This window comes from Bombina bombina, chromosome 1 (genome assembly GCF_027579735.1).
Source record: "Bombina bombina isolate aBomBom1 chromosome 1, aBomBom1.pri, whole genome shotgun sequence".
In the NCBI taxonomy this organism is placed as follows: Eukaryota; Metazoa; Chordata; class Amphibia; order Anura; family Bombinatoridae; genus Bombina; species Bombina bombina.
In genome coordinates this window covers 295,711,855-296,716,854 of record NC_069499.1, presented here as the reverse complement: position 1 = coordinate 296,716,854, position 1,005,000 = coordinate 295,711,855, and the positions used below count along the sequence as shown (strand labels likewise).

Below are 1,005,000 nucleotides of genomic sequence, written 5' to 3'. Positions count from 1 at the left end.
AGGGGTTCATAGGGATAACGTAGGTTGCGGCGGTGTACGGAGCGGCAGATTAGGGGTTAAAAAAAATATGCAGGGGTCAGCAATAGCGGGGGCGGCAGATTAGGGGTTAATAAGTGTAAGGTTAGGGGTGTTTAGACTTGGGGTACATGTTTGGGTGTTAGGTGCAGACTTAGGAAGTGTTTCCCCATAGGAAACAATGGGGCTGCGTTAGGAGCTGAACGCTGCTTTTTTGCAGGTGTTAGGTTTTTTTTCAGCTCAAACTGCCCCATTGTTTCCTATGGGGGAATCGTGCACGAGCACGTTTTTGAAGCTGGCCGCGTCCGTAAGCACCGCTGGTATTGAGAGTTGCAGTGGCGGTAAATTATGCTCTACGCTCCCTTTTTGGAGCCTAACGCAGCCATTCTGTGAACTCTAAATACCAGCGGTATTTAAAAGGTGCAGGGGGGAAAAAAACAGAGTTAGCTACGCGGGTCGTTACCGACAAAACTCTAAATCTAGCCGTAAATACAGTAGAATTTGGTAACTGACAAATGCTCAACAAAAAAGAGCAGCACTTACTTTGAAATTTATATGAGCAGTAGAATATTTTCTGGCAAAGTGAATCCTCCCTCTGTATCATGTGACAGCCATCAGCCAATCACAAAATGCATATAGGTATATATTGTGCACTTTTGCACATGCTCAGTAGATGCTGGGGCCTCAGAAAGTGTTCATATAAAAATAATATGCACATTCTGATAAAGAAAGTATATTGGAAAATAGTTTTTTTTTTAATTGAATGCTTTATCTGAATCATGATTTTGATTTTATTGGTCCTATAATGAACATTTACGTGCAGATAAGACACATGGGGGCCGATTTATCAAGCTCCGTCGGAAACAGAAGTAATGAAGCAGTGGTCTAAAGACCGCTGCTCCATAACTTGTGCGCCTGCTCTGAGGCAGTGGACAGAAATCAACCCGATCAAATTTGATCGGGTTGATTGACTCCCCCTGCTAGCGGCCGCAAATCTACAGGAATTTATTTCATCTCAGATAAATTGGCATATAAGCTGGCTGTTTGCATTTAGAATATATATAGCTTCTGGTGTTTTAATTAGAGTTATATAGAATCATTTGTGGGCTAAGTAGCTTAATTATATTGGTCTGGAAGATTAACAAACCATAACTTGGTATCTCATTGTGATATTTTAATACAATTCTGATTTGGTAGATTATTGTGACATCGTATCATGTCCGCTCGCACTATAATAAATCTACCCCATGGAAGGGAGGCACATCACTTTTTCAGTATCTCCCAGCAAAACTGGTTATAGGCAAATCATTTACAAGACTGTAACTCTATTGCTTATTTTCCTTTCCCAGAAAACGTGCTAGATACTTATGTATTGATTAGGGCAGCATAGAGTTTTCCTAGCTTTATTTAGTGAACTATATAGCTCAGTAATCTGGAGTTCCATGTGTTGTGATGTTGCTAATGATCTAAAAAAACTAACTTTTAAGGTTCCATAATAACTGAAAATATATTGTTTTTCAGTAAAAGTTCATCATTACTAAAAATCAGTTCCATTTGAAGAGAAAATAACTTTTTATAGTGATCCTTAAAGGGACATTAAACCCAAATGTTTTATTTCATGATTTAGAGAGAGCATGTGATTTCAAACAACTTTCTAATTCACTTCTATTATCTATTTTGATTAATTCTCTTGATATCCTTTGCTGAAAATCATATCTAGATAGTCTTAGTAGCTGCTGATTGGTGGCTGCACATAGATGCCTTGTGATTGGCTCACCCATGTGCATTATTTTTTCTTCAGTTAAGAATATCTAAAGAATGAAGCACATTCAATAATAGAAGTAAATGGGAATGTTGTTTAAAATTGTATTCTCTACCTGAATCATGAAAGAATTTTTTGGGGTTTAGTGTCCCTTTAAATAATTCAGATAACTTACAAAATCGTCATAGAAGTAAAATTTACATTTTACTTCTTCGACAATTTTGTAAGTTATCTGAAATAGCAAGATTGCTTTTGTTGCGTCATTGAGGATATTTACTTTTTCTGTCCCGGCCAGAGCAATGAGACATTGAGGCCTATTTATGAAATTTCTTTCGGACCTGATCTGACAGTACGGATCAGGTCCGACAGACATCGCTGAATGCGTAGAGCAATACGCTCTCTGTATTCAGCATTGCAACAGCAGCTCTTGTGAGCTGCTGGTGCAATGCCGCCCCCTGCAGAATCAACCCGATCGTACTCGATCGGGTTGAATTCCGGCGATTCCTGTCCGCCTCATCAGAACAGGCGTACAGGGTTATGGAGCAGCGGTCTTTGATAAATAGGCCCCATTAAGTCATGCACTCCTGACCGTCATCCAGATTATTTTTTTATATATATTTTTAAGAATTTGTGAAGTGACCCTATGTAACTATGTAATGAAATACTGTTTTCATTTATATGTATACACTGAAGTTAATTTTCCTAATTTCAAAATGTCCCTGCTTTCACACATGCACACACTTATATAAACATATAAAACATAAGGCCAAAGGACCTAGGAGGAGAGTGACCAATCATTACATGTTATATCCATTTTAATTATTTAAAGGAAAGCTACTAAATAATTCATACTCACTCCCACGTCCCTTTAAGCAGTTTATTAATGATCAGGGGATTTATTTCTTTAGAAATAGATACTTGAGTATTTTTGCATAATACACTTACCGGGAGTACTCATTATGTTACTGGTATGTTACCATAAAACAGTATATATGCAAAATACCTTTCCAATTAAATAGCTTCTTAAAGGGACAGTCAAGTCAAAATTAAACTTTCATGATTCATATAGGGAATGCAATTTTAAACAACTTTCCAATGTACTTTTATCATAAAATTTGCATTGTTTTCTTGGTATTCTTTGTTGAAAGCTAAACCTAGGTAGGCTCATATGCTAATTTCTAAGCCCTTGAAGGCTGCTAGTTCATGTGTGCCATATAGATAAACATTGTGCTCACTCACGTGGAGTTATTTATGAGGCAGCTCTGATTGGTTAAAATGCATGTCTGTCAAAAGAACTTAGATAAAGGGGCAGTCTACAGAAGCTTTGATTCAAGGTCATCAGAGAGGTAAAAAGGTAGTACTATAACAGTGTTGGTTATGCAAAACTGGGGAATATGTAATAAAGGAATTATCTACTTTTTTAAATAATAAAACTTTTGGAGTAGACTGTCCCTTTAAAGCTGGTTACTATTAAACATTATCACTGAGCTTTTATAATAATGTATTGGAAGTGTCAGTGTGGTCCTCGCAGCTTTACTCTTTATCATGTGTTCATTATATTGGGTGTCACAGCTCTCTCTTTCTACATTATACATGAACAGTGCCCATAGCTTCAGCATCTTCTAGCTTTTATTTCCTGTAGTGAATCACTCCCTCTGCCTGTGCGTGGACACTGCCCTAAGAGAAATAATAAATCAGGTCCCTACTTAGCCATAGGATTTGGGAGCACTCTTGGAAACGGGCATTTGTAGGAGTGCTCCAGTTTAAAATGGGACTTTAATTGTGTTTTTCATATCAGAGAGACAAGAAGAAGGAGGGAGGATAAGCCTGAGACTTGACACATGTCTTTGTGGTATTATCTTGTTTGGTACATCTTTCTTGTTTCCGTCTTAGTGCTTAAAAATTAAATTCGGTATGTCATGGTAGATATGTACAGATTGGTCCATGTAATCTAGCGACTTTCCTGCCAGTGCGTATCTTCAGTAATATTTTATCATTTGTCCTGTGTTTAGGATATTACTAACTGTAGAGCATATTGTGTTAACTTCTTGCACTGCCATGTAGTCAATATATCCCTCACAATATGTACCTGTGTTACGTATGTGGGTAATGTTTGATGCTATAGTAGAAGTGACCTTTATATGATACGTAAGACTTTTGCATTGAAAGGATTACCATAAGCTGGGGTAAAACCTGAACCATCTGAGGCAGGGTACCTGAGATAGCGATGTATTTTTGCGTGGAAAGTGCTTCTTAGCAGACATGCTTTTAATTTTTTCCTTCTACACAGGTGGCCGAGATAAGAGAGGAGGCCCCATCCTGACCTTCCCTGCTAGAAGTAACCATGACAGGATACGGCAGGAGGATCTACGTCGGCTAGTGACATATCTGGCTAGTGTGCCAAGGTAATAGGGCTAATTTCACATGCTTGCATTGCTTATCATATATATTTGTTACATATATAGGGGATAACTGAGAGAGAGAAGAGTGCAGGGATGAGAAGATACAACTACAAAAAGCACTGCTCTGTATGGTTACTGGCATAAAAGCGGGTAAATTGCTGTTATATACTACCGTATTGGGGCTGATCTAGGGTGGGCGTTGTGGAAGGTATATTAAATATACTAATGGGTTAACATTCAAGGCTGTTTTTTTTAAGTTAAAGTTCATTTTGCAACCATAAGGGGGAGAGGATCCATCTTAGGAAAAAATACTACCCTGTGTGTGTAACACATCTAGAGAGAGCTCACTGATGTTGCCCTGTGTGTGTAACACATCTAGAGAGAGCTCACTGATGTTGCCCTGTGTGTGTGACACATCTAGAGAGAGCTCACTGATGTTGCCCTGTGTGTGTAACACATCTAGAGAGAGCTCACTGATGCTGCCCTGTGTGTGTGACACATCTAGAGAGATCTCACTGATGCTGCCCTGTGTGTGTGACATATCTAGAGAGAGCTCACTGATGCTGCCCTGTGTGTGTGACACATCTAGAGAGATCTCACTGATGCTGCCCTGTGTGTGTGACATATCTAGAGAGAGCTCACTGATGTTGCCCTGTGTGTGTGACATATCTAGAGAGAGCTCACTGATGCTGCCCTGTGTGTGTGACACATCTAGAGAGATCTCACTGATGCTGCCCTGTGTGTGTGACACATCTAGAGAGAGCTCACTGATGTTGCCCTGTGTGTGTGACACATCTAGAGAGAGCTCACTGATGCTGCCCTGTGTGTGTGACACATCTAGAGAGATCTCACTGATGCTGCCCTGTGTGTGTAACACATCTAGAGAGAGCTCACTGATGTTGCCCTGTGTGTGTGACACATCTAGAGAGAGCTCACTGATGTTGCCCTGTGTGTGTGACACATCTAGAGAGAGCTCACTGATGCTGCCCTGTGTGTGTGACACATCTAGAGAGAGCTCACTGATGTTGCCCTGTGTGTGTAACACATCTAGAGAGAGCTCACTGATGCTGCTGTGTGTGTGACACATCTAGAGAGAGCTCACTGATGCTGCCCTGTGTGTGTGACATATCTAGAGAGAGCTCACTGATGTTGCCCTGTGTGTGTGACACATCTAGAGAGAGCTCACTGATGCTGCTGTGTGTGTGACACATCTAGAGAGAGCTCACTGATGCTGCCCTGTGTGTGTGACACATCTAGAGAGATCTCACTGATGTTGCCCTGTGTGTATGACACATCTAGAGAGAGCTCACTGATGTTGCCCTGTGTGTGTAACACATCTAGAGAGAGCTCACTGATGCTGCCCTGTGTGTGTGACACATCTAGAGAGAGCTCACTGATGTTGCCCTGTGTGTGTGACACATCTAGAGAGAGCTCACTGATGCTGCCCTGTGCGTGTGACACATCTAGAGAGAGCTCACTGATGCTGCCCTGTGTGTGTGACACATCTAGAGAGAGCTCACTGATGCTGCCCTGTGTGTGTGACACATCTAGAGAGAGCTCACTGATGTTGCCCTGTGTGTGTGACACATCTAGAGAGAGCTCACTGATGCTGCCCTGTGTGTGTGACACATCTAGAGAGAGCTCACTGATGCTGCCCTGTGTGTGTGACACATCTAGAGAGAGCTCACTGATGTTGCCCTGTGTGTGTGACACATCTAGAGAGAGCTCACTGATGCTGCCCTGTGTGTGTGACACATCTAGAGAGAGCTCACTGACGCTGCCCTGTGTGTGACACATCTATAGAGAGCTCACTGATGCTGCCCTATGTGTGTAACACATCTAGAGAGAGCTCACTGATGCTGCCCTGTGTGTGTGACATATCTAGAGAGAGCTCACTGATGCTGCCCTGTGTGTGACACATCTAGAGAGAGCTCACTGATGCTGCCCTGTGTGTGTGACATATCTAGAGAGAGCTCACTGATGCTGCCCTGTGTGTGACACATCTAGAGAGAGGTCACTGATGTTGCCCTGTGTGTGACACATCTAGAGAGAGCTCACTGATGCTGCCCTGTGTGTGACACATCTAGAGAGAGCTCACTGATGCTGCCCTGTGTGTCTGACACATCTAGAGAGAGCTCACTAATGTTGCCCTGTGTGTGTGACACATCTAGAGAGAGTTCACTGATGCTGCCCTGTGTGTTTGTGACACATCTAGAGAGAGCTTACTGATGTTGCCCTGTGTGTGTGACACATCTAGAGAGAGCTCACTGATGCTGCCCTGTGTGTGTGACATATCTAGAGAGAGCTCGCTGATGTTGCCCTGTGTGTGTGACATATCTAGAGAGAGCTCACTGATGCTGCCCTGTGTGTGACACATCTAGAGAGAGCTCACTGATGCTGCCCTGTGTGTGTGACATATCTAGAGAGAGCTCACTGATGCTGCCCTGTGTGTGACACATCTAGAGAGAGCTCACTGATGCTGCCCTGTGTGTGTGACATATCTAGAGAGAGCTCACTGATGCTGCCCTGTGTGTTTAACACATCTAGAGAGAGCTCACTGATGTTGCCCTGTGTGTGTAACACATCTAGAGAGATCTCACTGATGCTGCCCTGTGTGTGTAACACATCTAGAGAGAGCTCACTGATGCTGCCCTGTGTGTGTGACATATCTAGAGAGAGCTCACTGATGTTGCCCTGTGTATGTGACACATCTAGAGAGAGCTCACTGATGCTGCCCTGTGTGTGTGACACATCTAGAGAGAGCTCACTGATGTTGCCCTGTGTGTGTGACACATCTAGAGAGCTTACTGATGCTGCCCTGTGTGTGTGACATATCTAGAGAGAGCTCACTGATGTTGCCCTGTGTATGTGACACATCTAGAGAGAGCTCACTGATGCTGCCCTGTGTGTGTGACACATCTAGAGAGAGCTCACTGATGTTGCCCTGTGTGTGTGACACATCTAGAGAGAGCTCACTGATGTTGCCCTGTGTGTGACACATCTAGAGAGAGCTCACTGATGCTGCCCTGTGTGTGTGGCACATCTAGAGAGATCTCACTGATGCTGCCCTGTGTGTGACACATCTAGAGAGAGCTCACTGATGCTGCCCTGTGTGTGTGACACATCTAGAGAGAGCTCACTGATGCTGCCCTGTGTGTGTGACACATCTAGAGAGAGCTCACTGATGTTGCCCTGTGTGTGTGACACATCTAGAGAGAGCTCACTGATGCTGCCCTGTGTGTGTGACACATCTAGAGAGAGCTCACTGATGCTGCCCTGTGTGTGTGACACATCTAGAGAGAGCTCACTGATGCTGCCCTGTGTGTGTGACACATCTAGAGAGAGCTCACTGATGCTGCCTGTGTGTGTGACACATCTAGAGAGAGCTCACTGATGCTGCCCTGTGTGTGTGACACATCTAGAGAGAGCTCACTGATGCTGCCCTGTGTGTGTGACACATCTAGAGAGAGCTCACTGATGTTGCCCTGTGTGTGTGACACATCTAGAGAGCTTACTGATGCTGCCCTGTGTGTGTGACACATCAAGAGAGAGCTCACTGATGCTGCCCTGTGTGTGTGACACATCTAGAGAGAGCTCACTGATGTTGCCCTGTGTGTGTGTGACACATCTAGAGAGAGCTCACTGATGCTGCCCTGTGTGTGTGACACATCTAGAGAGAGCTCACTGATGCTGCCCTGTGTGTGTGACACATCTAGAGATAGCTCACTGATGCTGCCCTGTGTGTGTGACACATCTAGAGATAGCTCACTGATGCTGCCCTGTGTGTGTAACACATCTAGAGAGAGCTCACTGATGTTGCCCTGTGTGTGTGACACATCTAGAGAGAGCTCACTGATGCTGCCCTGTGTGTGTGACACATCTAGAGATAGCTCACTGATGCTGCCCTGTGTGTGTAACACATCTAGAGAGAGCTCACTGATGTTGCCCTGTGTGTGTGACACATCTAGAGAGAGCTCACTGATGCTGCCCTGTGTGTGTGACACATCTAGAGAGAGCTCACTGATGCTGCCCTGTGTGTGACACATCTAGAGAGAGCTCACTGATGCTGCCCTGTGTGTGTGACACATCTAGAGAGAGCTCACTGATGCTGCCCTGTGTGTGTGACACATCTAGAGAGAGCTCACTGATGCTGCCCTGTGTGTGTGACACATCTAGAGAGAGCTCACTGATGCTGCCCTGTGTGTGTGACACATCTAGAGAGAGCTCACTGATGCTGCCCTGTGTGTGTGACACATCTAGAGAGAGCTCACTGATGCTGCCCTTTGTGTGTGACACATCTATATAGAGCTCACTGATGCTGCCCTGTGTGTGTGACACATCTAGAGAGAGCTCACTGATGCTGCCCTGTGTGTGACATATCTAGAGAGAGCTCACTGATGCTGCCCTGTGTGTGTGACACATCTAGAGAGAGCTCACTGATGTTGCCCTATGTGTGTGACACATCTAGATAGAGCTCACTGATGCTGCCCTATGTGTAACACATCTAGAGAGAGCTCACTGATGCTGCCCTGTGTGTGTGACACATCTAGAGAGAGCTCACTGATGCTGCCCTGTGTGTGTGACACATCTAGAGAGAGCTCACTGATGCTGCCCTGTGTGTGACATATCTAGAGAGAGCTCACTGATGCTGCCCTGTGTGTGTGACACATCTAGAGAGAGCTCACTGATGGTGCCCTGTGTGTGTGACATATCTAGAGAGAGCTCACTGATGCTGCCCTGTGTGTGTGACACATCTAGAGAGAGCTCACTGATGGTGCCCTGTGTGTGTGACACATCTATAGAGAGCTCACTGATGCTGCCCTGTGTTTGTAACACATCTAGAGAGAGCTCACTGATGCTGCTGTGTGTGTGACACATCTAGAGAGAGCTCACTGATGCTGCCCTGTGTGTGTGACACATCTAGAGAAAGCTCACTGATGCTGCCCTGTGTGTGTGACACATCTAGAGAGAGCTCACTGATGCTTTCCTGTGTGTGTGACACATCTAGAGAGAGCTCACTGATGTTGCCCTGTGTGTGTGACACATCTAGAGAGAGCTCACTGATGTTGCCCTGTGTGTGTGACACATCTAGAGAGAGCTCACTGATGTTGCCCTGTGTGTGTGACACATCTAGAGAGATCTCACTGATGCTGCCCTGTGTGTGTGACACATCTAGAGAGAGCTCACTGATGCTGCCCTGTGTGTGACACATCTAGAGAGCTCACTGATGCTGCCCTGTGTGTGTGACACATCTAGAGAGATCTCACTGATGCTGCCCTGTGTGTGTGACACATCTAGAGAGAGCTCACTGATGCTGCCCTGTGTGTGTGACACATCTAGAGAGATCTCACTGATGCTGCCCTGTGTGTGTGACACATCTAGAGAGAGCTCACTGATGCAGCCCTGTGTGTAGTGACACATCTAGAGAGAGCTCACTGATGCTGCCCCTGTGTGGTGTGACACATCTATGAGAGCTCACTGATGCTGCCCTGTGTGTGACACATCTAGAGAGGCTCACTGATGCTGCCCTGTGTGTGTGACACATCTAGAGAGATCTCACTGATGCTGCCCTGTGTGTGTGACACATCTAGAGAGAGCTCACTGATGCTGCCCTGTGTGTGTAACACATCTAGAGAGAGCTCACTGATGCTGCCCTGTGTGTGTGACACATCTAGAGAGAGCTCACTGATGCTGCCCTGTGTGTGACACATCTATAGAGAGCTCACTGATGCTGCCCTGTGTGTGTAACACATCTAGAGAGAGCTCACTGATGCTGCCCTGTGTGTGTGACACATCTAGAGAGAGCTCACTGATGCTGCCCTGTGTGTGACACATCTAGAGAGAGCTCACTGATGTTGCCCTGTGTGTGTGACACATCTAGAGAGAGCTCACTGATGCTGCCCTGTGTGTGTGTGACACATCTAGAGAGAGCTCACTGATGTTGCCCTGTGTGTGTAACACATCTATAGAGATCTCACTGATGCTGCCCTGTGTGTGTGACACATCTAGAGAGAGCTCACTGATGATGCCCTGTGTGTGTGACACATCTAGAGAGAGCTCACTGATGTTGCCCTGTGTGTGTGACACATCTAGAGAGAGCTCACTGATGCTGCCCTGTGTGTGACACATCTAGAGAGAGCTCACTGATGCTGCCCTGTGTGTAACACATCTAGAGAGAGCTCACTGATGCTGCCCTGTGTGTGTGACACATCTAGAGAGAGCTCACTAATGTTGCCCTGTGTGTGTGACACATCTAGAGAGAGCTCACTGATGCTGCCCTGTGTGTTGTGACACATCTAGAGAGAGCTCTACTGATGTTGCCCTGTGTGTGTGACACATCTAGAGAGAGCTCACTGATGCTGCCCTGTGTGTGTGACATATCTAGAGAGAGCTCACTGATGTTGCCCTGTGTGTGTGACACATCTAGAGAGAGCTCACTGATGCTGCCCTGTGTGTGTGACACATCTAGAGAGAGCTCACTGATGCTGCCCTGTGTGTGTGACACATCTAGAGAGAGCTCACTGATGCTGCCCTGTGTGTGACACATCTAGAGAGAGCTCACTGATGCTGCCCCTGTGTGTGTGACACTATCTAGAGAGAGCTCACTGATGCTGCCCTGTGTGTTTAACACATCTAGAGAGAGCTCACTGATGTTGCCCTGTGTGTGTAACACATCTAGAGAGATCTCACTGATGCTGCCCTGTGTGTGTGACACATCTAGAGAGAGCTCACTGATGCTGCCCTGTGTGTGTGACACATCTAGAGAGGAGCTCACTGATGTTGCCCTGTGTATGTGACACATCTAGAGAGAGCTCACTGATGCTGCCCTGTGTGTGTGACACTATCTAGAGAGAGCTCACTGATGCTGCCCTGTGTGTGTGACACATCGTAGAGAGAGCTCACTGATGCTTGCCCTGTGTGTGTGACACATCTAGAGAGAGCTCACTGATGTTGCCCTGTGTGTGACACATCTAGAGAGAGCTCACTGATGCCTGCCCCTGTGTGTGTGACACATCTAGAGAGAGCTCACTGATGTTGCCCTGTGTGTGTGACACATCTAGAGAGAGCTCACTGATGCTGCCCTGTGTGTGTGACACATCTAGAGAGAGCTCACTGATGCTGCCCTGTGTGTGTGACACATCTAGAGAGAGCTCACTGATGCTGCCCTGTGTGTGTGACACATCTAGAGAGAGCTCACTGATGCTTGCCCTGTGTGTGTGACACATCTAGAGAGGAGCTCACTGATGCTGCCCTGTGTGTGTGTGACACATCTAGAGAGATCTCACTGATGCTGCCCTGTGTGTGTGACACATCTAGAGAGAGCTCACTGATGCTGCCCTGTGTGTGTGACACATCTAGAGAGAGCTCACTGATGTTGCCCTGTGTGTGACACATCTAGAGAGAGCTCACTGATGCTGCCCTGTGTGTGTGACACATCTAGAGAGAGCTCACTGATGTTGCCCTGTGTGTGTGACACATCTAGAGAGAGCTCACTGATGCTGCCCTGTGTGTGTGACACATCTAGAGAGAGCTCACTGATGCTGCCCTGTGTGTAACACATCTAGAGAGAGCTCACTGATGCTGCCCTGTGTGTGTGACACATCTAGAGAGAGCTCACTGATGTTGCCCTGTGTGTGTGACACATCTAGAGAGAGCTCACTGATGCTGCCCTGTGTGTGTGACACATCTAGAGAGAGCTCACTGATGCTGCCCTGTGTGTGTGACACATCTAGAGAGAGCTCACTGATGCTGCCCTGTGTGTGTGACACATCTAGAGAGAGCTCACTGATGCTGCCCTGTGTGTGTGACACATCTAGAGAGAGCTCACTGATGCTGCCCTGTGTGTGTGGACACATCTAGAGAGACGCTCACTGATGCTGCCCTGTGTGTGTGACACATCTAGAGAGAGCTCACTGATGCTGCCCTGTGTGTGTGACACATCTAGAGAGAGCTCACTGATGCTGCCCTGTGTGTGTGACACATCTAGAGTGAGCTCACTGATGCTGCCCTGTGTGTGTAACACATCTAGAGAGATCTCACTGATGCTGCCCTGTGTGTGTGACACATCTAGAGAGAGCTCACTGATGCTGCCCTGTGTGTGACACATCTATAGAGAGCTCACTGATGCTGCCCTATGTGTGTAACACATCTAGAGAGAGCTCACTGATGCTGCCCTGTGTGTGTGACATATCTAGAGAGAGCTCACTGATGCTGCCCTGTGTGTGACACAATCTAGAGAGAGCTCACTGATGGCTGCCCTGTGTGTGTGACATATCTAGAGAGAGCTCACTGATGCTGCCCTGTGTGTGACACATCTAGAGAGAGGTCACTGATGTTGCCCTGTGTGTGACACATCTAGAGAGAGCTCACTGATGCTGCCTGTGTGTGACACATCTAGAGAGAGCTCACTGATGCTGCCCTGTGTGTGTGACACATCTAGAGAGAGCTCACTAATGTTGCCCTGTGTGTGTGACACATCTAGAGAGAGCTCACTGATGCTGCCCTGTGTGTTTGTGACACATCTAGAGAGAGCTTACTGATGTTGCCCTGTGTGTGTGACACATCTAGAGAGAGCTCACTGATGCTGCCCTGTGTGTGTGACATATCTAGAGAGAGCTCACTGATGTTGCCCTGTGTGTGTGACATATCTAGAGAGAGCTCACTGATGCTGCCCTGTGTGTGACACATCTAGAGAGAGCTCACTGATGCTGCCTGTGTGTGTGACATATCTAGAGGAGAGCTCACTGATGCTGCCCTGTGTGTGACACATCTAGAGAGAGCTCACTGATGCTGCCCTGTGTGTGTGACATATCTAGAGAGAGCTCCACTGATGCTGCCCTGTGTGTTTAAACATCTAGAGAGAGCTCACTGATGTTGCCCTGTGTGTAACACATCTAGAGAGATCTCACTGATGCTGCCCTGTGTGTGTAACACATCTAGAGAGAGCTCACTGATGCTGCCCTGGTGTGTGTGACATATCTAGAGAGAGCTCACTGATGTTGCCCTGTGTATGTGACACATCTAGAGAGAGCTCAACTGATGCTGCCTGTGTGTGTGACACATCTAGAGAGAGCTCACTGATGTTGCCTGTGTGTGTGACACATCTAGAGAGCTACTGATGCTGCCCCTGTGTGTGTGACATATCTAGAGAGAGCTCACTGATGTTGCCCTGTGTATGTGACACATCTAGAGAGAGCTCACTGATGCTGCCCTGTGTGTGTGACACATCTAGAGAGAGCTCACTGATGTTGCCCTGTGTGTGTGACACATCTAGAGAGAGCTCACTGATGTTGCCCTGTGTGTGACACATCTAGAGAGAGCTCACTGATGCTGCCCTGTGTGTGTGACACATCTAGAGAGAGCTCACTGATGCTGCCACTGTGTGTGTGGACACATCTAGAGAGAGCTCACTGATGCTGCCCTGTGTGTGTGACACATCTAGAGAGAGCTCACTGATGCTGCCCTGTGTGTGTGACACATCTAGAGAGAGCTCACTGATGTTGCCCTGTGTGTGTGACACATCTAGAGAGCTTACTGATGCTGCCCTGTGTGTGTGACACATCTAGAGAGAGCTCACTGATGCTGCCCTGTGTGTGTGACACATCTAGAGAGAGCTCACTGATGCTGCCCTGTGTGTGTGACACATCTAGAGAGAGCTCACTGATGCTTGCCCTGTGTGTGTGACACATCTAGAGAGAGCTCACTGATGCTGCCCTGTGTGTGTGACACATCTAGAGATAGCTCACTGATGCTGCCCTGTGTGTGTGGACACATTCTAGAGAGAGCTCACTGATGTTGCCCCTGTGTGTGTGACACATCTAGAGAGAGCTCCACTGATGCTGCCCTGTGTGTGTGACACATCTAGAGAGAGCTCACTGATGCGTGCTATGGGTAACACATCTAGAGAGAGCTCACTGATGCTGCCCTGTGTGAGTGACACATCTAGAGAGATCTCACTGATGTGCCCTGTGTGTGTGACACATCTAGAGAGAGCTCACTGATGCTGCCCTGTGTGTGTGACACATCTAGAGAGAGCTCACTGATGCTGCCCTGTGTGTGTGACACATCTAGAGAGAGCTCACTGATGCTGCCCTGTGTGTGTGACACATCTAGAGAGCTCACTGATGCTGCCCTTTGTGTGTGACACATCTATATAGAGCTCACTGATGCTGCCCTGTGTGTGTGACACATCTAGAGAGAGCTCACTGATGCTGCCAGTGTGTGTGACATATCTAGAGAGAGCTCACTGATGCTGCCCTGTGTGTGTGACACATCTAGAGAGAGCTCACTGATGTTGCCCTATGTGTGTGACACATCTAGATAGAGCTCACTGATGCTGCCCTATGTGTGTGACACATCTAGAGAGAGCTCACTGATGCTGCCCTGTGTGTGACACATCTAGAGAGAGCTCACTGATGCTGCCCTGTGTGTGTGACACATCTAGAGAGAGCTCACTGATGTTGCCCTATGTGTGTGACACATCTAGAGAGAGCTCACTGATGCTGCCCTGTGTGTGTGACACATCTAGAGAGAGCTCACTGATGTTGCCCTGTGTGTGTGACACATCTAGAGAGAGCTCACTGATGCTGCCCCTGTGTGTGTGACACATCTAGAGAGAGCTCACTGATGCTGCCCTGTGTGTGTGACACATCTAGAGAGAGCTCACTGATGCTGCCCTGTGTGTGTGACACATCTAGAGAGAGCTCACTGATGTTGCCCTGTGTGTGTGACACATCTAGAGAGAGCTCACTGATGCTGCCCTGTGTGTGTGACACATCTAGAGAGAGCTCACTGATGCTGCCCTGTGTGTGTGACACATCTAGAGAGAGCTCACTGATGTTGCCCCTGAGTGTGTGACACATCTAGAGAGAGCTCACTGATGATGCCCTGTGTGTGTGACACATCCTAGAGAGAGCTCACTGATCGCCTGCCCTGTGTGTGTGACACATCTAGAGAGAGCTCACTGATGCTGCCCTGTGTGTGTGACACATCTAGAGAGAGCTCACTGATGCTGCCCTGTGTGTGTGACACTTCTTAGAGAGGCTCACTGATGTTGCCCTATGTGTGTGACACATCTAGATAGAGCTCACTGATGCTGCCCTGTGTGTGTGACCACATCTAAGAGAGAGCTCACTGATGTTGCCCTGTGTGTGACACATCTAGAGAGAGCTCACTGATGCTGCCTGTGTGTGTGACACATCTAGAGAGAGCTCACTGATGCTTGCCCTATGTGTGTGACACCATCTAGAGAGAGCTCACTGATGCTGCCCTGTGTGTGTGACACATCTAGAGAGAGCTCACTGATGTTGCCCTGTGTGTGTGACACATCTAGAGAGAGCTCACTGATGCTGCCCTGTGGTGTGTGACACATCTAGAGAGAGCTCACTGATGCTGCCCTGTGTGTGTGACACATCTAGAGATAGCTCACTGATGCTGCCCTGTGTGTGTGACACATCTAGAGAGAGCTCACTGATGTTGCCCTGTGTGTGTGACACATCTAGAGAGAGCTCACTGATGCTGCCCTGTGTGTGTGACACATCTAGAGAGAGCTCACTGATGCTGCCCTGTGTGTGTGACACATCTAGAGAGAGCTCACTGATGCTGCCCTGTGTGTGTGACACATCTAGAGAGAGCTCACTGATGTTGCCCTGTGTGTGTGACACATCTAGAGAGAGCTCACTGATGCTGCCCTGTGTGTGTGACACATCTAGAGAGAGCTCACTGATGCTGCCCTGTGTGTGTGACACATCTAGAGAGAGCTCACTGATGCTGCCCTGTGTGTGTGACACATCTAGAGAGAGCTCACTGATGCTGCCCTGTGTATGTGACACATCTAGAGTGAGCTCACTGATGCAGCCCTGTGTGTGTAACACATCTAGAGAGATCTCACTGATGCTGCCCTGTGTGTGTGACACATCTAGAGAGAGCTCACTGATGCTGCCCTGTGTGTGACACATCTATAGAGAGCTCACTGATGCTGCCCTATGTGTGTAACACATCTAGAGAGAGCTCACTGATGCTGCCCTGTGTGTGTGACATATCTAGAGAGAGCTCACTGATGCTGCCCTGTGTGTGACACATCTAGAGAGAGCTCACTGATGCTGCCCTGTGTGTGTGACATATCTAGAGAGAGCTCACTGATGCTGCCCTGTGTGTGACACATCTAGAGAGAGGTCACTGATGTTGCCCTGTGTGTGACACATCTAGAGAGAGCTCACTGATGCTGCCCTGTGTGTGACACATCTAGAGAGAGCTCACTGATGCTGCCCTGTGTGTGTGACACATCTAGAGAGAGCTCACTAATGTTGCCCTGTGTGTGTGACACATCTAGAGAGAGCTCACTGATGCTGCCCTGTGTGTTTGTGACACATCTAGAGAGAGCTTACTGATGTTGCCCTGTGTGTGTGACACATCTAGAGAGAGCTCACTGATGCTGCCCTGTGTGTGTGACATATCTAGAGAGAGCTCACTGATGTTGCCCTGTGTGTGTGACATATCTAGAGAGAGCTCACTGATGCTGCCCTGTGTGTGACACATCTAGAGAGAGCTCACTGATGCTGCCCTGTGTGTGTGACATATCTAGAGAGAGCTCACTGATGCTGCCCTGTGTGTGACACATCTAGAGAGAGCTCACTGATGCTGCCCTGTGTGTGTGACATATCTAGAGAGAGCTCACTGATGCTGCCCTGTGTGTTTAACACATCTAGAGAGAGCTCACTGATGTTGCCCTGTGTGTGTAACACATCTAGAGAGATCTCACTGATGCTGCACTGTGTGTGTAACACATCTAGAGAGAGCTCACTGATGCTTGCCCTGTGTGTGTGACATATCTAGAGAGAGCTCACTGATGTTGCCCTGTGTGTGTGACACATCTAGAGAGAGCTCACTGATGCTGCCCTGTGTGTGTGACACATCTAGAGAGAGCTCACTGATGTCTGCCCTGTGTGTGTGACACATCTAGAGAGCTTACTGATGCTGCCCTGTGTGTGTGACATATCTAGAGAGAGCTCACTGATGTTGCCCTGTGTATGTGACACATCTAGAGAGAGCTCACTGATGCTGCCCTGTGTGTGTGACACATCTAGAGAGAGCTCACTGATGTCTGCCCTGTGTGTGTGACACATCTAGAGAGAGCTCACTGATGTTGCCCTGTGTGTGACACATCTAGAGAGAGCTCACTGATGCTGCCCTGTGTGTGTGACACATCTAGAGAGAGCTCACTGATGCTGCCCTGTGTGTGTGGCACATCTAGAGAGAGCTCACTGATGCTGCCCTGTGTGTGTGACACATCTAGAGAGAGCTCACTGATGCTGCCCTGTGTGTGTGACACATCTAGAGAGAGCTCACTGATGTTGCCCTGTGTGTGTGACACATCTAGAGAGCTTACTGATGCTGCCCTGTGTGTGTGACACATCAAGAGAGAGCTCACTGATGCTGCCCTGTGTGTGTGACACATCTAGAGAGAGCTCACTGATGTTGCCCTGTGTGTGTGTGACACATCTAGAGAGAGCTCACTGATGCTGCCCTGTGTGTGTGACACATCTAGAGAGAGCTCACTGATGCTGCCCTGTGTGTGTGACACATCTAGAGAGAGCTCACTGATGCTGCCCTGTGTGTGTGACACATCTAGAGAGATCTCACTGATGCTGCCCTGTGTGTGTGACACATCTAGAGAGAGCTCACTGATGCTGCCCTGGGTGTGTGACACATCTAGAGAGAGCTCACTGATGTTGCCCTGTGTGTGTGTGACACATCTAGAGAGAGCTCACTGATGCTGCCCTGTGTGTGTGACACATCTAGAGAGAGCTCACTGATGCTGCCCTATGTGTAACACATCTAGAGAGAGCTCACTGATGCTGCCCTGTGTGAGTGACACATCTAGAGAGATCTCACTGATGCTGCCCTGTGTGTGTGACACATCTAGAGAGAGCTCACTGATGCTGCCCTGTGTGTGTGACACATCTAGAGAGAGCTCACAGATGCTGCCCTGTGTGTGTGACACATCTAGAGAGAGCTCACTGTTGCTGCCCTGTGTGTGTGACACATCTAGAGAGCTCACTGATGCTGCCCTTTGTGTGTGACACATTTATATAGAGCTCACTGATGCTGCCCTGTGTGTGTGACACATCTAGAGAGAGCTCACTGATGCTGCCCTGTGTGTGACATATCTAGAGAGAGCTCCACTGATGCTGCCCTGTGTGTGTGACACATCTAGAGAGAGCTCACTGATGTTGCCCTATGTGTGTGACACATCTAGATAGAGCTCACTGATGCGCTGCCTATGTGTAAACACATCTAGAGAGAGCTCACTGATGCTGCCATGTGTGTGTGACACATCTAGAGAGAGCTCACTGATGGTGCCCTGTGTGTGTGACATATCTAGAGAGAGCTCACTGATGCTGCCCTGTTGTGTGTGACACTTCTAGAGAGAGCTCACTGATGGTGCCCTGTGTGTGTGACACATCTATAGAGAGCTCACTGATGCTGCCCTGTGTTTGGTAACACATCTAGAGAGAGCTCACTGATGCTGCTGTGTGTGTGACACATCTAGAGAGAGCTCACTGATGCTGCCTGTGTGTGTGTGACACATCCTAGAGAAAGCTCACTGATGCTTGCCCTGTGTGTGTGACCATCTAAGAGAGAGCTCACTGATGCTTTCCTGTGTGTGTGACCATCTAGAGAAGATCACTGATGTTGCCTGTGTGTGTGACACATCTAGAGAGAGCTCACTGATGTCTGCCCTGTGTGTGTGACACATCTAGAGAGAGCTCACTGATGTTGCCCCTGTGTGTGTGACACATCTAGAGAGATCTCACTGATGCTGCCTGTGTGTGTGACACATCTAGAGAGAGCTCACTGATGCTGCCCTTGTGTGCACACATCTAGAGAGCTCACTGATGCTGCCTGTGTGTGTGACACATCTAGAGAGATCTCACTGATGCTGCCCTGTGTGTGTGACACATCTAGAGAGAGCTCACTGATGCTGCCCTGTGTGTGTGACACATCTAGAGAGATCTCACTGATGCTGCCCTGTGTGTGTGACACATCTAGAGAGAGCTCACTGATGCTGCCTGTGTGTGTGACAATCTAGAGAGAGCTCACTGATGCTGCCCTGTGTGTGTGACACATCTAGAGAGAGCTCACTGATGTTGCCCTGTGTGTGTGACACATCTAGAGAGAGTCACTGATGTTGCCCTGTGTGTGTGACAACTCTAGAGAGAGCTCACTGATGTTGCCCTGTGTGTGTGACACATTAGAGAGAGCTCACTGATGTTGCCCTGTGTGTGTGACATATCTAGAGAGAGCTCACTGATGCTGCCCTGTGTGTGTGAACACTCTAGAGAGAGCTCACTGATGGTGCCTGTGTGTGTGAGACATATAGAGAGACTCACTGATTGCTGCCCTTTGTGTGTGACACATCTATATAGAGCTCACTGATGCTGCCCTGTGTGTGTGACACATCTAGAGAGAGCATCATGATGCTGCCCTGTGTGTGACATATCTAGAGAGAGCTCACTGATGCTTGCCCAGTGTGTGTGACACATCTAGAGAGAGCTCACTCGATGTTGCCCTTGTGTGTGACACATCTAGATAGAGCTCACTGATGCTGCCCTGTGTGTGTGACACATCTAGAGAGAGCTCACTGATGTTGCCCTGTGTGTGTGACACATCTAGAGAGAGCTCACTGATGGGGCCCTGTGTGTGTGACACTATCTAGAGAGAGCTCACTGATGCTGCCCTGTGTGTGTGGCACATCTAGAGAGAGCTCACTTAGAGAGAGCTCACTGATGCTGCCCTGTGTGTGTGACACATCTAGAGAGAGCTCACTGATGCTGCCCTGTGTGTGTGACACATCTAGAGAGAGCTCACTGATGCTGCCCTGGGTGTGTGACACATCTAGAGAGAGCTCACTGATGCTGCCCTGGTGTGTGTGACAAATCTAGAGAGAGCTCACTGATGCTGCCCTGTGTGTGTGACACATCTAGAGAGAGCTCACTGATGCTGCCCTGTGTGTGTCGACACATCTAGAAGAGAGCTCACTGATGCTGCCCTGTGTGTGTGACACATCTAGAGAGAGCTCACTGATGTTGCCCTGTGTGCTGTGACCACTCATCTAGAGAGCTCACTGATGCTGCCCTGTGTGTGTGACACCATCTCAAGAGAGATCTCAACTGATGCTGGCCTGTGTGAGTGACACATCTAGAGAGAGCTCACTGATGTGGTTTTGCACCTGAGTGTGAGACACATCTAGAGAGCTCACTGCATGCTAGCCCTCTGTGGTGTGTGACACATCTAGAGAGATCTCACTGATGCAGCCCTGTGTGTGTGACACACTCTAGAGATAGCTCACTGATGCTGCCTGTGGTGTAGTGACACATCTAGAGGATCTCACTGATGCTTGCCCTGGTGTGTGACACATCTAGAGAGAGCTCACTGATGTGCCCTGTGTGTGTGACACATCTAGAGAGAGCTCACTGATGCTGCCCTGTGAGGTGTGACACATCTAGAGAGAGCTCACTGATGCTGCCCTGTGTGTGTGACACATCTAGAGAGATCTCACATGATGATGCCCTGTGTGTGTGACACATCTAGAGAGAGCTCACTGATGTTGCCCTGTGTGTGTGACACATCTAGAGAGAGCTCACTGATGTTGCCCTGTGTGTGTGACAGATCTAGAGAGAGCTCACTGATGCTGCCTGTGTGTGTGACACATCTAGAGAGATCCACTGATGCTGCCCTGTGTGTGTGACATATCTAGAGAGAGCTCACTGATGCTGCCCTGTGTGTGTGACACATCTAGAGAGAGCTCACTGATGTTGCCCTGTGTGTGTGACATATCTAGAGAGAGCTCACTGATGCTGCCCTGTGTGTGTGACACATCTAGAGAGATCTCACTGATGCTGCCCTGTGTGTGTAACACATCTAGAGAGAGCTCACTGATGTTGCCCTGTGTGTGTGACACATCTAGAGAGAGCTCACTGATGCTGCCCTGTGTGTGTGACACATCTAGAGAGAGCTCACTGATGCTGCCCTGTGTGTGTGACACATCTAGAGAGAGCTCACTGATGTTGCCCTGTGTGTGTAACACATCTAGAGAGAGCTCACTGATGCTGCTGTGTGTGTGACACATCTAGAGAGAGCTCACTGATGTTGCCCTGTGTGTGTGACACATCTAGAGAGAGCTCACTGATGTTGCCCTGTGTGTGTGACATATCTAGAGAGAGCTCACTGATGCTGCCCTGTGTGTGTGACACATCTAGAGAGAGCTCACTGATGCTGCCCTGTGTGTGTACACATCTAGAGAGAGCTCACTGATGTTGCCCTGTGTGTGTGACACATCTAGAGAGAGCTCACTGATGTTGCCCTGTGTGTGTGACACATCTAGAGAGAGCTCACTGATGCTGCCCTGTGTGTGTGACACATCTAGAGAGAGCTCACTGATGCTGCCCTGTGTGTGTGACACATCTAGAGAGAGCTCACTGATGTTGCCCTGTGTGTGTGACACATCTAGAGAGAGCTCACTGATGCTGCCCTGTGTGTGTGACACATCTAGAGAGATCTCACTGATGCTGCCCTGTGTGTGTGACACATCTAGAGAGAGCTCACTGATGCTTGCCCTGTGTGTGTGACACATCTAGAGAGAGCTCACTGATGTTGCCCTGTGTGTGTGACACATCTAGAGAGAGCTCACTGATGCTGCCCTGTGTGTGTGACACATCTAGAGAGAGCTCACTGATGCTGCCCTGTGTGTGTGACACATCTAGAGAGAGCTCACTGATGCTGCTGTGTGTGTGTGCCCTGTGTGTGTAACACATCTAGAGAGAGCTCACTGATGCTGCTGTGTGTGTGACACATCTAGAGAGAGCTCACTGATGCTGCCCTGTGTGTGTGACACATCTAGAGAGAGCTCACTGATGCTGCCCTGTGTGTGTGACACAACTAGAGAGAGCTCACTGATGCTGCCCTGTGTGTGTGACACATCTAGAGAGAGCTCACTGATGCTGCCCTGTGTGTGTGACACATCTAGAGAGAGCTCACTGATGCTGCCCTGTGTGTGACACATCTAGAGAGAGCTCACTGATGCTGTCCTGTGTGTGACATATCTAGAGAGAGCTCACTGATGCTGCCCTGTGTGTGTGACACATCTAGAGAGAGCTCACTGATGTGCCCTGTGTGTGTGACATATCTAGAGAGAGCTCACTGATGCTGCCCTGTGTGTGTGACACATCTAGAGAGAGCTCACTGTTGGTGCCCTGTGTGTGTGACACATCTAGAGAGAGCTCACTGATGCTGCCCTGTGTGTGTGACACATCTAGAGAGAGCTCACTGATGCTTGCGCTGTGTGTGTGACACATCTAGAGAGAGCTCACTGATGCTGCCCTGTGTGTGTGACACATCTAGAGAGAGCTCACTGATGCTGCCCCTGTGTGTGTGACACATCTAGAGAGAGCTCACTGATGCTTCCCTGTGTGTGTGACACATCTAGAGAGAGCTCACTGATGCTGCCCTGTGTGTGTGACACATCTAGAGAGAGCTCACTGATGTTGCCCTGTGTGTGTGACACATCTAGAGAGAGCTCACTGATGCTGCCCTGTGTGTGTGACACATCTAGAGAGAGCTCACTGATGCTGCCCTGTGGTGTGTGACACATCTAGAGAGAGCTCACTGATGCTGCCCTGTGTGTGTGACACATCTAGAGAGAGCTCACTGATGCTGCCCTGTGTGTGTGACACATCTAGAGAGAGCTCACTGATGATGCCTGTGTGTGTGACACATCTAGAGAGAGCTCACTGATGCTGCCCTGTGTGTGGACACATCTAGAGAGAGCTCACTGATGCTGCCCTGTGTGTGTGACACATCTAGAGAGAGCTCACTGATGCTGCCCTGTGTGTGTGACACATCTAGAGAGAGCTCACTGATGCTGCCCTGTGTGTGTGACACATCTAGAGAGAGCTCACTGATGCTGCCCTGTGTGTGTGACACATCTAGAGAGAGCTCACTGATGCTGCCCTGTGTGTGTGACACATCTAGAGAGAGCTCACTGATGCTTGCCCTGTGTGTGTGACACATCTAGAGAGAGCTCACTGATGCTGCCCTGTGTGTGTGACACATCTAGAGAGAGCTCACTGATGCTGCCCTGTGTGTGTGACACATCTAGAGAGAGCTCACTGATGCTGCCCTGTGTGTGTGACACATCTAGAGAGATCTCACTGATGCTGCCCTGTGTGTGTGACACATCTAGAGAGAGCTCACTGATGCTGCCCTGTGTGTGTGACACATCTAGAGAGAGCTCACTGATGCTGCCCTGTGTGTGTGACACATCTAGAGAGAGCTCACTGATGTTGCCCTGTGTGTGTGACACATCTAGAGAGAGCTCACTGATGCTGCCCTGTGTGTGTGACACATCTAGAGAGAGCTCACTGATGCTTGCCCTGTGTGTGTGACACATCTAGAGAGAGCTCACTGATGCTGCCTGTGTGTGTGACACATCTAGAGAGAGCTCACTGATGCTGCCCTGTGTGTGTGACACATCTAGAGAGAGCTCACTGATGCTGCCCTGTGTGTGTGACACATCTAGAGAGAGCTCACTGATGTTGCCCTGTGTGTGTGACACATCTAGAGAGAGCTCACTGATGCTGCCCTGTGTGTGTGACACATCTAGAGAGAGCTCACTGATGCTGCCCTGTGTGTGTTACACATCTAGAGAGAGCTCACTGATGCTGCCCTGTGTGTGTGACACATCTAGAGAGAGCTCACTGATGCTGCCCTGTGTGTGTGACACATCTAGAGAGAGCTCACTGATGCTGCCCTATGTGTGTGACACATCTAGAGAGAGCTCACTGATGCTGCCCTGTGTGTGTGACACATCTAGAGAGAGCTCACTGATGCTGCCCTGTGTGTGTGACACATCTAGAGAGAGCTCACTGATGCTGCCCTGTGTGTGTGACACATCTAGAGAGAGCTCACTGATGCTGCCCTGTGTGTGTGACACATCTAGAGAGAGCTCACTGATGCTGCCCTGTGTGTGTGACACATCTAGAGAGAGCTCACTGATGCTGCCCTGTGTGTGTGACACATCTAGAGAGAGCTCACTGATGCTGCCCTGTGTGTGTGACACATCTAGAGAGAGCTCACTGATGCTGCCCTGTGTGTGTGACACATCTAGAGAGAGCTCACTGATGCTGCCCTGTGTGTGTGACACATCTAGAGAGAGCTCACTGATGTTGCCCTGTGTGTGTGACACATCTAGAGAGAGCTCACTGATGCTGCCCTGTGTGTGTGACACATCTAGAGAGAGCTCACTGATGTTGCCCTGTGTGTGTGACACATCTAGAGAGAGCTCACTGATGTTGCCCTGTGTGTGTGACACATCTAGAGAGAGCTCACTGATGCTGCCCTGTGTGTGTGACACATCTAGAGAGAGCTCACTGATGCTGCCCTGTGTGTGTGACACATCTAGAGAGAGCTCACTGATGCTGCCCTGTGTGTGTGACACATCTAGAGAGAGCTCACTGATGCTGCCCTGTGTGTGTGACACATCTAGAGAGAGCTCACTGATGCTGCCCTGTGTGTGTGACACATCTAGAGAGAGCTCACTGATGTTGCCCTGTGTGTGTGACACATCTAGAGAGAGCTCACTGATGCTGCCCTGTGTTTGTAACACATCTAGAGAGAGCTCACTGATGCTGCTGTGTGTGTGACACATCTAGAGAGAGCTCACTGATGCTGCCCTGTGTGTGTGACACATCTAGAGAGAGCTCACTGATGCTGCCCTGTGTTTGTGACACATCTAGAGAGAGCTCACTGATGCTTTCCTTTGTGTGTGACACATCTAGAGAGAGCTCACTGATGTTGCCCTGTGTGTGTGACACATCTAGAGAGAGCTCACTGATGTTGCCCTGTGTGTGTGACACATCTAGAGAGAGCTCACTGATGTTGCCCTGTGTGTGTGACACATCTAGAGAGAGCTCACTGATGTTGCCCTGTGTGTGTGACACATCTAGAGAGAGCTCACTGATGCTGCCCTGTGTGTGTGACACATCTAGAGAGCTCACTGATGCTGCCCTGTGTGTGTGACACATCTAGAGAGAGCTCACTGATGCTGCCCTGTGTGTGTGACACATCTAGAGAGAGCTCACTGATGTTGCCCTGTGTCCGACACATCTAGAGAGAGCTCACTGATGCTGCCCTGTGTGTGTGACACATCTAGAGAGAGCTCACTGATGTTGCCCTGTGTGTGACACATCTAGAGAGAGCTCACTGATGCTGCCCTGTGTGTGTGACATATCTAGAGAGAGCTCACTGATGCTGCCCTGTGTGTTTGACACATCTATAGAGAGCTCACTGATGCTGCCCTGTGTGTGTGACACATCTATAGAGAGCTCACTGATGCTGCCCTGTGTGTGTGACACATCTAGAGAGAGCTCACTGATGCTGCCCTGTGTGTGTGACACATCTAGAGAGAGCTCACTGATGCTGCCCTGTGTGTGTGACACATCTAGAGAGAGCTCACTGATGCTGCCCTGTGTGTGTGACACATCTAGAGAGATCTCACTGATGCTGCCCTGTGTGTGTGACACATCTAGAGAGAGCTCACTGATGCTGCCCTGTGTGTGTGACACATCTAGAGAGAGCTCACTGATGTTGCCCTGTGTGCGACACATCTAGAGAGAGCTCACTGATGCTGCCCTGTGTGTGTGACACATCTAGAGAGAGCTCACTGATGTTGCCCTGTGTGTGACACATCTAGAGAGAGCTCACTGATGCTGCCCTGTGTGTGTGACACATCTAGAGAGAGCTCACTGATGTTGCCCTGTGTGTGACACATCTAGAGAGAGCTCACTGATGCTGCCCTGTGTGTGTGACATATCTAGAGAGAGCTCACTGATGCTGCCCTGTGTGTGTGACACATCTATAGAGAGCTCACTGATGCTGCCCTGTGTGTGTGACACATCTATAGAGAGCTCACTGATGCTGCCCTGTGTGTGTGACACATCTAGAGAGAGCTCACTGAGGTTGCCCTGTGTGTGACACATCTAGAGAGAGCTCACTGATGCTGCCCTGTGTGTGTGACATATCTGGAGAGAGCTCACTGATGCTGCCCTGTGTGTGTGACACATCTATAGAGAGCTCACTGATGCTGCCCTGTGTGTGACACATCTAGAGAGCTCACTGATGCTGCCCTGTGTGTGACATATCTATTGAGAGCTCACTGATGCTGCCCTGTGTGTGTGACACATCTATAGAGAGCTCACTGATGCTGCCCTGTGTGTGTGACACATCTAGAGAGAGCTCACTGATGCTGCCTTGTGTGTGTGACACATCTAGAGAGAGCTCACTGATTCTGCTGTGTGTGTGACACATCTAGAGAGATCTCACTGATGCTGCCCTGTGTGTGTGACACATCTAGAGAGAGCTCACTGATGCTGCCCTGTGTGTGTTACACATCTAGAGAGAGCTCACTGATGCTGCCCTGTGTGTGTGACACATCTAGAGAGAGCTCACTGATGCTGCCCTGTGTGTGACACATCTAGAGAGCTCACTGATGCTGCCCTGTGTGTGTGACACATCTAGAGAGATCTCACTGATGCTGCCCTGTGTGTGTGACACATCTAGAGAGAGCTCACTGATGCTGCCCTGTGTGTGACACATCTAGAGAGCTCACTGATGCTGCCCTGTGTGTGTGACACATCTAGAGAGATCTCACTGATGCTGCTGTGTGTGTGACACATCTAGAGAGAGCTCACTGATGCTGCCCTGTGTGTGTGACACATCTAGAGAGATCTCACTGATGCTGCCCTGTGTGTGTGACACATCTAGAGAGAGCTCACTGATGCTGCCCTGTGTGTGTGACACATCTAGAGAGAGCTCACTGATGCTGCCCTGTGTGTGTGACACATCTAGAGAGAGCTCACTGATGCTGCCCTGTGTGTGACACATCTAGAGAGCTCACTGATGGTGCCCTGTGTGTGTAACACATCTAGAGAGATCTCACTGATGCTGCCCTGTGTGTGTGACACATCTAGAGAGAGCTCACTGATGCTGCCCTGTGTGTGTGACACATCTAGAGTGAGCTCACTGATGCTGCCCTGTGTGTGTAACACATCTAGAGAGATCTCACTGATGCTGCCCTGTGTGTGTGACACATCTAGAGAGAGCTCACTGATGCTGCCCTGTGTGTGACACATCTATAGAGAGCTCACTGATGCTGCCCTATGTGTGTAACACATCTAGAGAGAGCTCACTGATGCTGCCCTGTGTGTGTGACATATCTAGAGAGAGCTCACTGATGCTGCCCTGTGTGTGACACATCTAGAGAGAGCTCACTGATGCTGCCCTGTGTGTGTGACATATCTAGAGAGAGCTCACTGATGCTGCCCTGTGTGTGACACATCTAGAGAGAGCTCACTGATGTTGCCCTGTGTGTGTGACACATCTAGAGAGAGCTCACTGATGCTGCCCTGTGTGTGTGACACATCTAGAGAGAGCTCACTGATGCTGCCCTGTGTGTGTGACACATCTAGAGAGAGCTCACTGATGTTGCCCTGTGTGTGTAACACATCTATAGAGATCTCACTGATGCTGCCCTGTGTGTGACACATCTAGAGAGAGCTCACTGATGCTGCCCTGTGTGTGTGACATATCTAGAGAGAGCTCACTGATGTTGCCCTGTGTATGTGACACATCTAGAGAGAGCTCACTGATGCTGCCCTGTGTGTGTGACATATCTAGAGAGAGCTCACTGATGCTGCCCTGTGTGTGTGACACATCTAGAGAGAGGTAGGGATTACCAAAGCGCCAAATGAAAGGCTGGGTCTGAGCCAATAATAGTTAAAATCACAATTAGCATAAAAGGTGCATTTATTCATACAGATTCACAGATAAAAACAGGTAAAAAACAGGTGAAAAACTAACAAACAATTAAAACTATATAAACAGCGCAAAAAGGACCGATTAAAAATACTAGCCTTGATCAGTGGCTAGTAACAACACTAGAAAAGCCTGGTTTCCCAATAAATAAATAAATAAATAATTGGCAATCAGAAAGGAGAAATAGAGGAGATTACTCCAACTATTGGAACAGAGAGAGGAGATATGAAGATCACAGGGGAAGATCTGACTATCATGGGCCAGTATATGATACAAGAAGAAGGCATGATGACTTCGGATATGGAGGTTATCGACAACAGCCAGAAAGAGGATACTATCAAGAAGAAAATAGATACCACTATGAATTGACTCCGAATAAAGGGAGAAACTTTCAGGATTCATCGAGGAATCAGAACAGAGTCTATGAAAACTACGGAGAAGGGATGAATCCATATGAAACCTCAGGAGAATATAGGAGAAATACTAAACAAAGGGAGGAAAGGAAGGAGAAAGAATCCAGAAAGATTGAAGAAGGAAAAGACTGTAAAAAAGGAAGAGAAATGGACATAAGAACACCAAGCTCAGCCACACCAACGGCAATGCAGTCAAGCACCTCTAGGGCCACGCCTGGACCTTTTTTAGGGTTGGATCATCAACATCAGAAAGGAAGAGAGAAAATCCAACATGTAAAAGGAAAACACATAGAGGCTGCAGAGGGGGTGTAAAGACAAAAAAAGCCAAAAAAATCGAGACGGATACCGAGGAAAAAGAAGTGACAAATGGCATATTTAATTTAAGCTCGTATGAACTGAATAAGGATGAAAAAACAATTCTGAATCTTGGACTCTCATTTGCTCCATCTAGGAGCTTAAATAAATTTGATACTTTTGTGAATGCGAAAGAATTTATTAGGAAGTTAACTCTGAAGAGGTTCTTCCTTAAAGCTGACTTAGAAAATACTGGAGAGAATCCAAGAAGGAATGTTAATCCGGACCCAATAGAAGAGTATATACACACCGAACTAAAACCAAGATCACGCTTCTATCCTATAAGCAGTAAAGGAACAGCTATAGAAGCTTTCGAAACTGTGGTGTGCAAGGAGATTAAGGAGATACAATCGAATAAATTAAGAAATAAAAAGCAAAACTTATCAAGAAATCAACGTGAGACCATCAAAAAGCTCGAAAATAATGCGAGCTTAACAATCAAGCCCGCGGACAAAGGAGGCGGGATCGTTGTGATGAACAGGGATAATTATGAGGCTGAAAACAAACGGATTCTGAGCGACACCAGTACATATGAAGAACTGAAAGGAAATCCAACGGATGTATACGCCAAAGAACTCACAAAGTTGTTGAAAGAAGCAAATGAAGAAGGCATACTCAATGACAAAGAATTCAACTATCTAAATGTAAAGTATCCAGTTATACCGATACTATATCACTTACCGAAGATCCATAAATCTTGACCTACCCCCCGTAAGACCAATTATCTCTGGAATAGGATCTCTGAGTAGCAATTTATCAGAATACGTGGACAAACATCTACAAAAAGTAGTCAGAACACTACCCTCGTACCTGAGGGACTCGACACAGGTTCTGAATCTTATAGAAAATCTGCCCGGGAAAGAGGGTTATATACTGGCATCATGTGACGTGGTATCATTGTACACAAGTATCCCACATGAGGAGGGTATTGATGCAGTTAAGTTCTTTTTAGATAAGGAACCTGATATGAGACCAAAACAAAGTGAGTTTATACTGGACAGTATCCAGTACATCCTGACGCATAATTTTTTTAACAATGGGGGAAAATTCTATCGTCAAACTTGTGGAACAGCCATGGGGACCAGGTTCGCGCCTAGTTACGCAAATCTCTACATGGGAAAATGGGAGAAAATATTCTGGGACTCCTGTCCAGCTAGCGCGGACCTGGTCCTCTATCGGCGATATATAGATGATATAATCATAATATGGAAGGGTACTTTGGAAGATCTGATGTTCACGATTGACGTCATGAACCAAAATACAATGAATCTCAAGTTTACATTCGAATGGAGCTACACCGCGCTGACATTCTTAGATTTAAGAATCAAAGTGAAAAAAGGGAGATTGGAAACTTCTACGCACTTCAAAAGCGTAGATAGTAACAATTATGTCCACAGAGAAAGCTGTCACCACATTAAATGGAAGAACAACATTCCAAAAGGGCAACTGTTACGAATGAAAAAGAACTGTTCCAACCCCTCAAAATGGGAAGAGCAAGCCTCAATAATCAAAGAAAAATTCATAGAGAGGGGATATGACAAGGAAATGCTGGACCAGAAGCTAAATGAAGTCAGAAGAACAGAAAGAAAAGAACTGACTAAATATAAAGATAAAACCAAAAAGAACTTTATGGAGGATAGCTACAACATAGCAATGATAACCGAATATAGTGACAATAAACAGATTATAGAAAACATCTTTCGGAAACATTGGTCATTACTAAGAGATGATGACATAATAGGAGACAAACTGCCAGAATACCCAAGATTCATATACAAAAAAACAAAAAATCTGAAAACCAGACTGGCACCCAGCCTCCAAAAGAAAAAGAAGGGAGGAATACAGGATATACATGGGGAGATGGTAAAAGGGTTTTTTCCCTGCCACACATGCAAAGCGTGTAAATGCGGTACTAAAACAACTAAATTTATCTCCCATAACACTAAAGAGGAATTCAGAATAAAAGATATGATACGCTGTCAAGACAAGGGGGTAATCTACTTGTTACAATGTCCGTGCGGACTCCAGTACGTTGGACAAACGTCAAGAGTTCTCAGAGAGAGAATCCGTGAACATCTGTTGATGATAGAAAAACTGAACATGGACACACCGCTTTATCAACACTTTACAACTAAACACCATGGAAATACCAAAGCATTGAAATATATAGGAATACAAAAAGTTGTCAAAAACTGGAGGGGTGGTAACTTTGAGAAACTGCTCCTGACCAATGAATCCAAATGGATATTCCAAATCGACTGCCTATATCCAAGAGGGCTTAATAATAAAGAAGACCTCTCACACTTACTGAACTCCTAGGCAAGAATACGAATAGTGTAAATGGAACAGAGGCCTGTGTATAGAAAGTTTAAAGTGTTGCGGTTACCTAACATCAATTTCTGTTATGAAGGACATATAGACGATTCGTTTTGACTCCGGTCATAATCTCTGAATTTCCTCCTCCCTGAATTTCCTCCTCCCTATATACCGAAGTCAGCGAGAATAATCCCTAAAGATATCTAAGATCCAGGTTATATATAAAAACTAGAACATACCTCTCTCTATTATAAGTTAAATATAGTTTTATATGATGTTTTTACTCACCGAGTCCCAACATACTACTATGTTAGGGCAGGACAATTCCTGCTAAAAGCCAGTTGAAAGAACTGTCCTCTACGACCCCTATGAAAGGCCTAATAGGACTTCCTATAGCTTATCCCAACGCTAGCGAAACCTACCTAAATCTATGTAGAAAGATGCTTCAAGATACTAGAAATTATGGTTATATGGCCATATTAGGCCAAAGAAAGTTCTGACTTATAGCCAGGTGATAGAAGTATTCCCTATGACTTCCAAGCTAGGGTAACAAAGACCTTCCATACAGTACCCATATTCTATTTCTAACAATTGAATCCCTCTGAATTTATACGAGAAAGGCATAGAATACACGATCTTCCTGTACTATGTAGATTGCATATACACGCAAATAGCGAATCTCAATCTCTTAGACTGCATACAACTCTAGTCTGTACGCAGTCAACAGGAAACAATTTCCAATTTGTCGACTAATATCATTTAATATCCAAACAAGTATCTTCATGCACATACATGTTGATCTAAGTAATGGCTGAATATATCAACAACCTTATGTTTACCAATAAGAAAACTAATAGCCTCGATCTCCTCATAACTAAATGGTAGCATTTAGAGACTCCTTAATAGGAACATATCCCTAAAAAATCCTCTGTCTGAGTTATTCTAGAAATAGAAATTTAAAGACTGTAAATATTACTGGCTGACAACTGAGTATTTATAGAGACGAAAACAGCATATATGGTCGTAAATATAGACGTAATTTCTAAATGTAATTTTTTTAACAATTTTTATATATATCTTTTCAAAGATAACCAGACAGCTCTTAAACGATTCCACCTCTCTGTGCCAATTAAAACTAGCCTCCAATTAGAACTAGCCTTTGAATGAAAGACTCCGAATTAATAAGAAGAATATCTCCCTGTACACCCGTATCCTGTGAGGAAAAGAGTCTAAACTAATAAGAAGAAAACTGTCACATAAATCCCTTCATTCATTTATCGGTTAGGCAATTAAAATATATACTCACAAGCTCCTGACTAAAGAATTTGAACCAATAAGGAGAAGACCTCACTACAAATCTCCCTCTCTTATATCCGCTATACATAGATAGACGTTTAAATAAATTTATCTTCTTAAATTTAATTTCCTTTTTGTCACACATTTAAAACAAACTCCTCTTTGTATACATTGAAAGTATTTTATATATGACAAGAGAATGGGCAAACTGAAATCGCAATGATCAAACAGATTAACAATGTTTACAAAAGACCAAGCAAATGGCATAAAAGGCGGGGTCTGAGTAGCGTATTTGCATTGAATATAATTAACACTGTCCCTCCATCTGATTGAATGAGACCGGAAGTGGTTGAACTGAAATTCCGGAAGTGATCTAGACACGGACACTCCGACTTCAGTTATAAAGAATTTTTGCCATAACAATTGGTATTATAAGTCAGTAATAAGCCAATTGGAAATACTGTGAGAATTAAATGAGGATTCTCGTATAGCAAAAGCAAACTTTTTATTGAATAAAAATAGACTCGCAAAACGGAAGCACTAAACAAAAACTTCCGGTTCACATTCAACAAACAGCTATAAAAGGGTTCTGTAAATACAAAATACCAGTCTTGATAAAGGTCTAGCACAGACCGAAACGCGTCGACTGGTGAGTTCTATTTCAATTGTTACATGATTAAGAAAACTATCTGCACTATTGTACGTTTAATTTTTTTAGGTATCGCCGAAACTAGAGAAGACTAGGACTTCCGGTTTCTAACCCCACTCCGGCTTCGGCTGCAGGATCATTACAGGAACGCTAATACTAGCAGAGGGTTTTATAATCACTTATCTGTCCGTTGGATTGACTGTTCACTCAATTGTTTCTTTTTTCACAGTGGCCACTGTTTTTTTGAATCATCTGGTTTGCTCTAAATTTTAGGGACTATGACTTTTTGAATTGCTTTTGTTTTTTGAACACTACCAAGGTGTTGCACAGTGTTCACAGTGCTTATTTGTTTTTTGTCTTTTTACTTTGATATTTCACGCTATTACGTTAAAGATTTAACGTTGCTCACATTAATCACTTGGATATTTTGAATTTGTTCTGATGTTTCACGCTATTTTTAATAATTCAGTGTGTTATTATTATTTGCATTTATAGTTTGTATTCGTCACGCACAAAGTCTTAACACTCACGAATATCTTCCATCATCACTCTCTTGGACAACATTCACCCACAATCTGAATTAACATTAAGTTTAGATCAACCTACACACAAGTCAGATAAACCGTGAGGATATATCTCACACAATACACATTGTAAATCTCATATGCTGCTGTAACTAGCAGATTCAATTTACTTGCACCTAGATTACCTTTTAGGATTTGTACAGATAGATTACACAGGTTACTACCTTAAACGACATTTATTGTATGTCACACACGCTACGTTAATTAGCAAGATAATCTGATCTTACTTAATTTTGTAAGCAATAGCCTGCTACACACTATAGACGTATCTTAGGACACTAACATGTCCCACCTTTATTAGCCCACTCTCCAAGTGGTTATATGGTTTGCAGACATTATTTGAAATATTGTTTATTGGGAAACCAGGCTTTTCTAGTGTTTTTACTAGCCACTGATCAAGGCTAGTATTTTTAATCGGTCCTCTTTGCGCTGTTTATATAATTTTAATTGTTTGTTAGTTTTTCACCTGTTTTTTACCTGTTTTTATCTGTGAATCTGTATGAATAAATGCACCTTTTATGCTAATTGTGATTTTAACTATTATTGGCTCAGACCCAGCCTTTCATTTGGCGCTTTGGTAATCCCTACCTTTATCTAAATTGTATATTGACCACTAGGAGTCAAATTTCCAAAGCTAGGGTCTTATTTAGGTAGGCGCTCAGTGTACCCCATTGCATACACATCTAGAGAGAGCTCACTGATGTTGCCCTGTGTGTGTGACACATCTAGAGAGAGCTCACTGATGTTGCCCTGTGTGTGACACATCTAGAGAGAGCTCACTGATGCTGCCCTGTGTGTGTGACACATCTAGAGAGAGCTCACTGATGTTGCCCTGTGTGTGTGTGACACATCTAGAGAGAGCTCACTGATGTTGCCCTGTGTGTGTAACACATCTAGAGAGATCTCACTGATGCTGCCCTGTGTGTGTAACACATCTAGAGAGAGCTCACTGATGCTGCCCTGTGTGTGTGACATATCTAGAGAGAGCTCACTGATGTTGCCCTGTGTATGTGACACATCTAGAGAGAGCTCACTGATGCTGCCCTGTGTGTGTGACATATCTAGAGAGAGCTCACTGATGCTGCCCTGTGTGTGTGACACATCTAGAGAGAGCTCACTGATGTTGCCCTGTGTGTGTGACACATCTAGAGAGAGCTCACTGATGTTGCCCTGTGTGTGACACATCTAGAGAGAGCTCACTGATGCTGCCCTGTGTGTGTGACACATCTAGAGAGAGCTCACTGATGCTGCCCTGTGTGTGTGGCACATCTAGAGAGAGCTCACTGATGCTGCCCTGTGTGTGTGACACATCTAGAGAGAGCTCACTGATGCTGCCCTGTGTGTGTGACACATCTAGAGAGAGCTCACTGATGTTGCCCTGTGTGTGTGACACATCTAGAGAGCTTACTGACACTGCCCTGTGTGTGTGACACATCAAGAGAGAGCTCACTGATGCTGCCCTGTGTGTGTGACACATCTAGAGAGAGCTCACTGATGCTGCCCTGTGTGTGTGACACATCTAGAGAGAGCTCACTGATGCTGCCCTGTGTGTGTGACACATCTAGAGATAGCTCACTGATGCTGCCCTGTGTGTGTGACACATCTAGAGAGAGCTCACTGATGTTGCCCTGTGTGTGTGACACATCTAGAGAGAGCTCACTGATGCTGCCCTGTGTGTGTGACACATCTAGAGAGAGCTCACTGATGCTGCCCTATGTGTAACACATCTAGAGAGAGCTCACTGATGCTGCCCTGTGTGAGTGACACATCTAGAGAGATCTCACTGATGCTGCCCTGTGTGTGTGACACATCTAGAGAGCGCTCACTGATGCTGCCCTGTGTGTGTGACACATCTAGAGAGAGCTCACTGATGCTGCCCTGTGTGTGTGGCACATCTAGAGAGAGCTCACTGATGCTGCCCTGTGTGTGTGACACATCTAGAGAGAGCTCACTGATGGTGCCCTGTGTGTGTGACATATCTAGAGAGAGCTCACTGATGCTGCCCTGTGTGTGTGACACATCTAGAGATAGCTCACTGATGGTGCCCTGTGTGTGTGACACATCTATAGAGAGCTCACTGATGCTGCCCTGTGTTTGTAACACATCTAGAGAGAGCTCACTGATGCTGCTGTGTGTGTGACACATCTAGAGAGAGCTCACTGATGCTGCCCTGTGTGTGTGACACATCTAGAGAGAGCTCACTGATGCTGCCCTGTGTTTGTGACACATCTAGAGAGAGCTCACTGATGCTTTCCTGTGTGTGTGACACATCTAGAGAGAGCTCACTGATGTTGCCCTGTGTGTGTGACACATCTAGAGAGAGCTCACTGATGTTGCCCTGTGTGTGTGACACATCTAGAGAGAGCTCACTGATGTTGCCCTGTGTGTGTGACACATCTAGAGAGAGCTCACTGATGTTGCCCTGTGTGTGTGACACATCTAGAGAGAGCTCACTGATGTTGCCCTGTGTGTGTGACACATCTAGAGAGAGCTCACTGATGCTGCCCTGTGTGTGTGACAAATCTAGAGAGCTCACTGATGCTGCCCTGTGTGTGTGACACATCTAGAGAGAGCTCACTGATGCTGCCCTGTGTGTGTGACACATCTAGAGAGAGCTCACTGATGTTGCCCTGTGTGCGACACATCTAGAGAGAGCTCACTGATGCTGCCCTGTGTGTGTGACACATCTAGAGAGAGCTCACTGATGTTGCCCTGTGTGTGACACATCTAGAGAGAGCTCACTGATGCTGCCCTGTGTGTGTGACACATCTATAGAGAGCTTACTGATGCTGCCCTGTGTGTGTGACACATCTATAGAGAGCTCACTGATGCTGCCCTGTGTGTGTGACACATCTAGAGAGAGCTCACTGATGCTGCCCTGTGTGTGTGACACATCTAGAGAGAGCTCACTGATGCTACTGTGTGTGTGACACATCTAGAGAGATCTCACTGATGCTGCCCTGTGTGTGTGACAAATCTAGAGAGAGCTCACTGATGCTGCCCTGTGTGTGTGACACATCTTGAGAGAGTTCACTGATGCTGCCCTGTGTGTGTGACACATATAGAGAGAGCTCACTGATGCTGCCCTGTGTGTGACACATCTAGAGAGCTCACTGATGCTGCCCTGTGTGTGTGACACATCTAGAGAGATCTCACTGATGCTGCCCTGTGTGTGTGACACATCTAGAGAGAGCTCACTGATGCTGCCCTGTGTGTGACGCATCTAGAGAGCTCACTGATGCTGCCCTGTGTGTGTGACACATCTAGAGAGATCTCACTGATGCTGCTGTGTGTGTGACACATCTAGAGAGAGCTCACTGATGCTGCCCTGTGTGTGTGACACATCTAGAGAGATCTCACTGATGCTGCCCTGTGTGTGTGACACATCTAGAGAGAGCTCACTGATGCTGCCCTGTGTGTGACACATCTAGAGAGCTCACTGATGCTGCCCTGTGTGTGACACATCTAGAGAGATCTTACTGATGCTGCCCTGTGTGTGTGACACATCTAGAGAGAGCTCACTGATGCTGCCCTGTGTGTGACACATCTAGAGAGAGCTCACTGATGCTGCCCTGTGTGTGTGACACATCTAGAGAGAGCTCACTGATGGTGCCCTGTGTGTGTGACACATCTATAGAGAGCTCACTGATGCTGCCCTGTGTTTGTAACACATCTAGAGAGAGCTCACTGATGCTGCCCTGTGTGTGTGACACATCTAGAGAGAGCTCACTGATGCTGCCCTGTGTGTGTGACACATCTAGAGAGAGCTCACTGATGCTGCCCTGTGTGTGTGACACATCTAGAGAGAGCTCACTGATGCTGCCCTCTGGTTAACTGTTTCACAAAACAAAAACTATCACAAAAGACATACAAAATACATTACAAAGTTATAGACAAACAAACATATACATATCTAAAGATTTATATGTAAGTATATGTTTATATGTATGTACATATGTATTTATATTTATTTACAGACATATATACACATATAAATACGTATGTACACATTTATAGACATATATTTAAGTGCATTTGAGCCCTTACCAGTTAAAGGGACTTAAAACCCAATTTTTTCTTTCATGATTCAGATCGATCATGTGATTTTAAACAACTTTTCAATTTACTTATATTATCTAATTTATTTTGTTCTCTTAATATCCTTTGTTGAAATGGATACCTAGGTAGACTCAGGAGCTGCTGATTGGTGGCTGTATATATATATATATATATAAAAATTCATTAAAATTATGGGGGGGGAGATAAAAAACTGAAATTAAAATCGTCCATGTCTCAAAATTAAATCAATGTAAATATTTGCATAGGAAATTAGTACATCTAAGCAAGTATCCCCGCTTGCCCCCAGAAATTCTTAATATGCAATGTTTCCAATGCACAAGAGAATTGTGGGTAAGATATGCAAATTAGGTATGCAAATTCTCAGTTTTTTTGCTTCAAAATACTGTTTTAACACAGCGATCCTTTTAAACAGGAATATGACAGCAAACCAGAAATCACTCACTATACAAGCCTGTTTCGTTCTTTTTAGAACTCATCAGTAGGAGATAGATTTCTGATTGCTGCATTGGAAAAGCTATTTTCATGGTTAAACCAAAATTCATTAAAATTATGGGGGGGGAGATAAAAAACTGAAATTAAAATCCTCCATGTCTCAAAATTAAATCAATGTAAATATTTGCATAGGAAATTAGTACATCTAAGCAAGTATCCCCGCTTGCCCCCAGAAATTCTTAATATGCAATGTTTCCAATGCACAAGAGAATTGTGGGTAAGATATGCAAATTAGGTATGCAAATTCTCAGTTTTTTTGCTTCAAAATACTGTTTTAACACAGCGATCCTTTTAAACAGGAATATGACAGCAAACCAGAAATCACTCACTATACAAGCCTGTTTCGTTCTTTTTAGAACTCATCAGTAGGAGATAGATTTCTGATTGCTGCATTGGAAAAGCTATTTTCATGGTTAAACCAAAATTCATTAAAATTATGGGGGGGAGATAAAAAACTGAAATTAAAATCCTCCATGTCTCAAAATTAAATCAATGTAAATATTTTAATTTCAGTTTTTTATCTCCCCCCCCATAATTTTAATGAATTTTGGTTTAACCATGAAAATAGCTTTTCCAATGCAGCAATCAGAAATCTATCTCCTACTGATGAGTTCTAAAAAGAACGAAACAGGCTTGTATAGTGAGTGATTTCTGGTTTGCTGTCATATTCCTGTTTAAAGGGACAGTTTACTCAAAAATTTTCTCCCCTTTAATTTGTTGCCAATGATCCACTTTACCTGCTGGAGTGTATTAAATTGTTTACAAGTAGCTCCTTTACCCTTATATTGGCATTTGAAATTGTTAATTTAGCATGTGGTATCCCCACCTATTCTGAAAGTTTGTGGCCGCGCGTACCAGCTATAGATAAGCTTTGTAAACACAGCCAGCAGAAGAAATTACACTCCCAGTGTGATAAAGCAGAGATAAGGTAATAAAATGTTGATTTTCCATTGTTCTCTCAAAGTATTGGGGATTGTTTTAAGGACAGATATAAGATAAAGAAGCAGGTATATGTGCACAATGTGATACAGTAATGAGATCTGATTATACCTACAAGCCCAACCCATTTTATTAGGTTGTGGCTTCAAAACACAAAATCAGAGCTTTAATATACAGAAATAAACCTTAAAAAGCTAATTTTCATACATTTTTTACACTGCAGTTGGTAAAAAAAGCAATTGTAAACACATTAAGGGAAAAACTACTTTACAGTATACTGTCCCTTTAAAAGGATCGCTGTGTTAAAACAGTATTTTGAAGCAAAAAAACTGAGAATTTGCATACCTAATTTGCATATCTTACCCACAATTCTCTTGTGCATTGGAAACATTGCATATTTTAGAATTTATGGGGGCAAGCGGGGATACTTGCTTAGATGTACTAATTTCCTATGCAAATATTTACATTGATTTTATATATAAGTAAACCAAGAGAATTAAGCAAATTAGGCACTATAAATAAATGGGAAAATTATTTCAAATTGTATTCTCTATCTGAATCATGAAAGTAAAAATGTGGGTTTCATGTCTCTTTAAGTAGATGAAATCATGTAAAAACATATTTATGCAATACTCATATTTAATAAAGTGTTATACTATGTATTTACTGTAAATATTTCACATTCAGAATATGTTCTATGTATTTTTAAATAGATATTCCTGTATATCTGTATATATCTAGGTATAGCTATATATTGTACCAAAATATCATCAGGGTGTTAAGTTTTCCCCCCACTTTTTTGCCCTATTAACTGCTATGGGATAATAGTTTATTGAGCGTGCAATATTGTAAGTTCGGCTTTTTGTACGCATCGGGTTAGCACACAAGCAAAAAAAGTTTAAACTTTCAACTTGTACAATGCGCACAAAAAGCTTACTTCTAGCGCATTTAACGCTCAAGTGGGAGCGCTACATAATGCTACACGAGTTTTGCCCATGTTTGAAATAGATGTCATTTTATTTTGCTCTTGATTTGACTCTTTTAAAATCTGGGAATCTTTGACCTTAGCTGGAATCTTTAAAAAGACATCTTAATCCTGTCACAGCCTTCATCAAACCATCCTGTCTATATAATGCAGCTGTTAAGTATCACACATAACACATTGGCTTCTAGACTCTAGTTTAGCCCAGATTGTGAGAGATGGGGCATTTTCCTATATTCAGCTATTGACTTTTTTTCTTTAATTCTGTAGATCTTTATTACATATACCTGTGTATCTCTGCCATTTTGTATTAGTGTATTGTGTGTCTCGGCAATTTCACTGACCTAATTTACTTATTTCTCACATTGGATGCAGCAGCACAAAGGTGTCTTTGTGTAAACCTTACAAGAGCATCATTAGGTGGGCTCCGGGGGATACTAACTCAGTGGAGCCCAATCCATCATATTATAGCAGGGGTGACAGATCCTGCACCCTCATCTGTCTATGAGCAGGAGGGTCAGAGACAGTCGTAAGATTAACACTAATTCCCAGACTGCTCACAATGGTTTAACTTTACAGCACAATGTTTTAAGACTTATCTTTTTTACCTCAGTGTTGTGTTTTAAGCCACAAGGATTTCATTTACAAGTTTTGTTTACAGTGACCTGTATTTATAGAATACGGCTGTTAAAACTGTCTGCACAGCATGTGTGCAGTTTCTTTCTAAGCTCAATAAATCATGTATATCTATATGTAAGAATTAGTGTACAAAAGTGTCTAATAAATACAGTTAAGAGACTTAAAGGCACAGTAAACGTTTATAAATTTGATTATATACATGAAAGAGCACTATAAAAACACGTTACATTTTTTGTATTAAAAAATATGTTAAAGCTGTTTATTTTAAATTTTGAAACTAACATAAAGTTAGTTTGATAATAACTTTCAAGTATATTAAGGGGCTTAGTAACGTTGAGTCGTTGAGTCATTTTATAAATAGAAAAACTCAAGAACAAGGGGTCATGATCTGAAGCTGAAGGGTAGTATATTCAGGAGTAATTTGTGGAAGCACCTCTTTTAAGAAAGGGTGATTGATTCATGGAGGTAGATTTATCATACCCCAGGCAGACACGATTCGCTATAGAGAATCATGTCCACCCTGCATCGCTAAATGCCGACAGCATACAATGTCAGCAGTTAACATAGCACAAACCGTTCTGGTGAACGGCTTGTGCAATGCCGCCCTGTCAATCAACCCGATCGTATTCGATGGGGCGGATTGATGTCTGCAGGCTCAGAGGCAGTGGACGAGTTAAGGATCAGCGGCCTGACGGCTCGCGCGGAAACAGGTGCATAAGGCACCATTCGGGGCATGTTAAATGGGCCCATGGATTAAACTTCCATAAGACTTTGTAATGACAAACCCTGTGTGGGACTTTAAGAATGCCTGGGATAAGCATAAGGCTATTGTATGCACTAGATATGTTTATACTTTAGGAAAAATTGGGCAGACTTGTTGGGTCTATGTTTCTTATCTGCCATCAAAATCTGTTTCTATGTATGTAAATACTGGTCTGTGGGATATAAGCTCACTTGCTGATAAGCAAACTCCCGCCGTGCTATTGAAGATATTCTCATAAAGCTTAAAAGAATAGAAAGGTCAAAAATATACTTTCATTAGCAAAAATGCTTGTAGTAAAAGTAATAACGTTTTTTTTAGTGACATACGTAGATATCCTGTGAAGGCCATGTATCACTCAGTATTCAAACTGAAAAAGACAAGAAGAAGGCGCCATAATAGTGCACAATCAGTGATGTTAGGATAATCACGCATATGACAAATGCAAACTTACGATATCCAAAGCACTTGAGAAGTGCCACAGGTGCGGTCTGAACTCTTATAGCTGTTCAGCAAGCTATCCCCTCGCAATAGCTGCACTGCTTTTACCGCTGTTATCCTCCGATATAACTTCCAGCAAGTGGTGAACAAAGGTGCATTCGTAGCTGAGATGGTATTACAGTTGCTCAGCAAAGTCAATGCAAATAAAAAAAGCTTGTGATGGCCGAATGGTAAAATCAACTGACATTTATTGTTGACAGAATAACACAACGCGTTTCCCGGTCCAACGACCGTTTCATCAGGTCAAATTTTTTCTTTCGTGGTTCAGATAGAGCATGACATTTTAAGCAACTTTCTAATTTACTCCTATTATCACAGTTTCTTCATTCTCTTGGTATCTTTATTTGAAATGCAAGAATGTAAGTTTAGATGCCGGACCATTTTTTGTAAACAACCTGGGTTGTCCTTGCTGATTGGTGGATAAATTCATCCACCAATAAAAAAGTGCTGTCCACAGTCCTGAAACAAAAAAGCTTAGATGCCTTCTTTTTCAAATAAAGATAGCAAGTGAACGAAGAAAAATTGATAATAGGAGTAAATTAGAAAGTTGCTTAAAATTGCTTGCTCTATCTGAATCACGAAATAAAAAAAATGGGTTCAATGTCCCTTTAATTTTACTGTGTGGTTAACCTCTGCAATATAGTTAAGTACATAGGCAAAGTGGTTCCACTTCAGATAAGGAAATAAGCAAATAATAACAGACATAATTGTATATGCTCAAGCTACGTGTTTAACCCATTTGGCAGTGAAGTGGTTAAACAGGACACCAAATGGCTGAGGATCTTGGATTCCTGCCAGACATCTTATTTAACCATTCGGTGGGATTATATGATCTGGGCCTTTATGTGGTTATAGAACTATGCAAGCTCTCTGCTGGGGCAGCTGAAACTTCCAGGTCTGCGCTGTAAAATGCATGTGCACCTTTATTATAAACACACACTTTATTTCATGAATATTTAAACCTTACCAATTACCAGATCAGAGTTAGAAATTAGTAAACAGATAGAGAACTGTCCCTTATATTAGTGTCACAGGACTGATACAATTTACACTATTACAGTGTCCCAAGGCAGATCACTGTGTGCCCATGTGACAGTGTCACAGGACTGGTGCATTAGAATGAGTACCTGGATGACCTCAATTATTTAGTTAAAAAGGGTCTGAACATGGCAAGTGGTGAGCTGCCTCCCATAGAAGGGAACATTTGCTTTGTTCTCTTGATCGGCTCAGGAGAAGCAATGCACTACTGGACGCTAGATGCTGATTGGTGGTTATACATATGTGTCCCTTGTCATTGGTTTACTCAATGTGCTCAGCTAGTTCCTAGTAGTGCATTGCTACTCCTTCAACAAAGGATACCAAGAGAATAAAGCAAATTAAATAATAGATGTAATTGTACGGTTTAAAATGACATGCTCTATCTGGATCCTTTGAAGGGGCATGATACTGAGAATGTTTCAAAATGTATTTGAGTGCTTTGTTTTTTGTTTGGCAAAAAAGGAGTTTTTGTTTAGTTTATGTGGGAGTTGTTCCTATCAGCCAGTGATAAACAGAGTCCCAGGACACAGTCAACCACTTCCTGTCAGTTTCATGTTTTTCATGCAAAAAAATATTTCTCTTGTTAAGTGTAGTCAGTCCACGGGTCATCCATTACTTATGGAATATATCTCTTCCTAACAGGAAGCTGCAAGAGGATCACCCAAGCAGAGCTGCTATATAGCTCCTCCCCTCACATGTCATATTCAGTCATTCTCTTGCAGCCTAACTAAAGATAGGTCGCTGTGAGAGTTCGAGAGGTCTGTGGTGTTTTTTAACTTAGTTTATTTCTTCAATCAAAAGTTTGTTATTTTAAATGGCACCGGAGTGTGCTGTTTGTTCTCAGGCAGCATTAGAAGAAGAATCTGCCTGCGTTTTCTATGATCTTAGCAGACGTAACTAAGATCCACTGGCTGTTCTCATCTGAGGAGTGAGGTAACTTCAGAAAAGGGGAATAGCATGCAGGGCCCCCCTGCAAAAGAGGTATGTGCTGTAAATTATTTTTCTGAGGAATGGAATTGACTGAGAAAATACTGCTGATACCAATGTAACGTAAGTTCAGCCTTAAATGCAGTGATAGCGACTGGTATTAGGCTGATGAGTGTGTGTACACTGAATGTATTTTTCTAAGGAATGGAATTGACTCTGAAAATACTGTTAATACTGAAATAATGTATGAGCCTTAACTGCAGTAAAAGCGACTGGTAGCAGGCTTATTAATAACACTTCATAACTTTTCAAATGTATGTTTAAAACGTTTACTGGCATGTTAATCGTTTTTTGTGAGGTACTTGGTGATAAAACTTATTGGGGCATGATTTTTACCACATGGACATCTTTGTTTTCTATTTTAGCGCTTTTTTGCGCAGTAAAAATTCAGTCACAATCTGTCTACTTCATCCTCCATGATCCAGATCGTCTCTAGAGAGCTCAGGGGTCTTCAAAATTCATTTTGAGGGAGGTAATCAGTCACAGCAGACCTGTGACAGTGTGTTTTGACTGTGATAAAAACGTTAATTATTAAATTGTTATCCGTTTTTGGGTATTAAGGGGTTAATCATCCATTTGCTGGTGGGTGCAATCCTTTGCTAACTTAATACATTTACTGTGAAAAATTGGTTGCTATAACTATTTTGGTTCATTGTTATTTCAACTGTGACAGCTTTTTGTGCTTCTTAAAGGCACAGTAGCGTTTTTTATATTGCTTGTAAATTTATTTAGAAAAGTATTTCCAAGCTTGCTAGTCTCATTGCTAGTCTGTTTAAACATGTCTGACACAGATGAATCTCTTTGTTCACTATGTTTAAAGGCAAATGTGGAGCCCAATAGAAATTTGTGTACTAATTGCATTGATGTTACTTTAAATAAAAGTCAATCTTTACATGTAAAGAAATTATCACCAGACAACGAGGGGGAAGTTATGCCGACTAACTCTCCTCACGTGTCAGTACCTTCGCCTCCCGCTCAGGAGGTGCGTGATTTTGTGGCGCCAAGTACATCAGGGAGGCCCTTACAAATCACTTTGCAAGACATGGCTACTGTTATGACAGAAGTATTATCTAAATTGCCAGAATTAAGAGGCAAGCGCGATAGCTCTGGGTTAAGGACAGAGCGCGCGGATGAGGTGAGAGCCATGTCAGATACTGCCTCACAGTTTGCAGAACATGAAGACGGAGAGCTTCATTCTGTGGGTGACGGATCTGATCCAGGGAGACTGGATTCAGAGATTTCAAATTTTAAATTTAAGCTTGAGAACCTCCGCATATTGCTAGGGGAGGTATTAGCGGCTCTGAATGATTGTAACATGGTTGCAATTCCAGAAAAATTATGTAGGTTGGATAGATACTATGCGGTACCGGTGTGTACTGACGTGTTTCCTATACCTAAAAGGCTTACAGAGATTATTAGCAAGGAGTGGGATAGACCTGGTGTGCCTTTTTCCCCTCCTCCCATATTTAGGAAAATGTTTCCTATAGACGCCACCACACGAGACTTATGGCAGACGGTCCCTAAGGTGGAGGGAGCAGTTTCTACTTTAGCTAAGCGTACCACTATCCCGGTGGAGGATAGTTGTGCCTTTTCAGATCCAATGGATAAGAAATTAGAGGGTTACCTTAAGAAAATGTTTGTTCAACAAGGTTTTATCTTACTCTGGAAGAGGCCATTCGCACAGCTCCATTGGATGAAATTATGAACAAGCTTAAAGCACTTAAGCTAGCTAACGCATTTGTTTCTGATGCTGTTGTACATTTAACCAAACTTACGGCTAAGAACTCCGGATACAGTTGATTTGCTTGCAACGTTAGTTTACAGCATTGCATTCAATTACGTGACATTTGTTTCTTATGCTGTAAATATAAGAAGCTTTGCTATTAACCACTACGTCAACTGTCCTCTTGCTGTTTTTATCTGATTCCCCAATTCTGATATTTATATAAGGTTCCCCAGCATTATCGAGTAAAAGTTTGGTTTTTAAGCCTTTAACTAGTTCCAATGTGTATTCCAGATATACTGGTACTGTAATACCCATACTGCTGGGAGACAAACTCTATCCCAGATACCAACTCTCCTATTGTGTCAGTTAACCACTATCCAACCTATCCAATTTAAAACAGAGCTCCCAAGGCTCTATATGATTTCCTAACGCGTTTTGCCCTTCTGGGCTTTTTCAACCATACAACCACTCCTTCCGTGTTTTTTTAAAAAAAAATCACCCATTTTATTAGATGCTAGCAAAAGTTATGTTTTAATTTAGTAGGTGTTATTTTCTGCCTAGTAGTCAGGGCAGTGAGTGCTTAAATCACATCCTTTAGTAGGAATCCTCTTTCTTATGACCCCTGTAAATTCATATAGAGAATGTATGTCTGTGCGCAACTCATCTCTAGGGATAGATTGCTTGTTGGGTGATAGTACCATAGCTTTTTGTTAGTGGACAGAGACATGCCTCCACCAGCGTGAAAACAATTTAGGGCTGGTCCATTTAACTTTTTTTCAGAAAACCTCTTTAATATATCTTAAATTTGTTGTTGATGAAAACAATAAATAAGAAGAACCTTAAAGGAACCTCTTTTGAAGGCACAAAGTATCTGGTCTGCAGTAGATTGTTGTAACTGATGGCAATGGCATAATGTTATTGTGGACCAAACAAAATTTGTTATGAAGGAGAGAGACAAACACAAGTGTCCACTGAAGTTTATCAACACCAGTACTCAATTAACCCATCAGGCCTGGTAAATGGATTTTCCTGCCATAGTGCAGCGACACTAGCCTCAGTAATGTAGCCACTGGTCAGCTCAATGTAGTAATGTAGCCACTGGTCAGCAATTATGTTGGGGCACTTGGGTACTGGAGTAAAGGGGAAAAAACTGCTCTAGAGAACATGACTTACCACATACTCTTTAAAACATGGGCAGATGCATACTTCTTCTGCAGAAATTCTGGTCCTTGAGGATCTCAGACAGGGCATAACCTCACGATATCTCAGGGAGTTAAGAAACCCGTGGCCTCCTTGCAACTGTTTGGTCATCTTTGCTGTGTTATAACCCTTGTATATCAATATGTATTCAGATGATGACTTATTTTGCTCTGAATTAGTTAATTTGGTCTCTACGTTATATGTAAGCACTTAGCTTAGGATCAAGTAACATGGAATGAAAGCCAGGTTGATTCATTGTTTGGCGTTAGAATTTGGAACAAACCCAACTGCCATCTTCAGACCTACAAATCTGCTGCTGATCAGCACCTTGTTACAGCAAGTCACAGCCAGAGTAAGTGTCGGCTTCCTGTTCTGTAAAGTGCTTCTGTGACAGATTGTACTGGTCTTTAACAATAACTGGCGCTGCTCCGCACACATGAACTTGAAAGGAAAACTCTTACTAAACAAAGGCTTGCTAATAATCCTTACTACACAAGAACTGGGGGTGGGGTGGGGTGGGGTGCCAAAGATTTCTTTGGCCTTGTTCATAGTATTAAAAAATCAGGAAAAAGGAACTACTGAATGTATCAAGTGGTTTAATATCTTGAGGGAAACTCTCACTGCAACATTACAGCTCAAAAATGTAGCAATTTTAAGAGCTTTGTACCTGATCTTGTGTCATCTATGGCTATTCGTTATGATTCATAATCAATGGAGCAGCGTCTATCTTGGTGCCTAGAACGAGCTCCACTGTGAAGAATCCCTACACAAATAAAACGTTAAAAATTAAAAAAAAGAAAAAAATAACACCAAAAAATACCATCACTGACATATACACGAAAGAAAACGTGAAAATGTGAATCAAAATCAACCTTGTCAGCTTTGAATTAGTGAGACATGACCATGAGACTAAGGCAATAGTCTTTATAAACTCAGCAAGCTTTGACACGTGAATGCTCTTGAGACAACCTAAGTATAATTTCATGAAAAATTTGAGCAGTAAAAGAGGTGATACTAGAAGTAGATTGAACGTTTTTGAAATTGTATTCTCTTCCGACCCATGCAAGTCTAATTTTGACTTCCATGTTCCTTTAAATTAGTAAATGCATTGTTTTACTTTGGTTGAGTGGGTGAGTGTGTGGGTGGGTGAGTGGGTGAGAGATATAATTAGTGTATCCTGAGTCTTGTCGCTTGCATACATAGGAACAAATCACATGATCATGTATCACAGAGCTCCCACTACCTAAAATATTTTAGAAAGCATTACACAGGCTATTCGCTAGGGCTGTACTTACTTATTTACTTACCAGGTGTACCCATCTACATATGTAATAAATGAAAACATAAATGACCTTATAATCCTTTAGTCGTTAGACACATTAATATACTTTCAGCCACATAGAAGTGCATTGTAATTGTCAAATTAAGAACTCATTTTTAAACACAGCAACGGCCCTGAATGAGTGGCAGATATATGGAACAGTCTCAGAACAGGTACAAGATACCAGATATTGGCACAAGATACTTGACGAAGGGAGGTAACATAGCCTACAGGTGACAAACTAAAAGTGTAACATGACCCTGACCTGCTTGCTCAGTTGCTTTGCTAAATCAAACAAAACTGCAAATTAAAAGTTTGTGTGGAGAAAGCAAATAACAGCGTGAAGCTGGTGAGCAAACAATTTATTTTTTACTCTTATGCCCCTTTAAGGTAAACAACAGATTGCCCCAAGTACAACAATAGTAAGGATTTATAGCAGATGTGGCCAAGTGGTTCCTATGGGCCTTCTGCTGTTAGTAGGATGTGTTGTGTGAGATATCCAGGTACATAGTGCAGCTTGGGGCTAGATGTAAAATTGATTGAAATTTTCATAAGGCGTAGGGTTACCCAGAGGCAGCATGTTCCCTGTGCAGAGCCCATTACTTCTCAGCAACACAACAGGTTCAGTTTTCAAGCTGCTTTGGAATTATCTAAAGAAATGTATACACTAACCCATAAATCACAAAGTGTCAGACACACCAGCTGTTCTGTATGACAATGCTGAGAGGTGACCTGATAACAGACAGACTAGTAAGCAGTGTAAAGGAATGGATCATGTAGTTAAAGGGACAGTCTACTTGAACATCGTTGTTGTTTAAAAAGATAGCTAATCCCTTTATTTCCCATTACCCATAACCAACACCGTTATTTTAATATACTTTTTGCCTCTATGGTTACCTGTATATAAGCCACTGCATTCTGCCCCTTATCTTAGTTCTTTTTACAATCTTCCATTTTAGCCAATCAGTGCTGGTTCTTGTATATCCATTATCATTCTCCATGGGAGTGAGCACAATGTTATCTTTATGACACACATGAACTAGCACTGTCTGTCTGTTGTGCAAGATATAAAAAGATAATAAAAAGCACTAAGATAAGGGTCAGCCTGCAGGGGCTTAGAAACAGGCAAACTTAAAGGTTATAAAGTATATTAATATAACAATGTTTTTTGTGCAAAGCTGTGGAATGGGTAGTAAAGGTGTTATCTATTTCTTTAAACAATACTACAACTGTGTGTAATTGTCTACTCGGGCCTGGTTTTTACTAGCCACAATTTAACACACACACTTCTAACTATTTACATTTTTCAAGATGCTGATTTCATTTAAAAAAGAATATCTACATTTTTTTTACATACTTCTATTTTGCTTCTGGGTTATGTCACTTGTGTCTTTCATTAGAGATGACAGAATTTTCTTTAGCTATTGAGCAGGAAGTATATTCTTTTATGTTCAAAAACAGAATAAACAGCACACACTACACCTGACACACACATGTACAGTATATATATATATACTGTATATATATATATATATATATAAAAAATTATTATATACATACAGACATCAACATTTTTTAACATGTTTAAATAGTGCTTTTTGTATGCGTGATAGTTTTTTTTTTTTTTTAGTTTAGCTCCTAGTAATTTTCAGAAGACTGTAGTTTGTTTCTTATCATCAGAATTTCTATTTCATTTCGGTGGATAAAAAGCTTTTATGTTATTGCCACTAACAGAATTTATAAAATGTTCTTCTTTGTGATTCAATAAAGGGACTGTCCTTGACTTTTAATTAGGTTGGCTAATTAGAGCTGTGGTCTGTACAACCTGCCCTTGCCACCACTACATTATAAAATCAATAGCAGTTGTACAATAGCTTTTTGTGTAGCAGTACTAGCAATCAGCTGTAACCTTGTTATCTGCAAGATATGTAAGAATTAGGTGAGTTTCCCATCCACCCTTAGCAAACATTCATATTGCACATTCTCTATATGCAGTTGGGTGTTTTTAATAAAGTTATCAAATATGCAGAAATGATTTCAGTTTACACGCTGAAAATAATACAGTGTCAGAAACGAATACACCACACAAAGGATTTGCCTAATAAGCTTCAGAAGTCTAATAAACTTACACTTCACGCTAAAGGACTGGCATTTGTTTGCTGTATTTGAGTAGGGATTGGTGTCCTTCTCCAGTATATTGTGAAGTAGGATAGGCTTATATACTCGATCTAGAATCATTAGTCAAGGTCCATTTTGATGAGTTAGTGCCCGGTTTTTAATAAACCTATTAAAAACAAAGGCACTTTAATTCATAAAAATTGACATTTCACTGTTTTCTTCAAAAACTTACCTTTTAATCCTGGCAGCCGCTCCAGCACTTCCTCCGCCCGTCGCAAGCCGTCTTCGCGGGTCCAAAATGATGAATCCGGCTTCCTCCAATCACAGCGTTGCATCAGGCCAAGATTCCCCTGGGGGGAAGCTGTGATTGGAGGAAGCCTGATTCGTCATTTCTGACGTCTGCAGAGGCTTCCGATGGACAGGGGAATCGCTGGAGCGGCATTCAGGATTGAAAGGTAAGTTTTTGAAGAAAACAGTGAAATGTCAATTTTGAGGAATTAAAGTGCCCTTGTTTTTAATAGGTTTATTAAAAACCGGGCACTAATTCATCAAAATGAACCTCCACTTTAAAGCTGGTTTAATTGATGAGCTGCTACTGCCATATTTGCTTGCTCTGCAAGGTCCTATGCAATATTTAAAAATATAAAAGTCAGTCTGAAAGCTCTGTAGCTGTTGGGTCATTCACTACATTTTGGCATAAGGACAGTAAAAGTAAAAACGGGCAGATTTAAAGGGACAGGAAACCCCAAATTTTTCGTTTCATGATTTAGATAGAACATACAACTTTCCAATTTACTTCTATTATCAAATTTGCTTTATTCTCTTGTTATCCTTTGCTAAGGAACAGCATTGCACTACTGGTAGCTAGATGAACACATGTAGTTAGCCAATCACAAGAGACAAATGTGTGCAGGCACAAATCAGCAGCTAGCTCCCACTAGTGTAGGATATGTGCGTATTCTTTTTCAACAAGTGATACCAAGAGAACAAAGTACATTTGAAAATAGTAATGAATTTAAAAGTGTCTTAAAATAACATGCTCTGTCTGAATCCTGCAAGTTTCATTTTGACTTTCCTATCCCTTTAACATTCAAGTTCAACTGCCCATATTTATCATTGGACGAGCGAACACTCATGCATTGCTGCCCCCTGCTCTCATGCAACCAATCATGCAAGAGCAAGGGTTGGTCAATCAACCCGATCATATCAGTACAGGGTGATTTTAACCTCAGAGCTCGCAGAAAACGTTTTCAAATCAGCGGTTAAAAAAGCTGCTATAAAAATATCAGTTGCAGGCTCGCATATATTTTAATTATCTTTATTTGTAATGCACCAACATGTTCTGCAGCGCTATACAAGGGTATGGTAAAGACAGGGTAGCAGGGGCATATTATGGACTAGGCCAACAAGGCCGGTTCCTAGGGCAGCAGATTTGGTAGGTGCAGCACATCTGCCCTATCCTCTCTCTAAAAGCCAGCACACAGTACAGTGAGCGATAAAGTGCAGACTTTTACAGAGAAGACAAGGCACGTGCGCTGATTAAGGTCGCTCTTTACAGGCAGTGCACCTTTAAACCGTTGCTTAATTTAGAGCCGCCAGCATTTTTGCAGTGGAAAGGTTCCTGGTGAGAAACTTGCCCAGGGATATGCTTACAAGGTGAGGTTGGAGAAGACCTTGTGCCGATATGCTGCCTCCCCTTGTCAGCTGTGGTGGATCTGCGAGCGCAGTGCTTATTGCAGGTCTTTGCAGCTAACAGACTGGATGCCTCTGTGCATTGCTTAGATCAGCTTGTGATGTCTAATCATAAACTCTCAGTGCTAATGTATGTTAGCTACTAATAGCTAGCGTTCTCTGCATTCATGAACGTACAGCATAAATAGTAAATGGACACTTAAACATTTTCATTACTTGAATGATGGTAATTACTGTAAGTTTAATGTGAAGGGCAGTGATTGTTTCAAAGTGTATTCTTTCCCTCCTTTCCTCTATCCCTTCTTTCCCTTTCTCCCTCCCTTCCTCACTCAACTCACTCCCTTCTTTCTTTCCCTCCCTCCCTTCTTTCACTCCTTTCTTTCCCTCTCTTGCTCCCTTCTTTCACTCCTCTCTTTCCCTCTCTTGCTCCCTTCTTTCACTCCTTTCTTTCCCTCCACACTTTTCTCTTCTCTCTCTCTCTCTCTCTCTCTCTCTCTCTCTCTCTCTCTCTCTCTCTCTCTCTCTCTCTCTCTCTCTCTCTCTCTCTCTTCCTTCTTTCCTTCCCTTTCTCCCCTCCTCTTCTTTTCTCTCCCTTCTCTCAGGGAGAAAATGGTTTGAGATGCATGCAATTCAACCCACCTGTATGCAAGTGTTTTGCTGGCCCATTTTCTTTTGAATTGTTATGAAAAAAACAAACCCAGAACATTCTACACACTGACCCAAAAAAATATTGAGGGGAAAAAAGGCCTTTGGGGGGCAGCAGAATTTTGAGTGCGTAGGGCAGCACAAAACCTAAATACGCCACTGCAGGGTAGGCTAACTGGGACATAGGGCCCTATTACATATGACGGTAGGCAGACTGGGACATAGGGCCTTATTAAATATGACGGTAGGCAGACTGGGACATAGGGCCCTATTACATATGACGGTAGGCAGACTGGGACGTTGGGCCCTATTACATATGGCGATAGGCAGACTGGGACATAGGGCCCTATTACATATGACAGTAGACAGACTGGGACATAGGGCCCTATTACATATGACAGTAGACAGACTGGGACATAGGGCCCTATTATATATGACGGTAGGCAGACTGGGACATAGGGCCCTATTACATATGACGGTAGGCAGACTGGGACATAGGGCCCTATTACATATGACGGTAGACAGACTGGGACATAGGGCCCTATTATATATGACGGTAGGCAGACTGGGACATAGGGCCCTATTACATATGACGGTAGGCAGACTGGGACATAGGGCCCTATTACATATGACGGTAGACAGACTGGGACATAGGGCCCTATTATATATGACGGTAGGCAGACTGGGACATAGGGCCCTATTACATATGACGGTAGGCAGACTGGGATGTTGGGCCCTATTACATATGACGGTAGGCAGACTGGGACATAGGGCCCTATTACATATGACGGTAGGCAGACTGGGACATAGGACCCTATTACATATGGCGGTAGGCAGACTGGGACATAGGGCCCTATTACATATGACGGTAGGCAGACTTGGACATAGGACCCTATTACATATGACGGTAGGCAGACTGGGACATAGGGCCCTATTACATATGACGGTAGGCAGACTGGGACATAGGGCCCTATTACATATGACAGTAGGCAGACTGGGACATAGGGCCCTATTACATATGACAGTAGGCAGACTGGGACATAGGTAGGCTGACCATATTGCCGCTTTAAAAAGGGACACATATGAAAAATACATATGTCAGGGCTGTTTAAAGAAATGTTTTGAATGATGTTCTATTTTAAGAACCCTGACATGTATTTTTCATATATGTCCCTTTTTAAAGCGGCAATATGGTCAGCCTAGACATAGGGCCCTATTACATATGACAGTAGGCAGACTGGGATGTTGGGCCCTATTACATATGTCGGTAGGCAGACTGGGACATAGGGCCCTATTACATATGACGGTAGGCAGACTGGGACATAGGGCCCTATTACATATGACAGTAGGCAGACTGGGACATAGGGCCCTATTACATATGACGGTAGGCAGACTGGGACATAGGGCCCTATTACATATGACGGTAGGCAGACTACAATAAGACCAAGGTTCAACTCATTTCTTACTGTTTAGTGCTGAATGCATCGGTAAGGTATGTTTGTTTAATAAATCCAGGTCCCTATTACCAGCCGTATACTCTATTCCTCTCTATACTTTTTTATTGTCTAGAAATATGGCTACAATTAAATCCATTTATCACCCTGGGACATGAGGACACTGGATAGAATCTGTTGTAAGGAAAAAATATGTTTTCAAGATAGTTAATAACTTGTTTTTCATTTTCATAAATATATTTATTGTAACAATGCAGGACAAAATGTCAGCCTGCTGAGCCAATAAATGCTGAAATGGAGCATTCTTCTTGGTTATTTGTGCTCAGGTAACAAACCAGCATTTCACAACTTTATAGCCATGTGAGAAATTGTTATACAGACTCACGCAATATGTATGTCAAATATTGCTCGGGGACTAAGCCGGCTGGAGTATTTCTTGAAGTTCTGTGCTATACTATTAATAATAATGTTTTATTTCAGGTCTCAAAAAGTACTACACTTTACACCACGTTCACAACACTTAACTCACCACTTCTGAAGATGATCTGGTTAAAATTTTTAAACATCCAACTGTGCTTGATTGCGCTATCGATTGTGCTCCACTTGTAATGTAGCCCATAGCACTCAGGACATGCGCACATGAGAGACTTCTGTTATGGACTGAACCCTAGAAATCAAAGCTAAAAAAACATATAAGCTGCCATATAATATGTTATTTGATTGTTTGTAAATTCTGATTAGACCAACTATAAGATACAAATAAAATGTAATTTTAAATAATAGATTTCTAGCTTTTGTTTGTTTGTTATTCTGGAATCTTGAATACAAATTTGTTGTATTTTTTAAGGCCATTTAGACAATCACAGTATCCTGCATTTTTACAGACATTGAGGCTCACATATTAGTGCATCTCTGTCAGATAAAGCGCTAACATTGTCCTGTACTTCTCCACAGTGAAGATGTCTGCAAACGCGGGTTCACTGTCATCATTGATATGCGAGGATCCAAGTGGGACTTGATCAAACCTCTTCTGAAGACCCTGCAAGAAGCTTTCCCTGCTGAGATCCATGTGGCACTGATCATCAAACCAGAGAACTTCTGGCAGAAACAGAAAACAAACTTTGGCAGCTCCAAGTTCATCTTTGAGGTATAATACTTAAAACTGAGCACTATATAACAAAATGTGCTTTAAGTAGTTATTAGATAGGATTACACAGATTAAGGGCTAGATCACATAAAGGGACAGTCTAGTTGAAAACTGTTATTGTTTAAAAAGAGATACATAATCCCTTTATTATTCTTTCCCAGTTTTGCATAACCATCACTGTTGCAGACTGTCCCTTATCTCAGTGCCTTTTTTTTTTTAGCTTTTTACAAACTTGCAGTTTAGCCAGTTGATGCTGGTTCTTGTGAAAAGCATAATGTTATCTGGCATACGTGAACTAGCATTGTCTGGTTGTATTGCAAGATTGTAAAAATATAAAAAAATAATCACTGAGGTAAGGGGCGGCAAGCAGGAGCTTAGAAACAGCAATCTTAGAGGTTATACAGTATATTAATATTAATATAACAATGTTGGTTGTGAAAAGATCGGGAATGAGTAGAAATGGATTTATTTATTATTTTATTTTTAAAAGTAGACTGTCCCTTTAACACGCAGTAGTAACTTCCTTTACTGGAACAGTTGCATGTCAGCGTCACTGTGCACTGATAGACATTATCTTGCACCATTGTAAGTATCGGGTATTTATTTTTTATGTTTGCTGTTTATTACTACATCAATTTTAAAGGTACACCAAAGTAACAAATTACTCCTATTAGCACATTTGCTTTATTCTCTTGGTATCCTTTTCTGAAAAATGTTTAATGTAATAAACCTAGGTAGGGTCATAGGAGTTTCTTTACTAGCACTCTGAGGTAGAGGTACTTATATTTAAAAATGTTATAATATAAGTAGATTTATTTATTTTTTTGCATTGCAGGCTCTTTGTGAATCATAGAAGTTACATATTGACTTTAGGGTCCCTTTAATATACCTTGCTACAGTACATATCCACCAATCACCAATGTGGTCCTGCTTGGAAGGCACAATGCTTGTGGCTCCTGGGAAGGACCTATGTTTTTAAAGGGATATGAAACCCAACATTTCTTTCATTATTTATGTAGAACATACATTTTTAAACAAATTTAAAGTTTACGTCTATTGTCAAATTAGCTTAATTCTCTTAGTATTATTTGTTAAAGGAGCAGCAATCCACTACTGGTTTCTAACTGAACACATGGGTGAGCCAATGACATATATGGGCATATATATGCAGCCACCAATCAGCAGCTAGCACCCAGGTGCTTTGCTGCTCCTGAGCTTACCTATATAAACCCTTCAACAAAGGATAACTAGAGAAGGAAGCAAATAAAATAATAGAAGTAAATAGGAAAGTTGTTTAAAATTGTATGCTCTGTGTGAATCATGAATGTATAATTATGACTTACTGTCCTTTTAATTTCTTTATTGGGTTAAATACTAAACTACGTAAGGTCAGTAATGCAAAAAAAACTTTTTTAATTGACAAACTATATGACATTAACATATTTATTGCAGCTGTTTTGTGAGCACCATAAGGTGAAGGTTTGATAGTCTTCTCCTAGAAAAGGTTTATTTAACAAAACATTTACACATCAGACCTCTAGAAAACAAACTTTATTTTGTATTCATTTTTAGCTAGTAGTGTGAGACTGTACTAAAAATGTGACTGTTCTTTCTTCAGACTAGCATGGTCTCTGTGGAGGGGCTTGCTAAACTGGTGGACCCATCTCAGTTGACAGAAGAATTTGAAGGTTCTTTGGATTACAATCATGATGAGTGGATAGAGCTCCGAGTGTCTCTTGAGGAATTCTTTAACAGTGCCGTCCACTTGTTGTCTCGTCTGGAAGACCTACAGGAGATGCTGGCCAGGAAGGAGTTTCCTGTGGATGTTGAGGGTTCCAGGAGGCTGATAGATGAACACACACAGCTTAAGAAAAAGGTAATTAAGGCACCTGTAGAGGAACTGGACAGGGATGGACAAAGGTTGCTGCAGTGCATCCGGTGTGGAGATGGGTTCTCGGGCAGGAACTGTATACCAGGAGGGGCTGATTTCCAAAGCCTTGTGCCAAAGATCACCAGCCTCCTGGACAAGCTGCACTCCACACGACAACACTTGCACCAAATGTGGCATGTGCGTAAACTGAAACTGGATCAGTGTTTCCAGCTACGGCTGTTCGAACAGGATGCTGAGAAGGTAAAGTACTACCTGTATGTTTATTGCTTGTTAATTGTGTTACAAACCAAAATCAGTTATAATTATTACAGACAAAATCACAGTAAATGTATTTTGATATTTTGATATTCTACATTTGTATAAGGGATAACAGTAAATTTAAAATGATCAAACTTATTATATTTAGAGATTAATTAATGAAGCTGCCACTAATCCTGAAATGCCATACCTGAAGAAAATGCTTACTCTTGAATAGTTTTTTTTGGTATTATTGCTTTAGCCATCTATACTTTTTTTAAACTGGCTTTTCTGAGAGGTTTTAACTTTTTTTTTAAGAAAGGCGATAATCATACTATTCAAATTTGTGAATTAATTTGTTTCACTTTTTAATGGAAACATTCTTGCAATATATTTGTTTTAGCAAACGCTATCACTATTTCAGAGGAGTATGCACATACGCTGCTCGTGCTCCATAAACATTGTGTGCGCTCAGAGAGTCACTGTGTGAATCCCGCCAGTGATGACTCAATCATACAATCACTGTCTGCAATCTGAGCAGGTGTGGTGTTTAAAGGCTATTGCATAGGGCACATGCATTATATATGTGTTTACCTTGGAAGCAGCTGGGAGGATTTTTACTAAACAAGTATATTGCAAAATGGCTATAAATGACATCAATAGAATTATTATTTAACGGTTAGTTTCACTATATTGTGTTGGTGGTAGGTTTATGTCTTTACAATAGTTTGGATCCCACTGTTCATTAGGTTGAATGGGGTCCCGTTCCTCTCCAGGAGTGCAGCATATTGATCAAGACCTTTGACTTTTTGTAGCTTAAAAGGACAGTAAAGTCAAATGAAGCTTTAATGATTTAGATAGAGCATGCAGTTTTAAACAACTTTCTAATTCTATTTTGTAATTTGCTCTGTTTATTTGGTATCCTTTGTTGAAAGGTATACCCAGGTAGGCTCAGGAGCAGAAATGCACTACTTGGAGCTAGCTGCTGATTGGTGACTACATATACATGCCTCTAATATGTACAGCTAGCTCCCAGTAGTGCATTGCTGCCCATTCAACAAAGGATACAAAGAGAATGAAGGGCAATGGGAAAGTTGTTTAACATTTTATGCTCTCTCTGGATCATGAAGAAATATGTTTGGGTTTTATGTCCCTTTAATTTAGATGTTTCTGCTTGTTGAGAATTCTTTACTACAGAGCATCCAAGTCTTTTCTTAGGAACATATTCAGCAATGTGTTTGTTTAATTACACAAAGATATTAAGCTACTTGTCTCACTCTGGTTTGCATGTTTGGCAGGTGACCCTAATATGTGATAAAACACCAGTCAATTCCGTATGGAGAGTTGTTTGTAATATGAGGTGTTTTTTTGTTTTACTTTATTACTAAACCTTGTTCAATGTCTCTTATATTGGTTTTAAGATAGATGTGCCAACATAATGAATATAAAGACTTATATAAGAAAATATCAGGTACTTGCAAGTGTACTGTATAACCAGCTATTAATAAAGTATTTCTTGCATTCCTTGAAAAGACATAGTCAAATTCCTATCTACCAGTTATAAGTTGTCAGACAAATAAATAAATAAAATAGCATTACTATGTATTAGATGGCAAAGTAAAGGTTTGACACAGCTGTTCAAGCTAGAAATGATTGATATGTGGATGAGATGTAAAGGGCAGTTATGGGTCTGTTGTAGGCGGATACATTGTTTTGCATATTGACCTGGCATAGCCATGTTCCCTACTTGTACATAGTGCAAAAGAAATAATAGCACAAAGCTACTAATGTCATTAGAACTTCAGGATGTTCCAGGCTGTGTCAAAGACATGGAATGGAGAGAACCTTGAAAGAGACCAGTTTGTTTGTGAATAGCAGGAACCTGTGAATTTGCCGCCTTCTGCTCAGTAGCTGAAGCCTGGAAGGGACCATCTTCTTCAGTGCTGTTTTAGACTCTGAGACGCCTTTAGCTTCCTGAATTGTATGAGAGTCTGAGACACCAACCTCTTCCTGTTGTGTTTAACCCCTTGGCTACAGAGCAGATGATGACCAAGATCCATTGCTGTGCAACATGTTGCAGCCCCCTGGCTGCCAATGGCATAAAGTAGCAGTAGATAGCAGTACAACCTTATATGTTAGTTTGAGTTTTGTGCTTTCATGTACAGCAGAGGCTTGCAGTGATTTTCTCTGGGTTGTTGATGCCAGTCCTGCTTTCTAATAATCAAAGTCCCTTCAGCTGATTGACAGAAAGCTTTGTATACTGTGTAGCATCCATTGTTCAGATCTGTCAGCCTGGCAGCTGAATACGCCAATGCTTGTACAGCGCTTTAGTTCTGACAGCTTCATGTGTTCAAACATTAGTTAGGTAGTTTTTTTTCTCACTGTTTTGTTGTTATAAGTTTTGTTCCACAACTGATAGATATTTTCTAAACTAATTATTGGTTTTGGTAGCCACTGTAGTTGATTTGGGGGTTGTATTTTAAAGGACCAGTAAATACAGTAGATTTGCATAACCAACAAATGCATGATAAAAAGACAATGCAATAGCACATAGGGGCCGTTTAAGAAGCTGCAAATGCATCTGTTTCCGCGCGAAGCCAGAAACAAAAGTTAAGAAGCATGATCGGGATGATTGACACCCCCTGCTAGCGGCTGATTGGCCGAGAATGTGCAGGGTGCAGCATTGCACAAGCATTTCACACAAAATGCTTGTGCAATGATAAATGCCGCCAGCGTATGCTGTCGGCATTTATCAATGTCGGGGGAACATGATCCGCTACATCGACCCCTTTGTCTGAGCTTCAAATGAGTAGTAGATTATTTTCTGACAAATTTCTAAGTTTATGTCTGTTTTCACTCTTCCTTTCTGTATCATGTGACAGCCATCATCCAATCACAAATGCATATACATATATTCTGTGAATTCTTGCACGTGCTCAGTAGGAGCTGGTGACTCAAAAAGTGTAAATATAAAAAGACCGTGCACATTTTGTTAATGGAAGTAAATTGGAAAGTTGTTTAAAATTGTATGCTCTAACAGTCGACAAATCTATTTAAAATTTAGGAGCCAGTAAAAACATTTAGGAGCCAGACAGAGGTATTTGTATATAGATATTTGGAAAATAACCCAGAAAGTTAGGAGCCAGGGATAAATTTTTAAGAACCAGTGGCTCCCTGGCTCCTGGGTTTGTCAAGCCCTCTATCCGTCTCATGAAAGTTTATTTTTGACTTGAGTGTCCCTTTAATGTGTTACTTGACTATACGCCATCATGTAGTATTTTGGAGTGTCACTTGAGACTGTAAGGTATCTGATACACGTATTATTTAGCAGATATTGACCTTTAATATATGAAATGCCAAAATTTGTTTTACCACTTAGCCTCTTGACTGTCATACAAACTCAGAATACTTTGCATGACCTACTTTTATGTAAATATAGACCTCTGAAAAGCGAAACGGACAGTAGATTGCAATATAAATGGCTTAACTATGCCTAGTAAAACAATGTACTTTTATTATTGATTTTGCCTTGTTTTCCTGTAATTTAAGTTTAAAAATAGTTAATTTTCCAGTCCTGAAAACTGAAAGAGCACATCGCAGGCTTCACAAACCTAGCCATGTCACTTATTTGGATCTGGTTTGCAAGTCTGTTATCTTATCTTTTCTGCTGAAGCTAAATATTGGAGATTTGTGTTATCATACTGACAGTGGCAACCCCTGTCTTCTAGACTGGCTCCTCTAAATAAGAAAACTGCTGGATGGAATTTAACCATTAAAAAACAATTGCAGCAAACAACGTGTTAATTTGTTCTAACAACATTCTGCTGATTGCTGATATGTTAATCTATTGGAAGACTGCAAACATTTGTTGTAATTACAAGGTGTTTAACATAGTAACATAGTAGATGAGGTTTAAAAAAGACCAAGTCCATCAAGTTCAACCTATACAAATCTAAAATACTTACAAAAAGCTCCAGTTAAGCTTAAATAATCCCTCTAAAAGGTGACCTATTTAAAACTAGCAATCCTATCCATGAATTTTGTTTCTAGACAGAAATGTATCCAAACATTTTTTAAATGTATCTAGGGTATTGATATTCACTACCTCCTTTGGTAATGAGTTCCACAATTTTATTGCTCTTACAGTGAAAAAAAGTTTCCGTTGCAGGAGATTAAGGGGTTGATTTCCGCCTGAAGCGGTCCTAAGACTGCTGCTCCTTAACTCGTCCACACCTCTGAGGTGGCGGACAGCGATCAGCCCGATCAAATTTGATTGGGTTAATTGACACCCCCTGCTAGCGGCCGATTGGCTGCGAATCTGCAGGGGGCGGTATTGCACCAGCAGTTCACAAAAACTGCTGGTGCAATGATAAATGCTGGTGCATTTATCAATGTGTGGCAGACATGATACGCTACATCGTATCAGGTCCTTCAGCACTTTAATAAATTGACCCCATAATCTCCTTTCCTCCAACCTTAAATTGTGACCTCTTGTCACAAACAATTTTCTTGGAATAAACAGAGCTTCTTCCATCTCTTTATGTCCCTTTAAGTGGAAAAGCTCTTCCTTCTCACAAATTACAGTTCCACTAGACCATGTTTCAAGTCCCATGCCCATGCATACCTTGTAATAACTCACAACAGGCACATATAGCTCCTGGTTATTGTAGAGCATCAGTGATAGATCAGTAGCATTATCTGAGTGCGCAGTGGTGAAAGAACAACTGTCTTATATATGCAACAGGCCATCTATCATGAGAAAGCAGGGATGGAAGGACCACTTGCAGCAGTACCTGCAGAGTGGGATTATGTGAAGAATTTAGTATCTGGAGAGGTTTTGTGCTGTGAATCAATTGATGAGCAAACAATAGATCCTAGAGATTGCTTGGCATTATAGAAGCTTTCTGGTACAAACTGAGCCACAGCACTAAAATCTAATGCTTCTGTGCTCTGAAACATATTTGTGTGTGTGTGTTTATGTATATGTATTTACAATAAAAAGGGCATGTTTCTGTAAGTGAAGAACACTTCATGAATTGTTAAATATGTACAGTAAATATACAGTAAAACACAAATACATAGATACATCTGTACACATATAAACACATATATATACGTATATATATATATATATATATATATACATACATACTCATCTTTAGACATGTATATTTATGTATGTCAGTGTTAAATCCCTTTGCATTTTTTTTTCTCTAACACCTGAGACCTCATATCTTTGAGCCCTTATAAAATTTGAATGCAATTTTTTTTAAAATACTGTAATTTTTATCAGACAGTGTTACTATTAGTGTATTTGTGCAACTTTTTTGTCTCGCGTAACAGTTAATCGAAGCCTGACTCAAGTTAAATTTGCTTTAAATTACTTTCAACGCGTAATACGCAAGATATTTCCAACGCATGCAAAGAGATGCAAAATACCTCTTTTCGCTCGCGCTACAGTTAGCGCAACACTCGTTATCTAGCCCTAAGTAAGCCCTTAAAATCATAGTTTTCATATTTTAAATACTATGAATAATTGATCTATATAAAATAGATTAAAACTTTCATAGGAAGAAAATATCAAATTGCCATTATATTGAAGGTGCTACAAATTGAAATGTTTAGGAATAACAATTTTTATTTAGTTTTTAGAAATTTCCAAGAAACCAAAATATTGAGGCCACCCACAACCACATCCCATTTGATTTAAAAAAAAAAAAATATATTAAAAAAAATGTATATTTATTTGTGTTTAGATAGGTCAATCCCTCCCTTAACATAATAGTTTCATTTTTACAGCCATACAACAAAACTGAGCTCTTTTTATTTATTATGCTGATGCGGATACCATTCTGTTAAAGGGATAAACATTTTTCTTTCATGATTCAGATAGACCATGTGATTTTAAACAACTTTCTAATTTGCTTCTATTATACATTTTTCTTTGTTCTCTTGGTATCTGTTGTTTAAAAGCAGGGATGTATGCTTAGGAGCCGGCCCCTCTCTGGAGCACTATATAGCAGCAGTTCTTCATTTTATCCATTTGCATGAGAACTATATGGCAGCATTATTTCCTGTCATGTAGCACTCCAGATGCCTACCTAGGTATCGCTTCAACGCAGAATATCATGGGAACGAAGCAAATTTGATAAAAGAAGTAAATTGGAAACTTTTGAATAAAGGTAAGCTCTGTCTGAAACACAATAGGAAATGTTTGGGTTTCATATCCCTTGAACTAAATAAACATTTAAATCTGTTGTAAGTGAATAAGAAAAAACTAAAAAATACAATTTGACTATGGGGTGGTTTTCTAATGCTAACATCTATATAGCATGTGCACATTAACATCCTTTTGTTCTTTTCCTTTACTGCATATATACATTAAATACTACGGGCCAGATTACGAATGGAGCACTATTTAGTGCTATATATATATATATACATGATTAATATATAGGTATTGATTTATACAGATATATATAGGAATATTTATTTACAAATACATAGAGCATATTTTGCTATATGCAGAACATTGGGATGTCAAATATTTACAGTAAATGCACAGTATAGCACATCAATATGAATATTGCATAAATAGGCTTTAACATGTTTTCATCTACTTAAAGGGATATGAAACCCAAATTTTTTCTTTCAATTCAGATAGAGCATGCGATTTTAAGCAACTTTCTAATTTACTCCTATTATGAATTTTACTTTGTTTTCTTGGTATCTTTATTTGAAAAGCAGGAATGTAAGCTTAGGAGCCAGCCCATTTTGGGTTCAGCACCTGGGTAGCACTTGCTGATTGGTGACTAAATGTAAATTGCGCTCCACTCGTAATCTAGCCCTTAATAAGAATGGTTTCTTTATTTTTAATGTTATTTTTAATGTTATAACATGTACCTACGTATAAGACGCATCCACATTTTAAAGTAAAGCCTGCCGTAAGGTACTCTATTACTTGAGTGTTAGCATGGGAAATATTTCTGCAATAGGTTTTGGTATGCTAAAAATATCTCATACATTTACAGATACCCGCATGTACAACTGCATTCACTTACATTCCCCTTCCTACATGCACACCCTCATACTCATACACACATTCTAGTACCTATTAACCCATACACCTGCATGCACTCACACTTGTACAGTACACCTGCTCACACTCATAAACACACTCACACACATTCTTATACCTACTGACCCATACACCTACCTGTACTCACACTTGTACACCTGCTTGCTTGTTTGGATGTGTGTAGTCACACCCATACTCCCACTCCCACTCATACACACATTCTTATGCCTACTGACCCATACACCTACATGCACTCACTCTTGTACAATTGCTCACTTGTTTGGATGTGTGTAGTCACACCCATACACACACTCATACACACATTCTTATACCTACTGACCCATACACCTACATGCACTCACTCTTGTACAATTGCTCACTTGTTTGGATGTGTGTAGTCACACCCATACACACACTCAAACACACATTCTTATACCTACTGACCCATACACCTACATGCACTCACTCTTGTACAATTGCTCACTTGTTTGGATGTGTAGTCACACCCATACACACACTCATACACACATTCTTATACCTACTGACCCATACACCTACATGCACTCACACTTGTACACCTGCTTACACCCATACACACACTCATACCCATACACACGCTCATACCCATACACACACTCACACCCATACACACACTCACACACATTTATATACCTACTGACCCATACACCACACAGCTGCCATACCCATGGCAGCAATAGGACCATGTCAAGGGGCTAATGACTGGCATGCATTTCATATTACTTATCTGTCCTTCAGCTCACTAGCTTGGGAACATATAAACTTATATTTTTCTGAGACCATTTACTTTCTATGATTGACAACTGGGGTTGTGTTCTTTCTCATGACTGTGGTACACACTTACACACAGTGCAAATTAATTATTTATTTTCAAAAAGTTCCCATCTAGATTGTAAGCTCCCGCCACGGGAATAGGGCCCTCAATTCCCTCTGTATTTGTCTGTAAAATTTTGTCTTTTATTGTATTGTTTCTCCGTTATACTTTTATCTTTGTACCCATGGGCAGCGCTGTGAAATAATAATAATTATAATAATGTACATAACTGCTCATGCTCAATAAGTACACATTATATTCCCATCCCCATAACATCAATGCTGCCTCTGTTTGTGGTTTATTTATGATGTTTATTGCACATTATTACAGCCATTTGCTGCGCATCCTTCCTTTATAGGCACAACTATTAAAGTATCCAACATATTTTCTTTTTTATGTTCATGTGAGAGTCCCTAGAGAGCTGTTTATATTAACCGTCAGGCTAAGCATTTTATCAGTTGAGTTTCGGATCACAAGTGATGGTGCATCTGGTAGTCATGTACAGCTCTGCACTGAGATTCAAGTCATCGTTAAGAGGCTCATAAAGGAAACTAATGATATAGTGGCAGGGTGTGAGCTGCATATAGAATCAGGCACTGCACTCACTCTACCCTACAAATGACGCTATATTTTATGTGCTGAAACTAGCAGGACAATGACATTGCATAATCAACGGTTCCTAACATTCTACTTGTCACACATTTTCTAAACACATAATGCATCTCCACTTGGCTTCAAGCAATGATGCATGGTTATTGCATTACCCTACAATTATTGTACAATGCAGAGACAATATGTCATCACAGGATGTAAACCTTTACATTGAATTGAAAATATTTATTTCTACTCCAATCTGGTAATTTTACACATTTTATTTGCTGATAAGGGTCCATATTACACTATCTGTAAGACAGCCACTAAAGAGGTTTATAGACTGTTTCCCAGGAAACAATGGATCCTTTGTTTCAAGAAAGCCTGTGGTAGATTGATAATCAAGTTGCCAGAGGTAGCTATATTTATGGGTATTTTTTATTTAAAGTAAGCTTTTGTGAAGGTCTGAGAATACAAAGAGAATGATGATCATTATACAGGATAGCAAGGTGCTAAAATCAGAGAAATTACTGGCTGAATACACTGCAAATTTAATTTGTTCATATTCTACACTCAAAGATCCCCATCAGCCATCCCCATCATTCTCCTGTTTCTATTCTGTCAGTTTAATTTTTATATATAAAAACTGACACGCGCACACACATACATGTGCACATTCAGGCACATGAACACACATACACACATGCACACACTCACTTGGCTTCTGTCAGACCCTATTATTTCCCTTTGGTACACCTGACCTCCTTGAGATTCCATCTCTTTCTCTCTATGGATGCCCATCATTTCTAAATGTTTTCTCCCAAGCTTAGCTTCATGAGAGAGACCATATCACTCTCTTATCCACCAGAGCTCAATAACACCCCATTTCATTTTTTTATTCCTTTTATCTGTGAGACTTATCTTTTTCCACCTGTACCACTCGCTTGTCTAATATTGAATCTCTTTCAAAATTTAAGTCCATCAGTTTGACACCAGTTTACCCTTATTTGTCCTTGTCACATTTTGGGAACCACAATTTTTGTTTTATGATATGTTCATATAAGACTTATAAATATTTTACCTGCCCTTATCTCCCCCCATACAATAATCCCAAATTATTCCTGTATAAGTACACAAGAGAGAAGGTGTGCAGTATGATGGTGCAATATTAGAATAATGGGTCAAAATCAGTAAGAAAATATGTACTTTGTTGTTCATTAAGTAGCCGCCCCCCCCAATATGTACTGAGACTGCTGTTTAGGTATATTATTTTTGTCTAATAAATTATAATTATACCACTGTCCCTCAATCCTGGAACCCTCATATTTATGCCGAGGACCTGGACCACCAAAACATTGCCAGCAGAGCAACTGAGCCTGCCTCAGGATTGCTCAGCACCTTCCCTTGACTGCTTACTTTCCCCTTACACCTGTTTGACAGATTAGACTGTGCCCCCTACTCTTCTAGCAGTGAAGCCTATAATACTCACTGGTGTGATAACACTCATATACATACCCTTCTTTTCACATAACTCATCATTTTTCCTTTGTGTTTCTCACAACTCCATTCTTCTCTTTTTTGAATCCTTTCAGCCTTCCATTTTACTTTGTAAATTCTGCTACCTAAATGATCTCATTTCTAACCTATAGGCTTTTTCTGGCTTATCTCTTTGTTGCCCAGTCTCCCTCTATCCACAATCTGACTCTTCAGTAGGCTATGTCTTTCTAGTGAGGCCCACCCTCCTCAGCACTGCCCTTTTGTTTTTCACAATGTTTTATGTTATTATTTCCAACCAAAGTTATCTGGTCAGTGTTGCTAAATATAACTCTGCTCAGCTATGTCGTGGGATTTCAACAAACTGTTTTGACTCTGTTCCCGGCATGTTCTTGTTAATAAATAGAGTTATTAAACGCAGCCAGGCACTGCAAAGCCTGGATCCCACAGAGGCATTTCTTTATATTACTCAATGCACAACCTCTGAGTCCAGCTATTCTACAGCTTACAAAAAAACCTTTTGATTGTATCCATTTATATAGCCCTGAACCGATTACAAACATTGCTTTAAATAAAACCAGAAATCCCTTTCCAAAGAAAAACCAAATGTAAGAATCTGTCACTATTCACCTAGATTACAAGTTTTGCGCTATAGAGGGTGCGAAACAAACGCAGCAAAAGTTGCGTTATTTCATCCTCCATAGTGCTGCCATTACAAGTTTTTGAAAAGCTGCCTTGTGCGTGCGATATGGTTGCTTTAAGCTCCATACCGCACAAAATACAAGTGTTGCTTTGACGTGCTTGTGCATGCTTTCCCCATAGACATCAATGGGTAGAGAGTGTTAGAAAAAAAACCTAACACCTGCGATCGCGGAATGAAAAGCTCTGTGACGCAACCCCATTGATGTCTATGGGGAAAAAAAGTTATGTTTAAACCTAACACCCTAACATAAACCCCACGTCTAAACACCCCTAATCTGCTGCCCCCGACATCGCCGACACCTACATAAAGTTATTAACCCCTAATCTGCCACCCCGACATCGCCGACACCTACATAAAGTTATTAACCCTTGATCTGCCGTCGTTATAGGTTGTAATGCAAGTTTTTTAGTCTCACCGCAAAACTAGTAATGGCAGCGCTATGGAAATCCCAAAATGTAATTTTTTCGAGTGCGGGACTGACATGACATTACAGGCTAAAAGGCTTGCGGTACAGCTATACCGACAAGACTCGGAATGGCTGCGTTGCTGTTTTAACGTTGAAATGGCCAAAAACTCATAATCTAGGTGATTGTGAATAATTAGCATTTAGAATTTTTTACAATATAATTTGAAATATTGTCTTGCTCACATTACACCCAGGTACAGACAGATCTATGTGCTGATATTAAGCCATTAATCCTAACTCAGTGGTTGGTACTTGATAAATATTTGTGAATTAATGATGTATGTAAAGGGACAACCCAAAATTCAAATGTAGTTTTGAAAAGAATAATTTTCCAACATGCCTATATTAGCAAAATTGCTTCTAGAAAAATATATCTTTGTTTCAGTTATAATATATATATATTATTTTTTTAAATTGGATTTTTATTGATGAAATACAATAATAAACAAGGTGTTGTCATCTTTCCATACACTGCCGTTGTGTTCTGTTAACAACAGGTAAAATTATAAAAGAACGAAAGAGCGAGAAAGCTGATGGAAATTTGAACGTACACAACAAAAACATTAGATAGTTAATAATGTTTAACCTGTAAGAGAAAGGTCGGACAATGATTATCCAAAATACGAGTATAATAATATCCTTTCTGTTACAAGAAGATTTATGGGCACACCTGGGAGAAAGTTTAAAGAGGAGATTACTGATGCATAGGTAGAGGAAAGAAGATAAAAAGAAGGGGGGTGGAGGCAAGTCCAGAAATCATATTCAGGTCCTTTAGTATCAATCTCAAGTAACATTGTTTGAGTCTTGAGTTAATGCTAAGAGAGAGCCTATAATGTTTGTTCACTAGAGTCCCAATAAAGTTTGATATAAGTAAGTGTCTAATTTATTGAGTCTATAATAAGTATATTTTTCTAGGATGAGAATATCCTCTATATGTATTAGCCACGTAGAAACTGTGGGGATTGTCTGCGATTTCCAATAGAGGGCTATTAGAGATCTGGCTGCGTTTAGAGAGAGCTGTATGAGATTAAGGCGTAATCTACAAGAACATTTCGGCAGCAGGTTTAAGGCTAATTTGGGGTCACACCTGAATGCTAGGCTAGGCCCCAGTAAAATGTTGATGAACTTCTCCACTTGGGTCCATAATTGTTGTAATTTAGTGCAATTCCATCACATGTGGATTAAGTTGCCCTGACTGCCACAGTCTTTCCAGCACATACGAGATCTATTAGGAAAAATGCTTTTAATGCGCAATGGGGTGAGGTACCAACAAGTTAATAATTTGTAATTAATTTATAGGAACCTTGCAGATGTAAATGATTTTTTGGTGTTTTCAAATATTCTTTTCCCTTTGATAATGTTAAGTTCTCTACCCAGCTCTCTATGCCATCTTCCTATATATAAAAGAAGAGTTTACCCATAAGAGTCAGATGTCTTCCAGTAGACATCTGTTCAAAGGAGGTTAGGGGCCTAGTCAAGGGGGCGTGGCAAGGGGAAGATACCAAAACATTTTGTAGTTGGCAGCAGTATTCCCTCTAAGGTCAGTTTTGTTAGCAGCCCAGCAGTGAAACAGTTAATTAAGGAACCGCACCCTGCAATTAGCAAACACTGCACAATACAGATGGCAAAGTATGATTCTCTTATTAACAGTTTCACTGCTGGTCCGCTCACAAAACTGGCCTTAGAGGGAACACTGGTTGGCAGTATTTAGGCTCATAGGCTTGAAGCCTCCCATCAGTTCCGCATATTTTTGAAAATGGGAGTTTGGGGAGACTTCAAAATTATATTATTATGTTTGAACCTTTTTATAACAGACCATCCCACATGTTAAATACATATTTATAAAGTGGGAAAGCGCATAACCAGGGTAGTCTGTTACTTCTTGGGATGCTGAGGGACTGCATAGAATGTGGGAGTTAATTAAGACCTAGAATTTTAGGGCCCCATTTCCGTGCCAATCAGTTATCCTTTGCAGACTTGTAACTTTATAATATGTCAAGTTTGGGCAGCCAAAACCCTCCCTCTTTGAGGTTTTTAAACATTGTTACGCTGTTGATCCCAGGTTTAATCTTACCCCAGATGAAAGAATGTAATATATTTTGTAGTCTGTTTAAAAAGGTGAGTGAGAGGGCGATTGGAACTGCTAGCATGACATATATTTATCTGGGGAGCATATTCATTTTAATGTTTGTATTCTGCCCCACGAAGAGAAAGGATGGTCTTTCCAATTGTTAATATCTTTTTGGATGCCTTCTACTAGCTCATGATAGTTCTTCTGGAGTAGCAATTGGTAATTCAGAGTTAAATATATTCCCAAGTATTTTAGAGCTTTTGGTTGAGATCTATAGGGACAAGTTTCTAGCAAAGAAGGAAACTCTTGGGTTTTAAAGTTACATTAAGAATGTCTGTTTTATTGGTTGTTCACAATGAAATTAGAGAATTTTCCAAGTGTATTGAATTATTTTATGATTTCTGTCAGTGAGGTCCTAGAAGATAATGTGAAGAGCACATTGTCTACGTATAGGGAAATTTTATACTCATTAGAACCAATTGTCATTCCTGATATATGGGGGTTGTGTTGAATTCTGGTGGCTAAGACCTCCATACTAAGGATAAAAAGCAGCAGGAAGAGTAGGCATCCCTGCCTCGTCCCATTGTGGATGTAAAAGCTGTCAGATAGGATGCCAATAGTTCTGACCTTCGCCACAGAGTTATGAAATAGACTTTTTAATCATGATGGTACTCAGTCCTACTTCCTGCATAGTGGCATATAGGAAGTCACAGTTTAGGTGATCAAACGTCTTTTCAGTGTCTTTGGATATGATGACCATGTCCAGGTTAGAATATTTAGCTAAATCAATTAATTGTAAAGTGTGAATAGTATTGTCCCTGGCAGAGAGGCTAGGGATAATACCTGCCTGGTCTACAGTAGAGTATTTTAGAAACGACTAGGTTGATGCATTTAGCTAATATTTTTTCATAGATCTTTAAATCAGTGTTAAGAAGGGAGAATGGTCTGTAATTACCCAACAGATTGCCTGGTTTGAATATAACTTAAATATGTGTTTTTAAGCACTCTGGGGGGAAGTTACCATTTAGAACGATTTGTTGAAATAGGGATAAGATAGGGAGCTCAGAGATGCTTGAATACTTTATTTGAGAACCTGTCAGGGCCTAGACTTTGCCCTGAGGGTAAGTTGTTAATGACATTCAGAATTACTTGTAGTGAAATGGGGGCTTCTAATATATCTATAGTATTCGTTAAGATTGAGCATATGGCAGACCCCTCATTGACGGCGGTTTCCTGTTTGGGGAGGAGCCTTCACGTCACAGTGATCCTCCAGAGCGGTTGCTGGAACAGAGTACCCGCGCTCCATCTCCCCACGCTTACAGCCCCGAGGCCTATATTCACCTGGGCTGGTTTGGGCACTGAGTCTCCTTCTGGCGTCAAGCTGTAGGAAGCCTAAAGACGTGCGGTGTAATCCACTGCTACCACAGAAGTATCACACAGGTGCAAGTGATCCGCAAGAAGGATATCCGATACTGGAGTAGTGGCTCGCTCGAAAGTAAGTGACGAGCCCCAGGCCGGGCGGCAGAAGTTGCTCGCTTGTGGTTGAGAGGGGTTGCTGACTCACGGAGGGATCCGAGTGTCACCCCCTATCCCCTTGGAGTAAACCTTTTGCTCGCCGGCTACTGAAGAAACATTTCTTGTTTGACGAGACACGGATCATCGGCCGTAAGCAACAGTTTGCTTCAAGTGGGCACGCGCTCTTTCTTCAGATCTCTCAAAGTGGAAACTTGGACTGTGGTACCGGTTTGGATCCTTATACTCCCAAAGAAACTGCAAGTATTATACCAAGTCCTTGTTCCCAGTATTTTACGCTTGAGCTGGTGGGCTCACTAATGGAGGGTGCCTGACACTGTACGTTTGCTTTTGAGGTGACACCTGTTACTGCTATATTGATAGCTGACTATGTGACAATTACATTAATCATTACCAAATTGTGGGACCGTTGTTGCAGAGTCTACCAGTTTTTTATTTGGAGTATCTATAGCTTCATGGTGTCTTTCTTTTGTTCAGCTACAGAAGTGATAAAGCAGTATCAGCTTATCGTGAACTGCATGTACTTTATTCAGAGACTCACTTGGTTACCTGAAGTTCCTGATATCTGGAGAAGATATTTACAAGTTGAACATTGCTAAAAAGACCTAAGAGTGTTTAGGTCTATTAATCCTTATTTTTCTCTCCATTGTGCTAAAGAAGAAAGAATAGTATTAAAAGTATTACGGCTGCCATTAGAGAATTAGGACTGCCGCATTTTGATACAATATTTTAGCTCTTTTCTAAAAGTTTACTATTCTTAGTGTTTGAATAAATATTTCATTTCGTAAGTTGCAAAGCTGAAATTAGAATCAGCTATAAAGTAGAATCAGCTTCTTGTGAATTGTTTGTACTTTATCCAGAAACTCATTTTTTGTATTAAAAGAAAAAAAAAAGCAAGAATAGTATTAAAAGTAATAAAGCAGCCATTAGAGAGTTAGGACTGGTGTATTGTGACATAATAATCAGCTCTTTTCTAAAGTTTATATTCTCAGTGTTTGAGTAAAAGTCTACTTGTGTAAAGCCTAAATTAGATTCTTGAAAGAGTAATTCCTTACAGGAAAAAGGTGTAAGGAGAAGGAAAAGTGAGAAAAATAGAGATAAGAGAAGAAAATTTTTTCACTAAGGGCGATTGCTAGATCATTGTTGACTAAGAAGTATTTATAAATTTAGCCCTTTATTATTAATGAGGTTCTTTTTCTGAGAGAGGAAGAGAGAGGGGGAGGCAGAGAGAGGAGAGAGGGAAGGAAGGAGAAAAAAGAAAGAAGTTTAAAATCTCGAGCAGAGCAAATCTTGTTCCATATAGTGGGGGTCACTCTGTTTTTTATTTTTTTTTTGTTTGTTTTTGGTTTAATTTACACGCATGTTCACTTAAAGATATTGTTCTATTTTTTTATTTTTAGGTATAGTTCACCTTTTCACGATCGATTTTTGTTTTAGTAGAAAGAAGTAATATTACACGCTAACACTTTAACTTACACTGGACCTATAACGGTCCGCGCACACACACAAAAAAGAGTAAGAGGGTGCAAGAAAGGGAAGAGAGAAAAGGGGAAGGGGATAGAAGCAAGAAAGGAAAGAGAGAGGGAGGGAAAGGGAGAGAAGAAAGGGGAAGAAAAAGGAAAAAAAATATAAAAAGGGTATCACACTTAAAATAGGTATATACATATATAGATATACACATTTTTGTTGTTTATAAGTTGTTTTATCACCGACCTATGGAAAAATTCATGACACAAGGAAAACACAGTTCACCAAAAATGCCCCCCAAAATAAAAGATCGGAAAACAAAAGCTCAAGACACTAGTGGCTCAGAGGTTAATCAAGAGATGGGTAACCCTTTGCCAGACCCACAGTCTGTATTAACACAATTATCAGAGTTGATAGCACCTCAATTCAATGATATTAAAAAGGAACTAGCTAATATCTCTACCAACATCTTAGCTCTCTCCACCGAAGTTAGACATTTTTCTAATAGATTGGCAGAGGCTGAGAATAGGATCTCAGACTTAGAGGATTTAACCAACACCCAAGACTCGCAAATTCATGCGCAAGAATCTCAAATTAATACCCTACTAAATCGCCTGGAGGATCTGGAGGATCGCTCCAGGCGAAATAATATAAGAATTATAGGTTTGCCCGAAATGATAGAATATAAAGACCTAATGAAATTCACATCAGTAACGCTTCCACAAGCTTTAGGTTTTGCCCCTGCTCAATTACCGCTAATTGTGGAAAGAGCCCACAGGATAGGTCCCCCCAAAAATAACTCAAATGGTTCACCCCGGAATAGGATGAGTATAGTTAAATATTTGAAATTCCAGGATAAATTGGAAATTATGAAAGCCTATAAGAAGAAGGATGCCCTTATAATAGATAACAACAAACTATTATTATTTCAAGATTTCTCTAGCGAAACCTCATCTAAGAGGAAATTAATGGCCCCTTACTGCTCCCAGCTTATTCATAATGGCTTTAAGGCCCGTCTATTATATCCGGCTAAAATTGTCTTAGAATTTCAAGATAAACAAATCACGCTCAATACTATAGGTGAAGCGCAGGAATTTTTGGCAGCTAGGAATATTGTAGGGGCCAATTGACCTTGTATGGAGTTTTATTTGAAGGAAGGGGGAGGAGGAAAAGGAAAAGGAAATATAAGGGAAAGACTCCCCGAAAGGAATATAGATATTTATTTTGAATATCCTATGTGGTTCATCTATATTATGTCTGAATGCTTTAGCACATTTAAGAATTTAGGTAAATGGTATGTTGTTTTAGTATTGGTGTTTTTTGTTTTTAGTATTTTAGAAATATGTTTTCTTTTTTTTTTTTTTTTTTTTTCTCTCTCCCTCTTGTTTTGTTTTTTTTTTCTCCCCTCGCTCCTTGCTCGTCTCTTCCCTCCACACGGTTTGTGTGTATGGCTCCGTTAACCGTCTTGCTCTAGAAAAGCTGATTGATTTTAAATATGTGCCAAAACCTTAATATACTCTCATGGAACGTAGGTGGCATAACTTCCCCAATGAAACGTAAACTCATTATTAAAACGCTAGCTAAACACCACCCAGAGGTAGTATTTTTACAAGAGACACATTTAAAAGATTCAGAGATTCTGAAATTAAAGATAAAATGGGTGGGAGAGGTCATTGCCACCCCAGTCAATAATAGAAAGGCAGGTGTAGCTATCCTCTTACATAAAAATCTGGAGTATACAATTAAAAAAGTGGAACGTGATCCGCAAGCTAGATTCATTATTTTACAAATTGTGATTAACAATGTTGACTTTGTTTTATGTAATATTTATGGACCAAATGCTCATACTCCCATATTTTGGGAGGAAATCAAACTTAAGCTATTTCCATTTGTTTCTCAGTATCTGATTCTAGGGGGTGATTTTAATGTCGCTTTATGCCCTGAAATAGATAGATTAACTCAGAAAAAGTCAAAAGAGTATAATAAAAGGGCAAAATGTTTGAAGCAATTTTCGCAGAAACTTAAACTCCTAGACATCTGGCGTATTGAGAATCCAGATTCGATAACATTTTCCTGCGAGTCTAAAGTACACAATACATTTTCAAGAATTGACATGTTTTTAATTTCAGAATCTCTCTCCATCTTAAAAGTTAAACCTGAAATTAATGATATAATTATATCAGACCATGCTATTATCTCATTAGCCTTCCCATCTTTGCACAAGCCAAAAGACAAAAATCAAAGTTTTACATTCCCAAGGTTTCTTTATAATAATCCCAGATTTGTTTTCTGGCTAAAGCAAAAATGGAGGGATTATGTCACCTTTAATATTGCCCAACTAAATGACATTGAGCTATTCTGGGAGGCCTCTAAGGCTGTATTGAGAGGGGAAATTAAATCTTATTTATACGCTTTGAATAAAAAAAATAGGGCAATCGAAATTCAATTAGCACACCATGTGAAAAATGCTCTTAAAAACTTTTACAATGTTAGGTCAGCTATTAATTGGAATAAGTACTGCGAAGCTAAAAATAATCGTGAGGTCTTTCTCAAGCAAAGATCGCATAAAGAAGAACTTAAATTGAACCTAAAGTTCAAAGGTTACCACGGGATCTCAGCAAAACATCTTGCTAACTTAACAAGGAATAGGAAGAGTAAAAACTACATTATGGCTATTAAAGAAGGTAATCAAAGATACAGGGATAGTGAAAACATTAGAAAGGTTTTTCATAACTTTTATCAAAATCTCTACAACAAAACGTATGTTAATTTGTTAAACATGGATAACTTCTTGTCAAAGATCAAACTTCCCCAATTGTCTAAAGATCGTCTCTTAGAACTAAATGCACACATCACGGGGGAAGAAATTTTTAAAGCGATAGAAAAAACAAAATTAAATAAGGCAGCTGGACCTTACTTTCTTCCCTCAGAATACTATAAAATACTTTCTCATGAGGTCACTTTCACATTGAAAAGGCTATACAATGCCTACTTCTCTTCTAATAAAACCATGTCTAGCCTATTTACAGCTGCTAATATTACCCTAATTCTTAAAAAAGACAAGGAAAGAGAAGATCCAGCATCATATAGACCAATATCGGTGCTTAACACCGATTATAAAATTTTAACCTCCATTATTGCAGATAGACTGGCGAAAGGATTAGGCGAGATTATACACCCAGATCAGACGGGTTTCATTCAGGGACGCAATTCTACTAAAAATATACGCAAAGTAGTCATGCTTCTGGATTACATGTGGAACAGAGAGAAAATAAAAAAAAATCGAGCACTCACAGATATGGCTATTCTGACGTTAGACACAGAAAAAGCCTTTGACTCCATTACATGGCAGTATCTTTTTCGGGTTCTAGAACAATTTGGGTTTCACAATCAATTTATGAATTTGGTGCATAAAATATACAGGGCACCAATATCATATCTTTTAATCAATGGCATATTATCTCCTAGGATATTATTAGGCAGGGGAACGAGACAGGGATGTCCGCTATCACCCCTGCTATTCGATATTGCTCTAGAACCTTTGGCCATTTGGTTAAGGCAAAAGTTATCCGGAATATCAATAGGGCCACACACTCTCAAGACCCTTCTTTATGCTGATGACCTCTTATTGTTCCTAGAGAAAACAAAAGCGCAGATACCCTTAATATTACAAATCCTGACGGATTTTAGTTCTTTTTCAGGGTACAAAATTAATTATGGAAAAAGTGAACTATTGTGGATTTCCAAGTCAAGGGTAAGCTGCTCTAATCACCCCTTTAAAGTGGTAGATAGACTTAAATATCTTGGTATTATTTTCCACAGAGACCCGTTGAAATGGTATAATTTGAATTTTGAACCATTGTTATGGAAGCTCAAGAGTAATCTTGAATTATGGGCCTCCTTTCCCTTATCTATCTCAGCACGAGTGAACTTAATAAAAGTTATCGTATTCCCCCAGATCTTGTATCTCCTACAAAACTTACCGTTATTTCTCTTAAAAAAGGATCTAAATAAGTTTGATCAAAATATAGTTAAATTTATATGGGGTAATAAGAAGTCTCGAATATCCTTGATGAAATTGACTAAAAAAAAATGTTCTGCTGGCCTAGCCCTTCCTAGTTTAAAACTGTATAATATCGCTACGCTAGCTAAATTTGCATTTGACTGGCTAACCGATTCAAACTACTTCTCGACAATTGAACTAGAAGAACAATGCATTGCCCCGTTTTCATTAAAAGCGGTCGTGCATAATGTAATTAAACATCTTCCCCCTAAAATTAAAACATTATCTTCGGTTAAAAATATAATTGTGGCCTGGCAGAAATTCTGTAAAATCTTAGAAGTTGATCCTCATTTCTCAAAATTCCTGCCCATAAGAGGCAATCCTGAGTTTATGCCTGGGGTACAATACAAGGTTTTTAAGAAATGGGAAGAGAATGGTCTGTCACGGGTCTCTCAAGTCATTTCAGAGACTCAATTCATAAGTCCATATGGTTCGTTGTTTCAACTTTTTAATTTACCCAGGGACAATCTGTTCGCTTATTTTCAACTTAGGCATTTTGTGTTTAAGCATCGCCCATCAGGGGACTGGGTGTCCCGTTGGGACGAAATCAATACTTGTTTTGATAAATTTAGAAAAGGTTACACTTCAATTTCACTTACATATGACATAATGTTGGCTAAACAAGGGGCATTAACAGTAGATAAAATCTGTAAAAGTTGGGAGAATACGTTCACCGCTATAACTCCTGAATGGATTTTGCAGAGTTTGGAGATAGTATACAAATGTATGGTTCCTGTGTCAGTAAAAGAGTCTCACTTTAAACTTATTAATAAATATTATTTCCCCCCTTCCAGAATGGCGCGATGTTACTCTTCACAAATCTTCCCTTGTCCGCGTTGTTCGCATCCGAATGCCAATATAATTCATATGTTTTGGTCTTGCCCGAAAATAAGGCAATTTTGGTTGAAAATCCAGTACTGGGTTAATCGGTCTTTCGATCTAACTAGCTGTCTTACTGCTGACATGGTATTTTTTTTTAGAATAAATGCACATCTAGAAAGATCACTGGTAGATTCGTATATAACTATTATCCTTGTGGCCAGGTGTCTTATAACTAAAAATTGGCGCTCGCATAAGGCCCCATCCTTTACCCTTTTTCTTAGAGAAATCCAGTTCCAAATAATTTTTGAAGCCTTTCATCTTCAGCTCTCTTCCGAAAAACTCATTAGTAAATTTATTCATAGATGGCTTCCTATAATCAAGTCCTACCCATTGTCAGTGCAGAAGAGTATATTGAAGCCATTTTTGAGCTCCCAGACCTTTGCAGACCTAGTTCTCCATGGGTTGTTTCCACCATTATGGGTGTCCAATGCCACAGAGGTGGGATAGAGCGGGGGACACATGGGGGTGAGGGGGGGAGAGGCGACAGGTGAGGCTCCATTCCCCCTCCCTTTTTTTTTTTTTTGTTTTTTTTGTTTTCTCTCTCTTTCTTTTAATTTTTTTTCCCCGAAGGATGGTTAAGATGATTAACTTAAGTGTTAGGAGTTTTGTGCAGTCCCAATTTCTGGGTTAATGTTTATTTAACATTTTTGATTTCTACTATATCCCAGAAGGTGATTCTTTCTGGGAAAAGTAAATTTTCTTAAGATATGACAATCGAATATGATGTAATGTTCATTGATAAAATATGTATATGTTTTCATTTTGTTAATGGTATTTTACAAGGTATTTGTATTTTTGATTATGTTTCGTGTATGATTTCACCACCAAAGTGGTTATTTTATTTATTCACTCCGTTCTTTTTTGATTGTCTTATTTCTTTTCCTTCTAATTTTACCGCTGTAAAAATACCTCAATAAAAAGAATATAAAAAAAAAAAAAAAAAAAAAGATTGAGCATATGTTGATCGTTATTAGGAAAAGTTGTACAATTTAGCATAATAGTCTCAGAAGACTTTTTTGATTGCAGCGGGGTCGTGAACGGCATCACCTTCCATGGTGTCCAGCTGATAAATATGATTTTGGAGGGCTTTACATTTTATTGCTTTGTCAAGCAGTGTGCCAGCTTTGTTACCTCCCTGATAGTATAGTTTTTTAAGGTATAGTGCTTTTCTTTGTGCAGCTTTTTGGACATGAGAATTTAAAGCATCTTGTGACTTTGTCAGATAGAGTAGCAAATCTTTTCTTTGTGGGTCTCATTTATTAGCTGCCTCTGCACTTCTTAAATTCTTTAATATTTCCAAACATCTAAGTTTATATGATTTTTTGAGTGTTGGCTCTTTGTTTAATTAATTCCCCTCTGATTGCAGCTTTGTGAGCTAGCCACAATGTGGCTGGATTGTCCACAGATGAAATATTGAAATGGAAGTATTCTTTAAAAAGGGACACTCAATCAAAATTAAACTTTCATTATTCAGATAGAGCATGCCATTTTAAACAACTTTCCAATTTACTTCCATTAACTAAATGTGCACAGTCTTTTTATATTTAAACTTTTTCAGTCACCAGCTCCTACTGAGCATGTGCAAGAATAAGTGTGTATGCATTTGTAAATGGCTGATGGCTGTCACATGGTACATGTATGCATTTGTGATTGGCTGATGGCTGTCACATGGTACAGTGGGAGTGGAAAAAGACATAACTTTTAAAATTGTCAGAAAAAAAATCTACTACTCATTTGAAGTTCAGACTAAGTGCTATTGCATTGTCTTGTTATCTTGTATTTGTTGATTATGCAAATCTACTGTGTTGACTGGTCCTTTAATAGTATGGGTAATATGGTCTTTCACTATTGGATTATGTAGAATTGACTTGTATATTCTCCACAAGAAGAGGCTTAAAGGAGTATTAATCCATGCTTGGTTCATTGAAACAAATTAATGGTCTGACCACGTGATAGGGTGAATCAACGAGCATGTCGCAAGTGATAAGTTGTCATGATCTATGATCCAGTAGTGACTAGTAGTCAATCCTAGAACAATATTTTTTTTTTGAGACATAAGCATACATCTCAAAATATCAATCATCAGAAATTACTTATTATGCAGAACACATCTATGGTTAAAAAAGGATGTTCACCTTATTGTCACTGGAGAAAGAAAAAACAAGCGGCTAGATTATGAGTTTTTCGTTTTGAGCTGGGCGGTGCTAACGAGCAGTTTTGTCTCACCGCTCACTTACCTACAGCGCTGGTATTACGAGTTTTTACAAACCCGGCGTTAAAAGGCAAGAAGTGAGCGTTGAGGAAAATTTTGCTCCTTACTGCACTCCAATACCAGCGCTGCTTAAGTCAGCGGTGAGCTGGTCGTACGTGCTCGTGCACAATTTCCCCATAGGAATCAACGGGGAGAGCCATCTGAGAAAAAGTCTAACACCTGCAAAAAGACAGCGTAAAACTCAGTAACGCAGCCCCATTGATTCCTATGGGGAAAGAAAATTTATGTCTACACCTAACACCCTAACATGAACCCCCGAGTCTAAACATCCCTAATCTTACACTTATTAACCCCTAATCTGCCACCCGACATCGCCAACACCTGCATTATATTTTTTAACCCCTAATCTGCCGCTCCGGACACCACCACCACCACCTACATTATAGTTATGAACACCTAATCTGCTGCCCCCAACATCACCGCCACCTACATTATATTTATTAACCCCTAATCTGCCGCCCCCAATGTCGCCGCAACCTACCTACACTTATTAACCCCCTAATCTGCCGCCCCCAACATTGCTGCCACTATACTAAATGTATTAATCCCTAAACCTAAGTCTAACCCTAACACCCCCTAACTTAAATATAATTACAATAAATTTAAATAAAATTACTATAATTAACTAAATTATTCCTATTTAAAATTAAATACTTACCTGTAAAATAAACCCTAAGCTAGATACAATATAACTAATAGTTACATTGTAGCTATCTTAGGGTTTATTTTTATTTTACAGGCAAGTTTGTATTTATTTTAACTAGGTAGAATAGTTATTAAATAGTTATTAACTATTTATTAACTACCTAGCTAAAATAAATACAAAAGTACCTGTAAAATAAAACCTAACCTAAGTTACAATAACATTTAACACTACACTATAATTAAATAAATTAACTAAATTAAATACAATTACCTAAATTAAATTAAATTAGCTAAAGTACAAACCCCCCCACTAAATTACAGAAAATAATAAACAAATTACAGATATTTAAACTAATTACACCTAATCTAATAGCCCTATCAAAATAAAAAAAAGCCCCCCCAAAATAAAAAAAAACCCTAGCCTAAACTAAACTACCAATAGCCCTTAAAAGGGCCTTTTGCGGGGCATTGCCCCAAAGTAATCAGCTCTTTTACCTGTAAAAAATAAATTCAAACAACCCCCCCAAAAGTAAAACCCACCACCCACACAACCAACCCCCCAAATAAAATACTATCTAAAAAACCTAAGCTCCCCATTGCCCTGAAAAGGGCATTTGGATGGGCATTGCCCTTAAAAGGGCAGTTAGCTCTTTTGCGGCCCAAACCCTAATCTAAAAAATAAAACCCACCCAATACAGACTTAAAAAAAAACTAACACTAACCCCCTGAAGATCGACTTACAGTTCTGAAGACCCGACATCTATCCTCAAGGAAGCAGCAGAAGTCTTCATCCAACCGGGCCAAAGTCCTCAACGAAGCCAGGAGAAGTCTTCATCCAAGCCGGGCAAAGTGGTCCTCCAGACGGGCAGAAATCTTCATCCAGACGGCATCTTCTATCTTCATCCATCTGACACGGAGCAGCTCCAACTTCAAGACATCCGACACGGAGCATCCTCTTCATCCGGAGTCTTCTTACTGAATGAAGGTACTTTTAAATGACGTCATCCAAGATGGCGTCCCTTAGATTCCGATTGGCTGATAGAATTCTATCAGCCAATCGGAATTAAGGTAGAAAAAATCCTATTGGCTGATGCATTCAGCCAATAGGATTGAAGTTCAATCCTATTGGCTGATCCAATCAGCCAATAGGATTGAGCTTGCATTCTATTGACTGCTTGGAACAGCCAATAGAATGCAAGCTCAATCTTATTGGCTAATTGCATCAGCCAATAAGATTTTTTCTACCTTAATTCCGATTGGCTGAATCTAAGGGACGCCATCTTGGATGATGTCACTTAAAGGAACCGTCATTCAGTAAGAAGCCGTCGTTTGAAGATGTCTTGAAGATGGAGCCGCTCTGCGTCGGATGGATGAAGATAGAAGATGCCGTCTGGATGAAGACTTCTGCCCGTCTGGAGGACCACTTCGCCCGGCTTGGATGAAGACTTCTCCCGGCTTCGTTGAGGACTTCGGCCCGGTTGGATGAAGACTTCTGCTGCTTCCTTGAGGATGGATGTCGGGTCTTCAGAACTGTAAGTCGATCTTCAGGGGGTTAGTGTTAGGTTTTTTTTTAAGGCTGTATTGGGTGGGTTTTTAGTTTTTAGATTAGGGTTTGGGCTGCAAAAGAGCTAACTGCCCTTTTAAGGGCAATGCCCATCCAAATGCCCTTTTCAGGGCAATGGGGAGCTTAGATTTTTTTAGATAGTATTTTATTTGGGTGTTTGGTTGTGTGGGTGGTGGCTTTTACTGTTGGGGGGTTGTTTGTATTTTTTTTTTACAGGTAAAAGAGCTGATTGCTTTGGGACAAAACCCTGCAAAAGGCCCTTTTAAGGGCTATTGGTAGTTTAGTTTAGGCTAGGTTTTTTTTATTTTTTTTTTTATTTTGATAGGGCTATTAGATTAGGTGTAATTAGTTTAAATGTCTGTAATTTGTTTATTATTTTCTGTAATTTAGTGTTTTTTTTGTACTTTAGCTAATTTAATTTAATTTAGGTCATTGTATTTAATTTAGTTAATTTATTTAATTATAGTGTAGTGTTAGGTGTTAGTGTAAATTAGATTAGGTTTTATTTTACAGGTACTTTTGTATTTATTTTAGCTAGGTAGTTATTAAATAGTTAATAACTATTTAATAACTATTCTACCTAGTTAAAATAAATACAAAGTTGCCTGTAAAATAAAAATAAACCCTAATATAGCTACAATGTAACTATTAGTTATATTGTAGCTAGCTTAGGGTTTATTTTATAGTTAAGTATTTAGTTTTAAATAGGAATAATTTAGTTAATTATAGTAATTTTTATTTAGATGTATTTAAATTATATTTAAGTTAGGGGGTGTTAGGGTTAGGGTTAGACTTAGGTTTAGGGGTTAATAAATTTAATATAGTGGCGGCGACGTTGGGGGCGGCAGATTAGGGGTTAATAAATGTAGGTAGGTGGCGACGATGTTAGGGACGGCAGCTTAGGGGTTAATAATATTTAACTATTGTTTGCGAGGCGGGAGTGCGACAATTTAGGGGTTAATATGTTTATTATAGTTGCGGCAGAGCGGCAGATTAGGGGTTAAAAAATGTATTATAGTGTATTATAGTGTTTGCGATGCGGGAGGGCCTCGGTTTAGGGGTAAATACGTAGTTTATGGTTGTTATTGTACTTTTTAACACTTTAGTTATGAATTTTATGTTACGGCGTTGTACTATAAAACTCTTAACTACTGACTTTTAAATGTGTTAGGACTCTTGACGGAGTAGGGTGTACCGCTCACTTTTTTACCCTAACGCACAACTCGTAATCTAGCCGATGGTTAGGTGTGAGACTATATTTGACGCATAAAATATGTGTAATGTATATAGTTCTGAACTAATTTTCTTAACAATGTAGCAAAGACTTCAGCAGTACGCTCCTGCAATGTTTGTGACTGTACTGCTAGGTGTTATAGAAAGAATTGGGCCTTCCCCTGTTAAAGGGATATGAACCCAAACATTTTATTTTGTGATTCAGATAGAGCATATCATTTTTGTAAAGTTTCCAATTTACTTTATGATCAGATTTGCTTTGTTCCCATGATATTCTGTGATGAAGAGATACCTAGGTAGGCATCTGGAGCACTAAATGGCAGGACATTTTGCTGTTGCAAATCGATAACTTTCTTGCAAAACTGCTGCCATATAGTGCCCCAGACATGGGCCAGCTCCTGAGCTTATGTCCCTACTTTTCAACAAAAGATACCAAGAGAACCAAGAAATATTGATAATACAAGTAAATTAGAAAGTTGTTTAAAATAGCATGCTCTATCTGAATGAATCATGAAAGAAAAATGTTGGGTTTCGTATCCCTCTAATGTACAAACATAAGGAAGACTGGATCTATTCATATACAAAGACTAGATAAGATTGGTATTATAGAAACTATAAACTTTACTTTCTATCTTTCAAATGTGTAAAGGATATAATACCAATACTAACAGTATAGTAGGTGAATACTAAGGTCCTCCTGATATTCTAAAATGATCCTCAAGCTCTGCGTGATCCCTAGTGACATTTTTAAAAGTCAGATTTTGCCTTACTTCTCCAAGGGGCTTTCCCTACATTTCTATATGTGAAGGAGAGACAATCCCAGTGCAATATAGCACTGCATGACATGACAGTTCTGCTGCATTTACACTTTGTGCTTTCTATTTTATATACATTTACACTTCAGATTACATTTTATACATTTAAACTTTGCACTTTCTATTTTAAATTTTATTTTGTATACAATTGTGTATCTAGATTTGTGATTTTACAGATTCTGATTATGCCTTTACAGTTTCTGTGTAACTTTAACAAATTAGGCATATACTTTTGTGTGTGTATATATATATATATATATATATATATATATATATATATATATATATATATTACAAATTAGATTGTACTTTGCATGTCTCTTATTTTAATTAAAACTGAAAAATTGTCAATTATAGTTTCCCAAAGAGCATCATTTGGGTCAGATAATCAAATATTCTCTAATTAGGAGAGAGAATATAGTGCTCACTTGAACTTCACAGGGGTAGAACTTACTGAATTTTCTAAGAAATGGGGAGGAACCTAGAAATCCCAGAGAGAAGAGAGATGCATTCCTTGGAAAGTAATAAAGCTCTCTGGTATACAAAATTTAACATGGGAGAAAGAAGGAAGCTGGAGAATCCCTGGGGCTGATTTGCATCCTTTTGCATCAATTCTAAATTAAACTGAAATGTTTTCACTACAATTTAATTTGCTTTTTTCTATATTTAGTTTATATTACTTTTCTGTTAGTTACAGTAAGTGTATTGTAAACATTTTGAGCAAACTTCACCTGCATACAGCTGGCGAGATAAATCAGTAAGACCAGCTTGTTTAAAATGCTTAGAAAACTGCCCTGTCCCACCCACTTTCTGAAACTGTCAGTTTACAATGGAGAAAATACAAAGTGCAATGTAATTTGTAAAAGTTACACAGAAATATACAAAGTATGATCATAAGTTATTAAAGTAACAGATACTTTCAAAGCATAATCAGAATGTGTAAAATCACTGCTAGATTAAAAAATGTAAATGTATTAAAATGCAAATGAGAAAGTGAAAAGTTTAAATGCAATAATACTGAAAGGAGTCAATCTGAAATGTATAGTAATATAAAATACAATGCACAAAGGTTAGGTGTAACTAAACTCTCATATTATGCAGTGCTATATTACATTGGGCTTGTCTCTGCTTCACATACATACATGATAGAGATCTTGCCATGCTGGAAATCTCCGCCATTTTTCTTTTGAAGATTCAGTGAGTTCAGCCTTTGTGAAGTCTGAACTACAATTTTTCTCCAAGCTGGAGAATCTTTGAATAGAGCCTTTGTATCATTGTAATAGCAATAAGGCTAGCATAGTAATATATATAAGAAACTGAACCGGTCTTTATATCAAAGTTGTATGCAAAACTGTATATCTAAAAATGCCTGTACCTTGCCATTAAGGTATAGATGGTAGAAAGTCATAATTAAAGGAAAACAAAGCCACATAGGCACCACCGCTCTCTCCACAAAGGACTTACAGGCCTGTTGTCCTGAGCTCCATGCAAGCTCGCATCACTCTCCTTGATTGCCTTTGCTATCTCCCTGGCTCGCTGCAAGGTTAGCAATTCATCATGGAGCTCACCTCCCTGCAGGGCGAAAACAGCTTCAATATCTTCATCACAGAACACACTGCCGCTTCCCACAGGTTCTGAGCTAGAGTCTTGCAGGGCTTGATCCAGCTCTCTAAACAAGTCTGGGAACTTCTTTACATAGTGCAGCAATAGGTCATACAACAAGGCACATAGCTGCTGTATGGCTACTTACTAGCTGCTGAGTGCACGGGGCCTTTTATACACAAAAGTAGGGCGCCTCCTCAGAGCTCAATGGTCCAGTCTAGAAAGCCAGAAGTGGTAACACAGAGAAAGTTCTATAATCTTATTCAGAAGACACTTCTGCAGCATCATCCCTGTACACAATGCAGGATGGTGTGTTAAAGGGACATGAAACCCCATATTTCCCTTTCATGAGTCAGATAGAGCATGCGATTTTAAACAATTTTGTAATTTACTTCTATTATCAAATTCTCCTTGTTCTTTTGGTATCTTTTGTTGAAAAGCAAGGATCTAAGAAATGGGAATGTGCCCGGAGCACTTTATGGCAGCAGTTTTGCAAGAATGTTATCTATTTGCAAGAGCACTGGCTGGTATCACTATTTCTTGTCAGGTAGTGCTCCAGACACTTACCTAGGCATCATGTGAGGGTGCACAAAGTCTTAGGTACATATGCTCCATAACAACAGTAATGTTTTTGCAAGCACTGTACATGCATACTGCAAAAGGGTTTTTTGTTTCCAAAAATCCAAATGTACATCAGTGAAGGTCCTGGTTTGATTTTTTTTAACATTGAGTCAGTCGGTATTTTAATAGAGCACCAAAATAAAAATTGTACTAATGATTCAGATAGAATATAGGGAAACAACTGACAAAAATCTTCACATATTTGCAAAAGAAAAAATCCACAGATTTTAAGACTCAAAATAAAACGATTGCAGTTTATTTTTATGAATATTTATCTGTTTCTGGTTGCAGAGTTTTTTGTCAGCCAGCACGGTGATGGAAACTGGACTTCTCTTTTGTTTAATTGGCAGACTTGTCTGAGATCATACGATCAGAGGTTACTGGGTCATGTAGTCTGAGACGTGAGTTTGGATACTGTATACCAGCCACACTATCTCAGAATTCTGACATCATGTATGGCCTCTGTAATCCTAAGGAGGCACTCAGGAAATGTTCATTTCCTTTAAAAGAAGGCAAAACGGATACTGCTCAGAGACCTGAAAGAGAGGGGGAAACGCAGGTCTTGATTGTGGTTGGCTGTGTATGGCTGTTTAATGTTAAAGGGACAGTCAAGTCCCAAAAAAACTTTCATGATTTAAATAGGGCATGTAATTTTAAACAACTTCCCAATTTACTTTTATCATCAATTTTGCTTTATTCTCTTGGTATTCTTAGTTGAAAGCTAAACCTAGGAGGTTCACGTGCTAATTTCTTGAAGACTGCCTCCAATCTGAATGCATTTTGACCACTAGAGGGCATTAGTTTGTGCTCATGCTGAATGTGAAGTGACCTAGCAGTGAGCACTGATTGGCTAAAATGCAAGTATGTCAAAATAATTGAAATAAAGGGGCAGTAAGCAGAAGCTTATATACAAGGTAATTACAGAGGTAAAACATGTATTATTATAACTGTGTTGGTTGTGCAAAACTGGGGAATGGATAATAAAGGGATTATCTTTCTTTTTAAACAACAAAAATTCTGGTGTTGACTGTCCCTTTAAGAACAGCGGAATACGTCCTCCTAATAAAGACAATTATTTAATAGATGTATTTAGTAGTACTGGTAGCATATGTCTCACTATACTAAACAAAGATTATGGCTATTAGACCCTTTTTAAGTCTCCTAATTAGTGGCTTAATTAAGTCTCAAAATAGTCGTATTGATTTTCCAGCTGGTCTTTAATTCTTTATTTACTATAGTTTTTTCAATCTCCTGACACTTTTGCAGGTTTATCTAAAATTATGCTTTCATCTTTGGTTCCCTACAAAGAGCTAAATTATGAGTGGAGTGCTATTAATCGCTCCTGCTCGCATGTAGAAGTAATCTTTTAGCGCTCGTATTACAAGTTGAAAGTAAAAAGTTTTCACTTGCACTGTAACCCGATGTGCTTAAAAAGCAGAACTTCAAATATCACAATCACGTTAACATATTTCCCCTTAGACTTCAATGGAGTGGGAAAAGTGGGAAAAAAATTAACACCCTACTTGTACACAAACCCAACGTGAAAATATGATTATTTCACATTCCAATGTTCGTCACATAGAATAATTAGATCTATTTATTTATAAATATATAAATATATATATATGTATATAATGTTATTTTTGGTAAAATATATATTGATACCTATATATTTATCTGTAGGTACAGATATATATATATTTCTCTTGTTAAGTGTATCCAGTCCACGGATCATCCATTACTTATGGGATATTCTCCTTCCCAACAGGAAGTTGCAAGAGGATCACCCACAGCAGAGCTGCTATATAGCTCCTCCCCTAACTGTCATATCCAGTCATTCTCTTGCAAGCCTCAACCAAGATGGAGGTCGTAAGAGGAGTGTGGTGTTTTATACTTAGTTTATTCTTCAATCAAAAGTTTGTTATTTTTAAATGGTGCCGGAGTGTACTGTTTATCTCAGGCAGTATTTAGAAGAAGAATCTGCCTGCGTTTTCTATGATCTTAGCAGAAGTAACTAAGATCCATGGCTGTTCTCACATATTCTGAGGAGTGAGGTAACTTCAGAGAGGGAATGGCGTGCAGGTTTTCCTGCAATAAGGTATGTGCAGTTAATATTTTTCTAGGGATGGAATTTGCTAGAAAATGCTGCTGATACCGAACTAATGTAAGTAAAGCCTTAAATGCAGTGATAGCTACTGGTATCAGGCTTATTAATAGAGATGCATACTCTTATAAAAATGTAATATAAAACATTTGCTGGCATGTTTAATCGTTTTTATATGTATTTGGTGATAAAACTTATTGGGGCCTAGTTTTTTTCCACATGACTGGCTTGAATTTGGCCTAGAAACAGTTTCCTTAGGCTTTCCACTGTTGTAATATGAGTGGGAGGGGCCTATTTTGCCGGTTTTTTGCACAGCAAAAATTACAGACACAGACATCCAGCTTCTTCCTGCATGATCCAGGACATCTCTGGAGGGCTCAAAAGGCTTCAAAGTCGTTTTTGAGGGAGGTAAAAAGCCACAGTAGAGCTGTGGCAGTTGTTGTGACTGTTTGAAAAAAAAAAAATTATTATTTTTGGGTATTAAGGGGTTAATCATCCATTTGCAAGTGGGTGCAATGCTCTGCTAACTTGTTACATACACTGTAAAAATTTCGTTAGTGTAACTGCCTTTTTTCGCTGTTATTTCAAATTTTGACAAAATTTGTGTTTCTTAAAGGTGCAGTAACGTTTTTTATATTGCTTGTAAACTTGTTTAAAGTGTTTTCCAAGCTTGCTAGTCTCATTGCTAGTCTGTTTAAACATGTCTGACACAGAGGAAACTACTTGTTCATTATGTTTGAAAGCCATGGTGGAGCCCCATAGGAGAATGTGTACTAAATTTATTGATTTCACCTTAAACAGTAAAGATCAGTCTTTAACTATAAAAGAAATGTCACCAGAAGATTCTGACGAGGGGGAAGTTATGCCGACTAACTCTCCCCACGTGTCAGACCCTTCGCCTCCCGCTCAGGGGATTCACGCTAATATGGTGGCAATTACATCAGGGACGCCCATAGCGATTACCTTGCAGGACATGGCTGCAATCATGAATAATACCCTGTCAGAGGTATTATCCAGGTTGCCTGGATTAAGAGGCAAGCGCGATTGCTCTGGGGTTAGGAGAAATACCGAGCGTGCAGATGCTGTAAGGGCCATGTCTGATACTGCGTCACAATATGCAGATCATGAGGACGGAGAGCTTCAGTCTGTGGGTGACATCTCTGATTCGGGGAATCCTGATTCAGAGATTTCTAATTTTAAATTTAAGCTTGAGAACCTCCGTGTGTTGCTTGGGGAGGTATTAGCTGCTCTGAATGACTGTAACACAGTTGCAGTACCAGAGAAATTGTGTAGGCTGGATAAATACTATGCGGTAACGGTGTGTACTGATGTTTTTCCTATACCTTAAAGGCTTACAGAAATTATTAGCAAGGAGTGGGATAGACCGGGTGTGCCTTTTTCCCCACCTCCTATATTTAGGAAAATGTTTCCAATAGACGCCACTACACGGGACTTATGGCAGACGGTCCCTAAGGTGGAGGGAGCAGTTTCTACTTTAGCAAAGCGTACTACTATCCCGGTTGAGGACAGTTGTGCTTTTTCAGATCCAATGGATAAAAAATTGGAGGGTTACCTTAAGAAAATATTTATTCAACAAGGTTTTATTTTACAGCCCCTTGCATGCATTGCGCCTGTCACGGCCGCGGCGGCATTCTGGTTTGAGGCCCTGGAAGAGGCCATCCATACATCTCCATTGACTGAAATTATTGACAAGCTTAGAACACTTAAGCTAGCTAACTCATTTGTTTCTGATTCCATTGTTCATTTGACTAAACTAACGGCTAAGAATTCCGGATTCGCCATCCAAGCGCGTAGGGCGCTATGGCTTAAATCCTGGTCAGCTGACGTGACTTCGAAGTCTAAATTACTCAACATTCCTTTCAAGGGGCAGACCTTATTCGGGCCTGGTTTGAAGGAAATTATTGCTGACATTACTGGAGGTAAGGGTCACACCCTTCCTCAGGACAGGGCCAAAGCAAAGGCCAAACAGTCTAATTTTCGTGCCTTTCGAAATTTCAAGGCAGGTGCAGCATCAACTTCCTCCGCTTCAAAACAAGAGGGAACTTTTGCTCAATCTAAGCAGGCCTGGAAACCTAACCAGTCCTGGAACAAAGGCAAGCAGGCCAGAAAGCCTGTTGCAGCCTATAAGACAGCATGAAGGAACGGCCCCCTATCCGGCGACGGATCTAGTAGGGGGCAGACTTTCTCTCTTCGCCCAGGCGTGGGCAAGAGATGTTCAGGATCCCTGGGCGTTGGAGATCATATCTCAGGGATATCTTATGGACTTCAAAGCTTCCCCTCCACAAGGGAGATTTCATCTTTCAAGGCTATCTGCAAATCAGATAAAGAAAGAGGCATTCCTACGCTGTGTGCAAGACCTCCTAGTTATGGGAGTGATCCATCCAGTTCCGCGGACGGAACAAGGACAGGGTTTTTATTCGAATCTGTTTGTGGTTCCCAAAAAAGAGGGAACCTTCAGACCAATTTTGGATCTAAAGATCTTAAACAAATTCCTTAGAGTTCCATCTTTCAAAATGGAAAATATTCGGACCATCCTACCCATGATCCAAGAAGGTCAGTACATGACCACAGTGGACTTAAAGGATGCCTACCTTCACATACCCATTCACAAAGATCATCATCGGTTTCTAAGGTTTGCCTTTCTAGACAGGCATTACCAAATTGTAGCTCTTCCCTTCGGGTTGGCTACAGCCCCGAGAATCTTTACAAAGGTTCTGGGCTCACTTCTGGCGGTTCTAAGACCGCGAGGCATAGCGGTGGCTCCATGTCTAGACAACATCCTGATACAGGCGTCAAGCTTTCAAGTTGTCAAGTCTCATACAGAGATAGGTCTGGCATTTCTGAGGTCGCACGGGTGGAAAGTGAACGAGGAAAAGAGTTCTCTATCCCCACTCACAAGAGTCTCCTTCTTAGGGACTCTTATAGATTCTGTAGAAATGAAAATTTACCTGACGGACTCCAGGTTATCAAAACTTCTAAATGCTTGCCGTGTTCTTCACTCCATTCCGCGCCCTTCGGTAGCTCAGTGTATGGAGGTAATCGGCTTAATGGTAGCGGCAATGGACATAGAGCCATTTGCGCGCCTTCATCTCAGACTGCTGCAATTATGCATGCTGAGTCAGTGGAATGGGGATTACACAGATTTGTCCCCTCTGCTAAATCTGGATCAAGAGACCAGAGATTCTCTTCTCTGGTGGTTGTCTCGGGTACACCTGTCCAAGGGTATGACCTTTCGCAGGCCAGATTAGACAATTGTAACAACAGATGCCAGCCTTCTAGATTGGGGTGCAGTCTGGAATTCCCTGAAGGCACAGGGATCGTGGACTCAGGAGGAGAAACTCCTTCCAATAAATATTCTGGAGTTAAGAGCGATATTCAATGCTCTTCTGGCTTGGCCTCAGTTAGCAACACTGAGGTTCATCAGATTTCAGTCGGACAACATCACGACTGTGGCTTACATCAACCATCAAGGGGGAACCAGGAGTTCCCTAGCGATGTTAGAAGTCTCAAATATAATTCGCTGGGCAGAGTACCACTCTTGCCACCTGTCAGCAATCCATATCCCAGGCGTGGAGAACTGGGAGGCGGATTTTCTAAGTCGTCAGACTTTCCATCCGGGGGAGTGGGAACTCCATCCGGAGGTGTTTGCTCAGTTGATTCATCGCTGGGGCAAACCAGAGTTGGATCTCATGACGTCTTGCCAGAACGCCAAGCTTCCTTGTTACGGATCCAGGTCCAGGGACCCAGAAGCGACGCTGATAGATGCTCTAGCAGCGCCTTGGTTCTTCAACCTGTCTTATGTGTTTCCACTGTTTCCTCTGCTCCCTCGACTGATTGCCAAAATCAAACAGGAGAGAGCATCGGTGATTCTGATAGCACCTGCGTGGCCATGCAGGACTTTTTATGCAGACCTAGTGGACATGTCATCCTTTCCACCATGGACTCTGCCTCTAAGACAGGACCTTCTGATACAAGCCTTTCAATCATCCAAATCTAATTTCTCTGAGACTGACTGCATGGAGATTGAACGCTTGATTCTATCAAAGCATGGCTTCTCCGAGTCAGTCATTGATACTTTAATACAGGCACGAAAGCCTGTTACCAGGAAAATCTACCACAAGATATGGAGTTAATATCTTTATTGGTGTGAATCCAAGAATTACTCATGGAGTAAGGTTAGGATTCCTAGAATATTGTCTTTTCTCCAAGAGGGCTTGGACAAAGGATTATCAGCTAGTTCTTTAAAGGGACAGATTTCTGCTCTGTCTATTCTTTTGCACAAGCGTCTGGCAGAGGTTCCAGACGTCCAGGCATTTTGCCAGGCTTTGGTTAGAATTAAGCCTGTGTTTAAACCTGTTGCTCCCCCGTGGAGCTTAAACTTGGTTCTTAAAGTTCTTCAAGGGGTTCCGTTGGAACCCCTTCATTCCATTGATATTAAACTTTTATCTTGGAAAGTTCTGTTTTTGATGGCTATTTCCTCGGCTCGTAGAGTCTCTGAGCTATCTGCCTTACAATGTGATTCTTCTTATCTGATTTGTCATGCAGATAAGGTAGTCCTGCGTACCAAACCTGGGTTTTTACCTAAGGTGGTTTCTAACAAGAATATCAATCAAGAGATTGTTGTTCCATCATTGTGTCCTAATCCTTCTTCAAAGAAGGAACGTCTTTTACATAATCTGGACGTAGTCCGTGCCTTGAAGTTTTACTTACAAGCTACTAAAGATTTTCGTCAAACATCTGCCCTGTTTGCCGTTTACTCTGGACAGAGGAGAAGTCAAAAAGCTTCGGCAACCTCTCTTTCCTTTTGGCTTCGGAGCATAATACGCCTAGCTTATGAGACTGCTGGACAGCAGCCCCCTGAAAGGATTACAGCTCATTCTACTAGAGCTGTGGCTTCCACCTGGGCCTTTAAAAATGAGGCCTCTGTTGAACAGATTTGCAAGGCCGCGACTTGGTCTTCGCTTCACACTTTTTCCAAATTTTCCAAATTTTATACTTTTGCTTCTTCGGAGGCTGTTTTTGGGAGAAAGGTTCTTCAGGCAGTGTTTCCTTCCGCTTAATCCTGCCTTGTCCCTCCCATCATCTGTGTACTTTAGCTTTGGTATTGGTATCCCAAAAGTAATGGATGATCCATGGACTGGATACACTTAACAAGAGAAAACATAATTTATGCTTACCTGATAAATTTATTTCTCTTGTAGTGTATCCAGTCCACAGCCCGCCCTGTCCTTTTAAGGCAGGTCTAAATTTTAATTAAACTACAGTCACCACTGCACCCTATGGTTTCTCCTTTCTCTGTTTGTTTTCGGTCGAATGACTGGATATGACAGTTAGGGGAGGAGCTATATAGCAGCTCTGCTGTGGGTGATCCTCTTGCAACTTCCTGTTGGGAAGGAGAATATCCCATAAATAATGGATGATCCGTGGACTGGATACACTACAAGAGAAATAAATTTATCAGGTAAGCATAAATTATGTTTTTTTTATATATACAGTATATATATATATATATATATATATATTTATATATAGATATATATAGATATAGATATATTTATATATAGATATAGGAATATCTATTTAAAAATATATAGAACATATTCCCCTATGTGAAATATTTACAGTACGAACACAGTTAAACACTTTATTAAATATGAATATTGCATAAATATGTTTTTACTTGTTTTCAGATAATTAACCGCAAAGGTCTCCAATGCACTTATATATGTCTATATGTGTGTACATATGTTTTTTATGTGTCTATATCTGTAAATGCATATAGACACATATATAAATACATATGTACACACATTTAAACATGTGTATATCTATCTATTTATATATATGTATATATATATATATATATATATACACACACACACAGAGATAAGTGCACTCGCAGGAACGAACAACTAGCTCAATACCATTGTTAGCCTGTTCTATGGTGATTTACCCCCTGTGTGCAACTTCTTTTAGCCCAGTTATGCTTTTCACAGAGAAGAACTTTCCTGTAGTATATCAGTCTGATCCCGCCTATTATGGTTAGTCCAGCGCCGAAATACCAGGCAATTCCTCTCTGAACTAGGAACGCAGCAACACCAGATGAACGTTTCTGCCTTTATTGGGCCTTGTCAGTGAGGTGTAGCAGTATTCCTCTAAGCACACTGAGCAAGGAGTCCACGTCTGGTTGCCCCTTTTTCCCATAGGGAGACTAAATACACACAGAGAGAAGTGCACTCACAGGAACGAACAACCAGCTCAATACCATTGTTAGCCTGTTCTATGGTGATTTACCCCCTGGGTGCAGATTCTTTTAGCCCGGTAATGCTTTTAACAGAGAAGAACTCTCCTGTAGTATATCAGTCTGATCCCGCCTATTATGGTCAGTCCAGCGCAGAAATACCAGGCAATTCCTCTGTGAACAAGCAACACAGCAACCCCAGACGATCGCCATAGAACAGGCTAATAATGGTAATGAACCATTTGTTTGTTCATGTGAGTGCACATCTTTCTGCATGTATTTAGTCTCCATATGGGAAAAAGAGGCAACCAGACGTGGACTCCTTGCTCAGTGTGCTTAGAGGAATATGGCTACACCTCACTGACGAGGCCCAATGAAGGGCGAAACGATCATGTGGGGTTACTGTGTTCCTTATTCGGAGAGGAATTGCCTGGTATTTTGGTGCTGGACTGATTGTAATAGGCGGGATGAGATTGATATACTACAGAAAAGTTCTTCTCTGTGAAAAGCATTACTGGGCTAAAACGCTGCTCCCAGGTGGTAAATTGCCATAGAACAGGCTAACAATGTTATTGAGCCAGTTGTTCATTCCTGTGAGTGCACTTCTTTCTGTATGTATTTAGTCTCCCTATGGGAAAAAAGGGGCAACCAGATGTGGACTCGTTGCTCAGTGTGCTTAGAGGAATATGGCTACACCTCACTGACATACATATACATATTTAGACATGTATATGTATGTATCTCTATGCTAAAGCCCTTTGCCTGCCTTTTTTTTTTATTCATAAATACATATTTCTACATATATCTGATGGTATTTTGGTACTATGTATCTATCTATCTATCTATCTATATCTCTATATCTATATATATATATATATATATACGGTATATATATATATATATATATATATATATATATATATATATATATATATATATATATAATGAAAATCCATAGAGTGCACTTGCAGTGAAAACAAAAGTGTTAAATTAAAAAGTTAACATTTTCGGGGAACAACCCCCGTCCTGAGACTCCGGTGAAGAAACAAGTGTACATTACACTTACCACACCGTGCCAAATATAGCCAATGGACAGTCCCAATGCCACCGGTCCCTACGCTGCCGGACCGGGAGGAACCCGGAAATGTAGCTGTAGGCGTCACTACGTCATCACGTCAGCGCCGGTAGTGCTTGAACCGCCCCTGTGTGACAAAAATACAAAAACAAAACGCAGAGTATTAGGTGATACTTCATGTGAAATACAATCTTAACATCATACTTACATATCAAACATATATGCTTATATTTGTGGGAATGTATTATTATTAAGAATTCCTGTGAATAAAGATTAAAGGCTTAAAAAAGCAGAGGGAAAAAGGGGCATTTACATAATGGGAATTTGCATGTATAAAAGGGGGGGAGAAATATATAAGGATGTATTGGGTATATCTGGCCCATATATAGTGGGAATAGTCCTATTCTAAAGGCTAAGACGAAAGATATCACAACACTAGGGGAATAGAACCAGGTGAAAACCTTATCCTGTTCTAAATTGGGCAAAAGGAAACTAAGATCTACTCTATTGGAGTCAAGAATTACATATTAGAATTACATATTAGAATGACTAATATGTCATTCTAATATGTAATGGCGTTGGGACTGTTCGTGGGCCGGTGGCATTGGGACTGTTCGTTGGCTATATTTGGCACGGTGTGGTAGGTGTAATGTACATTTGTTTTTTCACAGGAGTCTGAGGACGGGAGTTGTTCCCCGAAAACGTTAACTCGTTAATTAAACTCTCGTTTTCACTGCGAGTGCTCTCTATGGATTTTCATTTTACATACTTTTGAGTAGCACCCCAACTTTACATATTGCAACAGAGAGTTCTGGTATTTCCCATTGGGTATATATATATATATCTCCCACCTCTCTCTTCAATCCATCCTAAATGCATCTGCCAGGCTAATCCACCTCTCTCGACGCTCCGTTTCTGCTGCAGCTCTCTGTGAGTCCCTTCACTGGCTCCCCATTCACAGCAGAATTAAATTCACAGCAGAATTAAATTCAAAATTCTTACCCTGACCTACAAAGCCCTCACCAATGCTGCCCAACCCTACCTGTCCTCACTCATCAGCAAATATACTCCAGCCCGCCCCTAAGATCCAACAATGACCTGCTCCTTGTGTTCTCTACCATCACCTCCTCTCATGCTAGACTACAGGACTTCTCTCGTGCGGCTCCAACCCTCTGGAACGTACTTCCTCGAGCCCTCAGACTCTCCCCAAACCTCCCCCCTCCTTTAAATGTTCCCTAAAGACCTTTTTGTTCAGGGAAGCCTATCACCTGACTCATTAACAAATGAACTTCACTAACCCAACAGTTGCCCTCATCTCCCCACTAATATCATTCCCACCTTTGCAGTCCCCACCTCCTGTTTCCCACCCTCCTACCCATCTAGATTGTAAGTTCCCACTGGAATAGGGCCCTCAATTCCCCCTGTATCTGTCTGTAAAATGTTGTCTTTTATTGTATTGGTTCTCCGTTGTACTTCTATCCTTGTACCTATGGACAGAGCTGCGGAATCTGTTGGCGCTTTATAAATAAAGAATAATAATAATGATAATATATATATATATATATATATATATATATATATAATTCTCAAATATGGAGAGCACTTACAGGATTTTTTGCAATCTAAGTAAATCTTTATTTCCCAATGTTTTGGTAATAATGATTTAATAGGATTGCAAAAAAAGCCTGTGAGTGCCCTCCATATTTGAGAATTTTTTATAAGCACCATTGAGGATAGCACCCAGGTATTGGATATACCCTGGAGGCTGGAGTGCTGGGCTACCGGCTAGTTACTATATATATATATATATATATATATATATATATATATATATATATATATATATATATATATATATATAACGCTCAAATACCAGAGTTTTGCAGTATGCAGTGATACCTTTTTTATTGGACTAACATAATATTTCAAAGACAAGCTTGTCTTTAAAATATGTTAGTCCAATAAAAAAAGGTATCATTGCATACTGCAATACTCTGGTATTTGAGCATCTTATCTACCGGACTAATACGGCTAATCCAATTTTCACTATATATATATATATAATATATAGGTATAAATACATAGAACATATTGTGCTATGTACAGAACATTAGAATGTCAAATATTTACAGTAAATACATACTATTTATTAAATATGAATATTGCATAAATTATGATTTTACATGTTTTTATCTACTTGACTGCAAAGGGCTCCAATGCATATATATATATGTTTATATGTGTGTACATATGTATTTATGTGTTTATATGTGTATACATGCCTATAAATACATACACATATAAATGCATAAATACATCTATGCACACATATAAATATATATATATATATATATATATATATATATATACACTGTATGTGTATATATATATATATATATATATACTGTGTGTATATATATATATATATATATATTTATATATATATATATATATATATATATATACACACACACACATGTATGTATCTCAATGTTAATGCCCTTTGCCTGCCTTTTTTTTAATACCCGAGACTTATCTTTGAACCTTTATAACTTTTTTGAGCAAAATTTTAACAGTTAACCAGAGCTCTGAGGTTGTGGTAATCATTCTAGCGTAAGTCGCAATTGCACTCAAGTTTTTTCATTTAATTTGAACTGATATGAGCGCTCCTTCTGACCCAAACAAACAGCCGTGATAAACCCAAAATTGCTTGTGCATAACTGATAGTGTGTCACTCTTAGGGGCTGATTTATCAAGGCTCGCTGGAAACAGAAGATATGAAGCTCCATAACTTGTGCGCCTGCTCTGAGGCTGCGGACATAAATCAACCCGATCGAATACGATCAGGCTGATTGACACCACCTGCTAGCGGCCGATTGGCCGTGAATCTGCAGGGGGCAGCATTGTACCAGCAGTTCACAAGAACTGCTGGTGCAATGATAAATGCCGACAACGTATGCTGTCGGCATTTATCGATGTACGGCAGACATGATACGCTACATCGTATCAAGTCCGCTTGCACTATAATAAATATACCCCTTAATCTGGCTCAAATTTATTTCCTTTGGTTTAGTGTTAACCAGTGGATTTCCCTGTATCTTTTAAAAGCCCTTAATATAGTTAGTTTCATTTTATCTCTCAACCTCAGATTGTCTTTTTTGATAACTCACATTATACTGTTGCAGTCTGAATAGTTATGATTCTTACCATTCACTTATAATAAGACTGTAATTGCACCCATCAAGCAAGATTTGCAGTTTATTTTTCCCTACTATTCTCTTGCTGGCTACATGGGTGAGTTGCATGCCAAGTAGCTTCTATTGTAACCAATGGTGTGTGCTACTTCCAACTTATTTTAGTAGAGCGCTACATCTCAGCCAGTAACCTGGCACAATGCACTGGCTTAACCCCTTGGCTGGCTGGCTGTATAGCAAAGTCCTTTTTTAAAAAGGGTTTGGATTAAACGTATATGAAACCCACAATTTAAGTGTATACATTTTTACAATACACATGACTGTTTCAGTCACAATTTCTACTGTGCACAATGCATATATGCATATGCTTTATGCACCTGCATTGAAACACAGAGCCTGCTAAGAGAGCACAGTATAATACCCATAATACCCAAAATTTAAAGGGACACTGAACTCAAAATTTTTCTTTCATGATTCAGAGCATGCAATTTTAAGCAACTTTCTAATTTACTCCTATTATTATTTTTTCTTCGTTCTCTTGCTATCTTTATTTGAAAAAGAAGGCATCCAAGCTTTTTTTTTTTACGTTCAGCAAGGACAACCCAGGTTGTTCACCAAAAATGGGCCGGCATCTAAACTTACATTCTTGCATTTCAAATAAAGATACCAAGAGAATGAAGAAAATTTGATAATAGGAGTAAATTAGAAAGTTGCTTAAAATTTCATGCTCTATCTGAATCATGAAAGAAAAAAAATTGGGTTCAGTGTCCCTTTAAATATACATTAATCCATTTGAGTTTTGAAAATAAGTATTTTTCAACACATATATTAGCAAAAGTTACTGTTAGGGTTGCCAGCTGTGTTCCACAAAAATACTGTACAATCTGATGACTGGGCACAATGATAGCTGGGTCACACAATGCCACACCTTTAATCGCGATTTTCTTATAAATCACTATAACACCTTCATTTTGCATTTTAAAGTTTATTTAACTCCACAGAATCTTAATGTACATGTTTCTCAATTTCCAATACACTCTTGGAGCATAAAAATACAAACCACAAAATAGTTAAAATAAAATTTGCTGCCTGTGATGTGATTAAATAGTAGCCACTAGCCAGTTATTACGTCTTATGACATACAACATTGTCATGTTTTTTTGGACAGTCATTCTAACTGTGGACAGTGGAATGATTAACAAATGAAGCAGTGTAAGCCACACACACACACACACACATATATATATATATATATATTTTAAACATTTTAATTTGACTGAAAATGAGCCCTACTCCTGTCCAGGAATCAATTACAGGCATATAGCAGTAGGGGTGGGGGGCTGCTCCTTTCAGAAATGCTGTATCTTGCTGATATAAAATACATTGTAGATGCAGTTAAGTTAACCCAGCAGCAGAGGGACCTGCAGTTTTAGCCTTTTTGGGAGCTGTGGGGTTAACTGCATCTGCTATGTATTTAAGCCGTTTCTCAGAGAGCAGGAGATTGTGTGGGAGGTTCCATAATGTTTACATACCCTAAGTTTCAGACTGCAGATGTCCCTAGGAGGAAATATAAGTAAGTGGCTTTCTCTGCTCTTCATTCCTGCATGGGCTCTGCTTTTAGATTTCTAGATTGATCGGCTGCTTATGAGAACAGAAAGTGAAAGTAAAACAGCCATTTTACAAATGTGTGCTAAAAGCAACCACTAGATAGAGCTGGTTTGCAAGAAATCACAAATAAATCAATGCATTACAGCCACTTCTAAAGGAATTTTTTATGTTGAAAAAATTGCGACTCCTCACGGTTTTAAAATCGCGCCGATTAATCGCAGTTTTAAATTGAATATGTGATTAATCGTGCAGCCCTACCAGAGAGCATATAATATAGTTTGTATCATCGATACGGTTTTAAATTGCATACGCGATTAATCGTGCAGCCCTACCAGAGAGCATATAATATAGTTTGTATCATCGATAGCTATGCCAGAGAGCATATAATATAGTTTGTATCATAGATAGCTATGCCAGAGAGCATATAACATAGTTTGTATCATAGATAGCTATGCCACTGCTGGTAATTAAAGCTATCTATGGAAGATAATTTTTACTAGAAGCATTTTCTCTAATGTATTTGTATGGGAAAATGGGAAAATGCTTCTTTTCAAAACTGAATTGCATTTATTTGGATTTTAGTTTGAGTTTTATGTCCCTTTTATCCCCATTGGCAAAGACTGCAAGAAAATCTATCATGTCTTACTTTATGCATGCAAGAACCATAAAAAGCTTTTTTTTTTTTACAACAAATCAGTCAGAAAGCAGTTGGTTTTAATCCATGTGTAATGTGCCTCAGGCAGCCATCACGTTTTCTCTGTGTAATTACATAAATTAATTATTGAGAAAAATTAGTGCAGTCCTAAATTTTCTAAAGCAAATAACTCATGCAGAAAATTAAAAAAGGCATTGTTTGTAAAATAATGTGTCTGATAATTACTTAATCACCTCAATCTCTATAATGCACTAAGAACCAACGCACTGCTCCTGGCAATGAAGGTGTCTGCACAGGGAGATAGAAATGGTAGGTTTGTGAATAGCAGAATATGAGGATGGTAATGGTGTATATTAGGGAGGCGTAACAGAGGTGTTGCTACCATTAGGTTGTCCAGGACTAGACAATTTATTTTGAACCACCAAAATATTAAGGAGGAAGAGATACAATGTTTAGAAACCAGGTAGGGTTGCCACTAGGGATGCGCGAATGTGTTTATATTCTAACTTCGAATACTAGAACAAATGTTGTTGTAGAAATTTGATTTACATAATCAAATGTTGATAAGAACAAATATTCTTAAAGATTCTATAATCGAATGGTATTTACAGTTTTCGAATGTCACTTTTGATTTCGAATGTTTATAATTAGATCGAATGTCCACATTGAAATTTCGAATGTAACATTCGATTTAATAAATACTATTCAGAAGTTCAATAGTTCATGTGGTAGGGAATTTAGCAAATTGATACCTAATAGATACAAATATATTAATTTAAATTTTTCTATTACATTTAAAGAAAGCATTAGAAATACTATTACAAATATATAAATTCAGATTTTTCGAATTTGAATGTTGCATAATGCAAATCTAATTATTAGAAAATTCAAATTGAATGTTACATTTAAAGGGACAGTTAACACCAGAATTTTTGTTGTTTAAAAAGATAGATAATCCCTTTATTACCCATTCTCCAGTTTTTTGCAAAACCAACACTGTTATATTAATACACTTTTTACTTCTGTGACTAACTTGTATCTAAGCATCTTCTGACCGCCCCTAATCACATGACTTTTAGTTATTTTGCATATAGTTGCATTTTAGCCAATTAGTGCAGTGTCTGCCACTAGCCACGGGCATGATCACAATGCTATCTATATGGCTTACATGAGCTTGCTCTCCCCTGCTGTGAAAAGTAAATAAAATAGAGGCGGCCTTCAAGGGCTTAGAAATTATCATATGCCTCCCTCGGTTTGCTTTCAACTAAGAATACCAAGAGAACACAGCAAAATTGTTGATAAAAGTAAATTGGAAAGTTGTTTAAAATTACATTCCCTATTTGAAAAATGAAAGTTTTTTTTGGACTTGACTGTCCCTTTAACAAAAGCATTAAAAATACTATTACATTAAACAAATCTTAGAATGTTGTACAAACATTCGAAATTCAAAACGAACAAATGTGTTAAAATTTGTTTCATTTTTCAAATGTTGCGAAACATTCACCCATCCATAGTTGCCACCTAGCCTGTATTTACATGAAAGGTATTTTTAAGGTTCAGGTCAAAGTTGAAAATGTTGGAATCTAATTATAAACAAATGCTCATTTAAAACCAGTCCTAGCAGCTTTAGATCCTGCTTTATGCTGTATAATTATTTATGCAAATTTATGCTAAAGAACATGGCTGATATTTTTTCCAGGAAAGGTGGTAACCCTAGAATCAGGCAATGCCAGTTATAGGAACCATACTTAAAACTTTTAGTAACCATGGCTTCCTGATTTGGTCAACTATTGTTCTAGGTAGATATCTGGCATCACAGTTTAATTTGCCTTTTGTTTCAACATATTGCACTAAGACACATGATGGGGCCGATTTATTAAGGGCCAAAAGGCCCTGAATGCCCCTGTTTCCGAAACAGCAGTTAAGAAGCAGCGGTCTTCAGACCGCTTCTCCTTAACTCGTCAGCCTCCTCTGAGGCTGCAGACATCAACCTGCCCGATCTCATACGATCGGGTTGATTGACACCCCCTGCTAGCGGGCGAATGTGCAGGGAGCGACATTGCACAAGCAGTTCACCAGAACGGCTTGTGCAATCGATGTCTGGCGGACATGATTGCTACAGCGGATCATGTCCGCCAGACACTTGATAAATTGGCCCCATTGTCTCTATATAGTTGTGCTGCTCCATAGTGAGATCAAATATCTCCAACATCTATTTATCTATTTTTGCCATTTTAGTCTGTGTAGTTATTTCACTAGTGTGGGCTAGTTTACTGGGATATTATTAAGCACCTTGTCATTACAATTCATTGTTGCTATAGAATAACATAAACCAAACCTAAGCATTTGTTAAATAAATCAACATGTTATTTGCCAAAATAGCTAAGCTCCACCCAGCACTAAGTCTTTGTTGCTATAAAATGCATTTTTCTGCAGTTGTTATCAGTTAAAGCTGATTAGGGAAATATATTTAGCAGGGTTATGCTAGAGAGTCTCCAGGGCGCATTTCAAGTTCTTAGAATTAGAAAATCCACAACCTTCAGAGCTAAATTATATTAAAAGGGGCAAAATAAATAATGAACGTATATGAACGTATATTACAAACTTGTTTTTCTACACATAACTTAACCTTTTATATTATTATTATTATTAAAATTGCACTGTTTTTACTGTCCCTTTAAAGATACATTGTACCCTCTTGCATTACTGTTTTGTAGATGATCCATTTATATAGCCTATCTGGGAGTGTTTTTATAACAACATGTACAGTTTTAGATATTTTTAAATAACATTGTGCTGATTTTTCAGACTCCTAACCAAGCCCCAATGTTTTAGATGTATACTGATGTCTACAAATTCAAGCTTGCGCCTGTTTGTCTAATGGGTCTTTTCATGAGCAGGGAAAGGGGGAGGGGGAGTGTCTGCTCATCCTGATTTCCCAGACCCTTTCAGTGGGTGTGCCAGCATAACCTCATCAGCAGTGCTAAACTTGGAGCTTGTAAGGCTCACGCGGAATAAGCAGCGTCCGCTGCTTGATAAATGAACCCCTAGGTCTCAGTCAGTTAGTAGTTCTGCTCTACCTCAGATCTGGCAATCTGTGTTATACCAGTTAGGTCTTGCACACCCTGTGGTGTCACAGCTTAGGGTCAACCTGCGTATACTTCTTAGTACAAATTAGTACAGATTGTAAACTCTTTAAAGCAGTGCCCACTACCTCAATAAAGTCAAAACTAAACTATCATGATTCAGAAAGTATGTTTTTTTAAAAAGCTTAACAATTTAATTATATTATCACATTTGCTTCATTCTCTTGGTATGCTTTGTTGAAGAGTAAACCTAGGTAGGCTCATAGAAGCTCAGGAGTGTGCACGTGTTTTACATTGTTTCAACTACTGCGCCCACTTAGTGTTAGACACATGCACACTCTTGAGCCTACCTATGTGTATTCTTCAATAAGGGACGTCTAAAGAATTTAGTAAATTTGATAATAGAAGTTTTTTTTTTTTCAATTGCATGAAAGTTTAATTTTTAATTTACCGTCTCTTGAATTTGCTTTTTTTAGTCAATTTTATTTATATGTGTCTTTTTTTTGCCATGAATCAGTGTTATTGTGCACTCTTTCTCATGTACCTAGCTCTACAGAATTTTGGCACTGATATATATATATATATATATATATATATATATATATATAATTAGGGATGGCCCATTATTTCATAAATATGTCAAGGGTGTCTCAAACCAGAGTTGTTGCTTTGACTGCATTCTGTCTTAAACCCCTTGACTGCCAAAATGAATTACATTTCATTGCTATGTATGACAAAAAAAAGAATAATGTGAAGTGCAATATATATATATATTTAACATGCTTTAATTTGTTTAAGAGAAACAAACATGACAATAAGCACATCTAGTATGAAAGAAATGTCCTTTTGTACTAGAAATCTATTTCTCAGTAGTCTGTTCTGTGCCATTTATCAATAAGAATGTTTCTTTTCCCTCAGATGTTTGACTGGATCACACACAACAAGGATGTTTTCTTGCAAGGTCACACAGAAATAGGAATGAGCTATCAGCACGCTGTGGATCTGCAAACCCAACACAACCACTTTGCTATGAATTCTATGGTGAGTATTTTTTATTTCAAAGAAAGTTTCATTTCCAGAATTCACAAATATTTTCAGCAATAAAATTGTTACACACATTTAAATATCAGGTTATTAAATGACATACTTTGGACAAGCTTTTTTCATTCTCTTTTAACTAATAATATTCGACTACAAAAAATATGGTAAAGAAATAGAATAATGCAACACAAAATTAAAGGGACAGTAAAGTATAACAAAGCTACAAATAATGCTGCAAAACAATGCTACCGTAGAGTAGTAAAGACACGTGCTCTCTCCTGAGTTCTTAGGAGCCTACCTATTTTTACTCTTCAATAACAAGATACTAAGAGAACAAAGTAAATTTGATAACAGAAGTAAACTGGAAAGTTGTTTAAAATGTCATGTTCTATCTGAATCATGAACGTTCAATTTTGACTTTACTGTCCCTTTAATTACTCAAAAACTAGACTGTTTAAACTGATATTAAAAATAATATCGCCCTCTATCTATAAGTAAAGGAATGACAGACAGTAATGGAATCATAATACGTTTAAAACTGTTCCCCCTTCAAAATTGGAACACAGAAATTATATCACTGCTTGTGATGATCAGATATGGTAATTTGTCTACAATTTCCTCTACAATATATCACTTTTTGAGGGGAAAAAGCAAATATTTTACATTTTTTTTTTTTTTTTTTTTTTACAAATTCAGTATTTGAAGTCAACATCTGTCACTTGGCCCATAAAATATTGAATACTTTTTCCATCAACTGGAAAGAAGGCAAAACCACCTTCAGAGTAGAGTTGTTTCCATTACCCTATTATCCTCCATTTTTAGAAGAAATATCCTGTCCGGTCTGATTGTTCACAATAAAGTCAATTCCACTGGATTTATCCATTGTGCTATTTATTGTTTGAAAACTACAAACATGTTGACCAGTTTTATAGCTTGTTTAAAGGTCATATCAATACCATCAGGATTTATTTGTGCTATGTAATGTGACAATGATGTACCAAGAAACGGACACACCATAATTTAATGATACATTTGCTAGCTAGAAGTGTTGCTCATATTTAATTTCTCTACCAAAACCCAACTTTCTTATATGAAGTACTTTGTTACATCTAGTTTACAAAAGAGTCTCTCCTTTTTCTGTGTCATTTACCAGAAAAATAACAAAGCGCAAATGATTCAGTATAAACGTGTGGTTGGCAATAATATAACAAATTAAAATGAAAAATTACTGAATTTTTGTCATTGTGTTACCATAAAAAATATTGTATGTAATTTGATTTTCAAATTTAACAAAAAACTTTTAAATTTATATATATATAATGAAAAATAAAAACACTGTGGTAATATCAGTGCAACAGGAATAGAAGGTTCTATATCCCCTAGGTATAGGTTTACCCCAATAAACCGTCAATCAATGCATGGAGAGTTTACAATGTAGATATGAATGAACAGAATGCAATTGCTGCACCTAATTATAGTGGAGAGCAGTGTATAAGGTATAGTCAAATAGACAAGTTACCAAATATAAGAGGTGATTTTTTTTTTTATTATTAACAAATATTCAACCCTGTTATATTAATCCACAAATATGGATGCTAGGGTAGATTACAATGTGACTGGAATTGTGTTAATTATATCATGATATAAATATATAAAGGACACTATTCGTCAGCCAATATTAATTGCATAGGTCACAATGAGTCATATGTATAGTTGGATACCGTAAAAGTGTCTAGAAATGTGTGTTTTAAACCAACTATGGAAAGCATAATAACGTCCCACTGGTGAATGAAGTACTAAGCTTTCAATAAGGCACTCTCCAAACTCCACAATGAGGCTGTAATTGTATTAATAATATCGTAACTTAAATGTTAGGCGACACAATTCATCAGCCTGTAATAATTATATCAGTCACAATAAATAATTGGTCTCTAATAATGATATCAGTTACAGTAAGAGGTTTGTGTAGTGGGAGTCAGAAAACGTGAAGGGTGTCTGGAAAGTACACTATTTAACTTACTGTAGAGAGCGTAACAACATCCTACAAGAAAATGCGGTACTAAAAGTTTTCCGCAATAGGACTGTAGTTATACTATTGATATATTTAACTCAAGTATCTAAGCGACACAATTTGTCAGCTAATAGTAATTTCATCCGCCACAATGTATAATTAATATAGTGAGATTCTGTGGAAGACAAAGAAGTCTAAGGTACACACTATTTAAGCTGTTTAGTAAGAGCGTACCAGCTTCCCAAAACCAAGTTATATTTACTAGGTTGCGGTGACATCATTCGTCTGCCAATAATTAAGTAAAACGGATAAGCAAGTTATTTATAAATAAGTACACATAATATACCACAACGTCAAGTAAAAAAGAAAGAGAGAGACTACTGCGTCCCCACTCCCACTGACATGTTTCGCCCTTCGGCTTTATCAAAGGTCACATGCATGATAACAAGACAATGTAGTAGCACTTAGTCTGAACTTCAAATGAGTAGTCGATTTTTTTTATGAGAAATTTAAAAGTTATGTCTATTTCCACTCCTGCATCATGTGACAGCCATCAGCCAATCACAAATGCATATAAGTATATTCTGTATATTATTGCACATGCTCAGTAGGAGCTGGTGAATCAATAAGTGTAAATATAAAAAGACTGGGCACTTTTTGTTAATGGAAGTACATTGAAAAGTTGTTTAAAATTACATGCACTATCTGAATCATGAAAGTTTAATATTGACTTGAGTGTTCCTTTAACAAAATGCGCTCAACCCGACTTAAAGGGACAGTCTACACCAGAATGTTTATTGTTTAAAAAGATAGCTAATCCCTTTATTACCCATTCCCCAGTTTTGCATAACCAACACAGTAATATTAATATATGTTTTACCTCTGTGATTGCCTTGTATGTAAACCTCTGCAGACTGACCCCCTTATCTCAGTTCTTTTGACAGACATACAGTTTAACCAATCAGTACAGACTCTTAAATAACTCCACGGGAGTGAGCACAATGTTTATCTATATGACACACGTGAACTATTACTGTCTAACTGTAAACATTTTTTCCAAAAGCTCTGAGCAACGGTTTTAGAAATCAGTTTGAGCCTACATAGGTTTAGCTTATCAAAAATACCACCAAGGGAACAAAGCAAATTTAATAATAAAAGTCAATTGGAAAGTTGTTTAAAATTGCATGCCCTATCTGAATCATGAAAGTTTAATTTTGACTTGACTGTCCTCCCAGATCAAAGTATGTAGGTCTATTTGTTGGCGGGAGCTATATACATAGCTCTCCATAGACCGAAAGTAGATAATAAGATTAATCTAAAGAAAGGAAAAAAAAGGGGAATAATGACAAAAGTGTGGACATAGGCTTACCTGCGTACCTATGCATAGAGAGTGTGGTATATACAATGTAATTGACTACAGTATATAAAAGTACATTACAATTTTTTTTGATAATTGATTATTATATTATACATATACTAGTCCTAAAGCCCGTGTACATGGGCCATTCTTTGCAGTACAGCGGTTCCACCCTTGCCCTCTCTCTTTTGCACGCTCTCTCTCTCCCCTCTTTCGCGCTTTCCCCCCTCTCTTTTGCGCTCTCCCCTCTCTTTTGCTGTCTCTCCCCCTCTCTTTTGCTCCTCTCCCCCTCTCTTTTGCTCTATCTCCCCTTTCATTTGCTCTCTCTCTCCCCCTCTCTTTTGCTCTCTCTTTTCCCCCCTCTCTTTTCCTCCCTCTCTTTTGCGCTCTCTCTTCCCCTCTCTTTCTCCAACATAGGTGTGTCCGGTCCACGGCGTCATCCTTACTTGTGGGATATTCTCTTCCCCAACAGGAAATGGCAAAGAGCCCAGCAAAGCTGGTCACATGATCCCTCCTAGGCTCCGCCTACCCCAGTCATTCTCTTTGCCGTTGTACAGGCAACATCTCCACGGAGATGGCTTAGAGTTTTTTAGTGTTTAACTGTAGTTTTTATTATTCAATCAAGAGTTTGTTATTTTGAAATAGTGCTGGTATGTACTATTTACTCAGAAACAGAAAAGAGATGAAGATTTCTGTTTGTATGAGGAAAATGATTTTAGCAACCGTCACTAAAATCCATGGCTGTTCCACACAGGACTGTTGAGAGCAATTAACTTCAGTTGGGGGAACAGTGAGCAGTCTCTTGCTGCTTGAGGTATGACACATTCTAACAAGACGATGTAATGCTGGAAGCTGTCATTTTCCCTATGGGATCCGGTAAGCCATGTTTATTACGATCGTAAATAAGGGCTTCACAAGGGCTTATTAAGACTGTAGACTTTTTCTGGGCTAAATCGATTCATTATTAACACATATTTAGCCTTGAGGAATCATTTTATTTGGGTATTTTGATATAATAATATCGGCAGGCACTGTTTTAGACACCTTATTCTTTAGGGACTTTCCCAAAGCATAGGCAGAGCCTCATTTTCGCGCCGGTGTGGCGCACTTGTTTTTGAAAGGCATGGCATGCAGTCGCATGTGAGAGGAGCTCTGATACTTAGAAAAGACTTTCTGAAGGCGTCATTTGGTATCGTATTCCCCTTTGGGCTTGGTTGGGTCTCAGCAAAGCAGATACCAGGGACTGTAAAGGGGTTAAAGATCAAAACGGCTCCGGTTCCGTTATTTTAAGGGTTAAAGCTTCCAAATTTGGTGTGCAATACTTTTAAGGCTTTAAGACACTGTGGTGAAAATTTGGTGAATTTTGAACAATTCCTTCATGTTTTTTCGCAATTGCAGTAATAAAGTGTGTTCAGTTTAAAATTTAAAGTGACAGTAACGGTTTTATTTTAAAACTTTTTTGTACTTTGTTATCAAGTTTATGCCTGTTTAACATGTCTGAACTACCAGATAGACTGTGTTCTGAATGTGGGGAAGCCAGAATTCCTATTCATTTAAATAAATGTGATTTATGTGACAATGACAATGATGCCCAAGATGATTCCTCAAGTGAGGGGAGTAAGCATGGTACTGCATCATTCCCTCCTTCGTCTACACGAGTCTTGCCCACTCAGGAGGCCCCTAGTACATCTAGCGCGCCAATACTCCTTACTATGCAACAATTAACGGCTGTAATGGATAATTCTGTCAAAAACATTTTAGCCAAAATGAACACTTATCAGCGTAAGCGCGACTGCTCTGTTTTAGATACTGAAGAGCATGACGACGCTGATAATAATGTTTCTGAAGGGCCCCTAACCCAGTCTGATGGGGCCAGGGAGGTTTTGTCTGAGGGAGAAATTACTGATTCAGGGAACATTTCTCAACAAGCTGAACCTGATGTGATTACATTTAAATTTAAGTTGGAACATCTCCGCATTCTGCTTAAGGAGGTATTATCCACTCTGGATGATTGTGACAAGTTGGTCATCCCAGAGAAACTATGTAAAATGGACAAGTTCCTAGAGGTGCCGGGGCTCCCAGAAGCTTTTCCTATACCCAAGCGGGTGGCGGACATTGTTAATAAGGAATGGGAAAGGCCCGGTATTCCTTTCGTCCCTCCCCCCATATTTAAAAAATTGTTTCCTATGGTCGACCCCAGAAAGGACTTATGGCAGACAGTCCCCAAGGTCGAGGGAGCGGTTTCCACTTTAAACAAACGCACCACTATACCCATAGAGGATAGTTGTGCTTTCAAAGATCCTATGGATAAAAAATTAGAAGGTTTGCTTAAAAAGATGTTTGTTCAGCAGGGTTACCTTCTACAACCAATTTCATGCGTTGTCCCTGTCGCTACAGCCGCATGTTTCTGGTTCGATGAGCTGATAAAGGCGGTCGATAGTGATTCTCCTCCTTATGAGGAGATTATGGACAGAATCAATGCTCTCAAATTGGCTAATTCTTTTACCCTAGACGCCACTTTGCAATTGGCTAGGTTAGCGGCTAAGAATTCTGGGTTTGCTATTGTGGCGCGCAGAGCGCTTTGGTTGAAATCTTGGTCGGCTGATGCGTCTTCCAAGAACAAGCTACTTAACATTCCTTTCAAGGGGAAAACGCTGTTTGGCCCTGACTTGAAAGAGATTATCTCTGATATCACTGGGGGTAAGGGCCACGCCCTTCCTCAGGATCGGCCTTTCAAGGCAAAAAATAAACCTAATTTTCGTCCCTTTCGTAGAAACGGACCAGCCCAAAGTGCTACGTCCTCTAAGCAAGAGGGTAATACTTCTCAAGCCAAGCCAGCTTGGAGACCAATGCAAGGCTGGAACAAGGGAAAGCAGGCCAAGAAACCTGCCACTGCTACCAAGACAGCATGAAATGTTGGCCCCCGATCCGGGACCGGATCTGGTGGGGGGCAGACTCTCTCTCTTCGCTCAGGCTTGGGCAAGAGATGTTCTGGATCCTTGGGCGCTAGAAATAGTCTCCCAAGGTTATCTTCTGGAATTCAAGGGGCTTCCCCCAAGGGGGAGGTTCCACAGGTCTCAGTTGTCTTCAGACCACATAAAAAGACAGGCATTCTTACATTGTGTAGAAGACCTGTTAAAAATGGGAGTGATTCATCCTGTTCCATTAAGAGAACAAGGGATGGGGTTCTACTCCAATCTGTTCATAGTTCCCAAAGAAGAGGGAACGTTCAGACCAATCTTAGATCTCAAGATCTTAAACAAGTTTCTCAAGGTTCCATCGTTCAAGATGGAAACCATTCGAACTATTCTTCCTTCCATCCAGGAAGGTCAATTCATGACCACGGTGGATTTAAAGGATGCGTATCTACATATCCCTATCCACAAGGAACATCATCGGTTCCTAAGGTTCGCATTCCTGGACAAGCATTACCAGTTCGTGGCGCTTCCTTTCGGATTAGCCACTGCTCCAAGGATTTTCACAAAGGTACTAGGGTCCCTTCTAGCTGTGCTAAGACCAAGGGGCATTGCTGTAGTACCTTACTTGGACGACATTCTGATTCAAGCGTCGTCCCTTCCTCAAGCAAAGGCTCACACGGACATAGTCCTGGCCTTTCTCAGATCTCACGGATGGAAAGTGAACAAGGGAAAGAGTTCTCTATCTCCGTCAACAAGGGTTCCCTTCTTGGGAACAATAATAGACTCCTTAGAAATGAGGATATTTTTGACAGAGGCCAGAAAAACAAAACTTCTAGACTCTTGTCGGATACTTCATTCCGTTCCTCTTCCTTCCATAGCTCAGTGCATGGAAGTGATCGGGTTGATGGTAGCGGCAATGGACATAGTTCCTTTTGCGCGCATTCATCTAAGACCATTACAACTGTGCATGCTCAGTCAGTGGAATGGGGATTATACAGACTTGTCTCCGAAGATACAAGTAAATCAGAGGACCAGAGACTCACTCCGTTGGTGGCTGTCCCTGGACAACCTGTCACAAGGGATGACATTCCGCAGACCAGAGTGGGTCATTGTCACGACCGACGCCAGTCTGATGGGCTGGGGCGCGGTCTGGGGATCCCTGAAAGCTCAGGGTCTTTGGTCTCGGGAAGAATCTCTTCTACCGATAAATATTCTGGAACTGAGAGCGATATTCAATGCTCTCAAGGCTTGGCCTCAGCTAGCGAGGGCCAAGTTCATACGGTTTCAATCAGACAACATGACAACTGTTGCGTACATCAACCATCAGGGGGGAACAAGGAGTTCCCTAGCGATGGAAGAAGTGACCAAAATCATTCTATGGGCGGAGTCTCACTCCTGCCACCTGTCCGCTATCCACATCCCAGGAGTGGAAAATTGGGAAGCGGATTTTCTGAGTCGTCAGACATTGCATCCGGGGGAGTGGGAACTCCATCCGGAAATCTTTGCCCAAGTCACTCAGCTGTGGGGCATTCCAGACATGGATCTGATGGCCTCTCGTCAGAACTTCAAAGTTCCTTGCTACGGGTCCAGATCCAGGGATCCCAAGGCGGCTCTAGTGGATGCACTAGTAGCACCTTGGACCTTCAAACTAGCTTATGTGTTCCCGCCGTTTCCTCTCATCCCCAGGCTGGTAGCCAGGATCTATCAGGAGAGGGCGTCGGTGATCTTGATAGCTCCTGCGTGGCCACGCAGGACTTGGTATGCAGATCTGGTGAATATGTCATCGGCTCCACCTTGGAAGCTACCTTTGAGACGAGACCTTCTTGTTCAGGGTCCGTTCGAACATCCGAACCTGGTTTCACTCCAGCTGACTGCTTGGAGATTGAACGCTTGATCTTATCGAAGCGAGGGTTCTCAGATTCTGTTATCGATACTCTTGTTCAGGCCAGAAAGCCTGTAACTAGAAAGATTTACCACAAAATTTGGAAAAAATATATCTGTTGGTGTGAATCTAAAGGATTCCCTTGGGACAAGGTTAAGATTCCTAAGATTCTATCCTTCCTTCAAGAAGGATTAGAAAAAGGATTATCTGCAAGTTCCCTGAAGGGACAGATTTCTGCCTTGTCTGTGTTACTTCACAAAAAGCTGGCAGCTGTGCCAGATGTTCAAGCCTTTGTTCAGGCTCTGGTTAGAATTAAGCCTGTTTACAAACCTTTGACTCCTCCTTGGAGTCTCAATTTAGTTCTTTCAGTTCTTCAGGGGGTTCCGTTTGAACCCTTACATTCCGTTGATATTAAGTTATTATCTTGGAAAGTTTTGTTTTTAGTTGCAATCTCTTCTGCTAGAAGAGTTTCAGAATTCTCTGCTCTGCAGTGTTCTCCTCCTTATCTGGTGTTCCATGCAGATAAGGTGGTTTTACGTACTAAACCTGGTTTTCTTCCAAAAGTTGTTTCTAACAAAAACATTAACCAGGAGATTATCGTACCTTCTCTGTGTCCGAAACCAGTTTCAAAGAAGGAACGTTTGTTGCACAATTTGGATGTTGTTCGCGCTCTAAAATTCTATTTAGATGCTACAAAGGATTTTAGACAAACATCTTCCTTGTTTGTTGTTTATTCCGGTAAAAGGAGAGGTCAAAAAGCAACTTCTACCTCTCTCTCTTTTTGGATTAAAAGCATCATCAGATTGGCTTACGAGACTGCCGGACGGCAGCCTCCCGAAAGAATCACAGCTCATTCCACTAGGGCTGTGGCTTCCACATGGGCCTTCAAGAACGAGGCTTCTGTTGATCAGATATGTAGGGCAGCGACTTGGTCTTCACTGCACACTTTTACCAAATTTTACAAGTTTGATACTTTTGCTTCTTCTGAGGCTATTTTTGGGAGAAAGGTTTTTGCAAACCGTGGTGCCTTCCATTTAGGTGACCTGATTTGCTCCCTCCCTTCATCCGTGTCCTAAAGCTTTGGTATTGGTTCCCACAAGTAAGGATGACGCCGTGGACCGGACACACCTATGTTGGAGAAAACAGAATTTATGTTTACCTGATAAATTACTTTCTCCAACGGTGTGTCCGGTCCACGGCCCGCCCTGGTTTTTTTAATCAGGTCTGATAATTTATTTTCTTTAACTACAGTCACCACGGTACCATATGGTTTCTCCTATGCAAATATTCCTCCTTAACGTCGGTCGAATGACTGGGGTAGGCGGAGCCTAGGAGGGATCATGTGACCAGCTTTGCTGGGCTCTTTGCCATTTCCTGTTGGGGAAGAGAATATCCCACAAGTAAGGATGACGCCGTGGACCGGACACACCGTTGGAGAAAGTAATTTATCAGGTAAACATAAATTCTGTTTTTGCGCTCTCCCCCTCTCTTTTGCTCTCTCTCCCCCCTCTCCTTTGCTCTCTCTCCCCCTCTCTTTTGCTGTCTTCTTCCTCTCTTTTGCTCTTTTTTTTCACCCTCATTTGCTCTCTCTCCCCCTCTTTTGCTCTCTCTCCTCTATTTTGCTCTCTCCCCCTCTCTTTTGCTGTCTCTCTCCCTCTCTTTTGCTCTCTCTATCCCCCCTCTTTTGCGCTCTCTATCCCCCTTTATATTGCTCTGTCTCCCCCTCTATTTTGCTCTCTCTATCCCCCCTCTTTTGGTCTCTCTATCCCCCTTCTTGTACTCTCTCTCCCCTTTCTTTTGCTCTCTTCCCCCCCTTTCTTTTGCTGTCTCCTTCCCCCTCTATTTTGCTCTTTCTCTCTCCCTCTCTTTTGCTCTCTCTCTTACTCCCTCCTCTCTTTGCCCCCTCTCTTTTGCGCTCTCCCCCTCTCTTTTGCGTTCTCTCTCTCCCCTCTTTTGCTCTCTCTTTCTCTCCCCTTTCTCTTGCTCTCCCTCCCCCCTCTCTTTTGTTATCTCTCTCCCTTTCTTTCTTTTGCTCTCTCTATAACCCCCTCTTTTGAGCTCTCTCACGTTGCCCACAAGGCACCGCCCGTGTCACGTCCGGCCCCACCCGCGTCACACCCCTTCACATCCAGTCGACTCCAGATGCTTGCCAGGTCAGTCTGTTGAAGGCCAGGTGTGTTTGTCCTTGTGCAGTCTCAGGCAGGCAAGGGCAATAAATAGAAAATATAGAGACCGCACTCGAAAGGGATGCATTATAACTGTAAAAAGCTGACAAGAAAATATCACCTGAACATCTCTATGTAAAAAAGGAAGATATTTTACCTCATAATTTCTTCAGCTTACAAGAGTTATACTTTAGCTACAGCCCAGCTGCAAGTTAAACAATAGCCAATCAGCAGCAGCAGTGCTGAGGTCGTTTTATCCTTTGCTGTGATTTCATGAGATTTCACAGTAAACTTCCTGAAACTGAATAGGAAAATAATATAACTGTGCCTGCACGTGCCAGATACACGCTCCCTTGCAAGTCCTGAGAGTAGTATCCTTTGCAATGGGGTGTGAATACTTAGGACATTTTGTGGTTAATATTTTCTTTTTTTAAATAGAGAAGTTAAAGTGATATTTTCTAGTCAGCTTTTACAGCTATGCTGCATCACTTTCAAGTGTTTCAACATTTTGGTATCATAACCCTTTAAAAATACTAAGTTTTCATGTGCGCTAACACAACCTCATTACGATCTAAATAGCAAAACAGGATAGGCAAAACGCATATTTCACATTCCTATGTTCTTCACATAGAAAATAATGTACTTTTTATTATTAAATATATATTTCTATATATATCTAATACTGTTCATGTAATATACATATCTATACCACTTTTGCTTTTTGGTGTTCAATAATTTATCAAACTAAATTATGACCCATGTGATTTGGCTGTCCTGCAATAAGGGTCACAATGACGGGAATGGAACAGTTATAATGAGTGAAAGGATTACAGTTCTCATTCTTCAGCAAATGTTATTTGTTTGAGTTTTCAGCATGTTGAGGTTTGTATGAAATTTCCCCAGTGTTGTATAAAATGTAAAAGCAAAACATATCTGTTTTTTAGTTTATATCAGCATTAGTAGCATGATGTATTAATGATGAAAATACACATTTTATTGGGGGGAAGGGCTTATATTACCTGTTTGGGTGATCTCAAAGTGTTAATGGAGTAGAGTGGGGTCTGTCAGTAAAATTGAAAATTTATGAAACATTTGATGGGGGGCTAAAAAAGTAATTTGAACAAAAAGTATAGCGCTGCGGAATCCGTTGGCACTCTACAAATAACCGATAATAATAAAGTAGACATTAAATTAAGTAGATAGGGGCCTCACAATTGGGGAAGCAACATTGAGCCCTGGTTTATTTAGAGGTCACTGGGAAATAGTCAATGCGCCCCGTCCTTTTGCACTTGGTTTTATCTGCCGTCAGGATTTTATTTTTTGTGTAGTACATCAGTTTGCACAAACACACTGTTGCTATAGATACATAGCATACACAGACAGTAATATTGCTTTCCTACTGGCTGAAAAATGTGAATCAGCCAATAGAATGAGAGCTGCTTAAATCCTATTGGCTGATTTGAACAGCCAATAGGATTTTAGCAGCCCTAACTCCTATTGGCTGATTCTAATTATTCCGCTAATAGGAATGCAATTGTACCCCTAGTATAAAAGGGGTAGCTTGCATTTCATTCCTCAGTGTGCGGCGGACGATCGCATGAAGAGGACCTCCACGTCGGATCGATGGACCTCCGCCTTGGACCTCTGCCTCCGTGCACCACCGCTCCGCCTCCGCAGGGATGAAGAAGATCTCGGTCCCGCGATGGATGAAGATGGGGGTTAGTGTTAGGATTTTTAAACTTTTTTGGGTGTTTTTTTTTTTAGTTTAGTTTTTGGGCTTTTCTTAAAAGAGCTAAATGCCCTTTTCTGGGCAATGCAAAAGAGCTAAATGCCCTTTTAAGTGCCCATACAAATGCCTTTTTTAGGGCAATGGGTAGCTTAGGTTTTTGTTAAAGTTAGGTTTTTTTATTTTGGGGGGTTGGTTGGGTGGTGGGTTTTACTGTTGGGGGGTTTTTGTGTTGTTTTTTTTATAGGTAAAAGAGCTGTTTAACTTAGGGCAATGCCCTACAAAAGGCCCTTTTATTGTAGGCTAGGGTTTTTTTTTTTATTTTGGGTGGGCTTTTTATTTTTATAGGGCTATTAGATTAGGTGTAATTCTTTTTTATTTTTGATAATTTTGTTTGTTATTTTTCATAATTTAGTTTTTGTTATTTTTTGTAATTTAGTATGTTTTATTTTTTGTAATTTGATACTTTGTAATTTTTATAGTAGTGTTACGATTTTTTAAATGTGTTTTTTAGTTTTCTTTAATTGGTAGTTTAATTTTAGTTTAATAGTTATATTAGTTTAATTGTTAGTTTAAACTTAGTTTTTTTAATTTGACAGGTAAGTTTTAATTCAAATTAAGATAAGTAAATTGTAATTTTAATATAAAGTTAAGGGGGCATTAGGTTTAGGGGTTACTAGTTTAAATTAGTTTATTGCGATGTGAGGGGCTTTCAGTTTAGGGGTTAATAGTTTAATTTAGTATATTTCGGTGTGGTGGGCTTCTGGTTTAGGGGTTAATAGTTTCATTTTGTATATTTTGTTGTGTGGGGCTTGCTATTTAGGGGTTAATAGGTTTATTCTAGTGGCGGCGGTGTCGGGGAGCGGCAGAATAGGGGTTTATATCTTTATTATAGTGTGGGCGATGTTGGGGTGCAGGAGAATAGGGGTTAATAACTTAAGTATAGTGGCGGCGATGTCAGGGAGTGGCGGAATAGGGGTTAATACATTTTATTAGTGGCGGCGATATTGGGAGCGGCAGATTAGGGGTTAATAAGTTTAAGATAGTGTTTGCGATACGAGAGGGCCTCGGTTTAGGGGTTAATAGGCAGTTTATGGGTGTTAGTGTACTTTTGTGACACTTTAGTTATGAGTTTTATGTAACAGTTTTGTTGCATAAAACTCATAACTACTGCTTTCAGATTGCGAAACGGATCATGTTGGTATAGGCTGGAACGCAAGCTTTTTAGCCTCACCGCTTAGAGGCGAGAAGGTAAGGAGGTAAAATGATAGCAACTTTCAAGTATATTAAAGGGCTTAGTAAAGCTGAGGCTATTAGTATTTTACATAAAAATATCCAAGAACAAGGGGTCATGATCTCAAGCAGAAGGGTAGTAGTTTCAGGAGTAATTTAAGGAAGCACTTCTTTACAGAAAGGGTGATTGATTCATGGAATAAACTTCAATACGAGGTAGTAATGACAAACACTGTGTGGGACTTTAAGAATGCCTGGGATAAGCATAAGGCTATCCTACGAACTAGATAAGTTTATACTTTTAGGAAATATTGGGCATGTACAGTGGTGTGTGCCATGTACAGTAGTGTGTGCCATGTACAGTGGTGTGTAGTGGTGTGTGCTTTGTACAGTGGTGTGTGCCATGTACAGTGGTGTGTGCCTTGTACAGTGGTGTGTGCCATGTACAGTGGTGTGCCATGTACAGTGGTGTGTAGTGGTGTGTGCCATATACAGTGGTGTGCGCTCTGGACATCGCTGTGTGCCATGTACAGTGGTGTGTGCCATGTACAGTGGTGTGTAGTGGTGTGTGCTTTGTACAGTGGTGTGTGCCATGTACAGTGGTGTGTGCCATGTACAGTGGTGTGTGTCTTGTACAGTGGTGTGTGCCATGTACAGTGGTGTGCGCTCTGGACATTGGTGTGTGCCATGTACAGTGGTGTGTGCCATGTACATTGGTGTGTGCCTTGTACAGTGGTGTGTGCCATGTACAGTGGTTTGTGCCATGTACAGTGGTGTGTGCCATGTACAGTGGTGTGCGCTCTGGACATCGGTGTGTGCCATGTACAGTGGTGTGGGCTTTAAACAGTGGTGTGTGCCATGTACAGTAGTGTGTGCCATGTACAGTGGTGTGCGCTCTGGACATCAGTGTGTGCCATGTACAGTGGTGTGCGCTCTGGACATCAGTGTGTGCCATGTACAGTGGTGTGCGCTCTGGACATCGGTGTGTGCCATGTACAGTGGCGTGTGCCATGTACAGTGGTGTGTGCCATGTACAATGGTGTAAATGGCACCCAGTTTTCTATGAATGCACACTGTGTGCCCCCTACAGTGGTGTGAATAGCACCCTTTTTTTTTTTGCATTCACTCTGTGTGCTCTTGACATAGTATGTATGGCACCCTGTTTTTCTCTGTACAGTGTTGTGCTCTCTGGGCATCCATGTGTATGGCACCCTGTTCTCTTTGTACAGTAGTGTGCGCTCTTGACATCGGTGTGTATAGCACCCTGTTTCCTCTGTACAGTAGTGTGCTCTTTGGACATCTGTGTGTATGGCATCCTGTTTTTTTCTACACAGTGTTGTGCTCTCTGTACATCGGTGTGTATGGCACCCTGTTCTCTTTGTACAGTAGTGTGCGCTCTTGACATCGGTGTGTATAGCACCCTGTTTCCTCTGTACAGTAGTGTGCTCTTTGGACATCTGTGTGTATGGCATCCTGTTTTTTTCTACACAGTGTTGTGCTCTCTGTACATCGGTGTTTATGGCACCCTGTTCTCTTTGTACAGTAGTGTGCTCTCTGTACATCGGTGTGTATGGCACCCTGTTTTCTCTGTACAGTGTTGTGCTCTCTGTACATCGGTGTGTATGGCACCCTGTTTTCTCTGTACAGTGTTGTGCTCTCTGTACATCGGTGTGTATGGCACCCTGTTTTCTCTGTACAGTGTTGTGCTCTCTGGACATCGGTGTGTATGGCACCCTGTTTTCTCTGTACAGTGTTGTGCTCTCTGGACATCGGTGTGTATGGCACCCTGTTTTCTCTGTACAGTGTTGTGCTGTCTGGACATCGGTGTGTATGGCACCCTGTTTTCTCTGTACAGTGTTGTGCTCTCTGTACATCGGTGTTTATGGCACCCTGTTTTCTCTGTACAGTGTTGTGCTCTCTGTACATCGGTGTGTATGGCACCCTGTTTTCTCTGTACAGTGTTATGCTCTCTGGACATAGGTGTGTATGATACTCTGTTTTCTCTGCCTGTGCCCTTCATAGTCTGTACAATGCTGTGTGCTCTGGAAATCCCTCTGTATGGGATCCTGTTTTCTCTGCATGCACCCTGTGTGTTCTGTACAGTGGTGTCCGCCTTTGACAGTGGTGTAAATGGAACCCTGTTTCTCTTGTTAAGTGTATCCAGTCCACGGATCATCCATTACTTGTGGGATATTCTCCTTCCCAACAGGAAGTTGCAAGAGGATCACCCACAGCAGAGCTGCTATATAGCTCCTCCCCTCACTGCCATATCCAGTCATTCTCTTGCAACTCTCAACTAAGATGGAGGTCGTAAGAGGACTGTGGTGTTTTATACTTAGTTTATTTCTTCAATCAAAAGTTTGTTATTTTTAAATGGTACCGGAGTGTACTGTTTATCTCAGGCAGTATTTAGAAGAAGAATCTGCCTGAGTTTTCTATGATCTTAGCAGAAGTAACTAAGATCCTTTGCTGTTCTCACATATTCTGAGGAGTGAGGTAACTTCAGAGGGGGAATAGCGTGCAGGTTTTCCTGTAATAAGGTATGTGTAGTTAAAATATTTTTTATATTGCTTGTAAACTTGTTTTAAAGTGTTTTCCAAGCTTGCTAGTCTCATTGCTAGTCTGTTTAAACATGTCTGACACAGAGGAACCTACTTGTTCATTATGTTTGAAAGCCATGGTGGAGCCCCATAGGAGAATGTGTACTAAATGTATTGATTTCACCTTAAACAGTAAAGATCAGTCTTTATCTATAAAAGAATTATCACCAGAGGGTTCTGTCGAGGGGGAAGTTATGGCGACTAACTCTCCCCACTTGTCAGACCCTTCGCCTCCCGCTCAGGGGACGCACGCTAATATGGCGCCAATTACATCAGGGACGCCCATAGAGATTACCTTGCAGGACATGGCTGCAATCATGAATAATACCCTGTCAGAGGTATTATCTAGATTGCCTGACTTAAGAGGCAAACGCGATAGCTCTGGGGGTAAGAGAGATACAGAGCGCGCAAATGCTGTTAGAGCCATGTCTGATACTGCGTCACAGTATGCAGAACATGAGGACGGAGAGCTTCAGTCTGTGGGTGACATCTCTGACTCGGGGAAACCTGATTCAGAGATTTCTAATTTTAAATTTAAGCTTGAGAACCTCCGTGTATTGCTTGGGGAGGTATTAGCTGCTCTGAATGACTGTAACACAGTTGCAATTCCAGAGAAATTGTGTAGGCTGGATAGATACTATGCGGTGCCGGTGTGTACTGACGTTTTTCCTATACCTAAAAGGCTTACAGAAATTATTAGCAAGGAGTGGGATAGACCCCGTGTGCCCTTTTCCCCACCTCCTATATTTAGAAAAATGTTTCCAATAGACGCCACTACACGGGACTTATGGCAGACGGTCCCTAAGGTGGAGGGAGCAGTTTCTACTTTAGCAAAGCGTACCACTATCCCAGTTGAGGACAGTTGTGCTTTTTCAGATCCAATGGATAAAAAATTGGAGGGTTACCTTAAGAAAATGTTTATTCAAAAAGGTTTTATTTTACAGCCCCTTGCATGCATTGCGCCTGTCACTGCTGCGGCGGCATTCTGGTTTGAGGCCCTGGAAGAGGCCATCCAGACAGCTCCATTGAATGAAATTATTGACAAGCTTAGAACGCTTAAGCTAGCTAACTCATTTGTTTCTGATGCCATTGTTCATTTGACTAAACTAACGGCTAAGAATTCCGGATTCGCCATCCAGGCGCGTAGGGCGCTATGGCTTAAATCCTGGTCAGCTGACGTAACTTCAAAGTCTAAATTACTCAACATTCCTTTCAAGGGGCAGACCTTATTCGGGCCTGGCTTGAAGGAAATTATTGCTGACATTACTGGAGGCAAGGGTCATACCCTTCCTCAGGACAGGGCCAAATCAAAGGCCAAACAGTCTAATTTTCATGCCTTTCGAAATTTCAATGCAGGAGCAGCATCAACTTCCTCCGCTTCAAAACAAGAGGGAACTGTTGCTCATTCCAGACAGGCCTGGAAACCTAACCAGTCCTGGAACAAGGGCAAGCAGGCCAGAAAGCCTGCTGCTGCCCCCAAGACAGCATGAAGGAACGGCCCCCTATCCGGAAACGGATCTAGTGGGGGGCAGACTTTCTCTCTTCGCCCAGGCGTGGGCAAGAGATGTTCAGGATCCCTGGACGTTGGAGATCATATCTCAGGGATATCTTCTGGACTTCAAAGCTTCTCCTCCACAAGGGAGATTTCATCTTTCAAGGTTATCAGCAAACCAGATAAAGAAAGAGGCATTCCTAGCTGTGTGCAAGCTGTGTGCAAGACCTCCTAGTAATGGGAGTGATCCATCCAGTTCCGCGGACAGAACAAGGACAGGGATTTTATTCAAATCTGTTTGTGGTTCCCAAGAAAGAGGGAACCTTCAGAACAATCTTGGATCTAAAGATCTTAAACAAATTCCTCAGCGTTCCATCATTCAAAATGGAAACTATTCGGACCATCCTACCCATGATCCAAGAGGGTCAGTACATGACCACAGTGGACTTAAAGGATGCCTACCTTCACATACCGATTCACAAAGATCATCATCGGTTCCTAAGGTTTGCCTTTCTAGACAGGCATTACCAATTTGTAGCTCTTCCCTTCGGGTTGGCCACTGCCCCGAGAATTTTTACAAAGGTTCTGGGCTCACTTCTGGCGGTTCTAAGACCGCGAGGCATAGCAGTGGCTCCGTATCTAGATGACATCCTGATACAGGCGTCAAGCTTTCAAATTGCCAAGTCTCATACAGAGATAGTTCTGGCATTTCTGAGGTCTCATGGGTGGAAAGTGAACGTGGAAAAGTGTTCTGTATCACCACTCACAAGAGTCTCCTTCCTAGGGACTCTTATAGATTCTGTAGAGATGAAAATTTACCTGACGGAGTCCAGGTTATCAAAACTTCTAAATGCTTGCCGTGTCCTTCATTCCATTCCACGCCCGTCAGTGGCTCAGAGCATGGAAGTAATCGGCTTAATGGTAGCGGCAATGGACATAGTGCCATTTGCGCGCCTGCATCTCAGACCACTGCAATTATGCATGCTAAGTCAGTGGAATGGTGATTACTCAGATTTGTCCCCTCTACTAAATCTGGATCAAGAGACCAGAGATTCTCTTCTCTGGTGGCTTTCTCGGGTCCATCTGTCCAAGGGTATGACCTTTCGCAGGCCAGATTGGACGATTGTAACAACAGATGCCAGCCTTCTAGGTTGGGGCGCAGTCTGGAACTCCCTGAAGGCTCAGGGATCTTGGACTCAGGAGGAGAAACTCCTCCCAATAAATATTCTGGAGTTAAGAGCAATATTCAAGGCTCTTCTAGCTTGGCCTCAGTTAGTAACACTGAGGTTCATCAGATTTCAGTCGGACAACATCACGACTGTGGCTTACATCAACCATCAAGGGGGAACCAGGAGTTCCCTAGCGATGTTAGAAGTCTCAAAGATAATTCGCTGGGCAGAGTCTCACTCTTGCCACCTGTCAGCTATCCACATCCCAGGCGTAGAAAACTGGGAGGCGGATTTTCTAAGTCGTCAGACTTTTCATCCGGGGGAGTGGGAACTCCATCCGGAGGTGTTTGCTCAACTGGTCCATCGTTGGGGCAAACCAGAACTGGATCTCATGACGTTTCGCCAGAACGCCAAGCTTCCTTGTTACGGATCCAGGTCCAGGGACCCGGGAGCAACGCTGATAGATGCTCTAGCAGCTCCTTGGTTCTTCAACCTGGCCTATGTGTTTCCACCGTTTCCTCTGCTCCCTCGACTGATTGCCAAAATCAAACAGGAGAGAGCATCAGTGATTCTGATAGCGCCTGCGTGGCCACGCAGGACCTGGTATGCAGACCTAGTGGACATGTCATCTCTTCCACCATGGACTCTGCCTCTGAGGCAGGACCTTCTAATACAAGGTCCTTTCAATCATCCAAATCTAATTTCTCTGAGACTGACTGCATGGAGATTGAACGCTTGATTCTATCAAGGCGTGGCTTCTCTGAGTCAGTCATTGATACCTTAATACAGGCTCGGAAGCCTTTCACCAGGAAAATCTACCATAAGATATGGCGTAAATACCTTTATTGGTGTGAATCCAAGAGTTACTCATGGAGTAAGGTTAGGATTCCTAGGATATTGTCCTTTCTCCAAGAGGGTTTGGACAAAGGCTTATCAGCTAGTTCTTTAAAAGGACAGATCTCTGCTCTATCTATTCTTTTGCACAAGCGTCTGGCAGAAGTTCCAGACGTCCAGGCATTTTGTCAGGCTTTGGTTAGGATTAAGCCTGTGTTTAAAACTGTTGCTCCCCCGTGGAGCTTAAACTTGGTTCTTAAAGTTCTTCAGGGAGTTCCGTTTGAACCCCTTCATTCCATTGATATAAAACTTTTATCTTGGAAATTTCTGTTTTTGATGGCTATTTCCTCGGCTCGAAGAGTCTCTGAGTTATCTGCCTTGCATTGTGATTCTCCTTATCTGATTTTTCATTCAGACAAGGTAGTTCTGCGTACCAAACCTGGGTTTTTACCTAAGGTGGTTTCTAACAGGAATATCCATCAAGAGATTGTTGTTCCATCATTGTGTCCTAATCCTTCTTCAAAGAAGGAACGTCTTTTGCATAATCTGGAAGTAGTCTGTGCCTTGATGTTTTACTTACAGGCTACTAAAGATTTTCGTCAAACATCTGCCCTGTTTGTCGTTTACTCTGGACAGAGGAGAGGTCAAAAAGCTTCGGCAACCTCTCTCTCCTTTTGGCTTCGGAGCATAATACGCTTAGCCTATGAGACTGCTGGACAGCAGCCCCCTGAAAGGATTACAGCTCATTCTACTAGAGCTGTGGCTTCCACCTGGGCCTTTAAAAATGAGGCCTCTGTTGAACAGATTTGCAAGGCTGCGACTTGGTCTTCGCTTCACACCTTTTCAAAATTTTACAAATTTGACACTTTTGCTTCTTCGGAGGCTGTTTTTGGGAGAAAGGTTCTACAGGCAGTGGTTCCTTCCGTTTAAGTTCCTGCCTTGTCCCTCCCATCATCCGTGTACTTTAGCTTTGGTATTGGTATCCCACAAGTAATGGATGATCCGTGGACTGGATACACTTAACAAGAGAAAACATAATTTATGCTTACCTGATAAATTTATTTCTCTTGTAGTGTATCCAGTCCACGGCCCGCCCTGTCCTTTTAAGGCAGGTCTAAAATTTAATTAAACTACAGTCACCACTGCACCCTATGGTTTCTCCTTTCTCGTCTTGTTTCGGTCGAATGACTGGATATGGCAGTGAGGGGAGGAGCCATATAGCAGCTCTGCTGTGGGTGATCCTCTTGCAACTTCCTGTTGGGAAGGAGAATATCCCACAAGTAATGGATGATCCGTGGACTGGATACACTACAAGAGAAATACATTTATCAGGTAAGCATAAATTATGTTTTTCCTTGAGTGCACCCAGGGTGCTCTGTACAGTGGTGTGCACTCTGAATTGGTGTGTATGGCACCCTGCTTTCTCTGCATGTGCCCTATGTACAATGGTGTGTGCTCAGGACATCCCTTTGTATGTCACCCTGTTTTCTCTGCACAGTGGTGTCCACTTTGCACCCGGTTTTCCATGCACGCAAACCCTGTTTGCTCAGTACAGTGGTGAGCACCAAGAACAGCATGGCGAATGGCACCCTGTTTTTTTCTGCATTAACTCTGTGTGCTCTGGTATGTGCTCTAGATATTGATGCCTATGGCAACCTGTTTTCTTTGTACAGTAGTGTACTCTCTGGAAATCTGTGTTTATGGCACCCTGTTTTCTCTGCATGCACTCTGTGTGTCCTGGATATTGGTGTGTAAGGTACCCTGTGTGCCCAGTACAGTGGTGTGCTCTCTGGACATCTGTGTGTATGACACCCTGTTTTCTTTGTACAGTAGTGTACTCTCTGGATATTGGTGTGTATGGTACCCTGTGTGCCCAGTACAGTGGTGTGCTCTCTGGACATCTGTGTGTATGACACCCTGTTTTCTTTGTACAGTAGTGTACTCTCTGGATATTGGTGTGTATGGTACCCTGTGTGCCCAGTACAGTGTTGTGCTCTCTGGACATCTGTGTGTATGACACCCTGTTTTCTTTGTACAGTAGTGTACTATCTGGACATTGGTGTATATGGCACCCTGTTTGCTTTGTACAGTATTGTGCTCTCTGGACATTGGTGTGTATGGCACCCTGTTTTCTTTGTACAGTAGTGTACTCTCTGGACATCAGTGTGTATGGCACCCTGTTTTCTTTGTACAGTGTTGTGCTTTCTGGACATCGGTGTGTATCGGTGTGCATATTGCTCTCTGCATTCAGCGATGACATGATCCGCTGATCGGATCGTGTCGGACAGACACATAATAAATAGGCCCCTATGTGTGCTCTTACCACTCTATTTATGCTTTTCCAGACACCGTGGGGCCTATTTATGAAAGGCCTGTCGGACATGATCCGATCAGCGGATTATGTCCGACAGACCTCGCTGAATGCGGAGAGCAATACACATCTTGTGAACTGCTGGTGCAACGCCGCCCCCTGCAGATTCGCTGGGCAATCGGCCACTAGCAGGGGGGTGTTAATCAACCCGATCGTATTCGATTGGGTTGAATTGTGGCGACGTGCAGGCGGGCAGGTTATGGAGCAGTGGTCTTTAGACCGCTGCTTCATAACTGGTGTTTCTGGCGGGTCTGAATACCACATTGATTATGCACTATGGTGGCGCCTTCTTTTTCTTTTTAATATGTTGTCAGAAACACAGGGCTTCAAGCTCCATACGGTGCTTGATAGATATGCCCCCATATGTGTTCTGTGTTTCACATTTGTCCCTGCCTTGGAAGCAGTTTCAATACTTCTTTATACATTTACTTTACTTCTCACCTGCGAGGGTCCAGAGTTGATCATTGCTATCACTTTTAATATAAAGATACATGGAAGACAACATTTTCTTAAAACATTGGTGATTCTTGTTACTGGAGCCACTGCTAACCACAGCAGCACTGTACCTGTATATTGCAGCAGTGCCTGTCAAGTCATGAACATTAGTGTTTTATAGCTTTAATGAGTTGTTTATAGCTCATTTGAGACATATGAAAAATGCATATTAAATTGTGCTAGAGCCAAGCAGGGAGAACAGCCTCTTGCTGCAACACTGCTTCTCTGGCTGCTAGTGCAGAGACCAATTTCTCATAGTTACAGTTTCTATATTTATAAGTTGTGTTTACTACATGTACAAATGAAAACCTGTTTACCAAACTGTCTTACCCTAATCTACTATGCATATCCATCTATTGCATTATAAGTGCCTGAGCAACTGCAGTTATTTATTAGCACACATTATATCAAATAACTGCTGAAGAGAGCATTGAAATTATGCTTTAAGTTAATTACTTAGTCGTCTTTATATAGTGTAGTGCTGTGAGTAAATTAATATTTTTGTCATGTTTTTACATGTTGAAATTCCTATTTCTTTCCTATGACATGAAGAGTCCACAAAGTCATTCCAATTACTAGTAGGATATTCAACTCCTGCCCAGCAGGAGGAGGCAAAGAGCACCCCAGCAAAGCTGTCAAGTGTAACTTCACTTACCCATAATCTCCAGTCATTCTTGGTGTCTGAAGATATTAATCCTTTTATGTGTACTTTTCCCTGCAAGCAAGGATTGGGGTCTAGCTGTGTCCACGTCAATCTCTTTAGTAAGAGTAGTGGTGGCTTTTAGCAGTTAAAAGGCGGTAAGGAAGTCTTTGCTTTACTTTTAACACTTTGCTACCCCTTTGTAGAAAGCCAGAGTTGGTTACTCTGTTCTTTCTTTTCTACCCAGGTCTCTCTCAGTGAGCTGATGAAGCTGACTACACCTGGAGGTGCTGTCTCTGCTCTGAAGCAGAAGACCCTGGAGGGTAAGTTCTTTTATATTTCTTATAATCCCTTCCCTTGGCAGAGAAGCGGTTACTGTCATCAGGGACAGGTTGGACGTTTAACGGTGACCAGCTGGCACCTGCATTGCCCTATAATATAGGTCTGGAAAATTAGTTATATCCCCATCTGTGGATATCAGTAATTTAAGAGCAGCATGGATATATCTGGCATACGCTTAACAGGATCCGGTTCCCCCATTAGAGTCAGTCTTTTTATTATGTGGGGATACTTATATGGAGTATCTACAATTAACTCCATTACACTTTTCACTCCGTTCCTATTTTGCAGCAGCGGCACATCCGGATATAATGACAGGAGACTGCCGCTGACTGTGTTATACATGTTATTTGAGGAAATGGAGCGTGTGACCATGGGGTATATTATGCTATACTCCTATTGCGGGGTTTATTTATACATTCCCCTCCTTCTAGAGCCTTTGTCGGCGTGACAGGCAGTCAATGTTCTTTTATCCTCCTTATTTGGATAATGTATTTTCTTATTCAGCAATCTTTTCTCAGTATGTAACTTTTCTCTGCATGAAATGGCAGATAGTTACGCAGCTGAGCAGGGGCGTATTAAGGCATAGGCCAACGAGGCCGGTGCCTAGGGCAGCAGATTTTTAAGGGGCAGCAGAATTTTGAGTCCCTAGGGCCACTCTACTGAACTCAGGGCTGGGTGGCTAAATCAACCAATTACAAATTACTTAAATGGCTGGCCCGGCTATTGCTATCTTATGGGATTGTATGTGGGTGCGCATGACGTGGTGACAGAGGCGGAGCTCACTTGCGCAGCCTGGCCTGGACTGAGAGGGAATGTGGTATTCTTCCTGGATCCACCGCGTGTGTGTGTGTGACCAGAGTGAATGCAAGCCCTGGTGAACATCTACTTAAAAAGACATTTTTTTTTTTTTTTTAATTTTTTACACCCTGCCCCAAAAATATTATGTCTAAAAAAAGGCCTTAAACCTGGGGTGGGGTGGGGGTGGGGGGGCAGCAGAGTTTTGAGTGCCTAGGGCAGCACAAAACCTAAATACGCCCCTGCAGCTGAGAATAGATTGGCGCCATTCGTCTTTTCCCCTCTGTAGTGCCTTAATTCATCTGTATACCTCACAGGAAGATAGCGCAGACAGAATAGTGGAAAGTGTATCTATACTCTTTACATGAGTTTTGTCCGTATGCTTATTGGTAATTGAGCTATTGCATAATGTTTTTTTTCAGAAAAGCTGAAACATTTTTCTGACGAATGCACTTTTATGTTTAAAATGGCGGCGCCAGTTTTTCATGATGACAGTTAGGCTGTAGTCATGGCGGCTTGTGTTGCAATGTCATTGGATCGCATTTTGGCGCCATGTGTTGTCACTCATTGCAACTCTAGTATTGGCCATACGCCATTAAAGAACAAATCATCTTACATGCCACCTGTGATGTGAGTCACCAAGATCTGAGGGCCTGTTATGGAACATTCTTTGGGCAGGAGGTACATGGGCTTAAGGATACCCAGAGACTGCATGGAAATGTGGAAATTTAGATGCTGGATACCCCATGTACTTTCATAACTCTGTCTTATGTCCATGCCACCCTGTATCCATAAATGCAGGATGGGTACAGGGTGTGAGTGCCCCTTGTGGGAGCAGTTGTGACTCTATAAACCAAGTGGGCATAAAGGACTTAATAGTTAATAAGAGCTGTTTTTATGTTTTGTAATAAGATGTATTTTATTTACATTTCTGATCTGATTGTTTCTCAGGAGTCTGTCTGGGTAAACTGATTGTGTTCCTGTGTGATTATGTTAACTAGACTGCCCAAAATCAGATTGTCTGAGTAAACTTTCCTCCCCAGTTAATTAACTTGATATGTTAATCTGTTTTACCTGTGAATAGACAATTGTTAGAGGTTGGATGTATTGTTCATATGTTTGCTTTACTGTTTAACCAATGCCCTCTGTAACCTGAAGCTCTGTGACTCTGGAATGCCAGGGTGTATAAATATGTGTGCTGCTTTTAAATAAAGTATTCATTTTTGTGTTCAGACAACTGAGTGTTGCCTCAGTTCTGTTCACCTATATAACTTTACACTGCGGTCAAAGGGAGTTACCAGGAGCTATTGCTCTGGATAAAGGGATGTCCAGGACAAGGGAAGTGTTCTGACGGAGGTACTCATTCGGGGTACCAGGCGGTCCATCACATTTGGTGGCAAGCGCTGGGATTGATTTCTTGTCCTGCTGACAGAGGAGGAGAGGCACTGTCACCCGCAGCTATGGAAGCGGAGCTCCTATGGCGAATGCAGCAAGTGCTGACCCACCTTGATGAACCTGTTTCTGCACAGGACAAGCTGCTTTGGAGGGATGTGCTGATTAGCTATCAGTCCCTAAGCAGCATTACAAAGATGCGCCAATGACAGCCAGCAAAGGATCGCAGCCAGATGATTATGGATGATGCAGAGGAAAAATTCCACAGCAGAGTGCAGAGAAGGTTGTCAATCTACAGCGCCAACGCATCCAAAGCAGCAGTCCAGGTAACGAACGCCAAAGTGGTGAAGCAGATCACTAGGTATCAGAATATTCGGACAGCTGAGATCCTGGGATCAGATACCTCTAAATGGGAAATTCCGATATGGGACTTCGAGCGACAAGTCAAAGTCCCCTTGCTGTTTTAGGAGGGCCAGTTCCAGAGGAGATGTACCTGGAATGGAGAGCCCTGATTCGGCTAGATATGTGGGAAGATGCACTGGAGAATTGGTATGGCTGCAGAGGCAAAGTCCTGCCCTCCCCAGAACAGCGCTTTGGGGACCAGGTAAACTTGCGGCTCTGCTTACTGAGAGGACAATCCACAGGTGAGGGGATAGCCGAACTGAAGTGTCTGGTGCAAAGAGAGATCAAGCTTGAGGATCGGTACAGAGCGTTATATTGGTTTGCAGACAGGTGGCAGTCGAGGGCAGAAACGCACTATTCCCTGGAAGGTGATGACTTTGGTGGCCCTGGATTATTATGGGAAGCATTTGAGGAGAAAGTTGACTTTGGCAGTACAGAGGGATATCGATTCTGGGACATACAAAGCAAGAGGCAGGAGCTGTTACAGCCATCGGAAGCACTTGCCTTAGAGCCTGACCTGACATGGCTTATCTATCAGGAATGGTACCTTGAGGTGGATGACCTAGAACTGCTGGAAAGTGGTCTTTACTTCGTTCAGAGGCAGCGTATCTAGTGGACTTCATATTCACAGATGTTTGTCCTGGAGGTGTGGATGAGACAGTGGTCTCAACACGTGGAGTGCAGGGATATGGGGAAGTCGGTCCAGATCCCCAACCCCCTGGCATGGGGACCCTAGTCACACTGTTATCTCCCCAGCTGGACCCAGAGATTGTGGATCTAATTGACTTTTCCTCTGAGGTGTCAGATGTGGATTACCCAACAGGGCAGAGTGTTGTTGGCCTCTGCCCACCCCTAATCAGCACCCAAGAAAACAGGAAAGACAGCCTCACGCTGGCAGAGGGACCAGAGGAGCATGCAGTAATCCCAGTGGAGGAGCTGGCTTTGGGACCGAGAGATGTCGGCCTCTCCCTGCATGCAATGGGAGATTCCTATCCAGTACAAGTGGATGGGACTACAGTTTCCCCCTGTATTCTCCAGGGATGCTGGGCAGTTGGCCCAGATCCATAACAGCATGTTGGAGTGAGCCCAGCCACCCTGTCTTCTCTCCAGCGACTGAAAGGACTCCAGGGAGAAGGGACAGTCAGCACTTCTCCCCAGCAGCCGTTATGTTCTATGAGAGAGGCAGAGGTCGGCCGGGTGAGTGATGCTCTGTTTGGGACAATTTGTTTGGGGTACTGAGTGGATATGGGCATTGGGGGAATGGATCTACGGACTAACTTCGAAGTCAACCCATCTGGGGTGTCCTCCTGTGTTAGTCTCTTTCCGAAGGGGGAGATATGTGACAAGATCTGAAGGCCTGTTATGGAACATTCTTTGGGCAGGAGGTACATGGGCTTAAGGATACCCAGAGACTGCATAGAAATGTGGAATTTGATATGCTGGACACCCCATGTACTTTCATAACTCTGTCTTATGTCCATGTCACCCTGTATCCATAAATACAGGATGGGTACAGGGTGTGAGTGACCCTTGTGGGAGCAATTGTGACTCTATAAACCAAGTGGGCATAAAGGACTTAATAGTTAATAAGAGCTGTTTTTATGTTTTGTAATAAGATGTATTTTATTTACGTTTCTGATCTGATTGTTTCTCAGGAGTCTGTCTGGGTAAACTGATTATGTTCCTGTGTGATTATGTTAACTAGACTGCCCAAAATCAGATTGTCTGAGTAAACTTTCCTCCCCAGTTAATTAACTTGATATTTTAATCTGTTTTACCTGTGAATAGACAATTGTTAGAGGTTTGATGTATTGTTCATATGTTTGCTTTACTGTTTAACTAATGCCCTCTGTAACCTGAAGCTCTGTGACTCTGGAATGCCAGGGTGTATAAATATGTGTGCTGCTTTTAAATACATTTTCACACCACCCTTGTCCATGGTACCATCAATTTAATACTTTTGTAAAATTAGTAGAGAATGACATAGCACTACTGGATATAAATACAGGATATCATGATAATCTTACATGAAAACAGAGAAAAGCTCTAAAAGAATTGATGGAGGATAAGGAAATAAAGCCATGGGACATGGGTGGCAATGTAGTGATTATGGACACTGTAGACTACAAACGTGAATGTTTGAGACAGATTACAGATATTACTCAATATGAATTACTGTTGGGGACCCAAACATTGAATATCAATTGGAGTTAGAATTCATTCTAAGAGAAGCCCTTAAAGAAGGGATTATAAACAAAAGTACATTTGATTATCTCTATGTTAAAGAACCAAGAACAGCCACATTTTATACCATTCCTAAATTGCATAAAAAAAGAAATCCGCCTCCAGGTAGACCGATCGTGTCAGGTCAGTCTAGCTTAAATGAAAAAAATAGTCATTACATAGTTTACTGTTTACAACTATTTGTTAATGCCCTTCCATCTTTTATTAAGAATACTAATGATATACTATGTAAACTGGATGTCCTTGTGGTAGAACCTAACACCATACTAGTAGCAATTAATGTTGAAGCCTTATATTCCTGTATTCCTCATGAGTTAGGAATAGAGGCTTGTAAGTATTATCTCCAACAAATAGGAAAGGAATATATAAAACACACAACATTTGTTTTGAACTTACTGAGATTTGTAGTAGAGAGAAATTTTTTCATGTTTGATAATACATTTTATTGCCAAATTTTAGGTACGGCAAGGGGGGCAAGTTGTGCCCCCACTTATGCATTTCTCTACCTTGGGAAATGGGAGGTAGATAAAATTTAAAATGAGTTTCACATTATGAAGATAAGATATCGATATGGGCATGGTATATTGACGATGTCTTGGTAATGTGGAAGGGTACTGAAATAGAACTTTTTAGAACTAATCAATCTGAATGAATAGAATCTTAGATTCACCTACACATCCAGTAAGCAAACTATTACCTTCCTAGACTTTCAGATTTCAATTAATGATGGACAATTTTCAACAGAGATGTACAGAAAGGATACTTCAGCTAATACTATACTGAGTGCAGATAGCCATCACATTGGCTCAGTGATTAGAGGTATAACATATGGCCAGTACTTAAGATGCAAGAGGAATTGTTCTACCACTGAATCCTATAAATCACATGCAAGGAATTTGACAACTAGGTTAAAAGACAGGGGTTACCCCTGTAAAAGTTTGAAACATAATTATCAGCAAGCAAATTAAAAAACAAGGGATGAGATTTTATATCACACAGGTCAAATAGACAAAGGGAACAACCAAATTAGATTTATATCTACCTTTAATAATAAATGGAATGTTATTTGGGCTATTTTAAATAAACATTGAACAGTACTTTAGGTTGATCCAATAATAAGTAAAATTGTTGGAGAAACCCCTCTTATGACACCACGTAGGTCCCCCAATCTTCGAGATAAATTAGTACACAGTCACTTTTCTAATCCTAGTACTACCAATACTTGGTTACAAAAATATAAACACAAATATGGTAATTTTCCATGTGACAAATGTTGTTTTTGTAAGAATATCCAGAAGGGGGTAAGATCCCTGATAATAAGGGCATCACCCATAGAACTAAAGCTCATATTACATGCAGGAGTGAGGGGGTGGTATATTCTGTTTGGTGTACATGTCCCAAATTCTATGCAAGTAAAACCTACAGGGAATATAAAGAAAGAGTAAATGAACATAAAAGAGACAAAAAATGATGAATAATAAATACCATTTGTATAACGATGTGGACACTAAACAGGAAGTAACTGTATAGGAACTTTTGAAAAGTGTATAAATTCCTGGGAGAACAACCAATGGAAAGTTACACTTGAGAAAGCCGCATGAAATTCGCCCAGGGGCGAAACACATGTTGCTTAATTGCACAGCTTGTTTGCAGCTCTGGTTAGGCTGACCAAGCTGTTCCTGCCCACCTATGGCCGAGAATCTCTGACTCTACATTTGCACTCTAAGCACAGCCGGAGGATATCAGTGCAAGTAAGGTATGATATAGAGGTGTTTCCACTGCACACCACAGGACACACAAAGTAAATGACATTGCAGCGGTGATTAACCTCTGTGAAGATTGGCAAGGATCTTTAATCTGCCGGAGCAATGCACCCCAGAATCAAGGGTCCCTTGGGTGAGGGTACTTCCCTCAGGAGGTAGTACTCGTATATGAAAGGGGTTATGTGCTTGTTTTTCCTGAATAGGATACCCTATGGAGATACAGTATTACCTATGTGTGATCCCAATTGCGGTTGTGTGAACGGCTATGACTAACTTGCTTTGCTCAATTTACACGCCTGCATACCTTGCTTTGCTTTGCCTAGCTGCAACTTTACCTTACTTGACCACGGCTATTTTTGCATGAACTGTTGGTGTTATGATTATCAACTGCTGACATTGCTTCTAAAGCTGTTTGTTCCTTTGACGGAACTCTATGTTTGAGAAAAGGGTCAGAGTGTGAGAATATGATAAAGATCCCTAGGATTCTGCTGATATTGTAATTACTGTCTGTATATACGGACCTTTTATGACATGATATTCTTTCATGTACTATAGGGGATTATTTATCTGTATCCAATGGCCATTGGTGGTTGTTTATTTATATATGTTTAGTACACTAATTAATTTAGCATTTGTCACTTTATATGGCATATGTATTTATATTCTGTATGTATTTGGTAAAAATTAAATGAAATTTAACCTAATTAACGTTATGCATTGCTAGATATTTAATTAAGAAGGGAGCCTGTCACCTTGGAATTGGCCAACTTTACTCACGTAACCTTTAGGGCTTATATTTATTTATTATCTTTGGATAGTTATATGTGTAAGTGCCAGCTAGGACATACTTTTTTCTTTTAATATATATAATATATATATATATATATATATATATATACAGGTAGCCCTCAGTTTACGCCGGGGTTAGGTTCCAGAAGAAAAGGTTGTAAATCCAAACCGTTGTAAATTGAAAGCCAGTTTATAATGTAAGTCAATGGGAAGTGAGGGAGTTGGGTTCCAAACCCATCTCAAAATTGTCATAAGTAACACATAATACATTATTTTTAAAGCTTTGAAATGAAGACTTTAAATGCTAAACAGCATTATAAACAGTATCAAATAATCACACAACACAAAATAGATAATTAAACTAAGTTAAATGAACAAAAACATTTGCTAAACTGCATTATAAACCTTATGAAATAATCACACTACACACACTTTACTTGCATTTTTCTGCAAACAGTTCTTTCTATGCATTCCAATCTGGACTGATTTATAGACAGGAAGATCTTGTTCCTATGAAACTGCTCAATATCTCATGTCTATCTAGACTAAGTAACACCTAATACGTTATTTTTAAAGCTTTGAAATGAAGACTTGAAATGCTAAACAGCATTATAAACCTAATAATATAGATTGTATCATCATCAAACTAAGTTTAATGAACAAAAACATTTGCTAACAGCACCTAATTAAATAATCACACAACAGACTGCATCATCATCAAACTAAGTTTAATGAACAAAAAGTTTTTTTTACTTGCATTTTTCTGCAATCAGTTCTCTGCATTGTTAGCATATTAGATAATATTAGGTCTGCACCTATTTATGCATTTCAATCTGCAGTGATTAATAGGCAGTTAGGCACCCTCACCTCAAGCTGCTGGACAGGAAGATAATAGGGAAGTGGCTGCTCGATAGCTAATGTCTGTTCTGTGTACACAGATCAATTTCAGACCTGTTAAGTTGCATAACTTTTCTGCAAAACAAGCGGACAGCTCCGCCTACTGGCTTTTTTAATTAGTGCATTGCTTTGCAAAGGTTTTCAATAGCAGTCACATGACTGAAAAAATGGTTGTTATTCTATATATAAAATTCCGCTGCAATGTGCTTTGTGCTGTGCCTGACAAATACTGACTGCAGCTCCCTCAGTTGCTCAGGAAATATGGCTTCTGACTGGATGTATTGGCCTGAATTTTGTTTTGGCAACACAATACTCTGGGTAGCAGGCTGGACATGCTACGTAGTTTCTGATGAACTGGACAAGCTGCAATATTTAGAGGAATAGGATGTGTCCCTCTTTGGATATTTCAAATGTTGGGAGATATGCAGAAGTTCATTCTGTTCATCAGCTGAGGCATTGATCATAGAAGACACAGCCATTAGTGCACTATTAGACTCCAAATATCATTTGTCACAGACAGGCTTTACGTTGAGCAATCATGTCCAAACACTGCAGAATCTTCTATCTAAGAGTTATCTTTTTCTCTCCTTACATTTAAAAGAGGGGATTTTAATATGTTTTAATGTATTGTTTGCTTTTGTTTTATCACACTATGTCCCCAGGCACCCCTGGTTACCAATAATTTAGTTAACTATGGTAACACCAATAAATGGTCTAGGTGAGCTGGCACATTGTTTTATATATATATATATATATATATATATATATATACACATATATATATATATATATATATATATATATACACACACACACACAATGAAAAACTATTTAAAAAATGAAACGTCTGTTATAATTTCAAAACAGTGGTGGTGGCAGTTCGGGGCTGTAGGCTGTCTAGGCAGAACAGCAGGACAGACCTCACAGTTTGGGACTGTCCCCAGAAAAGGGACAGTTGGGAGCTATGCTTCTGATAAGATCATGGTCATGGACAATGCTTGACTAAGCTTTATACATTGTCTTGTGTTTTATTTTTTTAGCTGAAGCTACTGCAGACTTGAAGAAGTTCAATGCTAAAGGCATAGCGGCTACAGATTCTAGCTCCTTAGGGTTGGGAGAAACTTTACAGAAACAATTTATTTTAGGCTGTTGGCCTGTTCACAAGCCATTATTGCCAATAAATGTATTGTAACTCATGAAACTTGCTGTTACGGTACCAACAAGATACCAAGGGTTAATGCCAGATGAACAATGTCCTGAATAGGGAATCAGCAATTCACAACCCCAATCAGTTCCCCCCTCAAACATGAGACCAGGCTCCACATTTCAGGTTTAAAACAGAATGTCTTTATTAAGGGCCATATGCCCAGTATATATGCAGGTCTAACCCCAGATGGGGGGTTGATAGAATGTTGTACATTAGATAGAGAGACAACGCCCTTTGACAGGCCACAATAGGATTGCATTACTTAAGCAGATAACAATTTAAACACAAGACACTTGGCTTTTCTTATCACTAGGCGTCTGCTCTCTGGAGGTGATTAAACAATGGGAATGTTTATCACTTAAACGTAATTATAGCCCACAATAGCTGAGGCCAGCAAACCTGTCTTTTATAAAACAGCTTCTCAAAGCTGCACACGGTCAATTCTTTTAGTTCTGACCGAAGGGTCTGTCACATAGCTCCCCCCTTGTGGAACACTCCGGCAGACCCGGCTTGACCCTTTGGCGGGTCAACTTGGGGATGACCGGACTAGGAGGTGGTAGGCATGTCAGTTTGCCGGGACAATCCATCTGTATTCCCGTTATGAGAGAGAATTCCTGTCCATACAAACAAGGGTTCAACTTCCTCAGTGCCCAGACTAGGGCTAAACAGTCCTTCAAAATCCCATCAGCTTCTTTACGAGTTTTCTGTACCTGCTCTTTATAGGTATCCACAATCCCTTCATACTGACATAGGGTGCCCTTGAGTTGCTGCACCTCACTATGAGCCAGCGTCAGCTTCTCCTCAAGTGTCGCTAAGTTTGTCTTTAATGTTTCATGTCCCACTCTCAAGCTGGTGTTTTCTGCAGTCTGTCGGTGCAGCTTGTCTAGCAGAGATTCACGTTCTAAACGTGCTTTTTCCCCTGCGCTCCTCTTCTCCTTTATCAGCGCATTGTAACGGGACTTCCACGTATCAATAGCGGATAGAGATTTACTGAGCTCAGCGTCCTGGGGCTTAGCAGCAGGTGGGTCAGTCTCTGCTGCACGGATCTGGGCACGGGTAGTCACAGGGTTAACATCAGCGGGACCCATAGGAGCGTAGGCAGAAACAAGGGGGGCCAAGTTATTTCCAAGGAGAACATCAGCGGGTAAATCCTTCATGACCCCCACATTCACAGGTCTAGCGCCCACTCCCCAATCCAAATGTACCCTGGCAACAGGTAGGCGGAACACAGCGCCCCCTGCTACCCTCACAGTCACAGTGTCTCCAGTATGCTGTTTCTCAGACACCAAGTTCTTTTGAAGCAAGGTCATGGTAGCACCAGTATCCCGTAGACCAGTGTTTTTCAACCAGTGTGCCGTGGCACACTAGTGTGCCTTGAGAGATCCTCAGGTGTGCCACGGCAGACTGACAACAGTGTGACATATTTTTTAAACTTTGCTTGTTTTTACTCCCAGTGCAGGGGTAGTTTGTAGGAGGCATGGCATAACAGCACAATACATACAGTATGTGTGTGTTTGTGTGTATGTGTATATATATATATATATGCTGTATTAGGCTACAATGTGTGATTTTTTTTAAATTTTGGGATATTGGTGTGCCACAGGATTTTTTAATGTAAAAAAGTGTGCCACGGCAAAAAAAAGGTTAAAAATCACTGCCGTAGACCACTGACCTCCTTCCCATTTACTTTAACCAGTTGCCGGTTATTCCTGTGGGCAGCTTGCACAAGGTCTGCCTCATGTAGGATGCCCCAGCATTCTTGCACCTCTACGTAGCGGGCCGCAGGCTGAGGATTACGTGGGATTCCGCTGGCGGGTCTTCTCCAGGACTGTGCTTGGTTCGCTGCGTTTAGGGGACACTCTGGTCTTTTGTGCCCTAGTTGCTTACATCCAAAGCACCGAATAGGTTGTGAGTAGCCCCGTGAATTGAACCGGGCTCTCTGAGGGTAGTTCGTGGCCGGAGGCCGTGTGGTATAGCGGTGCGCCGGGGGTTGGTAACTGGCAGCTGCTGGGGTGACTGGGGGTCTGTACTCCACTCTAGCAGGGGGCTTAGTGGTAGCAGTGTCCAGTTTGCGGGCATCCGTATACTCATCTGCCAGGCGAGCAGCTTCATGCAGGGTGGAGGGTTTACGGTCCCGAACCCACTCTCGAACTCCTGCAGGTAACTTGTCGAAGCAATGTTCCAACAGGAATAGCTGCAGCACCTCTTCCCCAGAGACGGCTTGGCACCCCGCTATCCAGTGAGCTGCTGTGCGGTGCACCTTACATGCCCACTCAAGGTAGGAATCTCCAGCTAATTTAACAGTGTCTCTGAACCGCCTCCGGTATGCCTCCGGTGTAACCGCATACCTGGAGAGCAGAGTCTCTTTTACAGTATTATAATCCCTGACTTTCTCATCTGGAATGGCCCGAAAAGCCTCACTGGCCCGGCCAGATAATTTTCCGGATAATATCGTGACCCAGTCCTCTGCGGGTACCTTGTGTAGTGCACATTGCCTCTCAAAATCCACAAGGTACCCATCAATCTCTCCTTCTGTTTCCAGGAAGTTTTTAAAAGCTGCAAAATTTACTTTTCCCTTTTCCACTGGGGTTGCTGTGACTTGGGCTGCTGCAGCGCTGCTTTGGCGATGTAGGTTGGCCTCCACAGCTGCTATGACCCGGTCGATAATTTCCGCAAATAGGTTGGGGCCATAATGTGCCAGTCTTATTTTAACCGCCCGATCAAAGCTTGCTTCTTCGGGGGTTCTGTCTGATATGCTGGGCCCATTGGTTCCTTCGGTCCCTGGTACTCCTTCCATCTTAGTCAGTATTGTAATAATCCCCCTCTTCCTGAGGTTACCGGCTTGTGTAGTTGCTCTTCTGGGCGATAAGGTTCATTCCGTCGCTTGCCACCAATTGTTACGGTACCAACAAGATACCAAGGGTTAATGCCAGATGAACAATGTCCTGAATAGGGAATCAGCAATTCACAACCCCAATCAGTTCCCCCCTCAAACATGAGACCAGGCTCCACATTTCAGGTTTAAAACAGAATGTCTTTATTAAGGGCCATATGCCCAGTATATATGCAGGTCTAACCCCAGATTGGGGGTTGAAAGAATGTTGTACATTAGATAGAGAGACAACACCCTTTGACAGGCCACAATAGGATTGCATTACTTAAGCAGATAACAATTTAAACACAAGACACTTGGCTTTTCTTATCACTAGGCGTCTGCTCTCTGGAGGTGATTAAACAATGGGAATGTTTATCACTTAAACGTAATTATAGCCCACAATAGCTGAGGCCAGCAAACCTGTCTTTTATAAAACAGCTTCTCAAAGCTGCACACGGTCAATTCTTTTAGTTCTGACCAAAGGGTCTGTCACACTTGCCTTAGCTTTTCTGTGTTTTCATCATTTGCAGAGTACTGCAAAGGGGAGGCGCCGCTGCTGGCTGCCACACTTTCCTCAGGCTCCTGACCTCTTCTGGATTTATCTTAATTTTAACCTTCTTACATTCAAAATTCATCATAATTATTTCAAGAACCAATACCGACTCCACATAACGCACAACTAGACTCATAAGAATTGAACGGATGACATTACCAAAGTGAGATACTCAATGGATGAAAATATACTCCCACCGGACCATCTTACTACCAGAAAGAGATACCTTCAGCTGAACACCACAAACAAGGTACACTTAAAAAAAAAAAAACAGACTCAACCCAATGCGCAAATTGGGTTTTGGACTTTATCATCCATTTGGCAATGCTCAGATTTCATTTCTAAACACAAGAAAAACTAATTAATGAAGTCTATTTTACTAAAATACATTGGGTTTAAAACTCCTGCATGCTTCTTATCTCTTGTTATCTACAATGCAGCCTGAAGTGCAAAATCTCACACCTCACTCTGGCCTGAATCCTATAGAGCAGGGCAATGTAACCAGCCCCCGCTGCTAACATTCCTACAAATACTAGAAGCTATTTTAACCCCTTCACTGCAGAGGGAATGACCACCTATACGCCCTCACATCTGCACTCCTTAAGACCCCAAAAAGCAGTCGCAGCACTCAGTCCCTCACTAGTGGCTACCCTAAAATCACTCAGCATTTTCAAAGGGACCGACAGGGGCTGTCGTGTAGGAAAATAAAAATTTAAAGTTCTATATCCTGACACTATCACAGCTGCCCCACCACCCTGTCCACCCGCAAGCCCAATTGAAGTGATCCAACCTAAAAGCCACAAAAACCGCACTATCAAATAAAAAAAATCTCTTTGTGTGATCCCTATTAGAAGACACGTTGTACAGAGCAAAAACTCAGAATCCCAAGACTGTCCTATCAGAGCAATCCTATGCAATGCTAGATCAACAAAGAACAAAACAGCTATTATTTCCGACCTTATTGAAACATGCGAATTAGCATGCATCACAGAATCATGGTTAGATGAAAATGTAGGGCCTATTCTAGAGGCAGCTATTCCAGACAATTACACAGTGTTCCACCGCCCGAGACGAGATTGCAAGGGAGGCGGAGTTATGATCTGTGCAAAATCATTCTTAAATCCCAGACCAATATCAGTCCACAAAACCCAATCTTTTGAATGTGTAGCTGCCAGCCTCTCAATAGAGAGAGGATTCCGAATACTGCTAATATACAGACCCCCAGGAGATGGGAAGAGATTTCTTCAGGAACTTCCAGACCTTTTGGCTGGCTTAATCCTTGAACACCCGAGATGGCTTATATTAGGAGACTTCAACACTTGGATTGACAAAACCTTATCCCTGCTTGGGCAGGATCTACTCAGCTTTATGAGTACACTCGGTTTTATACAAATCGTCACCACTCCCACCCACAGAAAAGGTCATACACTTGATCTTGTGTTTTAGTCTGGTCTAGAAGTGTCACCAGTAACTGTAAAGCCAGTTACCTGGTCAGACCACCACTCCATTCACTTCTCCATTGTATCACAATCAACCAGACACCAGCCTCAGAACCTGGTCAAACACCGCTCATTAAAAGGGGTGACACCACTGGATGTAGCATTACATATGGATCTAAGTGAACTAATGGGCACCTGCGAAGACCCCAGCTCCTTAGTCCGACTCTACAACAAAACCATAAGAGACCCTAGAAAGCATTGCACCATCTCGCATACGCACTGTCCAAACCCAGAACAATGCACCGTGGTTCAATAGCTCCATCAGAGAAATGAAAAGAACAGGACGTAAGCTCGAAAGAAAGTGGCGCAGAACACATGATCCAGAGGATAAAGCCCTCTTACCAAACATCTAAATAAATATCTATCCAAGATAACTCAGAAAAAATCTTCATTTTTATCACACGAAATTGCACTCTCCCACAATAGACCCAGGCAACTGTTTCGCACAGTAGAAAGTCTCTGCAAACCAGCATGCATGCTTAGCCCCACCAACTTTCTCAGGATAAATGTGAAACATTTGCGAACTTCTTCAGAGACAAGATTTCCTCAATCCGAACCGCTATCACAGCAGGCCAAACAGTTACACACCAGAACCACTACAATGGAATGCCAGATTTCCCCAGTTTATGGTCCACTTTTACAAATGTGGATATAAAAGGAGTTAAAAACACCATACAAAAGTTGCACCCTACTACGTGTGACTTAGACCCTGCTCCAACTCAGCTCATATCTGGATTCATTGAAACACTAACCCCAGTCCTCACAAAAATAGTGCAGTGTTCACTAAAAACAGGAGACTTCCCAGATCCTCTAAAAGAAGCTGTGGTAAAACCACTCCTAAAGAAACCTTTATTAGACCCAGACTGCATGACTAATTACAGACCAGTATCCAACCTCCCATTTCTGGGGAAAATAATTGAAAAAGTAGTGGCAACTCAACTGGAAGCCCATCTATCACGCCTAAACATATTTGATCCTTTCCAGTCAGGCTTCAGATGCCGCCACAGCACTGAAACAGCACTAGTCCAAGTGCTAAAGGATCTCCTCATGGCAAGAGACAAAGGTGATTACTCCATTCTAATCCTCCTGGATCTCTCATTTGACACCATTGACCATAGGATTCTAATAGAGCGCTTGCAGTACATCTGCGGTCTAGGAGGCACAGTCCTTAACTGGTTTAAATCTTTCCTCGCTGGTAGATCACAGAGAGTAATATCAGGATCAAGCTCATCAACACCAACAGAACTGGCCTGCGGAGTTCCACAAGGATCTATCCTGTCTCCAATGCTATTCACAATTTATTTACTACCACTGAGGGACATCATTAATCTGGCCTAAGGTATCATTGTTACGCTGATGACACACAACTCTACTTCTCCTTTGCTCCAGATACTACAGACCCAGCATGCCGCATAAACAGTTGCTTAACAGACCTCATAGAATGGATGAATGCTAGCTGTCTCAAAGTGAACCCGGACAAAACAGAGTTACTCTTGGTGAGGGGACCCCGGGCATCAAAAATATCCCACGATCACCCAACTGGCCTGGAGCTTGGAGGCTCTGAACTCTTTAGTTCAGCAAAGGTACGAAACCTCGGAGTGCTGATTGACGCTGGACTATCTTTTAAACAGCAGATTTCCTCTGTAATAAAATCTGCCTACTTTCATCTGAAAAACATAGCCAGGATACAACACTTAATTCCACCGGATGATATGCCAACATTAATCCATGCATTTGTATCCTCTAGGCTAGATTACTGCAATGCACTTTACTTGGACCTCCCAAAAAAAGAACTCCATCGCCTTCAGACAGTACAAAACGCAGCAGCCAGACTATTGACCAATCAAACTCGCTCCTGCCACATAACACATGTTCTCCACTCCCTGCATTGGCTTCCAATTAAATGGTGAACATATTTTAAAATTGGCCTGCTGACCTTCAAAGCCTTAAACAACCAAGGCCCACAGTACCTGAAAGAGCTCCTGACACCCTTCATCCCATCCCGTTCACTTAGGTCAGCCAACACATCCCTCCTCTCAGTGCCAAGAATAAGGACAAACTCAGGCTCCAGAGCATTCGGCCACGCTGCCTCTACTTTCTGGAACTCTTTACCGTGCGCAATCAGAGAGGCACAGTCCTTACAGACTTTTAAAAAAAAAGCTAAAGACCCACCTCTTCCATCAGGCATTCAGTCCGCTTATCTGACCTTCTGAAACTCCTAACTTTTATGTCTTATGTTGGTATATTTGTAAAGTGATTTGAGTCTCACAGGGAGAAAAGCGCTATATAAATCGCAAATTATTATTATTATTATTATTAAAGTAATTTTGGACAGTTATGCAGCTCTGCTTACATTAGATTTTTTAAAGCACTCAAAGGCCTTCTCTGAAGATAAAAAGATTGTGTCATGGAAAAACACATCATCTTCTGGACATTGCAGAAAGTCCATCCTTCAGGAGCAAATCTTTTTCATACAGACTATATCAGCAGATAATATGTGTAGCTAATATGGTTCCTCACTCTTGTCCTTCTGGTGCCCTGGAAAAGTCTTCAGGCTAGAGCTATTAACAATATGGTTCCTGGGTTACTGTTGTAGTGAGATTGGCTGTAGATAAATATTGAACTCACCCTTTTCAGCTTGAACTTTTTATTTAAGGTCTGCTATTTCATCTGGATTTATAAGCCCTTCATCTCATAGCTTGTTGGCCGAGTTGCGCCATTGAAAGAAATTCTAACCAAGTGGCAGATACGCTTTTCTACATCTTTAGCTTCATATCAATGTATGGGGTGTTTTTGTTTCTGCATTCATGTTGCCAAAATATTTATTTAGATTTTGTTGCTGTACATTATATTGTTTGATTTATGAATTACAGTTTCTTGAAAGTTCTTAGTTTAGTGCAATGAAATTCATTTATTGGAGCTAGATTGGTTCAGAAGATTTGGTGCTGCATTTGCTTCCTTCAAGCAATGAAATGTAAGTGCAAGTTTTTGGTTCTTGTATGGGGTTGGTGATCTGTCCTTTTGAACCTTTATGGGAAGCATGCGTATGGAATCTCACACTATAAATCGTTTTCCTTTTGATTATTTCCCCAGCCAGAGGAGTAGTTGAGTTACAGGCATTTTGTATTCCATCAAGCAAAGGGGGTCCAGCAGCCAATTCCTGAATTTGTACATAAAGTGACAATTAAAGGGACACCCAAGCCAAAATTAAACTTGAATGATTCAGATAAAACATGCAATTTTAAACAACTTTTAAATTTACTACCATTAACAAAATGTGCACAATCTTTTTATATTTACACTTTTTGAGTCACCAGCTCCTACTGAGCACGTGCAATAATTCACAGAATATACGTATATATGCATTTGTGATTGGCTGATGGCTGTCACATGATGCAGTGGGAGTGGAAATAGACATAACTTTGACATTTGTCAGAAAAAAAAATCTACTACTCATTTAAAGTTCAGACAGTGGGGGGTAGTTATCAACGTGTCAACTTTCCTGCCTTCGCCGGCCCAATACACCCGCCTAAGCTCGCCTACCTTCGCCGCCGCGGACCTGAAAAAATACGCCTCAGTTATCAAAAAAAGCTGTCAAAAAGCCGCGGGGTGATGAGCAGCGGACTGTGAGAGTTATCACTCATCCGATCTCGCTGCTCTTCGGCTGTTTGACAGCTTTCTTTCTAGCCTGTCACTAAGCACTCACACTAAACTACACTGTTCTACCCCCTATACCGGAGCCCCCCGCAACTAAATAAAGTTACTAACCCCTAAACCGCCGCTCCTAGACCCTGCCGCAAGTCTTATTAATGTATTAACCCCTAAACCGCCGCTCCTAGACCCTGCCGCAAGTCTTATAAATGTATTAACCCCTAAACCGCCGCTCCCGGACACCGCTGCCACCTACATTATACCTAGTAACCCCTATCCTGCCCCCCCATACTGTCGCCCTCTATAATAAAGTTATTAACCCCTATCCTGCTGATCCCGCACCTCGCCGCAAATAAAAAAATAGTTTAACCCCTAAACCGCCGCTCCCTGAACCCGCCGCAACCTATATTAAATTTATTAACCCCTATCCTGCCCCCCCCCTACACCGTCGCCACCTATAATAAATTTATTAACCCCTATCCTGCCCCCCACTACACCGCCGCCACTGTAATAAAATTATTAACCCCTAAACCTAAGTCTAACACTAACCCTAACACCCCCCTAACTTAAATATTAATTAAATAAATCTAAATAATATTTCTATTATTAACTAAGTTAATCCTATTTAAAACTAAATACTTACCTATAAAATAAACCCTAATATAGCTACAATATAAATAATAGTTATATTGTAGCTATCTTAGGATTTATTTTTATTTTACAGGTACCTTTCAATTTATTTTAACTAGGTACAATAGCTATTAAATAGTTATTAACTATTTAATAGCTTACCTAGCTAAAATAAAGAGAAATTTACCTGTGAAATAAAAACTAACCTAAGTTACAATTACACCTAACACTACACTATACTTTAATAAATTATTCCTATTTAAAACGAAATACTTACCTGTAAAATAAACCCTAATACAGCTACAATATAATTAATAATTACATTGTAGCTATCTTAGGATTTATTTTTATTTTACAGGTAACTTTGTATTTATTTTATTCTAGTTTGAATAGTTATTAAATAGTTATTAACTATTTAATAACTACCTAGCTAAAAGAAATACAAAATTACCTGTAAAATAAATCCTAACCTAAGTTACAATTAAACCTAACACTATCATTAAATAAATTAAATAAACTACCTACAAATAACTACAATTAAATACAAATTACATAAACTAACTAAAGTACAAAAAATAAAAAAAGCTAAGTTACAAAAAATAAAAAAAATAAGTTACAAACATTTAAAAACATATTACAACAATTTTAAGCTACTTACACCTAATCTAAGCCCCCTAATAAAATAACAAACCCCCCCAAAATAAAAAAAATGCCCTACCCTATTCTACATTAAAAAAGTTCAAAGCTCTTTTACCTTACCAGCCCTTAAAAGGGCCTTTTGTGGGGGCATGCCCCAAAGAGTTCAGCTCTTTTGCCTGTAAAAGAAAAATACAACCCCCCCCAACATTAAAACCCACCACCCACATACCCCTAATCTAACCCAAACCCCCCTTAAAATAACCTAACACTAATCCCCTGAAGATCATCCTACCTTTAGTCGTCTTCACTCAGCCGAGCAGCGATGGAACTGAAGAGGACATCGGGACCGGCAGAAGTTATCCTCCAAGGGGCGCTGAAGAAATCTTCCATCCGATGAAGTGATCCTCCAAGCGGCGCTGAAGAAATCTTCCATCCGGGCGAGGTCATCTTCCAAGAGGCGCTGAAGAAGTCTTCTATGCAGGCGAGGTCATCTTAGAAGCCGGGTCTTGAATCTTCATCCCGCCGACGCGGAACATCCTTCTTTCCCGACGAACTACCGACGAATGAAGGCTCCTTTAAGGGACGTCATCCAAGATGGCGTCCCTTCAATTCCGATTGGCTGATAGGATTCTATCAGCCAATCGGAATTAAGGTAGGAAAAATCTGATTGGCTGATGGAATCAGCCAATCAGATTCAAGTTCAATCCGATTGGCTGATCCAATCAGCCAATCAGATTGAGCTCGCATTCTATTGGCTGATCGGAACAGCCAATAGAATGCGAGCTCAATCTGATTGGCTGATTGGATCAGCCAATCGGATTGAACTTGAATCTGATTGGCTGATTCCATCAGCCAATCAGATTTTTCCTACCTTAATTCCGATTGGCTGATAGAATCCTATCAGCCAATCGGAATTGAAGGGACGCCATCTTGGATGACGTCCCTTAAAGGAGCCTTCATTTGTCGGGAAAGAAGGATGTTCCGCTTCGGCGGGATGAAGATTCAAGACCCGGCTTCTAAGATGACCTCGCCCGGATAGAAGACTTCTTCAGCGCCTCTTGGAAGATGGCCTCGCCCGGATGGAAGATTTCTTCAGCGCCGCTTGGAGGATCACTTCATCGGATGGAAGATTTCTTCAGCGCCCCTTGGAGGATAACTTCTGCCGGTCCCGATGTCCTCTTCAGTTCCATCGCTGCTCGGCTGAGTGAAGACGACTAAAGGTAGGATGATCTTCAGGGGATTAGTGTTAGGTTATTTTAAGGAGGGTTTGGGTTAGATTAGGGGTATGTGGGTGGTGGGTTTTAATGTTGGGGTGGGTTGTATTTTTCTTTTGCAGGCAAAAGAGCTGAACTCTTTGGGGCATGCCCCCACAAAAGGCCCTTTTAAGGGCTGGTAAGGTAAAAGAGCTTTGAACTTTTTTAATGTAGAATAGGGTAGGGCATTTTTTTTTATTTTGGGGGGGTTTGTTATTTTATTAGGGGGCTTAGATTAGGTGTAAGTAGCTTAAAATTGTTGTAATATGTTTTTAAATGTTTGTAACTTAGCTTTTTTTATTTTTTGTACTTTAGTTAGTTTATGTAATTGTATTTAATTGTAGTTATTTGTAGGTAGTTTATTTAATTTATTTAATGATAGTGTAGTGTTAGGTTTAATTGTAACTTAGGTTAGGATTTATTTTACAGGTAATTTTGTATTTCTTTTAGCTAGGTAGTTATTAAATAGTTAATAACTATTTAATAACTATTCTAACTAGCTAAAATAAATACAAAGTTACCTGTAAAATAAATATAAATCCTAAGATAGCTACAATGTAATTATTAATTATATTGTAGCTGTATTAGGGTTTATTTTACAGGTAAGTATTTAGTTTTAAATAGGAATAATTTATTAAAGTATAGTGTAGTGTTAGGTGTAATTGTAACTTAGGTTAGTTTTTATTTCACAGGTAAATTTCTCTTTATTTTAGCTAGGTAAGCTATTAAATAGTTAATAACTATTTAATAGCTATTGTACCTAGTTAAAATAAATTGAAAGGTACCTGTAAAATAAAAATAAATCCTAAGATAGCTACAATATAATTATTATTTATATTGTAGCTATATTAGGGTTTATTTTAAAGGTAAGTATTTAGTTTTAAATAGGATTCATTTAGTTCATAATAGAAATATTATTTAGATTTATTTAATTAATATTTAAGTTAGGGGGTGTTAGGGTTAGTGTTAGACTTAGGTTTAGGGGTTAATAATTATATTACAGTGGCGGCGGTGTAGTGGGGGCAGGATAGGGGTTAATAAATTTATTATGGGGGGGCAGGATATGGGTTACTAGGTATAATGTAGTTGGCGGTGGGCTCCGGGAGCGGCGGTTTAGGGGTTAATATGTATAGAGTAGCTTGCGGTGGGCTCCGGGAGCGGCGGTTTAGGGGTTAACATATTTATTATAGTGTCGGTGGGCTCCGGGAGCGGCGGTTTAGGGGGTAATAACTTTATTTACTTGCGGCGGTGTAGGGGGGACAGATTAGTGGTGTTTAGACTCGGGGTACATGTTAGGGTGTTAGGTGCAGACAGCTCCCATAGGAATGAATGGGATGTCTGTCAGCAGCGAACTTGTACATTCGCTATGGTCAGACTCCCATTGATTCCTATGGGATCCGCCGCCTCCAGGCTGGCGGTTTGAAAACCAGGTACGCTGGGCCGTAAAAGTGCAGAGCGTACCTGCTAGTTTTTTGATAACTAGCAAAAGTAGTGAGATTGTGCCGTACTTGTGTGCGGAACATCTGGAGTGACGTAAAAATCGATCTGTGTTGGATGGAGTCCGGCGGATCGAAGTTTACGTCACAAAATTCTACTTTTGCCGGTCTGTAGCCTTTGATAACTAAGGCGAATCAGCCTCGCCACAAATACGTTGCGGAATTCCAGCGTATTTGAGGTTGACGGCTTGATAACTACCCCCCCATGGGGCATATTTATCAAGCTCCGTATGGAGCTTGATGCCCCTTGTTTCTAAAGACCGCTGCTCCATAACTTGTCCACCTTGTCTCATACAATCGGGTTAATTGATACCCCCTGCTAGCGGCCGCTTGGCCACGAATCTGAAGGAGGCGGCATTGCACCAGCATTGCACCAGAACTGCTGGTGCAATGATAAATGCCAAGAGCATATGCTGTCGGCATTTATCGATGTGCAGTGCACATGATCTGCAATATCGGATCATGTCCGCTCACACTATGATAATTAGGCCCCTAAGTGCTATTGCATAGTCTTGTTATCATGCATTTGTTGATTATGCAAATACACTGTACTTACTGGTCCTTTAAGCCTTGCAAGTCATTTGTCTTTCTTTAGTTTGCCCTTATAATCATCCAGTGATCGTGAAATAGCTTTAGACTTTGGATGTGTTTCACAGTCTTTATAAATATGTCTTTATATAGTTAATGTAGGGACCTTTAATGGGCCTGTAACATGCTAAGGGTATAAGCAGCAAGGGAATGGGACAGGAGAAGAGGTGGTGTCTAGATGGCAACAATGTTGCAGAAGAAAAGGAGGAGGTTTCCTACCTTAAAAAGCCATGCCAGGAAAGTTCTTGCCTTTTCTACCTGGATCCTGAAGTGGATGGTTTTCCCTCCCACCCTCATTGTATGGCGGCATGAGGTAACAGTGAGAGATGTAATGGCTAGAAAGGTTTTAGTCAAAGCCATTCCATGTAAGTCCATTACGTTAATATAGGTACCTCCCTCAGTTGACTAGCCAGTCTAAGTGTCCTGGTGGTCATTGATCCTTAGGTTTGGAGAGTGTGGCACCCTAGCAGCGAGAGGCATGTTGCATGAGGAGAGGGATAATGGGGGAAGTGATTGCCAGGGTGACGGGAGGGGCGGATCTCCGCAGGTTCACCTGTGTGCCCTTCCCCCCGCGTAGGTAGGCCTGAACATCTCATAACCCCTTAGTATCATCTACAGCCGAGCAGAGGGCCCTCTGCTGTAGTCCGATGGCTGCTGTCCTCTTGTGTCCTGGGTCTTATAGTATCTCTATGCCACCATAGTTGTATTGTCCGCTCAATTTTATATATTTATTTAATAATGTTGGCCATGATGGCCTGTTCTTCCACAAAATTGTCTAAGTTTCAGTTATTGTATATTTGGAAATTACTTGCTACTAGGGTTAGCCAAGATCAACAAAAAGTAATTTCTAGTATATTACTTAAATGTCAATATTCAGTGTTAGTTTCTTATATAACCTCTGCTTTTCATTGCAGCATCAGAACTAACATTATGTAGTAGGAAGTAGAGGAGACAATGTAAAAATTATTTTTTTATTTTAGCTATGAATTACTTCATAGAAACTGTAGTAAATATGTGAGTGATAGGGATTTCATAGGGATGTGTGAGACGTCCACTAATCCTCTGTTTTCTCCCCAATATACTTCTCTCTCCTTTTTGTTCACTGTATTTGCTATATTCCTTGTACATTTTCTTTGTGCCCTAGCTTTCTTTAAACTCAGAAGTAAACAGAAGCTAAGTGCAATGTAAATAGATTTATTGTATTAGGCCTATGGTTTTTAGAGGCTTGACAGACTTAAAGGGACATGAAACCCACATTTTTTCTTTCATGATTTAGAAAGAGAATGCGATTTTAAACATCTTTCTAATTTACTTCTATTATCTAATTTGTTTTATTCTCTTGATATTCTTTGCTGAAAAGCATAGCTAGATATGCTCAGTAGCTGCTGATTGATTGCTGCACATAGAAGCCTCATGTGATTGGCTCACCCATGTGCATTGCTTTTTCTTCAAATAAGGATATCTAAAAAATGAAGCAAAATAAATAATAGAAGTAAATTGTAATGTTGTTTAAATTTGTATGTTCTATCTGAATCATGAAACCGGACAAAAAGATGAAGGTAGCACTCTTAGCAACAGGAAAACACCTTTAATAGGAGCAACGTTTCAAGGCTACTTGCCTCTTTCTCAAGCTTACACATACTGAAAAGTGAACAAGACTTTATTCACATGGCAATTAGTGGAGGGCCAATCCCCAAGCTCACAAGGGGCGTGTGCAATATGACATCACACTTGCAAAGAAAAATTCAATTGTTAACCCATTAGAGACTAACTGGAGGATTGGTCCAACAACTAAATACAATTATAAATCAAAAGCAATTACACAGAGCCAAGAGATAGCATAATAGGATCAAAAAATAAAAATGTTAAACAAAAATATAAAACAGAAAGCTTAAAAAACAAAAGTATTTTAAATTAATGGCAAGAGATCAAACTCTCTATTGAGTCCTTTAGGTGACATGGTGTCTAATTGCCAAATCCATTTGGCCTCTCTATACAATAAGTCTCTCAACCTGTCTCCTCCTCTGGGTTTTTTATTTGCATGGTCAATCACCATGAATCTTAATTGATTGGCTTGGTGGCCTTTATCCAGAAAATGTGTGGGGACAGGAAGATGAGACAATTTCTCATTGCCAATACTGGACTTGTGCTGACAGAAGCGGTCCTTGACCTTCTGGGTGATCTCGCCTATATATAATAGACCACATGAGCACTTAAGGGCATAGACTACGTATGTAGAGTTACATGTAAAATACCCTGGGATCTTAAATTTCTTGCCTGTGTATGGGTGAGATATTTCTCCACCTTTAATTATGCTGTTACATTGTGCACACCCCAGGCATGGAAAAGTTCCATTCCTAGGGGTACCCAAAAACGTTTGACCCTTGGTAGAGGTATTAACATACGCATGCACCAATTTTTTACCCATAGTATTGCCTTTACGATAAGCTGCTTGTGGGAATTCTTTAAATTCTGAAATCTCTGGACAAGCCTCCTTCAGCACAAACCAATATTTTTTAATTATATGAAAAATGCTCTTACTCATGGTACTGAAAGTACTCACAAAAGAGATCCTATTTGAATACCCTGTGTTTTTAGCTACAGGATCAACAGTAGGATCTACCTAGATCTGATTAAGTTCATGTGGGCTATACCCTCTCTTGATGAATTTCTCCACCATCTGACCTGATCTTGCCTGACGTTTCTCTGGGTCACTGACAATTCTATTAACTCGTATGAGTTGGGACTTAGGTATGCTTTTGAATGTTCTAGGGGGATGAAAGCTAGATCTATGCAACAAAGTGTTGCGATCAGTAGGCTTTGTATATAAATCTGTCTCCAATTTACCTCCTGAGACATATACCATGGTGTCCAGTATTGGCAATGAGAAATTGTCTCATCTTCCTGTCCCCTCACATTTTCTGGATAAAGGCCACCAAGCCAATCAATTAAGATTCATGGTGATTGACCATGCAAATAAAAAACCCAGAGGAGGAGACAGGTTGAGAGACTTATTGTATAGAGAGGCCAAATGGATTTGGCAATTAGACACCATGTCACCTAAAGGACTCAATAGAGAGTTTGATCTCTTGCCATTAATTTAAAATACTTTTGTTTTTTAAGCTTTCTGTTTTATATTTTTGTTTAACATTTTTATTTTTTTATCCTATTATGCTATCTCTTGGCTCTGTGTAATTGCTTTTGATTTATAATTGTATTTAGTTGTTGGACCAATCCTCCAGTTAGTCTCTAATGGGTTAACAATTTAATTTTTCTTTGCAAGTGTGATGTCATATTGCACATGCCCCTTGTGAGCTTGGGGATTGGCCCTCCACTAATTGCCATGTGAATAAAGTCTTGTTCACTTTTCAGTATGTGTAAGCTTGAGAAAGAGGCAAGTGGCCTCGAAACGTTGCTCCTATTAAAGGTGTTTTCCTGTTGCTAAGAGTGCTACCTTCATCTTTTTGTCCTATTTGATTCCTTCAGATCTTGGTTGGGGGTCTGTGAAGGTTTGAGCACCTATTTCCTGCAAATCCTGCAGTGTTACATATGGAGGGGATGACCCAGGAGTGCTGATCCTAACATCAACTTTATCTATGTGTTTACCCACCTTGGGATTACAGCACCCACAATAAACAAACATTTTCTTCAAGGATACTCACCTTATTCCATCAATATGGCAAGTGAAACTGGTGTGTTTGCTTACACAGAGGAAGAGGCAGCACGTATTGCTACGCTCACAGTGGGACCCAGGGAGTTTCTCACGGCTCCTGACAAAGACATACAAAAACAGGAACTTGAAAAATTGATTAAAAGACAGATTAACTTACAACTCCATTCGACAACACTAGCGGAATACTACAGAGTCCGCCGGATACCTAGAGGTATGCGCTCACCACTCCAGCCCACCTTCTTTGCTGACAACCCTGAGTTCTGCATTAAATATCAGCAGATTCTCAATAAATCCTCCATGGACATTATGACCTTAAATATTGAATTTTCCAATATGGAACTTAACACATTAGGACCCGCTATTGTCACACAGCAGAATAAGCTCCGGGAAACAATCAGTGAAGCGGAGTATGACAAATTCCTTACCGACATCAAAGATACGACCGATACCTTCAAACAGGAAGTGGAGGAGAGAAAGCGCCGGAAGTTCAGGCGTGACGAACAAGATTACGCTACCGGAAGCGTTTACAGGTGGAACCGCGGCAGGAGGAGATCAGGCAATACGTTTGCCAGGAGACCCAATTATTACACAAGGCGGAATGCCGGATCCAATACTGGATCATCATCGGGGTCTGAAGGATCGATGACAGAGCCAAGTAATGCGGTTAACACTTCCACCCAGTCCGCTCCTTTTTTAGGGGCAGGGACAAGTACTGCAAGTGGCGGAGGACCAGGAGAGGCGGCGGTGGGCCGAGGAATGGACACCCGAGCGAGATCTTACCAACAGCGCAGGAAGAGGTAAATGTTGTTAATCTGTCTTCTAGGACATTAACTGTTCATGATATTTCTGTGCTCAATAAGGGGTTATCGTTTTGCCCCACTGAGGAACCTGACCCGTTTGCCCTGATGATTGACCTTACACGATTCTTTAGGTTACTTAGATTGAAGGCCTTCTTTAATAATCCCACCAGGCCAATTATGAATCTCCCATTGGATTCCAACTCAGAGATTTTTGATATCAGTAACCTGGGACTGCATAGTAAAAGTACATTTAACCCCTCAGGGGACAATACAGCTGTGGAGACCTACATTAAGATTGTGGAGACTGAATTTAAAGCAGTGGTTGACAAACACAAACAGAAACAAAGGAATTATAATGTGACCAGAAAAGAATATCAGGCCCTTAGATCTCTACAGAATGACAGAGACATTACCATCAAGCCGGCCGACAAAGGCGGAGCCTTGGTCATTCTGGACACTACAAAATATAATACTGAGATACTGAGACAGTTGGGTGACTCTGATGTCTACAAAAGACTGGATAGTGACCCCCTTAGAGATATTGTTAAAATACTTATGAAAGAGATTGAAAGGGGTGTTTGTTGATATCATCAGTCAAAAACTGGCCCAGTTTTTACTTATTAAGAATCCTGTCACTCCAGTTTTTTATGTGATGCCCAAAATTCACAAGAGCTTAACTGACCCTCCTGGCCGCCCTATTGTGGCGGGCATAGGCTCAGTATTAAGTCCTACAGCCCAGTTTCTAGACAAGATTTTGTCACCTCTAGTTAGTTCTGGCAAATCCTATGTTAAAGATACCTTGGATTTTATATCTAAAATTCAACAATATGATGATTTACAAGATGTTTTGTTGTCAACTTGGGATGTGGCATCGTTAAACACTGTCATCCCCCATGGTGTGGGGGTTGAGAGTGTACATGATGCACTATCCAAATGTGGTCTTTACAGTGATGTACAATGTGATTTTCTGACCAGGCTACTTGAGCTGGTATTAACTAACAATTACTTTATGTATGACAATTATTTCTATCTACAAAAGAAAGGGACGGCGATGGGGTCAAATGTGGCCCCATCTTACGCCTGGTTTACAATTAATTGGGTGGAAGAAAAGTATGTTTACACTCATCCGTTGTTCCAGAAAAGGTGTTTAGGGTGGATTCGCTATATATATGACCTCTTCATCTTGTTGTGGGGCACCCAAGAGGAACTCGATATATTGAAAGGTGATACAGAAAGGGAAGTCCCATTTTTAAGATTTAGTGCAAAAGCAAGTACCACTAATATTGAGTTCCTTGACACCATGGTATATGTCTCAGGAGGTAAATTGGAGACAGATTTATATACAAAGCCTACTGATCGCAACACTTTGTTGCATAGATGTAGCTTTCATCCCCCTAGAACATTCAAAAGTGTACCTAAGTCCCAACTCATACGAGTTAATAGAATTGTCAGTGACCCAGAGAAACGTCAGGCAAGATCAGGTCAGATGGTGGAGAAATTCATCAAGAGAGGGTATAGCCCACATGAACTTAATCAGATCCAGGTAGATCCTACTGTTGATCCTAAGGCTAAAAACACAGGGTATTCAAATAGGATCTCTTTTGTGAGTACTTTCAGTACCATGAGTAAGAGCATTTTTCATATAATTAAAAAATATTGGTTTGTGCTGAAGGAGGCTTGTCCAGAGATTTCAGAATTTAAAGAATTCCCACGAGCAGCTTATCGTAAAGGCAATACTATGGGTAAAAAATTGGTGCATGCGTATGTTAATACCTCTACCAAGGGTCAAACGTTTTTGGGTACCCCTAGGAATGGACTTTTTCCATGCCTGGGGTGTGCACAATGTAACAGCGTAATTAAAGGTGGAGAAATATCTCACCCATAGACAGGCAAGAAATTTAAGATCCCAGGGTATTTTACATGTAACGCTACATACGTAGTCTATGCCCTTAAGTGCCCATGTGGTCTATTATATATAGGCGAGACCACCCAGAAGGTCAAGGACCGCTTCTGTCAGCACAAGTCCAGTATTGGCAATGAGAAATTGTCTTATCTTCCTGTCCCCTCACATTTTCTGGATAAAGGCCACCAAGCCAATCAATTAAGATTCATGGTGATTGACCATGCAAATAAAAAACCCAGAGGAGGAGACAGGTTGAGAGACTTATTGTATAGAGAGGCCAAATGGATTTGGCAATTAGACACCATGTCACCTAAAGGACTCAATAAAGAGTTTGATCTCTTGCCATTAATTTAAAATACTTTTGTTTTTTAAGCTTTCTGTTTTATATTTTTGTTTAACATTTTTATTTTTTGATCCTATTATGCTATCTCTTGGCTCTGTGTAATTGCTTTTGATTTATAATTGTATTTAGTTGTTGGACCAATCCTCCAGTTAGTCTCTAATGGGTTAACAATTGAATTTTTCTTTGCAAGTGTGATGTCATATTGCACACGCCCCTTGTGAGCTTGGGGATTGGCCCTCCACTAATTGCCATGTGAATAAAGTCTTGTTCACTTTTCAGTATGTGTAAGCTTGAGAAAGAGGCAAGTAGCCTCGAAACGTTGCTCCTATTAAAGGTGTTTTCCTGTTGCTAAGAGTGCTACCTTCATCTTTTTGTCCTATTTGATTCCTTCAGATCTTGGTTGGGGGTCTGTGAAGGTTTGAGCACCTATTTCCTGCAAATCCTGCAGTGTTACATATGGAGGGGATGACCCAGGAGTGCTGATCCTAACATCAACTTTATCTATCTGAATCATGAAAGAAAGATTTTGGGTTTATTGGCCCTTTAATGGGCCTCTAGGTTCACAATGCTTGTCAGTATCTATAATTTTCCTATCAAAATATTCTATTACAGCATTGGAATTGGATAAATCTCTCTCCTTTGGCTCTGTACTGATGATCTAATTTATGTGTGCAAGGTTGTACTGTAAAAAAACGAAACTTTTTTTTTCTATCAGTAGAAATGTTTGTTTACCTTATCAGCCAGTAAGTCTGTCCCTAGCGATGACTTGTGCACCAAAGTCAATTTAAGCTTTAACATTTTATTGCATACATATATTAGCATGTTTAAATAAATGTTTAAATCGTATATTCTGTCAGAAATAATTAGACTTTCATGTCTCTTTAATATGATTTTATTTTAAGACATCTCTCTATCATGTACAGGGATTATATTTTACAAATAATACAAATAAATGATAATAACACTAATTAATGGTTTACTCATGACATCACTAATAATATTCCTGTTACGTGTACAGCATGGTGTTTTGGCAGAATACTACTGATGTTGCACCTTTTTACCCAACTGATTTGGGGGACGGGTGCATACATGCTATAAACTGTGCATGCACAAACTGGGACATTTTACGGTAGTCAGGGACCAATTTACCCCAACTCCAGGACTATTGAATCGGTAAAGGACACATGATCAGCTTTGCTTTAGAACTTATATCAAGCTATGCATGCATCCTTCCAAGATTTATGCCTGGATTCAAATTTGTCTCCCTCAGGCTTGCACAGTGATATTAGGAGATTTAGATAGTGGTTCTGGTCAGGCTCACAAACGCCTCATGCAGATTTCCGTGAAGCCCCAGGAAGGAAAAGAAAAGCTAGTGGAACTGCAGCTAAACTTGTGGATTCTAGGTTTAGATTTCTGTGTTCCTCCTCATGTTTCATTTTCAGTGATCCGTAACATCTCTTTGTGACTAAACCAAGCAAGGTTTTAATTATAAGGTTTTGATGGTGGAATGCAAGCTGTATGTTATTTATACACAATATTCAGGGGAATTAATGCATATTTCCTTCGTGTCTGACCTATTGTATTACAGAATGCTTATAAATCAGTGGCGCGGTTCCACAAGCTTCAGCGTCTTCAATATAAATCTCCAGAGAGAGCATATAAAGAAGATTCCAAACAAACGTGTGCCTAGGACAGTTCATATGATGGGGAATAATAAAAACAACAGACTATACACGTATATGGGATCTTTTTCTGTAAAAGGCTGAGGGTAGGAACTGAGAGCTCCAGCTAAAATAACTTTTGTAAAATAATAAATTATAAATCTTTATTTAAATATGTAGCAAGAACATAATATAAAATGTGTTGTTCACAGTGATAAATTATGTGAGCAGTTATTATCACACATTATACTACTAACTATGTGATATGAATAGGCAGTGAGTATATATATATATATATATATATACAGTGTATATATATATATATATATATATATACAGTGTATATATATATATATATATATATATATATATATATATATATATATATATATATATATGATATATGCTCTTAGAATAGCTACAAATGAGTAAGAAGTAGAATGTCTTTTCAGTCAGCTATTTTGTAAAGGCCCACAGATGTTAACATACTATAAAGAGCTGTTGAGGATACAGCTCCTATTTATGCGTTTATCTAAGCTCCTTATTTTTCTATAACTTGAATAATAATAATAAAAAAGTAAACTAAACATAACAGAGACAGTTTGACTATTTCCAAGGGTGATGCAGAATTTGGGCAGACATAATTCATTGAACTGAGCTCAAAACATAGAGCAGCAAAATGTAATATTCCATACTTAAAGGGATACTAACCCCACATTTTTTCTTTCATGATTCAGATAGAGCATGCAATTTTAAGCAACTTTCTAATTTACTCCTATTATCATTTTTTCTTTGTTCTCATGTTATCTTGATTTGAAAAAGCAGTAATAAAAGGTTAGGAGCCGGCCCATTTTTAGTTCAGCACCTTGGTAGAGCTTGCTGATTGGTTTGCTACATTTAGCCACAAATCAGCAAGTGCTACCCATGTGCTGAACAAAAAATGGTCTGGCTCTAAAGCTTGCAGTACTGCTTTTTCAAATCAAGATAGCATGAGAACAAAGACAAATTGATAATAGGAGTAAATTAGAAAGGTGCTTAAAATCTCATGCTCTATCTGAATCATGAAAGAAAAAAAATGGGTTTAGTATCCCTTTAATTGGAGTGTTGAAATGTATTAATTTGGAATTGCAATAGTTTTGAATTCTAGGGCACAGAATCCATATTCTATTGCATCAGAACATTGAAAAGAGTGTAAAACTGTAGATTTTATTGAGGATAGTAAAGTATCTTAAATAATTATAGGTGTCTAAGCAAAATATTCCAATGACTAAATTTGTTGTCCTAACATTGGCAGATTGATATCAAATTTGGGAAATCATCTGTTGTCCTGCTAACCAGAGACAGCAATATTGGAGCTTGGCAATTCCTAGAGGTTGCTAACATAGAAGACACGTATAATAAACTTCAATAGGTAGAGTTTAAAATTTCAACATAGAAAGTTTGACATAGAGATAGATGAATTAATGTATATAGTAGCACCATCCTAATATCAGGAATTAGTAAACAGATTATTCATATACGCCTAGATTACGAGTCTTGCGTTAGCCTTAAAAAGCAGCGTTGAGGGGTCCCAATGCTGCTTTTTAACGCCCGCTGGTATTACGAGTCAGGCAGGTACAGGTGTACCGCTCACTTTTTTCCCGCAATTTTAGCATACCGCAAATCCCCTTACGTCAATTGCGTATCCTATCTTTTCTATGGGATTTTCCTAACGCCGGTATTACGATTGCTGGAAAAAGTGAGCGGTACACCCTTTCCTGTCAAGACTCCTATCGTCGTAACATAAAACTACCTATTAACCCCTAAACTGAGGCCCCTCCCACATTGCAAACACTGTAATAAAATTATTTATCCCCTAATCTGCCGACCGGACATAGACGCCACTTAAAAAAATGTATTAACCCCTAAAGCACCACACTACCGCCTCGGAAACACTAGTTAAATTTTATTAAGTGTAGAAAAGACTAGTAAGCGCAGAGTGTAATCACTAAACTCCTGAGTAACCTAAGGGTCCCTATCAAAGGTGTATAAAATAAATAAATTTGAAATTTTATTTTTATATTAAATTTTATTAACCTCTAATCTGCCGTCCCTAACATCGCCGCCACCTACCTATATTTATTAACCCCTAATCTGCCGCCCCCAACTTCGCCGCCACTATACTAAATTTATTAACCCCTAAACCTAAGTCTAACCCTAACCCTAACCCCCCCAACTTAAATATAATTTAAATAAAACTAAATAAAATTACTACAATTAAATAAATTAATCCTATTTAAAACTAAATACTTACCTATAAAATAAACCATACAATATCTACAATATAACTAATAATTACATTGTAGCCATCTTAGGGTTTACTTTTATTTTACAGGCAACTTTGTATTTATTTTAACTAGGTAGAATAGGTATTAAATAGTTATTAACTATTTAATAACTACCTAGCTAAAATAAATACAAATTGACCTGTAAAATAAACCTTAACCTAAGTTACAATTACACCTAACACTACACTATAATTAAATTAATTACCTAAACTAACTACAATTAATTACAATTAAATTAAATAAACTAAATTACGGAAAAAAAACACTAAATTACAGAAAATAAAAAAGAAATTACAAATTTTTAAACTAATTACACCTAATCTAATCCCCCTAATAAAATAAAAAAGCCCCCAAAATCAAAACAATTCCCTACCCTATACTAAATTACAAATAGCCCTTAAAAGGGCCTTTTGCGGGGCATTGCCCCAAAGTAATCAGCTCTTTTACCTGTAAAAAAAAATACAATACCCCCCAACATTAAAACCCACCACCCACACACCCAACCCTACTCTAAAACCCACCCAATCCCCCCTTACAAAAACCTAACACTAACCCCCTGAAGATCACCCTACCTTGAGCCGTCTTCACCCAGCTGGGCACAAGTGGTCCTCCAGAGGGGCAGAAGTCTTCATCCTATCCGGCCAGAAGAGGACATCCAGACGGGCACAAGTCTTCATCCAGACAGCATCTTCTATCTTCTTCCATCCGGAGCGGAGCGGGTCCATCTTGAAGACATCTGACGCGGAGCATCCACTTCCATCCAACGGCGCTTGAAGAATGAAGGTTCCTTTAAGTGACATCATCCAAGATGGCGTCCCTTGAATTCCGATTGGCTGATAGAATCCTATCAGCCAATCGGAATTAAGGTAGGAAAAATCCTATTGGCTGATGCAATCAGCCAATCGGATTGAAGTTCAATCCAATTGGCTGATCCAATCGGATGCATGGATACAGTGTGAGATGAGTCACACAGCCTCAAGACTGAAGAGAGCAGTGTATGCAGCTGCACAGATGCTCAAATCCTCATGTGCCTGCCGCTCCAGCTTTCTGCTGCATGCGCCTACAGTCAGCCCTACCCAGAAACAATCCCTACCACCAGAGCAGTTACCTGGTAACAGTGGTAACCCCAGTAGGACCTTTTATGATGCAGTGGGAATTGCTGGATGCCGAGTTAGAGCTTTGCATTCAGTGCTGCACAGTGCACATCTAAAACAGCACATGGCAATAGCTTGGCATGTCACATGACACCGGCACGGTCTGGCACAGTTTTTTAAAAAAAATAAATAGAAGCAGAGTACTTTTGACTGTGACAGTATTAGGACTGAATGTGTGTGTTCCCCATGTCACATCAGCAATCTGGTATGATTTTTTTTTTAGGACTCTTGGGCCCCTCAACAGAAACTGGGCCCTGGGCAGCTGCCCCTTTTGCCCTGTGTTAAAGACGGCCCTGGATATTATGCTTTAATATAATGTGCCGTCCTTGTACTGATCTCACTCACTATTCCTATCCTGCTACTGCAAGAATTGAGCTGCATTTCTCTATTACAAAAAGAGGTTAAACTTATTGGAAAATATTTTCCTAGTTTAAATTTAGAATTGCCAGATTTAGTTTCAGTGTTTAAATAGACTAACTAGCTTAGCATTCAGTCCCTAATGAAAATATATGGAATGCGGCTTTCCTGGCAGTTAAATTGGAGGAGAGATCAGGCACATCTGCCTTGTCTTATTAAGCTAGCATCTTTTTACAATTATTTACAAGGCTTTGGGGACGCGCAGAACCCTTCTAGATGTGGATAAATATATACAGGGAGCCAGGAGATCTGTCATCCCCGGTCTGCAATAGATCGAAAACTTTATTTGACATATGCCAAGACAATCCCGCAGAGACTCTAAATCCAGGAACATTTAGGGCAACCTATCACGCGCGTGGCTTTGCAGCTGTAAATTCTCTTTTGAAAAACTTTTCGGATTACATTTTGGGTACAAATAGAACAAACACTGTACTATTTTAAAAGGATTTATTGTGTGACTTTGAGGTTTGTATTAACCCATTTAGTACCATTATTTGTCTTTGGCAAGCATATTGCTATTTGTTATTTATAAATCAACACATTGAACATACTCTAAGCCATATGGGATATGGAACATGGGATTTATTGGCTGGAATTCGGCCACATTGTATTCCGGGAACACCATTTTAACTGCTAATTTTAATATATTTAAATGCAGTGCAATGAATTACATATAAGAGGTACCTCCTAGGGAAGTGAATTCAGTATGAGGCTGGATGGTAATTTTAGGAGTATGCTTAAGAGACACAACATGATGGATACTTGTGCTTACAACAGTAGCTAGGAAGTCTGACACATGAGAAGTGTAATTATTTATAGAAAAGAGGGTCACTCACAAATGAACATATCTTGTTGGTGGTGAAATGTTTTATTTGTGATTAAGTCAAAATGAGTTTTGTTTTCAGTAAAAATATAATTGTGTTGTGTCCTTGCTTCATTGTCTTGCTTTTTTCCCCCTGTCATTTTACCTTCTAGTGAAACCTTTTGTTGCTGATAGGCCTAACCTTATAACCAAGGGCTCTGTGGTGAAATAACAATCTACAGGCTGGCACCGCTAGTTACCTTTTTTGCCCTGCAACCTTTTGTTTCCCTGCTATTGACCAAATTGTCACAATGAACGTTATACTTTTAATAATAAAACATTTTGGGCCAGATTACAAGTTGGGTGCTAACAGTTACGCACGATATCGGGTTTATCGTGGCTGTTTGCACGCATTAGATGTAGAACTCGTATTAAAAGTTGAAAGTAAACATGATCACTTGAGCACAATTTAAGTTAACGTGCGCCGAGATAACGCGTCCTCAGAGCTTTGGTTAAAGAGACAGTCAAGTCCAAAAAAAACTTTCATGATTTAAATAGGGAATGTAACATAACATAACATAGTAGATAAGGTTGAAAAAAGACTGAAGTCCATCGAGTTCAACCTATACAAATCTAAAATACTTACAAAAAGCTCCAGTTAAGCTTAAATAACCCCATTAAAATGTGACCCATTTAATACTAGCAATCATATCCAAGAATTTTGTTTATATACAGAAATTTATCCAGACTATTTTTAAATGTATCTATGGTATTGGCATTCACTTCCTCCTTTGGTAATGAGTTCCACAATTTTATTGCTCTTACAGTGAAAAAACGTTTCCGTTGCAGGAGATTAAATCTCCTTTCCTCCAACCTTAAATTATGACCTCTTGTCAGAAACAATTTTCTTGGAATAAACAGAGCTTCTGCCATCTCTGTATATGGGCCTTGAATATATTTATATAAAGTAATCATGTCACCTCTCAAGCGCCTTTTTTCTAAAGAGAACAGACCCAGTTTGGCTAGCCTCTCCTCATAGGTTAATTTCTCCAATCCCCTTATTAGCTTTGTGGCCCTTCTCTGAACTTTTTCTAGTTCTGCAATATCTTTTTTAGCAATCGGTCCCCAGAACTGCACTCCAAACTCAAGGTGAGGTCTTACCAGGGCTTTATATAATGACAGAATTATGCTTTCCTCCCTTGAATCAATGCCTCTTTTAATACATGCTAGTATCTTATTAGCCTTTGAAGCCGCTGCCCTGCATTGTGCACTCATCTTTAGCTTGTTATCTATTACTACTCCCAAATCCCTTTCCTCCTGTGTTTGGCTAAGTCTTGTCCCATTTAAAAAATACGTAGCCTGCTTATTTTTACTTCCAAAATGTAGAACCTTGCATTTTTCCATATTAAATCTCATTTTCCATTCACTTGCCCATAGTTCTAATTTTAGCAAATCCCTTTGTAAAGAGAGTTTGTCCTGCTCTGACCTAATGACCTTACTTAACTTAGTATCATCTGCAAAAATAGAGATGTCGCTATTTAATCCTTGCTCCAAGTCATTTATAAAAACATTAAAAAGAACAGGGCCCAGTACTGATCCCTGGGGGACGCCACTGATTACCTTTGTCCAATCTGAGTATGATCCATTTACTACTACTACATCAGAATGTAATTTTAAACAACTTTCCAATTTACTTTCTTTTTTTTTAAACAAGCTTTATTTTAAGAATATATATGATACAACAAGGGTAAACAAATAGAATTGCTTAACATTCAATTTGACATACAGCAAAAGACTCATGTTGACCCTGCCGCACCATACGGCAATAGACCTTGATAGGTGTGTCTTGATATAGTCCAGTAACTATTAGTGGCGACTCGAGATGGAACTCTAAGTCCATCTTTCTGGGCTTGTTATTCAGTAGTTTAAATTTTATAAACATAAAACAAGATATTGGCAATGTCAGTTATAGAAAAAGAATGAAATAAGTGTAAAAGAAGAGAAATAGAAAGGGGGGGGGAGAGGGGAGAAAAAAAGGGGGGGGGATGTTAGCCTATTGGTCTAGGGGCCCCTTCCAATTTTACTTTTATCATAAATTATGATTTGTTCTCTTGATATCCTTAGTTAAAATCTAAACCTAGGAGGTTCATATGCTAATTTCTTAGACCTTGAAGACTGCCTCTAATCGGAATGCATTTTGACCACTAGAGAGGGCATTAGTGCATGTGTTTCATATAGATAACATTGAGCTCATGCACGTGAAGTTTCCCTGGAGATAGCAATCATGCAAAGGGTTTTAACATAGAGATACATACATATACATGTCTATAGATGTATATGTATGTATATACACTCACCGGCCATTTTATTAGATACACCTTGCTAGTACCGGGTTTGACCCCCATTTTACCTTCAGAACTGCCTTAATTCTTCATGTTATAGATTCAACAAGGTGTTGGAAACATTCCTCAGAGATTTTGGTCCATATTGGCATGATAGCATCACGCAGTTGCTGCAGATTTGTCTTCTGCACATCCATAATGCAAATCTCCCGTTCCACCACATCTAAAAGGTTCTCTATTGGATTGAGATCTGGTGACTGTGGAAGCCATTGGAGTACAGTGAACTCCTTGTCATGTTCAAGAAACCAGTTTGTGATGATTTGAGCTTTGTGACAAGGTGCATTTTCCTGCTGGAAGTAGCCATCAGAAGATTGGTACACTGTAGTCATAAAGGGATGGACATGGTCAGCAACAATACTCATGTAGGCTGTGGTGTTTAAACAATGCTCAATTGGTACTAAGGTGCCCAAATTGTGCCAAGAAAGTATCCGCTACACCATTACACCACCACCAGCAGCCTGAACTGTTGATACAAGGCAGGATGGATTCATGCTTTCATGTTGTTTATGCCAAATTCTGACCCTACCATCTGAATGTCGCAGCTGAAATCAAGACTCATCAGACCAGGCAACATTTTACCAATCTTCTATTGTCCAATATTGGTGAGCCTGAGCGAATTGTAGTCTTAGTTTCCTGTTCTTAGCTGACAGGAGTGGCACCGGGTGTGGTCTTCTGCTGCTGTAACCCATCTGCTTCAAGGGTCGATGTGTTGTGCATTCAGAGATGGTATTCTGCATACTTTGGTTGTAACAAGTGGTTATTCGAGTTACTGTTGCTTTTCTATCATCTCAAACCAGTTTGCCCATTCTCCTCTGACATCAACAAGGCATTTTCTTCCACGCAACTGCAGCTCACTGTATATTTTCTCTTTTAGGACCATTCTCTGTAAACCCTAGAGATGGTTGTGTGTGAAAATCCCAATAGATCAGCAGTTTTGGAAATACTCAGATCAGGCCATCTGGCACCAACACCCATGCCACGTCACTTAAATCCCCTTTCTTCCCTATTCTGATGCTCAGTTTGAACTTCAGCAAGTCATCTTCACCACGTCTAGATGCCTAAATGCATTGAGTTGCTGCCAAGTGATTGGCTGATTAGCAATTTGTGTTACCAAGCAATTGAACAGTTGTACCTAATAAAGTGGTCGGTGAGTGTGTATGTGTGTTTATTTGTGTGCACATATGTATTTATATGTGTATATATGTATTTACAGACATGTATACACATATAAACACATAAATACATATGTACACATATAGACCTATAAATATATATATATATATATATATATATATATATATATATATATATATACATACTGTATATGTACACACAGTTATGTGCAAAAGTTTAGGCACCCCTGACAATTTCCATGATTTTCATCTATAAATAATTGGGTGTTTGGATCAGCAATTTCATTTTAATCTATCAAATAACTGAAGGACACAGTAATATTTCAGTAGTGAAATGAGGTTTATTGGATTAACAGAAAATGTGCAATATGCATCAAAATGAAATTAGACAGGTGCATAAATTTGGGCACCCCAACAAAAAATATTGCATCAATATTTAGTAGAGCCTCCTTTAGCAGAAATAACAGCCTCTAGATACTTCATATAGCCTGTAATGAGTGTCTGGATCCTGGATAAAGGTATTTTGGACCATTCCTCCTTGCAAAACATCTCCAGTCCAGTTAGGTTTGATGGTTGCTGAGCATGGACAGCCCACTTCAAATCACCCAACAGATTTTCAATGATATTCAGATCTGGGGACTGGGATGGCCATTCCAGAACATTGTACTTGTTCCTCTGCATAAATGCCAGAGTAGATTTTGAGCAGTGTTTTGGGTCGTTGTCTTGTTTAAATATCCAGCTCCGGCGTAATTTCAACTTTGTGACTGATTCCTCAACATTATTCTCAAGTATCTGCTGATATTGAGTGGAATCCATGCGACCCTCAACTTTAACAAGATTCCCAGTACCGGCACTAGCCACACAGCCCCACAGCATGATGGAACATCCACCAAATTTGACTGTGGGTAGCAAGTGTTTGTCTTGGAACGCTGTATTCTTTTGCCGCCATGCATAACGCCCCTTGTTATGACCAAATAACTCAATCTTTGTTTTAACAGTCCACAGCACCTTCTTCCAAAATGAAGCTGGCTTGTCCAAATGTGCGTTTGCATACCTCTAGCCCATAGTGGGCTCTAGTTCTATTGCTGAGTTATGGTCACTCACCACCTATTGTTTAAAGGGATATTAAACAGTGCCCCTTTCAATATGTTAATTCAATGTAAACATGTAAAATAAACAGAATGTGTAAAAAACAAAAGCAAACAACTTACTTGAGCAAATCCTGACTCTCTTTTGATCTAGTCTATTCACTTAATACTAAACCAACTATGGAAGTTTTATGACACCTTGCTAGATAAGCTTCCTGTAGAGGCCCCCGCCTCCTTTTAAGGCAGTAACAGGAAGTAATGGACACTGCAAAAATTAAGTTAAAAATAAATAAAATAAAAGATCAAATCCTTTTAAAATGATGAATACATTGCAATGATTTCTATTAAGTATAAGCCACGGCTTAGTGCTTTTTTTATTGCAACAATGAAACAGACTGTTTAATATTCCTTTAAAGGGACATTAAACCACAAAATTTTCTTTCATGATTCCGATAGAAAATACAATTTTAAACAACATTCCTATTTACTTCTATTATCTAATTTGCTTCATCCTTTAGATATCTTTTGTTAAAGAAATAGCAATACACATAGGTGAGCCAATCACGTGAGGCATCTAAGTGTAGCCACCAATCAGAAGCTACTGAGCCTATCTAGATATGCTTTTCAGGAAAGAATATCAAGAGAATGAAGCAAAATAGATAATAGAAGTAAATTAAAAAGTTGTTTAAAATGGTATTCTACATCTGAGTCATGAACGAAAAAATTTGGATTTAATGTCCCTTTAAAGAAGCTTATTTCTCTAAGATAAACTACACCTCCCAGAATGCTTTGCTGTAGTGTCACCTTGGATGCATCCATCTGACATCATATGTGCCGATAAAGCTGCAGACTGTCTGGGATAGTGATTGAAATGTTCACTAGATGTCACTGACATGATTAAGGAGCATTTTTCTTTAGTATTATTGAATTACTGCTGAGTGCTTTGCTTGATTAAACTTCTTTATTAAAGAAAATTACGTGCAAGTCACTGATGTGAAAATAATTAAAACAAAATGAGCCTGGATGGCAGCAGCTTAATGTGAAAGCTCAACCATTTGTCATGCATCAGTCATGTTTTAAAAAGTGGCAAAACTTGGCTAGAATATTGGATCAATAACACAGCACTGACCTGATCATCACTCTGCTGCTTGCACTGGTATCTTTACAAGTCTGAATCTGTTAATTAGCAGGAGCTGCATTTGTATTCACTCAGCAAAACAAATTATGTCAGTCTTAAAAATGAATTGAAATATAATGGTCAACACAGAAGCCATTTCCAGATTGTCCAAGACAGGCTTTGGTAATCCTGAGTGAGGACGCATTATACTACCATTCTTGGGTTCAATGCAAATATGGAGAGGGTCATCGTGTGCCAAATTGTGATGCTGATCTGCTCTGTGTCAATAAGATATTGGTATGTTTTCCCCCTTCAATTTAAAGTGTAGTGTACTGTAAGATATCAGCTGCATAGTATAAAATATATGAGAAACTGCTTCTTTAGTTTGTTTTGTATATGAAATAGCTGGTTTGTTCTTTGAAACCTCAATCTATTGTAAGGAAATCAGACTTTCTTATTTTATCACACACACATGCTTCTTTATGTTATCCATGACTGTATTTCAAGCCTTAATACTTAGGGGCCAATTATCTAAACATTGCTGGTTCTGACATGGTTTTTCACGACGACCCTCTCTGGGGCAGTTCCTCGCTGGAAAGGGAAACTTTGCTGGATAGAGCGAAGTTAGTAGTGAGCAGGGTGTGCACTTTAAAAATGTAATCCTGCAGCCAATGTAAATCACATTATGCTGCTTTCTGCAAATAGTATCTTACAATTGTCTCTATTTTTCTATGCATGTGTTTTTCTATTAGGGTATTAGTATTTTGCATATTTTGTTACAACCTCGCCACCTTTTAGTTTGCGAGAAAAAAAAACAGAGAGATCTGTAGGGCGGAAATGTTCAGCCCATTTTACAAATAAACAACAATTACGCTTTGAATTTTGTACTTATAAGTACAGATTTCTATGTGTTTTTTGCACATCCAGTGTACTTAAATTACTATTTACGCTGTGCATATTTAATACTATTTATTACTGTGTAATTTACATATAAATGTTACGTTTTTGATCAAATACAATTTTTTTGTGAACAATTTTGTTGCGATTTGTACAACACCTTAACAATACAATCGTTTTCTGCTTATTTGGACTAGATTACAAGTGAAGCACTAATTTATTGCGTACCCTTAAAGGGACAGTCAAGTCCAATTTTTTTTTTAAACTTGGTATTCTTAGTTGAAAGCTAAACCTAGGAGGTTCATATTCTAATTTCTTAGACCTTGAAGGCCGCCTCTAATCTAAATGCATTTTGGCAGTTTTTTACCACTAGAGGGCGTTAGTTCATGTGTTTCATATAGATAACATTGAACTCATGCACGTACATTTACTGAGGAGTGAGCACTGATTGGCTAAAATGCAAGTCAAAAGAACTGAAATAAAGGGGCAGTCTGCAGAGGCTTAGATACAAGGTAATTACAGAGGTAAAACGTGTATTATTATAAATGTGATGGTTATGCAAAACTGGGGAATGAGTAATTAAGGGATTATCTATCTTTTAAAACAACAAAAAATCTGGTGTTGACTGTCCCTTTAAACAGGCAAATTTGTCTGCTTACGGGCACACAATAAATAATCAGGCATTACAAGTGGTCAGTAATCAGATCTCTGGTTAATTTGAAAAATGTCCCCCAATTGCCTCCAAACTTAAAGGGACACTGAACCCAAAACATTTCTTTCGTGATTCAGATAGAGCATGCAATTTTAAGCAACTTTCTAATTTACTCCTATTATCAATGTTTCTTCTTTCTCTTGCTATCTTTATATGAAAAAGAAGGCATCTAAGCTTTTTTCTTGGTTCAGAACTCTGGACAGCAGTTTTTGATTGGTGGATGAATTTATCCACCAATCAGCAAGGACAACCTAGGTTGTTCACCAAAAATGGGCCGGCATCTAAACTTACATTATTGCATTTCAAATAAAGATACCAAGAGAATAAAGAACATTTGATAATAGAAGTAAATTAGAAAGTTGCTTAAAATGTCATGCTCTATCTGAATCACAAAAGAAAAAATTTGGGTACAGTGTCCCTTTAAGTGTAGTGTTGTTAAATAAAAAAAATATGAGCATCTTTATTTAATTAAATAATAACTGCACAAAGCAGAGGTTAAAAGTATATTATTATAACTGTATTGGTTATGCAAAATTGGGGAATGGGTAATAAAGGGATTATCTATCTTTTAAAACAATAAAAATGTTGGTGTAGACTGTCCCTTTAAGGGGATAGAGAGGTTTTTGCTGAGGACCAGGAGGTTAAAGGGACAGTATACACTAATTTTCATATAACTGCATGTAATAGACACTACTATAAAGAATAGGATGCACAGATACTGATATAAAAATCCAGTATAAAACTTACTTAGAAGCTCTCAGTTTAGCTCTGTTGAAAAGGTAGCTGGAAAGCCCACTGCAAGTGGGAAATAAGACACTCCCCCCTCCCCCTTCTTTTGCATATGAAAAGACTGTTTACACAAACAGGAGCAAGCTGGAGAAGGTAGCTGACGGTATTCTCATAAAACTTTGGGGCTTGGTTAGGAATCTGAAAATCAGAGCAATGTTATTTAAAAATAAGCAAAACTATACATTTAAAAAACAAAACTGTATGGGCTATATAAATAGATTGATCATCTACACAACATTTATGCAAAGAAAAAATGAGTGTATAATGTCCCTTTAAGGGTGAAGGAGATGAAGAATCCATGGATAAAGGCAAGTTTGCCGCAGACAGAGCAAGAGTTTCATAGTGCACAAGCGTGGAGTGTATGCTTTTGAGATATATGGGATATGAGGTAATGTGTATTTCTTTTATTAAGGCATCTGTAAGGTGTGTGTAAGAAGGTGACTTGGAAATGAAGCAGGGTCCAGGATTAGAGAGATGTGTACCCTAAGATGAAGCGTAGGAGTAGTTGGAAGGGAGATTTGTTGCCGTGTGAGTATTTTTGTTAGATGGTGCAATTTTGTGACAAAGATTGTGGAAGAAAAAGTAGTTCATGAGAGCTAAAAAAAGAAGAGAAGGGCCTATAAAACTGCACATGCAGAATGGTAAGGTATGAATAAGTGGACATGTTTGTAAAGTAGACACAAGGCCGGAAAAACAGGTCAAGAAACATATCAAAGCCGTTCACAGCTTAGAAAGATGGAGCCCTCTACAATCCCCTAGTTAAACTTAAATTGCATGGCAAATGAGGTTATTAAATGAGTTCATTGCAGAATAAGAGATAAGTGAGGCCCGTTTGTAAACATCGGGCCCATGTCAGAGGGATGGCAATACAGATACAAGTAGACCAAATTGAGTGGAGATAAATCAATTTAATAAGGCAGATTAAAGAATTACACATGTTGTATGCTGTAAAGAAATGCACCACATTTTCAAATAAGGCTTAAAGGGCCACTATACAGTAGAATTGAATTATTGGCAGATACACAATAAAAAGACAATGCAATAGCACTTACTTTGAAATTGAAATGAGCAAATATTTTCTTTCAAATTTCAAAGTTGAACCAATTTTCCTTTGCTCTGTATCAGGTGACAACCATCAGCCAATCACAAAATCCATATACATATATACTGGGCGTTTTAGACATACTCATTGGGAGCTGGAGCCTCAGAAAGTGTGCATACAAAAGGAATGTGCACACTTTCATAATGGAACTATATTGGAAAGTTATTTTTGTTTTTTTTTAAATTGAATGCTTTAAGAATGTTTCTAAAGCTCCTGTACTTTCTCTATTTTCCAGTCTTGAAAACATAGGTTGTGCTATTGTTGTGACAGATCATTGGAACCCTTTGCTGATTATCTTTATCATTTCAGAATGCGTATGTCAACATTAACCGCATCATGTCTGTGGCCTCAAGGCTGATTGAAGCTGGTCATTACGCATCACAACAGATCAAGCAAATCTCCACCCAGCTGGATCAGGAGTGGAAGAGTTTTGCAGCTGCCCTGGATGAGAGAAGCACAATCCTAGCCATGTCTGCTGTGTTCCATCAGAAATCCGAGCAGGTGAGGGCCTCTCTCCAACTCTCAGTACAATCTGTGGTGTCTGTTAAGCACAGGACAGCTCTCAGTGCAAAAGGAGCACAATAAAAAACTCACTATATATAGTACATGCTATGTTAATGTTTCAGAAAATATTTCTGTAAGTTTCAGCTTTATGGATTATTTGTTAAGGACCTCTCTCAAGTAGCTTAGAGCAAACGTACCCAGTATTTTGTTTATGGCACTTATAGCCATTTACATTTAAGATCAAGTGCAGGGGAACAGGTGAATTTGCAAGTGAGCTCAGTGTAAGTCCAAATAAATGCTATCTAGCCTGTTTTCCCATATACAAAAGTTTGCATTACATGTGAGAATAAGTGTGTGCCCTGATACACAGGGTGTGCGTTACATGTGAGAGCAGTGTGTGTCCTGATACACAGGGTGTGCGTTACATGTGAGAATAAGTGTGTGCCCTAATACACAGGGTGTGCGTTACATGTGAGAGCAGTGTGTGTCCTGATACACAGGGTGAGCGTTACATGTGAGAGCAGTGTGTGTCCTGATACACAGGGTGAGCGTTACATGTGAGAATAAGTGTGTGCCCTGATACACAGGGTGTGCATTACATGTGAGAGCAGTGTGTGTCCTGATACACAGGGTGAGCGTTACATGTGAGAATAAGTGTGTGCCCTGATACACAGGGTGTGCGTTACATGTGAGAGCAGTGTGTGTCCTGATACACAGGGTGTGCGTTACATGTGAGAGCTGTGTGCGTCCTGATACACAGGGTGTGCGTTACATGTGATAGCAGTGTGTGCCCTTATACACAGGTGTGCGTTACATGTGAGAGCAGTGTGTGCCCTTATACACAGGTGTGCGTTACATGTGAGAGCTGTGTGTGTCCTGATACACAGGGTGTGCGTTACATGTGAGAGCAGTGTGTGCCCTGATACACAGGGTGTGCGTTACATGTGAGAGCTGTGTGTGCCCTGATACACAGGGTGTGCGTTACATGTGAGAGAAGTGTGTGCCCTGATACACAGGGTGTGCGTTACATGTGAGAGCAGTGTGTGCCCTAAAACAAAGTGTGTGCGTTACATGTGAGAGCTGTGTGCAACCTGATACACAGGGTGTGCGTTACATGTGAGAGCTGTGTGTGCCCTGATACACAGGGTGTGCGTTACATGTGAGAGCTGTGTGTGTCCTGATACACAGGGCATGCATTATATAAGAGAGCAGTGTGTGCCCTGATACACAGGGTGTGCGTTACATGTGAGAGCAGTGTGTGCCCTGATACATAGGGTGAGCGTTACATGTGAGAGCAGTGTGTGCCCTGATACACAGTGTGTGCTTTACATGTGAGAGCAGTGTTTGCCCTGATACACAGGGTGTGCGTTACATGTGAGAGCAGTGTTTGCCCTGATACACAGGTGTGCGTTACATGTGAGAGCTGTGTGTGCCCTGATACACAGGTGTGCGTTACATGTGAGAGCAGTGTGTGCCCTGATACACAGGGTGTGTGTTACATGTGAGAGCAGTGTGTGCCCTGATACACAGGGTGTGCGTTACATGTGAGAGCAGTGTTTGCCCTGATACACATGGTGAGCGTTACATGTGAGAGCTGTGTGCGCCTGATACACAGGGTGTGCGTTACATGTGAGAGCAGTGTGTGCCCTGATACACAGGGTGTGCGTTACATGTGAGAGCAGTGTGTGCCTTGATACACAGGGTGTGCGTTACATGTGAGAGCAGTGTTTGCCCTGATACACAGTGTGTGCGTTACATGTAAGAGCAGTGTGTGCCCTGATACACAGTGTGTGTGTTACATGTGAGAGCAGTGTGTGCCTTGATACACAGGGTGTGCGTTACATGTGAGAGCAGTGTTTGCCCTGATACACAGTGTGTGCATTACATGTGAGAGCAGTGTGTGCCTTGATACACAGGGTGTGCGTTACATGTGAGAGCAGTGTGTGCCCTGATACACAGTGTGTGCGTTACATGTGAGAGCTGTGTGTGCCCTGATACACAGGGTGTGCGTTACATGTGAGAGCAGTGTTTGCCCTGATACACAGTGTGTGCGTTACATGTGAGAGCAGTGTGTGCCTTGATACACAGGGTGTGCGTTACATGTGAGAGCTGTGTGCGCCTGATACACAGGGTGTGCGTTACATGTGAGAGCAGTGTGTGCCCTGATACACAGTGTGTGCGTTACATGTGAGAGCAGTGCTTGCCCTGATACACAGTGTGTGCGTTACATGTGAGAATAAGTGTGTGCCCTGATACACAGTGTGTGCGTTACATGTGAGAGCTGTGTGCGCCTGATACACAGGGTGAGCGTTACATGTGATAGCTGTGTGTGCCCTGATACACAGATTGTGCGTTACATGTGAGAGCAGTGTGTGCCCTGATACACAGGTGTGCGTTACATGTGAGAGCAGTGTGTGCCCTGATACACAGGTGTGCGTTACATGTGAGAGCAGTGTGTGCCCTAATACACAGTGTGTGCGTTACATGTGATAGCTGTGTGTGCCCTGATACACAGGGTGTCCGTTACATGTGAGAGCAGTGTGTGCCTTGATACACAGTGTGTGCGTTACATGTGAGAGCAGTGTGTGCCCTGATACACAGGGTGAGCGTTACATGTGCGAGCAGTGTGTGCCCTGATACACAGTGTGTGCGTTACATGTGAGAGCAGTGTGTGCCCTGATACACAGGTGTGCGTTACATGTGATAGCAGTGTGTGCCCTGATACACAGTGTGTGTGTTACATGTGAGAGCAGTGTGTGTCCTGATACACAGTGTGTGCGTTATATGTGAGAGCAGTGTGTGCCCTGATACACAGTGTGTGCGTTACATGTGAGAGCAGTGTGTGCCTTGATACACAGGGTGTGCGTTACATGTGAGAGCAGTGTTTGCCCTGATACACAGTGTGTGCGTTACATGTGAGAGCAGTGTGTGCCCTGATACACAGGCGTGCGTTACATGTGAGAGCAGTGTGTGCCCTGATACACAGGGCGTGCGTTACATGTGAGAGCAGTGTGTGCCTTGATACACAGGGTGTGCGTTACATGTGAGAGCAGTGTGTGCCCTGATACACAGTGTGTGCGTTACATGTGAGAGCAGTGTGTGCCTTGATACACAGGGTGTGCGTTACATGTGAGAGCAGTGTTTGCCCTGATACACAGGGTGTGCGTTACATGTGAGAGCAGTGTTTGCCCTGATACACAGTGTGTGCGTTACATGTGAGAGCAGTGTGTGCCTTGATACACAGGGTGTGCGTTACATGTGAGAGCAGTGTTTGCCCTGATACACAGTGTGTGCGTTACATGTGAGAGCAGTGTGTGCCCTGATACACAGTGTGTGCGTTACATGTGAGAGCAGTGTGTGCCTTGATACACAGGGTGTGCGTTACATGTGAGAGCAGTGTTTGCCCTGATACACAGTGTGTGCGTTACATGTGAGAGCAGTGTGCGTCCTGATATACAGCATGTGCGTTACATGTGAGAGCAGTGTGTACCCTGATACACAGTGTGTGCATTACATGTGAGAGCAGTGTGTGCCTTGATACACAGGGTGTGCGTTACATGTAAGAGCTGTGTGCGCCTGATACACAGTGTGTGTGTTACATGTGAGAGCAGTGTGCGCCCTGATACACAGGGTGAGCGTTACATGTGAGAGCAGTGTGCGTCCTGATACACAGGGTGTGCGTTACATGTGAGAGCAGTGTGTGTCCTGATACACAGAGTGTGCGTTACATGTGAGAGCAGTGTGTGTCCTGATACACAGTGTGTGTGTTACATGTGAGAGCAGTGTGCGTCCTGATACACAGGGTGAGCGTTACATGTGAGAGCAGTGTGCGTCCTGATACACAGGGTGTGCGTTACATGTGAGAGCAGTGTGTGTCCTGATACACAGAGTGTGCGTTACATGTGAGAGCAGTGTTTGCCCTGATACACAGTGTGTGCGTTACATGTGAGAGCAGTGTGTGCCCTGATACACAGGCTGTGCATTACATGTGAGAGCTGTGTGTGCCCTGATACACAGGGTGTGCGTTATATGTGAGAGCAGTGTGTGTCCTGATACACAGGGTGTGCGTTACATGTGAGAGCTGTGTGTGTCCTGATACACAGGGTGTGCGTTACATGTGAGAGCAGTGTTTGCCCTGATACACAGGCGTGCGTTACATGTGAGAGCAGTTTGTGCCCTGATACACAGGGCGTGCGTTACATGTTAGAGCAGTGTGCCCTGATACACAGGGTGTGCGTTACATGTGAGAGCAGTGTGTGTCCTGATACACAGGGTGTGTGTTACATGTGAGAGCTGTGTGCCCTGATACACAGGGTGTGCGTTACATGTGAGAGCAGTGTGTGTCCTGATACACAGTGTGTGTGTTACATGTGAGAGCAGTGTGCGTCCTGATACACAGGGTGAGCGTTACATGTGAGAGCAGTGTGCGTCCTGATACACAGGGTGTGCGTTACATGTGAGAGCAGTGTGTGTCCTGATACACAGAGTGTGCGTTACATGTGAGAGCAGTGTGTGTCCTGATACACAGGGTGTGCGTTACATGTGAGAGCAGTGTGTGTCCTGATACACAGGGTGTGCGTTACATGTGAGAGCAGTGTGTGCCATGATACACAGGGTGTGCGTTACATGTGAGAGCAGTGTTTGCCCTGATACACAGTGTGTGTACGTTACATGTGAGAGCAGTGTTTGCCCTGATACACAGTGTGTGCGTTACATGTGAGAGCAGTGTGTGCCCTGATACACAGGCTGTGCATTACATGTGAGAGCTGTGTGTGCCCTGATACACAGGGTGTGCGTTATATGTGAGAGCAGTGTGTGTCCTGATACACAGGGTGTGCGTTACATGTGAGAGCTGTGTGTGTCCTGATACACAGGGTGTGCGTTATATGTGAGAGCAGTGTGTGTCCTGATACACAGGGTGTGCGTTACATGTGAGAGCTGTGTGCGTCCTGATACACAGGGTGTGCGTTACATGTGAGAGCTGTGTGTGTCCTGATACACAGGGTGTGCGTTACATGTGAGAGCAGTGTTTGCCCTGATACACAGGCGTGCGTTACATGTGAGAGCAGTTTGTGCCCTGATACACAGGGCGTGCGTTACATGTTAGAGCAGTGTGCCCTGATACACAGGGTGTGCGTTACATGTGAGAGCAGTGTGTGTCCTGATACACAGGGTGTGTGTTACATGTGAGAGCTGTGTGCCCTGATACACAGGGCGTGCGTTACATGTTAGAGCAGTGTGTGCCCTGATGCACAGACATGCGTTACATGTGAGAGCTGTGTGCGTCCTGATACACAGGGCGTGCGTTACATGTGAGAGCAGTGTGCGTCCTGATACACAGGGTGTGCGTTACATGTGATAGCAGTGTGTGTCCTGATACACAGGGCGTGCGTTACATGTGAGAGCAGTGTGTGTCCTGATACACAGGGCGTGTGTTACATGTAAGAGCAGTGTGCGTCCTGATACACAGGGTGTGCGTTACATGTGATAGCAGTGTGTGTCCTGATACACAGGGCGTGCGTTACATGTGAGAGCAGTGTGTGTCCTGATACACAGGGTGTGCGTTACATGTGAGAGCTGTGTGCGTTAATTTGAGAGCAGTGTGTGTCCTGATACACAGGGTGTGCGTTACATGTGAGAGCTGTGTGCGTTAATTTGAGAGCAGTGTGTGTCCTGATACACAGGGTGTGCGTTACATGTGAGAGCTGTGTGCGTTAATTTGAGAGCAGTGTGTGTCCTGATACACAGGGTGTGCGTTACATGTGAGAGCAGTGTGCGCCCTGATACACAGGTCATATGTGGGATGCACGGTGTCTGTACAGATGCACAGTGTATTATATTTCTCCCAGCTTTGCTTAGGAGACACAGGCCTGGCAAATTCACAAATGATTGGTTGATCCTGCAGCTGTGGGAGAGAAGCTTTGATGCAGGGCCATGCAGCTTCAACCTTGAAATAATGATGTGGGAGTTAACAGTCCCTTAAAAACTGAGAGGCTGATCCAAGCTTACTGGTTGCTGTCTCAGGCTGAATGAGAGGTCAGTAGATGAAAGCAGGAAATACATTTTCTCAGATAAGTCATATGTGCTGGCAGGGTTCATTTTAAGGAACAATTCTCAGTGTACATTTAAGCCAAAAGAGAATCATCACTACATTATTTTTTTTATTTAATCTTTTTATTTCATATCTTTATGAGCATATTTTTTAAGGCAGGATAGGTCTAGATACAGTTATAAGGTGCAAAGACATATGAAATATCAAAGGTATCCGAGGGGTCATGGTTTACTGAATCTTTATTTCAGAGGAAAGGTGGGACAACTAAAATGATTCGATCACTAGCTGATCATTGTGTGCCAAAGCAGGAGAGATTCATATATAGTATGTAAGGCAATCATGTTTCATTGTAAAGAGGGGGGAGGTGAAAATACCTACAGAAGGGCTGTTATACAACAGACAGTTTTACTAATTTGAGCATTTTTCATAAGCACATCGCTTTTTTCCACAAAAATACAAACAGGAGCTGATCTTGAGAAAGTAGGTGTTTTTGTTTATAAGACCTCAGATATAACCCCATAGCCTACACCACATCAGTTAAGTGCCCTTATCTGCCCTCAAATCAGACTGACAGGCTTGTCAGCCATATTCCAAAATAAGGTCTCCATACTGGACTTCACTAGAATATTTACATATATCTGAATTTACAGAAACATATGCTCTAGATTTCCAAGAGTAGAGAGCACAATGCCATTCAATAAAAACAGAATTATAACGGAAAAATATATTTTTTACTGTAAGGTTAGTGGCTTTGGAATCACTCTGAAGCATTATAGCTTATTGATCTAGATATAATATCACCCTAATAAGACATAACTAAATTATTGCCTAAAGAAATATTAAGGGGCCATTATTTTACATGCTCTAATCTGTGAGAACATATCATTTTAAGACTATCGACCCTAAACTACTGTGGGCTAGATTACAGGTGACGCGCTGCGGAATATAGCATTTTCGCGATTGCAAAAAAGCTTTTTGCGCTAGTCGGGTTGCGCTCGTATTACAAGTTACAAAAAAAATATTTTGTGCAAGCGGTACTCCGACTAGCGCAAAAATCTGAACATCTAATATCGCATGCGTGTTCAAGTATTCCTACATAGAAGTCAATGGAGAAAAAAAAGTGGGGGGGAAAAAATAACACCCGACTATCGCGCAAACAAGATTGCTTTTTTGCAATTGCGCTAACCCAATATGAAAATATGATTGCGCTAGCACTAGCTTGATTTTGCTCAACTTAGAATATAAGCGCAATTAAAACGGATCTCGAAAACATAATATCGATTGTGCAAAAATGTTTGCGCCTCACTTGTAATCTAGCCCTGTGTGTTTAAATCCCACAAAGGGGTTAAACACACAGTAGAAATACTGCTCAGGAGCATCCCTGGTTCCGAGCAGAAAACGCAGCTGATCCAATTAGTAGCCCTAGTCCCACATTAGAGTTGTGTTAATAGCACTGCTGATTGGATCAGCAGTGCTCTGCGGTACCTGAGCAGTATTTCTTCTGTGTGTTTAACCCTATGGGCTCGATTTACCAAAGCCCTATGACTGCAAGTTCTCACAAGAACTTGCTCGCCGTAATTTAACAAGCAGCGGTCACAAGACCGCCGCTTCCCTAACCTTTTGACAGCTCCTGCCCGCGCATGATTGGCTGTGCGCAGGCAGGGGGCGGGATTGCACGCAAGCGCAAAATTGCGCTCATGTGCAATGATGATTACCTGCGGGTAATTTTGCCCCGCCACAGGCGAGCTGAGGCATGCAGGGGCGCGCATACGCACCCCTGTACGCCTCAGCTTTGATAAATCTAGCCCTTTGTGCGGGATTAAACACACAGTAGTCTAGGGTCGATAGTCTTATAATTGCATGCTCTAACAGATTAGAGCATGCCATTTTATTACTATAATGTCACTTTAACCAGTAAATAAATAAATGCTAAATATAATGTTGTATTGAAAGCAAAGCAAAGATTAGCCTGAGAATAATATGACGATGCATTAATATCATGTTAGTTGTTTAAATATGAAAGAAAGAAATGAAAAATGTTTGTTTCCATAAAGAACGAGCCCAGATACTGAGCAGTTTTCCAGTATGACTGAATTCAGGACATTCTTAATTTAATTTTTTTATGTTTTTTTGTTGTTGTTGTTTTCATATAAAGGATATAACAGTAATTGATGCTTTGGGGATTTCATCCTGTTTCCCGTGCACAAAAGGCTATTTGAAGACAAATTTTCCTTATGACAATGATTTCAATACTTGCCATTTGGTGGGTTGAACAAATAAGGATGCGTTAACAATATAACTGATTTTTACATTGAAGCTTGTGCGTCTCACACACAATTAAAGGGATATGAAACCCAACATTTTTCTTTCATAATTCAGACAGAGCATGTAATTTTAAAACATTTTTCCAATTTACTTCTATTATCAAACGTGCTTCATTCTCTTTGTATTCTTTGTTGAATGAGCAACAATGCGCTACTGGGAGTTAGCTGAATATATCAGGTGAGCCAATGACAAGAGGCATATATGTCCAGTCACCAATCAGCAGCAGCTCCTAATAATGCATTGCTGTAAGGATACCAAGGGTACTGTCTCTTTAATTCAAAATGGTTTAATGTGCAACATCTGTAGTCTTACAAGATTGCTGAAACACAATATGAGTTTATTTTATTTCTTAAATACTCAATAAATTAAACACATTATTTCTGGTCCCCAATTCCGACTAATTTGCCAGATGAGGTAGTTCAACCATCAACTTGACATGTTCCTCTTAGTGGTATAGATGAAAGATCAGAAAGGATGGAAGGAAAGTCTTAAATATAGAAAGTGCACAGCTGAATTAATCCTCGCAGACAAAAAAATAATAATGATATAAACATACTGTACATACAATATATTGGTATATTTACTAAACATACACAGCAATAGTAAGGTTATACTTTTGTTACATTTATCATTTATTTAGATGTAGAGATCAAATTCAAGATTGTTGTTTTTTTCTGTATAGATTGTTTTCTTTAATATTTGATTAATATAAGTCACTTCAGTGCTGGCACAATATATTTTTCAAAGCTGGCAGGTTTGTGTTTTAGCATTTGATTTTACCTGTGGTTTCATAATGAATGTTTACTATTTTGGTTGGTAGTTTTGTGTGTTTGTTTATCAAACAAAAAATGTTCTTTGTTTAAATGTTACATTTGATTATGCATAAAGTTGCATTTGTTCTAGGGATAAAGTTGTTCTACCTTTTAGAAAAACAGCTTGTAATGCTATATAATAGAGGTTTAATTGCTTTGAAAAAAATGGTGAAAGCTAGTTAACACGTGTTATAGGTACTATTAATTGAACATAATAGATATCTGTATATAACAAGAATCAAATAAGAATAGAATTAACAAAATATATGATACTAGTCCTAAAGCCCGTTCACACGGGCCATTTTTTGCAGTACAGCGGTCCCACCCCTTGCTCTCTCTCTCCCCCTCTCTTTTGTGCTCTCTCTCTCCCCCCTCTCTTTTGCACTCTCTCTCTCCCCCTCTCTTTTGCGCTCTCTCTCTCTCTCCCCCCTCTCTTTTGCGCTCTCTCTGTCCCCCCTCTCTTTTGCTCTCTCTCTCCCCCTCTCTTTTGCTCTCTCTCCCCCTCTCTTTTGCTCTCTCTCCCCCTCTCTTTTGCTCTCTCTCTCCCCCTCTCTTTTGCTCTCTCTCCCCCTCTCTTTTACACTCTCTCTCTCTTGCGCTCTCTCCCCCTCTCTTTTGCGCTCTCTCTCGCTCCACCTCTCTTTTGCTCTCTCTCCCCCCACTCTTTTGCTCCCTCTCTCCCCCCTCTCTTTTGCTCTCTCTCCCCCTCTCTTTTGCGCTCTCTCTCTCCCCTTCTCTTTTACGCTCTCTTTCCCCCTCTCTTTTGTGCTCTCTCTCCCCCTCTCTTTTGCATTCTCTTTCTCTTTTGCGTTCTCTCTCCCCCGTTTTGCGTGCTCTCCCCCTCTCTTTTGCGCTCTCTACCCCTCTCTTTTGCGCTCTCTCCCCCTCTCTTTTGCTCTGTCTCTCTCTCTCCTTTTTTTGCTGTCTCTCTCCATCCCTCTCCTTTGCTCTTTCTCTCCATCCCTCTCTTTTGCTCTCTCTCTCTCTCTCTCTCTCTCCCCACCTCTCTTTTGCTCTCTCTCTCTCCCCTCTCTTTTGCTTTCCCTCTCCATCCCTCTCTTTTGCTCTCTCTCTCCCCCTCTCTATTGCTCTCTCCCCCTCTCTTTTGCGTTCTCTCTCGCTCCACCTCTTTTGCTCTCTCTCCCCCCTCTCTTTTGCTGCTTCTCTCCCCCTCTCTATTGCTTTCTCTCCCCCCTCTCTTTTACGCTCTCTCTCTCCCCCTCTCTTATGCGTTCTCTCTCTCTTTTGCTCTCTCTCCCCCCCTCTCTTTTGCGCTCTCTCTCTCTCCCCCTCTCTTTTGCGCTCTCTCTCTCCCCCTCTCTTTTGCGCTCTCTCTCTCTCCCTCTCTTTTTGCACTCTCTCCCCTCTCTTTTGCCCTCTCTCCTTTTTTTGCTCTCTCTCCATCCCTCTCTTTTGCTCTTTCTCTCCATCCCTCTCTTTTGCTCTCTCCATCCCTCTCTTTTGCTCTCCCCCCCCCTCTCTTTTGCTCTCTCCCCCCTCTCTTTTGCTCTCTCCCCCCTCTCTTTTGCTCTGTCTCTCCATCCCTCTCTTTTGCTCTCTCTCTCCATCCCTCTCTTTTGCTCTCTTTCTCCCCCTCTCTATTGCTCTCTCTCCCCCCTCTCTTTTGCTCTCTCCCCCCTCTCTTTTGCTCTGTCTCTCCATCCCTCTCTTTTGCTCTCTCTCTCCATCCCTCTCTTTTGCTCTCTTTCTCCCCATCTCTATTGCTCTCTCTCCCCCCTCTCTATTGCTCTCTCTACCCCCTCTCAATTGCTCTCTCTCCCTCCTCTCTTTTGCTCTCTCTCCCTCCTCTCTTTTGCTCTCTCTTCCCTCTTTTTTGCTCTTTCCCCTCTATTTTGCTCTCTATCCCCCCTCTCTTCTGCACTTTCCCCTCTCTTCTGCTCTTTCCTATCCTATCTCTTTTTGTCTCTCCCCCTCTCTTTCTATTTCTCTCCCCTCTCTCCCGCCGACCATGCCCAGCCACGCCCGGTCACACCCGGCCATGCCCACACTCCCGCCCAGCCACGCCCACTTTTGCAGCAAACAGCATGTCAGGTAAGGTCAGGTGTGTTTGTCCTCGTGCTGTCTCTACTGCGCATGACAGCTTCGGACAATCACACTTAGCCTTTTATATTATAGGATTGCTTATACCTGTGCCACAAACTTACACAAACGCATAGACCCATCAATGTATGTAAAAGTCCCTGCAACTAAAGATGTCTATAAGTTATTGCATATGCGCAGGGCCGCCACTAGATATGTGCAATTTTTGACCAAGTGAACATATGTGCACTTTATTCTTAAGTGTAGTCAAACTTCAAAATGTTGTAAAGTTAGTAACACACAAACACAGAAACACACAGACACACTGATACACTGAAACACACACACACACTCTAGCACAGTGTTTTTCAATCAGTGTGCCGTGGCACACTAGTGTGCCGTGAGAGACCCTCAGGTGTGCCGCGGCAGACTGACAACAGTGTGACATATTTTTTAAACTTTGCTTGTTTTTTACTCCCAGTGCAGGGGTAGTTTGTAGGAGGCATGGCATAACAGCACAATACATACAGTATGTTTGTGTGTGTATGTGTATATATATATATCCTGTATTAGGCTACAATGTGTGATTTTTTTTTAATTTTGGGATGGTGGTGTGCCACAGGATCTTTTAATGTAAAAAAGTGTGCCACGGCAAAAAAAAGGTTAAAAATCACTGCTCTAGCAGACACGCAAAGAAACACACTCAGCCACAGATACCCAAACAGACACTCAGTACTTTACATTGACCTGAAAACAGTGACAAGTAATGAGGTAGACTACAGTTTTGTCAAAAAAGGAGATTTACAAAACAAATATGGAGTTCTGATTATCTTTTTGTCAAGGAAGATGCCAACTAAATGATGACAACAGCATGCAGTGGCTAAAAGGAAGGGCCCTGTACTGCCTAAACAATCTTTTACAGGTTAAATGGTAAATTTGTGACTTCCGGAAAGGTCTCATTAGTTTTAGTCTGTAGAAAGATTTGAATAATCAGTAGTAAGGTCAAAATGTCCTAAAAAGGAACAGACAATGGACACACACACTCAAACACAAACTTGCACATACACCCAAGGAAACACTGACAGAAACAGCCTCAGAAAACATACAGAGAGAGACACCCACAGAAAACACACAGACATACACACACAGAGAGACAACCACATAAAACACACAAAGACATACATACATACACACACACACATACCCTCACTGAGACATCTACAGAAAACACACAAAGACATACAAACACTCTCACAGAGACACCCACAGACAATGCACAGATATACACCCTCACAGAGACACCCACAGAAAACAGACATACCCACACAACCTCACAGAGACATCCACAGAAAACACAGACATACATAAATACACACACCCACCCTCTAAGAGACATTTACAGAAAACACACAAAGACATACACACCCACCCTCACAGGGGCATCCAGAGAAAATACACAAATACATACATACACACACCCTCACAGAGACAACCATAGAAAAAGCACAAAGACATACGCACACACCCTCACAGACATCCACAGAAAATGCACAAAGACATACACACCCACCCTCACAGAGAGACCCACAGAAAAAAACACAGGAGGTAACATTTCTGCACATTGCATCCCCTAAATCAACAGTGTGTGACATGCATGATAAAAGAAATGCAGATATTAAGAGATCACTTTTTAAAGAATCATATTTGTAAATGTGCAAACAAAAATAATTCTGGGCATTCAAAATTGTACATTAATGATCTTGGTAGATGGCTAGATGAAGAAAAGTACTTTTGAAAGGTAACATATGTTTGGTCCCCCCCATTTTCCCCAACCAAGAGCACCACTTCAAATATGGTGTACAAATGTTCCCATCTGTCAGCTGTACTTATGTATTTTGAAAATTCTGTACTCTATATAGTCTTGGTGGAACCATAAGCTGTGGTACTCAGTCTCATACCATTAGATCTGGTTAAATGCAGGATTTAGGCTTGTTTGTATGTATTTCAAAATTAAGTCAGCTGTAGTGTAAACTGAACAGTGTTAAGATAACCAAACACTGAGCAATCTTAGTCTGAGAGTATAACATGTTATGCAGATGTAAAAATCTTAGATAAAATATCTCCTTGCATCTGGAAAGTCCTTGCATAAAGGGACAGTAAACTGGAATGTAATTAATATATATATATATATATATTAATAAAAAAAAACTAATATCTGCCAAAAGGGCACCTACCATTTGTGTATTGAGGAGGAAACATTTCTGCATGGCTTTAAATATAGATTTTCTACAGCATTGTCAAATAATCATAAATACACTGCTGCATATTGCTAAAAGAAATGTGTTTTATGGACCCCTGGCCCCACCATACAACTACTACCACGCTGAAGTTACAATTCGAAATTGCACAAAGAAATAAAAAATATTTACTAAGTAAGTCCTACCTCCTCTGCAAATGAAAGTGATCTGCCGTCTGACTCAGGCACACACTGTACAAACAAAGTGCCAAGTCTGTCTCATACTGTGCATAGTGGTTTAGTGCACACTCAGAAATCCTCTCAAATTCTAATACTTTACTCCTTGTAATAACATTTCCCACACTCAATAGCACTCTGCTGTAGCACCCTCTGGTGGCTGACAAAATGTAAAAACAAAACATTTTTTAGTTGTTTATTTAAGTTGTTCTTGCCTCATGGCAAGTATAGTGGTATCTGGTTGCATTTTAGGGACATTACAGTAATATTTTATGGTATCTAATGGAGAGCCTTACAAAATATTATTAATTTAATATATATATATATATATATATGTGCTGATTTGTTTTTTTTCTATTCTTGTGTGGTTTGTCCCTATCTACCAGTATAGCAATGCACGTTAACCATTTTCAGTAAAATTATATTTTAACATGTTTACTAGAGCTCTCTTGTATGTATAATGTCATTTTTTGTGTGTGTGTATGGACGGTTAATTGTTCTATGATTGCTGTTTCAGTTCCTGTCAGGTGTGGATACCTGGTGTAAACTGTGCAATGACGGTGGCCTGCCCTCTGAGATGCAAGGGCTGGAGATAGCAATTCATCATCATCAAACACTATATGAGGAGGTGACGCAGGCTTACACTGAGGTAAGATCTTCACAGACACAGATGTTTTAGCTAAGTTTTAAATATTTGTAATGCCTGGACTCAAATTTTTCCTTTCATGATTCAGATAGAGCGTGCAATTTTAAGCAACTTTTTTTACTCCTGTTATCAAATGTTCTTCGTTGTCTTGCTATCTTTATTTGAAGATTTTTGGTTCAGAGCCCTGGATAGCGCTTGCTAATTGGTGGATATACTTAGCCACCAATTAGCAAGCGCAACCCAGGTGCTGAAGCAAAAATGGGCCGGCTCCTAAGATTTACATTCTCACTTTTCAAATAAAGATAGCAAGAGAATGAAGAAAATGTGATAATGGGAGTTAATTAGAAAGTTTTTTCTAATTGCATTCTCTGTCTGAATCATGAAAGAGAAAAAAAATTGGGTTTAGTATCCCTTTAAGGGATATTAAAGGCACAGTCAACACCAGAATTTTTGTTCTTTAATAAGGTAAATAATCCCTTTATTACCCATTCCCCAGTTTTGCAAAATTAACACAGTTATAATAATACACATTTTACCTCTGTATTTACCTTGTATCTAAGCTTCTGCTCACTGCTTCTGTATTTCAGTTCTTTTGACAGACTTGCATGAGCTCAATGTTATTTATATGAAACACATGAACTATCGCCCTCTAGTGGGGAAAACTGTCAAAATGCTTTCAGATTAGAGGCGGACTTCAAGGTCTCAGAAATTAGAATATGAACCTCCTAGGTTTAGCTTTCAACTAACTACTCCAAAATTCTTATTGTTTAAAAAGATAGATAATCCCTTTATTACCCATTTCCCAGCTATGCACAGCCAACACGGTTATATTTATATACGTTTTATCTCTGTGATTACCTTGTATCTAAGCCTCTTCTGATAGCCCCCTCATCACATGGCTATTTATTATCTAATGACTTGCATTTTAGCTAATTAGCGCTGTGTCATGCACAACTCCACGGGAGAGAGCACAATGTTATCTATATGACTCACATGAATTAACAGTGTCTTGTGAAAAGCTAATAAAAAATCATGTGATAAGAAATATATTAATATAACAATGTTGGTTGTGCAAAGCTTGGGAAGTGGGTAGTAAAGGTGTTATCCATCTTTTTAAACAATAACAATTTTGGTGTAGACTGTCTCTTTAAAGGGACATGAAACACAACATTTGATTCAGATAGGGCATATCATTTTTTTTTTTTTTTTTTTATTCCAGTTCCGAATTACAGCTTATTTCATAACAATAAATAAACTTTCAACAATATTTCCTATGTAAAGACAAGAAAAAAACATTGCAATATCAATTAAATAACAAAGCAAATACCATTAACAAGTTTTGCTGTATCTGAATTGGATTTTTTCCATTTTTTTATAGTCTATACCCTGTATGGTCCCCGACCATAGACCACAATAGACAACAACCTAAAAAGAAAAAAAAAGTAGGGGAAGGGAGAAAGGGAAAAAAAAAAAAAAGGGGGTTAAAGAAATTAAAAAGAATTTCTCCTCTCCCCTCCCTCAATCCCCGCTCATTTTGCATCACCATATACCAAGTTCAATTAATTCTGAATTTCTAAAGGGAAAGATCATATGATCAATTTCACTGGGTGTCATATCCTTAATAAAGAGGGACCATTTTATGAACAGATTCCTAATTTCTTGATCATTATCTGGATTAGTGTCTAAGGGCATATCATTTTTAAACAACTTTCAAATTTACTTCTATTATTTTATTTGCTTAGTTCTCTTGGTATCCTTTGTTTAAAAGCTGGCTCAGGAGTTGAGAGCTAGCTGCTGACTTGTTGCTGCAGAAATATGCATCTTGTCATTGGCTTACCAATGTGTTAAGATAGTTCCCAGTAGTGGAATGCTGCTCCTTTAATAAAAGACACCAAGAGAACAAAGCAAACGTGATAATAGAAATAAATTGGAAAGATGTTTAAAAATGTATGTTCTGAATCATACAATAATATTTTTTGGCTTCATGTCCCTTTTAACAATGTTCGTGACATAATGTGTGTCGTATTGGTAGCTAAGATTTGTGGGTATGATTTGCTTTGTTTAATCTGCTCTTGGTCTACTCTCAGGTGAGCCAGGATGGGAAGGCCTTGCTGGATGTGCTGCAGCGTCCTCTGAGCCCAGGGAACGCTGAGTCGCTAACAGCCTCTGCCAATTACTCCAAGGCTGTTCACCAGGTGCTTGATGTGGTGCACGAAGTTTTACATCATCAGCGCAGGCTAGAAAGCATCTGGCAACACCGCAAAGTCCGACTACACCAGAGGTTGCAGCTGTGCGTGTTTCAGCAGGATGTTCAGCAGGTGAGGAGCCTTTTGGTTATAGAGATTATTCAGCATTCAGGAAAGTGCGGTAAATGTTCATCGCTGGAAATGAAAAGTAGGAACTGATTGGTTTTTTATATTTTGTTTAGTAAGATGTTTTTGATTTAAATATAGCTTGAAAAAACTGAATTGTGGGTAAAATATAACGAAAATTATCTGATTTTCCTACATTCTGGTAAACATGCAAACACAACAATAATTTATAATATGTATTTTTTCTTAACGTGGGGGTTGGAGATTTCTGCAAATGAGTAAAAGCAAGAAACACACTAGAACTGCAAATTGAAAGCATGACTGCTTTACTGGCGATCACCCCTTAATGTGAAATACAGGTTTTTTTTACACTTAATGGGGCATTAAAGTAAAAATAAAACATTCTTCCATCTATTTTAAAGAACACTATATAAACTAGCACAGTTGCCAACATTTTAAAAAAAAATTCTAGGGACTCTTTGCAGCAGAGCAAGCAACAGGTTACTGGAGTATTGACGACCTACTAATCAACTGCTCCGCCCCCTCAGTTTTGCAATCAAAACACACACATTTCATAGTAATATAATTTAGAGGTATCCATAGATTATTATACAGATTACAGCACCAAGCTCTTACACCTACCCCATAATATTGACAATACCAGTCTCTAGAACATATGCTGGGCATATGGTTATTGTTACAACACAGGATCAAAATTATGCAGACAAATATGTGAACCAATTCAAAAATAAGAACAACAATATTCCAGTATGAGTTAATTGAATTTAAATAATACACTATATATACACACCAAATGTTTGGCACAAGAGGTGGCATTTTATATGGCTTTCTAGCCAGTAGATGGTTAATAACACAGCTTAAAGGCACACAAAACTGAAGTGACATAAAACTACCTTAGATCCACTGTCCTTATAGCCAGCAGCAATGCTTCCTAAATTATCCTGAACTCCTAATGACACTCTGATCATAGAGGTTACATTGGAGGAGCTAGGCTGCAGTGTGTCAAATTACTATAAACATTATCCAGGGACTATTGGCAACTATGAACTAGTTAAAAAATAATTTATGTATCAAAAAATGTTAGTTTATTTAGATTTTGCAATAAAAAATACTTAAATGACCTTTAATGCAAGCATATAGTACTAGATAATAGTATAAGAACTGTTTTTTTTTTTTACACTGCAGCTCCTATGCCATTTAAAGTTACTATGCAAAGGTTGCTTCTGGTTTGTCACTCATGTAGAGGGCCTGCAAATCAAGACGTGCAAATTAACAAATTGCAATCTTAAATGAATATATTACTGTATAGTAAAAAAAAAGTGATCTGGACAATGACTATGCATAACAAAATAAAAATGTTATGCCATAGGAAAAATGGGTTTTAAATAAGGCTCTTGATTTAGATGAACCCAAGATGAATGTGAAAACTGGTGCAAGAAGTATTTTCTGTTGAATTGTATTACCTCCATTGAATCATCTTTTTTTTTTTTTTTTTTTTTTTTTTGTGTGTGTGTGTGTGAATAAGTTAAAAAAAAAAATGTGACAAGTGAGTTTTTAGATAGGTTTGAAGGGTCATAAATTTGAATACCCTGTAAAAATCTACATAGCTCTTCTAGCAGACTGGGATAAGCCCAATATTTGTTTTCAATTGAATTTACCTGAATTCACCTGAATTTATTTTATGTGAGTACTGATCTATGCAAAAAACGCCTATTTACATACGCCTAGATTTAGAGTTTTGTCGGTAACGACCCGCGTAGCTAACGCATGCTTTTTTTTCCCCGCACCTTTTAAATACCGCTGGTATTTAGAGTTCACAGAATGGCTGCGTTAGGCTCCAAAAAAGGAGCGTAGAGCATAATTTACCGCCACTGCAACTCTCGATACCAGCGGTGATTACGGACGCGGCCAGCTTCAAAAACGTGCTCGTGCACGATTCCCCCATAGAAAACAATGGGGCATTTTGAGCTGAAAAAAAACTTAACACCTGCAAAAAAGCAGCGTTCAGCTCCTAACGCAGCCCCATTGTTTCCTACGGGGAAACACTTTTTAAGTCTGCACCTAACACCCTAACATGTACCCCGAGTCTAAACACCCCTAACCTTACACTTATTAACCCCTAATCTGCCGCCCCCGCTATCGCTGACCCCTGCATATTATTATTAACCCCTAATCTGCCGCTCCGTACACCACCGCAACCTACATTATACCTATGTACCCCTAATCTGCTGCCCATAACACCGCCGACCCCTATATTATATTTATTAACCCCTAATCTGCCCCCCACAACGTCGCCGCCAGCTACCTACAATAATTAACCCCTAATCTGCCAACCGGACCTCACCGCTACTATAATAAATGTATTAACCCCTAATCCGCCTCACTAACCCTATAATAAATAGTATGAACCCCTAATCTGCCCTTCCTAACATCGCTGACACCTAACTTCAAGTATTAACCCCTAATCTGCCGACCGGACCTCGCCGCTACTCTAATAATTTTATTAACCCCTAAAGCTAAGTCTAACCTTAACCCTAACTTAAATATAATTTAAATCTAACAAAATAAATTAACTCTTAATAAATAAATTATTCCTATTTAAAGCTAAATACTTACCTGTAAAATAAACCCTAATATAGCTATAATATAAATTATAATTATATTGTAGCTATTTTAGGATTTATATTTATTTTACAGGCAACTTTGTATTTATTTTAACCAGGTACAATAGCTATTAAATAGTTAAGAACTATTTAATAGCTACCTAGTTAAAATAATTACAAAATTACCTGTAAAATAAATCCTAACCTAAGTTACAATTAAACCTAACACTACACTAGCAATAAATTAATTAAATAAAATACCTACAATTATCTACAATTAAACCTAACACTACACTATCAATAAATAAATTAAATAAAATACCTACAAATAAATACAATTAAATAAACTAAAGTACAAAAAATAAAAAAATTAATTACAAACATAATAAAAATATTACAACAATTTTAAGCTAATTACACATACTCTAAGCCCCCTAATAAAATAACAAAGCCCCGCAAAATAAAAAAATGCCCTACCCTATTCTAAAATTAAAATAGAAAAGCTCTTTTACCTTACCAGCCCTTAAAAGGGCCTTTTGCCTGGTACCTGGTTAAAATAATTACAAAGTTGCCTGTAAAATAAATATAAACCCTAAAATAGCTGCAATATAATTATAATTTATATTGTAGCTATATTAGGGTTTATTTTACAGGTAAGTATTTAGCTTTAAATAGGAATAATTTTTTTAATAAGAGTTAATTTATTTCGTTAGATTTAAATTATATTTAACTTAGGGGGGTGTTAGGGTTAGGGTTAGACTTAGCTTTAGGGGTTAATAAATTTATTAGAGTAGCGGTGAGGTCCGGTCGGCAGATTAGGGGTTAATACTTGAAGTTAGGTGTCGGCGATGTTAGGGAGGGCAGATTAGGGGTTAATACTATTTATTATAGGGTTATTGAGGCGGGAGTGAGGCGGATTAGGGGTTAATACATTTATTATTGTGGCGGTGAGGTCCGGTCGGCAGATTAGGGGTTAATAATTGTAGGTAGGTGGAGGCGACGTTGGGGGCGGCAGATTAGGGGTTAATAAATATAATATAGGGGTTGGCGGTGTTAGGGGCAGCAGATTAGGGGTACATAGGGATAATGTAAGTGGCGGCGGTGTGTGGTCGGCAGATTAGGGGTTAAAAAATTTAATAGAGTGGCGGCGATGTGGGGGGGCCTCGGTTTAGGGGTACATAGGTAGTTTATGGGTGTTAGTGTACTTTAGAGCTCAGTAGTTAAGAGCTTTATAAACCGGCGTTAGCCCAGAAAGCTCTTAACTACTGACTTTTTTCTGCGGCTGGAGTTTTGTCGTTAGATTTCTAACGCTCACTTCAGCCACGACTCTAAATACCAGCGTTAGAAAGATACCATTGAAAAGATAGGATACGCAATTGACGTAAGGGGATCTGCTATATGGAAAAGTCGCGGCTGGAAAGTGAGCGTTAGACCCTTACCTACACGACTCTAAATACCAGCGGTAGCCCAAAACCAGCGTTAGGAGCCTCTAACGCTGGTTTTGACGGCTAAAGCCAAACTCTAAATCTAGCCGATACTGTTTACGGTACTTATTGAAGCTTTAAAGGGACATTTCATTTTAATTAGAAAATGCTCTGTTGTATTAGAGCATTTTATTTGTAAAGACATGGGCAAGATTACAAGTTGAGCGCTGTCGATGATGCACAGTGCGTTAGATTCTGCTAGATTAGATTGTGCTCTGACTCACGCTAAGAAATGAATTGAACACAATCTTGTATTACAAGCGTATAGTAAAAAAAGTTTTACTAGAAAACCGTCATGAGGCTGTCATTTTTATTAATGCGCCCTATACTTTTAATGGATAGTGCAGGCCAGGGAGAGCTAATAGCACTCATATTACAAGTGATGATTTGAAGGGCCACTAAAGTCAGAATTAAAGTTTCATGATTCAGATAAAGCATGCAATTTAAAAAACTATATAAAAAGAAATTCCTGAGGAGGAAAAACCTAAGAGGATGCGCTTGGAACACAGGTTATCAAAGTAGGACCTAACACTTTACGATTGGGTTTGTACCCGTATGCATAAATAAATATAAACAGCACAGTGTTTGGTATGTGTGAAAAATTAATAATAATGAGGAAAAAAAAAAAAATTGTGAGTAAAACAGGTGCTCTGGACAATTTGTGTATAATATTAGTGATACATTGAAATAATCAGATACCACAGATAAACAATGATATTTGTGGCGATGAGTAAAATATATAAAAAGTACTTATCAATGTCCCAAAAAATGCTGTGATGTAAAAAATAAGTGTCCTATCCTAATATGTGAACGGTGATGTGTTCAGGTGTTTGGCGTGCTCCTCTTGTGTCCCGCGGTGCTATGGGTCAGGGTGTCTAGAATGGAAGATAAACAAGGGGCGCCAACATAGTGTGAATCGTTAAAACAACAAATATAAAAGTGATGTGCAAAAAACTACTCACAAGGAAAGTGGCACCTTAAATGAATAAGGTGCGATAAAGCAGGCTGACATTCAAATTCCAGCAGTCAGTACGCTGGAGGTCTCACCCAGAGGACCTGTGGAATCCAGATAGGCGTCTAGAAAGTAGCACCCACGTTTTTTAGGGCCAATGGCCGGACCAGGTGAGCTGCAGGCTGATAGGTGTTCTCCTGCTGCACTCACGCCACCAAGACTTTTCTCCAAAACCGACAGTGTCAGTGTATGAAAGGTTCCGTGGTAAAAGTCCTGTTTCAAAAACAAGTGGATCGTGGAAAGAAGCAAAAATACCGGGTCGTGGTATAAAACAAACAGTATTTATTTTGCAACGCGTTTCTCAGTCTATTCCAGACCGTTTCATCAGGCATAATCATAGTTAACAATAGAGATCTATTTAAACCCACAGTGACCCGGAATTGAAACAAAAGGTCAACTCTATTAACAATGTTGCAATTGCAAAAACATTTAACTTTTGATACATTGTATAAATTGGTTTCAGCAATTGTGACCACACAGATAACACTTAAATAAAAAGTATATAAAAAAAATCCTATTTGCAATTACCAAATATATCTGGAAAAAAATAAATATATCATAGTAAACTGAACATATATTAACATGTGTGTATATATTGAAGACCAATATATTTATTCCTCAAGCTTTTGGGCGAACCTGGTATACTATGGCCGCTATATAGATGACCTGATTTTTATTTTGAGAGGGAACCACGAGCTAGCTAACACACTAATAGAACACTTAAATCAGAATCAGATGGGTTTAACCTTCACAGCTAATATACAAAAATCTTCAATAGAATTCTTGGATCTATTACTAAGTTGGGATAATCAAAGTAACATCATTTCTCAAACCTTTTTCAAAAAAGTCGATAGCAACAGCTATCTAGACTTCTCTAGTAACCACCATATAGGATGGAAAAGAAACATCCCATACAGCCAATTTAAGAGAATATGCAGGAATTGCTCCAATTTAGAATCTTTTGACATTCAAAGCAAGGTTCTTTACCAACGCTTTGTAGACAAAGGTTATCCTATAGATCTACTAAATCAATGTCTAAAAAAATCACGCAATCTAGATAGAGAATTAATCTTTGAAAAAGTCCAAAATAGCACCAACAATCAAACCAAAAAGAAATCCACAAACAACATTGTTTGTGAACCACTTTTCATTACACAATACAATAACAACCACTACAAAATTCGAAAATACTACATAAACATTGGAACATTATCCAAAAGGATCCTTTCCTTAAAGATATAGTCGGTGAAAAACCCAAAATTGTATATAGACGAGCTCCCACTTTAAGGAATCAATTAGCCCCCAGTAAAAGATTGCCAATTTCGGTCCAATAAACAAACCAAAACTTTAAACTTTTTAGCTTCCCATGGATCATTTAAATGTGGCAAAAGAGGTTGCAACATGTGCAAATTTACAATTTCACAAAAATCTTTTAAATCCAATATTACTGGTTTAACTTATCAAATCACACATCATCTCAATTGCGAATCTAAATATATAGTGTATCTCCTTAATTGTATTTGTGGCGTCCAGTATGTAGGGCGCACTATTAGAAATCTCCGTACCCGTTGGGGTGAACATCATAGAAATTGTAAAAATTGTAAAAAAAAAAAACAACCATTGTGAAACGATACACGACGGGAGTTCAGATATCTATAAAATTATCCCTATTGATCATGTACCACCTTCCACAGATTATGATCGTCTGATTAAACTCAGGCAATTAGAAACATATTGGATACATAAACTCAAAACCTTGTATCCATTAGGCTTAAATGCCAATGTAGATTTGGCAGCCTTCACATAAAATATTACTTTTATACAGGTTACATTTGTATCTAACATGAGATTTAGCTTTTAGGGTCTAGTACATCATATTTTCTTATATTTTTTTATATACATTAACAAACACTACCATACGTCGTTACCACTACATTATATCTCTCTTATTTCTTTTTCTCTTCTTTGTCAGTCTTCAATAATATATTGCATTAATGCAATTTAGACACATATAGAATATGTTATATTTCCATACACTTATATTTATGTGTATATGCTCATGACAAGCATGCCCACATAGTTGTGTATATGTATGCACTTGTCTATCCGGTTCTAAACCTAATAGTCCAAGCACCTATATAGTTTCATATTATATTATATTTTACATACCTAATTTATATTATTTTTTATGATACACCATTTCTTCTGTTAAGTGTGATCAGTCCACGGGTCATCATTACTTCTGGGATATTACTCCTCCCCAACAGGAAGTGCAAGAGGATTCACCCAGCAGAGCTGCATATAGCTCCTCCCCTCTACGTCACTCCCAGTCATTCTCTTGCACCCAACGACTAGATAGGATGTGTGAGAGGACTATGGTGATTATACTTAGTTTTATATCTTCAATCAAAAGTTTGTTATTTTAAAATAGCACCGGAGTGTGTTATTAACTCTCTGGCAGAGTTTGAAGAAGAATCTACCAGAGTTTTACTATGATTTTAGCCGGAGTAGTTAAGATCATATTGCTGTTTCTCGGCCATCTGAGGAGAGGTAAACTTCAGATCAGGGGACAGCGGGCAGATGAATCTGCATAGAGGTATGTAGCAGCTTTTATTTTCTGACAATGGAATTGATGAGAAAATCCTGCCATACCGATATAATGTCATGTATGTATACTTTACACTTCAGTATTCTGGGGAATGGTACTTCACTGGAATTACACTGTAAGAAGTACATAAAACTTTTTAATAACTAAGAAATTATGTTTAACGTTTTTGCTGGAATGTAAAATCGTTTTCATTTGCTGAGGTACTGAGTGAATAAATGTTTGGGCACTATTTTTCCACTTGGCAGTTGCTTGCTCTTTTTTCTGACAGTTTCTGTTCTCTCTCACTGCTGTGTGTGAGGGGGAGGGACAGTTTTTTGGCGCTTTTGCTACGCATCAGAAATTTCAGTCAGCAGCTCATTGTATTTCCTGCATGATCCGGTTCATCTCTACAGAACTCAGGGGTCTTCAAAACTTGTTTTGAGGGAGGTAATTTCTCTCAGCAGAGCTGTGAGATTATAGTTGACTGAGATAAAAAACGTTTATTCTGTAAATTTTTTCTGCTTTCAGAATTAGTTGTCTTTTGCTAATGGGATCAAACATTTGCTAAAGTTGTGTTGTTTACAAGGATTGAGGCTATAACTGTTTCAATTTATTAATTTTCAACTGTCATAAATCTTCTGTGCTTCTTAAAGGCACAGTACGTTTTTAATAATATTCTAATAGAATTGTATTCCAAGTTGCAAGTTTATTTGCTAGTGTGTTAAACATGTCTGATTCAGAGGAAGATACCTGTGTCATTTGTTGCAATGCCAAAGTGGAGCCCAATAGAAATTTATGTACTAACTGTATTGATGCTACTTTAAATAAAAGTCAATCTGTACAAATTGAACAAATTTCACCAAACAACGAGGGGAGAGTTATGCCGAATAACTCGCCTCACGTGTCAGTACCTGCATCTCCCGCTCGGGAGGTGCGCGATATGGTGGCGCCCAGTACAGCTGGGCGGCCATTACAGATAACTTTACAAGATATGGCCACTGTTATGACTGAAGTTTTGGCTAAATTACCAGAACTAAGAGGCAAGCGTGATCACTCTGGGGTGAGAACAGAGTGCGCTGATAATGTCAGACACTGCGTCACAGGTAGCAGAACATGAGGACGGAGAACTTCATTCTGTGGGTGACGGTTCTGATCCAAACAGACTGGATTCAGATATTTCAAATTTTAAATTTAAGCTGGAAAACCTCCGTGTATTACTAGGGGAGGTGTTAGCGGCTCTGAATGATTGTAACACAGTTGCAATACCAGAGAAAATGTGTAGGTTGGATAAATATTTTGCGGTACCGGCGAGTACTGATGTTTTTCCTATACCTAAGAGACTTACTGAAATTGTTACTAAGGAGTGGGATAGACCCGGTGTGCCGTTCTCACCCCCTCCGATATTTAGAAAAATGTTTCCAATAGACGCCACCACACGGGACTTATGGCAAACGGTCCCTAAGGTGGAGGGAGCAGTTTCTACTTTAGCTAAGCGTACCACTATCCCGGTGGAGGATAGCTGTGCTTTTTCAGATCCAATGGATAAAAAATTAGAGGGTTACCTTAAGAAAATGTTTGTTCAACAAGGTTTTATATTGCAACCCCTTGCATGCATTGCGCCGGTCACGGCTGCAGCGGCATTCTGGATTGAGTCTCTGGAAGAGAACATTAGTTCAGCTACTCTGGACGACATTACGGACAGGCTTAGAGTCCTTAAACTAGCTAATTCATTCATTTCGGAGGCCGTAGTACATTTAACTAAACTTACGGCTAAGAATTCCGGATTCGCCATTCAGGCGCGTAGAGCACTGTGGCTAAAATCCTGGTCAGCTGATGTAACTTCTAAGTCCAAATTACTTAATATACCTTTCAAGGGACAGACCTTATTTGGGCCCGGTTTGAAAGAAATTATCGCTGACATTACAGGAGGTAAGGGCCACGCCCTGCCTCAAGACAAAGCCAAATCTAAGGCTAGACAGTCTAATTTTCGTTCCTTTCGGAATTTCAAAGCAGGAGCAGCATCAACTTCCACTGCTCCAAAACAAGAAGGATCTGGTACTCGCTACAGACAAGGCTGGAGACCTAACCAGTCCTGGAACAAGGGCAAGCAGGCCAGGAAACCTGTTGCTGCCCCTAAAACAGCATGAATTGAGGGCCCCCGATCCGGGATCGGATCTAGTGGGGGGCAGACTTTCTCTCTTCACCCAGGCTTGGGCAAGAGATGTCCAGGATCCCTGGGCGCTAGAGATAATATCTCAGGGATACCTTCTGGACTTCAAATACTCTCCTCCAAGAGAGAGATTTCATCTGTCAAGGTTGTCAACAAACCAAACAAAGAAAGAAGCGTTTCTACGCTGCATACAAGAACTATTGTTAATGGGAGTAATCCATCCAGTTCCACGGTCGGAACAGGGACAGGGGTTTTACTCAAATCTGTTTGTGGTTCCCAAAAAAGAGGGAACTTTCAGACCAATCCTGGATTTAAAGATCCTAAACAAATTCCTAAGAGTTCCATCATTCAAAATGGAGACTATTCGGACAATTTTACCCATGATCCAAGAAGGTCAGTACATGACCACAGTGGATTTAAAGGATGCTTACCTTCACATACCGATTCACAAAGATCATTACCGGTATCTAAGGTTTGCCTTTCTAGACAGGCATTACCAGTTTGTAGCTCTTCCATTCGGATTGGCTACAGCTCCAAGAATCTTCACAAAGGTTCTAGGTGCTCTTCTGGCGGTACTAAGACCACGGGGAATTTCGGTAGCTCCGTACCTAGACGACATTCTGATACAAGCTTCAAGCTTTCAAACTGCCAAGTCTCATACAGAGTTAGTACTGGCTTTTCTAAGGTCACATGGATGGAAGGTGAACGAAAAGAAAAGTTCACTCGTTCCACTCACAAGAGTTCCCTTCCTGGGGACTCTTATAGATTCTGTAGAAATGAAGATTTACCTGACAGTGGACAGGTTAACAAGACTTCAAAGTGCTTGCCGCACCCTTCATTCCATTCAACACCCGTCAGTGGCTCAATGCATGGAGGTAATCGGCTTAATGGTAGCGGCAATGGACATAGTGCCATTTGCTCGCTTACACCTCAGACCACTGCAACTATGCATGCTAAGTCAGTGGAATGGGGATTACTCAGACTTGTCCCCTTCTCTGAATCTGGATCAAGAGACCAGAAATTCTCTTCTATGGTGGCTTTCTCGGCCACATCTGTCCAGGGGGATGCCATTCAGCAGACCAGACTGGACAATTGTAACAACAGACGCCAGCCTTCTAGGTTGGGGTGCCGTCTGGAATTCTCTGAAGGCTCAGGGACAATGGAGTCAGGAGGAGAGTCTCCTGCCAATAAACATTCTGGAATTGAGAGCAGTTCTCAATGCCCTCCTGGCTTGGCCCCAGTTGACAACTCGGGGGTTCATCAGGTTTCAGTCGGACAACATCACGACTGTAGCTTACATCAACCATCAGGGAGGGACAAGGAGCTCCCTAGCAATGATGGAAGTATCAAAGATAATTCGCTGGGCAGAGTCTCACTCTTGCCACCTGTCAGCAATCCACATCCCGGGAGTGGAGAACTGGGAGGCGGATTTCTTAAGTCGTCAGACTTTTCATCCGGGGGAGTGGGAACTTCATCCGGAGGTCTTTGCCCAAATACTTCGACGTTGGGGCAAACCAGAGATAGATCTCATGGCGTCTCGACAGAACGCCAAGCTTCCTCGTTACGGGTCCAGATCCAGGGATCCAGGAGCAGTCCTAATAGATGCCCTGACAGCACCTTGGGACTTCACGATGGCTTATGTGTTTCCACCCTTTCCGATGCTTCCTCGATTGATTGCCAGAATCAAACAGGAGAGAGCATCAGTGATTCTAATAGCACCTGCATGGCCACGCAGGACTTGGTATGCAGACCTGGTGGACATGTCATCCTGTCCACCTTGGTCTCTACCTCTGAAACAGGATCTCCTGATACAGGGTCCTTTCAAACATCAAAATCTAACTTCTCTGAAGCTGACTGCTTGGAAATTGAATGTTTGATTTTATCAAGACGTGGGTTTTCTGAGTCAGTTATTGACACCTTAATACAGGCTAGGAAGCCTGTTACCAGAAAGATTTACCATAAGATATGGCGTAAATACCTATATTGGTGTGAATCCAAAGGTTACTCTTGGAGTAAGGTTAGGATTCCTAGGATATTGTCTTTTCTACAAGAAGGTTTAGAAAAGGGTTTATCTGCTAGTTCATTAAAGGGACAGATCTCAGCTCTGTCCATTCTGTTACACAAACGTCTGTCAGAAGTGCCAGATGTTCAGGCTTTTTGTCAGGCTTTGGCCAGGATTAAGCCTGTGTTTAAAACTGTTGCTCCGCCATGGAGTTTAAACCTTGTTCTTAACGTTTTACAGGGTGTTCCGTTTGAACCCCTCCATTCCATTGATATAAAGTTGTTATCTTGGAAAGTTCTATTTTTAATGGCTATTTCCTCGGCTCGAAGAGTCTCTGAGTTATCAGCCTTACATTGTGATTCTCCTTATTTGATTTTTCATTCGGATAAGGTAGTTCTGCGCACTAAACCTGGGTTCTTACCTAAGGTAGTCACTAACAGGAATATCAATCAAGAGATTGTTGTTCCTTCTTTGTGTCCAAATCCTTCTTCGAAGAAGGAACGTCTTCTGCACAATCTGGATGTAGTTCGTGCCCTAAAGTTTTACTTACAGGCAACTAAGGAATTTCGACAAACGTCTTCCCTGTTTACTCTGGTCAGAGGAGAGGTCAAAAGGCTTCTGCTACCTCTCTTTCTTTTTGGCTTCGTAGCATAATTCGTTTAGCCTATGAGACTGCTGGACAGCAGCCTCCTGAAAGAATTACAGCTCATTCTACTAGAGCTGTGGCTTCCACTTGGGCCTTTAAGAATGAGGCCTCTGTTGAACAGATTTGCAAGGCTGCAACTTGGTCTTCGCTTCATACTTTTTCCAAATTTTACAAATTTGACACTTTTGCTTCCTCGGAGGCTATTTTTGGGAGAAAGGTTCTTCAGGCAGTGGTTCCTTCTGTATAAAGAGCCTGCCTATCCCTCCCGTCATCCGTGTACTTTTGCTTTGGTATTGGTATCCCAGAAGTAATGATGACCCGTGGACTGATCACACTTAACAGAAGAAAACATAATTTATGCTTACCTGATAAATTCCTTTCTTCTGTAATGTGATCAGTCCACGGCCCGCCCTGTTTTTTTTAAGGCAGGTAAATATTTTTTAAATTATACTCCAGTCACCACTACACCCTTGGTTTCTCCTTTCTCGTTGGTCCTTGGTCGAATGACTGGGAGTGACGTAGAGGGGAGGAGCTATATGCAGCTCTGCTGGGTGAATCCTCTTGCACTTCCTGTTGGGGAGGAGTAATATCCCAGAAGTAATGATGACCCGTGGACTGATCACACTACAGAAGAAAGGAATTTATCAGGTAAGCATAAATTATGTTTTTGCACATTTCATCTTTTTGAATGTTTGATTATTCATCAACACATACACCTACAATTGTTTATATACATTCTGGATACACTTTTTAGTCTATTTGGTTGTTGTATATGATTTGAAACAATTAATAACATAATTCCTAATATATTTTTGCCCCAATAAATAACATAAACTTTCAAGATAGCCTTACCAATTTCATGTTCGCCTAACATACAGAAGGTCCCAAGTTCGAGTCCAGTGAAGTCCCAAATATATATATATATATATATATATATATATATATATTATTAATAACATAATTCCTAACATATTTCTGCTCCAATATATAACATCAAAATAGCCTTATCAATTTCATGCTCGCTTAACATACAGAAGGTCCCAAGTTCGAGTCCAGTGGAGCCATTAAATATATATATACACATATATTTTTATAATTTTTATATGTCACTTATTTATAGTAAAGCATTTGTCACAAACATTTCTTTTTTAGTTTTATATTTATAAGAAAATTCCTTTTAGTTTGGTTTTAAAAATTAGAGTCATTTATTAAAAAGACCAAATAAGATTATCTTCTAGACATTGTGAGACATGTAGATCAATTTATATATTTTGTATCAATACTAATCCTTTTTGCAAGAAATTTAAACAAGACATAAAGGTAGCCTTTTGATTTATCCATTGCCTAGCACACATTAGGTCCTGGGTTTGAATCCAACCAGGAGATGAGATATACATATACACACATGTTAATATATGTTCAGTTTACTATGATATATTTATTTTTTTCCAGATATATTTGGTAATTGCGAATAGGATTTTTTTTATATACTTTTTATTTAAATGTTATCTGTGTGGTCACAATTGTTGAAACCAATTTATACAATGTATCAAAAGTTAAATGTTTTTGCAATTGCAACATTGTTAATAGAGTTGACCTTTTGTTTCAATTCCGGGTCACTGTGGGTTTAAATAGATCTCTATTGTTAACTATGATTATGCCTGATGAAACGGTCTGGAATAGACTGAGAAACGCATTGCAAAATAAATACTGTTTGTTTTATACCACGACCTGGTATTTTTGCTTCTTTCCACTATCCACTTGTTTTTGAAACAGGACTTTTACCACGGAACCTTTCATACACTGACACTGTCGGTTTTGGAGAAAAGTCTCGGTGGCGTGAGTGCAGCAGGAGAACACCTATCAGCTTGCAGCTCACCTGGTCCGGCCATTGGCCCTAAAAAACGTGGGTGCTACTTTCTAGACGCCTATCTGGATTCCACAGGTCCTCTGGGTGAGACCTCCAGCGTACTGACTGCTGGAATTTGAATGTCAGCCTGCTTTATCGCACCTTATTCATTTAAGGTGCCACTTTCCTTGTGAGTAGTTTTTTTGCACATCACTTTTATATTTGTTGTTTTAACGATTCACACTATGTTGTCGCCCCTTGTTTATCTTCCAATTTAAAAAACTGTCTAATATAAATACATTATCATATCTTTCACATTCTTTTTATGTGCAGCTCCTACTGAGCATGTGCAAAAGTGCACAGTATATATGTATATAGATAGTGTGATTGGCTGATGGCTATCTCATGATACAGGGGGAGGGAAAATTGGATTAACTTTAAAATTTGCTAGGAGTCTTATTATATTCTATAATACTGTAAGGGTTTTTTCCCTGCTTTGTTTGCCATGTGCTGCTGTCAGCCATTTTACTCACCTTTCTTGTTGAATCTGGTTCAGAGTGTGTGATGCTGCTCATTTCCTGCATGCCCTCTTATGGCCAGACTGTTGTACATCATCCGTGTGACACAGGTTGCAGTCTCAGAATTGTGATGTCATCACTTATTATTTAAAGGGCCTCTGTTCAGTATGTTTTGCCCTTGCGTTGTCTCAGACCTGTTTGTGAGTTCCTGTGTATCACCTAGCTAGTCTGACGTCTCTTCTGGTTCCTGATCCCTGGCTCGCTTTGGCTCCTGACTCGGCTTGTCTGACTACCAGCTCTGGTTTAACTCCTGGCTTGTTATTTGACTTATTTTTGTTATTAATAAAGGTGTGATTATTTTTGCACTTCTTGTCTCAGTCTGATTCTTGGCACCCTGACATTACGCAAGGGCCATGAATCCTGATGGTGCTAATAATCCACCTTTACCTACAATAATTTCCAGGATTGATGGACAGGATCACCGCTTGGATCAATTTGCACTAGCCCTGCAAACCCTGCTGACTCGCACTGCACATTTGGACCAGAGTGTCCCACAAGTTATGGCTGCTCCTGTTTCTGCTGCTGCACCTAGTCCTACCAGGAGCATGTCCGGTTCTGCACCTCTACCTGAACATTATGGAGGCGATCCTAATCAGTGCAGAGGACTTTTGAACCAGGTGGGCATTTACTTTGAGATGTTACCTCAGGTGTTTCCCTCTGACAGAGCGAAGGTGGGATTTCTCATCTCTTTACTCTTTGACACGGCCCTTGACTGGGCTAATCCCTTGTGGGAGACTAATAAACCTGTGATTTCTAATTACCCTGAATGTGTGGCCTCCTTTCGAATGGTATTTGATGTTCCGGCTCTCTCCTCCTCTGCTGCCAAACGACTCATGTCCATTCAGCAAGGTACGAGATCTGTTGCTCAGTATGCCATTGAGTTTCGTACGCTTGCTGCAGAGGTTGGTTGGAACAATGAAGCCCTTGTTGCCGCCTTCTTTCATGAGCTTTCTGATGTGATTAAAGACGAAGTTGCTGCCAGAGATTTACCAGAGGATCTTGAGGCTTTGGTGTCTTTTTTAAATCCTAATTGACATCAGAATCAGAGAGAGGCCCTCTTTCAAGGAGTGCTTGCGGAAGCCTCCTGTACCGTTGTCTCCTACATTGTAGTTTCCACCCATGCCTCCCTCTCCTCCCATGTCTCCTGGTCCCGAGTCACCAGGTACTGCTGTGCCGATGCAGTTTGGATTTACGTGTCTCTCCGCAGCGGAGAGGGCCTTTAGGAGGAGGGATGGCTCTGTCTCTATTGCGGGTTACAGGGCCACCTTTTAAAGTTTTGTCCTACACGGCCGGTGAAACGCTCGCACCTAGGGTCCTGTCGGGGCAGACCTTGGGTAGTTTATACTCGTCCCCAGAACCGCTAAAGGCGAAACCTTTGGTCACGGTTGTCCTTTCCTGGGTGGACTCCTCCATAGTCACCCAGGCTCTTGTTGACTCCGTTGCTGCGGGCTATTTAATTGACAGTGCTTTTGTATCACAGCACTCCATTCCTGTATTGCCTCAGTCCGTTCCGCTTGCTATTGAGGCCATTGATGGCAGGCCTCTTCAGCCTGCACTCGTTACTCACGAAACCACTCCATTGGGGTACTCCATTTTGAAACCCTTCAGTTCCAGGTAATTAACTCTCCGCTTTTTCCGGTTGTTCTGGGTTATCCCTGGCTCCAAAAGCACAATCCCAGTCTCGACTGGCGTAGGTCCGAAATGTTGTCGTTGTCTCCGCAATGTATTTCCACTTGTCTTCGGAAACCAGTCAAAGTCCTGTGCACTTCTTCGGTATCTCAATTGCCTGAGGAGTACTGAGAGTTCCTAGACATTTTGACAAGGTGCGTGCCAGTACGTTGCCTCTTCACCGGTCTTACGATTGTGCCATAGACCTGCAACCCGGAGCCATTCCTCCTCGGGGCCGGGTTTACCCTCTCTCGGTTGCAGAGAATTGTGCTATGGAGGAGTATGTTGCAGATGCTCTGTCATGGGGATCATCCGCAAATCCTGCTCTCCTGCAGGGGCTGGCTTCTTCTTTGTGTAGAAAAAGGGTGGCGAGTTAAGACCATGCATCGATTATAGGGGTCTTAATCGTCTTACCATTAAGAATGCTTACCCTATTCCACTCATTACGGAACTCTTTGACCGCCTCAAGGTAGCTACGGTCTTTTCTAAACTTGATTTGAGAGGAGCATACAATCTCATTAGGATTAAGGAGGGCCACGAATGGAAAACAGCATTTAACACCAGGAGCCGGCATTATGAGTATCTTGTAATGCCCTTTGGCCTATGTAATGCTTCAGTTGTTTTCTGAAGGTGCCCTCTTGTCTCAACGTTCTACACCTGACGGTTCCTTGCATCTGTGCGGTTTCATCTCTAAGAAATTGTCTCCGGCGGATTGTAATTATGAAATTGGCGACAGGGAATTACTGGCCATAATTTTGGCACTCAAGGAATGGAGGCACCTTTTCGAGGGTACTAGCGTACCAGTTTTTATTCTTACTGACCACAAGAATTTGTCTTATCTATCCGAAGCAAAACGTTTGTCACCCCGACAGGCCAGAGGGGCGCTATTTTTGTCTCAGTTTAATTATGTTGTCTCCTACCTGCCTGGTAGTAAGAAAGTTAGGGCTGATGCCCAGTTATACCTCCTGACTATATTTTGGCCACCATACGTACTAATTTGACTTCTCCCTTAGGGGAGGAGATCCTGGCCACACAAACCAATGCACCTCCTGAGAAACCTAGTGGTAAGTGCTTTGTACCTGAGAATCTTCAAACTAAACTATTGCACACTTACCACTATTCTAAAGTCGCAGGTCACCCAGGCAAGAACCAAATGATTTGGTCTGTCACTTGACAATTCTGGTGGCCAGGTCTTCGTTCTGATGTTGCTGCGTATGTTGCCTCCTGCTCAGTCTGTGCACAGAATAAGACTCCTTGACGTCTACCTGTGGGTCTTCAACCTATTGCTAATGGTTAGCATCCTTGGACACATCTTTCCATGGACTTCATTGTCCAGCTCCCTGTTTCCAATGGCAATACTGTTATCCTAATTGTGGTTGACCGTTTTTCTAAAATGTCACATTGCATTTCCTTGAAGAAGTTGCCTACTGCTCAGGAGCTTGCTTCAATTTTTGCTCGGGAGGTCTTCCGTTTACATGGGTTACCAAAGGAGATAGTGTCGGACCAGGGTAGCCAGTTTGTCTCCAGATTTTGGTGTTTCTTTTGTGCTCAAATGGGGATCCAGCTTTCCTTCTCCTCTGCATATCACCCTCAATCCAGTGGAGCTGTGGAACGGTCTAACCAAGCTCTGGAACAGTTCCTCCATTGCTATGTCTCAGATCACCACAATAATTGGTCTGAACTGTTACCTTGGGCAGAGTTCGCTCATAATAGTGCTATTAATGCTTCCTCCCAGTTATCCCCGTTCATGGCGAATTATGGGTTTCAACCATCCTTGTTGCCTGATTCATTCATGTCTCAGGGAATTCTGGCTATGGAGGAGCATCTCCAGTAACTCCGTTCCACGTGGGTGCAGATTCAGGATTGCCTTCATCGTTCTATGCAGCGTCAAAAGTTCCACGCTGATCCATGCCTTCCTACCAGGTTGGTGAGAGGGTTTGGCTGTCCTCCCACAACTTGAACCTTCGTGTGCCTTCCAATAAACTGGCTCCCCGTTATGTTGGTCGTTTTCGAATACTCTGACGGATCAATCATGTGGCCTACGCTCTTGACCTTTCTCCTTCAATGCGCATCTTCAATGTTTTTCATGTCTCCCTCTTGAAACCATTGGTTTGTAATCGGTTTACCACTGTGTTGCCTCGTTTCCGTCCTATCTTTGTTGACAACCATGAAGAATATGGTCAGCAGCATTATTGACTCTCATATGTCCAGGGGTCGTGTACAGTATTTGGTTCACTGGAGGGGTTATGGTCTGGAGGAGCGTTCATGGGTTCCCTCCTCTGGTGTTCATGCTCCCACCCTCCTCCGTGCCTTCCATGCCCGTTTCCCCAATAAGCCTTTTGTCCTCCCACGGGGGAGAGGTCGTTGAGGGGAGGGTACTGTCAGGGTTTTTTCCCTGCTTTGTTTGCCATGTGCTGCTGTCAGCCATTTTACTCACCTTTCTTGCTGAATCTGGTTCAGAGTGTGTGATGCTGCTCATTTCCTGCACGCCCTCTTATGGCCAGACTGTCTTAGGCTCACGAGGGCGTAAAATGCTGTTATTTATTGCGTCATTCTTGGCGCGAGAATTTTTTGGCGCGAATGTGCATCTGTAATGACGCAAGTTCCTCATTTCCTGTGTCTTAGTTGACGCTAGCTTGTTTGGCATGTGTTTATGACGCGAGTTGCTTCATTTCTGGATCTTTGTTGGCACCAAAAAATGTCTCAACTTCCTTTTGCGTCATGCGTCATTCTTGGTGCCAAATTTTTATTTATTTTTTTACCCCACTTCCTATGTGTTCCTTGCCTTCTTTATGCTCAGAGAGCTATGCTTCCTATATGTGGAAATAAGATATTTCTGTATAAATGTTATTTTTTCTTTATATTTTACAAGATGTCTCAATCTGATCCTGTCTCAGAAGCTTCTGTAGGAACCATGCTGTCTGAACACAGTTCTACCAAAGCTAAGTGTATCTGTTGTAAGCTAGTGGAGATGATATCTCCAGCTGTAGTATGTAACAGTTGTCATGTTAAGCTTTTGCATGCAGAAAAGTTTTCTATTAGTGCTAGTACGGTATGTGTTGTTCCCTCAACATCTAAAGTACATGATATCCCTGTTGATATGAAAAATTATATTGCTGATGCGATACAGAAGGCTATGGCTGCTAAACTGCCTTCAAATAAACGTAAAAGGTCTTTTAAAACTTTTCATAATACTGATGAAATTTGTAATGATCGACATCATACTGAAATATCCACCTCTTATGAGGATCTCTCTGATTCGGAAGATCCTACTTCAGACATTGACACTGATAAATTAACATATCTTTTTAAGATTTAGTATATTCATTCTTTGTTAAAAGAAGTGTTGATAACTTTGGATATTGAGGAGTCTGGACCTCTTGATAATAAATCCAGTAAACGTTTAAATTCTGTCTATAAACCTCCTGTGATTACTCCTGAGGTTTTTCCTGTTCCTGATGCTATTTCTGATGTGATTGTTAAGAAATGGTCTAAGCCTAGTACTTCTTTTGTTCCTTCTTCAAGGTTTAAAAAGTTGTATCCTTTTCCAGTAGCTAAATTAGAGTTTTGGGAAAAAGTCCCTAAGGTTGATGGGGCTATTTCTGCTCTTGCTAAGCGTACTACTATTCCTATGGAAGCTAGTACCTCTTTTAAGGATCCTTTAGATAGGGAAATTGAATTGTTTCTAAGGAAAGCTTATTTACATTCTGGCTATATTCTCAGACCTGCCATTTCTATGGCTGATGTTGCAGCTGCATCAACTTTTTGGTTGGATCGCTTAGCACATCGGGAAAAAGATTCTGATTTGCATAGCATTGTTCGTTTGCTTCAACATGCTAATAATTTTATCTGTGATGCTATTTTTGATATCATCAAGATTGATGTTAAATTTATGTCTTTGGCTATTTTAGCTAGAAGAGCTTTATGGCTCAAATCATGGAATGCTGATATGGTTTCTAAATCAAGGTTACTATCCCTATCATTCCAGGGTAATAATTTGTTTGGTTCCCAGTGGGATTCTATTATTTCGACTATTACTGGGGGGGATGGAGTTTTTTTTGCCCCAAGATAAAAAGTCTATGGGTAAATCTAAAGCTTCGGTTTTGTTCCTTTTGTCAGAATAGAGAACAGAAAACCACTCCTTCCCCTAAGGACTCTGGCTCCAATTGGAAGCCATCTTTGAGTTGGAATAAATCCAACTCTTATAAGAAACCAAAGCCAGCCCCCCAAGTCTGCATGAAGGTGTGGCCCTCAATCCAGTTCTGTTGGTGGGGGGCAGATTGAAATTATTTCAAGACGTTTGGGCAGGTTCCGTTCAGAATGATTGGATTCAGAATATTGTTTCTCAGGGGTATTGAATAAGTTTCAGAATAAGACCTCCTGTGAGAAGATTTTTTTCTCTCTCACGTTCCAACAAATCCTATGAAAGCCCAGGCCTTTCTGAAGTGTGTTTTACTTCTGGAACAGGGTCTGGGTTTTTATTCAAATTTATTCATTGTCCTTAAGAAGGAAAATTCATTCAGAACAGTTCTGGATCTGAAGTTTTTGAATCGTTTTGTAAGGGTCCCAACTTTCAAGATGGTGACTATAAGTACTATTCTGCCTTTTGTTCAGCAAGGTCATTACATGTCCTCAATAGACTTACAGGATGCGTATCTTCACATTCCGATTCATCCAGACCACTATCGGTTTCTGAAATTCTCTTTTCTAGACAAGCATTACCAATTTATTGCTCTTCCGTTTGGCCTAGCAACAGCTCCAAGAATCTTTTTGAAGGTTCTTGGTGCCCTTCTATCTGTAATCATAGAGCAGGGTATTGCGGTGTTTCCTTATTTGGACAATATCTTGGTATTGGTTTTAATCTTTTCATTTAGCAGAATCTCACACAAATCAACTTGTGTTGTTTCTTCAAAAACATGGTTGGAGGATCAATTTACCAAATAGTTTATTGATTCCTTAGACAATGGTCACCTTTTTAGGTTTCCAGATACATTCAGTGTCCATGACTCTGTCTTTAACAGACAAGAGACAAATTAAATTGGTTTCTGCCTGTCGAAACCTTTAGTCTCGACCATTCCCTTCAGTGGCTTCAGTAGTCTCATGACTGCAGCATCGGACGCGATTCCCTTTGCTCGTTTTCATATGAGACCTCTGCAGCTTTGCATGTTGAATAAATGGTGCAGGGATTATACTCGGATATCACAGTTGATATACTTAAATTCCAACATTCAACTCTCTCTGTCCTGGTGGTTGGACCATCATTGGATTATTCAAGGGGCATCTTTTGTTCATCCTTCCTGGACTGTGATTTCAACAAATGCAAGTCTCACAGGTTGGGGAGCTGTCTGGGGGTCTCTGACAGCACAAGGAGTTTGGAATCCTCAAGAGGCGAGGTTAACAATTAATATTTTAAAACTCCATGCTATTTTCAGGGCTCTTCAGGCTTGGCCTCTTTTAAAGAGAGAATCATTCATTTGTTTTCAGAGAGACAATATCACAACTGTGGCATATGTCAATCATCAGTGGGGGACTCACAGTCCTTTAGCGATGAAAGAAGTATCTTGGATACTTTCTTGGAGCGGAATCCAACTCCTGTCTAATTTCTGCGATACATATCCCAGGTGTAGACAGTTGGGAAGTGGATTATCTCAGTCTTCAGTCTTTACATCCAGGGGAGTGGTCTCTCCATCCAGATGTATTTTGTCAGATTGTACAGATGTGGGGTCTTCCAGAAATAGATCTGATGGCTTCCCATCTAAACAAGAAGCTTCCTAGGTACCTTTCCAGGTCCAGGGATCCTCAGGCGGAGATGGTGGATGCGTTAGCAGATCCTTGGTTTTACCAACCTGCTTACATTTTTCCGCTTCTAGTTCGTCTTCCAAGGGTGATCTCCAAGATCATAATGGAACAATCTCATGTGTTTCTGATAGCACCAGCATGGCCTCACAGGTTTTGGTATGCAGATCTTTTCCGGATGTCCAGTTGCCAACCTTGGCCACTTCCTTTAAGGCCATGCCTTCTGTCTCAAGGGCCGTTTTTCCATCAGATCTCAAATCGCTAAATTTGTAGATATGGAAATTGAACGCTTAGTTCTTAGTCATAGAGGTTTCTCTGACTCAGTGATTACTACTATGCTACAGGCTCGTAAGTCTGTTTCAAGGAAGATATATTATCGGGTTTGGAAAAACTATATTTCATGGTGTTTTTCTCATAAATTCTCTTGGCTTTCTTTTAGAATTCCTAGAATTTTACAGTTTCTTCAGAATGAATTGGATAAAGGTTTGTCTGCAAGTACTTTGAAGGGACAAATCTCTGCTCTTTCTGTTTTATTTCATAGAAAGATTGCTAAACTTCCTGATATTCACTGTTTTGTTCAGGCTTTGGTTCGTATCAAGCCTGTTGTTAAATCAATCTCTCCTCCTTGGAGTCTTAATATGGTTTTGAAGGCTTTGCAGGCTTCTCCTTTTGAGCCTATGCATTCTTTGGATGTTAAACTACTTTCTTGGAAATTGTTGTTTCTTTTGGCTATCTCTTCAGATAGAAGAGTTTCTGAATTGTCTACTGTCTCTTGTCAGTCTCCTTTTCTGATTTTCCATCAGGATAAGGCTGTTTTGCGGACTTTGTTTAAATTTAAGGTTGTGAATTCTAACAACATTAGTAGGGAGATTGTTGTTTCTTCCTTGTGTCCTAATCCTAAGAATACTCTTGAAAGATCTTTACATTCTTTGGATGTTGTAAGAGCTTTGAAATATTATGTCGAAGCTACTAAAGATTTCAGGAAGACTTCTAGTCTATTTGTTGTTTTTTCTGGTCCTAGGAAAGGTCAGAAAGCCTCTGCCATTTCTTTGGCATCTTGGTTAAAGCTTTTGATTCACAAGGCTTATTTGGAGGCGGGACAGTCTCCTTCTCAGAGAATTACAGCTCATTCTACTAGATCAGTCACCACTTCTTGGGCTTTTAAGAATGAATGTTCGGTTGATCAGATTTGCAAAGCAGCAACTTGGTCTTCTTTGCATACATTTACTAAATTTTACCATTTTGATGTATTTACTTCTTCTGAAGCAGTCATTGGTAGAAAAGTTCTTCAGACAACTGTCTCAGTTTGATTCTTCTTTTTTTTTCTTGAAATTTATGTGAAAATTATGAGAAAGACTGGATTTAATTTTTTCAGCGGAAATAGCTGTTTTTATTTTATCTCTCCCTTAGCAATGTTATGACTCGAGTGGGGATGCTAATTTGCGCTTCACTCTAAATCTAGCTCTTAGAATTCTATTATGTGAGGATTTAGTGCAGGGGTAAATACCAGCGGGAGCGCATGGGAACGAGTTACTGCACTTTTTTTGCAGGAGGAACTAAGAGTCTCCTGAACAGAGAACAGAAAAGCTTTAGCAAACACTGCTACTGCTGGTGGGAGGAGCTGGAGCACAGTCTGGTTAGAGGGATAGTGAGATCCACTAGTAATGGGCAGTAACACTTCCTACAATACACTAAATGCAAGCCTGTCAGCGATCCTGCTGTGTGATCCCCCACACTGTCTGGAAGACATGGTGCCTACATTTCTGTGTGGCTTGCTCTGGGGTAATTTAGCACCCCTCAGCAGAAATAGGACTATTGCATCTTAAGTGGGTGAGACTCTGTATAGTGGAAAAGTTGCTGTCAGACACGGGGGTTTCAGCCCGCTCTGAGAGGGGAGGAAGGAGGGAGTGAGGAACTGAAGCTAACATGGCTCTGCACCATGTGAGTTAAAAACAAAGTATGGACATCATGGATCTTGACATTAAACAGGTGTTCATGTGTGTCTAGTTTAGTTATTTTAAAGTTGTTTTTTTAAAAAAAAGCAGTGTTTCATCAAAGAAAAAATGTGCTTATAAAACAGTGAAGAGCCATCTCTTTACAGCTTCCTGATTTTTTTCTGATTGGAATCCCTTTTAGTTCTTCCAGAGACAGCTGGGGTGAGGGTTACAAAGGAAATAAATTTGCACACACAAAGGAAAATAGTCCTTGCAATTAAAAATGTTTGTGAAAGTAGGATATGTACTTTATTTTATACACCAATAGTATGTGCACTCTGTTTATCTATGTTGGAGTCTGTATGTATATCAATTTATGGTCAGCAGGCCAGATTCTCTGCAGAATGCTGACCTGTGCAAGATAATGTAACCTTACCAGTTTCATCCCAAAGTGCATGGTAACCTGTTTTGATTTTAATGTTACTGTGCCCTCATGCTGCTTGCTTCCTCTGTCAGTCTTACTTGCTTCACATATACTTGGTATATATGTTAATGGTAAAAGGAAATTACACTCATTATCATTGATTTTTACTGCAGAGTGAGTACACACACAAACCATATCAAGATCATGATATCAGATGTTTACATTACAGAGCCTTACACATCCTGAGAACCAGGGAGTAAAATCTCCTAAAAATTTTACAAAGGCTCATAGCTTTTTGGATATTTAATATCAGCTATATACAAATGAACCTTCATGTGTTCTAAATAGTGTGTGTCTGGCTCAGGCACGTATTAATGCATAGGCCAATAAGGCAGGTGCCTAGGGTGACAAATTTTGTGGGGTGGCACCCGGCCTCTGCACTAAATATATGGCCAGGCTTTAAAAAAAAAAAAAAAAAATTTGACATGGCGGCTTAATGCACAACCAGGGCCAGCCTTTTAGGGTGTGCGAGCTGTGCAACATGGCAGCCTGAGGGGGCGCTTTCACACTCTATGAGCCGATGGGGTTTTTAAATAGATCTTACCTGTCCAACCCCTGCGCAGTGCGCTCCAAGTCTGCAGTCTTCCTGCTTCACAAGTTCACAGTGAAACAGAAAGTTCCCGGGAGGTGACTCCGCCCCCACAGGCATCCTGTTTCAATTAGGAAGGCGCTGATTCAAAGAGAGCAGCATTGTGGGACTGACATTTCTGCAGGACAGGTAAGTTACTATCTTGAAGGGGGGAGCCCTGTGTACCTGCTTGCTGGGGGGGAAAGAGAGAGCCCTGTGTACCTGCCAGGGAGGGGGGACGGAAGTGCCCTATGCAACTGATGGGAGAACGGGTGGGGGGGGGCTGTGTTCCTGATGGGAAGACGGTAGTGTATCTGAGGGGAAGGTGGGTGACCACAGGCGGTATAGTGAAGTCTGTAGGAGCTGCTGGGGAAACACAATATGAGCAGAGTCTGACAGTGTGTGTATGAGTGAGACTGTCTCTCAAGGTAATTTACTATCAAACAATTTTCACACAAATTAATTGAATTTACGTTAACAACAATCTTTATTCATTAAGCTGCAAATCAGGGGCATTCTTTTGATAATGAATAACCCTGTCTATCTTTCTCCCATACAGACACTTTCAGGTCTATTCACTTAAGGGTGAATTGCAGGAGAATTTCAAAATCTAGACCAAGATAGCTGATTTAGATAATGAGCTGAATTAGGGGATTTTTCCAGTTTGCTATTTTGTCCAAGATTTTGAAATTCTCCTGCAATTCACCCTTTAGTGAATAGACCTGTCTGTGTCTCTCACATACACACACTCTCAGGGATATACACTAAAGGGTGAATTGCAGGAGAATTGCAACATCTAGACTAAGATAGCTGATTTGGATAATGAGCTGAATTGGAGAATTTTTCTGGTTGGTCTATTTTGACCTAGATTTTTAAACTGCAATTTACCTTTTAGTGAATAATAAAAAAAAATCTTAGGCAAGGGAACTGCAATCTGTTGACCCCTGTTTAGCGCACCTGCAGGGATTCATTTACCAAGCTGCATAAGCAGGTTTTGGGTCAGTGCTGTGCAGGTCTGCTCATGCAAGTTGAGAAACAGCAGTCTGCTTTTTAAGCTGTTTGCCACTTCAGAGCTAGTGGACTGGCCTACTCATGATTTACAAGCCATACTTTTGAGCAGTTGGTTACGCAAGAGCTTGGGTTCGTGGGTGCTACTTGACTCAACTGGTCCTCCAAAGACACACTTTTTAGGGGCCGGCCCCTGGTAACCTTTACCTATTTGGCCCTGAAAGCCTATAGGAATTATTGGGAGGTATGGATATATATTTATATAGGTTTTGGTGATGTGATACAAATGTATTTGAAAGCAGATTAAAAGGAAAATCTTTTTTAAGTTTATAAACTGAATGGGCAGAGAGATTGTTATCTGCATCTGGCATAATTTACCAGCTCAGATTCAATATCAGACAAATAAATGCATCTTATTTATTGAGCCTAAGCTGTAAATGCATATTAGGCCTTTAATGTGACACTGATTTTGATGAATCATACATTGTGAAGAAAACTGCATTTTCACGATTTTGTAACCTGTCTAGAAGTTATTGATTCTCTCTCATGGACAGAGCTTTCTCTGCCAGGAACTGATTGATATATTTAGGCTGTGGAAACTGAAACTGATTGATATATTAGGCTGTAGAAACATCAGTTTGAAGGCTTCAGGCCTGTCTGGATGATGATTCACTATTTGTTCCTTAAAGATGAAGAAGTTATTGTAAAAACTCTGACTTGCAGTCTGTGTAATTTACACCCAGGAAAGATTTCTCTAAAAGAAAATGCACGAGGAAGGCTTGGAGTTGTCATTAACTATTGTAAAGGAATTTTGTGAATTATTTAGATAGCATGACATGCTATTTATAATATGTTAAAGGGATAGTAAATACCAAAAATGTTATTGTTTAAAAAGATAGATAGTCCTTTTATTTACCATTCCCCAGTTTTGGATAACTAACAGTTATAGAAATATACTTTTTACCTCTCTAATTACCTTGTATCTAAGCTTCTGCTGACTGCCTCCTTATCTGAGATCTTTTGACAGACTTGCATTTCAGGCGATTAGTGCTGACTCTTAAAAATCTTCATGTGCATGAGCACAGTGTTATCTATATGAAACACATGAACTAACGCCCTCTAGCTGTGAAAAACTGTCACCTGCATTCAAATAAAAGGCGGCCTTCAAGGTCTTAGAAATTAGCATATGAGCCTACCTAGATTTAGCTTTCAACAAAGAATACCAAGATAACAAATCAAATTTGATGATAAAAGTAAATTAGAAAGTTGTTTAAAATTACATCAATCTGAAGCATGGAAGTTTAATTTGGACGTTACTATCCCTTTAATACCATTTTCTAAGAGCCAGATTATGAGTGGCGCGTTAACAGTTATGCTCTAGGGGATTATCGTGGGTGTTTGCGCTTGTTAGGTTTTTCGCTCGTATTACAAGATGAAAGAAAATGTGATTGCAATGAAAGTTAACGCACGCCGACTTAGAGCTTGCTTCTATTGAGTCGTTAAAAATGGAGCCGTAAGCTACCGAAGCGGCTGACAGCTAAAAGTAATTTACAGCTCCATTTTAGTACCAGGTTTCCATTGAAATATTTTGCGCATTGCGTGCAGTCGCTCTTTTCATGTAGCTGTAAGTTAACGTTGTGTTAACGCTTCCATCTGACGTCGGATTTCTTGAAAATCAATTAGTTACTAAGGTAACCCGGTCTTACGCTATAGAATTTACGTTTAACGTCTGTGCTCCTTACCTGTGATCACCTCAAGAAAAATAAAGATACACTTATCCATATTTTTAACAATAATCAAATACTATTTGTTAATATCATTATATTTACCACTTCATAAATATAAGTAATATGTATTGCTGCCCTAGGCACAGGTCTAGTTTGAATTCTGTAGATATATTCTTGCATATATTATTATATATAAATATATACTGATATTTCTATTAGAATAGAAGTTCAACTCTTCCTATACATGAGGCAACAATAGATATTACTTATTACAATTTATTTCTACATTAAAACACTTGCATTATTTGCAAGTTTTATTATTTCAATAGAAAACAGGTCTCAAAAAGCACAGTTTTCCTCTTTTACACCTAGTTGAGCTAGGTGTAATATTTCTCAATGTATCGACAGCCTCCAACAGTGTATTAACGGTTTGCGCTTTCATTGGAAACCTGGTATAATTTAACGATTAACAGCTTCTATTACTGTCTATGGGACGCAAAGATTTTTTCGGCAGCCGAAGTCCGGCTGCTGATATTGAGGTATAACGCGCCATTGGAAACAGTCGATAAACGAAATTGCTTCCAACAACATATTTATCAGTTTGCAAGCGCACACAAACGGAATTACGGCTCAATGGAAGCGAGCTCTAAGTGGGACCTCAGAGCTCTGGTTAATTGTTTTGCGAAACAAAAAAATCTCAAAAAACAGATCAAATATACATTACAAAGTACAGATACACTCATAATAACACTATCGAATAAAAATTATATTTTAAAAAAATTGCACAAAAAAGTTATAGGGGCTCAAAGATATGAGTATATAAAGAGTAAATTGGAAATTACAAAGTTATCTATTCATACCCCATATTCATAGTAGATTAACAGATATTAACATGAGTCTATACCTCAATGCAAACAATCGCCTAGATTACGAGTTTTGCGTTATGAAGGGTGCGGTGCTAACTTGCACGTTATTCTCACCGCTCACTTACCTACAGCGCTGGTATTATAGATTTTTATCAACCCGGCGATAACAGGCAAGAAGTGAACATAGAGCAAAATTTAGCTCCACACTGCACTCCAATACCAGCGCTGCTTAAGTGAGCGGTGAGCTGGTTATACGTGCTCGTGCACGATTTCTCCATAGACATCAATGGGGAGAGCCGGCTGAGAAAAAGTCTAACACCTGCAAAAAAGCAGCATAAAGCTCTGTAACGCAGCCCCATTGGTGTCTATGGGGAAACACATTTTATGTTTACACCTATCACCCTAACATGAACCTCGAGTCTAAACACCCTTAATGTTACACTTATTAACCCCTAATCTGCTGCCTCCAACATCGCTGACACCTACATTATATTTATTAACCCCTAATTTCCCTCCCCCAATGTCACCGCAACCTACCTACACTTATTAACCCCTAATCTGCCGTCCCCAATGTCGCCGCCACTATAACAAACATATTAACCCCTAAACCGCCATACTCCCGCATCGCAAACACTAGTTAAATATTATTAACCCCTAATCTGCCGCCCCTAATTTAGCCGCCACCTACCTACATTTATTAACCCCTAATCTGACGCCCCCAACGTCGCCGCCACTACTATACTAAATTTATTAACCCCTAATCTGACGCCCCCAACGTCGCCGCCACTACTATACTAAATTTATTAACCCCTAAACCTAAGTCTAACACCTAACACCCCTTAACTTAAATATAATTTAAATTAATCTAAATAAATATTCCTATAATTAAATAAATTAATCCTATTTAAAACTAAATACTTACCTATAAAATAAACCCTAAGCTAGCTACAATATAACTAATAGTTACTTTGTATCTAGCTTAGGGTTTATTTTTATTTTACAGGCAAGTTTGTATTTATTTTAACTAGGTAGAATAGTTATTAAAGAGTTATTAACTATTTAATAACTATGCCGCCCCCTGCAGATTGGCCACGAATCTGCAGGGGGCGGCATTGCACAAGCAGTTTACTAGAACTGCTTGTCCAATGATAAATGCTGACAGCGTATGCTGCATTTATTGATGTGCGGCGGACATGATCGTTACAGCGGATCATGTCCTCCCGCACCTTCATAAATCGCCCCCCTAGTTCTGTATTACTGTTTTCTCTTGATACACTTTGCCGGAATTTAGCTCCTATCCATGACAGCATGCTGCAGTACACAGTTGTCATATAGTGCTTAGGACATGTAAGCATTCCTAGGCATATCTAGGTATGAGGCCGTGGGAAGATTCAACAAAGTACAAAGTATACCAAGAGAAAGATGTAAATGTATAAGTAGTAAACGTTTTTTTTATATTAATTGTACAATCCATCTGAATAATGAAAGTTTAAAGTGATATAAAACACCTTCTTTTCTTGAATTTTTCAGATAGAGCATACAATTTTAAACAGCTTTCTTATTTACTTTTATTATAATTTTTCTTCATTCTCTTGGTATCTTTTGATGAAAAGCCAGGATGTAAACTTAGGAGCCGGTACATTTCCGGAGCACTATTTGGCAGCAGTTAGGCAAGACGGTTATCCATTTGCAAGAGCACTAGAAGGCAGCACTATTCCCTGCCAAGTAATGCTCCAGATGAATACCTTGGTATCTCTTCAACACAGAAAATCATGGGAACTAAGCAAATTTAATAGAGGAAGTAAATTGGAAACTTTTTTAAAATGCTATGCTCTGCGTGAGTCACAAAACAAAATGTTTATCCCTTTAATTATGACTTCCACATCCCTCTAAAATACTTCTGCATACATGATTGCTGTATAAGGAGTATCCAGTTGTGCAACCCCGCAGGTTGTACATTTTGTGGAACAATCTATGGATAAATGGTAACATATTGAATTCACCTCCATGGGATGTAATACATATAGCATATTCATTAATGCAAATATGAAAACCCCCCAGAAAAAGGCGCTCCAATGGTGCACAAGATCACAACAATTGTATCAGTACATCACTCTTCAGAATGATACTCACACAAGTGGCGCACTATGTGGCAGTGCAAGTCAGGCAGGCTGGATAGATCAGAGCCCACCAGCTGGCTCACTCCAATTCGTGGATATACCACGGGTTGCTGCAACGTAAGATACAGAGAGGTAGGGGAAGGGTACTCCAATAGTGCATGAAATCACTACAAAATAGAGAAATTCCCAAAAACCCTCCATAGAATATACTCACACAAGTGGCGCACTATAATGCAGTGCAAGTCAGACCAGCTGGGTTAATATGAGCCCACCAGCTAGCTCACTCAGGCAAACAGGTACCAGATCCACAGTTAAAATAAAAGTAAATAACCACACTTTCACAGGGGCATTTTTATCAAGCTCCGAATGGTGCTTGATGCCCCGTGTTTCTGGCGAGCCTGCAGACTCGCCAGAAACAACAGTTATGAAGCAGCGGTCACAAAGACCGCTGTTCCATAACCTGTCCACCTGCTCTGAGCAGGCGGACAGACATCGCCACAATACAACCTGATCGAGTACGATCGGGTTGATTGACATCCCCCTGCTGGCGGCCCATTGGCCGCGAGTCTGCAGGGGGCGGAGTTGCACCAGCAGCTCTTCAATGCTGAATACGGCGAGCGTATTGCTCGCCATATTCAGCGAGGTCTGGCGGACCTGATCCGCACTGTCGGATCAGGTCCGCCAGACCTTGATAAATAGGCCCCACAGTCTAAAATAACATCTATGCATAGAGGACTATTTATTGGAACAAAAAAGTATATTTAAAACTTGAATATAATCTGCAACACGTTTCAAAGTGCTTATGGCACTCTTTCCTCAAGCAGTGAAATCTTTGATGGACTTTATTTGGTGATTTTTTTCATATTCATTAATGTAATCACTACTAATTGATTGTAGAGATGATTTTTAATTGAGGCAGAGAAGTGTAGTGTTTATCACACGTGGAGCTCTGCCATCTAGCGTGGTAAATGAAGCACCTGAAGATTGAAATATGTTTTACAGTCACCATGGCAACAATTCTGTATCTGCACAGTTTAAAGGGACATTGAACTGTTGGGTACACCTACAGTAACGTGGTTACTACTCGCCATACTATTGTTTTCTTCTCCCGTGCCTGCAGCTCTCTTTAAAGTAATTTTCTTATTTTAACCCATTACGAGTATTAGTTAGTGAAAGGGACACTGAACCCAATTTTTTTCTTTCATGATTCAGATAGAGCATGCAAATTTAAGCAACTTTCTAATTTACTCCTATTATAAATTTTACTTCGTTCTCTTGCTTTCTTTATTTGAAAAATAAGGCATCTAAGCTATTTTTTTGGTTCAGGACCATGGAAAGCACTTGTTTATTGGTGTGCGAATTTATCCACCAATCAGCAAGAACAACACAGTGTGTTCATCAAAAATGGGCCGGCATCTAAACTTACATTCTTGCATTTCAAATAAAGATACTAAGAGAATGAAGAAAATTTGATAATAGGAGTAAATTAAAAAGTTGCTTAAAATTGCATGCTCTATCTGAACCACAAAATAAAAAATTTGGGTTCAGTGTCCTTTGAAGCTCTGCATCTTTACGCTGGGTGCCGCCATATTGGAGCTTATATTTGTTATGTAATTTTTAAACTGTGTAAAAAAAACTACAAGCTAAGGCTTTCATTCTCTATTATGTGAGCTAAACTGAAATGCAAGGTACATCTGTCAAAAAGCCGGTAACATCACAGATCTGTGAAAGTGCACTGCTTCTGTCACAGGATGCAACAGTACACGAGCCACAAGATGGCGGCCCCAGTATAAAATGCAGAGCTTTACCAACTGGATTCTGAAATGAGTGAAAATAAGAGAATAGTTTTAAAAAGATCTGCAGGTACAGGAGGAAAACCAATAGCATGGTGAGTAGCAAACATTTTAATGTAGTTGTACCCAGCTATTTAATGTCCCTTTAAAGAGCCGTCAGAAGTTGTGATTAGATTGGGTTATGCTTATTGGTTGAGGATCCCACCCAACCTACTCCAGCCCTGTTTTTATTGGTATTTCTTACTGTTATATTTTCCTTATCTATAAGAAAGGAGAAGGCACCAAAATAGCCTAATTCTGCAAAGGAATTACTGAATATATAAACTTGGATCAAATACACTCACATGTAATCAAGCACTGTAACGTAATGCAAACTGGGCAGGCCGGATCCTCTGAGTTGTCCGGTAAACTCTCCTCAGATGTATATGACCAAAAGGTGCAAACAAGTTTGTTTCACTCTGAGATATGCTCTATAAAAGAAACAATCTCCACATAGCGTAATACTGTAAAGAACTATTATTTGACTGGTAGGTGGATAGTTTACACTCACTTGTGGTCTAGCACTGTAATGTAGTGCAGACTAGGCAAACCGTCCGTCCGGCCTGCCCAGTTTGCACTACGTTACAGTGCTTTATTACATGCGAGTGTATTTGATCCAAGTTTATATATTCAGTAATTCCTTTGCAGAATTACGCTATTTTGGTGCATTCTCTTTTCTTATAGATATACTTTGAAGTGGACGGCCTTTTTCCTGAGGAGAGCAGCCTATCCATGTCTGTGTCTCACAACACATATGTTTATTGGACTTTAAGTTTACATACTTATTTTGTCAATATTCGATAATTTTTGTAACTTATAGTACATTTATATTACTTACATTCTATCGATTTATTGCATTATTGTATTTATACAGAATTTTGAGTATCGATCCATACTAATTTTAAAGTGATAGCGCCCCTATTTACACTGTTTTGTGTTTACATTTTTTCCATATGTTTTCCTTATATTTGCATCATTATATTTTTCTTACTCGTTCAAATGTGGTATGGAGTTTTAACATTGCTATTCAAAAGACATAAAATATATTTTTAAAATATGCAATGTACATATCAACAATTAGCACTGTAGCTCAAAGAAACTGTACAGAAAAAAAAAAGTTTTAAAACCATTTAAGATATTATTTTGATAGCAAAATCTGGATTGTTTTGCAGTCCATGGAGGTACCCATTAAAATTCCTCTTGAGTATTGCCTATCTTATCTTTCTAAATAGAGATAAACAAGCTCCTATACAAGTTATTCATCAGATGTATCCACCACACAAAGAACTACTTTTAGGAAGATCAGTGTCATGATACCCTCATAAAGGCACAAGTCTCGGGGATGTTAAGGGTTAATGTTTGCAACGTGTGTCTGTAAAACACATGTTTTGCCATTGAAAATTGTGCAGTTCACACTATTTTTTAGTTCTTGTATCTGCAGACAAGCAATGCTAAGAAAATGATAAAATAATCACTATTTATGCTACCTACACTGAAATACCTTTATGTGCTGCCACCACCAGGACTATTGGAATTGAACGTCCTTGGTAAAACCTAAAGTAATAAATTAAAACCCTAGAAACCCACTGTGATACAAATCTACATAAAACCCCAGTGCTACGATATCTATCTCTTTAGTAACATTATTTAAATATTAGACAAAGGCAAAAACCTTATAAATGAACATTTATAAGGAACAAAAAAGAGGTTACAGTGTATTTGCTTAAAAAGGAGACTTAGCAAACAGAATTAACCATTGCAGAACAGTGTAAAATAAAAGGATAAACATAACAAACAATACTAATTTAGTCCAAGGGATGTTGGTAAAAAAAAAAAAAAAAGGAAAGGAAAGGAATCTCAAGCCATGTAATTTTCCATTGACTCCCATGTGAATGACAAATGTTATATATCACAGTACATTGTGGCCATCTCGAATTGCTAACTCAGCCTTTTCTCAGTGAGGGTATGAAATATAAGTAATCACCGTTTTTATGGCAGTCAATAAACCAGTTCCCAAGACATGGGTGATAAGACATTGGCCTACATCACTGGTTTTCAAACCTGTCCTCAGGCTTCCCCAACAGGCCAGGTTTTCAGGATGACCTTGGATGAGAGCAGATAAAATAACCATGTTCACTAATCAGCTGATTATTTCACCTGTGCTCCAGTTATGTAATCCTTAAAATATGGCCTGTTAGGGAGGCCGGAGGACTGGTTTGAAAACCGGTAGCCTAGATTAAATACAACTTGATTGTGAAAAAAAAAAGATTCACTGCAACTTAAAAATTATATGATTTGTCAAGATGCGTGATCAGCTCCATTATAATAAGTGGATCTGGATCTATCTAAATGTCCATTTCTCTATGCATAGAACGAGTTCCACTGTCAAGGATACCAGCATCATAAAAGAATCCCCCAAAACATTACTAAACAAGTTATTTAAAAATTAAATAAATAAAAAAGGAAACTTATATAACAATTTATTACTGGTAAATGTAAGGTTCTACATTTTGGAAGTAAAACTATGCAGGCTACATATGCCAAATTGGGTCTCTTTACACTATAAAAAGGCGCTTGAGAGGTAATATAACTTTATATAAATATATTCAAGGCCCATATACAAAGTTGATGACAGCGCTGTTTATTGCAAGGCAGATGTTTTTGACAAGAGGTCACAATTTAAGTTGTAGAGAAACAAAGATTTGATCTCCAGCAACGTAAATGAGTAATGTTATTGTGAGTTTCAAAGACCCTTTCTAAGATGTTGATGTGTGTAGGGAACTAGCTGTTGTTGCTGTATTCTATACTCCCTCCTGGTCACCCATCCCCAAGAGAAAAAGTCAACTTCCATGGTACTGTATATAATCAGCCCCTCTTGTTGGGCACACCTTTAATCATAATTCAGCGATTATGCAGAGCCCCAGATTAACAGGTTTGCCATCCCCAATGGGTAATTAATGACCGGGCAACTGATTAATATGTTCCAACTCATTTGTTCCATTACCAGGGCACAGTTCAAACACACAAATCTCTTTACAAACTAACAAAAAGCCTCTTGCAGAGATTTTCCTGGTCTGTTGTGTGGCACAAACCCAGCAGAGTAGGAGGGCATTATAGCTGCAGACAGGCGTCTCAGGCATCTTTCTCCCAGATAATTATGTGTTTGCAGCATCTGTGTGCGCAGAGTAATGTATACCTCACTCATGGCTGCAGCCCGCGCATCACAAGTCCTACTACTTGCAACTGACAGCAGCTCAGCTCTGCAGAGAAATAAAAACAACTATTTCATATAACCATGAAACATTAATGCTTATATCTCCCTAAATCCCTTTAATAAGTAACCAAGCAAGGAATTTTCTCAGCCTTGAAAAATGTGTGCTGAGGGTGTCCACTTCCAGTTATTGTAGGCCACAAATAGCCTGTGTTCTAGGATTGCTCTGGTTTGCATCACTGTGTAATTAATTATGTTAACGCAACTTAAAGACTAACTACATTATTGATTTTAAATATATGTGATGATAAGTGAGGTGTTTTCATTTTAAATTCAATTCTAAAGGCACACTGCAGTGTCTTGACTGTAACAAGCGATAATTATACACAAATATAACTTATAGAAAAGGAAACAAACAACAGACATATCACTTTTTTCAACAATAGTTTTGTATTACATAAAGATATACACATTTCAAGATAAGGGCAAACTATGATAATTCTTCTGCTTATGTGAAATCCAGAAGTGATAAAAGTAATGGAGGTTACCGTTTAGAGAGGGGAAGAGGAGATAAAGGGTAGAGAAATGTAAATTAAGGAGAATACAGATACTAAAAAGGAAAAATAAACTGAAAGTGTTTTAAAGAACTTTGTGACATCAGTTTCTTTACTTCAGGAGTTCAGAACAATATAAATAAGGGAAGAGAGACCCCTACAGACTAGTCAGAAACACTGATATGTATATAACAGGTCATATAAACCTCAGAGTCCTGCGGCAACCAGGGGCAAACTGAAACAACCAGGGCCCCTAGGCAAGATTTAGGAAGGGCCCCAACCCAGCTTCCTATGCCCCTTCCTCAAGCCACCGCCTGTCTGCCCCCCAAACTGCCCCCAACAACAAAGGCCAGGGACCACATACTCCAGGACCCCCACCCTCCAGGTCCAGACCTCACAATACAGGGCCCCCAGAGCAACATACCTCCTATCCAGGCACAGGGCACCCACTCCAGTGACAGGGCACCCACTCTGCCCACCTTTAACTGCTTAGTTATTGCTAGCCCAACTGTCCGCACTGTGCTAGCTCCTGCTCGTCTGCTGCCCGCCCCAGCTCACAACCACTAGCGCAGCTGTCCCATTCTAATATTTGCCTGCCTGCTGCCACTAGCTCCCTCACAGTCATAACCGCTAGAGTAGCTCAACTGTCACAGCTGCGCTGGCCCATTTAACAAATTGTGACTGTGAGCATAAGCAGCACACCAGGAACCCTTGGTCCAGGTCCTATTGCCCGACTGCTCAGTCTGCCCCTGGCAGAAATATGTGTAAAAGTGCTGGAGTTTCATTATGCCAGCACTACCAACCCACTGTATCTAAAACCCTAATCGCAAACCACTAAAGATCCTTCACCCAGGTTTGTCATAAACAAATACCTCAGGGATACCTACAACTTCCCTTGGATTATGTCAGTCAATTTGGCAGATACTTTGTACTGAGAACACTAACGAGCAATATTCCATTCGTTAGAAAAATGTTTTGTACCAATATTCAAATTTGTATTAAAATCCTCAAAGTATTAAAATCTAATTCAAGACTTTAATCTTCTTGAAAACACCTATATTAGTTTGGGGCAATTGGGGGACATTTAGAAAATGAACTGGAGGTCTGACCTCTGGTAAATTTTCGGAGTGCTAATTGCAACCGCAAACTGGCGGTAGCAATAACCAGCCATTTGTAATGATTGGTTATTTATTGCGCACTTGCAAACGGGCACATTTTCCTGTTTGCGGGCGCACAATAATTTAGTGCTCCACTTGTAATTTAGCCCATTATAGGAAAGGGTTAATTGTGCATCATGATTGTCACTTGTTAGGATTATCAAATAAACTGCAGTCATAATGCTGTTATTAATAATAATTAAGAGTGTGCACATGCCTTTTGAACTACTATCTAACATTGCTACAGACTTTGAGGTAACACTGCTGTCATACAGTGATAGAGGTACGTGCACACTTCTAAGCTTCTGTGAGTCTACCTAGGTATGTTCTTCTGTAAAGTATACCAAAAGAAATATGGTAAAAGAAGTAAAATAGGATTTTTTTAAAAAAATTGTATGCTCTATGTAAACCATTTATTTTAAAATAAATTGGCTCAAATTGGATATATTTTGGTATTTCTGGTAGTTAAGACTAAGCTGGCACATTTAAGATCTTTAACAATTTAAAAATTCTAGAAAAAGATGTTTTGGGAGTTGAAATTTAAAAAAAAAAAAAATGAGGAACTTGCAGAATTAAGAGTGTACTGAGTGTAAAGATCTCCTGTTATAGAATACACAGAACTCATTAATACACCATTGTTCATCTTTTTATTAAAGGGACATTAAACACTTTGAGATGGTAATATAAAATGATAAATTGTATATATAAAACAACTCTGCAATATACTTTCATTATTTATTTTGTCCTCTTTGCCTGTAATTCCATTCTGAAATTGTGAGCTTTTCAGTTCCTGTTAGAAATGGAAGTGCAGAACACTGTTAAATCCAGCACAACCATTGGCTGCATACTCTAATGACCTATGTATAACTGTCTCTAATTGGCCACAGCAGAGAAGGTAACACAAATTACAACATGGCAGCTCCCAGTGTTTTATAGACAATAAAACTTTACACTTATTTTGTCACTTTTTAAACAACTAATGAAACTTTAAAAAATACATCTACATGTTAGTCATGGACTAATCTTTTCTTTGAATGCATCGTTCTATCTAGCATGTATTTGGTGTTTAATGTCCCTTTAACTGAAGACAACACACCCATTTCATTGTAATACCTCATGCTTGTCCCTAGTGTTAGAATATATGAACTGCAACAAATATAAACAGCAAAAACTGGGTGAAACCATTATGATATATTCATTACACTGAGCTGGTTAAAAAGCAAACAAAAAACACCCCAGCTGCCATGTGCATTAGACGCTAACAAAATGCCCACACCATTCATCAATAATTGTAATCCAGTTCCTAATTTGCAGGTGTATTACAGTTTACCTGAGTTATACACTTGCTCCAAATAAACCCACCTCAAATGTACGAAGGAAAATGAGTTGCAAGCGATTGCTGCTGCGTGCAACAGATTGCAGCACTAAAACTGTAGTCTTTCCCCCCAGCACTACATTTTTAACATATGCCCCGTTGTGTTCTATAATGGATGCTCAGGTTTTCTGTCAGATGCTAAAATGATATGTTCATTTTGGAATAATTGCAAGCCGCAGGTGACCTGGTTGCATGGCATGCAGACAATAAACACTTTCTGGCAGAAGCTTATCTGTGTCCTACAGTCCAGATGTTGCATTGGATGTGGAGAATGTGTTTCAGCAACTTGTTTATCTCACAATATCTATTTATATATTTATAACAGTTTATTTATGTGTAATTATAACACAACACAGATTTAAAACTTTGGCAAATACTGATTCCCAGTCACATTGTTGGTTATCTGATGTTACTAACAAAGATTAAACTGTTCTGCTAAAACCTGAACAGGCGAAAGGCGTATAATATAGCTTACATTACACCTATAGATAGGGTGACCATATTGCCGCTTTAAAAAGGTACACATATGAAAAATACATATGTCAGGGCTGTTTTAAGAAATGTTTTGTATAAGAACCCTGACATATGTATTTTTAATTTGTGTCCCTTTTTAAAGTGGCAATATGGTCACCCTACCTATAGACCTAAACAAACAAATGCTTAGTTATAGTATGACCCATGTCCTGTGTGTGTAACAGATAGAAATTATACAGTGAATATATGCAATTGCTCTTCAATAATATTACTATAAATGTGTATAATTATTTCTGTCTTTGAAATTAAAGGGACATTCCAGCCAAAATTGGAGTCAACGTGGATGCATTTCAGTTTTGAATACAAGCATTTTTGTAATATACACGTATAAGCAAAAATGCTTCTAATAAAAACTATAGCTGTTTGAAAGGTGTATTTAAGTATGCTCCGTGCACCAGCATTTTAAACACAGCACTTGCTCAGAGAGCCTAAGGTGCTTGTATCATCTGGTAATGACTCCATTTTTTGGTGCACTGAGTGAGAATATCTAGCTATGCTTCAAATGCACGTGCAGAGAAAAATGTTAACACTAAAACAGTGATAACTTTTAATAGACAAAATTTTTTATATATAAATGTATTGTTTCATCTTTGGTTTGTGTCTCTGTTTTAATATGCAATTTGGAAGCCACAGGACCACCTGAGCCCTCTCTGTTTGTTCTTGCAGGTTCTAGACTGGATCGAGAATCATGGTGAAGCCTTCCTCAGCAAGCACACAGGAGTTGGGAAGTCGTTGCATCGAGCACGTGCATTGCAGAAGAGACATGATGACTTTGAAGAAGTAGCACAGGTAATAGAAACTGATTCTCATATACTAAACAGATCTGTAATCCCAGGCTATAATGCTGTAGGATCCTCTATGTCTCGGAGGGTTAATACTCTGTAGCACTTGTCTCTAGGAGTGTGATAGGCAAGTGCTGAGAGTTAGCATTTCTTGTATATTAGTATTAAAGGGATAGGAAAGTCAAAATTAAACTTGCATGATGCAGACAGAGCATGTCATTTTAAGACACTTTTATATTCACTTCACTTTTCAAATGTGCTTTGTTCTCTTGTTATCCCTTGTTGAAAAATAATATGCACATATCCTACCCTATGGAAAGCTGGCTGCTGATTGGTGCCTGCACACATTTGTCTCTGGTGATTGGCTAACTGGATGTGCTCAGCATGCTGCCAGTAGTGCACTGCTGTTCCTTCAGCAAAGGATAACGAGATAATGAAGCAAATATAATAGAAGTAAATTAGAAATTTGTTTATAATTGTATGTTCTATCCAAATCATGAAAGAAAATGTTGGGGTTTTCTATCCCTATAACACTGGAATGAGACAGAGTACATGAATGCCAGCTAATTGTTATGTTTGTTGTACAAACCATGTAAAGCTGTGGTTTGGGCTTACCATCCAATTAGGTTCATAAAGCAGGCTAAAAGGGATGTAAATGTACAAAAAGAAAATTATCTAATATGCATATTTTATTATTGCACTGCTGCTTGCATATAACTGTATGTTTAACCCCTGCAGATGAGTTAAATACATAGTCAACAGCGCACTAATAAGCTGTAGCTGAACACATGGGGTGACCAGTTATCAGCTAGCTTCCAGTAGTGCATTGCTGTTTCTGAAGCCTACCTAGGTAGGCTTTTTAACAAAGGATACAAAGGGAACAATGGGCATTTTAGAAATAAAATGTAAAACCTCTTAAAATTGAATGCTCTGTCTGAACCATGAAAGTTTAATTTTGAGTTCAATGTCCCTTTAACTAAAATCCTCATCTTGCTTCAAAACTTAGAACTTTTATGAACAAATGTTGATAAGTATTGGATTTGCTGGTTAATTTATCTAAATTAAAGGGATTTTAAACAGTAAATGCATGCTAGACATAATGATGTATTCAAATCAGTGATTAACCTTAGAATAATATGTAGATATAATTTTACAATTATATTAGTTGTTTAAATAGTGAAAATATTAGAGGAAAGGTTTAGTTTCTATAAAGTAATGGGCGCTGCCATGTTCAGGACCAGATTGGCCTTCTGGGACATTTCCCAGTGAGCCGCTCGGCTGGGGTCTAGAGACAACAGTAGCTGTTAGGGAGGCCCCACATGGAGCCACCTGCTGCTTTGTTTCTCCAAATTAGCACTGAGTCACAGGGAATGATGAGAGTGCTGTGTTCTGTGTCTACTGCCTGCACTGGCACTAGACAGCCTGTGACACACCAGGGAGGGAGGCGGGAGCCGAACACTCAAGGTAGGAGCTGTGACCACTGCGCTTCCAATTTAGTAGTGTAGTAGTGTGGTCAAAGAAAACGGCCGCTGCCTAGCGGGAACCGAGTTGCCTGGAGCCTGCATGGGGAGTAATTTTTAAAAAGAATAATATTATATATATATATATATATATATATATATATCTAAATTTTTTTTTTTTATACAAGCTTTACTAGTTATAGGGCAGGTCTTCAGTTTTTCCAGGGCTGCTTTTTATTTCTAGTCAGACCCTGGCCATGTTTCAACTAGTTTTCTATTTATCTTATGTTTGTGCAAACAAATCTGTGTGGAATTTCTTTTTGGACAGTCTCTTTTATTGCCTGTTTTATATCTGTCCCTAATTGTCTTGAGCAGGGAAAACAGATAAGGTGCAACTTAAAGGGACAGTTTACTCAAAAATATTCTCCCCTTTAATTTGTTCCCAATGATCCACTTTACCTGCTGGAGTGTATTAAATTGTTTACAAGTAGCTCCTTTACCCTTATATTGGCATTTGAAATTGTTAATTTAGCATGTGGTATCCCCACCTATTCTGAAAGTTTGTGGCCGCGCGTACCAGCTATAGATAAGCTTTGTAAACACAGCCAGCAGAAGAAATTACACTCCCAGTGTGATAAAGCAGAGATAAGGTAATAAAATGTTGATTTTCCATTGTTCTCTCAAAGTACTGGTGATTGTTTTAAGGACAGATATAAGATAAAGAAGCAGGTATATGTGCACAATGTGATACAGTAATGAGATCTGATTATACCTACAAGCTCAACCAATTTTATTAGGCTGTGGCTTCAAAACACAAAATCAGAGCTTTAATATACAGAAATAAACCTTAAAAAAGCTAATTTTCATACATTTTTTACTCTGCAGTTGGTAAAAAAAGCAATTGTAAACACATTAAGGGAAAAACTATTTCTTCTGTTATGTGTGATCAGTCCACGGGTCATCATTACTTCTGGGATATAACTCCTCCCCAACAGGAAATGCAAGAGGATTCACCCAGCAGAGCTGCATATAGCTCCTCCCCTCTACGTCAGTCCCAGTCATTCTCTTGCACCCAACGACTAGATAGGATGTGTGAGAGGACTATGGTGATTATACTTAGTTTTTATGACTTCAATCAAAAGTTTGTTATTTTACAATAGCACCGGAGCGTGTTATTACTTCTCTGGCAGAGTTTGAGGAAGAATCTGCCAGAGTTTTTTACTATGATTTTAACCGGAGTTGTTAAGATCATATTGCTGTTCTCGGCCATCTGAGGGAGGTAAAGGCTTCAGATCAGGGGACAGCGGGCAGATGAATCTGCATTGAGGTATGTAGCAGTTTTTATTTCTGAATGGAATTGATGAGAAAATCCTGCCATACCGTTAAAATGACATGTATGTATACACTTTAGTATTCTGGGAATGGTATTTCACCGGAACTACTCTGTTAAAGGTCACTAATCCTTTTATTAACTATTTATCATGTTAAACGTTTTTGCTGGAATGTAGAATCGTTTACATTGCTGAGGTACTGTGTGAATAAATATTTGGGCATTATTTTCCACTTGGCAGCATTTTTTGCTTTTATTTATGACAGTTTCGTTTCTCTTCACTGCTGTGTGGGAGAGGGAGGGGCCGTTTTTGGCGCTCTTTGCTACGCATCAAAAAATTCCAGTCAGTTACTTTTATATTTCCTGCATGATCCGGTTCATCTCTGACAGATCTCAGGGGTCTTCAAACTTCTTTGAAGGGAGGTAAATTCTCTCAGCAGAGCTGTGAGAATTCTTAGAGTGACTGTGAATAAAAACGTTGCTTTGTATTTTTTATGTCAAATTTAATTATTGTTATTTTACTAATGGAAACAAACCTTTGCTAAAAGTTGTGTTGTTTTAAAGTTGATGCTATAACTGTTTTTCAGTTTATTATTTCAACTGTCATTTAATCGTTTAGTACCTCTTTGAGGCACAGTACGTTTTTGCTAAAAAAGATTATAACCAAGTTGTAAGTTTTTTGCTAGTGTGTTAAACATGTCTGACTCAGAGGAAGATGTCTGTGTCATTTGTTCCAATGCCAAGGTGGAGCCCAATAGAAATTTATGTACTAACTGTATTGATGCTACTTTAAATAAAAGTCAATCTGTACAATGTGAACAAATTTCACCAAACAGCGAGGGGAGAGTTATGCCGACTAACTCGCCTCACGCGGCAGTACCTGCATCTCCCGCCCGGGAGGTGCGTGATATTATGGCGCCTAGTACATCTGGGCGGCCATTACAGATAACATTACAAGATATGGCTACTGTTATGACTGAAGTTTTGTCTAAATTACCAGAACTAAGAGGCAAGCGTGATCACTCTGGGGTGAGAACAGAGTGCGCTGACAATGCTAGGGCCATGTCTGATACTGCGTCACAGCTCGCAGAGCATGAAGACGGAGAGCTTCATTCTGTGGGTGACGGTTCTGATCCAAACAGATTGGACTCAGATATTTCAAATTTTAAATTTAAATTGGAGAACCTCCGTGTATTACTAGGGGAGGTCTTAGCAGCTCTCAACGATTGTAACACCGTTGCAATACCAGAGAAACTGTGCAGGTTGGATAAATATTTTGCGGTACCGGCGAGTACTGAAGTTTTTCCTATACCTAAGAGACTAACTGAAATTGTTACTAAGGAGTGGGATAGACCCGGTGTGCCGTTCTCACCCCCTCCAATATTTAGAAAGATGTTTCCAATAGACGCCACCACTCGGGACTTATGGCAAACGGTCCCCAAGGTGGAGGGAGCAGTTTCTACTTTAGCTAAGCGTACCACTATCCCGGTGGAGGATAGCTGTGCTTTCTCAGATCCAATGGATAAAAAATTAGAGGGTTACCTTAAGAAAATGTTTGTTCAACAAGGTTTTATATTGCAACCCCTTGCATGTATCGCGCCGATTACGGCTGCGGCAGCATTTTGGATTGAGTCGCTGGAAGAGAACCTTAGTTCATCTACGCTAGACGACATTACGGACAGGCTTAGAGTCCTTAAACTAGCTAATTCTTTCATTTCGGAGGCCGTAGTACATTTAACCAAACTTACGGCTAAGAACTCAGGATTCGCCATACAGGCACGTAGGGCGCTGTGGCTAAAATCCTGGTCAGCAGATGTTACTTCTAAGTCCAAATTACTTAATATACCTTTCAAGGGGCAGTCTTTATTTGGGCCCGGTTTGAAAGAAATTATCGCTGACATTACAGGAGGTAAGGGCCACGCCCTACCCCAAGACAAAGCCAAAGCTAAGGCTAGACAGTCTAATTTTCGTCCCTTTCGGAATTTCAAAACAGGAGCAGCATCAACCTCCACTGCACCAAAACAGGAAGGAGCTGTTGCTCGTTACAGGCAAGGCTGGAAGCCTAACCAGGCCTGGAACAAGAGCAAGCAGGCCAGGAAACCTGCTGCTGCCCCAAAGACAGCATGAACCGAGAGCCCCCGATCCGGGACCGGATCTAGTGGGGGGCAGACTCTCTCTCTTCGCCCAGGCCTGGGCAAGAGATGTTCAGGATCCCTGGGCACTAGAGATCATATCTCAGGGATACCTTCTAGACTTCAAATTATCTCCCCCAAGAGGGAGATTTCATCTGTCAAGGTTGTCAACAAACCAGATAAAGAAAGAAGCGTTTCTGCGCTGCGTACAAGATCTGTTATTAATGGGAGTGATCCATCCGGTTCCGCGGTCGGAACAAGGACAAGGGTTCTACTCAAACCTGTTTGTGGTTCCCAAAAAAGAGGGAACTTTCAGGCCAATCTTAGATTTAAAGATTCTAAACAAATTCCTAAGAGTTCCATCGTTCAAAATGGAAACTATTCGGACAATTTTACCCATGATCCAAGAGGGTCAGTACATGACCACTGTGGATTTAAAGGATGCTTACCTTCACATTCCGATCCACAAAGATCATCACCGGTATCTAAGGTTTGCCTTCTTAGACAGGCACTACCAGTTTGTAGCTCTGCCATTCGGATTGGCTACGGCTCCAAGAATCTTCACAAAGGTTCTGGGTGCCCTTCTGGCGGTACTAAGACCGCGAGGGATTTCGGTAGCTCCGTACCTAGACGACATTCTAATACAAGCTTCAAGCTTTCAAACTGCCAAGTCTCATACAGAGTTAGTTCTGGCATTTCTAAGGTCGCATGGATGGAAAGTGAACGAAAAGAAGAGTTCTCTCTTTCCTCTCACAAGAGTTCCATTCTTGGGGACTCTTATAGATTCTGTAGAAATGAAGATTTACCTGACAGAAGACAGGTTAACAAAGCTTCAAAATGCATGCCGTGTCCTTCATTCCATTCAACACCCGTCAGTAGCTCAATGCATGGAGGTGATCGGCTTAATGGTAGCGGCAATGGACATTGTACCTTTTGCACGCCTACACCTCAGACCGCTGCAATTATGCATGCTAAGTCAGTGGAATGGGGATTACTCAGATTTGTCCCCTACTCTGAGTCTAAATCAAGAGACCAGAAATTCTCTTCTATGGTGGCTTTATCGGCCACACCTGTCCAGGGGGATGCCATTCAGCAGGCCAGACTGGACAATTGTAACAACAGACGCCAGCCTACTAGGTTGGGGCGCTGTCTGGAATTCTCTGAAGGCTCAGGGACTATGGAATCAGGAGGAGAGTCTCCTGCCAATAAACATTCTGGAATTGAGAGCAGTTCTCAATGCCCTTCTGGCTTGGCCCCAGTTAACAACTCGGGGGTTCATCAGGTTTCAGTCGGACAACATCACGACTGTAGCTTACATCAACCATCAGGGAGGGACAAGAAGCTCCCTAGCAATGATGGAAGTATCAAAGATAATTCGCTGGGCAGAGTCTCACTCTTGCCACCTGTCAGCAATCCACATCCCGGGAGTGGAGAACTGGGAGGCGGATTTCTTGAGTCGCCAGACTTTTCATCCGGGGGAATGGGAACTTCATCCGGAGGTCTTTGCCCAAATACTTCGACGTTGGGGCAAACCAGAGATAGATCTCATGGCGTCTCGCCAGAACGCCAAACTTCCTCGCTACGGGTCCAGATCCAGGGATCCGGAAGCAGTTCTGATAGATGCTTTGACAGCACCTTGGAACTTCGGGATGGCTTATGTGTTTCCACCCTTCCCGCTGCTTCCTCGATTGATTGCCAAAATCAAACAGGAGAGGGCATCAGTAATTCTAATAGCACCTGCATGGCCACGCAGGACTTGGTATGCAGATCTAGTGGACATGTCATCCTGTCCGCCTTGGTCTCTACCTCTAAGACAGGACCTTCTGATACAGGGTCCATTCAAACATCAAAATCTAACTTCTCTGAAGCTGACTGCTTGGAAATTGAACGCTTGATTTTATCAAAACGTGGTTTTTCTGAGTCGGTTATTGATACCCTGATTCAGGCTAGGAAGCCCGTTACCAGAAGGATTTACCATAAAATATGGCGGAAATACCTATACTGGTGCGAATCCAAAGGTTATTCCTGGAGTAAGGTTAGGATCGCTAGGATATTGTCTTTTCTACAAGAAGGTTTAGAAAAGGGTTTATCAGCTAGCTCATTAAAGGGACAGATTTCAGCTCTGTCCATCTTGTTACACAAGCGTCTGTCGGAAAATCCAGACGTCCAGGCTTTCTGTCAAGCTTTAGCTAGGATCAAGCCTGTGTTTAAGGCTGTTGCTCCGCCATGGAGTTTAAACTTAGTTCTTAACGTTTTACAGGGTGTTCCGTTTGAACCCCTTCATTCCATTGATATAAAATTGTTATCTTGGAAAGTTCTGTTTTTAATGGCTATTTCCTCGGCTCGAAGAGTCTCTGAGTTATCAGCCTTACATTGTGATTCCCCTTATCTGATTTTTCACTCAGACAAGGTAGTTCTGCGTACTAAACCTGGGTTCTTACCTAAGGTAGTCACTAACAGGAACATCAATCAAGAGATTGTTGTTCCATCCCTGTGTCCAAATCCTTCTTCAAAGAAGGAACGTCTTCTACACAATCTGGATGTAGTTCGTGCCCTCAAGTTCTACTTGCAGGCAACTAAAGATTTTCGCCAAACTTCTTCCCTGTTTGTCGTTTATTCTGGACAGAGGAGAGGTCAAAAAGCTTCTGCTACCTCTCTCTCTTTTTGGCTTCGTAGCATAATACGTTTAGCCTATGAGACTGCTGGACAGCAGCCTCCTGAAAGAATTACAGCTCACTCCACTAGAGCTGTGGCTTCCACTTGGGCCTTTAAGAATGAGGCCTCTGTTGAACAGATTTGCAAGGCTGCAACTTGGTCTTCGCTTCATACTTTTTCCAAATTTTACAAATTTGACACTTTTGCTTCCTCGGAGGCTATTTTTGGGAGAAAGGTTCTTCAGGCAGTGGTTCCTTCTGTATAATGAGCCTGCCTATCCCTCCCGTCATCCGTGTACTTTTGCTTTGGTATTGGTATCCCAGAAGTAATGATGACCCGTGGACTGATCACACATAACAGAAGAAAACATAATTTATGCTTACCTGATAAATTCCTTTCTTCTGTTGTGTGATCAGTCCACGGCCCGCCCTGTTTTAAGGCAGGTAAATATTTTTTAAATTATACTTCAGTCACCACTTCACCCTTGGTTACTCCTTTCTCGTTGATTCTTGGTCGAATGACTGGGACTGACGTAGAGGGGAGGAGCTATATGCAGCTCTGCTGGGTGAATCCTCTTGCATTTCCTGTTGGGGAGGAGTTATATCCCAGAAGTAATGATGACCCGTGGACTGATCACACAACAGAAGAAAGGAATTTATCAGGTAAGCATAAATTATGTTTTTACGGTATACTGTCCCTTTAAGTTCAAACATGGGGTCACCCATTACTTTATAGAGACTCAGTGTAATTTACAAAGCCAACCATTTTAAATTACAGGCAAATGGGACAAAATAAATAATAAAAGTATATTGCAAAGTTTTTCATTTTAAACGACACATAATTAAAGGAACATGAAACCCAATTTTCCAATTTACTTATATTATCTAATTTCCTTCATTCTCTTTAATTTCGTTGTTGAAAAGCATATCTAAATAGGCTCAGTAGCTACTGATTGGTGGCTGCACATAGATGCCTCGTGTGATTGGCACACGCATGTGCATTGCTATTACTTCAACAAAGGATACCTAAAGAATGAAGCAAATTAGATAATAGAAGTAAATCGGAATATAGTTTAAAATTGTATTCTCTATCTGAATCATGAGATAAAAAAATTGGGTTTCATGTCCCTTTAAACATTGTATACTACATTCTGATAGTCTTTATTATCCCTTTAATCAGATATGGTTATATCTTGGCATATGATAGGGCTGAGTGTACTGGTATTGAACAATGTAATGTTCATTAGAGGTCATTTATAAAACATACAGGAAAGATCATATCCTATCACTATAATTTAGACACTATTATTATAACATCTGGATACAACAGATTTTTCATCGGGAAGGAAAATGGAACTAACTTTGAAATTCAAATTAAAAGCTTTTGCATTGTCTTTTTAATATGCATGTATTGGTTATGCAAATCTACTGTGTTTAATTGTCATGTAATCTGACCCCTCACTGTAAAAAATAAAAACAGGGCAGACATGGCCGGTGATTGGTGGATGACTATACTGCCCTTAACCAGCTGACCAGTTATATCCTGCTCTGGAGCTGCAATGTTTTGCGGCTCTGAGTGGAACTTTAGCAATGTGTTTAAAGGGACATTAAGTACATTTTGAGTGTTAAATACTTAATGAATTAGAGCAGTTTATTTTTCCATTCATGTTTTTTTTCTCTTACCAAAGCTAAACGTCTTAATATCCCTCTAAATGTGTCATCCTCCCTTAAGGAAACCATAACCCTACCCCACCTGTATCTCCCCTCATCTGTAAACATCCCTGTGTAACCTCTTCGCTCACCTAGTTATCTACTATGTCTCTCCTCTTCTCTTACTCCTTCAGCTGTATGCATTTTATTCAGTCTGAAAGATTATTATTTTAGGACAGTATCTCATTAAAACCTAGCAACACATATTAAGCTTACATTTATTGCTGGTCCACCTACCCTCATTAGAATTTCTAAGGGCCATTATAGTGAAAAACATAGCATGTTCTACTTCATTAGAGCGTGTCATTTTATCACTATTGACCATGTGTTTAAAAGAGGTTAAAACCATAGTTAAAATACTGTCTGGGAGCTGCAGAAAACTGCTGGTTCTGATCAGAAACTGCCTCTGACTCAATCAGCAGTACTAGTTGCACAGCTGTATTGAATTAGAGCATGTCATTTTATCACTATTGACCATGTGCTTAAAAAAAGGTTAAACACATAGTTAGAATACTGCCTAGGAGCTGCAGAAAACTGCTGGTACTGAACAGAAACTGCCTCTGACTCAATCAGCAGTGCAAGTTGCACAGCTGTAATCAATTAGAGCATGTTATTTTTTCAGTCTAATCTTTGTTTAATCCTTTACCTTCTTATCCACAGTCCAGTATGTTCTACTTTTATTTCATCACACCTGCCACCCACCCCTATAGACTGTAATCAGGTATAAGAATGCAGGCTCAATGATAGACAGTAGAGAGTGCTTAAAGGGATACTAAACAAAAACATTTTTTAAATGCTTGAGATAGAACATACAATTTTCTAATTTACTCCTATTATCAATTTTTCTTCGTTCTCTTGCTATCTTTATTTAAAAAGTGGGAATGTAAAGCTTAGGAGCCGGCCCATTTTTGGTTTAGAACGTTGGTTACGCTTGCTTATTGGTGGCTAAATGTAGCCACCAATAAGCAAGCGCTATCCAGGGTGCTGTACCCAAAATGGGCCAGCTCCTAAACTTTACAAATAAAGATAACAAGAGAACAAAGAAAATTTGACAATACGAGTAAAATAGAAAGTTGCTTAAAATTGAATGCTAAATCTAAATCATGAAATAAAAAAACGGGTTTAGTTTTCCTTTAAGACAAAGCAAAAGATTATTGCATTAGAGATTAAATTAAATTAGAGATTGTAAAAATATTGTACAAACATTATTGCAGTGTTGGTTTTCAGGGGCTGTTCTCCCACTCCTGGTCTATATTTTGAGTGGCCCTTGACTAGCATAATGTGTGTCAAACATATAAGAGCCATACTACACATCTCATTAAATAAGTAGGCTTCACATTATTAGCCTTTGTTCTGATTGGTTGTGACACACTATCTGTGTAACCATGTTCTGTATCCTGGCTAGTTACCCGGCTGCAATTATTCTGTAATTCAAGAGGGAGCATTCAGTAGCTATGGAAACATCCCATGGCAACCTGGTATCACATGACTTACACTGCTCACCCCCACAAATCCCCTTCTTTTTCTGTGAAATTTTAATATAGCATGAGTCATTTGATGATTACTCCCAAAATAATTAGCCACTGCCATCATAATGGTGCCATAAGCAAGCTGTAGTTTGTTTTCCAAAATACCAGGTTAGATTAGGATAATTTACTATCTTTTATGCCAACCATTACTAAAATAATCAAGAAGATCTATCTAGCAATTTTCATAAATTGTCATAAAATCACTAAATATTTATTAGTAACCAATTCAATAAAAGTAAAATAAGAACCTCTATATATAATGTTCACAGTTGCATTTCAGCATTGGGCTTTAAAGCTAAAAACACAGAGAGCGTGTAGATGTTATACTGCAGATCACTTGAAAAATCAAAATCCTTTTAAAATTAGTGAAGAGCTCACCTTTGATTTATTTTACTAAAATAGCACACTCTGCTGTCTTGTACTGTAAAGTGAATTGTTTCTATTAATAGTGGATGACTGAGAAAAATATTGTTTTAAATTGTTACATGCAAAAGAGACCATTTTTTTCTTTTTTCTTCTTTCTTTTTTTTTATTCTTTTTTTACATGCACATACAGGTAGATTACGAGTTTTGCGGTACGGCTTTTAACGCTGAAAAAATGTCAATTCCAGCGTAATGGCCAGGAACGTATATTACGAGTCGTGTTGGTATTGCTATACCGCAAGCATTTTAGCCTGTAACGCAACGTCCATTCCACAATCAAAAAAATTATGTTTTTGCGTGGGATTTTCAGAGCGCCGGTATTACAGGTTGTGTGTTGAGGCTAAAATGCTTGCGTTACAGCCTTTACCGACACAATCCATACCGCCATCTGAGAGCAGTAGTTATGAGTTTTGCTCAACAAAAATGTTTCACAAAACTCATAACTAAACTATTACAAATTACTTTAACACCTATAAACTACCTATTAACCCTTAAACCGCCACTGCCCCGCATCGCAATTACGATTTAAAACCTATTAACCCCTAATCTGCCGCCCACCCACATCGCGACTATTAAATAAACCTAATAACGCCTAATCCACCGCCCCCGACATAGCCAACACTGTAATAAAGCTATTAACCCCTAATCCGCCGCTCCCTGACATCGCCGCCACTATAATAAAGTTATTAACCCCTAAACCTCTGGCCTCCCACATCGCCGCCAATATAATAAAGTTATTAACCCCTAAACCTCGGGCCTCCCACATCACCACCAAAAAATTCACATTTTTTTCTGTGTTAAATGTTTAAAAAAAAAAAAAAAAGGGATGTATCAAATTCACATTTTGTTTGGGGGTGGGGGTACCTTCTTAGATTCTTGCACCTGGGCCCTGTGGTTTCTAGTTACGCCTCTGGTCAGTGTCCTTTACAATAATACACATTAGTAAATGGTTAAACTAAAATTTAAACTTTTATGATTCTGATTGTTTTCTTCATATCCATTATTGAAGAGCATACCTAAATACTCTCAGGAGCGTGCATATTTCCTTAGCATCAATGTATTTAAGTGTAATACATTGTCGAGCACTAGGTGGCAGTAGTGTTTGTAAGAATTTAATAATATTGTTAGAAATTTTTTCGTAAACAATGCTCTTATCTTATATTGTGCTCACAACATGTGCACGCTTCTGAGACTTCAACAAAGGAAGTGGATTTTTATAATAGAAGTGAATTGGAAAGTTGTTTAAAATTACATGCTTTATCTGAATCAAGTTCAATTTTGACTTTACTATCCCTTTAAAGCATAATATGGCTATTACCCACAATTCTTATGGTCGTGGGTGAAAACTTCTGCAGAAGAATTGTGAATGTGCAACAGATCAGGAATACAATGCTACACTTCCCCACATATAGGAGCCCTACAGTACAGGTAGATTGTCTGGTTATGACACGGACATCAGATTAAGGAGAGCAGCTGGTGTTACTGCTGAGTCTCCCCCAGTTAGTTATGTATTCAGGGAGGTGACTGTTCTTCCCTGTGTTACCTAATGTAAAATGTCCCATCTTGTGTTCTTGTTTCCTTCTGACTGAACACCTGCTCCCTCGCTCAGTTTAGATTAGTGTAACGCTATGAATGAATCTCACCAAGCATAGAATGACAGCTGCACATCTGCTAATTGATTCACAGTACTTTCAATTCTTAAATTGCGAATCATATTTTAGCAACAAATCATAGTAAAAACATCTTAAATCTTGCAGAGACAAATTCAATATTTCCTTTGCAACAATGTAAAAACGTTTCTGAATATATTGTGTAATTGATGCTATTGAATAACTTCTGTTCTTGAAAAATGTGAGACAATTTCTCCATGGGTAAAGTGCAAAAAAATAAATACAAATCTAAAATATTATGTGACCTTTTAGCATTTGTAGTGCTAAGCCTCGTTTAGTGATCAGCTCTAAACCCTATAGGTTATACCATTAGAAAATAAAAAAAACAGATATTGCTGTTTAGTAATCTGAACATTGACCATTTGCAAAAAAACTCAACACTCTGTATGTGTGTTTATTTGCACTCATTTATTTATTCCTTCCCTTGAGAAAATAGTAATAAATAATTATGTGATAATGTGTTTCATTTGCTACATTATCTGTAATGCTGTTAAAGGCAATCTGCTAATAGTTGCTTAATTAAAGAGATACTCGAGTCTTTCATGATTCAGATAGAGAAGCAATTTTAAACTTTCCAATAGGACCAGTCAACACATTAGATTTGCATAATCAACAAATGCAAGATAACAAGACAATACAATAGCACTTAGTCTGAACTTCAAATGAGTAGTAGATTTTTTATAACAAATTTCAAAGTTATGTATATTTCCACTCCCCTTGTACCATGTGATAGCAAACAGCCAATCACGAATGCATATACGTATGGTCTGTGAATTCTTGCACATGCTCAGTAGGATCTGGTGACTCAAAAATTGTAAATATAAAAGACTGTGCACATTTTTTTTTTAATGGAAGTAAATTGAAAAGTTGTTTAAAATTACATGCTGTATCTGAATCATGAAAATGTAATTTAACCTGAGTGTTCCTTTAACAAAATGTGCACAGTCTTTTTATATTTATATTTTTTGAGTCACCAGCTCCTACTGAGCATGTGCAAGAATTCACAGAATTAAACGTATATACATTTGTGATTGGCTGATGGCTGTCACATGATACAGGAGTGGAAATAGACTTAAAGGGACAGTATACACCAATTTTCATATAACTGCATGTAATAGACACTACTATAAAGAATAATATGCACAGATGCTGATATAAATATCCAATATAAAACCGTTTAAAAACTTACTTAGAAGCTTCCAGTTTAGCTCTGTTTAAAAGATTACTGGAACACCCACTGCAAGTGGGAAAGAGCAGACACTCCCCTTCTCCCTTCCTTTGCATATGACTATACCCTTTACACAAACAGAAGCAAGCTGTAGTAGGTATACGTCGGTATTCTCTTAAAACTTTGGGGCTTGGTTAGGAGTCTGAAAATCAGAGCAATGTTATTTAAAATTAAGCAAAACTATCCATTTTAAAAAAAAATGTCCCTTTAACTTTCGACATTTGTCAGAAAAAAATTGACTACTCATTTGAAGTTCAGACTAAGTGGTATTGCATTGTCTTATTATCATGCATTTGTTGATTATGCAAATCTACTGGTCCTTATATCCAGTTTGGGGAGGAAATGGATTTCTAGCTGTCAGACACCTGACTCCAGCATAAAACAGGTCTATTGATCTCAAGTGGGTAGGCAGATTCTCTGAGTTGTTTAGATACAAAAGGAAGAGAAGAATGAATTCTTGTAATCTCTTTGATGAACTGCTTTTGACCTGGAAGACTAATTAGTATGTTCTAGTAGGAAAGGCTTTTAGAATGTGATAGGAAAATGAACCTACATGTGTGAAAGCAGCTATATATCCACAGTACATTGCAAAAGATCTACATGCAAAATAAATTTTTTGAAATGTTTGAAGAACGCACCATAATTTTGCTCCCCACAATGTGTTCTCAATGATTTGTGTTTGTGTGTGTGTATATATATATATATATATATATATATATATATAAACACACAGATAATACCCAGCACTCACTTACAAGCTCTCAGCTAAGATTTAAAAGCAAAAATGGAAAGGTTAGTTACCGCATCTGGCCAAATGGGACAAGCCCAGGTACCTCATCAAGGTCCTTTCCCATACCTGGGACCCTAAAACAGCCACACAATGCAAGCTTTCAAATCCAAACAAACTGGGAACAAGGGAAGGGTGCACAGGCATATGTAATCACCCTAGACATATACAAAACACGGAAGGGAACTGCACTCTCATACCGGACCGGGTACACATCCCATGACCCTGCAACATGCTCAGCCCTGGGTGCCACTGGCACTCACAAGAAGCTGTGCTGTCCCCAGAGCCACAGCACAGCTTCCTGTGAGCACAGCTTCCTGTGAGAGCAAAAAAGCAGCGTTCAGCTATTTACGCAGCACTATTGATTCCTATGGGGAAATACTTTTTATGTCTACATCTAACACCCTAACATGAACCCCGAGTCTAAACACCCCTAATATTACACGTATTAACCCCTAATCCGCCGCCCCAGACATCGCCGACACCTACATTATATTTATTAACCCCTAATCTGCCGCCCCCAATGTCGCCACCACCTACCTACACTTATTAACTCCTAATCTGCCGCCCCAATGTCGCCGCCACTATAATAAAGTTATTAACTACTAAACCTAAGTCTAACCCTAACCCCCCTAACTTAAATATAATTTAAATAAATATAAATAAAATAACTACAATTAACTAAATTATTCCTATTTAAAACTAAATACTTACCTGTAAAATAAACCCTAAGCTAGCTACAATATAACTAATAGTTACATTGTAGCTAGCTTAGGGTTTATTTTTATTTTACAGGCAACTTTGTATTTATTTTAACTAGGTACAATAGTTATTAAATAGTTATTAACTATTTAATAAATACCTAGCTAAAATAAATACAAATTTACCTGTAAAATAAAACCTAACCTATGTTACAATTACACCTAACACTACACTATAATTAAATTAATTACCTAAACTAAATACAATTAAATACAATTATCTAAAGTATGAAACCCCCCCCACTAAATTACAGAAAATAATAAAATAATTACAAGTTTTTTAAACTAATTACACCTAATCTAATCCCCCTAATAAAATAAAAAAGCCCCCCAAAATAATAAAAAGCCCTACCCTATACTAAATTACAAATAGCCCTTAAATGGGCCTTTTGCGGGGCATTGCCCCAAAGTAATCAGCTCTTTTACCTGTAAAAAAAAATTACAATACCCCCCCAACATTAAAACCCACCACCCACACACCCAACCCTACTCTAAAACCCACCCAATACCCCCTTAATAAAACCTAACATTAACCCCTTGAAGATCACCCTACCTTGAGAAGTCTTCACCCAACCGGGCTGAAGTCCTCAACGAAGCCAGGCGAAGTGGTCCTCCAGACGGGCAGAAGTCTTCATCCAAGCCGGGAAGAAGGGGTCCTCCAGACGGGCAGAAGTCTTCATCCAGGCGGCATCTTCTATCTTCATCCATCCGGCGTGGAGCAGCTCCATCTTCAAGACATCCAACGCAGAGCATCCTCTTTAAACGAAGTCCAACTGAAGAATGAAGGTTCCTTTAAATTACGTCATCCAAGATGGCGTCCCTTCAATTCCGATTGGCTGATAGAATTCTATCAGCCAATCGGAATTAAGGTAAAAAATATCCTATTAGCTGATGCAATCTACCTTAATTCCGATTGGCTGATAGAATTCTATCAGCCAATCGGAATTGAAGGGACGCTATCTTGGATGACGTCATGTAAAGGAACCTTCATTCTTCCGTTGGACTTCGTTTGAAGATGATGCTCCGCGTTGGATGTCTTGAAGATGGAGCCGCTCCGCGCCGGATGGATGAAGATAGAAGATGCCGCCTGGATGAAGACTTCTGCCCGTCTGGAGGACCTCTTCTTCCCGGCTTGGATGAAGACTTCTGCCCTTCTGGAGGACCACTTCGCCCAGCTTCGTTGAGGACTTCGGCCCGGTTGGGTGAAGACTTCTCAAGTTAGGGTGATCTTTAAGGGGTTAGTATTAGGTTTTATTAAGGGGGTATTGGGTGGGTTTTAGAGTAGGGTTGGGTGTGTGGGTGGTGGATTTTTAATGTTGGGGGGGTATTGTACTTTTTTTTACAGGTAAAAGAGCGGATTACTTTGGAGCAATGCCCTGCAAAAGGCCCTTTTAAGGGCTATTTGTAATTTAGTGTAGGGTAGGGCTTTTTATTATTTTGGGGGGCTTTTTTATTTTATTAGGGGGATTAGATTAGGTGTAATTAGTTTAAAAAACTTGTAATTATTTTATTATTTTCTGTAATTTAGTGGGGGGGTTTCGTACTTTAGATAATTTGTTTAAATTGTAATTAATTGTATTTAGTTTAGGTAATTCATTTAATTATAGTGTAGTGTTAGGTGTAATTGTAACTTAGGTTAGGTTTTATTTTACAGGTATATTTGTCTTTATTTTAACTAGGTAGTTATTCAATAGGTAATAACTATTTAATAACTATTCTACCTAGTTAAAATAAATACAAAGTTGCCTGTAAAATAAAAATAAACCCTAAGCTAGATACAATGTAACTATTAGTTATATTGTAGCTATCTTAGGTTTTTTTTTATAGGTAAGTATTTAGTTTTAAATAGGAATAATTTAGTTAATTGTAGTAATTTTATTTAGATTTATTTAAATTATATTTAAGTTAGGGGGTGTTAGGGTTAGACTTAGATTTAGGGGTTAATACATAATATAGTTGCGGCGACGTTGGGGGCGGCAGATTAGGGGTCAATAAATGTAGGTAGGTGTCGGCGATGTTAGGGACGGCAGATTAGGGGTTAATAAAATTTAACTAGTGTTTGTGATGCGGGAGTGTGGCGGTTTAGGGGTTAATATATTTTTATAGTGGCAGCGATGTCCGGTTCGACAGATTAGGGTTTAAATTTTTTATTTAAGTGTTTGCGATGTGGGGGGCCTCGGTTTAGGGATTAATAGGTAGTTTATGGGTGTTAGTGTACTTTTTAGCACTTTAGTTAAGAGTTTTATGCTACGGCGTTGGCCCATAAAACTCTTAACTACTGACTTTTAAATGCGGTATCAGTCTTGACAGGAGAGGCTGTACCGCTCACTTATTGGAAGACTCGTAATACCGGCGTTAGGCAAGACTCATTGAAAATATAGGATACGCAATTGACGTAAGTGGATTTGCGGTATTTTCGAGTCTGGCCAAAAAATTGAGCGGTGAGCCTGTCATTTCAAGACTCGTAATACCAGCGGTTACCAGCATTAAAAAGCAGCGTTGGGACCTCTCAACGCTGCTTTTTAAGACTAACGCAAGACTCGTAATCTAGCCTAATGTATTCCAGAGGTTTTCTGTGGGAAAAACAAGCCTTCTGACCTGTCCTGAAGCCTTCTGTTCTTCCTGGATTTGATCGTGGTCTGGAGGGCATTCCTTGATTTATTGGGATGCCCCCCAGACCTGATCCAATAATTGAAATCCACACGATCGCGTGATTTCAATTTGTCTACATCGGAACAGTTGTTCCGATGTAGACACTTTAACCCAGTAACGAAAGAGTTAAAATGGACATTAAACTGCATGATTCTACTCATCATGCTAGTGTTTTTCCTCCTGTGCCCGCAGCTCTCTTCATATCCCTTCTCTTATTTTAACCCTTCAAAAGTGCTGGTTAGTAACGTTCTCCATCTTCACAATTGGCGCTGCCATCTTGGAATTTAAGTATTCTTGTACCCTGACAGAAGTGGTGCACATTCACATATCAGTGATATTGCTTTCTTCTTGACAAGCCATATAGTCACTAGTCATTTTTCCAACAATGCTTTTAACAATGTTATTCATTGTACAAACACATCTTGTGCTCATAAGCGTTCTTGTCAAAACTGCTATAGTTCTCTAGACACACTACCTACCAAGGTGTTCTCTTTAACAAAGTATGTTAGACCGTTTAAGACTTGCTTTAGCAAAAGGTTTAAGGCCAAACATGGGAATGGTTAATCTTGTGGTGAACTAGTTTGGAGAAACGTTTATAAATTGTTTAAGTTATGAAATGTGCTCCTTAAGAATCGGGTCTTTCCGTACTAGTTATCGGTAAAGAGATCCGACTGATTTAGATGTCAGAAGTGAATATTTGCATTTATGTGTAGAGTCACACCTGTAATACAGAACAGGGGATTCTATAATGAACAATAAGGACTTGCGGGAATATGTACACTATTGCAAGAGAATTCTCTAGTAAAATGCTGAAGACCACACTTAGTTGAAATTTAAGGTAAAACATGTGGTTAAATCTTTGCTATGGTCATGATACAAATTATTTGTATTTTTTGTTTCTGGAAAATGCGGTAAATGGATGTTTTATGTAAAAAATTTTGTATATAAAAAGCAAACATTCCTTACAGTGCGGATTATTACAGACTACCCCAGAAACTGTACCGTGACTCATGGAGTCTTCTTTCTCTTTGACCAGAACACATACACCAATGCTGACAAGCTGTTGGAAGCAGCCGAGCAGCTGGCTCAGACTGGGGAGTGTGACCCAGAGGAGATATACAAAGCAGCGCGGCATCTGGAGGTCCGGATTCAGGACTTTGTGCGCAGGGTGGAGCAGAGGAAACTACTCCTGGACATGTCTGTGTCCTTTCATAGCCACACCAAGGAGGTAGGAGGCTAGTCTCATGCTGCTTCGTGTGTATTTATGTGCACAAGCAAGGCCTTCATTAGTGTGTTGGACATTTCTTGCAGCACAGTGCAATCTAAAACAAAAAACAAATAAACCTCTCTGGGTTCAAAGCTGTCTCACTACTGTTTTTATTTTATTGTTTGCCATTAACAATGTCTAAACTGATAAAAAAACAACAACAAATGTATACAAAACACAAAGGAATACATACATACACACACACACACACACACACACATCCTATATAATAAAAGGCCAAGTGTGTTTGTCCGAAGCTGTCATGCGCAGTAGAAACTGCATGCGAGGACAAACACACCTGGCCTTCTTCTGATCTGGCATCAGGGTCAGCGTGTGGTGGAGTGGGCGTGGCCGGGCGGGTGCGTTGTGGCCGTGGCCGGGCGGATGTATCGTGGACGTGGCCAGGCGTGACGGGCGCGACGTGGGCGCGGTCGGATGCAACGTCGACTGGGCGCAACGTGGGCTTGGTCGGGTGTGTGCAGCGTGGCCGGGCGGGGCGACTTCCGAGACATCGGAGACAGAGAGCAGAAGAGGGGGGATAAAGAGAGGGGGAAGACACAGCACAAACGAGATGGGGGAGAGAGACAGCACAAACGAGATGGGGGAGAGAGACAACACAAAAGAGATGGGGGAGAGAGGCAGCACAAAAGAGATGGGGAGAGAGACAGCACAAAAGAGATCGGGGAGAGAGGCAGCACAAAAGAGATGGGGGAGAGAGGCAGCACAAAAGAGATGGGGGAGAGAGGCAGCACAAAAGAGATGGGGGAGAGAGCACAAAAGAGAGGGGGAGAGAGGCAGCACAAAAGAGAGGGGGAGAGAGACAGCACAAAAGAGAGGGGGAGAGAGACAGCACAAAAGAGAGGGGGGGGAGACAGCACAAAAGAGAAGAGGAGAGAAACAGCACAAAAGAGAAGGGGAGAGAAACAGCACAAAAGAGAAGGGGAGAGAAACAGCACAAAAGAGAGGGGGAGAGACAGCACAAAAGAGAGGGGGAGAGACAGCACACAAGAGAGGGGGAGAGACAGCACACAAGAGAGGGGGAGAGAAACAGCACACGAGAGGGGGGAAAGAGGCAGCACAAAACAGAGGGGGAGGGACAGCACAAAAGAGATGGGGGAGAGAGACAGCACAAAAGAGATGGGGGAGAGAGACAGCACAAAAGAGATGGGGGAGAGAGACAGCACAAAAGAGATGGGGGAGCGAGACAGCACAAAAGAGATGGGGGAGAGAGACAGCACAAAAGGGATGGGGGAGAGAGACAGCACAAAAGAGATGGGGGAGAGAGACAGCACAAAAGAGATGGGGGAGAGAGACAGCACAAAAGAGATCGGGGAGAGAGACAGCACAAAAGAGAGGGGGCGAGAGACAGCACAAAAGAGAGGGGGCGAGAGACAGCACAAAAGAGATGGGGGAGAGAGACAGCACAAAAGAGAGGGGGAGAGAGCACAAAAGAGAGGGGGGATAGAGAGAGAGCAAGGGGTGGGACCGCTGTACTTAAAAAAAATGGCCAGTGTACACGGGTTTTAGGACTAGTATATATATATATATATATATATATATATATATATATTATATATATATATATATATACATATACATATACACAGGGAAAGTCCAGCACTCACTTACAAGATCTCAGCTAAGATTAAAAGCAAAAATGGAAGGGTTAGTTGCCGCATCTGGCCAAATGGGACAAGCCCAGGTACCACATCAAGGTCCCTTCTAAAACCTGGGTCCCTAAACCAGCCAAACAATGCAAGCTCTCAACCAAACAAACTGGGAATAAGTGAAGGGTGCACAGTCTTATTTAATCACCCTAGACATATACAAAACACGGAAGGGGACTGAACTCTCAGACTAGACACATCCCATGACCCTGCAACTTGCTCAGCCCTGGGTGTTCAATGGCACTCACAGGAAGCTGTGCTGTCCCCAGAGCCACGGGCAGTTAACACCAGACAGGTCTGGGTGCAAGGCCCATAGGGAGAATTACAAAACAAATTAATACAACACACAGAGAAAGTCCAGCACTCACTTACAAGCTCTCAGCTAAGATTAAAAGCAAAAATGGAAAGGTTAGTTACAGCATCTGGCCAAATGGGACAAGCTCAGGTACCACATCAAGGTCCCTTGCATTGTTTAGCTGTTTCCATAAATGTATTCATATTCTAAGCCATTTTATTATTATTGTTTATTTGCTGTCTGTTAAGCCATTTTTCAGATATTACATGAATTAAAATAGATATTATGTTATGCAAAATACCGGCACTAACCTATACATGAAAGCTTGTACCAAAAGCATTTTCCTGCATAAAAATGGATATCAACAAGAGAATGGTACCTGGAGGTAGTAGAACTATGTATAAAAACAAAGGTCCCCCTCAAAAAAGAAGACATAGGGGCATATTTATCAAGCTCCGTATGCTTGATGCCCCTTGTCTAAAGACCGCTGCTCCATAACTTGTCCGCCTGCTCTGATTGGGTTGATTGCACCCCCTGCTAGCGGTTGATTGGTCGCAAATCTGCAGGGGGCAGCATTGCACCAGCAGTTCACAAGAACTGCTGGTGCAAAAATAAATGCCGACAGTGTATCATGTCCGCTCGCACATTGATAAATATGCCCCTAAAAGGCTTCCTTATCCAGCACTAGATAGAAAAAACTGAGTGTGGGAAGGAAGTCAAATACCTCTGAACATATTTATTAATCTTTACAAAAATAGTCCATGCAATAGGTAACAATACTATAATAAAAACAGTCTGGTACCACAATTAATAATAAATCAATATAAAAACAGATGATAAATAGATATAATATATTTATTCATGATTTATTATGGTACCAGACTGTTGTTATTATAATATTGGCACCTATTGTATGGATTATATTTGTATAAATGAATAAATATGTTCAGAGGTATTTGACTTTTTTCCCACACTCTCGTAATTTTTTATATATATATATATATATATATATATTAAAAATAGAAGGATTATGGAACTAGCGCTAAAGGTCCCAGAGATGGTTTTAGTATAAATGAATGATATAGTGTAGGTTTATTTAACCACAACAAAATGTTTTATTTTATTTTGTTTTTTGTATTAAAAATGGGAAAATTTAGGAAAATTTAAATCTTGTTTAGGTATGTTGGGCTCAGTTACACACTGACTGCAGTCATTTTTTTGAAAGCAGTACTATTGTGCTGAGTCCTATTGCTAAAAACAATGTTTTATTAGTATGCTTAATTAAAAACACAAAAATAAGAAAAAAAAAAGGGAAGGTTCACACAATTGGAACATAAAACATACAAAAACAGAGTTATAAGCTGTTTGTTCTAGGTCTGGCAATAGTGTCTGAAACTAACTCATAGAAAGTATGTAACAGACATATGCCAGAACAATAGTATTGACAGAGTAATGATTGATAAATGTATTAAAAAATATATAAAAATTAATGTATGGATCAAAATAAGATGAATAAAATTCATGGAATGTAAAAATAAATAAAAATAAAAATAAAAATAAAAAAATGCAGGTATATTATAAATGGACAATTGATTATATAGAAGTCACTAAAATGTTAAAAATACTGACGATTTGTGCTATAAGTAGTGCGCACTACAAAATTTATAAAATGATCGATTAAATTGTTTGGTTTAAAACAGAGTGTTATAAATATATGATAAAACAATCTGTGGAGCGCCTAAATATTAATAAAACTTATCTCCAAACAAGAGTCCAATCGTTGGTGTATAGTGGATAGAGCTCAAAGGGTCTGTACAGCCGTTAGCGGTTTCGGCGAAACCGGAAGTGGATCCTTGGTGAGAAACGGAAGTGACGTCACTGAGTTCTCGCGAGCTTACGCGTTTCGTGGGTCCTATGCCCACTTCATCAGAGTTAGAATCCACTCCCATCCTTGCCTGCTATTTATCTTAGCAAACCGGAAATTGCTCCATATTTGTTATTGTAAATTGTATTAATTTAAAACTTAGTTATATTAATCAATTTTTTCCAAAAGCTCAATTTGTCAGTTTTTTTACTGTAGAGTGCTCACTTGGTTAGATTGCTTCTTTGTATTTTTTGGGGTATTCTTTCATGTTACCGTAGTATTCCAAAAAAAAATAAAAAAATTTTTTTTTATTTATTTATAATGTTTTTATAAAAACTACCTTGTTTATCTGTTTTGTTCATGTGCTATTATAAATATGATTGGATTCATATATAACTTCATAATTATATGAAATGGTGTAAAAATATATATATATATATAGTATGTGTAATGAATATAATTATAAATACAATAAAACATTTACAAAATTCATACATATAAAATAGACATAAAAAACTAAAAACTGAAAAGTACATTTATATATACAAGATATAACAATAAGGATTTAATGTGTATCTTAAAATATGAGGGGTTTATTTTTTAAAAATGTGTGGAATGTAATGAATATAGTAGATACAATTGGTATAAAAATGTATAGAATATAATGAGACAATTAATACAAAAGGGAGGGTAAGATAGTACTGATATGTATTTAATGTGCATACTATCGCTTTCTATTGTTGTTAAGTATGTTTTTTTTGGGTATATGTACTGGGGTTAGTTATAAAAAGGCTGCCAGATCTATATCTCTGTTCAGGCCGCATGGTTCCCTAGTGTTTAGATAGTGGATCCAGTATGTCTCCCTTTTTCTTAATTGTAGAAGTCTCTCTTTACCCCATAGTTTGGGTATTTGTTCGATTGCCTTAATTGTAAAATCATTTGGTTTTTTTTTGTGGAATTCCTCAAAGTGTCTGCTCAGACCATATTCAGATGTTTCTCCCTCTATATTTTTCACATGTTCCAGGAGTCTGGTCTTGAGGACCCTCTTGGTCCTACCTATGTAGATTTTCTTACACGTGCATTCTATACTATAGACCACATACTCCGACTTACAGTTCATATAGGACTGGATTGGAATTTGTTTGGTGTCATTGTAGGCAATCCATTTATTTTCTAGTTTGTTATCGCTTGTTCTTTTGCAGCATTCGCAATTTTTTCTTCCACACTTGTAGAATCCTTTTACCAAATGGTGACTCCCTTCTATCTTTTTGGGTTTATTGGTTTTTAGCTTGGTTGGAGCTAAGATATTCTTGAGGTTTAGATTTTTTTTGTACGTAACTAGTGGTCTCTGTGGCAAATTTTCCCCAAGAATAGGGTCTTTTTTTAGAATGTGCCAATGTTCATTCAAGATATTTTCAATCTGTTTGGATCCTTGGTTATATGTTGTGATGAATCTTGGTGTCTCATCTGTTTTTGTGGTTTGTGAATCTTTGCTTTTTCTATTATTTTTATTTTTATTTTTTGGTTGGATTAAGGAGTTTCTTTCCATGATCTTTACTTTATTGTATGCTTCCGATATGTCTTCTTCTTTATATCCTTTTTCTCTAAATTTTTCTTTTAGAATGGTTGATGCTGCTTCAAAGTCTTCAGTTTCGGTACAGTTTCTTTTGATCCGTTGGAATTGTCCAAAAGGAATATTCTTTATCCATTTTGGATGATGACTGCTCTCTGAATGTAGGTATCCATTTGTGTCTGTATCTTTGGTGAACAGTTTTGTACTTATCTTCCCTTCTTTGTTGAAGATGGTGATATCCAGAAAATGGATTTGGTTTTTGTTCCATTCTTTAGTAAATTTCAAATTAAACTCATTATGATTGAGCATTCCAACAAATTCGTTAAATGTGTCCTGATCTCCTTTCCAGATTATCAGGACATCATCAATGAATCTGAACCAATGAATGATATTTTCTGAAAAACGGGTCTGTTGCCAAATATTGAAATCTTCAAACATACCCATGTATAAATTGGCAAAGTTTGGTGCGAATTTTGTTCCCATTGCTGTTCCGGTTTTTTGAATATATATTTTTTCTTCAAATGTAAAGTAATTTCTAGAAAGGATAAATTCAATAGAGTCACATAGAAATTGTATTTGATTTTTATTTAAATCATTCTTTAAAGCATATTCGATTGCTTCTATACCTTTGGTGTGAGGGATGGAAGTGTATAGGGCCGACACATCTAGTGTAGCGAATGCATATTCTGCATCCCATTTTATTTCTTCTAATTTGGTCAACAGGTGTGGAGTGTCCCTTATGTGTGATCTGAGTGTCGGTACTAATGGCTGAAGAAAATGGTCGACATATTGTGATAAATTGTTTGTAAGACTCCCGATGCCAGATATGATTGGCCTGCCCGGTGGATTAATCTTGTCCTTGTGTATTTTGGGTAGATGGTAAAATGTAGATGTTCTGGGGTTTTCAATTTTCAAGAATTTGTATTCCCCTTCTGTCAGTATTTTCCTTTTCATAGCGGTGTTTAAATGATGTTGGTATTCTTGTAAGAAATTTTCTGTTGGATCTTGTGTCATTATCTCGTAGGTGTCTTTATCTGAAAGAAGACGTAGTGCTTCCCCTATGTATATTTGTCTGTCTTGGATGACTATTGATCCTCCTTTATCCGCCTCTCTGAAGACAATTGTGTTGTCCTCGCTGAGCGTTTTTAAAGCCTCCTTTTCTTTAATGCTGAGATTATTTTTCTTAATATGATAAGATTCGCAGAGTTTATCCAGATCGTTAAGTACTAAGTCTTCGAATATGTTTATGAACTTTCCTTTCGAGTGGGTAGGGTAAAATATGGATTTTGGTTTAAAAGTACTGTGTTCTATTTCCAAATCCACTGTCTGGTCTGTTATGTTCTCTAAATCCATTAAATTTGTTAATGCTTCCCTGTCGCTTTGAGTTAGCGTTATTTCATTTCCAGTAGTATTGTTGCTGGTTTCATTTGCTACTGGAAATGAAATAACGCTAACTCAAAGCGACAGGGAAGCATTAACAAATTTAATGGATTTAGAGAACATAACAGACCAGACAGTGGATTTGGAAATAGAACACAGTACTTTTAAACCAAAATCCATATTTTACCCTACCCACTCGAAAGGAAAGTTCATAAACATATTCGAAGACTTAGTACTTAGCGATCTGGATAAACTCTGCGAATCTTATCATATTAAGAAAAATAATCTCAGCATTAAAGAAAAGGAGGCTTTAAAAACGCTCAGCGAGGACAACACAATTGTCTTCAGAGAGGCGGATAAAGGAGGATCAATAGTCATCCAAGACAGACAAATATACATAGGGGAAGCACTACGTCTTCTTTCAGATAAAGACACCTACGAGATAATGACACAAGATCCAACAGAACATTTCTTACAAGAATACCAACATCATTTAAACACCGCTATGAAAAGGAAAATACTGACAGAAGGGGAATACAAATTCTTGAAAATTGAAAACCCCAGAACATCTACATTTTACCATCTACCCAAAATACACAAGGACAAGATTAATCCACCGGGCAGGCCAATCATATCTGGCATCGGGAGTCTTACAAACAATTTATCACAATATGTCGACCATTTTCTTCAGCCATTAGTACCGACACTCAGATCACACATAAGGGACACTCCACACCTGTTGACCAAATTAGAAGAAATAAAATGGGATGCAGAATATGCATTCGCTACACTAGATGTGTCGGCCCTATACACTTCCATCCCTCACACCAAAGGTATAGAAGCAATCGAATATGCTTTAAAGAATGATTTAAATAAAAATCAAATACAATTTCTATGTGACTCTATTGAATTTATCCTTTCTAGAAATTACTTTACATTTGAAGAAAAAATATATATTCAAAAAACCGGAACAGCAATGGGAACAAAATTCGCACCAAACTTTGCCAATTTATACATGGGTATGTTTGAAGATTTCAATATTTGGCAACAGACCCGTTTTTCAGAAAATATCATTCATTGGTTCAGATTCATTGATGATGTCCTGATAATCTGGAAAGGAGATCAGGACACATTTAACGAATTTGTTGGAATGCTCAATCATAATGAGTTTAATTTGAAATTTACTAAAGAATGAAACAAAAACCAAATCCATTTTCTGGATATCACCATCTTCAACAAAGAAGGGAAGATAAGTACAAAACTGTTCACCAAAGATACAGACACAAATGGATACCTACATTCAGAGAGCAGTCATCATCCAAAATGGATAAAGAATATTCCTTTTGGACAATTCCAACGGATCAAAAGAAACTGTACCGAAATTGAAGACTTTGAAGCAGCATCAACCATTCTAAAAGAAAAATATAGAGAAAAAGGATATAAAGAAGAAGACATATCGGAAGCATACAATAAAGTAAAGATCATGGAAAGAAACTCCTTAATCCAACCAAAAAATAAAAATAAAAATAATAGAAAAAGCAAAGATTCACAAACCACAAAAACAGATGAGACACCAAGATTCATCACAACATATAACCAAGGATCCAAACAGATTGAAAATATCTTGAATGAACATTGGCACATTCTAAAAAAAGACCCTATTCTTGGGGAAAATTTGCCACAGAGACCACTAGTTACGTACAAAAAAAATCTAAACCTCAAGAATATCTTAGCTCCAACCAAGCTAAAAACCAATAAACCCAAAAAGATAGAAGGGAGTCACCATTTGGTAAAAGGATTCTACAAGTGTGGAAGAAAAAATTGCGAATGCTGCAAAAGAACAAGCGATAACAAACTAGAAAATAAATGGATTGTCTACAATGACACCAAACAAATTCCAATCCAGTCCTATATGAACTGTAAGTTGGAGTATGTGGTCTATAGTATAGAATGCACGTGTAAGAAAATCTACATAGGTAGGACCAAGAGGGTCCTCAAGACCAGACTCCTGGAACATGTGAAAAATATAGAGGGAGAAACATCTGAATATGGTCTGAGCAGACACTTTGAGGAATTCCACAAAAAAAACCCAAATGATTTTACAATTAAGGCAATCGAACAAATACCCAAACTATGGGGTAAAGATAGACTTCTACAATTAAGAAAAAGGGAGACATACTGGATCCACTATCTAAACACTAGGGAACCATACGGCCTGAACAGAGATATAGATCTGGCAGCCTTTTTATAACTAACCCCAGTACATATACCCAAAAAAAACATACTTAACAACAATAGAAAGCGATAGTATGCACATTAAATACATATCAGTACTATCTTACCCTCCCTTTTGTATTAATTGTCTCATTATATTCTATACATTTTTTTTTTTTTTTGGTTTTCAAAGCTTTATTGAAGAATAAACAGAAAATACACAAAATACGTACATCAAAAGTCATGAAATACAGGAAAACTTGTACAGGTGACTCCATGGAGTACAATTGGTTACATAAAGATAAAGTAACAATGAGTGGGCTAGGTATAACAAAGAGTCCATATGAGAGTCTGAAAGCCCGTTCATGTTCTTCTCGATGTACTATAGCAATGTTATAATTATATAACAATTTTTAATCAGAAAAGATAATTGAACATCGGTCATGGGGCAACTGGCAGGCCCATGTCCGAGAAGAAAGAAAAGGAAGAGAAAAATGTGGAAAAAGAAGGAGGGGAAGAGAGGAAGAAAAAAAAAAAAAAAAAAAAAACCCTCAGGAGGGGAGGGAGGGGAGAGGGGTGGGAGGGAAGGAGAGAGGGGGAGAGGGGTAATTGGGAAGGGGAGAGAGGAGGGGCAGGAGGTAAGGAAGTTAAATCAGATACGTCTCTTAGAAGGAGGGGGAGATTCTATGCCAGACCGTGTTGTAGACAGCAGGTCTGTTGTGCCTCTTTTGTCCATAAGGGTTTAGGCCATCTAGTTGCGGTCCGGCCTACCTTGTTTCCACCTCTCCAGCATATATTCATGGATTTCTATCCTGTCGTCTCTCATGAATCTAAATCTCTCTAGTAGGAGGTATCTATCTACCTGGTCGGCCCAGTCACTCAATGTAGGCACGTTCGTACTCTTCCAATTTTTGGGGATAAGGGATTTCGCACTGTTGAGCATTAGGTAGAAAAGGTATTTCGTGGCCTTGTCTTTAAATTTGGGAAGGTCATGGTACAAAAGGAGGCTGGGCACTCTAGGCAGTGAGGTCCCGACCACCCTCTCCATAGTAGCCATCACTAAGTGCCAATACGATCTTACAACGTCACAACCCCACCAAATGTGTAGAAGGGTACCTGATTCCCCACATCCCCGCCAACATCTTCCATCTGTCTGTTTATAAATTTTTTGTAATCTGGCAGGGGTGAGATACCATCTTGACAAGTATTTGAAGTTAGACTCCAGTACTTTTGCTGAGACTGATGTCTTTACGTGCGCTCTGAATATTTTCCCCCAGTCTTTATCTGTCAGGGGTAGGTTAAGTTCTCTATTCCATTGTCGTGTGTAAGTAGGCAGTGGGGTGTCAGTATGTGAAGAAAGCAAGCGGTAGGCAATGGAGATCATATGTTTAGGTGTGTGCGGGAGTAGACACAGGGACTCGAAGGTAGTTGGGTTCCTAGTAATGTAGTGCGGTTTTTTATGTGTCGTCAGATAATGTTGAAGTTGAGTGTGAAAGTACCAGGAAAGGGCAATGCCGGAATTTTCCAGCTCAGCCCTAGTTCTAAGTTTTTGATCTGTGGTGAGCCGATGGAAGGATACTTGTGACACCTGTGTTTTATCCGCCATTACTCTCTGCGTACAGGTAAAGGGTATGTCTGGGTTGTTTAAGAAGGGTGTGAGAGGCGAAGGGTTTGTGGAGATGTGTGGGTGTTCTATTAGCAATCTGTCCCAACATGTAAAAAACTCCCTGATGAAGGGGTAGTTGGTGATAAGTTTCGGTCTGGACTTGGGTGAAATACACCCCAACAGTCCAATGTTCTGCTTACCTAAGATTACTCTGCAGATTTGGACCCAAGTTTTATCATGAAGATTATGACACCACTCCGCTTGGTGTTGCAAGAGGATGGCACTTTTGTATAAGGCCAGGTGAGGCACCCCCAGCCCTCCCCTATCTTTCGACAAGTACAGGGTCTTTCGTGCAAGTCTCGGTCTTCCCCCCCCTCCATATAAATTCCTCCAGTACATTTTGTAGTTTGTGTAAAAAGTGGGATGGTAAGGGGATTGGAAGGGTCTGGAGATAGTACAATATTCTGGGCAGAATATTCATTTTGATAATGCCTATTCTCCCAAGCCAGGAGATGGGTTTGTTTCTCCATGAGGAGAGATCACCCGCAATCACATTGAGCAAGTTTGTATAATTTGCCTCAAAGAGATCTTCTGCAGATGGGGTAAGGTTAATCCCTAGATACTTTAGTTTGCGAGTCTGGATGCGTAAGGGGCATGAGGAGGACAGTTGGCTAAGTTCATCAGGGGGGAGGTTAATATTTAGGATTTCGGATTTGGTTTTGTTTAAATGGAAGTTCGAGTGTTTACCATATTCCTCAAATTCTCGTAATGCTTCGGGTAATGATCTGCAAGGGTCCGATAATGATAGCAGGACGTCGTCCGCGTACATGGACAGTTTGTGTTCTTGGTCCCCAATTTTAATTCCCCCGATCTTAGTATTGGTTCTAATTCTTTGGGCCAAAACCTCCATCACCAGCACAAACAGCAGTGGCGATAGCGGACACCCCTGCCTGGTACCATTTGTTATACTAAATGGGTCAGAGAGGATATTGTTGACCCTGACTTGTGCTGAGGGGGCTGTATAAAGTGAAAAAAACTCTGTGAATAAAGGCTTGGCCAAACCCCATCTTCGACAGGACCGCCTTCAGAAACTTCCAGCTGATCCTGTCGAAGGCTTTCTCGGCGTCAGTTGATACAAAGATCGCCGGAATCTCGTTCTGTTGGGCATAATTTCCAAGTAGAGTAGCTTTAATGGTGTTGTCCCTTGCCTCGCGGCCCGGGACAAAACCCACTTGGTCAGGTGATACTAAGTTGGGTAGGAATTTATTTAACCTAGTTGAGAGGATTTTCGCGAATATCTTTATATCCACGTTGAGGAGGGAAATGGGGCGGAAATTTTCTGGTTTATTAGTTGGTTTGCCCTGCTTGGGGATAGTCGCTATGTGAGCTAAAAGCATGGAGGGGGGAAAGCCTTGAGAGGTGTCTATAGAATTGAATAAACGGGCCAAGTGAGGAGCTAGTACTATTTTGTAGATTTTATAATACTTGGCACTAAAGCCATCTGGGCCTGGGCTTTTGCCAGAAGGCAGGCCCTCAATGGTATGTAAGACTTCCTCAGGAGAAATGGGGGCATCCAAAACCTCTGCCTCTGTCTGTGACAAAGTAGGTAAGGTGACCGAGTTCAGATATAGGCTCATATCGGGGGAGGGTTGCACATTGTCGTCCCCCAAAGAGAGGCCAGGAGAGCCCTCCAGGTTATAAAGGCCAGAGTAATATGTCCTTAGAGTTTCAGCTATACCAAGACTGCTGGTATGGGTATTGTTTAACTTGTCCACTAGGGAATGAATGTGTGATTTCAGGGTCTTCCTCCTAATGGCTCGTGCCAGCAATTTCCCCGGTTTGTCACCAAACTCATAGTATTTTTGTTGGGTCTTCAATGCCATTTTTTGGTGTTCTATTGTGTGGATGTCTTGAATGTCTTTTCTAGCTTGCGTCAGTGCAGAAAGGGTAGTACTGTCTTTTGGGTCTTTTTTGTGTTTGATTTCTAATTCTCTTATGTTAGATAGAAGGGAAGAATATCTGACGCTGGTCTGTTTCGCCAAAATGGCTTTTTGTTTGATCAGTTCCCCTCTCAGGACGCATTTATGTGCTTCCCATATTGTATGTTTAGGGATTTCAGGTGTATCATTCAAAGTGAAATAGTCAGTCAAAGTGTTTTCAATCTTATTCCTAATTAGCTGATTATTAAGCATGAAATCGTCAAATTTCCAAATAAAGGGCCGGTCAGGTACTGTGGGCCATTTCAGTCTACAAAGAACCGGGGCATGGTCTGACCAGGTCATGGGCAGAATTTGAGTGTTCAACACTGATGCCAGTGTAGACTGGTCAGTGAATATGTAATCTATTCTGGTATATACGTCGTGGGGATGTGAAAAGAATGTATAGTCACGTCTTGTAGGGTGTAGGGTGCGCCATGTGTCGTGAACTGCAAGTTCCTCCAGTCTACTGTTGCACTGTTTAATAATTCGCTGTGGAGCGGAGGCCACTCCCCTGCAGGTATCCAGTTGAGGGTCTAGTGGAAGGTTGAAGTCTCCTGCGAGGAGCAAAGCTCCTTTCAGTAGGTCCAGTATTTTGTTGGTAAGTATTGACATAAATTTGTGTTGGTTTTGGTTGGGGAAGTAGGCGTTAGCCAGAGTGACTGGGCGGCCATGCAAAGTGCCCACCACTATTAAATAGCGGCCTTCTGGGTCTTTATCTATCTGCTGTACAGTAAAAGGCGTCGAGTGGCGGATAAGTATCCCCACTCCATTTCTTTTAGTGGGGCCAGATGCAAAAAAGGTCTGAGGAAATTTGGAGTGTAACCAAATCGGCTCTCTGCCTCTTTTGAAGTGCGTCTCCTGCAGGAATAATATATCGCAATTTAGCCTAGTCGCATCTCTTAGGAGATGGGACCTCTTCTCTGGTATATTAATTCCCTTGACGTTTAGGGACATGATGGAAAGATTATGAGCTGTTTGGGAAACCATTTTGTGCTTTAAGTGTTTGTAGGTGCTAAGGGTTCAATGAGCGAGGGAAAAGTGAGGGAGTGGGGAGGGGAGAAAAAAAAAAAAAGGGGGGGAGGGGGAGGGGGGTAAGAGAGAAGAGGGGAGGAAGATGAAGAAGGAGGGTAGAAAGAGAAGAGGGATGAAGATAAGTATAAAGTGAGAGGGTAGGTTAGTGTAGAGACAGGTTTTAGTAGTAGCAGAAAAACAATAAGAAGAAAGAAATTCCTCCAACCTATAAGAGAAGAGGATAGGAGGTTGAAGTAAAGTAAGTGTGGGGTCAGTATCTCCACACCCGGTCAATGAATAGATGTAACATTTAATTTGAGAATCAACTTAGAAAATCTGAAAAACAAGTGCAAATATAAAAACAGGTACAACATTTTTCGTGAATGGAAGGCCTGAAAAACAATAACATTTACAGTAACAAATACAACACTCTTCCTTTACAGAACCCTGAAAGATAAAAATAAGGCTAGTGAGCTGGCTCCCTTTAAGGGGGATTTTATTGCCCAGGCCAAGGTCTTGGGTGTGTGGGGCCTCCTTGGGAGAGTCAGGGGTAAGTCCCCCTTTCGTTGGTCCCCTCACTTCTAGAGCAAACGCCCATAGGGATAAAGGGTAAACTAGATATGACCCCATCTTGAGCGAATGGGGGATGGGAATAAATAGGGACCCATCGATTCAGTTGCCTAGAGCAGTGGGCAAATTATAGTATATAAGGTGAACTATAGCGTTGTATGAACACTAGACATTAAATCATACAGGTCAAATTGCTCAGGAATTGAGGGTACCATGGGGTAGTATTTAACCTGGGCGAAGTTATTGGGCATATATGTGATGTCTTACTGTAGGGTCAGGGAAACTGGAAGGGCTGTGCCCTCAGATATCTATGTCTAACTAGTATTAAGCTAAGAACTACCAACCTAATTGAGTGGTTGTGTGGGACTTCACGGTGGGACCCTGGTAGTCGCAAGAACATGGTAGTCTCCGCACAAAACATACTTCATTAGGCAACAAAACATATTAAATCCCAACTTAGGTAACTGTAAGGGGAAAAAGAACAATTAGTAATCAAACAATAACAGTTAAACCAGGCCCTTTCAGGTTACAGCGTCTCCAATGGCATAGTCAATGCAGTAGGAAAATAATAGCATTCTGTACCCCTGGAATAAATGAGTGTAACGTTAAAGTCTCATAAGGCTGGATTTTTCAAGTGTCCCTTGTGCGAGAGGAGCCCTTAGAGCTTTGAGGTGGGAAGTCCTGGGGAAAAGCCCCGGAAGACTCCGGTTGCTGGATATCTATATCAAGTGTCTTGCAAAACTCAGGTAGGTCGTTTGGGGACCTGTAAATGGCCTGAGCGCCATTTTTGGAAGCCATCAAACACACCGGAAAGCCCCACTTGTATTGTATCCCATTAGCCTGGAGCTCTGAGGTGATAAATTTGAGATCCCTTCTTTTCTGTAGCGTGATTAGACTAAGGTCAGAAAAGATTTGTAGAGGGATTCCTGCGTGGGTGAGATTTTTGATATTTCTTGCCTTTAGTGTGATTGATTCCTTGTCCTTGTGGCTAAGAAACTTAACAATTATGTCTCTAGGTGGGGCCTTGGGTGGGGGCCTAGGTCTAAGGGCCCTGTGAGCTCTCTCGATAGGTATGTTTGGCGATTCAGGTGTGCCTTTCAGCGTGCGAAACAAGTCCTGCAGATAACCCTCTAAGGCCTTTGGGGAAACGGATTCAGGGACCCCCCTAATCCTAATGTTGTTGCAACGCCCCCTGTTATCTAAATCCTCAACTTTTGAAAGTAAAAACTGAATGTGCTCCTCATGGTCATTAAGCAGTTGAGAGTTGGTAGTGACTGTTGTTTGAAGGGTTTCATGTTTGGCCTCTAAGGCCTGTACTTGCTGGGTAACCTGGGTTATGTCCTTTTTTATGTCACCAAACAGAGTCCTCATTTCTGAGAGCACTTTATTAATGTCCTCTTTAGAAGAGATGGTATTGAGGTCATGTCTTGTAAGGTATACTTGCTGTTGTGAGGTCTCTGTAATGGGTATTTCAGCAGCCATGTGAGTGGGAGAGGAGGGTCTGGATTCTGAGGATTCTAAGTTAGGTGGTGAAACTCTAAGAAAATTAGTGAGGCTTGAGGACTTGATTCCTTTTTCAGGTTTATTACTATTCTTCCTGCTGGCCATGTTTCACAGTAAGCATCAGACCAGTAGGCAACAGATGAGAGTGACAGGGAGAGCACAGTGAGATTCTGCAGCAGGCCTGCTAAGTGGTTCAGGCAGTTAAGCCTATATGGGCCCCACGTGGCTCTGAATAATAAGGGTAGTTTTAGCGGTCTGTGAGCGATGGCTTAGGGCAGAATGTAAGAGAAAAAAAAGGCCTCTGTTGTGCTAGCTGTCTCTTTCAATGTAAGGCTTTGCCCCTGATTGAGAATTTAGCATGGAGGTTGTCTTGTCTAAGTAAGCTCCGTGTTATATGCGTATGGAGCGTAAGGTGTGGAGCTATTTTGTAAGGAAGGTCTCTTACCGGCTTCTGAGGGTGTTCATGCGGTCTCCGGTAGCGATCTCTTAGCCTCTGAGATAGCCGCCATGCGTCGTCTTCCTCCGTGATGCGGTGTTGCCGCCAGCAGGCACAACCGTTGAAGGCAAAGTTCAGTGAGAAGCGGCTCGCTCTATCCCCCGCCGGTTCACTTTGTGAGTATTTGCGGTCACGATGTCCTCCGAGTGTAATCAGGGGAGCAGGGTTGTCTCAGCAGTCAGTTCGCCTCCTCCGTGTCGCATTAGAGAGCCGATGTAGGCCAGGCCTCAATTTGTCAGCCTCGATATAGGGGCATAAGAAGTACAGCTCCGGGATATTTTCAGCCCTGAGGAAGGTACAGGATATTGTTGTAGAAAGATCAGTGAGGGAAATTATCAAAATTTAGGATGTTGATAGTAATTTATAGGTATTAACCGGGTGTGGAGCATCAGAGCCAATTTTTATGCTGCCATCACCCTGCGTGGCCAGGCTCCGCCCCCCATATTCTATACATTTTTATACCAATTGTATCTACTATATTCATTACATTCCACACATTTTTAAAAAATAAACCCCTCATATTTTAAGATACACATTAAATCCTTATTGTTATAGCTTGTATATATAAATGTACTTTACAGTTTTTAGTTTTTTATGTCTATTTTATATGTATGAATTTTGTAAATGTTTTATTGTATTTATAATTATATTCATTACACATACTATATATATATTTTTTTTTACACCATTTCATATAATTATGAAGTTATATATGAATCCAATCATATTTATAATAGCACATGAACAAAACAGATAAACAAGGTAGTTTTTATAAAAACATTATAAATAAATAAAAAAAAAATTTTTTTTTTTTTGAATACTACGGTAACATGAAAGAATACCCCAAAAAATACAAAGAAGCAATCTAACCAAGTGAGCACTCTACAGTCAAAAAACTGACAAATTGAGCTTTTGGAAAAAATTGATTAATATAACTAAGTTTTAAATTAATACAATTTACAATAACAAATATGGAGCAATTTCCGGTTTGCTAAGATAAATAGCAGGCAAGGATGGGAGTGGATTCTAACTCTGATGAAGTGGGCATAGGACCCACAAAACGCGTAAGCTCGCGAGAACTCAGTGACGTCACTTCCGGTTCTCACCAAGGATCCACTTCCGGTTTCGCTGAAACCGCTAACGGCTGTACAGACCCTTTGAGCTCTATCCAGTATACACCAACGATTGGACTCTTGTTTGGAGATAAGTTTTATTAATATTTAGGCGCTCCACAGATTGTTTTATCATATATTTATAACACTCTGTTTTAAACCAAACAATTTAATCGATCATTTTATAAATTTTGTAGTGCGCACTACTTATAGCACAAATCGTCAGTATTTTTAACATTTTAGTGACTTCTATATAATCAATTGTCCATTTATAATATACCTGCATTTTTTTATTTTTATTTTTATTTATTTTTACATTTCATGAATTTTATTCATCTTATTTTGATCCATACATGAATTTTTATATATTTTTTAATACATTTATCAATCATTACTCTGTCAATACTATTGTTCTGGCATATGTCTGTTACATACTTTCTATGAGTTAGTTTCAGACACTATTGCCAGACCTAGAACAAACAGCTTATAACTCTGTTTTTGTATGTTTTATGTTCCAATTGTGTGAACCTTCCCATTTTTTTTTCTTATTTTTGTGTTTTTAATTAAGCATACTAATAAAACATTGTTTTTAGCAATAGGACTCAGCACAATAGTACTGCTTTCAAAAAAATGACTGCAGTCAGTGTGTAACTGAGCCCAACATACCTAAACAAGATTTAAATTTTCCTAAATTTTCCCATTTTTAATACAAAAAACAAAATAAAATAAAACATTTTGTTGTGGTTAAATAAACCTACACTATATCATTCATTTATACTAAAACCATCTCTGGGACCTTTAGCGCTAGTTCCATAATCCTTCTATTTTTAATCTTTACCTCACTTGTTAGTGGTTACAAGTACACACATATAGAACTTAGCTGCTCTAAGGAATACCATATAATACCCACCAGGGTTTATAGATAGCGCTTATAACTGATCCTTTACTTATATATATATATTTTAGACCTAGTGGTGGATAAGTTTTCAGTCTCCTTCTTTTTGGGGGAACTTACCTTTCTTTTCGGTGTTTTTGAAAATATATATTATCCTTTTAGGGTGTGTCACTGTCACCAATGAAGCAGTGGAAGTAATGCTTATCAGCCAATGAGCGATCAGCCCTTAGGGCCCAGATGTACACATTCTTTTAAGGGAAGTTAGGAGCGAGACTATTAGTGTATTCCACTTTATATACACACTAACTGTATAAATGGTGAAGATACCAAGAAGCATTGATTTGAATATCACCCGCACGAAAAGCACTGTCACTGATAGTAGGCTGTAGTAAGGAGCAGTGATAATAGCTAGTCATTGGCAGATACGGTTTCAATAACTTTGCTAATTTTAGTTGATTGCTCTATTCTGTGAAATTGTACTTCATTATGCTTAACTCAAGTGGAATAATTGGGACATTATTAGTTTTACAACTTTTAATTTAATGAGACTACATTGCTAAACAATGGGAAGAGAAAGAGGACAGTTGAAGGTTACAGCGTTTTAATTGTTTCATAGAAGAAAAAAAAAAAGGTAATATAATAGTTGTATCTAGGTCATAAATGGCCAGGGTCATTTGACAAGGGCTTTTGTACATCACGTGACATCAGTGTGAGCGATTACCAGTCATGGTAACTTGGATGGAGATTATAGTGTTTTTCTAGTGTGCTATTATGGGCATATAGTTCTTTTTATGTGCAGATCATAGGTTGTGTAAAAAGCTGAATTATGGAAGACTTTTATACTCAACCCAATGAGCATGGTTTAGTTTCCCTCTTGTTTATATTCCCCATACTGTGGCTGTCCAGTTGTCTAATTGTCAACTGCCTTGCTGTGTTTTATGTTTTTTTGTGGTTCTGGTTTACATTTCTTTCTCTCTCTTTTTTTTTTTTTTTTTTGCTTTGCTTGTCCTGATTATCCTCCCAATGCTTTTTTTCTGCCCTGCGTTTACTGTTCATCTTGCTGTTTTTCTTCTCATGAATCTTTCTTGATTTCCCTGTTCCTAACTTTAAATATTACTCCTGATTTCCTTTCTGTTGTGGTTCTGCATTTCTTATGCTTCATTGCTATATTCCGTTTTTCAGCTCTGGACTTGGATGGAGGATCTGCAGAAGGAGCTACTTGAAGATGTGTGCGCCGATTCTGTGGATGCTGTGCAGGAGCTTATCAAACAATTCCAGCAGCAACAGACAGCTACACTGGATGGCACCCTTAATGTGATCAAAGAGGGGGAGGATCTCATCCAGCAACTCAGGTAAGGCTGCATTTTATAAGAAGCATACATGTAGGAATGTGATAATGAGGCCACTGATTATAGCCTAAATGCTGGAACTGCTGAGCAGCTATTTATCTAGCAGTGACACTGAAGATGCAATGTTGTAACCAGTAAGCACTGATTGTTAACATGGGTTGACCTTAGTGATACATATAAATTACAACAAAAAACAGCCACCAGATATTTTAATAGCTCACCACTAATGGGTGTACTAAATACAGTGTAATTATCTTAATCTGTACTAATTTAATTATAATGCAGTAACAATGTAGTACATTTATATTCATAAGATTGCTGATAGTGGCATGTATAATATTCAAATGTACTTTTAAGTTCACCAACACTAAAACACATTTGAAATTAAGTTGTGATCTCACTTGGCTGCTACAACACATTACAAAACAATGCTTTGCAGTCCTGTATGGAAGGTTTAATGTTAATGTGTGTAGCACATACCATTAGAAATAAGGCGTTAAGGCAAGCGTAAACATGTTTTTACTCCCTAATGTAATTGCACATTGATTACTAAAATAACAAAGTTTATTGAAAAAGCTGTCTGCTAATCTATAAATACCTTCTTTAATGAAATTGACCTGTCTGTGAGGTCTCCGTAAATATTTTAATTGTGCGCAGCCAAAAAGCTGCTTCTGTTTTACAAATAATTGTCATAGTGAAGGTTTTTTTAACAGTAGGGACACTTTTTTTAATATAAAGCATCTATATTTTCCATCAGATTTGTATATTTACAGCCATTGACATAGCAATCTTGATAAAAGGTAAAATATTTTTGATTTCATAAATCTCACTGGATTTTATGTTAAAAGTATTATTCATAAAGCATCTTAGAATCATGATTATGAACGGAGTAACTTGTGTTCCTATCATACCACCCCTAAGAGAGAATAAGGAAAATATGAATAGATTTCTTGGTAGCATATGCAGGTTGTGACTTGCAGGCCTGAGCCCTCTGCCCTGTCCTGGACTTTCTGCAGGGATTCCGCTGTATCCAGTAATAAGTCTCCGCACAACAGCTCCATCAGTCACATCGAATCTGTGCTGCAGCAGCTGGATGAGGCGCAAGTACAGATGGAAGAACTGTTCCACGAGAGGAAGATAAAGTTGGATATCTTCCTGCAGTTACGTATTTTTGAGCAGTACACAATTGAGGTAAGAGGCTAGAAGCTGTTAGCATGTCTGATGGGGTATGGGGGCTGTGTGGCATAAATATATTAATCTTCAAAAGTTGTTAGTATGTATTGTGCAATATTACTCATGTATACCAGTTTAGTATTTACTTGCTTGTATTTACTTATGGTGCCTTAAGTGTCCCAGGAATATAAAAATAAATCTGGGACATTGCATCAATCTGAAACGAACGCCACTTCTCTCTCACATAACAAAAAAAACAACTACAATTTAATAGCTTTAACTACAGAGCCTTCTCACAAACATACTGTAATTTATTCATATTAACTGGAATATATCATGATATTTTTTTCTGTGCTGCAGAAATGTTAATTGATGTTTATGGTCCCTTGATGTTATTGCACTTGCGAGATAATAGGCCTAATTAATCTGTAATGTCAGGAGTAGCATACAGCTCATCTACACAGGGCATCTGGGTACAAACTGGTCTGGGGCAGTGTTTCCCAGGTGAACGATTTCAGATATTGGAGGATGTGGTATTCTTGTGAGAAACACTCATTAAAGGGACATGATAGTGGATAAATTACATGCTTTAAAGGGACAGTCAACACCAGAATTTTTGTTGTTTAAAAAGATAGATAATCCCTTTATTACCCATTCCCCAGTTTTGTAAAACCAACACTGTTATATTAATACACTTTTTACTTCTGTGACTAACTTGTATCTAAGCATCTTCTGACCGCCCCTAATCACATGACTTTTAGTTATTTTGCATATAGTTGTATTTTAGCCAATTAGTGCAGTGTCTGCCACTAGTCACGGGCGTGATCACAATGCTATCTATATGGCCTACATGAACTTGCTCTCCCCTGCTGTGAAAAGTAAATAAAATAGAGGCAGCCTTCAAGGGCTTAGAAATTATCATATGCACCTTCCTATGTTTGCTTTCAACTAGAATACCAAGAGAACAAAGCAAAATTGTTGATAAAAGTAAGTTGTTTAAAATTACATGCCCTATTTGAAAAATGAAAGTTTTTTTTGGACTTGACTGTCCCTTTAAGTTGTTATGCTCTAATTTGTGACCCTGCACTGCTAAGTGTTTAAATTCTGTTTGTCATATTTCCACTATAATGTCCCTATAAATATCACGTCCATTTACAATCTGCAGTAGGAACCTCATGCTCTGCCGTGCCGCCTGGGTTAGTAAACTGTACTCACATTAGTATGTTTGCTTTTTATTTATATTTAAATAGTGGGGATATTTTCCAGTCTAATTGTAGTGCCATACAAAGTGCCTGGCACAGCTATTCACATTTTCTTTTTTATTCAAAGCTATTCTAATCCAGTCCATCAGAAAACACTTTTTTTGCTTGAGTTTTGGACTTTTATTTTAATAGCATTCATCTGCTGAAAAGCCATTTTGCCCTCTTACAAATGACTTATCCTGGCTGGTGGCACATTCCAGGGCCTGATTTATTAAACCGCGTATTCACCTGTTTCGGCTTGAGCCTTCGGGCTCGCCGGAAACAGGAGTTAAGAAGTAGAGCTGCTCCTTAACTCGTCTGCCATCTCTGAGGCGGCGGACAGCAATCCGCCCGATCGCATACGATCGGGTTGATTGACACCCCCTGCTAGCGGGCGATTGGCCATGAATGTGCAGGGGGCGGCATTGCACAAGCATTTCTAGTTAAATGCTTGTGCAATGATAAATGGCGACAGCATATGCTGTCATCATTTATTGATGTGCGGCGGAGGTGACCTAGTGTTAACATGTTAATAAAATATGTTAATAAAAACACTGTATCTTCCTGGTTTAGTAAAAATGTTAATTATAAATGAAAGTGACAGTGTAGTCAAAATTAAACTTACATGGGTAAGATAGCAAATGCAATTTTAAACACCTTTCCAATTATTTTTATCATCAAATTTTCTTAGTTCTCTAGGTGGTATTTGTTAAAAGCTAAACCTAGGTAGACTCACATGCTAATTTCTAAGCCCTTAAAGGTCACCTCTTATCTCAGTGCATTTTGACCGTTTTCACAGCCAGACAGCACTAGTTCATGTGTGCCAGTGTGAGTTATTTATGAGTCAGCACTGATTGGCTAAAATGCAAGTCTATCACAAGAACTGAGATAAAGGGGTAGGCTTAGATTTAAGGTAATCACAGAGGTAAAAAATGTATTAATTTAACAGTGTTTTCTGTACAAAACTGGGGAATGAGTAATAAAGGGATTATCTATCTTTTTAAACAATAATTATTCTGGAGTAGAATTTCCCTTGAAGTTATTTTTAAACAGTTAAAGAGATATGAAACCCAAAAATGTTCTTTCAAATTCACTTCTATAAAATGTGCTTGATTCTCATATGTATCCTTTGTTGATGAGATACCTAGGTAGGTGTCTGTTTACTTTTGTGTTAGATGCACAGCTTCTATGAAGGTTTTGTGCATTAAAATAATATTATTATTCAAGCTGGTTAACTAATTTAAATCAGGGCTAATGGATGGATTGGAATAGTTTAGAAAATCACTTGTGCTCCATGCAATGTTTTTGCACGGTAAGCTGCATTTTGCATTATACATACTTATTATCAGCAAATATTCCATGTATGAGCATTCACATTCTATGCCTGAGAGTCAGAGGTGGCTTGTATAGCGCATTATGCACACAACTGCAGCCTTCTGAGCAGGAGCAGTTTCTGAGTGCCATGCACAACATATGTGTGTTTATGCTGCGTACCCAGTCATAGCTTTTACTAGAAGCATATTGCTAATACTAGTATAGAAACATAGGTATTTTATGGTAGATAAGAACCAAAAGGCAATTAATCCACCACTGTTGAATCAATCTGTAAAAAAAATACTTCATAAACAATAGCTGATATAGTATTTTACAGAAATGATTATCTTCAAATTTGAAATGCAGTCATGCATGTTAAAGTTCTGACCATTATGTTGCTTTAAACTAAATCAGCCATCATGAAGATTTTGCCTTGCTATATATACCCCATATAGCTGCATCTGTAGGGGTGTTATAACTTCATGAATGCATTAGAAAAACTTGTGATAAGGCTAAGGAGTCTTAGATTATAGGATCACTGGAGTAGGATTTTTTTTTTATAATAATTAATCTTATTGGAAATGCAAAAGAATATGCAGTACTTATTGCATTTTTATAGTAAAACAAAGATGCTTGTTTTCAGATTACCAATACAACAGTTGTACTACTATCAAGAGAATAGAGTTAACCAGCCGCTAGATAATATATATGTATTCCAATGCTACAGAAAAGATTCTCTTTTATCAAATTTGCTTACCCCTCTTGGTGTCCTTTGTTGAAAGAGAAAAGATGCACTACTGGAAGCTTGCCAAACTCTTCTGAAGATCCAATGACCAGAGGGATAATAAATGTGCAGCCACCAATCACCAGCTAGTTCCCAGTAGTGCATTACTGTGCCTGAACCTATCAAAGGACACCAAACATACAAAGCAAAATAGATGATAGAAGTAAGCAGGAACATTTTTAAAATTGCATGTGCTATCTGAATCATGAAAGTTTAATGTTGACTGTACTATCCCTTTAAACTTGCTACTCATATTTGTTACTCAGAAGTGTCCCTTTAACATATTTTGCATATATCTTGCTTGCCAGTTGTTTAGCTCCTGAAGACTTTGAAATTGATCAGAATGTGGCAGCAAAATAGTTATTCCCAACACCTAGAATCCCCATCTTTGCAGACAACATATGGTCTCAGGTGGTTGAGAAGTAGGACAGATGTTCTACCAGGTGCATCTCTCCTTGTGGATTTTAACTGTATTGGGTAATAATGATTCTGTCGGCAGTAGATATCTGGATAAATCGTGGCTTCCATGTAAATGGCTCCAGTCCTAGGATACGCACAGGCAGCAGAAGGTAATCAGGACTGATTTACTGCTGTTCTATGCTGCTTTCATTTAGAAGAGAATGTAAAATATAACATGTTGGAAGCACTTGTATCCAGCTGAGGTGGAACCTGTGACTAATGTTCTAGTGTATTGCTTTATGGCGGCAGTGACCGTCTTACGGAAGATCTTTTAGTACAGATAATATACATGAATACAGTTCTGACCTGCAAATAATAGTAAGATGATTATAAAGATGGTCAAGTATCAGTGTTGTAGAGTAAACAGATGTAATGTAATAAAAAAGATAGGTTGTACTTGGCTGAAGTTGTGAAACAGTGGGCAGGAATGATACAATGTTGAAAAATATTTTCTAACTGATTTTGAAACCAAGAATAGCAATTGTGTTGCTGTTGTGTTTCAGTTCATAAAGACATTTTCCAGAAAAAAAACCTCAGAGTGAATATTTAGGAATCTCTAAATTGCATTACTCTTTAGTGAGGCTTGTTAACATGACTTTGATATCTTAAAACTAATTGCCATCATTTTGAAGCTAAATATGTTGATAACGTATTCATCCTTGGGATAGCACTGTTCTTTTTCTGCTCAAATCAGAGCTACATGTTAATTTTTCCTACTTTGTCCATGTTGCAAACTACTCTTGATAAGCCTCATTCCGCTCTTGAAAACCCCATTCTCAGGTCTTAAATGCAGTTTGGCTGAGAATATAATACTTTACACGGAAAGAGAGGATCTCACCTTTATGGAAGTTTTCCATAGGATACCCTTTAATGATAATAACGGTTCAGTGGATTATTTAGCAAAAGTGAAAACACTACAATTATGTATAACTTTAGCAATTTCATTGTCCTCAGAAACTTGGTAATCAAGAATAATGTCAGAAAGTAAGAGAGTAGACCATACAGTGCCTCAGCTCTCAACTGCTTAAAGGGACATACAGTGAGGAAAAAAATGATTTGATCCCCTGCTGATTTTGTACATTTGCCCACTGACAAAGAAATGATCAGTATATAATTTTAATGGTAGGTTTATTCGAACATTCAGAGACAGAATAACAACAACAAAATCCAGAAATATGCATTTAAAAAAAAGTTATTTTTTTTTTATATATTTATTTATTAACCAAAAGCAAAATAACAGCCTTACAATTTGGCTTACCTTTCACCACGCAGGGTATACCGAAACAAAAATTTAGCCCGACAATTTGGGCTAGCATTTCACCACACAGGGTGTTTACATTAATTATGGAATATCAGAGTACTAATACATATAAATTAAGTTTTAACTTAAAAAATCTGCAACCTAAATTCAGATGTATATTCAACTTTCAAATTAAACTCTACCTCAGCAATCATTCAATTACCCTGTTGAGACTATGTCACTATAGAAAAGAGAAACCCTACCTATAGAAACTTTGCAGTAGTAGCTGAATAGTCTAAAGACATTTCTCCAAATGTATATCTTGCTTTTGGGTCTTTTACCTATTATAATAAGACCCTATCTAAAGACAATACTAGAAATACAATCAACAAATCAAACAAACAATAAAAAAGAAGAACAAACAAAACAAAAAAAAAAAAAAAAAACAAAAAAAAAAACCCAACTCCTCTCCCCCACTTCCCTCCTCGCAATTGCCGCAGGTAGTATTTATTTAGCCCAGTAAAGTTATCTTACCCCGGATTATCAAGTTAGCCCATACCCCACTCTTGGGGTATCATGTTTTTTAACAAAAGTAACATGAATTCGGGGGAATTTTGTAAGGGTAGTATGAGTTGCTTTTGTACTATCAATGGTTTTTCCCTGATTATATTTAACCATTTTGAAAAGAAATCCTTAAGTCTCTTTTCTGAATAGGGTCTAATATTAAGTAGCTCAATCGTCATCTGGGTATCCATTGTATTAATAAATTCTTTCAAACTAGGTTCTTCTGATGCTTTCCATTTTTTAAATATTATGTTGCGAGCGGCTAAAATAGCCAGATTTATAAGGAGTTTGTCTGATTTATTATCCCCTTCATCATATAACAGGAATACATTGACTGCAGTCAAAGATATTTTAATACTTAAAAATTTATTAAGCCAGTAATTAATTTTGCCCCAAAATTGCAATACTTTTGGGCAAGCCCAAAGACAATGGATAATATCAGCGGTCTCAGCTTTACATTTAAAACATTTACAGCGTAGTGTATTATCAGCCCATTTATTAATTTTGTCCGGGGTTAAATAATAATTATTTAATAGTTTATATTGAGACTCTTTCCAACTATACACTGACGTAGCCAAATCCAAATTAATAAGACTTTTTTTAACCTCTTGTGATTGCACCTGCGGGAAATACCTATTCATTTATGTTGTAATTTTTTCCACTTGCGTCATCCCAGATACGTTACATAACATATTGTACCATATAGAAATTGATCTCTTCCCAGCTTTATATAATTTTAGTCCAGAATCTATTTCTGGCCACTCCCACTCAGTCCCGAAACGTTGGCATAGTTGATTAAAATAACTCCTACTCTGTAGATAGGCATAAAAGCTTTTAGGATTCAACTGAAACTCAATTACCATATCTCGAAAAGACTTTATATATATTGTATCAGCTTGCCTGAATTGGGACCAATTCTTTAAACCTTTCTCCCTCCAAATTTTATATACCGGGTCTGACAGGCCGGGCAAAAAGTCGGGCATACCCATAATAGGACAAAAACTAGAAATATGGTATTGACAGTTTAAGAGGGTACAATATTTCTGCCAGGCTATAATGACATTCTTAAATGTTAATAGATTGGAAATGTTGTTAGGGATTAATTTTTTATCTATGTGCAATAATGATTTAAGATTATAAGGCATAATTACTTCTGATTCCAAATTATAGTAGGTGACATAGTCCCCCTCTACCAGCCAGTCTACTGCGAATTTGACTAGGGTCACCAGATTATATGTTTTAAGGCAAGGAAGTGCCAGACCCCCTTCTTTTCTACGCTGGATCAGTTTGTTTAGAGCCAAACGAGGTTTACCATTGTTCCACAGAAATTGGATATTGATTTATTGAACCTATGTAAGTCTGATCTTAGTATAAATAGCGGCAAGTTTTGAAGCAAAAATAAAAATTTAGGAAATATAATTGTTTTAATTACCATTATCTTTGCTGAAAGTGACAATTTGTACATACTCCATTTAGCTAAATCTTGAGGTAGTTTATCCAGTAAGTTTTCATAGTTTATTTTGTACCATTCATTCGGATTTTTACTTATATTTATACCTAGGTATTTTAACTATTGCACTTCGTGAAATCCGTGCTTGGTATAGCTCTTATTATTTTTCTGTAACCAGAGAATCTCCGATTTCTGCAGATTCATTCTATACCCAGAAAATTTACTATAGGTTCCTATTATATTAAGACATTTTGGAATGCTTTCAGTCGTTTTATATAGATACAATAGTAAATCGTCTGCATATAGTGAAATTTTAATATTCTGCTTGCCAAGTCGGATGCCTGTTAACTCTTGCCTTAAAAGAATTGCCAAAGGTTCGAGAGAAATATTAAACAGAAGTGGCGACAGTGGGCATCCCTGTCTTGTCCCTTTATGTAATGTTATATATTGCGAGAGTTCTGCGTTTACTAGTAGTTGTGATCTGGGGTTATTATAGATTGCTTTGGTTAAATTAAAGAAATTACCTTGCAGGCCGAATTTATCAAGTGCCGTGAATAGATGGTCCCATGTAATAGCATCAAATGCTTTTTCCGCATCTAGTGCAAGGAGGGCCAGGTCACCTTTAATATGTTGCTTATGTCCCAAGAGTTTGTTATAGTAGAGATCTATTGTTGTCAGTATGCGGCGTATGTTTCTAACCACATTCCTGCCTGGCATAAAGCCTGCCTGGTCATGATGTATGACCTCACCTAACACCCTTTTCAATCTGTCTGCCACTATTGCCATTAAAATTTTATAGTCTACATTTAACAAAGATATTGGTCTATAAGACCCTAATTCTTCACGATTTTTACCTTTCTTGTGAATCAGCGTAACAATTGAACTCGTGAAATATTTTGATTGATTGCTATTATTGACATAGTAATCATTATAAAGTTTACCTAACAAATCAACAATATCTACTCTGATGCTTTTGTAAAATTCGGCTGGAAGCCCATCAGGGCCCGGAGCTTTATTGTTTTTCAATTTTTTTATGGCTTTATCTATTTCCGTTTCAGATATTCTTTGATTAATCTCCTTGAGAGCCGCTGGTGAAACTCTGGGCACTGTAATACTTTGCCAAAATTTGTTTTTAGCAACTATATCTATATCTTCAGCAGAATACAGTTTTTGGTAGTATCTAAAAAATGCTTGTCTAACCGCCGATGCCTTTGTATATAAACTAGCTCCTTCCCTTATATTTGAAATCATATTTTTATTATTTCTTGTTTTAATCAACTTTAAAAAAAAAAAAAAAAAAAAAAAAGTTATAAATTGATTTGCATTTTAATGAGTGAAATAAGTATTTTATCCCCTATCCATCAGCAACATTTCTGGCTCCCAGGTGTCTTTTATACAGGTAATGAGCTGTGATTAGGAGCACTCTCTTAAAGGGAGTGCTCCTAATCTCAGCTTGTTACCTGTATAAAAGACACCAGTCCACAGAAGCAATCAATCAATCAGATTCCAAACTCTCCACCATGGCCAAGACCAAAGAGCTGTCTAAGGAAGTAAGGGACAAGATTGTAGACCTACACAAGGCTGGAATGGGCTACAAGACAATCACCAAGCAGCTTGGTGAGAAGGTGACAACAGTTGGTGCGATTATTCGCAAATGGAAGAAACACAAAATAACTGTCAATCTCCCTCAGTCTGGGGCTCCTTGCAAGATCTCACCTCGTGGAGTTTCAATGATCATGAGGATGGTGAGGAATCAGCCCAGAACTACATGGGAGGATCTTGTCAATGATCTCAAGGCAGCTGGGACCATAGTCACCAAGAAAATAATTGGTAACACAATACACTGTGAAGGACTGAAATCCTGCAGCGCCCGCAAGGTCCCCCTGCTCAGGAAAGCACATGTACAGACCCATCTGAAGTTTGCCAATGAACATCTGAATGATTCAGAGGAGAACTGGGTGAAAGTGTTGTGGTCAGATGAGACCAAAATTGAGCTCTTTGGCATCAACTCAACTCACCGTGTTTGGAGGAGGAGGAATGCTGCCTTTGACCCCAAGAACACCATCCGCACTATCAAACATGGAGGTGGAAACATTATGCTTTGGGGGTGTTTTTCTGCTAAGGGGACAGGACAACTTCACCGCATCAAAGGAAGATGGACGGGGCCATGTACCGTCAAATCTTGTTTGAGAACCTCCTTCCCTCAGCCAGGGTATTGAAAATGGGTCGTGGATGGGTATTCCAACATGACAATGACCCAAAACACATGCAAAGGTAACAAAGGAGTGGCTCAAGAAGAAGCACATTAAGGTCCTGGAGTGGCCTAGCCTGTCTCCAGACCTTAATCCCATAGAAAATTTGTGGAGGGAGCTGAAGGTTCGAGTTGCCAAATGTCAGCGTCAAAACTTTAATGATTTGGAGAGGATCTGCAAAGAGGAGTGGGACAAAATCCCTCCTGAGTTGTGTGCAAACCTGGTGGCCAACTACAAGAAACGTCTGACCTATGTGATTGCCAACAAGGGTTTTGCCACCAAGTACTAAGTCATGTTTTGCAAAGGGGTCAAATACGTATTTCACTCATTAAAATGCAAATCAATGTATAACTTTTTTTGAAATGTGTTATTCTGTCTCTCACTGTTTAAATAAACCTACCATTAAAATTATAGACTGATCATTTCTTTGTCAGTGGGCAAATGTACAAAATCAGCCGGGGATCAAATAATTTTTCCCCTCACTGTAATACTCATATGCTAAATCACTTGAAAGTGATGTAGCATAACTGTAAAAAAATCACCTGAGCATTTCTATGTAAAAAAGGAAGATATTTTACCTGAAAATTTCTCAAAAGTGCTATTGTAACAGTTATACTTCAGCTGATCTCCAGCCTCAAGTTGGGGAAAAAAAACTATAGCCAATCAGATAATGCTTTGTGTTTGCTATGATCTCATGAGATTTCACTGAAATCTCATGAGATTTCATAGAACTTACTTAAACTGAATAGGAAAATAATATGACTGTGCCTGCATATGCCAGATGCACGCTCCCTAGCAAGTCCTGGGACAAGCATCCTGATTGGCTGCTTACTGTCTCTTTACAGTAGGGTGTGAATACTTAGGAAATTTGAGGTAAAATATCTTCCTTTTTTACATAGAAATGTTCAGGTGATATTTTCTAGTCAGCTTTTTACTTTCATGTGCTTCAACATGTGGGTATCATGTCCCTTTAAGAGGAATGTCTGCTTGGTAAGGACTTAGCTAGGAACAGACACTAAGGTACCATGTAGTTTTGACCAGACTCCATTTCACATAAAAAAGGTTACTCTGATAAATAAAATGTGTTCATAAAGAGAGAGAGAAAGAGAGAGAGGAGAGAGAGAGAGAGAGAGAGAGAGAGAGAGAGAGAGAGAGAGAGAGAAAAAGAGATAAAGCTAATGCTAATAGAGGAAGCACTTTGGTCTTATCAAGCGTATAACACAATTTTATTACAGTGACCAACCTGGTGAAGGGGTGAATACACCAAAACATCACTGTAATAAAATTGTGTTATACACTTGATAAGACCAGAGAGTGCTTCGTCTATTAGCTCTATTTACCACTCCTAGCACCCTGGCATATGAAGTTTGTTAGTGGGAGTGTACCTATCTCTACAGAATAAATATATATATATATATATATATATATATATATATATATATATATATATATATATATATATATATTTTATAGATTATCTGCATAAACTTATATTGCATCTTTCTTTTAAAAGACTTCAGTAAATAGTAACCCATAAATAAACCCCTTCCATTGGCATTTCCCCGATGATTGAACTACAGTTTCAGTTTTTTTAGCTGTTTGAGTTTGCATTTATATTTCATGACTATACAATAAAACCAAAGACTGCTTTATACAACTGGTATTATTTATTTCTATTTCTTCTTGTAGCCCTGAGCACAGGATAAACACATTTCTTTGCCAGGATAGTATAATACCTCATTCTTTTCCAGGGGTATTGTGCACAGTATATCATGTTTTGGCCAGTAAAGTATGTATCTCTCTCTGTGCTAGACATATGCATTGCATTGTAAGGTTAGTGTCATGATAGTATATATTTAAATACTTTGCCAAGACATTGTACACGTCATTGTTTAGCAGGGTAGTGAATACTGCATAGTGTTACCAGGATATTAAGCATCTCAGTGTTTTGTTATGACAGTGTGTGTATATCATTGTTTTCCCAGGACAGTGGCAGTTAATTGTTTGGCACTGGTGGATAGTATTTACACGGTCTTGTGCCGTTACTGGATATTTGAGCTTTCTACATTGGCTCTTGGTATGTGTGAGATGTAACAGGGCAGTAAAAAGACAGATTGTCCCTAGGTACCATGTTTACAGCTTTCCTTGCTTCTTCTTGTGTTCTCTTGCCAAGAAGAAAGCTGTGTGAATTGTACAGCTGCTGTGTTCTAAAGCAGAAGTGCTGCATGATACACCAGCTCTACCAGCCTTGGGAGCTGTAGGGGAAGCATGAGTAAGGAAGCCAATAGACTCACACAGTCATATTCTATATAGGGTATTCAAACATTCTGTCTGTTAGACACAGGAACTCTAACTGTATGTTCACTAAGCATATCTGTATCAGTGCACTGAAAGAGCACTCTGGATTGGGACCAATGCTCTTGTTATCACCATTTTGTTGTGCACATGGGCCGTGCTATACAAAAAAAAAGGATGGGAAACTAATTTTCCTCTTTAGAGTATTGAATTGCTCTCTATTACTGAGTGGGGTTTACTGTGAGTTGATTAATGGGATTCTACAATAGTTCCAACCTTGAATTCTATCAGCCACAGAGTTTGTAAAGAGGTTGGACTTGCAGAGAAATTGCGCGAGAGTGTGTGGAAGAGCGTGAGAGTGTGTGGAAGAGCGCGAGAGTGTGTGGAAGTAATACACACGAAGAACGTTGATTTAACCTATTTATGCATGCAGTGTACAAACAGATTCTTGATGTCACCTATTTTGATCCAGTAACGCATGCTTTAACCTCTTTTGAGCTAGTAACACATAAAGCACTAGTTAAATACCTTTTGAGCCACTAACACACACAACATTCACTTAACCCCTTTTGAACCACTAACATGCACAGAACAGCACTTTAACTTATTTTGTAGCCATGGAGCAGTTTCCTATAGATAGTTGTATTTACCTATTATTCTTTGATTTTTACCTCCACACATTTTCTCAAAATATATAGCAATTTCCTTTCCAAAACAGTGCTAATGCTGCAATATTGCCATCTTGATAAACTCCTGATATATTTATTATCAAGAAGGTAAGCTCCATTGGCCCCTCCTTTAAAAAAAACTTTGTGGAATTATATCTTGCACACTTCCTTTAACTGTATTTAGTGACAAGCTGTTGGCTCATCTTTACTAAGGAATAAGACAAATCTATAGTGAGATGTCTATCCTGTTGTAAGGATCTTGTGAATCAGCTCCGTAGGATGATGTAAGTTATAGATTTATCTCACTGCATAGCTCTGTAAATTTTATTTTTATTGCGGCCATGTACAATAGGAGGCTCTCGTAAGCATATATTTTCTATTACTTAATGTATTATTAATTATTTTATGTAGCCAATTCACTAAGAATTGAGAGACAAATGTGATTGAGTGAATCATCTGCCTAGATTATCATAGGAACTGAAATGACTGAAGAGATCAGAAAAAAACAAAAAACCTTTATAAATATATAAACCCCATGTATCCACTTCCATGCATTCACTGCTTACCAACGTACCCATCCACCCAGGTGCTTCTATTAATCTATATAGGTTAAACTTGATGGGCACCCCTCTTCTTTCATCCTCATCTACTATGTTACTATGTAGTTAAGAGTTAATTTAAAGAGATATGAAACCCCAAATTTGTCTTTCATGATTCAGAGAGAGCATACAATTTCAAACAACATTCCAATAAATTTCTATGATCAATTTCACTTTATTCTCTTGGGATTTTTTTTGAAAGAGCAGCAATGCACTATTGGGAACTAGCTGAACACATTAGTAAGCCAATGATAAGAGGTATATTTATGTGCAGCCACTAATCAGCATCTAGCTCCCAGCTGCTCAGCCTACATAGGTTTGATTTTCAACAAGGGATACCAACAGAACGAAGCAAATTAAATAATAGAAGTAAATTAGAAAGTTGTTTAAAACTGTATGTTGTATCTGAATTATGAAATCAATTGTTGTGGTTTTATGTCCCTTTAAGGAATAAGGACCTTATAGTGCAAAAGATCTTCCAATCTTTTTGGATATACAATACTGATGTCAACATACTGATTGGCTTATATATGTGGCTTAATGATTGGCTGTATGGAATGCAATTCTCAGACTGATTGAAACAATTATACCCCTTTAGATACGATAGGATTGGAAAAGTCGGTCCAGCATCAAATTCCTAAACAGCCTATTCATGTAAGCTCACTCACGCTTGCATTGTTAGTAAATGTGATGAATAAAATAACATTTGGCAGTTGTTCTAGTTCTAGGTAAAATAGGGGAGCTTAAAACCTCAAGATTTAGTAAACCCATACAGTCTGTTCATGCTGCCTATTCACTAATCTGTACTCACCTCTCCATTATTTAATGAAAAGCACCACCGTATAGTATGGAAATAGATAAGACTATTCCATTCAAGGTGAATTTAGGGGACTTATTTCGATTCTAACCCCGTAGATTACCTAAGATTTAAGAAGTCTTTCCAGTATTTCCAATTCCTATTTTATTCTTTATTACTTAGTCCCTAAACCTCTCTCAGCTCTCAATTCTCAATTGGCACAGTTTGAGGCTCAGTTAAATTAAGTCTGCTGTATTGAGTGTGACTTTATACTGATATACACTGTATGTGAAATTCCCTCCATATGGGTATATTATATTTATACTTATTCATTTATATTGAGGTGTACATACTCTTAGGCCTAGATTTGGAGTTCGGCGGTAGCCGTCAAAACCAGCGTTAGAGGCTCCTAACGCTGGTTTTGGCCGCCCGCTGGTATTTGGAGTCAGTGATTAAAGGGTCTAACGCTCACTTTTCAGCCGCGACTTTTCCATACCGCAGATCCCCCTACGCCATTTGCGTAGCCTATATTTCTTCTGTTATGTGTGATCAGTCCACGGGTCATCATTACTTCTGGGATATAACTCCTCCCCAACAGGAAATGCAAGAGGATTCACCCAGCAGAGCTGCATATAGCTCCTCCCCTCTACATCAGTCCCAGTCATTCTCTTGCACCCAACGACTAGATAGGATGTGTGAGAGGACTATGGTGATTATACTTAGTTTTTATGACTTCAATCAAAAGTTTGTTATTTTACAATAGCACCGGAGCGTGTTATTACTTCTCTGGCAGAGTTTGAGGAAGAATCTACCAGAGTTTTTTACTATGATTTTAACCGGAGTAGTTAAGATCATATTGCTGTTCTCGGCCATCTGAGGGAGGTAAAAGCTTCAGATCAGGGGACAGCGGGCAGATGAATCTGCATTGAGGTATGTAGCAGTTTTTATTTTCTGAATGGAATTGATGAGAAAATCCTGCCATACCGTTATAATGACATGTATGTATACACTTCAGTATTCTGGGGATGGTATTTCACCGGAACTACTCTGTTAAAAGTCACTAATCCTTTTAATAAGTATTTATCATGTTAAACGTTTTTGCTGGAATGTAGAATCGTTTACATTTCTGAGGTACTGAGTGAATAAATATTTGGGCATTATTTTCCACTTGGCAGTTGTTTGGTTTTAATTGTGACAGTTTCGTTTCTCTTCACTGCTGTGTGTGAGGAGGAGGGGCCGTTTTTGGCGCTCTTTGCTACGCATCAAAAAATTCCAGTCAGTTACTCTTATATTTCCTGCATGATCCGGTTCATCTCTGACAGATCTCAGGGGTCTTCAAACTTCTTTGGAGGGAGGTAGATTCTCTCAGCAGAGCTGTGAGAATTTTATATTGACTGTGAATAAAAACGTTGCTCTGTAATTTTTATGTCAAATTTAATTATTGTTATTTTTCTAATGGGAACAAACCTTTGCTAAAAGTTGTGTTGTTTTAAAGTTTGATGCTATAACTGTTTTTCAGTTCATTATTTCAACTGTCATTTAATCGTTTAGTACCTCTTTGAGGCACAGTACGTTTTTTGCTAAAAAAGATTATAACCAAGTTGCAAGTTTATTGCTAGTGTGTTACACATGTCTGACTCAGAGGAAGATATCTGTGTCATTTGTTCCAATGCCAAGGTGGAGCCCAATAGAAATTTATGTACTAACTGTATTGATGCTACTTTAAATAAAAGTCAATCTGTACAATTTGAACAAATTTCACCAAACAGCGAGGGGAGAGTTATGCCGACTAACTCGCCTCACGCGGCAGTACCTGCATCTCCCGCCCGGGAGGTGCGTGATATTATGGCGCCTAGTACATCTGGGCGGCCATTACAGATAACATTACAAGATATGGCTACTGTTATGACTGAAGTTTTGTCTAAATTACCAGAACTAAGAGGCAAGCGTGATCACTCTGGGGTGAGAACAGAGTGCGCTGACAATACTAGGGCCATGTCTGATACTGCGTCACAGCTTGCAGAGCATGAGGACGGAGAGCTTCATTCTGTAGGTGACGGTTCTGATCCAAACAGATTGGATTCAGATATTTCAAATTTTAAATTTAAATTGGAGAACCTCCGTGTATTACTAGGGGAGGTCTTAGCAGCTCTCAATGATTGTAACACCGTTGCAATACCAGAGAAACTGTGTAGGTTGGATAAATACTTTGCGGTACCGGCGAGTACTGACGTTTTTCCTATACCTAAGAGACTAACTGAAATTGTTACTAAGGAGTGGGATAGACCCGGTGTGCCGTTCTCACCCCCTCCAATATTTAGAAAGATGTTTCCAATAGACACCACCACTCGGGACTTATGGCAAACGGTCCCTAAGGTGGAGGGAGCAGTTTCTACTTTAGCTAAGCGTACCACTATCCCGGTGGAGGATAGCTGTGCTTTTTCAGATCCAATGGATAAAAAATTAGAGGGTTACCTTAAGAAAATGTTTGTTCAACAAGGTTTTATATTGCAACCCCTTGCATGTATCGCGCCGATTACGGCTGCGGCAGCATTTTGGATTGAGTCTCTGGAAGAGAACCTTAGCTCATCTACGCTAGACGACATTACGGACAGGCTTAGAGTCCTTAAACTAGCTAATTCATTCATTTCGGAGGCCGTAGTACATTTAACCAAACTTACGGCTAAGAACTCAGGATTCGCCATACAGGCACGTAGGGCGCTGTGGCTAAAATCCTGGTCAGCTGATGTTACTTCTAAGTCCAAATTACTTAATATACCTTTCAAGGGGCAGTCTTTATTTGGGCCCGGTTTGAAAGAAATTATCGCTGACATTACAGGAGGTAAGGGCCACGCCCTACCTCAAGACAAAGCCAAAGCTAAGGCTAGACAGTCTAATTTTCGTCCCTTTCGGAATTTCAAAACAGGAGCAGCATCAACCTCCACTGCACCAAAACAGGAGGGAGCTGTTGCTCGTTACAGGCAAGGCTGGAAGCCTAACCAGTCCTGGAACAAGAGCAAGCAGGCCAGGAAACCTGCTGCTGCCCCAAAGACAGCATGAACCGAGAGCCCCCGATCCGGGACCGGATCTAGTGGGGGGCAGACTTTCTCTCTTCGCCCAGGCCTGGGCAAGAGATGTTCAGGATCCCTGGGCGCTAGAGATCATATCTCAGGGATACCTTCTAGACTTCAAATTATCTCCCCCAAGAGGGAGATTTCATCTGTCAAGGTTGTCAACAAACCAGATAAAGAAAGAAGCGTTTCTACGCTGTGTACAAGATCTGTTATTAATGGGAGTGATCCATCCGGTTCCGCGGTCGGAACAAGGACAAGGGTTCTACTCAAACCTGTTTGTGGTTCCCAAAAAAGAGGGAACTTTCAGGCCAATCTTAGATTTAAAGATTCTAAACAAATTCCTAAGAGTTCCATCGTTCAAAATGGAAACTATTCGGACAATCTTACCCATGATCCAAAAGGGTCAGTACATGACCACAGTGGATTTAAAAGATGCTTACCTTCACATACCGATTCACAAAGATCATCACCGGTATCTAAGGTTTGCCTTCTTAGACAGGCACTACCAGTTTGTAGCTCTTCCATTCGGATTGGCTACGGCTCCAAGAATCTTCACAAAGGTTCTGGGTGCCCTTCTGGCGGTACTAAGACCGCGAGGGATTTCGGTAGCTCCGTACCTAGACGACATTCTAATACAAGCTTCAAGCTTTCAAACTGCCAAATCTCATACAGAGTTAGTTCTGGCATTTCTAAGGTCGCATGGATGGAAAGTGAACGAAAAGAAGAGTTCTCTTTTTCCTCTCACAAGAGTTCCATTCTTGGGGACTCTTATAGATTCTGTAGAAATGAAGATTTACCTGACAGAAGACAGGTTAACAAAGCTTCAAAATGCATGCCGTGTCCTTCATTCCATTCAACACCCGTCAGTAGCTCAATGCATGGAGGTGATCGGCTTAATGGTAGCGGCAATGGACATAGTACCTTTTGCACGCCTACACCTCAGACCGCTGCAATTGTGCATGCTAAGTCAGTGGAATGGGGATTACTCAGATTTGTCCCCTACTCTGAATCTGAATCAAGAGACCAGAAATTCTCTTCTATGGTGGCTTTATCGGCCACACCTGTCCAGGGGGATGCCATTCAGCAGGCCAGACTGGACAATTGTAACAACAGACGCCAGCCTACTAGGTTGGGGCGCTGTCTGGAATTCTCTGAAGGCTCAGGGACTATGGAATCAGGAGGAGAGTCTCCTTCCAATAAACATCCTGGAATTGAGAGCAGTTCTCAATGCCCTTCTGGCTTGGCCCCAATTAACAACTCGGGGGTTCATCAGGTTTCAGTCGGACAACATCACGACTGTAGCTTACATCAACCATCAGGGAGGGACAAGAAGCTCCCTAGCAATGATGGAAGTATCAAAGATAATTCGCTGGGCAGAGTCTCACTCTTGCCACCTGTCAGCAATCCACATCCCGGGAGTGGAGAACTGGGAGGCGGATTTCTTGAGTCGCCAGACTTTTCATCCGGGGGAGTGGGAACTTCATCCGGAGGTCTTTGCCCAAATACTTCGACGTTGGGGCAAACCAGAGATAGATCTCATGGCGTCTCGCCAGAACGCCAAACTTCCTCTCTACGGGTCCAGATCCAGGGATCCGGGAGCGGTTCTGATAGATGCTTTGACAGCACCTTGGAACTTCGGGATGGCTTATGTGTTTCCACCCTTCCCGCTGCTTCCTCGATTGATTGCCAAAATCAAACAGGAGAGAGCATCAGTGATTCTAATAGCGCCTGCATGGCCACGCAGGACTTGGTATGCAGATCTAGTGGACATGTCATCCTGTCCGCCTTGGTCTCTACCTCTAAGACAGGACCTTCTGATACAGGGTCCATTCAAACATCAAAATCTAACTTCTCTGAAGCTGACTGCTTGGAAATGGAACGCTTGATTTTATCAAAACGTGGTTTTTCTGAGTCGGTTATTGATACCCTGATACAGGCTAGGAAGCCTGTTACCAGAAGGATTTACCATAAAATATGGCGTAAATAACTATACTGGTGCGAATCCAAAGGTTACTCCTGGAGTAAGGTTAGGATCGCTAGGATATTGTCCTTTCTACAAGAAGGTTTAGAAAAGGGTTTATCAGCTAGTTCATTAAAGGGACAGATTTCAGCTCTGTCCATCTTGTTACACAGGCGTCTGTCAGAAAATCCAGACGTCCAGGCCTTTTGTCAGGCTTTAGCTAGGATCAAGCCTGTGTTTAAAGCTGTTGCTCCGCCATGGAGTTTAAACTTAGTTCTTAACGTTTTACAGGGTGTTCCGTTTGAACCCCTTCATTCCATTGATATAAAATTGTTATCTTGGAAAGTTCTGTTTTTAATGGCTATTTCCTCGGCTCGAAGAGTCTCTGAGTTATCAGCCTTACATTGTGATTCTCCTTATCTGATTTTTCACTCAGACAAGGTAGTTCTGCGTACTAAACCTGGGTTCTTACCTAAGGTAGTCACTAACAGGAATATCAATCAAGAGATTGTTGTTCCATCCTTGTGTCCAAATCCTTCTTCAAAGAAGGAACGTCTTCTACACAATCTGGATGTAGTTCGTGCCCTCAAGTTCTACTTGCAGGCAACTAAAGATTTTCGCCAAACTTCTTCCCTGTTTGTCGTTTATTCTGGACAGAGGAGAGGTCAAAAAGCTTCTGCTACCTCTCTCTCTTTTTGGCTTCGTAGCATAATACGTTTAGCCTATGAGACTGCTGGACAGCAGCCTCCTGAAAGAATTACAGCTCACTCCACTAGAGCTGTGGCTTCCACTTGGGCCTTTAAGAATGAGGCCTCTGTTGAACAGATTTGCAAGGCTGCAACTTGGTCTTCGCTTCATACTTTTTCCAAATTTTACAAATTTGACACTTTTGCTTCTTCGGAGGCTATTTTTGGGAGAAAGGTTCTTCAGGCAGTGGTTCCTTCTGTATAATGAGCCTGCCTATCCCTCCCGTCATCCGTGTACTTTTGCTTTGGTATTGGTATCCCAGAAGTAATGATGACCCGTGGACTGATCACACATAACAGAAGAAAACATAATTTATGCTTACCTGATAAATTCCTTTCTTCTGTTGTGTGATCAGTCCACGGCCCGCCCTGTTTTAAGGCAGGTAAATATCTTTTAAATTATACTCCAGTCACCACTTCACCCTTGGTTACTCCTTTCTCGTTGATTCTTGGTCGAATGACTGGGACTGACGTAGAGGGGAGGAGCTATATGCAGCTCTGCTGGGTGAATCCTCTTGCATTTCCTGTTGGGGAGGAGTTATATCCCAGAAGTAATGATGACCCGTGGACTGATCACACAACAGAAGAAAGGAATTTATCAGGTAAGCATAAATTATGTTTTTCAATGGGATCTTTCTAACGCTGGTATTTAGAGTCGTTTCTGAAGTGAGCGTTAGAGCTCTAACGACAAGATTCCAGCCGCCTGAAAATAGCAGGAGTTAAGAGCTTTCTGGCTAACGCCGGTTTATAAAGCTCTTAACTACTGTACCCTAAAGTACACTAACACCCATAAACTACCTATGTACCCCTAAACCGAGGTCCCCCCACACCGCCGCCACTCGATTAAAATTTTTAACCCCTAATCTGCCGACCGCCACCTACGTTATACTTATGTACCCCTAATCTGCTGCCCCTAACCCCGCCGACCCCTGTATTACATTTATTAACCCCTAACTTGCCCCCCACAACGTCGCCGCCAGCTACTTAAAATAATTAACCCCTAATCTTCCGACCGCAAATCGCCGCCACCTACGTTATCCCTATGTACCCCTAATCTGCTGCCCTAACATCGCCGACCCCTATATTATATTTATTAACCCCTAATCTGCCCCCCTCAACGTCGCCGACACCTGCCTACACTTATTAACCCCTAATCTGCCGAGCGGACCTGAGCGCTACTATAATAAATGTATTAACCCCTAATCCGCCTCACTAACCCTATCATAAATAGTATTAACCCCTAATCTGCCCTCCCTAACATCGCCGACACCTAACTTCAATTATTAACCCCTAATCTGCCGACCGGAGCTCACTGCTATTCTAATAAATGTATTAACCCCTAAAGCTAAGTCTAACCCTAACACTAACACCCCCCTAAGTTAAATATAATTTTTATCTAACGAAATAAATTAACTCTTATTAAATAAATTATTCCTATTTAAAGCTAAATACTTACCTGTAAAATAAATCCTAATATAGCTACAATATAAATTATAATTATATTATAGCTATTTTAGGATTAATATTTATTTTACAGGCAACTTTGTTATTATTTTAACCAGGTAAAATAGCTATTAAATAGTTAAGAACTATTTAATAGTTACCTAGTTAAAATAATAACAAATTTACCTGTAAAATAAATCCTAACCTAAGTTATAATTAAACCTAACACTACCCTATCAATAAAATAATTAAATAAACTACCTACAATTACCTACAATTAACCTAACACTACACTATCAATAAATTAATTAAACACAATTCCTACAAATAAATACAATTAAATAAACTAGCTAAAGTACAAAAAATAAAAAAGAACTAAGTTACAGAAAATAAAAAAATATTTACAAACATAAGAAAAATATTACAACAATTTTAAACTAATTACACCTACTCTAAGCCCCCTAATAAAATAACAAAGCCCCCCAAAATAAAAAATTCCCTACCCTATTCTAAATTAAAAAAGTTACAAGCTCTTTTACCTTACCAGCCCTGAACAGGGCCCTTTGCGGGGCATGCCCCAAGAATTTCAGCTCTTTTGCCTGTAAAAAAAAACATACAATACCCCCCCCCCCAACATTACAACCCACCACCCACATACCCCTAATCTAACCCAAACCCCCCTTAAATAAACCTAACACTAAGCCCCTGAAGATCTTCCTACCTTGTCTTCACCATCCAGGTATCACCGATCCGTCCTGGCTCCAAGATCTTCATCCAACCCAAGCGGGGGTTGGCGATCCATAATCCGGTCCAGAAGAGGCTCCAAAGTCTTCCTCCTATCCGGCAAGAAGAGGACATCCGGACCGGCAAACATCTTCTCCAAGCGGCATCTTCGATCTTCTTCCATCCGGAGCGAAGCGGCAGGATCCTGAAGACCTCCAGCGCGGAACATCCATCCGGACCGACGACTGAATGACGAATGACTGTTCCTTTAAGGGACGTCATCCAAGATGGCGTCCCTCGAATTCCGATTGGCTGATAGGATTCTATCAGCCAATCGGAATTAAGGTAGGAATTTTCTGATTGGCTGATGGAATCAGCCAATCAGAATCAAGTTCAATCCGATTGGCCGATCCAATCAGCCAATCAGATTGAGCTCGCATTCTATTGGCTGATCGGAACAGCCAATAGAATGCGAGCTCAATCTGATTGGCTGATTGGATCAGCCAATCGGATTGAACTTGATTCTGATTGGCTGATTCCATCAGCCAATCAGAAAATTCCTACCTTAATTCCGATTGGCTGATAGAATCCTATCAGCCAATCGGAATTCGAGGGACGCCATCTTGGATGACGTCCCTTAAAGGAACAGTCATTCGTCGTTCAGTCGTCGGTCCGGATGGATGTTCCGCGCTGGAGGTCTTCAGGATCCTGCCGCTTCGCTCCGGATGGAAGAAGATCGAAGATGCCGCTTGGAGAAGATGTTTGCCGGTCCGGATGTCCTCTTCTTGCCGGATAGGAGGAAGACTTTGGAGCCTCTTCTGGACCGGATTATGGATCGCCAACCCCCGCTTGGGTTGGATGAAGATCTTGGAGCCAGGACGGATCGGTGATACCTGGATGGTGAAGACAAGGTAGGAAGATCTTCAGGGGCTTAGTGTTAGGTTTATTTAAGGGGGGTTTGGGTTAGATTAGGGGTATGTGGGTGGTGGGTTGTAATGTTGGGGGGGGGGGGTATTGTATGTTTTTTTTTACAGGCAAAAGAGCTGAAATTATTGGGGCATGCCCCGCAAAGGGCCCTGTTCAGGGCTGGTAAGGTAAAAGAGCTTGTAACTTTTTTAATTTAGAATAGGGTAGGGAATTTTTTATTTTGGGGGGCTTTGTTATTTTATTAGGGGGCTTAGAGTAGGTGTAATTAGTTTAAAATTGTTGTAATATTTTTCTTATGTTTGTAAATATTTTTTTATTTTCTGTAACTTAGTTCTTTTTTATTTTTTGTACTTTAGCTAGTTTATTTAATTGTATTTATTTGTAGGAATTGTGTTTAATTAATTTATTGATAGTGTAGTGTTAGGTTAATTGTAGGTAATTGTAGGTAGTTTATTTAATTATTTTATTGATAGGGTAGTGTTAGGTTTAATTATAACTTAGGTTAGGATTTATTTTACAGGTAAATTTGTTATTATTTTAACTAGGTAACTATTAAATAGTTCTTAACTATTTAATAGCTATTGTACCTGGTTAAAATAATTACAAAGTTGCCTGTAAAATAAATATTAATCCTAAAATAGCTATAATATAATTATAATTTATATTGTAGCTATATTAGGATTTATTTTACAGGTAAGTATTTAGCTTTAAATAGGAATAAGTTATTTAATAAGAGTTAATTTATTTCGTTAGATAAATATTATATTTAACTTAGGGGGGTGTTAGTGTTAGGGTTAGACTTAGCTTTAGGGGTTAATCCATTTATTAGAATAGCGGTGAGCTCCGATCGGAAGATTAGGGGTTAATAATTGAAGTTAGGTGTCGGCGATGTTAGGGAGGGCAGATTAGGGGTTAATACTATTTATGATAGGGTTAGTGAGGCGGATTAGGGGTTAATAACTTTATTATAGTAGCGCTCAGGTCCGCTCGGCAGATTAGGGGTTAATAAGTGTAGGCAGGTGTCGGCGACGTTGTGGGGGGCAGGTTAGGGGTTAATAAATATAATATAGGGGTCGGCGGGGTTAGGACAGCAGATTAGGGGTACATAGGGATAACGTAGGTGGCGGCGGTTTACGGAGCGGCAGATTAGGGGTTTAAAAAAATATGCAGGGGTCAGCGATAGCGGGGGCGGCAGATTAGGGGTTAATAAGTGTAAGGCTAGGGGTGTTTAGACTCGGGGTACATGTTAGAGTGTTAGGTGCAGACGTAGGAAGTGTTTCCCCATAGCAAACAATGGGGCTGCGTTAGGAGCTGAACGCTGCTTTTTTGCAGGTGTTAGGTTTTTTTTCAGCTCAAACAGCCCCATTGTTTCCTATGGGGGAATCGTGCACGAGCACGTTTTTGAGGCCGGCCGCGTCCGTAAGCAACTCTGGTATCGAGAGTTGCTTTTGCGGTAAAAATGCTCTACGCTCCTTTTTTGGAGCCTAACGCAGCATTTGTTTGAACTCTCGATACCAGAGTTAATTTTATGGTGCGGCCAGAAAAAAGCCCGCGGAGCGTTAACAGCCCTTTTACCGCCGAACTTCAAATCTAGGCCTTAGTGAGGTTATCTTTGAAAATAATAATGATTGAGTTTCTTATACTAAGCATTACTAAATATTACTCGTGAGCTACACTGATATCTTGATTTAGATATACAAAAGTCTGGCTCTGAATAGGGATCATAACTGCTTTCTTAAAGATTTGCAAATATTCTTAATATTTTTCCAATGTTTGCTATAACCTGAATTAGGTGACGGCTGAGCTGGATGCCTGGAATGAAGATCTGCTTCGGCAAATGAATGATTTTAATACAGAGGATCTAAACTTAGCAGAGCAGCGTCTACAGCGGCACAAAGAGCGCAAGCTGGCTACAAATAACATGACATTTGAGGTAGTCCAGCAGGGGCAAGATCTGCATCAGTACATCATGGAAGTGCAGGCTTCAGGTGAGGGGGAAAAGCTATATTACCTCAAAAGAGATACTTGACATATTAAGGGAATCTGTAGAATAATCGAAAATGTAAAGTATTTCTTCCCTTAAAGGAAAATGCAAACCTTAACCATAATAAAGGGACATTAAACTGTTTGAGAGGTTAATATAAATTGATTGAATTATATTTATAAAAAACCCTCTCCAATATACTTTTACTATTTATTTTGTCCCCCTTTCCTGTAATTCCATTCTGAAATTGTGAGCTTTTCATTGCCTGTTAGAAATGGAAGTGCAGAACACTATTATATGCCGCACAGCTATTGGCTGCACACTCTAGTTACCTATTTATAGCTGTCTCTAATTGGCCACAGCAGAAAAGGTAACCTAAGTTACAACATGGCAGCTGCCACGGTTGTATAGACACTAAAACATTATTCTTATTTTGTCAATATTTAAAAAGATAATAAAACTTTAAAAAATACATCAATGTGTTATTCTCAGACTCATTTTTTCTTTGTATCATTCTATCTAGTATTTAATGAGTGCTTAAAGTCCCTTTAAGGCATACAATTATGTGCACCAAAATGCTAATTATTGAGCTACAGATCAGTTTTCAGACATTAAATACAACTTGGAAGCTGCATCAAATTGCAACTTTATATATGAGAAGCATTTTGTAATGGATAATGCTGCTTCATTTTATCAAAATATTACATTTTATGCTTTTTCGGTGATTGCTCTGGACCTCGGAAAGAAAGAACCCTTTCTACCAATCACAACCCTTTACATGTACAGGTGAAACTCGAAAAATTAGAATATCGTGCAAAAGTTAATTTATTTCACTAATGCAACTCAAAAGGTGAAACTAATATATGAGATAGACTCATTACATGCAAAGCAAGATAGTTCAAGCCGTGATTTTTCATAATTGTGATGATTATGGCTTACAGCTCATGAAAACCCCAAATCCACAATCTCAGAAAATTAGAATATTGTGAAAAGGTGCAATATTCTAGGCTCAAAGTGTCCCACTCTAATCAGCTAACTAAGCCATAACACCTGTCAAAAGGTGACCCAAAGGATGTTCCCAAAGTGCTGCATCAAAGCACATTAATAGAAAGTTATGTGGAAGGGAAAAGTGTGGAAGAAAAAGGTGCACAAGCAGCAAGGATGACCGCAGCCTGGAGAGGATTGTCAGGAAAAGGCCATTCAAAAGTGTTGGGGACTTTCACAAGAGCCACCACACACAGACGGATCCTGGACATGGGCTTCAAATGTCGTATTCCTCTTGTCAAGCCACTCCTGAACAACAAACAACGTCAGAAGCATCTTACCTGGGCTAAAGAAAAACAGACCTGGTCAGTTGCTCAGTGGTCCAAAGTCCTCTTTTCTGATGAGAGCAAATTTTGCATCTCATTTGGAAACCAAGGACCCAGAGTATGGAGGAAGAGTGGAGAGAGGCACACACTGCAAGATGCTTGAAATCCAGTGTGACGTTTCCACTGTCTGTGTTGATTTGGGGAGCCATGTCATCTGCTGGTGTTGGTCCACTGTGCTTCATTAAGTCCAGGGTCAACGCAGCTGTCTACCAGGAGGTTTTGGAGCACTTCATGCTTCCTTCCGCAGACGAGCTCTATGGGGATGCTGACTTCATTTTCCAGCAGGACATGGCACCTGCCCACACTGCTAAAAGCACCAAAACCTGGTTCAATGACCGTGGGATTACTGTGCTTGATTGGCCAGCAAACTCGCCTGACCTGAACCCCATAGAGAATCTATGGGGCATTGCCAAGAGAAAGATAAGACATGAGACCGAACAATGCAGAAGAGCTGAAGGCCGCTATTGAAGCATCCTGGTCTTCCATAACACCTCAGCAGTGCCACAGGCTGATAGCTTCCATGCCAAGCCACATTGAGACAGTAATTGCTGCAAAAGGGGGCCAAACCAAGTACTGAGTACATACAGTATGCATGCTTATACTTTTCAGAGGTCCGATATTGTTCTACAGGTATGTACAATCCTTGTTTTATTGGTTGCATGTAATATTCTAATTTTCTGAGATTGCGGATTTGGGGTTTTCATGAGCTGTAAGCCATAATCATCACAATTATGACAAATAATGGCTTGAACTATCTTGCTTTGCATGTAATGAGTCTATCTCATATATTAGTTTCACCTTTTAAGTTGCATTAGTGGAATAAATTAACTTTTGCACAATATTCTAATTTTTCGAGTTTCACCTGTATATGTGGTATGAACATGCATCATTGATCACGCATGTGCAGCAGAAGAGAAACCAGGGTGAAGCCCTTCCTCTCCTGTTCCTTAAGGTGGTTTAGCGCTGATTCTTCTCAGAGTTTTTTAGCAGACACAAATCCATGCCTAATCTACAGTCTGTAACTATCAGTTTATAGGTTTATACACAAATCCATGCCTAATCTACAGTCTGTAACTATCAGTTTATAGGTTTATACACAAATCCATGCCTAATCTACAGTCTGTAACTATCAGTTTATACACACATCTATGTGCTTATTATATAGATCTGTTGTGCATATTGCTGATATCTGTTACAGTTTGATATCCCCAGCAAAACACTATGGTCTCCATTTATGAAGCAGCGGATGCTGCCTCGGAGGCCCATCGTTTTAGGCTCACCTGAAATGGAAGTTAAGGAGCAGCGGTCATAAGACCGCTGCTCCTTAACCTGTCCTGGTGGATTGAAATCATCCCAATCAGATACGCTCGGGATGATTGACAGCCCCGGCTAGCGGCCGATTGCCCGCCAGTGAGCAGGGGGTGGCATTGCACAAGTATTTCACTAGAAATGCTTGTGCAATAATAAATGCCGACACCGTATGCTGTCTGCATTTAGTGATGTTGAGTGGACATGATTCGCTAAAGTGATTCTAGTAAATCTACCCCCATGGCTCCAGATTCTGGAAAGAATTGGAACAAGCATAATTTTCAGAAGCATTTTACAGCAAAAGCAAGTACAATAAATAATGATTTTATATAGATTTTTTTTATGTATATATATATTTGTTCATTAGAATTTTTTGTGAGGATATATTTTGAGTTTGTCTTTTTAATAAACAGTGGTATCTAATATAGAAAGATTTTCCTGCCATGCTGCAAGCAGTAGACTTTCTCATCACATGGCATGTTGCATCCACTGGTACCGAATTGCATAGGAGAGGGATAATTTATGTTAAAGGAACATAAAAGTGCACAATGAAAATGATCTAATGTGTCAGAACATTGTATTGTTGCTTTCATATATCAGTGTCTTTAACCCCTGCAAAACAGTTAAAAACATAGTAAAATTCAATTAAAAAGCAGAAATTCACTAATGGGAGCTAGTTGTACTGATCTGGTGAGCCAATGACAAGAGGCAAGTCACTTAGCCATCAGTCACCATCTAGCTCTCACTAGTGCATTGCTGCTACTGAACCCTTTAACACTGTATTACTTCTGCCTGACGGAGAACCACCTTCAAGCTCCAAAACCACTTCCTGTTTCACTCCCTCGGATTCCTAGTACTCACAACACTTATACACAGTCCCAGATAGACACATTATACTTTACAATGCTGAAACAGCATCAACTGCATTTTGCTAAATGGATCTATTGTAGAATGCAAAAGATAATTCACAGAGGATCTGCATCTCTTGTGTCAACTTGAGGTTTTGAGATTTAACAGATGGTGACAAATATAACATTTTAGAGGTGACAGTAGAATATCTACATTTTGCAAAGCAGATTCTGATTAGTTTTTGTTAAAGACTAAAGAAAATATATTGTAAGTTGCCTTTTGAGTCTGAAAAAGGCTTCTAATCCCTTGTCTCCCCCTTTTGGGGCAGTTAAACAGTTAACGGATCCTGGAAAGCAAAATTCCCATTTTGTTTACTGTTTGCATTTCAGTTTGGCTGCTCGCAGGTCATCTGATTCATGCTAATTTATTTTGTTATGTTTTACTTACAACAAATAAATGTTTGTTCTTCTATCAACCGTATCATAATGTATTTTGTATCACTGTAACACCTTATGGTATGTTCCTTTTAATAACTCTACTAATATGTTTGTTACTCTGTAAAGTATAATAAGGTATTTTTCATTTAGGAATTGAGCTGATCTGCGAGAAGGATATTGACTTGGCTACCCAGGTACAGGAACTACTAGAGTTTCTGCATGAAAAGCAGCACGAGCTGGAGCTAAATGCAGAACAGACTCACAAGCGCCTGGAGCAATGTTTGCAGCTCCGACATCTGCAGGCTGAGGTCAAACAGGTTGGTGTGACCCTATGACATCACAGTGCACAATCTAAATGTCTGTTTCATTTAACTCCTTGACTACTTGAGAAGGCTGTGACATATTGTTCAGTGTAGCTTTTTGCCTTCATAGAAAAGTTAAAATAATTATTCTCAGACTTTAAAGCGCATTGTGAAACTAATTTGCATAGCCCTACCAAGAATTACTTGCTCTAGGGGAAACACTGATGGCTGAAGTATTCTATGAAAAAATGTGTAGATGAAGCTATTCAATTATCTATTATTTATTACTATACTCGCAGAGGAGGTTTTTTCCTCCTTATTTTTTTACTCACCATAAATAATGTTTAGAGTTGTTTGGGTGCGCTATACCAACTTTTTGTGCCAAGTAGTAATGTTTCCTGCGCTGATGAAGTCTAACAAGACCGAAACATCTGTCCATTTGATTTCTTGCTGTAATGATTTGCAATGATTTAAAGCTGCCTAGAATAGCACTGCACTGGCATGAGGGACTCCAAGTTTTAAAGGAGATCGGAAGCAAAAAGTAAGGTATTGTGAAGCGCTCACATAGCCTTGCCTAGAATTCCCTACTTCAGTAGAAACACTGATAGCTGAGGTTCTCCGTACCTACTCAACAGAGGGTTCTAGTGCAAAATTGTTTTTGGGCCCCCAAAGGTAACTTATTAGTAAGCAATAGTAATAATATATATGCTGCTCTGTATAATGATTTTTAATAGATAGATAGATAAAAGGCACACACCTATGTATAAACTGGATGCTATGGGCTCCCCAGCGTTATGAGCCAACCAGCACTTGGACCCTGGTGCCACTGCACCTGCTGCACCACTGTTAGTTCCGCCCCTGCAAGATAGTCTATAAAGTAATCTATTGTGTATTACTAAAGGGATATAGAAATAAATAATTTCACTATGGCTTTTAAAAGAAAGTAAGTCAAAATGTGTACCTTCTAATATTCAAATTCAAATTGTTTACAGCTGATTTTAATCAGCTGTTTCTTAAATGGACATTTTTTCATATATGCATATATCAGCAATTAAATACTGCATTGGAAAAGACCTACTCACAAAACTACTTTAACACTCTGGTGCATATATTTATGTTATGTTCTTTCATTGTGGCCAGTTAAAGGGCCACTGTAAGTAAATATTTTCTATTCCTGTTACTAACTAACTACCCCAAATACACTTTTATCAATAGCATTTCATTAACATATCTCTACCGTATATCAGAAATCTTGTCTGCAAATTTAATTGTTTTCCACACCCACTCCGTGGGTATCCTTTGCTCTGTACCAATCCGTTTACAATACCTAGGTTCCAAAATGGCGCCTTAAACACAAAGTTATTGGTTTAAGTATTTTGAACATGCAGTGCTGAAAATAGTGGGCAGGATAACGTGACATCATCAGCGAATAAAATATATAACTTTTAGAACGTTATGAAACTTCGTTTTGGAGAAAATATAGGTCAGTAGGTTTTAATGAATGTTTATTAACTTTAATATGTTAGTTGTTTAGCTTAAAAATTATAACAGAAAGTAATCCTTTAAGACAACCTGTAAATGAGTGTCTACTGCTCTAAGCAATAGCATAGTTGGTTTAGGCAATTAGCACTAATTAGAAGAAAACCTACAGTACTGTGCATAAGTTTTAGGCAGGTGTGAAAAAATGCTATAAAGTAAGACTACTTTAAGAATTAGAAATGTTAATAATCTATTTTTATCAACTTACAAAATGCAAAGTGAGTGAACAGAAGAAAAATCTAGGAGTTTGAATCAAAGTAAGTATATCCTTAGGGCCGTGATATCTCCAAACACAGCTACCTTAAACAACAAATTCCCACTATAATTTGTAATAAGTCACTGCAAACAATATAATTCAGGTAGCGCAACTAAGTGCAGATCTAGAATGTCTTTATATGAACTTCTATATAGAAATTTTTTAATACCAAATATATATTTAATATGCACATTCAATAAAATGTAGCAATAAAAATGTGACACCGGTGTCCAACTATACATATATTAATGTTATAATGTAAAAATCACACAGAAATAACCAATCATATTATACACTCACACTCTTGAACAAATATTAGAGTTCTGATCTCTAAACTGTAACTTAAACATCCATGTAATGTCCGTTATATTGGTTCTGTTCTTCTTAGACAATAGTGCAAAAAACTTTTCAGCTGCAAATTTCTAACTGCCACTCGTATTATGTTGAATACTCAGAAGAGAATAAGAATGAATCTTTTTTTCTTATTAAAGATAAATACCTTGTAAATTTCTCTGAATTTGGCATCTGTTTGAATATCACTCTCCGTCACTTGTCACGTGACCTCTATTTGACCAATCAGTGAGAGATCTGGAGTCCGTTAACAGTGCACTGTTTTGACGAATATTACCTTGTTTTAGGCAAGAAATGGCAAACTCTTGTGTGCTCTATGAGCACAAGTGTTCCTTCTTTTCACAATGTTTAGTGATCGATGTCTTGGTGGGGTACCACGGTTCTGAAGTCTCTTATTCAACCTCCTCTGCTTTTGGCTCCTGCAGTCACCAACAGCCTTTCTCAGATTGGGCAATCAACGTGTTTCGGCTGTGCAACATTTCTCAAGACCTTGAGAAAGGCTGCACAGCCGAAACGCGTTGATTGCCCGATCTGAGAAAGGCTGGTATTACGAGTTAAAAGCAAACGCCATCACTTGAGCGCAATCGCAATATACGGTACAATGGTTACCGTATCCTCAGAGCTCTGATTAACTGTTTCATGAAACAAAAAAGTGTCACAAAACACATCAAAATACATTACAAAGTACACTTACACTCATAATAACACTATCTAATAACAATTATATAAACAAAATATTGCACCCAAAAGTTTTAAAGGCTCAAAGATATGAGATCTCAGGTGTTAGAAAAAAAAAGGCAGCTAAAGGGCTTTAACATAGATACATACATATACATGTCTACATATGTATATGTATGTGTCTATATATATGTGTGTGTATATATATATATATATATATATATATATTATATTTATATGTGTATATATTTATTTATTTACAGATATATATATATATATATATATATATATAAATGAGAAACAAAAGCAAACACTGCTCAGGCGACCAAGGTGCTGTTAATACCAAAAGTGTTTATTCATCCAGACAGGACATAGTCAGCAAAAAAGAACACCTGACATGTTTCGCACATATATAGGCACATACATATGTACACATATATATGTTTATTTATGAATAAACATATTCCCATATGTGAAGAAAATTGGAATGCATTTTGCGCTCATCGGGTTAGAGCAAGAGCAAAAATAGTAATTTACTTTAAATTCATAATACCAGCGCAACCCGTCGAGCGCAAAAGCCAAAGTTTTAGCGCAGTTAATGCTTGAGTGGGAGCCAGGGCCGTCTTTAATATTGACTGGACCCTGGGCAAAATTTTCTTGGGCCCCCCCTACCCCATGCAATTTCACTCTCCACCCTAACATCCCAAAAAACAACTAAATCAATTTTTTTTAAAATTAATTATTAGCCCATCGTTGGATCATCCACTGCTGGGCTAATCATTTTAAAAAAATGAAATAAATTGCAATATGTGAAACTGGACCTAAGCAGTACTAATAAGTAAATAAATATATACATTTCTCCACTGTGGATTCATTTAATATTCTTTTGAATGTAATTCTGGTGTGAGGTTAGGTGGTTAAAGATATTTAGGGCAGCCAACAGGAGCAAAGCAAGACTGAGGAGGAAGCATGGAGGTGCAGACAAATATAAGTTTACTGACTAGAACAGCAGAACTACTTTGGGAAGCTGTAAAATCTGAGACAGAGAGAAAATAAAAACTATAAAAATATACCTTACATTAATGTGTGAAGTATCAGCATGACACTGTACATCAGCCACAGCAGCATAAGTCAATTCTTTGCTAGGAACAAGTTCCCTCTCACCCTGCACTAGACAATGCTGCATGGGGAGGGGCGTGTGTGCACTCACTTATTTTTCCCACTGACACCTTTCTACAAAGCACTGTTCCCCTAACAAACTTCAGTTAGTTGATCTTAGGGCCACAGCAGAAAGAGCAGGGCTAAGGGGACCAGCAGACTGGATGCTGTATGTCCAAGGCTGCATGATGCTCAAATCCTCATGTGCCTGCTGTTCCAGCTTTCTGCTGCATGCGCCTACAGTCAGCCCTACCCAGAAACAATCCCCACAACCAGAGCAGTTACCTGGTAACAGTGGTAACCCCAGTAGGACCTTTTCTGATGCAGTGGGAATGGCTGGATGCCGAGTTAGGGCTTTGCATTCAGTACTGCAAAGTGCACATCTAAAACAGCACATGGCAATAGCTTGGCATGTCACATGACACCGGCATGGTCTGGCACAGTTTAAAAAAAAATATATATATATAAGCAGAGTACTTTTTACTGTGACGGTATTAGGAATGAATGTGTGTGTTCCCCATGTCACATCAGCAGTCGGGTATGAACCATAAAAAAAAAATAAAAAAAATTTTTTGGACTCTTGGGCCCCTCAACAGAGACTGGGCCCTGGGCAGCTGCCCCTTTTGCCCTGTGTTAAAGACGGCCCTGGTGGGAGCATTAACCCCTTAGTGACCAGACCATTTTTCAATTTTCTTACCGTTAAGGACCAGGGCTGTTTTTACATTTCTGCGGTGTTTGTGTTTAGCTGTAAATTTCCTCTTACTCGTTTACTGTACCCACACATATTATATACCATTTTTCTCGCCATTAAATGGACTTTCTAAAGTAATACCATTATTTTCATCATGTCATATAATTTACTTTAAAAAATGTTTATAAAATATGATGAAAAAATTGAAAAAAAAACACACACTTTTTCTAACTTTAAACCCCTAAAATATGTTACACATCTACAACCACCAAAAAACACCCATACTAAATAGTTTCTAAATTTTGTCCTGAGTTTAGAAATACCCAATGTTTACATGTTCTTTGCTTTTTTTGCAAGTTATAGGGCAATAAGTACAAGTAGCACTTTGCTATTTCCAAACCATTTCCCCCCCCAAAATTAGCGATAGATACGTTGTAGCATTGATATCTGTCAGGAATCCCTGAATAACCCTTCACATGTATATATTTTTTTTAGTAGACAACACAAAGTATTGATCTAGGCCCCTTTTGGTATATTTCATGCCACCATTTCACCGCCAAATGCGATCAAATAAAAAAAATTGTTAACTTTTTCACAAACTTTAGGTTTCTCACTGAAATGATTTACAAATAGTTCGTGCAATTATGGCACAAATTGTTGTAAATGCTTCTCTGGGATCCCAATTGTTCAGAAATAGCAGACATATATGGCTTTGGCATTGCTTTTTGGTAATTATATTATGTATTATGCCCAGCAGTGAAAGGGATAATTAGGTAGCTTGTAGGGTTAATTTTAACTTTAGTATAGAGATCAGCCTCCCAACTGACACATCCCACCCCCTGATCCCTCCCTGACCCCTCTCAAACAGCTATCTTCCCTCCTCCACCCACCAAAGGTGAACCCCATCTTAAGTGCTGGCAGAAAGTCTGCCAGTATAAAAATAAGTGTTTTTTTGTTTGTTTGTCCTTTTTTTTTTTTTTTTTTTAATATATTTTGTTTTTAATTATATATTTTCTGCAGTGTAGGATCCCTCCTTACCACCCAACCTCCCTGAGCCCCCCCAAACTGCTCAATAACTCTCCCCCCTTTACCTATTTGCCGCCATCTTAGGTAGCCAGTACCCTGTTTGCTCTAAATTATTGTATATATTTTTAAAAAAGAAATAAAATAACACTTTTTTCTGTAGTGTTGCTGCCCCCCCTCATTAGCAAGCCCCCCTCCCAGATCCCTTTCCAGACATGGATCCCACATAGGATCCCCCTCTTCTCCTTCCCCCTCCTCCCTCCTTCCCACTCATTGCAGTGATGTAGTGCAGCATAGCAGTCTCACCTACTCTCGCCCCCTTCATGCCCCCTTCCCGCTCTCCTCCCGCCTCCTCCAGTCAGGCCCCCTTCACGCTCTCCCACCCACCTCCCTCCAAGCCCTCCCACACCACCAACGAGCGGCACTATCGCTGGCCGATGCAGAGAGGGCATCTGTTGCTTAGCAAAGGGTATTGCACAATGCCTCAATATCGAGGCATCGCTGCCATACCCTGAAAGCAGCTGGAAGTGATCATGATTGCTTCTAGTGCTTGAAACCCCTGAGGACGTACCAGGCACGTCCTTTGTCGTTAATGGACATTTTTGTAGGACGTACCTGGTACGTCCTTGGTCGTTAAGGGTTTAATTAGCGCTCCACTAATCTGACCCTAAATGCCTTCAAAATCCCTAACTTTGTGCAAGTGTACCTACTATAATTTATGCTGTTTTGATGGCAAAAAGGGTGGTCACACCAAAAATTTTATTTGATTTTTCTTTTGCTCACTTTACATTTTGTTAAAGGGACAGTCTACTTGAAAATTTTTATTGTTTAGAAAGATAATCCATTTAGTACCCATTCCCCAGTTTTGCATAATTTATCTCACTGCTTTTTACAACCTTGTATTTTAGCCAGTTAGTGCTGGTTCATGCATAACCATTATCATTCTCCATGGGTATGAGCACAATGTTATCTCTATGGCACACATGAACTAGCATTATCTAGCTGTTGTGCAAGGCCCCCTGCAAGGGCCTAAAAACAGGCAAATTTAGCGTTATAAAGTATATTAATGTAACGTTGGTTAAGCAAAGCTGGAGAATGGGTAGTATAGGCATTATCTATCTTTTTATACAATAAAAAATCAAGTAGACTGTCAAACAAAAATAAACTATTAACATTAATATTTTTTTAAAGCATTTTTACTTTACAGCATTTTTTCATATCTGTCTAAAACTTTTGCACAGAATAGGTACAGAATTAGGTTTTTGCCTTCTCTAGAGAGACTGGGAGAATCACACGTTCGTGGAAAGCAAGAAGTGTTTATAATACCCCTTTAAAAAGATCTCCAATAATTTTATGTACTTTGTGTAGGCTATAAAGAGAATTGTAGTTTGCTGCTGAGCTGCCCTTGTATATGAGCACGGTGCAAGCTTCGCACTAAGGTAAAGATCCAGTGATGATTTATAGTTACAAACAACTGAAGAATGGATCATAAAAGCTATATCCCTAATCTAGTTATTGATTACAATGCATATTACAAGCTGGCTAGCTTCCCTAATCACAGTTGTATTATTGACAATACCAGGGCCACGTTACTTGCGATCCGGATAAGCGAGGTGCTCGTCACTACATAATAATTTAGTGATCTTGTCAGAAAAAAGAAAAAAAAATGTGCAGAGGAGAAAGTGAAGCAGAAAATATTGATCCTAATGTGGCTGACATTTCAGTTCATTTAGTCAGCATTGATCCGTCACAGTAAGCACAGACCCTGCAGAGTAGGTAACATGGGAGCTAAAACAAAGAGTACTGTGAGTTTGATAAAGGGTAGTCCCTGCGCTTTCAGATGAAGTGTATTGTGTGCAGGTGCCGGCTACACACAACAAAACAACTTCACACCTGCACAACATCACACACCAGCGCCTTCTCAGCTTGGCATAAGAGCCAGTCCAATAAACACAACATTTGGTCTTTATACTCAGCAGAGGTCGATTTGTAATACAAACACAGCTTTACTTGCTGACTTTACATTTTGTACTGGCTAATAATAAGTAATAGATCAGCATAAAATAATGCCATTTTAATAAAGTGCCAACTTCACATGGCAATCCAAATGCCCTTCAGCATAGTTTAGACCTAGTTCACATTCATTTGGTATCCTTAAAGGGACATTAAAATTGTATTACTTTATTACCTCTACAACATAGCATTTTAAAATGTATTTACATTTCTTCAGGGGTGTAACTACAGGGGTCTTAGGGTCTCAGCTGCTACCTTTTAGGGGGCCTGCTGCTGCTCAAGCAGAATCAGATTCCAGGGCAGCTTGTTTATGGGGCTGCAATTTTTTCTAATCACCTCTAGAGGCTGCTACACTTTTATTGACTGAAAAACAACAGGCAAAATTAACTAAAGCTTTGCACAGAAATCAGGCAATGTGTTGTGTTGCTTTTCTTAGTGCTGCAGTGTTTGTTAGCAGTGTTTGCAACGCTGTGTATTAACTCCCTTTAGTGTGTGCATGTCTTTGTGTGTGTGTGTGTGTGGTTTTGTGTGTGTATACGAGTATATACGTGTGTATATACATGCATGTGTGTGTATACGAGTATATATGTGTGTATATACATGCATCTGTGTGTAAACGTGTATATATGTGTGTATATACATGCATGTGTGTGTATACGAGTATATATGTGTGTATATACATGCATGTGTGTGTATACGAGTATATATGTGTGTATATACATGCATGTGTGTGTATACGAGTATATATGTGTGTATATACATGCATGTGTGTGTATACGAGTATATATGTGTGTATATACATGCATGTGTGTGTATACGAGTATATATGTGTGTATATACATGCATCTGTGTGTAAACGTGTATATATGTGTGTATATACATGCATGTGTGTGTATACGAGTATATATGTGTGTATATACATGCATGTGTGTGTATACGAGTATATATGTGTGTATATACATGCATGGGTGTGTATACGAGTATATATGTGTGTATATACATGCATGGGTGTGTATAAGAGTATATATGTGTGTATATACATGCATGTGTTTGTATACGAGTATATATGTGTGTATATACATGCATGTGTGTGTATACGAGTATATATGTGTCTATATACATGCATGTGTGTGTATACGAGTATATATGTGTCTATATACATGCATGTGTGTGTATACAAGTTTATGTGTGTGTATATACATGCATGTGTGTGTATACGAGTATATATGTGTGTATATACATGCATGTGTGTGTATACAAGTTTATTTGTGTGTATATACATGCATGTGTGTGTATATGTGTGTATATACATGCATGTGTTTGTATACGAGTATATATGTGTGTATATACATGCATGTGTGTGTATACGAGTATATATGTGTCTATATACATGCATGTGTGTGTATACAAGTTTATGTGTGTATATATATATATACATGCATGTGTGTGTATACGAGTATATATGTGTGTATATACATGCATGTGTGTATACGAGTATATATGTGTCTATATACATGCATGTGTGTGTGTATATACATGCATGTGTGTGTATACGTGTATATATGTGTGTATATACATGCATGTGTGTGTATACGTGTATATATGTGTGTATATACATGCATGTGTGTGTATACAAGTTTATTTGTGTGTATATACATGCATGTGTGTGTATACGAGTATATATGTGTGTATATACATGCATGTGTGTGTATACGAGTATATATGTGTGTATATACATGCATGTGTGTGTATACGTGTATATATGTGTGTATATACATGCATGTGTGTGTATACGTGTATATATGTGTGTATATACATGCATGTGTATGTATACAAGTTTATTTGTGTGTATATACATGCATGTGTGTGTATACGAGTATATATGTGTATATACATATATGTGTGTATATACATGCATGTGTGTGTATACGAGTATATATGTGTGTATATACATGCATGTGTGTGTATACGTGTATATATGTGTGTATATACATGCATGTGTGTGTATACAAGTTTATTTGTGTGTATATACATGCATGTGTGTGTATACGAGTATATATGTGTGTATACGTGTATATATGTGTGTGTATACGAGTATATATGTGTGTATATACATGCATGTGTGTATATACATGCATGTGTGTGTATACGAGTATATATGTGTGTATATACATGCATGTGTGTGTATACGAGTATATATGTGTGTATATACATGCATGTGTGTGTGTATACGAGTATATATGTGTGTATATACATGCATGTGTGTGTATACAAGTATATTTGTGTGTATATACATGCATGTGTGTGTATACGAGTATATATGTGTGTATATACATGCATGTGTGTATATACATGCATGTGTGTGTATACGAGTATATATGTGTGTATATACATGCATGTGTGTGTATACATGCATGTGTGTGTATACGAGTATATATGTGTGTATATACATGCATGTGTGAGTATGTGCATGTGTTTGTGTATATGTGTATTAAAAAGTCACCCTAGCAGTAATAATGTCAACCTTGCAATGTTATCTGAAATGCACTGCTGTGCTTTTCAAATGCCTTTTATGCTTCTTGAGTATCTAGTAGGATTTTACTGTTACTTCTAGTTAAGTTTACTGCCTTAATTTACTGTGCCTGATTCATAACAAATTCAGTCATCATATGCATGCCAATCCAGGTTCATGCACTACTTTAGACACAACGTGAGCATAAATATAACCAATACATATAAGGGACTGCAGTTGTTGCAGACCTTCAGGGCAATTGTATAAAAACGGTATAAACAGTTAAAGTTAATATTTGCATTGGTGGAAAACAGTTGTTGCTAAACCTTTCAGTATCGACATTACTTCCTTGTATTGTTCTTTGGCTCACATAATAAAGCCCACCCTGAGGTATTTTGTGGGTTGTAGATAGGGTTGCCACCCAGCCGGTATTTTACCGACACAACCGGTATTTTTAAGGTTCATGTCAATGTAGAAAATAAAGAATAGATATTGAAACAAAGCCCCTGCCAAAGTGCAACTTCTTCTGAGTGTGATAAATACTAGTTATAAACAAATGAGCATTTAAAATCAGTCCTATCAGCTTTAGTTTTTGAGTTATGCTATTGAATTATTTATGCAAATTTATGTTAATTAGCATGGCCGGTATTTTCTTCCAAGAAAGGTGGCAACCCTAGTTGTAGATAGGTGAAAGCAAATATTTAGGGTGCATACCTATCACCCCATTGTCAAAATAAAATAAGTCTGCTTGTAACCTGCTATTTACTTGTAGGCTCAAACAAAACATTTGTCACTTATTACATAAGGAACAGCAGAGCCAAACCAGTTCATACCATTACAAATTCACAGGCAGCAACATCTTCACACACCATGACATTTGCCCCTCTCCATTCCTTGCGAAATCATCATTGATATGCAATATCCACATAGAACTAAACGTCTGGAATATTTTATTTGGCTTCATATGTGCTCTCCTAGTGTGATGTATAAAATGTCTATTAATAGATATAGATTTGTGAATCTGTGGCAAAATGAGAGCTATTATAAGAATAAATGGATGCATTATACAGCAGAAAACAAACGTACAAAATTATTTTGAAGAAATGTACTTCAGTATTTGCTTCTCAATTCTTGTTGCTGTGGCAACCAGACATTTTGTATTTAGAATTGAGTATAAAATGTATGTATACACGCAAACATTCAGTGCACAAAGTACTTGTATTCGCTTACATACATTTGGAGATGATTTCAAGTAATGCAGTTGCATTTTAAAACACACATTACATTATATTGACAAACATCCCAACCTGCAAAAACTCATTTCAGGGAGGTGGGTTCACCACTAAAGTCACATTTAAAAAAAAGTAGCTTTATTGCACAACCACATACAACAAACCTATTTTCCAGTGATCGTACGCTTGTTGAATGCTTAAAAATTTTAGAATACAAAGTTTAATTGCATGCAGTAAATGAGGTAGTATTTGTGTTTTTATTTTACTAGAATAAGTGGGGGCTTTTTGGTTATTGGTGCATGCTTTGAGGGTTCTATATCGTCCTAGCAACTAAAGGCATTCCTTAAAAAAAAAAAAAAAACACTTTTCAGGATTTGGGCCACATTGGATCATGGTACTTGGAGTTTCAGGGAGATTGCATTCCATTTGCTGGCATCAGGGAGCCGCTATTACAATCAGGGAGACTCCCTGGATATCAGGGAGAGTTGGGATGTCGTATTGACAATGTTTATTGTATTATTACTTGCCTGCAGTTTGTGAATGAGAAAAGACTAATTTGCCTTTTGTCTGAGTTTCGGATGCCTATACAAGGTCACTCACTATTCTCTTGCTACCTTTTTCCTGATCTTTTTATCTTTCTCCCAGGTGTTGGGATGGATCCGAAATGGAGAGTCCATGCTTAACGCCAGCCTAGTGAATGCCAGCTCACTTTCAGAGGCAGAGCAGCTTCAGCGAGAGCACGAGCAGTTCCAGATGGCTATTGAGGTAACATCAGATCATTCATTTCTCCTCCTTTCTATATTAGACTGAAATACAGTTCATCTAAATGGGGCTGTTGATTATTCTAGTAAAGCTGTTTATGCCAAGAGTTATTACTATTTTCTGTACTAGAGAGACACAGTGTTAGTGTTCTGAGAAGAACCTGGAAATTTAGAAACATGAAAAATTCAGACTGAACACATTTTGCATAACCAACATGGTTATATTAATATACTTTTTTAACCTATGTGATTACCTTGTGTCTAAGCCTCTGCAGATTGCACCCGTTTCCAGTTCTTTTGACAGACTTTCATTTTAGTCAATCAGTGCTGATTCCTAAGTAACTTCATGGGAGTGAGCACAATGTTATCTATATGACACACATGAACTAGCGCTGTTTAGTTGTAAAAACTGTCAAAATGCACTGAGATGAAAGGCCTTCAAGGGTTTAGAAATTAGCATATGAGCCAACCTAGGTTTAGCCTTCAACTAAGAATACCAAGAGAACAAAGCAAATTTGATGATAAAAGTATTTTGGAAAGTTGTTTAAAATTGCATGCCCTATCTGAATCATGAAATTTTAATTTTGACTAGACTGTCCCCTTAAGGATAAGTCTGAAAGCACATATGACATCCCTGTAGTATAAAACTACATAGGACAGATTTATATGTGAAGTTGCCTGATAATGTAGAGCATAGTAGTAGAAAAAAAGGCAGGCTCACTGTGTATGAAGGGCAGAATATTTGAGTGCATAGGCGCTTTAGTATATGAGCTTTAGAATGTTATGTTGAACCTGATCTCTTGAGGTGGAGCTTGTAAGCATGACGTATGCAGAAGCTGGGAGTATGCAGGCAACAAATTATAAAGAAATCCCTGAACATATGTAGAGTAGCCCATGGGTGTACAGATGAGCGATAGATTCTGGGGATGAGCTGTAGAGCGTGAGGTTAGATAAGGACGAAGAGAGTCACCTAAGAATCCATAAAGAAGTAATTAAAGGAACACTAAAGTCAAAATTAAACTTTTATGATTCAGATAAAGCACACAATATTTAACAACTATCCCATTCACTTCCATTTTTTTATTTGAACACTTTCTGAAGCACCAGCTCCTAATGAGCATGTGCAAGAGTTCACAGAATATACAAATATACCTTTTGTGATTGGTTGATGGCTGTCACATGATGCAGTGGGAAGGAAAAATACAATTAACTGAAATTTTTCAGAAAAAAATCTACTACTTGTGAAATTCAAACTAAATGCTTTTGCATTGTCTTTTTATTATTCATTTATTAATTGTGATATTTTGCGGTGTTTAGTGGTCCCTTAAAGAGATAGGAGAGCAGTGTAAATGGAAATCTAGCACATATGATTCGACCCTTAAAGGGACATGAAAATTTATTTCATGATTTAGAAAGAGCATTCAATTTTAAACAACTTCCCATATTATCTAATTTGCTTCATTCTCTTGATATCCTTTGTTGAAAACACATCCTAATAGGCTTGGTAGCTGTTGATTGGTGGCTGCACATAGATACCTCATGTGATAGGCTCCATACATTGCTATTTCTTCAACAACGGATATCTGAAAAGTGAAGCAAATTAAATAATAGTAAATTGGAATCTTGTTTAAAATAGTATTCTCAATCTGAATTATGAATGAAAAATGTTGGGTTTCGTGTCCCTTTAATGCACAGTATCCTGAAGCCTGAGTGAGCTGAGGACACTAGGGGCTCCATTACATATGCAGTGTCGCCCGCAAAATGCTCCACGCCAGATTTTACACGATTTTGGTATTACATATACGGCGTAGCATACAAGTTACACGCGTATATTTCACCCTTCAGACGTATTTTTTTTAACCATAGACTAACATAGAACAGCCGCGCAATTTGGTATCCAATATACAGCGTAAGGACTTACGCGCGCAAAATTCAGAGAATCTACTCCATTCTTATCTCGCCACAAATTGCAGGCGCAGTAACCCTTGCACTGACTAAAAAAGCAACGTAACTCCTTGAAGGCGGCTGCGCATGGGTTTATATATGAATTTTGAATAGCATAATTACATGTCGCATTTATATTTGAAATCGCGGTTCATTTTTACGAGTGTTAGCCTAATTTGCATAAAACTACTCTTTATTGACACTTTCCATGGACAAAATACTGGCGTAAGTTACTTACGACGACTGAAATGTGTATTTGCGCACATTTCAGTATATGTAAAACCCCGATGTGCGAGGTGAAATTACGGGCGGCGCAGGTTTCTACGCTTGCGCCGAAGCATGCGCGGTATATGTAATCGCGCCCTAGAAGTCTATAGTAATGGGGCTCCTTATTCAAAGTGAAATTTGAAGGCAACAAATAGCTTGAGTCTGTAGTAAATGCAAAATTTACAGATCATGTTCCGGTTATAAACCAAACATCTTGAAGTAAAAATCTCTTAAACCTATGATAGTTCTGTTGTTACGATAATTTTTTTGCAGCTGTTGATGTTTTGATTTTGCTAATGAGGCGTAAATGCACAGAGGAATCCAATACTATAGAGTACAACTTGAATTGACTTAATATACAGCAGCCACTGGAGGCTCCATTACCAAGTGGGGTTGTTCAGTTTAAACCTATTCCACACTGTATTCAGCCCATGAAACACTTTTTTTTTTTTTTTTTTTTAAATATGATTTAAATATGTCCATTAGAAAATTAATCAAAATAATATGAAATTACTACTTTCACACATCATGAATTAATATTAGTTAAAAAAATATGCGTTCAAATATTTTAGTCATTCTATTGAATGAAATATCTATCACCTCAGGGAAAACCTATTTGGAAAAACCAGTTAGATGTGGCTGTGCTGAATAAACCAACATTTTCTGAAGGACAAACAAAACAATTATATGTTTAACTGCTACCCTTTTACACAAATGATCATTTTGAGTACCATGCCTTGTAATATTATTTAAATCAATAAGCATGAGGAGCATAGCAATGCCTGTTAGTTTAAAGGGATATTCTAGGGCCAAAAATAAAGCTTTTTACATTAAATCATTGTTTTGTTTATTCATTTATTCCCTGCAAATGGATTAAATGTGTAACCAGCCTTGCACTGGGTGAGATCCTGTGCCTTCCCAAAGAGAGAGAGAGTAACCATCATGACATATATCTGCTGCAAATACTGGTACTTGTCCTGGGTAAGGGGGTGTCATAGGGGTGTGACTATGTATTTAACTTTTAATAAACTAGGATTGTGTTTAATATGTTATAATGAAAATAAAACATGCTACTGAAACAGAGTATTTTATTTTTACACTATAATGACTAGAGTGTAGGATGTGTACTGAATTGGAATATGTGAAGAGAAATGTGTAAAGAAACCTGTTGATTCCTGGGATTAAAGGGACAGTAAAAAAATGTATAATTACAGCATTAACATATCAGCAGAGTCTGAAGTATATGAGATTAACAGCTTGTTTGCTGCAATTGTTTTTCAGTGGTTACACTCCACCCAGCTCTTTCCTTATTTGGGGGAGCCAGACTGGATTTGAATCTGGAGATGACAGGACTTAACATTGTGTTCAAAATCTCAATTGTTTGACTTAAAGGGACATGAAACCCAATTTTTTTCTTTTGTGATTTAGATAGAGCATGTCATTTTAAACAACTTTCTAATTCACTTCTATTATCTAATTTGCTTAATTCTCTTGATATCATTTCCTGAAAAGCATATCTAGATAGGCTCAGTAGCTGCTGATTGGTTGTTGCACATAGATGCCTTGTGTGATTGGCTCAACCATGTGCATTGCTATTTCTTCAACAAAGGATATATAAAGAATTAAGCAAATTAGATAATAGAAGTAAATTGTAATGTTGTTTAAAATTGTATTCTCTACCTGAATCATGAAAGAAAAATGTTGGGTTTAGTGTCCCTTTAAACAGAAACGATAAGATAACATAATACAAATTAGGGACAAACATGTGGCAAATGTTAAGACTTAAGGGACAGTCTACACGTTAGTCATCTTAAAGTCTTACCTTAGACTAAGCTGCAAATAGCCTCCTGTACCTTTTCTATATTATTTTCTATATTTCAGCCATTTCTATATCATGCAGCAGGAATGGTAAAAAAATTATTTTAAAATGAATATTGTTTCTGGCCACTTTGAAATGGCTGCCAAGCTCCCCCCACTGATGACATCACAATCTGGGCTGTATCTATGTACTCTGCTGAATAGTCTTGACAGTCTGTTAAATCTAGTGAGCCTTTTGTGATTGGATGCCATATGCAGCCCAGATCATGATGTCATCAGTGGGTGGAGCTTGGCAGCTATTTCAAAGTGGCCAGAAACAATATTAATTTTAAAATAACTTTTTTACCATTCCTGCTGCATGATATAGAAAAGGTGCAGGAGGCTATTTGCAGCTTAATGTAAGGTAAGACTTTAAGATGACTAAGGTATAGACTGTCTCTTTATTTTGCCTCATTTGCCTGTAATTTAAAGGAAGTATGCACAAAGTTGTTTTACTAAGCATAAGTAAGCATTTTATATTACAATCTCAGTGTTTACTTCAGGGCATATATGATAGAATCAGATGCTGGGCATAAGTGCCGGTGTCCTGAAGCACTTGAGAATTCAGGGTGGAGCCCTGCACTACAGGATCAATATACTGCTCATTTTTTTTTAATCACCAGACGGGGAAAAACACAAAGCAACATGTTTAAATAAAGGGTTAACTGCTGTCCAGAAATCATCCACTAACGCCTTGTGAATAATTGTGATGGTCCTTTTCATGCACTAATGTCAGCCAGTAAGCGCTTACAAAGTACTTAAACTGACTTTCATTTCTGAGAGCTGAAATGAGCTTATCTATCCACAAAACCCTCCAGATAAACCCATAGACTGCATTGCAATATAAGATGATGCATCTAATGAAAGGAGATTGGCATGAGAGTATTGTACCTTTTCAAGTTAAAAAAAAAAAGTGCTATTTTTTGTTAATTCTTAGCATTTGTCAGGAAGATTTCATGCCAGAGAAGCAGACACGATCTCACAAGAATGACTTTAGGAAACAATCATTTTTTAATATAAAAACTAAGGACAGCAGTTGTTCATCCATGAATGTTGAGTAATAGGCTCAAGATAATTACTGTGTAGTTCCTAATGACTTTCTGCGAGTTTCCAGTCATCAAACGCACATTAACATGAAAACACTATTAAGAGAGAACATAAAATTGCATTAGAAGGTATGGAAAATTGCAGTGTTTATTTCTAAATAAATCTGATGTTTCTGCTCTGCTTGTGGACCTGTTTATTGCTTAATGGGATTTTAACATGGGTTAATAACTTTTCTTACCCGAGGCAATAAAATGTGAGATATTTTGCTTCCCTAGCCACGTGCTGTTGAGGTTCTTCAGTCTCGCCGCACATAGTATGTCCCCAAGATGCTGCATAGCTTAGTGGTTTTATTTAAAGGACAGATACGTCTCTAAAGAATTTACAGAAACATTAAAGGAATTTTATATATACATAATATATATATATATATATATATCACAGCAACTAAGCACTTTATTTCAGAACTTCTGCATACAGAATATATATTTTATAAACATTTTAAACTTTAAAAGGGACATAAAACCCAAAGTTTTTTCTTTCTGGATCCATTCCATATTATAGATCATACAATTTTAAACAACTTTCCAATTTACTTCTGTTATCTAATTTGCTTCAATCTCTTGGTCTCCTTTGTTGAAGGAGCAGTAATGCACTACTGGGAGCTAGATAAAAGCCAATAGCAAGAGGCATATATGTGCAGCCACCAATCAGCAGCTTCTGAGCCTACCTAGGTATACTTTTCAGCAAAGGATGCAAAGAGAACAAAACACATTAGATAATAGAAGTAAATTGGAAAGTTATTTAAAATGTCATGCTCTTTCTGAAGTGAGAAAGAAAAAAATACTGGATTTCATGTTTCTTTAATTATAGAAGCAAATTTGTATTGTTTTGCAGTCTAGGGACATGAAAAGTCTCTTGATTGTGTTTATCTTATCTTCTCTGCTGTGACCATTTAGGGACAGATATAAATTAGCTCTTTAACTGAGCAAGCAATTACTGTGTATCACGTTGCAGGATCATATTTTCACTTCAGCTTCTAGAGTATATTCAACTCCACAATCAATGTTATTATGTATTTTAACATTAAATAAAATCCTTTTTTTTTTTTTGGGAGGCAACCGTGTATTTTGCACTTTCAAAATAAGAAGAAATCTTTTATTTTATTGAGCTCTGGAAATAATCTTACCTTAAATTGTGCAGGGACTTTATGCCCCATCAGCAAACAGTTTCAATTTGGGCTGTGGTCTTCGTGTTCCGGTGCTATTGATTATTCATTAGACCATTAGTTTAATCATTTATAAGGTTATCAGAATCTGGTCACTAGTATTATCACTAAACATGAGGGAGTATATGTGACATAACACAGAAATATATATACATAGCAAAGACGTGCACAAGGCTGAAAGAGGTGGTCAAGAAGTCCCTAAAGTGGGTGTAGTGTGGTCTTACATCTGTACAAAAGGAAGAGAATGGGTTGGGCAGTAAGAAAGGATTGTCTGAGGAATATCTTAATATGATGGAAGAGAGGGAAATGCTGTTAATATTCTTAAATAGGAAAAATAGCATAATTTATAACCATGTTTAATTATGATCAAAACTCTCCATATTTTTCTTTATTTGTAACACTGAATTCCCCCCTTCTCATTTGCCTTCCTAGAAAATAAAAGGTCCTATTATTTCTTTTAGACAGGTAAAGTAACCTACTGTGTTCCCATTATAGAGGTCCTTTAGATGATCCTATTTATGTAAGGTCTGTGCGTTTCCTTATGTGCCATCCTTTTCTTTGTGTAGTCCCTCTTCCATGCAAGCTCCTTGCAGAAGACGCACCAGAGTGCTCTACAGGTCCAGCAGAAAGCTGAGGCACTGCTGCAGGCTGGGCATTATGATGGAGATGCAATCCGTGATTGTGCTGAGCAGGTTGCTGTACACTGGCAGCAGTTAATGCTAAAGATGGAGGACAGACTCAAGCTGGTCAATGCTTCTGTGGCCTTTTATAAAACATCTGAACAGGTCAGTAGCAAGACTTGTTCTCTATAAGCAGTTGGTATCTCAGGTGTATCATTGCATTCTGTGGAAGAGTAGCCTGTATCCTCCAGAACATCTCAGTGCACATGTTACTATCATATCTAATAAACATAGAACCATCTGCATGTTACCACTGAACCTCATGTATAAGGCTCCAGGCAAACCCTTCTATGTCCTAACATTATAGTTAGTGAAACTGCTAATCATCATAGCATCTTCTAGTATGTAGTAATATTAGACTCATGTGGGGGAGTATTTTTAGCCATTGTTATCTCTATGGCATCTTGCAGGTATGCAGTGTTTTGGAAAGCTTGGAGCAGGAATATCGCAGAGATGAGGACTGGTGCAGGGGTCATGAAAAACTGGGACCAACCACAGATGCAGACTTCGTACTGCCACTAATCAGCAAGCACCTGGAACAGAAGGAGGCCTTCCTCAAGGTCAGATAGAGACCTACCTGTATAAGTGTTGTTTCTCTTCTAGAACAGCAAATACCACACAATATTTAGCTCAGTCATTTCTGATCTGCTAAACTGGTGTATCAGTTGCTGCATGCAATACTGATGTTATAGATGTTACTGTTTTATATGTAACAAATAAAGTTTCTTCTTGTAGGCCTGTACATTAGCACGGCGGAATGCGGAGGTGTTTTTGAAATACATTCACCGCAACAATGTCAGCATGCCAGGAGTAGCTCCGCACACTCGGGGCCCAGAGCAACAAGTCAAAGGTGAGACAAAGAAATTGCATTTGTTGTCTAGCTACAAAAAAGTTCTGAATAGCAAGAAACTAGTGAAAGATAAAGTGTTCTTATTATTTAACATTAAAAACAGGTTTTGCATGAACTGAATCAGTCAATCAATACATAATAGTTTCATAGTTAAAGGGACAGTATACACTCATTTTCATATAACTGCATGTAATAGACACTACTATAAAGAATAATATGTACAGATGCTGTTATAAAAATCCAGTATAAAACTGTTTAAAAACTTATAAGCTCTCAGTTTAGCTCTGTTGAAAAGGTAGCTGGAAAGCCCACTGCAAGTGGGAAATAAGACACTTCCCCCCTCCCCCTTCTTTTGCATATGAAAAGACCCTTTACACAAACAGGAGCAAGCTGGAGAAGGTAGCTGACGGTATTCTCATAAAACTTTGGGGCTTGGTTAGGAGTCTGAAAATCAGAGCAATGCTATTTAAAAATAAGCAAAACTATACATTTAAAAAAAACAAAACAAAAAACTTTATGGGCTATATAAATAGATCATCTACAAAACATTTATGCAAAGAAAAAATTAGTGTATAATGTCCCTTTAAATCATTTTATTGAAACCTGTATGAATTATAATTGACTTGTCAATATATTTCCAGTTATAAATAAAGCTACGTTTCTCACAGCTTGAATGTGAGTGACTTTGAGTGAATGTAATAAACCAATCTTCCTGGCGTCCAAATATATTGCTATTCAATTGCATATACAGGAAATAATTTGTTTGTCTCTAACTACTACTTGTAAGCTTTGTAGGGATCCGGGCCCTGTAATGCGTATAATAGTTATTATATAGTTAACTAAAACTCATGAATATAGGCAAGTTTGAAATAAAAATTATAGCTCCTTTTTATTTTTATTTAAAAAAAAAAATCATATTGGTGCTACAAACTTGTAAATTGTATGAAATTATTTAAACTCCCTTTTAATTTTATTGATATGCCATATTTATTAATTTTAAATTTGTAGGTTATGTATAAAACATTTTTTCTTTCATGTAATTAGCAAGAGTCCATGAGCTAGTGACGTATGGGATATAAATTCCTACCAGGAGGGGCAAAGTTTCCCAAACCTCAAAATGCCTATAAATACACCCCTCACCACACCCACAAAGCAGTTTTACAAACTTTGCCTCCTATGGAGGTGGTGAAGTAAGTTTGTGCTAGATTCTACGTTGATATGCGCTCCGCAGCAGGTTGGAGCCCGGTTTTCCTCTCAGCGTGCAGTGAATGTCAGAGGGATGTGAGGAGAGTATTGCCTATTTGAATTCAATGATCTCCTTCTACGGGGTCTATTTCATAGGTTCTCTGTTATCGGTCGTAGAGATTCATCTCTTACCTCCCTTTTCAGATACTCTTATATATACCATTACCTCTGCTGATTTTCGTTTCAGTAGTGGTTTGGCTTTCTACTACATGTAGATGAGTGTCCTGGGGTAAGTAAGTCTTATTTTCTGTGACACTCTAAGCTATGGTTGGGCACTTTTTTATAAAGTTCTAAATATATGTATTCAAACATTTATTTGCCTTGACTCAGGATGTTCAACATTCCTTATTTCAGACAGTCAGTTTCATATTTGGGATAATGCATATGAATAAATCAATTTTTTCCTTACCTTAAATTTGACTTTTTCCCTGTGGGCTGTTAGGCTCGCGGGGGCTGAAAATGCTTCATTTTATTGCGTCATTCTTGGCGCAGACTTTTTTGGCGCAAATTTTTTTTTCTGTTTCCGGCGTCATACGTGTCGCCGGAAGTTGCGTCATTTTTGACGTTTTTTGCGCCAAAAGTGTCGGCGTTCCGGATGTGGCGTCATTTTTGGCGCCAAAAGCATTTAGGCGCCAAATAATGTGGGCGTCATTTTTGGCGCTAAAAAAAAATATGGGCGTCACTATTGTCTCCACATTATTTAAGTCTCATTATTTATTGCTTCTGGTTGCTAGAAGCTTGTTCACTGGCATTTTTTCCCATTCCTGAAACTGTCATTTAAGGAATTTGATCAGTTTTGCTTTATATGTTGTTTTTTCTATTACATATTGCAAGATGTCCCACGTTGAAACTGAGTCAGAAGATACTTCTGGAAAATCGCTGCCTGGTGCTGGAGCTACCAAAGCTAAGTGTATCTGCTGTAAACTTATGGTATCTGTTCCTCCAGCTGTTGTTTGTACTGTTTGTCATGACAAACTTGTTAATGCAGATAATATTTCCTTTAGTACTGTTACATTACCTGTTGCTGTTCCGTCAACATCTAATACTCAGAGTGTTCCTGATAACATAAGAGATTTTGTTTCTAAATCCATTAAGAAGGCTATGTCTGTTATTCCTCCTTCTAGTAAACGTAAAAAGTCTTTTAAAACTTCTCATTTTTCAGATGAATTTTTAAATGAACATCATCATTCTGATTCTGATAATGGTTCTTCTGGTTCAGAGGATTCTGTCTCAGAGGTTGATGCTGATAAATCTTCATATTTATTTAAAATGGAATTTATTCGTTCTTTACTTAGAGAAGTCCTAATTGCATTAGAAATTGAGGATTCTGGTCCACTTGATACTAAATCTAAACGTTTAGATAAGGTTTTTAAATCTCCTGTAGTTATTCCAGAAGTTTTTCCTGTCCCTAGTGCTATTTCTGAAGTAATTTCCAGGGAATGGAATAATTTGGGTAATTCATTTACTCCTTCTAAACGTTTTAAGCAATTATATCCTGTGCCATCTGACAGATTAGAGTTTTGGGACAAAATCCCTAAGGTTGATGGGGCTGTCTCTACTCTTGCTAAGAGGTATTTCTTCAGATTGTTCAAATGTGGGGACTTCCAGAAATAGATTTGATGGCCTCTCATCTAAACAAGAAACTTCCCAGGTATCTGTCCAGATCCAGGGATCCTCAAGCGGTAGCAGTGGATGCATTGTCACTTCCTTGGAAGTATCATCCTGCCTATATCTTTCCGCCTCTAGTTCTTCTTCCAAGAGTAATCTCCAAGATTCTGAAGGAATGCTCGTTTGTTCTGCTGGTAGCTCCAGCATGGCCTCACAGGTTTTGGTATGCAGATCTTGTCCGGATGGCCTCTTGCTAACCGTGGACTCTTCCGTTAAGGAAAGACCTTCTGTCGCAAGGTCCTTTTTTCCATCAGGATCTCAAATCCTTAAATTTAAAGGTATGGAGATTGAATGCTTGATTCTTAGTCAAAGAGGTTTCTCTGACTCTGTGATTAATACTATGTTACAGGCTCGTAAATCTGTATCTAGGGAAATATATTATAGAGTCTGGAAGACTTATATTTCTTGGTGTCTTTCTCATCATTTTTCCTGGCATTCTTTTAGAATTCCGAGAATTTTACAGTTTCTTCAGGATGGTTTGGATAAAGGTTTGTCTGCAAGTTCCTTGAAAGGACAAATCTCTGCTCTTTCCGTTCTTTTTCACAGAAAGATTGCTAATCTTCCTGATATTCATTGTTTTGTACAAGCTTTAGTTCGTATAAAACCTGTCATTAAGTCAATTTCTCCTCCTTGGAGTTTGAATTTGGTTCTGAGGGCTCTTCAAGCTCCTCCGTTTGAACCTATGCATTCATTGGACATTAAATTACTTATAAAGTTTTGTTCCTTTTGGCCATCTCTTCTGCCAGAAGAGTTTCTGAATTATCTGCTCTTTCTTGTGAGTCTCCTTTTCTGATTTTTCACCAGGATAAGGCGGTTGCGAACTTCTTTTAAATTTTTTCCTAAGGTTGTGAATTCCAACAACATTAGTAGAGAAATTGTGGTTCCTTCATTATGTCCTAATCCTAAGAATTCTAAGGAGAAATCATTGCATTCTTTGGATGTAGTTAGAGCTTTGAAATATTATGTTGAAGCTACTAAGAATTTCCGAAAGACTTCTAGTCTATTTGTTATCTTTTCCGGTTCTAGGAAAGGTCAGAAGGCCTCTGCCATTTCTTTGGCATCTTGGTTGAAATCTTTAATTCATCATGCTTATGTCGAGTCGGGTAAAACTATTTTCAGTTTTTTTCTTTATAAGATTTAAACTTTATTTTTGGGTGTGGATTTTTTTCAGCGGAATTGGCTGTCTTTATTTTATCCCTCCCTCTCTAGTGACTCTTGCGTGGAAGATCCACATCTTGGGTAGTCATTATCCCATACGTCACTAGCTCATGGACTCTTGCTAATTACATGAAAGAAAACATAATTTATGTAAGAACTTACCTGATAAATTAATTTCTTTCATATTAGCAAGAGTCCATGAGGCCCACCCTTTTTTTGTGGTGGTTATGATTTTTTTTATATTAAGCACAATTATTCCAATTTCTTATATTTATGCTTCACACTTTTTTCTTATCACCCCACTTCTTGGCTATTCGTTAAACTGATTTGTGGGTGTGGTGAGGGGTGTATTTATAGGCATTTTGAGGTTTGGGAAACTTTGCCCCTTCTGGTAGGAATGTATATCCCATACGTCACTAGCTCATGGACTCTTGCTAATATGAAAGAAATGAATTTATCAGGTAAGTTCTTACATAAATTATGTTTTTTTTAAATACCTACATGTGAAAATGAAGTTGCTACTTAAATTTAAAAAATAACTGCAGTGCCTTTCCTGAGAGCTTTACATTTTTTGGCAGACTCTTACAGTTTAAATTTACAGTTTTTCTAGACAAGATGTTAAGTTTTCTACAAACTAAAAATAAAATGTGTGCTTGAAGAATGCACACAAACACCACGGCTTCACAGGTAGGTTGTGAAAGTGTTTCTATACTTAGAACACAGAAACCTAATACAGATTTTCATATTTAAGGCCTTGCTAATGATAGTGTGGACGCGATTACCAATATCGCTGGACCGTGCTACCATCAGCAAGCAATTTTGAAATGACATGACCAAAATGGCAAATTGCGCTAACCAGAGAAGGGTTAGTGTGCCCGACTTTGCTCGAGTGCAGCCTATACTTTTAATAGGTACCGCAACCTCGCTAATTTGCACTGGTATTACAAGTTAAAATTATAGTAAAAGCTGAAACTGATGCCGGATACCCCATTGGCTTGATCAACTTCAAAATGTGAGTACGTTTTTGGCTTCTTTTTTTTTTTTTAATATCCTTGACATACTACACCAGGGGTCTCTCTGGTTTTGTGCGTTCCTTCCCCTCTTTTGTTTCTATATATAGATATATGTCTAAATATATATATGTGTATATTTGCCTATATATGTGTATATTTACATATACTGTACACATAAATACTTATGTATACATATATATGTAAATGTAGCTACCAATCAGCAAGTGCTATCCAGGGTTCTTTATTTGATTTTTCAAATAAAGATACCAAGAGAACGAAGAAAAATTGATTATAGGAGTAAATTAGAAAGTTGCTTAAAATGACATGCTCTATCTGAATCATGAAAGAAAAAAAATGTGGCTTCAGTATCTCTTTAATATCTCTGTCATTTGCTCACCAGATGTGCTCAGTTAGCTCTAAGTAGTGCATTGCTGCTCTGGAACTGCTTTACCTATGTGTTTAATCCCTTTGCATGGGTTAAACACACATTTATATACAAGCAATAGCGCAATAATAAAATTCTCTAACATATTACAGTATTTTGCACTTTTGTATCTATTTAAGTACGATTTGAACCAGAGATAGTCAGTAATCTCTATTCTCCTTGCTTTCCTTGAAGATTTGTTTAACAGTTTTAGAAAGGATATCACATTTTAAATTTGAATCTTGGTCCATCTTAGATACATATGCAACATGTTCATAAACAAGCTCTCTATACACATATATATATATATATATCATTTAAAATATGAGAATTTAAGCAATTGAATAGTAAAGAATCTGTTGGCACTCTACAAATAGCCGATAATAATAAAGATGGTAATGATAAATACTAAAGGACTGCGACTAACTGTGCTATAAAATGATTTGTTATTTTATACTCCTATTTCAGATGTGAGATTTTTACAACTGTTGATATGCAGCAATCGAGCTGTTCGTTGCCCCATTAGCTTCTCATGTATAATGTTCTTGGAAGTAGTTGCTCCCCCTAGTGGCATGAGTCTTCTATGGCAGTGCCCAAAATACAGATATGACATTAAAGTAGTAATATGCACTAATATGACTTGTTATATCTTTAACCAGAAGAATATAATGAGCATCATATTTTCTTTCAGTAGATCAGGCACTGGCAATTTTAGACTATTCCTCTTTCAGCAAATAGAGGTTATAACAGGATCTAAGTCTGATTTATTCACATTTGCTGAGGTGGGAAAACCTGGCCCGTTAGTGATACCTCAGGACTGAATTTCTGAACTAATGATGTGAGAGAATATGACATTACCTGCACTTGAGCACTGAAAAATGGAGTCCACTTTTATACATCAATTATTTACACTCTTCTTTTTTACTCTTGCACAAGACTTTATGTGAGGTGACAGTAATAGGGATCTGTAGCCGTGGTCCTTGCCAGGTGCTAATTAAATGCAGTGAAACACATCTTCAGAACCTCCGCACAGTCTTGTAGTGGATTAGATGGAGCTAAGCTGCAGAACTGAGAAGATTAATGGCAATGCCCTTAAATGTACTCTAGAATACTGAGAATCCTATTAAAGCCTGATATATAGGGCAGACAGACAGGAATTACTTGTGTGTGATCTGTAAAGTACATATATACGAAACTTCTCAAGTATGTGTGCTGCTCACAAACTGAAATCAATTTGAGCTAAGCTTCATATGGATTATGGTTTGTTTGCTTCTCAGATGCACCTAGATATATACTTGCAATTCTGTTAAAGGGATACTATGCATTTAAAGGGACACTGCACCCAATATTTTTCTTTTGTGATTCAGATAGAGCATGCAATTTTAAGCAACTTTCTAATTTACTCCTATTATCAATTTTTCTCCGTTCTCTTGCTATCTTTATTTGAAAAAAAGGCATCTAAGCTTTTTTTTGGGTTCAGAAATCTGGATAGCACTTTTTTATTGGTGGATGAATTTATCCACCAATCAGCAAAGACAACCCAGGTTGTTCACCAAAAATGGTCCGGCATCTAAACTTACATTCTTGCATTTCAAATAAAGATAGCAAGAGAACGAAGACAATTTGATAATAGGAGTAAATTAGAAAGTTGCTTAAACTTGCATGCTCTATCTGAATCACAATAGAAAAAATTTGGGTTCAGTGTCCCTTTAATGGTTCAACTTTTAACTATAAGAAAATATTTGTTTCTTTCCTTAAATAAAGGCTGAACCAAAGCTTTTTATTTTTATTTTGAAACTAACAGACAGGGCCCAAATGGTTTCTGTGTTAGAAAAAAAAACTACAATAAATTTTGAAAGTCCGTTTTTTTAGATGCACCAAAGGGTTTAAAGACCCTTTCAGCGTTGGTTTGCCAGGATCATTTTAGTTCAACCTGAGGCTCTCAGTAGTCTGAGTGGCTGAATATTTTATGTTCCTCTCAGAGTAACTAATGATGAAATACAGATTATAAGATAAGAACGGGCAGTCAAAAATAAACTATTAAACTTTCATTCAGATAGAGCATTGTTTTTAATGGTGACTGCACACATTTGTTTCTTGTCGTTGGCTCACCAACGTGTTCAGCTATCTCTAGCATTGCAGGGATTGCAAAAGCGCAATAATACAATTCTCTAACATATCACAGCATTTCCTTTTTTGCACCTTTATGTCCTTTTAAATTCAAGGGACCGTGACCAGCCTGTAGGGACTTCAAGCTTTTTGCACTGTAGAATCTCAGCATATTTAACCCTTGTTCCATAGCCATCCTGAATGAACTGCTGCAAAGGGAGAACCGAGTGTTACATTTCTGGACTCTGAAGAAAAGAAGGTTGGACCAGTGCCAGCAGTATTTGGTGTTTGAAAGAAGTGCCAAGCAGGTACGTGTAGCCAAACAGTAGGGGAACATTACCCTGCAACTATGGGTGAAAGAGAAAGCGCACATTACCCTGCAACTATGGTTTAAACAGAAGGTGCACATTACCCTGCACATTATATGCTATATATATATATATATATATATATATATATATATATATATATATATATATATATATATATATATATATATTTATATATACATACTGCAATTACATTAAATAGCTTATTGAAATAATGTGATATTTGTGTAATCTTTAAACTTTAGAAGGTGAGGGATAAAGATGAATTATTAGCTATATCAGTAGTTTCTATCATACTAAAGTAATGCATATTACTGCAAGCTGTTGTGAAATCTGCCCCTATTTATCATTTTATGTTGGAAATTAAACAAGATAGCGCCTCGCTAAACATATTCACAAAATAAATATGTATAACAAATATTCTTGAGGTTCTTACTCTCTGCTGAGTACCTCCTGTCTTCGTCTCCAGCGATTATTCAAAACACCCATTCATTTCACAAACACACTTGAAGTTTGGGAGCAAACTTGAAATTAATGTATTTATATGATCTCTAAAATGAATAATGTTTAAATGTTGTAAAATATACAGTTACCTCTTCACGTTAGACACGTTGGACATAATACATATTAGATATGGGTTGTCTGCTATGGTCTCTTTGTTAGTCCATCTGCATAAAATGTGATTTCCCTCTAACCTAGTACCAAAGTGTTGTGCCCAATACAAAAAGTAACGGTAGATACACAGGCCTTTTTACCAGTCCTAATAAAATGACCGGGCTATATTTACTTGTAGGATTCTGCATTGATAAATTGTCACTCTTGCTTTTGAGAATAAACCATCCTCCTGTACAGTAGTATTTGCCGCTCATTCAGTAGCTTTAGCAAACTGCTGGGCAGAGCTCCCAACACAACAAAGCCAGTGTATTTTTATGTGGCCACGTTGTAACTGTATCATTATATAACCATACATCTTATAAACAGCAGCTCAGTGTGGAGAGGAACTTTCTTTGACTGATTCCGCCTCCATCCTTAATATTCACGGCACTTTTTATTCTTTTATGTGCGTTCTCAGGCCCTAGATTGGATCCAGGAAGCTGGGGAACTCTTCCTCACCTTGCACACCTCTCCTGGGGAGAGCATAGGGCAAACTCAGGAACTACTGAAGGGGTACGAGGAGTTTAGGATACCAGCCAAGGTAAGAAAATATCAGAGAACAGAGGCAGCAGCCACACTTCTTGTGCACCTGTTATGACATAACATTTCCCTCTCACCTTCACAATAGATAGATAGATAGATAGATAGATAGATATGTGTGTGTGTATAAATATATCTTCATCCTAAGGGGCAATTTATCATTTGTCCGCTCGACATCAATAAATGCCGACAGCATACGCTGTCGGCATTTATCATTGCACAAGCATTTCTCGTGAAATGCTTGTGCAATACCGCCCCCTGCACATTCGATCGGGCTGATTGCTGTCCGCCGCCTCAAAGCTGGCGGACGAGTTAAGGAGCAACGGTCTTATGACCGCTGCTTCTTAACTTATGTTTCCGGCGAGCCTGAAGGCTTGTGCGGAAACTTCTGCATTCACAGCATAATAAATTGGCCCCTAAGTATTTAAAGAGGACGTGTTTTAATATTTTTAATTTCTAGACCATACTTTTATAAATTTTATAGTAAGATAATCAAGTAGAATTGTTTCAATTTGTACAAGGAATGTGCAACTGCCAAAGTAGATCCACATGTTTTTGTGCATAGGATTTACACAACTGCAACCCCTAGGCATCAGTTTAACTGACTCTGCTCACAGATAAAAGTGCAAAATAAAAGGTGTTGTGAGTGCGTTGCAAGGATTTATATCTTTGCTAGCCAGGTAAAGCAGACATTATTATCAGAGATTGCACCCCTAGTAAATTGCCTAATGGGAAATCTGACCATTTCTTCACATTTGGTCATTGCTGCTATATTAATAATGGCGCCTGGAGGGATCTGCTCCATAGGCACAGCCAGCTCCCAGCTCTTTGGCTATGACATGGAATGTAGAATAGGAAAGCTTATTTCCATTTAATATTGTAATACTTTCTGTATTAATTAAGGTTTAGCACAACATACTAGATTTTCACATTGCAGTTAATATTTGTTATTGCTCACTTTAGGATGCAGAAATCATTTTTTTAAGTAATGTGAGCCGGGTTATCACTGTTTAACATACGGAGCCCTATGGCTGTATATATCAGAATTCTTATGGCAGCAATGAATTTTGATATTTTTCTTACAGCCCAGACATAAGTCTGGAGAAAATCATTAGAATCATATTGACCTTTAGCTGTTCTCTGTGCTCTGCAAATTGGGCTTGAGATGCTCTTTTGAAAATAAATGTGTGTTGTGTGTGATGAGTTTACCTTGATTTGTTTAATGAGAAATATGATTACAGCAGTTAACCCATGGTGTACTTAGAAGTAAAAAATATTGTAGCATTGAAGGAGCAGAAGTACACATTGCTGTTGGTGTTTGCTGTCTATGGGCTCCATTACATATGCGGCGTCGCCTGCAAATGCCGGCGACACCGGTTTTTATGCGGTTTTGGTATCCAGTATACAGCGCTGCATATAAATGTGGCACATATATTTCACCCGTCGCCCGCAATTTTTACTCCCATAAGCTAACATGGGACCGTGTCGCAAATTGGAATCACATATTCAGCGCAAGGACTTACGTGGCAAAAATGGAAATGGAACTGAAGTTTGGTGACCCTGGAACTTAAGACCGGCGACCGTGGAGCCATGGAGTGTGGAGGATCCTCTTCATATGATCTCTGCCGTACACTGAATAATGAATTCAATGTACGCGATTAAAGATGGCGTCCCTTGAATTCCTATTGGGTGATTTGATTCTTCAAATTCAAATCAGCCAATAGAATGAGAGCTACTGAAATCCTATTGGCTGCTCAAATTAGCCAATCGGATTTCAGTAGCTCAAATCCTATTGGCTGATTTGAATTTGAAGAATCAAAACAGCCAACAGGCATTCAAGGGACGCCATCTTTAATCGCGTACCTTGAATTCATTATTCAGTGTACGGCGCAGATCATACCAAGAGGATCCTCCACGCTCCATGGCTCTGCGTCGCAAGTCTTCAGTTCCAGGGTCGCCGGTCTTCAGTTCCAGTGTCGCCGGTTTTCAGCTCTGAGATCATCTGTCTTCAGCTCCCCCCTCCCCCCTCCGCTCCTCATGGCGCCGCTTGGAAGAAGACTTCCCCGCCTGGAACAGGACCTTCCTTCACCGCTGGACTTCAGCAACCGTGAGTACCAACCTTGGGGTTAGACTTAGGTTTTTTTTTTAGTTTTGGGGGGGATTTGTTTTATTTAGATTAGGAAAGAGCACTTCTTAAAAGAGCTAAATGTCCTTTTAAGGGCAGCAAAAGAGCTAAATGTCCTTTTAAGGGCAGCAAAAGAGCTAAATGTCCTTTTAAGGGCAGCAAAAGAGCTAAATGCCCTTTTAAGGGCAATGCCCATACACATGCCCTTTTCAGGGCAATGGGTAGTTTAGGTTTTTTAGTGCTAGGTTTTTTATTTTGGGGGGTTTGGTGGGTAGGGGGTTTTACTGGGGGGGGACTTTCTTTATTTTTAATTTAAAAGAGCTACTTAAATTTTGGGCAATGCCCTGCAAATAGCCCCTTTAAGGGCATTAGATTAGGGGGTGTTTTTATTTGGGGGGCTTTTTATTTTCTTAGGCCTAGATTTGGAGTTCGGCGGTAGCCGTCAAAACCAGCGTTAGAGGCTCCTAACGCTGGTTTTGGCCGCCCGCTGGTATTTGGAGTCAGTGATTAAAGGGTCTAACGCTCACTTTTCAGCCGCGACTTTTCCATACCGCAGATCCCCCTACGCCATTTGCGTATCCTATGTTTTCAATGGGATCTTTCTAACGCCGGTATTTAGAGTCGTTTCTGAAGTGAGCGTTAGAGCTCTAACGACAAAACTCCAGCCGCCTGAAAATAGCAGGAGTTAAGAGCTTTCTGGCTAACGCCGGTTCATAAAGCTCTTAACTACTGTACCCTAAAGTACACTAACACCCATAAACTACCTATGTACCCCTAAACCGAGCTCCCCCCACATCGCCGCCACTCGATTAAAATTTTTAACCTCTAATCTGCCGACCGCCACCTACGTTATACTTATGTACCCCTAATCTGCTGCCCCTAACCCCGCCGACCCCTGTATTACATTTATTAACCCCTAACCTGCCCCCCACAACGTCGCCGCCAGCTACTTAAAATAATTAACCCCTAATCTTCCGACCGCAAAGCGCCGCCACCTACGTTATCCCTATGTACCCCTAATCTGCTACCCCTAACACCGCCGACCCCTATATTATATTTATTAACCCCTAATCTGCCCCCCTCAACGTCGCCGACACCTGCCTACACTTATTAACCCCTAATCTGCCGAGCGGACCTGAGCGCTACTATAATAAAGTTATTAACCCCTAACCCGCCTCACTAACCCTATAATAAATAGTATTAACCCCTAATCTGCCCTCCCTAACATCGCCGACACCTAACTTCAATTATTAACCCCTAATCTGCCGAGCGGAGCTCACCGCTATTCTAATAAATGTATTAACCCCTAAAGCTAAGTCTAACCCTAACACTAACACCCCCCTAAGTTAAATATAATTTACATCTAACGAAATAAATTAACTCTTATTAAATAAATGATTCCTATTTAAAGCTAAATACTTACCTGTAAAATAAATCCTAATATAGCTACAATATAAATTATAATTATATTATAGCTATTTTAGGATTAATATTTATTTTACAGGCAACTTTGTAATTATTTTAACCAGGTACAATAGCTATTAAATAGTTAAGAACTATTTAATAGTTACCTAGTTAAAATAATAACAAATTTACCTGTAAAATAAATCCTAACCTAAGATATAATTAAACCTAACACTACCCTATCAATAAAATAATTAACTAAACTACCTACAATTACCTACAATTAACCTAACACTACACTATCAATAAATTAATTAAACACAATTCCTACAAATAAATACAATTAAATAAACTAGCTAAAGTACAAAAAATAAAAAAGAACTAAGTTACAAAAAATAAAAAAATATTTACAAACATAAGAAAAATATTACAACAATTTTAAACTAATTACACCTACTCTAAGCCCCCTAATAAAATAACAAAGCCCCCCAAAATAAAAAATTCCCTACCCTATTCTAAATTAAAAAAGTTACAAGCTCTTTTACCTTACCAGCCCTGAACAGGGCCCTTTGCGGGGCATGCCCCAAGAATTTCAGCTCTTTTGCCTGTAAAAGAATAAATACAATACCCCCCCCCAACATTACAACCCACCACCCACATACCCCTAATCTAACCCAAACCCCCCTTAAATAAACCTAACACTAAGCCCCTGAAGATCTTCCTACCTTGTCTTCACCATCCAGGTATCACCGATCCGTCCTGGCTCCAACATCTTCATCCAACCCAAGCGGGGGTTGGCGATCCATCATCCGGTGCTGAAGAGGTCCAGAAGAGGCTCCAAAGTCTTCCTCCTATCCGGCAAGAAGAGGACATCCGGACCGGCAAACATCTTCTCCAAGCGGCATCTTCGATCTTCTTCCATCCGGTGCGGAGCGGGTCCATCTTGAAGCAGGCGACGCGGATCCATCCTCTTCTTCCGTTGTCTCCCGACTAATGACGGTTCCTTTAAGGGACGTCATCCAAGATGGCGTCCCTCGAATTCCGATTGGCTGATAGGATTCTATCAGCCAATCGGAATTAAGGTAGGAATTTTCTGATTGGCTGATGGAATCAGCCAATCAGAATCAAGTTCAATCCGATTGGCTGATCCAATCAGCCAATCAGATTGAGCTCGCATTCTATTGGCTGATCGGAACAGCCAATAGAATGCGAGCTCAATCTGATTGGCTGATTGGATCAGCCAATCGGATTGAACTTGATTCTGATTGGCTGATTCCATCAGCCAATCAGAAAATTCCTACCTTAATTCCGATTGGCTGATAGAATCCTATCAGCCAATCGGAATTCGAGGGACGCCATCTTGGAAGACGTCCCTTAAAGGAACCGTCATTAGTCGGGAGACAACGGAAGAAGAGGATGGATCCGCGTCGCCTGCTTCAATATGGACCCGCTCCGCACCGGATGGAAGAAGATCGAAGATGCCGCTTGGAGAAGATGTTTGCCGGTCCGGATGTCCTCTTCTTGCCGGATAGGAGGAAGACTTTGGAGCCTCTTCTGGACCTCTTCAGCACCGGATGATGGATCGCCAACCCCCGCTTGGGTTGGATGAAGATGTTGGAGCCAGGACGGATCGGTGATACCTGGATGGTGAAGACAAGGTAGGAAGATCTTCAGGGGCTTAGTGTTAGGTTTATTTAAGGGGGGTTTGGGTTAGATTAGGGGTATGTGGGTGGTGGGTTGTAATGTTGGGGGGGGGTATTGTATTTATTCTTTTACAGGCAAAAGAGATGAAATTCTTGGGGCATGCCCCGCAAAGGGCCCTGTTCAGGGCTGGTAAGGTAAAAGAGCTTGTAACTTTTTAAATTTAGAATAGGGTAGGGAATTTTTTATTTTGGGGGGCTTTGTTATTTTATTAGGGGGCTTAGAGTAGGTGTAATTAGTTTAAAATTGTTGTAATATTTTTCTTATGTTTGTAAATATTTTTTTATTTTGTGTAACTTAGTTCTTTTTTATTTTTTGTACTTTAGCTAGTTTATTTAATTGTATTTATTTGTAGGAATTGTGTTTAATTAATTTATTGATAGTGTAGTGTTAGGTTAATTGTAGGTAATTGTAGGTAGTTTAGTTAATTATTTTATTGATAGGGTAGTGTTAGGTTTAATTATATCTTAGGTTAGGATTTATTTTACAGGTAAATTTGTTATTATTTTAACTAGGTAACTATTAAATAGTTCTTAACTATTTAATAGCTATTGTACCTGGTTAAAATAATTACAAAGTTGCCTGTAAAATAAATATTAATCCTAAAATAGCTATAATATAATTATAATTTATATTGTACCTATATTAGGATTTATTTTACAGGTAAGTATTTAGCTTTAAATAGGAATCATTTATTTAATAAGAGTTAATTTATTTCGTTAGATGTAAATTATATTTAAGTTAGGGGGGTGTTAGTGTTAGGGTTAGACTTAGCTTTAGGGGTTAATACATTTATTAGAATAGCGGTGAGCTCCGCTCGGCAGATTAGGGGTTAATAATTGAAGGTAGGTGTCGGCGATGTTAGGGAGGGCAGATTAGGGGGTTAATACTATTTATGATAGGGTTAGTGAGGCGGATTAGGGGTTAATAACTTTATTATAGTAGCGCTCAGGTCCGCTCGGCAGATTAGGGGTTAATAAGTGTAGGCAGGTGTCGGCGACGTTGAGGGGGGCAGATTAGGGGTTAATAAATATAATATAGGGGTCGGCGATGTTAGGGCAGCAGATTAGGGGTACATAGGGATAACGTAGGTTGCGGCGGTTTACGGAGCGGCAGATTAGGGGTTAAAAAAAATATGCAGGTGTCAGCGATAGCGGGGGCGGCAGATTAGGGGTTAATAAGTGTAAGGTTAGGGGTGTTTAGACTCGGGGTACATGTTAGAGTGTTAGGTGCAGACGTAGGAAGTGTTTCCCCATAGGAAACAATGGGGCTGCGTTAGGAGCTGAACGCTGCTTTTTTGCAGGTGTTAGGTTTTTTTTCAGCTCAAACAGTCCCATTGTTTCCTATGGGAGAAACCTGCACGAGCACGTTTTTGAGGCTGGCCGCGTCCGTAAGCAACTCTGGTATCGAGAGTTGCATTTGCGGTACAAATGCTCTACGCTCCTTTTTTGGAGCCTAACGCAGCATTTGTTTGAACTCTCGATACCAGAGTTAAATTTATGGTGCGGCCAGAAAAAAGCCCGCGGAGCGTTAACAGCCCTTTTACCGCCAAACTCCAAATCTAGGCCTTAGGGATTAGGTTCAATTTTTTTATTTTTGATAATTTATTTATTATTTTCTGTAATATTAGATTTTTTTATTATCTGTAATTGTAGCTTAATTTAAATTTATTTTTTTTCAGCTAGATTACGAGTTTTGCGGTATGAGTGAAAAAGCAGTGTTAAGCCTCATAATGCTGCTTTTTCACTCCAGCTGGGGGGTTTTACTGTTAGGGGGGACTTTCTTTATTTTTAATGTAAAAGAGCTGCTTAACTTCGGGCAATGCCCTGCAAAAAGCCCTTTTGGGGGGCTTTTTATTTTCATAGGGATTAGGTTTCAGTTTAAAATTTTTGATAATTTATTATTTTCTGTAATATTAGATTTTTTTATTATCTGTAATTGTAGCTTAATTTAAATTTCGTTTTTTTTTCGGCTAGATTACGAGTTTTGCGTTATGAGTGAAAAAGCAGCGTTAAGCCTCATAAAAGTGTTTTTTTAAGGGTTTATTGGGTGGGTTTTATTTTTAGGTTAGGGTTTGGGCAGCAATAGAGCTAAATGCCCTTTTAAGGGCAATGCCCATCCAAATGCCCTTTTCAGGGCAATGGGGAGCTTAGGTTTTTGTAGTTAGGGTTTTATTTGGGGGATTTGGTTGTGTGGGTGGTGGGTTTTACTGTTAGGGGGGTTGTTTGTATTTTTTTTATTACAGGTAAAAGAACTGATTTCTTTGGGGCAATGCCCCGCAAAAGGCCCTTTTAAGGGCTATTGGTAGTTTAGTTTAGGCTAGGTTTTTTTTTATTTTGGGGGTGCTTTTTTATTTTGATAGGGCTAATAGATTAGGTGTAAATAACTATTTAATAACTATTCTACCTAGTTAAAATAAATACAAACTTGCCTGTAAAATAAAAATAAACCCTAAGCTAGCTACAATGTAACTATTAGTTATATTGTAGCTAGCTTATGGTTTATTTTACAGGTAAGTATTTAATTTTAAATAGGAATTATTTAGTTATTAATAGTAGGTTTTCTTTAGATTTATTTTAATTATATTTAAGTTAGGTGGTGTTAGGGTTAGGGTTAGACTTAGGTTTAGGGGTTAATATCTTTAGTATAGTGGCGGCGACGTTGGGGACGGCAGATTAGGAGTTAATAAATGTAGGTAGGTGATGGCGATGTTAGGGCGGCAGATTAGGGGTTAATAAATTAGGTAGGTGGTGGCGATGTTAGGGGTGGCAGATTAGGGGTTAATAAATTAGGTAGGTGGTGGCGATGTTAGGGGTGGCAGATTAGGGGTTAATTTGTTTATTATAGTGGCGGCGATGTCCAGAGCGGCAGATTAGGGGTTAATAAGTATAATGTAGGTGTCGGCGATGTTGGGGGCGGCAGATTAGGGGTGTTTAGACTCAGGGTTCATGTTAGGGTGTTAGGTGTAAACATAAATTTTGTTTCCCCATAGGAATCAATGGGGCTGCGTTACGGAGCTTTATGCTGCTTTTTTGCAGGTGTTAGGCTTTTTTTCAGCCGGCTCTCCCCATTGTCTATGGGGAAACCGTGCACGAGCACGTATAACCAGCTCACCGCTGACTTAAGCAGCGCTGGTATTGGAGTGCAGTATGGAGCCCAGTTTTTTGCTCTACGCTCACTTCTTGTCTTTTAACGCCGGGTTTATAAAAACCTGTAACACCAGCGCTGTAGGTAAGTGAGCGGTTAAAATAATGTGCAAGTTAGTATCGCACCCCTCATAACGCAAAACTCGTAATCTAGCTGTATGTTTTTAAAGTAGTGTTAGGTTTTTTATTTCAATAGTTAGTAACTTTAGTATTTTTTAATTTAGGTAATTTGGGTTAATTTAGGGGTGTTAGGTTAGGGGGTGTTAGGCTATGGGGCTTAGTAATTTAATTATTTATTTGCATTGTGGGGGATGGCGGTTTTCATAAGGACTTTGTGATGTGGGTTAATGGCGGATTAGAGGTTAATACATTAGGTAGTTTGCGATGTTGGGGTTGGCGGGTTTAGGGGTTAATACTTTTATCAGGTAGATCGCGATGTGGGTGAATTGCAGGTTAGGGGTTAATAGTTTAATCAGGCTTATTGCAGTGTGGGGGTTGTCGGTTTAGGGGTTAATATATTTATTATTAGTTCCGATGTGGGTTTGATGGCGTATATAGGGGGTTTTATGTGTCAGGTTTATTTTTGGGAGGCGGGTTAGACTTTTACAGAAGATTTTTTATTTTTGTATTATTTTCTTAGGCGCCGGCAGTTTCTAAAGTGCCTTAAGTCACTATGCTCATTTCTGGACATCAATAGTTTATCCGACTTACGGCACTTTATGAACTGCCGGCACGGTATATGTAATACCCCAATGTGCGAGGGGAAATTATGGGTTGAGCGGGCTTCAGCACTTGCGCTGAAGCCTGTGCCGTATATGTAATCTTGCCCTTTGTACAAATAACATTTTCTCCTATGCGTAGAACATTTGAATCTAAAATATTCACAGTAAATACACACTAAAACACAGTAATATTAGAATGCAATACAAATAATTTTTTTTGTGTTTTAAGGTATTTGAGTGGAAAGGGCTCCAAAGTGTATGTATGCATGTGTGTGTGTGTATGTGTGTGTGTGTGTGTGTGTGTATGTATATATATATATATATATATATATATATATATATACACATATATATATATATATATATATATATATATATATATATATATATATATATATATATATATATATATATACACACACACACACACACATATGCATATATGCACTTTGGAGCCCTTTCCACTCAAATATCTTAAAACATAAAAAATTTTTTTTATTGCATTCTAATATATATATATATACATAAATGTACAGAAGAAGCTCCAAGTTAAAAGTAAAAATCCATCATTTATTCAAAGTTGCATTAAAATTTTAGTATAACATCACCTTCAGTATCAGCAACAACATTCATCCAATGCGTTTCCTGCCCATACGGCACTTCATCAGGGATACACAGCTGCCCCCCTGTATCCTTTAAATAGTCTAAAAACTTAACTCTTACTATGCATAGATAACCTCAGATTAAAGTGACAAGGTTTTACTTAGCCAAAATCACTATACACTTTGGAGCCGATTTATTAAGGGCCGAATGACCCTAAATACAGCTGTTTCCGCACGAGCCTTCAGGCTCGCTGGAAACAAGAGTTAAGAAGCAGTGGTCTTAAGACCACTGCTCCTTAACTCGTCAGCCGCCTCTGAGGCAGCGGATAGCAATCGCCCAATCGTATACGTTCGGGTTGATTGACACCCCCCTGCTAGCGGCCAATTGGCCACGAGTCTGAAGGCGGCAGCATTGTACAGGCAATTCACCAGAACTGCTTGTGCAATGTTAAATGACGACAGTGTATGCTGTCGGCATTTAGTGATGCAGGGTGGACCGTGGACATGATTCGCTATAGATGATAAATCTGCCCCTATGTATTACATATCATGTAGTCTTAAAGCAAGGATTAGTTTACATAATTCCACATTATTTACACCACACATAAAAAGGTAACTTTTAGATGAAATATCAAAACATCTCTTGTTACATACTTAATTTAATATTTATATTATCTCTTAAAGGGAAAATTATCTGCAGTAATTCAAGTTGCCAGTTATGGATTGTAATTCTAGCTATATACTTAGACTATAACAACTGGATATACATATTTTCTATATTGTAATATTTTAAATTATATCATAAACAATATATATATATGTGTGTGTGTGTATATATGTTTGTATATACATATATAAATATACATTTAAACATATATATATATATATATATATATATATATATATATATATATATATATACACATACACATAATATAGCCGTTTCTATTTAAACACCCTGTCATATACTATATACTTTTTAACCCATATAACAAAATGTTATTAATATTTATATAACTATTTTTTGTTTTATAGTGTTTATATGAGTGTAACAGTTTATTTTAATGTATTTATGTTGTGTTTGGTGCACATCTATTTTTAGCCGAACTCTTTACACAAGGTCTTCAGTTGCGCTAACTTGACAAGCACAAATTTAGATTGTGCTCGGCGGAATGCGTTTCCTTTCAACGATCACGCTAACATTAGCTTCATATTGTGTACTCTTGTCTTTCACAGCAAACGAAGGAGAAGGTAAAGCTTCTGATCCAGTTGGCTGACAGTTTTGTGGAGAAAGGTCACGTTCACGCCACAGAGCTGAAGAAATGGGTTACAACTGTGAACAAGCACTACCGGGACTTTTCCCTGCGAATGGGCAAATACCACTGCAGTCTGCAAAGAGCCCTCGGAATGACCACTGAGGTACATGTGAAGGGTTTAGTCATCTTACAAAAGCACCAAGTAATGTGGCCCCTTAGCTAATGCACAGAGGCCATCTGCTGCCAGATGCTGTGTGTGACCTTTTCAATACTCGGCTAACATTCATCAGACCATGACCTATCATATGTGTGTTGTCAGGAAGGCCTTTTATAGTATAACACCCATTAATGTAATAGTTCCTGATTGCTTCTCAGACAGGAAGCTGCTGCCATTTTGTACGCCAGTAAATACATGATTCCTTCCAAGAAGACTTGTTTGCTATGTTCTACAGAAAAGCATTAGAGTATAAGAGGCACCAGTTTATAATAATGAATACAAATGAGAGAAGTAAAATATATTTGGTACTAATTCCATTACAAAACTGAAGTAATAGCAGTGGACAGAATTTTAGTCATAGAGAATGGAAAGCAGCTGACAAGATCTATCCTTAAAGCGATATTGCACTCCAATGCATTTGAAGGAGCAGACGTTATGTATTTTCTTTCATGTAAATGGCAAGAGTCCATGAGCTAGTGTCATTTGGGATATACATTCCTACCAGGAGGGGGCAAAGTTTCCAAAACCTCAAAATGCCTATAAATATACCTCCCACCACACACATACTTTAGTTTTTACAAACTGGGCCTCCTATGGAGGTGGTGAAGTAAGTTTGTGCTTGATTTTTATGATTCTTCTATAATAAGCGCTTCTAAGCATTCTGAAGCCCAATTCCTCTAAGAGTACAGTGTTTGTCAGAGGGATGTGAAGAGAGTATTGCCTGTTGATTTTTATGGTTTCACTCATGGGAAATCTTTTCAAGGGCCCTCTGTTACCGGCCGTAGGGATTCATCTCCTACCTCCCTTTTCAGATCGACGATATACTCTTATACCATTACCTCTGCTGATAGTTTTTAGTACTGGTTTGGCTGTCTGCGATATGTTGATGGGAGTCTTCGGTAAGTATGTATCATTATTTAAGACACTCTCAGCTATGTTTGGCACTTTATGTATTAATATAAAGTTTTAAATATATGTATTTACTTATATTTGCCATAAGTCAGATCTATGTATATTTCCCTTTGCAGTCTAACAGTTTCAGTATGAGAATCATGTTTTAGGAAATTATTTTCTTACCTGGGGTATAGTCTTTTTTTTCCAATTTGACTTGTTTTTTTTCTTAAATTTTGCTCAAACTGTTATTATTTATTGCGTCATTTTTGTTGCAAATTTTTTTGCAGCAAATTTGCGTCTATAGTGTCGCAAGTTTCATAATTTCCTGCGGTTTTATTGATGTTAGGTTGTTTGGCGCGAAGTCGCTTGTTATGACACGAGTTGCGTCATTTCTGGATGTTGATTGGCGGCAACATTTTTTTACTTTGCGTCATGCGTCATACTTGGCGCCATTTTTTTTTATATTATCCCATTTCCTTTATGCTACCTGCTCTCTTTATATTCTAGAGGGCTATGCTGTTTGCTTTTCTGCTTATTTAGCATATGCATTTTTTCCCATTCCTGAAACTGCTATATGAGGAAATTGGATATCTTGTTTAAATGTTATTTTTTCTTTTACATTTGACAAGATGTCACAGTCTGATCCTGTCTCAGAAGCTACTGTAGGACTAGGAACCATGCTGACTGAACACTGTTCTACCAAAGCTAAGTGTATCTGTTGTAAAATAGCTGAGATTATAATCTCTGGCTATATTATGTAACAGTTGTCATGATAAGCTTTTGCATGCCGTTAATGTTTCTATTAGTACTGGTACAGCGTCTCTTGTTCCCTCAATATCTAATGTACATGATATCCCTGTTGATATGAAAAATTATATTGCTGATGCAATACAAAAGGCTATGTCTGCTATTCCACTTTCTAATAAACGTAAAACGTCTTTTCAAATTTCTCATAAAGCTGATAAAATTTTTGATGACCGTCAACATACTGAAATATCCTCCTCTGAAGAGGATCTCTCTGGTTCAGAAGATCCTACTAGAGACATTGAAGTTGATAAATCTTCTTATATTTTTAAGATTGAATATATTTGGTCTTTGTTGAGAGAAGTATTAGTTACTTTGGGTATTGAGTAGTCGGATCCTCTTGATAACAAATCCAGTAAGCGTTTAAATTCTGTTTTAAAACCTCCTGTGATTGCTCCTGAGATTTTTCCTGTTCCAGATGCCGTTTCTGATGTGATTGCTAAAGAATGGTCTAAGCCTCGTGCTTCTTTTAATCATTCTAGGTTTAAGAAGTTATATCCTTTACCAGTAGCTAATTTTGGGAAAAAGTCCTTCAGGTTGATCGGGCTATTTCTACTCTTGCCAAGCGTACTACTATTCCTATGGAAGATAGTACTTCTTTTAAGGATCCTTTAGATAGGAAGATTGAATCCTATCTAAGGAAAGCTTATTTACATTCTGGCTATATTCTCAGGCCTGCCATTTCTATGACTGATGTTGCGGCTGCATCAACTTTTTGGTTGGATAGCCTAGCAAATCAGGAAACAGATACTGATTTTTCTAGCATTGTTTGTTTGCTTCAACATGCTAATTATTTTATCTGTGATGCTATTTTTGATATTATCAAGATTGATGTTAAATCTATGTCTTTAGCTATTCTAGCTAGAAGAGCTTTATTGCTTAAATCATGGAATGCTGATATGGTATCTAAATCTAGATTACGATCTCTCTTTTTCCAGGGTAATAATTTATTTGGTTCTCAGTTGGATTCTATTATTTCCACTATCACTGGGATGAAGGTAGTTTTTTTTTGCCCCAAGATAAGAAGTCCAAGGGTACATTTAAAGCTTCTAATCAGTTTTGTTCCTTTCGTCATAATAGAGAACAGAAAACCACTCCTTCCCCTAAGGATTCCAATTGGAGGCCATCTTCAAGTTGGAATTAATCCAAGCCTTATAAAGAGCCAAAGACAGCCCCCAAGACTGAATGAAGGTGCGGCCCTCAATCCAGTTCAACTGGTGGGGGGCAGAGTGAAATTATTTCAAAGCATTTGGGCAGGTTCTGTTCAGAATCAGTGGATTCAGAGCATTGTTTCCCAAGGGTATCGAATATGTTTCAGAATAAGACCTCCTGTGAGGAGATTCTTTCTCTCTCATGTTCCAACAAATCCTGTGAAAGCTCAGGCTTTTATAAAGTGTGTTTCAGATCTGGAACTTTCAGGGGTGATTATACCAGTTCTGCTTCAGGAACAGGGTCTGGGTTTTTATTCAAATCTATTCATTGTCCCAAAGAAAGAAAATTCATTCAGACCAGTTCTGGATCTGATATTTTTGAATTGTTTTGTAAGGGTCCCCACTTTCAAGATGGTGACTTTTAGGACTATTCTGCCTTTTGTTCAGCAAGGTCATTACATGCCGCAACAGACTTACAGCACGCTTATCTTCACATTCCGATTCATCCAGGTCACTATCGGTTTCTGAGATTCTCTTTTCTAGACAAGCATTATCAATGTGTCACCCTTCCATTTGGCCTAGCGACAGCTCCAAGAATCTTTTCGAAGGTTCTCAGTGCCCTTCTATTTGTAATCAGAGAGCAGGGTATTGCAGTGTTTCCTTATTTGGACGATATCCTGGTACTAGCTCAATCTTTTCATTTAGCAGAATATCACACAAATCAACTAGTGTTTCTTCAAAGTCATGGTTGGAGGATCAATTTACCAAAGAGTTTCTTGATTCCTCTGTTCTGGTGGTTGGACTATCGGATTATTCAAGGGGCCTATTTTGTTCATCCGTCCTGGACTGTGATCTCAAGAGATGCAAGTCTCACAGGTTGGGGAGCTGTCTGGGGGTCTCTAACAGCACAAGGGGTTTGGAAACCTCAAGAGGCGAGGTTACCAATCAATATTTTAGAACTCCGTGCTATCTTGAGAGCTCTTCAGGATTGGCCTCTATTAAAGAGAGAACTTTTTAATCATTTTCAGACAGACAATATCACAACTGTGGCATATGTCAATCATCAGAGAGGGACTCGCAGTCCTTTAGCAATGAAAGAAGTATCAAGGATACTTTCTTGGGCGGAATCCAACTCTTGTCTAATTTCTGCAATTCATATCTCAGGTGTAGACAATTGGGAAGCGGATTATCTCAGCCATCAGACTTTGCATCCGGGGGAGTGGTCTCTCCATCCAGATGTGTGGTTTCAGATTGTACAGATGTGGGGTTTGCCAGAAATAGATCTGATGGCTTCTCATCTAAACAGGAAACTTCCCAGATACCTTTCCAGGTCCAGGGATCCTCAGGCGGAGATGGTGGATGCATTAGCAGTTTCTTGGTCTTACCAACTTGCTTATATTTTTCCGCCTCTAGTTCTTCTTCCAAGGGTGATCTCCAAGATCATAATGGAACAATTGCATGTGTTTCTGATAGCACCAGCATGGCCTCACAGGTTTTGGTATGCGGATCTTGTCCGGATGTCCAGTTGCCAACCTTGGTCACTTGCTTTAAGGCCAGACCTTCTGTCTCAAGGGCCGTTTTTCCATCAGTATCTCAAATTGCTAAATTTGAAGGTATGGAAATTGAACGTTTAGTGCTTAGTCATAGAGCTTTCTCTGACTCAGTGATCAATACTATTGCAGGCTCGTAAGTCTGTTTCTAGGAAGATTTATTATCGGGTTTGGAAAACCTATATTTTATGGTGTTCTCATAAATAAATTCAAAGTACTTTGACAAATCTCTGCTCTGTTTTATTTCATAGAAAGATTGCTAAACTTTCTGATATTCACTGTTTTGTTCAGGCTTTGGTCCGTATCAAGCCTGTTGTTATTAAGTCTATTTCTCCTTCATGGAGTCTTAATTTGGTTTTGAAGACTTTGCAGGCTCCTCCTTTTGAGCCTATGCATTCTTTGGATATTAGACTATTTTCTTGGAAAGTGTTGTTCATTTTGGCTATCTCTTCTGCTAGAAGTGTTTCTGAATTGTCTTCTCTCTCTTGTGAGTCTCCTTTTCTGATTTTTCATAAGGATAAAGCTGTTTTGCTGACTTTGTTTAAATTTCTTCCTAAAGTTGTGAATTCTAACAACATTAGTAGGGAAATTGTTGTTCCTTCTTTCTGTCCGAATCCTAAGTATTCTCCTGAGAAATCGTTACATTCTTTGGATGTGGTAAGAGCTTTGAAATACTATGTGGAAGCTACTAAGGATTTCAGGAAGACTTCTAGTCTATTTGTTGTCTTTTCTGGTTCTAGGAAAGGTCAGAAAGCCTCTGCAATTTCTTTGGCATCTTGGTTAAAGCGTTTGATTCACAAGGCTTATTTGGAGGTGGGACGGTCTCCGCCTCAGAGAATTACAGCTCATTCTACTAGATCAGTTGCCACTTTGTGGGCTTGTAAGAATGAAGCTTCAGTTGATCAGATTTGCAAAGCAGCAACTTGGTCTTCTTTGCATACATTTACTAAATTTTACCATTTTGATGTATTTGGTTCTTCTGAAGCAGCCTTTGGTAGAAAGGTTCTTCATGCAGCTGTCTCAGTTTGATTCTTCTGTTTATAAGAACTTATTTTGTGGATTTAATTTCTCAGCGGAAATAGCTGTTTTTATTTTATCCCTCCCTTTCTAGTGACTCTTCTGTGGACTTCAACATCTTGGGTATTTAATCCCATACGTCACTAACTCATAGACTCTTTCCATTTACATGAAAGAAAACATAATTTATGTAAGAACTTACCTGATAAATTAATTTCTTTCATAATGGCAAGAGTCCATGAGGCCCACCCTGTTTTTGATGGTTATATTTTTTTTTTTATAAAAGCACAATATTATTTTCCAGCTCTTGCACTTTTTTGAATGCTTTTTTACTCCTTTTTTGGATTTAAAAAATTAAAAGGATGTTAAGCAATCCTGCAATATATATTAATTATTTATTTCACCTGCTTTTGCTGTAATAAACTTCTCAAAAGTGAGCTTGTTCCACTTCTTGCTGGAGTTCCTTTTTCATACTTAAAAGGACATTCTGGTCAAAATTTAAATGCACATAGATGAATTACATTTTTGAATAGGAAGATGTTTGTAAAATACATGTATTGGCAAAAATTCTTCTAGTAAAAGCTATCGCTGTTTTGGTGTTAACATTTTTCTCTGTATGTGAAGTATATCTAGATATTCTCAGTGCACCAGCATTTTAAATACTGCAGCTCCTAGGAGCATCAGAGGGGTTTGCATCATATCAGCAATTAACAAATTGAGTCATTACCAGATGGTACAAGCACCTTAGGCTTTCTGAGCAAGTGCTGTGTTTAAAATGCTGGTGCACGGTGCATACTTAAATACACTTTTGAAACAGCTATAGCTTTTATTAAAATAATTTTTGCTAATACTTGTATAATACAAAAATACTTCTATTCAAAACTGAAATGCATCAAGATGAGGAATATGGATTCCACCAAGCTTTTCAAGAGTTTTATCCCAGAATGCTCTTGATCTGCAAAACCTTGTTAATTGGCAAAATGGCAGTATTAAAGGGGTAGTAAACTCAAAATTAACTTTTCATGATTCTGATAGAGCATGAAGTTTTTAACAAGTTTCCAATTTACTTCTACTATCTAATTTATAGTGTTCTCTTGATATCCTTTGTTGAAAATTATACCTAGTTATGTTTAGGAGCAGTAATGCACTAATGGGTGCTAGCTGCTGATTGGTTGCTGAACATATATGCTTCTTGTCATTGGCTCAACCAATATGGTCAGCTAGCTCCCAGTAGTGTGTAGCTGCTCCTTCAACAAAGATACTAATAGAATGAAGCAAATTTGATAATAGAAGTTTATTGAAAAGTTGTTAAAAAGGAAATCGGGTATCATTCATTGAGAGCATACAGATTTTAACAACTAATACTGTACCTTCAAGTGCTAGAACAATTTCAACTTGGTAGAATAACACATATGGGTAGATTTATCAAGCAGCGGATGCTGCAATCAACCCCCAATGTTTCCAGATCACTGGAAACAAGAGTTAAGAAGCAGTGCTCGTAAGACCGCTGCTCCTTAAAAGTCCACTAAACCCAAAATCTTTCTTTCATGATTCAGATAGAGAATACAAATTTAAACAACATTACAATTTACCCAAAATCTTTCTTTCATGATTCAGATAGAGAATACAAATTTAAACAACATTACAATTTACTTCTGGGTAGATTTATCAAGCAGCGGATGCTGCAATCAACCCCCAATGTTTCCAGATCACTGGAAACAAGAGTTAAGAAGCAGTGCTCGTAAGACCGCTGCTCCTTAAAGGACCACTAAACCCAAAATCTTTCTTTCATGATTCAGATAGAGAATACAAATTTAAACAACATTACAATTTACTTCTATTATTTATTTTGCTTCATTTCTTAGATATCCTTAGTTGAAGAAAAAGCAATGCACATGGTGAGCCAATCACACAAGGCTTCTATGTGCAGCAACCAATCAGCAGCTACTGAGCATATCTAGATATGCTTTTCAGCAAAGAATATCAAGAGAATAAAACAAATTAGATAATATAAGTAAATTAGAAAGATGTTTAAAATTGCATTCTCTTTCTAAATCATGAAAGAAAAAATGTGGGTTTCATGGCCCTTTTTGTGGCGGACCGCATTCATTCCAATCATATACGATTGTGATGATTGACAGCCCCTGCTAGCAGCCGACATGATCCGCTACAGCGGATCATGTCTGTCCGACATTTAATAAATCGGCCCCATAGACTTAACGGCAAGAGCCAAACTATTGCTATCGAAAAGGGACATTCTTCATATGGAATATAATTATCCACACTTGAATCTTTAAATCTAATAGTGAGCTGATTTATATATGTAATAACTTATTATCATTATGATTTACTATTTCTTTACTACCACTGCAACTAATAAATTCGTATGCTCTAGCTGAATAGAAAAATTTGCAATACCATGAGTAATTGTTGTAAATTATATATGCTGTGGGTTTAATGTCCCTTTAACTTTAAACTAGTAGGAAACATGTTCATTGCTCACTGGCTTATAGGGACGACTACCACAACTTCCCCAAGCCTGACAGAGAAAAAGTGGGTTTATTCAGCACAGGAGTATTCATTAAAGCTGTGCTTTAGAAATACTCTCTTGCTGAAGCAGCACATTTACAATTTAAATGCAACTTCCTTTTAAAGATTTCAAATCTTAACAGTAACATTTAATGTATAGAAGGTTATAACATTTCAAGAAAACTTGAAGACGGTTTCATGAGGAATACAAGCATTGGCAGATGTCCCAGTTAACTGTGACAAAATATCTATATTCACATCTAGGAGAGTAAAGACTTGGAACTGGACATTGTGCCAGCCATCCTAACTGACCCAGAGGTGAAGCTACGGGACGCTAGCCATGAGCTCAATGAAGAGAAGAGGAAGTCTGCACGGAAGAAAGAGTATGTATGGTGGTGGGAACAGGGTGGGTTATCAAGTTCAAACTCTTCTGGATGATTACTAGGGAACTGACCACAAGAATTTGGCTATATATAAATGTATATAAATATACTTCTAAATGGCGTTCATTATTTTTTTCCAAAATACCTCAAGGAATTCAGCAACACTGAGCCATCATAGACACCTAGAAACAGATGGTGGGCACTACACCGTTACTGTATAGTAGTGATATGCAGACTGCACACTAGGGAATACCCTGAAATAAAAGCTAATTCATATATCCTCTGCATTCTGTTGAACTGCACTATCATCACATGAAATGCTTTTGCTTGCAGGTTTATCATGGCTGAGTTGCTGCAGACAGAGAAAGCCTATGTCAGAGATCTGCACGAATGTATGGAGGTAATACTCAGGACACCACTGCACCCCTGGTGATTGCACCTCTGTCCGTTTTCAGGTCTGATAAAATCCCAGCGAACCACAGCTGGATCTGAAGATGTCTGTAATGTAGTAGGTTCTTATAGTCATTGAAAAGCTTACTGGATGGTGCTAGTCGCCCTGCTATCCCGGTATCACCTTCATGTGTCTTTGTACAAGTCCCTTCATCTCACTACAGATGCAAACTCTTCACATTAGTCTAGTAGTGTTCATAATGGCAGCATAACACCAACCAAACATATTTATTCTTATTATTATAAAAAAAAAATCAATAACTTGCCCTTGGAATTTACAACAGATCCATGAAATAGTAAAATACATGTGCAGGTAGTTCTGCTTCTAGTCTATAGGAGGTTTTATGTGGGTACATGGCAGATTTCAGGTATATACATAACACTGTAATACAAACTCATACACTCTTTACACCTACAAGTCATTCATATTGCATTATCATCTCCATATCTGCCTACAGACTAATAAGTAATTGCTATGGTCACTAAATGCCAATGCAAATGAGGCATGAAAACAAATCAGACACCATGGCATCTTTTCACAGACACTGAGATGTATATTACAGTAAACAATGGCATTTTTACACAGCTGCTTTGGTATCTATTGGTGGCGGCAAGGCGCAAACACCTCGCCATCATGGAGAGAAATCATGCAAACTCGTTGGCATTTTGTTAGCATTATGTATATATTGTAATGCAGTTGTTAAAATCCCTTGAGGGACCTAGCATTACCGAGGAGACTTCTTAGATACTCTCACTAGACCAGAGAGGTTTAGGCCCCTAGACTTCTACATACAGCTGTCACTGACTATGAATTCCTTGAAGAATGCATATAAATGCCAAACAGGCATCCAGGCAAGACAAGACTTTGGGGCCGATTTATAATAGTGCGAGCAGACATCGATAAATGCAGACAGCATATGCTGTAGGCATTTATCATTGCACAAGCATTTCTCGTGAAATGCTTGTGCAATGACACCCCCTGCACATTCGCGGCCAATCGGTCGCTAGCAGGGGGGTGTGAATCAACCCAATCATATCCGATCGGGCTGATTGCTGTTCGCCGCCTCAGAGGTGCCAGACAAGTTAAGGAGCAGCGGTCTTAAGACCGCAGCTTCTTAACTCCTGTTTCCGGAGAGCCTAAAGGCTCGCGCGGAAACAGATGCATCTGGGCCTTGATAAATCGGCCCCTTTGTATCTACAAAGAGCAGTAAGGCACATGTTATCTTCATACACAGGCACAACAGGCATTTTCTTACAGCTACCATAGGCATTTGCAGTCAGTGATCCTGAGACACCTAAAATCACCTCATGAATCTTCTCACAGCCAACCTCTTTAATTGCACATAGACACTCTAGAGGGCCAATTTATCAAGCACCGTATGATGCTAATTCCTGAATCAGGAGTTTAGAAGCAGCGGTCATAAGACTGCTGCTCCTTAACTCGTCCAACACCTCTGAGGCGGCGGACAGCAATCAGCCCAATCCGATCGGGTTGTATTGACACCCCAGCTAGTGGCCGATTGTCTGCGAATGTGCAGGAGGCAGCATTGCACAAGCATTTCACGAGAAATGCTTGTGCAATGATAATTGCCGACAGCATACGCTGTCGGCATTTATTATTGCACAAGCATTTCTTGTGAAATGCTTGTGCAATGCCGCCCCCTGCACATTCGCGGCCAAGTAAATCGGCCCCCAAATATATACACACAGCCTGATCATATTAATACATCCACACTGGACATTTACACACAGTCACTCTAGCACTTTACATCCTGGGTATCCATTCTGCCACCTTTCAAATAACAGTCACCCACTGGATCAATGCACTGTCAGCACCCTTCCATATGGCCAGCATATCTATGAAGACATCCCAGCATCGCCATACTAGCATATTAGGTTTCTACAAGTGGCCATTTAGGGAATCCATTCCACAGGACATGTGCATTCAGCAAACCTTGACTGTGTCATTAAGCCTTTAAACACAGTCAATATATTTCCTAAAGGTTTAATTTCAAGTCAGAGCCCAGTCTTAATATTTTTAAATGCACCTGTTAATTGGGAAAATGAGTTAACATGCCATTTAATAATGCCTTCTCACCAGGCAAGACAATTTACTCATTGGGAATTTTTAATAATTACATATGCACAGAAAGAGTAAAAATTAAGACCACTTTTACATAGTTGCCATTGAATTGTCGTCTGCAGCAAAGATTTTTTATTTATTTAACTCTTCAGATCCCTTGGCAGTTTACATTGACCCTGTTTGCTCTTCCTAAATCTCATCCGCGTTTACCATTTGTGTTTCCTTTTGAATTCAGTGGTAAGCACTAAACAATAATTAGCACCATGTTTACTTATCAAGGCCTATTTATGAAATGTCTGTCGGACCTGATCCGACAGTGCGGATCAGGTCCGACAGACATCGCTGAATGCGGAGAGCAATACTCTCTCTGTATTCAGCATTGCACCAGCAGCTCTCGTGTGCTGCTGGTGCAATGCCGCCCCCTGCAGACTCGCGGGCAATCGGCCGACAGCAGGGGGGTGTCAATCAACCCGATCGTACTCGATCGGGTTGAATTCCGGCGATTCCTGTCCGCCTCATCAGAGCAGGTGGACAGGGTTATGGAGCAGTGGTCTTTAGACCGCTGCTTCATAACTGGTGTTTCTGGCGAACCTGCAGGCTCGCCAGAAACACGGGCCCTCAAGCTCCTTACAAACATTGACCACAACTTACGGATCACAAAAGGAGACGTTAAGTCACAAAGAGCAGGCAAAATAGTGTGACAGTGTACTGGAAACCAAATCCCTCTGTACATTGTCTAAAATAAAGTTGTTTTTTTCAATAAATAATAATTTTTTTTCAGATTTTTTCTTTCATTGAAAAAATTACTTCCCATTTTGGCAGCGATTTTATCCAAAAACAAAATGAATAGTGCAAAAGAAAGTGGCCCCAACATTTTTAATCTTTTTCACATTTCTCACACTGTAAGTCATGAAACTGCAAAGGGTAAGGACAGTAAACCTCACTTTATAGACTACGATTTCCAAAGCTCACTCTCATAGTACAGAATGCGGTTTTTCTTTGCTTCATTTCTATAACGATACGAAGAACGCTCTTTGAAAGGGACATTAAACACCAAGGCCTAGATTATAAGTGGAGCGCTACTTTATTGTGCGCCCGCAAATGGATCAATTTGCGAGTGTCTGGTTATTGCTACCATGAGCTGGCCTGGGCAATAGGTGGTTAAAAAAATTAACCAGAGGTCAGACCGCTTTTTAATTTTTTTAAAAGAGCCCCAACTGCTCCTCAAAAAAGTATACCAAAAGAAAGCAGGGTCTCCAGCACATGTAATCACTTTATTTTACACAGATAGCGACGTTTCGGGGATCACAGCCCCTTATTCATGCTTGGTATTAGTACATAGGCCTTTTACATCTTTAAATACCCAAAATTTGGCGCCTTCTCCCTTCTGACTGTGACAAGAGCTCCCTCTACTGGCCAATGTTATACATGCACTAACATTGCTAAATACAAAGTATCTAAAAATGAATTACAAAGCATATAATTATATCAATTCATTGAAACAAATATTCTTTAAAATTTCATATAAATCCTTAAAAACAATTCATAGCTAGAATTAAGTTTAGGAATTATGGATAATTTGGATAAACTCACAAGGAGCACATTACAAGAGACCATTAGAAAAAACAGCTTAAATCGAAGTCCCTATTGAGGCCTTTTGGTGTCATACTGTCTAATTTATGGACCCACCACATCTCTCTTTGTTTCAATACACGTTCCCTATCGATACCTCTTCTGTTAGGGGGGATGTTGTCAATGACCTGCCACCTAAGTTGGCTTATGTTATGCCCTTTCTCCAAAAAATGTTTGGACAAGGGCGGTCTCTCACCTTACGGGTGGTCTCACCTATGTAGATAAAGGAACAAGGACATTTAATGAGATACACGACATGGGTAGTTTCACATGTGTAAAATCCCTTAATTGGAAACTTTTTCCCACTATGTGGATGATGGAAGAATGCTCATTTTATTATTGCATGACAACTCATGCAACTTAGGCAAGGGAAAGTACCCATGTTCTTTTTACTTAAATGCTGTTGTCTATTCTGTATATTAGTACCTAAGTCTGTATGGACAAGGTGATATCTTAAACTTTTGACTCTTTTATGTGCCATTAGAGGTGGTTCCTGTAATTGTGCAATATTGGTGTTGCATTCTTTGAGTATATGCCAATTTTTACGTATCAGACTTGATATCTTATTAATTAATGTGCTATACTGACTGACAAACACTAGTCTATTATCCTTTGGATTTTTATCCCTAATGTCACCTAAAGTCTCCATAGTGTGTTCCAACAGTTTTTTTGGATATCGTCTGTCACTAAACTTTTTAGACATCTCTCTGGACCTCACCTTGCGTGTCTCCTCATTATCTACAATCCTATTCACTCTTAACAGCTGACTCCTAGGGAGTGAGTTCCCTAGTGGTCTGGGATGAAAACTGTTATACTTCAATATGCTATTCTTGTCAGTCTCCTTTCTATATAAATCAAATTCAAGGGAATGTCCTTTTTTGAGAACCAGTGTGTCCAGGAAAGGTATGCTCTCTTCACTAAAATTTAATGTGAAGGAAAGATCCCTCACTTCAGAGTTGAGCTCACTTACAAATTGTACAAGGGACTCCACGCTGCCCCACCATACGCCAAAGATATCGTCTATATACCTCCACCATACGGCTCCAAATTGTTTGAATAAATCATTCTTATAGACGATACTCTCCTCAAATTCACACATGAAGAGGTTGGCGTATGATGGGGCAACGTTGGAGCCCATTGCAGTGCCCTTTACCTGGACATACCAGTTGTCCTGAAAAAATGAAGTAGTTCCAATAAAGAATAATACTCAATAAATCCTCTACAAATTTCACTTGTCCTTGATTATACCTCCTGTTCACCATCAATGTTTTTCTTATTATGGATATACCAGTTTCGTGTTTGATTGACGTATACAAACTTCTTACATCCATGGTGAACAGGAGGAATTTTTCACTAGGGAACTCTAAGTTTCTTGCCTTACTCATGAAGTTATTAGTATCTTTAATGTAACTGGACATCCCCATAACCTCCGGCTATAAAATGTTGTCAAGGAACTTAGAGATGTTGGTAAACACTGATTCCACCGAGGAGACTATGGGTCTCCCAGGGGGTCTCTGTTTGTCCTTATGGACTTTGGGGACTGTATAAAACACTGGTGTCCTTGGATTATTCACACATAGATACTCAGACAACTTTTTGTCTATAATCCCCTGGTTTAATGTCCTTTGTACAATAGCGGTCACCTCCTTTTGTATGTTAACTAGAGGATTCCCCTGTAGTGGCTTATAAGTATCTAAATCACTTAACTGGGAAAGGGCTTCATTGACATAGTATTTTTTTGTCTAACAGAACAATAGCCCCGCCCTTATCTGCCCCCTTAAAAATGATGTTTTTATTCTTTTTCAAGGAATTTAATACATCATTTTCACCCTTAGCAAAATAAGTTAAAGTTACACGCTCATTCTTATGCCACATCAAAGTATGTTTTTTATTTTTATACTCCTCTCGTAACTTTTTAACCCCATTTTGAATCACATTGATAAATGTGTTTACACTGCTGTTGTTTACATTTGGGTTAAAAGAACTTTTCTTGCTAAGGCCCAGATTCTTTAAAGTCCATTCAGGGGTCTGGACATTGCTGTCAATTATAGTCCTTTCATTACTGAACCACACTTTCAGTTTTATGTTGCGGTAAAGTCTTTGAAGATCTTTTTCTAACTCAAAGAAATCCGTGTCATAAAAAGGACAGAATGAAAGTCCCTTGTTAAGTAGTGTTAACTCTTTATCATTTAACACATATTCAGAAGTGTTTATTACAATGTCATTGTCCCCCTCAATAGGTGTCAGGCGTGGGGTGCTGTTGTTAGTGATAGAGATTAAATTGCTTACTTTCTCATCTTCCTGCATTCCGATCTGCGGATCGTATTTCCCCCAGCTCCGGCGGTGTTTCCTGCCCCCCCGATGGATCCGGCGCTGTCTTCGCTGCTGCTCGATCCTAAAGGGGAGGAACCTTGTGACGTATCTGACGTGTTGGAAGTGCCGGTTGCGTCATCATGACGCTCTCTCCTTGTCGGCTGGTGTCTGTGTCTACCTCTGGGTCCTACTGTACCGCGGTTGCCCATGGTCACCGGAACGCCAGCGGTATACTCTACCCAGCCGATAATCCTCTTCATCCTGCATGAATTTGGACCTCTTTACCTCCTTGATGGCTTTTTGTATAACTGCAACCTTGGAAGCAATCTTCTGTTCCATGTTATCAAATTGTTCTTGCGACAAGCAGGTCTGTAATTCATCTTTACATTTCTGGATCTTTACCTCTTGTGTTTCCATTTCTGTCTGCAGACACTCCACAGTCCATACGATCAGATCGTATGAACACTTATTCAGTATCGCCTCAAACTGGTCACAATAGGTTTTGTTGTTGCTGAGCAGCGTCGGGCGGGTGTTCATGCGCAAGCCCCTGGGGATCCTCTTCACACGATAATACTCTGCCAGCATGTTGGCATGTAATTCCCACTTCATCTGTTTAAGTTTAAGGGTTTCATACTCCTTACTTCCAGTCTCACCAGATATTGCTCTCAAATATTCCCTGGAGCCTTTCATTAATGCTGTAATTCTAGCTGCATCAATATCAGTGTATGCAAACATGATGCTACCATCGGTTTTCTGTGTTTCACTGCTTTCAGAAAGCATGTTGATCTCTGTATGCTCGATATGCCAGCAGCCAAATGGATACTTTAAGAAACTTTGGGAACAGCACACATAAGAGGTGAGTGCACAGTAGACTTCAGAGAGCTGCCAAGCCCTGAGACAGTAATACCAAAAGTAAGCAGGGTCTCCAGCACATATAAACAAATATTTTTTCTAATAGTCTCTTGTAATGTGCTCCTTGTGAGTTTATCCAAATTATCCATAATTCCTAAACTTAATTCTAGCTATGAATTGTTTTTAAGGATTTATATGAAATTTTAAAGAATATGTGTTTCAATGAATTGATATAATTATATGCTTTGTAATCAATTTTTAGATACTTTGTATTTAGCAATGTTAGTGCATGTATAACATTGGCCAGTAGAGGGAGCTCTTCTCACAGTCAGAAGGTAGAAGGCGCCAAATTTTGGGTATTTAAAGATGTAAAAGGCCTATGTACTAATACCAAGCATGAATAAGGGTCTGTGATCCCCGAAACGTCGCTGTCTGTGTAAAATAAAGTGATTATATGTGCTGGAGACCCTGCTTTCTTTTGGTATTACTGTCTCAGGGCTTGGCAGCGCTCTGAAGTCTACCGTGCACTCACCTCTTATGTGTGTTGTTCCCAAAGTTTCTTAAAGCCTCAAAAAAGTATAGAGTGCCTTTTCAAAAATAAAAAATGTAGCAACTTTTATTTTCCTTCCTAAAATAGGGAGAGTCTACGGCTTCATTCCTTACTGTTGGGAAATACAACACCTGGCCACCAGTAGGAGACAAAGACACCCCAGCCAAAGGCTTAAATATCCCTCCCACTTCCTCATTACTCCAGTCATTCTTTGCCTTTCGTCACGTTAGGACAATTCTTGACCTAAAGTGCTTGAACAAATTTCTCAGTGTCCCTTCCTTCAAGATGGAGATGATAAGATCCATCTTTCTATTAATTCAGGAAGGCCAGTTTATGACCACTATAGAGCTGAAGGACCCTTACCTTCATGTTCCAATCCACAGGGAACACTTTAAATTTCTGAGGTTTGCATTCCTGGACCAGCACTTCCAGTTCATTGCCCTTCTGTTTGGTCTAGCTACTGCTCCAAGAATCTTTATGAAGGTTCTGGGGGCTCTTCTAGCCATTGCCAGAACTCAGGGTATTGCAGTAGCCCCATACTTGGACGATATTCTGGTGCAAGCACCATCCTTTTGTCTTGCATAAGAATTCTCAGAATCCCTTCTCAGTCTTCTTCGATCACATGGATGGAAGATAAAATTGGAAAAGAGTTCTCTTATCCAAAGTACCAGGGTGGAATTCCTGGGTACTATAATAGACCCCATATCCATGAAGATATTTCTAACAGACCAGAGACGTTCAAGCTAACTTCGGCATGTCTTGCCCTCCAGACCTCCTAGAGTCCCTCTGTGGCTCAGTGTATGGAGGTGATTGGTCTCATGGTGTCCTGCATGGGCATCATTCCTTTTGCCAGGTTCCGTCTCAGACCTTTACAACTGTGCATGCTGAGGCAGCGGAATGGCGATCATTCAGATCTGTCAATATTTTGGAACTACGGGCAATCTTCAAGGCCTTGAAGACTTGGCAACTTCTGGGTTCGTCCCAGTTTATCAGATTCCGATCAGACAATATAACCTTGGTGGCTTACATCAACCATCAGGGGAGGAGCGAGAAATTCCTTGGCGGTGAAGGAAGTATCTCAGATTCTGGAGTGGGCGGAGGCCCACAGCTGTTCGCTGTCAGCGATCCACATTCCGGGTGTGGACAACTGGGAAGCGGATTTTCTCAGCAGGCAATTCTTCCATCCAGGGGAATGGTCTCTACATCCCGAGGTGTTTGTAGACATATGCAGCAAGTGGGGGACGCCGGAGATAGATCTCATGGCATCCCGTCTCAATACTAAGCTACCCAGGTATGGGTCGAGGTTGAGGGATCCCCAAGCGGATCTAATAGATGCACTAGTAGTGCCCTGGAGGTTCAAACTCATATATCTTTTTCCTCCATTACCGCTTCTTCCTTGAGTGGTAGCCCGCATCAAGCAGGAGCGGATATCAGCAATCCTGATTGCTCCATCGTGGCCGCCAAGGACGTGGTTCGCAGATCTATTGGGTATGTCCTCATCTCCTCCGTGGAAGTTACCTTGTTACAGAGACCTGCTGATACAAGGTCCATTTGCTCATCAAAATCTAGATTCTCTGAGGCTGACTGCGTGGAGATTAAATGCTTAGTCATAGCCAAGAGAGGTTTCTCTGAGAGTGTCATTGATAAACTTATTCAAGCTCGTAAACCAGTTACTCGGCATATCTACCACAAGGTGTGGAGGACCTACTTATTCTGGTCTGAAGAGTGTGGTTTTTCCTGGCACAGAGTTAAGGTTGCCAGGAACTTATCTTTTCTCCAGGATAGGCTGAAGAAGGGCCTTTCAGCTAGTTCCCTGAGGGGACAGACTTCGGCCCTATCGGTTTTATTGCACAAGAAACTGGCTGAGCTTCCAGACATGCAGTCATTTGTTAAGGCTCTGATTAGGATCAGACCTGTGTTTAGATCTGGGGCTCCTCCTTGGTGCCTAAATCTTGTTCTTCGGGTTTTGCAACAGGTTCCATTTGAGCTTCTGCATTCCGTTGACATTAAATTGCTATCTTGGATGGTTCTTTTTTTATTGGCGTTTCTGAGATCTCTGCTTTGCAATGTGAGCCCCCTTATCTGATTTTTCATGCAGATAAGGCAGTTTTACGTACTAAATTAGGTTTTCTTCCTATGGTTGTGTCAAATCGCAACATCAATCAGGAGATTGTGGTTCCTTCCTTGTGTCCTAATCCTTCTTCATCGATGTGGTTCGTGCCTTGAAGTTCTATCTTCAGGCTACGAAGGAGTTTAGACAATCTTCCTCTTTGTTTGTTGTCTATTCGGGGAAGCTTAAGGGGCAGAAGGCTACTTTGACTTCCCTATCTTTTTGGTAAAGGAGTGTCATCCGCTTAGCTTATGAGACAGTGGGACATCGTCCTCCTTAGAGGATAACGGCTCATTCCACTAAAGTGGTGACTTCCTATTGGGCCTTTAAGAACGAGGCCTCTATGGATCAGATTTGTAAGGCGGCTACCTGGTCCTCCTTACATACTTTTTCAAAATTTTACAAGTTTGATGTTTTTGCTTTGGCTGAAGCGGCTTTCGGAAGAAAAGTTTTACAGGCTGTGGTGCCCTCAGAATAGGGTCCACCTCTTCCTTTTTGTTCCCTCCCGTTATTCATTCCGTGTCCTCTGGAGCTTGGGTATAGTTTTCCCAACAGTAAGGAATGAAGCCGTGGACTCTCCCTATCTTAGGAAGGAAACATCATTTATGCTTACCAGATAAATTCCTTTCCTTCTGGATAGGGAGAGTCCACGGCCCCGCCTGTTTTTTCTTATCTATGGGCAGTCCCCTATTATTTATTTTATTCTTCTGGCACCATTTATACCCTAATGTTTCTCCTATTTTTCCTTGTTCCCTCGGCAGAATGACTGGGGTAATGAGGAAGTGGGAGGAGGGATATTTAAGCCTTTGGCTGGGATGTCTTTGCCTCCTCCTGGTGGCCATTTGTTGTATTTCCCAACAGTAAGGAGTGAAGCCGTGGACTCTCCCTATCCAGAAGGGAAGGAATTTATCTGGTAAGCATAAATTATGTGTTTTTTTTTAAATTACAGCTCTAGACAGTTTTTGGGGGCTAAAGTGAAAAGTGCCTTTACATTGCGGTCAATGGGAATTGTGTGTTCCCAGTAAATATATATGTATATGCTTATATTCATATATATGTGTATATGCACATTTTAACACATAAATATATATTTATATAATCATATACATATGTATTTACATTTGCTGTTTGACTTACAACTTGCTGCTCCAGTTCGCATTGCATCTAACTCATAATACAAGCACACATTTAGGTGCACTGGAATTACTAAACTGAGCGCAAATATCGCTTTCGCAAAAGCAATATTTTGAGCTCAACTTGTAATCTGGCCCTAAATAAATAATTAATAGAATGATGTATTCAGAGCAAAGATTAGCCTGAGAATAAAATAATATACATGTATTTTTTCAAATGCTAATCTCTATAAAGCAGTGGGTGCTGCCATATTGTAACTTAGGTTTCTTTTTCTGCTAAGGCCAATTAGAGACAGTTATAAATGTCTTACTAGAGTGTGCAACCAATGACTGCGTGGAATACAGCTGTGTCTGCACTTCCACTTTTAACAGGAATTTAAGAAGCCCACAATATTCAGAATCAAATTATAGGAAAAGAAGACAAAATAAATAATGAAAATATATAGCAAAGTTGTTTTACTACATATAATTAAAAAATTTGTATTAATATTTTCAAAGTGTTTAATGTCTCTTTAAACAAGCAAAACTGAACGGCAAATACTAAACTCCTGATCACATGATTGCTTAGAGAAACCTTGTTCTTAGAGATGAGAATACTGTATTTTACAATCCTGAAAATGTGACTATGAAATAAAAAGAAAGATTGTAATAAGTGGTTTTCTAAACACTATGAGGCCAATTTATTAAAGCAGGGAGGTGTCAATCAACTCGTTCGGGTTGAATTGCGGCAATGTCAGAGCAGGCGGACAGGGTTATGGAGCCGCGGAGCTTGATAAATGGGCCTCTATTTCTCAATGTTGAGGTCAAGATTTTTGTTTTCTCATGGTTTCTATTGATCACTTTAGCCTTTTGGGATGTCACTTATATATGTATATTAATTACATATACTTATGTAAATATCGGTCCCGGTCACTAACTACAGACTATACAAAAGCAATTACGTCTTGCATAGTTGAAACTTAGGGGAAAAAATAGCCATTATGTGCTTAACATCTGCCAAGTTTTTCGCTAGCTGGTAAAACGTAATACAAATATATGCAAACTGGGTTAAAATGGTAGACAATGCAGGATTTTGAGATCTGAAATTGTTAGCACTTTACAACTCCCAATAATTGGCAACAATGTAAGTGTGGCCTAAATCTTTATTTTTTCATCTTCATCATAATATCAACCATTTTTAAAAAAATAAATAGCTAAAGATGCCTTCCTGTATTTGCATAATTATATCTATATTACAAATAAATAGCAGCACCCTCATATTTGCTGTGAGCATTATTACACCTAGAGGGACCACTCCTGATACATCCTAAGGTTAGTGATGTTTTAATATTCTTGCAGCTCAGTACACAAACACCAATATTAGGTTAATCAGAACATTTCCTGTATTTTTACTTTATTCCTTCCCAGATAGTTGTTCATTAGGTTTTCTGTGCATGTGTGGGATCTTCCCTGTATAAATACTCGGTGCCATTGTTATTGTATTCACCTCTTTGTTACACAGTGTCCTGTTTTCTGGGGCTGGGCCAGTCCGAGGTTCTCTCTCCCTGCCAGAGGTCAGCCCGTGTCCTCCTCTCTTCCAGACATACCTCTGGGAGATGACCAGCGGCGTGGAGGAAATTCCCAACGGTATCATGAACAAAGAGCACATCATCTTTGGCAACATCCAGGAGATCTACGACTTTCATAACAAGTGAGTTTATAGTGGAATTATGCCTGCACACTTTCTACAGGAGCCAGAAGAAGAAGACAAAAACCAGTACAATCAAGTAACTCTTGGACATGGTGTATCTTGATTCAAGGGATTTATAAAGCCAAACTTTAAATTATATGTGAAATAGTAATGTTCCCCATGCTCACTTGAGTTAATGTTCTTCCTCCCTCACTATCATGATTCCTCTCTGTTCAACAGCATATTCCTGAAGGAGCTTGAGAAATATGAGCAGCTGCCGGAGGATGTGGGACATTGCTTTGTCACATGGGTAAGAAATCTAGACAATAAAGCAGATAGAATAAAGGTTATAGTCAATGAGAGACCCCATACTCTAGATGTCCCTGCATGAAGTTATTTAACTTCACATCTCTAGACTCATGTAATGTAATTCTACCTTTAATTTGGATTCTCCGATTCTCCAGGCTGACAAATTTCACATGTATGTGACATACTGTAAAAACAAACCAGACTCAAGTCAGCTTATCCTGGAGCATGCTGGGTCTTTCTTTGATGTAAGTATATATAAATATATATATATGATAAGTGCTAAATACTAGTATTTTTGAAGACTAATTATAATCATCCTTATTTCTATCCTGTAGGAGATCCAGCAGCGACATGGACTGGCAAACTCAATTTCCTCATATCTAATAAAACCAGTCCAAAGGATAACGAAATACCAACTTCTGCTCAAGGTACAATTTTCCTTCACATTATCTGGATCTATACTAAATTTCTAACATCTCTCCTCCATTAAAAGGATATGAAATCCAAAACAAATATTTTGTGATTCAGGCAGAGCAAACCATTTAAAAAAATATTTGCTTCATTCCCATAATATTCTGTGCTGAAGAGATACTTAGGTAGGTATCTGGAACACTAAATGGCAGGGAATAGTGCTGTTATCTAGTACTCTTGCAAATGGATAACATTCTTTCAAAACTGCTGCCATATAGTGCTCCAGAAATGGGCCGGCTCCTAAGCTGCTTTTCAACTAAAGATACCAAGAGAACGAAGAACAATTGATAATAGAAGTAATTATAAAGCTGTTTAAAATCGCATGCTATATCTGAATCATAAAATAAAAAATTTGAGTTTCATATCCCTTTAAGAATAAGCTACCAGACGACCCCCCAATCAAATCCCAAACATTTCCCTAATACCTTAGAATCTCCTATAACCCCCATATAACATACACTTCTCCCAAAGAGACTTGACCTATGTATCTATCTATGTATGGCTACCTACACATGCTATTTAAAAAATAGAACTTCCTTTCAACTGCTGTTAGGAACATGAGACTGTGAGACTGAAGTCATCTGAAGATATGTAACATCTTTTTCTGCTCCTGCTCTAAGCCATTGCTTCACCCAGAATATATTACAGGTTCCTAATACTCTCAATGGCAGTGGTATTTAAGGAGCTTTACATTGTGATAGGGCAAATGAGCTACCCCTTTGGTCAGTACTACAATCATATCTACAGATTGCATACTGCAGTAACAGTATACTGTGAGCTAATATCTGTTGTAACAGCTTCAGTAATGCCCCAGGGTTAGCAGATCAATGAGAGTTTACCTTTGGAGTAACAGCCCCCTGAGTGTTCACCTATGCAGTAACAGCCAATTGAGGGTTACTGTTGATGAAACTATTCAGTGTCAATTACTAGTTAAAGGGAAAGTAAACACCTTGTAATAATAAGACATATTGGTTGTGTTCTTTAGAATAACATAGCCAAGTATTTAAGTTTTTTTTTTTTTACAAATTAACATCCTTTTTTACTGCGGCTATTTTTCAATAGCCAAACTCAACCCACCATTACCTTATTTGGACTTTAGTCGGCAGACAGCAATGGTAGTCCCAGTCATAAAGTTAGTATAAAGTGAATTGATTTGCAGTTGTTATCTGTTAAAGCCAACTAGGGGCAGATATGTAGCAATGTTAAACTTGAGAAGTCAGCAAGGTGCATTCTAAGCTCAGTTTTCAGAGCTAAAATACATGAAAGGGAAGGAAAATAAATAATGAAAATATATTGCAAAATTGTTTCATTATTCATAACTAAACATTTTATATAATTATCTCAAGGTGTTTACTGTCCCTTTAACTTTTCTGGTAACTACTTAGTTTCATGGGTATTTAGAAATATATGACAAAATATAGACCTATATATGCCATTAAATATCAAAACCAAACTCTCCTTTATTTTGAGAATCTACTTTGCATTTACCCACCTTCCCAGAATTTTCTCCAAACCCAAACTTCCCTTTCTTTAAAGAAAACAATGTACACCCCAAAATTCTCTCCACCTACCAAGACTCTGCTCCTAAACCAAATATTCCAGATCTAGAACTGGTTCCAAACTCATCCCATTCAGTCTGCAGTCTGCTTCAATGCCAAATACTGCTCCAAGCTTAATTAGTGTTACCTTCAAAACAAATACCAGAATATGCTCCAAACTATAATAATTTTCTTTAATTTATCTTTCTAGAATATCTTTCAAATACAATATTTTCATATTTCTCAGTTTCTACTACAAGCTTCTCAAACTCTTTCTGCAACTTCTAAGGATTTAGAAAACTAATTTTCCAACCATAAACTCTCTCAAGTTCTCACTACCTATTCCAACACCCAGACTAATTCCACCCTTCTTAGTGTCACACTCACTTCCACTACTTAACAATGGGATTCAGACCCCAAACCTTTGTCATCTATTGAGAATATGCTCCACACTCACCACCATCAGGTCTGCCCCACCCAACACTCTGTTACTAACCAAACCCAAAAACATTCTTGCTAACTATCCCAAAGTGTACTTCTCTCTCAAAATTCCATGTTTTTGTCAAAGTCAATCTTTCTTCCTACCTTCTAAACTGTCCTCCAGATGCAAACAGTCCTCCTATCTTCCTAGGGTCTACCCAAATCTAAACACTTCTCATAAATTTTCAAGTTGTGGTCCATGTTTCCACTGTCTGCTTCAAACCCAAACAATTCTCCCACCTCTTCACAATCTGTTCCAAACACAAGTTAAGCTCCCAATTTTCCAAAACAAGCTCATTTTCATTGCAATTGATAAGAACATTTTTTTCTCCACAGGAGCTCTTAACTTGCTGTGAAGAGGGAAAAGGAGAAATCAAGGATGGGCTTGAGGTGATGTTAAGTGTGCCAAAGAGAGCCAATGATGCCATGCATGTCAGCATGCTTGAAGGTATATAGACATCTTATTCAGAATATATTCAATCATTTTAAAGTGAAGCACTGCGATAAACACTTCTGCCCTAGGCTGAACACTCTTTCAGATAGAAAAATATAAAGATACTCTTGAAGGAAAAATGTCTGTAAACAAAGTAGACAAATAGTGCATTGATATTTGTGGATCAAACTTAATCTAAATTGGCTGTCTTGCAAACATGTTTGATTAGATGAAAAAATGAGATACCCTTGGTTATATTGTATTTTTATGATATCTGATAGTAATTATACAGTATTGTTCTCATGACATTAGATATTGCTTGTTTGTTGTCAATTGAGATTTGATACTTGAAAAATTAGATTTAATATTGGAAAATGCAAGGTTCTACATTTGGAAGTAAAAATAAGCAGGCAATCTTTTATTTAAATTGGACTAGACTTAGCTAAACAGAGGAGGAAAGGGTTTTGGGAGTAGTAATAGGTAATAGCTAAAGATGGGTGCACAATGCAGGGAAGCAGCTTCTAAGGCTGATAAGATACTAGCATGTATTAAAAGAGGCATTGATGCAAGGGAGGAAAACATCATTCTGTAACTATATAAATCACTGGTAAGACCTCACCTTAAGTATGGAGTGCAGTTCTGGTGACCAATCTAAAAAAAGACATTGCAGACTTAGAAAAAATTCAGAGAAGGGCCACAAAGCTAAGAAGGGGAATGGAGAATTTAGGCTGTGAGGAGAGGTTAGCTAAATTGGGTCTGTTTTCTCTAGAACAAAGGCACTTGAGAGTTGACATGATTACGTTATATAAATATATTCAAGTCCCTTAAACTGAGATGGCAAAAGCTCTGTTTATTCCAAGAAAAATGTTTGTGACAAGGTCACAATTTAAGGCAGGTGGAAAGGAGATTTCATCTTCTGCAATGTAAATGTTTTTTTAGTGTAAGAGCAATCAAATTGTGGAACTCATTACCTGAGGAGGTAGTAAATGCCAATACTTTAGATACATTTAAAATGGTTTAGATACATTTCTGGCTAGAAACAGAATTCAAGGATATGATTGCTTGTGTTAAATATGTCACCTTGTTTAATGGGATTAATTTAAGCTCAGCTGGAGCTTTTTTGTAAATTAATTAAGATTTTGTATAGGTTGAACTTGATGGATGTCTGTCTTTTCTTAACGTCATCTACTATGTTACTATGTATATTGTGATGCATGTAATCCCAAGCATTGTATGGATAATGAATATCTTCAATTACCTATTCCATTCTTTTTAATAATGTTGTTGTTGGTTTAACAAATCTACTTAATTTCATAATAATCAACCCATTATCAAATTTGTTCATTCTACTTCGATCATACTCTAATAGTATGCAATGATATTGTTGCAGAAACTGAAAAATGTTGATGTTAATATAAGGTTTCTTCCATTTTTCCTCACTGTTTGTAATACACCTTTAAAAATCTGAACAAAACATTGAAAATCTTGAAATGTTTAGCCAGTAAATCAAACAAGTAGTTTGGAAAATCAAAAAAAGAATGAATATATTCTATAAAAAGAATTAGTTGTTGCTGTTATAGTGGTCAGTTATATTAAGTAACCCATGCACATTTGTACTGTTGTAGTTAGTAACCAGCAGATAATTACAATCTTACACTAGCCCCGTGTAATTTACTTGTACCTGTTTCAGTGGGATTCCTGCGCAGTTCCAGGGTTGTACTATTTCCCTTGGCATTTGTTATTGGTTTCCAGCATTTTGCTTAGCATGTATAATCCATGAGTGGGCTTCATTCTTGCGTGCTTATGGGATAAACACCACAAGACGCAAAGCTACTGAACCATATGCTTATATGCTTTACTTCAGTAGACTTTCATGGCTAATATTATTATTGATGGACAGTATTTTCTGATACTGGTTTAGCAGTCACTGTAGGACTACATTTAATGGTATATGCATTTTCTATTTGTGTTTTGATTTAGCTATAGTGGTGGTCATCTACATGCATCAATAGTGGTAAGCTCCTAGGGTTAGAGCATGTCACTGCAGGCAAGCCGTTTATATTCTTCTCAGCCTTCTCAGGCTTAAAGGGACACTGAACCCAAAATTATTTCTTCCGTGATTCAGATAGAGCATGCAATTTTAAGCCACTTTCTAATTTACTCCTATTATCAATTTTTCTTTGTTCTCTTGCTATCTTTATTTGAAAAAGAAGGTATCTAAGCTTTTTTTTGGGTTCAGAATTCTGGACAGCACTTTTTTTATTGGGGGATGAATTTATCCACCAATCAGCAAGGGCAACCCTTGTTGTTCACCAGAAATGGGCTGGCATCTAAACTTACATTATTGCATTTCAAATAAAGATATCAAGAGAATGAAGAAAATTTGATAATAGGAGTAAATTAGAAAGTTGATTAAAATGTCATGCTCTATCTGAATCACAAAAGAAAAATTTGGGTTCAGTGTCCCTTTAACTATTAACAACAAGGGCTTGTGATTTTGCAGTAAGATACAAGTTTGACAGTAGATATATGAATAGTTAAGTTGCCAAATAATTGCCAATACTTTGTTTTCTTTCTGGGCACAATTTATTTCAGCTCAAGTGACTGGACTGGTTCATGCTACATAGTATCCATCACAAGCAACAGCAAGTGGTCTATAAACAGTGTTCCAAGACCCAGATCCTTACAGTGTTCCAAGACCCAGATCCTTACAGTGTTCCAAGACCCAGATCCTTACAGTGTTCCAAGACCCAGATCCTTACAGTGTTCCAAGACCCAGATCCTTACAGTGTTCCAAGACCCAGATCCTTACAGTGTTCCAAGACCCAGATCCTTACAGTGTTCCAAGACCCAGATCCTTACAGTGTTCCAAGACCCAGATCCTTACAGTGTTCCAAGACCCAGATCCTTACAGTGTTCCAAGACCCAGATCCTTACAGTGTTCCAAGACCCAGATCCTTACAGTGTTCCAAGACCCAGATCCTTACAGTGTTCCAAGACCCAGATCCTTACAGTGTTCCAAGACCCAGATCCTTACAGTGTTCCAAGACCCAGATCCTTACAGTGTTCCAAGACCCAGATCCTTACAGTGTTCCAAGACCCAGATCCTTACAGTGTTCCAAGACCCAGATCCTTTATGTTGTCAAAGAAGCATCACCCCCCCACCCCAAAACACTGCTTTACAGCTGTTTAGTGGAAATGTATATGTACCAAATTAGTCCTGTGTGTGAAAAATAGCTGAGCAGGCAGACAAGTGAATTGTATTTTATTAACAAGCAGAGGCTTTACCATCTCTGTCTTAATGGAATAATCATGTTTTAGTGACAGGATCACATTTAGCTTGCAGAAACATTTTGCCAAGCTCATAATTATAAGACTTTGTAAAACAACTTTTACATTCTCCTATCAACCTATTGAATTACTAACATATATGTTACACAGTAATCGTTGTGCTTTTGGAATTCCTGCTAGAGAAATATAGCTTTGGCTTTTACGTTTTCAAAAAGCTTTTAGATATTTTGTATTGACAGTAAAATATATGAATATACGCATTATGTAAAGTACATAAAATATCATTTTACAACTGTTATAAGAGTACTAAACACTGCAATAGACCGTCTATCTCCCTTTTGTACTAATGTGATTATAAAATATATTATTGTTTCTGTTACACTTTGTATTCTGGAACCACTATATACTAATTTAAAATTGTCCTTTTTTGAAGGGTTTGACGAGAACCTGGATGTTCAGGGAGAACTTATCCTTCAGGATTCCTTCCAGGTTTGGGATCCCAAATCACTTATCCGCAAAGGGCGAGATCGACACCTCTTTCTTTTTGAAATATCCCTGGTGTTTAGCAAGGAGATCAAGGATTCTACAGGACACACAAAATATGTTTACAAAAATAAGCTGCTGGTGAGATCTGGGGGAAAAGCACAAACCACCCAGTTACACATTATAGGAACAATGCACACTCCATGCTGTGTACAGTGCAGATACACATGAGGCTCTGTTCATAAGTAAAGTCTATATATAGTACAATATGTATGGGGGAGGTACACTCACAACTACACACACAGTATATAAACATGCATATTATAAGTATAATATCTAACCCGATTATAATACAGATGTAGGGGCATATTTATCAAAGTGCGAGCGGACACAATACAATGTAGCGTCTCATGTGCGCTGCACATCGATAAATGCCGACAGCATACGCTGTCGACATTTATCATTGCACTAGCAGTTCACCAGAACTGCTTGTGCAATACCGCCCCCTGCAGATTTGTGGCCAATCAGCCGCTAGCAGGGGGTGTCAATCAACCCGATCGTATTTGATCGGGTTGATTTCTGTCCACGGCCTCAGAGCAGGCAGACAAGTTATGGAGCAGCGGTCTTTAGACAAGGGGCATCAAGCTCTATTCAGAGCTTGATAATTCGGCCCCATAGAATTTACTCTCTTGTATTTATTACACAGTTTGTGCGTAATAACGATACAGACATTGTTCTGTATATAACAGTAACTCACATAGATTACGAGTTTTGCGCTAAACAGGGTGCGAAAATAACGCCAAAAAATTTGCGTTATTGCACTTTCCATAGTGCTGCCATTACGAGTTACTGAAAAACCTCCTTGTGCTGTGCATTATGGTGCGTTAAGCTCCATACTGCACAAAAGCAAAGGGCTAAGTTTACGTGCTCGTGCACGCTTTCCCCTATAGACATCAATGGAGGGAAAGTGTTAGAAAAATTTAACACCTGCGATTGCGGAATGGCAAATCGCCGTAACTCCACCCCATTGATGTCTATGGGGGAAAGAAAGTTACGTTTACGGTTAAACACCCTAACATAAACCCCTAGTCTAAACACCCCTAGTCCGGCTCCCACTGACATCGCAGACACTAATAAAAGTTATTAACACCTAAACCGACGCTCCCAGACATCGCCGACACTAAATATAATTATTAACCCCCAATCCACGCCCTTGACACTGCCAACACCTAAATAAAGTGATTAACTCCTAATCCGCCGCTCCCCGACATCGCAAAACACTGAATTAAACTATTAACCCCTAAACCTAACACCCCCTTAACTTTAAATTAAAAGTTACAATATAACTATCTTTAAATAAATAAAAACTTACCTGTGAAATTAAAAAAACTAACATTAAACTATAAATTAACCTAACATAACTATTCTTATAAAATTTAAAAAACTACCAATTAAAAAAATCTAAATTACAAATGTAAAAAATCTAATACAACGAAAAAATTTAAAGAAAATCTAAGATTACAATAATAATAAACACTAAAATTACGAAAAATACAAATCTCTAAGATTAAAAAAAATAATAAACGAAATTATCAAAAATAAAGACAATTACACCTAATCTAATAGCCCTATAAAAATAACCCCCCAAAATAAAAACACCCCCATACCTACAATAGCCTTAAAAGGGCCTTTTGTACGGCATTGCCCTAAATTAAACAGCTCTTTTACCTACAACAAAATACAAAGTCCACCCAACCAACCCCCCAAAATAAAAAACCTAAGTCTAAAAAAATCCTAAACTACCCATTGCCCCTAAAGGGGCATTTGTATGGGCATTTAAAAGTGCATTCAGCTCTTTTACACTGCACTTAAAAGGGCACTCAGCTCTTTTACAGTGTCCAAAAAACCCTAATCTAAAAAAATAACCCACCCAAAAAAATAAATAAAAACCTAACACTAGCCCCATAAAATCTACTCACGGTTCCTGAAGTCCGGTCATCCATCCTCATCCAGGTGGCGAGAAGTCTTTATCCAGGTGGTGACACCTTCATCCATCTTGGGGACGTCTTCTATCTTCATCCCAGCGGCGAGAAGCGGAGCTATCCTGGACGACGATTACATCCTGCGCGGAGCGTCCTCTTCATACGATCACCGCCGTACACTGAAGTTGAATGCAAGGTACCCGTTTTAAAATGGTGTACCTTGCATTCCTATTGGCTGATTTGATTCTTCAAATTCAAATCAGCCAATAGGATGAGGGCTGTTCAAAACAGTATTAGTTTTTTTTAAATTTCTAATTTAGGTTTTTAATTTTTTCATAGTGTTAGGTTTTTTTTAATCATGTAATTTAGGATTTTTAATTGGTAGTTTTTTTTTTATTAGAATAGTTATGTTAGGTTGATTTATAGTTTAAACTTAGCTTTTTGTTATTTCACAGATAAGTGTTTATTTATTTAAATATAGTTATATTGTATTTTTAATTTAAAGTTAGGGGGGTGTTAGGTTTAGGGGTTTATAGTTGAATTGTGTTTTGTGATGTGGGGGCCGGCGGTTTAGGGGTTAATAGGTTTAGTTTAGTAGTTATGATGTGGGGGGCTGGAGGTTTAGGGGTTAATAGGTTTAGTTTATTAATTAGAATGTTGGGGATGGGGGTTTAGGGGTTAATACATTATTATAGTGTTGGCGATGTGGGAGGCCGGCGGTTTAGGGTTTAATAGGTTTATTTAGTGTCGACAATGTCGGTGGTGGCGGATTAGGGGTTAAAAGGTTTATTTAATAGTCGCGATGTTGGTGGGTGGCAGATTAGGGGTTAATAAGTTTAATATAGTGTTTGCGAAGTGGGAGGACGGCAGTTTAGTGGTTAATATGTAGTTTATGGGTGTTAGTGTACTTTGTAACATTTTAGTAATGAGTTTTGTGAAACATTTTTGTTTTGCAAAATCCATGACTACTGCTCTCGCAGAATAGATCGTGTCGGTGTATTTTTTTGAGTGCGAAATGGACGTTGCGTTACAGGCTAAAATACTTGCGGTATAGCTATACTGCCACGACTCGTAATATGCGTTACTAGCCATTCCAGCTCAATGGCCAATTTTTCAGCGGTAATAGCCATTCCGCAACACTTGTAATCTAGCTGACTGCTCCTTATATAATACATATACACTGCTCTGAATATAACAGAGATCAGTATACCTCACACATACAATATCATTCTCCTTTAGACCTCAGAGCTGGGAGTGACTGAACATGTTGAAGGAGACTCCTGTAAGTTCGCCCTATGGTCGGGTCGCACGCCATCCTCTGATAACAAGACTGTTCTCAAGGTAGGTTCTACTTTGTGTTTGTTCAAACTTCTTGTCTGGACTCCAAAGGTTTTTAGTGTCAGTCAGCACCACTGAGCAGAAATAATGGGAAAGCAGTTCCACTCTTCTCACTAAAGGGACATTAAATCAACATTTTTTTCTGTTGGAGTTGCTACTATCAGCCAGTGAGAAGCAGAGTCCTGGGACTTTATTGTACAAAAAAAAAATGTTTATCTGCTGCTCTTTCACATACATGACGGAAACAAAATGAAGTAGTGTATATATTTAAGTGTGTGTATTTCTACCAAATGTTGGCAATTTAAAGTGAATGTAAATTTGAATGAATAAGTGCGGGTTTTTTAAGAATACTTTTAAAAACAGGGGCACTTCCATTCATTAAAATTTATATTGAAGCATTTTTTTTAAATACTTACCTTTTTCTTTTTGAAAACCAGACTGGCGATCCTCCGCCTGAAGCTCCTCTGTACTTAGCACCGCAATGATGAAACTGGCTTCCTCCAGGAAGCAGGTTTCGTCATCGATATGCCAAGTACAGCAGGAGAAGCGAGCAGAGGATCGCCGGTCTGGTTTTCCTAAAGTAAAAGGTAGTATTTTTTTAAAAATGGTTCAATGTAAATTTGAATGAAAGAAAGTACCCCCACTTTTAATAGCATTTTTAAAAACTGGGAACTTATTCATTCAAATTTACATTCACTTTAAGTAGTATATTTAAGTAGTATATATACTTAATACAATTAATTAATAGTAACCAAATTTTTAATGTTTTTTTTTTTTTTTTTAAAACCAAAAATGAGATTTTAGCCTTAAGTTTGAGTGATGCCTCAATTTCACAAGTTCACTATCTCATGAAACTGACATTTAAGTAAAAATGAAACTTATAAACCATTTAATGTGTATGCAGTTCTTTTGCAATATAGTGCTGATGTATATTACATATATATAAAAATAGACTTTGATGCACCTTTAAACTTTTCAACCTAAAATGTTAAATATACATTTTTTAAATTTGCAGTTTTTGACGTAAATTATAATTGAGTTACTTGTTAGACTGTGTATACTGGTGTTGTGTAATTTCCAATGCAGGTGTTCTTTTGTATTTATTTTAACAAAGTGTTTTATAGCCAATCAGAGGCTGCATCAGCAATAGGACATGCAGTGATAAGTGCTCAGCTTGTTGCTGTGTGAAGATAATGAAGCGTTACTGCACATGCACCGAGTGCATCAGGCTAGGTGAAGCTTTTAGTGTATGTGCAGTAACACTTCACTGTCTCTATGGAAATGCGCAAACATGTATTTGCTCTTACAACTAAATGGGCAATCTTATTTGCTCTTGTTAAAACGGTGCTCTTCTTGACTGACATTGGTCTGTGTGACAATAAAAAGCCTCAAGATTTTATACTGTGTAGTGTAATAGAAATATATGAACATAGATATTGACAGCAGATAAAAGCCAGAAGGTTTATCTAGCCTGCCCATATTTCCTTCTGAAGTGTATATTCAATTTCCCTTCTATTTGTCCCAACCACTTCTACTGTAGTACACTTCTGTTTGTTTGTGTCAAATATATTTGAAATGTAGGAACATTGTCTGCCACATGTAGCTATGTATAGACTATAAATGTCCTCTGTTGTAATATGTATTATACCATCTACTGCAAGAAAAACAAATATTCATTGTTTATCCTTTATCCACATCTTTAATGTGATTAGACCTTTCTGTAGTTTCCTGATAAAATGATTATATTTTATATTAAAAATTCTTTGAAACATAACCAAAGTCCATTTAAATATTTTCCTGAATCCTAAGTGAAATCTAACAATTTGCTAATTGCCACCTGCTATTTCCTTAAATGTCTTTCTTGTATAGCTAAAGCTTTTATATTTTGCTTCTTACCAGAATTCTCTTTTTTTCTGCTTTGCCCTCAAATATTGTGCTATATTCTATTTTACAGCACAGAATTTATCTGTAAAAAAAATCTGCAGAGAAACAAATTAAACTTTTTGTAGGGAAAAGATAAATTAATGAGCATTCCCAGCTGTAATGCTATATACATAATTGCGTCATTTAATTCCTTTAGTGTCAGACTTTGTGCCACACCAGATTTATTATTTCATTGGGACAAGCTATGTTGTGCAGTGAAGAGTTCTCATCTTGGTATTTCCAGACCTAAATTAAATATGCCTACATCCTGGATACAATGTATACAGTTTACTTTATGGAACATTTTCCTAAAAACATCCTATAGCTACTGGCTTAAACTTGCTGGCTTTCCCTGGTGAGAACCTCAGTACCCAGAGGGTTCAGCAGGGCCTGATAAGTTTTTTCTCTCTCCAGGCATCCAGTATTGAAGTAAAGCAGGAATGGATCAAAAATATTCGTGAGGTAATACAGGAAAGGATGATTCATCTAAAGGGAGCTCTTAAGGAGCCTATCCAACCCCCCAAAACACCAGCAAAGCAAAGGAACAACAGCAAGAGGTATGTATATCTGCACGCTTTCATCTATCCCCTGCAGAAATAAGTGTGCTGCTATCATATTATCCCTACAGAGCGGTTACTGTATATCTGCTAGGCAATGCTCGCTATGTGTTTGACAAGCTGTCTGTACAAAACATTTTGTTTGCACAGCATGAGGATAAATCAAATTTTTTGCACTTAAATGAGCAGATAATATCAGTGAATGTCATATCCCGTTACTCTGTATCGCTGACAGTCTTGTTTTTTGTAAATTGTTAGCAAGACACCATATTGCTTTTGGTTCTTAACTTTTTGGATAATTTTACATATCTGTATGCAAACAGCATTGTCTGACACATAAAAATATGTAGCTTGTTCCTCCGTATTGAAATAAATTGTTAGCCCCTATTTAGTACATTTACAACCTCTGTGAGCATGAGTAAGAGGGAGCACATTCACATAAAGATTTGTAATCTCCAGAAATGGTAGCGGTCTTCTTAACATTCTAACATCTCAGTCAGTCCGACAGACATTATCATTAATCTGAAGACAGTAAGATTGTATCCTTTTCAACCTTGTATGGCTTTTTTGTACTTTAGATTTTAAACTGAATGTTTTTATTATCTTTAGGAGCCATCTTGCTGCTTTTCATTTTTCATTTATCTAAAACTCAACACCTGAATTGTATATATAGCTTGAAAGCTTAAATAATATAACATACCTCATTCCCACAATAGAGAACAGACAATATATAAGATATCCAGACACTTTTTGGCATGTAATACATGCACAGGCTTTTTAGTAACATTAACCCTTTTATACTTGCAACTCATCCACAGGGATGGACTTGAGGATGCAGATAGTCAGGGCGATGGAAGCAGCCAGCCAGACACCATCTCTATTGCCTCTAGGACATCACAGAACACAGTGGACAGTGACAAGGTATGATCTGGCCTTCAACTGCAGTGCTTATGATTCCACTGATTACTAAGATTGATTTGTAAATTCTTACACCTATGAAAGGGTTATATATAAGTTGGTTTGGTTTTAGTTCACTTCTGTGTCTCAACAGAGCCATTTGTTCATCTAATAGATTCCCCAGCTGCAGCAGTGACCAATGCTGGGAATGTACTCTTTGTTTTGGTACTTTATAACCCTGAGTGATTGCTGGTAACTGTAGTTTCAGTCTGACTGCAGCTCTCTGTAACCTAGGCCAGTAATTTCTAAGGTAAAGGCTCTGTAACCTAGGCCAGTAATCAGTGTCTTAAAGCTGTATTCTGCTCTCTAAAAAGCTTACAATCTAAAAGGTAATCATTGAAAGGAAGAAATAGTTTTCTGTGAGTGCTAATGGCAGGCCTGGTCTGTCTGATATTGAGTTTCCAACATGAAAAATTGTTCTAGGTTGTATGTTAAAGTGATAATAAACTTTACATGTTTTAAAATCAGGTCTGGAATCTAAGTGATATTTTAGATGGACTTTAATTGATCATTTCTAACGAAGATGCGCTGTAACTTACTTTGTAATCCAGCCGTGCCATTCTATTTCCCGATTCTTCAGCCACCCACTTTAAAACTCATATTTTTGTGAGCTAACATTTTAAACTGTTTTCCAATCTGCGCCCTAGCCGTATGGCAATGCCTGGAGAACAGTACAAACCAATAGCTCACAAAAAATATGAGTTTTGAAGTGGGCGGCCAGAGAGTGGGGAATTAAAATGGCATGGCTAGATTTAAAAGTAAGGTACAGCGCACAGAAGTGATCAATTCAAATTCATCTAAAATACGCTCTCTAAACAAATGGATTTTCATGATTAAAAGAGGCTCTTCTTTGTTAATTTGTGTAAATCTTTAATCTTCAAGAAAACTATCTAAAAGTAGCGTTTAGAATAGACGGTATCTTCATCCTACTAGACTACATTTTAAAGAACCTTAAAGGGATACTAACCTAATTTTTTTCTTTCATGATTTAGATAGAGCAGGCAATTTTAAGCAACTTTCTAATTTACTCATATTATCAATTTTTCTTTGTTTTCTTGCTATCTTTATTTAAAAAGCAGGAATGTAACGCTTAAGAGTCGGACCATTTTTGGTTCAGTACCTGGTTTGTGCTTGCTTATTGGTGGCAACATGTAAGGTATCTAATATGCAGATCTGTATTTTCCCAGGTTAGCTTCATTGCTAGTACCAGAAATGGGCGATCACGACATTTTTTCCCTAGGGTTTAAAAAAAAAAAAGAAAAAGTAAAATCCCCAACATAATGCTTAAAGGGACACTGAACCCCAAAAAATTATTTCATGATTCCGATAGAGCATGACATTTTAAGCAACTTTCTAATTTACTCCTATTATCAATTTTTCTTCGTTCTCTTGCTATCTTTATTTTAAAAGCAGGAATGTAAATCTTAGCAGCCAGGTCATTTTAGGTTCAGCACCATGGTTAGCGCTTGCTTATTGGAGGCTTACATTTACCCACCAATAAGCAAGCATAACCCAGGTTCTCAACCAAAAATGGGCCGGCTCCTATGCATCACGTTCCTACTTTTTAAATAAAGATAACAAGAGAACAAAGAAAAATTGATAATAGGAGTAAATTAGAAAGTTGCTTAAAATTGCATGCTCTATCTGAATCATGAAAGAAAAAATGTGGGTTTAGTGTCCCTTTAACGTCCCTTGGCAGTTTACATTGTACCTCTTTTCTCATTTAGAACTTCTTCAATAACATCCACATGTTACTATTATCGTCTTCCATTGAAATAGAACTGATAAACAATCATTTACACTGCAAAAATGATCATTTTACCACTGCAGAAATTATTACAAACATTGTGGTGTTTGGATTGATCCCTTTGTACAGTGTCTAAGTAAAATAATAATTTGCATGTGTAAAATTTACCTTCCTGATAAGTGTTAAACATTCTGGGCCAGATTACAAGTGGTGCGCAATAATCGCAATATCAGGTTTCTGCAATTGTTTGCACGCAGGTTAAATTGTGCTGGTTTTACAAGTTCAAAGTAAACGTGATCGCGTGAGGGCAATTGTAATTTACGCTAGAATGATTACCGCGTCCTCCGAGCTGTGGTTAACTGTTTTGCTAAACTAAAAAGTTTTACAAAACACATCAAACATACATTACAAAGTACAGTTACACTCATAATAACACCCTCTAATACAAATTAATAAATACAAATATTGCACAAAAACGTTATAAGGGTCTCGGGTGTTAAAGTCCTTTGTCTGCCTATTTTTTTTTTAACATAGAGATACACACATATACATGTCTAAAGATGTATGTGTGTGTGTGTGTGTGTGTGTATATATATATATATATATATATATATATATATATATGTGTGTGTGTGTGTACATATGTATTTATGTATTTTATATCTGTATATATGTATATAGATATATATATATATATATATACACATATAAACACATAAATACTTATGTATACATATATAGACATATATAAAAGTGCATACAAAGAGAGAAGCGCTCTACCAGGAATGAACAACAGCTCAGTAGCTTGTTCTATGGTGAGTTACCACGTAGGAGCAGCCTCTTTTAGCCAAGTTGTGTTTTTCACAGAGGCCGAAACGATTGTCTGGGGTTGTCATATTCCTTGTTCAGAGGAGAATTGCCTGGTATTTCGGGGCTGGACTGACCTTACTCCGCGGGGTCAGACTGATATGCTTCAGGAAAGTTTTCCTCTGTGAGAAGCACAACTGGGCTAAACGAGGCTGCTACTAGGTGGTAACTTGCCATAGAATAAGCTACTGAGCTGTTGTTCATTCCTGGTAGAGCGCTTCTCTCTTTGTATGCATTTGTGTTATGACCCTTGGGAGGTCTCCCTAAGAGTGATGGGGGAAACCAGGTGTGGACTCCTTGCCCAGTGTGCTTAGGGGAATATGGCTGCACCTCACTGACAAGGCCCATAGAAGGCCGAAATGATCATCTGTGGTTGTCATGTTTCTTGTTCAGAGGAGAATTGCCTGGTATTTTGGGGCTGGACTGACCTTACTCGGCGGGATCAGACTGATATACTTCAGAAAAGTTTTCCTCTGTGAAAAGCACAACTGGGCTAAAAGAGGCTGCTCCTAGGTGGTAACTCGCCATAGAACAAGCTACTGAGCTGTTGTTCGTTCCTGGTAGAGCGCTTCTCTCTTTGTATGCATATATAGAAGTAGATGAAAACATGAAAAAGCATATTTATGGAATATTCATATTTTCATGTCGGGTTTGGGCATTTTAGAATATGTGATCGGGCTTGCGCATATTAGAATATGTGATCGGGCTTGCGCATATTAGAATATGTGATTGAGCTTGCGCATATTAGAATATGTGATTGGGCTTGCGCATATTAGAATATGTGATCGGGCTTGCGCATATTAGAATATGTGATTGGGCTTGCGCATATTAGAATATGTGATTGGGCTTGCGCATATTAGAATATGTGATCGGGCTTGCGCATATTAGAATATGTGATCGGGCTTGCGTATATTAGAATATGTGATTGGGCTTGCGCCTATTAGAATATGTGATCGGGCTTGCGCATATTAGAATATGTGATCGGGCTTGCGCATATTAGAATATGTGATCGGGCTTGCACATATAAAAATATGCAATTGGGTTAATGCATGTTTGCTTAATTACTTTTTTTTAACTTTTAATATTTTAAAAGTATTTTTTTAAGTTTTCATACTGTAAATTGTGAAGCTGCTAAGTTAAGGGATAGTAAACACCAAAAATGTTATTGTTTGAAAATATAAATAATCCCTTTATTACCCATTCCCCAGTTTTGCATAACCAACACTGTTATATTAATATACTTTTTACCTCTGTGATTACCTTGTATCTAAGCTTCTGCAGACTGCCTGCTTATCTCAGATCTTTTGACAGACAGCAGTTGTGATTTCAGTTAATTCACATTTCCTACTCATCTCCAGTACGATATATTACATATATGTCTATTAAATACATACACATATGTACATTTCTGTAACTGCCAGTACCAAGGAACTATACAATAGCAATGCAAACATGTAAAAAAGGCGCGTTTTGGGGCTTATCACGTGCTGAGTTTTTTTCGAGCTGGTAAAACGTAATGTAACATTGTGTAAATTATGTGTAAAATGAAAGCAGATGCAAGATTTTGTAAAGCAAAATCATCCAAATAATAAACTTCCTTTTCTATGTAGAGCAGGATTTTTTTTAATTAAAATTAAAAAAGAGAAATGTATCTTTACTGTATTACTTATTGTTAACTTATAGTTAAAGTTTTCTGCCCTTTAATAACCTGTGTTTTTAATTTGGATAAAAAAATCTATTCATCATACAGATGCTTCTTTTACTGGGAGTGGTCACATGCAGTCTCATTCACAAATCAGCTGTCCCATTCTCTAGATGACTGCCATCTCATTCACTAACCAGAGTTATTGATTTATTGCACGGGAAAATAGATTTTAAAATAATTATTTTCATTAAAGGGACATGAAACCTACATTTTTTCTTCTGCCCACCCGTCAAAGGTAACTTGGTAATAAACAATTGGGTAGATTCCGATTTTTGCGGTATGAGTAAAAAAGCAGCGATATGGCTCTTTTTCAACATAATTACCGCAGCTTTCAAAAAGTAATTTTTCAATGGGACTTCCTTTGCGCCGGTATTACGAGTCTGCCTGGGAGGCAAAAAAGTGAGCGGTACACTCTATACCGCCAAGATCGATACCATAAAACTCATAACTAAAGTGCTAAAAAGTACACTAACACCCATAAACTACCTATTAACCCCTAAACCGAGGCCCTCCTGCATCGCAAATACTATAATAAATTTATTAACCCCTAATCTGCCGCTCCAGACATCGCCACCACTATAATAAACATATTAACCCCTAAACCACCACACTCATGAATCACAAACACTAGTTAAATATTATTAGCCCCTAACATCGCCACCACCTACCTACATTTATTAACCCCTAATCTGCTGCCCCCAATGTCGCCGCCACTATACTAAATTTATTAACCTCTAAACCTAAATCTAACCCCAACCCTAACACCCCCTAACTTAAATATAATTAAAATAAATCTAAATAAAACCTACTATCATTACCTAAATAATTCCTTTTTAAAACTAAATACTTACCTATAAAATAAACCCTAAGCTAGCTACAAGCTATAACTAATAGTTACATTGTAGCTATCTTAGGGTTTCTTTTTATTTTACAGGCAAGTTTGTATTTATTTTAACTAGGTAGAATAGTTACTAAATAGTTATTAACTATTTACTAACTACCTAGCTAAAATAAATACAAATTTACCTGTAAAATAAAACCTAACCTACCTTACACTAACACCTAACCTTACACTGCAATTAAATCAATTACATTAATTAAATACAATTACCTATATTACAATAAAACAAAACACTTAATTACACAAAATAAAAAAAGAAATTATCAGATATTTAAACTAATTACACCTAATCTAATAGCCCTATCAAAATAAAAAAGCCCCCCTTAAATTAAAAAAAAAAACCTAGCCTAAACTAAACTACCAATAGCCCTTAAAAGGGCCTTTTGCGGGGCATTGCCCCAAAGAAATCAGCTCTTTTACCTGTAAAAAAATACAAACACCCCCCAACAGTAAAACCCACCACCGACACAACCAACCCCCCAAATAAAATACTAACTAAAAAAACCTAAGCTCCCCATTGCCCTGAAAAGGGCATTTGGATGGGCATTGCCCTTAAAAGGGCATTTAGCTCTTTTTCCGCCCAAAAGCCCTAATCTAAAAATAAAACCCACCCAATAAACTCTTAAAAAAACCTAACACTAACTCCCTGAAGATCCACTTACAGTTTTTGAAGACCCAACATCCATCCTCAACAAAGCCGGCAGAAGTCCTCAATGAAGCGGCAGAAGTCTTCATCCAGACGACATCTTCTATCTTCATCCATCCGGCGCAGAGCAGGTCCATCTTCAAGACATCCGGCACGGAGCATCCTCTTCTCTTGACGTCTAACGAAGAATGAAGGTTCCTTTATTTGACGTCATCCAAGATGGCGTCCCTTGAATTCCGATTGGCTGATAGAATTTTATCAGCCAATCGGAATTAAAGGTGAAAAAATCCTATTGGCTGATACAATCAGCCAATAGGATTGAGCTTCAATCCTATTAGCTGATCCAATCAGCCAATAGGATTGAAGCTAAATCCTATTGGCTGATTGCATCAGCCAATAGTATTTTTTCACCTTTAATTCTGATTGGCTGAGCGTCAATCCTATTGGCTGATCCAATCAGCCAATAGGATTGAGCTTGCATTCTATTGGCTGTTCCAATCAGCCAATAGAATGCAAGCTCAATCCTATTGGCTGATTGGATTAGCCAATAGGATTGAAGCTCAGTCCTATTGGCTGATTGCCTCAGCCAATAGGATGTTTTCACCTTTAATTCCGATTGGCTGATAGAATTCTATCAGCCTATCGCAATTCAAGGTTCGCCATCTTGGATGACGTCACTTAAAGGAACCTTCATTCTTCGTTAGACGTCAAGAGAAGAAGATGCTCCGTGCCAGATGTCTTGAAGATGGACCCGCTCCGCGACGGATGGATGAAGATAGAAGATGTCTGGATGAAGACTTCTGCCCGGTTGGATGAAGACTTCTGCCCTGTTGGATGAAGACTTCTGCAGCTTCATTGAGGACTTATCCCGGCTTCGTTGAGGATGGATGTCCGGTCTTCAAAAACTGTAAGTGGATCTTCGGGTTTTTTTAAGGGTTTATTGGGTGGGTTTTATTTTTAGATTAGGGCTTTTGGGCAGAAAAAGAGCTAAATGCCCTTTTAAGGGCAATGCCCATCCAAATGCCCTTTTCAGGACAATGGGGAGCTTAGTTTATTTTAGTTAGGATTTTATTTGGGGAGTTGGTTGTGTGGGTGGTGGGTTTTACTGTTGGGGGGTGTTTGTATTTTTTTTTTACAGGTAAAAGAGCTGATTTCTTTGGGGCAATGCCCCGCAAAAGGCCCTTTTAAGGGCTATTGGTAGTTTAGTTTAGGCTACAGGTTTTTTTTTATTTTGGGGGGGCTTTTTTTATTTTGATAGGGCTATTAAATTAGGTGTAATTTAGTTTAAATATCTGATCATTTCTTTTTTTATTTTGTGTAATTTAGTGTTTTTTTTTTTTGTAATTTAGGTAATTCTATTTAATTAATGTAATTGATTTAATTGTAGTGTAAGGTTAGGTGTTAGTGTAACTCAGGTTAGGTTTTATTTTACAGGTAAATTTGTATTTATTTTAGCTAGGTAGTTAGTTACTAAATAGTTATTAACTATTTACTATTCTACCTAGTTAAAATAAATACAAACTTGCCTGTAAAATAAAAATAAACCCTAAGCTAGCTACAATGTAACTATTAGTTATATTGTAGCTAGCTTAGGGTTTATTTTATAGGTAAGTATTTAGTTTTAAATAGGAATTATTTAGGTAATGATAGTAGGTTTTATTTAGATGTATTTTAATTATATTTAAGTTAGGGGGTGTTAGGGTTAGACTTCGGTTTAGGGGTTAATAAATTTAGTATAGTGGCGGCAGTGTTTAGACTCAGGGTTTATGTTAGGGTGTTAGGTGTAAACATAAATTTTGTTTCCTCATAGGAATCAATGGGGCTGCGTTACTGAGCTTTACGCTGCTTTTTTGCAGGCGTTAGACTTTTTTCAGCTGGCTCTCCCCATTGATGTCTATGGGGAAATCGTGCACAAGCACGTAAAACCAGCTCACAGCAGCGATGGTATTGGAGTGCGGTATGGAACTCAATTTTGCTTTACACTCACTTCTTACCTGATAACACCGGGTTTTTGTAAACCTGTAATACCAGCGCTGTAGGGAAGTGAGCGGTGCAATAACTTGCAAGTTATTACTGGGCAGCTCTTACCACAAAACTCGTAATCTAGCCGAATAGTAATAATACACATGCTTCTCTATATAATGATTTTTAGTGTGTGTGTATGTATATATATATATATATATATATATATATATATATATATACCTGTGATATGCAATTAGCCTAAATACATGAACATGGTTATAAAATGACCTGCGAACACCAGAATTTTCTCTATTTTGGACCTATAAGCTGTGTCTATCTGCATGTCCGCATCATGGTTCTACGTGGAAAAGAATTGCCAGAGTTTACAATGATGAGTATAATGATGTATCTATGTATACACTGATGAGTATGCTGTGCAGTATACTGATGTATCTATGTATACACTGATGAGTATGCTGTGCAGTATACTGATGTATCTATGTATACACTGATGAGTATGCTGTGCAGTATACTGATGCATCTATGTATACACTGATGAGAATGCTGTGCAGTATACTGATGTATCTATGTATACACTGATGAGTATGCTGTGCAGTATACTGATGTATCTATGTATACACTGATGAGTATGCTGTGCAGTATACTGATGTATCTATGTATACACTGATGAGTATGCTGTGCAGTATACTGATGTATCTATGTATACACTGATGAGTATGCTGTGCAGTATAATGATTTATCTATGTATACACTGATGAGTATGCTGTGCAGTATAATGATTTATCTATGTATACACTGATGAGTATGCTGTGCAGTATAATGATTTATCTATGTATACACTGATGAGTATGCTGTGCAGTATACTGATGTATCTATGTATACACTGATGAGTATGATGTGCAGTATACTAATGCATCTATGTATACACTGATGAGTATGCTGTGCAGTATACTGATGTATCTATGTATACACTGATGAGTATGCTGTGCAGTATACTGATGTATCTATGTATACACTGATGAGTATGCTGTGCAGTATACTGATGTATCTATGTATACACTGATGAGTATGCTGTGCAGTATACTGATGTATCTATGTATACACTGATGAGTATGCTGTGCAGTATACTGATGTATCTATGTATACACTGATGAGTATGCTGTGCAGTATACTGATGTATCTATGTATACACTGATGAGTATGCTGTGCAGTATGCTGATGTATCTATGTATACACTGATGAGTATGCTGTGCAGTATAATGATTTATCTATGTATACACTGATGAGTATGCTGTGCAGTATACTGATGTATCTATGTATACACTGATGAGTATGCTGTGCATTATAATGATGTGAGTATATGAACACTGAAATTGACCACATTGGCACACTTCTATGTATAGAATGGCTACCAGGCCTTCCTTTTGGGCAGGTCGAGATGGGCACCCACCCAGGGCCCCACACTTTGGGGGCCCAGAAATTTCAGGGGTGAGACTATGAGAAGGTGCAATGTATATGCTGTATTTTGTTGTGAAGAAGTGTTTATGTGATCAGGAAGTGTAATATATACTGTTATTCTTATATCTAGGTAACACTTAATGTTGGGACAGGGGTGGGCCTTACAGGGCGCAGGGCATACAGTGGGAGGAGAAAAAGAGCACTGGGCTGTGGGGCCCCACAAATGTGTCTTGCCCAGGGCCCCGCAAATGCTAAGGGTGCCCCTGCTGGCTGCTATGGGCCCCCCAGCATTTGGGGCCCTGGTGCTACTGCACCTGCTGCACCAATGGTAGTTCTGCCACTGGTACACATATTTTCACAACACTGTGCTAAAATGTAACAATTTTACTTATGCACAGAAAAGGTTTAGTTGATAGTTTGTAAATACAATAAAAAGATTGCCACACTAATAATGAATGAAAACAGAATTAGCCAAATGGCACCTTGCCCAGATGGCAAACAAGCAACAAATTGCAATAAAACCGGAATGTAAAGAAACGTAATTAGAAGGCATTTTATTAAACATGTTATTTCTTGTTTACAAACCGTGTTCATATATAGATATAGGATTTATGAAAAGGCAACCTGCATCACACTTTGCACTCACAGAGCTGTGGGTTAAGTTACAGGCGTGTTTCTGTTCCAGATCCCATGGCTGTTTGTTACGTACATTAAGTACTGTGTAGTAAAGCTGCCCCGTCTCTGATACACATCACATCCTAATTATTAACGCAGTATCTACGAATCACAAGATGGTCCTGACACGCATGTGATCCTGCTCCAGGCTCCCAGCCTGTTGGCTGTATGGCATTCTGTAGACACACACGTGCACGCGCACACACAGCTGCACCCATGAGCACTGATCACTAGGGCGTCATAGAGGAAGGAGGCAGAGGGACACAGCATGAAAAAGTGGCTGAATATGAAGCAGTCTAGAAGGGCAATATCTGTAAGTACCAAGCACACTATACAACATGTACAGGTTACTCCAGACACTTTCTGTCTTGATATTAATTAACCCTTTCATGGAAATAAATCAGGCTTTAATCATGGGAATATTGTTATTAATTGGAAAAAAAGAAAGAAAGATATTGACACGTTATAGTTAAGAACCAAAATGGGGGGGGGGGGTTTAACAAATATTTAGCAGGATTTGGTGTGTTCAGTAGAAAAAGCTGTGGTTTGAGCCTTCATCTACAGATATTCCTGAGCAGTATATTACAGTAATATTATGTTGTTTCACAGCCTGCACAAATTATACAAAGAGGTCATTTGTTTGTAGTGAATGACATTTAACCCTTGCATGCCCAGGACAGTATCTCAAGATTTCATTATTCATATAGGATAGTAAAAAGCCTGTGACCAGCCCAGTATATAGCAACATTGTGTTTGTTGTCAAAGTATTTTCATCTCTGCAGCAGCAATTTCTTTAACCATTTAAAAGCCAGAGGAAGATGATATGCATGACTTTAAGTGTTACACTAGATAAGAACTGTCCGATGCAGCAATATATACAGCTTACATCAGGTAAAGAGAGAATTACATTCTAAAGGAGAATGTTAGTGCTGTTTTTAATACAACATTGTTTGCAAACATTTTTATTTATGGATTTTGTTTTTATTCTGACTTTTTCATTAAAAAGAAGACACATGACTATGTGCACACAGCTTATCAAGAACCTCAGCACTGGTCGTTCGTACCTTCATACTCTGCCCTATGCACCTGAAGGTGCGTGCACACAGATATGTAAAAGGGACAGTACCTGGAGTGGGAGAGATTAAAAAGCCAAAGTGTTTAACTATTTCAGGTATGCAAACAGTTTCTTAAAGATCAGTATCATTGCTCATATTTTTGTTATCCCTACTTGCAAGGAATGTAAAGAGAGTTTTACATTATTTATCTTTGCCAGTGAGTGATGGGGTTAATTCTGCCCTTTCAATGGATCCTATGTCCCAGTTTTAGCTCTTTATTGTGTATTAGGGTAAAGTCCACTTAGTTCAGGAGACGCCTTCAAGCAGGGAACAAGGGCAGGACTACAAAACCATAAAAAGATTGTTTCAAAATAGTTTTTCCTTCTTTAATGCACTATTAGAAGTAAAGCTTTTCAGTGCTGTGTAAACTTACTTTGATACATTTCTATTTCTTTGGTATAGGGTGATTGCAATATAAGAAATGTATTAAAGTAAGTTAACACAGTACTGAAGGGATTTACTTCTAATATTGTGGCCACACTGTAACAAGCGTATTATTAACATAGAATGGCAAAATGTGTGAAAATATATCACAAAACAAAGATTATAAACATTGTGGGTTGAGTAAAAGTAGCGTGTTGATAATAGTGCAGGTCACAATACACAATATTGCTGGAAAGCACTAACATTAGCGCACAACTTGATATTACAAGTTCATGTTAAATTGTATTTACCAGAGAAGGGTAAGCACGGCCGATGACGCTCAAGCGCAATGTATACTGTCAATAGAGTTCTCTCTCTCTCAACACAATTTTTGGGACTTTTGATTTCTGTTAAAGGGGCAGTGTACACCAATTTTCATATAACTACAGTCCTGGTCAAAAGTTTTGAGAATGACACAAATATTAATTTTTACAAAGTCTGCAGCTTCAGTGTTTTTAGATCTTTTTGTCAGATGTTACTATGGTATACTGAAGTATATTTACAAGCATTTCATAGGTGTCAAAGGTTTTTTTGACAATTACATTAAGTTTATGCAAAGAGTCAATATTTGCAGTGTTGAACCTTCTTTTTCAAGATCTCTGCAATTCGACCTGTCATGCTGTCAATCAACTTCTGGGCCGCATCCTTACTGATGGCAGCCCATTCTTGCATAATCAATGCTTGGAGTTTTTCAGAATATATGGGGGGATTTTGTTCACCCGCCTCTTGAGGATTGACCACAAGCTCTCAATGGAATTAAAGTAAAGGTAAATTTTGATAATAAAGTGCCCGGTTTTTAAAAATTTGATTAAAAACAGGGGCACTTTAATTCATCAAAATGTACATTTCACTCGCGTGAAAATACTTACCTTTTAATCTTCACAGCCACTGCATCGCTTCCTCCGCCCGTCCCAAAGCCTCTTCCTGGGTCTAAAATGAGGAATCCGGCTTCCTCTAATCATGGCGTTGAATCAGACACGGATTCCCCCGGGGGGGGAAGCCGTGATTGGAGGATAACCGATCCGTCATTTCTGACGTAGGAAGAGGCTTGCAACGACCGGGGGAAGCTGGAGCGGCTGTGAAGATTAAAAGGTAAGTATTTTCACAACATAAGTGAAATGTACATTTTAATGAATTAAAGTGCCCCTGTTTTTAATCAAATTTTTAAAAAACGGGCACTTTATCATCAAAATTTACATTCACTTTAAGGTCTGGGGAGTTTCCTGGCCATGGACCCAAAATGTCGATATTTTGTTCCCCAAACCTTTTTGCTATCACTTTTTCCTTATGGCAAGGTGCTCCATCATGCTGGAAAAGGCATTGTTCATCACCAAACTTATCTTGGATGGTCAGGAGAAGTTGCTCTTGGAGGATGTTTTTTACCATTCTTTATTCATGGCTGTGTTCTTAGGCAAAATTGTGAGTGAGCCCATTACCTTGGCTGAGAAGCAACCCCACACATGAATGGTCTCAGGATGCTTTACTGTTGGCATGACACAGGACTGATGGTAGCGCTCACCTTTTCTTCACTGGACAAGGTTTTTTACGGATGCCCCAAACAATCGGAAGGGGATTCATCAGAGAAAATTACTTTACCCCAGTCTTCAGCAGACCCCAATCCTTGTACCTTTTGCAGAATATCAGTCTGTTACTGTTTTTTTCCTGGAGAGAAGTGGCGTCTTTGCTGCCCTTCTTGACACCAGGCCATCCTCCAAAAGTCTATGCCTCACTGTACATGCAGATGCACACACACCTGCCTGCTGCCATTCCTTAGCAAGCTCTGCACTGGTGGTGCCCCGATCCCACAGCTGAATCAACTTTAGGAGACGGTCCTGGTGCTTGCTGGACTTTCTTGGGCACCCTGAAGACTTCTTCACAACAATTGAACAGATAAATGGTTGATTAGGTGCAATCTTAGTAGCAGCAATATCCTTGCCTGTGAATCCCTTTTTGTGTAAGGAAATGATGACTGCACGTGTTTCCTTGCAGGTAACCATGGTTAACAGAGGAAGAACAATTATTTCAAGCACCATCCTCCTTTTAAAGCTTCCAGTCTGTTATTCTAACTCAATCAGCATGACAGAGTGGTCTCCAGCCTTGTCCTCGTCAACACTGACACCTGTTTTAAAGAAAGAATCACTGTCATGATGTCAGCTGGTCCTTTTGTGGCAGGGCTGAAATGCAGTGGAAATGGTTTTTTTTGGGGGTATTAAGTTTATTTTCACGGCAAAGAGGGACTTTGCAATTAATTTCAATTGATCTTATCACTCTTCATAACATTCTGGAATATATGCAAATTTCCATCATAAAAACTGAGGCAGCAGACTTTGTGAAAATTAATTTTTGTGTCATTCTCAAAACTTTTGGCCAGGACTGTACTATAAAGAATAATATGCACAGATACTGATATAAAAATCCAGTGTAAAACCTTTTAAAAACTTACTTAGAAGCTCCCAATTTAACACTGTTTATGAGATAAGCCTGGGAAACCAACTGAAAGGGGTTGATAACAGAACATCCCCTGCATATGAAAAGGCCCATTATACAAACAGAAGCAGTCTGAAGTCTGTATACATCAGTATAGATCTTTGGGGCTTGGTCAGGAGTCTGAAAATCAGCACAATGTTATTTAAAAATAAGCAAAACTGTACATTTACACACGCAGATGGACTATATAAATGGATCATGTACAAAATCTAGTGTATAATGTCCCTTTAAAGCCCATTCACTACCACAAAATTGCCAAGATAGATTCCATTTAAAAAGATGACATCTCTATAACTTACGCACACAAAAATATAAGTATAAGATAGAAACAAAGATTGTAAGAACATGATTCCTAAGCGCTTTTTCTAGATGTTACGGTCGTGATTTCTGTTTCTCGTTAGTGGTTGATATGATGGATATGTGTGTTAACAGATATATAAATATCAGCCCTGTCCACTACTGACGGACTATACAAAAAAGCTGACATCTTGGTTACTTGCATTTTATGAAAGAATTAGTAACCTTGGTCACCAGTGAATTATTATGTCACCCAATTGGTTTTGGTGTGGGCTTCTTATTTGAAACAATATAACTGTGTAGTGTTATACAAAAGAACAATTGATTTCATATTGCCAAAAAACCTTTAGAATTCCATTTATCACAAGCGCATGATTAGTAGTTACCTCCCTCAGTTTTTCATAATGGTCATAGAGTTTTGGAGCACTGATAAAATTGATTGTTTATATACATATTTCCTAGCTTTACTCAGTAATCCAAATTTCCTACAGGCAGAACCACACCCTTTAAATAATGTCAACTATGGAATCAAGTCAAGTCTTAGATATCACATTATATAAAGGGACATTGTAGTGCAAACTGTACATGTTCTTATTAGTTAGAGTATATCATTTTAGTACTACTGAACCTGTGTCTGAACGCCGCTGATCAGTGTCTCAACGGCCATGTCTGCTTGGTATCATTAGTTCTGTGCAGCTCTGGATCAGTACTTTAACTATGTGTTTAACTCCTTTGCAGGGTTGGTAGTGCTAAAATGACATTCTATGACAAATTAGAGCATGTGCTTTTTACACTGCAATAGTGCTTTTATTCTTTGGAAACTTGGCAATAGTCTAACCTCATAAATTGTCACGTTTCTCTGTGTTTATGCAAAGGATGCTACTACATTAACCACTAGTTCAGCTTAAAGGAACAGTGGAGTCAAAATTAAACTTTTATGATTCAGATAGATCCCTGGTTTTCAAACCTGTCCTCAGAGCTCCCTAACAGGCCACATTTTAAGGATATCTGATCTGGAGCACAGGTGAAATAATTAGCTGATTTCTAAACATGGCTATTTTACCTGCTCTCATACAAGTTAATCCTAAAAATCTGGCCTGTTGGGGAGGCCTGAGCACAGGGTTGAAAAACAGTAAGATAAAGCATGCAATTTTAACGCACTAGTTTTCTTATTTTATTTGTTCTCTTGGTATCCTTTGTTGGAAAACACACCTCGGTAGGCTCAGGAGCAGCAATGCTGATTGGTAGCTGCACTTATATGCCTCGTTTCATTAATCAAAGTATATTTTATAATAAAAGTAAATTGGAAAGTTGTTTAATACTGTATGGTTTGTCTGAATCACGAAAGAAAAAAAAATAGGTTTCATGTCCCTTTAAGTGGACAGTATAATGTTTCCCTCTTTTAATTTGTACCCAATGATCCAATTGTCTTGCTGGAGTTTATTAAATTGTTTACAAATAGCTCTTTTTACTTTATTTCAACATTTGAAATAGCTGGTTTTGCCTGTAGTATACCTATCTATACTGTATGTTTCTATACTTAAGTATAGGCTAAAGAAAAGCTCTGTAAACATAGGCAGCAGAAGAAATTACACTCTCATAGGGGTTAGAAGACATAAGCAATAAAATGTTACTTTTTCTAAGTCCCTGATGTTCGAAATATATTGATAAGGGATCTGTCTTCGTAATAAGAAAGCTGGTGAAATATTAAAAAACAGCTGAAATCAGTGTTTAAAGGCAGCGTTTTTATCATTTGTAATCCAGTTTGATCCTGGCAACAGCTCATCCCCTGCAGCAGTGGTGCTCCAGTCCTCTTGTCGGCAGCAGCTCCTCCAGTGCTCCGGTCCTCTGGGTGGCGGGGGCGGCAGATAATCTTCTTCTGTCAACTTATCTTCATGCTGTCCGCCCCCCCCCCCCCAAACATTTTTCCAGCTAGTTCTCCCTTTTATATGGGTTTGTTCCTATTGGCTGGTTTTTCAAAAATGTTATGGTTTTTTTTTACTCAGCCAATAGCAATAAAGTAAATTCTATTGGCTGAATTAAAAAAAAAACATAGAAATACTTCTATTTTTGGTTTGAAATATTTTGAAAAATCATCCAATAGAAAATATCAGCAAACCCCTGTGGAAGGGGGGAACTGGCTGGAAAAAATTCAGTGTGCTTCTGGACAGCATGAAGATAAGTTGACAGAAGAGGATTCACCGCCGCCCAGGAGGAGCCCACAAGAGGACCAGAGCACTGGAGAAGCCACCGCTGACAAGAGGACCAGTGCCGCTGTCAACAAGAGGACTGGAGCCACAACAGACCCGTCACCAGGATCAAATTGGAGGGCCTTTCTTTTTTATTTTCTGCATTGGTGTTAGGTTAGTTAATGGGTTAATAGTGTAGTGGGGTTAGGCTGCAGTGGGGGTGAGGGCACGTAATGGGTTACTAGTGTAGAGGTGCTTTTTATGTATAAACAAAGTGTTTTTTTATATATATATTTTTGTAGATGGCATATTATTTTAATTGTTGTAGCTATTTAAAAATAAAGTTGTTTGTTTTTCTTTTTGCCTGTTTTATTTTGGGATAATATTTATTTTTATTGATATAAATATGTATAGAAGACAGTAGCAGCGACTTTCAGTGGCGTCACTAGGGGGGGTGGGCCGCACCTGGGTGACACCCTCCAGGGGGTGACAGCACAAAATATAATTTCTCTTGTTAAGTGTATCCAGTCCACGGATCATCCATTACTTGTGGGATATTCTCCTTCCCAACAGGAAGTTGCAAGAGGATCACCCACAGCAGAGCTGCTGTATAGCTCCTCCCCTCACTGCCATATCCAGTCATTCTCTTGCAACTCTCAACTAAGATGGAGGTCGTAAGAGGACTGTGGTTATACTTAGTTTATTTCTTCAATCAAAAGTTTGTTATTTTTAAATGGTACCGGAGTGTACTGTTTATCTCAGGCAGTATTTAGAAGAAGAATCTGCCTGCGTTTTCTATGATCTTAGCAGAAGTAACTAAGATCCTTTGCTGTTCTCACATATTCTGAGGAGTGAGGTAACTTCAGAGAAGGAATAGCGTGCAGGTTTCCTGCAATAAGGTATGTGCAGTTAAAATATTTTTCTAGGGATGGAATTTGCTAGAAAATGCTGCTGATACCGAAGTAATGTAAGTAAAGCCTTAAATGCAGTGATAGCGACTGGTCAGGCTTATTAATAGAGATACATACTCTTATAAAAGTGTATTTTAAAACGTTTGCTGGCATGTTTAATCGTTTTTTACATATGTTTGGTGATAAAACTTATTGGGGCCTAGTTTTTACACATGGCTGGCATGAAAATTTACCTGACGGAGTCCAGGTTATCAAAACTTCTAAATGCTTGCCATGTCCTTCATTCCATTCCACGCCCGTCAGTGGCTCAGTGCATGGAAGTAATCGGCTTAATGGTAGCGGCAATGGACATAGTGCCATTTGCGCGCCTGCATCTCAGACCGCTGCAATTATGCATGCTAAGTCAGTGGAATGGGGATTACTCAGATCCCTCGACTGATTGCCAAAATCAAACAGGAGAGAGCATCAGTGATTCTGATAGCCACGCAGGACCTGGTATGCAGACCTAGTGGACATGTCATCTCTTCCACCATGGACTCTGCCTCTGAGGCAGGACCTTCTAATACAAGGTCCTTTCAATCATCCAAATCTACTTTCTCTGAGACTGACTGCATGGAGATTGAACGCTTGATTCTATCAAGGCGTGGCTTCTCCAAGTCAGTCATTGATACCTTAATACAGGCTCGGAAGCCTGTCACCAGGAAAATCTACCATAAGATATGGCGTAAATATCTTTATTGGTGTGAATCCAAGAGTTACTCATGGAGTAAGGTTAGGATGCCTAGGATATTGTCCTTTCTCCAAGAGGGTTTGGACAAAGGCTTATCAGCTAGTTCTTTAAAAGGACAGATCTCTGCTCTGTCTATTCTTTTGCACAAGCGTCTGGCAGAAGTTCCAGAGGTCCAGGCATTTTGTCAGGCTTTGGTTAGGATTAAGCCTGTGTTTAAAACTGTTGCTCCCCTGTGGAGTTTAAACTTGGTTCTTAAAGTTCTTCAGGGAGTTCTGTTTGAACCCCTTCATTCCATTGATATTAAACTTTTATCTTGGAAAGTTCTGTTTTTGATGGCTATTTCCTCGGCTCGAAGAGTCTCTGAGTTATCTGCCTTACATTGTGATTCTCCTTATCTGATTTTTCATTCAGACAAGGTAGTTCTGCGTACCAAACCTGGGTTTTTACCTAAGGTGGTTTCTAACAGGAATATCAATCAAGAGATTGTTGTTCCATCATTGTGTCCTAATCCTTCTTCAAAGAAGGAACGTCTTTTGCATAATCTGGACGTAGTCCGTGCCTTGAAGTTTTACTTACAGGCTACTAAAGATTTTCGTCAAACATCTGCCCTGTTTGTCGTTTACTCTGGACAGAGGAGAGGTCAAAAAGCTTCGGCAACCTCTCTCCTTTTGGCTTCGGAGCATAATACGCTTAGCCTATGAGACTGCTGGACAGCAGCCCCCTGAAAGGATTACAGCTCAGAATTTTCATAGTTTGCGCGCCTAAACCTTCTTCAGTGATTTATTTTAGAGTGCTCTGTTTATCTTTCATTTGATGCTCTGCTGAGCCAGGGAGCAGCTCTAGGCATGAGATTTATAATTAATGCAGTGCAGTTTACATATTTTGTATGTGTGTGTGTCTGAGTTTTTGTGTGTGCGTGTCTCAGTGTTTTTGTGTGTGTGTCTAAGTGTTTGTGTGTGTGTCTGAGTGTTTTTGTGTGTGTGTCAGAATGTTTTTGTGTGTGTGTCTGAGTGTTTTTGTGTGTGTGTCAGAATGTTTTTGTGTGTGTGTCAGAATGTTTTTGTGTGTGTGTCTGAGTGTTTTTGTGTGTGTGTGTCAGTGTTTTTGTGTGTGTGTGTCTCAGTGTTTTTGTGTGTGTGTCTAAGTGTTTGTGTGTGTGCCTGAGTGTTTTTGTGTGTGTGTCAGAATGTTTTTGTGTGTGTGTCTGAGTGTTTTTGTGTATGTGTCTGAGTGTGTTTCCGAGTGTTTGTGTGTGCATCTGAGTGTGTTTTTAAGTGTGTCTGAGTGTTTGTATGTGTGTGTGCCTGTGTTTTTGTGTTTCTGCGCTCTGTTGGGGGGGTGACACCATAACTTACTTCATCGGGTGACTCCAACCCTAGTGACGCCACGGGCGACTTTGCATTTTTAGATCACTGCATTATGTTTAACATTGCAAAGTTAAACAAATGCAGTTATGTTAACCTGTAAAGTCGCCACCACTGTCCTCTATACATATTTATATAATAAAAATAAATATTATTCCTAAAATAAAAATATAACAACAAATAAAAAAAACTTTTAAAAAATACTACAATAATTAAAATACATAGTATCACATTATACATATAATTAAAACATGTTTATTGTTTAAAAAGATAGATAATCCCTTTATTACCCATTACCCAGTTTTGCATAATCAACACAGTTATATTAATATACTTTTGACCTCTGTGATTACCTTTTGTCTAAGCCTCTGCAGACTGCCCCCTTATTTTAGTTCTTTTGACAGACATGCATTTTAGCCAATCAGTGCTGACTCCTAGGTAACTTCACGTGCATGAGCACAATGTTATGTCTATGACACACATGAACTAATGCCCTCTAGCTGTGAAAATCTGTAAAAATTCCTTGAGATAAGAGGCGGCCTTGAAGGGCTTAGAAATTAGCATATGAGCTTACCTATGTTTAGCTTTCAACAAAGAATACCAAGAGAACAAAAGAAAATTTTATGATAAAAGTAAATTGGAAAGTTGTTTAAAATGACATGTCCTATCTGAATCATGAAAGTTTAATTTTGACTAGATTGTCCCTTTAATAGAACGTTTTTTGATTTGTTTTTTGTTTTTTTGTCTTTATTAGTACGGTAGATCGCAGACATGATGTGGAGGTATAATAGTAAGAGCAGGTATTGGCGCACCTCAAGACACATGAGACCACAAATTATTTAACATATTTTAACTTTTTTCCTTTTTTCCTTAATGGTGCAAAAATTGCCTTCTTAATATTTCATAATTTTGTAAAATATTTTTAGCTACCAGCCGAAACGCGTAAGCCATCAGTGCCACACCTGGCTGCTAATTTTCTTGTGTGCCTGTTTCATTTCTTTTTAAATATGTATCAATAAAGGAACTTTTAACTTATGGACGTATCCAGGAATTTTTCTTTTTACTCATTTGAGCAGAATATGGCCATATTGTGTGACTAAGATCCCATCTTTATTTAAAAAATTTAAAAAAAAATTATGAAATATTTAAAAGGCAATTTTTGCAGCATTAAGGAAAAAGGGAAAAAAGTTAAAATATGTGAAATAATTTGTGGTCTCATGTGTCTTGAGGTGCGCCAATACCTGCTCTTATTATTATATTCATTTTGGTCACTTTGGCAGCACTCCACAATATGTGCATTTAAAAACATATGCTTTAATTAGATGTGCTTAACCATTATTTCTTACTGAGTTTGCTGGGTATTCCATGGGAGTAACTTGTATTTTAATAGGAAAACATTGCCGGAAGTATGCAATATTCAAAATACCGCTAGTTACACCTCTTTTAGCCATATCAGTCTCAAAGTGTTCCTAGGCATAAACCTTCTTTTGTTTCAGAGAACGCACAGTCTATTTTGTATAGGAACTCTTCAAATACAGCCCACCCCCCCACCCCCCACCCTCTGCTGATATTGCAGATCAGTGGCGATGCCGGCAGAGTTTTGCTGAAGCCAAAATCCCTATTGTTTCCTATGGGAGATACATTGCTACTTGTTGACACAGAGAGGGTCAAGCCACTTTTTTTAATATATCGTCAGGGTCTGACAATATTTTTAATATCAGGGCCTAAGTATTGGGCTTTCGTATACATAGAGAGATAATATAAAAAAGAATGTGTGTGTGTGCAGAAAGTGATAAACTAAGGAGATCTGGTTTCCCTGCAAGCTCAACCCATTTTGATGGACTGTGGAAATTGTTTTCCGAACAAGGTTTTTTACTAACCGACCCTCTTCAGCTAATTGTCGCTGAACAGGTCTCTCAGATACTTTGATGCATACTAACACAATGTTGACCGCAAGCACCCTTCCATTTTGGGTTCAAATCATCCCCACAATCCATTTTTTTTTTAATATTCTTTGCAGAACTACATGATTCACCTACAATTTCAGCATCCGGCTTCATCCAATCTTTGCGTGCCCCCTTTGGCTTTCAGCTCGTGGGGCACACAACGATTGGATGAAGCCGGATTCGTCATCGATCAGCAAAATAAAGTATCAGAAGCAGCAGAGGAACGGCACAATGTTTGCTATCACTAAATGGTAGATATTTTACAAATGAAGTGTCCTTAAAAATTTTTATGAATTAAAGTGCCCCTTTTTTTAGGAATAATTTCATATACTGTGCACTACATTGCTAACGTTTTCAATCACTTTAATATTGCATTGTTTTCATGGTAGTGTATATATAAATGTGTATGGGCTTTTGTGTGTATATATGTATATATCCCAGACAAAGTGCACTCCAGAATTTCAACACAGCAGCCTTGGGTGCAGCAAAAAGGATAAATATAGAAACAGAGAGAAGCGCACTCCAAAGGTCTTCAGTAAACAAGGTCACTTTAATTGTGAACGTTTTCGAGTATAAACAGACTCATCCTCAGACAAACAGTGTACAATTTCACTTACCACCACCCGGAATATAACAGAGTCACAGCAGAACCTCATGTTCTCCCTAGTAGACACGCCCCCAACATGGGCGTCATCATCTTAAGCAGCGTGAGTCTGCATCTTACAAAATCTATATGTGAAAAACATTGAAAAACATTAAGTATCATAACATAATAACAGCATGTAGTAGACAGTAGAACAGAACAATTTGGAAAATACTAAAACAAGCAGTGCCCATGCGTATGTTCTCACTGTCCTTTTCCGGACTCAAGACGGTTACCATAGTAACAGGCGCTATCGTATCCCACTGACGTATCAGCAAAAGTAGGGATCTTGTGATCATACGATCGGGCATCACTGTTAAATCCATTCATTTAACACAAGGTGAGTCAACAAAGAGACAATGTAGTGCCCCATGTCTGAATCGTATATTCTCAGTGAAAAGTTCAGAGCGGTTCCATAATAACTAATGCTCACGAGCCACACTGCAGAAACTTCAAGTGCCAGAAATGTAAGGATATATATATATATATATATATATATATATATATAGAGAGAGAGAGAGAGAGATAGATATAAATAGATAGGTTTGTGTATATATATATATATACAGTATCTCACAAAAGTGAGTACACCCCTCACATTTTTGTAAATATTTTATAATTATCTTTTCATGTGACAATACTGAAGAAATGACACTTTGCTACAATGTAAAGTAGTGAGTGTACAGCCTGTATAACAGTGTAAATTTGATGTCCCCTCAAAATAACTCGACACACAGCCATTAATGTCTAAACCGTTGGCAACAAAAGTGAGTACACCCCTAAGTGGAAATGTCCAATTTGGACCCAAAGTGTCAATATTTTGTGTGGCCACCATTATTTTCCAGCACTGCCTTAACCCTCTTGGACATGGAGTTCACCAGAGCTTCACAGGTTGCCACTGGAGTCCTCTTCCACTCCTCCATGACGACATCACAGAGCTGGTGGATGTTAGAGACCTTGCACTCCCCTACCTTCCGTTTGAGGATGCCCCACAGATGCTCAATAGGTTTTAGGTCTGGAGACATGCTTGGCCATCACCTTTACCCTCTGCTTCTTTAGCAAGGCAGTGGTCGTCTTGGAGGTGTGTTTGAGGTTGTTATCATGTTGGAATACTGCCCTGAGGCCCAGTCTCCGAAGGGAGGGGATCATGCTCTACTTCAGTATGTTACATGTTGACATTCATGGTTCCCTCAATAAACTGTAGCTCCCCAGTGCCAGCAGCACTCATGAAGGCCCAGACCATGACACTACCACCACCATGCTTGACTGTAGGCAAGACACACTTGTCTTTGTACTCCTCACCTGGTTGCCGCCACACACGCTTGACACCATCTGAACCAAATAAGTTTATCTTGGTCTTATCGGACCACAGGACATGGTTCCAGTAATCCATGTCCTTAGTCTGCTTGTCTTAAGCAAACTGTTTGCGGGCTTTCTTGTGCATCATCTTTAGAAGAGGCTTCCTTCTGGGACGACAGCCATGCAGACCAATTTGATGCAGTGTGCGGCATATGGTCCGAGCACTGACAGGCTGACCCCCCACCCCTTCAACCTCTGCAGCAGTGCTGGCAGTACTCATACGTCTATTTCCCAAAGACAACCTCTGGATTGACGCTGAGCATGTGCGCTCAACTTATTTAGTCGACCATGGCGAGGCCTGTTCTGAGTGGAACCTGTCCTGTGAAACCCCTGTATGGTCTTGCCCACTGTGCTGCAGCTCAGTTTCAGGGTTTCAGATTCTTTTTAGACAAGTATACCAATTTTAATGAGTCATTTAAAGATTATGTTATCAGAGTAACAATATTTCTGTTAAATCATAATTACTTTTTGTTTGATGGGGTTTATTATCTCCAGAAGCGTGGAACAGCTATGGGGGCTAAATTTGCCCCCTCCTATGCCAATCTATTTATGTGTTGGTGAGAGCTGTTGTGAGAGTTCCACGTTTATGGAGATAGTAACCCATACATAAACCGGATTATGTTTTATCATCGATATATAGATGATTTGATCTTTGTTTGGAGCGGTACGATCTCGGAAGTAGAAGACTTCATAAAGTATTTAAATTCTAATACCGTAGGTTTACAGTTTACATATACAGTCAGTTCTAAGGAGACATCCTTTCTTGATGTGACGCTAAAGGGTGATGCTGCAAAGGGCAATATCAAAAGCGAACTATATCGCAAGCTGTTGCAGTCTAACACAATTCTCCATGCCAAAAGCCTGCATCCCAAGCATACTGGCTTTGGGATAATTAAGGGGGGGAATATATAAGGTTGAAAAGAAACTGCTCAGAGGCTGATGTTTTTCAGAGGGAAGGTCTGAAACTTAAGCAAAGGTTCTTAGACAGAGGGTATGATGGTGAAGTTATAGACAGAGCTATAGCACAAGTAGTAGATTTAGACACAAAAGAGCTGTTGTCTGATGACAAAAAGCATAAGAGAAGACACAATAGAGAGAGACCAACTTGTATTACTAATTACAGTAGTCAGTATGGGCAAATTGTTAAGATAGTGAAAAAAACATTTTTCTGTATGATATTGTGAAGGAAGGATGCTGTTTTGTTTCTAAACGCAATCGTACCTTAGGCAATTATCTTTCACCAAGTGTTGTTAGCACCAAAAAGCCTAATAGAAGCAGTTGGCTTCTGTGTAATGGGCATTACAAGTGCAGCAATGTAAATTGTAAAGCCTGTGTACATGCCGTAATTTCAAAACAGTTCCAATCACATGTGTCGCAAAGAGTATATGTAGTTGTGAGCTGTACCAACTGTCGGTCTTAATATGTGATCTATCTAGTTCAATGTTTAGAATGTAAAAATGCAGTATGTGGGTATGACCACCAAGGATGTGAGGGTGAGGATAAGAGAGCATTTAAATGATATCTCCAACTCTACCCCCTGTTCTGCACTAGCCGCACACTTTATAGATAAACATAATGAAGATGTAAAATCATTTAAATGGCAAGTAATTGAGAAAGTCAGCTTAACAGAGAGAGGAGGAAACCTGGATATGCTGTTATGTAAACGGCAAGCATTTTGGATTTTTTCTTTACAAACGAGATTGCGGTTAGGTTTTAATACTGAAGCAGATTTAATTAATGTCTGGAGATAAACTGAAACAGATATGGGTTTCTTCCCCGCCCCCCCCCCCTTTCCCCCTTTCCTTAACTACACTTTTATCTATATATATATATATTTTTTAGGTCTTACCTTAATAAACTAGGAATGTAACTTAATTAAGGTTCATATTTATAAGCTAAAAGTTTTTTTTAGTTAGGGTCTCTGCCCAGATAATCATATGTGTAGCTAAAAACTCTCAACAAATTATAAAAATGATAAGTAGGGAGGTAGGCTAAGGAAGAAAGTTGAGTTATAAACAAAAAATGAGTTGTTAAAGACTTATTTAATTCTAACACAGGAAAAGGATAGGGGGATGGGAAGATCTTGTAAGGGGTTAAACTGTCTAACATCTAAAAGTGTAATTATGTGATTAACCTATCAGGACTTTGTGATGCCTTTAAATGGGTATAGGTGGGTAATATGACTCAGGCTTCTGATGACAAATAAGTATTACATGCTTCGGGTAGGTCGGTATGACAGCAATATGCAGGTGTATTATGAGAAAAGATTGTTATTACCTTTTACTGGAATTGGCAAACTAAGCTCATTATATTGGACTAAGTCAAATGGCTTCCTATAAATGGTTACTTTTTAAGTTTTTTTATGAGTTTGTGCTCAGATTTCACTGTACATAGAAAAGCTTTTTCACTGCCCAGACAATATATTCAGCTGCCTTCCTCAAACCTATTTGTTTGATCCATAGCTAAAAAAAAGACATTTAACATTTACTATGCGCCTAAATGTGAATAGAGTTGCCCATGGCATATATTGTTTTTTTGGTAAGGTGTTCATTAAAAACAATAAGCAAAACTGCTAGACAACTGCACAGGTGATGATCTAACTGTGTGATGTGTACTAATCTCTAAAATGGTAAGAATTTGACAGGGAGAAAATGAAACCTTAGCATAGAACACTGGCAAAGAAAAAGTTAACCTTTGTGATTTGTCATGGAAACCTTCTATCAGGCAAGAGACAGTGATGTCACAGGTACAGTCTGTTCTCACATCTGTGATATTCTCACCCACAGCAGGATCATCTCACCTGGGCAATCATTAGAAGGATATTTAGGTACCACAGCTTTTTGCTTTCAGTAGCTGAAGCACCTTTGCAATTAGATAAGTCCACTGAGATCCAAAGAGAGGGAATAACATAATCCAGGTGAAAGGTAAGCATAACGTTACAATGAGATTACCACTGCTGTAGGTGAAGACTGAACTGCATAATAATTACATCTCACTTTAAATATTCATGTAAAAGAAGAAGAAACCGAGAGGGACAGAGGGCTAACTAGAATAAGGGCAGGGGATGTTTAGATTTAGAGATATGGACAGTTTAATGTATTCCTGCAGCTGAATGTGTTTAGTGCAAGCCCCACAATAAGAGTTAAATGGTTAATATATCTTACACAGGATTGTATATTTATTCCATTCATGTTCTCTGCTAAAGTTACTATCATTACTGATTGTTGCTGATTGGTGTAGAAACTTAACATTTTATTTTATAATTGTATTCTTTAAGAAATATCCAGTAAGACAAATATGAAATATTGTACGTATTTGGTATTTATGTGCTGGTTATCTACCATAATTTTTAGCTATATAATTTAAGTTGTTTTTCAAATCTTTATTTCATACTTCAGGACATTCATTTTACATATATGTAGGTTGTTGAGTTTGGGGGTTTGGGCCTGGGTATCTTATTTTCATTACCCTGCATATCTGGTTTGGGGTTTTCAGTTGATTCATATTTTAAATGCTTCTTTTTTTTTAATGTTTAATTTTGTTTTATTGTTGTAAACTGCTAACTTCCATGAGACCTCCAGGTATCATTACATGGATTAAGAAGTATCTTATATCTAAGCAGCAGTGATGTGCAGTCACTAGAGGCAGGTGAGGCAGTGCTTCACCTCTCATATGGGCAAAAATATATATTTTTTTATTGGCTTTAAAAAAAATAGTAATTTTTTTTTCCCAGCATTTTTTTTTCTCACAGCTATATGTTGTGCAATGAAGAGGCACAAGCAGGTCTGCCCACCATTACACAACCTGCTGCGCCATCTACTGGATGCAAGTGGTTAAGATCATTGCATGGCCCATTAACTGCTTATTTGAGGCAGTCCTATTTGGGCTGAACCAATCTAGCGAGAGGCATTAGTAAGTGGAATATAGTGTTGGGGCTGGATGTTAAATCATATAAAACAAAACAAAAACGGAAAAAAAAATTTTTCATATATTTTGTTGCTGTCCTGTGAAGCTGCCAGCTTTGCTAAAGTAAAAAAGAGAGTTCTGTTCTTCCCCTTTAAGTGCAGTGGAATGTGCCACTGTCACTTTCTGAATCCTTCCAGAGCAGGAGAGAGGCACAGAGAGCAGTGTTTCATCCACATCTTATTAAAGTAAGATTTTACTGATAGGGATTCTGTTAGTGAAAATGATCATTTAATGAATGTGGTTTAGTGTTTGTTTACTCTTTTACAGCAAAGGACCGTTTTTGTATTTTGTTTACTCAAACTTTACACCCACTAACTTAGCAGCTTGCCTCTGTACTTCACACTAAATTATAGACTAATTTTCTGAACTCTCTGTAGCTCTGCTGTTTTATTACTTTAAAATGCAGTGGTCCCCCCCCCCCTTGTGTGTGTGTGTGTCTCTCTCTATCCATCTCTCTCCTTATGTGTTGTTCTCCCCCATGGTCTCTTTCTCTCTCTGTCTCTCTTCCTCCCCCTCTGACTCTCGTCCCTTATGTAATGAAAGAATCTCTAAGCATAATTTGCAGCATTAAAGTAAAATGTATGTTTTAAACATATTTTAATGGGCATGGATTTCTAGATCTCATAATCAGAGCAAGCATTGTGTTATCTGGCAAGAGTTTCTGTTACAATCCTTTTAGACTAAAATCAGATGTTTACGAAGTTGACCAGTTTTCCAAGACACCATTTAAAGGGACATGAAACCCATATGAAACCCATATGCAAATTTAAATAACTTTCCAATTTACATCTAATATCTAATTTTCTTCATTATTTTGATGTCCTTTGTTGAAAATCATATCTAAATATGCTCAGTAGCTGCTGATTGGTGGCTGCACATAGATACCTCATGTGATTGGCTCACCCATGTGCATTGCTATTTCTTCAACAAAGGATATCTAAAGAATGAAGGCGTATCCTGCCACTGCCTCACCAGCCTCTGACGTCACTGCACGTCACTGCTAAGCAGCCAGGGCAGGGTGCCTTTGTTTTCTGAGGCCTAGATTTGGAGTTTGGTGGTAGCCGTGAAAACCAGCGTTAGAGGCTCCTAACGCTGGTTTTAGGCTATCGCCGGTATTTGGAGTCATTCAAAAAAGGGGCTAACGCTCACTTTTCAGCCGCGACTTTTCCATACCGCAGATCCCCTTACGTCAATTGCGTATCCTATCTTTTCAATGGGATCTTTCTAACTCCGGTATTTAGAGTCGTGTCTGAAGTGAGCGTTAGAAATCTAACGACAAAACTCCAGCCGCAGAAAAAAGTCAGTAGTTAAGAGCTTTCTGGGCTAACGCCGGTTCATAAAGCTCTTAACTACTGTGCTCTAAAGTACACTAACACCCATAAACTACCTATGTACCCCTAAACCGAGGTCCCCCCACATCGCCGCCACTCGATTAAATTTTTTTAACCCTTAATCTGCCGACCGCCACCTACGTTATACTTATGTACCCCTAATCTGCTGCCCCTAACACCGCCGACCCCTATATTATATTTATTAACCCCTAACCTGCCGCCAGCTACCTACAATAATTAACCCCTAATCTGCCGACCGCAAAGCGCCGCTACTTACGTTATCCTTATGTACCCCTAATCTGCTGCCCCTAACACCGCCGACCCCTATATTATATTTATTAACCCCAAATCTGCCCCCCACAACGTCGCCTCCACCTGCCTACACTTATTAACCCCTAATCTGCCAAGCGGACCGCACCGCTATTATAATAACGTTATTAACCCCTAATCCGCCTCACTAACCCTATAAGAAATAGTATTAACCCCTAATCTGCCCTCCCTAACATCGCCGACACCTAACTTCAAACATTAACCCCTAATCTGCCGACTGGAGCTCACCGCTATTCTAATAAATGTATTAACCCCTAAAGCTAAGTCTAACCCTAACACTAACACCCCCCTAAGTTTAATATAATTTACATCTAACGAAATTAATTAACTCTTATTAAATAAATTATTCCTATTTAAAGCTAAATACTTACCTGTAAAATAAATCCTAATATAGCTACAATATAAATTATATTTATATTATAGCTATTTTAGGATTTATATTTATTTTAGAGGTAACTTGGTATTTATTTTAACCAGGTACAATAGCTAAAATAGTTAAAATAATTACAAAATTACCTGTAAAATAAATCCTAACCTAAAATAAATCCTAACCTATAACCCATAGAATGCGAGCTCAATCTGATTGGCTGATTGGATCAGCCAATCAGATTGAACTTGATTCTGATTGGCTGATTCCATCAGCCAATCAGAATATTCCTACCTTAATTCCGATTGGCTGATAGAATCCTATCAGCCAATCGGAATTCGAGGGACGCCATCTTGGATGACGTCATTTAAAGGAACTGTCATTTGGTGAGTAGGCGTCGGGAGAAGAGGATGTTCCGCGTCGGATGGAAGATGATGGCTCCCGAAGAAAGAAGATTGAAGATGCCGTTGATAGAAGACTTCAGCCGGATCATGGACCTCTTCAGCTCCCGCTTGGATGAAGACTTCAGCCGGATCATGGACCTCTTCAGCTCCCGCTTGGATGATGACTTCAGCCGGATCATGGACCTCTTCAGCCCCCCGCTTGGGCTTGGATCAGGACATCGGAGGAGCTCTTCTGGATCGATCGGTGAACCTGGTATGGTGAAGATAAGGTAGGAAGATCTTCAGGGGCTTAGTGTTAGGTTTATTTAAGGGGGGTTTGGGTTAGGTTAGGGGTATGTGGGTGGTGGGTTGTAATGTTGGGGGGGGGTATTGTATGTGTTTTTTTTACAGGCAAAAGAGCTGAATTCTTTGGGGCATGCCCCGCAAAGGGCCCTGTTCAGGGCTGGTAAGGTAAAAGAGCTTTGAACTTTAGTAATTTAGAATAGGGTAGGGCATTTTTTTATTTTGGGGGGCTTTGTTATTTTATTAGGGGGCTTAGAGTAGGTGTAATTAGTTTAAAATTGTTGTAATATTTTTCTGATGTTTGTAAATATTTTTTTATTTTTTGTAACTTAGTTCTTTTTTATTTTTTGTACTTTAGTTAGTTTATTTCATTGTATTTATTTGTAGATATTGTATTTAATTAATTTATTGATACTGTAGTGTTAGGTTTAATTGTAGGTAATTGTAGGTATTTTATTTAATTAATTTATTGATAGTGTAGTGTTAGGTTTAATTGTAACTTAGGTTAGGATTTATTTTACAGGTAATTTTGTAATTATTTTAACTATTTTAGCTATTGTACCTGGTTAAAATAATTACAAAGTTACCTGTAAAATAAATATAAATCCTAAAATAGCTATAATATAAATATAATTTATATTGTAGCTATATTAGGATTTATTTTACAGGTAAGTATTTAGCTTTAAATAGGAATAATTTATTTAATAAGAGTTAATTAATTTCGTTAGATGTAAATTATATTTAATTTAGGGGGGTGTTAGTGTTAGGGTTAGACTTAGCTTTAGGGGTTAATGCATTTATTAGAATAGCGGTGAGCTCCAGTCGGCAGATTAGGGGTTAATGTTTGAAGTTAGGTGTCGGCGATGTTAGGGAGGGCAGATTAGGGGTTAATACTATTTATTATAGGGTTAGTGAGGCGGATTAGGGGTTAATAACTTTATTATAATAGCGGTGCGGTCCGCTCGGCAAATTAGGGGTTAATAAGTGTAGGCAGGTGGAGGCGACGTTGTGGGGGGAAGATTAGGGGTTAATAAATATAATATAGGGGTCGGCGGTGTTAGGGGCAGCAGATTAGGGGTACATAGGGATAATGTAAGTGGCGGCGGTTTACGGAGCGGCAGATTAGGGGTTAAAAATAATATACAGGGGTCAGCGATAGCGGGGGCGGCAGAATAGGGGTTAATAAGTGTAAGGTTAGGGGTGTTTAGACTCGGGGTACATGTTAGGGTGTTAGGTGCAGACGTAGGAAGTGTTTCCCCATAGACAACAATGGGGCTGCGTTAGGAGCTGAACGCGGCTTTTTTGCAGGTGTTAGGTTTTTTTTCAGCTCAAACAGCCCCATTGTTTTCTATGGGGGAATCGTGCACGAGCACGTTTTTGAGGCTGGCCGCGTCCGTAAGCAACTCTGGTATCGAGAGTTGCAGTGGCGTTAAATATGCTGTACGCTCCTTTTTTGGAGCCTAACGCAGCCATTCTGTGGACTCTCAATACCAGAGTTATTTTAAAGGTGCGGCCAGAAAAAAGCCAGCGTTAGCTACGCCGGTCGTTACCGACAAAACTCTAAATCTAGCCGTTAGTAAGCTGTGATGGTAGCAAGACCCAAGGTTTCCTAGGGTCTGATGGTTAAAAGATTTTGCATGATTTTTTTTGATGCAGGTGCTTTTTAAAGTCAAGGACATAATTGACATAAATTTATGTTAGTATTTCACAAGAGATGTAACTGGTTATGGGATGTCATTCTGAATTAGAAAAGCGCTATATATTTTATTATGATACAAAATAGATTAGGTAGTAGAGCAACTGACTCGTATCAAAAGATCAAATCCCAATGATGGCCGTTAGTAGTTTTTATATACCAAACCTACAAAGATTTTACAACTTAGAAAATGTATATTTGGGGAAGGATCTAATAAATCTAAGCATTTCCTTTTTTATGATGGGAACGTATCTTTTTGGCAATTAATCTTTTATGGCAAAGTCTCTTCCATTCTTTCAAAAAAAAAAAAAAAAAAGGATCTTAATAGTCCCTCACACAGTCTCAGATAATTAAAGGGACGCTGAACCCAAATTTTTTCTTTTGTGATTCATATAGAACATGACATTTTAAGCAACTATGTAATTTACTCCTATTATCAAATTTTCTTTATTCTCTTGGTATCTTTATTTGAAATGAAAGAACGTAAGTTCAGATGCCGTCCCATTTTTGGTGAACAACCTGGGTTGTTCTTGCTGATTGGTGGATAAATTCATCCACCAATAAAAAAAAGTGCTGTCCAGAGGTCTGAACCAAAAAAAAAAAAACTTAGTTGCCTTCTTTTTCAAATAAAGATAACAAGAGAACGAAGAAAAATTGATAATAGGAGTAAATTAGAAAGTTGCTTAAAATTGCATGCTCTATCTGAATCACAAAATAAAAAAATTGATTTCAGTGCCCCTTTAGGTATTGCTGGTAAATTATGCATTTTGAGTGACGTCACATAAAGAGTAAAATATTTTTGGGTATATGGTGTCCGTTTTGTTAATGCTGCAATGGTAAAACAAGCCATTGTATTATAGGGGCTGCCTGTAAGTTAACTATAAAGGCTTGAGAAGGCTGATAGTCTATTTTGACAGCTTTCTTCTTCAGCTCATGGCATTTGCTTGCCAGCAGGTGATGTCACAGGGCCAGATTTTTCACATTCTGTCGGATAGGGGCGTACATCTTCGCTACTGTCTGCCCAATCGTGTCCCAGTATTTATCATTTTGCACTACGGCTAGTGTGCAATGCCGCCCCATGCTCGTGTAGAAAAGTCTGGTGGGATTGAGATACGCCACATAACAGGTGGAAAAGTGGGTTATATCACTGCTTTTTAACTCTTGGGTGCAAGTTCACTCATGCGATCCTGCAGCCAGAACTTTTGATAAATTTGGCCCTTGTGTGGAGATTTGTGTAGTTGTTTTGTAGTTGTGTGGTAATTTGTCAGCTTTTAGAAAGCACAGAACGTTTGCCAATTAAAATCTTTATTTAATGAATCACAGTTTAATTCTGCTTTACAATCCCATCTGCCATTGTCCTTTTAAGATGGTATTTATCTCTTGTCTATATTCTTTTACATATAGAAATATTTTAGATTTTAGTGGACATGTTTGTCTTGAGTATGAGGTTATACTGTCATTAAAATGATACACCTCCTGCAATTAATAGAATAATAGTAGAAACAAAGTAAAAATGTATCTTTTATTGTACATAAAAATAACATAATAATTGTCGCTAGCTACTGTTTGTTTAATAGCTATTCACCTTAATTAATTTACCCACCATGACGATCTCTGTTTTTGAATTCAAAGACAACAATCTATGACATTTTTACTGTGACCCTTTTAAAAGTGTTGTATTCACTACGACTGGCAGATGGGTGTAAAGTGAATAATCCATAATAGTGCTTCAGGGTGTCATCTATATTAGAAAGTGATCCAAAGCTGCTGAGTCAGAATTTATATAGAAAGCGGAGTGTGGGGGCGTGTCCGTGCAGCGATCCTGAGAGGATGCATTTTGCTTATCTCCTGAAGAACCTCTTATAATCCGCCAGTTATTAGGCACAACTAACAGCATCTGCCACAGATCTGCACATCTTATAGAAGCTTAATGAAAGGAGGATTTATTAAAGACTCCATTTTCAATTTTAATGAATTAGGGGCTACGGATCAGAAGTTTAAGGCCTGAGCAGCAGCTCATCTTAACACTACACCCCTCCCCCTCGTACTCCGGGTTACTTTGCCAACTCTTATGAACAAAACAATTGATTGATGTACCGCATTGCAAACATCTACATTTTTATTTGCTTCAGAAATCTAATAATTGTCAGTTATAAAGCTAAATCTAGCAGCCAAGGGGGCTGTGGGCTTGATACAGCGTCTAGATGCGCACAACTTAATGCTGGAAAACCTTTTATTATCATTATATTAAAAAATACTGTCTGAGCTAAACCTAAATTCACCGGATGAGGAATACATGACATCCACCACAACTATCGGATTGCTGGATAGGCTATCCCCTTTCCACACTAATGATTACGCAAACCCAGGCCTGCACCGCGATATAGATGGAGGGCCTCCACAGCATAAACTCCACACTGCTAGGGCATATCTTCTACAACATAATCAAGTCATATCTACCTCTGCCCACAATCCCCTCAACAATCCGTAAAGAGGAAGCCCTTACTACGTTTCCGCCATTTAGTACAGACATCGCTAATGCACCAGGTACTGTTCATTTGGTCAGTGGAGTCATGAAGCAAATGCTATTGCATCTCGATCCTATACAGATTAGGAACTTATATTAGTTCCTAATATTACAAAGGCACAGTTCAATGACTTAAACTACACCATAGCCCCTGTATGTTTCACGATTCAATACAAGTCTTCTCCCACTATAGCATATGTGAGACCTTCTAAATCTAAGCGGTGGATGGATTACATACTCTCGGAACTCACTACCGCAGAGCTATAATTCAGATGTTTTTAGTATGTTGCCTTATTGACACTAAATGTGAATAAGGTGCCTTGTGATCCCTCTTTTATACATTAAACAGGTGGCACATAGGGACTTAATATATCACTAGGGTCCGAACTTAATCCCCTCCCTTTAATAATTTATAGTAAACATCACTAAATGAATAGAGCTTTGCTTGTGTCCCATGCTCAGTGGCTGCAATCATGGAATCCTGCTGAGTATAGTACTTTAAATTTACTATGCACTTTATAATATATAGATCTCGAGTATAAGGGCTCATTAAACCCGCAAATTCTTTTACTTAACTTTCATTTGTCTTATTAACTTGCATTAGTTTCTGCTATAATGCATTCCTGAAGGGACAGCTTAGTTTAAGGGGATATGAAACCCAAAAAATGTATTTTGTGATTCAGGCAAAGCAGACCATTTAGCAAAAGTTTCCAATTTACTTTTATTATAACATTTGCTTCATTACCATGATATTCTGTGCTGAAGAGATACCTAGGTAGGCATCTGGAGCACTTCATGGCAGTAAATAGGGCTGCCATCTAGTGCTCTTGCAAATGGATAACATTCTTGCAAAAATGCTGCCATATAGTGTTCCAGAAATGGGCCGGCTCCTATTCTGCTTTTCAACTAAAGATACCAAAAAGAACGAAGAAGGCAAATGTTAATTAGAAAGCTGTTTAAAATCGCATGCTCTGTCTGAATCACAAAAGAACATTTTGGGTTTCATATCCCTTTAAGAATATCATCCCATAGACATTATAAGATCACTTTCTAGTTATATACACTTTCTTTCCTAGCAAATTCATCCCTTTTTGTAAAAAGGTAAACTTGAATTTTTGATGTTAATGTGTTGGTTTGACTTTCTTTTTCGTTTTTGTTGATGAGTAGAGGCAGAAGTTCCAAGAGTGACAATTAATTTGTTATCTTTCCTATTACCCTTTGTTTAATAACTTCTGTTGTATGCAATTTTTCAATTTTTTAACTGTAGAAGGTTTACAAGGGACCTTCATTATATAAAACTGTATGCTAAATAAGATATTTTACACATCTAATACCTTCTCTGTCTCCCACCCTCACTCCAGCTCTTACTTACATATTCAACCTATCCCTATATACCAGTTTATTCCCTGAATCCTTCAAACATGCAAAGGTCACCCCATCCTCAAAAAACCCTCCTTTGACCCTAAATCTCCTGCAAATTACCGCCCCATATCACTGCTCCCGCTAGCTTCAAAAAGCCTTGAAAAACTAGTTTTCGATCACCTAATCCACTACCTGTCCTCCATTTTATTGCTCGACCCCCTGCAATCTGACTTCCATCCTCAACACTCAACTGAGACTGTCCTCACCAAGGTTATTAATGATCTCCTTTCTGCTAAAAACAATGGCTACTACACTCATCTTACTCGACCTCTCTGCTGCCTTTGACACTGTTGACCATCCCCTCCTCCTACGGACTCTCAGCTCTCTTGGGCTCTGTGACACTGTCCTCTCCTGGATTCACTCTTATCGCTCTAACAGATCCTTCTCAGTCTCTTTTGCTGGCGACTCCTCCTCTCTATTGCCTCTGTCTGTTGGAGTACATCAAGAATCTGTCCTGGGTCCTCTACTCTTCTCTGTTTACACGTCTTCACTAGGTAAACTTATCAAAAGCTATGGCTTCAACTATCACCTCTATGCTGATGATACCCAGATCTACCTATCCCCCCCTGCACTCTCTGCTTCTGTCAATTCTCACATCATCGACTGTTTAGCTGGGATTTCCTCATGGATGGCCTCTCACCACCTAAAAATAAACATGTCCAAGACCGAACTACTTCTAATCCCCCCCTCTAGCTCTACTCCAGTTTCTAATTTTTCTATCACTGTTGGCGGCACCACTATCTCCCCATTACCCCAAATCCACTGCCTTGGAGCCACACTTGACTCAAATCTGTCATTCATTCCCCACATCCAATTGCTCTCTTAATCCTGCCGCAACCACCTACTCAATATCTCCAAAATTCGTCCATTTCTGAGCCCTAAAACTACTAAACAGCTAATCCACTTCCTGGTAATTTCTTGACTTGACTACTGTAATAACCTACTAACTGGCCTCCCTCTCTCCCGCCTTTCCCCCTTCAATGCATCTGCCAGGCTAATCCACCTCTCCCGACGCTCTGTTTCTGCTGCACCTCTCTGTGAGTTCCTTCACTGGCTCCCCATTCACAGCAGAGTTAAATTCAAAATTCTCACCCTGACCTACAAAGCTCTCACCAATGCTGCCCCACCCAACCTGTCCTCACTCATCAACAAATATACTCCAGCCCGCCCCCTAAGGTCCAACAATGACCTGCTTCTTGCATCCTCTACCATCACCTCCTCCCATGCTAGACTTCTCTCGTGCGGCACCAACCCTCTGGAATGCACTTTCTCGAGCTGTCATACTTTCCCCTAACCTGTCCTCCTTTAAACGCTCCCTAAAGATCTTTTTGTTCAGGGAAGCTTATCCCCCGACTCAGTTACAAATTAATTTCACTTACCCTCATCTATCTCCTCACTAATATCATTCTCACTTTTGCAGTCCCCACCTTCCTTTTCCCATCTTCCTACCCATCTAGATTGTAAGTTCCCATGGGAATAGGGACAGCGCTGCAGAATCTGTTGGTGCTTTATAAATATAGAATAATAATAATAATAATTTAGTTTCAAAGGTCCATGACTGACCTCTAGTGATGATATCAGGGTCAAAAATAGGACACCCTTATTGTATGTTTGCTATTGCTCAATAAGTATTGTTTTTTTATTTGAAGAGAGAGAACAGCACTCCCGAGATAGAACAAAAGCTAGAATAACTTCCATGCCTGTTCATTTATATTGTAACTCAGGGTGCACGTTCTTTTTGCACACTATGCCCCTTCACAGAGAAAAAATATCCTGTAGCATATCTGTCTGACCCTGCCCAATGACAGTCCAGCGCCGAAATACCAGGCAATTCCTCTCTGAACAAGAGAAACAACAACCCCAGACGATCGTTTTGGCCTTCTGTGGGCCTTGTTAGTGAGGTGCAGTTGTATCTCTCTAAGGGCATGTGTGCACGGAGTCCACGTTTGGTTTCCCCATTACTCTTAGGTAGACCCAAGAGTAATTTGCATAAATATTAGAAGAGAGAGAACAGCACTCCTGAGATAGGACAAAAGCTCGAATAACTTCCATGCCTGTTCATTTATATTGCAACTCAGGGTGCGTGTTCTTTTAGCACACTATGCCCTTTCACAGAGAAAAAATATCCTGTAGCATATCAGTCTGACCCTGCCCAATGACAGTCCAGCGCTGAAATACCAGTATATTCTTCTCTGATCAAGAGAAGCAACAACCCCAGACGATCGTTTCGGCCTTCTGTGGGCCTCGTCAGTGAGGTTCAGTATTGTTTTTTATATACTTCTACACCTATTATATCATTCTTTGTATGTCCTCAATAAAAAGAAAAGAAAGCAGAGTGTGACGGCTCTTTTAATGGAGCTGTATAGAGTTTTAATTGTCTGATTGTGCTTAACCTCTTACAGAGTTTTCCATTGCTTGACTGCTGGTCATGACTTTAATAACCATAAAGAATGAATTTTACTGATCAGACTAGGAGACAAAAAAAGCTTTCCTTATGCACAGAGTACCTCTTCTAGTCTATACAAGTTTCTTTTTAATGTTTTAGTCTTGTTTGTATTGGTTTTTACCAAACCAAATTGACTATTGGATATACTTCTCTTAATTTGGCGCATACATGTATGATGCGGTGGCTATTCATGGGTGTTTATAGTATGAGATACGTAAATGAAACCACATGATTTCTCCGAAAATAATTTTCAAAATTATGAGATTTCCAGAGATGTGACTCTAGGACGTAGGAATAGTTTCAGCTTTGTACAGAGCTTACCGTGTGTTTACCACTACAGACAAGCAGGGAATGGGTGAAATGTTATCCTTTATTGGCTCAATTCAGAGCATATTCTGTTCAACTGGGTTATGTTTTCTTTTTGTCATTTTTGTGATAGAATTTATTTAATAAAAATGGAATAATTCTATTGCATTGCAGCTGCTAGTTGAAAAGTCTGTCTCCCCCTGTGCTACAAGCAGCGTTATTCTTGCCCTGCATACTCAGAGCTTCTGTATGGTGATCATCTTGCAGTAAAGTCTGCTGCTCATGATCTATATGAAATTAATGGAAATAAAAACGAAAACCTGTGGTATTGAGTATCAACAGGTTTCCAAACACTCTCACTAATGTGATTGCCAGTGGTCTAGGGACATAGCAAATTAGCAGTGACAGGTTTTACATAAGGAAGCCCATCTGCTGACCACAGCAGGTTATTACAGCGTCTGTATACTGCTTTGCTTCCTACACTTCTCAGTTTGTGTGGTGCTAGGCCATTAATAATGCAAGGTATAGCTTACCTGTGCCAGTTTTCACTAATTAGTCAACTGAAATCAAAATTAAATCACTTGCTTAATTTAATAAGCAGTGATTTAAATCATTCCCATTAATGTATAAATGTTTTAGGACATGAGCCTACCCAGAACATTGCCCAGGCTGAAATCTGATTCTGAATCTCTGGTTTAGTCTCACTCATGAACAGCAATAATTTCTTCCTTCCGCCCTAATGTTGTTTCAAAATTGGTTGGTAGTGTGGGAACTGCAGGGAAATACTGCCATCTTGTGTTTATAATATAAAATGCATGTTCTCATTCCCATTCTAAATTGTAGGTTTACATATTGAGAGCTCTCTGATTATATAAACTACTTGTAAAAGAATGTCCAGCAAAAATATATTTGGTGAGATATGATTGTTTTAATACTATTTGCCATTCTGCAGAGTAGTGTTTTTGTAGTGTTTATATTGATCACTCTTCTTCATTCACAACATTTGGGAGGAAACTTGTCTTTATAACTATATTACATGTCCCTTTGAAGGACTGGTAAATACAGGGGATTTGCATAATCAACAAATGCATGATAAAATACAATGCAATATAACTTTGTATGAACTTCAAATAAGTAGTAGATTTTTTCTCTGACGAATTTTAAAGACTTGAGTGTCCCTTTAAGCTCCTTGTACAATTTTAAGTATTAGCAAATTAAACTTTTTATATTTCCCTTTGAACAATGTTTCTGGTATAATGCTTTACATCCGAGTTTTAATTATGTGGTTAGGGAGCTTTTCCCCATAACTCAGTCTAAATATATGTGCAATTAATGGCTTATGCAGTTCCTGTAACTGTTTCACAGTCACATAAAATAATGTGAGTCAGGATTCTGTTTAGATTATTCATGTGATATGCTAGGAGTTAATACTGATATATCTCTCTTACAGTTGTCTGGAGGATGTGAACTGACAACGGTGCTACAAGATTTTATCGCAATTCACAGCAATGAGCTGAGTATCCAGGGTGGTCAGACAGTGGAACTGCTAGAGAGGCCGAGTGATCGTCCAGGTTGGTGTCTGGTACGAACAACTGACCGGAGTCCACCTCAGGAAGGGCTGGTACCCAGCAGTGCCCTCTGTATCTCACACTCACGGAGTAGTGTAGAAATGGAGTGTTTCTTCCCATCAGGAAAAGGTAGGATGAGAAAATACAATGTTCTCTTGAAAAATCATACTATTGTGATTGTGTCAAAATGTGTTGCTTTCTTTTACATAGTTTTCCACTCTCCTCAAGTATAGTTTTGTATTATATTTCCAAGTATATTGTATTCTTTTTTTACTTAAAGGGACACTGAACCCAATTTTTTTCTTTCGTGATTCAGATAGAGCATGCCATTTTAAGCAACTTTCTATTTGACTCCTATTATCAATTTTTCTTTGTTCTCTTGCTATCTTATTTGAAAAAGAAGGCATCCAAGCTTTTTTTTTTTTTGTTCAGACCTCTGGACAGCACTTTTTTATTGGTGGATGAATTTATCCACCAATCAGCAAGAACAACCCAGGTTGTTCACCAAAAATGCGCCGGCATCTAAACTTTCATTCTTGCATTTCAAATAAAGATACCAAAAGAATGAAGACAATTTGATAATAGGAGTAAATGAGAAAGTTGATTAAAATGTCATGCTCTATCTGAATCACAAAAGAAAAAAATTGGGTTCAGTGTCCCTTTAATATACTTGTGATGAAGAAAGTCAGGTTATTTTTTTAAATATGTCTTTAGTACATACAGTAAATTAGATGTGTAAAATATTAACTTTGTGTATATACTCTGTATCATAACTGGATTTCCAGTTATTGTTGTGGGCAGTTTAACTTTGCTGGAATCTATAGGGAGTGAGGGAGCACTAACTATAGATAATGAATTGGGATTGCTGTTATTCTTCTGGTTGGCTAAACCACTTGCTGCAGGTGGTGAACGCGGCAAATATAATCCCTAAGGAAAGAGAAGTTTTAGTGTAATTCCTATTAAGAAGAAACCTTTTTTTTATATTTACTGTCTCTTTAACTGTTTACTTGCTATATTTCTGTCTAAACAATAGCAAACTTCACATATAATAAGGGTCTAAGAATGCTGGGATTTTGCTATGGCTGTTAAATCAAAGTCAGAGGCGTTTATCTGCTATACACCTGTCAGAAAATGAATGGTTTTCACCTTTTTAATTATTACCTGAACACTCTGTGAGTATGCTGAATAGTGAAGGTGTTGGAACATAAGAGTTATATCTTATTTGAGAATTAAGCGTGTCTACCTGTCCTTAGAACAATGCAGGTTTCAGCTGGCAACCTCTAATATGAATACTGAACAAGCCAATCTTTTGTTTACTCTTTGAATAATGAGGGTGTTTACCTGTCACATTCCTGTGTGAATAAAACGAGAGATTACCTGTATCTACCTAGGTGAATACCAAGGGAGTTTTTACCTGTCTCAGTGTAATTATCTATAATGTACATTGTATGCCTGTTTTATTCTAGTTTTCATACTGAGATATTTTTTTTCCTGTTACATCCCAGTCTTACTATTGCAGGCACTTACCTACTATATCCTGTCATATATACCTCCTGTCTAGGGCTGTCACTAAATGATTAAAAAAACTGAGCGTTTACCCCTATATCCTACTGTGAATACTGAGGTAGTTTGGCTGCTTTATCAGAATATTCAGGATTTTTTACCAGATATTCCCAAAAAAGTATATCAGGATCTACCAGTAGATCTCGAAATTGTCCTGCGATTTTCTAATATCCCAAAAACAAGGAAATCTGGAAAAAAATGTTTACTGATGCTTGTTCTGTCACTGTACAAAAACAGATATTTTGTTGTGGTTAAATGGATATTAAAGTCACCTTTTTGATATACATCAGAAATTAATCAAATCGCAAAAAGATCTTCAAAATAAGTTTAAAAAACATTTTAAAATGGTAAATTTACTTTCTTTGCATTGTTTTGCAGTCTAGGGACATACTCTTTGACTAATTAAGGACATATATACATCAACTGCTGCACTGTGCAGCTAGTTAGAAGGTCAGAGTTCTGAATTCGACAGAATGCACATAAGCTTCTCTTGAGGAAATGTATGTTATACCCCAGCCCTAATACTTGCAGAATTTACCATTTATATTCTGAGCACTAAATGTACCATTTATATACTGAGCACTGAGTTACTATATATGCATCTAGTATGAATGTACTATTTTCCAGCTTTTGGCTTCCTCACTCATAGGTCAGTGTCCTGTTGGTCACACAGAGGAATCTTTCTTCATTTGGTTAAATACTCAGTTCTGTGGAGAACAAGAGGGCAGTGTATTAACTCCTTCTTAGCTGTACAATTGTGTGAATTGAGGACTGGACTGGGCTGTACAATCTGACAGATACACGTGCAAACAGGTACAATGACTGTTATGCTGGTGACATTACTGTACTGGAGTAGCTGCCCTCTGGGGTGGGTTATGTTTAGTAATAGGAGAATTATTGTGATACAATGCATTGTGTATAATCTGCTTGTCATGTCCTTGCTTCTCTTTAACTCTTACACCAGAGAATGAGAGGGCTTACTCAGTACAGGTGATATTATTTGATCCTTGTCATTCATAAAACACCAGGATATCATATCCGCAAAATATTCCCTTTCAAGATGTCATGCATCTGATTATATTTAGTTATTGCTTGCTATATATTAATTATGCATGTGCATATTGAGTTTTTGAAACTACATTTCTCAGTGATATAGATGCTTATATTTCAGTGATAGAATAGTGTAAGTTGATCATTTTACATATACACTATATGGCCAAAATATGTGATTACCCCTACTAATAATTAACTTCAGGTGTTTCAGTCACATCCATTGCTAACAGGTGCATAAAAGCATCTGATTCTCCATAGACAAACATTGTCACTACAATAGGTTGTAGTGAAGAGCTCAGTGACTTTAAAGGGACAGTCAAGTCCCCAAAAAACTTTCATGATTTAAATAGGGCATGCAATTTTAAACAACTTCCCAATTTACTTTTATCACCAATTTTGCTTTGTTCTCTTGGTATTCTTAGTTGAAAGCTAAAACTAGGAGGTTCTTATGCTAATTTCTTAGACCTTGAAGACTGCCTCTAATCTGAATGCATTTTGACCACTAGAGGGCATTAGTTCATATGTTTCATATAGATAACATTGAGCTCATGCACGTGAAGTGACCTAGGAGTGAGCACTGATTGGCTAAAATGCAAGTCTGTTAAAAGAACTGAAATAAGTGAGCAGTCAGCAGAAGCTTAGATACAAGGTAATTACAGAAGTAAAACGTGTATTATTATAACTCTGTTGGTTATGCAAAACTGGGGAATGGGTAATAAAGGAATTATCTTTCTTTTTAAACAACAAAAATTCTGCTGTTGACTGTCCCTTTAAATGTGGCTTTTTCATTAGATGCCACCTTTGCCACTAGTCGGTTTGTGAAATGTATGCCCTACTATATTTTACCCAGTTAACTGTGTTATTATTGGGAATTGGAAGCATCTAGCCGTGAAATGGTAGACCACTGAATCTCACAGAGCCGGGCTGCTGAGTGCTGAAGCATGTAGCGCATAAACATGACCCATCACTCATTACAGAGTTCCAAACTACTTCTCAAAGCAACATCAGCACAAGAACTGCGCATCAGGAGCTTCATGAAATGAGTCTCAATGGCCAAGCAGCTGTACACAAGTCTCACACCAACATACACAATGCCAAGTGTCAGATGGAGTGGTGTAAAGCAAGGTGCCAGTTTGTTATCTGCAGTGTCGAAGCACCCAGCAGTATCTGGCAGTCTGATGCAAGAATCTGGTTGTGCTGAATCCAGGAGAACACTCCCTATTGAATGCATAGTGCCGACTGTAAAGTTTGGGGGAGGAGGGATAATGGTCTGGGGCTCTTTTTCAGGCATTGGGCTAGGCCACTTAGTTTTAATGAAGGGTCATCTTAATGGTACAGGATGCATTTCAGACAATTTTCTGCTTCCAACTTTGTACCAACAGTTTGGGGAAGGCCCTTTCCTGTTCCAGCATGACTGTGCACCTGTGCCCAAAGTGAGGTCCATGCAGATATGGTTTGACGAGTTTGTTGTGGAGGAACTTGACTGACCTGCACAGACCTCAACCTCACTGAACACCTTTGGCATGAATTGGAATGCTGATTGCGAGCCAGAACTTCTCATCCAACATCAGTGCCTGAACTTACAAATGCTCTCTTGGCTGAATGGGCATAAATCCTCACAGATTCACTCCAAAATGTTGTAGAAAGCTTTCCAGAAGAGTTGCAGCTGTCATAGTCGCAAAAGGGGGGTCAGCTTTATATTAATGCCAATAGTTTTTAAATGGGATGTGGGTTAGCGCACATGAAGAATTAGAATTGTTGGTGGGTGGGAGCGTAAGGAGGGAGGCGGATGGGTGGCCCATCGCGGGAGGAGGGCGGGAGTGGGCAGGCCCACTCGGCCATGCTACAGGGTATAGGGAAAAAAAAAAGGAGGGAGGAAGGGCAATAAGGGGGATCCTATGTGGGATCCATTGTGGAAAAAGGATCTGGGAGGGGCAGGGCGCTAGGGTAATGAGGGGGGCAGCTACACTACAGAAAAAATTGTTAATGTTTTTTTTTTTTAAATGCATAAATTGAGGCAAACTGGGTACTGGCAGACAGCTGCCAGGACAGCTGCCAGTACCTAAGATGGCAGCAAATAGGTAGAGGGAGGAGGGTTAGAGAGCTGTTTGGGGGGGATCAGGGAGGTTGGGGGTAAAAGGGAATCCTACACTGCAAAAAATATTTTTAAAAAAACAGCCTTTTATTTTAGTACTGGCAAACTTTCTTCCAGTACTGAAGATGGGGGTGACAATTGTGGGGTGGGGGAGGAAAGAGAGCTGTTTGAGAGGGGCCAGGGAGGGATCGGGGGTAAGGATGTGTCAGGTGGGAGGCTGATCTCTACACTAAAGCTAAAATTAACCCTACAAGCTACCTAATTAACCCCTTCACTGCTAGGCATAATACTAGTGTGGTGCGCAGCGACATTTAGCAGCCTTCTAATTACCAAAATGCAGTGCCAAAACCATATATGTCTGCTATTTCTGAACAAAGGGGATCCCAGAGAAGAATTTAAAACCATTTGTGCCATGATTGCACAAGCTGTTTGTAAATAATTTCAGTTAGAAACCTAAAATTGTGAAAAAGTGAACAATTTTTTTTATTTGATCGCATTTGGCGGTGGAATGGTGACATGAAATATACCAAAATGGGCCTAGATCAATACTTTGGGTTGTCTACTAAAAAAAATATTGTTTTGATAGGTAAATATATATAAAAAAGGCTCTATTTATGTTTAAATGTAGTGATGGTAAAAATGCTAAAAATGCTCTGGTCTTTTGGGGAAGTTTTTGTCTGAAGTGCCCGGTCCTTAAGGGGTCAATATTGAGATAATGTACCTTAAGATAACTAATTCTTCATGTGTGCCAATCTGACACCACGTTAGAACTAGAGCGAGAAACCGGAAGCATGTTACGCATATTTTACTTTAATCTAAAAAGGTAAGAAAAAAGCGCCCAAGATTATAGGGGGGGGGGGGGGACTTGATGTCACTAAAGATAATACCCTTCAAGATATATCAGATAATAGAAATGCAAAAAAGAGAGTGACAGCGCTTACAAGCACAGGTCTATACGTTATTTACCCACAATCTGTGTGTAAAATATACTAAAACATGGTGACCATAATATAACGGTTGGTATATGACACTAAATAGCGAGAAATAGACTGAAGCTGAAATATATACAAAAATATATAAACTATTTATTGTACAATGTATACTATCAATAGAAAGAAGGGGACGCCTCCCCGTTAAAATACAGTAAAATATATGCCTTTAGAGAAAAATGTATGCCATAAGAAAAAATGTTAAAACATTAAAAATATAGGTCTGGATATGCCAATACCTATATATATCATAAAGTTCCGGAAAAAATCAGTTTGTATGTGGAATATATCATGAACAACAACTGTTGTGATAGTTACCAAAGTATCCAATATGGTGAATATTGTATTAAGGTACCTTATTGACGAAACTTTCTCTTTGTACCCCTCTCAACAAAATCCCCTGTGGATTTGAGGGATTGCTGGGGGGAAAGGATTTGATTTAGGTGAATACCTTCCAGTTACTGCTTCAACTGAGGGTCGGCTCGTAGCACCGCATCCAGGCGGGTATTATCGTTTGTTGTCCTCCTCTGGAGCACTGGAGTCATGTGGTTTTGCCGTAAGGCGTCCTGGTCAAAGGTTACTTTTATTGATACAAATGGTAAAAGTTGCACTGTTGTGAGTAATTGCTTCTTGTGGATAGAAAATACCACTAGTAGTGGTGATAGTGTTCCCAGTTTTCCTTTTGGGCAATAGTTGATGTTAGTTCAGAATAAAAGTTCCTGTACAAAAACTTCTGTTTCCATACAGCTCCCGCTGTTCTATTCAGAACTCCTCAGGGTAGCTGTACATACAAACAGAGCAAAGCAGAATGTAGTCCTGATCAACGCGTTTCGCCACGAGGGGGCTTTATGAAGACATATGTTGTTCATGATATATTCCACATACAAACTGTGAGTTGTTCCGGGACTTTGATATATATAGGTATTGATATATCCAGACCTATATTTTTAATGTTTTTAAAATCTATTGATAGTATACATTGTACAATAAATAGTTTATATATTTCTGTATATATTTCAGCTTCAGTCTATTTCCCGCTATTTAGTGTCATATACCAACCGTTATATTATGGTCACCATGTTTTAGTAACTAGAGTACACACAGATTGTGGGTAAATAACTTATAGACCTGTGCTATAGACCTATGTTCTTCACATAGAAGAAAATGTTATTTTTATTTTTAAATATAAATATCTGATATATATATACACACACAAAAGATATGTGGACAGGATTCCACAGAAAGAAAATGCTTGAGTAGTACTCTATGCCCAGACTCCTATGGAGGCAAGAAATGATAGTTAAAATATAACTTTTATTCATATGTTTAAAAGATGGGTAAACAACATAAAATATTAAAATCCCTATTAGAAACACTAGTGCTAGTCTCGTGGAGTGTCTCACTGATTTCTCCAATCTGGCCTTCTATATTTTTGTGATATATTGGAGACACTGCAATTGTATGAATTCAAGGTAACCACTTTATAAACAGGTTAGCTGCAATCCTTTGATTTATTTCTTTAGCATGTATGTGAGCCCTTGTTAAATTGGCATCTATTAGTTACATAACTTATGATTTGGTACTTGTTTGACCCTTAGTCTAACAGTTGAGTAATTGTATATTTTGGAGTGTAATAATCTTTTATCCACAACCACTTTCATCAGTGGCTGAAATTACAAATACAGGGATTTATTCAGCTTCATTGGATCATTAGGTTCGCTTTAACTATGTTCTTATATGCTGCCCTGAATTGATATTTGAGCCCTTATGTATATGTTTGTGGGATTAACAAGTGTTTATTTGGTTTATGCTGGATCGTTTCTATGTCTGTGAATCACAGGCTAGATGAATATACCATCTAGTATATTACACTTGGATCTACAATCTATTTAGTATATCATTTCAACATTTCTATTCAGTTAGTATCAGAGGCGTAACTAGAAACCACAGGGCCCAGGTGCAAGAATCCAAGAAGGGCAACCCCCACCACCCCTCCCCCCTCCAAAAAAAAGGTGAATTTAATACATTTTTTTTTTACATTTAACACAGAAAAACATGTGAATCAGATTTCATGTCTGCAAAAGGAGGTACCCTGTGCCCACAGTCTGTGAGATCGTCTGACCCCCTATTACTGTATATATATATATATATATATATATATATATATATATAGTGACACTATTTAACCCCCCAGTACTGTATATAGTAAGTTAGTGACACAGTCTGTAATCTGCCGGTGAGATGGCTGGCCTGACCCTACCCGCCCAGTACTTTATAAAGTGACCACAATAGTATGTGACATGGTCCAGCCCCCCATACTGTATATAGTGGTACTGTATAGACTGACACTGTTTATCCCCTGCCCCCCCCATGCTGTAGTAACAAGGTCTGTAATTTTCTGGTTACACAAACATACACAAACACACATACATGCATAAATACACACACAGTCACATACATACACACACACACACCATACACACACACATAAACACCAATGGGTAAAACAGAAACACTAACCCCTGTAGTCATGTCACACTCACATGATATCAGTGCAGGCAGTGGTAGGTTAACGTTTTTTATTAAAAAAAATTATAAAAATTTTTTTTTTTTTTTTTTTTAAGCTGGGCCCCCACCCTCAGGGGCCCAGTCGCGCCTGCGACCTCTGCACCCCCTGTAGTTTCGCCCCTGGTTAGTATAGATTTTAACAGTGATTGTGTTTGAGATATGTAGTTCATCTATTGTGTAATAAATTGCAACATCATTTTATCAAGTGGATTCTATATACAGAAATATTTTGAGTTTTAATCATTCAACTGTGTTTTTGTGTGTTGATATGAATTATTAGTTTTTTTGTTTTTTTTTTAAAAACATTTTTTATTGAGGTTGGTAGATATGATAACAACAAACGATCAGTTTACACAAGAAAGGTACATAGTCTCATCAGTCTATGAAAAGTAAAAACAACCTGTAATAATTTTTCATGTGTGATTCAATGTTATCTAACGATAGACCTATAGATCAAACACAAACACATAAACTGTATATAAATAATTTGAACCTCTTTTTTCACAAACCAGGTCCTACTTAACATTATGAATTACAATTTGGTGCGGATGCCAAGATTTGAAAAGCCTGGTAATAGTGCGAGTGAGGTATAGGGAGTTAAAAGTTTGAATTAATAAGTTTCTTTTAGTAAATGGTAGGCAAATAATTAATTTGACGGCAAGTGCATAGACAGGTATGAATAGGTAGGAATATGGTTTGGGTGTTATTTAGAGTAAATCAGTGGTCAAGAGCCGCTTTTAATAAGGGTGGAAGCAGGGTTGGGGGGGGGGGCGTAGGAATGTACATTATAGAAGATAAGACGACGCTATATGTCTTGAGTTGTTAAAGGATCTTTCCTAAGTTAATAGTTAAGTGGTTAATAACTAAATAAGAGGCCGTGACTTAAGACAAAATGTAACTTTTATATTAATGTCAGCCTTGTCATATAAGTCATGATATCATATATTAAATGTGAATTAGAAAATAGCTTCCCTGAAACCATACTTTGAATAGTATTAAACTATAGTAGTTGGGGGCTTGGATTAGGGTTATCTTCCTGTTAAAACACTACAGCCTCAACATTAGCCTTTTGTGTCACACTTAACGAACAGAACAGCGCAGACTTTAAATGGTAAAGGGCTTAGGCAAGGATAACGCTGAGCGGTTGCATATAAATAAGTCTGCTTGTGCTAAGTCATGAAGTGTGGTTGTCACTAGCAGACATGGTACTTTCAGGGAGCCCATTAAACTAGGAGATAAGTTATAGTTAGAGAATGATAACAGGCAATACTGTAAATCTAGTCTACCAGAAGCAATGTTGTGTTCATATATTCCAAAGGTTGGGTATATGGTATAAATGTTATCTATGTATTCATGCTGATTCTGAGCTATATAATATGGTAACTATAAACCTCCTTTTAAGAGTAAAACCGTAACTTATAGTATCTTTCCATAACATGCTAAAATAATGTGGGCCTACCAAACACATAGTAGTGAATAACAGAGCATAGGAGCAACCTAGAATGGTTTATCTAAATATTGCAAGATCTTGAGAATAAGGGAACATAGCCGCCCCTCATCCTTATTTTTCAAACTGGATATAAGCTAGAGTTCAGCAGCTTGTGGGATAACATGGTTACACCCTCTCCAGATAATATAGAGCTGTGTATGAAAATGTACATATACAAGCAGGCCAAGATCAATTGATGGAAACTGTACCTACCGTGGTCATTCCTCAATAACAATACCTATAGGTGGACAACATCTAATATATGTCGGAATAAGGTGAAATTATATACTATAAGATGGAATATGGGGTGAGGGGGGTTATCAGTTGAAGTAATAGAGTTTACCCGGGATGAGAGGAGAAATCTTAGTAAAGCTGGATGGGGCAAATACTAAAATAAATGGGCAAGCTTAATTCGGAAGGATTACTACCTGCATATGCTATAATATGCTGTAGGGCTTACTGCTAAAAGAACTAAGCGGGCTGCTATATCTCCTAGATGAATCCTATGTATACTCTCATAACGGCGTGACCTCAGTTACGTCTAAGTGGCTCCTTTGTATTCTATCTTGCTCGACTGTCAGCGATATGTTAGGGAGCTGAGTAAAATATGTAAAAGGTAGTAAGCATTCTTAAGTGGCTATATCCATTATCCCCTTTCACTTCAAAATTACAGTATGTATAATCATGCCATAAATGCGGAGTTTAACAAGCATCAGGCAGTAAACAGTGCTATTTCTATAAATACAGATATAACATAGTAAGGAAAAGACTGCATACTAGTATTAAGTGATAAGAGCAACTGCAATATTATATGAACCTATATAACTGAGGTAGAATAAGTCAGCATTTCAAAAGCTTGTGAAAAACTAAAACTAGGTCCAATTAAATAATGTGCCCATAGTCGCCAGGTATTTGGGGGGTCTCTCTACTTCTGGTAGTAGCGGAGCTGTATGCCCGAATGAGGCAGTTTGGAAACTGGAGGCTTAAAGGGACAGTTTACTCAAAAATTTTCTCCCCTTTAATTTGTTCCCAATGATCCACTTTACCTGCTGGAGTGTATTAAATTGTTTACAAGTAGCTCCTTTACCCTTATATTGGCATTTGAAATTGTTAATTTAGCATGTGGTATCCCCACCTATTCTGAAAGTTTGTGGCCGCGCGTACCAGCTATAGATAAGCTTTGTAAACACAGCCAGCAGAAGAAATTACACTCCCAGTCGGATATAACAGAGATAAGGTAATACAATGTTGATTTTCCATTGTTCTCTCAAAGTACTGGTGATTGTTTTAAGGACAGATATAAGATAAAGAAGCAGGTATATGTGCACAATGTGATACAGTAATGACATCTGATTATACCTACAAGCTCGACCAATTTTATTAGGTTGTGGCTTCAAAACAAAAAATCAGAGCTTTAATATACACAAATAAGCCTTAAAAATGTAATTTTCATACATTTTTTACTCTGCAGTTGGTAAAAAAAGCAATTGTAAACACATTAAGGGAAAAACTATTTTTACAGTATACTGTCCCTTTAATGAAATTACTTCCCATCTTACTATAGGCTGTGGTTCTAAGATAAACTATATAACAGTATATAAGGTAGACTGTAAAATATTTTACCTTTACATATCGAAGGTACCTATATGAACATTTTGAGTGTGAAGTTTACGATAACTTAGGAAACATGACTAGTAGTAATAAACAAACTTGTACATAATAAGCATTAAAGTAGGATGAATATCCGTGTAATGTAAAATAAGAACAGTAGTAGTGAGGGATCTAGTATTAACCTATGCAGGACTCATTAGGGTACACATATATGAAGGGTCACCAAGAGCTAAATATAATATGCAAGACATAAAACCTAAAGTTCTGTCCTCTATCACTAGGTTTAGTCTTTTAGCCTACACCTGCTTTTGGACACATAGATAAATAAGTATATTCCACAGAGTAGAGAGCAGCTCCAAATGTTAAGGATTCCAAGGCAGAACCATGTTTGCGGCAGGTATGAACTAATAACACAATTTGAGAGGCAATACTGGACCACTTGAGGGACAGCTAACAATGAGGAAATTGAGCACTGAATAGAATATAACCTTAGAGAAGACAGGCAAGTAAGAGTAATGCACATTCAACTTTATCTTATATCCAGTCGGCAATTGCAGTTTTTCAGTGCCAGTAGGACAAATTTACTTTTGTGATAACAGAGTATTACACATATAGATACCAATGATTATAGAATAAACAGTATGATAAAGTATGCTATCTCATAGGGCCCTGCTTAGCTTGGTACATCAAACAAAAGTCTTCATAATTGGCTATGCTACTATAAGTATAGAGACATTCTCTTAGGCTACCTTATGTTAAGCAGGGACTGTCTGAAAATCAAGTCCTATTGAGTAAATCAGCCTACTTCAAACTTCCAGGTTAATATAGTGTGTGGGCATGAGTGCGCCTCAAATCCTCACAAACTAACAGTCCTCCTTACCGACTGGGACCAGGCCCGCTTGTCAGGCTCAGGAAACAAATAAGATGGCAATGATGACTGAAGTTTACCATCTTTCTTATTAAATAGATGAGCAGGTGTTGCTCGCGTTAGCTTAGGTGTACTCGTGCGCTTTCTGGCATAGTCTCTCAGGATTCCTGAATATTCAAAACCCCCAGAGCTCCCGGACCGCTGCAGAGAAGGATTCAACACTTCGTGGAAGGTTAGTAAGCCTCCGGAATCTCTGGCGAGTTCGGCCGCATCCTCTCCTAGCGTAATCGAGGCCAATACTGTAGCTTGCGATTCAAGCGGTCTCAGCTGAGGGCTCCAAACATCCCATGCTGCTTTCAGAGGTGTAGGCCTTGGATCGCTATCTTGTGCTCCATGAATCACGGGTTCCGGTCTATGCCCAGTAGAACATGCAGAAACCACCATCGGCAGGTTGGTATCTAACGTGGGCAGTGGATTTACTTGTTTGGTTAGAGACACACATAGTTCCCTCAGATCAGAAAATACACTGTTCATGCGGTGCTCGAAAGCAGCCAGTCTGGCGTATATATTTGCATGGAGCTCCTCCATAATTGAAGCGATAGGAATTAGTGAAAGTCCTTCTTGCTCATTACCCCACCAGCCCGGGGAGGAGGGTGTTAGTGGCATTTGAAGCTTTAGAAGAAGTTAGTCAACGTGCAGTAAATAAAGCATTAGCAGTAGTAAAGGTGAATATATACTTTCAAAAACTTTCAAAGATGGCGTCTTCTACTACTCTGGGCCCATAGACTGTCAGATCATCCTATCTTTGTAGCGTCAATCTCCTTGTTTTAATCTCTCAAATAATGTATCCTGCATCGCAGGACTTAGTGAAGAGGAAAGTCGCATAAAGGGAAAGATTTACTTGCTTATAAAAGTGATTTATTTGACCAGAGATCAGGAGCTCAGGGAACACATGTCTGACTTCCTCGGCTGCTAGCTCCGCCCCCAATTATTTGTTTTTTTAAGTCTTAGCAATTATATTGTTTGTACTCAAATGATTTGTATGTTCCAGATTGAATACATATGTAGCACAGAGTAGTGTTACTTTTAAATCCTTATTTAGTGATAATCTAGTCTTGCAACATTTTTTGCCATTGTCTGGACCTTGTTATGTACACAATCACTTGAGTTTATTTAAGGCTTGGAATATTTATGCAATACTTTTAATTTGTGGCACTTTCTATATTGTGTATTCATGGACCTCCTCTATCACATATGCGATCACTCTGTTGTTTAACGATGTGTTGCTAATATCGAGAACTCGTTATATACACAGTCGCTTTTGTTTTTGGAGGCTTTAGATATTATACAATATTATTCATTTGTAGTGCTTACTGCATTATTTGTTCAAACACTTCATTTGCCACACAACGATAACAGTATCACAGGTCTACCACTCTTTTCATCTTAAACCTGTCACATATAATTGCATTTTTTTATATAATTTCTGTTATTTTAGCGTTCCGACTTGCAATATATGTTATTATGGTCATGAACTTAATGGGTACAAAATAACTTACACTTTTAAGGTTGTAAATGTTGTTACAACTATATGTTGTTACAGTTCCTCTATCATATAGCGATTATAATATCAATCATGCAGCTCATCTATCATATAACAATGATAATACCACAGGTCTACAATGTTGAAAAAGGAAATATAAAATTGGCACAGTGACTGTAATAATAGGGAAAAAGGGAATATAGTAATCCCTGGTGCTAACCCTTAATTAGTTACATGAAAATGATGGGAAGGGAAGAAGGGGGGCAAGAAGAGTTTAAATAGCACTCATTCCCTATATAAATAGTAATAGTATTGAAATCATTCAACTACTAAATGTATCAATCAGTTAAAAAACTTTACTTTATTAATCACTATTAAAGACCTAAATAATTATTACACAAGGCCCCTGAAAAATCGCTTATGCAAAATAGACTGCAATACCCAGAGATAGGATACAGCTCAAACCACCCCCCTGTATTCCTGGCCGGTAACAGGATACGCCGGCTTCAGGTGCCAGGGATGGCTGAGTGTTCCTGTAAAATCTCGTGCAGTCTATATCAAAGCGTAGGAGCGATATGATAACTAATTTTAAAAACAAAAAGCCAAACTTGTAGCAGTTTAAGCTAAAAGTAGCACACAAACGCGTTTCGGCCGAGTAGCGGCCTTTCTCAATGTGTTTTCTTAGAAATGACAAGCCGAGTGTGAAGCTGAACACGCTTTAAATAACCCAGTTCTGTGTCTCTAAGGCCAATAGGAGCGCAACTATTGTACACGCCCATCTTAGGGCCAATCATCAGTGCTGTACTGCTCAGGCACATTTCGATGATAGGTTATTCCGGAATGGCTGTGGATGCAATGTTAGTGCCCAATCAGGATTCACCTATATGTTATATGTTGTTCTGCGTTGCGCTGCATTGCCTTGTTCTGCAAATTAAACTGGTAATATAGCAATTTGCTTACATCACTCATCTATATCTACTATACTAGCGTGCACCATTTAAAGAAATAATCTGTGTATATCGATATCGAGTACAAAGTGACAACAATTTGTTGAGTAATGGACTATGTTATCCCGTTTTACTCTCTATTACTTCTACTCGTTATCATATTTTTATCCCTGTTAGTAAAACGCATTGTGGAGACCATATGTTGAAAAATCATTATTGTGAGTCAAACATACTATTATGAACTGTGATTCAGAGCGCTATTGACATAAATTCAATGTATCCTATGGCTTGCATATATATAGCCAAGTTACAAGGTTTGTAAAATACTGCTCTAGTGGGACAGAATTACAATTATGAATTTCCATTGTTCAAACAAAGAAACCGATTTACCTAATACTGTTTAGATGGTGATCAGATAGTGTTTGTATTATCTTAAGATTAAAAGACATCACCTAAATGCACATTATTAGTGTGTACTATGTTATCAGGGTAGAGTATTTTGTTGTATTACAGGGCTAAGACAACTTCTATGTGCTTAGGTCAATTCTTTAACAACTTGAGTGTAACTCTCATATATTCATATTTTATGGTTAATTTTAAGTTTGAAACAAAACATAACATAATGCATGTCATACTAGTTCATATATAATTCTTATCTCACCAATTATTAACATATATCATTATGATCCAAAACACCCCTCATTATGATCCAAAATATGTGGATGCAAGACTCAGGTACATTGTAGATTCATTGCCCTCCTACACAAAGGACACGATGCACATTCTTAACAAGATGAATACACTGACTATAACCCCTCAATCGATTCTCGTCACTTGTGACGTGGAGTCACTTTATACAAGTATTGATAAACAATGGGGATGTAGAGCTGTTTCCCACTTTTTAACAAAGAATCAGACTTTATCCAACGAATCCAAACAATTCATTATGGATTTACTGGAATTCACTTTGGATCATAATTACTTTGTTTTTGATGAGAGATTTTATTTGCAGTTGTGTGGAACAGCAATGGGGACTTCTTGTGCCCCCACTTATGCAAATATATACCTGGGCTGGTGGGAGGAAACTGTAGTGTTTAACAGCAATCTCCTACAGTATACCAAATACATTACCCACTGGTCCAGGTATATAGATGACATTTTCTTCGTGTGGGAGGGATCAATACAAACACTCAATGAGTTCATTTTGCTTCTTAACAATAATTCTTTTGGTCTATTTCTAACCATGACACATGATGACCACAAGGTGGAATTCCTGGATCTAGTTATCAAAAAAGGGAATGACCACTTAGAAACAGATTCCTTTAGGAAACCCACTGCAACAAATAATATTTTGCATGCGCAGAGCTTTCATCATCCAAACACAATAAAAAGCCTGCCAATAGGGGAATACCTAAGGATTCACAGGAATAGCTCATCTATTGAAGCATTCCAAAAAGCAGCAAATGAACTAAGAGATAGATTGCTACAACGAGGGTATTCAAGGAAATCCTTAAAGAGAGCCTATCAGCGAGCTATGAATGAGAATAGACAGGAATTACTAGAACCCAAAAAATCAGAGGATAATCTCAATTCTTTGAGATTTATCTCAACATATTCCAGTCAAAGCAATCAAGTATCCAATATAATACTTAAACACTGGCATATTTTACAATCTGATGACCAGTTAAATTCTATAATCCCTACCAAGCCCCAATTCACGTACAGAAGAGCAGGCAACCTGAGTGACCAGTTAACTCAAAGCCACTTTGACAGAAATGCCAAAAAGCCCCCTCTTTATAAAGGTTCGATAGCATGTGGAAATTGTAAAATATGTACACACATGGTAAAAAAGAAAGTAATGATGGACAGATTCAATAAACGGTGGACCATCCAGAGTCACATAACTTGTAAAACTTCAAACGTCATATACTGTTTAACCTGCAGCTGTAATTTATTATATGTAGGTATGACTACAAGACCTATGGGAAAGAGGATGACTGAACATCTTAGCAATATTCAAAATGCTTAGAAAGATACTAAAAATGGAAAACAGATAACAAGTGTGGCGAGACATTTTCTATACCATCATAAGGGCAAAACTAATACGTTCAGATGTTGGGGTTTAGAAAGCCTACGTTCAGGCATTCGTGGAGGAGATATAGAAACAATTTTGCTCCAAAAGGAAGCAAAATGGATATTTAATTTGAATTGTGTGATGCCACAGGGCATGAATGAGAATAATAATTTTTGGGTCTTCCTGTGAAACTCGATACAACTGTAAATAATTCTGTAAATAATTGTGGATCATAATGATATATGTTAATAATCGGTGAGATAAGAATTATATATGAGCTAGTATGACATGCATTATGTTATGTTTTGTTTCAAACTTAAAATTAACCATAAAATATGAATATATGAGAGTTACACTCAAGTTGTTAAAGAATTGACCTAAGCACATAGAAGTTGTCTTAGCCCTGTAATACAACAAAATACTCTACCCTGATAACATAGTACACACTAATAATGTGCATTTAGGTGATGTCTTTTAATCTTAAGATAATACAAACACTATCTGATCACCATCTAAACAGTATTAGGTAAATCGGTTTCTTTGTTTGAACGATGGAAATTCATAATTGTAATTCTGTCCCACTAGAGCAGTATTTTACAAACCTTGTAACTTGGCTATATATATATGCAAGCCATAGGATACATTGAATTTATGTCAATAGCGCTCTGAATCACAGTTCATAATAGTATGTTTGACTCACAATAATGATTTTTCAACATATGGTCTCCACAATGCGTTTTACTAACAGGGATAAAAATATGATAACGAGTAGAAGTAATAGAGAGTAAAACGGGATAACATAGTCCATTACTCAACAAATTGTTGTCACTTTGTACTCGATATCGATATACACAAATTATTTCTTTAAATGGTGCACGCTAGTATAGTAGATATAGATGAGTGATGTAAGCAAATTGCTATATTGCCAGTTTAATTTGCAGAACAAGGCAATGCAGCGCAACGCAGAACAACATATAACATATAGGTGAATCCTGATTGGGCACTAACATTGCATCCACAGCCATTCCGGAATAACCTATCATCGAAATGTGCCTGAGCAGTACAGCACTGATGATTGGCCCTAAGATGGGCGTGTACAATAGTTGCGCTCCTATTGGCCTTAGAGACACTGAACTGGGTTTTTTAAAGCGTGTTCAGCTTCACACTCGGCTTGTCATTTCTAAGAAAACACATTGAGAAAGGCCGCTACTCGGCCGAAACGCGTTTGTGTGCTACGTTTAGCTTAAACTGCTACAAGTTTGGCTTTTTGTTTTTAATAATAGTTATCATATCGCTCCTACGCTTTGATATAGACTGCACGAGATTTTACAGGAACACTCAGCCATCCCTGGCACCTGAAGCCGGCGTATCCTGTTACCGGCCAGGAATACAGGGGGGGTGGTTTGAGCTGTATCCTATCTCTGGGTATTGCAGTCTATTTTGCATAAGCGATTTTTCAGGGGCCTTGTGTAATAATTATTTAGGTCTTTAATAGTGATTAATAAAGTAAAGTTTTTTAACTGATTGATACATTTAGTAGTTGAATGATTTCAATACTATTACTATTTATATAGGGAATGAGTGCTATTTAAACCCTTCTTGCCCCCCTTCTTCCCTTCCCATCATTTTCAAATACCACAGGTCTATCACACTTCTCATCTTAGATTTGTCGCATGTATATAATCACTATTGTTTGTTATGCTACTGAACTATGTTAGTGTGCAGCATTTTCTATTGGTTGCAGCTTTTGCTATTAGTTCGTTGGTAGCGGTTGTTCTACTAAGTTAGCACTTAGGTTCTAATCTTTATAATAACATAAATTGGGATCCCATCATCCCCTACAACCCCTCTGATGCGTTTTGCCAATATACTTGGCCAACATGGTCCATCTTTCAAATAAAGTGCCTCCATTTTTTTTTTAACTATCAGGTAATGTCCTATTGACAATAAGTATCTGATATATCCACTAGAGACCATTTTCTCGGCAAATATAAACCAAAATACACCCCCCCATACCATGACAGATGCTGGCTTTTGGACCTGACTCTGATAATAGCTTGGATAGTCCTTTTCCTCTTTTGTCCGGAGAACTCGACGGCTGTTTTTTCCAAAAACTATTTGAAGTGTTGACTCGTCGGACCACAAAACACGATTCCACTGTGCTACTTTCCATCTCAGATGAGACCAAGCCCAGAGAAGTTGACGGCACTTCTGGACAGTATTTATATATGGCTAATAAAAATATACCCTAGTCACAGGGAGGGGGCAATAGTGACACAGCAAATGAACTGGATATGTTAACAGTTATGTAAATCCTAGTTATTATATAGATATTGTAATTTAAATATATATGGTATAAACATATAATATATGCATAGATTAACCTAAAGGTAACAATAAGCGGATGAACTGAATATGTAAACAGTAATATAAATCCTACTTATCTTATAAATACCACAATTATATATATGTGATATAAATATATAATATATACAAGGAATATCCTAAAGTAAACAATAAAATGTTAATATGAATATATTGTCTCCTTGACAATGCAATATGTAAGAAAGTCCTCTTTCATTCCAACAGGAACAGATGCTGGCTGCCTCCTCCTCACCGACAGGTCCGGGTTAGCTATAGAAAATAAGGAAGAATAGAGGGGTGCCTCATGTGTGGTATCATCAGATGTATATGGATACAAAATACAATCAAGCCAAATGGGTACTCACATATTTCAGAAGCACACCTATGTGCTAGTAGATACAGGCTGTAGATTTGAACAGGTGTAACAGCTCACCCACAGTGGATTTTTTTATTTTGTGCTGCAGTACTGGGATAAAGTGAAACACAAAAACAGGCACTACATGTGCAGATCATTCAAAGTGCAATTGTATTCACTTTAATAGATTCCCAAATGGGTACTCACATTTAGGCTGAGCACACATATGTGCTGGTAGGAGCAGGCTGGCAGATTGGGGAGGGGTGTGTCAGCTCACCCCATATACAGATATCCAAAGTAGTTGTATTTCAGGAGTATAAAGGTATGAAAGGTTTGTCTCCCATATGTTAATCAGGATGGCAGGCAGGTAAGATGTGTCCACTCAATAGGTTTTTATCATAAAAAAATGTATTTATTAAAAACAAAGTTTAAAATAAAACACAGCAGTGCTATAAGAGTGGATAAGGGGTATTCCAGTAACCCCCTAAAAATGCAACACGTTTCCCGGTTTAAAAAACGTTTCCTCAGGCATATATAATTTATGTATGGCTTCTGCTTTTCATAGTAAATAGATCCAAAGAAACAGCAAACACAATTTCAAGTCGAAAGCTAAAAATAGCTCAGTTTAGTTAGGTGTTCCAAACAGTTTCAGGCAGACAGTCAGACAACACCTGACGCGTTTCGCTCATGCGCACATGTGCTTTATCAGAGCCTGTCTGCCTGAAATTGTTTAGAACACCCAAATAAACTGAGTTATTTTCAGCTTTCGACTTGAAGTTGTGTTTGGTGTTTCTTTGGATCCATTTGATGTTTATGCGGTTGGGAACCCCGCTATCCACACTTCTCAAGCCCTAAGCCATGCCCATTAGTGATTGGTGCTGCCAGCTATTACCTTTTTGCCAATCCTTGCATCTGGAGCCTATCATAGGCAAGAGACGTACTCACATCCGGGAGTCAAGGAGAGAGGTGACACGCCCACTCTGATGGAAAGATTTCGACCCAGTTTGAGGATATTTCCTGCAGCCGTGACTGGAGGGCTTTATAGCCAGCCTAGGATCACCTACGGAGGTTGTCAGCTATAGCAGGTCGTATCAGATGAGGAAGGGGAGTTGCAAGTGACTGGCTAAATTAAGTACACCATACTATGCCATTACGGCATTTGGGCACCAACACTGGGTAATCGAGACAAGCACTGTGCTTTAAAGGGACAGTCTAGTCCAAAAAAAAACTTTCATGATTCAGATAGGGCATGTAATTTAAACAATTTTCCAATTTACTTTTATCACCAATTTTTCTTTGTTCGCTTGGTATTCTTAGTTGAAAGCTTAACCTAGGAGGTTCATATGCTAATTTCTTAGACCTTGAAGGCCGCCTCTTAAAAATGCATTTTAACAGGTTTTTCACCACTAGAGGGTGTTAGTTCATGTTTTTCATATAGATAACACTGTACTCGTGCACGTGAAGTTACCTGGGAGCCATCACTGATTGGCTAAACTGCAAGTCTGTCAAAAGAACAAATAAAGGGGCAGTCTGCAGAGGCTTAGATACAAGATAATCACAGAGGTAAAAAATATATAAATATAACTGTGTTGGTTATGCAAAACTAGGGAATGGGTAAACAAGGGATTATCTATCTTTTAAAACAATAACAATTCTGGTGTAGACTGTCCCTTTAACTTATTTATTGGGACTAGACCTCAATATCTGAAACTTGCTGCAGGATAAGTAACAGGCACTGTCCTTTCCTATTTGGATTCACTAAGCATTTGCAGCAACTACTATTACAGAGTGGTGATAAGCTATACATCATTATTGTTCATCTTGTATTTCTCAATTGAGGTCTATCTTGATATTGTATATTGCATGATATTCGCTAAATATTTGATTTTGCATAGTAAAGCCTTAACTTGCATCTGTGGTTTCAGCAGTGAATGGTGTTGACTGACAAAGGTTTACCAAAGTATTTCCGAGCCCATGTCAGGATATCCATTACAGATTCTTGACGGTTTTTGAGACTGGGGGATCTGAGATCACACGCATTCAGAAGTGGTTTTCGGCCTTGCCCTTTACGCACTGAGATTTACCGGTTTCCTTGAATCTTTTAATTATATTGTGCACTGTAGAAGGTGAAATGCCAAAAGTCCAACCGATTTGTCTTTGGGGAATGTTCTCAAAGCGTTGGATTATTTGCTGACAGATCTGTTGGCAGATTGGCGAGCCTTGACACATCCTTGCACATCTTTTTTTGGAGGCTCTTTATATACTATGATTACACGATTGCCCTACCTGTTTCACATCACCTTCTTATTCAACTTGTCACATCACTATTAGTCTTAAATTGCCCTGTCCCAACTTTTTTGGAACGTGTTACAGTCATAAGATTTGAAATAAGTGTATATTTTCAAAAATACATTACATTTACAAAGTAAAACATAAAATAATGGTTCTTTCATGTAATTAGCAAGAGTCCATGAGCTAGTGACGTATGGGATATACATTCCTACCAGGAGGGGCAAAGTTTCCCAAACCTCAAAATGCCTATAAATACACCCCTCACCACGCCCACAAATCAGTTTTACAAACTTTGCCTCCTATGGAGGTGGTGAAGTAAGTTTGTGCTAGATTCTACGTTGATATGCGCTCCGCAGCAGGTTGGAGCCCGGTTTTCCTCTCAGCGTGCAGTGAATGTCAAAGGGATGTGAGGAGAGTATTGCCTATTTGAATTCAATGATCTCCTTCTACGGGGTCTATTTCATAGGTTCTCTGTTATCGGTCGTAGAGATTCATCTCTTACCTCCCTTTTCAGATCGACGATATACTCTTATTTATATACCATTACCTCTGCTGATTTTCGTTTCAGTACTGGTTTGGCTTTCTACAACATGTAGATGAGTGTCCTGGGGTAAGTAAGTCTTATTTTCTGTGACACTCTAAGCTATGGTTGGGCACTTTTTTATAAAGTTCTAAATATATGTATTCAAACATTTATTTGCCTTGACTCAGGATGTTCAACATTCCTTATTTCAGACAGTCAGTTTCATATTTGGGATAATGCATATGAATAAATCAATTTTTTTCTTACCTTAAAATTTGACTTTTTCCCTGTGGGCTGTTAGGCTCGCGGGGGCTGAAAATGCTTCATTTTATTGCGTCATTCTTGGCGCGGACTTTTTTGGCGCAAATTTTTTTTTTCTGTTTCCGGCGTCATACGTGTTGCCGGAAGTTGCGTCATTTTTGACGTTCTTTTGCGCCAAAAGTGTCGGCGTTCCGGATGTGGCGTCATTTTTGGCGCCAAAAGCATTTAGGCGCCAAATAATGTGGGCGTCATTTTTGGCGCTAAAAAAAATATGGGCGTCACTATTGTCTCCACATTATTTGTCTCATTTTTTATTGCTTCTGGTTGCTAGAAGCTTGTTCACTGGCATTTTTTCCCATTCCTGAAACTGTCATTTAAGGAATTTGATCAATTTTGCTTTATATGTTGTTTTTTCTATTACATATTGCAAGATGTCCCACGTTGAAACTGAGTCAGAAGATACTTCTGGAAAATCGCTGCCTGGGGCTGGAGCTACCAAAGCTAAGTGTATCTGCTGTAAACTTATGGTATCTGTTCCTCCAGCTGTTGTTTGTACTGTTTGTCATGACAAACTTGTTAATGCAGATAATATTTCCTTAAGTACTGTTACATTACCTGTTGCTGTTCTGTCAACATCTAATACTCAGAGTGTTCCTGATAACATAAGAGATTTTGTTTCTAAATCCATTAAGAAGGCTATGTCTGTTATTCCTCCTTCTAGTAAACGTAAAAAGTCTTTTAAAACTTCTCATTTTTCAGATGAATTTTTAAATGAACATCATCATTCTGATTCTGATAATGGTTCTTCTGGTTCAGAGGATTCTGTCTCAGAGGTTGATGCTGATAAATCTTCATATTTATTTAAAATGGAATTTATTCGTTCTTTACTTAAAGAAGTCCTAATTGCATTAGAAATTGAGGATTCTGGTCCTCTTGATACTAAATCTAAACGTTTAGATAAGGTTTTTAAATCTCCTGTAGTTATTCCAGAAGTTTTTCTGTCCCTAGTGCTATTTCTGAAGTAATTTCCATCGAATGGAATAATTTGGGTAATTCATTTACTCCTTCTAAACGTTTTAAGCAATTATATCCTGTGCCATCTGACAGATTAGAGTTTTGGGACAAAATCCCTAAGGTTGATGGGGCTGTCTCTACTCTTGTTAATTTTATTTGTGATGCCATCTTTGATATCATTAGAGTTGATGTCAGGTATATGTCTCTAGCTATTTTAGCTAGAAGAGCTTTATGGCTTAAAACTTGGAATGCTGATATGTCTTCTAAGTCTACTCTGCTTTCCCTTTCTTTCCAGGGTAATAATCGTTTTCGTTCCTTTCGTCACAACAAGGAACAAAAACCTGATCCTTCATCCTCAGGAGCGGTATCAGTTTGGAAACCATCTCCAGTCTGGAATAAATCCAAGCCTTTTAGAAAATCAAAGCCAGCTCCTAAGTCCACATGAAGGTGCAACCCTCATTCCAGCTCAGCTGGTAGGGGGCAGATTACGTTTTTTCAAAGAAATTTGGATCAATTCCGTTCTCAATCTGGATTCAGAACATTGTTTCAGAAGGGTACAGAATTGGCTTCAAGATAAGGCCTCCTGCAAAGAGATTTTTTCTTTCCCGTGTCCCAGTAAACCCAGCGAAGGCTCAAGCATTTCTGAAATGTGTTTCAGATCTAGAGTTGACTGGAGTAATTATGCCAGTTCCAGTTCTGGAACAGGGACTGGGGTTTTATTCAAATCTCTTCATTTTACCAAAGAAGGAAAATTGCTTCAGACCAGTTCTGGATCTAAAAATATTGAATCGTTATGTAAGGATACCAACATTCAAAATGGTAACTGTAAGGACTATCCTGCCTTTTGTTCAGCAAGGGCATTATATGTCTACAATAGATTTACAGGATGCATATCTGCATATTCCGATTCATCCAGATCACTATCAGTTTCTGAGATTGTCTTTCCTAGACAAGCATTACCAGTTTGTGGCTCTGCCGTTTGGCCTCGCTACAGCTCCAAGAATTTTTACGAAGGTTCTCTGTGCCCTTCTGTCTGTAATCAGAGAACAGGGTATTGTGGTATTTCCTTATTTGGATGATATCTTGGTATTTGCTCAATCTTCACATTTAGCAGAATCTCATACGAATCGACTTGTGTTGTTTCTTCAACATCATGGTTGGAGGATCAATTTACCAAAAAGTTCATTGATTCCTCAGACACAGGTAACCTTTTTAGGTTTTCAGATAGATTCAGTGTCCATGACTCTATCTTTGACAGACAAGAGACGTCTAAAATTGATTTCAGCTTGTCGAAACCTTCAGTCACAATCATTCCCTTTGGTAGCCTTATGCATGGAAATTCTAGGTCTTATGACTGCTGCATCGGACGCGATCCCCTTTGCTCGTTTTCACATGCGGCCTCTTCAGCTCTGTATGCTGAACCAGTGGTGCAGGGATTACACAAAGATATCTCAATTAATATCTTTAAAACCGATTGTACGACACTCTCTGACGTGGTGGACAGATCAAAAAAGTGGAAAACAGCACACCAATTACCTCTTCCAGTGGGGCACGGAGTAACAGACTTGCCAAGTCTCACCAATGTCCATAAAATTCAAGAAACTCCAGCCACCAATTTCTTTTAAAAGACCTTTATTCTTTAGTCATGGGTCCCATTGATATACAACGTTTCAAGCCAGCATTAGGCTCTTAGACAGATCACCATCGTTTAGTTCAGGGGGCTTCTTTTGTTCTTCCGACCTGGACTGTAATTTCAACAGATGCAAACCTTACAGGTTGGGGAGCTGTGTGGGGGTCTCTGACAGCACAAGGGGTTTGGGAATCTCAGGAGGTGAGATTACCGATCAATATTTTGGAATTCCGTGCAATTTTCAGAGCTATTCAGTCTTGGCCTCTTCTAAAGAGAGAATCGTTCATTTGTTTTCAGACAGACAATGTCACAACTGTGGCATACATCAATCATCATGGAGGGACTCACAGTCCTCTGGCTATGAAAGAAGTATCTCGAATTCTGGTATTGGCGGAATCCAGCTCCTGTCTAGTTTCTGCGGTTCTTATCCCAGGTATAGACAATTGGGAAGCGGATTATCTCAGTCGCCAAACGTTACATCCGGGCGAATGTTCTCTTCACCCAGAGGTATTTCTTCAGATTGTTCAAATGTGGGGACTTCCAGAAATAGATTTGATGGCCTCTCATCTAAACAAGAAACTTCCCAGGTATCTGTCCAAGATCCAGGGATCCTCAAGCGGTAGCAGTGGATGCATTGTCACTTCCTTGGAAGTATCATCCTGCCTATATCTTTCCGCCTCTAGTTCTTCTTCCAAGAGTAATCTCCAAAATGCTGAAGGAATGCTCGTTTGTTCTGCTGGTAGCTCCAGCATGGCCTCACAGTTTTTGGTATGCGGATCTTGTCCGGATGGCCTCTTGCCAACCGTGGACTCTTCCGTTAAGGCCAGACCTTCTGTCGCAAGGTCCTTTTTTTCCATCAGGATCTCAAATCCTTAAATTTAAAGGTATGGAGATTGAACGCTTGATTCTTAGTCAAAGAGTTTTCTCTGACTCTGTGATTAATACTATGTTACAGGCTCGTAAATCTGTATCTAGGGAGATATATTATAGAGTCTGGAAGACTTATATTTCTTGGTGTCTTTCTCATCATTTTTTCTGGCATTCTTTTAGAATTCCGAGAATTTTACAGTTTCTTCAGGATGGTTTGGATAAAGGTTTGTCTGCAAGTTCCTTGAAAGGACAAATCTCTGCTCTTTCTGTTCTTTTTCACAGAAAGATTGCTAATCTTCCTGATATTCATTGTTTTGTACAAGCTTTGGTTCGTATAAAACCTGTCATTAAGTCAATTTCTCCTCCTTGGAGTTTGAATTTGGTTCTGAGGGCTCTTCAAGCTCCTCCGTTTGAACCTATGCATTCATTGGACATTAAATTACTTTCTTGGAAAGTTTTGTTCCTTTTGGCCATCTCTTCTGCCAGAAGAGTTTCTGAATTATCTGCTCTTTCTTGTGAGTCTCCTTTTATGATTTTTCACCAGGATAAGGCGGTGTTGCGAACTTCTTTTAAATTTTTACCTTAGGTTGTGAATTCCAACAACATTAGTAGAGAATTTGTGGTTCCTTCATTATGTCCTAATCCTAAGAATTCTAAGGAGAAATCATTGCATTCTTTGGATGTAGTTAGAGCTTTGAAATATTATGTTGAAGCTACTAAGAATTTCCGAAAGACTTCTAGTCTATTTGTTATCTTTTCCGGTTCTAGGAAAGGTCAGAAGGCCTCTGCCATTTCTTTGGCATCTTGGTTGAAATCTTTAATTCATCATGCTTATGTCGAGTCGGGTAAAACTCCGCCTCAAAGGATTACAGCTCATTCTACTAGGTCAATTTCTACTTCCTGGGCGTTTAGGAATGAAGCTTCGGTTGATCAGATTTGCAAAGCAGCAACTTGGTCTTCTTTGCATACTTTTACTAAATTCTACCATTTTAATGTGTTTTCTTCTTCTGAAGCTGTCTTTGGTAGAAAAGTTCTTCAGGCAGCTGTTTTCAGTTTTTTTCTTTATAAGATTTAAACTTTATTTTTTGGTGTGGATTTTTTTCAGCGGAATTGGCTGTCTTTATTTTATCCCTCCCTCTCTAGTGACTCTTGCGTAGAAGATCCACATCTTGGGTAGTCATTATCCCATACGTCACTAGCTCATGGACTCTTGCTAATTACATGAAAGAAAACATAATTTATGTAAGAACTGATAAATTCATTTCTTTCATATTAGCAAGAGTCCATGAGGCCCATCCTTTTTTTGTGGTGGTTATGATTTTTTTATATAAAGCACAATTATTCCAATTCCTTATATTTATGCTTCGCACTTTTTTCTTATCACCCCACTTCTTGGCTATTCGTTAAACTGATTTGTGGGTGTGGTGAGGGGTGTATTTATAGGCATTTTGAGGTTTGGGAAACTTTGCCCCTCCTGGTAGGAATGTATATCCCATACGTCACTAGCTCATGGACTCTTGCTAATATGAAAGAAATTAATTTATCAGGTAAGTTCTTACATAAATTATGTTTTTTTCAATTTAGAACAGGGTGAATTGAATTTTCAAATAACTCTTTTTGTTTGTTTTTTTGCATTCTCCATACTCTCACAAATTTTTGGGAATTGGGGTTGTAAATAAACCAGGTACTTGTGGTGAATATATATATATATATATATATATATATATATATATATATATATATATATATATATATATGTGTGTGTGTGTTTATCATTTTAAATTGAACATACACAGAAAGGGAGGTTTGAATTATTTTGAGAACTGGACAAATGAGAATTTTGGAGCTGGTAATTGTTACTGAAGCTAATGTAACTGCCTGATTTTTAAAGGGACACTGAACCCAATTTGTTTCTTTCGGGATTCAGATAGAGCTTGCAATTTTAAGCAACTTTATAATTTACTCCTATTATCAATTTTTCGTTATTCTCTTGCTATCTTTATTTGAAAAAGAAAGTCCATAACCTTGGACAGCACTTGTTTATTGGTGGATGAATGTATCCACCAATCAGCAAGAACAACCCAGGTTGTTCACCAAAATGGGCTGGCATCTAAAGTTACATTCTTGCTTTTCAAATAAAGATACCAAGAGAATGAAGAACTTTTGCTAATAGGAGTAAATTAGAAAGTTGCTCAAAATTGCATGCTCTATCTGAATCACAAAAGAAAATATTTGGGTTCAGTGTCCCTTTAAGCTATTCTGTATAACTGAATTTCAGAAACTTATGGTGTTAGGCTCACATGATTAGAAAAAAGAAAAGAAAACTATATATATTTATAAAAAACCTCTATGTTGCAACAAAGTGTGTAATCATTGTATTGTGATCTTTTAACTGAAGAATTAATTCATTAACATTTTTCAGAAGTCCTGCACCTTTTTAATGCAGCTGCCATGTGGTGTGGCAAACCTTAGTGACAAATCCTATCAACGCAGTAGTTGGAGATCCCTCTCTACTATCTTTGCCAAGAACACGTCACATCCCATTCATTATCCAAACTATGCAGATGTTTTGTCCTCTTTGGCTTCTTTATTACAAAAATAACATAGGTTTCATATCCTTTGTGTGCACATCACCCCACCCACACCTACTGGAACTCAGCTGACACTGTATTTCTCATCCCTTAGTGCTCTGTACCATGCATCAATTTGAAAATAAATAATATGTCACATGAAATAAGTGAAGACAATTGGATGTTGGCAATCAATCCCTTTACTTTTCTGATCTTCCCTGCACTCAGCAAGCTCAAAATCTCCTAAATATTTGTGTCACAACTAAAGTTTGGACATCTTGTTTTCATTTTGTGCACTTACGACACACTCATAAAAAATTTTTTTTTAACCAATTTGATCACCTATTTATAAACTACTCTATTAACGAATTTTTCCCTCTAGATAGCTATGTAGAATTTTAGAAGATTGAATGAATCATTTCATCCTTTAGACAGCAGTGATTGCATCTGGTAATTTTAAGATTTTCTAAATCTTAAAAAATCCAATATGAATTATTTAAATCTTCTTCTTCTACCAAAAGTATGTTGCAGTTATAGATCTATCAAGGGCTAATATGACTCTAGACAACCTGGACACAAAGACTCATCATATCACTTTCTTAGTCTCCTACTTAATGCTGCTAAGTCTTCCTGATTTGTTTAACTCAATACACTGACCCATTGTGTTCATACGTGTATTTACAGTCTATACTGCATACATTTTAGCCAGTGGATTCATCCCAATATATTTACACACCTACTGCACCTAATCAGGAAGCAGACGTGGGACTGTCTCATATGTAGCAATGTCCTGGAAATAGTCATCCTTCGTGCAGAATCATCACTAGTTATTACAGTCCTTCCTGATCCTGACCTACTGGCCTAAGCATGGGATGCCAAAACAATATTACAGAGTGTACTGAAAACTAGCATGAACCTGAACAATCGGGTAAATTCATCACAATGAAAAAAAAATAAAGTATGTAAAAATAAACAACTAATACTGGCCTAGATTTAGTACTACACATGGAGAGGCTTTTTACATTCAGAAAGTATCTCCAATTAATTTCTTGGAGACGTATTCTTTCCATATGTTAGTTTCAACCTTTGACAGAAAATTGTAAATGTTAACAGAAGCTAAAGCTGATATTGTTCACATAAAATAAATTTGTCTTTCAGAACACACATAACACACACACACACACACACATATATATATATATATATATATATATATATATATATATATATATATATATATATATATATATATATATATAGATAGATAGATACTAGATAGATAGATATATATATATATACATACAGCTCTGGGGAAAAATAAGAGACCACTCCAATTTTTTTCTTAAATCAGCATCTCTACATGAATGGAGCCATCCTGGTGTCTATCTGTTGAATTCCAACACAGACACACCTCAGTCTACTTAATGAGGTACCAATTAGGTGATTAGCTGAACCAAATCTTATTTAATGAGGTAAAGTATAAAAACCACCACTGGTTACTACTATCCTCTTGCAATAGGACAAGCTGGATGGAACAAAACAGTGCTAGTAGTACTTCAAAAGTAATTGGAATAAACATATAACTATTGACCATGCCAAAAGAGTTGAAAAGAAAAGTTTTGAGTTAGGAAAAGAAAGGTTCAATTCTGGCTTTACTGGCAGAGGGTTACAGTTAGCGTCATCTTTAAATTTCAAAGATGGCAGTTCATAAGAACAAGGTCAAGCAGCAGACATTGGGGACAGCAAAGCTACAGACCGGCAGAGGGCGAAAAAAATGCTGAAGTCCACACCAGCTCAAAGTGCAAACAAGAAAGTATTTTTCGACAAATCATTAAATTCACACTGCGAGGCGTTTTTCCTGTGAAACCGAGAAAGAACCTCCTTAGGCAATATCACAGCACACAAAACAAACAATAAATCCATACTCATGTTGAAGTTTGCAATATCTGTCGTAGTCTTTCAGAAGAGAAAAGAACTGTAGTAAGGACAATCTTAAAACCTTTTGGATACCGCTCACCCAGCTGATTGCCACAACCTGTACTTGTAATCTCGTCTTAGGATGTCGGCCGAGGTCAGTTTCGCGGGTTCCGGTACTTCAAAAAATTTGGGTCCATTTTGAAATCTGATGAGATTTTTGGCCCACATCTTCCAACTCGTCCACAGAGAAAAACGTCTCGCAGTATGAATTTAACGATTTGTCCAAAAATACTTTCCTTGCTTGCACTCTAAGGTGGTCTGGACTTAAGCATTTTTCTTTTAATATGATATGCAATATTATTTATCCATTGTGCTTTTTTTTATGAAATGTAACATTTCATGTGGTTTGTATTTTATGATATTGTGGCAAATGCTTTTATGTGATACTAAGTAAAGTAATTGATATTTATTTTTCAATACCCCCTTGGTCCTACACTTTAGCACAGATTTGCGCAATCAAGTATCTTTTCTTTCTTATTAATAATAAAATAAACATAGAGAACATTGTAGTAAAGTTATACCAGTTATCTAAACAAATGTTTGCACAAAGCATTATTTGGTCTTATTCAAATGTTTCTAATAAACTCACATTATTAAAATGCGATTAGTTCCCTTCACCTGCTTCACAAAACCTGTTTTCTGACATCTCCAGATAAAGTCAGCTACAAATACAAAAAAGCTAAAAGTACAACATCATGAAGTTTTTGAATAAATAACAGTTTTATTCAATAATATTTTTAAATGTAGATGGCAGACGCAGAGTCCCCTATCTGCTACCAAACTCTATAAGGCTTGTGGCTAGCAACCATGTGGGAGGGCCACAACCCGACCAACAACCACTCATAGGGAGACAACTTAATGCTCTGTGTAGTATCACTTGGCATTTCAACTGTATAGTATCACTTAGCACTTCCTCCAGTTCCTGCAACTTGTTAGGCAGCTCAAATATCCCAAGAGATGCCACCCTATTCTAAAACTCACCCATGCAAATCTCGGCGCCAAGACACCAATACATTACAAGAAAAAAAATATGAATCAAGTATTTGAATTACTTACTTACAGAAGGACTAACTGATTTGTCGGTCACAAGTCTACAGGGCTATTAATAAATTTCCTAACTCAAAGGTCCAGTCTACTCTAGAATTCTTATTGTTTAAAAAGAAAGACAATCCCTTTATTGCCCATTCCCCAGTTTTGCATAACCAACAATGTTATATTAATACCCTTTTTACCTCTGAGATTACCTTGTTAAAAAGCCTCTGCAGACTGCCCCTTATCTCAGTGCTTTTCACATACATGCAGTTTAGCCAATCAGTGCTGACTCATAAATTACTCCACGGGAGTAAGCACAATGTTATGTATATGACACACATGAACTAGCGCTGTCTAACTGTCAAAAACTTTCAAAATGCACTGAGATAAGAGGCAGTTCAACAGCTTAGAAATTAGCATATGAGCCTACCTAGATTTAGCTTTCCACAAAGAATACCAAGAGAGCAAAGCAAATTTGATGATAAAAGTAAATTGGAGAGTTGTTTAAAATTACATGCTCTATCTGAATCATGAAAGTTTAATTTTGACTAGACTGTCCCTTTAACACCATCCACAAATATCAGCAACAGGGCACTCAAACACATAAAAATAATAATAACGAAAACAAAAAGCTAAATCCAACTCTAGGAAAAATTACAATACCTTAGATTGCTACACTCCTTATTAATCATTCGGCTAGCTATTACTCTTACAAACTTATGTGCTGAACTAAACATTGTTACCTTCTTAAAGGACTTTGAGGTAACTGGACTGATAAATTGCTCTGGAGTAGAATAAGTAATTATGAGGCATTTTATAAAGAGTTAGTATTTAAGGCATTGGCCTCAATAAATTAATTATATAAGAGGAACTAGCATAACAACAACAAAAAAAGAACTTAGTTAAGTTCAATATAATAATAATAATTGACCTCTTATTTTCTATAACTGATGTCTTTGAGGGGACTGGTTCACTGTTTTATATAGTGCTGAATTATGGAGCCCTAAATATTGATGACAATTAGGGTGACTTAATGATGACTTAATAAAATATTGATTTTTTTTCTAGTGCCAATAAAACACTTCTTGTTCTTATGTTTGTGGGAAAAAATAATATACAAGGTAATCACAGAGGTAAAAAGTATATTTATGTAACAGTGTTGGTTATGCAAAACCAGGAAATGGGTAATAAAAAGGGTTTATCTATCTTTTAAAAAAACAAAAATGTCCCTTTAATGATATCTCAGGAAAAAGAAATAAATGGTCAAAGACATACACTGTGGTCAACGGTTTCCCCACAAAGAGCCTGTTATTCACAGCAGAGCTGTAAAAATATTTTGTATCCTATTTTTGTTATTTAAGCATGAATAGAAATGAGATAAGTAAAGTAAATAGTGATCGCAGAACAATTCATGCTCCTTACATTATGAGGCGTTTTAAGATATCCTGGGCCCTGACTATGCAACCGAAATGGCTCGGCAATATTATATATATATATATATATATATATATATATATATATATATATATATATATATATATATCCCCAGGACCAAGATGTTTCTGATGCATTGCAGGGCAGACAATGCTAATGATCCTGATTGGCTGCATGATTAAATCTGATGAATACTAATATTCCTTTTGATAATTAAACATCTCTTGTACCTGCAGACAAATATGTAATATCTGTGTAAAACTAAACTAAATTAATATGGTTTTGCATGTGAAAGGTTATAGTATTCCTGGGCCTGATATTCAAAATCTCTCCGATCTAGTGAGATGATATAAAATTAATTTCACATGTTGTGTGTGATTTAATTTCTTTCCTAAGATCAGGGGGTCGATCCGATATAAATCGTCGCCCGCAAAAGCCGGCGACGCCAATATTTACGCTGATTTGGTATCCTATATACGGCGTAACCTAGAAGTTACGCGCGTATATTTCTGCCGTCGCCCGTAGTTTTTTGGGCCATAGGCAGGTATACCAAACCAGCGCAGTTTGGTATCCAATATGCAGCGTAAGGACTTACGTGGCGAAAATGGAGAAAACTTACTCCATTTTCACCTCACCACAAAAAGCAGCCGTAAGAAGCCTTACGCTGACTATTGGAGCCCCGTAACTCCCTAAACTAACTAGAAAATAAACCTAACACCTAACGCATGCGCAATGTCTATCTCCCTGTCAACCGCGATCTGCTAAATAAAACCTAACACCTAACGCATGCGCAATGTCTATCTACCTGTCAACCGCGATCCCCCCCCCCCAAAAAATCCCTAATAAAGTTATTAACCCCTAAACCGCCGCTCCCGGACCCCGCCGCCATCTACATAAACTAACCCCCTACTGTGAGCCCCTAAAACCGCCGCCATCTACCTTATCTATCCCCTAATCTGACCCCTTACACCGCCGCCACCTATATAAAATTATTAACCCCTAATCTAATCCCCCTATACCGCCGCCAGCTATATTAATATTATTAACCCCTAATGTAAGCCCCTTACACCGCCGCCATCTCTATTAAAATGATTAACCCCTAATTTAATCTACCTACCCCGCCGCCAGCTATATTATCTATATTAACCCTAAGTATATTATAGTTAATATAGGTATTACATTATATATATTAACTATATTAACCCTAATTATATTAGGGTTAATATAGTTACTATAGTATTTATATTAACTATATTAACTCTATCTAACCCTAACACCCCTAACTAAATTTATATTAAATTAATCTAATTCATTTATAAACTAAAATATTCCTATTTAAATCTAAATACTTACCTATAAAATAAACCCTAAGATAGCTACAATATAATTAATAATTACATTGTAGCTATGTTAGGGTTAATATTTATTTTACAGGTAAATTGTTAATTATTTTAACTAGGTAGATATTAAATAGTTAATAACTATTTAATATCTATTATACCTAGTTAAAATAATTAACAATTTACCTGTAAAATAAATATTAACCCTAACATAGCTACAATGTAATTATTAATTATATTGTAGCTATCTTAGGGTTTATTTTATAGGTAAGTATTTAGATTTAAATAGGAATATTTTAGTTTATAAATGAATTAGATTAATTTAATATAAATTTAGTTAGGGGTGTTAGGGTTAGATAGAGTTAATATAGTTAATATAAATACTATAGTAACTATATTAACTATATTAACCCTAATATAATTAGGGTTAATATAGTTAATATATATAATGTAATAACTATATTAACTATAATATACTTAGGGTTAATATAGATAATATAGCTGGCGGCGGGGTAGGTAGATTAAATTAGGGGTTAATCATTTTAATAGAGATGGCGGCGGTGTAAGGGCCTTACATTAGGGGTTAATAATTTTAATATAGATGGCGGCGGTCTTAGGGGCTCACTTTAGGGGGTTATAGATATAATATAGCTGGCGGCGGGGTACGGGAGCGGCGGTTTAGGGGTTAATAACTTTATTAGGTTGCGGCGGGGTACGGGAGCGGCGGTTTAGGGGTTAATAGCTTTTTTATTGTTAGGCTAGTGAGGGGGGATAGCGGATAGAGGGTTAGACAGTGCGGGCTATGTTAGGGAGGCGTGTTAGACGTGTCGGGCTATGTTAGGGAGGCGTGTTAGACAGTGCGGGTGTTTTAGACTTTAGTCAGGTTTTATAGGCGCCGGCAGATTCTAACGTGCCGCAAGTCACTGGCGACGCCAGAAATTTGTACTTGCGCAGATTTCTGGACATCGCTGGTTTGTCAGACTTACGGCACGTTAGCATCTGACGGCGACCTATATGGGATAGCTCGAGTTGCGAGCTGAAACTGTGGGCGACGCCGGTTCCCTCGCTTGCGCCGCAAACTGCGATCTATATCGGATCGCGCCCATGGTGAGTCCAGGGAATCATCAATTAGTAGTGAGAATATAACCCCTGGCCAGCAGGAGGAGGCAAAGAGCACTACAGCAAAGCTGCTATATATATCACTTCCCTTACCCATAATCTCCAGTCATTCTCTTTGCCTGCGGTGCAGGTGGAGGTGAAGTTTTGGTGTCTGATCTACAAAGAAGATTTTTTTATTTTAAAAGCAGAGTAGGTTTGCTCTGATCTTTCTGTCTAACCTTAGACCATGTCAGTCTCTTCAGTAGGGCAGTTGTGGCTTCCGAGCAATTGTGAACTTGTGAGGTACATTCCTCACTGCATTTTCCCAAAACATTCTGCTGCCCTATTTAGATAGCCTGAGTAGGTTTACTCAGTCTGTCTGTATTTACACAGGTCCATGTGAGGGATGGCATCTTCTCAAACCAGGTAAGCTGTCCTACTGCCGGACAGATAAATGTTAAGGTAAATGCCAGTTTTATTTTTCTATGTAAGCAGGGAAAAATTTGGCACTTATTCAGCTGAAACGCTGCAGGGGGACGTTTTTTATTATTCCTGTCAGGGTGCAGGTTTTTATGGCAGGTTTTGCAGGCACTGTTAGTGTGAGAAGTTATTTATTTTATTGATTGCTCTTGAGGATCCGTTTTTAGTAACAGATTATGTACTTTTATTGGGGGTTTTATTGTTTTGTTTTTAAGCCTGTTTTCAAGAAAGTTGTTTTAAAAAAATAAAAAATTGATTTTTTTGTCAGCTGTAGGACCGCCCCTTTTAGGGAGGTTCTGATTCTTTGAAGTCAGAGCTTTTTTTGGCGTTTTTTTCACTTCCTGTAGAGTGAGTTGCGCGTATTTCAGATGGCTCTGCTGTTTAGAAGGCTTCTTGCTGTTTTTGCTTCTCTGGAATCCGGATTGTAAACAGGATCATTTTTTTCCTCAGTTTACTGCGGGTTGCAGGACAGGTAGGGCACCTAGGTAATTCTGCTGAGGTTTAGAGTGTTGCCTGGGGTATGTTTTCTTGATTTGGTAAATTTTAAAAGGAACATTTATTTCTGAACATTTTTTGTTCTGTATTATATCCTTTGTTAAAAGATAAAAAAAAAAAAGATTAAAAAAATTGATTTTTTTTATTTGCTTCCTTTTTTTGTATTATGGATCAAGAGGCTGTGCAGGATGTTACCTGTAGCTTATGTTTTAATGCCCAAGTGGAACCCCCAATACCTTTTTGTTCTTCATGTATTGAAAGAACTTTAGCTTATAGAAATAGACTTTTTGACCGTGAGCCATCATTAGCTAAGGGCGGATGCTGTTTAGGAGCCTCCTGTTTCAGATGTGCCGCAGCTGTCTCCTCAAGCGTCCCAATCCTATTCATCTGCACATGCAGTGCCCTGCATTTCCTTTTATGCTCCTCCTGGGGTTACTTTGCAAGATATTGCTGCCCAGGTATCCTCTGAAACACTGAACAAGTATTTTGATGTTCCATCTGCGGTGGAGGTATTTCCTGTTCTAGACCGTGCTTCTAAGATTATTGCACGGGAGTGGGAGAGACCTGTTTTCCTTTTTCTCAATCTCCTATTTTTAAGAAAATGTTTCCTATAACTGACTCTATTAAAGAGTCATGGCAGACGGTTCCTAAGGTGGAAGGAGCTATTTCCACTTTGGCTAAGAGGACCACTATTCCCATAGAGGATAGTTGTTCCTTTAAGGATGCTATGGATAAGAAATTGGAGGCATTATTAAAGAAAATGTATGTTCACCAAGGTCTTCAATGGCAGCCTGCGGTGTGTATTGCTACTGTTACCAGCGCTGCAGTTTACTGGTTTTAGTAACAGATTATGTACTTTTATTGGGGGTTTTATTGTTTTGTTTTTAAGCCTGTTTTCAAGAAAGTTGTTTAAAAAAAAATAAAAATGGCTTTTTTGTCAGCTGTAGGACCGCCCCTTTTATGGAGGTTCTGATTCTTTGAAGTCAGAGCTTTTTTTGGTGTTTTTTTCACTTCCTGTAGAGTGAGTTGCGCGTATTTCAGATGGCTCTGCTGTTTAGAAGGCTTCTTGCTGTTTTTGCTTCTCTGGAATCCGGATTGTAAACAGGATCGTTTTTTTTCTCAGTTTACTGCGGGTTCCAGGACTGGTAGGGCACCTAGGTAATTCTGCTGAGGTGTAGTGTTGCCTGGGGTATGTTTTCTTGATTTGGTAAATTTTAAAAGGAACATTTATTTCTGAACGTTTTTTGTTCTGTATTATATCCTTTGTTAAAAGATAAAAAAAAAAAGGTTAAAAAAAAAAATTATTTTTTATTTGCTTCCTTTTTTTGTATTATGGATCAAGAGGCTGTGCAGGATGTTACCTGTAGCTTATGTTTTAATGCCCAAGTGGAACCCCCAGTACCTTTTTGTTCTTCATGTATTGAAGGAACTTTAGCTTATAGAAATAGACTTTTTGACCGTGAGCCATCATTAGCTAAGGGCGGATGCTGTTTAGGAGCCTCCTGTTTCAGATGTGCCGCAGCTGTCTCCTCAAGCGTCCCAATCCTATTCATCTGCACATGCAGTGCCCTGCATTTCCTTTTATGCTCCTCCTGGGGTTACTTTGCAAGATATTGCTGCCCAGGTATCCTCTGAAACACTGAACAAGTATTTTGATGTTCCGTCTGCGGTGGAGGTATTTCCTGTTCTAGACCGTGCTTCTAATATTATTGCACGGGAGTGGGAGAGACCTGTTTTCCTTTTTCTCCATCTCCTATTTTTAAGAAAATGTTTCCTATAACTGACTCTATTAAAGAGTCATGGCAGACGGTTCCTAAGATGGAAGGAGCTATTTCCACTTTGGCTAAGAGGACCACTATTCCCATAGAGGATAGTTGTTCCTTTAAGGATGCTATGGATAAGAAATTGGAGGCATTATTAAAGAAAATGTATGTTCACCAAGGTCTTCAATGGCAGCCTGCGGTGTGTATTGCTACTGTTACCAGCGCTGCAGTTTACTGGTTTTAGTAACAGATTATGTACTTTTATTGGGAGTTTTATTGTTTTGTTTTTAAGCCTGTTTTCAAGAAAGTTGTTTTAAAAAAAAAAAATGGCTTTTTTGTCAGCTGTAGGACCGCCCCTTTTAGGGAGGTTCTGATTCTTTGAAGTCAGAGCTTTTTTGGTGTTTTTTTTCACTTCCTGTAGAGTGAGTTGCGCGTATTTCAGATGGCTCTGCTGTTTAGAAGGCTTCTTGCTGTTTTTGCTTCTCTGGAATCCGGATTGTAAACAGGATCGTTTTTTTTCTCAGTTTATTGCGGGTTGCAGCCCAGGACTGGTAGGGCACCTAGGTAATTCTGCTGAGGTGTAGTGTTGCCTGGGGTATGTTTTCTTGATTTGGTAAATTTTAAAAGGAACATTTATTTCTGAACGTTTTTTGTTCTGTATTATATCCTTTGTTAAAAGATAAAAAAAAAAAAAGGTTAAAAAAAATTGATTTTTTATTTGCTTCCTTTTTTTGTATTATGGATCAAGAGGCTGTGCAGGATGTTACCTGTAGCTTATGTTTTAATGCCCAAGTGGAACCCCCAGTACCTTTTTGTTCTTCATGTATTGAAAGAACTTTAGCTTATAGAAATAGACTTTTTGACCGTGAGCCATCATTAGCTAAGGGCGGATGCTGTTTAGGAGCCTCCTGTTTCAGATGTGCCGCAGCTGTCTCCTCAAGCGTCCCAATCCTATTCATCTGCACATGCAGTGCCCTGCATTTCCTTTTATGCTCCTCCTGGGGTTACTTTGCAAGATATTGCTGCCCAGGTATCCTCTGAAACACTGAACAAGTATTTTGATGTTCCGTCTGCGGTGGAGGTATTTCCTGTTCTAGACCGTGCTTCTAATATTATTGCACGGGAGTGGGAGAGACCTGTTTTCCTTTTTCTCCATCTCCTATTTTTAAGAAAATGTTTCCTATAACTGACTCTATTAAAGAGTCATGGCAGACGGTTCCTAAGATGGAAGGAGCTATTTCCACTTTGGCTAAGAGGACCACTATTCCCATAGAGGATAGTTGTTCCTTTAAGGATGCTATGGATAAGAAATTGGAGGCATTATTAAAGAAAATGTATGTTCACCAAGGTCTTCAATGGCAGCCTGCGGTGTGTATTGCTACTGTTACCAGCGCTGCAGTTTACTGGTTTTAGTAACAGATTATGTACTTTTATTGGGAGTTTTATTGTTTTGTTTTTAAGCCTGTTTTCAAGAAAGTTGTTTTAAAAAAAAAAAAAGGCTTTTTTGTCAGCTGTAGGACCGCCCCTTTTAGGGAGGTTCTGATTCTTTGAAGTCAGAGCTTTTTTTGGTGTTTTTTTTCACTTCCTGTAGAGTGAGTTGCGCGTATTTCAGATGGCTCTGCTGTTTAGAAGGCTTCTTGCTGTTTTTGCTTCTCTGGAATCCGGATTGTAAACAGGATCGTTTTTTTTCTCAGTTTATTGCGGGTTGCAGCCCAGGACTGGTAGGGCACCTAGGTAATTCTGCTGAGGTGTAGTGTTGCCTGGGGTATGTTTTCTTGATTTGGTAAATTTTAAAAGGAACATTTATTTCTGAACGTTTTTTGTTCTGTATTATATCCTTTGTTAAAAGATAAAAAAAAAGGTTAAAAAAAATTGATTTTTTATTTGCTTCCTTTTTTTGTATTATGGATCAAGAGGCTGTGCAGGATGTTACCTGTAGCTTATGTTTTAATGCCCAAGTGGAACCCCCAGTACCTTTTTGTTCTTCATGTATTGAAAGAACTTTAGCTTATAGAAATAGACTTTTTGACCGTGAGCCATCATTAGCTAAGGGCGGATGCTGTTTAGGAGCCTCCTGTTTCAGATGTGCCGCAGCTGTCTCCTCAAGCGTCCCAATCCTATTCATCTGCACATGCAGTGCCCTGCATTTCCTTTTATGCTCCTCCTGGGGTTACTTTGCAAGATATTGCTGCCCAGGTATCCTCTGAAACACTGAACAAGTATTTTGATGTTCCGTCTGCGGTGGAGGTATTTCCTGTTCTAGACCGTGCTTCTAATATTATTGCACGGGAGTGGGAGAGACCTGTTTTCCTTTTTCTCCATCTCCTATTTTTAAGAAAATGTTTCCTATAACTGACTCTATTAAAGAGTCATGGCAGACGGTTCCTAAGATGGAAGGAGCTATTTCCACTTTGGCTAAGAGGACCACTATTCCCATAGAGGATAGTTGTTCCTTTAAGGATGCTATGGATAAGAAATTGGAGGCATTATTAAAGAAAATGTATGTTCACCAAGGTCTTCAATGGCAGCCTGCGGTGTGTATTGCTACTGTTACCAGCGCTGCAGTTTACTGGTTTTAGTAACAGATTATGTACTTTTATTGGGAGTTTTATTGTTTTGTTTTTAAGCCTGTTTTCAAGAAAGTTGTTTTAAAAAAAAAAAATGGCTTTTTTGTCAGCTGTAGGACCGCCCCTTTTAGGGAGGTTCTGATTCTTTGAAGTCAGAGCTTTTTTTGGTGTTTTTTTTCACTTCCTGTAGAGTGAGTTGCGCGTATTTCAGATGGCTCTGCTGTTTAGAAGGCTTCTTGCTGTTTTTGCTTCTCTGGAATCCGGATTGTAAACAGGATCGTTTTTTTTCTCAGTTTATTGCGGGTTGCAGCCCAGGACTGGTAGGGCACCTAGGTAATTCTGCTGAGGTGTAGTGTTGCCTGGGGTATGTTTTCTTGATTTGGTAAATTTTAAAAGGAACATTTATTTCTGAACGTTTTTTGTTCTGTATTATATCCTTTGTTAAAAGATAAAAAAAAAGGTTAAAAAAAATTGATTTTTTATTTGCTTCCTTTTTTTGTATTATGGATCAAGAGGCTGTGCAGGATGTTACCTGTAGCTTATGTTTTAATGCCCAAGTGGAACCCCCAGTACCTTTTTGTTCTTCATGTATTGAAAGAACTTTAGCTTATAGAAATAGTCTTTTTGACCCCGAGCCATCATTAGCTAAGGGCGGATGCTGTTTAGGAGACTCCTGTTTCAGATGTGCCGCAGCTGTCTCCTCAAGCGTCCCAATCCTATTCATCTGCACATGCAGTGCCCTGCATTTCCTTTTATGCTCCGCCTGGGGTTACTTTGCAAGATATTGCTGCCCAGGTATCCTCTGCGGTATCTGAGGTGCTGTCTGCTTTTCCTATGCTGCAGGGAAAATGCAAAAGGAAATTTAGTGAAACAGTAACTAAGGTTTCTGATCCTGAAGTGGCTAATCAAAGTATTTCCTCTCAGAAGTCTGAGGATGAAGATTCTTCGGGGTGAAATCTGAGGGTGAAATCTCGGATTCAGGCAGTATAATTTCTTCTGCTGATGCTGAAGTTGTGCCCTTCAGATTTAAGGTGGAACACCTCCGCTTGTTACTTAAGGAGGTTTTGGCTACCTTGGATGACTCCGATACTACTATCGTTGTTAACCCTAAGAAGTCTAGTAAACTGAACAAGTATTTTGATGTTCTGTCTGTGGTGGAGGTATTTCCTGTTCTAGACCGTGCTTCTAAGATTATTGCATGGGAGTGGGAGAGACCTGTTTTCCTTTTTCTCCATCTCCTATTTTTAAGAAAATGTTTCCTATAACTGACTATTTTAAAGAGTCATGGCAGACGGTTCCTAAGGTGGAAGGAGCTATTTCCACTTTGGCTAAGAGGACCACTATTCCCATGGAGGTATTTCCTGTTCTAGACCGTGCTTCTAAGATTATTGCATGGAAGTGGGAGAGACCTGTTTTTCTTTTTCTCCATCTCCTATTTTTAAGAAAATGTTTCCTATAACTGACTCTATTAAAGAGTCATGGCAGACGGTTCCTAAGGTGGAAGGAGCTATTTCCACTTTGGCTAAGAGGACTGCTATTCCCATGAGGATAGTTGTTCCTTTAAGGATGCTATGGATAAGAAATTGGAGGCATTATTAAAGAAAATGTATGTTCACCAAGGTCTTCAATGGCAGCCTGCGGTGTGTATTGCTACTGTTACCAGCGCTGCAGTTTACTGGTTTAATGCCTTGTCTAATTCTATTCAGACAGATACTCCTATTGAGGACAGGATTAAGGCTCTTAAAGGGACACTGAACCCAAATTTTTTTTCTTTCATTATTCAGATAGAGCATGCAATTTTAAGCAACATTCTAATTTACTCCTATTATCAATTTTTCTTCATTCTCTTACTATCTTTATTTGAAAAAGAAGGTATTTAAGCTTTTTTTTTTATTCAAAACTCTGGACAGCACTTTTTTATTGGTGGATGAATTTATACACCAATCAGCAAGAACAACCCAGGTTGTTCATCAAAAATGGGACGGAATCTAAACTTACATTCTTGCATTTCAAATAAAGATACCAAGAGAATGAAGACAATTTGATAATACAAGTAATTAGACATTTGCTTAAAATGTTATGCTCTATCTGAATCACGAAAGAAAAATTTTGGGTTCAGTGTCTCTTTAAGTTAGCCAATTCCTTTATTACAGATGCTTCCTTACAGCTCATTAAACTAGGTTTTGCGGTCCTAGCTTGCAGAACCCTTTGGTTAAAATCCTTGTCTGCGGATGTTTCTTCTAAATCTAGTTATTAGCTATTCCCTACAAGGGTAAGACCTTGTTTGGCTGAAATTATTTCAGATATCACAGGAGGAAAGGGATCTTTTCTTCCTCAGGATAAGAAGAATAAGCAGAAGTGCGTCAGAGTAATTTTCGTTCCTTTCATAACTTTAGAGGTAAAACTCTGCTTTCTCTTCCAAGCAGGAACTATCCAAGTCTTCCTGGAGGTCTGGTCAGTCTTGGAACAAGGGGAAACAGTCTAAGAAACCTGCTACTTAGTAGCCTTCATTTGAATGGCTTCTAGTGTCTGGTCAAGTCACAATGTGAGAAAGAGTGACTCACTGTTTTAAATGTCTTCTCCAGCCCACACTATGGCTAATTATTTAACACTGTGTTGTAGAGTGCCTATATAACAATAATCTGGCATTTTATTATTACATACTAATTTATTCTGAAACAATATTGGGGGAAGGAGTATCCCTTGAGAAAAATGGTGTGTGTGCATTCTACATACTTAGGGCTAGATTTATCAAGCCCCTACGGCAGCCCTACGGCAGCAAGTTCTCACAAGAACTTGCTCGCCGTGATTTATCAAGCAGCGGTCACCAGACCGCTGCTTCCCTAAGCTCTTCGCCATCTCTAAACTGGCGAAATTCAATTCGTATACGCGCCCCTGTATGCCTCAGCTATAATAAATCTAGCCCTTAATGTAAAATAGGATTGGTCTTCAAATTTTCCAGGTCTGCCTTTTATTCCCAGTCCAGGGTTGCCAGGTGTCCAGTATTTAACCGAAAAATCCAGTATTTAACTGGACATTCCAGTATTTCAGCATTCTGTCCTGTAAAATCTCAATAAAAATACTAGACACTTAAAGGGACAGTACACTGTAAAATTGTTTTTCCATTAATGTATTTTAAATTACTTGTTATACCAACTTCAGAGTATAAAATATTTGAGAAATTCCATTTTCATGCTTATTTGTGTATATGAAGTAGCTGATTTTGTGCTTTGAAACGACAGCCTATTACAATGGGTTGAACTTAAAGGTGATATTAGATCTCATTATGTTCTAAGTTTGTGTAAACAGACTTGCTTCCTTATCTTTTATTTGGCTGGAACACCAAAGTTCAATACATAGAGAGAACAATGGAAAATGATCATTTTATTACTTAACTATCCTGCATCCCACTGAGAGTGTAATCTCTTCTGCTGGCTGGGTATACTTAGGCTATTCAATAGCCTATACTCCAGTATCAATTTGTTCAGTGTAGGTGGCGATACCACAGGCTAAATCAGCTATTTCAAATGCTGAAATAGGAGTAAATGAGCTACTTGTAACCAAATTTTTGGGGTGAACTGTCCCTTTAAATGTCCAGATTTCTAAAGTTTCCTATTTAGATTCCTAAATTTTAAAGGCCTCTCACAGTGCTCAGCAAGTCTGAGCAATATTCTGAGTTCTAGCTCGTTGAGTTAGCACGCAAGGAAAAACTGTTTATTTTCAACTTGTAATATGAGCGCACCCTGACGTTGTCTAAAAGCTGACTTCTAGCACAGTTAATGCTCAAGCGGGAGTGTTAAATAATGCTCCACTTGTAATCTGGCCCTTAATGTGCTATAAATTAATATATAAATATAGCATGTATGCTGTGCTTTCTAAAAAAAAGTCCCTTTTCTGAAAGTGCTATGCTTTGTAAATGTGTGCCCCCTAGTTAAAAAAAATGCCCCCCCCCCCCCCATTTAATTTGTTCTGGAGCCGACCCTGGTTCTATGTACTATTGTTAAATAAATGTAAAAAAGCAGCTAGAACCATGATGAATTCTAAACAAGCATACCTGAAATGTGTGTTCTGAGCAAGGTTATGGATTTGCATAGGTCTTGGTTTCTATAGAGAAGCTGGGACAAATAGCAAGGAAAGGGGAACTAGTGGACTCCAGTTCTGTATTTTCCCACAATTTGCATGACAGTTGGGACTGGTATGGACGAGATATAAGTACATTCACTGCTTTTCCTTATTGCATTCTACCTTACAAGATAAACATTAGTGGTCAGATGTCAGCAAATTGGCAATATGGAAAAATACACAGAAGTATGATTGGCTTCTAATATACAGTACATAGGCTCCATCATTATTATTATAGTGTGATTTGTACAAAACAATGATTGTGTCTAAAGCCTACTTTTGTTGGTGTCTGACAGAGCCTTGGGAGCACATTTTTGTTGCATGGTTGTTTTTTTAGTACAAATACTTATATGGTTGATTTTATTCTGTCTTGTGTCCTTTAGCAATAAACCATCACTTTCAGGATTATTTGATTAATGAAAGCTTTCTGCATTAGTGGAATATGCTTCTTATGCAACATGTTGCCGGTGTAGTTAGCTATAATTGTTGGTAAACGTGTGTGTTTTGCCTCTAACAATTTGATTGTCATGTTTATCTGCAATTCATTAGATGCCCACAAATAGTACATTTTTAGGATTCAGATTATTTTGTCTTTATTTTACACTGAGGAGAGGAACTAAACATTTGCACTGTGATAATGAAAATGAATTCTTATCTTTTAACAACAACATGCAAAGTGCTCCATGTGCTCAGACCATACACTGACCAGCTCTGTTATATCAAATATTATCTTGAGGACGGAGATAGGTTGTGTTCTAGAGCAGTGATTTTTAACCTTTTTTTTGCCATGGCACACTCTTTTACATGAAAAAATCCTGTGGCACACCACCATCCCAAAATTTAAAAAAAAATCACACATTGTAGCCTAATACAGGATATATATATATATATATATATATATATATATATATATATATATATATATATATATATATATATATATATATATACACACATACACACAAACACACACATACTGTATGTATTGTGCTGTTATGCCATGCCTCCTACAAACTACCCCTGCACTGGGAGTAAAAAACAAGCAAAGTTTAAAAAATATGTCACACTGTTGTCAGTCTGCCGTGGCACACCTGAGGATCTCTCATGGCACACTAGTGTGCCACGGCAGACTGGTTGAAAAACACTGTTCTAGAGGATACTGATAAAGTAGCTACATTTGCATTACACAAAAAAACCTGGAACTCTGTAAATAATTTAGCAAACTGGGCAAACCTCAATAGCATTTCTAATGCAGTAAGCTCATAAAACTATTATAAAGGAACACTGATCATGAACAGTTTATGTGGAATGGTATGATGAGACTTTAGTGCACTAAGTACATTACAAATGTGAGTTTGAGAACTTTGATGCAGATAAAGTACATTTTAAAGGGACATTAAACACATTTTTTTTTCTTTTGTGATTTAGACAGAACATACAATTTTAAACAACTTTCTAATTGACTTCTATTATCTAATTTACTTCATTCTTTTGATATATTTTGCTAGATAGATAGGCTCAGAAGCTGCTGATTGGTGGCTGCACATAGATGCCTCGTGTGATTGTCTTACCCATGTGCATTGCTATTTCTTCAACAAAGAATATCTAAAGAATGAAGCAAATTAGATAATAGAAGTAAATTGGAATGTTGTACTCTCTATCTGAATAATGAAAGAAAAAAATGGGTTTAATGTCCCTTTAAGTTAACAGAACAGTAAACATTTGTATTATAAAATGTTTGATTGTGTGTAGTAAAAATGCAACATACTTGTATTATTTATTTTGCTCCCTTTTACTATAAAGTTAGAGTTTTCCAATTTTGAGAACTGATAGAGCACATCGCAGGACTCACAAAGCCTTACTCTATCACATCTATGTCCCTAGCAAAAGGATGGAGAGCTTGCTAACATAATGACCATTCTTCTCCAGTAAGCCCGGATTGTCTTTTCCAATCATGGTGGGTGGAGTTGTCTATTAAAAACAGTTGCAGTAAACAAGGTGCTTATGTATCGGTGCTTATGTATCATACTGTTTATTGCAAAACTGCAGAAAAATCTTGTGATTAAAACGTTAATGTTTCCTTACAGGGACATGAAGCACAATTTTTTTTCTTTCATTATTTAGTTAGAGCTTGCAATTTTAAACAACTTTCTAATTTACTTCTATTATTTAATTAGCTTCATTCTCTTGATATTATTTGCTGAAAAGCATATCTAGATAGGCTCAAAAGCTGATGAATGGTGGCTGCACATAAATGCTTCGTGTGATTGGCCCACCCGTCTGCAATGCTATTTCTTCAACAAAGGATATCTAAAGAATGAAGCAAATTAAATAATAGAAGTAATTTAGAATGTTGTTTAATTGTATTCTCTATCAATAATGAAAGAAAACAATTGTGTTTAATGTCCCTTTGAGTAAATTAAAATCCTATGGTGCCCACTCAAGGATAGAATTCTTGATAGCCACTGCAGGTAGTCTAGAAATATTGCTTTTAGTGAAATCACATGTGTTTCTGTTCAGTACATTACTCTGTCTGACATATTTTAGGGAACATATTTTCCTACTAATTACATTTCACATGTTCTTGCAAACAGAAATGGAACACTTTGTTTTCATATTTCAATATAAGACAAATGTTATACAAAGGCAGTGGCAGAAAATGCCTGTACCTACGTATTGATTTTCGTTTGTTTTTAATGTAAGCGGCACAGTGCCATGTCAATCTTATTACTCCTGCAGGTCACTACTACTAATACTTTATTTCCAATGATTTATAAAGTGACACCAAATTATTTAGTGTTGGGTACTTTAGTAGGAGAATTATCTTGATTCATAGTAAGAAGAAATGTTGATATATAAAACAAATTAAACAAACCAAATATAAGATTTGAGTATGTGTATAATGATTAACCCCTTCATGTTTCTCACAAGCGGTGAAAGGTTTTAACTATTGCATTGTTATGTGATTATCAGAAGAGACTAATGGGCGAAGTGTAAGTTGCAACAGAATTATCTGTATCTACTAGGGACATACAAAACCTAAATATGACTTAAATAAAATGACTTAAATAAAATGCTAAATATAATGCAATTAAATTGCATGCCTTTCTCTGGAGTCCGCCCCACTGTATTACACTTACTTACATAATGTTAGTGAAAGACTTGATCACATGGCCACTCTAACTCCTCCCTTTAAAGGGACAGTAAACATTCAAAATAATGATATATAATTCTGCACATAGTGCAGAATTATATAGCATTATCTTAGCGGCACCTATTATACATCTAAAGCATCTCCTGATTTTTTATCCCAAAGTTTGACTCCGCTCAAGGTTCTACTGAGCAGGTCTTGTTTTTCAAATGCGCTTCGTTGGCACGCTGTCTAGTCACAGCCCCCCTGATCGCGCCATTGAAGTGAATGTAGCTTGCTCCCGCTCTGATCTGGTAGCGGAAGCGTTCTACATTCACTTCAATGGCACAATCAGGCGTGCTGTTACTAGACGATGCGCCCACGAAGTGCATTTGAAAAACAAGACATTGTCTAGTAACAGCACGCCTGATCGTGCCATTGAAGTGAATGTAGCATTTGAAAAACAAGACCTGCTCAGTAGAACCTTGAGCGGAGTCAAACTTTGGGATAAAAAATCAGGAAATGCTTTAGATGTATAAAGGTGCCACTAAGATAAAGTTGTATAACTCTGCACTGTGCACAATATTATATAACATTATTTTGTATGTTTACTGTCCCTTTAAAGAGACATGAAACCCAAAATATGTATTTCATGATTCAGATATAGATTATAATGTTAAACAGAATTCCAATTTACTTCTATTATTTAATTTGCTTCATTGTTCAGGTTTTTATGTACTGATGGCGGCCAATTACAGGCCAACTCAGCTGAGTAACTGAGTTTTAAAGAATAAAAAGGCTACATGATGCCCACTCACACTGATGAATAAATCTAGCCTGCTTTTAATGTTTGTAAGATAACAATGATTTTTATTTAAACTTTGAGGATAACAATGATTTTTATTTAAACTTTGAGGATTGGAAACATTAAAGGGATAGTATAGTCAAAATTAAACTTTCATGATTCAGATAGAGCATGCAATTTTAAGCAACTTTCTAATTTACTCCTATTAATTTTTCTTCGTTCTCTTTGTATCTTTATTTTAAAAAGCTGGAATGTAAAGCCTAGAAGCCGGCCCATTTTTGGTTCAGACCTGGGTAGCACTTGCTGATTGGTGTCTAAATGTAGCCATTCGATCAGCAAGCGCTACCCAGGTGCTGAACCAAATATGGGCTGGCTCCTAAGCTTACTTTCCAGCTTTTAAAATAAAGATATCAAGAGAATGAAGAAAAATTGATAATAGGATTAAATTAGAAAGTTGCTTAACATTGAATCATGAAAGTTTATGTTTGACTATACTATCCCTTTAATCGATTCTAAAGAGTCTAGACTTGGTTGGGGACATAAGTAGTGTTGTTAAAAGGATAATAAACCCTAAAAATTCTCTTTTGTGATCCAGACAGAGCATACAAATTAAAAAAAAAAGTTCAGAATTTACTATTTTCAAATTGGCTTTTGTTCCCTTGGTATTCTTTGTTGATGCCTATGTAAGGGTCTAAAGTACTGCTTTTCAAATAATAGTGCTGCCATCTAGTGCTCTTGCAAAACTGCTGCCATATAGTGCTCCAAACATATGAACACTCCTGAGAAAGGGACACTAAACCCAATTTTTTTCTTTAGTGATTCAGATAGAGCATGCAATTTTAAGCAACTTTCTAATTTACTTTGTTCTCTTGCTATCTTTATTTGAAAAAAAAAAAGGTATCTAAGCTAAGGAGCCAGGCACTTTTTGGTTCAGTACACTCGACAACACTTTATTTGTTGGTGAATTTATCCACCAATCAGCAAGAACAACCCAGGTTGTTCACCAAAAATGGTCTGACATCTAAACTTACATTCTTGCTTTTCAAATAAAGATACAAAAAGAATGAAGATAATTTGATAATAGAAGTAAATTAGAAAGTTACTTAAAATTGCATGCTCTATCTGAATCACAAAAGGAAAAAATTGGGTTTAGTGTCCCTTTAGGTCCCTGCTTTTCAACAAAAGAATAATGAAGACAGTTTGATAATAAAAATAAATGAGAAAGTTGTTTATGATTGCATTCTCTTTCTGAATCATGAAAGAAACATTGGGTTTCATGTCCCTTTAAGTTAGATATGTATTTTTTTTATTTGCATAAAGCCAACTTTATACACAGCATTTTACTGTGCCTTAAGTAACACGTCTAACAAATAATGATAAACATGAGAGTTAAACAGTGCTGCATAGATGTTTAATAAGCTTTGACCATCAGCACCTCACAGTGCAGTGACGTGCTGTCATAGGAGGCAGGTGAGGCAGCGCCTCACCTGTCCTATGTCTGTAATTACACCATGTGAAATAAATTTTAATAGTAACATTTTTTTTTTATAAATTTTTTTTTGTATTAATTAGTGACCCCCCCTACCACCCCACCCCCCCTGCCACCAACTTAGATATTTGTTTTAATTAAATTGGCATGACTGTTGTGTGACCGTACAAATACAATCATATTGCGCAAGCAGGTAGAGGCTGTGAGCCCTTCCGTTGCGCAATATGATTGTATTTGTTTGTATGGGCCGCAGGAGACTGCCACCCAGTGGCGACTAACATTTAATGTCTCCTCTTCGCGGCCCATACTGCTCCCAATAGAGGCTAGTCTATGGCAGCCTCGGGAGCCCTCTCAGCCCTGCCTGCCCCGCCTCAGCCAATCAGTGCGCGGTCCCAGTCTCATTGACAGTCAGTGAGTGACTAGTCAGTGGGTGGGACCGTTGCGGCGGGTGGGAGGAGAATGGAGATCATCCCAGGCGGCGTGGACTCAGTGAGACAGAGACGCGCTGTGTCTGTGAAGGTGCCCGCCCTCAAGTGTACTTGAGTCTGGACTCTGTCTCTCTGGTCTGGTCACGGACCGGTGTACTGTGTGACTGTGAATTGAAGTGTGAAGAGAGACTAGGTTGGTGAGAGGCGATCGATCAAATCATGGATGGATTATTGACAGTCACTCTTCTTCTGCTGCACTGCAGCTGCTGCTGCCACGGCACGCACTGTGTGTCCAGTCCACATCAGTCGGAGACGGACGGATGGTCACGGTCACGGTCAGGTCAGTGAAGTTAGAGGCAGAGAGCTGCAGCATTGCAGCTGCCGTGCTTAGTGCTAGTGGTGAAGTAAGTTACTGATATGAGATTTATTTTTAACATCATATTTGACTGCACTGAGATAGCTTTCTGTGAAGCAAGATGGGGGCCTCTTATTAAAAATAGATAGATTAAATATGAGGCTATGGGCAACGTGGAACAAAATGAACACTTGAGTGAGTCTCACCACCACCATAACAACAATACTGTCTCCCCTTCCCCTGTGTCTCCCCCTCCTCCCTTGTCTCTCCCCCTCCTCCCCTGTGTCTCTCCCCCACTCCCCTGTGTCTCTCCCCCCTCCCCTGTGTCTCTCCCACCCTTCCCCTGTGTCTCTCCCCCCTCCCCTGTCTCTCTTCCCCCTCTGTTTCTCCCCCCCGTGTCTCTTCCCTCCTCCTCCCCTGTGTCTCTCCCCCCTCCCCTGTGTCTCCCCCCCTCCCCTGTCTCTCTCTCTCCCCCCTTCTCCCCTGTCTCTATCCCCCTTCTCCCCTGTCTCTATCCCCCTTCTCCCCTGTCTCTATCCTCCTTCTCCCCTGTCTCTATCCTCCCTCTCCCCTGTCTCTCCCTCTGTTCCCTCTCCCTCTGTCTCTCTCTCTTTCCCCTCCCCCTCTTTATCCCTCTCCCTCTGTCTCTCTATCCCTCTCCCTCTGTCTCTCTATCCCTCTCCCTCTGTCTCTCTATCCCCTCTGTCTCTCTCTCCCCTCTGTCTCTCTCTCCCCTCTGTCTCTCTCTCCCCTCTGTCTCTCTCTCCCCTCTGTCTCTCTCTCCCCTCTGTCTCTCTCTCCCCTCTGTCTCTCTCTCCCCTCTGTCTCTCTCTCCCCTCTGTCTCTCTCTATCCCCTCTGTCTCTCTCTATCCCCTCTGTCTCTCTCTATCCCCTCTGTCTCTCTCTATCCCCTCTGTCTCTCTATCCCCTCTGTCTCTCTCTCCCCTCTGTCTCTCTCTATCCCCTCTCTCTCTCTCTCTCTCTCTCTCTCTCTCTCTCTCTCTCTCTCTCTCTCTCTCTCTATCCCCTCTATCTCCCCCCTCTCCCTCTGTCTCTCTCCCCCCTCTCCCTCTGTCTCTCTCCCCCCTCTCCCTCTGTCTCTCTCCCCCCCTCTCCCTCTGTATCTCTCTCTATCCCTCCCCCTCTCTCTCTCTATCCCTCCCCCTCTGTCTCTCTATCCCTCCCCCTCTGTCTCTCTATCCCTCCCCCTCTGTCTCTCTATCCCTCTCCCTCTGTCTCTCTATCCCTCTCCCTCTCTATCCCTCTCCCTCTGTCTCTCTCCCCTCTGTCTCACTCTCTGTCTCTCTATCCCCTCTGTCTCTCTCTCCCCTCTGTCTCTCTCTCCCTTCTGTCTCACTCTCTCTCTCTCTATCCCCTCTCCCTCCCCCTCTCTCTCCCTCCCTCTCTGTCTCTCTCTCCCCTCTGTCTCTCTCTCCCCTCTGTCTCTCTCTCACCTCTGTCTCCCTCCCTTCTGTCTCTCTCTCCCTCCCCCTCTTTCTCCCTCCCCCTCTGTCTCCCTCCCCCTCTGTCTCCTCTCCCTCCCCCTCTGTCTCCTCTCCCTCCCCCTCTGTCTCCTCTCCCTCCCCCTCTGTCTCCTATCCCTCCCCCTTTGTCTCTTTAAACCTCTCCCTCTGTCTCTCTCTCCCCTCTACCCCTCCCCCTCCCTCTCTCTATCCCTCCCCCTCTGTCTCCTTATCCCTCTCCCTCTGTCTCCTTATCCCTCTCCCTCTGTCTCCTTATCCCTCTCCTTCTGTCTCTCTATCCCTCTCCCTCTGTCTCTCTATCCCTCTCCATCTGTCTCTCTATCCCTCTCCCTCTGTCTCTCTCTCTCTCTCTATCCCCTCTGTCTCTCTCTCTATCCCCTCTGTCTCTCTCTCTCTCTCTCTCCCCTCTGTCTCTGTCTCTCTCCCCTCTGTCTCTGTCTCTCTCCCCTCTGTCTCTCTCTCTCTCCCCTCTGTCTCTCTCTCTCTCTCTCTCTCTCTCTCTCCCTTTCACTCTCCCTCTCTCCCTCTCACTCTCCCTCTCTCTCCACCTCTCTCCCCCTCTCTCCCCCTCTCTCTCCCCCTCTCTATCCCTCTCCCTCTGTCTCTCTCTCTATCCCCTCTGTCTCTCTCTCTATTCCCTCTGTCTCTCTCTCTCTCCCTCCATTTCTCTCCCCTCTGTCTCTCTCTCTCCCTCCCCCTCTGTCTCTCCCTTTCTCCCCCCCCCCCTCTCTCTCTCTCCCCCTGTCTCTCTATTTCTCTCCCTCTCCCCCTCTGTCTCTCTCTATCCATCTCTCTCTCTCTGTCTCTCCCACCCCCTCTGTCTCTCTCCTTACATGTCTCATTCTCCACCATAGTCTCTTTCTCTGTCTCACAGCAGTATCCCCTTACGTACCCTGTACGTCTCTGGCCGTTAAGAGATTGTTTGGCTATAATATTGTGGGTCTTCCTGCCGCTCCCTCTCTCAGGAATGCTTGCTAAAATAGATATTGAAAGTGGCACCACCATAGAAAGACCAGCGACATACAGGTTACATCGCTGATCATTAAGGGGTAAAAAATGCCATCATATGAAAACGTCAGGCCTCCTGTTTGGTACCTAATAATCAGCTTGCTGTTGAAATGTTAAAATGTGACTTGCCAATCATAGTTCGGAAACAGCATAGCGGACATTTTGTTCTGCACAGCAGTCTTGTCTATAACACTTAATATAATACTTGGTTGTCTAACACTGATTCAGTGTTTTATTCCTTTTTGTTTTTAGACCAATATTTTATATTGAAATTTAATTAAAATGTTATACAAAATAAACAAGGTTGGTACAATTCACACATAAGCAGAGACCTTCACCAATTGGTAGCATTATACATTTGCCAAGTGGGGACAGTTTAATATTTTGCAATTTTAAAACACGTCCTGTTATTTATTAATGTTTATTAATTCAAAGAACAAATTAATGGCATAATTTAACATAAATTTATGTAATGCTAATTAGTGCAACAAGCATTGACAACATTCAATATTAGCTAACTTTTAGTTAATGCTGGCTTAAATTTTAGATGGTAAAAAAGGGGGGGGGGTGTATTTAAGATACTACACTCTGTTCTTTTATGTGCTAATCCCAGAAAGGTGATCCGACCTCCTCACTGATTACCAAAAGTATTGATTGGGATAGCGCTAAAAAAAGCTAAAGAGATCTAAGTTGATGAGTTAAAGTGCTCTGTGGTGTTATAAATAGTGTCAAATCAAATGTATATATTAAATATAAGTGTGTAAATTTCTGCAGAGAAAATGTGTGTGTGTGTGTCTTAATTTAGACGCACTTAGAAAGTAACAAAGTGGTTACAAATGGTTATAATGATTACAAACTATCTAATAAGTATGTATCAAGAACTGAAAGTAATAAAATGTGTCAAATATAACAATCGTAAAGTATTTATTTTAACACATTAAAAGAAGATGCTGGCACCGGATAAATAAACGAATAATACATAAAAATAAATAAATAATGTGTGAAATATGGAATGTAAGTTACATATAAAAGACTACCTAATAAAAACTAGGACAAAAAACTGAGAAATCGCTGTACTACAAAGTACCTGATTAAAATCTAATTCTCCTTTGGATCAGTCCTAATTAAGGATTAAATAGGTCCCAAATGGAGATAGCAAAGGTTAGTCCGAATATATTTCATAAACCAGTGATTCCTGTGATTAACATTCCAGTTAACTTGTAACAGGTATTATTAACATCAAAGTTCCTCGATGTTCAGGATATATACATTGTGTGTCTCTGTATTTTTGGAAATTGTAGGTGGTCTGAAGTGGATGTTGGGACCGGGGTATGATTGATGTACCTGTCCTACTACCAGCTAATGCTAAGCCAATGCCAGGTGGAGCGTTTGTAATCAGTGTGAGTAGATCAATGCGTTTCAGCCGCCTGGGCCTTTATCAAGTATGATGATAAAGGCCCAGGCGGCTGAAACGCGTTGATCTGCACCCCTGTCTGCCGCAGCTCGCCTCTGGCAGGCTGAATTCGGCTGGTGGAATTCAGCATTGCACACAAGTGATATTTTGCGCTTGTGTGGTATCCTGCCCCCTGCTCGCACACAGCCAAGCATGCGCGGGCAGGAACTGTCAATCTCCCCGGTTGGAAGAGACCGGGAAGATTAAAATTTGCCACCTTAGAGGTGGCGAAAGGTTAGGAAAGCTGCGGTCTGATGAAAAATACAGACTGCAGGTTCTCTTGTGACAACCTGCAGTCGTAGGGGGTCGAAAGTCTTGCGAAGCATTTGATAAATCGACCCCTAACTATCAAGGATGAAAGAGGCAGAACACCCATAAATGTATTTTAAAGTCATACATTAAGCTCACTAAACACAAAAACCTATGCTCAATGAGCGGCATACTAATTAAAGGGATACTAAACCCATTTTTTTGCTTTCATGATTCAGACAGAGCATGCAATTTTAAGCAACTTTCTAATTTACTCCTATTATCAATTTTTCTTCCTTCTGTTGCTATCTTTATTTGAAAAAGAAGGCATCTAAGCTAAGGAGCCAGGCATTTTTGATTTAGTACCCTGGACAGCACTTGGTGGCTGACATTTAGCAACCAATCAGCAAGAACAACCCAGGTTGTGAACCAAAAATGGGCCGGCTTCTAAACTTACATTCTTGCTTTTCAAATAAAGATTGCAAGAGAATGAAGAAAAATTGATAATAGGAGTATATTAGAAAGTTGCTTAAAATTGCATGCTCTATATGAATCATGAAAGAAAAAATTTGGGTTCAGTGTCCCTTTTAGTATATATCTGCAAAAAAAAATAAAAAATCTTGCTAAATGATGAAGATTTATATCACTAATACAGTGCAATAGGATGATACAGCGGCACCCCACAGCGCCACAAGGATTTTTTTTTTGTGGGCCCCACCAGTTATACTTCTATACAGGGACTTCATTTTTCTTTGTGTGACTGGGCGTAAATCTAAGGCTGGAAGTGGTTATTATAGTGCTTATATCAGAATAGAGACTAAATATGTCTCTGCTTGTTGGCGTTAAGGGCCCATGTAGTTCTGGAGTCCTAAACATAACTGCTCTTTGTTTTTAAATATCTAAAGGTATCTCTGCACCTCCCTTCATTCTTAGTGTACGTACCCAGTTCTTATAGATACATATTTACAGCCTGAAAATAGTAGGTGTGGGCACACTCATATAACATCACGTAATTAACTCGATTTTGAACTTGTTTTTATTATTTCACCACAAATAATCGTGTTTATTAATGTTTGAATTCTGTGAAAATTGTGTGAAAAGAGGTCAGGCTTTCAAGTTAGAATAGTACAAATATCATGTTAAAAAAAAAAAAGATAAGCAGGCTTTGTTTAGCTTTAATATCTCTATAAAAACTGTGTGAAGCTCAGCTCTCCTGACAAATTGGAATAGACCCTTGTGTTGTTATTTTGGCTGCAGCATCCATTAAACTTCACACCACAAGTGCCAGTTGTAACATAAATGCAACCACTTGTTTTTATAAATAAAATAAATATTCAATCTGTTTTTTTATGGGTTACCACAGATGACTGTAAAATGCTTAAAGGGACAGTAAACACCAGAATTGTTGTTTTAAAAGATAGATAATCCCTTAATTACCTATTCCCCAGTTTTGCATATCCAACACAGTTATAATTATACACATTTTACCTCTGTAATTACCTTGTATCTAAGCCTCAGCAGACTGCCCGCTTATTTCAGTTCTTTTGACATGCTTGCATTTTAGCCAATCAGAGTTGTCTCCATTGTAAATTCACGTGCATGAGCTCAATGTTATCTATATGAAACACATGAACTAATGCCCTCTAGTGGTGAAAAACTATCAAAATGCATTTAGATTAGAGGCGGCCTTCAAGGTCTAAGAAATTAGCATATGAACCTCCTAGGTTTGGCATTTAACTAAGAATACCAATAGAACAAAGCAAAATTGGTGATAAAAGTAAATTGGAAAGTTGTTTAAAATTACATGCCCTATTTGAATCATGAAAGTTTTTTCTGGACTTGACTATATCTTTAATTTCTTTTGTAATGACACGGTGAGTCCACGGATCATCATAATTACTGTTGTGAATATCACTTCTGGCCAGCAGGAGGAGGCATAGAGCACCACAACAAAGTTGTTAAATATCACTCCCCTTCCCACAACCCCCCAGTCATTCTCTTTGCCTGTAGTGCAAGGAGGAGGTGAAGTTTAGGTGTCTGATGAGAAGTTTTCTTCAATCAAGATTTTATTATTTTCAAAGCAGAGTAAGCTTAATCTGATCTTTTCTGGGGTCTAGCCTAGTCCACATCAGTCTCTTCAGTAGGGCAGTGGTGACTTTTGAGCACTTGAGAACTTGTGGGGTACAATCCTCACTGTGTTTTCTCAAGAATCTGTTGTCCTAGCCAGAAAGCAGTAGGTTTACTCAGTTTCTTTCTCTCTTCACAGGTTCATGTGAGGTGCTGCACCCTCTCAAACCAGACAGCACTTTCAGGTAAGTGCCATTTTAATTTTCTTTTGCAAGGAGATTGCTGGCACTTGTTACAGCTAAAAGCTGTCTTATTTAAAATGGGACTTTATTAAACCTTCATGTTATGCGGTTTCTTTTAGACAGTTTGGGCATTGAGACTGTGAGGAGTGGGATTCATGGTGGCTCAGTGAGTTATAGTAGTTTTTATTGTGTTTGGTCCTAAAAAGTTACTGTTAGCCGTTTTTTTCCTGCAGTTAGGGCTCTGTAACCGCTAGGACCACTCCGTATTTGAAAAGAAAAGGGTCCTTGCTGAAGCGGTTTCCTTTTGGCACGCTTTCAGTGCGACTGAAGAGAACTGCGTAGCTGTGACGTTGTAGTCGACTGCTCAGTCCTTTACTTTCGCTGCGCTGTTATTATTTTAAGTCTGTATAGTTTCTTCTGTGAGGGAAGTCACTCTGTGAGCTACAGGACAGGTAGGCACCTCAATAAAGCTACTGAGGTGTATAGGTAGCCTGAGGTTTATTTGGTCTGTTTCACTAACACACATTTACATTTAAAGACACAGTACACTTATTTTTTATTTTGAAATAAAGAATTTTTACACTTTATCCTTATTTATTGCACATAGATGGATCAAGAGGCTTTTCAAAACAATATCCCAAGCGTAGTTGCTGCTTGTCAGTTATGTTTTGATGCTCAGGTTGAACCTCAAGTTCCATTTTTGTTCCTCATGCATTGAGAGATTTTTAAGTTACAGAGATAAAATATTTGACCATGAGCCACCATTATCATAGGCAATTGCTGTTCAGGTGTCTCCTGTAGCAGATATGCCGCAGCTTTCTCCTCAAGTGTCCCAGCCTTTTCAGTCACATACCGTGCCCTGTGTGTCCTCTGATAATCCGGTAGGATTTTCTCTACAAGACATTGCTTCCCAGGTATCTCTTGCGGTATCTGAGGACTTGTTAGCTTTCCCCATGTTGCATGGAGGGCGTAAAATGAAATTTAAGGAAACAGTTAGTAAGGGTTCTGATCAAGTTCTGACTATCCAGAGTGTCTCTTCCCATTAGCCTGAGGAAGAAGACATGTCGGTAGCGTCTGAGGGGGAAGTCTCAGACTAAGTGTAATTCCTTCTTCTGATACTGAAGTGGTATCCTTCAGATTTAAGCTAAAACACCTTCGCTTATTACTTAAGGAGGTTTTGGCTACTTTGGACGACTCTGACACAACTATCGTAGTCAACCCTAAGAAGTCTAGTAAATTGAACAAATATTTGATGCTCCCTCAGCAGTGGAGTTTCTTCCGGTTCCAAACCGTTCTACGGAGATTATTGCTCGAGAATGGGAAAGACCTGGTATTCCCTTTTATCCATCTCCTATTTTTAAGAAGATGTTTCCTATAGCGGACTCCATTAAGGAGTCGTGGTAGACGGTTCCTAAGGTAGATGGAGCAATCTCCACTTTGGCTAAGAGGACTACTATTACCATAGAGGATAGCTGTTCTTTTAAGGATCCAATGGATAAAAAATTGGAGGCTTTACTAAAAAAGATGTATGTACACCAGGGTCTACAATGGCAACCTGCAGGGTGTATCGCCACTGTTAACATTGCTTCAGCTTACTGGTTTGATGTGTTGTCTGAATCTCTTCAGATGGATACTCCTCTTGAGGAGATCCAGGACAGGATTAAGGCTCTTAAGTTAGCCAATTCCTTCATTACAGATGCTTCCTTACAGGTTATTAAGCTGGGAGCCAAAATTTCTGGTTTTGCAGTCCTAGCCCGCAGAGCCTTGTGGTTGAAGTCCTGGTCTGCGGATGTTTCATCTAAATCTAAGCTCATGGCTATTCCTTACAAGGGTAAGACCTTGTTTGGATCTGGTTTGGCGGAAATTATATCAGATATTACTGGAGGGAAGGGTTCTCTTCTTCCTCAAGATAAAAAGAATAAGCAGAAAGGACGTCAGAGTAATTTTCGTTCCTTTCGTAACTTTAAAGGCAAGTCTTCCTTCCCTTCCTACAAGCAAGATCAAGCCAAGCCTTCCTGGAAGCCTAACCAGTCCTGGAATAAGGGAAAACAATCTAAAAGCCTTCAGCTGATTCCAAGTCAGCATGAAGGATTGGCCCCCGATCTGGGAGTGGATCTTGAAGGGGGCAGACTCTCTTTTTTTCCCAGGCCTGGATAAGAGATGTACTGGATCCCTGGGCGGTGGACATCGTCTCCCAATGATACAAAATAGACTTCAAATATTTTCCTCCCAGAGGCAGGTTTCTCCTCTCCAGATTATCTGTAGACCATATAATAAGAGAGGCGTTCTTACATTGTGTCAAGGACTTTTCGACCATTCCTAGATCTAAAATGTTTAAACAAATTACTCAGATTGCCATCCTTCAAGATGGAGACTTTACGCTCCATTCTTCCTTTGGTATAAGAAGTTCAGTTCATGACAACAATAGACCTAAAAGAGGCATACCTTCATGTTTCCATTCACAGGGATCATCACAAGTTTGAGATTCGCCTTCTTGGACAATCATTTACAGTTTGTGGCCCTTCCATTCCGCCTTGCCACAGCCCCCAGAATTTTTTCTAAGGTTCTGGGGGCTCTTTTAGCTGTGCTTCGGTCTCGGGGCATTGCAGTGGCACCTTATCTAGATGACATTCTGATTCAGGCGCAATCTTTTCAACAAGCAGAATCTCATACGGAGATCTTTTTGTCTTTTCTTCGATCCCACGGATGTAAGGTGAATTGGGAAAAAAACGTTCTTTGGTTCCAGCTACAAGGGTCGTGATTTTGGGGACCATAATAGACTCCCTGTTAATGAAGATTTTTCTGACGGAGGTCAGAAAAAGAAAGATTTTGACTCAGTGGCTCAATGTATGGAGGTAATCGGTCTGATGGTGGCTTCTATGGACATCATTCCGTTTGCTCGGTTCCATCTCAGACCTCTTCATGCTCAGTCAATGGAACGGGGACTATACGGACCTGTCTCCGCATATAGATCTAGATCAGGCATCAAAATACTTTCTTCCGTGGTGGCTTCCTCAGAACCATCTCTCCCAGGGAACTTGCTTCTGCAGACACTTCTGGGTGATCGTGACCAGGGATGCCAGCCTTCTGGGTTGGGGAGCAGTCTGGGGCTCGTTGAAGGCTCAGGGCCTATGGACTCAGGAGGAGTCGGCTCTGCCCATAAACATCTTGGCGCTGAGAGCGATCTTCAATGCTTTACTGGCCTGGCCTCAGTTAGCTTTAGCCCGGTTTATCAGGTTCCAATTAGACAACATAACCTCAGTGGCCTACATCAACCACTAGGGGGGAACTCTGAGTTCCTTGGCCATGTCAGAGGTGGCCCAAATTATTCAGTGGGCGGAGTCCCACAACTGCTGTATTTCTGCGATCCACATCCCAGGAGTGGACAGTTGGGAAGCAGATTTTCTGAGCAGACAGACTTTTCATCCCGGGGAGTGGGAACTTCATCCAGATGTGTTTTCCAGCTTGATGCTCAAATGGGGGTGGCTGGAGTTGGATCTCATGTCTTCTCCTCAGAATGCCAAACTCCTGAGACACCGCTCGAGGTCAAGGGATCCGCAGGCATTTCGGTCGGAGTCGTCATTAATACCTTGATTCAGGCTCGTAAGCCTGTGATTCGCAGGATCTACCATAAGATCTAGCGTAAATACTTGTTTTGGAGGATACTTTTGGAGTAGAGTAAAAAGATTCTTAGGATTTTGTCCTTTCTCCAGGATGGTCTGGAGAAGGGTTAGTTGGCAAGTACTCTAAAGGGTCAGATTTCGGCATTGTCTATTTTGTTACATAATCGCTTGGCGGATGTGCCAGACGTGCAATCGTTTTGTCAGGCCTTGGTCAGAAGTTGGCCTGTGTTTAATCCTGTTACTCCTCCATGGAGGTCTTAACCTTGTTCTTAAAGTTTTACAACAGGCTCCGTTTGAGCCTATGCATTCTTTAGATATTAAGATGTTATCTTGGAAAGTTTTGTTTCTTGTCGCTATTTCCTCTACTCGGAGAGTTTCTGAACTCTCTGCTTTACAGTGTGATTCCCCTTATCTTATCTTTCATTCTGATAAGGTGGTTCTGTGTACTAAGTTTGGTTTCCTGCCCAAGGTTTTTTCGGTCAAGATTATTAATCAGGAATATCGTTGTACCTAGTTTGTGTACTAATCCTTCTTCTCACAAAGAACGCTTGTTACATAATCTGGATGTTGTGCGAGCTCTAAAATTTTATTTCCAGGCAACTAAGGACTTTCGTCAGCATTCTGAATTGTTTGTTTGTTTTTCTAGGAAACGCAAGGGTCCTAAAGCTACAGATACTTCACTTTCCCTTTGGCTGAGGAGCATTATTCGCTTGGCTTATGAGACCGCTAGATAGCAGCCTCCTGAGAAAATTACAGCTAATTCCACGAGGGTTGTTTCTTTTTCCTGGGCCTTCAAAAATGAAGCTTCTGTGGAACAGATTTGCAAGGCTGCAACTTGGTCATCTTTGCACCCTTTTTCCAAATTCTATAAATTCGATACTTTTGCCTCGGCTGAGGCTTCTTTTGGGAGAAAGGTTCTTCAAGCAGTGGTGCCTTCTATTTAGGTTCCTGTATTGTCCCTCCCTTATTATATGTGTCCTCTAGCTTGGGTATTGATTCCCAACAGTAATTATGATGATCCGTGGACTCACCGTGTCATTAGAAAGAAAAAAAAAATCATGCTTACCTGATAAATTAATTTCTTTCTTGACACGGTGAGTCCACGGCCCGCCCTGTATTTTCAGATAGTTTCTTTTTTATATAAACCTCAGGCACCTCTGCACCCTGTGTTACTTCCTTTCTCTCCTTTCCCTTTGGTCGAATGACTGGGGGATTGTGGGTAGGGGAGTGATATTTAACAGCTTTGCTGTGGTGCTCTTTGCCTCCTCCTCCTGGCCAGGAGTAATATTCCCAACAGTAATTATGATAATCCGTGGACTCACCGTGTCAATAAATAAATAAATTTATCAAGTATGCATACATTTCTTTTTTTTTTGTCTGTATCAGTAAGAGACTGAGAAAGAGAGCAGAATATATACACTTTGATCAGTATAAATTATTTTAATGCGCAGCTAAGGTTACTATGTGGTAACTATATACTCCTGTGATCTCTGAGCTTCATATAAATATTAGACCAGTGGTGTGTGAGCAGCCACTGGGCATAGCAGAAGTGATAACACAGAACTAAATGTGAAGTGTTTCCTTATTGGAATTTGAAATGATAAATCTGGTTAAAAATGTTCATGTTTTATGGGCACTGTAAGATGAATTATCTTGTTAGGAGGAGGTTACCTACCAGGTAGGCCACCATCTAAAACCCAATACATTTCTGGTTAACTTTTCATTGACAATGTTGCTAATGCAGTATTGTGGGGGTGTCAATATCATAGCAATAACAAATCCACTACACCTGATCAAAAAAATTGTATTTTTTTGCCTCCTTGACTATAATAATACACTGTTAATTGGTGTTTCTCCCTCCAGGCTCTGTCTGCAATTCATATTAAGGCCTAGATTACAAGTGGAGTGCAAATATATTACCGCTATTAAGCACTAACACTGTTTAAAATAAAGTGACATTAAACCCAAATTTTTTCTTTCATGATTCAGATAGAGCGTGCAATTTTAAGCACCTTTCTAATTTACTCCTATTATCAATTTTTCTTCGTTCTCTTGCTTTCTTTATTTGAAAAATAAGGCATCTAAGCTAAGGAGACAGCCAATGTTTGGTTCAGTATCCTGAACAGCACTTGTTTGTTGGTGCTGTCCAATCAGCAAGGACAACCCAGGTTGTGAACCAAAAATGGGCCGGCTTCTAAACTTACATTCTTGCTTTTCAAATAAAGATAGCAAGAGAATGAAGAAAAAGTGATAATAGGAGTAAATTAGAAAGTTGCTTAAAATTGCATGTTCTATCTGAATCATGAAAGTTAAAATTTGGGTTCAGTGTCCCTTTAAATGAATAATGTGTTTGTTCTTATGCTCATATAACAAGTAGAGAAAGTTTTCACTTGAGTGAAAATCTCAGGTACATCAACATCTGGAGGTTGGATAGAGTGGCCACGCTATATCCCTCTACTCATAGTCTTCTATAGAGCACACTACAAAACTCTGTTCTTGTTTTCACTCAAACACTTACTAAAGGTGCACTAATCCAAGGTGCGCTAAAGCCGAAGGTACTTTAAGAAATAGTTTAAATAGCGCTGTTCTTCACTCAGAAGAAAATGTTCAAAGGCAGATAGATAGATAGATAGATAGATAGATAGATAGATAGATAGATAGATAGATAGATAGATAGATAGTTATTAATAACGCTCTACTTTTAGTCTAGGCCTAAATGTGAATTGCAGTCTTACCTACCTCATTTAATTTTCTGAATCACCTGGCAAATGCTGCAAACCTTATCACTGGCCCACTTTATCTACCACAACAAAGTTAAAAAACTGACCCTAACCTACATAGTCCTTAGTGACATAACTAAGGTTGTCAATTGTCTGGTATTAAACTGGCATTTTAACAAGCTCTCAGGTAAAATGTGTGTATAAAAAGGCACATAAATTACAATTTGTGGGGTACATTTCCCAGTGTATATCAATGACAGGAGGTGGCAATTGGGTGACAGGGCTTATGGTGACAGTACACAATGCAACATTATAGTATCTATTTATAGCATATGTACTTTAGACCCTTTGACTGATGTATAAATTAACATTTTCTGAGTGAAATAACTGGCAAAATTAATTCTGTTGATAGCTATCACGTTGGGTGTGCAGATAAAACCCAGTGAGATTATAACATTTTGCAAGTTTTCATTTTACAAATTCTCTGGCTGTTTTGTAATGTGCTGCACACCATCTGGGATAGAGGAAACGTTTCATGCTTAGATTTTTTGGAACAGAGGGAGTCCCTATGTTGCGGTGCATATCTGTAGATGAGAGCTCTGTGTAGCACATGTGTGTCCATATGAAAGGAGCACACAGGCAGCATGTGGTATTGAGAGGTGCACAGTGCCGAACATATTGTATGTATTTATAAAAGTTATACAATATGCAGATATATATGAGGAGCACTGTATATTATGTATAGACGGGAGAAGCATAGCACAGTACATCTTTATTTTATGAGGAGCACTCAGCTCAGTATAAGTGTTTGTCAGGAGCAAAGTACAGTAAATATGTGTACACGAGAGGAGCACCGTACAATATAAACACACATTTGAAAGGAGTACTGTACAGTAAACATGTGTACCTGAGGCGCAGATTGCTGTTAATTGAAGAAAAAAGTATATTATGTGTTAGTGCGACAGGAATGCATTGCATTTCTTTGTATGTGAATTTGCGCGGGAGCGTATGACAAGGAGAATATGTACATTTGTATACGAGAAGCGGACAGTATAGCGTAACTAATTTCGTGTGATTGTGAGGTGTAAGAGCAATAATACATTTGTGCACGATACGAGCTCGGTTTGTGCGTACAGTGAGCACTACATACACAACCGAGGGACAGCCCCTCCCCGCTCACAGGCTCCTCCTGCAATAATAGGTAACCAGCCACTCCAGTCTGCGCACAGCAGTCACACAGTAAACGCTGGATCGTGAATACAGTCGTTGTATTTATTTATCTGATTTCCACATGCCATGAAAGCTGTCAGAACAGCATGAAGAGCAGCAGCGCTAGCTACCCTCCTGGCTCCTGTCTGGGCTGGTTTTGTGCTAAATTATGTTGCTGCTGCGTGGGCACAGGTGAGTAATGCTGGGGCACAGGCATGCCATCTGAGGTAACAGTTTTTTCGCCTCAGGTTTGCTAGGAATGATAAAACACATACATTGTTTATTGACTTGATATAATATAAAATTGGTATTATTATTCCTATAATACTCATTATACATTTCAAGTGCAGACACCTAGCTCACTATTTTATTTCCTTGTGTGTTATAGTAGTAACAGTGCTTTAAGATTTCGTTTTTAAATGGGGTACTTGTGTGCACAATGTTTTGTTGGTGATATGTCATGAAATTTTGAAAGATCCACCAAATTCAATGCAGACAGCTACAAGGACAGGAACTGAAGTAGTTCAATAATTGTTAGAAACGTTGCATGTGAAATATTTACTTTTTGTACTCAACCACATATCACATATACTGCAAGCTGGGATGTGTGGTTACTCCAGAAATGAGTATATTTCATACTTGATTAATGAGTTGCTAACTTTGTAGCTTTGTGATTATTCTTGAATTGTCAACAATTTTGTGAGGATTCATTTGTTTGCCCAAGATCTCAAGCACTTACCCTTTAAAACAGTATGTTGGACCTGTGTTTAGTATAAATGAAGTGTTTTACAGGTACTGAAAAAGTTCAATATTGGATTCACATTTCTGAGTGATTATTTTAAACTTCATATGTGTCTGCAAAGCAGATTTACAGTAAATGGTGTGGTTTTCTTAACTGATCCCAGATACTGGAACAGCATATTCAATATCTTGTTGGAGGAGTTTTCATTATACTAGTAGTTTCTCTTGGTGAGCAGGCACAAATAAATGGAGCTACACCCAGCAGTTTTATGGCAATGAGAAGCCCTCTGGGTGCTTTTATTGTGGATGGCTATGAGGGTCTGGTCATTGCTTGAGTGTTTCTGTTCAGTTTGGCAGAAATCAATATAACATAAAAGGTGAATCATTTGAAAGTATCATATATATTTTTGTCTGTGCTGGGTTAAAGAAATAATGGTGTCTCGCTTATTTATTTTACACATTTGAGCCCTCAAATCCAAAAAAGTGTTTTGTTTTTCTCTTTTTTTAAGCTAGGTTTACGTTTAAAGAAACTACATGCATGCAGTTTTTTTTTTAAATAAGTTTAATTTGCAAAAAGTAGAATGATATCCATCTTATTATAATAGCAGTGAATTATGCATTGAGTCAAAATATATTTTTCATTCCTGAAAGTAGACTAGATGGCTGTGATGATTTGAGATAGGAGTTTATAACAGCCTGAGTTCTGCTCAACTTTTCTGTTATTTCCTTGCATTATGGACTTTTATTCTCTCATCTTTACAGGTGTTATGCCCTTCTATAACTTTCACTTTTCTTATTGGTTTGTACATTGTCTCTCATCTACCTTACCTCCATGTACTCCAAGTATGTGCTCCTTTTTCTGTCTGTAAGGTATTCATTGCCTTGCTTTTAACAAGTTGAATATTAAGGTAAATAAAAATCACTGCCTTGGCAAATAAGTTGAGGAGGACGTGTGTTTGCAGCAGATAGAACTTGAACTAATAAACAATTGGCAATTTTAAAACACTGTATGTGCCCCTGCTCCCTGCCCTTTCTCACAGCGGGTGCACAGTAACCAACAGTTTACGATATGGTTTGTTCAGATTTTCCTGCTTTGATGTTATGTCCACTCTCCATATGGTACTCTCCAATCCGCAACACATCTCATCAGTAGACATTGGTGCTTATTACTGTGCATCTTACCTTTTGAGGCTAACATGTTTGTTTTATTGCAGTAGCATCAATTTCCTCTGCAGGGTAAAAGTGTAGTGACAGCATTGTGATTGATCATGTGAAATCAGCAGCTTGAAGGTTTAGCAAACTGTGTGACCGAAAAATGTTCATGGAAGAGATTGTAAACTTAAAGGGACATGAAACCCAAATATTTTCTTTCATTATTCTTATAGATAATACAATTTTAAACAACTTTCTAATTTACTTCTATTATCTAATTTGTTTCATTCTCTTGGTATCAGTTGTCGAAGGAGCAGCAATGCACTACTAGTTTCTAACTGAACACATGGGTAAGCCAATGACAATTGGTGTATATATATATATATATATATATATATATATATATATATATATATATATATATATATATGCAGTCACCAATCAGCAGCTAGAAGCTAGGTTCTTTGCTGTTTCTAAGCTTACCTAGATAAACCTTTTAGCAAAGGATAAGAAGAGAAGGAAGCAAATTAAATAATGGAAGTAAATTGGAAAGTTATTGTATTCTCTATCTGAATCATGAAATAAAAACTTTGGGTTTATTGTCCCTTTAAAGTGAAACTGAACCCAATTTTTTTCTTTCGTGATTCAGATAGAGCTTGACATTTTAAAGGGACAGTATACTGTAAAATAGTTTTTCCCTTAATGTGTTTACAATTGCTTTTTTTACCAACTGCAGAGTAAAAAATGTATGAAAATTAGCTTTTTAAAGTTTATTTCTGTATATTAAAGCTCTGATTTTGTGTTTTGAAGCCACAGCCTAATAAAATAGGTTGAGCTTGTAGGTATAATCAGATCTCATTACTGTATCACATTGTGCACATATACATGTTTATTTATCTTATGTCTGTCCTTAAAACAATCACCAATACTTTGAGAGAACAATGGAAAATCAACATTTTATTACCTTATCTCTGCTTTATCACACTGGGAGTGTAATTTCTTCTGCTGGCTGTGTTTACAAAGCTTATCTATAGCTGGTACGCGCGGCCACAAACTTTCAGAATAGGTGGGGATACCACATGCTAAATTAACAATTTCAAATGCCAATATAAGGGTAAAGGAGCTACTTGTAAACAATTTAATACACTCCAGCAGGTAAAGTGGATCATTGGGAACAAATTAAAGGGGAGAACATTTTTGAGTAAACTGTCCCTTTAAGCAACTTTCTAATTTATTCCTATTATAAATTTTTCTTCATTCTTTTGGTATCTTTATTTGAAATGCAAGAATGTAAGCTTCGATGCCCATTTTTGGTGATCAACCTGGGTTATTCTTGCTGATTGGTGGATACATTCCACCAATAAAAAGTGCTGTCCAGATCTCTGAACCAATAAAAAAGCTTAGATGTTTTCTTTTTCAAATAAAGATAGCAAGAGAACGAAGAAAAGTTGATAATAGGAGTAAATTAGAAAGTTGCTTAAAATTGCATGCTCTATCTGAATCACGAAAGAAAAAATTTGGGTTCAGTGTCCCTTTAATTTCACAAATAACTGTTTTGTCAGACTAAACATAACTAATAGTATGACATCTATAATTATTCCATCCTAACCAGATCCAATTTTTTTTTTTCCTTATTAAAAATGTATTATATAATATTCATTGATTAGTATTGGCTTATTTAATTTATCTGATTTAATTATAAAAAGGGTGATACATTATGAGCACTTGTGCATAGAAGAGAAATTTAAGAAATGCAGTTTCATGATTTATTTTGCCTGCTTTTGCTGTAATCCAAGCCTGAAAACTGAAGTTTTTCTATTTCCCAAGAGAGGATTGATTGCAAGCCATGGAATTCATAACCCCTGACCCTAATACATGCTGCAATACATTGCTTAATCAGTGCTGGAGCTTATTTTTTTATCGGTGTAACCCCAGCATACTATTTACATGTCTGTTCAATGAGATGGAATTTCTATAGCACTTGATTCTTACGCTGCCATGCACAGTGAGAACAGTGTGCCAGCTGACTTATGCAGTGGTTTTATACCCTATCAGTATTAACCAGCTAAATAAGCCAGTGCTGAGGAGCTTGTCTTCTGATGGGAGGTGAACTATAAGGAGGTGGGCTTGCTCTGTTTTAAAATTGGGGTGTTTACAGAGGCACAATTGTTTTGATACGTCTAAGCTAGAGATAGCCTGGTTGTATATATTAAACTTTCATGATTCAGACAGACATGCAATTTTAACAGACTTTTTATTTTACTTCTGTTATCAAATTTAATTATCTCTTGGTATCCTTTTTAAGCATACCTAGGTAGCAGCAATGCACTTCTAGCAGCTAGCTGATTGGAGGTTACACACATAAGCCTCTTGTCAATGGACCACAAGATGTGTCAGCCAGATAGAGTAGTGCATTGCTGCTCTGGAGCTGACTGTGTAGTATTATTGCACTGTTGCTTAGAGTATTTGCTTTTTTTGTGCTTTTATGTCCCTTAAATCTAATATTATATTTTAATATATTCCTAATACACCATCATTTTTATATTATTTTAAAAAAATATTACAACTGATGTTTAAATATACTGATATGCATTACATTTAATATTGTAGAATGCATTACATCTCCTTATACTTACTATGTTATATATAATAATATTGTGTCATATATTATATCTGTCAGTGTATGGTACGTTAGTTATTATTCGATTATAAGAGACTGCTCTGCTTATAATTTCAGAATTTGTCAGATGCATTTTAGTTTAAAGTGATCATTTATATGATTATAATGTTTAAATATTATACAATTTCTACTTTAACTCTCTGGGCAGCTGGATTTTTCATGAGCAAAGCAAGCAACGTTTTGCAGGAGGGCATTAACTGGGTTGGCTAAAACTTTATAATCCTTTTTCTGATGTAGCATATTCGATATTCTGAAATTCTAACTACCCAATATATTCATTTAGAGATTGTATATCCTCAAGGTCTGGAAACAGACCAGATTTTTTAGATATTTCTGTTTGAGAAAATGTCAGTCTTTACCTGAGCAGGTAACACATTTTTGATTGTGTACTCACATAGGGATATCTCTTACAAACCAGTCTGTCCCAAGCCATTGAGACTAAAGGGACAATAAAATGGAAAAATAATTCTCCATATAATATTTAATTATGAATAGTTAAATGGACATGAAACACAACATTTTTCTTTCATGATTCAGATAGAGAATATAATTTTAAACATTTCAATTGACTTCTATAATCTAATTTGCTTCATCCTTTAGGTATCCTTTGTTAAAAAAATGGCAACGCACATGAGTGAGCCAATCATACGAGGCAACTATGTGTAGCCACCAATCAGCAGCGACTAAGCCTATTTAGATATGCTTTTCAACAAAATATATCAAGAGAATGAAGTAAATTAGATAATAGAAGTAAATCATAAAGTTGTTTAAAATTGCATTCTCTTTCTTAATCACGAAATAAAAAAATGTGGGTTTCATGTCACTTTATAAATATTTGCAGTGTGCTTTTATTATTTATTTTGTCTGCTTTTCCTGAAATGTAACTTTAAGAATTGTAGTTCCTCCACTCCCCACAGAGATGCTGATGTGCATTCTTTGGAATGCAGACCCATTATCCTCCTACTTTCTGCACAATAATTGGTTAATATTTGCAGAAGCTAATTAGTTTCTCTCTCTGATAGGCGAAAGAAAAGAAGTAAGATAAACAATATTCAAGAGGCTTTTCAATGGGATATGTCCCCAGAATTCAGAACAATGCACATTTTTCTAACAAAATGACAGTTGTAACCCCTTGCGTCAAATGGACATAGGTACTATGTCCCACATTATTTTGCCCAACATGATGTGTTGTCATAGTGCCTACCTCCAGCACAGAGGTGAATGTTGAAGTCCCTTTAGACAGCGGGGGCAGAAGGCATCTGCCTTCATAAGGTAAGGGAGCACTGATGGTGGTCTCTTCCCATATGAAGCCAGATCACCCATTGTTTACTAACAGTGACACTGTCACTGTCTGTAATGATCTTACAAAAAAATCACAATGACCTTAATTCTGAAAAATAAATAGCTAGTTGAAATTGTCATCCATTGAAAGCTCCTTTAATGCCAAAAAAACAAGGTAAAAATATATAGTTTTCATATGTAAATAAAACAAAAACAAAAAACAGAAGCTCTATTTCTCTTTAGTGATGGCAAAAATGCTAAAAAGTCTCTGGTACTTTAGGCAAGTTTTTCTCTGAAATTCCCGGTAGCAAAAAAATGTCTGCAGTTCTTTTACAATTGAGTGAATACTTTGTGATGCATAAATAAATAAATAAAAAAAAAAAAAACTGAAGACCACTTTAAATGCTGGACGTACCTGACAGGGGCTGATTATCTAAAGGTCTCTGGGCTGGCGAGATTATTTAAGAATGCTCGCCAGTCCTTTTATTTCACTGGTGAAGTTATATAAAGCCACTTTTTACCCTGAATACAGGGTGTCTCGATAATGGGCGTATACTACATTTTCATATGGGAAGGAGATGTATACATTACAAAAGTGCACAATTAAAGTCGAAATTTAAAAATCACATAAAACAAATAATTAAACCATATAAATATACAGGAAATAATAATATTGTTAAGGTGCATTAAAAATTGTAAGAAAATTATCAAAAACGTAAAATTTGTATGTAAATTACACAGGAATAAATTGTATTAAATATGCACAACATAAATTGTAATTTAAGTACACTGGGTGTGCAAAAGCACATACAAATTCGTTCTTATAAGTACAAATCACAAAACGTAATTGTTATTTTTTTGTAAAATGGGCTAAACATTGGTGTGTATGAAATTTTCTCTCAAATCCAAGTGTAATTCTCTAAATATTTACGTCCTACAGTTCTCACTATTTTTTTTCTCGCAATTGAAAAGGAGGCGAGGTTGTGACAAAATACTCGAAACATATAATAAATACCCTAGTAGAAAAACACATGCATACCAAAATATATACAAATGTAAGATGCTATATGCAGAAAGCAGCGTAATGTGATTTATATTGGCTGTTGGATTTAATTTTTTTAAGTGTGCTCACTGCTAACTGCGCCCTACATGGCAAAGTTTCCCTTTCCAGCGAGTTCCATTAATTTAAATAGACATCTCACTACTTGCAGGGACTGCCCCTTTTTAAAAAGAATTCTACCAGGACAACCCCTGCGAGGGTTGGCGTGAAAAACTATGTTTGGTCTGGCGAGGTTTAGATAAGCAGCCCCATAGTTTGTTCTTGATAAGTTTATTTGTTGGTAATACTGTGTGCAGGGCAGATGTTACTTTGATCATCACTGGACAAAAGGTGGTAAACAGGCATTTAGAACCTTAAAGTGAAGGTCAATTTGGATGAATTAGTGCCCGGTTTTTAATAAACCTATTAAAAACAAGGGCACTTTAATTAATCAAAATTGACATTTCACTCCTTTTCTTCAAAAACTTACCTTTTTAATCCTGAATGCTGCTCCAGCGATTCCCCCGGCCGTCGGAAGCGTCTTCTTACGTCAGAAATTACGAATCCGGCTTCCTCCAATCACGGCTTTCCTCCCGGGGGGATCATGGCCTTATGCAACACCGTGATTGGAGGAAGCCGGATTCGTCATTTTAGACCCGCAAAGAGAACTTGCGACGGGCGTAGGAAGAGCTGCAGCGGCTGACAGGATTAAAAGGTAAGTTTTTGAAGAAAAGGAGTGAAATGTCAATTTTGATGCATTAAAGTGCCCTTGTTTTTAATAGGTTTATTAAAAACCGGGCACGGATTCATCCAAATTGACCTTCACTTTAATATCATTGTAGCAGTTAGTGGAAAACTATTTTTATTCCATTCAGTTTTAAATACAGGGGCAGAACTGTAAAGACACAACTAAAAGTGCTCTGCTAAAATATCCAATATTTAGCTAACCTGGTGTAAGTTACCTGGTTGCACACCATATTGTATGTAGATCTTAGGGAAAAAAAATTATTGGATTCATCTCGCCGTGGCCATTGTTTTTTTAATCGTCTATCTTTTTATCGTTGGCAATGGTTGAGAGATTTATAGATTCGAACAAACCATTTTTCCCTTCTCTTATTTCATATTTGGTGTGATAAATTACGCTTTAGTAGTCACTCTTTGTGAATATATTTGATGGTTAGATTTTTACACTGCTGATTGTATTTGCTTGTTCATTGTCATCTGATACTAGGGATAGGCAAGGTGTCCATACACGGACACTGGTGTCCATGACTAGCCCTTGCAGTGTCCGCCACAACCTTTGTATATATTTTCTTTCTGATTAAATAATAGGTAGTGTGAATAAAGTTAGTGGCTTGTCAAGAGACTGCTAGTGATATTGGGTGATAAGTTATGGAAAAAATAAAGCCTGAGTGAAATACTGGATGTGCATCTGCATCTCTATAATAACACCCAGCTCTATACAAAGACACAGAAGTGACACTGGCACATGTGTATAGCCACACAAGGGCTGGTTACAGGGTCAGTGGTATCTGCATCAGTATAACACCCAGCACTATATAATGACACAGTACTGACACTTGCTCATGGGTATAGCCAGACAAGGGCTGGTTATAGGGTCAGTGGTATCTGCATCAGTATAATAACACCCAGCACTAAATAATGATACAGTAGTGACACTGGCACATGGGTATAGCCAGAGGAGGGCTGGTTATAGGATCTGTGGTATCTGCATCAGTATAACACCCAGCACTATATAATGACACAGTAGTGACACTTGCTCATGGGTATAGCCAGAGGAGGGCTGGTTATAAGATCAATGCTATCTGCATCAGTATAATAACACCCAGCACTATATAATGACACAGTAGTTACAGTGGCTCATGGGTATAGCCAGAGGAGGGCTGGTTATAGGATCAATGGTATCTGCATCAGTATAATAACACCAAGCACTATATAATTATACAGTAGTGACACTGGCTCATGGGTATAGCCAGAGGAAGGCTGGTTATAAGATCAATGGTATCTGCATCAGTATAATAACACCAAGCAATATACAAAGACACAGTAGTGACACTGGCTCATGGGTATAGCCAGAGGAAGGCTGGTTATAAGATCAATGGTATCTGCATCAGTATAATAACACAAGCACTATAAAATAATGTTTTTAATTTCAAATGTACCTTGGTGTCCATCACTAAGTTCTGTACTTTGAAAAATGTCCGCCACAGCCTTTGTCTGTGCCTATCCCTGTCTGATACCTTTGCACCATGAAAAATTCCTTGTATCATTTTCGTTTTTTTATACTTCGCGAATAAATTATTCTATTCTATATGTTGTGCTTCACAGTTTAGATTACAGATGCATGTAACATTTTGTAAAGAAGTACTGTTGGTTAATCATACTTTAGATCTTTTAAAGAATGTACCCATGAACCAAAGCAACTGCTGTCTTTTTTTCTCTTTCCCCTTTTCTGTTTAATTTTCTATCATCTTAAAGATTTCTCTTAAAGTTGTATTCCTGTCAGCTCCTTCTACTTGTGAACTGGGAACACATTTTAAAATGCTGTGTGTAAACCACATTGTGCAGTAGTCAGACTGCTCAACTGCCAGTTTTGCTTTCACAGATTTTTGTCTGATATTTTGTCCCATCTCAAACCTAAGTTTCTCCAACATTGGTGTGTCCGGTCCACGGCGTCATCCTTACTTGTGGGAATATCTCTTCCCCAACAGGAAATGGCAAAGAGTCCCAGCAAAGCTGGCCATATAGTCCCTCCTAGGCTCCGCCCACCCCAGTCATTCTCTTTGCCGTTGCACAGGCAACATCTCCACAGAGATGGTTAAGAGTATGTGGTGTTTAGTTGTAGTTTTTTATTCTACTATCAAGAGTTTGTTATTTTAAAATAGTGCTGGTATGTACTATTTACTCTGAAACAGAAATAGATGAAGAATTCTGTTTGTGAGAGGAAGATGATTTTAGCAGACAGTAACTAAAATCCTTTGCTGTTTCCACATAGGACTGTTGAGATGAAGTAACTTCAGTTGGGGGAAACAGTTAGCAGACTTTTCTGCTTAAGGTATGACTAGCCATATTTCTAACAAGACTGTGTAATGCTGGAATGCTGTCATTTCCCCTTTTTCTTAGTCTCAAGCAGAATAAAGGGCTTAATATGGGCTATAAAACTGGTAGACACTTTTATGGGCAAAATCGATTGCTTTATTTGGGCATTTTATACATGTTTATGCTGGTATTTCACATTTATAAACTTGGGGAACGTTTTTTAACGTCAGGCACTATGTTAGACACCTTTTCCAGTCAGGAAGGGCCTTCCCAGTTGTAGGCTGAGCCTCATTTTCGCGCCATTACTGCGCAGTTGTTTTTGAGAGCAAGACATGCAGATGCATGTGTGAAGACCTGAAAATAGTTGGAAAAGTTCCTAGAAGGCGTCATTTGGTATCGTATTCCCCTCTGGGCTTGGTAGAGTCGCAGCAAAGGCTGTAGCTGGGACTGTAGAGGGGTTAAAACTGTAACCGGCTCCGGTTTCGTTATTTTAAGGGTTAAAGCTCTGAAAATTGGTGTGCAATACTTTTAATGCTTTAAGACACTGTGGTGAAATTTTGGTAAATTTTGAACAATTCCTTCATATTTTTTCACATATTCAGTAATAAAGTGTGCTCTTTTTAAAATTTAAAGAGACAGTAACGGTTTTGTTTTAAAACGGTTTTTGTGTTTTCCTGACAAGTTTAAGCCTTTTTAACATGTCTGTGCCTTCAGATAAGCTATGTTCTATATGTATGAAAGTCAATGTGTCTCCCCCTTCTAAATTATGTGATAATTGTGCCAAAGCGTCCAAACAAAGTAAGGACAGTACTGTCACAGATAATGAAGTTGCCCAAGATGATTCATCAGATGAAGGGAGTAGACATGGTTCTACATCATCTCCTTCTGTGTCTACACCAGTTTTGCCCACGCAGGAGGCCCCTAGTACTTCTAGCGCGCCAATGCTTATTACCATGCAACAATTGACGGCTGTAATGGATAACTCCATAGCAAATATTTTATCCAAAATGCCTGCATATCAGAGAAAGCGCTATTGCTCTGTTTTAAACACTGAAGAGCAGGAGGGCGCTGATGATAATTGTTCTGTCATACCCTCACACCAATCTGAAGGGGCCATGAGGGAGGTTTTGTCAGATGGGGAAATTTCAGATTCAGGAAAAATTTCCCAACAGGCTGAACCTGATGTTGTGACATTTAAATTAGAACATCTCCGCGCACTGCTTAAGGAGGTGTTATCTACTCTGGATGATTGTGACAATCTGGTCATTCCAGAAAAATTATGCAAGATGGACAAGTTCCTAGAGGTTCCGGTGCACCCCGACGCTTTTCCTATACCCAAGCGGGTGGCGGACATAGTGAATAAGGAATGGGAGAAGCCCGGCATACCTTTTGTTCCCCCTCCTATATTTAAGAAATTATTTCCTATGGTCGACCCCAGAAAGGACTTATGGCAGACAGTCCCTAAGGTCGAGGGGGCAGTTTCTACTCTAAACAAGCGCACTACTATTCCTATCGAGGATAATTGTGCTTTCAAAGATCCTATGGATAAAAAATTGGAGGGTTTGCTTAAAAAGATTTTTATACAGCAAGGTTACCTTCTTCAACCCATTTCGTGCATTGTTCCTGTCACTACAGCAGCGTGGTTCTGGTTCGAGGAACTAGAAAAGTCGCTCAGTAGAGAGACTCCATATGAGGAGGTTATGGACAGAGTTAACGCACTTAAGTTGGCTAACTCTTTTATTTTAGATGCCGCATTGCAAATAGCTAGATTAGCGGCGAAAAATTCAGGGTTTGCAATTGTGGCGCGCAGAGCGCTTTGGCTAAAGTCTTGGTCAGCGGATGTATCATCCAAGACAAAATTGCTTAATATCCCCTTCAAGGGTGAAACTCTCTTTGGGCCAGAATTGAAAGAGATTATCTCAGACATCACTTGGGGAAAGGGCCACGCCCTCCCACAAGATAGGCCTTTCAAAGCCAAGAATAAGTCTAATTTTCGTTCCTTTCGTAATTTCAGGAACGGACCGGGCTCTAATTCTGCATCCTCTAAGCAAGAGGGTAATACCTCACAGACCAAACCAGCCTGGAAACCGATGCAAGGCTGGAACAAGGGTAAGCAGGCCAAGAAGCCTGCCGCTGCTAACAAAACAGCATGAAGGGATAGCCCCCGATCCGGGACCGGATCTAGTGGGGGGCAGACTCTCTCTCTTTGCTCAGGCTTGGGCAAGAGATGTTCAGGATCCCTGGACGCTAGAAATAGTTTCTCAGGGTTATCTTCTGGAATTCAAGGAACTACCCCCAAGGGGAAGGTTCCACATGTCTCACTTATCCTCAAACCAAATAAAGAGACAGGCATTCTTACATTGTGTAGAAGACCTGTTAAAGATGGGAGTGATACACCCAGTTCCAACGGCGGAACAAGGAATGGGATTTTACTCAAATCTGTTTGTAGTTCCCAAAAAAGAGGGAACTTTCAGACCAATCCTGGATTTAAAGATCCTAAACAAATTTCTCAGAGTACCATCGTTCAAGATGGAAACCATTCGAACGATTCTACCCACAATTCAGGAAGTTCAATTTATGACTACCGTGGATCTAAAGGATGCGTATCTACATATCCTTATCCACAAAGAACATCATCAGTTCCTAAGGTTCGCCTTTCTGGACAAACATTACCAGTTTGTGGCCCTCCCATTCGGGTTAGCCACTGCTCCAAGGATTTTCACAAAGGTACTCGGATCCCTTCTAGCGGTTCTAAGACCAAGGGGCATTGCAGTAGTACCGTATTTGGACGACATTCTAGTACAAGCGTCGTCTCTTTCAAAGACAAAGGCTCACTCAGACATCGTTCTGGCCTTTCTCAGATCTCACGGATGGAAGGTGAACATAGAAAAAAGTTCCCTGTCTCCGTCGACAAGAGTTCCCTTCTTGGGAACAATAATAGATTCCTTAGAAATGAGGATTTTCTTGACAGATGTCAGAAAGTCAAAACTTCTAAACGCTTGTCAAGTTCTTCATTCTATTCCTCGTCCTTCCGTAGCTCAGTGCATGGAAGTAGTAGGATTGATGGTTGCAGCAATGGACATAGTTCCTTTTGCGCGAATTCATCTAAGACCATTACAACTGTGCATGCTGAAACAGTGGAATGGGGACTATACAGACTTGTCTCCAGTGATTCAAGTAGATCAGAAGACCAGAGACTTACTCCGTTGGTGGCTAACCCAGGATCACCTATCCCAGGGAATGAGCTTCCGCAGTCCAGAGTGGGTCATCGTCACGATCGACGCCAGCCTAGTGGGCTGGGGCGCGGTCTGGGAATCCCTGAAAGCTCAGGGACTGTGGTCTCGGGAAGAGTCTCTTCTCCCGATAAACATTCTGGAACTTAGAGCGATATTCAATGCTCTCAGGGCTTGGCCTCAGCTAGCAAAGGCCAGATTCATAAGATTCCAATCAGACAAGATGACGACTGTTGCGTATCTCAATCATCAGGGGGGAACAAGGAGTTCCCTGGCGATGAAAGAAGTGACCAAAATAATACAATGGGTGGAGAATCACTCCTGCCACCTATCTGCGATCCACATTCCAGGTGTGGAAAACTGGGAAGCGGATTATTTGAGTCGTCAGACATTCCATCCGGGGGAGTGGGAACTCCACCCGGAGATCTTTGCCCAGTTGACGCAACTATGGGGCATTCCAGATATGGATCTGATGGCGTCTCGTCAGAACTTCAAGGTTCCTTGCTACGGGTCCAGATCCAGGGATCCCAAGGCGACTCTAGTGGATGCACTAGTAGCGCCTTGGACCTTCAACCTAGCTTATGTGTTTCCACCGTTTCCTCTCATTCCCAGGCTAGTAGCCAGGATCAAACAGGAGAGGGCCTCGGTGATCTTGATAGCTCCTGCGTGGCCACGCAGGACTTGGTATGCAGACCTGGTGAATATGTCATCGGTTCCACCATGGAAGCTACCTTTGAGACAGGACCTTCTTGTTCAGGGTCCATTCGAACATCCAAATCTGGTCTCCCTCCAGCTGACGGCTTGGAGATTGAACGCTTGATTCTATCAAAGCGTGGGTTTTCAGATTCCGTGATAGATACTCTGGTTCAAGCCAGAAAACCGGTAACTAGAAAGATTTACCATAAAATATGGAAAAGATATATCTGCTGGTGTGAATCCAAGGGATTCCCATGGAATAAGATAAAGATTCCTAGGATTCTTTCCTTTCTACAAGAAGGTTTGGATAAAGGATTATCTGCGAGTTCTCTAAAGATTTCTGCTTTATCTGTCCTACTACACAAACAACTGGCAGTTGTGCCAGATGTTCAAGCATTTGTTCAGGCTTTGGTTAGGATCAAGCCTGTTTACAGACCTTTGACTCCTCCCTGGAGTTTAAATCTAGTTCTTTCAGTTCTTCAAGGGGTTCCGTTTGAACCTTTACATTCCATAGATATTAAGTTGTTATCTTGGAAAGTTTTGTTTTTGGTTGCTATTTCTTCTGCTAGAAGAGTTTCTGAGTTATCTGCTCTACAGTGTACTCCACCCTATCTGGTGTTCCATTCAGATAAGGTTGTTCTGCGTACTAAGCCTGGTTTTCTACCAAAGGTTGTTTCCAACAAAAATATTAATCAGGAGATAGTTGTACCTTCTTTGTGTCCGAATCCAGTTTCAAAGAAGGAACGTTTGCTACACAATTTAGATGTAGTCCGTGCTCTAAAATTCTACTTAGAAGCTACAAAAGAGTTCAGACAAACTTCTTCTCTGTTTGTCGTCTATTCTGGTAAAAGGAGAGGTCAAAAAGCAACTTCTACCTCTCTTTCCTTTTGGCTTAAAAGCATCATCCGATTGGCTTATGAGACTGCCTCCTGAAAGAATCACAGCTCACTCCACTAGGGCTGTAGCTTCCACATGGGCCTTCAAGAACGAGGCTTCTGTTGATCAGATATGTAAGGCAGCGACTTGGTCTTCACTGCACACTTTTGCCAAATTTTACAAATTTGATACTTTTGCTTCTTCGGAGGCTATTTTTGGGAGAAAGGTTTTGCAAGCCGTGGTGCCTTCCGTTTAGGTGACCTGATTTGCTCCCTCCCTTCATCCGTGTCCTAAAGCTTTGGTATTGGTTCCCACAAGTAAGGATGACGCCGTGGACCGGACACACCAATGTTGGAGAAAACAGAATTTATGCTTACCTGATAAATTACTTTCTCCAACGGTGTGTCCGGTCCACGGCCCGCCCTGGTTTTTTAATCAGGTCCAATGAATTATTTTCTCTAACTATAGTCACCACGACACCCTATGGTTTCTCCTATTTTTTCCTCCTGTCCGTCGGTCGAATGACTGGGATGGGCGGAGCCTAGGAGGGACTATATGGCCAGCTTTGCTGGGACTCTTTGCCATTTCCTGTTGGGGAAGAGATATTCCCACAAGTAAGGATGACGCCGTGGACCGGACACACCGTTGGAGAAAGTAATTTATCAGGTAAGCATAAATTCTGTTTTTTTTATGCTTTTTTAGAAGAAGACTGCTATAATATGTAATCTAGTAGCAGGCGTAGATATTTGTATAGTGCTGTTCATGTACAGTTGTGACTTTAGTAGGGGTAAAAGTGCATATTAACCTGCAGAGAACAAACAGAAAGCAGTGGATATAGCGTTCTAGTCCAAGAATGTTTTCAATCAAATTGTCCCTGGATTATTAGAGAACATTTTATTATTTGTACTAGTCCTAAAGCTCTCTCTCTCTCTCTCTCTCTCTCACTCTCACTCTCACTCTCACTCTCACTCTCTCTCTCTCTCTCTCTCGTCCGCCTCTTACAGCTGAGCTGCTGCCGGGTCCTCGCGGCAAGAGTTTGTCTGAACTGCTCATGACGGCTTCAGACAAACTCTTGTCTTTTATTATATAGGATAGCCATCAAGGTGACTTCAATCACCTTCACAAATAGCTTTAGACATAATTAATTATTAGCTGATAAATTATATTAATTAATACCTTAATTAATGGTACTCAGTCTGATACTGTAAATGTCTAATTAAAAATAAACCTATAGTCACAATTACAGTAATTAAACCTGCATTTATTATATACAACTAGGACTTATTTTATTAATTAATTTTTCTTTTACAGTTGCTATTTCTGCCAGACTACTTTCTTTGTAGATACCTGTTTAATAACTAACTGGACTTTAAAGGGGGCATGAAACCCAAAACTTTTCTTTTGTGATTCAGACAGAGCTTACAATTTAATTTTTTTCTTCCAATTTGCATCTATTATTAATTTGTAGCATGCACATTTCTGGAACAGTACATGTCAGGTAAACTTGCTACCTTCTTAAAGGGACAGTACACTGTAAAATTGTTTTTCCATTAATGTATTTTCAGTGACTTGTTATACCAGCTGCAGAGTTTAAAATATTTGATACATTGCATTTTCAGGTTTATTTATGTATATGAAGTAGCTGGTTTTGTGCTTTGAAACCACAGCCTATTACAATGGGATGAACTTAAAGGTAATATCAGATCTCATTATGTCATAAGTTTGTGTACACACATTTGCTTCCTTATCTTATATTTGTCTGGAACACCAAAGCTTAATACATGGAGAGAACAATGGATAATTATCATTTTATTGCTTAACTATCCTGCAGCCCACTGAGAGTGTAACTTCTTCTGCTGGCTGTGTTTACTTAGGCTTGTCAATAGCCTATACTCCAGTATCAAAACTTTCAGTATAGGTAGCTATAACACAGGCTAAATCAGCTATTTCAAATGCTTCAGAAGGAGTAAAGGAGCTACTTGTATACAATTTAATATACTCTAGCAGGTAAAATGGATTATTGGGAATAATTTAAAGGGAACAAAATATTTGGGTGAACTGTCCCTTTAAGCTCTTGCAAATGAATAACATTCTTGCAAAACTGCTGCCATATAGTGCGGCAGACGTTTACAGCTCCTGAGCTTACCACCCTGCTTTTCAACAAATTATATCTGAGCACATCAAGTGAGCCAATGACAAGAGGCATATAAGGGCAACCACCAATCAGTATATAATATATTGCTGCCTTTGTATACTTTTCAGCAAGGGAATAAAGCAAATTTGATTTAAAAAAAAGTACATTAGAAATCTGTTTAAAATTGTACGCTCTAGCTCAGTGATGGCGAACCTTTTTGAGGCCGAGTGCCCAAAGTCTAACACGAAAGCAACTTTTTTATTTCAAAGTTCCAACACTGTAATTAAACCTGAATACCATGTTTTTTATTAGAAAAACACTAAATACAACTGCCTGTGTTAATTAGCTGCTTTTGTATCAAAATAAAAACACAATAAAACATTTTTCTATGATACAAACGAGAGAGGGAGATGGGGGAGAGGGAGAGAGGATGGTAAAGAGGGAGGGAGGGGTAGAGCGGGGGATAGAGATATGGGGTAAAGAGAGTGGGAGAGAAAGAGGGAGGAAGAGAGAAAGAGGGAGGAAGAGAGAGGGGGGAGAGGGAGGGGGAAAGAGAGGGAGGGGGAGAGAGAGGGGAAGAGAGAGAGAGAGGGGAAGAGAGAGGGGAAGATAGGGGGAGGGGGGAGAGAGAGAGGGGGGAGAGAGGGAGAGAGAGAGGGGGGAGGGAGAGAGAGAAAGAGAATGGGGAGAGAGAGAGAGAGAGGGGAAGAAGGAGAGGAGAAGAGAGAGAGAGGGGGAGAGATAGAGGGGAGAGAGAGAGAGAGGGGGAGAGAGTAGAGAGAGTGGGGGAAACAAATAAAACAACTACAGATATTACCACCAAACAGCATGGCTTTAATTCTGTAGCCAGTTTACAGTAAACTCTTTCCTCACAAAAAGGGGAGTAAAAAATATATTTGGACTATTTACCAACAACATAGCATCATAGTAAAAATCTTCCCTTTCCACATGGCTCACCATGCCCAGCCCACACTGTAGGCGTCAGGCAAACTTTTAAAAATACAAGCCGGGACTCAGAATGGTACATTGTATTCCCATACTAGAGCTTTTTTTATTTAGGATGCATATCCGGACACAGGCATCATCCTTTTCTACTCGTGTTCCCATACTAGAGCTCTAATAGCAAATTATAATGCCTGCATCCGGATATGCAGCCTAAATAAAAATACACTTCACACACTCTTAAACAGTCCTGGATAAGACTGCTGCCACAGTGCAGATGCAGGAGCCTACTACACGCTGTAACTGTTAAACTAAATTAAAATTAGCCACCACGAAAAAAAAATAGACTTCTCTCAATGCCCAGAAACTTACCACCTCAGCTGCCGCTGTCTCCCTTCCTTGCTGCCGCCCTTGCTTTCACTGTGCGAGCATGCTTCCTAGTGAAGGTAAAAGGCGCGCTACATTTATATACTGCCCCCTGTGATGCTCTGCAATTTTTGCATGGGCCTGCCACGCTCTCTTTACAGGCCAGTGAGCAATGTTTACAGAGTTATGGCTCGCGTGACAACAGACTGGCTTCTGCGTGCCATAGGTTCGCCATCACTGCTATAGCTCACTGGTTTTCAAACCTGTCCTCAGGCCTCTCTAACAGGCCACATGAGTATATCTAAACGGAGCACAGGTGAAATTATCAGCTGATTAGTAAACATGGTTATTTTACCTGCTCACATCAAAGGTAATCCTGAAAATCTGGCCTGTTGGGGAGGCCTGAGGACAGGTTTGAAAACCAGTGTTATAGCTGAATTATGAATGAAACATTCTGGGTTTTATATCCCTTTAAGGCTTGAAGAAAAGTTACAAGCTTTGCAGGACTTGAATTATATATGGATTGGGTAGAATTTGGAGTTATTAATTATTTATGGGTAAGGTAATAGGAATAATAGTCTCACTATGCTTAGCTATAAAAGCCTTTCATAAAGAAGATAAAGAAAAAAGAAAAAATCTTTAAAATGTAGCTTTTTGATGGAGGCACTGTACCTGGGTACATAATAGTTCATTTGTATTGCTTGTATTTCATACCAGAGATATAACAATGAACAAATTTCCCATCCTCAAGATCATGTCTTAGTCAGATGGGTTATGAACATCTATAAAAACAATGAAACAAGGAAGCTGTGAGTTATTTATTAATCCCTCTTTTTATATCTGTATAGCCAGTTGAACAGAAACATGGAATCCATTGTCACCCTCACATGGTTGTTGTGATTGTGTTGTTAAGACGCTGGGGGATAAAATATCGGATATAACAACAATGATACAGAATGGGAAGAAGCTGGCTGGACGGGTTCATCCACATTCCTCCACTTAGTCTGTATGAGGAAGCGGGAGATCCCAGTATTGTCAAAACAGCTTTTGGCTTAATTAGTGTACGGGAATGTATAGGACTTTCTGCATACATCTTAGATATATAATATATATAATGTGTGTGTGTATATACTGTATATATATGGCTGCGAACAAATCTCATAGGATATATATATATATATATATATATATATATATATATATATATATATCTTTCTGCACATGTCTACTCTACAATAATATGTATAGGCTTTTAAAAGTGTGGATAGTATTACATTTTTTTAAATTAATATGCTTTTACTGAATCAACTTTTTTTAGAACCGTTGAAATTCATCCTATTACATATTCTATGTTCATTTCAGTTTGAAATTAAAGCCCCCTTTTCCAATCGAAAATAATCATAAATATTTTATTTGCTGTTTTTAATGTGTGATATAATTGTATTTATTTATGTCCCGTAGATGTTTTAGAGCCTATTACAACACCTTAAAGGAACATGAAACCCAACATTTTAACAACTTTCTAATTTTACTTCTATTATCAAATTTTCTTTTTTCCTCTTGGTATCTTTTGGTGAAAAGCAGAGACATAAGCTCAGGAGTGTGCACGTCTGGAGCACTAAATGGCAGCAGTTTTGCAAGAATGTTATCCATTTACAAAAGCACTAGATGACAGCACTATTTCCTGCCATGTATTAAGTGGTGAGATTAAGCCATTTTAGCAACAGGTTCTCTAACTTCTGTATAATACAAAAAGTGGGAAGCTTGCACTGTAATGTTAGAATCTTTACATATCCGCCTTACTGGTTTAATTCCTTAAAACGGTTGTCTATATCAAATTACAAAACTTGATTGAACAGCAGAAAGTGTTTCTTGCATTCATTTTCTCCAACATAGGTGTGTCCGGTCCACGGCGTCATCCTTACTTGTGGGACATTCTCCTCCCCAACAGGAAATGGCAAAGAGCCCAGCAAAGCTGGTCACATGATCCCTCCTAGGCTCCGCCTACCCCAGTCATTCTCTTTGCCGTTGTACAGGCAACATCTCCACGGAGATGGCTTAGAGTTTTTTAGTGTTTAACTGTAGTTTTTATTATTCAATCAAGAGTTTGTTATTTTAAAATAGTGCTGGTTTGTACTATTTACTCTGAAACAGAAAAGAGATGAAGATTTCTGTTTGTATGAGGAAAATGATTTTAGCAACCGTTACTAAAATCCATGGCTGTTCCACACAGGACTGTTGAGAGGAATTAACTTCAGTTGGGGGAACAGTGTGCAGTCTTTTGCTGCTTGAGGTATGACACATTCTAACAAGACGATGTAATGCTGGAAGCTGTCATTTTCCCTATGGGATCCGGTAAGCCATTTTTATTCACACAGTAAATAAGGGCTTCACAAGGGCTTATTAAGACTGTAGACATTTTCTGGGCTAAATCGATCATATTTACACATATTTAGCCTTGAGGAATCATTTAATCTGGGTATTTTTTGTAAAATAATATCGGCAGGCACTGTTTTAGACACTTTATTCTATTGGGGTTTTCCCTAATCATAGTCAGAGCCTCATTTTCGCGCCGGTATGGCGCACTTGTTTTTGAGAACAGCATGACATGCAGCTGCATGTGTGTGGAGCTCTGATACATAGAAAAGTCTTTCTGAAGGCATTATTTGGTATCGTATTCCCCTTTGGGCTTGGTTGGGTCTCAGCAAACCAGATTCCAGGGACTGTAAAGGGGTTAAATATAAAAACGGCTCCGGTTCCGTTATTTTAAGGGTTAAAGCTTCCATATTTGGTGTGCAATACTTTTAAGGCTTTAAGACACTGTGGTGAAATTTTGGTGAATTTTGAACAATTCCTTCATACTTTTTCGCAATTGCAGTAATAAAGTGTGTTCAGTTTAAAATTTAAAGTGACAGTAACGGTTTTATTTTAAAACGTTTTTTGTGCTTTGTTATCAAGTTTATGCCTGTTTAACATGTCTGAACTACCAGATAGATTGTGTTCTGACTGTGGGGAAGCCAAGGTTCCTTTTCATTTAAATAGATGTGATTTATGTCATAATAAATTTAGTAAAAATGATGCCCAAGATGATTCCTCAAGTGAGGGGAGTAAGCATGGTACTGCATCATCCCCTCCTTCGTCTACACCAGTTTTGCCCATACAGGAGGCCCCTAGTACATCTAGCGTGCCAATACTCCTTACTATGCAACAATTAACGGCTGTAATGGATAATTCTATCAAAAACATTTTAGCCAATATGCCCACTTATCAGCGAAAGCGCGACTGCTCTGTTTTAGAAAATACTGAAGAGCATGAGGCCGCTGATGATATTGTTTCTGAAGGGCCCCTACACCAGTCTGAGGGGGCCAGGGAGGTTTTGTCTGAGGGAGAAATTTCAGATTCAGGAAAAATTTCTCAACAAGCTGAACCTGATGTGATTACTTTTAAATTTAAGTTGGAACATCTCCGCGCTCTGCTTAAGGAGGTGTTATCCAATTTGGATGATTGTGATTATCTGGTCATTCCAGAAACACTATGTAAAATGGACAAGTTCCTAGAGGCCCCGGGGCCCCCCGAAGCTTTTCCTATACTCAAGCGGGTGGCGTACATTGTTAATAAGGAATGGGACAGGCCCGGTGTACCTTTCGTACCTCCCCCCATATTTAAAAAATTGTTTCCTATAGTCGACCCTAGAAAGGACTTATGGCAGACAGTCCCCAAGGTCGAGGGGGCGGTTTCTACTCTAAACAAGCGCACCACTATACCCATAGAAGATAGTTGTGCTTTCCAAGATCCTATGGATAAAAAATTAGGTTTGCTAAAAAAGATGTTTGTTCAGCAAGGTTACCTTCTACAACCAATTGCATGCATTGTCCCTGTCACTACAGCCGCGTGTTTCTGGTGCGATGAGCTAGAAAAGGCGATTATTAGTAATTCTTCTTCTTATGAGGAGATTATGGACAGAATTCGTGCTCTTAAATTGGCTAATTCTTTCACCCTAGACGCCACCTTGCAATTGGCTAGATTAGCGGCGAAAAATTCTGGGTTTGCTATTGTGGCGCGCAGAGCGCTTTGGTTAAAATCTTGGTCAGCGGATGCGTCTTCCAAGAACAAATTGTTTGACATTCCTTTCAAGGGGAAAACACTGTTTGGCCCTGACTTGAAAGAGTTTATCTCTGATATCACTGGGGGCAAGGGCCACGCCCTTCCTCAGAATAGGTCTTTCAAGGCCAAAAATAAACCTAATTTCCGTCCCTTTCGCAGAAACGGACCAGCCCCAAGTGCTACGTCCTCTAAGCAGGAGGGTAATACTTCTCAAGCCAATCCAGCCTGGAGACCAAGGCAAGGCTGGAACAAAGGAAAGCAGGCCAAGAAACCTGCCACTGCTCCCAAGACAGCATGAGATGCGGGCCCCCGATCCGGGACCGGATTTGGTGGGGGGCAGACTCTCTCTCTTCACTCAGGCTTGGGCAAGAGATGTTCTGGATCCTTGGGCGCTAGAAATAGTCTTCCAAGGTTATCTTCTGGAAGTGATTCATCCTGTTCCATTAAAAGAACGAGGGATGGGGTTCTACTCCAATCTGTTCGTAGTTCCCAAAAAAGAGGGAACGTTCAGACCAATCTTAGGTCTCAAGATCCTAAACAAGTTTCTCAAGGTTCCATCGTCCAAAATGGAAACCATTCGAACAATCCTTCCATCCAGGTAGGTCAATTCTTGACCACGGTGGATTTAAAGGATGCGTATCTACATATTCCTGTCCACAAGGAACATCATCGGTTCCTAAGGTTCGCATTCCTGGACAAGCATTACCAGTTCGTGGCGCTTCCTTTCGGATTAGCCACTGTTCAAAGGATTTTCACAAAGGTACTAGGGTCCCTTCTGGCGGTGCTAAGACCAAGGGGCATTGCTGTAGTACCTTACTTGGACGACATTCTGATTCAAGCGTCGTCCCTTCCTCAAGCAAAGGCTCACACGGACATAGTCCTGGCCTTTCTCAGATCTCACGGATGGTAAGTGAACGTGGAAAAGAGTTCTCTATCTCCGTCGACAAGAGTTCCCTTCTTGGGAACAATAATAGACTCCTTAGAAATGAGGATTTTTCTGACAGAGACCAGAAAAACAAAACTTCTAAACTCTTGTCGGATACTTCCTTCCTTTCCTCTTCCTTCCATAGCACAGTGCATGGAAGTGATAGGTTTGATGGTAGCGGCAATGGACATAGTTCCTTTTGCGCGCATTCATCTAAGACCATTTCAATTGTGTATGCTCAGTCAGTGGAATGGGGACTATACAGACTTGTCTCCGAAGATACAAGTAAATCAGAGGACCAGAGACTCACTCCGTTGGTGGCTGTCCCTGGACAACCTGTCGCAAGGGGTGACCTCCAGCAGACCAGAGTGGGTCATTGTCACGACCAACGCCAGTCTGATGGGCTGGGGCGCGGTCTGGGGATCCCTGAAAGCTCAGGGTCTTTGGTCTCGGGAAGAATCTCTTCTACCGATAAATATTCTGGAACTGAGAGCGATATTCAATGCTCTCAAGGCTTGGCCTCAGCTAGCGAGGGCCAAGTTCATACGGTTTCAATCAGACAACATGACGACTGTTGCGTACATCAACCATCAGGGGGGAACAAGGAGTTCCCTGGCGATGGAAGAAGTGACCAAAATCATTCAATGGGCGGAGACTCGCTCCTGCCACCTGTCTGCAATCCACATCCCAGGAGTGGAAACTTGGGAAGCGGATTTTCTGATTCGTCAGACATTGCATCCGGGGGTGTGGGAACTCCATCCGGAAATCTTTGCCCAAATCACTCAACTGTGGGGCATTCCAGACATGGATCTGATGGCCTCTCTTTAGAACTTCAAGGTTCCTTGCTACGGGTCCAGATCCAGGGATCCCAAGGCGACTCTAGTAGATGCACTAGTAGCACCTTGGACCTTCAACCTAGCTTATGTATTCCCGCCGTTTCCTCTCATCCCCAGGCTGGTAGCCAGGATCAATCAGGAGAGGGCGTAGGTGATCTTGATAGCTCCTGCGTAACCACGCAGGACTTGGTAGGCAGATCTGGTGAATATGTCATCGGCTTCACCATGGAAGCTACCTTTGAGACGAGACCTTCTTGTTCAAGGTCCGTTCGAACATCCGAATCTGGTCCTACTCCAGCTGACTGCTTGGAGATTGAACGCTTGATCTTATCAAAGCGAGGGTTCTCAGATTCTGTTATTGATACTCTTGTTCAGGCCAGAAAGCCTGTAACTAGAAAAATTTACCCCAAAATATGGAAAAAATATATCTGTTGGTGTGAATCTAAAGGATTCCCTTGGGACAAGGTAAAGATTCCTAGGATTCTATCCTTTCTTCAAGAAGGATTGGAGAAAGGATTATCTGCAAGTTCCTTGAAGGGACAGATTTCTGCCTTGTCTGTGTTACTTCACAAAGAGCTGGCAGCTGTGCCAGATGTTCAAGCCTTTGTTCAGGCTCTGGTTAGAATCAAGCCTGTTTACAAACCTTTGACTCCTCCTTGGAGTCTCAACTTAGTTCTTTCAGTTCTTCAGGGGGTTCCGTTTGAACCCTTACATTCCGTTGATATTAAGTTATTATCTTGGAAAGTTTTGTTTTTGGCTGCAATTTCTTCCGCTAGAAGAGTTTCAGAATTATCTGCTCTGCAGTGTTCTCCTCCTTATCTGGTGTTCCATGCAGATAAGGTGGTTTTACGTACTAAACCTGGTTTTCTTCCAAAAGTTGTTTCTAACAAAAACATTAACCAGGAGATAGTCGTGCCTTCTTTGTGTCCGAAACCAGTTTCGAAGAAGGAACGTTTGTTGCACAATTTGGATGTTGTTCGCGCTCTAAAATTCTATTTAGATGCTACAAAGGATTTTAGACAAACATCTTCCTTGTTTGTTGTTTATTTTGGTAACAGGAGAGGTCAAAAAGCAACTTCTACCTCTCTCTCTTTTTGGATTAAAAGCATCATCAGATTGGCTTACGAGACTGCCGGACGGCAGCCTCCTGAAAGAATCACAGCTCATTCCACTAGGGCTGTGGCTCCCACATGGGCCTTCAAGAACGAGGCTTCTGTTGATCAGATATGTAGGGCAGCGACTTGGTCTTCACTGCACACTTTTACCAAATTTTACAAGTTTGATACTTTTGCTTCTTCTGAGGCTATTTTTTGGGAGAAAGGTTTTGCAAGCCGTGGTGCCTTCCATTTAGGTGACCTGATTTGCTCCCTCCCTTCATCCGTGTCCTAAAGCTTTGGTATTGGTTCCCACAAGTAAGGATGACGCCGTGGACCGGACACACCTATGTTGGAGAAAACAGAATTTATGTTTACCTGATAAATTACTTTCTCCAACGGTGTGTCCGGTCCACGGCCCGCCCTGGTTTTTTAATCAGGTCTGATGATTTATTTTCTTTAACTACAGTCACCACGGTATCATATGGTTTCTCCTATGCAAATATTCCTCCTTAACGTCGGTCGAATGACTGGGGTAGGCGGAGCCTAGGAGGGATCATGTGACCAGCTTTGCTGGGCTCTTTGCCATTTCCTGTTGGGGAGGAGAATGTCCCACAAGTAAGGATGACGCCGTGGACCGGACACACCGTTGGAGAAAGTAATTTATCAGGTAAACATAAATTCTGTTTTTGCTCATAGAAATTATATAACAAATTTTTTGAATAATACTACAAAGTCCCCAATAACTTATGTTTTAGTGTCCTGATGAAAGGCGGTTTTTAATGCCGGGAAGTGCATTGCAAATATAGGCTGATTACATGCTGTTACCCCCTCACTGTGTTTGTACTTGTTTTAAATAGATTTTAATGGAATTTGATACTTTTTATTACGAGTGCCGTTCATGACACTTTTTGAGCAGCAGCCTGCTTTCTGTAGCACGTTTAGGATTCCTTATGAAGCTGTTCTGGGTGTTCCAGGAGCCTTGGTCCAGTGAGCTGGTACACTGTCAAACTCCTGCACGCACCATATAGCACACTGGGGTCCTTTGGTAAGATGTGAGTACCCTCTTTCACCGGTTGTGATTGTGGCACCTAAATTTTGATTGATGCACACATGTGGCACCTTCTGTCTTTATTGAAGCTTAGCTGCTGTGCTGCACTGGGTTAAGGAAGATTGGGGCACCCAACAACTGGTTCTTGTAAACCTTGAAAATTTTAGGAATAGGTTGGCAAAAACTGGTGAGAACTGGCTGAATCCCACCACTGCATGTAGTGCTCCAGACATCCTACCTAGGCATCTCTTCAACAAAGAATACCTTGGGGATAAAATCAAATTTGCTATAAGAAGTAAATTGGAAAGTTTTTAAAAATTGTTTGCTCTGTATGAATGGCAAAAGAAAATAGTGGGTTTTAATATCCCTTTAACCAGATCACCACATTTTATTCCTCTCTGTCTTTATTTAAATTAGAGATTTAGAAAATGACTTGAGTCCAGTTATAGTACCGTTCTCTATTTGTCTTATTCTAATGCTAGCACCTTTCACTGCTTGTAGGAAATTTAAACAAAACCATACAAAGTCACAAAGGAGCATTTTGATCATTGGCCTACCTGTAATAACAGACCTATGATAACCTCCTGACACTGAGTAATACCGGCAGCTTCTCATTTTACTGCTCTCATAGGATCACATGCCTGCATTCCTGCTACAGAACCATCTTACACATTTTTTTGTAAAGCTGCTGCTTAACTTCTGAGTCAAACATACAAATCTGCTTTCTAAGCCTCATAAAAACCTCTTTACTTTTATAAAGTGAGTTATCACATCCGGGATTAGTCCTCAAGTCACAATGTCAAACGTTAAGTGGCATTAAGTGGCATTAATGAGAATTCCAGATAGCACAACACTCTTAATATGATTACTTGGTTTAAAGGATTATATTTTATAGTTCCAGCTGCTGCGAGAGTCTCAGTTTTTGCTGGATAACTTGTTGTAAGGATGGCAATTACTTTATTTTGCTAGGGGCTTTCAAGAATTACTGCCTTAATCACCAGTTAAAAAGAATTATACCAACTCCATATACAGGTTATTACTTTACTTCTCCTGTGAAGATGCCTAGGCCAGGGGTCGACAAATATGTTTAAAATATAGGAGCCAGGAAGAATATTTAGGAGCCAGGCACATTTTTAGGAGCCAGACAGTGGTATCTGTATATAGATATATGGGGAATAACTCAAAAAAGTTAGGAGCCAAGGGTAAAATTCTAGGAGACAATGGCTTGTCGACCCTTGGCCTAGGCTGAGAATATGTTGATTTTACATTTGTTGAATTTAATTTCCCCTAGCTGAGGGTTTTACCTGCATGACTGGTATGTTTAAGGTTCAGATCAATGTACATAATAACATAAGTCCTAGCAGCTTCTGTTTGAGTTATGTTGTATAATTTTTAATGCAAATTTATGATGAGCACAGCTAGTATTTTCCTTTTTCCAAGAACAGTGTCTACCCCAAGTTTGAGTAAGACAGATTACCCTACTCCTAGCATCAGCTGGCTGATTTCCGGGACGTTGGAAGTTAAGAGCTTGTAGACAATGGCCCACTTGTATTATGTGGGTGGGGATACACTTGAAAGAGGTGGGGTTATAAATGAAGGGGCTGGGGGTGTATGGTTAAATCATTGGTGTCTGGTTATGTAAATGTATGGGCGGAGCTTAGTCAGTCCCTTGAAACGGGGTCACAGAGGGGGTGTAGGCAGGAAACAGGCCATAACTCCCAACACATGAACATACCGCAAGATGCAGGACAATTGGGAGGTATGAGAGTATGAGGAGTCCATCATGAAAGAAAGAAGTACAGAAGGTGATTTGAATGTATTAGGTGTCATTGATTATTTAGTTGAAAAATATAATAACCTCATGGATCTCCCATAGAAAATGCTTTAGAACAAAGCCACACAGAAGCCCTGGGCCACATCCAGCAATCCAAGAGGTTTTGTGTGGCTCTCAGCACCATTTAGCAGGAATCAAATATTAGTAACAAGTTCCACAATACTAATGAGGTAATATCCAGCATATGTATTAACATATTTTAAGTTGTGAGTAAGTTGCGGGTAAAGTAAGAAATTGGGTAATCCTAGCATTACCTGGATAAACCTGACATTACCCAAGCGTCTGTGGGTTAAATGTAACATGATAAGTCTTCTCAGAGTGCATCGAGCCACCGCATCAAACATATATACGATGCACGGTAATTCACACATCTTTACTATCTTTTTTTTCCTCCATCTTGTGGGTTAAAGGGGGGCAAAGTCCCCCTGTAAACCTCATTCCCCAAGGTTCACTTGGGGTGGATGCCAGAGGATCGGCGGGGCATAGTGTAGATGGGGGAATTACATTACATCGGGCTTTACCCACAGCCTCCTGGGTAATTTCAGGTTTACCCGGGTAATCCTAGGATTACCCAGATTTCTGACTTTACCCTTAACACGTACAGTTAAGTTCAGTACAGTTAAGTTCATTAATAGTAACTAATTTCCAAAGTATGTTTTAAGTAAAATATGAGTATGATCTAATTTTATTTTAAGGACTTATCTTTAGCATAAGTGTAAGTATATATGTATTGGGAACCTTGGCAAATTCCACCATTAGTGACATAGAACATAGTCTTTACATGTAAAATGATAAAATAGAGAATATAAACATGGAGTAAACATGGAAGTAGTTCTGCAACATGTTTTTAGCTTCCATCTCAGTTTAGCAGCTACAAGGAGGACTTGGACATCTAAGAACAATGCCCTGGTCTGGCTATTCTAGAATGTGACTGCGTGGTTAAAGGGGCAGTAAACCTAGAAAACAATGTTATATAATTCTGTACATAGTGCAGAATTATATAACATTATCTCAGCTAAACTTTATTCTACATAATATTGCCGGTGAAATTTGATTAAAAAAAAGGATTTTTCAGACCTGCTCTGTCTGATAGCGGGAGCGAGCTGCATTGAGTGTAATGGCGCGATCGGGCCGGGCTGTGACTAGACAGCTGCCCAGATGCGCTCAGAGAGAAAACCAGACCCGCTCAGTAGAGCAGGAGCGGCGGTCTGTAAAACTCTTTTTTTTTTTAATCAAATTTCACTGGCAATATTATGTTGAATAAAGTTTGGCTAAGATAAAGTTATATAATTCTGCACTATGTGCAGAATTATATAACATTATTTTCTAGGTGTACTGCCCCTTTAAGCTAAGCATGCCCTTATTTACTTTTTTTTAAACCTTTCCTACTAAATATATCTCCCAATCGGCTACATATGTTTGAGGTATACATGTAACCTGTGCTATTACATAATAGAGTACAGTAAAATGTAATAGTAATCTTGACAATTATTGAATTATTGTTCTTTGCTTCCCCCTTTCCTCCCTGGCTGTATTACTGTAGATTCTATTATTCAGATATACTCAAGGCCCATAGGAAATATTTTTAGTGTCACGCCCCATAGTAGTAAATATAGACATATTGTCCCTCACTGGTAAACCATGTCACAACATAGTATCTTATTAAAAATATATATTGCTTATCGCACTTTACCTCCATTGTAGTATATGGGTATGAAAAGAAAAAGTCTTGCATTTTCCTGTTGGAAGTTACTGTAAATGGATTTTCCAAAGTCAAAATAAAATCTTCTGTTTTGCATCCCTTATTTTACTATACGCTTAACTCATTCTAAGTAGTTAAGCGTTTGGTTGAGTTTCACTACTTGGACACCTTCCCATACTGCTCCAGAAGAGGGAGTTAGGGAGGCCCGAGGACCGGTTTGAAAACCAGGGGACTAGATCATACACATATATGTCTGCTTCTCATTTGCTTAACAATACACAGAAAAATCCTTGCACACAGAAAAATCCTTGCACACGGAAAATGAAGACTTGGAATCCGGGAATAGATTAAAGCAAAAAACTTTATTCCAAAGTGTAAAATCAGGCGAAATAGCAGCAAGTCAAACGCGTTTCGCCATCAGTGACGTAAGTTCCTCAATGACTTTTCTCATTTACTTAACATCTGTAGCTGTAGTTTTACTAGAAGCATTTTTGCCAATACATGTATATTGCAAATATGTTTCTATTAAAAAAAGTAAGGCATCTATGTGCATTTGAATGTTGACGGTAATGTCCCTTTAATGTTTATATTAGAATGTGCCTTTAATCTGTCTAACATTCATAGCCCAGCCCAAACAGTTTTCATGGTTGTCCTCACCCTACCCGATCCCTGTCTGTGGAAAGAGATGAGAGCAGAGGCTGATTTGCACATATCCATCTGTTCTGTGCATTAACTACAAAGCTCCAGCTCTGTGTCTAAGAGACACCAGTCATGCTTAATGACTACCAGACTGTGCTACATGCTTATCTGATTCAGGCTTTTTTAAATGGAGTATGAACTTTCACCTTCTTGAATATTTAAAAAATGTGTTAACAGCACCTTAGCATGTGGTTATCCAGAGCAAAAAAAAGTATTACTAAAGTCTTCCTATTTAATTTCACAAATGCTGTGACAAATTCACAGTGGGTATAGTCTTGCCTGCTTGAGCTCAGTTTATTAGTACTTATATTTGCACCTGTTTCTTATTACCCTAAAGCCTAATATAATTTTTCATGCTGTGCTAGCACTTGGCAAAAACAGGAAAACGAGAACTTGCAATGAGGCAATAACCTGTATACTAATTGTAAAGTATTTTAGGGTTACTCATTTTGTATTACATTGTCACAGTGATCCAAGCTTAGTGCTAGATTCTTTTTCAACTTGAAAAATCTTTATTAGAGGAACAACCAAAACTGGAATGCACATCAATTTACTAGTACACTGGTGTTAGATAAGTTTTCCTAGTTAAATGTGTAACTGTTTCATGTATTTAGCCAATAGTGGCTTGTATCATGTAAACAGAGTCATCACAAATGCAATACAAGGCACTGCTTGCTTTCTCAGCATACACACTGTTTAAAATGCTAGCGCACTAAGCATATGAAGATATGCTGTATTTGTCCACGCACAGTAAAACTTCTTACTGGAACAGTGGTAGTTTTACTAGAAGCGCAAGTGAAATACCCTGGAATATCCCTTGAAATATGTGTTTATTTTGCAAATTTACATGTATTGATACCGCTAAAAATGGGGGGTGTTACAATAATGATTGGGATAAGCTTGTACAATAGCAGGAATAAGGCAATATATTAAGTTGCTTGTACGTTCCAGTTCTTGTGCTTATGAAAAAGCAGGCAACAAATGCTGGGTCTAAAGATTAAATAGCTGCTGGCAGCTCATGTCCTGTACACAGCTCATGCTAAAAAGCAATATTCAAGGACATTGTCAGATAGGTATCACTAGCTGTCCTGGACATCTCTGACAGTTACGTTACTGTTCATTGACTTACAGGTTCAACTCCTTTAACTATAGTAATTTTCAATGGCTGACAAATAAATAGTAGGGAACAAAAGTTATGCTTCGGTCACATGCTATGGCATTTTTATGTACGTGTAATGAAAGAGACGAATCACTTTACTAAATAACCTTAAAGGGACAGTCTATACCAGAAATTATTTTGTTTAAAAAGATAGATAATCCCTTTATTACTCATTCCCCAGTTTTGCATAACCAACACAGTTATATTAATACACATTTTTACATCTGTGATTACCTTGTATCTAAGTCTCTGCAGACTGCCCCCTTATTTCAGTTCTTTTGACAGACTTGCATTTTAGCAAATCAGTGCTGACTCCTAGGTAACTCCACTGGAGTGAGCACACTGTTATCTATATGGCACAAATGAACTAACGCCCTTTAGTTGTAAAAAACTGTCAAAATGCATTCAGAAAAGAGGTGGCCTTCAAGGGCTAAGAACTTAGCATATGAGCCTACCCACCTAGGTTTAGCTTTCAACTAAGAATACTAAGAGTACAAAGCAAAATTGATGATAAAAGTTAATTGGAAAGTTGTTTAAAATTACATGCCCTATCTGAATCATGAAAGTTTATTTTTAACTAGACTGTCTCTTTATTAAAGATTAGCCTCATGATTAGATCAGACTCTTGTCCCTGTGTTGTATGAATTTACTTCAAGAAAGCTTGTTGGACTCATTAATTTTTTCATTGTCTCATATACTGGCTTACTGAATAACTTACATTATTTGTTACCACACAACAGTCATGAGTGTGACTTTTGCTTTCAAAAAATCTGCTTGTAAAATGTTCCTTGACCTTGAGAAGAAGCTGAAAGTTCTGTTGTTTATGAGTCGACTGCCTTATCAGAGCAAGAGGCACAGATAATTAACCCATTCTTTACTGTAGCCGCAGTGAAGGGGCTGGGTGGTGACAGTGCACAGACAGGTCACTACAGTGTCTATGCTAGCAGAGAATGTCTGAAGCATTGGTATCTGTATTTAAAGACAAATTCCTGTGGCAAACTGGTGGTGTTCAGCTACTATGTATTTGGCACCAAATCAGACATTTACTTGTGAATTTTATCCATTGTCAGGGATTAAATTTATAGTTAAAGGGATACTTAACCCTGTATAGCGCTTGCTTTTATTGGTGGCTACAAATGGTTAACCAATAAGCAAGCGTAACCAAGGCTCTGAACCAAAAATGGGCCAGCTCCTAAGCTTCATATTCCTGCTTTTTAAATAAAGATAGCAAGAGAACAAAGAAAAATTGATAATAGGAGTAAATTAGAAAGTTGCTTAAAATTGCATGTTGTATCTGAATCATGAAAGAAAAAAATTGGGTTTATTATACCTTTAACTATAAATTGAATCCCTGACAATGGATAAAATTCACAAGTAAATGTCTGATTTGGTGCCAAATGCATATTAGCCGAACACCACCAGTTAACAATTAAAAAGTTGCTTAAAATTGCATGCTTTATCTGAATCACTAAAGAAAAAAAATGGGTTTAGCATCCCTTTAATTATGGTCAGTAATGCAATTATAGGATCTTGTGCTAAAGCTAAATAATATGGTGTGTACAATACTTATTTGACAAAAGCTAGGGCACTGATACTTCTGCTGCTGTGTTTAGAGGCCATGGGCGAAATTACATATACGGCCCAGGCTTCAGCGCAAGCGCTGCAACCTGCGCCACCCGTAATTTCACCTCGCACATCGGGGTATACAAAAACTCCGCCGGCAGTTCATAAAGTGCCGTAAGTCTGATAAACTAGCGATGTCCAGAAATGAGCATAAATATAAATTTCTGCAGCTCCGCTCCCTGAAGGATGTTCCAGGAAGAAGAAAGAAGAGGTCGCCGCTTGGAAGAAGACTTCACCGCCTGGAAAAGGACCTTCTCCGCTTAGACTTAGGGTTTTTAAGGTTTTTTGTTTTTTTTTGGGGCAGTAAAAGAGCTAAATGCCCTTTTAAGGGCAATGCCCAACAAATGCCCTTTTCAGGGCAATTTGTAGTTTAGGGTTTTTAGTGTTAGGTTATTTTACTTGGGGGGGGGGTTGGTGGGTGGGGGGGTTTTACTGTTAGAGGGGCTTTGTGTATTTTGTTGTAAATGAGCTGATTATCTTGGGGCAATGCCCTGCAAAAAGCCCTTTTAAGGGCTACTGGTAGTTTATTAGAGTAGGGGGTGTTTTTATTTTGGGGGGCTTATTTATTTTCATAGGGATTAGGTATAATTTTTTAAAATTTGGTAATTTTCTTTTTTATTTTATGTAATTGTAGCTTAAAGGGACAGTCTACTCCAAAATTTTGATTAGACTGTCCATTTAATTCAGGGCTTGACAAACCCAGGAGCCTGGTAGCCACTGGCTCCTAGAATTTTACCCCTGGCTCCTAACTTTTTGGGTTAGTCTCCATATGTCTATATACAAATCCAACGGTCTGGCTCCTAAAAATATACCTGGCTTCTAAATATTCTTACTGGCTCCTAATTTTTAAACACATTTGTCAAGCACTGCTTTAATTTATACTTAGTTTATTGGTATTTTTAAAGTAGTGTTATGTTTTTTTAATTTAATAGTAACTTTAATATTTTGTAAATTAGGTAATTTGGGTTCATTTAGGGGGTGTTAGGTTAGGGGGGGGGGTTAGGTTTATTGCGTTATGGGCTTTGGCGGTTTAGGGGTTAATACTTTAATAGGTTTATTGCATTGTGGGCTTTGGCGGTTTAGGGGTTAATACTTTAATAGGTTTACTGCGTTGTGGGCTTTGGCGGTTTAGGGGTTAATACTTTCATAAGTTTATTGCGTTGTGGGCTTTGGCAGTTTAGGGGTTAATATTTTAATAGTTTTATTGTGTTGTGGGCTTTCGCGGTTTAGGGATTAATAGTTTTATTAGGTAGTTTGCGTTGTGGGTTAATGGCGGTTTAGGGATTAATAGTTTTAATAGGTAGTTTGCGATGTTGGGGTTGGCGGATTTAGGGGTTAATTTAGTTATTACTTGCGGTGTGGGTTTTATGGTGGATATAGGGGTTAATACACTTTATTAGTTATTGTCGTGGGGGATTGCGGTTGACAGGTAGATAGACATTGCGCATGCGTTAGGTGTTAGTTTATTTTTGCAGGCATTTTCAGGAGTTACGGTGCTCCCATACTCGGCGCAAGGCTTGCTACGGCTGCCTTTTATGGCGAGGTAAAAATGGAGTAAGATTTCTCCATTTTTGCCATGTAAGTCCTTGCGCTGAATATTGGATTCCGATTTGTGATGCGGTCCCATGTTAGCCTATGGGAGTAAAAATGGTGTGCGACGGGTGAAATATACGTGCCGCATTTATATGCAGCGCTGTATATAGGATACCAAACCTGCGCAAAAACTGGCGTCGCCCGCAAAAGCCGCATATGTAATGGGGCCCCCGGTTCTTAATTTAAGTGACCAGAATGTGCAGCATTTAATTTCCCATAACATCAGTGTAAGAGGCTATCTGCATTTAGCACCCATGTTCCAGGTAAATAGGCCACAACTTTCAGTATTTATTAGTTTATATTTCTTGAGGAGAAGCCAGTACAGTTTAGTACTCATAGTTTTACAAGCCTTGTCTTTAAAAATACAGACCTGAACTTTTCTAATATTTATTAATAGCTTAAGTTATTAAAAGAGAAAAACCCCCTGAAATGTGGACATTTACCCTCAGCAAGAGGTCATGAATTCTCAGTGTTTACGCTCCCCTGATTTTATATCTCCGTCAGTGGGTAGAGAGAAGTGTTATCTGTGTTCGACAGTTGTATTAGCTCAATCTTTTGTAAAGTTGTTACATGCATTAGTTCTGCGGATTATTTGAAGTTAGCCCCCCAGGACATGTATCCATTTGTGCACTAACAAGACTTTCACATGCTTTTCCCTTACTGTGACTGCTAATTCTTGACAATGTGTAAATGTGCTTTAGAGAGAACTCTCATAGCGCATCCATAGAGTCATAGTGTGCGCTGGCAGTTGGGCACAGCTGTCAATTGTAAGCACCTTTACATTATCTTCTGCCTGTTTTTTAAACTGATGTTTTTTAGGAGAACCTGGGAGCATTTTGCCTATGGACACATACTTCCTTTAGTGGCACATTCACAGCCTGTATGCACCAGTCAATACATTTATTTATTTATAAAATATTTTACCAGGAAGGATACATTGAGATTTCTCTCGTTTTCAAGTATGTCCTGGGTCCACAAAACATTGCATTGATACAATAGGGTACAATAAAATACAAAAACAATATTAATACATAATATATGCAAAATTTAACATAGAACAGGTAGGAAATATATAATCAACCATGATAGGTGCATTCTGTTTTGAGATATGTAGAGAGGGATCTCTTAAAGGATTTTAGGCTTGGGAAAGGTTTAAAAATTTGATTGATGTGTTATTTTTAATAAAGATATATTATTATGTTTCCCCTGACATAATGCTTAAGAGACAATGGGTCCCATTTATTATTTTCCTTTTATGATTCAGAAAGAGCATGCAATTTTAAGCAACGGTTCAATTTACTTATATTATCTAATTTGCTTCATTCTTTTGGTATTCTTTGTTGAAGAAATAGCATTGCCAATAACACGAGGCATCTACATGCAGCCACCAATCAACAGCTCATGAGCCTATTTAGATATGTTTTTCAACAAAGGTTATCAAGAGAATGAAGCAAATTAGATAATAGAAGTAAATTGGAAAGTTGTTTAAAATTGCATGCTCTTTCTAAATCATGAAAGAATACATTTGGGTTTCATGTCCCTTTAAATACAATAACACGGGTCAACAAGGAAAAATCATCAGAGAAACTTGTAGGTAGCATAGACTAGGTTTGACCCCCTGATTCCAAATCTATGCTTAGTTTCCACCCAGCATGTATCGTTATTGTGATAATCAAACATGATTAGTAGCCAGCACACACTTATGAGCCTGGACACACAGTGTCCAACATGTTCCTCTTGTTGATCTCAAGAAGATATTTCTTCCTCCCCTCCACAATCCACTCAGGCTGGTAAAATACTTGGTGAAGGCAATGGCAAAGACAAATCCTATATAGTTCCAATAACTGACTGGAAAATTTCTAAACATCAGCATAGATAAACTGAAAGAAAAGGTCTTCATTGGACCCCAAATCCGAGCTATCCTAAAAGATGGAGCATTTATGGAAACTCTGACTAGTGAAGAACGAGAAGCTTGGACGATATTTCATTAGGTTTGTGAATACTTCCTAGTTAAAACGAAATCACCTGATATCTGTGATGGTGTCAATAATCTTCTTTGTGCATACAGGAAATGGGAATGTCACATATAACTTAAGCTACACATATACTATTCTCTCATTTACATTTCTTCCCTACCAACCTTGGTGATGTAAGTAACGAACAAGGTGAGTGTTTACACCAAGATATAGGGGCCCATTTTTCAAGCTCCGTATGGAGTTTGAGGGCCCATGTTTCTGGCGAGCCTTCAGACTCGCCAGAAACTCAAGTTATTGAGCAGCGGTCTAAAGACTGCTGCTCCATAACCTGTCCGCCTGCTCTGAGGAGGCGGACAGACATTGCCGCAATTCAACCCGATCGAATACGATCGGGTTGATTGACACCCTCTGCTAGCGACCGATTGTCCGTGAATCTGCAGGGGTCGGCGTTGCACCAGCAGTTCACAAGAGCTGCTGGTGCAATGCTGAAAGTGGAGAGCCTATTGCTCTCTGCATTCAGCGAGGTCTGTTGGACATGATCCGCAATGTCTGATCATGTCCGACAGGCCTTTCATAAATAGGCCCCATAAGGTCACTGTAACAGTGCTACCAAGGTCTCTGGAACAACTCTATGATGGCAGACTACTGTTGGATGTTTTATCGCGATGCTCCTGGTGCAGTGTACCAAATACATAAACAGTCATTTCATTTTGAATCATTTTTATTTACGTAGCTTAAAGGACCAGTAAATACAGTAGATTTGCATAATGAACAAATGCATGATAACAAAACAATGCACTAGCACTTAGTCTGAACTTCAAATGAGAAGTAGATTTCTTTGTGACAAATTTCAAAGTTAATATATATTTCTCTTGTTAAGTGTGTTCAGTCCACGGGTCATCCATTACTTATGGGATATATTCTCCTTCCCAACAGGAAGTTGCAAGAGGATCACCCAAGCAGAGCTGCTATATAGCTCCACCCCTCACATGTCATATCCAGTCATTCTCTTGCAAGTCTCAACAAAGGAGGTTGTGAGAGGAGACAGGTGCAATCCTCCGCTAATTTCATACATTTACTGTTTTAAAATTGGTTGCTATAACCGTATTAGTTCGTTGTTATTTCAACTGTGACAGTTTTTTTGTGTTTTTAAAAGCGCTGCAACCGGATTCAGACATTTCAAATGTTAAATTTAAGCTTGAGAACCTCCGTGTATTACTAGGGGAGGTATTAGCGGCTCTGAATGATTGCGACACGGTTGCAATCCCAGAGAAATTATGTAGGCTGGATAAATACTATGCGGTACCGGTGTGTACTGACGTTTTTCCTATACCTAAAAGGCTTACAGAGATTATTAACAAGGAGTGGGATAAACCCGGTGTGCCTTTTTTCCCCTCCTCCGATATTTAGAAAAATGTTCCCAATAGACGCCACCACACGAGACTTATGGCAGACGGTCCCTAAGGTGGAGGGAGCAGTTTCTACTTTAGCCAAGCGTACCACTATTCCGGTGGAGGATAGTTGTGATTTCTCAGATCCAATGGATAAAAAATTAGAAGGTTACCTTAAGAAAATGTTTGTTCAAAAAGGTTTCTCCTGTTAAGTGTAGTCAGTCCACGGGTCATCCATTACTTATGGGATATTAACTCCTCCCTAACAGGAAGTGCAAGAGGATCACCCAAGCAGAGCTGCTATATAGCTCCTCCCCTCTACGTCATACCCAGTCATTCTCTTGCACCTAACTAATAGATAGGATGTGTGAGAGGACTGTGGTTATTAAAATTAGTTTTTATTTCTTCAATCAAAAGTTTGTTATTTTAAACAGCACCGGAGTGTGTTGTTTTTTCTCAGGCAGCATTAGAAGAAGAATCTACCTGAGTTGTGTATGATCTTAGCGGACGTAACTAAGATCCATTTGCTGTTCTCGGCCATTCTGAGGAGCGAGGTAACTTCAGAACAGGGGACAGCGGGCAGGGTTCACCTGCAAGGAGGTATGTTGCAGTATATTATTTTCTAAGGAATGGAATTGACTGAGAAAATACTGCTAATACCGGTGTAATGTAAGTACAGCCTTAAATGCAGTAGTAGTAACTGGTATCAGGCTGATATGTGTGTATGCTTGCACTGAAGTATTTCTGGGGAATGGCACTTCACTAAGAAAATACTGTATATATATATAACTTATAGCCTCTCTGCACTGAAAGCGACTTGCAACAGGCTTTTTATTAACATCTCATATATTTATATTTAAAACGTTTACTGGCATGTTAATCGTTTTTTCTATGAGGTACTTGGTGAAAATTTATTTGGGCATTATTTTCCACATGGCTGTCGTTTGTTTTGAATAAAATCAGTTTACTGAGCTTCCCCACTGTTGTAGTATGAGTGGGAGGGGCCTATTTTGGCGCTTTTACTGCGCAGTAAAAATTCAGTCACAAGTCTTCCTGTTCTCCCTGCATGATCCAGGACGTCTCTACAGAGCTCAGGGGTCTCCAAAACTAGTTTTGAGGGAGGTAATCACTCACAGCAGACCTGTGAGACTGTGCTTTGACTGTGATAAAAACGTATATATTTTATTGTTATCCGTTTTTTGGTATTAAGGGGTTAATCATCCATTTGCTAGTGGGTGCAATCCTTTGCTAAATTAATAAATTTAATGTGAAAATTTGGTTTCTATAACTAATCCGGTTCATGTTATTTCAACTGTGACAGTTTTTTGTGTGCTTCTTAAAGGCACAGTAACGTTTTTTATATTGCTTGTAAATTTATTTGAAAAGTATTTCCAAGCTTGCTGGTTTAATTGCTAGTTTGTTTAAACATGTCTGACACAGAGGAATCTCTTTGTGCAATATGTTCAAAGGCCAATGTGGAGCCCAATAGAAATTTGTGTACTAATTGCATTGATGATACTTTAAGTAAAACCAATCTGTACATGTAAAGAAAATTTCACCAGACAACGAGGGGGAAGTTATGCCGACTAACTCTCCTCACGTGTCAGTACCTGCATCTCCCGCTCAGGAGGTGCGTGATATTGTGACGCCAAGTACATCAGGGCGGCCATTACAAATCACCTTGCAAGACATGGCTAATGTTATGACTGAAGTTTTATCTAAATTGCCAGAACTTAGGGGTAAACGCGACCACTCTGGAGTGAGAACAGAGTGCGCTGAAAATACTAGGGCCATGTCTGATACTGCGTCACAATTTGCAGAACATGAAGACGGAGAGCTTCATTCTGTGGGTGACGGATCTGATCCAAATAAACTGGATTCAGACATTTCAAATTTTAAATTTAAGCTTGAGAACCTCCGTGTGTTACTAGGGGAGGTATTAGCGGCTTTGAATGATTGTAACACGGTTGCAATCCCAGAGAAAATATGTAGGCTGGATAAATATTTTGCGGTACCGACGTGTACTGACGTTTTTCCTATACCTAAAAGGCTTACAGAAATTGTTAACAAGGAGTGGGATAGACCCGGTGTGCCTTTCTCACCCCCTCCTATATTTAGAAAAATGTTTCCAATAGACGCCACCACACGGGACTTATGGCAGACGGTCCCTAAGGTGGAGGGAGCAGTTTCTACTTTAGCTAAGCGTACCACTATCCCGGTGGAGGATAGCTGTGCTTTTTCAGATCCAATGGATAAAAAGTTAGAGGGTTACCTTAAGAAATTGTTTGTTCAACAAGGTTTTATATTGCAACCCCTTGCATGCATTGCGCCTGTCACGGCTGCGGCGGCATTCTGGTTTGAGTCTCTGGAAGAGACCATTAGCTCAGCTACATTGGATGAGATTACAGACAAGCTTAGAGTCCTTAAGCTAGCTAATTCATTTATTTCTGATGCCGTAGTACATTTAACTAAACTTACGGCTAAGAATTCCGGATTCGCCATTCAGGCGCGCAGAGCGCTGTGGCTTAAATCCTGGTCAGCTGATGTGACTTCTAAATCTAAATTGCTTAACATACCTTTCAAGGGGCAGACCTTATTCGGGCCCGGTTTGAAAGAAATTATCGCTGACATTACTGGAGGTAAGGGACATGCCCTACCTCAAGACAGAGCCAAACCAAGGGCTAGACAGTCTAATTTTCGTGCCTTTCGCAACTTCAAGGCAGGAGCAGCATCAACTTCCTCCGCTCCAAAACAGGAAGGAACTGTTGCTCGCTACAGACAGGGCTGGAAACCTAACCAGACCTGGAACAAGGGCAAGCAGGCCAGAAAACCTGCTGCTGCCCCTAAGACAGCATGAAGTGAGGGCCCCCGATCCGGAAACGGATCTAGTGGGGGGCAGACTTTCTCTCTTCGCCCAGGCTTGGGCAAGAGATGTCCAGGATCCCTGGGCGTTAGAGATCATATCTCAGGGATATCTTCTGGACTTCAAAGCTTCTCCTCCAAAAGGGAGATTTCATCTTTCAAGGTTGTCAACAAACCAGATAAAGAAAGAGGCGTTTCTACGCTGTGTACAAGATCTTTTACTAATGGGAGTGATCCACCCGGTTCCGCGGTCAGAACACGGACAAGGGTTTTACTCAAATCTGTTTGTGGTTCCCAAGAAAGAAGGAACCTTCAGACCAATCTTGGACTTAAAGATCCTAGATAAATTCCTAAGAGTTCCATCGTTCAAAATGTAAACTATCCGGACAATCTTACCCATGATCCAAAAGGGTCAGTACATGACCACAGTGGATTTAAAGGATGCGTACCTTCACATACCGATTCACAAGGATCATTACCGGTACCTAAGGTTTGCCTTTCTAAACAGGCATTACCAGTTTGTAGCTCTTCCCTTCGGGTTAGCTACTGCTCCAAGAATCTTCACAAAGGTTCTGGGTTCTCTTCTGGCGGTACTAAGACCGCGAGGAATATCGGTAGCTCCGTACCTAGACGACATTCTGATACAAGCATCAAGTTTCCAAGCTGCCAAGTCTCATACAGAGTTAGTACTGGCATTTCTAAGGTCACATGGGTGGAAGGTGAACGAAGGAAAGAGTTCTCTATTGCCACTCACAAGAGTTCCCTTCTTAGGGACTCTTATAGATTCGGTAGAAATGAAAATTTACCTGACAGAGGACAGGTTAACAAAACTCCTAAATGCTTGCCGTGTCCTTCATTCCATTCCACACCCGTCAGTGGCTCAATGCATGGAGGTAATCGGTTTAATGGTAGCAGCAATGGACATAGTTCCCTTTGCACGCCTGCATCTCAGACCACTGCAGTTGTGCATGCTAAGTCAGTGGAATGGGGATTACTCAGATTTGTCCCCTATGCTGAATCTGGATCAAGAGACCAGAAATTCTCTTCTATGGTGGCCCTCTCGGCCACATCTGTCCAAGGGGATGCCCTTCAACAGACCAGATTGGACGATTGTAACAACAGACGCCAGCCTGCTAGGTTGGGGCGCTGTCTGGAATTCCCTGAAGTCTCAGGGATCATGGACTCAGGAGGAGAGTCTCCTTCCCATAAACATTCTGGAATTAAGAGCAGTTTTCAATGCCCTTCTAGCTTGGCCTCAGCTAGCAACTCTGAGGTTCATCAGATTTCAGTCGGACAACATCACGACTGTGGCTTACATCAACCATCAAGGAGGGACAAGGAGTTCCCTAGCGATGATGGAAGTCTCAAAGATAATTCTCTGGGCAGAGTCTCACTCTTGCCACCTATCAGCGATCCACATCCCAGGCGTGGAGAACTGGGAGGCGGATTTCCTAAGTCGCCAGACTTTTCATCCGGGGGAGTGGGAACTTCATCCGGAGGTCTTTGCCCAAATACTTCGGCGTTGGGGCAAACCAGATATGGATCTCATGGCGTCTTGCCAGAACGCCAAGCTTCCTTGTTACGGGTCCAGTTCCAGGGACCCGGGAGCGGTTCTGATAGATGCTCTGACAGCACCTTGGAACTTCAAGATAGCTTATGTGTTTCCACCCTTCCCGATGCTTCCTCGATTGATTGCCAGGATCAAACAGGAGAGAGCATCGGTGATTCTAATAGCGCCTGCGTGGCCACGCAGGACCTGGTATGCAGATCTAGTGGACATGTCGTCCTGTCTACCATGGTCTCTGCCTCTAAGACAGGACCTTCTAATTCAGGGTCCTTTCAAACATCAAAATCTAATTTCTCTGAAGCTGACTGCATGGAGATTGAACGCTTGATTTTATCAAAGCGTGGATTTTCGGAGTCAGTAATTGATACCTTAATACAGGCTAGGAAACCTGTTACCTGGAAAATTTACCATAAAATATGGCGTAAATACTTACATTGGTTCGAATCCAAGAGTTACTCATGGAGTAAGGTTAGGATTCCTAGGATATTGTCTTTTCTACAAGAAGGTTTAGAAAAGGGTTTATCTGCTAGTTCTTTAAAGGGACAGATCTCAGCTCTGTTAATCCTTTTGCACAAACGTCTGTCAGAAGTTCCAGACGTTCAGGCCTTTTGTCAGGCTTTGGCCAGGATTAAGCCTGTGTTTAAGACTGTTGCTCCACCGTGGAGCTTAAACTTAGTTCTTAACGTTTTACAGGGTGTTCCGTTTGAACCCCTTCATTCCATTGATATCAAGCTATTATCTTGGAAAGTTCTGTTTTTAATGGCTATTTCCTCGGCTCGAAGAGTCTCTGAGTTATCGGCCTTACATTGTGATTCTCCTTATCTGATTTTTCATTCAGACAAGGTAGTTCTGCGTACTAAACCTGGGTTCTTACCTAAGGTAGTCACTAACAAGAATATCAATCAAGAGATTGTTGTTCCTTCATTGTGTCCTAACCCTTCTTCAAAGAAGGAACGACTTCTACACAATCTGGACGTAGTCCGTGCCCTAAAATTTTATTTACAGGCAACTAAAGATTTTCGCCAAACTTCTTCCCTGTTTGTCGTTTATTCTGGACAGAGGAGAGGTCAGAAAGCTTCTGCTACCTCTCTCTCTTTCTGGCTTCGTAGCATAATACGTTTAGCCTATGAGACTGCTGGACAGCAGCCTCCTGAAAGAATTACAGCTCATTCCACTAGAGCTGTGGCTTCCACGCGGGCCTTTAAGAATGAGGCCTCTGTTGAACAGATTTGCAAGGCTGCAACTTGGTCTTCTCTTCATACTTTTTCCAAATTTTACAAATTTGACACTTTTGCTTCTTCTGAGGCTGTTTTTGGGAGAAAGGTTCTTCAGGCAGTGGTTCCTTCCGTGTAAAGATCCTGCCTGTCCCTCCCGTCATCCGTGTACTTTTAGCTTTGGTATTGGTATCCCATAAGTAATGGATGACCCGTGGACTGACTACACTTAACAGGAGAAAACATAATTTATGCTTACCTGATAAATTCCTTTCTCCTGTAGTGTAGTCAGTCCACGGCCCGCCCTGTTTTTTATGGCAGGTCTAAATTTTAAATTATACTCCAGTCACCACTGCACCCTATAGTTTCTCCTTTCTCGTTTGGTTTTCGGTCGAATGACTGGGTATGACGTAGAGGGGAGGAGCTATATAGCAGCTCTGCTTGGGTGATCCTCTTGCACTTCCTGTTAGGGAGGAGTTAATATCCCATAAGTAATGGATGACCCGTGGACTGACTACACTACAGGAGAAAGGAATTTATCAGGTAAGCATAAATTATGTTTTTATATTACAGCCCCTTGCATGCATTGCGCTCGTCACTGCTGCAGCGGCTTTCTGGTTTGAGTCTCTGGAAGAGGCTATTCGCACAGCACCATTGGATGAGACTTTGAACAAGCTTAAAGCCCTTAAGCTAGCTAATGCATTTGTTTCGGATGCCGTTGTGCATTTAACCAAACTAACGGCTAAGAACTCCGGATTCGCCATTCAGGCGCGCAGAGCGCTATGGCTTAAATCCTGGTCAGCAGATGTAACCTCTAAATCTAAATTGCTTAATATTCCTTTCAAAGGGCAAACCTTATTCGGGCCCGGCTTGAAGGAGATTATTGCTGACATTACAGGAGGTAAGGGTCACACCCTTCCTCAGGACAGGGCCAAATCAAAGGCCAAACAGTCTAGTTTTCGTGCCTTTCGTAATTTCAAGGCAGGAGCAGCATCAACTTCCTCCGCTCCAAAACAGGAAGGAACTGCTGCTCATTACAGACAGGGTTGGAAAAGCAACCAGTCCTGGAACAAGGGCAAGCAGGCCAGAAAGCCTACTTCTGCCTCTAAGACAGCATGAAGAGAGGGCCCCCCTATCCGGAAACGATGTCCAGGATCCCTGGGCGTTGGAGATTATATCTCAGGGATACCTTCTGGACTTAAAAGCTTCTCCTCCACAAGGGAGATTTCATCTTTCAAGGTTATCAGCAAACCAAATAAAGAAAGAGGCTTTTCTTCACTGTGTACAAGACCTCCTAGTAATGGGGGTGATCCACCCAGTTCCGCGGATGGAACAAGGGCAAGGATTTTACTCAAATCTGTTTGTGGTTCCCAAGAAAGAGGGAACCTTCAGACCAATCTTGGACCTAAAGATCTTAAACAAGGTCCTAAGAGTTCCATCATTCAAAATGGAGACTATTCGAACCATCCTACCCATGATCCAAGAGGGTCAGTATATGACCACAGTGGACTTAAAGGATGCCTACCTTCACATACCGATTCACAAAGATCATTATCGGTACCTAAGGTTTGCCTTTCTAGACAGGCATTACCAGTTTGTAGCTCTTCCCTTCGGGTTAGCTACGGCCCCGAGAATTTTTACAAAGTTTCTGGGCTCGCTTCTGGCGGTACTAAGACCGCGAGACATAGCGGTGGCTCCGTACTTAGACGACATTCTGATACAAGCGTCAAGTTTTCAAAATGCAATGTCTCATACAGAGATAGTTCTAGCATTTCTGAGGTCGCATGGGTGGAAAGTGAACATGGAAAAGAGTTCTCTGTTACCACTCACAAGGGTTCCCTTTCTAGGGACTCTTATAGATTCTGTAGAGATGAAGATTTACCTGACGGAGTCCAGGTTATCAAAAATCCTAAATGCTTGCCGTGTCCTTCATTCCATTCCAAGCCCATCAGTAGCTCAGTGCATGGAAGTAATCGGCTTAATGGTCGCAGCAATGGACATAGTACCATTTGCGCGCCTGCATCTCAGACCGCTGCAATTATGCATGCTGAGTCAGTGGAATGGGGATTACTCAGATCTGTCCCCTTTACTAAATCTGGACCAGGAGACCAGAGATTCTCTTCTCTGGTGGTTGTCTCGGATTCATCTGCCCAAGGGAATGACTTTTCGCAGACCAGATTGGACGATTGTAACAACAGATGCCAGCCTGCTAGGCTGGGGCGCAGTCTGGAATTCCCTGAAGGCTCAGGGATCATGGACTCAGGAGGAGAAACTCCTTCCAATAAACATTCTGGAATTAAGAGCGATATTCAATGCTCTTCTAGCTTGGCCTCAGTTAGCAACACTGAGGTTCATCAGATTTCAGTCGGGCAACATCACGACTGTGGCTTACATCAATCATCAAGGGGGAACCAGGAGTTCCCTAGCGATGTTAGAAGTCTCAAAGATTATTAGCTGGGCAGAGTCTCACTCTTGCCATCTGTCAGCGATCTACATCCCAGGCGTGGAGAACTGGGAGGCGGACTTTCTAAGCCGCCAGACCTTTCACCCGGGGGAGTGGGAACTTCACCCGGAGGTATTTGCTCAACTGATTCTTCGTTGGGGTGAACCGGAACTGGATCTCATGGCTTCTCGCCAGAACGCCAAGCTTCCTTGTTACGGATCCAGGTCCAGGGACCCGGGAGCGGTGCTGGTAGATGCACTAGCAGCCCCTTGGATTTTCAACATGGCTTATGTGTTCCCACCGTTTCCGTTGCTGCCTCGTCTGATTGCCAGGATCAAACAGGAGAGAGCATCGGTGATTCTGATAGCGCCTGCGTATGCAGACCTAGTGGACATATCGTCCTGTCCACCATGGTCTCTGCCTCTGAGGCAGGACCTTCTACTTCAGGGTCCTTTCAACCATCCAAGCCTAATTTCTCTGAGGCTGACTGCATGGAGATTGAACGCTTGATTCTCTCAAAGCGTGGTTTCTCGGAGTCGGTTATTGATACATTGATACAGGCTCGGAAACCGGTTACCAGAAAAATTTACCATAAGATATGGCGTAAATATTTACATTGGTGTGAATCCAAGAGTTACTCATGGAGTAAGGTTAGGATTCCTAGGATATTGTCTTTTCTACAAGAGGGTTTAGAAAAGGGTTTATCCGCTAGTTCGTTAAAGGGACAGATTTCTGCTCTGTCTATTCTTTTACACAAACATCTGGCAGAGAATCCAGACGTTCAGGCTTTTTGTCAGGCTTTGGCTAGGATTAAGCCTGTGTTTAAAACTGTTGCTCCTCCGTGGAGCTTAAACTTGGTTCTTAAAGTTCTTCAGGGTGTTCCGTTTGAACCCCTTCATTCCATTGATATTAAGCTTTTATCTTGGAAAGTTCTGTTTTTGATGGCTATTTCTTCGGCTCGAAGAGTCTCTGAGTTATCTGCCTTACATTGCGATTCTCCTTATCTGATTTTTCATTCAGACAAGGTAGTTTTGCGTACTAAACCTGGATTTTTACCTAAGGTTGTTTCTAATAGGAATATCAATCAGGAGATTGTTGTTCCATCATTATGTCCTAACCCTTCTTCAAAGAAGGAACGTCTTTTGCATAATCTGGACGTAGTCCGTGCCCTGAAGTTCTACTTACAGGCAACTAAGGATTTTCGGCAAACTTCTTCTCTGTTTGTCGTTTATTCTGGACAGAGGAGAGGTCAAAAGGCTTCGGCCGCCTCTCTCTCTTTTTGGCTTTGTAGCATAATACGTTTAGCCTATGAGACTGCTGGACAGCAGCCCCCTGAAAGAATTACAGCTCATTCCACTAGAGCTGTGGCTTCCACCTGGGCCTTTAAGAATGAGGCCTCTGTTGAACAGATTTGCAAGGCTCCAACTTGGTCTTCACTTCATACCTTTTCAAAATTTTACAAATTTTACACTTTTGCTTCTTCGGAGGCTGGTTTTGGGAGAAAGGTTCTACAGGCAGTGGTTCCTTCTGTTTAATGTTCCTGCCTTGTCCCTCCCATCATCCGTGTACTTTAGCTTTGGTATTGGTATCCCATAAGTAATGGATGACCCGTGGACTGAACACACTTAACAAGAGAAAACATAATTTATGCTTACCTGATAAATTTATTTCTCTTGTAGTGTGTTCAGTCCACGGCCCGCCCTGTCTTTTCTTCTGTTAAGTGTGATCAGTCCACGGGTCATCATTACTTCTGGGATATTACTCCTCCCCAACAGGAAGTGCAAGAGGATTCACCCAGCAGAGCTGCATATAGCTCCTCCCCTCTACGTCACTCCCAGTCATTCTCTTGCACCCAACGACTAGATAGGATGTGTGAGAGGACTATGGTGATTATACTTAGTTTTATATCTTCAATCAAAAGTTTGTTATTTTAAAATAGCACCGGAGTGTGTTATTACCTCTCTGGCAGAGTTTGAAGAAGAATCTACCAGAGTTTTGCTATGATTTTAGCCGGAGTAGTTAAGATCATATTGCTGTTCTCGGCCATCTGAGGAGTGAGGTAAACTTCAGATCAGGGAACAGCGGGCAGATGAATCTGCATAGAGGTATGTAGCAGTTTTTATTTTCTGACAATGGAATTGATGAGAAAATCCTGCCATACCGATATAATGTCATGTATGTATACTTTACACTTCAGTATTCTGGGGAATGGTACTTCACTAGAATTACACTGTAAGAAATACATAAAGCTGTTTAATAACTAGAGATTATGTTTAACGTTTTTGCTGGAATGTAAAATCGTTTTCATTTGCTGAGGTACTGTGTGAATAAATGTTTGGGCACTATTTTTCCACTTGGCAGTTGCTTAATCTGTTTTTCTGACAGTTTCTGTTCTCCCTCACTGCTGTGTGTGAGGGGGAGGGGCCGTTTTTTGGCGCTTTTTCTATGCATCAAATATTTCAGTCAGCAACTCATTGTATTCCCTGCATGATCCGGTTCATCTCTACAGAGCTCAGGGGTCTTCAAAACTTATTTTGAGGGAGGTAATTTCTCTCAGCAGAGCTGTGAGAATTATAGTTTGACTGAGATAAAAAAACGTTTATTCTGTAATTTGTTTCCTGCTTTCAGAATTTGTTATCTTTGCTAATGGGATTAAACCTTTGCTAAAGTTGTGTTGTTTACAAGGATTGAGGCTATAACTGTTTCAATTTATTAATTTTCAACTGTCATAGATCTTCTGTGCTTCTTAAAGGCACAGTACATTTTAATATTATTCTAATTGAATTGTATTTCCAAGTTGCAAGTTTATTTGCTAGTGTGTTAAACATGTCTGATTCAGAGGATGATACCTGTGTCATTTGTTGCAATGCCAAAGTGGAGCCCAATAGAAATTTATGTACTAACTGTATTGATGCTACTTTAAATAAAAGTCAATCTGTACAAATTGAACAAATTTCACCAAACAACGAGGGGAGAGTTATGCCGACTAACTCGCCTCACGTGTCAGTACCTACATCTCCCGCTCAGAGGGAGGTGCGTGATATTGTAGCGCCGAGTACATCTGGGCGGCCATTACAAATCACATTACAGGATATGGCTACTGTTATGACTGAGGTTTTGGCTAAATTACCAGAACTAAGAGGTAAGCGTGATCACTCTGGGGTGAGAACAGAGTGCGCTGATAATATTAGGGCCATGTCAGACACTGCGTCACAGGTGGCAGAACATGAGGACGGAGAACTTCATTCTGTGGGTGACGGTTCTGATCCAAACAGACTGGATTCAGATATTTCAAATTTTAAATTTAAACTGGAAAACCTCCGTGTATTACTAGGGGAGGTGTTAGCGGCTCTGAATGATTGTAACACAGTTGCAATACCAGAGAAAATGTGTAGGTTGGATAAATATTTTGCGGTACCGACGAGTACTGAGGTTTTTCCTATACCTAAGAGACTTACTGAAATTGTTACTAAGGAGTGGGATAGACCCGGTGTGCCGTTCTCACCCCCTCCGATATTTAGAAAAATGTTTCCAATAGACGCCACCACAAGGGACTTATGGCAGACGGTCCCTAAGGTGGAGGGAGCAGTTTCTACCTTAGCTAAGCGTACCACTATCCCGGTGGAGGATAGCTGTGCTTTTTCAGATCCAATGGATAAAAAGTTAGAGGGTTACCTTAAGAAAATGTTTGTTCAACAAGGTTTTATATTGCAACCCCTTGCATGCATTGCGCCGATCACGGCTGCAGCGGCATTCTGGATTGAGTCTCTGGAAGAGAACATTGGTTCAGCTACTCTGGACGACATTACGGACAGGCTTAGAGTCCTTAAACTAGCTAATTCATTCATTTCGGAGGCCGTAGTACATCTTACTAAACTTACGGCGAAGAATTCAGGATTCGCCATTCAGGCACGCAGGGCGCTGTGGCTAAAATCCTGGTCAGCTGATGTTACTTCTAAGTCTAAATTGCTTAATATACCTTTCAAAGGGCAGACCTTATTCGGGCCCGGGTTGAAAGAGATTATCGCTGACATTACAGGAGGTAAAGGCCATGCCCTGCCTCAGGACAAAGCCAAAGCCAAGACTAGACAGTCTAATTTTCGTTCCTTTCGTAATTTCAAAGCAGGAGCAGCATCAACTTCCTCTGCACCAAAACAGGAAGGAGCTGTTGCTCGCTACAGACAAGGCTGGAAACCTAACCAGTCCTGGAACAAGGGCAAGCAGACTAGGAAACCTGCTGCTGCCCCTAAAACAGCATGAATTGAGGGCCCCCGATCCGGGATCGGATCTAGTGGGGGGCAGACTTTCTCTCTTCGCCCAGGCTTGGGCAAGAGATGTTCAGGATCCCTGGGCGCTAGAGATAATATCTCAGGGATACCTTCTGGACTTCAAATACTCTCCTCCAAGAGAGAGATTTCATCTGTCAAGATTGTCAACAATCCAGACAAAGAAAGAGGCGTTTCTACGCTGCGTACAAGAACTCTTGTTAATGGGAGTAATCCATCCAGTTCCACGATCGGAACAGGGACAGGGGTTTTACTCAAATCTGTTTGTGGTTCCCAAAAAAGAGGGAACTTTCAGACCAATCCTGGACTTAAAGATCCTAAACAAATTCCTAAGAGTTCCATCGTTCAAGATGGAGACTATTCGGACAATTTTACCTATGATCCAAGAGGGTCAATACATGACCACTGTAGATTTAAAAGATGCTTACCTTCACATACCGATTCACAAAGATCATTATCGGTACCTAAGGTTTGCCTTCCTAGACAGGCATTACCAGTTTGTGGCTCTTCCATTCGGATTGGCTACAGCTCCAAGAATCTTCACAAAGGTTCTGGGTGCTCTTCTGGCGGTACTAAGACCGCGGGGAATCTCGGTAGCTCCATACCTAGACGACATTCTGATACAAGCTTCAAGCTTTCAAACTGCCAAGTCTCATACAGAGTTAGTGCTGGCATTTCTAAGGTCACATGGATGGAAGGTGAACGAAAAGAAAAGTTCACTCGTTCCACTCACAAGAGTTCCCTTCCTGGGGACTCTTATAGATTCTGTAGAAATGAAGATTTACCTGACAGAGGACAGGCTAACAAGACTTCAAAGTGCTTGCCGCACCCTTCATTCCATTCAATACCCGTCAGTGGCTCAATGCATGGAGGTAATCGGCTTAATGGTAGCGGCAATGGACATAGTACCCTTTGCACGCTTACACCTCAGACCACTGCAACTGTGCATGCTAAGTCAGTGGAATGGGGATTACTCAGACTTATCCCCTTCTCTGAATCTGGATCAAGAGACCAGAAATTCTCTTCTATGGTGGCTTTCTCGGCCACATCTGTCCAGGGGGATGCCATTCAGCAGACCAGACTGGACAATTGTAACAACAGACGCCAGCCTTCTAGGTTGGGGTGCCGTCTGGAATTCTCTGAAGGCTCAGGGACAATGGAGTCAGGAGGAGAGTCTCCTGCCAATAAACATCCTGGAATTGAGAGCAGTTCTCAATGCCCTCCTGGCTTGGCCCCAGTTGACAACTCGGGGGTTCATCAGGTTTCAGTCGGACAACATCACGACTGTAGCTTACATCAACCATCAGGGAGGGACAAGAAGCTCCCTAGCTATGATGGAAGTATCAAAGATAATTTGCTGGGCAGAGTCTCACTCTTACCACCTGTCAGCAATCCACATCCCGGGAGTGGAGAACTGGGAGGCGGATTTCTTAAGTCGTCAGACTTTTCATCCGGGGGAGTGGGAACTTCATCCGGAGGTCTTTGCCCAAATACTTCGACGTTGGGGCAAACCAGAGATAGATCTCATGGCGTCTCGACAGAACGCCAAGCTTCCTCGTTACGGGTCCAGATCCAGGGATCCAGGAGCAGTCCTGATAGATGCTCTGACAGCACCTTGGGACTTCAGGATGGCTTACGTGTTTCCACCCTTCCCGTTGCTTCCTCGATTGATTGCCAGAATCAAACAAGAGAGAGCATCAGTGATTCTAATAGCACCTGCGTGGCCACGCAGGACTTGGTATGCAGACCTGGTGGACATGTCATCCTGTCCACCTTGGTCTCTACCTCTGAAACAGGACCTTCTGATACAGGGTCCCTTCAAACATCAAAATCTAACTTCTCTGAAGCTGACTGCTTGGAAATTGAACGCTTGATTTTATCAAGACGTGGATTTTCTGAGTCAGTTATTGATACCTTAATACAGGCTAGGAAACCTGTTACCAGAAAGATTTACTATAAGATATGGCGTAAATACCTATATTGGTGTGAATCCAAAGGTTACTCTTGGAGTAAGGTTAGGATTCCTAGGATATTGTCTTTTCTACAAGAAGGTTTAGAAAAGGGTTTATCTGCTAGTTCATTAAAGGGACAGATCTCAGCTCTGTCCATTCTGTTACACAAACGTCTGTCAGAAGTTCCTGACGTCCAGGCTTTTTGTCAGGCTTTGGCCAGAATTAAGCCTGTGTTTAAAACTGTTGCTCCACCATGGAGTTTAAACCTTGTTCTTAATGTTTTACAGGGCGTTCCGTTTGAACCCCTTCATTCCATTGATATAAAGTTGTTATCTTGGAAAGTTCTATTTTTAATGGCTATTTCCTCGGCTCGAAGAGTCTCTGAATTATCAGCCTTACATTGTGATTCTCCTTATTTGATTTTTCATTCGGATAAGGTAGTCCTGCGTACTAAACCTGGGTTCTTACCTAAGGTAGTTACTAACAGGAATATCAATCAAGAGATTGTTGTTCCTTCTTTATGCCCAAATCCTTCTTCAAAGAAGGAACGTCTACTGCACAACCTGGATGTAGTCCGTGCTCTAAAATTTTACTTACAGGCAACTAAGGAATTTCGACAAACGTCTTCTCTGTTTGTCATTTACTCTGGGCAGAGGAGAGGTCAAAAAGCTTCCGCTACCTCTCTTTCTTTTTGGCTTCGTAGCATAATTCGTTTAGCTTATGAGACTGCTGGACAGCAGCCTCCTGAAATAATTACAGCTCATTCTACTAGAGCTGTGGCTTCCACTTGGGCCTTCAAGAATGAGGCCTCTGTTGAACAGATTTGCAAGGCTGCAACTTGGTCTTCGCTTCATACTTTTTCCAAATTTTACAAATTTGACACTTTTGCTTCATCGGAGGCTATTTTTGGGAGAAAGGTTCTTCAGGCAGTGGTTCCTTCTGTATAAAGAGCCTGCCTATCCCTCCCGTCATCCGTGTACTTTTGCTTTGGTATTGGTATCCCAGAAGTAATGATGACCCGTGGACTGATCACACTTAACAGAAGAAAACATAATTTATGCTTACCTGATAAATTCCTTTCTTCTGTAGTGTGATCAGTCCACGGCCCGCCCTGTTTTTAAGGCAGGTAAATATTTTTTAATTTATACTCCAGTCACCACTTCACCCTTGGCTTTTCCTTTCTCGTTGGTCCTTGGTCGAATGACTGGGAGTGACGTAGAGGGGAGGAGCTATATGCAGCTCTGCTGGGTGAATCCTCTTGCACTTCCTGTTGGGGAGGAGTAATATCCCAGAAGTAATGATGACCCGTGGACTGATCACACTACAGAAGAAAGGAATTTATCAGGTAAGCATAAATTATGTTTTTTTGAGGCAGTTCTAAATTTTAATTAAAACTCCAGTCACCTTCACCCTATAGTTTCTCCTTTCTTGTCTTGTTTCGGTCGAATGACTGGATATGACATGTGAGGGGTGGAGCTATATAGCAGCTCTGCTTGGGTGATCCTCTTGCAACTTCCTGTTGGGAAGGAGAATATATCCCATAAGTAATGGATGACCCGTGGACTGAACACACTACAAGAGAAATAAATTTATCAGGTAAGCATAAATTATGTTTTCCACACCCCTGTATCATGCGACAGCTATCAGCCAATCACAAATGCATATAGGTATAGTCTGTGAATTTTTGCACATGCTCAGAAGGAGCTGGTGATTTAAAAAGTGTAAATATAAAAAGGATTCACATTTGATTAAATAAAAGATTAAGTAAATTGGAAAGTTTTTTTTTAAATTGCCTGCTCTATCTGAACCATGAAGTTAAATTTTAACTTGAGTGTCCCTTTAAATCCAATACTGTTGTATGTGTCATACTAAGAATACTTTTTCTTGTACTAAAGATGTTAGTTTTTCAAAAATGGTGGGTGCCAGCTCAAATCTGATTGTAAATTCATGATCAGTATTAAAAACTAGAAAAATAGGTTTGTATTTCTAATGATTTAAAAGTTTATTTTGTAGACCTGTGTAATTTATAGCCATGAGATTTTGTAAGATTTTTGTCATAGCTCCTAGGCAAATCTGCAGGTACCTGTACTATAACAATGTATGTATGTGAAATGCTCTGCATATTTTACTAAAGTCACTGTAAGTGACCCCTATATGTCTCAACAACAGATTTTCCCCCTTAAACTGGATCCTGAGTGTCGAGAGATGGCATAAATGAAAAATGCAAGAACTAAAGTTAAAGGAACATGAGTCAGGATTACATTTTAGTGTTTTTTTTGTTTTGTTTTTTTTTTTAAATATTTTTTATTGAAAATGTTAACAATGTCATACAATAAACCAATATATATAATATTGTGCAGGGTATCAGTCAAAATACAGGTAAAAATAACATCTGTTCGTACATGAAAGCACATAATGACTGTCAAGGTGCAGATAACATGTGTCAAACATATATAACATTTCTATATGGTACATCATATGATCCACATAATTTTGAAAATACGTCCCTCAGAATAAGAAAAAATTAGCTATAGCATCCAGTCTGATTTTGTGAAACTAGGAGGGGGGAGTAGATAGCGTTTCAGATCTTCCTATAGACGCAGTAGAGAATCTGAAAGGTCTAGGCAGGATTGAAAGGATGAGATTAGAAAAAGGAATAGGGGGGAGAGAGAGAAAAAAAAAGGGGGGGATTAGATGAGTGAAGGGAATTTCATTATTTATGTAACCAGGTATCCCATATCAACCAGTAGGTGTCCATCTGATCAATTGAATTGAAGAAAAATCTCTCCATAATGGACATATAGTCTATTACTGCGTATATTTCGACTATACTAGGAGGTTCAGATGATTTCCAGGCTCTGGCGATGCACAACTTGACTGCAGTCAAAATATATATCAGCAATCTCTTTGTCGCCTGAGGCGTATCACTCTCTATGATATGCAGTAGAGCGCTGGCAGATGTGATCTCAGGGATAAGATTCAAAGATTCACACAATCTCCGGATCTCTCTCCACAATGGGACTATTTTCGGGCAGTCCCACCAAACATGCAGATCAGAGCCAACCATACCACATCCTCGCCAGCACAGCGGCGTGGTCGTGGGGTACATTTTAGCTAGTCTCGCAGGAGTCCTATGCCACTTCAAGAGCAATTTGATATACACTTCTAGCATGGTGACGCAGTGTATAGTCTTTTTGGTTAGTATAATAGCATTCTCCCAGTCTTGGTCCGAGAAATTGGTGTCAATCTCTCTGTTCCACGCTTTATATTGCCACGGTATCCCTGGAGTAGCTTCTGATAGGAGGTTATAATGTACTGTAAGAGGTTTGGGGTATTTAAACTCACTTTTCCATCTTATCTCCCATGGAGTGGGCTTCCTAAGGGGGTCTGCAAATAACCTCCATGTCCTCAGAAAACTATTGACCCTGAGGGACTCAAACGGGAACCACGGTGGAGCTGGGTCAAATTTAGTGGGTACTAGGGACAGATCAAGTGACCAGTTTTGGTCAAAGAATTCTTCAATGGCCAAGAATCCCTTCAACCTCCATTCATCCGAATGGATATTTGGGAAGTCCAAGAAAATACCCATTATGCGGTGTACCGGCGATGGGTGGGGGGCGATCATTACTCTATTTCTCCATTTCCAAATCGATAGATTGTGTTGTATTATGATATTATGGAGTGAGTGGAATAGTTTTCCTATGTTTGGGACCCAAATTAAGTCTGGGAGTTCTAATTCTCCCGGTAGTCCAGACGCCTCTAAATGGTACCAACCTGGTTTATCACCTGTTAATCCCCATTCAGTGACATGCGATAGGCGTGCTGCTTCATAATAGATGAGGATATTGGGAGCCGCTATGCCTCCCCGGGGGTAAGGTCGATGTAATGTATTATGTGCTATTCTATGTGCGTTATTTTGCCATATGTAATCTAGGAACAATTTATGTATAATGAACAGGGTAGAGTGTGGAACATTAAGCTGGATACAGCAAAATAAATATAGCACCTTCGGGAGCAATTACATTTTGACCGAGGCAACTCAGTTCTTTAAAATCTCATTTCACTATTAGTTGTTTAAGGTTGGCAATAAGATGGTCGTAATTATTCCTAATTATTTGATCCGGTTTAGAGCTAAGGTATATACCTAAATGTTTACATTTTAGTGTTTTACATAGAACATGTAATTTTAAAAGACCTTTATGTTTACTTTTATTAACAAATGAACTGGCGATTGGTAGCTATACACATGTTCCGTAGCTATACACATGTTCCTCTTGTCATTGCTGCTTGGGAGCTGACTTTAACTAAGTATTAAACCTATTTGAAGGGGTTAAGCACATACTTGCAAGAAACAGAGCAATAATAAAATGCTCCAACCCATTAGTACATTTTCTTTTTGCACCTTCATGTCCCATTAATAGTTTCTACAAAGGTTATTCAATTCTGCTATCACTTGGCATCCATTCAGTTGCAGGAAACTATTTGGTTGTCAGCTGACACTATGCATAGAAGTCTGATAGTCATATGAGTACTGGGAAATGTCAATACTTTCTGCCATTAGCCTGATCCTCCCCCTGATCATGTACAGCGAAGTTATGCAAATTTGCTCTTCAAAATACTTAATAAAAAAACAAAGCTTGTGAAAGCCATAAGTCATCCAGATGTGTCTTTAAATGTAGTATAAAGGTCTAAAGTACAGAAGAGAGGAATGTAGAAGCATTGCAAGATCAGCAGCCTGAAACAAAGTCATCATGCTACGGCTGCACTCAAACAGGCCTATTTCTCCAACATAGGTGTGTCCGGTCCACGGCGTCATCCTTACTTGTGGGATATTCTCTTCCCCAACAGGAAATGGCAAAGAGCCCAGCAAAGCTGGTCACATGATCCCTCCTAGGCTCCGCCTACCCCAGTCATTCTCTTTGCCGTTGTACAGGCAACATCTCCACGGAGATGGCTTAGAGTTTTTTAGTGTTTAACTGTAGTTTTTATTATTCAATCAAGAGTTTGTTATTTTAAAATAGTGCTGGTATGTACTATTTACTCAGAAACAGAAAAGAGATGAAGATTTCTGTTTGTATGAGGAAAATGATTTTAGCACCGTAACTAAAATCCATGGCTGTTCCACACAGGACTGTTGAGAGCAATTAACTTCAGTTGGGGGAACAGTGTGCAGTCTCTTACTGCTTGAGGTATGACACATTCTAACAAGACGATGTAATGCTGGAAGCTGTCATTTTCCCTATGGGATCCGGTAAGCCATTTTTATTTCAGACAGTAAATAAGGGCTTCACAAGGGCTTATTAAGACTGTAGACTTTTTCTGGGCTAAATCGATTCATTATTAACACATATTTAGCCTTGAGGAATCATTTATTCTGGGTATTTTGATATGATTATATCGGCAGGCACTGTTTTTGACACCTTATTCTTTAGGGGCTTTCCCTAATCATAGTCAGAGCCTCATTTTCGCGCCGGTATGGCGCACTTGTTTTTGAGGACAGCATGGCATGCAGCTGCATGTGTGTGGAGCTCTGATACATAGAAAAGTCTTTCTGAAGGCATCATTTGGTATCGTATTCCCCTTTGGGCTTGGTTGGGTCTCAGCAAAGCAGATTCCAGGGACTGTAAAGGGGTTAAATATAAAAACGGCTCCGGTTCCGTTATTTTAAGGGTTAAAGCTTCCAAATTTGGTGTGCAATACTTTTAAGGCTTTAAGACACTGTGGTGAAATTTTGGTGAATTTTGAACAATTCCTTCATACTTTTTCGCAATTGCAGTAATAAAGTGTGTTTAGTTTAAAATTTAAAGTGACAGTAACGGTTTTATTTTAAAACGTTTTTTGTGCTTTGTTATCAAGTTTATGCCTGTTTAACATGTCTGAACTACCAGATAGATTGTGTTCTGACTGTGGGGAAACCAAGGTTCCTTCTCATTTAACTATATGTATTTTATGTCATAAAAAAATTTAGTAAAAATGATGCCCAAGATGATTCCTCAAGTGAGGGGAGTAAGCATGGTACTGCATCATCCCCTACTTCGTCTACACCAGTCTTGCCCATACAGGAGGCCCCTAGTACATCTAGTGCGCCAATACTCCTTACTATGCAACATTTAACGGCTGTAATGGATAATTCTATCAAAAACATTTTAGCCAATATGCCCACTTATCAGCGAAAGCGCGACTGCTCTGTTTTAGAAAATTCTGTAGAGCATGAGAACGCTGATGATATGGTTTCTGAAGGGCCCCTACACCAGTCTGAGGGGGCCAGGGAGGTTTTGTCTGAGGGAGAAATTTCAGATTCAGGAAACATTTCTCAACAAGCTGAACCTGATGTGATTAATTTTAAATTTAAGTTGGAACATCTCCGCGCTCTGCTTAAGGAGGTGTTATCCAATTTGGATGATTGTGATTATCTGGTCATTCCAGAACCACTATGTAAAATGGAAAAGTTCTTAGAGGCCCCGGGGCCCCCCGAAGCTTTTCCTATATCCAAGCGGGTGGCGTACATTGTTAGTAAAGAATGGGACAGGCCCGGTATACCTTTAGTACCTCCCCCCATATTTATAAAATTGTTTTCCTATAGTCGACCCCAGAAAGGACTGATGGCAGACAGTCCCCAAGGTCGAGGGGGCGGTTTCTACTCTACACAAGCGCGCCACTATACCCATAGAAGATAGTTGTGCTTTCCAAGATCCTATGGATAAAAAATTAGAAGGTCTGCTAAAGATGTTTGTTCAGCAAGGTTCCCTTCTACAACCAATTGCATGCATTGTCCCTGTCACTGCAGCCGCGTGTTTCTAGTTTGATGAGCTAGGAAAGGCGATTATTAGTAATTCTTCTTCTTATGAGGAGATTATGGACAGAATTCGTGCTCTTAAATTGGCTAATTCTTTCACCCTAGACGCCACCTTGCAATTGGCTAGGTTAGCGGCGAAAAAATTCTGGGTTTGCTATTGTGGCGCAGAGCGCTTTGGTTAAAATCTTGGGCAGCGGATGCGTCTTCCAAGAACAAATTGCTTGACATTCCTTTCAAGGGGAAAACACTCTTTGGCCCTGACTTGAAAGAGATTATCTCTGATATCACTGGGGGCAAGGGCCACGCCCTTCCTCAGGATAGGTCTTTTCAAGACCAAAAATAAACCTAAGTTTCGTCCCTTTCGCAGAAACGGATCAGCCCCAAGGGCTACGTCCTCTAAGCAGGAAGGTAATACTTCTCAAGCCAATCCAGCCTGGAGACCTATGCAAGGCTGGAACAAAGGAAAGCTGGCCAGGAAACCTGCCACTGCTACCAAGACAGCATGAAATGCGGGCCCCCGATCCGGGACCGGATCTGGTGGGGGGCAGACTCTCTCTCTTCGCTCAGGCTGGGGCAAGAGATGTTCTGGATCCTTGGGCGCTAGAAATAGTCTCCCAAGGTTATTCTCTGGAGTTCAAGGGGCTTCCTCCAAGGGGGAGGTTCCACAGGTCTCAGTTGTCTTCAGACCACATAAGAAGACAGGCATTCTTACATTGGGTAGAAGACCTGCTAAAAATGGGAGTGATTCATCCTGTTCCATTAGGAGAACAAGGGATGGGGTTCTACTCCAATCTGTTCATAGTTCCCAAAAAAGAGGGAACGTTCAGACCAATCTTAGATCTCAAGATCTTGAACAAGTTTCTCAAGGTTCCATCGTTCAAGATGGAAACCATTCGAACACTTCTTCCTTCCATCCAGGAAGGTCAATTCATGACCAAGGTGGATTTCAAGGATGCGTATCTACATATTCCTATCCACAAGGAACATCATCGGTTCCTAAGGTTTGCATTCCTGGACAAGCATTTCCAGTTCGTGGCGTTTTCTTTCGGATTAGCCACTGCTCCTAGGATTTTCTCATAGGTACTAGGGTCCCTTCTGGCGGTGCTAAGACCAAGGGGCATTGCTGTAGTACCTTACTTGGACGACATTCTGATTCGAGCGTCGTCCCTTCCTCAAGTAAAGGCTCACACGGACATTGTCCTGGCCTTTCTCAGATCTCACGGATGGAAAGTGAACGTGGAAAAGAGTTCTCTATCTCCGTCAACGAGGGTTCCCTTCTTGGGAACTATAATAGACTCCTTAGAAATGAGTATTTTTCTGACAGAAGCCAGAAAAACAAAACTTCTAGACTCTTGTCGGATACTTCATTCCGTTCCTCTTCCTTCCATAGCGCAGTGCATGGAAGTGATAGGTTTGATGGTAGCGGCAATGGACATAGTTCCTTTTGTGCGCATTCATCTAAGACCATTACAACTGTTCATGCTCAGTCAGTGGAATGGGGACTATTCAGACTTGTCTCCGAAGATACAAGTAAATCAGAGGACCAGAGACTCATTCCGTTGGTGGCTGTCCCTGGACAACCTGTCACAAGGGATGACCTTCCGCAGACCAGAGTGGGTCATTGTCACGACCGACGCCAGTCTGATGGGCTGGGGCGCGGTCTGGGGATCCCTGAAAGCTCAGGGTCTTTGGTCTCGGGTAGAATCTCTTCTACCGATAAATATTCTGGAACTGAGAGCGATATTCAATGCTCTCAAAGCTTGGCCTCAGCTAGCGAGGGCCAAGTTCATACATCAACCATCAGGGGGGAACAAGGAGTTCCCTAGCGATGGAAGAAGTGACCAAAATCATTCTATGGGCGGAGTCTCACTCCTGCCACCTGTCTGCTATCCACATCCCAGGAGTGGAAAATTGGGAAGCGGATTTTCTGAGTCGTCAGACATTGCATCCGGGGGAGTGGGAACTCCATCCGGAAATCTTTGCCCAAGTCACTCAACCGTGGGGCATTCCAGACATGGATCTGATGGCCTCTCGTCAGAACTTCAGAGTTCCTTACTACGGGTACAGATCCAGGGATCCCAAGGCGGCTCTAGTGGATGCACTAGTAGCACCTTGGACCTTCAAACTAGCTTATGTGTTCCCGCCGTTTCCTCTCATCCCCAGGCTGGTAGCCAGGATCAATCAGGAGAGGGCGTCGGTGATTTTGATAGCTCCTGCGTGGCCACGCAGGACTTGGTATGCAGATCTGGTGAATATGTCATCGGCTCCACCATGGAAGCTACCTTTGAGACGAGACCTTCTTGTTCTAGGTCCGTTCGACCCACTCCAGCTGACTGCTTGGAGATTGAACGCTTGATCTTATCAAAGCGAGGGTTCTCAGATTCTGTTATTAATACTCTTGTTCAGGCCTGAAAGCCTGTAACCAGAAAAATTACCACATAATTTGGTATATCTGTTGGTGTGAATCTGCAGGATTCCCTTGGGACAAGGTTAAGATTCCTAAGAGTCTATCCTTCCTTCGAGAAGGATTGGAAAAAGGATTATCTGCAAGTTCCTTGATGGGACAGATTTCTGCCTTGTCTGTGTTACTTCACAAAAAGCTGGCAGCTGTGCCAGATGTTCTAGCCTTTGTTCAGGCTCTGGTTAGAATCAAGCCTGTTTACAAAATTTTGACTCCTCCTTGGAGTCTCAACCTAGTTCTTTCAGTTCTTCAGGGGGTTCCGTTTGAACCCTTACATTCCGTTGATATTAAGTTATTATCTTGGAAAGTTTTGTTTTTGGTTGCAATTTCTTCTGCTAGAAGAGTTTCAGAATTATCTGCTCTGCAGTGTTCTTCTCCTTATCTGGTGTTCCATGCAGATAAGGTGGTTTTGCGTACTAAACCTGGTTTTCTTCCAAAAGTTGTTTCTAACAAAAACATTAACCAGGAGATAGTTGTGCCTTCTTTGTGTCCTAATCCAGTTTCAAAGAAGGAACGTTTGTTGCACAACTTGGATGTAGTTCGTGCTCTCAAATTTTACTTAGCAGCTACTAAGGATTTCAGACAAACTTTGTCTTTGTTTGTTGTTTATTCTGGTAAACGGAGAGGTCAAAAAGCAACTTCTACCTCTCTCTCCTTCTGGATTAAAAGCATTATCCGATTGGCTTATGAGACTGCCGGACGGCAGCCTCCTGAAAGAATCACAGCTCACTCCACTAGGGCTGTGGCTTCCACATGGGCCTTCAAGAACGAGGCTTCTGTTGATCAGATATGTAAGGCAGCGACTTGGTCTTCACTGCACACTTTTTCTAAATTTTACAAATTTGATACTTTTGCTTCTTCTGAGGCTATTTTTGGGAGAAAGGTTTTGCAAGCCGTGGTGCCTTCCATTTAGGTGACCTGATTTGCTCCCTCCCTTCATCCGTGTCCTAAAGCTTTGGTATTGGTTCCCACAAGTAAGGATGACGCCGTGGACCGGACACACCAATGTTGGAGAAAACAGAATTTATGTTTACCTGATAAATTACTTTCTCCAACGGTGTGTCCGGTCCACGGCCCGCCCTGGTTTTTTTAATCAGGTCTGATAATTTATTTTCTTTAACTACAGTCACCACGGTAACATATGGTTTCTCCTATGCAAATATTCCTCCTTAACGTCGGTCGAATGACTGGGGTAGGCGGAGCCTAGGAGGGATCATGTGACCAGCTTTGCTGGGCTCTTTGCCATTTCCTGTTGGGGAAGAGAATATCCCACAAGTAAGGATGACGCCGTGGACCGGACACACCGTTGGAGAAAGTAATTTATCAGGTAAACATAAATTCTGTTTTCATTTTCAAATGTTTATAACTAATATCTGGATACGAACCTAGCATTTTTTTTAGTGTTGGCGGTAAATACAAGCAGTGTATTTGATTTAAAGGGACATTCTAGTGCAAAAAATTGCATTCTAGTAATTTATTAGAGCATACAGTGTTTGCACTATTGATGCTCCGTCTCTATGGGGCAAAATTATCAAGCACCGAATGGAGCTTGATGCCCCTGTTTCTGTGCGCTGCTCCATAACTGGTCCGCCCGCTCTGAGGCTGCGGACATCAATCCGCCCGATTCTATACAATCGGGCTGATTGACACCCCCTGCTAGCGGCTGCAAAACTGCAGGGGGCGGCATTGCACAAGCAGTTCACTAGAACTGCTTGTGCAATGATAAATGCCGACAGTGAATGCTGTCCGCATTCATCGATGTCTGTCGGACATGATCCGCTGAACGGATCATGTCAGACAGACCGATGATAAATCAGCCTCTATGTGTTTAACTCCTACTATATTTAACCAGCGAACTTCTATCCTGAACCTGGAAACAAAAGGTGAGCCAATTGGCAGCGGCACTTGCCAATTACTCTCTGTGTTCAGCTGGGTAGCTGCAGTGCTTATTGGAATTGGACGATATGGAAAGCATGTTTTTCCATTGATTACAACCCCAAATGGATTTGACCACTAAAATGCTGATCACAAATTTAAAAGGACCATTTTCACTGAAACAATCATAAAATAAGTGCTGCCGATAAACAATGAAAATGGCTGATTGTGATCACATAAAAAATTACTCACCAGCAGACAATTATCATACTATAGATTGTGATCAACCCCTATATATCCCAAAGCACGCTACTGCTAAAACAAAATGTTTTAACAATTGATTTTGTCTTAAATTTGTCCATGTAACCAGCATGTCTCATCACTTATAAAAAGCATGCAATAAAATAAAAATAATTGTTATTGCTTTGAATTAAGACATTTGTATATTTTTGCAAGAGCACAATCACTTGTAGGATCATGTTTATTGTAAGCGAAAGCTGTTCGTAATTTTAATTTCCCTCTAACATCACTTGACCAAAGTAACAAAGATGGAGAAGAAACCATTAGACAGACAATGTGAGACATGGTCACAGTGCTGAGGCTGATGGTGCCCATTGTACACAGAACAACCCGCAGAGCCGTTCAGGAAGAACTAGAACACTGAGCTCTTTATCCTCTTGTATCTGCAGCAAAGCGATTACGTCTTATTATGCAGCAGGTCTGCATGGTTTGGTGACCTCAAAAAAAATGCTTGTATTCTTTCAAAAGACACAGAATATAAAGCCACTTCTTCATGCTCCCCGAGGGTCGCATCAGTGCTTTAACCTCATTTCTCCCAGCACAGTGGACAAGCCTGATAACACAAACTGCATGGATATCTGAATCTAAGCAAAGCAGGATTTAGCTGCCAGATAAACAGCCTCCCCAGTATTAATTAAAGGGTTACACATTATTTTGTGTGGGGAAAAAATACCATAGCTATACATTCTTGTTGTTATTTTAGTATTTAACATGAAGATTATTTAAGTGTTTTTTCATTTGAAATAAACGGCCATGGCATTTTCCTATTTTGTTGCATCCTTATTGATAATAATAAACTTCAGCCTATAATTATTATTATTATCGGTTATTTGAAGAGCACCAACAGATTCTGCAGCGCTAATAACTACTTGTTATGTTGCATGTTCTGAAAATAAAGCTGGGGGGTGATACCTTTTAGTGATCTGAACATTTGTAAACCTCAACTTTGAGAAACAATTGTCCAGATGTTTGTGCCCAATAATATTAATTATAGGTTCATACAATTTATAGGTTCATACAATTTACATTTTTTTTAAACATCCTGTGTGTTACAAAGATCTAAACTGGAACTGTATAGTATTAAAGCCTTTTAATTATGAATACTTACCTTCTTTTAGACGTTTTTAACAAACCGTATCATGCCGTTATCTCATTGCTGCAGACGGACCCTGCACAGTAATCCGGGATAGCAGTTACCCAATCATATCTTATATGATAATTAGGTTCAGGAATAGTAATATCTTCAAAGCACATACTTGTTCGCATAAGTAATAGGGGGCACACATAAGATAAAGTGTAAGATATAGTATTCATGGGTAATCCATTCAGCCAATGCGCAGCTAGCTCACCATTACAGTGAAAGCAGTAATGTTCCCTGTAGGATCGATAAAATCATAGCGTTCCATCTTTAGTTATCTTGTCTTATAAGTGCCTAAAATAAAAAAGAAACGTTCATAGACCATAATGTTGGGTTAGTCACATATGCAAGTGCTTGCAATGGACAGATAAATGATGATCTGTTCATATTGTACAAAAAGCTAAGTTTTATGACCCTTTAATAAGAGGAACAATAAGTCAGAGGGATGTGATTATGTTCGCATCTGCAGTACATAAGCTTTATTTTATTCTACATTTTATGCTCGTATGTCTAGGGGGATTTAATTTATTTTACTATGATCATGCAGCCTGTTCCTAATGCTCCCACGCAACACTATAGTCTCTCTAGCGCTACAACTTCGAATAGCTTGACAAGTCTTCAGACAGAGCGCTGAAGAACTCCCAATAAAATGAGAACCTGAAGAAAATCATGGGATTGAAAATGGCGATGCAAGCTCCAGAGGGCTATATGTAGAGCCATTCCTGAATGGCTTTGCATAATGAGCAAAACGGAGGGAGCGCAATTATAGAAAAATTCAATGTAGATTTTCTGAATTATAATGATAAGCTAAATAATAATATATATGGAAATGTTTTTATTATTTGAATTATTAAATATAATTTTTAAGCTTTTATGTCCCTTTAAGGATTAATATGTTGAATGAATCCCATTAAGAGTATACTGATGAAATATGGCTAGTAAAACAAATGTATCCTTATGTTATTTATGGTAGCCAAGAGCAGAATAATGGATGTGTCATTGTTTGTGTTGTACCATTTGTGTATCTACAATGAATGAATAAGCACAGACAAGGAGCTAGCTAATGGTACTCTCCCAGCACCAACATAAGCAATGAGATCACAATGTTTGCTTTTGCTTTTAGTGCTTACATGCGGGTTTTTTATCACCACCAAAAACAAAATCACTCTAAAGGAAATTAAAAAAAAGAAAAAAAAAGTTTTTTTATATATCTGAGCTAGATTAACCCCCAGGACCTATTTAGGGCCAGATTACGAGTGGAGGGCAAATGTCTGTGTCCCAGGGGTTTATTGTGGGTGTTTGCGCTCATTGGATTTACCACTGGTATTGCACGTTGAAAGTAAACATGATCGCTTGAGTGCAAATACGAATTAACGTTATAATGATTACACACTTATACTTATATAATAACACCATCTAATTAATAATATTCACAAAAAATATTGCACAAAAAGTTATAAGGGCTCAAAGATATGAGGTCTCAGGTGTTAGAAAAAAAAAGGCAGGCAAAGGGCTTTAACATAGAGATACTTACCCACATGTCTAAAGATGGATATATATATATATATATATATATATGTGTGTGTGTGTTTACATTTGTATTAATATGTGTATATATGTCTGTAAATACATTCTTAATAATGGTTTTAACTATGTATTTACTGTAAGTATTTCACATTCTAATGTTCTTCACATAGCAGAATATGTTCTATGTATTTATAAATAGATATTCCTATATATATGTACTAGTACTAAAGCCTGTGTACACAGGTAATTTTTTGCAGTACAGCGGTCCCATTCCTTGCTCTCTCTCTCTCCTCCCTCTCCCCCTTTCTTTTGCTCTCTCTCCCCCTCTCTCTTGCTCTCTCTCTTGCTCTCTCTCCCCCCTCTCTCTTGCTCTCTCTCCCTCTATCTTTGGCTCTCTCTTGCTCTCTCTCTCCCCTCTCTTTTGCTCTCTCTCTCTCCCCTCTCTTTTGCTCTCTCTCTCCCCTCTCTTTTGCTCTCTCTCTCCCCCCTTTCTTTTGCTCTATCTCCCCCTCTTTGGCTCTCTCCCCCCCTTTCTTTTGCTCTCTCCCCCTTTCTTTTGCTCTCTCTCCCCCTCTTTTGCTTTCTCCCCTCCTCTTTTGCTCTCTCTCCCCCCTCTTCTGCTCTCTCCCCCCCCCTCTTCTGCTCTCTCTCCCCCCTCTTTTGTTCTTTCTCTCCCCTCTTTTGTTCTTTCTCTCCCCTCTTTGGCGCTCTCTCTCCACTCTTTGGCTCTCTCCCCCCTCTCTCTCCCCCTCTCTTTTGCTCTCTCCCCCCCTCTCTTTTGCTCTCTCCCCCCTCTCTTTTGCTCTCTCTCCCCCCTCTTTGGCTCTCTCCCCCTTCTCTTTTGCTCTCTCTCCCCCCTCTTTGGCTCTCTCCCCCTTCTCTTTTGCTCTCTCCCCCCTCTTTGGCTCTCTCCCCCCTCTTTGGCTCTCTCTCCCCCCCTCTTTGGCTCTCTCCCCCCTTTCTTTTGCTCTCTCCCCCCCTTTCTTTTGCTCTCTCTCCCCTCTTTTGTTCTCCCCCCCCCCCCTCTTTGGCTCTCTTCCCCCTCTTTGGTTCTCTCCCCCCATTCTTTTTCTTTCTCTCCCCCTCTTTTGCTCTCTCTCCCCTTCTTTTGCTCTCTTGTCTCCCCGCTTTGGCTCTCCCCCCCTCTCTTTTGCTCTCTCTCCCCCCTCTCTTTGGCTCTCTCTCCCCCCTCTCTTTGGCTCTCTCTCCCCCCTTTATTTTGCTCTCTCCCCCTCTCTTCCTCCCTCTTCCCCTCTCTGGCTCTCTCTTTCAAACCCTTTGCGCTCTTTCTCACGGCCCGTCTCTGGCCACGCCCCCATCATGACAGCCAGTCTGGCCACGCCCCCATTGTGGCACCCCCACCCATCACCCGGCCACACCCCTTACCACACTGACCACGCCCCATTGCGGCGCTCCTGTCAGCCACGCCCCCTGATACGCCGCTTTAGCCTTGCTCTGTGCTCTCCGCTGTCAGGGTCCAAGCGGACAGGTATGTTTGTCCTCGTGCAGTCTCTACTGCGTATGACTGCATCTGACAAACATACTTGGCCGTTTATTATATAGGATATATCTATACCTATATATAATTTTATTTATATATATATATATATATATATATATATATATATATATATATATATATATATATATATATATACATATATATGTGCAAAAAAAACAGATATATGTAGAAAAATGTATTTATGAATAAATAGAACATATTCTGTTATGTGAAGAGCATTGGAATGTGAAATATTCTTATTTTCTAGTCAGGTTAGGAGAATATGTGACCGGGTTTGCGCACAAGTAGGGTGCTTTTCCCCCCACTTTTTTGCTCCATTGACTTCTATAGGGGGATACGCGCAGTCACACACACAATATTGTAAGTTTAGCATTTTAGCGTGCAAGGGAAAAGTTTACTTTCAACTGATAAGACGAGGGTAAAAAGCTTACATCTAGCACAGTTAACGCTTGAGTGGGAGCATTAAATAGTGCTCCACTTGTAATCTTGCCCTTAGGGTTTATAAAGTAGTGTTCAACTAAAATACCCTCTTTTTTCTAAGCATACACACACACTTGCCTAAGTCCCCATACAAATAGTGGCTCTATTAAAATAAATACTGATCCATCAAATGCTCAAGAATGTGTCTAAAGAAATGATTGAAAAATAAATCTAATTAATATGTGTTATGAATTTGATGATTTCATTGGGATAACCTGCTAGTATAGCTTGGTCATTGAATTGCAATTAACACCTACATTTCAACAAGGAATATAATTGAACTGGATTATTTAATAATTTAAAACATACATACAAGCTGGTATATTTGACATTGCCAAATGAGTTAATACTTACATTTTAGTCAATCCAGGAGTTGACAAATTTATTTCACATTTAAGAGCCTGGAAAAATGTTGAGGAGCCAGCCACTCATACAAAATTGCATGTATACTCATAGGAATTCATGGATTAATCAGATCTTGAAATTACCTACCCTTTTGTTGGTTTATCTAATAGATAGCCCACATGATCAGAAGCTCCCCCCCCCCATAATCCAAGTTTATTTAATGACAAAGAGTAACAAAAACATTGGAGACGAAGCTCCCACTGAAGTAGATCAGAAGCATTTTTTTCTGAATTCAGAATCAGACTATAGCTGATGTATCAGATGCATGGGCCAGATTCACCAATGTTAGAGAAATTCAAGGGATGTATTATTTAACCATATACTTCAATGTCCTTTCTGTCTTCATTGCTTCTCATTAAATTAGCATTAAACTTAAAACTAACATTTTAATTATACAGTATGTCAATATAGGAACTTCCTAATTAACCATGACAAAAATGGTAGGATTAATATTTTCAAGGGGCATTTCAAGAAGTGTGTCTTTGGATTGCAAAATGTTGCAACTATTCCTAACAAAATAGCTGTTTAAAATGCATTTAAACTATAAACCTGTTGCAATACAGCATTCTGATGCATATATAAAAATGACTTTAACCCCTTAATGACCGGACCATTTTTCAATTTTCTTACCCTTAATGACAATGGCTATTTTTACATTTCTGCAGTGTTTGTGTTTAGCTGTAATTTTCCTCTTACTCATTTACTGTACCCATACATATTATATACCGTTTTTCTCGCCATTAAATGGACTTTCTAAGGATACCATTATTTTCATCATATCTTATAATTTCCTATAAAAAAAAATATAAAATATGAGGAAAAAATTGAAAAAAACACACTTTTTCTAACTTTGACCCCCAAAATCTGTTACACATCTACAATCACCAAAAAACACCTATGCTAAATAGTTTCTAAATTTTGTCCTGAGTTTAGAAATACCCAATGTTTACATGTTCTTTACTTTTTTTGCAAGTTATAGGGCCATAAATACAAGTAGCACTTTGCTATTTCCAAACAACTTTTTTTCAAAATTAGCGCTAGTTACATTGGAACCCTGATATCTGTCAGGAATACCTGAATATCCCTTGACATGTATATATTTTTTTTTAGAAGACAACCCAAAGTATTGATCTAGGCCCATTTTGGTATATTTCATGCCACCATTTCACCGCCAAATGTCATCAAATAAAAAAAAAAGTTCACTTTTTCACAAATTTTGTCACAAACTTTAGGTTTCCCACTGAAATTATTTACAAACAGCTTCTGCAATTAAGGCACAAATGGTTGTAAATGCTTCTTTGGGATCCCCTTTGTTCAGAAATAGCAGACTTATATGGCTTTGTGGTTGCTTTTTGGTAAGTAGAAGGCCGCTAAATGCTGCTGCGCACCACACGTAAATTATGCCCAGCAGTTAAGGGGTTAAATTAGGTAGCTTGTAGGGAGCTTGCAGGGTTAATTTTAGCTTTAGGGTAGAGATCAGCCTCCCACCTGACACATCCCACCCCCTGATCCCTCCCCAACAGTTCTCTTCCCTCCCCCACCCCACAATTGTCCCCGCCATCTTAAGTACTGGCAGAAAGTCTGCCAGTACTAAATAAAAGGAGTTTTTATTTTTTTTAATAAAAAAAAATAAAATGTTTTAGCTGTGATGGACTCCTGCCTTAGCCCCAACCTCCATGATCCCCCCCCCCCAGCAATCTAACCCTCTCCCCTACCTAATTGCCGCCATCTTGGGTACTGGCAGCTGTCTGCCAGTACCCAATTTGCCCCCCAAAAAAGTGTTTTTAATTATTATTTTTTATTACTAATTTATTTTTTTCTGTAGTGTAGCAGCCCCCCACAATACCCCAACCCCCTCCCCCTCCCAGATCCTCATATATATATATTTCCCCCCCTCTTCCCACTCATTGGTGTCAGTGTGTTTAGGTGATCGCGGGCGTGCGCGCGCACCCGCGCGCGCGCACGCGCATGCGCGCCCCCGCACGCTCCCGGCACCCGGCGTGCACATTGCACTAACAGGAGCCGGATGCCGGGTAGCGATGGGCCGCCCACCCGCCTCCCTGTTGCGCTCCCACCCACCAACGAACCGGCCGCATCGCTACCGGTGCAGAGAGGGCCACAGAGTGGCTCTCTCTGCATCGGATGCTTTCTAAGGGTATTGCAGGATGCCTCAATATCGAGGCATCACTGCAATACCCTGAGAGCTGCTGGAAGCGATTGCGATCGCTTCCAGCACTCTCTTAGACAAGTGACGTACCAGGTACGTCCATTGTCACTAACTGCAAGTTTTTGCAGGACGTACCTGGTACGTCACTTGTCATTAAGGGGTTAAAGGGACATGAAACCCAAATTTTTTTCTTTCATGATTTAGATAGATAATGCAATTTTAAACAACTTTCTAATTTACTTCTTTTAGCTAATTTGCTTCATTCTCTTGATATTCTTTGCTGAAAAGCATATCTAGATATGCTCAGTAAGTAGCTGCTGATTGGTAGATGCACATAGGTGCCTCGTGTGATTGGCTCACCCATGTGCATTGCTATTTATTCAACAAAGGATATCTAAAGAATGAAGCAAATTAGATAATAGGAGTAATTTGGAAAGTTATTTAAAATTGTATTTTCTATCTGAATCATGAAAGAAAATGTTTGGGTTTAGTGTCCCTTTAATGTCCATATAAATTAGCATAAGAAGATTCTGCCTATTTTTTCCTGGATGTTGGATTTGCAGTATCATGTCTACTAATGAGTGTTTTGTTAAATAGACAGTAAAGGCAAAATTAAACTTTAATGATTCCGACATACAATTTTTTAAACTTTCCAGTTTACTTCTATTATCTAATGTGCTTTGTTCTCTTGGTATCCTTTGTTGAAAATCATACCTACATACACTTAGGAGCAGCCCTGCATCAGTTAGCTGTTGATTGGTGGCTTCACATAAATGCCTCTTGTCACTGGCTGACCCAGTGTGTTCAGATAGCTCCCATTAGTGCATTGTTCATCCTTCAACAAGGGATACCAAGAGAATAAAGAACATTACATATTAGAGGTAAATTGGAAAGTTGTTTACAATTGCATGCTCTATCTGAATCATGAAAGACAATTTTTGTTTTTTTATGTCCCCTTTAAGTTATAGGGGCCAAATTATCATTGTCTGGCGGACATGATACGCTGTAGCGTATCATGTCCGCCAGACATCGCTGAATGCTGACAGCATACGCTGTCGGCATTTAACATTGCACAAGCAGTTCTAGTGAACTGCTTGTGCAATGCTGCCCCTGCAGATTCGCGACCAATCACAATCGCAGGGGGTGTCAATTAGCCCGATCGCATAGGATCAGGTGGATTGATGTCTGCGGACCAGTTAAGGAGCAGCTGTCTTAAGACTGCTGCTTCATAACTGCTGTTTCCGGTGAGCCTGAAGGCTCGTGCGGGAAACAGGGGCATCAGGGGCCATTCAGCCCTTGATAAATCGGCCCCATAGGGTGAAGTAGAAGGTTTTTAAATAAAATCCTTGGGCATTTCAACACACCATTAATACTAGATCTGTGTGTTTTTTTGTTTTTTTAATTACAAACTGCTAAACCAAAACCTGAATGTTCCTATTTTTGTCAAATTTTGGGTGTTTTAGTAATAGAAAGGGGGGCAGACAAAGTGATGATTTAAACCATAGACAGCTCAATTTCCGGAAGTTCTCACTGCAGCCCACACAGAACAGAAAGTTTTTCCTACAGATGTACTGCAGCTGGCAAGGATGTGACGAGGTGTTTGCATGTGCAAATATAGATACATAGGGAGTAGTATCATTATATTATTATCTGTCGCTCAGGAGTGCTATTGTACTGATTATTTAAAGGGACATGAAACACTTTGAGACTGTGATATAAAATTTTGATTATGTGTAGAAAGAACAAACTTTGCAAAAAAAGTTTCATCTTTTATTTCTCCAACATAGGTGTGTCCGGTCCACGGCGTCATCCTTACTTGTGGGATATTCTCTTCCCCAACAGGAAATGGCAAAGAGCCCAGCAAAGCTGGTCACATGATCCCTCCTAGGCTCCGCCTTCCCCAGTCATTCTCTTTGCCGTTGTACAGGCAACATCTCCACGGAGATGGCTTAGAGTTTTTTAGTGTTTAACTGTAGTTTTTATTATTCAATCAAGAGTTTGTTATTTTAAAATAGTGCTGGTATGTACTATTTACTCTGAAACAGAAAAGAGATGAAGATTTCTGTTTGTAAGAGGAAAATGATTTTAGCAACCGTTACTAAAATCGATGGCTGTTTCCACACAGGACTGTTGAGAGGAATTAACTTCAGTTGGGGGAACAGTGAGCAGACTTTTGCTGCTTGAGGTATGACACATTCTAACAAGACGATGTAATGCTGGAAGCTGTCATTTTCCCTATGGGATCCGGTAAGCCATTTTTATTACAGAAAGAAAAAAAGGGCTTCACAAGGGCTTTTTAAGACTGTAGACATTTTCTGGGCTAAATCGATTTATATATAAACATATTTTATACTCCATAGCCTTGAGGAATTATTTTAATCTTGGGAATTATGTAAAATAACCGGCAGGCACTGTATTGGACACCTTATTCTCTAGGGGCTTTCCCTAATCATAGGCAGAGTCTCATTTTCGCGCCTCTATTGCGCACTTGTTTTTGAGAAGCATGACATGCAGATGCATGTGTGAGGAGCTCTGATACATAGAAAAGACTTTCTGAAGGCGTCATTTGGTATCGTATTCCCCTTTGGGCTTGGTTGGGTCTCAGCAAAGCAGATACCAGGGACTGTAAAGGGGTTAAATATAAAAACGGCTCCGGTTCCGTTATTTTAAGGGTTAAAGCTTCCAAATTTGGTGTGCAATACTTTTAAGGCTTTAAGACACTGTGGTGAAATTTTGGTGAATTTTGAACAATTCCTTCATACTTTTTCGCAATTGCAGTAATAAAGTGTGTTCAGTTTAAAATTTAAAGTGACAGTAACGGTTTATTTTAAAACGTTTTTTGTACTTTGTTATCAAGTTTTTGCCTGTTTAACATGTCTGAACTACCAGATAGACTGTGTTCTGAATGTGGGGAAGCCAAGGTTCCTTCTCATTTAAATAGATGTGATTTATGTGACACAAAATTTAGAGAAAATGATGCCCAAGATGATTCCTAAAGTGAGGGGAGTAAGCATGGTACTGCATCATCCCCTCCTTCGTCTACACCAGTCTTGCCCACACAGGAGGCCCCTAGTACATCTAGCGCGCCAATACTCCTTACTATGCAACAATTAACGGCTGTAATGGATAATTCTATCAAAAACATTTTAGCCAAAATGCCCACTTATCAGCGAAAGCGCGACTGCTCTGTTTTAGAAAATACTGAAGAGCATGAGGACGCTGATGATATTGGTTATGAAGGGCCCCTACACCAGTCTGAGGGGGCCAGGGAGGTTTTGTCTGAGGGAGAAATTTCAGATTCAGGGAAAATTTCTCAACAAGCTGAACCTGATGTGATTACATTTAAATTTAAATTGGAACATCTCCGCGCTCTGCTTAAGGAGGTGTTATCCACTCTGGATGATTGTGAGAATTTGGTCATTCCAGAGAAACTATGTAAAATGGACAAGTTCCTAGAGGTCCCGGGGCCCCCCGAAGCTTTTCCTATACCCAAGCGGGTGGCGGACATTGTAAATAAAGAATGGGAAAGGCCCGGTATACCTTTCGTCCCTCCCCCCATATTTAAAAAATTGTTTCCTATGGTCGACCCCAGAAAGGACTTATGGCAGACAGTCCCCAAGGTCGAGGGGGCGGTTTCTACTCTAAACAAACGCACCACTATACCCATAGAAGATAGTTGTGCTTTCAAAGATCCTATGGATAAAAAATTAGAAGGTTTGCTTAAAAAGATGTTTGTTCAGCAAGGTTACCTTCTACAACCAATTTCATGCATTGTTCCTGTCACTACAGCAGCGTGTTTCTGGTTCGATGAGCTAGAAAAGGCGCTCAATAATAATTCTTCTTCTTATGAGGAGATTATGGACAGAATTCATGCTCTCAAATTGGCTAATTCTTTCACCCTAGACGCCACTTTGCAATTGGCTAGGTTAGCGGCGAAAAATTCTGGTTTTGCTATTGTGGCGCGCAGAGCGCTTTGGTTAAAATCTTGGTCAGCGGATGCGTCTTCCAAGAACAAATTGCTTAACATTCCTTTCAAGGGGAAAACGCTGTTTGGCCCTGACTTGAAAGAGATTATCTCTGATATCACTGGGGGCAAGGGCCACGCCCTTCCTCAGGATAGGTCTTTCAAGGCCAAAAATAAACCTAATTTTCGTCCCTTTCGCAGAAACGGACCAGCCCCAAGTGCTACGTCCTCTAAGCAAGAGGGTAATACTTCTCAAGCCAAGCCAGCCTGGAGACCAATGCAAGGCTGGAACAAAGGAAAGCAGGCCAAGAAACCTGCCACTGCTACCAAGACAGCATGAGATGTTGGCCCCCGATCCGGGACCGGATCTGATGGGGGGCAGACTCTCTCTCTTCGCTCAGGCTTGGGCAAGAGATGTTCTGGATCCTTGGGCACTAGAAATAGTCTCCCAAGGTTATCTTCTGGAATTCAAGGGGCTTCCCCCAAGGGGGAGGTTCCGCAGGTCTCAATTGTCTTCAGACCACATAAAAAGACAGGCATTCTTACATTGTGTAGAAGACCTGTTAAAAATGGGAGTGATTCATCCTGTTCCTTTAGGAGAACAAGGGATGGGGTTCTACTCCAATCTGTTCGTAGTTCCCAAAAAAGAGGGAACATTCAGACCAATCTTAGATCTCAAGATCCTAAACAAGTTTGTCAAGGTTCCATCGTTCAAAATGGAAACCATTCGAACAATTCTTCCTTCCATCCAGGAAGGTCAATTCATGACCACGGTGGATTTAAAGGATGCGTATCTACATATTCCTATCCACAAGGAACATCATCGGTTCCTAAGGTTCGCATTCCTGGACAAGCATTACCAGTTTGTGGCACTTCCGTTCGGATTAGCCACTGCTCCAAGGATTTTCACAAAGGTACTAGGGTCCCTTCTAGCGGTGCTAAGACCAAGGGGCATTGCAGTAGTACCTTACTTGGACGACATTCTGATTCAAGCGTCGTCCCTTCCTCAAGCAAAGGCTCACACGGACATTGTCCTGGCCTTTCTCAGATCTCACGGGTGGAAAGTGAACGTAGAAAAAAGTTCTCTATCTCCGTCAACAAGGGTTCCCTTCTTGGGAACAATAATAGACTCCTTAGAAATGAGGATTTTTCTGACAGAGGCCAGAAAATCAAAACTTCTAAACTCTTGTCAAATACTTCATTCTGTTCCTCTTCCTTCCATAGCGCAGTGCATGGAAGTAATAGGTTTGATGGTAGCGGCAATGGACATAGTTCCTTTTGCGCGAATTCATCTAAGACCATTACAACTGTGCATGCTCAGTCAGTGGAATGGGGACTATACAGACTTGTCTCCAACGATACAAGTAGATCAGAGGACCAGAGATTCACTCCGTTGGTGGCTGTCCCTGGACAACCTGTCACAGGGGATGAGCTTCCGCAGACCAGAGTGGGTCATTGTCACGACCGACGCCAGTCTGGTGGGCTGGGGCGCGGTCTGGGGACCCCTGAAAGCTCAGGGTCTTTGGTCTCGGGAAGAATCTCTTCTCCCGATAAATATTCTGGAACTGAGAGCGATATTCAATGCTCTCAAGGCTTGGCCTCAGCTAGCAAAGGCCAAGTTCATACGGTTTCAATCAGACAACATGACGACTGTTGCATACATCAACCATCAGGGGGGAACAAGGAGTTCCCTGGCGATGGAAGAAGTGACCAAAATCATTCAATGGGCGGAGACTCACTCCGGCCACTTGTCTGCAATCCACATCCCAGGAGTGGAAAATTGGGAAGCGGATTTTCTGAGTCGTCAGACATTTCATCCGGGGGAGTGGGAACTCCATCCGGAAATCTTTGCCCACATTACTCAATTGTGGGGCATTCCAGACATGGATCTGATGGCCTCTCGTCAGAACTTCAAGGTTCCTTGCTACGGGTCCAGATCCAGGGATCCCAAGGCGACTCTAGTAGATGCACTAGTAGCACCTTGGACCTTCAAACTAGCTTATGTATTCCCGCCGTTTCCCCTCATCCCCAGGCTGGTAGCCAGGATCAATCAGGAGAGGGCATCGGTGATCTTGATAGCTCCTGCGTGGCCACGCAGGACTTGGTATGCAGACCTGGTGAATATGTCATCGGCTCCACCATGGAAGCTACCTTTGAGACGAGACCTTCTTGTTCAAGGTCCGTTCGAACATCCGAATCTGGTCTCACTCCAACTGACTGCTTGGAGATTGAACGCTTGATCTTATCAAAGCGAGGGTTCTCAGATTCTGTCATTGATACTCTTGTTCAGGCCAGAAAGCCTGTAACTAGAAAAATTTACCACAAAATATGGAAAAAATATATCTGTTGGTGTGAATCTAAAGGATTCCCTTGGGACAAGGTAAAAATTCCTAAGATTCTATCCTTTCTTCAAGAAGGTTTGGAGAAAGGATTATCTGCAAGTTCCTTGAAGGGACAGATTTCTGCCTTGTCTGTGTTACTTCACAAAAAGCTGGCAGCTGTGCCAGATGTTCAAGCCTTTGTTCAGGCTCTGGTTAGAATCAAGCCTGTTTACAAACCTTTGACTCCTCCTTGGAGTCTCAATTTAGTTCTTTCAGTTCTTCAGGGGGTTCCGTTTGAACCCTTACATTCCGTTGATATTAAGTTATTATCTTGGAAAGTTTTGTTTTTGGTTGCAATTTCTTCTGCTAGAAGAGTTTCAGAATTATCTGCTCTGCAGTGTTCTCCTCCTTATCTGGTGTTCCATTCAGATAAGGTGGTTTTACGTACTAAACCTGGTTTTCTTCCGAAAGTTGTTTCTAACAAAAACATTAACCAGGAGATAGTCGTGCCTTCTTTGTGTCCGAATCCAGTTTCAAAGAAGGAACGTTTGTTGCACAATTTGGATGTTGTTCGTGCTCTAAAATTCTATTTAGATGCTACAAAGGATTTTAGACAAACATCTTCCTTGTTTGTTGTTTATTCTGGTAAAAGGAGAGGTCAAAGAGCAACTTCTACCTCTCTCTCTTTTTGGATTAAAAGCATCATCAGATTGGCTTATGAGACTGCCGGACGGCAGCCTCCCGAAAGAATCACAGCTCATTCCACTAGGGCTGTGGCTTCCACATGGGCCTTCAAGAACGAGGCTTCTGTTGATCAGATATGTAAGGCAGCGACTTGGTCTTCACTGCACACTTTTACTAAATTTTACAAGTTTGATACTTTTGCTTCTTCTGAGGCTATTTTTGGGAGAAAGGTTTTGCAAGCCGTGGTGCCTTCCATCTAGGTGACCTGATTTGCTCCCTCCCTTCATCCGTGTCCTAAAGCTTTGGTATTGGTTCCCACAAGTAAGGATGACGCCGTGGACCGGACACACCTATGTTGGAGAAAACAGAATTTATGTTTACCTGATAAATTACTTTCTCCAACGGTGTGTCCGGTCCACGGCCCGCCCTGGTTTTTTAATCAGGTCTGATAATTTATTTTCTTTAACTACAGTCACCACGGTATCATATGGTTTCTCCTATGCAAATATTCCTCCTTTACGTCGGTCGAATGACTGGGGAAGGCGGAGCCTAGGAGGGATCATGTGACCAGCTTTGCTGGGCTCTTTGCCATTTCCTGTTGGGGAAGAGAATATCCCACAAGTAAGGATGACGCCGTGGACCGGACACACCGTTGGAGAAAGTAATTTATCAGGTAAACATAAATTCTGTTTTTTCCATTTTTCCTGTAATTTAACTCTTTACAAGCCCAACTCTATTTACAAGTCTAATCCTGGTATATATATGTCCCTAATTGGCCTCTGCAGAGGTGATAAGATAATATACTGCAAAAGAATAATTGTTTTATTAATAAAATGACAGTGGCAAGCCTTGTTTATTCCAATATAAGTCCAGATTGGCCTCTCCGAATAAGGCAAGTGGTGGGGAGAATTTTGCTATTAACAAAAAATTGCAGCAACCAAGGTGTTAATCTACTCATGGGTTGTGTGTTATATAATGGAAAACTACAGAAGTCTTATAATTACAAGGTTATCTGCCTCCATTTGCCCTTCATAGCTATTACCAAAAGATATTGGGGCCTATCTATCAAGTTCCAAATGAAGCTTGATGCCCCGTGTTTCTGGCGAGCCTGCAGGCTCGCCAGAAACAGCAGTTATGAAGCAGCGGTCACGAAGACTGCTGCTCTATAACCTGTCCGCCTGCTCTGAGCAGGTGGACACACATCGCCGGAAATCGATTGACACCCCCTTGCTGGTGGCCGATTGGCCGCAAGTCTGCAGGGGGCGGCGTTGCACCAGTAGCTCTTGTGAGCTGCTGGTGTAATGCTGAATACGGCGAGCGTATTGCTCACCGTATTCAACGAGGTCTGGCGGACCTGATCCGCACTGTCGGATCAGGTCCGCCAGACTTTGATAAATAGGGGCCATTGTGCTCAGCGAAATTGTATAATAATAATAGTCAATGAGGGTCTTCTCTGAATTTATTGGATTATTGATACATACCTGGGCCTATGCTCCTTACCATTTAACCCTTTGACAGCCCTGTATTGACAGGCAAGGAGTTAAGCAGACATTTGTGACAGCTGTGTATTTTCATTCCTGGCACGTTTGCAAATTGATTATCCGATTAAACTATATCATAGGGCATTTTCCATTCCTCCTACTGAGTACATAAAGCACCAAATCTCCAGATTGTGCTGCTAGTTGTGTTCAGCCCAAATGAAATCCAACCAGAACACTATAATCAAACCAAAGACATGGACAATTATGATTTACTGGTGTTGAAGAATGGTCATTTTGAATAATTTGATTTAAAAAAAAAAAGTAGTCATGAAAAAGTCTGGATTTTGGAATTCCGGATTTGTAGATTTTTACCTGTATTAGGTTATCTTATTCAGAATCCTATTCAGTATTCCTACTTACTTTTGTGTGTAAAACTATTTTGTCTGTTCAACATTATGAAACAAAGTGCAGCATAATGTGAGTTTATCTAACAAGCAAATACAATAAGCAAACTATATAAATGTCTGTAATGTACATTGATTGATATGACAGTATATACCAGTGTTCTCCACAGAAAATGTTGTCAGCCAGGTGGCATTATGAAGTAGCTGGGTGGCGGCAGTTTAATACTTTGCAATATCGCAACATTACATGTTATTTCTAAATATTACTTCAAAAGCATATATTAATTGCATAATTTAACATAGATTTAATGATAATTAGTGCAAAACACATTGAAAATGTTTAATATTAGCTAATTTTAGCTTAATATTTACTTAAATTGGTCAGTAAATTAATCCAGGTGGTGTGCCCATTAAACAGGTCCTGGGGAAAACACTGTTTATAATGTCTACTCTCTGTAGATTGTTATTAAAGGGACATTAAACCCAAAAAATATTCATAAATGATTCAGATAGAGAATACAATTTTAAACAACATTCCAATTTACTTCTATTATCTAATTTTATTCTATAGCTAGAAGAAAAAGCAATGCACATGGGTGAGCCAATCACAAGAGGCATCTATGTGCAGCCACCAATCAACAGCTACTGAGCCTATCTAGATATGCTTTTCAGCAAAGTATATCAAGAGAATTAAGTAAATTAGATAATAGAAGTAAATTAGAAAGTTGTTTAAAATTGCATGCTCTTTCTAAATCATGAAATATTTTTTTTGGGTTTCATGTCCCTTTAATCCCATAATGACCACAGCATTTATAAAATATGAGGAAAAAATGGAAAAAAACACACTAACTTTGACCCCCAAAATCTGTTACACATCTGCAACCACCAAAAAACACCCATGCTAAATAGTTTATAAATTTTGTCCTGAGTTTAGAAATGCCGAATGTTCACATGTTCTTTGCTTTTTTTGCAAGTTCTCTTCAGCCAGGAAGCCATCGATGGCTGCCCACCCGCCTCCCACATCGGCTCCCACCCACTAACTGTATTTTTTTTGAGGAACGTCGGTCGTTAAGGGGTTAATGTTTAAAATATTAGAAGCAATTATCTTTATAGACACTATTTTTCTTGTGTGAGCTGGATTCAACATTCATGAGCTCATGTTCACCTTAGACCAGAGGTTTTTAAAGTCTTAGATATTGTTCCTCCCCTTTGGCAAAACCTTCAAAATGCCCCCCCCCCCCCAAATAGATGTTATTCAATTTTTGAAATATATAATCTGAGACTTAATAATGTGTGCTATTATATACATTAGATTCCTATTAAATAATTAGCAAATTTAATTAGAGTTGTTCAGATATCAGTTGAGCAAAGCCTGTCTAATTAATATCAGAACAGCTCTGACTAATGAATTTAGCTAATTAAATAGGACTCTAATGCTGACCGTCAAAACAGCTTTGCAATGTACTACTGTTATCTAATTTTCTTCATTCTCTTGGTATCCTTTGTTGCAGGAGCAGCAGTGCATTACTGGGAGCTAGTTGAATGCATTGGGGAGCCAATAACATGAGGCATATATGTGCAGTTACCAATCAGCAGCTCCTGAGACAAAACCTAGGTGTGCTTTTTCAACAAAGGATACCAATAGTTCAAATTAATTTAAAGGGACAGTCAAGTCCCAAAAAACTTTCATGTTTCAAATAGGGCATGTGATTTTAAACAACTTTCCAATTTACTTTTATCACCAATTTTGCTTTGTTCTCTTGGTATTCTTAGTTCAAAGCTAAACCTAGGAGGTTCTAATGCTAATTTCTTAGACCTTGAAGGCCGCCTCTAATCTAAATGCATTTGATAGTTTTTCGCCACTAGAGGGCATTAGTTCACACGTTTCATATAGATAACATTGAGCTCATGCACATGAATTTACCATGGATACAGCTAAAATGCAAGTCTGTCAAAATAACTGAAATAAGGGGGCAGTCTGCTGAGGCTTAGATACAAGATAATTACAGAGGTAAAACGTGTATAATTATAATTGTGTTGGTTATGCAAAACTGGGGAATTGGTAATTAAGGGATTATCTATCTTTTAAAACAACAAACATTCTGGTGTTGAATGTCCCTTTAAAAACTGGAAAGGAGCTCAGAAGTTTTTACTATGGAAATATCATGGATGCATATAAAAGCCTCAGAGGACATCTAGGAGAGAAACCATCTCCAAAATGTCACAGAAAGGAAGGTGCTAAAAACTTACAGCTAATAGAAGAAAGAAGCACCCTTATAGCACCTAAAGTCAGTAATCACAACCCTACAAGGTCCCAGAATGAGAGGGCTATAAATAAAATATTGACTGACTGTTAATAAACCAAATAAAGATACATTATTATATCAGTATTATATCACTGTCATAAATGATGCATTTTAAACATATATTGCAGTAAAGGTGACAAATCAAAATATATATATATATATATATATATATATATATATATAATCAGTTTGTAATGAAATATGTAATACCTTTATTAAAGGGACAGTCAAGTAAAAAAAAAACCTTTCATTATTCAGATAGGGCATGTAATTTTAAACAACTTTCCAATTTCCTTTTATCACCAATTTTGCTTTATATTATAAAAGAATTTAATTAAGATTAACAAAAATACAATTGTCTTCCTAATGCATTAAAAGAGAAAATAACAAAGAAAGTGGGGGAAGTAAAGGAAAAGTAGGTTAAATAGCTTGCAAATGTCTCCGGAATATGTTTATTGTAAAAGATGAAATAACAACCATGGTCCAGTTGCCAGCTGTTCTATGACGGCTAACTTATTTTAATTTAGTTTTAATACTTAAAGGGACACTGAACCCAATTTTTTTCTTTTATGATTCAGACAGAGCATGCAATTTTAAGCAACTTCTTATTTACTCCTATTATCAAATTTTCTTCATTCTCTTGGCATCTTTATTTGAAAAGCAAGAATGTAAGTTTAGATGCCGGCCCATTTTTGGTGAACAACCTGGGTTGTTCTTGCTGATTGGTGGATAAATTCACCCACCAATAAACAAGTGCTGTCCAGGGGCCTCAACCAAAAATTGTCTGGCTCTTTAGCTTAGATGCCTTCTTTTTCAAATAAAAATAACAAGAGAACGAAAAAAAATTGATAATAGGAGTAAATTAGGAAGTTGCTTAAAATTGCATGCTTTATCTAAATCACGAAAGAAAAAATTTGGGTTCAGTGTCCCTTTAACCCCTTAACGATTGACGACGTGCAGGGTACGTCCTCCAAAAAAATACACTTAACGACCGAGGACGTACCCTGCACGTCGTCGGTCTTGGAAAGCGGTGGAAGGGATCCGATGCAGAGAGAGACACTCTGTGGCCCTCTCTGCACCGGACATCGATGGCCGCAATCGTTGGTGGGTGGGAGCCGATGTGGGAGGCGGGTGTTCGGCCATCGATGGCTTCTATGATTCAGAGAGGGGTGGGATCATGGGCGCGTGCACAGGAGGCGGGAGCGGGTGGGAACCGCTACACTACAGAAAATATTTGTTAGAAAAGTGGGAGAGAGGGGGGAGGGCAATTAAATTAAAAAGGATCTAAGGGATCTGGGAGGGGGTGGTTAGTTGGTCGTTTGGGGGGAAGCTACACTACAGAGAAAAAATAATCTTTCTCTTGCAAGGTGTATCTAGTCCACGGATTCATCCTTTACTTGTGGGATATTCTCCTTCCCTACAGGAAGTGGCAAAGAGAGCACACAGCAGAGCTGTCCATATAGCTCCCCCTCTAGCTCCACCCCCCCAGTCATTCTCTTTGCCGGCTCTAAGCACTATGGTCTCTCTCGGGAGGGTAAAGTGAATGTAATAATTTTAACCGGGTGTTGGCTTTAGGCTGCTCCGGTTTGGGCATTAAGGGGTTAATCGTTTTGATACTAGTGGTGCAATCTTTCTAAGGCTTTAGGTACATACTGTGAAAATTTCAAGAGAATTGCTGCATTTTTCACTTTTTTGCAAAATTGTGTGCCTTTTTTATCTCTTAAAGGCACAGTAACGTTTTTTCAAATTGTGTTTTTTATTTGATTTAAGTGATTTCCAAGCCTGTTTGTGTATACTACTAGTCTGTTAAACATGTCTGACACCAAGGAAAATCCTTGTTCAATGTGTTTAGCAGCCATGGTGGAACCCCCTCTCAGAATGTGTCCCACTTGTACTGATATGTCTATACACTTTAAAGATCATATTGTTGCACTTAAGAATGTGGCCCAAGATGATTCTTAGACTGAAGGTAACGAGGGTAGCCCGTCTGCCTCTCCCCAAGTGTCACAACCAGTTACGCCCGCTCAAGCGATGCCTAGTACCTCTAGTGCGTCTAACCCTTTTACATTACAAGACTTAGCAGCAGTCATGGATAATTCTCTTGCAGCTTTCTTATCTAAACTGCCCATGTTACCTGCAAAGCGTGATAGCTCCGTTTTAAGAACAGATTATGAGCATTCTGAAGCTTTGGTAGCCGTATCCGATATACCCTCGCAACGCTCTGAAGTGGGAGCGAGGGATTTGATGTCTGAGGGAGAAGTCTCTGATTCAGGAAGGGTTCCTCCTCAGACAGATTCCGATACATTGGCTTTTAAATTTAAACTAGAACACCTCCGCGTTTTGCTCAGGGAGGTATTAGCTACTCTGGATGATTGCGACCTTTTGGTGATCCCAGAGAAATTGTGTAAAATGGACAAGTACCTAGAGGTCCTTGTTTACACTGATGCGTTTCCGGTCCCTAAGAGGGTTGCGGATATCGTTACTAGGGAGTGGGATAGACCAGGTGTTCCCTTTGTTCCCCCTCCTGTTTTTAAGAAAATGTTCCCCATATCTGACCCCATGCGGGACTCGTGGCAGGCGGTCCCTAAGGTGGAGGGGGCTGTTTCTTCACTTGCTAAGCGCACAACCATACCAATTGAAGACAGTTGTACTTTTAAAGACCCGATGGATAAAAAGTTAGAGGGTTTACTTAAGAAAAAAAATTTTCAACAAGGTTTTCTTCTCCAAGCTATTGCCTGCATTATTCCTGTAACTACTGCAGCTGCTTTCTGGTTTGAGGCGCTGGAAGACTCGCTCCAGACGGAGACCTCATATGAGGAAATTATGGATAGAATTAAGGCTCTAAAGCTAGCTAATTCTTTTATCACTGACGCCGCCTTCCAAATAGCTAAGTTAGCGGCAAAAAATTCAGGTTTCGCCATTTTGGCGCGCAGATCGCTATGGCTAAAGTCCTGGTCGGCCGACGTGTCGTCTAAATCCAAGCTTTTGAACATCCCTCTTTCAAAGGAAAGACCCTCTTCGGGCCTGAATTGAAAGAGATTATTTCAGAAATCACCGGGGGAAAAGGCCATGCTCTCCCTCAGGACAAGTCCTTTAAGACAAAGAACAAAGCTAATTTTCGTTCCTTTCATAATTTCAGGAGCGGCCCCACTTCATCCTCTCCGGCTGCAAAGCAAGAGGGTAATGCTTCACAGCCCAAGGCAACCTGGAAACCTTACCAGGGCTGGAATAAGAGTAAACAGGCCAAAAAGCCTGCAGCTGCCACCAAGACAGCATGAAGGGGTAGCCCCCGATCCGGGACCCTATCTATTAGGGGGCAGACTCTCTCTCTTTGCTCAGGCCTGGGCAAGAGATGTACACGATCCTTGGGCATTAGAGATTGTATCCCAGGGATTTCTTTTTAGAATTCAGGGACTCTCCTCCAAGGGGAAGGTTCCACATTTCTCGTCTGTCTACAGATCAGACAAAGAAAGAGGCGTTTTTACGCTGTGTAGAAGATCTACATACAATGGGAGTGATCCACCCAGTTCCAATTGCGGAACAAGGGTTGGGTTTTTACTCAAACCTGTTTGTGGTTCCCAAAAAAGAGGGAACTTTCAGACCCATCCTGGATCTAAAAATTCTAAACAGATTCCTCAGAGTCCCATCATTCAAAATGGAGACTATTCGGACAATCTTACCAATGATCCAGGAAGGTCAATATATGACTACCGTGGATCTAAAGGATGCATACCTACACATTCCTATCCACAAAGATCATCACCAGTTTCTCAGGTTCGCTTTTCTGGACAAGCATTACCAGTTTATGGCTCTTCCCTTCGGCTTAGCCACTGCTCCCAGAATTTTCACAAAGGTGCTAGGATCCCTCCTGGCTGTTCTAAGACCGCGGGGCATAGCAGTGGCGCTTTACCTAGACGACATTTTAATTCAGGCGCCGTCTTTCCAAAGAGCCAAGTCTCACACAGAGATTGTATTGCCTTTCTGAGGTCTCATGGGTGGAAGGTGAACATCAAAAAGAGTTCTCTTTCCCCTCTCACAAGGGTTCCCTTCCTAGGGACTCTGATAGACTCGGTAGAAATGAAAATATTTCTGACGGAGGTCAGAAAATTAAAACTCTTAACTACTTGCCGAGCTCTTCATTCCATTCCCCGGCCATCTGTAGCTCAGTGCATGGAGACAATCGGATTAATGGTAGCAGCAATGGACATAGTCCCTTTTGCTCGGATACACCTCAGACCACTGCAACTATGCATGCTCAAACAGTGGAATGGGGATTATGCAGATTTGTCTCCTCAAATTCAGTTGGACCAGGAGACCAGAGATTCTCTTCTCTGGTGGTTGTCTCAGGATCACCTGTCTCAGGGAATATGTTTCCGCAGGCCAGAGTGGATCATTGTGACGACCGACGCCAGTCTGTTAGGCTGGGGCGCGGTCTGGGACTCCCTGAAAGCTCAGGGCTTATGGTCTAGGGAAGAAACTCTTCTCCCGATAAACATTCTGGAACTGAGGGCGATATTCAACGCTCTTCAGGCATGACGCCAGTCTGTTAGGCTGGGGCGCGGTCTGGGACTCCCTGAAAGCTCAGGGCTTATGGTCTAGGGAAGAAACTCTTCTCCCGATAAACATTCTGGAACTGAGGGCGATATTCAACGCTCTTCAGGCATGGCCTCAACTAGCTGCGGCCAAATTCATCAGATTTCAGTCGGACAACATCACGACTGTAGCTTACGTCAATCATCAGGGGGGAACAAAGAGTTCCTTAGCGATGACGGAAGTAACCAAAATAATCAGATGGGCGGAGGATCACTCCTGCCATCTCTTAGCAATCCACATCCCAGGAGTAGACAACTTTGAGGCGGATTTCCTAAGCCGTCAGATCAGTGGCTTCCACATGGGCTTTTAAAAACGAGGCTTCTGTTGAACAGATTTGCAAGGCAGCGACTTGGTCTTCACTGCACACTTTTTCCAAATTTTACAAATTCGATACTTTTGCTTCTTCGGAGGCTGTTTTTGGGGGAGAGGTTTTGCAAGCAGTGGTGCCTTCCGTTTAAGGTACCTGTCTTGTTCCCTCCCTTCATCCGTTTCCTAAAGCTTTGGTATTGGTATCCCACAAGTAAAGGAGGAATCTGTGGACTGGATACACCTTGCAAGAGAAAACAGAATTTATGCTTACCTGATAAATTACTTTCTCTTGCGGTGTATCCAGTCCATGGCCCGCCCTGGCAATTAAGTCAGGTAAAACATTTTTTGTTTAAACTACAGTCGCCACTGCACCCTATGGTTTCTCCTTTTTCTTCCTAACCTCAGGTCGAATGACTGGGGGGTGGAGCTAGAGGGGGAGCTATATGGACAGCTCTGCTGTGTGCTCTCTTTGCCACTTCCTGTAGGGAAGGAGAAAATCCCACAAGTAAAGGATGAATCCGTGGACTGGATACACCGCAAGAGAAAGTAATTTATCAGGTAAGCATAAATTCTGTTTTTTTTTTGTAAACTGGGTACTGGCAGACAGCTGCCAGTACCCAAGATGGCTCCTAATAAGTTAGAGGGGGAGGGTTAGAGAGCTGTTTGGGGAGATGTCAGGGAGGTTGGGGGCTAAGGGGGATCCTACACAGCAGCGTATGTAAATATGCTTAAAAAATTAAAAGATAGCTTTTATAATTTATATAATATAATAATATCTCCCTGTGAGACTCAAAGCACTTTACAAATATACCAACATAAGACATAAAAGGAGTTTCTGAAGGTCAGATAAGCGGACTGAATGCCTGATGGAAGAGGTGGGTCTTTAGCTTTTTTTTAAAAGTCTGTAAGGACGGTGCCTCTCTGATTGCGCACAGTAAAGAGTTCCAGAAAGTAGGGGCAGCGTGGCAGAATGCTCTGGAGCCTGAGTTTGTCCTTATTCTTGGAGGGATGTGTTGGCTGACCTAAGTGAGCGGGATGGGATGTAGGGTGTCAGGAGCTCTTTCAGGTACTGTGGGCCTTGGTTGTTTAAGGCTTTGAAAGTCAGCAGGCCAATTTTAAAATATGTTTGCCATTTAATTGGAAGCCAATGCAGGGAGTGGAGAACAGGTGTTATGTGGCAGGAGCGAGTTTGATTGGTCAATAGTCTGGCTGCTGCGTTTTGTACTGTCTGAAGGCGATGGAGTTCTTTTGGGAGGCCCAAGTAAAGTGCATTGCAGTAATCTAGCCTAGAGGATACAAATGCATGGATTAATGTTGGCATATTATCCGGTGGAATTAAGTGTTGTATCCTGGCTATGTTTTTCAAATGAAAGTAGGCAGATTTTATTACGGAGGAAATCTGCTGTTTAAAAGATAGTCCAGCGTCAATCAGCACTCCGAGGTTTCGTACCTTTGCTGAACTAACGAGTTCAGAGCCTCCAAGCTCCAGGCCAGTTGGGTGATCGTGGGATATTTTTGATGCCCGGGGTCCCCTCACCAAGAGTAACTCTGTTTTGTCCGGGTTCACTTTGAGACAGCTAGCATTCATCCATTGTATGAGGTCTGTTAAGCAACTGTTTATGCGGCATGCTTGGTCTGTAGTATCTGGAGCAAAGGAGAAGTAGAGTTGTGTGTCATCAGCGTAACAATGATACCTTAGGCCATGTCGGTTAATGATGTCCCTCAGTGGTAGTAAGTAAATTGCGAATAGCATGGGAGACAGGATAGATCCTTGTGGAACTCCACAGGCCAGTTCTGTTGATGCTGATGAGCTTGATCCTGATATTACTCTCTGTGATCTACCAGCCAGGAAAGATTTAAACCAGTTAAGGACTGTGCCTCCTAGACCACAAATGTACTGCAAGCCCTCTATTAGAATCCTATGGTCAATGGTGTCAAATGCAGCTGAGAGATCCAGGAATAATCGCCTTTGTCTCTTGCCATGAGGAGATCATTTAGCACTCGGACTAGCGCTGTTTCAGTGCTGTGGCGGCATCTGAAGCCTGACTGGAAAGGATCGAATATGTTTAGGTGTGATAGATGGGCTTCCAGTTGAGTTGCCACTACTTTTTCAATTATTTTCCCCAGAAATGGGAGGTTGGAAACTGGTCTGTAATTAGTCATGCAGTCTGGGTCTAATAAAGGTTTCTTTAGGAGTGGTTTTACTACAGCTTCTTTTAGAGCAGAGGTCGCCAACCTTTCGGACCTCAGGGACCACTAAAATCACAATTTTGAATCCTGTGGACCACTAATATGATTTTTTTTTTAAAAGGTGTGTGTGTGTGTGTATATATATACCGGTATATAAAGAGTATCTCACAAAAGTGAGTACACCCCTCACATTTTTGTAAATATTTTATTATATCTTTTCATGTGACAACACTGAAGAAATGACTGCTACAATGTAAAGTAGTGAGTGTACAGCCTGTATAGTGTAATTTTTTTGTTCAAAATAACTAAACACACAGCCATTAATGTCTAAACCAGGCCGTACACTCACTAGTTTACATTGTAGCAAAGTGTAATTTCTTCAGTGTTGTCACATGAAAAGATATAATAAAATATTTACAAAAATGTGTGTGTATATATATATATATATATATATATATATATATATATATATATATATATATATATATATATATACAGTATATATTGTACATAACTAGTATAACCATAGCTAAGTTTACATTATGTATATATTAACAAATTTTTAAGAATTAGTTTTTGGAATTAACTAAGTGAATGGCAGAACTGAGAGAATACTTCCAAATGACAGATGAAGGGTGAGTGCCAACGTTTGAGCTGGAAACAGAGAGGCAGAAAGTGGGATAAAAATAATTATGTTTAAAAGGACCACAAGACTTCCAAGTCACCTCCCCAGTTAGGAATTATTCAAAATTTCTTATGATCATGGACAGACATTGGAGTCATACATTAAGTTTCTATCAGAAAGCTCTCAATGTGCATGTGAGATAACGACGACTGATATTACTGGCAATTACTATAATACTGGTGGGATATGGCGGATCTGCTGGGTGGCAGTTACTGGAATTCAGGTGGCTTTGTGCACGGGAAAATTATTAGAATTAAAAATAATTACTATTTAATTTAAAAAAAAAGAAGATGGAGGGGAGGAAGACAAACAGTGACGTAAGTCCATCTGAAGGAATTAGGAAAACTACTACAAAGAGACAGGCAAAGAGAAGAAAATAAATGAAATACAAGAGAGAATTTTTTTTTTTAAGATTTTCTTTTGTTATATACTTTTATTCCACTATTTCAAGCCAATACGATACCAACTTCTCCTGGCTTTAGAATGGAAGCATCTTCCTCCGAGCAGCTAGTTAAAAATACAATCTAGCTACGCAAGTTGTACAGTACTACACAACGTGCATAGGGAGAATGTAATTTAACTCCTCATCCGTCGGTTTTCACTGATGTTCAGCCAGGCACTATAGGGAGTTGCTGCGTGGCGGGGTGACACCATCAGAGGAGATTCATTCCTTTTGATGGTGTCAAGGACCACCAACATCTTCTCGTGGACCACCAGTGGTCCACGGACCACTGGTTGGCGACCACTGTTTTAGAGGATCTGGAAAGTCTCCTGTTTTTAGTGAACACTGCACTATTTTTGTGAGGACTGGGGCGAGTGTTTCAATGCATCCAGATATGAGCTAAGTTGGAGCAGGGTCTAAGTCACACGTAGTAGGGTGCAACTTTTGTATGGTGTTTTTAACTTCTTTTATATCCACATTTGTAAAAGTGGACCATAAACTGGGGCAATCTGGGATTCTATTGTAATGGTTCTGGTGTGTAACTGTTTGGCCTGCTGTGATAGCGATTCGGATTGAGGAAATCTTGTCTCTGAAGAAGTTTGCAAATGCTTCACATTTATCCTGAGAAAAGTTGGTGGGGCTAAGCATGCATGCTGGTTTGCAGAGCCTTTTATTTTAGTACTGGCAGACTTTCTGCCAGTACTTAAGATGGTGGGGACAAATGTGGGGTGGGAGAGGGAAGAGAGCTGTTTGGGAGGGATCAGGGGGTGTGATGTGTCAGGTGGGAGGCTGATCTCTACACTAAAGCTAAAATTAACCCTGCAAGCTCCCTACAAGCTTCCTAATTAACTCCTTCACTGCTAGCCATAATACACGTGTGATGCGCAGTGGCATTTAGCGGCCTTCTAATTACCAAAAACCAACGCCAAAGCCATATATGTCTGCTATTTGTGAACAGAGGGGATCCCAGAGAAGCATTTACAACGATTTATGCCATAATTGCACAAGCTGTTTGTAAATAATTTCAGTGAGAAACCTAAAGTTTGTGAAAAAGTGAACAATCTTTTTTAATTTGATCGCATTTGGCGGTGAAATGGTGGCATGAAATATACCAAAATGGACCTAGATCAATACTTGGGGTTGTCTACTACACTACACTAAAGCTAAAATTAACCCTACAAGCTCCCTACATGCTCCCTAATTAACCCCTTCACTGCTGGGCATAATACACGTGTGATGCGCAGCAGCATTTAGTGACCTTCTAATTACCAAAAAGCAACGCCAAAGCCATATATGTCTGCTATTTTTGAATAAAGGGGATCCCAGAGAAGCATTTACAACCATTTGTGCCACAATTACACAAGCTGTTTGTAAATAATTTCAGTGAGAAACCTAAAATTGTGGAAAATTTTACGTTTTTTTAATTTGATAGCATTTGGCGGTGAAATGGATGCATGAAATATACCAAAATAGGCCTAGATCAATACTTGGGGTTGTCTACTACACTAAAGCTAATATTAACCCTACACTAGTACACGCTCCCTACATGATCCCTAAATAACCTCTTCACTGCTGGGCATAATACACCTGTGGTGCGCAGTGGCATTTAAAGGCCTTCTAATTACCAAAAAGCATCACCAAAGCCATACGTCTGCTATTTATGAACAAAGGGGATCCCAGAGAAGCATTTACAACCATTTGTGCCATAATTGCAAACCTAAAGTTTGTGAAAAAGTGATCAATTTTTTTTATTTGATCGCATTTGGCGGTGAAATGGTGTCATGAAATATACCAAAATGGGCCTAGATCAATACTTTGGGATGTCTTCTAAAATAAAATATATACATGTCAAGGGATATTCAGGGATTCCTGACAGATATCAGCCCCAAGGCAGAACATACAGTGATCTGAGATGTCATCGCAGAAAATGCAGCATGTCTGCAGAAAGAACAGGACACATTCAGGAACTGTGAAAAAAAGTTCTGCCTCTGGGGATATCAGTGTTCCAATGTAACTAGCGCTAATTTTGAAAAAAAGTGGTTTGGAAATAGCAAAGCGCTACTTGTATTTATTGCACTATAACTTGAAAAAAAAGCAAAGAACATGTAAACATTGGGTATTTCTAAACTCAGGACAAAATTTAGAAACTATTTAGCATGGGTGTTTTTTGGTGGTTGTAGATGTGTAACAGATTTTGGGGGTCAAAGTTAGAAAAAGTTTGTTTTTGTTTTTTCCATTTTTTCCTCATATTTTATATTTTTTTTATAGTAAATTATAAGATATGATGAAAATAATGGTATGTTTAGAAAGTCCATTTAATTGCGAGAAAAAAATGTATATAATATGTGTGGGTACAGTAAATGAGTAAGAGGAAAATTACAGCTAAACACAAACACCGCAAAAATGTAAAAATAGCCTTGGTCCCAAACGGACAGAAAATGGAAAAGTGCTGTGGTCATTAAGGGGTTAATGTAAACGTTTCAGTGCCAGTGAATGAAACTGTTCTACTTGTCTCTCCCTGTCTGATAGAGGGTCATAAGCTTCTGTCATCTTTATCTGAAATATAAGACATTTCTACATTTTATATTTAGTGGGATTTTTTAATCAGTCTCAACATAAAAACTTTTCTAGTCACAAACATGTAGATTCCTGATAGTCTACCATGATAATTATCAGGATGTCTGATGTTATCAGAGTGATTAAGGAGATATATAATAGTGATGTGTGCCATCTGGATGATAGAGTATAGTAATAATATATCACAAATATATGGGACAGAACCTATTAAAAGCATAGAGGGGACAACATTATATTAGTTGAAGAGCATCATATAGCATTATTATAGGATCAGTTAGAATCACGATTCAAACGGAGTACAATTACTTGCATAAGAAGCAAGTTTCTATTATAGTATATAACAAATTATATAGCACTGAAGTGGCAGAAAATATAGCCTGGAATATATTGCCTGGTATATATGTGTGTATGTTTCTGTGTGTATGTATGTGTGTGTGTGTGTGTGTGTGTATATATATATATATATATATATAATGTATAGTCTGAGTTTAAATAATTTACAACGCTAATCTCAGAATTTACACACACACATACACATATATATATATATATATATATATATATATATATACACATACCTACAGTATGTGTGTGTATGTATAAATTATACTTTTTTATTATAGCTCTTTTTCTGCCCAAACCCTAATCTAAAAATAAAACCCACTCAATAAACCCTTAAAAAAACCTAACACTAACCCCCGAAGATCCACTTACAGTTTTTTAAGACCCGACATCCATCCTCAACGAAGCCGACAGAAGTCCTCAACGAAGCAGCAGAAGTCTTCATCCAAGCGGGCCGAAGTCTTCAACCAAGCCGGCATCTTCTATCTTCATCCATCCGGCGTGGAGCGGCTCCATCTTTAAGACATCCGGCTTCAATCGACGTCGTCTTGAACAATGAATTCTCCTTTAAATGACGTCATCCAAGATGGCGTCCCTTGAATTCCGATTGATTGATTGCATTAGTCAATAGGATTTTTTAGGATCTCTGATGACGTCATTTAAAGGAGAATTCATTGTTCAAGAAGACGTTGATTGAAGAGGATGCTCCGCGCCGGATGTCTTGAAGATGGAGCCGCTCCGCATCGGAAGGATGAAGATAGAAGATTTCGTCTGGATGAAGACTTCTGCCCATCTGGAGGACCACTTCTTGCTGCTTGAATGAAGACTTCTCCCGGCTTCGTTGAGGATGGATGTCCGGTCTTCAAAAACTGTAAGTGGATCTTCGGGGGTTAGTGTTAGTTTTTTTTAAGGGTTTATTGGGTGGGTTTTATTTTTAGCTTAGGGTTTAGGCGGAAAAATAGCTAAATGCCCTTTTAAGGGCAATGCCCATCCAAATGCCCTTTTCAGGGCAATGGGGAGCTTAGGTTTTCTTAGTTAGGATTTTATTTGGGGGGTTTGGTTGTGTGGGTGGTGGGTTTTACTGTTGGGGGGGCTGTTTGTATTTCTTCTGTTATGTGTGATCAGTCCACGGGTCATCATTACTTCTGGGATATTATCTGCTCCCCTACAGGAAGTGCAAGAGGATTCACCCAGCAGAGTTGCTACATAGCTCCTCCCCTCTACGTCACCTCCAGTCATTCTCTTGCACCCAAAGACTAGATAGGAGGTGTGAGAGGACTATGGTGATTATACTTAGTTTTTAGAACTTCAATCAAAAGTTTGTTATTTTACAATAGCACCGGAGCGTGTTATTACCTCTCTGGCAGAGTTTGAAGAAGAATCTACCAGAGTTTTTCTTATGATTTTAACCGGAGTAGTTAAGATCATATTGCTGTTTCTCGGCCATCTGAGGGAGGTAAAAAACTTCAGATCAGGGGACAGCGGGCAGTTGAATCTGCATTGAGGTATGTAGCAGTTTTTATTTTCTGAATGGAATTGATGAAAAGATCCTGCCATACCGTTATAATGAACATGTATGTATACTCTACACTTTAGTATTCTGGGGATGGTATTTCACCGGAATTACTCTGTAAAAGTACATTAAACCTTTTAATAGGTATTTTTCATGTTAAACGTTTTTGCTGGAATGTAGAATCGTTTGCATTAATGAGGTACTGAGTGAATAAATATTTGGGCATTATTTTTCCACTTGGCAGTTTGCTTGTTTTAATTATGACAGTTTCGTTTCTCTCTCACTGCTGTGTGTGAGAGGGAGGGGCCGTTTTTGGCGCTCTTTGCTACGCATCAAAAATTTCCAGTCAGTTACTCTTGTATTTTCTGCATGATCCGGTTCATCTCTAACAGAACTCAGAGGTCTTCAAACTTCTTTGAAGGGAGGTAGATTCTCTCAGCAGAGCTGTGAGACTTATATAGTGACTGTGATTTAAAACGTTGCTCTGTAATTTTTATGTTTAAAATTTAATTAGTGTTATTTTACTAATGGGAACAAACCTTTGCTAAAAAGTTGTGTTGTTTTTAAAGTGTGATGCTATAACTGTTTTTCAGTTCATTATTTCAACTGTCATTTAATCGTTTAGTGCTTCTTGAGGCACAGTACGTTTTTGTTAAATAAGATTGTAACCGAGTTGCATGTTTATTGCTAGTGTGTTAAACATGTCTGATTCAGAGGAAGATACCTGTGTCATTTGTTCCAATGCCAAGGTGGAGCCCAATAGAAATTTATGTACTAACTGTATTGATGCTACTTTAAATAAAAGCCAATCTGTACAAATTGAACAAATTTCACCAAACAGCGAGGGGAGAGTTATGCCGACTAACTCGCCTCACGTGTCAGTACCTGCATCTCCCGCCCGGGAGGTGCGTGATATTATGGCGCCTAGTACATCTGGGCAGCCATTACAGATAACATTACAAGATATGGCTACTGTTATGACTGAAGTTTTGGCTAAATTACCAGAACTAAGAGGCAAGCGTGATCACTCTGGGGTGAGAACAGAGTGCGCTGATAATTCTAGGGCCATGTCTGATACTGCGTCACAGCTTGCAGAGCATGAGGACGGAGAGCTTCATTCTGTAGGTGACGGTTCTGATCCAAGCAGATTGGATTCAGATATTTCAAATTTTAAATTTAAATTGGAAAACCTCCGTGTATTACTAGGGGAGGTCTTAGCGGCTCTTAACGATTGTAACACTGTTGCAATACCAGAGAAAATGTGTAGGTTGGATAAATACTTTGCGGTACCGGTGAGTACTGACGTTTTTCCTATATCTAAGAGATTAACTGAAATTGTTACTAAGGAGTGGGATAGACCCGGTGTGCCGTTCTCACCCCCTCCAATATTTAGAAAGATGTTTCCAATAGACGCCACCACACGGGACTTATGGCAAACGGTCCCTAAGGTGGAGGGAGCAGTTTCTACTTTAGCTAAGCGCACCACTATCCCGGTGGAGGATAGCTGTGCTTTTTCAGATCCTATGGATAAAAAATTAGAGGGTTACCTTAAGAAAATGTTTGTTCAACAAGGTTTTATATTGCAACCCCTTGCATGCATCGCGCCGATTACGGCTGCGGCAGCATTTTGGATTGAGTCTCTGGAAGAGAACCTTAGTTCAGCTACGCTGGACGACATTACGGACAGGCTTAGAGTCCTTAAACTAGCTAATTCATTCATTTCGGAGGCCGTAGTACATTTAACCAAACTTACGGCTAAGAATTCAGGATTCGCCATTCAGGCACGTAGGGCGCTGTGGCTAAAATCCTGGTCGGCTGATGTAACTTCTAAGTCCAAATTACTTAATATACCTTTCAAGGGGCAAACTTTATTTGGGCCCGGTTTGAAAGAAATTATTGCTGACATTACAGGGGGTAAGGGCCACGCTCTACCTCAAGACAAAGCCAAAGCTAAGGCTAGACAGTCTATTTTTCGTCCCTTTCGGAATTTCAAAGCAGGAACGGCATCAACTTCCACTGCACCAAAACAGGAAGGAGCTGTTGCTCGTTACAGACAAGGCTGGAAACCTAACCAGTCCTGGAATAAGGGCAAGCAGGCCAGGAAACCTGCTGCTGCCCCTAAGACAGCATGAACCGAGGGCCCCCGATCCGGGACCGGATCTAGTGGGGGGCAGACTCTCTCTCTTCGCCCAGGCTTGGGCAAGAGATGTCCAGGATCCCTGGGCGCTAGAGATCATATCTCAGGGATACCTTCTAGACTTCAAATTCTCTCCCCCAAGAGGGAGATTTCATCTGTCAAGGTTGTCAACAAACCAAATAAAGAAAGACGCGTTTCTACGCTGTGTACAAGATCTATTATTAATGGGAGTGATCCATCCGGTTCCGCGGTCGGAACAAGGACAAGGGTTTTACTCAAACCTGTTTGTGGTTCCCAAAAAAGAGGGAACTTTCAGGCCAATCTTGGATTTAAAGATCCTAAACAAATTCCTAAGAGTTCCATCGTTCAAAATGGAAACTATTCGGACAATCTTACCCATGATCCAAAAGGGTCAGTACATGACCACAGTGGATTTAAAGGATGCTTACCTTCACATACCGATTCACAAAGATCATTACCGGTATCTAAGGTTTGCCTTCTTAAACAGGCATTACCAGTTTGTAGCCCTTCCATTCGGATTGGCTACGGCTCCAAGAATCTTCACAAAGGTTCTGGGTGCCCTTCTGGCGGTACTAAGACCGCGAGGAATTTCGGTAGCTCCGTACCTAGACGACATTCTGATACAAGCTTCAAGCTTTCAAACTGCCAAGTCTCATACAGAGTTAGTTCTGGCATTTCTAAGGTCGCATGGATGGAAAGTGAACGAAAAGAAGAGTTCTCTCTTTCCTCTCACAAGAGTTCAATTCTTGGGGACTCTTATAGATTCTGTAGAAATGAAGATTTATCTGACAGAAGACAGATTAACAAAGCTTCTAAATGCATGCCGTGTCCTTCATTCCATTCAACTCCCGTCAGTAGCTCAATGCATGGAGGTGATCGGCTTAATGGTAGCAGCAATGGACATAGTACCCTTTGCACGCCTACATCTCAGACCGCTGCAATTGTGCATGCTGAGTCAGTGGAATGGGGATTACTCAGACTTGTCCCCTACTCTGAATCTGGATCAAGAGACCAGAAACTCTCTTCTATGGTGGCTTTCTCGGCCACATCTGTCCAGGGGGATGCCATTCAGCAGGCCGGACTGGACAATTGTAACAACAGACGCCAGCCTACTAGGTTGGGGCGCTGTCTGGAATTCTCTGAAGGCTCAGGGACAATGGAGTCAGGAGGAAAGTCTCCTGCCAATAAACATTCTGGAATTGAGAGCAGTTCTCAATGCCCTTCTAGCTTGGCCCCAGTTAAAAACTCGGGGGTTCATCAGGTTTCAGTCGGACAACATCACGACTGTAGCTTACATCAACCATCAGGGAGGGACAAGAAGCTCCCTAGCAATGATGGAAGTATCAAAGATATTTCGCTGGGCAGAGTCTCACTCTTGCCACCTGTCAGCAATCCACATCCCGGGAGTGGAGAACTGGGAGGCGGATTTCTTGAGTCGCCAGACGTTTCATCCGGGGGAGTGGGAACTTCATCCGGAGGTCTTTGCCCAAATACTTCGACGTTGGGGCAAACCAGATATAGATCTCATGGCGTCTCGCCAGAACGCCAAACTTCCTCGCTACGGATCCAGATCCAGGGATCCGGGAGCGGTTCTGATAGATGCTTTGACAGCACCTTGGAACTTCAGGATGGCTTATGTGTTTCCACCCTTCCCGCTGCTTTCTCGATTGATTGCCAAAATCAAACAGGAGAGAGCATCAGTGATTCTAATAGCACCTGCATGGCCACGCAGGACTTGGTATGCAGATCTAGTGGACATGTCATCCTGTCCGCCTTGGTCTCTACCTCTAAGACAGGACCTTCTGATACAGGGTCCATTCAAACATCAAAATCTAACTTCTCTGAAGCTGACTGCTTGGAAATTGAACGCTTGATTTTATCAAAACGTGGTTTTTCTGAGTCGGTTATTGATACCCTGATACAGGCTAGGAAGCCTGTTACCAGAAAGATTTACCATAAAATATGGCGTAAATACCTATACTGGTGTGAATCCAAAGATTACTCCTGGAGTAAGGTTAGGATTCCTAGGATATTGTCCTTTCTACAAGAAGGTTTAGAAAAGGGTTTATCGGCTAGCTCATTAAAGGGACAGATCTCAGCTCTGTCCATCTTGTTACACAAGCGTCTGTCAGAAAATCCAGACGTCCAGGCATTTTGTCAGGCTTTAGCTAGGATCAAGCCTGTGTTTAAAACTGTTGCTCCGCCATGGAGTTTAAACTTAGTTCTTAACGTTTTACAGGGTGTTCCGTTCGAACCCCTTCATTCCATTGATATAAAATTGTTATCTTGGAAAGTTCTATTTTTAATGGCTATTTCCTCGGCTCGAAGAGTCTCTGAATTATCAGCCTTACATTGTGATTCTCCTTATCTGATCTTTCACTCAGACAAGGTAGTTCTGCGTACTAAACCTGGGTTCTTACCTAAGGTAGTCACTAACAGGAATATCAATCAAGAGATTGTTGTTCCATCCTTGTGTCCAAATCCTTCTTCAAAGAAGGAACGTCTTCTACACAATCTGGATGTAGTTCGTGCCCTCAAGTTCTACTTGCAGGCAACTAAGGATTTTCGACAAACGTCTTCCCTGTTTGTCGTGTACTCTGGTCAGAGGAGAGGTCATAAGGCTTCGGCTACCTCTCTCTCATTCTGGCTTCGTAGCATAATTCGTTTAGCCTATGAGACTGCTGGACAGCAGCCTCCTGAAAGAATTACAGCTCATTCTACTAGAGCTGTGGCTTCCACTTGGGCCTTTAAGAATGAGGCCTCTGTTGAACAGATTTGCAAGGCTGCAACTTGGTCTTCGCTTCATACTTTTTCCAAATTTTACAAATTTGACACTTTTGCTTCTTCGGAGGCTATTTTTGGGAGAAAGGTTCTTCAGGCAGTGGTTCCTTCTGTATAATGAGCCTGCCTATCCCTCCCGTCATCCGTGTACTTTTGCTTTGGTATTGGTATCCCAGAAGTAATGATGACCCGTGGACTGATCACACATAACAGAAGAAAACATAATTTATGCTTACCTGATAAATTCCTTTCTTCTGTTGTGTGATCAGTCCACGGCCCGCCCTGTTTTTTAAGGCAGGTAAATATTTTTTAAATTATAATCCAGTCACCACTACACCCTTGGCTTCTCCTTTCTCGTTGGTCTTTGGTCGAATGACTGGAGGTGACGTAGAGGGGAGGAGCTATGTAGCAACTCTGCTGGGTGAATCCTCTTGCACTTCCTGTAGGGGAGCAGATAATATCCCAGAAGTAATGATGACCCGTGGACTGATCACACAACAGAAGAAAGGAATTTATCAGGTAAGCATAAATTATGTTTTTTTTTTTTTACAGGTAAAAGAGCTGATTTCTTTAGGGTAATGACCCGCAAAAGGCCCTTTTAAGGGCCATTGGCAGTTTAGTTTAGGCTAGGTTTTTTTTTTTATTTGGGGGGGGGCTTTTTTTTTTTATAGTACTCTTAGATTAGGTGTAATTAGTTTAAATATTTGATCATTTCTTTTTATTTTGTGTAATTTAGTGTTTTTTTTGTAATTTAGTTAATTGTATTTAATTAATGTAATTTATTTAATTGTAGTGTAAGGTTAGATGTTAGTGTTAGACAGGTTAGGTTTTATTTTACAGGTAAATTTGTATTTATTTTAGCTAGGTAGCTAGTAAATAGTTAATAACTAATTACTAACTATTCTACCTAGTTAAAATAAATACAAATTTAGCTGTGAAATACAAATAAAACCTAAGATAGATAAAATGTAACTATTAGTTATATTGTAGCTATCTTAGGGTTTATTTTATAGGTATTTAGTTTTAAATAGGAATTATTTAGTTATTAATAGAAGGTTTTATTTAGATTTATTTTAATTACATTAAAGTTAGGGTTAGGGGTTAATAACTTTAGTATAGTGGCGGCGACGTTGGGGGCAAAAGATTAGGGGTTAATACATGTAGGTAGGTGGCGGCGATGCTAGGGGAGGCAGATTAGGGGTTAATAAGTGTAGGTGGGTGGTGGCGACATTGGGGGCGGCAGATTAGGGGTTAATAAGTGTAATGTAGGTGGCGGCGACATTGGGGGCGGCAGATTAGGGGTTAATAAGTATAATGTAGGTGTTGGTGATGTTGGTGCGGCAGAGTAGGGGTTAATAAGTGTAATGTAGGTGTCGGCGATGTCGGGGGCGGCAGGTTAGGGGTGTTTAGACTCGGGGTTCATGTTAGGGTGTTAGGTGTAAACATAACTTTTCTTAGGCTATTTTTCAGCCGGCTCTCCCCATTGATGTCTATAGGGAAATCGTGCGCAAGCACGTAAAACCAGCTCACCGCAGCGCTGGTATTGGAGTGCGGTATGGAGCTCAATTTTGCTTTACGCTGCAATATTGCCTGCTAACGGCGGGTTTTTGTAAACCTGTAATACCAGCGCTGTAGGGAGGTGAGCGGTGACAATAACTTGCAAGTGAGTACCGATCAGCTCTTACCGCAAAATTTGTAATCTAGCCGTATGTGTATAATTGCTGTAATCTAATCTATATAACAATGTTATTGTGTATATGCACCTATTTAGTTTGGGTATGTGTTTGTGCACCTACTTGTTTTTGTTTTTTACTATACCAATAGTATTTAATGAGTATCTATTCTATTTATAGCCCCCCCCCCATATATTTGTATTAATTGTAAGCAGCTTCTGTGTGCATTCTATGTGGTCCACGAGAAGATGTTAGTGGTCCTTGACACTATCAAGCAGGAATTAATCTCCTCTGATGGTGTCAACCCCCGTCGTGCCACAACTTTCTACAGTGCACGGCTGGACATCAGTGAAAACCGATGGAGGAGGAGTTAAATTACAATCTCCTTACGCACGTTGCGTAGTATTGCGCAACTTGCGTAGCTAGATTGTATGTTTAACTGCTCTCACTCTGCGTGCTGCTCAGAGGAAAATGCTTCCATTCTAAAGCCAGCAGAGGTTGGTGTAGGCTTGGCTTGAAATAGTGGAATTAAAGTATATAAAAAAAGAAAATCTTAAAAAAAATATATCTTATATTTCATTTATTTTCTTCCCTTTACCTGTATCTGTAGTAGTTTTCCTAATTCATTCAGATGGACTTACCTCACTGTTTGTCTTCCTCCCCTACATCTTCTTTCTTTTATTAAATATTAATTATGTTTTATTCTAATAATTTTATTCCACCTGAATTCCAGTAATTGCCATCCAGCAGATCAGCCATATCCCACCAGTATTATAGTAATTGCCAGAAATATCAGTTGTTGTTAGCTTACATCCATATTGAGAGCTTTCTGATATAAACTTAATTTTTGACTCTGATGTCTGTCCATGATCATAAGTAGTTTTGAATAATTCCTAACTGGGGAGGTAACTTGAAAGTCTTGTGGTCCTTTTAAACATAATTCTTCCCCCCCCCCCCCCCACATTCTGCCTCTCTGTTTCCAGCTCAAAAGTTGGCACTCACCCTTCATCTGTCATTTGTTTCAATAGTAATCCTAGCGTTTGTAAAACGCTAGGATTTACTTTCACTTTAATAGGTAACAAAAATGCAAGTAAATGCATAATTTCCCTTCCTGCAACATTTATTGTCAATCAGTGTATTTTTTAAAAGGTGCATATTTGGTGTTATAAAATTAAATAATACTTTTTGCACAAGCTGTCTATTGCTCTCATTTTTATACAGGAAGGTTGGATTAATAGTCAGTCAGGTAAGGCTGTATTACTCAAGCTACAAAAACTGCCAAAAAGAATATAATGTAATTCAGAGACTAAAAATTATATATATATATATATATATATATATATATATATATATATATATATATATATATATATTAATGGGGTAAAAAACTAAAATAAATAAAGACAAAAAGTAGCCAAAAAATAATATATGACGTACAACAACATGAACTGGTTTTCCAAATCCATCTTCTCATATAATTCTTCCCACCACTGGCAGTTCTTTGTAAACAAGGTTGACCACACTTGGCATCTAATATAAAACAATACAACAAAGGTGTCTCATGGTGTGGTATGAGCAAATCGAGGAAATTACAGTAGCACAAATAAATCCCACTCATATGTAGTAAAGCACCAATGTGCTCGCACAGCAGCATGGGATCTCAGAACCTCCAGAAGCAGCTCACCTCTGGACCTGCCAAGGCTGCTAATGAATGAAAACCGTACACCGGATCATGGAGATGCTGGTACCAATACAACTGCTTCCATCAGGATATAAACTGCACCAAGGTGGCTTGCAAAGCAGGACCATCATCTCCCTGATCTGGTGTACAGTGTCCATTCCTGGGTGGCCTTGGCTATTGTTAGGTCCAGAGATGAGCTGCTTCTGGAGGCTCTGAGATCCCATGCTGCTGTTTGAGCGCCTCAGTGCTTTACTACATGTATTATTTTATTTAACTCAAAAACTCTCCCTTTGCATCTGGAAAGACTGCCTAACATACTCACATAAGTCTGTGCCCAGCATCAGTTACTCCAGCTGTATATTGTGTGTGTGTGTGTGTGTATGTATGTGTGTGTATGTATATATATATATATATATATATATATATATATATATATATATATATATATAATTTTATTTATTTTTTCCTTTGAAACAGATGCAAAAGCTAAACATGCACTTTTAAATAAGATGTCTGAATTATACTAACTATGTTAATGCATCACTTTCAAGTTCCTTGAAATACTCAGTCTATATAAAGTATTTGTAGTAAAACATATCTGTGTTTTTAGATGCTTTTTCCGTCTCAACTGGTGAAAATGGAGGGAAGTCTGATTCTGTGGCCAATCTTCAGCCTCAACCATCTCTGAATTCCATTCAGAGCTCACCAGGACCCAAACGCTCTACCAACACTCTGAAGAAGTGGCTAACAAGTCCAGTGAGGCGATTAAACAGTGGAAAAGCTGACAGTAATATAAAAAAGCAGAAGAAAAGGGATGGTCGTAATTTGGGCTCTCCCCGAGCTGGTGATGAGACCAATCTCCAGGGGGATAGCGCTGATGAGGTGAGACATTGGCGTCATGGACACATTGCCCCTCATTTACCCTCTTAAAGGGAGCTAGAACTTTGTTCAAATTTTTCAAAGAAACAGTTGTGAACATGTTTTTAATCAATACTAAGTTATATGTACTTGTATGAATAAACTTTAAATGGGCAATTGTTAATAGAGATGTGTCACAAACATATTTATGTTCAGACCAAGAAACATTGTCATTGTTATCAGAGAGAAAGGAATCCAGTGCTGCATAATGAGGGACCAGATAAATACACTGGTGCCCTGCAATGTGTCTCCTGTTCTTCATGCTGAACAGCAGTAGCTTAGAGGGAAGGTTTTCTGTATGCACACAGTATAGAGGGAGTGCAAGAAAGTACTCTGCATGATTAGACTATAGATTGAGACTAATCTGTGTTTAGAGTACAAAGGGAAAGCCTATGTGTGTTTATAGCATTAATGGATTGTGCTCTGAATGCTTACAGTGTAGAGCAAGAGCCTTCCTTTTGTGTAGAGCATAGTAAACTTTCTGTTTAGTGCATAGAGCTAGAACAATCTGTTGGTTACAGGCTACAGCAGAAGCAGAGAGTGTTTCACAGTTTTAACATGTAGAGTGCAGAGTACATTGTGTAACTCCTCTGAGAATCAGAGGGTATAAGAAGGCTTATGTATGTGCTAGTGCACATAGATTTGAAGACAGATGATAGAGGGGGGGGCATAGACTCAATGACCTGCTCTAAAGGATACAGCATAATGCACAAGGGAAACGTGTAGAAGTGGTGTAAAGTTCAGGGAAAGTCAGCTAGAATATCTGTACAGAAATGATCAGCTAATACAGGGCTATCTGTGAGGGAAATAACATAGTTGTTAGTTTAAATAAGAAGGTAGATGATCACATGGGTCATTTAAGTAGTCACGTTGTGTACGTCTAATATAATAGTCTCTAATCTGGAGGTGAACATTGCTAAATGTTTGCTGTGTTGCTGGGACTTTATGTAAAATTTGGCTTTGATATTTCAGAAGGGGAAGAAAGGATGGGATGAGGAACCAGATGATGATTCACACACTCCACTCCCTCCACCAATGAAGATTTTTGACAATGATCCCACGCAGGATGACAAGGTATGAGATCTGTATGCTATATAAAGATTTACATGCATGTTAAATATTAACAACCATGTCATGCTCCTATTGAAAAGTTATAGGTCTACTGGTGTTAGGAGTGTCCACGTGTGAAGCTTACACCCTCAGAAATTGCCTCATTAATTACAGCAGCTTCTGGCAAATGAGTGTATGCTAGGTCACAATGTTAAATCCTCTGTAGTGTATGTTTATTTCAGAGAGGATTATAACCGTGTATTATAGTGCAGCCCTGGAATCCTTGTTACACAGAACAGTATCTGAGACAAGCATGCCATCCTCTTCTTACAGCTCTGTAGCTGACTACACTGGGAGCACACGTTTACTTTTTATATGAATTTGCTGTTTTTGCTAACTGAAACCACAACCCAATTAAATGAGATGAGCTTGAAGGCAGAGCAGATCTTTTTATCTCACCCATCTATACACACACAATTGTCCTTATCTTTTACTGTATATACAGTGAAACCAATACATATCAAGAACAATGGAAAATTAACCTTTAATACCTCTCTGTCCCACCCTCCACTGGGTGTGTGATTTAATCTAAACTTGTTTTGTTGATACAGCATTTCTATAACCAGTACTTGCGTACTGAAATGTTTAGTATAGATGGGGATACAACAGGCAAAACCTGCTATTTCAAATAGCAAAATAAAGGTAGAAGAGCTATTTATAAACAATTTAATACACTTTAGCAGGTACGGTAAATTGGATTACTGGGAGCATATTTAAGAGGAGAAAGTCAAGTATCGTTTGGACAAAAGCTCTGAATAGGTTATATGTCTCAGTTATCAGATTGCAGATGATTAAATGCCCCTATGACATGTATTAATTGAAGCGAGAAGGATATCTCTAGTTCTTACCTTGTCTGATCTTACATAATTGTATTTAGTTTCTTTAAAAAAATAGATATTATATAAAGTAGTCATCAAGGCAAAACTAGGTCTACCTACTTTACTAAAACGAAAGTGACAAAATTGCTAAAGCAAAGGCATTTGCCAATTATAGCTAAAAATATTACATAACATACAGTAACCTATAATTTTAGTACCAGTTCATGCAAATGCATTGTGCTGATTGCTACTTTTGCATTATAGATGTAACTGAAGGCAAAAGTATACTTCATTTGGGCTTCCTGGTCTTGGTTGAGCATTTACCGCTAAACAAGGCATATGGAGTAATTTATTGATGTTCTGGTATTGTACTAACTTTCCCAAGGCCCCAAAAATACTACACACATTGATTAGGCTTCTTCATTGGTGTAATTCCAAGCACAATTTGCAGTAATACAGCCACACCTCTCTTTGCTGTTTATAAAAGTTTCTGCATATCAAACCTTTAAAGTATTTAAAAAAAAAAAAAAAAGAAACTCTACTGGGAACAAATCACAAAAAGGCCAACCTTATGGCACTTGCACAGGACTTGACTAATTCTGGTAACCTAGGAGACATTGTGTCTAGAATTTTACCCCTAGCTCCTATTTCTCCAACATAGGTGTGTCCGGTCCACGGCGTCATCCTTACTTGTGGGATATTCTCTTCCCCAACAGGAAATGGCAAAGAGCCCAGCAAAGCTGGTCACATGATCCCTCCTAGGCTCCGCCTACCCCAGTCATTCTCTTTGCCGTTGTACAGGCAACATCTCCACGGAGATGGCTTAGAGTTTTTTAGTGTTTAACTGTAGTTTTTATTATTCAATCAAGAGTTTGTTATTTTAAAATAGTGCTGGTATGTACTATTTACTCAGAAACAGAAAAGAGATGAAGATTTCTGTTTGTATGAGGAAAATGATTTTAGCAACCGTTACTAAAATCCATGGCTGTTCCACACAGGACTGTTGAGAGCAATTAACTTCAGTTGGGGGAACAGTGAGCAGTCTCTTGCTGCTTGAGGTATGACACATTCTAACAAGACGATGTAATGCTGGAAGCTGTCATTTTCCCTATGGGATCCGGTAAGCCATGTTTATTAAGATAGTAAATAAGGGCTTCACAAGGGCTTATTAAGACTGTAGACTTTTTCTGGGCTAAATCGATTCATTATTAACACATATTTAGCCTTGAGGAATCATTTAATCTGGGTATTTTGATAAGATTATATCGGCAGGCACTGTTTTAGGCACCTTATTCTTTAGGGGCTTTCCCAAATCATAGGCAGAGCCTCATTTTCGCGCCGGTGTTGCGCACTTGTTTTTGAGAGGCATGACATGCAGTCGCATGTGTGAGGAGCTCTGATACTTAGAAAAGACTTTCTGAAGGCGTCATTTGGTATCGTATTCCCCTTTGGGCTTGGTTGGGTCTCAGCAAAGCAGATACCAGGGACTGTAAAGGGGTTAAAGTTAAAAACGGCTCCGGTTCCGTTATTTTAAGGGTTAAAGCTTCCAAATTTGGTGTGCAATACTTTTAAGGCTTTAAGACACTGTGGTGAAATTTTGGTGAATTTTGAACAATTCCTTCATATTTTTTCGCAATTGCAGTAATAAAGTGTGTTCAGTTTAAAATTTAAAGTGACAGTAACGGTTTTATTTTAAAACGTTTTTTGTACTTTGTTATCAAGTTTATGCCTGTTTAACATGTCTGAACTACCATATAGACTGTGTTCTGAATGTGGGGAAGCCAGAGTTCCTTCTCATTTAAATAAATGTGATTTATGTGACAATGACAATGATGCCCAAGATGATTCCTCAAGTGAGGGGAGTAAGCATGGTACTGCATCATTCCCTCCTTCGTCTACACGAGTCTTGCCCACTCAGGAGGCCCCTAGTACATCTAGCGCGCCAATACTCCTTACTATGCAACAATTAACGGCTGTAATGGATAATTCTGTCAAAAACATTTTAGCCAAAATGAACACTTATCAGCGTAAGCGCGACTGCTCTGTTTTAGATACTGAAGAGCATGACGACGCTGATAATAATGGTTCTGAAGGGCCCCTAAACCAGTCTGATGGGGCCAGGGAGGTTTTGTCTGAGGGAGAAATTACTGATTCAGGGAACATTTCTCAACAAGCTGAACCTGATGTGATTACGTTTAAATTTAAGTTGGAACATCTCCGCATTCTGCTTAAGGAGGTATTATCCACTCTGGATGATTGTGACAAGTTGGTCATCCCAGAGAAACTATGTAAAATGGACAAGTTCCTAGAGGTCCCGGGGCTCCCAGAAGCTTTTCCTATACCCAAGCGGGTGGCGGACATTGTAAATAAAGAATGGGAAAGGCCCGGTATTCCTTTCGTCCCTCCCCCCATATTTAAAAAATTGTTTCCTATGGTCGACCCCAGAAAGGACTTATGGCAGACAGTCCCCAAGGTCGAGGGAGCGGTTTCCACCTTAAACAAACGCACCACTATACCCATAGAAGATAGTTGTGCTTTCAAAGATCCTATGGATAAAAAATTAGAAGGTTTACTTAAAAAGATGTTTGTTCAGCAGGGTTACCTTCTACAACCAATTTCATGCATTGTCCCTGTCGCTACAGCCGCGTGTTTCTGGTTCGATGAGCTGGTAAAGGCGGTCGATAGTGATTCTCCTCCTTATGAGGAGATTATGGACAGAATCAATGCTCTCAAATTGGCTAATTCTTTCACCTTAGACGCCACTTTGCAATTGGCTAGGTTAGCGGCTAAGAACTCTGGGTTTGCTATCGTGGCGCGCAGAGCGCTTTGGTTGAAATCTTGGTCAGCTGATGCGTCTTCCAAGAACAAGCTACTTAACATTCCTTTCAAGGGGAAAACGCTGTTTGGCCCTGACTTGAAAGAGATTATCTCTGATATCACTGGGGGTAAGGGCCACGCCCTTCCTCAGGATCGGCCTTTCAAGGCAAAAAATAAACCTAATTTTCGTCCCTTTCGTAGAAACGGACCAGCCCAAAGTGCTACGTCCTCTAAGCAAGAGGGTAATTCTTCTCAAGCCAAGCCAGCTTGGAGACCAATGCAAGGCTGGAACAAGGGAAAGCAGGCCAAGAAACCTGCCACTGCTACCAAGACAGCATGAAATGTTGGCCCCCGATCCGGGACCGGATCTGGTGGGGGGCAGACTCTCTCTCTTCGCTCAGGCTTGGGCAAGAGATGTTCTGGATCCTTGGGCGCTAGAAATAGTCTCCCAAGGTTATTTTCTGGAGTTCAAGGGGCTTCCCCCAAGGGGGAGGTTCCACAGGTCTCAGTTGTCTTCAGACCACATAAAAAGACAGGCATTCTTACATTGTGTAGAAGACCTGTTAAAAATGGGAGTGATTCATCCTGTTCCATCAGGAGAACAAGGGATGGGGTTCTACTCCAATCTGTTCATAGTTCCCAAAAAAGAGGGAACGTTCAGACCAATCTTAGATCTCAAGATCTTAAACAAGTTTCTCAAGGTTCCATCGTTCAAGATGGAAACCATTCGAACAATTCTTCCTTCCATCCAGGAAGGTCAATTCATGACCACGGTGGATTTAAAGGATGCGTATCTACATATTCCTATCCACAAGGAACATCATCGGTTCCTAAGGTTCGCATTCCTGGACAAGCATTACCAGTTCGTGGCGCTTCCTTTCGGATTAGCCACTGCTCCAAGGATTTTCACAAAGGTACTAGGGTCCCTTCTAGCTGTGCTAAGACCAAGGGGCATTGCCGTAGTACCTTACTTGGACGACATTCTGATTCAAGCGTCGTCCCTTCCTCAAGCAAAGGCTCACACGGACATTGTCCTGGCCTTTCTCAGATCTCACGGATGGAAAGTGAACGTGGAAAAGAGTTCTCTATCTCCGTCAACAAGGGTTCCCTTCTTGGGAACAATAATAGACTCCTTAGAAATGAGGATTTTTCTGACAGAAGCCAGAAAAACAAAGCTTCTAGACTCTTGTCGGATACTTCATTCCGTTCCTCTTCCTTCCATAGCGCAGTGCATGGAAGTGATAGGTTTGATGGTAGCGGCAATGGACATAGTTCCTTTTGCGCGCATTCATCTAAGACCATTACAACTGTGCATGCTCAGTCAGTGGAATGGGGACTATGCAGACTTGTCTCCGAGGATACAAGTAAATCAGAGGACCAGAGACTCACTCCGTTGGTGGCTGTCCCTGGACAACCTGTCACAAGGGATGTCCTTCCGCAGACCAGAGTGGGTCATTGTCACGACCGACGCCAGTCTGATGGGCTGGGGCGCGGTCTGGGGATCCCTGAAAGCTCAGGGTCTTTGGTCTCGGGAAGAATCTCTTCTACCGATAAATATTCTGGAACTGAGAGCGATATTCAATGCTCTCAAAGCTTGGCCTCAGCTAGCGAGGGCCAAGTTCATACGGTTTCAATCAGACAACATGACAACTGTTGCGTACATCAACCATCAGGGGGGAACAAGGAGTTCCCTAGCGATGGAAGAAGTGACCAAAATCATTCTATGGGCGGAGTCTCACTCCTGCCACCTGTCTGCTATCCACATCCCAGGAGTGGAAAATTGGGAAGCGGATTTTCTGAGTCGTCAGACATTGCATCCGGGGGAGTGGGAACTCCATCCGGAAATCTTTGCCCAAGTCACTCAACTGTGGGGCATTCCAGACATGGATCTGATGGCCTCTCGTCAGAACTTCAAAGTTCCTTGCTACGGGTCCAGATCCAGGGATCCCAAGGCGGCTCTAGTGGATGCACTAGTAGCACCTTGGACCTTCAAACTAGCTTATGTGTTCCCGCCGTTTCCTCTCATCCCCAGGCTGGTAGCCAGGATCAATCAGGAGAGGGCGTCGGTGATCTTGATAGCTCCTGCGTGGCCACGCAGGACTTGGTATGCAGATCTGGTGAATATGTCATCGGCTCCACCATGGAAGCTACCTTTGAGACGAGACCTTCTTGTTCAGGGTCCGTTCGAACATCCGAATCTGGTCTCACTCCAGCTGCCTGCTTGGAGATTGAACGCTTGATCTTATCGAAGCGAGGGTTCTCAGATTCTGTTATCGATACTCTTGTTCAGGCCAGAAAGCCTGTAACTAGAAAGATTTACCACAAAATTTGGAAAAAATATATCTGTTGGTGTGAATCTAAAGGATTCCCTTGGGACAAGGTTAAGATTCCTAAGATTCTATCCTTCCTTCAAGAAGGATTGGAAAAAGGATTATCTGCAAGTTCCCTGAAGGGACAGATTTCTGCCTTGTCTGTGTTACTTCACAAAAAGCTGGCAGCTGTGCCAGATGTTCAAGCCTTTGTTCAGGCTCTGGTCAGAATCAAGCCTGTTTACAAACCTTTGACTCCTCCTTGGAGTCTCAACTTAGTTCTTTCAGTTCTTCAGGGGGTTCCGTTTGAACCCTTACATTCCGTTGATATTAAGTTATTATCTTGGAAAGTTTTGTTTTTGGTTGCAATTTCTTCTGCTCGAAGAGTTTCAGAATTATCTGCTCTGCAGTGTTCTCCTCCTTATCTGGTGTTCCATGCAGATAAGGTGGTTTTACGTACTAAACCTGGTTTTCTTCCAAAAGTTGTTTCTAACAAAAACATTAACCAGGAGATTATCGTACCTTCTCTGTGTCCGAAACCAGTTTCGAAGAAGGAACGTTTGTTACACAATTTGGATGTTGTTCGCGCTCTAAAATTCTATTTAGATGCTACTAAGGATTTTAGACAAACATCTTCCTTGTTTGTTGTTTATTCCGGTAAAAGGAGAGGTCAAAAAGCAACTTCTACCTCTCTCTCTTTTTGGATTAAAAGCATCATCAGATTGGCTTACGAGACTGCCGGACGGCAGCCTCCCGAAAGAATCACAGCTCATTCCACTAGGGCTGTGGCTTCCACATGGGCCTTCAAGAACGAGGCTTCTGTTGATCAGATATGTAGGGCAGCGACTTGGTCTTCACTGCACACTTTTACCAAATTTTACAAGTTTGATACTTTTGCTTCTTCTGAGGCTATTTTTGGGAGAAAGGTTTTGCAAGCCGTGGTGCCTTCCATTTAGGTGACCTGATTTGCTCCCTCCCTTCATCCGTGTCCTAAAGCTTTGGTATTGGTTCCCACAAGTAAGGATGACGCCGTGGACCGGACACACCTATGTTGGAGAAAACAGAATTTATGTTTACCTGATAAATTACTTTCTCCAACGGTGTGTCCGGCCCACGGCCCGCCCTGGTTTTTTAATCAGGTCTGATATTTTATTTTCTTTAACTACAGTCACCACGGTATCATATGGTTTCTCCTATGCAAATATTCCTCCTTAACGTCGGTCGAATGACTGGGGTAGGCGGAGCCTAGGAGGGATCATGTGACCAGCTTTGCTGGGCTCTTTGCCATTTCCTGTTGGGGAAGAGAATATCCCACAAGTAAGGATGACGCCGTGGACCGGACACACCGTTGGAGAAAGTAATTTATCAGGTAAACATAAATTCTGTTTTTCCTTTTGTTTGTTTTTTTAGTTTTTTTTTTTTTTAAAACATATATTTAAACAAAAAAGTCATACCTGACTCCTCATATTTCTATCTGGCTACTAGGTTGGATAAAAATGTGTCCAACCTTCCTAGTAGACTGTAATATATGTATTAATTAATTAATTAATAATCCCTCTGCTGAAAATAATGCAATTAAAATTAATGGCAACCACTCTGTGGTGTCAGCTGATGAACAGTTTTCGATTTAGTTAAATAAAATGATATCCACTATTATTTTTTAGCATATTTATATCTTCATCAAATATTCCATTTATTTAGTTATACTTTTCAGTTGTGTTAAACAGACAATGTTTACCTCTGCATTACTTACTACATTTGCTTATTTTTATATGTTTTATATTCAATGTTTTATATGTTTTATATTCAATATATATCTGTTTGACAAGGGGGTGGCACAGTAGCAACTCACAATGACATAACAAGGAATCTCTGCAAAACAAGCCCCCATTCACTAAAAAAGCATGCGTTACCCTAAAGCCATAATAAACTCAATGGATTAGATTTATTAAGCAGCGGATGCTGCAATCTACCCCCAAAGTTTCCGGCTTGCTGGTAACTGATGTTAAAGGGACATTTCAGTCAAAATTTAAATGCACATAGATTAATTACATCTTTGAATAGAAACATATTTGCAAGAAACATATATTGGCAAAAATGCTTCTAGTAAATGTTATCACTATTTTAGTGTTAACATTTTTCTCTGCACGTGCATGTGAAGCATAGCTAGATATTGTTACTGCACCCACATTTTAAATACTGCAAGCTGCTCAGATCATCACTGGGGTTTGTATAATGACAGCAATTAACAAATTGAGTCATTACCAGATGGTACAAGCACCTTAGGCTCTCTAAGCTAATGCTGTGTTTAAAATGCTGGTGCACGGTGCATATTTAAATACACTCTTTATACAGTTATAGCTTTTATTAGAAGCATCTTTGCTAATGCATGTATATTACAAAATTGCTTCTGTTCAATACCAAAATGCACCCATGTGGTTTCCAATTTTGGCTGGAATATCCCTTTAAGAAGCAGTGGTTGTATACATTATTTTATTATTATTATTATCGGTTATTTGTAGAGCGCCAACAGATTCCGCAGCGCTATAAACAAATGCGGAGTACGACAAAACAATTATAGGGATCAAATGGGTAGAGGGCCCTGCCAAGAGTTGCACTGTTGTAGTCAGCTCTTAAGAAGGTGATCTACAATCAGCTGGACTCTTAGGCTTACATGCTAAGGGGGTTCAGGGGATAGCAATGGAGGAGAGGAACTGGTATAAAGTAAGGTTAGCGTAGGTTGTATGCATCCCTGAACAATATAGTCTTTAGGGAGCGCTTGAAGCTTTCAAAACTAGGGGAGAGTCTTGTGGAGCGAGGCAGAGAGTTCCACAAGATGGGAGCCAGTCTGGAGAAGTCCTGTAAACGGGAGTGCGATGAGGTAACCAGAGAGGAGGAGAGTAGGAGGTCATGAGCAGAGCGAAGGGGACGGGAGGGAGAGTATCTGGAGACAAGATCTGAGATATAGGGTGGAGCAGTGCAGTTGAGGGCTTTATAACAAGTACAGGTACATATTCCCAAATCTAGAATTCCAAAATCCAACTTAAAGTGAATGTAAAGTTTAATGAGAAATTGCCCAGTTTTTAACAGGGGCACTTTAATTCATTAAACTTTACAGTTAAGTGTTTGTGTTTTTTAAATACTTACCTTTTTCTTCATAACAGCAAACTGCAAAGGCTTAGATACAAGGTAATTGCAGAGGTAAAAAGTATATATTTATATAACCCTGTTGGTTATGCAAAACTGGGGAATGGGTAATAAAGGGATTATCTATCTTTTAAAACAAAAACAGTTCTGGAGTAGACTGTCCCTTTAATTAAAGAAATTGGTCTAATATTTAATTTATTTTATACATAACTTGTCTTTAATTGTTTTTAGCGTTTGAACTGGGAATGCCAAGTTTGGTAGTTTTTATGGAAAGAGTTTGGATGCTTCTTGCTTTTTCTTTTTTTCCAATAAATGATTTTGTATTTTATGTTTTTACAGGGAGTTCCATCGTTCAAGATGGAAACTATTCGAACAATTTTGCCCATGATCCAAGAGGGTCAGTACTTGACCACAGTGGATTTAAAGGATGCTTACCTTCACATACCGATTCACAGAAGTCATTACCGGTATCTAAGGTTTGCCTTTTTAGACAGGCATTACCAGTTTGTAGCTCTTCCATTCGGACTGGCTACGGCTCCAAGAATCTTCACAAAGGTTCTGGGCACTCTTCTGGCGGTACTAAGACCGCGAGGAATTTCAGTAGCTCCGTACTTAGACGACATACTGATACAAGCTTCAAGCTTTCAAACTGCCAAATCTCATACAGAGATAGTACTGGCATTTCTAAGGTCGCATGGATGGAAAGTGAACGAAGAGAAAAGTTCTCTCTTTCCACTCACAAGAGTTCCCTTCCTGGGGACTCTGATAGATTCTGTAGAAATGAAGATTTACCTGACACAGGTTAACAAAACTTCAAAGTGCATGCCGTGTCCTTCATTCCATTCAAGAGACCAGAAATTCTCTTTTATGGTGGCTTTATCGGCCACATCTGTCCAGGGGAATGCCATTCAGCAGGCCAGACTGGTCAATTGTAACAACAGACGCCAGCCTACTAGGTTGGGGCGCTGTCTGGAATTCTCTGAAGGCTCAGGGACTATGGAATCAGGAGGAGAGTCTTCTTCCAATAAACATTCTGGAATTGAGAGCAGTCCTCAATGCTCTTCTGGCTTGGCCCCAGTTAGCAACTCGGGGGTTCATCAGGTTCCAGTCGGACAACATCACGACTGTAGCTTATATCAACCATCAGGGAGGGACAAGAAGCTCCCTAGCAATGATGGAAGTATCGAAGATAATTCGCTGGGCAGAGTCTCACTCTTGCCACCTGTCTGCAATCCACATCCCGGGAGTGGAGAACTGGGAGGCGGATTTCTTAAGTCGTCAGACTTTTCATCCGGGGGAGTGGGAACTTCATCCAGAGGTCTTTGCCCAAATACTTCGACGTTGGGGCAAACCAGAGATAGATCTCATGGCGTCTCGACAGAACGCCAAGCTTCCGCGCTACGGGTCCAGATCCAGGGATCCGGGAGCGGTCCTGATAGATGCCTTGACAGCACCATGGACCTTCAGGATGGCTCATGTGTTTCCACCTTTCCCGATGCTTCCTCGATTGATTGCCAGAATCAAACAGGAGAAAGCATCAGTGATTCTAATAGCGCCTGCATGGCCACGCAGGACTTGGTATACAGATCTGGTGGACATGTCATTCTGTCCACCTTGGTCGTTACCTCTGAAACAGGACCTTCTGATTCAGGGTCCTTTCAAACATCAAAATCTAACTTCTCTGAAGCTGACTGCTTGGAAATTGAACGCTTGATCTTATCAAAGCGTGGTTTTTCTGAGTCAGTTATTGATACCTTAATACAGGCTAGGAAGCCTGTTACCAGAAAGATTTACCATAAAATATGGCGTAAATACCTATATTGGTGCGAATCCAAAGGTTACTCTTGGAGTAAGGTTAGGATTCCTAGGATATTGTCTTTTCTACAAGAAGGTTTAGAAAAGGGGTTATCCGCTAGTTCCTTAAAGGGACAGATCTCAGCTCTGTCCATTCTGTTACACAAGCGTCTGTCAGAAGTTCCAGACGTTCAGGCTTTTTGTCAGGCTTTGGCCAGGATTAAACCTGTGTTTAAAGCTGTGGCTCCACCATGGAGTTTAAACCTTGTTCTTAACGTTTTACAGGGTGTTCCGTTTGAACCCCTTCATTCCATTGATATAAAGTTGTTATCTTGGAAAGTTCTATTTTTAATGGCTATTTCCTCGGCTCGAAGAGTCTCTGAGTTATCAGCCTTACATTGTGATTCTCCTTATTTGATTTTTCACTCGGATAAGGTAGTTCTGCGTACTAAGCCTGGGTTCTTACCTAAGGTAGTCACTAACAGGAATATCAATCAGGAGATTGTTGTTCCATCCTTGTGCCCAAATCCTTCTTCGAGGAAGGAACGTCTTTTGCACAATCTGGATGTAGTTCGTGCCCTTAAATTTTATTTACAGGCAACTAAAGATTTTCGACAAACGTCTTCCCTGTTTGTCGTTTACTCTGGTCAGAGGAGAGGTCAAAAAGCTTCTGCTACCTCTCTCTCTTTTTGGCTTCGTAGCATAATTCGTTTAGCTTATGAGACTGCTGGACAGCAGCCTCCTGAAAGAATTACAGCTCATTCCACTAGAGCTGTGGCTTCCACTTGGGCCTTTAAGAATGAGGCCTCTGTTGAACAGATTTGCAAGGCTGCAACTTGGTCTTCGCTTCATACTTTTTCCAAATTTTACAAATTTGACACTTTTGCTTCCTCGGAGGCTATTTTTGGGAGAAAGGTTCTTCAGGCAGTGGTTCCTTCTGTATAAAGAGCCTGCCTATCCCTCCCGTCATCCGTGTACTTTTGCTTTGGTATTGGTATCCCACAAGTAATGATGACCCGTGGACTGATCACACTTAACAGAAGAAAACATAATTTATGCTTACCTGATAAATTCCTTTCTTCTGTAGTGTGATCAGTCCACGGCCCGCCCTGTTTTTTAAGGCAGGTAAATATTTTTTAAATTATACTCCAGTCACCACTACACCCTTGGCTTCTCCTTTCTCGTTGGTCCTTGGTCGAATGACTGGAGGTGACGTAGAGGGGAGGAGCTATATAGCAACTCTGCTGGTTGAATCCTCTTGCACTTCCTGTAGGGGAGCAGTTAATATCCCACAAGTAATGATGACCCGTGGACTGATCACACTACAGAAGAAAGGAATTTATCAGGTAAGCATAAATTATGTTTTTTTCCACATGGCTGGCTTAAATTTGCCTAGAAACAGTTTCCTGAGGCTTTCCACTGTGTTACTATGAGTGGGAGGGGCCTAGTTTAGTGCTTTTTTGTGCATTAACTATTACAGACTGAGACATCCAGGAGTTCCCTGAATGCTACAGGACATTTCTAAAGGGCTCTTAGGCTTCCAAAATCGTTTGTTGGGGAAGGTAGGCTCCACAGCAAGGCTGTGGCAGTTTGGTGTGACTGTTAAAAAACGTCTGTATCGTTTTTTTGATCCGTTTTTTGAACTAAGGGGTTAATCATCCATTTGCAAGTGGGTGCAATGCTCTGTTAGATTATTATACACACTGTAAAAATTTCGTTTGATTTACTGCCTTTTTTCACTGTTTTTCAAATTCTGACAAAATGTATTTCTCTTAAAGGCACAGTACCGTTTTTTATATTTGCTTGTTAACTTGATTTAAAGTATTTTCCAAGCTTGCTAGTCTCATTGCTAGTCTGTATAAACATGTCTGACATAGAGGAAACTCCTTGTTCATTATGTTTAAAAGCCATGGTGGAACCCCCTCTTATAATGTGTACCAAATGTTCTGATTTCACTTTAAGCAATAAAGATCATATTCTGTCTTTAAAAAATTTATCACCAGAGGAATCTGACGAGGGGGAAGTTATGCCGACTAACTCTCCCCACGTGTCAGATCCTTTGACTCCCGCTCAAGGGACTCACGCTCAAATGGCGCCAAGTACATCCAGGGCGCCCATAGCGTTTACTTTACAAGACATGGCGGCAGTCAAGGATAATACACTGTCAGCGGTATTAGCCAGACTACCTGTATTTAGAGGAAAGCGAGATAGCTCTGGAGTTAGACGAATTACAGAGCATACTGACGCTTTAAGAACTATGTCTGATACTGCCTTACAATATGCAGAAGCTGAAGAGAGCTTCTTTCTGTGGGTGATATTTCTGACTCAGGGAAGATGATGCAACCTGATTCTGATATTTCTACATTTAAATTTAAGCTTGAACACCTCCGCATGTTACTCAGGGAGGTTTTAGCTGCTCTGAATGACTGTGATACAATTGCAGTGCCAGAGAAATTGTGTAGACTGGATAAATACTATGCAGTGCCGGTGCATACTGATGTTTTTCCAATACCTAAAAGGTTTACAGAAATTATTACTAAGGAATGGGATAGACCAGGTGTGCCGTTCTCTCCCCCTCCTGTTTTTAGAAAAATATTTCCAATAGACGCCACCACAGGGGACTTATGGCAGACAGTTCCTAAGGTGGAGGGAGCAGTTTCTACTCTAGCAAAGCGTACTACTATCCCTGTCGAGGACAGTTGTGCTTTCTTAGATCCAATGGATAAAAAGTTAGAGGGTTACCTTAAGAAAATGTTTATTCAACAAGGTTTTATCCTACAGCCCCTTGCATGCATTGCGCCTGTCACTGCTGCTGCGGCGTTCTGGTTTGAGTCTCTGGAAGAGGCTTTACAGGTAGCGACTCCATTGGATGAAATACTTGACAAGCTTAGAGCACTTAAACTAGCCAATTCTTTTGTTTCTGATGCCATTGTTCATTTGACTAAACTAACGGCTAAGAATTCTGGTTTTGCTATCCAGGCGCGCAGAGCGCTATGGCTTAAATCATGGTCAGCTGACGTTACTTCAAAATCGAAGCTGCTTAACATTCCCTTCAAGGGGCAGACCCTATTCGGGCCTGGTTTGAAGGAGATTATTGCTGATATCACTGGAGGAAAAGGTCATGCCCTTCCTCAGGATAGGTCCAAACAGTCTAATTTTCGTGCCTTTCGAAACTTCAAGGCAAGTGCGGCATCAACTTCCTCTAATGCAAAACAAGAGGGAACTTTTGCTCAGTCCAAGACGGTCTGGAGACCTAACCAGACCTGGAACAAGGGTAAGCAGGCCAAAAAGCCTGCAGCTGCCTCTAAAACAGCATGAAGGAACGGCCCCCTATCCGGTAACGGATCTAGTAGGGGGCAGACTTTCGCTCTTCGCCCAGGCGTGGGCAAGAGATGTCCAGGATCCCTGGGCGTTGGAAATTATATCCCAGGGATATCTTCTGGACTTCAAGGCTCCCCCCCCCCAAAAGGGACATTTCACCTTTCTCAATTATCTGCAAACCAGATAAAGAGAGAGGCATTCTTACACTGTGTACAAGACCTCCTAGTTATGGGAGTGATCCATCCAGTCCCAAAGGAGGAACAGGGACAGGGATTTTACTCAAATCTGTTTGTGGGTCCCAAAAAAGAGGGAACCTTCAGACCAATTTTGGATCTAAAGATCTTAAACAAATTCCTCAGAGTTCCATCATTCAAGATGGAGACTATTCGTAACATCCTACCTATGATCCAGGAGGGTCAATACATGACTACAGTGGATTTAAAGGATGCTTATCTGCACATTCCGATACACAAAGATCATCATCGGTTTCTCAGGTTTGCCTTCCTAGACAGGCACTACCAGTTTGTAGCTCTTCCCTTTGGGTTAGCTACAGCCCCAAGAATTTTTACGAAGGTTCTGGGGTCGCTTCTGGCGGTCCTAAGGCCACGGGGCATAGCAGTGGCCCCTTATTTAGACGACATCCAGATTCAGGCATCAAACTTCCAAAATGGGTGGAAGGTGAACGAGAAAAAGAGTTCTCTATCCCCCCTCACAAGAGTTTCCTTCCTAGGGACTCTGATAGATTCTGTAGAAATGAAAATTTACCTGACGGAGTCCAGGTTATCAAAACGTCTAAATTCCTGCTGTGTTCTTTATTCCATTCCTCGCCCCTTCGGTGGCTCAGTGCATGGAAGTAATCGGCTTAATGGTAGTGGCAATGGACATAGTGCCGTTTGCACGCCTACATCTCAGACCGCTGCAACTATGCATGCTCAGTCAGTGGAATGGGGATTACACAGATTTGTCCCCTTTACTGAATCTGGACCAAGAGACCAGGGATTCTCTTCTCTGGTGGCTATCTCGGGTCCTTCTGTCCAAAGGTACAACCTTTCGCAGGCCAGATTGGACAATTGTAAAGACAGATGCCAGCCTTCTAGGTTGGGGTGCAGTCTGGAACTCCCTGAAGGCTCAGGGATCGTGGACTCAGGAGGAGTCACTCCTTTCAATAAACATTCTGGAACTAAGCGATATTCAATGCTCTTCAGGCTTGGCCTCATCTAGCGACAATGAGGTTCATCAGATTTCAGTCGGACAACATCACGACTGTGGCTTACATCAACCATCAAGGGGGAACAAGGAGTTCCCTAGCGATGTTAGAAGTCTCAAAGATAATTTGCTGGGCAGAGATTTACTCTTGCCACCTATCAGCTATCCATATCCCAGGTATAGAGAACTGGGAGGCGGATTTTCTAAGTCGACAGACTTTTCATCCGGGGAGTGGGAACTCCATCCGGAGGTGTTTGCACAATTGGTTCTTCGTTGGGGCGAACCAGAACTGGATCTCATGGCGTCTCGCCAGAACGCCAAGCTTCCTTGTTACGGATCCAGGCCCAGGGACCCCAAGGCAACGCTGATAGATGCTCTAGCAGCGCCTTGGTCCTTCAACCTGGCTTATGTATTTCCACCGTTTCCTCTGCTCCCTCGTCTGATTGCCAAAATCAAGCAGGAGAGAGCATCGGTGATCTTGATAGCGCCTGCGTTGCCACGCAGGACTTGGTATGCAGATCTGGTGGACATGTTATCCTTTCCACCATGGACTCTGCCGCTGAGACAGGACCTTCTACTTCAAGGTCCTTTCAACCATCCAAATCTAATTTCTCTGAGGCTGACTGCCTGGAGATTCAACGCTTGATTTTATCAAAGCGTGGTTTCTCCGAGTCAGTCATTGATACCTTAATTCAGGCACGGAAGCCTGTCACCAGGAAAATCTATCATAAAATATGGCATAAATATCTTTATTGGTGTGAATCTAAGGGCTACTCATGGAGTAAGGTCAGGATTCCCAGGATATTATCTTTTCTCCAAGAAGGATTGGAGAAAGGATTGTCAGCTAGTTCCTTAAAGGGACAGATTTCTGCGCTATCTATTCTTTTGCACAAGCGTCTGGCGGATGTCCCAGACGTTCAGGCATTTTGTCAGGCTTTAGTTAGAATCAAGCCTGTGTTTAAACCTGTTGAAAAATGGAACAAAATAGGCAGCACAGCGTTGTATTTGCAAAATAAAATAGGATGTTTAATCCATATCAATTCAGAGTACAAACATACACACAGGTAGGAGGTAAGAAGGGGGCGTGTCCTTACGCGTTTTGTGCCTCAGGGCACTTAGTCATAGGATGTTAGCCTGTTGAACACGGCCTGGTTAAATTCCAACCTGCACCAATCACATACGTGAAACAAGGCTGGAAATAATCAGGCAAGTGTGAAAGAGGCCAAAGCCGTTAAAACAATGTATCAAAGGACCTAACCATTCCATAATATTCCATATACATGCTAGAAAAAAACAACTAGGAATATTATCAACAATTTAAATCTTAAAGATCTACTATGCTTGATTTTCATTAATACCACTATTCAAAATTGTTAATAATATTCCTAGTTGTTTTTTTCTAGCATATATATGGAATATTATGGAATGGTTAGGTCCTTTGATACATTGTTTTAACTGCTTTGGCCTCTTTCACACTTGCCTGATTATTTCCAGCCTTGTTTCACGTATGTGATTGGTGCAGGTTGGAATTTAACCAGGCCGTGTTCAACAGGCTAACATCCTATGACTAAGTGCCCTGAGGCACAAAACGCGTAAGGACACGCCCCCTTCTTACCTCCTACCTGTGTGTATGTTTGTACTCTGAATTGATATGGATTAAACATCCTATTTTATTTTGCAAATACAACGCTGTGCTGCCTATTTTGTTCCATTGTTTATTCAGGGGACGGCTTGGTCCCCAACCAGTGCCTGCACCTTTCCGTGACCCTAATAGCTCTGTCTTTCCTATTTCGGAATGAATTCGCTGCCCTTCTTACAGCGCCGGAAGTCTGCACCCGGCGTCTGCAACACTTACCCTGGTTCGCCTGAAGCTACGCCTTCACTTTCTACACGTCTACGATTCAAGCCTCAGCTGGTGCTCGTGAATACCCGCCTGAGATAAGAGTAAGTGCTGCATCTTATTTTCATGATATTGCAAGTATTTGACGATGAACCTTTGTGTGTAACTGACGGTTGAATTACACTGCGATCTAAGCATCAGTACGGTTTTGGGACACAAGTCAGTGAACGACTTTAAAACTATTTGTGTGGTCTTAGTTAAAGCTACAACTGATTTATATGCATATCTATGTCAATGTGCTTGGCCCATTTATGACACAGTGATCACTTATGTATGGACAGCAAAATTATCTTTGAAAATGCGATGAACTTAATTTACAAGGAACAAGTTAAGTACTCCTTGAAGCATTAATAAGGAATCGCATTAACACTCAGAGAAAGCAACACACATTTTTCTTACTGCAACTATATCACAGCGGAACGCTGTACTCTAATCACGGCTTACTTTTTTCATTATTGCAAGCAAATTATTTTGAGCTTAATTTGTGAAGGTGTTCACGTGAAAGTTTTTGTATTGTTTGCACATACACACAGCAACATGGAGGAGGGGGCTGGAAGTTTGAATAAAACTATTTTTAATCTTGAAAATCGTAAGGACTTCTTTGAAAAGATCTTTTCAACCAACAGTGACACAATCAGTAAAGATCTTACTAGTTTATTCAAAGAGTTAGAGAGACTCTTAATAACAGATTTGCGTCTGATGTGGGATATAGTAGCATTTGAGCACTACATCAATGCCAACAGGATCCCAAGGGGATTGAGAATAAAGAAGTTTCCCTCATACGATCTTGAGGATGAATCCTTAATAAAGGAATGGAAAGATGCACTGACTTTGTGCTCTATCACACTACTGAATATCCTTGTAAAAAGTAAAACTATGAAAAGAACAGTTTTGAAGGAACGCATACAGACTGTAAGAGGTGAATTAAAGTCACACAAAACTGATGAGAAATACAGGATTTAAAGACACAGATGAAAGTGAGAATAAAGAAATCAGATGATGAATTGGCCACAGTAAAGGGTCGCAAGTATAATCGTGATCTAGATGACTATATGAATAACAAGGTTTATGATTGGTCAAGATTCGTGAGTAGGAGGAGACGTTTCACGGAGGTGCCAATAATAAGAAGTTGAATAACAGCAGAAAAGCTATAGATGAAATATCATCCAAAGATGTGGAGCAAACAGATAAGAGTGAAGATCACATGGTTCATTCTTCTAAAAAGGATAAGGATAAAAAAAGGGACAATGGATGAAAACCTCCACCCCACTCCCAGAACCAAAGTCTATCTTGAAAAAAGGCCAAAGTAATCGCAAAGTGAATTTCTCTTCAACTGAGGCAGAAACATCTGAACCAAACTCTGTCAATACAGACAGTAGTGATGTGGACTCTTCTTCCTCCTCCTCTTCTTCTCTTTCTCCCCAACCTTCTTTGTCTTTGCAGGTATCCGGAAATAGAGGGATTGAAAAAAAGCAGTAGTACGCCCGAAAATCAAGAATTCAGGGGTCCCTTTAGGCAAGAAGGGAAAAAGACGAGAAGAGCAGGCACAGGAGAAGAAAGGAGAAGTTCCAAAAGGGAGAAGAAGAAGAATTAAAATTGACTGTACTTAATTTGTCCAATTTTGATCTCAGTAATGAGCATATTAGTGTTTTGACAAAAGGTTTGGGGTTTGCACCGACACATGATTTTTCTGTTTTTTCCACCCTAATTGACATAAATAGGTTTGTACGCAAACTGGCGTTAAAGAGATATTTTCATTCACAAGATAGTATAGAGGATATTTTTAATTTAGATGTTTCTATACATACAGATGAGTAGGGAGTCCAGTGAATGAGAAGAGTCTAGTGACGGACAAGCTGTTGGTCCTATAGACAGATCTTTTGACTTCAATGATAGCGTAGCTTTAGAAGTTCTGAAAGATTTAGATCCTGGTGATATGGATCTCAATGATCAGAGAATTACTAAACCAAAAAAGGTTGCAAAGGATTTTTATCCTGCACAATCTAGGGGAATGTACCTAAACTCATTCCAAAAAAAGGTTGAACAAGAAATTATTGAATACAATCAGAGTTTGAATTCTGAAAGTACCAAACGAGTACGTAGCAATCTCAATCATAAAGAAAATCTTGCAATATGACAGCTACGCGATAACCACAACATTGTCATCCAATCTTCTGATAAGGGTGGCAATGTCGTGGTTATGAATAAAACAGATTATGTGAGAGAGGCAAAAAGACAATTAACGGATGGTGTCACCTATAGAGCTTTGTCTTCCAATCCTACAGGAGCCTTTAGGGAGAAGCTGGTGGATGAGGGAATATCTATTGGTATTTTTGAAAATAAGGACAGGATGTCATTGATTCCAGCATTTCCTGTGATGCCCATCTTTCACCACCTGCCCAAAACCCACAAAGATCTGGCCAATCCTCCTGGACGCCCAATCATCGGGCATTGGTCATTATTTGAACCATTTTCGCAATGGGTTGATTCTGTTTTACAGCCCTTGGTAAAAGGCTTGAGTAGCTTCCTTAGGGATTCGGGCCATTTGATCTCGCTCCTTGAGAGTGTGAGTGGTGTGAGGGTTTTGGGTGGGTGGTGATAGATGTGGTATCACTTTATTCCAACATCCCCCATGCTTTAGGACTAAAAGCAATTGAATTCTTCCTTAAAACTAGGACAGACTACTCTGATATCTTTTGTGCTTACATTTGTGACTGCGTCGGGTTCCTGCTATCCCATAATTTTTTTATGTTTGGTAATGAGTATTTTTTGCAAATTTGCGGAACAGCAATGGGGGCAAAATTTGCCCCATCATTTGCTAATTTGTTTATGGGATGGTGGGAGCTCGGCGCAGTCTACAATGTGAACAACCCCTTTAAAGACAATATTCATCTATATATGCGTTATATAGATGATCTTATTTTCATTGTCAAAGGGGATTTTGTTTTTGATGATTTTATGCGGTACATCAATGATAATGAACTCAGTTTGGGGTTCACGGGTGGCATGCATTTGAATGAAGCCCAGTATTTGGATTAAAACTGGTCGGTTGTTTCAAAGTGCCAGTATATTTACTGACACATATAGGAAGCCGACAGCAGGCAACACAATTCTGCATGCCACTTCGTGTCACCCCAAACATTGATAAAGGCCATTCCCAGAAGTCAATTTCTGCGTTTTCGCAGAAATGCTACCAAAGATTCATCATTTGAAAAACAGGCAGCTGACCTTAAGTATAGACTTCATGCCAGAGGTTACAATTTGGACACTTTGGAAAAAAGTCTTTCAGAGGTTAGAGAGGAACACTGTGTGAGAGAAAACAAGAGAAACGTTAATAAAGAGAAAAATGGTTTCTCAGATTCAATAGTCCACACAGTATTCTTCACAATTTAATGAGATCTGTAAAATTCTAAAGAGGAATCTAATTCTCTTGGAGGGTGATGAGATGCTAAATCCATATTTGAGGTATATAAAATTTGTTTTAAAAAAAACACCCACATTGGGAAACATGTTGGCACCAGTTTGGTATCCAATCACCCTGATAAAAGGAAGAAGAACTGGCTAGACCGTAAAGGCACTTTCTCATGTTTATCACCTAATTGTGGCACATGTGAGGTTGTCTCTGGTGGTGACAGTTTTAGAAGTTTTACAACTGGTTTAAACTATAAAATTAATCATTACATGAATTGTTCTTCAACTTTTGTCATCTATTTGTTGGAGTGTAACCTTTGTGGGGTTCAATACGTAGGTCAGATCTCACGTACCCTGAGAAAGCGAGTGGGAGAACACAAAAGAGATATTAAAAATTATGTAAAGACATCTAGTGTTGCAAACCATTTTAATTGGTATCATTTTTCTAATATTCCCAATATTAATGTAAAAGCCATTGATAAAGTGTTCTTGCCACCAAGAGGTGGTAATAAATTCAATATTCTAACTAAGAAAGAATTATTTTGGATCTTTACATTATGTACAAGGGAACCCCAAGGTTTAAATAAGGAATGGGATATCAGTTTATTCACAGATTAGATTAAAGCAGACGGTTAATAATAATATATTTACATATCACTGTTTGTGATTTTATGCGCTTATGTTCTGAACCCAATTTTCTTATTGATTATTATCTATTGATACCACTATGACGGTATAATGGAAATTTGTCTAGCAATAAAAACACCTTTAAATATACCTTTAAATATAATAAAAAGCTAAGTAAGCAATTTAAAACTGAGGATTTTAAAAAAACTTCTGAAGTTGAAAAAATATTAAAAAAGAAAACAAAAAATAAGAAACATAATAATAACAATAATACTATAAATAAAAAACAAGATGTTGTAAATAAATGATTAGATTATACCCTAATAGACAAAACTGGAAATTTGTGTTTATCAAAAGTCCATAGATGTAATAACAGTCATAAAATGGGATTTTGTAATTTTAGTCCCCGGTCACATTTAGACTTAGAGTAAACAGTTTTTAGAATTCTATTAGGATTGGGACGGTACCTTGAGTGTTAAAACAGAGAGTTTTCTTATATTTTGCAGATGATCCTGAATCGGTGAGGGTAACGTTCAAATGAACCATACAGAAAGCAATTCTATTTTGATTGCAGTGCCGGTGAAAGTGCCGCCTGTTCCCAGCCAGCAATCCCACTGGTCTCGGCTCAGATGTAGTTACATGAAATGAAAGGAAGAAAAGACAGGCGCACAAGGCACAATTCAAGTGTAGAGTTTTTATTATGAATAATAGACACACAGTTAGAAACACTTACTAGATTAAAAACAAAATGTGCATTGAGAGCATATGCTCCTGGGATTATCGCAGCACCTGTGGCACCGGGGATTAGATGTTCTTCTCCTCTCCGTTCACAATGAGAGCAATTGGGCGGCGGTGTTCCGGATCCTGTCACCCAAACTCTAGTGACACTGGTAGCCAACAGTACTTTATAAATGCTTTCCCATAAAGTCTTTGTTTGGTTTTAGATGCCTGACGCGTTTCCCCCGACTCCGGTCGGGCTTTTTCAAAGGCAGAGTGGATTGAAACAGGCGCCTGTTTGTTTTAAAGGCGTGTTAACCAATCAGGTTAGAGGTGTGCGCTCTTTGTCCAATCGTTACTGGAAGGTGTGAGCGCATATAGGAAAGTCCCGGATTGGGGTTAAAAGCTCGTGTGTTATACTCCATTAGATGCAATCACTATGCTTAATGCAGAGTTTCATGTGGAGGACATATCAAATATTAAATACAGAAAACAACCATGATACATACATATAAGGCATATACAGAGAACGGACAAACAGACCTAAAGTATTCTCATTTGTTACAACCACAGATATATTGTATAATAAAACATATTATAAGGCTAAAATACGGGTATGCATTGTGTGTTTAAAATACTACCTCTGGGACCCCTAATTATCACATTGAGGGTTATAAACGATCTTTCATAAGTTTTATTAGTGTATATAACTGATATATAGCCCTGATGAGGATTTCTATAATGAGCCTAAACTTGAACATATAAACTTATAATAAAAATTGACGTTATAAAGGATAAGGTAAAAATATAAATTTAAAAACTTGTAGAGTTCTGTCCTTATTAATTTTAATTTTAGAATGACTTTAAAGTTATATGTAGATTGGGAAATTTAAATATATAAAAGTAGAGGATTGTTAACTGGATGACTATTCTTTTCTAAACGTATAGACAAGATTATTTATGTTTTTAATTTTTAATTTTAATTGTTATATATACTTATAGCAAATGATTCCATAGATTTTGTTTAAGGGAATAACGTTGCTGTATAGAAAAGATGATCTTGAAAATAAACCTATTCTATATAGTTCTAATGAATTTAGGAATAAACATGTTCCTAATTTCATTTTCTTTATTTCTGGCAATGGTCAGAGGATGCCCTGAAAAAAAGGTTCAAGGGGGATATGATTTTGTAATATATTAGGCTAGGTAAAAGTTAATATTTTTAAACTAATATAAAATAGTGTCAGAATTTATAAAAATTTGTGAAAATTTATAAAAATTTTATGGTTTTCTGAGTTAAAATTGAATAAGTTAAAATTTGAATTAAAAAGTAATAAATAAATTGATCATGGAAAGAAAAAAATTTTTCACTAAAAAAATTGCTATGAAAGGTGCTAGCTCTATGGAGATTCTAAAAGACCAAGGAACATAGAGACTGGTTTGTTGTATTATATGAATGCCGCTACATCTATATCGATGTTGAGCCCTAGGGGTTGTAGTGTTTTAAGCTTATATATCCACTTTGTTTCTAGTTTTCTTAGTTCAAGTAATCTATTTGGTTTTGTATGTGGCACTTGGTCAATTACTTGTACCTTTAACGAACTAGGATTACTCCTATGGCAATCCAAAAAATGTTTTGGTACACTATGGTTCTCCATTTTTTCTTTAATATTGTATAGATGCTCATTTATCCTGCGTCTTATCTTTCTTTTTGTGCGCCCTATGTATAATAGGCCACATCCACATTCCAATAAATAAACTACATAAATTGAATCGCAGTTGCTTCTAAAATCTATACTGTATGTTTCTGTGGATTGGCTATTATGGAATGTGGGTGCTTTGTTTATGTGTTTGCACATATTACATCTTGATTTTCCACATTTCATGGTACCTTTCCAGTTTGTTAGCCAATTGTCCACCTTTGGACTGATTTTACTATTTGGAGCAGGTTTGATTCTACTGGGAGCTAGTATATTCTTCAAGCTCCTCCCTTTTTTATATGTGAAAGTGGGTTTTTCTTCAAGCTGTGGACCTAAAATAGGATCTGATTTTAAGATGGGCCAATGTTTGTTAATAATGTCTTCTAATTTTTTAGAACCTTGATTGTATGTGGATATAAATCTTATAGGATTGTGGTTTGTGGACAGAGATTTGATTAAATTGTTATGAAAATTGGTCCCTATTAAATTTGACTCGTCATTCGAATTAAGATTCGTCCCTCTGAAGAAAGACCTTCTGTCTTTAGCAGCTATAGCTGTTTTTGCTTTATTTAGTGCCTCTTGGTTATATCCTTTATCTAAAAATTTCTTCTCTAGGATATCTGCTTCCATATTATAATCTGAATTATGTGTACAATTTCTCCTAATTCTTGAAAATTGACTCTTAGGAACATTATTTATCCAACTCTTCTTGTGCGCACTTTTTGCTTGTATGAAGCTATTGCAATCGGTGGTTTTCCTATAGTTTTTAACAGCAATTTTACCTTCTTGGTCTTTAAACAAAATTAAATCTAAAAATTCTATTTTTTCTTTTGATACATTTTTTGTAAATTTTAAATTAAAATCATTACTATTTATGTGATCCATAAAATCATTAACTCTTTCTTCATCGCCCCTCCATAGAATGATGATATCGTCTATATATCTTGCATATGTTAAAATATTATTAATAAAAGGGTTATTTTCCCACACATATGTGTTCTCAAACGCATTCACATACAGATTTGCGTATGAGGGGGCAAAAGTGGTGCCCATAGCCGTCCCTCTTTTTTGTACATAAAATTTATTTTCAAAATTAAAATAATTTCTGTGTAAGATAAATTTCATACTTTCTATTAAAAATTCTATTTGGTTAGAGGGAAAGGACCAATTTGATAATTCTAACTCCACTTTCTGGATACCATTCGAATGTGGGATGCATGTATATAGTGATGCAACGTCGCATGTTAGCCAAATCATATCTTCTTCCCAGTTTAACCCTTCAAATTTGGTAATTACTTCTGTTGTATCTTTTAAATATGCTCTGGTAGATTTTACCAGTGGTTGCAAGAAAAAATCTACATATTTTGAAAGTTTATCTGTAATAGACCCAATCCCGGAGATAATAGGTCTACCGGGAGGGTTTTGTTGGTCCTTATGTACTTTTGGGAGGTGGTATATGATTGGTATGTTTGGTTGTGGGTTGTATATATATTTGTATTCATCATCATTTAGTATCCCTTCCGTTTTTGCTTTACTTAACAGTTTGTTTAACTCTTTATTATAAATTTCAGTTGGGTCTGTTGACAACATTTCATATGTGTCTGCATCCCCTAAGAGTTTCATGGCCTCTTTTAGGTAATCTTCTCTCTTCTGGATTACTATCCCCCCTCCCTTGTCGGCCGGGCGGATGATGATTTCTCTATTATCACCTAATTTTTTGAGGGATTTCCTTTCCAGGAAAAGGAAATCCCTCAAAAAATTAGGTGATAATAGAGAAATCATCATCCGCCCGGCCGACAAGGGAGGGGGGATAGTAATCCAGAAGAGAGAAGATTACCTAAAAGAGGCCATGAAACTCTTAGGGGATGCAGACACATATGAAATGTTGTCAACAGACCCAACTGAAATTTATAATAAAGAGTTAAACAAACTGTTAAGTAAAGCAAAAACGGAAGGGATACTAAATGATGATGAATACAAATATATATACAACCCACAACCAAACATACCAATCATATACCACCTCCCAAAAGTACATAAGGACCAACAAAACCCTCCCGGTAGACCTATTATCTCCGGGATTGGGTCTATTACAGATAAACTTTCAAAATATGTAGATTTTTTCTTGCAACCACTGGTAAAATCTACCAGAGCATATTTAAAAGATACAACAGAAGTAATTACCAAATTTGAAGGGTTAAACTGGGAAGAAGATATGATTTGGCTAACATGCGACGTTGCATCACTATATACATGCATCCCACATTCGAATGGTATCCAGAAAGTGGAGTTAGAATTATCAAATTGGTCCTTTCCCTCTAACCAAATAGAATTTTTAATAGAAAGTATGAAATTTATCTTACACAGAAATTATTTTAATTTTGAAAATAAATTTTATGTACAAAAAAGAGGGACGGCTATGGGCACCACTTTTGCCCCCTCATACGCAAATCTGTATGTGAATGCGTTTGAGAACACATATGTGTGGGAAAATAACCCTTTTATTAATAATATTTTAACATATGCAAGATATATAGACGATATCATCATTCTATGGAGGGGCGATGAAGAAAGAGTCAATGATTTTATGGATCACATAAATAGTAATGATTTTAATTTAAAATTTACAAAAAATGTATCAAAAGAAAAAATAGAATTTTTAGATTTAATTTTGTTTAAAGACCAAGAAGGTAAAATTGCTGTTAAAAACTATAGGAAAACCACCGATTGCAATAGCTTCATACAAGCAAAAAGTGCGCACAAGAAGAGTTGGATAAATAATGTTCCTAAGAGTCAATTTTCAAGAATTAGGAGAAATTGTACACATAATTCAGATTATAATATGGAAGCAGATATCCTAGAGAAGAAATTTTTAGATAAAGGATATAACCAAGAGGCACTAAATAAAGCAAAAACAGCTATAGCTGCTACAGACAGAAGGTCTTTCTTCAGAGGGACGAATCTTAATTCGAATGACGAGTCAAATTTAATAGGGACCAATTTTCATAACAATTTAATCAAATCTCTGTCCACAAACCACAATCCTATAAGATTTATATCCACATACAATCAAGGTTCTAAAAAATTAGAAGACATTATTAACAAACATTGGCCCATCTTAAAATCAGATCCTATTTTAGGTCCACAGCTTGAAGAAAAACCCACTTTCACATATAAAAAAGGGAGGAGCTTGAAGAATATACTAGCTCCCAGTAGAATCAAACCTGCTCCAAATAGTAAAATCAGTCCAAAGGTGGACAATTGGCTAACAAACTGGAAAGGTACCATGAAATGTGGAAAATCAAGATGTAATATGTGCAAACACATAAACAAAGCACCCACATTCCATAATAGCCAATCCACAGAAACATACAGTATAGATTTTAGAAGCAACTGCGATTCAATTTATGTAGTTTATTTATTGGAATGTGGATGTGGCCTATTATACATAGGGCGCACAAAAAGAAAGATAAGACGCAGGATAAATGAGCATCTATACAATATTAAAGAAAAAATGGAGAACCATAGTGTACCAAAACATTTTTTGGATTGCCATAGGAGTAATCCTAGTTCGTTAAAGGCACAAGTAATTGACCAAGTGCCACATACAAAACCAAATAGATTACTTGAACTAAGAAAACTAGAAACAAAGTGGATATATAGCTTAAAACACTACAACCCCTAGGGCTCAACATCGATATAGATGTAGCGGCATTCATATAATACAACAAACCAGTCTCTATGTTCCTTGGTCTTTTAGAATCTCCATAGAGCTAGCACCTTTCATAGCAATTTTTTAAGTGAAAATTTTTTTCTTTCCATGATCAATTTATTTATTACTTTTTAATTCAAATTTTAACTTATTCAATTTTAACTCAGAAAACCATAAAAATTTTTATAAATTTTCACAAATTTTTATAAATTCTGACACTATTTTATATTAGTTTAAAAATATTAACTTTTACCTAGCCTAATATATTACAAAATCATATCCCCCTTGAACCTTTTTTTCAGGGCATCCTCTGACCATTGCCAGAAATAAAGAAAATGAAATTAGGAACATGTTTATTCGTAAATTCATTAGAACTATATAGAATAGGTTTATTTTCAAGATCATCTTTTCTATACAGCAACGTTATTCCCTTAAACAAAATCTATGGAATCATTTGCTATAAGTATATATATAACAATTAAAAATTAAAAAAAAAAAACATAAATAATCTTGTCTATACGTTTAGAAAAGAATAGTCATCCAGTTAACAATCCTCTACTTTTATTTTTTTATATATTTAAATTTCCCAATCTACATATAACTTTAAAGTCATTCTAAAATTAAAATTAATAAGGACAGAACTCTACAAGTTTTTAAATTTATATTTTTACCTTATCCTTTATAACGTCAATTTTTATTATAAGTTTATATGTTCAAGTTTAGGCTCATTATAGAAATCCTCATCAGGGCTATATATCAGTTATATACACTAATAAAACTTATGAAAGATCGTTTATAACCCTCAATGTGATAATTAGGGGTCCCAGAGGTAGTATTTTAAACACACAATGCATACCCGTATTTTAGCCTTATAATATGTTTTATTATACAATATATCTGTGGTTGTAACAAATGAGAATACTTTAGGTCTGTTTGTCCGTTCTCTGTATATGCCTTATATGTATGTATCATGGTTGTTTTCTGTATTTAATATTTGATATGTCCTCCACATGAAACTCTGCATTAAAGCATAGTGATTGCATCTAATGGAGTATAAACACACGAGGCTTTTAAACCCCAATCCGGGACTTTCCTATATGCGCTCACACCTTCCAGTAACGATTGGACAAAGAGCGGCACACCTCTAACCTGATTGGTTAACACGCCTTTAAAACAAACAGGCGGCCTGTTTCAATCCACTCTGCCTTTGAAAAAGCCCGACCGGAGTCGGGGAAACACGTCCAGGCATCTAAAACCAAACAAAGGACTTTATGGAGAAAGCATTTATAAAGTACTGTTGGCTACCAGTGTCACTAGAGTTTGGGTGACAGGATCCGGAACACGCGCCGCCCCAATTGCTCTCATTGTAACGGAGAGGAGAAGAACATCTAATCCCCGGTGCCACAGGTGCTGCGATAATCCCAGGAGGCATATGCTCTCAATGCACATTTTGTTTTTAATCTAGAAGTGTTTCTAACTGTGTGTCTATATTCATAATAAAAACTCTACACTTGAATTGTGCCTTGTGCGCCTGTACTTTTCTTCCTTTCATTTCATATATTTACATATGTTGTTTGTGTGTTTAATTCAAAACTGAATTTCCATTTATGTCATTTAGTGCCCTCATCTCTGTATTATCAGTCTCTCTTTTGAATAGTGGGTATTAATGAAAATCAAGCATAGTAGATCTTTAAGATTTAAATTGTTATTAATATTCCTAGTTGTTTTTTTCTAGCATGGTATATGAATATTATGGAATGGTTAGGTCCTTTGATAAATTGTTTTAACTGCTTTGGCCTCTTTCACACTTGCCTGATTATTCCTAGCCTTGTTTCACGTATGTGATTGGTGCAGGTTGGAATTTAACCAGGCCGTGTTCAACAGGCTAACATCCTATGACTAAGTGCCCTGAGGGCACGAAACGCGTAAGGCCACGCCCCCCCCTTCTTACCTTCCTACCTGTGTGTATGTTTGTACTCTGAATTGATATGGATTAAACATCCTATTTAATTTTGCAAATACAATGCTGTGCTGCCTATTTTGTTCCATTGTTTATTCAGGGGACGGCTTGGTCCCCAACCAGTGCCTGCACCTTTCCGTGACCCTAATAGCTCTGGTCTTTCCTATTCGGAACGAAATTCACTGCCCTTCTTATAGCGCCGGAAGTCTGCACACCGGCGTCTGCAACACTTACCCGGCTGGTTCGCCTGAAGCTATGCCTTCACTTTCTACACGTTTAAACCGTGTTGCTCCACCTTGGATGCTTAAATTGGTTCTTAAAGTTCTTCAGGGGGTTCCGTTTGAACCTCTTCATTCCATAGATATGAAACTTTTATCTTGAAAAGTTCTTTTTTGGTAGCTATTTCCTCGGCTCGTAGAGTTTCCGAGTTATCTGCCTTACAACGTGATTCTCCTTATCTGATCCTCCATGCAGATAAGGGAGTTCTGCGTACCAAACCTGGGTTTTTACCTAAGGTGGTATCTAATAAGAATATCAATCAAGAGATTGTTGTTCCGTCTTTGTGTCCTAATCCTTTTTCAAAGAAGGAGCGTCTATTACACAGTCTGGACGTGGTTCGTGCTTTAAAGTTTTACTTACAAGCTACTAAAGATTTTCGTCAAACATCTGCTTTGTTTGTTGTCTAATCTGGACAGAGAGAGGTCAAAAGGCTTCGGCAACCTCTCTTTCTTTTTGCTAAGAAGCATAATCGCTTAGGCCTTATGAGACTGCTGGCCAGCAGCCTCCAGAAAGGATTACAGCTCATTCTACTAGAGCTGTGGCTTCCACATGGGCCTTTAAAAATGAGGCTTCTGTTGAACAGATTTGCAAGGCGGCGACTTGGTCTTCGCTTCATACTTTTTCAAATTCTACAAATTTGATACTTTTGCTTCTTCGGAGCTATTTTTGGGGAGAAAGGTTTTACAGGGCAGTGGTACCTTCCTTGTCCCTCCCTTCATCCGTGTACTTTAGCTTTGGTATTGGTATCCCACAAGTAATGGATTGATCCGTGGACTGGATACACCTTACAAGAGAAAACATAATTTATGCTTACCTGATAAATTTATTTCTCTTGTGGGTGTATCCAGTCCACGGCCCGCCCTGTCATTTTAAGGCAGGTATTTTTTAATTTTAAACTACAGTCACCACTGCACCCTGTGGTTTCTCCTTTCTCTGCTTGTTTTCGGTCGAATGACTGGATATGGCAGTGAGGGAGGAGCTATATAGACAGCTCTGCTGTGGGTGTCCTCTGCAACTTCCTGTTGGGAATGAGAATATCCCACAAGTAATGGGATGATCCGTGGACTGATACACCACAAGAAGAAATACATTTATCAGGTAAGCATAAATTATGTTTTCCTTCCTAATATAAGGAGAGTCCACGGCATCATTCCTTACTGTTGGGAAATACTGAACCTGACCACCAGGAGGAGGCAAAGACACCCCAGCCAAAGGCTTAAATACCTCTCCCACTTCCCTCATTCCCCAGTCATTCTTTACCTTTCGTGTCATGAGTAGTGTCAGAAGACGCAAGTCTATTAGGACGGGGAGCTGTTTAGGGTGCCCAAGAAGGCACAGGGCCTGTGGTCTCAGGAGGAACGCTCCCTCCCGATCAACATTCTGGAACTTCGGGCAATCATCAATGCTCTGAAGTCTTGGCCTCTTCTTGGTTCGTCCTGGTTATCAGATTCCAGTCAGACAAATATAACCTCGGTGGCTTACATCAAACCATCAGGGGGGACGAGAAGCTCCCTAGCAATGAAGGGAAGTATTTAGGATTCTGGAGTGGGCGGAGGCCCACAGCTTTTTCGCTGTCAGCGATTTACATTCCAGGTGTGGAAAGTCGATTTTCTCAGCAGACAATCCTTTCATCCGGTGGAATGGTCTCTCCATACTGAAGTGTTTGCGGAGATATGCTACAGGTGGGGGATGCAGGAGATAGATCTCATGGCGTCCCGTCTCAATACCAAGCTACCAGATATGGGTCGAGGTCCAGGGATCCTCAGGCGAGCTAATAGAAGCATTAGCAGTGCCTTGAGATTCAATCTAATCTAATTGACCTTTTCCCGCCGTTACCACTCCTTCCACGTGTAGTGGCCCACTCAAGCAGGAGCAGGCATTAATGATACTGATTGCTCCATCATGGCCGCGAAGGATGTGTTTCAAGGATCTGGTGGGGATTCATCTTCTCCTCCATGGATGTTACGGTTGTCGGAGGATCTGCTGGAACAAGGTCCTTTTGTTCATCAAAATCTAGATTCTCTGAGGGTCGACTGTTGGAGGTTTGAACGCTTAGGTCCTAGCCAAGAGAGGTTTTTCTGTGAGAGTTATTGATACTCTCATTGAAGTTCGTAAGCCGGTTACTCGTCGCATCTATCATAAGGTTGTGGATAATCTTATTTATTCTGGTGGTGAAGAGCGTGGATTCCCCTGGCATAAAGTTAAGGTTGCCAGGATCTACTGTTTCTCAGCATGGACAGGAGAAGGGTCTTTTTTGCCAGATCCCTGAGGGGAAAGATTTCAGCCCTGTTTGTTTTACTGCACATGAGGCTCTTGGAGCTTCCAGACGTACAGTCCTTTGTTAACTCTCTGATTAGAATTAGAACCTGTGTTCTGATCTAAGGCTCCTCCTTGGAGTCTGAATCTTGTTCTTAAGGTTTGCAGCAGGCTCCGTTTTCAGCCTACCACATGAAATTGACATTAAGTGTTGTCCTGGAAGGTTCTTTTTCTACTGGCTATTGCTTCTGTGCGCAGAGTTTTCTGAGATTGCCGCTTTGCTTGTGAGCCTCCTTATCTATTCTGATAAGACTGTCCTCGTACTAAGTTAGGATTTCTTCCTAAGGTCGTGTCCAGACCGCAACATCAATCAAGAGATTTTAGACAAATTTCTTCCTTGTTTGTTGCCTATTCTGGGAAGCGCAAGGGTCAGAAAGGTCTCTTCAACTTCCTTATCCTTTTGGTTAAGGAGTGTTATCCGCTTAGCTTAAGAGACAGCGGGACATAAACCTCCTCAGAGAATTATGGCTCATTCTACTAGAGCAGGGGCTTCCTCTTGGGCCTTTAAGAACGAGGCCTCTATGGATCAGATTTGTAAGGCGGCTACCTGGTCCTTACATACTTTTTCTAAATTTTACAAGTTTGATGTTTTTGCTTCAGCTGAAGTAGCCTTCGGAAGAAAGGTTTTGCAGGCTGTCTTGCCCTTAGATTAGGGTCCACCTCTCTTTTTGTCCCTCCCGTTATCATTCAGTATCCTCTAGAGCTTGGGTATAAGTTTCCAACAGTAAGGAATGATGCAGTGGACTCTCCTTATATTAAGAAGGAAAACATAAATTATGCTTACCAGATAATTTAATTTCCTTCTGTATAAGGAGAGTCCATGGCCCCCCCGCCCATGTTCTCTGATGGGTGGCCCTCTAAATTAAATTTTTCTATTACACCTTTTATACCCTGATATTTTTCCTACTGTTCCTTGTCCCTCGGCAGAATGACTGGGGGATGGGGAAGTGGGAGAGGTATTCAAGCCTTTGGCTGGGGTGTCTTTGTCCTCCTCCTGGTGGCCAGGTTCAGTATTTCCAACAGTAAGGAATGATGCCGTGGACTCTCCTTATACAGAAGGAAATGAAATTATCTGGTAAGCATAATTTATGTTTTTACATTTTTTCAGCTACTTGACTGCAAAGGGCTCCAATGTACATATATATATATGTATGCATGTGTATTTTAGGTGTTTATATGTGTATATATGTCTGTAAATACATAAATACACATATAAATACATCTGTATGCATAACACCTGAGACCTCATGTCTTAAAGTCCTTATAACTTTTTTATGCAATATTTTTTTTATTAGACTGTTATTATGAGAGTAATGTTAAATGTATTTTTTATGTGTTTTGTGCAACATTTTAGTCGAGCTTGAATTAAATTCAACACGTTTACTTTCAATAATACGTGCACTACTTCTGACAAAAGCAAAGACCGAGATCAACCCCTTTCGCTCACCCGCAAGAGTTAGCGCACCACTCATTATCTAGCCAAAACTAAGTCTGTCTGCAAAGTGATAACATTTCACACTATCTACAAAGAAGTTGAATTGAATCCATGTGGCTATTTCAATGGACATTTAAATTAATTATTTTGATGCATTCCTAATATGTACATTCTTATTTTAAATCCCTTCGTCCTCAAATATTTTGTATTATATTGATATCTATTGTAGCCTGTTATTTCCTTCTGTGAGTGTTATAGAGGGAAAAAATACAAAATCATTTTTGTGCTGACTTTTGGGTTACTAGTTAAATTGATTGGTTTCAGACGGGTTATTATCTGGAAGACTGCTCTCTTTGATTAACAATTTAACTTAGTTACTCCGAAAATATCAACTTGATGGTCTTTGGACCCATTTAGCAGTCACATGAACCTTTCTGTGTGGCTGGCTCTGCTGATTGGGTCAGTGACAGTTTCCCGCCCTAGACTAGCAGTGCTCTGTCGTTCCTGAGCTATACTTCTACTATAGAAGTGCATGGTTTGATAGTTTTAAAATTACACTCTCTAACAAATGAGATGTAGTTTTTTTTACTATATTGACCCTTTAAATTAAAATGAGCATAGGATTCTGCTTAACACCTTATCCAATTTTCATACACTTGTCAAAATGAAAAAGTTAAATAAAATAGAAATAAATTGGAAATTGAAATTTCTTTCCACCAGCCAAATTGGTAATTACTTTGTGGTTCCATTTTACAGTTATCTTCAGATTGTAAATTTTTATAGAAATTGCAGTTACATCAGAATGATATATAATATGACAAAAAAAATGTATTCATTGGGCTGATCACAGCTGGATTATGGGTGTGTTAGAGAGTTAATGAGGTCAGTGAGCAATGCACTTTGGGATTAGGTATGGTATGCATGTGTAGGGATGTTGATGGGAAAGCAGGTTATACAGTGAAAATATTGTAAATTTATGAATAAGCAATTTAGTAGATTATTGTTATTCGGGCAATCCTACAGTTGGGCAGAGCCGCTTAATTTAATGCAAGATTAACACATTAGGACGTTTTTAGAAAGTGTAAAAGATTTGTCCAGAGTCACAAGGTTAGGTGAGCACTGACAACATTTGGGCCAGGGGGCAAGTACAACCCAGTGGCCCTGATACAACGTTGCTCCTTTCAAATTTTAGACAAATTATAAATCTTAATGTAAGGTTGTTTCAAACTATAGCATTTTAATGAAAACTATAAATTACAAAAATAAAAAAATGCCACATTGGACAGATACACGGTCCCTCTGTACATTTATGTCAGTTTTATGCCACAATAAACCCCTGTAATGTGATCACACAACCTGTTTTGCCCAATTAGGTGCTGGTTGTCCAGTATTTTTTGTAGTATAGTGGAAAACCTACTTACATCAAGTTTTTATGACACATTAGACTTCAAAAAACGCAATGGCTTGAGTTATTTTTCAAAAAATTAGAAGCCAACTGAGATGTGAGATGTAGAGTGCTTTAACAGTTTACACAAGCTTTGTAGGCTTGACCTTCCTTCCCTATTGTTCCTTTAGTGTACAGCACCTAATCCACTAGTTATTTTTAAATTATTAACTTTTATATTATCCACATATTGGACATCTCTCTCCCAGTGGGTGCCATTCTCCACTTCCTTTTTCTCTTTCCCATTCCCCTACTAATAAATATTTTAATCAGAATTGTTTTTAATGTTTTATGATGCAAATGATTAGGCATTGTAATTTATAAATAACTATTCACACACTCACAAACACACACACACATATATATATATATATATATATATATATATATATATATATATATATATATATGTATATATATATATATATATATATATATATATATATATATAAATATATAAAGAAAATGTCTAAAATACACACAACCTCAGTGTAACTGTCTCACATAGGGGTTAGAATGTAAATGTATATAGACAAGTATCCAAAATCACAGAGTATTATGATCAATTATATAAAAACATTCATAATGCAAATACATAAAAAGTCCCAATGAATAGTCAATCCTGTGTAATAGATAAAGTAGGCGTAATCAGCCAACAATTCTTAAAACAAAGAAAATAGGAGACAAGGATCCTAGTCCCTTTCGGGCATCTTCTTACACTCTTCTATCTCAATATATATGAGGTAAGGGCCGCACAGTGTAGGTATAGTCTTGTCACAAACACCAGGCAAATCTTGTCTCCACGTTGTATAATAGTGATATCCAACGTTGTCCAAAGATGCAGTCACAAAAAACATGTAATAAAAATTGAGAGAAAATAAATAAATAGTGCAACATAGTTTTATTTGTTAAAATGATAAACACACAGTAAGCAGCATATGGTTAATGAGCCCACATTTAAAAAACCTCAATACATATGAGGTAATCAAAAGCACTTCTACACATAAATAGTGAAAAGTCTCTCAGGCCGAGTGCATCATAAGGACAATAGCAATGGCATTTTCCCAAAATAATCCTTACGCCTTTCAAAGGCAATATGAACCTTCTTCATCAGAGGATACATTTACCATATATATTTATATATTACTGTGTAATATATATATATATATATATATATATATATATATATATATATATATATATATATACACACTGCTCCAAAAAATAAAGGGAACACTAAAATAACACATCCTAGATCTGAATGAATTAAATATTCTAATGAAATACTTTGTTCTTTATATAGTTGAATGTGCTGCCAAAAAAATCACACAAAAAATTAAAAATGGAAATCAAATGTTTCAACCCATGGAGTTCTGGATTTGGAGTCACACTCAAAATGAAAGTGGAAAAACACACTACAGGCTGATCCAACTTTGATGTAATGTCCTTAAAACAAGTCAAAATGAGGCTCAGTAGTGTGTGTGGCCTCCACGTGCCTGTATGACCTCCCTACAACGCCTGTGTATGCTCCTGATGAGGTGGCGGATGGTCTCCTGAGGGATCTCCTCCCAGACCTGGACTAAAGCATCTGCCAACTCCTGGACAGTCTGTGGTGCAATGTGACGTTGGTGGATGGAGCGAGACATGATGTCCCAGATGTGCTCAATTGGATTCAGGTCTGGGGAACGGGCGGGCCAGTCCATAGCATCAATGCCTTCGTCTTGCAGGAACTGCTGACACACTCCAGCCACATGAGGTCTAGCATTTTCTTGCATTAGGAGGAACACAGGGCCAACCGCACCAGCATATGGTATCACAAGGGGTCTGAGGATCTCATCTCAGTACCTAATGGCAGTCAGGCTACCTCTGGCGAGCACATGAGGGCTGTGCGGCCCCCCAAAGAAATGCCACCCCACACCATTACTGACCCACTGCCAAACCTGTCATGCTGGAGAAGGTTGCAGGCAGCAGAACGTTCTCCACGGCGTCTCCAGACTCTGTCACGACTGTCACGTGCTCAGTGTGAACCTGCTTTCATCTGTGAAGAGCACAGGGCGCCAGTGGTAAATTTGCCAATCTTGGTGTTCTCTGGCAAATGCCAAACGTCCTGCACGGTGTTGGGCTGTAAGCACAACCTGCACCTGTGGACGTCGGACCCTCATACCACCGTCATGGAGTCTGTTTCTGACCGTTTGAGCAGACACATGCACATTTGTGGCCTGCTGGAGGTCATTTTCCAGGGCTCTGGCAGTGCTCCTCCTGTTCCTCCATGCACAAAGGCGGAGGTAGCGGTCCTGCTGCTGGGTTGTTGGCCTCCTACGGTCTCCTCCACGTCTCCTGAATGTACTGGCCTGTCTCCTGGTAGCTCCTCAATGCTCTGGACACTACGCTGACAGACACAGCAAACCTTCTTGCCACAGCTCGCATTGATGTGCCATCCTGGATGAGCTGCACTACCTGAGCCACTTGTGTGGGTTGTAGACTCCGTCTCATGCTACCACTAGAGTGAAAGCACCGCCAGCATTCAAAAGTGACCAAAACATCAGCCAGAAAGAATAGGAACTGAGAAGTGGTCTCTGGTCACTACCTGCAGAACCATTCCTTTATTGGGGGTGTTTTGCTAATTGCCTATAATTTCCACCTGTTGTCTATCCCATTTGCACAACAGCATGTGAAATTGATTGCAGTGTTGCTTCCTAAGTGGACAGTTTGATTTCACAGAAGTGTGATTGACTTGGAGTTACATTGTGTTGTTTAAGTGTTCCCTTTATTTTTTTGAGCAGTGTATATATATATATATATATATATATATATATACACACACACACATACATATATCAACACAAATGCACACATGTACACACACATATGCACACATTTTTTAACCATTTGTTGCAAAATACGAATGAGTTGTGCTGGTTTAAATAATCTGACCCTTATCAGACAGACAGACACTAAAGAGCAGCTATAAATTTGCCGCCTGCATTGACACTGCTCAGGAGTTTTAAATCTGCTCTGTTTTAATTTGATTAGGGATCTCCTAACTACAGTGTGCACAACACCACTCAGCTAAAATGTGGACTGCCAGCCCCAGCAGTTTGGCTGTGATTAGAGGTATCAGTAATTTCTATAGTTGCTCCCTTGGGGTATGGTTTTCTTCTGTTATGTGTGATCAGTCCACGGGTCATCATTACTTCTGGGATATAACTCCTCCCCAACAGGAAATGCAAGAGGATTCACCCAGCAGAGCTGCATATAGCTCCTCCCCTCTACGTCACTCCCAGTCATTCTCTTGCACCCAACGACTAGATAGGATGTGTGAGAGGACTATGGTGATTATACTTAGTTTTTATAACTTCAATCAAAAGTTTGTTATTTTACAATAGCACCGGAGCGTGTTGTTGCCTCTCTGGCAGAGTTTGAAGAAGAATCTACCAGAGTTTTTTACTATGATTTTAACCGGAGTAGTTAAGATCATATTGCTGTTTCTCGGCCATCTGAGGGAGGTAAAAGCTTCAGATCAGGGGACAGCGGGCAGATGAATCTGCATTGAGGTATGTAGCAGTTTTTATTTTCTGAATGGAATTGATGAGAAAATCCTGCCATACCGTTATAATGACATGTATGTATACTCTACTCTTCAGTATTCTGGGGATGGTATTTCACCGGAATTACTCTGTTAAAAGTACACTAAACCTTTTAATAGGTATTTATCATGTTAAACGTTTTTGCTGGAATGTAGAATCGTTTGGCATTTTCTGAGGTACTGAGTGAATAAATATTTGGGCATTATTTTTCCACTTGGCAGTTGCTTGTTTTTAATTGTGACAGTTTCGTTTCTCTCTCACTGCTGTGTGTGAGGGGGAGGGGCCGTTTTTGGCGCTCTTTGCTACGCATCAAAAATTTCCAGTCAGTTACTCTTGTATTTCCTGCATGATCCGGTTCATCTCTAACAGAACTCAGGGGTCTTCAAACTCTTTGGAGGGAGGTAGATTCTCTCAGCAGAGCTGTGAGACTTATATATTGACTGTGATTAAAAACGTTGTTCTGTAATTTTTATTTCAAATTTAATTATTGTTACTTTACTAATGGGAACAAACCTTGCTAAAAGTTGTGTTGTTTTTAAGGATTGATGCTATAACTGTTTTTCAGTTCATTATTTCAACTGTCATTTAATCGTTTAGTGCTTTTTTGAGGCACAGTACGTTTTTTGTTAAATAAGATTGTAACCAAGTTGCAAGTTTATTGCTAGTGTGTTAAACATGTCTGACTCAGAGGAAGATACCTGTGTCATTTGTTCCAATGCCAAGGTGGAGCCAATAGAAATTTATGTACTAACTGTATTGATGCTACTTTAAATAAAAGCCAATCTGTACAATTTGAACAGTTATGCCGACTAACTCGCCTCACGCGGCAGTACCTGCATCTCCCGCCCGGGAGGTGCGTGATATTATGGCGCCTAGTACATCTGGGCGGCCATTACAGATAACATTACAAGATATGGCTACTGTTATGACTGAAGTTTTGGCTAAATTACCAGAACTAAGAGGCAAGCGTGATCACTCTGGGGTGAGAACAGAGTGCGCTGATAATACTAGGGCCATGTCTGATACTGCGTCACAGCTTGCAGAGCATGAGGACGGAGAGCTTCATTCTGTGGGTGACGGTTCTGATCCAAACAGATTGGATTCAGATATTTCAAATTTTAATTTAAATTGGAAAACCTCCGTGTATTACTAGGGGAGGTTTTAGCGGCTCTTAATGATTGTAACACTGTTGCAATACCAGAGAAATTGTGTAGGTTGGATAAATACTTTGCGGTACCGGCGAGTACTGACGTTTTTCCTATACCTAAGAGACTAACTGAAATTGTTACTAAGGAGTGGGATAGACCCGGTGTGCCGTTCTCACCCCCTCCAATATTTAGAAAGATGTTTCCAATAGACGCCACCACACGTGACTTATGGCAAACGGTCCTAAGGTGGAGGGAGCAGTTTCTACTTTAGCTAAGCGTACCACTATCCCGGTGGAGGATAGCTGTGCTTTTTCAGATCCAATGGATAAAAAATTAGAGGGTTACCTTAAGAAAATGTTTGTTCAACAAGGTTTTATATTGCAACCCCTTGCATGCATCGCGCCGATTACGGCTGCGGCAGCATTTTGGATTGAGTCTCTGGAAGAGAACCTTAGTTCAACTACGCTGGACGACATTACGGACAGGCTTAGAGTCCTTAAACTAGCTAATTCATTCATTTCGGTGGGCCGTAGTACATTTAACCAAACTTACGGCTAAGAACTCAGGATTCGCCATTCAGGCACGTAGGGCGCTGTGGCTAAAATCCTGGTCAGCTGATGTAACTTCTAAGTCCAAATTACTTAATATACCTTTCAAGGGGCAAACTTTATTTGGGCCCGGTTTGAAAGAAATTATCGCTGACATTACAGGAGGTAAGGGCCACGCCCTGCCTCAAGACAAAGCCAAAGCTAAGGCTAGACAGTCTAATTTTCGTCCCTTTCGGAATTTCAAAACAGGAGCAGCATCAACTTCCACTGCACCAAAACAGGAAGGAGCTGTTGCTCGTTACAGACAAGGCTGGAAACCTAACCAGTCCTGGAACAAGGGCAAGCAGGCCAGGAAACCTGCTGCTGCCCCAAAGACAGCATGAACCGAGGGCCCCCGATCCGGGACCGGATCTAGTGGGGGGCAGACTCTCTCTCTTCGCCCAGGCTTGGGCAAGAGATGTTCAGGATCCCTGGGCGCTAGAGATCATATCTCAGGGATACCTTCTAGACTTCAAATTCTCTCCCCCAAGAGGGAGATTTCATCTGTCAAGGTTGTCAACAAACCAGATAAAGAAAGAAGCGTTTCTACGCTGTGTACAAGATCTGTTATTAATGGGAGTGATCCATCCGGTTCCGCGGTCGGAACAAGGACAAGGGTTTTACTCAAACCTGTTTGGTGGTTCCCAAAAAAGAGGGAACTTTCAGGCCAATCTTGGATTTAAAGATCCTAAACAAATTCCTAAGAGTTCCATCGTTCAAAATGGAAACTATTCGGACAATCTTACCCATGATCCAAAAGGGTCAGTACATGACCACAGTGGATTTAAAGGATGCTTACCTTCACATACCGATTCACAAAGATCATTACCGGTATCTAAGGTTTGCCTTCTTAGACAGGCATTACCAGTTTGTAGCTCTTCCATTCGGATTGGCTACGGCTCCAAGAATCTTCACAAAGGTTCTGGGTGCCCTTCTGGCGGTACTAAGACCGCGAGGAATTTCGGTAGCTCCGTACCTAGACGACATTCTGATACAAGCTTTCAAACTGCCAAGTCTCATACAGAGTTAGTTCTGGCATTTCTAAGGTCGCATGGATGGAAAGTGAACGAAAAGAAGAGTTCTCTTTTTCCTCTCACAAGAGTTCCATTCTTGGGGACTCTTATAGATTCTGTAGAAATGAAGATTTATCTGACAGAAGACAGATGTTTTTATCTGACAGAAGACAGATGCATGCCGTGTCCTTCATTCCATTCAACTCCCGTCAGTAGCTCAATGCATGGAGGTGATCGGCTTAATGGTAGCAGCAATGGACATAGTTCCCTTTGCACGTCTACATCTCAGACCGCTGCAATTGTGCATGCTGAGTCAGTGGAATGGGGATTACTCAGACTTGTCCCCTACTCTGAATCTGGATCAAGAGACCAGAAACTCTCTTCTATGGTGGCTTTCTCGGCCACATCTGTCCAGGGGGATGCCATTCAGCAGGCCGGACTGGACAATTGTAACAACAGACGCCAGCCTACTAGGTTGGGGCGCTGTCTGGAATTCCCTGAAGGCTCAGGGACAATGGAATCAGGAGGAAAGTCTCCTGCCAATAAACATTCTGGAATTGAGAGCAGTTCTCCATGCCCTTCTGGCTTGGCCCCAGTTAAGAACTCGGGGGTTCATCAGGTTTCAGTCGGACAACATCACGACTGTAGCTTACATCAACCATCAAGGAGGGACAAGAAGCTCCCTAGCAATGATGGAGGTATCAAAGATAATTCGCTGGGCAGAGTCTCACTCTTGCCACCTGTCAGCAATCCACATCCCGGGAGTGGAGAACTGGGAGGCGGATTTCTTGAGTCGCCAGACTTTTCATCCGGGGGAGTGGGAACTTCATCCGGAGGTCTTTGCACAAATACTTCGACGTTGGGGCAAACCAGAGATAGATCTCATGGCGTCTCGCCAGAACGCCAAACTTCCTCACTACGGGTCCAGATCCAGGGATCCGGGAGCGGTTCTGATAGATGCTTTGACAGCACCTTGGAACTTCGGGATGGCTTATGTGTTTCCACCCTTCCCGCTGCTTCCTCGATTGATTGCCAAAATCAAACAGGAGAGAGCATCAGTGATTCTAATAGCGCCTGCATGGCCACGCAGGACTTGGTATGCAGATCTAGTGGACATGTCATCCTGTCCGCCTTGGTCTCTACCTCTAAGACAGGACCTTCTGATACAGGGTCCATTCAAACATCAAAATCTAACTTCTCTGAAGCTGACTGCTTGGAAATTGAACGTTTGATCTTATCAAAACGTGGTTTTTCTGAGCCGGTTATTGATACCCTGATACAGGCTAGGAAGCCTGTTACCAGAAGGATTTACCATAAGATATGGCGTAAATACCTATACTGGTGCGAATCCAAAGGTTACTCCTGGAGTAAGGTTAGGATTCCTAGGATATTGTCCTTTCTACAAGAAGGTTTAGAAAAGGGTTTATCGGCTAGCTCATTAAAGGGACAGATCTCAGCTCTGTCCATCTTGTTACACAGGCGTCTGTCAGAAAATCCAGACGTCCAGGTTTTTTGTCAGGCTTTAGCTAGGATCAAGCCTGTGTTTAAAGCTGTTGCTCCGCCATGGAGTTTAAACTTAGTTCTTAACGTTTTACAGGGTGTTTCCGTTTGAACCCCTTCATTCCATTGATATAAAATTGTTATCTTGGAAAGTTCTGTTTTTAATGGCTATTTCCTCGGCTCGAAGAGTCTCTGAGTTATCAGCCTTACATTGTGATTCTCCTTATCTGATTTTTCACTCAGACAAGGTAGTTCTGCGTACTAAACCTGGGTTCTTACCTAAGGTAGTCACTAACAGGAATATCAATCAAGAGATTGTTGTTCCATCCTTGTGTCCAAATCCTTCTTCAAAGAAGGAACGTCTTCTACACAATCTGGATGTAGTTCGTGCCCTCAAGTTCTACTTGCAGGCAACTAAAGATTTTCGCCAAACTTCTTCCCTGTTTGTCGTTTATTCTGGACAGAGGAGAGGTCAAAAAGCTTCTGCTACCTCTCTCTCTTTTTGGCTTCGTAGCATAATACGTTTAGCCTATGAGACTGCTGGACAGCAGCCTCCTGTAAGAATTACAGCTCATTCCACTAGAGCTGTGGCTTCCACTTGGGCCTTTAAGAATGAGGCCTCTGTTTGAACAGATTTGCAAGGCTGCAACTTGGTCTTCGCTTCATACTTTTTCCAAATTTTACAAATTTGACACTTTTGCTTCTTCGGAGGCTATTTTTGGGAGAAAGGTTCTTCAGGCAGTGGTTCCTTCTGTATAATGAGCCTGCCTATCCCTCCCGTCATCCGTGTACTTTTGCTTTGGTATTGGTATCCCAGAAGTAATGATGACCCGTGGACTGATCACACATAACAGAAGAAAACATAATTTATGCTTACCTGATAAATTCCTTTCTTCTGTTGTGTGATCAGTCCACGGCCCGCCCTGTTTTAAGGCAGGTAAATATCTTTTAAATTATACTCCAGTCACCACTTCACCCTTGGTTTCTCCTTTCTCGTTGATTCTTGGTCGAATGACTGGGAGTGACGTAGAGGGGAGGAGCTATATGCAGCTCTGCTGGGTGAATCCTCTTGCATTTCCTGTTGGGGAGGAGTTATATCCCAGAAGTAATGATGACCCGTGGACTGATCACACAACAGAAGAAAGGAATTTATCAGGTAAGCATAAATTATGTTTTTTTCTTCTTTCTTTTGCTGCATTATGAAAGATTTGCCCATATTGATGCTTAAAGGGACAGTCTACACCAGAACTTTTATTGTTTAAAAAGATAGATCATCCCTTTATTACCCATTCCCCAGTTTTGCATAATCAACACATTTATATTAATATATGTTTTTACCTCTGTGATTACCTTGTATCTAAGTCTCTCCAGACTGCTCCCTTATCTCAGTGCTTTTGACAGACATGCAGTTTAGCCAATCAGTGAAGACTCTTAAATAACTTAACGGGAGTGAGCACAATGTTATCTATATGACATACATGAACTAGTAATGTTCATGAACTTTCAAAATGCTCTGAGCTAAGAGGCGGTTTTTAACGTTTGAGCCTACCTAGGTTTAGCTTTTCAAAAATACCACCAAGGGAGCAAGGCAAATTTAATGATAAAAGTCAATTGGAAAGTTGTTTAAAATTGCATGCCCTATCTGAATCACGAAAGTTTAATTTTGACTAGATTGTCCCTTTAATGAGTGAAGTACTTAAATGACAAAACTGAGTCTGCTGAAAGGGACACTGAACCCAATTTTTTTCTTTCGAGATTCAGATAGAGCATGAAATTGTAAGCAACTTTCTAATTTACTCCTATTATCAAATTTTCTTTATTCTCTTGGTAACTTTATTTGAAATGCAAGAATGTAAGTTTAGATGCCGGCCCATTTTTGTCAAACAACCTGGGTTGTTCTTGATGATTGGTGGATAAATTCATCCACCAATAAAAAAGTGCTGTCCAGAGTTCTGAACCCCCCAAAAAAAGCTTAGATGCCTTCTTTTTCAAATAAAGATAGCAAGAGAACAAAGAAAAAATGATAATAGGAGTAAATTAGAAAGTTGCTTAAAATTGCATGCTCTATCTGAATCACAAAAGAAAAAAATCTGGGTTCAGTGTCCCTTTAATTCCCTTAATTCAGCTTTTCTTCTTTTATCAGAGCTGAATGGTACATGTGAGCTAAGAGAACAGGCTTTTAAACATCAGTTAACATCAGTTATTTATTATTTCATTACAGTTAAATAAAGCTTATGATCTGGACAATCAAATGTGTAAATACCTAATACAAGCAGGTCAACTGACATTCCAGATCTAATGACTTTCATTGTCAAATATTTTTGTGGTCTGATTATGTGGTCCAGTAATAGTGAAGCAATAGGTTCATTTGTTTTTTGATAACTGATAATCTTGGTAAAACACAGGCTGCACTTGGTTATAATAATGAAAGGAAGTTATGATTTATCTTTAATTCAGAAGCAGTGGTGCCTGCAGTGTATGTTTATGGTAGTGATCAAAGAGTGTTTCCTATACATTATAACAAGTACAGGTACATATTCACAAATCCAGAATTCCAAAATCCAAACTTAATAACCAAACTTTTTAATTAATATTTTTTTAAAAATGAACTTTTCAAAAACTTCTATTTTCCCTGCCTGTAAGCCACAAACGTATTTTTTTATATATATAAGTACCTTTAGTTGCATGTATAAGTTGTATTATGACATTTAAATATTGCCTAAATGACATAAGATATTGTTGTTTACACTTGGTTCCATCCCCTCACCCAACTGTCCCATTTTAAAGATGCAAATATTGCAAAATCAAAACTATTCCAAAATAGTCCCAAGCAGTTTGGATAAAGGGTTTTCTATATGTAGCAGTGTTCTTGCACAAGATCATAGAGTGAATGGGATGAAAACAATATCCCTAACTTTATTTCTCTTGTAAGATGTATCCAGTCCACGGGTTCATCCATTACTTGTGGGATATTCTCCTTCCCAACAGGAAGTAGCAAAGAGGACACCCACAGCAGAGCTGTCTATATAGCTCCTCCCCTAACCCCCACCTCCAGTCATTCTCTTTGCAACTCTCGACAAGATAGGAAGTATAAAGATATATGTGGTGATTTAGTGTAGTTTTGCCTTCAATCAAGAGTTTGTTATTTTCAAACGGTACCGGCGTTGTACTGTTTTACTCTCAGGCAGAAATTAGAAGAAGAGTTCTGCCTGGAGGTTGATGATCGCGGTTTGTAACTAAGGTCCATTACTGTTCTCACACATAACTGAAGAGTATGGTATAACTTCAGTTGGGGGAACGGTCTGCAGATTACCTGCTTTGAGGTATGTTCAGTATATTTATTTCTAGAGAAAGAGATAAGTTCTAGAAAATGCTGACAGATCCTTGTGTATATTGAGGTAAGCTAGATGCAGTGATTTTATAACGACTCATCATGCTTACAAAGTGGGATAATGCTCATGTTAATGCTCATACTAAGTGGTGACAAAACGTTTACATGTTGCACAAATGGGACGTTTTTTTCTCTGAGGTGATAAGTCTTTAGTTGGGGCCTAATTTTCCACATGGCATAGTCAAATACTCCTAGGAGTATTTCCTTAAAGCCCCTCTGACATTGAGTGCATGGCAGCAGACGTTACTTCAAAGTCTAAGCTTCTTAACATCCCCTTCAAAGGACAGACCCTATTCGGGCCCGGCCTGAAGGAGATCATCTCTGACATTACCGGAGGAAAAGGTCACGCCCTTCCTCAGGATAGGTCCAATAAATTAAGGACCAAACAGAATAATTTTCGTTCCTTTCGAAACTTCAAGGGTGGCGCAGCTTCGGCTTCCTCTAATGCACAACAAGAGGGAAATTTCGCCCAGTCCAAACCAGTCTGGAGACCTAACCAGACTTGGAACAAAGGGAAGCAGGCCAAAAAGCCTGCTGCTGCCTCTAAGACAGCATGAAGGAGTAGCCCCCGATCCGGGACCGGATCTAGTTGGGGGCAGACTTTCTCTCTTCGCCCAGGCTTGGGCAAGAGACGTCCAGGATCCCTGGGCACTAGAGATTGTTTCCCAGGGATATTTTCTGGAATTCAAAGGTTCATCTCCAAAGGGGAGATTTCATCTCTTACAACTATCTGCAAACCAGATAAAGAGAGAGGCATTCTTACGTTGCGTTCAAGACCTACTGGTTATGGGAGTGATCCACCCAGTTCCAAGAGAGGAACAGGGGCAGGGTTTCTATTCAAACCTGTTTATAGTTCCCAAAAAAGAGGGAACTTTCAGACCAATCTTGGATCTCAAGATCCTAAACAAATTTCTCAGGGTCCAATCCTTCAAGATGGAGACAATCCGAACCATCCTTCCTATGATCCAGGAGGGGCAATATATGACTACCGTGGACTTAAAGGATGCTTATCTCCACATTCCGATTCACAGAAAGCATCATCAGTTCCTCAGGTTCGCCTTCCTAGACAGGCATTACCAGTTTGTGGCTCTTCCCTTCGGGTTAGCCACGGCGCCAAGAGTCTTTACAAAGGTTCTAGGGTCCCTTCTGGCGGTTCTAAGGCCGTGGGGCATAGCGGCTCCTTACCTAGACGACATTCTGATCCAGGCGTCGACTTTTCAAATCGCCAAGTCCCATATGGACATTGTTCTGGCCTTTCTGAGGTCTCACGGGTGGAAAGTGAACAGAGAAAAGAGTTCTCTCTCTCCTCTCACAAGAGTTTCCTTCCTAGGAACTCTGATAGATTCAGTGGAAATGAAAAAATTTTCTGACAGAGGTCAGGATATCAAAGCTTCTAACTTCCTGCCGTGTTCTTCATTCCACTTCTCGGCCATCAGTGGCTCAGTGTATGGAAATGATCGGCCTAATGGTGGCGGCAATGGACATAGTTCCGTTTGCCCGCCTACATCTCAGACCACTGCAACTTTGCATGCTCAATCAGTGGAATGGGGAGTACACAGATTTGTCTCCTCTGTTAAATCTGGATCAAGAGACCAGGGATTCTCTTCTCTGGTGGTTATCTCAGGTCCATCTGTCCAGGGGAATGAGTTTCCGCAGGCCAGAGTGGACTATAGTGACGACAGATGCCAGCCTTCTGGGCTGGGGCGCAGTCTGGAACTCCCTGAAGGCTCAGGGTTCGTGGACTCAGGAGGAAGCCCTCCTTCCGATAAACATTCTGGAACTCAGAGCGATATTCAGTGCTCTTCAAGCCTGGCCTCAGCTAGCTGCGGTCAGATTCATCAGATTTCAGTCGGACAATATCACGACTGTAGCCTATATCAACCATCAGGGGGGAACAAGAAGCCCCCTGGCAATGATGGAGGTTTCCAGGATAATTCTGTGGGCAGATGTTCACTCTTGCCATCTCTCAGCTATCCATATCCCAGGAGTAGAGAACTGGGAGGCGGACTTTCTAAGTCAGCAGACCTTTCATCCGGGGGAGTGGGAGCTCCATCCGGAGGTATGTGCCCAGCTGATTCAACTATGGGGCAAACCAGAACTGGATCTGATGGCGTCTCGTCAGAACGCCAAGCTTCCTTGTTACGGGTCCAGGTCAAGGGATCCCCAGGCAGCACTGATAGATGCTCTAGCAGTGCCCTGGCCCTTCAGCCTGGCTTATGTGTTTCCACCATTTCCTCTCCTCCCTCGTCTGATTGCCAAGATCAAGCAGGAGAGAGCTTTGGTGATTTTGATAGCACCTGCGTGGCCACGCAGGACTTGGTATGCAGATCTGGTGGACATGTCATCCTTTCCTCCATGGACTCTGCCGCTGAGGCAGGACCTTCTACTCCAAGGTCCATTCAAACATCCAAATCTAATTTCTCTGCGTCTGACTGCTTGGAGATTGAACGCTTGATTTTATCAAAACGTGGTTTCTCCGAGTCGGTCATTGATACCTTGATTCAGGCTCGAAAGCCTGTCACCAGGAAAATTTATCATAAGATATGGTGTAAATATCTTCATTGGTGTGAATCCAAGGGCTACTCATGGAGTAAGGTCAGGATTCCTAGGATTTTATCTTTTCTCCAAGAAGGATTGGAAAAGGGATTATCAGCTAGTTCATTAAAGGGACAGATCTCTGTTCTGTCTATTCTTTTACACAAGCGTCTGGCTGATGTTCCAGATGTTCAGGCGTTTTGTCAGGCTTTAGTTAGAATCAAGCCTGTGTTTAAACCCGTTGCTCTGCCATGGAGTTTAAATTTAGTTCTTAAAGTTCTTCAAGGGGTTCCGTTTGAACCTTTGCATTCCATAGATATCAAGCTTTTATCTTGGAAAGTTCTGTTCTTAGTAGCTATCTCTTCGGCTCAAAGAGTTTCTGAGCTATCTGCCTTACAGTGTGATTCCCCTTATCTGATCTTCCATGCAGATAAGGTAGTTTTGCGTACCAAACCTGGGTTTCTTCCTAAGGTAGTATCTAATAAGAATATCAATCAGGAAATTGTTGTTCCGTCACTGTGTCCTAATTCTTCTTCAAAGAAGGAACGTCTGTTACACAATCTTGACGTGGTTCGTGCTTTAAAGTTTTATTTACAAGCTACTAAGGATTTTCGTCAAACATCTGCATTGTTTGTTGTCTACTCTGGGAGGAGGAGAGGCCAAAAGGCTTCGGCAACTTCTCTTTCTTTTTGGCTGAGAAGCATAATCCGGTTAGCTTATGAGACTGCTGGCCAGCAGCCTCCAGAAAGAATTACAGCTCATTCTACTAGAGCGGTGGCTTCCACTTGGGCTTTTAAACATGAGGCCTCTGTTGAATAGATTTGTAAGGCGGCGACTTGGTCTTCGCTTCATATTTTTTCTAAATTCTACAAATTTGATACTTTTGCTTCCTCGGAGGCTATTTTTGGGAGAAAGGTCTTGCAGGCAGTGGTGCCTTCCGTTTAAGTTCCTGCCTTGTCCCTCCCTTCATCCGTGTCCTAAAGCTTTGGTATTGGTATCCCACAAGTAATGGATGAACCCGTGGACTGGAAACACCTTACAAGAGAAAACAAAATTTATGCTTACCTGATAAATTTCTTTCTCTTGTGGTGTATCCAGTCCACGGCCCGCCCTGTCACTTTAAGGCAGGTGTTTTTATTTTTAAAACTACAGTCACCACTGCACCCTATAGTTTCTCCTTTTTCTACTTGTCTTCGGTCGAATGACTGGAGGTGGGGGTTAGGGGAGGAGCTATATAGACAGCTCTGCTGTGGGTGTCCTCTTTGCAACTTCCTGTTGGGAAGGAGAATATCCCACAAGTAATGGATTAACCCGTGGACTGGATACACCACAAGAGAAAGAAATTTATCAGGTAAGCATAAATTTTGTTTTTGTTGCACATAAGTTTTCCCACATTTACATCTTTCCTGGCTTTGTGTAAAGCTCTACACGTGTATAAATCTAGGACAATGGCACATTTGATGTTTGGTTGTGCTACTGGCATTGATCATGACTAGCATCTATGTAGTGTTTTTTCAGTTTTTTTTTTTTTACAGGGGAATATTTTGACACATAATAGTGTTAAATTGATGGAATCGTGGATAATCAACATAAATGCAGAGGCCATTTTTGTACTATGTAAGCATCCTAATTTATTTCATAGTGATGGTCTATGGTTGCTTCTCTGTAGCAGATAATGCCTGAATAATTCCTCTGCAGAAACTAAAAAGTTCTGTTAAAACTGTTAATGAGGAACAACTATTATGGGACAAATAAAGTGTCATGAAATCTAGCTCTGACTGACCACATTGGAGTTTGGACAGTACTTTTATATATCTTTTAATTTGCTTTAAAAAATGTTTAGTTTTATTTTTTTATTTTAGATTTTTCTGTTATCTGTATGAGCTTCCTCCTTTCTTTTTAATCTACTTTCTTTTTTTTCTGTGTCATAGGCAGCTTTTAACCAGTGGTGTCTGCAGCTTCCTGATAGTAAAATTTAAAAAGAAATTGGTATAATTTTAGAAGAGGAAACAAATTCTCAAATTTCTAAACCTGTGACCTTTATTCTCTGGGTGTAACACAAAATATGTGATTAATGCCTCATGTTAGCTCAAGACTTGTTTGGCATAAATAGAAATAAACCCTTTGCTGTCAGATTGAGAAATCTGTGAACGGTGTAACTGCCACAAGGAAGCTGTGTTCAGAAATTACATCAAAATCAAATCAATATTTTCAGAATGCTAAGTATTTACATCAGTAATAAGAGGGAGGCAGACTGGTTATTCCTAGATCTACATCAGAGTACTTATAATTTAACAATATACAATCACGGTACACTTCATTATGACTCATTTCAGCTCTGTAATTTTCAGTACATATGCAGTTGTATTAACCCTCTTATTGCTAGAGGGCCTGACTTCAGTACATTATACAGCACTACTGCCACATGAAGGTACTCAGATTATGGATATTTTAGGAATCAGAGTGCACAATGCACTAGGTTAATTCTAAGATTCAGCAATGTGACGTTTGACAAATTGTGTCCCTACCCTTCAGGATTTTCCCTGGCACATAACGAGAGCAAGTGCATTCATGGCAGATGCATCTATTTTATTAAGCAATAGAACTAGACAAAAAAGTCTTTGTTCTGAGACTTTGTGGCACCTGAGCTAGTGGAAAACATATTATAGTATGTTTGCATATAGAGGCCCTACATCTCACTGAGTTATGCAGAGTAGAGAACATATTTTTCCGTCAGCACTAAAACAATAGATTCCTCAATAGAAGAATCCTTCCCCTATCAGGAAACATCTAAATGTTTGATCCCAGTTCTTCCATATGGAAAATATGAGAGTATGAAATCATTATAGAAAAGAAATATTGAAGAATGCCCCAAGTGTAAGCATATGTTCAGAATATACCATATAAAGTGTATACATTTTTAAGAGAAGAGCGAGTGCATACTCAGTTCACTTGTGGCAGTAGGAAAATCATTTAAAACTGGGTAGAAAAGATGAAGCATATCAGTGCCAGGTTACCTAGAATGCAACGTTACTACAGGTATATAATTTTCACTTTACGGATGTCCACTCACAGTTGAGATTCCTTATTCTAGCTGACACCCTATCTCTTAAATGAAAAACTGCCCAGGAAAACCAAACTCACATCAAATGTACTTCTACTTCTTTCTAGCTTTAACAACTTGTATGCCACAAAGCACAAGATTTATGTTAGTATTCTGGGCCTGCTTAGTGCAACTATAACTCAATAGTCTTCTTAACAAGTATTGGTAATTTGCCAGATATGTAATTATGTATTTACAGGATGTGGAACCGATATGGATTGCAGAGTAGGCACATGATGTTAAAGAGATGTGGTGTCCAGTGCAGACAAGTGGATATAAGTTGTGCAGAGGGGATGTATGCTGCTGAGAGGGGGGTAGAAGAATAGATTACTAGCGTGCATATTACAAGTTGAAAGCAAACAAAATTTGCAATCAACGGATTAGTGCGCTTGAAGACCTAGCATAAACTGTAAGGGTTAAAAAAAAAAGTTGCACAAAACACATCACAAACATAAACTTTTACACACATGCATTCTAAAAAAATCATAAAAATATTAATTAAAAAAAGTGTGTTAAGTATTAAAAGGGATATGGTATATGACAAAGTATTTGACTGGGAAGGGTTGTTATGCGTCTGTGTGTGTGTATGTGTATATATATATATATATATATATATATATATACACACATATGTGTATGTGTGTGTGTATATTACTAAATATGTGTCTGTGTATATATATATATATATATATATATATATATGTCTATATACGTGTGTATAAATATACAGTATCTCACAAACGTGAGTACACCCCTCACATTTTTGTAAATATTTTATTATATCTTTTCATGGGACAACATTGAAGAAATTACACTTTGCTGCAATGTAAAGTAGTGGGTGTACAGCCTGTATAACAGTGTAAATTTGCTGTCCCCTCAAAATAACTTAACACACAGCCATTAATGTTATAAACCGTTGGCAACAAAAGTGAGTACACCCCTAAGTGGAAATGTCCAAATTGGGCCCAATTAGCCATTTTCCCCTCCCCGGTGTCATGTGACTCATTAGTGTTACAAGATCTCAGATGTGAATGGGGAGCAGGTGTGTTAAATTTGGTGTTATCACTCTCACACTCTCTCATACTGGTCACTGGAAGTTCAACATGGCACCCCATGGCAAAGAACTCTCTGAGGATCTGAAAAAAAGAATTGTTGCTCTACATAAAGATGACCTAGGCTATAAGTAGATCGCCAAGACCCTGAAACTGAGCTGCAGCACAGTGGGCAAGACCATACAGCGGTTTCACAGGACAGGTTCCACTCAGAACAGGCCTCGCCATGGTCGACCAAAGGAGTTGAGTGCACGTGCTCAGCGTCCTTTCCGGAGGTTATCTTTGGGAAATAGATGTATGAGTGCTGCCAGCATTGCTGCAGAGGTTGAAGGGGTGGGGGCTCAGCCTGTCAGTGCTCAGACCATACACCGCACACTGCATCAAATTGGTCTGCATGGCTGTCATCCCAGAAGGAAACCTCTTCTAAAGATGATGCACAAGAAAGCCTGCAAACAGTTTGCTGAAGACAAGCAGACTAAGGACATGGATTACTGGAACCATGTCTTGTGGTACGATGAGACCAAGATAAACTTATTTGGTTCATATGGTGTCAAGCGTGTGTGGCGGCAACCAGATGAGGAGTACAAAGACAAGTGTGTCTTGCCTACAGTCAAGCATGGTGGTGGGAGTGTCATGGTATGGGCCTGCATGAGTGCTGCCACTATATATATATATATATATATATATATATATATATATACAGGTAGCCCTCAGTTTATGCCGGGGTTAGGTTCCAGAAAGAATGGTTGTAAATTGAAACCGTTGTAAATTAAAACCCAGTTTATAATGTAAGTCAATGGGAAGTGAGGGAGATAGGTTCCAGGTCCCTCTCAAAATTGTCATAAGTAACATAGCATTATAAACCTAATAAAATAATCACACAACACAGAATATATAATTAAACTAAGTTAAATTAACAAAAACATTTGCTAAAAAGCATTATAAACCTAATAAAATAATCACACAACACAGACATCACTTGCATTTTTCTGCAAACAGTTCTTTCTATGCATTCCAATCTGGACTGATTTATAGACAGGAAGATATTGTTCCTTTGAAATCTGCTTGATAGCTCAGGTCTGGTTAAACTGATTAATTTCAGCTTGCTTGGCTTTCACATGACTAAAAAAAAAGGTTGTTATTCTGAAACGGTGTAAATTGAACCGTTGTAAAACGAGGGCCACCTGTGTGTATATATATATATATATATATATATATGTGTATATATATATATATGTGTGTGTGTGTGTATACTTTTGAGCCCTTTCCAGTTAATTCCTTGAAACATAAAATATAATTTAAATGTGTTTTGAATAGAAATACATTCCAATGTTCTTCACTTAGAAGAAAATGTTCTTTTTATTTTAAATATATTTCTTTATATATCTGTGTATATATATTTGTATATATTTATACAGATAAGAAAAACATTTTCTTCTAAGTGAAGACTATTGGAATGTAAAGTATTCATAACTACCTTCCACTTTAGCACAGTTGATCTAATATGGTGTTCGTTTTTTTCTAGTGATAAGTGTTAATATGTTTTTGTTTTCTCTTGTAAGGTGTATCCAGTCCACGGATCATCCATTACTTGTGGGATATTCTCCTTCCCAACAGGAAGCTGCAAGAGGATCACCCACAGCAGAGCTGTCTATATAGCTCCTCCCCTAACTGCCACTACCAGTCATTCTCTTGCAGCTCTCGACACGATAGGAAGTAGCTAGAGAGATGTGGTGAATTTATGTAGTTTATCTTCAATCAAAAGTTTTTTATTTTCAAATGGTACCGGAGTTGTACTGTTTTAGCCTCAGGCAGAAAGTTGAAGAAGAGTCTGCCTGTGGTTTTTGATGATCTTAGCAGGTTGTAACTAAGATCCATTGCTGTTCTCACACATAACTGAAGAGATGAGGTAACTTCAACTGGGGGAATGGCGTGCAGGGTCTCCTGCTATGAGGTATGTGCAGTTTAAATTTTTCTAGAGAAATGAATATGCTAGAAAATGCTGTTAATACCGGATTTATTTAAGGTAAACCTGATTACAGTGATTTAATAACGACTAGTATCATGCTTGCTGTAAAAGGTAATATTCTTATTACTTTCTCACATTACTAAAAATAAGATAACGTTTGCTGGAAGTGTTTAAACGTTTTTTTCTACATATTGGTGATAAAACTTTATTGGGGCCCAGTTTTTTCCACATGGCTGGCTAGATTTTGCCTAGGGATAGTTTTTTATGGCCCTCTCACTGTGAGTACAGGTTGGGAGGGGCCTAATTTCAGGCCTAAATCGTGCAGTAGTTTTTGCAGCTTGAGACTTCCAGCTTCCCTGAAGGAGTCCCCTAAACACTTAGGACCTCTACAAAGGGTTTTTGTGCCATCAAAAGTCATTGTATGTGTAGGTAGGGCCACAGCAGAGCTGTGGCAGTTTGTTGTGACTGTTAAAAAAACGTTTATATGGTTTTTTTGATCCGGTTTTGAAACTAAGGGGTTAATCATCCATTTGCAAGTGGGTGCAATGCTCTGTTAGTCTATTATACACACTGTAAAAATTTCGTAAGATTTACTGCAATTTTATCATTGTTTTGTAATTTCTGACAAAATTTGTTTCTCTTAAAGGCACAGTACCGTTTTTATTTTTTGCTTGTTTACATTTATCAAAGTGTTTTCCAAGCTTGCTGGTCTCATTGCTAGTCTGTTAAACATGTCTGACATAGAGGAAACTCCTTGTTCATTATGTTTAGAAGCCATTGTGGAACCCCCTCTTAGAATGTGTACCAAATGTACTGATTTTACTTTGTTATAAAGATCATATTCTGTCTTTAAAAGATTTATCACCAGAGGAAATTGACAAGGGGGAAGTTATGCCGACTAACTCGCCCCACGGGTCAGAACCTTTGACTCCCGCTCAAGTGGCGCCAAGTACATCTAGCGCGCCCATGGCGTTTACTTTACAAGACATGGCGGCAGTTATGGATCATACCCTTACAGCGGTATTGTCCAAACTACCAGGGTTACAAGGAAAGCGAGACAGCTCTGGGACTAGAAAAAATACAGAGCTCTCTGACGCTTTAGTAGCTATGTCTGATATCCCCCTCACAATATGCAGAAGCTGAGGCAGGAGAGCTTCTTTCTGTGGGTGATTTTTCTGACTCAGGGAAGATGCTTCAACCTGATTCTGTTATGTCTACATTTAAATTTAAGCTTGAACACCTCCGCGTGTTGCTCTGGGAGGTTTTAGCTACTCTGGATGACTGTGACACCATTATAGTGCCAGAGAAATTGTGTAGATTGGATAAATACTATGCAGTGCCTGTTTACACTGATGTTTTTTCCAATACCTAAAAGGTTTTCAGAAATTATTACTAAGGATTGGGATAGACCAGGTGTACCGTTCTCTCCACCTCCTATTTTTAAGAAAATGTTTCCAATAGATGCCGCTACACAGGACTTATGGCAAACGGTCCCTAAGGTGGAGGGAGCAGTTTCTACCCTAGCTAAGCGTACAATTATTCCCGTCGAGGACAGTTGTGCTTTCCTAGATCCAATGGATAAAAAGTTAGAGGGTTACCTTAAGAAAATGTTTATTCAACAAGGTTTTATTCTCCAGCCTCTTGCATGCATTGCCCCGGTCACTGCTGCTGCGGCCTTCTGGTTTGAGTCTCTGGAAGAGGCCTTACAGGTAGAAACTCCATTGGATGATATACTTGACAAGCTTAAAGCGCTTAAGCTAGCCAATTTATTTGTTTCTGACGCCGTTGTTCATTTAACCAAACTAACGGCTAAGAACTCAGGTTTTGCTATACAGGCGCGTAGGGCGCTATGGCTTAAATCCTGGTCAGCTGACGTTACTTCAAAGTCTAAGCTTCTCAACATTCCCTTCAAGGCACAGACCCTATTCGGGCCTGGACTGAAGGAGATCATTTCTGATATTACTGGAGGAAAAGGTCATGCCCTTCCTCAGGATAGGTCTAATAAATCAAGGACCAATCAAACTAATTTTCGTGCCTTTCGAAACTTTAAGACGAGCGCGGCATCAACTCCCTCTAATGCAAAACAAGAGGGAAATTTTGCCCAGTCCAAGCCGGTCTGGAGACCTAACCAGGTCTGGAACAAAGGTTAGCAGGCCAAGAAGCCTGCTGCTGCCTCTAAGACAGCATGAAAGATCAGCCCCCGATCTGGTAACGGATCTAGTAGGGGGCAGACTTTCTCTCTTCGCCCAGGCTTGGGCAAGAGATGTCCAGGATCCCTGGGCGTTGGAAATTGTGTCCCAGGGATATCTTCTGGACTTCAAAGCTTCTTCCCCAAAAGCAAGATTTCACCTCTCACAATTATCTGCAGACCAGATAAAGAGAGAGGCATTCTTACATTGTGTTCAAGACCTCCTAGTTATGGGAGTGATCCACCCAATTCCATAGGAGGAACAGGGGCAAGGATTCTATTCAATCTCTCTTTGGGGTTCCCAAAAAAAAGGGAACCTTCAGACCAATCTTAGATCTCAAGATCCTAAACAAATTTCTCAGGGTCCCATCTTTCAAGATGGAGACTATTCGAACCATCCTACCTATGATCCAGGAGGGTCAATACATGACTACCATGGACTTAAAGGATGCTTATCTTCACATTCCGATACACAAAGATCATCGGTTTCTCAGGTTTGCCTTCCTAGACAGGCATTACCAGTTTGTGGCTCTTCCCTTTGGGTTAGCTATGGCACCAAGAATCTTTACGAAGGTTCTGGGGTCACTTCTGGTGGTCCTAAGGCCTCGGGGCATATTAGTAGCCCCTTACTTAGACGACATTCTGATACAGGCGTTGAATTTCCAAATTGCCAAGTCCCATACGGACTGGCATTCCTGAGGTCTCATGGGTGGAAAGTGAACGAAAAGAAGAGTTCTCGATCCCCTCTCACAAGAGTTTCCTTCCTGGGAACTCTGATAGATTCTGTAGAAATGAGGATTTACCTGACAGAGGACAGGTTGTCAAAACTTCTAAATTCCTGCCGTGTTCTTTATTATACGTCTCGCCCTTCGGTGGCTCAGTGTATGGAAGTAATCGGCTTAATGGTAGCGGAAATGGACATAGTTCCGTTTGCCCGCCTATATCTCAGACCGCTGCAACTCTGCATGCTCAGTCAGTGGAATGGGGATTACACAGATTTGTCCCCTCTACTAAATCTGGATCAAGAGACCAGGGATTCTCTTCTCTGGTGGCTATCTCGGGTCCATCTGTCCAAAGGTATGACCTTCCGCAGGCCAGATTGGACAATAGTAACAATAGATGCCAGCCTTCTGGGCTGGGGGGCAGTCTGGAACTCTCTGAAGGCTCAGGGGTCGTGGACTCAGGAGGAGGCACTTCTTCCAATAAACATTCTGGAACTAAGAGCGATATTCAATGCTCTTCAGGCTTGGCCTCAGCTAGCGGCAGTGAGGTTCATCAGATTTCAGTCGGACAACATCACGACTGTAGCTTACATCAACCATCAAGGGGGAACAAGGAGTTCCCTAGCGATGTTGGAGGTTTCAAAGATAATTCAATGGGCAGAGATTCACTCTTGCCATCTATCAGCTATCCATATCCCAGGAGTAGAGAACTGGGAGGCAAATTTTCTAAGTCGTCAGACTTTTCATCCGGGGGAGTGGGAGCTCCATCCGGAGGTGTTTGCACAGTTGATTCAACGTTGGGGCAAACCAGAACTGGATCTCATGGCGTCTCGCCAGAACGCCAAGCTTCCACCGTTTCCTCTGCTCCCTCGTCTGATTGCCAAGATCAAACAGGAGAGAGCATCGGTAATTTTGATAGCACCTGCGTGGCCACGCAGGACTTGGTATGCAGATCTGGTGGACATGTCATCCTTTCCACCATGGACTCTGCCTCTGAGGCAGGACCTTCTACTTCAGGGTCCTTTCAACCATCCAAATCTAATTTCTCTGTGACTGACTGCTTGGAGATTGAACGCTTGATTTTATCAAAGCGTGGTTCCTCCGAGTCGGTCATTGATACCTTAATACAGGCGCGAAAGCCTGTCACCAGGAAAATCTATCTTAAGATATGGTGTAAATATCTTCATTGGTGTGAATCCAAGGGTTACTCATGGAGTAAGGTCAGGATTCCTAGGATATTATCTTTTCTCCAAGAAGGATTGGAGAAGGGTTTGTCAGCTAGTTCCTTAAAAGGACAGATTTCTGCTCTGTCTATTCTTTTTCACAAACGTCTGGCTGAGGTTCCAGACGTGCAGGCGTTTTGTCAGGCTTTAGTCAGAATCAAGCCTGTGTTTAAACCTGTTGCTCCGCCTTGGAGTTTAAATTTAGTTCTTAAGGTTCTTCAAGGGGTTCCGTTTGAACCTTTGCATTCCATAGATAGCTCTTATCCTGGAAGGTTCTGTTTTTAGTAGCTATCTCCTCGGCTCGAAGAGTTTCGGAGTTATCTGCTTTCCAATGTGATTCCCCTTTTCTCATTTTTCATGCAGATAAGGTAGTGTTACGTACCAAACCTGGTTTTTTACCTAAGGTGGTATCTAATAAAAATATCAATCAGGAGATTGTTGTTCCGTCACTGTGTCCTAATCCTTCTTCAAAGAAGGAACGTCTTTTACACAATCTTGACGTGGTTCGTGCTTTAAAGTTTTATTTACAAGCTACTAAAGATTTTCGTCAAACATCTGCATTGTTTGTTGTCTACTCTGGACAGAGGAGAGGCCAAAAGGCTTCGGCAACCTCTCTTTCTTTTGGCTATGGAGTATAATACGCTTAGCTTATGAGACTGCTGGCCAGCAGCCTCCTGAAAGGATTACAGCTCATTCTACTAGAGCGGTAGCTTCCACATGGGTTTTTAAAATTTGATACTTTTGCTTCTTCGGAGGCTATTTTTGGGAGAAAGGTCTTGCAGGCAGTGGTGCCTTCCGTTTAAGCGCCTGCCTTGTCCCTCCCTTCATCCGTGTCCTATAGCTTTGGTATTGGTATCCCACAAGTAATGGATGATCCGTGGACTGGATACACCTTACAAGAGAAAACATAATTTATGCCTACCTGATAAATTTATTTCTCTTGTGGTGTATCCAGTCCACGGCCCGCCCTGTCATTTTAAGGCAGGTGTTTTTTATTTTTAAACTACAGTCACCACTGCACCCTATAGTTTCTCCTTTCTCTTGCTTGTCTTCGGTCGAATGACTGGTAATGGCAGTTAGGGGAGGAGCTATATAGACAGCTCTGCTGTGGGTGATCCTCTTGCAGGTTCCTGTTGGGAAGGAGAATATCCCACAAGTAATGGATGATCCGTGGACTGGATACACCACAAGAGAAATAAATTTATCAGGTAAGCATAAATTATGTTTTTCGTTGAACAGCGCACCCCACTGAAGTCTATGGAAGAAAAAGTTAACACGGTAGCATTATCCAAAGTCCTGAAGTTAGTGCGCATACGACTTTTGCTCTCGCGCTAACTTTTTGCTTTCAACTTGTAATACGTGTGCTAACCCGCCTGCGTTAAATTTTACTTTGAGCACAATTAATGTGCAAGCGGAAATTTTAGTTAGTGCGCAACTTGTAATCTGGCCCATTGTCGGCTAAAGTAGCATGGCGTTTTGAGGTGTTGTGTGCTTGCCAGAGGGGATTTAGGCTATATTTACAAAGATCAAGATGTAATATTTTCTGAAGCTGGATGTGTGGTTTGGGAAAGAGATTAGGGATTCTGTGAAGCTGGGATGTGTGTTATAGTAGTAAATTATTAGTTATATACATATGTTGGAGAGTGAATAACCTTTGAAGGAAAACAATGTACTATTTTGTGTTTGGAAATGAGAAAAAGACAAAAGGATAAATGTGTTTTTTTGTACGATGTGTTTGAGAGGGCTTGAATTTTGATGGGGCAAAGTATTGTGTGAGGTGGAGAGGAGTGACATGCTCTATCATGGTCAGAAACATTAATATGATTTAGGGTGCAGGGGATCCTCTAAATGCTGGCTGCTTTCACCGAGTATAATATATTTGTTTCCTTATAACACTGGGCATTTTCTTTTCTATTGCTTATAAGATCCTTTCATCCTACTAATTTTTCTTCCTCCTCTCTTTTCCCTTTAACTGCTCCCTGTGACTCCTGCCTGTGATCTCTCTGCCACATCTCCCTTTTTGGCTCCTGCTAACCTGCTTTCCCTTTGCACTTGCGTGGCCTCCAGCCCTCTTTGCTTGTGGCGCGGCAGAGCTCAGCAGAGGTCCCCAGTGCAGCCGAGCTGGTCAGTGCTATAGAGAATCTGGTCAGGAACAAGATGGTAAGTGCTGAGGTTTCCAGCGTGGGAATTAGCTCCTGCATCCTTTTAGAGGCCTTGTTACACATTAAAGGGACTTTAAACCTACATTTTTTTTTCTTTCATGATTCACATAGAGCATACCATTTTATACTGCTTTCCAATGTTATTCTATTAAAGTTGGTTCATCTTTGTGGTATCCTTTGTTGAAAGAGCAACAATACACTACTAACACATTGGGTGAGCCAAAGACAAGATGCATATATGTCCACAAATCAGCAGCTAGCTCCCAGTAGCACATATCTGCTCTTGAGGTTACCAATGCATGCTTTTTAACAAAGGATACAAAAAGAAAAAAAGCAAATTATATTATAAAAGTAAATTGGATAGTTGTTTAAAAGTGCATGCTCTTGCAATCATAGAAGTTGAACTTTGACTTTACTTTCCCTTTATATCTATAACTGGCCTCTTTTTAGTGAAAAAGGGAATGTGCAAGACTGTACTGTTGTTTGTTCCCAAGTTGGGAACTTGTATCATTGAGCTATCTCCTGATTAACATAAATTGGTCTTGTTAATACAGCATACTGTTTAATAAGACCCTCATCTCACCTTTATACATTTAATATAAACTTTATGGGATTTTTGATTTTGAAAGGAAGAAAAAGTGAAACTACATGACTCTTGTCTGTTTTGCAATTTACTTTTAATTAATGTTTCATTCAATTTAATAGGTTCAAATGACAACTGCTGGGGTCCTTTCTTATAAATTAAACTTTTAATACATTTATTGAGTTTCTGTTTAATATTGTTAAGCAATTATTCAAACCAGGTGTATCTTGCCACAGCCATGACTCGAGGATGTCACTCATAATTATAGCTGAAGACTGAAAAAAATAAGCTGCTTATAGTATTTTTACTTTATCGTACACTATCTTGCTCATGAAGGGCTTACCGCTCGTATTACTAGTTGAAAGTAAATGTGATCGTGTAAGCGCAATCATGATTTATGCTAGAATCATTACTGCAACTTCAAAGGTCTGGTTAACTGTTTCGGGAAACATAAAAGTTGCACAAAACATTACAAAGTATTGTTACACTCATAATAACACCATTTAATAAACAAAATATATATAAAAAATATTGCACACAAAAGTTATAAAGGCTCAAAGATATGAGATCTCAGGTGATAGAAAAAAAAAAGGCAAAGAGCTTTAACATTGAGATACACTTATATATATATATATATATATATATATATATATATATATATACATATATATATATATATATATATATATATATATATATATATATATATATATATACATATATATACATATATATATATATATATATACACACACACACACACACACACACACACAGAGAAGTGCACTCACAGGAACAAACAACTGTCTCAATACCATTGTTAACCTGTTCTATGGTGATTTACCACCTGGGTGCAGCTTTTTAGCCCATTAATGCTTTTCACGTAGTAGAACTTTCCTGTAGTATATCAGTCTGATCCCGCCTATTACAGTCAGTCCAGCGCCAAAATAGCAGCCTCTCTGAACAAGAAACACAGCAACCCAGACAATCGTTTCGGCCTTCATTGGGCCTAGTCAGTGAGGTGTAGCCATATTCCTCTAAGCACACTGAGCAAGGAGTCTACGTCTGGTTGCCCTTTTTTTCCAATAGGGAGACTAAATACACACAGAGAGAAGTGCACTCACAGGAACGAACAACCGGCTCCATACCATAGTTAGCCTGTTCTATGGCGATTTACCACCTGGATGCAGCTTTTTAGCCCAGTAATGCTTTTCACAGAGTAGAACTTTCCTGTAGTATATCAGTCTGATTCCGCCTATTACGGTCAGTCCAGCGCCGAAATACCATGCAATTCCTCTCTGAACAAGAAACACAGCAACCCCAGACGATCGTTTCGGCCTTCATTGGGCCTCGTCAGTGAGGTGTAGCCATATTCCTCTAAGCACACTGAGCAAGGAGTCCATGCCTGGTTGCCCCTTTTTCCCATGAGTGCACTTCTCTCTGTGTGTATTTAGTCTCCCTATGGGAAAAAGGGGCAACCAGACGTGGACTCCTTGCTCAGTGTGCTTAGAGGAATATGGCTACAACTCACTGACAAGGCCCAATGAAGGACGAAACGATCGTCTGGGGTTGCTGTGTTCCTTGTTCAGAGAGGAATTGCCTGGTATTTCGGTGCTGGACTGACTGTAATAGGCGGGATGAGACTGATATACTACAGGAAAGTTCTACTCTGTGAAAAGCATTACTGGGCTAAAAAGAAGCTGCACCCAGGTGGTAAATTGCCATAGAACAGGCTAACTATGGTATTAAGCCAGTTCGTTCCTGTGAGTGCACTTCTCTCTCTGTGTATATATATGTATATATATGTATATGTGTATATATATATATATATATATATATATATATATATTTCTCTTGTTAAGTGTGTTCAGTCCACGGGTCATCCATTACTTATGGGATATATTCTCCTTCCCAACAGGAAGTTGCAAGAGGATCACCCAAGCAGAGCTGCTATATAGCTCCACCCCTCACATGTCATATCCAGTCATTCTCTTGCAAGTCTCAACAAAGGAGGTTGTGAGAGGAGATAGGAGTAACATTCTTCAATCAAAAGTTTATTATTTTAAAATAGCACCGGAGTGTGCTGTTTGTTCTCTCAGGCAGTATTTAGAAGAAGAATCTGCCTGCGTTTTTTCTATGATCTTAGCAGACGTAACTAAGATCCACTGGCTGTTCTCGCACATTCTGAGGAGTGGGGTAACTTCAGAGAAGGGAATAGCATGCGGGGTCCCCCGCAAATGAGGTATGTGCAGTAAAATATTTTCTAGGAATGGAATTGACTATGAAAACACTGCTGTTACGCATATGACGTAAGTACAGCCTTTAATGCAGTAGTAGCGACTGGTATCAGGCTGATAAATGTATGCGCAGTTGAGTTATTTTCTAGGGACTAGAATTTAACTTTAAATACTGTTAGTACTGAAATAAATATATGAGCCTTAACTGCAGTAGAAGCGACTGGTAGCAGGCTTAGTGATAACTTTGCATAACACTGGAAAGTTGTTTTTTAAAACGTTTACTGGCATGTTATTCGTTTTGTGAGGTACTTTGGTGATAAATCTTTTTGGGCATGATTTTTTTCCACATGGCTAACGTATATTTCTGCATAGACTCCGTTATATCAGGTCTCCCACTGTTGTGATATGAGTGGGAGGGACCTTTTTTTAGCGCCTTGTTGCGCAGTTAAAATTCTAGCAGTCTTCCTGCTTCTTCCTCTTTGATCCAGGACGTCTCCAGAGAGCTCAGGGGTCTTCAAAATTCATTTTTGAGGGAGGTAATCAGTCACAGCAGACCTGTGGCAGTGTGTTTGACTGTGAGAAAAGCGTTAAATCTTAAATTGATTATCCGTTTTGGGTATTGAGGGGTTAATCATCCTTTTGCTAATGGGTGCAATCCTCTGCTAATTTCATACATTTACTGTTTAAAATTGGTTGCTATAACCGTATTAGTTCATTGTTATTTCAACTGTGACAGTTTTTTTGTGTTTTTAAAAGCGCTGCAGCGTTTTTTATATTGCTTGTAAACTTATTGAAAGAAATTTCCAAGCTTGATAGCTTCATTGCTAGTCTGTTTAAACATGTCTGACACAGATGAATCTGCTTGCTCATTATGTTTAAAGGCCAATGTGGAGCCCAATAGAAATATGTGTACCAATTGTATTGATGTTACTTTAAATAAAAGTCTGTCTTTACCGGTAAAGAAATTATCACCAGACAACGAGGGGGACGTTATGCCGCCTAACTCTCCTCACGTGTCAGTACCTTCGCCTCCCGCTCAGGAGGTGCGTGAGATTGTGGCGCCAAGCACATCAAGGCACTTACAAATCACTTTACAAGATATGGCTAATGTTATGAAAGAAGTATTATCTAATTTGCCTGAGTTAAGAGGCAAGCGCGATAGCTCTGGGTTAAGGACAGAGCGCGCTGATGATATGAGGGCCATGTCTGACACTGCGTCACAATTTGCAGAACATGAGGACGGAGAGCTTCATTCTGTGGGTGACGGATCTGATCCAGGGAGACCGGATTCAGAAATATAAAATTTTAAATTTAAGCTTGAGAACCTCCGTGTATTACTAGGGGAGGTATTAGCGGCTCTGAATGATTGCGACACGGTTGCAATCCCAGAGAAATTATGTAGGCTGGATAAATACTATGCGGTACCGGTGTGTACTGACGTTTTTCCTATACCTAAAAGGCTTACAGAGATTATTAACAAGGAGTGGGATAAACCCGGTGTGCCTTTTTCCCCTCCTCCGATATTTAGAAAAATGTTCCCAATAGACGCCACCACACAAGACTTATGGCAGACGGTCCCTAAGGTGGAGGGAGCAGTTTCTACTTTAGCCAAGCGTACCACTATTCCGGTGGAGGATAGTTGTGCTTTCTCAGATCCAATGGATAAAAAATTAGAAGGTTACCTTAAGAAAATGTTTGTTCAACAAGGTTTTATATTACAGCCCCTTGCATGCATTGCGCCCGTCACTGCTGCAGCGGCTTTCTGGTTTGAGTCTCTGGAAGAGGTTATTCGCACAGCACCATTGGATGAGACTTTGAACAAGCTTAAAGCCCTTAAGCTAGCTAATGCATTTGTTTCGGATGCCGTTGTGCATTTAACCAAACTAACGGCTAAGAACTCCGGATTCGCCATTCAGGCGCGCAGAGCGCTATGGCTTAAATCCTGGTCAGCAGATGTAACTTCTAAATCTAAATTGCTTAATATTCCTTTCAAAGGGCAAACCTTATTCGGGCCCGGCTTGAAGGAGATTATTGCTGACATTACTGGAGGTAAGGGTCACACCCTTCCTCAGGACAGGGCCAAATCAAAGGCCAAACAGTCTAGTTTTCGTGCCTTTCGTAATTTCAAGGCAGGAGCAGCATCAACTTCCTCCGCTCCAAAACAGGAAGGAACTGCTGCTCGTTACAGACAGGGTTGGAAAAGCAACCAGTCCTGGAACAAGGGCAAGCAGGCCAGAAAGCCTACTTCTGCCCCTAAGACAGCATGAAGAGAGGGCCCCCTATCCGGAAACGGATCTAGTGGGGGGCAGACTTTCTCTCTTCGCCCAGGCTTGGGCAAGAGATGTCCAGGATCCCTGGGCGTTGGAGATTATATCTCAGGGATACCTTCTGGACTTCAAAGCTTCTCCTCCACAAGGGAGATTTCATCTTTCAAGGTTATCAGCAAACCAAATAAAGAAAGAGGCTTTTCTTCACTGTGTACAAAACCTCCTAGTAATGGGGGTGATCCACCCAGTTCCGCGGACGGAACAAGGGCAAGGATTTTACTCAAATCTGTTTGTGGTTCCCAAGAAAGAGGGAACCTTCAGACCAATCTTGGACCTAAAAATCTTAAACAAATTCCTAAGAGTTCCATCATTCAAAATGGAGACTATTCGAACCATCCTACCAATGATCCAAGAGGGACAGTATATGACCACAGTGGACTTAAAGGATGCCTACCTTCACATACCGATTCACAAAGATCATTATCGGTACCTAAGGTTTGCCTTTCTAGACAGGCATTACCAGTTTGTAGCTCTTCCCTTCGAGAATTTTTACAAAGGTTCTGGGCTCGCTTCTGGCGGTACTAAGACCGCGAGGCATAGCGGTGGCTCCGTACTTAGACGACATTCTGATACAAGCGTCAAGTTTTCAAAATGCAAAGTCTCATACAGAGATAGTTCTAGCATTTCTGAGGTTGCATGGGTGGAAAGTGAACATGGAAAAGAGTTCTCTGTTACCACTCACAAGGGTTCCCTTTCTAGGGACTCTTATAGATTCTGTAGAGATGAAGATTTACCTGACGGAGTCCAGGTTATCAAAAATCCTAATTGCTTGCCGTGTCCTTCATTCCATTCCAAGCCCATCAGCAGCTCAGTGCATGGAAGTAATCAGCTTAATGGTCGCGGCAATGGACATAGTGCCATTTGCGTGCCTGCATCTCAGACCGCTGCAATTATGCATGCTGAGTCAGTGGAATGGGGATTACTCAGATCTGTCCCCTTTACTAAATCTGGACCAGGAGACCAGAGATTCTCTTCTCTGGTGGTTTTCTCGGATTCATCTGTCCAAGGGAATGACTTTTCGCAGACCAGATTGGACGATTGTAACAACAGATGCCAACCATCTAGGCTGGGGCGCAGTCTGGAATTCCCTGAAGGCTCAGGGATCGTGGACTCAGGAGGAGAAACTCCTTCCAATAAGCATTCTGGAATTAAGAGCGATATTCAATGCTCTTCTAGCTTGGCCTCAGTTAGCAACACTGAGGTTCCTCAGATTTCAGTCGGACAACATCACGACTGTGGCTTACATCAATCATCAAGGGGGAACCAGGAGTTCCCTAGCGATGTTAGAAGTCTCAAAGATAATTCGCTGGGCAGAATCTCACTCTTGCCATCTGTCAGCGATCTACATCCCAGGCGTGGAGAACTGGGAGGCGGACTTTCTAAGCCGCCAGACCTTTCACCCGGGGGAGTGGGAACTTCACCCGGAGGTATTTGCTCAACTGATTCTTCGTTGGGGCGAACCGGAACTGGATCTCATGGCTTCTCGCCAGAACGCCAAGCTTCCTTGTTACGGATCCGGGTCCAGGGACCCGGGAGCGGTGCTGGTAGATGCACTAGCAGCCCCTTGGGTTTTCAACATGGCTTATGTGTTCCCACCGTTTCCGTTGCTGCCTCGTCTGAGTGCCAGGATCAAACAGGAGAGAGCATCGGTGATTCTGATAGCGCCTGCGTGGCCACGCAGGACCTGGTATGCAGACCTAGTGGACATGTCGTCCTGTCCACCATGGTCTTTGCCTCTGAGGCAGGACCTTCTACTTCAGGGTCCTTTCAACCATCCAAGCCTAATTTCTCTGAGGCTGACTGCATGGAGATTGAACGCTTGATTCTATCAAAGCGTGGTTTCTCGGAGTCGGTTATTGATACATTGATACAGGCTCGGAAACCGGTTACCAGAAAAATTTACCATAAGATATGGCGTAAATATTTACATTGGTGTGAATCCAAGAGTTACTCATGGAGTAAGGTTAGGATTCCTAGGATATTGTCTTTTCTACAAGAGGGTTTAGAAAAGGGTTTATCCGCTAGTTCGTTAAAGGGACAGATTTCTGCTCTGTCTATTCTTTTTCACAAACGTCTGGCAGAGAACCCAGACGTCCAGGCTTTTTGTCAGGCTTTGGCTAGGATTAAGCCTGTGTTTAAAACTGTTGCTCCCCCGTGGTTCTTAAAGTTCTTCAGGGTGTTCCGTTTGAACCCCTTCATTCCATTGATATTAAGCTTTTATCTTGGAAAGTTCTGTTTTTGATGGCTATTTCCTCGGCTCGGAGAGTCTAGTTATCTGCCTTACATTGTGACTCTCCTTATCTGATTTTTCATTCAGACAAGATAGTTTTGCGTACTAAACCTGGGTTTTTACCTAAGGTTGTTTCTAATAGGAATATCAATCAGGAGATTGTTGTTCCATCATTATGTCCTAACCCTTCTTCAAAGAAGGAACGTCTTTTGCATAATCTGGACGTAGTCCGTGCCCTGAAGTTCTAATTACAGGCAACTAAGGATTTTCGGCAAACTTCTTCTCTGTTTGTCGTTTATTCTGGACAGAGGAGAGGTCAAAAGGCTTCGGCCACCTCTCTCTCTTTTTGGCTTCGTAGCATAATACGTTTAGCCTATGAGACTGCTGGACAGCAGCCCCCTGAAAGAATTACAGCTCATTCCACTAGAGCTGTGGCTTCCACCTGGGCCTTTAAGAATGAGGCCTCTGTTGAACAGATTTGCAAGGCTGCAACTTGGTCTTCACTTCATACCTTTTCAAAATTTGACACTTTTGCTTCTTCGGAGGCTGTTTTTGGGAGAAAGGTTCTACAGGCAGTGGTTCCTTCTGTTTAAAGTTCCTGCCTTGTCCCTCCCATCATCCGTGTACTTTAGCTTTGGTATTGGTATCCCATAAGTAATGGATGACCCGTGGACTGAACACACTTAACAAGAGAAAACATAATTTATGCTTACCTGATAAATTTTTTTCTCTTGTAGTGTGTTCAGTCCACGGCCCGCCCTGTCTTTTTTTGAGGCAGTTCTAAATTTTTATTAAAACTCCAGTCACCACTGCACCCTATAGTTTCTCCTTTCTCGTCTTGTTTCGGTCGAATGACTGGATATGACATGTGAGGGGTGGAGCTATATAGCAGCTCTGCTTGGGTGATCCTCTTGCAACTTCCTGTTGGGAAGGAGAATATATCCCATAAGTAATGGATGACCCGTGGACTGAACACACTACAAGAGAAATAAATTTATCAGGTAAGCATAAATTATGTTTTATATATATATATATATATATATATATATATATATATACATCTCTAAAGATGGATAGGTATGTACATATATATATGTCTATATATGTGTACATATGTTTTTATGTATTTATATGTGTATATATGTATTTACAAACATATATACACATATAAATATATAAATACATATACAGTATAGACATATATAGAAGTTCACTGGAGCCCTTTGCCGTTAAGTAGATGAAAACATGTTAAAACATATTTATGCAATAGTCATATTTAATAAAGGTTTTAACTATGTATTTACTGTACATATTTTACATTCCAATGTTCTGCACATAGGGAAATATGTTTTATGTATTTATAAAAAGATATATACAAGAAAAAGAAATATACACATATACATATATATATACAGTGGGTATTGAAAAGAATCACCCCCCTTAAAAATAATCACATTTTGTTTCTTTGTAGCCTGAAATAAAGACACAGTTTTTGTTTATCCAGTTGTAATTACTCAGTGCAACTTATAACATCCAAGTGAAAGATATAACAACATGTCAGGCAAAAATAAACACAATTCAAAAACAGAATAACTGAGTTGGAAAAAGGATCACCCCCTCCTAAAATGACTTGTAAACTCAATCAGGTGTAGCTAATCACCTCAACGGCATACGCAAAGCCATTTGACATTCAGCTGTGGGCATATTGATAAGCTCAGTAGGAAAAGAGCTTTCCTGGAGCATCTCAGTCCCTGGTAGTGTAACTGAAGCAAACAATCAGCTATGGGTGTCAAGGCACAGTCAAAAGATCTCCGGATAATGATGTGGACAGGCACAAGAAATTATCAAAGGCTTTGTAAATGTCTAGAAGCACAGTGAAGTCTATTATTAAGAAGTGGAAGGTATTTCGTACAACACAGACCCTCTCTGGTTCAGGACGTCGCTCCAAACTAGATGAAAGAGCCAGGAGGAAACTGGTCAGAGAGGCTACCAAGAGGTCCACAGCAACTCTGAAGCAGTTGCAGGAATTGTGAGTCATTGTGTGCATGTGACAACAATATCACAAATTCTCCACAAATGTGGCTTGTATGGGAGGGTGGCAAGAAAAAAGCCACTCATCAAGAAAGGCTACATGCAGTCACAACTGTTCTTTGCCATAACACACCTAGGAGATTCTGAAGCCACATGGAAAAAGGTGTTATGGTCAGATGAGACTAAAATTACATTATTTGGCCTCCAACAACAAACAATATGTCTGGAGGAAATCCAATACAGCTCACCATCCAAATAAAACCATACCTACAGTAAAGCATGGAGGTGGTAATATCCTGTTATGAGGGTGTTTCTCTGCAGCAGGCACTGGAACACTTGTCAGTATAGAAGCAATAATGGATGGGGCAAAATGCCATCAAATTCTTGAGGAAAATCTGCTGCCCTCTGCCAGGAAGTTGTCAATTAGAAGAAGGTTTACCTTCCAACATGACAATGACCCAAAGCACACAGCAAAAATGACCACACAGTGGTTGAATGAGAAAAATGTGAATGTCCTTGCATGGCCTTGTCAGACTAAAACCCCATTGAATATCTGTGGCATGACTTGAAGACTGCAGTCCACAAACGGTCACCATCAAATGTAACGGAACTGGAGCAGTTCTGCAAAGAAGAGTGGGCAAATATTGCATAGTCTAGATGTGCAAAGTTAGTAGAGACATATCTCAACAGACTAAAGGCTGTAATTAAAGCAAAAGGCGATTCAACAAAATACTGACACAAGGGTGTGATCCTTTTTCCAACTCAGTGATTATGTTTTTGAATTGTCTTTATTTTTGCCTGACATGTTGGTGTTATAGCTTTCACTTGGATGTTGTAAGTTGCACTGAGTAATTTCAACTGGATAAACAAAAACTGTATCTGTCTTTATTTCAGGTTGCAAAGCAACAAAATTTGATTATTTTCAAGGAGGTGATTCTTTTCAATACCCACTGTAGGTATAGATATAGAGGCCCATTTATCATATGTTTGTCAGACCTGATCCGACAGTGCGGATCAGGTCCGACAGACATCGCTGAATGCGGAGAGCAATACGCTCTCCGTATTCAGCATTGCACCAGCAGCTCACAAGAGCTGCTGGTGCAACGCCGCCCCCTGCAGACTCGCGGCCAATCGGCCACCAGCAGGAGGGTGTCAACCCGATCGTACTCGATCGGGTTGAATTCCGGCGATTCCTGTCCGCCTCATCGGACAAGGTTATGGAGCAGCGGCCTTTAGACCGCTGCTTCATAACTGGTGTTTCTGGCGAGCCTGCAGAAACACGGGGCCTCAAGCACCATTCGGAGCTTGATAGTTAGGCCCCATATATTGTACCAAAAAAATCAAATATGTGTAGAAATATATATTTATGAATATATAGAACATGTTCTGTTATGTGCAGAACATAGGAGTGTAAAATATCAATGTTTTCATGTCGGGTTAGCGCAAATGAGAATATACGATCGTGTTTGCACAAGAGTGTGGTGTAACTTGCGCTCCACTCGTAATCTACCTGAAATGTTTTTGTGACATGGGATTCAGGAAACAAAATAGGCTGGGAACTAGTGCTAAAAAAATAAATATTTCTTAGTTTTTTCCAGGAAATTATTATCAACCATTGTATTATGTAATCCTTTCACTCTTTTCAGCAATTCTGCACTGAAACATCTCTGCCAGATAAGAAGCTATAGCTTACATGTACTATTTTGCCAATTATATAAATCTGACACACACTGTTGCATCTTACTTTCCAGTTACCAGAAGGTGGGCTCCTGAAAAGGAGTCTTTTATGGATGCAGTGCAATCATTCTCTGGCAGGGGGCTGGAAGGCTTGCCAGTGTAATCAAAGTCCTTATGTGGGTTTCCTTCACTTTACTTGAATTTCTATAATTAAAAAAATAACCTAACATATATCTCTAACAGATATCTGATCTTTCCTTAATTTCACAGGTTCTCTGAAGTATTTGGGATATAGAGATCACTCTTTCTTGTTTTGTTATAGGTTACAGCTCCACTGCTTATCATACGATTTGCTGTTCCTAACCTCATTATTCATAGATACAATTTTCCTGGAGAAAAGCTTTAAATATGTCTGTTGTCTAATCAGATTCCTGTTTTGTTCTTTCTCTTCTAGACTCTGGATGGAAGCTCCTATAGGGGCTCTCAGTTAAATTCTGTTACCGATGGGTATGTAAATGAAGGACTCACACTCTCACCACCCCCAAGAAACCATGAAGAGGAGCAAAAAGCCAAAGCACTTAGAGGAAGGATGTAAGTAACCTGAACAGACCAATTTTTCACCATATGTGCTCTTTTCCCCATATAACTTATTTCAACAGCTCTTTATATTACTTCACATAAGCCTACTCTACAACCCCACTGAAACTCCATTGTTCCATTTTTATGTATCCTTACAACTCACCCTTTCCTCCCCTTACATCATCTAACAATAACTTATTGTATTGGCTCATATAACCTCTTTCTTCTGTTATGTGTGATCAGTCCACGGGTCATCATTACTTCTGGGATATAACTCCTCCCCAACAGGAAATGCAAGAGGATTCACCCAGCAGAGCTGCATATAGCTCCTCCCCTCTACGTCAGTCCCAGTCATTCTCTTGCACCCAACGACTAGATAGGATGTGTGAGAGGACTATGGTGATTATACTTAGTTTTTATGACTTCAATCAAAAGTTTGTTATTTTAAAATAGCACCGGAGCGTGTTATTACTTCTCTGGCAGAGTTTGAGGAAGAATCTGACAGAGATTTTTTACTATGATTTTAACCGGAGTCGTTAAGATCATATTGCTGTTCTCGACCATCTGAGGGAGGTAAAGGCTTCAGATCAGGGGACAGCGGGCAGATGAATCTGCATTGAGGTATGTGGCAGTTTTTATTTTCTGAATGGAATTGATGAGAAAAGCCTGCCATACCGTTAAAATGACATGTATGTATACACTTCAGTATTCTGGGGATGGTATTTCACCGGAACTACTGTGTTAAAGGTCACTAATCCTTTTAATAACTATTCTCATGTTAAACGTTTTTGCTGGAATGTAGAATCGTTTACATTGCTGAGGTACTGTGTGAATAAATATTTGGGCATTATTTTCCACTTGGCAGTTTTTTGCTTTAATTGTGACAGTTTCGTTTCTCTTCACTGCTGTGTGGGAGAGGGAGGGGCCGTTTTTGGCGCTCTTTGCTACGCATCAAAAAATTCCAGTCAGCTACTTTTATATTTCCTGCATGATCCGGTTCATCTCTGACAGATCTCAGGGGTCTTCAAACTTCTTTGAAGGGAGGTAAATTCTCTCAGCAGAGCTGTGAGAATTCTTATAGTGACTGTGTATAAAAAACGTTGTTTTGTTTTCTTATGTACAAATTTAATTAGTGTTGTTTTTTACTAATGGGAACAAACCTTTGCTAAAAGTTGTGTTGTTTTAAAGTTTGATGCAATAACTGTTTTTCAGTTCATTATTTCAACTGTCATTTAATCGTTAGTACCTCTTTGAGGCACAGTGCGTTTTTTTGCTAAAAAAGATTATAACCAAGTTGTAAGTTTTTTTGCTAGTGTGTTAAACATGTCTGACTCAGAGGAAGATATCTGTGTCATTTGTTCCAATGCCAAGGTGGAGCCCAATAGAAATTTATGTACTAACTGTATTGATGCTACTTTAAATAAAAGTCAATCTGTACAATGTGAACAAATTTCACCAAACAGCGAGGGGAGAGTTATGCCGACTAACTCGCCTCACGCGACAGTACCTGCATCTCCCGCCCGGGAGGTGCGTGATATTTTGGCGCCTAGTACATCTGGGCGGCCATTACAGATAACATTACAAGATATGGCTACTGTTATGACTGAAGTTTTGTCTAAATTACCTGAACTAAGAGGCAAGCGTGATCACTCTGGGGTGAGAACAGAGTGCGCTGACAATGCTAGGGCCATGTCTGATACTGCGTCACAGCTCGCAGAGCATGAGGACGGAGAGCTTCATTCTGTGGGTGACGGTTCTGATCCAAACAGATTGGACTCAGATATTTCAAATTTTAAATTTAAATTGGAGAACCTCCGCGTATTACTAGGGGAGGTCTTAGCAGCTCTCAACGATTGTAACACCGTTGCAATACCAGAGAAACTGTGTAGGTTGGATAAATACTTTGCGGTACCGGCGAGTACTGACGTTTTTCCTATACCTAAGAGACTAACTGAAATTGTTACTAAGGAGTGGGATAGACCCGGTGTGCCGTTCTCACCCCCTCCAATATTTAGAAAGATGTTTCCAATAGACGCCACCACTCGGGACTTATGGCAAACGGTCCCCAAGGTGGAGGGAGCAGTTTCTACTTTAGCTAAGCGTACCACTATCCCGGTGGAGGATAGCTGTGCTTTCTCAGATCCAATGGATAAAAAATTAGAGGGTTACCTTAAGAAAATGTTTGTTCAACAAGGTTTTATATTACAACCCCTTGCATGTATCGCGCCGATTACGGCTGCGGCAGCATTTTGGATTGAGTCGCTTGAAGAGAACCTTAGTTCCTCTACGCTAGACGACATTACGGACAGGCTTAGAGTCCTTAAACTAGCTAATTCTTTCATTTCGGAGGCCGTAGTACATTTAACCAAACTTACGGCTAAGAACTCAGGATTCGCCATACAGGCACGCAGAGCACTGTGGCTAAAATCCTGGTCAGCTGATGTTACTTCTAAGTCCAAATTACTTAATATACCTTTCAAGGGGCAGTCCTTATTCGGGCCCGGTTTGAAAGAAATTATCGCTGACATTACGGGAGGTAAGGGCCACGCCCTACCTCAAGACAAGGCCAAAGCTAAGGCTAGACAGTCTAATTTTCGTCCCTTTCGGAATTTCAAAACAGGAGCAGCATCAACCTCCACTGCACCAAAACAGGAAGGAGCTGTTGCTCGTTACAGGCAAGGCTGGAAGCCTAACCAGTCCTGGAACAAAAGCAAGCAGGCCAGGAAACCTGCTGCTGCCCCAAAGACAGCATGAACCGAGAGCCCCCGATCCGGGACCGGATCTAGTAGGGGGCAGACTCTCTCTTTTCGCCCAGGCCTGGGCAAGAGATGTTCAGGATCCCTGGGCACTAGAGATCATATCTCAGGGATACCTTCTAGACTTCAAATTATCTCCCCCAAGAGGGAGATTTCATCTGTCAAGGTTGTCAACAAACCAGATAAAGAAAGAAGCGTTTCTACGCTGCGTACAAGATCTGTTAACAATGGGAGTGATCCATCCGGTTCCGTGGTCGGAACAAGGACAAGGGTTCTACTCAAACCTGTTTGTGGTTCCCAAAAAAGAGGGAACTTTCAGGCCAATCTTAGATTTAAAGACTCTAAACAAATTCCTAAGAGTTCCATCGTTCAAAATGGAAACTATTCGGACAATCTTACCCATGATCCAAGAGGGTCAGTACATGACCACAGTGGATTTAAAGGATGCTTACCTTCACATACCGATCCACAAAGATCATCACCGGTATCTAAGGTTTGCCTTCTTAGACAGGCACTACCAGTTTGTAGCTCTTCCATTCGGATTGGCTACGGCTCCAAGAATCTTCACAAAGGTTCTGGGTGCCCTTCTAGCGGTACTAAGACCGCGAGGGATTTCGGTAGCTCCGTACCTAGACGACATTCTAATACAAGCTTCAAGCTTTCAAACTGCCAAGTCTCATACAGAGTTAGTTCTGGCATTTCTAAGGTCGCATGGATGGAAAGTGAACGAAAAGAAGAGTTCTCTCTTTCCTCTCACAAGAGTTCCATTCTTGGGGACTCTTATAGATTCTGTAGAAATGAAGATTTACCTGACAGAAGACAGGTTAACAAAACTTCAAAATGCATGCCGCGTCCTTCATTCCATTCAACACCCGTCAGTAGCTCAATGCATGGAGGTGATCGGCTTAATGGTAGCGGCAATGGACATAGTACCTTTTGCACGCCTACACCTCAGACCGCTGCAATTATGCATGCTAAGTCAGTGGAATGGGGATTACTCAGATTTGTCCCCTACTCTGAATCTGAATCAAGAGACCAGAAATTCTCTTCTATGGTGGCTTCATCGGCCACACCTGTCCAGGGGGATGCCATTCAGCAGGCCAGACTGGACAATTGTAACAACAGACGCCAGCCTACTAGGTTGGGGCGCTGTCTGGAATTCTCTGAAGGCTCAGGGACTATGGAATCAGGAGGAGAGTCTCCTTCCAATAAACATTCTGGAATTGAGAGCAGTTCTCAATGCCCTTCTGGCTTGGCCCCAGTTAATAACTCGGGGGTTCATCAGGTTTCAGTCGGACAACATCACGACTGTAGCTTACATCAACCATCAGGGAGGGACAAGAAGCTCCCTAGCAATGATGGAAGTATCAAAGATAATTCGCTGGGCAGAGTCTCACTCTTGCCACCTGTCAGCAATCCACATCCCGGGAGTGGAGAACTGGGAGGCGGATTTCTTGAGTCGCCAGACTCTTCATCCGGGGGAGTGGGAACTTCATCCGGAGGTCTTTGCCCAAATACTTCGACGTTGGGGCAAACCAGAGATAGATCTCATGGCGTCTCGCCAGAACGCCAAACTTCCTCGCTACGGGTCCAGATCCAGGGATCCGGGAGCAGTTCTGATAGATGCTTTGACAGCACCTTGGAACTTCAGGATGGCTTATGTGTTTCCACCCTTCCCGCTGCTTCCTCGATTGATTGCCAAAATCAAACAGGAGAGAGCATCAGTAATTCTAATAGCACCTGCTTGGCCACGCAGGACTTGGTATGCAGATCTAGTGGACATGTCATTCTGTCCGCCTTGGTCTCTACCTCTAAGACAGGACCTTCTGATACAGGGTCCATTCAAACATCAAAATCTAACTTCTCTGAAGCTGACTGCTTGGAAATTGAACGCTTGATTTTATCAAAACGTGGTTTTTCTGAGTCGGTTATTGATACCCTGATTCAGGCTAGGAAGCCTGTTACCAGAAGGATTTACCATAAAATATGGCGGAAATACCTATACTGGTGCGAATCCAAAGGTTACTCCTGGAGTAAGGTTAGGATCGCTAGGATATTGTCTTTTCTACAAGAAGGTTTAGAAAAGGGTTTATCAGCTAGTTCATTAAAGGGACAGATTTCAGCTCTGTCCATCTTGTTTCATAGACGTCTGTCAGAAAATCCAGACGTCCAGTCCTTTTGTCAGGCTTTAGCTAGGATCAAGCCTGTGTTTAAAGCTGTTGCTCCACCATGGAGTTTAAACTTAGTTCTTAACGTTTTACAGGGTGTTCCGTTTGAACCCCTTCATTCCATTGATATAAAAATGTTATCTTGGAAAGTTCTGTTTTTAATGGCTATTTCCTCGGCTCGAAGAGTCTCTGAGTTATCAGCCTTACATTGTGATTCCCCTTATCTGATTTTTCACTCAGACAAGGTAGTTCTGCGTACTAAACCTGGGTTCTTACCTAAGGTAGTCACTAACAGGAACATCAATCAAGAGATTGTTGTCCCATCCTTGTGTCCAAATCCTTCTTCAAAGAAGGAACGTCTTTTACACAATCTGGATGTAGTTCGTGCCCTCAAGTTCTACTTGCAGGCAACTAAAGATTTTCGCCAAACTTCTTCCTTGTTTGTCGTTTACTCTGGACAGAGGAGAGGTCAAAAAGCTTCTGCTACCTCTCTATCTTTTTGGCTTCGTAGCATAATACGTTTAGCCTATGAGACTGCTGGACAGCAGCCTCCTGAAAGAATTACAGCTCACTCCACTAGAGCTGTGGCTTCCACTTGGGCCTTTAAGAATGAGGCCTCTGTTGAACAGATTTGCAAGGCTGCAACTTGGTCTTCGCTTCATACTTTTTCCAAATTTTACAAATTTGACACTTTTGCTTCTTCGGAGGCTATTTTTGGGAGAAAGGTTCTTCAGGCAGTGGTTCCTTCTGTATAATGAGCCTGCCTATCCCTCCCGTCATCCGTGTACTTTTGCTTTGGTATTGGTATCCCAGAAGTAATGATGACCCGTGGACTGATCACACATAACAGAAGAAAACATAATTTATGCTTACCTGATAAATTCCTTTCTTCTGTTGTGTGATCAGTCCACGGCCCGCCCTGTTTTAAGGCAGGTAAATATCTTTTAAATTATACTCCAGTCACCACTTCACCCTTGGTTACTCCTTTCTCGTTGATTCTTGGTCGAATGACTGGGACTGACGTAGAGGGGAGGAGCTATATGCAGCTCTGCTGGGTGAATCCTCTTGCATTTCCTGTTGGGGAGGAGTTATATCCCAGAAGTAATGATGACCCGTGGACTGATCACACAACAGAAGAAAGGAATTTATCAGGTAAGCATAAATTATGTTTTTTCTTCAAGACTACTGCTCTGTATATCTTACAGACATCTGAACAATCTCTTAAACCTTTTAACATAAATGTTGATATTTCTTGAGATAACATCAATGGTCCCCCACTACATAAACTCTGCACCTTTGGTACTACTATTACAAATAAAAAAAAACTCTAGCAATTTTATATTTATTATTACATATAACCACTTTTATTGCATATTTTATTGCATATAACCACTTTTTATCAAGATTGCATCTCTCTATAATTCCTCCTTTTCTTCCAGCCTATAAGCATATATCAATCAGTATAACCCATCTGTTATACATTTATTTTACTATGAACCAATTCATATATACTAATGTATTGTTGGTCCTTATAATCTTTACTTATTACCTCTTATATTGCCTTATGTATCACCTTTCATTACTCATCGTATTGCCCCTATAACTCCTTCTATTGCTTTTCTCAATACCCCTTGATGTCACTTGTTCACTCATCCTATTGCTCTCCATTGCATTTATCCTTGTGTAATGTATAACAACTTCCTGTAACTGTTTTTTCCCCACAATTAAATCCTTATAACTCATTTTATTTTTCAATATACTCATTATAACTCCTCCTATTGCTTTATATAACTGTTCTCTATAAATCCTACTACTGAACCATTTAACCCCTTATGCTTTGTATAATACCCCAGGCTATAGTTTTATTTGGATAATTAAATCCAATTAGTTTTCTCCTGCAGCTTGAATTGGCTTTGCTCCAGCTGTTTTGTGCGTGAGAACAATGTAGCTTCTCATCTAGTAATAGAGCAAAATAAAAAATAACACATCCTTTGTTATCATAGTCAATAAGACATTGTGTGCTATCCTGGAACCTAGAGCCTTGTTTTGCAAATAGCCCTGGTCCCCAGAAAGCTTGAAACATTCCGACTGCCATCATAATTCTGACATCTCTAGCTCCCCATCACACGGACGCACGCACACAGACACACATACACACACTTGTACGGACACACACACAAATAAATGCACACACAATCCTGCAGCCCACTAAGCTCACAGAACACAAACATTGGTGTCACTAGTTCCCCAGCACACTCATGCTGATGTTGCTATGAATTCAGTACACTTCACTCTTTAGCCCTCTTAATACATTATGCCGTCTCTAGCCTCTCCAGACAACGCCATGTTCATCGCACACATTATTTCATTTCTAGCTTCAACTTAGTCCCCTTATCAGGAAAGTTAAATTAGAACTTTAATTCATGTCTTATGTGCCTACAGGTTTGTCCTGAATGAGCTGGTGCAGACAGAGAAAGACTATGTGAAGGATCTTGGAGTAGTAGTTGAGGTAAGAAACACATACACAAACAAACACTGAGATTACGAGTTTTGCGGTAACAGGGGTGCGTTGCTAACGAGCATTTTTTTTTTTCAACGCTCCCTTAAGACAACGCTGGTATTATGTTTTTTTTTTAAACCCGGCGTTAGCCGCAAAAAGGTGAGCGTAGAGCAAAATTTAGCATTATATTTTTAACCCCTAATCTGCCACTCCGGACACCGCCGCCACCTACATTATCCCTATGAACCCATAATCTGCTGCCCCTAACATCGCCGACACCTACATTATATTTATTAACCTCTAATCTGCCGCCCCAACATCGCCGCTACTATATAAAATTTATTAACCTCTAAACCTAAGTCTAACACCCCCTAACTTAAATAGAATTTAAATACAACGAAATTAAATTACTACAATTAAATAAATTAATCCTATTTAAAACTAAATACTTACCTATAAAATAAACCATAAAATAGCTACAATATAAACTAAGGGTTTATATCTATTTTACAGGCAACTTTGTATTTATTTTAACTAGGTACAATAGTTATTAAATAGCTACCTAGATAAAATAAGTACAAATTTACCTGTAAAATAAATCCTAACCTAAGTTACAATTACACCTAACACTACACTATAATTAAATTAATTTACTAAATTACCTACAATTAAATACAATTAAATTAAATAAACTAAAGTACAACCCCCCCACACTAAATTACAGAAAATAAAAAAATAATTACAATTTTATTAAACTAATTACACCTATTCTAATCTCCCTAACAAAATAAAAAGCCCCCCCAAAATAATAAAATTCCCTACCCTATACTAAATTACAAATAGCCCTTAAAAGGGCTTTTTGCGGGGCATTGCCCCAAAGTAATCAGCTCTTTTACCTGTAAAAAAAAATACAATACCCCCCCCCCCCACATTAAAACCCACCACCAACACTACCAACCCTACTCTAAAACCCACCCAATCCCCCCTTAATAAAACCTAACACTACCCCCTTGAAGATCACCCTACCTTGAGCCGTCTTCACCCAGCCGGTTATAAGTGGTCCTCCAGAGGGACAGAAGTCTTCATCCGATCCGGGAAGAAGAGGATCTCCAGACGGGCAGAAGTCTTCATCCAGACGGCATCTTCTATCTTCATGCATCTGGAACGGAGTGGGTCCGTCTTGAAGCTAGCCGACGTGGAGCATCCTCTTCTTCCGACGACTCCCGACGAATGAAGGTTCCTTTAAATGACGTCATCCAAGATGGTGTCCCTTGAATTCCGATTGGCTGATAGGATTCTATCAGCCAATCGGAATTAAGGTAGGAAAAATCTTATTGGCTGATGGACCTATCTAACGCCATTTATAAAATAAGGAATACCCCAAAGAAGGGAGGAAAACACCACCTGGTAAAAAGGCATCAATATTTCATAACCAAAATGGCAACCGCTAAAGAAGCAGGCCTAACAAACAGATGTATATAAAATTCATTGACAAAAACTTGAAGAATTATGCTGGCACCTCATCACATCTGCCCCACTAGACTACCTGCTAAGCCACTACACTGATGAGGGCTTTATAATCCTGGCACCCTCTGAATTAATGGGGAAGAACTTTCCAGCCACAAGTTACCAGGAAAGAGGGCCTCAAAGCCCAGCAACTACACTCGCCACGTGGCACAAACCCCCACAAGATATAGTACCATTGGAGATGTGGCGCAGCTCCTCTTTAAAAGATCTGGAGGAAAACAACTTTCTGGGTATCCAACTGCAGATGGGTATAGCGCTATATACAATGATTGGGCCACTCCAGGTGGGAAGAAATAAATTGCCAAACAAGTCTGAAAGGAGGCATGTGGCGGACTCCCACAAGGACATAACTGGATTACAAGAATTACAATTCCCACCCGTAGTCGCACCCAGATCGGATATTAGCAAACTATCTGGATACTGATCTGAGGCCCCCTACAGGATGAAAGGTAATATACAACATATTGAGATGGGTATTGAGGGATATTGATCCGGGATCTCCATTAAATTTGACGCTCACTACCAATCAACTGAAAAGGGGCCCCATTCACCTCACAAAGCTGTTCGACAACTCAAGAAAAAAGCTCCGGGGCTGACAAAGACTAAATATTCCTATATATGGATAAACGATCCAAGTTTCCCACGAACTAGCATTTACAACTTTTTCAGCCTGTTTATCTACGTTTAATCTGTTTCCTACTATGTTTTATTTCTGACTGCTATACTGAAGCACTCGTTCTCATGTTAATTATCTGTCACACTGTATACACTGAGAAGTTATTAGTACTCTATATAACGGTTCTGAATTGGATTTGCTATCTGTTACCCGATCGGCGTTGCTGTGTTTGTATCCTATGTGGGGGTTTGAGGGGGGTTCCTGGAGGGATATATATCATAATGGGTGTCATTACTATAAACCTATGGTCACTACTGCATGTAAATGCACAACAAGAAAGTCCTGTGTCTATATAATATTAGCGTTCCTGAGCAGGCTGAGACGGTAAAGTCATATAGAGATCAATGTATGTATTATAGACCTCTATTCATACTCAGGTTAAGAGAGCGTAAATTGCTTACCCTCAGTCCTTTGATGCGTGCCAGCGGTGTGAGGTGCCGGGCTAACTGGGTTTGTTGTACCTCATTGCAGAGTACCCTGGCAACGAATCCTCTTGCTGGTTTCCCAAGCTTTACCCCTCTGCCGCTATTGACACCGATCCGTCTAGCTTCAGCTTGGTGCGTGTGGAGCTTGCTTGACCTCAGTAGTGAACCGGAAGTACTTTTCAAACTCTTCCGTTCATTGGTCCTCCCCAACGCTTGCTCCAGGATTGGGCGAATATCGTCCTCAGTAACTCCGTGAAGCTATGAACTCGTGAACTCACGGTGCTGAAGATGGGGATGTCCTCTGGTTGTGCTGCACTTAGGTGGTCAGAAACACAAAGCTTCAATTCGAAAGGAAGGAGCACCAGCCAGGAGACAATGCGTAAAAATTAAATTTCTTTATTTCTTCAAAGGATAAAATAACATGCCTGTCACACAGACCATAGACAGTGGCAAAGAAGTCAGCATTAGAAGCACTAACTGACGCGTTTCGGCTGTTGCCGTAGTCGTAGCTGCTAGCCTCTAATCCTGAGTCTCAGCTTTTTAAAGGAAATATGCTGCTTCTGATTGGTTGTCAGATAATTGCTGAATTAATACCACATTCCACTGTTAACTGTATCGTGATACTAAAACCTGCCCACAAAAGAACCTGTTTGCAATTAACACAAAAGAGACAAAACTTATAAGATTGAAACAATGCAATATTATTGACAAAGTATCTGTGCCTGTGCATATTAAACCACTTTGTTCTATTGCTCCTTACGTTATATCTAGTATGCTTTGGGCTATGTTCATAAACTTTATTGATGTATTTGTATATTCAGGGGCAAAACTAGCCAGTACCTAGACGAAATTGGGTGTCACTACACCCAGCGAAATCGCTTATATACTCTAGGCACCAATTATAGACCATAAACCATATTAATGTACTCGTTTCTTTTTTAAGGGGACTAGACTCATCATTACTTAATTAGAGTGTAAAATGTAATATCACAAATCTAGTTGACAAATAGACAAGTTCATTGTTCCCCTATATGAAATAGTATAGCCTAGGTTGTATTTTTATTCTGTCAGAGCCTTGGGTATTATTGTTTAATACTAAATTACCAAAATCTTAAAGTTTGTTGTGATCACATGGTCTAGATTATAGGAATGCAATTTGAGATAGAATTTTAGAAAATTATATAAGGAACTAACCCTTAAAGGGAGACCTATAATGGATGTGAAGTTTTGGATGCATGAGGCCTAATACATGGGTGGAACTTCTCAACACTAGGTTACTGGTTAAACAATAATTGAAGCACTATATTTAGTGCTATTTTCTAATAATTTGTGAATGTAAACAAGTACCATCCCTCTTGGGCAGTTGTCAACTGATTTACTGCCAAAAATTTATCAGATTGTAGTCAGAGTTAAGCCCTCCTGGGTATCTGGTTTTCAATTTAAAAATCCAAAAAAACTCTCTTTTACCCAGGAGAGCTTCCCGATCACCCCCTCTTTCTGGAAGTGTAATTTTCTCAATACATGTCCAGCTTAGAGATTCAGAGCTTTTATTATGTCTTTGCGCAAAGTGTTGCACCAGTGGGGTGCTAGCTGTTCCTTTTTTAATGGTAGAGAGATGCTCCCTGATTCGGGACCTTATCTCTCTTGTCGTTAAACCCACATACTGTTTTTCACAGACGTGCATGTTATTAGATAGATCACATATGTAGATCTACAGTTAAGGCAAGAGAATTTTTTAAAAACCTGTCCCGTCACAGTGGATCTGAAATAATCTTCCGTATCCACTTTTGCGCATGCCACACACAATCTATTATGGCAACGGAACATGCCATGCACGGTTAGCCAGGATGATTCTATCCTCTCCGTCTGGGAAAGCTTAGTTGGTGCAATTATATTGCCAATTGTTTTCCCTCTCTTATACGCAAATTTGCAATTTGCCGCTGTAAAGTTAGCTAGCGCATCATCAGCCCTTAAGAGTGGGATGTGTTTCCTTATGATTTTACAAATTTCATTATATTGCTCGGAATAATCCGTAATAAACATAATGTTGTCTTGACCCTCCATTTGTGTTTTAGGTCCCAACATTTTTTTGGGCATCAGCAAATCTGCTCTTTCCAAACCTTCTACTGTGTTAAAGGCTTCCTTAATTGTTTTATTATCATAGCCCCTTTCTTTCAAGCGCTTGGACAGTCCTGTGGCCTGTTGTTTGTAGGTTTTTGGGTCTGAACAGTTTCTTTTCAGACGAGTAAATTGGCCCATGGCCACTCCCTTAAAGACACTCCTGGGATGGTTACTTCTGGCATGTAGTAGTGTATTACCAGAAATTGGTTTTCTGTATGCATTTGTTACTACCGTTTCGCCATGCCTCCCTGATAAAGTCATGTCCAGATAATTGATCTGTTCCCCATTCCATTCATGGGTAAAGCACAAGTTCAGATTATTTGAATTCAGATAATCCAAAAATGATTCATCCTGGTCACCATACCAGATGATCAGCAGATCATCGATGAACCTTTTATACAGCACAATACTTGAGCCGAAGGGGTTTCCACCTCCATAAATATGGCACTGCTCCCACCAACCCATATATAGGTTGGCATAAGACGGGGCAAATTTAGCCCCCATCGCAGTGCCACACGTCTGGAGGTAGAACACCCCTCGAACTCAAAGTAATTGTGCTGTAGTAGGAATTTAGTCACCCTTATGTTGAACTCACAAAAGTCCGGATTGCCTCCATAGTACTTCCTCATGTAGAAGGCTATTGCCTGAATGCCCATTTCATGGGGTATGGAGGAATACAATTATTTTACATCTATTGTTAGCCATTTGTATTCTTTAATCCAGACTGTGTTTGAAACCAGGTTCAAAATGTGAGTTGAATCCTTTACATAGCTCCACAAATCCATAACCATTGGCTGCAGAATTGAGTCCAGCCATTCAGACAGGTGTTCAGTAAGGGACCCTATACCACTTACAATGGGTCTACCTGTTACATTGGTTATGGATTTGTGGACTTTGGGGAGATGGTTGAAAACTGGAGTGACTGGGTTGTCAACCAATAGATAATCACATGTATCAGTATCTAGGAAGCCAGCATGTTCCCCGTCATCTACCAAGTCTTTTAGTTTTTTCTTAAAAATTCTGGTAGGATCACCCTCCAGGCTCTTGTAATTACAAGGGTCTTGGAGTTGTCTAAGTGCTTCACTCACAAAGGCTGCTCGGTCCATAACAACAACCGAGCCTCCCTTATCGGCAGCCCTTATGACCAGATCTCGATTTTTGTTCAAGTCTTCCAACACCTGCCTTTCCTTAAAGGATAGGTTGTATTTTGGTTTGTTCATTTTGTAATGCAGACTTGTTAGATCAGATTCTACTCTTTTCTGAAAATTTTCTATGATGGGGCCCCTGCTGTGTATGGGGTAAAAAGTAGATTTGCTCTTTAGTTTGGGATAAGGCAATAGTTCTGTATGAACTGGTATCTCCCCATCACCCATCAGGGATTCAAGCGTGGACAATCCACACAAATCCTGGAAATCTAGATTCTCTAGTCCCATGCTGTTAGTCCCACCCATATTAGGATTCCCTGCAGTGTCAGTTGTATCTGTACTGTTTGAAAAATGTTTTTTGAGAGTTACCTTTCTAATGAACCTATTTACATCAAGTAGTGTGTGAAAAAGGTTAAATGAATTAGTCGGTACAAAATTTAGACCCATGCTTAGTACTTTTATTTCAATATTACTTAGTTCATGGGAAGTGTATAACCTCCCTTTTGGATGCCTATTGTGTCTCCCCCCCCCCCCCTCCGGGTCTTGAGGGGGGGGGCATGGAAAAAACCTGATTCAGTTCAATTTGTTCTTTTTGATTTGGCGATTCCCCTACTCGTGTCGTTACTCCCTGGGAAATATATCTAGAGGTCTTTAGTGGTTTCTTTAAAATAGATACTAGTGGGGCTGTACTCTATGTTGGTATAGCAACTCGTGGTTGCTCCTGTGGGAGTTGTACTGTATGTGGATCTGTCCAAGATGTACCAATTAACCTTTGTTGTAATTGTGTAGTAGTTTGCATGTAAACTTAGCAAAATACAACCCTCCTGGCTAACGGCCGAAGCCGCAGGAGTTACAAATACAAAGAATGACCATACTTAGTGAATACCATAATATGCAATCCTTATATATAGCATTGTGATATAGCTTTTATTGTGAAGAAAATATTTACACACAACTCACCTATAGGTTGAATGAGAAACTGTGCTTCCATCGTTCAAATATTACTGTTTATCTTAACAAGGTTTATACTGTTTATGGGGTAGTTCTTTGAATCCTTGAAAGGGACTCACAAGTCCAAAAAAACTTTCATGATTCAAATAGGGCATGTAATTTTAAACAACTTTCCAATTTACTTTTATCACCAATTTTGCTTTGTTCTCTAGGTATTCTTAGTTGAAAGCTAAACCTAGGAGTTTCATATGATAATTTCTTAGACCTTGAAGGCCACCTCTAATCTGAATGCAATTTGACAGTTTTTCGCCACTAGAGGGCGTTGGTTCATGTGTTTTATATAGAAAACATTGAGTTCATGCACGTGAAGTTACCTAGGAGTGAGCACTAATTGGCTAAAATGCAAGTTTGTCAAAAGAACTCAAATATGTGGGCAGTTTGCAGAGGCTTAGATACAAGGTGATCACAGAGTTAAAACATGTATTATTATAACTGTTGGTTATGCAAAACTGGCATGCCAGGTCACAGCGACAGTGGTTTTCATATTATGGGATGAACACATCAAGTGGAATAACAATACAATACCTAGAATGATACATTTGTTATCAGAAAATACATAGAGGCCCAGTAATTTTTCATAAAGTATAGCACATGTGTAATCTACAAGCGTAAGCACAGAATATTATTGTAACATGGACTAATCCATGCAATGAGGAATGTGTCAGAATTAGTTGTTTATTATCTCACATTGTACCTGCGCTTCCTAGTTTTTAATTTTAATTCAATAACACACACCATAACAAGCCACCCAACACAACGCGGAACAAAACAATAAAAATAAACTCACTAAACTAAACAGGTAGACAAAACCAAAAAACACAGGTCAGTCATTTGTGCAGACCTATTGCCAGTCATAATGTCCGTAATTTATATCTCATGCATATGGGACGATTTGCCAGAGCTCAGATTATAAGATAGGGGCTATGTATTAATATATGGTAAAGCTCTGGGATAAACTTAAAATGGTTCATTAGCGGGGAGGCTACCAGAGATCCTATATAAAGGTGATCATACGGGGGATCCTATTCCTCAGAAATTTTTAATAAAATTGGCTCCCTCAAATCTGATCATGAGTTTAATTATCTTATAGGCCTACCAACTAGTTAAGTATGGGCAGACTAAAAATCTTGTCATTCACTTTGTCTAGTTAAGATTTATACTCCCTCAGAGAAGAAATACATTTAGGAGTGTTACCATCTGCCCTAAGATTCACTGAAGGAGTCAGCTACACGGCCAAAATTGCCCGTCAGTAGGGAGGTTAATGTCTGATAAGTTTGCAGGTCGATTATGAGGCAGAGATCCGCTATTAAGTGGTTGTGGATATGTTAGAGTCAGCTGAGCAGGTCTGGTACAGCTCCTCTACCGGGAATGGCTGAATACTGACACGGTAGTGCAAAGTGGATTAGGGTGTATATAGAACAACCGTCTGCCTCTACCCAACAAGAACACTGTGGGTAAAGAACTCTACAGGTCACTAGCTGAAGACCTTGTATATACAGTTACCTAGGTATGGTAATGCAATAGATAACACACACCACAGCAAGCCACACAACACAAAACAAAACAATAAAATACAACTTGTTAAACTAAACATGCAAACCAAACCCAGCAACACAGATGAGGCAGTTATGCAGATAGATTGGCAGTCTTAATGTCACTAATTTATATTTCACATGTAGGAATTGATTTGCCAGTGTTTAAATTATAAGACAGGAACTATATGATAATATATGGTAAAGCTCTGGGGTAAACTCAAAATGTATCAAGGATCCTACATAAAGATAGTCATAAAGGGGAACATATTCCTCAGCAAATTTCAAATATAGGATTAACTCTCTCATAAATCTAATCATGAGTTTAGTTGACTTGTAGACATACAAACTAATTAAATATGGGCAGGCTAAGTAGTGCGTTATTCACTTTATCTAGCTAGGATTTATACACCCTCAGAAAAGATATATGTTTAGGAGTGTTAACGTCTGTCCTAAGACACACTGAAGGAGTCAGCAACATGGCAGAAATTGGTGTAAAGTGTAGTAGGGTATATATAGAGCAGCTGTCTGCCCCTATCCATCAATAACACAGTTTGTAAGTAAAGGACTGTACATGTTACCAGTTGATGACCATATATATACAATGACATATGTGTTGCAGTACTATAGAACAAGATAGGCAGCTTCGATCAAAAGGAGTAGAACAAACTATATAAAGCAGAGCAAATTAAAAACAATAGTGCATTTGATATGGCAAGGCGAGTGCGTCCATTATTTCAGGCATGATATTTTTGAGTCCATATATGCTGGAGAAAATACTTTGCTTATCTAAAGAAGAACCGGGGACATATATTTAGACAAATATAGTGGCGGAAACCAAACAGTCCCCTATAGTGCTTTCCACGTATTCTTTTAGCCTATGCCTGCTACTGGCTGAGTGTAGGACGGTTGCACAGCCCTTGCAAAGTGTAGGGAAGTCAAGGCTAAAGTCACTAATCCAGAGCAGAGCTGCCAATAATCACCACGGTGTGAGGCCAGGAGCGGCTGATGTAGTGTGTCCCTGAGCAACGCACCGGTGGCTTTCACATGGGTGCAGGTTTCGTCTCTGCTCGTCTGCAAAGACGTGCGTATGGCATTGTTCCCGTAACAGGATTCCGGTGTGTGCCCAGGATCTGATCCTCCGCCATCAGAGGGAAGTAGTAGAGGAGTGCCATAGCGCTCAGTATTATCGCCGGTCACAGCCTTCACCCCGCGTGAGTCAGAGGCCACAGTCTGTGGTGGGGTAGTGTTGACAGGGCGCCAGTATCTGTTTCCGCGACGTGCGCTGGTGTTGAAGTGGTATGCGTGCCTTCATCAGTAATCTGCATGGTCTTTGGAGATCGGGGTTTGCCAAATTGTTTGGTATAAGAGGCGATCCTCTGCAGTGTAAGCTATCGATCGTCCATGTGGGTTTGAAACTAGTGGCCTGGTGGATGCACCGGTGAAACTAGTCATCCTCTGGGTTGAGTTACCAGGCTGCACACCATTCTGATGCGTTTCTGAAGTGTCAGCACCCCTCATGTTCTGTAGTGTTTCGCATAGGTCCTCGCAGCCGTTAAGCAAAGTCTCTAATTTGGGTAGGAAAATTGCAAACAGTGCCACGGTTATTTCACTGTTGGAGGCCATCGCCTCCTGGGTAGGTGTCATATATTCAATTAAGATGCCTTCCGGGGTAGAAGAATTGGAGTTCCTTCTATCTGCTAAGTGTTCCCGGACAGCTTGCCTGTCAAGGGAGAGGCAGATGGCGTAGGTTGATGGCTGTAAAATTGAAGTTAAAGGAGATTGTCTTCAGAGCTGATGAAGCCTGCAGCCATCTTACAGAGCCGCCCACCGGAAGTCCCGGGATTATCTATCTTTTTAAACAACAAAAATTCTGGTGTTGACTTTCCCTTTAATATGATATATAGCTTCCCTAATCCCTATACAATATTTTTTATATGTTTTTCTTTTGCTGATGGATGTCAGTGCGTCTGCCTTAGGCCTCTAGCTAACTTAACTAGATTTGCTCATGTTCATAACTCTAAAATCCTTTTATGTACTATATAAAACATCAACAAGGATTCAAGAGTAATCCATATTATTTAGATTAGGAAAAATAAGGACAAAATACTCAAGCATGAATCTTGTATAATATCTATATTTTTGCGGATATAACACAAATTTATTTCAAGCATAATGTTTGTATCTACACCAAATGTATACTTTTGTGTATGCTTGACTTTTGTACTAAGCAGTTCGTCAATAAAAAATATAAAAAAAAAAAATTAAGGCATTTCATGTTTGACAGTGGTCTGGTGACCTTCTTGTGCATGTGTAGTAACATCTTACTCATGCTTTCTGTGTGTATAATGGTTTGGGTTCACTGTAAAATGGTAGGTTTATATGGTTTCTTCATTATTGTATTCTACCTTCACAGGGTTTCATGACTAGAATTGAGGAAAAAGGAATCCCGGAAGATATGAAAGGAAAGGACAAGATTGTATTTGGCAACATTCATCAGATTTATGACTGGCATAAAGAGTGAGTAAACAATACTGATGCTCTCTGTTTATTGTATGTTACATATGTAAATACAATAAATACATGTTAATGCACAATAAATCATCTGAAATCAAAAAGTTTATATTTTAGGTGTAAGTTTAGTACTCCAAAGAAAATAAACACCCGTAGTTTACGAAACAATTAGAGTAATACATGCCAAATAAAATAATCAGTAAAAAACTTTTCTTATTTATTTTTTCCTGTATTTACTTTTGCCTAGATTACGAGTTTTGTCGGTAAAACCTTGCGTTCGCTCCTTTTTTTTCCAGCGCTCACTTTAAACAACGCTGGTATTACAAGTTTTCTGAATGGCTGCGTTAGCCTCAGAAAAGTGAGCGTTGAGCATAATTTAGCTCCACTTCTACCTGTAATACCAGCGTTGCTTACGGTAGCGGTAAGCTGGAAAAACGTGCTCGTGCACGATTTCCCCATAGGAAACAATGGGGCTGAGCTGGCTGAAAAAAACCTAACACCTGCAAAAAAGCAGCGTTCAGCTCCTAACGCAGCCCCATTGTTTCCTATGGGGAAACACTTTCTAAGTCTACACCTAACACCCTAACATGAACCCCGAGTCTAAACACCCCTAACCTTATACTTATTAACCTCTAATCTGCCGCCCCCAACATCGTCACCACCTGCATTATACTATTAACCCCCTAATCTGCCGCTCCGGACACCGCCACCACCTACATTATCCCTATGAACCCCTAATCTGCTGCCCCTAACATCGCCGACACCTATATTATATTTATTAACCCCTAATCTTCCACCCCCAATGTCGCCGCCACCTACCTACACTTATTAACCCCTAATCTGACGACCGGACATTGCCGCCACTATAATAAATGTGTTAACCCGTAAACCGCCGCAATCCCGTCTCGCAAACACTATAATAAATTTTATTAACCCCTAATCTGCCCCCCAACGTCGCCGCCACCTACCTACAATTATTAACCCCTAATCTCCCGCCCCCAACGTCGCCGCTACTATAATAAAGTTATTAACCCCTAAACCTAAGTCTAACCCTAACACCCCCCTAACTTAAATATAATTTAAATAAAACGAAATAAAATAAATTAATGCTATTTAAAACTAAATACTATAAAATAAACCCTAATATAGCTACGATATAACTAATAGTTACATTGTAGCTATTTTAGGATTTATATTTATTTTACAGGCAACTTTGTATTTATTTTAACTAGGTACAATAGCTATTAAATAGTTAATAACTATTTAATAGCTACCTAGTTAAAATAATTACAAAATTACCTGTAAAATAAATCCTACCCTAAGTTACAAATACACCTAACACTACATTATCAATAAATTAATTAAATAAATTAACTACAATTATCTAAACTAAAATACAATTAAATAAACTAAACTATAGTACAAAACCCCCCCACTAAACTACAAAAAATAAAAAAATATTACAAGAATTTTAATCTAATTGCACCTAATCTAATCCCCCCAAAATAATAAAATTCCCTACCCTATACTAAATTACAAAAGTAATCAGCTCTTTTACCAGCCCTTAAAAGGGCTTTTTGCGGGGCATTGCCCCAAAGTAATCAGCTCTTTTACCTGTAAAAAAAAATACAAGACACCCCCCCCCACAACATTAAAACCCACCACCCACACACCCCTACTCTAAAACCCACCCGATCCCCCCTTAAAAAAATCTAACACTAACCCCCTGAAGATCACCCTACCTTGAGCCGTGTTCACCCAGCCGGGCCGAATTCTTCATCTAATCCAGGCGATGTGGGCCTCCATCCGGCAGAAGTCTTCATCCAAGCAGGCCAGAAGAGGTCCTCCATCCGGCAGAAGTCTTCATCCAAACGGGGCAGAAGAGGTCCTCCATCCGGCAGAAGTCTTCATCCATCCGCGGCTCCATCTTCAAGACCTCCAACGCGGAACATCCTCCTCGGCCGACGGACTAACGACGAATGAAGGTTCCTTTAAATGACGTCATCCAAGATGGCGTCCCTTGAATTCTGATTGGCTGATAGGATTCTATCATCCAATCGGAATTAAGGTAGGAAAAATCCGATTGGTTGATTTAATCAGCCAATCGGATTGAAGTTAAATCCGATTGGCTGATTAAATCAACCAATCCGATTGATGAAAACATGTGAAAGCATATTTATGGAATATTCATTTTTAATAAAATATGTTATACACAGTGTTATACTGTGTATTTACTATAAATATTTCACATTCCAATGTGTGTGTGTGTACAACTGTATTTATGTGTTTATATGTGTGTGTACAGTGTTCTACACATAGAGGAATATGCTCTATGCATTTTTAAATAGATATTCCTATATATATATATATATATATATATATATATATATATATATATGTATAAAAATATGTTTGTGCAAAAGATCAGAATGTGAAAAATACATATTTTTATAAAATTAGCACACTTGAGAACATGCAATTGTTTTTGCAAGCAAGTAGGGTGTTAGTTTTTTTTTTTTTTTTACACTTTTTTGCTCTATTGATTTCTATGTGGAAATACGTTAACACGCACATGATATTCGAAGTTCGACTTTTTGTGCACATCGGGTTAGCGTGCAAGCAAAAACTTTTTACTTCCAACTTGTAAAATGAGTGCTACCCGACATGCGCAAAAAGCTTACTTCTAGCGGAGTTAGCGCAGGTGCATTAAATACAGATTTACTTAATTGTTTGCAAAGGCTAGATATATGTCTATTCTTGATACTTGTTGTCTGATTTGCTGTCTCTAGATGTAACTCATAGTATTAGTGTTAGTTAATTTTACACATCAAAGAGTTAAATACATTCTATCTTCTTCATTCTTTAGATTAACTCCTCACTCCTCAATTCCTTATCCTCCTGTTTAATTACTATCTTGGAACAATAGTTCTTATTGTTCCTGAACGTTATGTATTTCAACAGGCTGTAATTCAGCAGCATAGCAAATCCCTAATATCCTCACATTCCACCAGTGTAGCAGAACGTCCTTCCCTAAAAATCTTGTATACTAACGCACCCTCCCTCTCACCCCTGCGTTCTTTCCAAGTGGCGGAAGTAATAATAAAAATCTTCATATCTACAACTTAATATTAAGTCTTATTGTTACCTTGATTCAGAGTATTCAAAAATAATTAGAGTCCTTAAACTTAAAATTGAATTACTCATAAATGAGTTGATTATAATGAAGCAACATTGCAATATTTTATTATTTATTTAATTTACTTTTATTGTAAAATATCTTGCTTCTGATGTAACAATTCTGGTTACACAACCCATGTAGACTGGAGCTCAGATTCTGTTAATTCATTTATGTATATGTATATATATATATATATATATATATATATATACATACACACACATACACACAGAGAGAATTGCACTCACAGGAACGAACAACCAGCTCAATACCATAGTTAACCTGTTCTATGGCGATTTACCACCTGGGTGCAACCTTCTATTAGCCCAGTAATGCTTTTCACAGAGTAGAACTTTCTTTTTTAAGACACGATGAGTCCACGGATAATCTTAATTACTAATAGGATATTCACCTCCTGGTCAGCAGCAGAAGGCAAAGAGCACCACAGCAGAGCTGTTAAATATCTCCTCCCTTCCCTCCCACCCCAGTCATTCTCTTTGCCTACGTTAGTGGTAGGAAGTGGCAAAGTGTGGTGTTAGATTAGATTCTTCAGTCAAAAGTTTATTATTTTTAAAGTAGTGCAAGATTGTGCTGCTTTGTTCTAGGGTGTAGCCGTAGTCCATATCAGTCTCTTCAGTAGGGCATTGGTGGCTTTAGAGCAATGGGAACTTGTGGGACCATAATTCTCACTGCACCTCCCATATTCTACTGCCTTATCCCTTAAAACCTGAGGGATTTTTACTCAGGAATTTTGTTTATTTACAGGTCCATGGGAGGGAGATTACCTCTTAAACCTGGGAACTGCCTTGCTGCCAGGCAGATGAGGTAAGTGCTGACTTTATTCTGGGGGTATAGGATCTCAGAAAAAGTTTGGGCACTTTATTATTTTATTGAACCTCATTGAATTTGGATCAGATTCTCCTAGTCTATTAAGGGACATTATGGCAGTTAGGACGCAGACATGGCATTTGTCTCATCTCCCGGTGGTTTCATATTTAATAATAAAACCGACCAAGAGATTTTATATTTGAACTGTGGACAGAGTGTGAGCTCTAAGGGGGTGATCTCTGAGCTATCAAAATAGACAGCTGTTTAAACTGCAGCCGTTCAGTCTGGGCTTGTGCTCCCGGTGGCTATCCTTAAAGGGCCACTAAACCCAAAATCTTTCTTTAATGATTCAGATAGAGAATAGAAATTTAAACAACATTACAATTTACTTCTATTATTTATTTTGCATCATTTTTTAGATATCCTTAGTAGAAGAAAAAGCAATGCACATGGTGAGCCAATCACACAAGGCTTTTATGTGCAGCAACCAATCAGCAGCTACTGAGCATATCTAGATATGCTTTTCAGCAAAGAATATCGAGAATAAAACAAATTAGATAATAAAAGTAAATCAGAAAGATGTTTAAAATTGCATTCTCTTTCTAAATCATGAAAGAAAAAATGTGGGTTTCATGTCCCTTTAAGAACAATGGCAACCGGGAGATCACTTATTGAGCTTTTGTTTATTAAGACAATAACAAGATAGGATGAACTGTTTGTCACAGAAGAAGAGATGGTAACAGCGAACTATGCAGCTGTTCATTCTAGTATTTTGCTCCCGGTGCCTCTACTTAAACAATGGCGACCGGGAGATAACTAGTGAAATGCCCACGAGGGACGGAGCTTGTTTATAGCGCCAATTTATTTCTCTCCTCCTTCCTAACACTTCACGAACTACAGAAGGAGCGGGGGATCTTAGTGTGGGTGCGCCTTGCAGAATATACTTTCCTCCTACCCCTTCCGGTTTCGGAAGGATCGGAGGAATTCTTGCCTGAATTTTTATTTTTTGCGCTTAAGTCATCGCTATAACAAGATCAGGAGTTGTGTTGAGAGGATGTCTGACGCCTCAGCTGAGTCAGGCGGAGGTGTAGAGGGGATTTAAAAGTATGAAATTCCTTGTACGTATTCAGACTTTTCTGGCCTTATATAAAGTAAACAAGTTACACTTTAACATTTAAAGAGACAGTAACGTTTTTTATATTAACAAAAGATTAACGGCTAGATTACGATTTTTGCGTTAAGCTGAAAAAGCAGTGTTAACAGGTCCTAACACTGCTTTTTCACTACCGCTGCTATTACGAGTCTTTGGGGCACCGCACACTTCTTTGGCCTTACCGCAAAACGACTTACGTAAACTTTGTAAACCCTTTTTTCTATGGGACTTCCATAGCGCCGGTATTACGAGACTGTCCTGGGAGGCCAAAAAGTGAGCGGTACACCCTCTACCTCCAAGATTCCTAACGCATTCTAAAGTCAGTAGTTATGAGTTTTACACTACAACGCCGTAGCATAAAACTCATAACTAAAGTGCTAAAAAGTACACTAACACCCATAAATTGCCTGTTAACCCCTAAACCGAGGCCCTCCCGCATCGCAAACACTATAATAACATTTTTAACCCCTAATCTGCCGCTCCAGACATCACCGCCACTAGAATAAACATAGTTACCCCTAAACCACCGCACTCCCGCCTCGCAAACAGCCAATAGAGTCCAATAGAATGCAAGCTCAATCCTATTGGCTGTTTTTTCTACCTTTATTCCGATTGGCTGATAGAATCCTATCAGCTAATCGGAATCTAAGGGACGCCATCTTGGATGACGTCACTTAAAGAGATATTCATTACGAAGAAGCCGTCGTTTGAAGAGGATGCTCCGCGTCGGATGTCTTGAAGATGGACCTGCTCCGCACCAGAAGGAAGAAGATAGAAGATGCCGTCTGGATGAAGACTACTGCCCATCTGGAGGACCACTTCTGCCGGCTTCGTTGAGGACATCTTGCCGCTTGGATGAAGACTTCTCCCAGTAAGTGAATCTTCGGGGGTTAGTGTTAGGATTTTTTTAAGGGTGTATTGGGTGGGTTTATTTTTTAGGTTAGGGCTTTGGGCCTGCAAAAAAGCTAAATGCCCTTTTAAGGGCAATGCCCATCCAAATGCCCTTTTCAGGGCAATGGGGAGCTTACGTTTTTTTAGTTAGGCTTTTATTTGGGGGGTTGGTTGTGTGGGTGGTGGGTTTTACTGTTGGGGGGGTTGTTTGTATTTTATTTTATTTTACAGGTTAAAGAGCTGATTACTTTGGGGCAATGCCCCGCAAAAGGCCCGTTTAAGGGCTATTGATAGTTTAGTTTAGGCTAGGGTTTTTTTATTTATTTTGATAGGGCTATTAGATTAGGTGTAATTAGTTTAGATCTGTAATTTGTTTTTTATTTTCTGTAATTTAGTGTTTTTTTTTTTTTGTGATTTAGCTAATTCAATTTATTTAATTGTATTTAATTTAGTTAATTTATTTAATTGTATTTAATTTAGTTAATTTATTTAATTGTAGTGTAGTGTTAGGTGTTATTGTAACTTAGGTTAGGTTTTATGTTACAGGTCAATTTGTATTTATTTTAGCTAGGTAGTTATTAAATAGTTAATAACTATTTAATAACTATTCTACCTAGTTAAAATAAATACAAACTTGCCTGTAAAATAAAAATAAACCCTAAGGTAGCTAAAATGTAACTATTAGTTATAATGTAACTAGCTTAGGGTTTATTTTATAGCTAAGTATTTAGTTTTAAATAGGAATAATTTAGTTAATAATAGAAATTTTATTTCGATTTATTTTAATTATATTTCAATTAGGGGGTGTTAGGGTTAGACTTAGGTTTAGGGGTTAATACATTTAATATAGTGGCGGCGACGTTGGGGGCAGCAGATTAGGGGTTAATAAGTGTAGGTAGGTTGCGGCGACATTGAGGGCGGCAGATTAGGGGTTAATAAATATAATGTATGTGGCGGCAATGTTGAGGGCAGCAGATTAGGGGTTCATAAGTATAATGTAGGTGGCGGCGATGTCCGGAGCGGCAGATTAGGGGTTAATAAGTGTAAGATTAGGGGTGTTTAGACTCAGGGTTCATGTTAGGGTGCTAGGTGTAAACATAAAATGTGTTTCCCCATAGGAATCAATGGGGCTGCGTTACTGAGTTTTATGCTGCTTTTTTGCAGGTGTTAGACTTTTTCTCAGCCTGCTCTCCCCATTGATGTCTATGGGGAAATTGTGCACGAGCACGTACGACCAGCTCACCGCTGACTTAAGCAGCGCTGGTATTGGAGTGCGGTAAGGAGCACAATTTTGCTGTACGCTCACTTCTTGCCTTTTAACGCCGGGTTTGTAAAAACCTGTAATACCATTGCTGTAGGTAAGTGAGCTGTGAGAAAAAAAAGTTTTTCTTGAATATTTAAAGAGACAGTAACGTTTGTTATATTAACAAAAGATTAAGTCTTATTTAATTATTCTGCCATATGTGAGTCAAATTGGTTCACCTCATTTAAGTGAAGAGGTTGCACTTTAATATTTAAAGAGACAGTAACGTTTGTTATATTAACAAAATATTAAGTCTTCCTTAATTATTTTGCCATATGTGAGTCAGATTGATAAGGAGATGTACTTAGAACTTAGAACATTTTATAACACACATGCAGTGCCCTGCGGTTTCTCCCAAACTCCACCTTGAGTTTCTGTGCAAGACATCGCTTCATTAAATGTCATAGCGATCTCTATGCACAATAAAGTAACGTTTATTTTAAGTACATTTTTAATAAAATAAGCAAAGTCTGGAATGTATTGGGTCTCTGATGACCAGATGACACCTCAGCAAGATTAAGCTGAGGTGTAGATAGGTTCTACAATGTTTGCGTGCTAAGTTAACTTTTTCATGCACACAAAGATGAAAAGTTACCTTTTAAAGTGAAGGTCAATTTTCATCAATGAGTGCCCGGTTTTTAAAAATACTTTTAAAATCAGGGGCACTTTCATTGATGAAAATTAACATTGCACTGGATTTTAAGAAATACTTACCTTTTACTTCTGCAAAGCCGGATCGACGATCTCCCTCCTTCTTCTTCCTGCTGTAGACAACAGCAATGACGAAACTGGCTTCCTCCAATCACAGCCAGGCATCACGAGCTGGACGCTCTGGGGTGCAAGCCATGATTGGAGGAAGCCGGTTTTTGTCATTTCTGACGTCACTACAGAGGAACTGAGGCTGAGATCGGCGATCCGGTTTTGCAGGAGAAAAAGGTAAGTATTTCTTAAAATCCAGTGCAATGTTAATTTTCATCAATGAAAGTGCCCCTGTTTTAAAAAGTATTTTTAAAAACCGGGCACTCATTGATGAAAATTGACCTTCACTTTAAAAATTAAAGAGACAGTAACGTTTTTTTATGTGGCAATATTTGTTAAAGAATTATAGCTGTTTATTTGTGTAATTCATCCTTTGTGACTCAGGATGGACCAGGGGGCCCTTCTTGGGGTCTCTTGTCCTAGGCTTGGAGACCATTGGGGTACTACCAATCCTCTTCCATTCTTTATTTCTGGAGAGATCTTTAACTGATAGAGATAGAAAACCTACCTTTTTCTAAGGCACATACTGCCTAGGAGCCTAGTGACAAGGGTCAAAATATTCCACAAATTCTCCTAAGGTGTCCCTAAAAAATCATGCCGCTTGACCTGCGTTTCCTCTCTCACTCCACTTGGAGTTACCTTGTATTATTGCATGATCTGTTTTTTCCACGTTCTAGGGAAAAAGTGCAAGAGGTCATATTTTCTCTGAATCATGTTATCGATTCAGTTGTAGCTTTGATGAATGTTTCTTCCCTGTGAGGAAGGTACTTCGGTAGTATCGCATAAGGAATTCTCAGTCTCTGATGAGGTAATTCCTTTATCTGATTCAGGGTTTATTTTCCTTCATTTTTAGGTCAATACCTCCATTGGAGAGATTGTCTACTTAGAGGGAGTTTAGCTTCTCTGGGTGTCCCTGACACACCAGTAGGCTATATTAATATTGTGATGTGCCCTTCATGATGGAAGTATTTTCTGTACCAGATAGAGCTATAGAGTTACCCCCTTTGTCTCCTTAATTTAGAAGATGCTCAGGGGGACTAAGAATTTACATGCTAACCAAGGGTGCTTGTGTCCTTTCAATACATTAACAAAGAAGCATATCTTTAGAGATGCTATTCGCAGGAGGATAGTAGTTGCTTAAGGAACCCTGTGGTTAAAAGTCAGAGGGTTTACGTTGTCAACTTGCGGTCTGTATGACTATTGTTTTCGGGGCGGCGGCTTCCTGGTTTGATGTTTTGTCTGTTCTATTGGACAGACACCCCTCTCGCAGGGGTAGGAGAAGGGTTTTTAAGTTAAGTAGATTCCTTTATATTCAGAATAGCATAAAGGATGTATGAAATGATTTTGTTCTTTTCGAGATTTCTAGTAAAATCCTTTTTCCCAAGTAGAAACAGTTTAAGCCTTTCTGGAGACCCTATCTGGCTCAGAATAGGGGATAATAGTTTAAAAAAAGGCCTGCTGTTGTATCTAACGCAGCATGAGAGGCGTGCACCTGATCCATAAGGAGGATGGTTCTCCTTTGTTTGTTTTTTTTCAATAGGTTTGGTTCATGATCCCTGGGTGGTGTGCATTGTGTCCCAGGGATACAAATTAAAGTTCCTGCTTCAAGATTATTGGCAGGGGTGCCCTATCTGGACAACATCCTAACCCAGGGCTATCCTTACAACTAGTAAGATTCCACCATAATAGACTCCTTGTCCATGAAATCAGGAAATCAAAGATTATCGATACTTGTCTAGTCCTTCGGTTCACTTCTCAACTGTCAGTGGCTCAATGAATAAAGTTAATCTGCCTGATGGTGGCGGCAATGGACATCATTCCGTTTGCTCGCTTCCATCTCAGACCTCTGCAGTTAAGCATGCTCAGGCATTGGAACGGGGATTATGCAGACTTGTCTCCTTTGAATAATTCTGGAGAGGTGACAAGGGACTCTCTTCATTGGTGGTTGTCTCTGGATCATCTCTGTAACTAGAAGGATTTACCATAAGATTTGGCGTAAATATCTCTATGGGTGTGAATCCAAGGGCTACTCTGGAGTAGAGTTAGGATTCCTAGGCTTTTGTCCTTTCTGCAAGAGGGTTTGGAGAAGGGTTTATCAGCGAGTTCTCTAATGGGTCAAATCTCTGCCTTATCTATTGTGTTACATAAACATCTAGTGGATGTCCCAGATGTACAATCTTTTTGTCAGGCCTTGGTCAGGATTAGGCCTGTGTTCAAACCAGTTACTCCATGGAGTCTTAATTTAGTTCTGAAAGTTCTTCAAGGGGCTCCGTTTGAGCCTATGCATTCCTTAGATATTAAGTTGTTATTTTGGAAGGTTTTATTCCTTGTTGCTATTTTTTCAGCTCGGAGAGTGTCAGAGCTCTTGGCCTTACAGTATGAGTCTCCTTATCTTATTTTCCATTCGGATAAGGTAGTTTTACGTTCTAAATTAGGATTCTTCCTAAGGTTGTTTCTGATCGGAACATTATTCAGGAGATTGTTGTTCCTTCCTTGTGTCCTAATCCTCCTTCTTTGAAGGAAAGACTTCTGCACAGTTTGGATGTGGTCCGTGCTCTAAAGTTTTATCTGCAGCCAATTAAGGACTTTCGTCAGTCTCTTCCTTGTTTGTGGTTTTCTCAGGAAAACGCAAAGAACATAAAGCTATGGCTACTTCTCTTTCTTTTTGGCTGAAGAGTATCATACGTTTTGCATATGAGACTGCTGGACAGCAGCCTCCCGAGAGAGTTACAGCTCTTTCCACGAGGGCTGTTGCTTCCTCATGGGCATTTAAAAATGAAGCTTCTGTGGAACAGATTGGCAAGGCTGCAACTTGGTCTTCTCTTCACACTTTTTCAAAGTTCTACAAATTTGACAAGCAGTGGTGCCTTCCGTTTAGGTTCCCTGTCTTGTCCCTTCCGTATCATCTGTGTACTCTAGCTTGGGTATTGAATCCCATTAGTAATTAAGATGATCCGTGGACTCATCGTGTCTTAAAAAAGAAAAAAAAATTATGCTTACCTGATAAATTTATTTCTTTTTTGACATGATGAGTCCACGGCCCGAACTTCAGACACCTCTGCACCTTGGTTTTTCTTTTCTCTTCCTAACTTTGGTCGAATGACTGGAGTGGGAGGGAAGGGAGGAGCTATTTAACAGCTCTGCTGTGGTGCTCTTTGCCTCCTCCTGCTGACCAGGAGTTGAATATCCAATTAGTAATTAAGATGATCCGTGGACTCATTGTGTCAAAAAAGAAATAAATTTATCAGGTAAGCATACATTTTCTTTTCCTGTAGTATATCAGTCTGATCCCGCCTATTACGGTCAGACCAGCGCCGAAATACCAGCAATTCCTCTCTGAACAAGGAACACAGCAACCCCAGACCATTGTTTCGGCCTTCATTGGGCCTCGTAAGTGAGGAGTAACAGTATTCCTCTAAACACACTGAGCAAGGAGTCCACGTCTGGTTGTCCCTTTTTCCCATAGGGAAAGTCCAGCACCAAAATAACAGGCAATTCATACCTGAACAAGGAACACAGCAACCCCAGACGATCGTTTCGGCCTTCATTGGGCCTTGTCAGAGAGGTGTAGCCATATTCCTCTAAGCACACTGAGCAAGGAGTCTACGTCTGGTTTCCCCTTTTTCCCATAGGGAGACTAAATACACACAGGAATAGGCGGGATCAGACTGATATACTACAGGAAAGTTCTACTCTGTGAAAAGCATTACTGGGCTAAAAGAAGCTGTACTCAGGTGGTAAATTGCCATAGAACAGGCTAACAATGGTATTGAGACGGTTTTTCGGTCCTGTGAGTGCACTTCTCTCTGTGTGTATTTAGTCTCCCTATGGGAAAAAGGGGAAACCATACGTGAACTTCTTGCTCAGTGACGAGACCCAATGAAGGCAGAAACGATCGTCTGGGGTTGCTGTGTTCCTTGTTCAGAGAGGAATTGCCTGGTATTTCGGTGCTGGACTGACCGTAATAGGCACTGATATACTACAGGAAAGTTCTACTCTGTGAAAAGCATTACTGGGCTAAAAGAAGCTGTACTCAGGTGGTAAATTGCCATAGAACAGGCTAACAATGGTATTGAGACGGTTGTTCGTTCCTGTGAGTGTGCTTCTCTGTGTGTGTGTGCGTGTGTGTATATATATATATATATATATATATACACATATATGCACACATATATATACAGTATATATATATATATATACATACAGAGATAAGTGCACTCACAGGAACGTATATACACGGTGTATATATATATATATATATATTGAAGTAAAGGATCAGTTATAAGCGCTATCTATAAACCCTGGTGGGTGTTATACGGAATTCCTTAGAGCAGCTAAGTTCTATATATGTGTACTTGTAACCACTAACAAGTGAGGTAAAGAATAAAAATAGAAGGATTATGGAACTAGCGCTAAAGGTCCCAAAGATGGTTTTAGTGTAAATGAATGATATATTGTAGGTTTATTTAACCTCAACAAAATGTTTTATTTTGTTTGTTATGTTAAAAATGGGAAAATTTAGGAGAATTTAGTAAAAATTAAAAACTTGTTTTAGGTATGTTGGGCTCAGTTACACACTGACTGCAGTCATTTTTTTTTTTTAAAGCAGTACTATTGTGCTGAGTCCTATTGCTAAAAACAATGTTTTATTAGTATGCTTAGTTAAAAACACAAAAAAAGAAGAAAAAAGGTTCACACAAATGGACCATAAAACATACAAAAACAGAGTTATAAGCTGTTTGCTCTAGGTCTGGCAGTAGTGTCTGAAACTAACTCGTTGAAAGTATGTAACAGACAGATGCCAGAACAATGGTATTTACAGTGTAATGAAATAAATAAAAAAAAATTATATATAAAAATTCATATATGGATCAAAAAAAGGGGGGATGGAATAAAATTCATGGGATGTAAAAAATAAAAATAAAATTGCAGGTATATTATAAATTGACAATTGATAGTATAGTAGTCACTAAAATGTTAAAAATTCTGACGATTTGTGCTATAAGTAGTGCGCACTACGTATTTTTAAAATGATCGAGTAATTGATATGGTTTAAAACGGAGTATTATAAATATAAGATAAAACAATCTATGGAGCGCCTTAATATTATTAAAACTTATCTCCAAACAATGGTCCAATCGTTGGTGTATAGTGGATAGAGCTCAAAGGGTCTGTACAGCCGTTAGCGGTTTCGGCGATATTTTTCAGAAAATATCATTCACTGGCTCAGATTCACCGATGATGTCCTGATAATCTGTTTTATACCCCAATGACATTAATATGCACACATATATATATATATACAGTATATATATATATATATATATATATATATATATATATATACATACAGAGAGAAGTGCACTCACAGGAACAAATATATACGGTGTGTATATATATATATATATATATATATATATATATATATATATAGCGCTAACTGCATGATGCAGCTTCAAGTACTACCCAGTGATTGATTAGCGCAATGTAGACACTTTTTGTAGTTCATCCTAATTAGCCATAGTCAAAAGGAAGACGAGTTATAACGCTAATTCAAATAATTTGCAGCACTTTGGGGCACAAAGTTTCATTTTCAGCCTAACAGAGTATAAGAAAAGCAGATTTTTTACAGTAAAGGCATTTAGTAAGTATTTTATGGCACAAACAAATTAAATAAATTTTCTTCTGTTAAGTGTGATCAGTCCACGGGTCATCATTACTTCTGGGATATTACTCCTCCCCAACAGGAAGTGCAAGAGGATTCACCCAGCAGAGCTGCATATAGCTCCTCCCCTCTACGTCACTCCCAGTCATTCTCTTGCACCCAACGACTAGATAGGATGTGTGAGAGGACTATGGTGATTATACTTAGTTTTATATCTTCAATCAAAAGTTTGTTATTTTAAAATAGCACCGGAGTGTGTTATTATCTCTCTGGCAGAGTTTGAAGAAGAATCTACCAGAGTTTTTGTTATGATTTTAGCCGGAGTAGTTAAGATCATATTGCTGTTTCTCGGCCATCTGAGGAGAGGTAAACTTCAGATCAGGGGACAGCGGGCAGATGAATCTGCATAGAGGTATGTAGCAGTTTTTATTTTCTGACAATGGAATTGATGAGAAAATCCTGCCATACCGATATAATGTCATGTATGTATACTTTACACTTCAGTATTCTGGGGAATGGTACTTCACTAGAATTACACTGTAAGAAATACATAAAGCTGTTTAATAACTAGAGATTATGTTTAACGTTTTTGCTGGAATGTAAAATCGTTTTCATTTACTGAGGTACTGAGTGAATAAATGTTTGGGCACTATTTTTCCACTTGGCAGTTGCTTAATCTGTTTTCTGACAGTTTCTGTTCTCCCTCACTGCTGTGTGTGAGGGGGAGGGGCCGTTTTTTGGCGCTTTTACTACACATCAAATATTTCAGTCAGCAACTCATTGTATTCCCTGCATGATCCGGTTCATCTCTACAGAGCTCAGGGGTCTTCAAAACTTATTTTGAGGGAGGTAATTTCTCTCAGCAGAGCTGTGAGAATTATAGTTTGACTGAGATAAAAAACGTTTATTCTGTAATTTGTTTCCTGCTTTCAGAATTTGTTATCTTTGCTAATGGGATTAAACCTTTGCTAAAGTTGTGTTATTTACAAGGATTGAGGCTATAACTGTTTCAATTTATTAATTTTCAACTGTCATAGATCTTCTGTGCTTCTTAAAGGCACAGTACGTTTTAATATTATTCTAATTGAATTGTATTTCCAAGTTACAAGTTTATTTGCTAGTGTGTTAAACATGTCTGATTCAGAGGATGATACCTGTGTCATTTGTTGCAATGCCAAAGTGGAGCCCAATAGAAATTTATGTACTAACTGTATTGATGCTACTTTAAATAAAAGTCAATCTGTACAAATTGAACAAATTTCACCAAACAACGAGGGGAGAGTTATGCCGACTAACTCGCCTCACGTGTCAGTACCTACATCTCCCGCTCAGAGGGAGGTGCGTGATATTGTAGCGCCGAGTACATCTGGGCGGCCATTACAAATCACATTACAGGATATGGCTACTGTTATGACTGAGGTTTTGGCTAAATTACCAGAGCTAAGAGGTAAGCGTGATCACTCTGGGGTGAGAACAGAGTGCGCTGATAATATTAGGGCCATGTCAGACACTGCGTCACAGGTGGCAGAACATGAGGACGGAGAGCTTCATTCTGTGGGTGACGGTTCTGATCCAAACAGACTGGATTCAGATATTTCAAATTTTAAATTTAAACTGGAAAACCTCCGTGTATTACTAGGGGAGGTGTTAGCGGCTCTGAATGATTGTAACACAGTTGCAATACCAGAGAAAATGTGTAGGTTGGATAAATATTTTGCGGTACCGACGAGTACTGAGGTTTTTCCTATACCTAAGAGACTTACTGAAATTGTTACTAAGGAGTGGGATAGACCCGGTGTGCCGTTCTCACCCCCTCCGATATTTAGAAAAATGTTTCCAATAGACACCACCACAAGGGACTTATGGCAAACGGTCCCTAAGGTGGAGGGAGCAGTTTCTACCTTAGCTAAGCGTACCACTATCCCGGTGGAGGATAGCTGTGCTTTTTCAGATCCAATGGATAAAAAATTAGAGGGTTACCTTAAGAAAATGTTTGTTCAACAAGGTTTTATATTGCAACCCCTTGCATGCATTGCGCCGATCACGGCTGCAGCGGCATTCTGGATTGAGTCTCTGGAAGAGAACATTGGTTCAGCTACTCTGGACGACATTACGGACAGGCTTAGAGTCCTTAAACTAGCTAATTCATTCATTTCGGAGGCCGTAGTACATCTTACTAAACTTACGGCGAAGAATTCAGGATTCGCCATTCAGGCACGCAGGGCGCTGTGGCTAAAATCCTGGTCAGCTGATGTTACTTCTAAGTCTAAATTGCTTAATATACCTTTCAAAGGGCAGACCTTATTCGGGCCCGGGTTGAAAGAGATTATCGCTGACATTACAGGAGGTAAAGGCCATGCCCTGCCTCAGGACAAAGCCAAAGCCAAAACTAGACAGTCTAATTTTCGTTCCTTTCGTAATTTCAAAGCAGGAGCAGCATCAACTTCCTCTGCACCAAAACAGGAAGGAGCTGTTGCTCGCTACAGACAAGGCTGGAAACCTAACCAGTCCTGGAACAAGGGCAAGCAGACTAGGAAACCTGCTGCTGCCCCTAAAACAGCATGAATTGAGGGCCCCCGATCCGGGATCGGATCTAGTGGGGGGCAGACTTTCTCTCTTCGCCCAGGCTTGGGTAAGAGATGTTCAGGATCCCTGGGCGCTAGAGATAATATCTCAGGGATACCTTCTGGACTTCAAATACTCTCCTCCAAGAGAGAGATTTCATCTGTCAAGATTGTCAACAATCCAGACAAAGAAAGAGGCGTTTCTACGCTGCGTACAAGAGCTCTTGTTAATGGGAGTAATCCATCCAGTTCCACGATCGGAACAGGGACAGGGGTTTTACTCAAATCTGTTTGTGGTTCCCAAAAAAGAGGGAACTTTCAGACCAATCCTGGACTTAAAGATCCTAAACAAATTCCTAAGAGTTCCATCGTTCAAGATGGAGACTATTCGGGGGGGGGGGGGGGCGGAGCCAACTTTGAAGCAAGACGGTCGCATATCTCCACAGCTCTGAACATATACTTTAAAAAATTCAGCTTTGCGGCCGTCTATGACCTCTTATTAACTCCTTTGCCTTCTAGAGAGAACCAGAAACTGTAGCTGCTTTCAGCAACGAATTTTAGTGGGAAAAATTCTACTAAACCGGACCTCCATAATCTAAGCGCGCTCTGCGCTGAATACGCGACCTGAGGTAGCCATTTTACGGCCTAAGCAGCACATTCAACAGGGAGCTACAGACTATCACGTCTACTCTCTAACTCAAAGATCTACTATCCTGACAAGATATGGAGGATGCGAAGCACATTTTGGGGCAGATGCACGCCCTTTTAGACAGGTGTGGAGACGTGTTAGGATGCCAAGTCGCAATGGAGCACCGACAGACAGTTGCAGCGCTAGCAGTACATGCTGCTCATTCACGCACTTGTCATGAAGCCCCGAAGTTTGGGGAAGTTCAGGGATCGCAAAATCCGACATCCCCTCTGCATCAAGTACGGATCTCCTTAGAAGGGACACGCACAGCAGCAGCACTTTACATAACAGTAAAGGATTTAGGCACCAAAACTTCTGTCATTGAGAACCTGCGCTCCCCATGCGAAGTTGGCCGAGCATATGCATTATTAGAGGAGGCAGACCACAGTACTGTGCCGAAAGGATATTCTCGGCCAGTGTCAGAGCCACTTCCACAGGGTCCACGACTACTACCACCCTGCATCCAGCAAGGGCCATTAAAAGGTAAAGTTCAGCATCACGAACACACTCAAGTACCTCCTCACATGATACTGCAGCCGGACATAGATGTCATGATCCCTAGAGGCATTGGATAAAGGGTCAGTTTTAAAGTATACCAAGTCCATCATATTTATTGGGAACCTCTGAGCATCTCTGACTATGGTGGCGGCGTGTTTGACTATTTCTGAATTGTCCATCATGAGTTAACACTTATATCTGCCCTGTTCATTATTAGGAATTATAGCAGCTACTTATTGGGGACTTCAGTCATGGCCATCCTAATCTTATGCATGTGGAAGGACTTTGTTTGCAAATTGTCATTTCAATTTTCATAGTTGCTTGTCTTATTATTTTGTTTAACCCCTTGTTATTGTTTGACCCTGAACATATTTTTTAGATGCACTGCTGCCTGTATTACTCTTGAGTTTTTTATTACAGCATATCTGCTCCCTATCAGAAGCTCATTTTGCTCAATTATTATTGCCCCTAGAGTGGACACAAGTTCATATAGTTCTACATCCTTCTGTTCACCTCATAAACAGAACTCTTGCTCTATAGAATTGGGACTCCTCAAGTTAATATGCTAAGGTCACATCCTTTGATTGCAGCTTAAATAGGCACCCTGATTATCAAAGTTTCTTGCTGAATCGTTCAACTATGTTTTATGCATGCTAACTGGATTGTTTCATGGGATGTTGATAATGTTTATATACTGTGTTATATCATATTTATAGGCTCCTTTTTGTTTGTACTCACTGTGAGATTTAAAGCATTTCAATGTTTCACTATATAGCTTTCCCAAATTTTGCAAGCTCTCCTACTGTATGTATATTCATTGTGCCTGGGCGCAATTTGTGTGCGTGGCTCCTTGCCGCCAGCGGCCGAGTCGGCGGGATGTCATAATAACAAATCAGATAACCTTTTCGAAATATTTATACTAGAGTATATACCTAGGAATGCTTTAATCATACTGTTAACAAAAGCCTTTGCTATGCTCTGATCCCAATCACCTCAGGTTGCCCCACCTCCTAGCGCAGGCCGGACCTGCATTCATATCTAGCTGCACAGCGTCTTACCTCCATAATTATTACGAGTATTATACGGCTCTTTATATTGGTTCCATATTTAATTCCTAGGTTTTAGTATGTGGACTATAGCTACCATTTATGCCCACCTAGTCCTCCCCACAAATATAAAATCTTGTTTTATTGCAAATAATATACTCCTTGCTAGGATACAGCGCTTTCTCACAATATTCCTCTCAATTTAGTTTCCTCATCCTAACTGTTGTATGGTTGGCTATTAATGTGTACACCTCATTTTTCAAATTCCCACCTCCCCCCCCCCCCCACTACTCCCATCACCCCCCTATAATATACCTCCCTATGTGGGAGATCTCACTACGCGGTTTATCTTGTGCATACCGCACCCTAGATATTTTACCATACTTACATATCAAAACCTATACTATTTTCCTATTTGCAGCCTCTCATTTTACCGCAGATTTGACTTTTTTCCCCTCAGCTAGAATATTAAAAATGATTGGCTTTCTTTCTTACATATGGAATCACAGATTAAAAATTAAAAGTTACAAAAAAAAAAAAAAAAAAAAAAAAAATGGAGACTATTCGGACAATTTTACCTATGATCCAAGAGGGTCAGTACATGACCACTGTAGATTTAAAAGATGCTTACCTTCACATACCGATTCACAAAGATCATTATCGGTACCTAAGGTTTGCCTTCCTAGACAGGCATTACCAGTTTGTGGCTCTTCCATTCGGATTGGCTACAGCTCCAAGAATCTTCACAAAGGTTCTGGGTGCTCTTCTGGCGGTACTAAGACCGCGGGGAATCTCGGTAGCTCCATACCTAGACGACATTCTGATACAAGCTTCAAGCTTTCAAACTGCCAAGTCTCATACAGAGTTAGTGCTGGCATTTCTAAGGTCACATTGATGGAAGGTGAACGAAAAGAAAAGTTCACTCGTTCCACTCACAAGAGTTCCCTTCCTGGGGACTCTTATAGATTCTGTAGAAATGAAGATTTACCTGACAGAGGACAGGCTAACAAGACTTCAAAGTGCTTGCCGCACCCTTCATTCCATTCAACACCCGTCAGTGGCTCAATGCATGGAGGTAATCGGCTTAATGGTAGCGGCAATGGACATAGTACCCTTTGCACGCTTACACCTCAGACCACTGCAACTGTGCATGCTAAGTCAGTGGAATGGGGATTACTCAGACTTATCCCCTTCTCTGAATCTGGATCAAGAGACCAGAAATTCTCTTCTATGGTGGCTTTCTCGGCCACATCTGTCCAGGGGGATGCCATTCAGCAGACCAGACTGGACAATTGTAACAACAGACGCCAGCCTTCTAGGTTGGGGTGCCGTCTGGAATTCTCTGAAGGCTCAGGGACAATGGAGTCAGGAGGAGAGTCTCCTGCCAATAAACATTCTGGAATTGAGAGCAGTTCTCAATGCCCTCCTGGCTTGGCCCCAGTTGACAACTCGGGGGTTCATCAGGTTTCAGTCGGACAACATCACGACTGTAGCTTACATCAACCATCAGGGAGGGACAAGAAGCTCCCTAGCTATGATGGAAGTATCAAAGATAATTCGCTGGGCAGAGTCTCACTCTTGCCACCTGTCAGCAATCCACATCCCGGGAGTGGAGAACTGGGAGGCGGATTTCTTAAGTCGTCAGACTTTTCATCCGGGGGAGTGGGAACTTCATCCGGAGGTCTTTGCCCAAATACTTCGACGTTGGGGCAAACCAGAGATAGATCTCATGGCGTCTCGACAGAACGCCAAGCTTCCTCGTTACGGGTCCAGATCCAGGGATCCAGGAGCAGTCCTGATAGATGCTCTGACAGCACCTTGGGACTTCAGGATGGCTTACGTGTTTCCACCCTTCCCGTTACTTCCTCGATTGATTGCCAGAATCAAACAAGAGAGAGCATCAGTGATTCTAATAGCACCTGCGTGGCCACGCAGGACTTGGTATGCAGACCTGGTGGACTTGTCATCCTGTCCACCTTGGTCTCTACCTCTGAAACAGGACCTTCTGATACAGGGTCCCTTCAAACATCAAAATCTAACTTCTCTGAAGCTGACTGCTTGGAAATTGAACGCTTGATTTTATCAAGACGTGGGTTTTCTGAGTCAGTTATTGATACCTTAATACAGGCTAGGAAACCTGTTACCAGAAAGATTTACCATAAGATATGGCGTAAATACCTATATTGGTGTGAATCCAAAGGTTACTCTTGGAGTAAGGTTAGGATTCCTAGGATATTGTCTTTTCTACAAGAAGGTTTAGAAAAGGGTTTATCTGCTAGTTCATTAAAGGGACAGATCTCAGCTCTGTCCATTCTGTTACACAAACGTCTGTCAGAAGTTCCTGACGTCCAGGCTTTTTGTCAGGCTTTGGCCAGGATTAAGCCTGTGTTTAAAACTGTTGCTCCACCATGGAGTTTAAACCTTGTTCTTAATGTTTTACAGGGCGTTCCGTTTGAACCCCTTCATTCCATTGATATAAAGTTGTTATCTTGGAAAGTTCTATTTTTAATGGCTATTTCCTCGGCTCGAAGAGTCTCTGAATTATCAGCCTTACATTGTGATTCTCCTTATTTGATTTTTCATTCGGATAAGGTAGTCCTGCGTACTAAACCTGGGTTCTTACCTAAGGTAGTTACTAACAGGAATATCAATCAAGAGATTGTTGTTCCTTCTTTATGCCCAAATCCTTCTTCAAAGAAGGAACGTCTACTGCACAACCTGGATGTAGTCCGTGCTCTAAAATTTTACTTACAGGCAACTAAGGAATTTCGACAAACGTCTTCTCTGTTTGTCATTTACTCTGGGCAGAGGAGAGGTCAAAAAGCTTCCGCTACCTCTCTTTCTTTTTGGCTTCGTAGCATAATTCGTTTAGCTTATGAGACTGCTGGACAGCAGCCTCCTGAAATAATTACAGCTCATTCTACTAGAGCTGTGGCTTCCACTTGGGCCTTCAAGAATGAGGCCTCTGTTGAACAGATTTGCAAGGCTGCAACTTGGTCTTCGCTTCATACTTTTTCCAAATTTTACAAATTTGACACTTTTGCTTCATCGGAGGCTATTTTTGGGAGAAAGGTTCTTCAGGCAGTGGTTCCTTCTGTATAAAGAGCCTGCCTATCCCTCCCGTCATCCGTGTACTTTTGCTTTGGTATTGGTATCCCAGAAGTAATGATGACCCGTGGACTGATCACACTTAACAGAAGAAAACATAATTTATGCTTACCTGATAAATTCCTTTCTTCTGTAGTGTGATCAGTCCACGGCCCGCCCTGTTTTTAAGGCAGGTAAATATTTTTTAATTTATACTCCAGTCACCACTTCACCCTTGGCTTTTCCTTTCTCGTTGGTCCTTGGTCGAATGACTGGGAGTGACGTAGAGGGGAGGAGCTATATGCAGCTCTGCTGGGTGAATCCTCTTGCACTTCCTGTTGGGGAGGAGTAATATCCCAGAAGTAATGATGACCCGTGGACTGATCACACTACAGAAGAAAGGAATTTATCAGGTAAGCATAAATTATGTTATCTTGCAAAGTTGTTTTATCTTCTCTTATTTATTGATTTATGGTTAATTCAATTTTGAGATTTATATCCCTTTAGTAAACGTAAATAAATATAAACTTAGGTAAAGTGTCGTTCTAGTCAAAATTAAACTTTCATGATTCAGATAGGGCATGCAATTTTAAACAGCTTTCAAATGTACTTTTATCATCAAATTTGCTTTGTTCTCTTGGTATTCTTTATTGAAAGCTAAACCTAGGTAGGCTCATATGCTAATTTCTAAGCCCTTGAAGGCCGCCTCTTAACTCAATCTATTTTAACAGTTTTTCACAGCTAGACAGCACTAGTTCATGCGTGTCATGTAGGTAACATTGTGCTCACTCCTGTGGAGTTACTTATAAGTCAGTACTGATTGGCTAAAATGCAAGTCTGTCAAAAGAACTGAGATAAGGGGGCAGTCTGCAGAGGCTTAGATACAAGGTAATTACAGAGGCAAAAAGTATATTAATATAAAAACGTGTTGGTTATGCAAACCTTGGGAATTGGTAATAAACGGATTATCTATCTTTTCCATCTTAACATGAGGAGAGCCCACGGCTTCATTCCTTACTTGTGGGAATACAGAACCTGGTCACCAGGAGGAGGCAAAGACACCCCAGCCAAAGGCTTAAATACCTCCCCCACTCCCCTCACCCCCTAGTCATTCATTGCCTTTCGTCACAGGAGGATGGCAGAGAAGTGTTGGAAGATTCGTAGTAGTCTCTTATGGAGGGTAGTACTCTTGGCTATGGGACTGGAGTTTTAAGTAGTCTTGTCAGCCTCTCAGTGAGAGCATTTACGAATGTTATGGTCTGGAGATGCAGGGAGAGTCTTTCCGCAAAACCATCCAAACTCATATTAACAACTCCTAAGCAATCAGTGTTGACGAGTTTCACTGCCTGCTTCTATAACTCAAGTCCATATCAGGTGTGATGCTACAAGACTGTTAAACTTGAGAGGCTGTGTGTCTGTTCCACGACGAAGATTCTGGTAAGATCGTTTCATTTTATCTCATATGATAACGTAAGAAGACAGGGTCACAGTGTGACTCCTTTATCTGTATGGAATCAAGGGTTAAAATCTACATTTTTATCTGGATCAGCACTTCCAGTTTGTAGCTCTTCCCTTCGGTCTGGCTACTGCTCCAAGAGTCTTTACGAAGGTTCTGGGGGCTCTTCTCGCGGTTGGAGATCCAGAGGCATTGCAGTAGCACCTTATTTGGACAACATTCTGGTCCAAGCTCCATCCTGCCGGTTGGCAGAACACTATTGGAGAGCTCTTCTTCTTCAATCTCATGGATGGAAGATAAACTTAGGAAAAAGTTCTCTGGTTCCCAGTACCAGAGTGGAGTTCCTGGGCACTATAATAGATTCCATATCCATGAAGATATTTCTTACAGACCAGAGACGTTGCAAAATTACTTCCAGTTGTCTTGTCCTCCAGACCTCCTCAAGGCCATTGTGGCCCAGTGTATGGAGGTGATTGGGCTCATGGTGTCCAGCATAGATATTCCATTTGCCAGGTTCCATCTCATACCTCTACAGATTTGCATGCTGAGGCAATGGAATGGCGATCTATCCCAACAGATTTCTCTGGACAGCCGATCAAGATAATCGCTCTCTTGGTGGCTTGTCCAGATCGCCTGTCCCAGGGGACATCCTTTTTGAGACCATCCTGGGAGATTGTGACTACGAATGCAAGTCTATCAGGATGGGGAGCCGTTTGGGGTGCCAGGAAGGCACAGGGCCGATGGACTCGGGAGGAATCTTTTCTCCCGATCAACATTCTGGAGCGATCTTCAACGCTCTAAGGGCTTGGCCTCTTCTGGGTTCGTCCCAGTTTATCAGATTCCAATCGGACAACATTGGCTTACATCAACCATCAGGGGGGAACGAGAAGCTCCCTAGCCATGAGGGAAGTATCTCGGATTCTGGATTGGGCGGAGGCCCACAACTGTTGGCTGTCAGCGATCCACATCCGGGTGTGGACAACTGGGAAGCGGACTTTCTCAGCAGACAATCGTTTCATCTGGGGGAATGGTCTCTCCATCCCGAGGTGTTTGTGAAAATTTGCAACAAATGGGGGACGCCGGAGATAGATCTAATGGCGTCCAGACTCAATACCAAGCTACCCAGATACGGGTTGCGGTTCAGGGATTCCCAGGTAGAGCTGATGAATGCCTTAGCAGTGCCTTGGGGGCTCAACCTAGTTTTCATTTTTCCACCGTTGTCACTTCTACCTCGGGTAGTGGCCCGCATCAAGCAGGAGCAAGCCTCAACTATTCTAATTGCTCATTCGTGGCCGCGCAGGATGTGGTTTGCGGACCTGGTTGGGATGTCATCATCTCCTCCATGGAGGTTACCCTGTCACAGGGATCTGCTGGAGCAGGGTTCTTTTGTTCACCAAAATCTAGATTCTCTGAGGCTGACTGCGTGGAGACTGAACGCTTAGTCCTAGCCAAGAGAGGTTTTTTGAAAAAGTGATCAATAATCTTATTCAGGCCAGAAAGCGGGTCACCTGTCGCATCTACCATAAGGTGTGGAGGACCTACTTATTCTGGTGTGAAGAACTTGGATTCCCCTGGCATAAGGCCAGGGTATCCAAGATTCTGTCCTTTCTTCAAGATGGGTTGGAGAAGGGACTTGCTGCTAGTTCCTTAAAGGGACAAATTTCAGCTCTATCGGTATTACTACACAAGAGGCTCGCTGAGCTTCCTGATATTCAGTCTTTTGTTCAGGCTCTGTTTAGAATCAGGCCTGTATTTAGACATTCCGCTCCTCCTTGGAGTTTAAATTTGGTTCTTAAGGTTTTGCAGAGAGCTCCATTGGAGCCCATGCATTCGGTTGACATTAAGTTACTGTATTGGAAGGTTCTTTTTCTATTGGCTATTGCTTCGGCACGCAGAGTCTCTGAGATGGCGGCCTTAAAATGTGAGCCTCCTTACCTAGTCTTTCATGCTGATAAGGCTGTTCTTCGCACTGGGTTGGTTTCTCCCTAAGGTTGTGTCTGATCACAACATCAATCAGGAGATTGTGGTTCCTTCTTTGTGTCCTAATCCTTCTTTGAAGGAAAGACTACTTCATAATTTGTTTGTTGTCTATTCTGGGAAGCGCAAAGGGCACAAAGTCTCTTCCACTTCCCTATCTTTTGGGTTGAGGAGCATCATCCTCAGAGGATAACGGCTTATTCAACTAGAGCTGTGGCTTCTTCTTGGGCCTTCAAAAATGAGGCCTCTATGGAGCAGATTTGTAGGGCGGCTACCTGTTCCTCCTTACATACTTTTTCAAAATTTTACAAATTTGAAGTTTTTGCTTCTGCTTAAGCAGCTTTTGGGAGAAAGGTTTTACAGGCTGTGGTGCCCTCAGAATAGGGTCCGCCTCTCTTTTTACCCTCCCATTTTCATTCAGTGTCCTCTAGAGCTTGGGTATATGTTTCCCACAAGTAAGGAATGAAGCTGTGGACTCTCCATATATATTAAGATGGAAAACATAAATTATGCTTACCAGATAATTTCCTTTCTTTCTGTATGAGGAGAGTCCACGGCCCCTGCCCGTTTTGCTCCGTTTAGCGGACCTAAATTTTTGTTATTCTTCTGGCACCTTTTATACCCTGATATTTCTCCTACTGTTCCTTGTTCCCTCTGCAGAATGACTGGGGGATGAGGGGAGTGGGGGAGGTATTTAAGCCTTTGGCTGGGGTGTCTTTGCCTCCTCCTGGTGGCCAGGTTCTGTATTCCCACAAGTAAGGAATAAAGCCGTGGACTCTCCTCATACAGATGGAAAGGAAATTATCTGGTAAGCATAATATATGCTTTTAAACAATAAAAATCTAGTAGACTGTCCCTTTAATGAATTAAACTTAACTAATTAATTAATTTAAGAATAATTATGATAAATTTACCCCATCATTAATTAGTTAAAGAACAACAAATACCCACTGATGATAAAAATATAACATAACAGGTTGTTAAAGGACCAATACACCTTTTTAGGGTTAACCACAACCCTGTAGATCTAATGATTCATCATTAAAGTCCGTGGGGAATTTCTGTAAATTAATAATTTGATGATTAGCTTTTCTAAAAGATTGTGATCAACCCCATAGTTAGATAGGTACTTGTATTTAGAAAAAGTGCACATACAAACCTGTAAAAAAACCTAGGACAGGAATGGTTGACTGGCATCCCATGGGCCACATGCGGCCCTCTGCTCTAGTTTTTGTGGACCCTGAAAAAAAGCAGAAGTTAGAATGTGCAACATATTTTTTGGCACCAGGAAAAAGTGGAGCTAAAAATACCTGTATGTGCCTTGCAGACTTCTGGTAGGTGGGTGGGTGGACAAGGTGGCCACAAAAAACAAACCCTTTGAAGAGAACAGTAGACAGAGGGCGCTTTCAACCTTACCTAAATCTGGTCCTGTGCCACAGAACATAGTGCATTTAATAGCCATACATTTATATGTGGTCCTTAAGGCTTCTATAATATTGATCTGCTGACTTTCACTGGTCTAGAAGGCTGAACAATGATCATGGAAATAAAAAGATTTAAAAAGTTTAAAGTCTCAAAATATTGCAACTAGTCCAAATATTGATGTTGCCAGTTACCTTTTTGCAATGATAGTGTCAGTTTCAATTAGCCTTTGCGAAGCTTAGCTTCAAAACAGAGAAATGATGTGTGCCGATAATATTGTTACTGATTTGCTGTTTGCTTGAACTGTTTTACAGTTTTTTCCATGGAGAACTTCAGAAATGCCTTCAGGACCCTGACTTGCTATCCCAGCTTTTCATAAAACATGTGAGTTATCATATGCACAGCCATGGAGTGAGTTGCTTCCGTTTAAGAACCCTTAGTTCCTTGACTTCTCAGAGCTATGACTTTTCCCTCTTTTACTTGGGGTGCAAATTATGGTTTCTGCAACAAATAACTTAGGTTTCTAATTGAAGTGGGGTAATTTTTAGTCTTCCTTTGGTGTGTTTACAGATTCCCCTTAGTAAAATAGTATCTCTAATTTGTGATAGGAACATTTCTGCTAATGATGACTAAGGAATAGATGAAGCTGCAATCAAAGCTTTTTTCAGCTTTATGGAGCAGGTTCACATAAGCAAGTTTGCTGCCACATTTTTAACAAGAGGAAACTGCTTCTTTAACCTCTCTGCCATATCAGAGGCGACAAGATCAGTGACCCGGACACTTGCTTGTTCAGGGTGATTGACATGCCCTGATCTAGTGCAGTTGGTTGCGCCGTAGCAAGGGGTGGCATTGCACAACAAACCTCTTGTGCACTGTTACATTTTGGATGCAACATTGCATGTGTATATTGAAGGCAGACAGGTTCCCTACTTGCGAACCTGTCTGTCTGAAAGGATTGTATAATTTTGCCCTAACACTTGATTATCTGTGTATTTAAGCAATATTGTCAGAGAATAAAACACCCATGTATAAAACAGAAAGCCATGTGACTAAATTACAAAGAAAGCAAATATTGCAACATGTCACACTGAATTTTCCGACTGTATAACTTGTAGACTATTGATATATGATCTTTTATATTGTATTGGTCTTCAGCAATAACAAACTACTTTTTTCTAGGAGAGAAGATTGCATATGTATGTAATATACTGCCAAAACAAGCCCCGCTCAGAGTATGTGGTAGCTGAATATGATTCATATTTTGAGGTAAGCTAAGAACATTTTCCCCATGTACTAATATACTACTAATACATTAGCCTGTGCGGGGTGATCATTGTGTTTGTGTCTATGCTATGAATTATGCACGGTGTATGTATATATGTGCATGGTTCTTGTGCCTCTCTTGTATATCTCATGTACTAATATACTACTAATACATTAACCTGTGCGGGGTGATCATTGTGTTTGTGTCTATGCTATGAATTATGCACGGTGTATGTATATATGTGCATGGTTCTTGTGCCTCTCTTGTATATCTCATGTACTAATATACTACTAATACATTAGCCTGTGCTGGGTGATCATTGTGTTTGTGTCTATGCTATGAATTATGCACGGTGTATGTATATATGTGCATGGTTCTTGTGCCTCTCTTGTATATCTCATGTACTAATATACTACTAATACATTAGTCTGTGCTGGGTGATCATTGTGTTTGTGTCTATGCTATGAATTATGCACAGTGTATGTATATATGTGCATGGTTCTTGTGCCTCTCTTGTATATCTCATGTACTAATATACTACTAATACATTAACCTGTGCGGGGTGATCATTGTGTTTGTGTCTATGCTATGAATTATGCACGGTGTATGTATATATGTGCATGGTTCTTGTGCCTCTCTTGTATATCTCATGTACTAATATACTACTAATACATTAGCCTGTGCGGGTGATCATTGTGTTTGTGTCTATGCTATGAATTATGCACGGTGTATGTATATATGTGCATGGTTCTTGTGCCTCTCTTGTATATCTCATGTACTAATATACTACTAATACATTAGCCTGTGCGGGGTGATCATTGTGTTTGTGTCTATGCTATGAATTATGCACGGTGTATGTATATATGTGCATGGTTCTTGTGCCTCTCTTGTATATCTCATGTACTAATATACTACTAATACATTAACCTGTGCGGGGTGATCATTGTGTTTGTGTCTATGCTATGAATTATGCACGGTGTATGTATATATGTGCATGGTTCTTGTGCCTCTCTTGTATATCTCATGTACTAATATACTACTAATACATTAGCCTGTGCGGGTGATCATTGTGTTTGTGTCTATGCTATGAATTATGCACGGTGTATGTATATATGTGCATGGTTCTTGTGCCTCTCTTGTATATCTCATGTACTAATATACTACTAATACATTAGCCTGTGCGGGGTGATCATTGTGTTTGTGTCTATGCTATGAATTATGCACGGTGTATGTATATATGTGCATGGTTCTTGTGCCTCTCTTGTATATATCATGTACTAATATACTACTAATACATTAGCCTGTGCGGGGTAATCATTGTGTTTGTGTCTATGCTATGAATTATGCACGGTGTATGTATATATGTGCATGGTTCTTGTGCCTCTCTTGTATATCTCATGTACTAATATACTACTAATACATTAGCCTGTGCAGGGTGATCATTGTGTTTGTGTCTATGCTATGAATTATGCACGGTGTATGTATATATGTGCATGGTTCTTGTGCCTCTCTTGTATATCTCATGTACTTATATACTACTAATACATTAGCCTGTGCAGGGTGATCATTGTGTTTGTGTCTATGCTATGAATTATGCACAGTGTATGTATATATGTGCATGGTTCTTGTGCCTCTCTTGTATATCTCATGTACTTATATACTACTAATACATTAGCCTGTGCTGGGTGATCATTGTGTTTGTGTCTATGCTATGAATTATGCACGGTGTATGTATATATGTGCATGGTTCTTGTGCCTCTCTTGTATATCTCATGTACTAATATACTACTAATACATTAGCCTGTGCTGGGTGATCATTGTGTTTGTGTCTATGCTATGAATTATGCACGGTGTATGTATATATGTGCATGGTTCTTGTGCCTCTCTTGTATATCTCATGTACTAATATACTACTAATACATTAGCCTGTGCTGGGTGATCATTGTGTTTGTGTCTATGCTATGAATTATGCACGGTGTATGTATATATGTGCATGGTTCTTGTGCCTCTCTTGTATTGGGTAAGCATTGCTTATAAATGCATGAAAACTGTGTTTGCACCTAAGCTTCTGTGCTTGTTGCATATGTTTTATGTGTGCATGATCATTTTGCTTTTGTCTCTTGTGTGGGGTGAGCAATGCTTATGTGTGTGCATGAACACTTTGTTTATGCCTAAGCTTCTGTGCTTGTTCTGTACTATGCACATAAGCACTGCTGTGTGTGTGCATAAGCACTGCGTGTGTACCTCTATTGTGTGAGATGTGCATTGCATATGTGAGTACTGTTGTATGTGTGCATAAGCACTGAATGTGTGCCTATTTTGTGAGATGTGCATTGCATATGTGAGTACTGGTGTATGTGTGCATAAGCACTGCATGTGTGCCTCTATTGTGTGCGATGTGCATTGCATATGTGAGTACTGTTGTATGTGTGCATAAGCACTGTGTGTGTGCCTCTGTTGTGTGAGATGAGTACTGTTGTATGTGTGCATGAGCACTGTATGTGTGTCACTATTGTATGATATGAGCATTGCATATGTGAGTACTGTTGTATGTGTGCATAAGCAGTGCATGTGTGCCTCTATTGTGTGAGATACAAAAGAAAGAGGCGAGGGAGATAAAGAAAGAATCCAAGGATTAGAGTTTCAGAACTGCACACTTTGTTGTGATTTGGGGTTATGAATTCAGAAAATCAACTTAGATATTACCTCAATGGGTTGCATGAGTTAAGCCCATACTGAGTCCAAACCAAAGCAATTGCAGCAAGTTTAGTTTGCCAAGCATCTTAACAACTACAACTGTAACTCTGTTGTGGTCAGATGAGACAAAAATGTATACCTTTGGGTATGTACACCATAATAAAGAACACATTTATATAACTGTCTCACTTTCTCTGCATTTAGGAAGTGAAACAGGAGATTAACCAGAGATTGACTCTCAGTGACTTCCTTATTAAGCCAATCCAGAGGATAACAAAGTATCAGTTGCTGCTCAAGGTGAGTGTGTACAAAATTGTCAGCTGTCTACTAAGGTTACTGTGTGAAAATTGGTGGGCTGTCTACCCTGATTATTGAGCAAAAATAGTCAGTGGGTTGTGTACCAGGGTTAGTGTACAGAAAACAGTCAGTGGGTTGAGTACCAGGGTTAGTGTACAGAGAACAGTCAGTGGGATGTTTACCACGGTTAGTGTGCAGAAAACAGTCAGTGGGATGTGTACCAGGGTTAGTGTACAGAGAACAGTCAGTGGGATGTTTACCAGGGTTAGTGTGCAGAAAACAGTCAGTGGGATGTTTACCAGGATTAGTGTACATAAAACAGTCACTGGGTTGTGTACCAGGGTTAGTGTACAGAGAACAGTCAGTGGGATGTTTACCAGGGCTAGTGTACAGAGAACAGTCAGTGGGATGTTTACCAGGGTTAGTGTACAGAGAACAGTCAGTGGGATGTTTACAAGGGTTAGTATACAGAGAACAGTCAGTGGGATGTTTAATAGGGGTTAGTGTACAGAGAACAGTCAGTGGACTGTGTACCAAGGTTAGTATACAGAAAACAGTCAGTGGGCTGTGTTCTAAGGTTAGTGTACAGAGAACAGTCAGTGGGCTTTGTAAAATGGTTAGTGTACAGAAAACAGTCAGTGGGCTGTGTACTAAGGTTAGTGTACAGAAAACAGTCAGTGGGCAGTCTACCAAGGTTAGTGTACAGAGAACAGTCAGTGGGCTTTGTACTAAGGTTATTGTACAGAGAACAGTCAGTGGGCTGTGTACAAAGGTTAGTGTACAGAGAACAGTCAGTGGGCTATGTACTAAGGTTAGTGTACAGAGAACAGTCAGTGGGCTGTGTACTAAGGTTATTGTACAGAGAACAGTCAGTGGGCTATGTACTAAGGTTAGTGTACAGAGAACAGTGAGTAGGCTATGTACTAAGGTTAGTGTACAGAGAACAGTCAGTGGGCTATGTACTAAGGTTAGTGTACAGAGAACAGTCAGTGGGCTGTGTACTGAGGTTAGTGTCAGTGGGCCATCTATTAAAGTTAGTGTAGAAAAAAATACTTTGTGGAATGTCTGTCAAGATGAGCATGTGTAAATTGCTATATTGCTGTCTACCTAATAGATTAAAAACTGGAGTTATCCTGGATTTTCTGTTCACACCTTTATTAAAACAGTCAGTGAGCTATGTACTAAGGTTAGTGTACAGAAAACAGTCAGTGGGCTGTGTACTAAGGTTAGTGTACAGAGGACAGTCAGTGGGCTGTGTACAAAGGTTAGTGTACAGAGAACAGCCAGTGGGCTATGTACTAAGGTTAGTATACAGAAAACAGTCAGTGGGCTGTGTTCTAAGGTTAGTGTACATAGAACAGTCAGTGGGCTTTGTAAAAAGGTTAGTGTACAGAAAACAGTCAGTGGCAGTCTACCAAGGTTAGTGTACAGAGAACAGTCAGTGGGCTTTGTACTAAGGTTATTGTACAGAGAACAGTCAGTGGGCTGTGTACAAAGGTTAGTGTACAGAGACCAGTCAGTGGGCTATGTACTAAGGTTAGTGTACAGAGAACAGTCAGTGGGCTGTGGACTAAGGTTGTTGTACAGAGAACAGTCAGTGGGCTGTGTACAAAGGTTAGTGTACAGAGAACAGTCAGTGGGCTGTGTACAAAGGTTAGTGTACAGAGAACAGTCAGTGGGCTGTGTACAAAGGTTAGTGTACAGAGAACAGTCAGTGGGCTGTGTACTAAGGTTAGTGTACAGAGAACAGTCAGTGGGCTGTGTACTAAGGTTAGTGTACAGAGAACAGTCAGTGGGCTGTGTACTAAGGTTAGTGTGCAGAGAACAGTGAGTGGGCTATGTACTAAGGTTATAGTGTACAGAGAACAGTCAGTGGTCTGTGTACTAAGGTTAGTGTACAGAGAACAGTCAGTGGGCTGTGTACTGAGGTTAGTGTACAGAGAACAGTGAATGGGCTATGTACTAAGGTTATAGTGTACAGAGAACAGTCAGTGGGCTGTGTACTAAGGTTAGTGTACAGAGAACAGTCAGTGGGCTGTGTACTGAGGTTAGTGTCAGTGGGCCATCTATTAAAGTTAGTGTAGAAAAAAATACTTTGTGGAATGTCTGTCAAGATGAGCATGTGTAAATTGCTATATTGCTGTCTACCTAATAGATTAAAAACTGGAGTTATCCTGGATTTTCTGTTCACACCTTTATTAAAATTTCTACAATTTTTTTTCACAACTCTTGTAATTTTCTATGAAAAATGTTTTGTGCAGTGTCTGACATATTCCTAGGCACCATCTGTAGGTTGTGATTGCTTTGATTGTTTGTTTAAACTTACTTACTTAGCAAATTGAAAGTTACATCCTCATCAAAGAAGTTTGTACCTTGTCCCAACCTGCAGTGTGTTTCTACCTGACAAGGCCTTATGAACAACTGGTTATTTATATGCACCTTGCCCAATTCCCATCTTACACATGGCCGCTGCTTATTTTGGCTTAGTGTTTAATTAGACAAAACTCTGTGATTATTTCTTTTTTCAGGACTTCTTGAAATATAGTGAGAAGGCAGGACTAGAGTGTTCAGAATTTGAGGTAAGTGTTTTCATATGCTTTGTTCTCAGGATGATCTTATGCTGCCTAATAAGGGCTCAATTACATTGAGTTGGTAAAATGGAGCTGTAAACTACCAAAGTTGCTGACAGCTAAAAGCTGTTTACGTCTCCATTTTAGTACCAGGTTTACATTGAAATATTTTGCGCAGTGAGTGCAGTTGGTCTTTTCATGTATGTATAAGATAACGTTGTGCTAATGCTTCACTCCGACTCCAGATTTCTTGAAAATGACACCATAACAAGTTTGCTGCCATATAAACCCAACCTTAGATTATAAAAATGAACGTTAGTGCCAGTGCTCCTTACATGTGATCGGCTAGAAAGGGAAAAACATGGTAGTTAGTAGCAGTGTTTGCAGTTTGGTTGTTTTTTGAGCTAAGTAAAGTGTTTTGGTCACCTAATAAATAATGAAAGAATTTATTTTCAATTAGGGTCAACCCTTTTTTTGTTATAATTTATTTTAAAATTTATTTTTATATGTAATATTTAGTGCTCCCCCAGGCATAGAGCTAGTTGGAGTTATATGCTGGATTGTAAGTACATATTGAAACATAATTAAAAACATAACTCCAACCTGCCTGGGACAGCAATAAATATTACATATAAAAATACATTTAAACAGAAAAAAAAATTGCATTGTTTGCGAACTCAATAGAAAAGAGGTCTCAAAACGCTTGTTTCTTTCCTAAGATATGGAGAGTCCACAACGTTATTCAATTACTAGTGGGGATATCACTCCTGGCCAGCAGGAGTAAGCAAAGAGCACCACAGCAAAGCTGTTAAGTGTCACTCCCCTACCCATAATCCCCAGTCATTCTCTTTGCCTCTGTCAATGGAGGAGGTGAAGTTTGGTGTCTTAAGAAATTAATTCCCTTTTCGGTTACTTTTCCCTGGAAGCAAGGATTTGGGTTTAGCTGAGTCCTTGGCAATCTCTTCAGTAGAGTAGTGGTGGCTTTTGAGCAATTAGGAAGTTTTGAGGTAGTCCTTGCTTCGTTTCCTAATGCACTGCTGCCCATGGTACGGAAAGCCAGAGTTGGTTACTCTGTTCTTTCTTTTTCTACAGGTCTCTGTAAGGAGTATGTGTCCTTTCACGCCTTGTGAGCTGTCTTCCTGCCGGACAGCTAGACTGCAGGTAAGTGCTTTTGTCTTCTAGGTCTTGAAGACTTGCACTTCAGAAGAATATGTCATATGCAGTAGATGGGGACATTTTAAAAATCCTTTATACAGGATTTTCTTTGACAGTGGGCAGGCACATTATGTTTGTTGAGACTAGGGGTTAATCTTCCCTTTATTGGGACGTTTTTCCTCTTTGGGCTAATTTTGTTGAAATACTTTATTAGTATACGTGTAGCTTATGTTTTATACAGGGATTTATGTGTAAACTTAACATTTGGCAGTTGGTTTTCTTTGCTTGCTTAACTAAAACAGGCTAACTGACAGACTGCTTGAGCGTTTGTGTAAATTAAGCTCCGGTGTTGTAGGCAGAGGGAAACGCGCATTTTATTTGCTGCGTAGCTTCCTCTCTCTGCCAGTCATGTGACTTCTCTCTGCTGTCGGATATTCACGGCGTCATTGAATTTCAGTCTTTTCAGTGTTGATTTATTAAGCGGCTGTGGTATTAAAAAAAAAGTGTATTTAAAAAAAATCTACCAATTTGGGGATTTTTTTTATTTAGTATTATGAACATGGACCAAGACTCTGTGTCTTTTGACAAATGCTTGTTATGCCTTGCAACACAAATTGTTTAGCCTATGCAATTCTGTGCTGCATGCTTAGTTAGAGCACTTCAATTTAAAGATAAATTGTTGCCCTCTGAGCCCAATGTCTATCAGGATGATGTTGTTCAGGCAATTCTACAGCTTTCTCCTCAAACGTCCCAAGCCTCTATGGCGTCACAGTGCCCTACAGTTCCTCTCAGCCTCCTGGAGGACTTCATTTGCCTGCAGATTTTGCTGCACAGGTATGTTCTGCGGTATCTGCAGCATTATCTGCTTTTTACTATGCTGGGAAAACGCAAGAGGAAAATTAGACATTCAGATAGTAAGGTTTCTGTTCTACCTACTGCTACGCAGGTTGTCCTCCCTCATAAGTCTGATGAGGAGGATACGTCGGTAGCCTCTGAGGGTGAAATCTCTGATTCGGACAGTATTATACCTTTATCTTATACTGATCTTCAGATTTAAGCTTGAACACCTTCTTGTACTATTAAAGGAGGTATTGGCTACTTTGGACGACTCCGATACTTCTGTCGTTGTCAACCCTAAGAAGTCTAGTAAACTTAATAAATACTATGATGTTCCTTCCTCTGTGGAAGTTTTTCCTGTCCCTGACCGTGTGACGGAGATTATTGCACAGGAATGGGAGAAGCCCGGGATTCCTTTCTCCCTGTCTTCTGTATTTAAAAATATGTTTCCTGTTGCTGACTCCATTAAAGCTTCTTGGCGCATTGTGCCTAAAGTAGAAGGTGCTATTTCTACTCTGGCAAAGAGAACTACGATCCCTATAGAGGATAGCTGCTCCTTTGAGGATCCTCCCATGGACAAAAAGCTGGAAACTTATTTGAAAATGTATGTTCATCAAGGTCTTCAATGGCAACTTGCAGTTTGTATTGCCACAGTAGCAAGTGCGGCATCTTATTCCTTTCGTAACTTCAAAGTCCAAGTCTTCTTGGAAGCCCAATCAGTCTTGGAATAAGGGGAAGCAATCAAAGAAACCCTCAGCTTAGTCTAAGTCAGCATGAAGGGTCAGCCCCCGTCCAGGATCGGATCAAGTGGGAGGCACACTTTCCCTGTTTTGTCAAGCGTGGAGACGAGATGTCCTAGATCCTTGCGCTGTGGACATAGTATCTCTGTCAGGAATTGTGGTTATGCTGTACCTTTAAGGAATTCAACCAATAGGATTCTTCCTCCTCTCATTTAAACACCTGCTCAGGTTACAAACGTTGCTTAGTATTTTGTTATTTTCACTAGTAACACTGAGCCTTGCTACAGCTGAAGTACTGCCTTCTCTCTGCATTTGTTTAACCTCTTGGTCTTTTGTGTTTGCAAATAGGAACTACAGTCACTGGAATCAATTCCTTTTATCTAGGAACTTTCTGTTTGCACATTCCTGCACAGCCAGTGACTGCAACTAAATATTCATCTACCTTATCAACACCCTCCAACTGCCTTCCTCCAGACTCACCATTGTCTACTTAACAAAGGTACTCTGCAGATGTACATATTTAATTTTACCTTATATTTCTTGTGAATTGCATAATATCAGTTTAAGCTCTCCACTCTGTCCTGTGACATCACAAGCTCTGCAAAGACTCATCTGTGCACACAGAACAGGAAGTCTCCTCCCCTCCAGATCAGATACCAACATTCAGAGACTCTAGTCACTGCTGTGAGCTTCACAAGAGATTCTGTGAGTACACAATGTTTTATTGAACAGACTTAGCATTTAAGAAACTGCTACTTAATTGTGGATTGCATAAAACATATAAGGTTGTCTAAACTGCTACTGAATTGTGGACTGCATAAAACATATAAGACTGTCTTACTTCTCATGCCTGATTAACTCACTCACTGCAGCTTTGCATAAAACATATAAGACTGTCTTACTTCTCTTGCCTGATTAACTCACTCACTGCAGCTTAACTGTTAAAGCAACTCTCAAGTATATTCTAAGGAAAAGACAAAGTAAATCCACCTTATTTTTATTTTTCTTACTACTCAGTTAATTTATCTTTAAAGTTCCATCATCTATAAATAATAGATTGAATGGATACCAAAGTTATATCTTGTTTGTACATTCTCCATACCAAATTAACCTTTGCAAACTAAATGACACTATACTACTTGGTTTCACTTTGAAGCTAGTGTTACCATATCAATTAGTGTTACATTCAAATATTTCTAAATCTTACAATCTCAGGGTTACAAAATAGAATTCAAGGGGCAGATTCCACCTCTCAAGATTATCTGCAGACCAGGTAAAAAGAGTCATTCTGAAACTGCGTTCAGGACCTTTCCTCCCTGGGAGTGATTGTTCCAGTTTCAGTAAGGGAACAGGGTCTAGGATTCTATTCAAATCTGTTTGTGGTTCCAAAAAGGAGGGAACTTTTTGACCCATTTTAGATCTAAAGTGCCTCAACAAGTTTCTCAGGGTACCGTCCTTCAAAATGGAAACCATTCGTTCCATTCTTCCTTTGGTCCAAGAGGGTCAGTTCATGACGACCATAGACCTGAAGGACACGTATCTTTATGTTCCCATCCACAGGGATCATCACAAATTCCTGAGATTCGCCTTTCTAGACAAACACTTTCAGTTTGTGGCTCTTCCGTTTGGAATTGCCACAGCTCCCAGAATTTTCTCAAAGGTTCTGGGGGCTATCTTGGCAGTGATCAGGTCTCTGGGAATTGCAGTGGTGCCATACCTTGATGTCATATTGGTTCAGGCGCCATCTTTTCAACAAGCAAACTCTCATACAGAGATCTTGTTGTCTTTTTTACGTTCCCACGGTTGGAAAGTGAATCTGGAAAAGAGTTCCCTTGTTCTAGCTACAAGGGTGGTTTTTCTTAGGGACCATAATAGACTCCCTATCTATGATAATTTTTCTGACGGAGGTCAGAAAATCCAAAATTCTCTCCTCTTGCCTCTCTCTTCAGTCTACTGTTCGGCCATCAGTGCCTCAATGTATGGAGGTAATTGGTCGCATGGTCTCTTCCATGCACATCATTCCCTTTGCTCGATTCCATTAGAGAGCTCTGCAATTATGCATGGTCAGACAATGGAACGGAGACCATTCGGAGTTGTCTCAGAGGATAGATCTAGACCAGTTGACAAGAGACTCTCTCCCGTGGTGGCTTTCTCAGGACCATCTGTCTCAAGGCACATGCTTCCTGGAGACTTTCCTAGGTGATTGTGACCACGGACGCAGTCTGGGAATCGTTAAAGGCGCAGGGACTATGGACTCGGGAGGAGTCTGCTCTCCCCATAAACATCTTGGAGTTGAGAACGATTTACAATGCTCTGATGGCTTGCCTTAATTGGTCTTATGTGTCTTTTTTCTTTTTTTCTCCACTTCACATCCTAATCATAGGGGTAAAGTTACAACCTCGGTTAAAGGGAGTGGCTAATTATAAGTATCGCAGCTTTGTTGGTTACATTATCTTGTTAGTAATCTGCAGTATATATTATTAGTATACCCATCGCTATAATGTGAAGTTAACCCGCTAGTATTCTACAGTATATCTTACTGTTATACCCTTCGGTAAATTGTCAAAATTTTTGTTAACTGCTTGAAAGCCCACAGTATCCGAGTCAGAGACACTAGTACGTTGTATAATTAAGACTCTAGTACCATTGTCAAATTTAACATCAAAAACCTGATCGTAGTATCAGATAATACATTAAGTATTCACATTAAAGAAGGTTACTAAATGCTCTCTAAAAACACAGGAGCTCCTATGACTCCTCACCAAGACCCTACTCTTCCTGACATGTTTTGCCGTTACTCGGATACTGTGGGCTTTCAAGCAGTTAACAAAAATGTTGACAATTTACTGAAGGGTATAACAGTAACATATACTGTAGAATACTAGCGGGTTAACTTCACATTACAGCGAGGGGTATACTAATAGTATATACTGCAGATTACTAACAAGATAATGTAACCAACAAAGCTGCAATACTTATAATTAGCCACTCCCTTTAACCGAGGTTGTAACTTTACCCCTATGATTAGTAGAGCTGCGCATCTTCACCTGTCTCACGATTCGATTCGATTACGATTATCATCGTAACGATTCGATACGATTCGATTCTACGATGCATCGCGATGCATCACGATTACTGCACTATTTCTGCCCAATTTTTCAATTTTTCAGAAAAAAAATTTCAAGAAGTCAAAGTATTGAAATAAACTCTTTTTTTATTTTATTAGCTCAAAAAAGGACACTCTTCCTGTGGCAAAGTCTGAACACAGCAGACAACAACAGTTTATAGAACAGTAAATACTAAATGGCAATTGTTGTATTGGTTTGGAAACAATATTATGGCATCAAACTGTAGTTACAGAGTACGTAGTGTAAAAAGTGCAGTGCTCACAGTGTACTTCTTCAGTAAAAGAAAATATTTAAATGTATATATTATATATTAGTAAAAGTACACTATACACTTGTAAAGAAACATGAACAACAAATAAATGTCTAACCTATCTATGTTGGTTTTAATTTAATTTCTTTACTTACTTAGTAATAATAATATAATAGACATTAAATTAAAACCCAAATAGATAGGTTAAGCTTAAGTTACCACCATAATACCTTATTTGTGTGAAAATTGTCCTCAGAAAACAAAACATAAATCCCTTATAGGTACAAAATTACAGGTGCAGTCCACTGTGCCTTCATGACTGTCAATTTGTGGCAAACAAACATCACGTGAAGAATCTGGAACACAACACACAGCACAGAGTGTGCACACAACACACATGTGATTGTGACATATACAATTAGTTTACACACAGTTACAGACTTACAATAGTACTAGAGAGAGAGACATTTAAAACAAGTAGCATTGAACTGAACTACTATAACTACAGTTTCTTCTTGATGATTATATTATCTTTATGGGATCACAAATATAATTAGTTAGTTATTAGTTACTGTTAAAGCAGTACTACACACAACTGAACACAGTGACTGAGTCTGTCACTGAACAGTACACAGCAGTCACACACAAACAAACAATACATAAAAAAGGACACAGACATCAAGGAGTAAATCATGGTGAAGAAAGGGTGGCACGCCACTCACCTGAGGTGTGTGTGCTTTATTTTTGTATTGTGCTGTTGTGTGTGGCACTGTGTGCTGTGTGTGCTGTACTGTCTGTCTGTAGTGTACATTATATTTGTGATCCAATAAAGATTTACTCAAGGTTTACTCAAGGCTTTTCCTTCCCTAGTGGTTTGGCTTCAGTCTCACTCTCTGCATAGTGCACTCATAGACAGTTGACAGTCACACTCACTAGACACTCAGACACTAGAGACACAGTGGGACACACACACAAACAAAAACATTCAAAGGCACCACAGCCACCCAGTCAGCCACAGTCACACTCGCACTCATAGACACTTAGACACTGGGACAGACACACAATCACATACAAACAAAAACATTCAAAGGCAGTTAATACACTCATCTCACAGCACACACTCATAGAGAATGAGATACATACAAACTTTTCAAACTGGCACTCACTCACTCACAGACACACTCACACACTCATAAAGAGACAGTTAGACACTGCAGTACACACATTGTTATTGTTAACTGGTTGGTTATATTCGGTTAACCCCTACAGATCTGCCTGAGAGTGGGTGGGATGGCATTTGGGATTGGGAATTGGGATCATAAACAAAAACATATGATATCTTTCTTAAAGGGTCTATTTAAAATAGACAATTTTTAGTGTGAAAGAATAATATTAATAATCCCTTATGCAGTGTGCACTATGCACTCACTGCATTGCAAACAATACAGGGGTGTGCTGTAAACAATAGCACAACATCTACAAAACAGAGCACTTCCTGATTTTGCAAACATCACAGTAACACTAGAAGTAGTAATAGACATTATACAACAAGTAGCATTGAACTACTAGATTTACTAACTTTGATTATCTTTATGGGATCACAAATATATTGTTACACAACACACACACAGTCACAGTCACACACAGTCAAACAATACCAAAAAAAACACACATCATAAAAAGAGTGAATCATGGTGAAGGGTGACACTGACTGACACGCACACATGAGGTGTGTGCAGTTGTGTGTTTCTTTTGTATTGTGTGTGTGTGTGTGACTGTGACAGAGTGACGCGGTCGGTCGTGTCGTGTAGTGTACTAGTATATTTTGTGATCCAACAAAGATTTACTCAAGGTTTTAAGCTTCATTTTTCAAAAAGCTATAAGCTATATAACAGTAACAAATATAAAATAACTTAACAGTAGTCTGCACTGGGCAGTGGGGCACACAGCACTTTCTTCTGGATGTGCCAAAAAACATTAAATATTAATATTATAAACCTGAATCACTACTCAGAATTATGGAATATGTAGGTTTTTCTGTAAGAACACTAGTTGATCCACATGCTCTGGTTTGAGGGTGCTTCTTTTTGCCGTTACCACATCTCCTGCAGTGGAGAAAACCCGCTCTGCAGACACGCTTGTACCTGGGATACACAAGTATCGCTTTGACAAATGAGAGAGGAGGGGAAATATGACCTCATGTACATGCCACCATTTCAAAGGGTCTTCAGTGAGAGGCAGAGATGGGGCTTTACAATATTTCTCTATTTCCTCTTCAGCCTTGGCATAGGGGGTCTTGGGTTCTATTGTACCTTCAGTGTCAGTGAAAGACTGTCCCAGCAAAGTCATGAGAAGCGATGTGGACTTTCTTTTGGGAGGAGAAGGGTTATCCTCCTCGATGGCTGATTCTTCTTCCAGAGTTTCTTTTCCCTCAGGCAGTGGCACTTCATCCACGTTTGTCCTCCTAGATGTAACTGTACTAGTACACTCAATCTGTGTTTGAACAAAAGAATAGAAAAAATAGCATTCATTATTACCTCGAGCAGCCAGCCAGCTAATGCTATGTGTGTGCTCAGAGAGACAGTAATGCATAAATAAATGCATGCAACAGCTCACATCTATTAGGAAGGACTCGGGAGTGGACGGAGGAGGAGGAAAGTTGACTGACTGTGGCGTTTTCAAACTGACTTATATAATAAACCTTGTACTCATTAAACTAGCTACTAATCAAGCTACTGCAGTGATAGCTAAGCCTATTTTGTATGGATGATGGTATGTTTTATGTTTGTTTTCAATTTATACATTTTTCAAGAAACATGATGCAATTAAAATTACCTCCAAGGATGCAGCCTCCTCAGTCACTCCTCTGTATATCTCCAATCTCTCCTCCTCTGTGAGAATAAAAGGCAGTCCCTTAAAACGAGGATCCAGGGCAGAGGCTGTATAAAGTATCTTCTTCTCTGCCTCACTGCTGTACCTCTTCAGGAGATCTGTTTTGATGGCATTCTTGATCTCATGGATCATGGGTGTGTCTCCCATGGTGTCTGTCATGTTCTGGAGCAGTTGTGCATTTAGAGGGGCAATGAGAGAAACAGTTGGATTGCGCTCTTCTGACATCAGTGTGGTTGCATCTTTCATTGGCTTTAATGCACTCACAGCATCCTCTGCATTTGACACATCTGTTTCTTTGAGAGTGCAGAGATCTGACTCACTTTTTCTGACTTCTGGAGACAACAATGTGGCACAGATTGCAGGTTGCTGTTCTAGGAACCTCTCGACCATGTCATATGAGCTGTTCCACCTTGTTGTCACATCAGTTATCAGCTTATGATTCTTCAGGCCAAGACATTTCTGTTTTTCTTTCAGACAGTGGTTTGCTGTAGTGCTGTGGTGAAAAAATGTTGATATTCGTCGCACTCTGCCTAAAAGCCTGGAGAGCGTGGCCACTTTCAGCGCCCGCTGGGATGCGAGATTCAGTGTATGGGCGAAGCATTTTACATGAGGGAATTTTCCAACTTGAGCAGCAACAATCATGTTCGAAGCATTGTCGGTCACAAGCACTACAGATTTATCGGACAGCTGCCATTCTTCCACGACACGAGACAGTAGCTCCGCCAGATGAGAACCCGTGTGAGACTCATAAACTGCTCTCGTTTGTTTCTTGGTAGAGTGCAGGTATAACGTTTTCTGTTAAGTGATTGCGTGACGGGATCTTATAACGTGGCTCTAGTGTCTTCAACAGGTTGCGAAACCCAAGGTTTTCCACAACAGAGTAAGGCCGTAGGTCCTTCGCTATGAAAGTTGCCACAGCTTTGGTTATTCTCTTCCCTTTTTCAGAGTTGGGTGGCAAAGTTGACAGCATTGCATCAATTCTTGGCTGATGAGCTTCAGCTAGTCTTGTTATTTCCTTGGCAGTGGCACTGGCGGCAGCGGCAGGGGTTAGCATCTCAGAGTGAAAACGTCTAACGTGATTTCTCAAGTTAGTAGTATTCCCTAGGTATTTAATTTTTGTGTGACAGGCTTTACAAACCGCGTGTGTCTTGTCCAATTCGTGCTTTCCAGTATGTTCATAAAATCCAAAATATGCCCAGATGCTTGCTTTTAAAATGCTAGGTGCATTTTTTATCTCTCTATCTTTTTTGTCTCCCTCTGTCATTTTAGCATGACATGTACATATGTGACGGATGATGTTGTTGTCAACGTCAAACTCTGTCAGTGTTAAAAAAAAAAAGAAAATACACTAAGTTCCAGTTGTCAAAATGTCAAGCCGCAAATGTAAAATCAACAAGTACTAGTAACTTCAACTACTTTGCCAATGCCATACATTTTGCGAACATAAATTTTAAAACAAATTGCATTGTGATAATTGCAGGGGACATCACTCACTCACTGACACAGTTACTGTAATATATTACACACTTAAAGGTGCAAAAACCCAAACATTTACTTTCATGATTCAGATAGAGAATACAATTTTAAATAAACATCATAACTAACTCTTCTATTATTTAATTTGCTTCATACTTCTCAGATATCGTTTGTTGATGACATATTAGCAATGCATTGCACAGCACACACATTACTTACTAAGTATATAATACTTATTACTTTGTGCACAAGGAGGAGGCTATGCATTTCAACAAAGGATAAGCAAATTATATAATAGGGAAAGTTGTTTAAAATTGCATGCACTTTCTTGAATTAATATATTATTAAAATATTAGAACTTCAGACCAGGCCATCCATCCATGCGAAAAACATGTAGATATAGATACAGATTAGACTAATAGAGACATTAGACAATAATAGTATACTATATTTATTTATAATACATTTTTTATATATGCAATATTATTCAATAATGCAGCAATTAATTATGCAGCAGCCTGAGCCTCAGTCAGCTCAGCATACTACGTTAAGTAAATAAGGCAAGTATTTAATTGTTACCCCTTATTGTGTAATAAATGTGATTGTGTACCCCTTATTGATTTGCTCTTTAAGTAAGTTAATAATTAGTTTACCTATTGGCAAATGGCAAGTAGTAGGCAGTTGAGGCAATAGGCAGGCATGGCAATGGCAATTATGGCATGGCATTGGCAAAATGTACAACGTTTTGGTAACTATTAACTAAACAAACAGTTAGTCTAATTCTCACCATAGGTCTCCTCCTCTGTCTCCCACAAAATAAAAATGAGCCCGCCGTGTAGCTGTAGTATACCGCCGTGTACCATCATCAATCTCAGGCAACACACTCCTGCTTTGCTGCTTTGCTCCTACTGCGTAACTTCGGCACTTCAAGAGACCGCCCATGGAGCACCCATGTTGCTTTATTGGGTGACGTGACGTCAGTGACGTCAAAACGATGTACCGCGCACTTTCGCGCACTTTCTTTTACTTTTCCTGGAGGCTGGTCACGTGGGTAACGTTAATCGATTATCGCGTCTCAGCGCATCGATGCAGAATCGTTTCATGCCGCATCGCGATGCATCGTCAAAACGATTATTTTTGACAGGCCTAATGATTAGGATGTGAAGTGGAGAAAAAAAGAAAAAGACACATAAGACGGCTTTATTAACAGCTGCACATAAGTGGTATAGATATCCACACCTCTTTTCTAACGTTTACAGTGCAGGTGTTTCTATTCCGGTTACCCTATTTAAGTATATGGACACATTTTTCATCTCCCTCACGTTGAGGTGTTTTTGCTATGTCTGTGACATTTTTTTATTCCTTTTTATTAGTGATCCTAATGTTATGTTACCTATGTTAGGTATATGAATTCAAGATTTGATTTCTCTCAGGTGGAGATGATCCAGACTAAGGTTTGTGACATTATGCCTGGTCCTAAGTAGCATTCTCTCTTCTTAGAGGGCTATGGATTCTAACATGATTTGGTTAGATGTGGCCTAGTTCCACCACTCCTGAAATAGTAGGTTGGGGGGTGGAACCCAGGTGAAGCTCCTGCTTCCTCATCTAGCAAGGTGGAGTTTATAAGAAGATTTGTTTTTCTTCTCATAGGGCGACTTTTTCCAATGAAGGTGGCCTCATGTAGTGTCCCATGTAGGACAGTGATCTTAGGAATCTAGTATGTTTACTCCATGCTATCTCTCTTCGAGTATTATCTAAGATCTTTGTCTTAATCTCCATATTAAATTCCTCGATGGAGTTCAGGAAATTCTAACTTATTGCTTCCTGTCTTTCTCCTGTTAAGTGTAGTCAGTCCACGGGTCATCCATTACTTATGGGATTATATCTCCTCCCTAACAGGAAGTGCAAGAGGATCACCCAAGCAGAGCTGCTATATAGCTCCTCCCCTCTACGTCATACCCAGTCATTCTCTTGCACCTAACTAATAGATAGGACGTGTGAGAGGACTGTGGTGTGTTAAACTTAGTTTTTATTTCTTCAATCAAAAGTTTGTTATTTTAAACGGCACCGAAGTGTGTTGTTTCTTCTCAGGTAGCATTAGAAGAAGAATCTACCTGAGTTTGTCTATGATCTTAGCGGTCGTAACTAAGATCCGCTTGCTGTTCTCGGCCATTCTGAGGAGTGAGGTAACTTCAGAACAGGGAATAGCAGGCAGGGCTCACCTTCAAGGAGGTATGTTGCAGTATATTATTTTCTAAGGAATGGAATTGACTGAGAAAATACTGCTAATACCGATGTAATGTAAGTGCAGCCTTAAATGCAGTAGTAGCGACTGGTATCAGGCTGATATGTATGTATGTATACTCTGAGGTATTTCTGGGGAATGGAATTTCACTAAGAAAATACTGTCTATATTTAAGTAATATTTGAGCCTGCACTGCAGTGAAAGCGACTAGCAGCAGGCTTATTAATAACATTTCATAATTTTCATTTTTAAACGTTTACTGGCATGTTAATCGTTTTTTCTGAGGTACTTGGTGATAAAACTTTATGGGCATGATTTTTACCACATGGCTGTCGTTTGTTTCTGAATAAAAACAGTTTACTGAGCTTCCCCACTGTTGTAATATGAGTGGGAGGGGCCTATTTTAGCGCTTTATTGCGCAGTAAAAATTTAGTCACAGTCTTCCTATTTCTTCCTCCATGATCCAGGACGTCTCTACAGAGCTCAGGGGTCTCCAAAACTAGTTTTGAGGGAGGTAATCACTCACAGCAGACCTGTGATAGTGTGTTTTGACTGTGATAAAAACGTTAATATTAAATTGTTATCCGTTTTTTTGGGTATTAAGGAGTTAATCATCCATTTGCTGGTGGGTGCAATCCTTTGCTAACTTAATACATTTACTGTGAAAAATTGGTTGCTATAACTATTTTGGTTCATTGTTATTTCAACTGTGACAGTTTTTTGTGCTTCTTAAAGGCACAGTAGCGTTTTTTATATTGCTTGTAAATTTATTTAGAAAAGTATTTCCAAGCTTGCTAGTCTCATTGCTAGTTTGTTTAAACATGTCTGACACAGATGAATCTCTTTGTTCACTATGTTTAAAGGCCAATGTGGAGCCCAATAGAAATTTGTGTACTAATTGCATTGATGCTACTTTAAATAAAAGCCAATCTGTACATGTAAAGAAATTATCACCAGACAACGAGGGGGAAGTTATGCCGACTAACTCTCCTCATGTGTCAGTACCTTCGCCTCCCGCTCAGGAGGTGCGTGATATTGTGGCGCCAAGTACATCAGGGCGGCCCATACAAATCACTTTGCAAGACATGGCTAATGTTATGACTGAAGTACTATCTAAATTGCCAGAATTTAGGGGTAAACGCGATCACTCTGGGGTAAGAACAGAGTGCGCTGATAATAATAGAGCCATGTCTGATACTGCATCACAATTTGCAGAACATGAGGACGGAGAGCTTCATTCTGTGGGTGACGGATCTGATCCAAGTAAACTGGACTCAGACATTTCAAATTTTAAATTTAAGCTTGAGAACCTCCGTGTATTACTAGGGGAGGTATTAGCGGCTCTGAATGATTGTAACACGGTTGCAATTCCAGAGAAAGTATGTAGGCTGGATAAATATTTTGCGGTACCGGCGTGTACTGACGTTTTTCCTATACCTAAAAGGCTTACAGAAATTGTTAACAAGGAGTGGGATAGACCCGGTGTGCCTTTTTCACCCCCTCCTATATTTAGAAAAATGTTTCCAATAGACGCCACCACACGGGACTTATGGCAGACGGTCCCTAAGGTGGAGGGAGCAGTTTCTACTCTGGCTAAGTGCACCACTATCCCGGTGGAGGATAGCTGTGCTTTTTCAGATCCAATGGATAAAAAGTTAGAGGGTTACCTTAAGAAAATGTTTGTTCAGCAAGGTTTTATATTACAACCCCTTGCATGCATTGCGCCTGTCACGGCTGCGGCGGCATTCTGGTTTGAGTCTCTGGAAGAGACCCTTAGCACAGCTCCATTGGATGAGATTATAGACAAGCTTAAAGTCCTTAAGCTAGCTAATTCATTTATTTCTGATGCCGTAGTACACTTAACTAAACTTACGGCTAAGAACTCCGGATTTGCCATTCAAGCGCGTAGAGCGCTGTGGCTTAAATCCTGGTCAGCTGATGTGACTTCTAAATCTAAATTGCTTAACATTCCTTTCAAAGGGCAGACATTATTCGGGCCCGGTTTGAAAGAAATTATCGCTGACATTACTGGAGGTAAGGGCCATGCCCTGCCTCAAGACAGGGCCAAACCAAGGGCTAAACAGTCTAATTTTCGTGCCTTTCGTAACTTCAAGGCAGGAGCAGCATCAACTTCCTCCGCTCCAAGACAGGAAGGAACTGTTGCTCGCTACAGACAGGGCTGGAAACCTAACCAGTCCTGGAACAAGGGCAAGCAGGCCATAAAACCTGCTGCTGCCCCTAAGACAGCATGAAGTGAGGGCCCCCGATCCGGAAACGGATCTAGTGGGGGGCAGACTTTCTCTCTTCGCCCAGGCTTGGGCAAGAGATGTCCAGGATCCCTGGGCGTTAGAGATCATATCTCAGGGATATCTTCTGGACTTCAAAGCTTCTCCTCCAAAAGGGAGATTTCATCTTTCAAGGTTATCAGCAAACCAGATAAAGAAAGAGGCGTTTCTACGCTGTGTACAAGACCTCTTACTAATGGGAGTGATCCACCCAGTTCCGCGGTCGGAACACGGACAAGGGTTTTACTCAAATCTGTTTGTGGTTCCCAAAAAAGAGGGAACCTTCAGACCAATCTTGGACTTAAAGATCCTAAACAAATTCCTAAGAGTTCCATCGTTCAAAATGGAAACTATTCGGACCATCTTACCTATGATCCAAGAGGGTCAGTACATGACCACAATGGATTTAAAGGATGCCTACCTTCACATACCGATTCACAAGGATCATTACCGGTATCTAAGGTTTGCCTTCCTAAACAGGCATTACCAGTTTGTAGCTCTTCCCTTCGGGTTAGCTACAGCTCCAAGAATCTTTTCAAAGGTTCTGGGCTCTCTTCTGGCGGTACTAAGACCGCGAGGAATAGCGGTAGCTCCGTACCTAGACGACATTCTGATACAAGCGTCAAGTTTCCAAACTGCCAAGTCTCATACAGAGTTAGTTCTGGCATTTCTAAGGTCGCATGGGTGGAAGGTGAACGTAGAAAAGAGTTCTCTATTGCCACTCACAAGAGTTCCCTTCTTAGGGACTCTTATAGATTCTGTAGAAATGAAAATTTACCTGACAGAGGACAGGTTATCAAAACTTCTAAATGCTTGCCGTGTCCTTCATTCCATTCAACACCCGTCAGTGCCTCAATGCATGGAGGTAATCGGCTTAATGGTAGCGGCAATGGACATAGTACCTTTTGCACGCCTGCATCTCAGACCGCTGCAATTGTGCATGCTAAGTCAGTGGAATGGGGATTTCTCAGATTTGTCCCCTATGCTAAATCTGGATCAAGAGACCAGAGATTCTCTTCTATGGTGGCTTTCTCGGCCACATCTGTCCAAGGGGATGCCCTTCCGCAGGCCAGATTAGACGATTGTAACAACTCAGGGATCATGGACTCAGGAGGAGAGACTCCTTCCAATAAACATTCTGGAATTAAGAGCAGTTTTCAATGCTCTTCTGGCTTGGCCTCAGTTAGCAACTCTGAGGTTCATCAGGTTTCAGTCGGACAACATCACGACTGTGGCTTACATCAACCATCAGGGAGGGACAAGGAGTTCCCTAGCGATGATGGAAGTCTCAAAGATAATTCGCTGGGCAGAGTCTCACTCTTGCCACCTGTCAGCGATCCACATCCCAGGCGTGGAGAACTGGAAGGCGGATTTCCTAAGTCGCCAGACTTTTCATCCGGGGGAGTGGGAACTTCATCCGGAGGTGTTTGCCCAACTGCTTCATCATTGGGGCAAACCAGATCTGGATCTCATGACGTCTCGCCAGAACGTCAAGCTTCCTTGTTACGGATCCAGGTCCAGGGACCCGGGAGCGGTACTGATAGATGCTCTGACAGCACCTTGGGTCTTCAACATGGCTTATGTGTTTCCACCCTTCCCGATGCTTCCGCGATTGATTGCCAGGATCAAACAGGAGAGAGCATCGATGATTCTAATAGCGCCTGCGTGGCCACGCAGGACCTGGTATGCAGATCTAGTGGACATGTCGTCCTGTCCACCATGGTCTCTGCCTCTGAGACAGGACCTTCTGATTCAGGGTCCTTTCAAACATCCAAATCTAATTTCTCTGAGGCTGACTGCATGGAGATTGAACGCTTGATTCTATCAAAGCGGGGATTCTCGGAGTCAGTGATTGATACCTTAATACAGGCTAGGAAACCTGTTACCAGGAAAATTTACCATAAAATATGGTGTAAATACTTATATTGGTGCGAATCCAAGAGTTACTCATGGAGTAAGGTTAGGATTCCTAGGATATTGTCTTTTCTACAAGAAGGTTTAGAAAAGGGTTTATCTGCTAGTTCGTTAAAGGGACAGATCTCAGCTCTGTCTATCCTTTTACACAAACGTCTGTCAGACGTTCAGGCTTTTTGTCAGGCTTTGGCTAGGATTAAGCCTGTGTTTAAGACTGTTGCTCCGCCGTGGAGCTTAAACTTAGTTCTTAACGTTCTGCAAGGTGTTCCGTTTGAACCCCTTCATTCCATTGATATCAAGCTGTTATCTTGGAAAGTTCTGTTTTTAATGGCTATTTCCTCGGCTCGAAGAGTCTCTGAGTTATCGGCCTTACATTGTGATTCTCCTTATCTGATTTTTCATTCAGACAAGGTAGTTCTGCGTACTAAACCTGGGTTCTTACCTAAGGTAGTCACTAACAAGAATATCAATCAAGAGATTGTTGTTCCATCATTGTGCCCTAACCCTTCTTCAAAGAAGGAACGACTTCTGCACAATCTGGACGTCGTCCGTGCCCTGAAATTTTATTTGCAGGCAACTAAGGATTTTCGTCAAACTTCTTCCCTGTTTGTCGTTTATTCTGGACAGAGGAGAGGTCAAAAAGCTTCGGCTACCTCTCTCTCTTTTTGGCTTCGTAGCATAATACGTTTAGCCTATGAGACTGCTGGACAGCAGCCTCCTGAAAGGATTACAGCTCATTCTACTAGAGCTGTGGCTTCCACTTGGGCCTTTAAGAATGAGGCCTCTGTTGAACAGATTTGCAAGGCTGCAACTTGGTCTTCACTTCACACTTTTTCAAAATATTACAAATTTGACACTTTTGCTTCTTCGGAGGCTGTTTTTGGGAGAAAGGTTCTACAGGCAGTGGTTCCTTCCGTGTAAAGATCCTGCCTGTCCCTCCCGTCATCCGTGTACTTTTAGCTTTGGTATTGGTATCCCATAAGTAATGGATGACCCGTGGACTGACTACACTTAACAGGAGAAAATATAATTTATGCTTACCTGATAAATTCCTTTCTCCTGTAGTGTAGTCAGTCCACGGCCCGCCCTGTTTTTTACGGCAGGTCTAAATTTTAAATTAAACTCCAGTCACCACTGCACCCTATAGTTTCTCCTTTCTCGTTTGGTTTCGGTCGAATGACTGGGTATGACGTAGAGGGGAGGAGCTATATAGCAGCTCTGCTTGGGTGATCCTCTTGCACTTCCTGTTAGGGAGGAGATATAATCCCATAAGTAATGGATGACCCGTGGACTGACTACACTACAGGAGAAAGGAATTTATCAGGTATGCATAAATTATATTTTTTCTTCAGGCCTCTATCTGCCCTTCAGGGCACTGTGTATGGTGGTCATTGGTATAATGGGCTTATAGGGACTTAATTCCTTTTGCTCGTTTCCATCTGAAACCTTTTCAGTTATGCATGCTTTTACTATGCTATGGAGTCCTCTCGGACTTATCGCAGAGGATAGTTCTGGATCCCTAACAAGAGACTCTCTATCCTGGTGGATTTCGCAGGACTATCTGTCTCAGGGTACATGCTTTCTGAGACCATCCTGGGTAATGGTGACCTCGGACACCAGTCTTTAAGGCTGGGGAGCAGTTGTTTTTTTTTAAAGACTCAGGGTCTTTGGACCTAAGAGTAGTTTTTCTCTTCCCATAAATATCTTAGAGTTGATCCTTAATAGTCTGGCCTCAACTAGCTTTAGTCTGATTTATTAATTCTTTTGCTCAAACGTCTGGCAGATCTACCAGATGTCCAATCTTTTGTTTAGGACTTGGTCAGTATTAGGCTTGTGTTTTAACCTGTTGCTCCTCCCTGGAGCCTTAACCTTGTTCTTAAAGTTTTGCACCAGGCTCCATTTGAGCCTATGCATTAGTTTGATTAAGTTGTTATTGTGGAAAGTTTTGTTTCTACTTGCTAGTTCGTCTGCTCACAGAGTTCCCTTATTTTTTATGCGGATAAGGCTGTCCTTCGTACTAAATGGGGATTTCTTCCCAAAGTGGTATCGGATTGCATCATCAATCAAGAAATTGTTGTTCTTTTCTTTTTTTCCAAATCCTTCTTCTCAGAAGGAAAGTCTGTTACACAACCTGGATATTGTGCGTGCTTTAAAATTTTATCTACAAGCAAATAAATATTTTCTGAGCTTTCAAAAAGGAGGCATCTGTGAAGTTAATCTGGAAGGCGGCCACTTAGTGCTCATTGCATATTTTTTCCAAATTCTACAAATTTGATACTTTTGCCTCGGATGAGGCTTCCTTTGGGAGAAAAGTTCTTCAAGCGGTGGTGCCTTCTGTTTAGGTCTGCATGTCTTGTTCTCCCTCCCTTTCATTCTGTTTCCTCTAGCTTGGGTATTAGTTCCCACTAGTACTTGGAATGAAATCGTGGACTCTCCATGCCATAGGAAAGGAAACAAAATTTATGCTTACCTGATAAATTTCTTTCTTTTTGGACATGGAGAGTCCACGACCCGCCCTTATTTATATTTATGACAGAAACTTTTTGGTATAAACCTCAGGCACTTCTATACCCTTGTGTTATCTTCTTTTTCTATTTTCCTTTGGCCGAATGACTGGGGATTATGGGTAAGGGAAGTGACACTTTACCGCTCTGCTGGGGTGCTCTTTGCCTCCTCCTGCTGGCCAGGAGTTGAATTCCCACTAGTAATTATAATGAAATTTGTGCTAGAATTTATAATCTAGCCCATTATTGGCTCACCCTGTATTCAGCTAGTTCCCAGTAGAGCATTGTTGCTTATTCAACAAGGGATACCTAGATAATTAAGCAAATTAGATAATAGAAGTAAATTGGAAAGTTGTTTAAAATTGTATTACCTATTGAATCATGAAACAAAAACATTTGGGTTTCAAGTCCCTTTAAACAATAAACAAATGCTAGATAGAGTGATGCATTCAAAGAAAACATTAGTCTGAGTATTCAGATAATACATGTAGCTGTTTAAATATAGACAAAATAAGTGTAGTTTTAGGGCTAGATTACAAGTGGAGCGGTATTTTGCATTTTTACTATAGCAAAAACACTGCTAGAATTAAGATTTTGTTTGTACTAGTCGGGATGCGCTGGAATTACAAGTTGAAAAGAAACTTTTTTTTGCTCAAGCAGTAACCGACTAGTGCAAAAATCCGAACTTGGAATATTGCGTGCGCATACAGGTATTCCCCCATAGAAGTCAATGGAGAGAAAAAAAGGTGGAAAAAAACCCTGTCTCGAGCAAACACCATAACATATTCTCATTAGCGCTAAGCCAATATGAAAATATGAATATTTCATATTCCAATGTTCTTTTCGTAATGGAATATGTTCTATTTATTCATAATTAAATATTTCTACATATATCTGATGTTTTTTTAAACAAATATATATTTATACCCATATATATATGTATATATATATATATATATATATATATATATATATATATATAGAGAGAGAGAGAGAGAGATATGATTATATATAGTTATAGATATATACAGATAGATATATATGACAGATTTATATATACAAGAATATCTATTTATAAATAATTAAAACATTTTCTGCTATGTACAGAACATTGGAATGGGAAATATTTGTAGTAAATACATACTGAAAATTTTCATATGAATATAAATTTTGCATAAATATGTTTTTTCATGTTTTCATCTACTTAACGGCAAAAGGCTGTAATGCACTTTTATATATGTCTATATATGTATACATGTATAATTGTTTTTATATGTGTATATATGTCTGTAAAATTGCATATATAAATACATTAAAACATATGTGTACACACACACACATATATATATATATATATATATATATATATACATATATATATATATATAAAAATAAATATACATCATTAGACAAGTATATGTATGTATTTCAATATTAAAGCCTTTTTGCAGCTTTTTCTTTCTTTCTTTCTTTCTTTCTTTCTTTCTAACACCCGAGATCACATATCTTAGAGTCTTTATAACTTTGGTGTGCAATATTTTTTTAAAAAATAATTTTTATTAGACAGTGTTATTATGAATTTAACTGTACTTTGTAATGTATTTTTGATGTGTTTTGACTTTTTTTTTTGCAAAACATTTAGCCACAGCTCTGAAACCGCGGTAATGATTGTAGTGTAATTTGCAATTGCGCTAGCACAATCTCAACTTGTAATATCAGCGCAATGTAAACGGAGTGCAAACGATCGAGAAAACCCTCGCAAAATCGTTTTGTGCGTCATTTGTAATCTAGCCCTTAGTGTCTATAAAACAATTGGAACTGCCATGTTGTAACTTAGATTACTTTCTCTGCTGTGGCCAATTAGGGAAAGTTATAAATAGGTCACTAGAGTGTGCAGCCAATGGCTGTGTGGAATATAACAGTGTTCTGCACTTCCAATTCCAACAGGAACTGAAAAGCTCACAATTTTATAATGTAATTACAGAAAAAGTGGACAAAATAAATAATGAAAGTATATTGCATACTTTTTTATATATACGATTTATCGTTTTATATTATTATCTCAAAGTGTTTAATGTCCTTTTAATGCATAATTAACAAAATGTGCTTGGGTGTTCATTAAGCATAAACGTATCACTAATGCTACATTAAAAACAGTGCAACAGCTTCATATAGCCACTCTGCATTATATATTAGTCTAACATTTGTGATAAAGCTAATGTTTGTTTTTCTGTGTTTTGTGTAATAGAAAGCTGTGGAGTTAATGTGCCTTGTTCCCAAACGCTGCAATGACATGATGAACCTGGGTCGTCTACAGGGATTTGAGGTGAGGCTAAGCGATTTCTAGCGATTCACTATTGTACATGTGTAAAGGGATACTAAACCCACATTTTTTTCTTTTATGGTTCTGATAGAGCATGTCTAATTTACTCCTATTATCAATTTTTCTTCGTTCTCTTGAGATCTTTATTTGAAAAAGCAGGAATAAACGTTTAGGAGCAGGCCCATTTTGGTTCAGCACCCTGGATTGCGCTTGCTGTTTGGTGGCTACATTTAGCCAACAATTAGCAAGCAGTACCCAGGAGCTGAACCTAAAATGGGTCAGCTCCTAAGCTTTCATTCCTGCTTTTCAAATAAAGATACTAAAAGAACAAATACATTGATAACAGGAGTAAATTAGAAAGTTGCTTAAAATTGCATGCTCTATTCGAATCATGAAAGAAAACATTTGGGTTTAGTAGCCCTTTAATAACGCCACACGTCAATGAACAGTTACAGCTGTATAGTTATGGGATCTATGACCTCCCACCTTTTATTATTGTACATTTTATTACTTATCTCTTTAGTGTAAAACCCATGTATGTACTAACAAATATTAAAACATGGAGAAAAGCTCTACCTTATGTGACATCTATAGCAATCTGCTAAAATAGGTGGGCTCCCACTAATAGAAACTACAGTTAAATCTGACACGCTGTACCGGGATTAAATCACCAGTGCTGATGGGGTCTAGTTTTGTGCCTCCAGTGGTGTATTTAGTTTCTGTGTTAACCTAGGCACTAGGAAATCTACTGTTCCTCACCCCAAAGCATTTATGCATCCCCACCAGAAACCACTGATTTGTAATAAAAAAAGGATGCTATTATATAATAAAACTACTCCTAAATCCTACACAGTATAAGCATGAGGATAGATTTAAAAGGAGGGAGTGTAATTTTAGAAAGGGTCTTGGCCTGGAACTGACTGTACTGCAAAGGTGTATGTCCTGCGTGAGCTTTTCTCACGAGAGCAGGATTTGCACACAGACCTGTTTCTACTCTGATCACTGCAGCACAAATTGCAGAGATGACAGCTCACTTTCTAACCCCAGCATATTTTACACTTTTAGTCTGCAGGAGGTAGTAAGCATACTGCAAACTGGTGCACAGCAGGAAGATTACTTTTCTTAACCAGTCAGAACACTGAGGTTTCAAATTGGGGCTGTCCAGAAAAATCTGGGGCACGTTTTATTAATGTGATCTGCTTGTGCTCATAGCAAAATTAATAAAAAATTCAAACTTACATGAATTGTTTGCTGAATATTTTATTATTTGTATTCCAAAAAAAAACACCTAAACATCTGTGTTGCAGAAAACACATTATCAAAAATACATCTATAAATGTTTCTCTAACTTCATGCCATATTGTAAGGACAAAGGGAAATCACTAAACAACTTTCTTTCTCATGACACGGTGAGTCAACGGATCATCATCAATTACTGTCGGGAATATCACTCCTGGCCAGCAGGAGGAGGCAAAGAGCGCCACAGCAAAGCTGTTAAAGGGATACTGAACCCAAATTTTTTTCTTTCATGATTCATATAGAGCATGCCATTTTAACCAACTTTCTAATTTCAATTTTTCTTCGTTCTCTTGCTATCTTTATTTGAAAAAGAAGGCATCTAAGCTAAGGAGCCAGCAAATGTTTGGTTCAGGACCATGGACAGCAGTTGTTTATTGGTGCTGTCCAATCAGCAAGGACAACCCAGTTAGTTCACCAAAAATGGGCTGGCATTTAAACTTACATTCTTGCTTTTCAAATAAACATACTAAGAGAATTAATAAAATTTTATAATAGGAGTAAATTAGAAAGTTGCTTAAAATTGCATGATTTATCTGAATCCTGAAAGAAACATTTTGGGTTCAGTGTCCCTTTAAGTATCACTTCCTTTCCCACAACCCCCGTCATTCTCTTTGCCTCTAGTACAAGGAGAAGGTGAAGTAATGAGGTGTTCTGATTAAGATTCTTCTATCAAGATTTTTTTTTTATTTTGAAGTCTGGGCAAGATTGCTCTGGCCTTCCATCACATCTGGGTATAGCTGTACTCCAAGTTAGTCTCTTCAGCAGGGCTTTGGTGGCTTTAAAGCAGTTAGGAACTTGTAAAGTGGGCTTTGCTGCGTTTTTCTAACATGTTGCTTCCCTGGTATAGAAAGCCTGAGTAAGCTTACTCATTCTTTTTACACAGGTCTCTGTGAGGAGCGGCATCCTCTCAAACTTTGTGAGTCGTCTGACTGCTGGACGACTAGAATGCAGGTAAGTGCCTTATATCTTCTAAAAGTTGGGACATTGTGCACTTTATATATTCTGCAACTCTGATTGGGACATTATATACCCTAGTTGGGTATCCTTTGGCAGCATGCAGGCACTTATAGTGACTTTGAGAGACAGTCTGTTTCTCCTTCAGGGACTGAAGGGGTTAATCAGTATGTAGGGTGTTTTTTCCCTTAAATTGTTTATTTTTATGTAAAAATGAATGACATGTATGCTTATGACATTCCCTAGTTAGGGGGATGTTTTTCCTTAGCGGCTGGCAGCGTGGGCTTTATTAAGCACTGCGTACTCGCAGTCCGTTTTGCCTCTCCCTCATGAATCTTCCGTTTCTTAGGGGAGCGATGGTGGCTAGGTAGTCTGTCCATTGAGAGGAGGAGTAATCTATGGTACTCAGTTTTATCTCTCTGAACTGGGTATTTCGCTCTCTCTTGAATTTTAGGTGTCATATTGTTTTCACCTTTTATTTCTCCTCAGAGAGGTAGCGGAAGCGCCATTTTTTCTGCGCTTGGTTCCTGGTCACGTGACTCCGCCTCCTTACTCAGAGATCGGAGCAGTGAGGTTTTCTACCTGCGTGTGCTATGAATCAGTAATACATACATATAGTATTTAAGGTGTCCTTTTATCTAGGGGATTCAGTACCAGATTTAGAGATCTGAGGAATCCTGCAGTTTTTAATTCTGTCTCCTAAACGCTTAAAGGGACAGTGTTTTAATATATCAGTAGATTAGTACTTCATGTCATTACATATGTTATGGGCAGTTTTGTTTAAGACCCTTAAAGTGACAGTTTTGTGTTTTTAGGAGAACCCTTAGTTCTTGTTATAAGCATAGTATAGATAGTATGCTTGTATATATGTTTATATATGCTTGTTTGTACTATAAGCATAGTATTCTGTTCCATAGGCAGCTTCTTATATAGATTCTGCTTAGTCCTTGACATTTTATTTTTTAAAGTGACAAGACAAGTTTTATTGTTTTCTTTTGGTTTGTTTTTTCGGTCAGAGTTTAATTTCTGTTCCTACGGGCACATCTGCCTTAAACTACATTTTAGAGTTTTTTATAAACTTTTTATAAGGAACTTCCTTTTAAAAAATTTCTGATCCTTATGTCTCTCAGGATGATACTGTCTAGGCGATGCCGCATTTTCTCCTTATTGTCCCAAGCCTCTATGGCGTCACATGCAGTGCCCTGCGATTCCTCTCAGTCTCCTGGAGGAGTGTATTTGCATACAGAATTACAGCTCTGATATCCTCTGCGGTATCTGCGGCTGGTCTGTTTCTCCCTGTTTTCAGGAAAAATGCAAGAAGACATTTAATGTTTCAGATAATAGGTTTCCTGCTCCACATGCTGCTACACAGGTTCACCTTCTTCTAAGTTGAGGGGGATTGCCGGTAGTTTCTGAGGGCGAATTCTCAGATCTGATACTGAAGTAGTCTCCTTCAGATGTATGCGTCAACACCTCTTGTAATGTTATAGGAGGTTTTTAGCTACTGGAACGATACCTTTGAAGTTTTGTAAACTTTATGAGTTCTATTTCCTTCCCTGAGGAAGTGTTCTTGACGTGCTATGGGAATTTTCTCAGGAATAGGAGAAGTTGGGGATATCCTTTCCCTGTCTTCCGTCCTTTAAAGGAATCTCCTGTCGCTGTCTCCTTTATAATGCACCAATGTCTTTAGTAGGACTTCCTACTTTAGCTATGACAACTTTGATCCATGTTGAGTTAGCTAGCTCTTTTTGGATCTATGGTTAAGAAGCTGGAATAATGCATTGTCTCTTAGACTGACTATACCAGCCTGCTGGTTTTTATGGCCGAAGTCTTGGTGGGCGGGGAGCCTACCTGTGGCCTTGGGGTACAGGTTAGACTTTATAGTTCTGCAGTTGCAGAGTTAATAGTTTATGTTTTCTCTAATCCACGCTTCTGGCGTTTCCTTTTAGGGTATTCAAACATAATTTTCTCCTGTCCTTGGAGGGAAAGATGAGAGACTTTCCCTGAATAGGTTCAGGACCTCCTCTCGGGAGTGCTAATTCCAGTTCCAGTATGGGAGCGGGTTCTAAATTTTTACCTAGTATCTTTTCTCCTTGGTCATTAGGGCCTGTTCAGAACAAACTTAGAATTTATGGTTTCTTTGAACGGAATCCTCTCAAGTTTCTGAGAAGGACTTTGGGTCTAAGGATGTTTTTTTCTGGACAATAAATGGTTCAAGTATCTTCTGTCCTTGAACAATCTATATTCAGAGTTTTTCTCAATTTTCTTTCCCATGGATGGGATTGAATCTGTGATAGAATCCCCTTATTTCATCTACAAGGGTGATGAATGGACCATTGTTTAATTACTGCAGCAGGTCTATGTGGCTTAGTGGTTAGCCTGCCTGTCTACTAAGCTGAAGACCTTGAGTTTGAACCCAGCTAAGGCTAGTTGCTTTTGACCCACTTCCGTCAGATCTTCGGAAGCTTAAGTTGGCCAGGTCTGGTCATTACATGGATGGAAGACGACCTGGGTTCGTCGAAGGATGAGGTCTCATAGTGGTAAAATGTTTAAGGAATTTTTCCTTTTCCTCTCTCTTCAGTCCTGTGTCCAGCCAATAGCAAGCTCCTTTGCTGAAGTGGGATTATTTTCCCTTGATTGTTTCCATAATAGGAAGATCTCTCGGATCTATCTCAGAGAATGGATTTTGTTTCGTTCGACTATAGTCTCCTTCCTGTAGTGGTTTTTCAGGATTTTCTGTCTTAGGACATGTGCTTCTGGAGACATCCCTAGGTAAGGTGACCATGGGCACCAACCTGCTGTCTGATAAGCAGCCTGGGTTTAGTTAACAGTCTGCTCTTCCCTTTAACATCGGGGAGTGGAGAGCGAGATTTCAAGCCTCTGATGACTGGGCCTCAGTAGTTGTTGGTGTAGTTCCATTCGGACAATATCATATCAATGGTTTATTTCAACCATTAGGAAGGAACTCAGTGTTTTTTTTACCATGCTAGAGGTGTGGATTGTTCGGTGGGCAGATGCTCACACTGGTAGTTTGTCATCCTCTTGCCAGGGGAGGACATTCTGTCTGTCGTCCTCTTGTCAGGGGAGGACATTCAGGAATTGGGATTATGATCAGTCAGATGTTTCATCTCGGGTAGTGTTTTCCCACCCAAGGGTGTTCTCTAGGTAGACCCTTTGATTGGGGAAGATCTGGAATTGGCTTGTTTTGATTGCCAGAGTTCCTAGTTCCGTTCACTGCCCTTTTAGATGCCCTGGTCTTTTATTTTATTCTTCTTTCACAAATTATTGCTTGTTATCTACAGGAGAGAGCGGCAGGTTTTTATTAGCTCCTACACGGCATCGCAGGATTTGGTTTGCAGACATACTGAAAATGCAGTCTCTCCTCTTTGGAGTCTGCCTCCGAAGAAGGAATTTCTGATCCAGACTCCTTCCTTCATCTTAATTTCGTTGATGCAGTTGTCCGCTTGGAGATTAGACATTTCGTTTTGCCTATTTTCTTCTTTGGTCATTTAGATCATGACTCAGAGGAAATTGCCATAGGTTATGGCGTACATATCTATTTGTGGAAAATCCAAGATTTCCTTTTGAGGCTGGATCCTAGAAATGTTATCCTTCTACAAGATGGTCTGGAGAAGGGTTTGTTAGTCAATTTCCATGAAGGGCTTGATTTTCCTCAAACCAGTTGTGGTAACCTGATGGTCATCTTAGCTGTCTAACAAGAGAATAGCTGTAGTTTGACGCCAGCTGCAGCTACTTGCACCTTGTCTTGTTTTCGCAAGCCTATCTTTAATTTTGCTTAGCGTCTAGCAGACGTGCCAGGTGTGCAATCTCTTGTCCGTCCCTGATTAGTATCAGGTCTGTGTGAAGTCTGTTGTTCCACTTTGGAGTCTTATCTTTGTTCTTAAGATTTTACAACAGGCTCTGTTTGAGCCTATGCATTCCATTCATATTAAGTTATTTCTGGGAATTCCTTCTGCTCGTAGAGTCTCTGAACTCTCGGTTCTGCTGTGTGATTCTCCTTATCTTATATTCAGCAGATAACACAGTTCCCTTTACCAAGTTTGGTTTCCTTCCTAAGGTTGTTTCGGACAAGTATATTATCAGGAATTTGTTGTACCTTCTCTCTGTCCTAATCCTCCTTCTCATAAGGAATATTTATTTCACAACTGGGAAGTTGTGCGTGTTCTTAAGTTCTTTTTGCAAGCTTCGAAGGCCTTTTCGTCAGTCTTCCGCTTTGTTTTGTTTGTTTTTCCTGACTAGAACTGGCTGTGGCTCAACACACAAGTAAACGGAGTAGTAAGCACAGAGCCATAGGTTCAGATCCCCAAACAGCCCGGTCGAGCAGAATGCTTCTCAGACCTTTAATTTAAATGTGAGGGTCAGTAGGCTTCTCCTTTATCTGGTTGAGAAGTATTATTCATTTGGCCTATGAGATTGCTAGATAGCAACCTTCTGAGAGAATCACAGCTCATTCCACGAAAGCTGTTTTCTCCAACATTGGTGTGTCCGGTCCACGGCGTCATCCTTACTTGTGGGATATTCTCTTCCCCAACAGGAAATGGCAAAGAGTCCCAGCAAAGCTGGCCATATAGTCCCTCCTAGGCTCCGCCCACCCCAGTCATTCTCTTTGCCGTTGCACAGGCAACATCTCCACGGAGATGGTTAAGAGTTTTTTGGTGTTTTAATGTAGTTTTTATTCTTCTATCAAGTGTTTGTTATTTTAAAATAGTGCTGGTATGTACTATTTACTCTGAAACAGAAAAGGATGAAGATTTCTGTTTGTAAGAGGAAGATGATTTTAGCAGACAGTAACTAAAATCGATTGCTGTTTCCACATAGGACTGTTGAGATGAAGTAACTTCAGTTGGGGGAAAGAGTTAGCAGACTTTTCTGCTTAAGGTATGACTAGCCATATTTCTAACAAGACTGTGTAATGCTGGAAGGCTGTCATTTCCCCTCATGGGGACCGGTAAGCCATTTTCTTAGTCAAACATAAAAGTATAAAGGGCTTAATAAGGGCTAAAAAACTGGTAGACATTTTTATGGGCTAAATCGATTGCTTTATTTGGGCATATTATTCAGATTTAGGCTAACAATTGGCATTTATAATCTTGGGGAACGTTTATAAAACGGCAGGCACTGTGTTGGACACCTTTTTCAGTCAGGGGGCCTTTCTAGTTATAGACTGAGCCTCATTTTCGCGCCATTACTGCGCAGTTGTTTTTGGAGAGCAGGGCATGCAGATGTATGTGTGAGGATCTAAGAATCACTAAAAAAGCTTCTAGAAGGCGTCATATGGTTTTGCGTACTAAGCCTGGTTTTCTTCCTAAAGTTGTTACAAAAATATTAACCAGGAGATAGTTGTACCTTCTTTGTGTCCGAATCCAATTTCAAAGAAGGAACGTTTGTTACACAATTTGGACGTTGTCCGTGCTCTAAAGTTCTATTTAGAGGCTACTAAAGATTTCAGACAAACATCCTCCTTGTTCGTCGTTTATTCTGGTAAAAGGAGAGGTCAAAAAGCAACTTCTACCTCTCTTTCCTTTTGGCTTAAAAGCATTATCCGATTGGCTTACGAGACTGCCGGACGGCAGCCTCCTGAAAGAATTACAGCTCACTCCACTAGAGCTGTGGCTTCCACATGGGCCTTCAAGAACGAGGCTTCTGTTGACCAGATATGTAAGGCAGCGACTTGGTCTTCACTGCACACTTTTGCTAAATTTTACAAATTTGATACTTTTGCTTCTTCGGAGGCTATTTTTGGGAGAAAGGTTTTGCAAGCTGTGGTGCCTTCCGTTTAGGTAACCTGATTTGCTCCCTCCCTTCATCCGTGTCCTAAAGCTTTGGTATTGGTTCCCACAAGTAAGGATGACGCCGTGGACCGGACACACCAATGTTGGAGAAAACAGAATTTATGCTTACCTGATAAATTACTTTCTCCAACGGTGTGTCCGGTCCACGGCCCGCCCTGGTTTTTTAATCAGGTCTGATGAATTATTTTCTCTAACTACAGTCACCACGGTACCATATGGTTTCTCCTATATATATTTCATCCTGTCCGTCGGTCGAATGACTGGGGTGGGCGGAGCCTAGGAGGGACTATATGGCCAGCTTTGCTGGGACTCTTTGCCATTTCCTGTTGGGGAAGAGAATATCCCACAAGTAAGGATGACGCCGTGGACCGGACACACCGTTGGAGAAAGTAATTTATCAGGTAAGCATAAATTCTGTTTCTTCTTCATTTAAAAAATAAAGCTTCTGTGGATCAGGATTGCACGTCTGCAACTTGGTCATTTTTTGCATACTTTTTCCAAATTCTATAAATTTGTTTATTTTACCTCGACTGAGGCTTCTTTTGAGAGAAATGTTGTTCAAGCTGTGGTGCCTTCTGTTTAGGTTGCCTGTCTTGTCCCTCCCTTATCATCTGTGTACTCTAGCTTGGTTATTGATTCCCAATAGTAATTACTGATGATCGGTGGACTCACCGTGTCATTAGAAAGAAAACTAAATTTATGCTTACCTGATAAATTTATTTATTTCTTGACACGGTGAGTCCACGGCCTGCCCTGTAATTCAGACAGTTTTTTGTTATATAAACCTCAGGCACCTCTGCACCTTGTGTTATTTCCTTTCTCTCCTTTTCCTTCGGTCGAATGACTGGGGGTTGTGCGAAGGGAAGTGATACTTAACAGCTTTACTGTGTTGCTCTTTGCCTCCTCCTGCTGGCCAGGAGTAATATTCCCGACAGTAATTGATGATCCGTGGACTCACCGTGTCAAGAAATAAATAAATTTAATCAGGTAAGCATAAATTTCATTTTTTGTCTTTTGTTTAAGCGCCTACCCTACTTTATACTCTTAATCCCATGTACTATTTGCCTTACTCTATTCATCCTTATTGTCCCATGCCTTACACTATTTGTCCCTTATTGTCCCATACCTTATCCTATCAGTCCCATGCCTTACACTATGTGTCCCTTTTTATCCCATGCCTTATCCTTCCAGTCCCATGCCTTACACTATTAATACCTTATTGTCCCATGCCTTACACTAATTGTCCCTTATTGTCCCATGCCTTATCCTACCAGTCCCATGCCTTACACTTATTGTCCCATGCCTTACACTATTCATACCTTATTGTCCCATGCCTTACACTATTTGTCCCTTAATTGTCCCATGCCTTATCCTACCAGTCCAATGCCTTACACTATTTGTCCCTTATTGTCCCATGCCTTATCCTACCAGTCCCATGCCTTACACTATTTGTCTCTTATTGTCCCATGCCTTATCCTACCAGTCCTGTGCCTTACACTATTTGTCCCTTATTGTCCCATGCCTTATCCTACCAGTTCCATGCCTTATACTGTTTGCCACTTATTGTCCCATGCCTTATCCTACCAGTCCAATGCCTTACACTATTTGTCCCTTATTGTCCTATGCCTTATCCTACCAGTCCCAATGCCTTACACTATTTGTCCCTTATTGTCCCATGCCTTATCCTACCAGTCCCATGCCTTACACTATTTGTCCCTTATTGTCCCATGCCTTATCCTACCAGTCCCGTGCCTTACACTATTTGTCCCTTATTGTCCCATGCCTTATCCTACCAGTTCCATGCCTTATACTGTTTGCCACTTATTGTCCCATGCCTTATCCTACCAGTCCAATGCCTTACACTATTTGTCCCTTATTGTCCTATGCCTTATCCTACCAGTCCCAATGCCTTACACTATTTGTCCCTTATTGTCCCATGCCTTATCCTACCAGTCCCATGCCTTACACTATTTGTCCCTTATTGTCCCATGCCTTATCCTACCAGTTCCATGCCTTATACTGTTTGCCACTTATTGTCCCATGCCTTATCCTACCAGTCTAATGCCTTACACTATTTGTCCCTCTCTTTCTTGCATGTCCTATGTCTTACCATATTTGTCCAATGCCATACACTGTTAGTCACATCTTTCTTCTTTCTCCCATGCCTTACACAACTTGTCCCTTACTTTTTTTAGTGTGCCATGCTATATCCTATTTATCCAATGCCTCATCCATCGGTTCTCTTTGCTTATCCTTCTGGTCTTTACTGAAATTGCACCTACTTTACCCACCAGGCCTCAGGGATTAACATCTTACTGCTGCCTTACGTGTTATGTCCCTGCTCTGCATTGCTCACACTGCTGTCCCACACTATGGTCCTGATATTCAAAATATCGACAGTCCGGCAATACACTTCCTTTTTGGGTTCGCCATGCTCGCAGTCTGTCGATATATTCTAAAAAAGTGGGCTGAACCTCATTGTGTGGATGAGTAACGATGTCTCCCATAGGATATAATGGGGATCGCAACTTCATCAAAAATCTAACGACATCACCACTGATATTGCAATCACTCTGTAGCAAACGTGTTCTATATTAATATATATCTGTAGATGTACATATAGATATATAATATTATAGAACAAGTTTGCTGCAGTGCGATCGCAATATAAGTAAAACATGATCTCGCAATATTTGAATTTTACAAACGGGAAAATGAGATTGCAATATTGTGAAAAATGTAAACGCAACATCCCGATTGCAATGTTGTTAAATATGAATATTGTGATCACGAATGCACGTTGTCAATATAATATGAATATTGAGAATGTGAAATCATAATCTTAAAATATACGCCTAAGGACACAATAGAAGATTAGTACAATCACGTTTACATACATAGTCTAACATTATACAAAACAATTCACATACATTAAACAATGTATATACATATATCATCTACCCAAAATTCCCCAGCTTTTATAGGTCTATTATTGATATGTTTAATTCATACTGTTGTATTATATGAACAGGGGTTGCGTTTCTATTGAGACATGTAAATTGTATTATCATACAATACTGTTTTAAGGGATCATTTACATTACTTTGATGTAGGTGGCGATGCTGCTTTGAAGTTTGAATATATCACCAGTATCAGAAAAGCATTGCCACCCACTGAAATGTATGGTAAGATGCCTCTTGGCGATGCTGCCTTTAAACAGTACGCTCTGCCTTTTTGATTATTTCTCCTGCTTTCTCGACAATGCAAAGGATCCCTTTTAAAAATGTCATCGCCTTGTGGCATTTTCTATCATCAGGGCCTATATCTCACCAAATGACTTTGCCCATGTTTAACTTACATTATCCTACACCCTTGTGTTCTCATACCACCCCATTATACAGCAGTAACCTGCATTGTCATTTATGGTCCCATACCTCTTTGACAGATATTTTTAATGAAAACGTATGTGGATAGCATTGACATGTCTTTCCTTCTTTATATGGATTTATTATTCATTTAAGTGTCATTCTGTATTTACACTATATTATAGTGAGCTTCAGAGTGTTGGAAAGCACAGGATAATTCTTAGATGGTATTGATAACTGTGTTAGTCACAAATAATATGTTTCTCCAACATAGGTGTGTCCGGTCCACGGCGTCATCCTTACTTGTGGGATATTCTCTTCCCCAACAGGAAATGGCAAAGAGCCCAGCAAAGCTGGTCACATGATCCCTCCTAGGCTCCGCCTACCCCAGTCATTCTCTTTGCCGTTGCACCGGCAAAATCTCCACGGAGATGGTTAAGAGTTTTTTGGTGTTTAAATGTAGTTTTTATTCTTCAATCAAGTGTTTGTTATTTTAAAATAGTGCTGGTATGTACTATTTACTCTGAAACAGAAAAGAGATGAAGATTTCTGTTTGTAAGAGGAAGATGATTTTAGCAAACGTTACTAAAATCGATTGCTGTTTCCACACAGGACTGTTGAGATGAAGTAACTTCAGTTGGGGGAAGCAGTTGGCAGACTTTTCTGCCTGAGGTATGACTGGCCACATTTCTAACAAGACTTTGTAATGCTGGAAGGCTGTCATTTTCCCTATGGGGACCGGTAAGCCATTTTCTTAGATTAAGTAAAAGAATAAAGGGCTTTATAAGGGCTTAAAAAACTGGTAGACATTTCTCTGGGCTAAAACGATTACTTTGCTAAGCATATTTGGCAGATTATAACTCTTTATAGTTATTATAATCTTGGGGATTGTTGTTAAAAAAACGGCAGGCACTGTATGGACACCTTTTTCAGATGGGGGCCTTCTCTAGTCATAGGCAGAGCCTCATTTTCGCGCCACTAATGCACAGTTGTTTTTGGAAAGCAAGGCATGCAGATGCATGTGTGAGGAGCTAAGAACCACTGAAAAAGCTTATAGAAGGCGTCATTTGGTATCGTATTCCCCTCTGGGCTTGGTTGGGTCTCAGCAAAGCAGATACCTGGGACTGTATAGGGGTTAAATGTAAAAACGGCTCTCTGAAGGGACAGATCTCTGCGTTATCTGTTTTACTTCACAAAAGGCTGGCAGCTGTGCCAGACGTTCAAGCGTTTGTTCAGGCTCTGGTTAGAATCAAGCCTGTTTACAGACCTTTGACTCCTCCCTGGAGTCTTAATCTAGTTCTTTCAGTTCTTCAAGGGGTTCCGTTTGAACCCTTACATTCCGTAGATATTAAGTTATTATCTTGGAAAGTTTTGTTTTTGGTTGCAATTTCTTCTGCTAGAAGAGTTTCTGAGTTATCTGCTCTGCAGTGTTCTCCGCCCTATCTGGTGTTCCATGCAGATAAGGTGGTTTTGCGTACTAAGCCTGGTTTTCTTCCGAAAGTTGTTTCCAACAAAAATATTAACCAGGAGATAGTTGTACCTTCTTTGTGTCCGAATCCAGTTTCAAAGAAGGAACGTTTGTTACACAATTTGGACGTAGTCTGTGCTCTAAAATTCTATTTAGAGGCCACTAAAGATTTCAGACAAACATCTTCTTTGTTTGTTGTTTATTCTGGTAAAAGGAGAGGTCAAAAAGCAACTTCTACCTCTCTTTCTTTTTGGCTTAAAAGCATTATCCGATTGGCTTATGAGACTGCCGGACGGCAGCCTCCTGAAAGAATCACAGCTCATTCCACTAGGGCTGTGGCTTCCACATGGGCCTTCAAGAACAAGGCTTCTGTTGATCAGATATGTAAGGCAGCGACTTGGTCTTCACTGCACACTTTTGCCAAATTTTACAAATTTGATACTTTTGCTTCTTCGGAGGCTATTTTTGGGAGAAAGGTTTTGCAAGCCGTGGTGCCTTCCATTTAGGTGACCTGATTTGCTCCCTCCCTTCATCCGTGTCCTAAAGCTTTGGTATTGGTTCCCACAAGTAAGGATGACGCCGTGGACCGGACACACCTATGTTGGAGAAAACAGAATTTATGTTTACCTGATAAATTACTTTCTCCAACAGTGTGTCCGGTCCACGGCCCGCCCTGGTTTTTTTTTAATCAGGTCTGTTGAATTATTTTTTCTAACTACAGTCACCACGGTATCATATGGTTTCTCCTATGCATATTTCCTCCTGTACGTCGGTCGAATGACTGGGGTAGGCGGAGCCTAGGAGGGATCATGTGACCAGCTTTGCTGGGCTCTTTGCCATTTCCTGTTGGGGAAGAGAATATCCCACAAGTAAGGATGACGCCGTGGACCGGACACACCGTTGGAGAAAGTAATTTATCAGGTAAACATAAATTCTGTTTTTCCTACCTCTTGAGAATAACTGATAGTCATGCAAAGTTAGACTGTATGCAGAACCACATTGTGTGCACAGCATGAAGTACCAGTGTGCCTACTGCACACACCCTGTTTGTAAAGTGATGATCGCTGTACAGAGTTTTCATTTTACCAGACATAGTAGCCACCAGTGAAAAATCATATTGAGTTCTGAATGACTGACTGCTCCTGCTGCTTACTCACCCATGCAGAACAGCAAACACACCCTTTGTCTATTCATAATTATTGTATCTATGGATTTTGTCAGGTCTGTGTAATGAATCTTTTCCACATGTTTCAGTCTCCAATTTTTTTTAATTTTTTTTTTAAAGGAAGTATTCCTTTGTTTGTTATGCTCAGTGCCTTTCAGTATAGGTACCTTATCGTTTTGTGTAAACACTCTTCATCTGTCATATTTGCCCCCTTGCCTTGTGATTCCTCTCCTCATATATCATGTTACCCCTACCCTTATGGGACCCATCTCATGCATCATATTACTTCCTCCCTTTATGTGATCTGGCACTTTTTTTTACTATTTATCTGCCAGTTCCGTCTCCCATATAGAACATATAACAATTGTAACCTGAAGGTTATACCTTTCATGGATAAACACTAATAGATTTCTTCCAGCAGCTAGTGAGGTATTGATTAGAGCTAGGCATGCTATAGAATTTAGATATTAGCAGCCTGCAGTCATAGATTTTAGTTTGAGGTGTTATATATTGTCTATCGACCAGCCAGATTCTACAATCCCACATACAGATGTATGCTCTGGGGCATATTTATCAAGCTCTGTATTGAGCTTGATGCCTGAAGGCTCGCCGGAAACAGAAGTTATGAAGCTGCGGTCTAAATACGATTGGGTTGGTTGACACCCCCTGCTAGCGGCCGATTGGCCGCGAATCTGCAGGGGGCGGTCATTGCACCAGCAGTTCACAAGAACTGCTGGTGGAATGATAAATGCCGACAGCGTATGCTGTTGGCATTTATCGATGTGTAGTGGACATGATACGCTACTTCGTGTCATGTCCGCTCGCAAATTGTTAAATATGCCCCTCTATCTCATCTTTCCTAGCTTATTGCAAAGCATAAGAGGCACAATCTGCCCATGTGGACCAATGTGAAACACACAGCATGAACCAGACATGATCCCGGCACTTCTAGGCGACATTGCCTATAGTGGGCCAAATTATGAGTGGAGCGCTAACTGTTAAGCGCAAGTGATAAGGGGGGGTTTATCACAGGTTTTTGAGCGCGTTTGAAGTAGTTGAAAGTAAACAGGTTCACTCAAGCGCAATTGATTTTAACATGTGTTGGGTTAGCACAGCTTCAGAGCTCTACTCTGAAGGGACACTGAACCCAAATATTTTTCTTTCATGATTCAGATAGAGCATGCAATTTCAAGCAAGTTTCTAATTTACTCCTATTATCAATTTTTCTTAATTCTCTTGCTATCTTTATTTGAAAAAGAAGGCATATAAGCTAAGGAGCCAGCAAATTTTTGGTTCAGACCATAGACAGCACTTGTTTATTGGTGCTGTCCAATCAGCAAGGACAACCTAGGTTGTTTACCAAAAATGGGCCGGCATCTAAACTTACATTCTTGCTTTTCAAATAAACATACCAAGAGAATGAAGAAAATGTGATAAAAGGAGTAAATTAGAAAGTTGCTTAAAATTGAATGCTCTTTCTGAATCATGAAAGAAAACAATTGGGTTCAGTGTCCCTTTAACTGTTACAGTCAAATAAAAACTTGTACAAAAATACATTTGAAAGTTACACTCATAACACTATCTAATAAATATTAAAAAAAAAAAAATTGCAATCAAAAGTTATAAGGGCTCAAAGATATGAGGTATCAGGTGTTATGGAAAAAAGGCAGGCAAAGAGCTTTTACATAGATACATACATACACATGTCTAAATATATATATATATGTATAGATGTGTATACAGATGTATTTGTGTTTTTCTTCTTAAATGGAAAGAGTCCACAACTGCATTCATTACTTTTGGGAAATAAGAACCTGGCCACCAGGAGGAAGCAAAGACACCACAGCCAAAGGCTTAAATACTGCTCCCACTCCCCTCATCCCCCAGTCATTCTTTGCCTTTCGTTCCAGGAGGTTGGCAGAGAAGTGTCAGAATTTTTAATTTTTGGTTTTTGTCTCTTATGAAGGGTAGTACTCTTCGGCATGGGACAGGAGTTTTAAGTAGTCCTGTCAGTCTCTCAGTGAGGGCTTGGATGAAAGTTAAAGTCTGGAGATGCAGGGAGAGTCTTTCCTGCGAAACCAGATTAACAGTTCCTCAAGCAATCAGCGTTCTCAAACTTTTCTCCGCTGCCTGCTTTCTTCTCTCAAGTCCATGGCTGAGGCGTTGCTACTATCCGTCACACTTGAAAGGCCGTGTTCCTGTTCCACAGCGTAGATTCCGGTAAGATTGTTTAATTTTACTTTATTCATCAATGTACTGTAATGTGAATGTTTTCCCGAGAGGCTACCACCTTGCGGGTCTAACTTATCATAAGGGTCTCAGTGAGTCTCTTTTAGTATCTTGGAAACGAGGGTTAATATCTCCTGAGGGGGGTTATTGAACAGGAGGGTTTATAATCATGTTTGTTAATTGATTAAAACTGCTTATGAGTGATGTTTATGGGCTCGTAGTTTGGAACATTCAGGCTTTTGGAAGTGATGCAGCCTTTTGGTTGGGTGCGCTTTTTTTGGACTTTACGGTTCACCTTGGGTTCGGACGTGGTTCCGTTCCATTTTCCATTTCCGCATTCCCGACCCTGTAGCGAAGGAAATTTCTAGTCCGCAGGGGTCTGGTCATAGAAGGTGGTGAGTGTCCCAGCTATTGGGGGTGTCAGGTGCCATTTTTGTTTTTACTACTTTAGTCCATATTTATATATCCTCTATCCAGTTATGGAGGATTCTGATGCTGAGACTGTGCTAATTTCAGATTCAGTTATGGAGGATTCTGATACTGAGTTTATTTTGATTTCAGATTCTGTGTCTGGTGACGAATCTGGTTTGGCCTGGTTGACACATGTCAACCTGTTTTGTTCCGTATGCCATTTCAGAGTGCCTGGTTCCTCGGGCTCGGGGAATCAAGGGACTGCTGAACCATCCGCCTCTGGGGGGTCTTGTCCTCTGAGAAGCGAGTTCCCTACCAATTCATACTGCTACACATGCGGGTAACCCAGTTTCTGATTCCTCCATGCAGGGTGGTGTGTTCCTCCCGGAGGTTGCAGCACGTTTTCGCTTCCACATAATGTTGGTGATTGTTCGTCTGCAGAGTCCAGACGTTTATTTGAGAATGTGCTTGTGCCCTATTGTCCCGGGCCTTCCACCTTGGGGTGGTCCTCTACAGTTCCCCACGGGTGTAACTGTCCCGGAGTGTTGTGCCTTTCGTTACAGGATTGCGCACCTTTGCTTATTGCTCAGACATGTTTTTCAGTTATTGAATGATGCTATCATTACCAGATACAGGGATTTTCAGTCTGCTAATTCGAATAGTGCACCTCCGTTTGCCTGGTCCTGTGGTTAGGCCTGTGCCTTTTTGGGCGTTAACCTCCGGGTTGCCTTATATTTTATTTATATCCGATGGGATGTCTTTTATTTGTTTTTGTTTCCTTCGGAAACCTTTTAGGATTGATAGTCTTTATTACTTCTTCGGAAGTTGTTTTGAACATGTTAGTCTTATGTTAAAAATATCTGTTTTCTGTTTTTTTCCCCTATGAGGGAGAATTTATACAGCTTGCCGGTTAGGACCCTAGGTGCAGGCTGGTTCTGTCGGGTTCATTCGGTCTAGTGACTGTTCAGACACGTGGCGCTGTTCTGCTCGGCTAGTTTGATAGAAGCGCCGAGTGCTCAGGTTATCATTGTTTTTCATATTCCACTAAGCATTCGAGAGGACCTGTGGGTCCGTGAGGTGGGAAGGATTGTTTCAGTTCTTATAGCTTTCAGTCATAGATGGCCGGGCAGGGGAGTTTCCCGCTGCGTCACTCTATCTGACATCTGATTTCATCAGAACCTACAGTTTCCTCCCCCATGTGGTGAAGGGTTGGAGGGCTTAACACCCCTTACCGCAGTTGAGCGGTTTGGCCTTCATTTTTAGGCCTCTGGATTTGTCCTTTTGAACTTGATTCAACAGCTTGTACAGGATAGCTGTCTAGCATGCGGAAGGTTTGCAGTTTGAAACCAGTTGCAGCTTTTGACACCTTGCAGGTGTCCGCGTAAGCTGTTTATAGTGTATCTAGATGCAGCTCTTACTCTTTGACGTGTACTGTTTGTCTGAGTTATAGGAGACCTTTCGGTCTTCTTCCATTGTCTCTGGGTGAGTTGGATCTCCTTTTAGGGATCTGAGTTTCCGGGTGATGGTTGTTCCCTGCAGGGACTTTGTTTAGCTCGGGGTTTTCCGGAGCTGGGTAGGCTTAGTGCCTTTCTCTTCCTTGTGTCCGCTGCTTGTGCGGAGGTCATTGGGAGACTAGTCCTGCTAGTAGGATTTTTTTTTACCTCGAGGTATCTCTTGGTTGTCCTGAGTAGGCTGACCATATTGCCGCTTTAAGAAGGAACACATATGAAAAATACATATGTGAGGGTTCTTATACAAAACCATTTCTTTAAACAGCCCTGAAAACAGCCCTGATATATGTATTTTTCATATGTGTCCCTTTTTAAAGCGGCAATATGGTCAGCCTAGTCCTGAGGCTTTGAGAAGTATCTTCATACGACTTCTAGCATTTGCTCCTTGGAGCGTTGGACTTTAGCTAGGGGTGGTTCCTTCCTTTGGTTGGGACTTTCGAGTTCTTCTCGCTATCCGGATTCTCTGGATATGCATCCATATCCCTTGTGTCTGGCTTTTTGGCCAGTTGGGGTGTTTAGTTCTAGGGTAAGGTTTGCCTAAACTATTAGGTGCCCGGACCTGTTTTTCTCCCTGAGACTTCTGGATGCTGAAGCTTCGCTTGGCCTTTTTCCTGACCCAGTTTTGGGTGGTTTTGGAATCATGGAACTCAGGGCTGCTCGAGGTGTTCCACGGTAGTGGAACTTGGACTGTGTCCTTGCTCCATCTACCTGACCAGGTCATGGTTGGCCAGGTTTTCGTAGTATTTTTTACCACATTTTTCTTTGCCACAGAGTAGCCCATGTCACCTAGTGGTTAGATGTGCAGCTTGCGTCTCAAGGGTTGTTGGTTCATACCCAGCTGCTGGCGCAGGATGTCCAATTTCTGTTGCACCTTAGGGTTAGCTTGCCAGTGTTCGCGTGGATTCCCTGCTCTGCAGGCAAATGGGTTGGCTTTGCCTCTGCTTGGCAAGCTACTTGTCCTTTTCTAGGACATCTGTGTTGGGAATTTATCTTCCCATTAGCCGGTGGCTTCGGGCCTTGAGGACTGTTGTTGCCCTCCCGGCATCATCCCTTTTCATTAGGGGATATTCTACTCCCTATGGAGATGGAGTCCTTGCTTGGGGCTTCTCCTGGATGGGAGGCAGCAAGGTGGGTTTGGTTCCCCTGGGGTCTTGCTGGCTCCAAGTCAGACTTGTTGGGCCTTTATTTTGATAGATCCTTAGGTCTATGGCCTTGTCTGTTTTCAGAGTCGGGTTGTACTTGTGCTCATTCGTGTACCTGTTTCGGGATTCTTTTGTTCCCCTGTCTTGGATCCCTGAGGCTGGGTTGGTCCAGCTGGGTGTGGGTCTGCAGGTCTGGTTGGCCGAGCGGTCTAAAGTGCTGCGTTCGGGTCGCAGTCTCCTCTGGATGTGTGAGCTTTGTTGAGTCTATCCTGTTAGCTAGGGTATTGATTTTCCTTGCAACTTGCTCAATTGATTTTAGAAGAGGTTCGGGTTCTGAGGGTATCCTCTCCTTCTCGGGGGCCTTGATTGAGGTTTTGTGTTCCCCTTTTTTTAGGGACCTGTGTGTAGGTCCGGCGACTTAGGTTGCCTGGAGCGTGCCCTCTGTCTGGGGGTTGCTTTTGCGGTCTGTTTCTTGGTTGACTGCTTCTTCTTCCTCGCAAGTACCCTCTGTGTCGTCCTGTTATGGACTCTGTGTTTTCAAACATGGTTTTTTTTCACCTGGGTGTATTAGACACTTTTTCATGGTCGAATGACTTGGTATTCTATGGTCAGATACTGGGAGGACTTTGCCTCTTCAGTTGCATTCTGTGCTTGCAGGATGTTAGAGAGACGTCTGTTCTGTCTCTGTGCCCGGTCTTATCCCGGGTTTCGCTTGGTATAGGCGTGGCCTCCTTTCACTGTTTTGGGCCCCTTTGGGTCTCTGTTAGCTGGGCTCACTCTTGGAGGTGTTCTTTTTTGTATTAGGGGACCTTTCGGTTTCCTCGGTTCTCCATTGCCTTGTCCCCTTGGGGGTTTTCGGCTGGTGTCCCCTTCCTTTGTGGGGGGGTGAGTGGTAGGGGACCGTCTGTTGGGCGATGGTGCTGGAGGACTGTTGGCTCAGTCAAGTCCATTTACAGTCTCCAGTTTGGCTTCTGGATTAGCTGCGAGTCAGTGTCCTCGGGGCTTTTCCTTTAAAAAAAAAGTTCTCGGTTTCAGACGAAGCAGGTTTTTTTATTGAGTAGAGGTTCAGGCCTGGTGCCCTCAGTATGGGCCGCCTATTGTACCCTCCCGTCTTGGCATTCAGTGTCCTCTATAGCTTGGGTATTGTTTTCCCAAAAGTAATGAATGCAACTGTGGACTCTTTCCATTTAAGAAGAAAAACATAAATTATGCTTACTTGATAATTTCCTCTTCTTCTGATGGAAAGAGTCCACAGCTCCCCACCCATACTTTTATGTTGGGCGTCCTTATTATTCTTCTAGCACCTTTAACCCTGATATTTCTTCTACTGTTTCTTGTTCATCAGCAGAATGACTGGGGGATGAGGGGAGTGGGAGGAGCATTTAAGCCTTTGGCTGTGGTGTCTTTGCCTCCTCCTGGTGGCCAGGTTCTTATTCCCAAAAGTAATGAATGCAGCTGTGGATTCTTTCCATCAGAAGAAAAGGAAATTATCAGGTAAGCATAATTTATGTTTTTTATTTTTTTTTTATTTACTGTACGTATTACACATTCCAATGTTCACTTACAGGATAAGGTCCTTTTTATTCTTAATTACATATTTCTCTATATACAGTATGTGTATATACCTATACCTGCATATCTATTACTATAGATAAATATAGATATGTATTTTACCTGAACAGTATCATATTAATAAGAAAAAGTACATTCATGTAACAGATATTTAGAACATAGGAATATAAAATATGAGTTTCGTGAATCGTGTTTTGCGATGTAGATCTTAAAGCAGTCTGGTTTACGCACATGAAAACTTATGTATTCTTAAGGCTCGCTATTGAAATATTAGATATAAAATATTAAAAAATAATAAAAAAAAATTAAAGTATTAAACATACTGTAAAATATAGATATATTCTATGGATTTAGAATATTTTACAGTATGTTTAATAATTTGAAATATTTTTTATTAATATGTTGTAATATTTTATATGTAATATTTCAATAATGCACCTTAACATATAAACATAGTAGATGAGGTAGAAAAAAGACAGAAGCCCATCGAGTTCAACCTATACAAATCTTAAAGGAACAGTCGACTCTAGAATTTTTATTGTTTAAAAAGATAGATAATCCCTTTATTACCCATTCCCCAGTTTTGCATAACCAATGCGGTTATATTAATATACTTTTTACTTCTGTGATTACGTTGTATCTAAGCCTCTGCAGACTGCCCACTTATTTTTGTTCTTTTAACAGACATTCATTGTAGCCAATCAGTGCTGACTCCCGTGCATGAGCACAATGTTATCTATATGGCACACATGAACTAACGCCATCTAGCTGTGGAAAAACCCTGAGATAAAAGGCAGCCTTCAAGGGCTTAGAAATTGGCATATGAGCCAGCCTAGGATTAGCTTTCAACAAAGAATACCAAGAGAACAAAGAAAATTTGATGATAGAAGTACATTGAAAAGTTGTTTAAAATTTGCATGCCCTATCTGAATTATGCAAGTTTAGTTTTGACTTGACTGTCCCTTTAATATACTTAAATAAAAGCTCCAGTTGAGCTTTAGTTAATCCCATTAAAAAATGTGGCCCATTTAACACAAGCAATCATATCCCAAAATGCTGTTTCTAGCCAGAAATGTGTCTAAACCATTTTTAAATGTATCTAAGGTATTTGCATTTACTACCTCCTTAGGTAGTGAGTTCCAAAATGTTATTGTTTTTACAATGAAAAAATGTTTATGTTGCTGGAAATTGAAACCTCCTTTCCTCCAGCCTTAAATTGTGACAAGTTTATGTGGCATGAATTTTCATGTGTGCTAACTGCATTAAGATCTACATCACAAACACAATGTGCAAAACGCATATTTTGCATTTCTATGTATTAAATATACACTATATTTATATATATATATATATCTGATACTGTTTGTGTAAAATACATATCTATACCTATGTAGCTATAGGAATAGATATGCAGGTATAGGTATATACACATAAATAGAAATATGTATTTAAGAATAAATAGAACATTAACCTGTACATGAAGAACATTAGAATGTGAAATATTAATATTTCTTTTGAATGGCATGGAGAGTTCACTACGTCATTCCAATTACTGGTGGGGTATTCAACTCCTGGCCAGCAGGAGGAGGCAAAGAGCACCCCAGCAGAGCTGTTAAGTGTAACTTCCCTTACCCAGTCATTCTCTTTGCCTCTGTCAATGGAGGATGTGGGAAGATGGTGTCTGAAGATATATAATACTTTTATGGTTACTTTTCCCTGCAAGCAAGGATTGGGGTCTAGCTGTGTCCACATCAGTCTCTTTAGTAAGAGTAGTGGTGGCTTTTAGCAGTTAGTAGGTGGAAAAGTAGTCTTTGCTTTAATTCTAACACTTTTGCTACCCCTTTGCAGAAAGCCAGGGTTGGTTACTACTTACTCTTTTACTACAGGTCCATGACAGGGAGTGGAGTACTTGTCATACCTAAGTAGCTGTTATCTGCCCTGCAGCTGGATCCACAGGTAAGTGCATTTGCCATCTAGGTACTGAAGGACAGCACTTTAGAGGTTAACCCTCAAGTGGATCTCTTTCTGGGACATAGCTATCCTTTATTTGATTTAAGGGTACATTTATGGGCAGTTTGTTACCAACACATTGTATTTTTCTGTAAACACAGAGGGGCATTCCTTTATTTGTTCATGAAGGTAATCTGATAGAGATTTATGGGTTTAATATTAAGCTGAGCTTATAATTTAACCTTGTATTAAACTGGCTGAAGGGTTGTTAAGGGGTTTTATTAATTTCCCCGTTATTTGGAACCCGTTTTCGGGTTATAGTATTGTGTGTCAATTACTTTCATTTTGAGCCTTAGAGTTTGCACGCTTTTAGTCCTATGGCGCAGTTTTAATTTCACAGTCCGCTCACGTGACTCGTCGCTCTTCTGTATAGCATATCAAGAGCAGAGCATAGTCAGTCTTGGAGCGTCGGCTTGGCTTCTTGTATTTGACGATTGGATCGTCTTCCAGGAGGAGAGCATATCTGATATCAGCTGGAGAGTCTCGCTTCCTATTACTAGTGTTTTTTTCAATTGCTGACAGCGCTAGGAGCCTCAGGCAGACTGAGGTTGTTTTTTAAAGTGGGATTTTTTTGTTATAGTTTAATAAACATTTTCTAATAGTCTATTTAAAATTTATTTTTATTTTTAATTTGTGGGTTCTGAGTACTGTAGCTATGGACACAGAACCAGATTCTGCTTCTTTTGATAATGCTTACTATGTTTAGAGGCCCAGATTATTCTCCCTATGCAATTTTGTTCCTCTTGCTTAGCAAAAACTTAAAATTTTAAAGACAAATTACTCCCTTCTGAGCCAAGTGTCTCTCAGGATAATGCTGTGCGCGATATGCCTCAGCTTTCTCCTCAAACGTCCCAAGCCTTAATTGTTTCTCATTCAGTGCCTTGTGCTTCCTCTCAACCTCCTGGGGGTGTTTATTTACCAGGAGATTTTGCTGCGCAGATAATTTCTGTGGTGTCTGCAGCTTTATCTGCTTTCCCTTTTTCAGGTAAGCGTAAGAGGAAATCTAAACATATTTCTGCTGGTAAGGTTTCTGACCCCTCTAAAACTGCGCTGGTCAACCTTTCTCAAATGTCTGATGAGGAGGATACTTCTGAAGGTGACATCTCAGACTGACACTATGGGGGGGAAAATCTTCTGAATCTAAAGAAGTTAATTTCAGATTTAAGCTTGAACATCTCCGGTCGCTTCTGAAGTAGGTTCTAGCTACTTTGGACTACTCCGAACCTTCGGTTGCTGTCAACCCCAAGAAGTTTATGATTCTCCAACGTTTGAGGATGTTTTTCCTGTTCCAGACAAGATGTCTGAAACTATAGTTTAGAAATGGGATAAGCCAGGGGTTCCTTTTTCCCCTTCCCCTGCTTTTAAAAAGATGTTCCCTGTTGCTGACTCCATTTGGGACTCATGGCGCACTGTGCCTAAAGTAGAGGGAGCTATCTCTACTCTAGCTGAAAGAACTACCATTCCTATAGAGGATAGTTGTTTTTTAAAGGATCCAATGGAAAAGAAGCTAGAGGCTTACTTAAAATAGATGTACATCCAACAAGGATTACAGTGGCAACCTGTGTCAAGTATTGCCTTGCCACGGTTGCGGGAGCAGCATCTTATTGGTGCAATGCCCTGTCTGATCTTATATCAGAAGAGACTACTGAAGAGGAGATCCAAGATGAGATCAAAGCTCTTAAACTGGCCAATAGCTTTATCTGTGATGCCAACATGCAGTTAATTAGTCTAGGAGCTAAAATGTCTAGCTCTACAGTTCTAGCTCTCAGAGCACTGGTTAAAATTTTGGTAGGCTGATGTATCTTCAAAGGCCAGGCTTTAGGCTTTACCTTATAAGGGTAAAACTCTCTTTGGTCCTGGTCTGGCGGAAATCATTTCAGAGATTATGGGTGGAAAGGGATCTTTCCAACCTCAGGACAAGAAGAATAGACCTAAGGGTCGACAGACTTCTGTCCTTTAAAGTTGCGAAAGGAACGAAAATTAGAAGTCCTACTCTTCTTCCAAACCAGACTAATCCAGGTCCACTTGGAAATTCAGCCAGCCTTGGAATGAAGGAAAGCAAAACAAGAAGCCTTCCGCTTACTCTAAATCAGCATGAAGGGTTTGCCCCAATCCGAGTTTGGATCAGGTGTGGTAATAGTATCCCAGGGTTAGAAAATAGGATTCAAGTCTTGCCCTCCAAGGGGCATATTTCTCTTGTCAAGACTATCCTTAAACCAGGTAAAGAGGGAGGCCTTCTTAAATTGCGTCAAGGACCTATCCTCCCTGGGAGTTATTGTACCAGTCCATCTAAAGGAACAATGTCTAGGATTCTATTCAAATCTATTTGTGGTTCCCAAAAAGGAGAGAACTTTCCGTCCCATCCTAGATCTAAAGTGTCTCAACAAATTCTTTAGGGTTCCGTCCTTCAAGATGGAAGCTATCCGTTCCAGTCTTCCATTGGTTCAGGAAGGTCAGTTCATGACGACCATAGACCTGAAGGACGCATATTTACACATTCCCATTCACAGGTATCATTACCAGTTTCTAAGGTTTGTCTTTCTGGACAAGCATTTCCAGTTTATTGCCCTTCCGTTTGGTCTTACCACAGCTCCCAGAATATTCACAAAGGTTCTGGGGGCCCTATTGGCAGTAATCAGATCCAAGGAAATTGCTGTGGCGCCTTATCTAGAAGACATCCTGGTTCAGGCATCATCTTTTCAACTTGCAAAATCTCATACAGAGATGTTGTTGTCTTTTCTACGTTCCCACAGGTGGAAAGTGAATCTGGAAAATATTTCTCTTGTTCCAACTAGAGTGTGTTTCCTAGGGACAATCATGACTCCCTGTCCATGAAGATTTTCCTGACGGACGTCAGTAAATCTAAACTTCTTGCTTTTTGCCTTTTCCTCCAGTCTGCTTTTTGTCCATCAGTGGCTCAATGCATAGAGGTGATTGGTCTGATGGTGGCTTCCATGGACATCATTCCTTTTGCTTGGTTCCATCTGCGACCGCTGCAGCTTTGCATGCTCCATCAATGGAACAGAGACCATTCAGATTTATCGCAGAGGATACATCTGGACCGCTAACCAGAGACTCTCTCTTATGGTGGATTTTACAGAAACATTCGTCTCGGGGCACTTGCTTCCTGAGACCTTCTTGGGTGATTGTGACTACGAACGCCAGCCTGGGGTTCTCTGAAAGCTCAGGGCCTGTGGTCTCGGGAAGAGTCTTCTCTTCCCCTAAACATCTTGGAGTTGAGAGCAATCTTCAATGCCTTGACAGCTTGGCCTCAATTATCTTTAGTCCGGTTTATCAGATTGCAGTCGGACAACATCACCTCAGTAACTTACACCAATCACCAGGGAGGAACTCTGAGTTCCTTGGCCATGAAGGAGGTGACTCGCATTCTGCAGTGGATGGAAGCTCACGATTGTCTCCTATCTGCCATCCACATTCCAGGAGTGGACAATTGGGAAATGGAATGGGTTCTCCATCCGGAAGTGTTCTCCAGGATAACCCTCAGGTGGGGGGTTCCGGAGTTGGCTCTGATTATGTCTCGTCAAAACGCCAAGCTTCCAATGTACGAATCAAGGTCAAGAAATCCTCAGGCCGCCCTGATAGATGCTCTGGCTATTCCTTGGGATTTTGGGCTAGCATACCTGCTTCCTCCATTTGGTCTCCTTCCACGAGTCATTGCTCGTATCAAGCAGGAGAGAGCGTCTGTGATTCTAATAGCTCCTGTCTGGCCTCGCAGGATCTGGTTTGCAAATCTGGTGAAGATGTCATCTCTTCCACCTCTGAAGTTTCCTCTGTGGAAGGACCTTCTAATTCAGGGTCCATTCCTCCATCAAAATCTTGATTCTCTGAAGCTGACTGCTTGGAGATTGAACGCCTAGTCCTGACTAGACGTGGGTTTTCGGAGGCGGTCATTTATACTATGCTTCAGGCTCGTAATCCTATTACTCATATGATTTACCATAAGATATGGCGTAAATACCTTTTTTTGGTGTGAAGCTAAAGGTTTTTCCTAGAGTCGGTTGAGGTTTCCCCGAAAAAGGGTTGTCAGTCAATACTCTGAAAGGTCAGATTTCTGCACTGTCTATTCTTTTGCACAAACGTCTGGCAGATTTACCAGGTGTTGAAGCTTTTGTTCAGGCCCTCGTCAGAATCAGACCTGTGTTTGAACCTGTTGCTCCTCCTTGGAGCCTTAACCTAGTTCTTAATGTTTTGCAGCAGGGTCAGTTTGAGCCGATGCATGTTGTTGATATAAAATTGTTATCTTTGAAGAGTTTCTGAGCTTTCAGCTCTGCAGTGCGATTTCCCCTACCTTATTTTTCATGCAGATAAGGTAGTCCTTCGTAATAAATTGGGGTTTCTCCCTAAAATGATTTCGGATCAAAACATTCATCAGGAAATTGTTGTTCCTTCTTTTTGTTCTAATCCTTCTTGTCATAAGGAACGTCTTTTGCATAACTTGGATGTTGTGCGTGCTCTAAAATTTTACCTACAAGCTAGATTTTTTTTGCCAATCTTCTGCCCTGTTTGTTGTTTTCTATGGAAAGCGTAAGGGTCAGAAGGCTATTTTTACTACTCTTTCCCTCTGGTTAAGAAGCATGATTCGTTTTGCTTATAAGACTGCTGGACAGCAGCATCCTGAGAAAAATTACGGCTTATTCATCTAGGGCTGTCTCCTCTTCTTGGACTTTCAAAAATGAAGCGTCTGTGGAACAGATTTGCAACATGGTCCTCTTTGCATACTATTCCAAATTCTACAAATTTGATACGTTTGCCACGGCTGTGGCCTCTTTTGGGAGAAAGGTTCTTCAAGCGGTGGTGCCTTCTGTTTAGGTCCTCCTGCCTTGTTCTCCCTTCCTGTTCATTCCGTGTCCTCTAGCTTGGGTATTGGTTCCCACTAGTAATTGGAATGATGTAGTGGACTCCCCATGCCATAGGAAAGAAAACAAAATGTATGCTTACCTGATAAATGTATTTATTTCCGGGCATGGAGAGTCCATGACCCCGCCCTCCTTTTTTAATTATAATTCGACAGTTTTTTTGAGTAAACCTCAGGCACCTTTTCACCCTTGTGTTTCTTCTTTTTCCATTTTCCTTCAGCTGAATGACTGGGGATTATGGGTAAGGGAAGTTACACTTAACAGCTTTGCTGGGGTGCTCTTTGCCGCCTCCTGCTGGCCAGGAGTTGAATATACCACTAGTAATTGGAATGACGTCATGGACTCTCCATGCCTGGAAAGAAAGACATTTATCATCAGGTAAGCATGAATTTTGTTTTCTTTTCAATGGCATGGAGAGTCCACAAATCCATTTTAATTACTAGTTGGAATTCAACTCCTGGCCACCAGGAGGAGGCAAAAAACACCCCAGCAGAGCTGTTAAGTATCACTCCCACTTCCCATAAACCCCCAGTCATTCTTTGCCTTATAAATCAGGAGCATGTGCGAAGATGGTGTCTGAAGATATTTAATCCTTTAATGGGTACTTTTCCCTGCAAGTAAGGATTGGGGCTATGCTGTGTCCATATAATCCTCTTTAGTAAAATTAATGGTGGCTTGTAGCAGTTAACTATTTATGTGGTTACTATTACTCATGAGACTGTCTAGAGAGTGGTCTAATTAGGGCTATTATTGCCCTCTTCATGTGTTTTTCTGTGGGTTATATTTTATTTTGCTGGGCACACTCGCTATTTTCTGTTTTAAAATAACTTCCATATTTTGTATTTGTTGAGCGCAACGGAACACACGCTTTTTCTGTGGCGCATTTGAAATGTATTGCAGTCATGTGACCGTTCTCCGCTCTTCCTTTCTACGGATATTCACTGACAAGCCGATTTGAAGAGCAGAGTTTATTGTGACTTAAGCTCAAAGTTAATTTGATCCGGAAAGTCTGTGGATCAGAATTTTTGGCATCTCAGTGAAATTGGTTTCCCTGATAATCGGGTGATCTGCAGGAAGTCTGCAGCTGCTAGTGGGATTCACTGCTGGTCACTGGAACGGTAAGACCTCAGCAAGGCTGAGGTATAGAGGTGCAATATATTTAATTATATATATTTATTTGGAAAAACATAGCACTCAGTTAATAATCAGTTGCTACTCTGTTAAATAAGTATTATTGAGATCTTGTTTTAATCTTTGGATATAAGATAATTACTTTTGGGACCCAATTGCTTATACAAATGGACCATGATGCAAACTCAGTTATGTCTTTTGACTAATGCTTATATTGCTTGGAGGCTCAGATTATCCCTCCTGTGCAGTTTTGCTCCACTTTATTATCTAAAGAAAAAAGATAGCCATCTGTTTCTCAGGATAATGTTGTCCGTACTATGCCTCAGCTTTCCCCCAAATGTCCCTGTGGTTCCTATCAACCAGTTCCTAGTGGAGTATATTTACCAGAAAATGTTGCTGTTTCTGTGGCCTTAACAGCCTTACCTATTGCTGGTAAGAGAAAGAGGAAATCTAAAAATGTATCTAATACTAAAGTTTCTGACTCTGCCAAGACTGCAGTAGTCAGTATAGCTCAGTTATCTGAGGAGGATCATTCCTCAGTGACTTCTGAGGGCGAGATCTCTGATTCTGAAACGGCTGTGGCTAGTACAGCCGATTCAGAGGAGGTTAACATTAGTTTTAATCTTGAGCACCTCTGTTTACTCTTGAAGGAGGCCCTAGCTACATTGGATGACTCCGAATCTACTGTCACTGAGACTCCTAAAGGGTCTAATAAACTTAACAGAGCTTTTTTTATGTCAAACCTACCTCTGTGTAGGTATTCCCGGTTCCAGATCGCATGTCTGACATTATAACTCAGGAATTGGACAGGGATTCCTTTTCCTTCTTAATACAGGGATTAATTACATATGGGAAATACAGAACCTGGCCACCAGGAGGAGGCAAAGACACCCCAGCCAAAGGCTTAAATACCTCCCCCACTTCCCTCATCCTCCAGTCATTCTTTGCCTTTCGTCATAGGAGGTTGGCAGAGAAGTGCCAGAAGATTTCAGAGTAGTTCCTTAGGACGGGTACCTGCCCTTCGAGATGGGACTGGAGTTTTAAGTAGTCTTGTCAGCCTCTAAGTGAGAGCATTGATGAAAGTTAGAGTCTGGAGATGGAGGGAGAGTCTTTCTGCGAAACCATCCAGACTCATATTAACAGCTCCTTAAGCAATCAGCATTGACGAGTTTCACTGCCTACTTTCTTCACTCAAGTCCATGTCAGAAGCGCTGCTACCATCTGTCAAACTTGAAGGACCGTGTTACTCTTCCACAACATAGATTCCGGTAAGATTGTTTCATTTTTTACACACATGTTAACAATAGAAGACAGGGTCACAGTGGGACTCTTTTATCTTTATGGAATCAAGGGTTAATATCTCCTGAGGGGGATTATTGAACAGGGGGGGGTAATCGTATTTGTTATGTGATTTTGACTGCTTATGTGTAAGACGTTTGGGCTCATAGGCTGATACGGAACGTACAGGTTGTTTTTCATTTTGAGAGCTGTGCAGTTTTATTAAGCTGGCACGCTTTTTCCTTAGCAGGGGCGGTCCTGCATGATGCGCCATGTGACCCGGTGTGGTCACGTTTTTTTCCGATTCCTGACGAGTTTCTGCGGAGAGGAGCAACTTCTCTACCTGTCTGGATCATAGGAGGTGGTGAGTGCCCCAGCCATTGGGGTAGAAGGTGCCAGTTGTTTTTTTCTATAATTTAAATTAGATGAATTATGGAGGATTCTGATTTTTTTAGAGGGGGATCTTTCTAATACAGAATTTGATACCTGCGTATATTGTGAGGAGGTGCGGGGGGTGTTCTCATAAACCAATGTTGAGATGTTAGAGACCACTGAGCCGTCCGCCTCTGAGGATTCCTCATCCTGTGAGGTGTGTTCCTTAGAATCTTCTGTTCTTACACATGCAGTTTCCCTGAGTACCGCTGCTCCTTCGGCTGAAGGGGGCTTTTTTCCACCTGAGGTTACTGCGCAGTTCCGCATGGCCATCTCTACGGCCTTAGCGATTTTACATCTCCCTGCTACGTGCAAATTAAGGGTTAATCCATACACTCCTGCTCAGGGACCATCGTGTAAAATGACAATTGTATCTGATCTGTCATCTGGGGATGCGGTTTCCTCTGAGGCTTCAGAGGTAGGACCTCCAGGGTCTGAGTTTGCTGAGTTGATTCCTCCGACTGAAGAGGATTTAGCATTTAGATTTAGAATGGCACGCCTGCGTTTACTTCTGAGCGAGGTTTTGGCGATGCTAGAGGCTCCCAGTGCTGATCCGTCAGTTGAGTCTCAGTCCTCTAAATCAGATAGCGATCTTGACTAGACTAGTGGGGAGGGATGGAGTTCCTATTCCTTATCAGCCAGAGATAATTTTATTTTTTTGTGTATTTGGAAACCCATTTCCGAGCTCAAAGGGGGATTTGTGTCGTATTACAGGCTGGACCTGTTTTGTGTGCACACGCCTTTGGCTATCACTTTTGTGGGCTTGCCAATTTTCGTATTCCATTTTAGGTAGTTTTTTGTTTTTAGAGCTCTGGGTTGTTGTAGAGCGTCCTTTTAGGAAGACGTTTTGTCAATGGATTCTTTTGTACTAACGACTTTTGATAGTCGCGATTGTTGGAGACTTCCGGTGGAAGCTTCTAGGCCTCTGTTCGAGGTGATGTTTCCCTCGATAATTTCGAGACACCTTTTAAGCTATCTGTGCTTATTTTTCTTTTTCTTTTGGATTGTTCTCAGTTTCTAGCATTGCTGGAACTTAAGAATTTTCTGTTTAGCCCTTGGGTGTTTTGGCAGATATGTCATAACCTAATTGACAGGCAGGACCTGTTTTGGGTACTAGTTAAGTCTGCTCTTTCTTTCTACAGAGGAGTTTTTTCTAGCTGTTCCGGTCCAGGCAGAGCAGATCCATCTAAGGGGTGGAACCTCCCGTCCTATTTGGAAAGAGTCTGCTCTTTCTTTCTGCAGAGGAGTTTATTCTAGCTGTTCCAGTCCAGGCAGAGCAGGTCCATCTATCCTAGATGACAGACAGGACCTGTTTTAGATTTGGGTGGGTGCTTGATGCTGGATCATATTGGAACCAGGGGTCCCAGAGGCCAGAGCTAGGCTTCACATTCTGTTCTGGGCAAGTTGTTTGCTCTCTTGAGCTTGCCTTTCGGCAGAGAGAGGGAAATTGCAGGTGACTTTTTGAGTCATTGTCGCGGTAGCCATCGCACGGTGAGATCACTTTCATTCTACGGTGGTGCATCGACCTATAAGGGGAGGGACCTCCCGTCCTATTTGGATTTTATGATTATTAAGCAGATCTTATTAGAACTCCTTCTTGAGGGAGTATATAAGGTTCTCTCTACCTCTGTTCAGGAAGAAGATATCTTTCCTGTTTTCATCCTTTTGAACAAATCCGGTTCTTAGGGACCATATCTTCCAGTAAACCTAGTTCTGATCCTAGTATTTTTTCTGGGTTTAATGTGGCATTATCCTGCTTCCAGTTTGTTTCATAGTAGTCCCTGGTCTTGGCGGTTCTGGTTTTTCTTACCATTGTCTGCTAGTAGAGTTTTAGGGGTTTTTCTCTTGTCTTTTCGATCCTCAGAGTTGGATCTAGACCTGAGTTTTCTGGTGTACGCACCAGGGTGGACTATTGGATGCTGATTTGGTATTACAGACAGGAAGATTTTTCTTCAGATCTGCGAAGTTAGAGTTTTCCACTTTGGGTTATGCCCTCCAGTCCCCCTTCTGGCCTTCATTGGCGCTGTGGTGGAGGGTGAGGTATTCAGCCGAGGCAGAGACTTCGACATGGCTTTGGTAAATCTGTCTTAGCTGACCTACATGGAATACCGGTTATGGAACTCGATCTCCAGGGTCTGTCCAGTTCTCCCCCTGTGGGATTTTTCTTTTAGCTCTCCCGGGTGGTTTTTACTTTGTCACTTCCCTGTCAGTGGGGAGAGAGTGTCCTATGTGGGTCCATGGATCAGGAGTTTCCTTCCGATTATGCCTAAGGTTCCTCAGTTGAGCATTCTGCTCTGAGGATTTGGTCTTTTGGGTTCGTACCATTTGGGACCTCTCAGTGGGTAGATCATTTTCGGTGGAAAGAGCGTTTCTCCTACGTAGACAGAAGGGTCTCGTGTTTTGTGGTGAGCGGAGGCCCACTACGGATCACTGTCGACGATCCACTCTATGGATCTTCTGGAACAGATGTTCACTACAATCTTTCCTTTAATCTCGGGCATCCATACCAACCCAGGTTTCCCCTTAGGGGGTCATGGTCAGGGATCTTTAGTTAGAGCTAATGGATCTTTAACGAGGCTTGGAAGATCTATTTTAACCTTCTCATTTTGGCCATGTCTCTCTTTGTCGAGAATGGCCCAATCCTAGCTGGAGCAGAAGTCAGTGTGACTGATTGCTCCGTTGATGCCCGCGAGTCCATATCGCGGTTTAGAGGCTCATCGCTATGGGAGGTACCTTGTTTCAGGTATCTGCTGGGTCAAGGTTCCTTGCATCATGGGATCTTATTCTCTTGTAGCTGGTTCCTCGTCATCTATCATAGGTGTGGAGGTCCACCCTTTGTCGGGTGGAGATAGTTCTCCTGGTTCTCTACTGAGTTGCATGGGTTTTTTTCCACTTATTTTCTTTCCAGGATGATCTGGAGAAGGGACTGCCTAGCTATTTTTTCTTGTTAGAGCTCTCTTGTTTGGTACATCTAGTTGTACTAGCCTGAGGGTTGGTTTAACTGCCTAGCTAGCGGAAAGTTGCAAGTTGAATCCGGCTGCCCCTGGATTGTGGGCTCATATGCCGTTTTTAAGATACCCTGTTTGTGCTGCTGTTCCAGAGGTTCATTGAACTTCCTGGAGTTAAGTTTCTCGGGCTAGGGCACTGACTGCGGTCAGGCCGGTGAGTTCAATCTTCTGCTCCTTCTTGGAGTTTAGACTTTATTTTTAGGGAGTAGAATCAGGTTACTTTTGTACCTGTGCAGGTGGTGGTTCTTTACATTTTTTCTTCAATGATCCCTTCCATCTGTAGATTGTTTTTTATAATCTTGATGTTACACTCTTGCAATACTCCTTAAAGGGGTTTCCTTTATAATAAGGCTGTGTTATGAGATTTGTTTAGTTTTTTTCTCCCTAAGATTGTTGTTTTTCCAGGTAATTTCTTTCTGTAAATGGGAAAGGTTTTTTTCCCCCCTTTCGGGGACTCATATCTTGATGTTTCCTTGCAGTTTGCATTAGAATAGACCGTTTGTTTCTGTTTTATATTGTATCTGGGAAGTGCAAGGGGTTTGGAGTCTTAGTCGACTTCCTTATTGTTAGTGGAGAAGTGTTTTTTCGCTTGCCTAGGAGACAGCGGAACACTAGCCTCCTCAGGGGTTTATGGCTCAGTTTGAGAGCAGTGACGTCCTCTTGGGTCTCTGGCATGAGAACTCTATGGTTCTGATTGTTGGGTGGCTGCTTGGTCCTCCCAGCATTCTTTTTTTCCTTTTGGCCTCTGTTGAAGCATCCTTCGGGAGTTTGGGTTGTTGCAGGCTGTAGTGCCCTCAGACTTGGACCACCTTTTCTGTTTACCCTCCCGTTAGCATTCAGTGTCCTCTGTAGCTTGGGTATAATTTCCCATAAGTAATGAATGCAGCTGTGGACTATCCCTGTATTAAGAATGAAAACATAAATTATGCTTACCAGATAATTTTCTTTCCTTCTGTACAGGGAGAGTCCACAGCTCCGGCCCGTGTTCTCAGATGGATGGCCCTAAATTTCATTTGTTTCTTCTGGCACCTTTTTTACCCTGATATTTCTCCTACTGTTCCTTGTTCCCTCGGCAGAATGACTGGGGGATGAGGGATGTGGGGGAGGTATTTAAGCCTTTGGCTGGTGTGTCTTTGCCTCTTCCTGGTGGCCAGGTTCTGTATTCCCACAAGTAATGAATGCAGCTGTGGACTCTCCCTGTATCGAAGGAAAGGAAATGATCTGGTAAGTCATAATTTATGTTTTTCCCCATCCCTTGTTTTTAAAAAGATGTTTCCTGTTGCTGACTCTGTTCGTGATTTGTAGTGCAACGTGCTTAAGGTAGAGGGCGCTATATCCACTCTAGCCAAGAGAACTACTATCCCACTTGAGGATAGTTCCTCTTTCAAGGACCCTTTGGATAAGAAGCTGGAAGCTTACTTAAAGGGACATTTTTTTTTTTAAATTGAATTGTAGCCGTTTTGAGAAAAAAAATGGAACCCAAACTCCTCCTCCCATTGTCTTCTGGAAAAGAGTTCCCTAGTGCCAAACACTAGGGTATGCTTTTTAGGGATAGTCATAGACTCACTGTCCATGAAGATTTTTCTGATGGAGGTCAGAAAATCAAAACTTCTGGCTTCTGTTCTTTCTCTTCAGTCCTCTATTCGTCCATCAGTGGCTCTGTGTATGGAAGTTTTTGGTCGGATGGTTGCTTCCATGGACATTATACCTTTTGCTCATTTCCATCTGAGACCGCTACAGTTATGCATGCTCAGACAATGCAACGGAGACCACTCAGATCTCTCTCAGAGGATAGTCTTCCACACGCAGATGAGAGACTCTCTGTCCTGGTGGATCTCCCAGGACCATCTGTCCCAGGGAACATGGTTCCTGAGACCATCTTGGGAGATTATGGCCACAGATGCCAGCCTGTCGGGCTGGGGAGCAGTTTGGGGTTCTTTAAAGGCTTAGGGTCTATGGACTTGAGAGGAGTCTTCCCTCCCAATACACATCTTAGAGTTGAGAGCAATCTTTAATGCTCTAACAGCTTGGCCTCAACTAAGTTCGGTCCGGTTTATCAGATTCCAATCGGACAACATCACCTCGGTGGCGTATATCAACCACCAGGGAGGAACTCGAAGTTCCTTAGCCAGGAAGGAGGTGACTCGCATTCTTAAGTGGGTGGAGTCCCACAATTGTCTCCTTTCGGCCATCCACATCCCAGGGGTGGACAACTGGGAAGCGCATTATCTGAGCAGGGGAGTGGGCTCTTCATCCGGAAGTTTTTTCAATGATATCACTCAGATGGGGACTTCCAGAGTTAGATCTGATGGCATCTCGTCTAAATGTCAAGCTTCCAAGGTATGGGTCAAGATCAAGAGACCTGCAAGCAGTGCTAATAGACGCTCTGGCGGTTCCTGGTGTGGTGTACCCGTTTCCCCCATTTGCCCTCCTTTCTCGAGTAATATCTTGTATCAAACAGGACGGGGCATCAGTAATTCTAATCGCTCCTGCCTGGCCCCGCAGGATTTGGTTCAAGGGTCCCTTCCTTCACCCAAATCTAGATTCTCTGAAGCTGACTGCTTGGAGATTGAACGCCTAGTGTTGGCTAGGCGTGGGTTTTCTGAGAAGGTCATTGATACCATGCTTCAGGCTTGTAAGCCTGTAACTCGGAAGATTTACCATAAGGTATGGTGTAAACACCTTTTTTTGGTGTGAATTGAAGGGGTTCTCAGGGTCGGGTGAGAGTTCCTCGCATTTTGTCCTTCCTTCAGGATGGCCTGGAAAAGGGCTTGTCAGTCAGTACTTTAAAGGGTCAGATCTCTGCTCTTTCTATTCTTTTGCATAAACATCTGGCAGACCTGCCAGATGTTCAATCTTTTGTTCAGGCCTTGGTCAGAATCAGGCCTGTGTTTAAACCTGGTGCTCCTCCTTGGAGCCTTAATCTTTTTCTTAAAGTTCTGCAGAAGGTTCCGTTTGAGCCTATGCATTCTGTTGATATTAAGTTATCTTGTAAAGTTTTGTTTCTCCTCGCTATTGCTTCTGCTCGCAGAGTTCCCAAGCTTTTGGCTCTGCAGTGTGATACCCCTTACCTTATAAGGCGGTATAAGGTACCAGATAAGGCGGTCCTTCACACAAAGTTGGGATTTCTTCCTAAGGTAGTGTCGGATTGCAACATCAATCAGGAAACTGTTGTTCCTTCGTTCCTTCGTTTTGTCCTAATCCTTCTCAGAAGGAACGCCTTAATTTTATTTAAGACAGCTTTTTTTTGTATAAAACTCAGGCACCTCTATACCCTTGTGTGTCATCTTCTCTTTCCATATTCCTTCGGCTGAATGACTGGGGGTTTATGGAAAGTGGGAGTGATATGTAACAGCTCTGCTGAGTTGTTCTTTGCCTCCTCCTGGTGGCCAGGATTTGAAATCCCACTAGTAATTATAATGGATTCCTGGACTCTCCGTGCCAGGAAAGAAAATAATTTATCAGGTAAGCATAAATTTTGTTTTTCATGTCTGGTTAGGGCACTTTGTTAAACACAATCATGTATGTGTGTGTACACCTATTTCTCTATGAATATGCTTTAATCTAATTTTATATACACACCCAAACAGATATATTTTTATATTAAGATGATATGCATAAAATACAGATGGACAAAAGTTTTTGGTTTTAAAATTTTTCTTATTTACTAAAAATAAATTATAATTAAAAATCAGGTTGGTATGCAGATGTCAAAAACGTTGTTAAAGCAGTCATGGAAATATGTGGGAATTTTGTAGAAAGAAGGTCATTGTGTGAATTACTAGCCTTACCTGTACTGCATCTGTCTCATAATGAACCTATTGTTCATTTAGATCCAAAAAAAAGCCAGATGCAAATGTATTTAATTATTTTATTTTAGTGTGTTGGTGGGGAAAATATTCACTATTCAAATCCTAAACAATCTACAGTCATTTTACTCATCCATTTTTATTTATTCAATGTGTTTAGTTTGTATTAACCATCTGTTCACTTACACATTCACTAATACTACCATATATTACTTATAGCCTGACTTGTAATATCTGTTATACCTGCTGGCATGTAACAAATACTGTTTAATATTATACCTGACATGCTATATTGCCTACTGTATTGTGTAGCTGACATGCATGAATAATTGTTGAATGTATTTACAGGGGAAGTTGACAGCTCAGGGAAAACTTCTGCAGCAAGACACGTTCTATGTGATAGAGCAGGAGGCTGGTGTCCAGTCTCGAACTAAAGAAAGAAGGGTTTTCCTTTTTGAGCAGATAGTTATTTTTAGTGAACTTCTCCGGAAAGGTTCCTCCACACCAGGATACATGTTTAAGAGAGGCATCAAGGTAAGAATGTGACAGCCACTTCTACATTTAGTAGCATATTTCTGTCCTAGACACTAAGAAATATGTTACCACTCCGATCCCAACTCATGATTATGACATATATTTATTTCAGTTGAACAACTGTTTATTAACCCCTTCCAGTCTAACTTCCAGCCAATCATATATAGAGGGCCTACCCCTCCTCCCAAAAAAAAAAAAAAACTCTGGAGTTTACCATGGTGCTTAGTATGGGTGTGCATATTCCCATCCATACTTCCACTCTACTGTCAATTCCTATCTGTGCTGGGCAGCAGTAAATCATACCAAAGGCACATGGAGGTACCTGAAACCCATGGCCATAAAGCTGATCCAATAATTTCAATTCGATTTAATATAATTCTGTGATACGGTTTAGCTGTAAGAAGATATGCCTACTTTAAATAGGTGTAAATAAGCCTGTCTTAACTCCTTGATAAGGTAATATGAGCACTTACATCTAGCATTGGAAACAGTCACACATACAGTGCATTTATTATAACTGATTTTTTTCCCTCTGCAGATGAATTACCTTATCTTGGAAGAAAATATTGATAACGACCCATGCAAGTTTGCTGTGATGAGTCGGGAGACTTCAGAGAGGGTTATCCTGCAGGCAGCCAACTCTGAAATCAAACAGGCATGGGTACAGGATATCAGTCTGGTTTTGGAGACACAGCGAGACTTCCTAAATGGTGAGCAAACCACTGGTAAAGGAAATATACAGGATACAATTTATTACAGACAAGTGCTTGTTTAATGGCTTTAGGGAATACCAAGGGTGTTTGGTGACATTAAGAAGATCAGTGAAGGTCCAGTAAGAAAGCAAAGAGAAGTAGAGAATCTGCAATCTTTTCTTTTGCTGTGAAGTTATTAGGTTTAATGATTATCAGTCAAAATCTAATCAGATCTGTATCTCTTGTTGTGTATATTAATACTGTTATAGATTCACATGAAGAAAATACTGATATATTTTCACAATTTACCTACCAGAATTCATGCTGCTTAAGTGTTAATAATTCTATCTCCTCGTGTCTTTTCATCCATCTTGTTAATTCTGTGCTTCTCTTCCCCATCATGCCTGCATTCCTCCCTTGCTCCTAGTAAGTCTGTTTTCTTACTTTTTATATGTAATGTTTTTGCTGTTTGGAGAAGTTTTGATCTTGTAAAATCAATCAGTAATGCACACAGTAGAGTTTAACCAATTTCAATACATTCTGTGTAGCCCATTAATTAAAGGATTGAGAGATGAATGAGTGTTAGAGAGAGATTTTACCAAATAAAGGAATTGCTGAGACAAGACGTGTCAGGCTGTTATTCAATCTAACCCTAACAGTACAAAGTTTAATTTTGCTTAATTACAAGCCAACGTATCCACTGATTTCATTAAGTGACGATGATGATAACCAATAACCAGTTCAGTTTAATTTGAAAATGCATCGACAAAACACATAGGCACATAATGATGACATAATGGTATCAATAAATATGCAATTGTTGTGAACTGATCCATCCTCCAAATAGAATAGTATGTGTACTGTTAAACAGCCAGGCCAAAAAACATTTATCTCACTGTAAAATGTAGTTTTGTGCCCCAACCAGATCATTTGAAGGGTGGGGAGTGCAAATTCAATATTTTTGAGAAATCATCTTCTCTTGATTTGCACCAACAACAAAAGTGAAGTTAAGTTTAATTACTAATCACTCGAAAATTCAAACAAAGATTTCTATATCTGTAATACTCTTTATATCCACATAATGTATGATTGTTATACATATGCAGTTCATGATTTTTCTCCATTGTTTATATTTTGCTTCTCTCCCTCTCTTTGTGCTTCAGCTTTGCAATCACCCATAGAATATCAACGAAAAGAAAGCAATGCAGCCATGAACAAGCCTCAGATATCCCGTGCCTCAACACCCAGTAGCCGCCCTCTCTCTACACCAGTAGGGAGCGAGAAATGCACAAACAACCCAAGCCGTAACCAGTCTCTACCACCACTGAAAATACCTACCTCTAATGGCAGCCCAGGGTATGACATGTATCAGCCAGCAGAACAGTATGAGTCCAGCCAGGTAATTTATGCACCAGGTAAAAAGACATATGAACACACCTTATTTACCTGGATTTAAATCACACGCTGATATGTCTCTGACTCTTTAGTACACACTAAAATATTACAAGGAAATAATGTAATTTTGAGTGATCATAAACTAAAAACGAACTCTTATTCTTGCCACATTCATTTACATTCAGCTTGGTGTGTGCACTGAGCACATATTAACCTTTGAACATGCTGAACACTAGCTACTTTTTTTTAATCAAACTGAATAGATTTGCAAAATGGCTTTGATCACTATTTTTTTTATAGTTATACTTTATATATATATATATATATATATATATATATATATATATATATATATATATAGGGTTGTCTGATATTAAAGGGGTATAAAACCCAAAATATTTATTTCATGATTCAGATAGAGCATGTGATTTTAAACAACTTTCTAATTTACTCCTATTTTCAATTTTTCATCGTTCTGTGTATCCCCCACATATGCGGGACATATGCGTAGGAGCCAGTCCATTTCTGGAGCACTATATGGCTGCAGTTTTCGAAAAATGCTATTAATTTTCAAGAGCACTAGATGGCAGCACTATTTCCTGCCATGTAGTGCTCCAGATGCCTACCTAGGTATCCCTTAAACACCAAATATCATGGGATCAAGCAAATTTGATAATCGAAGTAAATTGGAACCTTTTTTTAAATGGTATGCTCTGTCTGAATCACAAAAAAATGGGTTTTATATCCCTTTAAGTTCTGGGCACTTGGCAGGCAGTATTTCTTTCTTTTTTTTTTAATAACCCGACAGGCAAGCAGGGCTGCAGTCTCATCACATGCACATAGCTTTTCCTGAGCCAACCGTTCGGCCTGGAGCGCTGTTTGCGGTGGAGAGAGCCAGAGGTATTGCAGTGGCACCTTATCTGGACAACATCCTGGTCCAGGCTCCGTCCTACAGTCTCGCAGAGGACCATTCGAGGGCTCTGCTTCTTCTCCTTCGATCCCATGGATGGAAGATAAATGTAGGAAAGAGTTCCCTGGTTCCCAGAAACAGAGTGGAATTCCTGGGAACGATAATAGACTCCATATCTATGAAGATATTCCTGACAGATCAGAGACGTTGCAAGATTGCGTCCAGCTGTCTTGCCCTTCAGACCTCCTCAAGGCCATCTGTGGCCCGGTGTATGTAGATAATTGGGCTCATGGTTTCCAGCATAGATGTAATTCCATACGCCAGGTTTCATCTCAGACCTCTTCAGTTGTGCATGTTGAGACAATGGAACGGCGATCACTCAGACAGATGGGGAGCTGTTTGGGGTGCCAGGAAGGCACAGGGCAGGTGGACTCGAGAGGAGTTGCTTCTCCCGATCAATATTCTGGAACTTTGAGCGATCTTCAACGCTCTGAGGGCTTGGCCCCTTCTGGGGTCGTCCCGATTCATCAGATTCCAGTCGGACAACATTACCTCTGTGGCTTACATCAACTATCGGGGGGGACGAGAAGCTCCCTAGCCATGAGGGAAGTATCTCGGATTATGGAGTGGGTGGAGACCCACAACTGTTCGCTATCAGCGATCCACATTCCGGGTGTGGACAACTGGGAAGCGGATTTTCTCAGCAGACAAATCGTTTCATCCGGGGGAATGTTCTCTCCATTCTGAGGTGTTTGCGGAGATCTGCATCAGATGGGGGATGCCGGAGATAGATCTCATGGCGTCCAGACTCATTTTCAAGCTACCCAGATACGGGTTGCGGTCCAGGGATCTCCAGGCAGAGCTGATAGATGACTTAGCGGGGCCTCGGAGTTCAGCCTAATCTACATATTTCCACCGTTGCAACTTGTACCTCGAGTAGTGGCCCGCATCAAGCAGGAACAAGCTTCGGCTATTCTAATTGCTCCGTCGTGACCGCAGAGCATGTGGTTTGTGGATCTGGTGGGGATGTCATCGTCTCCTCATGGAGGTTACCTTGTCACAGAGATCTGCTGGTTCAGGGTCCCTTTCTACATCAAAATCTCGATTCTCTGAGGCTGACTGCGTGGTGTTTGAACGCTTAGTCCTAGACAAGAGAGGTTTTTCTGAGAGAGTTGGAGAAGGGTCTTGCCGCCAGTTCCTTAAAGGAACAGATTTCGGCTTTATCTGTACTGTTACACAAGAAGCTTGTGGAGCTTCCTGATATGCAGTCCTTTGTTTAAGCTCTGTCTAGGATCAGGCCTGTCTTTAGAAATTCCGCTCCACCTTGGAGCTTAAACTTGGTACTTAAGATTTTACAGAGGGCTCCGTTTGAGCCTTTGAATTCGCTTGACATTAAAATTCTTTCCTGGAAGGTTCTATTCCTATTGGCTATTGCATCGACACGCAGAGTATCTAAGTTGGCGGCCTTGCAATGTGAACCTCCTTACCTGGTTTTTCACGCTGATAAGGCTGTGTTTTGCACTGGGTTGGGATTTCTTCCCAAGGTTGTGTCGAATCGTAACATCAATCAGGAGATAGTAGTTCCTTCCCTGTGTCCTAACCCTTCTTCTTAAAAGGAAAAGTTTGGATGTGGTTTGAACCTTGAAGTTCTATCTTCAGACCACAAAAGAATTCAGACAGACTTCGTTGTTATTTGTGGCGTATTCAGGGAAGCGCAAGGGGCAGAGGGCCTCTTCCACTTCCCTATCTTTTTGGTTGAGTAGCATTATTCGCTTGGCCTATGAGACAGCGGGACATAAGCCTCCTCAGAGGATTACGGCTCACTCAACTAGGGCTGTGGCTTCTTCATGGGCCTTTAAGAATGAGGCCTCTATGGAGCAGATTTGTAAGGTGGCTACTTGGTCCTCCTTACATACTTTTGCTAATTTTTACAAATTTGATGTCTTTGCTTCTGCGGGAGCATCTTTTGGGAGAAAGGTTTTGCAGGCTGTGGTGCCCTCAGATTAGGGTACGCCTCCATCTGCCCTCCCGTTTTTTTCATTCAGTGTCCTCTAGAGCTTGGGTATTTGTTTCCCATAAGTAATGAATGAAGCCGTGGACTCTTCTCCCATTAAGATGGAAAATATAAATTATGCTTACCTAATCATTTCATTTCCATCTGTGGCAGGAGAGTCCACGGCTCCCGCCCGTTTCTCCTGTGGCCAGACCTAAATTTATTTTTGTTCTTCTGGCACCATTTATATCTTGATATTTCTCCTACTGTTCCTTGTTCCCTTGGCAGAATGACTGGGGGATGAGGGTAGTGGGGGAGGTATTTAAGCCTTTGGCTGGGGTGTCTTTGCTGCCTCCTGGTGACTAGGTTCTTAATTCCCACAAGTAATGAATTAAGCCATGGACTCTCCTCCCACAGATGGAAATGAAATGATCAGGTAAGCATAATTTATGTTTTTTATTTTATTATCACTTTTGGGAACTGCACAGTTTTATTAAGCTGGTGCGCTTTTCCTTAGCAGGGGCAGTCCTGCATGAAGCACCTTGTGACCGGGAGTGGTCACGTTTTTTCCATTTCCTATTCTTGACCGAGTGTCTGCGACAAGGAGAGAGTTTCTCTGTCTGTGTCATAGGAGGTGGTGAGTGCCCCTGTCATTGGGGGTATACGGTGCCAGTTGTTTTTTCTATAATTTAAATTAGACAAGTTATGGGGATCCCTACAGAATTTGATACCTGTGTATATTGTGAGGAGGCTCGGGTAGTCCAGCCATCTCAGTAATGTTCCGTATGCTGTAACAGGGTGTTCTCATCAACCAATGTTGAGATGTTAGAGACCACTGAGCCGTCCGCCTCTGAGGATTCCTCGTCCCGTGAGGTGTGTTACCTAGAATCTTCTGTTCCTACACATGCAGTTTTCCCAGGTACCGCTGCTCTTTCGTCTGAAGGGGGCTTTTTTTCACCAGATGTTACTGTGCAGTTCCGCATGGCCATCTCTACAGCTTTAGAGATTTTGCCTCTTCCTGACACGTGCAGGCGAAGGGTTAATCCATGCACTCCTGCCCAGGGACCATCATGTAAATTGACGATTGTATCCGATCAGTCATCTGGGGATGCAGTTCCCTTTGAGGCTTCAGGGGTAGGACCTCCAGGGTCGGAGTCTGCTGATTTGATTCCTCCAACTGAAGAGGATTTAGAATTTAGATTTAGAATGGCATGCCTGCGTTTACGTCTGAGAGAGGTTTTGGCGATGTTAGACATTCCGAGTACTGATCCGCCAGTCGAATCTCAGTCCTCTAAATCAGATAGCTATCTTTATTAGACGAGTGGAGTAGGACGGAGATCCTATTCCTTCTCGTCTTTATATATATATATATATATATATATATATATTTTTTTTTATTTTTTTTTATTTTTTTTTTGGATTCCCAGTTCCGAGCTCAATAGGTGGGTTTGTGTCATATTACAGGCAGGACCTGTTTTTGCACTTTCCTGCTTGGCTATCACTTTTGTGCTCTTGCCTATTTTCTTTTCTATTCCGTTTCAGGATAGTTTTTTGTTTTAGAGCTCTTGGTTGTTGTAGAAACTCTTTTTACATTTTGACGACTTTGGTTGTTGCGTTTTCTGGAGACTTCCTGTGGAAGCATTTAGTTTTCAGTTTGAGGTGATGGTTCCTTAGATATTTTCGAGACAGATTTAAGCCATGGAGCTTATACTTCTTGATTTGGATTATTCTCAGTCTTCTAGCAAAAGCTGGAACTTTAGAATTTTCTGTTTAGTCCTTGAATTGCTCTGAAAGATATGTCGGTTAAGTCTACTCTTTCCTTCTACTCGAGAGGAGTTATTTCTAGCTGTTCCGGTCCAAGCAGAGCAGGTCTATCTATTCTAGATAACGGATTTGGAGAGGAAAGACCTGGTTTAGGTAATAGGGCGCTTGATTCTGGATCATATCGGATCTAGGGTTTCTATAGGCCGGAGCTAGGCTTCCCATCCTGCTTTTCTGGGCAGTTTTTCTTCTCTTGATTTTGTTTTTTGGCAGAGAGAGGGAAGCTTTGCGGGTGACTTTTGGAGTCATTGTCACGCAGTGTGAGAATATTTTCATTCTACTGTTGTTTCATGGTCCAAATAAGGGAGGGGTCTCCTGTCCTATTTGGGTTCTATGGTACTTAAGCAGAGCTTTTTATGGCTCTTTTTTTTTTTTTTTTTTTTAGCAGGATCACTGTCGAGAAGGATATCTTTCCTGTCTCATTCCTTTTGGGTAAAATCTGGTTTTTAGGGATCGTCTCTCCCAGTAAACCTCGTTTCTGATCCTAAGTGTTTTTTGGGGAGGATCTGGGGTTTAATTTGGCAGTATCCTGATTCCAGATTTATCTGTCGCGCCCTGGTCTTAGTGATTCTGGTTTACTTATCATCGTCTGTTAGAAGACCTTTAGGGATAGTCTTCTTCAATCCTCGGAGATGGATCTAGACCAGAGTTCCCTGGGTAGGTACCAGGGTGGATCCCTGGACGCTAATTTGGTCTTTTTCACAAGAAGATTTTTTCTTAGATCTTGTGAAGTTAGAGTTACTTCATCGGATTTTGCCCTCCAGACCCCCTTCAGGCCATCGTCTGCTCTGTGGGGGAGGGCGATGTTTTTATCCTGGGGCCCCTCTTGGGTTTCTTCATTTGACAGGTTTAATCTCAGCCCGGGCCGAGACATAGGCATGGCGCTGTTTTGAATCGGTCTTATCAGATTTACCTGGAATACCGGTTCTCTAGTGTTCTGTCCAGATCTCCCTGTCTTGAGGGACATTTCTCTTAGCTCTCCCAGGCGTTTTTTTTACTTAGTCGCTAGCCTGTCAGTTGGGGAGAGCGTGTCCTATGGGGGACCGTGGATTTAGGAGATTCCCTCCCAATTATTCTTATGGTTCCTCGGGCAAGCATTTTGCTCTGAGGGTTCTGTCTTCTGGGTTCGTCCTAGTGTATGGATTCTAGTCAGCCTTTTTTCTCTCAGCAGTTTAGATCTCTTTCTGAGAAGGAGAGATTCTAATAAGTAGAGGGTAGTATCTCGAGTTTGGTGGCGGGCGGAGGCCCACTACTGCTCATTGTCAACGATCCACTCTCTGAGTGTGATCTTTAGGGACGGATGTTCCCTACAATCATTCCCTGGATCTAGGGATAAGGTCTCTATCCGAAGTTTTTCGGATGTTTGTATCTGAATGGGGACGCCGATCGTGAATTTCAGGACGCCTGTACCTGTCCCAGGTTACCCATTAATGGGTCGTGGTTCAGGGATCCTCAGGCAGAGCTAATGGATCTTTAGCGGTGCTTTGGAGGTCCAATTCAACCCTTTCTTCTTCTGCTATATCACTCCTTCTCGAGTGATGGCTCGATCCGACTGTTTAAAATTTAAAGTCACAGTATCGTTTTTTGTCACCAAATTTTTTGTTAATAATTTGACTGTCTTTGAGCATATATTTTCCTTACATAGTGTAATGGTTACTTTTGCAAACTCTTAAAGAGACAGTAACGTTTGTTTTTCCTTTTTTGTTTTAAAAAAAAAAAAGCTTTTATTTTTGTACCGCAGTATGGACCTAGGAGCTGTGCAAAATGTTACTTGCTCCATGTGTTTGGATGCTAATGTGGAATCACCAATCCCTTTCTGCCCGTCATGTATTGAAAGGGCCTTGAGTTATAAGGAAAAGAATTTTCATGAGCAAAAGTTTTCAAGGGCGGATGCTTCTCAGGAGTCTACCGATGAGATTCAGAGTATGCCGCAGCTTTCTCCCCAAGCGTCCCAAGATTTAACGCCCGCACAAGCAGTGCCCTGTACTTCTGCTCTACCGGCTGCTGGAGTTACGTTAAAAGACATAGCTGCTCTTATGTCTTCCACAATTTCTGATGCATTGTCTGCTTTTCCTATGCTACAAGGCAAGCGTAAGAGAAAGGACAACCAAGTAGTAAATGAGGTTTCTGTTACTATGATGGCAATCTCAGAGGTAGCCTCCCAGGGAGCTGAGTTGGAGGGTATGAAGGTTCTATAAGAAGGCAAAATTTCAGACTCAGAAGGGTCAGTACCTTTGACTGATTCAGAGGTTGTTTCTTTCAGGTTCAAGCTAGAACACCTCCGTCTGTTGCTCAGAGAGGTTTTAGTTACTTTAGACGACTGCGATTCTACAGTAGTGGTCGCTCCTGCAAAGTCTAGCAAATTGGACAGATATTTTGAAGTTCCCTCTTACTCAGACGTTGTTTTCCAGTACCGAAACGGACTTCAGAGATTATTTCCAAGGAATGGACCAGGTATTTCCTTTTCCCCATCTCCTATTTTCAAGAAAATGTTTCCTATAGCGGACGCTGTCAGGGAAACTTGGCAGACGGTGCCTAAGGTGGAAGGAGCTATTTCCACTCTAGTCAAGCAAACTACTATTCCCATTGAGGATAGTTGTGCTTTTAAAGATCCCATGGATAAGAAGTTGGAGGGTCTACTTAAAAAGATTTATGTTCACCAGGGTCTGCTATTGCAGCCGGCTGCTTGCATTGCTATGGTCACTAGTGCAGGAGCTTATTAGTTTGATGATCTGTCTGAGTCTCTCAGAACTGAAACCACTTTAGAGGAGATCCAAGATAGGATTAAAGCTCTAAAGTTGGCTAATGCCTTTATTACAGATGCTTCTCTGCAAATTACTAAATTGGCGGCTAAGAGTTCGGGGTTTTCTATCCTAGCCCGCAGAGCTTTATGGTTAAAGCCCTGGTCTGCGGACGTATCTTCCAAGTCTAAGCTTCTGGCAATTCCTTACAAGGGGAAGACCTTGTTTGGAACGGGCCTGAAGGAAATTATTTCTGATATCACAGGAGGCAAGGGTCATCTCCTTCCTCAAGATAAGAGAAGTAAACAAAATGGACGACAAAGTAATTTTCTTTCCTTTAGGAATTTCAAGGGGAATTCTTTCTCTTCCTCCTCTAAACAGGAAGGGAACTATTCGCAATTTAAGTCTACCTGGAGACCAAACCAGTCTTGGAACAAGGGTAAACAATCCAAGAAGCCAGCTGTTGATTCCAAAACAGCATGAAGGGCATGCCCCCAATCCGGGACCGGATTTGGTAGGGGGCAGGCTTTCTTTTTTTGTTCAGGACGTTCAGGATCCCTGGGCGGTAGAAATAGTGTCTCAGGGATACAAACTGGAATTCAAGAATTTTCCTCCCAGAGGAAGATTTCTTCTTTCAAGATTATCCGCAAACAAGATAAAAAAGAGGCATTCTTACATTGTGTAAGAGACCTCTCCTCCCTGGGAGTAATTGTTCCCGTTCCAGAACAGGGGCAGGGATTTTATTCAATTCTGTTTGTAGTTCCCAAAAAAGAGGGAACCTTCAATACCTATATTAGATCTCAAGTGTCTAAACAAGTTTCTCAGAGTTCCATCATTCAAGATGGAAACTATTCGTACCATTCTTCCATTGATCCAGGAAGGTCAATTTATGATGACAGTGGATTTGAAGGATGCATACCTTCATGTTCCTATCCACAGAGATCATCACAAGTTCCTAAGGTTTGCTTTTCTGGACAAGCACTTTCAGTTTGTGGCTCTTTCTTTCGGGCTGGCCACGGCACCCAGAATTTTCACAAAGGCTCTGGGGTCTTTACTGGCAATTCTAAGACCGCGGGGCATTGCGGTGGCGCCTTATCTGGACGATATTCTAATCCGGGCGCCATCTTGTCAACAAGCAAGGTCCCATACCGACATTGTACTGTCCTTCCTGAGGACTCACGGGTGGAAGGTAAATCTGGAAAAGAGTTCCTTAATCCCGAAAGCAAGGGTGACTTTCTTGGAAACTGTAATCGATTCTATATCCATGATGATTTTTCTGACAGAGGTCAGGAAATCAAAGATTCTAGATACCTGTCGAGCCCTTCAGTCCAATCCTCGGCCGTCAGTGGCCCAGTGCATGGAAGTAATCGGACTGATGGTGGCGCAATGGACATCATCCCGTTTGCTTGGTTTCACCTCAGACCTCTGCAGTTAAACATGCTCAGGCTGTGGAATGGAGATTATACAGACTTGTCTCCTCGAATAACCCTGGAGCAGGAGACAAGGGATTCACTTCCATGGTGGTTGTCTCTGGATCATCTATCCCAGGGAACATGCTTTCGCAGACCATCCTGGGTGATTGTGACAACAGATGCCAGCCTTCTAGGGTGGGGAGCTGTCTGGGGTCCTCTAAAGGCTCAGGGACTGTGGACTGCGGCGGAATCTGTTCTTCCTATAAACATCCTGGAACTGAGAGCAATCTTCAATGCTCTTCTGGCCTGGCCTCAGTTGGCTTCGGCCCAGTTCATCAGATTCCAGACGGACAACATAACGACAGTGGTTTACATCAATCATCAAGGAGGAACAAGGAGTTCCTTAGCGATGACCGAGGTAGCCAAGATAATCCGGTGGGTGGAGGCCCATTCTTGCCATCTGTCAGCGATCCATATCCCAGGGGTGGACAACTGGGAGGCGGACTTTCTGAGCAGGCAGACTTTTCATCTGGGAGAGTGGGAACTCCATCCGGAAGTGTTCTCCAACCTGATTCTCAAATGGGGTCAGCCGGAGTTGGATCTCATGGCATCTCGTCAGAATGCCAAGCTCCCGAGATACGGGTCGAGGTCCAGGTATCCCCAGGCAGAACTAATAGATGCTCTGGTGGTTCCTTGGTCCTTCAATCTTGCATACCTATTTCCTCAGTTTGCGCTTCTTCCTTGAGTCATTGCTTGAATCAAACAGGAGAGGGCATCAGTGATCCTCATTGCTCCTGCATGGCCTCGCAGGATTTGGTATGCAGATCTGGTGGACGTGTCATCCCTGCCACCTTTGAGACTTCCGTTGAGGAAGGACCTTCTCATTCAAGGGCCCTTCCTTCACCCAAATCTCTCTCTTCGCCCTTCTCTGAAGCCGACTGCTTGGAGATTGAACGCTTAATCCTATCCAAGCGGGGGGTTTCTGATTCGGTCATAGAGACCATGATCCAGGCTCGTAAACCTGTGACTAGAAAGATTTACCATACGATATGGCGTAAAATATTTTTATTGGTGTGAATCCAAGGGCTACTCATGGAGTAGAGTTAGGATTCCCAGAATTTTGTCCTTTCTCCTAGAAGGATTGGAGAAGGGTTTATCGGCAAGTTCCCTAAAGGGTCAGATCTCTGCCTTATCTATTTTGTTACACAAACGTCTGGCGGATGTCCCAGATGCTCAATCCTTTTGTCATGCTTTGGTTAGAATCAGGCCTGTGTTTAAACCAATTGCTCCTCCATGGAGTCTGAATTTAGTTCTTAAAGTTCTTCAAGGGGCTCCGTTTGAGCCTATGCATTCCTTAGATATTAAGTTGTTATCTTGGAAAGTTTTATTTCTTGTTGCCATTTCTTCAGCCCGAAGAGTGTCTGAGCTTTCGGCATTGCAATACAATTCACCTTACCTTATTTTTCATTCGGATAAGGTAGTTTTACGTACTAAACAAGGGTTCCTTCCTAAGGTTGTTTCAGACAGGAACATTAATCAGGAGATTGTTGTTCCTTCCTTCTGTCCTAATCCTTCTTCTCAAAAGGAACGTCTTTTGCACAATTTGGACGTGGTCCGTGCTCTGAAATTTTATTTACAAGCGACTAAGGACTTTCGTCAGTCGTCTTCTTTTTCATTTTCTCTGGAAAACGTAAGGGTCAGAAAGCTACGGCTACCTCTCTTTCTTTTTGGCTGAAGAGTATCATCCGTTTTGTATATGAGACTGCTGGACAGCAGCCTCCTGAAAGAGTTTTTGGCTCATTCCACTAGGGCTGTTGCTTCCTCATGGGCATTCAAAAATGAAGTTTCTGTAGAACAGATTTGCAAGGCTGCAACTTGGTCCTCCCTTCACACTTTTTCTAAATTTTACAAATTTGATACTTTTGCCTCGGCTGAGGCTGTTTTTGGGAGAAAGGTTCTTCAAGCAGTGGTGCCTTCCGTTTAGGTTCCCTGTCTTGTCCCTCCCTTATCATCCATGTACTCTTGCTTTGGTAATGAATCCAACAAGTAAGGATGAAAATCCGTGGACTCATCGTGTCTTTAAAAAGAAAAGAAAATTTATGCTTACCTGATAAATTTGTTTCTTTTTAGACACAATGAATCCACGGCCCGCCCTGTTCTCTGAGACAGGTTATTAATTTTTGTAAACTTCAGACACCTCTGCACCTTGGCTTTTCCTTTCTCTTCCTAACTTCGGTCGAATGACTGGAGTGGGAGGGAAGGGAGGTGCTTTATATAGCAGCTCTGCTGTGGTGCTCTTTACCTCCTCCTGCTGACCAGAGGTGAAATCCCACAAGTAAGGATGAAAATTCGTGGACTCATCGTGTCTAAAAAGAAACAAATTTATCAGGTAAGCATACATTTTCTTTTTTCTTTGTAAAGAGAACAGAACTATGTCAGGTTTGAATCTGTCCTAAAGGGAGAAGGCTGATGCCTGTTATGTTTGGGGTCGCTATGCGGTTCTATATCTCTGTCCTGTTTATTGGTATTGCGAGAGAAAGCTATTCAGTTGTTACCAATGTCGTTTTAGATGTTTGTGTGTAGGCATTTCAGTAACGGGACTTTGCGCACCTTAATCGAGGGGCGCACTATTCGGCTTTTACCGACCACGCTTTATGTCCTTGGCAGGCAATCTGCCTCTAAACTAGGTTTGTATTCAGAAGGCGGGAGTTTCAGCGCCATTAGTCTGTGGCGTACTGATTCTTCTTGTTAGTTATTTGTCTCAGCATCTTTCTTGTTCCGTATCGGAGACCCGGCTCCTTCTCCGACGTGAGAAGGGAGCGGCGGTCTTGTTTAAGAATCTTTGTATTTGAGACTAGTCTGCTCCACGGTTAGCATTTGTTCATAGCTGCAGTTGAGTTTAAAAGACACATAATCAGTTATTTTTCAAACCTGAGTATTTATGTATATAAGCCAGTTGCTACATAAATATATGCCTACTCTTTCTACATGTAACACAGTGATCATGTGAATTCAGGCAGGATGCATTAATCTGTTAATTCATTGTTACTATATTATCTATATATATAAATTGCCCTATATGTATGTATATTAAATTGTCCTATGTTTAAGGCTAATTTATACTCTTTTAAAGTGATAGCACTTTTATTTGTCTTTTTGTTTTAAATGGACATTAAAGATTATAGTATTTTTATTTTGAGATAGCCTCATGTCATTCAGGATGATGCTGTTCAGGCATGCCACAGCTTTCTCCTCAAAGTCCCAAGCCGATTATGGAGTCACATGCAGTGCCCTGCAGTTTCTCTCAATCTCCTGGAGTAGTTGTTTGCCCACAGAATTTGCTACATAGGTATCTGGCGGTATCTGTGACATCTTCTGTTTTTCCTATAATAAGGGAAATCGCAAGAGGAATATTTGAGAATCAGTTAGTAAGGTTTCTGTTCCGCCTACTGCCTCACAGGTGTTTCTTGCTCATAGGTCTGAGGAGGTGGATATGTTAGTAGCCTCTGAGAGTGAAATCTCAATATCGGACAGTATAATTCCTTCACCTGATACTGAAGTATTATCCTTTAGTTTTAAGCCTTAACACCTTTGAGTATTGTTTAAGGAGGTTTGGCTACAATGGAACGACTCCGTTAAGTTGGCATTGTCAATCCTAAGAATCTAGTAAACTTTATATATACTAAGATTACTCTGTGAAATTGTTTTTCCTTGTCACAGACCGTGCAGGGAGATTTTTCTATGGAATGGAGGAGCCTTCGGCTTCTCCCCCTGAATGCGCTCAATCTCGTCCAATCTGGGAAGCTAAGCATGGTCGGGCTTGGTTAGTCTTGGAAGTCAAGCACGGTGCCTTTAAGTAGTAGGGACCATTCCTGCTCTGGCTAGGAGAACTTTGATCCCTGGGGAATATAGCTGTTCTTCCCAGGATAAATTGGTTCATTTTCTAATATGACTCAGCCCTTGACCCTCAGGGGTTAAAAAACTGGAGGTTAATGGTTCATCTAAAAACCTTGTCTTATTAGACTTGCTGTTTTAGCCCGCCGAGCTTGGGTCTGAAATCTATATGGAGCAGCTGAGAAGCCTATCTGTGGCTTGGTGGTACAGGCTAGGTTTTTTAGTTCTGCAATTGCAGTTTCAAATGCTTCCTCCAAATGTTGTTTGGATTAAGTAGAATTATTCCTCGAACCTTAAGGGTTTAAAAGATTTTTCTACTATTCGTTTAGAGAGTATGACCAGAGGAAAGTTTTCATTTTCTTCCCTCTGCAGGGCCAGTCTTGGCCTTTAGAGTCCATACTCAGATGTCTCCCAGGGGCAGATTTCTCCTTCTAAGATATCTGCATTATAGGTGTTTTGAGTGACATTCCTTGAACTGGGTTCGGGACTTCCTATCTGGCAGTTTCAGTTTCTGCTGGAAATGGGATCTAGGAATTTTCCTATTTTTTTTTTAGGATTCTGACCCTCTAAGTAGTGTCCATTCTCCTTGATTCTAGAGGTTCTGTTCATAAGAACATAGACCTGAAGTATGGGTTTTTTCTGTGCCCATGAGTCAGAATCTTCTCATGTTTCTGAGCTTCACACATCCGAGAAGGATTTTAGGTCCTAGGATAGTGCAAGGGTATTGTTCTGGACAATATTGGTTCAGGTGTCATCCTTCAAGCACACTTTTTTTTCTCGAGGTCTAGTCCAATTTCTTTCCCATGGGTGGGAAATGGTATGATTACCCTAGCTACATCTTCTAGCATGGTTTGCTGGGTACCTTTGTAAATTCTCTATCTAGGAAATCAAGGATTTTTCCTGTTCTCGTTTCTGTCTGGCCACCAGCAAGTTGTAGTGGTCCAGTAGATAGTTATTTCTTACACCCGGTTGGGTGGGAGTTAAGTTTTAGCTGCAGTTAAATTTTCCTCTCAGTAGGACTTTGGCTAATTTCCACAGTATGAAGTATTCCCAGATCTGTCTAAGGGGATAAATCTAGATCAGTCATCAAGAGTCTCTCACTTGTTGTGGTTTCTCAGGAGCATATCTTTCAGGGCGTGCCTTCTGGAGACATTCCTGGGTTATGTGTCCATGGGAGCCTTCCTGCTGGGGTAGGAGGTAGTTCTGGGACTCGTTAACAGCGCAGGGACCCTGAATCGTTAGGGGTCAGCTCTCCTCATACTCATCTTGGAGTGGAGAACGATTTTCAATCCTCAGTTGACAATTCTGGTTTCTCTTGGACAAATTGTCCTCGGTTGACTTTCCTCCTCCAGGGTGGATCCCAGAATTCCTTTGCTTTGTAAGAGGTGGTTCGGATCTCTCTGTGGGCGGAGGCTCACAGAGGTTGTCTACCTACCTTCCACATCCCAGGGACAATTGTGAGTGTTTTTTCGGAGACGACAGATTCTTCATTCCAAGGAGTGGGAACTCCATCGGAGAAGTGTTCTCCAGGCGGTCAACCAATTGAGGGATCTGATGGCGTCTCAGCAGGACTCTGTCCTGACGAAGTCACATTCCAGTGACGGAAACGCGTTGGTGGGCGTGGCCGAGAGACATGAGTGTGTGGTTTATAACATCAATACTAACCAGCATTTAATAGCGATACTGTAGTGTTTATATTGTGACAATTTCAGAGTTAATGTGAACCTTTTGGGTGACAGTTACTAGGCTTTGTAATGAATAGCGGTAACGAATGTTATCGTCAGGTGTAACATCTAACTACCAATCAGTTTGGGGAGATATATGCCATAACTATACTTACCTAGTCTTAACACACAAAATACTAACCTACCAGGAATATTACTCTTTGTGGAACTAAAAAGTGATACACATTGATCTATTGACTTATATAGTAATATATAGGTAGGCCTTTATAGCTACCACGAGTATATGCTGCACTGTTTGTATGTAAGTCTGTATGATTTTACTATATAGGAACTGAGCTAGAAATCGGCTGACTTTGTTCATTCAAAGCAGTACGCAAATAGGAGGCTGCCTTTGAGCACATAGGATGTCTGTAATTGATATGAATGATTTCACATTTTGTTGATTAAAACTGTGACATACAGAGCACCTTTATACCGGTATCTGTATCTAGCCTAATATCCTTATAGCAACTAACCCACACTGTCCTCTGATCCACCTGGCCCTCATGTTTTTAATTGAGACACCTTAAAGAAACATTGATCTACATAGAGTTTGGAAGTGCTCATGCCCATCTCTTAGCTTCCATTTTTTGGTGTCTGATTCACTGTTTTTTGTCTATTTGCATTATTGTTAATAAAGTGTTAATTTTTTATCTATATTCCTAATAACCTTTTAGTGTTTAATTCAACACTTGGCTTTAATGCTAAAACCCTCTATAGTTCCCTAATCCCCTATATAAGAGAAATACTGGCTAATAACACTTGTGATAAAATAAACACACAGTAAATGTATATTTGTACCTAACGTTTCCCCATAAACAGATGTCTTACTGGTTGATCATGACAACTACCACAACTGTATTGTTGTACAGAGTCAAGCATGAAGAACATCATTTAAAATGTAACCTAATTTAAATTCTCTCTTTTAGATGCTAAAAAAATGTAATGTCCCTTTAAACGTTCAAGATTTATTATATTAGATATAACAGGTGCCTTGTGGCACAGCATAAGGCCATATTAAAGGGACATGAAACCCAAACATTTTCTTTCATGATTCAGATAGAAAATGCAAATTTAAGTAACTTTTTAATTTACTTCTATTATCATTTTTTCTTACTTCTGTTGGTATTTTTTGTTGAAAAGCAGCGATGTGAGCTCAGGACTATTTGGCAGCAGTTTTGCTAGAATGTACATTTGCAAGAGTACTAGATGGCAGCACTATGTCCTGCCATGCAGTGCTCCAACTACCTTGGTATCTCTTCAATAAAGAATACCATGAGAACGAAGCAAACTTTTTTTTAAATGTAATTTTCTGTCTGAATCACAAAATATATGTTTTGGGTTTCATATCACTTTAAATCATTTCACACTATTTATGGGAAGTATGCTTATAAAATGATCTTATAGTTATTGCTTGCCAATGGTTTTGGTGGTGCCTTTCATATGCAAGCCTTGATTCAGTAATATGATGAGAATGTTTGCCGTTGAGCTTTAGCATTATTTTTCCATCTCTTTAGAGTGAGCCAGGTGGGTGTAATGGGACCTCATCCATGGTGGTTGTTCAAGATTACTATGCACTGAAGGAGAACGAAATCTGTGTTTACCAAGGCGAGGTCGTACAGATCCTGGCCATCAATCAACAGAACATGTTCCTGGTATATCGGCCGTCCAACAACCACTCACCTGCAGCTGAAGGCTGGATTCCAGGCTCAGTCTTGGCCCCCAGTATTAAACCTTCTGCTGAACATAGCGACAGAAGCATCAAGTAAGTGCCACATTGGCTGTCCTGGAAGCACTAAATGGATTTTTGAGGAAAAACAGATGTTAGGGATTTCTGCTGATTTTCTCCACATTGCTGTGGAAACATGCATTGAATGTGGAACCCTGCAGCATGGGCAGTCATGCGGGACACACCCTCGTTTTGTTAATAGTTGTACAAATTATAAATCCTAAGTGGTAAAGGCAAGTTCTGTGTTGATCCATCTTTACAACAACATGGAACTGACTGGACTGGACTGCTCTGCCATGCTACTAATCTGTATATTGTGATAAACTGCTCTGTTGGACTGAGCCAGCTTCTCAAAGAGGAGAGAATATTTATGTTGTCTATGGCAATTTCTATGTACAGACTGTATTTTTTTTCTTTTTTTTGTTTAATTTCTGTTGGTTTAATATATAAATATATATATATATATATATATGTAATTTGTACAAAAGAAATGTTTGGAGAGGCCCCCTCCCTTCCCTACTGCCCTTTCCAGTACATTCCTGTATAAAGTATTTTGCACTATTTAAAACAAAAAGATGAAAAAAAAGTGAAATTCAAGAAGTCAGGTTGTGCAATATAATGCTAGTCACAATGTTTATCATTGTACATGTATTGTAACTAATAATTTTAAATGTACTATTTTAAATATGTAAAATAAATTTTCACCACAAGCATGTTGTACTGAGGTATGACAATTTTTTGTTGATTTTTTTTTTCTTTCACTTTTTTAATATTTTTTTTTTTTTAGTAATTCAGTAGGTAGCCGAGATGAGATTCATTCAATTGGCCTTATTATGCTGATGTACTTATAAAATAGTAAAATAGTTAAAGGTACAGTCTACTTTAAAGTTTTTATTGTTTAAAAATATAGATAATTCCCCAGTTTAGCATAACCAACACATTTATATTAAAAGGACACTGAACCCAATTTTTTTTTTTCGTGATTCAGATAGAGCATGCAATTATAAGCAACTTTCTAATTTACTCCTATTATCAATTTTTCTTTATTCTCTTGCTATCTTTATTTGAAAAAGAAGGCATCTAAGCTAAGTAGCCAGACAGTTTTTGGTTCAGGATCCTGGACAGCACTTGTTTATTGGTGGGTGAATTTATCCACCAATCAGCAAGAACAACCCAGGTTGTTCAATAAAAATGGGCCGGCATCTAAACTTACATTCTTTCTTTTCAAATAAAGATACAAAGGGAATGAAGAACATTTGATAATAGGAGTAAATTAGAAAGTTGCATTAAAATTGCATGCTCTATCTGAATCACAAAAGAAAAAATTTGGATTCAGCGTTCCTTGAATACACTTTTTACCTCTGTGATTACCTTGTATCTAAGCCTCTGCAGACTGTCCCCTTATCTAAGTGGTTTTTACAAACTTGCATTTAAGCCAATTAGTGCTGACTTCACAGGAGTGATCACAATGTTATCTAATATGGTGCACATAAACTAGCACTGTCTGGCTGCGAAAAGCTAATAAAATTAGATGAGAGGAGGGATAGCCTTCAACAAAGAATACCAAGAGTACAAAGCAAATTTGATGATAAAAGTAAATTGGAAAGTTGTTTAAAACTGCATGCCCTATCTGAATCATGAAAGTTTAATTCTGAATTTACTGTCCTTTTTAACAAGGTTTTTTATTTATAGTAAAATCCTTCCGATGCCAGAGGTTCACATTTTATTGCATGAATATATGACAGTCACCTAGTTAAAGTGCAGAAACTGGGAAATTCATATCATGAGACAGGATAATTAAGTGTCTGATGCACCTTTTTAAAAAAAATTCTCATGAAAAGATTATTTAACCCTATACTTTCAAGGTGATAGTACTTTAAAGCAAACATTAAACGTGTTTAATTAGCTGAGTTGGTTATTGTGACTTAGTCAATATATTTCAGTTTCTTGTCTTTAACTATGTTATGTCCCATTAAATTTATGTCCCATTAATCAAAAAAATTATTATAACTAGTTAATGGAATGAATATCAAACTATTTTGTTTTCAAGCGGCCATACCATGGTGTTTGTACATAGGCATGTGTAGAATAATCAAATAAACAAGTACCATTAAGTAACCCTCTTGGGTTACAATAAAAATAGCTTTTAGTCTTAATTATATCATTTGAATGTGCCCGTCCAAAATGTAAGCATTGAGTAGAAACAAACAAGTTGAAAGTAAGTGCAAGTGTGTAAAGGGTTAGGGCTAAAAAAAGTTGCATTAAACACAACATAAATAAATTAAAATGAACAATTACACTCATATACTTCACCATAACACTCATACGCTGTCTAATAAAAATGATTCATATAAATATTTTTAAAAAGTTAAAAGATATATGGTATATGACAAGGTGTTTGAGTGAAAACAGCTATAATGTATATATACATACAAATACATGTGTATTTATTTATGTATATGTGTGTAAATGTGTGTTTATTTTATATGTGTCTATACATATAAACACATATATACACATATATTTATATATATATATATAAAAAATGATATACAGTATCTCACAAAAGTGAGTACACCCCTCACATTTTTTAAATATTTTATTATATCTTTTCATATGACAACACTGAATAAATTACACTTTGCTACAATGTAAAGTAGTGAGTGTACAGCCTGTATAACAGTGTACATTTGATGTCCCAGGAGTCCAGAAACTCATTGACATTTTATACACACACACACTTATTACAAGAAAACAGATCACAGGTGATGATGGTTACCTTTAATAGCCATTCAAACCCCTTTGTGTCAACTTTTGTGCATGTTATCAAGCCAAAATCACCAGGGTATTTAAACTTTTGATCAGGGTTATTTGGGTAGTTTATGTTGTCATTATGATTTAAAAAGATTAAACACAGTTGATTAATAATAAATAGCTTCAGCCAAACACTAACCATGAGCTAAAGAAAAGTTTTTGTGTTATCATTCATATTCTCTGAAAAATGGCCAAGAAATCATAAATTCTGCCAGGGTATGTAAACTTATGAGCACAACGATATATATATATATATATATATATATATATATATATTTTACAAAAAATAATCATATATATATATATTTAAATTAAAAAATAAATAGAACATTTTATGTAAAATATTCATAACTACCTTTGGGTTAGAGCTGTAGGTTTAACTCCTGTCGGGTTAGCACACGAGTGATAAGTATTCATTTTTTTTCCAGTTTGTGCTCTCCATTGAAATCTATGGGGAGAAGGTAGTGTGGTGGCGATATCTGAAATCCTGAAGTTAGTGTGCACAAACAATTTACTTTCAACTTGTAATAGTTTACTTCTAGCGGTGTTTGCGCGCAAGTGAATGCGCTAATAGTGCGCCACTTGTAATCTGGCTCATAATATTTTTGGAAATATTGATCAAAGCTAAATTGAATCATTAATTTCCAACCACTTGATTTGCTCTAGTTAATGATAGGTGTCAAACTCTCAGAATTGATGAACATCGCTAATTACTTCCTTGTAATCAAATAAACCCAGCTAAATGTGAAATGTATACTAAACTTTAAAGGGACATTTAATGCCTCTTTCATCCTCAATGCCCCCTAGAGAGGCCAGAAAAAAATGATGTAATCTATGCAAATTGCTGGATTAGGCAGTTTGCATCATTTTGAAAACCTAGGTTACAGGATTTCCAGCCTCTCTAGAAGATGGGACAATTTTTATACAAAAGCAAGAAGTGTTTAATGTCCTTTTAATAACTAAAAACTTCTTGATCTTTATTTTAACTAATTCCATGGCATGTAACTTGAACCTGCATCTCCCTCGTCTTTTGGAGTTTGAGAAAAAGATCACCCTGGATTGATCCAGCATTCTTCATCAGAACTTCAGTATATCTGTTGACCATAATAGAATGCTTCAATTCAGGGTACATTATGCTCTGTTGCTAAAGGAGATAGATATGTTTTAAAAGAAGAGTTATTCGTTTGTTACAAGTAACTCTAAACATTTATTTCTGCTTTGTAAAATTCATTGGCAGTATTACTAAAATTGAAGGTCGCAGATAGCAAATTATGTAGTGAAAGAGTAAACAATGTTTCACTGTACTATTATAATGCTAGAGATAAAGCTGAACTACTACAGCTTCTTTATTTGTTATCATTCAGTAATGACAGTAGAATGGTTTATGGGTCTTAAAAGATCTGAAAACTCTCATCTAAAAGGTAATTTTATAACGCCAGAACTAAAAAACAATTACATTTTTCTGAGAAATTCCTAAATGTTTGACTGAGAAAGCCTCTATTCTCCAAGTTTTGTGAGAGTAAACATTCACTAATGAGATACACAAAACCTCTCACAATTTATATAATGCAAATAAAATTTAAGCAACTTTGAAGTTACTCTTTCACTACATTACTGTTAATAGATTTGCTTATGTCCCATTGAGTTTGAGCCAAGATGTTGTAATGTGCTACCTGGCCGTTCAACCTCTGCTGTTTTCAGTTGCTGCTTTTTATCAGATTACCACAGCCCAATCTTTTTGGGTGGCACCTTTACTGCAGACGCTTTTCTGTTTCTCCATTTGATTGGTGCATTTTTTGGTACAACAGGAAGTCTTGTTCTTGGCACACGCTCCGCATGAGAAAACGGGATGGGAAGGAGTCAGACAGCCCGTGTAAATCAAAGGAGGTTCTGGGCAACATGGTGAAAGTGAGTAAGGAGCTGGACCCCACAGGTCAACCCACAACATCCCGCTCCTCTGCCTCTCCATGTATGAAGGCTGACCTACCTCATTTTATATCTCATTTCTGCAGGAATTTGCATGCAGCTTACTTAGCATTTTGTTTTTGTTGCATCAGAAATAAGTGGGTCACATCCACACTGCATGCTTTAAGGGCTGTGGAGCAGTGTGTCAGACACACTGAAGATCTGCAGGGACAAAATATTTAGGTTATTCCAAAAAAGTTCTATACACTTATTCATTGTGCAAGGTCATGAGGCATGTATCTCCCATAAACATTACCTATATACTGACAGAATAATTCATATGGCCTTTTCATTAAAAAAATAGTTTTGTGAGTCTTGAATGGTGCTGCTCTAAATTTCCTTGAGAAATAGACAGCTAATTAGAAAATGTTTCCCTTTATATGAATCTAGAACACCTCTGGCACTAAAGGACATATAAAATGTAACCCTGTGTGTCAATGTCATTTGTCTCTGTCTGTGTCTTTGTGATATACTATTGTTCTGTTATTGTCCCCTGTATTCACGTGATCCCTAGTCATTTCTGTCTGACTGTCGACTGGCCGACTAGGGACTTGTATTAAACTTTCATGATTCAGATAGAGCTTACAATTTTAAACATCTTTCTAATTTACTCCTATTATAATTTTTTTTTTGTTTTCTTGGTATCTTTATTTGAAAAAGCTAGAATGTAAGCATAGGAGCCAGCCCATTTTTGGTTCAGCACCTGGGTTGTACTTTCTGATGGGTGTCTAAATGTAGCCACCAATCAGCAAGCAATACTCAGGTTCTGAACCACAAATGGGCCGGCTCTTAAGCTCAGATTCAAATAAAGATACCAAGAGAACGAAGAAAAATTGATAATAGTAGTAAATTAGAAAGTTGCTAAAAATTGCATGCTCTATCTGAATCATGAACGTTTAATTTTGACTAGACTATTCCTTTAAAAACAATTTAAGAACACATATTTCTATTTAAACCTAAAGCATAATATTATACGTAAGTGTAGTTCTGTAGTAAGTCTGGAGCTTGAGTATCATAAGTGGGTATGTGACAAGCGGTGTTATGAGCATGTGCTTGTGTGTTATTGAGATACATATATGGCTAATGCATGTAAAGCTTCCATAAATAAGTACAGCTTCTGCCAATTATGTCCTGTAGTTTCATGTCTTCACATTGTTATGTTTTTTGTTTATTTCCGAATAGCTGCCTGTTTAACCATTATGTTGGCTTTGAATGTGACATGCCATGTTTTATGTTGTCTTGTACTGTAATGCATTCTGTAATCATTACTCTTCTGTTTAGTATAATCACAACACTATCCAATGATACTAAACATGTTATTTCATCTATGGGTATTGACAGTCAGCAGCTATATTTATATGTATGGTACATTTGGCTTCAAAAATGGTACATTTCTACTATCTTATTTCTATTACATCAGGTGAATTTATCAGTATGCTATATTGGGCTTGTGACACCCAAATGGCATTGCAAGTCCATAATCATGCACTGTTATACACAAATTTTAGTTTGTATTCTGCAATTAAAAAATGTCATTCCCTAGGAGATTTAGCACATTGTATGTGAGATAAAACTACAAATTCTTCTCTTCAAAATGTATGGACATCAATCATACTGCTGAAGGCTGATATTGTTAAAAACGTTCAGTGCTAGCTATGTAGCTGCCCAGGCTAGCAGTTAACCAGCAAATTCATTTAATTTATAATGAACAGATAACTCATCTGAGGAGAATACATCCTTTATGTTTATTAGGCACACTTTATATCTTATAGTGGTATATGTCAGTGTTTTTTAAGCTATTCTGACTCATTGCCTAAATTAAAAGAAAGCCATTTTACTGTTTTGTTTAAACAAGCAAAATTACAATTAACACATAATATCAGGGTTGTGTCATGTTGAGTTATCTCCTTTCATGTAGTATTTGTCCCATGTGTCTGTTCCTCTGTCTTCAGTGTCCCGCCCCCTGAGTTCAGTTAACATATTCTGCAAGTGCTATACATGAAGAAGCAGGCACTATCCTAAAGATAATACATACATATGACACTAGCACTTTGTCATCTCCTTTTTTCCTTTCAGAATATATGTTCTAGATGTATTAGGTAAGTTTCTTGTTTTTTACTGGTAAGCATAGACGATTTAATACATGGCAAAACATTTATTAAAAAAATGCAATGTTTTTTTAGATTTTTGAGACTTTGGTAGATACCTGTATAAATTGTTAAATAAGCATCTGACCAGAATACAGATGCTACCCATTACTGAATATCATTCATTAAAGGCACAATGTGATTTATTTATCTCAATCATCTAGTTAGTTTGGTAAATAAATGACATTCTCTTCTCTATGTTTGTTTCTGCTGCTTTCCTTATGATAACTACTTTTTCTGCTTTGCTATTAATGCTTTTTATTCTCCATGCTTCTTTCATGCTGACATATCAGGATACTCACAGCTCAGAAGAGTCAGAATGTGATGACTTTGATGCCAGTGCTAGTATGGAGGTAGGGAGACTGAGCTGTGCATTTATGGTTTGGGAACAATGTCAAGACCCTAGAATACTGTAATGTAGTAAATAAATGAATAATCAAAATAATCTTTTAAGTGATTTTTTACAGCATGCAATTTAATTTTTGCACTATAATGTCCCTTTAATATTCACAATAAAACAAATGTGGATGTCTTATTCACAAAAGTGATTAACAATATGTGTGCTTACATTAATATTCCATGTATCCAACAGTTGGTACTTTTCATTCACTGATATCACTACATATGAGCAGGTAGGGAAATACTATGAGGCAGACATGGCAGATTTAGCAGACAGAGTGGAAGAGACCAAATATGGACCAAAAGGACACATGAAAGCAACATGAGGGGAGACCCCAGGTTGTAGCTAGTGCGTAACTGTGTCCCAGATTTGGGGTTTGAGTCCTTGCTAGTTCCTTAGGATATGACACTGGTCTTAGCCCCATCTAAATATGCCATGAAGAATTTGCACTCTAGATTAAACGGATCCTAAATTATTCAAGTTACTATCGTTAAATAATACAAGCCACCTTGTGCGCATGTCACTGAAAGTAATAAAATTTACTGGAAGCATTTTTGCTAGTGACAAAATATTCCAAAAATGTCTCTATTCAAGAATGAAATGAAACCTTTTGGTCCCTTTAAATATAAACTTGGCAAAAATATTTATTACAAATGTTATGTTAAAATTGATGCCCATTTCATGACCCTTCCCTACACTGGGTTTTCTGTCATTCACTGCTGCACGCAGTATCAAGAGTCATGCACATTTTTGTTTTTATGGGTGCCAGTGACATTATGAATCTCTTGTCCGTGAATGTTTTTTACTATTATATACAGATGTGATTGACAGCTATCAAGTGCATGGAGAGGCATGAAAAGAGAATAACTTTACACTGCCAAAGCTGAAGATACACTGATTATCAGTACATATTGCAATTTAATAATATATTTTTTAAAGAAAATACAGAATTGATACTTGCCAATAAATTTCTTTAGGGATGATAAGAGTCCATAGGTGTCCATAACATGAGTTATATATTTCCTGCCACTAGGAGGAGGTCAAAAATCATCACAAGAGCTTTAATCCCTACAACTTCCTCTCCCCACTCAGTTTACATATAGCCAAGCAGAGGAGAGAGACAGAAAAGGTAGGAAAGACAGAAAGCAGGGTTAAGTGGTGCAAATAAGAACTGTTGCCCATATAGCAAAAAAATAGGTGTGTGGGATACAATACCCAAGCTGAGAGTTCATGTTAAGGACAGGTGGGGCAAAATGATGGCAGTTCCTATTTGCCGGACACTGTGGCTTGAGGACTTTCCTGCCAAAAGCAGCTTTGGAAGAAGCATAAATATTAAAATGGTAAAGTTTAGAAAAGGTATGGAGAGATGACCAAGTTGCCGGCTTGCAAATCTGTTCCAAGGAGGCGTGATTTTTGAAGGCCCAAGTAGTAGATACAGACCTAGTAGAATAAGCAGTTACTCTTTTTGGAGGCGGTTTTCCCACAACCAAGTAAGCCTTATGAATAGTCTGCTTTTGCCATGATGTCAAGGCCACCACTGTAAAAATAGCCTTTTGACCCTTTTCTTTTTTATGACCCGATGAGTCCACGGATCATCTTAATTACTAATGGGATATTCACCTCCTGGTCAGCAGGAGGAGGCAAAGAGCACCACAGCAAAGCTGTTAAATAGCTCCTCCCTTCCCTCCCACCCCAGTCATTCTCTTTGCCTACGTTAATAATAGATGAAAGGAATCCTTTCACTAGGTAGGAGACCTCTCCTCTCTGGGAGTGATAATTCCTGTTCAGATTCAGGAACAGAGTCTGAGATTTATAATAATCGTTTTGTGGTTAGATAGAGTGAACCTTCGGACTAATTTTAGATGTCAAGAGTCTAAGCAGTGCCGTCCTTTTAGATGGAAGCTATTCGCTCCTTTCTCCTTTGATCCAAGAGGGTCAATTTATGACAAGGTTGAAAGGAAGCGTATCTGCATGTTCCCATTCACAGGGTTCATCACAAGTCCCTAAGGTTTGTTTTCTAGGCAGACACTTTCAGTTTGTTCTTTTCACAACTACCAGAATTTTCTCTGAGTTTCTGGTTTAGCTAATGGTGGTGCTTCGGTTATGGGGCGCCCTTTCTGGACGTCATCCTGGTCCAGGCGCCATCCTTTCAGTCACGAAGAAAGAGTTTTCTTGGTCCCTAATTCAAGGGTATCCTTCTGGGGAACCATAATACACTCCCTATCTAGGTAGTTTTTGTCTGACGAGAGTCAGGGAATCTAGTCTTTCAGTCTGCTCCTTGGCCTTCAGTGGTTCAGTACATGGAGGTAACTGGACTGATCGTAGCAGCACTGAACTTCATCCCATTTACTCGGTTTCTTCTCAGACCACTGCGATTAATCATGCTTAGATTATGGAACAGAGATTGGGACGATTTGTCTCCTCAAATATTAAATATTGGAACAAGAGACAAGGGATCCTCTTGAATGTTGATAGACCCGGGATCATCTCTCCCAGGGGACTTGTTTTTGCAGAACGTTTGGGAGGATTGTGACAGCAAACACAAGCCCTCTACGCTGGGATACAGTTTGGGGTTCCCTAAGGGCTTAGAGAGTTTGGTATCTGACGGAATCTGCTCTTCCTATAATCATTCTGGCCTGGTTCTAGTTAGCCTCGGTCCAGTTTATCGGTTCCAGTCGGAACATATCTTCAGTGGTTTACCTTAACCATCAAGAGGGAACGAGGGATTCCTTAGCGCTGTCAGAGGTATCCAAGGTAGTCCAGTGGGCGGAAGTCCATTCCTGCTGTCTGTCGACGTTCCTGCTCCCAGGGGTGGACTGGGAGACAGACTTCCTGAGCAGGCAGACTTCTCGTCCAGGAGTATAGACACTCCATCCGGAAGGTTTTCCCAGCTTGATTCTAAGATGGGGTCAGCCGAAATTAGTTCTCGTGGTATCTCGTCAGCATGACGGGTCATGAGGTACAGTTTGCGTTCATGGGATCCTCTGGAGGTACTGATAACCGCCCTGGTGGTACCTTAGGCCTTCAGTTTTGCATACCTTTTTTCCTTCGTTTGACCTTCTTCCTCGGGTTGTTGTTTGAGTAAATCAAGAAAGGGGCTCGGTGATCTTCATTGCACTGGCTGGACGTTGCAGGATTTGGTATGCAGATCTGGTGGACATGTTGTCTCTTCCACCTTGGAGACTTCGGTTGAGAAAGAACTTTTTACTTCAAGGACCTTTCTTTCATCGAGATCTAGCTTCTCTGAAGCTGACTGATTGGAGATTGAAAACTCAATCGGGTCCAAGCAGATATTTCAGAATCGGTCATAGAAACCATGATCCAGACTCATTATCCTGTGAGTAGAAAAATTCTTTTTAGTGGTATGGATCCAAGGGCTACTCTTGGAGTAGAGTTTGGGATCCTGGAATTTTATTCTTTCTCCAAGAAGGTTTGGAGAAGAGTTTGTCACTGAGTTCCCTTAAGAGACAGCAGCCTCCCGAGAGAGTTACGGCTCATTCCACGAGGGCTGTTGCTTCCTCATGGGCGTACAAAAATGAAGCTTCTGTGGAACAGCTTTGCAAGGCTGCAACTTGGTCCTCTCTTCACACTTTTTCAAAGTTTTACAAATTTGACACTTTTGCCTCAGCTGAGGCCGCTTTTGGGAAAAAGGTTCTTCAAGCAGTAGTGCCTTCCGTTTAGGTTTCCTGTCTTGTCCCTCCCGTATCATCTGTGTACTCTAGCTTGGGTATTGAATCCCATTAGTAATTAAGATGATCCGTGGACTCATCGTGTCATAAAAAAGAAAAGAAAATCTATGCTTACCTGATAAATGTATTTCTTTTTTGACATGGCAGGTTGTTGGTTATTATAAACTTCAGACACCTCTGCACCTTGGCTTTTCCTTTCTTTCCTTAACTTCGGTCGAATGACTGGAGTGGGAGGGAAGGGAGGATCTATTTAACAGCTTTGCTGTGGTGCTCTTTGCCTCCTCCTGCTGACCAGGTGGTGAATATCCCATTAGTAATTAAGATGATCCATGGACTCATCGTGTCAAAAAAGAAATACATTTATCAGGTAAGCATAAATTTTCTTTCTGGGGCCTGAAAAGTGGACAAATAAGCTAGAAATCTGTCTAAAATCTTTTGCAGTCTGAAGATAACATTTTAAGGCACAGACTATATCCAAATTGTGTAGTAGGCATTCCTTATAGTTAGAAGGATTTCGGCACAGAGAAGGAACAACAATCTCCTGTTTAATATTTTCTGAAGAAACTACCTTCGGGAGAAAATCATATTTAGTCCAGAGAACCGCTTTATCATGATGACAAATTAAAAAGGGATAATCAGAAGACAGAGCTGATAACTCTTCTAGTGGAAGAAATGGCTAGAAGAAAGGGAAACTTCCATGATAATAACTTTATGTCCAGAGAATGCATAGGTTCAAAGGGGGGACCTTATAAAACAAAAAGATTCATATTCCAAGTAACAGGGTGAATTCTCGCCAAGGCTTGAGCAAATGTTTGAACGTAAGGCAACTTAGCCAGCTTTTTAGTCGAAGCAAAACAGATAATGCTGAAATTTGACCCATTTAAGAACTAGCAAATATAAAACCCTATCCAGTCCATCATGAAGGAACTAAAGAATTCTGAGGATTATAAAAGATTTCCATTAGAAACCTTCTAGAAGAACACCAAAGAAATTAAACTTTCCAAATCTTATGATAAATTTAGGATTGTGATGGTCCTTGAGACAGCAGATCTTTCCTTAGGGGTAGAGCCCATGGAGGAAGGGATGACATCTGACTTAGGTCTGCATACCAAGTTCTGTGGGGCCATGCAGGAGCTGTGAGAATTACAGAAGCCAATTCCTGATTGATTCTGGCAATGACTCTTGGAAGATGAACAAACTGAAGAAATAGATAGGCCAGATGAAAGCTCCAAGGACTAGAGCATCTATCATGTGAGCTCTTGAATCTCTTGACCTGGTGCATTAAACCAGAAGTTTGAGGTTCAATTTGGACGACATTAGATCTATTTCTGGATGAACACACCTCAAGACTAATTAATCTAACACATTCTGATGAAGAGACCATTCTCCTGGATGGACAGTCTGATGATTTAAGTAATCTGCTTCCCAATTGTTGACTCCAGGAATGTGAATGGCTGATAGGGTGCAGTGGTTTTTCTCTGCCCAAGACAGAATGTGAGACACCTCTTGCATATCTAAGAGACTTTGAGTTCCTCCCTGATGATTGATGTATGCCACGTGACGTCTGACTGGAATCAAATTTGTTTTCCTGTTTGATAAGGGGCCAAGATTGAAGGCCCCGAAGAATCCCACAAAGTTCTAGGATGTTGATAGGTATCCTTACCTCTTGAAGGGACCATACTCTATGCACCCTCCGGGACTCCCAAACAGTGCTCCAACCCATCAGACTTGCATCCGTAGTGACTGCGATCCAGATAAGCCGAAGAAAAGAAGCTCCACTGGTCAAATATAAACATTTCCTCCACCATGAGAGAGATTGTTTGACTGAGAACTGAGCTCTATTTGTTTCCAGATGGAAACAATCCTTTCACCACTGTTGAAGCATGGACAATTGGAGAGGACAAAGATGAAAGCGAGCAAATGATACTGAGTCCGACGCTGCTACCATAAGACTCAATACATCCATACATTGTGCTACATATGGAGAATGAGCCTTCTGTAGAGAACAACAGGCAGACTGAAGTTTGGTTCTGTGAGTATCTGGGAGAAACAGAGTCTATTATCACCCCCACAAAAATCACCACGTGGCTAGGGATAAGGGACTTTTGGGGACATTGATTTTCCATCCATGTTCCTGAATGAAAGATACAATTCTGTGGCTATGAGCGGTAGCCAGAGAAAGAGATGGAGCTTGGACCAAAATATTGTCCAAATAAGAGGCAATGGAGATTCCCTGTGATCTGATCACTGCTAAGAGAGCCCCTAAAACCTTTGTGAAGATGCAAGGGGATGTGGCCAGACCGAAGGGGAGGGCCACAAATTGGTAATGTTTGTTGAAAAAAGCAAATCTTAGAAACTGGAAATGATCCTTGTGAATTGGGATGTGCATATATGCATCCTTTAAGTCTATGGTTGTCATAAATTGACCTTCCTGAACTAGAGACAAAATGGTACGAATCATTTCCATATTGAAAGAATGTACACAAACAAATTTGTTCAGAGTCTTTAGGTCCAGGATATAATGTAAGTGCCTTCTTTATTTGGGTCAATGAAGAGGTTGGAATAGAAACCCTGTCCCTGTAGAGAGATAGGAAGAATTTTGATCACTCCCATGTCCTCAACACATTGAACAGAGGCAGCTGCATTTACAGGATCCTTTGGCACATGAGATAGATTAAACCATTCCCAGGGAGGTCTGGTGTGAAATATGCTTATGTGATAACCCTGGGATATAATATTGAGAACCCAGGGATCCTGAACTGATCGAGAACCAGACCTTCTGAAACCAAATTAATCTGCCCCCTACCAAAAGATCTTCTGGACAGTGGGCTGTCCCTTCATGCAGATTTCTGATTTGAATTGGGCTTTTTGGTCTGTTTGTTCTTAGACCAAGAAGCTATAGGCTTCAAGTAAGGCTTGGAGGATTCAGACTTCTGGTTGGATGGGGACTTTATATCTCTAGGGGAGCGAAAGGAACGAAAACTATTTTGTTTGTACTTCCCCTTACACTTTTTGTACTGAGGTAGAAAAGCCCATTTTCCACCAGTGACAGTTAAAGGGACACTAAACCGTGATAAAAACTAATCTCCAATTGCAAGATGAATATATTTTAACAATATTTGTAATTGGCTTTGCGTTTACAATTTCTTGCGTTTGTTATATATCTTACTTGAAAATGAATTGTTTTCCGAACCCACTGCTGGCTAGTCTTTATCATTCTCTAATCGTGACCAATAACCTAGGTTATGAAAATGGTGGACAGATGTTGCTTTGCGCATGCGCGATATTCCTGAATCGTCATTGCATACGTCACACATCATCAAGCATTATTCCAACATAGTTATTTTTGTATTTATTTTTGTAATAATATGACAAAAATTAAATCTAATTAAATTTATGAGAATAGGGACAGTCCTAGTTGATGATTTGTTTTAGATGTATTATTGTGCTTAAATGAACTAAGGAGTATGAAGCAGAGACACAAATAACGAACCCAGTGCATGTATATATATCAAATTAGATACCTATGTTTAGCATCAGATTATGAACTGTTTTGTACATACTGCAGTGTATTTGTATCAATGTTTGTTTTTAAATTAAATGTCTGTACAGGCAAATATGAGGGCGACTATTAGCCCTATTTAAAGATGGATGTTGTGTAATGCAAATTAAGTCTTTGATGAAGCGCCACTAGAGGGCGCAAAACGCGTCAGACTTGTCAGTCCTGTCCATGTCTGTCTGGGTCACTATATGTAAATAAACGTGGAAGTTATTTTGGACCTGTTTGTGCAGCCGGTGCCTTTCTTCCTTCAATTATTCCAACAGCATTCTAAGGCTAAGTGTGGTAACATATGCGCATGTGCGAGACAGCTGGTCGCAATGCGCATGCATTGAGTGACGAAATTAACATTTCATGATATGCAATAGATCACATTACGTTTTGGCGATGGAGTCTGCTAGGGAATGGCCCATAAAAGAGGGTTGGATTAAATGACGTCACCATGAAAATATAACATATAATTTTATAGTATTATGAACTATCGTTTTGCTGTAAGAGTCGGTAATTTTGCCAATATAAACGTTTGTGATTGGAAAAGGATGGTCAGGTTGTGCCTACAATATTAAAGTTTTGGAATCCTTTAAGATAATAGAATCCAAATCTTCCCTTTAAAAGTAACTGATAATAGCCTATTCTTAGAGACCATATCAGCTGACTAAGATTTAAGCCATAAAGCTCTCCTTAATAAAAAGCAATGGACTTATTCTTGACAACAATTTTGATGTCAAAGACTGCATCACAAATAAAATAATTAATGATCTTAAGGACTTTAATGCAGTTGCGAATATCCTCAGAATATTGTTCAGAAACATCTGAGAAAGAGAATCATACCAGAAGAACGCCACAGCAGCCACACAGTTGATTGCTACTGCAGGTCTAAGCTGAAAAGCTGATTGGGAGAATAATTCCCTAAGCAAGGACTTAGATTTGCAGTCTATTGGATCCTTAAACAAATTACTATTCTCCATAGGAAAAGTAGTGCCTCTAGAGACGGTGGAAATAGCTCCATCAACCTTAGGGACTAATTCCCAGGCTGTTAAATCCTTCTCTGAAAGTGGATACATTCTTTTGAACCTGTAAAAAGTTGCAAAAGGAATGCCTGGTTTCTTCCCATTCTTTGGCTATATATGTAACCATGCCTGGTGCTTCAAAGGCCTTCGGTATTTTGGGTGGAGATTTGAAAACCTGATTCAACTTATTTTAAACTTATTTACAGGTTTCGAATCCTCTAGATTCAGTTCTGATAGTTCTAAGGTATTTAAACCTGAAGCAGGAAGCAGATATGGTCCACTTTAAATCTAAACGTTGAATCAGTCTCTGGCTCATTTATTGGATCAAGGTCCTGAGAGGAGATTTCACCCTCAGAAAGAGACTGAGCTTGGTGGTAACTGAGCCTCGGAAATAGGACCCTGCGTGGTGTTAGGTAAATCTACTGATTTTAGCTTACACTTATTTGGTTTGGGAATAGCTGCTAAAAACTCTGTCATAGTCTTTTGAAGACCTGTTTTAAACTCTGGAGATAAGTCAGTGGAATCCCCATGAGCCATATAAATAGGCATGGGCACTAAATGTCTGCCAGGTGCCATACTGACAGGATTATGGGTTGCAAATTGGACATGCGGGACACAATTAGCACACAACTGGTTAATTTGGGCCACTAAAACAGTTTTGCAAAATAAACAGGGATTATGTACTGTAGTATGTTCCCTAGGGGTCTCTTCCAATGGGTCAGTCATATTAGATGGGGTTACAGACATGACACCAAAAAAAGACTGAAAGAAAATGGAAATAAAAATATATTCCAAAGCTTTAAATAACAAGTCTATTTACCCAAAATACAACAAACAGCCTATCAAAAACACCTCATAAACTCAGAAGTCTGAAAAATCCCAAATGATTTACCTTTAAAGAAAATTCACCTACCTACCCCCTCAGCAGCTCCTATGAGGGTACTCACCCACCTCCTGGGCAAGGAAACTGGGCCCAGATAGCTTCAAATGCCTGCAGACAGTCCCTGAATAAATTTCAGCTAGCTAGTGATCCGATGAAGGAGCGAGAGAAGGGTGCCAAGGGGGGACAGAGCCTGTGTGTAAAAGCACACAATTTACATGCAAAAGTTAATAAAAGCCCCTCTTTTGATTCTCCTTTTGCCCCCCACACTAACTGCATCCACAGTGAGCTCTGAAAGAGACAGAGAGGCTTTTTTGGTTTGAGAGGAAAAATGGTGAACCCAAGTTAAAAACATACCGAGAACTGCTAAGAGGTAATAGGGCAATGGAATAAAAAGGATTTTAACTGAATTCTGAAATTGTTGGTGTTAAACACTTCGGTAAAACTCTACTGTATATAAAGAGAGTATTAGGGATAGTTCCTGGACTATGTTTAGTGTCTGAGTCACTTACCTGGACTTTAGCACCCCTCCACTGTATCTTACCGGCTTGCTGAGGCCTTTCTCCCTCACAGAATGCTGATCCAATAGAAAGCCTATCCAGTGTAAGTAAATATATTGCAGAGGATACTTGCAGATATACCAGCAACCCCTCATGTGGAGGCTAAGGTACAGGGTCTCTGCACGACACCTGAGGGAAATTATGGCTGAGAGATTTACCCATGAGGGTACTGACATGCCATAACTGAGGTATTCCTTTACCCCTGCTTCACTCAGAATCTTGGAAAAATTATCCTGAAGTCTTCCCTGAGCCAAGATGAAAGAGGGGTACTGGGTCAAGTCAGGTCAGAGCTCCCAATAAATGATTAGATACAAAATAATAAAAATCTTGCTTGTAGAGCATCTCTCTCAACCTCTCTCCTCGGAGGCCAAGAACAAACTGAGTGGGAAGAGGAGGTGGGATGGATTAAAGCTCTTGTGAGGGTTCTTTACCTCCTCCTAGTGGCAGAAAATATATCCCACATGTTATGCACACCTATGGAGGTATTTATACACTTATAATAAACATGCTGCACCATGTAATGAGGAGTATCATATGTACACTGACCAAAAGCTTGCTGTGCTGCATAATAGTATGAGTATCCATATATTGACAAAGATCATGCTTTATAAAGATCAGTATACAGTGATAATGAACATGATCAGAGGCTTAATTACCACAGACTAGCTGTATACACGTAATGAACATTAACATTTAAAAACCTCAATAGACATGAAACACAAAATTGTATTTTATGAATTAGAGTGTACATTTTTAAAAAGGTTTCCAACTTTTATTATATTCACTTAGTTATGTGGCCAAGCAACAGAGTTGCTGGAACAACTATTGTTATTGTCAGGATTTCTTTTTTTTAATATTCCACCAATTTTTCTATTGCCCATAAATCTATAACTGCTTTTGCAAAACTCTTGAGACTACTGTACTGCACTAATTCTCATGCAACATTGAAGTCACATGGTCTGGTAACCATATTGCTTTTAACAACTAATTTCTTCAAACATTTGAAAATATTCTTCTCCAAAATCGCTTGTTACAGATGTGAAACTTGCTGTATCAAAAGAAGTGCATCTGTCACATAGTGTGTTCACCATCTTGGATTGTGTTAAAATCTTCAAAGTTTTATCTCTGAAACCGCTGAGTGGAATGAAGAGCAATTTTGCATATATGTGCTTCTGACAAGGTCATCTACCACATTTATTCAAAACCACAATTGTTCCAAAATCAACGTGGATGCTGCAAGCTGTTAACATTTTTATCACTGTTCCGTTGTATAAATTTGCAGTTTTTGTTATTATTACCATGACCCCAAATGGCCATATTGTGGTCAAAGTTTACACTGCTTAGCCGTCATCTTGAAACCAAACATTTATACATTTTCATGAAACTTTAGCAAATTGAAGTCTATAGTAAGCTTTAGTATGTTCAATATGAAAGTCATATATTACACACTAGGCGCTAGCAACACACTGGCAACATTATCTGTTTGGTTAAGCATGAGGTGCGTCACAGACCACTCAGATAATGCAATAACGACCGAGGGCAGATACGCTCTAGAGCACTCTGTTCTAATCAGAGCCTCTGGCGCCGCAACCGCCTTTGGAAACCTAACTATGGGTTCCACGACATGCTTTTAAAGGGCGTAGTGGGGGTAGGACCCATGGTTAGGTCCCTAGAGGCTGTTGCGGTGCCTGACCTGAGGCTCTAGAACAGAGCTCTCTTGAGCGTATCTGCCCTTGGCTGTTTTTTCATAATCTGATTGGTCTGCAGGATGCACAACCAATCAGATAATGTTGCCAGTGTGTCGCTAGCGCCTTGTTATTACACAATATGGCGGCCATTTTGTTTTGTATGCATTGTTTTAAAAACTACAAATATCTTCTCTTAAACTGCTTATGAAACAGATGTAAAATGTTGTTTATAGAGTTATGTTATGACCTAGATTTAGATTTGTTCAAGACAAGTCAGTTGCTTATGTGGTTTGGCAGACATTTTGAATTGTTCAAAAATGCTTAATATTTTATTAACTGTTGTGTAATATGGAGATATCACATGTCACATGATCTGGCAGCCATTTTGGTTTATGCAAACATTTTGAAACATTTGTTTTCTCTACAACTGGATTGTATGAAAATCACAGTTATTTTTATACAGTTCTGCCCCTTTTGTTTCAATTGTCCGTGGAAGCAAAACCTGTTATTGAAAACTCATACAAATCAAGTCTGCTACTTTTCATGCAACATAGAAGTCATAGGTCACATGGTCTGGCAGCCATATTGTTTTATCTTTTCTTTTGTTTTTATTATTCTGTTAAGAAACACGAAACCCAATTTTTTTTTCTTTTGTGATTCAGTCAGAACATTAAATTTTGAACAACTTTCCAATTTAGTCCTATTATCAAATTTGCTTTCTTCTCTTGTTATCCTTTGCTGAAAGGTTTATCTAGGTGAGTTTAGGAGCAGCAAAGAACCTAGGTTCTAGCTGCTTGATTGGTGGCTGCATATATATACCGATTGTCATTGGCTCACCTATGTGTTCATGTAAGAAACCAGTAGTGCATTGTTGCTCCTTCAACAAATGATACCAAGAGAATGAAGAAAATTTGATAATAGAAGTAAACTGAAAGTTGTTTAAAATGTTATGCTCTACCTAAGTCATGAAAGAACATTTTTGGGTTTCATATCCCTTTAAGTCAATTTTACTTTTTTCACTGTACCTGCTATAGCTGCTTGTATTCTGTTGCAAACACTTGACCACCCTTGTTGCTGCTTGAAGCTAAAAAAAAAAAGGTATTCTTTGTTAAAAAGCATGTAGGTAGGCACACACAAATACCTTTAAAATGTAATATTTCTCTTGTTAAGTGTATCCAGTCCACGGATCATCCATTACTTATGGGATATTAACTCCTCCCCAACAGGAAGTGCAAGAGGATTCACCCAGCAGAGCTGCTATATAGCTCCTCCCCTAACTGCCATTACCAGTCATTCTCTTGCACCCAACGAATAGATAGGATGTGTGAGAGGACTGTGGTGATTATACTTAGTTTCATACCTTCAATCAAAAGTTTGTTATTTTATAATAGCACCGGAGTGTGTTATTCCTTCTCTGGTAGAATTTGAAGAAGAATCTACCTGAGTTTTTCTATGATTTTAGCCGGAGTAGTTAAGATCATATTGCTGTTTCTCGGCCATCTGAGGAGAGGTAAACTTCAGATCAGGGGACAGCGGGCAGATTAATCTGCAAAGAGGTATGTAGCAGCTTATTATTTTCTGACAATGGAATTGATGAGAAAATTCTGCCATACCGATATAATGTAAACTCAGCCTTAAATGCAGTAGCAGCAACTGGTATCAGGCTGTCATGTATGTATATTTTACACTTCAGTATTCTGGGGAATGGCACTTCACTGGAATTATACTGCATGCATAAAACTTTAGCCTAATTTGCAGGGACTAGCAACAGGCTTTTTAATAACACTCAATTTATTAATGTTAAACGTTTTTTGCTGGCATGTAAAATCGTTTAATTTTCTGAGGTACTGGGTGAAAAAATGTTTTGGGCACAATTTTTTTCCACTTGGCAGTCGTTTTATTTAATTTATGACAGTTTACTGATCTCTCTCACTGTTATGTGTGAGGGGGAGGGACCTTTTTTGGTGCTTTTGCTACGCATCAAAAAATTCAGTCAGAAGTTTATTGTCTTCCCTGCATGATCCGGTTCATCTCTACAGAACTCAGGGGTCTTCAAAACTTGTTTTGAGGGAGGTAATCACTCACAGCAGAGCTGTGAGATTGTAGTTGACTGTGATAAAAAAAAAAAACGTTTATTTCTGTATTTTTTATTTTTTTTATTTTTTTTTTTCTGCTATCAGGGTTAGTTATCCTTTGCTAATGGGAGCAATCCTTTGCTAAAATTGTGTTTTTTACAAAGATTTGATGCTATAACTTTTCAGTTTATTAATTTTCAACTGTCATAACTTTTTCTGTGCTTCTTATAGGCACATTACGTTTTCATATTATAGTAAATTACTTGAAAAGTATTTCCAAGTTGCTAGTTTATTTGCTAGTGTGTTAAACATGTCTGATTCAGAGGAAGATATCTGTGCTATATGTGCTAAAGCCAAAGTGGAGCCCAATAGAAATTTATGTACTAACTGTATTGATGCTACTTTAAATAAAAGTCAATCTGTACAAATTGAACATATTTCACCAAACAACGAGGGGAGAGTTATGCCGACTAACTCGCCTCACGTGTCAGTACCTGCATCTCCCGCTCGGGAGGTGCGTGATATTGTAGCGCCGAGTACATCTGGGCGGCCATTACAAATCACATTACAGGATATGGCTACTGTTATGACTGAAGTTTTGGCTAAATTACCAGAACTAAGAGGTAAGCGTGATCACTCTGGGGTGAGAACAGAGTGCGCTGATAATATTAGGGCCATGTCAGACACTGCGTCACAATTTGCAGAACATGAGGACGGAGAGCTTCATTCTGCGGGTGACGGTTCTGATCCAAACAAACTGGATTCAGATATTTCAAATTTTAAATTTAAGCTGGAAAACCTCCGTGTATTACTAGGGGAGGTGTTAGCGGCTCTGAATGATTGTAACACAGTTGCAATACCAGAGAAAATGTGTAGGTTGGATAAATATTTTGCGGTACCGGCGAGTACTGACGTTTTTCCTATACCTAAGAGACTTACTGAAATTGTTACTAAGGAGTGGGATAGACCCGGTGTGCCGTTCTCACCCCCTCCGATATTTAGAAAGATGTTTCCAATAGACGCCACCACACGGGACTTATGGCAAACGGTCCCTAAGGTGGAGGGAGCAGTTTCTACTTTAGCTAAGCGTACCACTATCCCGGTGGAGGATAGCTGTGCCTTTTCAGATCCAATGGATAAAAAGTTAGAGGGTTACCTTAAGAAAATGTTTGTTCAACAAGGTTTTATATTGCAACCTCTTGCATGCATTGCGCCTGTCACGGCTGCAGCAGCATTTTGGTTTGAGTCTCTGGAAGAGACACTTGAATCAGCTCCATTAGATGAGATTACACACAAGCTTAAAGCCCTTAAGTTAGCTAACTCATTTATTTCAGATGCCGTAGTACATTTAACTAAACTTACGGCTAAGAATTCCGGATTCGCCATTCAGGCACGCAGAGCACTGTGGCTAAAATCCTGGTCAGCTGACGTTACTTCTAAATCTAAATTGCTTAATATACCTTTCAAAGGGCAGACCTTATTCGGGCCCGGGTTGAAAGAAATTATCGCTGACATTACAGGAGGTAAAGGCCATGCCCTGCCTCAAGACAGAGCCAAACCTAAGGCTAGACAGTCTAATTTTCGTTCCTTTCGTAATTTCAAAGCAGGAGCAGCATCAACTTCCTCTGCACCAAAACAGGAAGGAGCTGTTGCTCGCTACAGACAAGGCTGGAGACCTAACCAGTCCTGGAACAAGGGCAAGCAGGCCAGGAAACCTGCTGCTGCCCCTAAGACAGCATGAATCGAGGGCCCCCGATCCGGGAACGGATCTAGTGGGGGGCAGACTTTCTCTCTTCGCCCAGGCTTGGGCAAGAGATGTCCAGGATCCCTGGGCGTTAGAGATCATATCTCAGGGATACCTTCTAGACTTCAAATTCTCTCCCCCAAGAGGGAGATTTCATCTGTCAAGGTTGTCAACAAACCAAATAAAGAAAGAGGCGTTTCTACGCTGCGTACAAGATCTTTTATTAATGGGAGTGATCCATCCGGTTCCGCGGTCGGAACAAGGACAAGGGTTTTACTCAAATCTGTTTGTGGTTCCCAAAAAAGAGGGAACTTTCAGGCCAATCTTGGATTTAAAGATCCTAAACAAATTCCTAAGAGTTCCATCGTTCAAAATGGAAACTATTCGGACAATTTTACCCATGATCCAAAAGGGTCAGTACATGACCACAGTGGATTTAAAGGATGCTTACCTTCACATACCGATTCACAAAGATCATTACCGGTATCTAAGGTTTGCCTTTCTAGACAGGCATTACCAGTTTGTAGCTCTTCCATTCGGATTGGCTACGGCTCCGAGAATCTTCACAAAGGTTCTGTGTGCTCTTCTGGCGGTACTAAGACCGCGAGGAATTGCGGTAGCTCCGTACCTAGACGACATTCTGATACAAGCTTCAAGCTTTCAAACTGCCAAGTCTCATACAGAGTTAGTACTGGCATTTCTAAGGTCGCATGGATGGAAGGTGAACGAAAAGAAGAGTTCTCTCTTTCCACTCACAAGAGTTCCCTTCTTGGGGACTCTTATAGATTCTGTAGAAATGAAGATTTACCTGACAGAAGACAGGTTAACAAAGCTTCAAAATGCATGCCGTGTCCTTCATTCCATTCAACACCCGTCAGTAGCTCAATGCATGGAGGTGATCGGCTTAATGGTAGCAGCAATGGACATAGTACCCTTTGCACGTCTACATCTCAGACCGCTGCAATTGTGCATGCTAAGTCAGTGGAATGGGGATTACTCAGACTTGTCCCCTACTCTGAATCTGGATCAAGAGACCAGAAATTCTCTTCTATGGTGGCTTTCTCGGCCACATCTGTCCAGGGGGATGCCATTCAGCAGGCCGGACTGGACAATTGTAACAACAGACGCCAGCCTACTAGGTTGGGGCGCTGTCTGGAATTCTCTGAAGGCTCAGGGACAATGGAATCAGGAGGAGAGTCTCCTACCAATAAACATTCTGGAATTGAGAGCAGTTCTCAATGCCCTTCTGGCTTGGCCCCAGTTAACAACTCGGGGGTTCATCAGGTTTCAGTCGGACAACATCACGACTGTAGCTTACATCAACCATCAGGGAGGGACAAGAAGCTCCCTAGCAATGATGGAAGTATCAAAGATAATTCGCTGGGCAGAGTCTCACTCTTGCCACCTGTCAGCAATCCACATCCCGGGAGTGGAGAACTGGGAGGCGGATTTCTTAAGTCGTCAGACTTTTCATCCGGGGGAGTGGGAACTTCATCCGGAGGTCTTTGCCCAAATACTTCGACGTTGGGGAAAACCAGAGATAGATCTCATGGCGTCTCGACAGAACGCCAAGCTTCCTCGTTACGGGTCCAGATCCAGGGATCCGGGAGCGGTTCTGATAGATGCTTTGACAGCACCTTGGACCTTCGGGATGGCTTATGTGTTTCCACCCTTCCCGATGCTTCCTTGATTGATTGCCAGAATCAAACAGGAGAGAGCATCAGTGATTCTAATAACGCCTGCATGGCCACGCAGGACTTGGTATGCAGATCTAGTGGACATGTCATCCTGTCCACCTTGGTCGCTACCTCTGAAACAGGACCTTCTGATCCAGGGTCCCTTCAAACATCAAAATCTAATTTCTCTGAAGCTGACTGCTTGGAAATTGAACGCTTGATTTTATCAAAACGTGGTTATCAGTTTTGTCAGTTATTGATACCTTAATACAGGCTAGGAAGCCTGTTACCAGAAAGATTTACCATAAGATATGGCGCAAATACTTATATTGGTGCGAATCCAAGAGTTACTCATGGAGTAAGGTTAGGATTCCGAGGATATTGTCTTTTCTACAAGAAGGTTTAGAAAAGGGTTTATCCGCTAGTTCCTTAAAGGGACAGATTTCAGCTCTGTCCATTCTTTTACACAAACGTCTGTCAGAAGTTCCGGACGTTCAAGCTTTTTGTCAGGCTTTAGCTAGGATCAAGCCTGTGTTTAAAACTGTTGCTCCACCATGGAGTTTGAACTTAGTTCTTAATGTTTTACAGGGGGTTCCGTTTGAACCCCTTCATTCCATTGATATCAAGTTGTTATCTTGGAAAGTTCTGTTTTTAATGGCGATTTCCTCGGCTCGAAGAGTCTCTGAGTTATCTGCCTTACATTGTGATTCTCCTTATCTGATTTTTCATTCAGACAAGGTAGTTCTGCGTACTAAACCTGGGTTCCTACCTAAGGTGGTCACTAACAGGAATATCAATCAAGAGATTGTGGTTACATCTTTGTGTCCTAATCCTTCTTCGAAAAAGGAACGTCTGCTACACAATCTAGATGTAGTCCGTGCCCTGAAATTTTATCTACAGGCAACTAAGGATTTTCGACAAACGTCTTCCCTGTTTGTCGTTTATTCTGGTCAGAGGAGAGGTCAAAAAGCTTCGGCTACCTCTCTCTCCTTTTGGCTTCGTAGCATAATACGGTTAGCCTATGAGACTGCTGGACAGCAGCCTCCTGAAAGAATTACAGCACATTCTACTAGAGCTGTGGCTTCCACTTGGGCCTTTAAGAATGAGGCTTCTGTTGAACAGATTTGCAAGGCTGCAACTTGGTCTTCTCTTCATACTTTTTCCAAATTTTACAAATTTGACACTTTTGCTTCTTCGGAGGCTGTTTTTGGGAGAAAGGTTCTTCAGGCAGTGGTTCCTTCCGTATAAAGAGCCTGCCTGTCCCTCCCGTCATCCGTGTACTTTAGCTTTGGTATTGGTATCCCATAAGTAATGGATGATCCGTGGACTGGATACACTTAACAAGAGAAAACATAATTTATGCTTACCTGTTAAATTTATTTCTCTTGTAGTGTATCCAGTCCACGGCCCGCCCTGTCACTTTAAGGCAGGTAATTTTTCCATTAAACTACAGTCACCACTGTACCCTATGGTTTTCCTTTCTCTGCATGTTTTCGGTCGAATGACTGGTAATGGCAGTTAGGGGAGGAGCTATATAGCAGCTCTGCTGGGTGAATCCTCTTGCACTTCCTGTTGGGGAGGAGTTAATATCCCATAAGTAATGGATGATCCGTGGACTGGATACACTACAAGAGAAATAAATTTATCAGGTAAGCATAAATTATGTTTTTTGCAAGAGCACTAGATGGCAGACTCCAGACACATGCATGTTACCTACTTAGGTATGCTCTTCAACAAAGAATACCAAAAGAACAAAGCACCTTTTATAATAGTAAAAGTAAATTGGAAAAAAAATAAAAATTGTATACTGAATCATGAAAGAAACATTTTGGGTTTCATGTCCTGATGTATGGCTAAAACTTGAGTACAGCACATTACACACACACAATGAGTACAGTGATTTTGAATCTTTATAGGTTTACTAAATATTCAGATTAACTCCTGCATTTTTCATGGTCTTGTTTTAGTTTTTCACGTGTCTACATATATTTTTTCATAATTTAATTATATAGTTTTATTTATACAGTATATGTCTGTGTGGTTGCATTCAGTAGTTTGTGCATGTCTTGTTTTGTGTGTGTGTTTGCAAGTGTCTTTCAGATTACAAGTTGTGGGTTATGAGTGAAAAAGCAGTGTTATGGCTCTTTTTCACTACCGCTGGTATTACAGGTGTTGTAGGTACAGCTGTACCGCACACCTTTTTGGCCGTCACGCAACGTAACTACCGCACCTTTCAAAAAGTCCTTTTTCAATGGGACTTCCATAGCGCCGGAATTGCGAGTTTGCCTGTCCGGCCAAAAAGTGAGCGGTACAGCCTATAACTACAAGATCTGTACCGCCACCTGAAAGTCAGTAGTTATGGGTTTTAAGTTATAGAGCTGTACCATAAAATTCATAACTAAAGTGTTACAAAGTACACTAACACATATAAACTACCTATTAACCCCTAAACCGAGGCCCTCCTGCATCGCAAACACTAAAATAAAATTATTAACCCCTAATCTGCCGCTCCGGACATTGCCGCCACTATGATAAACATATTAACCCCTGAACCTCCACACTCCCGCATCACAAAAACTAGTTAAATATTATTAACCCCTAATTTGCTGCCCCAATGTCGTTGCCACCTACATACACTTATTAACTCCTAATCTGCTGTCCCTAACATCGCCGCAACCTACATTACTGTTATTAACCCCTAATCTGCTGCCCCCAAAATCACTGCCACCTAACTACACTTATTAACCCCTAATCTGCTGCCCCCAATGTCGCTGCTACTATACTAACGTTATTAACCCTTAAACCTAACCCTAAGTCTAACCCTAACACACACTAACTTTAACATAATTAAAATAATTCCAAATAAAAAATACAATTAATACCTAAATTATTCCTATTTAAAAATAAATAAATACTTACCTGTAAAATAAAACCTAAGCTAGCTACAATATAACTAATAGTTGCATTGTAGTTAGCTTAGGTGTTATTTTTATTTCACAGGTAAGTTTGTGTTTATTTTAACTAGGTAGTTAGTAAATACAGGGAGTGCAGAATTATTAGGCAAGTTGTATTTTTGAGGATTAATTTTATTATTGAACAACAACCATGTTCTCAATGAACCCAAAAAACTCATTAATATCAAAGCTGAATAGTTTTGGAAGTAGTTTTTAGTTTGTTTTTAGTTATAGCTATTTTAGGGGGATATCTGTGTGTGCAGGTGACTATTACTGTGCATAATTATTAGGCAACTTAACAAAAAACAAATATATACCCATTTCAATTATTTATTTTTACCAGTGAAACCAATATAACATCTCAACATTCACAAATATACATTTCTGACATTCAAAAACAAAACAAAAACAAATCAGTGACCAATATAGCCACCTTTCTTTGCAAGGACACTCAAAAGCCTGCCATCCATGGATTCTGTCAGTGTTTTGATCTGTTCACCATCAACATTGCGTGCAGCAGCAACCACAGCCTCCCAGACACTGTTCAGAGAGGTGTACTCTTTTCCCTCCTTGTAAATCTCACATTTGATGATGGACCACAGGTTCTCAATGGGGTTCAGATCAGGTGAACAAGGAGGCCATGTCATTAGATTTTCTTCTTTTATACATTTTCTTGCCAGCCACGCTGTGGAGTACTTGGACGCGTGTGATGGAGCATTGTCCTGCATGAAAATCATGTTTTTCTTGAAGGATGCAGACTTCTTCCTGTACCACTGCTTGAAGAAGGTGTCTTCCAGAAACTGGCAGTAGGACTGGGAGTTGAGCTTGACTCCATCCTCAACCCGAAAAGGCCCCACAAGCTCATCTTTGATGATACCAGCCCAAACCAGTACTCCACCTCCACCTTGCTGGCGTCTGAGTCGGACTGGAGCTCTCTGCCCTTTACCAATCCAGCCACGGGCCCATCCACCTGGCCCATCAAGACTCACTCTCATTTCATCAGTCCATAAAACCTTAGAAAAATCAGTCTTGAGATATTTCTTGGCCCAGTCTTGACGTTTCAGCTTGTGTGTCTTGTTCAGTGGTGGTCGTCTTTGGTCGGCAAGTGGCATCTTGGCAGCTGCACGCTTGACTTTTCTCAGTTCATGGGCAGTTATTTTGCGCCTTGGTTTTTCCACACGCTTCTTGCGACCCTGTTGACTATTTTGAATGAAACGCTTGATTGTTCGATGATCACGCTTCAGAAGCTTTGCAATTTTAAGAGTGCTGCATCCCTCTGCAAGATATCTCACTATTTTTGACTTTTCTGAGCCTGTCAAGTCCTTCTTTTGACCCATTTTGCCAAAGGAAAGGAAGTTGCCTAATAATTATGCACACCTGATATAGGGTGTTGATGTCATTAGACCACACCCCTTCTCATTACTGAGATGCACATCACCTAATATGCTTAATTGGTAGTAGGCTTTCGAGCCTATACAGCTTGGAGTAAGACAACATGCATAAAGAGGATGATGTGGTCAAAATACTCATTTGCCTAATAATTCTGCACTCACTGTAGTTAATAGCTATTTACTAACTAACTTACCTAGTAAAAATAAATACAAATTTACCTGTGAAATAAAACCTAACCTGTCTTACACTTAAACCTAACATTACACTAAAATTAAAGAAATTACATTAATGAAATACAATTAACTAAATTACAAAAAAAAACACTAAGTCCAATCAGCCAATAGGATTGAGCTTGCATTCTATTGGCTGATTGGAACAGCCAATAGAATGCAAGCTCAATCCCATTGGCTGATTGGATCAGCCAATAGAATGCAAGCTCAATCCCATTGGCTGATTGGATCAGCCAATAGGATGTTTTAACCCTTTAATTCCGATTGGCTGATAGAATTCTATCAGTCAATCGGAATTCAAGGGACGCCATCTTGGATGACGTCCCTTAAAGGGAACCATCAGTGTACGGCTGGGACCGTATGAAGAGAATGCTCTACGCCGGATGTCTTGAAGATGGAGCCGCTCTGCGTCGGAAGGATGAAGATAGAAGATGCCATCTGGATGAAGACTTCTGCCCGCCTGGATGATGACTTCTTGCCGCTTGGATGAAGACTTCTCCCGGCTTTGTTAAGGACTTCTTCCCGCTTGGATGAAGACTTCGCCGGCTGGATGAGGATGGATGTCCGGTCTTCAAAAACTGTGAGTGGATCTTTGGGGGTTAGTGTTAGGTTTTTTAAGGGTTTATTGGGTGGGCTTAGGGTTTTGGGCAACGTAAAAGAGCTAAATGCCCTTTTAAGGGCAATGCCCATCCAAATGCCCTTTTCAGGACAATGGAGAGCTTAGGTTTATTTAAATAGGATTTTATTTGGGGGGTTGGTTGTGTGGGTGGTGGGTTTTACTGTTGGGGGGTTGTTTGTATTTTTTTTTACAGGTAAAAGAGCTGATTTCTTTGGGCCAATGCCCCGCAAAAGGCCCTTTTAAGGGCTATTGGCAGTTTTTTTTATTTGGGGGGGGGGGCTTTTTTATTTTGATAGAGCTATTAGATTAGGAGTAATTCGTTTTTATTTTTGATAATTTCTTTTTTTATTTTGTGTAATTAAATATTTATTATTTTTTGTAATTTAGATAAATGTATTTTTTTAATTTATTTTATTTTATTGTAATGTTAGGTGTTAGCGTAAGTCAGGTTAGGTTTTATTTTACAGGTAAATTTGTATTTATTTAACTATGTAGCTAGTAAATAGTTAATAACTATTTACTAACTGGTCTACCTAGTTAAAATAAATACAAACTTAGCTGTGAAATAAAAATAAAACCTAAGATAGCTACAATGTAACTATTAGTTATATTGTAGCTAGCTTAGGGTTTATTTTACAAGTAAGTATTTAGTTTTAAATAGTAGGTTTTATTTAGATTTATTTTAATTATGTTAAAGTTAGGGGTGTTAGGGTTACGTTAGGGTTAGACTAAGGGTTAGGTTTAGGGGTTAATATATTTATTTAGTGTTAGTGATGTGGGAGTCCAGAGGTTTAGGGGTTAATAACTTTAGTATAGTGGCGGCGACAACGCTGGGGGCGGCAGATTAGGAGTTAATAAATTTATGTAGGTGGTGGCGACATTGGGGCAGCAGATTAGGGGTTAATAAGTAATGTAGGTGTCGGCGATGTCAGGGGCAGCAGATTAGGGGTGTTTAGACACAGGGTTTATGTTAGGGTGTTTAAACATACATTTTCTTTCCCCGTAGACATCAATGGGGCTGCGTTACAGAGCTTTACGCTCCGTGATTGCAGGTGTTAGGCTTTTTTTTTTACCGGCTCTCCCCATTGATGTCTATGGGGAAATCGTGCACAAGCACGTCAAAGCAGCTCAAAGCAGCGCTTGTGTTTGTGTGCGGTATGGAACTCAACGCAGCCATATCGCCCGCAAACGCCGGGTTTTTGCAAACCTGTAATAGCAGCGCTATTAAAGGTTAGCGGTGGAAATAACTTGCAAGTTATTAGCGAGCCACTCATAACGCAAAACTCATAATCTAGCTGTTTGCGTTATGTATTTTTTAGCATTGTGCCTCTATTCTTTGTGCATTGTAAAGCAATGTCCTCTTTTAAATAGAGCCTTTTGAGTATGAAAAGATAAATCCTTAATTAGCTTCTTTTCTTCTAAGAACTGGACATTAAACACTTAACAAATGCTAGATAGAATGATGCATCCAAAGAAAAGATTAGTCTGAGAATACCATGTAGATGTAATTTTTAAAGTTTCATTAGCTGTTTAAATATTGACAAAATAAGTGTAAAGTTTTAGTGGCTATAAAACAATGGGAGCTGCCATGTTGTAACTTAGGTTACCTTCTCTGCTGTGGCCAATTAGAGTTATTTACAGTAATAAATAGGTCACTAGAGTGTGCAGCCAATATAACAGTGTTCTGCACTTCCATTTCTAACAGGAACTGAAAAGCTCACAATTTCAGAATGGAATTATAGTAAAGGGGGACAAAATAAATAATGAAAGTATATTGCAGAGGTTTTTTTTTTTTTTTTTTTTTTATTTCAAAAAGCTTTATTGAAAATAACAAGAAATGACAATGGCAGAAAGGTAATAGCATCTCATAAGAATCATAAAGCAGTACACTCCATTAAATCAGAATTTAGATGGCAAAACCAGGGGATAATTATTACACAAAAGCTTACAGGAGGAAGTTAGATAACTAATGTCCGTGATCTTAGAAGGAAAACAGTTCGTGACTCCATTGAGTCTTATCCTCTGCAACCTGAGAGGGGAGTGTAGCGATGTGTACCAAACTCTGCAACATGCATCTCAAAAACAGTAACAACAATAATCAACTCAAGTGCTTTTGTGCGCACCTGTACGCTAGGGTCTGGCATGCGACATAGGGTTCAGTGCATGCCAGTAGTTAGTGAAAAGAGAAAAGGAAGGACGATAGAAAGAGAGAGAGAGAGAGAAAAAAAAAAAAAGGGAAGGGGGTGACCCCAGCATATGTGGGAGGGATAAGAGGGGGGGGGGAAGGAAAGAGGGAGGGAGGGGATGTTCCTTCATATCTTGTGACTTTATCTGATCAAGGGCTTCCAGATTTCCTTCATGTACTCATGTAGTTCTATTTTGTCATCCCTCATATACCTGTATCTCTCCAGAGTCAAATACCTGTCCACCCTACTTTCCCAGTCTGAATGTTGAGGTGTTTGGGTCGTTTTCCAGTATTTGGGGATTAGGGTTTTAGCACTGTTGAGCATTATATACAAGAGGTGTTTTTTGGGTTTTTCTACTAGCTTAGGGAGACCGTGGAATAATAAGAGGCTCGGATTTCTGCTCACCCTGACATTTAATTTGGAGTCAATCGTATCTAAGACAGAATTCCAAAAGGGTTGGATCAGATCGCACGTCCACCAAATGTGGATCAGAGTGCCAGATTCACCACACCCCCTCCAACACTTGCCATCTGATTTCTTATAGAATTTTCTAATTCTTTCTGGTGTCAAATACCAACGAGACAGATATTTATAGTTAGATTCAAGGATTCCGGCGGAGACAGATGCCTTAGTGTGGTTGTAAAATATTTTATCCCAGTCTGCATCCGTCAGTTCCCTATCCAACTCTGTGTTCCACCTTCTAACAAATGAAGGCAAGCCAACTTCTTTATGAGAAGACAGCAGGTTATACATAATTGAGATTAAGTGTCTTGGGGCGGATGGAAGTAGACAGAGTGTTTCCAACCGTGTAAATTGTCTTGTAATGTAAATTGCTTTTTTAGTAGTGCTTAAGTAGTGTTGAAGTTGTCTGTGATGATACCAAGTGAGAGGAACTCCCGATTGCTGCAATTCCTCTAGGGGTTTCAATCTCCCATCTAGGAGTAGTCTATGAAACATTGTTTGATCTAGCTGTGCCCTATTTATATTTATGTGATATGTGTTCGAAAACGGGATGTCGGGGTTGTGTGTAAATGGAGATAGTGGTGAAGGGAGGGAGGAGATATGTGGGTGTTCGACAAGTGTCTTATCCCATTGTGAGAAAAATTCACTAAGGAAAGGGTAATGGAAGACTATGTTTGGCCTATTTTTACTAGAGATCCAGCTCAGTGTTCCCGGGTTCTGTACTCCTAAAATCGTGCGTCCAATTTGGGCCCAAGTCTTTTCTAGTGAGTTAGTGCACCATTCCACTTGTGTTTGAAGGTTAATTGCCTTTTTATATAATAGGAGGCATGGTATGCCTAAACCTCCTTTGTCTTTGGCCAAGTATAAGGTGCGTCTAGGGATTCGGGGTCTTCTACCCCCCCAAATATATGTCTCTAGTTGTCCTTGCAACTTTCGTAAGAAGTGTATTGGGAATGGGGTCGGCAAGGTCTGCAAATAATATAATACCCTGGGGAGGATATTCATTTTTACCACACCTATCCTACCCAGCCATGAAATTCTCTTATTTTTCCAAGCAGATAGGTCGTCTGTTATTGATTTTGACAGTTGGGGGTAGTTAGCTCCGAATAGGCCATTTGAATCTGGGGTCAGGTTGATTCCTAAATATTTAAGCGTTTGGGTTTTAATTTTAAGTTTACATATGTGCGGGATTTGACACAGCTCCGCTTGGGATAAATTTATATTTAAAATCTCAGACTTTGTGTGATTTAGGTGGAAATTAGATACTTTGCCATAGTCATCGAACTCCTTTAGAATCTCTGGAAGAGAGGTCAAAGGGTTGGAGATAGACAAAAGAACGTCGTCCGCGTAGAGCGAGACTTTGTGGTCCTGGCCACCCACCTGTATCCCAGAAATTGTATGATTGGCGCGTATCTTTTGCGCCAAGATCTCTATAGAAAGGGCAAATAACAGGGGTGAGAGTGGACAGCCCTGTCTTGTGCCATTGGTGATGTCGAAGGGTTCAGATAATATATTATTAACTTTAACTTGGGCAGTAGGTTTCGAGTAGAGGGCCAATATTTTTTGTATGAAAGAGTGGCTGAAATTCATTTTCGACAGGACAGCTGCAAGAAAGTCCCAGCTGACCCTGTCGAAAGCCTTCTCCGCGTCAGTTGATATAAGCACTGAAGGGATATTATTATGTCGGGCGTAATTTACTAAGAGATTGGCTTTTATTGTGTTGTCCCTAGCCTCACGGCCGGGAACAAAACCTACTTGGTCAGGTGAAACCAAATGGGGCAAGTAGACGTTTAGTCTTGTGGCGAGGATTTTTGCGTAGATCTTCAGGTCTACATTGAGTAAGGAAATTGGCCTGAAGTTCTCAGGGCGGTTAGGTGGCTTCCCGGGTTTTGGGATGGTGGTAACGTGTGCTAGTAACATGGTTGGGGGAAAATTTTGAGTGTGTCCAATGTCATTGAATAGGGTTGCTAAGTGTGGCGAAAGGATATCCTTAAATAATTTGTAATATTTGGCACTAAAGCCGTCAGGGCCGGGGCTTTTACCAGTACTCAACTCCTCAATGGTTTTAGTTACCTCTTTTACCGTGATGGGATTGTCCAGTGCCTCTCTGTCTTTATCCGACAGTGTCGGCAATGTGAGAGAACTCAAATATCTCTCGATATGGGGAAGGGGGGGGTCTCTTTCTGCCTCCGAAGTTGATACCTTCTCATCTTTTAAGTTATACAACTTCTGGTAGTAGGATCTAAGTGTTTCCGCAATTGAAGGGCTATCTACACAGGTTTGATTATGCTGATTAAAGATGGAGTGAACATGGGATTTTGATTGTTTTCTTTTTAAAGCGCGTGCCAGAAGCCTACCGGGTTTATCCCCGTATTCAAAGTATGTTTGTTGCAATTGTAATGCCTTTTTTTGGTGATCAATAGAATGGATATCTTGGATCTCTTTTCTGGCTTGTTGCAATATTTTGGTAGTCGCGGTGTCAGAGGGCAGTTTTTTATGTTTAATCTCTAGATCTCGGATTTTAAGGAGAAGGGTGGAGTACTTAAGTCTCAGCTGTTTGGAGTTTAGAGCTCTTTGTTTGATCAGTTCCCCCCTCAGCACGCTCTTGTGTGCTTCCCACACTATTGGGCCTGGGACCTCCCCTGTGGTGTTGTGTTGGAAGTACTCTAATAATCTAGTCTCTATCTGCAGTTTAATTGGCTGATTGTTCAACAGGAAGTCATCAAACCTCCATATGTGGGGTCTGTCTGGGATAGAAGGCCAATTTAATTTACACAGGACAGGTGAGTGGTCCGACCATGTCATGGGGAGTATTTGGGAGTCTATAACCCCCGCCAGTGTGGACTGATCTGTAAAAAAGTAGTCCAGACGTGTGTACAGGTTGTGTGGGTGGGAAAAGAAGGTAAAGCCCCGTCTAGTGGGGTAAAGAGTGCGCCATGTATCATGAACTTCTAACTCTTCAAGTCTGGAGTTGCATTGTCTAATCACTTTTTTAGATATAGAAGCCGTAGCTCTGGACGTGTCTAGGACTGGGTCTAGAGGGAGATTGAAGTCCCCCCCAAGAATTAAAGCTCCTTTACGCAGGTCTAGGATCTTGTTGGTTAGTCTGGTCAGAAAACTGTTTTGTCCCTGATTAGGGAAGTATGTATTCACTAATGTGACGAGTCTGTTGAATAGTAGGCCTATTACAATCAGAAACCTCCCCTCAGGGTCTCTTTCTATGTGTATAGGTGAGAAAGGTGCAGAATGCTTAATCAAAATTCCGACACCGTTTTTTTTTGATGGGCCTGAGGCAAAGTATGAGGTCGGAAACTTAGGATTTGTCCAGGTCGGTTCCCTGCCCTTACGAAAATGAGACTCCTGCATGAAGACAACGTCACTATGTGTTCTGATAGCGTCTCTAATTAGATGGGAGCGTTTTTCAGGTATGTTCAGTCCTTTGGTGTTTATGGTCAGCAAAGTGAGGGTTTGTGCCCCGTGGGATGGCATGGTGAGGGGAAAGGGGGAGGGTGAGAGAAGAAAAAAAAAAAAAAAACCTTAAAGGGGGAGGGAAAAAAGAGAGGAGTGTAAAGAAAGAATCAGAAAGAATGAAAGTAAATTAGACGCAGACCCTAATGAAAGGGGACGTCCAATGTGGGCAGCAGATAGGGTATGTACTTTAGAGAGACGGCAGTGTTGTCTCTCTGTACAAAGGAGAAAGAAGGATAAAAAAGAAAAAAAAGTTTTAGAGAAAGCAAAAAAGTATCAAAGAGTGTGGGATAAGTATCCCTGTGCCTGATGTGATTAGCGAATGAAAGAATAGTGAAGACGTAGAAGGATTAGAGCGTGGTCAGGAGTGACAAGAATAGCAATAATATTATTCCCCTAGATACAACATCATCAACAACATACATATATCAACAGTAGCTTCAACAGATTCCTGGTTAAAATTACATCCAAATAAAGCCATGAGAACCACTCAAAAACAATGTAAATAAAGGAGGTTCAAGTAGGTAAACTTAGGCTAAAGATTCCCAGGACAGGGGTCTGAAGGCCTCTAGTGTAGTGTATGATCTGACCTGGTCTATTTGGAGAAAGTGTGCCTCATAAGGCTGCCACTGCAAAAGGAGGCTCAGGGAGGGAGATTACTCCCCCCATAATGAATCATAGATATTAAGGTCTAAAATTAAGGGGCCTTTGGTTACCGCTATTAGGCTGGGGTGGCATAGTTAGAGATATCTTTACAAGTATGGGATTACTATCGTGCAAACCTTTAGTTACTCATGGTTCCAATAGGCTGGTCTATAAAGACAATATACCCTGGTGGGAGAGAAAAACAAAATAAAGACAAAAAGAAAGACATATGAACCAGTTACAAGAAAAACAGTACAATATAACCATAACAAAACTTAGCTGATGTTGAAATAGGGCATATTAGAAATGTTCGGTAGGTACCAAATGAGTGTCCTGTGCAAAGTCTATTATTTGTCCCTACTTGTGGTTGGTAAATCAGGAGCACTTTGGCTGGATCCTGCTTCTTCGGGTACTGGAATGTCTACATCCAGAATATTGCAGAAATCAGAGAGGTCTGTGCGGGTTTTAAAGATGGGTTGTTTCCCATTGCGAGTGGCTATAAGCGATACGGGAAATCCCCACTTATATTGAATTTTATGGCGCTGAAGAACACTGGTAATAAACTTAAGGTCCCTTCTTTTTTGTAAGGTAATTTGGCTCAGGTCTGAGAAAACCTGGATAGGTATACCAGCATGAGTGAGATCTTTGATGGCGCGGGCCCTCTGAGCGATGATATCTTTATCTTTATAACTCAAAAACTTGACAATAATGTCCCTCGGGGGGGCTTTGGGGGGGGGTTTTGGTCGGAGGGCCCGATGTGCCCTTTCTAGCATAATATCAGGGGAGCTCGGTGTTTCTTTAATGGTGCGGAAAAAGTCTTGCAGGAAGCCCTCAATGGCTGTATTATTCACAGATTCCGGCACCCCCCTGATGCGTAGATTGTTCCTTCTCCCCCTATTATCTAAGTCTTCCACCCTGGTTAGGAGAAATTGGATGTCCCCTTCTTGCTCAAAAGCCCTTTGTGTATTTGAATCGGCTTGGGCCTGCAGGGTTGTCTGCTTAGTTTCTAAGGTGGTAACCTGCTGGCTGATTTGCTGGAAATCCCTTTTCAAGTCTCCAAATAAAGACCTCATTTCTGTTAGAACCACATTAATGTCTGCTTTAGAGGAGATTACATTTAAGTCACCTCTTGTTAGAGGTTCCTGTGGCTGCATGTCGGGCAGAGGACTTGGAGTGAAAGTTAGTGGGGAGGTCTGCTCTGTGTTTTCTGCAGGGGGTTGATCCGAACAAGTATTAGGTATTTTCAGAAAGTTAGTTAGACTGGTGCTTTTAATGTTTTTGTCACCTTTATTATGTTTCCTGCTAGACATGGTCACAGAGCTGTCAGAGACTAGGTTGAGAATAGCTACAGTGGCCACGTGTACTTTGCCCAGTGTTTTAAATAACTCACAGCAAAAGTTTTTCCCTGTGTACCAGCAGATGTATAAGCTTATTTGTGCAGGTTGTATTTGGTTATTCTAGTATCTCTCTGGTGAATGCTATGAGAGGTGCTAGGTTATAAAAAAATAGGGTGTTCTTTGCAGCGTGTGGGGATATTCCAATGGCCCAGTGCTATGATGTTTAGCTGAGTTACCCCGTGTATGAGGTTCTGATTGATGAGGTATACCCCTGTGTGTGCTCAAGCAGGTCTCCCCTCTTACCGGTGTCTTGTCCTTTGGGTCCGCTAGCCTCTTTTGTCATTCAGCCGCTGCTGCCGTTGTTTAGGCACTGCGAGAGGAAGAGAGCCTTGCGGCCTGATCATGTGTCCGCCTTTTGTAGCGTTCGGCGGGGAGCCGCTTGATCTGTTGCCTTCCGATGTTTGCCTCAAGAGGTTATCGATATCCCGAGAATCGGGTGCAGTGAGGTGGATATCTCCGCAATATGTGAGGTAGGATGCCAGTCAGCGAGGTGCAGTGAGCGGTCCCGGTAGGCCGCAGTCTTCTGTATTATAAAAGATCCGCCAATTGCTCAAAAAGTTTTAAGGATCACATGCAGGGATTGATCACACTCCTGTATTATATTTTTAAAGATGTTCTAGGCATATTCCTTCTTGTTATTTAATTGTTATCAGGCACAGGGCTTAGGAGCCGGGAATTAAGCGACCATGTCCCTGCGTGGCCAGGCTCCGCCCCCCATTGCAGAGGTTTTTTTGTATATATAAAGATTTGTCATTTTATGTTACAATTTCAAAGTGTTTAATGTCCCTTTAATGCACCACTTCCTTGAAGTAAAATTGCATACACCTGCTTTTTATCTTGTAATGTGCACATTTAGTTTCCCATATAAAGGGCCAGATAACAAGTGGAGCGCTAACAGTTACGTGCAAGTGATAAGAGGTTTATCACAGGTGTTTGCGCTTGTCAGGTTTACTTCTCATATTACAAGTTGAAAGTATAAGATTTACGATAGAATGATTACCGTGTTCTCAGAGCTCTGGTTAACTGTTTCACGAAACAAAAAGTGTCACAAAACACATCAAAAACACATTACAAAGTGCAGTTACACTCTGAATAACACCATCTAATAAAAAATGTTTGAAAAAAAATATTGCACACAAAAGTTATAAGGGCTCAAAGATATAAGGTCTCTGGTGAAAAAAAAGGCAGGCAAGGGGCTTTAACATAGAGATACATACATATACATGTCTAAAAATGTGTGTGTACATATGTATTTCTATGTGTATATATGTATTTCTATGTGTATATATGTATGTATATGTGTATATGTGTATATATGTATTTCTATGTGTATATATGTATTTATATGTGTATATATGTATGTATATGTGTATATATGTATTTATATGTGTATATATGTATGTATATGTGTATATATGTATGTATATGTGTATATATGTATTTATATGTGTATATATGTATGTATATGTGTATATGTGTATATATGTATTTACAGACATATATACACGTACAAACACATAAATACATATTTGCCGTTAAGTAGATGAAAACATGTAAGCATATTTAAAGTGTTATACTGTGTATTTACTGTAAATGTCACATTCCAATGTTCTGCACATAGGAAAATATGTAGTATTTGTAAATAGATATTCCTATATATCCATATAGAACTATACATATATATATATATACTGTATACAATTATATATATATATATACGTATGTATGTAGAAATATATATTGTACCAAAATACCAATCGAGATATATATACAGTATATATAAGTAAAAGAGCTGTTAAACTTAGGGCAATGCCCTACAAAAAGCCCTTTTAAGGGCTATTGGTAGTTTAGCATTAGATTAGTGTTTTTTTTTTATTTTGAGGGGCTTTTTTTATTTTCATAGGGACTAGGTTTAATTTTTTTATTTTGGATAGTGTTGTTTATTATTTTTTGTAATGTTAGCGTTTTTTTTTTTCTGTAATTAGATTAATGTAATGTAATTTTTTTGTATTTTTTATTATAATTAAGGGGTTAATTTAGGGGGTTTACTCATTAAATTATTTTTTTGCGTTGTGGGGGTTGGCGGTGTAGGAGTTAATAGGTAAATTAGGTTTAATGCATTGTGGGGGGTTGGAGGATTTAGGGGTTAAAGGGACACTGAACGCACATTTTTTTTATTTCGTGATTCAGATAGAGCATGCAATTTTAAGCAACTTTCTAATTTACTCCTATTATCAATTTTCTTTGTTCTCTTGCTATCTTTATTTGAAAAAGAAGGCATCTAAGCTTTTTTTTGGGGGGGTTCAGAACTCTGGACAGCACTTTTTTATTGGTGGATGAATTTACCCACCAATCAGCAAGCCAGGTTGTTCACCAAAAATGGTCCTGCATCTAAACTTACATTCTTGCATTTCAAATAAAGATACAAAGAGAATGAAGAAAATTTGATAATAGGAGTAAATTAGAAAGTTGCTTAAAATTTCATGCTCTGAGGTCTATTTATCAACCCGTCAACTGCAAATACGCTGGAATTTATTTATCAAAGCCTACAGACCGGCAAAAGTTGAAATTTATGACGTAACATACGATCCGCCGGTCTCAGTCCGACACAGATCAATGCTTATGTCATTACAGATGTTCCGAATGCAAATTCGGCACGGACTACTTTTGCTAGTTAACAAATATCTACCAGGTACGCTAGCCACTTTTCCGGCCCTGCGTACCTGCCCTGAAGGCGGCGGATGCCATAGGAATCAATGGGAGTCTGAAAGCAGCGAAAGCTTATGTTCGCTGCTGCCCGATATCCCATGGATTCCTATGGGAGAATAAAAGTTATGTTTACACCCTAACATGTACCCCGAGTCTAAACACCCCTAATCTGCCGCCCCGACACCTACATTATACTTATTAACCCCTAATCTGCCGCCCCGCCACAGCCGCCACCTACATTATACTTATTAACCCCTAATCTGCCGCCCCGACACCGCCGCCACCTACATAAAGTTATTAACCCCTATTCCGCCGCTCCCGGACCCCACGCCACCTACATAATGTTATTAATCCCTATCCCACCGCAACTAAATAAATGTATTAACCCCTGGTCTCCCACATCACTAGCACTTACTAAACCTATTAACCCCTAAACCACCTACCCCCCACATCGCCATAAACTAAATTAACCTATTAACCCCTAAACCTAACAACCCCTTAACTTTACATTAAATATTAACTCATCCCTATCTTATAATAAATTTAAACTTACCTTTAGATTTAAATTAAACTATCTTAAACTAATAATCTACCCTAACTATTATACTACAATTACATTAAACTATATTAAAATATTAATTAATCTACCCTATTAGACTAAAATTACATTAAACTATATTAAACTAATAATTAATCTACCCTAACTGTTTGCGCGCGGGTTTGCGCGCGAGTTGGTTGTTAAGTTTTTTTCCACTTTTTTTACTTCTATAGGGGAATATGTGAACGCGTGCACACAATGTTCTAAGTTCAGCGTTTTGCGCTCATTGGGTTAGAGCAAGAGCAGAAACCCAACGAGCACAAAAAGCTTACCTCTAGAGCAGTTAATACTAGAGCGTGAGCGTTAAATAGCGCTCCAGTTGTAATCTGGCCTAAAGTCATTAAAGGGACATTAAACACAAACTGTAAAGCCTGCCCTATTGTATTCCCTTAAGGAGGTTTAGCAGTGATTCAACTTAGTTACTATTGAAAAGAATGCTTTTCCTATCATGATAGTTGATGCAAAACTTATAAATCTACATTTTAACCCCTTTACTACTGGGAATTTCAGAGAAAAACTTGCCCAAAATACCTTAGAATATTTAGCCTTTTTGCTATCACTCCATTTAAACATAAATAGAGCATTGTTTTTTTCTTTTTATTTACCTGTCAAAACTATATATATATATTTAAGAAAACAATCCAAGGTATTTATCTAGGCCCATTTTGGTATATTTAATGGCACCATTTCCCTGAAAAATGCGATCAAATAAAAAAATTGTTAACTTTTTCACAAACTTTGGGTTCTCAATTAAATTATTTACATATCGCTTGTGTAATCATGGCATAAATAATTGTTAAAGTTTCCCTGGGATCCCCTTTGTTCAGAAATAGCAGACATATATGTCTTTGCTTTTGCTTTTTGGTAATTAGAAAGCCGCTAATTGCAGCTGCGCACCACACTTCTATTATTCCCTGCAGTGAACGGGTTAATCAGGTAGCTTGAAAGGTTAATGTTAGCTTTAGTGCAGAGATTACCCTCCCACCTGAGACTTCCCACCCCCTGATCTCTTCCAAACAACTCTCTTCCCTCCCTCACCCCCTACTGGTCACCCCCCATCTTAGGTACGCAGACAGTCTGCCAATATGAAAATGTAAAGCTTTTTTTTTTTTTTTTTTTTTTTTTAATTGGTGACATTTTCACATGCCATGTAAATAATATAAACCAACCATCTTTGTAAAATGTCAAAAACAAATATTATGCATTATTTAGTAATAAAAACCTTGTTTGTGATATTAATATAATGAAAAAAAAATGTATGCTTACCTTATTTATTTCTTGACACGGTGAGTCCACAGAATCATCAATTACTGTTGGGAATATCACTCCTGGCCAGCAGGAGGCAGCTAAGAGCACCACAGCAAAGCTGTTAAGTATCACCTCCCTTCCCACAACCCCCAATCATTTGACCGATGGAAAAAAGAGAGAAAAGAAGTAACATAAGGTGTAGAGGTGCCTGAGGTTATATAAAAAACTGCCTGAAAATAAGGGTGGGCCGTGGACTCACCGTGTCAAGAAAGACACAGTGAGTCCACAGAATCATCAATTACTGTTGGGAATCAATACCCAAGCTAGAGGACACAGATGATTAGGGAGGGACAAGACAGGTAACCTAAACAGAAGGCACCACAGCTTGCAGAACCTTTCTCCTAAAGGAAGCCTCAGCTGAGACAAAAATATCAAATTTATAGTATTCAGAAAAAGTGTGCAAGAAGACCAAGTCACAGCCTTGCAAATCTGTTCCACAGAGGCCTCATTCTTGAAGGCCCATGAAGAAGAAACAGCCCTAGTGGAATGAGCTGTGACTCTCAGGAGGCTGCTGTCCAGCAGTCTCACATGCCAAGCGAATAATCCTTCTCAACCAGAGAGAAAGAGAAGCAACAGTAGCTCTCTGACCTCTACGTTTTCCAGAAAAGCAAACAAACAATGCAGAGGACTGACGAAAGTCCTTCGTAGCCTGCAAATAGAATTTAATAGCCCGCACAACATCTAAGTTGTGTAACAACCGCTCCTTGTGAGAGGAAGGATTAGGACAGAGAGAAGGAACAACAATTTCCTGATTGATATTTCTGTCCGAAACAACTTTAGGAAGACAATCAAACTTCGCCATAACTTCTAAGTTGTGCAACAAATGTTCTTCAGAAAAGAAGAACTATGACAAGAGTAGGAACCACAATTTCCTAATTAAAATGTCTTTCCAAACTTCTTTAGGAAGGAACCTAACTTAGAACGAACAACCTCCCCATGGCATGAAAGATAAGATACCGCGAATCACATTGCAAAGCTGAGAGTTCCAACACTCTCCAAGCAGAAGAGACAGCACTAAGAAACAACCTTCCAAGATAACAACTTAATATCTATGGAATACAATGGCTCAAACTGAGCTTACTGCCAAACTTTAAGAACAAGTTAATGCTCACAAGAGGAGCAACAGATTGAAACATAGGCCCAATACTAACCAAGGCCTGACAAATGGATTGCATATCTGGCGTGTTCGTCAGACGCCTATGCAGCAAAAAGGATAATGCAGAAAGCTGACCCTTCAGATAACTGACTAACAAAGCCTTTCTCTAGGCCTTCCTACAGAAAGGACAAACTTCAAAGATTCCTGACCCTATTTCAAGAGTAGCCCTTGGATTCACACCAATAAGATATTTACATCATATCTTATTGTAAATCTTCCTCATAACAGGCTTACAAACCTGAATCATGGTCTTAATGACCGACTCGGAGAACTACGCTTAGACAGAACTAAGCATTCAATCTCCCAGCAGACAGCTTCAGAGAAATGAAATTTAGATGAAAGAAGGGACCCTGATCAGAAGTCCTTCCTCAGAGGAGGTCTCCAAAGTAGATCCTGTGAGGCCATGCAAAGACTATTAGAATTACCGACACGCTCTCCTGTGGACACGAGCAATGACTCGTGGAAGGAAAGCAACTGGAATAAATAGGTATACCAGCCTGAAATCCCAAGGGACAGCCAGAGCATCTATCAGAGCGGCCTAAGGAACTCTCTACTCCCGGTATTCACTCCTGAAAGTGAAAAATGGGAATGAAAGTGAGCGTCAGCCCACTGAACAAGTCATGCCAATCATGGCAAAGGAACTCCAGGTTCCTCCTAGGTGGTTAATGTAACCACTGAGATGAAAATGTTAAACTAAAAACTGACCAGCAGATAAGGTGACTGAAGCCAAGTCATCAGAGCATTGAAGGTAACTCTCAACTCCACAAAGGTTATGGGGAGAGCAGACTCCTCCTAAGACCATAGTCACCAACCCAACGGGCTAGCGATCGTGGACACTATTACTTAGGAAAGACTCTGGAAGTATGTGCTCCAAGACAGAAGCTCCTGAGAAACCAAAAGATTCTGGAGGTCAACGATCTCGCTAACCACTGAGATGAAAATGTTAAACTAAAAACTGACCAGCAGATAAGGTGACTGAAGCCAAGTCATCAGAGCATTGAAGGTAACTCTCAACTCCACAAAGGTTATGGGGAGAGCAGACTCCTCCTAAGACCATAGTCACCAACCCAACGGGCTAGCGATCGTGGACACTATTACTTAGGAAAGACTCCGGAAGTATGTGCTCCAAGACAGAAGCTCCTGAGAAACCAAAAGATTCTGGAGGTCAACGATCTCGCTAACTCTCGCAGCTAAGCGAACACTCTATCACTGATCCAGAGGGAAGAATCTCAAGTCACAGATCCAGATCAGTCCTCCGAGACAGAGCCCCAAGATTCCTGGTCCTGCATGATCACATACTCTCAGATGCAATCGATCAAAGGAATGAAGTCCAATGAAGCAACCATTAGACCATTACCTCCATAGGGAAACTAATATGGTCCCTAAGAAACTACCCCTGTAGTTAGAACAAGGGAACTCATTTTCAGATTCACTCCCATCCGTGGGAATGAAGAAAACAACAAGGTCTCTGTATGAGAGTTTGCTTGTTGAAAAGATGGCGCATGAACCCCTATGACATCCAAGAAGGGCACCACAGCAATTCCCTGAAACCTATCACTGCCAATATAGCCCCCTCTGAGAGCCATGGCAAGGCCAAATGGAAGGAACACACACTGAAAGTGTTTGACTGAAAAGCAAAAATCAGGAACTTAAGGTCCTCCAGGTCTCTGGTCACCATGAACTGAGACTCTTAGACCAAAGGAAGAATGGAACCACTTGTCGAGACACTTTCGGTCTACTATAGGATGAAAAATTCCCTCTTTTTCGGAACCACAAACAGGAATGAATAAAATCCTAGACCCTGTTCCCTTACAGGAACTGGAACTATCACTCTCACGGCAGAGAAGCCACACAGTTATCTGGCCTGCAGATAAAATTGACGGAGGAACCCACCTCAGGGAGGAGAGGAATGACTACTATGTAGTAACCCTGAGGTACTATGTCCACAGCCTATCTGGGAAATCTGGTATCCATGTTTGAATACAAATGGAGAGATTCAGCTCCCCACCTTGACCCATCCCGGATTGGGGCAGAACTACTGTAGATCTATATATCTCGTCCTGTGGTAGAAAAGATCTTTTTCTACTTGAACTATCAGAAATATTCCTGTCAGATCTGGACAAAACAAGGTCTTACCCTTGTAAGGAACGCCAGAAGCTTGGATGCAGAGGAAAAATTCACTGACCATGAATATAGCCACAAAGCCCCGCAGGCTAGCACAACGAAGATAAATATCTTGGCTCCCTGCATGAAGACTTGCATGGTGGCATCAGAAATAAAGAAATTGGCTAGCTTAAGAGCCTTAATTCTCTTCTGTATCTCCTCCTTAAAGGAGTCCCTATCAATTGGAACAAACAAGACGTTGCACTAATAAAATTCCGCACTTGATGCACCTTAGACCATTAATCAGCTATCCTCTCTAGAAATCGTATTTCTCTTAGCCATAGTAGAAATGCCCTACTACTATAGGCTCCATGCGTATGATATTTAATGGAGACAATGACAGGAAACATCCTTTTAAAGACAGGAGACGGGGAAAACTCCACGCGTAGCTCTCCCATTCCTGTGAAAAAAAAACTCTAGCACGGTTTGTTACAGGAAAAAGTGCCACTGAGGAATCCTAGTATCTATAAAGTTCACTAGATTCTTTAGTGATTGACAACGACAGACGTATCAGAGTTGCTCCAAAGCAGCAAAAACTTCTTTTAATCACACACAAGGTGTTTAGGCTGAAGTCTGAAGAATACTACTTCAGCATCAGAAAAAAGCAATCGTACTGTCTAAATCTGAGATTTTACCCTCAGAGACTACTTGTGTATCCTCCTCATCAGACCTACAAGGAAGGCAATCAGAGTAGCATCCGGTTCAGAAACCTTACTATCTGTATCACTAATATTCCTCCTGCGATTTTCCCCTAAAAATAGGAAAAGCAGATCATGCCACAGATACCCAAAAGATACCTGAGCAGCAAAATCTGCAGGCAAATAACTCCACCAGGAGATAACGAGGAACCGCAGGGCAGAGCAGGTGACGCCATAAAGGCTAAATAAAGGGACGTGTAAGGAGAAAACTGTAGTAATGCCTACACAGTATCATCCTGGGAGACATTGGGTTCAGAGGCAACGCGTAATCTCTATGTCAACCTATCACTGCCAATATAGCCCCCTCTGAGAGCCATGGCAAGGCCAAATGGAAGGAACACACACTGAAAGTGTTTGACTGAAAAGCAAAAATCAGGAACTTAAGGTCCTCCAGGTCTATGGTCACCATGAACTGAGACTCTTAGACCAAAGGAAGAATGGAACCACTTGTCGAGACACTTTCGGTCTACTATAGGATGAAAAATTCCCTCTTTTTCGGAACCACAAACAGGAATGAATAAAATCCTAGACCCTGTTCCCTTACAGGAACTGGAACTATCACTCTCACGGCAGAGAAGCCACACAGTTATCTGGCCTGCAGATAAAATTGACGGAGGAACCCACCTCAGGGAGGAGAGGAATGACTACTATGTAGTAACCCTGAGGTACTATGTCCACAGCCTATCTGGGAAATCTGGTATCCATGTTTGAATACAAATGGAGAGATTCAGCTCCCCACCTTGACCCATCCCGGATTGGGGCAGAACTACTGTAGATCTATATATCTCGTCCTGTGGTAGAAAAGATCTTTTTCTACTTGAACTATCAGAAATATTCCTGTCAGATCTGGACAAAACAAGGTCTTACCCTTGTAAGGAACGCCAGAAGCTTGGATGCAGAGGAAAAATTCACTGACCATGAATATAGCCACAAAGCCCCGCAGGCTAGCACAACGAAGATAAATATCTTGGCTCCCTGCATGAAGACTTGCATGGTGGCATCAGAAATAAAGAAATTGGCTAGCTTAAGAGCCTTAATTCTCTTCTGTATCTCCTCCTTAAAGGAGTCCCTATCAATTGGAACAAACAAGACGTTGCACTAATAAAATTCCGCACTTGATGCACCTTAGACCATTAATCAGCTATCCTCTCTAGAAATCGTATTTCTCTTAGCCATAGTAGAAATGCCCTACTACTATAGGCTCCATGCGTATGATATTTAATGGAGACAATGACAGGAAACATCCTTTTAAAGACAGGAGACGGGGAAAACTCCACGCATAGCTCTCCCATTCCTGTGAAAAAAAAACTCTAGCACGGTTTGTTACAGGAAAAAGTGCCACTGAGGAATCCTAGTATCTATAAAGTTCACTAGATTCTTTAGTGATTGACAACGACAGACGTATCAGAGTTGCTCCAAAGCAGCAAAAACTTCTTTTAATCACACACAAGGTGTTTAGGCTGAAGTCTGAAGAATACTACTTCAGCATCAGAAAAAAGCAATCGTACTGTCTAAATCTGAGATTTTACCCTCAGAGACTACTTGTGTATCCTCCTCATCAGACCTACAAGGAAGGCAATCAGAGTAGCATCCGGTTCAGAAACCTTACTATCTGTATCACTAATATTCCTCCTGCGATTTTCCCCTAAAAATAGGAAAAGCAGATCATGCCACAGATACCCAAAAGATACCTGAGCAGCAAATTCTGCAGGCAAATAACTCCACCAGGAGATAACGAGGAACCGCAGGGCAGAGCAGGTGACGCCATAAAGGCTAAATAAAGGGACGTGTAAGGAGAAAACTGTAGTAATGCCTACACAGTATCATCCTGGGAGACATTGGGTTCAGAGGCAACGCGTAATCTCTATGTCAAGAGATCTAGCGAAACAAGAACACATAAATTGCGTATTTGAAAACAATATTAGTGTCAAAACCCAAACAGAATTCCCTGCAAAAGAAAACTGAGAGGCAAAAATAAAATCAATTTTAATGTTTTATAACGAAAAAACAAGACTGTCACTTTAAAAACAGTTAATATAAGGGATGTTGTAACAGACACAGTGATGCAATGATGTCTGCCCTCAAATACATTAAGGAACACCATATCCTAATAAACGTTTTAAACATTGTAAGGAAACCTTTTACAATATAGTTTGCATCGCCTAGGAATTAGCTTTAACATTGCGCTGTTTCATAAAAAGCCAAGAAAGTTACGTTCTCAGACTAAAATGGCGCCGCAGCTCCTTCTCTGTGAAGAGGGAGGCAGGGACACAGTAACAGCATGGGAACAAAGCGCGCAACTGTCTTTAACATCGCGCTTCATTCCACCATGCGACCAAGCCACCAGGAAGGTCTGTTTGACCCTGAGCCAAGCAAAGTACAGTTTCGCTGAACTCTGAGGCTGCTCCTATTCACAAGGCAGTGAGGCGGTAACCTTTCTTTAAAAAGGACGCTAGTAAACCGCCATCAAACTGCGCAGCGTAAATACACAGCGCACTTACACAAAAATGTCTCCATACTGTGAAGCTAAAAATACAAGTCCTACACATAAAAAATTATTTAGAGGTGACATTAACCTCTTAGGTGCCTCTAAACCTACACATGAGCCCAGGCAATCAGGGGATTTCTTATTAACCCCTAGTCTCCTGTCACCATAAAGTGCCTGCATCCTGCCTAAAATATCCTTCTAAAGGATATATCTGTCCCACATAAAGTTGCACAGAAGGCTTCTTAACCCTTATAGTGCTAGTCTCCTACCCAGAAGATGAAAAGGCACTTACCTGCAGTCTAGCCGTCTGGCAGCAGGACAGCCTACTTGATATGAGAGGATGCCACTCCTCACAGAGATCTGTAGAGAAAAGAAATAACAGAGTAAACCTACTCAGGCTTTCTATACCATAGGCAGCAACAAGGTTAGGAAAACGCAGCAAAGCACACTTTACAAGTTCCTAACTGCTTAAAAGCTACCACAGCCCTACTGAAGAGAGTGGAGTACAGCTAAACCCAGCTTGTGATGGAAGATCAGAGCAAGCTTGCTCTGGCTTCAAAATAAAAAAATCTTGATAGAAGAATCTAATACAGACACCTAATACTTCACCTCCTCCTTGCACTGAAGGCAAAGAGAATGACTGGGGGTTGTGAGAAGGGAGGTGATAATTAACAGCTTTGCTGTGGTGCTCTTTGCCCCCTCCTGCTGGCCAGGAGTGATATTCAGAACAGTAATTGATGATTCCGTGGACTCACCGTGTCATAAGAAAGAAATAATAATTTTAACATACACACATCATCATAATATTCAAGCTAAAATATTTACAACCGCTCACAAAATTTGATTTTTGAGCTAAATATCTCTATGGCTAATCAGAAACCAATTAGTAGTTTTACAGATTGTAACGACTGCCAGCCTGGCGTAAAATATAAACTTCTTTCAGACACTCAAAAGTCATAACAATTTGAACATTATTAACATTTGTTATGTTCTGCCTATTATTAAAAAAATGTTTTGTATAAAAGTAAATTTTCAAGGAGACCTGTGTTTTTTTAACAGATACACTAGTATTTTTACAGCTTGCTGTTATCTCTTAAATTGACATTCTAGAAGTTTATTTTTTAAATATATTTTTCAGTGTATTATTAACCACAGTTCCATTTAAACATTAGCAGGGTTACCAGATCTGCTCTCCTGGCCTTGCTTCTGGTGTAGTAATGACCTTGTTAGATAGTGCTCTTATTGATAGACATTAATGTTGAGTCACTTTGATGACATATAAAAGGAGAGATTTTTAAGCATGTGATCCAGGTAAGCCACATATTTAGGTCCATAAATATATCCACACATAAACCTACATGCTTAAGAATAAAGTAAATTAATTCTATGTACAGGATTATTTTAGTCTTTGTGGTAAGATTTACCATATCATATATATATATGCTGTAACGTATTATGTCCGACAGACATCGCTGAATGCCGACAGCATATGCTTTTGGCATTTATCATTGCACAAGCAGTTCACTAGAACTGCTTGTGCAATGCCGTCCCCTGCAGATTCGCGGCCGCTAGCAGGGGGTGTCAATCTGCCCGACCATATAGCATCGGGCGGATTGAAGACCGCCACCTCAGAGGCAGTGGACAAGTTATGGAGCAGCGAAAACAAGGGGAACAAGGGCCATTCGGCCCTTGTTAAATCTACCCCTTTGTGTTTGTGTGTATGTATATATGTGTATATATATATATATATATATTTATATATATTTCTTTCATGTAAGTGGCAAGAGTCCATGAGCTAGTGACGTATGGGATATACATTCCTACCAGGAGGGGGCAACGTTTCCCAAGCCTCAAAATGCCTATAAATACACCTCCCACCTCACTCATACCTTAGTTTTACAAACTTTGCGGTGAAGCAAGTTGTGCTTGATTTTTCTTCTGTGATAGGCGCTTCTAAGCATATTGAAGCCCAGTTCCTCTCAAAGTACAGTGTTTGTCTGAGGGATGTGAAGGGAGTATTGCCTGATGATGCCATGTTTTCACCTATGGGAAATCTTAGATTCATAAATAAAATCTTGCTCAAAGAACCCCATAAAGAGGTTCGCAAAGCTAGGGGCAAAGTGTGTCCCCATGGCCGTTCCACAGATCTGTAAAAAAAACTTATCTAAATAAACAAAATAATTATGAGTAAGAATAAACTTAATAGCATCAATCAAAAAATCACATTGTCTAACCGGGAGATAACAATCTAAATCCAAAAAATGTTTCCTGGACATCACTGACGCTATATGAGAGCTAGCTGGGAAGCTCCTAATTTCCTAGACTGTGTTATTTTGCACTTTGCGATACGTGCTTGAAGCTTGTGAGTATATTTCCTATTGGGGCCATTGAATGTGGAGGGATTATACTCCTAGGATAATACGCCATTGGAGCGCCTTCTTTTTCTCTTCCTATTTTGGATCTGAAAACTTTAAATGGTTTTGTAAGAGTCCCAACTTTCAAGATGGTGACTATAAGGACTATTCTGCCTTTTGTTCAGCAAGGTCACTTCATGTCGACAATAGACTTACAGGACGCTTATCTTCACAATCCGATTCATACAGATCACTATGATTTTCTGAGATTCTCTTTTCTAAACAAGCATTACCAATTTGTCGCTCTTCCGTTTGGCCTTGCAACAGCACCAAGAATATTCTTTATAGTTTTAGGAACCCTTCTATATGTAATCAGAGAGCAGGGTATTGCAGTTTCCTTATTTGGACGATATCTTGGTACTAGCTCAATAGATTTCCAGATACATTCAGTGTCCATGACTCTATCCCTAACAGAAAAGATACGTTTGAGATTGGTTTCAGCTTGTCTAAACCTTCAGTCTCTTATCATTCGCTTCAGTGGCTATGTGCATGGATGTTTTAGGTCTCATGATTGCAGTATCGGACCCGATCCTTTTTGCTTGTTTTCATATGAGACCTCTACAGTTTTGCATGTGGCACCAATGGTGCAGGGATTATACTCAGTTATCACAACTGATATACTTAAATCCCAACTCTCCACTCTCTCTGACTTGGTGGTTATATCATCACCTTATTGTTTAAGGGGCCTCCTTTGTTTGTCCTACCTGGACTGTGATCATAACAGATGAAAGTCTCTCAGGTTGGGGAGCTGTTTGGGGTCTCTGACAGCACAAGGAGTTTGGAATCCTCGAGAGGCTAGGTTACCAATCTATATCTTAGAACTCTGTGCTATTTTCAGAGCTCTTCAGACTTTGGGGCATATGTATCAAGCTCCGTATGGAGCTTGATGCCCTGTGTTTCTGGCGAGTCATCAGACTAGCCAGAAACAGCAGTTATGAAGCAGTGGTCACAAAGACTGCTGCTCCATAACCTGTCCGCCTGCTCTGAGCAGGCGCACACACATTGCCGGAAATCAACCCGATCGAGTACGATCTTGTTGATTGACACCCTTCTGCTGGCAGCCGATTGGCCGTGAGTCTGCAGGGGTCGGCGTTGCACCAGCAGCTCTTGTGAGCTGCTGGTACAATGCTGAATATGGCAAGCGTATTGCTTGCCGTATTCAGCGAGGTCTGTCGGACCTGATCCGCACTGTCAGATCAGGTCCGCCAGAACTTGATAACTATAGGCCTTTGCCTCTATTACTTGCAGTTTTCTAGCAATAAAAGAAGTATCTCTAATACTTTCTTGGGCAGAATCAAATTCTTGTCTAATCACTGCAATTCATATACCAGGTGTAGACAATTTGGAAGCAGATTATCTCAGCCGTCAGATTCTACATCTGGGGAGTAGTCTCTCCGTCCAGATGTGTTCTATCAGATTGTGCAGATGTGGTGTCCTCCAGACATAGATCTGATGGCCTCTCGTCTAAACAAGAAACTTTCCAGCTACCTCTCCAGGTCCAGGGATCCTCAGGCTGAAATGATGAATGCTCTAGCAGTTCCATGGTTTTACCAACCTGCTTACATTTTTTCGCCTCTGGGAGTGATCTGAAAGATCATAATGGAACAATCTTATGTGTTTCTGATAGCACCAGCATGACCTCACAGGTTCTGGTATGCAGACTTTGTCCAAATGTCCAGTTGCCAGCCTTGGTCACTTCCTATAAGACCAGACCTGTCTCAAGGCCCAGTTTTCCATCAGGATCTCAAATCTCTAAATTTGAAGGCATGGAAATTGAACGTTTAGTTCTTAGTCATAGACGTTTCTCTGACTCAGTAATTAATACTATGATACAAGCTTGTAAGTCTGTTTCAAGTAAGATTTATCATAGGGTTTGGAAAACCTATATTTCATGGTGTTCCACTCATAATTATTCTTGGCATTCTTTCAGAATTCCTAGGATTTTACAGTTTCTTCAGGATGATTTGGATAAGGTTTTGTCTGCAAATACTTTGAATGGACAAATCTCTGCTCTTTCTGTCTTATTTCATAGAAAGATTGCTAAACTTCCTGATATTCACTGTTTTGTTCAGGCTTTGATTCGTATCAAACCTGTTATTAAATCTATTTCTCCTCCTTGGAGTCTCAATTTGGTTTTGAAGATTTTACAGGCTCCTCCTTTTGAGCCTATGCATTCTCTGGATATTAAATTACTTTTTTGGAAAGTGTTATCTATTTTGGCTATCTCTTCTGCTAGAAGAGTTTCTGAATTGTCTGCGCTCTCTCGTGAGTCTACTTATCTGATTTTACATCAAGGTAAAGCTGTTTTGCAGACTTCATTAAAATTTTTGCCTAAAGTTGTGAATTCTAACAACATTAATAGGGACATTTTTGTTCCTTCCTTGTGTCCTAATCCTAAGAATACTCTTGAAAGGTCTTTACATTATTTGGATGTGGTAAGAGCTTTGAAATATTATGTTGAGGCTACTAAAGATTTTAAAAATACTTCTAGTCTATTTGTTATTTTTTCTGGCTCCAGGAAAGGTCAGAAAGCCTCTGCCATTTCCCTGGCATCTTGGTTGAAACTTTTGATACACAAAGCTTATTTGGAGGCGGGGTAGTCTCCGCCTCAGAGAATTACAGCTCATTCTACTAGATCAGTTTCCACTTCCTCGGCTTTCAAGAATGAAGCTTCAGTTGATCAAATTCACAAAGCAGCAACTTGGTCTTCTTTGCATACTTTTACAAAATTTTACCATTTTGATGTGTTTGCTTCTTTGGAAGCAGCCTTTGGAGAAAGGTTATTCAGGCAGTTGTCTCAGTTTGATTCTAGTGCCTTTGATTTGAGTTTTTTTTTTTTTTTTAAGAAAACAATTATTTTTTTGGATTTACTTTCTCAGCGCATTTAGCTGTTGTTATTTTATCCCTCCCTCTCTAGTGACTTGTGTATTTCCACATCTTGGGTATTATATCGCATACGTCACTAGCTCATGGACTCTTGCCACTTACATGAAAGAAAACATAATTTATGTAAGAACTTACCTGATACATTCATTTCTTTCATAGTGGCAAGAGTCCATGAGACCCACCCTATTTTTTGTGGTTATGATTTTTTGTATAAAGCACTTTCTTTTTTTTAAAGTTCCTTTTTTTGTATGCTTTTTACTCCTTCTTTTACACCTCACTTCTTGGCTACACGTTAACTAAGGTATGAGTGAGGTGGGAGGTGTATGTATAGGCATTTTGAGGTTTGGGAAACTTTGCCCCTCCTGGTAGGAATATATATCCTATACGTCACTAGCTCATGGACTCTTGCTACTATGAAAGAAATTAATTTATCAGGTAGAGTTCTTACATAAATTATGTTATGTGTGTGTGTGTTCATTCAGGCTTGTGTATTTATTCTACCCTCAATCCCTCATTATAGGTCCATTCTGATAAAGTCATATAGATTTCTCCAAAACAAAGTGATTATACACCACTTCTGACTGTAGACAAGGTTGCCTGTAACACAGAGCAAACATTTTAACCCCCTTATTTTCAGTTACTCAGACAGAACACTGATTGCACCTTGTCTGTACCAGTAACACACAATGAAGTGGTTGAGTGACTTTACTGATCTTTTCTTTTGCCTTCAACACACAGCTTAGTTGCCAGGAACATTCCAGAGTATTTTGATTTCAGTGACACAATCCGTGATTTAACCTTTTGGTTGCCAGTAAAAAGTAAAGCACAAATTTTACCCCTTCACTGCTGTATGTGCTATGTAAAGCTAAGGTGTGTAAAATATTAATGTCAGGTGATTTAACCCACCTTCTGCCAGTAGCACTTAAAAACAATTTAATCTTGCCAGTGACAAACACAAATCAGTTAACCCCCATGTTTGTTCATAATTCACATTGAGCAGTGATTTTACCTCTGATACTCTGTGTGTTACTGACAGTTAAGTGCTCTGGGCTTAATTTTATTAGAATAAATAATTTATCTGTTTATTTTTATTTGTAGATCATGAACCCAAATTTCATCCAAGAAGGTAAGTAGTCTCTTCTCAATACCATAGTAATTCAGTTCAACCTTTAGTAAATATTTGTTAGAGATTATACAGTTAAAACTCAAGCATGTCTTCTGATCCCATTGTGAGATTTATTATTAAGCTTTTGCTGATTGAGTGTTGTTGAATGTTCGTCTCTGTAACTCTCATGTTTATTAGATGTTTACAGTGTCCATATAAAAAGACTTTCTAAAGTGTTCTCTGCTGGATAATCTAAACATACCTTAGAACATCATATTAATGAGGTAATTTACTGTGTTTCTCTTGTTATGCAGTGGCTCCTGAGTTCCTTGTGCCTTTGGTGGATGTGGTGTGTGTGCTTGGGGACACAGTGACTTTACAATGTAAATTTTGTGGCCGCCCAAAGCCAATCATCACCTGGAAGGGACCAGATCAAAATATTATTGACAGTGACAGCAACACCTACACTATGTCAACTAGGTAAGGACAATTTCAATAATAGTATCCTGATGGAAAACATAATTTATGCTTACCAGATAAATTTCTTTCCTTCCGGATAGGGAGAGTCCACGGCTTAATTCCACCCATAGACAAGAAAAAACGGGTGAGGGCCATAGACTCGCCCTATCCGGAAGGAAAGGAATTTATCTGGTAAGCATAAATTATGTTTTCCTTCTTAAGATAGGGAGAGTCCACGGCTTCATTCATTACTGTTGGGAAAACTATACACAAGGTCCAGAGGACACTGAATGAATAACGGGAGGGAACAAAAAGGAAGAGACAGACCCTATTCTGAGGGCACCACATCCTGCAAAACTTTTCTCTTGAAAGATGCTTCAGCTGAAGCAAAAACATCAAACCTTTTTGAAAAAAGTATGTAAGGAGGACCAGTTAGCCACCTTACAAATCTGATCCATAGAGGCCTCGTTTTTAAAGGCCCAAGAGGAAGCCACTGCTCTCTTGTGCAATAAAACCAACAAGGTTGAAATCTGTCCCCTCAGGGAACTAGCAGAAAGGCCCCTCTCCAGCCCATCCTGGAAAAAAGATAAGATCCTGGCAACCTTAACTCTGTGCCAGGAAAAACCATACTCTTCACACCAGAATAAGTAGGTCCTCCACACCTTGTGGTAGATAAGCCGAGTAACTGGTTTACGAGCTTGAATAAGAGTATCAATGACACTCTCAGAGAAACCTCTCTTGGATAAGACTAAGCGTTCAATCTCCATGCAGTCAACCTCAGAGAATCTAGATTTTGATGAACAAATGGACCTTGTATCAGCAGGTCTCTGCAACAAGGTAACTTCCACAGAGGAGATGAGGACATCCCTACTAGATCCGCGAACCACGTCCTTCGCGGCCACGATGGAGCAATCGGGATTACTGATACCTGCTCCTGCTTGATGCTGGCCATCACTCGAGGAAGAAGCAGTAATGGAGGAAAAAGATATATGAGGTTGAACCTCCAGGGCACTGCTAGTGCATCTATTAGACCTGCTTGGGGATCCCTCGACCCTAACCTAGGTAGCTTGGTATTGAGACGGGACGCCATGAGATCTATCTCCAGAGTCCCCCATTTGCTGCATATCTCTGCAAACATCCCTGGATGGAAGGGTTGCCTCCCAGTTGTCCACACCCGGAATGTGTATCACTGACAGCGAACAGCTGTGGGCCTCCACCCACTCCAGAATCTGAGCTACTTCCTTCATCGCCAAGGAACTTCTCCCCTTGATGGTTGATGTAAGCCACCAAGGTTATATTGTCTGATTGGAATCTGATAAACTGGGATGAACCCAGAAGTGGTCAAGCCTTCAAGGCCTTGAAGATTGCCCGTAGTTCCAAAATATTTATCGGGAGGGAGGACTCCTCCTGAGTCCACAACCCCTGTTCCTTCCTGGCACCCCAAACTTCTCCCCATCCGGATAGGCTTGCGTCCGTAGTCACAATCTACCAAGATGGTCTTAAGAAGCAGATGATCTGGACAGAGCCACCAAGAGAGTGATTCTTTCGACCGGCTGTCCAAAACAATCTGTTGATACAGATCTAAATAATTGCTGTTCCACTGCCTCAGCATGCACAGTTGGAAAGGTCTGAGATAGAACCTGGCAAAAGGAATTATGTTCATGCAGGACACCATGAGATCAATCGCCTCCATACAATGAGCCACAGAGGGACTCAAGGAGGTCCGGAGGTCAAGACATGCCGAAGTTAGCTTGCAATGTCTCTGGTCTATTAGAAATATCCTCATAGATATGGAGTCTATTATAGTACCCAGGAATTCCACCCTGGTACTTCGGATAAGAGAACTCTTTTCCAAGTTTACTTCCATCCATGTGATCGAAGAAGACTGAGAAGGGACTCTGGGAATTCTTCTGCAAGACGAAAGGATGGTGCTTGCACCAGAATATCATCCAAGTATGGGGCTACTGCAATACCCTGAGTTCTGGCAACGGCTAGAAGAGCCCCCAGAACCTTCGTAAAGATTCTTGGAGCAGTAGCTAGACCAAACCGAAGGGCAATTAACTGGAAGTGCTGGTCCAGGAATGCAAACCTCAGAAACTGAAAGTGTTCCCTGTGGATTGGAACATGAAGGTAAGTGTCCTTCAGATCTATAGTGGTCATAAACTGGCCTTCCTGAATTAAAGGAAGGATGGACCTCATCATCTCCATATTGAAGGAAGGGACACTGATAAATTTGTTTAAGCACTTTAGGTCCAGAATTGGGTGTAAAGTTCCCTACTTCTTTGGGACCACGAAAAGGTTTGAATAAACCCCAAACCTCTTTCTTTGATAGGCACCGGGACAACAAGGAGGATAGATACCGAATGCACCCTAGAAAGGCATCCCTCTTTTCAGGTCTGGTAGACAGATTCGAGAGAAGGAATCTGCCCCTTGGCGGATGAGATTTGAAGCCTATCTTGTATCTCTGAGATGCCACCTCCAGGACCCACGGATCCTGTACGTCCTTGAATCAGGCGTCTGAAAAAAGAGACAGTCTGCCCCCTACACGATCCGATCCTGGATCAGGGCTGCCCCTTCATGCCAATTTGTTTTCGGCTGGCTTTTTATTCTGCTTGGATTTATTCCAGGACTGAGCCGGCTTCCAAGTACTCTTGGGTTGCTCGGGCTTGAAGGAGGATTGTTGTCGTTGGGATTTATCAAAATGAAAGGAACAAAAATTAGAAGATTGATGTCCCTTAGACTTGTTCTTCTTATCTTGCGGTAGGAAGGCACCCTTGCTTCTGGTAACTATAGAAATAAAATCTTTCCCTTGAAGGAAAGAGAAAGGAGTCTGGCCTTAGAAGTCATATCGGCAGACCAAGACTTTAACCAGAGTGCCTGGCGGGCTAGGACTGCAAAGACAGAGGCCTTTGCATTTAGGCGAATAATTTGCATGTTCGCATCACGGATAAAAGAATTAGCAATTCTTAGAACTTTAATTCTGTCTTGAATATCCTCGAGGGGAGACTCCACCTCATTGAGTTCCGACAAAGAGTCGCACAAGTAGGTAGCCGCTCTGGCAACCACGGCAACTGCAGCCGCCGGTTGAAACAAAAAAAACGTATGTTGAAACATCTTTCTCAGAAAGGTTTCCATTTTCTTATCCATTAGCTATCTGAATGAATAATTATCCTCAAGTAGTACGTTTATCAAGGGTAGAGATAGCACCATCCACCTTAGGAATGGAGCCCCACAAATCCACTTAAGGAGTCCGGGAACAACTTTTTAAAAGTAGACGAGGGGGAAAAGGAAGAACCAATTCTTTCCCATTCGTTCTTAATAATGTTCGCCATCATAACTGGCACAGGAAAAGTCAAAGGAACTTTCCTGTCTTCGTAAACTCTGTCTAATTTAGGTATCATAGGTTCTTCAGGCAGTGCGGCCTCTGGAACCTCTAACGTAGACAGAACCTCCTTTAATAAAAAACGCAAGTGCTCAATTTTAAATCTAAAGGATGGTTCCTCCGCAGCAGGAGGTCTAGACGCTAATGACTCCGACCCAGAAAGTTCACCCTCTGAAGCTACAGAGGTTAGCTCATCATCGGATAACTGGGACATAATAGCTAAATCCGATAAATATTTAGATGACTCTGGGTCAGGAGAGCTATGTTTAACCTTTCTCTTGTGTTTGTTAGAGCGAGGTAACACACTGAGGGCTGCAGACATCGCCGTTTGTAACTGCACGTCAAAGTCCGCAGGAAGAAGGCCCCCTCCGGATGGAGGATTAGATGTGCTACGGGGAACTGCATGTGGAGTGGATAATGTAGCAAGGGTAATAATCTGATGGGACACTGAGTCCTGAGAGGCAGATGGCTCAGATGGGCTAAGAGCCTTTCGCAGGGTTGTCTCCCTTCTTAGACTTTATAACGGTGTTTAGGCATGTGAAACATAATCAAGTGGGTGGGAAAACCATGGCCTCCTCACAATATAAACAGGTATGATTTAGTACAGAAGCAGTACCTTCTAACTTGTCAGAGTCCCCCATAGCTCAGGTTATACCCACAGAAGGACACAAACAAAAATGTTTTTTTTTTAGAAAACTGCACCTTTATACTCACAATGGCTGGGGCACTCACCACCTCCTAGACCCAGACAGTTAACAGAGGAAACGCTCTCCTCAGGTTCAAGTCTCAGCCGGAATGGAGGAAATGAACATAGACCACACCCGGTCACATGGAGTGCAAGACTTCTCCTGTTATTACAAGTACAGCAAGTAATAGGAGCTGTGCAACAATTTCAAAATCGAAAGTGAAACTTAAAAGTGAAACCTGTTTGTTCCAGCCAAAAACACACAGTCTATCAGCCCAGGAAAAAATCACACAAAGCAGCATGTAAATAATTAATACACTGATTAATTAACCCCAACTGTTCAATAAACCCCCTTCAGAGTATATTAACCCTGGATCCTATCAAGGTATAAAGGAGCCACACTGTGACCCTGTTATAGCATTTTATGTGTAAAAATTTAAACAATCTTACCTCCAGGTACCATGCTGTGGAACAGAACACAGCCTGTCAAGTGTGACAGTCTTATAGCAGCGCTCCTGACATGGACTTGAGTGAGAAAAAGCAGGCAGTGAAACTTGTCAACACTGATTGCTTAGGAGCTGTTAGCAGTAGTCAGCATGGTTTTGCAGAAAAACTTTCCCTGCATCTCCAGACTCTAACTTTCATCAATACTCTCACTGAGAGGTTGACATGACTACTTAAAACCCCAGTCCTATCTCGAAGGGTAGATACCCTGTTTCAGGACTCTCTGAATCTTCTGACACTTCTCTGCCACCTACTAATGTGACGAAAGGCAAAGAATAACTAGCGTAATGAGGAATGGGAGGGATATTTAAGCCTTTGACTGGGGTGTCTTTGCCTCCTGGTGGCCAGGTGTTGTATTTCCCAACAGTAAGGAATGAAGCAGGAAATGATGATCTCACAGTTCAATAAGAGCCTTCCTTGATATAAGACTGTAGGGCTTGTTTGTTTTTTACATTAGCTTTACACCTACCTGCCATTAGACTCTAGAAGAAACAATAACACTTGATTGCCAGTGGGTGCCAGAATCAAACTCCTCTTTGCTTTGAGGTTTAATTTGGCTTCTGACCTGCTCTCTTTGCAGTGAATCTGGAGATGTTAAGTTAAAGATCTGCAATGTGATGCCCCAGGACAGTGGGATTTACACCTGTGTGGCAACTAATGAGCTTGGCATGTCCTCAACATCTGCTACAATCAAAGTTCAAGGTACAGAAAACATGGCATGTCCTGTCACATGAAAATTTTACTTTACAGAAACATGGACTGGTACAGTGAATTATTCCTACCTTGATCTCTCATGCTTAGGGGTTCCAGGAGCACCCAGTCAGCCCCTTGCGCAGGAGAGAAGCAGCTCATCAATGATCCTCCGCTGGCTGCCACCATCTAGTACTGGCAACTGCACCATCACCGCATACACTGTGGAATTCAAGGAGGAAGGTAAAGTGTGAATAAATATAATACAAATACATAGAGATGTCCATATTATTCATAGAATAATTATTTTTATAATGCAAAGCTACACTGTAGGTTTACACACTGCTCTCTGTATTACACAGATTTCTTAGATGCCAGGTACTTATTATAACAATGTATTTAATATTAACAGGTAATAATGAGTCACACGTCTAAGAATCACAAACAGATAGTGCTCAAATCATACACGAAGGGTTGCTGCATAGTCTGTGGGTACAATGTACAGTCTACACATGACCATTATGAAGTTTAGGGTAAAAGCAAAATTATCTATTTAATTACAGTTTTTATTATTTTATTTTTGTGCTATTTTTATAACCTCTGCAAATATGTAAAACAAATAGTCAAAGTCACACACTGGAATATTCCCATACCATTCAAGGTGAAGATGCAGTCAGCAATTGGAGAATATGGGGCCGATTTATCAAGACCCGAATGGCCCCTGATGCCCCTGTTTCCGCCGAAACAGCAGTTATGAAGCAGCGGTCTAAAGACCACTGCTCCATAAGTGGTCCGCCTGCTCTGAGTCTGCGGACATCAATCCACCCCATCCTATACGATCGGGCTGATTGACACCCCCTGCTAGTGGCCGAATGGCCGCGAATCTGCATGGTCGGCATTGCACAAGCAGCTCTGGTGAACTTCTTGTGCAATGATAAATGCCGACAGCGTATGCTGTCGGCATTTATCGATGTGCGGTGGACATGATACGCTACATGGTATCATGTCTGTCCGCACTTTAATAAATCGGCCCCTATATATGAATTTAAACTGCTTATTTGCAGAAACAGACTGACACATGATTTAGTGACATACCAAAACAATCTCATTACATGCAAAGGCAATAACTTTATAACAAATGCTAAAGTTACAGGGGTAAAATATTTACATTATTCCATACACTGTAATTATTCATTTTTTTTATTAAACGGAAATAAAAATCAAAATTACATTTTTATGATTCAAACAGACTGTACAATTTCTCCAACATAGGTGTGTCCGGTCCACGGCGTCATCCTTACTTGTGGGATATTCTCTTCCCCAACAGGAAATGGCAAAGAGCCCAGCAAAGCTGGTCACATGATCCCTCCTAGGCTCCGCCTACCCCAGTCATTCTCTTTGCCGTTGCACAGGCAACATCTCCACGGAGATGGCTAAGAGTTTTTTGGTGTTTAAATGTAGTTTTTATTCTTCAATCAAGAGTTTGTTATTTTAAAATAGTGCTGGTATGTACTATTTACTCTGAAACAGAAAAGAGATGAAGATTTCTGTTTGTAAGAGGAAAATGATTTTAGCAACCGTTACTAAAATCGATGGCTGTTTCCACACAGGACTGTTGAGATGAATTAACTTCAGTTGGGGGAAACAGTGGGCAGACTTTTGCTGCTTGAGGTATGACACATTTCTAACAAGACTTGGTAATGCTGGAAGCTGTCATTTTCCCTATGGGAACCGGTAAGCCATTTTCTTAGTTTAGTATAAGAATAAAGGGCTTCACATGGGCTTTAAAGACTGGTAGACATTTTTCTGGGCTAAAACGATTACTTTATAAGTATATTTAGTGGATTATAACTATAAATAGTTCTTTTAATCTTGGGGATGTATTAAAAAAACGTCAGGCACTGTATTGGATACCTTTTTCACTGGGGGCCTTTTCTAGTCATAGGCAGAGCCTCATTTTCGCGCCACTAATGCGCAGTTGTTTTTGGAAAGCAAGGCATGCAGATGCATGTGTGAGGAGCTAAGAACCACTGAAAAAACTTATTGAAGGCGTCATTTGGTATCGTATTCCCCTCTGGGCTTGGTTGGGTCTCAGCAAAGCAGATACCAGGGACTGTATAGGGGTTAAATGTAAAAACGGCTCCGGTTCCGTTATTTTAAGAGTTAAAGCTTTCAAATTTTGTGTGCAATACTTTTAAGGCTTTAAGACACTGTGGTGAATTTTGAACAATTCCTTCATACTTTTTCACATATTCAATAATAAAGTGTGTTCAGTTTAAAATTTAAAGTGACAGTAACGGTTTTATTTTAAAACGTTTTTTGTGCTTTGTTATCAAGTTTATGCCTGTTAACATGTCTGAACCATCAGATAGACGATGTTCTGTATGTTTGGAAGCCAAGGTTCCTCCCCATTTAAATATATGTGATGAATGTGACATAGTGTCCAAACAAAGTAGGGACATTGATGCCACTGATAATGATGTTGCCCAAAATGATTCCTCAAGCGAGGGGAGTAAGCATGGTACTGCATCATCCCCTTCTGTGTCTACACCAGTCTTGCCCACACAAGAGGCCCCTAGTACATCTAGTGCGCCAATCCTTCTTACTATGCACATTTTGTCCAAAATGCCCACTTATCAGAGAAAGCGCGATTGCTCTGTTTTAGATACTGAAGAGCATGAGGACGCTGATGATAATGGTTCTGACATACCCTCACACCAATCTGAAGGGGCCAGGAGGGAGGTTTTGTCTGAGGGAGAAATTTCAGATTCAGGAAAAATTTCTCAACAAGCTGAACCTGATGTTATTACTTTTAAATTTAAATTAGAACATCTCCACGCTCTGCTTAAGGAGGTGTTATCTACTCTGGATGATTGTGACAATTTGGTCATTCCAGAGAAGTTATGTAAGATGGACAAGTTCCTAGAGGTCCCGGTGCCCCCCGATGCTTTTCCTATACCCAAGCGGGTGGCGGACATTGTAAATAAAGAATGGGAAAGGCCCGGCATACCTTTTGTTCCTCCCCCTATATTTAAAAAATTATTTCCTATGGTCGACCCCAGAAAGGACTTATGGCAGACAGTCCCCAAGGTCGAGGGGGCGGTTTCTACTCTAAACAAACGCACTACTATCCCTATAGAAGATAGTTGTGCTTTCAAAGATCCTATGGATAAAAAATTAGAGGGTTTGCTTAAAAAGATGTTTGTTCAGCAAGGTTACCTTCTACAACCAATTTCATGCATTGTTCCTGTCACTACAGCAGCGTGTTTCTGGTTCGAAGAACTAGAAAAGTCGCTCAATAAAGACTCTTCGTATGAGGAGGTTATGGACAGAGTTCAAGCACTTAAATTGGCTAACTCTTTTATCTTAGACGCCACTTTGCAATTAGCTAGATTAGCGGCTAAAAATTCAGGTTTTGCTATTGTGGCGCGCAGAGCGCTTTGGCTAAAGTCTTGGTCAGCGGATGTGTCCTCCAAGAACAAATTGCTTAACATCCCTTTCAAAGGTAAAACGCTGTTTGGCCCTGACTTGAAAGAGATTATTTCAGACATCACTGGCGGAAAGGGCCACGCCCTTCCTCAGGATAGGTCTTTTAAGGCTAAAAATAAGCCAAATTTTCGTCCCTTTCGCAGAAACGGACCAGCCTCAAATTCTACACCCTCTAAGCAAGAGGGTAATAGTTCTCAAACCAAACCAGCCTGGAGACCGATGCAAGGCTGGAACAAGGGTAAGCAGGCCAAGAAACCTGCCACTGCTACTTAAACAGCATGAAGTGTTGGCCCCCGATCCGGGACCGGATCTGGTGGGGGGCAGACTCTCTCTCTTTGCTCAGGCTTGGGCAAGAGATGTTCAGGATCCTTGGGCGCTAGAAATAGTTTCTCAAGGTTATCTCCTGGAATTCAAGGAACTACCCCCAAGGGGGAGGTTCCACAGGTCTCAATTGTCTTCAAACCAAATAAAAAGACAGGCATTCTTACATTGTGTAGAAGACCTGTTAAGAATGGGAGTGATTCATCCTGTTCCATTAGGAGAACAAGGGATGGGGTTTTACTCCAATCTGTTCATAGTTCCCAAAAAAGAAGGAACATTCAGACCAATTTTAGATCTCAAGATTCTAAACAAATTTCTCAGGGTTCCATCGTTCAAGATGGAAACCATTCGAACAATTCTTCCTACCATCCAGGAAGGTCAATTCATGACCACGGTGGATTTAAAGGATGCGTATCTACATATTCCTATCCACAAGGAACATCATCGGTTCCTAAGGTTCGCCTTTCTGGACAAGCATTACCAGTTTGTGGCACTTCCGTTCGGATTAGCCACTGCTCCAAGGATTTTCACAAAGGTACTAGGGTCCCTTCTAGCGGTGCTAAGACCAAGGGGCATTGCAGTAGTACCTTACTTGGACGACATACTGATTCAAGCGTCGTCTCTGTCAAAAGCAAAGGCTCATACGGACATTGTCCTAGCCTTTCTCAGATCTCACGGGTGGAAAGTGAACATAGAAAAAAGTTCTCTGTCCCCGTCAACAAGAGTTCCCTTCTTGGGAACAATAATAGACTCCTTAGAAATGAAGATTTTTCTGACAGAGGCCAGAAAATCAAAACTTCTAAGCTCTTGTCAAGTACTTCATTCTGTTCTTCTTCCTTCCATAGCGCAGTGCATGGAAGTAATAGGTTTGATGGTTGCGGCAATGGACATAGTTCCTTTTGCACGAATTCATCTAAGACCATTACAACTGTGCATGCTCAGACAGTGGAATGGGGATTATACAGACTTGTCTCCGACGATCCAAGTAGATCAAAGAACCAGAGATTCACTCCGTTGGTGGCTGAACCTGGACAACCTGTCACAGGGAATGAGCTTCCGCAGACCAGAGTGGGTCATTGTCATGACCGACGCCAGTCTGGTGGGCTGGGGCGCGGTCTGGGAACCCCTGAAAGCTCAGGGTCTATGGTCTCGGGAAGAATCTCTTCTCCCGATAAACATTCTGGAACTGCGAGCGTTATTCAATGCTCTCAAAGCTTGGCCTCAACTAGCAAAGGCCAAATTCATAAGGTTTCAATCAGACAACATGACGACTGTTGCATATATCAACCATCAGGAGGGAACAAGGAGTTCCCTGGCGATGGAGGAAGTGACCAAAATAATTCAATGGGCGGAGAATCACTCCTGCCACTTGTCTGCAATCCACATCCCAGGAGTGGAAAATTGGGAAGCGGATTTTCTGAGTCGTCAGACTTTCCATCCGGGGGAGTGGGAACTCCATCCGGAAATCTTTGCCCAAATAACTCAATTATGGGGCATTCCAGACATGGACCTGATGGCGTCTCGTCAGAACTTCAAGGTTCCTTGCTACTGGTCCAGATCCAGGGATCCCAGGGCGACTCTAGTAGATGCACTGATAGCGCCTTGGACCTTCAACCTAGCTTATGTATTCCCACCGTTCCCTCTCATTCCCAGGCTGGTAGCCAGGATCAATCAGGAGAGGGCTTCGGTGATCTTGATAGCTCCTGCGTGGCCACGCAGAACTTGGTATGCAGACCTGGTGAATATGTCATCGGCTCCACCATGGAAGCTACCTTTGAGACAGGACCTTCTTGTTCAAGGTCCATTCGAACATCCGAATCTGGCTTCACTCCAACTGACTGCTTGGAGATTGAACGCTTGATTTTATCAAAGCGTGGGTTTTCAGATTCTGTCATTGATACTCTTGTTCAGGCTAGAAAGCCTGTAACTAGGAAAATTTACCATAAAATATGGAAAAAATATATTTGTTGGTGTGAATCTAAAGGATTCCCATGGAACAAGATAAAAATTCCTAAGATTCTATCCTTTCTACAGGAGGGTTTGGAGAAAGGATTATCTGCAAGTTCTTTGAAGGGACAGATTTCTGCTTTATCTGTTTTACTTCACAAAAAACTGGCGGCTGTGCCAGATGTTCAAGCTTTTGTTCAGGCTCTGGTTAGAATCAAGCCTGTTTACAAACCTTTGACTCCTCCTTGGAGTCTCAATTTAGTTCTTTCAGTTCTTCAAGGGGTTCCGTTTGAACCCTTACATTCCGTAGATATTAAGTTACTATCTTGGAAAGTTTTGTTTTTGGTTGCAATTTTCTTCTGCTAGAAGAGTTTCAGAGTTATCTGCACTGCAGTGTTCTCCTCCTTATCTGGTGTTCCATGCAGATAAGGTGGTTTTGCGTACTAAACCTGGTTTTCTTCCGAAAGTTGTTTCTAACAAAAACATTAACCAGGAGATAGTTGTGCCTTCTTTGTGTCCGAATCCAGTTTCAAAGAAGGAACGTTTGTTACACAATTTGGATGTAGTTCGTGCTCTAAAATTCTATTTAGAGGCTACAAAGGATTTCAGACAAACATCTTCTTTGTTTGTTGTTTATTCTGGTAAAAGGAGAGGTCAAAAAGCAACTTCTACCTCTCTCTCTTTTTGGCTTAAAAGCATCATCCGATTGGCTTATGAGACTGCCGGACGGCAGCCTCCTGAAAGAATCACAGCTCACTCCACTAGGGCTGTGGCTTCCACATGGGCCTTCAGGAACGAGGCTTCTGTTGATCAGATATGTAAGGCAGCGACTTGGTCTTCACTGCACACTTTTACCAAATTTTACAAATTTGATACTTTTGCTTCTTCTGAGGCTATTTTTGGGAGAAAGGTTTTGCAAGCCGTGGTGCCTTCCATCTAGGTGACCTGATTTGCTCCCTCCCATCATCCGTGTCCTAAAGCTTTGGTATTGGTTCCCACAAGTAAGGATGACGCCGTGGACCGGACACACCTATGTTGGAGAAAACAGAATTTATGCTTACCTGATAAATTACTTTCTCCAACGGTGTGTCCGGTCCACGGCCCGCCCTGGTTTTTTAATCAGGTCTGATGAATTATTTTCTCTAACTACAGTCACCACGGAATGACTGGGGTAGGCGGAGCCTAGGAGGGATCATGTGACCAGCTTTGCTGGGCTCTTTGCCATTTCCTGTTGGGGAAGAGAATATCCCACAAGTAAGGATGACGCCGTGGACCGGACACACCGTTGGAGAAAATAATTTATCAGGTAAGCATAAATTCTGTTTTTAAACAACTTTCCAATTTACTGATATTACAGTCAACACCAGAATTTTTGTTGTTTTAAAAGATAGATAATCCCTTAATTACCAATTCCCCAGTTTTGCATAACCAACACAGTTATAATTATACACGTTTTACCTCTGTAATTACCTTGTATCTAAGCTTCAGCAGACTGCCCCCTTATTTCAGTTCTTTTGACAGACTTGCATTTTAGCCAATCAGAGCTGTCTCCATGGTAAATTCACGTGCATGAGCTCAATGTTATCTATATGAAACACGTGAACTAATGCCCTCTAGTGGTGAAAAAATATCAAAATGCATTTAGATTAGAGGCGGCCTTCAAGGTCTAAGAAATTAGCATATGAACCTCCTAGGTTTAGCTTTCAACTAAGAATACCAAGAGAACAAAGCAAAATTGATGATAAAAGTAAATTGGAAAGTTGTTTAAAATGACATGCCCTATTTGAAACAAGTTTTTTTTTGGACTTGACTGTCCCTTTAAATTTTGTTTGTTGTCTTGGCATCCTTTGTGAAAAAACATACCTCTGTAAGCTCAGGAGCGTGTCTTGACCACTATATGGTACCAGTGTTTGCATCAATATATTGTATGTATTAATGTTACACATTTTGCAAACTTCTGCCATATAGTACTCAAAAATGTATAACAATGTTAAAAACATTTTGGCTTTACGTGCAACACCTTACTCATATCTGGCATTTTACTGGCTCAGCATCATACCAGGAACACCCAGGGGTTTAGTATTTAACTTTTAAAAGAAAAACAGAAAGCCATATATATTTCAGAATAGAGATATATAGACTAGACTAGAGTTGCCACCTACGCACTACAAACTTCTACAGTATACATTTGATCAAAAGTAATCAACAGGAGTATATTTCATATGTTGTAAATGCTGGTAACAGACACCCATAGGCATTTGCCTACTGTGCCTTACTGGATATCCATCTCTGATTATACAAATATATAATATGGCTACACACTGCAGTGCATATAAAACAAATACATATGGTCTGTGTATAATACATATAAACCTGCTTGTTATACGCTATGCACACTATTAGGTTGTTACTTTCTTCTGACAGGCTCTAAGGTTTGGCAGCAATCAGTTGCCTGCACTCTAGACACTTATCTTGTGCTAGAAGACCTGTGCCCTGGATGCCAGTACCAGTTCAGGGTCAGTGCCAGCAATCCATGGGGCATCAGCCTTCCCAGTGAACCTTCAGAACCTGTGAGGCTCCCAGACAACGGTGAGTCTCAAAATTGATCTTTCTCTCTCTCTCTCTTATGATTTAATACACAAACGGCTAGATTACGAGTTTTGCGTTAGAGGCTGTGTGGTGCTAACGAGCAGTTTATGCTCACCGCTCACTTACAGACAGCACTGGTATTACGGGTTTTTACAAACCAGACAAGAAGTGAGCGTTGAGCAAAATTTTGCTCCTTACTGCACTCCAATACCAGCGCTGCTTACGTTAGCGATGAGCTGATGTAACGTGCTCGTGCACGATTTCCCCATAGGAATGAACGAGGAGAGCTGGCTGAAAAAAGTCTAACACCTGCAAAAAAGCAGCGTAAAGGTCCTTAACGCAGCCCCATTGATTCCTATGGGGAAATAAAATTTACGTTTACACCTAACACCCTAACATGAACCCTGAGTCTAAACACCCCTAATCTTACACTTATTAACCCCTAATCTGCCGCCCCCGACATCGCCGACACCTAAATTATATTATTAACCTCTAATCTGCCGCTCCGGACACCGCCGCCACCTACATTATAGTTATGAACCCCTAATCTGCTGCCCCCAACATCGCCGACACCTACATTATATTTATTAACCCCTAATCTGCAGCCCCCATCGTCGCCGCCACCTACCTACACTTATTAACCCCTAATCTGCAGCCCCCATCGTCGCCGCCACTATATTAAATGTATTAACCCCTAAACCTAAATCTAACCCTAACACCCCCTTACTTAAATATAATTTAAAATAATCTAAATAAAATTACTATTATTACCTAAATTATTCCTATTTAAAACTAAATACTTACCTATAAAATAAACCCTAAGCTAGCTACAATATAACTAATAGTTACATTGTACCTAGTTTAGGGTTTATTTTTATTTTACAGGCAAGTTTGTATTTATTTTAACTAGGTAGAATAGTTATTAAATAGTAAAATAAAACCTAACTTAAGTTACAATTACACCTAACACTACACTATAATTAAATTAATTCCCTAAAGTAAATACAATTAAATAAATTAAATACAATTAAATAAAAATAGCTAAAGTACAAAAAAAAAACCCACTAAATTACACAAAATAATAAACAAATTACAAAATGTTTAAACTAATTATACCTAATCTAATCCCCCTAACAAAATAAAAAAGCCCTACCCTACACTAGATTACAAATAGCCCTTAAAATGGTCTTTTACCTGTAAAAAAAATTACAAATCCCCCCCAACATTAAAACCCACCACCCACACAACCAACCCTACTCTAAAACCCACCTAATTCCCTCTTTAAAAAAACCTAACACTAACCCCTTGAAGATCACCTTACCGGGAGAAGTCTTCATCCAGCTGGGCCGAAGTCCTCAACGAAGCCGGGAGAAGTCTTCATCCAAGCCGGGCAAAGTGGTCCTCCAGACGGGCAGAAGTCTTCATCCAGACGGCATCTTCTATCTTTATCCATCCGGCGCGGAGCGGGTCCATCTTCACGACATCCGACGCGGAGTATCCTCTTCATCCGATGGCTAACACAGAATGAAGGTACCTTTAAGTGATGTCATCCAAGATCAATTCTATTGGCTGATCCAATCAGCCAATAGAATGCAAGCTCAATCCTATTAACTGATTGGATCAGCCAATAGGATTTTTTTCTACCTTAATTCCGATTGGCCGATTGGCTTCAAATCGGAATTGAAGGGACGCCATCTTGGATGACGTCATTTAAAGGAAACTTCATTCAGTCTTAGCCGTCAGATGAAGAGGATGCTCCGCGTCGGATGTCTTGAAGATTGACCCGCTCCGCGCCTGGATGGATGAAGATAGAAGAGGCCGTCTGGATGAAGACTTCTGCCCGGCTTGGATGAAGACTTCTCCCGGCTTCGTTGAGGACTTCGGCCCGGTTGGATGAAGACTTCTCCCGGTAAGGTGATCTTCAAGGGGTTAGTGTTAGGATTTTTAAGGGGGTATTGGGTGGGTTTTAGAGTAGGGTTGGTTGTGTGGGTGGTGGGTTTTAATGTTGGGGGGGGGATTTGTAATTTTTTTTACAGGTAAAAGAGCTGATTACTTTGGGGCAATGCCCCGCAAAAGGCGGCCCTTTTAAGGGCTATTTGTAATTTAGTGTAGGCTTTTTTATTTTGGGGGGGGCTTTTTTATTTTGTTAGGGGGATTAGATTAGGTGTAATTAGTTTAAAAATCTTGTAATTTGTTTATTATTTTCTGTAATTTAGTGTTTGTTTTTGTACTTTAGCTATTTTTATTTAATTGTATTTAATTTAGGGAATTAATTTAATTATAATGTAGTGCTAGGTGTAATTGTAACTTAGGTTAGGTTTTATTTTACAGGTACTTTTGTATTTATTTTAGCTACGGAGTTATTAAATAGTTAATAACTATTTAATAACTATTGTACCTAGTTAAAATAAATACATACTTGCCTGTAAAATAAAAATAAATCCTAAGCTAGCTACAATGTAACTATTAGTTATATTGTAGCTAGCTTAGGGTTTATTTTATAGGTAAGTATTTATTTTTAAATAGGAATAACTTAGTTAATGATAGGAATTTTATTCAAATGTATTTAAATTATATTTAAGTTAGGGGGGGTTAATAAATGTAGATAGGTGGCGGCGATATTAGGGACGGTTTATTAGGGGTTAATAATATTTAACTAATGTTTGCGTGGCAGGAGTGCGGCAGTTTAGGGGTTAAAATTAGGCAGATTAGGGATTAAAATTTTAATTTTAGTGTTTGCAATGCGGGAGGGCCTCGGTTTAGGGGTTAATAGGTAATTTATGGGTGTTAGTGTACTTTTTAGCACTTTAGTTAAGAGTTTTATGCTACGGCATTGTAGTGTAAAACTCTTAACTACTGACTTTAAAATGCGGTACCAGTCTTGTCAGGAGAGGGTGTACCGCTCACTTTTTGTCAGACTCGTAATACCGGGGCTATGCAAGTCCCATTGAAAAAATAGGATATGCAATTTACGTAAGTGGATTTGCAGTATTTCCAAGTCTGGCCAAAAAAGTGAGCGGTACACCTGTACCTGCAAGACTCGTAATACCAGCGAGCGTTAAAAAGCAACGTTAGGACCGACCAACGCTGCTTTTTAAGCCTGACGCAAAACTCGTAATCTAGCCGAAAGAATCCTAATGATAGTCTAGTGATTTTATAATAGTATTATTATTTGTACGGTTTGCCTTAGCACATTGTGGGCCAGAGTGAAGCTCTAACAGTTACGCAGAAGCGAAAAAGGGTTTATCATAGATGTTTGCAAGCGTTTGGTTTACCGCTTGTATTACAAATTTAAAGTAAACTCAGTCGCTTGAGTGCAATTGAAGTTAACATTCTTCTGGGATAGCATGTCCTCAGAGCACTGGTTAAAGGGACAGTAAACTTAAAAAATAATGTTATATAATTCTTCACATAGTGCAGAATTATATAAAATTATCTTAGCGACTGCTTTCAAAATCAAAGGATTTTAGAGATTTTAGCTGTCAAAATTGCACTTACCTGTTCTGCTCTCCATGATCTTCTGATTAGGTCTTCTTTTACAAAAGCGCTATTTAACTCACTCTACCAGACCAGAGATTAGACAGCTATTTTTTAAGTTTACAGTCCCTTTAACGTGTTCGTAAAACAAAAAGGTGTCACAAAACACATCAAAAATACATAACAAAGTATTGCACAAAACGTTATAAGGACTTATTATCGTATATATTTTTTGTAATTTACCCATTTCGGCCGTGCACCCAGACCTGTCTGGGGTTAACTGCCTGTGGCTCTGTGGACAGTGCAGCTTCCTGAGAGTGCTGTGTCTTGCGCCCAGGGCTGTGCATGTTACAGGGTCATGGAATGTGCACCCAGTCCGGCCTGAGAGTGCTGTCCCCTACCGTGTTTTGTATATATATATATATATATATATATATATATATATACACACACACACACACTCACTAGCTACTTTATTAGGTACATCTGTTCAATTGCTTGGTAACACAAATTGCTAATCAGCCAATCAAATGGCAGCAAATGCATTTAGGCATCTAAACATGGTGAAGACGACTTGCTGAAGTTCAAACCATGCATCAGAATGGGGAAAAAATGGGATTTAAGTGACTTTGAATGTGGCATGGTTGTTGGTGCCAGACGGGCTCGACTGAATATTTCAAAAACTGCTGATCTACTGGGATTTTCACGCACAACCATTTCTAGGGTTTACAGAGAATGGTCCGAAAAAGAGAAACTATCCAATGAGCGGCAGTTGTGTGGACAAAAATGCCTTGTTGGTGTCAGAGGAGAATGGGCAGACTGGTCCGAGATGATAGAAAGGCAACAGTAAATCAAATAACCACTCGTTACAACCAAGGTATGCAGAATACCATCTCTGAACACACAAGTAGAACCTTGAAGCAGATCAGCTACAGCAGCAGAAGGTGCCACTGCTGTCAGCTAAGAAAAGGAAACTGAGGCTACAATTCGCACAGGCTCACCTAAATTGGACAATAGAAAATTGGAAAAATATTGCCTGGTGTGATGAGTCTCGATTTCAGCTGCGACATTCAGTTGGTAGGGTCAGAATTTGGTGTAAACAACATGAAAACATGGATCCATCCTGGCTTGCATCAACCGTTTAGGCTGTTGGTGGGGACATAATGGTGTGGGGGATATTTCTCCAACATAGGTGTGTCCGGTCCACGGCGTCATCCTTACTTGTGGGATATTCTCCTCCCCAACAGGAAATGGCAAAGAGCCCAGCAAAGCTGGTCACATGATCCCTCCTAGGCTCCGCCTACCCCAGTCATTCTCTTTGCCGTTGTACAGGCAACATCTCCACGGAGATGGCTTAGAGTTTTTTAGTGTTTAACTGTAGTTTTTATTATTCAATCAAGAGTTTGTTATTTTAAAATAGTGCTGGTATGTACTATTTACTCAGAAACAGAAAAGAGATGAAGATTTCTGTTTGTATGAGGAAAATGATTTTAGCACCGTAACTAAAATCCATGGCTGTTCCACACAGGACTGTTGAGAGCAATTAACTTCAGTTGGGGGAACAGTGTGCAGTCTCTTACTGCTTGAGGTATGACACATTCTAACAAGACGATGTAATGCTGGAAGCTGTCATTTTCCCTATGGGATCCGGTAAGCCATGTTTATTAAGATAGTAAATAAGGGCTTCACAAGGGCTTATTAAGACTGTAGACTTTTTCTGGGCTAAATCGATTCATTATTAACACATATTTAGCCTTGAGGAATCATTTATTCTGGGTATTTTGATATGATTATATCGGCAGGCACTGTTTTTGACACCTTATTCTTTAGGGGCTTTCCCTAATCATAGTCAGAGCCTCATTTTCGCGCCGGTATGGCGCACTTGTTTTTGAGGACAGCATGGCATGCAGCTGCATGTGTGTGGAGCTCTGATACATAGAAAAGTCTTTCTGAAGGCATCATTTGGTATCGTATTCCCCTTTGGGCTTGGTTGGGTCTCAGCAAAGCAGATTCCAGGGACTGTAAAGGGGTTACATATAAAAACGGCTCCGGTTCCGTTATTTTAAGGGTTAAAGCTTCCAAATTTGGTGTGCAATACTTTTAAGGCTTTAAGACACTGTGGTGAAATTTTGGTGAATTTTGAACAATTCCTTCATACTTTTTCGCAATTGCAGTAATAAAGTGTGTTTAGTTTAAAATTTAAAGTGACAGTAACGGTTTTATTTTAAAACGTTTTTTGTGCTTTGTTATCAAGTTTATGCCTGTTTACAATGTCTGAACTACCAGATAGATTGTGTTCTGACTGTGGGGAAACCAAGGTTCCTTCTCATTTAACTATATGTATTTTATGTCATAAAAAAATTTAGTAAAAATGATGCCCAAGATGATTCCTCAAGTGAGGGGAGTAAGCATGGTACTGCATCATCCCCTCCTTCGTCTACACCAGTCTTGCCCATACAGGAGGCCCCTAGTACATCTAGTGCGCCAATACTCCTTACTATGCAACATTTAACGGCTGTAATGGATAATTCTATCAAAAACATTTTAGCCAATATGCCCACTTATCAGTGAAAGCGCGACTGCTCTGTTTTAGAAAATTCTGTAGAGCATGAGAACGCTGATGATATGGTTTCTGAAGGGCCCCTACACCAGTCTGAGGGGGCCAGGGAGGTTTTGTCTGAGGGAGAAATTTCAGATTCAGGAAACATTTCTCAATAAGCTGAACCTGATGTGATTACTTTTAAATTTAAGTTGGAACATCTCCGCGCTCTGCTTAAGGAGGTGTTATCCAATTTGGATGATTGTGATTATCTGGTCATTCCAGAACCACTATGTAAAATGGAAAAGGGGGCCCCCCGAAGCTTTTCCTATATCCAAGCGGGTGGCGTACATTGTTAGTAAAGAATGGGACAGGCCCGGTATACCTTTAGTACCTCCCCCCATATTTATAAAATTGTTTTCCTATAGTCGACCCCAGAAAGGACTGATGGCAGACAGTCCCCAAGGTCGAGGGGGCGGTTTCTACTCTACACAAGCGCGCCACTATACCCATAGAAGATAGTTGTGCTTTCCAAGATCCTATGGATAAAAAATTAGAAGGTCTGCTAAAGATGTTTGTTCAGCAAGGTTCCCTTCTACAACCAATTGCATGCATTGTCCCTGTCACTGCAGCCGCGTGTTTCTAGTTTGATGAGCTAGGAAAGGCGATTATTAGTAATTCTTCTTCTTATGAGGAGATTATGGACAGAATTCGTGCTCTTAAATTGGCTAATTCTTTCACCCTAGACGCCACCTTGCAATTGGCTAGGTTAGCGGCGAAGAAATTCTGGGTTTGCTATTGTGGCGCAGAGCGCTTTGGTTAAAATCTTGGGCAGCGGATGCGTCTTCCAAGAACAAGTTGCTTGACATTCCTTTCAAGGGGAAAACACTCTTTGGCCCTGACTTGAAAGAGATTATCTCTGATATCACTGGGGGCAAGGGCCACGCCCTTCCTCAGGATAGGTCTTTTCAAGACCAAAAATAAACCTAAGTTTCGTCCCTTTCGCAGAAACGGATCAGCCCCAAGGGCTACGTCCTCTAAGCAGGAAGGTAATACTTCTCAAGCCAATCCAGCCTGGAGACCTATGCAAGGCTGGAACAAAGGAAAGCAGGCCAGGAAACCTGCCACTGCTACCAAGACAGCATGAAATGCGGGCCCCCGATCCGGGACCGGATCTGGTGGGGGGCAGACTCTCTCTCTTCGCTCAGGCTGGGGCAAGAGATGTTCTGGATCCTTGGGCGCTAGAAATAGTCTCCCAAGGTTATTCTCTGGAGTTCAAGGGGCTTCCTCCAAGGGGGAGGTTCCACAGGTCTCAGTTGTCTTCGGATCACATAAGAAGACAGGCATTCTTACATTGGGTAGAAGACCTGCTAAAAATGGGAGTGATTCATCCTGTTCCATTAGGAGAACAAGGGATGGGGTCCTACTCCAATCTGTTCATAGTTCCCAAAAAAGAGGGAACGTTCAGACCAATCTTAGATCTCAAGATCTTGAACAAGTTTCTCAAGGTTCCATCGTTCAAGATGGAAACCATTCGAACACTCCTTCCTTCCATCCAGGAAGGTCAATTCATGACCAAGGTGGATTTCAAGGATGCGTATCTACATATTCCTATCCACAAGGAACATCATCGGTTCCTAAGGTTTGAATTCCTGGACAAGCATTTCCAGTTCGTGGCGTTTTCTTTCGGATTAGCCACTGCTCCTAGGATTTTCTCATAGGTACTAGGGTCCCTTCTGGCGGTGCTAAGACCAAGGGGCATTGCTGTAGTTCCTTACTTGGACGACATTCTGATTCGAGCGTCGTCCCTTCCTCAAGTAAAGGCTCTCACGGACATTGTCCTGGCCTTTCTCAGATCTCACGGATGGAAAGTGAACGTGGAAAAGAGTTCTCTATCTCCGTCAACGAGGGTTCCCTTCTTGGGAACTATAATAGACTCCTTAGAAATGAGGATTTTTCTGACAGAAGCCAGAAAAACAAAACTTCTAGACTCTTGTCGGATACTTCATTCCGTTCCTCTTCCTTCCATAGCGCAGTGCATGGAAGTGATAGGTTTGATGGTAGCGGCAATGGACATAGTTCCTTTTGTGCGCATTCATCTAAGACCATTATAACTGTTCATGCTCAGTCAGTGGAATGGGGACTATTCAGACTTGTCTCCGAAGATACAAGTAAATCAGAGGACCAGAGACTCATTCCGTTGGTGGCTGTCCCTGGACAACCTGTCACAAGGGATGACCTTCCGCAGACCAGAGTGGGTCATTGTCACGACCGACGCCAGTCTGATGGGCTGGGGCGCGGTCTGGGGATCCCTGAAAGCTCAGGGTCTTTGGTCTCGGGTAGAGTCTCTTCTACCGATAAATATTCTGGAACTGAGAGCGATATTCAATGCTCTCAAAGCTTGGCCTCAGCTAGCGAGGGCCAAGTTCATACATCAACCATCAGGGGGGAACAAGGAGTTCCCTAGCGATGGAAGAAGTGACCAAAATCATTCTATGGGCGGAGTCTCACTCCTGCCACCTGTCTGCTATCCACATCCCAGGAGTGGAAAATTGGGAAGCGGATTTTCTGAGTCGTCAGACATTGCATCCGGGGGAGTGGGAACTCCATCCGGAAATCTTTGCCCAAGTCACTCAACCGTGGGGCATTCCAGACATGGATCTGATGGCCTCTCGTCAGAACTTCAGAGTTCCTTACTACGGGTACAGATCCAGGGATCCCAAGGCGGCTCTAGTGGATGCACTAGTAGCACCTTGGACCTTCAAACTAGCTTATGTGTTCCCGCCGTTTCCTCTCATCCCCAGGCTGGTAGCCAGGATCAATCAGGAGAGGGCGTCGGTGATTTTGATAGCTCCTGCGTGGCCACGCAGGACTTGGTATGCAGATCTGGTGAATATGTCATCGGCTCCACCATGGAAGCTACCTTTGAGACGAGACCTTCTTGTTCTAGGTCCGTTCGACCCACTCCAGCTGACTGCTTGGAGATTGAACGCTTGATCTTATCAAAGCGAGGGTTCTCAGATTCTGTTATTAATACTCTTGTTCAGGCCTGAAAGCCTGTAACCAGAAAAATTACCACATAATTTGGTATATCTGTTGGTGTGAATCTGCAGGATTCCCTTGGGACAAGGTTAAGATTCCTAAGAGTCTATCCTTCCTTCGAGAAGGATTGGAAAAAGGATTATCTGCAAGTTCCTTGATGGGACAGATTTCTGCCTTGTCTGTGTTACTTCACAAAAAGCTGGCAGCTGTGCCAGATGTTCTAGCCTTTGTTCAGGCTCTGGTTAGAATCAAGCCTGTTTACAAAATTTTGACTCCTCCTTGGAGTCTCAACCTAGTTCTTTCAGTTCTTTAGGGGGTTCCGTTTGAACCCTTACATTCCGTTGATATTAAGTTATTATCTTGGAAAGTTTTGTTTTTGGTTGCAATTTCTTCTGCTAGAAGAGTTTCAGAATTATCTGCTTTGCAGTGTTCTTCTCCTTATCTGGTGTTCCATGCAGATAAGGTGGTTTTGCGTACTAAACCTGGTTTTCTTCCAAAAGTTGTTTCTAACAAAAACATTAACCAGGAGATAGTTGTGCCTTCTTTGTGTCCTAATCCAGTTTCAAAGAAGGAACGTTTGTTGCACAACTTGGATGTAGTTCGTGCTCTCAAATTTTACTTAGCAGCTACTAAGGATTTCAGACAAACTTTGTCTTTGTTTGTTGTTTATTCTGGTAAACGGAGAGGTCAAAAAGCAACTTCTACCTCTCTCTCCTTCTGGATTAAAAGAATTATCCGATTGGCTTATGAGACTGCCGGACGGCAGCCTCCTGAAAGAATCACAGCTCACTCCACTAGGGCTGTGGCTTCCACATGGGCCTTCAAGAACGAGGCTTCTGTTGATCAGATATGTAAGGCAGTGACTTGGTCTTCACTGCACACTTTTTCTAAATTTTACAAATTTGATACTTTTGCTTCTTCTGAGGCTATTTTTGGGAGAAAGGTTTTGCAAGCCGTGGTGCCTTCCATTTAGGTGACCTGATTTGCTCCCTCCCTTCATCCGTGTCCTAAAGCTTTGGTATTGGTTCCCACAAGTAAGGATGACGCCGTGGACCGGACACACCTATGTTGGAGAAAACAGAATTTATGTTTACCTGATAAATTACTTTCTCCAACGGTGTGTCCGGTCCACGGCCCGCCCTGGTTTTTTTAATCAGGTCTGATAATTTATTTTCTTTAACTACAGTCACCACGGTAACATATGGTTTCTCCTATGCAAATATTCCTCCTTAACGTCGGTCGAATGACTGGGGTAGGCGGAGCCTAGGAGGGATCATGTGACCAGCTTTGCTGGGCTCTTTGCCATTTCCTGTTGGGGAGGAGAATATCCCACAAGTAAGGATGACGCCGTGGACCGGACACACCGTTGGAGAAAGTAATTTATCAGGTAAACATAAATTCTGTTTTTCTTGGCACACTTTGGGCCCCTTAGTACCAATTGAACATCACAGCCTATCTGAGTATTGTTGCTGACCATGTCCATCCCTTTATGACTACAGTCTACCCATCTTCTGATGGCTACTTTCAGCAGGATAATGCACCATGTCACAAAGCTCAAATCATCTCAAACTGGTTTCATGAACATGAAAATGAGTTCACTGTACTCCAATGGCCTCCTCAGTCATCAGATCTCAATTCAATAGAGCACCTTTGGGATGTGGTGGAACAGAAGATTTGCATCGTGGATGTGCAGCCGACAAATTTGCAGCAACTGCGTGATGCAAGAACCAAAATCTCTGAGGAATGTTTCCAACACCTTGTTGAATCTATGCCACAAAGAATTAAGGCAGTTCTAAAGGCAAAAGGGGGTCCAACTCGGTACTAGCAAGGTGTACCTAATAAAGTGGCCGGTGAGTGTAAATATATGTGTGTGTGTGTAAATATGTGTGTACATATGTATTTATTTATTTATATGTCTATATATATATATATATATATACATATAAATACATGTGCACACATAATAAATATAAATATAAATATATATATATATATATATATATATATATATATATATATATATATATATATATTTATATATAGGGTTAGAAGAAAGAAAAACGAGGAGCTGCAGACTCTTTTCCAAAGTGGGTAATTTAATAAGCAGACAAGTGAAAGACACAGTCACAGTGTGCAGGGCTGGATCTGACCAATATATATGCATTGAGCCCTTTGCAGTGAGGTAGATGAAAACGTGTAAAAAGATATTTATGCAATATTCATTTTTAATAGTGTTATACTATTTACTGTAAATATTTAACATTCCAATGTCCTGCACAGAATATGTTCTAATTATTTTAAAATAGATATTCCTATATACTGTGTGTTATAAATATATACATATGTGTAAAAATCATTTATATATATATATATATATATATATATATATATATTTATGAATAGAACATATTCTTCCATGTGAAGAACATTGGAATGCGAAATATTCATATTTTTTTTTAATTTTTTTTTTAATATTTTTATTGAGGAAACAAGCAAAGTACAGATAACAGAATACTGTATAGGTTACAATTCTAGTAGATTCAATTTCATATGATCACTTTCAAATGATAAAGGTAATTTCGCTAACATACGTGACCAGTACTGTGATATATTTTAGATAATTCTGTTTGTGGTTATAAAAATATAATGAGTGTCCTCATTTTAAACAAAAACAAAACAAAAGCATCATGTCACAAAGTGAAAACAGTTATTGGACTTACATATTCTATAAAAGGCTAAATAGAAACCACAACCCAACAATTAATTTATCATTTAGACAACCAAAAGCTGAGATATAGCACACATAAGATTTTGTTATTCATTAAATATATAGTGTTATTGCAGTTTGTGCTGTTTTATGGAGGTGCTAGTAACTTAATTAAACTATGAGTGCAGGGAAGAAACCCAACTAAGATGTTGGAGCATACAAATTGGCCTCTATAATTAGTAATGTGGACATATTGTGTAAGTAATGAAAGTGCCCCTAGGACCAAGACTGTTTGATTTTAATTCTGAGCTACAGTCTTATTAAAACTAAGTCCCAGCACTCAAAATTGGAACGTATGTGCTAGCCTTAATACACATATTAGGCATAGGGAAAACATAGGCACTTATTAACATAGGTCCCGTTTTTACTGTGAGTAGCTACATAGTACGGGAGACCGAGGTGTTAGGGTTCTGGTGGCCTCTTAGCTCTAAGAATTTGTTAGGCTGCATGGTAATGTCCTGCTAGGATCGTACAAATCTTTGGTCTTACAATTAGTGAAATCGTCCATAAGACATTGCTGTGAGGTACAATAGAGCGTTCAGAATAAGGCCTATATATGGTACAGATAAACGGATAGTAATCGTTCATAGAGTTTATAAGATAAGTTTAATGTTAACAGGCAAGTTTACCGGCGAAGGGCTAATTCCGCTATGTAGTGCCTGAGAGGGGCATCCGAAAACTACCCCTCTCCTGTTCTCGGGATACATCCCTCACCATGGGAGATAAAGATGCCCCCAGCTGAGGCGGGTAAATATGACCGCCTTCCGTATTCATCTGTGGATGGTGAGACATGTTGAATAGGCTGATCAGAGAATTTCTTTAGCATCTCTGGGGGTTCCTGCAAGTCCGTTTGCCACAAAATTGTACAAGGGGTAATTATCATGTCTCCTATCACGTGAAAGAGACTATCATGTAGGGCAACTTGTTCTTTAAGGGTATATTCCGCCCTGATGGACTTCGGTACTCTAGCGGATGCCGTATAAGAGCCAGCTGGAACCGGGCAGCGGTCCCCGATGTCAGAGCGCCCAGAGGCTGGACCCATTGTATTAGTAGACATGAAGCCTGGATTGTGGCCACTATCCGCTTGTAGCTGTGAGTCTCCACAGCAGTGCGCAGAGTCAAGCTGTCTCGTAGAAGACGTGTGAGGTTCTGCATTAGGTGGTATGTGCTCCATGGATGTAACGCCACTTTGACTGCCGGAGTCTGCAGATCCCACACGCTGGGAAGATGGTGTGCTGTTGGTGAATAGCTTATCCATCAGGCAGTCATATGGCGCCCCATCAAGCAGTTTTTCAAAAAGTCTCTCCAATTTTTCATAGGACGTTAAAGGATGATGTTGCAACCTCGGTTCTCCCAGGCATGGCATTGCTCAAGGAGATGTAAAAAGGCCCACACACTTCCTTCGGTTGGTTATATTTGGTAGGTTGTCGGTAGGTTAGCTTAAAGTCCAGCTATAGATGGGTATTGAAAAGGTTCAGTAAGCCAGAGTACTCTGGCAGCACTGATAACCCGGCTTTTCCCGGGGGGAGGTGGATACCTATTAATAGGCCGCCGCCTTAGGCCAATCTCCGATCTGAGTCCCCAATGTCATAAGAACAGCAAGGAAAGGTAATTTCGGACCCCAGATGCCAGATCTACGGTGCATTCAATTATAAAATTCTTATGCTTGCTGTTAAGTATTAATAATCGGTGGATTATCAAAAAATCTGTTGGAGCCCTCAGAAAATGCGTCCTCTCTAGAACACTGCACGGACACGCCCCCCGAAATATTAATATTTTCATGTCATGCTAGCACAAATGAAAATATGAGATTGGGTTTGCATGCAAGTAGGGTCGCCTCTATAAATTTACTCTTTAGGGTCATGATATAGATTCTGTCCCATACATCACTAGAACAGTGTTCTAACCTTGCTCATAATCATTGATAAAGTATGAAGTGAGGAGGGCAAAAGGTGGGAAGTACAGTATATACTAACTTTTGTATTTAATGTCTTACTTTTTTATTGCAAGATACAAGTTCTAATGGCTCTACTATTTCCTGGAAAGAAAATTTTGACCAAATATACACTGAACTGCAGGAGATTGGAAGGTAAAGTTTTTAGCAAGAAAAAAAAATGTATTTAGTTGTACTGAGTTTGTGAAGATTTATTAGAAGATGGCAATGTTCTGTACTTGTATGGGTAGAGTTGCCAGTTGTCCCCCCTTGACTGCCCCTCCTTTCTTATCCTTATTTGTAATGTATTTAGGCATAGGTGGCCTTTTTAGATATCTAATACTTCGGAACTTTTTAAAAAAATGGACATGTAAATAAATGTCTAGTATTTTTGTAAAGATTTTACTGGACAGTCTGCTAAAATACTGGACTGTCCAGTTAAATACTGGACACCTGGCAACACTAGGTATGGGCAGAGACAGAAAGCTTTTTTAATGGGTTGGAATGTAGTTTTTTGTTTTTTTATCCCAGTCTTACCCAGAAATGCCAGACAGTTATTGTTTTCAGCACTATACGCACCAAACCATGTATGTTTTGGTTTGTTGGCTTTATCAGTGGGAAGCAGCTAAATCTCACAGACATAATAAGATTAATCTATATCTGCAAAATACCCAATATCTACTTGCGTACATAGTGAAAAAGGGATTAATAAAGCCAAATAATGAATTTTACATGATGGTGCAGTCTTATGAGTACATACCAACACCTTATTCAATTTCATATTTATTTATTTTTCAAGATACGATGAGTCCACGGATTTCATCCTTACTTATGGGATTACGCTTCCTGGTCAGCAGGAGGAGGCAAAGAGCACCACAGCAGAGCTGTATAAATAGCTCCTCCCAACCCAGTCATTCTCTTTGCCTGTGTTAGTGATAGGAAGAGGCTAAGTGAGGTGTTAGTGATAGATTCTTCAATCAAGAGTTTATTATTTTTAAAGTAGTGCCAAAGAGTGCTACTTTGTGCTAGGGTATAGCCTAGACCAGATCAGTCTCTACAGTAGAGCATTTGGTGGCTTTAAAGCTTAAACTTGTGGGACATAATTCTCACTGCGCCTCCCATATACTGTTGCTGCCCTATTTGGGGAAAATTCTGAGAGATCTTACTCAGTATTTTCCTTGTTATCCTCAGGTCCATGTGAGCAGTAGGACTTCACACGCCTGGGAGCTGCCTTTGCTGTCGGCAGATGGGGAGGTAAGTGCCATTTTTTATTCATGGTCTTAGAAGATAAAAAAGGGCTCAGAAGAAATTGGCCACTCAAATTGTGAATAACAGCCCTTAGAGAAAGAGAAGGGGCTCTTTATTCAGGTATGTTTTTCTCCTTTCATAGGAGACAATTCTAGACAGCTCATGTATTTCTCACCCTCAAGGGTTTCCCCTTGTCAATATCATCTCCCGGCGGTTACATAAAGAAGTAATGCCGACCGGGTGATGACTGTGCGTTAGAAACCACCCTTTCCCTGTGTATAAAGTAACTAAGGGGGTGATTGAGGTTTCACGGTTCATTTCTGCGGCACCCTGTTACATCTCCCGGCGGTTAAACATGGCGACCGGGAGATGACTGTATGATTGATGGCTTGTCTGTCTGCATACGCCCACAAAGGGCGGTCCTTGGGGATGTTTTTTACATTTGAGCGCCTTTTTTATCTCCCGGCGGTTCATTACATCTAGCATGACGCCGGGAGATATCTGTTGTGGCAATGCTCACGAAGGGTGGTATTTGTGTAGCAAGATTTATGTATGACGAGTCCTTGGGGGGATGCCATTTGCATGGCTTGCTCATTATTTCTCCCGGCGGTTCAATAGCAACTACATGCCGACCGGGAGATAGGTTGTGTACAAGTGTCCTGTTTTTCCATTGCTATGATTACAATGGAGTCCAAAGACACATGTTTTGCATATTGTAGACTTACTTGAAGACAGACATAAGTCGGATTGTGACCTAATTTTCACCTGTTAATTACTCCTTCTAAAGCTATGGCTGTTAGGAGTCTGGTGACACTGCTCAATCCATGCCACAATTTTTTATCTATAGTTTCCAAATTAATTTATGACACACAGGCAGTGCTCTGCGGTTACTTGCAAAGACATTGTTTTTGATGTTCATAGTGATGTCTTGTTGCAGCAATATTCATATGGTTATTGGATTGTTTTCTGCACAACAGAAATCATTTGTACTTTTAAAATTTAAAGAGACAGTAACATCCCTTGTGACATCGGATGGTACAACAACACACTAAAATTAGTTACTTTAAGATTTAAAGAGACAGTAATGTTTTGTTCTGCGTTCAGTATAATAAATGTATTTCAACTGTTTATTTGCTAATTCATCCTTTGTGATGAGGATGAAACAAGCGCACTCTAGAATAGAGTTACTTTTCAGAGATAAAATGAGCAGCGCCTTGAGACCCTTACAGGTGATTAGCCGCGCTTTACAAGTACCCAATACATACATATGTATTTAATTAAAGGAACTGTATCGCTTCCTATGTGAAAATTTATTTTCTTTTTGGACCTGCTCCCTCTATAGCGATTGCTGTTTGGGAGTCTGTTAAGAATGGCCAAAAATTTCTCCAATAGTTTCCGTCAAAATGTTATGGTCCACATGCAGTGCCCTGCGTTTCCTTCACACTCCACTCGGGGCTATGGTGCATTCTATGGTTTTACATAGGTAAATACATTGCTAGAGGACTTGTTATTTTCAAAGGTTCTTCCATATTACTGAGAATTTCCGTTTCTGATGGCGTTGATATTTACAAGACTTATCAGCTAAAAGGCTGGATGTTATTCATTAGGGGGGAAGGAGTAGTTTCAACTGTCACTACGAGAACTTCTATACCCTTAGTGGATAGTCCGGTGGACAAAATTTAATCATGGGACACACACCAGGGCTTACAATGGCAACCATCGGTGTACTTTGCTACCGTCACTAGCGTGATGGCATATTAATGCGATGCGTTGTCTGAGGTTATTAATCAGTAGTTCCCTTGGATACAATCCAGGACTGGATACAGCTTTCCATTGGCTTATTTCTTTATTTCAATTTTTTCCTTTCCAGTTATCGAACTGGGGGCATAGGTGGCTCTGTTCCAGCTCTTAGAACCTTGTGGTTAGAGCCTTGTTTTTTGGATATGTGTGTTAAGAATATGATGAACACACAGCCTGTTGTTGAATCAAAGATTGCATGGGGAACATGCTCCGGTCCGGGATCGGTTCTCGTAGGAGGCTGACTTTCCGTTTGTTCTCAGGTTTGGTTTCGATCTCAAATGTTTTCCTCTCAGAGGTAGTTTCTGCTCTCTGGGGAGAAACTACTGCTCTGGGGATCAGGCAAAGGGAGAAAAGTCCTTGCACTGTGTAGGAGTCCTCTCAGACCCGGGAGTGGTTGTTCCAGTTCTAATACTGGTACTGGATCTGGGGTTATCGGTCGGTTTGTGGGTCCTAAAAGATGGGAATCTTCAGACCATTTTGTATGAAGGGTACTGTCCTTCGGGATGGACACTATTAATTTGTTCCATTTCTCCCTTGATCTTAGAGGGTCAACTTATGTCAACGGTGGATTGAAGGTCAAGTGCCTTCATGTGTTGTTCACAAGATTCGTCTCAAGTTCTGAGGTTTGCCTTTATGGACAAACACTTCCCGTTCGTGGTCCTTCCTTTCGGTCTTGCCACAGTTCCGAGTTCTTTCAGAGACTCTGGGTTCGCTGTTGGCGGTGTTTCAGTTACGGGACTTTGCAATGGCACCCTATTTGGCTAATATCTCTAGTCCGGGCGTCATCCTTACAGCAAGTAAGATTTACACGAATATGGTGTTATACTTCCCGTGAGCTCACGGGTGGAAGGTGACTTTGGATAAGTGTTCCTTAGCCCAAAGCACAAGGGTAGCTTTCTTGGGATTCATGTTGAATTCCATATCACTTGAGATTTTTCTGACTGAGGTCAGGAAATCAAGGCAATTCTGGTCTAGTCCTTCAGTCCACTTCTCGGCCTTCAGTGGCTCAGTACATAGAGGTATTCGGGCTGATGGTGTCAGCAATGGACATTAGCCGGACAGTTGGCTTAGCATTGTGGCTAAGCTCTGTGACAACCTGAGGGTTGCGGGTTCAGTCCCCGATGAGGTCCACTCAATCTTTCATCCATATAAGGTTGATAATCTGAGCTGCGCCTTGTGTCACTTAAATTTCTGTTTGTTTGTTCCACCTTAGATCTCTGCAGTTAAAGCATACTCAGGCACTGGAACGGTGATTTGCAAACTTGTCTCCTCGAATGACTCTGGCTCGGGAGACAAGGGACTCTTTTCTTGATGGTTGTCTCTGGTTCCCCTATCTCAGGGAACGTGATTTTGCTGAGTGTGGACTCAAGCGGAGTCTGTTCTTTTTATAGACTTCCTGCAACTGAGTGCGAGCTTCAAGACATTTCTGGTCTGGCCTCAATTAGCTTCGGCCCAGTTTCTCTCTCCCTATCTGTCAGTTTTCCATATCCCAGGGCTGGTCTCTTGGGAAACGGATTTTCTTAGTAGTCAGATTTTTCATCCGGGAGAGTGGGAACTCCATCCGGGGGTATTCTCCAACCTGATTTTCTAATGGGGTCGGCCGGAGTTGGATCTCATGGCATCTTACTGACTGCCTGGCTTTGAGATACTGGTCCAGGTTCAGGGCCCCCAGTCCGAGCTGATAACTGCCTTGGCAGTTCTTGGGTCCTTCGGCCTAGAAAGTCTATTTCCCCTGTTTGCGCTTCTTTGCCGGGTGATTGTTCAATCCAAATAGGAGTAGGCATCAGTGCTCCTCCTCGCTTCTGCGTGGCCTTGCAGGATTTGATATGCCGATCTGGTGTACATGTCATCTCTGCAATTTTGGACACTTCTGTTGTGGAAGGACCTTTTTTTCAGGATCCCTTCTTCCGCCCAAGTCTAGTTTCTCTGAGGCTGATTGCTTGGAGATGGAACGCTTGATCCTATACAAGCGAGGTTTCTTAGATTTGGTCATAGAAGCCTTAATTCAGGCTTGTAAGCCTGTAATTGGGACGATTTACCATAAGATAGGGCATGAAGGTCTTATTGGTGTGAATCCAAGGGTTACTCATGGAGTAGAGTTCGGATTCCCAGGATTTTGTACTTTCTTCAAGGAAGGGTCGAGTTCCCTAGAGGGTCAGATCTCTGCTTTATCTAATTTATTACACCAGTGTCTGGCAGATGTCCCTGACGTTCAATCCTTTTGTTAGACTCTGCCTGGGTTTTCAACAATTGCTCCTCCATAGAGTTTGATTTTAGATTTTAATGGTTCTTCAAGGGGTTCTGTTGAACCTATGCATTCCATAGATATTAAGTTGTTATCTTGGAAAGTTGCCATTTCTTCTGCTTGCAGACTGTTTGAGTTTTCGGCATTTCCATTTAATTTGCCTTGTCTTATTTTGATTTTGGGTAAGGTGATGTTATGTACTAAACTTGGTTTTTCTCCTAAGGTTGTTTCAGACGAGAACATTACTTAGGATATTGTTGTTCCTTTCTTGTGTCTTAATCTTTCTCTTGGAGAGAAAGTCTTCTGCACATTTGGACGTTGTCCGTGTTTTAAAAATATATATTTTCTTTACCAGAAACTACGGACTTTCGTCAATCGTCTTTTCTGTTTGACATCTTTTCTAGAGTATGTAAGGGTCAGAAAGCTATGGCTCCTTCTTTCCTTTTGGTTGACGAGTATCATCCGTTTTACATATGTGATTGCTTGATAGCAGTCTCCTGAAAGGGTTTCGGCTCCTTCCACCTGGGCTGTTGTTTCCTCGTGGATATTCTAGCATGCTGCTTCAGTAGAGCTGATTTGCAAGGCTATGACTTGGTCTTCTTTTCACACTTTTTCTAAATTTTTCAAATTTGATATCTTTGCTTTAGCTGAGACTGTTTTTGGGAGTGAGGTTCTTCAAGCAGTGGTGCCTTCTGTTTAGGTTCCCTGTCTTGTCCCTCCTGTTTCATCCGCGTACTATAGCTTTGGTATTGTATCCCACAAGTAAGGATGAAATCCGTGGACTCATCGTATCTTGAAAAAGAAAAGGAAATTTATGCTTACCTGATAAATGTATTTCTTTTTCAATACGATGAGTCCACGGCCCGCCCTGTTCTAATGAGACAGGTTATTAAATTTTTGTTAAACTTCAGATACTTCTGCACCTTGGCTTTTCCTTTCTCTTCCTAACTTTGGTCTAATGACTGGGTTGGGAGGGAAGGGAGGAGCTATTTATACAGCTCTGCTGTGGTGCTCTTTGCCTCCTCCTGCTGACCAGGAGGCGTAATCCCACAAGTATGGATAAAATCCGTGGACTCATCGTATCGAAAAAGAAATAAATTTATCAGGTAAGCATAAATTTCCTTTTCTAGGGCATCTACTGTGGTATTATAACTTTGTGGAGAGCATTTATCCCTGGAATATTCACATAATCACATATTTGCCTCATGTGTTGCAATCTAAATTATTGGAAAAACTGCATTTAAAGAGACAGTAAAGTCAAAATTAAACTTTCATGATTAAGATAGAGTGTGCAATTTTAAACAACGTTGTAGTTTACTTATTTTACCTAATTTGCTTAAAATGACACTAAATACATTTCACACACCACCCTCTAATCTTGGGTGCTGCCATTATGGAACCTAAGTTACACTGCAGGTATCTGAAGGAGAGTTACTGCATATGTGCAAACAGGTCAGCACTGGAATGTAGTAAAAGATAGATTTCCACATGCAGCATTCATGACTAGAAGGAGGCAGAGAATATCCTCAAGTCTATGCTTAGATGTATTTAGTTTTTCATGTCCCTTTAATTCTCTTCTTGGTGTCCTTTGTTGAAAAGCATACATAGATAGGCCCAGGAGCAGCAATGCACTACTGGGAGCTAGCTGCTGATTGGTGACTGCACATATATATGCCTCTTGTTATTGACTCACACAATGTGTTCAGCTAGCTCCCAGTAGTGCATTCAACAAGAGAATGAAGGACATTTGATAATAAAAGTAAATTGTTTGAAATTGCATGCTATGGGGCATATTTATCAAGCTCTGCAAGGAGCTTGATGTCCCGTGTTTCTGGCGAGCCTTCAGGCTCGTCGTAAACACAAGTTCTGAAGCAGCGGTCTAAAGACCACTGCTCTATAACCTATCCGCCTGATCTGAGGCGGTGGACAGACATCGCCAGAAATCAACCCGATCGAATACGATCGGGTTGATTGACATCCCCTGCAGATTCGCAAAACTGCAGGGGCGGCATTGCACCAGCAGTTCACAAGAACTGCTGGTCCAATGATAAATGCTGTGAGCGTATGCTGTCAGCATTTATCGATGTGCATCGGACATGATCCGCAATATGGGTCCATGTCCGCTCGCACAATGATAATTCGGCCCCTATAGCTGAATAATAAAAAGGGGGTTTTATATCCCTTGAAACAGACCTAAGCTATTAGAGATGTTTTGTGTAGAAGCCAAACAAAAAAGTAGCTGCGGCTTCCTGGTTGCTGGTATTTGTAGAAGCGTGCAATTCTGCAATTGTTGGTCGCAGCAATACATTATTAAATCCTGGCATTGAATGTAATGAACATGATCCCATATAGGTTTTAATTTCTGAATTTGCAAACACTGCACTTGCTTACAAACATGTTCAACTATTTGTTCACCAATGTAGCATACAAATATAGATGTTTTACAATTCCTAGTAATTGTTTCAATCTGACAGTGTATTCTTGCTTTGGTATTCTTTTTATTTTGTGATGATACAGCTAACCTGATTATCTATTCATATTCTTGAACAGGGGAAGGTTTTCAATTGTTAAGAAATGTGTACAAAAATCCACTAAAAAGGACGTGGCTGCAAAATTTATCAGCAAAAAATTAAAGAGGAGAGAGCAGGCATCACATGAGGCGACTGTTCTGCAGCACTTGCAGCATCCTCAGTACATCACTATCCATGACACATACGAATCTCCCACCTCCTACATCCTCATCTTGGACCTGTAAGTTACACATCAGTCACAAACCATATATCAGATTAGTTACTAGACTGTTGTGTGTATCACTAATCTTCCTCCAGTTTTAATATCATTGAACTGCAATACTTCACTAAAGAATACATACTCCGCATGTTTCCGTTCGTACAAAATACCCAAGATCCACCATCCATATAATGTGGGGGTTCTGTCTATCTGTGAAGAGCATGTTTACCCTTGTTTAGCATTAGCACACTAATCCCTAAAACTGAATCCAGGACTAGTTGTAAGGCCTGGGAGGTGGCATCTGGGCAGTTGGGTGTGGGTTTTGTATCTTAATGTGGTCTAAGCATTTTTAGTCAAGGTTTGGGGTGTCCCATGATTCTGTAGAGAAAATGGACATCCATATAAAAAACAGACACCACAGGGCTTAGAGACCCTTTTCAGCTTGTAATATAATGAAGAAAACAAAATGTATGCTTACCTGATAAATTTCTTTCTTTCCGGGCATGGAGAGTCCACAATGTCATTCCAATTACTAGTGGGATATTCAGCTCCTGACCAGCAGGAGAAGGCAAAGAGCACCCCAGCAAAGCTGTTAAGTGTAACTTCGCTTACCTATAATCCCCAGTCATTCAGCCGAAGGAAAATGGAAAAAGAAGAAACACAAGGGTGAAAAGGTGCCTGAGGTTTACTCAAAAAAACTGCTGAATTATAATTTAAAAAGAGGGTGGGGTCGTGGACTCTCCATGCCCGGAAAGAAAGAAATTTATCAGGTAAGCATAAATGTTGTTGTCTTTCCTATGGCACGGAGAGTCCGCAACATCATTCCAATTACTAGTGGGAACCAATACCCAAGCTAGAGGACACAGAATGAACAGGGAGGGAGAACAAGGCAGGAAGACCTAAACAGAAGGCACCACCGCTTGAAGAACCTTTCTCCCAAAAAAGGCCCAGCCGAGGCAAAAGAATCAAATTTCTAAGATTTGGAAAAAGTATGCAAAGAGGACCATGTTTCCGCCTTGCAAATCTGTTCCACAGAAGCTTCATTTTTGAAAGCCCAAGAAGAGGAGACAGCCCTAGTGGAATGAGCCGTAATTCTCTCAGGAGGCTGCTGTCTAGCATTCTCATAAGCAAAACAAATCATACTTCTTAACCAGAGGGAAAGAGTAGAAGTGGCCTTCTGACCCTTACGCTTTCCAGAGAAAACAACAAACAGGACAGAAGATTGCAGAAAATCTTTAGTAGCTTGTAAGTAAAATTTTAGAGCACGCACAACATCCAAGTTATGTAAAAGAAGTTCCTTATGAGAAGAAGGATTAGGACAAAAAGAAGGAACAACAATTTCCTGATTAATGTTTCGATCCAACACCACCTTAGGGAGAAACCCCAATTTAATATGAAGGACCGCCTTATCTGCATAAAAAATAAGATAGGGGAATCACACTGCAGAGCTGAAAGCTCAGAAACTCTGCGAGCGGAAGAAATAGCAAGAAGAAACAAAACCTTCCAAGATAACAATTTTATATCAACAACATGCATTGGCTTAAATGGAGCCTGCTGCAAAACTTTAAGAACTAGGTTAAGGCTCCAAGGAGGAGCAACAGGTTTAGACACAGGCCTGATTTTGAACAGGGCCTAAACAAAATCTTGAACATCTGGTAATTCTGCTAGACGTTTGTGCAAAATATAGACAGAGCAGAAATCTGACCTTTCAGAGTACTGACTGACAATCCTGAAGAAAAGATAAAATTCGGGGAATCCTCACACCAAAAAAGGTATTTACGTCATATCTTATGGTAAATCCTACGAGTAACAAGTTTACGAGCCTGAAGCATAGTATCAATGACTGCCTCCGAAAAAAACACTTCTAGACAGGACTAGGCATTCCATCTCCAAGCAGTCAGCTTCAGAGAATCTAGATTTGGATGGAGGAGAGGACCCTGAATTAGAAGGTCTTTCCTCAGAGGTAAACTCCAAGATTGGAGGGATGACATCTTCACCAGATCCCTGCGAGGCCAGGCAGGAGCTATTAAAATCACAGACGCTCTCTCCTGCTTGATACGAGCAATGACTCATGGAAGGAGAGCAAACTGAGGAAACAGGTATGCTAGCCCGAAATCCCATGGGACCGCCAGAGCATCTATCAGGGCGGCCTGAAGATCTCTTGACCTTGAATCGTACTTTGGAAGCTTGGCATTTTGACAAGACGCCATTAGATCCAACTCCGGAGCCCACCACCTGAGGGTTATCCTTGAGAACACTTCCAGATGGAGAGCCCACTCCCCGGGATAAAAAGTCTGTCTGCTAAGAAAATCTGCCTCCCAATTGTCCACTCCTGGAATGTGGATGGCAGATAGGAGACAATCGTGAGCTTCCGCCCACTGCAGAATGTGAATCACCTCCTTCATGGCCAAGGAACTCTGAGTTCCTCCCTGGTGGTTGATGTAAGCCACTGAGGTGATGTTGTCCAACTGGAATCTGATAAACCGGACTAAAGATAATTGAGGCCACGCTGTCAAGGCATTGAAGATTGCTCTTAACTCCAAAATGTTTATGGGAAGAGAAGACGCTTCCCAAGACCACAGGCCCTGAGCTTTCAGAGAACCCCAAACAGCTCCCCAGCCTGACAGACTGGCGTCCATAGTCGCAATCACCCAGGAAGGTCTCAGGAAGCAAGTGCCCTGAGACAGATGTTCCTGTGACATCCACCACGAGAGAGAATCTCTTGTTAGTGGGTCCAGATTTATCCTCTGCGATAAATCTGAATGGTGTCCGTTCCTTTGACGGAGCATGCAAAGCTGCAGCGTTCGTAGATGGAACCGATCAAAAGGAATGATGTCCATGGAAGCCACCATCAGACCAATCACCTCCATGCATTGAGCCACTGATGGGCGAAAAGCAGACTGGAGGGAAAGGAGAGAAGCAGGAAGTTTGGATTTTCTGACGTCCGGCAGGAAAATCTTCATGGACAGGGAATCTATGATTGTCCATAGGAAACACACTTTTGTAGTTGGAACTAGAGAACTCTTTTCCATATTCACCTTCCACCCATGGGAACGTAGAAAAGACAACATCTCTGTATGAGATTTTGCTAGTTGAAAAGATGATGCCTGAACCAAGATGTCGTCTAGATAAGGTGCCACAGCAATTCCCTGGGATCTGATCACTGCCAATAGAGCTCCAAGAACCTTTGTGAATATTCTGGGAGCTGTGGCAAGACAAAACGGAAGGGCAATAAACTGGAAAAGCATATCCAGAACGGCAAACCTTAGAAACTGGTTATGATCCCTGTGAATTGTAACGTGTAAATACGCGTCCTTCAGGTCTATGGTCATCATGAACTGATCTTCCTGGACCAATGGAAGAATGGAATGAATAGTTTCCATCTTGAAGGACAGAACCATGAGGAAATTGTTGAGACACTTTAGATCTAGGATGGGACGAAAAGTTCCCTCCTTTTTGGGAACCACAAATAGATTTGAATAAAATCCTAGACCTTGCTCCTCTAGAGGGACTGGTACAATAACTACCAGGGAGCATAGGTCCTTTACGCAATTTAAGAAGACCTCCCTCTTTACTTGGTTTGAGGATAGTCTTGACAGGAGAAATCTGCACATTGGAGGGCAAGACTTGAATACTATTTTGTAACCCTGGGATACTATGTCCACAGCCCATTGATCTGGGACATTGCATATCCAAGCCTGTTGAAAAAGAGAAAGCCTGCCCCCCACATGATCCAAAATCGGATCGAGGGTGGACCCTTCATGCTGATTTAGAGTCAGCGGAAGGCTTTTTGTTTTATTTTCCCTTGTTCCAGGGCTGGCTGGATTTCCAAGTGGACCTGGATTGGTCTGGTTTGGAAGAGGAGGACTTCTGTCCTTTAAAGTTGCGAAAGGAATAAAAATTAGAAGTCTGTCGACCCTTAGGTCAACATAAGTGCGCTAAAAGTAACAAACGGACCAAAATCATATGCTTCAGTTATTCCCACAACATAAGCGTGTTTCAAACAACCTTCCTAAAGTTCTGCAAGGATAAGTTAGAAATACATAAGGGGACAAGTAAAACCCCTTAGACCTTCCGCCAAGAATTAGGGAAAATTAACCCTAAAGTCTCTCCTTACTGTCTCATACTAATAAAGAGTCTTTATTTAATTAATATGCCAAGAAATATGCCAAATGTGTACCCGTAAACCAAACAGGATAGCTATGTCCCAGAAAGTGATCCACTTGAGGGTTATCCTCTGAAGTTCTTTCCTTCGGTACCTAGAAGGCAAAGGCACTTACCTGTGGATCCAGCTGCAGGGCAGATAGCAGCTACATAGGTGCGACAGGCACTGCACCCCCTGTCATGGACCTGTAGTAAAAGAAAAAACAGAGTAACCAACCCTGGCTTTCTGCAAAGGGGTAGAAAACTTGTTAGAAGTAAAGCAAAGACTACCTCGCCGCCTTCTCACTGCTAAAAGCCACCACTACTCTTACTAAAGAGATTGACGTGGACACAGCTAGACCCCAATCCTTGCTTGCAAGTAAAAGTACCCATAAAAGAATTAAATATCTTCAGACACCATCTTCGCACATCCTCCATTGACAGAGGCAAAGAGAATGACTGGAGATTATGGGTAAGGGAAATTACAAGTTACACTTAACAGCTTTGCTGGGGTGTTCTTTGCCTCCTCCTGCTGGCCAGGAGCTGAATATCCCACTAGTAATTCGAATGACGTTGTGGACTCTCCATTCCATAGGAAAGAAATTAAAGGGATATGAAACCCACATTTTTTCTTTCATGATTCCGATAGAGCATGCAATTTTAAGCAACTTTGGCTACATTTAGCCACCCATCAGCAAAGCGTTACCCAGGTGCGGAACCAAAAATGGGCTGGCTCCTAAGCTTACATTTTTGCTTTTCAAATAAAGATACCAAGAGAACAAAATACAATTGATAATAATAGAACAATTAGAAAGTTGCTTAAAATGGCATGCTCTATCTGAATCATGAACAAAAAAAATTTAAGCATACCTTAAATGTACCTATATTTTATATAGAGATCTTGTATAATATTACTTCCAAATCAAAGATAGATGTAAATAATGAGAAAGTGAAAGGTTGCACATAGATAAGGCATACCCAAAATATTTTCTACATTTGTTTCTTCTGCATTGCCTTTTAAACTGTTTTGTTCTACACAGAATGGAAGATGGTCGATTACTGGATTATCTAATGAACCACGATGAGTTAATGGAAGAAAAAGTGGCTTTTTATATGCGAGACATCATGGAGGCATTGCAGTATCTGCACAGCTGTCGGGTGGCCCATTTGGATATCAAGGTGAGGAGTTATTAATTTGTTCTCTTTATTGATGCACACAAACACATTGTTTACCACAGGAAGTGGTTAGGGTCAGCAGTAATCATGCAGGTGGTGGATGTGTAGTTTTACATGGTGGCACCAGGCACTACCAGAAGCAAATATGAGAAAGTGTGGGTGGTGTGATAGCTCTAATTAATCAGTATGCTATACCCAAGTGTTCACACTAATCTCTCTAAATGTGAACTGATCAGAATGAGTGCATAGGGTTAGGGCAAGCACTCAAAAGACTAAGCCAAAACTGATAAATTAAATAAAAAAAGGAGTGAGAATATCAAGTATGTAAAAAGACACATTTATTCAGCTCCTATGAGACTAAATATGGTGTGAATAGACAATTAATATGAATGTTTGCTGTAAAAATACACAAGATGCCGGCATCAGAAAATGTAATACATATATAAACACAAATATTAATGTAAAATATATTAGCAATCTAAAAAACAATAAAAACAATAATAGTAATCCAAGTTAGTTGAAAACAGCAAAATACTATCGGCTAGATTACGAGTGTTTGTCGGTAAGGCTTGCGGGGCTAACGCACAGTTTATGCTCACCGCTCACGTACAAACAACGCTGGTATTACAGGTTTTTTTTAAACCCGGCGTTAGCCGCAAAAAAGTGATCGGAGAGCAAAATTTAGCTCCACATCTCACCTCGATACCAGCGCTGCTTACGGTAGCGGTGAGCAGGTAAAACGTGCTTGTGCACGATTTATTCATAGGAATCAATGGGGCTGATTCGGCTGAAAAAAACCTAACACCTGCAAAAAAGCAGCGTTCAGCTCCTAATGCAGCCCCATTGATTCATATGGGGAAAGAAAATTTACGTTTACACCTAACACCCTAACATGAACCCCGAGTCTAAACACCCCTAGTCTTACACTTATTAACCCCTAATTTGCTGTCCCCGACATCGCCGACACCTGCATTATATTATTAACCCCTAATCTGCCGCTCCGGACACCGCCGCCACCTACATTATACTTATTAACCCCTAATCTGTCGCCCCCAACATTGCCGACACCTACATTATAGTTATTAACCCCTATTCTGCCATCCCCAATGTCGTCGCAACCTACCTACAATTATTAACCCCTAATCTGCCGCCCCCAACATCGCCTCCACTATAATAAAGTTATTAACCCCTAAACCTAATTCAAACCCTAACTTAAATATAATTTAAATAAATCTAAATAAAAATACTATTATTAAATAAATTATTCCTATTTAAAACTAAATACTTACCTATAAAATAAACCATAAGATAGCTACAATATAACTAATAGTTACATTGTATCTATTTTAGGATTTATTTTTATTTTACAGGCAACTTTGTATTTATTTTAACTAGGTAGAATAGTTATTAAATAGTTATTAACTATTTAATAACTTCCTAGTTAAAATAAATACAAATATACCTGTAAAATAAATCCTAACCTAAATTACAATTACACCTAACACTACACTATCATTAAATAAATTAACTAAATTAACTACAATTAATTACAATTAAATTAAATAAACTAAATTACGAAGAAAAAACCCCCACTAAATTACAGAAAATAATAAAATAATTACAATTTTTTTAAACTAATTACACCTAATCTAATCCCCCTAATAAAATAAAAAAGCCCCCCAAAATAATAAAAATCCCTACCCTATACTAAAGTACAAATAGCCTTTAAAAGGGCTTTTTGCGGGGCATTGCCCCAAAGTAATCAGCTCTTTTACCTGTAAAAAAAAAGAGAATACCCCCCCCCAACATTACTACCCACCACCCACACACCCAACCCTACTCTAAAACCCACCCAATAGCCCCTTAATAAAACCTAACACTACCCCCTTGAAGATCACCCTACCTTGAGACGTCTTCACCCAACCGGGCAGAAGTGGTCCGAAGTCTTCATCCTATCCGGGTAGAAGAGGACTTCCAGACGGGCAGAAGTCTTCATCCAGGCAGCATCTTCTATCTACATCCATCCGGAGTGGAGCGGGTCCATCTTCAAGACATCCGACACGGAGCATCCTCTTCTTCCAACGACTAACACTAAATGACGGTACCTTTAAGTACTGGAGGACCACTTCGCCCGGCTTCGATGAAGACGTCTCCCGGTAAGTCGATCTTCAGGGGGTTAGTGTTAGGTTTTTTTAAGGGTGTATTGGGTGGGTTTTATTTTTAGGTTAGGGACTTTGGGCGGCAAAAGAGCTAACTGCCCTTTTAAGGGCAATGCCCATCCAAATGCCCTTTTCAGGGCAATGGGGAGCTTAGGTTTTTTTAGCTAGTATTTTATTTGGGGGGTTGGTTGTGTGGGTGGTGGGTTTTACTGTTGGGGCGGGTTATTTGTATTTTTTTTTACAGGTAAAAGAGCTGATTACTTTGGGGCAATGCCCCGCAAAAGGCCCTTTTAAGGGCTATTGGTAGTTTAGTTTAGGCTAGAGGTTTTTTTTATTTTGGGGGGGGCTTTTTATTTTAATAGGGTTATTAGATTACATGTAATTAGTTTAAATTTCTGTAATTTGTTTATTATTTTCTGTAATTTAGTGTTTGTTTGTTTTTGTACTTTAGCTAATTTAATTTCATTTATTTAATTGTTTTTAAATTATGTAATTTATTTAATTATAGTGTAGTGTTAGGTGTTAGTGTAACTTAGGTTAGGTTTTATTTTACAGGTAAATTTGTATTATATCTTTAAGAGACTCATTGTTATGTGATATGTTCCTCCATTTTTTTTTCCTGAAGTTATACACTTGTTAACAGGTAGCGGTACCACCTTCTATCATTAAGCATATAGCTCATGACGATATCACACCCTTGCTGCGGAGCAGTGCATCTCTCTACAAGCTCCACAGTGCACTTTGAATTACCTCTTTTACTTACATAAAGCCTAGCACGATATTGCATTACAAGCAGATCTACTTAAGCCTTGTGCAGGTAGCTTACCCACTATAAATAATGATCCAGTCCAGTTAATATATCATGCTCTGATTTCTTTTTACTACTAAAGCTGTTAATTAGGTTTAGGGGTTAATAACTTTAATATAGTGGTGGCGACGTTGGGGGCGGCAGATAAGGGGTTAATAAATGTAGGTTGGTGGCGGCGATGTTAGGGCCAGCAGATTAGGGGTTAATAATATTTAACTAATGTTTGTGAGGCGGGAGTGCGGCTGTTTAGGGGTTAATATGTTTATTATAGTGGCGTCGACGTTGGGGGCAGCAGATTAGGGGTTAATAAGTGTAGGTAGGTGGCGGCGACGTTGGGGGCGACAGATTAGGGGTTAATTAATATAATGTAGGTGTCGGCGATGTTGGGGACAGTAGATTAGGGGTTCATAAGTATAATGTAGGTGGCGGCGGTGTCCGGAGCGGCAGATTAGGGGTTAATAAGTGTAAGATTAGGGGTGTTTAGACTCGGGGTTCATGTTAGGGTGTTAGGTGTAGACATACATTTTATTTCCCCATAGGAATCAATGGGGCTGCGTTTAGGAGCTTTACGCTGCTTTTTTGCAGGTGTTAGACTTTTTTCAGCATGCTCTCCCCGTTGATTCCTATGGGGAAATCGTGCACGAGCACGTTACACCAGCTCACTGCTGACTTAAGCAGCGCTAGTATTGGAGTGCGGTAATGAGCAAAATTTTGCTCAGCGCTCACTTCTAGTCTTTTAACGATGGGTTTCTGAAAACTCGTAATACCAGCGCTGTAGGTAAGAGAGCGGTGAGGGAAAACTGCTCATTAGCACCGCACAGCCTCTAACACAAAACTCGTAATCTAGGTGACTATTTTTTACATTTCAGTATTTTTTAACATTTAGTAATTTTGCATATATAGTATTTTGCTGTTTTCAACAAACTAGGAATACTATTTTTCGGCTAGATTACGAGTCTTGCGTTAGCCTTAAAAAGCAGCATTGAGAGGTCCCAACGCTGCTTTTTAACGCCCGCTGGTATTATGAGTCTGGCAGGTACAGGCTCACCGCTCACTTTTATTCCGCGACTCGAGCTTACCGCAAATCCACTTACGTCAATTGCGTATCCTATCTTTTGAATGGGATTTTCCTAACGCCGGTATGTCAGTAGATTTATGAAAATCTAAGTAGTGCTCTCCAAATAATATATCAGCTTATGGCAGGGTTATAACACAATACAAATAATAATTATCCTTAAAAATAGAAACCCTTAACCAACATGCATCTACTAGAAACCATACAATTAATATAAATACCTGAATTCTTTTATTTAGTCAATATCCATGAACATTTTGAAATATATTTGCAATACCAGAATATGCCACAATTATATACGTTAAAAACAACTATTAAGATATGCTATCCTTCTTACAAAACCCAGAAAGATTTTCCTTTAAAACCAGCAGAGCTGCATTTAAAACCATTCAGAGCTGCATTTAAAATATTACAATGAGACTTAAAGTAGCAGCTACAAACATTTAGCAATACAATCCTAATACAATATTGATTTAAAACATCAGAACTTTCACAGATAGGTTACTTAGTCTACCAGATACAAATTTAAACAATAATACAATATACACTTCTGAATTATTATTATATATTTGCATAGATAAACAATTTAAGATTGGGATTAGTTTAACAATACATAGGCTATGAAATGCTAATTTGAAATATAAACAATTTCCTTAAATCTGCTTATTATAATTTAACTGTAGTGACTATGCATATAACTTATCTTACCAATAACCTTGTATACTTTACCAAATAAACCAGTCGATATCCAGTTTCCAATGTTTCTCAACAGATCCAATTTCACCTCAGAAATTCAAAATTGGGGATATTTCATATGGAGTCCAACAGTAGCCCTGTGCATTAATAATAACCACAGTAGTTATTCCTTCAGGATTAGCCAGCCAGCCTCTATCAGTCTCTATGCTTGGGGTTAAATCATCTGATTTCACCCCTCCCCTTTCTTGATCATTATCAGTCATTGGTGAGTATTGGAAACGCCCACGGAAGCCTTGTCTCGGATTGGTTCTTTGCAACTGAACATGGATTGGTTTATTTGGTAAAGTATGTTGTCAAGGAAATGCATCCTTGCAACAACCAATCATCTCATGGCTGCAATTTCGCATCATAACACTAGGTGGCAGCAGACAGCACAACACATCAATACATGCAGCATGACAATACATACAAATTCATTTAACCAACATTTTTGGACAGTGAAATATTTCTTTAAACTATGTAATAACTGCCATAATTTCTTGTATTAATCTCTCCCAATATTAATTATAGATGGAGCAGCATCAGATCAATTCCCTGATTGTTTTGATATGAAACATGTGTCTAACATTATTTATATTAAATAATTTATATTTCATTTAGCCTAACAGAAAGTTTATGTTTCAATATCAGATGTAAATATTTCATAGTCATATAACATCAAAGTAACTTCCATATATTCATCTCACTATATTTTAAGAGATGTATTTAAAACTTTATAAACATTTATTGCACATTCATATGATATGACTTATTTCATCCCATGTATCGTCCTGTGTGTGTCACCTTTTTGGCTCCGTCTGGAAAAACAGGAAAGCATGTTATATATACATGTAATTCAAATATGGTATTATTAAAATGGTTATTTAATCTATACTAATTTTGAATTTATTTCCTATATAAATATCCCATGCAGATCTGAAATTATATGCGTGAAAAATACAAACAATACAGAGGTTATTAAACATTTTAGACTGACTAAATAGTTACCTCCCAAGCTTAGCAAATACCCATGTAATAATAGAGAATTAGACAATTTCCCAAATTTCTATATTTAATACATTCTGGGGCATGCATTCAGGGATGATTATTTGCTGTAGGTTCAGTAAATTTCAAAGTCACATCTTAACATGTGTCTTTGAGATTCCAGCAATCTAATTTCCATCTCATCAAGCTTCAAAAAGGGAAATTCCAGACACACCATCTTTTACTCACCACATGGGGTCTTTTTGTACCTGAGAGTAATGTTGAAATTCTCACAAAACATGTTACTTTGGACTAGATTAACAGGCAGCGTTGTAAAAGGGTAGGAGATTTTATCTCACAATTCCAGGCAGTCACACACATGATTTCTGAAATTGTTGTTACATTTTAATTAAACCAAATGCTCTATTGTTCTCACTTGTATGCCCTTTTAACTTTTGCAATCTTGAGTGGGGAAAAACTAAACATGATTGAAGTCAGCCCTTCTGAATGAAATGAGTAATTTTCTACTGACCAGCAAAATGTCTGATTAAAGATATATATTTATTAACCTTGAAATATATGATTAAAATATATATTTATTGGGGGCTGAGTTAGCCGCTGAGGAAGCAGGACATGTTCTGAGGAAGCTCCTGACAATATTCATTCTATAACAGCAATTATCTCTTAAAAGTATCACGAATTTTATATATTATTAGTCCAGAAGGATTAACAGAAGCAGCGGGGCTGAGGAACAGGTGAAGAAGTGGTGGTTTGCAGGAGAATTTGCCCGGCTTGTGAGGAATCGCTACGGAAGCTACACCCTATCCAAAATGGCGATGATCCTACGCCTATTACAGCAACTCGAAACTAAACTGGATTTTCACTTCCTTCAGCTAAGAGAGGAACTGGTTTTGCAAAGGAATATGACAGGAGAGGAATATGGACTTCTCCCTAAGCTACCCATGCCTGTGGCCACTCTATCTGACACTTTCTCCTCCTTCCAACCGCAAAAATCCGAGCCTGGCAACGCTCTTACCTACCTAAACACGAGCGCCCATCACTCTCCCAATCTAGAAGGGATTACCAGATATGTGAAGAGCTCACTTTCCCCCGCGTTGGCTCCGGACCCTAACTTGAGCTTCAGTGAGCGACCCATAGAGTCGGAAGAAATAGCCGACTCATTAGACCGCGGGAACTGTGAAAAGCACTTTCCTACATCATCCAGCTGGGCCCTAGAAACTGGCCAAGGACTGCCGGTGATCATCGCTTTGGGGGCTAATACTTGCATGGCACATAACGTGCCCGCCTCACCTGAGACAGAAGTCACCGATTTCCACACTTCTGCATGGTTTTCAGAGGCGGTACCGTTATCAAATACCTCAGCCCCAGGAACAGCTGGAGAGTTCTCGAGCACGGCACTATCCTCAGAAGAGTCTTATGAGGGCAGATTGAACTTACTACAGTCCCGACACCACTTGAGTCTTCAGACAGTCGCACGCATTTTTTGCCTCTCCTCAATCTTAAGAAGATCTGCACAACAGCTTGATATAAGGGTGAGAATGCCTGGAATCATCTGGATTATATTGGGCTATAGACTGGGCATCGGGTAGAGTCTTAGGCATCCTCTCATTTCCCAACAACAATATTCTATATAAGACTCTGTCCCTTGCGCTTGTTGCTTGACAGCTTGACAACCCAGTTTCAAATAGTTAGGAATCCCCGTTATTTTAATTTAAGGTTCACATCTAATTAGCTAGTTGGTCATCACCTGGTATTATACAGCCTATTTTGTAAAATGTTATGGACACTGGACATTGGATATCTGTTATATCTTTAAGAGACTCATTGTTATGTGATATGTTCCTCCATTTTTTTTTCCTGTGACGCACTGTCTGAAGTTATACACTTGTTAACAGGTAGCGGTACCACCTTCTATCATTAAGCATATAGCTCATGACGATATCACACCCTTGCTGCTGAGCAGTGCATCTCTCTACAAGCTCCACAGTGCACTTTGAATTACCTCTTTTACTTACATAAAGCCTAGCACGATATTGCATTACAAGCAGATCTACTTAAGCCTTGTGCAGGTAGCTTACCCACTATAAATAATGATCCAGTCCAGTTAATATATCATGCTCTGATTTCTTTTTACTACTAAAGCTTGTTAATTGGGTTACAAGGCTCCAGGGGATATAATCTTTAACTTTGTATACCCTTTTGGGATAGCTATCTCCCCATGAGTAATAAAATTTGGGCTCTGGGTAGCTTCTCCTTATTGGTAGGCTAGCTTCACTAAGTTTTATTCTGTCACACAGGATTTTCTATGTATTGTTTGCTGTCCCTCTCCCTACCTTATTGACACCTTCTTACATTCAGTGGTGCTCCTTATCTATATACTAACAGAACAGTATTGTTACACTTAGAAATGTTGTGAATTTACAAAATGTAGTCCTCTAGCGGAATAAGTATAGAGATTCAGTACAGGTTATTATGTTCACAACCATTTTACTATAGAATGTCAATGATTATAACTAAGATCTTCCAGAGCCCATACTAATATAACAATAGGTTACTATACCCTCTGCAAAAAAAAAAAAAAAAAAGGGGAAATATTGCTCCCACTCTATTAGAGATGTCCTGGGTTAATATTTTTTTTTTTAGTATCATCGCTATATATTTCTGCTACAAGTATTGGGATTCAAATTATATGAGATTATACACATATCCGTATCTATCACCTGGCTCCAGATATAGCTTAATTTACCCTCTACTTTTATGCCCCATATCTATCTCTCCTACAAATACATAACCCCTTCTATACTATACATCACAGTGTTTCATGGCTACACTAATATGCTGAGTTTATCTACTTATTCTGTGACTCTCTACATGTTTAGGGATACCGTGTCATCTAGCCATCTGTATGTCAGGCAATACTTCAGTGGACTGGGTAATGTTTTTACATATGGCTCATTCCGATCCACAATAGATTGCAGCATATATCCTTTGTAACCCTACGTTTCAAGAGAGGAATCTGACTATACACTAGCTTATCCTGTTAGCTTACCCTTCCCATGCCTAATGATGAACCCACTGGAGTGCTGTAAAGGTATGGGGCTACCCCGTGTCCACCTGTACTCAGTGTCTCAGATTATCCTCATCCTATGAGTACTTTAACTGTAAAGACACTGATATATTATGTGGCATCTGTCTCTGGATATCTCTTATTATGCTATCTTAAAGGCTAAATTCGGTGCTACTCACATCTGTATCCTTTAATTGCCCTCCACTCTAACATCACTACTAGCTCCGCCCCCTCCCCCCCTTGTCCTAGCTAGAGCGGCTCTCGCCCGCTGAAATACCCTCCCCCTAATATCCATATTGCCAACTCCCCCTTTTGCCTCTATTTCTTATTTCACTCCTAGTTAAACCAGTTCATATTTCCCACTGCAAAACGGGGACCATTTTTATTCTTCTCAGAATATAAAAAAGAGGTCTCATTTCACCCTATATAAAAGCCTTATGGACATGCTAAGTTAGTTTATTTTAATCTATTATTCCCTTTTACTAGCTTTTTATGGTAGACTGGTTTATCCTATCACTGGCTGGTAGAATAGCTGACTACATCATAAGCCCTATAAGCATAATGTCCACACTGCTTCAAAGATCTACAGAGTTTATGTCTAGAACTGTAATAGACTTACATCTCTACTGTACCTTTATATTAAGTTTGTATGTTTTATTGGAATTTTTGTTCAAGGGTGTCTTTATCTGTAACGCTTTATTCAACCTCAATAAAAAAATATTTATAAAAAAAAAAATATATATATATATATATTTATTAACCTTACATATACCTTGACAGGTATTACGAGTCTTGGAGAAAGTGAGCGGTAGACCCTCTCCTGTCAAGACTCCTACCGCATTTAAAAGTCAGTAGTTAAGAGTTTTATGGGCTAACGCCGTAACATAAAACTCTTAGCTAAAGTGATAAAAAGTACACTAACACCCATAAACTACCTATTAACCCCAAAACTGAGCCCCCCCCCACATCGCAAACACTTAAATAAAGTTTTTAACCCCTAATCTGCCGACCGCACATCGCCGCCACTTTAATAAATATAATAACCCCTAAACTGCCGCACTCCCGCCTCGCAAACACTAGTTAAATTTTATTAACCCCTAATCTGCCGTCCCTAACATCGCCGACAGCTACCTACATTTATTAACCCCTAATCTGCCCACCCCAACGTCGCCGCTACTATATTAAATGTATAACCCCTAAACCTAAGTCTAACCCTAAGTCTAACCCCCCCTAACTTAAATATAATTTAAATAAAATGTAATAAAATTGCTACAATTAAATAAATTATTCCTATTTAAAACTAAATACTTACCTATAAAATAAACCACCCTAAGCTAGCTACAATATAACTAATAGTTACATTTGTAGCTATTTTAGGATTTATTTTTATTTTACAGGCAACTTTGTATTTATTTTAACTAGGTAGAATAGTTACTAAATAGTTATTAACTATTTAATAACTACCTAGCTAAAATAAATACAAAAGTACCTGTAAAATAAATCCTAACCTAAATTACAATTACACCTAACACTACACTATAATTAAATTAATTTACTAAATTACATACAATTAACTACAATAAAATAAAATAAACTAAAGTACGGGAAAAAAACATTAAATTACAGAAAAAAATAAAATAATTACAAAAAATTTAAACTAATTACACCTAATCTAATCCCCCTAATAAAATAAAAAAGCCCCCCAAAATAATAAAAATCCCTACCCTATACTAAACTCAAATAGCCCTTAACAGGGCCTTTTTGCGGGGCATTGCCCCAAAGTAATCAGCTCTTTTACCTGTAAAAAAAAATACAATCCCCCCCAACATTAAAACCCACCACCCACACACCCAACCCTACTCTAAAACCCACCCAATCCCCCCTTAATAAAACCTAACACTACCCCCTTGAAGATCACCCTACCATGAGACGTCTTCACCCAGCCGGGCACAAGTGGTCCTCCAGAGGGACAGAAGTCTTCATCCGATCCGGGCAGAAGAGGACCTCCAGACGGGCAGAAGTCTTCATCCAGGCAGCATCTTCTATCTTCATCCATCCGGAGCGGATCCATCTTGAAGCCAGCCGACGCGGAGCATCCATCCAGACCGACGACTACACGACGAATGACGGTTCCTTTAAATGACGTCATCCAAGATGGCGTCCCTTGAATTCCAATTGGCTGATAGGATTCTATCAGCCAATCGGAATTAAGGTAGGAAAAATCCTATTGGCTGATCCAATCAGCCAATAGGATTGAGACTTGCATTCTATTGGCTGATTGAAACAGCCAATAGAATGCGAGCTCAATCCTATTGGCTGATTGGATCAGCCAATAGGATTGAACTTCAATCCTATTGGCTGATTGCATCAGCCAATAGGATTTTTCCTACCTTAATTCCGATTGGCTGATAGAATCCTATCAGCCAATCGGAATTCAAGGGACGCCATCTTGGATGACGTCATTTAAAGGAACCGTCATTCGTCGTGTAGTCGTCGGTCTGGATGCTCCGCGTCGGCTGGCTTCAAGATGGACCCGCTGCGCTCCAGATGGATGAAGATAGAAGATGCCGCCTGGATGAAGACTTCTGCCCATCTGGAGGTCCTCTTCTGCCCGGATTGGATGAAGACTTCTGCCCCTCTGGAGGACTACTTGTGCCCGGCTGTGTGAAGACGTCTCACGGTAGGGTGATCTTCAAGGGGTTAGTGTTAGGTTTTATTAAGGGGGGATTGGGTGGGTTGTAGAGTAGGGTTGGGTGTGTGGGTGGTGGGTTTTAATGTTGGGGGGGTATTGTATTTTTTTTACAGGTAAAAGAGCTGATTACTTTGGGGCAATGCCCCGCAAAAAGCCCTTTTAAGGGCTATTTGTAATTTAGTATAAGGTAGGGATTTTTATTATTTTTGGGGTTTTTTTTATTTTATTAGGGGGATTAGATTAGGTGTAATTAGTTTAAAATTCTTGTAATTATTTTATTTTTTTCTGTAATTTAGTGTGTTTTTTTCCGTACTTTAGTTTATTTAATTTAATTGTAGTTAATTGTAGTTAATTTAGGGAATTAATTTAATGATAGTGTAGTGTTAGGTGTTAGTGTAATTTAGGTTAGGGTTTATTTTACAGGTAAATTTGTATTTATTTTAACTAGGTAGTTATTAAATAGTTAATAATGATTTAATAACTATTGTACCTAGTTAAAATAAATACAAAGTTGCCTGTAAAATAAAAATAAACCCTAAGCTAGCTACAATGTAACTATTAGTTATATTGTAGCTAGCTTAGGGTTTATTTTATAGGTAAGTGTTTAGTTTTAAATAGGAATAATTTATTTAATTGTAGTTATTTTATTTAGATTTATTTAAATTATATTTAAGTTAGAGGGTGTTAGGGTTAGGGTTAGACTTAGGTTTAGGGGTTAATAACTTTATTATAGTGGCAGCGACATTGGCGGTGGGAGATTAGGGGTTAATACATTTAATATAGTTGCGGCGACGTTGGGGGGGCAGATTATGGGTTAATAAATATAATGTAGGGTTCGGCGATGTTGGGGGCAGCAGATTAGGGGTTCATAAGTATAATATAGGTGGCGGCGGTGTCCGGAGCGGCAGATTAGGGGTTAATAATATAAAGCAGGTGTCAGCGATGTCGGGGACGGCAGATTAGGGGTTAAGAAGTGTAAGATTAGGGGTGTTTAGACTCGGGGTTCATGTTAGGGTGTTAGGTGTAGACATAAAATGTATTTTCCCATAGGAATCAATGGGGCTGCGTTAGGAGCTGAACGCTGCTTTTTTGCAGGTGTTAGGTTTTTTTCCAGCGAATCTGCCCCATTGATTCCTATGGGGAAATCGTGCTTGAGCACGTTTAGCCAGCTCACCGCTACCGTAAGCAGTGCTGGTATTGAGGTGAGATGTGGAGCTACATTTTGCTCTCCGCTCACTTTTTAGAGGCTAACGCCGGGTTGAAAAAAACCCGTAATACCAGCGTTGTTTGTAGGTGAGCGGTGAGCTGAAACTAAGCGTTAGCACCGCACCCCTGTTACCGCAAAACTCGTAATCTCAGTGATTTTGTAGATTGCTAATATATTTTAAATTAATATTTGTTTTTATATATGTATTATATTTTCTGATGCCGGCATCTTGTGTATTTTTACAGCAAACTTATTTAAATGAATTGTCTATTCACACCATATTTAGTCTCATAGGAGCTGAATAAATGTGTCTTTTTACATACTTGATATTTTCACTCCTTTCTTATTTAATTTATCAGTTTTGGCTCAGTCTTTTGAGCACTTGCCCTAACCCTATGCACTACCAGAAGCAAAGTCAGTTTTTTAAATTTTTAAATAGAAATTCAAAAGGTAAAAGGTCCCATGACATTGGTTATAAACATGAAGACGCTGCAGCCTTAAGTACCCTCCATATCACTGAAGTGCCAGTAAGAAGACAGTGCCTGTTTAGAAACCCGAGCACGCGTCCATTAGGCCACGCCCCTTCCGGTTCGTGTGGTGAGTTACCATCGACATAAACATCCACCTCCGCACTGAAGCCTGGCATATGGCTAATTTGCATATGCAATGCTGCATATGACGTGTAGGAGGTACCGAGAGTGTCTTTGTTGGGAGCTGCAGCGTCAATACAAAAATGATGTTAAAAAATACTGTGTACAATGGACACGGTCCGAATGAATCCAATACATAATGTTGTGCATTACATAAAGTGTGATTTTAACATAGGTTTAGAGGGTATGACGCCAACTAAGGTGCCACACTGCTCAAATGACACTTAGGGATTTGATCATCTAGGCCAAATAAGTTAATGGCATGTGAGGATATAGGTGATCGGAGATCAGCAATCTTGTGCCCGTCTAAGTGTTGCAGACAAGTGGTGTCTGTATTCACCCAATAAAGGGGCCAAAGTACAGTTGTACATTGAGACCCTTGGGTTCCACCGTGTCTAAGGTGTAGATCCATTTTGTCTTGTGTTGAAGTAGAACTCTACCGGGGTCGCCACCCCTTGCCAGAGGTGGTATATGATCAATGATTATTGTCCTTAGACTGGAGACACTGTGGTTCTGCTGAGCAAAGTGACGTGCCACTGGCTGATCTAAACATCCCTTCTTGATTGCTTCCCTGATGGCATGTCTATGGTTGGCCATCCTTTCACGAAAAGTGGTGATAGTTTTCCCCATGTAGAATAAAGAGCACGGACAGATCAAGATGTAAACAACATAGGTGCTACTGCATGATAACCTGTGTTGTATTTTGTAGCGTTTATTAGAATGTGGGTGCTGGAATGTCGGGCCCTTCTGCATCCCTTCTTGGAACAGGAAGCTTAACACTGTGGAGAATGATTATCGTGAAAAACGAATGTACAAATGGCTTTATGGGAAAGATGATAATAGCAGACCATATAGGCCCAGACATCGCACTCAGAGGAACAAGGCGCCCATTGACACTATTGATACCAGCGGAGGCGAATCCTCTGATTGTGGTAGTGGTCACATACAGACTGACAACAGAGATACACGTAGTGGTATTGTCACTAGATCCTTTAACAAACCCCCACATGCACAGTCAAAAAACGGGGAAAGCCCCCTATCGGACGGGGGGGGCACAAAGAAAAAGGCAAACAGTGTCAAGAAACGACTAACATAGTGTTCAACCTTAGCACCAGACCCCTTACTGATAGCGAAAATCGCCTTCTCAATAGGGGTTTGTCATATATCCCAACAACTAAGCGAGAAATTTTTCAAACGTCTGTTGACATACATAAATTCCAGAGAACGCTAAACATTAGGGAATTTTTCAAAGATGACAAGCCCACACCCAGTAATAACAGATTTAAACCCTTGTCCACATTTGACCCCCAGACCACTAATCCCTCAATTAAAAGCTACACACGGCTGCTTCGGAATGACTGTGAAGCAAAAAATGATTAACGTATTTTCTCTAACTTACCACTCAATGAGCGTAAGGCTTTAACCACTTTGTCTAATGACTATACTATCATTGTACACCCAGCGGACAAGGGTGGAGCCATAGTAGTCCAAGATTACTGTGACTACAAACTTGAAGCCATTAGACAGTTGACCGACACACATACCTATATGAGACTGGCAACTAATCCCACTGTAAAATTCAAAATGTCCAATGACCAGACATTGCTCTGTGGCTTACAGTCACAGTATATAACTGAGAATGAATTTGACTACATGACCACTCCTTTTCCCAAAACACCGATTTTGTACCTGCTACCAAAAATACACAAGGGTCTTGACAACCCCCCTGGCAGACCTATTGTTTCTGCCAGGGGTTCTATATTTTCTGGTATTGCAGAGTTCATTGACCATCATTTACAGCCGGTCATACACAATTCCTTCTCGTACCTACAAGACACTACAGTTATGATCCTCAAGCTCAACGACACACAAGTCTACACCCTAATGACATTCTCGTCACCATGGATGTTGACAGTCTATATACTGTCATTCCACATGTGGCTGGATTGGAGACTATCAGATCCATGGTGAGGAACTCCAAGGACTACAGCGGTCCACCATTAGAGTTCATATTAGAACTCATGGACCACTGTCTAAAGAAAAACTATTTTAGATTTGAGAGAGATTTTTATCTCCAATTGTCAGGTACGGCCATGGGGTCTAATATGGCCCCTTCTTATGCTAACCTGTACATGCTGGGTTATAAGCTTGCCATCATGAAACCCTTAATGCACCCATGCATTTAATTTTACATTTAACACATAGACAATCTCTTCCTTGTATGGACAGGGACAACGGCACATCTTCAGCAGTGGGTTTCTGATTTAAATCACATTGATTCTCCCATTAGGTTCAAGATGGAATTCAGTGAACATAATGTACATTTTTGGAGCTTAATGTATTCAAGGTCACTGTGGACAGGGGGTGCAGGTTTGGTACATTCTTATATACCAAACCCACAGACAGGAATTCACTACTTTTATCCTCAAGCTGTCATCCTGACCACCAAAAGATGGGCATCATCTCCTCTCAGCTTACTAGGGTGGTTCGGAATAATTCTGAGCCGACTATCCTCCAAGCTCAGTTAGACACCATGTGCATGAAGTTACAGGCAAGAGGGTACACCATGAAGGATATTGAAACAGCAAGAAACAGATTGGAAGATCATTCTCAAGCTACATTGCTGGAACGCACTAAGAACCATACACAGCCCTGATTCCTACTTTGAATTTCATCACTACCTTAACACCTGAACACAGCCGGATAACTGGAGCGGTCCGCAAACGATGGGATGTACTACAGACTGATAAGAGTCTATCAAGTTGGAGATTGAAACCGCCTCGTATGGCTTATAGACGAGCCAGTAACATTAGGGACATACTGGTCAAAACTGACCCTAAGGAATCCTATCAAAAGGAAACATGGCTAAAATCCGCAAAGAAGGGATGCTTCAGATGTGGGGACTGCATCTCATGCAATGGGATGCAGATGGGCCCGACATTCCAGCACCCACATTCTAATAAACGCTACAAAATACAACACAGGTTATCATGCAGTAGCACCTATGTTGTTTACATCTTGATCTGTCCGTGCTCTTTATTCTACGTGGGAAAAACTATCACCACCTTTCGTGAAAGGATAGCCAACCATAGACATGCCATCAGGGAAGCAATCAAGAAGGGATATTCAGATCAGCCAGTGGCACGTCATTTTGCTCAGCAGAACCACAGTGTCTCCAGTCTAAGGACAACAATCATTGATCATATACCACCTCTGGCAAGGGGTGGCGACCCCGATAGAGTTCTACTTCAAAGCGAGACAAAATGGATCTACACCTTAGACACGGTGGAACCCAAGGGTCTCAATGTACAACTGGACTTTGGCCCCTTTATTGGGTGGATACAGACACCACTTGTCTGCAACCCTTAGACGGACACAAGAGTGCTGATCTCCGATCACCTATATCCTCACGTGCCATTAACTCATTTGGCCTAGATGATCAAATCCCTAAGTGTCATTTGAGCAGTGTGGCTCCTTAGTTTGCTTCATACTCTCTAAGCCTATGTTAAAATCACACTTTATGTAATGCACAACATTATGTATTGGATTCATTCAGACCGTGTCCATTGCACACAGTATTTTTTAACATCATTTTTGTATTGACGCTGCAGCTCCCAACAAAGACACTCTTGGTACCTCCTACACGTCATATGCAGCATCGCATGTGCAAATTAGCCATATGCTAGGCTTCAGTGCGGAGGATGATGTTTATGACAATGACTGTGCTGGTTGCACCAATGGTAACTCACCACACGGACCGGAAGGGGCATGGCCTATGGGACGTACGCTCGGGTTTCCAAACAGGCACTGTCTTCTTACTGGCACTTCAGTGATATGGAGGGTACTTAAGGCTGCAGCGTCTTTATGTTTTTAACCAACTTTCCGGATGTCAGGCTATGCCATCTGCCTGATGAACTACTGATCAATTTGATAAAGATTAGATTAAGATTGGATTTAGCAGCGCTAAAATCACGGAAATGGTTACGTTTAAAATAAGATATATTTATTCAGTATGGGAAAATAGATAAACAATTAATTAAAATATGTAAAAGTGAAGTAAAAACTAAAATCAATACAACAAATAAGGGACGTCTCCCAATCTAAAACGGAGAAGGAAAAACTAAAATGTAAGTTTTCCACTGTTTATGGATATATGTAACAAGTAATCCTCACAGCCTAAAATATATTTATACCTAAGCAGATTATCACAATGTATCAGAAAGATATAATAACAATAAAAACAATATAGCAATTTCCCACAGCAAATTTCTTAGTCTTTACTTTGGTTGCAAAAGCTTTCGGGTGGTGCTTATGCTTCTCTTCCTCGTTCAATCCGTTTTAAGCACCGCCTGAAAGCTTTTGCAACCAAAGTAAGGTACCTTTCTCTATCTCACATAGAATCCCTCTGGGTTCATTAATCTGCTGTAAATTGAAAATCCTGAAATATACATCCTCCTACATTATGCCCCTGGACGCGGTTAAGCCGCCAAGGGGGCTGTGAACTGCCATATTTGAAAAGAGAGCGGTATACCCGCCTGAGGAGTTTTGTGTTATACAAAATCCCCTTTCTTATAAGGTTAAAAGTGGCCTTCCCTGACATCTAGAGACTTCCTTTTCTGAGTACAAGCCAAAAAAGGACACCGCAGACTAAGAAATTTGCTGTGGGAAATTGCTATATTGTTTTTATTGAAATTATATCTTTCTGATACATTGTGATAAGCTGCTTAGGTATATATATTTTTTAGGCTGTAAGGATTACTTGTTACATATATCCATAAACAGTGGAAAACTTACATTTTAGTTTTTCCTTCTCTGTTTTAGACTGGGAGACGTCCTTTATTTGTTGTATTGATTTTAGTTTTTACTTCACTTTTACATATTTTAATTAATTGTTTATTAAATATATCTTATTTTAAACTTAACCATTTCTGTGTTTTTAGCGCTGCTAAATCCAATCTTAATCTAACCTTGTATATTATTTGGTTTACCTGGAGGGATAAACTACATTATCAGCAGGAAATTTTAATCCTTAGGCGCTCCTATCACACACACTTCTACCATTTGATAAAGATGCCAGTCAGGCACCGAAACGTCATGGGACCTTTTACCTTTTGAATTTCTACAATAAAAGCTAAGTTTTATTACAATTTTATTCCAGTGAGTGCTGTCTTTCTGCAGGACTATATATATATATATATATATATATATATATATACACATATAAATCAAGGACAATAAAATGGGGACGTTACGTTATAGTGAGTGCGCCCATTGGGTGGCAGCATTGGTCTGGGAGTGAATTTATATTTTTTTTCCCTTTTTGTTTTTATTTACAGCTATACTGAGGTTTTAAATTGTTTTATTTATATTTAACTTACACACTCATCATACTGAGGAGGTGAACAGTCTATTGGGGCTAAAGCATTACCACTGTAATAGCAAATGGTTATAGAAATTTGCCTTAAAATTTCCTTTAATTGTTTCAGCAATTCCTAAAGTAAACATGATTTCTGCAGTTGCTGCCGGAGAACATAAAGAATTAACACTTTTATTTACAAGATGGTGGTGTAACATACCAGATACTGACATCATGCTTATGTTTTGTATATAATCATATGTGAATGTAAGCTCCTCATTGCATGGCCTAATAATAAAAACACTAATGATTTATTAACATTTTTTATTATTTTATTTCCACAGCCAGAGAACCTCCTCATAGATTTGCGTATCCCAGTTCCTCGCGTGAAGATTATAGACCTGGAAGATGCAATGCATTTAACTGGAAACTATTACATCCACCAGCTACTTGGTAGTCCAGAATTTGCAGCTCCAGAAGTCATTCAGGGGACCCCAGTATCTCTAGGAACAGACATTTGGAGTCTGGGGGTACTCACGTATGTCATGCTCAGTGGAGTCTCTCCCTTTTTAGATGAGAGCAGTGAGGAAACATGTGTAAATATCTGCAGACTTGACTTCTCCTTCCCAAGAGAGTATTTTTCGAATGTGAGCCAGGCTGCTCAGGACTTCATTAAAGTTACACTTCAGGGGGATTCCAGTTGGCGACCCACTGTGGCTACATGTCTTCAGCACCCATGGCTGCAGCATCACAACAGTAGCTACTCCAAAATTCCTCTAGACACTTCTCGCTTAGCCAGCTTCATTGAGAGGCGTCGTCACCAAAATGATGCTCGTCCACTGCACAATGCCAAGAGTATTATGATTAGTAGGAATGTAACTGGAACATGAGCAGCAGGCACTACAAACTGAAGATCCAGGTCACAGAGCAGACTCCAAACTCTTGCAAAACAAAGGAGCAACAGAGACCTAGATATTTTTGTAGAATGTATAAATAGTGTTGGATTATAAACAGATGTCCTATAGAAGCTAATTACCCATCAACAGGAGTAACATGTGCTCAGTGAAAGAGCCTCCGTGATTGCTAGGATGGCCGGTCTACTAAAAGAGAGCTACACAGAGAAAGTAGTTTTGCTATTTCTATAAAATTGGTGCTGTTGATTTTTGCATCTCATTTTCAGATTTAGATTTATTCTGTGAGGTTTAACCCTTGTGCTGCTAGTTTGGCTGTCAACACATTAGTGGTGTCGGGCCAGTAAAGGGTTAAGGGGATCACAGGTTTTTGTTTCATTTTTTAAAGTACATTTATTTATTTTCTTTATATATTTTTATTTATTTGTGTTACATTTTGTATTTTTTACAACAGTCATCTAGCTGTATGTTTATGTGGGATTGAATCAACTGTGCCACACTGTGTCATATTAACCTGTCCAGTACCATATTGCAGCACAATGTGCTGAGGTCTTTATCAACAATAATTCAAATCAAATGTCCAAGAAAATAAATGACTTCTGTATTTTACATACAATGGACATTGCAACAATCTCCAGCTCATACACCTGACTGCAACTTTATCGCCAAAAGACATTCAGTCAAGATTTTACATCCACCTCAAGCATTTGTTTACAATGAATTGTTCACATTTTAAAAAGCATATTAAAAAGTCTTGTCTGATTGGTTGTAACTTGTTGTTTCTGTATATGTTTGTCACTTTAGTGTAACTTTACCTGGTCCCTAATTATTAAAGGGACATAAAACCCGAAATTTTTCTTTCATGATTCAGATTGAGCATACAATTTTAAATTATTTTCCAATTTACTTCTATTCTGAAGTTAGTTTCATTCTCTTGGTATCCTTTGTTAATGAAGCAGCAATACACTACTGGGAGCAAGCGGAAAACATTGGGTAATCCAATGACAAGAGGCATATACATGTAGCCACCAATCAGCAGCTAGCTCTTAGTAATACAATGGTGCTCCTGAGTCTACCTAGGTATGATTTTCAACAAAGTCTACCAAGAGAATTAAACAAATGAGATAATGTAAATACATTGGAAAGTTTTTTTTTTAATTTCATATTCTATCTGAATCATGTTTAGTTTAGTAATCAAGTTTAATTGTGACTTCACTGTCCCTTTAATGATAGATAATCATGATACTTCTTATAATAAAGAGGAGTCTCTCTCCTTATGTATTAAGAGTCTCATGGGTTCGCTTGCTCTAGCCTTGGTGTATAATTGGATAGGAAATTGTAATTTGACATTAAAGGGCCACTAAACCCAAAATCTTTTTTTCATGATTCAGATAGATAATACAAATTTAAACAACATTACTATTTACTTCTATTATTTATTTTGCTTCATTTTTTAGATATCCTTAGTTGAAGAAAAAGCACTGCACATGGGTGAGCCAATCACACAAGGCTTATATGTGCAGTAACCAATCAGCAGCTACTGAGCATATCTAAATAAGCTTTTCAGCAAAGAATATCAAGAGAATAAAACAAATTAGATAATAGAAGTAAATTAGAAAGATGTTTAAAATTGAATTCTCTTTCTAAATCATGAAAGAAAAAATGTGGGTTTCATGTCCCTTTACAGTGGATGTAAACTCACTGATAGTCGACAATCACAACTGCTTTATCATCCAAAAATAGCATAAGTTTAAGTCATCAATTTTGTAAAAACATAATATTATATCGATGTATATACCTCTATAACTAAAAACGTCTTGCTTTCTCCCTCCACCCGCCATTTTGTTCCGCTTTTCTTACAGTGATTGACATTTGCCTAAACTAATAATTTGGCGTACCCCGTGGTGTCCAGCCCCTTTTTCTTAACGTCATTGTGAATTTATGCGCATGCGTCTTTTATATGCGCATGCGTAAAACAACTTCAGCTGGTTTTCGAAGCTCTGAGCATACACGCTCTAAGCATGCGCATATAAAGCCTGCATCCACAACCTTCCTGTATTTACCAGGAACTGCGAGTAAGTATCTATCTAGAGTACACGCATGCGCATATTCGGCACTAAATTAGAAGCGCATGCGCACAAAAAGGAGCCATCATGAACGTGCAAGGGTAATACATCATAGAGCGGGTGGGACCGTTCTAGACGTTATGCGCTGAAAAGACAGGAAGTTATGGATGGGAGGAGCCCTGCCTGAAAACGGAGCCGAGTTACAAACGTAAATATTAATTTATTTTTTCTACATTTAAAGAAAAAAAGTATGCGGTATTAATAAAAGAGTGCATAAGAACAGATTTGGAAGGTCAATATGTTAAAAATGTACATCCACTTTAACTACAGGACACCTTGAATGTCAACCTCTCATGGGAAAGAGACTTTCCTGTTTCCTATATGACATGGTCAGTTTCAGAGCTTTCTCATACATATTACTCTATACCTAATGGCTGAGAGTAGTGGTGTCAGGTGGAGGCTAATCTCCTAATGAAAACTAGAATATGCTTTGGCTTCAGCAGTGAGTAGGTGGAAACTGTCTGCAACTCCTGGATAAACCTCTTGAAAACTGTTTTCACTTTTCCCCAGGGTGCTGCTGAAGCAAATAAAAAAAGACAGGTGATAGGTCTGGAGTAGCTTGTTTCCAGGTCATATTTATAGAAAGACTGAGCTTTATGGGAGTATATAGTGAGAGGGAAGAATATAAACAGAGATCCCAGTCAAGTGTGTTCTTTGTGTGTAAGGGGGTGTGCTTGTTCATGTATGTGTGTAGTACATGTTGCTTTATATGAATGTAATTGTGTTGCATTTATAATATTTTGCAAAGCAACAGTTGGTTATTATCACATTTTTCTTACATATTATTAAAAGCCCCTTTTCAAGAGCAGCAGGTGATGAAATTTATATATTCATTTTTTCATTATATAAGCATTGCTTTGGTAACATATTACAAGTTTTTAACATATAAAATAGTTTATCGTCCTGAAATTCTAATGCTTATATTTAACAAATGCCTTGCTTATTATATTTGTTTATTAAAAAATAAATAAACAATTCATTAATAAGATATTTTTTTTAAGCAATCCACTCTGTTAGAAAAGTGATTTTCTTTTTATGCATTAATGTCCTTTAATTGAAACAGTGATTTATTATAAGAATCTAGCAACACAGGTGACCAATACAAACTCTGGTTTCCAATTAACTGAAATAAGTTGATAATAAGGCTGTGGGCCAATTCTCTAATGGTCTGTGGTCTGGTGAGATTATCTAAGAAGTCCCTCAAACAATTTTACAAAAGCAATTTTTAGCTTGAGAACATTTTTATCTAGCTATGCAGGGCTCTAGTAATGAAGGGGAGACGCCTACATTACAAAATGATGTGCGATTTCTCTCCAGGCTTTTTCACTATTACCCCTGAGTATCAAGCCAACTTAACAGTGACCAGGGGAAGACTAAGGTACTAAATCATTTCTTCTCTACAGTATGCACAAGAGAGGAGCCAATGGAGAAGACATTGAAACAAACTAGAACAAACAAGCCCATACCAATAACTGGGTTATCTCTAGGTGATATCAGGAAAAATATGGATAATATCAAGGCAACTAAAACTCCAGGTCCAGATGGGATACACACAAAAGTGCTTGGGAAATTTACCTCTGTTATAGCCAAACATCTACTTTTTTTTAAATTAAATTTTTGAGGTGAAAATCAGTATTCGGTACAAGAGTTTAGCACATGCAATATGTAACCAACATAATAGAAAATCAATGATATCTCAACACGTTTGTTGAAATGACTTAAACATAGTACTCTGAAAGCAAAATTAAGACACATGTACATATATATATATATAAACAACAAAATGAAAGATATAACACCTCATATTTTCCTTTTCTTTCATGTAATTGGCAAGAGTCCATGAGCTAGTGACGCATGGGATATACAATCCTACCAGGAGGGGCAAAGTTTCCCAAACCTCAAAATGCCTATAAATACACCCCTCACCACATCCACAATTCAGTTTTACAAACTTTGCCTCCTATGGAGGTGGTGAAGTAAAGTTTGTGCTAAGATTTCTACGTTGACGTCAGCATTTTGAAGCCCGATTCCTCTCATAGTACAGCGAATGTCAGAGGGATGTGAAGGGAGTATCACCTATTGAATGCAATGGTTTTCCTCACGGGAGATCTATTTCATAGGTTCTCTGTTATCGGTCGTAGAGATTCATCTCCTACCTCCCTTTTCAGATTGACGATATACTCTCATATACCATTACTTCTACTGATAACTGTTTCAGTACTGGTTTGGCTATCTGCTATATGTGGATGGGTGTCTTTCGGTAAGTATGTTTTTTATTACTTAAGACACCACAGCTATGGTTTGGCACTTTATGCATTTATATAAAGTTCTAAATATATGTATTGTACTTATATTTGCCATGAGTGAGGTTCATGTATTTCCTTGTGCAGACTGTCAGTTTCATATTTAGGGAAAATAAACATATTAAGAAATATTTTTCTTACCTTGGGTTTAGTCTTTTTTTCAAATTGACTACTTTTTTTCTTGAAAATTGCGGGCAGTACTAGGCCCGCGGGTGCGCCAAATGCTAGACTTTATTGTGTAATTTTTGTCGCGAGAAACTTTTGGCGTGAAAAGTATGTTCGTTGACGCAAGTTCGTCATTTCCGACGTTGTAGTTGACGCCGAAGCCTGACACGCGGTTGCGTCGTTAGTGACGCAAGTATGTCATTTCCGGATATTGTTGGCGGCAAAAAAATTTCAGTTACGTTGTGCGTCATACTTGGCACCAAATTTTTCATTAATTTAATACCCCATTGCTGTTTGCCTCTTGCCTTTTTCTATGTCAGAGGGCTATGCTATTTGCATTTTTTCCCATTCCTGAAACTGTCATATAAGGAAATCGATAATTTTGCTTTATATGTTGTTTTTTCTTTTACATTTTGCAAGATGTCTCAATCTGATCCTGCCTCAGAAGTATCTGTTGGAACTTTGCTGCCTGACATCGGTTCTACCAAAGCTAAGTGCATTTGTTGTTAGATTGTGGAACATATCTCCGAATGTCATTTGTAATAGTTGTCATGATAAACTTTTACATGCAGATAATGTGTCCATCAGTAATAGTACATTGCCAGTTGCAGTTCCGTCAACTTCTAATGTACATGATATATCTATGAATTTTAAAGAATTTGTTACTGATTCTATTCAGAAGGCTTTGTCTGCATTTCCGCCTTCTAATAAACGTAAAAGGTCTTTTAAAACTTCTCATTCAGTTGATGAAATTTCGAATGACCGACAATATAATGATTTATCCTCCTCTGATGAGGATCTATCTCATACAGAAGATCCTTCCTCAGATATTGACACTGACAAATCTACTTATTTATTTAAAATGGAGTATATTCGTTCTTTATTAAAAGAAGTGTTAATTACTTTGGATATTGAGGAAACCAGTCCTCTTGATGTTAAGTCTAGTAAACGTTTAAATGCTGTTTTTAAACCTCCTGTGGTGACTCCAGAGGTTTTTCCTATTCCTGATGCTATTTCTGATATGATTTCTAAGGAATGGAATAAGCCAGGTACTTCCTATGGAAGATAGTACTTCCTTTAAGGATCCTTTAGATAGGAAGCTTGAATCTTATCTAAGGAAAGCCTATTTATATTCAGGTCATCTTCTCAGACCTGCAATTTCTTTGGCTGATGTTGCGGCTGCATCAACTTTTTGGTTGGAAAATTTAGCGCAACAAGAATTGGATTCTGACATATCTAGCATTATTCGCTTACTGCAATATGCTTATCATTTTATTTGTGATGCCATTTTTGATATTATCAAAATTGATGTTAGATCCATGTCTTTAGCTATTTTAGCTAGAAAAGCTTTGTGGCTTAAATCTTGGAATGCTGATATGACATCTAAGTCTAGATTACTATCTCTCTCTTTCCAAGGTAATAATTTATTTGGTTCTCAGTTGGATTCTATTATTTCAACTGTTACTGGGGGAAAGGGAGTTTTTCTGCCTCAGGATAAAAAACCTAAGGGTAAATCTAAGGCTTCTAACCGTTTTCGTTCCTTTTCGTCAAAATAAGGAACAAAAATCTAATCCTTCCCCCAAGGAATCTGTTTCCAATTGGAAGCCTTCCTCAAATTGGAATAAATCCAAGCCATTTAAGAAACCAAAGTCAGCCCCTAAGTCCGCATGAAGGTGCGGCCCTCATTCCAGCTCAGCTGTTAGGGGGCAGATTAAGGTTTTTCAAGGATATTTGGATAAATTCTGTCCAAAATCAATGGATTCAGAGCATTGTCTCTCAAGGGTATCGAATAGGATTCAGAGTAAGACCTCATGTGAGAAGATTTTTTCTCTCACACATCCCAGCAAATCCAGTAAAAGCTCAGGCTTTCCTGAAGTGTGTTTCAGACCTGGCGTTTTCAGGGCTAATCATGACAGTTCCTTTTCAGGAACAAGGTATGGGGTTTTATTCAAATCTATTCATTGTTGCAAAGAAGGAAAATTCATTCAGACCAGTTCTGGATCTGAACATTTTGAATCGTTATATAAGAGTACCGACTTTCAAGATGGTGACTATAAGGACTATTCTGCCTTTTGTTCAGCAAGGACATTTTATGTCCACAATAGACTTGCAGGATGCATACCTTCATATTCCGATTCATCCAGAACATTATCAGTTCCTGAGATTCTCTTTTCTAGACAAGAATTACCAATTTGTTGCTCTTCCATTTGGCCTAGCAACAGCTCCAAGAATCTTTTCAAAGGTTCTAGGTGCCCTACTCTCTGTAATCAGAGAACAGGGTATTGCAGTGTTTCCTTATTTGGACGATATCTTGGTACCAGCTCAGTCTTTACGTTCTGCAGAATCTAACACAAATCAACTAGTGTTGTTTCTTTGAAAACATGGTTGGAGGAACAATTTACCAAAAAGTTTCTTGATTCCTCAGACAAGGGTCACCTTTTTAGGTTTCCAGATAGATTCAGTGTCCATGACTTTGTCTCTAACAGACAAGAGACATTTGAAATTGGTTGCAGCCTGTCGGCACCTTCAGTCTCAGTCATTCCCTTCAGTGGTTATGTGCATGGAAGTTTTAGGCCTCATGACTGCAGCATCGAACGTGATTCCTTTTGCTCCTTTTCATATGAGACCTCTCCAGCTTTGTAAGCTGAATCAATGGTGCAGGGATTATACAAAGATATCACAATTAATATCCTTAAATCCCAATGTTCGACACTCTCTGACGTGGTGGTTAAATCACCAGCGTTTAGTTCAAGGGGCTTCTTTTGTTCGGCCAACCTGGACTGTGATAACTACAGATGCAAGTCTTTCAGGTTGGGGAGCTGTTTGGGGATCTCTGACAGCACAAGGGGTTTGGAAATCTCAAGAGGCGAGATTACCAATCAATATTTTAGAACTCCGTGCAATTTTCAGAGCTCTTCAGTTTTGGCCTCTGTTGAAGAGAGAACCGTTCATTTGCTTTCAGACAGACAATATCACAACTGTGGCATATGTCAGTCATCAGGGTGGGACTCACAGTCCCCAAGCCATGAAAGAAGTATCTCGGATACTTGCTTGGGCGGAATCCAGCTCCTGTCTAATCTCTGCGGTGCATATCCCACGTGTAGACAATTGGGAGGCGGATTATCTCAGCTGTCAGACTTTACATCCGGGGGAGTGGTCTCTCCATCCAGATGTGTTTTCTCAGATTGTTCAGATGTGGGGTCTTCCAGAGGTAGATCTGATGGCCTCTCATCTAAACAAGAAACTTCCCAGATACCTGTCCAGGTCCAGGGTTGTTCAGGTGGAAGCAGTGGATGCGCTGACACTTCCATGGTGTTATCAACCTGCTTACATTTTTCCGCCTCTAGTTCTTCTTCCAAGAGTGATCTCCAAAATCATCATGGAACAATCATTTGTGTTGCTGGTGGCTCCAGCATGGCCCCACAGGTTTTGGTATGCGGATCTTGTTCAGATGTCCAGTTGCCAACCTTGGCCACTTCTGTTAAGGCCGGACCTTCTCTCTCAAGGTCCATTTTTCCATAAGGATCTCAAATCATTAAATTTGAAGGTATGGAAATTGAACGCTTAGTGCTAAGTCATATAGGTTTCTCTGACTCAGTGATTAATACTATGTTACAAGCTCGTAAATCTGTCTCGAGAAAGATTTATTATCGAGTTTGGAAGACCTACATTTCATGGTGTTCTTCTCATAAATTCTCTTGGCATTCATTTAGAATTCCTAGAATTTTACAGTTTCTTCAGGATGGTTTGGATAAAGGTTTGTCTGCAAGTTCCTTGAAGGGACAAATCTCTGCTCTTTCTGTTTTATTTCACAGAAAGATTGCTAAACTTCCTGATATTCACTGTTTTGTACAGGCTTTAGTTCGTATTAAGCCTATCATTAAATCAATTTCTCCTCCTTGGAGCCTTAATTTGGTTTTGAAGGCGTTACAGGCTCCTCCATTTGAGCCCATGCATTCTTTGGACATTAAACTACTTTCTTGGAAAGTGTTGCTCCTTTTGGCTATCTCTTCTGTTAGAAGAGTTTCTGAGCTATCTGCTCTTTCTTCTGAATCTCCTTTTCTGATTTTTCATCAGGATAAGGCGGTTTTGCGGACTTCATTTCAATTTTTACCTAAGGTTGTGAATTCTAACAACATTAGTAGAGAAATTGTTGTTCCTTCCTTGTGTCCTAATCCTAAGAATTCTTTGGAAAGATCCTTACATTCTTTGGATGTGGTAAAAGCTTTGAAATATTATGTTGAAGCTACCAAAGATTTCAGGAAGACTTCTAGTCTATATGTTATATTTTCTGGTCCTAGGAAAGGTCAGAAGGCTTCTGCTATTTCCTTGGCTTCTTGGTTAAAGCTTTTGATTAATCAAGCTTATTTGGAGTCGGGTAAGACCCCGCCTCAGATAATTACAGCTCATTCTGCTATATCAGTCTCCACTTCGTGGGCTTTTAAGAATGAAGCTTCAGTTGATCAGATTTGCAAAGCGGCAACTTGGTCCTCTTTGCATACATTTACTAAATTCTACTGTTTTGATGTATTTGCTTCTTCAGAAGCAGTTTTTGGTAGAAAAGTTCTTCAGGCAGCTGTTTCAGTTTGATTCTTCTGCTGATGTTTTAAGTTACTTTTTCATAAATTTATAATTTGGGTTGTGGATTATTTTTCAGCGGAAAATGGCTGTTTTTTATTTTATCCCTCCCTCTCTAGTGACTCTTGCTTGGAGTTCCACATCTTGGGTATTGCTATCCCATATGTCACTAGCTCATGGACTCTTGCCAATTACTCTATTTCTTTCCAAAGATGTAAATTATTACATGGTGTTGCCACTTTGTAACAGATCTCAGCAAAGCATACAATGTGTCATATAAGCTTGCCAATAGTTCAGCATATGGATATACTTCCTTATATGTTCATGCGATATAGTGTACCTTATAATTGATGAAAGACCCGCTCTTAGCGCAAAAAACACACGCGGGATACTAGGTGCCTAGTGATGAAAAGAATGTAGTAATTTGCAGGATAACAGCTTTACTTCAACGCGTTTCACCCAGGGTATTGGGCTAGTATCCCGCGCATGTTTTTTGCGCTAAGAGTGGGTCTTTCATCACAATTATCTGATCAAATCTGCTGGCTCAAATACTGATCGAATCTGCTTACTCTACTGACCGGAACAGCCGTTACACTGGTAGAAGGAAGGTGAGTGAAATCGCTCACCTTACCCCCGGGAGGCGAGTGCTTATTCCATATCCAGTCTGGATCTTTACAGTGCAGCCTTGAGTAAGGTATTATGTACAGCATGAACTTTTAAACTGAAAGCTCAAATAATCAGGATACTTACCGCTATTCTGCCATTGAATATTGATGTGTTGTTCACCTGCGGAGCAGTCTTAATTATAAGGTGCACTATATCGTATGAACATATAAGGAAGTATATCCATATGCTGAACTATTGGCAAGCTTATATGACACATTGTATGCTTTGCTGAGATCTGTTACAAAGTGGCAACACCATATAAGAATTGACATCTTTGGAGAGAAATAGAGGAGTTATTTTAGAACTCCAATCGTTGGTATATACCATCCATGGACATTTTTAGCATTAAAACATATTTTTATTGTTATTCTTTACTCATATATATTTTAATTGACATTTTTGGTCTTTTTAAGGTGGTATATATGAATAATTTTTTCTTTTGATTCACATTTTTTCTTTTGATAGTTATATTTTTTCCTTTGATATAATTTTTTCTTTTGATTTATATGTGTAAGGGAGACGTCCCTTTTTTTAAGTATTGATTGAGATCTGTTATTAATAGATACAAATGTATGATGACTGACATATTTTATATCTAAAATTATCTTATATAAACTGTTTTTGACTATATGTCCTGAATCAGTGTGTCTGTTACACTTGGCTACTAGCGCCATCCTCTATATACACTATAATCCTATTTTGTCTGTACCCACTTTGAGGGAAGTGGTCAAGGATTGGCTAAAGTGTAACTTTAGGCTTAGCGCAGTTCTTAGTCTGTTTATATTCACATAAAGTTTGAACAACTAGGAACAAATTATGGTGACAGTCCAGGTATGAATTGGGTGATGCCTCTCACAATCTCTAAATAGGTTTAATGTTTTGTTGTGTAGACAGCATGCTTTGTATAATGGATATCTAGGTCTAAGATCCCATGGAGAGCTAGGAGACCCCTTGATAGAAGATATCCCCTTTCCTTCTTTTTCTAGCCCACTCCACACTTCAGCATTTTGAACCTCTTCGTTACGGTAATCTTCTCTATAAAACTTGTCGGATTGGTCTCTGCTGGACTTTGGGCTACAAAGCGGTCTTTTGGGGTCACACAAGAATCGCCAACTAGGATGTTAAGAGAATGCAGTCTCAAGTCCCGTAGCTTGTATACTGGAATCATTGGGTGTCTGCTACATACACCAATTGAGAAGGGCTGCCCTTGAATGGGTGTCAGGTATGGGCTCTGATGATCGACTATTAGCGGTAGCCGTGTAACTAACCCTAGATTTACCTCTGTGGTGCAGGGTGACTTTTCTGTGACATGTGTAGAGGGGTCCATGGCTGTAGCAAACGCATTTCCAGATACATCAGATTCCCCAAACTTTTGTGTAGTCGGTGAGGCTGCATTTCCATTAGAGTGCTGATCAGCTCCAACTTTAGCTTTTTAAAGGAAGTCTCTATGCTACGCAGGATTTCTTTCATGTAATTAGCAAGAGTCCATGAGCTAGTGACGTATGGGATATACATTCCTACCAGGAGGGGCAAAGTTTCCCAAACCTCAAAATGCCTATAAATACACCCCTCACCACACCCACAAATCAGTTTTACAAACTTTGCCTCCTATGGAGGTGGTGAAGTAAGTTTGTGCTAGATTCTACGTTGATATGCGCTCCGCAGCAGGTTGGAGCCCGGTTTTCCTCTCAGCGTGCAGTGAATGTCAGAGGGATGTGAGGAGAGTATTGCCTATTTGAATGCAGTGATCTCCTTCTACGGGGTCTATTTCATAGGTTCTCTGTTATCGGTCGTAGAGATTCATCTCTTACCTCCCTTTTCAGATCGACGATATACTCTTATATATACCATTTCCTCTACTGATTCTCGTTTCAGTACTGGTTTGGCTTTCTACTACATGTAGATGAGTGTCCTGGGGTAAGTAAGTCTTATTTTCTGTGACACTCTAAGCTATGGTTGGGCACTTTTATATAAAGTTCTAAATATATGTATTCAAACATTTATTTGCCTTGACTCAGGATGTTCAACGTTCCTTATTTCAGACAGTCAGTTTCATATTTGGGATAATGCATATGAATAAATCATTTTTTCTTACCTTAAAAATTTGACTTTTTCCCTGTGGGCTGTTAGGCTCGCGGGGGCTGAAAATGCTTCATTTTATTGCGTCATTCTTGGCGCGGACTTTTTTGGCGCACATTTTTTTTCTGTTTCCGGCGTCATACGTGTCGCCGGAAGTTGCTTCATTTTTGACGTTTTTTTGCGCCAAAGGTGTCGGCGTTCCGGATGTGGCGTCATTTTTGGCGCCAAAAGCATTTAGGCGCCAAATAATGTGGGCGTCTTTTTTGGCGCTAAAAAAATATGGGCGTCATTATTGTCTCCACATTATTTAAGTCTCATTATTTTGTGCTTCTGGTTGCTAGAAGCTTGTTCACTGGCATTTTTTTCCCATTCCTGAAACTGTCATTTAAGGAATTTGATCAATTTTGCTTTATATGTTGTTTTTTTCTATTACATATTGCAAGATGTCCCACATTGAAGCTGAGTCAGAAGATACTTCTGGAAAATCGCTGCCTGGTGCTGGAGATACCAAAGCTAAGTGTATCTGCTGTAAACTTTTGGTATCTGTTCCTCCAGCTGTTGTTTGTACTGTTTGTCATGACAAACTTGCTAATGCAGATAATATTTCCTTTAGTACTGTTACATTACCTGTTGCTGTTCCGTCAACATCTAATACTCAGAGTGTTCCTGATAACATAAGAGATTTTGTTTCTAAATCCATTAAGAAGGCTATGTCTGTTATTCCTCCTTCTAGTAAACGTAAAAAGTCTTTTAAAACTTCTCATTTTTCAGATGAATTTTTAAATGAACATCATCATTCTGATACTGATATTGGTTCCTCTGATTCAGAGGATTCTGTCTCAGAGGTTGATGCTGATAAATCTTCATATTTATTTAAAATTTAATTTATTCGTTCTTTACTTAAAGAAGTCCTAATTGCATTAGAAATTGAGGATTCTAGTCCTCTTGATACTAAATCTAAACGTTTAGATAAGGTTTTTAAATCTCCTGTAGTTATTCCAGAAGTGTTTCCTGTCCCTGGTGCTATTTCTGAAGTAATTTCCAGGGAATGGTATAATTTGGGTAATTCTTTTACTCCCTCTAAACGTTTTAAGCAATTATATCCTGTGCCATCTGACAGATTAGAATTTTGGGACAAAATCCCTAAGGTTGATGGGGCTGTCTCTACTCTTGCTAAGCGTTCTACTATTCCTACGGCAGATAAAGGATCCTTTAGATAGGAAAATTGAATCCTTTCTAAGAAAAGCTTACTTGTGTTCAGGTAATCTTCTTAGACCTGCTATATCTTTAGCGGATGTTGCTGCAGCTTCAACTTTTTGGTTAGAAGCTTTAGCGCAACAAGTAACAGATCATAATTCTCATAGCATTATTATTCTTCTACAACATGCTAATAATTTTATTTGTGATGCCATCTTTGATATCATTAGAGTTGATGTCAGGTATATGTCTCTAGCTATTTTAGCTAGAAGAGCTTTATGGCTTAAAACTTGGAATGCTAATATGTCTTCTAAGTCTACTCTGCTTTCCCTTTCTTTCCAGGGTAATAAATTATTTGGTTCTCAGTTGGATTCTATTATCTCAACTGTTACTGGAGGGAAGGAACTTTTTTACCACAGGATAAAAAATCTAAAGGTAAATTTAGGTCTAATAATCGTTTTCGTTCCTTTCGTCACAACAAGGAACAAAAGCCTGATCCTTCATCCTCAGGAGCGGTATCAGTTTGGAAACCATCTCCAGTCTGGAATAAATCCAAGCCTTTTAGAAAACCAAAGCCAGCTCCCAAGTCCACATGAAGGTGCAGCCCTCATTCCAGCTCAGCTGGTAGGGGGCAGATTACGTTTTTTCAAAGAAATTTGGTTCAATTCCGTTCACAATCTCTGGATTCAGAACATTGTTTCAGAAGGGTACAGAATTGGCTTCAAGATAAGGCCTCCTGCAAAGAGATTTTTTCTTTCCCGTGTCCCAGTAAACCTAGCGAAGGCTCAAGCATTTCTGAAATGTATTTTAGATCTAGAGTTGGCTGGAGTAATTATGCCAGTTCCAGTTCTGGAACAGGGGCTGGGGTTTTATTCAAATCTCTTCATTGTACCAAAGAAGGAGAATTCCTTCAGACCAGTTCTGGATCTAAAAATATTGAATCGTTATGTAAGGATACCAACATTCAAAATGGTAACTGTAAGGACTATCCTGCCTTTTGTTCAGCAAGGGCATTATATGTCTACAATAGATTTACAGGATGCATATCTGCATATTCCGATTCATCCAGATCACTATCAGTTTCTGAGATTCTCTTTCCTAGACAAGCATTACCAGTTTGTGGCTCTACCGTTTGGCCTAGCTACAGCTCCAAGAATTTTTACAAAGGTTCTCTGTGCCCTTCTGTCTGTAATCAGAGAACAGGGTATTGTGGTATTTCCTTATTTGGACGATATCTTGGTACTTGCTCAGTCTTCACATTTAGCAGAATCTCATACGAATCGACTTGTGTTGTTTCTTCAAGATCATGGTTGGAGGATCAATTTACCAAAAAGTTCATTGATTCCTCAGACAAGGGTAACCTTTTTAGGTTTCCAGATAGATTCAGTGTCCATGACTTTGTCTCTAACAGACAAGAGACGTCTAAAGTTGATATCAGCTTGTCGAAACCTTCAGTCACAATCATTCCCTTTGGTAGCTTTATGCATGGAAATTCTAGGTCTTATGATTGCAGCATCGGACGCGATCCCCTTTGCTCGTTTTCACATGCGACCTCTTCAGCTCTGTATGCTGAACCAGTGGTGCAGGGATTACACAAAGATATCTCAATTAATATCTTTAACACCGATTGTACGACACTCTCTGATGTGGTGGACAGATCACCATTGTTTAGTTCAGGGGGCTTCTTTTGTTCTTCCGACCTGGACTGTAATTTCAACAGATGCAAGTCTAACAGGTTGGGGAGCTGTTTGGGGGTCTCTGACAGCACAAGGGGTTTGGGAATCTCAGAAGGTGAGATTACCAATCAATATTTTGGAACTCCGTGCAATTTTCAGAGCTCTTCAGTCATGGCCTCTTCTAAAGAGAGAATCGTTCATTTGTTTTCAGACAGACAATGTCACAACTGTGGCATACATCAATCATCAAGGAGGGACTCACAGTCCTCTGGCTATGAAGGAAGTATCTCGAATTCTGGTATGGGCGGAAACCAGCTCCTGTCTAGTTTCTGCGGTTCATATCCCAGGTATAGACAATTGGGAAGCGGATTATCTCAGCCGCCAAACGTTACATCCGGGCGTATGGTCTCTTCACCCAGAGGTATTCCTTCAGATTGTTCAAATGTGGGGACTTCCAGAAATAGATCTGATGGCCTCTCATCTAAACAAGAAACTTCCCAGGTATCTGTCCAGATCCAGGGATCCTCAAGCGGAAGCAGTGGATGCATTGTCACTTCCTTGGAAGTATCATCCTGCCTATATCTTTCCGCCTCTAGTTCTTCTTCCAAGAGTAATCTCCAAGATTCTGAAGGAATGCTCGTTTGTTCTGCTGGTAGCTCCAGCATGGCCTCACAGGTTTTGGTATGCGGATCTTGTCCGGATGGCCTCTTGCCAACCGTGGACTCTTCCGTTAAGACCAGACCTTTTGTCGCAAGGTCCTTTTTTCCATCAGGATCTCAAATCCTTAAATTTAAAGGTATGGAGATTGAACGCTTGATTCTTAGTCAAAGAGTTTTCTCTGACTCTGTGATTAATACTATGTTACAGGCTCGTAAATCTGTATCTAGGGAGATATATTATAGAGTCTGGAAGACTTATATTTCTTGGTGTCTTTCTCATCATTTTTTATGGCATTCTTTTAGAATTCCGAGAATTTTACAATTTCTTCAGGATGGTTTGGATAAAGGTTTGTCTGCAAGTTCCTTGAAAGGACAAATCTCTGCTCTTTCTGTTCTTTTTCACAGAAAGATTGCTAATCTTCCTGATATTCATTGTTTTGTACAAGCTTTGGTTCGTATAAAACCTGTCATTAAGTCAATTTCTCCTCCTTGGAGTTTGAATTTGGTTCTGGGGGCTCTTCAAGCTCCTCCGTTTGAACCTATGCATTCGTTGGACATCAAATTACTTTCTTGGAAAGTTTTGTTCCTTTTGGCCATCTCTTCTGCCAGACGAGTTTCTGAATTATCTGCTCTTTCTTGTGAGTCTCCTTTTCTGATTTTTCATCAGGATAAGGCGGTGTTGCGAACTTCTTTTAAATTTTTACCTAAGGTTGTGAATTCTAACAACATTAGTAGAGAAATTGTGGTTCCTTCTTTGTGTCCTAATCCTAAGAATTCTAACGAGAGATCATTGCATTCTTTGGATGTAGTTAGAGCTTTGAAATATTATGTTGAAGCTACTAAGAATTTCCGAAAGACTTCTAGTCTATTTTGTTATCTTTTCCGGTTCTAGGAAAGGTCAGAAGGCCTCTGCCATTTCTTTGGCATCTTGGTTGAAATCTTTAATTCATCATGCTTATGTCGAGTCGGGTAAAACTCCGCCTCAAAGGATTACAGCTCATTCTACTAGGTCAGTTTCTACTTCCTGGGCGTTTAGGAATGAAGCTTCGGTTGATCAGATTTGCAAAGCAGCAACTTGGTCTTCTTTGCATACTTTTACTAAATTCTACCATTTTGATGTGTTTTCTTCTTCTGAAGCTGTTTTTGGTAGAAAAGTACTTCAGGCAGCTGTTTCAGTTTGAATCTTCTGCTTATAATTTCAGTTTTTTTCATTATAAAATTTAAACTTTATTTTGGGTGTGGATTATTTTTCAGCGGAATTGGCTGTCTTTATTTTATCCCTCCCTCTCTAGTGACTCTTGCATGGAAAGATCCACATCTTGGGTAGTCATTATCCCATACGTCACTAGCTCATGGACTCTTGCTAATTACATGAAAGAAAACATAATTTATGTAAGAACTTACCTGATAAATTCATTTCTTTCATATTAGCAAGAGTCCATGAGACCCACCCTTTTTTGTGGTGGTTATGATTTTTTTGTATAAAGCACAATTATTCCAATTCCTTATTTTTTATGCTTTCGCACTTTTTTTCTTATCACCCCACTTCTTGGCTATTCGTTAAACTGATTTGTGGGTGTGGTGAGGGGTGTATTTATAGGCATTTTGAGGTTTGGGAAACTTTGCCCCTCCTGGTAGGAATGTATATCCCATACGTCACTAGCTCATGGACTCTTGCTAATATGAAAGAAATGAATTTATCAGGTAAGTTCTTACATAAATTATGTTTTTTCTTTCCCAGCCGTCCATATCCGCCATACTCCCCTTTAAGTCACACAGAGCCAAAGACAAGTAGTCCAAATTAGCTCAGTTAATTAATCCCAGCAGGTGGGTTTAGGATGTATTCGGCCACTTAGGTACCGGGAACTGTAACGTTGACTATAGCATCCTTTAAATTCTTACCAACTATAGTAGTAGGGGAGAATCCCATGTCAGTTGCAAAGTCTGGTAACGTAACGTTCGATCATACTCTCTGCCTTCTCTAGTAATATTCAGTAGCTGCTTGAGATCTTGGGGTTCCTATTCAAGTATTTGAGCATATATTTACGACTTAATCCCCTAAATTAGATCCAAAAGCTAGGAGCTGTTGAAAAACACATCTGGCCATGTCGGTAGATGACTCTGCCCCCCCCCCCCCCAAACATCTACTCTTAATTTTTTAAGACTCATTCTCTTCTGGCATAGTACCCCAGGACTGGCAAAAAAAGCTGATGTGGTACCACTTTTTAAAAAGGGAAGCAGGGTTAATCCAGGAAGATATAGACCAGTAAGCCTGAGATCAGTAGTGGGGAAGATAGTGGAAGATATTATAAGGGAATTATATCCAAGAGTATATTCGTGTAAACAGATTATGAGTTCAAATCAGCATGGTTTTTATGAGAAATGTATCATGTTAAGCTAATCTAATTAGATTCTATGACGAATTGAGTAAGAGGTTAATCAGTTGATGTGACATACTTGGATTTTGCACACATAAAAGATTATTGTACAAAATTAAGGGACTGGGAATATCTGAAAATGTTAGCTCATGGATAAATAACTGGATAAGAGACAGGGAGCAACGAGTAGTAGTAAATGGAACATACTAAGATTGGACAAAAGTAATTAATATCCACCAAAGATCAGTAACGGGCCCTGTTCTTTTTAATATTTTTATTGAAGATCTGAAGATCGCTCTCAGCTCTAGGATGTTTATGGGGAGATCTGACTCCTCCCGAGTCCATAGACCCTGAGCCTTCAACGAGCCCCAGACTGCTCCCCACCCCAGCAGACTGGCATCCGTGGTCACAATCACCCATGAAAGTCTGTGAAAGTCTGCAAGTTCCCTGGAAGAGGTGTTCCTGAGACAACCACCACAGAAGAAAGTCTCTTGTCACCTGATCCAGATCTATTCGAGGAGACAGATCCACATAATCCCCGTTCCATTGTCTTAGCATGCATAACTGCAAAGCTCTGAGATGATGTCCATGGAAGCAACCATCAGACCATTCACCTCCATCCTTTGAGCCACCGACAGCCGAGACGAGGACTGGAGGGCAAGGTAAGAGTCGTCAGAAATATCTTCATCGATAGGGAATCTATTATGGTCCCTAAGAACACTTGCCCAGATTCACCTTCCATCCATGGAAGCGAAGAAAAGACAACTAGATCTCTGTATGAGAGTTTGCTTGTTGAAAAGACGGCGCCTGTCAGGCAAATATTTAGGATACTCAGATATCCCTGTGAACAAAAGGCTGTGTGAGTAAAGGACCACAACTGCAGCATAAATGTGATGTTGAGTGGTGTGGAATGATTCTGCAGTGGTAACTTGGAGGCAGCATATAAAGCAGTATCAAGCAGTACACAACACATTTAATATACGGTTCAGATAGTCAGCAGCTGAGACAGGTGAGTTTTTAGCTCTACCCAGTACTGTACCTCTGTACCAGAAATAAAGTAAAAATAGCAATTGCCAAAAGAACTAAGTAGAATTTAGGTAGAAACCAAACATCTGTTTTAACTGGATAAGTGAGGTATAAGAGCCTAACTAATAATAATTGTGCGTAGGAGCGTTTAAGTAATATACCAAACTGTTCTAGTTAAATGTGGGGTAAGCGGAATAACAGTTTAGTACTCAGTGGAAGTTTGTGCCATATTTGATATTAAGGTGACTTACCGAGATAAGCGCAAAGTAAGGTCACTAGTAAAGTAGTTCACTTTGTTTGAGCAGGGTCAGGAAGTCCTGTTTGTTTGTTTGTAGCGAGTACACGGAGCGCTCCGGTCTCAGTAAGGGGCGAGACTCTTGCGCGTGACGTCACCGCTTGTTCCGTGAGAGGCGTAGTTGTGAGCACAGGTACGTTGAGCTTGTAATCCACAGGAGCGGTTGAGGTAACGAGTCAAGCTTGAGAGAGCAATAATCAAGCACTGAGTAATAGAACTTGTGTCACTAAATAGGGAAATAAGTGGGAGGTGTATTTGCAATAGTTGAAGAACAATCTATGCAAAAGATAAGGTGGAGAAGCAGGCTAAAGGCTGAATATGATAGGACCCCCTCCTCAAAGATCAACTCCGGTGATCAGGAGCTGGTCGATCAGGGAACCTGTTATGAAACCTGCGGACCAGACGTGGGGCCGATAGGTTGGCGGCCGGCTCCCATGAGTCCTCAGAATCTGGATAGCCCTTCCAATGGACGAGGTATTGAAGTTGACCCTGGAAATGACGGGAATCCAATATATCCTGCACTTCATATTGCTGGGAGGTATCAGGGAGTAGAGGAATAACAGGATCCGATAGAGAATGGTCCTGTAGCGCCCTGTATGGCTTCAGAAGAGATACGTGAAAAGTGGGATGTGATTTCATGGTTGAGGGCAGAGCGAGAGTGACAGCATTAGAATTGATTATCTTGACAATAGGAAAAGGTCTGATGTAGTTAGAGGTAAGTTTCTTGGATGGTACTGATAGATGTAGGTTACGGGTTGACAACCAGACATAATCACCAACAGAATATAAAGGAGTGGGTACTCGTTTCTTGTCATATTGGACTTTGTAACGAGATTTAGCTATATTGATATTCTGTTTCACCAAGGTGAAGGTATCTGATATGGTGTTGATGAGTTCATTCACGACCCGACAAGAAGCTGAGCATGAGGAGTTCCATTCAAAAGTGGGGTGCCGTAGTTAATGAAAAATGGTGTGTACTTAGTGGAAGAGTGGCTGGCATTGTTAAAGGCAAATTCTGCATAAGGCAGGAGTTGGGCCCAATCGTCCTGGCGAGCTGAGACGAAACACCTCAGATACTGTTCTAACCATTGGTTGGTTCTCTCGGTTTGCCCGTTGGTTTGGGGATGGAAGGATGTACTGAGACGTCTTGTGATGTTCAATGTCTCACAAAGCTGTTTCCAAAATTTGCTAGTAAACTGGGTGCCTCTATCCGAGGTGATGGTATGAGGAAGTCCATGAAGTTTGAATACATGGTTGAACATCAGTGTAACAGTTTCAGAGGTGGTTGGAAGTTTATGGAAGGGCACGAAATGAGCCATTTTGCTGAACAGGTCAACCACCACAGTATGGTATTGTACTTATGTGAGTCAGGAAGATCGACTATAAAATCAATAGCTATGTCAGTCCAAGGTCTCTCAGGGGTAGGAAGAGGAATGAGAAAACCACTTGGTTGGGATTTCCCAGTTTTAGTGATTACACAAGTCTTACAAGTTTGTACGTAATCCGCAGTGTCTGGGAGTAGCGTGGGCCACCAGAAATATCTTTGTACCAGGTCCTGGGTCTTATTGATACCCAAATGTCCTGCTAGGCGGGAGTCGTGTAACGTTTGTAGAACAGTTGGTCTGAGAGATGGTGGTACATAAATACGTTCTTGGTAGTAATATAATCCATCATCGTGTTGGGTCAAAATATGTAGAGGTTTCTGGAGATCTGCACTCTGTTCTGAGAGGAAGTGGGTTTTTTGGTCAGCTGTTAACGCTAGAAACCTGTCTGTTGGAATTAGTGATGACTCTGTCAGGGGAGTTAAGGGATCCACCAATTGTCTGGAAAGGGCATCAGCTTTCTTATTTTTGTTAGCGGGTCTGTATGTAATGAGGTAATTAAATCTTGCTAAGAATAAGTTCCACCGTACTTGTCGGGAACTAAGAGTACGATTTGATTTGAGATACTCCAAATTCTTATGATCGGTATAGATCAATATAGGAAGAGTGGTTCCTTCGAGGAGATGTCTCCATTGCTCTAAGGAGCTTTTGATGGCCAGTAGTTCCTTGTCACCTATGGGATAGTTAACCTCAGCAGTATTGAGTAAGCGTGAGTAGTAGGCTACTGGATGTAGCGGATCGGTTGGAGAGATCCTTTGCGAAAGGATGGCACCCAATGCATAGTTGGAGACATCTACTTCTAACACGTATTGTAGGCTAGGATCGGGGAAACGAAGTATTGGTGCTGTTGTGAAGGTTACCTTCAAGATGTCAAAGATCCTCTGTAGCTCATTTGTCCAAATGAAGGATCTGGACGATTTTGTAAGATGTGTTAGAGGTCGGGTCAACTCAGCGAAGTTCTTGATGAATTTCCTATAGAAGTTAGCGAAACCCATAAATCTCTGGATCTCCTTTTTACTCTTTGGAACTGGCCAATCTTGAATCGCTGACACCTTATCGTTCTCCATTTGGATACCGGTAGGAGTAATTCTGTAGCCAAGAATCTTTATTTCCTGGGTATGGAAAGTACATTTTTCTAATTTCACATAAAGGGAATTATCCCTCAGACATGTCAGGACTAAGGTGACATGTTTGATGTGTTCTTGAAGGGATGTGGAGTATATGAGGATATCATCCAAATAGATCACCATAAAGAGATCTAAGTAATCTTTGAATATATCATTAATAAAGTATTGAAAAGTGGCAGGAGCATTGCAAAGACCAAAGGGCATGACTGTGTATTCGAATAAGCCATACCGGGTACGGAAAGCAGTTAGCCACTCATGACCCTCCTTGATACGTACCAGATTATAGGCGCCTCGGAGATCTAATTTGGTGTATATAGAGGCGCCCCGTAACCTATCTATAAGCTGGGGAATGAGAGGCAAGGGGTAACGATTTTTTATTGTGCGCTTATTCAATTCTCTATAATCGATTATAGGTCTCAAACTCTGGTCCTTATTCTTTACAAAGAAAATGCCTGCTCCAGCTGGAGAGGTAGATGGGCGAATAAAACCCTTCTGTAAGTTTTCTTTGAGGTATGTTTTGAGATGAGCTAACTCTGATTCAGATAGAGGAAAAATGTGGCCATACGGTATATCTACCCCTGGTAACAAGTCAATCGGGCAATCATAAACCCTATGTGGGGTAAATTAGTTGATTCCTTTTTATCAAAAACATCAGTGAATGAGGAGTATTCATTTGGATAAGAAGGAGCTGTATCCAACAACAATTGTTCCTGGTGAAGACAGGTATTTGTACAATAGGTCGAATTGAAGGTGAACTGGGATGTAGACCAAATTATTGTTGGATCGTGCTGCTTAAACCAAGTTATACCTAAAATGACAGGATATATGGGTGAGGGGATTACATCAAAAGTAACAAATTCAGTATGTGAACCTTGTGTAGTGACCCTTAAAGGGATCGTATGATATATGATAGGCCCTGATGTAATTTCCTTCCCATCAACAAAGCGCAGGACACTGGGTTTGCTTTTTGTAATGAGTGGTATTTTATTAATAACAGTGAAATGGTGATCAATGTAATTGTGGCTTGCTCCGGAGTCAAGGATTGCATTAGAGTGGAGTCGGTGGTGTTCCCACTGTAACAAAATAGGAAGGGAGCAATGGTTAGACTGTGACTGATTAGCAGACAAACAGAAGTCAGTGGTTAGTTGCTTACCCTTCCTGCGTTGCAGCTGGAGGCATTCTTTAACAGTATGATCTAAGCCCCCACAGTACATGCAAAGATCAAGTTTCTTTCTCCTGAGCTTTTCTTGAGGGGTTAGGGGTCCCCTGATGAATCCCAAGTCCATGGGGGTTTCAGCAGCCCTAGGTGTAGGTTTCAGTGAGTGGGTGATGGGTGGATGTGCTGCTGATTTGGGGTTAGTATGAGCTTTTTCTGTGCGTCTCTCTCTTATACGTCTGTCCAGAATAATACTAAGTTCAATCAATTTGTCTAGAGTCTCAGGAAGTGGCTGCCTAGCTAGCTCATCCTTGAGAGTTTCAGAGAGTCCCAAACGGAATTGATTCCGGAGGGAGAGGTCATTCCACTGGGTATCAGGGGACCATTTCTTAAACTCTGCAATGTAGTCCTCCACAGGCCTTTTGTGCTGGTGTAGGGACCTCATTGCAGTCTCAGCTGATAGCTGTTTGTAGGGATCATCATAAAGCTGACCCATGGCCTTGAAAAATTGGTCTAATGAGAACAGTATGGGATCATTGGTCTCAAAGAAAAGATTGGCCCATATACGTGGCTCTCCACGAAGATAGGAGATAGTAGTGAGCACCTTTAGGTGCTCATTGACATACGTTTTTGGTTTTAATTGAAAATACAAATAACAAGAATTCCTAAATTCCCTGAATTCTGTTCTTTGTCCAGAAAAAGACTGTGGGGGATTAGGTTGTGGCTCATGTGAAGTGTGAGATAATCTAATGGCATCAAGCTTGTCATTTATGTACTGTTTTAGGGAGGTGTTTTCAGCTTGTAATGCAGTGAACCCTTTAGAGAGATTCTCTACAGTTTGAGTTAGGGCCTCTACATGTGCTACTAGGGCTGCTGGGTCCATAGCAAGGCTTGATTATTACTGTCAGGCAAATATTTAGGATACTCAGATATCCCTGTGAACAAAAGGCTGTGTGAGTAAAGGACCACAACTGCAGCATAAATGTGATGTTGAGTGGTGTGGAATGATTCTGCAGTGGTAACTTGGAGGCAGCATATAAAGCAGTATCAAGCAGTATACAACACATTTAATATACGGTTCAGATAGTCAGCAGCTGAGACAGGTGAGTTTTTAGCTCTACCCAGTACTGTACCTCTGTACCAGAAATAAAGTAAAAATAGCAATTGCCAAAAGAACTAAGTAGAATTTAGGTAGAAACCAAACATCTGTTTTAACTGGATAAGTGAGGTATAAGAGCCTAACTAATAATAATTGTGCGTAGGAGCATTTAAGTAATATACCAAACTGTTCTAGTTAAATGTGGGGTAAGCGGAATAACAGTTTAGTACTCAGTGGAAGTTTGTGCCATATTTGATATTAAGGTGACTTACCGAGATAAGCGCAAAGTAAGGTCACTAGTAAAGTAGTTCACTTTGTTTGAGCAGGGTCAGGAAGTCCTGTTTGTTTGTTTGTAGCGAGTACACGGAGCGCTCCGGTCTCAGTAAGGGGCGAGACTCTTGCGCGTGACGTCACCGCTTGTTCCGTGAGAGGCGTAGTTGTGAGCACAGGTACGTTGAGCTTGTAATCCACAGGAGCGGTTGAGGTAACGAGTCAAGCTTGAGAGAGCAATAATCAAGCACTGAGTAATAGAACTTGTGTCACTAAATAGGGAAATAAGTGGGAGATGTATTTGCAATAGTTGAAGAACAATCTATGCAAAAGATAAGGTGGAGAAGCAGGCTAAAGGCTGAATATGACAGCGCCTGAACCAGAATGTCATCCAGATATGGCGCCACTGTAATGCCCCGAGACCGGACCACTGCCAGCAGAGCCCCCAAAACCTTTGAGAAAATTCTGGGAGCTGTGGCAAGCCCAAACGGAAGAGCTACAAACTGAAAGTGATTGTCCAAGAAGGCAAAACTTAGAAACCTGTGATTATCCTTGTGAATGGGAACATGAAAGTACGCATCCTTTAGGTCTATGGTTGTCATGAACTGACCCTCTTGGAAGGAATGGAACGTATAGTTTCCATCTTGAAGGACGGTACTCTTAGGAACTTGTTTAGACATTTTAGGTCTAAAATTGGTCTAAAAGTTCCCTCTTTTTGGGGACCACGAACAGATTGGAGTAGAATCCCAGACCGTGTTCCTGCCTTGGAACAGGAACTATCACTCCCAGAGCGGAAAGATCCTGAACACAATTTAAAAACGCCTCTCTTTTTATCTGGTCTACAGATAATATTGAGAGGAGGAACCTGCCCCTGGGAGGAAAAGTCTTGAACTCTAGCTTGTACCCCTGGGATACAATGTCCACCGCCCAAGGATCCGGGACATCTTGTATCCATGCTTGAGCGAATTGAGAAAGTCTTCCCCCTACTTGATCCGTTCCTGGATCGGGGGCAGACCCTTCATGCAGATTTTGAATCAGTTGCGGGCTTCTTAGATTGCTTCCCCTTGTTCCAAAACTGATTGGGCTTTCAGGAAGACTTGGACAGTTCCTGCTTGGAAGAGGGAGGGGAAAGCTTACCTCTAAAGTTTCGAAAGAAATGAAAATTACTCTGATGCCCTTTCTGCTTATTCCTCTTATCCTGAGGGAGGAAAGACCCTTTTCTTCCTGTGATATCTGAAATAATTTCAGTCAAGCCAGGCACAAACAGGGTTTTACCCTTGTAGGGGATCACCAAAAGCTTGGACTTAGATGAAACATCCGCAGACCAGGATTTCAACCATAAGGCTCTGCGAGCTAGTACAGCAAAGCCAGACATTTTTGCTCCCAACTTAATGACTTGTAAGGAAGCATCCGTGATAAAGGAATTGGCTAACTTAAGAGTCTTAATCCTGTCCTGGATCTCCTCAAGAGGAGTATCTGTCTGAATCGAATCAGACAACGCATCAAACCAGTAGGCTGCTGCACTGGTGTCAGTGGCAATACACACTGCAGGCTGCCATTTGAGACCCTGGTGAACATACTTTGAGGCCTATTTATGAAAGGTCTTGCAGACCTGATCCGACAGTGCGGATCATGTCCGCAAGACCTCGCTGAATGCGGAGAGCAATACGCTCTCTGTATTCAGCATTGCACCAGTAGCTCACAAGAGCTGCTGGTGCAAAGCCGCCCCCTACTGACTCGTGGCCAATCGGCCGCCAGCAGGGAGGTGTCAATCAACCTGATCGTATTCGATCTAGTTGAATTGCGGTGATTCCTGTCCGCCTCATCAGAGCAGGCGGACAGGGTTATGGAGCAGCTGTCTTTAGACCACTGCTTCATAACTGGTGTTTCTGGCGAGTCTGAAGACTCGCCAGAAACACGGCCCTTCAAGCTCCATATGGACCTTGATAAATGAGCCTCATTTTCTTTAGCAACGCCTCAAAATTCTTATCCATAGGATCCTTAAACAAACAACTATCATCTATGGGAATAGTGGTCCTCTTGGCCATGGTGGAGATCGCTCCTTCCACTTTAGGAGCCGTCTGCCACGACTCCTTAAAGGGACATTAAACACTTTGAGATGGTAATATAAAATGATAAATTGTATATATAAAACAACTCTGCAATATACTTTCATTATTTATTTTGTTCTCTTTGCCTGTAATTCCATTCTGAAATTGTGAGCTTTTCAGTTCCTGTTAGAAATGGAAGTGCAGAACACTGTTAAATCCAGCACAACCATTGGCTGCACACTCTAGTGACCTATTTATAACTGTCCCTAATTGGCCACAGCATAGAAGGTAACACAAGTTACAACATGGCAGCTCCCAGTGTTTTATAGACACTTAGGCCTAGATTTAGAGTTCGGCGGTAAAAGGGCTGTTAACGCTCCGCGGGTTTTTTTCTGGCCGCACCATAAATTTAACTCTGGTATCGAGAGTTCAAACAAATGCTGCGTTAGGCTCCAAAAAAGGAGCGTAGAGCATTTTTACCGCAAATGCAACTCTCGATACCAGAGTTGCTTACGGACGCGGCCGGCATCAAAAACGTGCTCGTGCACGATTCTCCCATAGGAAACAATGGGGCTGTTTGAGCTGAAAAAAAACCTAACACCTGCAAAAAAGCAGCGTTCAGCTCCTAACGCAGCCCCATTGTTTCCTATGGGGAAACACTTCCTAAGTCTGCACCTAACACCCTAACATGTACCCCGAGTCTAAACACCCCTAACCTTACACTTATTAACCCCTAATCTGCCGCCCCCGCTATCGCTGTCCCCTGCATTACACTTTTAACCCCTAATCTGCCGCTCCGTAAACCGCCGCCACCTACGTTATCCCTATGTACCCCTAATCTGCTACCCCTAACATCGCCGACCCCTATGTTATATTTATTAACCCCTAATCTGCCCCCCACAACGTCGCCGACACCTGCCTACACTTATTAACCCCTAATCTGCCGAGCGGACCTGAGCGCTACTATAATAAAGTTATTAAGCCCTAATCCGCCTCACTAACCCTATCATAAATAGTATTAACCCCTAATCTGCCCTCCCTAACATCGCCGACACCTACCTTCAATTATTAACCCCTAATCTGCCGACCGGAGCTCACCGCTATTCTAATAAATGTATTAACCCCTAAAGCTAAGTCTAACCCTAACACTAACACCCCCCTAAGTTAAATATAATTTTTATCTAACGAAATAAATTAACTCTTATTAAATAAATAATTCCTATTTAAAGCTAAATACTTACCTGTAAAATAAATCCTAATATAGCTACAATATAAATTATAATTATATTATACCTATTTTAGGATTAATATTTATTTTACAGGCAACTTTGTAATTATTTTAACCAGGTACAATAGCTATTAAATAGTTAAGAACTATTTAATAGTTACCTAGTTAAAATAATTACAAATTTACCTGTAAAATAAATCCTAACCTAAGATATAATTAAACCTAACACTACCCTATCAATAAAATAATTAAATAAACTACCTACAATTACCTACAATTAACCTAACACTACACTATCAATAAATTAATTAAACACAATTGCTACAAATAAATAACATTAAATAAACTATCTAAAGTACAAAAAATAAAAAAGAACTAAGTTACAGAAAATAATAAAATATTTACAAACATAAGAAAAATATTACAACAATTTTAAACTAATTACACCTACTCTAAGCCCCCTAATAAAATAACAAAGCCCCCCAAAATAAAAAATTCCCTACCCTATTCTAAAATACAAATATTACAAGCTCTTTTACCTTACCAGCCCTGAACAGGGCCCTTTGCGGGGCATGCCCCAAGAATTTCAGCTCTTTTGCCTGTAAAAAAAAACATACAATACCCCCCCCCAACATTACAACCCACCACCCACATACCCCTAATCTAACCCAAACCCCCCTTAAATAAACCTAACACTACCCCCCTGATGATCTTCCTACCTTGTCTTCACCATGCCAGGTTCACCGATCCGTCCTGGCTCCAAGATCTTCATCCAACCCAAGCGTGGGCTAGACATCCACTGAAGAAGTCCAGAAGAGGGTCCAAAGTCTTCCTCCTATCCGGCAAGAAGAGGACATCCGGACCGGCAAACATCTTCTCCAAGCGGCATCTTCTATCTTCTTCCATCCGATGACGACCGGCTCCATCTTGAAGACCTCCAGCGCGGATCCATCCTCTTCTTCCGACGACTAGACGACGAATGACGGTTCCTTTAAGGGACGTCATCCAAGATGGCGTCCCTCGAATTCCGATTGGCTGATAGGATTCTATCAGCCAATCGGAATTAAGGTAGGAATTTTCTGATTGGCTGATGGAATCAGCCAATCAGAATATAGTTCAATCCGATTGGCTGATCCAATCAGCCAATCAGATTGAGCTCGCATTCTATTGGCTGTTCCGATCAGCCAATAGAATGCGAGCTCAATCTGATTGGCTGATTGGATCAGCCAATCGGATTGAACTATATTCTGATTGGCTGATTCCATCAGCCAATCAGAAAATTCCTACCTTAATTCCGATTGGCTGATAGAATCCTATCAGCCAATCGGAATTCGAGGGACGCCATCTTGGATGACGTCCCTTAAAGGAACCGTCATTCGTCGTCTAGTCGTCGGAAGAAGAGGATGGATCCGCGCTGGAGGTCTTCAAGATGGAGCCGGTCGTCATCGGATGGAAGAAGATAGAAGATGCCGCTTGGAGAAGATGTTTGCCGGTCCGGATGTCCTCTTCTTGCCGGATAGGAGGAAGACTTTGGACCCTCTTCTGGACTTCTTCAGTGGATGTCTAGCCCACGCTTGGGTTGGATGAAGATCTTGGAGCCAGGACGGATCGGTGAACCTGGCATGGTGAAGACAAGGTAGGAAGATCATCAGGGGGGTAGTGTTAGGTTTATTTAAGGGGGGTTTGGGTTAGATTAGGGGTATGTGGGTGGTGGGTTGTAATGTTGGGGGGGGGTATTGTATGTTTTTTTTTACAGGCAAAAGAGCTGAAATTCTTGGGGCATGCCCCGCAAAGGGCCCTGTTCAGGGCTGGTAAGGTAAAAGAGCTTGTAATATTTGTATTTTAGAATAGGGTAGGGAATTTTTTATTTTGGGGGGCTTTGTTATTTTATTAGGGGGCTTAGAGTAGGTGTAATTAGTTTAAAATTGTTGTAATATTTTTATTATGTTTGTAAATATTTTATTATTTTCTGTAACTTAGTTCTTTTTTATTTTTTGTACTTTAGATAGTTTATTTAATTTTATTTATTTGTAGCAATTGTGTTTAATTAATTTATTGATAGTGTAGTGTTAGGTTAATTGTAGGTAATTGTAGGTAGTTTATTTAATTATTTTATTGATAGGGTAGTGTTAGGTTTAATTATATCTTAGGTTATGATTTATTTTACAGGTAAATTTGTTATTATTTTAACTAGGTAACTATTAAATAGTTCTTAACTATTTAATAGCTATTGTACCTGGTTAAAATAATTACAAAGTTGCCTGTAAAATAAATATTAATCCTAAAATAGCTATAATATAATTATAATTTATATTGTAGCTATATTAGGATTTATTTTACAGGTAAGTATTTAGCTTTAAATAGGAATCATTTATTTAATAAGAGTTAATTTATTTCGTTAGATAAAAATTATATTTAACTTAGGGGGGTGTTAGTGTTAGGGTTAGACTTAGCTTTAGGGGTTAATCCATTTATTAGAATAGCGGTGAGCTCCGGTCGGCAGATTAGGGGTTAATAAGTGTAGGTAGGTGTCGGCGACGTTGTGGGGGGCAGATTAGGGGTTAATAAATATAACATAGGGGTCGGCGATGTTAGGGGTAGCAGATTAGGGGTACATAGGGATAACGTAGGTGGCGGCGATTTGCGGTCGGAAGATTAGGGGTTAATTATTTTAAGTAGCTTGCGGCGACGTTGTGGGGGGCAAGTTAGGGGTTAATAGATATAATACAGGGGTCGGCGGTGTTAGGGGCAGCAGATTAGGGGTACATAAGTATAACGTAGGTGGCGGTCGGCAGATTAGGGGTTAAAAATTTTAATCGAGTGGCGGCGATGTGGGGGGAGCTCGGTTTAGGGGTACATAGGTAGTTTATGGGTGTTAGTGTACTTTAGGGTACAGTAGTTAAGAGCTTTATAAACCGGCGTTAGCCAGAAAGCTCTTAACTCCTGCTATTTTCAGGCGGCTGGAATCTTGTCGTTAGAGCTCTAACGCTCACTGCAGAAACGACTCTAAATACCGGCGTTAGGAAGATCCCATTGAAAAGATAGGCTACGCAAATGGCGTAGGGGGATCTGCGGTATGGAAAAGTCGCGGCTGAAAAGTGAGCGTTAGACCCTTTAATCACTGACTCCAAATACCAGCGGGCGCCCAAAACCAGCGTTAGGAGCCTCTAACGCTGGTTTTGACGGCTACCGCCGAACTCTAAATCTAGGCCTTAAACTTTACACTTATTTTGTCACTTTTTAAACAACGAATGAAACCTTAAAAAATACATCTACATGTTAGTCATGGACTAATCTTTTCTTTGAATGCATCATTCTATCTAGCATGTATTTAGTGTTTAATGTCCCTTTAATAGAGCCAGCTATTGGAAACATTTTCTTGAAAATTTGAGATGGAGAAAAAGGAATTTCAGGTCTCTTCCACTCCCGTGGAATAATCTCTGTAGCACGGTCTGGTACAGGGAAAACCTCCACTGCGGAGGGAACATCAAAGTACTTGTTTAGTTTACTAGATTTCTTAGGGTTGACTATGAAAATCGAATCAGAGTCGTCCAAGGTAGCCAAAACCTCCTTAAGTAACAGACATAGTGCTCCAGCTTAAACTTGAAGGATACAACTTCAGCATCAGAAGAAGGAATTATACTATCTGAGTCTGAGATTTCACCCTCAGACGCTACCTAAATACTTCAAAGTACTTGTTTAGATTACTAGATTTCTTAGGGTTTACTACGACAGTCGTATTGGAGTCGATCAAGGTAGCCAAAACCTCCTTAAGTAACAGACGGAGGTGCTCTAGTTAAAACCTGAAGGATACAACTTCAGCATCAGAAGAAGGAATTATACTGTCTGAGTCTGAGATTTCACCCTCAGATGCTACCAAAGTGTCCTCCTCCCCAGACTTTTGAGAAGGGGCACCTTGGCTAGCCACAACCTGATCAGAAACCTTACTCACTGATTCTTTAAATTTCCTCTTGCGCTTTCCCTGAAGTATGGGAAAAGCAGACTGCACCTCAGATACCGCAGAAGATACCTGGGTAGCAATGTCTTGTAAAGAAAATCCTACCGGATTGTGAGAGGAAACGCAGGGCACTGCATGTGTAGACAAAAAAGATTGGGACGCTTGAGGGGAAGCAGCGGCATATCTGATACAGGAGACATCTGAACAGCATCCGCCTTAGTTAATGGTGGTTCATGATCAAAAAGTCTATCCCTGTAACACAAAGTTCTCTCAATGCACGAAGAACAAAATGGTACTGGTGGTTCCACCTGGGAGTCAAAACATAGTTTGCATAGCCTCTTGATCCATCTTTCAACAATAAGGCCAATAAGTAAAAAATAGAAACGCTTTTATTTCACCTTTAAATAGGAAACTGGAAAGAAAAATACTACTGCGATTTTAAATTATATTTATTGAAAAAAAATTGAGCTGAGATACTGCGCTTTTATTTCACTTTTACAAAATCTCCAAGCAACCCTATACACCTCAGCAGCTTTACTGAGGTGCCTACCTCCCTGCTGCCTGAGAATGACTCCTCTACTTAAACGATCCGGCTCTACTCCGGACCTGTGATCCGATACTGCTCAAATATCTCTATAGCGGAGCAGCTGATATCTGCGTCACTACTACGGAAACTACAGAAGAGAAAAGCGTGCCAACTGAGGAGAGTTCAGTCACTCTTGTTTCACTGCCCTGGAAACTGACAAGTCTAGTATATAGGGTTAATGATATGACATTCTGATTGGTTATGGAGTTGGAAAACATGCATAAAAATACATAAATGTTCCAAAAACAATCTTTGGAGGGGCCTTTTAAATTTTTTAGATAGAATTTTAACTCTGTACTTTATGGAAAAACACATTTAACAGAGACAGCTTCTTCATGTCAACTGGAGTGTAACAAATAATCCACTATTACATTATATGCTCTTTGGTGTATTTCATTTTGTGCTGCACTAGACACTTAGCTGCCGACAATCCTCTCCACCACCAACAAAATTAGCTACTATTATTCTTATGTATTTCTCACAACAGAGATCCAAAAACACAATGAAGGTTCTTTTACCCCCCCTAGACAACATTAATTTGTACTAAAATTAAAACATTTGACCAGCATGCATAGGAGTGGGAGATCATTGTACTACAGAATCAAACCTCAAAATGTGCTGCCCCCAAAACCCTGCTGCAATGGGTTAATCAGAAATGGGCTAATGGCCCACTTTTCCTCCCACATGGTCTTCAGCCAGGTTAAAGGGATGTTAAATCCAGGCTGCGTGCATTTTTGCCTTTAAACATTAAAGTGATTTAGCCAGGAGAAATGGTAGGAATGCAATGAAGATAAACTTGAGATTTGATGAATGTGACTGAGCATAAAATGACTAACTGTTGAGAGAGAGAAAGATGCATGCAGGACAAAGGTTAAAATGATGGAGAGATGTAGTTGGGAGAAAAAATAAACAATGAGGTCAGAAGAGAACATTTTGCTCAAGACAAATTATTTTACTAGGTTAGTGTAGGGTCCTGCTCAAAGAGTCTACCTTGCAGTGATGTGCGGTGACGTCAGAGGCTGGTGAGGCAGTGGCTAGGAATCGGACACGCCTTCATTCTTTAGATATCCTTTGTTGAAGAAATAGCAATGCACATGGGTGAGCCAATCGCATGAGGTATCTATATGCAGCCACCAATCAGTAGCTACTGAGCATATTAAGATATGATTTTCAACAAAGGATATCTGATTTTCTTCATTCTTTTGATATCCTTTGTTGAAAATCATATCTAAATATGTTCAGTAGCTACTGAGCATATTTAGATATGATTTTCAACAAAGGATATCAAAAGAATGAAGAAAATCAGATATTAGATGTAAATTGTAAAGTTATTTAAAATTGCATGCTCTTTCTAAATCATGAAAGAAACAACTGTGCGTTTTAAGCAAAGGAGTGCCATTGGTCCTGACTCCTTTGGTTAAAACTTTTAACCAAAGGAGGGAGGACCAATGGCAATACAAAAATGTCAAAATTAAGTTACTGTTACCCTTGTAATACAAAACTTACCCACTAATAATATAGTGGATTGGTGTGGTGCTATGTAGTTAATATTAATTGTGAACAAGACTTTGAGAGAAGGTTAAGAGAACCTAATCTTCAAAGGAAGGACTACATTAACAGCACTCATGGGATTAAGTAAAAAATGAGTAGGTCTCAAAATTGCAAATATACCTTGAATATGTGTGGGAACAAGGTGACCTTATTAACACTATATGAAAGGGGGGGGAATAAATTAAAACATAACTTTTAATATGCAGATAAAGATTAAAACTGGAATCACTTTATTAAAAACACACTTAGGATTTCTCATTAGGTATGTAGTACTGTTGCATAGTAAAAGGTAATAGTGTGCTTTAGGTGCTTGGTTAAATCACATAAAATTGACGTATTGCCATTTGGGTAAAGCAATTTAATGTAAATAACCTGTATAAATAACCTGAGAATGTCTAAATAGCAGAAATGTCAATGTCAATTCTGCTATTTAGACATTCTCAGGTTATTTATACAGGTTATTTACATTAACTTGCTATACCCTAATGTTTTCATTTATTTTTCCCCCTTTCATATAGTGTTAATAAGGTCACCTTGTTGTTCCCACACATATTCAAGGTATATTTGCAATTTTGAGACCTCCTCATTTTTTACTAATCCCATGAGTGCTGTTAATGTAGTCCTTCCTTTGAAGATTAGGTTCTGTTAACCTTCTCTCAAAGTCTTGTTCACAATTAATATTCACTATAGCACCTGACCACACCAATCCACTATATTAAGTGGGTAAGATTGGTATTACAAGGGTAACAGTAACTTAATTTTGAAATTTTTGTAGTGCCATTGGTCCTTCCTCCTTTGGTTAAAACACACATTGGGTGGGCCTGTACTCTGCTGCTCTGCATTTTGTGACATTTTATTCTTCAGTTCAAGAAGTTCCATCCACCATTCCACCGCTACCTATTTCCCTTCACCAGCCCTTTTCATCTGCATGCATTGCACTCAGTCAGTTGTGATGACTGACGCACGTGACGCAGCGCTATTAAAACAGTTTCCCCCTGCGCAGTGCGTACTAACTCAAAAAGGTATTATTCCAGAATCCATTTCCTTCTCCCAGTGCCCACGTGAGACTGAACTTCACTGAAGTACCAAATCAACCTGAAGTTCCCAATCCATAATATTAATTTATTCCCCAATGAACCTCATGGGCATTAAATGGGGCTGGGCACTGTGGGCACTGTGACTGCAGTAGTAGCTGGGCTGCTTGGGCACGAAACCACTTGTCAGTGTCAAATTGTCAATTACATGTTCTGGTGTTAGATATATATATATATATATAAAATTTATTTTTGTATTGAAGATATGGCCAATACAAGATACAATTGTGAAGTATTTAATGGGTAACCAAAGAAACAATGCAACTTCCAAGGTAATTTGTTCAAGCAAATATGTTTACAAAATAAACAAACCAGTCACCCAGTTTCAGCTAAAAACAAATAGAAGAAAGCAGCAAAATGTATTGTGTACTCTATAAAAAGACTAATATCTGTTCTCAGTTTGCATATAAAGTTTCAGATTGCAAAACATACATTATTTTAGAAAAGCGAATATATTGAAATCAATTTATATGTAGTATACTGTGACTGACTGTCGAGGGCAGTCAGTCAAAGTGACACTGAGTTGTGTGGTCTGGCTGCCGCTGCGGGCCTGGCACACCACACTTCAGTCACACTCAGGCTGAGCAGCAGCTCCTCTTGTCTGCTTTACCTGATTCTGAGTGACTCGAGTCCTCGGCTCTGTCCTCCTACTTTGTCACTTCATTCAGTCCTGGGCAGTGGGCAGTTGAGCACTGGACAGCTCAGCCTTCACATTAGTCGGACTGGGGGGGGACAGCATGGCAGCTGCAGCTCTCACTGACCTGGGCTTCTCCACTAGTCTGTTTTGACACTGTGACCGTCCACGTCTAGATGTGGGATCTCCTCTCAAAGTCATCACTGACACTGAGTGCGTCTCTGAGTTGAGCTGCTCTGAGAACAGCCTCGATTCTATTTCCTTCCCGCACGGCACTCAGCAACAGCCAGCCCCAGAGAGATTCAGATGACTTTCTCAATTCTCATTGGCTGAGAGTGTGAGACTCTGAGAGGCGGCCAGGGCTGAGTCCGGACGGAGGCTTTCACAGTCAAGCCTCCAGTGGGAGCGTATGGGGTGCATTGGAGAGCACTGCATTAGCACCTTTTCTCCTCTTGGTGGCAGTCTCTCAGCGGCCCATACACTTCCACAGTGAGTGAATACATTTCATATTGCGCAATGCAAGGATAGCTGGCTGGCCTTGTCTTGCGCAATATGAATGTATTCAATTATGTATTCGTATTACGTTTTTTATATAAGTTAATTTACAAAAAACACATGTCCTGATTTTGGTGGAGGGGTGGGGGGGGGTCACCTTTTTTTTATTAAAAAAAAATATATGTGAAAAAAAAAAAGATCAATTTTTTTTTTATTATTTTTATAAAAAAGGCTGTTATTACATACATTGGCCAGGGGAGGCACTGCCTCACCTGCCTCCTGTGACTGCACGTCACTGCTACCTTGACGTGGTGGCAGGCTTAAAGGGACCCATTCCCCAGTTTTGCATAACCAACACTATTATATTAATATATGAATTTACCTCTGTGATTACCTTGTATCTAAGCCTCTGCAGACTGCCCCCTTATCTCAGTGCTTTTGACAGACATGCAATTTGGCCAATCAGTGCAGACTCCTAAATAACTCCACGTGAGTGAGCACAATATTATCTATATGACACACATGAACTAGTACTGTCTAACTGTGAAAAACTTTCAGAATGCTAAGAGGTAGTTTTTAACGGTTTAGAAATCAGTTTGAGCCTACCTAGGTTTAGCTTTTCAAAAATACCACTAATGGAACAAAGCAAATTTGATGATAAAAGTAAATTGGAAAGTTGTTTAAAATTGCATGCCCTATCTGAATCATGAAAGTTTAATTTTGACTAGACTGTCCCTTTAATATGTTTTGGCCAAAATATAAGCGTGGGGGGACGGGCACTGGGGGGGGGGGGGGGCGGTCGCTGGGAGGGGGGGCCTGAAAACTGGCTGAGTCAGGGGCCCAAAATTTCTAGTGGCAGCCCTGCTGCACAGCATACACAATCTCACACTGCACAGCATACAGATATACATGCACACATACACATTTGCACACACTGCATAGCATACAGATATACATTAACACACATTCGCATACATTACACAGCATACACATATACACGCACACTACACAGCATACACATATACACACACACTACATGTCATGCACACATTAGAAGCAGGACTTTTTTTCACTTTCTGCAATGATATTTTTTAGTGAACTTTTTTTCTGCAGGTCATTTTGAAATTTAATTTTAAATTAGGCAGTTACACCAGAGCATCAACTAAATTACAATTTGTTGGTTAACTGGAGAATAAAGCATTTTCAAAAGTGTTATAATATATTGCAGCAGCTGAAAATTGCATTGCAAACTAGCTGCAGAGAAAAAAAATACACTTTAAGTTTTTAAAATGTCTCTTTAATAAATGTGTTATCTTTGCTCTTGGTCTAACATCATATAATTATAAGGTAAAATATATAGTAATAAAAAGGTGCATTGCAAAGAAGAACATCTTGCAATAAATACGCAGCCCCATATCTGACTGTTCTCTTTAAACAGCACGCCACTCTGACTGCACTGTATTAAAGGGACATAATACCCAAATGTTTAAACACTTGAAAGTGATGCAGCATAGCTGTAAAAAGCTGACTAGAAAATATCACCTTAAGATCTGTATGTAAAAAAGAAAGCTATTTTACCTCAAAAGTTTCTCGGTAGCCACATCCCATTGTAAAGGACTTCTAGGCAACAAATCAGTATGTCTGTCCCGGGACAGCGGAAGGAGCGAGCATTCGTGCACACTCATCTTATTTCCCTATTCAGTGTAAGGAAGCTTACAATGAAATCTCATGAGAGTTAAGTGAAATCTCATGAGATCACAGTAAAAGAGTTCATGACCTCACTGCTGATGCTGATTGTCTGCTGTTCATTTCTTTTTATTTTTTTTACCTGCAGCTGAGCAGCAGCTGAGTATAACTTTTTATACAGAACTTACTCTGCTGAGCTGAGGAGATTGTGAGGTAAAATATCTTCCTTTTTTACATGCTCAGGTGATATTTTCCTGTCAGCTTTTTACAGTTATACTGCATCAGTTTCAAGTGATTTAGCATATGAGTATTATGTCCCTTTAAGGAAAACTTACAGTGTAGTCAGAGCACAGCGCTGTTTGAAATAAACAGTACAGCAAAGTTAAAGAAATAACAGTTCCTGCATGTGTCCTTTCTTTCTACACACATGCTGCATTTTCTGTGATGACATCTCGAATAAAGCACAGCAGAGAGTCCTCCTTATAATCTTCAATTTTATTATTTCATAACAGGAGCAAACAAAACCACAACGTTTTGGGGCCAATGCCCCTTAATCAAGTGCTGGACACATCTCTACGAATCTTATGACATCTTATGAATCTTATGACATCACGAATCACAGAATGTTCTGCCTTGGGGTATATAAGCTACATTTATCTGAAAGGCACAATTGAGCGAATTGTAATTGAAGAACAACCCTGTGACACGGTTTTGAAGTTGTCCCCCTCTGTGTATAACTTGTTACTGCCACTGTAGTTATAGTATAACCCTGCAATCAGCCTTACAATTCTCACCATAGTTATTACTATGCCTTCACTTGTGACACTGTAGTCCTAAAGGCTGCTCGAAACCAAGGAAAGACGAGTTGTGTAAAGAATAAGATTTAAAGCTGCTGTACAGAAAAAATGTGTACCCTTTTGAAACACACCGGAAATGGGTTTTAATACTCCAACTGTACACCCTGTGGTTGTGAGGATCCGTTTAACATCAATAAACTATAGCCTGGATTCCAGTCCACCAGAATTGCCTTCCAATTTTACCAAATGAGTTGAATTTAAGATCATTCTAATCCATCAACCCTGCAATAACCCATACGTAAAAACTGTATAAAAACTGAGTACCCTTTACACTGTAATGTAATATATACAACCATGAATTTAAAACTGGAACTTCAGAGGACATTGTATTATAACAGAAAATGATCTAATAGAGTTGCTACCCCATACATGTGAGGGAGAAATGTTATTGGCTAGAATACAAGTGGAGCTATAAATTATTGCGCACACGTAAAATTTGCCCATTTGCAGGCATGCAATAATTAACCAGCCATTACAAGTGGCTGGTTATTGCTACCGCAAGCTTGCAGTAGCATTTAGCACTCCGAAAATTAACCAGAGATTAGATCTCTGGTTAATTTTCTAAAAGTGCCCCAATTGCGCTTAAAATAGAGTGCATTGTAGTTTTTTTATTAAAAGAAAAATGCACCTTTTGTTTAAATAAAAAATAACTGCACTAGGTAGTTTTGGGGCTTTAAAGTTGGTGGAAGTGGGGTGTAAAAAAAAAAAAAACGGCATTGAAAAGTGCCTTTACTATGCGCTCTATAGGGCACTGTGTTCCCATAGACCGCAATGTAACTATATATGTTTATATACATATATATATTTATGTGTTAATATGTGAATATACATATATATTTAAAATTGTTGCCTATTGCTGTGCTACTTACCCCCTTTGCTGCTCGAGGTTCTGATGCCGTGTCAGATGGTGCAATTTATTTGTAATACCAGCGCAGATTATCGTGCGCTAGTGTTACAAAGTGGAGTGCTAATATCGCTTGCATGCTTGTAATCTAGCCCTATAAATGTAAAATGCATGCTGATTATAGTGTTCCTAAAAACCATTTAATCCATATAAAAAATATCAGTAAATACTGTAAATATAAATAAATATTATAGTACATTATCTCATTGCATTAAACATGAAAATGTATTTAGCAGTAAACATTCTATTAAATAGATGGTGCAAAATGAACTTACTAATAGTCTAACACAGGGATGGCCAACTGGTGGCCTAAGGGCCTCATGTGGCCCTCTACCCTAGTCTATGAGCCCCCAAGAATAAAGCAGAACTAAGAAGGTGTACAATAGATTTTGAGGCCATCAAAACTAAAAAGTTAGTTCTTTGGGGTGGCCAGAACTCAAACAAGCCATCTGGAGGGGAGAACAGCAAATGGAGGCTACCCTGCAACCTTACCAAAATCCCCATGTGCCACTGGACACTTTTAGGAAAAATAATATAATTTTTTGTGCATTTAATAATCATAAATTGAAATGCTGCCCTTAATGCTTCTTAAATATTGACCTGCTGCCTCCATGTGTTAGGAAGTTGGCCATCACTGGTTTAACTCAGCAGCATGCATTCTGGTCACATGGTGCGGGAGCGACAAGCCTTTTTGTGTACCGGGTGCTCACAATGTAGCGTAGCCAGGATTAGTAGGAGGTACCGCGGGTACAATAAAATACATACTGACAGCTAGAAAAAATTCCTGAAAATGGTGCTTTTGTGAAAGGATGGGGTACAGAGTTTAATAGGGCACACACACACACACACATATATATATACAGTATATAAATAAAATGCAGACCGCATCTCACCAAAATAAAGAAAGCATGGAATTTTGACTGAAATCCAGAAAGTGCAATTAGTATATTTTCTATCTGTAATATTACCAGCACCCTGGTTGTTGTTTGCTTTATGGATCATGAGAGTGCAGATCCCACTAGTTTATATGAAGAGAGAGAAAAAGAAAAAGAAAGAGATCAAAATGTCAAGTTATAAGCCCAGAGGCAGAACTTTTCTTAACTTTCTGCAATGAGATTTTTTTTGAGAATTTTTCTGCAGGTCATTCATTTTCAAATAAAATTCAATTTTAAAATAGGCAGTTACACTAAAGCACCAGCTCAAGTGCAATGTGTTGATTAACTGGAGAGTAAAGCTAAGTTTTTAAAATCTCTCAAATACATTTTTTTTTATTTTTCTTTTAATCTAACATCACAAGGTAGAAATGTAGTAATAAAAAAGGTACATTCCGAAGTCACAGCTTTGTAGGTCAGGAAAGGCTAAGAGGGAAGAGTTGAAAGACTCCTTGAGAGACAGTCAACAATAAAATGTATTGCTGCTTTGCAGCGCTGCTCCATATTTGACTGTTCTCTTTAAACAGCACTTTGCTCTGGACGCACTGTTGAAGAAAACTAACACAGTGCAGAAAGAGCAAAGCTCTGTTTAAAGTGAACAGTCTAATGTGGAGCAGTGCTGTAAAGTGAAAGTGCTAAGAGTTTCTACATGTGTCCTATTCTTTCTGCAGACATGCTGCATTTTCTGCAATGACATCTCAGATTACTGCATGTTCTGCCTTGGGGGTCCTAAGCTATAAGCCAGTCCAAAATCTCACTTGACCACTTCATAATTTATATGATCCTTTGGAAATGTTTGTGTTTAAATATGTGTGTGAATATAAACATATTCCTATATCTATCTGTGAATATATATATATATATATATATATATATATATATATATATATATATATATACACACATACATACATACATATATACACACACACACACATACATATATAAAGTTTAGGCCCCCCTGAAAAATTTCCATGATTTTCATTTATAAATAATTGGGTGTTTGGATCAGCAATTTCATTTTGATCTATCAAATAACTGAAGGACACAGTAATATTTCAGTAGTGAAATGAGGTTTATTGGGTTAACAGAAAATGTGCAATATGCATCAAAACAAAATCAGACAGGTGGATAATACCTGTAACTACCTAGCAGTGATTAATTGGAACACACAATTGGTTTGGTGAGCCCATTAAGCCTTGAACTTCATAGACAGGTATATCCAATCATGAGAAAAGGTATTTAAGGGGGCCAATTGCAAGCTGTTGTTCTCTTTGACTCTCCTTTGAAGAGTGGCAACATGGGGGCCTCAAAACAACTCTCAAATGACCTGAAAACAAAGATTGTTCAACATTATGGTTTATGGGAAGGCTACAAAAAGCTATTGCAGAGATTTAAGCTGTCAGCGTCCACTGTGAGGAACATAGTGAGGAAATTGAAGACCACAGGCACAGTTCTGGTTAAAGGGACACTGAACCCAATTTTTTTCTTTCGTGATTCAGATAGAGCATGACATTTTAAGCAACTTTCTAATTTACTACTATTATCAAATTCTCTTCATTCTCTTGGTATCTTTATTTGAAATGCAAGAATGTAAGTTTAGATGCCGGCCCATTTTTGGTGAACAACCTGGGTTGTCCTTGCTGATTGGTGGATAAATTCATCCACCAATAAAAAAGTGCTGTCCAGAGTTCTAAACCAAAAAAAAAAAAGCTTAGATGCCTTCTTTTTCAAATAAAGATAGCAAGAGAACGAAGAAAAATTGATAATAGGAGTAAATTAGAAAGTTGCTTAAAATTGCATGCTCTATCTGAATCACAAAAGAAAAAAAATGTGGGTTCAGTGTCCCTTTAAGGCCAGAAGTGGCAGGCCAAGTAAAATATCGGAGAGGAAAAGGCAAAGGATGGAGAGAGCGGTCAAAAACAGCCCACAGACCACCTCCAAAGACCTACAACATCATCTTGCTGCAGATGGTGTCACTGTGCATCATTCAACAATTCAGCTCACTTTGCACAAGGAGAAGCTGTATGGGAGAGTGATGCAGAAGAAGCCTTTTCTGCACACACGCCACAAACAGAGTCGCTTGAGGTATGCAAACACACATTTGGACAAGCCAGCTTCATTTTGGAAGAAGGTGCTGTGGACTGATGAAACAAAGATTGAGTTATTTGGTCACAACAAGGGGCATTATGAATGGCGGCAAAAAAACACAGCGTTCCAAGACAAACACTTGCTACCCACAGTAAAATGTGGTGGATGTTCCATCATGCTGTGGGGCTGTGTGGCCAGTGCCAGTACTGGGAATCTTGTTAAAGTTGAGGGTCCCATAGATTCCACTCAATATCAGCAGATACTTGAGAATAATGTTGAGGTTGAGGAATCAGTCACAAAGTTGAAGTTACGCCGGGGCTGGATATTTCAACAAGACAACGACCCAAAACACTGCTCAAAATTTACTCTGGCATTTATGCATAGGAACAAGTACAATGTTCTGGAATGGCCATCTCAGTCCCCAGACCGGAATATCATTGAAAATCTGTGGGGTGATTTGAAGCGGGCTGTCCATGCTCGGCAACCATCAAACTTAACTGAACCGGAGATGTTTTTCAAGGAGGAATGGTCCAAAATGCCTTCATCCAGAATCCAGACATTCATTACAGGCTATAGGAAGCGTCTAGAGGCTGTTATTTCTGCTAAAGGAGGCTCTACAAAATATTGATGCAATTATTATTATTATTATCAGGTATTTGTAGAGCGCCAACAGGTTCTGCAGCGCTATGAACATGGGTGGTATATAAAAACGATTACAGGGCTCTAATGGGTGAAGGGTCCTGCCGAGAGTTGCACTGTTGTAGTTGGCTCTTATGAAGGTGAACAGCTGGGCTCATAGGCTTACATGCTATGGGGTTTTAGGGGATAGCAGTGGAGATAGGAAGGTTAGTGTAGGTTGTAAGTGTCCCTGAATAGTAGAGTCTTCAGGGAGCACTTGAAGCTTTTAAAACTAGGGGAGATTCTTCTGGAATGAGGCAGAGACTTCCATAAGATGCGAGCCAGTCTTGAGAAATCTTGTAGTCGGGAATGTGAGGAGGTAACAAGAGAGGAGGAGAGAAGGAGATCATGAGCAGAGCAAAGGGGATGGGAGGGAGAGTATTTGGAGACAAGGTTTGAGATGTAGGGGGGAAGCAATGCAATTGAGGGCTTTGTGTGTCAGAGTGAGAATTTTGTGTTTAATCCTTGAGGCAAGAGGAAGCCAGTGAAGGGATTGGTAGAGAGGTGCGGCAGATGAAGAGCGACGTGCAAGGAAGATGAGCCTGGCAGAGGCATTCATTATGGATTGTAAAGGAGCTAGGCGGCAGCTAGGGAGACCAGAGAGGATAGAGTTGCAGTAGTCGAGGTGGGAAAAGATGAGAGAGTGGATTAAAATCTTTGTTGTGTCTTGTGTAAGGAAATGTCTAATTTTAGTGATGTTTTTAAGGGGGAAGCGGCAGGCTTTAGCCAAGGACTGAATGTGAGAACTGAAAGAAAAATCTGAGTCAAGTGTGATCCCAAGACATCAGGCATGTGAGGTTGGGGTAATGATGGAGTTGTCAACAGTTATAGAGACATGGGGGGGTGGAGATTTTTGAAGAAGGGGGCAAAATAAGGAGCTCAGTTTTGGAGAGATTTAGCTTGAGGTAGTGAGAGGACATCCAAGATGAGATAAGAGAGAGACAGTTAGTGACACGGGTTAGCAAGGAAGGAGATAATTCTGGTACGGAGAGGTAGATTTGTGTATCGTCGGCATACAAATGATAATAAAACCCGTGGGACTTTATTAAGGAACCTAGTGAGGACATGTAGATTGAGAAGAGAAGGGGACCGAGGACAGAGCCTTGAGGTACCCCAACAGAAAGAGGTAACAGGGCAGAGGATACCCCAGAGAAGGCTACACTAAAGGTACGGTTAGACAGATAGGAAGAGAACCAAGAGAGAGCTGTATCACAGATGCCAAAGGATTGGAGGGTATAGAGCAAAAGAGGGTGGTCCACAGTATCAAAGGCTGCAGACAGATCAAGGAGGATAAGTAGAGAGAAGTGGCCTTTTGATTTTGCTGTAAGTAGGTCATTGGTAACCTTAACAATTGCTGTCTCTGTTGAGTGAAGGGGGCGAAATCCAGATTGCAGTGGGTCAAGGAGGGAGTTTAATGTAAGGAAATGGGATAGATGTGCATATACTAGCTTTTCAAGAAGCTTTGAGGCAAGAGGTAGTAGGGAAATAGGGCGGTAGTTGGATGAGGAGGTTGGATCGAAAGAAGGTCTTTTGAGGATAGGTGTGACTAATGCATGTTTAAGAGATGTGGGAACTATACCAGTGCTGAGGGAGAGGTTGAAGATGTGTGTGAGTATAGGGGTAAGGGTAGAAGAGAGGGAGGGAAGTAGTTGTGAGGGGAGAGGATAGTATAAGGGCAGAAACTTCATCCTCTGTAACAGGGGCAAAATAGCTAAATTTATGGCTATGTGGGTATTGGATGATTGTGAGCTTTTGAGGGGGTGGGAGACCGGTAGTATGTTGAGAGCCGATATCAGTTCTGATGGAGTCGATTTTGTTGTTGAAGTAGCTGGCAAAATCTTGGGCTGAGAGAAAAGTTGTGGTGGGAGGTGGGGGTGGTCGGAGAAGTGTATTGAATGTGGTGAACAGACGTTTTGGGTTTGAAGAAAGAGTAGAGATATGAGTAGAGAAGTAGTGTTGCTTATATAGATTAAGGACAGAATAGTAAGAGTTCAAGATGAACTTATAGTGAAGAAAGTCAGCAGAACTCCGAGATTTCCTCCAGTGTCGCTCAGCAGTACGGGAACTTCTGCGTAGGTACCGTGTCAGAGGAGTATGCCAGGGCTGAGGATGAGTGTATGTTTTCCGAGCTATGGTAGGTGGGGCCAGGTTATCAAGGACCGATGTAAGGGTGGAGTTATAGTGGCATATGGATTCATCAGGACAGGAAAAGGAGGGGATGGAAGAGAGAAGAGAATCGAGAGAGCTAGCGAGCTGTTGCTGATCTAATGACTTGATTCTTCTGAAGTTTAGTGTGGGGGGTAGGAGGGAGAGCTGTAGGGAGGGAGGCGATGGTACAAGTGAGGAGGTGGTGGTCAGAAAGAGGAAAAGGTGAGTTTGTGAAGTTTGAGATAGTGCATCGATAACTGAAAATAAGATCAAGGGAGTGACCATCTTTGTGAGTGGGAGAGTCAGTCCATTGTGACAGGCCGAAAGAGGAAGTGAGTTGCAGAAGTTATTTTGCAGAGGAGGCAGTGGGATTATCAACAGGGAGGTTGAAGTCATCGAGAATGAGGGCAGGGGTATCTGAGGAAAGAAAGTAAGGTAGCCAGGCAATATTTCTGTTGGGGTGCCCACATTTATGCACCTGTCTAATTTCATTTTGATGCATATTGCACATTTTCTGTTAATCCAATAAACCTCATTTCACTACTGAAATATTACTGTGTCCTTCAGTTATTTGATAGATCAAAATGGAATTGCTGATCCAAACACCCAATTATTTATATATATATATATATATATATATATATATATATATATATATATATATATATATATATATATATATATATATATATATATATATATATATATATATATACACACACACATACATACATATAGATATTTTGCCCCTACATACCAAAGCAGGGAAATGTTAGCAACAGAACTGGCTTAAAGGGGCAGTATACTGTAAAATTGTTTTTATATTAATGTATTTTCAATGACTTGTTATACCAACTGCAGAGTATAAAAATGAATGAGAAATTGCATTTTCAGGTTTATTTGTGTATATGAATAAGCTACTTTTGTGCTTTTAAACCACAACCTATTAAAATGGGTTAAGCTTGCAAGTAATATCAGATCTCATTATGTTATCATTTTGCCTACACACACATGCTTCCTTATCTTATATATGTTTGGAAAACAAAGAACAATGGTAAATTAACATTTTATTACTTTCTTTATTACTATCATGCACCCCACTGAGAGTGTAATTTATTCTGCTAGCTGTGTTTACATAGCTTGTCAATAGCCTAGATTCAGTATAGAAACTTTCAGTATAAGTGGGGATACCACAGGCTAAATCAACTATTTCAAATACTGAAATTGGAGTAAAGGAGCTATTTGTAAACAATTTAATACATTCCAGCAGGTAAAAAATGATCATTGGGAACAATTTAAAGGAGAGAATTTTTTTTGATAAACAGTCCCTTTAATTAAAAATTTTGAAGCAAAGCTGCTACTTCTCAATGAGAATATATAAACAGAAATTTGAATGTACAAAGTTCTGTGAGTGCTTTGACGATAATGTGTGCACACATGCATGTCAACATTCATCTGTTCACTACCCATTTACTCTGTCCCCTTTATTTTCGTTTTTCACCTATGTATATTTTTTGAGTTATGAAAGGGACAGTGTACCCTACATTTTTCTCCCCTTTACTTTGTCCCAATTATTCATTTTACCTGCTGGAGTGTATTAAATCGTTTACAAATTGCCAATTTACCTTTCTACATTTGAAACAGCTGATTTTGCAGTACTGAAAGTTCCATACTTAAGACACGTCCATTGAAATGAAATGCTCAAAAAAGCCCCCTATACTTAAGACACGTACATTGAAATGAAATGCTCAAAAAAGCCCCTTAAGATTTAGCTTGATTTTTCTCCATACTGCGAGTTTTTGATCTTCAGACCTTAAGTATTGGGATTGGGTATACAGACAGATAATATAAAGAAGTATGTGTGTGTACAAAAAGTGATAAAATAAGGAGATCTGATTACCTTGCAAGCTCAACCCATTTTAATGTGTTGTGGGGGCAAATAACAAACATTGCTATTTTAAAAATAAATAAAATCTAAACAACCTATAAGTACAATATAAATGTAACATAGAAACATAGATTTTGACGGCAGATAAGAACCATAGGCCCAGCAAGTCTGCTCGATATTTCCTAAAAGTATAAACTTATCTAGTTTGTATAAATAAAAAGAGAGAAGCGCTCAACCTGAGAACGAACAATAGCATAATAGCTTGTTCTATGGCCAGTTACCACCCAAGAAGCAGCCTCTTTTTGCTCAACATGTGCCTTTCACAGAGAAGAACTTTCCTGAAGCATATCAGTCTGATCCTGACTTCACAGTACAGTCCAGCCCCGAAATACCAGGCAATCCCTCTCTGAACGAGAGAATCAGCAAAACCCCAGACGTACGTTTCGGCCTATTGTGGGCCTCGTCAGTGAGGTGCAGCCATATCCCTCTAGGCACACTGAGCAACAGGTCCACGTCTGGTATTTCGGTGCTGGACTGTACTGTGAAGTCAGGATCAGACTGATATGCTTCAGGAAAGTTTTTCTCTGTGAAAGGCACATGTTGAGCAAAAAGAGGCTGCTTCTTGGGTGGTAACTAGCCATAGAACAAGCTATTATGCTATTGTTCGTTCCCAGGTTGAGCGCTTTTTGTTTATGCAAATTATGACACTTAGGGAAGTCTCCCTAAGTGTGATGCGGGAATCCAGACGTGGACCCGTTGCTCAGTGTACCTAGAGGGATATGGCTGCACCTCACTGACGAGGCCCACAATAGGCCAAAACGTACGTCTGGGGTTTTGCTGTTTCTCTCGTTCAGAGAGGGATTGCCTGGTATTTCGGTGCTGGACTGTACTGTGAAGTCAGGATCAGACTGAGATGCTTCAGGAAAGTTCTTCTCTGTGAAAGGCACATGTTGAGCAAAAAGAGGCTGCTTCTTGGGTGGTAACTAGCTATTATGCTATTGTTCGTTCCCAGGTTGAGCACTTCTCTCTTTTTGTTTATCTAGTTGTAGTATAGCCTTATCCCAGGCATTCTTAAAGTCCACCATCACGAAAACCTCAGGATTTAGCTAAGAAGGGGTTAATTCTGTGTAGCTTGAACTCAAAACAGTTATTTGTTTTTCAAGAAGAATTGTGACCTGTGTTTTCTTTGAAGTGCCAGGAGCCTCCTAAATAGCTCCACCAAATGTTATTGTGTATGGATTGAGTCAAAAAGCCACTAAAGCTCTTAGTTCCAGAGAAACACAGGATAGAGTTTATGGCTTAGGCTGTCAATAGAATGCATGATGCAAAACAGGGCCTCAATCACAAAAACTGACCAGGTCACTAAAAGGACATTGGTATATTATGTATATATGTGTTTAAAACTGTTATGACATTAAATGAAGGGAAATCTGTCATATCTGGTATCAAAGTGATTCTCCCAATGAAACTAGGAGATTCCTGATAGGTATATATGGAAGTGGAGTTACCTAGCAGATATTATAATGGATTGTATAATTTCAGGCAAGAACTTAGTCTATTGAAGGTCATAAAGACAGGGGGTTTCTTAGCCCGCCCAGGAGGGTGGGGTCAGGCAACCTGATCTATGGGAAATAGGTATAAGAATCTTATTTCTTAACAATAAGATTGTCATTCTTACAAGGGGAGCTGTTCTAAAGAAGTAAGGAGCCATCATTTTCATGCCAGCCCCTGGCACAGATCTTGAAACTAGGAAAGTATTCAATTCTGTTTTTCTCCTTTTTATTTTAAAACACTGTTTACGTGTGTAATTTTATTTGTAACAACTTTTTATTAATAATGCATTGTGCATAATATTTTTGGCATAATAAATAATTCCTTTATTAAGTTTGGCCTTTGTCTAATAATTGAACCACGTTACTGAAAGAGACTGGAATATTAGAACTGTATAATTTAGGTTATTTTCTGCTAAATTGTATTTAGAGAGTTAAAGTGTAAAGTCTGGGTTTTTTCTTAGGATTTTCCCTTTAATAAATTTTAAGTTGTGGCAGTATTGGAGCTATAAGATTGTTGGTTTAGTGTGGGTGGCATTTAAAAGGGAGTTTTGGGCATTTCTCTTACGTCTAGTACAGACTAGGGAGTGTGGTTAACCCTTGCACCCACTAAACTGAATCACAAGCTTGCCTGGTGTGGCTAGATTGTGACCTATTTGTGACAGTAAAAGGGGGCTGATAACCCTTTCTGTGTCAAATAAGTCACTGGCACAGGGTTGGATAACCTTTGTTTGTCACATCCCCCTACAGGGTTTGTCATTACCACTTCTTGTGGAAGTTTATTCCATGAATCAATCACCTTTTTTGAAAATAAGTGCTTCCTCAAATTGCTCCTAAATCTACTACCCTTCAGCTTGAGATCATGACCCCTTGTTCTTGAGTATTTCTTTTTATGAAAAATACTCTCGGCCTTAGCTTTACTAACTCCCTTAATATACTTGAAAGTTAATATCATGCCACCTCTTTTCCTGCTTTCTTCTAAGCTATACACATTTAGGTCATTGAGCCTCTCCTGGTACGTTTTAAGAACCTTACTATTTCTGCTGCAAATACCAATACTACCAAGCATTCTGCTGGCTTTAGTCACTGAAAATGCTACATTGTTTACTAAATCATCTACTCTATTACACATTTTCGTATCATCTGCAAACATACATACTTTCCCCTGTAGCACTTTTGCTAATATATCTGACCTTTAAAATTTTGAGATAGGGGAAAAAATATCATAAACAAACCTACATCATAAACAGCACCAATCTTTATAAAATATACGGCCAGATTACAAGTTTTGCGGTATGAGGGGTGCAGTGTTAATTTGCACGTTATTGTCACCGCTCACTTACTAACAGTGCTGGTATTACAGGTTTTTCTAAACCCGGCATTAAAAGGCAAGAAGTGAGCGTAGAGCAAAATTGAGCTCCATACCGCACTCCAATACCAGCGCTGCTTAAGTCAGTGGTGAGCTGGTTGTACGTGCTCGTGCATGATTTCCCGATAGATATCAATGGGGAGAGCCGGCTGAGAAAAAGTCTAACACCTGCAAAAAAGCAGCGTAAAGATCAGTAACGCAGCCCCATTGATTCCTATGGGGAAACACATTTTATGTTTACACCTAACACCCTAACATAAACCCTGAGTCTAAACACCCCTAATCTTACACTTATTAACCCCTAATCTGCCGCCCCCGATATCGCCGACACCTGCATTATACTTATTAACCCCTAATCTGCCGCTCCGGATATCGCCGCTACCTATATTATACTTATGAACCCCTAATCTGCTGCCCCCAACATCACCGACACCTACATTATATTTATTAACCCCTAATCTCCCACCCCCAATGTCGCCGCAACCTACCTACACTTATTAACCCCTAATCTGCCACCCCCAACGTCGCCGCCACTATAATAAACATATTAACCCCTAAACCGCCGTACTCCCGCATTGCTAACACTAGTTAAATATTAACCCCTAATCTGCCACCGCGCTAACATTGCCGCCACTTACCTACATTTATTAACCCCTAATCTGCCGCCCCCAATGTCGCTATATTTATTAACCCCTAAATCTAAGTCTAACCCTAACACCCCCTAACTTAAATATAATTTAAATAAATCTAAATAAAACCTACTATCATTAAATAATTCCTATTTAAAACTAAATATTTACTAATAAAATAAACCCTAAGCTAGCTACAATATAACTAATAGTTACATTGTATCTAGCTTAGGGTTTATTTTTATTTTACAGGCAAGTTTGTATTTATTTTAACTAGGTAGAATAGTTACTAAATAGTTATTAACTATTTAATAACTACCTAGCTAAAATAAATACAAATTGACCTGTAAAAAAAAAACCTAACCTAAGTTACACTAACACCTAACACTACACTACAATTAAATAAATTACCTAAATTAAATACAATTAACTAAATTAAATAAAATTAGCTAAATTACAAAAAAACAAAACACTAAATTACAGAAAATAAAAAACAAATTACAAGATCTTTAAACTAATTACACCTAATCTAATAGCCCTATCAAAATAAAAAAGCCCACCCAAAATAAAAAACCACATGCCTAAACTAAACTACCAAAAGCCCTTAAAAAGGCCTTTCGCAGGGCATTGCCCCAAAGAAATCAGCTCTTTTACCTGTAAAAAAAAATACAAACAACCCCCCAACAGTACAACCCACCACCCATACAACCAACCCCCCAAATAAAACCCTAATTAAAAAAACCTAAGCTCCCCATTGCCCTGAAAAGGGCATATAGCTCTATTGCGGCCCAAAGCCCTAACCTAAAAAAAACAACCCACCCAATACACCCTTAAAAAATCCTAACACTAACCCCCTGAAGATCCACTTACTGGGAGAAGTCTTCATCCAAGCGGCAAGATGTCCTCAAGGAAGCCGGCAGAAGTGGTCCTCCAGACAGGCAGAAATGGTCCTCCAGACAGGCAGAAGTCTTCACCCAGACGGCATCTTCTATCTTCATCCTTCTGACGCGGAGCGGCTCCATCTTCAAGACATCCGGCGCGGAGCATCCTCTTCAATCGACGTCTTCTTCTGGAATGAAGGTACCTTTAAGTGACGTCATCCAAGATGCAATCAGCCAATAGGATTAAACTTCAATCCTATTGGCTGATCCAATCAGCCAATAGGATTGAGCTCGCATTCTATTGGCTTTTCCAATCAGCCAATAGAATGCAAGCTCAATCCTATTGGCTGATTGGATCAGCCAATAGGATTTTTTCAACCTTAATTCTAAGGGACGCCAACTTGGATGACGTCACTTAATGGTACCTTCAGTCCAGAAGAAGACGTTGATTGAAGAGGATGCTCCGCACAGGATGTCTTGAAGATGGAGCTGCTCTGCGTTGGAAGGATGAAGATGGAAGATGCCGTCTGGGTGAAGACTTCTGCCCATCTGGAGGACCACTGGAGGACCACTTCTGCCCATCTGGAGGACCACTTCTGCCGGCTTCCTTGAGGACATCTTGCCGCTTGGATGAAGACTTCTCCTGGTAAGTGGATCTTCGGGCGTTAGTGTTAGGATTTTTTAAAGGTGTATTGGGTGGGTTTTTTTTTTTAGGTTAGGGCTTGGGCCGCAATAGAGCTAAATGACCTTTTAAGGGCAATGCCCATCCAATTGCCCTTTTCAGGGCAATGGGGAGCTTAGGTTTTTTTAGTTAGGGTTTTATTTGGGGGGTTGGTTGTGTGGGTGGTGGGTTTTATTTTATTTTTTTTTACAGGTAAAAGAGCTGATTTCTTTGGGGCAATGCCCTGCGAAAGGCCTTTTTAAGGGCTTTTGGTAGTTTAGTTTAGGCATGTGGTTTTTTATTTTGGGTGGGCTTTTTTATTTTGATAGGGCTATTAGATTAGGTGTAATTAGTTTAAAGATCTTGTAATTTGTTTTTTATTTTCTGTAATTTAGTGTTTTGTTTTTTTGTAATTTAGCTAATTTTATTTAATTTAGTTAATTGTATTTAATTTAGGTCATTTATTTAATTGTAGTGTAGTGTTAGATGTTAGTGTAACTTAGGTTAGGTTTTATTTTACAGGTAAATTTGTATTTATTTTAGCTAGGTAGTTATTAAATAGTTAATAACTATCTGGTAACTATTCTACCTAGTTAAAATAAATACAAACTTGCCTGTAAAATAAAAATAAAAGCTAGCTACAATGTAACTATTAGTTATTTTGTAGCTAGCTTAGGGTTTTAAATAGGAATTATTTAGTTATTAATAGTAGGTTTTCTTTAGATTTATTTTAATTATATTTAAGTTAGGGGGTGTTAGGGTTAGACTTAGATTTAGGGGTTAATACATTTAATATAGTGGCAGCGACGTTGGGGGCGGCAGATTAGGGGTTAATAAATGTAGATAGGTGGCGGAGATGTTAGGGACAGCAGATTAGGGGGTTAATAATATTTAACTAGTGTTTGCGATGCGGGAGTGCGGCGGTTTAGGGGTTAATATGTTTATTATAGTGGCGGCGATGTCCAGAGCGGCAGATTAGTGGTTAATAATTTTATTTTAGTGATTGCGATGCGGGAGGGCCTCGGTTTAGGGACTAATAGGTAGTCTATGGGTGTTAGTGTACTTTTTAGCCCTTTAATTATGAGTTTTATGCTACAGCGTTGTAGTGTAAAACTGACTTTAAAATGCGGTACGAATCTTGACGGGATAGGGTGTACCTCTCACTTTTTGGCCTCCCAAGACAAGCTCGTAATACCGGCGCTATGGAAGTCCCATAGAAAAAAGACTATATGCAATTTTCGTAAGTTGATTTGCGGTAAGGCCAAAAAAGTTGCGGTGCCCCTAAATCTGCAAGACTCGTAATACCAGCGGGAGTAAAAAAGCAGCGTTATGAGGCTGCTTAACTCTGCTTTTTTATTCATAACGCAAGACTTGTGATGTAGCCAATAGTTTGCAGATAGATTTCATTGATTAATTGATAAAAAAAAAAAAAAAGTGCAGTGGTTATATATATATATATATATATTAAGCATCATGCATGCTTAGAGTTAAAAGAAACAGCTGAAATTGTAAATGAAGACATGACATCAAAGTGTAAGTTTGGCTGGTTGCATTTTTTTTTCCAAAATAGGAGTAATGGCATTGGTAATTAGAACAGTATTACTTTGGTAATTATAGTGACAGGTAGTAAGAGTTGCTAGGAAGCAACGTTAGCGCTAAATCGGCAACGTTTTTCCTCTTCTATAGCTATTTAAAGGGCCATAATACCCAAATGTTTAAACACTTGAAAGTGATGCAGCATAGCTGTAAAAAGCTGACTAGAAAATATCTCCTGAGCATCTCTATGTAAAAAAGAAAGATATTTTACCTCAAAAGTTCCTCAGTAGCCACCTCCCATTGTAAAGGATTTCTAAGCAGCATTTTAGTGTGTCTGTCCTGGGACAGCTGAAAGGATGAGCATCGTGAACTCTCATATTATTTCACCAATCAGGTAAAGGAAGCTTACAATGAAATCTCATGAGAGTTAAGTCAAATCTCATGAGATCACAGTAAGAGTTCATGACCTCAGCACTGCTGATGCTGATTGGCTGCTGTTCATTTCTTCATTTTTTTTTATTTTTACCTGCAGCTGGGAGCAGGTGAAGTATAACTTTTTACACAGAACTAACTCTGCTGAGCTGAGGAGATTGTGAGGTAAAATATCTTCCTTTTTTACATAGAGATCTTCAGGTGATATTTTCCTGTCAGCTTTTTACAGTTATACTGCATCAGTTTCAAGTGATTTAGCATATGAGTATTATGTCCCTTTAAGATATCACCGTAACATAAGACTTTTTGTCATAAGAGTATTTTTTTATTTCACCCAACTAATCTAAAATAACAATGAATAATATCTCTTTACCAACCGCACCAACTCAACTACCTCCCAGTAAACCGGAAATACCTAGTGTATCAATTAAACTATGGATGGATACTCCCCTGACGTGATGTCACATATAGTAACGTCTTTTGTCATGCGCCAGGGAAGGTTTATTTTCTCTCTCAAAGTAGTCTATCTGCAGAGTGGAGCTCCACTCTAGACAGGAAACATGTGACCTCCACTGCAATTTTTTTTTCTATTTCAATAAAACTTTAATGTATCAAACAACCAATATGCACAATCATTCAGAAAACTTTTTTTTTTTAAATAAACTTTAATGTATCAAACAACCAATAGGCACAATTCTGAAAACAAAATTGCATTATTTTGGTTTATGGCGAGTGACATTTATAAGGTTAAGGCAAAGTATAAGCAAATGTAATGATTATTCTAAGTTATAAATAGATCATCTCAGGAAATCACAGGAGTAATTCTTTAGTTTTTTATGTATTTTTTATGTATTATCTACTGTTTTATATGAACAATACTGAACTATTTAAAGCTCCACTCTACACAACAAAAATGTGACATCCACAACCTCCAGTTCTCTTTAAACAAGAAGAAGGTTTGCTGCTTTCTTTTTTTTTTTTTTACCATATTTAACCCCTTAGTGACCTGACTGCCAATTTTTTAGCGTTAGCGACCAGGGCTCTTTTTACATTGCTGCGGTGTTTGCGTTTATCTGTAATTTCCCTCTTACTTATTTATTTTTTACCATGTTTAACCCCTTAGTGACCTGACTGTTGTACCAATTTTTTAGCGTTAGCGACCAAGGCTGTTTTTACATTTCTGCGGTGTTTGCGTTTAGCTGTAATTTTCCTCTTACTCCTTTACTGTACTCACACATATTATATACTCATTACTGTACCCACACATATTATATACCGTTTTTCTCGCCATAAGATTGACTTTCTACAGATACCATTATTTTCATCATATCTTATCATTTTTAATAAATATTTTTATAAATTATGATTAAAAAATATTAAAAACCACACTTTTTTTTTTTACTTTTACCCCCAAAATCTGTTACGCATCTACAACCCGCAAGAAAACAAGATGGCTAAACAGTTTCTTCATTTTGTCCTGAGTTTTGAAATACCCAATTTTCAATTTTTACGATTAACCTTTTTCTCCTTCAGTGACCTTTTAACCCCAACCCTCCCCCTAGATCTAACCCTCACCCTAGATCTAACCCTCCCCCTAGATCTAACCCTCCCCCTAGATCTAACCCTTCCCCTAGATCTACCACTAAGCCTAGATCTAACCCTACCTCTAGATCTAACCCTTCCCCTAGATCTAACCCTACCCCTAGATCTACCACTAAGCCTAGATCTAACCCTACCTCTAGATCTAACCCTCCCCCTAGATCTAACCCTACCCCTAGATCTACCACTAAGCCTAGATCTAACCCTAACCCTACATAACTATTTATTTTTATTATTTTTACTATTTAATTTTTTTTCATCTGTTACAACTGCGGTCCTTAAGGAGATAAAGGGATAGTAAATTCAAAATTTAACTTGCATGATTCAGATAGAACATGTCATTTTAAGACACTTATAAATTCACATCTATTTTTAAATGTGCTTTGTTCTCTTGTTATCCCTTGCTGAAAGAGAATACACACATATTCAACACTAGTGGGAGCTAGCTGCTGATTTTTGCCTGCACACATTTGTCTTTTGCGATTGGATGACTATGGCTCCGTTCGGGCAGCGCTCCAAGCAAACTGGGACTCGCTTGTAGCGTTTTCCTCACATTTGCAAGTGAGATGCCTGGCGTTTTTGAGTGCTCTGATGATATAAGTCCCAGCGCTTCCATCGTACTGGAAAAGCTGTCACTTTTGAGAGCAAGCTCAGACGCTTGGCAACATGGCAGCCTCCACACACGTTTTGCTGTGGAGGCTGCCATGTTTTTATAAGCAGCAGAGGAGGGACAGGTGAGGCGGATAAGTCTGACAGCAGCATTTAGTACAGGGCAAATTGGAGATAGGCTAAGTAACCTATCTCCAATTTGCCCTGTACTAAATGCTGCTGTCATGCTTATCCGGTGTTATGCTGAGAATTGTTTCCCCAGTGTCTCTGGTTTCCCCTGCCTCTCGGCAAACATCGGAACTCTGACCCACCTCCATTCAGCTGCTCTCAGCTCAGCACCTGTAGTATTATTAGCTGAATGGGGCAGGATAAGCTACAGGGGCTGAGCTGAGAACAGCTGAATGAAGGTGGGTCAGAGTTCCAATGTTTGCCGAGAGGCAGGGGAAACCATTCTCGAACAACGGTGTTGTGTAAACAGCTTAAACAAAAATAATCCCCCACTAATAAAGAGAGACACAATTTAAACATTTTTACAGTCAGCTACAAGGGAGCTTATTTAAAAACGTTCATTATTGTGCAGCAGATCCCTTTGCGCATGCAATCGTTTTCTCTAAGCTCCCTTGCTTGTGACGTCACCTAGCGCCACGTCATCGCTGGAAGTGAAGCGCCTCCACTAGCTCCTGAGCGCTGCCCGAACGCGACCTATATGTGTTCATCTTGCTGCCAGTAGTGCAATGTTGTTCCTTCAGCAAAGGATAACAAGAGAACGAAGCAGATTTTATAATGGAAGTAAATTGGAAATTGCATGTTCTTTCTGATTTATAAAAGTCTGTTTTTGACTTGAGTGTCCCTTAAATGATTTTTTTTTTATTATGAAAATAACAATTTTGATTCTGACTATGACTAAGTTTCCTCCCATGTGCTTGACACAGGAGCCAGCAATCATTAAAGATCTACACATTGCTATACAATGGTTTGTCAAGAATGAGGCACTGTTCTGTGGGCGCATAACCATGCCAAGTTATGTGTCAATGAATGAAGATGACCGCCAGAAGCCCATAGATAACGTGATGCAAAGAGAAGAACCAGAAGCAAGGGAGCCATTCCTCTTTGTATTTCAGCACAGAGAAGATATGGAGTTGTTTTTGCAGGCATGTCTTGACCAACAGGGCCTCCAAGTTAATGCCATGTTCAACAAATGACTGATGGACAAGGGGTGGTGGTGTGTTTCTGTTTAAATTATTGCTAATAATAAAAAAATAAGATAATTAACACCATTTCTGAGTCAGTGCTTTAATAACACACTACCACAAGTATGAAGGTACAAGATAATTATAGGTAACAGTATATATATATATATATATATATATATATATATATATATATATATAACACACAGAGAAAACCCAGCACTCACTTACAAGCTCTCAGCTAAGATTTAAAAGCAAAAATGGAAAGGTTAGTCACCGCATCTGGCCAAATGGGACAAGCTCAGGTACCACGTCAAGGTCCTCTCCAATACCTGAGACCCTAAAACAGCCACACAATGCAAGCTTTCAAATCCAAACAAACTGAAAACAAGGGAAGGGTGCACAGGAATATGTAACCACCCTAGACATATACAAAACACGGAAGGGAACTGCACTCTCATACCGGACCGGGTACACATCCCATGACCCTGCAACATGCTCAGCCCTGGGTGCCACTGGCACTCACAGGAAGCTGTGCTGTCCCCAGAGCCACAAGCAGTTAACCCCAGACAGGTCTGGGTGCAAGAACCATAGGGAAAATTACAAAACAAATTAATACAACACACAGAGAAAACCCAGCACTCACTTACAAGCTCTCAGCTAAGATTTAAAAGCAAAAATGGAAAGGTTAGTCACCGCATCTGGCCAAATGGGACAAGCTCAGGTACCACGTCAAGGTCCTCTCCAATACCTGAGACCCTAAAACAGCCACACAATGCAAGCTTTCAAATCCAAACAAACAAGGGAAGGGTGCACAGGAATATGTAACCACCCTAGACATATATATATATATATATATATATATATATATATATATATATATATATATATATATATATATATATATATATATATATATATATATATATAGCAGTAGCCTATTGTTGCTTCTGCTTTCATAGTATAAGGTTAGGGTTATAAGTTCAAATGGTTTCTGACCTTGATTGTACACGATTTTCCAGAGCTCCGGGGAACAGCAAGAAAGCACACAAGCACAGAGAGTGTTTCTCACTAGTTCCGTTTACTGTAAGTATACACAGCAGTTATATAGCAGTCTCGCATCATGAGGCTACAGGAAATGCAGTTAGAGGAGTAAAATAAAATGTCCATATATGTCTATCTAAGAAACATGTTAAAGGAAGTTGTGGGTGTTGTTTGCTGTATTACAGACAATCATATGAGTTTCAAAATGCCCTCATGTGTCGGTTACAAGTCACCCACTAACATAATATACCCATCAACACACAGACACATAAAACACACAAAGACATAGAGACACACACACACCCTCACTGAGACATCCAGAGAAAACAGAGAGACATACACTCTCAGAGAGACACCCACAGAAACTGCATATACATACACACACCCTCACAGAGACAACCAAAGAAAACACACAGACATACTCACCCACCCTCAAAGAGACATCCACATTTAAAAAAAAAGTCATACGCATCCACCCTCACAGAGGCATCAAGAGGAAATACACAAAGACATACATACACACACCCTCACAGGGACACAAATAGAAAAAGCACAAAGACATACTCACACACCCTCACAGACATACACAGATAATGCACAAAGACATATACACCCACTCTCACAGAGAGACCAACAACAACAACAAAACAGTGTGTGACATGCATGATAAAAAAATTGCAGAAATTAAGAGATCACTTTTTAAACAATCAGATTTGCAAATGTGCAAACAAAAATTAAACTCTGTGAATTCAAAATTGTAGATTAATGTTATCAGTAGATGGTTAGATGAAGAAAAGTACTTTTAAAAGGTTGACATATGTTTGTGTTTTTTCCCCCAAACAAGATCAACACTTCAATTATGGTGTAAACATGTTCCCATCTGTCAGCTGTACTTATGGATTTTGAAAATGCTGTACTCTATATGGTCTTGGTGGAACCATAAGCCGTGGCACTAGGTCTCATACCATTAGATATGGTTAAATGCATGATTTAGGCTCGTTTGTATGTATTTCAAAATTAAGTCAGCTGTATTGTAAACTGAACAGTGTTAAGTTAACCTGTATCATTTGAAACACTGAGAAATCTTAGTTTGAAAGTATAACTTTTTATGCATATGTAAAAATAATAGATAAAATGCCTCCTTGCATCTGTAAAGTCCTTGCATAAAGGGGCAGTAAACTGAAATGTAGTTAAAATGTATATATTACAAAAAAAATATCTTTCAAAAGGGCAACTACCATTTGTGTATTAAGGAGGAAACCTTTATGCATGGCTTTAAATATAGAATTTCTACAGAATTGTCAAATAATCATAAATACACTGCTGCAGATTGCTAAAAAAATAAATGTTTTTTATGGACCCCTAGCCCCACCATACTACTACCACACTGAAGTTACAATCCAAAATTGCACAAAGAAATAAAAAAAAATACTATGTAAGTCCTACCTCCTCTGCAAATGAAAGTGCTCTGCCATCTGACTCAGACACACACTGTACAAACTTAAAGGGCTACTGGACCCACATTTTTTCTTTCATGATTCAGATAGAGCGTGCAATTTTAAGCAGCTTTATCATTTATTCCTATTATAATTTTTTATTCGTTCTCTTGCTATCTTTATTTGAAAAGTTAGGAATGGAAGCTTTGGAGCATGACTATTTTTTGTTCAGTACCCTGGATAGAGTTTGCTAATAGGTGCCTGCATTTAGCCATCCAATAAGCAAGCGTAACCCAGGTTCTCAAACTAACATGGGCCGGCTCAAACGCTTTTATTTCTTCTTTTTCAGATAAATATAGGAAGAGAACGAAGAAAATTTGATAATAGAAGTAAATTAAAAAGCTGCTTAAAATTGCATGCTCTATCTGAATCTAGAATGAAAAAAAATTGTGTTTAGTATCCTTTTAAGTGCCAAGTCTGTCTCACTACGCATAGTGGTTTAGTGCACACTCAAAAATCCTCTCAAATGCTAATGCTTTACTCATTTTAATAAAATTGACCACACTCAGTAGCACTCTGCTGTAATACCCTCTGGTGGCTGCCAAAATTGTTTAAAGAAAATAATAGTTGTTCTTGCCTCATGGGGAACCCTGGCCCATTTGGCCCCTGAAAGGAGTCACCCCTGTAACCCCCTGATGGCACCCAGGTGTGATTTACGGAGATGATGTATTTATAACTTACAATTATCATTACTTTCGCTTATACTTTTGCCCTAACAGAACATAAGTTAATGTAAAGAATGTGCTTATTTAACCTTATTAATAACAATCAGCATAAACCACTGTCAATGAACATTAAGAACAGGAAAGCAAAATATTTAGTTTTCTGAATTATTGTGTCTATTGATTGTTACGTTAAAGTCCATTTAAAAAAAAAAAAAATATTGAGTGGAGGTCAAATGTTTCCTATCTTGAGTGGAGCTCCAGTTTGGCACAAATTTGTTTGCCATATAAAGCGTTGGTTCAGGCTTAGAACATATATCCACACAGAAATGAGTGTCGCAAATAATTTTAAACCTTTTTAAATACAAGTTACTTTTAAAAAAGGTAAAATATATTCAGTGGCAAGGTTGGCACAAGTTTGTTTGCCATATAAAGCATTGGGTCAGGCTTAGAACTTAAAAATATGAAGTGGTTCATGCCCTGTATATATGCACACAGAAATGAGTGACTCATCAGATTTCAACCCTTTTTAAATACCAGTTTAAATACCAGTTACTTATTCAGAAAAGGTAAAATATATGAAGTGGCCAGGTTGGCACAAAAAAATTGCTATAAAAAGCATTGGGCACGGCTGAAAATATGTATATTCTATGAAGATGTTCATGCCGAGTATATATCATCACAGAAATAAGTGACCAAAAGGATTTTAACACTTAAAATACCAGTTACTTATTCAGAAAAGGTAAAATATATGAAGTGGCAAGGTTGGCACCAGATTGTTTGATATAAAAAGCATTGTGACAGGCTGAAAACATGTATGTCCTATAGAGAGGCTTATGCCATGTATATAAGCACACATTAATGAGCGTTCCAAAGGATTTTAAAAGTTATTAAATACCAATTACTTATTTAGAAAAGGTAAAATATATGAAATGGCAAGGTTGCCTGCAATTTTTTTGCTCTAAAAAGCGTTGGGCCAGGTTGATAACATGTCTATTCCATAATGGGGTTCATGCCCTGTATATATCCACACATAAATTAGTGGGCCAAATGATTTTAACCCTTTTTAAATACCTTTACTTGATAAGATAAAATATATGAAGTTGCAAAGTTGGCACCAGATTGTTTGCATTGGGCCATGCTGAAAATATGTGTTTATTCTATGATGAAGTTCATGCCGAGTATTTATCATCACAGAAATGAGTGACCCAAAAGGATTTTAACCCTTTTAAAATAACTGTTTATTATTCATAAAAGGTAAAATATATGAAGTAGCAAGGTTGTCACCAATGTTTTCCATAAAGAGCGTTGGGCAAGTCTGATAACCTGTCTGTCATATGATGGGGTTCATGCCGTGTATATATCCACAAATAAATAAGTGGCTCAAAGGATTTTAACTCTTTTTAAAATAACAGTTACTTTTTGAAAACATAACCAAATTTGTTCCACATTTGCTATCTGTTTATTGCAATACTAGTGTAGACGGTCAAAAATGTGTCCAACTTACTAACTTACTAACCACTCCCTTATTTACCCACCTCTCCCTCCAAGAACCTTTGCCTACCATCTGACCCCCCCATCCACTCAGATCTCCTCTCTCTTATCCCCCCTCCCTCCTTCACCCTCCCTGCCACTTTCAACATCTAATTTTCTGCAGTGCAGAGGTACCACCCGCTCCCGTCTATATCTATCACCAATCCCTCTATCTCTATCACTATCCATATATCCCTCTATTGCTGTGTCCATCTATCCCTATCCATCTATCCCTCTATCTCTATTCCTCTATCTCTATCCCTATCTCCCTATACCTAGGCTTACCATACGTCCCGTTTTTACCGGGATTGTCCCTGTTTTGAGCCCCTGTCCCAGTGTCCCACCCGTTTTTCATTTTTGTCCCGGCCGCCGGTGTTCTATCAATCATTCCAGCAAATTCATCAGACTAGCGTAGTCTGATGAATTAGCTGGAATGATAGAACACCGGCAAATCTGTGAATTTAGCTTTGTTGGGCATGCAGCATGCACTGCCTTTTACAGCTGTCTGCTGCCCGTCGGAATGTGCGACCGTGACGTCACCACATTCCTGCAACAGACGGGTCACAGAATCCGACTGATAACGTGTGCTCCACCTCTGCTTCACACTCAGTGTTTTAGGCGCCTTCAACTTAGGAGAACGCATCATGGGGCTGCACACTGTGGCTTCCTGTTGCTGAAGCAAATACCAACAAAAAAAAATTCTTGACTTTTGCAGATCTTCTTGCTGATAATGATAAGTACGTGTGAGTTACTTACTACAATACAATATTACTTGATCTTTTCCTTTTTTCATATGCAACCACATATCTTAGGCTGCTATCTCTATCTGCTATGTGGTGTTATTATTCATTTATATTATTAGATATCTCCATTAATAATTGTGCTTCTGGGGTCACTCATCAATCATCATTAATTATGGATGGTAAACTAATAATTGTGCTGCTGGTCATTAATTATGTCAATATAATTGTGCTGCTGGAGTCAACTCATCATCATTAAATTAATGATGATGATTGATGACCCCAACAGCACAATTATATTAACATAATTAGTGATGCCCAGCAGGACAATTATATTAACATAATTAATGATGATGACCCCCAGCAGCACAATTAAATTAACATAATTAATGATGATGACCCCAGCAGCACAATTAAATTAACATAATTAATGATGATGACCCTAGCAGCACACTTATATTACCTTCATTAATGTAATTAATTATGTTAATATAATTGTGCTGCTGGGGGTCATTATCATTAATTATGTTAATATAATTGTGCTGCTAGGGTTATCACATCATTAAGTATGTTAATATAATTGTGCTGCTAGGGTCATCATGTCATTAAGTATGTTAATATAATTGTGCTGCTGGGGTCATCATTAAATTAATTGATGTCACTAATTATGTTAATATAATTGTGCTGCTGGGGTCATCCTCATTAAATAAATTATTGTCACTAATTATGTCAATATAATTGTGCTGCTGGGGTCAACTCATCATTAAATTAATGATGATGATGATGGATGACCCCAGCAGCACAATTATATTAACATAATTAATGATGATGACCTCAGCAGCACAATTAAATTAACATAATTAATAACATTAATTAATTTAATGATGATGTTGACCCCCAGCAGCACAATTAAATTAACATAATTAATTATGATGACCCCAGCAGCACAATTATAATTAATGATGATGAGTAACCCCAGCAGCACAATTATATTACTATAATTAATGATGATGACGCCAGCAGCACAATTATATTACCATAATTAATGATGATGACCCCAGCAACACAATATATTACCATAATTACCGATCATGAGCACAGCAGCACAATTATATTACCATCCATAATTAATGTAATTGTGCTGCTGGGGTCATCATCATCATTAATTATGTCAATATAATTGTGCTGCTGGGGTCAACTCATCATTAAATTAATGATGATGATGATGGATGACCCCAGCAGCACAATTATATTAACATAATTAATGATGATGACCCCAGCAGCACAATTATCTTAACATAATTAATGATGCTCACCCCAGCAGCACAATTATATTAACATAATTAATGATGATAACCCCAGCAGCACAATTAAATTAACATGATGATGATGACCCCAGCAGCACAATTACATTAATTATGGATGGTAATATAATTGTGCTGCTGTGCTCATGATCGTTAATTATGGTAATATATTGTGTTGCCGGGGTCATCATCATTAATTATGGTAATATAATTGTGCTGCTGGCGTCATCATCATTAATTATAGTAATATAATTGTGCTGCTGGGGTCATCATCATTATTATGGTAATATAATTGTGCTGCTGGGGTCATCATTATTAAAGGGACATTATACACTCATTTTTTCTTTGCATAAATGTTTTGTAGATAATCTATTTATATAGCCCATAAAGTTTTTTTTTTTAATTAATGTATAGTTTTGCTTATTTTTAAATAACATTGCTCTGATTTTCAGACTCCTAACCAAGCCCCAAAGTTTTATGTGAATACGCTCGACTACCTACTCCAGCTTGCTCCTGTTTGTGTAAAGGGTCTTTTCATATGCAAAAGAAGGGGGAGGGGGGGAGTGTCTTATTTGCCACTTGCAGTGGGCTTTCCAGCTACCTTTTCAACAGAGCCAAAGTAACAGCTTCTAAGTAAGTTTTTAAACAGTTTTATACTGGATTTTTATATCAGTATCTGTGCATATTATTCTTTATAGTAGTGTCTATTACATGCAGTTATATGAAAATGAGTGTATACTGTCCCTTTAATTATGGTAATTGTGCTGCTGAGGTCATCATCATTAATTATGGTAATATAATTGTGCTGCTGCGGTCATCATCATTAATTATGGTAATATAATTGTGCTGCTGGGGTCATCATCATTAATTATGGTAATATAATTGTGCTGCTGGGGTCATAATCATTAATTATGGATGGTAATATAATTGTGCTGCTGGGGTCATCATCATTAATTATGGATGGTAATACAATTGTGCTGCAAAAAAATGTAGTAATATAATTGTGCATGGAAAATTAGTTCTGGTCGACAAATGCCCCGCCCCTTGGCCACACCCCTGACCACACCCCCACTGGCACCGTGCCAAGTGGTCCCAGTTTCATCTCTAAAAATTATGGTAAGCCTACCTATACCTATATCCATTTATCTCTATCCATCTATCACTATCCTTCTATCCCTATCTTAACATATTTTTTTTATGCAGCACAGTGGTCCCAGCCTCTCCAGCCCCTCCAGCGATGGGGCTCCCACCTGCCTCCCTCCTTACCCTCCCACACCACCGTTTGGCACCACCGCTGCACAATACAGAAAGGGACACAGATTGCAGAAATGCCTCAATATTGAGGCATAGTGCATTACCATTTTCTAAGCAACCGTTGCAGAGAGGGCCAGTGATGGTGCCGATCGTTGGTGGCATGCGAAGGATAGGAGGGAGGCAGGTGGGTGGCCCATCACTGGCGGTAGGAGGCAGTAGGGTGTGTGAGAGGGGCAGGAGCGGGTGGGAACGCTTATACTACGGAAAAAGTTGGAAGCTGGAAGGAGGGAGAGGGGGATAATAGATTAGTAAAATAAACTGGGAGAGGGTAGAGTGGTAGGGGAATGAGGGTGGGCAAATACACTACAGATTTTATTTTATATATCTACTGTATATAAAAAATAAAAGCAAATAAATATTAGCTACTGGCAGACAGCTGAAAGTACATAACATGTACGCTAAAAGGTAGAAGGAGGGGTCTGAACAAAGGAGATCCCAGAGAACCATTTAGAACCATTTGTGCTATAATTGCACAAGCTGTTTGTTCAGTGATAAACCCAAAGTTTGTGAAAAAGTAAAACATTTTTTTTATTTGATCGCATTTGGCGGTGAAATGGTAGCATGAAATATAGCAAAATGGGCCTAGATCACTACTTTGGGTTGTCTACTACACTAAAGTGAAAATTAAACGTACAAGCTCCCTACAAGCTAATGAATTAACACCTTAACTGCTGGGCATAATACAAGTGTGGTGCGCAGCAGCATTTAGCGGCCTTCTAATTACCAAAAAGCAATCCCAAAGCCATAAATGTCTGCTATTTCTGAACAAAGGGGATCCCAGAGAAGCATTTACAACCATTTGTGCCATAATTGCATAAGCTGTTTGTTGTCTACTACACTACACTTAAGCTAAAATTAACTCTAAAAGCTCCCTACATGCTCCCTAATTAACCCCTTCACTGCTGGGCATAAAACACATGTGGTGCGCAGTGGCATTTAGCAGCCTTCTAATTACCAAAAAGCAACGCCAAAGCCATATAAGTCTGCTATTTCTGAACAAAGGGGATCCCAGAGAAGCATTTACAACCATTTATGCCATAATTGCATAAGTTGTTTGTAAATAATTTCTGTGAGAAACCTAAAGTTTGTGAAAAAGTGAACAATTTTTTTTTATTTGATCGCATTTGGCGGTGAAATGGTGGCATGAAATATACCAAAATGGGCCTAGATCAATACTTTGGGGTGTCTTCAAACAAAAAAATATACATGTGAAGGGATATTCAGGTATTCCTGACAGATATCAGTGTCCCAATGTAACTAGCGTTAATTTAAAAAAAAAAGTGGTTTGGAAATAGCAACGTGCTACTTGTATTTATTTCCCTATAACTTGCAAAAAAAGCAAAGAACTCAGGACAAAATTTAGAAACTATTTAGCATGGGTGTTTTTTGGTGGTTGTAGGTGAGTAACAGATTTTGGGGGTCAAAGTAAGAAAAAGTGTGTTTTTTTCATTTTTTCCTCATATTTTATTAAAAAATTTATAGTAAATTATAAGATATGATGAAAATAATGGTATCTTTAGAAAGTCCATTTAGTGGTGAGAAAAATGGTATATAATATGTGTGGGTACAGTAAATGAGTAAGAGGAAAATATAGCCCTGGTCCTTAAAGGGACATGAAACCCAAATTTTTTATTTCATGATTTAGAAAGAGCATGCAATTTTAAACAACTTCTAATTTACTTGTATTATCTAATTTGCTTCACTTTCTTGGTATACTTTGCTGAAAAGCATATCTAGATAGGCTCAGTAGCTGCTGATTGGTTGCTGCACATTGATGCCTCCTGTTATTGGCTCACCCATGTGCATTGCTATTTCTTCAACAAAGGATATCTGAAGAATGAAGCAAATTAGATAATAAAAGTAAATAGGAGTGTTGTTTAAAATTGTATTATCTACTTGAATCCTGAAATAAAATTGTTGGGTTTAGTGTCCCTTTAAGGGTAAGAAAATGTAACAATGGTCTGGTCACTAAGGGGTTAATGTTCATTCACAGTGGTTACCTTATAAATCACAATCTGCATAAAACACTGTGAATGAACATCAAGAAGAACAAGAAAGCTACAAAATGTTTCGTTTTCATAATCATTGTCACAATCTATAGCTTGTTTGTTACATTAAAGTTGATTAAAAAAAAAAAAAAAAGCTTTGAGTGGAGGTCACATGCTTCCTGTCTAGAGTGGAGCTCCACTCTGCAGTTGGACTCTTCTCTCTCTCTCTTTAAGCTACACGTAACGTCATAGGTGTGAGACATACACACGTGGTGATGGAGGGTATCCGAGAATTAGCGGTGCAGTTGCACCGGGTTCACGCACTTAAGTTCGGTAGCTTTGTGTTAAAGAGTGGACTCACTTCCCCGGTCTATTTCGATCTGCGGGTGATCGTCTCTTACCCGGAGCTGCTTAACCAGGTGCAGGAAAAAACTACTGGACTGATACAGACAGACACATACATTATTGCTCGTGTACATGCTGTGTGATAGATGCGCTCACACGTGACTGTTTCAAGGAGAGACAGGACTGGTTTGGTTTCTAGAATTTAGATGTAGAGGGAGGCAGAGAGAAAGCCAGGGCTGCTAATCTATGTTCAGATAAACACACACATACATACATATTTCTTGTATACGGACAGCTTATTCATTGAGGTATTGCAAGCGAGCAATGAGAAGATAGTATTGATAAGAATGTTTAATTTATATGTAAAACGTGGTGAGGTTATGATAACGTGTCCATATCATGCCGTTAGTGTCCCTGGTCCACCTACCTACATGTAGTGTGTCAGCATGCCCTCAAAATTATATTCCATAATGTTGTCACATGTTTATAATAGCTAGAGTTGTGAAACCAGTGGTAGCTGAGTAGGTGGCTTAATTACAAGCAATACAACTGGTTATGGAGCATAGGAAAATAATGATCTGTGTTTGGAAGGAACAATACTATGGTATTACATACACAGCTCATAACAGGAAATTACAACACATACTCATTCTCTCATTTTAACAACTTTAGCTGCAACATTTTGAATACATATGTTACAAAAATGCGTATTAAGTCATTCTTTTTTTAAATCTTATACTTTGTTTTTGACTATAGTTTCTGTTTTATCCATTGAAGATCAACTTCCTAACATATTGGAGTTCCAGATCAATAGCTTAGAATCCTTAAGCCCTGCATATAAATTTTATAGTTAGTGAACAAAAAAAAATTGGTATAATTGCAAAACATGTCCAGTGGTACAAGGTCAGGTTTAGGTAAAGTTACAAGGTACTCTCTGTCCTTCTCTCCAGAGAGCTCTTTTGAGTTGTCGCCACCTTGTTTGCCCACCAGCCATCCCAAAGCTTTCCGTTTTCTATGAGCCACAAAAGTGTTTGCCTAAATTCTTAGTTCTGATTTTCCCAGGAGAAGCAAAAACTAGCACAAATGTCTGCATGTGACCCTTGGTCCAAAAGTTGAACATACCTAAGAATAATCTATTAGATGTATAAGGGGGAAAAAAAGCTTATACATCACAATATTTTTTAAATGAAAATTGCACAGTTTTATACAGGGGGCCATAAATTGTAAAATATGCTATAACTTCTAACAGGTATCAACCCTGGTAGAAAAGGAGGCTGGTTCCATAAAAGTGTCAAATAACATCCCATTCCAAAGAATATAGATCTCTGATGCAAAGCCAGCTATAAGCACTCAGTATTGTAAGTTAAAATTAGACCTCCTAAAAAAACTCAATTTCTTCTTACATATAAAACCAACCATAGCTGCTAAATCATGTGTCTGAGAATTTGAGAGACAGAATTAGAAAGAAGTACATATTTAAAGGGGCAGTCAACACCAGAATTTTTGTGGTTTTAAAAGATAGATAATCCCTTAATTACCAATTCCCCAGTTTTGCATAACCAACACAGTTATAATTATACACGTTTTTACCTCTGTAATTACCTTGTATCTAAGCCTCAGCAGACTGCCCCCTTATTTTAGTTCTTTTGACAGACTTGCATTTTAGCCAATCAGAGCTGTCTCCATGGTAAATTCATGTGCATGAGCTCAATGTTATCTATATGAAACACGTGAACTAATGCCCGCTAGTGGTGAAAAAATATCAAAAAGCATTTAGATTAGAGGCGGCCTTAAAGGTCTAAGAAATTGGCATATGAACCTCCTAGGTTTAGCTTTCAATTAAGAATACCAAGAGAACAAAGCAAAATTGGTGATAAAAGTAAATTGGAAAGTTGTTTAAAATTACATGCCCTATTTGAAAAATGAAAGTTTTTTTTTTAACTTGACTGTCCCTTTAAATGAGAGGCTGCATATAAAGCATTGTTTTTGGGGGGGGGGGGGCTCCTGCACAATAAATATTACTTTTATCGCCTAAGTTTTGTTCTTCAATTTTACAGCTAAGTTTGATGTATAAAGTTATTATTCTCAGCCATGGGAAGTGGCAGAAAATTGATAGGGTGACTTAATTTCTTGCAGGTGGCAGATCTATTATCCAAAAAAGCACAGATTGCAGCAATTCGTTATGATTCAGTGTGTGGTGTTCCGTACACAGCTCTGCCACTCGCCACTATCATTTGCTCAAAGGAAAATCTCCCAATGTTAATCAGGAGGAAGGAGGCCAAGGATTATGGTAAATAACTCTGTCCACACACTCTGCTATCTGGGTACAACTTTTAAAACACCTGGGAAATTACTAAAATTTAATAAATATATATATATATATATATATATATATATATATATATAAGAGAGAGAGAGAGAGAGTTTGATTGTTTTTATTTCTAATATGAGTGCAAATTCATTTTTGTTTTGCGCACAGGAACAAAGCGATTGGTGGAAGGCACAATTAATCCTGGAGAAACATGTTTGATAATTGAAGATGTTGTGACAAGTGGTTCCAGTGTCCTTGAGACAGTAGATGTGCTGGAGAAAGAGGGTCTGCGTGTGACTCATGCTGTTGTGCTGGTGGATAGAGAGCAGGGTGGGAAGGAGAGACTGGCAGAGCGCGGTATCAATCTGCTCTCTGTATTTACCTTGACGCATCTCATGCATATGCTGCATGAGCTGAAGGCTGTTGATGCAGAAACCGTGCAGAGAGTTAAAGAATTTATTCATGAAAATAAGCTTGCTGTTCAGCAATCTGATACTACCAAGAAACGCCATGTATGGATGAGCTATGCCTCTCGTGCCCAACTCCCTAGCACACATCCTTTGGCTGCTCGACTTCTTACCATTATGGAGGCCAAGAAGACAAACCTCTGTCTGTCAGCTGATGTTACAAACTCTGCAGAACTGCTTCAGCTGGCAGCACAGCTGGGACCTGCCATATGCATGTTAAAGACCCACATAGACATTTTGACAGATTTTACACCAGATGTCACAACCCAGCTGCAAGATCTTGCTAAGCAGCATCAGTTCCTCCTTTTTGAAGATCGTAAATTTGCTGATATTGGGAATACTGTGAAACACCAATATGAAGGTAATCGCCCAATATTTATCTCAGTAGAAATTTACTTTTTGTCATAATTTGTAATAACTGGAACTTTTTTTTTTTAGTACATAGCTTTGTTGGATGATTTTATTGTCAGAATTTGTTCCTTTTCTGTATGATTTGTCTGGCCTATGTTTCTTAGGTGGCATCTATAAAATCTCTTCTTGGTCTGACGTGGTGAATGCGCATGTTGTACCGGGCCCAGGAGTAGTCCTGGGGCTGCAGCAGGTTGGCTGTGCATTGGGAAAAGGCTGCCTAGTCATAGCAGAGATGAGTTCCCAGGGATCACTAGCAACTGGGGAATACACTAAGACAGCTGTAGGTGTAATAAGATGTATCTTTAATGAAATGTTTTGTTCTCACACATACAAGTTGCAGACTGTCCTGCTAATAAGTTGCACACATGTATTTTGCTTAAATACATATTTGTTTCCTCACTAGGTTAAAATAGCAGAGGATCATCCTGAATTTGTATTCGGATTCATTTCTGGCTGCAGGATAAGTGAAAAACCGGAATATCTGCACCTGTCACCTGGCGTTCAGATGCAGTCAGGAGGTATAATTAGAACTTTACCACTATTTGTGTTCTAGTTTTATTAGAATATTTTATGCTTATACATATTTGAATGTTCTGTTTTTAGGGGATAATCTTGGGCAGCAGTACCAGACTCCACATAAAATAATCACCCAGAAGGGTTCTGACATTATAATTGTTGGTAGAGGCATCCTCTCAGCCACCAATCGTCTTGAAGCAGCTGAGATGTATAGAACGGCAGGATGGGAAGCCTATTTGTCAAGGACACAGGAGTCAGATTGATGAACTGTGTATGCCATCTGCATTAGATGCAGAAAACAATCTCCTTTACTTACTGATGCGTTGAAGACTTGAACTCCACAGGATATGAAATTACCTTGTTAGACAAGGGAAAGCTATCCATGGAGCATTATTTTTTTATGAGTGAAAGTATATAGCTATTCAGTCCAATGCATGTTAATGCTGTTTACATGATTTTTTTTTTTTTTGCATCACCATAAAGTAATACAACAACACAACAGATTTACCACTATCACTTACTAGGCTGTTTCATACATTCCAAAGACCCACACTCCAAACTTGTGTTTACTTTATATTTTTCACATTGCTTTTATAGATTAGTTTATTTTCATTATTAAAAAAAAATATGCTTAAACAGTCATACTGCATTAAATGTCTGGTTTCCAGTGCACATAAGTGAATTTCCCATCTCTCAGCAAGTTTCTAGAGATAACTACCCTCTAGTTTATATTTACAGATGAAACTCTGTGCTCAAACAGAATCTTCTCTATGGGTAGCAACGTTAGAACAAGGGCCTGGTACTAGGTTAAAATAACAGGTTTAATAATTTCCCTTCTCAAAGTACTTTTGCTTACACTTATAAATAACACCTTGTGTTTCTTGAGTAGGTTACATTTCTCAACAGCTACAACTTTTTTGACAGAGAAAACCTTTACTGCTTCAGTTTGTCCTGCAGACAGGATTTGTACCCTAGAAAGTAAGGTAGGATATCACAGATGGGGCCATTTGCAAACACCTCTCTCTAACACCATTGCCTCATACATCATGTTTTGATGTTTCCCATTTATCAAGTAATGTTTATTCCCTGAGAACTGTAGGGATACTTTTCCTCCCCTCAATAAATATAATATATATATATATATATATATATATATATATATATATATATATATATATATATATATATATATAATATGTGTAAATGAGAGTACATTACTCTCTGCTACAGACAAAGTAATGCAGAAAGTAGATATAACTCTGTCAAAAACTATTGTAACATCTTACGTGCAACAGTAGTCCATTTAGCAAGTCTGCAAAACAAGGGTGATACCTCTCAAAGACATGATCACAAGTTAGGTAAGTCATTTGTTTCTAAGATCACAAAATACATTTGATAGACGTATGGAGAGAAAACTATTAACGTAAAGATACAATTATTTACTCCACTATATATTTCATACAGAAAAAATGCCACACCTAAAATCAAATTTCACTGTAATAATTGCACTTGTGATAGGATCTAGGATACTGATCAAAGCTTTGGATCAAAGTATGAAAGGAACAGGAAAAAAACAAGGACAACCAAGCAGCAAATAGGAATGCAGAATAGTGGTAAAGAACCAAACGGAAGTACATTAAAAACCAAGCAATATAAGGACTAACCATAGGGTTTTGGAGAGCTGAACAGGGTAATAGACTTAAAGGGACATAAACCCCAAAATCTTTCATGATTCAGGTAGACCATACCATTTTAAACAACTTTCAAATTTACTTCTTTTATCAAATTGTCTTTGTTTTCTTGTTATACTTTGTTGAAATGCACAAAGGTAAGTTCAGGAGTGTGCACGCCAGCTGAAGCACTATATGGTAGCAGTTTTGCTACAATGTTAAACATTAGCAAGAGCACTAGATGGCAGCACTATTTCCAGTCATCTAGTGCTCCAGGCATGTGCACGCTACGGTCACTACCTATCTCGATACCTCTTTAATAAACAATAACAAGAGAACAAAGCTAATTTGATAATAGAAGTATATTGGAAACTTTTTTTAAAGTTGTATTCTTTTTCTGAATCATGAAAGAAACATTTTGGGTTTCATGTCCCTTTAAGGGGCATGAGAAATTGTCAGAATCATTAAATATAAATAACTACCCTGACAGGAAATGGCTAAACCTGAAAAGATCTGCAACTTTAATCTGTATAAAAAAAATAAACTTTTTTTCACCTGGGGCACCTTTTTACATTGGAGTTTTCTTTACATCACCACCATTTTATAAATGATTTGTTTTTTCTTAGAGCTTTATTGTGAAAAACTTTTCAAATTACAAACTGGGCTCAGGTTACAATATGAGCCGTTCCATATTCTAACATTGAAATAATATACTATACACATTTAGGAACTTAAGTTGCGGAAGTTGACAAGTCCCATTTAGATTTGTGGCTCTAAATTGAATTAAGGGAGATCCCTTCTTTGTCCCTCGCCCATTGGTATGTTACTTGGCCACTTTTGGACCAAACTCCAGATATCCAAATTGTGAGGCCGGGCTGATGGGATAAGTAATCATCTTCATGAACATGTAAACATTATATACATTGTAATGGATTTGGTATGAAAAAGTCTAAGCCCATTGCGGGCTGTTTTCTCACTAACTGTCGGGTCTTCAGCCCTGTGAGTCAAACCATTTCACATCTTCTATATTTTGCATTATACAGGATTCTAATCCCAGTTATTTATGCTTAAGGACAAATATAAACATAAGTGGGACAAAGGGTAGGGGAGAGAGGGGTGGGGGTGGGGGAGGAGGGTAGATTTAGGTATATTGGTCTACTAGTTATACGCGTCCAGCTGTTCTCTGGAGGCCTACGTACGCCTTTTTAATGTTTGTGCATTGTGTACCTTTAGCGACTGTAGCTATAAATTAAAATTTGTTGTGAATCTATAAAAACGAAGGGGTGCTGCCACCGGGTCTACTTCAAAAGTTAACCACTATCCTTGTGTGCATTCCATCTCATTGTCATATATTCATGTATATCTATTTTGCCTATTGTGAGAAGTGGTACCTTTCCAGTATGAGCTGCTGCTCTACCTGTTGCTTCCATGTTTTTATATCCGTAACTCTGTAGATTTCCATTTTAAGGGTATCGGAGCTTTTGCACTATTGAGCATTATGTATAGCAGGGTTTGCTTTATTTCATCTTTAAAGTTTGGGATATTGTGGAGCAGTAGCAAACTCGGGTTTTCAGGTATATTTCTGTCTAATGTTTTGTTGATATGCTCGACTACGTTTTCCCAAAACGGTCCTAGCCTGTCACATCCCCACCATGTGTGGTAAATGTCAGCTACTTCCCCACAGCCTCTCCAGCATTTATTATTGGCTTGTTTGTAGATTTTTTGGAGTCTCACCGGGGTGAGATACCAGCGTGACATATATTTGAAGTTTGTTTCCTGTGTTTTAGCTGAGACTGACTCTTTTCTATGGTTACGGAATATCTTAAAGGGAACCACAACACCTGCTTGACATGTTTTAAACTAACTTTTTTTAATTGTGCAAAATAAACTAACAAACTATTCTGTATGCAGTATTTTCATCTTATTGCATTCTGTTGTAGATACAAGATTTATCATTTAAACGTTGCTCTTTAGCCTAGTACCTGCAATGTAAGCTGCCATATTGCAAAGTTAGTTCCACAACAGTGGGTCACGTGATGCACACGGCACCTATTTCTAAAGTTGAGGAAGCAGATTAAGATCTGCAGTGTCTAAGAAGAACGGCTTCAGGCAGACAGGCACTGTTATGTTTAAAAATAGCACGAGCAGGGAAGTAATTGTGAGGGGGAGGAGAGGGAGGAAAGAAAGCAAACGCTCTGCATATAAAATTGTAAGGAGACATTTGCATTCATCTACATACTTACTCCGGAGACTTTCTTCCCTCTGTGCATTCCTCTCCTCCCCCTGTGCATTCTTCTCCTCCCCCTTCCTTGCGTGTGCTATTTATAAACATAACAGTGCCTGTCTGCCTGAAGCGTTCTTCTAAGACACTGCAGGGCTCAATCTGCTTCCTTTAGAAATAGAAGGTGCCGTGTGCATCACGTGACCCACTGTTGTGGAACGTGCGTTGCAATATGGCAGCTTACTTTGCAAGTACAAGGCTGCAGAGCAATGTTTAAATGATAAAGCTTTTACCTACAAAATAATGCAGTAAGATTAAAACTGCATACAGAATTAAAGTCAGTATATTTTGCATAATTAGAAAAAGTTGGTTTAAAATATTTCAAGCAGGTGTTGTGGTTTCCTTTAAGACATTCAGCATGATCTATGTCTGTGTAGTTCCTTATGCCACTTATGACAATAGGAGGGAAGCTGTTCCCCTTCTATGGTGAGGAGCATTTTGTATAGTGTTGAGACAATATGTCTGGGGTAGTGTGATGATGTGCACATGGTTTCAAATGGGGTCAGTTGTCTCGTCATACTAGATTTCTGTTTATGTGATTTTAGATAGTGTGATATTTGTGCGTGTGGAAACCAGGATAGAGGTGTGTCTCCTGTTATTTCTGTCAATTCGTCATGCGGAATTACCTTGTCACCTGATAGTATGTTTTTCATTATGTATTCTTTTAAATGCGGAGCTGTTCCTGACTCTGCTTTGACCTGTAATGATAAAGGTAGATCTGGATTTGCTATTAATGGTGTCAGTGGTGCAGGTCTGGTGGTAATGCCTGTGTTGGTGTTTTACCAGTGCGTCCCACTGGGTGAACAACTCCTCCAGTAATGGGAACTTCTGAATGATTCTTGGTCTATGTTTTGCCTGTAGCCAGGCAAGCCAGCCTACATTCTCTATTTGCAGTATCTCTCTAATTGTATCCATTATTTGGATTCAGAATTATGGCTCCAGTCAATGATCCTCTGTATCAGTATTGCCATTCTGTATTTATTTATGTCCGGAAGTCCCAACCCCCGTTTTCCCTTGTCATGTGTAATATTTTCCTAGGAATCCTAGGCTTGATTCCGTTCCAAATGAATTGTTCTATATTATGTTGTATTTGGGAGAGATAGTCTTTTGTTAGTGCGATGGGAGAGATAGTCTTTTGTTAGTGCGATTGGCAATGTCTGTAGGATGTAAAGTATACGGGGGAGCACGTTCATTTTTATGACATGTATCCTTCCTATCCATGAGATATTTTTGTTCCAGCTTGAAAGATCACTCGTTATTTCTTTCAGTAGTGTTCTATAATTGGCTGTAAATAAGTCTTGTGGTTTACGTGTGATCAGTATTCCTAAGTATTTTAGCTGTGTCGGTTGATATTTGATGAGACATGCATTTCTTACTTTATTTAGTATATGTGTCGGAACACTAACGTTAAGCTATTCTGATTTATTTAGGTTTAAGTGGAAATTTGATAGCCTACCGTACTCTTCCAAGGTTTTTAGAAGAGCTGACAATGATTTATCTATACTAGTCAGGGTCAGCAGCACATCATCGGCGTACATTGCCAACTTGTATTTGCTCTCTTTCGTGAACACTACTTTAATGTCGTCGCTAGTTCTTATGTTGCATGCAAGTACTTCTATGGCGATTGCAAATAATATGGGCGACAGGGGGCAGCCCTGTCTCGTACCATTGCTTATTTTGAAGGGTTTAGAAAGAACCGAGTTAGCCTTGACTCTGGCTGTTGGGTTAGAGTAGAGTGAGAAGACCTTTCCTATGAAGTTATCGCCTATGTTCATGCTCCGCAGGGTGGCCCTGAGAAAATCCCAGTCCACCCTGTCAAAGGCCTTTTCTGCATCTGTTGAGATCAACGCCAGCTCTTGATGCGTGTTTTGGGCTATAGCAGTAAGTTGTAAAATTTTGAGGGTGTTATCCCTTGCCTCCCTACCTGGTATGAATCCCACCTGGTCTGTGGCTATCAGTTGTGGTAGAAATGTTTTCAGTCTGTTTGCAAGGATTCTGGCATATATCTTAATATCTGTATTTAGGAGTGATATGGGCCTAAAATTCTCTGGTGTATCTGGAGGTTTACCAGGTTTTGGTAGAACTGTTATGTGGGCCTCAAGCATCGACGTTGGAAAGCCAGTCTCGTTGTCTATAGAGTTGAATAGATGTACCATTTTTGGGGCTAGTATATGACTATATTTTTTGTAATATTTTGTGCTAAACCCATCTGAGCCTGGGCTTTTCCCTGTAGGTAGTGATTTGATTGCCTTTTTTATTTCTATGAAGCCAGTTCGCGCATCAAGCGTTTCTGATTGTCTAACTTAGGTAATTGTGCCTTAGTGACATATTCTGATATGATTTGCTTTTTGCTGTCCGGTGTTTTTTTTTCGTTAGCGTTTGTCGAGATGTTGTATAGAGATGAATAGTACGTGCTAAATTCCTCAACCAAAGAGAAGCTGTCGTGTTTTGTCTGGCCTGATTTGGTTTTTATATTGTGAATGTGTGTTTTGAGGCGTTTGCGCTTCAGCATTCTAGCAAGTAATTTCCCTGCCTTGTTTCCCTGCTCATAATATTTTTGTTGCAATTTTAATGTCTTATTCTGCTGTTCTTTTTGTAGCAAAGCGTTAAGCTCTGACCGAGCTTCTGTCAGTCGTGTGCTAAGCCCGGGATCTTTTGGGTGTTTATGGGAAGCTTCCAATTGCTTTAGTTCTGTAAGGAGGGTGTCATATTTGGTTCTGTGTTGTTTGAGGAGGTTTGCTTTGTGTTTTAGTAGTTCCCCCCGTATAACACATTTGTGTGCCTCCCATATGTTAACCCATGTTGTATCTGGTACTGTGTTTATTTGGAAATATTCTTTTAGTGTTTTTTCTATGCTAGTTTGAATGATGGGGTGATCTAGCAGACCATCCTCCAGTCTCCATATATATGGAGTTACCGGGCTGTTGGGCCATATAATTTGACATACGACCGGCGCATGGTCCAACCATGTTGATGAGAGTATTTTCACATTTTTGATAAGTGTGAGTCCTATGGAGTCTGTGAGGGTATAGTCAATTCTGGTGTATAACCTATGTGGGAATGAGTAGAAAGGAAAATCTTGTGTCGTAGGGTTCAGTGTGCGCCACACGTCATGTAGTGCAAGTGATTGTATTTGGTTGTTGATTTGTTTGTCTCTTTTTGATATGCTTGTGGAGCCTTCGGATGGGTCTAATTCTGGATTGAGTGGTGTATTGAAGTCTCCTCCCATAAATATTATACCTTTGGCAACATCAAGTATTTTCCCTGAAAGTATACGCATAAACGTGGATTGTTGTTTGTTTGGGAAATAGGCATGGACTATAGTGATGGGCTGTCCATATAGAAGGCCTATCAATATGAGTGACCTCCCCTCAGTATCTTTTTCTATTTGCTTTATTTCCATTGGGATATTTTGTCTAATTAGGATCCCCACCCCATTCTTTTTGGCCGGTCCAGAAGAAACGTATGCTGTAGTATAGATGTGGTGGTGCCATTTTGGTTCTGTCCCCTTTTTAAAATGTGTCTCCTGTAATAGGATTATGTCACTTCTGTTTATGGAGGTCAGATAGGATTATTGATCGCTTTTGCGGCACGTTAAACCCTTTTACATTTATTGTGGTCAGGTTTATGGGGTGTGTTAGAGTCGTTTTGCACATTTTCCCTGTGTGAATTGGGTGCTATTTGTCTCAGTGCTACTATGATGAGGCTATGGACTAATTAACAGAAGCCTTTAAGTAGTGTAACTGTCTCACTTTTTCTCTTTTGCTGGACACCAGTGTCCGTGTAGTTATAAGTGTGGAGCAATCAGGGACAGGGTAGGAAGGGAAAGGGGAAGGTTATGCAATTAACAATTTCAATAACAGAAGCTATTTATGAAGCAATGCACTTTAAAATATATTTATGTATTAAAGAAAATGTAAACAATCTGTATTAGATACTATGAGTACAAATCAAGATAGCTGTACAGAATTAAACTGTCTCAAATCTAATACAATAATAATTGAGGGCTATGGCCGTCTCCTCCAGCGGCACTCAGATAAGTATTAAATATCAATTACAATAGCAGGGTGTTATATGAAATCAACCAAGGTGTAACACAATTTTTTTTTTTTTAATATAGTCTCCTAACGTATATTCCAGTGTTGTAGTCTTTGGCAGCTACTACCCATAGGTATGTGAATAAAGCATAGGGATTCATGCTTTGACATTAGCATATATTACAAGGAGTATACAGTCTATTTCTTTATTGTACTTATCTGTTCGTCGTGCAGTGGTTCTTTTTGAGTTAATATCTTCTATTGGGTGGCGTTTCTTATTGAGGTAGCAGCTAGCTGAGATGATGTGGTCTTATTGAGGTCTTCTTCGTTTGGGCCTGTTAGTCTTTGTGCTCTCATTGTTGCTCGCTCTGGAGGTAGTGGAACTTGTATCTGCAGTATTTCACAAATGATGTAAGGTCTTCTATGTGTCGTAGTGTTGCTGATTTGTCTCCCTTTGTGGCTGAGGCGCTCACTGGGAACCCCCAACGGTATGGTATTTTTTGGGATTTCAGTACTGAGGTCACAAACTGCAGGTCCCTGCGTTTTTGCAAGGTAGTGGGACTTAAATCGGTAAATATTTGTATTGCTATTCCGGCATGCATGAGTTGGTTTTTCTGTCGGTCATGCTTCAACACCTCTTCTTAATCTAGAAAATTGAGGAATTTCACTATGATATCCCTTGGTGGTGCCTTTAAAGGAGGCTTTGGTCTCAGTGCCCTGTGGGCCCTTTCTAGAATGATGTCAGGCGATGTATTGATGCCTTTCACAGTTCTGAAAAGATCTTGCAGGTAGCCATGTATTGCCGATGGTTGTATGCTCTCTGGTACCCCTCTGGTCCTTAAATTGTTTCGGCACCCTCTATTGTCCAGGTCCTCTACCTTTTCCATAAGGTTGTGGATGATTTCATCCTGATTGTAGGATAGTTGTGAGAGGTGCTGTATATCTTGAGTTGCAATGTTGTGGCTTTCCTCTAGTGTGGAGACCTTGCGCTTCACCTTCTTGATATCTTTTTTTATTTCATTGAACATGTCGCGCTTGTCCGTCATTGCCGTTTTAATATCATCTTTTGTTGCTAGTAGCATTAGGTCTGCTTTGGTAATTTCACCAGACTTGCTTTCCTGTTGAGATCTCATTGCTTGATCATTTATCTGTGCCATATCCTCAATGTGTACTGCATTCAGTGCTGCACTGTCTATTGGTTTTAAATACTGGTTTATTTTCTTTGCCTTTGTTGTGGTGTCTGATTTTGTTTTTTTTTGCTGGTATGCCCAATGTTCTGTTCTTTTCTTGACCTGAGGTCTGATGCAATGCTGTATTTGTGATTCAAATTTTGCTGCTTTTATATTTTAGGTTGCTGCATTCTCTATTGCCTTTTAGATTGTAAGAGATGTCTGCCTACCAAGTAATGTACAGAACCGTATTGGCCCCTATAGTCAGGCTAATGAAATAATGTTTGTGCCTTTCCAATCTCTCCAATGCTTTGTTTTCACTTTGTGTGCTGCAGAGATTTTAATGGGATTATAGAATTTGTCTCATTATTTCCCTTCTTCGTTCCCTCTGCTGGGGTATTGGCCCCTTATGACAAATAATAATGTCTCTTGAAGTTATGGCGTGTCCTGTGTGAAGAGTTTGGTAACAGTTTGCTCCCTTTATATGGCAGCTTTCTTAGCTGTTAATGTGTTTAGGGTTACTGTTTATTTGATTAGTTGTTTACCTTTATAATGGCTCGTTTCGACTAGGGTTCGTTTTCCTCCACACTGCCTTATCAGTCTCCGGTGTTAGAGGGAGGCCTTATGCACTTTGCGGCTCTTAACTGACCGCTTACTCAGTACCCCCACGCTCTTTTATCAGGCTTCTGTCTGCTCCGCCTGCTGCTCTGAACAAACTCAGCTCCTTGTCACCTGCGAGTGAGTTACTCCTGACCGCATTTGACTATTGCTGTCTCCGGTGTGATCCCACGTGGCGGCCGTTGCTCCTCACGCTTAGCTCTATTGCGTGCCTCTGTGTACTTCACCAGGGTTCCGGTTCCGTTGCGGTGGTTGTTTGGTGCCTTATTTTTGTCCCCCTATGCTGAGACACTTCTCTGCCGGTCTTTGGTTTTAGGGACCCTGCTAGCTGATGTGTGAGTGCCTTACTGGAGGATAAGGCCTAAGAGCTATGCTGCGGCCAAGCTCCGCCGTTTTTTTTTTTTTTTTTACATAAATATGCCACATATAATTTCAGGTTTCATGGCCGTTGCTAATCACAAACTTTTAGGACTAAATGTCTAACTTAATGTATCTTCCATGTAAGCTCCTCCCCTGTGTATGCTATGAGCAACACCTACGCACTGTGTGTACTCTGCAGGCAATGTTCCCTCTAGTTTTTTGAACAATGGGCACAAAAATTTGGCATATACAATTGTTGGACAATTAACTAAAATATGCAGATTTGAAGAGGTGCAAAATTAGCTTTATGCCTACCTCAAATTAATCAAAATGCGGGAGAAAGATACACACTCATAAATACATACACACAATGTCATGCCTGGGTGTTCAATGACATTAATACAAAGAATTTTATCTGCAATAATCTTCCTTTATGAACAAGGTTGTGTGAAGAGTAAGACATTTAGCTAAACAATTTGAAGACCAAGCAGAGGTCAGCAGCAACGTCATATTCCTTTCTGCCTAATTACTTCACCACTGTTCGGTTAGTAATTGCAACTTAGCAAACCATTGTGTACTAGGATTCTAAAGGTTAAACAGATATTTAGAGGGCGCTACAAATGAGCTTACGATATCAAAATATTCAGTGTTTAAACAATTAGTGTTTGACAAGGGCCATACCCCTGTAAATGTGAATAATATTAGCACAGGCAATGAAACTCTAGCACAAATACTACAATATTAGCTTTAAAAATATTTAACAGTTAAGCATATTATTTAATCATATTAAATAAGGGAAGTCTCCCATATATGTCTAAAAAACAAACCTTATACATAAAAATTAAGATGTGCAATATAAAATAAATAATAATAGTGCACAATATAAAATGACAGGTTAAAGCGTAGTGATAAACAGCCTTATTAATCACATATTTAATGCAGATACAAAAAACTTATTTAATGGATTTAGGAATTACGGCATTACTAGAGCATACCACCAAAGAGTCTCCTTCTGAGCCACTTATTTATATATACAGTTGTATGCAAAAGTTTAGGCACCCCTGGAAATTTCCATAATTTTCGTTTATAAATAATTGGGTGTTTGGATCAGCAATTTCATTTTGACCTCTTAAGGACATATGACGGAATTTTTCCGTCATAAAACAATTGAGCAAACTGAAAGCTGTGTCCTTAAAGGGTTAATCTATCAAATAACTGAAGGACACAGTAATATTTCAGTAGTGAAATTAGGTTCATTGGATTAACAGAAAATGTGCAATATGCATCCAAATGAAATTAGACAGGTGCATAAATTTGGGCACCCTTGTCATTTTGTTGATTTGAATACCTGTAACTACCTAGCACTGATTAATTAGAACACACAATTGGTTTGGTGAACCCATTAAGCCTTGAACTTCATAGACAGGTGCATCCAATCATGAGAAAAGGTATTTAAGGTGGCCAATTGCAAGTTGTTGTTCTCTTTGACTCTCCTCTGAAGAGTGGCAACATCGGGGCCTCAAAACAACTCAAATGACCTGAAAACAAAGATTGTTCAACATTATGGTTTAGGGGAAGGCTACAAAAAAGCTATTGCAGAGATTTAAGATGTCAGTGTCCATAGTGAGGAAATGGAAGACCACAGGCACAGTTCTTGTTAAGGCCAGAGGTAAAATATTGGAAAGGCAAAGGATGGTGAGAACGGCCCACAGACCACCTCCAAAGACCTACAACATCATATTGCTGTAGGTGGTGTCACTGTACATCATTCAACAATTCAGCGTATGGGAGAGTGATGCAGAAGAAGCCTTTTCTGCACACACGCCACAAACAGAGTCGCTTGAGGTATGCAAACGCACATTTGGACAAGCCAGCTTCATTTGGAAGAAGGTGCTGTGGACTGATAAAACAAAGGTTGAGTTATTTGGTCATAACAAGGGTCGTTATTCATTGTGGCAAAAGAAACACAGCATTCCAAGACAAACACTTGCTAGCCAGAGTAAAATCTGGTGTATGTTCCATCATGCTGTGTGGCCAGTGCCGGGTACTGGGAATTTTGTTGAGGGTCGCATGGATTCCACTCAATATCAGCAGATAATTGAGAATAATGTTGAGGAATCAGTCACAAAGTTGAAGTTACGCTGCAGCTGGATATTTCAACAAGACAACGACCAAAAACACTGCTCAAAATCTACTCTGGCATTTATGCAGAGGAACAAGTACAATGTTCTGGAATGGCCATCCCAGTTCCCAGACCTGAATATCATTGAAATTCTGTGGGGTGATTTGAAGCGGGCAGTACATGCTCAGCAACCATCAAACCTAACTTCATTTTGAAGCATATCGCACGTTTTCTGTTAATCCAATAAACCTCATTTCACTACTGAAATATTACTGTGTCCTTCAGTTATTTGATAGATCAAAATTATATTGCTGATCCAAACACCCAATTATTTATAAATAAAAATTATGGAAACTTTTGCATACGACTATCTTCGGTTACAATATTAATTATATTTCAGCGGTAACCTCCAACGTATTATATATTTACGTAACAATATTTCCAAAGTTCTAATCAGTTAATCTCTATAAACACAATTATTATTTATTTAGTAAAATAAATATCACTTATAACCAGTTATCTATCAATTGATCAATACAATATTAGAACATAAAGCAGGCTATAGAGTTATTTAGATTAAATTACTATTACGTAGATATTGTCTATTATCCCATGAATGGATGAAATATTTCTATAAATTTACCTTACTCAAAATGAATTGATTATCAAATATCGCATCTGAAGTTTACTTAATCAATTTATAACTTTAATCCAATGCCCAAAATATGGATTAATGATTTAACAACACTTGATTAATTAAATATATCTCAATATTGTAATAAGAATCTTAGCTCAAATTCAATAAAATGATAAATTTTTATCAAATGTCTAATACACTCATAATTTCCTAGCTTTAATAAACTATATATTCCATACATGTGACTATCTCTGGCTCAATTGGGCACGTGTATTTTAATACCAGACATGAGTATATTTAGTATATATATATATATATATATATATATATATATATATATATATATATATATATATATATATATATATATATATATATATATATATATATACACATACACACACACACACAGTATATTCTAAATATACTCATGTCTGGTATTAAAATAAATTTTCAACCGATCGCTCTTTATGGGGGTCAAGAAGGAATTTTTTCCCTTTGGTGCTATGCCCAGGTTTTTTTTGCCTTCTTTGATCCAACAGACTTTTTTTTTTTACATGGCTGGGGGCATTAATATCATTTCGGTAGAGGGAAATTAGTCGCCTGGCAAATGATAGACCAAAGCTAAAGCATTTGAGTACATGATAAAGAGGAATTGCTGGGGCATTGTTTTACATTGCGTTAAATTTGCATTATGTTAAATAAAATTATTTGTTAATTAATATATATATTTATATATATATACTTCCTATTGGATTATATAATTTATATAATCTGTAAGTAGCATTCTGATGTGATTAATCATAGTAGCCATATTAATAAGTAATTATATTCTTAATTATTTGCTCTTCATGGAACCATAGCATTTAATATCCTGGTATTACATTGCATTTTAATATAAATACAGTATATGACATGTTTCTTAATTTTTGAGTGCTTGGCCTTCTGTTTATGACAAATATTCATAGGGACAGTTTATTTAGTATGTATCAGTCATATTTGGAATCTCACTGTCATACCAGATTCTGAAAAACAAAGAAAAGCATTTTGTTTATTCTGAAGGTTTGCAAAACATTTTAAATTTACCAATGAAGCCATTTATTTAATAAAGTACATCAGACATAAAGGTACATTTTTCCAGATTGATATATACAGTAGTATATATATATATATATATATATATAATATATATATATATATATATTATATATATATATATATATATATATATATATTTTTTTTTTTTAATACAATCGGAGTATTATAACTATATGATTTTAAACACCAGTCATTTCATATGACTCATAGCCTCCCATATGTTGATATCTGAGCTAGCAAATTTTCCCAGACGTATATGTGGATTGGACCTTCAAAGGAACTCTCATTTGTATATCATACAAGTGCTAATTACTTACTTTCCTGAGGTTCTGCTGGCTTCTCTGACTTAAAGTACAGAATTGTGTTTCTGTTATCCCAGGGGGGCATCCTGAATTAGGTAAGTATCCGGGCAATTATTTTAATTGCGTTATTTAGAAATACATCAAAGTGCAGGTCTTTATATTGAGTGTAGAGGGGGAAGTCTGTGTCTGGATTGAAAGGTCTGTTTGAATAAACCTGTATTTTGTTATGGTCAAGACATTTCCAAGTTTAATATTTCATATATGACATACTTATTTTATCTTATATATCTAGATGAATTAATCAACATGATATCTATGCACATAGCTTCCAATGATATTTCACCTTTTACTTGACAGTGCGGTAAGGCTATACCGCTGAAAAATGTACCTTTGCACATGGAATATGTAGGCCTCCCGCATTACAAGTCGCTGCAGTACAGCTATACCGCAAGCGTTTTAGCCTTTACGCAACTCTCCATTCCGCACTCAATAAATGGCTTTTGAGTGCAGGATTTTCATAGCACCTGTATTACAGGTTGTGTGGTCCGGATAAAATGATTGCATTATAGTTTATACTGCTGCAATCCATTCCGCTATCTGAGGCCAGTAAGTATGGATTTTGCGAAACAAAAATGTTTCACAAAACTCATAACTAAAATGTTACAAAGTACACTAACACCCATGAACTACCTATTAACCCCTAAACCGCCATCCTCCGCATCGCAAATACTATATTACACCTATTAACCCCTAATCTGCCGCCCACCCATATCACCAACACTAAATAAACATATTAACCCCTAAACCGCTGGCCCTCCAAATTACAACTACTATAATAAACCTTTTAACCCCTAATCTGCTGGCCCCCCCCACATGGCTAATACTAAACATATTAACCTCTAAACCGCCGTCCCCCCCACATCGCATATCACTAAATTAAACTTTTAACCCCTACAACCTAACGCCCCCCCCCCAAAAAAAATCTAAATTACAAATTAAAAAAAACCTTACACTACCAAAAAATTAAAAAAATCTAACATTACAAAAAAAAAACCGCTAAAGTTACGAAAAATAATAAAGCACTAAGATTACAGAAAATTATAAATGAAATCCGAAATGAATAAAATTCAACATAATCTGATAGCCCTATAAAAACAAAAAAGCCACCCCAAAATAAAAACACCCCCCTAACCTAACAAACTACCAATAGCTCTTTAAAGGGCCTTTTGTAGGGCATTGACGAAGTTAAACAGCTCTTTACATTAAAAAATGACAGAGTCCTCCCTAACCAACCCACCAAAATAAAAAAACCTAGATCTTAAAAATATTAAAGCTGCTTAAATCCTATTGGCTGATTTTAATTTTTCCGCCAATAGGAATGCAACGGTACCCCCCAATATAGAAGGGGTACCTTGCATTCAATCTTCAGTGCACCACCTTCATCCTGGATGAAGATAGAAGAGTTCCCCCGCGCTGGATGAAGATGTCGCCGCCTGGAAGAAGACCTCCGCCGGACTTCAGGAAAGGTGAGTACCTCTTTAGGGGTTAGACTTAGGTTTTTTTTTAGATTAGGGCTTTTTTATTTTAATGAGCAGTAAAAGAGCTGAATTCCTATACAAATGCCCCGTTAAGGGGCAATGGGTAGCTTAGGTGTTTTTTAGACTTAGGTTTTTTATTTCTTTCATGTAATTAGCAAGAGTCCATGAGCTAGTGACGTATGGGACACACATTCCCACCAGGAGGGGCAAAGTTTCCCAAACCCTCAAAAATGCCCATAAATACAACCCCTCACCACACCCACAATTCAGTTTTACAAACTTTGCCCTCCTATGGAGGTGGTGAAGTAAGTTGTGTGCTAGATTCTACGTTGATATGCGCTCCGCAGCAAGTTGGAGCCCGGTTTTCCTCTCAGCGTGCAGTGAATGTCAGAGGGATGTGAGGAGAGTATTGCCTATTTTGAATGCAGTGATCTCCTTCTACAGGGGCTATTTCATAGGTTCTCTGTTATCGGTCGTAGAGATTCATCTCTTACCTCCCTTTTCAGATCGACGATATACTCTTATTTATATACCATTACCTCTGCTGATTTTCGTTTCAGTACTGGTTTGGCTTTCTACAAACATGTAGATGAGTGTCCTGGGGTAAGTAAATCTTATTTTCTGTGACACTCTAAGCTATGGTTGGGCACTTTGTTTATAAAGTTCTAAATATATGTATTCAAACATTTATTTGATTGCCTTGACTCAGGATGTTCAACATTCCTTATTTTCAGACAGTCAGGTTTCATATTTGGGGATAAATGCATTTGAATCAATCATTTTTTCTTACCTTAAAAAATTTGACTCTCTTTCCCTGTGGGGTCTGTTAGGCTCCGCGGGGGCTGAAAATGCTTCATTTTATTGCGTCATTCTTGGCGGGCGACTTTGTTTGGCGCAAAAAAAATCTTTTCTGTTTCCGGCGTCATACGTGTCGCCGGAAGTTGCGTCATTTTTGACGTCCTTTTGCGCCAAAAATGTCGGGCGTTCCGGATGTGGCGTCTTTTTTTGCGCCAAAAAGCATTTGAGGTGCCAAATATTGTGGGCGTCTTATTTGGCGCTAAAAAATATGGGCGTCGCTTTTGTCTCCACATTATTTCAGTCTCATTTTTTCTTTGCTTCTGGTTGCTAGAAGCTTGTTTATTGGCATTTTTTCCCATTCCTGAAACTGTCATTTAAGGAATTTGATGAATTTTGCTTTATATGTTGTTTTTTCTCTTACATATTGCAAGATGTCTCACGTTGCATCTGAGTCAGAAGATACTTCAGGAAAATCGCTGTCTAGTGCTGGACCTACCAACGCTAAGTGTATCTGCTGTAAACTTTTGGTAGCTATTCCTCCGGCTGATGTTTGTATTAATTGTCATGACAAACTTGTTAATGCAGATAATATTTCCTTTAGTAATGTACCATTGCCTGTTGTGCAGTTCCGTTCAACATCTAAGGTGCAGAATGTTTCCTGATAACATAAGAGATTTTGTTTCTGAATCCATCAAGAAGGCTATGTCTGTTATTTCTTCCTTCTAGTAAACATAAAAAAATCTTTTAAAACTTCTCTTTCTATAGATTATTTTTAAATGAACATCATCATTCTGATTCTGATGACTCTTCTGGTTCAGAGGATTCTGTCTCAGAGATTGATGCTGATTAAATCTTCATATTTATTTAAATGGAATTTATTCGTTCTTTACTTAAAGAAGTACTAATTGCTTTAGAAAATCGAGGGATTCTGGTCCTCTTGATACTAATTCTAAACGTTTAGATAAGGTCTTTAAATCTCCTGTGGTTATTCCAGAAGATTTTCCTGTTCCTAATGCTATTTCTGATGTAATTTCCAGAGAATGGGATAAATTGGGTAATTTCATTTACTCCTTCTAAACGTTTTACAGCAATTATATCCTGTGCCCGTCTGACAGATGTAGAATTTTGGGACAAGATCCCTAAGGTTGATGGGGGCTATTTCTACCCTTGCTAAACGTACTACTATTCCTACGTCAGATGGTACTTCGTTTTTAAGGATCTTTAGATAGGAAAATTGAATCCTTTCTAAGAAAAGCTTATCTGTGTTCAGGTAATCTTCTTAGACCTGCTATATCATTGGCTGATGATTGATGCAGCTTCAACTTTTTGGTTGGAAACTTAGCGCAACAAGTAACCAGATCATGATTCTCATAATATTATTATTCTTCTTCAACTGCTAATAATTTTATCTGTGATGCCATTTTTGATATCAGAGTTGATGTCAGGTTTATGTCTCTAGCTATTTTAGGGCTAGAAGAGCTTTCTGGCTTAAAACTTGGAATGCTGATATGGCTTCTAAATCAACTCTACTTTCCATTTCTTTCCAGGGTAACAAATTATTTGGTCCTCAGTTGGATTCTATTATCTCAACTGTTACTGGTGGAAAGGAACTTTTTTACCACAGGATAGAAAATCTAAGGGGTAAAAACAGGGCTAATAATCGTTTTCGTTCCTTTCGTTTCAACAAAGAACAAAAGGCCTGATCCTTCATCCTCAGGAGCAGTTTCAGTTTGGAAACCACCTCCAGTCGGTGAATAAATCCGAAGCCTTCTAGAAAGGCAAAACCAGCTTCTAAGTCCACATGAAGGTGCGGCCCTCATTCCAGCTCAGCTGGTAGGGGGCAGGTTACGTTTTTTCAAAGAAATTTGGATCAATTCTGTTCACAATCTTTGGATTCAGAACATTGTTTCAGAAGGGTACAGAATTGGTTTCAAGATGAGACCTCCTGCAAAGAGATTTTTTTTTTTCCCGTATCCCAGTAATTCCAGTGAAAGCTCAAGCATTTCTGAATTGTGTTTCAGATCTAGAGTTGGCTGGAGTAATTATGCCGGTTCCAGTTCTGGAACAGGGGATGGGGTTTTATTCAAATCTCTTCATTGTACCAAAGAAGGAAAATTCCTTCAGACCAGTTCTGGATCTAAAATATTGAATCGTTATGTAAGGATACCAACGTTCAAAATGGTAACTGTAAGGACTATCTTGCCTTTTGTTCAGCAAGGGCATTATATGTCCACAATAGATTTACAGGATGCATATCTGCATATTCCGATTCATCCAGATCATTATCAGTTCCTGAGATTCTCTTTTCTGGACAAGCATTACCAGTTTGTGGCTCTGCCGTTTGGCCTAGCTACAGCTCCAAGAATTTTTACAAAGGTTCTCGGTGCCCTTCTGTCTGTAATCAGAGAACAGGGTATTGTGGTATTTCCTTATTTGGACGATATCTTGGTACTTGCTCAGTCTTTACATTTAGCAGAATCTCATACGAATTGACTTGTGTTGTTTCTTCAAGATCATGGTTGGAGGATCAATTCACCAAAAAGTTCATTGATTCCTCAGACAAGGGTAACCTTTCTGGGTTTCCAGATAGATTCAGTGTCCATGACTCTGTCTTTAACAGACAAGAGACGTCTAAAATTGATTTCAGCTTGTCGAAACCTTCAGTCACAATCATTCCCTTCGGTAGCCTTATGCATGGAAATTCTAGGTCTTATGACTGCTGCATCGGACGCGATCCCCTTTGCTCGTTTTCACATGCAACCTCTTCAGCTCTGTATGCTGAATCAATGGTGCAAGGATTACACAAAGATATCTCAATTAATATCTTTAAAACCGATTGTACGACACTCTCTAACGTGGTGGACAGATCACCATTGTTTAATTCAGGGGGCCTCTTTTGTGCTTCCGACCTGGACTGTAATTTCAACAGATGCAAGTCTCACAGGTTGGGGAGCTGTGTGGGGATCTCTGACGGCACAAGGAGTTTGGGAATCTCAGGAGGTGAGATTACCGATCAATATTTTGGAACTCCATGCAATTTTCAGAGCTCTTCAGTCTTGGCCTCTTCTGAAGAGAGAATCGTTCATTTGTTTTCAGACAGACAATGTCACAACTGTGGCATACATCAATCATCAAGGAGGGACTCACAGTCCTCTGGCTATGAAAGAAGTATCTCGAATTTTGGTTTGGGCGGAATCCGGCTCCTGTCTAATCTCTGCGGTTCATATCCCAGGTATAGACAATTGGGAGGCGGATTATCTCAGTCTCCAAACGTTGCATCCGGGCGAATGGTCTCTTCACCCAGAGGTATTTCTTCAGATTGTTCAAATGTGGGAGCTTCCAGAAATAGATCTGATGGCGTCTCATCTAAACAAGAAACTTCCCAGGTATCTGTCCAGATCCCGGGATCCTCAGGCGGAAGCAGTGGATGCATTATCACTTCCTTGGAAGTATCATCCTGCCTATATCTTTCCGCCTCTAGTTCTTCTTCCAAGAGTAATCTCCAAGATTCTGAAGGAATGCTCGTTTGTTCTGCTGGTAGCTCCGGCATGGCCTCACAGGTTTTGGTATGCGGATCTTGTCCGGATGGCCTCTTGCCATCCGTGGACTCTTCCGCTACGACCAGACCTTCTGTCGCAAGGTCCTTTTTTCCATCAGGATCTCAAATCCTTAAATTTAAAGGTATGGAGATTGAACGCTTGATTCTTGGTCAAAGAGGTTTCTCTGACTCTGTGATTAATACTATGTTACAGGCTCGTAAATCTGTATCCAGAGAGATATATTATAGAGTCTGGAAGACTTATATTTCTTGGTGTCTTTCTCATCATTTTCTTGGCATTCTTTTAGAATTCCGAGAATTTTACAGTTTTCTACAGGATGGTTTAGATAAAGGTTTATCCGCAAGTTCTTTGAAAGGACAAATCTCTGCTCTTTCTGTTCTTTTTCACAGAAAGATTGCTAATCTTCCTGATATTCATTGTTTTGTACAAGCTTTGGTTCGTATAAAACCTGTCATTAAGTCAATTCTCCTCCTTGGAGTTTGAATTTGGTTCTGGGGGCTCTTCAAGCTCCTCCGTTTGAACCTATGCATTCATTGGACATTCAATTACTTTCTTGGAAAGTTTTGTTTCTTTTGGCAATCTCTTCTGCCAGAAGAGTCTCTGAATTATCTGCTCTTTCTTGTGAGTCTCCTTTTCTGATTTTATTACAAGACCAGAGACTCTTATTTTTGCATTCTCTCTTTTTACTACTCAATGCAGCTTTTAAAAGTAACAGAATGACATAAACAAACATATTAAAACAGCATAGAAAAACAGATAACCACAATAAGTAGCTAGAGATAGAGCTAACTTATAACTCCAAGAAAAAAGTGACCAATCAGAGAAAGAATAGTGACCATAAACAGTCCAATGAGCATCCAAACTTCCTCTTTCTTTTTGCTGCTCAGCAAGATAAGTATTATAAATTTTATCTCCAATAAAGTTTATAGTTTTATTCAATATCATTGTTTATTTTCGTTTAGTTATTATTCCTCATAGTTTGCATAATTATGCCCCATTATCATTGTTTGGGCTTATGCTATATTTAAGGAAACGTTTTAATGTTTTAAATTTGCCTCCGTTTTTTCGGCTATTTACTTTTTATATACATGAGAATCCATTCCACTTCCCCTCCGGTTTTATATTTCAGTTAAAATAATACCCCATTACCTCCGGTTTCCGTTTTTTCTGACTGAACTGTTTATCAGTCAGTCTCTCTCCTCCATTTCCCCTCTGTCACTAATGTTCCGGTCGCCATTTTGTGGGCCGGACTTTCCTTCCCGCCCCCTCAGTCTGACGTGTTTTGCCTTCCCAGTCAGTCTGAGTTAGATTCACCTCACGACCGGCAACATTTGTTGCCATCTTCCCTCACAAACAAAGCAATTTATTTCACTAACCATTTCTTTGCCTACATTGCCATCTTGTGGTAATACTTGTATTCACAAGTTACTTTTGTATTATTAAGCGGTTTTTATATTTGTTAAATCACTCTAAGTGTTATTAATATATAAATTAATGGTAATTAGATATTTTGTTCAAAATATTTCCTAATATATTTAAATTTTGTGCTTTTTAATTTATTAAGGAACTTTATAAAGTTGTATTTAAATTATAAATTAAATTTTTTTTCAGTTTATAAAATGTCTGAAAACCCAGAAAGTACTCCTCCTTTAACAGCACAGACTGTTCAAATTATGATTGATTCTTCAATGAACAATCTTTTCAATAAAATGTCTTCATTAATGGGCATTAAAGAAACTAAAAAATCTTTAAAGAGAAAAAATCCCTCAATTTCTGTAATTGCCAGCAAAAAGCTTATAACAAAATCTCGTCAGCTTTTGTCTGACACCGCAATTCCTCGCAGCAAGGGAACAAAAACTGCTGCTAACAGAACCCCAAATCCCAGGGTGTCCAAATGGGAGATAATAACACAAGTACAATATTTAAAGAAAATGTAAATAATGTTGAAAAATCATCCTCTGAGGATAACAACTCTGAGGATGGTAGTTATACAGATTTAAACTCAGATTCTTTAGATGTAGAATCTGAAAATTCAGATTATACCCCTGCTATTAAAAGGCATAAGAAAATGCATAAAAAATTAAAAGAATATATTGAGGAGGAGACAGAATTCACAGATTATCTGGGTATTCCAAGATTTAATCCTGATGAGCTTCACCATCCCCGCTCTGCGGAATGGTGCCCCAATATAGAGGTGGCAAAATTTATCGACTTCCAGCTCAGGAAACCTTTAAAGAAACAGTCTCGCAATAAGATGAGAGCGGAATGTCCTCGCCCATTACTCCCTAAAAATGCATCAATCACCCCTGAGGTTGACCCTAAAATCCTTAAGTTCATTGGTGCCCCAGGTTACAAAGTTAAAAAAGGAATTGATAGATCCTGGAGGATTTGTCAAGATAAATTGTTAGACTCCATAGGCCCCCTGACCAAGTTATTCGAACTTTCAGAACAGGGTGTTGCAGAGAATGCCCCATTGGACCCATATGTTGTCAGAGAATGGGTCCAACGGCTCCTATGCTTTATAGGCAATACAAATGCTGCCATGACCCTAGAGAGACGACGAAATATATTGCGAAAAATCGATCCAAAATGAAATATCCCCGGATGACAATGGGTTGTTATTTGGTGACTCTTATTTGAAAGAGCTCAATCAATATGTGAACACCTTTTCAAATCTCAATAAGGTTAAAACTTCTGTTAAAAAGATTTTTTACCCTAATCAGAGTTTCTCTGACAGGGCCGGGAGAGGCAGAGGCCGCTTTCCCGGCCGTCAACCATTCCTATCCAGGTCTCATTATAACCAGTCCCATCAACCCTATTATTCTACCCAACATCAATATCAATTCAACAGAAGTTTCCAAGAGCCTACAACCTCAACAACTTTCTTCCCAGCAAGGAGCCGCCCTTGGAACCAAAGAGGCTTCAGGGGTAGATCAAGAGCAAGACAAGCTCCAGGTAAGATTATTGGTTCCCCCTCAAATTCCTTCTTCCCGAAACAGAATTGGTGGCAGAATCGCTTTATTTGCCCAAAACTGGGCTTCAATCACTTCCGACCCTTGGGTTCTTCAAGCGGTGTCAGGAATTTTCATAGAATTTATTTCCCTTCCCATTCAAATAAAATTTCCACAACCAATTCATTTTTCCCAAATAGACAAAATTCTGGTCCATCATCCTCAAGATTGTTATTTAAGCAATCTTTTTCTTGTCAAAAAGAAAAACAACCAATTCAGACCAGTTATAAATCTGAAATCTTTAAATGCTTACGTTGTTTACCATCATTTCAAGATGGAAGGCATTCATTTATTAAGAGAATGCCTAAGGGAAAACGATTGGTTAGTTCGTTTAGATCTCAGACGCCTATTTAACCGTACCAATCGCTCAAGAGCACTGGAAATTTTTAACCTTCCGTTGGGAAGATCAGTTTTGGAATTTCACCTGTCTTCCTTTCGGCCTATCCTCTGCTCCTTGGATTTTCACAAAATTACTCAAACCTGTAATAGCTTGGTTGAGACTTCGAGGTGTCCGTCTAATTATTTATTTGGACGACATACTTATTATGGACCAGAATTTCCTCTCACTCCAAAACCATCTGTTTTCAACAGTTTCCCTTTTGGAATCTCTGGGTTTCATAGTAAACAAACAGAAATCAGTTCTGGTTCCTACCAAATCTTTAATCTTTTTAGGTTTCAAGATAGATACAATCCTTTCCACTTTGAGTCTCCCATTAGACAAAGTGAAGAATATAAAGAAAGAGATTTCCAAAACTTTATCCAAAGATTCAGTCCCCATCAGAACTATAGCCAGGATAGTAGGGTTACTTTCATCCTCTATTCAGGCTATTTTTCCTGCCCCTCTTCATTATCGTGAACTTCAAAGATTGAAAATCCTTCATTTGAGAAAAGGTTTTTCCTACTCTCATTTGATTCCCATATCTTCAGAAGCGAAAGAAGAACTTTCTTGGTGGCTTTCGCATTTAGAGGCCTGGAACGGCAGAGCCATTTTTGGCAAAACTCCGGATTTCATCATCGAATCCGATGCCAGCCTTTCAGGCTGGGGAGCTCGTTGCGGTCCTTCCATCACAGGTGGCAAATGGACTCTGGAAGAAAAACGCTTTCATATAAATTGTTTAGAATTATTGGCTGGCTCGTTTGCAGTCAAGAGTTTTGCAAAGTCTTCTTCTCCAGTTTCTATTTTACTGCGCATGGACAATATATCTGCGGTGCAGTATCTCAATCGTTTGGGAGGCACCAAGTCCAGGGATCTGTCCAATATCACCAAAGATTTTATCCATCTTTGTTTGGACAGGAACATTTCAATCAGAGCAGAATATATTCCAGGACAATCGAATTCGATGGCGGATTGGGGATCTCGTCATTTGACGGATTTCAGCGATTGGAAATTGGACAGGAGTCTTTTTTTCTCTCTCTCCAATCTCTCAGGGGTCCCTTTTGTTTGGATCTTTTCGCATCCAGGACCAATTTTCAAATCCTTCCTTATTTCAGCTGGCGCCCAGATCCGGAAGCAGCTGCCATAGATGCTTTTCTCCATCCATGGCCGCGTCTGGGAGTCTACGCGTTTCCTCCATTCTCGATGATCCCGAGGACAATTTCGATTGTCCGCAGGGATCTCCTTCGTCTAATGATTGTGACCCCTCTTTGGCCGACACAGTCATGGTATCCATCCCTTCTGGAAATGTCCATCGATCTCCCGATTCTTCTTCCCTTGTCTTCCCCATCTTCTAACGGATCCAGAGGGCAATTATCACGATCTAGTCCTTCAAGGTTCTCTTCTCCTGGTAGCATGGACGATCTCAGGGGACCCTGGGCTCTCCGAGGCCTTTCGGCTGGAGCAAGATCCCTCTTTCAGGAATCTTGGGCCCCGGGCACTCGTAGATGCTACTTTGCCGCTTGGTCTAAATGGTCTAGCTGGTGCTTGCAAAGGAATCTGGATCCCATTTCTTCAGATTTAACTGACATTATTAATTATTTATCACACCTTTTTGATTTAGGTTTAGCATATAGAACCATCAATGTCCATCGCTCAGCTATTTCTGCTAGGCATATTTTGGTTAATAATGTTCCTGTAGGTAAACATCCTTTAGTTTGTAGAATCCTCAAAGCCATGAGACTAAAACGACCTCCAGTTCCTAAACATGAGTTTTTCTGGGATGTGGACTTAATTTTTTCCCTTTTTAAGTCCTGGCCACATAATGCCTCATTATCTTTTAAAACAACTCACAGCTAAACTCGCCACTCTTCTTTGCCTAATTTCTTTCAGAAGAGTTTCTGACGTTAAAGCCCTAGACTGGAATGCTAAACGCTTCTCTCCGGAGGGTGTTACTTTCTTCATTTCAAGAAGAACTAAAACCCTTTCCATCTATCTTTTACCCTTACCTTCCTTCTGAACCTTCCCTTTGTGTAGTTGAATGTTTGAAATCTTACGAATCCAAAACTTTACCTTTTAGAAATCCTTCTAATAACCAACTTTTAATTTCCTTTATTCCCCCTCATGCTGCTGTATCCTCTACTTCCATAGCGAGATGGGTTAAATGGGTCATGAAAGAAGCTGGGATCGATATTTCTTTCTCAGCCCATTCAGTTAGAGGTTCTGCTGCTTCTAAAGCCTTTTTGAAGTCTGCTCCACTTCAGCGGATTTTGGATGCGGCAGATTGGTCTTCAGACTCTACCTTTAAACAATTCTATTTCAGACCCATTCAACATGCCTCACTTAACTTATTTTCTTAAATGGTTTATGATAGGATTGATGTGCTTTAAACTTGCAAAAATAAGAGTCTCTGGTCTTGTAATAAAATTCCGATTATCCTAATATTTTGAAGGTATAATCTAGATTTTATTAAAGACACAGAGACGAGTATTTTCCCTCCTCAATTGTGTTTGATACCCTCCCTTTAAGGATTGTTATATGGTTATTATTACTTATTTTTCTTATTTTGACAGTTTCCATCTGAAAGAAATCCTTTCCTTAAATCGGGATTTGTACCTTCTGTTCAAGAGGATTTTCACCTTGCAAGTATCCTTAAATCCAAGTCTTCTTCTGCAATCAAGTTCTTATCCCACAAGTTTTTCTTCAATCAAACTTTCAACTGTTATACATATGTTTTGTTCTGTTTAGGACTTTTTGGACTGTTACTAGTTCTAAATTTTTTTCCATTGGTGAGCATCAGTCATGAAAGAGGAAGTTTGGATGCTCATTGGACAGTTTATGGTCACTATTCTTTCTCTGATTGGTCACTTTTTTTTCTTGGAGTTATAAGTTAGCTCTATCTCTAGCTACTTATTGTGGTTATCTGTTTTCTATGCTGTTTTAATATGCTTGTTTATGTCATTCTGTTACTTTTAAAAGCTGCATTGGTAGTAAAAAGAGAGAATGCAAAAATACTCGTCTCTGTGTCTTTAATAAAATCTAGATTATACCTTCAAAATATTAGGATAATCGGAATTTTTCATCAGGATAAGGCGGTGTTTGCGAACTTCTTTTGAATTTTTACCTAAAGTTGTGAATTCCAACAACATTAGTAGAGAAATTGTGGTTCTTCATTATGTCCTAATCCTAAGAATTCTAAGGAGAAATCGTTGCATTCTTTGGATGTTGTTAGAGCTTTGAAATATTATGTTGAAGCTACTAAGTCTTTCCGATTCTTTGGATGTTGTTAGAGCTTTGAAATATTATGTTGAAGCTACTAAGTCTTTCCGAAAGACTTCTAGTCTATTTGTTATCTTTTCCGGTTCTAGAAAAGGCCAGAAAGCTTCTGCCATTTCTTTGGCATCTTGGTTGAAATCTTTAATTCATCATGCCTATGTTGAGTCGGGTAAAACTCCGCCTCAAAGGATTACAGCTCATTCTACTAGGTCAGTTTTACTTCCTGGGCGTTTAGGAAAGAAGCTTCGATTGATCAGATTTGCAAAGCAGCAACTTGGTCCTCTTTGCATACTTTACTAAATTCTACCATTTTGATGTATTTTCTTCTTCTGAAGCAGTTTTGGTAGAAAAGTACTTCAGGCAGCGGTTTCAGTTTGAATCTTCTGCTTATGTTTTTTTCATTAAACTTTATTTTGGGTGTGGATTATTTTCAGCAGGAATTGGCTGTCTTTATTTTATCCCTCCCTCTCTAGTGACTCTTGCGTGGAAAGATCCACATCTTGGGTAATCATTATCCCATACGTCACTAGCTCATGGACTCTTGCTAATTACATGAAAGAAAACATAATTTATGTAAGAACTTACCTGATAAATTCATTTCTTTCATATTAGCAAGAGTCCATGAGGCCCGCCCTTTTTTGTGGTGGTTATGATTTTTTTTGTTGTATAAAGCACAATTA

General features: G+C 39.9%; 3 protein-coding genes across 5 annotated transcripts in view; all 3 read left to right on the top strand.

Annotated features, from left to right (window-relative positions):
- Positions 1 to 175,071: 175,071 nt before the first annotated feature.
- Positions 175,072 to 906,692, top strand: KALRN (kalirin RhoGEF kinase). 3 transcript variants are annotated; one of them, XM_053698064.1, is made up of 53 exons: positions 175,072 to 175,218; positions 189,441 to 189,572; positions 191,657 to 191,887; positions 232,334 to 232,456; positions 251,822 to 252,013; positions 271,400 to 271,569; positions 272,583 to 272,757; positions 297,067 to 297,262; positions 301,373 to 301,539; positions 313,623 to 313,742; positions 320,645 to 320,863; positions 321,169 to 321,318; positions 321,494 to 321,608; positions 329,418 to 329,533; positions 330,627 to 330,749; positions 341,685 to 341,867; positions 350,131 to 350,249; positions 350,583 to 350,649; positions 362,953 to 363,062; positions 363,282 to 363,351; positions 363,506 to 363,595; positions 363,686 to 363,778; positions 366,176 to 366,287; positions 369,997 to 370,187; positions 373,268 to 373,369; positions 375,704 to 375,846; positions 376,665 to 376,767; positions 416,780 to 417,026; positions 586,044 to 586,315; positions 587,324 to 587,425; positions 660,094 to 660,230; positions 667,585 to 667,651; positions 678,496 to 678,599; positions 705,423 to 705,492; positions 706,288 to 706,374; positions 709,274 to 709,366; positions 711,895 to 711,945; positions 733,611 to 733,688; positions 771,508 to 771,693; positions 772,232 to 772,403; positions 773,549 to 773,784; positions 789,793 to 790,040; positions 794,627 to 794,726; positions 797,224 to 797,283; positions 845,083 to 845,110; positions 845,404 to 845,569; positions 850,700 to 850,821; positions 850,921 to 851,052; positions 858,991 to 859,155; positions 872,991 to 873,069; positions 880,757 to 880,957; positions 886,120 to 886,258; positions 905,354 to 906,692. In XM_053698064.1, the coding sequence occupies exons 1-53, from the start codon at positions 175,186 to 175,188 to the stop codon at positions 905,897 to 905,899; spliced, it is 7,533 nt and encodes a 2,510-aa protein (XP_053554039.1). In that variant the 5' UTR covers positions 175,072 to 175,185; the 3' UTR covers positions 905,900 to 906,692. The 3 variants fall into 3 exon arrangements, with proteins under 3 accessions (XP_053554039.1, XP_053554036.1, XP_053554037.1); XM_053698061.1 differs by lacking the exons at positions 175,072 to 175,218; positions 189,441 to 189,572; positions 191,657 to 191,887; ... (33 more) ...; positions 886,120 to 886,258; positions 905,354 to 906,692 and adding an exon at positions 387,040 to 387,101 and having other exon boundaries at positions 789,793 to 790,717; XM_053698062.1 differs by lacking the exons at positions 175,072 to 175,218; positions 189,441 to 189,572; positions 191,657 to 191,887; ... (34 more) ...; positions 886,120 to 886,258; positions 905,354 to 906,692 and adding an exon at positions 482,195 to 482,339 and having other exon boundaries at positions 789,793 to 790,717.
- A 66,998-nt stretch (positions 906,693 to 973,690) lies between these two features.
- LOC128645228 (uridine 5'-monophosphate synthase-like) lies at positions 973,691 to 978,112 on the top strand. Its single transcript, XM_053698060.1, has 6 exons — positions 973,691 to 973,839; positions 975,902 to 976,055; positions 976,245 to 976,904; positions 977,059 to 977,234; positions 977,358 to 977,472; positions 977,558 to 978,112. Exons 1-6 carry the CDS (start codon positions 973,696 to 973,698, stop codon positions 977,731 to 977,733), a joined length of 1,425 nt encoding a protein of 474 aa, XP_053554035.1. The 5' UTR covers positions 973,691 to 973,695; the 3' UTR covers positions 977,734 to 978,112.
- Positions 978,113 to 1,002,210: 24,098 nt separating this feature from the next.
- The window catches only part of LOC128657712 (integrin beta-5-like), a 32,260-nt gene continuing 29,470 nt past the window's right edge, over positions 1,002,211 to 1,005,000 (top strand). Inside the window, exons 1-2 of the mRNA XM_053712117.1 lie at positions 1,002,211 to 1,002,333; positions 1,003,618 to 1,003,690. Of these exons, the coding sequence (XP_053568092.1) occupies positions 1,002,211 to 1,002,333; positions 1,003,618 to 1,003,690 (196 nt within the window). The remainder of the gene's footprint in view (positions 1,002,334 to 1,003,617; positions 1,003,691 to 1,005,000) is intronic.

Excerpts from the sequence above, each read along its gene's own strand:
- LOC128645228 (XM_053698060.1), top strand. The coding sequence starts at position 973,696 with ATGGAGGGTATCCGAGAATTAGCGGTGCAGTTGCACCGGGTTCACGCA. Across the intron at positions 973,840-975,901 it reads ACCCGGAGCTGCTTAACCAG|GTGGCAGATCTATTATCCAA; the intron begins GTGCAGGAAAAA and ends AATTTCTTGCAG. Across the intron at positions 976,905-977,058 it reads TGTGAAACACCAATATGAAG|GTGGCATCTATAAAATCTCT; the intron begins GTAATCGCCCAA and ends TATGTTTCTTAG.
- KALRN (XM_053698064.1), top strand. The coding sequence starts at position 175,186 with ATGTCTGCTGTGTTCCATCAGAAATCCGAGCAG. Across the intron at positions 252,014-271,399 it reads TTCATAGCCACACCAAGGAG|CTCTGGACTTGGATGGAGGA; the intron begins GTAGGAGGCTAG and ends TCCGTTTTTCAG. Across the intron at positions 366,288-369,996 it reads GCATGTCAGCATGCTTGAAG|GGTTTGACGAGAACCTGGAT; the intron begins GTATATAGACAT and ends CCTTTTTTGAAG.